Genomic DNA, 1,074,729 nt, shown 5'->3' on the forward strand with positions numbered 1-1,074,729 from the left:
TACTGTATTAGGATTATAGTAATCTGCTAACTTTTCCATTACTATCAATGATTTTTTTTTCTTTGCAGGTGAAAATCAAGAACTATCGCAAAAGTGCCAGATACTTGCTTTTATAGCAGTACTGGTAATATTAGTGACAGCTGAAAGTTGCCATAATCATCTGGGAAGCAGTATCAAAATCAGGCAATCAAACTTGCCTCATCAAAGAAATGTTACGCCAAGAAAAACACCATTTGCATTGGTGATATATGTAAATTCAATTCCTATTTCTTGCATATTGCAATGTAAATAATATCTGTGAAATAAATATGTAAACTTAAAAGAACAAACAGTGTCATTGATGTGTTATGTATGTTTAAGTAAGAACACTTTTGAAATAACCGTGAATACACACACGATTTGTTTATTTATTTATTTATTGAATTTTAAGATCTTACTTTTAGACAAATCAAAGTATCCGGATGAATTATGAATAAAATATGAACTTGATTAGAATATGAATATAGAAGAAAATACAGATGAGGTATGGAAAAAAAAAGTATGTGTGTTTGAGTGACATCAGTATATAATTAATTATTCAGAAAACCTCGAAACTGTGAATTTCCAAACACATAACGTCACGATTCTTATCTCTAAATACCACCCACAAGGCAATAAACGAACCAAAAACATCACGTGATATTTCTGACAGACAAGGGACCCAGCGAAATTCCAAACTCAATAACAACAAACATTCGCGTCACGATTCCTTATCTTATCTTGATCTTGATCTGGTCAGAAGTGTCCCACCAATCACGACACGATTTCTTATCCACTAATATCATCCTTTCCATTCAAAACAACAACGTCACTTATTTACAAATAACAAATGACGACATTTATTTACAAATAACAAATGACGTCACTTATCTACATCTGAAAACAACACACACCCACAACACGAATCCTTATCTCTACCATCACGCATAATTCCATACGCGAACCAAAACACAAGAACTGAAGCCAGTGACCACATATGCTCCCAGGGAAATTCCTAACATTCAAAACTCATGACGTCACTCACAATGACGACATTTATTTACAAACAAGCACCAGAAACACAAGAACCTGAAGCCAGTGACACAGTATGCCCACAGGAAATTCCAAAGATTCCAAACCCATGAACGCCCACCGGAAGCATTTGGTCAAAGTGTCCCACCAATCACAACACGAATCCTTATCTCTATCATCACCCATAATTCCATAGGCGAACCAAAAAAATCACCCATAATCCCATACGCGAACCAAAACACAAGAACTGAAGCCATTCACACAGTTGCCCACATGGAAATTCCAAACATTCCAAACTCATGACGTCACTCACAATGACGTCAGGAAGCCACGCCCATTTTCCTTATCTTATCTTGATCTTGATCTGGTCAGAAGTAACCCCCATACTACTGCCGTGGAATCTTATCCGAAAGCAGTGCAGTATTTCTGTTTTATTCAAAACGTATATAATTACTTTTCATCTTCAACAAGAAGATAGGGTATACTCCTTAAACATTTAGAAAAAAAAATCTTTAACTATTAAAAGACTAAGTGAAACGAGGTGGTCCGCAAGAGCTGACGCTATATTGCTTTGAAACCCTGGATATAAACAAATTAAAGAGGCATTACTTGAACTATTCATTTCTCCTCGTGAAAAACCTATTTCTAGAGCTCATCATTGGCTGATCATTTTGACAATTCAGAAACAGCAATTTTAACAGTTGTGGGACAAATTTTACAACGAATAAATGCTACCAGTAAATCTCTATAAGATCCTGATATGGATTTGTTTTTAGCTAATCATTTATTACAGTCTTTAGTTGGTTTTATTTTAGATATAAGAAATAGTTTTGCTGCTTTAAATGAAGAAGCGAATTTATTAAACAGATGAGACAAAATTTAAAGATGAGATGGAAAGTGAAAAAAAAATGCCTCACGAAATTTCACATTCTAACGATGAGATCACTCGTTATTACATGGGAAAGAAAATTTCATTGTTAATACTTTTAATGTTTTGTGATAAGCTAATTTTGGAAATTAATCAAAGAGCGAAAAGCTATTTAGACAGATATGTTTGGCTTTTTTTTTTTTTTTTATGAAGAAAGATAAAGCTCAAGACAAGTACAAGACTAGAAGAAATTTTACAATCTTATGGGGCTGATATTGATTCAGAAAAATTTATTGGTGAAGTTAAGCAATTTTTAATAATGATAAAGGAAGAAAATTTTTCAATTAAAATATGTACACATTTATAAACGATGGGTTAAAGTCTACTTTTCTGAACGTGGAAACAATTTGAAAAATATTTTTGACCATGCCTATTTCAAATGCAAGTGCTGAACGCTCATTTTCAGTGTTCAAATGAATAAAACATTTAAGACCTGCATCAAAATAAAACACGTGACCTGTTGTTATTATACATTGAATCAGATGTAATAGACTCGATTAATTATGATATCATTTTAGATATATTTGCTAAAACCAAAGCCAGAAAAAAACTTTTAGTTATTATTATTTTTTAAATTTAAACTGATTTATACATTTTTTATATAAAAAAATATTTTTTTAAAATGCAAATATATATATATATACCAATGTTGTGTTATTTTTTATTTTATTAAAATGAGTTATCATGGAAATGTCGACTTTTATTTTCAATAAACAAAAAAAAAAAAATGCGTATGAATTTGATAAACTGAAACAGACTTGTTCCTTTGAGGGCTCATAATGATGTTGCGCCCAGGGCCTCAAAAAGTATAAATGTGGCCCAGGTGGTTAGCATACCCGCTCTGCAATTAATAGGCTGCTGATTCGAATCTCGACATGGATGTTTGTGGTTGTTATTAGATGAGAACTGGGTGTCTCACACCCAGCGATGAAATTTTCTGCCATATCTGGAAAACTTATATGTTTGGAAACTACTCACCACCCGAAAGTGGCTTGATAAAAGTTGTGTTTAGTCTCTAGAGCAGATTTTCCGGACTATGTAAATATAAATAAATAAAAATCTAAAATTACTAAAACAAATAGAAAAAAAAAGAAATCTTAACTCACTCATGTTAATAATTATACGCTTATGACCTTTTGTGAGTGATATTAAAAAAAAACAGATGACGCTCAATGTTCTAAATTTTACATAACAGAATCACAAAAGTTAGTATTCCCATGTATTATAGTTACTCCCACGATGAGTCTTTGACTCCATGGAGGTTTTTATAATAATATAATAATAATAATATAATATATCAACTAATATATTAAATGTTTATTTTAACTTCCATATTCTTGATGACGTATATAACTCGCACATTCTGAAACATGATTACGCATTCCGCACATGAAGTAATATATACTGTACTTGTAAAGCTGTTAGGAGGCTCGCTGAGCAAATTTGATACCTCCGCACTATCGTTATATTTTTGCTCATACTGTATTAATTAAGATAAAATTGAGAATTCTATATTATCCTGTTTTAATCTGTTATTAGACGTTTAATAAAATGTTTAGGGAAAATTCCGTAAAAAAATTTATTCCTTAAAAAATGCTTATGAACTCTATCTTAAGACTTTGCCGCAGAATACAGTGAAGAGGCCGAACCTGTTGAGGGTTCAAGAGACCAAATAACAGCACCAGATAGTCTTTCTAGTCTCGCTCTTCAGGATGTGATCTCCCCGTAGTCTGTAAGTTGTCCTTTTAGATGAAAGTAAATGCATTAATTGAAAATGTAATGTCACTAAGTAAAGCTGCATATTTTGATTATGTATATTTTAAATTAATGCAGTTCATTAATTTAAAATTTTTGAGTAGAAATTTTTATTGCGCCACTTATTATGTAATATCACTAATTAAAGTGGCATACGAAACAAACGGTATAAACTGCTAAACGAAACTACCGCATAACCGTTGATTGGTAACTAATTCGTATTTTTCTAGTTCCAAATCAGATTTTAGCTTGAACTACTGATGCCTAATGCCTTTTCAGTTCAAGAGATCTTTTTTCCTATCGCTATCCAGTTCCGTATATAATTTAGTTTTTATTACTTTTTTTTATATATCTTTTATCAGTTACACTTAGACAGATGGCCGATTTCGGTCACTATTGTTAAATCAGCCTAAATTTTCTTCCGTGATCATCTTTTATTTTATATGACATTCATTCTATTATGGAGTTCATATTCCCGTGACTTTGTATCCCTTTTTTTTTTTTTTTTTAAATTTACTAAAGTAAAAATTAAATAAATCGATTTAGTTTATTACATCACAACTATGTACTTTTGATACAATAAACACAAAAATATAAAGAGCATGGAGATATCTAAACGAATCATTTTTTTAAATCATTCAGCACGCGACAGGCGTTGAATGTCGCAGCGAGATATGTTATAACAATGACCTACGGTCATATCTCGTTCATCGTATTAATTTTTAAAAAAAAAAACTTTTTCATTTTCTTATCATTTGGTAAACAAACTCCTTGGAGTCGACTACTTTTTTTTTTTTGTACAATGAGATTTACCGCTTCTTGTGTCAACACTTCAATATGTTGGTTTCGATAAAATTAATTTTTAGAATCTGTTTCTTTTTTTGGTGATTATCACTGGCTTGAATATTAAAATTCTGTGATTTGATGGAACCCAAAATACTCTTTGCAACTAATATTCAGGCATAACGCATAACATTATTGGCTGCGTGGGTGAAGCAAATATGCTTTTCTTTTTCCCCTTTGTCTGTTAAGGGAGTGTTTTGAATGGGTAGTTTAATGAGCTTTAAGCTCGCCACCTGATAGCTGTGTTTAGCTGGACGTAGGATGGACTTCGGCCTTTTGTGTTTTTCTTTCTTCGTTATATTCTGAGGCTTCCTTGATCAACGGGTTTGGGTGGTTGCTTGTTGTGGCAAAGAATTTCTCAGCGAGATCTAGGAGTAGGAAGGAGATGTAAGGGATGTTGATTTCTCTGTGGATTTGTGAGTTTCTGATGTACCAGTGGGCGTCTAAGATCATCCTCAGGCATTTGCTCTGTATTCTGTGTAGTTTTTGGATGTTTGTATTCGTGGTATGACTCCATGCAGGGGATGCGTATGTGATAACCGGGTGTATTACCATCTTGTAGATGAGAAGCTTGGTTTGTGTCCAGTTTGCTTTTCCTGTTCATAGGGTAGAGCTGCGCGATAACTTTCGATGTCTTTGAGGCAGTGTGCTTTATGTGATTGCTGAAGTTGAGTTTTTTTATCGAGTGTTACTCCGAGATATTTGATGTCATTCTGCCATGGCATCTTGACACCTAAGAGGTAAATGTCATCCGTGTTGTGGACTCTCTTTCTGGAAAATAGTACGGATGAATTTTTTTCAGGGTTTACTTGGATCCTCCAGTGTGCCAGCCATTTTTCTATTATGTGAATGCTGTTTTGTAGTTTTCTAATTGCCAGATTTGGACTCAGATCTTGCCAGTATTGCAGTGTCATCTGCGTATAATGCTGTGGTTGTTCTTGGGTTCAGAGGGATGTCTGCTATGAAGATTGAGAACAGGAGAGGTGCCAAAAGTGAGCCCTGAGGAACGCCTGGTGATACCTTTCGTCTGGATGATAGTGCGTCATTGATTTTTATTTGCATATATCTTTCTTTTAGGTACGGGTGGATGATTTTCGTTAGCTTAACTGACATGTTAAATTTTATGAGTTTGTACAGAAGGCCTTGATGCCAAACTTTGTCGAATGCTTTTGCTGCATCAATGAAGATGGCAGCTGTGTGTTGTTTCCAGTTGTAGTCTTTTGTGATGATCTCCACTAGCTGGTGTATTTGTTGGACAGTGCTGTGGCCCTTGCAGAAGCCGAACTGCTCATTTGGTACAATTCCCATTTTGTCTGTTTCCGCTTGAATCCTTGAGAGTATCACTTTCTCGGTCACCTTTCCAAGGCTGGGTAACAAGCTGATTGGTCTGTAGTTTTCAGGGTGTTGGGGGTTCTTTCCCGGCTTCTTCAATGGTATGATATTTGCAATCTTCCAAGCTGTGGGGAAATGCTGGCATCTGAGGATAGTGTTGATTATGTTGATGAGATGTACTATGGCCTTTCTTGGGAGTAGTTTTGTTATTCGGTTAGTTATGCCATCTGGGCCTGGAGCCTTTTTGCTGTTTAGATGGGTTATGATGTTTGTTATTTCTGCTGGAGTGGTGGGAGTGATGGGTTCTGAGTTATCTTTCTGCAGTTGTAAGGTTGTCTTAACCTGGCAGTGTATCTTGTATATAAGGTTGATGTTTAGGTTCGTATAAGATGGATTACACTGTGATTCCAGTTTATCTGCTAGTGCTTCAGCTTTCTCTTTATCTGTGTGTGCCGTTCCTTTCTTGGTGTGTATGGGGGGTATGATTTGTTGTTTGGTGTGGATGGTTCTTAAATTTCCAGGCAGTTTTGTCTTGTGGTGCTCTTGTGTTATGGTATCGCTTTCTGGCTTTATTCTTTGCTCTTATTAGATCCATTATTTCCTCTGGGTGTTGGACTATGGTTTGCCTGACTGCTTCCATTGCTTTCTGGATTTGGCTGGTTAAACTGTTTACCACTGTGTCTATCTCATTCTTTTTGTGGATGATTGGAACTGGACCGATATGCTCTGGGAGGACCTTTGCTAGCTTGTCCCATGGTATGAATGTGTGTGGAGGAGAGAGCGGATCTGATGATCCTAGCTGGAGCACTATGGCATTGTGGTCCGAAGAAAGTTCGTTAATTGTTTTTAGTTGGTATTGGTATTTAATATTTTTATCATTTCTGTATGTAGTGTAGCCATGTATTCTTGGGTTGTTTGCTGGCCTTAAGTGGGTTTCTCCGATTAAGATGATATCAGGACTGTGTCTGGTCACAAATTCTTGCAGCTCCAGGACTTTGCTTGTCAATCGTTTGCATTCCATGCAACTATCTTGAGTGACTTTGGTTTGAATTTTTTGTTGATCGTGTATGGCTGTTATGGTGGTTTGGGTTCCTTGTGGGGGTATCTTTCTGGAAGGTGGTGAGATTCTGGATGATTGTTTTGCTAAGTTCTTGTATCATGTTGTGCAGCGAAGCTGTTAAAGCTGCCATTAAATCTGGGCTTACTTGCTCATGGGTAGTGGGGATGTGATTTCTTGCAGCCTCTGCATAAGTTTTGATTTTGGTTGTGGGTCTCTTGCCTTCCTGTGTTGATGTGTTTCGGACTGAAGGGTGACCTGTTTCGTTGCTTTTGATGTAATTGCAAATGGGAGCTGGGTTGATTCTTGCCGATTCTCGATTTTTTGGGTGGTAGAGGCATCCTTTGTAATTGGCAGGGTGAGGTCCTCCACAGTTTGCACATCGTGCAGGAGTTGTGCGTGGTTTGGTACAGGTGTTGGTCTGGTGTCCCTCGCCACATTTCAGACATCTGTATGCTGCTCTGCACAGTTTTTGTGCATGTCCGAACTTTTGGCATCTGTGGCATTGCCCTGCCGATGCCTTTTTCCTTAGCGGCTCAGTTGTTATTTTGAGCCTGCAGATATCTGTAATTTCATAAATCCTTTTTTGGGTATTGCTTATTTCTACAAGCACAAGTGGCATTGGTTTTTTGTCAGATCTTATCATTCTGCTTACTTTGGCTGGTGTCAGGCCTTGATTGATTAGGTCAGCAGTGATCTCGTTGATTGTGATGCCCTCAGCAACCCCTCTGAGGACCACTTTAAGGTTTTTGTCACTTGGCAGTGAGAAGGTGTGGAAGGGCAGCTTAGCATTGTCCAACATCTTGGTCATTTTCCGATAATTGGTGACTGTATCTTGCTGAATTTTTACACCGTCGTCTGTGTTTATGGCAGTTGAGAATTTTATGTTTTGTTCGCCTAATGATTTTGAGACTAAGGTCCACTTCTCTTTATCCCGGAGGATGACTGGTGGGACCTTTTCAGTTTTAACTTCTGTGTTCTGTGGTGTTATGTCTTCTTCCATGTGTTCTTGTTCTGTCTTCCGTCTCTTGGGTGCCTGTTCATCTTGGGAGTCTATCGGTTGTGGGTGATGATGTTTGTGAGTTTGCCCTCTGTTTCCTATTCATCTCCCTCTTGATTGTTGACATGTGTATAAATGTTTATGTATCCTGGGAATTCTGTGTCAAACCTTTTTAGGATTTTCTTGAAAAGGTCAAGTAGCTGATTTTTGCTAAAGGCTTGAACAAGCTCATCGGTGGCGTTCATTTGTGTCCAGTTAAAGTGCGCGTGTGTGGGGTGGGGAGGATATTTACTGGTCAATTACAAAGTCTAACTTACTAAGTATGTTAGTAGCGAGACCTTACCTTTCGCTGAACGATTTTTAATCCAAATCCATTCCTCGGTATTGAGTTGGTTCGTCCATCGCTATATCCTCACTGAATCAATCCTCCCTCAGTGAAACTTGGCATGCTTTTTTCCCTCCTCAATCACACTAATCAGCAATCAATCCTCAGGATCAATCTCAATCCTCCTCATACTCCGGGCCTTAATATTCAGGCATGCTTGTTGCAACTTTTATAGCACATGCTTCACTAGACCCAAGACCAATTGGAGTCAGTTTTGCTGACAGACAAGCCCCGAAATGCCGTACAGAATGATATCAAGCGTGCTGCCTGATCTAGAGTGAGAGAGAGAACCAGGGATACTTCTGGTGGAGGTAGTGTGGTTTAGGGAGGAATCTCAGCGAGTTGGGCCCTTTTGATGTCTGGACTGTTATTCGTCCGTATGTGGGTGCGATAATTATACCACAAGACGATAATGCTCGTCTTCATCCTCAAGGAAACTCACTTGGCAGGTCAGGAGACAGGTGGTCTCCTGACCTGCCACGTTAGTTCCTGGACTCGATTATAAACGGCATGTATGGCTGTGAGGAGTGAAAACACTTTATAGCTAAATTAAACTATTTAGTTCTCACCATTGTCAACATTATGAGTTGATAAATTGGTTTCAGGTCAGCCATTTGGAAGGAATAAATTGTACTAATTTATTTCTCAAATAGTAAGCTGCTGTGTGTACGTTTACAGGAGAATGCATTAATTACTACTGAATTTTATATCGTTAGAAGTAATGTTAATAACTCTTTACATTCGATTCATAATTTCACTTTACGTGAACTTTATTAAAAAAAGGCATTCACGCTATTCAGTGAGGAATGGTGACGTCTCCATTTTAGATTGTGACACATGCTTGTAAGAGTGATTCATAGTCCTTGCGAAATGAAGTCGTTTAAATGACTGGATCATGCTGCTGAGCTACAAGGTTTGGTTCCATGTGTACATCAAATTAACATAATTGAAATTTTTTAGACCTGCAATGCCGGCTGTCGATGGATACTTTTTGAACAAACTGACTTTGAATGAGATGCACTGCACTGGTTTCTTTTGCTTTTTTTTAACATATTTGTGAAAGAAAAATGTAACTTTTGGAACAGTTCATGGTATTTAAAAAGTATTTAGGAAACTTGGATATGTTTGTTAATATAAATAGCACATCCTGGAGAATTAATGTTAAGTATTTGTATATCATTATTTTTTCTTCCTTGATAGCTGGTTTTTCGATTGACCATTTGGAAGGAATGCCAATATAGTAAGGTGTAATATTGTTTGCCATCTATTAAGTTTTTTAGTTAACTTGTTCATTTTGGAGTAATTTTTATTACAGACAATGCAGTAAGTCAAGTCGGATCCAACGTAGTGAGTTGACACGTTAAGCTGAAGAATGTGACGTGAATTGGAAAATGGTCCCATCTTCTGGATTTTTATTTTTTATTCAGGAGGAAAACAGTCCGTGAAGCCTCCCTGCCGACCACGTATCAGCGCCCATCTGTATATCTATTATATATTTGGTTGCAGTAATGCCTTGTATATATCGACAAGCATACATGCTCTGATCTCAGAAGGGAACAACTACACTATGCTTGAAATCACGCCATATCCACTAGTGAATCCTTCTTTCCGGTGTTAGTCATGACTAAATAATACTAGAGTCCGATGGTTACTTCTGGCTAACCAGCCTTAACACTTTGAGTGTCGTGCAACAAGTGTGCCTCATACATACACTTCCTGCTAGAGTCATGTGATACGTATCTGTTTCACAGGTTAACTTGTTATTATTCCCAGTGGCCTTGGAAGATGGAAAAAAATTAGTATTGTGGCAGTTAACCTGTTAAACTGGCCCGCCAATTAAGTGAAGAGTGGATATTGCAAAACAAATCATTGCAGGTTTAATAAATATGAAATGGTTTTAAGTTTTTGAATTTTGGCCAGCTAAGTTGTGGAAATTGCTGATATTACTATTCCTTAGGTAGCTCCTATTCTGATGAAGGTCACTTCTGGGAAACTAGTATCTCAAAATTATTCTAATATCAGAGTAGCTTTGAAAAATGGAAAATTTGTCAGAATTTCTGATTTTATTTACCATGCTGCCTTTAAAAATATTATTCATATCAATGAAGCAAATAAGTCACTTTTTTTTTCTTCTATCATGTGTTGACTGGTGACACTGTTCTGATTTTGCTGAAATCACATTATCATTGGTTTCAAGTATTCTATGTTAGATGGGTGCAGTTTAATCACATCTTGTAGTTTTTATTAATTTTTTTTTAAACCAGAAAATGGCTTTCCTCAAGCAAAAAAGTTGACTGAATTCTTTAAGTATTAAAATAGAATAGACCACTTGCTTCATACCGGTTAATAATTTACCTATGTGTTTAATCTGTAATAAAGGTCTGTTAGTTGTTACAGTATGTAATCTGAAAAGACATTAACACTAGCAATTTCATTTTCATCTTACATTTCTTGCAAACTTGAAATCATTAGAAGGTAAGCTAGATAACCTAAAAGCAGCATCCCAGCAAACCGTCCTCTAACCAATAGACAACGAGTGTGAATCCTGCTGTGGACAAAAAAAGAGTCCACAATATCGTGTGGGCTTTCTTCCTCATAAGGAAATGTGTATGGAGTTTCTTTAAGGGTACTGTGGTTACTAGGTATGAAAATGCACCCCTTCACTAATGGTGAGGTGGTGAATATGTTAAAAATATTGGGAGAAACGGTTTCAAGATTCTTTTATCAAATGATATTGGCTACACAACACTCACGAACAGTAGCTGATCAATTACATGCAGAATTGCCTCCATGCAAATTAATTTTGTCATAGCTGAAACTTTGGATAATATGAGATCTTTTATCATCATCAAATTCCTGATATACTGAAGTATATCATGAATACTGAAGATACATCTTGTTAATGCATGGAAATGCTTATAGCAGCTTTGTACTGACAAGAAATTAAATTATTCTCGCTACTGTGCTATTTTTCTGAATTTGAAGAATGCTGTCTTTCAGTCTTAATGGGATGCAGACCACTTAACTACATTAGTGAGAAAAATTGCCTCAGGTATGCTGGCTGAAGACACTGCTTGGTGAGGAAAAATCAGATTTTATATATATATATATATATATATATATATATATATATATATTTATCCTACACAAGAGGCAGAAGACTAGCATATCATTGCAAGGTGCAAGTGAGGATTGAGGAAGAAGTGACATTTTTTGAAGAGTTGGAAGTTGCTGCTGGGAAGAACTTTGAGGAAGGCTGTTCAAAGGACAGGTAGATAAATGAGAAGCTGATTTTGTGTGTTTTGCATCTGTACTGAAAAGGGATGTTAGGCATTAACAGGCCCAACAGAAAGTGGAAAAAAGATGGGTACCAGTGCATTCGAGCACTGATTAGATCCCTTCCTCAGACTTGCTTGAGCAAACAAAGTTTGCACCTGAAGTATTTTCAGGACTAGGACAACTCATGGCAAAGGTAGTGTAAGTTCTCATCACTTGCCTTAATATCCCATAATGCAAAGCACATCCTTGCAGACATGTATCATGCTATGCATTAAAGGAAGGGTCACTTCCCAGACCAGTTTCGACCTTTATGAGGTCCCATCAGTGGAAGCCATGCCCAGAGGTGGTGATACTAAGGTGGAAATAATGGAGAAGTCATATTTCCAGTTGCCAGAAGGTGTCACACATTAAAATTCTCTGGATTAGAGATGAGTTGATGGAAGTTTTTTCACTTGGCTATGCTACCAATTATTATATATTTGGTTTAATCCTAACTGGCATATGGAAATGTGACTTCTCCATTACTTCCACCTTAGTATCGCCACACCTGGGTCTGGCTCCCACTGATATGACCTCAATCAAGGTCGAAACCGGTCTGGGTAGTGACCCTTCCCTTGGAAGAACTGAATACATAGCATGATACATGTCTGCAAGGATATGTGCTTTGCATTATGGGATACTAAGGCAAGAGATGTGAAGTCATTAGCTTCTATATACAATTGCCCCAGTCCTGAAAATACTTCAGGCGCAAACTTTGTTTGCTTACACTTTGATAAAGGGTTAAATCAAATATATAATTGGTTGCTTGAGTAGTTTGAGAAGAATTTTCAGTAAGTTTTAGATGTACCTCACCAAACGTGAACAATTTCTCAGGATGGGCAGATTTGGGAGTTTTGTACTTAATAATTGTGTGGATGAAAAATAATGTCAGCAGTTTATTTTTTTATAGGGCTTTAATAAACTAGGCCATCTTTTTCTGAAGGAGAAGTCTAATTTCTGTTATGGAGGGTAAGGAATGGCAAGATGATTCTCTTTTGGAAGAGAACAGACAAGATTGTGTTTTGGTGGCATTGAAGATGACAGGTTATCCTGCCTGATTGAAGGAATGTATAGAAATCAATGCTTAAGGCAGTGTTTCTCAACGTGGGAAATTAGAAAATGTGCATGTACATATTTATATTATACTTTTTCAGAACTTGGCTGACTATTATGCTGGGGGGGGGGCATCAAAATATTTGAGACATTGAGGTGGGGCATGATCCGAAAAACTTTGAGAAACACTGGCTTAAGGCATTGGTTGCAAATCTTGAAACTTTTTATGTTTGAGCATTGCATAGTAGGTGTTAGAGGAAGATTGGTGTCTGGAGATCAGCTTTATCTGCAGGTGCTGCATGCATGGTGCCATCTGGATGAGAGGTGTAAAGTACAGATGAGCAGAAATTGTGATGGCCAGAAGGCAGTTTCCATTTAGATGGAGTGTTTTTTGCTGTTGGTCTTTATGAAGTCAGATTGGATTTGCCAGTGGTGGTGTGCATCCTGTGCTGCATGCTTCAGAATTATGTCAAGTGTGAAGTCGGGTTCTTGTTGCAAGCCACTTGCAGTTAGCTATATTTTTTTCAACTGTTTTGGTACATCATCTGTTGAACCATGATTTGAGCAGATAGAATTTAGAGTTAGGGAATGAAGACTTTCATGCCAGTAAAGGTAATTTCTGTGACTCACTCAGAACAGGTGTTTTGGTCAGATGAGCAGAAGCAAGTTTTGGAAAGGGAAGTGTAGAAGTTTAGTATTGCCAAGATAAGTTTGGGAGTGATTGAAAGACTGAGCTGAACAAGATTGAGCTGAGTTAAAATAGAGTTAGAATCAATTTCGGAACAGTTGGCACTCTTTTCTCGACCATGTAAAATTCGTGAATAGTTCTTCTTATAACGTCTACATCAAAATCATTCAAAGCTACGCTTTCGATGGTTTTCTTTCTCTGGCGCTTTTTTTTAGGAGATTTAAATTTTGGCTTACCTTCACCTTTTGATTCCCTACGAATTCTTTTAACAGCCGACCCCGATACGCCTGCAATTGCACTTGCACGTTTTATGACTTGAGAAAGGGGAACAAGAAGACGGCCTTCTGACGATTCTTTTTCACAGAATGTCAGCACATTATTCAATATTCTTTTGCAAGAGCTCGTGTAACAATAGAACTTGTTGACTGTACTGGATCCATCATACAAATTAATAATAAAAAAATAATGCAAAAAGAGAACAACAAAAATCAAGCTAGTACTAGTACAGCGACAGACAAGAAAGCACGTGATTTCGCATGTTGGCGACCAATTCGTACATCCTTCATTTCTTTCTCCCCTTCAGCATGAATCGACCATTCTTGGCACCAAGCCAATAAGGGATCTAGAAATGGTGGGCGAACTATACCACTGTACACAGTTTTTGAGGGGCAAACCCTACACTAGTGCTTAGTATTATTATATTACTCTTCCAAGAACTTAGATTCAATAGCCACGATCATATAGTACATGTAGAAACTAGGAATATCAAGTATTTGCTATTCTAAACTTATGGCAATGTTTTACAAAATTTATGCAATACTTGGTGCCTTTATTTAATGTTGTTTTTCTTTATATTTAGGTTACCAAGTAACAATCTGGAAGGAAGAAGCTGCATCATTCAACTGAATTGCTGCAAGACAACCTGAAGTTTGCAAAGTTTTGTGCTACATCTAGTTCACATCTAATGAGTTTTGTATTGGACTTGTTAAATGTACTTTCTGTACCAATCTAATGTTAAAAAATTTACTTCAGATAAAGAAAAAAAATAGGATGTGAATTTTCTTTCAATCATAAACATGAGAGAATTTTTTGTTGAATTTATGTAAATTTGTTCTACACCCATTTTTACCCTATGTATGATTTTTGCAGAAATTGTTGCAAAATGATGTATCAGTATAGCAGCATGGAATCTTTGCTGTTGCATGAAAACAGGTAAGGTAAATGGACACATTTTTATGAATAGATAAAGGTTCTTCCTTCAAAGTAGCTTCTTATTTGTTCACTTTATTTGAATATTAATAGTAATAACAATCAAGCATGCTTATTAAGATGAATATTGTGTTGGGAAAGCAGTTGCTGATTCCCATAGTAGCATATAGCATGCTATAAATTTGATAATAGTGCAGTAATGAATAAATCTGGGAGAAAATCTACTATAAAACTTTTTGTAAATATAAAGCAACAGGGTCACTCAAATTTTTAGACTGCAAAATGCTTAACAGCTTGGTCTAGTCCATATATAAGGCTCCACTCTGGTTGGATTGGTGTAGTTTTTAGATGCAAAATGGTAAAAGAACCCTTATCTAGACTAATAAGAGAGGGGGGGGGGTGTAGATAATATAAAATTGTTTACAAATAACAACCTATTCTAATTAATGGCTGTTATACATTTGTATGTCTTAAATCAGATTATATTCCTAGGGTGTACTTGGAAAAATTAAAATTACATCACTAACTTACTGGGATACAAAAAAAATGCCATCCCTATTAAGGATTGGGAAATTCTTTTCTTACACTTCCCACTTTGTGTCACATAGGGAACATCTGCTTTTATGATTCAAATATTTGAATAAATTCCTGTGGAAATAGCCTTTGAATATATAGTGCTTAGCTGTGTGAAGAAAGAACATTCTAGTTCTTTCAGACTTGTTTCTGAGATAGTCTATCTCTAGCATGGGCAAGTGGGTTTTTATCCCGTAAACTCAAGATTGACTATAGAACTCCCATTATTTCAGACAGAATATCATCTTTTTTCTCTCATTCAAGTAATAGTAATTTAGTATTCTGTAATACAGGATCTATATTCTGCCAATTGAAAGCTTTGGGATATTAATGCAGGAGGAAAAAAATTATGAACAGTTCAATCTTATTGCAGAGTAAGATGTTTTCACTTGAATAAGAATGAACTTTCCTAACTAAAGTTATGGTAATTTGATATACCATTTCTTTCTCTAGTATAAGCTTGCAGTTGTAACAATTAGTACTGAATCAGTATTGTGCATTCTTCTTTTCACCCATTTTCTGTCTGCTGCTAGACGAAGGTCTGCTCGAGTTCTTTTCACCTTTCTCTGTTCTTGGCAGTGGTTGACCAATTTTTCCCAACAATATTTGACAGTTCATCACTCCACCTTCTTTTAGGTTCTCTTCCTAATCACCTAATTTAAATCAATCAGTTCAGACATGGTTTAACATTAAGGGGAAAATGCCAAACCTTGTCACATTAATTTTCATCCAATAATATATAGCTGTCTAAATCTGTGGAATTTTTTTATAGTAGAAGTTCCATATAAAAAAGTATATATTCAGATATCTAATCCATATGGCTCTAATTCACCAGTATGCTTAGTAAAAGAAAAACTAGCCTTGTGTTCATTTTGGAAATCCCAAGTTTTCAAATTTTCATTCTCAACATAAGCAGTGGGTTACTAGATCATCAATGTTAAATTCCTGACATACCTCAGGGTCTTATGATAATACTACATGAAAAGTTACATCATTGCAAACTTCCTATCATCAATTTCCCTCCAGATTAGCCTGTTATATCTGTCAACATTTCAATATTATCAGATCTTATTTGTTTTCTAAGGCACTTTTTACTGCATCAATCAGCCTACATCTTAGTCTTTTTCTGCCATGTTGACAAAGAACACTGGTTTTCCTCCCCCATTCTGTTTGTCACCATACTATCTGAGATCAGCTCTGCTAACAATAACAGTATAATATATTACTTACCATTGGATCTTTCCTAATATCCTCGTTTTTAATATGATACTCCCATTGATGCCATCTGTTCAGTCCACTAATGTTTCTCAGAACTAGCATATCTGATCTCCAGTCTTTGATCAAGTGTTTTATTTCTAACCCAGTACTTAGATCCATAAGCTAAAATTGGTTTAATCATTCTCGTATACAGCTAGTTGTTTTGACTAATCTCTCTTATTCCATATAAATTTATTCATTTGACTTCCTGCCATATCAGTTTTGCTAAATCTGCTGTCTTTCCAAATTTAATGTGCCATCTTCATTAAAAAGTGTGCGTAAATAGCTGAAATGTTTTACTTGTTCTCTAGGTTCACCATACATGAAACAGTGGATGTATTCAATTTTTGTCTATTTTCATTGTATTTGTCTTTTTAATGCTGATACCAAATTTATTATAGCAGTTATTCAGCATGGTCAGGTAATCCTGCAAACTTGTCCTGGATTCATTTAAAAGTATAACATATGGTTTAATACTGTGTTCCTTAATTATATGGTTCATATAGAGGAATAACAGTGGAGATCTATACCCTTATAGAACACCTGACTTAACATCAAACCATCTTCCTATGTATTGCTTCATATAATATCCATTTACACCATATAACTAGCATTTTGAAGAGCTTTCCTCTTGGCACCTTGTCATGCTTTTTCCAAATCAATCAAGAAAACAAGTATAGATCAATGTCATTCCCATGAATTATCGATTATTTGTCATAAAGTGAAAATCTGGTCTTGACAACCTCTATTTGGCCTGAACCCAGCTTGTTTAGTATTTCTTGTCAAATATTATCTACTCCAGCCACTATTCTACATTACAGGTTTGTGATAGCTTTTTCTATTTCAAGTACATATATATATTCCAGATGGCATTCCTGTTGAGTATTTTCTACCACCATGCTATCACTCATTTAGCAGTCTTTCAAAATAATTACTCCATACATCAAGAATATCTTTATTTTCTAACTCCTTTTATAGTACTCTTTCCTCCATTTCTGAGCTTTTTTCAATAGACTAATATTCTTTACACCTTCCTGATGTTTTCTTTGTTCTTAACAAAGTCTTCCCATGACTTGTTTAGCTAATTTTACAATTACTTGCTAGGAAATTTCTGTATGTGATTTCTTCTTTTTGTTCACCATAGAGTTCTCTTCATGGTGAGATTTTTCTCTCCTTGCAGATTACTTCACATGCCTCTTGGTGAATCTGTTTTCTTTATGGTTTACTGCTGAATCTCCAAGGTTTGGTTCTTGCTTAAGTTTTTCTTAAATAAGGTTTGTGTATTTGATCTCATTTCAGTTTGATTTGAAAGCTGCTTAACTTTGATTCGTTCCAACATTTTCTTACACGCTCTTTTCAATATCAAGTTCAATTTTATCCTGCTCAACATTAAATAGTGATCATTTCCTATTTCAAATCCTCTATGTCCTGAACCAGTGGGAAAACATCACTGTCAACAATAACATAGTAAGACTTTTATTCCTTATTACTTCTGTCCTTGTGAATTTGCACATTTTTATGTTGGAACACGTTATTGTAATAACTAATCCATTCCTAAACAGAAATCTACTAGGAAGTACTAGGATGTAAAACAGCCATATGCAAAGACACATGTGATAGGGCTCTATCTAATCCACAGGTATGCTTACTAGATATTGTATTCTTATTCATTGTAAATATATAATAGTTGATACCATGCTTGTGTGGATCAAATAGTTTGCTAGTGAATCTCTTTCAGATGTCATTGCAGTGGGAATTAATTTGGTCAATCAACATGGCAATTCTATAATGTTATTATAGAATAAGATTCATGTATAGCATATTCAAAAATATTTATAGTAATCACTTTTGTAAGGTAATTACCAGGGTTCTGAACTATTATAGAGCAATATTTGTGACTTGGTTTCTGTCTTAGAGGCTCCTACTTAGTGCAGTATGTGTAAATGACACTGAAGAGCTGACTTACTTAAACTGATATGTTTTATTAGGTTTCTGACTATTCCAGAAAGTTATCCTGGCACTTCAGTTAAGTTAAATTTATTCAAATTTTGATTCTGGAAAGTAGTCTTTCATTTGAATTGCAATAATGCTTTGTTATAGCGATACCCTTCAGCATTATTGAAGTCAGTTTAAGGTCACTGTTTGGATTCCAAATTTGTCGGTTCTGCTGAAAACTAAAACCAAACCTTTTGGTCTTTTCTACTCATGCCTTTCTATATTTCTATATATATGTAGGGGCGACAACTTCTCATCCCGTAATGGGCAACCCATGCAACATGCCTCATCCCTATTTTCTTCAGCTATAATTCAAAATCTAACCAGACTCTTCAAACATTGAATTGGATTGAGAACAGTTAGAATTATTTCTTGCAGTTAAAATACTGAAATAGAAGATCTAAGTAGTCATCACTATAGGTAACTTGAAGAGACATCAGAAACAGCTTAGCTATTTCTGATGTTTGGCAGAAACTGATCTTAACAATGCATCAGTTTGTTTCTCTTAATCTGATTAGTGGTTTCTGCATAAGTTGTAAGCTGCTTGTTCTGTGGGGATCTTAAATTTGTTACATGTGTAAAATAAGAGATGGAAAGATCAGTCACTTTTTGAGGTTTTGGAATAGTTTTTTTCCTGTTTGAGAGGTGTTATTTGCTCCAGATGCCATGCCTCTTTTTTCCTTTCAGTGAATAGTTAGAGCTATTCCTTTTTATTGAATATCTTCTTTTCCTAATCTTGCATCTACAGCATAAAGAGATTATAGTAGTATATAACTTACAAAGCTGGTGCTGGCATTATGTAAATATATAGAAATTACATATCAGTGTGATTTTAGCAAGTGTACTTACTCATTCATATTTACCAAGGTTTTTTTTATTATTATAAAATGCTTTTCTCTGATATCATTGGTATGTGGGTTGATTTAGAATTATCTTTTTTGCTAGTTGATTATAATTTTTTATTGAAAAATAGCCTATCATTGCACATTATTTATTGGCATGTTATATTTGAAGTGTTCCCCTAGTAACTCAGATGGATGTCTCTGATATAAGACTTGTCAGTTGCAGTTTCCTTGTAATTAAAAAAGTGACAGTTTGGAATGTTAACTACAAGTTTCATCTTTCCAGGTGGGTGTGTAAAGTGCTTACTGATATTTTGACATCTGTCATGGCTAATAGGATTTTTTATACTAAAATTAAAGCACTTTATTTATTGTTCTTCAGTTATGCTAAATGAGAAAAGTCTGACATAATTATAACGCAAGACTTAACTGAATATACTTAATGAAAATAACTGGGATATAGTTGCATTTCCTTTTCTTGATATTTTTGCTTTATCTCATTTTCAGTTAACTTTTCTCCATTTTAAAAATGGATTCTTGATTGCAATCTATTGCATGTACTATAATGGCTAAGTGGATAACATTTGGCTCTAACTAAAACTGGTTTGGATCCTGCTGGTAGATTGAGTTTTCTTCTAGAGTTATTGGTAATTATTTTTTCATCTTTGAGACCATCACCCTGCTTATTAAACTTAGTGCTGTCATCAGTTATCTATTCCTTAAGTCACATTATGAGGATACATATTTAAGTTTTTTACAATCCATTTCAATTAAAAAATTGCAACTTAGGATGTTTGGTTCAAACTGCTCACTTTTGGAATTATCTGATGTTCTTTCACTGCTATGCATCTTGTCTTGTCACCTAAAAAATACTAATCATCTGTTTTTCTCTGGAAACACAATGAAAAAACCCAAAAAGATAAACATTTTCTTTCAGAACAACTTAGAAGACATTTGAACAGCCTAGCCAAATCATCTAGTTTTAAGGGTTCTTTCCAAAACTCAGATTTTTACTTTCTATAAAACAAACCTTCCTATGAACACAATGGGTAGACACAACATAAATGCCTCATTAACTTAGTGTTTTTGACATTAATTCTTAACCATCTACTTCAAAGTTAGTCATAGTTCAAATATAGTATATACGAATAACTCATACCCAGCAGCTTTCACTTTGGAACTATTTAAGCTATTCTGCTTTGTGGGGGGAAAAAACAGCTATTAATTTATAGTGTACAGTTTTGCTCTTCAAATTGAGTTTTTTTTAATCCTCTGTAAAAGTTTGGAATTGTACAAAGCACACATTATACTGGGCAGACTTACAATATCAAACATTTTAATCTGTTAAACGGGGGGGGGGGGTTCACCATGCAACACATCATTTACCACCTGATGACATTTAAATTTCCATTCTGTAGGTGGGATTCTGACACTCTTTTGGTTGCAATAGATTCTGTGCATTTTGAACACAAACTAATATGAAAGCTTCAATATTTAATGTGAGTGACTTCGACATAGTTAATATACAGAAATCACCTGAAAAATGGTGGAAATAGCCATTTAGTTATGCATTTGAAGTAGGAAGGAACCTGTTGGTATTGCAATAGAACATTTTTAGTAGAATGAACAATCTATAATGAAAAATACATTGAAAACAAGAATCAAATTCTTGTAACAACCAAAAAAATCGAACTATGGCACTTATAGGTTACCAGGGAACTATCATATCCCATTTAGCATTAGCTGCCTCTTTGTCGGAAAGATTATGGGTTTTAATTCATCTAGGATTGGAAGAACCTTCAGAGGGGATTTTTAGCTAGTCTCATGCAGAGGTGGGATTATTCACAAAAAAAACACCAGAGAATGCATTTTGACACATCCTTCCCTATTATGATTACTATGATTTATATAAAGATTCTTGGTCTGAATAGTCCATTGAACCTAAGAAGTTATGATGATGAATATAGTACACATAAATCTGCAAAGTGATCCATGATATTCCTAATTGGGTTAGTAAAGGTAGTTAAAATTAAGTGCAATTAAGTTTTAATAAGGTGTTGGCAGGTAAAGATAAAGAATACTTGAAATTCTCCCTCTCCCTTTCTAGAAACTTGATAAATTCTATTTAATTTGAAATCAATTCATTGCATGTACAAATAGTCTCTAAAAAGTGAAACCTCTCGCATGCACAGTAATTGCATCAATGCACCACTTGCCTCAAGAAGTATTCTTTCCATATAAAAAAAAATTCCCTTAAACTAGCCATTAGTACCCATTAAATTCAGCATTTGATTATTCATGAAATGCATTGTTTTGATTTCAAGGTATGTTATATAATACCTGATATGAGAGATCAAGGTGAACGAACTGTAAATAGAAATACTTGTATTAATACATTTTATAAAATTTAATCATAACTTTGGTCAGTAGATACTTCAGAGGTAGAGAGAGGATACACTAGAGTTACTGCCTATGAGGGACATTAAGAAAGCAATACCTATATTTTATTTATTTTTTCTTTTGATTCATGGCAGCAAACCTGATAAGTCACTAACTGGTTAATTCCAGTGAGTGGTACTGCAATTGATGACATGCATGTAGCATGAGTAAGTCAAAATGGCAGCTGTTATAGATGCAAATACAAAGCAGAGTGGTGATTGAATTTATTGCAGACAATGAGTAAAATTCATACATTGTCTGAAAATTGGTTAGATGCTGTTGTAAGTACACAGAGTTCAAATACCTTGAGTATTTTGAGACAGATTGGATCTTTCTTGAAGTTGGAATCACCATGATCAGTTCAGAACAGTATGTGGAACCACTGTCGAAATAAAGAAATGTAACCATGGTTCAGCCTTCAGAAACAAGGTCCTTTTTCATGACAATTATAACCTCACACCAGTTTGTGCCCAAGACTGTGCTTCCAACATTTGGAGTGATCTCATATTCCAGATTTGGTACTACCACTTGTTTGGCCTACATTCCAAGGAATGCATTTTGCATATAAGCTTTCAGATGTCAGAGTTAAGGACCTAATTGGAGATGGGGAGATCAGCATAGAACATCTCGCTCTGAGAATGGAAACTTGAAAAATGACTCTACATCAGAGAAAGAAATAAGCATTACTTTCGTCCTGTCCCTAATTTTTTTTTTTTTTTTTTTTTTTTTTTTTTTTTTAAGTTATACTTGTAATTTGCTTGAAATGCAAGTTTCCTCTTCACTTGAAAAGAAGCTAATATCAGGTTCTTAGATCTTGAATGCAACTTTGAGTTGATTATGATTTCATTATAGTTTTTATGCATGACTTGTTTTCATGCAAAACTTGAGTGATAACCTGTTAAAAATGTATATTTATTTTAAGATAAGACAACACATTTCTATATAGTTTTTTTCTCCAGCATTAAATGTGTGTGTGTGTGTGTGTGTATATATATATACTGTATATGGTGGAGAAGTATATATACTTCTCCACCATATATATTCCATCATTAAATGTCTTCTTGCCTAGGCCAGGGTCCTTCCAACTATGTTCTATAAATTTAATATTCTGCTCCATTTAATATAGGATTTAATGATTGGTAATTCAATCATAGTCTGAAGTTTGACGATACCTTGGCCTAGTCAACAACTTCATTAATTATTGAAAACTTCTGTAGATGTTGCCATTTTATTAATATTTTTGTGTAGTCCTCACAAACCACATGTGATTGTACATGTATGTTTGATCAAATAAAATTGGAAAAAAAATTTTGTTAATTGGTGTCATCTTTTTTATTATTACCATTTTAATTATCTAATGACATTTTTGTATGCAAAACTTGAAACATTAAGATTTATCATTACTTTACTTTTGTGCACTAGAATGAAACCAGCATAACTGGAATACCTACTGTTTAGCACTTTGGTCAATCCTTACCTGGGTTTTGACGTACTCTTATCACAGATCGGTAAGCATTGTCATCAGATGCGTATTTCTAAAACCAACATTCCATTTACTAAAATACCCTGTTTATTTTATTTTTTTTTAAAAAAATAAACATCTTTTGTCTTGTTGAAGAATAGTTTTCTCAGTATGCTAACCATAGAGTGGACTGTGGTGAAGATGTATATTCAGTGAATCATATGGAAATTATGTTAAAAAGGTGAATAATGTTCTTTTAATATTACTTGAACCAAAAAGTCATTTTCATTTTGGGAATTACAGAAAACCTCCTTTAAATGGCTGCTTACAACTTATTTCCAAAAATCAATACAAATGGAAGTGCATTTCACAGAAATGTTTGGCAGGGAAAAGGACCCTTTGTTTTGGTGTGGTCTTGTTTAAAAGCTTATCTGCATAAAGCAAATATTTGGTTATTACATGTAACAGCAACTAAAAGGAGGTGTTCAACTTAACTTTGCTGGCATACTTGAATGGTAATTTGCATATTTACTTTAGTCATAAATTTTAAAAAACTTACTACCATAAATATAGACTTTTCTGGAAGAGAGAGAAAAAAAAGTTTACACATGAATTGCAATTATTATTTCTCTTAATACTTTTAATAACCATTTATATCATCTAAACCATCTAAATACTTTGATAACCATTTAATACGCTATTTAAACTCTTAATGTAAATATGCAAATAGCACCTTAACTATTTGCATGGTATACATGTCGCCAGTTTCCCAATAGCCTAATATCTCAGTGGTTAGCATTTTAAAATTTAATTGCTCCATTCTTCAGATCAAATCAGTGTGCATTACTAAAAAAATTGAACTATTTTTAGTGTACCTATTTTATATGGCAGTGCAAATAGTTCAGGTTAAGGTAGCAGCAATATCTTGTGCGAAAATTAATGACAGATTTCGAACTCAACAAAATGCTACATACTGAATTCATCGCATTTAATTTTATCGCCCTTATGAACTTCTAATACAGTAAAAACAAATTTCTCTCTTAGTACTTGGCTAATTGAATAAAGCAGAAATGCTGACAATTGGACTGCTATCGCAGAAGAGTTTGGAAAGTGATTTGGGCACCACAGTTTCCAATTTGAGGAGAAAGTCGAGCAATTTTACTAGAAAGTGAGTGGATGGTTTACTAGATAAATTATAAGGAGAATAATTACCCAGGCTTTTTCAGTTAGTGTGCTTAACATTTAATTATGAGTTGGATAATTTCATTAAGGTCTTCAATATTTCACATTTATAAATATTTTAGATGTCTAGTGATGGGGTTCTTAGTGTCTTCCATGACTTATTCTGTACATAATTAGCATAACAAATGCTTAATAAAAGTGAGTATTCTTGGAAATAGTTGCCACAACTTCTAGCATATCTTCAGCCACTATGGAGCTATAAACTTTCAGTTGAAGATCTATGAATTAGTGTACTGAAAACACTAAAAAATAGGTAAGTTAAAATGTGCTAATTGAATTGCAAATAACTAATTGGAACATGGCTCTTTTGAATAACTTGTGGCTTGGCTTGATGTTTTGAAGTAGTATGTTCTTAAACTGGGATTTTTCATGTTTGGTATGTATTTTCCTAGATGTGATCTTTCGCTTAGACCAAAATGAGCCAATTATGAGTGAACTAGCACATTTCTGCATGAGAATTAATATTTATCCTTTGGGAGTGTCAACAAGGACTGGTTTAAGGCTGTGATCTTTAAACTATAACTTAGATCCACCTTTGAGTAAATTTTAGATTTAATACCTTTTTAGAGGCACATTGTAATGCGAGGCCCTAAGCTATATCTTGTCTAGCTTCTGCACAAATCCAGCCATGAGTGTCAAATGAAGCTAAACGTACTAAAGAATGTCAGTAGAACATAACATTAAAAGAAATAGCTATTAACAATCTGGGTTTTAAGTTGAATCTACTTTTGTTTCAAATGGTTCTCAGTTCCTCTTGCTTAGAGACTGAAGTGATAAGCATCTTATTGTATTGAACTACTGGAAATGGTGATTGTCAAGAATGTCTTCTGTTATTAGTCTTCCTGTACCTTTCTATTGTGATTGGTTACTCTTGCTTGACGCTTTTATGAAATCCTTTGAAGATCTATTAGAGCAATTGCTTTCCACAGGGTTAAACTAATATTTTCACTGCTCTGCTTCTATAACTGAATTATCATTTCTCAGTATTTTGTTGCTACAGAATTCTACTTTCATTAGAGGTTGAAATCAGATTTTTTTATTTTTTTTTAAACTTTATCTTCATATTACCTGAAAGTAGCATCATCCTAATCTTGGACTTAATCACTAGAAATCCGGACTTATATAATGCAGCCAAGAATTAGTCCATAGTCCTTTCAGGTTCAGCTATAAATTCAAATTGATGGTTACTAGGTTTCAAAAACTTTCTTCCATGTGGTGTACTTAATCTGTTTCTTGAAGCTTGCTGAAAAAATAAAGTAGATTTTATGCCAGAATTGTCAAGTTTCATGTTAGTATGGATTTTTCTCACTGTCATTGGAAGACTGCCTATTGTAAACAAATTTTGTTGACATTCCGGTTTTGTTTTAATTGGACCATTTGCAGGGAACAAAAGGGGAAAAGCTGTCAGTTATAATATATTATAGTAAGTCTGCTTGCTGTTAGGAGGAATTTAAAACGAATGTTTAATAATGTAAAATCCCAATATTGCATAAAATAAAGTTTAACAGATTAATAATTTTAGATTGGTTCAAATTTAATAAAATTTTGAATAATTTTCACTTCATTTTGATTTTCATTTGATTTCATTTTTAGTAGCAAATCATTTTAAATGTGTGGTATAACCATAAAGCATAAATACTGCTAGATATTTCTATATACTTTGTAGTGCAAAAACCAGCCTATTTATATTTATATAATACATCTTTTAAAATATTTTGTCTACGAGAATTAAAATATTTTAAATTGCTTTTACACCACAGTTAAACATTAAGCAAAAATTCTACCAATAAAAATTTTTATTTTTGGTACAATTTAATTGTAGAATTTTCTACAATTAAAAATGAATTCCAACTGCAGATTGCAGTTAGACTTAAGGTTGCATTTGTGAAGCGAATCTGGAGTGTTTGCATGTAATGTCTCTATGCTGGTTCATACTCAGCTGATTTGGAGATACATGGAATAGAGTAATTCCTTTACTTTAGCAATACACATGGAGAATTTCACTAACTTCTTAGCAACTATTGACAGTAAACATTTAATTCAAGATGTTTTTAATTGACTTGACATTTTTATATAAAAGATGTCCAAAATTTTTATACACTGACTGAAGTTATCAGTAATAACAGAGGACTTCAACTCAATTCTAGCAAGATAAAGATCATGGTTCTCAAAGGAAAAACAAAGAGAAGCTCTTGAGAAACAAGTGTATCTTAATGGAGAAAGAATTGAGGAAGTCAGCAAGTTTGAGTACCTGGGATCCATTATTAATGTGAAGAATTGCTGTTCAGAAGATGTCAGAAAAAGGTTAGGAATGGCTAAAACAACAGTCCAAGACCTGTCTAAAATCTGGAAGAATGGATCTATCTCCATGGGAACAAAGTTGAGGATTTTAGATACAGTTGTTTTTCCAACAGTGACTTATGGATGCGAGACTTGGAACCTAAAGAAGTCAGATAAGAAACAGATATCTGCTTTCGAGATGTGGTGTTACAGAAGGCTGTTGAGGATATCATACACTGAAAGGCGTACAAATGAATGGGTGTTAGAAAAGATTAGTAGAACTTTAGAGAGAAGTTAACAAGATTGTTTCCTCTCCTAAATGACAAGGAGTTAGGTTTAAGGTACCAATGATGGTACTTCTTGTAGCTTGATTAGTACTGAAAGATCCTTCAAATGAAAAGCAGAAAATATTATTTGCAAAAACTAAGGATAGGATTTAAATTTAGTGATTAGGAGAAAGTTGTGAAAGGCTTAGGATCCAATCAAATGACTTGAAGTTGTCTAATGACCACAGCTTTTACCAAACCTATAAATGAGTGTTCATAAGCTCTACTTTCATTCAAGACAACAATTGTGGGTAAAAGCAAAGTTTACTAACTTGATTGTATTTTCGATAAAACCGGCGAGTGAAATGGGACAATAGTTTCTTTCAGAATGAGAGCTTGTTTCTGTGATGTGATGTAGAATAGATGTCACAAAAGGGGGGGAAAAATAATATAGGGTGGACATAATAGCATAAGCATTAGAGTTGAACATCAGAAGGCTTGTTGGTGTCTTAGCTTTCTTCTGTCTTTCTAGCAAAAGATGAGGTGCAGTGAGTAGTTTGGTAAATTTGAGAAGGAATTTACCTTATCGGTGGAGGAGTTGGAGAAGAATATCCAACTTGTCTTTTCAGTTGATGTCATAATACATCTGAATATGATAGAAGTACAAACATTGAATGGGTAGAAGTGGCTCCTAGTGCCTTGGTGAAAGACCAGAAGCCTACTGCCATGGATTAGATCGCCTTCCTGTTTATAGTTGTAAGCTGAGTAGGATGCTAGTTTAGATATCTGCAATGCAATATATTGAATATATTTTCTTGAACTGCCTTCATACTTGATAAAAGCAAGTCTTGTATAGTGAAATACAGGATTAAAGGCTTTCTTAAGAATTCACAAGACACCAGTGAGTGATCTGGATGATCCGTGTTTTGTACAAAAGGAAACTTGAAAGATTATGGCTGAAGGGTAACGAATGCAGTAAGAAAAGCAAAAGTGGATTATGAAAGGGAATTAGCCATGCAAGCTAAAGAGAATCCAAAACAGTTTTTTGATGTGTTGCAAGTAAAAAAAAAAAAAAAAAATGTATATGGCAGAATGATTTTAAGGAATGCTGATGGTGGGAGGTAACTGAATCAGTTGATATAGTGGAATTACTGAGTGACCACTTTGCAAGAGTATATATCATCCAGGTGGTGATATTGCAGGAATGAAGGAACCAATAGCTTATACAGGAATTGTAGAGGTGAATAGTCTATTACAAAACCTTAAATGTGAATACATCTGTGGGACTAGATGGTATTCCAACTCTGGTCTTATGTGAAGCGGCTAAAGAATTGTCAGTACCCTAGGCCATTTTGTTTAATTTGAGTCTCAGGTCTGGGTTAGTCCCGAAGGGGTGGAAAGAGGGGAAAATAGTTCCACTGCATAAAGGAGGTTCCAAGACTGCTGTTGCAAATTACCGACCAATCAGGAGTCGTCAAGGTCTTGGAGAAAGTAGTCGAGGAAAATACAGGAATGGATAGATAAAAATGGGATACTGTATGGGGACAGCATGGTTTTGTGTAGGATAGATCATGCATCAGTAACTTGCTCACGTTATATAACACAGTGACGGCTGAACTGGATAAGAGTAATGGGTTTACAGTGATATTGCTGGACCTTGCTAAGCCTTTGACAGGATACTACATGGAATTCTAATCAGTAAATTGCAGCATATGGGGATGGATATAGGGTTGGTGAGATGGATAGGAGGGTAGTTGATGGAGAGATATCAGAGAGTAGTTCATTCAGGAGTAGAGTCCAAAAGACAGCCTGTGACTGGTGGTGTGCTGCAGGGTTCTGTTCATGGATGACTACTATTTAATTTGTTCATTGACGATACAGGAAACGATCTGATAGAAACTGTTCATTTGTTTTGCTGATGATGCAAAATTGGGTAGAGCAATAGTGAATGCACATGATGTTAAATTTTGCAGGATGATTTGGATAGATTGGAGGACTGGGCTAAAGAGAATGGATGTCAATTCAATGTGGCAAATGTAACGTTATGCATTTTGGGGTGAAAAGATTAGCAGCAGTATACCACATTGGTGGAATTGTACTCCAGGAAATTGACGAGGCCAGGGATTTGGGAGTGTTGGTGGATAGGGAGTTGAAGTTTAGGGGGCACATTGCAAAATTGGCTAAATCAGCTCATCAAAATCTTAGTTATTGAAGAATACTTTGGCGAGCAGAGACAAGCAAGTTATTGTTTCTCTGTATGGAGCCTTCATAAGACCCCAGCTTGACTACTGTGCCCAGATTTGGGTGCCAGGGTTTCTTCTTGATGGGGAGGTGGTGGAGAGGATTCAGAGGTGAGTGACCAAGATTATATCAGGTCTATGGAATGAACCTTATGAGAACAAGTTGAAGATTTGTGGGTTGCTGAAATTGGTTAATAGGCAGAAAAGGGGTGATATGATTGAGACATTCAGATTACTGAAGGGTTTCTATAAGATTAATTCAGAGGTTATTTTTGAGAACAGGACTGGTGGTGGGAGGACTAGGGACCATCCATGGAAACTGGGCAAGGGTGTTAGAGCTAGGTTTTTTATTTGGAGAGTGGAATATGCTGCCCAAGTTCGTTGTGGGTGCCATGACTGTGAATGAGTTCAAGGCCAAGTATGATAGAGAGATATACTGTGTGAATTTTGAATAGTTGTTCTTGAGATGATGTTTAGGGCCTCCCTCAATGAGTAAGGACTCCTTGGAGTTGCCCATAATAACAATTACCAAAAGCTGATATGTGTAGTTCCTGGTTCAATAATTCCCAAATTCTGTACTGCATACAGGAGTTGGGAAATCTAACGGATGTCCCTCACCATCTTATTGACTACTTCAGTTAGTTTCTCATAGGCACTCTGTTTCTGTATTGTATTTTTTTTTCTATACTTTCATGGCATTGTTGTCTATCCAATTGCCACCCAGTCCTCTGCTTTCCTTTATGTAAGAACAAAGCATTATTCAATATCCATACATGTTAACTACTTCATTCTTTCTGCCTCTCTTTGAAGGAACTCCTTATATCATTCTCTAAAACCAAAGAATGCAAATTAATAGAAATAGGGACATTAACGATAGCTTATTTCAAAGCTGAAATATATACTTATAAGTTTTCTTTTCTTAATCCGTTATTTCTATTTAATTTACATTGATGAAATGAAGCCTTTTGGCTCTTTTTGATAATTATAAAGAATGTACTGTATTTACTCAAATATGACTCGCACATTTTCCTCCCAAAATTAAAAGTTAAAGAAATCAAGGTGCTGAGATATGTGGGGATTTTCAGAAACTGAAGTTTTTCAGGGAAATACTAAATTGACATTTATAATTAAATCCACTGTATTCATTATAATTTAATTGTTCACATTATGAGTGTATTTTAATTATCAACATTATTTACATAATTGGCTGCTTACTTTCATCACTCGATATATTTGAATCTTTAGCAAATCATTTCGGAATCATAAAATCGCCATGATTTAAAAAAAAAAACTGAAAATTGGGTATGACTAAGAATCTCCTTTATGCAAACCTAACACATTCAAATAACTCTTCCTCCAATGCAGGAAACTTTCCATTTTTAGGTCCTTGAAATATTTTTCTTGATTTATTGGTGTTTTGTAATGCAAGTTTCTGTATATGCCAATATCGCACATTAAACTCAATTGCTGTAAACTTGTGAAGTCTAGCATTATGCCAGACAAAATGAAAAGAGATGTCTAACATCACCTATGAAAGTTGAGCTTGATTTTTGGTTATCTAATATTGATGTCTGGATTAGGTATTGGTCAGTTTGTTTTAGTGCAGATGGCAAACTAACCAAGAATAAGCAAATATGGAACCACTTATATGTAAAATTACATGAAACGAGAAGTGAGAAATCAACTAAATTGTTGATATACATGAATTTTCAAACAAAAATGCTAAGTTGGGTTAAAAACAAAATGGTTCTACAGAGCCTGTGTAGCTCAGTGGATGTGGCGTTTGCACACCACGTGCTTGGCTGCACGAAGGAAGACTTGGTTTCGAGTCTAGTCGGCGACTAGAGGAAATTTTTCTAAGCCTTTTTTCGACTGGTTCCCGAGTTAGTCGATCTCTGGCACGGGCAAGCGGGTTTTTCGTCCCGTAAACTCAAGAAAATCGACCGTAGAACCCACATTATTTTCAGATAGAACCCACATTATTTTCAGACATTAAATATATTGTGTTAGTGTTAGGGACCACGAGAGGGCAGCACATTTGAGCCGTCTCTCTTCACTGTGTACTGCTTAATTAGTGATAACCTTGGGCCATCTATCTCTGATTGGTACCAGTGGAGATTGAACTGCTCACTCAGTCTCCAAAAGTTAGATAGGGCTAAATGGCCTCGCCTACTCCCTGTATACGGGTATAAAAAGGCGTTAGGTGAGCTGATGGTTCTACAGAGTAGAGATCAAATGAGATTTTTTTTTTTTTAAAACATTTAAAATATTGCATCAGATTTCTTTCCACCCCTTGAATGTGCTAACAAAGTTGTGAATAAAAAATGTGACAACATTCATGGACTATTTAAGGTGAATTAAAGGAAATATTAGTATGTGCGAAGAGAAACTTCCATTTTCTGTAGTGTTATCAGAAAATGTAACCATCAAATTCCTGCCATGTACCCTCAAGGGGTGTACAGGATAGATAGTCTTCTTCTTCTACGCGTTATTCCCGCTTCCCATGCAGCGTCCGCATGCCACTTTAGATGCGACTTCTTTGTTAGTACTACTCCCAACCGACCCGTCGCCTGGTCTGCCGCTGGGGGGATATATTTTTGACTGTAGAGGCGTATGTTCACAGGCCAGTTTGCCTGTTTGCGGGATGAAAAACGCCAGATAAACTGGCGGAAAAAACCCTACTGACCGTGCCCAAGACCGGCTAACTTGGCTATGCCTGAGGAAGATCCTCAAATTCCTCACGTCTACAACAGGAATCGAACCTGGGACACTCCTTCCCCAAGCATATGGTTGTGAAGCGCAAAGCCACTAGGCTAACCGCGCGGTTGTACAGGATATGATAGTACTACATGAAAAATTTACATCATTATTAACTTCCTACCTACAATTTTCTGCCAAATCAGTCTGTTACTTGTCAAAGCTACAACATTGTCAGATCTTATATTATATTTATATATCTATCTTCTAAGGCACTTTTTACCATATCAATCCACCGATATCTTGGTCTTCCTCTGGGTCTTTTTCCTGCCAACCTTGCGGAGAACACTTGTTTGGCTAATCTTTCCTTGCCAATTCTGTTTAAGAGACCATACCAGCTGAGATTAGCTCTGCTAACACATTCCTGGATGCTGACAATGTCAAGTTCTTTCCTAATATCCTCATTTTTAATATGATATTGCCATTGATGCCATCTGTTCACGCCTCTTATCTTTCTCAGGACTCTCATATCTGCGGTCTCTAGTCTTTGGTCAAGTGTTTTACTTCTGACCCAGCTCTCAGATCCATAAGTTAAAACTGGTTTGGACACTGTCTTGTATATAGCTAATTTCTCTCTTATTCCATATGAATTTATTCAGTTGACTTCCTACCATACCAGCTTTGTTGATTCTATTGTCTATTTCTATATTTATAATAAATTTAGTTTAATCCTTTATCCAAGTGTGTGCAAACAAAGTTTGTGCCTGAAAGTATCTTCAGGACTGGGGTAAAGTGGTGGAACACCAGGCAACTCCTTGCAAAGGTGGAGCAAGCTACTAACAATCGTATCTCAGTATCTCCCATAATGCAAAACACATCTCCTTGCAGATATGTTTTCTCTACTGAAACACTCAGTAGAGAAATACCTCTGTAATTCTCACAATCAGTTTTATTTCCCTTTTGCAGCCACTGTAAAACTTTTATACCTCGATACTTAAGCATTTCTGTTCTAATAATATCACTACTCCAGCTGCCTTTCCACATTTCAGACTTTTGATGGCTTTTTCTACTTCAAGCATGAATATGTATTCCTGATTGCATGTCTGGTCCATGTGTCATCACTGCTAGTTTAATTTAGCAATTTTTCGTAATTACTCCATACTTCAAGCATGAATATGTATTCCTGATTGCATGCCTGGTCCATGTGTCATCACTGCTAGTTTAATTTAGCAATTTTTCGAAGTAATTACTCCATACTTCAAGGATATCTTTTTCTCCAGTTTTCATATCGCCTTTATCATCTCTAATTCCTTTTACAGCATTCTTTCTTCTTTTTCTGAGCTTCTTCAACAACCTCCAGAATATCTTGCCACCTTCTTGATATTTATTTTCTATGTTCCTACCAAAGTCTGTTTTAGAAGGAAGAAATAGACATGAAATTAGGTTATCTAATTAGTGGTAATAATGGACACGACTTGAACTGAGAAAAGAATTTGGGAGAGGAATTTGGGAAAGTCGTTGCAGCAGGTGAATAAGTTTTGTTGGGAAAGTGGTTATTGCAAAGATTGTTTGGTTCATGAGCATATAAATTGAAATAAGAGAAGTCGGAATGTAATAAGACGGTAGCTTGTTCAGGACGTCTGCTAGATATGATCAAATCCTTCTGAAATTTTGAGAGCTACTATATGGGTTATCTTTAAATCTTTCCATGACTTGCATCCAGAGGTGGGTAAGATCAGCAAGGAGTTCAACTGTACAATGAGAATGGCAAAATCTACATTGGTGATTGCTAATTGAGTCCAGGTTTTGAAGAAGCTAGTTAACTTCACTACTGAAAAGTATTGAGCTGAGAGAGCAAGGAACAATAGATGGTTGACTTTTGTCTCCCTTTTTAGGTACAGTCCTTTTTAGATGAAGGCTTGCCTGTATGGTGTTGGATAGATGTCAGTGATAGCTATGTATAGTGTTAATTTTGGGCACACAAATTTTGAGCACAACTGGAAGAATATCATCTGCACCACAGGAGCCTTGTTAGTATTCAGATTAATCAGTTACGTGGTAGGTGGGACCAACAAAAAGCACGCAAGTCGAATTCGCATAATTCGGGGTATAATTTTGCATGCAATTTATATATACAAACATACAAAATATTAGTTAATTTGGACCAAAGGTTTACAAAAACATCTATATTTTTTAAGAAATATAATCATAATTGTAGTTTTTTTTCGTTGTTGATTTTTTCTTAAAATCTAATAGATTCGTCTGACCACATGTCTTTTTCTTGTCATGCAAAATTTCTTCATAGCAAGCTAATGATTTTTTTATTCCTTGCCTCATGGCTACAATTTGTTCGTCATTAGAATCTATGTCCTCCAAAATCTGTAAACCTTTCTTTTATGATTGTTCTTACTGTGGATTCCTGTAGATCGAACTTCTTTGCTAGTTCACAAATTTTCATTCTGCCTTCAAAATCCTTAATAATGTTGAGTTTTGTTTTCAAAGTCAATGTTTTTCTTTTTTTGCTAGCTGTAGAAGAATCGGACTTGCTTCCTTTGGATGACATTATTATTTTTTATGTGATAAAATTTTTATTAGAAACCGCGTAACTCCGGATTCGCGTAAGTTGGGGTATGACTGTATTTGCAATAAAAACTATGCGAATTGAGAATCTGTTAGGAAAAGATCAGGTTTTGATAATGTGTATTATATATTACTGTTTGTACTGATGCCTTGAATGTTATTGAAATGGATATGGAAATTATTAGAAGAAATTTTGAAAAAAAAAAAAATTTTTTTTTCTGAGGGAAGGGAGAGTTTGGCATATTTTTATTTTCAATTTTTTTTTTTTTTTTGTATTTTTCATTTTATTTTTTATGGGCGATTCTTTATATCCACAGTTAAAATGCTATTATTCATATGATTCTTTTCCATCAGAGTTTTTGATTTAGGAAACAAAAAGAGCAGGGGCATACAGCTGGGGATTGAGGGACTTGTGTACATAGCTCAGAGAGTGTTGAGACTTCAGTGGCTTTGGCACTGCACCCTACGTGTCACTAACCTATCCTTCCAGGCATGACTTGATAGAGTAAGCAGCAGCAAGATTATTTGTCAGCTGATTGGGAAGCCTTCAGCAGATAACTGCTGTCAGGTTTGATTCCATTCACTACCTGGTGACCAACCTGCAGAAAACTTTTACTGCTGTACCCTCAGCTGGAGCTCAAACTGCTCCCTACTTGAATAATGGTAGTGTGTTAAGCATGTCCACATCATGTAAGAAGAAAGGGGAAGAAAAAAGCCAAGAGACCTACTCTGGGGATGAAACATGGCAGCAGCCACTTCGCACTTCCATAAAGCAGGGTGTGGTGTTTTGCCAAGCGATGAAAGATATCTGTCACCTAGAGATCTAGTTGGTTGGTTTCCTCACATCTAGGGAAGATATTTAAGGCAGCAATGCTCATCCTGCCAGAGCCTTATTTGTGAAAATGGGCCATATAGTGGGAAAGTAGGGAGAGGTTTTATATTGCACTCTTAGCAAACAGGACCATCATGGGCTGGTGATGGTGATTGTGCAATATAAAAACCTTTCCTTATTTTCCCATGTCAAGATAGTGTAGCTAGGGATCAGAGAGATGGAGAAGCAGATTGTAGGAGGACAGGAAGGTGGATGCAAGAATAATGGAAGTAATTATTGTGGTGTAGTGTGAATACATAAGATTGAGGAATGAGAACAATATCATTGAAAATCAGTTAGGAAATGGGAGTGGTGGTCAGATTAAGGAGGGTGGTCTCAAAAGTGAATGGGATTATGTTTGCATTTTAATATAAAGAGCAACATGGATAAGGAAGTTGTGGCATTATCGGTTTTTTAAATATATTTTGATAAACGAAGCTTTGTCATCTGAGGATAATGAAGAATAAAAATTGTGGGATACAGAATATTTTGGAAGGATGGGAAAGTAAAAAGAGAATGAGGTGTGTTAAAGATTAAGAACAATTGTGTCCACTAAGAGTGGGAGTGGAAAACAACAAATAAAGCTTTTGAAGATGGTTTGTGTGAGATTAATAGAATAGTATGCTTTGTGAAATGTTGAAGCAAATTCATAGGCATGTATAAGAAACAGGATCTAATGGTAGATTTTAATTATAGGGAATGTGGATTAGAGAGCATGAGTGGGGGAAAAAAAAAAAACTGGTTTGAGGGATAACTATGTAGTATGTGATTTTGGAGTGTTGCATTTGATATCCTTTACTGAGTGATTATGGTTTTTGAAGGTGTTCAAACAGGAAAAGGTCCCTGTCAAGAAGGTATATGTGCAAGTGGGTGATAAGAAACTCAAGGCAACTAGCACAAATATTTGATCAGGTATAGGGAAAAGAGGATTATAGAACATGGGAATTGATTAGAAAAACTAACAAACATTGTACAAGTGTGGAGAAAATAGATGATGGTACCGTTCAAATGTATGAGAAATATAAAGTGCAGGCTAGAAAGATAAAACCATTCTACAAAAATACGTAAAGAAAGGCTTAAGGAGAAGAATGATAACTGACATTCTAAAAAAATATATTAAAAAAAATGAAAACATAGTATAGTATGATACTGGCCAGTCCGTCAGGAAGAATTGAATAGATCCAGGAGAAATAATGTAGTAGCTGGACTCCAAATATAAGGCTCTGTTGATGTATTCATTTAGACGTGCTTCAGAAGTCGATGAGATCTGAAGGTGATGGTTGATACTAGACTAACGTTTAGAGGACATCGCAAATTTTGCAGACTTCCATACCTTATCATAGCAGCAGTGTGGTTCTTGCTGCTGTGATAAGGTTATTGTATAAAGTATTAGATCACATGTGGAGTATTGTTTTCAAATTTGGTCACCTAATTTTCATTTTAATATGGAAACACCAGCAACAAATGTCAAAGAAAATAGGAGTGATATGAGAGTTGACAGAATGTAAATTGCAGAGTTTGATGGATAGATGAAAAAGAGGTGATAAGATTAAGTTGGTGAGGGGATTTTTACCATATTAATAGTTGGATTATGAAGAGAATGGCAAGAGGAGAATATTGAGAAGCCATCTGCAGAAGTTGTGTAAAACTATAGCAGTGTGTGTGACTACATAGAGAATAGTAGTGGATGAGCGGAACACATACAAAAATGTGGTGTGTGTGTGTGAGCACATGTGCCATGCACTGATTGCTTAAATTAGCTTAAGGTCAATATGAGATGGACATGTTGGTAAGTGGGAGGGACTCCTATGATCGCTCAATGGAGGTTACTCTAATAAGGACATCAATAATTATTCAGGAATGGATAATAAAAGCTATCTAACAGTCTGAATCACTTAAGCAGAATGGAGATGAAAGAGTGATGAAACGTGATACAAAATGAACTTGAAGAACATGATCTGGTTTCTGAATGTGGTTAGGAAAGAAGACTGGAAGAACTGATTGTGATACTTGACTAGCAGTGATAGACTTGAAAGAAAATAGTTTGCAGAATAGCAATGAATGCTTAATTATGTTGAACTATTGATGTTCAGTTTATCTGTCATAGGCAGATAGTTTTTCTTCTGGAAACTTAGTTTTAACCTTACATTTGATAACCATATAATTTGCACTATTATAGACGTGGAAGATTTAGAGCCACAAAGTAGCAGCAGTTCTGCCTGAAAATACATGACATGCAAGAATATGTTACATACATTATGTTGCCAAAAGTGTCTGGACATCCCCATTGCTTTCTTGCCTTGCCCATATGACACATATACATGTCTGCAATGCTTTATAAGCATAGGCATTAGCAGTGATGAAACATGATACATTCTTTGCCTTTTTAGGATGAGTAGACAAAAAAGAGAGGTCCCTCCGAACATGGTATGATATAACCCACAAGTTTGGTCATTGGGTCCTAGAAATTTTTGCCACATAGTACATGCCCTGGTCTGCTGTAGCAAGGTTATCGTGAAGTGAAAACTTAATGGAAGCACCAAATCCCTCCCCCAAACTGGTAGACCCAAAAAACTGAAATTGAGACTGGCAAACTCTCAAGCAAGTCTTCACAGTAAATCGTCAGTCAGCCTTAGCAACCATTGCAAACGACTTTCCATGTAAGCTCTTGAATGGATGTCATTGACAGAACTATTTGCCCTTGGGTTTCATGGTTGTGTTGCAACTCACAAGCACTTGATTATACCTGGCAATGCTCAGCATAATCTGGAATGGAGCAGACAATGCTGTCATTGGATTATGGATCAGTGATGAACAATACTCACAGGAATGTCTTGAATCGATTGTGAATTTGGAGGCATTAGCATAATGGTCTGGGGCTGTTTTTCCTGGTTTGGACTGGATCTTGAAACATTTTTTCCTACTATGACATTTTGGACAATTCTGTTCTTCCCACACTGTGGTAACAGTTTGGAATAGACCTTTTCTTTTATGAGCATTATAATGCACCTGCTCACAAAGCAAGGTTCCTAGCTCTGTGGTTTGAAGATATGGAAGAACTAAATTGGCCAGCCCAAAGCCCTGACCTCAACCCTATTGAACATCTTTGGGATGAGCTGGAGTGAAGATTGCATGCCAGACCTACTCATCCAACTAACTTGTCAGCTGCTGTTCCCATACTACAGGAGGAATGGAAACAAACTTCAGCAGCAGTTTACCAGAACTTAGTGGAAAGCTTACTCCAAAGGATAATAATTGTAATGACAGCGAAAGGAGGCCTAACCTCGACACCAACACTAGCGACAGGAAATACAAACAGTTGCTGTTTGCGCTTTTTTGGCAACAAAAGTGTATGACTAACCACGTTACACTAAAAATAAAAATGGTCATAACACTCAATCTGGATAGATTGTGGACTGAAAGTACTGCAAATTTATTAATATCCTGACCATCCTCAAGGGATGAACAGAATATTATATACATAGTAGCAATGAAACAGATCCAAGGGGTTTTTGCTGGGATGTTCACTAGTTTGATAAACTTAGTCTCTATACCAGTTTTGTATAGTGAAACTGAACAAAAAGGATCATCAAAAATTGTCCATTCACACAATTAATGCTACTGAGAATGGATCTGAGTTGGTTAGGTGAGAAATTAACACATTCCTCACCACGCCAGGTTTCAGCAGAAGTTTCAAGTTCTTTCAACAAACTTATCCTTTAAAACTAATATTTATGAACTGCCTTTATGGTATAGGAAAATCTCACAAGTGATGTTTTCTTATTTTGTGTTTTGAGTTGTATGTAACATTTCCTTTTTTAAAACATGCATTATGAAAGGGAGGGGGGGTGGGTCTGAATAGTTCTGATAAACACCTGGAACAAAAATATTAAAGCAACTGATATAACCACAAGAAAGAACACATCCTAAAACCCTTTAACCTCCCATGTTTTATCAAATTGTAATAATTTGTTCTTTTTAAGATATATAAGAAGACATGTCAGAGGTTTTGAAGAAATTCGAAGACAAGTGCAGGCCATTAAGTTTTTCTTGCTGCAAGAAAAGTCTGCAACTGAGAATCGCCAAACTTTGTGTGAGACTTCAGGGGGACTGTGTCCTAGCATGTCCCAAAAGTTGTAAGATGGGTGGCCAAGTTTATAACTGGGTATCCTTAGACAACAAGTGTCCCATGGTCAGGAAGATCTACAGCAATTACACTTGAAAACATCGATACATTACATGCCATGAACGTTGATGATAGATGAATACCAGCGAAAAAATTGCAAATCCACTAGCATCTGAACATGTAAAGCTCTTAGTGAGGTGGGTCCCCCAATTGTTTGAATGCTGACCAAAAGAGACAACGTGTTCTATCATCTCAAGGGATTTTGGCCATTTTGAGAAATCAGGTGCAAATTTTTTAGCTTGTATTATGATTGATGAAACATACTTCATTACTATGACCCAGAGACCAAACAACAAGCAGTGGAATGGAGACTAAGGTCCTCTATGGCCAATGAAGTATTAAACCCAAAAGTCAGCAGAGAAGGTTCTTGCCATTGCCTTTTGGGATATGGATGGTGTAATCCTTATCAAGTACCTCAAAAGAGGTGAAACTGTTACATCAGCAGTTTATTCAATGGCTGTGAAGGAATTGAAAGAGAGCCTCAGGATACTTGAGTAGAGGCCTGTTGCTTTTGCAGGACAACACACCTACTCACACTGCTCATGAAATCCAACAGACAATACACAACGTGGGTTTTCAATGTCTGCTTACCCACCTTATTTGCCAGACCTGGCCCCATTATTTCCTATTCTCAAATTTAAAGAAACACTTTAAATTTCTTCATGGTGATTATCACAACTTTTCAGCACACTTTGATACATGAATGGGTTAGTTTCTTTACCAAGTGAAGTAAATAATATCCAACAATATCTATAGTTATGCCATGATGAATTACCCATCAAAAGAAAATATAGGTAATTATTGCAGTCAGTTTTCCTCCTCTCCCCATCACTAGGAATACAGAATTGCACTTTCATATGGTAGTATGTTAAATGACTATTTTCCACTTATGTTTTCTACAGTTATTTTTTTAATTTAATGAATCATTGCCATGAGAATTTTCAGTTCTTTGAATGTGCAGTTTTACATACTAATGGTGAATAATGTTTGTGTAATGGATTGTTGTATTATTTCTCCCTCTAGTTCACTCATCAAAAATAAATCAGACATAAAAAAGCAGTGAGTTCTTTTTCATAAAATAATTTTATGGAAAATAATGTCCAAATCCTGTGATAAATTTTTTGTATTTTGGTCTCAGACTTATACACTCCACCAGGTTTAAAAATGCAGATTTTGCATAAAGCTTCACAAATCTTTATTTCACCTCAGTTGATTTCCAAAAACAAGATAAACCTTCCTCATCTATTAGGATTTGTCAGGTTTTTCTTGGAAAAATGCTCAACAAAGTAGTTTTCTTTTTTGGGGGGGTTAAAAAACAGAAAGAAAAGGTGTGAGGTCATTAAATTCTTAAAAAAAAAATTGTACATTATTTGGGATAATTTATATTTCTATTCCTGTTCTTTTCCATACATATGAACCACTTCCTTACCAGTCATTCACAAATGGTTCATATCTGATTAATGCAAGTTGAAATATAATTAATTATCCCTCTTAGAAATTTGAATATACCAACTATCTTATCCCTTCCATATCAATGATTTCTTTACAAAGTAGTGATTTGTTACTTGATGGCAGAATCATCTTAAAAATGAAGATATTAGGAAGGAACTTAAAATTAAAGAATGTGGGACCACAGATAATCTTAGGTAGTTTGGGCACTTAGAATGCAAGGAGAGGATTGCAAAACAGGTGTTTATGGTAAAAAAAAAAAAAGACCAAGATTTAGGTGGATTAAGGCAGTTAAGAATGCAATTAGAAGATGTTAAATGTAATATGTGAAAAATAAGATTGTTAATAGGAAACATAATGCAGATATTATTAATCCAGATAGAGGGCATTGTGATTATTGGAAAAGCTACTGAGGCTCTTGTATTCTATTAAAATTTTGGCATTAACACAATCTGGTGCTAATAATATCTAAGAAATGTAAAAATATGCTTCTTTGCCTCATGGCAAAAAAGAAGCATATTTTGATTTCTTAATGGTAGACTCCCAATGAATGGCTTACAGGTTTGATTGTAATCTAATTACAGGAACATTTTCTAGGTCATTTTTCAGCTATTTCTAGAATTAGGCTATTTTTAGTGCATAAGCAGAATGTTTCTCCTGGAAACCAGATTTTTTTAAATTCTAACTGCCGACTTACAATTTAAATATAGATATGTATTGCATATCTAAATATAGATATGTATTTACTCCATATCTCCACCCCCCCCCCCCCCCAGAAAAAAAAATTGGCAGTAGAACCTTGCACCTTTTCAGAAATATGACTGAAAGCTTTAGGAGGATTACAAGGTGTGTGCTGTTGTTTGCTGAACTATCTCCTCATTGCATTTAAAATGATAAATTATCATGACACTGACTGCTCACCATCTCCCAAATGGTAGGCTAACAATTTTGCTGCTACTTGTGAAAAATTAAAAGGTATTAGAATAGATATATAATATGAAAAATCCTATCATCTTTCATTAGCAAGCTGAGAATATCTACTCTCCACTTTTAATGTCCTGCCTATTTAAACAATATAACAATAAACCCAAAACTTCCAAAAAACAGATCAGAACATTATTTTAAGATAGTGAATGATAACATGCTCTGCTTCTGAATTTTAAGCATCAGTTCTTTACTGCAAATTCTAATGCTGTTTAATGCAGCAAAGGTCAATTATTGTGGCAGTGTTCCAAGTATTAGTACATTGCTTTTAACAATCTACTCATTCCCAGATATCAAATTCTATTAATATAAATATTTAATTATATATACAAAAAAAAAACAATTCTGATATAATTTCCTTTACTTTCTTGAATTATGTGAACTAGGTTCTCAAACTTGCTGAGAAAGGTTAGGTGCTCTTAATTCAGTTCATGGAAGATGTATTCAAGAGAAGATGCCAAATATAATCTGCTTTTTTCACCCTGTAAGTAAATGTTTGGAAATAAGACGGGAAAATAAACCCCTTTTATGTATAGATCTAGGACTGGAACATTTATGAGAAGAGATTGACTGTGTAAATTGTGGTGTTCATTATATAAGCAAAAAAGATGTTTAGACTGATCTGGGGATAAGTGATGGGAAATTTTATTTTTTTACATGGAGCATGGTAGATGAGTGGAAGGGAGGCACTGCATGACTATTGTGAATGACTTTATGGTATAATATAATACAATATGATACTCACTGAGTCAGATCTCTCACAATAAGTGATTGCATGGAGGTTTGTTAAAATCTTGATAACAGGAAAATATCATTTTAAGATGTAATTACTAAATTTGTGGACTAGACATATGATAGGTATTCACTGAAGAAAGAAATGAAATTTGGAATAATACTCTGAATAATGTCATTATGGCAACTCATTGCAGGAGGCTGACCTACACTAATCATTCACACGGTACTTATCTTATCCCCCCCCCCCACGAAACTCATTGACTGTCAGCACTCACAGCCACCTCTGGCAGTCATTCACACTCCCCAAATAAAAAATCTAGTTCTCGGACACCCACTAACTACTCTTACACAACTTCCAGTTGATCCCTATTAATTTATAGAACTTCTTTAGTAACTCAAAAATTTCTATTATTTGCCATACTTTCTACCAACTGAACTTAACCCACCCATCTTCAATCTATTCTCATAAGGAGTGTCCCAGAGTCCTTGAATTCACTATTCTGTATTGTCTCCATCTCATCACAAAAATATTGGTCACTAAATCTGTGCATAAAAGTAAAGATGTAGCTATATCAATCATATAAAGAAGAATAATCTCTTTATTTCCTCTTGTCAAGTTCTTCAAGATCCAAGTAATCCTTTGAACTACTTTATCAAATTTTGTGTTATGTCCTCTTAGTGTGAACTATCTACCATCACCCTGAAATATCTAGTTATGGTAAGAAATAGGCAGTGATCAGAATAATCAATTAGCATTAAGTTTTGCAAATTACTTAATTTGCACTTGAAATAGTAAATATTGTAATTAGTTTTTCATTTATTTTTCAGATATTATATAACCAAATTTTAATACTCGAAAAATGAAGGTAACAATTCTTAACATTTTTTGTTAATGAATTTGAAATTAGCTACATAGTGATGTTCCAGTATGTTCCCACGATTTTTCAACTCTGTAAAAGCACATGTCTGGTATTAGGTGATGAATATTGTGATTAGTTTATTGATTGATCTCATCCATCCCTTTAGGATGGGTAGAGTCTCCCTAATGAGGGGTTCACGACGAAATTAATGCTGCTGGTTTGTCACTCCTTACTGCATCCTCAAAGGATAGTATTCATGACTGTAATCAGTGTGTGTCTCCATGGAGCTGGTTTGCCTGCAGGATGAAAAACTCCAGATAAATTAGCAGAAAAAACCCTGCTGTCAATGTCCAAGACTGGCTAACTTGGCATGGCTGAGGTAGATCCTTAAGGTCCTCACGTCATCGACAGAAATCGAACCTAGGACACTCCTTCCCTAGTCATATGGTTGCGAAGCATCAAGTTGCCCACATACAACTTATCTAAATATCTCACCTCTTTCTTAAAACACCTCACAGGCAAATCCTCTTCTTACATCAAGAATTCAGCCGACTTTGTTTCCAAGATCAAAAACCTCAAATTGAACAAATCAGACATGATGGCAATGATGTAGTTTTGCTTTTTACTAATGTACCAACCCAGGAGGTTCTCACGCTTCTCAAGAACAAATTATCAAAGAAATTCTTCACTTTACTTACTCATTGTGTCAACTCAGGCTACTTCAGATGCGAAGGCAAGATCTACAAACAAAACACCAGACTAGCCATGGGCAGTCTGCTTTCCCTGGTGCTAGCAAACATATTTCTTGAAGACTTGGAAGAAAAAGCAATTTGTTCGGCCACACTGAAATGAAACCTAAAATCTGGCTCCATTATATTGACAATATTTTTCTTATGTGGGAACACGGCACAGATAACCTCAGTTTTCTTGGATCATCTAAATAACTTTCATCACAACAACAAATTCACCTCTGAGCTAGAAGTTAACAATTGTCTTTCTGTTTTTAGACATATAGCTAACCAGGAGTACTGATAATATTAAAATTTCAATCTTCAGTAAACCAACACATACAGATAGATACCTTCACGTGTCCTCTTACCGCTATCCTCCATAGAAATATGGCATTATATCTACTCTTGCGCATCGGGCCAGACCCTTATTATCAGATGAAGAGTTTCAAAAGGACCTTTATCAATAACGGTTTCGCTCCAAAAAAGTATCGAGAAACTTATTTTTTACCGTTTTCAACAAACTAATGAAGATTCTACTACCCCAAGAGCTTACATTAGTTCTCTCCCCCAAACTGTCTAGAATTTAAAAAAAAATTTCAACATCAAAATGTGCTTCTCTACTTTACCAAAACTCCGATCTATCCTTAGTCAGCCTAAAGAAAAACATCACCATCTTCAGTTCCCAGAAGTATACAGAATTATTTGTGGTTGTGGTAAATCTTACTGTGGACAAACTGATAAATCAATCTTTCTCCGTCTTGAAGAGCTCAAAATAGACATCTCTTATAATAGAATCCTCGCCAGCCACGTCTTGTTCTCTGTAAACTCTGATGAAGGCTGACAACACCAAATAGACTGGAATGTAACTTCTAATATTCACAAATGTTACGATGAACTTGAAAGACGTATCCTGGAGTCAAAAGAAATCGCCCTCGATTCTACCCACATGAATAGCAACCTTAGCTGCAATTTGTCAGATTCACGTAGCTCTGCTGTTCAGTGCTGGCATTTTCGCGAGATCACACGCACATGTATATAAATATAGCTAAAACTGAAGCTCAGACTCCAATTTAAACTTAACTACAGTTTTTGATAGTTCTGTTGTTGTTAGTGTGTAATGTTTCTGTCGGTCTTTTTTATATATACCTTTTGTGCTTCGACACCAATGAAGTTGGCTTACCAACGAAACTAGTTGTATCCTTATTAAACTTTATTCTTAATTATCTCGGTGGTTTGTGTGTGTTATGTTCCATTGAGTTGTTTCCAACTCCTGGTGACTCCACAAACATACACTCTCCATTCCAATATATCCCTGACGATGTCTTTCAGAACCTCCAAACGTACTCCAGTTGCTTCTTCTCCATCCATCTAATTCTTGGTCTTCCTCTTCTCCTGCTTCCATCAACTTTAGCAAGCATCATCTTCTCCAGACTGTCATTTGCTCGCATAATATGTCTGAAGTATGACAATTTTTGCTTGATGATCATAGCTTCGAGGGAGCAATCTGGCTTTATTCTGTCTGTCACTGATTTATTGGTTTGCTTTGCAGCCATGGTATTCTTAGTAAGCGTCTCCAAACCCATAATTCAAATGCATCTGTCTTCCTTCTTTCACTCTTTCTCAGGGTCCAACTTTCACATCCATACAGTACCACAGGGAATATTGCTTTCACGATTCTGATTTTTGTTACGAGGCTAATATCTTTAAAGATCTTGCTTAAATTTGACATTGCTTTCTTTCCAAGTAATAATCTAACTTCTTCAATACAATAACCATCTTTATCAATTCGGGATCCTAGGAGCACAGAATTGTTAACGCTTCCATTTCTCCCCATCTACTTCAAAATCATAAAGTTCACATGCTGCCATAACTTTTGTATTTTTGAGGTTAAGTTTAAGACCATATTTAGCACTTTCATTCTTTAACTTTAATAATGAGTTCCTCCAAATCTTTGCATTCTGCTAGCAAGGTGTATCATCTGCATACCTCAAATTTTTAATATTTTTTCCACCAATTTTAATTCCAACTAAAGACTCCTCCAGCCCTGCCATTCTTAAAATGTATTTGCTGTACAAGTTAAACAGGTACGGAGATAAAATACATCCTTGTTACACCCCTTTACCTATTGTGAAATACTCAGTTTCTCCAAGATCTGTTCATACAGTAGCTTCTTGTTCATAATAAAGATCCCTCAGAAGGATAATGAAATGTTCTGGGACTCCCATTGTTCTTAACACATTCCACAGTTTCACATGATCTACAGAGTCAAAAGCCTTGCTCTAGTTAAGGAAACAAAGGTAGACATTCTTGTGATATTCCTATGCACTTTTTATTATCCATCTCACATTGGCGATTTGATCTCTTGTTCCTCTGCCTTTTCGAAATCCTGCCTGTTCATCTGACATTTCTCTCTTCATGAATGGTTCCAGTCTTTTCTGAATGATCTCAAGTAAGACTTTACTTGCACGAGAAATTAGTGCTATAGTTCTTTAATTTTCGCACTCTCTTGCATAGCACCTTTCTTCAATGAAGGTATATAGACTGATTTTTTTCCATTCCCTAGGCCATGTAGTTGTGATCCTAATTTGCTGATTAGAGCTGTTAAAATTTTAACTGCCTCTTCTCCCAGGGCTTTGAGCAGCTCAATGGGTATTCCATCTCCTCCTGGTACTTTCTTACTGGATAGCTGTTGCAGTGCCCACCTCACTTCACTCTCCAGTGGTACTGGCTCCTGTGTATAATCCTGCTCTTCAAATTTCTCAGTAATTTTGGAATCCTTTCTCTGTAAAGGGCTTCTGTATGCTCTTTCCATCTTTCTTTGATGTCTGCAACTTCTGTAAGATATCCTTTGTATTTACTTTTCAATATTGTCACCTTGGCACTAAACTTCCCTGTTCTGTGATCTTTTTGAAGAGATCTCTTGTTTTTCCTTTCTTGTTTTGGTCTTCTATTTGTTGGCATTCCTGGTTAAAATATTTTTCCTTGTCTCGTCTGGCTTGTTGTTGAAGCTCTGCATTCAAATGCCGTTCTTCCTGCAAATTTCCTGTGGCCTTCATTTTCCTTCTTTCCTGAGCAGTTTTGATAGCATCATTTGGACTTCTTACAAACTGTTGGAATATTTTTCTTTGCTTCTGTTTTAATTATATCTTTAATCTCTTTCCATAGTTCATCTGGTTCTTTTTCACACAAATTGCGTGTGTTGAATCTGTTCTGTATGCTAATATTGTATTCAGCTGGTATATTTCCAAGATCATATCTGATGACATTTGTGTTGTTTTCAGTTTCCGTAGTTTCACGTGTATCGTAGCCACTAATAACTCATGGTCTGTTCCACAGTCTGCACCTGGAAAAGTCTTGACAGACTGAATTTCACTTCTCCATCTTCTTTGTCCAAGTATATAATCAATTTGATTTCTGTATTGTCCATCACCTGGAAAAGTCTTGACAGACTGAATTTCACTTCTCCGTCTTCTTTGTCCAAGTATATAATCAATTTGATTTCTGTATTGTCCATCAGGTGATATCCATGTGTACAATCTTCTTTTGTGCTGTTTAAAGCAGGTGTTAGCAACAAACAAAGAATTCTCTGTAGAAAACTCAACTAGTCTCTTCCTGGCAGTGCTACAAATATCTAAACCAAAACAACCTGTTATTCCTTGTTCCTCAGTCTCTCCCACTTTTGCATTCCAATATCCGATAAGTAGCCATAAATCTCGCTTTGGTGCTGCATCTATCACTTCTTTTAACTTGCCATAAAATTCTTCAATGTCTTCTGATGCCTCTGTAGTAGGTGCATAAACCTGAATGATAGTCATATTCATTGGATGTCCACTCACTGCGAGAAATGATTCTGTCACTCACTGGATTATAACCCAATACATATCTAGCCATCTTTTCTTGAGTAAGAAAGATACTCCATTTTTACGACTTGTTTTGTGTTCTGAGTAATACACCATATAGTCCCCTGACTGAAAATGACCCATTCCTGTCCATCTAAGTTCACTTATTCCCAATATATCCAGCTTCTTGTGCTCCATTTCCATCTTTATTATTTCCAGCTTACCTTCGTTCATACTTCTAACATTCCAAGTTCCAATCCTGTGATTTCTTGTGAAACAGGGAGCCTCGCTTTTTCAACCAGCAACACCCGTGACCAAACTTCCTTCTGGGTTTGACCTGGACACATCATAAAAACTAGTTCTACTTGTGGAAGTCCTCTATTCTTCCCCAGTTGCATGTTGGATGCCTTCAGGCCCAGGGGTCCTACCATCCAGAACCATATTGTACGTTCTCATTTTTGGCATGTTCTTGGCAAGGTACAGAAGTGGTTTGCCATTGCCTTCCTCTGGAATATTTTTCGACTTTCCAGTCTAGATCTGCACTGTTCTGTGAAAATGGGGACACCTCTGGAAGGATGTGACTCTTCGCCATGCAGTGCGGTCTTGGTACGGAAGAAACTAAGTCTCTGTAATAGAGATGTATTGCGCATATCTTTAGCTTGGAATAATTCCCTGTAAAGAAAATTATCGCTTACCCTTGGTGGTTTAAGTCATTCATATTCATAAACCAAGTCAATCTGCATGCAATTATATATATCATCATCATCAAATTCCTGCCATGTACTCTCAAGGGGTGTACAGGATATGACAGTACTACATGAAAAAATTACATCATTACTAACTTCCTATCTACAATTTTCCTCCAAATCAGTCTGTTACTTGTCAAGACTCCAACATTATCAGATCTTATATTTCTATCGTCTAAGGCACTTTGTACCGTATCAATCCACCTATATCTTGGTCTTCCTCTGGGTCGTTTTCCTGCCAACCTGGCAGAGAACACTTGTTTTGCTAATCTTTCCTCTCCCATTCTATTTAAGTGACCATACCATTTGAGATTAGCTCTGCTAACGCATTCCTGGGTGCTGACAATGTCAAGTTCTTTCCTAATATCCTCATTTTTAATATGATATTGCCATTGATGCCATCTGTTCACGCCTCTAATCTTTCTCAGGACTCTCATATCTGCGGTCTCTAGTCTTTGGTCAAGTGTTTTACTTCTGACCCAGCTCTCAGATCCATAAGTTAAAATTGGTTTGAACACAGTCTTGTATACAGCTAATTTAGTGTTCCGACTAATTTCTTTCTTATTCCATATGAATTTATTCAATTGACTTCCCACGATACCAGCTTTGCTGATTCTGTTGTCTATTTCTATATTTAGTTTACCATCTTCAGTAAAAATTGTGCCTAAGTAGCTGAAATGCTTTACTTGTTCCACAGGTTCTCCATTCACAACACAGTTGACATTTTCAGTGATTCTGCCTATTTTCATTGTCTTTGTCTTTTTATTGCTGACCTTCATACCATATCTATTACAACAGCTATTCAATTTAGTCAGAGAATCTTGCAGACTTGTAGCGGATTTATTTAGAAGTATAACATCATCCGCATAAAGCAAAGAGCTGACATTAACATCTCCAATTTTGATATCAGGTTTAATACCACATTCCTTCATAATGTGATCCATATAGATAATGAATAACAGAGGGGATAATGTACATCCTTGTCTCACACCAGATTTAACATTAAACCATCTTCCTGTACTTCCTTCAATTCTAACTGCTGACTCACAACTCAAATAAAGACTAAGTATTGCTTGATATAATGCCCCATTGACACCATATAACTGCAGCGTATTGAATAGCTTCTTTCTTGGCACCTTGTCATATGCCTTTTCCAAATCGACAAAACTTAAATACAGATCTTTGTTATATTCCCATGCTTTCTCGACTATTTGTCGTAAAGTGAAGATCTGATCCTGACAGCCTCTATTTGGCCTGAATCCAGCTTGTTCTTCACCAAGCTTTTCTTCCACAATTCTTCTAAACCGTTTCTCCAGTATACTTGCATATATCTTGCCAGGAACACTCAGTAGGGAAATACCTCTGTAATTCTCACATTCAGTTTTATTTCCCTTTTTATATATGGGTACTATGAGAGCTCTACTCCAATCATCGGGAATTCGTCCCTCTGTCCAGGCTTTCTGAACTATGCAGTGCAGCCACTGTAAGACTCTTATACCACCATACTTCAGCATTTCTGGTCGAATATCATCTACTCCTGCTGCTTTTCCACATTTCAAGCCTTTGATGGCTTTTTCTACTTCAAGTATGGATATGTATTCCTGACTGCATGCCTGGTCAGTGTTTTTTATCACTGTGCTGTCATCACTGCTTGTTTCATTTAGCAGTTCTTCAAAGTAATTACTCCATACTTCAAGGATATCTTTTTCTCCTGTTTTCATTTCACCTTTATCATCTCTAATTCCTTTTACAGCACTCTTTCCTCCATTCCTAAGCTTCTTCAACAACCTCCAGAATATTTTGCCACCTTCTTGATATTTATTTTCTATATTCTTGCCAAAGGCCTCCCATGACTTTTGTTTAGCTAGTTTTACACACTGTTTAGCTTTCTTACATTTGTCTCTGTATCTGTAAGAGTAAAAGCTGACTTATTTGCCAGGAACTTTTGATATGCTTTCTTCTTTTCCTTCACTGCCTCTTTAACTTCCTGTGTCCACCAGGGAGTTCTGATTTTTTTATCTTTGCACACAACCTCACCACATGCCTCTCTGGCAGAATCAATCAATGTTTCCTTCAGAGTTTGCCAATGAATCTCCAAGGTTTGATTCCTGTTCTCAAACTCTTTCATTTTCTTTTCAATAATATTTCTGTATTTTAGTCTACAGTTTACATCTGAGAGCTGCTCAACTTTTATTCGCTTTAAAACTTTCTTACATGTTATTCTTTTCAATATGAAATTCAATTTTATCCTGCTCAAGACTAAATAGTGATCACTTCCAATTTCAAATCCTCTGTACACTCTGGTGTCCTGCACCAGGGAGAAAACATCACTATCAACAATAACATAGTCAATGAGACTTTTCTTATTCCTAGCCTCTTCTCTCCATGTGAATTTGTGCACATTTTTATGTTGGAACATGGTGTTAGTAATAACCAGTCCATGTCCTGAGCAGAAATCCAACAGATATTTGCCATTATTATTAGCTTTGCTCTTTTCTCCAAATTTTCCCAAAATATTTTTGTATGTCTCACAATCATTTCCTACTCTACTATTTAGATCCCCAACAAGGACCAACTTTTCCTTTTTCATTGTGTCAGTTGCTTTTTCTAAAGCCTAATTATATATATATATATATATATAATTTACTAATTAAATTAAATTTAATTACAATTAAATTTACTAATATAATTTATACTCGGGGCTCCTACTGAGCACAAGTCCCTTAGGCGACTGATAGCAGGGGAAACCCTGACTACCATCCATTGCATGTGACTACCAACCCGCAGTGTGCTAGCATGTTGAATTATGACTCAATCTTCCAAGATGAACAAATAGGAATAGAATGGCTCTCATTTCCCTGGAGGCCAGATTGGTACTACCTACTGTAAATGAATGCTGCAGCATTGTAATCATATGCTGTTAATTTCTCTTTATTTTTTCTCTGTACATTATATACCGTTATTCTTAAGATCTTTATCTTTATACTTTATTCTAATTAGCTGTGCACGTTTTCTCTCTCGTAACTTTTCTCACTTACTCTACTGCGTATTATGTTTATCCACCTTCCGTATTTACTTGTCGAATGCCTATGAATACTGGAAATCTATTTTGTCGGACTGCGCAACCAATATCATTTCATTGGCATAAAACTAAATAAAACTTCTGGTAGATTTCCCTCTCTCTCACAAGCGAAGTTTCTTTTATCAATGTTTACTTTAACAGTCATGGTTCGTAAGTAACTGAACTGCGTTTTTATTGGCTTATATCCTGCTCGCAAGTCCAATTTATTTAAGAACAGTGCAGTTGTAAAATAAAAGATCAGGCAGCACTCTTTTAAGAAATAATTAAAACACATTTATTTATTTACAAATTATATATGAATTAAACAATAGGGAGATTGCTTTCTCTATTCATTTATAAAATCTTTAGCACAAATTAGAACCTTTTTTACTTCAACATTAATTAATCTCTTTCACTCAAAAACCTATTAACTCTCTGGTTACAAATTCAACTTATTAAACTCCTAGTTTACTTGCAAAGAGGTTAGTTATTTTTACAAATTTGATATCAATTTCCAACATGCCAATTGACTCTCTTAAGGACACTTCTTATCACTATTAAACAAAAATCTTAACCATCCTTCTATAACTATAAGAGGGAATATACAAAAGTGTGTAACTTGCAAAGGCTCTGTATCGCACATTCAGTCAAAAGTCTTTCACTAAAAGTTCTATGGCAATTCTTTCATCTCAGATCTCGAGCTTTCTTCCGGAAATGTGGCTTCAGTTGTATCTCATCGGAAAAACAGCGGGCTGTAAACAGCGACCTGTGGTACTCGTACAGCTCTGGCAAAATGGTTTTCTCCCACAGCGAAAAGAAAAACTTCCGAGTGAAGCTGCTTTGGGTAATTTACATCGCCTTTTCTCCTCTGCTTTGGCTCACTGAAAATGCCTGAACGACTGCCATCTCAAGTAGCTTGAACCCCCCCCCCCCCTCTAAGCAACTGTTATTGCCACCAACTGTCAACCGGGATCTCTCTTTGGCCTGGAAGCTTTTCTCCTGCAATTGGAACTTCTCCTTTTGGCAACTTGAAGCTCGCTTTCTAGACTAGAACTGGGAATCCCCCTCTCTGGCAACTGCTGGAAGCAGGGAGCTCCATCTGCAGCCTCTGGAAACCCTCTCTTTGGCCTAGAAGTCTTCTCTCTCTCTCTAGCGACATCTCGAACCGGGAAGCCCCCTATGCTTGGCTCTGTCCCTTTTTATTATGCCTTCTCTGAGACCTCGCATGAAGTTTGTAACCCCCAAAGAACTCTGCATGACTCTTTCATCTTCTTTCAAGTTCAGCCCTCTTTCCGTTCTCCACTTTCTTTTGATTGTAAGTTGCCGGCCATTGGAAAGTTATTTGAACCTTTCTGACTGACTGCAGGTGTTTACGTGCAGAGCTTGTAAACCTTTCACACACGCAAAATTTCATAAACAACCTTTCTTATGCCGCCATGTAGATCTATTACATACAGTTCCGGCGGCAAAACATTGCCTTGTGTTTTAACACTCTGAAATATTCTTATTAAAGGAATATATACAGTTAACTTCCAAAGGGTTATTTACAAAAATATCTACTACAAAATATACAGAGACAAACAAGTTATTTTTACAACATTCTCATGGGACTTGACCTATGTAAAAATTGATGTAAAGAGCTTTGATATTTTTAAGCTACATCAAATTTTTACACTACGACAGCAGGCAGTTAAACATGCAGAGAGTGCCAAGAATCCCTGGGTAACCAGATCATGCTGCCATTGGAAACGTGACCTTGGAACTTTAAACTGTAGGACACTGAGCAGTGAAGTGCAACTAAATTGGGACATTTTCGGACTGTGTGAAGTTGAAGAAATTCTTCAGTTAAAAAATAGTCCAAGATAAGGACTATTTTTTAACTGCATCAGTGGAATTGGATTCATGATGAACAAAAAAATTGAAGAATAACATAATAGAATTTATCAGTATATCTGATCGAATAGCAAATACTATTGTTCAGATCTCAAAAAGAGATTCTTACGATCATCCAAGTCTATGTACCAACAATAAGTTATATTAATGAAGAAATTGAAGACTTCTATCATGATATATCCCATCCCAACTTTACAGTAAAGGAAAACATCATTTCAGAATTGTAATGGGAGAGTCATTAATGCTAGAATTGGCATACAACAATCACTTGAAAGCTCAGTGGGAAATTTTGAATATGGCATGATCGTATGGTACGCAGTAAGATTCAAATAAACTGCCAAAAAGAAAAAAAAATGTATCAAAGATCAAACCAAAGCATAATGTACACAAACTCAATATTAAAAAATATATATATATATATATTCCAATATGAACTAAACAATATTTAAAAATCTTATTATAGATGATAATGCTGATCCATCAGAAAGTAATGACATTATTACACAAAACTTTCTACTTCAATTGAAAATGATGGTACCATCAAGCAGAAACAAGACAAAATTTCTTAAACAATAAAACAGCTTCCGAAAAAAACAAAGAGAAATGAAATAAGCAAACTACAGAATAAAATTAATTGCACTGAATTGTGTAAAACAATCAAACAACATATCACGGAAGAAATAAGGAAATCATTAATTTCCTGATATATAATACCCCAAGGGATGTTCAGGTTACTATTATAGTGCTACATGATTAACACCCCAACTGGCTATGACCTCTGTATCAACATCCAGCTAAATCTGGATACGATTCTGTAACACCCATTGAATAACATGGATAAGTGCAATTTTGTTTCACTATTTCATCCACCTTGGCCAGTAGGGAGGTTAAGTTTACATTATTATTATTAATCTCCTGTCCACAATTTTCCTCCAAATTAGTCTATGACTTGTAAGAACTCTTATATTCAAAAAACTTTAATGACTGTTACCGAGAGATAAAAAGATGACATGGTATATTTAAAAAGATACTAGTTAACAAGTTTTGTTGAATAGATCGACATCTTCAGGTATCACAAAGAAATATATAAAGAATTACAGAGACTTAAAATTGTAATAACAGAACAAGTACAAAAAGACAGTAGCGTGTTTGAAAACAAAATGCAAACTTCAGTTCCAAACAAACGTATACTACGCTCTGTTGCGACTGCGCCAATACTGAACAGAGACAACATGTGCATCAGAGAGATTGAAACTTTGGCTGTTGTTGATATGAGAAGAATCTAGAGAAATTTCTCTAGATTCGACAATCTTTCTTTCGAGCTCATCATAGCACACCTGGATATTAGAAGGTCCAGTTCACAATGTGTTGGCAGCCTTCGTCTGAGTTAACTGAAAAGAGAACGTGGCTAGAGAGAGTGCTGGTTCTAGTCCTGTTATAGGAGATATCTCTATGGTGTTCTTCCAAAAGTAGAAGGATGGATTTAGCAGTCTGGCCATAGTATGGCTTTCCACAATCACATGAAATCTTGTACACTCCAGGAAACTGAGTTGGAAGATGTTTCTCTTTAGGTTTACTAAGTATTGAATGAAGTTTTGGGAGTGTAGTGGAGCAAGTTCTGAAGTTAAACTTCTTGAGAAGTTTATATACCAAGCTATTTATTATTATTATTATTACCACCACCACCACCCCCAAGACCTCATAGAGTCAAAGACTCATCTCAGAGGTCCTTTAATCTCGCGCACACAGCTCATCATACCGTGTTTTAAACACATTCAAACTCTGCAGACACCACATTCTCAGGCAAGGCATTCCAATCATTCATAACTCTGCACGAAAAAAACCTGCCTCTCACTCCCCTACTCACACACCCTCTTCATACAGTTTCCAGGGGTGACCTCTGGTTCTCCCCTGATTCCCACTATTCTCTGTAAAACTTCTCCAGCATTGATCCTATAACAGCCCTTTACCAACATATTTCCCCTCTTGCTCCTGTCCACCAGACTCTGCAAATTACATCTTCTCAATCTTTCCTCATACTCAACATCCCAGAGGACAGAAACTACCTTAGTCAGTCTCCTTTGGACCCTTTCCTGGTTTTAATTTTAAACCTGGTTTTAATCCATTTCCCAAGTAAGCAAACAGAGAAGTAAGTCAAGTCTGGGTGACCTGCATGTAGTGCAACTCGTGGTAAAGGTGGAATAAGCTCTGATCACTATTCTTAATATTTACCCTTAATGCAAAGCACATCTCCCTGAGGAGATGTATGATGCTATGCATTGGTTTTGACCTTTATTGAGGTCTCATCAGTGGGAGCCAGGCTTAGAAATACCAAGGTTTAAGTAATACAGAGCTTATATTTTATCAAAAGAGTATTTTATCAAAACATGTATTTTATATAAGAGTATTTTATCAAAACATGTTACCATAAGATGCTTTGATCTTATTAAATAAAAATCTCAGGATGAGAGATACATGTAGAAAGTTTTTTTACCTTGGGTATAACATATAATATATGTTAAAGATACCAAGCTATTTTAAACCTGGTTTTAATCCATTTCCCAAGTAAGCAAACAGATAAGTCAAGTTTGCACCTGCAAGTAGTGCAAATCTGGGTGACTCGCACGTAGTGCAAGTCATAGGCAATTTGTGGTAAAGGTGGAATAAGCTCTAATCACTATTCTTAATATTTTTCCTTAATGCAAAGCACATCTCCCTGAGGAGATGTATGATACTATGCATTAAAGCCAACTGGCCACTACCCAGACCAGTTTCGACCTTTATTGAGGTCTCATCAGTGGGAGCCAGGCTTAGAAATACCAAGGTTTAAGTAATACAGAGCTTATAAGTATTTTACCAAAACATGTTACCATAAGGTGCTTTGATCTTATTAAGATCAAACTTGCAGCCTTTGATCTTACTTGTAGGCACAAACTTGACTGACTTGTCTGTTTGCTTACTTGAGAAATGGATTAAAACCAGGTTTAAAATAGTTTGGTATCTTTAACATATATTATACCCAAGGTAAAAAACTTTCTACAACTATCTCTCATCCTGAGATTTTTATTTAATAAGATCAAAGCACCTTATGGTAGCTTGTTTTGGTAAAATACTTATAAGCTCTGTATTACTTAAACCATTCCACACAGTTAGCCTAGTGGCTATGTGCTTCGCAACCATATGCCTGGGGAAGGAATGTCCTAGGTTAGATTCCTGTCGACAGTGCAAGGAGCTTTAGGATCTTCCTCAGCCTTAGCCAAGTTAGCCAATCTTGGGTGAGGACAGCAGGGTTTTTTCCACCAGTTTATCTGGGGTTTTTCATCCCACAAGCAGGCAAATTGGTCCAGTGAACACACACGGATTACAGTCAGGAATACTGACCCAGCCATAGGTCTGATTCGTCAGCTATGCCTTCCGGAGCCCGGATAAAATTTGGGGGGACTGAGATGGTGCCGTACCTCCCCGTAAAGGGGACTCATGGCCGTGCATCATCATACGGTTATTATTATTACTTAAACCTTGATATTTCTAAGCCTGGCTCCCACTGATGAGACCTCAATAAAGGTCGAAACCAGTCTGGGTAGTGGCCCCCTTGCCTTTAATGCATAGCATCATACATCTCCTCAAGGAGATGTGATTTGCATTTAGGATAAATATTAAGAATAGTGATCAGAGCTTATTCCACCTTTACCACGAGTTGCCTAAGACTTGCACTACATGCAGGTGCAAATTTGACTTACTTGTCTGTTTGCTTACTTGGGAAATGGATTAAAACCAGGTTTAAAATAGCTTGTTATCTTTGACGTATATTATGCCCAAGATAAAAAAAAAACTATCTACATATATATATATGTGTATATATATACAGTTTTGACTGAATCTTCCTCTTGGTCTCTTTCCTACCATGCCAAAAAACACCTGTTTTGCTAACCTTTCCTCATCCATTCTATTTAAGTGGCCATACCACCTTAGATTAGATCTGTTCACACATTCTTGAATATTAATAATTTCAAGTTCCTTTTTAATTTCTTAACTTTTAATATGATTCTGCCATTGATGCCATCAGTTCGCTTAATTTTTTTTTCAGTACCCTCTTATATGCGGTCTCTATTTTCTTTGATCAAAGTCTTGTATTCTGCAAGTTTGGAGTTTTGGCTAATTTCTATCTTATTCCATATAAATTTATTCAGCTGGCTACCCTCCATCCAGCTGTGCTTATTCTATTGTCTATCTCTAGATTTAACCATCTTCACTAAAAACTGTGCATAAATAGCTATACTTCTTCTATAGAATTACTACTTCTATAGAATCTCCATACTTGAATGCAGCTGAGGTTTTCTACATTCCTGCCTGTTTTCATAGTTTTAGTCTTTTTATTGCTGATTTTCATGCCAAATTTTTTTAATTTGAGATCAGGTAGAAATGAACAATTCAACTGTAAATTCATACAACAAACAATTGAAAACAAACATAGGCTCAAAAAAATCCAAACAGTAATAAATACATAAGAATTGTTGTCAGCATTCAGGAATGCATTAGCAGAGCTAATCTCAGGTGGTATGTCACTTTAGCAGAATGGGAGAGGAAAGATTACCAAAACAAGTGTTCTCTGCCAGGTTGGCAGGAAAAAGACCCAGAGGAAGACCAAGATATAGGTGGATTGATACAGTAAAAAGTGCCTTAGATGACAAAAATATAAGACCTGATAATATTGGAGTCTTGACATTTAACAGACTGATTTGGAGGAAAATTGTAGATAGAAAGTATATAATGATGTAAATTTTTCATGTAGTGCCAACATATCCTGTACACCTCTTGAGGATATATATCAGGAATTTGATTATGATAATAAATACATGGTTGTAGTCAATTTGTAAGTTGGGACCATAATCAGCGATAGATATTTACTATAGCAAAAACAATTGCAGAATTTTAATCAGTATTATATAAGGATGAATTAAATAAAAAAGAACTATGAAATAATTGAAGTGCCACAGATTCAACCAGAAGTTATGTGGAACATAAAGCTTGCAAAATGGATAACCAACAAGTGAGGATGGAGTTAAACCTGAACTAATAAAAGTAGGTGGGAAAATGATTTACGAAATCTTAGCAGAACTATTTAAATAAAGTCAGAAGAAAAATGATGTACCAAGAAAATAGAAGGCTACCCTAATACTGATACATAAAAAAGTGAATTAGAAGACCTGATGGAATCACAATCCATTAGTACTATCGGCAGTTTACAAAGTCTTGGATTACAGGATTTGTACAATCACAGGAAGAAGAGAATTTCGGTATAATAAACAGAAATATGAAAACCCATGATGTCCATGTATACATGTTTATAACTGTTATAAAAGTAAGAGTTAACCACATTTTCTCCAGTGTTGATATATCTGCATTTGATTTTCTTCTGGGATGGGGAGAGTATCCTCTTAAAATTTTATTCATCTTTGTAGCCTACAAGAAATGTCAAGTTCTTCAAGATGCAACAGTTTTCTTTCCTGTGTCCAGTTATATAGGCAGTGCTGAATCTGTCCATGAAAATCAGTACAAACTTTGTTTTCTTATCAGTAAGCATTATCATGATGTTAAGCCATTTAAGAGGTCATAATTTAATTTTAGCTGTTCGAATGAAAAACAACATTACCATAAAAAAAATTGATATGCTGAGATTGTGTCGTTTGAAATTATATCATAGCAGAATATTTGGGAATGGGGGCAAGGAAATTGCACATTGTTTTCCTCAGATAGTTTTTAGAAGAGGTTAACAGACGAGGAAGATGTAAAGTTTCTTCTCGAAGGAATGCACCAGAAAATGGAATATGATCCACAAGGTAAATACTTCTTTTATAGGTTCAAGGCTGTTTCATTTCCCAATACACAGTAGAATTTTCATATAGAAATTAATCACATTATTTTCTTTCCCTTTGAGTTAGGGGGAAGGGGCTTATTTTTTTAATGCTTGAAGTTATAGTTGGAAAGTAGTTCTGAATGAATATCATTTAATTGATGTTGAAATCAGTACTGGAAGCTTTAACATATGATATATATCTCTCAGAGCGTTGGACAAATTTTTTTGTATTATATATAGACTATATCGTGACACAAAAAATCCAAAATCTGTAGTTTTATCAGTGATTAGAATGCATAGTAACACAATGAATTGGCAAAAATTTGGATTAAAGTCAAATGTTTTTAAGTGCAAGTAAGAATTGGCAAGATTACATACAGTATAATGGTGAAAGGTGTATGTGTGAAATAGGTATATATCATTGTAGTGAATGCTGCACAAGACATCTGCAAGAGGCAACTGATATTATGGTCCAATACTCCTTTGCCATAACTACAGGAAGAGCAGATTTCTGAGCGATCTTGAATTTTGAGACAAAAGGATAAATAAAGTAAGAATTTACTATATTTTCAAGTGTCGATTTATACCTGCATTTGATTTTCTTCTGGGATGGGATGGGTTTTTTTTAAATTTTCATTCATCTTTCTAGCCTAGAAAAATTCTCATGCTCAACAATAAAAGTTATTCGAGAAGAAATGGTTCTAATTCCTGAGTCCTGTTCTTTTGGAAACCCTCCACCTAACCATGGAAAACTGAAAATTTTGTGTTCTTCTCAGTAAGGTTATCATTAGGTTAAGACATCATTATTTAGTTTTATGTATTTGGGGATGGTGCGGGAAGTTAAATTTCAGATTTTTTTTTCTAGGAAAGTATTTAGATGCTGTTAATAGGCAAGGAAGATGTAAGGTTTCTTTTTTTAATGGGCATACTAGAAGATGGCATATGATCCACAAGGTAAACAATTTTTATAGGCTCTATTTTATACATTGCAGCAAGAATTCTGCTGTCATGACCAGTTTGGGCAGTGTGGATTTATGTGAGCTGCTCTGATGCCACTCAAATATTTAATAGACACAGAGAGAAATTCAAGCAGAAAACGAATACATTTGTCAGATTCTGTTCATTTGTCTATTTATAAATAAGAATACTCATTACAGAGATATGGATCACTAAAGCAAACATTTTGGACATTTCTATTATTTGAACATGTTCTTAAATCACAGGTGGAAGAGGATTTCAGTATCTTAAACAGAAATAAGGAAAGCCATAACGTATAAGGGTGAAAGTGTACATGCTTATAACTGAATGTACAGATACCTAATTTGTTTGTGTATTGCAGTAAATGGTTCAAAATTTAACAAAAAAATTTCGAAGAATTATGGACTATATGTCATTTTTAACATTTGCTTTCTAGGACATGCAACTTAAACAGTTTTAAGGTTTTCTTGTGTCTGGTTACCTACCTTCTTTTCTCCTGCCTTGATTTTAACTTTAGCGTTCAAAGAAAAAAAAACCCGCTGCTTTGCAAGTGTGAATCCACTCACAGATGTTGAAATTATTATATTGGTTTCATGTTAAACGTTCTCTGATTAAGTGAATAGATTTACCTCTTCAAAAATTTTATATCCAGAGTTCTTTGTTTTAAATAATATTATGCAGACAATACTGCAGCTGTCCCTTCTTCTAGGCAATGAACAGTAATCATCAGTTAATATTTTTAAATGAATATGCTTAAATTTCAGTAGAATAATACAGTTTGATTATGTCAAGATATCGCACTTATCACGACGGTTAAATCGAACCTTAATTCTTTTCATGGTTTGAATTTAGCTTACATAGATTGTAGCATCTCTTTTCAGATTGGACACAGGAAGATTATCATCAGATAGCTAAGAAAAGACAATTATGAATATATGTGGTGTTGGCATATGTAATTTGAGTTTCATCGGGTGGGGTGGGTTATGACTGAAATGTTAGTATTTTCTTCTTTTAGGTGGATGTCATGAGAGTTTGAAATTTTTAAGTCAGAAAACATTCAAGCTGTAAACAAATCCAAGTGTATTGTGGGCGGTTTTATTAAAAGAGTCTCAACTAAACCCTCAAGACAATTGTCCTGCATTAAGATATGTAATAATTTATTTGTTCTATATTATTTTATCATAAAATCTAGATAGACTTTCCCATACTTAAATTAGGCAGCATTATTTTTGTTTCCTTTGAAAGATGAGTTGGGGGGGTGGATTTAATTCTTTGTTTTAGTTTTTTAGATGATTGAAATTTAGTTGAGAAAGTAGAACCAAATGAAGATCCTTTAATCTGTGTTGCCCTCAGTTCTGGAAGCTTTCAAATATGATATGTGTACCTTTTAGAGCTTTGATCAAATTTTGCTGTATTATATATAAACTATATTGTTGCAGACAAAATACAAAATTTGTAGTTTTTTTAGTGATAATTATGCATAGCAATCAAAAGAATTGGCACACTTGTTTGGAATAAAGTCAGATTTTTTTAAGTGTCAGTAGGAATCGGCAAGGTTACATACCCTTTATCGGTAAAAGATATAATTGTGTGATAGGTTTATGTTATTGTATTGAAAGCTTCTCAAGACATCTGAAGTAGGCAACTGCTATTGCTGTCCAGTACTCTTTTTTCATAAGTACAATAAGAGCAGCTTTGTTAGAGACTTGAATAGTGAGACAGAAGGATAAATAAAGTAAGAATTTACTATATTTTTCAAGTTTTGGTTTATACTTGCATTTGTTTTTCTTATGGGATGGGGTGGGTTTCTTTAAATTTTCATTCGTCTTTGTAGCCTAGAAAAAATACCATCCTCAAGAATATCGCCAAGTTATTCGAGAAGAAATGGTTTTAATTCCTGTGTCCTCCTCATTGGGAAACCCTCGATCTAAATATGGATACCTGCGAATTTTGTGTTTTTCTCAGTAAGGTTTTCATTAGGTTAAGTTATCGCTATTTAGTTTTTTGTTGGAATTAAAAACAACCTTACCATATAAAAATTGCCATGTTTATGTACCATTTGGAATTATTTGATATTAGCAAATTTGGGGATGGTGGGGGAAGTTAAATTTCAGATTTTTTTTTCTAGGAAAGTATTTAGATGCTGTTAATAGGCAAGGAAGATGTAAGGTTTCTTTTTTTAATGGGCATACTAGAAGATGGCATATGATCCACAAGGTAAACAATTTTTATAGGCTCGAGGCTGTTTTATTTCCTAATTCATGATAGACTGACAAATGTATTCCAGAACCTGAATATCCTCTATTTTATACATTGCAGCAAGAATTCTGCTGTCATGACCAGTTTGGGCAGTGTGGGTTTATGTGAGCTGGTCTGATGCCACTCAAATATTTAATACACTCAGAGAGAAATTCAAGCAGAAAACGAATACATTTGTCAGATTCTGTTCATTTGTCTATTTATAAATAAGAATACTCATTACAGAGCCATGGATCACTAAAGCAAACATTTTGGACATTTCTATTATTTGAACATGTTCTTAAATCACAGGTGGAAGAGGATTTCAGTATCTTAAACAGAAATAAGGAAAGCCATAACGTATAAGGGTGAAAGTGTACATGCTTATAACTGAATGTACAGATACCTAATTTGTTTGTGTATTGCAGTAAATGGTTCAAAATTTAACAAAAAAATTTCGAAGAATTATGGACTATATGTCATTTTTAACATTTGCTTTCTAGGACATGCAACTTAAACAGTTTTAAGGTTTTCTTGTGTCTAGTTACCTTCTTTTCTCCTGCCTTGATTTTAAATTTAGCGTTCAAAGAAAAAAAAACCCGCTGCTTTGCAAGTGTGAATCCACTCACAGATGTTGAAATTTTTATATTGGTTTCATGTTAACCTTTCTCTGATTAAGTGAATAGGTTTGCCTCTTGAAAAATTTTATATCCAGAGTTCTTTGTTTTAAATAATATTATGCAGACAATACTGCAGCTGTCCCTTCTTCTAGGCAATGAACAGTAATCATCAGTTAATATTTTTAAATGAATATGCTTAAATTTCAGTAGAATAATACAGTTTGATTATGTCAAGATATCGCACTTATCACGACAGTTAAATCGAACCTTAATTCTTTTCATGTTTTGAATTTAGCTTACATAGATTGTAGCATCTCTTTTCAGATTGGACACAGGAAGATTATCATCAGATAGCTAAGAAAAGACAATTATGAATATATGTGGTGTTGGCATATGTAATTTGAGTTTCATCGGGTGGGGTGGGTTATGACTGAAATGTTAGTATTTTCTTCTTTTAGGTGGATGTCATGAGAGTTTGAAATTTTTAAGTCAGAAAACGTTCAAGCTGTAAACAAATCCAAGTGTATTGTGGGCGGTTTTATTAAAAGAGTCTCAACTAAACCCTCAAGACAATTGTCCTGCATTAAGATATGTAATAATTTATTTGTCCTATATTATTTTATCATAAAATCTAGATAGACTTTCCCATACTTAAATTAGGCAGCATTATTTTTGTTTCCTTTGAAAGATGAGTTGGGGGGGTGGATTTAATTCTTTGTTTTAGTTTTTTAGATGATTGAAATTTAGTTGAGAAAGTAGAACCAAATGAAGATCCTTTAATCTGTGTTGCCCTCAGTTCTGGAAGCTTTCAAATATGATATGTGTACCTTTTAGAGCTTTGATCAAATTTTGCTGTATTATATATAAACTATATTGTTGCAGACAAAATACAAAATTTGTAGTTTTTTTAGTGATAATTATGCATAGCAATCAAAAGAATTGGCACACTTGTTTGGAATAAAGTCAGATTTTTTTAAGTGTCAGTAGGAATCGGCAAGGTTACATACCCTTTATCGGTAAAAGATATAATTGTGTGATAGGTTTATGTTATTGTATTGAAAGCTTCTCAAGACATCTGAAGTAGGCAACTGCTATTGCTGTCCAGTACTCTTTTTTCATAAGTACAATAAGAGCAGCTTTGTTAGAGACTTGAATAGTGAGACAGAAGGATAAATAAAGTAAGAATTTACTATATTTTTCAAGTTTTGGTTTATACTTGCATTTGTTTTTCTTATGGGATGGGGTGGGTTTCTTTAAATTTTCATTCGTCTTTGTAGCCTAGAAAAAATACCATCCTCAAGAATATCGCCAAGTTATTCGAGAAGAAAAGGTTTTAATTCCTGTGTCCTCCTCATTGGGAAACCCTCGATCTAAATATGGATACCTGCGAATTTTGTGTTTTTCTCAGTAAGGTTTTCATTAGGTTAAGTTATCGCTATTTAGTTTTTTGTTGGAATTAAAAACAACCTTACCATATAAAAATTGCCATGTTTATGTACCATTTGGAATTATTTGATATTAGCAAATTTGGGGATGGTGGGGGAAGTTAAATTTCAGATTTTTTTTTCTAGGAAAGTATTTAGATGCTGTTAATAGGCAAGGAAGATGTAAGGTTTCTTTTTTTAATGGGCATACTAGAAGATGGCATATGATCCACAAGGTAAACAATTTTTATAGGCTCGAGGCTGTTTTATTTCCTAATTCATGATAGACTGACAAATGTATTCCAGAACCTGAATATCCTCTATTTTATACATTGCAGCAAGAATTCTGCTGTCATGACCAGTTTGGGCAGTGTGGGTTTATGTGAGCTGGTCTGATGCCACTCAAATATTTAATACACTCAGAGAGAAATTCAAGCAGAAAACGAATACATTTGTCAGATTCTGTTCATTTGTCTATTTATAAATAAGAATACTCATTACAGAGCCATGGATCACTAAAGCAAACATTTTGGACATTTCTATTATTTGAACATGTTCTTAAATCACAGGTGGAAGAGGATTTCAGTATCTTAAACAGAAATAAGGAAAGCCATAACGTATAAGGGTGAAAGTGTACATGCTTATAACTGAATGTACAGATACCTAATTTGTTTGTGTATTGCAGTAAATGGTTCAAAATTTAACAAAAAAATTTCGAAGAATTATGGACTATATGTCATTTTTAACATTTGCTTTCTAGGACATGCAACTTAAACAGTTTTAAGGTTTTCTTGTGTCTAGTTACCTTCTTTTTCTCCTGCCTTGATTTTAAATTTAGCGTTCAAAGAAAAAAAAACCCGCTGCTTTGCAAGTGTGAATCCACTCACAGATGTTGAAATTTTTATATTGGTTTCATGTTAACCTTTCTCTGATTAAGTGAATAGGTTTGCCTCTTGAAAAATTTTATATCCAGAGTTCTTTGTTTTAAATAATATTATGCAGACAATACTGCAGCTGTCCCTTCTTCTAGGCAATGACCAGTAATCATCAGTTAATATTTTTAAATGAATATGCTTAAATTTCAGTAGAATAATACAGTTTGATTATGTCAAGGTATCGCACTTATCACGACAGTTAAATCGAACCTTAATTCTTTTCATGTTTTGAATTTAGCTTGCATAGAGTGTAGCATCTCTTTTCAGATTGGACACAGGAAGATTATCATCAGATAGCTAAGAAAAGACAATTATGAATATATGTGGTGTTGGCATATGTAATTTGAGTTTCATCAGGTGGGGTGGGTTATGACTGAAATGTTAGTATTTTCTTCTTTTAGGTGGATGTCATGAGAGTTTGAAATTTTTAAGTCAGAAAACGTTCAAGCTGTAAACAAATCCAAGTGTATTGTGGGCGGTTTTATTAAAAGAGTCTCAACTAAACCCTCAAGACAATTGTCCTGCATTAAGATATGTAATAATTTATTTGTCCTATATTATTTTATCATAAAATCTAGATAGACTTTCCCATACTTAAATTAGGCAGCATTATTTTTGTTTCCTTTGAAAGATGAGTTGGGGGGGTGGATTTAATTCTTTGTTTTAGTTTTTTAGATGATTGAAATTTAGTTGAGAAAGTAGAACCAAATGAAGATCCTTTAATCTGTGTTGCCCTCAGTTCTGGAAGCTTTCAAATATGATATGTGTACCTTTTAGAGCTTTGATCAAATTTTGCTGTATTATATATAAACTATATTGTTGCAGACAAAATACAAAATTTGTAGTTTTTTTAGTGATAATTATGCATAGCAATCAAAAGAATTGGCACACTTGTTTGGAATAAAGTCAGATTTTTTTAAGTGTCAGTAGGAATCGGCAAGGTTACATACCCTTTATCGGTAAAAGATATAATTGTGTGATAGGTTTATGTTATTGTATTGAAAGCTTCTCAAGACATCTGAAGTAGGCAACTGCTATTGCTGTCCAGTACTCTTTTTTCATAAGTACAATAAGAGCAGCTTTGTTAGAGACTTGAATAGTGAGACAGAAGGATAAATAAAGTAAGAATTTACTATATTTTTCAAGTTTTGGTTTATACTTGCATTTGTTTTTCTTATGGGATGGGGTGGGTTTCTTTAAATTTTCATTCGTCTTTGTAGCCTAGAAAAAATACCATCCTCAAGAATATCGCCAAGTTATTCGAGAAGAAAAGGTTTTAATTCCTGTGTCCTCCTCATTGGGAAACCCTCGATCTAAATATGGATACCTGCGAATTTTGTGTTTTTCTCAGTAAGGTTTTCATTAGGTTAAGTTATCGCTATTTAGTTTTTTGTTGGAATTAAAAACAACCTTACCATATAAAAATTGCCATGTTTATGTACCATTTGGAATTATTTGATATTAGCAAATTTGGGGATGGTGGGGGAAGTTAAATTTCAGATTTTTTTTTCTAGGAAAGTATTTAGATGCTGTTAATAGGCAAGGAAGATGTAAGGTTTCTTTTTTTAATGGGCATACTAGAAGATGGCATATGATCCACAAGGTAAACAATTTTTATAGGCTCGAGGCTGTTTTATTTCCTAATTCATGATAGACTGACAAATGTATTCCAGAACCTGAATATCCTCTATTTTATACATTGCAGCAAGAATTCTGCTGTCATGACCAGTTTGGGCAGTGTGGGTTTATGTGAGCTGGTCTGATGCCACTCAAATATTTAATACACTCAGAGAGAAATTCAAGCAGAAAACGAATACATTTGTCAGATTCTGTTCATTTGTCTATTTATAAATAAGAATACTCATTACAGAGCCATGGATCACTAAAGCAAACATTTTGGACATTTCTATTATTTGAACATGTTCTTAAATCACAGGTGGAAGAGGATTTCAGTATCTTAAACAGAAATAAGGAAAGCCATAACGTATAAGGGTGAAAGTGTACATGCTTATAACTGAATGTACAGATACCTAATTTGTTTGTGTATTGCAGTAAATGGTTCAAAATTTAACAAAAAAATTTCGAAGAATTATGGACTATATGTCATTTTTAACATTTGCTTTCTAGGACATGCAACTTAAACAGTTTTAAGGTTTTCTTGTGTCTAGTTACCTTCTTTTTCTCCTGCCTTGATTTTAAATTTAGCGTTCAAAGAAAAAAAACCAACTGATTTGCAAGTGTGAATCCACTCACGGATGTTGAAATTTTTATATTCGTTTCATGTTAACCTTTCTCTGATTAAGTGAATAGGTTTGCCTCTTGAAAAATTTTATGTCATGAGTGCTTTGTTTTAAATAATATTATGCAGACAATACTGCAGCTGTCAATTCTTCTAGGCAATGACCAGTAATCATCAGTTAATATTTTTAAATGAATATGCTTAAATTTCAGTAGAATAATACAGTTTGATTATGTCAAGGTATCGCACTTATCACGACAGTTAAATCGAACCTTAATTCTTTTCATGTTTTGAATTTAGCTTGCATAGAGTGTAGCATCTCTTTTCAGATTGGACACAGGAAGATTATCATCAGATAGCTAAGAAAAGACAATTATGAATATATGTGGTGTTGGCATATGTAATTTGAGTTTCATCAGGTGGGGTGGGTTATGACTGAAATGTTAGTATTTTCTTCTTTTAGGTGGATGTCATGAGAGTTTGAAATTTTTAAGTCAGAAAACGTTCAAGCTGTGAACAAATCCAAGTGTATTGTGGGCGGTTTTATTACAAGAGTCTCAACTAAACCCTCAAGACAATTGTCCTGCATTAAGATATGTAATAATTTATTTGTTCTATATTATTTTATCATAAAATCTAGATAGACTTTCCCATACTTAAATTAGGCAGCATTATTTTTGTTTCCTTTGAAAGATGAGTTGGGGGGGTGGATTTAATTCTTTGTTTTAGTTTTTTAGATGATTGAAATTTAGTTGAGAAAGTAGATCCAAATGAAGATCCTTTAATCTGTGTTGCCCTCAGTTCTGGAAGCTTTCAAATATGATATGTGTACCTTTTAGAGCTTTGATCAAATTTTGCTGTATTATATATAAACTATATTGTTGCAGACAAAATACAAAATTTGTAGTTTTTTTAGTGATAATTATGCATAGCAAACAAAAGAATTGGCACACTTGTTTGGAATAAAGTCAGATTTTTTTAAGTGTCAGTAGGAATCGGCAAGGTTACATACCCTTTATCGGTAAAAGATATAATTGTGTGATAGGTTTATGTTATTGTATTGAAAGCTTCTCAAGACATCTGAAGTAGGCAACTGCTATTGCTGTCCAGTACTCTTTTTTCATAAGTACAATAAGAGCAGCTTTGTTAGAGACTTGAATAGTGAGACAGAAGGATAAATAAAGTAAGAATTTACTATATTTTTCAAGTTTTGGTTTATACTTGCATTTGTTTTTCTTATGGGATGGGGTGGGTTTCTTTAAATTTTCATTCGTCTTTGTAGCCTAGAAAAAATACCATCCTCAAGAATATCGCCAAGTTATTCGAGAAGAAATGGTTTTAATTCCTGTGTCCTCCTCATTGGGAAACCCTCGATCTAAATATGGATACCTGCGAATTTTGTGTTTTTCTCAGTAAGGTTTTCATTAGGTTAAGTTATCGCTATTTAGTTTTTTGTTGGAATTAAAAACAACCTTACCATATAAAAATTGCCATGTTTATGTACCATTTGGAATTATTTGATATTAGCAAATTTGGGGATGGTGGGGGAAGTTAAATTTCAGATTTTTTTTTCTAGGAAAGTATTTAGATGCTGTTAATAGGCAAGGAAGATGTAAGGTTTCTTTTTTTAATGGGCATACTAGAAGATGGCATATGATCCACAAGGTAAACAATTTTTATAGGCTCGAGGCTGTTTTATTTCCTAATTCATGATAGACTGACAAATGTATTCCAGAACCTGAATATCCTCTATTTTATACATTGCAGCAAGAATTCTGCTGTCATGACCAGTTTGGGCAGTGTGGGTTTATGTGAGCTGGTCTGATGCCACTCAAATATTTAATACACTCAGAGAGAAATTCAAGCAGAAAACGAATACATTTGTCAGATTCTGTTCATTTGTCTATTTATAAATAAGAATACTCATTACAGAGCCATGGATCACTAAAGCAAACATTTTGGACATTTCTATTATTTGAACATGTTCTTAAATCACAGGTGGAAGAGGATTTCAGTATCTTAAACAGAAATAAGGAAAGCCATAACGTATAAGGGTGAAAGTGTACATGCTTATAACTGAATGTACAGATACCTAATTTCTTTGTGTATTGCAGTAAATGGTTCAAAATTTAACAAAAAAATTTCGAAGAATTATGGACTATATGTCATTTTTAACATTTGCTTTCTAGGACATGCAACTTAAACAGTTTTAAGGTTTTCTTGTGTCTGGTTACCTACCTTCTTTTCTCCTGCCTTGATTTTAACTTTAGCGTTCAAAGAAAAAAAAACCCGCTGCTTTGCAAGTGTGAATCCACTCACAGATGTTGAAATTATTATATTGGTTTCATGTTAAACGTTCTCTGATTAAGTGAATAGATTTACCTCTTCAAAAATTTTATATCCAGAGTTCTTTGTTTTAAATAATATTATGCAGACAATACTGCAGCTGTCCCTTCTTCTAGGCAATGAACAGTAATCATCAGTTAATATTTTTAAATGAATATGCTTAAATTTCAGTAGAATAATACAGTTTGATTATGTCAAGATATCGCACTTATCACGACAGTTAAATCGAACCTTAATTCTTTTCATGTTTTGAATTTAGCTTGCATAGAGTGTAGCATCTCTTTTCAGATTGGACACAGGAAGATTATCATCAGATAGCTAAGAAAAGACAATTATGAATATATGTGGTGTTGGCATATGTAATTTGAGTTTCATCGGGTGGGGTGGGTTATGACTGAAATGTTAGTATTTTCTTCTTTTAGGTGGATGTCATGAGAGTTTGAAATTTTTAAGTCAGAAAACGTTCAAGCTGTGAACAAATCCAAGTGTATTGTGGGCGGTTTTATTACAAGAGTCTCAACTAAACCCTCAAGACAATTGTCCTGCATTAAGATATGTAATAATTTATTTGTTCTATATTATTTTATCATAAAATCTAGATAGACTTTCCCATACTTAAATTAGGCAGCATTATTTTTGTTTCCTTTGAAAGATGAGTTGGGGGGGTGGATTTAATTCTTTGTTTTAGTTTTTTAGATGATTGAAATTTAGTTGAGAAAGTAGATCCAAATGAAGATCCTTTAATCTGTGTTGCCCTCAGTTCTGGAAGCTTTCAAATATGATATGTGTACCTTTTAGAGCTTTGATCAAATTTTGCTGTATTATATATAAACTATATTGTTGCAGACAAAATACAAAATTTGTAGTTTTTTTAGTGATAATTATGCATAGCAATCAAAAGAATTGGCACACTTGTTTGGAATAAAGTCAGATTTTTTTAAGTGTCAGTAGGAATCGGCAAGGTTACATACCCTTTATCGGTAAAAGATATAATTGTGTGATAGGTTTATGTTATTGTATTGAAAGCTTCTCAAGACATCTGAAGTAGGCAACTGCTATTGCTGTCCAGTACTCTTTTTTCATAAGTACAATAAGAGCAGCTTTGTTAGAGACTTGAATAGTGAGACAGAAGGATAAATAAAGTAAGAATTTACTATATTTTTCAAGTTTTGGTTTATACTTGCATTTGTTTTTCTTATGGGATGGGGTGGGTTTCTTTAAATTTTCATTCGTCTTTGTAGCCTAGAAAAAATACCATCCTCAAGAATATCGCCAAGTTATTCGAGAAGAAATGGTTTTAATTCCTGTGTCCTCCTCATTGGGAAACCCTCGATCTAAATATGGATACCTGCGAATTTTGTGTTTTTCTCAGTAAGGTTTTCATTAGGTTAAGTTATCGCTATTTAGTTTTTTGTTGGAATTAAAAACAACCTTACCATATAAAAATTGCCATGTTTATGTACCATTTGGAATTATTTGATATTAGCAAATTTGGGGATGGTGGGGGAAGTTAAATTTCAGATTTTTTTTTCTAGGAAAGTATTTAGATGCTGTTAATAGGCAAGGAAGATGTAAGGTTTCTTTTTTTAATGGGCATACTAGAAGATGGCATATGATCCACAAGGTAAACAATTTTTATAGGCTCGAGGCTGTTTTATTTCCTAATTCATGATAGACTGACAAATGTATTCCAGAACCTGAATATCCTCTATTTTATACATTGCAGCAAGAATTCTGCTGTCATGACCAGTTTGGGCAGTGTGGGTTTATGTGAGCTGGTCTGATGCCACTCAAATATTTAATACACTCAGAGAGAAATTCAAGCAGAAAACGAATACATTTGTCAGATTCTGTTCATTTGTCTATTTATAAATAAGAATACTCATTACAGAGCCATGGATCACTAAAGCAAACATTTTGGACATTTCTATTATTTGAACATGTTCTTAAATCACAGGTGGAAGAGGATTTCAGTATCTTAAACAGAAATAAGGAAAGCCATAACGTATAAGGGTGAAAGTGTACATGCTTATAACTGAATGTACAGATACCTAATTTGTTTGTGTATTGCAGTAAATGGTTCAAAATTTAACAAAAAAATTTCGAAGAATTATGGACTATATGTCATTTTTAACATTTGCTTTCTAGGACATGCAACTTAAACAGTTTTAAGGTTTTCTTGTGTCTAGTTACCTTCTTTTTCTCCTGCCTTGATTTTAAATTTAGCGTTCAAAGAAAAAAAACCAACTGATTTGCAAGTGTGAATCCACTCACGGATGTTGAAATTTTTATATTCGTTTCATGTTAACCTTTCTCTGATTAAGTGAATAGGTTTGCCTCTTGAAAAATTTTATATCCAGAGTTCTTTGTTTTAAATAATATTATGCAGACAATACTGCAGCTGTCCCTTCTTCTAGGCAATGAACAGTAATCATCAGTTAATATTTTTAAATGAATATGCTTAAATTTCAGTAGAATAATACAGTTTGATTATGTCAAGATATCGCACTTATCACGACAGTTAAATCGAACCTTAATTCTTTTCATGTTTTGAATTTAGCTTACATAGATTGTAGCATCTCTTTTCAGATTGGACACAGGAAGATTATCATCAGATAGCTAAGAAAAGACAATTATGAATATATGTGGTGTTGGCATATGTAATTTGAGTTTCATCGGGTGGGGTGGGTTATGACTGAAATGTTAGTATTTTCTTCTTTTAGGTGGATGTCATGAGAGTTTGAAATTTTTAAGTCAGAAAACGTTCAAGCTGTGAACAAATCCAAGTGTATTGTGGGCGGTTTTATTACAAGAGTCTCAACTAAACCCTCAAGACAATTGTCCTGCATTAAGATATGTAATAATTTATTTGTTCTATATTATTTTATCATAAAATCTAGATAGACTTTCCCATACTTAAATTAGGCAGCATTATTTTTGTTTCCTTTGAAAGATGAGTTGGGGGGGTGGATTTAATTCTTTGTTTTAGTTTTTTAGATGATTGAAATTTAGTTGAGAAAGTAGAACCAAATGAAGATCCTTTAATCTGTGTTGCCCTCAGTTCTGGAAGCTTTCAAATATGATATGTGTACCTTTTAGAGCTTTGATCAAATTTTGCTGTATTATATATAAACTATATTGTTGCAGACAAAATACAAAATTTGTAGTTTTTTTAGTGATAATTATGCATAGCAATCAAAAGAATTGGCACACTTGTTTGGAATAAAGTCAGATTTTTTTAAGTGTCAGTAGGAATCGGCAAGGTTACATACCCTTTATCGGTAAAAGATATAATTGTGTGATAGGTTTATGTTATTGTATTGAAAGCTTCTCAAGACATCTGAAGTAGGCAACTGCTATTGCTGTCCAGTACTCTTTTTTCATAAGTACAATAAGAGCAGCTTTGTTAGAGACTTGAATAGTGAGACAGAAGGATAAATAAAGTAAGAATTTACTATATTTTTCAAGTTTTGGTTTATACTTGCATTTGTTTTTCTTATGGGATGGGGTGGGTTTCTTTAAATTTTCATTCGTCTTTGTAGCCTAGAAAAAATACCATCCTCAAGAATATCGCCAAGTTATTCGAGAAGAAATGGTTTTAATTCCTGTGTCCTCCTCATTGGGAAACCCTCGATCTAAATATGGATACCTGCGAATTTTGTGTTTTTCTCAGTAAGGTTTTCATTAGGTTAAGTTATCGCTATTTAGTTTTTTGTTGGAATTAAAAACAACCTTACCATATAAAAATTGCCATGTTTATGTACCATTTGGAATTATTTGATATTAGCAAATTTGGGGATGGTGGGGGAAGTTAAATTTCAGATTTTTTTTTCTAGGAAAGTATTTAGATGCTGTTAATAGGCAAGGAAGATGTAAGGTTTCTTTTTTTAATGGGCATACTAGAAGATGGCATATGATCCACAAGGTAAACAATTTTTATAGGCTCGAGGCTGTTTTATTTCCTAATTCATGATAGACTGACAAATGTATTCCAGAACCTGAATATCCTCTATTTTATACATTGCAGCAAGAATTCTGCTGTCATGACCAGTTTGGGCAGTGTGGGTTTATGTGAGCTGGTCTGATGCCACTCAAATATTTAATACACTCAGAGAGAAATTCAAGCAGAAAACGAATACATTTGTCAGATTCTGTTCATTTGTCTATTTATAAATAAGAATACTCATTACAGAGCCATGGATCACTAAAGCAAACATTTTGGACATTTCTATTATTTGAACATGTTCTTAAATCACAGGTGGAAGAGGATTTCAGTATCTTAAACAGAAATAAGGAAAGCCATAACGTATAAGGGTGAAAGTGTACATGCTTATAACTGAATGTACAGATACCTAATTTGTTTGTGTATTGCAGTAAATGGTTCAAAATTTAACAAAAAAATTTCGAAGAATTATGGACTATATGTCATTTTTAACATTTGCTTTCTAGGACATGCAACTTAAACAGTTTTAAGGTTTTCTTGTGTCTAGTTACCTTCTTTTCTCCTGCCTTGATTTTAAATTTAGCGTTCAAAGAAAAAAAAACCCGCTGCTTTGCAAGTGTGAATCCACTCACAGATGTTGAAATTTTTATATTGGTTTCATGTTAACCTTTCTCTGATTAAGTGAATAGGTTTGCCTCTTGAAAAATTTTATATCCAGAGTTCTTTGTTTTAAATAATATTATGCAGACAATACTGCAGCTGTCCCTTCTTCTAGGCAATGACCAGTAATCATCAGTTAATATTTTTAAATGAATATGCTTAAATTTCAGTAGAATAATACAGTTTGATTATGTCAAGATATCGCACTTATCACGACAGTTAAATCGAACCTTAATTCTTTTCATGTTTTGAATTTAGCTTACATAGATTGTAGCATCTCTTTTCAGATTGGACACAGGAAGATTATCATCAGATAGCTAAGAAAAGACAATTATGAATATATGTGGTGTTGGCATATGTAATTTGAGTTTCATCGGGTGGGGTGGGTTATGACTGAAATGTTAGTATTTTCTTCTTTTAGGTGGATGTCATGAGAGTTTGAAATTTTTAAGTCAGAAAACGTTCAAGCTGTGAACAAATCCAAGTGTATTGTGGGCGGTTTTATTACAAGAGTCTCAACTAAACCCTCAAGACAATTGTCCTGCATTAAGATATGTAATAATTTATTTGTTCTATATTATTTTATCATAAAATCTAGATAGACTTTCCCATACTTAAATTAGGCAGCATTATTTTTGTTTCCTTTGAAAGATGAGTTGGGGGGGTGGATTTAATTCTTTGTTTTAGTTTTTTAGATGATTGAAATTTAGTTGAGAAAGTAGAACCAAATGAAGATCCTTTAATCTGTGTTGCCCTCAGTTCTGGAAGCTTTCAAATATGATATGTGTACCTTTTAGAGCTTTGATCAAATTTTGCTGTATTATATATAAACTATATTGTTGCAGACAAAATACAAAATTTGTAGTTTTTTTAGTGATAATTATGCATAGCAATCAAAAGAATTGGCACACTTGTTTGGAATAAAGTCAGATTTTTTTAAGTGTCAGTAGGAATCGGCAAGGTTACATACCCTTTATCGGTAAAAGATATAATTGTGTGATAGGTTTATGTTATTGTATTGAAAGCTTCTCAAGACATCTGAAGTAGGCAACTGCTATTGCTGTCCAGTACTCTTTTTTCATAAGTACAATAAGAGCAGCTTTGTTAGAGACTTGAATAGTGAGACAGAAGGATAAATAAAGTAAGAATTTACTATATTTTTCAAGTTTTGGTTTATACTTGCATTTGTTTTTCTTATGGGATGGGGTGGGTTTCTTTAAATTTTCATTCGTCTTTGTAGCCTAGAAAAAATACCATCCTCAAGAATATCGCCAAGTTATTCGAGAAGAAATGGTTTTAATTCCTGTGTCCTCCTCATTGGGAAACCCTCGATCTAAATATGGATACCTGCGAATTTTGTGTTTTTCTCAGTAAGGTTTTCATTAGGTTAAGTTATCGCTATTTAGTTTTTTGTTGGAATTAAAAACAACCTTACCATATAAAAATTGCCATGTTTATGTACCATTTGGAATTATTTGATATTAGCAAATTTGGGGATGGTGGGGGAAGTTAAATTTCAGATTTTTTTTTCTAGGAAAGTATTTAGATGCTGTTAATAGGCAAGGAAGATGTAAGGTTTCTTTTTTTAATGGGCATACTAGAAGATGGCATATGATCCACAAGGTAAACAATTTTTATAGGCTCGAGGCTGTTTTATTTCCTAATTCATGATAGACTGACAAATGTATTCCAGAACCTGAATATCCTCTATTTTATACATTGCAGCAAGAATTCTGCTGTCATGACCAGTTTGGGCAGTGTGGGTTTATGTGAGCTGGTCTGATGCCACTCAAATATTTAATACACTCAGAGAGAAATTCAAGCAGAAAACGAATACATTTGTCAGATTCTGTTCATTTGTCTATTTATAAATAAGAATACTCATTACAGAGCCATGGATCACTAAAGCAAACATTTTGGACATTTCTATTATTTGAACATGTTCTTAAATCACAGGTGGAAGAGGATTTCAGTATCTTAAACAGAAATAAGGAAAGCCATAACGTATAAGGGTGAAAGTGTACATGCTTATAACTGAATGTACAGATACCTAATTTCTTTGTGTATTGCAGTAAATGGTTCAAAATTTAACAAAAAAATTTCGAAGAATTATGGACTATATGTCATTTTTAACATTTGCTTTCTAGGACATGCAACTTAAACAGTTTTAAGGTTTTCTTGTGTCTAGTTACCTTCTTTTTCTCCTGCCTTGATTTTAAATTTAGCGTTCAAAGAAAAAAAACCAACTGATTTGCAAGTGTGAATCCACTCACGGATGTTGAAATTTTTATATTCGTTTCATGTTAACCTTTCTCTGATTAAGTGAATAGGTTTGCCTCTTGAAAAATTTTATGTCCTGAGTGCTTTGTTTTAAATAATATTATGCAGACAATACTGCAGCTGTCAATTCTTCTAGGCAATGACCAGTAATCATCAGTTAATATTTTTAAATGAATATGCTTAAATTTCAGTAGAATAATACAGTTTGATTATGTCAAGGTATCGCACTTATCACGACAGTTAAATCGAACCTTAATTCTTTTCATGTTTTGAATTTAGCTTGCATAGAGTGTAGCATCTCTTTTCAGATTGGACACAGGAAGATTATCATCAGATAGCTAAGAAAAGACAATTATGAATATATGTGGTGTTGGCATATGTAATTTGAGTTTCATCAGGTGGGGTGGGTTATGACTGAAATGTTAGTATTTTCTTCTTTTAGGTGGATGTCATGAGAGTTTGAAATTTTTAAGTCAGAAAACGTTCAAGCTGTGAACAAATCCAAGTGTATTGTGGGCGGTTTTATTACAAGAGTCTCAACTAAACCCTCAAGACAATTGTCCTGCATTAAGATATGTAATAATTTATTTGTTCTATATTATTTTATCATAAAATCTAGATAGACTTTCCCATACTTAAATTAGGCAGCATTATTTTTGTTTCCTTTGAAAGATGAGTTGGGGGGGTGGATTTAATTCTTTGTTTTAGTTTTTTAGATGATTGAAATTTAGTTGAGAAAGTAGATCCAAATGAAGATCCTTTAATCTGTGTTGCCCTCAGTTCTGGAAGCTTTCAAATATGATATGTGTACCTTTTAGAGCTTTGATCAAATTTTGCTGTATTATATATAAACTATATTGTTGCAGACAAAATACAAAATTTGTAGTTTTTTTAGTGATAATTATGCATAGCAATCAAAAGAATTGGCACACTTGTTTGGAATAAAGTCAGATTTTTTTAAGTGTCAGTAGGAATCGGCAAGGTTACATACCCTTTATCGGTAAAAGATATAATTGTGTGATAGGTTTATGTTATTGTATTGAAAGCTTCTCAAGACATCTGAAGTAGGCAACTGCTATTGCTGTCCAGTACTCTTTTTTCATAAGTACAATAAGAGCAGCTTTGTTAGAGACTTGAATAGTGAGACAGAAGGATAAATAAAGTAAGAATTTACTATATTTTTCAAGTTTTGGTTTATACTTGCATTTGTTTTTCTTCTGGGATGGGGTGGGTTTCTTTAAATTTTCATTCGTCTTTGTAGCCTAGAAAAAATACCATCCTCAAGAATATCGCCAAGTTATTCGAGAAGAAATGGTTTTAATTCCTGTGTCCTCCTCATTGGGAAACCCTCCATCTAAATATGGATACCTGCGAATTTTGTGTTTTTCTCAGTAAGGTTTTCATTAGGTTAAGTTATCGCTATTTAGTTTTTTGTTGGAATTAAAAACAACCTTACCATATAAAAATTGCCATGTTTATGTACCATTTGGAATTACTGTATCTGCCGGCATATAAGATGCTCTTTTTTCCTTTGAAAATAGGTTTTGAAAAACAGGGTGCTTCACCGATACTTGGTTTTTTATTACTTTCATTTCTGGATATTTTCTGTTCCAGGTTATGCGATTTCCTTCTTTCTTCCTTTCTTGCAGTGTGTGAATGCATTCCACTTACGTAGAGTTAAGTGGATGTGCATGTGCTTTCATCGACGATCATAGCTGTGTTCCTGTTCGTTAAAATTTTCCAATTGTTGTCACATTTGTTGTGAACGGTGATTAATTTCTGCCGTTAACTTTCGTCTGCATTGCTACAATATTGCATACAAGCTACGTGTGATTGCGTATGCTAAAGAACATGGAAACAGGGCTGCAGAGAGACATTTCGGGCGATCCCCAACTGAACAAATAAGAACTCACAATAAACGTAACCTATAAAGTGAAACTGCAAAATGGCCAGAACTGAATAATTTCTTGGATTTTAGATCAGAAGAAAGCAGGACTTTCAGTGTCTACAAAAATGATTATTCATCAAGCGAAAGCGATAGCCATTAATAGAGGGATCGGTAAGTTTACTGGATCAACATCAAGGTGTTCAAGATTCAAAAAGAGAAACCAGCTATGTATGCGGATTTATAATACAGATAACTCTAAAAGTTGTATATCATATGTGAAATCTTACATATGAAAAGAAAAATTTTTTGATTTAACTGTCGGGATAAGTGCGAGATCTCGATGTAATCAAACTATAATCGCCTACTGAAATGTTAAGCTTAATACTAATATATTAACTCATGATTACTGGTCATTGCCTAGAAGAAGAGGCATTAGGTACAAAATTGTCTGCATAATCTAATTTATTAAAACTAAGCAGTCTGAGTATAAACATTTTTTGTGAAGTAAACCTATTAATTTATTCAGAGAAATTTTAACATGAAGCCATTATAATAATTTTAACCTCAGTGAGTGGATTCACACTTGCAAAGCAGTTTGTTATTTTTTCTTTGAACATTAAAGTTAAAATCAAGGCAGGAGGAAAAGAAGGTAACTACACAGAAGAAATTCAAGAAAATCTTAACCTGTTTAGTTTACATGTCCTAGAATGCAAATGTTAAAAATTACATATAGTTCATAATATTTCGAAAACATTTTTTTTTAATTTTGAACCATTTACTGCAATACACACAGAAATGAGGTATCCTTGCATTCTGTTATAAGCATGTACACTTTTACCATTATACATTATGGCTTTCCTTATTTCTGTTTATGATACTGAAATTCTCTTCCACCTGTGATTTAAGAACATGTTCAAATAATAGAAATGTCCAAAATGTTTGCTTTAGTGATCAATGTCTCTGAAATAAGTATTCTTATTTATAAATAGACAAATAAACAGAATCTGACAAATGTTTTCATTTTCTGCTTGAATCTCTCTCTCTGTCTGTTAAATATTTGAATGGCATGAGAGCATCTCACATAAACCTGCAGTGTACTAATTACCTGGTCATGACAGCAGAATTCTTGCTGCAATGTATAAAATAGAGGAAACTCAGGTTCTGGAATACATTTATCAGTCTATCATGAATTAGGAAATAAAACAGTCTTGAGCCTATAGAAAGTGTTTACCTTGTGGATCTCATGCCATCTTCTAGTACACTCATTCAAGAAGGAAACTTTACATCTTCCTTGCCTATTAACAGCATCTAAAAACTCTGAAAAAAAAAAAAAAAAAAACTGAAATTTCCTTGGCCCCCACCCCCAAATTTGCTGATATATCACCATCCTATAAGACTCACCCCCTTTATTTGTACATATTTTAAAAAAAAAAAAAAATAAAATTTTATCACTGAATATTATAATGAATTTACAGTATTTCAAATATAAATTAATAAGAAGGTCTACTTTCAACAAATACCTAATCTAACTAGGAAGAGTACCCACCTGTTAATCTTCTTCGTCAAAATGTTTTATTAATACAGACATCTAAAGGTTGAAGCTGACTAGTGAGACCTCCTGGAATTACAGCTAACTAAGTTTTCAATTCCTTGAGTTTGTTTTTAACATCTCCTGTTCTGTGAGAACAAAACTGATCCCATACTAGCAGCGCAGGCTTCAACAGTCTGCCAGGGCACCTAGAACAAATATTATCTATCCATAACTTCATTCCTCCTCCACCCATCCTGCCTTTCACGTGAACATGTACAAACACTCCTTTAAGCAGTTTTTCTTTGGGTAGCATCTTCCTTTTAAAAATCAATAGCGGCAGCATTTTTGTCCCATTAGTACAGCAAGATAAAGCAACCGTGTAGTGAGTTTTTTCGTGCTCCAATGTTTTAACAGCAACACTTTTTGTGCCCTTGGAATCTACAGTTTTGTTTGAGGGCATATCAAAAGTCAGCGGAACTCCGTCCATGTTTCCTATTTGAGCAAGTTAAAATTTTCTCATTTCCTTGAGTTAATGACGAATCGATGAAATTTATTTATTTACTGTGTCCCATTTTGTAGGCATAGCTGTAACTATCCATGGAAACCAGTGCAAATTTTGTTTTGTTGTCTGTAAAGATTATTAACGTGTTAATCATTTTAAGACATGATAAATTAGTATTACCTGTTCATATTTAAAACAACCTTTCCATCAAGAATTTTCATGTCGTTGTTTTCCCCAGTTGGAATTAATTGATAGGAGAAACTTTTGAGGATGGGGCAGGGGAATTACACATTTTTTTTCTTAGATGCTGTTACTGAAGAAAGTGGATGCAAGATTTCCTTTCAAATGAATGTACTGAAAAAGAAATTAGATACTGGATGATTGACTTTGATCCAGATGGTTAACAGTTTCTTTATAGGCAATTCTGTTTGGTTTCCACATGCATGGTAGACTAACAAATGTTTTTCATGACATCAGTTTCTTCTAGTTTAATTAAATGTTGCAGCAAGAATTCTGCTGATTCCCTAATTATCAGATAGTCCACGTACATTTTGTTTGAATTACTTTTGTGTTAGTGAGATATTTATTACTGCAAGAGATGTAATCCAAAAAGGAATATTGTTGTGAAGTTTCCTTCATGTCTGTGTAGAATTAAGACTACTAATTTCAGAGACATGGATCACCCAGCAAACATTTTTGACATTTGTCATTTTTGATAATGTTCATAAATCCCACAAAGTTGATAATTTCAGTATAACAAACAAAAATAAGAAAAACTGTAATGTGAAAGTTTTCATCTTTATAACTCTATCCAACTCGTATATCTTTTCTGATTGCTATGGCAGTAAATAGTTGGAGATTTTGAAATTTTTTAAAAAGTATTTTGATTTCTATGTAGGTTTTAGCATTTTTTCCTATCACATATATTCCTTATAATTATAAAATATTCTTGAATTTGTTGTTGTGCTGCTGCAGTGATTTTTACTTTAATTGTTAATAGGAAAAATAATGAAGTGCTTTGCATGGGTGAATTTGCTCACGGGTATGAGGTTAGGTTCAAATTATCACAATGGTTTCTCTTTAAAATTTCTCACAATAGGTCTAGCTGACAACTTTTTAATTAAGATTACAGAGAGAAATTCTTTGCTATTACATATTCATAGCCATATAATTGTCTTTATGTAGTATTACTCTTAAAGATTTTGTTAATAATTGGTGGATTTTTATATTGAAGAGATATTTATCCTACCATAGAGATGATCTCTGTTTTTAACAATTGTTTTTTTTTTTTTTATTTCTGAGTGTAGCTATATGTTATTATATGCACAAGGGTTCACTCCAATTGGTGCAATGATCTTAACTCTTTCTTTCAGAATCCAATTAATCACTGACTCAAGACCAAAATACAAAATAAACACATTTAATATAACAAAAACAATATATATATACACTTCAAACAAATATTACATAACTACAAATTAATTGGATCCAAGGCCTTTTAAAAATAAACTTGCACCTAAGACTAGACTAAACACTTTGTTTGCACAATCACAAAAATGTTCATAGCCAGTTTCTTTCTCTGTCAAGGCCTTTTTCAGAAGATATGACTCTATTCTTCATTTTTACAGGATCCTTTACCATCACTTATGTAGCACACATTAATTCTTCCTGACTTAATTCTGTCTCTTTTTAGTAGAAATAATAGTTAGATCCGGCGTCCTTAATACAGATGAAACTTCCTAATCAGAGTTTTCTCGAACATTCCTTTAGAACGTAAATAGCAACTTCTTACTGACAGTTTTAACTCTCCCAATAAAAAAAACTTACAGTTCTATGATTTCCTTTTTGGAAACTACTATAAATCTTTCAATTAGCGTTTCCTCCAATATTCCTTTTAAAACACATATAGCAATATTTTCTTTTATTTATCCACATAAAAACTTAATAGTTCCACGATTCCTTTTTCGGAATATACTATTAATTTTCCTCCAACTGTCACATAAGAAAAATTAAGTTCCTCCGAACCTAAATATCTGCCGGCCTATGTTCTAAATTCCTTCCAAACGCTCTCTCGTTGCTTCGATACGAACTTGTCAGCTGTCAATCACACATCCAACTTCTCAGCGAGCATGCGCACTCCATGAAACTCGTAAGCAAGAAGTTAGGTATAAATAATTGCTGACACGTCTCCATTAGCGACAAGAGAGAATGTCTTTATAAAACACAACTTTTAATAATTTTAAATTACAATAAAATTCTTGTAAGTAATACAAATTACCAAAACAAGCCTTAAAGTACAAGCCATTAGGAAAAAGAAAACCAGGAACGTCCTCTTAAACAATTCAACGATGACTTCTAAGGCCAGAACAGGCCTTAGAAGTCATCGTTGGAAATTTAGGCCCATGCTAGGCCTAAATCCTTGATACATATGATGAATACAAATATCACAGCTGGTAAGTACATAAATTTTTAAAAGCTTTACATATCATTTTTGGCAAAACAATTTCAGTAACTGGCACATCGCAGCACCGCAAAATAAAACTAATAAACATTTTAACATAAACAATACGTAAAAATATTCAGAATTTTAATTATGATTAAAGTTATCTTTAAAATTCCTTACAATAGGTTTACCTGACAAATTTTTAATTAAGATTACAGAGAGAGAGAAATTCTTTGCTATTACATATTCATAGCCATATACTTGTCTTTATGTACTGGTATTACCCTTAAAGGTTTAACTAGAGTAATATGATTGAATTATGTAAAAAAATTAGTTATTTCCAATAATGAACCATTTATTAAAAATTTCAGTATGGCAAAACATGAAAAATTTATGTGATAGTATAAATATATTATTCACCATCAGATGTAAAATGATTGCAATTCAGTAAAATGTCTAGAAATATATGAAAGATCAAGTGGTATGGGGAAATAGGTTGTATCAACCAGTATCCTTCTAACTTATAGTAATGATATTTACTTTTTTCTGTTTGTGAGCACAGTATGTTTTCAGCTGTAAGCAGCATAAAAGTGTTTTTGTTAAATCTAATGAAATAAAAGTGGAAATGCACTACGGAAAAAACCTGGATGGAATAGCTGTTTGCTAAATTACAGAATTTGCCTATTAAATCAGCATGCTTTCTGTATTGCTTTTGAATTTTTATGTTATGGCATTGGTACACTGAAGTTCTGCATTGTTTCAATTATTGGAATGTACTAATTTTTGATTCTGATAATAGGATGTAAATGCATTTATCTAATGGAATTTTATCATCTTTCTAATATTATCCAGTAATATAATTTCAAGGTGCCATTATTTTTGTTTTTATACAAACTAAAGTGTATAAGACCTATTGATATTATATATTTGTGATTGCTATGCCTGTAATTAGCTGGAGATTTCAAAATTTCTATTAATTATTTTGTCTATCTACTTAGGCATTATTATCTAATTCTCATTAGATATATTAAACATTAAGATTTTCTTGATGGTATTGTTTTCAGTTAATCTTGTGCTGCTGCAGTGATTTTCACTTTAATGCTCAAATAAATGATAAAGTGCTTTGCTAGTGTGAACCTATTAGAGGAATGTGCAAGTGTGAAATTTTAACAAGTGGTTTGCTTTAAGAGTTCTCACAATATGTGAAATCACAAACTGTCATTCTTTCAACTTAATCAGTTCTGAGGTAAGTAGGTATCTCTTTAATTTTTACTTGTAAATTTGTTACATAATTCATCTGTCCCCTAGTCTGATATGCAGTAAAAGAAGAAAAAAAAAAGTGCAGTTAAAAATTATATAAACACAAATATATTTAACTGCCATACAGGCTTGGTCATGGATGCAAAGTGTGCATTATTCTCAATATAACCATCAGATATTAAGGAACAAATTATATGGTTACAATGCATATATTTTTGATACATGTGGTCAGTTGGTGGTTAAATAATTAAACTATTTTATACAATAGTGATTATCCCAATACTCTATGGAAGTGAATGCTGGAATCTCAAAAAGGCTGAAGAAAAAAATTATTAACTAATGAAATGGGTTGGCTAAGAAGATTACTTGGAATATCTCTGCTGGATAGACTAAGAAATGAAGACATAAGGAAACGACTAAAACAAGAAACAACAATAATAGACAAAATTCAAGAAAGAAGACTGCAATGGGCCATGTGACCAGAATGATTACCAACTAAAGCCCTGCATACAGTGATGGAAAGTAAAAGATCCAAAGGGTAGCCCAGAATTAGATGGATAGACAAAATAAAAGAGGACCTGAAAACCAAATCATAAGTGACACTAAACTGGACAGAATTGTTCGGACTCTCCAGGGACAGGCAGAAGTGGAAAGAGTTCATTCAGCTTCATCATCATCCACAGTGATGATGGAAGAGAGAAGATACAATAGTAAACTATTAAAAATCATGTAATTACATTAAAATCAATTGTCTTACTTTCATCATTATCTTACTCTTCTTGTCGTTTCGTTGAAACTTCCTTTACACTACTTGACACCAATGTGATTAATGACAGTTCTATGACTGAAATGTACTGCAGTACACATGGCCTGAATAGAGAATTTCAAGTTAACAATGAGTGTTTGACAGTCTGATTTGCAATTCTGGAAAAGTGGAAATATTTTTTCTGCAGTAAGCAACAAAAGCTTATCCTCAAGTATATATATATATATAATTGTGGAGTTGCATAAGGATCAAAGATTAGATAACTAGGTGGAGAGTTTCACAAAGCCTAAAAGTAATGCAGAGAACCAACTGGGACTTGTGATCTAATCTGCAATCTTCACTTTCTTGTGGTGCAATCTGTCAGTAGATCTCTACCTGGATATCAGACACATGAGGACATTCTGGCCATTTGGGATTTAGCCAAACAAACGATACTCTTATTGGTTTAAAACACAACACTACGACATTATGGAATTTTGTGCCCACTGGGGCATCACATGGTTAAATAAGGCAACTACTCATGTTATTAGAAATTGTGGCAGTGGACAGTGAAAAAGTCAGCTACTAGAACAAACTCCAACTCAACCTCAGAAGAATTCAAGATAGGCACCACCACTGTAAGAAGTATCAGTGGAAAAGAATTGAAGAAATACAAAGTCAACACAACTTAGTGTCACTTCAACCAAGAAGACAAAGCAGGTGAGATTCTTCTAATCAAAAATTACAAGATATTCAAGACAATACTGATCAGGAAAAAGGAGTGGAGTAGCCATAGTATTCAACCTAAATACCAGGAGTTGATAATAGGATACCAGGATCATCTTTCTGAATAATAGGCAGTTTGTTAGGCTGAGTGGTTAGTATATCTGCTCTCCAACCAGCAGGCTGCATGTTTGAATCAATCGTACTGTGGGCATGGATATTTATGACTGTCATTAGATGGGGAGATAAATTTCATTTCTTGGCGTGAGATCATCCCTGCTTATTGTGGACCTAAAGTTGATTGAAAAAGTTCCATGTTTAGTTTCTGGAGCAGGTTTTTTTTGTACCAGGTTAAAAACATACAGAGAATTATAAAAACAGAAGAAAAGCCTTAGTGCACTACAGCCTAATGTGCTATTAGTAAGGAGAAGTGCAGGATTATTTTGGGTGGTCAGAGAAGGCACTTAACCTAAAGAAAAAGGAAAAGTTGGTCATTATTGGAGATCTAATCTCCAACTGTTCATTTCATATTCTGCAGATAACCAGCAGAATATGAAATGAATATCAGATATAGAGAAATGTTTTGGAAAAATTTAGAACAAAGTGCAAAGCTAATAATAAGTACTTGTTGAATTTCTGTTCAGGACATAGACTAGTCATTATGAACACCATATTCCACCATAATGATCTGTACACATTCATATGGAGAGAAGACCCACAAGAAATAAGAAAAGTTACACTGACTGTGTTATTGTTGAGAGGGAATATTTTCACAGTGGTTCAGGACACAAGTGTGAAGGATTTCAAATAGAAAGTGATCACTATGTATTTAGGATGAAAATTAATATAATATAATATACTGAAAAGAAAAATGTGTGCAAGAAACATTTCAAAAGAATCAAATTCAAGCAGCTTTCAGAGTTGAACTGTATGTGAAAATATATAATTATGTTCAAGACAAAATAAAAGTTTGAAATCAAGAATCACACCCTGGAGTTTGATTGGCAGATGGAAGAAAACATTGATTCAGCCAGAGCAGCATGTGATGAAGCTGCCTGCAAGTAACGAAAAATCACCCCCCCCCCCATGGCAGATTCGGGAAGTTAAAAAAGCATATCAAAAGTTCCTAAGACGACGTATGCTCGGAGACAGTGGGGGTAAAACAAAGCATACCTAGACAAAAATCGAGGGAAGACTGGGAAGAATATCGAAAATGAACATCAGGAAGGTAGCATTTGCTAGACTGTTGAAAAAACTTAGAAACAGTACTATTAAAGGTTGTATATTAGTATCATGAATGGACTAAGGATTTTTTTTTTTCTATTTGTATTTTATATAGATTTTATTTATTTTTTACATAATCCAGACACACTACTCTAGAGTCACCTTTTCAAACCATTTCAACCTCCATTAAGCAGGGCAGTGGTCTCACACCAAGTGAAGACATTCACAAACCTGTAGCCTGTTGGTCAGAGAGCAGAAATTCTTAGCACTTAGCCTACAAGACTGGATATGAACTACTGGTTGGAATAGATATATTTGACCAGAAATACTCAGTTTCACAATGGCTACATGGCATAATCCAGATGGCCTAGTCTGAGGATCACATTCATATGACTGGAGTATAGCTCTCATTAGTACTCATCCATAAAAAAGGAAATACAACCGAATGTGATAATTACAGAGGAATTTCTATGTTCAGTGTGCCATGAGAACTAAGCAAGCATACTTAAAAAAAAAAAAGGGGGAAGAATAAGTTGGGCTAAGGCCAAACAGAAGTTGTCAGGATCACCAAGGATTAAATTTTTACTTTTAGACAAATAGTTGAGAAATCATGAGATTTCTCAACTATTTGAACTAAAACAAGGATCTGTATTTTGTAGATCTGAAAAGGCCTATGACAAGTTAACAAGAGAAAAGCTACTGAAAATGATATAATTATATGGTGCAAATGGGACATGATCAAGCAATATAAGTCAGCATTTGGAAATAGAATACAGGAAGATAGGTTGATGTTAAATCAGGTGTCAGATAATTGATGGGAGATTATTATTAATCTCCTATCAACAATTTTCTTCCAAATCAATCCATTACTTCTGAGCACTTAAATATTATCATATCTAACATTTTGCGCTTCTAAGGCACTTCTGACCAAATCAGTCCAGCTAGACCCTTAGTCTTCCTCCTGTCAACCTGGCAAAGACACTTGTTTGGCTAATCTTTCCTCTCCCATTCTGATTAAGTGGCCATACCATCTGAGATTAGCTCTGCTAATACATTCCTGGATGCTAACAATATTAAGTTCTTTTCTAATATGATATTGCAACTGATGCCATCTGTTCACCCCTCTAACCTTTCTCAGGACTCTCATATCTGTGGTCTCCAGTCTTTGGTCAAGTGTTTTATTTCTAACCCAGCTATCAGATCCATAAGTTAAAATTAGTTTGAAGACCATCTTGACTAATCTCTCTTTTCATATAAATTTGTTCAGCTGACTTTCTACCAGGCCTGCTTTGCTAATTCCTCTTTCAAAATTTAATTTTCCATCTTCACTAAAAATTGTGCCTAAATAGCTGAAATATTTTACTTATTCTATACGCTCTCCATTCAGAATGCAGCTTGAAATGTTATATGCTCCTGCCTATTTTCATAGTTTTGGTCTTTTTATTGCTGATTTTCATCCCAAATTTGTAACAGCTGTTATTCAATTTATTTAGTGAATACTGGAGACTTGCACTAAAGCAAAAAGCTAAGTTGGACATCTCCAATTCTAATATCAGGCCTAATGTCACTTTCTTTCATAATGTGATCCATATAGATGATGAATAAGAGTGGAGATAATGTGCATCCTGATTTTACACCAAACCAACTTTCTGTATTTCCTCGAATTCTAATCACTGATCTTAAATATAGACTATGTATTGCTCTGTATAATGTTCCATTCACCCCATACAACTGTTGTGTTTTGAAAAGCATTTCTCTGGGCACCTTGTCATATGCCTTTTCCAGATCTACAAAACTTAAATACAGATACTTGTCATATTCCCATGATTTCTCAACTGTTTGTCTTAAAGTGAAAATCTCATCTTGACAACCTCTATTTGCCTGAACCCAGCTTGTTCTTCCACAATCTTTCTCAACCTCTTTTCAAGTATGCTTGCATAAATCTTACCTGGAATACTTAGTAGATAAATTCCTCTGTAATTCTCACATTCAGTTTGTAAGGTTGTTCTTTAACTTTGCCATTGTTGAGTGGATGGTTGGACAATCCTCATGTTGATTGCTCTTAGGTCTATTGTTTCTATGTTCTTAAAAAACTGACTTCCAGCTAGCTATAAGTTTTCTCTGTTTTTATGCAGGTTATGTTTTGCAGAGCAGTCTGCTATTCTTTCAGTTAATAACTTCCAAATATCTGGATTTATGTAGCTCTTCAGATCAAATTGCAACTTTAAAGCTTGATTTGGGCAAGGGCTAAATTTTTTTGGGTCCCCCTGTATTTGTTCTCTTAATAACACTTCTATATGAGTATAGATGCAGAGCACTTTGGTTTATGTGAATTTTCTTCTTGCTTGATGCAGTTGGGTATCAAATTGCTGTCTCTACAATGTTTCAAAAAAGGCTAGATGATTAACCAAAACAGAAATCCTGATTTTCAGCTTACCTTAGTGATTACAATGTTTGTGATGATTCTTTCTTTCGGAGTTACAAAGTGATCAGCAATCATTATGAATAATCATAGAGACATACTACTCTGTTTAAGAATTTACTTGAATTTTTTAATTAAAGTAAGTTCTAATTACTTTAAAGTAAAAGTAAAATTTGACGTTCCAACCTTTATATCAAGGTCACCTACAAGAATATATATACATACATACATACACAATGGATCACAAACTATGATGGGGAGAATAAATAAAATAAAACAGTTTCAAAAATTAAAGATAATTAGTTTCTTAAAGTCCTATTACTTTAAATTTCTGTTTATTGCCTGAGAGTTCCTGTGTTGATAATGGATTAAATTTCTTTTCTTTTGGTAATGATTAACCAAAATCATATCAGAAACTAGACTAGCCAGGTTTTAATCTTGAATTCTTTTTCATTATTTAAAAAAAGAAAAGAAAAAGATTTCTATGGTAATCTTGAACAAAGCTGATGCAACAATAATCTCAATAAAAATGATGACAAGAAAATGGATGGTGCACGTACAACCCACATAACATGGAAATCTTTTTCTTTCTTTTTTTAAAAGAAATAATGAAAAAAGTATTCAAGATTAAAACCTAGCTAGTCTTGAATATGCATTTTTTCAAATGATTGATGTTTCTAGCCAGGAATGTTTGTTTTTAATACAAGAAAAATCCAAAATGCTTAAATAATTGTTGCTCAATACCCTAAACTAGTAAATTCCAATGGATCACTTAATTGCCATTTTTTTATGAGGGAGGTTGTGATTACATGACATGATATCTGAATATGATTCATTTTGCATCTGCAAGAGGAGTATGGCATCAAAACTGTATCTTCCTTTATTGTGATAATACAGTTGAACATCATACTCAGCAACAAATTTTGTGGATAATAGATTAGATAAGGATATGATAAGACAGTTGACTTGAAGATGAGACTAATAGCATGCTATAATTTGCTTGAGGGAGAATGTAAACAAGAAACTTTGCAGCTATAAGATAAGCATTGAAGCATTCAGGGCTGATTGTGATGGTGTTCAGCCTATAACCTGAAAGAAAGCCTCTAAATGGGCATAAACAATGTTTAGAGGAGAGCAAAACTTTGCAGTATGCCATAATTTCAATTGGAGGAACTTGGTGTCTATCCTTTATACATATTCATAGTTGTAAGTTTTTGCTTTTTCGAGTTATGTTCATAAAATCTTTATTTCTTTATCAAGAGTGGTTAGCATATTACTTATGTTAAGCTTCAATTTTTTTTCCTTTCTTTTTTTTTTTTTAAGTGCAGTGTATCTAGTTGAGGTCCAAGTCCATTTCTACTGCTAAATTTTAAAACTTTTGCTGAAGAGAGACAAGAAAAAGTATTGGATTCATTTTCAAGACAAATCAGGCCACTTTGGAACTAACCCTAATAATGAAACAAGCTTTCCATTCTACATTGCATGCACTCTACTCCGATTCTGCATCAAGAAGAGATATAACTCCTTATATACACATTTTAAAGAGAATTTGAATATATTTTGAAGTAGTTATCAATTTGTCCAAGTGACAAGTATACATTTTATGTGGCTGTTCTTCATACTTGGAATAATTATCTGGTAAATCTACATGCATAAAAATGTAACACTGGTGTACTTAAGTTTTATTACTATTATGACACTTCCAAAGAGTCCAAGGACTCATTGAGGGAGGGAATTCTATTCTACTACACACAACTCATTGTCTCCATCAACTACACAACTTCTTCACGAACAGAAATAAACAACTAACTGAAAGGATTACAGTGGTAAATTGTAACATGAATGGAAATGAGTGATAAAAATAAATCATGCATCTAACATCCCATGTGAGCAGCATTTGTTGAACTGGTTAACATACCTCATATCCTAACTCTGTTAAGTCCTCATATTAAATAAAATGTTTGAACTTTACAGAGTTAACAGTATGATACACAGTATGTTAACTAGTTCCACAACAATCACATGTTACTGGATGCATCATGTATACTTTTGAAGGTAACTCTGTTATTCGACTTCCATTTCTGCAACATTTGCTAGAGTGTGAGAAACTAGTCAAAAATATTTATGCATGTAGATTTTATTTCAAGTATACATTCATATTTTTGATGGTAACTGAAATTTCTATATAAAATTTCTGCAGCTATTGTAATGATTTATATTTAAGTTTCTGGAAGAGAAACTATGTGGAATTAAAATGAAAATAAACAATTTACTAACTAAATTAATTATTCATGCTAACATTATAAAAGGCATTTGAGCAGGTGCAACACTGGCATGTAAATAATTGAGTTCATAAATTATTTATTTTCATTCCAATTCCAGACTACTTAAATACTAATCAGGTAAATGAAATACTTTCACAAGGAGCCAATGACAAAATAAAGTTTCAAAATATTAAGACTCCTTTTAATTGTAAATATTTTTCATGTCATAGAAGAAACTGAATTGGTTTTATAAACTTCTGCAAACTACATGAAAAAGTTTCTTGTGTACAGATATGTTAAAAACTTGAATTTAAGTGAAAATATATACAATTTAAAGTTAGAACAGGCTATTTTAGGTTAGCCACTCTAGTAACCTACAATGTATATATGTGTCTAAAATCGAAGGCTGCTAGGAACTAGCAAAGAAAATGTTAAGCTTCATTTCTTAATGCAGCATTCCATTAATATACACCTTTTATAATGTATATATATATATATCTCCAATATTATAATTTTGTAATTGTGATTATATTAAAATAAAATCTATTACATTATTAAAGTTTTTATTTCTTTAAACACAAACTTTAATTTTTAAGTAAAAAAAATTCCAGAAATTAACAAAATTTTTTCCTTAAAGCAACAAAAAATCTAGGGCTGCTTGATTCTGCTAAAGCTATGATGTGGCATTTTTTTCACTTTGGATTTAAAAAAAATGTTTTATTTTAATTCTTGAATGTTAAACAATTGTTCCAGTAGTTTTTCTTTAATGTTACATGGTAATCAGCTTTCATATTGATAAATTATGGAGACTACTACTGTGTTAAGAATTACTTTTATTTCCCAATGTTTCTAATGTTAAGAAATTTGTTCATCTTTGAAATGTTATGTTATGAAGTTTACACTAACAATATGCAAAATGCAAAATAAAAAGTATTTTTTAAATAAAAATAGCAGTTCATTGTTTTGTTGTTGTTGAGAATAAATAAAGCTTCTCTTTACTAGCAATAGAAAATAGTTGTCTAGTGCTACATAAAGGTAATGGAAGCAGAAGTTTCTTATACACAGATGAAATGTATGATGCATCATTATTAAACTGTACTTTCATGAGAAATTGCAATAAATGTCATATTGTTTCTCACAAATGAAATTACATGTTTTCTTTCATTTTTATTGAGATTCAGTTTTTCTTTTTTATCAGTAATTAATGTGGTGTTTAGCAGGGAAATGGATATATAAGAATATACATAAAAAAAAGAATTATAGCCACCACAGCGCAATTGAAAGAATCACGGAACAGTGCACCTTTCGATTGGAAAAGACCTGGGTTCAATTCTTGTTGTGATGAGGGGAATCCATATATGGGCTTTTTCAGTTGAAGGTGAGTTAGCCGATCTTATATGGTGGTATCAGGGTTTTTCATCCCACGTACAGACAAAAAATACTGTTACTGGTGATGATGGGTGATTGATGGTAGTAGTGGAGAGGAAAGAATGTGTTTAGCAAAGTCCTTGGACTCCCCTGGAGGTGACGCGTAATAATATCATCACCATCATCAAATTCCTGACATGTACCCTCAAGGGGTGTACAGGATATGATAGTCCTACATGAAAAATTTACATCATTACTAACTTCCTATCTACAATTTTCCTCGTCAAGACTCCAATATTATCATTATCAGATCTTATATTTCTATCGTCTAAGGCACATTGTACCATATAAATCCACCTATATCCTGGTCTTCCTCTGGGTCGTTTTCCTGCCAACCTGGCAGAGAACAATTGTTTTGCTAATCTTTCCTCGCCCATTCTATTTAAGTGACCATACCACCAGAGATTACCTCTGCTAATGCATTCCTGGATGCCGACAATGTCAAGTTCTTTCCTAATATCATCGTTTTTAATATGATATTGCCATTGATGACATCTGTTTATGCCTCTAATCTTTCTGAGGGCTCTAAAATCCGCAGTCTCTAGTCTTTGGTCAAGTGTTTTACTTCTGACCCAGCTCTCAGATCCATAAGTTAAAACTGGTTTAAACACTGTTTTGTATATAGCTAATTTAGTGTTCCAACTAATTTCTCTCTTATTCCATATGAATTTATTCAATTGACTTCCTACCATACCAGCTTTGCTGATTCTGTTGGCTAGTTCCATATTTAATTTACCATCTTCAGTAAAAATCGTGCCTAAGTAGCTGAAATGTTTTACTTGTTCCACAGGTTCTCCATTCACAACACAATTGACATTTTCAACAATTCTACCTATTTTCATTGTCTTTTTAATGCTGACCTTCATACCATATCTATTACAACAGTTATTCAATTTAGTCAGGGACTCTTGCAAACTTGTAGCAGATTTATTTAGAAGTATAAGATCATCCACATAAAGCAAAGAGCAGACATTAATATCTCCAATTCTGATATCATGTTTAATACCACTTTTCTTCATAATGTGATCCATATAGATAATGACTAACAGAGGGGATAATGTACATCCTTGCCTCACACCAGATTTAACATTAAACCATCTTCCTGTACTTCCTTCAATTCTAACTGCCGACTTACAACTCAAATACAGACTAAGTATTGCTTGATATAATGCCCCATTGAAACCATATAACTGTAGCGTACTGAAAAGCTTCTCTCTTGGCACCTTGTCATATGCCTTTTCCAAACAGACAAAACTTAAATACAGATCTCTGTTATATTCCCATGCTTTCTCAACTGTTTGTCGTAAAGTGAAGATTTGATCCTGACAGCCTCTATTTGGCCTGAATCCAACTTTATTTCCACAATTCTTCTCAACGTTTCTCAAGTATGCTTGCATAGATCTTGCCAGGAACACTCAGTAGGGAAATACCTCTGTAATTCTCACATTCAGTTTTATTTCCCTTTTTATATATGGGTACTATTAGAGTTCTACTCCAATCATCGGGAATTCGTCCCTCTGTCCAGGCTTTCTGAACTATGCAGTGCAGCCATTGTAAGACTATTATACCACCATATTTCAGCATTTCTGGTTGAATATCATCTACTCCTGCTGCCTTTCCACATTTCAACCCTTTGATGGCATTTTCTACTTCAAGTATGGATATGTATTCCTGACTGTATGCATGCTGAGTTTTTTTACCACTGTGCTTTCAGTGCTTGTTTCATTTAGCAGTTTTTCAAAGTAATTACTCCATACTTCAAGGATATCTTTTTCTTCCATTTTCATGTCACCTTTATCATCTCTAACTTCTTTTACAGCACTCTTTCCTCCATTCCTAAGCTTCAACAACCTCCAGAGTATTTTGCCACCTTCTTGATATTTATTTTCTATATTCTTGGCAAAGTCCTACCACGACTTTTGTTTAGCTAGTTTTACAACAGTGTTTAGCATTCTTGCATTTGTCTCTGTATTCTCTAAGAGCACAAGCTGACTTATTTGCCAGTAACTTTTGATATGCTTTCTTCTTTTCCTTCACTGCCTCTTTAACTTCCTGTGTCCACCATGGAGTTCTAATTTTTCTATCCTTGCTGACAACTTCACCACATGCCTCTCTAACTGAATCAATTAGGGCTTTTTTCAATGCTTGCCACTGAATCTCCAAGGTTTGATTCCTGTTCTCAAACTCTCATTTTTTCTTGAATAATCTTTGTGTATTTTAGTCTACAGGTCACATCTGAGAGCTGCTCAACTTTTATTCGCTTTAAAACTTTCTTACATGTTATTCGTTTCAATATGAAATTCAATTTTATCTTGCTCAAGACTAAATAGCGATCGCTTCCAATTTCAAATCCTCTGTACAATCTGGTGTCCTGCACCAGGGAGAAAACATCACTATCAACAATAATATAGTCAATGAGACTTTTCTTATTCCTTGCCTCTTCTCTCCATGTGAATTTGTGCACATTTTTATGTTGGAACATGGTGTTAGTAATAACCAGTCCATGTCTAGAGCAGAAATCCAACAGGTATTTGCCATTATTATTAGCTTTGATCTTTTCACCAAATTTTTCCAAAATATTTTTGTATGTCTGACAATCATTTCCCACTCTGCTATTTAGATCCCCAACAAGGACCAACTTTTCCTTTTTCAATGTGTCAGTTGCTTTTTCTAAAGCATCAAAAAATTCCTCCACTTCTACCTTACTAGAACCTTCTGTGGGACCATAGGCACAAATAAGTCTCATTGTCCAATTCCCCATTCTGATATTTGTCCACATCACTCTACTTGAGACTGCCTGCCATTCAAGAAGATTAGCCTCGTATTTTGTGTTGAATACTATGGCTACTCCTTCTCTTTCTTGATTGTCATTTCCTGAGTATAATATTTTGTATTTACTGCTCAAAAAGATCTCACCAGTTTTTGTCTTTTTTGTTTCAGTCACTCCTATTATGTCGATCTGGTACTTATCTAATTCCTCAGCTAGCTCCATTTCTTTGGCATTCAGGCTTCTTATGTTGATAGTACTGATCTTTAACTCTGGTGATGTTAAGTTTGGATGTGCTTTCTTGAGCATCAATCATTTCATTATGAGACTATTGTTGAGGAAATTAAAACTTTGATTGGGCCCAAATTAAAATTGCTCATTTAACTACCCAACTGGCCAGGATGTATATATATGTCCAAGTTACATTGGATGCGAAGTGCATATTAAAATTGTAACACCATTGATATTACATTGAAATATGCGATGGATATGAAGTGTAAAGGAGTGATGTATTTTATCCATATTGACAGCAACGTGGTTAAAAAAAAAAAAAAAAAAAAAAAAACCCTATACATATATATATTTAACCATCTCATGCATAAATTTTTATATTTGTTTATAAAAAATTATAATGATAATACTATACCATTTAATCTTACAGTATTATCATGAATTCATTAATTTTGCTAAATTTGTGCCCTGGATATGTTAAAAATGATGTCCTCATATGAGGCATGAGAGGGTTAAGTTGCTTTGGCATGCCTGTTTACTAAAAAGTATTGTACCAGAGTAAGTTCCAAAGGAGTGGAAGAGGGCAATTGTTCCCTGCTTCATAAGATAAGAGTTTTCAAATTATAGGCAAGTCTGTGTATTGAATTGTGAGAGCAAAGAGGATTGTTAAAAGGAGGTCATTCTGTAACAATTTACTATATTGAGTGCTTATGTACTCAACAAAGAGGGAGAGGGCGCTAGTGGGCCAAGCGCTGCGGACGCGATTTGAAGAGCTCCTGATTCAGATAAGTTTTACTAGGAATAATTAAGTATATATGCGTAATTGTTTAAGTAAGAGCGGCTGTAAACGTTGTACACTACCGATATTATTAGCGTGGGGGTTTTTTCTTGCCTAAACTAAATTACGAAATCATGATTAGACCTAGTAACCTGCAGAGAAAAAAAAAAAAAAAAAAAATGGCAGCGGCATTGTCATTCCATGATTTTAATTTAAATTTCAGTCGTTTCGTTAAGCGTGAGGTCTGTTATATGTATTCTTTCGATTACATAAATGATTTGTGGATGTTTAGTGTGGATGGAAGAAGGGTGTGTGCAAAGTGTGACCTGAACGAGGAACTGATGAATGCGAATATGAAATTGATGACAGAAAGTGCTAGTACCGCTTGTGTCGCGAGTGCACATTTGAAAGAGAGGCGAAAAGATGTTAAAAAATCAGGAAAAAAAAATAGAAAAAGAGCAATTTGACAACTGTAACAGATGTTAAAAGGGACGAAAGTGAGGCGGAAAGAAACGAAATTGAGAGAACGAATGAAAATAGAAATGGCGTGATGCAGAAATCGCAAGTAAAAAAAATCGAAAGAATAAATGATAGCGAAAGTTGGATGCACGTTGGAACGAAAGTACTGAACCAAAGAAAGATGAATGACAGTAAAAGTGAGAATGATAGCGAAAGTTGACTGCATGTTAGTCCGAAAGTACGGAAACAAAGAAAGATAAATGAGAGTGAAAGTGATAAGAATGATAGTGAAAGTTGGACCGAAAGTACGGAAACAAAGAAGGTTGAATGAGAGGGAAAGTGAGAAGAAGGGATCGAGAGTTAGAAAGTTTTAATGATAGAGAGAATGTGTCGCGAGGTTCAGAAGTTGAATTGGATTGGATGAAGCAAGAAATGAAATTAAGAGAATTCAGGTCAAAACTATTAAAATAAATCATGATGGCATGAAAGAGTTAACGAAAGATGAGCGAGTGGTGTTGTAGCGACTCCATTATTAAAGGTGTGCTAGAGGATAAAATGCACAAGGTATGTTTTCCAGGCGGTGAAATGAGTAGAGTGATTGAGGCATTGGATACGAGGCGGGAGCGAGCAAAAGAGTTAATTGTATTAATTGGTACAAATGATTTGAGAGAGAACAAAGAGCATGTCAAAATGAATGTCAGGAGACTGCTTGGAAAGATAAAAGAGAATAGTGTGATAGGAAGGGTAGTCAGTGTGTTGCCTAGGTATGATTGTGGTGAAATGAGGTGGACAGCAAGGATTATGAATGATATTCTGGCTGAAATGTGTGGAATGAGTTTGAGGGACAAAGTGAGCTGTATGGAAGCGATGGACTGCATTTGAGTGGTTATGGTGTGAGTTGCTTGGAGAGACTGCTGCTGGAAAGTAGAAAAGTGAATAGAGAGAATGAATCAGATCGAGAGGGGGGGAGTGATGTGGAAGAGCAGGAGAGTAAGACAGGAGAGATTGAAGAAGTGGAAATGAATGGGGAAGTGAGAGGTATGAGTATAGAAAATGAGAGAATGGGTGTGCAAGAGGAGCAGGGAAACGGGGAGGCTCAGGGTGGACAGGGGAACACAGCGTGAGAAAGGTGGATGCTCCAAGAGGAGGTGAGAGCATGTGTAGGCAGGAAAGTAATGGGATGACTAGGGATCAAGAGGAAACAGATGGAATTGCAAAGGGTTCTAAAATGAAGAAGCAGAAAGGGAAATGGCCTCAGTCCAGCATGGAGAGATCACATCGAGCGAGTGGTATCAGTGGAACTAGCTGTAGATCCAGAAATGAGTTGTGTTTGTATACCAATGCTAGAAGTATAAGAAACAAGGTGGATGAAATGGTTGAACTAATTGCATCTGTGCACCCAGAGATTGTTGGAATAAGTGAAACATGGTTAGATGAGGACGACATCCTGACAGGAATAGAGATGGAAAGGCATGATGTGTTTCGTGAGGATAGAAGGGGTAAAAAGGGAGGGGGAGTGCTATTGATGATAGAGAAAGAGTTATGTCCATACAAGATAAAAAGGGAGGGGGAGTGCTATTGATGATAGAGAAAGAGTTATGTCCATACAAGATAGAGATGCAAGAGGGAAATAGGGCCAGTGGTTTTGAGACAGTATGGTGTGAGATAGAGGTGAATAGAATCAAATACTTGGTGGGATGTAGTTATAGACCTGGTAATGTGGATGGTGGTGATAGTGAAATGTATAGTCAAATAAGCCAAGCAAATAAGGGTGATCATTATGGGTGATTTTAATTATGGCAATATAGACTGGAATGAAGAGATAGCAACTGGAAGTAAAGAAAATGAGTTTCTTGAGTTTTTGAGGGATAACTACCTCAGACAGTATGTAACAGAGGGCACACGAGGATTAAGGGTCTTGGATTGGGTCATCTCATCGGAGGATGTAATTATCAATAAGTTGTCAAATCATCCACCAATTGGTGAAAGTGACCATGAGGTAATTACCTGGGTGGTTGCCATCTCATCGAAGTTGCTATCACTTCATTCCAGTGCAAGGACCCCTGTGAAAAAAGGGTATATGTGAAACTACAAGGGGGGTGATTATGAAGAGCTCAGGAGACAGCTTGCAGGTGTAGCATGGATAGAGGAGTTAGCTGGAAATGAGATAAATGCAGCTTGGGGGATTTTCAAAAACAATCTAGTAGATGCAATGTCTAAATGTATACTATGGGTGAGAAGGTTAAATAAGGATGAATAAAGAGATTAAGCATGCTATACAGAGAAAAAGGGCATTATGGAGGCAGCATAAGAGAAGTGGAAGTAACCAATTTCATGAGGTCTACAAAGACCAGGCAAGGAGGGTGACTTGGTTGGTGAGAGTAGCTAAAGAGAGGTATGAACAGCAGTTAGCTAATGAAGCCAAAAAGAATCCTAGGGAGTTCTTTCGATATGTAGCCAGCAAAAGAAAGAATGATTATGGAAGGATGACATTGATTGGAGGAAATGGCATAACGACAGCTGTTGCAGAATGTGTGGTGGAGATACTTAATGAGCAGTTCATAAAGATCTTTCAATCTTGTGAATGTGACTTCATGGAGAGACTGACTGTAAGTGAGCAAGAGGTGTTTGGGAAGTTGAGTAAACTAGATGTAAGTAAGGCTGTGGGACTTGATAATATATCACTGCGTATTCTGAAGGAATGTGCCAGAGAGTTGACACCTGCCTTGACACATTTTTTTAATACGAGTCTTGCACTTGGTCAAGTTCCTAAGGAGTGGAAGGAGGGCAAGATTGTGCCACTTCATAAAGAAGGTGATCGAACTCGAGCATCAAACTATAGGCCTATCTCCGTGTCGGGTGTTGTGGTTAAGTTGTTGGAGAAGCTTGTGAGAACTAGGATCCAGAGTTGGGTTGACAACAATGGTCTAATCTATGATGGACAACATGGATTTGCTAAAGGGAGGTCATGTTTTAGTAATCTACTTACTTATTACAATAAAGTGACTGCTTCCTGGACAGAGGAGAAGGATACACAGTAATATACTTGGATTTCGCAAAAGCTTTTGATAGAGTACCTCATGATAAGTTGACAGTCAAACTAGAGCAGATGAGGTTGGATATTAGATTAGTGCATTGGATTGGAGACTGGCTATCTGATAGGTATCAACAAGTTGTGTATGGGGGTGCAATATCCAGGAAAAGGAAAGTCACTAGTGGAGTGCCTCAGGGGTCTGTTTTAGGGCCATTACTATTTAACTTGTATATTAATGATATTGGCGAAGATTTGGATGGAGATATTCAGTTGTTTGCAGATGATGCAAAGTTGGGACGAACTATAAAGAGTAGTGAAGATGTTGTGGCCTTGCAAGAAGACTTGAATAAATTGAGTAATTGGGCAAGCAAATGGGGATGTGAGTTCAATGCTGCAAAATGTAAGGTTTTAAAATTTGGAAAACAAAGATAGGATGCAGAATTTATGCTTGGTGAGAATATATTGTTGGAAGTAGAGGAAATAAGAGATCTGGGGGTGATAGTGGATAAGGATCTAAAATTTTGGGGACACATCACCAAAATTGTGAAGACAACACGAAGACTTCTGGGAATGATGCAGAGGACACTGACATGTAGAAGTAGGAAGATTCTTGTTCCATTGTATAAGGCTTTGATTAGGCAACACATGGACTATTGTGCCCAGATTTGGTCACCTGGTTTTCAGAAGGATGAAGAGATGTTGGAAATGGTCCAAAGGCGACTGACTAAGGTAGTTTCTGGCCTCTGGAATGTCGAGTATGATGAAAGATTGAAAAGATGTAATTTGCAGTCTAGTGGAGAGATATGATAGAGACCTACAAATTGGTAAGGGGGGTTGTTATAGGATCAATGGTGGAGAAGTTCTACAGAAAATAGTGGGAGATCAGGGGAGAACAGAGGTCATCCCTGGAAACTGTATAAAGAGGGTGTGAGTAGGGAAGTGAGAGGTAGGTTTTTTTCGTGCAGAGTTGTGAGTGATTGGAATGCCTTGCCTGAGAGTGTGGTGTCTACAAGGAATTTGAATGTGTTTAAGACACAGTATGATGAGATGTGTGTGAGATAAAAGGACCTCCTAGATGAGTCTTTGACTCCATGAGGTCTTGTTTAATAATAATAATAATAATAAAATATGCTTAAACCTTGAACTTCAAAGGTCTCTGATTGCTACATGACAAGTTGGCAGAGAAACTGGAAAAACTGGAGTTAGATAGGCGATTGGCATTCACATATTATTATTATTATTATTATTTCGGGCGACTCCAGGGAATCCTTAGACTCATCGAGGGAGGTCCTAAACATCATGTCTATACGTCATTCTCACAGTATCTTATCATACCTTGCCTTGAACTCGCTCACCGTCATAGCACCCACAACAGACTCTGGCAGCTTGTTCCATTCATTTACCACTCTAAAAATAAAGAACCCAGCTCTAACACCCCTGCTAACTAAACTCTTGCCCAGCTTCCATAGGTGTCCCCTAGTTCTCCCACTACCAGTCCTGATCTCAAAAATATCCTGTGAATTAATCCTATAGAATCCCTTTAGCAATTTGAATGTCTCAATCATATCTCCCCTCCTCCGCCTATCAACTAGTTTCTGCAACCCACAAATCTTCAACCTGTTCTCATATGGTTCATTCCATAGACCTGTTATCATATTGGTCACTCGCCTCTGGAGCCTCTCCACCTCCTCCCCATCAAGAAGGAACCGAGGTGACCAAATCTGGGCACAGTAGTCTTGATGAGGTCTTATCAAGGCTCAGTACAGAGGTATAATAACTTTGATTGTTTCTGCTCGTCAAGGTATTTTTCAACAACCAAGTGAGTTGATGAGCTGATTTAGCTACTTTTTCAATGTGCCCCTTAAACTTCATCTCCCTATCCACCAACACTCCCAAGTCCCTGGCGTCACATATATCAGCAAGATATATGTGAGGCACTGCATCTGGAAAGAGGAGTCATTAGTTTGCCACAGGAGTCTTTTCTGGGGCCATTATTATTTAACTTGTATATATTAAAGATAGTGGAGTCTGCAAATGATGCAAAATTGTTGAATAATGAGTCAAGCAGATGCTGCCTTACAAGAGAATCTGTATAGGCTGTACAAAAGGAGAAATGAATGTAGTTGCCAGTTCAATGTGGCAAAGTTTAAAACTAGGGGAAATTTTGATGGAGACTAAGGAGAGATCTGATAGAAGGTTTGGTGAACTCCTTGTGACAATGTGGACCTCCTGCAATGAGTCTTATGACTCCAAAGAGTCTGGTACTGCTAATAATATTAGCAGATCTTAAAGTATAAATATAATTCATTCGAGCACTTCAAATGAAAAGTTAGCAAAACATTTCTTTTAGAAATAAAATCGCCCCTTCTTTCTGTTGCTCAGAAGAAAAGTAAAAATCTTTTGTTCTTACTCTCGAATGAATTCATTGTTGGCTATCAATAAAAACTGCAGGTGCTCATAACTGATCTCTCTCTTCTCTTACAAAATTATCCATCAAAACAATTAACTACACAGTTTGAACAACAGAAAAGTTTTGCGATGGTACAGAAGTTTCCAGCTGAAGGCAAGCATCTTGTACAAAAGCAACTCCAGAAAACAACTGACTGAGGAGTTTTATCCTTAAAGAAAAAAAATCCAATCCTGGATTGCTTGCAGAACTGCAGTTTTAGCCTGCCAGTTTTCTCTAAACATAAAATACACGATTCTTTCATTATGCTTTTCTATATGAAAGGCTACTAATAAAAAATGAACAACCATTTGAAACTAAACTTGCCATACATTCACTCCAACAGTGTTATTATAGTTATGTTCTTACTTAAACATGTGCTCCATAATTTCTGTTTCAGTTAGAAAGCAATGAGCAACCATGATGTGTTATTGCCATAGCACTTTCTTTGGTGACAGTAAATTGCACATGCTTCAAGTAGTTTTTGCATATCATGAATAAAAACATAATTTTCACTGACATTAATCACCATACCAATCTTAACATGATGACATATCAATAAACACATGGATGCAAAGAAGTGTACATTGAAATTACATTTGGATATGATAGAATGGAATAACATGGAAAGAAGCATAAATTGTTTGTTATATTTCATCCATATGGCAGTCTGTGGTTAAATAAATTTCTAATTAACAATTTCTAATAAACAATTCCATAAATTTAGTTCAATATTAATATCCATAAAATATAACTGCACTTGCCAAAGAAACTGGTAACTTTAACTGGTAAATTTAAACGCAAATTAAATTTCCCTTGGTTTCTTAAGGGATGGAACTTATGCAAACTGATTTAAAGTTTGTTATGACTAATGGCAATATAGTTCCATTTATGCTCTTTTAACCACCTTACCGGCCATTATGGATCAAATACGCATCCTCAAAAGCTTCGTATCCATCATATATTTCCATGTAATATTAATGGTATTACAATTTTAATATACACTTCGCATCCATGGCAACTTGAACATATATATATATATACACAGTGGCGTAGCTATAGCAGTTGCCACCTGGGGCATCCCCTCTCAATACACGTCAAAACAATGTATAGGAAAATAAATTAAAATACTATGTTTATTTTTGAAGTAAAACTTTAATTTCAACATTCTGAAATGTTATTTTTCTTGCTTTTCCGTTAGCAAAATCGATGCCATTGGCGAAGTCTATTTCATAGTAATGTAGGCAATTCTTAAATTTTATTTTAGAAAACTCCTCTCACAACTAGCAACACTTACAGCAATTGTGAGGAAAAGTCGCAGTATTATTACGATATTTAAAACTGAATTCTCGAGCCTGTATTTTAGAATTAACTGAAAAGTTCAAAAAGGTTCAAAGTGCCACCTGTGGCAGACCCCCCCCCCTGGCTATGCCACTGTATATATATATATATATATATGTGTGTGTGTGTCCTTGCAGGTAGCGTGGTTAATCAAAAATACCATTATAGCTAAGCCACCTAGATTAAGACTGCTTGATAACTCTCCCCAGCTGAAGACTACCTTGGTTATGGCAAATAATTTGATTATAGCAGATATATACTGTATATCTTTTTTTTATATGCAAAGTATACACACTTGGTGGGGAAACTAAAAGAAGTAGAAGAGATGAGAGATCTAGGAGTGTTGGTGGACAAGGACCTGAAATTCAGGGGCCACATTGCACAAGTTGTGAAGACGTCACATCGAATAATGGCAATGATGCAGAGAACCCTGACATGCAGAAATAGAGAGGTTATGATTCCATTGTATAAAGACTTCATCGGGCCTCATATGGATTATTGTGCACAGATTTTGTCACCGGGTTTTCATGGTGATGAGGATAGGTTAGAAAGGGTACAGAGAAGATTCACAAAGGTAGTCAGTGATCTTTGGAATGTGGAGAACGAGGACAGATTGAGAGAATAAGTTGCAGAGCTTCGTAAACAGGAGGAAAAGGGGAGGGGGATATGATTGAGACATATAAGCTGGTCAGGGATTGTTATCAAGTAGACATGGAAGAGATTTTTCATAGAATAGGAGAAGAACGAGAGGCCATTGCTGGAAACTATATATAAGGAGGGAGTGAGAAGCAGGTTCTTTGCATGGAGTGCAGATCCCTTAATTTTCCCATTGCCAAAACACCTTTGTGGGTAGGTGCATTGTCCTGATGAAAGATGATTTTTTTCTTCTGCAAACCGGGTTTTTTCTCACGAATTTTTTCATCTAGTCTGGTTAATTATTATTTAGGCCTCCATGCAGTCAAAAGACTCATCATGGGAGGTCCTTTCTAAGAAACACAAGTCTATCATCGAGGGAGGTCCCTCCTAGAAAACACAAAGTCTATCATACCACCACTCCTTAAATGCATTGATCGTTCTTGATCTCACCACTCCATTAGGCAATGCATTCCATGGTTCAACCACCCTCCATGCAAAGAAACCACTCCTCACCCTCTTTCTCACAGTTTCCTTACGTAACTTCTAGGGATGACTCCTTCCTGCTGTTCAACCAAGCGAAGGAACTCCCTAGTGTCAACCCTGTAACCACCTCTCAATAGTTTAAAAGTCTCTATCATATCGCTTCTCCTTCTATCCACCAAACTGCAGTCCACACTCTCTCAGCCGATCCTCATAACTAACATTGTACAGTCCTGACACCATCTTTGTTATCCGCCTTTGTACCCTTTCCACAGTTAATTTATCCCATTCAAATCCTGGGGACCAGATCTGAGAAGTGTGGTCTGATCAGTCTTATACAACGGAATGATAATCATTTTATCTTTGCAGGTCAGCGTCCTTCTCATTATTGCAGCAATCCTCTGTGTTACCTTCACTACCTTTGTAATATGTCCCCTAAATTTCAGTTTTCTAAAAATCATCAACTCCAGATCTCTTGTCTCTCCTACTTCCTCCTCCCATAGAGTGTGCAGCGTCCAAAACCTCAAGACCTTACATTTTGCTGCATTAAACTGACACCCCATTCATTTGCCCATCTGTATAGCTTATTCAAATCCTCTTGCAGGACTACCACATCTGCACTATTACTAATAACTCTTCCAAGCTTCGCATCATCTGCAAACAACTGAATATCTCCTTGCAATCCACGGACAATGTCATTGATATAAAGGTTAAACAACACAGCTCCCAGCACTGAGCCCTGTGGAACACCACTTGTAACCTTCTGCCTCTTTGATACTGCTCCACCATACACAACTCTCTGATACCTATCGGACAGCCAAACCTGAATCCAGTTGACCAATCTGACATCCAGACCCATGTGCTGCAACATGAATATCAGCTTATCATGTGGCACCCTGTCAAATGCCTTTGCTAAGTCTAGGAAAATGACAGTATATGCCCTTCCCTCATCTAATGCTCTTGTAACTTTATCATAAAAAGGCTAGCATATTACAAAAACAAGAGCACCCCCTTCACAAATCCATGTTGACAGATAACATTAACCTCATCTGCCAAATGCTGTATAAGGTCCCTCACTACTTTCTCTCCAAGATCTTAATAACTACTGATGACACACAATTAAAGAAGAAGACTAGAAGTGCCTATAATTAGACACTTCTAGTCTGCTACCACCCTTAAGCAATGGCACTATCTTACCTTTTTTTCCATTCCATGGGCACCTTTCCTGCAACCAGACTTTCATTGAAAAGACAGGTCAAAGGCACTGCCAGTTCCTTAGCGCCTTCTTTCAAAACTCATGGTGAAATACCATCCGGTCCCACAGCTTTATTAACATGCAGAGTATTCAGTATGTGGAACATACTCTCCTCCTCCACCTCTAAACCTCGAACCTGACCTATCCCTCTAGTATTAAAATTGATTCCTCCAGGATGAAATACTCCAATAAAGTGTTCATTGAACAATTCCACTATGTCCTCTGTATCAGTCACTCTATTCCCATTTTTATCCCACAATATCATTCTTCCACAGTCATTTCTCCTCCTACTGGCCACATAGCTAAAAAATTCCCTAGGATTTTCCTTGGATCTAAGGGCCAATCTTTTCTCATATTCCAGTTTTGCCTTCCTTACCATACTAGTCACTCTCCTGACCTCTCTCTTATATTCTTCATGCATCTTTTCTTCACCTGTCTCCTTATATCTCTTCCATAGCCTCTTTTTCGCATGCAGTTCCTGTATAATATTTTTGTCATCCACTTTACTCCAAGTTGTGTCCTCTTCTTCACTCGTGGAATACAGCTTACCATTGCTGCTAACAAATATTCCTTCACAATTTCCCAAGCACTAATGATATCCTGGCCTTCCAATTCCTCCCTCCACGAAACTTCACCAAGTTGACGTCTAAGACTATTATAATCACCTGCTGTATAATTCCACATGTGTTCCTGTCTCTTTGATGCTCCTGCATGGCTATTCATTTTCCAAGTCAAAACCATATGGTCACTCTCTCCAACTGGTGGGAGAGATGTCATCTCAGTTGTTATTCATCTCAACTCTTCTGATGCTATAACCAAATCCAAAACTCTTGTTCCCTCTGTCACATGTTGCCTAATACATTTGTCCCTCAAGAATTCTAGAAATTCCATTCCCTTATTGCTACATGCATCTTCCTCTCCCCAATTTATACTGTTATAGTTAAAATCTCCCATAACAATCATTCTTCTTGCACTTGCCACGCTCAAGTGTTTCAACATCTACTGGTCCCACCCTCTGTACTCCAGGGTCTGTAGCACCACCCCAATAAATATTCTGTCTTGCCCACTTCTACCTCTCACCATATGCTTTCAAAATCATTAGTGTCACAGCCTTCCAAAGTCTCCACTCTTAGAGGGCATAGGTCGTCACTTATCATAAGCAGTACTCCACCACCGCACTTTCCCTTCCTATCCTGCCGAAAAATGCTGTACCCAGCTACTTCCATTGTTATTATATCCTCTTCTGTCAAGCACGTCTCGGTGATCCCAATAATCTTTGGCCGGGCTGATGCTATCAGTGCCACCAATTCCTCTCCCTTATTCCGAATACTCCTGGCATTAGTATAAAGCACAAAAATGCCAGTTTCTATACCCAGCATTATCCCCTCTAGACTCCACTGGGCTCAGCGTTACCTGATGTCTCCCTTCTCCCAAGTACCCATTCCCAAAAGAGGCTACCCCTGCTACCATCCACACTGACTCGTTCAGAACAGCAATCTCTCCTGATGCCTACATCCTTCCTCTTCCTCATTCAAATGCAAGCTGTCTCTCGCATACAATTCCTCTTTGCCCTCAAACGCACTCCAAGCATCCACATATTCCAACCCTCTCTTCTACACATCCTTGCTATTATGCCATTCAATATCACTGCTCTTCTGCTCAGCTTGTTGTTATCATACCTAGGCAACTCCCCGTAAAGGGGACTCACGGCCGTGTATCATCATACAATTATTATTACCTAGGCAACACACACACGCTATCTTTCCTCTCTGTGTCTTCTTCCATACCACCTCAAGCAAGAATCTCATATCTCTCGTTGCCCTATTTACACCACCACTTAAGTCATTTGTTCCCACCATCACAATAATCTCATCCACACTTTCACCTCTCTTAACTGCCAAAGCCACACTTTCTATCTTTCCTCCTGGCAAATGCTCCTCATGCATCCTATCTTGAATACCACGTATCATTGAGTCCCCCATACATTACACTTCTTACCACCCTATTCCTTGATTGCTCACATGCATTCCTCACTCTCTCTCTCCAGTAACAGTTTCTCTCTGTGCTCCCCTACTTACCTGCCTTCCTGACATCACTCTATTCCTAGTCCCTGTGTTCCCTTGCATTTCTCTCATTCCCTCTCTCCTGCTGTTTCCATTCTTTACTCTTCTATCATTCCTATATCTGACACTTATTCCCTCTCTTCCACTTATCCTATTCTCACCACTTCTATCATTCATACAACTCTCTCTTCTGCTGTTCCCATTCTTTCCTCTTCTATCCCTCCCATAACTCTCTCTTATACTGTTTCTATTCTCTCTTCTGCCATTCCCATAACTCTCTCTCATTCCCTTTCCTGTATTGTTCCTATTCTCTCATTCCCATAGCTCTCTCTCACTCCTCCTCTGATTCGTCTCTTCCATCCACCTAATCTCATCTTTCACACTTCTCATCTCATTCCCCAGACATTCCACCTGCTCTTTCAGCTCATCTCTCTCTCTGTAAGTTTGCCATTCATCCTCCCAATTGAGACTATCTCCTAAAACTTCAGAATCATCCAACCTTTTCATACTCCCCACTCTTATTTTATTCTTACTTCTGTCGCTCTCTTATCATGCTAGTCATCTCTCTCTACGAGGTGGAGAATCTCCTGTCTCTGACCCGTTATGGTTATTTCTAAATCATCAAGTTCCTCCCATTGCCTGCATTTTGCGCACATACGTCTCCCCCCCCCCTCTCTCTCTCTCTCTCTCCTGCCACATATACAATCGCCGGGAGGCATACATTCCGCAAGTCCCGTATGATATGGCGCAAAATGGAGTCCTTAAATGGGGGGAGGGGGGCTTCGCGATTCCCCATTTGCAATTTTAACTGCCGCCATTATTCAAAAATAGTGTCAAAAATTAAACGCTAATAAGTATAACTATACGAAAAAGTACAAACAAAACATTTAAGTACGCTAGATATAAATAAATAAAATTAAATAACTAAATAATGAAAACTTATCCTTCGTCTTGTCTTCCACCGTTACGCATTCGGTTCCGACCCAGTCTTCTCGTTAACCAAAATATACAATATCGCGACAACTAAACTTCAAAAAAAACCCACTGTAGAACACTCGTATTCCAGAAACAACTTAGCACTACAAAAAGGGAAAAAACGAACTATTCACCGATTAAAAAGCACTTTCTTCAGCACCGCTCAAATTTCCCGCTACGTGCTACGGCAACTGTAGCGCCACTATTCATTAATGTTAGCGATTAATAAACAAAATGCCTTTAGCATCCCAAAACACCGATGCCATAACCTTTACTGCTGATGGAACCGACTTTGTCTTCTTTGGTGCTGAACAATCAGCTTCTGTTCACTGTTTTGACTGCTGTTTGGATTCTGGTGTGTAAGGTTGAATTCAAAAGTTTCATCCATAGTAATAAATCGATGCATAAAATTAGTTTTGTTCTTGTTAAAATGCTCCAAGCACTGTTCAAAGATTTTCATGTGAGTGCGTTTTTGATCTGCTGTGAGCATGCGCGGCACTCATCTTGCGCAAAGTTTTTTCATTTGCAATTCTTCATGCAAAATATATCCTACACGCTCTATTGAAATGCCTATAGTCTCAGCAATTTCACGCACTTTGACTCGCCGGTCATCCAATACCATATCGTGCATTTGATCGGTGATTTCTGGTGGTGTTACACTTTTTGGACGTCTTTCACGTGGACTGAGCTAGGAGGGTGGTTTATTCAGAAGTGGAGTCCAAACGACGACTTGTGACTAGTGGTGTGCCGCAGGGTTCTGTTCTTTGACCACTACTTTTCAATTCGTTCATTAACGATATAGGAAAGGATCTGAGAGGAAGTGTTCACTTTTTTGCTGATGATGCAAAGTTGGGTAGAGCAATTGTGAGTGCACAGGATGTCGAAATTTTGCAGGATGATTTGGATAGTTTGGAGGACTGGGCTAGGGAAAATGGATGTCAATTTAATGTGGAAAAGTGTAAGGTTATGCATTTTGGAGTGAAAAGATTAGCAGCAGTATATCACATTGGTGGACCCGTATTCCAGAGATTGATGAGGCCAGGGATTTGGGAGTGTTGGTGGATAGGGAGTTGAAGTTTAGGGGGAACATTACAAAAGTGGCTAAATCAGCTCATCAAATCACTTGGTTGCTGAAAAATACTTGAACAAGCATAGACAAACAAGTTATTGTTCCTCTATATCGAGCCTTGATGAGATCCCATCTAGACTACTGTGCCTAGATATAGGCGCCAGGGTTTCTTCTTGATGGGGAGGAGGTGGAGAGGATCCAGAGACAAGTGACCAAGATGATAGCAGGTCTGTGGAGTGAACCTTATGAGAACAGGTTGAAGAGTTGTGGGTTGCAGAAACCAGTTGATAGGTGGAAAAGGGGTGATATGATTGAGACATTCAAATTGCTAAAAGGATTCTATAGGATTAATTCAGAGGATATTTTTAGATCAGGACTGGTGTTGGGAGAACTAGGGGACACCTATGGAAGCCGGGCAAGAGTTTGGTTAGCAGGGGTGTTAGAGCTGGGTTCTTTACTTTTAGAGTGGTAAATGAGTGGAATAAGCTGCCAGAGTCTGTTGTGGGTGCTATGACCGTGAATGAGTTCAAGGCGAGGTATGATAGATACTGTGTGTATGTCGAATAGTTGTTCTTGACATGATGTTAGAGCCTCCCTCGATGAGTCTGTCGACTCCTTGGAGTTGCCCGAAATAATAATAATCTTCAAGGTACAGCCATGTTTAAACTCGTTTTTGAATTGTTGAAAACGAAGGAGAAGAGTGCCCATAAACTTTTATGAACTTCAAATGAATTTCTTTTGGCATTAAACCTTCTTTTACAAATAATTTTATAACCGCACAATACTCAATTTTATCCATTTTAAGGGATGCAGACAACGCTTTTGCTTCAGACAGCTTTATAAAACAAACTACTTGACTTGCAATTTTACAGGGATGCTTATGACAGATGTACCAACTTAGGAAAAAAATCTTTCCAATAGTGTTGCCATCTATAGTCGAGGCCGAGAACTCTTCAGACCACCCTCGTATAATCTTGGTCTCAGCAGGCACCTTCCTGTTTGCATCAAACACTCTCTCTCCAGCCAGATTTTCCAAATTGAGGTGGGAGATGCTTTATCCTAGCCATTTTGTCAAGAAGAGTGTGTTCCTCCTACTGTAAGCAATGCTTTATATGTAGATGACTTCACAATATACTGTCATTCTTGTAATATAATAAAAGGTAATTTCTCAACCTTTTACTTTGTATCTCTTCTTGGGCACTTAGTAATGGATTCACATTTTCAGCAGGAAAAAAGTGTCTGTGCACACTTCTGTTGAAAACATTCTCTTCACCCAGACCGAGAGGTTAAAGATGGGACAAAGTGTTATTTCAGTAGCAACAGAAGCCAATTTCTCAGGACTTATTTTTAACAGAAAACTGACATTGCCCACATTCATCAACTTAGAAAAAAGTGCAAAAGAGCATTGAATAACTTTCACACTCAATCCTTTACAGCAACGCTTCCCAAACTGTGGGCCGCGGCCCCCTTTGGGGCAGTAGGTTTAGTTGAGGGGGCGCCGTGAAATAATGAAAACAAATTGGAAATGTTTTAAGACTAAGTAGATTTTTTTTTATCTTAAAAGAAACGTATTTAATTTTTATTTATTATTATTTTTTGTTATTTTTTTATATTTTAATGAAAAAAAAGTACACATTGGTGCGGGTTCTCAAATTTTGCTTCCTGCGTATTTCGGCACTTAATGAATTTAGTAAATATGTGCTTATTCGTATAAGTTTCATTTCAAAGCCGAAATCTAAGAATTGCAGTTTCAAATATTTCACCTGATACTGATAGTGACTTTTTGTGCAGCAGTATTGAAACACATCAATCACATTAAATTGTTATGAAACTTATTTTATGTTTTTAATTCTTTCTTTATTACAAATCGTTTTGCGCTTCATGTGCTTGTACTGCAAATACAATAACAATATATCTATCTATAAAAATATGAGATAATGTGCCATGTCAAATGTCTATGTAAGATGCTAAAAATGTAATATTTGCATTTGATTTTTGCAATATTCGCTGTATATGTTTTGTATTGAATATAAATACAATAAATATGATAATATATTGCAAAAATCAAATGCAAATATTACATTTTTAGCATCTTACATACGATTTTTTTTCGAGGGGGGGCCCGTGCAATATTTTAATTTTTCAAAAGGGGACTCTGACATCCAGAAGTTTGGGAAGCACTGCTCTACAGAATAGAGTGCAGATCGATTTTCCTTGCTTTGCCTTTATCGTGGATCCCAAGTTTACAGTTCTGCAAAACAGAGCATACCCTGACTGTTGGACCCTATCCATCATCAGGAATATAATTAGTTACTGATGATTTTTGCATATTGCCCATTCAAAGTCATTATGTTAAAACAAATGAACACTATTCTGTCACTTTCGATGTCTCTCAACTATGCCATAAAGACAGCATCTGCAGACTAGTATCTTTCACTGCTTTGGGAGGCTCAACATCATACACATCAGACTGCCATGATATGCATGTTAAAGTGATTATGCAAGCTATGGGCATGAATGTTGGCACAATGAAAGGTGGCATGAAGAATGTTACATTAAGTGTACTAAACATAACATTCTTCATGCCACCTTTCATTGTGCCATTTAACCCCCCCCCCCCCTGAAACCAGCCACGATGTCTATAGACGTCCAGCTAAATTATGATTCTGTAAGACCAATAGAATAACATGGATAAGAAGTGCAATTTGGTCTCACTATTTCATCCACCTTGGCCAGTAGAGAGGATAAGGAGGTCCTGCACTCTATCATCCATTTACAGTTAGTTAATGCACACAGAACAGAATGCTCTGATTTCTTTCCTATCAAGATTTTGAGACCTCTGTTGGTTGTGATGTTGCATTTCCTGACCTTATTATATCCAGAAAGATATCATTTGATTGCAGTAATTATACAGCACAGCTACATGCCATTCAACTTGTGCACGTAATACAAACCTGCTAAAAAATGTATGATTTATATAGATTCATTGAGTTTTTTTACAGGCTATCTCCTCTTCTTTGTATAATCCACATCCAGTGCTTTCTGAGATTCTGTAACTGTTATATAAAATGAGGAACACTGATTTTGATGTTCAGTTCTGGATTCTCAGCCACACTGGATTGCACACAAGAAAGCAACGAAATTTTTACTAATCTGGCAGAGCCATGCATGTTCATGCAGTTCTTACCAGACTCAGACAAATTGCATGAAGTTTTTAACTTTTCATGAAGAATTAATTTATACAAATTACAGTAATTTGTATAAATTAATTCTTTTTGTTTATAAATTTGATTATAAATTCCATTTATGTGTTGTTACTGCACTGCTGAACTTAATTTTCTAAAATTTGCTTTTCGTACATGTTATTTACTAATTTAACTCTTTATTATTTATTCTTACCTTGTGCTGTAACCTTTGGTTTGGCACAGCATGATCTTTGCTGTGCTTGCCCAATCAACCAGCCTGATCCTCTCCAATGTTATTTTATTCCTTCAAATCCAGTGACTTGATCTGAACATAATAATCCAAATGTGGTCTGATCAGAGCTTTACACAATGGAACCACCACCATGCTCTTATCTCTTATAGTCAGCATCCTGAATATTGCAGCAATTCTATGGGTTGTCTTCACAAGCTTTGCAATATATTCTCTGAACTTCAGATTCCTATCTATAATCATCCCCATTCATTTGTCCATCTTTTCAGCTTATTCAAATCTCCCTAAAGAGCCAAAACATGAGCACTATTACTAATAACCCTCCCAAGCATCACATGATATGCAGACAATTGAACATTTCCTTGTATTCGAGTGACAATATCATTGACTGAATAGTAACGGTCCCAGAAATGAACCCTGTGGAATTCCATTTGTAATCTTCCTATCCCTTGATACTGCTCCTGCCCCGTATATAACTCTCTGATATATATCAGAAGGCCAGTTACCAATCCAATCCACTAATCTGATATCCTAACCAATGTTGCAACTTAAATACTATCTTGTCATGTGGCACCCTGTCAAATGCCTTGGAAAAATCCAAAAATATAACATGGTATGCTTTACCCTCATCGACTGCTCTTGTTACTCTATTACAAAAGGTTATGAAATTGCTAACAAGATTGCCCCTTGACAAACCCATGCTACCCTGCATAAATGATACTTCCTCGTCTGACTAATTTTGTATATGAGTTCTTACAGATTATTCATAACAGCCACAGAAGAAATGCTAGTTTATAGTTTGATACTTCCATTCTACCACTATCTTAAGCAATGGCATGATCTTACCCATCTTCCACTCCTTAGGAACTTACCCCATGGCAAGATTTTCATGAAACAGCCAGGTTAATGGTACAGTTAGTTCCTGAGGACATTCTCTTAAAACATGTTGAAATCCCATCTAGCCCCCCCTCCCCTGATATCTAGAGTATTCAGTATTTAGAATAGATCTTATTCATCCACTTCTAATCCTTTTACCCCTCATTATTTCTCTAGGATGCATGCTTTACCAGGATGGAACAATAATACAATGATCATTAAACAGCTCAGATATAGCTCATAAACAGCTCATAAATAGCGCCTCCGTAGCGCAATTGGAAGAACGACGGTACATTGCGCCCTTCGATTGGAATAGGCCAAGTTCGATTCTCGTCGCGACGGGAGGAATCTTTATCTGGTCGATTTCAATTCGAAGGTGAGTTAGCCGATCTCATACGGAGGTAGCAGGTTTTTTTCTCCCGGAAACTCGGGTTTTTCATCCCGCATACATACAAATCGGCCCTTCAGAACACACGCAATTTACAGACAAAAATTACTAGTTGTGGTGGTGTTGGAGGTGAACGGTAGATGGCGTTGATGGAGATGATTCGTAGTAGTGGTTAGGTGTAGAGACAGTTGTAGATGTCCTCCCGCGATGAGTCTTCGGACTCCTTGGAGGTATCAGGAATAATAATAATAATATGTTTGGTCACCTAAATACCATCTCCATCCAGCAAGGTAATCCATTCACAATCATGTACCCTCTTAATGACCAAACTACTTTTTTTTCTTTAAATAAGCCACAAGCCACCATTTCTATTCACTATGCATGATAAAAAAAAAGCACAGTTGGTTCCTTAGCACATTCTCTTAAAACGTGTTAATGTCCCATTTAGTTCCCCCCCAATTAAAAATTAATTTTAAATTATTATTATCATTATCAGACTTTCAGAGAATGAAGGGCTCATCAAATAATTATAATTAACAATTTTTTTGTTTGAAATATTCATATTTAAATCACTATTAACTAATAAGAGGTTTCTTGGGTTGCTTAAGAGTCAAAGCAAGATAACGGGAAGGAGACCTCCATATAACCTTTAAGTAATGTGGAGAAATGACTAGGATTTTGGATGTGATGTCCAATCCTCAACTTCACGTGGGGTGTGTCCCATTAGTAAGTATCCTTATGAACTAATGAATGAACAAGGATAGAATGGCAATTTGGATCTTAGCTAATCAAACTGTATTCTGCACTGGTTGTGTTTGTCAGGGAAGCAGGCCAAAGAGTGAAATGTCAGCTACTGGGACAAACTCAGTGTCAGCAGAATTGCAGATAGGCACCATCAACAGAAAAGTTAAACTGGCAGAAGAACTAGAGAAGTACCACATAGACATAACTGACAAAGATAACTAAAACAGGTGAGATGCTGCAAAATAATAAATATAGGATGTTATATTTGGGCACTGATGATCAGGAATAAAGGAAGGAGCATCAATAGTTCAACATCAAATACAAAGATAAACTGCTTGATTGGCAGGCAATTTCAAGAAACTTGTTTGAGTATGGTTCCAAGAAGGATCCTTTAAGAAAGAAGTGGAGGAATTTTTTGAATCAGAATTAACATAAAGAAAATGAAAAATGCTTGGATTCATTTCCTACCATTATTTACATCTTGTTGAAGATGTAAATAATGGTAGGAAATGAATCCAAGCATGTAGAATTGCTTTGGGAAAATTTGAAGAAAGATGTGCACATTTCACATGGGGAGAAGACACACACATGCACAAAAAAAAGTCAAACTGACCATATTATCACTGAGAATGATATCCTCACATTGGTTCAGGATATACAAGAGAGTATACAGGGGATTTGAAATTGGAAATAATCAACTGTTAACCATATATTAACAGTATATTTCCATAGCAAAAGACCACCAGAAGAAAGTTTGATTATAGTCTGACTAGAGGAACTTTTCCTGGCCTTTCTTTTCAGCCAGTTCCCAAATTAGTCAATCTTTGGCACAGACAAGTAGGATAACCATATTAATTTTAAGTAGGATGAAAATGAATATCTTACTGAAAAGAAATATGTAAGAAAGTTTTAAAAATAATTAAAGTTCAAATGGCTTATACAGATGAACCATAAACTCAACTATATAAATATTTTCAAGGAAAAAAAAAGTGATAATAAGAACCAAATCTTGAAGTCTCAGTGGCAAACTGAAGAAAACATTGACTGATTAAGCTCAGGAAGTTTGCGGTGAAGTTTACAAGAAAAGACTCCATGATGGATGCAAGAAGTTAAGAGACAGCCCTGAAAAAAGAAAAAAGCATATTAAAAGTTCCTAGCAAGCAAGTCAGCATGGGGGGGGTCTATCCCAGATGGAGATGGTAAGAAAGATGAAGACTGTCATCAATGGTGTGCTGCAGGGGTTACCTTAACTGGAAATCTGACAACTCAAGAAAATCAACCACAGAACTTACACTGTTTCAGACAGTGTTAGGGAAATGAATCAGAAGATGGCAGCGGTTATTTGCCATACTCTCCTTCCTGGATATCTATGAAATCACCGATAGCCTTGATTCAGATTTCAGTAATGGCTAAGGTCTTTCTATTCACCAATTTTGAAGAGTTAGGACTAAACAGCCTTTCTTACTCTTTTTTTTGGAAATAAAATATGTTAAATTTATTTATTTTTGATACTGAGAGAGGTTTAAATAAGGACATGCTGTTGTGTGCAATAATACAATGTTGGGAGCTATGAGGAGCATAGTAGATATTATGGTTTTAACAGGAGTTTATGAATAGACTATCTGAATGGTCAAGCAGGTGGACTATCAATTCAATATTACAAAGTGTAAGGTTTTTGAAATTTGGAAAGCAAGAAGAAAATGCAGAGTATAAATTTAAGCGCTCCGTAGCGCAATTGGAAGAACGACAGTACGTTGTACCCTTCGATTGGAAAATGCCGAAGTTCGATTCTTGTTGTGACGGGATTATATGGACTTTTTCAATCAAAGGTGAGTTAGTTGATCTTATACGGAGGTTATATCTTTTTTTCTTGAAAAACCTGAGAAACTCAGGCTTTTCATCCCATATACAGACAAATCGGCCCTTCAGAACACACGCAATTTACAGACAAAAAATACTAGTTGTGGTAGTAGTGGGCAGTAGATGGCATTGATTGATGTAGATGATTGGTTGTACAGTGGATGATTGTAGTGGTGAAGATGGAGAGATGTACAGTGGGTGTCCTCCTGCAATGAGTCTACGGACTCCTTGAAGGTGTCACGAATAATAATAATAAACCTCTTCTACAAGTACTTTCATGATCATGGTGACTACTCCACTGAAATGAGTATCATTGCTTTGTTGTCTTCCAAAACTAAGAACAAGAGCAGCTGCTAGTCAACATCCAATTTACTTTCATGATCATGAAAGTACACCAGTATCCAAAACCTAAGGATGAACACAATTTCTGAAGATTACAAACACAAATTCAGATGAATCAGCTTCTGGCAATTTGTATAACTAATTATTTCGAGTAGAAAGCAGGTACATTCAAATTTTCGAATCACATGCAAAGAAATGACTGCATTTCTGCAAACTGTGTTAGGAGGAAGTTCTGTTCATGAAGGAATAAAGTTGCAAACCTGGATGTCTTGTAATGTCTCAAAGACATCATCTATTCCCGCATGATTCCATGTGGGAAAGAACTACTGGAAAACTTGGAGGCCGCAGAATTACTTATATTGTCAGAGAGTTTGGGATCTCACATAGCTTTGTATCCAGTATCTGGGAAGCATTTCAAACCAATGGAATTTGTTCTAGAAATTTGATAAGAGATTATTCTTGCTCTACCATGGAGCATGAATTTACAATTTTTGGTTATAATAGCAAAATGTAATCGACGCAAAATGGCAGGTCAGCTCCATTCAAGCACAGGTACGTGAATATCTCGACAAACTGTGGCAAGGCATCTGCAACAAGTAGGCCTATATTCCCAAAGGTCTGTAATCTTCATCCCATTATCCACAGCTCTTTGTAGAGCACGTTTTCAGTAGTTTTGTATCCATAAAAATTGAACAAGATACCAATGGGCTAATGTACTCTTTACAAATGAGGGTGGTTTTAGTCTTTCCTCCGATTCTAGACAACACTTGATCTAGCAGTATTGTTGGTACTGCTTACCATCACGAGAATGTTCTTAAAATGGATAGATACAATGCTGCTGGGATCATGGTGAAGGGAAGTGGGGTTAGCGAAAGCAGGCATGCGTGCGTCGCTACAAAGAGGGTAGTGATGCCGGTGCACGGTTGATAAGTTCATTTTTAAGAAACAAAATTTTTATCATAAAAACAAAAAAAAATTCTTAGAATGATTAATATTAAAATAAATAAGGCCAGACACACCGAATAAAAATTAAAAAAAAATTGTATATATTGCCGCCTCTTTGATCAGCTGGCTGTTTACAATTTTGCAGCAAGAGCAGGCTAAATGCTTGCCTGCAGAATGTTGTCTACTGCAGTCTAAAGTGAAATGGTGAACAGTTTTTATGCGCAGCAACGAATTTTCGTACAAAACATTTGTTGCTCGTTAACCAGTCATGGTACACATCTCAGTAGGCTACTGACAGTGGTGCAGTGCAGACTATTATTTCGTCTCTGTGTCGTGTTTTGTAATAATTTCTTGGGTATAAAATAGAAATGGAATCAAAAATTAAAAAAGTTATCATAAAATCGTAAGCGTCATGCTGCGAAAGAAGCAGATGTTAAGAAACAAACTAAGGCTCTTAATAAATTTGTTAAAATATTCTGATGCAGATTGTAACCAACTCGATACATCAGAAATCAGAGTTGATGAACCGTGCACATCATCCAGTTTGCATGAAAGTACTATTGCAACTATTGAACAAGATAACAAGATGCATGATTTAAGTGAAAAACAGAAGATTTAGTTGTAGTTGACCACGAAATTAACACATTGTTCGTCTCTGTAAATTTAGAAGTCTAGGTGAATGGGGAAATATTGATGAAAAATTACGAGTTGTGTTAATTAAAATGGTGCCTGTTCAAAAGAAAAATATAATATATCCCAGATATACATATGGTCGTAAATTTGGCGACATGTATTATAATAGAAAAATGGAAAACGGGGAGCTTGTGCCAAGAACGTGGTTCATTTATTCTGAAACTTTAAATTCTTTGCTTTTGTTGCAGACCTTTCGCACCTACCGAATCAAGTAGTCTTGAAGAAGGTTATAACAAATGGAGAAATGTAAGTACAACTTTGCATAGACATGAGACTAGTTTAACTCACATGAAAAATTTCTTAAAATGGAAGGAACTTGATAAAAATTTAAAAAACAAAACTATTTTGATTGCCAGACTCAAAGCATGTATGAAATGGAAAAGAAACATTGGGTGAGTGTTTTAGAATGCTTGATTGAAATGATAAAATTCCTTGGTAGCCAAAATTTAGCTTTTCGCGGATCATCTGATAAATTATATGAAAGGAATAACGGTAATTTTTTAATATTAGTCTAACTGTTTGCAAAGTTTGATTCCGTTATGGAAAATCACGTTGAAAGGGCCCTACAATGAAACAATAGAGTACACTATTTGAGTAAAGACAGTCAAAATGAAATATTGGAAACTTTAAGTAACGCAATCAGGGATACAATTTTATTATCAATTCGAAAATCTAAATATTATTCCATAATTTTAGACTGTACACCTAATGCAAGTAAAACAGAACAAATGACCATTATTATTCACTTTGTTTCCTGTGACAATGGAATTGTCAACATCAGGGAAAACTCTTTAGGTTTTGCAGATGTATCAGATTCCACAGGACGTGGTTTATGTGCAACAATAATGGAACAACTGGAAAAATGGAACATTCCCATTGAAGACATATGAGGTCAAGGGTATGACAATAGGGCAAATATGAAAGGGAAAAAAAGTATGAGCTCCAAAATTTGCTTTTGAACAAAAATTCTTGAGCTTTATACATGCCACGTGCTGCTCATACTCTAAATTTAATCATTAACGATGCAGCCAAAGTGAATGCAGATACAATTAGTTTCTTTGCAATTAATCAAGAAATATACAATTTCTTTTCATTCACTTACAAATGTTGGGCAATCCTTTTAAAGTTCGTGAAAAATGAACATTGAAACAGCCATCAGAAACGCGATGGGAAAGTAAAATTAATGCAATATGCCCTCTAAGATATCAGTTAGGAGAAATTTACGATGCACTTTTTGAAATTTTAAATAATGAAAATTTTAATAAAGAAACTCAGCATGAAGCACAAACATTATGTGCTAAAATAAAAGACTACAAAGTTATTTGCTCTCTTATAAGTTGGCATGATTTGCTTAACAGAATAAACACTGTAAGTAAAATGCTTCAAGACAAAAATATCAACATTACACTTGCTTTAGAATCTATCGAACACTTAAAAATATTCTTACAAGAGTATCAATCAGATACAAATATTAAAGAAGTTCTAAAAATGGCAAAAGAACTGAGTGAAGAGGTGGATGGAGAACAAGAATTTAAAACTGGTACAGAAGTTCAACGATGAAAGAAGACACAACAATTTGATTACGAGCATCAGGATGAAACGCCACAATTGCCAGAAGATAAATTTAGAGGGAATGTGTTTTATACACTTCTAGATGTTGCAATGTGTTAGTTAATAGAACGTTTTGAACAACTAAAAACATATTATGATAATTTCAATTTCTTGTATAGATTACTACAAATTAATAACGATGATTTACTAAAAAACTGTGACGATTTAGAGATTCTCTTGAAGGACGGCAACAATAAAGACGTAATTGCAATCGAACTATATGGCGGGTTATGTGCTTTCCGGGATATTTTTCGGAAGGATAATTTAAATATTCAAAACCCTTTCGATATTCTTAATTTTATTGTGTCCAATAATTTATCTTTCCCTAACTTTTCAATTGCTTTAAGAATACTATTAACCTTATCTGTTAGTGTAGCGAGCGGTGAACACTTAAGAACAAGTATGTCACAAAAAAGCTTAATTCGACGTTAATAGCTATTGAAAATGATATATATATGCAGAATTAGACGTTAAGACCATTATTTCTAATTTTATGAATATGAAATCAAAAACTCTAAAATTTTAATTTAAAAAAATTCAAGCATATTTATGTAATTTAATTTATTTTCTGTTATTCTGTAAATATGTTATTTTTTGAATACTTATATTAAATGTTCTAATTATTTCTGAATGCTTTTCTTATTTTCTCATCTATCTTGAATTTCTTTTATTTTCCTAAAAGATAGTTCCACTTATAAAAATTATTAAAAAATTTTTACAAGTTACTAAGAATTTAGTAACTTTTAAAATGCAAGAATTTTTTAAACTTTAGTTCAAATAAATTTTAACTTTAATTAAAATTGATTTTAATTTTGTTAGCAATTCGGGTCAGTGAGAATTCTATGATCCCTGTATCATATATTCAACAATTAAAGTGAAGTGAAGTGGCTTTATCAAAATTTGCTTTAATTGGGGGAATTTTTTGAATATTCGGGTTTTTAACGATTATCCTGCCTAGTCAACACCCCCGGTTCGTGACATTTAGCGAACCAACATGTGGCTGTTATATCAAAATTTAAGAAATTTCAAATAATTAAAATTTTTATTATCGTAAAAGAACCACACACGCCCAGATCATTACAGGGGCACTTAGATAGACAATGCATGCGGGTGGCAAAGACACTAGCACCAGTTCTGAAGGGAAGCATTATGCGTAATGGATAAACTGAGCTACAAGTGCTGGTAAAAGGGACTATGACTAGTGAACGATATTGTAACAAAGCGCTTCAACATCATGTTTGATTGTTCCGTGGTATTGTTGGCCAAGAATTCATTTTTATGGATGACAATGCCTCTTCACATCGTACACAAGCAGTAGAGATACTTCTGAAGACTGGTGATATTAATCAACTCGAGTGGCCAGCATGCTCTCCAGATCTAAACTCCATGGAACATGTTTGGGACACGACAGGGAGATATTACACATTATTGCTCGAAATTCCCCTCCAGAAAATAAACAAAGCCTTATCCTTGCTCTGAAGGAGGAGTGGGCTAGTTTGCATCAAGAACTCCTGAATCACTTGATAAGCATGGTATGACATGGTGAGAGCTGCATCGCAGTTTGGGGCGGATATATTCCATACTGAAATGTCTCCCCACATAGTTTTCTGTAAGCAGTACATTAATTCCTTTTTTGCCAAAAACATATTATAATTAAATTTGTAGGAAACTTAATTTCTGCCAGAAACATATTGCAATTTAATTTGTATGAAATTTATAACACATTTTTATATAATATAATTTAGTATGCTTGCAATAAATTCAGGTCCACATTTTACTGCAGCCATGAAAATTTTTTAATATACAGGGTGTTCGGGATAAATTTGACAGTTTCGTAAGGAAAAAGAAAATCTTCTTTGTATCTATTAAATTTAATGAATTGACAAAAAAACATTACAGGCAGAGTTAATTACAATACTATCAACAAGATTTACTCAAAATAACCACCATTAGCATCGATCACAGCTTCAATTCTGCTTCGGAACCTCGAACAAGCTGATGCTACAGTCTCCCTGGGAAGGGCCGCAAAAACTGTTTTAATTTTATCCATTAACTGGGCTTTTGTATTACTGGAAGTGCGATTGGTGTCTTTTTCAACTGCGCCCCATACAAAATAATCCATGGGGTTAAGGTCTGGGGAGTTTGGAGGCCAAACATTTGGACTGGTGAAGTCGTAGAAATTTTCAGACAACCATTTTTGACTTTTCCCAGAGGTGTGGCAAGGGGCCGAATCCTGCTGCCATACATACGGCCTACCATTGGCTACCCTTGTTATCCAGGGCTTGACTACAGTTAGCAACTCCACGAACAAAGCCCGAATTCCAATGCCAGGGTTCTTCAACACCTGTTCCTGCAGATTTGCGAGGAATTCTGCTGTACGAACGCAATCAGATCGTCTGCTAGGGATCTTTCTTCTTGCTACATCCTCGTAGTCACCATTGCAAGTCTCTAGTTCATGCCTGATTGTTTTTACTGTATTCAGGGAGCAATGGGCAGCAGTCGTAATATCCTTATTTTGATGGCGGGCACGAATCATCATGATACAAGTTATTCTCTTCCATGATTCAGGTGGGTTCCAGCTATCCATCCTTTCTGACATCTTGTATATGAATGAAGAAGGGTCCAAACTTTTAAATGAAGAGAAGTGTGTGTTAATACATGTAACTTACGGAAAAATATAATTAATTATAAATATGTCAAATTTATCCCGAACACCCTGTATATACAGGTAAAAATGTAGTTTGTCCATAGCTTTTCAGCACCAATGTACTTGTAGAAGATCATGGTCAATGCTCCACTGAATTGGGTAGTATCACTGCTTTGCTTTCTTCCAAAACTAAGAACAAGAGCAGCTGCTAGTCCACATCCAATTTGCCTTTCATCTCCAAAATTTTCAAACTAACTTCTGCTGAACAGTCTTTCTCACTCTGTCTTCCCCCAAAATCTATCATCTTCAGATATTCAAAAAACATAAACAAATTACTGCTTTCTTTTTACCATTTTACCCTCACTTAGCACTGACGTGTTATAGGTGTTGTGGCCTTTCATATGTCAGTTAGATATTTAAAAAATATATATAGGGTGATCAAAATTAAAGTATCCTTGTTTAAGGGCTTGCAGAGTGCTACCCAATGATCCAGATGCTGCAAAACTTTCCAGGAATACAATGTGCCTCATGCAGAAGCAATATCTGAGAAGGAAAAATAAAAAAGTAGTTCCAAAATTCACCAACAGGGGCACTGTGTGATGTACTAAATATAGATGTAGTAATTTTTCTGTGAGGAGAAAAGCTGTAAATCTGATTTTTCATTTTTGTTATATTTTTTATCAATTTCTCACATTATACGCTCTTTCTTCTTTTAAGAATCAACAGTTAATGGAGAGAATTATCTTGCCAGCCTGGTTGGCTGAGTGGTTAGCTTCTCCGCTCTCCAGCCAAAAGGTTGCGGATTCAAATCCTGCCGTGGGCATGGATGTTTGTGATTGTCTGTGGAAATTCTAGTGGTGGTGGTGGGTAGTAGATGGCGTTGGTGTAGTTGGTAGACTGAGTGGTCAAGAGAGATGTAGAGTAGGTGTCCTTCCTCGATGAGTCTTTGGACTCTCTGGAGATGTCACATAATAATAATATAGCAGAATTTCTTCATCCTTAAATTATAGAAGTTAATTCTTTCAAACAACACTATGTCCCAGCAAGATGGAGGACCACATTAATAATGCCTTCCCAAACAAATGGATTGGTAGAGGCAGATCAATTGCTTGGTAATTGCATTCGCCTGATTTAACCTTACTCGAATTTTTTTTTGGTGGGGGAGATCGTCAACAATGATGGTGGGCATGTTGAAGTGTGACAATTAAAAACTGCATTAAGAATAAAACTTAAGACTTGAACTTGCATATAATTTTTCCTGAATAGTTCCATTATTGGTATTAAAACTAGTGCAAGACTTTATGACCACCCTGTATATAACTGGTGAGGATGTCCTTCAAGAGATAGTGGAGAGAGACCTAAAATTTGGTGACAACTTTGCAAAAACTGTGAGGACAATAGAAATTGTGACAATAAGAACAACACTGACATGCAGAAATAAAGAGGTTATAGTTAGGAAGAAGAGAGGTGATATGACCGAGATAGATAACTTGGTAAGGCTAAGTTTGAACACTCACTCTTCAACCAACAGATGCATGTTGAAACCCACTATGGGCATGAATGTTTTTGATTATCTTCAGGTAGGAGATGAATTTTATCATCTGGTGTGAGACTATTGTCCAGCTTATTGGGGACATGAAGTGGATTGGAAAAGTTCCATTTTTGTTCTCTAGAGCAGTTTCTAGGTCCTGTAAAAATAAGTAAATAAAAAAACTCAGTCAGTGCCATGACACTTATGTGCTACTGGTTTACAACATTTTGTGAGTATGAGTCACATAAAAAAGGGAGGATTATCATTAGATTAATATGGAAGAAATTTTTCATAAAATGGAAGGCAACAGGAGTAAAACAAGAAGCCATCTCTGGAAGTTGCATAAGGAGAATATTAGCAGTTTTTTTTTTTTTTTTGCAGGACTTTAATAGTCAGTAGTGAGTGCAGAAACTGTGAATAAGCCATTCACTTGTTTTTTAGCCCTGCATAAAGTAAAAAACTCCTGGTGTAGATTTTTACTTCAAGAATAATGAACAGTTTCATGTTTTTTAGTGCAGCAGGTACTCTCAAATAATCTTAGCCCATAATCTCCAAATTATTATTATTATTCAGGCCTCCATGGAGTCAAGAGACTCATCGTGAGAGGTCCTTCTTAGGAAACACAGTCTATCATACCACTTCTTGCTCCCACCACTATATCAGGCAATGCATTCCACAATTCAACCACCTTCCACGCAAAGAAACTACTCCTCACCCTCTTGCTCACTTCCTTTCATGATTTCCAGGGATGGCCCCCTCTTAGCATCACTCCTTCCTGCTGTTCCACCAAGCGAAAGAACTCACAAGTGTCCACCCTGTAACTGCCTCTCAACAGTTTAAGTCTCGACCATATCACTTCTCCTTCTTCTTTCCACCAAACTCTGCAGTCCACATTCCTTCAGCCGATCCTCATAACTACCGTTGTACAGTCCTGAAACCATCTTTGTTATCCGCCTCTGTACCCTTTCCACAGATAATTTATCCCCTTGAAATTCTTGGGACCAAATTTGAGAACAATAGTCTAAGTGTGGTCTGATCAGGGTCTTATACAATGGAATGATAACTCTTTTTTTTCTCTGCAGGTCAGCGTCCTTCTCGGTATTGCAGTAATCACCACTTTGCAATATGCTCCATAAATTTCAGTTTTCTGTCAATCATCACCCCCCCAGATCTCTTCTCTCCCCTACCTCCTCCAGTACAGCTCCTCCAATAGAGTATGCAGCCCCCCCCCATCAATGTATCCCAAACTTCAAGATGTTATACATTTTGCTGCATTAAATTGACACCCCTCCCCATTCATTTGACCATCTGTCTAGTTTATTCAGATCCTCTTGCAGAGCTGCCACATCTGCACTATTACTGATAACCCTTCCCAGCTTCACATCATTTGCAAACAACTGAATATCCACTTGCAATCTATTGACAATATCATCGATATAAAGATTAAACAATACAGGTCCCAGTACTGAGCCCTGTGGAGCTCCACTTGTAACCTTCTGCTTCCTTGATATTGCCCCACCATACACAACTCTCTGATATCTATCAGACAGCCAATCCTCTATCTAGTTGACTAACCCAACATCTAAACCCATGTGCTTCAACTTAAATATCAGCTTATAATGTGGCACCCTGTCAAATGCCTTTGCAAATTCCAATCAAATGCCACAGGCAGTATATGCCTTTCCCTCATCAACTGCTCTTGTCACTTTATTCAAAAATACTTAATGATCACACTGTTACTTACATACTAAAACTTTTAATATATATATATATATATATATATATATATATATGTGTGTGTGTGTGAAATTAACTTTTTAATTTGGGGATATTGTATAAATAACCAAGCTTATAAAATTACTTGGTAACCCTAATATATATATATATATACACACACACACCAAACACGAAGATAAACTTCTTGATTGGAAGGCAGTCCCAAGTAGAGTTATGTGGGCAAATTTCAAAATGCAGAAATGAACAATGAAACTTCTTTGTAACTATGGTCCAACAGAAGGTTCTCCTAAGGAAGAAGTGGAGGAATTTTTTGACTCATTACAACAGGCAGCTGACACAAAGAAAATAGAAAAAGTGGCCCTTGTTGGCAATGGTGGATTTAGGCACAGGCAGAGGAGGCAGCCGCCTTGTGCCCTGCAAAGCTAGGGACCCCCAGCCCCTATTTTTTTCAGTAAAAATTTGAATTTTGTTTCAATTTTGTCTTAATTCTTGGAACTACTGTCTGTACTGTTGTTTAATTGTAACTATATAATAAAATAAATTCTATTTTAATTTTTGTTTTCCAAATCGGCAGCTTCAAATAAAGGCGGTATAAATGTTAAGGAACCAATGAAATTCTTGTAACCTTCAGTATCCTTTATCCTTTGTTGTGGTAATTGTAATTATAAAATAATTGTTTTGAATATATATGCATATTTAATATTTTAGCCATGAAACAAACATACTTGTCCGGGGCAGAAAAAAGAAAAATGACGAAAGGAAAAATTATCGCTCTCTCAAAAAAAAACTCCTTGGAGTTTTTTTTGACTTCATCTTCATCTAAATTTCAGAGCAATGATGATCGTCAACCAACACATGATGAACAAGACTAAAAAGAAGATAGTCTAAAAATGATAACATAATAGAAAATGCTGAACGAAATGAAGAAAATTCTGCGAGGGAAGAAGGTGCCAAATATGATGAAACAACCAACAATGCTGAACTTGAACGAGATGTGCAAGACACAGAGGAAAATGCTGAAGAAAAAGAACGAGGTGCTGATGCAGATCAACATAAACAACCAGACTCCGATAATTTTCCAAAAGATATCGCTTTATGGCCGTGCAAAATATCGGAGACATAATATTTTTAAAAGTCGAATATAATGACAGAAATCAGATGTACTACAGAAATATTTCAAGTGTTCATTTTTACTGTGAAAAAGCAAATGGCACAAAAGAATATCGAGAATGGCTTATTTTTTCAGAAAGTAGCAAAATGATTTACTGCTATGTTTGCAAACTTTTTACACATTCTATTACTAAATTTAGTACAGGATACAACAATTGGAAAAAATCTTAAACGCGCATTGAAAGAACATGAATGCTCTAAAGAACATATTTCCTCAATGTTGATTTTAAAAAAAAATATTGTTGATAACTGAACGTATTGATTCTCATTTGATTAATCAGATTAATATTGAACAAAAATATTGGCTAGATGTTTTAAAAAGAATTGTAGCCACAGTAAAGTTGTTAGCAAGTTTTGGTTTGGGATTTCAGGTCACAAAGAAGATAGTGTTGGTGGTGTTAACAAAAGAGGAAATTTTATAACTTGTATAGAATATTTATCACAGTTTGATGAGTTTATTAAAAATCATTTAACAAGATATGATAATAGCGGAAGCGGGAAGGTTATGGGGACTGATATAAAGGAGAAATTAATTGTGGAAGTTAGAGAAGCTCTGTATTATTCATTGATCGTCAATTCCACACCCGATGTGAGCCATATAGACCAGTTAACTTTTATATTGGGATATGTAAATAGTAAAGGAGATGTGCTGGGACGTTTTTTTGGTTTCTGCAATTAAATAACCATTATGCAAAAATTTTGAGGAACTCGTTTTTAATAATTTAAATGGCTCTATCTTTAGATATAAAAAAACATACCACAATGTTTTCTTATATCTAAACATACAACAATGAGGCAAATATAATGGTCTACAAGCAAGAATTAAGATGTTGAGCGAATCAGCAATTTTCATTCCATGTTCCACTCACACACTTAACATTATTGGAAACTCTGCTGCAGAAGCTTGTTCAAAGGCTGTTTATTATTTCGATTTCGTACAGAATGTATATAATTTTTTTTCTAAATCTATGCAACGATGGAATTTACTTACAGACAGTTTTGCCGATACAAATTCCAAACATATTAAAAGAATCAGCAACACAAGATGGTCATCACGAGCTGATGCCGTATCTGCTTTGCGATTAAATTATAAACATATTAAAACTGTTCTTATTAAAATAGGCGAAAATGAACTTGAGAAACCAGATAATAGATTGCAAGCCAAAACATTGTCAAAATATTTCGATAAATACGAAATTAACAATATTATGGGTAGATTATTGCAAAGAATAAATAACATAAGTCTTTCGCTTCAAGATGTTCAAATGCATTTGTTGCAATGTGTACAACTTTTAAAATCCATGCATAATTTTATAATGGATGTACAAAATGATTTTGAAACATTTTGACATAGAACGACAAGCAAATCTATTAACTGATGAAACAAATTATGAAATAAACTGAATAAAGAAACAAAAAAGACATTTTGATGAATTAAATACAGCATCAAATAACCGAATGAGACAATTCTAAAAGGTCGCAAATTGTTCATCGTAGAAAATTTGTGATAGATTGAGTACCAAAATTTCCACCAAAATTAATATGTATTCTAATGTTAACGTTAAGTCATTTTCAATTATTTTTTGATCACGATATGAGTAAAGACGACAAACTATTGCATTTCTAAATTGGGAAATATATATAAGAATGATATTGAAATTAACTATTTCAATGAAGAAGTACATCATTTCTTAAAATACATAAAAGAAGAAAAAATCACGTCCATTTCAAATGTACAAAACAGTCATTAACAGATTGCAATCAACTTTTCCAAATGTAGAAACAATACTAAAAATTTTTTTAACAATGCCTATTTGTAATGCTTCTGCAGAAAGATCTTTTTCCATCCTTAAGTGTGTCAAAAATTCCTTAAGAAATTCATTGGGGCAAGATTGACTATCAAATTTGTCACTGATGTTTATTGAAAATTCTGTATTACAAGAATTAGAATTTGATTTATTAATTGACAAATTTGCTGCTGCAAAAAGTAGAAAAGTGCCAGTATAATTTCATAAAATACTTATGTACAAAATACAGACTGTACCTGAATGTGATTATAATATTATCGAATTGTTCCTATAATATGTAATATACAATTAAAGTTACCTACCTATTTTCATATTTATATGTATACAAAGCATTTTATAATTTTTATTATTGTGAAGTAATTATTGTTATGTATGTGTATGCATTGTGCAATTATACATAAAATATTTTAAAAAAAATTAAAATGAATTGTTTGTAACTTAATAATTTAAAGGGCCCCGAAAATTGCAAACGCCTCAAGCTCCTTAATGCCTAAATCCACCACTGCTTGTTGGAGATCTAAGCAGACAGTCAGAAGTGAATCTCTCCAGGCATATAGAAATGTTTTAGGAATATTTGGAGAAAAGGGCAAGGTTAATAATAATGGTAAGTATCTGCTGGGTTTCTGCTATAGGATATGGACTCGTCATGACTAACACCATGTTTTAACACAAAGATCTGCACAAATTCATGTAAAGAGAAGACACAAGAAACAAGAAAAGTCTTGACTGTTATTGCTGATAGTGATATCTTCATGCTGGTTCAGGATACAAGAGCATACAGAGTATTTGAAATTGGAAATGACCATCACTTAGTGCTAAGATGGATAAAACTGAATATCATATTCAAAAGAATTTAAGTCGAGCAGCTTTTACAGGTAAACTGTAGACTCAACTATACAAATATTATTGAAAAAAGAATGAAAGAGTTCAAAACAAGAACCAAACTTTGGAGTCTGAGTGGCAAACTGAAGAAAACATTGACTGATTCAGCTAGGGAGATATGTGGTGAAGTTGTCTGCAAGGATAGACAAATTAGAACACCATGGTGGGCACAAGAAGTTAAAGAGCAGTCCTAGAAAGAAGAACGCATACTGAAAATTCCTAGCAAATAAGTCAGCAGACCCTAAAACACTGAGAAAAATGTAAGCGAGTTAAGCTGTGTGTAAAACTAGCTAAACAAAAATCATGGGAAGACTTTGCTAAGAGTATGAAAAATAAATATCAGGAAGATGGGAAAATGTTCTGGAGGCTGTGGAAGAAATTTAGAAATGGAGGAAAGAGTACTGTAAAAGGAATCAAAGCTGATAAAGGTGACATGAAAACTGAAAATAAAGATATCCTAGATGTCTAGAGTAATTACTTTGAAAGACTCTTAAATGAACCAAGCAGTGGCAGAACTGTACTAGAAAGTTTTCAGGAGGAATGCAAAAAGGAGTACATATCATATCAATACTTGAGATAGAAAAAGTCTTCAAAAACTTGAAATGTGGAAAGGCAGCTGGAGAAGATGACATTTGACAGAAATACTTAAGTATGGAGATATAAAAGTTTTGCTATAGTTACACCACATAATTAAGTGTTCCAGGTAAGATTTATGCAAGAGGATGAGAAAAAAAAAATACTGGAAGAGAAACTGGGAGAAGAACAAGCTGGATTCAGGTCAAATAGTTGTCAAGATCAGATTTTCACTTTACCACAAATAGGTTAGAAATCATGGCAAATATAATAATAACAATCTGTACTTAAGTTTTGTAGATCTGGAAAAGGCATACAACAAGGTGCCCAGGGAATAGCTTTTCAAAATACTACAGTTATATGGGGTAAATAGGACATAATACAGAGCAATACACAGTCTGTATTTAAGTGGTAAGTCAGCAGTTAGAATTGAAGGGATATAGGCAAATGGTATGATGTAAAATCAGGTGTAAGACAAGGATGCACGTTATCTCCATTATTATTCATCATTTGTATGAATCACATTAAGAAAAAAAGTGGCATCAAACCTGATATTAGAATTAGTGATATCAAACTTTGCTTTAATGCGGATGATGTTGTACTCCTAAACATATCCAGTGCAAGTCTCCAGCATTCTCTAACTAAATTGAATAACAGCTGTAACAAGTTTGGCAATAAAAAAAAAAAAAAAGACCAAAACTATGAATATAGGTAGAACATAGAAAACATCACATGTATTCTAATGGAGAGCCTATAGAACAAGTAAAATATTTCAGCTATATGGCAAGTTTAAATCTGGACAACAGAATAATCAATGCTGGTTTTGTAGGGAGCCAGTTGAGTAAATTTATTTGGAATGAGAGAGAAATTAGTAAACACTAAACTAGCAGTATACAAGCAGTGTTTAAACCAGTTTTAAGTTATGGAGCTGAGAGTTGGGTTAGAAATAAAGCACTTGATCAAAGACTACAGATGTGAGAGCTGTTAGGAGCCTGAACAGATGGTATCAACGGAAGAATCATATTAAAAATAAAGACATTAGTAAGGAACTTGGCATTGCATTCAAGAATGTGTGAGCAGGGCTAATCTAAGGTGGTTATGGCCATTTAAATAGAATGGCTGTGTTTTCACAGCTAACACTAACAGAAATATAGCCTCACATAATTCCTTGGAATTTGTTATAATAAATTTAAAGTCTGCGTGGTTAGCCTAGAGGCTATGCACTTTGCAATACATGCCTGGGAAAGGAGTGTCCTGGGTTCGATTCCCGTCGTCGACATGAGGAGCTTAAGGATCTTTCTCAGACATAGCCAAGTTTTTCTCACCAGTTTATCTGGGGGTTTTTCCTCCCACAAGCAGGCAACCGCCCTGTGAACACACACAGATTATAGTCATGAATACTGTCCTTAGGGGATGCAGCAGAGGAGTTATGAACTGGCTGCATTAATTCGTCATAAACCCCTTGTTGGGGGGGGGGGGGGACTCAACCCATCCTAGGGCAGATGAGAAGGATGGGATAGGTAATTTAAATACATAATAATGAATTCCAGGTTGCCTAATTCAAACCCTGAATGATGTGAATAGATTTTATTAAAAATCAAATAAATTTCTGAAACAGAATTCTCTTATTTTGAATATGATGACTAATACTGATTTAATTTGCAATCTATATTATTTTAAAGTTAAAATAATTTTGTTTAAATTTAAACAATAAAATGAAATAAACCAGAGACAAGGAGGTGATATTTATCAAAATCTACTTTATTTATACTTTGTCTGAGGTTTTTATTTTATTTTTTTTTTTTAAGTGAGGCTAAATTAGCCAATTTCAGGCAGAGATGACAGAGTTTTATTTGTTTAAATAAGTCAACACAACTCATTTACAGTTATATTCAAACATGATGATTAACAATTAACATTATACTACTGACTAGAACTTGCACAGCCAGTATAATAAGCCTCTAAAATTGTATAAAGTATACACACACACAGAATTAGTATTATTTTATTTTTTTATTAAAAAAAAACAAACAAACATTTTAAAAAATCACAAACTCAATTTTCTAACATTCAATTGTTTCAATTGTAATACTGTTTTGCTAGACCTGAATGAAGTCTTTGGAAGACTATATATAACTGCATGTATAACTGTAAAAAGAATAATTTATTGCAAAAAAGGTAACAAGAATGAATTTGAGTATAAGAATGCATTCTACTCATCTTTCAATTAAATGGATTTAGCCACATGAAAAATATACAAAAGTCTGGAATATCCTCTCTATTACTCACAAGAAAATAGATACAGCTATGCAATATGAATATGCAATTTTTGGGGTAGTTCACTAAGAAATCACTTTGGGCTTATCTGCCAAATGTAAGTATATGGAACGAGTTAACAGTTTCAGAGGAAAATGATAGTCAAGATGTCAATGTTCTGAAGAAAAACAGAATGCTACAGATGATAACGAGTCCAAGTATAACCATATGAGTTTAAAATATGAACTGACAGGAAATTGGTACATTGGGCTGACATACTACTATCCAGTCCAACTACTGTAGTCACACTGATATTTCAACAAATCAAGTACAACCATATGAGTTATGAAATGACAGGCGATTACACTGCTATAGAATGCTGTTATCACATTGTAAAACCCTAGAGAGTTCATGTTTGGGGATGCAAGCATCTATAAGTAATCCCATAGGGTTTCCATGACAATACTTTGAGGGCTGCATTCCATAAATTCTTGTAGAAGAGCTGCAATCAATCAATGAATATATGTATCTTCCACTGTACATAGATCTAAGACTGTGGAAAAACAAAAATCGGACCTGCAGAGTGATGGGTCACGCTACATACTCTTTTAGTCTAATGGACATGTTTGAACATGGAAGGTCTTAGAAATAATTTTTACTCAGTGCATTATCCTGATGATTAAGTTTGGAAGTGGTAGTGTAAAGATGTTGGGAGAGGGAAGGCTGCTTCTTGTTGTATGAAACAAGAAGCAGCCTTCCCTCCCCTTGGAATCATGATCACTGAATTCTATACATGTTCTGGATTCTTGTGCATGCCAAGCACTGTGACAATTTTACGGTACTGGTACTTGTAACTTTGGATATGATATTCCATATAACAAAACATTTGTAAATACGTGGTTTGAAGTGAATAACAATAGAACACTGCAGGGAATAATCCAACAGAACATCTGCGAAATAAATTTGGAGTACAAAATTAGCAAAAGGCCAAGACTGGCCTTTTCATTAATGTAATTTACAAATGCTTTAAAGAAGGAACGGGACACAATATGTTGTTGTGTCGGAAAAAGTGCCAACTCACTTTTAATGAGTTATCCCATTTCCGACCCAACATAAGGTAACATTAAAAGCCATGGATATGGACATGCTTATGCCTCCAGAAGAAAATGTGCATCTTGGTAAGCCAGAACTGTGTCTAAACATTCTTGTAGATACTAAGTAAATTTTGAGAAACCCATATTGTAAATAAATAATGTTTGTGGATTATTTAACAGAGAAATGATTTGTATAAATGCTAAAAATGTGTATAAGAGAATACATGTATTGAGCTATGTCAAAAACAGTTCGGAGCTGCGGTGACCAATCGGCCGCCGCTATATGCATGACATAGCCACCAAGAGAGGGCGCTCACATGAGGTATATAGGTTTCGGTGCCGAATTCAATTGCTCTCTTTTATCTGTTCCTGGTTCCTGATTCCAAGTGCTGGGTAGCTGTGAAGCTTGCCGCCGTGTCCAGCAACATTTTCCGTTGCTATACGGTGCTGCGTCGAGTGTAGCCACGTTGAAGGAATGCTGCCAGAAAGAGCCGTTGGTTAGCCATGCCAACGTATAAAACAGCGAAGAGGTGAAACTCTTTCGAAAGGAATAGAAGTGTGTCACAGACGCCATAAGAAATATACGGTGAGAAAACCTGAAGATCTAGTTAAGGAAGTCCTAATAACTACCAGAAAAGCAAGACTGGTAAGATGCAAGTTTTCGTATTAGATTAACAAATAACCAAAGAGGAAATAAGAAACAGAACATTAAGGAACTCCATATAGTCTACTTCTACTTTATATCTAAAGAACTGTAATCTTTTGGACATTCTGTCTACGTCTATGTATATGTGTTATTCCCATGAATGAGAACTGAGCAACTCAGTAGAAATTAACCGAGCCTGAATATAATTACACAAAGAAGAGTGTAAGATTGATGCTATAAGATTTTAGAGGAAATATTTTTTTGGTATGTAAATTTAAGAGGGGGGGGGGAGTTCAGGCTCCTTAGAATTGAAATCTCTGACCTAAGTGTATATATATGTGTGTGTTTGTCGAAAATAAATGTATTTCTTTAATTTGAACCTCATGAGTCTGTCATTGTTCTGAGAGTTGAGTTACCACTTGTTAAAATTCGGAGACCTTGCATAAGTGATAGGGGAATCCATTAGTAACTAAGAAAGGGGGACCACGACTGCAAACCTCTTGGTCCCTATATTGTTTTCAGTAGTTTAAAATTGTGTCTCAGACTTCAGTTGCCGGCTGGCGCAGTCGACTTAAAGAATATAAATTTGTCGGCAATGGAAGAGCAGAAATTAAATAAGATAAGTCTAATATAAAAATAATAAATAACAGGGAGAACAAGATGTAACAATGTGATATTGTGCCTGGCTTACTATAGAATTTAGTATAAAGTCGTCAATGAAAAGTAAGAAAAATTTGGGATTGTTGACAAGTGGTGATAGTAAGAAAACATTGGTTCCAAGGACTGCAGAAAGATAAGTTAAATTTTTTTATTTATTGTGTGGTGATATTGATAGGTTCTAACTGAATTTTGTTGTGTAATAGCTAAGATTGGTAGATGGTGTAATGATTAATTTGTATTTCTTCGTGTGTGTGACAAAAAACTTGTAAGAGTAAGGTCTCCATGTAGATCGGTACTAAAAACATAAGTCATGTAGGTTTTTCAGTTATAGGAAAAAGGGTAAATGAGAGATCATAACTGCAGGTATGAAAGCAAGACTGACAGCAGGGAGCATGTGAGAATGATGGTGAGAAAGAGTATATGATCTACAGTAAGATGATGTATATGGCCAACAGCAAGATAGTGAGCATGAATGCCAGTGAGAAAGTGATTGAAATATGAAAGTAGAGTTGGAAAGGATTAAGGAAGAGATGAAAGATAAGCAGAGTGAAATGAGATGAACTAGAGATGTGCATAGAAGAGTGAGCATGAATGGAATGAAAGATATTACCACACATTACAGAAAACATATTCAAGAGTGGTGCTGTATGGAGATTGGTAATTGCAGAGATGATGAATGAGAAGATGCACAAAGTTTGTCTTCCTGGAGGTATAATAAGCAGAGTGAATAAAACATTGGATATGAGGAAATAGGTTGGAAACAAAGAGAATGTGAGAATGAATATCAGGAAGTTGTTGAAGAGACAGAAAATAGGTAACAACATGGTAAGAAGGGTAGTCCATACACTGCCCATATTACAGTGATGAGTTGCGATGGCAAGCAAAAATTATGAATAGTATGCTAGCAGAGTTGTGTGAGGAGAAAGGAGTGCAGTTTATGAACACATAGAATGATTGTGTGGAATGGATGGAACTATATAAGATAGACCAGACTGCATTTAAATGGTTCTGATGCAAGTCAAATAGACAAGTTGCTGCTGGAAGGGAGAGTAATGACTGCAGTGAACAGACGATCTGAGGAAATAAGAGGTGATGTGAAAGAGCAGAACATTAGGTTAAGAGAGGCTGAAGGAGAACTTGTGAATGGAGAGCTGAGTATCATGAGTGAACAGTGAAGGGAATGCAAGACAAACATGGAAATATGAGGAAGGTAAAGGGAGCTAGGGTGGATAGAGACACTGCATAAGAAATGTCGATGCCAAATGTAGAAGTGAATGTATGACAAGAAAGGATTGGGATGTATGGTGGGGGGGAATACAGGTTTAGGGAAGATAGTATGATTGGTGGTGATAGAGAGGAATTGCCTGGAAGAAGTATGAGAACTGGTGTTGGTGGGCCTTGTTACAGAACCAGAAATGAGCTATGATGTTTGTTTATGAATGCTAGAAGTATCTGAAATAAGGGGAACAAAAATGTTACATTTTGCCTCAAAACTATCTAAATAATTGAGACATAGATGGATGAGGACAACATCCTAACAGGAATAGAGATAGAGGGGATATGATGTTTTTCATGAAGATAGACAGGGCAGAAATGAGGAAGGAGTGTTGTTGATAATAGCAGAGGAGTTATGCCAATCTAAGATGGAAATGCAAGCGACAAATAGTGGTAGATGTTGTGAGAAAGTATGGCATGAGGTAGAAGTGCACAGGATGAAACATCTAGTTGAATGTTATTAGAGAGAGAGCTGGTAATGTGGAGAGCAGTGAGAAGAAAACAGCCTACCAAATAAGAAAAGGGAGATCATTATGGGTGATTTTAATTATGGTAATACAGACTGAAATGAAGAGATGGTATTTGGAGACAAAGGGAATGAATTTCTAGAATTTTAGAGATAACTAGCTTACTACATAACAGAGTGCAAACAAAGATCAAAGGGTCCTGGATTTAATAATATCATAAGAAGATGTTATCGTAAATGGAGGTGTGAAATCTTCCTCCATTTGGTGAACATAGCCATGAAGTGATCATGGGTGGTGGCCAGCCATATGAGAACTTCTGTGAGAAATGGATGTATGGGGAACTATAAAACTGGTGGTGATGGAAGTTTAGGAGATAGCATGAAACTGTATCATAAAATAAGAAATTGGATAGAAAAGAGAACAATGCTGCTTGGGCAGAGGAATGAGCTAATGAGACCATAAAAATACAAGTACACATGATGAAGGGATGATTGTGCATTATTATCATTTAACAATAACAAATTACATGTAAACACAGCTGATTAATTTAATTAATCAGATATTTCAGATATCTATAGATATTTAAATTCATGTGTCATGAATCATCTGTGTAATACAGTTGGATATTAAAAATTAAATAATGAAGGTATATTAGAGAATGGAAAATCTGATATAAGGCCTCGATATGGGTCTTGGATTTGGTCATCTCATCAGAGGATGTAATTATAAATGAGGTGTCAAATCATCCACCAACTGGTGAGAGCAATCATGAGGTAATTACCTGGGTTGTTGCCAGCAGTGTGAGGACCTCTGTGAAAAAAGGATATATGTGGAACTACAAGATGGGTGATTATGAAGAGCTCAGGAGACAGCTTGCGGGTGTAGCATGGAATGAGGAGTTAGCTGAAAAGAGATCAATGCAGCTTGGGGGATTTTCAAAAACTATTTAGTAGATGCAATGTCTAAATGTATTCCAAGGGTGAGAAGGTTAAATAAGGTAGGCGTGAGATGGATGAATAAAGAGATTAAGCATGCCATACAGAGAAAATGGGCATTGTGAAGGCAGCATAAGAGAAGTGGAAATAACCAATTTCATGAGGTCTACAAAGACCAGGCAAGGAGGGTGACTTGGTTGGTGAGAGTAGCTAAAGAGAGGTATGAACAGCAGTTAGCTAATGAAGCCAAAAAGAATCCTAGGGAGTTCTTTCGATATGTAACCAGCAAAAGAAAGAATGATTATGGAAGGATGACATTGATTGGAGGAAATGATATAAAGACAGCTGTTGCAGAATGTGTGGTGGAGATACTTAATGAGCAGTTCATAAAGATCTTTCAATCTTGTGAATGTGACTTCATGGAGAGATTGAGAGCAGTTGATGATGGAGAGGAGAGACTCTGTAAGTGAGCAAGAGGTGTTTGGGAAGTTGAGTAAACTAGATGTAAATAAGGCTGTGGGACTTGATAATATATCACTGCGTATTCTGAAGGAATGTACCAGAGAGTTGACACCTGCCTTGACATATTTTTTTAATACAAGTCTTGCACTTGGTCAAGTTCCTAAAGAGTGGAAGGAGGGTAAGATTGTGCCACTTCATAAAGAAGGTGATCGAACTCAAGCATCAAACTATAGGCCTATCTCTGTGTCAGGTGTAGTGGTTAAGTTGTTGGAGAAGCTTGTGAGAACTAGGATCCAGAGTTGGGTTGACAACAATGGTATAATCTTTGATGGACAGCATGGATTTGCTAAAGGGAGGTCATGTTTTAGTAATCTACTTACTTATTACAATAAAGTGACTGCTTCCTGGACAGAGGAGAAGGATACACAGTAATATACTTGGATTTCGCAAAAGCTTTTGATAGAGTACCTCATGATAAGTTGACAGTCAAACTAGAGCAGATGGGGTTGGATATTAGATTAGTGCATTGGTTTGGAGACTGGCTATCTGATAGGTATCAACAAGTTGTGTATGGGGGTGCGATATCCAGGAAAAGGAAAGTCACTAGTGGAGTGCCTCAAGAGTCTGTTTTAGGGCCATTACTATTTAACTTATATATTAATGATATTAGCAAAGATTTGGATGGAGATATTTAGTTGTTTGCAGATGACGCAAAGTTGGGACGAACCATAAAGAGTAGTGAAGATGTTGTGGCCTTGCAAGAAGACGTGAATAAATTGAGTGTTTAGGCAAGCAAATGGGGGATGTGAGTTCAATGTTGTAAAATGTAAGGTTTTAAAATTTGGAAAACAAAGATGGGATGCAGAATTTATGCTTGGTGAGAATATATTGTTGGAAGTAGAGGAAATAAGAGATCTGGGGGTGATAGTGGATGCCAAAATTTTGAAGACAACACAAAGACTTCTGGGAATGATGCGGAGGACACTGACGTGCAGAAGTAGGGAGATTCTTGTTCCATTGTGTAAGGCTTTGATTAGGCCACACATGGACTATTGTGCCCAGATTTGGTCACCTGGTTTTCAGAAGGATGAAGAGATGTTGGAAAGGGTCCAAAGGCGACTGACTAAGGTAGTTTCTGATCTCTGGAATGTTGAGTATGAAGATTGAGAAGATATAATTTGCAGTCTGGTGCAGAGAAGGAAGAGGAGAGATATGATAGAGACCTACAAGTTGGTAAGGGGTTGTTATAGCATCAATGGTGGAGAAGTTCTACAGAGAATAGTGGGAGATCAGAGGAGAACCAGAGGTCATCCCTGGAAACTGTATAAAGAGGGTGCTAATAGAGGAGTGAGAGGCAGGTTTTTTTCGTGCAGAGTTGTGAGTGATTGGAATGCCTTGCCTGAGAGTGTGGTGTCTGCAAGGAGTTTGAATGTGTTTAAGACACGGTATGATGAGATGTGTGTGAGATAAAAGGACCTCCTAGATGAGTCTTTGACTCCATGAGGTCTTGTTTAATAATAATAATAAGTCCCTTATTTCTGACTGTTAGTGTTTTCTTCAATAACCAAGTAATCCTATTGGCTGTTTATAGGATTATCTATAAACAGCCAATGCAACATGTGCTCTGAACTTCAATTCTTTGTACACTAGCATCCCTATCCTCATCAACTTCTTGCAGCCCAGTTCCATCAATGTCATAGTTGGTAATCTTTTCATTCCAAAATGAACAACCTCACACTTTGCTAAATTAAAGTGATAATTATTCTCCTTTTCCCATACTGCCCATTCCATTTAAATTGTCCAGCAAGATTTCTAAATCACTTTCTTTTTTTGCATCATCAGCAAGCAAAAATATTTCCCTTAGATCATTTCCTATATCATTAGTATCCAAATTAAACAGTAGCAGCCCGAGTACAGAGCTCTTTAACACACTGTTGGTAATCGAATTTTTGTGGTACTGATATGCATAAGTCAGCAATTCACATCTGTCTCAAAAGGAAAAAAAAATTTCAGGTACAACTGGGACGAAAGGTGGCAAGTAACAGATGAGAGAGGATTATGACATAGCTATTAGAAGATAAAAATTAATGTGAGGTGCAAAAAAAAAAAAAAACCGTTTTTAGTATTATCATGAAATTTTTTTGATGTTGAAATCCTACAGGAGGATTTGAATCAGCTGTCATTGTTATATACAAAAGATAATGGATGCCAGTTTAACGTAACAAATTTTGGTCCGTTTTGAAAGGAAGAGATTACAAGCTGTATTATTCTGGGATATCAACAGACAGAAAATAGAAGAGGACATCGAGAACACAAAAGATCACCTAGATTTGAAGAACACCCTTACAAGTAAGAACAAGGAAGTTATAATCCATGTGGTGGAAAGTGATCATTAAGAACATGAAAAACAGACTGAAACTTCTGATCCTATGTCTAGTTCTCATCTTACCTGGATGCTGAACAAACAAGGAAGACTGAAAGTTTGGGACTTAGCTAAGCAAAATGTATTGGCTAAAACTACATACACATAATGGTAAGAGACAATTGGCATCATGCTGCAAGATTATGCAAAACCTCTTGCTAGTTAAGGAACAACCTCAATATTACTCAAGATTGATATACACAATGAAATCATCAATGAAAAAGTGGTGAAGCAAATGCATTTCAGATATATAGAAATGTTTTGAGAAAATCTGAAATTAAGTGGCAAGTTATAAATTAAAGATACCAAGAAATTATAACTTGGTTTAGTCCTTTATCCATCCTAGGACGAGTTGAGTTCCCCCCCCCCCCCCAACACACACACTGAGGAGGTTTACAGCTAATTAATACAGCCGGGTCACCACTCCTTGCTGCATCCAAGCGTAAGCAAATAGTTTGTGCCTGTAGTATTGTCAGGCACAAACAACTATCTCTAATCCAGAGTATTTTAATAAAGTGTGCCTTTTGCTACTCGTATATGAAAATATGACTTTGGCATTACTTCAACCTTAGCATCACCTCTGGGTCCGGTTCCCACTGATGAGACCTCAGAAAAGGTCAAACCCGGTCTGGGTAGTGACCCTTCCCATAATGCATAGCATAGCTGAGGGAATGTGGACCGTAGAGTTTGGCGGATAGAAGAAGGAGAGGTGATATGATTGAGACTTTTAAACTGTTGAGAGGTGGTTACAGAGTTGACACTGGGGAGTTCTTTCACTTGGTTGAACAGCGGGAAGGAGTGATGACAAGAGGCCATCCCTAGAAGTTACGAAAGGAAACTGTGAGCAAGAGGGTGAGGAGTGGTTTCTTTGCATGGAGGGTGGTTGAGCCATGGAATGCATTGCCTGATAGAGTGGTGAAGGCGAGAACGGTCAATGAGTTTAAGGAGTGGTATGATAGACTTTGTGTTTCTTAGGGGGGGGGACCTCCCCTCAATGAGTCTTGACAGACTTTATGTTCTTAGGAAGGACCTCCCACGATGAGTCTTTTGACTCCATGGAGGCCTGAATAATAATAATAATACATACTTGTAAAGATATATTATGCTGTATTATTGGATTATGGGATACTAAGGCAAGTGATGTGAAGTTATTAGCTTCTATATATACAAGCTGCCCCAGTCCTGAAAATACTTCAGGTCCAAACTTTGTTTGCTTACACTTGGGTAAAGGATTAAACCAAGTATATAATATCTTGGTATCTTTAATTTATAGCATAACCAAGTGGAAAAAACTTCCAATAAGTGCCAAGTTATTAATAATGTAATTATCTACTAGAGTTCTGCTTGGGACAACATGGTGATATTGAAAGTTTTCTCATTTGGTTCTACTATAAATTAAAGATGCCAAGAAATTATATTCTTGGTTTAATCCTTTATCCAAGTGTAAACAAATAAAGTTTGCATGTGAGATATCTTTATGACTGGGCTACTTGTATATATATAGGCTAATGACATCACATCAATTACCTTGCAAGAGCATCCCTAGAAGTTATGAATATGTCTACTCATTCTTTTCCATACTGTGAATAATCTACTATGTAACAATTTGCAAATTTCTTTCCCTAAATGGTATATCTTGTTAATGTCATCACTTCATCAACTTCTGCAGGTCACTTGCTATCGATCATCTCTTATAGCTAACTTTCTATAGCTCCAATATGACTAATTATTTATTTCTGTATCTATCTAGAGCACCCTCTACTCTTCCCAAAAGCCAGGTGTAACTAAATCGTGTGCATAACAGTCAAGAAGTGGTATGATCAAGGCCTTATTTCACCGAAGATTGCCTCCTTGTGCTTACTTTCCAACATCCATCTAAACATTGCTGCAGTTCTTTCTGTTGTTTTCACAATTTTTGAAATATGTCCTCTGAACTTTGATTTACTATATGCTACCATCATTTTCAAATCCTGCATTTCCTCTACTTCTTGCACTGTTATTCCCACATCCCATTCACCGAATAAGCAGTCTTCCATATTTGCATTCCAAAGTATAATAATATATCTGACACTTAGCAATGTTGAACCATCATCCTCAGCCCTCCTTTACCTATATTCAAATCTTCCTACAAGAGATACTACTGGCTTCCTTTTTGCTCCACCCAACTTTCACTATCTGCAAAGAGTAAAATATCTTTCCTAAGACCATTCAAAATATAACTAATATATACAATGAACATCAGTGTTTTAAGAATAGAACAACACAGTACTCCATTTTGATCCTCCTTCTCTAGAACACCACAATCCCATAATACAATACACTGACATCTATCAAACTAGTAATGAAACATGTCACATTTTATTCTATACATGTTTGTTTGTGTTATACAAAGGAAAAGCCAGTTAGTTCTTTTACATGAATTTAATCTTAACAAGACTCCATGATGATAATTTTGCTGAAATATTAATATTTGGTAATCACTACTGAGTAGTAAGAGAGAGAGAGAGAAGCTAATATGCAAAATTTTCAGTGCCTTCTTGATAGCTTGTAAATATAGCAAAAAAAACTAATAAAATGAATGGGAAGTATAGAAGTTGTCTATAAAGGTGTTCCACTCGAGCGGTTCCCAGTTGAAATGGCTCTGCATCAATGTGTGAAAATTTCATTTATTTTGGTCTTTTGCAGAGATATGTAAACAGGAGTCTTGCTGTTAACTTATGTCAGAAAAGTTCTCTTACATGCAGAAATCCTTCTCTATGGAGCAAACTCATAAGAAGTCTGTACTAATGATTACTCATCATGTCTCCTCATCCATCCATCCTAGGACAAGTTGAGCCCCCACCCTCCTACCGAGGAGGTTTACAGCTAATTAGTACAGCCAGGTGGTCGCCACTCCTTGCTGCATCCCCTAAGGGCAGTGTTTTCTGACTGTAATACGCATGTTCATGGGGTGGTTTACCTGTTCTGGGGAACAACAAAAAAAAAAAAACCCCGAGTTTCTGGGTGAAAAAAAACCCTTACTTTTGTATGAGACTAGCTAACTCACCTTTATTTGAAAGAGACCACATAAACGTTACTCACTTCTTGGACAGGAATCAAAACCAGGTCTTTCCAATCAAAGGGTTTCGTCTATACCTACTGAGTTACGGAGGCTAACTAATGATTACTTGATAAAAGTAAATCATGCCTTTCTTTCTTCTCACTATTTCATCTCGAAAATGCATTTTTCCTTATAGCTGAATAAGAATGTGGTTATCAGGATTTTAGGACTAGATTTTTCACTTGACATCATGAATAAATGGAATAATATTATAACTATTTGCACCCATCCTCCACAACAAACGTTTTTGGTTCCTTAATAGCTTTTTATTTCTCTCTCTCTCTCTCTCTCTCTCTTTTAAGGGACCTCTTGCAAGCCTTCATCCCCCCCCAATACACACACACACACACATGCTTGCATTGTACAGTATAGACATGAATGAATAAATATTTTTGGATTCAACATAAGCAATAAAGCACTTCCCAAATCTCAACATGCCTGGCCATGACAAATATTTTTATGTTTTGAGAATGCTGGGAAAATATCAACAGTTTAATGATCATTTTATTCATTCTGGCAATGCATTCCATTCACCCACCATCATGCAATAAACTACTCCTTAACACCCTATGTATATTCCCTTTTTGTATTAATTCATTAAATCCCCCCAACAACTTAAACATCTCCAACATATCACCTATCTACTAAACACTCTGCAATTTACATCTTCTTGGTCCCCCCCCCCCCCATAACCAACATTCTGGAGATCTGATATTGTCATAATTATCTGTCTCTGGACCTTCTTCCGATTTCCACATCACAATGCCTTGTCAATGACCACTATTTCTATCCTGCTATGAACAGGATCACACTGTAATGTACTGAACTATGGACCAATAATGATTATCACTCACTAATCCCTAATGTCATCTACCTCTTGAGGTACATTTATGATTATTAACATTACAAATTATAACTCCATTCATTTGTCCAAGCTGTAATTATAATCCTTGAAATTGGCACATGAGGTGAGGATAACTTAAAAGGTGTGATTATTAAAATAACAGATTATAAAATGTTTTTGATCCTCAGTTGATGAGAACTAATTGATTTGACATAATTATCAGTAATCAAAACTGGAACTTATACTCCACATAATTATCAGTAATCAAAACTGGAACTTCTACTCTTGCTCTCAAAAGAAAAAATCCACAATATTGAATTTTCATATGCAATGCACTTTCTCTGAAAATGATATTTCAAAAATAAAGTGTGAATGATACACAAGGATTTTCCATTTCTAGTGATAAATCTATTATCAACAGTAATCTATCCTATGTTTAACTAAGTATTGGAACATCCCTTTTTTAGAATGAAACACAGTGATGAATACATTCCATTATATGTAACTTTATATGTAACATATAAGGTTACATATGTTGATTGTACATCTGTATACTATCAATGGTACATGGAGAAGAACTTACAGCAAGTTTCGAAAGAGACAATACTGACATTGGAAAAATACTGCAATACCAAAATCAACAATAGGTATGAGGTCACAGAAATGCAGGGAAGTCATCTCATACAAGAAACACACAGGAAGAACCAGGAAGCTATTAAAAAGGTCTGCATGGAAATCAGCAATCCATTGTGGAATTGATCAGGATTTTAAAATCTAAAGGAGTTCAAGTTAGTAGTTGGATGTGTGTGTGTGAAGAACTGCACACTCTTGGGTTTTATGGAAGGACAACTATCCATAAGCCAAATACCAAACATTCACTATCATTATATGACACCACCAGGGACTCCTCACAGTAGGATGCTCTCCACCAACAACCCAACATTTACATTATTTAGTTTCCATCCCCACACTGCTGCATCAATATCCACCACCTACATACTATACCATGCCATTTACTGCTCAGTAACATATTTGTCTGTTAATTAATTGCATGTGTTCTCTGGCCAATTTGATTGTATGTAAGAAGACAAACTTAAGTTTCCAGGAGAAAACCCTGCTACTCTGTATGAGATCAACTAACTCACTTTCAACTGAAAAAAAAAACATTTACGATTCTTCTCATCAAGGCAAGAATTAAACTCAGATCGTTTCCAGTTAAAGGACACAGTGTCCCATCATTCTTTCAACTGGAAACCATGTTAGGGTAATAAGTTGAATTTAATAAAAAACAGCATAATTATCCAATGTTTCAACTTTCATATTAAGGTCATCATCTGGAATATACATATAGGGTGTGTCTCTCCCCAAAAAAATGTATATGTACTTTATCAGCACATAATGCTATGTGCTGATATGCTGTAACATATTTTTGTTTTCAGGTGAAAACTGGCCTTACAAATGGATAATGGAAGACATTTCAGTAATCGAAATGTGTATAGTAGTAGTACTGGAAATGTGAAAATGTAAATAGTGCAGAAATAAATTTCAAACATAACCTCCAATGCAAATTACCATTTCACATATTTGCAAAATTGTAACTCCCAGATGGAAACCTACAACACTTAAACAGTTACAGCAAGAAATTAAAGAGAACTGCCACACAATACAAGAGAAATAGAAATATTAATAAGAGATCTGGGGGTGATAGTGGATAAGGATCTAAAATTTAGGGGACACATCGCCAAAATTGTGAAGACAACACAAAGGCTTCTGGGAATGATGGAGGACACTGACGTGTAGAAGTAGGGAGATTCTTGTTCCGTTGTATAAGGCTTTGATTAGGCCACACATGGACTATTGTGCCCAGATTTGGTCACCAAGTTTTCAGAAGAATGAAGAGATGTTGAAAAGGGTCCAAAGGCGACTGACTAAAGTAGTTTCTGACCTCTGGAATGTCGAGTATGAGGAAAGATTGAGATGATGTAATTTGCAGAATCTGGTGAGCAAGAGGAAGAGGGGAGATATGATGGAGACCTACAAGTTGGTAAGGGGTTGTTATAGGATCAATGGTTGAGAAGTTCTACAGATAATAGTGGGAGATCAGGGGAGAACCACAGGTCATCCCTGGAAACTGTATAAAGAGGGTGAGTAGGGGAGTGAGAGGCAGGTTTTTTTCATGCAGGGTTGTGAATGATTGGAATGCCTTGCCTGAGAATGTGGTGTCTGCAAAAAGTTGAATGTGTTTAAAACACAGTATGATGAGCTGTGTGTGTGTGTGTGTGTGTGTGATAAAAGGACCTCCCAGATGAGTCTTTGACTCCATGAGGTCTTGGGGTGGTAATAATAATAATAATAATTGCAATGTTTGCAGATCAGTTAGCAATGCCTTGATGAGGAGTAAATGTTACATCATTGTAACATTTACTCCTAATCATAAAATTATTAAATTAAATTAAGAAATTAAACATAGTATGTGTTTTTGCAAATTTGTAATGCGAAACTGTAATTTGCATTGGAGGTTGTTTGAAATTCATTTCTGCCCTGTTTCTGGACTTTATTTATATTTTCACATTTCACTACCACTTCTATACACATTTCCATTATTCAAATGTCTGTCACACACAGTAATCTACCATTTATCTGACCATATCAAGAAGGCAATTTGTCATATCAATAACTGAAGTACAATTAGATGTACCAGAAGTTAGTTAACATGCAAGGGTCAGTTAATTGAATTAATTGAAGGATCATTGTTTTGAAGGTTGGATAAAAGTAGATTACTGTATATACCAACATACATGCTACATTACAAAACAGTATTATCACTCATTTGGGAATCATTAATCCTACCAGTTTGACCTCTGGTGAAGGGCCAAAAAAAACCAGCATTTTTTTTTTGTTTCTGTTGTCCTGTTTTTTTATATTGCTAGAGATCAATTTCAGGCATATTATCCTCTAATAAAAATACTGGTTAAATTCTAATGGTATTAGTGGTGGTATAACCAATAATATTTGAAATAAGGGCTCAGGTTGTCAAATAATTACCTAGAATCCCGTGATTGGTGGAGACCTACAATCCTAATTTGTGACCTGTTTGAAGCATAGTTATATGGGTCGAATATGTGCCATCCATGCTCAGACTGATTTTTTAGTCCATCATTACTGTCGAGTTGAGGGTGATTGTGTAGAATTTCACAGGTTTCTTTAAAGTTGCATTCATACCAGGATTTGGTACAATGTACCAAATCCTGGTATGAATGCAAGGATTTGGTACAATGTACTGAACAGGGCCTTTCCAATCATTTCTGTGTAGAGTGTCCAGCACATGATTAGAAAGGCCCAATTTTCCATTAGTAAATGTGACATGTCATTTGTTCCTTTTTTTTTTTTTTTTTTGGGACTGGAACTGTACCTCTGTTCTACCTATATATGATAACTTACACATGAAACGGATTCAGTATACACTGTACCAAAACCTAGTATCAGTGAAAATTTAGAAAAAACTAGTCAGTAACCCTAAACTAATGGTGGTCTAAAATTTGGTCTGAATATAGATGACACATTTAACCAATATAACTTCCACTGCAAACAGGTCACAAATTAGGACTATAGGTCTCCAGCAATCACCTATGCAAGGACTCCAGGCAACCATTTGATGATCTGAGCCCTTATTTCAAATATCAATTAAGCTACCACTATTAATGATATTAGCATTTAACCATATTTTTAATTCAAGGATAATGACTAAAATTGATCTCTAGCATTATTAAAAAACAGGACTCCAGCTTTCATGTACTATTCCCCTCCCTCACTACATTAGACATCAGGCTAACAGCTGACCAATTGAGTGATTCTTTCACATATTATGTAAACTGTAATTGTAGCTTGCATTTTTGTATATATAAATGTGAGTATAAGGTCCAGATAATGACCTTAATATGAAGGTTGAAATGTAGCAATTATTTCGATTTATATTAACCTCTCTACCGGCCGAGGTGGATGAAATAGTGAGACCTACTTACACTTCTTATCCATGTTATTCAATAGGTGTTACAGAATCGTATCCAGATATATACGTCCTGGCTGGTTGGGGGGTTAAATTAAACTTGTTACTTTAATGTGGTAGTAGCTTCCATAATGAATGCTGATCATTATGTAACAATGAAACAAAGCAAAAATTAACAAGGGCAATTAATAGCACAGATTACACTGGTGTAAAGAACATTATGACTGATCCATATGGTGTTGGCAGTCAGGATATGGAGTGATGATTGACTCAAGCTATACCCTTTTCCAAATGGTTGAGGAAAGTATAAGTATGATAATTTCTCTAATGAGGACCATGACTGTGAATGAGTCAATGCATAGGTTATGCAGAAGAAATGATGTGGAATTTGTGGATATGTGTAGTGAGTTTGACGACAAAAGGACATATATAAGATGAATGGTTTGCACTTGAAGTTTGGAGTCTGGAAAAAGAGCTGTGGAATGGAGTGAGATTGGAGATGTAAAATCAATGGGGAAAGAAGTTGAGTAAGTCTGTAGATACCAATGAGGCAAGTGAAAGTGAGAATGTACAAAAAATGTCTGAGATAGTACTGCTGGTAACAAATCAGAATGAGATAGTTAATATAAAGTGTGAAGATAACTGTGGGCCTAGGGAGTCTATTCTGCTTTATGTACACTAATGCCAAAAGTATTCACAACAAGGAAGGGAGGAGTTTTTGGCATTGGTTAGTTCTTCCTGGCAAAAGTTATTGGTATTAGTGAGACATGGCACTTTCAGAGAGAGTAGAATGAAAAGGTAAGGGGGAGAGGGGAGTATTGTTGATGATAGATGATGAACTGCAGGGCATTCAAATAAAGATGATTAGCATGCACATGAACAGTACAAAGCACAGACCAGAAGAGTGACCACTATTGCAAGAAAGGAAATATATGGATATAAGAAGAAATCAGCTGTGCAAGCCAAAGGGTAATCCCAAAGAGTTCTTTTGGTATATGACAAATAAAAGAAAAAATGATTACAGTAGAATAATTTTTATGAATCCTTTGTGATCACGTTGCAGGGGTATATCATCCAGGTAGAGATACTGCAGTAAAGAGAGGCAAGGGCTGATATGGAAATGGAGAAAGACGAACTGCAGGTGCATAAGATATTACAGAACCTTGATGTGAATACAGCTACAAGATTAGATGGTATATATGCTCCAATACTGCAAGAAGGCACAAGGGAAGTGGCAGTGCCTTTGACCACACAGCATAATTAAGTCTTAGCTCTTGATTGGCCCCAAGGGGATGGAAAAAGGGTAAAATAACCCTGTTGTATAAAGACTGAGGTAGCATATCAATCAATCAGCATCTCAGGAGTGGTGGTCAGAGAATTGGAGAAGTTGGTTAAAGGAAAATTCAGGAAGGGATAGATAGGAATATGATACTATATGGGGGCCGCATGGTTTTACGAAGGGTATGTCGATCCTCAGTAACTTATTCACATTTTATAATAAAGCAACAACTGAGTTGGATGAAGGTAATGGCTGCAGAGTGATACTGCTGGACTGGATACATAAGTTACATCAAATGGGGATGGCTATGAAGTTGGTGATGGGTATTAGAGGGTGGCTGGAGAGAAATGACAAGAGTTTATTCAGGAGTAGAGTCCAGTAGAAGGCCAGTGATAGTGGTGTGCCACAGGGCTCTGTACTTCATTCACTAGTTTTCACTAGTGAACGAAGTTTAGTTTGCACATTAATAATAACAACTGGAAATAATCTGAAAGATATCCAGTTTTTTTGTCAAAGATGTAAAATTGGGTAGAGCAATAATCAATAAAAGATGATGTTATTTTGTAGGATGATTTAAATAGATGGGCAATATGAGCAAAGGAGAATGGATGGCAATTTAATGTGGCAAAGTGCAAGGTTATGCACTTTGGGATGAAAAGATCACCAGGTGTACACACACTGATTGGAACTGTACTAAAGGAAACTGATGCAGCCAGGGATTTGGAAGTGTTGATGGATAAGGAGTTGAAGTTCAGAGGGCATACTGCAAAACTAACTTAAACAGCTCATAGGATTATCTGGTTATTATTGAACACCCTGATAAGTAGGTTATTATACTTGCTGATAAGACCTTGATACGATCCTGTCTGGACTACTGTGCACAGATCTGGTTACCTGGGCTCTTTGGAGATGAGGAAGGGATGGAGAGGATTCACACAAAGTGACCAAGGAAGTGGCAGGTCGACAGAATGGTCATTAGGATGATAGGTTGAAGAGTTTGTGGACAGTAGAAATGGTTGATAGGTGGAAAAGGAATGATATAATAGAGATATACAAATTACTAAAAGGTTTTAATAGATAGGCCTGATACCGAGGAAATTTTTCACTACAGGTTTGGTGTGTGTGTGTGTGTGGGGAGGGAGAACTAGAAGCCATTCCTGGAAATTGAACAAGTATATGTGAGGACTAGATATTTTGAATGGAGAGTGGTGAATGAGTGGAATGGTTTGCCAGAATTTGTTGAGGTGCCATATTGGCAAATGAGTTCAGTATGAAGTGAAGTATGACAGATTTTGTACAAATCTTGGTTAGTACGTGGTATGATGTTCAGGGCCTCCCTCAGTGAGTCTATGGAGCCCACGGTGCCTATGTAATAATAATAATAAGTTTTTCATATTTGTGTTTTATTCCTAATTATGTATACTACAAAGTGTAGGAAACTGGATGAATAAACTATTTTTATTAGTCTTTTCTCTTTGTAGTTCATACTGGATATGAGATCATATCATGGAAGGTTACTGTCACAAACAGAAGAACATTGTAAACTGGAATGCTAGTATATGCAAAATCAGTGTAATTCAGTGACTGTGAATGAACTAAGTAGACTAGTAGAGTATGCTTAGAATGATGGAAAAGTGTGATCAGAGTGGGAGCACATCGGTGAGGTGGTTTAGGTTTCTTTGAAATATAGTGAATTTGTCAGACTGATTTTTACATAGTGTACATTAGAAAAGGTTCACTTTAGTGACTTTTTACAATTACACATAAAATTTCTTTCTTTCAGCTGACAGAACAGTATAGAAAATACTGGAGGATATGAAATTCAACAAAATAACATAACTCGGAATACAGCTCAATTATATGAATCAAGACTGTTTTGCTTTTCACATTCTTGTGAGCAGATTTTGTTTGTTCATATCCATAAGCATTTATGCTGTTTTTCTCTTTTGAAACAATTCTTAGTTCAACCTTCTGAGGATGATCTGCCATTGTTAAAATTTCAGAATTGAATTTAATCCTGTAAAAGAGTACAAGAGAAATCCTGTAGTACTTGTGATGTTTGCTAAAGACTAATAATGGTGATGACTAGAGATTAGTATCAGATGCTCTTAAAATTAATTAAGATGTAAGCCTAATGTTCTCTTTCTCATTTTACATTTTGATCAAATTAAACTTGATTAAACAAATCTGATGAATTAAACTTCTGAAATCAGGTAGCACATCACAATGCAACATTCAAGGCACAGATGAAAATATGGTAATTTAAGTTGTAAAACTTGCAAGGCTGAAAGAGACAACATACACTCATGTTCATAGAAACCGCATCGCCCTTATATAGAGTTTTTAGTAGTTAAATGGTCATTTTCATTGGTTTATCATATTTCATCGTATTGCATCATCTATCATTCCTATCAGTTTCTGTATAATGTAATAGTTGCTACTATTGTGTCAGAATTTTTTTATGCTATAAACAGACAGCAAGAGCTAGTTTTTGCATTTTCGTGTTGAGATTGCTATGGTTAGTTACATGCAGTTAACATCTCACAGAAAAATTGATTCAGGCTTTGAATAGATAAGGCTATTCCTCTTGTGAAATAGTTAAAAGGGTATCCTGTAGTCAATTTTCTATGGTATGGCTGCTGTCGAAAATGAAGGAAAGAGATCTGCTGAAAGGAAGAAGGAGATAGGAAGAAAGCCACTGTGTATACCATGCCAACATCAAGTTCTAAAGCGGTTCTGCCTCAAAAATCGCTGTGCACCATCCAGAGAAATGAAATGGGACTGGGAAAGACAAACGGGAGTTGTGGCAAGCTCTGCAACTGTAGGAGAGGTCTCATTCGACAGGGACTAATAGCTAGGTGGCCTAAAAAGAAGCCCTTGATTGGCTTGCTTAAATTGGTGCAAAGAGCATACCAAATGGAGTAATTTTCTGCCAAGAAAAAGTTTAACCTGCAGGTATCAATGGCAGCCAGTTTGAAGACGATCAGGGGAAAACTTCAACCCTGACTATCTGGTATCAAAAGTCAAATTCTCAGCCAGTCATATGATCTGGGGCTGCGTGTCGTATCGTGGTGTTGGTCGCCTGCATTTTACAAAAGGTTCATTGAGTGTATAAGTGTACCAGAAAATTTTAGAAGACAGAATTGCTGTCTCCTATCAGAGACCAGTTTACCATAATGACGAACTGCATCTTTCCAGATGACTCTCCCTTTTCAAAGGGCAAAAAGTGTAAGTAATGCTATTATAACCCTAAAATGTACTATACAAACTGAGCTTAGTATTTAAAAAAGCTTCAGTTTTTGTTGCAGGTTAATAAGTGGCTCAATGAACACTTGATTCAGTGACCACCATGGCCAGGAAACAGCCCAGATCTCAACCCTATTGAGAATTTGTGGTTCTAAATGGAGACTGAAATACAGAGAAGAAGCTGAAAACACTTCAGGAGTTCCAAGAAGCCATTATAAGGATATGGAACTATGAAATAACAGTTGCATTCATCAGGAAATTGATTTTGTCAATGCCCCCACTGATTCCATACAATAAAGAAAAGAGGAGGACACCCACAAAGTATTAAAGCAAAATGTGAATTTTTAGTTTCGAATGGTAGTAAAACTATGTAGCTGAACTAAATTTTGATATCAGTATTTGTTTTTTAGTGAAAATATCACTTTTCACTTCATCCTTCTTCATTATTTGTGTTTTATCCCTGTTCAAATAGGCATTCAAATTTAATTACCAAAAAAATAAAATAAAATAAAATAAAATAAAATAAACATGGTGACAGCAGGTGATGCAGTTACTATGAACACGAGTGTACTTTACTGTATTAGTCATGATACTATATGATATGATGCAATAGAACAATATCCATTCAAATATGTATTGATTTATTTTTATGTATAAAAATTGGAACAAGTGCAGTATACTTCAAAACAGTTGTATGCATATTATGATCTAATGTACTACATTTCAGAAAGATATATTATTCCGTTTTCCTAAGGTATTTACACATTTGATAATGTGTAAATGCCAATTCAGACACTTTCTTTCATCTGATAAAACAATGATCAACATTTAGTATAATGGCAATTTTGAAATTTCAAAAGAATTTACACTCACTGCAAGCCAAAATAATAAAAAATTTCAAGTTTTTTTCTGTTAAAAAAATGAATATATATTCTTAATTATTTACATTTTTTATTTGATGATTATTATTACATGGCACCTCCAAGGACTCATTGCAGGAGGTCATTCTACTCCACTCTGCTACACACATCTCACCGACTCCCCTAATTCTCCTACTACACACAACTACCATCAATGTCATCTACCACCACAACTAACAATATTTATTGTCTGTAAATTTCATGTGTTCTGATTATTTTTTGATCTTTGATTATTTGATTATTTTAATCAAATATAATTCATTCGTTAATAATAACAGTAACAATAATAATCACTTTTAAAATAAATAAAAGATTATTATTATTATTATTCCTAATTCTGATATTTTACAGTTTCTGTTTCATGAAATTAGCTTGCAGAGAAATATATGTTAACTGCTCATTACTATTACAGATTGTTGTAATCAAACTAGAATTTAGACATGACATATAGCGAACATTAAATCACTGTTAGTATTATCAGTAATAATATTCTGATATGTTTCATGATCAGGAGTTTGCTATATTTAGTGATTGGGTAGCAAGACATTTCAAGGAGATGGCTTGATAGTCAAATAGGCACATAAATTGCTTAGACACTGAGGTTGAGAACTTCCCATTTCTTCTATTAGTTGACCTTCAGTGTGATTCATAATCATCTGTAAATAAACAATATATTATTTTTCACTAATTTCAAACAGCATTCCGAAATATTGTGAAGTATTTCGGAATATTTGTATGTATGTACATACAAATTTTGTATATACATATAGTTAGGTATGTTTGTATATGTACATAAGTTTGTATGTACATATACAAACATACCTAACTATGCAAACATAACTATGTATATACAAACTATGTTGAGAGTTTATTTTTCACTTGGTTAGACTATAATAAGTTTAGTTTAATCCTTTATCCAAGTGTGAGCAAACAAAGTTTGCACCTGAAAGTATCTTCAGGACTGGGGTAAGGTAGTACAACACCGGGCAACTCGTTGCAAAGGTGGAGAAAGCTCTCAATTCTCCTATCTCAGTATCTCCCATAATGCAAAGCACATCTCCTTGTGGATATGTGTAATGCTATGCATTAAGACAAGGGCCACTACCCATACCAATTTCGACCTTTATTGAGGTTTCGTCAGTGGGAGCCAGGCCCAGTAGTGGAGACACCAAAGCAGAAGCAATGAGAGGTCATCCCAACCTATAGGAGTTGCCAAAGGGTGTACAACCTTATTATTAAATTACTATGGATTCAGAGAAAGATGTTGAGAGTCTATTTTTCACTTGGTTAGACTATAATAAGTTTAGTTTAATCCTTTATACAAGTGTGAGCAAACGAAGTTTGCACCTGAAAGTATCTTCAGGACTGGGGAAATGAAAAATAAACTCTTAACATCTTTCTCTGAATCCGGAGTAATTTAATAATAAGGTTGTACACCCTTTGGCAACTCCTATAGATTGGGATGACCTCTCATTGCTTCTGCCTTGGTGTCTCCACTTGGGCCTGGCTCCCACCAAAGAGACCTCAATAAAGGTCGAAACTAGTCTGGCTAGTTGCCCTTGCCTTAATGCATAGCATTACACATATCCACAAGGAGATGTGCTTTGCATTATTGGATATACTGAGATAGGAGTGTTGAGAGCTTTCTCCACCTTTGCAACAAGTTGCCTGGTGTTGTATTACCTTACCCCAGTCCTGAAGATACTTTCAGGTACAAACTTTGTTTGCTCACACTTGGATAAAGGATTAATCTAAACTTATTATATAAACTATGTATGTACATAGTTTGTATGTATGTATTCTTGTTTGTATGTACTTTTATTATTACTAATAAGTGATGCTTAAAACCCATTTTTCTGCAATTAAAACTGCATTTAGCATTACAGTCATCCCTCGACTTACATCCTTTCGAAGATATGTCCATGATCCCATAATGGAATAAATAAAATTTTTGACTATACTTTCGAACAAGATGCATGCAAGCATAAAGTAAAAAGGTTTTTATTTAGCAACAATGCAGTGGCAACAGCGCATTCAGCAGCAGCCTCCCTCGGCAGTCGGCACTTGACTTCAACAGTTCCTCTGTTGATTTTGTCTTTGAAAAATATGTTATTTGTGTATTTATCATTAAATATTTCATCCATCTTATATCAGTGATCTTCATCAAGTTCAAGGTCATGTTTCTCCCTCCAAACACTACTTCATTGATCCAACCGATGGATCAGGAAGTTCTAGTAGCATTGAAAGTTTATTATCTACGGAGAACTTTTTTCACAAGCCATTTCTGCTGATGAAGGAAACGACCAGACTCTCATGCAATTCTGGAAAGCATTCAATATTTATCATGCTATTAAAAATATTGCTGTAGTTTGGGATGAAGTGATCTTTCATATGAGTGGCATATGGATAAAGACATGTGCACGATTATGGAAGTTTTGAAAAAAACGAAGACCTTTGTATGAGTGAAGAAATAATGGGCCTAGCAAACAACCTGAATCTCAAAGTGAATGATGATGACATAGTTCAACTCATAGGAAGTGCCCCTGAAGAGTTGAACAACGAAGAATTGGTCGAACTGGAGGAATGTGTTGCAGAAGAGGAAGAACAAGAAAAGAAAGAGGGAAAAGAGAAACAAGAAGAGGTACTTAAACAATTCACAGTGTCTTGCAGAAATGTTCTCAAAATGGTTGAAGACATAGACCCCAATGTTGAACGCTACTTATTGGCAGAAAGGAAAGAACATGATGCTTTTGCTTGCTATAAACAAATTTATGGTAAAAAGAAGAAGAGGGATAAGCAAAGCACATCGGACATTTTCATAAAAAAAAACAAAGGTTACACCAGAAGAGCCGCAGCCTCATCCTTCGCATAGGGAAGGTAATGAAGACATGATTGTGAAGGATGATTTGGATGATTATTCTCCTGTTTTATAGTGGCAATAATGCACAGTACAGTTTTACAATAAGGTTTTAAAATTAAAATGACAGTCTACTTATTACTGTTAAGTCCCTAACCCCTATAACTCGGTTGATTTAATGCATCAACTTACATCCAAACCGACTTACGTCTTGCCTGATGGAAAGGAACCCAGACATAAGTTGAGGGATGCTGTACCAGTATCAACCTGCGTGTTTACTCAATTAATTAATAAATGAATACTGTATAGCTGAGATAAGTCTACGAACAGTAGTAAGTCATGATATCACATACATTTCTGGAATAATGTCAGTTCTAAATGACTGCAAAAATTTTAAGAAATTTAGTTATAACCATCTACTATCTGCTTTGTATTATAATTTGTTTTTATCCATATTTTACCCTTAAGCAAACAATGGATGATGGATAAAAACAATAATATAATTTCTTGTCAAATATAATATACTTTCTAAACCAGTAAAAAAAAATTGCTATAAGCTCTTGGAGGTTCCTTGCTGATGCTCAAAACCCACTTGCTTAACACTTAACTTTTATGTAAAAAGTTGTAATATTTATAAGCAAGTGAACTGTATTAAGCTGCAATAATGTGATGGCTTATAGGTGGAACAGGGAAAGTCATTTCTGTAAAATCTTAAGTAAATGGAAAAGTTTATTTTAGTTAAAAAGTATTATGAAAATACAACAAGCTGAAAATTAAATACAAGTTTATTAGACTTTCTGACATCACACTACATCTTCAGAGAGCTGGTGGGGGGGGGGAATAAAAAAAAACGGAGTAAGGGAGAGAGAGAGACTGAAGAACAAAATGGCACAGTTTTTATATGTATAAGTGACGTGACATAGAACTTGCTATAGAAGGTAGTCAAACAGGCAAAAGTTGTTATTCAAGAAGGTCTATATGTGGGTGATTATGAGATGCTCTATGGTCAACTAACATCGATACATTGGGTTGATGAATTGTGTAGAAAAGATATTGATAGTGCATGAGAAATGATAAGGGAAGCAATTCATAACTGCATACTAAGAGTTAAGCGAATAAACAGAGTAGGAGTGAGATGGATGAATGGTGAAATCAAGCAAGCAGTGTTACAAAAGAAGTTATGAAGGAAGTACAAGACAGTTTGCAGTGAACAGATGCATGAAGAATATAAACTACAGACTAGAAAAGCAACAAGCATGGTTAAAAAAAGAAAAAGTAGAATATGAGAGGAGATTAGCCAGTCAGGTCACAGCTAATCCAAGGGAAATTTTCTGCAAGCAGGAGAAAAAATAATTATGGCAAGTTGACACTGGTAAATAGTTATGGTAGTAGAGCAACCACAGCAAATGATATAGTGGAATTATTTAATGAACAATTCACCAGCATATGTCATGGTGTGAATGATGCTGTGCAACATGTAGAAGGGAGGCAAGGATTAGGAGAATTAAAGGTGAAAAACTCAGAGGTGTATCAAGTGTTACCTGGGTTAGATGTTAACAAGGCTGTGGGAATGGATGACATATTATTATTATCCTAAGACCCCATGGTGTCACAGACTCATCCAGGAGGTCCCTTTGTCATACACACACAGCTCATCATACCTGGCCTTAAGCACATTCAAATTCTCTGTAGACATCACACGCTCAGGAAAAGCATTCCAATCATTCACAACTCTGCATGCAAAAAACCTGCTTTTCACTCCCCTGTTCACACCCTCCTTATACAGTTTCCAGGGATGACCTCTTGTTTTCCCCTGATCCACTATTTTATGAAAAACCTCTTCAACATTGATCCTATAACAATCCCTTAACAACTTGCACGTCTCTATCATATCACTCTGCTTCCACCTATCTACTAGACTGTAAATTGCATCTTCTCAACCTTTCCTCATATTCAACATTCCAGAGATCAGAAACCACCTTAGTTAATTGCCTCTATACCCTTTCCAACATATTTTCATCCTTTTGAAAACCAGGTGACCATATCTATGCACAGTAGTCTAAATGTGCCCTAATCAGGACTTATACAATGGAACAAGATCTCCTTAATTCTATAAATCAGTGTCCTCTGCATCATTCCCAGAATTCTTTGTGTTGTTCTCACAATTTTGACAATGTGTCTTCTAAATTTTAGATCCATATCCAACACTGCCCCAAGATCTCTTATTTCCTGTACCTCCAACAATATATCCCCACCAAGTGTAAATTCTACATCTCATCTTTGTAATTAAAATAATAATAATTATTATTTTCTTACCCCCATGGAGTCACAAGATTCATCATGGAAGATCAATACTAGTGAACACAAAGTCTATCATACTACTTAATTTCATCCAGAGTCTGCATGTACATCACCCTCTCAGGCAATGCATTCCATGATCCTACCACTCTCCATGCAAAAAACTTACTTCTTACCCCTTTTTACTCACTACCTCCTTTTGCAACCTCCAAGGATGGCCTCTTGCCCTTGTTCCTTTCCTTCATTCTATATGAAAGATCTTCTCAGTGTTAATAGGATAATAACCGTTCAACAGCTTAAATGTCTCAATCATATTCCCCCCCCCTTGCTTTCTGTCTAACAAACTCTGTAGTCTGCATTCCCTCGGTCTATCCTCATAATCAACATTGTACAGTCCTGACATTATTTTTGTTATCCATCTGTGCACCCTCTCCAAGGTTATTTCATCCCCTGCAAATCCAATTGACCAAATCTGAGCACAGAAATCCAGATGTAGTCTGATAAAATCCTTATACAATGGGACCAGCACACTTTTACTTCTCATCGTCAATGTTCTCCTCAACATTGCCACAATTCTCTGAGATGTCTTCACAACCTTTGCAATATGACCTCAGAACTTTAAATCTCTATCTATAACCACCCTCAGGATCCCTTGAATTCCATACTTCTTCCAGTATAACTCCACCAAGTGAATATGAAGCATCCCATCTGTGGATCCCAAATGATCCACAGATGGGATGCTTCATCCCTTGAAGAGCTGAAACATCACCACTATTACTAATAAGTCTCCCAAGCTTCACATCATCTGCAAATAACTGAACATCTCCCTGCAGTCCTATGACAATATCATTGACATAAAGACTGAACAGCAATAGTCCCATGATTGAATTCTGTGGAACTCCACTTGTAACCTTCCTACTCCCTAATTTCCTCTTTATACAGCTCGCTGATATCTATAAAAGAGTCAATCACCAATCCAATACAATAACCTGATATCCAAACCCATATGATGCAACTTAAAAATCAACTTGTCATGTGGCACTCTGTCAAATGGCTTGGGGGGGGGGGGAATGAATGTATGCCTTACCTTCATCCACTGCTCTTGTTACTCTATTGTAAAAGGTAACCAGATTACTAAAACAAGAATGCTCTTTAACAAATCCATGCTGGCCTGCATAAATAATATTACCCTCATCTGCCCAATTCTGTATGCGAGTTCTTACCAATTTCTCTAAAATCTTAACTACTCAAGAATTACAAACAGGCCTATAGTTTGATACCTCCATTCTACCACCACCATTATGCAATGGTACTATCTTACTTTAGAGCCTCTGTAGCTCAGTTGATATAGATAAAGCCCTTTGGTCAGAAAGACCTGGATCCGATTCCTCTCAGTGATGTGAGGAACCTTTATCTGGACTCTTTTGATGAAAGGTGAGTTAGCTGGTCTCATACGGAAGTAGGGTTTTTTCACCTAGAAACTCGGGTTTTCCCTTCCCCAAAATAGGCATACTGGCTCCATGAACACATGCATTTACAGCCATAGGACACCCCAAGAGGCATAGGGCTTACCACCTTATCCTCGAGTTACAGTTGCAGTTGCGAAGTCCAAGAATAGTTGGAAGATCATGGGTGCTTAAGTGCCTGTTAGGACCACTGATGGAGGGATGGATGGACTATCTTTATGACCAAGTTAATGGCACAATAAGTTCCATAGCACATTTCCTTATACACATGATGAAATTTCATCTAGTCCCCTGGCTTATTGATTATTAGCATACTCAGTATTTGAAATACATCCACTTCTAATACTTCACCACTCATTATCCTTCTAGGAATAAAGCCTATGGTACCAGAGTAGAACACTTTAATAAAGTAATCATTAAATAGCTCAACTACATCATCTGCTTTGGTCACCCGATTCCCACATCCACCCAGCAAGACCCATCCACTATCAATTTTTCTTCTACTTGATGAAAGGTGACTTTGATTATTACCCTGGCTTATTGATTATTAGCATACTCAGTATTTGGAATACATCCACTTCTAATACTTCACCACTCATTATCCTTCCAGGAATAAAGCCTATGGTACCAGAGTAGAACACTTTAATAAAGTAATCATTAAATAGCTCAACTACATCATCTGCTTTGGTCACCCGATTCCCACGTCCACCCAGCAAGACCCATCCACTATCAATTTTTCTTCTACTTGCTGCATAGCGAAAAAACTCCTTGAGATTCTATTTGGATTGATGTGCACCCTTGTTTTACATGTGATTCTATATCATATAATTCTAACTGCTAACTTAGATTTCAAATATAGACTATGCATTGCTTGATATAATGTCCAATTTACACCATAAACAGTAGCATCTGGAAGAGTTTTTCTCTTGATACCTTGTCATATGCCTTTCCCAGATTTACAATACATACATATTCTTGTTATCATTATTATTATTATACGGACACCTCCACATAGTCTGAAGACTCATCGCAGGAGACCCAATCTATCTACACAATATATCATATCTCTCCTTGAATCCATTAACAGACAACGCACTCACAACTGACTCTGGAAACCCATTCCACTCATTCACAACTCTCCAAGCAAAATATCTAGTCCTCACACCCCTACTTAGCCACACCTTTATTCTACTTACAGGGATGAACCCTTGTTATGATTCCTCTAGCCAAGTACTGAAATATTTTTATATATTTCTATCATATCCCCTCTTTTCTCCTATCAACCAGACCTTCAATTTATCCTCTGACCAAGGTCACTCACATCAAAAAACACTAAACTCTTCTAGAGGAGTGATATCAGCATGTAGCAACACGGTTAAGAAAATATCAATAGCAACTCAAACGCATATGTCTATTCCACCAACTGATGATTTCTGTATATGCAGTGATCACATAATGCTAAATGTAGCACCCAATTCTTAACTTTGATAAAGTTAAGAACTTGGGTTAAGAACTTAAAGTCAAAAAGAGTAGAAGCATCAGAGGAACAGGGATGCAAATGGAAGTTCATCTGAGGCTATCCAGTGTGAGATAAACGCTAATAGAACAAAATATGCAATTGGTTCTGCTATAATTCAAGGGGAATAAGAGAGAATGTAAGTGACATACATTGGCAAATTAGCATGATAAGAGTAGATCGAGTAATTATTATTTAACGATGGGGAGAGGAATAGTCACAGGGAAGAAAGGAAATGGAAAGTGCTGGATCTGATCACAGCATCAGAGAACTTAACAGTAACCAATCTAGCCATGCTGCTTCTACCTGGGGAAAGTGATCATGTAGTCTTGACACAGAGATTACAGATGTGTAGAATTTTCTGTTAAGAAGGGATACATGAGGAATCACAACGCAGGTGATTATGTAAGACAAGATGAAGAGTCAGCTTTCAGAAGTCCATGACAAGAATTTGGAAGGGAGAAATGTTGGTGCAGAGCATGGGATGCAGCCAAGGGAGGGGTGGGAGGGTTGGAAGAAAGCAGTATACCCAGAGTTAGAAAGATAAATCAGGTAAGAGTTAGATTGATGAATAGCCTCATCAATCTAAGACAAAGAAATAGTTGTGGACGGAATATAAACACAAAGGTGGTCAAGCATGTCCATAAACAGCACAAGGCACAGGCAAGAAGGGTGACCTCTATGCTGGCCTGGTTGGCCGTGTGGTTAGCATATCCACTCTCCAGCCAAAAGGCTGCAAGTTCGAATCCTGCCGTGGGCATGGATGTTTGTGATTGTCTTTGAAAATACTAATGGTGGATGGTAGATGCCATTGGTGTAGTTACAGTTCATTGTAGTAGGTGGATTTAGTGGTGGGGACAGAGAGTGTTGTAGAGTAGGTGCCCTCCCTCTATGAGTCTTTGGACTCCCTGGAGGTGTCACATAATAATAATAAGAAGGAGGAAGGCCAAAGCTAATTATGAGAGAGAGCTAGCTGATGTGTGTGTGTCATATAAAACAAGGAATGACTATGAAAGGATGACTTTAAAAAATACTGATGATGGGGAGGTAACAGAAGCAAACCAAACAGTTGAATGATTGAGTGAGCATTTTGCAGGGGTGTACCATCAAAATGATGCTGCAATGCCAGATGTAACATTGACTGATGGGAGAATACTGGTTGAAGAAATGATGGTGTTTAAAATATTGTAGAACTTCAAGAACATAGCCATGAGATTAGATGGCATATCAGCATGTGTATTATGAGAATGTGCAAGGGAATTACCAGCACCTCTGACCAAGCTGTTTAATTTAAGCCTCAGTACTGGTAAGGTGCCAAAATAGTCCCACTGCATGAAGGAGACTACAAGACAGAAGTAGTAAATTATAGGCCAATCAGTTACTCAGGAGTGGTGGTTAAGGTATTGAAGAAATTGTTGAAAAACATAATTCAGGAATGGATGGATAGAAATATGCCAATCTATAAGAGACAGCATGGTTTTATGATAGGTAGGACTTGCCTTAGTAATCTGCTTACTTTTTATAATAAAGTGACAATGGAGTTGGATAAGGGAAATGGCTACTAAGTGATATTGCTAGACTCTGCAAAGGCATTTGACAGGATTCCATACAGAACTCTGTTGCATAAATTGGAGCAAATAGGGATGGATATGAATCTGGTGATCTGGATTAGAGGGTGGCTGATGGACAGATATCAAAGAGTGATTTATGGAAGAGTTGAGTCTAGGAGAAGATAGGTGACCAGTGGTGTACCACAGAGCTCGGTACTTGGTCTTCTGATGTTTAATTTGTACATCAATGATATAGGAAATGATTTCACAGGAAATATTCAGTTATTTGCTGATGATGCTAAACTGGGAAGAAGAAGAGGGAGGCTATTAATTTGACTTCATCCATTTGTGTTGGCCAACATGAATGGATGAGGTCATGTCACTGAGTGAATGCTCGACAATCATGACCTCTATCTTCTCAATAATGGAGTTAATACCATTATTTAATTAAGGGGATATTAAATCCCACATTGTTTTAAAACCAAATAACAAACTCAAAGATTGGAATCAGAGAGTTTCATGCCGAATATAGTAAACTATAAAAGTATTGGCGATTACTAGCGTGAGCTAATGCAAGTAGTCCTAGTACGTAGTACAATCTCGGGCAACTCGCAGCAAAGGTGGTAAAGTTCTGATCGCTATTCTTGATATTTTCCATAATGTAAAAACACATTTCCTAGGAAATGTATGCTGCTATTACATTATGGTGGGAGGTCACTACCCAGACTGCTTTCAGCCTTTTTTGAGACTTCATCAGTGAGTAGCTAGACCAAATAGATACCAAATGGTATAGCGAAAAGAACTTATATATTCTGCTATACGAGTTGTCAAAAAGGTGCAACCATTAAGTTACTTAAATATATATAAAGAGCCAATAGGCTTCATTTCAGCGATATAAACATTATTTAAATTAAGAAGTTAATACCTTTTTTCCATATGCCTACCCACTCAGATACTGCAAGAGATCTTACAAATTGCAGCCCCACCCCCTTCCATTTTCCCACTGCTTATGTGTGATGTCAAAGAGAGAACATCTATGGAAGCAATCGTTTTCCTGTTATTTACACTATGTCTTCAGAGGGACCATGTTCTGATTTATGGATGCCCATGTGAAAAATGGATAGACTGACTTCCCATCTTGCAAAAAAAAGCAGTCAGTCATACACAAGGGTTGTTCGATAAGTCCGTGCAAAAATGAAAAAAAACATTTTTTTGGGACAAACATTTTTTGTTTTTCAACATAGTCTCCTTTTAGGTCTATACACTTAGTCCAACGATGCTCGAGTTTTTTGATCTTATCCATATAGTATGATTTGTCCAATTTGTTCAAAATAGATAGTTGTTTCGGCAAACACCTCATTGTTTGATGAAAATCTCTTTCCTGCCAGCCATTTTTTCAAGTTTGGAAACAGACAGTAGTCCGAGGGAGCCAAATTTGGAGATGGGGAGGGGATGCAAAAGGCTTCGTAGCATAAATCGAACAATTTTGCAGTCACAATTGCAGAAGAGTGAGTGGGTGCATTGTCGTGGTGAAAAAGAATTTTCTTTTTTGCCAAGTGTGGTCGTTTTTCCTTTATTTCGTTATTTAAACGATTCAGCAAAAATGCATAAGGTGGCCATAACCTTTCCTGCCGAAGGAATGGTTTTCGCTTTCTTTGGTGCAGATTCCCCACTTACAACCCAATGTTTTGACTGTTCCTTGATCTCAGGCTGGTAGTGATGAATCCATGTTTGGTCCACTATTACGAAACGACGCAAAAATTCCTCTAGATTCTACTGAAATAGCTTCAAGCTGTCCTTGCAACAGTTCACACATTGATCCTTTTGATCCAGTGTGAGCAAATGCGGCACCCATCTTGCGGATAGTTTTCTCATATGTAAATGTTCATGTAAAATATTATGTACACAGTCATTTGAGATGCCCACAGCCTTAGCAATTTCATGCACCTTCACTCTTCTATCATCCCTAACCACAGCATGGATGTTTTCAATAATTTCTGGAGTAGTCACCTCAACAGGGCACCCAGAACATTCAGCATTACTTGTGCTCGTATGGCCACTTCAAAAGTTACTAAACCACTTATAAACCATTCTAATCGCAGGTGCAGACTCACCATAATGTTTAATAAGCTTACCTTTGGTTTCCTGCGACATTTTGCCTTTCAAAAAGTAATGTTTAATTACTACACGAAATTCTTTCTCATCCATTTTTTACAAATCACGGTACTTGATTGATTCAAATGAACAGCAAACACAGAGTAATAGATCTATCTGACTGAAACTTAGTGTGTGATCCTCCAACAGTTGCCAGCAACTAAAAATAACCTCGATACGTACTGGTGGTGCCATCTCTTCGACTTTGCATGGACTTATCGAACAGCCCTCGTACCTATCAATGAAGCAGTGAAGTATGTGACAGATTGTTTTGTCCAGGCAGCAACAGCTGCAATTCTAAAAATATCATCTCAATTTTTTACTGTATCCAAAGCCTTGGTGGAACTCTGAATGTCAGTCAGCAATAACAGATCAAGACAGAGCACAGGGAATATTTTGTAAATATCCTATCACATTAAATTAATAGCTTTTAAGCATAATCTAACAGATAAGCTTAGGTGTTGACGGTTATTCATGACTTATTTTTCACGGTATTAAAAACACCACACAATTTAATGAAAGAGATGTTTTATTAACTGCTTATATTTCACTGATTTTCAACTCAGCATCATCAGCGCACAAAACACTTGTACATGTGACAGTGAGTGAGTGAAACTATACAATTGCAATGGACAAAAGATCTAAAGTCCTATTTTGGTGCCCTCTAATGAAAAAAAAAAAAAACAGCTATGCAGGAGTTTCTCTTAGGATAACAGTCTCCCAAATTTTTGGCAAATTAATGCAACCATATTTGTTAAGGTTGGGAGAATTCTTCAAAGCCATTGCTGACTCAAAAAATAATCTTTCAAATCTGTAATGACTCCTAAATAGCACATTCGTTTTCCTCCATCTAATCCTGCGTGAAGGAGTGTCCAAAGCATGGTCTGCCAGTCCCGACTTGCCATAGTAAAAGTGGCGAAAGTATTTTTCATGTTCTTCCAGGCGGATGTTAACTGATCTTCTTGTTTGGTCATAATAGGCCAAGTCACAGTCACAAGGAACTTCATACACTCCTGGGTGTGCTAAAGGGTGAAGTTTATCCTTAGCTGAGCAGATCAGAGTTGCCAGCTTGACATGAGGTTTGAAAGTGATGCAAACGCCACGTTTCATCAATACTTTGGCTATCTTTTCTGATGTACCTCTGATATAAGGAATAGAAATAGGAGAGGGCAGAATAATGGGCCTATGTAGTATTTTATCTATTTTGTAGGGATTATAGCTGTTGGCTAAGAACGTATAGCGCAGATATTGGAGTTCTGTGGTCAGAGCTGTATCGTTAGAACAAATGGCTCTGGCTCTGTGTGTAAGTGTTTTTAAAATGCCATATTGTTGGACTGGATGATGATGTGATTGTTTATGTAGGTATCTTCCAGTGTATGTAGGCTTTCTGTAAATGGAAAAAGATACTGATCCATCTGAAAGCCGGGTGACTAATATGTCAAGAAATGGTAAACAGTTATTTGATTCTTTTTCTACTGTGAAGTGGATTTTGGGTTGTTGGCTGTTTAGTTAGGTGACCACATCATCTACATAGCGTAACCGCACTTGTAGCTTGTATGTAGCTGTTGTAAGTACTTTGTTTTCAAAGTATTCCATGTAAAATTTGCTAATGGAAGGGGGGGGGGGCAACCCATAGCGGTACCTTTAATCTGTTTGTAGAATTTTCCTCCCCATGTAAAGTAACCTGTGTTCATGGTAAATTTAAATAATTCAAAAATATCAAGGGGAAATTTAGACTTGATTAAATCAAGAGTGTCTATAAGTGGTACATTAAGAATGTACTACTTATAGACACTCTTTTATTTACCACACTTTTATTAAAGGGGGGCAAGCGACTTGGCTAAATGCCAGGCCAGTTTATATGTGAGACTATCTATGCTAATGACTATGGGGCATAGGGGGATATTAGTTTTGTGGATTTTTGGTAATCCATAAATGTGGGGTGTTTTAACATGAATTGGTTTTATTTTCCTGATGATTTCTTTGGGCCATGACTTCACTTTTTTCAGTAATTTTCGGACTTTTTTCTTTTGAGACATCGTAGGGTCTCGATGCATAATTTGATACATGGAACTGTCAAAAAGGAGATCTTGCATTTTTCTGTTATACTCTTCTTGGTTCATGATAACTGTTGCATTTCCTTTATCGGCTTTTGTAATAATAATATTTTTATTATTATACAACTTTTTTAGGGCCATTATTTGATTACTTGGCATATTGCTTTTTGGAGGCTTTATAGCAAGTATTCTAAACAAGGCTAAGCCTCCAAAAAGCAATATGCCATGTAATCAAATAACTGCCCTAAAAAGTTATATAATAATAAAAATATTATTATTACAAAAGCCGATAAAGGAAATGCAACAGTTATCATGAACCAAGAAGAGTATAACAGAAAAATGCAAGATATCCTATGTGATAGTTTCAAGTATCAAATTATACATTGAGACCTTACATTGTCTCAAAAGAAAAATGTCCAAAAATTACTGAAAAACTGACGTCATGGCCCAAAGAAATCATCAGGAAAATAAAACCAATTCATGTTAAAACACCCCGTATTTATGGATTACCAAAAATCCACAAAACTAATATTGCCCTATGCCCCATAGTCATTAGCATAGATAATCTCACATATAAACTGGCTCAGCATTTAGCCAAGTCGCTTTCCCCCCCTTACTGGCAACTCCTCTACTTTTGTAAAAAATTCAGTCCCTTTCAAAACACTGGTTAAAAATCTTATCCTAAAAAATTCAGACATAATGGTTAGTTTTGATGTTACCTCTTTATTTACCAATGTACCCCTTATAGACACTCTTGATTTAATCAAGTCTAAATTTCCCCTTGATATTTTTGAATTATTTAAATTTACCATGAACGTAGGTTACTTTACATGGGGAGGAAAATTCTACAAACAGATTAATGACACTGCTATGGGTCCCCCCCCATTAGCAAATTTTTAATGGAACACTTTGAAAACAAAGTACTTACAACAGCTACATACAAGCCACAAGTGTGGTTATGCTATGTAGATGATGTGTTTGCCATCTGGCCCCATGGACAAGACACTTTGGATGTGTTTGTCACCCACCTAAACAGCCAACAACCCAAAATCCACTTCACAGTAGAAAAAGAATCAAATAACTGTTTACCATTTCTTGACACATTAGTCACCCGGCTTTCAGATGGATCAGTATCTTTTTCCATTTACAGAAAGCCTACACACACTGGAAGATACCTACATAAACAATCGCATCATAATCCAGTCCAACAGTAATGGCATTTTAAAAACACTTACACACAGAGCCAGAGCCATTTGTTCTAACGATACAGCTCTGACCAGAAAACTCCAATATCTGCACCATACGTTCTTAGCCAACGGCTATAATCCCTATAAAATAGATAAAATACTACATAGGCCCATTATTCTGCCCTCTCCTAATACACAAGAATACAACGTGACCATTTCTATTTCCTTATTACAGAGGTACATCAGAAAAGATAGCCAAAATATTGATGAAACATGGCGTTCGCACCACTTTCAAACCTCTTGTCAAGCTGGCGACTCTGATCTGCTCAGCTTAGGATAAACTTCACCCTTTAACACACCCAGGAGTGTATGAAGTTCCTTGTGACTGTGACTTGGCCTATTATGACCAAACAAGAAGATCAGTTAACATCTGCCTGGAAGAACATGAAAAATACTTTCGCCACTTTTACTATGGCAAGTTGGGACTGGCAGACCATGCTTTGGACACTCCTTCACGCAGGATTAGATGGAGGAAAACGAATGTGCTATTTAGGAGTTGTTACAGATCTGAAAGATTATTTTTTGAGTCAGCAATGGCTTTGAAAAATTCTCCCAACCTTAACAAATATAGTTGCATTAATTTGCCAAAAATTTGGGAGATTGTTATCCTAAGAAAAACTCCTGCATAGCTGGTTTTTTTTTTTTTTTTTTTTTTCATTAAAGGGCACCAAAATAGGACTTTAGATCTTTTGTCCATTGCAATTGTATAGTTTCACTCACTCACTGTCACACGTACAAGTGTGTTGTGCTCTGATGATGCTGAGTTGAAAATCAGCGAAATATAAGCAGTTAATAAAACATCTCTTTCATTAAATTGTGTGGTGTTTTTAATACCGTGAAAAATAAGTCATGAAAGCTTTTAAGCATGCTCAGGCAAAAGCACATTCTGTGATATGTCAGAGTCAAAAGTAATCTTGAATTCAAGTTACATCATTTACAGACACTTTGGGAGAAAATTTTGCTAGTATCTCAGCAATAGCTATATAACCTCCTGAATTCTGAATATTGAAGGAATAACTAGAGAAAAAGGATCTAATCTTCTCTACTAATGGGGCTAGAGCACTATAATCAGTCAATTGCTAAAGAGAAACTAAAATGAGTTCTTTTACTGTCTCGCTCCAGTTCAGTAGGTCCAGATGACATTCATTATGAGATGATAAAACATCTTCCGAGTCAGAAGTATGCTTTCTCAGCCATATCATCAAGAAGAGGGTGTTTCCCAAGCCTCTAAGTGTGACACTCTTATTATTATTATTACCCAAGACCTCATGGAGTCAAAGACTCATCTGAGAGGTCCTTTTATCACACACACACATCTCATCATACCGTGTCTTAAACACACTCAAACTGCTTGCACATACCACACTCTCAGGCAAGGTATTCCAATCATTCACAGCTCTGCACGAAAAAAACTGCCTCTCACTCCCCAACTCACACCCTCTTCATACAGTTTCCAGGGATGACCTCTGATTCTCCCCTGCTCTCCCACTATTCTCTGTAGCACTTCTCCACCACTAATCTTATAACAACCCCTTACCAACTTATAGGTCTCTATCATATCTCCCCTCTTCCTTCTCTCCACCAGACTCTGCAAATTACATCTTCTCAATCTTTCCTCATATTCAATTCCAGAGGTCAGAAACTGCCTTAGTCAGTCGCCTTTGGACCCTTTCCAACATCTCTTCATCCTTCTGAAAACCAGGTGACCAAATCTGGGCACAATAGTCCATGTGTGGCCTAATCAAAGCCTTATACAATGGAACAAGAATCTCCCTACTCCTACATGTCAGTGTCCTCCGCATCATTCCCAGAGAAGTCTTTGTGTTGTCTTCACAATTTTGGCGATGTGTCCCCTAAATTTTAGATCCTTATCCACTATCACTCCCAGATCTCTTATTTCCTCTACTTCCAACAATATATTCTCACCAAGCATAAATTCTGCATCCCATCTTTGTTTTCCAAATTTTAAAACCTTACATTTTACAACATTGAACTCACATCCCCCATTTGCTTGCCTAAACACTCAATTTATTCACGTCTTCTTGCAAGGCCACAACATCTTCACTACTCTTTATGGGTCGTCCCAACTTTGCATCATCTGCAAACAACTGAATATCTCCATCCAAATCTTTGCCATTACTATTTAACTTGTATATTAATATCATTAATATACAAGTTAAATAGTAATGGCCCTAAAACAGACGCTTGAGGCACTCCACTGGTGACTTTCCTTTTCCTGAATATCACACCCCCATACACAACTTGTTGATACCTATCAGATAGCCAGTCTCCAATCCAATGCACTAATCTAATATCCAACCCCATCTGCTCTAGTTTGACTGTCAACTTATCATGAGGTACTGTATCAAAAGCTTTTGCAAAATCCAAGTATATTACTGTGTATCCTTCTCCTCTGTCCAAGGAAGTAGTCACTTTATTGTAATAAGTAAGTAGATTACTAAAACATGACCTCCCTTTAGCAAATTCATGCTGTCCATCAAAGATTATACCATTGTTGTCAACCCAACTGTGGATCCTAGTTCTCACAAACTTCTCCAATAACTTAACCACAACACCTGACACAGAGATAGGCCTATAGTTTGATGCTTGAGTTCAATCACCTCCTTTATGAAGTGGCACAATCTTGCCCTCCTTCCACTCTTTAGGAACTTGACCAAGTGCAAGACTCGTATTAAAAAAATATGTCAAGGCAGGTGTCAACTCTCTGGTACATTCCTTCAGAATATGCGGTGATATATTATCAAGTCCCACAGCCTTATTTACATCTAGTTTACTCAACTTCCCAAACACCTCTTGCTCACTTACAGAGTCTCTCCTCTCCATCATCAACTGCTCTCAATCTCTCCATGAAGTCACATTCACAAGATTGAAGGATCTTTATGAACTGCTCATTAAGTATCTCCACCACACATTCTGCAACAGCTGTCTTTATACCATTTCCTTCAATCAATGTCATCCTTCCATAATCATTCTTTCTTTTGCTGGTTACATACTGAAAGAACTCCCTAGGATTCTTTTCGGCTTCATTAGCTAACTGCCTTGCCTGGTCTTTGTAGACCTCATGAAATTGGTTACTTCCACTTCTCTTATGATGCCTCCACAATGTCCCTTTTCTCTGTATCGCATGCTTAATCTCTTTATTCATCAATCTCACACCTACCTTATTTAACCTTCTCACCCTTGGAATACATTTAGACATTGCATCTACTAAATAGTTTTTGAAAATCCCCCAAGCTCCATTGATCTCTTTTCCAGCTAACTCCTCATTCCATGCTACACCCACAAGCTGTCTCTGAGCTCTTCATAATCACCTCCTCATTTGTAGTTCCACATATACCCTTTTCTCACAGGGGTCCTTGCACTGCTAGCAACCACCCAGGTAATCACTTCGTGGTGACTTTCACCAATCGGTGGATGATTTGACACCTGATTTATAATTACATCCTCTGATGAGATGACCAAATCCAAGACCCTTAATCCTCGTGTGCCCTCTGTTACATACTGTCTGAGGTAGTTATCCCTCAAAAACTCAAGAAACTCATTTTCTTTACTTCCAGTTGCTATCTCTTCAATCCAGTCTATATTGCCATAATTAAAATCACCCATAATGATCACCCTTTTCTTATTTGTTTGGCTAATTTGACTATACATTTCACTATCACCACCATCCACATTACCAAGTCTATAACAACATCCCACCAAGTATTTGATTCTATTCACCTCTATCTCACACCATACTGCCTCAAAACCACTCTGGCCCTATTTCACTCTTGCATCTCTACCTTGTATGGACATAACTCTTTCTCTATCATCAATAGCACTCCCCCTCCCTTTTTACCCCTTCTATCCTCACGAAACATATCATACCCTTCCATCTCTATTCCTGTCAGGATGTCGTCCTCGTCTAACCATGTCTCACTTATTCCGACAATCTTTGGGTGAACAGACGCAATTAGTGCAACCACTTCATCCACTTTGTTTCTTATACTTATAGCATTCGTATACAAACACAACAGTTCATTTCTGGATCTACAGCTAGTTCCACTGATACCATTCACTCGATGTGATCTCTGAATGCTAGACTGGGGCCATTTCCCTTTCTGCTTCTTCAATTTAGAACCCTTTTCAATTCCAACTGTTTCCTCTTGATCCCTGGTCATCCCATTCCTTTCCTGCCTACACATGCTCTCACCTCCTCTTGGAGCATCCACCTTTCTCATGCTGAGTACCCCTGTCCACCCTGAGCCTCCCCGTTTCCCTGCTCCTCTTGCACACCCATTCTCTCATTTTCTATACTCATACCACTCACTTCCTCAGTCATTTCCACTTCTTCAATCTCTCCTGTCTTACTCTTCTGCTCTTCCACATCACTCCCCCTCTCGATCTGATTCATTCTCTGTATTCACTTTTCTACCTTCCAGCAGCCGTCTCTCCAAGTGACTCACACCATAACCACTCAAATGCAGTCCATCGCTCCCATACAGCTCACTTCGTCCCTCAAACTCATTCCACACATTGATAAACTCTACTCCCATCTCCTCACACATTTCAGCCAAAATAGATTCATAATTCTTGCTCTCTGCCTCATTTCACCACAGTCATACCTAGGCAACACACTGACTACCCTTCCTGTCACACTATTCTCTTTTATCTTTCCAAGCAGCCTCCTGACATTCATTTTGACATGCTCTTTGTTCTCTCTCAAATCATTTGTACCAATTAATAATATTAACTCTTTTGCTCGCTTCTGCCTCATATCCAATGCCTCAATCACTCTACTCATTTTACCGCCTGGAAAACATACCTTGTGCATTCTATCCTCTAGCACACCTTTAATAATGGAGTCGCCATACAACGCCACTCGCTCATCTTTCATTAACTCTTTTATGCCATCATGATTTATTTTAATAGTTTTGACCTGAACTCTCTTAATTTCATTCATTTCATTTCTTGCCTCATCCAATCCAATTCACTTTCCGAATCTCGCGACACATTCTCTCTATTATTAAATCTTTCTATCTTTCGACCCCCTTTTCTCACTTTCCCTTTCATTTATCCTTCTTTGCTTCCGTACTTTCGGTCCAACATACATCCAACTTTCACTATCATTCTTCTCACTTTCACTCTCATTTATCTTTCTTTGTTTCAGTACTTTCAGTCCAACATGCGTCCAACTTTCACCATCATTCATTCTTTTTTTCGCTATCATTTATTCTTTCGATTTTTTTCACTTGCGATTTCTGCATCAAGCCATTTCTAGTTTCATTCGTTCTCTCAATTTCATTTCTTTCTGCCACTCGTGCCTCACTTTCGTCCCTTTTAACATCCGTTACGGTTTTCAAATCGTTCTTTTTCTTTTTTCGATTTTTTAACATTTTTTCGCCTCTCTTTCTCGCCATCCTTCTCTTTCAAACGTGCACTTGCGACACAATCGTTACTAACACTTTCTGTCATCAACTTCATATTTGCATTCATCAGTTCCGCATTCAGGTCACACTTCACACAGACACCCATCTTCCAACTGCGCTAAACATCCACAAATCATTTATGTAATTGAAGGAATACATATAACAGACCTCACACTTAACGAAACGACTGAAATCTAAATTAAAATCATGGAATGACAATGCTGCCGCCATTTTTTTTCTCCCTGCAGGTTATTAGGTTTAATAATAATGATTTTGTAATTAAGTTTAGGCAACAAGAAAAATCCCCCACACTAATAATACCGGTAGTGCACAACTTTTACAGCCGCTCTTACTCAAAGAATTACACATATATTCTTAATTATTCCTAGAATAACTTATCTCAATCAGGAGCTCTTCTTATACACGTCCACTGCGCTTGGCTCACTAGCGCCCAGGTTAACTTTGACAGATCTTTGCTGTCAAAGTTAACTCGATCACTGAAAAGTTTCCTACCCATTGCTTACAGTGGTAGGAAACTTTTCAGTGATCGAGTGAATTTCAAATCTATGAATTTCAAAATTTATGTCACTCTTGTAACATGGCTGTAAATGAAAGGCAACTTCAGGAAGCAATTGATTGCATCGCTTCATGTAGCAATCAGCTCAGTTTTCAGCAGAAAAAAATGTGTGTATGCTTCTATTGAAAATGTACTCTTCATCCAGATTCTGAGTTAAGAATGGGACAACTATTATTCCAGTAGCAGGAAGCTCAGTTCCTGGACTCATTTTTGAAAAGCTTACATTGCTTGCACATACTAATACATACTAAGAGAAAAGTGCAAGCAAACATTGAAGCAGTCTATCCTCTACTGAATAGGGTGTGGATCAATCTTCTTTGCTTTGTCTTTATTGTACGATTATACATTCAAAGCTGAATTATGGGTCTCAGGGTTTTGCAAGGTAGGATAACCTGCAATGATTGGATCCCATCCATTCATCAGAGTATATGGATAGCTACTGGTGCCTTTCACACATCGCCCAATCAAAGTCTTTATGTTAAAGCAATTAAACCATCTCTATCACTTAGGTGGAAACAGTTATCTCTTAATTATACCCTAAAAAGTCACTTTCAGAGCATCCTACATGGGCTGGTATCTTTTCTCTGCATTGGGAGGCTCAGTATCACAAGAAAGCCTGCATATGTCCCTTTGGTAGGTTCCATGAAAATTCACTGAAAACGGCTAATCAAAAGATGGTTTACTAAATGGCAATTCAGAGAATGAAAATTCATCGACTAAACAATTTGGTGAATTGTTTATTCGATGTTCACAGTTCATCACACACTAACTCATTGCAAATGCAACTGATCAAAAAAACAATTCACCAATAATTTTTCAATGAATTCTTTCATAATTCATCGACAAAGTAATTTTCTTACCAATTATTGTTTAAAAGTGTTTGGTAACAATACCTAATTACTCAAGATACAGATAACATATGTAAGTAGTCATAATTATTTTAATACATAATAATTATTTTGTTGTATTTTAGAACAAATTTTCTGTAAGTATACATACTGCTTCATTGTGTTCATAACAAATTTTGTGCTACGCAATTTTTTTACAACAATGGTCAGATTGAAATCAAAACTGACAAATTTTAATATAGATCTAAATATAGATTTAGATCTATATTAAACATAGATTTATATTAATACAGATTTAATACAGATATAGATCTTTGGAACTAAAACTGAACCATGCAGACAACTTCTTTAAATTCCACTAAGTCAGAGAGTTATTTCAATATATAATTTCAGCATGTCGTCCTTTTGTATCTCTGAATATAGTTGAACTGAAAAATGGAACCATTCAACAAATGTTTGCAAAAATTTCAAATACCAAATCTGAGTAAAATTCATCCCATATAACTGGTGTGTGTGAAGTCACATACTAATACTACTACCACTGCTACTAATAATAATAATGGAGACCTTTAGTTGAAAGACTTGAGTTCTAATTCCATCTATGACACGAATAATTATTATCAGTCCTCTTCTGCTGAAGGCAAGTTAGCAAACTTCATACAGAGATGGCAGGGGTTTTCCCTCAGGAAACAGGCAAACCAGACCCATGAATGCACATATTTACAGACAGGAAACGCTTTTCAGACAAGTGTTCAGACAAGAAAAATAATAGGAAACCATATTGTTCTATAATTATTCCTTAGTAATATGGAACTGCTATCTCACCAACTATTAGGCTGATGAAAGAGGATGATGAGGGGAGAATAATAATAATAATGTACCTACTATTATTAATTATAATTAGTAGTAATAGGTGCTTTTAATCAGGAGCGTAAGAATTCTATGCAATAAAGAATTTATGTCAATATGTCAAATACTAAATCTGAGTAAAATTCATCCCATATAACTGGTGTGTGCAAAGTTATATACTACTACTACTACTACTACTAATAATAATAATAATAATGGAGCCTCTGTAGTTCAGTCAGTATAAATGAAGCCCTTTAGTGGAAAGACTTGGGTCTGAATTTCGTCTATGATACAAATAATTATTATCAGTCCTCTTCAACTGAAAGCAAGTTGGCAAACTTCATACAGGGATGGCAGGGCTTTTTCCTCAAGAAACAGGCAAGCCATTTACAGACAGGAAACCTTATCAGACAAGAAAAATAACAGGAAACAAGGTTGTTGTTCTATAATTATTCCCTAGTAATATAGCATAAGTTAACAAGATCAGTAATAACAGAAGACTTCAACTCAATTCTATCAAGACAAAGATCATGGTTCTCAAAGGAAAAACAAACAGAGAAGCTCTTGAGAAACAAATGTATCTTAAGGGAGAAAGAATTGAGGAAGTCAGCAAGTTTGAGTACCTGGGATCCATTATTAATGTGAAGAATTGCTGTTCAGAAGACATCAGAAAAAGGTTAGGAATGGCTAAAACAACAGTCAGAGACCTGTTGAGGATTTTGGATGCAGTTGTTTTTCCAACAGCAACTTATGGATGCGAGACTTGGAACCTAAAGAAGTCAGATAAGAAACGGATATCTGCTTTTGAGATGTGGTGTTACAGAAGGCTGTTGAGGATATCATACACTGAAAGGTGTACAAATGAATGGGTGTTAGAAAAGATTAGTAGAACTTTAAGGCTCCTTAAGGATATTGACAGAAGAAAATTAAAATATTTTGGACACATAGAAAGGATGGAAGGAGGACTTCTAAGAACAGTAATAGATGGTAAAGTTCCTGGAAAAAGAGGCAGGGGTAGACAAAAAATGAGATGGATGGATGGCGTGTGTGGAGTGACTGATCTTCAGAGAGTTGAAGCTGCCAGAAGGGCAAACAACAGGACTACATGGCGCGGCCTAGTGCGAAAACATCATCAAGCATCGGAGTGACCATACGGCATCTGTAGATGCCCAGCGAACACAGACAGACAATATAGCATTGCTATCTCACTGATGAGAGAGGATGATAATGGGGAATAATAATATCCATTATTATTACTATTACTAACTTTTTTTTACTAAGTAATTTAAGGAAATTACAACGTCACTAGGATATACATTAAAATAAATTTTAATATACTTCAATATTTTGGCAACGTCACGTTGCCATTTTCAAACTTTAGAACAAGACATGTGCATGCAGGCACAACAAACAGTAAATGAGGAAGAAGCAGGAAGCTATTATTTCTCCTAAAGTCCTGATGGTGCCCCCCTAGCAGGTAATGTTGGTATTCTTGGGCGATTGGGCTGAAGGTCTTCTGATGTAGGTTTCCCAAATTTGAGGCAGTCTCATGCAGCCAAATTTGTTGAGGTTCAGATGGTTTCTTAGGGCTGAAGCTGATTCCTTGAAAAGCTTTTCATACTTGTATTTACATGAGACTGCCTCAAATTTGGGAAACCTACATCAGAAGACCTTCAGCCCAATCGCCCAAGAATACCAACATTACCCATTAGGGGGCACCTTAAGGACTTTAGGAGAAATAATAGCTTCCTGCTTCTTCCTCATTTACTGTTTGTTGTGCCTGCATGCACGTGTCTTGTTCTTAAGTTTCTTGAAAATGGCAACGTGACGTTGCCGAAATATTGAAGTATATTAAAATTTATTTTAATGTACGTGGGCTGTTCAATAAGTAATAAGACTAATTTTACTGTGGCGAAACCACTCATCACAATATTAATTTCTGTGGAATAAAGAAATGTTGCTGTCTGTATTAACAAGAGGTTGATAGATGGCATATATGGGCCGATGTGCCAGAGTGTCACGTGACTAAACGCAAGCTTGTTTCGGCGCACCTACGAGGTGAGACCAGTCTTCGAAATGGAAGCGTCCTTGGAACAGCGTTATGCGATTAAATTTTGTGTGCGTTTGCAAAAATCGGCATTGGACACTTTTAACATGATATGCGAAGCTTTCCACAATGAAGCAATGTCGAGGGCAAGTGTTTTTTGCTGGCATAAAACTTTTAAGGAAGGAAGGCAAAATGTGGAAGATCTTGAACATGAGGGAAGACCTTCAATGTCCATCACAGAGACAATGATCAACACAGCAGCGATTATCATCAAGCACGTCAAAAGGAAGCGTCCATTGCTGAAGAATGGCTTCTTATTGCGCCACGATAATGCAAGGCCACATATTGCTGGTTGTGTAGTGGACGTTTTGCAGAAGAACAACACAGATATCCTACCACACCCTCCATACAGTCCTGATCTTGCACCGTGCGATTTCTGGCTGTTTCCTCAGCTCATGAAACCACTAAGAGGCCGCCATTTCGAAAGCAACAAAGCATGTGTAAAAGCTGCGGAGGCAGTTTTGAAAGAACTCTCAAAAAACGGACTTTCACATGTGTTTAAGAAGTGGACGCAACATTGGGACAAATACATCACGTCTCACGGTAGTTACTTTGAAAAAACCATGTAAATGATGACGATTAAAGGTAATCTGTTTTCTGTATAAATATAGTCTTATTACTTATTGAACAGCCTACGTATATCCTAGTGACGTTGTAATTTCCTTAAATTACTTAGTAAAAAATGCATAACCAACGTCTAAGCCTTTCCACGAGAATTACGACTACTAACAATAATAATAATGCACCTACTATTAATAATTATTAGTAGTAATAGGTGCCTTTAATTAGAAACATAAAGATTCCATGCAATAAAGTATCCATGTCGATATAATGATTTTTTACATTATATTTTCCAGATTCTGTAAAAGAAAATACACAAATCACATATAGTGCCCGAAAGAAATATCTTTCAGTCACTATATGTCCAAAAAAAGAAAAAAGAAAGAAAGAAAAATAACCACACACATCTACTCGTTAATATATATAAAGGGAATATCATGCTAAGCTTCAATTACATCACATGTTAATCCATTAAAAACTGCAGTTCTTTTTGATAAATAAACTTCACTTCACATGTCTTATAATTCATTTTTTGATGAACAATTCATTTGATGATCTGTAGTTTTGATGAACAGTTGGTTTTTGATAAATATTGTGTTTAATTAATAAATTGTGTTTTTGATTAATTGCTGTTCAATGAATTGCTTTTTCGAGGAACTGCCTTTCGATTTATGGTTTACTTGATTAATTGTTTTTTTTTCAATATATTGCCTTTCAGTAAATTGTCATTCCATAAATTGTTTTTGGTGGATTTTCTGGATACTCCTTCAAGTTAAAGAGATTATGCAAGCTATTTGCATGAATGTAGACAACATCATTACTTATCTGCATCAAACATAACAGCATTCCTCCAAGGCGGGTTTGTATTCCATCGTGTAACCTCTCGCTGTGACAATTAAGGAAGTCTCACACTTCATCTACATATAAATAATACACACACAGAGCAAAACTCTCTAATTATCTTTCAATTATACTGATGGTTCAAAATTTGAGACCTGTGTTGGTTGTGCTGCTGTATTTCCTGACTTTATCATGTCCAGTATCCCTGTTCACAATAATAATTATACAGTAGAGTTTCATGCAATTCAGATGGCACTTGTGCATATAAAAGAAAATTTTTATCAAAAGTATATGATTTATACAGACTGCTTGAGTTCTATATAGGTCATCTCATCTCTTGTGTACAATCCACATCCAGTGCTTTGCAAGGTTCTGTTATACAAATTGAAGGTGTCTTTAATTTTGATATTTAGCTGTGCTGGATTCCCAGCCACATCGGAATTGAGAAAAATCAGACTACAGATGCTAGATCAAATGATAATTTGTCTATATGCCATTTGTCAGTCCCATATATAGAGTACAGACTGTTTACAAAATCAAATCTAATAACCCAGTGGTAGTCATCATGTCAAGAAGCACTGACAAATAAACTGCACAAGATTAAGCCTGAAATTAAGTATTGGCAGTCTAGCCAATGTATTAACAGAAAAAAAGGAATCTGTTCTTGCTAGGCTTGAAATAGGTCACAGTCATCTTAAACATTTGTATTTACTGAGAGCTGATAATCCACTTAGTGTGAACAATGCAACACATGTCTATCCATTTGTCATGTCCTGGTGGAGTGCCAGCACTTCATTTGAGAAAGGAATGAATTTTTTACTCATTTAGCTGAGCTATACCCTCAGGTAGATCTTATTAGACTCTGACAAATTGCATGAAGTTTTTAACTTTTTAAAAAGAATGAATTTATACAAACACATTTGATTATATATTCTATTTACAGGGTGTTCGGGATAAATTTGACATATTTATAATTAATTATATTTTTCCGTAAGTTACATGTATTAACACACACTTCTCTTCATTTAAAAGTTTGGACCCTTCTTCATTCATATACAAGATGTCAGAAAGGATGGATAGCTGGAACCCACCTGAATCATGGAAGAGAATAACTTGTATCATGATGATTCGTGCCCGCCATCAAAATAAGGATATTACGACTGCTGCCCAATGCTCCCTGAATACAGTAAAAACAATCAGGCATGAACTAGAGACTTGCAATGGTGACTACGAGGATGTAGCAAGAAGAAAGATCCCTAGCAGACGATCTGATTGCGTTCGTACAGCAGAATTCCTCGCAAATCTGCAGGAACAGGTGTTGAAGAACCCTGGCATTGGAATTTGGGCTTTGTTCGTGGAGTTGCTAACTGTAGTCAAGCCCTGGATAACAAGGGTAGCCAATGGTAGGCCGTATGTATGGCAGCAGGATTCGGCCCCTTGCCACACCTCTGGGAAAAGTCAAAAATGGTTGTCTGAAAATTTCTACGACTTCACCAGTCCAAATGTTTGGCCTCCAAACTCCCCAGACCTTAACCCCATGGATTATTTTGTATGGGGCGCAGTTGAAAAAGACACCAATCGCACTTCCAGTAATACAAAAGCCCAGTTAATGGATAAAATTAAAACAGTTTTTGCGGCCCTTCCCAGGGAGACTGTAGCATCAGCTTGTTCGAGGTTCCGAAGCAGAATTGAAGCTGTGATCGATGCTAATGGTGGTTATTTTGAGTAAATCTTGTTGATAGTATTGTAATTAACTCTGCCTGTAATGTTTTTTTGTCAATTCATTAAATTTAATAGATACAAAGAAGATTTTCTTTTTCCTTACGAAACTGTCAAATTTATCCCGAACACCCTGTATATGTATATACTGGTTTGCTTTACTTAATTTTTTTTTAAAACTTACTTTTTGTACAAAACACAAATTTTTTAAAATTTCTTTATTACTGATTATTATTACCTTGAGTACCACTGTCATATTTGGTTTGGCCAATAAACCCCTAATCAATCTATCAATCAAATAAACAGACAAACCATGTGAATTTATGCACATCTTCATGCTGTAACATGGTATTAGTAGTTATGCATTTTGGGATAAACAGATTAAAAGTTGTGCCATACTGATGTAACTGTACTCTGGAAATAGATTTGGTTAGGGATTTGGAGTGGTGGTAGAGAGTTTTAGTTTAGAGGGCATATTGCCAAGGTTGCCAAGATAGCAATGGGGTCATCGATTGAAAGGAAGAAAGGTGGCATGGCAAGATGGAAGTGGAATTTATACAGTTGCTAAGGGATAATTACATGAAACAAGATGTTATAGAGGGGACAAGCGGTTTGAGATTGTTGGATCTGATAGTAGCATCAGAAGATGTATTATTAACCAAGGTAGACACTCTGCCTCCAATTGAGGAGAGTGACCATGTGGTCTTATTCTGGGAAGATGTCAAACACGTGGAGTTCTCTATCAAGAAGTGGTTTATGTTCAAGTACAAGGCTGGTGATTATGAGATACTAAGGAGTGATCTTGGAACAGTGCCATGGTTTAAGAAGCTATAAGGAAAGAATGTCAGTAGTGCATGGCAAGTGGTCAGAGATTGCTTGAGAGTAGCAGTATCAGATTGTATACCCAAGGTCAGGAGGATAAATGAAGTTGGAATTAAGTGAATGAGTAGGGATATAAAGAAGAGCTGCAAAAAAAAGAAAACATTGTGGAGGAAATATAAGGAAAAAAGTGATCGGCATACTCATGAGCAGTACAAATGCAAGCAAGAAGGGTGACTAGTATAATAAGGAAGGCCAAATCAGACTATGAGAGAGAATTAGCTAAACAGGCCAAAGTAAACTCAAAAAGAGTTTTTTCATTATGTAACGAAATGAAAAATGACTATGGTAGAATAACTTTCAACAATGCATATGGTAGGAAGGTGACTGAACCAAAAGGAATAGTTGAGTTGCTGAGTGATCGTTTTGCATCATTTTTCAATGATCATCCAAGATGATCACTGCAAAATCAGTGATTTTACAGTTGCTGATGTTACAGAGATGCATATCAACATTGAGATAGATGAACAGGAGGTATTCAGCATATTAAAACATGAATGTGAACACAGCAGTTGGACTGGATGGCATATCAGCCCATGTACTACAAAGTACTACGTGAATGTGCAAGAGAATTGGCATTGCCTCTGATGAAGTTGTTCAATCTAAATCTCAGCTCTGGCACAGTTACAAGAGGGTGGAAAGAGGGTAAGACAGTAAAATTGCATAAAGGTGGCTCCAAGTCAGAGGCAGCAAACTACAGACCAATTAATATATCAGGAGTGGTTGTTAAAGTATTGGAAAAGTTGGTGATTTTATTTTATTTAATTTTTTTATTATTATCCCATGGTATTATTACACCAGATCATAGAAGTCAAATTCATGTATTTTATATTTTATACAGCACCTTTTCTGGGTTGTTATAAAGTTGACATTTGGAAATATTCGTACAATTTAGTAAATGAATTGGCGATGCTTCATCGACGTTACAGATTTCGCAGATGGAGAAGACTTTTATGTCATTGCTAAACTTGATTGGTCTTGAGGAGAGAGATCATGGTAGTGGCACAGCAAGTAAACTTGGAGTTGATGGTAGCTCCTGGTTTTTCTGCTGAATACCAGTGGTGAGTCATGTCCTGGAGAATCGTTAACTGGTAATTAGTTTACGGAATTAACAACGCATATAAAGTATATTAATTAAAGGTAACTTTAATGAATAACTTCTATATTTCGGCAACGTCACGTTGCCATCTTCAGGAACATAAAGATATGGTATGTGCACGCAGGCACTAACAATAGCAAATGAGGAAGAAAGCAAGAAACTAATAATGTTCCTAAAGTCCTAATGGTGCCCTCTGGCGGGCTAATTTGGTTGTCTTGGCAGTTGGGCTGAAGTTCTCATAATGTAAGTCTCCCAAATTTGGGGTAGTTTTCATGCACCCAAATTTGTTGAGGTTAGGAACGTTTTTTAGAGCTGATGATGATTCCTTGAATAATCTTTCGTATTTAAACTTGCTGCGGTGTATTATTCTTGTTTTCTTCCAACGAATTCTATGGTGGGTATCTAAGGCATGGTCTGCCAGCCCAGAGCGGCTGTACTGGTGAAACCGGATGTAGTCTTTGTTCCAAAATCCTGATATTTGTTGTTCTGCCTGTTTGGCCAAAGTAGGACAATTTGCAGCTGCAAGGGACCTGGTATACACCAGGTAGGTCTAGGGGAAGTGGTTGGTCTTTGGTAGAGCGGATAAGGGATGCCAACTTTTTATATGGTCTGTAACAAGAAGTAAGGTCTGAGGATATTGGTTATTTTCTCAGAGGTGCCCTGGATGTAGGGGATGGTGATAGATTTGGTGTAATCTTTATTGTGGAGGGGGGGGGGTTGTGGTTTACTGGTTTTAGTATTTTTTGGATTTTTGGGGTTATAGCCATTGGCTAAGAAAGTGTTGTGGATGTGGTTTAGTTCAGTAGTTAGGGCCTTGTCATCTGAGCAGATTAATTTTGCCCTGTTATATAGTGTTTTTTTCCTAATTGTCCTACTTTGGCCAAACAGGCAGAACAACAAATATCAGGAGTTCAGAACACAAAGACTACATCCGGTTTCAGCAGTACAGCCGCTCTGGGCTGGCAGACCATGCCTTAGATACCCACCATAGAATTCGTTGGAAGAAAACAAGAATAATACACCGCAGCAAGTTTAAATACGAAAGATTATTCAAGGAATAATCATCAGCTCTAAAAAATGTTCCTAACCTCAACAAATGTGGGTGCATGAAACTACCCCAAATTTCGGAGACTTACATTATGAGAACTTCAGCCCAACTGCCAAGACAACCAAATTAGCCTGCCAGAAGGCACCATTAGGACTTTAGGAACATTATTAGTTTCTTGCTTTCTTCCTCATTTGCTATTGTTAGTGCCTGCGTGCACATACCATATCTTTATGTTCCTGAAGATGGCAACGTGACGTTGCCGAAATATAGAAGTTATTCATTAAAGTTACCTTTAATTAATATACTTTATATGCGTTGTTAATTCCGTAAACTAATTACCAGTTATGTATGACCAACGTATAAGCTTTGCTACTGGAGAATCGTTCTTTTTATGTTTTCTTTTTGAATGGTTTTAAAAAGATTGAAATCTGTGGTATCACTTGATGTTGCAGCCATTTTTGCTACTTCATCTGCAGTTTCATTTCACTTTAATCCCACATGGTATGGGATCCATTGGAAAATTGTTTTGAAATCCTTATGTAGTTTGTTTATTTTTTTTGCTATGTCTCTAAGTATTTATTGATGGCTAGTGTAGCAGTTCTTAATAGTTTGAAGGGCTGCTAAGGAATCTGTGAAAAATATAAACTTTTTTGGGGTTTTGTTTATCCAAATGTTGCAGTGCTGTGTTAATGGCTATTAATTCTGCATGGTATGAGTTGCATCCAATACTGTTAGTTGTTTTTAGTTCTATATTTTTGAGAGCCATAGATGAGTATGCCACTCCCAAAGCCATTTGGATTTTTGGAGCCATCTGTGTAGTCTTTATTGAGTCAGGTCCATATTCCATTATTTTTGAAAGAGCTAATGATCTCAAGATTTAAGGATTTTATAGGTTTTTTTTTCCTCGTGTTTCCCTATTTCAAAGTTGATGACTATATTTTTCCTGTCTTGATTTGGAGGAAATGTTGGGTAGATGGCTATTTTATTGGTGAAAGGTAAAATACAACAGTGGGTGGATAGGGATGTGATATTCTATAGTGGGCAGAATGGCTTTGTAAAGGATAGGTCCTGTCTTAGTAAGTTATTCACATTTTATAATAAAGTAACAGAAGAATAGGATTAAGGTAATGGCTACACAGAATACCACATGGAAAACTATTACAAACACTGGAGAGATTGGGAATGGATATGAGGCTAGTAGTATGGATAAGGGGGATGGCTAATGGACAGACACCAGAAAGTAGTATATGGTGGAGTAGAGTCTAGAAGAATGATGGTTAGTGAGTTACCTCAGGAACACTGATAGTGTTGTGTCCTAACAAGCAGAGATAAAGAATTAATTATTATTTATAAGGCCTTGAGATGTTCTGCCTCAGGCCCTGGTCACTACTTTTCAATTTGTATATCAATGACATAGGGAAAGATTTAAGAGGGGATATTCAGTTTGCTGATGATGTAAAACTGGGGAGAGCAATAGTTGATAAAGGTGGTAGATATCCTGCAGGATGATTTAATTAAACTGACATTGTGGATAAAGGATAATGATTGTCAATTTAACGTTGCAAAATATATGAGAGTTGTTTGAAAAGTTTGGTAAAAAAATAAGTTAAACTTTTTTTGAAAAAAAGCACCTTTATTTCTCAACATAGTCTCCATCGAGGATCTACACATTTGGTCCAGCGAGTTTCCAATTTTTTCATCCCATCTAAAAAGGGATTTGTCAAATTGTGCAAAACAGTCATTGACAGCCTTGATGACATCCTCGTTTGAAAAAAATTTTTTCCCACCAAGCCAAATTTTTAAGTTTTGGAACAAGAAGTCACACAGGGCCAAGTCCAGAGAATACAGTGGATGTGGAACCAATTTAAACCTCAAATCGTGCAATTTTGCCATTGTCATGGCTAATGTGTGGGACAGGATGAAAGAGCACTTTTTTGTGTGCCAATCTTGACCGTTTTTTCTTCAGTTCTTCTTATAAATGGTTCAACAATGATGCATAATAGACTCCTGTTACTGTCTTACCCTTTTCCAAATAGTCTATCATGATAATTCCTTGGGAATCCCAAAAAAACAGTGGCTATCACCTTCTCAGCTGACAAAACGGTCTTTGCTTTTTTCGGTGCTCTTTCACTGTCCACTGTTTTGACTGCTGCTTGGACTCAGATGTCTAGTGATGGATCCAAGTTTCATGTACAGTCATGAATCGATGCAAAAAATCCCACAAATTGTGATTAAACATCGCCAAACACTGCGTTGAAATGTCTTTTGCATTTGTGTTTTTGATCGACAGTCAATTGCAGCACCAATCACGCACACAGCTTTTTCATGTGGAACTTTTTATGCAGGATATTATATATCCATTCAGTTGAGATGCCTACAGCCTCAGCAATCTCACGCACTTTCACTTGGAAGTCCTCCATAACAATACCATGGATTTTGTCAATCATTTCCTTTGTAGGGACCTCAGTCGGCTGTCCGGAGCACGCTTCATCTTTGATGGACTTATGACCACGTTTAAACTCATTTATCCAAAAATAAATAGTCTTTAATGCTGGTGCAGTCCCCCCATGAACTGCATCTAACCTGACTTTGACTTGCACGGCTGTCCACTTCTTCAAATAAAAGTGTTTTATGACTGCACAAAACTTGTTTTTCTCCATAAAATGTGAGCACAGTCATTTTAAATGTTTGCCAAACAAAAACTATGCATTGCATGTGGCTAAAATTTTGCCAGGGGTCATGAAAAAGATGATACGTGCTGATGCTGGTATGAACGAACGAATTCTGTTGCTGTCTATTGGAAATTTACCAAACTTTTCAAACAACCCTCGCAAAGTTATGCACTTCGGGTTGAAAAGTTTGCATATGGTGCATCATATTGATGGTATTGGTTTGCAGGAAATTGATGAGGTCGAAGGCTTGGAGATAATGGTGGAAAAAGAGTTAAAGTTCAGAGGACATATTACAAAAGTTGGTAAAGTAGCTCAACGAATTACTTGGATGTTGAAAAACACACTAACAAGTAAAGATAAGGAAGTTATTATCCTTCTTTATAAGGCTATGATTCAGCTACATCTTGAATACTGCGCATAGATTTGGTCGCCTGGGTTTCTTGGGGGACTAGGAGGTAGTCAAAAAGATTCAGAGATGAGTGACCAAGATTGTGACAGGTCTGTGAAAAATTCCTATGGGGATAGGTTGAAGGTTTTGGGGTTACAAAATTAAGTTGATAGTTGGAAAAGAAGGAACATGATAGAAACTTTTAAGATATCAATGGGATTTTATAAAATTGATGCAAGTGAAAATTTTTCAAAATATGACAAATAGTCAGAAAACTAGGTACCATTCATGGAAGTTGTGTAAGAGTGTGATTAGTAGGGGGCGTGCGGACCACATTTTTTGTATGGAGAGTAGTGAGTAAGTGGAATGGATTGCCAGAATTGGTTTGTGAGTTCCCTGAGTGTGAATGGATTCAAGGAGAGGTACGATAGGATTTGTGTGTATGATGGTTGATTTGTTTCTCCCAGGGATGAGTATCTGAACTTCATGGAGATGCCGTAAATAATAATAATAATAGCTCTTAAGATTACTTAACTATTGAAGAACACACTAACAAGCAGAGATAAAGAATTTATTATTATTTATAAGGCCTTGAGATGTTCTGCATCTGAATTACTGTGATCAGGTCTGTTCACCTGGGTTTCTTGTGGATGAGGAAGTGGTGGAGAGGATTCAGAGACAAGTGACCAAGATATTGAGCATCTTATGAAATGATCTCCTTAAGAAAATAGATTGCCGGATTGCACAAGTTGGTTGATAGGTGAAAAAGAGATAGGACTGATGCAAGGAAAATGTTTTGACATTTGGCTAAAGGGTACAGAATAAGAGGTCATCCCTAGAAGTTGAGTAAGAGTCTGTGGTTAATAAAGGTGTGAGGATTAGATTTTTTGCTTGGAGAATGGTGAATGGAATGGGCTGCTACAATCACAACTGATTGTAGCAACTCATGTGCTTTGTCTGTTAATGGATTTAAGAAGAAGTAGAATAGTTATCGTGTTGATAGTTAAGAAACAATCCAAACCTCAACAAATTTGGTTACATGAGACTGCCCCAAATTTGAGAAACCTACATCAGAATACCTTCAGCCCAATCGCCCAAGAAGATCAACATTGCTCGCTAGGGAGGGGGGGCGCCATCAGGACTTTTAGGAGAAATAATAGCTTCCTGCTTTGTCCTCATTTACTGTTTGTTGTGCTTGCGTGCACGTGTCTTGTTTTTTAAATTCCTGTGAAAATGGCAATGTGACGTTGCCGAAATATTGGAAGTGTATTAAAATTTATTTTAATGTATATCCTAGTATACATTGTAATTTCCTTAAGCTATTTAATAAAAATAGCAAATTATAAAAGTTTTGGCAAATCATAGCATAAGCTAAACACATGGTTCAATACTAGGGTAACTCATAACGAAGGTGGGTAAAGTTCCCACTTTAGTAAAGGTGGGTAAAATAATTTTACATTGCCGAAGTGAAGCCTTTTGGCTCTTTATATTTCAGTAACTTATTGGTGCACCTTTTTTGACAACTCGTATAGCAAAGTATATAAGTTCTGCTCACTACAACCTTAGTATTATCTAGATCTACCTACTCACTGATGATACCTCAATAAAGGTCGAAACCTTCCCCCATAATGTATAACATCATACATCTCCTAGGAGATGTGTTTTACATTACGGGAAATACTAAGGATAGTGATCAGAACTTTTACCCACCTTTGCTACGAGTTGCCCTAGTATTGAACCATGTGTTTAGCTTACGCTAGGATTTGCCAAAACTTTTATAGTTTGCTATATATATATATATATATATATATATATATATATATATATATATATATATATATATTCTGCATGAAACTCTTTGATTTCTATCTTTGAGTTTTTTATTCGGCTTTGAAATAATGCGGGATTTAATATCTTCTTAATTTAAATAACCTTAATCAGAGCTTTTCATAACAATGAAAAATTCAGACCTTCAATTGCAAAAGATTTTTCAAGTATAGCATGTCTACAAAGGCACTGAATTTGTAACCTCCAAATTGAAGGGTTGTACATATGTCTATATAATACAAAAAATTATATATGTGTATGTATGTATGTATTTATATATATATATATATATATATATACACATATAAACCTCTGAAAGATTTACAATATTTCACTTATGGTGTGCACTTTTGCTTTTAGCTGAATCACAGTGTATATATAAAAAGGATAAAATAATAAACATTGATAATAAAATTTTCTTTTTATAAATAAATAAAAAATCCGACCTGTAACAAACAGGTAACAGTACTAATCTGACAGTTTTCAGGTAACGATTCTACAATCCATCCACTTGGTAACATCTATTAAACAGAAAATACATATTTTTATGATTTTAAATAAAAGCAAAACATATTACACAATTTGGTAGAATATGAAATTACTTAATTTAAAAAAAAATATTAACATAATTACATAGAACAAAATAGAAACAATGTAAATAAATTATTTTAGACACATTTGTCATTATACAATACACTATATTACACACTATATGTGCCTGATATATTATATGAGACAAATAATAAAGTGCAGGAGGAGGGGATAAAGGAAAAGGAAAGTAAAAGAAAAGAAAAACATGCCAGCTGGGGCAAGAAGTAACAATAGAAAAGAAACAGAACTCAGAAAAGAATTAGAGAAATATCAGATAGAAATAACTGTTGCTACCAAAATGGAGACGTAAAGCAGATGAGATTCTCCTGAGTAATAACCATAAGATGCTACATTCAAGCAATAAGAATCAGAAAAATAAAGGAGAACTATAGTATTCAACATTAAACATAAAGATAAACTAAACCTTTTGAATGGTAGGCCAATTCAAGTAAAGTGATGTGGTCAAATTTCAAAATGAGGAAGTGGACAATGAGATTTATTTGTGTCTATGGTCCAACAGCAGATTATACTTAGAAAGAAGTAGAGGAGTTTATTATTATTATTACCCAGACCCCATGGAGTCAAAGACTCATCTAGGAGGTTCTTTTATTATACACACATTTATTGTGTGCAATCACAGAGAGAGAGGCTGACATGAAGAATAAGGAAAGGCTTGTTCTTGTTGGATATTTAAACAGCTGAGTAGATAATGAATATCAGATATAACAAAAAAATTTTATTAAGGAAAATATTGAGAAAAGAGCATGGCTAATCATAATGCTAAGTAATGGCTGGATTTCTGTTCAGAATGCATACTAGTCATTATTAATGCCATGTTTCAAAATAAAGATGTGCATAAATTCGCATGGAGAGAACACTCAAGAAATAAGAAAAGTTGTATTGGTTACGTATACATTATGATGGAAATTATTATGAGGAAAGAATGATTGTGTGTTCATCCAGTTTGAAATTATTAAGCATGTGAAAAGATTGTTTAAATTGTACATGTTTTTGGTCATAAAGTGTTACAAAATAAAGACTTATTGTTACATAGACCATATATTTATAACGTACTTATGTTCTTACAAATTGTCTACCAGTTTTGCTAGTAACTGACTAGCTTTCTCAAGGCTTGCATAGTACAAAAAAAGGTAAATGCAAAAAGGTTTAAAAATACAAAGAACTGTTAGTATCTGTTAGGTAGCTAGGGTGACACGTTTGCGTGACATAACTACTCAGCATCATTAACACGCATTACATGCAAATGCGTAATATGATTATTCGCGTACTATAGCTCTGTTGAACTGAGGAAGTTAATTAGATTTTTCCAGGTATCGTTCAGAATGGCCCCTTGATTTCTGTTTAGGTTACTTCCCGTACATAGTACAACTGCCGCTTCTTTAAATACTCGATGTCTGTAATCCTCATCTACGTAGGGCATGGAGCTGTTATTCCAGTCTATAGTGTGGTTCGAAGTTGAAAAGTGATGTGCCAATCCTGAGTTGATCGTTCTGTTGTGATTAACATTGCCTACATGTTCTTTCTATCTTATTTCCAGGCTTCTTGAAGTCTGTCCAATGTAGGAAAGACCACATGTGCATGGAATATTATACACACCTGGATATTTATAAAATGGCACACTGTCTTTAGGAGATCTTAAAGATCTCCTAAAGACAGTCTTATGCTATGTTGGTTTAAATACAACCCTGACGTTATGTGTCTTTAACAATCTTGCAATTTTTGTGGAAGTTGAACCTATAAAGGGGATGACTGCTGTTGAAATTTGCTGGGCGACTGTTCTTTCTTGTTGGTTATCTTTGTATAGAAATTTGTTGATGATGTGTGGAGGATAACCATTTTGTGATAGAGTTGTAGCTATTTGAGACAGTTCTGTTTGAACTTCTTCCTCATCAGAGATAAATTTTCTAGCTCGATTTCTTAGCATGTGGATGATGCTGTGTTTCTGTGACCTATGATGGTTAGAAGAGTAATGTAGATATCTTCCAGTGTCCGTTGGTTTTTTGTAAATCGACAGTTTGATACTGTTTCCTTGTCTTTTTACTAGTAAGTCCAAGAAGTGTAGCTGTTCGTTATTTTCTACTTCTAGAGTAAATTTTATTTTATTGTGGAGTGCATTGATTCTGTTAACAAACATATGTAGGCTTTCTAAGTTGTCTTTCCATATGAAGATGTCACCCACATATCTCCACCATATAGAAGGTTTAGGAGTAATGCTGGTAAATATTTCATCTTCAAATTTCTCCATGAAAAGGTCTGCACATGGTGGCAACAGAGGGCTGCCCATGGCTAGGCCTTCTAATTGTTTATATATCTTGTTGTTAACTTTGAAAAAATTTGATTGTAGGCAATGCTTGAACATCTTTGTGATATCTGCAGGAAAGAGATCTTTGATAATGTTCATTACTTCTTCTACTGGTACATTCGTGAACAAGGACACAACATCTAGACTGGCCATTATGTCTATTTGTGTAATTTTTATGTTTTTTAGTTTGTCCACAAAGTGTTGAGAATTTTTTAAGTAGGACTCTGTTTGTCTAATTTTTCCCTTAAGTAAATTCGCTAGGTGCTTAGCCAATAGGTACGTTGGGGAGGATCTGCCATCCACAATCGGACGAAGTGGCACTTCTTCTTTATGCACTTTAGGCGCCCCGTACAGTCTAGGAGTAATGGGATGTGAGGATTTAGGTTTTCATTTTAGTTCTTCAGGCCAAGTATTCATGTTACGGATCAGGAAGTATGTCTCATTGTGGTTCTTCATTGTAGGATCTCTGTTGAGGATTTTGTACGTGGAACTGTCAGATAGTAAGTCGTTTAATTTCTTAATGTAGTCTTTTGAGTTAAGGATAACGGTGGCATTCCCCTTGTCTGCTTTCATAATTATTATTTCTTTGTTCTTCCTCAAGTCCCGAATAGCTTTCCTATCATATGGAGTGGTATTCAGTTGTGTTTGTTTTGCTGTTGCTAGGATGATAGTGCTTTTGAATCTAATGTCGTTGGCTACACCTTGTGGTAGTGGGTAGAGACTTTTTTCAATTCCACACATAAAGTCCATTTTTGGGATGTAATTAGGAGTGACAGAAAAGTTAAAACCTTTTTTTAGAATCTCCGATTCATGTTTCGAAAGGCAGTGATTCGACAGGTTGAAGATCACTTCGTTAACAGGGAGGCCTTTGTGTGTCTGGTATTTTTTCTTGTACAGTTCATTAAATTTTCTAATTTGTTTGGCTTTATTGAACTGGAAAGTTTTCTCGTAGCTCTGTTCTAACATGTGGTTTATATAATTCCAGGTCATATAATCAAGACTGTTGGAAATGTCATCAAAATATTCGCGGCAATTAATATCACTTATATTCAATTCATACCTCATGTGTTGGATTCTTTCTCTGAGTAGTGCCAATGACACCCTGTGGTAAATTCTTCTGGCTTGTATGGATTTAATATGCCCATTGATTATAAGAAATTTAGGGATGATAGATGTCATCCCCATGTGAAAAGATGTCAGCATAAATAACACATATTGATTGATTCATCTTATCCATCCCTTTAGGATGGGTAGAGTGCCCTAATGAGGGGTTCATAATAAATTTGTTTAATACAGCCAGTTTGTCACACCTTGCTTCATTCCCTAAGGGCAGTATTCATGACTGTAATCTGTGTGTGCATGAGCCAGTTTGCCTGTTCTGGGGAACAAAAAGCCGAAGTTTCCAGGTGAAAAAAAAATCCATTCCTCATGTCATTGAACCCAGGTCTTTTTGACCAAAGGGCTTCGTCTATACTGAATGAGTTAGTAGATAAGGATAAAGCTCTAAAAGTTGACCAACTGGGTCCTGTAGATTACAGAAGTAAGTATACAAAAAAAAAGCATGTAGATTTATATCTGTACATGAATGTCAGGAGTATCACAAATAAAGGGGTAGAGTTTGTTGCATTGGTGAATACACTGAGGCCTCAGATTGTAGGCAATAGTGAGACCTGGCTATCGGATGCAGATATACTAAATGGTGTCGAGTGTAAAGAGGACAGTTAATGAATATCATTACATAATATTTTTAGGAAGCATAGACAGGATAGAAGAGGAGGGGTGTGCTGTTAATAACATTGGATAAATTGAGTCCAATTAGGGTAAAAATTTATGACTGCAATACTAGTAACAATTTTCCATGTAGTGGGGAGTTTGAAGTATCTGGCGCAAGGTGGAGCCTAACAAGATCAAATGCATAGGGGTATTATTACAGACCTAGTGGATCAGTTGTTAGTGATGACAAAATGCATTACCAAATAAACTTGATAGATACAAAAAGAGTAATTAATCATCATGGATGGCTTTAATTATCCAAACATTAGGTAGTGGTGAAATCTAATGAGAAGAATGAAACCAAATTTATTGGGCTACTGTGAAACCTTCCTTAAGCAACAAGTGACAGAAGGAACTCAAAATCGAAGAGTATCAGATCTGATTACAGTGTCAGAGGAAGTTTTAGTTAAAGATGTGACTGTTCTGCCTCCAGTTGGTGACAGTGATCATGCTATACTGACTTGGGAAGTGGGTAAGTGTAACCATTCAGAAAAAGTTACCTGACGAACTACAATGCAGGATATTATAACCAACTGAGGAGCATGCTAGGTTCTGTACCATGGTATTGGTTGTCAGATGGGAATGATGTTGAAAGTTTATTTTTCACTTGGTTAGACTATAATAAATTTAGTTTAATCTTTTATCCAAGTGTGAGCAAACAAAGTTTGCGCCTGAAAGTATCTTCAGGACTGGGGTAAGGTGGTACAACACCGGGCAACTCGTTGCAAAGGTGGAGCAAGCTAACATCACTCCTATCTCAGTATCTCCCATAATGCAAAACACACCTCCCTGCGGATATGTCTAATGTTATGCATTAAGGGAAGGGCCACTATCCAGACTAGTTTCGACCTTTATTGAGGTCTCTTCAGTGGGAGCCAGGCCCAAGTGGAGATACCAGACAGAAGCATTAGCAAGGTCATCTCTACCTATAGGAGTTGCAAAATGGTGCCAAACCACCTTACCCCAGTCCTGAAGATACTTTCAGGTGCAAACTTTGTTTGCTCACACTTGGATAAAGGATTAAACTAAATTTATTATAGTCTAACCAAGTGAAAAATAAACTTTCAACATCTTTCTCTAAATCCAAATTTATTAAAAAGGTGGCACACTGTTTGGCAACTCCTATAGTTAGAGATGACCTTGCTAATGCTTCTGCGTATCTCCACTTGGGCCTGGCTCCCACTGAAGAGACCTCAATAAAGGTCGAAACTAGTCTGGGTAGTGGCCCTTTCCTTAATGCATAACATTAGACATATCTGCAAGGAGATGTGTTTTGCATTATGGGAGATACTGAGATAGGAGTGATGTTTGCTTGTTCCACCTTTGCAACAAATTGCCTGGTGTTGTACCACCTTACCCCAGTCCTGAAGATACTTTCAGGCGCAAACTTTGTTTGCTCAAACTTGGATAAAGGATTAAACTAAATTTATTATGGGAAGGATATTGGCAGTGCATAGGAAGCATTTACAAAATATTAAATGATTCAATGTTGGAATGTGTCCTTAGAGTTTGAAGAATAAATAGGGTCGGAGTGAAATGGATATGCAATCTTATTAAGCAAGAGATTCTTAAAGAAAAGATAATGTGGAAAGAAATACTGTGTGCAAAAGTATGAAAGCAGTTATGAAAATTTAAGGAGTAGGCTAAAAGAGTTACAATTGTATGGAAATCTGAGTATGAAAAGAAACTGGCTGTGCAAGCTAGGTAACCCAAAAGAATTCTATCGTTATGCTGAAAGTCATCATATGTTACGCTTTAACGCAGGCCAACACATTTTACCGCGTAAGCTTCCATAACTGATAATCCTGCGGAATAGGTTGGCTGCTTTTTATTCCCAGTAGTATCCCATGTATGTCAAAGCATGTGTTCATGGGGCCGGTTTGCGTGATGAAAAGCTCCAGGTTAACTGGTGGGAAAAAACCCTACTGTCCATGCCCAAGAGCGGCTAACTTGGCTATGGCTGAGGAAGATCCCGAAGTTCCTCATGTCGTCGACGGGAATCGAACCTAGGACATTCCTTTCCCAGGTATATGGTTGCGAAGCGCAATACTACTAGGCTAACCGCACAGATGCTGCAAGTAAAAGAATGAATATGAAAGAATAACTCTATTGAATGTAGATGATATGTGAGTGACAGATGCAGAAGAGATTGTTCGAATAATAAGTGGCCATTACTAAAAACTACCAAACATTAGATAGTGTTGTTGAAAGTTTATTTTTCACTTGGTTAGACTATAATAGGTTTAGTTTAATCCTTTATCCAAGTGTGAGCAAACAAAGTTTGTGCCTGAAAATATCTTCAGGACTGGGGTAAGGTAGTACAACACCGGACAACTCATAGCAAAGGTGGACCAAGCTAACATCACTCCTATCTCAGTATCTCACATAATGCAAAACACATCTCCTTGCAGATATGTATAATGTTATGCATTAAGGGAAGGGCCACTACCCAGACTAGTTTCGACCTTTATTGAGATCTCTTTAGTGGGAGCCAGGCCCTGAAGTGGAGATACCAGGCAGAAGCAATGGCAGGTCATCTTTACCTATAGGAGTTGTCAAACGGTGTGCCACCTTTTTATTCAATTACTCTGGATTTAGAGAAAGATGTTGAAAGTTTATTTTTCACTTGGTTAGAATATAATAAGTTTAGTTTAATCCTTTATCCAAGGGTGAGCAAATAAAGTTTGTGCCTGAAAATATCTTCAGGACTGCGGTAAGGTAGTACAACACCGGGCAACTCGTAGCAAAGGTGGACCAAGCTAACATCACTTCTATCTCAGTATCTCCCACAATGCAAAACACATCTCTTTGTGGATATGTATAATGTTATGCATTAAGGGAAGGGCCACTACCCAGACTAGTTTCGCCCTTTATTGAGGTCTCTTCAGTGGGAGCCAAGCCCAGAAGGTCGAAACTAGTCTGGGTAGTGGCCCTTCCCTTAATGCATAACATTATACATATCCGCAAAGGAGATGTGTTTTGCATTATGAGAGATACTGAGATAAGAGTGATGTTAGCTTGGTCCACCTTTGCTATGAGTTTCCCGGTGTTGTACAACCTTACCGCAGTCCTGAAAATATTTTCAGGCACAAATTTTGTTTGCTCACACTTAGATAAAGGATTAAACTAAACTTATTATATATTAGGTAGTGTTGCATACATCAACCTGGAGTATGCAACATTTGGCTTACTGCAATCTCTTCACTGGATGAAGAAACTCTGGTATATGAGGAGGAGGTACTAGAGATATTGCACAAACTGAATGAGTTTTCAGCAATAGGGGGGCTTGATGGGATGCCAGCATGAATGCTAAAAATATTCAACTGACATGCACAAGGGTGGTGCAAAGACTAATGTGTCTAACTATCGACTTAGCAATATCTCTGCAAAGGTGGTTATTACTTTGGAAAAGTTAGTAAACAGAGATTCTACACTTTGCAATGAACAGAATAGGTTTACTAAGTGAAGGTCATGTTTGAACTTGCTCACATCTTATAGTAATGTTACTAATGAGTTAGGCAAGGGAATGGACACATCGTGATACTTTTGGACTTTACTACAGCTCATGACAAGATATAGCATGGAAGACTGCTGTACTGGAGAATATGGGATTGGATTATAAAATATTAGTATGGATAAAAGAATGGCTGACTGATATATCAAAAAGTGGTATACAGGAAGGATGTAAGCCTGCAAGATTTAAGAAGACCAGTGGTGTACCACAAGGATCAGTCCTTGGCCTATAATGTTTATTCAATCTATACATTAATGACATTGGAAAGGATTTGACAGGTGACATACTACTGTTTGCTGATGGTGTAAAGATAGGCAAAGTAATCAGGAATGCAGCTAATATGTAATACTTGCAGAATGATTGAATATTCTGGAATTGTGAGCATGTGAAAATGGCTATCAGCTCAATATTAATAAATGTCAAGTTATGCACTTTGGTGAAATATCTAATGTCATTATATTGATGGGATTATGCTAGATAAAACTGATCAAGCTAGGGATTTTGGAGTTTAGTAGACATGAAGTTGAAGTTCAAGGACTATACAGAAAGACTGCAAATACAACTCAGAGGATAATTACAATGCTGAAATGAACCTCGACATTTAACAATAAGGAAGTCATTTTGTCTCTTTACAAGGCCTTGATAAGACCTCACTTTGACTACTTACTCTGTGCAGATTTGGTTTCCTGGTATTTGAGGTGATGCAGATGCAGTAAAGAGAGTGCAAAGGAGAGTATTCAAGATAATACTGAGATTGTGGAATACACATTATGAAACCATATTGAGAATTTGTGGACCACAGGTACTATCAAACAGGAGAAAGAGGGGAGTGATCTGATTGAGACTTACAAACTTCTCAAAGGGTCACACAGGATACCAGTAGATGGAACTTTTCATTTTTATGGAAAGTGGGGGCAGAGCAGAAAATGAGGGGCATCTTTTGTAGATGAGAATGAATGCAGTCAAGAAGGGGGTTAGAGCTAGATTTTTCTCTCATAGATTGGTGCATGAATGGAATGGATTGCCTTTGGAGGTCATGAGTGCAGACAGCATGAATGAATTCCAGAAAAGGTATGACAGCTGGTGCAGGTGATATGTGGCCTTCCTTGATGGGTCTCTGAGCACCTGGAGGACTCTCTTAATAATAAAAACTTTATTGATGACTATGATATTATCACATAGGTTCAGGATACAAGATATGAAATTGTGAGGGATCATCATTAAGTTTTGAGCAAGATAAAAATGAGTAGTATACATTGAAAAAGAAAAATATATACAAAAGTTCTAAAAAGAATCAGAGTCGAGCAACTTTCAGAGGTAAACTATAGCCTCAAATATTATTGGAAGAAAAAAAAATATAGGAGTTTGGAAACAAAAACCAAACCTTACAGAATCAATGGAAAATCATTTATTCATTAAACGAGACATATAGGAAAGAAATTCAAAACTTTGTGGCAGAATGAAGAAGTGAAAGAGGCAGTTCTGGGAAAGAACATCATATTGAAACTAGTACATCAGCAAGTGTACTCAGAGAATAGAGAGAAATGTAAGAAAGCTAAATTGTCTAAAAAATAAAAAAGCAAAAAGCTAGGCCCAGGAAATAAATATTATGAAGGTAATAAAATGTTCAGGAGGCTAATGAAAAAGCTTAGAAATAAAGGATGGAAGACAGAGTGTCGTAAACAAAATCAGGGATGATAAAGGTAATGTAAAAACTCAGGGTAAGGATAATATGGATGTCTAAAGTAATTACTTTGATGGATTATTAAAGAGATAAGCAGCGATAAAAGCAATTTGGTCAGAGCTGGTGTTTGAATTAGGAGAACATAAAAAGTAATTGGACCGTGGAAAAGAGGCGCAGAAATCCTGGAGGCCATCACAGCTTGATCTAAGTTAGAGAAGTGAAGCCAGTTTGAATTATAAACACTGCAGTCTCCAGGAAAGATGTTCTCAATGTCTGGGTAATTAGACTGTATAAAACCACCTTTTGGGTATAAATAATTAAAGAACTGGAGAATTAATAATTAATAAATAATTAAAGAATTAGCAGAATAGTAAAGGCAACAGATGAAAGCAACAAAGTGGGGCAAGAAAATCTTCCCTTCTTTCAGAAGAAATCATGCCAAATGTAGTTAGTCAAGGTGAATTGTAGCTGTAAAAGATGCTGGTCAAGGTTCAGTAAGTAATAACAGATTAGGTTTAGATATATGCAAGTGGTAATGTACATCATTAATTTATACTGAGGCCCTGGATGGTGGTGAAATGGATTTAGAAGCTGGTTTCATTCACCACCTCCCATCCCAGAATGTAGTTAAAATAGTTAAGGGGAACTGTAGTTTTAGTGACTCTTCTAAGATGCCAGTTAAGTTTTGGTAAGGAATAACAGGATTTTGTTGTTGTTGTTGTTGTTGTTTTGGGGGAGGGATAATTTGGTTGTTTTTTGCATTTTTTTAAAATATTTTATTATTTTGTGTTTCGGAAGCAGCAGACTTGTGGACATGATGCTCACACAGGGAGTGTCCAAACTTGATGGATCAATTTGCCAGAGCCCTGTTTGTGGAAACAGGAGACATACCAAAGGAAAGTAGGGTTGACTTAGCTAATACGAGGTGGTATCAAAAAGTTTCGAGACTAGGTTTGTAACACGCCAACAGATGGCGGCACAAGGCTGCACGCACAGTCACAGGGAGCACCTACCTTCATAAGTCAGTGTGCCAAAAGACATCGTCCTGTGTACATGGGGAGCTGTGCAACTGATGCTATTCTGACCACCTGCAATACCACATCTGTGATTTAATCACGGACAGCAAGTTAGAACAAAGAGCAAACGTGAAATTCACATTTGAAAAAAAAACGCGAAATTCGAGGATCATTACCAGTGATGAAACTTGGGTGTATGGGTACGACCCTGAGATGAAGCAACAATCTTCACAGTGAAAGAGCCCATCTACACGACTGAAAAAAAGGTGAGGCAGGTCCACAGCTTGACCAAGTGCATGTTCATCGTCACTGATGCTATTCTGACCACCTGCAATACCACATCTGTGATTTAATCATGGACAGCAAGTTAGAACAAAGAGCAAACGTGAAATTCACATTTGAAAAAAAAACGTGAAATTCGAGGATCATTACCAGTGATGAAACTTGGGTGTATGGGTACGACCCTGAGATGAAGCAACAGTCTTCACAGTGAAAGAGCCCATCATCTACACAACTGAAAAAAAGGCGAGGCAGGTCCACAGCTCGACCAAGTGCATGTTCATCGTCTTTTTCAACATTCGCAACATTGTGCATCAAGAATTCATCCTCAGGGGCCAGACCATCAATAGTGAATTCTACTGCCAGGTTTTAAGGTGTCTGAGGGAGGACATTCGGTGAAAGCAATCAGATCTGTGGCACGCGAAAAACTGGATGCTCCATGATGACAATGCACCCGGTCATCGAGCTCTCCTCACACGTGAGTTTCTCACCAGAAACAACATGATCTCATTCCACACCCACCCTATTCGCCAAATTTGGTTCCTGTAGACTTCGCCCTCTTCCCGAAGATGAAGTCCAGCTCAAAGGTCACTGTTTTGACACCATTGCGGAGATCTAGCATGAATCGCAGAAGGTGCTTGACATGCTTCGAAAAGAAGACTTCCAGGACACTTTCCAGAAGTGGCAAGAATGCTGTATTGATATGCAAGGGAACTATTTTGAAGGTGATAGTGTGTAAACGTAGATAAATTAATTTCTCATAAACAGAGCTAGTCTCGAAACTTTTTGATACCACCTCATATTACACATTGGGAATATTATGGCAATGTAATTGGATGCTTTCTATAGAGGCAACATGCGAGTCTGTCTCCTCCCACAGAATGATCCCCTGTTCATTTTCTCTGAAATATTAACATGAGAATAAATCTAAATATAGAGTCACTGCAATTCATATAAAAAATAAACCTCTCCAAAAATAATTAAAAAGCGCAAAAAATCTTAAATCAAAAATAAATGTTACCACAACAATCACAGCCTATCACAAATTTCCAAACTATAATCTATATGATTCCTTCTGTCACAAGGTGGGGGACTTGTGCTTTCAGAGAATGCCTAATCTTGAATCTCCCCTTTGAGATAAGGCAATCTTAAACTATACAAGGTCAGTTCTATGGCTTAAGATTTCCTTGCTTCATTCATCTGTTGTCTCTACCACTCCCTCAATTCTAAAAATCATTCTGACCTCTTTCATTTCTGATCTTTAAAGCTTGGGTTCTGCAATCCAAATACCCAAGCAGTGAAGTCATCTTCCTTGACGACTTTAATGTCCATATCTATAATAAAGCTCAATGGCATAACCAACACCAAGAGGAAAAAATACATTTATTAAACTCACTAATGTTTTGCTAGTTTTATACCTAGCATCATCAGAGCACAATGAAACTGTGACATGCACACGGCACTAAACCAAGTAATTATGAAAACAATTTAAATTGTAATGACACCTAATGTCCTTACATGATGCCCTCTATGGGTCAGATAATTACAAAAGTTAATTCAGAGAAGTCCAGCTATTAGATCTTAAAATGATAGTCTCCCAGATCTCTGGTAAATTAATGCAACCATATTTGTTGAGGTTGGAGAGTGCTTCATAGCTGATGCTGATCTGTAATGACTAACCTTGAAATCAGGATGTTGCTCTCACATTTGGTGCATCTAAAAGCTCTCTAAATATTCTTGATGCAGAATGGAGAAAAACATCTTTATTAAATAGAAGTAAGAGAGGAGTTATTAATAAAGATGTTTTTCGCCATCTGATCCTATGTGAAAGAGTATCCAGAGCATGGTCTGCCAATCCCAATTAATCACATGGATGATCTCGGATGTAATTTTTAAACCTGCCTTTCTGTGTGAATTTAATGTCCATAGCTCCAAGTGGTTCTCTTTTTCTAACTCCAGTAGCCAAGGTAGAAGCAGAAGCAGAAAAATAAACCAAAAATATATACAGAGTTTTGTCTGTTTTCTCACCAAAAAAAGAACTTAGTTCTTCTACATTTACTTTTGGAATTGCTCAACTTAAGAGTCAAAAGCAGATCTCTCTCTCCTCGCTCTAACTCTTACTCCTGGCCTTCCCTGGCATAATCATATCACTTCTATAGCATCCTTAGCTTCCAAAAAAATTTGAAATCTTTATTCACTCAAGATGCTTTTCATCTATCCAGTTATTTACCCTGTACAAATCCCAAACCTGCCTAACCTTGAAATCGGAATGTGACTCTCGCATTTGGGATGGTGCACCTAAAACCTCTCTAAATATTCTTGATGTAGAAGATATCAGTTGGTTAATAACTCCTCTCTCTTTCACACAGGCTGTCTCAAAGACAGTTTTCACATCATGTGAAATATCTGTCTGTTCTACAGATATTTCCAAGGATGATGTTCAACAGAACTAGCATCCATCATGCTCCCCCCAATCATTTCACAGATGAACCAATGACTCACTGAATCTGCTACTCCCAGTCATCTTTCATTCGATGTACTTAAGTTCTGTGGAACAGTCTTCTTCATGATCCCACCAAGACTACAACCACCACAACATAATCAATCGACATTCATCTTAAAAGGAATGTCAATTGATTATGTTGTGCCTGACCCCAGCCCACACATGGCATTTATTTGCTACAGGCTCATATTTGTGGAATGATACATTAGAGAAAAAAAATCACTAGCCAATAATAGCCCAAACACGTACACACTCTGAATTTCTCTTTCATGGTTTCTATTATTTAGAACAGTGATTCTCAACCACTGTGCTGCGGCACTTTGGTGTGCCGCAAGATTTTTTTAAGTGTGGCGCCACTGCAAATACCCATACAACCGATAAATTGTTGGGATTTCAAACTCAACTCAACCGATAAATTGTTGGGATTTCAATTTTTGTTGGGATCTCAAATAAACTCAACCGATAAATTGTTGGGATTTCAAAAAAAAATTACTTTATGGAAGAATAAAGCACAAGAAGGTAGTTTAGAAAAGTTTGAGTCAGTTCCAAAAGATTGTTATAAAATAATTCATAAAATAGTTATTGATCATTTGACAATACTAGAGCAAAAAATTGTTCATTACTTTCCAAATTTAGAAATAAAAAAATTTGACTGGATTCGGAATCCATTTGTGATAAACGACACATCGGTGTATGAACTAACTTTGAAAGAAGAAGAAGAACTGATTTCTGTGTGTAATAACCGAGATTTAATTTCAAAACATTCAGAAGAATCAATTAATTCGTTCTGGATTAATCTTAGATACGATTATCCAACAACATCACAAAAAGCTTTAAGTGTGTTATTACAATTTTCCACATCTTATTTGTGCGAATTCGGATTTTCGGCTTTGACCAATATAAAAACGAAAAAAAGATCCAGACTTTTAAATCTGGATCATGAAATGAGAGTAGCATTATCATTTATACGCCCAAATATAAATGAAGTTATCAAAAAAAAACATGCTCAAATTTCGCATTAAATGTAATTTATCATTAAATAAACATTTTGTTTACTTTGTAATGCAATTTCATTTTATATTTTATTGCAAATTATTATTGTATGCTATTTTTACAAAATATATTATAGGTACATGAATTAATTAACCAAGTAAAATTCTTTTAAATTTATCTTATTGTTAGTGTGCTGCCAAATTTTAAAATTATTAAAAGTGTACTGTGACGAAAAAAAGGTTGAGAATCACTGATTTAGAACATCATAACTGCAGACAGTAGAATCCAAGGATGAGTGGTGTACAACATTTATCTTTGACACTACCAACTTTTATTACTTTTTGATATTTATCATATAGTCATTTTATTATCCAAAACAGTCTATTATTAATTTCAATCAATTTAAACAGTCACCTTATAAGTAGTATTCTGTCCAATGCTTTAACAAAATCCTGAAATATTACATCATCATCATCAAATTCCTGCCATGTACCCTCAAGGGGTGTACAGAATATGATAGTACTACATGGAAAAAATTACATCATTACTAACTTCCTATCTACAATTTTCCTCCAAATCAGTCTGTTACTTGTCAAGACTCCAACATTATCAGATCTTATATTTCTATCGTCTAAGGCACTTTGTACTGTATCAATCCACCTATATCTTGGTCTTCCTCTGGGTCGTTTTGCTGCCAACCTGGCAGAGAACACTTGTTTTGCTAATCTTTCCTCGCCCATTCTGTTTAGGTGACCATACCACCTGAGATTAGCTCTGGTAACGCATTCCTGGATGCAGACAATGTCAAGTTCTTTCCTAACATCTTCATTTTTAATATGATATTGCCATTGATGCCATCTGTTCATGCCTATAATCTTTCTCAGGACTCTCATAGCTGCAGTCTCTAGTCTTTGGTCAAGTGTTTTACTTCTGACCCAGCTCTCAGATCCATAAGTTAAATTGGTTTGAACACTGTCTTGTATACAGCTAATTTAGTGTTCCGACTAATTTCTCTCTTATTCCATATGAATTTATTCATATGGAATAATATGGAATGTGGGAAGTCAACTGAATTTATTCAGTTGACTTCCCACCATACCAGCTTTGCTGATTCTGTTGTCTATTTCCATATTTAATTTACCATCTTCAGTAAAAATCGTGCCTAAGTAGCTGAAATGTTTTACTTGTTCCACAGGTTCTCCATTCACCACACAGTTGACATTTTCAATGATTCTGCCTATTTTCATTGTCTTTTTATTGCTGACCTTCATACCATATCTATTACAACAGCTATTCAATTTAGTCAGAGAATCTTGCAGACTTGTAGCAGATTTATTTATGAAATAGTACAGTATATATATATATATATATATATATATAAAATCATCCTTATCTAATGCAGCAGTGGTTACCTTATTATAAAATGTGAATTATTGAAGGTAAGGATATCCTTCTTTGACACACACACACATGCAAGCATGCCTGTTTACTTTTGACAATTTGTATATTGTATTGTATATCAAACTGTAAAGAGAAATAACATGGTTACAGTTCCAATGTACAAATCCTTGATCAATATACTAGACAAGAAATTATAAGGTTGTTTAATCCTTTGTCCGAGTGTAAGCAAAAAAAAAAAAAAAAAGGGTTGCATGTGAAGTATCTTCATGACTACTACTTGTACACAAAGGCTGCTAACTTCGTATCAATTGCTTCAGTATCCCAAAACGCACAGCATACATCTGCAAATAAGGCTCAAAGGAGAAACTTCTCTAAGCCTCATTTACAGGAATTTTTCCTGCTTTCATACAGGTTCCACTATCACCTTTTATTGCTATAGAGAATAGGAAAGGCCATTTCAATCCTACTTTTAGCCTGAGGGGCAGTCAAACTGTAGCATTAGCCAATCAGAGATAGTTGGCCCAAGACTTTTACTAATTTTAAATGGTCAGTGAAGAGACAGCAGACAAGTACCACCATCTCGTGGTCCCTGACCCAATATATTATTGTCTAAAATGGTGTGGGTTTTTAACAGACAGAAAACCTAGGAATTTGAAGTTATATTCATGGAAAAGGAAAAACATAAAAAAGCTTAATTTTATCTGTGTTTCTCTTATACCACAAAGAATAGGTGATCAACACCAGAGATGTTTAAAGTGATCACCCCCCCCCCCCCCGCTTCTCTCTCTTTCTCTCTCCAGGAGATTTCTTTCTAAATGTCAAAGCCTGACAATAGAGGCAAACGTGTGCTTTACAACACTTCTACAGACACTGTTGATGTTAGTTACTTGTTCCTTTTACCACACCTTCCAAAGGAGAAATTTAATTTCATTGATCAAGAATACATAGGATCGTGTGTTTTGCTCAGATTGAGTCAGAGTGGAGATAAAGGACTTCATTTAGTTGAAAGTCTGGAATCTGTAGTGTACATGCTACTCTAGCCATAATAGATAGGCTGCCAGCCAGGAATAAAAAGAGTGTTCAGCTGTTTTGATATAGTTGCATACATGGTTGTTTGAAGCTATTTTTGTGGGTTGTTGAAGCGATATGTTGAAATTTAATCCAAATCACGGGAAGAGAACAAGGTACCTCCCATGCCAAGTCATGATGTGTTGGGTATCCTTTGCTATTGTCGAGATTCTTAAAAGAAGTTTCAGTGTTTGTTCTTATGTTCAGAAATATTTGATAAAAAAAAGGCTGAACAAACACAAATTAATCTTCTGTAGTTTATGCTATGCATTTGTGCTATGGATATTCCAAAATTATGCAAATATCTGATGTTATTGCACAGTAGGTTACAGTGTACGGGTATAATGTCTGTTATTTGGATCCCTTTGGCAGGTGACTCCAACCTAGGTTAGAGAGAACCGAAGAAAGATTCTAATGTACTAAAGCATAAATGCTAGTGCTTTACAGATAACTTGCCAGGTTTTTCATCTTCAAAATAGGCAAGGTGAAACCTCCCTGAGCAGTGGAATAAGAGATCTTTATCAATTTCCTATCTTTGAACATTTCAAATATAGTTTAGAAGACTTCCATATATATTACTGTTTGGTATTCTTCTTCAATGTCTATAATGTTGACATAATGTATACACATTATGTCAACATAATGTGTACAGTACTGCAGAAAGGATTATTGTTCTAAAACTGTGGCTCTACTATCCATGGATGTAGGTCTCACTCTCCACAACCTGAGAGATTCCCAGCTTTCACAAACAACATGATCTTTATATATATAGATCATGTTGATCTATATATATAAAGATCTTTATATATATAAATAAGAGATCTTTATCAATTTCCTATCTTTGAACATTTCAAATATAGTTTAGAAGACTTCCATATATATTACTGTTTGGTATTCTTCTTCAATGTCTATAATGTTGACATAATGTATACACATTATGTCAACATAATGTGTACAGTACTGCAGAAAGGATTATTGTTTTAAAACTGTGGCTCTACTATCCATGGATGTAGGTCTCACTCTCCACAACCTGAGAGATTCCCAGCTTTCACAAACAACATGATGTGTTTGCAGCAGAACGTTTTCTTTAATAGATATTTCTAATATGTTTTGAGGGCTTTCTGCTGGGTACATGCCATGTATACATTACAATTTGAAAGGACAGGTACATAAAATCAAATTGTACTTCCATGTTCAAATTTCAGCAACTGTTGCTATGATTCATGTTGAAGGTTCAGGAACAGAAAACTACATAGAAAGTGGAATGCAAATAAATAATTTGCTAATTAAAATTAATTATTTACAAGTCAGAATTTGCTAACTCAAGACAGCAGTCACATTTTCTCCCTGATGTGTGTTTGATAAACTTATTTGATAAAACCCTGATAAACTTCTTGTGTGAATGTGAAAAGGAATTGTCAATGCCTCTTACTTGATTATTTAACTTAAGTTTGAACTATGGTATGGTCCCTAGGGAGTGGAAGGAAGGCAAAGTAGTTCCTTTGCATAAAGGTTGTTCTAAAACTGCAGTAGTTAATTACAGACCAATCACCGTCTCGGGAGTGGTGGTAAAAGTATTGGAAAAGTTGGTTAAAAACAAAATTCAAGAATGGGTGGATCAGAATATGATACTCTATAGGGACCAACATGGTTTTGTTAAAGGTCGATCCTGCCTTAGCAATTTATTAGCTTTTTATAATAGAATGACATCTGAGTTGGACAAAGGAAATGGCTACACAGTGGTACTTCTGGATTTTGCTAAGTCTTTGACAGGATACCCCATGGAATACTGTTGTGCAAATTGGAGCAGATGGGGTGGATACTAAACTGGTGATATGGATAGGAGAATGGCTCAGGGAGAGATACCAGATGGTGATGTATGGAGGAGCAGAGTCCAGGATGAAGCAGGTGACCAGTGGTGTGCCTCAGAGTTCTGTGCTGAGCCATTGTTGTTTAATTTGTACATAAATAATATAGGAAATGGCTTAAAAGGAGATATTCAATTGTTTGCTGATGATGCAAAGTTGGGTAGTGCAATAAAAAATGAAGCTGATGTTGAGAGTTTGCAGGATGATTTAAATAAGCTAGTAAAATGGACAAAAGGAAATGGATGTCAGTTCAATGTGAAAAAGTGTAAAGTTATGCATTTTGGAATTAAAAGATTACCAGCTGTGTACTACATTGATGGAATGGTACTCCAAGAGATTGATGAGGCTAGGGACTTGGGGCTTTTAGTGGATAAGGAGTTGAAGTTCAGAGGACACATTGCTAAGGTGTCCAAAATAGTACAAAGGATTACTCGGTTATTGAAGAACACACTAACATCCAGAGATAAAGAGGTTATTATTCCTCTTTATAAGACGTTGATACTTCCACGTTTGGATTACTGTGTTCAAGCAGTCTAGTCGCCTGGATTCCTTGGAGATGAGGAATTGGTGGAGAGGGCTCAGAGGAGAGTGACTAAGTTGGTGAGTGGTATAAAAAATGCTCCCTACATTGATAGATTGAGAGCTCGTGGATTACAGAGGTTGGTTGATAGGCGGAGAAGATGAGATATGACAGAAACATTTAAATTACTTAAAGGTTTTTATAAGATTGATGCAAGGAAAATATTTCAGCTGTGTGATAGTGATGGAAAAACAAGAGGTCATCCCTGGAAATTAAGGAAAAGTGTGGTTAACAAGGGTGTGAGAACGAGGTTTTTTGCCTGGAGGGGTGGTGAATGAGTGGAATGAATTGCCTGATTCATTTGTGAGTGTCTGTAAATGAATTCAAGAAGAGATATGATAGATATTGTTTTGATAGTTTGGGTCTTCAGCAATGAGTCTACTGACTCCATGGAGCTACCCGTAATAATTTAAATTTACAGTACATGCAGGTTATTTTACATGGAAAGGGAAGATATACAAACTAGATGTACAACAATGGGCCTCCTCCTTTCTCCCCCTTTAGCCAATTTCCACATAGAACACTTGGAAAAGTTAGCTATGAATACAGCTACTCTCAAACCAGTGGTTTGACTATGCTACTATGTTGATGATGTGTTGCTATTTGGACACATCGGATACATTTTTAGCGCATTTAAATAGCCAACACCCTAAAATCAACTTCACAATGGAACGAGAAGCTAATAATTGTCTGCCCTTCCTGGATACACTAATCACATGGCTTCCAGATGGTTCCTTATCTTTGTCTGTTTATAGAAAACCCACACATACAGGGAGATATCTGCACAAACAGTCACACCATCATCCAGTTCAACAGTATGGTATCCTAAAAACACTAACTCACAGAGCTAGAGCTATTTCTTCCAATGGCAATGCTCTTACTGCTGAACTCACTCACTCACTCACTTACGTCACACCTTCTTAGTCAATGGCTATAATTTCCATAGGATAGAAAAAATACTAAATGCTCCCCTGTAAAATTCCTTCCATTGCCTAATACATAGAAGAAAGCATAGAAGAAAAGAAAGCAAGACTACAGCAAAACTATTACCATCTCAAGGCACATCAGAAAATATATCTAGAGTGCTTAATAAATATCAGCTACACATCACATTTAAGCCTTATGTCAAATTGGCAACTTGCATCCGTTCACCTAAGGACAAAGTCTCTTCTTTATCACATCCAACAGTTTATGAAGTGCCTGTTCTTGCGACCGGGCTTACTATGGACAGGCAGGAACAACTGTTGACATCTGCCTTGGTGGACATAAAAAATACATCTGGCACAGTATGGAAAGTCAGGTTTAGTAGACCAAGTCTTGGATACCACTTCACACAGGATCAATTGATAGAATGGAAAAGTGCTACATGGAAGTCAATATAAGTCAGAGAGATTGTTTTTGGAATCAACAGAAGGTTTAAAACATACTCCAAACCTGAACAAGTATGGCTATATAAATTTACCAAAAATTTGGGAGACAGTCATTTTAAGATGTAGTTAATATTTGTTTTCTCTCTTTTTCCAACGTAGATGGTGCCTAATTAGGACTTTAGTTCTTTATGTTGTCCGTTACAATTTTTATAAACTAGTTCCACTGTTATACCAAATTATTGTTGTTTTGCATACTGTGACACACTGTTTTTGTGCTTTGAAGATGCTGCATACAATACCAGCGAAACATCAGCAAATAAGTTAATAACTATTTTTTTCTTATCATTCTGTGTTGTCATCAATACTGTGAAAATAAATATGTACTGTGAATACATAAGCCTTTTCATGCATTTAAAAATTTCATTATCTTAGATACACTCTCTTCCTTAAATGGATATGAACTGAAGATGGTTAACAAAATTCTTGACACTCCTCCAATAGTTCCTTCAAATAAACAAAATTTCATTATCTTACATCAAGAATATTAAGGACAAAGTTGCAGTTGAAATTCAGAAATTCTCCATAATTACAACACTAAGGTGAGTTCTTTCCCAATGCATAACATATCAGGGTACTTGCATCCATCAAAACCTCCATATTCCCCAACAAATAAACCAGGAGTACATAAAATTCATTGCTTTTGTAACATTTACTATGTAGGCCAGATGGGATGGTCTTGAGCGATATGCATGTCTGAACACATAAAGGACATTTGAGAAGAAAAGAAAGCATAGATCAGAATTAGCCTTCCACACAAGAAATACAGGCCATCAAGTAGTTTAGCAAAAAACAGAAATGCTATATGCTGTTCATTTTTTAACTGTTTTATAAGAAAATTTAAAGAATCCTCAGAAATCCTCATACCCCCCACCACCACCAACACACACAGTGTAACAAAACTCAAGGTTAATTCTACACCAATTTCTTATAACTTTGTTATGTGTAATTAATTTTTTATTACACATAACAAATAAACAAATAAAGTCTGACAACACACAATCCCTGTCGGGTGATATTGTTTATTTTAATAAAATCTATTTCTGTTTAAAAACGTGGTCTCCATACTGGAAAATAAATAAAGTATCTATCTTCCTGAGACAAATCAAAGATTTACAGGATTCTCTCTCCTTCCCAGGTGTCTACAGCATTCCCTGAATTCCAGTGTGTGGAATTCAGTATTTCAGACAGACAGGATATACCACCTTGGTCAGAAAAAAATAATAATAATAACAAAAAATACAACTGGAATGGACAGTCAAAAAACCAGACTACCACACCTAGGAGAAAGACCACTTCATCAGATGGAAGAAAGCCAGGCTACTTCATAAATCCCAATTTAAATCTGAGAAAGAGACTGTTCAATGGAAGCAGCAGCAGCACCAGTTCTACAGAACCTGGATAACTATAACAGAACTGATGGTATGATCTTACACAGATTTTGGCACAGCACCATATCTACCTGTCAGCATTAATAACAGGAACTGCCATACGAATAGCATTGTCACCCTCTATGCACATGACTGCCTTTGTTCTCAAGGTCATTTTGTTTCCTGTCTTCACTGAGTGTGTTGCTAAAGTGCCTCGGATAATGCCACCTTGAGTTAACAAAACATTGGTGTAAATAATTAATTTAGTTAATTAAATTAATTCTATGTAGTTTTCAATTCTAGAAACTTTGACATGAAACAGAATGAAATGTGCCAAAAGTTCTAAGTTTAGTCTTTTCAGGGTTAATGCATAGCCTGCTGTTGCTGCTAAATTCTCCTACAAGGTTCAAAAAACAATATACTTGAGTGGTCTGAAAAGTTCTCGGCCTAACAATGAAAACACAAATTTATAATTTCAAAATTATTTTTATTTTTCAACATGATCTCCCTTAAGACTAATACATTTATTCAAGCGATGCTCCAGCTCCATTATCCCGTCCCTGTAGTGGTTCTCAGTAAGATCTGCAAAATACTCCTCTACAGCTGCAATCACCTTTTGATTGGAAGAAAAACGCTGACCAGCGAGGAAGAATTTTAGTTTTGGGAAGAGAGAGAAGTCAGAGGGAGCCAAATCCTGGGAATATGGTGGATGTTCCAACAATTCATAGTGCAGATCCCTTAATTTTCCCATTGCCAAAATACCTTTTTTGGGCAGGTGCATTGTCCTGATGAAAGATGATTTTTTTCTTCTGCAAACCGGACTTATCTCACAAATTTTTTCGTCTGGTATATCGTGCACTGATCAATGATTTCTGGTGTTGTTACACTTTCTGGACATCCTTCACATGGATCATCTTCAAGGCTGGTATGGCCATGTTTAAACTCGGCAGCCCATTTCTTAATTGCAAAAATAAAGGAGAAGAGTGCCCATAAATTTTTATGAACTTCGAATGAATTTCTTTTGGTGTTAAACCTTCTTTTACAAAGAATTCTATAACCACACAATACTCAATTTCATCCATTTCAAGGGATGCAGAGAACACTTTGGCTTCCAACAGCTGTATATAAAAAAAAAAACTACTTGATAGAATGACTTGCAATTTCACATGGATGCTTATGACAGATGTACCAACTTAGAAAAAAAAATCTTGCCGATAGTGTTTCCATTTTTGGTCGAGGCCGAGAACATTTCAGACCACCCATGTATGTAGTTTTGATCTCTTAGATTTCATATGACACCATCAGCTTATAATATTATTATTATTATTATTATTATCTGAGACCTCAAAGGAGTCAAGGACTCATCGAGGGAGGCTGTAAATTACTCAACCCAGCTATCATACCTTCCCTTAAATTCATTTACACTAGATGCACTCACTACCCGTAAGGGCAAATTATTCACTCACTCACTGCTCTCTGGGAGAAAAATCTAGCTCTTAACCCTTTCTTGACTGAGAACAACCTTAACTTCCATGGATGTCCCCCGTGTTCTCTCCCTGCCTTCCATATAATGAAAAATTTTATCATTTGAAATGCTATAACACCCATTCAAAAGTTTATAGACCTCTATCATATCACCCCTCTTTCTCCTGTTAACCAGAGTCTACAATCCACATACTCGCAATCTAAGTCCCATAATCCGGATATAATCTTTGTAACTCTTCTTTGCATCCTTTCCACAGTTTCTTTATCCCTTTGGAATCCGGGAGACCAAATCTGCGCACATTAATCCAAGTGTGGTCTTATCAAAGCCTTATAAAGAGGCAAAATTACTTCTTTATCCTTACATGTAAAGGTTCGCTTCAATATAGCAATTATCCTCTGAGTTGTATTTGTAACTTTTGTTATGTGACCTTTGAACTATAAATTCTCATCTGCCAATACACCAAGATCCTTTGCCGCTTCAGTTTCTTGTAGTATAACCCCGCTAATATAATATGCTGCTGGAACGCTAATCACACCAAAGCGCATAACTTTACACTTACTAACATTAAACTGATAGCCATTTTCATTTGCCCAGATTTCCAGTCTATTCAAATCATTTTGTAATTGCTGAATATCAGTAGCATCCCTGATTGCCCTGCCTATCTTTGCATCATCGGAAAACAATTGCAAATCTGATGATAGACCCTGCTTGATGTCATTAATGTATAGATTGAACAATAATGGCCCAAGGACTGAACCCTGAGGTACACCACTGGTTACCTTAAATCTGGCAAATTCATACCCACTGTATACCACTTTTTGATATCTGTTTGTCAACCATTCCCTGATCCAAGTCGACAGATTATGTTCCAATCCCATATTCTCCAGTTTACACAACAGCCTATCATGTAGTACCCTATCAAATGCCTTAGAAAAATTCAACATTATCATTGTGTATCCATTCCCTTTATCCAACTCGGGCGTAACATTGTTATAAAATATGAGCAAATTGCTAAAACATGACCTTCCTTTAGTAAACCCATACTGTTCCCTGCAGAGTATAGAATGCTTGTCTACCTATTTCTGTATGCAAGTTCTTACCAACCTCTCTAAAATCTTCACTACCACACCAGAGATACTAATAGGTCAGTAGTTAGACATATCAGTTTTTGCACCACCCTTGTGCAATGGAACTATCATACATTCCTTCCATTCCTGTGGTATCATTCCTGAGCTAAGACTCAAGTTATACAAATGTGTGAAAGGCCTAGCCAATTCAGCTGAACATTTCTTTAACAACAGGCAGATATTCCATCTGTTCCTATTGACAAATTCTTATTCCAGGTTATGCAAGAGCTCTTTAACCTCATCGTCATGAACCTCTAACTCTTCAAAGTTTATTTTTCACTTAGTTAGAGTATAATAAATTTAGTTTAATCCTTTATCCAAGTGTGAGCAAACAAAGTTTGTGCCTGAAAGTATCTTCAGGACTGGGTTAAGGTGGTACAACATAGGAGTGGTGGTAGCTTGCTCCACCTTTGCAACGAGCTGCCCTGGTGTTGTACCACCTTAACCCAGTCCTGAAGATACTTTCAGGCGCAAACTTTGTTTGCTCACACTTGGATAAAGGATTAAACTAAATTTATTATACTCTAACTCTTCATCCAACGTAGCACCATGCTACATACACCTGGTTGATGTATCTTAGCAAAGTGAGCACTCATTAACTGAGCAATCTCCTTAGCTTCCAACACTCGTGTACCATCTGCATTCAATAAAGTTATTCTTCCACATTCATTCTTTCTTTTGCTTGCAGCATAATGATAAAATTCTTTTGGATTGCCTTTAGCTTGCATGGCCAATTTCTTTTCATACTCCATTTTAGCTTTTCTCACAATACTCGTTATCTGGCCCGAGCTTTATATATTTCATAACTCCTCTCACTCTTATTCTCACGATATTCTTTCCACATCATCTTCTTCTTGTGGATCTCTAGCTTAATAAGGCTACACATCCATTTCACCCGCAACCTATTTATTCTTCGAACACTAGGAATACATTCAGATACCACCTAATTCAAGCACTTTTTCAAAGATTCCCATGCATTGCTGACATTTTTTCCATTCATAACTGATACCATGGGACCAAAGATAGTATTCTTCTAAGTTGATCATTAATTTCCAGCTTTGTAATTCAGCATGTAGCCTGATTTAATCAGAGCTTCAATGCAAGTAGATACTTCCCAAGGAAGAAAGAACAGCATGATCACTGTCACCAATTGGTGGTAAAATAGCCATATTCTTGACACAGATCCCTTCTGATGTTATGAGCAAATCCAACACTCTTTGACCTAGAGTTCCTTCTTTCACATGCTGCTTGAGAAAGTTATCTCGCAACAATCCAATAAATTTCTGTTCTTTCTGATCATGAGATTTCTCTTCTACCCAATCAATGTTTGGAAAATTAAAGTCACCCATAATAATCATTCAATTGGTATCCATAAGGCTAAATTGGCGATGCATTTCTTCATTCCCTACAACTGAGCTGGCAGATCTGTAGCAACACCCCACCATATATTTCATTCTGTTAACCTCCACTTCACACCAAATAGACTCAAACTCATCGCTACATGGGACATTGTTACCATCATTGTTTTTTGTATTTCTACCCTAACTGGACTTAAGTCATCTGATATCATTAATAGCACTCCTCTTCCTCTCCTATCTCTTCTGTCATTCCTAAAAATAGTATATCCGTTACACTCGATCCCACTTACCATATCTGATTTTCTGATAGCCAGGTTTCACTAATGCCAACAATCTTAGGCCATATTGTATTCAATAAAATAACAAACTCAACCTCTTTGTTTCTAATGCTCCTGGCATTTGTGTATAGACATAACAAATTACGACCTAGCCTATTCTTATAATTAGATATGCAATGTATTTGGTCTTGTTCTAGAATTTTCTCTTTTCCCTCCCCAGACATACTTAAAAGGTCCGAACCCAAAGCATATTTTTCCACTCCTTCGCCACATACATAATCATGTTCAAAGGCATTTATATCTTTATCACTTTTGTATACCATAGCTGAACTTTCACACACATTTTTCCCATTCCTCCCTTGATGATCTAGTTTCCCTGAATCTTTGCATTAAGTCTCATACCAAGAAGTAATTTCTTCAGGCTTCTGATGCCAAATGAATTCAAGTGCAGGCCATCATTCTTATACAAATCTTTTCTGCCATCAAACACACCCTACATGTCTAAAAACTCACATCCATATCTTCTACATATTTATATCTTTATCACTGTGCGTGAAATTATTTGCTATCATCGCCCTCCTTCTTAACTCAGTACTATCATATCTAGGCAGTAATCCTACAATTTTTACTCTTTTACATTTCTTTCTTGCTTCTTCCAACAGACCTTTCATATCTTCTCTCATACTATGTTTGTCACCACTTAAATTATTAGTACCAACCAGCACTACCATTTCTTTTACATTTATTTTTTGGTTTTCAATTACGTTTGTCATATTTTTAATTTTCGTTCCCAGGAAACTAGAAGTGATGACTCCTTCGGCAAGCGCAAATTTTAACATTGAGTCACCATACCATATTACCTCTTTTTTTTTAGATATTAACTGACTTACCTTGTTATTAATATTTTGATTACCAAGTTCAGTATTTTCCTGCCCTGTTCTTGTTCTCATCCTGTCGAAGTTTAAACAAACATTTTTCAACCTTTTCCAATTCCCTGGTCGATTTCCTAATAATTTATTTTAACCGAGCTATTTCTAATGTCAATGTATCCTCAGATAAATTATTATCATCACTGCAGCAGTGTTTTTGTTCAGGACAAACATTATCCTCAGTAGCAACAACTTTAGCTTTAATCACTGCTTTGTTACGACGAGTTTTTGGTGCCATTTTTAAGAGTAGTAAAAACTAATAATTGAAATTATGTTATAAAACACTTTATTACAATAACAACACTAATAAAACAACAATAATATACTAAAAATTCACAATTAAATCTAAGAAAACACTTAATAAATCAACAAAAATCACAAATCTTTCAGGAGCTCTCTGACGGTACGTCTTTTCACCTACTAGCCTCGATACCAGACTAGATATGATGGTTTTAGTCTGATGTGAAACTAGAGGAATGGCGATTCTTCTAATATCTGGGCATTTTTGAATCATCTGTACCAAGGATTTTACTGCCAATGTAAGGAACAGAGGACTTAAATGATATCCTTGTCTAACTTCTCTGCACACTGGGATGGGATCAAGCAGGAATCCACTCACTAATACTTTTCTGTTGCTTTTCTATACATTTTGATCATGTATAGAAAATTGCTCTTAGTAATTAGGAGTCCTAAGTTACACAACTACAAGATATGATGAGGATACTTAGCCCAAGGCTTTGTTTAAATTTAATGAGTAGTATGAAGAAGAGCTGTTGCTGATTTGATAGATGCATTATATCTCTGATAAGGAATAAGTTAAACTCAATTGTTTTCCTAAAATCCACAATTTGCGAACTTTGAATCAGTTACTTTAAACAGTTTTTAATTCAAGTGTTGATGATCTTCATAAGAATTTTGTAATCTAAATTGTTGGGCTATGAGTCTCTAGCTTGCAATATTTGATAAGTCTATGAGGATAAGCACAGAATAGCTTTCCATAAATTCTCTAGAATGTCTCCATATGCTATAATGTTATTAGAGTGTAACTAGGAGTGGGAGTAGATAGTTCTAGATAATGTGGTAGATTTCTATTCCCAGTCCATCAAGAGGAACCTCAACACTTTTTTTTTTTTTTTTCCAGCTTTTAAACTCAGTTGTTACTTCTGATGGTATGGACCTATCCCTCAATGTATAATGGTGCTCTCCAAGAAATTGAGCAGGGCACTTATTGAAATTGTTGTTTTACAGAGAATTGAAGAAATGCAGTTTGCAGTGTGAATGAAAGGCATTTAGGATATTTTTGGTGTTTGTGAGACACCACAAAAGTTCTAAGTTTAGTCTCTTGGAGGTTAATGCACAGGCTGCTGCTGCTAATTTCTCCTACAAGGTTGATAAAATAACATTGAAGTCTGGAATTGGAGTAGCTGTTGTCAGTGAGTTATCAGCAGATTTTAAATGCAATTTAATCTTTTAGTCATACTCCTCTCCCTTATGATGTCTCGATAGTTGCACCCATACCTTTGTGCTTTAATCAACCAGCATAGTTCCTTATGCAATTCATGTAGGTATTGTCTTTTGTAAACTTTTCCTTTCTGCACAGAATGACACATTGATTAACTGCTGTTTTAAAGGAAAACCAGTTTTCCCAATCCCAAAATGAGGAATTCTGTGCTGTGCATAAATTATCTAATTCATTTTTGAAAAGCTCAGGAAGGAGCAAGTTGCAACTCCTCTTTGATATCCTAGTTAATTAGGACCAGCTTGTAGTCTGTGATCCTGGCTCCCTGGATTATATTGATATGGCAAATACACTTGATGTCACTTTGTAGGTTGTAGATATATAAAAACAGTCAGGGCAAATTTGTGCTGTAACCAGTTGAGTGACTTCTTGTTGCTGAGGTTTTTCCTTTCTCTGTATATCTGTTACATTCATATTTCTACAACAGATTTTTAACTTCTCATACCGATATTTCCAATACAGGGCTTTTTTTCGTGACCTTAGTGTACTGTGACTCTATGCAGTTCCAGTCTCCCACCATGATGACTGTTATTTGGCCCCTGTTATTGGATGAGTAAACTCCCCACCAAGGTTAATGGTGTCACTCCCTTCCACCTCCAATCAATGATGATAATATGTCCTTCTGCATCTTGCTATATGATGTTAAAAGTACCTAGAATGAGAGAATGGGTCAAGATGCCAATACCCGCATTCTGTTTTGTCAACAAAAGACCAAAATGAGGTTAACAGAAATTTCTTGGAGAATATCATCTTGGAAGTAGGAGAAGTGGATCTCTTGCATAAGGAAATTAATGTTATGAAGCAGCAATAATTCTATATATGTAGTTTCAACAGTATATTTCATGTAGCATATTTCATGCTGGATTTTAAGCTCTGGTAGCAACAGTTCTAATGTTGACCATTATGAATTTGTGTTTGTGCTGGCAATTTTCTTGGCTTTATGCAAAAATAGACATCTCTTCATTAGACAGATTTTTGTGGATATATTTAAATGCATTTAAACCTTGGACTTTTTTTTTTAGAAAGTCAAAAACATTGTATTGAGGGTGTCTGCAGTCTATTCTCTTCCCATTTAAAGTCAACTGGTTGGATTTTCGAGTCCTTGCTTCTGTTATACAAAACTGTAGATCTTTTACTTGTTCTGGAATTTTCTGGGTAAAGGGGTCTTTATCAAGTTCTTTTCGAGTAATTTCTGAACTTTTTATGTTTATGATGGGACAGTATGTGCATTTCTGGGTCTTTGTAGCCTCATCTTTAACATCTGCACAATTTTTTTCAATTTCATTAGTTCCTCTATTTCTACAAAGCTGCTCATGAAGTTCATTCATGTTTCTTCATATTAACTTAATGCTTCGGCGGTCTTAGCTTTTTTGAGTGTGACAAAACTGCAGATGTTTGTGTATTTTTTGTTATTTTCTGTCATGTGAAAGAGATACATCTGGGTTGAGAGCTGTTTGATCGATGATTTCATTTGCAAGAGTTTTCTTTTTCTAGGATGATCATCTAAAAGTCACTTTTTTATTTTTATTTTTATTTTTTTCTGGTTGTCTTCCTTGCTCTTTGGGTTCACTTTGTGTATGTAGTTAATACAAGGTCCAGAGCATGTCCTGAGATGTGACCTGTCCCAAGCAATTAAAACACTTTGCTTTAGGACAGTATGCAAGCATACAGTCAAAAGTACCACAATGCAAACACTACCGAAGTTCCTGAGAGTTTATTATTACTCTAACTGACCCTATTAACAGCAAATTAGAAACCTACTGTTTCATTTCCATGGCAAAATAAATGATGCTTGTCTCCATTCTTTATCCTCTGGGTATTCTTCTTTATGTTTATACCTTGAAAGCCCCATCTGAAGAAGATTATAAATATAGATTATCTCATCCAAATTCTCAATATACTCTATCAGGAATCTCACAATTTTCATGTGCGAACCTGACTCTCAATCATTATGGGAATGATTAGTTGGTCTTTCATTGCAAAACTGGACAGCAGTTTGTCTATCAAAGTGAAATCTCTTACACAACAGTCTGGTGAAAACCACCATCAAAATGTGTGATGAAATTTGATTCATTGTTTTTGATAGTGATTGTTCCTAATAAATTTAGTTTAATCCTTTATCCAAGTGTGAGCAAACAAAGTTTGTGCCTGAAAGTATACTTTCAGGCGCAAACTTTGTTTGCTCACACTTGGATAAAGGATTAAACTAAATTTATTATACTCTAACCAAGTGAAAAATAAACTGTCAACAGTGATTGTTCCATCTGCTTCTTTTAATGTTCTAAAGACCTCTCTAATTTCATGTGATCCATTTATTTCAATCCTGAGAATTTTCACTCTGTAGGAAAGGAACTCAAATTTTTTATCTCATTGTCATCAGCAAATTCCCATATACCTTCAGGGAGTACACAGGATCTTATGATAGTACTACATGAAAAGTTACATCACTACTCATTTCATCATTACTCATCATTTTCTCCAGATTAGTCAGTTATCTGTCAACATTCCAATATTATTAGATCTTATATAGCACTTTTTATTGTATCAATCCATCTACATCTGGGTCTTCCTCTGGGTCTTTTTCCTGTCAACCTGGCAAAGAACACTTGTTTCGCTAATCTTTCCTCTCCCATTCTGATTAAGAGGCCATACCACCTAAGATTAGCTCTACTAACACGTTCCTAAATGCTAACAATGGCAAGTTTTTTTTTCCTAATATCCTCATTTTTAATGTGATACTGTCCTTCATGCCATCTGTTCACTCCACTAATCTTTCTCAGAACTCTCATATCAGAGGTCTCCAGTCTTTGAACAAGTGTTTTATTTCTAACCCAGCTATCAGATCCATAAGTCAAAATTGGTTTGAACACTATCTTGTATACAGCTAATTTAGTGTTTTGACTAATCTCGCTCTTATTCCATATAAATTTATTCAGCTGACTTTCTACCATACCAGCTTTGCTAATTCTGCTGTCTATTTCCCAATATAATTTTCCATCTTCACTAAAAATTGTGCCTGATAGCTGAAATGCTTTACTTGTTTATAGGTTTTCTATTTAGGGTACAGCTGATGTTTTCAATGTTCCTGACTATTTTTATTGTTTTTGACTTTTTAATGCTGATCTTCATACCAAATTTATTACAGCAGTTACTCGATTTGGTCAGGGAATCCTGCAGGCCTGTTCTGGATTTATTTAGGAGTATAACATCATCTGCATAAAGTAAGGAGCTGAGATTAACATCTCCAATTTTGATATCAGGTTTAATACCACTTTCCTCCATAATGTGATTATATAGATGATGACTAACAGTGGAGATAAAGTACACTCTTGTTGCACACCTGACTTAACATTAAACCATCTTTCTGTCCTTCCTTCAATTTTAATTGTTTATTAACATCTGAAATACAGATTATGTATTGCTTGATATAATATCCCATTTACACCATATAACTGGAGCATTTTGAACAGCTTTCCTCTTGGCACCTTGTAATATGCCTTTTTCATATCTACAAAAATTAAATACAGATCCTTGTTATATTCCCATGATTTCTAAGGTATTTATCTTAAAGTAAAAACCTGGTCCTGATGACCTCTGTTTGACCTGAACTCAGCTTGTTGTTGTCCAAGCTTTTCCTCTGCAATTTTTCTTAGCTGTTTTTCAAGAATACTTGTAATAAATCTTACCAGGAACATTCAGTAGAGAAATTCCTCTGTAATTCTCACATTCAGCTTTATTCCCTTTTTTATAGATGGGTACTATGAGAGCTCTGCTTCAATCATCGGGAATTTAACCTTTTGACTGGGTGCTCTGAATTATGCAGTGTAGCCACTATAAAACTTTTATACCTCCATATTTTGGGCAATTAAGGCATCTGATGGTGCACTTTTAACAACCGAGAAGGATATCCTCCACAGATGGAGGGAATATATCTCAGGGGGACCTTGTAACCCCTAGAGAGCGCGTTCCCTGGGTGGCAGATAGGGGAGCCCACCATGTGTGCGTGCGTGTGTATATGGTGGGGTGGTCCAAATATACTGAATAAGGACTCGTGGACCAACAGGGCCATAAGGGGCAATCATCTTGATTGTAAGGGAAGCAGCACTCCCATGGACTCCTAGCTGGATCTATCCTCTCCTTCTACTACTTTGTGGAAGATCCACTTACTTTAATCTTTCCTATAAGACCTTATCAGCCAACTCTTCTTATTTTATGACCCTTATGCTATTAGAGTACTCGAGGGCCATGGGGTCTTTTCATTTCAGGCCTTACAACTATGCCCTCTCTATAAATTACTATAATTCTTCTATAATCTACTCTTTACCCCCTTCAATATACTCTATTCCTCCTATGGGTTTAAATTCGGAAGAAGGCTAGTTCAGAAGCCTTAAGGTAGCAGCCCTACCACTGAACTATTTCATCGTCAGGCTAGTCCCCTGACATGGAGAGCATAATTCTACTAGTAAGCTTAGAGAAAAAGATAATTGGATTGAATCTATGGGAAACGACCCTGGAATGGAAAAGGTAAAACAAAAATGGAAACGACAAAATATAATACACATAGCAAACTAGAATGTAAGAGGAATAGCATATAAAGAAATAGAATTAGACCAATTATTAAATGAAAGAAATTTTAAAATAACAGTAATCACTGAAACAAAAAAGAAATTAAAAGGAACCATGAGAACTGAAAATTTTAATGGGATATACAGTGGAGTCGACAGAGACCAAAGAGCACAAGCAGGAGTCATGATTTGGATTCATAACTCTCTTTCAAAACAGTTAAAACATTATAAATTATGGAATGAAAGAATAATAGAAGCTAGAATAAAAATAGATAGAGGCTATTTAACAATAATTGGTTTATATGCCTCAGAAGAAGGAAGAGAACAGGATAATATTGATTTTTATAATCAGCTACTACAGAACATATATAATAAAATAAATAAAAATGATTACATAATTTTAGCAGGAGACTTAAATGCAAGAACTGGAAACACGAAAATTAATAATAATATAGGAATACATGGAGAACACACTCTAAACAGAAATGGTAAAAAATTGATTGACTTTGTAGTTTATAATAACCTAAAATTAATGAATTCCATCTATAAACATAAAGACATATATAAATACACTTGGGCAGCAAGAGGATGGAAATCGATATTAGATTACTTTATATTAAATGAAAAGACCTCAAAATTTTCACTAGATGTTAGAGTTCACAGAGGATATGAAATAAGCAGTGACCACTTCCTTGTTAAAATGAAATTAAGATTACCACCTAAATGGCTACAAGTAACAAGAACAGAAAGAAAAATTGAATTATAAAACTAGACTATTGAATGACACAAATGTACAATGGCTATATGAACAAAGAATTAACCAATATTATTATTATTATAATTATTATTATTATTCAGGCCTCCATGGAGTCAAAAGACAGGTGGTACAACACCAGGGTGTTGTACCACCTTAACCCAGTCCTGAAGATACTTTCAGGCACAAACTTTGTTTGCTCACACTTGGATAAAGGATTAAACTAAATTTATTATACTCTAACCAAGTGAAAAATAAACTTTCAACAGTGATTGTTCCATCTGCTTCTTTTAATGTTCTAAAGACCTCTCTAATTTCATGTGATCCATTTATGTCAATCCTGAGAATTTTCACTCTGTGGGAAAAGAACTCAAATTTTTTATCTCATTGTCATCAGCAAATTCCCATATACCTTCAGGGAGTACACAGGATCTTATGATAGTACTACATGAAAAGTTATATCACTACTCATTTCATCATTACTCATCATTTTCTCCAGATTAGTCAGTTATCTGTAAACATTCTAATATTATTAGATCTTATATAGCACTTTTTATTGTATCAATCCATCTACATCTGGGTCTTCCTCTGGGTCTTTTTCCTGTCAACCTGGCAAAGAACACTTGTTTCGCTAATCTTTCCTCTCCCATTCTGATTAAGAGGCCATACCACCTAAGATTAGCTCTACTAACACGTTCCTAAATGCTAACAATGGCAAGTTTTTTCCTAATATCCTCATTTTAGGAAATGAGGATATTAGGAAATTTTAGGAAAAAGAATGAAAACAGAAAGATTACCAAAACAAGCCTTAAAGTACAAGCCGTTAGGAAAAAGAAAACCAGGACGTCCTCTTAAATGATTCAACGATGACTTCTAAGGCTGGAACAGGCCATGCTAGGCCTAAATCCTTGATATGCATGATGATGATGATGATGGATGGGGGGGAGGAATACTTTTAGAGCCTTCTTAACACAGGTGGCCTAGCAGTTGTGGACATCCAAGAGGTGCAGATCAGTGCAATGACTAGTCTCACAGCAGAAGTGGTCCATTTAGCAATAAAATTGCTAAAATTGGGCAAGGCTGCTGGTAATGATGAAATTCAGCCCGAAATACTAAAAGCCTTAAATCGAGATGGGGGTTCTCTGGCTGACTCAAGTGTGTCAGGCTGCTTGGATATCTGGGCGAGCACCAAAGCAATGGCAGACAGGCATAATAATACCAGTCTTCAAGAAGGAAGACCAGAGAGATTGCAGCAACTATCGTGGCATCTCTCTGCTCAGCCTGCCTGGGAAAGTATATGCTAGGTGCTTGGAAAAAAGGAGCAGGATTATATCCAAAACCTTGGGTGGACACATTTGGGAGTCCCACCAGAACACCTGAGCTTGGTGGCAGACGATCGTGACCATTGGAAGTTCCTCTTGTGGCTGCTGCCCCCACAACCCAGTTAGGAAAGGTGGGCCTTGAAGATGAATGAATGAAATGAGTGATAGATGGAATTAATGGTAGTGTCACATTAAAAATGAGGATATTTGGAAAGAACTTGCCATTATAAGCATTCAGGAATGTGTTAGTAGAGCTAATCTCAGGTGCTATAGTTACTTAAACAGAATGAGAGAGGAAAGACCAAGATGTAGATGGATTGATACAGTAAAAAGTGCCTTAAAAGACAGAAATATAAGATTTGATAATATTGGAATCTTGACAGATAACAGATTAACTTGGAGAAAAATTGTTGATCAGAAGTTAGTAATGGTGCAACTTTTTCATGCAGTACTATCACAATTATCCTGAACATCCCATATGGATACATATCAGAATTTGATTGTAGTGATAGTTACACCAGTATGTTATATGCTGACAAATTGTTCATTAAATAATTCCAATACATCCTTTGTCACGGTGAATTTACTACAATAACTATCCACTGTAACCCTATAATTATTATTCCCTTGTTTCAGCTTCACATATGGAGGAGAAATTCCCTTGAACACTTCATTTCTTGACACAAAATGAATTTTACATATTCTAGTTTTATGTTAAAGAATTTTTAATTATTATTATTATTATTACGTGACACCTCCAGGGAGTCCATAGACTCATCGAGGGAGGGCACTTACTCTATAACTCTCTGTCTCCACCACTCAATCCACCAACTACAACGAACTGCAACTACACCAACAGCATCTACTGCCCACCACCACCACCACCACTAGTGGTTTCACAGAAAATCACAAACATCCATGCCCACGGCAGGACTCGAACACACAGCCTTTTGGCTGGAGAGTGAATATGCTAGCCACTCAGTCAATCAGGCCTGTTTCTAGAAGAGAAAAGGGAAACATAAAATTATCTTGTGCTCCAAAGAATTCGAATAAAGGAACTGATATGTTAGAAACTACATGAAAAAAAAGTAATATCATTTTATTCAAAAAAGGTTGTGCACAAATTATTTTCTTGTTTTCAAAGAAAAACATATATGAATTAAGTAATTATATTTTAATGGCCACTGCTGATAGCAGAAGAAACTGTGCTTCATGAAATAGAGTTAACTGCTTTTTTTTTGGAAGTTTATTTTGCACTTGGTTAGACTATAATAAATTTAGTTTAATCCTTTATCCAAGTATAAGCAAGCAAAGTTTGCGCCTGAAAATATCTTCAGAACTGAGGTAAGGTAGTACATTCGGGAGATACTGAGACAAGGAGTGATAAGAGCTTGGTCCACCTTTGCTACGAGTTGCCACCTTACCTCAGATATTTTCAGGCGCAAACTTTGTTTGCTTACACTTCGATAAAGGATTAAACTAAATTTATTAACTGCTTTTCATTGTGTGTTCACATCAGATCCTGTGATCTTAAAGAGAAGAATCAAAAACCTTGTGTAATTTTTTTTTCTTTATGCCTAATGTTAAATTGATGGGCCTTTTTCTCTCTAGATTATATTTTATTTATAATCATTAGCACTTGCAGAACAAACTATCTATATAATATTAACATGAAAGCTTTTGCTGTTATAGTTATCTGATTTTATTCAGCAAATTTAAAGAACTTTTATAGTATTTTTTTTATAGAATTTTATAGTCATTTTTCATTTTGATAACTCTAACTTATTCGCAAGTTTGAATTATACACCAGTTTTCATTTCAATATAATGCATTCCTTAAAAAAAAAAACTTACAATGCCTCGAGTAACTTCTTTTGTTGTGTGCTTTTCAACAGGCAAATCAACAGAATGAAATGCAAGTATGTACTGATTGTTATCTTCCTTTTCTGTCTGCAACAAGCAAAAATCTTGAACTTCTTTCTTTAGCAAAGTTACTGATTCATGATACCTGTGAACTGCAAAATATATTTTTAGAATATTTTTCTAATATTAGTTTCTTTTTCTATACTATTTATCAAATATTCCATTATTGATTCAAGTATGTACACAAAGAATCCTAGTGAACTATATATTTGAAAGGTATAAATAAAAATTACACTGGTCAACAAATTTACAACTATTTTTCTTTCATAAAAGAAAGAAAATAGTTGTGGTGGTGGCCAGTGTTTGGAGAGCTCCGAAAGCTGTTTAGTTTAAAAAAAATAGCGATATTAGTTAAAAATTGTGTTAGAATTAGATTGTATTATGGTGCTAATTAGATTTAAGTTAAAAGTGTTATTTTCAATATAGTTAATATAATCTTTCTGCATGGTAAGTTGTGTAGCACAGTGCATGGCACTGATACAAAGCAGAACAATGGCGTCCAAGGCATCATCATTGTTTAAAGAATTCAACCAAAGTGACTTCATACAGTGCAATGTCTGCGAGATGTATGCATTACCAAAGGCAAATAGAATGTTGTATGAAAGTGATATTGGCATGAAAGAGTGCTGAAAATGCAATGAAAGCGAGGGTCAAAAGTGTGGGTCTGGTCGCAACATTGGAGCAGAGGACAGAACAGAGTGAAATGTGTGAAAATATCTGTGAAGGTGTAACAGCAGATAGGATTGAAACAGGGGATTAAAAGTCACACAACTGAGATAGAGGGAGAGAGCGAAAGTGTTGAACAAAAGAATAGTAGTATGATGGATGTAAAGAATGAAGAGCTAGCTATAATGAGTGAGATAGCACGGTTACGCAGTGATGCACAAGGGGACTGCAACAAATGCAGAAATGTCTAGCGAGTGGGTCAGCTGATATGAGAAAAAAAGAAAGGCTTAGATGTTGGTTATGCATTATTACTAAATAGTTTAGGGAAATAACAACGTAGACTAGGATATACATTAAAATAACTTTTTAATACAAATCCAATATTTCTGCAACGTCACGTTGCCATTTTCAACAGGAACTTGTGAGCATGACATGTGCATGCAGGCACAGTAAACAGTAAATGAGGATGAAGCAGGATGCTATTCTTTCTCCTAAAGTCCTACGAGTGCCCCCTAGTAGGCAATGTTGGTATTCTTGGGCGAGTGGGGTGAGGTCTTCTGATGTAGGTTTCCCAAATTTGAGGCAGTCTCATGCAGCCAAATTTGTTGAGGTTTGGATTGTTTCTTAGGGCTGAGGCTGATTCCATGAAAAGCCTTTCGTACTTGTATTTACTACGGTGAATGATTGTGGCTTTCTTCCACCGTATTCTATGGCGGGTATCCAGAGCATGGTCTGCAAGACCAGAGTGGCTGTATTGGTGGAACCGGATGTAGTCCTTGTGTTCTGTAATTCTGATATTGGCTGTCCTGCCTGTTTGGCCAAAGTAGGACAACTTACAGCTGCAAGGAACCTGGTATACACCAGGTAGGTCTAGGGGGGGGGGGGAGGTTGGTCTTTAGTGGAGCGGATAAGGGATCCCAATTTCTTATATGGTCTGTAACAAGAAGTTAAGCCGTATTTTTTTAGGATTTTTGTAATTTTTTCAGAGGTGCCTCTGATATACGGTATGGTGATGGATTTAGAGTAATCCTTGTTGCGAGGGGGAGGGGGGGGGTTGTGGTTTATTGGTTTCAATATTTTTTGGATTGTTTTGGGAGGGTAGCCATTGGCTGAGAAAGTGTTGAGAATGTGGTTTAGTTCTGTGGTTAGGGCACTGTCATTTGAACAGATAAGTTTAGCCCTGTTGTGTAGTGTCTTAATGATACCATATTGTTGTGAGGAAGGGTGGTGGAATTGTTGGTGAATGTATCTGCCTGTATGGGTGGGTTTTCTATAGACTGAGAAAACCAAGGTTCCATCAGGCTGGCAGGTGACTAGTGTGTCTAAGAAAGGAAGGCAGTTGTTTTTTTCTTCTTCCAAGGTGAATTTGATTCTGGGGGTGTTGGTTGTTTAAGTGTGTTAGAAAGGAGAGGAGTGCATCGGAGCCATGTGGCTAAATAGTGAACACATCATCTACATATTGAAGCCAAATGGTTGGGTTTTGTGGGGCAGAGTTTAAGACTTTCTCTTCAAAAGTCTCCATATAAAAGTTGGCCAAGGGTGGGGAGAGTGGAGAACCCATTGCTGTCCCCACTATTTATTTGTAGAATTTTCCTTGCCAAACAAAATAGCCTGAGTTCATTGTGAACTGAAATAGGGCTGTGATATTGGGAGGAAATTTAGCTTGGATTAGCTCTAAGGATTCTCTGAGTGGGACATTTGTGAATAAGGAGGAGACATCAAAGCTGACCGTTACATCAGAGTGTTTGAGTGTAAAATTTTCTATGCTGGCTTTGAAGTGGGCTGAGTTTTTTATGTATGAAGGTGTGTTGCCAGTATAGTGTGTGAGAGTTTTGGCCAAATGTTTAGCTAGTTTGTATGTGGGGGAATCAATGCCATCCACTATGGGACGTAATGGCACATTTTCCTTATGTATTTTTGGGAGTCCATAAATATGGGGGGGGGGGGGGTATGGAGTTAAATGGTTTTAATTTGTTAGTGATTTCCACAGAAGAAGTGACCTTCTTAAGGAGCCTGTGGAGTTTTCTAATTTGTGAGTTGGTGGGATTGTACATGATAGGGAGGTAAGTAGCCTGATCTAACAATAGAGCTTTTAGCTTACCTGTATAATCCTTTTGGTTAAGCAATACTGCGGCGTTCCCTTTATCCGCTTTGGTGATTATTATTTCCTTGTTTTTCTTTAATTCCAGTAGAGATTTAATTTCTTTAATGGGCATGTTGGCTTTAGGTGGTTTTGCTTTGGTCAGAACACAAGCCACATCCAGTCTGATATCGTTGGTGACATGGTTAGGAAGGTGACGTATCCCGCGTTCAACTTGTATCATAATATCCTCTGCAGGTATTCTTCTGGGCACAATGGCGAAGTTGTGGCCACGTGAGAGGGCGTCGAGTGCTTCAGGTTTCACAATAAACGATGAAAGGTTGACTACCGTTTCGGTAGGAAGTTGCAGTTTCGAGATCACGTTCTTCTTTATTAAATTTTCAAATTTTTTGATGTGTCGATCTCGTACTTTTTTAAACTCTTTCTCCGCTGCAGTGCACAAGATGTCGTGCAAAATAGACCACATTTCTTGGCATCCCTTATCTGCTCCACTAAAGACCAAATCCCCCCCCCCAGACCTACCTGGTGTATACCAGGTCCCTTGCAGCTGTAAGCTGTCCTACTTTGGCCAAACAGGCAGGACAGCCAATATCAGAATTACAGAACACAAGGACTACATCCGGTTCCACCAATACAGCCACTCTGGTCTTGCAGACCATGCTCTGGATACCCGCCATAGAATACGGTGGAAGAAAGCCACAATCATTCACCGTAGTAAATATTAGTACGAAAGGCTTTTCATGGAATCAGCCTCAGCCCTAAGAAACAATCCAAACCTCAACAAATTTGGCTGCATGAGACTGCCTCAAATTTGGGAAACCTACATCAGAAGACCTCACCCCACTCGCCCAAGAATACCAACATTGCCTGCTAGGGGGCACTCGTAGGACTTTAGGAGAAAGAATAGCATCCTGCTTCATCCTCATTTACTGTTTACTGTGCCTGCATGCACATGTCATGCTCACAAGTTCCTGTTGAAAATGGCAATGTGACATTGCCGAAATATTGGATTTGTATTAAAAAGTTATTTCAATGCATATCCTAGTCTATGTTGTTATTTCCCTAAACTATTTAGTAATAATAATAAGAAAGAAAGAAGTGCAAGAAAAGAGAACTGAATGCTAGAATAAGAGAGAAGGAAAAATCGAGGAGTGAGTCTTGTACAGCAATTCTATCATAAGAAGTGTGATTGGTGAGAGCTTAACAAAATTGTGCTTCCTGGGTGCAAAAAAGTAATGATGTATGGTGAGGCTATTCGAGGGCAAAACGGTAAAGTAAAAGAGTTGATCATTTTGGCTAGAACAAATGATTTGAAAAGAGGAAAGTATGGCATGAGGGAGGACATGAAAGAATTACTGGAAAAAACAAGAGAAAAAAGTGAGAAAATTAAGATAGAGAGTCTGTTGCTGTGGTATGATAGAGCAGAGTTGAGAAGGAGGGCGATCATAGTGAATAACTCTATGCATAGGTTATGCAGGAGAAATAATGTGGAGTTTGTGAATGTGTCTTGTCACCTTATTATAAAAGGCAATGATATTACTAAAGCAAGAGTGCCCCTTAACAAATCCATGTTGACTCTCGCAGATAACATTACCCTCATCTTCCCAAAGCTGTATATGGTTCCTCACTAATTTCTCCAAGATCTTAACGGCTACTGATGAAACACAAACTGGTCTATAATTTGGCACTTCCAGTCTGCTACCTCCCTTATGCAATGGCACTATTTTACCCTCCTTCCACTCCTTGGGTACCTTTCCCTTGGGCAGACTTTCACTGATAAGTCAGGTCAGAGGAGCTGTCAATTCTTTAGCACATTCTCTCAAAACCCGTGGTGAAATTCCATCCAGTCCCACTGCTTTAATGACATCCAGAATACTCAGTATTTGAAACACACCCTCCTCTTGCACTTCTAAACCCCAAACCTGCTCTATCCCTCTAGTATTTAAACTTACTTCTCCAGGATGAAATACCCCAATAAAGTGTTCACTGAACAACTCCACTATGTCCTTTGCATCAGTCATTCTATTCCCATTTTTATTCAACAAAGTTATTCTTCCACAATCACTTCTCCTCCTACTGGCCACATAGCTAAAAATTCCTTAGGATTTTTTCTGGATCTCAGGGGCAATCTCTTCTCATATTCCTGTTTTGCCTGCCTTCCTTACCATACTAGTCGCTCTCCTGACCTGAGTCTTATATTCTTCATGCATCTACTCTCTCCTCTCCTTATATCTCTTCCATAACCTCTTTTCAACCTGCAGTTCCTGTTTGATATTGTTTGTCATTCACTTTACACCAAATTCTGTCCTCTTCTTCTTCACTCATGGTATACAGCTTAGTATTGCTTCTAATAAATATTCCTTCACCAGTTCCCAAAGACTGACGATATCTCACTCTTCCAATTCCTGTCTCCATGGAACTGCCCCAAGTTGATATCTAAGACTATTATAATCACTTGCCTTATAATTCCACAAACATTCCTCTCTCTTTGATACTCCTGCATGTCTATTCATCTTCCAAGTCAAAACCACATGGTCACGCTTTCTCTTCAACTGGAGGAAGAGATGCCATCTCAGTTATTATCAGCTCTTCTGATGCTATGACCAAATCCCAAAACTCTTGGACCTCATGTTCCTTCTACTACATGTTGCCTAAGTTAATTTTTACTGTTCATTATCATCATCATCATCAGATTCCTGGTATGTACCCTCAAGGGGTGTACAGGATATGATAGTACTACATGAAAAATTTACATCATTACTAACTTCCTTCCCCAAGTTGATATACATTCCACAAAAAGTTAAAGAACAAACCTGAATATAAAAGCATGAATAAAGAAATAAAAAAAGAATGCAGGAAAGCCAAAGAGGAATGGATTAAGAATAAATGTATAGATATAGAAAACCTTGATAGAAAACACAGAAGCAGAGAAATGTATGAAAAGATCAGGGAAATGACAAGCAGGACAAATTCAGTAATACATTCCTCATACATTTCATACATTTTTCATTTCATACATTCCTCAAATCATGCAAGTGTCATTAGAGACTCAAGAGACCATATTTCTAATGGATAAAAAAGAAATCATGGAAAGATGGATTGAATACACAAGGAAATTATACGAACAACAAAGAAATAATATTGCTGAACAGACTGATTTAGAAGGACCACCCATTTTACTCTGTGAAGTTGAAAATGGCGTCGGAAAACTAAAATCACATAAAGCTGCAGGAATAGATATCTTAGCAGAATGGTTGAGGGCTCTCGATGAAGAAGGACTGTAATTTCTAACAAAATTATGTAATAAAATATATGAGACTGGATTTCTACCCAAAGATATTAATCACTCGATTTTCATTCCAATTCCCAAAAAAAAACAAAAGCTACAAGATGTGAAGAGTTCAGGACAATTAGCCTCATCAGTCAAGTATCAAAATTCCTCCTATGCATTATTCTTGAAAGAAATAAAAGAAAAAATAAACACAGAAATAAATGATAAACAGTGTGGCTTCAAGGAAAATGTAGGTACAAGACAAAGTATTTTCAACGTCAGAACCATCATAGAAAGATATCTAGAAAAACAAAAAGATGTGTACTTCTGCTTCATAGATTACAAAAAGGCATTCGACAATGTTCTACATGAACAATTAATTGAAATCCTTTCAAAAACAGGCATGGATGGAAAAGACATTAGGCTAATAACTAATCTTTACTGGGAACAGACTGCATCTTTGAGAATAAATAGAGAGACCTCAGAAGAATACCCAGTTCAGAAAGGTGTGAGACAAGGCTGTGTCTTTTCTCCGATTCTTTTAACCTGTACACAGAAGAAATATTTAATAAAATTAGTAACCTCCAAGGAATCACTGTAGGGGGCAGAAATATTAATAACCTAAGATATGTAGATGACATGGTTCTTCTAGCTGAAAACAAAAAGACTCTTATAGATGAAACCCAGCCTGGTATGCTAACCACTCAGCCAGCTTGGTTGGCCGAGTGGTTAGCATATCCGCACTCCAGCCAAAAGGCTGTGGGTTTGAATCCCGCTGTGGGAATGGATGTTTGTGATTGTCTGTGGGAAAACTAGTGGTGGTAGTTGGCGGTAGATGGCGTTGAGGTAGTTGCAGTCAGTTGGTGGATAATTAGAGAATGAGTGGTGGAGACAGCTGTAGAGCAGATGCCCTCCCTCGATGAGTTTTTGGACTCCCTGGAGGTGTCAAATAATAATAATAATAACCCTCAAGTACAGCGAACAGTATGGCTTCAGTTTCAACAAAAAGACAAAGATCATGATAATTTTAAGAGAAAAGGAAATACCAAAAATTTGCATTAATATAAAAGGAAATAAATTAGAACAGGTGCAAACATACATATACCTCAGACACTTGATCACAAAGAATGGCAGAATAGAAGATGAATTTAGAAAAAAGATTGAAATTGCAAGATCAACTTTCAACATTAAGAAAAATCTACTGACATCAGAGAATTACATCTGAAAACAAGACTAAGAATCTTCAAATGCTACATATGGTCACATTATTATATGGAGTAGAGACATGGACACTCTCCAATCTGAGTCTGAAAAAACTGGAGGCCTTTGAAATGTGGATGCTGCAAAGAATTATGAGGATATCATGGAAAGATAAAAAGACAAATGAAGAGATACTAGAGATGGTAGGCATAAACAGGAGCTTGATGAAAGAAATTAAAAAGAGGAAAGTCAGCAATTTTGGACATATTCTGAGACACAACTGTCTACAAAGGACACTTCTCGAAGGAACTGTTGAGGGAAAGAGAAGGAGAGGAAGACAAAGACTGGAGTGGATAAAAAATATAGAAGACTGGACTTATCTCTCATATGAGGAATGCAGCAGAGAGGCACAAAATAGGACATGGTGGAAATACATGGTAGTCAATCTCCTGGAGGGAGAAGACACCTGACAGGACAGGACTAACTTTGCTATCTACAATTTTCCTCCAAATCAGCCTGTTACCTGTCAAGACTCCAATATTATTAGATCTTCCTGCCAACCTAGCAGAGAATACTTGTTTTGCTAATCTTTCCTCTGCCATTCTGTTTAAGTGACCATGATGCCATCTTTCATACCCCCTGATCTTTCTCATATTTGCAGTCTCTATTTTTGGGCAAGTGCTTTACTTCTGACCCAGCTCTCAGATCCATAAGTTAAAATTGGTTCGAACACTGTCTTGTATAGAGCTAATTTAGTATTTTCACTAATTTCCCTCTTATTCCATATAAATTTATTCAATTTTCTTCCTACCATACTAGCTTTATTGATTCTGTTGTCTATTTCCATATTTAATTTACCATCTTCACTAAAAAACATGTCTAAGTAGCTGAAATGTTTTACTTGTTCTATAGGTTCTCTATTCATGATACAGTTGACATTTTCAATGCTTCTGCCTATTTCTATTGTCTTTGTCTTGTTATTGCTGACCTTCATTTCATATCTATTACAATAGTTATTCAATTTAGTCAGAGAATCTTGCAGACTTCTAACAGATTTATTTAGAAGTATAACATCACATAAAGCAAAGAGCTGAGATTAACATCTCCAATTTTGATATCAGGTTTGATACCACTTTCCTAGTAAGCCTGTGTAGCTCAGTAGAAGTGGCGTTTGCACTCTACGGTGCTTGACCACATGAAGAAAGGATTTGGTGGTTCAAATCTAGTCGCCGACTAGAGGAAATTTTTCTAAGCCTTTTTTCGACCAGTTCCCAAGTTAATCGATCTCTGGCATGAGCTAGAAGATTTTTTGTCCTGGAAACTTGGGTTTTTCGTCCTGTAAACTCAAGAAAATCAACCGTCGAACCCTCACTATTTTCAGACATTAAAAAAAATATTGTGTTAGGATTAGGGACCACGAGATGGCAGCACTAGCTTGCCGCTTTCTTCACTGCGTACCGATGAATCAGTGATAGCCTTGGGCCAGCTATCTCTCTGATTGGCTACCAGTGGAGAATGAACTGCCCACTCAGTCTCCAAAAGTTAGATAGGGTAAACGACCCCGCCTACTCCCTATACGGGAACAAATAGGCATTAGCTGATTTTTTTTTTTTTACCACTTTCCTTCATAATGTGATCCATATAGATAATGAATAACAGAGGGGATAATGTATATCCTTGTCTGACACCAGATTTAACATTAAACCATCTTCCTGTACTTCCTTCAATTCTAACTGCTGACTTACAACTGAAATATAGACTAAGTATTGCTTGATATCATGCCCCATTGACAACATGTAACTGTAGCATTTTGAATAGCTTCTCTCTTGGCACCTTGTCATATGCCTTTTCCAGATCTACAAAACTTCAATACAGATCTTTGTTATATTGTCATGATTTCTCAACTATCTATCATAAAGTGAAAATCTGATCCTGACAGCCTCTATTTGGCCTGAATCCAGGCTTGTTCTTCATCAAGCTTCTCTTCCACAATCCTTCTCAACCATTTCTCAAGTATACTTGAGAGTTATACTTGAGATTAGTAGTTGGAAGGGGACTAATTGTCCGATGCTGTTGGCACACTCTCCCTCGATGGGTCTTTGGACTCCCTGGAGGTCAAATAATAATAATAATAATAATAATAATAATAATACTTGCATATATCTTACTAGGAACACTCAGCAATGAAATATCTCCGTAATACTCATATTCAGTTTTATTTCCCTTTTTATATATGGGTACTATGAGAGCTCTACTCCAATCATCTGGAATTCATCACTCTGTCCAGGTCTTCTGAACTATGCAGTGCAGTGCAGCCACTATAAGACTTTTATACCTCCATACGTTTTTATTTTTACCAAAATAAAAAATGATGGTACAACATGACAAAATTTCATGCCGGCTGGGGCGTCGCCCGGTTAAACAAGGCCCCCGTTGTTTTCGCCAGGGAACCAGGGCGAACAGCGAAAAGTCAGCTACTGGAACAAATCTGAAAACAAACCCCAACTCAACATCACCAGAGTTAAAGATCGGTAATATCAACGTAAGAATCCTGAATGGCAAAGAAATGGAGCTAGCTGAGGAATTAGATAAGTACCAGATCGACATAATAGGGGTGACTGAAACAAAAAAGACCAAAACTGGTGAGATCTTTCTGAGCAATAAATACAAAATGTTATATTCAGGCAATGACAATCAAGGAAAAGAAGGAGTAGCCATAGTATTCAACACAAAATACGAGGCTAATCTTCTTGAATGGCAGTCAGTCTCAAGTAGAGTAATGTGGGCAAATATGAGAATGGGGAACTGGACAATGAGACTTATTTGTGCCTATGGTCCCATAGAAGGTTCTACTAAGGTAGAAGTGGAGGAATTTTTTGAGGCTTTAGAAAAAGCAACTGACACAATGAAAAAGAAAAATTGGTCCTTGTTGGGAATCTAAATAGTAGAGTAGGAAATGATTGTGAGACATACAAAAATATTTTGGGAAAATTTGGAGAAAAGAGCAAAGCTAATAATAATGGCAAATATCTGTTGGATTTCTGCTCAGGACATGGACTGGTTATTACTAACACCATGTTCCAATATAAAAATGTGCACAAATTCACATGGAGAGAAGAGGAGAAAAGTCTCATTGACTATGTTATTGTTGATAGTGATGTTTTCTCCCTGGTGCAGGACACCAGAGTGTACAGAGGATTTGAAATTGGAAGTGATCACTATTTAGTCTTGAGCAGGATAAAATTGAATTTCATATTGAAAAGAATAACATGTAAGAAAGTTTTAAAGCGAATAAAAGTTGAGCAGCTCTCAGATGTGAACTGTAGACTAAAATACAGAAATATTATTGAAAAGAAAATGAAAGAGTTTGAGAACAGGAATCAAACCTTGGAGATTTGGTGGCAAACTCTAAAGGAAACATTGATTGATTCTGCCAGAGAGGCATGTGGTGAGGTTGTGTGCAAGGATAAAAAAATCAGAACTCCCTGGTGGACACAGGAATTTAAAGAGGCAGTGAAGGAAAAGAAGAAAGCATATCAAAAGTTCCTGGCAAATAAGTCAGCTTTTACTCTTACAGAATACAGAGACAAATGTAAGAAAGCTAAACAGTGTGTAAAACTAGCTAAACAAAAGTCATGGGAAGACTTTGGCAAGAATATAGAAAATAAATATCAAGAAGGTGGCAAAATATTCTGGAGGTTGTTGAAGAAGCTTAGGAATGGAGGAAAGAGTGCTATAAAAGGAATCAGAGATGATAAAGGTGAAATGAAAACAGGAGAAAAAGATATCCTTGAAGTATGGAGTAATTACTTTGAAAAACTGCTAAATGAAACAAGCAGTGATGACAACACAGTGATAAAAAACACTAACCAGGCATGCAGTCAGGAATACATATCCATACTTGAAGTAGAAAAAGCCATCAAAGGCTTGAAATGTGGAAATGCAGCAGGAGTAGATGATATTCGACCAGAAATGCTGAAGTATGGTGGTATAAGAGTCTTACAGTGGCTGCACTGCATAGTTCAGAAAGCCTGGACAGAGGGACGAATTCCCGATGATTGGAGTAGAGCTCTTATAGTACCCATATATAAAAAGGGAAATAAAACTGAATGTGAGAATTACAGAGGTATTTCCCTACAGAATGTTCCTGGCAAGATCTATGCAAGTATACTTGAGAAACGGTTGAGAAGAATTGTGGAAGAAAAGCTTGGTGAAGAACAAGCTGGATTCAGGCCAAATAGAGGCTGTCAGGATCAGATCTTCACTTTACGACAAATAGTCGAGAAAGCATGAAAATATAACATAGATCTGTATTTAAGTTTTGTCGATTTGGAAAGGCATATGACAAGGTGCCAAGAGAGAAGCTATTCAATACGCTGCAGTTATATGGTGTCAATGGGGCATTATATCAAGCAATACTTAGTCTTTATTTGAGTTGTGAGTCAGCAGTTAGAATTGAAGGAAGTACAGGAAGACGGTGTAATGTTAAATCTGGTGTGAGACAAGGATGTACATTATCCCCTCTGTTATTCATTATCTATATGGATCACATTATGAAGGAATGTGGTATTAAACCTGATATCAAAATTGGAGATGTTAATGTTCAGCTCTTTGCTTTATGCGGATGATGTTATACTTCTAAATAAATCCGCTACAAGTCTACAAGATTCTCTGACTAAATTGAATAGCTGTTGTAATAGATATGGTATGAAGGTCAGCAATAAAAAGACAAAGACAATGAAAATAGGCAGAATCATTGAAAATGTCAACTGTGTTGTGAATGGAGAACCTGTGGTACAAGTAAAACATTTCAGCTACTTAGGCACAATTTTTACTGAAGATGGTAAACTAAATATAGAAATAGACAACAGAATCAGCAAAGCTGGTATCGTGGGAAGTCAATTGAATAAATTCATATGGAATAAGAAAGAAATTAGTCGGAACACTAAATTAGCTGTATACAAGACTGTGTTCAAACCAATTTTAACTTATGGATCTGAGAGCTGGGTCAGAAGTAAAACACTTGACCAAAGATTAGAGACCGCAGATATGAGAGTCCTGAGAAAGATTAGCGGCATGAACAGATGGCATCAATGGCAATATCATATTAAAAATGAGGATATTAGGAAAGAACTTGACATTGTCAGCATCCAGGAATGCGTTAGCAGAGCTAATCTCAGATGGTATGGTCACTTAAATAGAATGGGAGAGGAAAGATTAGCAAAACAAGTGTTCTCTGCCAGGTTGGCAGGAAAACGACCCAGAGGAAGACCAAGATATAGGTGGATTGATACAGTACAAAGTGCCTTAGACGATAGAAATATAAGATCTGATAATGTTGGAGTCTTGACAAGTAACAGACTGATTTGGAGGAAAATTGTAGATAGGAAGTTAGTAATGATGTAATTTTTTCATGTAGTACATGTAGTCATATCCTGTACACCCCTTGAGGGTACATGGCAGGAATTTGATGATGATGATGATGATGACCTCCATACGTGAACATTTCTGGTCAAATATCATCTACTCCTACTGCCTTTCCACATTTCAGGCCATCAAACAACTTTTGATGGCTTTTTACACTTAAAGTATGGATATGTATTCCTGACTGCATGCCTGGTCAGTTTTTTTTACCACTATGCTGTCATCACAGTGGTAAACCACTGCTTGTTTCATTTAGCAATTTTTCTAAGTAATTACTCCATACTTCAAGGATATCTTTTCTCCTGTTTTCATGTCACCTTTATCATCTCTAATTCCTTTTATAGCACTCTTTCCTCCATTTCTGAGCTTCTTCAACAATCTCCAGAATATCTTGCCATCTTCTTGATATTTATTTTCTATGTTCTTACATTTGTCTCTGTATTCTTTAAGAGTACAAGCTGACTTATTTGCCCAGTAACTTTTGATATGCTTTCTTCTTTTCCTTCACTGCCTCTTTAACTTCCTGTGTCCATCCACCATGGAGTTCTGATTTTTCTATCCTTGCAGACAACCTCACCAAATGCCTCTCTGGCTGAATCAATCAGTGTTTTCTTCAGGGCTTGCCACTGAATCTCCAAGGTTTGATTCCTGTTCTCAAACTCTTTAATTTTTTCTTGAATAATATTTGTGTATTTGGGTCTACATTTCACATCTGAGAGCTGCTCAACTTTTATTTGCTTTACTGTTTTACTTGTTAATAATTACTAACTATTTTTTCACTCTTGCTAGTGGTCAGGCTAGGATCAATGGTTGATGAACATAGTTATGCTGTAGCTCATGTAATGTATCGTGATGTAACTTGTGTCACACTGTGTGCGTGTGCATATATTCCTGATGATAACCTTGATACAAAGGTCAAAATATTGAATAGCATTTTATTCTAATTAAAGTAAGCACTCTAACATGGTAATTTGTCTCAATAATTCTATATAATGAACCAAAACAAGTAATCACTTCTTAAATTTGTGGTCTTAAATAGGAGGATGGCTTGCACTTACATTTCTTTTATACATTTAGATAAAAGGATTTTATATGTGTACACTGTTGAGCATGTTAATATTCATCATCATCATCATCAAATTCCTGCCATTTACCCTCAAGGGGTGTACAGGATATGACAGTACTACATGAAAAAATTACATCATTACTAACTTCCTATCTACAATTTTCCGCCACATCAGTCTGTTACTTGTCAAGACTCCAACATTATCAGATCTTATATTTCTATCGTCTAAGGCACTTTGTACCATATCAATCCATCTATATCTTGATCTTCCTCTGGGTCGTTTTGCTGCCAACCTGGCAGAGAACACTTGTTTTGCTAATCTTTCCTCTCCCATTCTATTTAAATGACCATACCACCTGAGGTTAGCTCTGCTAACGCATTCCTGGATGCTGACAATGTCAAGTTCTTTCCTAATATCCTCATTTTTAATATGATACTGCCATTGATGCCATCTGTTCACGCCTCGAATCTTTCTCAGGACTCTCATATCTGCGGTCTCTAATCTTTGGTCAAGTGTTTTACTTCTGACCCAGCTCTCAGATCCATAAGTTAAAACTGGTTTGAACACTGTCTTGTATACAGCTAATCTAGTCTTCCGGCTAATTTCTCTCTTACTTCATATGAATTTATTCAATTGACTTCCCACCATACCAGCTTTGCTGATTCTGTTGTCTATTTCTATATTTAATTTACCATCTTCAGTAAAAATCGTGCCTAAGTAGCTGAAATGTTTTACTTGTTCCACAGGTTCTCCATTCACAACACAGTTGACATTATCAATGATTCTGCCTATTTTCATTGTCTTTGTCTTTTTATTGCTGACCTTCATACCATATCTATTACAACAGCTATTCAATTTAGTCAGAGAATCTTGCAGACTTGTAGCGGAATTATTTAGAAGCATAACATCATCCGTATAAAGCAAAGAGCTGACATTAACATCTCCAATTTTGATATCAGGTTTAATACCACTTTCCTTCATAATGTGATCCATATAGATAATGAATAACAGAGGGGATAATGTACATACTTGTCTCACACCAGATTTAACATTAAACCATCTTCCTGTACTTCCTTCAATTCTAACTGCTGACTTACAACTCAAATAAAGACTAAGTAATGCTTGATATAATGCCCCATTGACACCATATAACTGCAGCGTATTGAATAGCTTCTCTCTTGGCACCTTGTCATATGCCTTTTCCAAATCGACAAAACTTAAATACAGATCTTTGTTATATTCCCAGGCTTTCTCGACTATTTGTCGTAAAGTGAAGATCTGATCCTGACAGCCTCTATTTGGCCTGAATCCAGCTTGTTCTTCATCAAGCTTTTCTTCCACAATTCTTCTCAACCGTTTCTCAAGTATACTTGCATAGATCTTGCCAGGAACACTCAGTAGGGAAATACCTCTGTAATTCTCACATTCAGTTTTATTTCCCTTTTTATATATGGGTACTATGAGAGCTCTACTCCAATCATCGGGAATTCGTCCCTCTGTCCAGGCTTTCTGAACTATGCAGTGCAGCCACTGTAAGGCTTTTATACCACCATACTTCAGCATTTCTGGTCGAATATCATCTACTCCTGCTGCATTTCCACATTTCAAGCCTTTGATGGCTTTTTCTACTTCAAGTATGGATATGTATTCCTGACTGCATGCCTGGTCAGTGTTTTTTATCACTGTGCTGTCATCACTGCTTGTTTCATTTAACAGTTTTTCAAAGTAATTACTCCATACTTCAAGGATATCTTTTTCTCCTGTTTTCATACTTTATCATCTCTAACTCCTTTTACAGCACTCTGTCCTCCATTTCTAAGCTTCTTCAACAACCGCCAGAATATTTTGCCACCTTCTTGATATTTATTTTCTATATTCTTGCCAAAATCCTCCCATGACTTTTGTTTAGCTAGTTATACACACTGTTTAGCTTTCTTACATTTGTCTCTGTATTCTGTAAGAGTAAAAGCTGACTTATTTGCCAGGAACTTTTGATATGCTTTCTTCTTTTCCTTCACTGCCTCCTTAACTTCCTGTGTCCACCAGGGAGTTCTGATTTTTTTATTCTTGACACAACCTCACCACATGCCTCTCTGGCAGAATCAATCAATGTTTCCTTCAGAGTTTGCCACTGAATCTCCAAGGCTTGATTCCTGTTCTCAAACTCTTTCATTTTCTTTTCAATAATCTTTCTGTATTTTAGTCTACAGTTCACATCTGAGAGCTGCTCAACTTTTATTCGCTTTAAAACTTTCTTACATGTTATTCTTTTCAATATGAAATTCAATTTTATCCTGCTCAAGACTAAATAGTGATCACTTCCAATTTCAAATCCTCTGTACACTCTGGTGTCCTGCACCAGGGAGAAAACATCACTATCAACAATAACATAGTCAATGAGACTTTTCTCCTCTTCTCTCCATGTGAATTTGTGCACATTTTTATGTTGGAACATGGTGTTAGTAATAACCAGTCCATGTCCTGAGCAGAAATCCAACAGATATTTGCCATTATTATTAGCTTTGCTCTTTTTCACGAAATTTTCCCAAAATATTTTTGTATGTCTCACAATCATTTCCTACTCTGCTATTTAGATCCCCAACAAGGACCAATTTTCCTTTTTCATTGTGTCAGTTGCTTTTTCTAAAGCCTCAAAAAATTCCTCCACTTCTACCTTAGTAGAACCTTCTGTGGGACAATAGGCAGAAATAAGTCTCATTGTCCAGTTCCCCATTCTCATATTTGTCCCTCATTACTCTACTTGAGACCTGACTGCCATTCAAGAAGATTAGCCTGGTATTTTGTGTTGAATACTATGGCTAACTCCTTTTCTTTGATTGTCATTGCCTGAATATAACATTTTGTATTTATTGCTCAGAAAGATCTCACCAGTTTTGGTCTTTTTTGTTTCAGTCACCCCTATTATGTCGATCTGGTACTTATCTAATTCCTCAGCTAGCTCCATTTCTTTGCCATTCAGGCTTCTTACGTTGATAGTACCGATCTTTAACTCTGGTGATGTTGAGTTGGGGTTTGTTTTCAGATTTGTTCCTGTTAATGTTAATATTCAAGAGTGCTAATTACTTAATATTATCAAATGCCTTATCTCATCAGATGTTTTATCAAATCACTGTTTGTTTCATTTTCAAATGTTTTTGCTAATAATAACACTCAGTTATAATGAAAAAGCTGAAATGTTCATGAAATGCAAGTGACTCAAGATTTGAATATCCCTAAATCATCAATTCTTAACATACGTTTTGAAAGGTTCTTAACATAGGTAAAAAGCATCAACTCTACACGTTTGGCTATATTGTGCAAATAGAACCAGTCAGCCTTATTACAGTGTTTGAGATCACTATGAAGGGTACAAGACCTAGAGGAAGATCAAAATTGACAAAGCATAAAGCCCTTAGAACTCCATTGGGCTTTTAAAGCTTTTCACATATGAAAGACCTTGCTTTGAACAGACAAGAGTGTGTAAAAATAGTCATAATTTACAATTATGAATCTTTTTACAATTTTTATTCTGTTAGCATATTGTTAGTTTTGTTTTTGATCAGTCCTTGCAATGTGCCCGTTATTGATTTGCTAAAATGAAACACAAAGCAGTTGAAACTAATATATTTACTAGAACACAATTTCAATTCAATTTTGTGAAGAGATTTTCTTTATGCTAATGAAGATAATGTGTCAGCCATTACTACATAACTTCTCGCTTGCTACATACATGAAGTATGCATACTCACCCAGTAGAGTGATGGGTGATTGATAGCTGACAAAGAGCATTCAGCACCGTGGCAATGAGGTAATAGTAAGTAATGAGTAGAGAGAAATGGAAATTTGAGAACTATAATCAGAGAATTTTGTTCTTAGGAAGTTTTTAAGAAAACATGACAGTGGAGAATATTAATAGAAGATTCAAAAATGGAATCGTAGCACTGTGAATCTTTTAAACTGGAAGAGTTGAGACTGTCAACAAGTGCTTAGTAAATAAAAGAAGATATTGGAGTTGACATTTTAATTCAATGTTCAAGGAAATACTGAATGAAAAGTTTCGTCTTCTGTCTTAATGTTGCTGGATCTGCATATTATTCTACTGGAAAAAGCAACAGAATTGTTAAAATCTGAAATTGTAAAGTGGCTTAACATGAAAAGCTCTACTTTGATATAAACATATTCTGTGGTTGTTTAGCAGTTCTGCAAAGTGTTTCAGTATTGAAACCATATTATAATATAAATAAAGAGTTTACTAAAAATAAGCAATTAAAACCCGACAAGTTTCATAAGTTGTAAGACACATCATCATGGGTACTGGTACATAAGTTTTACACAAAACTTTTATGTACCAGTACCCATGAGCCTATTGACAATTAATTACACACATTAAATGTTTTTGATAACTTCATAACTGATTTATGAATTTATAAACATAATTGATAAATCAGAATATAAATGGTAAATTCATTACTATATGCGTGTTGGGACAGTGCTAGTTGTTGCTATCACATTCTGTGGTATCACGCGTGCTATATCCTAGGTCTGTGGCAGTTAAATTTTTGACGAAAGCTGACCATACTTGATGTAAAATTAAGCCTTGATTTTTATTGCATTGTGTAGGAATCCTAAGCATTTGTGAGGTTTCATTAAATTTTCTTGTAAAACAGTTACCATCAATATATGACATTTTTGTTTATTGCCAGAGTACTTGATGGCCAGTAGTGGTTGTGTGGAATACCAGGCCTGATTTATGCTCTCTTCTTTTTTCTACGTCTTTTGCATATTCAGACATGTGGATCTCTCCCAACCTTCCCATCTGGACTACATAACAAATGCCACAACAGTAATGAATCTCATAGACACCTGGTTTTTTCATGGGGTGATGTAGAGGTTTTGGTGGATGTAAAAATCTTGATATTTTTTCTTAAGATAAAAAAAGCCACTTTAATATGTATCCAAGGAGTAAAGCAACCACTTTGTCTGTGACATTCTTGATGTAAAGCAGCGTGATTGCATTTTTGAAATCTTGTTTAAGCTCTGTGAGCTGTCAATCACTCATGTTTAAGGGCGTTGCAGGAGATGTATTAAAACTTTTTTCTAATCACCTTGGGTTCAAAACCATTAAGTGTGAAGTTCTGTTTCAGGTAGTGCAGTTCTTCATTCTTTTTGATTGATGTGCTTGATATATTATATGCCTGATCTTGTAAAGTTTTAATTACACTTATCTTTTGCAATGGATGGTAGTGTGAAGCGGCATTTAAAAATCTTCCCATTGTGATAGGTTTTCTGTATATGGAAAAGAATAACTTTTTCTCTCTTCATTTATTTCGACAAGGATATCAAGGGACAATAATTTTTTGTGCTGTTCTCATTCAAGAGTGCATTTTATACTAGAATGCAAGTTGTTCAGATAATCTTTGCAAGCAATCAGCTTATCCACCGTTTCTGACCAAATGATGAACATATCATTGATGAAACCCACTTCTTGGCTTCTTCTGATTTAATGCATTAGTTTAGAAATTTTCCATAAACAGGTTGGAGAAAAGGGGAAACCTATGGCAAGTCCTTTTTGTTACCAATATTTGTTTTGAAATATGAAAAAGTGTTTGAATAGTCCTACAGCGCTTGGTGGGAAAACAAAACAAAAGAAAACAAAAAAAGTCATATATTGATTGTAACTGTTTTACAAGAAAATTTAAAGAAGCCTCATAAATACCTGGGATCCCTACACAATGCAATAAAAATCACGGCTTAATTTTACATCAAGTATGGTCTGCTTTCATCAAAAATTTAAATGCCATGGATCTAGGAGATAACACACGTGATACCACAGAGCATGATAACAACAACAAGCAATGTTCCAAGTTGCTAAGTTATCAAAAACATCTAACATGCGCAAGTAATTGTCAATAGGCTTTTGTTGTGTAAAACTTTTATGTACCTGATGATGTAAGTCTTACAACTTATGAAACTTGTCAGGTTTTAATTGCTTATTTTTATTAAACTATTTATTTATATTATAATGTGGTCTCAATACCAAAAACTTCCCACAGATCTACTTAGATATGTTGTTTATGAAATAGCAACAGAAAATTTTTGTTTTTCTCTGGTAAAGAATTGGTGATTTTGCATCAAACTGAATTGAGAGAGTTAAGAATATTTATACTTCAGTGAGACAGGAGGAATAATATTGTATGCTACATAAGGGAGACAAAAATGGATCCCATGGAAAAGAAGAAAACAATTTTATATTTTCAGAAAAGGCCTAACAAAGAAACTGATTCTGATGATCATTTTGTTGTTATGAAAACAAGATGTTTAGTCTGGTAGACATGATTATGTTAAACAACCCAATAATAGAATGAGTCAGAGAATGAATGATTTTATTTTTTTTAGGATAAGAAGATCTCTAAAGTGTAGACTTTTTGAACATTTTGGATCAAATTAATTTTGTAGTTATTTATGTAATTTTATTTAAAATATATAATGTTTTAGTATCATTAAATGCATATATATTTTTATTTGGTACTTGAGTCAATTATTTTTCGGATTCTAAAAGAAACAGAGTTAAAAGGTGTTGCACCAATTCGAAACTGATCTCTTCTGTAAATTAAATAACGCTTGGTGTAAAACAATCTCTTTACAGAGATGAAAAATGATAAAAAATAAACAAGTGGATGTCTCCATATCCATGAAAGACTCAAGCTGTCTTGAGGACAGAAAAGAACAATAGTGAAAAGAGGAAAAAATATTAACCAATCCTGAACCGAGGAGCAATTCAAAATGAAATTAATTGCATGACTTCATACCATATGGCAGCTTAAAGTTTTTTTTTTAACTGCTTACAAAGAATACAATGTCAAATGTTTCGAGTTCAACTTTCAATGGTTGATATTTTTGTTGTTTTTGTGAGAACTATCATTAGAATCAGAGTGGTGGTAATTTTGTAAAAATTGAATAAGTGTGTCAAAAGTTAAAGCATATATATATGGCAGCCAACTAGATTTTAGCTTATAAATGCCTATATTTAATTTTTTATGCTAAATTTTATTATACAAATTTCACCTACTGAAACTAAAATTGAATGATCTAACAAACTCCACAGACAAGTTTCCTTAAATTCTAAATGGCCAGTACAGAATTATTACTCTCGCTTCAAATTATTTTTTGTCAAACTTTTGCTGATAAAAAAGACCCAAATGAAATCAAAACTGAACTACATGAACAGTGGTAGGAACATGGATTGCATTTCCTGAGAGAGTTGTGAATGTGCAGACTATGGATGAGTTTCAGGAGTGGTATGATAGACTTTATGTTGATTAGTGTTGACCTCCCATGATGAGTCTAGTGACTCCATGGAGGTAAAGAAAATAATAATAATAATAGCATAATTATGTACACATGCTCTCCAGAATTTTATTAATTCTATCCAGCCAGAGTGGGGTTATTGTAATATATCATTTTGACATGTTTTTTTTCCCTTCAGTAACCCCTTGCAAATGATCTAACTGAAATAAAATTTGAGATGGTTTAACAAATATTTGTTAGCATTTGAAATATTATTATTATTATTATTGCACCCTCCATGGAGTCAGCAGGTTCATCATGAATAAACGTGGATGGCTCATATCCATGATGTGAATAAAATCTGTTCCACTAGAGTTCTGTAAGAACTTTTGCATGGATTGGTAGACAACCAGATGAATCTAACAGATATTTATGCACTAGGAAGAAGCTTATCAATATAGTTAGTCTATTTTTTTTTCAAAAAAAAATGCTGCATATTTTAATCAGATTAAACTAATCTGATTTATAGCCAGCCTGGCTGGCCGAGTAGTTAGCGTGTTCGCTCTCCAGTCAAGAGGCTGCTGGTTCGAATCCCACCGTGGGCATGGATGTTTGTGATTGTCTGTGGAAATACTAGTGGTGGTGGTGCTAGGGGGTAGATGGCATTGGTATAGTTGCGTTCAGTTGGTGGATTGTGAATGGTGGAAGCAGATGTGTAGAGTAGATGTCCTCCCTCGATGAGTCTTTGGACTCCCTGGAGGTGACAAATAATAACAATAATAATAATAATATGACTACCTTTATCCCCATTATCATTACTTCAATATGACTACCTTAGTTCCCCATTATCATTACTTCAATATGACATACCAGTTTGTGAATGAGCAAATACTAAAAGCCACTGGAGTTCAATTTTATATTAAGTTGCATAACAAATCTAATTAAGAAATAAGACAGAACACAATGTGCTCATTAAATTTAGAGAATTAAGCTAGAAATATAATACAATTATATATGCTAGCTTATCAGAAAAATGTTTTACTTACCGATTTTCTGTCCAGTTGGAAGTTCTTGAAGAACAGAAACTTTCTATTACAAACAAAGCTCATTAATGATGCATGTCTATTTTCAAGAGAATTTTTAGAGTACGATATTTGTAACAGTTTCACTTAATATAATCATTTAAGGAATTTAACATACAAATAGCATACAAAAATACATATAAATGACAGCTAATTAATCAATACACAGGCTGTGCAGAAGGAATGATGTAGTTTGTGGATCTATGGCTTGTTGATGGTAACATTTGTACAATGCTGATGGACTGCACTTAAATGGATTTGGAGTTAGGTGTGTAGAGGAGAGAGAGAGCTTTATTCACTGAGAATGTGGAAGCACAAAGACAGGGAAAACTAAAAAATTAGGGCAGATGCAGATGAGTGTGTGAAGTCACCCATAAGGCAAATGAGTGTGTGAATAAAAAAAAATTGCAGAGTCTAGTCTCTCAGGCAACAATATTGAATGGAGTAGTCAACTCAGGATGTAAAAGGGATTTGGAATCTAAGGGGATGCTACAGTTTCTATGCACGAATGCTAGAAACATCAAGAATAAGAGAGAAGAGTTTCTGGCATTGGTTAGTGCAACTTTGCCAAAAGTTATAGGCATTAGTGACACTTGGCTAACAGCAGATGACATAGTCATAGGGATAGAATGTGATGAATTTAGTATTATTTTCAGGGAAGGTAGAGTCCAGAGGATGTGTATGTGTGTGTGTGTGGGGGGGGGGGGTACTTCTGATGATAGCAGATGAATTTCAGCCAACAACAATAATAGGAGTCAGTGAGGCAGATGGCAGTTCTTTTGAGTCAATATGGTGTGAAATTGATGCCAACAGGACAAAATATAAGATTGGTTGTGTTATGGGCTAGGGGAAGGCCAGGGATGATGTGGAAGCATCATCCCTAGCATTCCCCCATCAGCAGATTAGTACAATAAGTGCAAGTTGAGTAATGATTATGGGAACCAATGGAGAGACATAGATTGGAGGGAAGAAAGATCACACGGCAGGAAGGAAATGGAAAGTATACACTTACTGGGAGATAATTACTTGAAGTAGAATGTTACAGAGGGGACTCAGCAGTTGGAGTTGTTGGATCTTGTTATAGGATCAGAAGACCTATCCATAACTAAACTGGCTACATTACCTCCAATTAGGGAAAAGTGATCATGTTGTCTTGACAAGGAGAGAGCAAATATGGAAATTCCACTTAAGAAGGGGTACATATGGAACTACAAGGCAGAGGATTATGAGATGAAACTTGAAGCAGTACCATGGCATAATGATCTGCAAGGGAAGAATGTTTGCAGTGCATGAGGGATAGTCTACTGGCATCTCGAGAAAGTAATATCACACTGCATACTCAAGGTCAGTAGGGTAAATTGGGTAGGAGTTAGATGATGAATGAGTAGTATCATTAAGCAACAGTTGCAAAAAAAAAAAAAAAAAAAAAATGTTGTGGAGGATATACAAGGAGAAAGGGGATTAGCTAACTTCCAAACAGTACAAAGAACAAGCAAGAAGGTGGGCAGCATGGTAAAGAAGGCAAAATCAGATTATGAAAAGAAATTAGCCAACAAGCAAAAGGAAATCCCAAAGTGTTTTTCTATATATCTGCATCTGTTACCACTCTACTATCTGCACTCATTAAAGTTATTCTTACTTAGTCATTCTTCCTCATACTTGCCACATAATAGAAAAACACTTAAGGGAATGACAAGAGGTGGCAGGGCTGATGTGAGAGCAGAGATTGATGAACAAGAGATACTTAATATATTGCAGAATCTGAATGCAAATACAGCTGTGGAAATGGATGGGATATTGGCTCATGTTTTAAGGGAATGTGCAGAGGAACTGGTATTGCCTTTGACTGGGCTGTTTAATTTAAATCTCAGCTCTGACAAAGTCCCAAGAAAGCAGAAAGAGAACAAAATAATTATTTTTGTAAAGGAGGATCTAAGTCTGTGGCAGCAAATTATAGACCAATTAGTATCTCAGGAGTGATAATAAAAGTAGTGGAAAAGTTAGTCAAAAAGAGAATTCAGGAATAACTGAAGAATATGATACTCTATGACAGGCAGAATGGCTTTCTGAAGGGTCGGTCATACCTTACTAATATTCTAAATTTTAATAACAGAGTGACAGCTGAGTTGGATAAATGGAACGGCTACACTATGATACTGCAAGATTTTGCAAAGACTTCTGACAGGATACAACTTGGAACTCTTATGCAAACTGCAATAAACGTGGTGAAACTGGTGATATGGATAAAAGGATGGTTGATGAACAGATACCAAATAGTGGTATATGGAGGAGCATAATCCAGGAGAAAGCAGGTGACTAGTGGTGAGCTGAATTTGTACAAAAATGATATAGGAAAAAGTTTGAAGGGTGAAATATTCAATTGTGTGCTGATGCTGCAAAATTGGGTGATGCAGAGAGCTTGCAGAATGATTTAAATAGGCTGACAGTATGGCAAAACATAATGGATGTCAATTTGATGTGGAAAAGTGTCAAGGTATGCATTTTGATATACAAAGATTACAAGCTATGTGCCACATCGAAGGAACTGTATTCCAGTAAATTGATGAAGCCAGCGATTTTGGGGGTGGGTGGTAGTAGTAGTAGTAGAAGATAGAGAGTTGAAGTTTAGAGCGCATATTGCTAAAGTCACCATGGTCACTCACAGGGTTACTTGGTTATTGAAGAACATGCTAAAAAGCAGACATAAGGTAGTTATCATTCCTCTTTATAAAGCATCGATATGACCACATCTGGATTACTGTGCTTGGGTCTGGTCACTTGGGTTTCTTGGGAATGAGGAAGTGGTGAAGAGGATCCAGAGGTGAGTAACTAAGATGATGAGTGGTCTGTGGAATGCTTCCTATGAGGATAGATATGATAGCAACATTTATGTTACTTAAAGGATTTTATAGGATTGATGTAGAGGAAATGTCTAGAGTTAGACAGAAAAAGAGTGCATCTCTGAACGTTGTGAAAACATATGGTTAGCCAGAGCGTGAGGTCTAGGTTTTTCACTTAGAGAGTGGAGAATAAATAGAATGGGTTCCCTGAGTCAGTTGTGAGTGCTTTGTCTGTTAATGGTTTAAGGAGAGGTATGATAGATACTATGTTATTAGTTTGGATCTCCCACGATGAGTCTTAGGACTCCATGGATGCACCCATGCAATAGCAATAATAATAATAAATAATAATGTATACTGCATACGTTAGACTCTCACTATAACAAATCCCATGTGTTATGAGAAAGTGTAAACAGGCAGTACCTTTTAACCAGGTTGTTTACTTTAAGTCTCAGCTTTGGTAAGATACTAAGGGAGTGGAAAGAGGACAAAACAGATGTAGCAAATTACAAAGAAATCAGAATATTATTACAAAGCTAAAATATATATATATATATATATTTATAAAATTAAAATTTAACTGACTAGAATCCGAGAAAGTATAACAAAAAAACTTTAATAAATCATGACTAGTTTCATCGGTGTTTCGACTTCTTCAGGTGAGTAAGTAATAACATAAGACTTATAAAAATAACAAGGTAAAAAACATGGACTTTCCAGCTTAATAAAAAGAAGCAGAATAGTAACAGTCGTATTTGAATAGGTGACTGCATGCTACTGTTGGCACGAGTTGAATGTGTGTGACAGCTAATTTTAGAGCGCTATGGGATTACTGCGCTATGGGAATCAGGCAAATTGTAGCTTAGATTGTTGTTCAAGTGTGAAGGGTCCAGAGCTATTTCTTTGGATTCTATAATTTGTCTTTCAAATTCATCCTTGCATATATATAAATTGGTTGTGCGGTCCCAATCAACTTGGTGTGGCCGTTCTTCGAGGTTAGAGTTTGCGGAGAAGAGAACATGACTGGAAGGGGCACTCGCTCGTGTTCCACTGTAGGAGATGTCACGTCTATGTTCCTCGAGATGAAGTGAAATAGATTTATCTGTCTGGCCAAATAAGGTCGACCAGTCACACATAACTTTATAAACACCAGGAAAATACAGTTGGTTGTGTTTTGGTTTTGGTTGACTCAGAAAAGAACGAAGTTTTGGCAGAGTAGTATAGTCGGTCTTTATGTTGAATTTCTTCATAATCCTAGATAGTTTTGCGGTAAGAGAGCTGATAAATGGTAACTGTATATGAGTGATAGGGTTGGAATCATCTTCTTGTCGAGGTTGTTGGCATGGTCTCAAACGTTTAGTGATGGTATGAGATGAATATCCATTATTTAAGAAGGTGTTTTTCAGGAAGTTAAGCTCTGTTTGAAGGTCTTCTTCTGTGGAAGTGAGACATCCTGCTCGATGGGCAAGGGTGGAGATGATGCTCAGTTTCTGAGGAGGGAAGTGTTGAGAAGAGGCATGCAAATATCTATCAGTATAAGTGGTTTTTCAATAAATTGAAAATTTAAGACAGTCAGGTAATCTACTGATCTTTAGATCCAAGAAGGGGAGAACGCCGTTAATCTCTAGTTCTGATGTGAATTTAATGTTCTGATGTTGATTATTTAAATAGTTTAGGAAATTTTGAAGTTCCTCTAAACCATGTTTCCAGATAAGGAAGACATCATCTATGTAGTGTAACCACAGTTTAGGTTTTAAAGTAGCTATAGAAATAGCTCTCTCTTCAAAATCTTCTAAAAAAATGTTAGCTAGGACTGGGGATAGAGGGCTGCCCATAGCTAACCCACTTGTTTGTTTATATATTTTATCTTCATAGCAGAAATAGCCGGAATTGATGCAGTGAGTTAGAAGAGCAAATATTTTCTTAGAAACCTTGTCCTTAAGAAGAGTCAGAACTTCATCTGTACGTACATTCGTAAAAAGAGACACGATGTCAAAACTCACCATTCTGTCAGAGTCTATGAGATTTAAATTTTTTATTTTTGAGATGAAATCTTCAGAGTTTTTGATGAAGGAGGAGGAATTACCGACTAGATTTTTTAAAGAAGCTGCAAGATATTTAGACAGATTGTATGTAGGTGAGTCAATACCTTCCACAATAGGTCTTAAAGGAGTGTCAGCCTTGTGGATCTTAGGCAGGCCATACAAATGAGGAATGAGGGGATGGAGAGAGCAGAGAGATAGTCTTGTGTGTCTGGGAAGTTCAGAAGTAGATTTCAGAAGATTGTTTGTACAGTTATGAAGTTCTCTTGTGGGATCACTTTCTAGAATAGAATAGGTATCAGAACTTAATAAGTTGTTAATCTTTGAACAATAGTCAGATTTGTCTAAGATTACAGTTGCATTCCCTTTATCAACAGGTAAGATAATAATGTCATTGTTGTTACGAAGCTGGTGGATTGCTTTTCTTTCTGTCAGAGATAAATTATCTGTAGGACGACGACTGCTGTTTATAGTAAAGATGGCATCGATCCTAAGTAGATTCGCAATTTGTTTTGGTAACTGTGCAGCTGCCTTTTCAACTTTTGTAAGAAAGAGTTCTTTAGGAATGGAGGTCGGAGAAGGAACGAAGTTAAGACCTTTTGAGAGCACACTAAGTTCTGCAGGAGAAAGTGTGTGTGAGGATTTGTTAATCACATTTTTTAAATTTTGTGAATTGATATGGGATTGGAGAGTTTGCTCCTGTTTAAGTTGGGTTGGTTGAATTTTCTGATAAGAATTAATTTGTTGGAGTGTTGCGATCTAGAAGCACGGAGAGAGCTCATGTTTTTAATATCAGTCCAGGACCTGTTATCTAAAGATGAACTTAAGTTATTTTCAAAAGAATCTCTTTTACAGAACAAAGAAGCTAACGTGGACTTGGTATCTGCGATTCTTTCATTTAATAAATCAAGTTTAGCCTTGCAGTAGATATTATAAGCACGTTTAGTGCAAATCGATTCTTTGAACTCTAAAAACTTTGGGATGACAGAGTGAAATTTGCATTTTTTCAGAAAAACTAACCTGTTAATGAAAAGTCCAATTTTTACCAGAGTTTTTTCACAATCCTTGATATGATGTACATTAACCTTGTCAGAAGGTAGATATATATTGTTGTAATTAGGATTGACTCGAGATGTATACATTTATAAAATTAAAATTTAACTGACTAGAACCCGAGAAAGTATAACAAAAAACTTTAATAAATCATGACTAGTTTCATCGGTGTTCCGACTTCTTCAGGTGAGTAAGAAATAACATAAGACTTATAAAAATAACAAGTTAAAAAATCAATTATCAATTATCAATCTGCATACAAATATATATATATATATATATATATACAGGGTGTTCGGGATAAATTTGACATATTTATAATTAATTATATTTTTCCGTAAGTTACATGTATTAACACACACTTCTCTTCATTTAAAAGTTTGGACCCTTCTTCATTCATATACAAGATGTCAGAAAGGATGGATAGCTGGAACCCACCTGAATCATGGAAGAGAATAACTTGTATCATGATGATTCGTGCCTGCCATCAAAATAAGGATATTACGACTGCTGCCCAATGCTCCCTGAATACAGTAAAAACAATCAGGCATGAACTAGAGACTTGCAATGGTGACTACGAGGATGTAGCAAGAAGAAAGATCCCTAGCAGACGATCTGATTGCGTTCATACAGCAGAATTCCTCGCAAATCTGCAGGAACAGGTGTTGAAGAACCCTGGCATTGGAATTCGGGCTTTGTTCGTGGAGTTGCTAACTGTAGTCAAGCCCTGGATAACAAGGGTAGCCAATGGTAGGCCGTATGTATGGCAGCAGGATTCGGCCCCTTGCCACACCTCTGGGAAAAGTCAAAAATGGTTGTCTGAAAATTTCTACGACTTCACCAGTCCAAATGTTTGGCCTCCAAACTCCCCAGACCTTAACCCCATGGATTATTTTGTATGGGGCGCAGTTGAAAAAGACACCAATCGCACTTCCAGTAATACAAAAGCCCAGTTAATGGATAAAATTAAAACAGTTTTTGCGGCCCTTCCCAGGGAGACTGAAGCATCAGCTTGTTCGAGGTTCCGAAGCAGAATTGAAGCTGTGATCGATGCTAATGGTGGTTATTTTGAGTAAATCTTGTTGATAGTATTGTAATTAACTCTGCCTGTAATGTTTTTTTGTCAATTCATTAAATTTAATAGATACAAAGAAGATTTTCTTTTTCCTTACGAAACTGTCAAATTTATCCCGAACACCCTGTATATATAATAGCTGGGTGGTTGATGGAGAGTTATCAAAGAGTAGTTTATTCAGGAGTAGAGTCCAAAAGACGGCCTGTGACTAGTGGTGTGCCACAGGGTTCTGTTCTTGGACCACTGCTGTTTAATCTGTTCATTAACGATATAGGGAACGGTCTAAGTGGGACAGTTCATCTCTTCGCTGATGATGCAAAGTTGGGTAGGGCGATAGTGAATGCAGAAGATGTCAAAGTCTTGCAAGATGACTTAGATAGATTGGAGTTCTGGACTAAGGAGAATGGATGTCAATTTAATGTGACAAAATGCAAGGTTATGCATTTCGGAGTGAAAAGATTAGTAGCAGTATACCACATTGGTGGAACTGTACTCCAAGAGATTGATGAGGCCAGGGACTTGGGAGTGTTGGTGGATAGGGAGATGAAGTTTAGGGGGCACATTGCGAAAGTAGCTAAATCAGCTCATCAACTCACTTGGTTGTTGAAAAATACCTTGACGAGCAGAGACAAGCAAGTTATTGTACCTCTGTACCGAGCCCTGATAAGACCTCATCTCGACTGCTGTGCCCAGATTTGGTCACCTCGGTTCCTTCTTGATGGGGAGGAGGTGGAGAGGATCCAGAGGCGAGTGACTAAGATGATAGCAGGTCTATGGAATGAACCATATGAGAACAGGTTGAAGATTTGTGGGTTGCAGAAACTAGTTGATAGGCGGAAAAGGGGAGATATGATTGAGACATTTAAATTGCTAAACGGATTCTATAGGATTAATTCAGAGGATATTTTTGAGATCAGGACTGGTGGTGGGAGAACTAGGGGACACCCATGGAAGCTGGGCAAGAGCGTGGTTAGCAGGGGTGTTAGAGCTGGGTTCTTTACTTTTAGAGTGGTAAATGAGTGGAATAAGCTGCCAGAGTCTGTTGTGGGTGCTATGACAGTGAGCGAGTTCAAGGCAAGGTATGATAGATACTGTGAGAATGTTGAACAGTTGTGTGAACATGATGTTTAGGGTCTCCCTCGATGAGTCTAAGGACTCCCTGGAGTAGCCCGTAGTAATAATAATAATAATAATATATATATTTGTATGCAGATTGACTCGGTTTATGAACATGTTCAATAATTTTAATGACTTAAAACACTGAGATAATTAAGAATAAAAGTTTAATAAGGACACAACTAGTTTCGTTGGTAAGCCAACTTCATAGTGCCAAAGTACAAAGGCATATACAAAAAAAAACCGACAGAAACATTACACACAACAACAGAGTTTTCAAAAACTGTAGTTAATTTGAATTGGAGTCCGTGCTTCAATTCTAGCTACATTTATATGGGTGCGAGTGATCTCGCGAGAACGCCAGTACTGAATAGCAAAGCTATGTTAGTCTGGTAACTTGTAGCTAAGGTTGCTATTCACATGGCTAGAATCAAGGGTGATTTCTTTTAACTCCAGGATATGTCTTTCAAGTTCATCATAACATTTGTGAATATTAGAAGTTAGATTCCAGACTATTTGGTGTTGTCGGCCTTCATTAGAGTTTACAGAGAACAAGACATGGCTGGCAAGGGTGCAGGCTCGGATTCTATTATAAGAGATGTCTTTTTTGTGCTCTTCAAGATGGAGAACGATTGATTTATCAGTTTGTCCATAATAAGGTTCACTACAACTACAAATAATTCTGTATACTCCTGGGAACTGAAGATGGTGATGTTTTTCTTTAGGCTGACTAAGGATAGAATGGAGTTTTGGTAAAGTAGAGATGATGTTGAACTTTTTAAAAATTCTTGCTAGTTTGGGGGAGAGGGAACTGATGTAAGCTCTGGGGGTAGTAGAATCTTCATTGGTTTGTTGACGATGGTGAAATAGAAGTTTCTCAATGCTTTTTGGATAGAAACCATTATTGATAAAGGTCCTTTTGAGGAAATTAAGCTCATTTTGAGACTGATAATAAGGATCTGGCCTGATGCACAAGAGTAGATATGATACCATATTTCTGTGGAGGATAGTGGTGAGAGGACGAGTGAAGACATCTATCTGTATGTGTCGGTTTCCTGAAGATTGAAATTTTAATATTATCAGTACTCCTGGTTAGCTTTATGTCTAAATAAGAAAGACAATTGTTAACTTCTTGCTCAGAGGTGAATGACTCAGACTCGCATAGCTCTGCTATTCAGTACTGGTGTTCTTGTGAGATTACTCACATCATATAAATGTAGCTAGAACTGAAGCACGGACTCCCTTTCAAACTTAACTACAGTTTTTGAAAGCTCTGTTGTTGTAAGTGTATAATGTTTCTGTCGGTCTTTTCATATATACCTTTATGCTTTGACACTTGATGAAGTTGGCTTACCAACGAAACTAGTTGTGTCCTTATTAAACTTATTCTTAATTATCTCGGTGTTTTAAGTCATTAAAATTATTGAACATATATATATATATATATATATATATATATATATAGACACTTTGGAAGTTTCAAAATTTTGACCAGAGTCCTTATGAGAATAATCCTCTGCATTGGAGTTGCCTTAGCTTGCACTACTTAAAAGATATAAGTGCTGCCAAGCATCCATATATTTGCCTTTTATTAGTGCATTTTGATACAGGTTTCAGCAACTTGCCAGTTGTTTCAAACTGGCTGGTTCTCTACAGAGACCATGCAGACTTCTTAAGAGAACAAAAAACTCCCATTCCTCACAACCTGATGTCAGAAACATGTTTATAACAAGTTTTATTTCATTTTATGTTTTTAAACTAAGATCTAACTTGGACATTTTATAATTACTTGATCTTCTTCTTTTTATCATATAATATCTTATTTGGTGTGCAAGCAAGTCTTCTTAAATTTGGACCTCACGTGGACATTTTATCATTATTTTATCTTTTTTTTTTCCCAGAAGAATTTTACTTTATTACACAATAAAGTCTTTTGAAACTTAACTTTACATGGACAGTTTATAGTTATTTTATCTTCTTTATCATATTTTATGTGCAAGAAATTCATTTTAAACATTGACCTTTACACTAATGTCCTAGTAAACTTGTAGCTATCTGTTCTGTTGCCTATTGCCATGTATTATGAGAAAGTGTAAACAGACAATACCTTCTAACCAGTTGTTTACTTGAATTTTTCCAAATCTTTGTATGGCCTGTATCCAAAGGTAAATAAGGTTAGTAAGGAGATTGGCTGTAGAACAAGAGTGGCAGAATGTATATAAGTCATCACTAATTAACTGATGACTCTTAAGGTGAAGAAGCTAGTTGTTCATAACCTTCTCCATCACTTTCAAGTATTCATATGAGAATGACAGGTCCATAGTTAGAAAGTTGACTTTCATTCTTCCTCTTTAGAAATAGGCTGGATATGTTTTTTCCATGCTGTTGGGGAGATGCTAGATGAGTATGACAGCTCTGACAGGTATTTATTTTTATTTTTATGTGACTCCCATCCATGAATGTTTTTTGGAAACTTATAATACATTCATATAATGGATGGGCTAAAGATATTCTTTTCCTATTTTTTATTAATTTTCTTTATTTTATTTTATTTTTTTTCATTATTGTTTACACAGTCTGGAAGACTACAACAGAGGCCAAGCATGAAACTTTTCCAGCCACTTCAGGCCTCTAATAAGCAAGCCAATGATATTCATCTCCCACTTTAAAACAATCACAAGCATCCATGCCCACAGCAAATTTGAACCTGCAGTCTACTGGTTGGCGAGCAGACATACTAATTACTTAACCAACCAGACTGGTAGCCTTTTACACTCATTCGCCACTTTGCAATCAAATAATCCAGTCCTGATGACCACACACTTACTCAATTTTCAGGAATGGCATAGAATGGGTGTTAATTCTGGAGCACAACTGGATGGATATCATCTAGATCAGGAGACTTATTAGTATCGAGACTGCTGGATTTTCTTATGCTCTTCTCGTGAAATATCAGAGAAGGCATGCTGCGGAAAGTTCATGGTATAGGAAAAGGTAGTTTGCTTTGATTGTCTATATGAGAGTTGGAGGGGCAGGAAAGACAGATGCCAAGAGGTCTCTGGTCTGCCTTATCTTTGGGTGATATCACCATGGTTCTATCAGGATGTGAGACAGGTGAAAACAATGAAAGAGCAGAAGTCATGTCCAACAGCTTTAGCAAGGGACCAGAAAGCTCAAATGCCAGGTGAACAAGAGGCAAGCTTATTGAATTTGGCACTTATAAAGTCTGCTATGGATTTGTTGATTTTCTTACACTTGTTTTAGGCAGTAGTATAAGTGAGAAGATGGGGAGTTTTATACTTGAACCATTAAATATATGGTGAAGTTTTATCTTGGACTGCAAAGACACATTATTTAGAGAACCAGGACCTAGATAGAGATTGGGGGGGGGGGGGGTTGTAGAGGACTAGGGAATGAAGGCTCTCATTCCAGGTAAGGATTGTTTGTTATTTGGTCAAAGCAGATGTTGGGATCATCATTTCTTAAATAGGCCATGAAAATGTGCAGAAATCCAGAGGACATCCTAATCAGCACTATTGTAGTACCTCATGGTATGAACATGAGACTGGCTGGTAGGAGATCAATCTGTAGAAAAGGGAACATAGATAAGGTTGTGGCCACAGTTTAATGATTATGTAGTCTTCTGGATGAAAGGTTAACAATTTGGGTTAGATCATATTGTTAACCAGATAGCAAATTATTCTACAAACTTCTGGCTTCATCTGCAAAGTTAGAAAAGGGAAGCCTGTTTGTAGTATGAATATTAAAGTCTTCTAGAAAGATAACCTGAGTTTCAGTAGACTATATGAAATCAACTTACTGAATGGATGTCTGAATTATGGAGTGGTAAAAGAAACAAAATAAAGACAAAAAATGAGGAAATCTTGAGGCAGAACTAACTGTATAGCGGGATTCCAGGTTTAATAATCTTTGGAAAAGAATATGAAATCTTTCATATTCCTTCTTTCATAAAGAAACCGTCTTTATGAAATCTTAGTTCTGAAATAAATTAAAGATGCCAAGAAATTATATTCTTGGTTTAATCCTTTATCCAAATGTAAGCAAAGTTTACACGTGACGTAATTTCCTTCCTTTCTATTTTATGCTTATGCATAGACCAACAGCCACTGGGGGAGTGCAAGTTAGCCCATCTCAGTGCCGGTCCCAAGCCCAGATAAATGGGGAGGGTTGACATCTGGCCATAAAAAACATGCCAAAACCAGGGATGAAATATCAAATAACAGAGAAAGGACAACGGCTAGGGCGTCCCCCATAAGCGACGCGCAGTTCTGTCGCCTGAGGACTGTGAGAAGTTGGCTTGGGCTACCGAACCAAGGACGGGTTCGGCTAAAGAAGCGAGTCCAACAGAAAGAGAGAGTGTGTAAAGTAAGAATCGGGTCGCTGAATGTGGGTACAATAAATGAGAAGAGTAGGGAGATAGCGGACATGATGAGAAGAAGGAAGTTGAAGATCTTGTGCGTGCAGGAGACAAGGTGGAAGGGCAATAAAGCAAAGGAGCTGGCGGAAGGATATAAACTGTTTTACAGCGGGGTGAATGAGAATGGAAGAAACGGAGTTGGAATCATCATCGACAAGGAGGTGAAGGGTGGAGTCTGCGAGGTGTACCGGAAGAACGATCGGATTATGAGTGTTAAACTTGAGATTGGAGGAAGCGTGGCTGTGATAGTGTGTGGATATGCTCCACAAGTAGGTTGTGATGAGGAGAAGAAAGAGGCATTCTGGAGAGAACTAGACCAGGTAGTAATGGGAATCCCTGATGATGGTGAGAGAGTAATCATCGGAGCAGACCTGAATGGGTATGTAGGAAGGCGACGAAGTGGTGAAGAAAGGGTGCACGGGGGTTGGAGTAGTGGTGAAAGAAATGAAGCAGGTAAAAGAATTGTAGAGCATGCTGTGGCCTTCGACCTAGCTATAGCTAACATGTGGTTCAAGAAGAGAGTTGGACACCTGATAACTTATAAGAGCATGGATAGGATGAGTTAGATTGATTATATTATGTGCAGAAGGAAACATCTGAAGGAGGTGAAAAACTGTAAAGTGATTAATGGAGAAAGTGTAGCGACACAGCACAGGTTGGTTGTGGTAGACTGTGATATAAAAGGGGAAAGAAGAATAGACGGAAGTGGCGGAAAGATAGGAAAATAAAGTGGTGGAAATTGGAAGAGGAAGATCCAAGGAATGAGTTTAAAGAAAAGGTATTGGAAGGAATGAAGTTATCAGAGGATGTGGAAGAATGGTGGGACATAAATAGTCAGAATATCAGAAAAATTGGAGAAGAGGTGCTCGGTATAACATAAGGAAAGAGGCTGCGTGAGGATAAGGAGGCATGGTGGTGGAATGAGGAGGTACAGTTGGAGATCAGGGAAAAGAAAGAGGCAAAGAAAAAATGAGCCATGACTGGAACCAGAGCCGACAAGGAGGTATATAGATTAATGAAGAAAAGTGCAAAGAAAGCTGTGGCAAGGGCGAAGGCGAGGGCAGCTGAAGAGGTTTATGAAGTATTGGAGAGAAACGGTGGTGAAGCTAAGTTGGTGAGAATAGCAAAAGCTAGAGATAAGGCCTTGAAAGACATAACATCAATTAAGCAAATAAAGGATGCCACAGGAGTAGTACTACAAGAGGAGGACAAAATCCTCGGAAGATGGGAAGAATAATTTTGTAATCTACTAAATGAGGAGAATCCAAGAGAGAGAGAGGTGTGAGGATGGAGTGGCAAATGAATGATCGGCACAGGACATAAGCAGAGAGGAAGTGTATTGGGCACTGAGAAAAACGAAGAATAGAAAGGCTATGGGGGGGTGAGCGGACCAGATACCTGGAGAAGTGTGGAGAAGCTTGGGGATCTGATGGGATCTGATGAGGAAAATAGCCCATCAGGAAAAGATACCTGAGGAATGGAGGAAAAGCATTCTCGTCCCAATCTACAAGGGAAAAGGAGATGTTCAAGATTGTAGCAACTATAGAGGGATCAAGCTGATGTCACACACATTGAAGATATGGGAAAGAGTAATTGAAGAAATGATATGGCAGTAAACAAAAATTGGTGAGGAGCAGTTTGGATTTATGCCGGGAAGAGGGACAATGGATGCAATATTTGCACTAAGGCGATTGATGGAGAAATATAGCGAGATGCAGGCGGAGTTACATATGGTGTAGCTCCGCCTGCATCGCCTGGAAAAGGCATACGACAGAGTCGCTAGACAGGAGGTATGGAGGTGTATGAGGAAGAAGGGGGTGTCGGAAAAGTATGTGAGGTTGGTGAAGGAGTATGAGGGAGCAAAAATTCAGGTTAGGTCTAGTGTCGGCATGACAGAGGGGGTTCCCCATTGTCGTAGGGGTCCATCAGGGATCAACTCTGAGCCCCTACCTCTTTGATCTGGTCATGGATGTACTAGTGGAGGATGTCAAGAAGGAAGCGCCAGGGAGCATGATGTTTGCCGATGATATTTTTCTCTGCGAATCATCCTGCGAGAAGCTTGAAAAGACCCTGGAAGAGTGGAGAAAGGTATTGGAGGAGAGAGGCATGAAAATTAACCGGGTAAAGACCGAATATATGTCAATGGGGAGTGACAAAGATATGATCATACGACTCCAGGGTCAAAGGTTAACTTCAGGGAAGAAATTCAAGTACTTTGGGTCGGTCATCAAGAGGAATGGTGACCTGGATGAGGAAATACAGCACCAAATAACATGCAGCTGGATGAACTGGAGGAAGATGAGCGGGATCCTGTGCGACAAGAGAGTGAGTTGTAAGATGAAAGGAAAGCTGTATAAGATGGTGGTGAGGCCAGCGATGCTCCATGGCGTGGAGACGTGGCCTATAACAAAGGCACAGGAGAGGAAGATGGAGGTGGCAGAGATGCAGATGTTGAGATGGATGAGTGGTGTGACAAAGAAGGATAGGATAAGGAATGACTACATCAGAGGAATGATCAAGGTGGGACCAATTAGTAAGAAGGTACAAGAAAGTAGGCTGAGGTGGTTCGGTCATGTAGAGAGAAGGAGTGAGGAGTATGTTGGTAAACGAGTGGAGTGTATGGAGGTGGAGGGAAGGAGGAAAAGAGGCAGGCCCAAACTCAGATGGAGGTATAAGGTGGTAGAGGATCTTAGGGAGAAAGGATGGAGTTGGAAAGATGCTCTGGACCGGAGAATCTGGAAGAAGAAGATTAAAGATGGGAACGCCGACCCCGTCAAACACAGGATAAGGCATAGCGAAAGAAGAAGATAGACCAACACCATATCATGCAGACTTTGAAAACCCAATCCAGAGGAATGGGGTGGTTAATTCTTATTCCTGTAGTGTCCTATGTCTGTATATTGGAAACTGACTGTCTGAATGATATCAGCAGGTTGTGTATGATGCAGCAGTGTCTCAAAAAAGGTGGGCAACTAGTGGCATGGCCCAGGGATCTGTTCTTGGGCTCCTGCTGTTTAACTTGTTTGTAAATGATATATCATGTGAACTGACTGGGGATCTTCAGTTGTTTGCTGATGATGCAAAGTTGGGAAGAATTAGTATGCCGACCTGGTTAGTGGCGTGGTTAGCGTATCTGCTCTCCAGTCAAAAGGCTGCAGGTTCGAATCCCACTGTGAGCATGGATGTTTGTGATTGTCTGTGAAAATACCAGTGGTCAACAGTAGTAGTTGTAGTTGGTGGATTGAGTGGTGCAGATGGAGAGTTGTGGAATAGGTGCCCTCCCTTGATGAGTCTTTGGATTCCATGAAGGTGTCATGTAATAGTAATAATTATAAGTAGCACTGCTGATGGTAATTCCCTTCAGGAAGTTTTGAATGGACTTTTTACTTGAACAAAGGAGTGGGGGGTTGTAGTTTTAATATCAATAAGTGCAAAGTGTTGCATTTTGGAGTGCAGAAATATAAGGCTGTGTATCTATACACAGCCTTATATTTCTATAAGACTGTGTATAGGCACTATATCGATGGTGCCATACTTTGGCACCATCGCTATAGTGCCTATACTATAATGGTTGACTATTGTGCTCAAATCTGGTCACCTGGTTTTCAATGTGATGTGGAGACATTGGAGAGGATCCATAGGCGAGCGACTAAGACAATGTCAGGACTTTGGAATGCTGGCTACGGAGAGAGGTTGAAGAAATGTGGATTGCAGAGTTTAATGGATAGGAAGAAAAGAGGTGATATGATAGAGATATTTAAGTTAGTGAGATGATTTTATTGGATTAATCCAGATGAGATTATAAAAGGAGTAAAAGGCAAGTGGGGAAAAACCTGAAAGTTATGTGAGAGTGTGGTGAAGAGGAGTGTGAGGAGTAGATTTTTTACATCAAAAATTGTCAGCGAATGGAACACATTACCAGAATGTGTTGTTAATGCAAGGAGTGTTAATGATTTTAAGATTCTATATGATAAATATGTTGTCAGTTGAATGAACCTGCCAACTCCATGGGGAGTGTAATAATAATAATAATATCTAGCAGCCATGAATATGTCAATTGGCAGATGAAAGCATTCCTAAAAGAAGGCTACACTGAATAAAGAATAAGAAGCCGAGGACAAACTGGGATCAATGGATATTTCATTCGTTATGAAGAAAATGCCTCTGCAAGCCCACCACATATCCTAGTAGTAACTTCATCCAAAACCTAATATTATAATTATTGTTGCACAGGCACCTCCATGGAATCCTAAGACTCATCGTGGGAGATCCAAACTATCAACACTATATCTGTTGTACTTCTCCTTGAAACCATTAACAGACAAAGCACTTGCAACTCAGGAAACCCATTCCATTCGTTCACCACTCTACAAGTGAAAAATCTAGTTCTACACCCTTGCTAACCACACTCTTATCCAACTTCCAAGGATGACATCTTGTCCCCCCCCCCCTTACTAGCCAAGTGCAGAAACATTTCCTCTGCATCAATTCTACAAAATCCTTTAACTTAAATGTTTCTTTCATATTCTGCCCTTTCACCTATTAACCAACTTTTGCAATCCACAAACTCTCAATTTACCCTCATAGGGCACACTCCACAGACCAATCACTTTTTTGGTCACTCCTCTGATCCTTTCCACCATTTCCTCATCCCCAAGAAACCCAAGTGACCATACCCAAGCACAGTCATCCAGATGTGGTCGTATCACGTCTTTATAAAGAGGAATGATAACTTCTTTATATCTGCTTGTTAGTATGTTCTTCAATAACCAAGTAATCCTGAGCTGCCCTGGCTACTTTAGCAATATACTCTAAACTTCAAACTTGCTATCTACTACTTTCCCCAAATCCCTGGTTTCATCAATTTCCTGCAGTACAGTTTCCTTGATGTGGTACACAGCTTCTAATCTTTCTATCACAAAATACTTAACTTTACACTTTTCCACATTAAACTGACATCCATTATGTTTTACCCATAATGTCAGCCTATTTAAATCATCCTGCAAGCTCTCTACTTCACCTTGATTAACTATTACTCTACCCAACTTTACATAATCAGTGAATAACTGAGTATCTCTCTTCAAATTATTTCCCATATCATTTATGTACAAATTAAATAGTAGTGGTCCCAGCACAGAGCCCTGTGGCACACTACTAGTCACCTGCCTTCTCTTTGATTCTGCTCCTTCATATACTACTTTTTAGTATCTGTCCATCAGCCACTCTATTATCCGTATCACCAGTTTCATATTCATCCCCATTTGTTACAGTTTGTATAATGGAGTTCCATGTGGTATCCTGTCAAATGGCTTTGCAAAATCCAGCAGTATTATTGTATATTAATTTCCTTCATCCAACTCAGCTGTCATTCTATTATAAAAAGTTAGTAAATTACTAAGGCATGACCAACTCTTCACAAAGCTATGCTACCCATCAGAGAGTATCATATTCTTATCCACCCATTCCTGAATTCTATTTGTGACCAATTTTTCAGTAATTTTATCATCACTCCTGAGATACTAATTGGTCTATAATTTGCTACCACAGACTTAGAGCCTTCTTCATGTAGAGAAATTATTTTGTCTCTATCTGGAGAATTTGGAGAGTGGTTGGTGAGTGGAATGTATTGTCTGAGTGTGTCATGGGTGTAGATACACTGAATCAGTTTAAGGCACAGTTGAATGAGCATTGTGTGCAATAATGTGTACCTCCCACGAAGTCTCTGACTCCACGGAGGTCAAATGATGATGATAATAATAATAATAATCTACTTTCTTGGGACTTTGTCAGAGCTTATACTTAAATTAGAGTTAAAGGCATCATCAGTTTGCCTGCTCATTCTCGTAAAATGCAAGTCGATATCCCATCCAATTCCACAGCTATGTTTGCATTCAGATTCTACAATATACTGAGTATCTCCAATTTTTCAATTTCTGTTCTCACATCGGTTCCTGTAACCTCTGTCATAGCAATATCTTTACTTGGATGATATACCCTTGCAAAATGATCACTCAGTAACTGAATAATTTCATCTGCCTTCATTACTTCTCTACCATCTGCACTCATTAAGGTTATCTTCCTTAGCCATTCTTCCTCCTACTTGCTACATAATGAAAAAACTCATTGGATTTCCTTTTGCCTGTTCATCTAATCTCCTTAACATGCTGGTCACCTTTTTCCTTCTATATTTCAACAACATTTTCTTTGTTTGAAGCTCATGCTTAATTTACTCTCCTGACCTTGGGTATACAGTGTGATACTGCTTCCTCCAGATACCCCTTGACTATCAACCATGTACTATGAGCATCCTTCCCTTGCAGATCTTTATGCCATGTTACTGCTTCAAGCTGTCTCTTAAGTGTATCATAATTACCTGTCTTGTAGTTCCACATATACCTCTTCTTAACTGGAATTTCCATACGTTTTGCTACCTCCCAAGTCAAGAAAACATGACCACTTCCCCCAATCAGAGGCAATATAGCCACCTTAGTTATCTGTGTCTTATAATAAAGCTTATGCTATTTTGGCTGTTCACACAGAATAATCAGGACCACATTCAGAGTTACAAAGACAGACCTGTTTGAGAAGTATATTACAATTCAGTATAAGTCAGTTTTACTATAGTTGAGAAACACAGAAAATATGGCATTAATTTCAGAGGAAAACTTTATATTTGGAATGTATGAGAGTCAGATGGATTCTCTTGCTATTGTGTGTAGAGTGATACCCAACTTGTATTCTTGGGCATTATAGATATCAGATAGAACGGAGAAGGGAATTTCAGCAGGTAAGTTGGTGAGCTAAAATGGGTATTGGGGAAACCATTATGGGTATCTGTGGTATTGAGGAAATCATCATGGGTAGCTGGGATATTCAGAAAAATCAAGCAAGATTCCTTCATAAGTTTCTTCATGATGTTTCAACCCTGTCTCCCGATCTTTTTTGAAGTTGCACACCGTATCTCTGTGGTATCCAGAAAATTCACTGAAAATAATTATTTGAAAGACAATTTATCAAACGACAATTTATCAAAAAATAAAAAATAAAAGAAATTATCGAACGACAATTTATCAAAAAAAAAAAAATCCATCAAATAAACAATTAATTGAACAACAATTAATCAAAAATCCAATTTACTGAAAGGCAGTTCATCGAAAAATCACAATTCACCAAAACTACAAATCATTGAATCATGTGAAGTGAAATATTTATCAAAAAGTACTGCAGTTTTTAATGGATTAACTTGTGATGTAATTGAAATTCCCTTCATATATGTTATGTAGATATATGTGGCAATTTTTTTTTTTTTAGGGCTATTCCTTTCAGTCAGTATGCGTTTTGGTTATTTATGTGTATTTTACACAATCTGGAAAAGATTTTGTAAAAAAATCCTAATTATTATTCTACTCTCTCCTCAACTGAATAGTTGATAGGGTAGCAATACTATTTTACTATGGAATAATTACAGAACAAGATGGTTTCCCATTGTCTTCCTTATCCAGCAAGTGTTTTATGTCCATAGATATGTGTGTTCATAGTCTACACACACACACACACACACACACACACACCAGTTATATAGAATGAATTTTATTCCGATTTGTTTGGTATTTGAACCTTTTAGAAAAATTTGCCAAATTGTTTCAGTTTTCAGTTCAACTATATTCAGGGTTACAAAACTATAACATGTCGACATTTTATTATTATTATTATTACGTGACACCTCCAAGGAGTCCAAAGACTGATCAAGAGAGGACACCTAGTATAACTCCGTTTCTACCACTTAATCCACCAACTACAGCAAACCACCACTCATAATCACCTACACCAATGCCATTTACTGCCCACCATAACCACCAGTATTTTTTGTCTGTAAATTGTGTGTGTTCCCAAGGCCAATTTGTTTGTATGCAGGATGAAAAACCCAAGTTTCAGGGAGAAAAAACCCTGCTACCTCCATATGAGATTGGCTAACTCATCTTCAAATGAAAAAAACCCATATAAAGATCCCTCTTGTCACAACGAGAATCAAACTTAGGCCTTTTCCAATCGAAGGGTGCAACATACTGTTGTTTTTCCAATTATAGTACGGAGGGGAATTGTAATAACTCTCTGACTACTTAGTGGAATACATGCAAATATCGAAATTTATAAAATGGACTAGAAGTCTGTGTGATTCAGTTTCAGTTCAAGCTAGATCACTTTCATTATTAGAAAATTTTGATAAAGAAGTTTCAACATGATATTAATAATTATGCTCTGGCTGGATGATATTTAATGAAATTTTTATATAGTTAAGAAATAATATCTTAATAATAATAATATATAATAATAATAATAATAATATATAATAATAATAATAAAATATTAATAATAATATTTTATATAGTTAAGATAGTTATCAACCACTTTAAGACAATAGTTTTCGTGAAAATTAATCTTTCGATGAATTATGAAAGAATTCATCGAAATATTATCAGGGAATTGTTTTCAATTAATTGCATTTGTGATGCATTGTCTTACAACAAACTACCATTCAATAAATTGCTTTTTTGATGAATTGTTATTAGTTAAATTGTTGTTCAATTAATTGTTTATTTGATGAATTGCCATTTGGTAAACTGTCTTTCAATGAATTTTCATGGAACCATCTATAATGTTTCTGCAGACAAAGTATTTGCTACTACTACAGAATAAACTTGTATGAATATTCGGTCATCTTGTTAGTCATTGCCAGTCATCTTTTTCATCTGCTGGGGAGCCTAATAAAAGAGTAATTAATATTTCTGGTTAACTTGTCTCTCTACAGAGGAAATAAATACTTTGTTGATAAATGCTTTCTCTACTGGATTTTTTTTTGGTTGTAAATAAAGCACTATGCGATGTTTCCTCAGATATTGCCAACTGCATTTGTTTTCAAATTGCACAAATTCGTTTCAAGTCCAAGCCTTTATCTCCGAATTTGTCTTAGCCAGAAATGAAGGTTTACTAAGAAAAAACAGTAATCATTTTATTACTAAGGCTGATAAAGAGAAAGCATTGGTATTTCAAGACTTAATATCACAGAAAATAACATCCGCAATTACTCCACATATTGTCCTCTTTCTAATGATCCTACTGCTAGTCAAATAGGAAAAAACTGAATATGCTTGCTGACTATCTGTTGCTTGCATGAGGAAATCAAAAAGAAAAATAAATTTATCATGGGCTCAAAAAAAAATAATAAAATAAAAATAAAATAAAATAAAATAATTGTATGCACTTCCTAAAGTCCACTAAACAAATATTCCATTATATCCTATCATAGACTGCATTGGCTCTCATTGCTACAAAATTGCAAAACACCTTTCTAAATTACTTTTGCCATTCATCGAAATGTGAACATTGTGAATGAGGAATACAGTAGGTATAGGATTAATCTTAGAGGGGAATTTTACATAGGTATGTGGAATGTTTAGGGATCTAATGGAATGTTTTTGGGGGGGGGTTTACAGATGGGTACTCTTGATATTGCCTGTAAAGAGATGGAGAGGTATAAAATTGACATCCTAGGAATTACAGGGATCAGATGGAATGGTGACAGTCGCTTCAAAAGACAAGCATAGTAAGCTAGTTGTTTATTCAGAAGGTAACTCAAAGAATCATGGGGATAGCTGTGATACTGAAGACAGTTCAGGCAAGAACCCTTCCTGGTTATAATCTCTTTAATGGCAGGATACTTTGTATTAGATTTAAGGCTCATCCTACCAATGTGGCAATCGTGGTAGCACCCACACAGATAGGCCTGATGAAGAGAGTAACAAATTCTATGGAAACTTACATATTGTTTTGGACTGCCTAACAAGTAGAGATGTACTTACATCTTAGGGGGGCTTTAACACAAAAGTGGGAATGAGTATAAGATTTAAGCTTGAGTGTGGAATGTTTGGTCTGGGTGAACATAACACCCAGATTGAGGAAGTCAGCAAGTTCGAATACGAATTCAATCCATTATTAATATGAAGAATTGCTGCTCAGAAGACGTCAGAAGAAGAAAAAGATTAAGAATGGCTAAAACAATGGTCAGATACTTGTCTAAAATCTGGAAGAATTGATCTATCTCCAAGTTGAGGATTTTGGATGTAGCTGTTTTTCCAACAGCAACTTATGAATGTGAGACTTGGAACCTAGAGAAGTCTGATTAGAAAAGGAGAGCTGGTTTTGAGAAGTGGTGTTACAGAAGGCTGTTGAGGATATATCATATACTGAAAGCAGACAAATGGATGAGTACTAGAAAGGATCAGTAGAACTTTAAGGCTCCTTAAGGATATTGACAGAAGAAAGTAGAAATACTTTAGATACACTGAAAGGATGGAAGGAGGACTTCTCAGAACAGTAATAGAAGGTGAAGTTCCTAGAAAAAGAGGAGGAGACAGACAGATGGTGTGTCCGAAGTGACTGATCTTCAGAGAGTTAAAGCCTCCTTAAAGCATACAACAGGAGCTGACTCTTGGGTGAGGACTGGTGTGACACATCACCAACACATCTGAGTGACCATACAGCATCTATTGATGCCCAATGAACAAATGGATGGATTCATGGGAAAAAATCCTCTATTTATTAAGAACAGTTCTCATATCCAAGAAAGACATCAGAGTTTGTCTTTGTCCTGGTGATCTCTTATTCAGTTTAGATGTTGTGTATAAGTCCAGTGTTTCATTTAAACACTGGACTTCCTCCTACAAGACTTTCTTGCAGATCTTGTTCACATTTGTTTCAATATTGGAATACAGTGAATCACTTTAAAGCTTATTTATTTGTAGGATTTTCACCTAAGTTTCACAGATATCTTTAGTACAGAATTACAGAAAAAGAATCAAACAATAACGGAAAATTCTAAAAAGCCCCACCTTTTTAGTAGTTAATGTAAGATATCCAAAATAGTCAATAATTTCCTAACAAAAAAAAATAAATAAAAAAATAATTTAATTTAATTAAAAATAAATAATATATATATTATAAAATAAGAACATAAAGTTAGGAAAGATTAGCAAATTTAAATAGTACTATCTCACATGAAGGAAGACGATGGAGTAATATTTCACAAGTTTCTTTATAGTGACATTCTCAGAGGAAGCAACTTATATGAAGAATTTTGTCTTGTTCCAGAGAACTTTATCTTTAATGAAAATAACATGCTCAGCAAGTTCAGATTATTCAGGCTCTTGATATTTAATATAAGACTTACATTCTTCAAGATGAATAAAAGATCCTCTAGTTTATCCAAAATACGAACAAAAGCAAGGAATCTGTAGATGCATGGAAAACCAAGAGGTGGAAGCTTATCCTTAGGAGAAGCAAGAAAGGTGGAGATTTTTCAGATGAGAGCAAAAAAGCAATTAAAATACATTCATTTGAATGTTTTTTTATTGTTTCAAAATTTTCACTATGCATTCAGAAATGCTTTGCACATAAGAAATAGGAATGAGAGTTATTTCCTCTGGATTAGAAGAGGCAGAGATTCCATAACTGTTAACATATTTATTTTTTATGAAGAAATCATTAAAATTTGATAAGGTGGATTTGATATGTTGTAATTCTTTTCTGTAAAAGTTCGTTAGAAGAACTTAAGCATGAGAATGATGTAATAAGGTCTTAATAGTTCCAGCCTTTCGACTAGGATGTTGGTAAGATTCAGCATGGATATAGCGACCTGTATGAGTCTTAACTGAAAATTGTAAGCTGCCATCTAGTTGATAAAAATTAATAGATCTAAAAAGCCTATTTGATCATATCTATCTTTTTTCCAAGGTGAATGGCATCGTAGGATGAAATCCATTTATTTTGGAATGAAGCTGCTGTAACTCAGAGGAAGAGCCATTCCTATGAGAATATTTCACCTAGACCCTACACATTGGTACAGATATGTGGATGATATCTCTAATCATCCATTAAATCTCCAATCCATTAAACTCTGTAATCCACATTCCCTAAACTGCTCTACATAACCCAAACTCTTTAGTCCTAATATCACTTTGGTGATTCATCTCTGGACTCTTTCCAATTTTTCCACATCACAATGAAAACCAGGTGACCAAATCTGGGCACAATAGTTCAAGTGTAGTCTGCCCTGTGCTTTATACAGTGATACAACTACCTCCTTATCCCTGCATGTCAGTGTACTTGTTATTTTAGCAACAATACAATGTGCAGTCTCTGCAACACTTGCAATATGTCCCCTTCAGTCTACTGTCAACAATCACTCCCAGATCTCAAATATCATACATTTAGTGCAGTACAATACCATCAATATAGCAGTCTTATATTTCTGCACTCCAAAAACAACACCTTGCACTTATTAAGATTAAAACTACAACCCCACTCATTTGTCAAAGCCAAAAGTCTATTCAAATCAATCTTCCTAAAGGAAATTAACATTCAGCAGTGCTCCTCATAATTTTCCACAACTTCGCATCATCAGCAAACAACTGAAAATTCCCACTTTCAACATGAAATATTTACAAATAAGTTAAACACCAGGAGTCCAAGAAGAGAACATTGGGCACAACTGATTACCCATCTTTATTGAGCCACTTCTCCATCATACCCAACTTCTTAGTATCATTCAGAGAGCCAATTTCCAATCCATCTAAATCAATAAACTATCTATTCCTCTATTCCCACCCTTTGCAGCTTGTAGACCAATTATCATGTGGAATCTATCAAACACTTTTGCGATTTGAAGACGGACGCGATTTGAAAAGCTCCTGATTCAGATAAGTTTTACTAGGAATAATTAAGTATATATGCATAATTGTTTAAGTAAGAGCGGCTGTAAACGTTGTACGCTACCGATATTATTAGTGTGGGGGTTTTTTCTTGCCTAAACTAAATACGAAATCGTTATTATTAGACCTAGTAACCTGCAGAGAAAAAAAAAAAAAAATGGCGGCGGCATTGTCATTCCATGATTTTAATTTAGATTTCAGTCGTTTCGTTATGTGTGAGGTCTGTTATATGTATTCCTTCAATTACATAAATGATTTGTGGATGTTTAGTGTGGATGGAAGAAGGGTGTGTGCGAAGTGTGACCTGAACAAGGAATTGATGAATGCGAATATGAAATTGATGACAGAAATTTCTAGTACCGATTGTATCGCGAGTGCACGTTTGAAAGAGGATGGTGAAAAAGAGAAGCGAAAAAATGTTAAAAAATCAGGAAAAAAGAAAAAGAGCGATTTGACAACCGTAACGGATGTTAAAAGGGACGAAAGTGAGGTGGAAAGAAATGAAATTGAGAGAACGAATGAAAGTACAAATGGCGTGATGCAGAAATCGAAAGTAAAAAAAATCGAAATAATGAATGATAGCGAAAAAAGAATGAATGATGGCGAAAGTTGGACGCATGTTGGAATGAAAGTACTGAACCAAAGAAAGATGAATGACAGTAAAACTAAGAAGAATGATAGCGAAAGTTGGACGCATGTTAGTTCGAAAGTACGGAAACAAAGAAAGATAAATGAGAGTGAATGTAAGGGGATGATCAGGGATCAAGAGGAAACAGATGGAATTGCAAAGGGTTCTAAAATAAAGAAGCAGAAAGGGAAACAACCCCAGTCCAGCATGGAGAGATCACATCGAGTGATTGGTATCAGTGGAACTAGCTGTAGATCCAGAAATGAGTTGTTGTGTTTGTATACCAATGCTAGAAGTATAAGAAACAAGGAGGATGAAATGGTTGCACTAATTGCATCTGTGCACCCAGAGATTGTCGGAATAAGTGAGCCATGGTTAGATGAGGACGACATCCTGACAGGAATAGAGATGGAAAGGTATGATGTGTTTCGGGAGGATAGAAGGGGTAAAAAGGGAGCGGGAGTGCTGTTGATGATAGAGAAAGAGTTATGTCCATACAAGGTAGAGTCCATACATGCAAGAGGTAAATAGGGCCAGTGGTTTTGAGGCAGTATGGTGTGAGATAGAGGTGAATAGAATCAGATACTTGGTGGGATGTTGTTATAGACCTGGTAATGTGGATGGTGGTGATAGTGAAATGTATAGTCAAATAAGCCAAGCAAATAAGAAAATGGTGATCATTATGGGTGATTTTAATTATGGCAATATAGACTGGAATGAAGAGATAGCAAATGGAAGTAAAGAAAATGAGTATCTTGAGTTTTTGAGGGATAACTACCTCAGACAGTATGTAACAGAGGGCACACGAGGATTAAGGGTCTTGGATTTGGTCATCTCATCGGAGGATGTAATTATCAATGAGGTGTCAAATCATCCACCAGTTGGTGAAAGTGACCATGAGGTGATTACCTGGGTGGTTGCCACAGTGCAAGGACCCCTGTGAGAAAAGGGTATATGTGGAACTACAAGGGGGGTGATTATGAAGAGCTCAGGAGACAGCTTGCAGGTGTAGCATGGAATGAGGAGTTAGCTGGAAAAGAGATCAATGCAGCTTGGGGGATTTTCAAAAACTACTTAGTAGATGCAATGTCTAAATGTATACCATGGGTGAGAAGGTTAAATAAGGTAGGTGTAAGATGGATGAATAAAGAGATTAAGCATGCAATATAGCGAAAAAGGGCATTGTGGAGGCAGCATAAGAAAAGTGGAAGTAACCAATTTCATGAGGTCTACAAAGACCAGGCAAGGAGGGTGACTTGGTTGGTGAGAGTAGCTAAAGAGAGGTATGAACAACAGTTAGCTAATGAAGCAAAAAAGAATCCTAGGGAGTTCTTTCAATATATAGCCAGCAAAAGAAAGAATGATTATGGAAGGATGACATTGATTGGAGGAAATGGTATAAAGACAGCTGTTGCAGAATGTGTGGTGGAGATACTTAATGAGCAGTTCACATAGATCTTTCAATCTTGTGAATGTGACTTCATGGAGAGATTAAGGGCAGTTGATGATGGGGAGGAGAGATTGACTGTAAGTGAGCAAGAGGTGTTTGGGGAGTTGAGTAAACTAGATGTAAATAAGGCTGTGGGACTTGATAATATATCACCGCGTATTCTGAAGGAATGTGCCAGAGAGTTGACACCTGCCTTGACATATTTTTTTAATACAAGTCTTGTTGCACTTGGTCAAGTCTCTAAAGAGTGGAAGGAGGGTAAGATTGCGCCACTTCATAAAGGAGGTGATCGAACTCAAGCATCCAACTATAGGCCTATCTGTGTGTCAGGTATTGTGGTTAAGTTGTTGGAGAAGCTTGTGAGAACTAGGATCCAGAGTTGGGTTGACAACAATGGTATAATCTTTGATGGACAGCATGGATTTGCTAAAGGGAGGTCATGTTTTAGTAATCTGCTTACTTATTACAATAAAGTGACTGCTTCCTTGGACAGAGGAGAAAGATACACAGTAATATACTTGGATTTCGCAAAAGCTTTTGATAGAGTACCTCATGATAAGTTGACAGTCAAACTAGAGCAGATGGGGTTGGATATTAGATTAGTGCATTGGATTGGAGACTGGCTATCTGATAGGTATCAACAAGTTGTGTATGGGGGTGCAATATCCAGGAAAAGGAAAGTCATTAGTGGAGTGCCTCAGGGGTCTGTTTTAGGGCTATTACTATTCAACTTGTATATTAATGATATTGGCGAAGATTTGGATGGAGATATTCAGTTGTTTGCAGATGATGCAAAGTTGGGACGAACCGTAAAGAGTAGTGAAGATGTTGTGGCCTTGCAAGAAGACTTGAATAAATTTGAGTGATTGGGCAAGCAAATGATGATGCGAGTTCAATGTTGCAAAATGTAAGGTTTTAAAATTTGGAAAACAAAGATGGGATGCAGAATTTATGCTTGGTGAGAATATATTGTTGGAAGTAGAGGAAATAAGAGATCTGGGGGTGATAGTGGATAAGGATCTAAAATTTAGGGGACACATTGCCAAAATTGTGAAGACAACACAAAGACTTCTGGGAATGATGAAGAGGACACTGACGTGTAGAAGTAGGGAGATTCTTGTTCCCTTGTATAAGGCTTTGATTAGGCCACACATGGACTATTGTGCCCAGATTTGGTCACCTGGTTTTCAGAAGGTTGAAGAGATGTTGGAAAGGGTCCAAAGGCGACTGACTAAGGTAGTTTCTGACCTCTGGAATGTCGAGTATGAGGAAAGATTGAAAAGATGTAATTTGCAGAGTCTAGTGGAGAGAAGGAAGAGGGGAGATATGATAGAGACCTACAAGTTGGTAAGGGGTTGTTATAGGATCAATGGTGGAGAAGTTCTACAGAGAATAGTTTGAGATCAGGGGAGAACCAGAGGTCATCCTTTTAAACTGTATAAAGAGGGTGTGAGTAGGGGAGTGAGAGGCAGATTTTTTTCGTGCAGAGTTGTGAGTGATTGGAATGCCTTGCCTGAGAGTGTGGTGTCTGCAAGGAGTTTAAATGTGTTTAAGAAACAGTATGATGAGATGTGTGTGAGATAAAAGGACCTCCTAGATGAGTCTTTGACTCCATGAGGTCTTGTTTAATAATAATAATAATAAGTTCAAGAATATCACTGATGCATGGATGAGTCTTAACTGAAAATTGTAAGCTGCCATCTGGTTGATAAAGAATTAGTAGATCTAAAAAGCCTGTGCTCCTTACTTTATCATAAAATGCAAGTACATTGCTAAAGCACCTACCCTTTATAAATACATGCTGACCATCATAAAGGATACTATGTCATCATATCAACCCAATCCTGTATTCTATTCCTAACCAGTTTTTCCCATACTTTTTCCACAACTGCAGATACACAGATCAGCCTATAATTGGAAATTTCTATCCTAGACCCATGCTTGTGGAGTGATAGTATTTTGCCTTCTTTCCACTCCTTAGGAATCATATCCAGTGCAGGATTTTCATTAAATAACCACAGTTAACTGTTTTGCACATTCCCACAACCTATTAACAGATACCCCAATAACATCTGACACTTCTGATTCTTTCACTTCCAATTCTCCTAATACTTGCCTTCCTTCTACATATTGCACAGCATCATATACACAAGTATGATATATACTGGTGTAAATGATAAAGTGCTCATTTAATAATTCCACTAAATCCTTTGCAATTATCACTCTGCTACCATGCGTCCATCAACATGAACTTGCCATAATTATTCTTTCTCTTGCTTGCATAGTGGAAGAATTCCCTGGAATTATCCCTGACCTGATTAGCCAGTCTCCTCTTGTATTGCACCTATTTTTTTGTTTACCATGCTTGTCACCTTCCTAGTTTGCACTTTCAACTCCTCATGGATCTCATCGCCACGAACTGTCATGTACTTCCTGCATAACATTTTTTTTTACAACACAGCTTGCTTGATTTCACTCTTCATCCATTTCACTATTACCACTCTATTTATTTGCTCACCTCTTGGTATACAGTTATACAATGCTTGTGTGAGATAACTGCACTATGAATTCTCATGCACTGTCACATCTTTTCTGCACAGCTCATCTACTCAATGTATTGATGCTAGTTAACTGCAGAGCTTCCCATATTCATCTACTATATAATTCTACATATATCCTTTTTTGGTAGTAACTTTTCCTGTTTCAGCACTTCCCAAACAACTATCTCATGATCATTCCCACCAACCAGCAGCAGTGTTAATACTTCATTAACAACCAGGTCTTGTGAAGATATCACCAAATCCAATTACTCAAAAACCTCGAGTTGTTCTGTCACATGCTGCTTAATATAGTTATCCCTCAGAAATTCAACAAACGTACTCTCCTTCTTCATTCATTTTGTTCTGTTAATGACATTATTTTTTCCCTTTTCTTTCCAAGAGCATCTGATTTTGCAATCATGTTACCTTGTTTTGGTCAAAGTAAGTAAGAAGTAATGTAACTTACATACTTTAAAATGTACACACACACACACACACACTGACAGTATTTTAATTATGTATATTAATTAAAAACAGACATTATGTTGAAATCTAGAATTATGATTTCCTTTTAATTGCTACAGATCTTTTATAGCTTTATGGAAACAGTAAAATATTAATATGAAAAAAATGATCACATACTTTGACAGTGTCATCATACATAAAGTGAGAAAGAGGATTGCATATAGTTCTCCAAATCATCTCAGGTGGAACAGGAATTATGCCTTTACTAAAATAACTATAAAATATCACAGTTAGTAACAGAAGCTGGGCATTAATTTACTCTGTTCAATTGATAACAAAGAATTAATACAGCAAAGAAAATTTTTAATTAATACAGGCATAGATAATTTTATGCTGACTACTGTTCATCGTAAGGTTAATACAAAGGTTGTAAATAAATTAGTGGCAACATGTGCACAAATGTAAAATAGTTTATTTATCAAGTCTATTCATTTACATCCCTTCAATGTAATTGCCTGCCATGTCCTCACCTGTTTCCAAATTTGTGGTCAGCAGAGTGTTGTCTGTTGATATCAATGATAGTGTGGCCTACTGTTTGAAGAACCTCTTACATATCACGAAACCACAGACCTCTGAGGGATTCTTTCATTTTGGGGAACAAGTTGAAGTCACAAAGACTCATGTCCAGTGAATATGGAGGATATTCCAATACTTCCAATTTCCACCTGTCAAACATCTCTATCACCATAATAAAGTTAGTTTAATCCTTTATCCAAGTGTAAGCAAACAAAGTTTGCACCAGAAGTATCTTCAGGATGGAGGCAACTCATGGTAAAGGTGGACCAAGCTCTCATCACTCCTTGTATTAGTATCTCTCATAATGTAAAGCACATCTCCCTGCAGACATGTATAATGCTATGCATTAAGGGAAGGGCCACTACCTGGACCGGTTTCGACCTTTACTGAGGTCTCATCAATGGGAGCTAGATCCAGAGGTGGTGATACTAAGGTGGAAGCAATGGAGAAGTCATATTTACCTATACAAGTTGCCAAAAGGTGTCTCACCTTATTATTAAATTACTCTGGATTTAGAAAAAGATGTTGGAAGTTTTTTTTCACTTGGTTAGACTATAATAAATTTAGTTTAATCCTTTATTCAAGTATAAGCAAACAAAATTTACACCTGAAGTATCTTCAGGACTGAGGCAACTCGTGGTAAAGGTGGACCAAGCTCATCACTAATTGTCGCAGTATCTCCCATAATGCAAAGCTCATCTCCTTGCAGACATGTATAATGCTATGCTTTAAGGAAAGGGCCACTACCCAGACCGGTTTTGACTTTTATTGGGAGCCAGACCCAGAGGTGGTGATACCACTGATGAGACCTCAATAAAGGTCGAAACTGGTCTGGGTAGTGGTCCTTTCCTTAATGTATAGCATTATACATATCTGCAAGGAGATGAGCTTTGCATTATGGGAGATACTACGACAAGTAGTGATGAGAGCTTGGTCCACCTTTACCACGAGTTGCCTCAGTCCTGAAGATACTTCAGGCGCAAGCTTTGTTTGCTTACACTTGAATAAAGGATTAAACTAAATTTATTATAGTCTAACCAAGTGGGAAAAAACTTCCAACACATCTATCATCAATTGTGACACATGACATCATGCATTGTCATGCAACAAACACAGTGGAGAACCCATGAAAACATGTGGTTGTTTTCTCCTTAAAGCTGGATGCAAATGATGTTCCAGAAATCATCACTATATTAATGCACAGTATGTGCATTAACAGTTTGCCCTTGGGGGCACACCATGATAAAGAATTACATCTTGAATGTCATAAGCACTATCAGCATAACTTTAACTTTGCTTGGTTCCCAGTGAAGTTTTTTTGGACAGATCATGAACGGCAGCATTTGATGGATTACTCCTTCGGTTCAGGCTCATAAGCCCTTACCCAAGTTTCATTAATGGCTATGGTATGATTCAAGAATGCATTTTCACATCATTCCAAATGAAGGCCAGCAATAGCATGCCTGTGCCATTTCTGCATCTCAGTCAAGTGATGTGAAACCAAACAATCTGAAATTTTGCATATGCTGTGCCTCTCTTTTAGGATGTGCCAAACACTTTGGTGGTTTATCCCAGTTTCCTAGGCCAACTGGTGTACAATTCATTACCAATCAACCATGAGGAGTCCCCAAACAAGCTCAACATATTAATCTGAAATGGTGGGTTGTCCTGCAGAGAGAGAGATTTTCATAAGATATTGCCCCACACAAGATGCACTGCCCTATCTTGTGACAGTCCGTTACGGTACAGCACTGTTGCCTGATGCTTCCCTAAGGCTACAATAACAGATGCTTGCAGTTTTACCTCATGGACCTTGATTCAGGATCATTGTTCTAATCTTCTGAACATACCTTAGAGCACTGCACACTGAGACGTTGAATTTAACCACTTTTCCACACAAGTAGACTTGTTAGAATGAGCTGAGCATTTATGTACAGTACATACAACTAGCACCTCTATCTGTCAAGAGTAACATTTGAGTTACCAACTATGTCTCCTGACAGTGTTGCCACTACTTTATTGACAACCCTCGTAGTGGTTGTCAATAAAGCAGTACCACCCCAGTCCAGAATAATCTTCTAAATGGTTTTAGAAACATACAGTACGAAAAATTGAACTTAACGATACTGAACACAACTTTAATAACACAAAATATATATGCCCAAAAATGGTATATATGGTAATCAACAAGCACTCTTCCTGAACAAAGTAAATCAAAATACTTTCCCTGAACAAAGCAAAGCTTTCCAAATCCATCATTATCTTTATGTGGCACATTGGAAAAAATTTTAAAACAACTTAGTAATTATGACTTATGAACTACATATAAACTTGCTTGTAAATTAGCTTTTTCTTTCTTTCTTCATACAATGAAGAAAGTGTGGGCTAAGAGATTTGTTTTGTAACAAATCTCTTATTTATTTTAGATAATCCAGAAACCCTGATTTAAGAGACAAAACACAAAACCTTTTAAAGTCATTTCAGGCCTCTAATAAGAGTAGTGGTAGTGATATCACACAAGACAATGAAATCTTCTTCCACTGAAACACATTCACAATCATCCATCATGCCCATTACAGGATTCACACCTGCAGCCAGTTTGTTGGAGAATGAATGCATTAAACACTCAGCCAACCAAGTCAGTCCTTTATGGTAACTGAAAAATTCTGTAAATGATCTTCAAGAGATCTGCAGCATCCATAAAAAGAGAAGAACGTATTATAAATCAACTCATCTTCCCCTCACACAACACACACACACACACACATCATTATCATGTTGGATTCAATGGCCTGTCACACCCACTGGAAAGCAGTAGATTCTATGATGTGGTGATGAAACAGGTGAAATATATTAGGCGAGCAAACCTCTCAAGATTTCTATTCTCTCTTGTGCACAAACTTTAGTGGATAGAGAAATCACAAAGACTGCCTGGGATGGGATGTTAATGTTGTGCATGATTACACAGTTTTCAAGTCAGTCTACCAGGTTGCTTAAATTTTTTTTTATATTGGATGATGTCATTTTATAGTATGCTTTAAGTAAACCACAAAGATATTCAAAAGGACATATTCTGGACATTTATTCCAAGAATGCATTAACTACCATTCTATTCAGTCTTGTATGCAATTTCTCTTTTTGGCTAATGTTTTTATGGAAGAGACAACAGAAATTCTGATAGATATGTTTGTCTCCTGACATAGTTTCTGTGCTTCATCACTGAACAGAATTTACTGCTTTCTGATGGATGGACTACCATTAAACAGGTGTTTGGTTTGTTAATAGGATGAACATACTCTGCAAAACTTCCATATATTTGTGAACATCTAAGCAACTGGCATCCATCAATCAAATTTATTATTATTACCACTGTGACACCTCCATGGAGTCCAGTGACTCCTCATGGGGATGAGGGGTATGTCAAACCCACTATTTATTAACTCAATCTTTGCTGTAGCCGCCACAGCACAATGGGAAGAATAGTGGAACATTGCGTCCTTCAATTGGAAAAGACGCATGTTCTATTCTATTCATAACAAGGGGAATCCTTATGTGGAATTTTTCAGTTGAAGGCGATTTAGCCGATCTCATATGGTGGTAGCAAAGTTTTTTTTTCCTGGAAACTTGGGTTTTCCATCCCACATACAGACAAATCGGCCTTCAGAACACATATGCAATTTACAGGCAAAAAATACTGTTGTTGGTGATGATGGACGATAGATGGCAGTTGTGTTGTAGTTGGAGAATTAAGTAGTAGTGGAGAGGGTGAGATGTATTTAGTGAAGTAGAGTAGTGTGCCCTCCCACGATGAGTCCTTGGACTCCATGGAGGTGTCACGTAATAATAATAATCTTCCATCTACACACTGCATAAACTATCACCCAAAACAATATTTCTGTCTTACTAGTTGTTGAATAGAGACATGTGTTAGACATACTATATTTTTTGAATAATGGCCTCAAACATGTAATTAAAAACTAAACATAAATTAGGAGTAATAAATTATATTTGGAAAATATAATATTTCTGTCTGTTAACTGTATGTGCTCTTCAGCCTTTTTCCTTACATGTGGGATGAAAAACCTGAGTTTCTATGAGAGAAAAAAAAAAAAAGCTATCTTCATATGAGATTGGCTAACTCATCTTCAACCAAAAAAGTTCATATAAAAATCCTTCCGATAAGGATGAAACATGAAACTTGCATCATATCCAATCAAAGTGCACATTATCCCATCATTCTTTTAACAGAACTATGGAGGTACAATGCAAGCTAACTAAATTTACTATATGATTAGAACAGAATGGTATTATTCCATTACATTCTTAGATGCAAAGATTTTAAAAATGTAATGATAAAATCTCCATTTCAGTCAACTGTAAGTATACTAATACATACAGATGCTAGTTCTCACCATGCTTGAAGCTACAAGTCACATTATGAGACATAAAAGCATCATGTCACTTGGTTATAATGAAACTTTACCCACCTTAATAGTGACAGTTTATTTAACAGTATTAATCACAACATAGAATATAAGAAAATAATTATTTACTTATTTGCTAATATTTCACTAGTAGTATATTGAACATCTTCAGAGAATAGCCACAGTTTGTCACAGTACATGAAACAGCAACAATTTGGAATAACAGTGAGACTAGTTAAAAAAAAAAAAACTGTAATGAACAATGCAAGGGACTAAAGTCCTATTTGGCACTATCTATTGTTGTATAAAAATAGAGAAAAAAAGCAAGTATTCATTTATCTTAAAATGACAGCCTCCCAGATTTTTGGTAAATTGATACAGCCATACTAGTTGAGGTTTGGAGAATATTTTGAAGTGCTGCTGATTCTCAAAACCATCTCTCTGACTTATGACTTCAGCATAGCACTTTTGTCTTCTTCTATCTGAACCTGTGTTAAGGGGTATCCAGAGTATGATCTGCTAGTCCTGACTTACCATAACAACAATGCCAAATGTATATTTTATGTTCTCCGAGACAAATGTCAACAGTTCTTCCTGTCTGTCCATAGTAATCCAAGTCACAAGTACAGATCACTTCATATACTCCTAGATCTGATAAAGGATAAAGTTTGCACTTAGATGAACAGATGAGAGTTGCCAATTTGACATATAGTTTAAATGTGGTGCAGAGCTAATATTTATTAAGCACTCTAGATATCTTTTCAGATGTGCTCTGAATATATGGAATGGTAACAGTTTTGCTCTAGTCTTGTGTATTAGGCAATAAAGAGAATTTCTGGGAGGCATTTAATATTTTTTGTATTCTTTGGAGATTATAGCCATTTGCTAAGAAAGTGACACAAGTGAGTGACTTCAGTGGTAAGAGCATTGGAACAGATAGCTCTGGCTCTGTTAGTTAGTGTTTGTTTTTAGGAAACCATACTGTTGAGCTGGATGATGGTGTGATTGTTTGTGCAAATATCTTCCTGTATGTATAGGTTTTCTATAAACAGAAGTTAATGAACCATCAGGAAAGTGTGTGACTAGTGTATTTAGGATGAGCAGACAGTCATCCCTTCCTGTTCCATTGTGAAGTAGATTTTAGGATATTGGCTATTTAAATGCACTAAAAATGTATCTAATAGGTCTGGACCATGTGGCCAAATAGCAAACACATCATCAACATAGTACAGCCAAACCACTGTATTGAACGTGACTGTATTCATAGCTTGGTTTTCAAAGTTGCCGGCCTGGCTGGCCGAGAAGTTAGCGTATCCACTCTCCATCCAAAAGGCTGAGGGTTCGAATCCTGCCATGGGCTTGGATGTTTGTGATTGTCTTTGGAAATACTAGTGGCTGCAGTAGATGGCATTGGTGTAATTGCAGTTAGTTATAGTTGGTGGATTGAGTGGTGGAGACAGAGTTGTAGAGCAGCTGCTCTCCCTCGATGAGTCTGGACTCCCTGGAGGTGTCACATAATAACAATAATAAAGTTTTCTATGTAGAAATTGCTAAAGGGGAGAGAAAGGTGGGAACCCACTGCTATCCCATCTAGTTGTTTGTATATCTTCCCTTTTCATGCAAAATAACCTGCATGTACAGTAAATTTAAATAATTCAAATATATCTGGGAAGAAATATAACTTTAGCAAATCTAGGGTTTCTATTAATGGGACATTGGTAAATAGGGAAGTAATATTAAAACTAATCATTATGCCAATATATGACCTGCCTCCAGTTACAGCCATTAACATTGATAACAATTCATAACAGTAACAATTGTATATCGTAATAACTAAAGCAGACAAAGGTAATACAACTGTGGTTATGAATTTAGCTCAATATGAAAACAAAATGCACATACTTTTAACAACATCAGTCTATGGACCAAATCACAGATTATAATATTACTAACTCTCAAAAGAATAAAATTCACAAATTACTGAAAAAGTCACTTCCTGACCAAAAGAAAAGGTTAACAAACTTGAGCCTTTTCATATAAAAACACCCAGAATATATGGAGCATATGAAATTCACAAACAAGATACACCCCTACACTGAATTGTGGATAGCATAAACAGTCCTACATGGGAGAGAGAGAGTGACCATATGGTTTCGACTTGAAAAATGAATAGACATGCAGGAGTATCAAAGAGATGGGAATGTACGTGGAATTATAAGGCAGGTGATTATAATAGTCTAAGACGTCAACTTGGGGAAGTTTCATGGAGGGAGGAATTGGAAGTCCGTGATATCATTCATGCGTGGGAAATTGTGAAAGAATATTTGTTAGCAGCAACAGTAAGTTGTATACCACGAGTGAAGAAAAGGAGGACACAATTTGGAGTAAAGTGGATGACAAACAATATTAAACAGGAATTGCATGTGAAAAAGAGGCTATGAAAGAGATATAAGGAGACAGGTGAAGAGAAGATGCATGAAGAATATAAGAGTGACTAGTATGGTAAGGAAGGCAAAACTGAAATATGAGAGAAGATTGGCTCTAAGATCCAAAGAAAATCCTAGGGAATTTTTTAGCTATGTGGCCAGTAGGAGGAGAAATGACTGTGGAAGTATGATATTGTGGGATAACAATGGGAATATAGTGACTGATACAGAGGACATAGTGGAATTATTCAATGAACACTTTATTGGAGTATTTCATCCTGGAGGAGTCAGTTTTAATACTAGAGGGATAGGGCAGGTTTGAGGTTTAGAGGTACAGAAGGAGAGTGTGCTTCAAATACTGAGTACTTTGGATGTCAGTAAAGTTGTGGGACTGGATGGTATTTCACCACGAGTTTTGAGAGAATGTGCTAGGGAACTGACAGTGCCTTTGACCGGGCTTTTCAATGTAAGTCTGGCTGCGGGAAAGGTGCCCATGGAATGGAAGGAAGGTAAAATAGGGTCATTGCATACGGCGGTAGCAGATTGGAAGTGTCTAATTATAGGCCAGTTTGTGTGTCATCAGTAGTTGTTAAGATCTTGGAGAAAGTAGTGAGGGACTGTACACAACATTGGGCAGATGAGGGTAATGTTAGAGAGTCAACATGAATTTGTGAAGGGGCGCTCTTGTTTTAGCAATATGCTAGCCTTTTATAATAAAGTTACAAGAGCATTAGATGAGGGAAAGGCATATACTGCTATTTTCTTAGACTTAGCAAAGGCATTTGACAGGGTGCCACATGATAAGATGATATTTAAGTTGCAGCACATGGGTCTGGATGTCAGATTGGTCAAATGGATTCAGGATTGGTTGTCCGATAGGTATCAGAGAGTTGTGTATGGTGTGGCAGTTTCAAGGAGGTAGAGGGTTACACAGGGCTCAGTACTGGGACCTATATTGTTTAACCTTTATATCAATGACATTGTCAGTAGATTGCAAGGGGATATTCAGTTGTTTGCGGATGATGCGAAGCTGGGAAGGGTTATTAGCAATAGTGCAGATGTGGTAGCCCTCCAAGAGGATTTGAATAAGCTAGATAGGTGGGTAAATGAATGAGGGTTTCGGTTTAATGCAGCAAAATGTAAGGTCTTGAGGCTTGGGAAACATCGATGAGATGCTGCATACTCTATGGGAGGAGTTATACTGGAGAAAGTAGGGGTGACAAAAGATCTGGGGTTGATGATTGATAGAAACCTGAAATTTAGGGGACATATTGCAAAGGTGGTGAAGGTAACACAGAGGATTGCTGCAATAATGAGAAGGACACTGACCTGTAGAGATAAAAGGGTTATCATTCCATTGTATAAGACTCTGATCAGACCAAACTTAGATTATTGTTCTCAGATTTGGCCCCCAGGATTTGAAGGGGGCCACTTTCCACAATTAACTGTGGAAAGGGTACAAAGGCAGATAACAATGATAGTTTCAGTACTGTACAATGTTCAGTTATGAGGATCGGCTGAGGTGGACTGCAGAGTTTGGTGGATAGAAGGAGAAGTGATATGATTGAGAATTTTAAACTGTTGAAAAGGTGGTTACAATGTTGACACTGGGGAGTTCTTTCGCTTAGTTGAACAGAGGGAAGGAGTGATGACAAGAGGCCATTCCTGAAAGTTACGAAAGGAAACTGTGAGCTAGAGGGTGAGGAGTGGTTTCTTTTCATGGGGGATGGTTGAACCATGGAATGCATTACCTGATGGAGTGGTGAGAGTGAGAACAGTCAATGAGTTTAAGGAGTGGTATGATAGACTTTGTGTTTCTTAGGGTGGGGGGGGGGGACCTCCACTCGATGAGTCTTGATAGCCTTTGGGCTTCTTAGGAAGGACCTCCCATGATGAGTCTTTTGACTCCATGGAGGCCTGGATAATAATAATAATAATAATACAAACTTGCTACTAAACATCTAGAAAAATTGCTACCCCTGCATATCTTCCTTCTTTGTTAAAAATTCTGTTTACCTAAAAAAAGTATACTAAAAAAAGCATCTTAAAAAATTCAGACATGGAGGCCTGGATAATAATAATAATACAAACTTGCTACTAAACATCTAGCAAAATTTCTACCCCCCTCCCCATAAGAATCTTCCTTCTTTGTTAAAAATTCTGTTTACCTAAAAAAATACATCTTAAAAAATTCAGACATAATGATTAGTTTGATATTACTTCACTATTTACCAATGTGCCATTAACTGAAAACCCTTGACTTGCTGAAGTCACATTTACACCGCAGATATCTTTTCCTTCATGATTCCATGGTGATCAGCATTCATTATTAAAAATTATGGAAACAACTACCATGTTATCGTAAAACGTTTTAATATAAACCAAAATAATCACTGGATGTTTTGACCTTCACATTAAGGTCATCATCTGGAGTATACATATATATATATATATATATATATATATATGTATACTCCCGATAATGGGGGTATTCATTAGTAAGTAATAATGAATACCCCCAGATATATTTGAATGATTTAAATGTACAGTACACGTGCAGGTCATTTTGTATGAAAAGGGAAGATATACAAACAACTAGAGGGATAACAATGGGCTCCCACCCTAGCCAATTTCTACATAGAACACTTAGAAAACCAAGCTATGAATGCAGCCATTCTCACACCAGTGATTTGCTATGCTTTGTTGATAATGTATTTGTTATTTGGCCACATGGTCCAGACACATATATTTTCCGTGTTTTTAAATAGCCAACATCCTAAAATCCACTTCATGATGGAACAGGAAGCTAATGACTGTCTGCTCTTCCTAGATACACTAGTCACACACCATAATGATGGTTTATTACCTTTTTCTCTTTATAGAAAACCTATACATACTGGGAGATTTTTGCACAAACAATCACACCATCTTCCAGCTCAACAATATGGTTTCCTGAAAACAAACACTAACCCACAGAGCTAGAGCTATCTGTTTCAATGACAATGTTCTTACCACTGAACTCACTCACTTGCATCACAATTTTTTAGCCAATGGCTATAATCCTCCCAAAGGACAAACTCACAAACTCTCTACTTAATCATAACCAGGAGTATATGAAGTGCCTTGTTCTTGTGACTTGGCTTACTATTGACCGACAGGAAGAACTGTTGACATGTCTTGGAGAACATAAAATATACATTCCACATTACTGTTATGGCAGGTCGGGACTAGCAAATCATACCCTGGATACTCCCTTCACACAGGATCAGATGAAAGAAAACAAAAGTGCTACACAGAAGTCATTAGAAGTTAGAGAGATGTTTTTGTAATCAGCAGCACTTGAAAACATTCTCCAAACCTCACAAGTATGGCTGTATCAATTTACCAAAAAGTTCAGAGACTGTCATTTTAAGATAAATTAATACTTGTATTTTGTCTCTTTTTATACAACAATAGATAGTGCCAATTAGGACTTTAGTTCCTTGCATTGTTCATTACAATTTTTTTATACTAGTCCCACTGTTAAACCAAACTGTTGCTGTTTAGTGTACTGTGACAAATTGTGTTTGTGCTCTGAAGATGTTAGATATAATACTAGTGAAATATTAGCAAATAAATTAAATAAATAATAATTATTTTTTTATATTATGTGTTGAATATAAGAAGATAATTATTTTCCATTAAATAAACTGTTATGTACTGCCCACACATAAGCCTCTCTATCCACCTTGATAGTGTATTTATTACACTAAAGATCAATATACAGGAGTAATTATACAACAGAATCAGCTAGATCATACATTATATTGCTGACGTTGTTTCCCCTTGTAATAGCATGAATGAAAGAATGTAGAGGGGAGGGATAAGCAGTCATGCTGATTTTTTTTTTTTTCTAACTGTTTTTGTGGATTCTCAGCATATTCAAAAATAATAAGAATAATAATAATGTGAAAAAAAAAAATCTTCAAGCTTATAGACAGCTTTTTTCCTTCATCAATTCCACACTGATGAAGGGAAAAGCCACATAGACAATGAATAAGAATAGACAGAGTGCACCCTTGTCTCACACTTGATTTTACATAAACCACTTTCCTGTACTTCTTTCAATTCTAACTGCTGACTTACAACTTAAATATAGACTATATATTGCTCTGTATAATGTTCCATTTACCTCATATAATTACAGCATTCTGAACAGCTTTTCTGTAGCCACCTAATCATATACTTTTTTCAGATCTATAGAACTTAAATATCCTTGATATTTAAGTTCTTTGTTATCCTTATTATTTTCACATAATTTCTCAACTATTTGTTTAAAGGAAACGTCTGATCTTGTCAATGAAGAACATGTCAGGTTTGTGCCAGAAACCCGACGCGAAATCTTTCCAAGTTTTTTTTTCCAAAATTTTTTTTAGCCTCTTTTTTTGCGTGCATGCATGTGTGTGTGAATCTTACCTGAAACATTTACCTTTGCAATGCTCACATTGTTTTATTTCCCTTTTTTTATAGATGAGACAGGAAAAGGTTTAATCATCCCATTTCTGCTTTCGAAACTAGATCTTTGAATCTGGTCTTGAAAGCCTGAATGGTATGTTGTGGGGCTATATAAATGTAAAATAGACAGATGAGAACAATGAGAACTGTACTCCAATCATCAAGAATTAGATCTTCTGAACATGCCTTCTGAAAGATGAGGTAGCCACTACAAAAACTTTTATCTCTGACCCATTTTACTGTACTCTTTGCTCCATTTCTAAGCATTTCTGAATTATGTAGTGTAGGCACTACATAATTCAGAAATAGACACATACTACATAAAAAGACACATTCAGTGCCTTTTAAACCTGCATATTTGAGCATTTCTGGTGATATATCATCCATTTCAACTGCATTTCATTGTTTCTGGCTTCTGACAGCTTTTTCTACCTCAAGTATTGATATGCATAGAAGTTTATTTTTCACTTGGTTAGACTATAATAAGTTTAGTTTAATCCTTTATTCAAGTGTAAGCAAACAAAGTTTGCGCCTGAAAATATCTTCAGGACTGAGGTAAGGTAGTGCAACACCAGGCAACTAAGAGCAAAGGTGGACCAAGCTCTTATCACTCCTTGTCTCAGTATCTCCCATAATGCAAAGCACATCTCCTTGCAGACATGTATACTGCTATGCATTAAGGGAAGTGCCACTACCCAGACCGGTTTCCACCTTTATTGAGGTCTCGTCACAGAGGTAAGATGTTGCACTACCTTAACTCAGTCCTGAAGATATTTTCAGGCACAAACTTTGTTTGCTTACACTTGGATAAAGGATTAAATTAAATTTATTATTGATATGTATGCTCTTTGCATTCCTTCTGAATATTTTCAATCACTATTCTGTCACTGAATGTTTCATTTAAAAGTTTTTTAAAGTAATCAGTTGTTCCATATATCCACAAATATCTTTTGTTTCAGTTTTCATATTACCTTTATCATCTCCGATTCCTTTTACAGTAATCTTTCCTCACTTTCCAAGTTTTTTCAATAACATCTGTAACATTTTGCCATCTTCCTGATATGATTTCTATATTCTTATCAAAACTTACCCATGACTTTTGTTTAGCTTCTTTTACACATGGTTAGCTCTCTTATATTTTCCTCTGTACTTGTTAGAAACTTTTTATATGCTTTCTTCTCTTCTAGGACTATTTCTTTAACTTCTTGTGCCCACTATGGTGTTTGTATTTTTTCAAATTTGCATACAACTTCAACACATGCCTCACTAGTTGAATTAATCAATGTTTTCTTCACAGTTTTCTACTTCCACAGTGAAGAAAGAAAAGAAGAACTTCCAGGTTTAGTTCTTGTTTTTGAACTATTTCATTTTTCTTGAATAATAGCTGAGTCTACAGTTCACCTGGAAAAGTTGCTCAACTTTAACATATTGTTTTTTTCATTGTGATATTCATTTTCAACCTACTTAAAACTAAGTAATGATCACTTCCAATTTCAACTCTTCTGTATATTCATCATCAACATCATCATCATCAAATTCCTGCCATGTACCCTCAAGGGGTGTACAGGATATGATAGTAATACATGAAAAATTTACATCATTACTAACTTCCTATCTACAATTTTCCTCCAAATTAGTCTATTACTTGTCAAGACTCCAACATTATCAGACCTTATATTTCTATCATCTAAGGCACTCTGTATCATATCAATCCACCTATATCTTTGCCTTCCTCTGAGTCGTTTTCCTGCCAACCTGGCAGAGAACACTTGTTTTGCTAATCTTTCCTCGCCCATTCTGTTCTGCTAACGCATTCCTGGATGCTGACAATGTCAAGTTCTTTCCTAACATCCTCATTTTTAATATGATATTGCCATTGATGCCATCAGTTCACACCTATAATCATTCTCAGGACTCTCATATCTGTGGTCTCTAGTCTTTGGTCAAGTGTTTTACTTCTGACCCAACTCTCAGATCCATAAGTTAAAACTGGTTTGAACACCGTCTTGTATACAGCTAATTTAGTGTTCCAACTAATTTCTCTCTTATTCCATATGAATTTATTCAATTGATTTCCTACCATACCAGCTTTCTTGATTCTGTTGTCTATTTCTATATTTAATTTACCATCTTCACTAAAAATCGTGCCTAAGTAGCTGAAATGTTTTACTTGTTCCACAGGTTCTCCATTCACAATGCAGTTGACATTTTCAATGATTCTGCCTATTTTCATTGTCTTTGTCTTTTTATTGCTGACCTTCATACCGTATCTATTACAACAGTTATACAATTCAGTCGGGGACCCTTGCAAACTTGTAGCGGATTTATTTAGAAGTATAACATCGTCCACATAAAGCAAAGAACTGACATTAACCTCTCCAATTTTGATATCATGTATAATACCACTTTTCTTCATAATGTGATCCATATAGATAATGAATAACAGAGGGGATAATGTACATCCTTGTCTCACACCAGATTTAACATTAAACCATCTTCCTGTACTTCCTTCAATTCTAACTGCTGACTTACAACTCAAATAAAGACTAAGTATTGCTTGTTAAAATGCCCCATCGACACCATATAACTGTAGTGTATTGAATAGCTTCTCTCTTGGCAATTTGTCATATGCCTTTTCCAAATCGACAAAACTTAAATACAGATCTTTGTTATATTCCCATGATTTCTCCACTATTTGTCGTAAATTGGAGATCTGATTCTGACAGTCTCTGTTTGACCTGAATCCAGCTTGTTCTTCACCAAGCTTTTCTTCCACAATTCTTCTCAACTGTTTCTCAAGTAAACATAAACAAAGAAGGTTGAATGATAGTGAAAGTGAGAAGAGGGGTTCGAAAGTTAAAAAGATTTAATGACAGAGAGAATGTGTCGCGAGATTCGGAAGTTGAATTGGATAAGGAAAGAAATGAAATGGATGCGGAATGAAATTAAGAGAATTCAGGTCAAAACTATTAAAATAAACCATGATGGCATGAAAGAGTTAATGAAAGATGAGCAAGTGGCGTTGCATGGCGACTCCATTTTTAAAGGTGTGCTAGACGATAGAATGCACAAGGTATGTTTTCAAGGCAGTAAAATGAGTAGAGTGATTGAGGCATTGGATATGAGGTGGGAGCGAGCAAAAGAGTTAATAGTATTAATTGGTACAAAAGATTTGAGAGAGAACAAAAAGCATGTCAGAATGTATATCAGGAGGCTGCTTGGAAGGATAAAAGAGAATAGTGTTACAGGAAGGGTAGTCAATGCGTTGCCTAGGTATGACTGTGGTGAAATGAGGTGGAGAGCAAGGATTATGAATGATAATCTGGATGGAATGTGTCAGAATATTGGGGTACAGTTTGTTAATGTGTGGAATGCGTTTTGAGGGACAAAGTGAGCTGTATTGGAGCGACGGACTGCATTTGAGTGGTTATGGTGTGAGTTGCTTGGAGAGACTGCTGCTGGAAGGTAGAGAAGTGAATAGAGAGAATGAATCAGATCGAGAGGGGGAGTGATGTGGAAGAGCAAGAGAGTAAGACAGGAGAGATTGAAGAAGTGGATATGAATGGAGAAGTGAGTGGTACGAGTATAGAATATGAGAGAAAGGGTGTGAAAGAGGAGCACGGAAGCGGGGAGGCTCAGGGGTAGAAAGGTGGATGCTCAAAGAGGAGGTGAGAGCATGTGTAGGCAGGAAAGGAATGGGATCACCAGGGATCAAGAGGAAACAGTTGGAATTGAAAAGGGTTCTAAAATGAAGAAGCAGAAAGGGAAATGGTCCCAGTCTAGCATTCAGAGATCACATCGAGTGAGTGGTATCAGTGGAACTAGCTGTAGATCCAGAAATTAGCTGTTGTGTTTGTATACCAATGCTAGAAGTATAAGAAACAAGGCAGATGAAATGGTTGCACTAATTGCATCTGTTCACCCAAAGATTGTTGGAATAAGTGAGACATGGTTAGAAGATGACGACATCCTGACAGCAATAGAGATGGGGTATGATATGTTTCGTGAGGATAGAAGGGTTAAAAAGGGAGGGGAGTGCTATTGATGATAGAGAAAGAGTTATGTCCATACAAAGTAGAGATGCAAGAGGGAAATAGTGCCAGTGATTTTGAGGCAGTATGGTGTGAGATAGAGGTGAATGGAATCAAATACTTGGTGGGATGTTGTTATAGACAAGGTAATGTGGATGGTCGTGATAGTGAAATGTATAGTCAAATTAGCCAAGCAAATAAGAAAATGGTGATCATTATGGGTGATTTTAATTATGGCAATATAGACTGGAATGATGAGATGGCAACTGGAAGTAAAGAAAATGAGTTTCTTGAGTTTCTGAGGGATTACTACCTCAGACAGTATGTAACAGAGGGCACACGAGGATTAAGGGTCTTGGATTTGGTCATCTCATCAGAGGATGTAATTATAAATGAGGTGTCAAATCATCCACCAATTGGTGAGAGGGACCATGAGGTGATTACCTGGGTGGTTGCCAGCAATGCCAGGACCCCTGTGAGAAAAGGGTATATGTAGAACTACAAGGGGGGCGGGGGTGATTATGAAGAGCTCAGGAGACAGGTTGCGGGTGTAGCGTGGAATGAGGAGTTAGCTGGAAAAGAGATCAAAGCAGCTTGGGGGATTTTCAAAAACTATCTAGTAGATGCAATGTCTAAATGTATACCATGGGTGAGAAGGTTAAATAAAGTAGGTGTGAGATGGATGAATGAAGAGATTAAGCATGCGATACAGCGAAAAAGGGCATTGTGGAGGCAGCATAAGAGAAGTGGTAATAACCAATTTCATGAGGTCTACAAAGACCAGGCAAGGAGGGTGACTTGGTTGGTGAGAGTAGCTAAAGAGAGGTATGAACAGCAGTTAGCTAATGAAGCCAAAAAGAATCCTAGGGAGTTTTTTCAATATGTAACCAGCAAAAGAAAGAATGATTATGGAAGGATGACATTGAAGGAAATGGTATAAAGACAGCAGTTGCAGAATGTGTGGTGGAGATACTTAATGAGCAGTTCATAAAGATCTTTCAATCTTGTGAATTTGACTTCATGGAGAGATTGAGAGCAGTTCATGATGGGGAGGAGAGACTGACTGTAAGTGAGCAAGAGGTGTTTGGGGAGTTGAGTAAATTAGATGTAAATAAGGCTGTGGGACTTGATAATATATCACCGCATATTCTGAAGGATTGTGCCAAAGAGTTGACACCTGCCTTGACATATTTTTTAATATGAGTCTTGCACTTGGTCAAGTTCCTAAAGAGTGGAAGGAGAGCAAGATTGTGCCACTTCATAAAGGAGGTGATCGAACTCAAGCATCAAACTATAGGCCTATTTCTGTGTCAGGCGTTGTGGCTAAGTTGTTGGAGAAGCTTGTGAGAACTAGGATCCAGAGTTGGGTTGACAACAATGGTATAATCTTTGATGGACAGCATGGATTTGCTAAAGGGAGGTCATGTTTTAGTAATCTACTTACTTATTACAATAAAGTGACTGCTTCCTTAGACAGAGGAGAAGGATACACAGTAATATACTTGGATATCGCAAAAGCTTTTGATAGGGTACCTCATGATAAGTTGACAGTCAAACTAGAGCAGATGGGGTTGGGTTGGATATTAGATTAGTGCATTGGATTGGAGACTGGCTATCTGATGGGTATCAACAAGTTGTGTATGGGGGTGCGATATCCAAGAAAAGGAAAGTCACTAGTGGAGTGCCTCAGGGGTCTGTTTTAGGGCCATTACTATTTAAATTGTATAATAATGATATTGGCGAAGATTTGGATGGAGATATTCAGTTGTTTGCAGATGATGCAAAGTTGGGACGAACCATAAAGAGTAGTGAAGATGTTGTGGCCTTGCAAGAAGACTTGAATAAATTGAATGATTGGGCAAGCAAATGGGGATGTGAGTTCAATGTTGCAAAATGTAAGGTTTTAAAATTTGGAAAACAAAGATGGGATGCAGAATTTATGCTTGGTGAGAATATATTGTTCTAGGTAGAGGAAATAAGAGATCTGGAGGTGATAGTGGATAAGGATCTAAAATTTAGGGGACACATTGCCAAAATTGTGAAAACAACACAGACTTCTGGGAATGATGCGGAGGACACTGACGTGTAGAAGTAGGGAGATTCTTGTTCCCTTGTATAAGGCTTTGATTAAGCCACACATGGACTATTGTGCCCAGATTTGGTCACTTGGTTTTCAGAAGGATGAAGAGATGTTGGAAAGGGTCCAAAGGTGACTGACTAAGGTAGTTTCTGACCTCTGGAATGTTGAGTATGAGGAAAGACCGAGAATATGTAATTTGCAGAGTCTGGTGGAGAGGAGGAAGTGGGGAGATATGATAGAGACCTACAAGTAAGGGGTTGTTATAAGATCAATGGTGGAGAAGTTCTACAGAGAATAGTGGGGGATCAGGGGAGAACCAGAGATCATCCCTGGAAACTGTATAAAGAGGGTATGAGTAGGGGAGTGAAAGGCAGGTTTCTTTCGTGCAGAGTTGTGAATGATTGGAATGCCTTGCCTGAGAGTGTGGTGTCTGCAGGGGGTTTGAGTGTGTTTAAGACATGGTATGATGAGATGTGTGTGTGATAAAAGGACCTCCTGGATGAGTCTTTGATTCCATGAGGTCTTGGGGTAATAATAATAATAATAATAATACTTGCATACATCTTACCAGGATCACTCAGTAGGGATATACCTCTGTAATTCTCACATTCAGTTTTATTTTATTCCTTTTCATATATTGGTAGTATGAGAGCTCTACTCCAATCATCAGGAATTCGTCCCTCTGTCCAGGTATTCTGAACTATGCAGTGCAGGCACTGTAAGACTTTTATACCACCATACTTCAACATTTCTGGTCGAATATCATATACTTCTGTTGCCTTTCCACATTTCAAGACTTTGATGGCTTTTTCTACTTCAAGTATGGATATGTATTCCTGACTGCATGCCTGGGCAGTGTTTTTTATCACTGTGCTGTCATCTGCTTGTTTCATTTAGCAGTTTTTCAAAGTAATTACTCCATACTTCAAGTATATCTTTTTCTCCCGTTTTCATGTCATTCTGTATATTCTTGTGATCTAAATCAGTATGAAGATATTGATCTCAACAATAACATGAGTGTTTTCTTATTTCTCGTGTCTTTGCTTCATGTAAATTTATTATTATTATTAACATTTGATTTCAATGGAGTCAGAGACTCATCGTGTGAGGTATCCACTATTGTACACAATGCTCATCCAACCATGCTTTAAACTGATTGAATGTGGCTCACCCACAACACACTTAGGCAATGCATTCCACTCACCAACTACTCTCCATACAAAGAACCTACTACTCCCCATGCAAAGAACCTACTCCTCTCTCTTCTGCTCACACCCTCCTTATAAAGTTTCCAGTGATGACCTCTTGTTCTATACCCCTCTCCCATTCTAGAAAAAATCTCTTCCATGCTGACCCGATAACAACCCCTGACTAGTTTATGTCTCCGCATCCCTCCCTTCTTCATCCTAATCATGAGGAAGAAGAGGGTCTTCGTACTCCACATTCCAAAGACCACTGACTAGCTTTGTGAGTCTTCTCTGGACCCTTTGCAACATATCCTTGTCACCATGAAAACCCGGTGACCAAATTCTTGGTGTTAGTAACATACTACTCCTGTATGTTACTAACACCAAGAAGCTTTGCCCTTTTCTTCGAATTTTCCTAAAACATTTCTAAATAACACTAGAATTCATTTCCTAAACCTTCTGTTTAGATCTCCTACAAGGATCAGCATTTCCATTTTCTTTACATCAACTGCTTTCTCTCATGATTCAAAAAATATTCCACTTAGTGCAGAAGTTATTTAATTAACAAATCCTGAAAACTTATAATAAATTTATATAGATGTTTAAGATATTGCAGAATCGTAAATTGCGGAATTTGAATTATGTGAGTAAATAGTGTTTAAATATTGTATTTTTTTATTTTTTAGATTTAGACATAGGCATCATTTTGTGGTGAGCCACAAGTTTAGTGTGTTTAAATTTTGCTGGTTTAAATTTAAAATTTAAAAATGGTGCCCATATGTTAGTGGAAACCAGCAGCACATAAAACATAATTTCAGAATGTTGAAATGTTTAATTTTACTGGACTCACCTAGTGGATAAGCTTTAAGAACTGTCTTATGCATGTGTCAAAAAAAAAAAAAGGAAGTTATGTGGACTGTAAGGATAACCAAAAAAGAATGAGAGTATTAAGATGTGTGAGAAATGCATGGATATACTGGAGCATTTAATAAAATAGAATAGAATGACAGAAGTAACCAAAAAAATAACGAAGATGGAATTTCGCCATCTGGTCCCATGGCCGCCAGACATTAGACACATTCCTTAGCCACCTAAACAAACAACACAAACGCATACAATTCACAATTGAAAGTGAAAAATACAACATACTTCCGTTTCTGGATACACTTGTCACACATCTTCCCTCTGGCAATCTTTCCTTCACTGTTTACCGGAAACCGACGCATATGGGACAATATATACACATAAATTACTACCACCACCCAACACAAAAACTAGGTGTCATCAACATGCTAAAAAACAGGGCACAGCCGATCTGTTCCAATGAACAGGCACTTAAATATGAATATAAAATTATCTTTAATACTTTCCAAAAAAACAGATATAGCCAAAACGCTATTAACAAAAATCTCTACAAAACCTCAATAAAAAACAAAGACAAACCAGACTACAGTAAAACTATAACCATTCCCTACATTAAAGGAACATCAGACAAAATAAACAGAGTACTAGGAAAATACAACCTCAAAGCCACCTTTAAACCTCCTGCAAAATTAAAAGCTTACTCAACTCATCCAAAGACCCACTCCCTCCACTAGCCCACCCTGGAGTATACTGGATTTATTGTACTTGCAACATACTATATATAGGAGAAACAGGACGCACAATTCCTATCACACAAAAAGAACATACAGGGCCATAAGGGGCCAACAGGGCCATAAGGGGCCAACAGGGCCATAAGGGGCAATCATCTTGATTGTAAGGGAAGCGGCACTCCCATGGACCCTAGCTGGATCTATCCTCTCCTTCTTCTACTTTGAGGAAGACCCACTTACTGTAATCTTTCCTATAAGGCCTTATCAGCCAACTCTTCTTACTTTATGACCCTTGTGCTATTAGAGTACTCGAGGGCCATGGGGTCTTTTCATTTCTGGCCTTACAACTATGTCCTCTCTATAAACCTTACTATATTTCTTCTATAATCTACCCTTTCCCCTTCAATATACCCTATTCCTCCTATGGGTTTAAATTCGGAAGAAGGCTAGTTCAGAAGCCTTACGGTAGCAGCCCTACCACTGAACTATTTCATCGTCAGGCTAGTCCCCTGACATGGAGAGCATAATTCTACTAGTAAGCTGAGAGAAAAAGATAATTGGATTGAATCTATGGGAAACGACCCTGGAATGGAAAAGGTAAAACAAAAATGGAAACGACAAAATATAATACACATAGCAAACTAGAATGTAAGAGGAATAGCATATAAAGAAATAGAATTAGACCAATTATTAAATGAAAGAAATTTTAAAATAACAGTAATCACTGAAACAAAAAAGAAATTAAAAGGAACATGAGAACTGAAAATTTTAATGGGATATACAGTGGAGTCGACAGAGACCAAAGAGCACAAGCAGGAGTCATGATTTGGATTCATAACTCTCTTTCAAAACAGTTAAAACATTATAAATTATGGAATGAAAGAATAATAGAAGCTAGAATAAAAATAGAGGCTATTTAACAATAATTGGTTTATATGCCCCAGAAGAAGGAAGAGAACAGGATAATATTGATTTTTATAATCAGCTACAAAACATATATAATAAAATAAATAAAAATGATTACATAATTTTAGTAGGAGACTTAAATGCAAGAATTGGAAACACGAAAATTAATAATAATATAGGAATACATGGAGAACACACTCTAAACAGAAATGGTAAAAAATTGATTGACTTTGTAGTTTATAATAACCTAAAAATAATGAATTCCTTCTATAAACATAAAGACATACATAAATATACTTGGGCAGCAAGAGGATCTAAATCAATATTAGATTACTTCATATTAAATGAAAAGACATCAAAATTTTCACTAGATGTTAGAGTTCACAGAGGATATGAAATAAGCAGTGACCACTTCCTTGTTAAAATAAAATTAAGATTACCACCTAAATGGCTACAAGTAACAAGAACAGAAAGAAAAATTGAAACATTTGTTTATAAAACTAGACTATTGAATGACACAAATGTACAATGGCTATATGAACAAAGAATTAATCAGTATCTAGATAAAATAAAACAAAATGAAGAAATAGAAATAGAATGGCTTAATATAAAAACGATACTAAATGCAGCAGCAAATGAAAGCTTAGGAAAGACCAAAAAATTCAATAAAAGAAAAAAACTGAAGATCTGGGATGATACAATCAAAGAAATAATCAAAAAGAAAAAAGAAGCCTATCACAAATGGTTAAGCAGTAAAAGATTAGAAGATGAAATAGAATATAAAAGAATAAGAGCCATAGCTAAAAGAGAAGTCAGAAAAAGACATAGAGAATCATGGAATAAATTTGTTTCTAATTTAGAACATGATTTATATAAAATAAGACCCAATGTATATAAGATTTTGAAACACCTAAATGCAGATACCAAAGAAAACATAAAATTAAACACTGAATTGAAATTAGAAGAATTTCTAAATTACTACACAGAACTGTGGACAGACAAATATTTTAAAAAAGACAACTGGCAAACAATTAACGAAAATGAAAAGGAAATAACTGAAGAAGAATTAGAAATCAGCCTGAAAGAAACAAGAAACGGAAAATCACCTGGAGAAGATAAGCTAGGTTCAGAACTATATAAATACGCAGGAACAAGATTCAAAGGAAGACTCTTATTATTTTTAAATAAAATTTACTCAACTGGTATCCCCCCAATAGAATGGAAAAAAGCAATTGTGATTCCTATCTTTAAGAAAGGTAATAGAGATGACCCTAAAAATTATAGAGGTATCAGTATACTAAATTCATGTTACAAAATATACAGCAGAATCTTAAATAACAAACTAATGAAATATTCCGAAAACTTTATTCTAGAGGTACAAAATGGATTTAGAAAAGGACGATCATGTATAGATCCAGCCTTCTGCCTAAAATTAATAATAGAGAAAAGAGAATATAATTTAGAAACACATATTGCATTTATTGACTTTGAAAAAGCATTTGACAAAGTTAAAAGAAACATATTATTTAACATATTAAAAGAAAGATAAATACCAAATAATATCCTAAAAGCTGTCACAAGTATATATGAAAATAATCAAATACAAATAAGATTAAATCATGAGCTATCATATACAAGAGAGATAAACCAAGGGGTCCGACAGGGATGTCCCCTCTCAGCAACTCTTTTTAATATCTACTTAAATGAAATAATAATAAAATGGAGTAAAAATTTACATCAAGGAATTAAACTTTCACCTACAGTTAACTTAAACACTCTCCTCTTTGCAGACGACCAAATAATAATTACAAATTCTGAAGATAACTTACAGAAAGCTATTTTAAATCTAAATGAGATATCCAAAGATTATGGTATGATAATATCAACCAAAAAATCAAAAACTATGGCCTTTAAAGGACAAGATCCAGCAAGAACTAAAATAGTATTAGATAACAAGATCTTAGAACAGGTGAATTCATTTAACTACCTAGGATGTATGATCACTTATGAAAATGAAAAAGATATAAACATAAAAATTGCAAAATATTTAAAAATAACAGGAGTAATTAACTCTATATTTAAACCAAACCTAGTTCAAAAACAAACCAGGCTAAAAGTGTACAATACATTAGCCCTACCGGTCTTAATGTATGGAAGTGAAATCTGGATAATAAAACAAAAAGACAAACAAAGATTAACAACAGCAGCAATGAAATTTATGAGAAAAACTGCAAAGTATACCCTATTTGATCACAAAAGAAACGAAGATATTATGAAAAAATTAAACCAAAAACCAGTAATTGAAAAAATTAAAAAATATAAACATAGATGGATGGAACACGTTCAAAGAATGAAAACAGAAAGATTACCAAAACAAGCCTTAAAGTACAAGCCATTAGGAAAAAGAAAACCAGGACGTCCTCTTAAACAATTCAACGATGACTTCTAAGGCCGGAACAGGCCATACTAGGCCTAAATCCTTGATATGTATGATGATGATGATGACAAAAAGAACATAAACGACACATCAAATATAATAATTATGGTGAAGCTGGCCTTTCTGATCATGCCCTGAATTCCTTACAGAATTGACTGAAAAAGCACTAGCTGTCTACATTGCACAAAAACATGGTATGAACGAAAGTTCAAGGAAGCATGTGAGATTATTATCAACCACCCCAATCTGAACAATAATGATGGTCTAAAAATCCCAAACATATGGAAGGTATATATTCGACCCACGGAACGTTCCTACTAAGAACAACTATAAACAGGACTGTAGAAAATCCAGTATCTTAAAAGCAAAAATAAGAATTGTAATACTAAAAATAGGACATCATTGTTTCTGAAAGAAAACCATCTGAAAGAATGTTTATTCCTGTCATCATAAATAGAATTTAGCTTAATGTAATTTTTTTTTTTTCCACTAGAGGTCATGCCAGTAGAATAACATGTGATCAAATCATTGTTTCTTTAGCTTACAGTTAATAATGTAACTCAGCTTGTCTTGTATATTGATGTATGCTCCAGATGATGATCTTGATGTGAAGATCGAAACATCGAGATAATAAAAAAGATTTTTTAACACGGTTGTAAATTCCATACATTTTTAAAATGAATGGAATAGAGGAACTTAGGCTAGAGAATGTGTTTGGTTGTGAGAATGAAGAGTGAAATGATACTTGTAAAGGATAAAATTGAGATCAAAAGAAGCAACTAAATAATATGAATGAGTACAAAAAGTTTAATAAAATGAAGAAAGTGTCAAAGAATAATCAGGTAGTAATTTATGGGCATTTGATCAGTAAAAGTGTGATGAGTAGCTGTTATTTCTTAGGATTGAAATAATTTCTCTTTATTTATCGTTATTCTATTATTACATTATTCTATTATCTAAAGGGAGTTTGAAGAAAGATTCATTGTAGGATATCCACACAAACCTTTATTAACACAACAACTATCACACCTCTCCTTACACTCATTCATTGATAAAGCACTCACAACAGGGCAACCACTTCACTTATTTACAACTCTCCAAGTAAAATATGTAATCTTTACACCCTTGCTAACTATGTACTTACATAACTTTCAAAAGTGATTCTTGTTCTCCACCATCCACTCATGTACTGAAAGATTTCTTTAATATCTACTCTGTAAAACCCCTTATAGTAATTTATATACTATCTAATCATCATATTCCCTCTTTTCTGCTTATCAGTTAAACTTTGTAATCATCTTGTTGGAGATTTAATGGAAAATTTACAGCATAGGAAAGGATTTTTCTTGGAAGAACAAAATTTACAAACAGATAGAGGGAACCACTATGAGTTCCCCTTCTCATCCCCTCTTGCCAATTTTTACATGGAAAAGTTTGAAAAATGAGCGATAGACTAAGCCCCTCTCAGAATTTTTATCTGGCTAAGATATGTAGATGATGTGTTCTCTATTTGCCTCATGGCCCAGACACATTTGATTCCTTCCTCATTCACCTCAATAGTCTACATCGAAGAATCCAGTTTACATTGAAAAAGGAAAATAACAATAGTTTACCCTTCCTAGACATCTTAGTAACATGCCTTCCTAATGGTAACCTTTCCTTCAATGTATATAGAAAACCTACTCACATAGGCAGATACATTCACAAACTCCCCCCCCCCCCCCCTCTCAACAATATGGCATTATTGAAACTCTAACCAATAGAGCCTATAATTTTTGTTCCAGTGGAACCTCTCTTTCAACTGAACTCGACCACATACACAACACCTTTCCATTATCTACAGTGATTACAGAATTAAAAAAATAATCAGTTCCTCCCCCATTCCTCAGCCATTGCTTAAGAAGAATTTCAGAAATGCCATCACAGATTCCTACATCCGTGGGACATCAGAAAAAATAGCCAGCATCTTTAAAAAAGTACAACTTCTACACAGCTTTTAAGTCCACACTGGAAACTTGCTACCATCCATTCTACCAAAGATCAGCTCCCTCCTCTCTCAGTGCTTGGAGTTTATAGTATTCCAAGCACTGGGAGACTTCTTCTAAACTATCCATTTAGAAAAAAACAAATCGTACATCAGCAATCACGACTATGGTCTATCTGGCCTTGCAGACCACGTATTGGATACAACCCACAGGATCCCCTGGAAGAAAACCACCATGCTCCACCATAGTAAATTTAAAAAGGAAAGACTGTATTTAGAATCTGAAACGGCACTCAGAAATCAACCTAACTTAAATAAATATGGTTGCATAAAACTTCCCAAAATTTGGGAAACAATAATTGTTAGAGGTCCTAGGCTGCCTATAAATGCCCATAGAGGACACACCACTTAAACGGAACTTTAGAGTCACCTACATGTTTCATTTAATACTGTGTTGTCTTTGTGTTAGAAGAGGTATTTGTAATCCCTGAAGATGTATCAGTGAATGAAACAAAATATTAGAAGCATTAAAATTAGTTTTTAATCCTTTCCTAGAGCAGTAAATACTCCATTAAATCTCCAACATGATGTCCTCCCAGCACTTAACACATGGACTCTAATCACCTTCAGTTTATTCACATAGGGCAGTGTTTCTTCAAGGTGGTCCATAGGAAAACTTAAAATTAAATAAATAAATATATATTTTTTAATTATCCAACAAAACAAATGAAAACTGAATAAGTAAAAATTATGGAAATAAAACTGATACTTAAAAAAACCAACAAACAGCAGCAGAATGTTCATTCCATGAACATTCTGCCACTACAATAATTTGTGGTAGCAGAATGATGAGTAATAAAAGAAGGGTGAAGTGAACAACAATATGGTTTTATTGTTTCCGCCTTCCCTTGCGGTTTTGCCAGATTTGAAGTAAACATGTGTTATCCACATTTCAACCAACTGCTTGTTGTTTATTGATTTTTATTACTGAAGGTTTTCCTCCTTCTACCAAGACTCAGTATATCTTCAGAAGTGATAAGTGATATCAGGACAAAGTGTGTCATGAGTTAACCCCAGTATTTATATACTTTTCGGAAACGTTTTTTTTAATAATGGAAAAGTGGTTTAGAACTAGGACTTGGAAAAGAAAAGCAAATGAAAGGTGATACTAACCCTAATTGTGATACACGTGCTGTAACGGCGAGTAAATCTGATACTGTTCAAAGAAAAATTAAGAAAATATAACAGTTCATATTTGGAATTAGGGTTTACTTAGTGTGGAGGTGAAAGTGAACAGAAACCTCAATGTGTTTTATTATTATTATTACCCAAAGACCTCATGGAGTCAAAAACTCATATGGGAGGTCCTTTTATCACACACACACACATCTCATCATACCAAGCCTTAAACACACTCAAACTCCTTGCAGACACCACACTCTCAGGCAAGGCATTCCAATCATTCACAACTCTGCACGAAAAAAACCTGCCTCTCACTCCCCTACTTACACCCTCTTTATACAGTTTCCAGGGATGACCTCTGGTTCTTCCCTTATCTCCCACGATTCTCTGTAGAACTTCTCCACCATTGATCTTATAACAACCCCTTACCAACTTGTAGGTCTCTATCATATCTCCCCTCTTCCTCCTCTCCACTAGACTCTGCAAATTACATCTTCTCAATCTTTCCTCATACTCGACATTCCAGAGGTCAGAAACTACCTTAGTCAATCGCCTTTGGTTCCTTTCCGACATCTCTTCATCCTTCTGAAAACCCGGTGACCAAATCTGGGCACAATAGTCCATGTGTGGCCTAATCAAAGCCTTACAAGGGAACAAGAATCTCCCTACTTCTACACGTCAGTGTCCTCTTCATCATTCCCAGAAGTCTTTGTGTTGTCTTCACAATTTTGGCAATGTGTCCCCTAAATTTTAGATCCTTATCCACTATCACCCCCAGATCTTTTATTTCCTCTACTTCCAACAATATATTCTCACCAAGCATAAATTCTGCATCCCATCTTTGTTTTCCAAATTTTAAAACCTTACATTTTGCAACATTGAACTCACATCCCCATTTGCTTGCCCAATCACTCAATTTATTCAAGTCTTCTTGCAAGGCCACAACATCTTCACTACCCTTTACGGTTCGTCCCAACTTTGCATCATCTGCAAACAACTGAATATCTCCATCCAAATCTTCGCCAATATCATTAATATACAAGTTGAATAGTAATGGCCCTAAAACAGACCCCTGAGGCACTCCACTAGTGACTTTCCTTTTCCTGGATATTGCACCCCCATACACAACTTGTTGATACCTATTAGATAGTCAGTCTCCAATCCAATGCACTAATCTAATATCCAACCCCATCTGCTCTAGTTTGACTGTCAACTTATCATGAGGTACTCTATCAAAAGTCTTTGCGAAATCCAAGTATATTACTGTGTATCCTTCTCCTCTGTCCAAAGAAGCAGTCACTTTATTGTAATAAGTAAGTAGATTATTAAAACATGACCTCCCTTTAGCAAATCCATGCTGTTCATCAAAGATTATACCATTGTTGTCAACCCAACTCTGGATCCTAGTTCTCACAAGCTTCTCCAACAACTTAACCACAACACCTGACAACCCCATACAACACCATAATCCTTAGTTATTTTGCAAACTTTTACAATATGTCCACTGAACTTCAAATCTCTACCTACCATCACCCTCAGATCCATAGCCGTGTCAATTTCCAGTAATCCAATTTCATTAATGTGATACAAAGTATGTAATCTTTTCAATCTGAAGTGCATTACCTTACATTCTGGAACATTAAATTGATGACCAGTGATTTTTATCCATACTACCAATTTATTTAAGTCATCCTGCAGATTACCCACATCACCATTATTAACTATTGCACTTCCCAGTTTTGCATCATCAACCAACAACTGAATATCCCCTCTCAAATCTTCTGCTATATCATTAATATACAAATTAAAGAGTAGTGGCCTTAGATGAGTCCTCAGGCACTCCATTAATCACCTTCATTCACCTTGATTCCACTTCACCATAAACCACCTTCTGATATCTGTCAACTATGGCCTATTCATGCAACCAGCCTCATATTCATTCTCTAATATAATGTAATAGTATTCCATGCAAACTCCAGCAATAACATGGTGTGGCCATTTTCTTTATCCACTTCAGTTGTTCACTTTATTATAAAATGCAAATAAATTACTAAAGCAGGACCTATCTTTTACAATGCCATGCTACTCCTTACAAAGTATACCTATCCACCTTTACCATTTACCAATATTTCCAATATGTTAACCAACACTAAACCATGATACAATATCTTGGATGTCCCATTGACCAAAATATTGATGTGAAGTGTACAGTGAAACTTAAATCCCATTGAGATACCACTGAAATAACATATGTATGGAGAGTGTAAGGTTTGCTGATATATTTCATCCAATGTGACTGGTCATGCAGTTAAGGCAAGCGAAGATGCAAGTCTCACTTACTCTTTACTTATTTTAAAACATTACAATAGGCAATGGAAAATAAAATATAGTGGCCATTAAATATTGCACAGTTACCCATAATGTAATAACAATTAAAGGACATATTATTCAAGAACAATTGATGTTCGGAAAAGATTAAAGAAATTTATCAATTCAACATCATTAAATACACTTCATTCCATTTATTCAGAGATGAATTTAATGTTTACCAATGTTATTAATGTACAAAGATAGGCTGAAAAATAATGCTGTTTTTAAAAACAGTGCTTATTTAATTGTTAATCTATTTTATTACTACTTCTAATTATTCACATACCTCTTCATATACAGTTGTGCAGTGCTTGCATTATATGCTTTATAACTAATCATATGATCTTTAATCCTCATTTCCTTGCAACTCATCAGTCCATGGTATTGATGCTAGTCGAGTATAGAGCTTTACTAAATCCAAAACTCTAAAACCTCATATTGAATCCATCAAGTGCTGCCTAAGGAAGTTATCCCTCATAAGCTCAATAAATTCACTCTTCTTGCTTCCATGCACTATCTCTTCCTTTCAATCAACACTGATTAAATTATCAGTGTTGATTGAAATCATCATCATCATCAAATTCCTGATATATCATATCCTGATATATGCAGGATATGATACATTATACATACGATACAGTACTACATGAAAAATTTACATCATTACTAACTTCCTATCTACAATTTTCCTCCAAATCAGTGTGTTACCTGTCAAGACTCCAACATTATCAGGTCTTATATTTTTGTCTTCTAAGGCTCTTTTTACTGTATTATCAATCTACCTATATCTTGGTCTTCCTCTAGGTCGCTTTCATGCCAACCTGGCAGAGAACACTTGTTTTGCTAATCCTTCCTCTCACATTCTGTATAAGTGACCATACCACCTGAGATTAGCTCTGTTAACACATTCCTGGATGCTTATCCATAAAATAACTTTCTTGCCAAGTCCAATCCTTCTGCTAATTTCTTTAAACTGAATTCTTTAACAGATTCATCACAATCAGAATCTTTGGCAGAACTTTCCCTGCCATTTGGTTCAATGTCATCTATTAACTGTACTAGTTCCTCCTCATTTAAATCTATTTCCCCATCAATTAATTCACTATTGAAGAGATTGGAGCACTTATGAAGAAGTTCGCGAAGGTCGAGTCTCATGTGCTGATCAAAACCGAATGCATCTTCAGTCTTGTTCAATTGTTACCTTGGCAGTTTACAGTGGGTGGGTTTATCCCTATTAACAAATGCGTATATCACAAAAGTGCTCTAAGTGGCCATTATTATAAAAATAATTTTTTTTTACATTAAAAAAAAAGCATTACATATTGTATGTAACTCACCAAAAAATAAAGTGCTCAGAGTGCGATTAACACACTTATGATTTTTAATGCACTTTCCTAGCAGAAAACGAAGACAATTTTCAACAATAAATACTTTATACGGTAAACCCCTGATATAAATTTGCTACTTATAATTACATACACAATATGGGCAGACGCAAATTTAAAGAAGATAAAATTTGATTTTTAAGTCGTGCGATGAAAAATATATGAAAAGATAAAGGGTTACTACAGTTTGTAGACCGTCTTATATCAAAACCATGTTGTATAAGTACTGTGTTCAACAAGGGTTACTACAATTTGTAGATCGTGTTATATCGAAACCACGTTGTATAAGTACCGCGTTATACAAGGATTAATTGTATACTTGCATATATCTTACCAGGAACACTCAGTAGAGAAATACCTCTGTAATTCTCACATTCAGTTTTATTTCCCTTTTTATATATGGATCCTATGAGCTCTACTCCAATCATCTAGAATTCATCCCTCTGTCCAGGCCTTCTGAACTATGCAGTGCATAGCCACTGTAAGACTTTTATACCTCCATACTTGAGCATTTCTGGTCAAATATCATCAACTCTAGCTGCCTTTCCACATTTCATGGAAAGGCTTTTGATGGCTTTTTCTACTTCAGGTATGGATATGTATTCCTGACTGCATGCCTGGTCAGTGTTTTTTTATCACTGTGCTGTCATCACTGCTTGTTTCATTTAGCAATTTTTCTAAGTAGTTACTCCATACTTCAAGGATATCTTTTTCTCTTCTTTTCATGTCACCTTTATCATCTCTAATTGCTTTTACAGCACTTTTTCATCCATTTCTGAGCTTCTTCAACAATATCTTGAATACCTCTAGAACATCTTGCCATTTCTTGATATTTATTTTCTATGTTCTTACCAAAGTCCGCCCATGACTTTTGTTTAGCTAGTTTTATAGTAATAATACTCAAAAAAGTACCTGCATATGCTGAGTTGTTCAATCTTACTAATATGATGCATTCAGCATGTGAACCACAGCTTTTATGAAGTCAGCTGTGCATCATTGATGATGTGAGAGTGTTTAGCTTTCTTACATTTGTCTCTGTATTCTCTGAGAGCACAAGATGACTTATTTGCCAGGAACTTTTGATATGCTTCCTTCTTTTCATTCACTGCCTCTTTAACTTCCTGTGTCCACCGTGGAGTTCTGATTTTTCTATCCTTACAGACAACCTCACCACATGTCCCTCTCGCTGAATTAGTCAGTGTTTTCTTCAGGGCTTGCCAATAAATTTCCATATAACCTCAAAAACCTCCATATAATCATATAGCTTCAAAAAATTCCTCCACTTCTACCTTAGCAAACCTTCTGTGGGACCAGAACCAGTGCTAGGGTCTTTGCCGCAAGCATGCAATTTCTATCTAAGCGCCCCTGTAACGATCGGGCGTGTGTCAGAATGTAATGAATTGGGGGTGTTAACTATATTCAAGCAGGATAATCGTTAAAAACTCAAATATTCAAAAAATTCTCAAACGTTAAAGCAAATTTTGATAAAGCCACTTCACTTTAATCATTGAATATAATGATACAGGGATTATAGCCCTTTCACCGACCCGAATCGCTAACAAAATTAAAATGAATTTTAATTCAAGTTAAAATTTATTTGAACTAAAGTTTAAAAAATTCTTGCATTTTAAAAGTTACTAAATTCTTAGTAACTTGTAAAAATTTTTTAATAGTTTTTATAAGTGGAACTATCTTTTAGGAAAATAAAAGAAACTCAAGATAAATGAAAAAATAAGAAAATAATTCAGAAATAATTAGAACATTTAATATAAGTATTTAAAAAATAACATCTTTACAGAATAACAAAAAATAAATTAAATTGCATAAATATACCATATTTTCCGGTGTATGAGACGCTCCTATGTATAAGACACACCCAAGAAATTTAATACAATTTTCTGGAAAAAACCTAAACTTTATACCATTTATGCCATTTCAACAAAAATGATTCGTACACATGCAGTCAAAGTAGCTTGTGAGTGTAACATTGAAGATTTTAAAGTTGGTGCATCATGGTGTTACCGTTTCATGAAACACAGCGGACTTTGTATGATTTAAAAAAAAAATGGATAAAATAATAGGTAATTTTTAATAGTAAACTGACCTTTCAGAAACCCGCAAAACCCACATCACTGTCATCTGACTCTTCTCTATCATCATTAATTTCTTATAATATAGAAATAATTTTGTCTTCATATTCTTTTGGCGTTTTTTGACTGATTTTTGTTTTGATAAAGCATACAAAGTCCGCTGCGTTTCATGAAACGGTAACACCATGATGCACCACCTTTAAAATCTTCAATGTTACACTCACAAGCTACTTTGACTGCATGTGTACGAATCATTTTTGTTGAAATGGCAATGCCATTTTGCCGATTTTCTTGCACCCATTTCAAAACTTTGGTCTCTAGTTCTGGCCACTTCGCAATTTTTCCACATTCCACGCACTTTTCTTTACGCAAATTGTACAAAATCTCCTTCTGACCACACCAAGTTCTTAGCCAATGACACGCTAGACGTCACGAGAAGGTCACGCATCAATTTGATTGCACCAATAACCGCCTACAAAGATCTTGGAACATAAAAGGGAGTGTGTATGACTTTGAAAAGAGGAAACAATCTTTACCTTCATTATATAAGACCCACTGCATTTTTAAGATGAATTTTTAAGGTAAAAAAGTGTCCCATACACCAGAAAATATGGTATTTGAAATATTTTTATTAAAATTTTAGGGTTTTTGATTTCATATTCATAAAATTAGAAATAATGGCCTTAATGTCTAATTCCGCACATATATCATTTAGCTATTAATGCCAAACTAACAAGCTTTTTTGTGACATACTTGTTCTTAAGTAGGTTTTAATCAATTTCAACTTGCAAAAGGAACGTTCACCGCTCACTACTCTAACAGGTAAGGTTAATAGTATTCTTAAAGCCATTGAAAAGTTAGGGAAAGATAAATTATTGGACACAATAAAATTAAGAATATCGAAAGGGCTTTGAATATTTAAATTATCCTTCCAAAAAATATCCTGGAAAGCACATAACTCCTCATATAGTTCTATTGCATTTGCGTCTTTATTGTCGCCATCCTTCAAGAGAATCTCTAAATCGTTACAATTTTTTCATAAATCTTCGTTATTAATTTGTAGTAATCTATACAAGAAATTGAAATTATCATGTGTTTTTAGTTGTTCAAAACGGTCTATTAACGAACACATTGCAACGTCTAGAAGTGTATAAAACACATTCACTCTAAATTTATCTTCTGGCAATTGTGACGTTTCATCATGATGCTCGTAATCGAATTGTCGCGTCTTCTTTCATCGTTGAACTTCCGTACCAGTTTTATTTCTCCATTCTTGTTCTCCATCCACCTCTTCACTCAGTTTTTTTGCCGTTTTTAGAACTTCTTTAAAATTTGTATCTGATCGATACTCTTGTAAGAATATTTTTAAGTTTTTGATACATTCTAAAGCAAGAGTAATGTTCATATTTTTGTCTTGAAGCATTTTACTCACAGGGTTTATTCTATTAAATCATGCCAAGTTATAAGAGAACAAATAAATTTGTAGTCCTTTATTTTAGCAAATAATGTTTGTGCTTCATGCTGAGTTTCTTTATTAAAATTTTCATTATTTAAAATTTCAAAAAGTGCATCGTAAATTTCTCCTAACTAATATCGTAGAGGGTGGATTGCATTAATTTTACTTTCCCATCACGTTTCTGATGGCTATTTCAATGTTAAATTTTTTATGAACTTTAAAAGGATTGCCCAAAATTTGTAAGCGAATGAAAAGAATTGTATATTTCTTGAATAATTGCAAAGAAACTAATTGTATCTGCATTCACTTTGGTGCATCGTTAATGATTAAATTTAGAGTATGAGCAGCACATGGCATGTAAAAAGCTCGAGGATTTTTGTTCAAAAGCAAATTTTGGAGCCCATATTTTTTCCCTTTCATATTTGCCCCATTATCATACCCATGACATCACATGTCTTCAATGGGAATGTTCCATTTTTCCAGTTGTTCCATTATTGTTGCACATAAACCATGTCCTGTGGAATATGATATATCTGCAAAACCTAAAAAGTTTTCCCTGAACTTGACAATTCCATTGTCACAGGAAAAAAAGCAAATAATAATGGCCATTTGTTCTGTTTTACTTACATCAGGTGTGCAGTTTAAAATAATGGAATAATATTTAGATTTTCGAATTGATAATAAAATTGTATCCCTGATTGCGTTACTTATAGTTTCCAATATTTCATTTTGACTGTCTTTACTCAAATAGTGTACTCTATTGTGTCATTGTAGGGCCCTTTCAACATGATTTTCCATAAGGGATCAAACTTCACAAACAGTTCAACTAATTTTAAAAGATTGCCTTAAACGTGTTCTTAAGCACTCTATAAGTGTACTTAAACACTCATCCAATGTTTCTTTTCCATTTCATACATGCTTCGAGTCTGGCAATCAATAGTGGTTTTGTTTTTTTTTAATTTTTATCAAGTTCCTTTCATTTTAAGAAATTTATTATGTGAGTTAAACTAGTCTCATGCCTATGCAAAGTTGTACTTACATTTCTCCAATCGTTATAACCTTCTACAAGACTACTTGATTCAGTAGGTTCAAAAAGTTTGCAACAAAACCAAAAACCAGAATTTAAAGTTTCAGAATAAATCAGCCATTATCTTGGCACGAGCCCCCCCGTTTTTAATTTTTCTATTATAATATGTGTCGCCAAATTTATGACCATATGTATCTCTGGGATATATTATATTTTTCTTTTGAACAGGCCCATTTCAATTAAAACAACTCGTAATTTTTCATTAATATTCTCGATTCACCTGGATCTTCTAAATTTTAATATTTTAACAAATTTATTAAGAGCCCCAGTTTTTTTCTTAATAGCTGCTTCTTTCGCAGCATGATACTTATGATTTTGTTCATCGGATAACTTTTTTTTAATTTTTGATTCCATTTCTACTTTATACCCACAAGAAATTATTACACAACACGACACAGAGACCAAATAATAGCTGCACTGTGCTACTGTCGGTAGCCTACTAAGATGAGTACCATATTACACAACATGACACAGAGACGAAATAACAGTCTGCGCTGCGCTACTGTCAGTAGCCTACTGAGATGCGTACTATATGACTGGTTAACTAGCAACATATGTTTTGTACGAAAATTCATTTCTGCACATAAAAACCGTTCACTGTTTCACTTTAGATAGACTACATTAGACAAAACATCCTGGAGGCAAGCATTTAGCCTGTTCTCGCTGCAAAATTGTAAACAGCCAGCTGATCAAAGAGGCGGCAATGTACAATTTTTAAAAATTTTTATTCAGTGTATCTGACCTTATTTATTTTAATATTGATCATTCTAAGAATTTTTTGTTTTTATGAGAAAAATTTTGTTTTTTAAAAATGAACTTATGAACCATGCCCCGGCGGCTGCACCTCCCTTCGTCACGGTGCCCGCATGCACTGCATGCCCCCATAGCCACATCTGAGAGCTTCTCAACTTTTATTCATTTTAAAACTTTCTTACATGTTCTTCTTATCAATATGAAATTCAATTTTATCCTGCTCAAGACTAAATGGTGATCACTTCCAATTTCAAATCCTCTGTACACTCTGGTATCCTACAGCATGGAGAAAACTTCGCTATCAACAATAACATAGTCAATGAGACTTTTCTTATTCCTTGCCTCTTCTCTCCATGTGAATTTGTGCACATTTTTATGTTGGAACATTATGTTAGTTATAACCAGTCCATGTTCTGAGCAGAAATCCAACAGGTATTTGCCATTATTATTAGCTTTGCTCTTTTCTCCAAATTTTCCCAAAATATTTTTGGATGTCTGACAGTCATTTTGATAACAAACAATGACCAACTTTTAATTTTTCATTCTGTCAATTGCTTTCTCTAAATCCTCAAAAAATTCCTCCACTTCTATCTTAGCAAACCTTCTGTGGGACCATAGGCAGATATGTCTCTTTGTCCAGTTCCCCATTCTACTATCTGCCCACATCATTCTACTTGAAATTTCCTGCCATTCAAGAAGATTAGCCTCATATTTAGTGTTGAATACTATAGCTACCCCTTCTTTTCCTTGATTGTCATTGCCTGAATATAACATTTTGTATTTATTGCTCAGAAAGATCTCAATAGTTTTTGTCTTTTTTGTTTCAGTCACCTTTCAGTAAGCTTTTCTTACCACACTCATTACCCTTCTGGACTGCGCTTTATACCGTTCATGTGCCTGCAGGTCACCTTTCTCCTTGAATTCCCTCCATAGTTGTTTCTTTTTTTGCAGCTCAAGCTTAATGGTGTTATTCATCCATTTAACCCCTACTTGATTTATTATTCGGACTCTAGGCATACAGTCAGCCATTGCTTCATGCAAACACTTCTTTACCGCCTCCCATGCACTATCAATTTCTAGCCCTTGCAGTTGTACATGCCATGGCACAGAACCAATCAATTTCCTAAGCTTGACATACTTACCAGCCCGATAATTCCACATGTACCCCGTCTTAATTGTAAAATCCACACCTTTAGCCACCTCCCAAGTCAAGACCCTATGATCACTCTCACCGATTGGTGCCAACGTGGTCATATTCGTTACAGTCAAATCTCAGATACAGTTACCAGGTCAAGCACTCTCTGAAATCTACCCTATAGTAACACTACTCTCTGACCACTACCAGTTCTATGTTTCGTACTTTTGTTTTCTTTCATTATTATTATTTAATGTTGTAAAAGTAGAAGAGTGCGCCTTAAACTAAAAATTTTTTTCAGGCAATGCATGAATTGTGATATGTTATCAGTCTAAGATGCTAAGTAATTGTAAATAGCTCAATGCAGTATGGATTATTTTTATTAAAAATAATGTGTGTATAAATAGAGTATTCTTAGTCAAGACTGTCACCTCATTTATAAGAATCTCTTATACGAGAATGGTTTTTGTTTTCAGCTGAATGAGCACTGCCTATATTTAATGCATAGATCCTAGTTTTCCAGCCTTTTATATTAATTGAAATGTTCATGGATCTATATGCACACACACACACACAAAAAAAAAAAAAAAAAAAAAAAAAAAAAAATCATAGTTCTTTCACTTGGTTGAACAGCAGGAAGGAGTGATGACAAGAGGCCATAAGAAGATGAGGAGTAGTTTCTTTACATGGAGGGTGGCTGAACCGTGGAATGCATTGCCTGATGGGGTGGTGAGAACGAGAACGGTCAAGGAGTTTAATTAGTGATATGATAGACTTCGTGTTTCTTAGGGGGGGACCTCCCCTCGATGAGTCTTGACAGACTTTATGTTCTTAGGAAGGACCTCCCACGATAAGTCTTTTGACTCCATGGAGGCCTGAATAATAATAATAATAAAGAGACAAAGAAGAGAGCATTACTTACCTCATGATATCAGTGCCTCCAAAACTGGTATGCTTAGTTAACACTTTTACGTCTTTGTGCATATCTTTAAACCTAAAGAATATTTCATAGATTTAAAATATATTTAGTTATATTGATGACTAGATTTTTATGATGAAATAATAACAGAAAATTGGAATTCTGGTCTAAATATCTCCTGTATTTGGATAATGGAACCATTAATATCAGAGAGAAATTCCTTCTTGATCCTCACTTTCATCATATCAGTGAGAACAGACATAATATCAATTGTTAACCATTTTATTATTATTATTCACAAGAATCTGCATGGAATCTGATGAGTCATCATGGCTAGTCACACTAACCATTATTATTATTATAATTATTATTATTATTATTCAATACGCAGATGACACGGCACTACTAGCAATCCACACAGACATTAACACAGCTCTCTGAAAAGCACAACAAGACCTAAACGAAATCACAACATACTTCCACCAAAATGCAATTCTAATCAACGGCACCAAAACACAGATGTTGATATTACACAACCAGAATCATACGCCCTGCATCAATATCGATACATTGTCACACATACCGCTGCATTAACAACAAAAATACCTGCCGATGTTCCGAAATCAAACCTGTAACACACACACAAAATACCTCGGTCTCTATATAGATTCCCACCTTAAATGGACAAAACATATAGAATACCTACACACCAAACTCCGGATCATCGCAGCAAAACTCTTCCAAGTTAAAGACATTATTCCACCCAACATAAAAAAACTCCTATATCACGGTATCTGCGAATCCCTACTCAGATACGGAATAACAGTCTATGCAAATACATCAAACAGCCACCTAACAAAATTAGAAACACTACACAGGAAAATCGTGTCAACAGTGATCTGGACACCTTACATGCAACAATCAATATCCAACAAGCACATGGAGATACACAGAATTCTGGGCATTAAAAACCTGAAACACTACATGACATTAACAAGGAATTACTTCAACATCATCTATCGAAACAACAGAGACACATATCGTATAACACGACCTACAACAACAACTCTCTACATCCCTATGCCCTTCAACAACACATACAGTTCTTTTGTGAGATCACATCAGATACCCACACAACTCAACAACTTACCAAGAAAGTTAAAACATGTAGATAACTACAGAACATTAAAAAACGAACTCTGGAAAATATACCAACAAAGTTAAGAAACCATTAACACTAATATACACATCACAAATCACTAGCATCCAATGCCTACATTCCATACATAAACAGTAGCAACAACACAAATAATGAAGGCTAAATCCCACTCTCTTCATAAAAGCTAACCCAAGCTTCGAAGTAGGTGGGATTAACTTGCCTCTTCACAGGTGGTTTACAAACTACCTCCAAAATAGAAAACATATCACACGTATTGGATCAAACCGAAGCAGAGAGCTACCAGTAACTTGTGGAGTGCCACAGGGAGCTGTACTCTCCCCAACTCTATTCAACATTTACACGCACGATATTAATCAGTTACCACTCAAAGGTAAGATATTCCAATACGCAGACGACACAGCAATAATATCCATCCATAATAATGCAAGCATAGCCCAAACAAATATGCAACATGATATAAATCTGATCATAGATTGGCTCACGAAAAACTCCATACACCTAAACTCAGAAAAGACAAAATTAATGATATTCAGAAATCCACTGACTCGACCAGTTGATAACAAATATATAACCATCCAACATCCACTTTCCAACATAAAAAACACACAGAACAGCAAAACCACTACAATCACTCAGGTTGAAACAATACGATACCTTGGAATTTACTTCGATGCAGATATGAACTGGAATAGCCACATAAACCATCTACACAACAAACTCCGAACAATAAGTGGCAAACTCTACAGGTTAAAAGACATAGTTCCCATACGCCTAAAAACACTAATATACAAAGCACTATGCCAAAATATACTAAGATACGCTATAACAATGTATGCTTTCTGTGCACCCTACAAATTAAATAGATTAATGTCGCTACAGTACAAAATGACAAAACTGATCTTTTGGGAACAAAGAGAAAATCACAATCTTATAAACATTGCAATGTCAGAACACAAAATATTTATGTCACTATGCAGCCTTGCTAAAACATTATTTTGATGCCAACTACAGGACAGTTAGAAATACATACCATATAACAAGACCTCAGACTACTAATTATATCACATATAAATATAATAATCACTACGGAAAGGCCACGCGAAACTTCTACATCCCAGACATGATAAACAAATTGCCTTTTGAATACAGAAACCTTACAAACTACAATAGCCTGAAAAGATCTCTGAGGACATACTACAAACAAGAAACACGCACCCAAAATACCATACAAACTTAATTATTATTATTATTATTCTTCAGGCCTCCATGGAGTCAAAAGACTCATCGTGGAAACACAATATATTCGTTCAGGCTTCCAGTTCAGCGACGCATCAAGACATTCCAAGTTTATTGTGTGTGTGTGTGTGTGTGTGAGTGCGCGCGTGCGAATTTCTCAATCATAGATTTCGTAGCTTCCCAACACAGCAAAAAAAAAAAAAAAAAAAAAATACATAATAACCAACTGGTGTCATCCTCAGATAAGCTTACATATAACCTTCGAGGATGAAAGCAAAGAAATTAGTTCTCATCCAAGATGTATCATATGTAACCAAATGCATGTAATGTACGCACATGAAAACCAATGTATGTAATGTATGTATTATATGTAAACCAATGTACGTAATGTAAATATCACATATAAACAAATGTAAGTGTTTATATGTGATATTTAAATTAATTAAATTTAAATTCATATGTAAATAAATGTATGTAATGTAGATAATAATTGTAACAAATGTATGTAATGTATATAATAATTGTAACAAATGTATGTAATGTATATAATAATTGTAACAAATGTATGTAATGTATATAATAATTGTAACAAATGTATGCAATGTATATAATAACTGTAACAAATGTATGCAATGTATATAATAACTGTAACAAATGTATGCAATGTATATAATAACTGTAACAAATGTATGCAATGTATATAATAACTGTAACAAATGTATGCAATGTAAAAAAAAAAAAAAACATTTAAATCTAAATCATGAGCTTACACCGTATGTTTGTAAGAATAAGGAAACATAATATTTAGATTGCATATGTGTAAATACTGTTGTATAATCACACCTTTTCAAACTTGAAAAAAAAAAATAGTAAATCACAACATCTAATATTATACAACTTATGTAACTCTGAACAATATAATTGTAAATTATTATTATGATTGTTATATGTATATATAAAAAAAAACTGTTATCATTACTATTTAAATCTCATTATATGTAGCACAAAGTGCTGAACCTTGTTAAATAATATACTGAATAGATGATCAGTGTACATATGTAAATATTTGAAAGAACAATAAAAAAAAAATTATTATATTAGTCATTCATTATACAGAAAATTATAATAACTGTAACAAATGTATGCAATGTAAAAAAAAAAAAAAAAAAAAAAAAAAAAAAAAAAAAAAAAAAACATTTAAATCTAAATCATGAGCTTTACATTTGTACAATCTTCATTGTTAATATTCGAAGAACATGTGTTGTAAATACATAATATAGAGGCAAAAATTGAAAATTTTAATTGAAATCCAATGTAGAAAATTAATCATATATGCAGCACTTAGTGTTGAATTTTGTGAGCATTATAAGTTAGAATGTCACTCAAGGTGATCATTGTATATGTGTAAATATTTTAGAAATCAATAAAATTATATATTATAAATTAAAAAAAAAAATTATAATGGTTAGTGTGAGCCTCCCATGATAGGCATTATGGACACAATGCCTATCATATCTTTCCTTTAAGGAGAGACCTATCATACCTGTTGTGTACAACAGGTATGATAGGCAAACTCATACACTGGCAAGACAACCAATTTCACTCATTTACCACTCTCCAAACAAAAAATCTACTCCTTATATCTGTGCTACCACACTTTTACACTACTTATTGGGGTGGCATTTTGTTCTTGCCCATCTAGTTGTGCACTGAAAGATTTCTTTAGCATCCACTTTAACTTATAGATAACATATTAGTAACTTATATGTTATCTATGATATATCCTTCTTTTGCACCTACAGGCTAAATTTCATAGCCTGTGAATTCTCTCCACCTCAACAGCATCTCAAGAAATCCAGAAGATCAAATCTGTGCACAGTACTCTAGATGAAGCTATATTAATGCCTCATAAAGATAGATTGTTTTGTAACATCCAATTAATTTTTTGAGGTACATGATTTATACACTTTTGCAATATCTCTTCTGAAACTGGACTGTACACCATCTCTTCAAAATCCCTAGCCTCATCAATTTCTTGCAGTGTAGTTCCATCTATGTAATACATTGCCTGTAGTTGCATTTTGTTGTGGTCATTGTGGTTTTTCATTCCAAAGTGCATACTTTATACTTTGATACAATGAACTGGCATCTATTACACATTGCTCAAACTAGTCAATTTAGATCAGCCTGCAAGATAACTGCATCACTTTTTTTTAACTATTGCTCTGCATCATCAACAAACAAATGGACTAGGAGCTATAACAAGGCAAGAGTAGTTGGATGAAAAGGAGATAGATGTTACTAAGGCACTGATCAAGAGATATTTGACACAGCAATGTCTAAGTATCTGAGTAAAAAGGCTAAATTACATAGGAGTAAAATGGAATGAAGATATTAAGCATATAATCTCGAAAAAGAAAACTTTATGGAGGCAGCCCAAGATGAACGGTAATAATCAGTAATATGAAGAGCAAATAGCAGGCCAGGAAGGAGATTTAGTTGATAAGCATAACAAAAGTGCAATATTACCAGAAGCAAATCAAGCCAAAAAAAAAATTCTATGGAGTCTCTTTAAATATATAGAAAGTAAATTGGTAACTGCTGTAGTGGATATAGTTGAGGTGTTCAATTTCATCTCATTTCTCTGACAACATGAGAAGCTTAAGTGTTTATGGAATAGGAGAGGATGGACTGCTGGTAAGCAAGTAAGAGGTGTATGAGGAATTAAGCAAACATGATGTTAAAAGGCTACAGGACTTGATGGCATATCCACACGTCTTAAGTGAATGTTCCAGGTGCTTAATGGCTGCCATGGTATACATGTTTAACAAGGATCTTGCAACAACACAAGCTCAAAAGGAATGGAAAGAGGTAAAACTGTTCCACTTCACAATGGGGTAGTTCAGAATTGGGTGGGTTTATAATAGCAGTATTCTCTATGATGGAGAGCACGGATTTTTCAAGGCCTCTGACAGATTGCATATCAGCAGTTTGCATATGGGAGAATGGTACCCAAAAAGAGGAAGGGCATAAGCAGTGAGCTGCAGAGGGCTGTTTTGGGACCATTATTAATGTGTATGTTAATGATATTGGGACAGGCTTAACTGATGGTACATCCCAACTTTGCATCATCTGCAAACGGATGATGCAAAGTTGGGATGAACTATGGGGGAGGGGGAAGAGCAGATATTGTGGCATTACAAAAGGATATGAACATACTGTGTGAGTGGACAAATAACTGGAACTACCAGTTTAATGTTGTAGAATGTAAAGTCTTGAAATCTTGTAGGCAAGGGCAGGATGCTGAGTCTACAATTAACGGGAAAATTTTAAAGGTGAAAGAGACAAGAGATTTAGGAATGGTGGCAGATAAAACTTGTATAGGGATCACATTGCAAAAATTGTGTGGACACCACAATGGATTATGGCAATGAGGAGAATGACATGGTGACATGGAAAAGCAGAGGTAAGGTTCCCTTGTATAAGGCTTTGATCAGACCAAATATGGACCTACTGTTCACATATGAACAGATTTGGAAACCTGGTTTACAAAGGAATAAGAATATCTTAGATATCCCTATCAAGAGAAGATTCACTGATTCACTGTCAGGTCTCTCTTGAATGTGGGATATGAAGAGACAGATTGAGAAAATGCAATTTCCAGAGCCTTGTGAATAGAAGAAAAGATGACAGGAGATGACAAGTCATTATCTGAAGCTATACAAGAAAGGTGTGAGCAAGGGAATAGGAGGCAGCTTCTTTAAATGCAGAGTGGGTTAGTGAGTGGAATCCAAGGATGATGCAAAGACATACATCAGAAGATTAATACAATGAGTACAGGTTGAGTAATTATTATGGGGGACTTTAGCTTCCTAATTACTTGAAATAGCATGTGATGGAGGGGACTTGGGGTATAAGTGTTTTGGATCTGGTTATAGCAGTGGTTTCCAAACCTATTTTGCTTGCTGTCCCTTTTCCAAAAAAAAAGTATTCAGAACACCCCCCCCCCCCTCCCAGAAACTACTTTCTAAGACGTGACCAGCCAAAAAAAATTTATTCAGCAACCCCCTGGAAACTACTTTCTAAGACCTGACCAGCTCTACCTGATACATATAAAAGAAAATTGTATGAAAACTAGATCAACAGTTCTCGAGTTTTAAGCAAACACACAGATAGATCTCTTCTTCTTCTTCTGCAGCTTTTCCCACTTAAGTAGGGTCGCTGTTTGTGGTGAGTCTCCTCCACAACTTCCTGTCTTGGGCTGTAGCCACATCCAAGTTCTTCATCCTCAAGTCCTCCTCCACCATCTCTCTCCATCTCTTCTTTGGCCGTCCGCACTTCCTCTTCCCCTGAACATCCATCTGCATGACCTTTTTCCCATATACTCTTCCTCCCTCCTCATCACATGACCAAACCATCTCAACCTAGCCTCCTGTGTCTTTGCTCCCAAGTTCGTAACTTTCACCATTCCCCTTATATAGTCTAGTCATTTCTCAGAAGATCCTTTCTGGTCACACCGCACATCCACCTAAGCATTCTCAACTCCGCTACCTCCATCCTGCTGATGTTATTTTTCTTCAGGGCCACAGTTTCCAAAGCATATGTCATAGCTGGTCTCACTACTGTCCTGTAGATTTTGCCCTTTAGTTTGATCGGCACCCTCTTATCACATAGCACTCCAGCCATCTCTCTCTCCAGTTCCTCCATCTTGCATCCCACTTCCTTCTCAGCCTCATCATCTTCTTGTTGAACCTAAGTATCTAAAGTCACTGACTTCCTGATGACATTTCCTTCCAGCTCCAGATCTGTCTCCTGGCTGCCATCCACTTTGCAACACATATACTTGGTCTTACTTCTGCTCAGTCTCAAACCTCTTTCTTCCAGTACTTTCCTCCAACTGTCCAGTTTGGCTGCCACTTCTTCTCATGATTCTGCACACAGCATGATGTCATCTGCATACAACATAGTCGAAGGCGCATCTTCTCTCACTTCCTCTGTCACAACCTCCATCACAATATTAAACAGGAATGGACTTAATGCTGACCCTTGATGTTAGCCAACTGTCACTGGAAAACTTTCCGTCTCTCCCAGGCAGGTTTGAACTGTACATCTCCTGCACCAACCTGATATATTTCTCTGGTACTTTCTTCTCCCTCAGACACCTCCAGACTTCTTGCCTTGGCACTCTATCATACGCTTTCTCCAAATCAATAAATACCAGATGTAGCTCCCATTGCTTCTCTCGAAACTTTTCCATTATCTGTCAAACCCCAAAGATAGCATCTGTTGTCGATCGACCAGGCATGAAGCCAAATTGATCTTTTGCAATCTCCGCTCCTTCCTCATTCTTCCATCAAGAACCCTCTCTAGGATTTTCATTGTGTGGGACATCAACTTTATTCCTCTGTAATTCTTAGTCTTGTGCATCCCCTTTACTCTTGTAGATGGGAACAAGAGTACTTTCCCTCCATTCCTCAGGTATATTTTCCTGTTGACAAACTTTTATCAACAGGTCCTACAGCAGGTCAATTCCTTCTTCCCCCAGTGCCTTCCATGCCTCCACTGGGTCCCGTCAGGGCCCACTGATTTTCCATTCTTCATCCTCTTTATGGCTTCCTTCACTTCCACTCTACTAATGTTCTGCACCATCCCCTCATAAGGCTTCCCATCTTCTCTGTGAGTCCTTGCATTTTCTTCATTCAAAAGCCATTCAAAGTATATTCTACATCTGTTTCTTATATCCACATCCCTCCTTAATACCCTTCCTCAAAAGTCTTTGATCTGCCTCACATGTACGATGTCCTTTGATGCCTTATTTCTACATTTTGCCAATTGATAAATCTTTCTCTGTCCTTCCTTTGTTTCTAATTGATCATAAAGGTCTTGATATACCATGGCCTTCGCCTATGCAACAACTCTCTCGGCTTCTCACTTTTTCTCTCTGTATTCCTCTCTGTCCTCTTCCACTCTTGACTCATCCCACTTCTGCTTTGCCTTCCTCTTAGCTGTCACTGCTTCTTGTACATCATTATTCCGCCACCAATCCCCCTTCTGCTCTCTAATCTTTCCAGATGTTTCACCAAGCACCTGAATTACACAGCTTAGAATTACTTTTGAATTATGTCTCCACTAGTCTTGTACACTTTCTAATCCATCCAAAATCCTCTCTAACACCATCTCCTTAAAACGGTTCCTCACACTCTCTTCTTTTAAGTGAAACCACTTAATTTTCTTCCTCCCATGGCTTCCAAAGGTTCTTATCTTCGACTTTATTTCAAAGTCTGCACACAGCAGCCAGTGTTGTTGCACCACTTGATCTGTTAGGATTACTTTACAATTTGTTACTGCCTTAAGATGTTTCCTTCTAGTCAAAATGTAGTCAATCTGTGAACTATTGTTGTCACTTCTAAATGTTATCAAATGCTCTTCCCTCTTACAGAAGGAGTTCACAATTGCCAAATCAAACGCTACTGCAAAGTCCAAAATTCTCTCTCCTTCCCGGTTCATCATTTCCACTCCATGGCCATCATGTACCCTTTCACAGTCCCTATTCTGTCTCCCTATGTGTCCGTTCAAGTTTCCTCCGACAATCACTATCTCGTTTTCTTCCAATTCCCTCATTTCTTCATCAAGCACATTCCAGAATTCATCTTTCCTTCTGCTGTACAGCCAACTTGTGGGGCATATACACATAAGATGACCAGTTCTTCTTCTTCTCCTAGACTCAGTTTCATTCGCATGATCCTGTCGATCCTCCTATGCACTTCCAGTACTTCACCCTTCATTCTGCCACACACCACAATTTGGACACCATTTCTTCCCTCTTTATTCACTCCAGAGTAGAACAATTTATACCCATCTCCTAGTTCCTTTGCCTTTTCTCCCTTCCACCTTGTCTCCTGCACACATAAAACATCCAACTTCCTCTTCCTCATCATGTCTGCCACCTCTCTTCCCCTTCCAGTCATGCTTCCAACATTCAACGTTCCCACTCGCAACATTCTCTCCACTTGCTGGGCTCACTTCTTTAACTGCAACCACCCTTGATGTGGTAACCCTCGTCCACTTCTCACAGCTGTAGGACGATGTGGCTGCATGTCGCTTAAGGGGTAAGCCCTAGCCCTTGTATCACTTTCTTTTCGACTCATTTAATCATATCTAGAGCTGGCAGTGAAGTTTTATGACTGGATGCTCTTCCTGACGTCAACCCTTGCCATTTATCGGGGCTTGGGACCGGCACCTATTGGGGATAGTTTACCCCATTCGGTGGCTGCAATAGGCAAAATGACATAGCAAGATAGGAAAGATTCACCCCTAGCCCTCGATTACTCTAATAGCATTGGGGATAAGGAGCAAGAAGAGAAAAAAGAGGCAAAGAAAGAAGGGTAGAGGACCAGTCTACAGATAATATAACAGATGTTACATGAAGTAAGTCATGGTCCAGTATCAGGTACCTCGGGTTTGCCATGCCCGTATTCACTGAAGTGAGCCCATGAGGACCAAACAAACAGACAGATACAGAAACAAATTTACATTTTATTATGCATCTAGTAGAGATTTTTAAAGTTTAGAAATAAGACACCTTGGAAATGAAATTTTAAAACTATTTATTGAAATTAACAAAATAAACATAAATTGAACACAAACATAGGGCAAGTTGGATCCAAAAACCCAATTGGTATTTTCATTTCAAGAATATCTTTAAATTGTTGGTTGAAATCACAATGGAGAGTCTCCCAGTGCTGACAGTAGCTGAATAGTACATCTTCATCAGATATTTCCACTGCTGATAGTTTTGGAAATTGGCTGAATTCTCCTCGTCCTAAGTTTCATTTGTATAGGACAAGTTTTGACACAAAAACAGAAATAACAGCTTTTGTTTTTATTAAATTCAGCTCATCTCCTTGGAGCTATAGATTTGTTTCATTAAATTTGTTAAACAAGTCGGTCAAATAAGCTATGTCACTTTTGAAATTAATCAAGTTGGCTCATAAAGAATCAACTCTGTTTTTTAAAAACTGTAGCACTGAGTCAAAGAGTTTATAAATCAATTCAAACAGGCCCCCTTTGATAATCAATGAACTTCTGTATGGAGCAACAAGTGACTGAATTCTTCATCATTTTCAATACAAAGTTGTCCAAACAATTTGCATTCAATGAATGACTTTTGATTTCTTTGACTGCTGTAATTACATTATGTAATGACCTGTGTAGGTGATCACTCAGGTATTTGGCAACTAAATGTTGACAATGAATTACACAGTATACAGTGAATACATTTGGCGCTACCTCTTTGAAATATGCAATAAAACCGCAATAGTGCCCTACCATCGCTGGAGCACCATCGGTAGCAACTGACAAGATATTCAGAGGAATTTCATTTTCTTTAAAAAACTCTTTCAGTGAATGAAATATCGATTCTCCTTTAGTTAGCAAATAATAATTCTTGGCAAATTTTTTATTTTTTATGTATCGTACATATGCTAAAAGTAAGGCTTCATTTCCTGATAAAGTAGACTCATTAAGTTGTATTGAGAGCTGGGTTGTTTTTAAATACTCACATAATGAGTGTTCAACATCCTGAGCCACTTCATCAATTCTTCGTTGCACTGTATTATTGCTCAAAGGAATTTTCTTGATAATATCAGAAGCAGGCTTGTGCAGTACAGTGCACATGACCTCACTAACGCCTGGTAGGATTAGTTCTTCAGCAATGTTATCAGTTTTCCCGATTTAGCAATCAGTACGGAAATGTAAGAGGCATGCAACCCATCATCATCTAGTTTGGATGTTGCATCCTGATCTTTTTTATCAGTATGAACTGTGTCAACTGTTTTTCTAGTCTTTAAGGGCGTCATAGATTTATTTGAAAAAACTTTTTGGCAAATCAGGCAGATTAGTAATGTTTTGATTGTAGGTGAGTGAATAAAGCCATATTTCAAATATTCAATACTATATTTTGTCTACATTTCTTCATGGGTTCAGCCCATGATATTATCTGTAAAAAAAAAAAAAAAAAAAGTTAAATTTACAAAATTGCTAGAATGCAATTTCTCACATACCCAAACCAAATTATTTTTACAAGAAAATGTATAAAAATACTCACGTGAAACCTGCTGGTTTATTGAAAGAACAATAATTTGATTTGTGTGTAATCCATGTAAGTAAGGTACTGACTAGGTATCGAATATGCACTACATCAAATTGCTGCTTGTCACACAAACAGTTAGCAATTTGATGTTCAGAAATTGTTCAGAAAAACACATTCAGAAACAATCTAAAACTGCTTTCGTACATCTCGCATATTTATAGTATTATACAGCAAACAAGTCATAACATGCACATATTCCTGCCAGTGTGTACTGGACTTTTAAAATCCCAATCACCTACCAGCAATTTGCTTGTTAAGAATTTGTCAGACTTCAATGCCGATTAGCTGTAAATTGAATTTTGTACGTTTCTTTGGAAAATAAAGCAACCATTACAACCTTTACTTACATTTAATTTATCAAAATTTTTTTTCAGCACCTAATTTTTGTCCTTTATGCTTTCACCACCCCTTACTTTAATTCGATGCCCCCTTTTGCTCATGAGGCCACTACCAACCCCCTGGATCGTTCCAGTTGCCTCCAAGGGGGATGGTACCACCCACTTTGGGAACCAGCGATGTAGATGATGATGGTAGTGGCAGTTGGTGTAGTTAGTGAATTAAGTGGTGGAGATAGACATTTGTATAGTAGGTGCCCTTCCTGAATGAGTATTTAGACTCCATGGAGGTGTCACAAAATAATAATGGGTATCCAACTCATATATCCCCTCTCCATGTAAAAATATCTACTCCTCACACCTCTTCACAACGTCTAGGGATTTACCTCTTGTTTTTCCTCTCTCACCTTCCACTCTTTTTTTTTTTTTTTTATATATATAAAATCCTTCTCTGTATTAATCCAGTAAAATCCCTCACTAACTGATACACCTCCATCATACAACCCATTTTCTGTCTATCCACAAAACTCTGCAATTTATATTCTCTCAATCTCTCACCATAGCCATTACAGAGTCCTGATATTGACTGACACTGAACCCTCTCCAGTGTTTTTACATCACAATGAAAACTAGAAGACAAAATCTGACCACAACAGTCCATGTCTTGTCTAACAAATCTCTCCTACTACCCCCCCCCCCCCCCATCCCTACTTGTCAATGTATTTCTTATCATGGCAGCAATGCAATGCATAGTCTTTACAACACATTCAATATGATTACTGATAAATTTAATATAGATTTATCAGTAATCTGGTATCTTTGCCATCTACTCCTAATTTTTTTTGATGCATTCTATCAGTTGTTAATATTCTACATTGTCAAAGGTCTTTGCATAGTCCATAAAAAAGAAATAGACTTCTTCCTGCTTCTCCAGATATGTTTCTATAATACTTCTAGTGTTAAAGAGTCCTTCTCGAGTCCCTTTATTTTCCTGAAAACCAGTTTATGTCTCATTAATTTCCAATTTCATTTCATGCTTATTTCTTTCTAGGACGATATATAGCATAACTTTTGCTATCTGACTGATCAGACTGATTGTTCTATACTCTTCAGATTCAATTGTCGTAGATTTTTTAGGTATTGGTAGGAATGTCGAATGCTTAAGATCTTTTGGCAGGTATCCAGTTTTGTATATATTGTTACATATGTCAGTCAGTGAATTTCTGGCCTTATCATTTAAAGCCTTTAGGCACTCTGCCATAATTCCATCTGTTCCTGGTCCCAGTTTCCTAATAGCATTTGTTACTTTGTCTTTCTCCATTACAATGTTTCTGATGGCATCTTCAGTGCAATGAGAGAGCCTACCTTTTTCACAGATTTGCTAATTACTGTATTTACTCAAACATAACTTGCATTTTTTCCCAAAAAATTAAAGTTAAAAAATCATGGTGCAAGATATATGAGGAGATTTTTAAAAACTAAAGTTTTTAAAAATCTCCTTTGCATTGACTTCTACTCGATCTTAGATTTTGTGTGTGTGTGTGGGGGGGGGGGAACTGACATTTATAATTATCAGTATCCTCAGTATTCATTATAATTTATACTTGCTCATATTATTTATAAAATGAATGCATTTAAATTTTAGTTATCAACTTTATTTATGCAATCAGCCACTCGCCTTCATCAGAATCTTCATTTGAATCTTTTAGCGACAACGCTTCGTTAATTAAATTAATTATTTCTGGCGAAATCATGTCCCAAGCTCTCAAAATCCAGTTGCACAACAGTTCTAACGATGGTCTCTTAATCTTAATTCCCTCCCCACCCCCCCACAAAATCTAAGATCGAGTAGAAGTCAATGCTCTCACTCCCATATTTCCTCTACTGGTTGCCTCCATCTCTATGCATATGATTGGTGTGGTATTAACAAAAGATCATGTGACTCAACAACAAAGGCAAGCTGATGACTGTTGAGTTGAAATGCTGATTCTCTTCAACCAAATTCCAAAATATCTGAAACCATAAGAACATTCACTATGTATTTCTTAAAATTTTAAACTTTTTTACATGTGTGAACTACATGCGAAATGTTTACATTTCTTTTTTCATAGGCTGATTAAAAGTAACCTCTTACTTGCATATTTACTGCCATCTTAGTCTCAGATTAATATTGTCAAATTACAAATCTTTATTGAGCAGATGCTCCAGGCCATACACTAAAAATATATTTGTCACATTATATAAATCAAGTGGGCATTATTTCAAAGCTGAATATAGAAACTATGAAAGTTTTGTAAAAAAGTTGATCAGAGAGCTTATGGGAATACACTCACTGGCATTCTTGAGTTGCCCTAGCAAGGACCACATAGAAGACATGAGTGCATGCTCAAGCATTCATATATTTACCTTTTATTGGTCCATTTTGATAAAATTTCACTGGCCTGATAGCTCTTTCGAACTGGTTGGTTCTCCTCAGGGCCAGACACTGTTTAAGTAAAGTGCCTCTCTAAAAATAAGCCAATCCCCCAGATCACTCTAAACGAGTGACCAAAGGATCATCCAACTTAGCGTTAGTTCCACTCGATGACAGGCTCACCCTACCACTGAGCAGAACCACTCATATTCTAGGGAAATGCACCCACCGACACAGCCCTGATAGAAGCCCTGCCAGAAAACGTAAATCCCTGGAGACTCAAATTGCTCTCTCAAGGCAAACCCCCCCCCCCCGAAATCTTAAGCAGCCCACCCCTCAGCAGGAGCCAGACCCAGAAGAAATCTTAAGAGACTCTCATTCAGCACTAAGGAACTTGAAGTGTCAGAGAGGTGTATTCTTCTTAAGCGAAATTAACTGAACATCGCTGATTTAAAGCCTTTTGGCCCTTTATTTTAGTAAATGCTTTACGCACCGACCGAGAGTTTGCTTACGCAAAATACACCTTTCCGGCACTTCAAGTTCCTTAGTACTGAACAAGAGTTTTTGCTCTCTTAGGGTTTCTGTCTAGTTTCTGAGGAGAACCAACCACTTCGAAACAGCTGTCAGGCCAGTGAAACCTTATCAAAATGGACCAATAAAACACTCGTCTTCTATGTGGTCTGAGCTAGGGCAACTCAGGAATGCTGGTGAGTGTATTCCCGTAAGCTCGCTGGTCAACTTTTTTACAAAAGTTTCTACATTCGGCTTTGAAATAATGCTGGATTTAATATCCACTTGATTTATATAATTTTGCATTGCCGAACTGGAGGCTTTTGACTCTTTATTTTAGTAAATATTTGTCACATTGTTTAGATGACTGAATTTCTTAGTTTTGACTGATCTTTCCTGGTTGTGTTTACCTCAATTAAGTCATTTATCATGTCACAATATGCAAAAGGAGCCATTTACAACTTTCACATTTTGTTCTTGCACATGTAAATCTTTCTGAAAATAAGTTTTGTATGATGGTAGGTGTGCAATTCACTGATCTAAACAAATGGTTATGCATGATGCTATGGAAAGCTAGCAATCCTACTTGTGCAGCAAGATGTTTCTGTTCAGCATTTACATCTTGTTTTGTCATGAAAGAGGTTAGTTTACAGCTTGGCCTTTTTTGTGTGCAACTGCTTGTTTGTGCTTCTTTTCAGCTGTGCTGTGTAACATATGAATGACCATCATGTTCATTATAAAATTCAGCTCTACATGCAGTGCACAAAAATTTACTGTTAACATTATGCCTTTCGGTTAGGAAAGGGAATTCTAGTTTCAACATGTCCATGAAACTACACATTGGGCATCTCACGACCTATTTTAAACAAATTAAATTGTTAATTAATTATTAAACCCTTCAAATAATGTTACAGAGTTTATATCAACCACTAACACATCAATACCTTGGAAAAAAAACAACAAAGACAACACTAGAATTCATTTGCACATGCCTATCATATCAGCCATGCTACAGACAAAACATTGACTCTCATATTCTTGACTCTTGTGTGTCGCCTGTGGAAACTATGTGAAAGTCATCTGAATCACATCTGCCTGGAGTATAGTGCCATCTATTGGAAATAGAGTAAACTGCTTCACTAATTGCAACAAATTGCATAGTTAGGTTAGAGTTTACAGAATTATGGAAATAGGATGTGTTTCATTTTAAAAATGGGACATAAGGCATCCTGTTTGTATTTTCTCAGGACAATGGCATCAATGGCTAAAAAAAGGTGACAATCCCATTAAAAGCAGAACATCTGGTTACTCTAAATTAGCAGAAAAGTATAAGAGGAAAGATAGTGAGTATATTGCCTAAGTACAATAACGCAGAATTGCAGAGCAGCATAGCAATAATGAATGACACAATAGCAAGAATATGTTAAAAGAGGCGTCTGCAATATATGGATACTTGAAGTGCATTTGTGGATAGAAGAGAACCGTATGTTAGAGATGTACTACATTTGAACCTGGACAGACACAGGCAACTGGAGAGAGAGATTGTTGTTCTCTGGGCAAGTGACAGCAAGGAGGTGGCCTCTTGGGTTGATAGTTACTTGAGAGGTGGGAGTGTATGGTAGTATGCTGCAAAGTCAAATGGAGTCTGGAGAAAATAATAACAGGTATAGAAATGCTGACAATGCATTGACGTTTCTTTATACAAATACCATAAATATTAAGAATGAAGGAAAGGAATTGGTGGCACTCGCAGTCTCAGCATGTCCAGAGATTACTGGAATCAGTAAAACACAGTTAACAGAAGATGATATCCTGACAGGAATAGAAGTAAGCGTACAGAATATTTCAGCAGGATAAGAAGGGTAAATGGGAATGTGGCTCAGCGAAGAGAATATGGAAAGACATCACACTAATGGTTTTAAATGTATTCCAAGGGTCAGAAGGTTAAATAAGGTAGGTACGAAATGGATGAATGAAGAGATTAAGCATGCAATACAGAGAAAAAAGGCATTATGAAGGTAGCACAAGAGAAGTGGTAATAATTTTAGAATAAAATTACCTTAGGTTTTTTTTGACCAATAAATTTAATAATCAATTATGCCAACAAGTTTCACCAACTGGGCTGTTTGGCTTCTTCAGGGCATACAAACGGTAAAGACAACTCAAAGTCGCTAGTACATAGAACAAGTGTATAAAATTATAACAAAATTAAAAAGATGCATAATATCATACACATGGAAGGTGTGTTTCATTAGTTATTGTTGTGTGTGCACGCTCTGTAGTTTGCAGCGAAATTAAATTCTGGCAAGCTTAGCGATTTTATTAAGGTTTTCCATATGTGGGTCAGGATCATTCCTTGATTTTTGTTTAGGCTGCTTTCAGAATGGAGAACCACTGTGGCTTCTTTGAAATTGCGACACTGGAAATTTTCTTTTAGATAAAGCATGGAACTTTTGTCCCATTCAATGGTGTGGCTTGTGTTGAAGAAGTGGAGGGCTAATCCAGAACTAGCTATTCTGTTGTTTTTAACATCCCCTATGTGTTCCCTTTTTTTTATTTCAAGACTTCTTGATGTCTGACCTATGTAGTTTAGACCACAAGAGCAAGGGATGTTCTATACTCCAGCGTATTTGAAGAAGGTATTGCTGTCTTTTGGTGACCTTAATATGTTTCAGATCGTTACACTCTTCAAAAGATTTGAAGTGTTGCGATCTTTTTTGACACTGTTCCTGCATAAGGGATGGCAACTGAGGATTTATATTGATTAAATATAAATCCAACATACATAATTGAGTATGTTGTGTAGGGTTGCTATGAAGAATCTTTTTAATTAAATTTCTTGGATAGCCGTTGTTTACCAGGGTCTGTGATATATGAGTTAATTCATCCTGGAGGGCTTTTTCTTCCGATATGATGCTGGTGGCTCTATTTTTGAGCATGTGTATGATACATAGTTTTTTAAAAATGTGGCGAGTAAATGAGAAGTGAAGATAACGTCCAGTATGGACGTTATCTTCACTTCTCAAAAACTTAGCATCATATCCCTGGAAGCTGTATGAGGGTGTGAGCAGGGGAGTGAAAAGCAGGTTTTTTGCATGCATAGTTGTGAATGATTGGAATGCCTTGCCTGATATTGTGGTGTCTGCAGAGAATTTGAGTGTGTTTGAGGCATGGTATGATGAGCTGTGTATATGACAAAAGGACCTCCTAGATGAGTCTTTGACTCCATGGGATCTTGGGGTAATAATAATAATAATAATAAAAATAATAAAAATAATAAAAATAAATCACATGCACCTCATATAGTATGAGGTGCATGTGATTAGGGAAAGATATTTAATTGAATGCTGCTATAGGTCAGGGGACACAGAGAATGATAACTAGGAAATGATCACAGAGATAAGTTTGGAAAGTGAAAAGTGAGTGATTACATGAGATTTTAACTATAGTAAAATAAAACTGGGAGAAGAAAAAAAACATAAACTAGTAAGGGAACATGAGGATCAACAGTTTTGGATTTTATCGTAGCATCAAAGTATCTTATTTGTAACTGAGATGTCATCCTTGATTGCCTTCAACTTCAATATTCTTAACTAGAAGGCTGAACGGACAAGCTGAAGTATGCACTGTTCTCTGCCTCTCTCTCTCTCTCTCTCTAACCTCTTTTTCATTTGCAGTTCCTGATTTCAAACCACTTGTTTCTCAAGACATGTGTCCCTCAAAAATTTAGTTGATTTTTAAGCTTATTATAACTGTCTGCCTAACATTCCAAATAAATTACTTCCTCCTTTCTCCTTATTTGGAATATCAGGCAGGCAGTTATAATAAGCTTAGAAATCAACTAAATTTTTGAGGGACATATGTCTTGAGAAACAAGTGGCTTGAAATCAGGAACTGCAAATGAAAAAGAGGTTAGAGAGAGAGAGGCAGAGAACAGTGCATAAGGAATGACTCTAGCCAGGAAAGTAAATGAGAGGCAAATCCTATGACATTCTCTCATTATGTGGTCAACAAGAAGAAAATTCACTGTATATGAATGATCCTGTTGGATAGAAATGGAGGATTGGGTGATGAATGCAGGTGACATAGTGGAGCTATGTCACCTGTATTCGTGATGATCACTTTAGGGAAATTTCATTCTGGAAAAGCAGATTTTGTTCCTAAAGGGATGGGGGAGGATAGAAGGTTTAGAAGTGCATGAGGATAACATATTTCAAATAAAAAGTACTTTTGAAGTTAATAAGGCAGTGGAATCGATTGGATTTCACCACATGTTTTAAGAGAATGTACTAAGAAACTGACAGCTCCATTGACCTATCTGTTCAATGAACGTGCTACTGGGAAAGTATCCTAGGAGTTGAAAGGAAAGTAAGATAGTCCACCTAAGGCTGATGGTGAATGGAGGGATCAAAGAGATAGACTATTTTGTATTTCTTCTGAAGTTAAGTTTTTGAAGAAATTATGAGAGATTGTAGTCAAACTTGGACAGATGAGGTAATCTGTGCAGGTAAGTATGGATTTGTTAAGGGGCATTCTTGTTTCAGTAATTTGCTTGCATCTTATAATAAGGAAAACAGTGGCTGACAAGGGAAAAGATATATAATGTCATTTTTTTGGATTTTGCAAAGGTGACAGGATGACACATAATAAATTGATATTTATGTTGCAACACATGGGGTTAGATATCAAATTAGTGGACTGGAAACTGGCTATCCCACTTGCTCCCCCAGAGTTGTGTCTGGGGGAGCAGTATCAAGGAAAAGGAGCGCCACAAGTGGGTTCCATAGGGCTCGGTACTAGGACCTTTGCTGTTTAACCGCCAATTAAAGCTTGCATACTCTACTGGTGGAACTATACAGGAAACAGAGAAGGCAAGGGATCTTAGGGTAACAGTCAATAAAAATTTGAAGTTTAGAGGATTTGAAGGGAATGAAGTAACCTTGGAAAGAGTATGGAGACAGATAAAAAATATGATATCAGGTTTGTATGATGTCCATTATGAGGGTATGCTGACTGCAGCGTTTTTGGGATAGAAGATGGAGTAGCATGATCAAGACATTTAAACTGTTCAGTGGTAATTATAGGATTGACACTGGAGAGATTTTTCATATAGTAAAACAAGGGGAATCAACCATCTCTGGAAGATGTAAAAGGTTGTGATGTGTGGAGAGTGAAACAAGTGTAAAGAGTAGTATGATAAACTGTGTTATCTGCCTTAGGCCTCCCACAACGAGCCTTAACTTCATACAGGTCCTGAATAACAATAATAATTCCCATAGCCATATTACTATCTACCCAACAACACTTAATACACCTCTGATTCTTTCACTTTTAATTCTCCTCTTGTTTGTCTCCCTTCTAAAGTGTTCCACAATATCCTTACACCAGCATGATATATGCTGATCAAGTGCTCATTAAATAATTCCAGTGCACCCCAACAATATTCTTCCTATTGCTTGCCACATAGTGGAAGAATTCCCTTGGATTATCTTTGAACCTGACTGACCAATCTCCTCTCATGATGCACTTTGCTTTCTTTACCATGCTTGTCACCTTTCTAGACTATGTTTTATATTTCTCACATGCCCAATGACTGCCTTGTATCTCCTTCACAAGCACATCTCTTCCCACACTACTTGTCAGATTTACCCCCCCCCCCCCAACCACCACCAATGTACTTATTTACATAATCCTTGGTATACAGCTATGCCTTGCTTGCATCTGATGATGCCTAATCAATTCCCATAGTCTGCTAACTTCTTTCCTGCACAGTTCATCAACTCAAGAGCTTCATATAATCACCCATAACCATAATTACTTTATAATTCCACATATATCCCTTTTGGACAGTAACCTTTTTTCTGTCTGACCACCTTCTAAACCAGTACCTCAACCCTTAAGTAGTATGTCTATCACATGCTGCTAAAGAAAGTTAACCCTCAAAAACTCAACAAATCAACTCTTCTTGTTTCCATACACCATTCCCCTCCTTCCAATCTTGGTTCAAACATTTCCCAATCAGTGTTCTCTAAATTCCTTGGCTTATATAATAACAACCTATTATGTATACTTTTCTTAGTATGTTTAACCTCACCAAACTGCTTCAAAATTTTCATAAATACATTTTCCATTCCATTCCATTCTTCATAGACACAGTTCCTTTGTTATCATTAACATCACCCCCCACACACTTCCTGTTTTCACCTTCCTATCTTTCTGGAATATTCTATTTTCTCTCTATTTCTATTCCCAATCCTCAGTCAACCAAGTTCTGATCTTGGACACTTAAAAAATGACACAAACTCAGGTATCTTATTTCGCAAATAACTTGCATTAATATATGAACTTGAGGCTTGAGAGGATAAACCCAAGCTACACTATCTAGCTGGTTCTGCCCGAGAAACACTGGGTATACTTCCAGTAAGCTAACCTGGCCCCAATGAAGCATGTCAGGGCCAATCACCCAATATGTGGATTTTTACTGATTATAAAAGGAACAAGAGATACAGAATAATACTGTAGTGTAACCTCCATTTCTTTTTTGCTCAAAGAGAACTATATGAAGCCTGTCAATTATTATTATTATTATTATTATTATTTCGGGCAACTCCAAGGAGTCGACAGACTCATCGAGGGAGGCCCTAACATTATGTCAAGAACAACTATTTGACATTCACACAGTATCTATCATACCTCGCCTTGAACTCATTCACAGTCATAGCACCCACAACAGACTCTGGCAGCTTATTCCACTCATTCACCACTCTCAAAGTAAAAAACCTAGCTCTAACACCCTTGCTAACCACATTCTTGCCCAGCTTCCATGTATGGCCACTAGTCCTCCCACCACCAGTCTTATTCTCAAAAATATCTTCTGAATTAATCTTATAGAAACCCTTCAGTAATTTGAATGTCTCAATCATATCACCCCTTTTCCGCCTATCAACCAATTTTTGCAACCAACAAATCTTCAACCTGTTCTCATAAGGTTCATTCCATAGACCTGCTATCATCTTGGTCACTCATCTCTGGATCCTCTCCACCTCCTCCCCATCAAGAAGAAACCCTGGTGCCCATATCTGGGCACAGTAGTCTAGATGGAGTCTTATCAAGGCTCGATACAGAAGAACAATAACTTGTTTCTCTCTGCTTGTTAAAGTATTTTGATGATTTGATGAGCTGATTTAGCCACTTTTGCGATGTGCCCCCTAAACTTCAACTCTCTATCCACCAAAACTCCAAAATTCCTGCCCTCATCAATCTCCTGGAGTACAGTTCCACCAATATGATATACTGCTGCTAATCTTTTCACCCCAAAATGCATAACCTTACACTTTGCCACATTAAATTGACATCCATTTTCCCTGACCCAGTCCTCCAAACTATCCAAATCATCCTGCAAAATTTTGACATCCTGTGCACTCACAATTGCTCTACCCAACTTTGCATCATCAGCAAACAAGTGAACACTTGCTCTCAGATCCTTTCCTATATCGTTAATGAACAAATTGAAAAGTAGTGGTCCAAGAACAGAACCCTGCGGCACACCACTAGTCACAAGCCATCTTTTGGACTCCACTCCTGAATAAACCACTCTCTGGTATCTCTCCATCAACCACCCTCCTATCCATCTCACCAACCCTATATCCATCACCATCTGCTCCAGTTTACTCATTAGAGTAACATGTGGTATCCTGTCAAAGGCCTTGGCATGGTCCAGTAGAATCACTGTAAACTCATTACCCTTATCCAGTTCAGCCGTCACTGTGTTATAAAATGTGAGCAAGTTACTGAGGCATGATCTACTCTTCACTAAACCATGTTGTTCCTCATACAGTATCCCATTTTCATCTATCCAGTCCTGTATTCTTCTCTACTAATTTCTCCAAGACCTTGACAACGATTCCTGATATGCTAATCGGTCGGTAATTTACAACAGCAGTCTTGGAACCACCTTTACGCAGTAGAACTATTTTCCCTCTTTCCACCCCCTCGGGACTAACCCAGACCCTAGACTCAAATTAAACAAAATGGCCAAGGGTACTAACAATTCTTTAGCCGCTTCCCGTGCGACATGAGCTGGTATACCATACAATCCAACAGATGTATTGACATCGAGGTTTTTGCAATAGACTTCTCACCTCCACTTTATTCACCACAATTCCCATATAATCTATTGGTTCATTCATTCCTGCAATGTCACCTGGATGATATATTCTTGCAAAATGCTCGCTCAGTAATTCCACTATATCAACTGATTCGGTTATCTCCCTACCATCAGCATTCTTTAAAATCATTCTGCCATATACATTTTTTCTTTTATTTGCAACATATCAAAAAAACTGTTTGGGATTCTCTTTAACCTGCATGGCTAATGTTCTTTCATAATCCGCTTTTGTTTTTCTTACCACACTCGTTACCCTTCTGGCCTGCACTTTATACCGTTCATGTGCCTGCCGGTCACCTTTCTCCTTAAATTCTCTGCATAGTTGTTTCTTTTTTTGCAGCTCAAGCTTAATGGTGTTATTCATCCATTTAACCCCTACGTGATTTATTATTCGGAAACTCTAGGTATACAGTCAGCCATTGCCTCATGCAAACACTTCCTAACCGCCTCCCATGCACTATCAACATCTAGCTCTTGTAGTTTTACATGCCATGGCACTGAACCAATCAAACTCCTAAGCTTGTCATACTTACCAGCCCGATAATTCCACATGTACCCTGTCTTAATTGTAAATTCCACACCTTTAGTCAAGACCCTATGATCACTCTCACCAATTGGTGGCAACATGGTCATATTCGTCACAGCCAAATTCTCAAATTCAATTACTAGGTCAAGCACTCTCTGACCCCTAGTATTTTCCATTACATGCTGTTGCAGATAGTTATTCCTTAATAATTGCATAAGATCTAATTCCTTCCTGCCATGTGTCCTCTCCTCCTTCCAATCAATGTTACCATAGTTGAAATCACCCATAATAATTACCCTCCTTCCACTCATTTCTTCTATTTGCTTATGCATACTATCTCCATGATCTATTCCATCACCTGGTGTATAGCAGCACCCAACTGTATATTTTGTTCTGCTAGTTTCTATCTCACACCAAATATCCTCAAATGAGCTCTTTTCTCTATCCTGCAGTTCCACTTCTATTCTCCTTGGCTGTAGCTCATCAGCTATCATCAATAACACTCCCCCCCCCCATTTTATTCTCCCTGTCACTCCTGAACATACCATACCCCTCACATTCAATCCCACTAGCAATGTTATCTTCTGTCAGCCATGTTTCACTAATGCCAATAACCCGTGGCCTGGAAGTGCCAACCAAGGCCAAATATTCTTCCTTCTTGTTCTTAATACTTCTGGCATTAGTATACATGAATTGAAGAAGCCCATTAGTCCCATCCATATTTTGATGCCCTATACGAACTATCCCATTCTGATTCATAGTCTTTCGTACTTGCTTGGGCATACTACACACATTCATACACTCAACTGTCTCCCTAAAGTCTGCATATCTACTTACCCCCCCCCCTCCTTAATAACTCTAGTTTCCCTGATTCTGCACATCCACTTCCACTACATTCGACAACACACCTTTTCAAGTCTCCGTACACCAAATCCATTCAAACGTAAACCATCCATCTTATATAAATTCTTTCGCCCATCAAACTCACTCCACACATCCACAAATTCCACACCACTCGTCCTGCATAATTCACACATAAAGTCATTTGCAATTATGGCCCTCCTCCTATACTCTTCACTGTCATACCGCAGCAACAGACTCACCATCCTAACTCTCTCACTCTTCTCTTTTGCTACCTCAAGCAATTCCTTCACATCCTCACTCATAGCCATTTTGTCTCCTTTCAAACCATTTGTATCTGCTACCACTATCAATTCTTTCACCCGCTGCTTTTGCATTCTAATCGACTCGCTTACATCCTTAACGTTCGCACTAGGTTGGTACGATTTTGTTAAACTCTCAACTAACACACCTCTTACTAAGGAATCTCCATACAACACTCGCTCTTTCATTTTGTTTACACTCACTATCATACTCTTATTTTTTCTATTATACTTTTGCAGTTTATCAGTTGCTATGCTTGGTAAACATTTCTGCCAACACGCCAGCTGCCGATTTGCCCTGTGTATCGCTCTGCATAACTGAGTGATCTCACTCATTGCATCAGTCTCATCATTTTTATTCTCCGATAATTTATTCATTCGTTCTGTATGTTTACCTTCATTTTCACTTTCAACAACGATATGACTCTCACGACCTGAAACACTCTGAATCCACACATTCTTTACACTTTCTGCACACATTCACTCCACTATTGCACTATTGTTGTTTAACCAGACTCCAACCGCTCTCCTCAATGCATACATTTTGCAAACAGTACACTGAATCAAATCCTTTAAATTAAAATTTTTAGACAAAGATGGCAACCTGGATGCCATTTTTGTTGTATTCCTCTTTATGAGAGCCATGTATACGATAATTGCATCTATCAATTTACTATTTAAAATACTCAGAAAACACCCAAAAATCACTCAGACATGTTAAATACGAAAAGTAAACAATACTATGTAAATACTATGCAAATTCACCAATTATTACTCAAAATGACACATCTCTTCAGGAGCTCTCCACAAACACTACACACCATGTAGCCCTCAAGTGCATTTTTTTTCCCCTAGTTGGTGAATGGAAAGATTTCTGTAAAGACAAAAAAGTCTGCAGCTTAACTCAGTTGTAAACAAATTGGAGAGAACAGATTCATTTACAATGTTCATACTCTCTTGAAATGTAGAAGGTTTCATTAACTTAGTACTGGAGCAGAGTTAGCAAATCTTGACTCAAGCTGCATCCAAGAACACAGGTGGAAAACAGATTTTGAATGGAATGAAATCAGATCAATTCACAAAAAATATAACTATAGTTGATCTAAAGTTATATCTTAACTATCTCCAAAGTCTCTGATACAATAATGGCCATAAGTTTAAACTCAAACCAAACCTAAAACAACTATAACATGTATCTATGAACCAGCTGAGACTTAAGACAAAATGTTTTCTGCTTTCTACAATCAACTCTCAGTCTATTTCTGCACTGTCAGAACAATCTCCACACCACAGACAGAGATTGCAATGCACAAATGGAATTACAAAAAGGACCTTTCATACATCACAAATACAATTAAAAATGAATACCTTCTAAGCTAAACTATGCAACACTCATAACCTAATCATAATTTAATGGCATAAAAACAGTACAAATAAATAATCAAACACATATTTAATCATAATTTAATGGCATAAAAACAGTACAAATAAATAATCGAAAACATGTTTAATCAGTCCTATATTTCGTCTCAGTCACTGAAACATCATCATGGAAACAATATTAAAATTGCAAAAACACAAAATAAATTGGATACAACAATAAGTGGAAAAGATTAGATTGAAAGCCAAAATTCCTATGGGGGAGGTTATCCTCTATGGGTGCTGTTGGCTAGCCTTGGTTGTTAGGTGGGAAGCCTAAGAATTAAAGGTTTCCAAATCTTGGGAAGTTTAATTTGACTGTATTTATTAGGATTAGGTTGGTTTTTTAAATCAACTACTGATTCTAAATAAACATCTTTCACATTTATATTATTTGTATTTCACGCAAAGTAGTTTTCTTCAATTTCATTCTGTGCAAGGTATCCAAGACATGTTCATAAAATAACGATCAATAAACATTGAAACTGGTGTGGGTAGTGGCAGAACCAGCGCTAGGGTCTTTGCCGCCCACATGCAATTTTTGTTTAAGTGCCCCTGTAATGATCCGGGCATGTGTGGTTCTTTTACGATAATAAAAATTTAAATTATTTGAAATTTCTTAAATAAATTTTGACAGAACAGCCACACGTTGGTTTGCTAAATGTAACGAACCGGGGGTGTTGACTAGGCAGGATAATCATTAAAAACCCGAATATTCAAAAAATTCTCAAAAGTTAAAGCAAATTTTGATAAAGCCACTTCACTTTAATCGTTGAATATAATGATACAGGGATTATAGCCTTCTCACCGACCCGAATTGCTAACAAAATTAAAATGAATTTTAATTAAAGTTAATTATTTGACCTAAAGTTTAAAAAATTCTTGCATTTTATAAGTTACTAAATTCTTAGTAACTTGTAAAATTTTTGTAATAATTTTTATAAGTGGAACTATCTTTTAGGAAAATAAAAGAAACTCAAGATAGATGAGAAAATAAGAAAAGAATTCAGAAATAATTAGAACATTTAATATAAGTATTCAAAAAATAACGTGTTTACAGAATAACAGAAAATAAATTAAATTGCATAAATATACTTGAAATTTTTTTTATTAAAATTTTATGATTTTTGATTTCATATTCACAAAATTAGAAATAATGGTCTTAACATCTAATTCTGCACATATAGCATTTTCAATAGCTATTAATGCCAAACTAACAAGCTTTTTTGTGACATACATGTTCTTAAGTAGGTTTTAATCAATTTCAACTTGGAAAAGGAAACGTTACCGCTCACTACACTAACAGGTAAGGTTAATAGTATTCTTAAAGCAATTGAAAAGTTAGGGAAAGATAAATTATTGGACACAATAAAATTAAGAATATCAAAAGGGTTTTGAATATTTAAATTATCTTTCCAAAAAATATCCCGGAAAGTACATAACTCCTCATATAGTTCGATTGCAATTACATCTTTATTGTCGCCGTCCTTCAAGAGAATCTCTAAATTGTCACAATTTTTTAGTAAATCATCATTATTAATTTGTAGTAATCTATACAAGAAATTGAAATTATCATAATATGTTTTTAGTTGTTCAAAACGTTCTATTAACTAACACATTGCAACATCTAGAAGTGTATAAAACACATTCCCTCTAAATTTATCTTCTGGCAATTGTGGCGTTTCATCATGATGCTCGTAATCAAATTGTTGTGTCTTCTTTCATCGTTGAACTTCCGTACCAGTTTTAAATTCTTGTTCTCCATCCACCTCTTCACTCAGTTCTTTTGCCGTTTTTAGAACTTCTTTAAAATTGGTATCTGATCGATACTCTTATAAGAATATTTTTAAGTTTTCGATACATTCTAAAGCAAGTGTAATGTCCATATTTTTGTCTTGAAACATTTTACTCACAGGGTTTATTCTATTAAATCATGCCAAGTTATAAGAGAGCAAATAAATTTGTAGTCCTTTATTTCAGCACATAATGTTTGTGCTTCATGCTGTTTCTTTATTAAAATTTTCATTATTTAAAATTTCAAAAAGTACATTGTAAATTTCTCCTAACTAATATCGTAGAGGGTGGATTGCATTAATTTTATTTTCCGATCGCGTTTCTGATGGCTATTTCAATGTTAAATTTTTTACGAACTTTAAAAGGATTGCCCAACATTTGTAAGAGAATGAAAAGAAATTGTATATTTTTTGAATAACTAATTGTATCTGCATCGTTAATGATTAAATTTAGAATATGAGCAGCACATGGCATGTAAAAAGCTCAGGGATTTTTGTTCAAAAGCAAATTTTGGAGCCCATATTTTTTCCCTTTCATATAAAATTAAACCCAATCAGCCTTCAATGGGAATGTTTCATTTTTTCAGTTGTTCCATTATTGTTGCACATAAACCACATCCTGTGGAATCTGATACATCTGCAAAACCTAAAGAGTTTTCCCTGATCTTGACAATTCCATTGTCACAGGAAACAAAGTGAATAATAATGGTCATTTGTTCTGTTTTACTTGCATCAGGTGTGCAGTCTAAAATTATGGAATAATATTTAGATTTTCGAATTGATAATAAAATTGCATCCCTGATTGCGTTACTTAAAGTTTCCAATATTTCATTTTGACTGTCTTTACTCAAATAGTGTACTCCATTGTTTCATAGTAGGGACCTTTCAACATGATTTTCCATAACGGGATCAAACTTCACAAACAGTTCGACTAATTTTAAAAGATTGCTGTTATTCCTTTCATATAATTTATCAGATGATCCGTGAAAAGATAAATTTTGGCTACCAAGGAATTTTATAATTTCAATCAAGTGTTCTAAAACACTCATCCAATGTTTCTTTTCCATTTCATACATGCTTTGAGTCTGGCAATCAATAGTAGTTTTGTTTTTTTTTAATTTTTATCAAGTTCCTTCCGTTTTAAGAAATTTATCATGTGAGTTTCTAGTCTCATGGCTATGCAAAGTTGTACTTACATTTCTCCAATCGTTATAACCTTCTACAAGACTACTTGATTCAGTAGGTTCAAAAAGTATGCAACAAAACCAAAAAACAGAATTTAAAGTTTCGGAATAAATGAGTCATGTTCTTGGCACGAGCTCCCCGTTTTCCATTTTTCTATTATAATGCGTGTCGCCAAATTTACGACCATATGTATCTCTCGGATATATTATATTTTTCTTTTGATAAGGCACCATTTCAATTAAAACAATAAAACAACTGGTAATTTTTCACCAATTTTTCCCCATTCACCTGGATCTTCTAAATTTACAGAGACTAACAATGTGTTAGTTTTGTGATCAACTGCAACTAAATCTTCTCCTAACTGTTTTTCGCTTAAATCATGCGTCTTGTTATCTTGTTCAATAGTTGCAATAGTGCTTTCATGAAAACTGGATGATGTGCACGTTGCTTCAACTCTGATTTCTGATGTATCGAGTTGGTTATAATCTGCATCAGAATATTTTAATATTTTAACAAATTTATTAAGAGCGCCAGTTTGTTTCTTAATATGTGCTGCTTTCGAAGCATGACGCTTATGTTTTGTGCACTGGATAACTTTTTTTTAATTTTTGATTCCATTTCTACTTTATACCCACAAGAAATTATTACACAACACGACACAGAGACCAAATAATAGTCTGCACTGTGCTACTGTCAGTAGCCTACTGAGATGCGTACCATATGACTGGTTAACTAGCAACAAATGTTTTGTACGAAAATTCGTGTCTGTGCATAAAAACCATTCACCGTTTCACTTTAGATAGACTGCAGTAGACACAACATTCTGCAGGCAAGTATTTAGCCTGCTCTCGCTGCAAAATTGTAAACAACCGGTTGATCAAAGCGTTGGCAATATACAATTTTTTAAAATTTTTATTCGATGTATCCGGCCTTATTTATTTTAATATTGATCATTCTAAGAATTTCTTGTTTTTATTATAAAAATTTTTGTTACTTAAATATGAACTTATGAACTGTGCCCCGGAGGCGTGCTGCCTGCATGCCCGCTTCCGCCGGCCCTGGGCAGTGACCCTTTTCATAATGCATAGCATTATACACATCCAAAAGACACAATCTATCCATGAAGTAGCAGCAAAAACTTTGGTCATCACTTCTCAACAGAGATGGTTAAACAAACTACCAAAGAACTGATAGAAAGAAGAATACAATGATGTTAAATAGCAATATAGGAATTAAAGAATGCACCACATACTCAGTTTAATGAGCTAATGAAAAGGTATATTTGGCCTTTTGAAATGACAAGGACAAACAGATACAGATTATCTGGCAAAAATTAGAGCTATATCAAAATATGCACAAAACCAGAGAAATGTACCAGGTAGCTAATTCCTTATACACAATAGGAAGGAACCCAAAAGACTAAGAATAAATGGTAAACACAACAACATACCCAAAGGGAAAAATGAAAGTGTGAAATGCTTGAAATTCTGTTGAATAGTTCATCAGTGAACTTCATTGAAGTGTTTTGCCAGAAATAATAATCCAAAAAAGGATTTCCCATTACATGTAACAATTTTATAAGAATTTGAAAGTGCACTAAAAACTTAAAAGGATGAGAAATCATCTGGACTGAATGGTAGAAAAGCAGAATTAAATATTTCTGAAATATTACTATTACGTAACACCTCCAGGGAGTCCAAGGACTCATTGAGGCAGGGCATCTACTTTACAACTCTCCATCTCCACCACGCCACCAACCGCAACTACTTTCATAATTTACCCAATGCCATCTACTGCTGCCCACTACTACTAGTATTTTCACAGACAATCACAAATGTCCATGCCCACGGTGGGATTCAAACCCGCAGCCTTTTGGCTGGAGAGCAGATATGCTAACTATTCAGCTAACCAGGCAGGCGGAAAATGTAGCTCTAGCTACATCCAACATTCCATCACAATGGACAGAAGACTAATAATACCAATACCCAAAAAAGGTAAGCTAGATAATTCACAGCAGAAGTACACTACTTCCAACCACACTTAAAAATCTACAACAGAATACTTCTAAACCAAACTGAACTATATGTAACACTGCTTGTGCTCAAAAATCAAGCAGGTTTCTTGAAAAACAGAAGTACTGCTGAACACATTCTACTGCCTTCGAAGGTTGTTAGAAAGAATAAAAGATAAAAGCCATCCTTTAATCTTAGGCCACATACATTTCTTAAAAGTCTTTGATTCAATCAGTAGACAAAGGATGTTCAAAATTCTCAGTTCTTATTATGACATATCAATAAAAATAATCACAGCAATAGCAGAACCATGCAAGTGTAATGTTTAATGGAGAGAGATTTCCCATTTACGCTGGAGTTTTTCAGGAAGGCTCTTTGACACCATATCTTTTTATTATAAGAGTTTAAATCTTGCTGTGGTCATGCATGTTTGTGATTGTCTGTGAAAATACTAGTGGTCATGGTGAGCAGTAGATGGTGTTGGTGTAGTTGTGGTTCAGTGTAGTTGGTGAATTGAATGGTGGAGGCAGAGAGTTGTAGAGTAGGTGCCCTCCCTCGATGAGTCCAAAGACTCATCGAGGGATAATAATAATAATATTATTATCCTTGATTGTTCATGTTAGAGGTTTAATGGAATATTAACAGTACTGAGAAAAGATTAAAACTAATTTTAATACTTCTAATATTTTGTCTCTGTCACAGAGACATCTTCGGGGATTACAAAAACTTTTTGTAACAACACACACACACACAAATACAATACAAAGTGAAACTAAAGTCCTATCTAGGTGGTGTGCCCTCTATGGGCATTTGCAGGAGGCCTGGGATGTAAAGCTGGATCTCTGATAATTAAAGTTTCCCAAATTTTGGGAAGTTTAATGGAACCGCATTTGTTTAAATTAGGTTGATTCCTGAGTGCAGATGTAGATTCAAAGAATAGTCTTTCTTTTTTGAATTTACTATGGTGGAGCATGGTAGTTTTTTTTCCCAGGAGATTCTGTGGGATGTATCCAAAACATGGTCTGCAAGGCCAGACTGACCATAATCGTGTTTGCAGATGTAAGAACTGTGTTCTTCTAACCGGATGGATGCTGACCTGCCTGTTTGTTCCAAGTAGGCAAGTTTACAGGAACAAGGTACTCTATATACACCAGGCACTGAAAGAGGAGGGAGCTGGTCTTTAGTGGAGCGGATAAGGGTAGCAAGTTTATGGTGGGGCTTAAAAGCTGTATGGAGGTTGTACTTTTTTAATGATCTGGCTATTTTTTCTGAAGTACCACGGATGTAAGGAATAGTGATGGCATTTCTGAAGTCCTTCTGAAGAGATGGTCGGGGAATGAAGAAGGACTTGATTATTTTTTTTTATTTTGTAGTCATTATAGCCATTGGAAAGGAAGGTGTGTATGTGTTTGAGTTCGGTTGCCAGGGCAGTTTTACTGGAACAAAGCTTGTGGGCCCTATTGGTCAGAGTTTTAATAATGCCATATTGCTGGGAGGGGTGGTGGTGGGAGAGTTTGTGAATGTATCTACCTGTATGAGTAGGTTTTCTATATACAGAGAAAGAAAGGTTACCATTAGGAAGGCATGTTACTAAGGTGTCTAGGAAGGGTAAACTATTGTTATTTTCCTTTTCCATCATAAACTGGATTCTTGGATGTAGACTATTGAGGTGACTGAGGAAGGAATCTAATGTGTCTGGACCATGAGGCCAAATAGAGAACACATCATCTACACATCCTAGCCAGATAGAAGGTTTTAGAGGGGAAGAGTCAATGGCTCGTTTTTCAAAATTTTCCATGTAATAATTGGCAAGAGGGGTGAGAGGGGGAGAGGAACCCATGGCAGTTCCCTCTATCTGTCTGTAGATTTTGTTCTTCCAAGAGAAATAACCACAGTTGATGGCAAAGAAAAAAGAGCTCTAAGATATCAGAAGGTAAAACATTTTTTAAAAGTGTTAAGGTGTCAATTAGGGGAATATTTGTAAACAAAGAGATGATGTCAAAGCTGACTAATATATCTGTATTATTTAAAGTAAGATTTTCAATTTCAATTTCACACATATCCTTGATTGTGTATTCAGACTCACAAGAAATGAGTACAGAATAACTCTTGAACATTTGGCAGAAACCCACATAAGCAGTCTTGTAGATGATGTTCTAATGCAGCACTGATTGAGTTGGTAGTAAACAGCACTAAAACTAAAGTCCTAAAGAACAGAATAGAAGGAAAGATTAGGCTAAATGACCACACTCTTGAAGCTGTAAAAGAATTTCAGCACCTTGGTTCCTACATCGATACTCTAACTGACATAGTGAAAAAAAAAACACAAAACTCTTTATTTCCATAAACACCTAACTAATATCTGGAAATCCAATCTCATCACCATAAACACCAATATTTGTCTTACAAAACCATCAATCAAACTATATTTACATATGGTCCCCAGATATGGAACATTACTACTCAACAAGCCATTAATATCATCAATAACTTTGGGACAACATGCCTTCAATCAATCAATACTATGATACACATGGCAAGATCACATTCTTAATACAGTTATTCTTGAAGAAAGCCAGCAAACACCCCTAATATAAACAATTCAGAAAAGTCAGGTGAGGTGGTTGGAACACCAACTTAGACATCCACTCTCATCTATGTTCAGTGCTCTTGCTCTTTATAGTCAAACTAATGGATGCAGAGGAAGGCCAAGAAAACAGTTTTTGCAATACATAAGTAAACTTCTTTTTGAAGATGAGACTCATGAACCATCGAACATTTACCAGTTGGACACATAATAGAGTAAATTGACTCACCTTCATTTAACAGACTTTATCTTCATAAGTTACTGTTATAGACAAATATCATCATCTTCAGTCATTGTCAATTCACTGCTGGATGAAGGCCTTTTCAAGATTACTCCAAAATGACTCCAAGATTACTCCTGCATGGCTCTCCTTTCCCATGTCAAATGGGAAAGGAGAGCCATGCAAATCTGATTATATCATCAATCCATTGTGATTTATGTCTCATGGTCATGTTTTCTCTTGTGGAATCCAATCCAGTACTTCTTTTGTCCATCGCTGATCTTGTCCTTGAGCAATATGTCCAAGTCCATTGCCACTTCAGATGTTTCACTCTTCCTGCGATGTCAGAGACTTTGATTTAATTTTTTATCCATGTATTTCTTTGGTGATCCAGTCTTGTGATACCAAGCATACTTCTATCCATACTAAATTATGCTGTACTTAATTTTTGAATTTCCTTTGCACTTAGTGTCCATGTTTCACAGCCATATGTCAATATAGGAAGAATACATTGGTTAAAAACTTTTCTCTTCATGCATAATGTTAGTTGGCTTTTGAATATTGCATGTAATTTTCAAAATGCTTTCCACCCAAGCATCGTGCATCTTTAATTTCATTCATGATATTTTGCTCCATTTATATCTGTTGTCCTAAGTTTATGTAGTGATCTACTTGTTTAATTTCATTGTTTATGATTTTTATTATTTCTGGTTGGATACAGCTACTGAGCATAACTTGGGTCTTCTTTAGGCTAGCTGTTTTGCTAGCAATTTGGAGTTCATGGATATGACTCAGTCATTCATGCACAGTTGAAGCAAAGATAACTATGTCATCTGCAAAGCATAAATGGCTTAAATATCTTCCATTTATTTTCAGACCTTTCCCTTCCCAATCAAGAAGTTTGAATATTTCTTCTAGGCATATTGTGAATAATTTTGGAGATATTGTGTTACTCTGTTTTATTCCTCTCTGTATTTCCATAGTAGAGATGTTTCCACTGAAATGACCTGCTGCTGTTGTATTGGTGTACGCTGATTTGATGATCCTGACGTATGGCTCCTCCACTTTTTGGATTTGTAATGCTTTAAGTATTGCACAAGTTCTTACTGAATCAAAGGCTTTTTCATAATCAATAAAACTAAGACCTAATGGTAAATAATATTCATTACAATGTTCAATAATCTGTTGTACAACTTGAATATGGTCCATTGTACTAAAGCCACTTCGAAAGCCTGTCTGTTCTTTTGGTTGTGCTAGGTCTAGAGTTGTACAAAGCCTATGATCCAAAACTTTTGTAAACCACCGATAGTAGATTGATGGGTCAGCAGCTTGTCAGGTCTTCTACCTCACCTTTTTTTTTATGTATCAGAATTAGGGTAGCCTTCTTCCATATTCTTGGTACATCATTTTTCTTCAGACATAAGGTAAATAATTCACAGCCTACTTCTCAATCATTCACTCACTCTCTCTCTCTCTGATCCTTAGTCACAATAACTTTATACTGACTCTCTGCATGCTCAAGAAATATCAAATGCTCCCAATTCTGAACACCAGACATATTCAAATGTAATCCATCAACCTTCAACCATCCCGTTCATTCATAGCCTTCCCTTTTGCCTCATACAACTCAGCCATCTTGCCATTCATCTCTGCTCTCTTCTCAACTCACTATTATTATCTTCAAGCAACATGCTAACTTCTTTACTACCAATACTATTATCTTCACCTCCTACAACAACTTCATCAAATCACTTTTCACAGTAAAGTTGCTCTTTTTCACTGTTAAAGTCATTTGTGCTCAGAACTACTACTAGTTCTGATGCCCATTACTTCCTTGCAAAGCATCAATTACTTATATTAATCTGCCAAATAATGATTGAATCCTTGCAAAAATCCACACGATCATTCTTGAACACCTGGCTAATACTACTTCTAATTCACATCAGTCAATGATATATTTTAGGCATTCAACTTCATCTTAGCCATGCTTCATTTTACTCTGCATTCTCATCAACTCTTGCATATTCACTTTTGTTTCCAATAGTATCATTACTGGAATCTTATGTTCTCATGTCTTGAGATTTGACAGGAAAAAAAAATCTGATATGATATTGAAAGCATGAGTTAGAAAATGATGATGATAAGGACTCATACCATCAACTTATTAGCTGACAAGCTTTATAAGCCAGCTAGTTGGAACTCAGAACCTTAATCTTATTTGAATGTATGTGTAACATCCATCCAATGTTTGATATTGAGTTTTGTGGTTTCTTGTTTTTGTATGATACTCCCATAATGATGATAAGCAGTGAAATAATGTTGAAACTCTTGGGATTACTTAGTTATTAAATTATTATAGGTGACTCCACGTGTGATGGAGATTCAATTACCAGAGGCATGGTGAATGAGAAGGTGCACTCATTTTGATTTCCTGGAGACAGAATGAACAGAATGACTGAAGTATTGGATATGAGGAGTAAAGGGGAAAGAATGTTGCAGGAAAGGTGGTCAGCATGTTCACCAGGTATGACAATGATGAATTGAGATAGTCAGTAAACATCTTGAATACTATGTTAGCAGAGCAATATAAGGAGAGAGTATATGTAAAATTGTGGGATGAATTTGAGGGACAGATGGAACTGTAGGAGTGATGGACTACATTTAAATGTTGGTGTAAGTTAACTTGAGAGGCAGTGTTAACCTGGTATGACAGCTGAGATGGTAAGAAATTATCATGATTAGTATGCTAGCAGAGCTGTGTGAGGAGAAAAAGGTGCAACCATGGGAATGTGTGGGATGAATTTTAAGGGACATACAAAACTGCATAACACTGATGCACCGCATTTAAATGGTTATGGTGTGTATCAACACACAGGATGTTGCTAGAAAGGAGAGTAATGACTAAAGTAAACAGAAGATCAGAGGAAGTAAGAGATGATGTGGAAGAACAGGACAAAGTAGGATAGGAAGTTCAAAGGAGTGCCTGTGAATGGAGAGGTGAGATAGGAGAATGACAGAATTGCAATGTGAGATAAAAAAAAGTGGGGGAGACAGCATGAGAAGGGTGGATGTGCAAGAAGATAACCAAGCAATGGGATGGATAAGGATCTGGGAAAGCATCTGAATCCAAAAATATTATGGGATAGGTGTAACAGAAATAGGTGGGAAGGACTGGTACAAGAATCCTAGAGTATCTGATGTGGATTATTATTATTATTATTATTCAGGCCTCCAAGGAGTCAAAAGACTCATCGAGGGAGGTCCTTCCTAAGACATAAAGTCTGTCAAGACTCATCGAGGGGAGGTCCCCCCCTGAGAAACACAAAGTCTATCATAACCACTCTTTAAACTCACTGACCGTTCTCGCTCCCACCACTCCATCAGGCAATACATTCCATGGCTCAACCACCCTCCACGCAAAGAAACCACTCCTTACCCTCTTGCTCACAGTTTCCTTTCGTAACTTCCAGGGATGGCCTCTTGTCATCACGCTGATCAACCAAGCGAAAGAACTCCCCAGTGTCAACCCTGTAACCACCTCTCAACAATTTAAAAGTCTCAATCATATCACCTCTCCTTCTTCTATCCACCAAACTCTGCAGTCCACATTCTCTCAGCCGATCCTCATAACTATCCTTGTACAGTCCTGAAACCATCTTTGTCATCCGTCTTTGTATCCTTTCCACAGTTAATTTATCCCCTTGGGACCAAATCTGAGAACAACTGTCCAAGTGTGGTCTGATCAGAGACTTATACAACGGAATGATAACCCTCTTATCTCTGCAGGTCAGTGTCCTTCTCATAATAGCAGCAATCCTCTGTGTTACCTTCACCACCTTTGCAATATGTCCCCTAAACTTCAGGTTTCTATCAATCATCAACCCCAGATCTCTTGTCTCCCCTACTTCCTCCAGTATAACTCCTCCCATAGAGTATGCAGCATCCCATCGATGTTTCCCAAACCTCAAGACCTTACATTTTGCTGCATTAAACTGACACCCCCATTCATTTGCCCATCTATCTAGCTTATTTAAATCCTCTTGCAGGGCTACCACATCTGCACTATTACTAATAATCCTTCCCAGCTTCGCATCATCCGCAAACAACTGAATATCCCCCTGCAATCCACTGGCTATGTCATTGATATAAAGGTTAAACAATATAGGTCCTAGTACTGAGCCCTGTGGAACCCCACTTGTAACCCTCTGCCTCCTGGAAACTGCTCCAACATACACAACTCTCTGATACCTATCAGACAGCCAATCCTGAATCCAGTTGACCAATCTGACATCCAGACCCATGTGCTGCAACTTAAATATCAGCTTATCATGTGGCACCCTGTCAAATGCCTTTGCCAAGTCTAAGAAAATTGCAGTATATGCCTTTCCCTCATCTAATGTTCTTGTAACTTTATTATAAAAGGCTAGCATATTGCTAAAACAAGAGCGTCCTTTCACAAATCCATGTCGATTCTCACAGATAACATTACCCTCATCTGACCAATGCTGTATACGGTCCCTCACTACTTTCTCCAAGATCTTAACAACTACTGATGACACACAGACTGGCCTATAATTAGACACTTAAAGTCTGTTACCACCCTTATGCAATGGCACTATCTTACCTTCCTTCCATTTCCTGGGCACCTTTGCCAAAGCCAGACTTTCATTGAAAAGCCACGTTAAAGGCACTGTCAGTTCCCTAGCACATTCTCTCAAAACTCGTGGTGAAATACCATCCAGTCCCACAGCTTTACTGACATCCAGAGTACTCAGTATCTGAAACACACTCTCCTCCTGTACCTCCAGACCTCGAACCAGTCCTATCCCTCTAGCATTAAAACTGACTCCTCTAGGATGAAATACTCCAATAAAGTGTTCATTGAACAATTCCACTGTGTCCTCTGCATCAGTCACTTTATTCCCATTTTTATCCCACAATATCATTCTTCCACAGTCATTTCTCCTCCTACTGGCCACATAGCTAAAAAATTCCCTAGGATTTTCTTTAGATCTTAGGGCCAATCTCCTCTCATATTCTAGTTTTGCTTTCCTTACCACACTAGTCACTCTTCTGGCTTGTGTCTTATATTCCTCATGCATCTCTTCACCTGTCTCCTTATATCTCTTCCATAGCCTCTTTTTCGCATGCAATTCCTGTTTAATATTGTTTGTCATCCACTTTACTCCAAATTGCATCCTCTTCTTCACTCGTGGTATACAACTTACCATTGCTGATAACAAATATTCTTTCACAATTTCCCACGCACTAGTGATATCCCGGCCTTCCAATTCCTCCCTCCATGAAACTTCCCGAAGTTGACGTCTAAGACTATTATAATCACCTGGCTTATAATTCCACATAAGTTCCCAATTATGCCAATGATACTCCTTTATTGCTGCAAATGATAATGCTAGGGTTCAACTAGGTTTAATTATCAATACTGTGAAAAAAACAGGTGATAACAATAAGTCTTCTGCCTTTCTTAAAAGATGTACTAACAAGTATCTCACTTCAGTTATCTTAGTGGCTGTGTAACTGATATCAGTGAAGTGAAGAAGTGGGATTAGGAATGGCATACAGGATGAATAGACCAAAGTCTAATAGCTGCTTATGAACTTTGCAAAGTGCACCAAATATGTTTTTAGATAAAAGAATAAAAAACTAAAAATACTTACATCCAAACTCCAGTAGCCTTTTTCTGATCGTCCTCTATCACATCAGCAGGATCTGTACATGAGGTTTTAAGTGCCTAAAGTAAGTTATAAAGTCAATTATAACAGATGCAAACTGAATAGCTAAATTCAGGAAATAAAATTTTTCCCAATTAAAATTGTCATAGGTTTTGACTTAAAACCTATTGAAAACGAGGAGGATTATGAAGAAAACTCAATCAAAAACTAGACTTAATAAATATACTTAAAGAAGAAGACAAATAAAATAAGCAGAAACCTAACAGAATAATCTCAGCAGCCAATGAATTCAAAAGCTACAAACAACAAAAAAGACCATAAACTTTCAGAGGAAACCTTACAACTACTAAAAAACAGACGAAATATGAAACAAGACAAAAACTTGATTTCTAAAATAGAATAAGCAGAATTATGCAAAACAATAAGGAAAAAGATAAGAAATGAAATAAGATCTTATAACACTAAAAAAATAAAAGAAACAATTGAAAAAAATAAAAATATGAAAATACTAAGAAAACATTTATCAGTTGGCAAAAGTCAAATAATTGCAATAAAAGACAAGAATAGAACTATAATACGTAACCAAGAACAAATCCTAAGCAGGCTAGAAGAATTTTATAAAGAACTCTATAGTGATCCTTCAGTAGACAAATCAAATATAAATAGCGCTTCTCCATCACATATAGAATTCATTCCCCCCATTCACTTCAGATGAAACAATACAAGCATTAAAACAATGAAAAATGTCCTGGTGAAGATCTAATTCACACAGAATTAATTAAATGGGGAGGAAATAATATCATTCACCATGTCACAAACTTACTAAATCTATGCCTAGAAGAGAGGAAGATACCAGAAAACTGGAAAAATGCTATTCTGATACTGTTATTTATAAAAGGGGGACAAAGAAGAAGTAAAAAACTATTGACCAATGAGTATTCAAAATTCTCACAAAAGTAATAAACAGGTTAACCCCTCTTCTAGACTCAAATCAACCAGTAGAACAAGCAGGATTCCGTAAAGGCTTTAACATAATTGATCATATTCATGCAGTAAAACAAATAATAGAAAAAGCAGAAGAAAACCAATTGCCTCTCTGTTTAGCCTTTATTGATTATAAAAAAAAAAAAAAAAAAACGATTCCATCAAAATTAATGCAATAATCAAAGCACTCCAGAATCAGGGAGTTCCTGGAGAATATATGGACCTCCTCCAGGAAATATACCACACTGCAACAGCAACAATCCAACTTCACACAAGTAGCAATAAAATATCAATTGACAAAAGGTGTCTGACAAGGAGACTCTATCACCCAAAATCTTTATAGCAGTTCTTCAAGAAATATTTAATAATATAAACTGGACAAACTTTAGTATAAAAATTAATAACAGAAACTTAACACACCTAAGATATGCAGATGATAATATAATTTTTGAAAACACTCCATAAAACTTTAACAGAATGATAGAAGACCTATATCATGAAAGCAGAAAAATTGGCCTAAAAATAAACAGAGAAAAAACTAAAATCATGCTTAATAATTTTGTAACACCAAAAACATAATAATAGAAAACAATTTCTTGGAAAGAGTCTCTTCATATACATACATAGATCATTTCATTGATCTAAACTGTGGACTCCAAAAGGAAATAAATAGGAGAGTTCAACTTGCCTGGGGTGCATTCAGAAAATTGAAAAGCATTTTTCAAAACAATGATGTCCCTCTCTGTTTAAAAAGGAAGACATTTAACCAGTGTATACTTCCAGTCATCACATATGGTTGGGAAACTTGGTTGCTAACAAAAGCACTGGCAAATAAACTAACAACAACTCAAAGAAAAATGGAGAGGTTGATGCTAGGCATCACATTAAAAGATAAGAAGTGAAACACCTGGATAAGAAGCCAGACTCACATCATTGACATCATTCTTCACCATAAGCAACTAAAATGGAAATGGGCCAGACATCTATCCAGGAGAGAAGATGCATGATGGACCACTATAGTAACGAACTGGATTCCAAAAGAAGGGAAATGAGGCTGAGGACATCCTAAAAGAAGGTGAATTGTCAAATTTTGTTAGGAAAAATTGGTCAATGATTGCCAAGAACAGAGAAAGTTGGAAAGACCTGGAGGAGGCCTTCATCCAGCAGTGGACAGAAAATGGCTGAAAAGAAGAAGAAAACTGTCATAGATTAATATGTATCTTATATGTATTTTGTATGTATCTACTTTTTATGCATATATATATAAAGTAGATACATATAAAATATACATATTTTATATGTATCTACTATAAAATAGAGTAGAATTAAGAATGATATCAAAACTCAATATGTTAAACTGAGTTCTTTTCTTTATGCAGTTTATGATATACACCTAAATAAGTCCACTTCAGGCTTTTAACTATAGAGATTCATATAAATTAAAGATGCCAAGAAATTATATTTTTGATTTAATCCTTTAACTAAGTGTAAAGAAACAAAGTTTGTGCATTAAGTAACTTCACAACTGAGCAACTCATATATAAAGGCTAATGGCTTCACATCACTTGCTTTAGTATTCCATAATGTAAAGTACATATCCTTACAGACATGTATAATGCTATGCATGATGGGAAGGGTCATCACTACCCAGACTAGTTTCGACCTTTATTGAGGTCTCATCAGTGGGAGCCAGACATAGAAGTGATACCAAGGCTGAAGTAATGCAGAAATCATATTTCCATATACAAGTAGCCAAAAAATGTCATATCTTATTATTAAAATAATCTGGATTAGATATAGATGTTGAAAGTTTATCCACTTGGTTATAATTTGTTTAATTCTTTACACTTGGATAAAGGGTTGGATATGGTAAGCAGAATTAATTATGTAGGTACAGAATATTTCAAGTAGCTCTGCTATTATTACATAAAATTCAGATTAATAAAACAATCCCAGATGAGTGGAATCTGGACATCATATACTTTAAAATACTTTAGCAAGCAGAGACAATCAAGTTATTGTTCCTCTGTATTGAGCCTTGATAAGACCCCATCTAGACTACTGTGCCCAGATTTGGGTGCCAGGGTTTCTTCTTGATGGGGAGGAGGTGGAGAGGATCCAGAGAAGAGTGACCAAGATGATAGCAGGTCTATGGAATGAACCTTATGAGAACAGGTTGAAGATTTGTGGGTTGCAAAAATTGGTTGATAGGCGGTAAAGGGGTGATATGATTGAGACATTCAAATTACTGAAGGGTTTCTATAAGATTAATTCAGAAGATATTTTTGAGAATAGGACTGGTGGTGGGAGGACTAGGGGCCCATACATGGAAGCTGGGCAAGAATGTAGTTAGCAAGGTGTTAGAGCTGGTTTTTTACTTGGAGAGTGGTGAATGAGTGGAATAAGCTGCCAGAGTCTGTTGTGGGTGCTATGACTGTGAATGAGTTCAAGGCGAAGTATGATAGATACTGTGTGAATGTCGAATAGTTGTTCTTGACAGGATGTTAGGGCCTCCCTCGATGAGTCTGTCGACTCCTTGGAGTTGCCTGAAATAATAATAATAATAATATGCTCTATCCATAAAAGTGTAATGATCTGCTCTTCATTATAGGGGAATCAATTTATTATGTACTACTTATAAAATTTTCTCCAACATTCTATTCTAGAGATTTCTCCTCAGTAAAGAAGCCATGGGTATTATCAGCATGAATTGAAATCAAGGAAGATCCACAAATAAGATTTTCAATACCTGAAAATGCCAGCCTGGTTGGCCGAGTGGTTAACGTATCCACTCTCCAGCCAAAAGGCTGCGGTTCGAATCCCTCCACGGGCATGGATGTTTGCGGTCTGTAAAAATACTAGTGGTGGTGGTGCTCGGCGGTAGATGGCATTAGTGTAGATGATGAAGGTAGTTGCAGTTCTTTGTGGTGGGTGGATTTGAGTGGTGGAGACAGAGAGGTGTAGAGCAGGTGCCCTCCCTCAATGAGTCTTTGGACTCCCTGGAGGTGTCACGTAATAAAATAAAATAAATAAAAAAAAAAAAAAAAAATATATATATATATATATATATACATACATACACCAAATACCTGATAAATACAATGAATTTGGAAGCAAAACACAACATCTCATTATTATTATTATTATTATTATTATTATTATTATTCCTGATATCTCCAAGGAGTCCAAAGACTCATCGCGGAAGGACACCTACAACTGTCTCAACCACTACACCGAACCTCTACTACGAATCATCTCCATCTGCTGCACACCTCCACCACAACAACAACTAGTATTTTTTGTCTGTAAATTGCGTGTGTTCTGAAGGGCCAATTTGTCTGTATGTGGGATGAAAAACCCGAGTTTCTGGGAGAAAAAACCCTGCTACCTCCGTATGAGATCGGCTAACTCACCTTTGATTGAAATCGTCCTGATAAAGATTCCTCCCGTTGCGACGAGAATCAAACTTAGGCCTATTCCAATCAAATGGCGCAATATACTGTCGTTCATAGGGTTTGAGAGAAACATATGACAGCATAGATGGACCTAACTGATTTATTTATTGCAACGGAAGATGTTGAAAGTTTATCCATTTGGTTATAATTTGTTATAACCAAGTGGATATACAATAAGAGGTACAATGAGAAACACTTGATGTCAGATTAAAATTCAGAAAATGTTCAATCCAATACATAAAAATGGTATTCCACAAGGGAATGCAATAGCTTGCTTGTTGTTTAATAGTGCTGAAAGAGTTATCAGATATTGGTATTAATACAAGATAATTATCTTCTATAAGTCAACATAAATTTTGGCATATGCTGATGATGTAATATTACAAGGAAAAAGCAATGACATAAACCTTTATCAGGTTAGAATAAAAAGTGTCAAGTAAGATGCATCTACAGATTAACCAAGCAAAAATATATACCAGTCACCAGAAACATTTGTAGTGATGATTCTTCTCAAACCAAAATTTGTTCCTAGATCTGAAATTGCACATAGTTTTACATGCTTGGGAATAGAAGGAAACTGTAAAAATGTGTCTGGTGTGAGATTGAGACCAATAGGACAAAATATAAAATTGGTTGCTGCTACAGGCAAGAGGGGTGCCAGCCATGATTGGAAAACATGCATCAGCAGATTAGTACAATGAATGCAAACCAAGTAATTATTATGAGGGCTTCAACTTCAGAGACATAGATTGGAAGAAGAAGGAAAGATCACATGGCAGGAAGGAAATGGAATTTATACACCTACTGAGAGATAATTATTTGAAGAAGAATGTGATGGAGGGGGGGGGGACTCTGGGTATGAGAGTGTTGGATCTGATTATAGAATCAGAAGACCCATCGACAACTAAGGATACGTTGCCTCCGAATGGGGGAAGTGATCATGTGGTCCTGACTTGGAAGGCAGCAAAACATGTGGAAATTCCAGTTAAGAAGGAGGTACATGTGGAACTACAAGGCAGGTAATTATGATATACTTAGGAGACAGTTTGAAGCATTACTATGGCATAAAGATTTGCAAGGTAAGGATGTTCACAGTGCATGGGGGATAGTCAACAGGCAGGTCTGGAGGAAGCAATATCACACTGTTTACCCAAGGTCAGGAGAGTAAATTGGGTAGGATTTAGATGAATGAGTAGCATCTTTAAGCATGAGCTGTAAACAAAAAATATTGTGGAGGATATATAAAGAGAAAGGTGACCAGCTAACTCATGAACAGTACAAGAATCAGACAAGAAAGATCGTCAGCATGGTAGGGAAGGCAAAATCAAATTATGAAAAGAAATTAGCCAACAGGTGAAAGGAAATCCCAAAGAGTTTTTTCATTATGTGGAAAGTAGGAGGAAGAATGACTATGGATGGATAACTTTAATACGAAATTGTTGAGCTACTGAGTGATCATTTTGCAAGGGTATATCATCCAAGTGAAGATACTGTTATGACAGCAGTGACATAGACTGAAGTGAGAACAGAAGTTGAAGACTTGACGGTACTTTGTATATTGCAGAATCTGAATGCAAATCCAGATGTGTGATTGGATGGGATATCAGCTCATATTTACCAGAATATGCAGGGGAACTGGTGATGTGTTTGATTAGGCTGTTTAATTTAAATCTCAGGTCTGACAAAGTCCCAAGAGAGAAGGAGTGTAAAATAATTCCTTTGCATAAAGGAGGATCTAAGTTAGTGGTAGAAAATTATAGGCCAATTAGTATCTCAGGAGTGGTGGTGAAAATAATGGAAAAGTTAGTCAAAAAGAGAATTCAAGAATGGGTCACATAAGAATATGATGCTCTATGAGGAGCAGCATGGCTTTGTGAAGGGTTAGTTATGCCTTACTAATCGACTAACTTTTTATAATAGAGTGACAGCTGAGTTTAATAATGGGAATGGCTACACTATGATACTGCTGGATTTTGCAAAGGCATTTCATAGGATATGATATGGAACTCTGTTAAACAAACTGCAACAAATGAGGATGTATATGAAACTGGTGATATGGATCAAAGGGTGGGTGTTGGACAGATACCAAAAAGTATCATAGTATATGGAGGAGCAGAATCCAGGAGAAGGCAGGTGACTAGTGGTATGCCTCAGGGCTGTGTGCTTTAATCTTTGTCATTAATTTCCTGATATGTACTTCCAAGGGTGTTTAGGTTACTATGACAGCACTACGTGATTAAATTTACATTATTATTAATCTCCTATGAACAATTTTCCTCTAAATCAGTCTATTACTTGTTAGCACTCCAATATTGTCATATCTTTTATGCTTCTAAAGCACTTCTTACCGAATCAATCCACCTAGACCTTGCTCTTTCTCTGAGTCTCTTTCCTGACATCTTGGCATCAAACACCTGTTTTGGTAATCGTTCCTCACCCTTCTATTTTTTTAGTGCCCATACTACTTTAGATTAGGTCTGTTGACACATTCTTGAATGCTATTCAAGTTCCTTTCTAATATCTTCTTTTTTAATATGATTCTGCCACTAATGCTATCGGTTCACTCCCCTAATTTTTCGAAGAACCCTCATATCTGTGGTCTTTAGTCTTTGATCAAGTGCTTTATTTCTATTTAATTTATACATATGATATAGGAAATCATTTGGTGGAAGATATTCAGTTGTTTGATGATGATGCAAAGTTGGGTAAAGTAATAATTAATCAAGGTGATGTAGAGAACTTTACTCCAGAAAAATGATAAAGTCTGGGATAGAGGGACAGTAATAGCTTCAAGCTACTTCACATCTACCCTGTCCAAAAACTAGGAATTTTCAAAACTTCAGCCTACAGGAAAGAGTAGATGTTTCCTCAGGAAGAACACAACATCTGCTAATATTAAAAAAAAAAAAGCAATACAACAAAAAAAAAAATTAAAAAAAGAAAAAGTACATCCTCACCCAAACAAGATTATTATACACTAAATCACTTCCTCACATCAAAGGAAGTAATAGAGTGTATAGTAGATGCATAATACTATGTACAGATGTGCAGTGTATAATAATAAGCACAACAGATAGATTAGGCTACCTCCTAAAACAGTTCAGGATTAGAACAGTCTATAAATAATGAAACAAAGTTTCAATTTTCTTGAGACTGAACAAAGACTGCCAGAATCATCTCTCTTTTCCTGGTGTAGCTATTAATGTGATACCAAGTATTTTGAACAGACAAGATGGACTTATTTTATTCAAACAAAAAAAGCACTTATATAGTACACCAAAAATGAAAAAATGAATTAGCATAATATACTTTGGATAAAAATCATTTCATCAGGTGGAATTTTAAAGTCAAGTTACCTTACAAATATCACTTCAATTACAGAAACTGTTCTTGAATTCAAGTAGTCCTGATGGTGTTATTCTACACAGATCTTAGCGATAATTTGATGGAAGCTTTATCACTTGCTTATGCTACCAATTATATTTGGTTTAATCCTTCATCCAAGTGTAAGCAAACAAATTTGCGGCCTGAAGTATTTTCAGGACTGGGGCAACTCGTAGTAAAGGTGGTATAAGTTCTCATCACTTGCCTTAGTATCTCCCATAATGCAAAGCACATCTCCTTGCGGATATGTATAATGCTATGCATTAAGGGAAGGGCTACTACCCAGACCAGTTTCGACCTTTATTGAGGACTCATCAGTGGGAGTCAGACCCAGAGGTGGTGATACTAAGGTGGAAGTAATGGAGAATTCATATTTCCCTATACCAGTTGCCAAAAAGTGTCAGACATTATTAAAATTCTCTGGATTAGAGATAAGTTGATGGAAGTTTTTTCACTTGGCTATGCTACCAATTATATATTTCGACCTTTATTGAGGTCTCATCAGTGGGAGTCAGACCCAGAGGTGGTGATACTAAGGTGGAAATAATGGAGAAGTCATATTTCCCTATACCAGTTGCCAAAAGGTGTCAGACCATATTATTAAAATTCTCTGGATTAGAGATAAGCTGATGGAAGTTTTTCACTTGGCTATGCTACCAATTATATATTTGGTTTAATCCTTTATTCAAGTGTAAGCAAACAAAGTTTGCGCCTGCCAGCAAAGGTTGGTCGATTGGTAGAGCCTCTGCTACTAATGGCTCACAAAAAAAGTTAAGCAAGTTTGAGCAGTTAATAGTTGGAAGGGGTTCAATCGTTCGATGCTGTTGGCACACTCTCCCTCGATGAGTCTTTGGACTCCCTGGAGGTGTCACATAATAATAATAATAAAAATAAAATGTATTTTCAGGACTGGGGCAACTCATAGTAAAGGTGGTATAAGTTCTCATCACTTGCCTTTACAGTATCTCCCATAATGCAAAGCACATCTCCTTGCAGACATGTATAAATGCTATGCATTAAGGGAAGGGCCACTACCCAGACTGGTTTTGACCTTTATATAATTGGTAGCATATTTTCACTATTGGAAGTAAAAACAACTTCCATCAACCTTATCTCTAATCCAGCTAATCCAGAGAATTTTAATAATAAGGGTGTGACACCTTTTGGCAACTGGTATAGGTAAATATGACTTCTCCATTACTTCCACCTTAGTATCACCACTTCTGGGTCTTGTTCCCACTGATGAGACCTCAATAAAGGTCGAAACTGGTCTGGGTAGTGGCCCTTCCCTTAATGCATAGCATTATACATGTCTGCAAGGAGATGTACTTTGCATTATGGGAGATACTAAGGCAAGTGATTTAGAATTTATACCCTTTACTATGAGTTTGTCCCAGTCCTGAAAATACTTCAGGAGCAAACTTTGTTTGCTTACAGTTGGATAAAGGATTAAACCAAATACATAATTGAAAGATTTTAGCGCACTGCATTATCTTCCGATCAACAGTAATTACAGATGCACCTCTTGCTTCCAGCTTCATGTCTGTGACTGTCTTGTTCTTTAAATCATTCAAGTAGTATCAGAAATAAGGGGGAATGAAATTGTTTGATTGAGAGAGTTCATTCATCCAAAAATTGTTGGAATGAGTGAGATGTGGTTGGGTTGAAGATTATAGCCAGGCAGCTATTGAGATGGAAAGATAGGAAGGCAGTAAGAGATGGAGGGGAAGGAGAGAAGAGCACTATTGATAATAGTAGAGGATTTATGTCCATGCAACGTGAAGATGAAACTGGGGAAAATTGGGTTCAAAGACATTCATCGCAGGGAAAATTCATCACAGGAAAACTCATTGCATGAACTAATCATCATGGAAAAAATTTGCTGAAAATGTAATTTGCTAGAAAATTGAAATGATATTGGAACCTGATACTGATATATGAAAAGTAAATGCAGTGCAAGATAAATTTCACAAAAATATAGTTTTTTCATGTATTATTTATTTAGATTTTAATTAGATTTTCATAATATTTTTATTCGTATACAGTGAAAGTAATATTTTATTTATCGGTGAGTTTCCTAATTTCTGTTTTGTCTTAAAAAGTTGTAAACATCCTTTCTTACTTAGATACTACAGGTTCTGCTGATGGAGAAAGGGTACTTATTTAAGAATATTTATTCTGCAAACGGTTTACTATTTTTCTGCGCACTTAGACACCCATCCTGATGTGATGTGATATGTGTGTGTGTGTGTAGAAAGTTTTTTACCTTGGGTGTACTATACGTTAAAGATACCAAGAAATTTTATAAACTTGGTTTTAAATTGATAGATACTGTGTGAATGTCGAATAGTTGTTCTTGACATGATGTTAGGGCCTCCCTCAATGAGTCTATCGACTCCTTGGAGTTGTCTGCAATAATAATAATAATTCTTTTTTTTTTCCCAAGTGAGCAAAACAAGCAAGTAAGCCAATTTTGCAACTGAAGTATTTTCAGGTATGAGGCAACTCATGGTAAAAGGTGGCATAAGCTCATATCGCTTGCCTAAGTATCCCATAATATAAAGCACATATCCTTACGGACATGTATAAATGCTATGTATTATGGGAAGGGTCACTACCCAGACCAGTTTCGACATTTATTGAGGTCTCGTCAGTGGGAACCAGACCCAGAGGTGGTGATACCAAGATGAGATTGAAGTAATGCTGAACTTATATTTACCTATATAAGTTGCCACAAGGTGCATAAACCTTATTAAATAAAAATCTCAGGATGAGAGAAAGATGTAGAAATTTTTCTACATCTTTGAGGTTATCTGGGCCGTGTTACCATATAATAAAAACATTGTGAATATAATGGAGCTAGATTTTAGGTTTCAGCATGGCCGAACAAATTGCTTCTTCTTCCAAGTCTTTCAGAAATATGCTGCTAGCACCAGAGAAAGTGGACTACCCATGGCTAGTACAGTGTTTTGTTTGTAGATTTTGTCTTCGAATCTGAAGAAGCCTGGTTATTTAAATAATCCAAGAAAACTTTGAGGTTATCGACTCGCCCACATACAATAAGCAAGTAAAAGCTAAGAACTTCTTTAATAATTTGTTCTTGAGAAGAGTGAGAACCTCCTGGATTGGTACATTGGTAAACAGCGAAACTACGATGAAGCTTGCCATCATATCTGATTTGTTCAGCTTGAGGTTTTTGATCTTGGAAACAAAGTCAGCTGAATTCTTGATGTAAGAAGAGGATTTACCCGTGAGGTGTTTTAAGGAAGAGGTGAGATATTTAGATAAATTGTATGTGGGCGAGTCGATAACCTCAAAGTTTTCTTGGATTATTTAAATAACTTTCATCACAACATCAAATTCACCTCTGAGTTAGAAGTTAACAATTGTCTTTCTTTTTCAGACATAAAGTTAATCAGGAGTACTGAAAATATTAAAATTTCAATCTTCAGGAAACCAGCACATCCAGATAGATACCTTCACGCGTCCTCTCACCACTACCCTCCATAGAAATATGGCATTATATCTACTCTTGTGTATCGGGCCAGATCCTTATTATCAGACGATGAAGAGTTTCAAAATGAACTTAATTTTCTCTCCAAAAAACTATTGAGAAACCTCTATTTCACCGTCGTCAACAAACCAATGAAGATTCTACTACCCCTAGAGCTTACATCTCCTTACCTTACATCAGTTCCCTCTCCCAAAACTAGCAAGAATTTTAAAAAAGTTCGACATCAAAACGTGCTTCTCTACTTTACCAAAACTCCATACTATCCTTAGTCAGCCTAAGGATAAAGATCACCATCTTCAGTTACCAGGAGTATACAGAATTATTTATAGTTGTGGTAAACCTTATTATGGACAAACTGAATCTTTCTCCGTCTTTAAGAGCACAAAGGAGACATCTCTTATAATAGAATCCAAGCAAGTGCGCTCACCAGCAACGTCTTGTTCTCTGTAAACTCTGATGAAGGCTGACAACATCAAATAGACTGGAATCTAACTTCTAATATTCACAAATGTTACGATGAACTTGAAAGATGTATCCTGGAGTCAAAAGAAATCACAATCGTTTCTGCCCACATGAATAGCAACCTTAGCTACAATTTATCACACTCTCATAACTCTACTATGCAGTACTGGCATTCTCGTGAGATCACTTGCACACATATAAATGTAGCTAGAACTGACGTGCAGACTCCAATTCATACTTATCTACAGTTTTTGAAAGCTCTGTTTTTGTAAGTGTGTAATGTTTCTGTCGGTCTTTTTGTATATACCTTTGTGCTTTGACACCTGATGAAGTTGGCTTACCAACGAAACTAGTTGTGTCCTTATTAAACTTTTATTCTTTATTATCTTGGTGTTTTAAGTCATTAAAATTATTGAATCTGTTCATAAGCCAAGTCAATCTGCATATATTCTATTCCCTCAACCATACAGCTGGTGGGAGGTAGCTATATGCTACCATACTAGAGAGATGATTATGAGCAAGGTGGTTTCCCGTTGCCTTCCTTGCCATAGTATATTTACGACTGTATTTGTGTGTTCACGGGACCAGTTTGCCTGTTTTGAGGGATGAAAACCCCAAGTTACCGAGAAAAAAAACCCCTCCACCTCCATATAATACCGGTTAACTCACCGTTAGCTGAAAGAGACCAGATAAAGGTTCCTCACATCATAAATTTTTACACATTCTCTAAGACATTAATTAAGGATTACAGTTCAATTACAGAGCAATCTTATACTCCGCCAACAGCATTTCTGGAAGAGATTTGCACTCGACACGGTGAAAGTATCTCTAAAGCAATTCTACACAGCGCTTCAGCTTAAAGCTCAAACTTTCTCTAATTTCTTGAGTGAGAACACTAAAGTCCTTTCACTATTCAGTCTTAGCAATTTGAAAGTCCATCACACTAGCAACACATGAGTCTCTCAGTACAGTTATAAAACATATCAAAAGTCTACTTTACCCAGGCATGAAGAGATACTTGGCCTTCTACACGTGCATCCAGGCAGCACATCCTTGGTCTTGTCCTAATTCTTATGAGACTTCATCTGCACGAATCTGCAATGGTTTCAGGTAGGGCACATCTTCATGGAAGCGACAGTATAGGTTTGCCACTTTCAGGTCAATCAGCTCGGCATGGCATTCTATTCTCTGATGGGTTCCTTGCTGGATCGGGAACTTTGCTCTGCTTGGCTATAGGTTGACTCTCGAACTCCCCTGGACACATCCACATGGCCTTCTGACCTCCTGACTTAGTTGACCACTCCATCAAAGAAAAGGACCAAGAGAACTCTGTAGGCGCTGCAACCTATTTTATATTGCGCACCCTATGTTTTTCTTCCTACGTCACTGCTTTTCCTTCACTGCGCATGGCACTTACTTCTCCCTGGCAACTAGCGCCATACCGTACTCTGGTGAGCTCCCTGTAAAAACTCGCGTGCTAATCTGCCTTGCTCACGTATTTTGCTTCGGTCCATTTCCTTTTATAAGCCAATTACTTCGTTCTCCCTCTCGTACACAATTATTTATAGAAAGCACACAGTTATTACATTAGGAGATTTACAAGAATTATCTACAATTAAATGATTCGAAACAGTATGGACAAAGAAAAAGGAATTATGTTGGTAAGTTAACATTATCTTATTTAGTCTGATAAACCAATACTGACTCTGGGAATGACATTTCGTGTTAAACTCGGAATGAAGCGCTTATAGGTTCAATCTTCTTTCATTCCGAATTTAACAACGGGAATCGAACCCAGGTTTTCCAACCAAAGGGCTCATAACAAAAAAAAAATATATATATATATATATATTTTATCTGAACTAATTCAGACGGTGAGGTGTTTCAGTTATTGAATACATGTGTATTTTGAAAATGACTCCATTTTTCCTTTTCCCACATAGGATAGATATGTGGTATGTTGTTATCGTTTACAGACATATTTTAAGATCGTAGGTGCACTTTTGAGTAATTATATTAAAGAAAATGATAATAAAATTATGTAGCTATCATAATGATGTAAATCAGCATAGGCTGCTAAATTGCCATCTGCAGCTGCAATACTAGTCATTACCTTTTCCTCTAATGCTAGTATTTTTAGGCGAAAAAATTCATCTCTCACTTAATAATCTCACGAATCCACGCTCTCATTGGTGGGAGAGGGTACACTATCTAGTCAGTTGTTTACGACATGATATTTCTGATGACAGTTTATTTTTGAATGGTTCACAAGAGAAGTAATTACATATTTCACTTTGGGAGCATCCATTTTTATATCTCATCTCATCTTCTTTATACCCTCTTTTACCTTGCGGTGTCAAGGGCCCATTGATCATTGGACCTCACTCCGTTTACAGGATAAGGTGGTCAGCCCTATGCCCCGGTATATCCTATGGCCTGTAGTGTTAAGTTCTCAAGGCCAGTTTGCCTGCTTTGCAGGATGAAAAACCCCAGAATAAACTGGGGAAAAAACCCTGCTGTCCACGCCCAAGACTGGCTAACTTGGCTATGGCTGAGGAAGATCCTTCAGCTCCTCATGTCACCGATGGGAATCAAACCTAGGACACTCCTTCCCCAGGCATATGGTTGCGAAGCGCATAGCCACTAGGCTAACCACGCGGACTTTTTTTTATATATATATATATTTTTTTTTTCAGTAAAGAAGACTAAATATAAATTTAAAATTTCTTAGTGTCATAAAATACTAGTATTCGAGGAAAAGGTCAAGACTAGTATCGAAGCCGGAGATGGCAATTTAGCTTATGCTGATTTGCATCGTTATGATAGCATTTACGTAATTTTATTATCATTTTCTTTCATACAATTGCGTGACCATGAGGTGATTACCTGGGTCAGCAGCGTGAGGACCTCTGTGAGAAAAGGGTATATGTGGAATTATAAGGGGGTGATTAGGAAGAACTCAGGAGACAGCTTGTGGGTGTAACATGGAATGAGCAGTTAGCTGGAAAAGAGATCAATGCAGCTTGGGGGATTTTCAAAAACAATCTAGTAGATGCAATGTCTAAATATATTCCAAGGGTGAGAAGGTTAAATAAAGTAGGTGTGAGATGGATGAATAAAGAGATTAAGCATGCGATACACAGAAAGAGGGGCATTGTGGAGGTAGCATAACAGAAGTGGAAATAACCAATTCCATGAGGTCTACAAAGACCAGGCAAGGAGGGTGACTTAGTTGGTGAGGGTCACTAAAGAGAAGTATGTACAGCAGTTATCTAATGAATCCAAAAAGAATCCTAAGGAGTTCTTTCGATATGCAGCCAGCAAAAGAAAGAATGATTATGGAAGGATGACATTGATTGGAGGAAATGGTATAAAGACAGCTGTTGCAGAATGTGTGGTGGAGATACTTAATGAGCAGTTCACATAGATCTTTCATTCTTGTGAATGTGACTTCATGGAGAGACTGAGAGCAGTTGATGATGGGGAAGAGAGACTGACTGTAAGTGAGCAAGAGGTGTTTGGGGAGTTGAGCAAACTAGATGTTAATAAGGCTGTAGAACTTGATAATATATTGCCACATATTCTGAAGGAAAGTGCCAGAGAGTTGACACCTGTCTTGACATATTTTTTTAATACGAGTCTTGCACTTGGTCAAGTTCCTAAAGAGTGGAAGGAAGGCAAGATTGTGCCACTTCATAAAGGAGGTGATCAAACTCAAGCATTAAACTATAGGCCTATTTGTGTGTCAGGTGTTGTGGTTAAGTTGTTGGAGAAGCTTGTGAAAACTAGGATCCAGAGTTGGGTTGACAACAATGGTATCATCTTTGATGGACAGCATGGATTTGCTAAAGGCAGGTCATAATTTAGTAATCTACTTACTTATTACAATAAAGTGACTGCTTCCTTGGACACAGGAGAATGATACACAGTGATATACTTGGATTTCACAAAGGCTTTTGATAAAGTACTGTTACATTCTGAATGAAGCACTTTATTAAAGAAACAATTCATTCAGGATTTAATAAGTCAGAAAAATCAGTTGAGAGAAAAAACTTGTACTCGAGCAAAAGAAATAAAGTACTAACTGTAAATAGAAATAGAATTACCTCCTTTTAGTAGAACTGTAATGCCACGTGAAGAACTTCGTGTATAAATTACTGTTATATGAAATATAACATGTATACAATGAATGGGTAAATTAGATGTAAACATTAGTCCAAAGGTCACGGGCGGGCCTGAGGCATTGGCAATCTCGGAAAGCGACGAACATTCATTTTCTGGAAGATGCTCGTAGCGATCTCGCGATATGTCGAAGTTCCCGCGGACGAAGTGGGTAGCGTCCAGGAAAAAGATCGCAGAAAGTAAGAGGGCGCTATCATGGCTATTAACAGGGTGCTAAAAAGGGGGGAAGTGAAGGGAGAATAAAAAGGGTTTGCACCCTTTTCTCAAGGCTTTTTTTTGCCTGTTTTGCTGGATGATGATTTGACTTCTCTTGTGGACGGTAGTTTTCCTGATGGTGTTTCTTGGTGATAGTTCAATATCGGAAGGAGCGCCTTTCCCTTCAATGTCTGAATTTCTGCCAGTACTAAAGTATGAGATGTCGGCACATGCTGCCTTCGCTGAAAATTCTGACGGAATACTATCGCAGATGTATATTATGACCCGGCAGCTAGAAACGAGGATGGCCCAAAACAGATCTGGAATAGATGAGGGAAAAAACGCCAGGTGAGTATAGTTTAATCTGATGACCATAGTGACCCACCACCACGTGGACGCAGGCTTATGGAAGTGTCAAAAGGTAATTCAAACAAAGAAGGACAGTTCAGACGGACCTCGAGATCCTGCCCCAAGAAATGGTAAAGTACAGATTTTGTTGTATAATTACCCAGTCGGTAAAAGGGAAAGATCATTGTAATGTAATAATCGAGTATGGGCAGTATTTAATAACTTTAAGTGATTATTTAGCAGTGGCTAATGTCCATAAGACAAATTGTTAGGAATGATTATAGATAATTGTGACTAGCTTAATATGCAAGACTAAAATAGTAGGTAGAAAATTGAGTAGAAGTGTATAATTATTATTATTATTAAACAAGACCTCATGGAGTCAAAGACTCATCTAGGAGATCCTTTTATCTCACACACATCTCATCATACCGTGTCTTAAACACATTCAAACTCCTTGCAGAAACCACACTCTCAGGCAAGATATTCCAATCACTCACAACTCTGCACGAAAAAAAACCTGCCTCTCACTCCCCTACTCACACCCTCTTTATACAGTTTCCAGGGATGACCTCTGGTTCTCACCTGATCTCCCACTATTCTCTGTAGAACTTCTCCACCATTGATCCTATAACAACCCCTTACCAACTTGTAGGTCTCTATCATATCTCCCCTCTTCCTTCTCTCCACTAGACTCTGCAAATTACATCTTTTCTATCTTTCCTCATACTCGACATTCCAGAGGCCAGAAACTACCTTAGTCAGTCGCCTTTGGACCCTTTTCAACATCTCTTCAGCCTTCTGAAAACCCGGTGACCAAATCTGGGCACAATAGTCCATGTATGGCCTAATCAAAGCATTATACAACAGAACAAGAATCTCCCTACTTCTACACGTCAGTGTCCTCCGCATCATTTCCAGAAGTCTTTGTGTTGTCTTCACAATTTTGGCGATGTGTCCCCTAAATTTTAGATCCTTATCCACTATCACCCCCAGATCTCTTATTTCCTCTACTTCCAACAATACATTCTCACCAAGCATAAATTCTGCATCCCATCTCTGTTTTCCAAATTTTAAAACCTTACATTTTGCAACATTGAACTCACATCCCCATTTGCTTGCCCAATCACTCAATTTATTCAAATCTTGCAAGGCCACAACATCTTCATTATTCTTTATGGTTCGTCCCAACTTTGCATCATCTGCAAACAACTGAATATCTCCATCCAAATAATGTGTATATTATGTGTGTTAAGTCTCTAACTCAAAAGAAGAATTTATTGTTCATGTATTAGAGTAATAATCAGTTTGAAAAAGTTTGATTTAGCATGTCCTTGAACGAATTGAAAGTGAGATTGGTCTAAATGTATATTATGTCTTTAGATTCCAATAAATATGTTTTTTTCTTTTATACCTGAGTTTTGCCTGTGATATGAACCAAAACTACCACTCATTAATATGAACCATAGCAGGGGGCGGGGGGCAATTGAAAGAAAAGCATAACATGTTATAGAGGTTATGACTGCAGATCAGAATTTACTTAGCAGTAAAGCATTTGATTCATGAGTATAAGCACTAAATTAATTCACCTATGTGCACCAAGAGTCTGGAAAAGTCTCCCTGAATAAGAGTCCCCTCTATTTTAAGATATTGGCTGGTGCAGCTTTAAAAAAGAAATTTGTCAATATCTGAAGAGGAGACAGCCCTAGAAAGAAATTAGAGGATTCATTTCTTTTAGCAAGGAATAACCCTTAACAATCAAGGTAAGCACGTGAGTAAAATTAGGAATTGGCTAGAGATATAGAATTTACTTTCCTTACAGAATGAACACGTAAGAAGTGATACAGATATTACAGTCAGGGAAATTTTGTAAGTCTTGTAGAGAGGTAAATTCATAAAGGAAGTAAATTAATTTTAGGAAGAGCAACGACATAAAAATGGCGGACAGAGTAAATATATAACAGTACCTCATGATAAATTGATAGTCAAACTGAAGCGGATGGGGTTGGATATTAGATTGGTGCACTGGATTGGAGATTGGCTGTCTGATAGGTAGCAACGAGTTGTGTATGTGGGAGCGATGTCGAGGAAAAGGAAAGTCACTAGCGGAGTGCTTCAGGGATCTAAAACAGTCACTAGCGGAGTGCCTCAGCCCTAAAACAGTAATGGCCCTGTTTTAGGGCCATTACTGTTTAACTTGTATGTTAATGATATAGGTGTAGATTTGGATGGAGATATTGAGTTGTTTGCAGATGATGCAAAGTTGGGATGAACCATGAAGAGTAGTGAGGATGTTGTGACCTTACAGGAACACTTCAATAAATTGAGTGATTGGGCACGAAAATGGGGATGTGAGTTGCAAAATGTAAGGTTTTAAAATTTGGAAAACAAAGATGGGATGCAGAATTTATGCTTGGTGAGAATATATTGTTGGAGGTAGAGGAAATAAGAGATCTGGGGATGATAGTGGATAAGGATCTGAAGTTTAGGGGACATATGGCCAAAATTATGAAGACAACACAAAGGCTTCTGGGAATGATGTGGTGGAGACTGACATGTATAATGATAACTAATATTTAAGGAATTGACAGCGTATACTAGAAATATAAATTAAATAAACTTTAATATATACTTTCCGATATTTCGGCAAACGTCACGTTGCCATCTTCTTGGGAACTTAATACAAAGACACGTGCACACAAGTACTAATAACAGCAAATGAGACTGAAGCTAGGAAGCTAACGTTTTCCTAAAGTCCTGATGGTGCCCCCTGGCGGGCTATATTGGTAGTTCTTGGACTTTGGGCTGAAGTTCTTCTGATAAAAGTTTCCCAAATTTGGGGCAGTCTCATGCATCCAAATTTGTTGAGGTTTGGCATGTTCCTAAGGGCTGAGGCTGATTCTATGAATAGTCTTTCATACTTGAACTTGCTGCGGTGTATTACTGTGGCTTTCTTCCATCTTATTCTGTGGCGAGTATCCAGGAGCATGGTCTGCAAGCCCAGAGTGGCTGTATTGGTGAAATCGGATGTAATCCTTGTGTTCTGAGATTCTGATATTTGCTGTCCTGCCTGTTTGGCCAAAGTAGGACAATTTACAGCTGCAAGGGACCTGGTATACACCAGGTAGGTCTAGGGGAAGTGGTTGGTCTTTAGTGGAGCGGATAAGGGATGCCAGTTTTCTATGTAGTCTGTAACAAGTGGTCAAGTCATGTTTTTTTTAAGATTTTATTGATTTTTTTCCGAGGTGCCTCGGATGTAGGGAATGGTGATGGATTTAGAGTAGTCTTTTTTGTGAAGGGGAGGAGGTGGTGGGTTGTGGATAACTGGGTTAAGTATTTTTTGGATTTTGGGGGGGGGGGGGTAGCCATTGGCTGAGAAAGTGTCACGGATGTGATTTAGTTCAGTGGTTAGGGCTTAAGTTCCCAAGAAGATGGCAACGTGACGTTTGCCGAAATATCGGAAAGTATATATTAAAGTTTATTTAATTTATATTTCTAGTATACACTGTCAATTCCTTAAATATTAGTTATCATGTTTAACCAGCGTGTAAGCCTCTCAACAAGAATAATGATCATCCACTGACATGTAGAAGTAGGGAGATTCTTGTTTCATTGTATAAGGCTTTGATTAGGCCACACATGGACTATTGTGCCCAGATTTGGTCACCTGGTTTTCAGAAGGATGAAGAGATGTTGGAAAGGGTCCAAATGCGACTGACTAAGGTAGTTTCTGTCCTCTGTAATGTCAAGTATGAGGAAATTTTGAGGAGATGCAATTTGCAGAGTCTGGTGGAAGAGAGGAGATGATAGAGACCTACAAGTTGGTAAGGGGTTGTTATAGGACCAATGCTGGAGAAGTTCTACAGAAAATAGTGGGAGATCGGGGGAGAACCAGAGGTCATCCCTGGAAACTGTATAAGGAAGGTGTGAGTGGGGGGGGGGCAGGTTTTTTCCATACAGAGTTGTCAATGATTGGAATGCCTTGCCTGAGAGTGTGGTGTCTGCAGGGAGTTTGTTCAAAGCACAGTATGATGAGCTGTGTGTGTGATAAAATCTATCCCAATGGCTTTAACAGGCCTTTAAGGCCCACAACCTTCCAAGCATTGCTTGGATTTCGCAACCGAAATACGAGGATAGAATGGTCACTCCTATGCCTCAAGGTATTCTTGACTGTATCCCTGTGTGTTCACGGGGCCGGTTTGCCTGCTTGCGGGATGAAAAACACCAGATAAACTGGTGGAAAAAACCCTACTGCCTGCGCCCAAGACCGGCTAACTTGGCTATGGCTGAGGAAGATCATTCAGCTCCTCACATCTCCGACGGGAATCGAACCTAGGACACTCCTTCCTCAGGCATATGGTTGCGAAGCGCAAAGCCACTAGGCTAACCACGCGGATGTGTGTGATAAAAGGACCTCCCAGATAAGTCTTTGACTCCGTCAGGTCTTGGGTAATAATAATAATTACTCAAAATTGCACTTATGATCTTAAACTAGCTCTGCAAATGATAGCAGCATACAAGATGTCTTTACTGCGCAGGAAAAGTGCAGTGATTTTCAAAATACATGCGTATTCAATAACTGAAACACCTCACCTTCTGAATTTGTTCAGATAAAAATATATCACACCTGGATGGATGTCTAAATGCGCAGAACAGAAAAATAGTGAATGGTTAGAAGAATAAATATTGTGCTCTTTCTCCCTAAGTACTCTTAAATGTTTTATTCCTCATATTAACTATTCTAACTATTAATAGAATAGTTAATAGGAATAATAGGAATATGCAAATAGTTAACTATAAATATTAGTTGGAAATAACTATTATCCCTAAATATTCTTAAAAATATGGTGCCCTTTTAATTAATATTCCATCTAAAGAGCCTGTAGTATCTAAGTAAGAAAGAATATTAATAACTTGATGCAGGAATAAAAAAAATTTCAGAATGCTAAATATAATCGAAATAATAAAGTCCATATAATAAAGTTAATAAAGTCCATATAAAGATTCCTCCCGCCATGACGGGAGGAATCTTTATATGGACTTTTTCAATTGAAGGTGAGTTAGCTGATCTCATATGGTGGTAGCAGGGTTTTTTCTCTCGAAACTCGGAATTTTCATCCCACATACAGACAAATCGGCCCTTCAGAACACAAGCAATTTACAGACAAAAAAAAAATACTAGCTATGGTGGTGGTAGTAGTGGCCAATAGATGGCGCTGACATTGATGATTGGTAGTAGAGGTTTGATAGTGGTGGAGACGGAGGGTTGTACAGTGGGTGTCCTCCCGCGATGAGTCTTCTGACTCCTTGGAGGTGTCACGAATAATAATAATAAAAAAATAATAATAAATAGTACATAAAATATTTCTTTTTTTTTATATATATATGGAAATGACATGAAATAGGATTTCAAATTTTCTTGCGATGAATTGTCTGGACACAGGAAATTGCAACAAGCTTTTAGGAAGTATGATATAAGGTGAAGGTGGGCAAGATAAAATATTTAGTTGGATGTTGCTATAGGCCTAGGAAGAAATATGAAAGTATTGACAAAAAAATATGCAAAACAATTTTGAATCCTAGCCCTCACTACCTCTTCAACACCTTAACCACAATTCCAGACATACAGATTAACCTATAATTCAAAGTTTCAGCCTTATGACCTTTATGAAGTAGAATAAGTTTTGCCTTCTTTCCGCTCATTTGGAACTTGCCTCATTACAAGACCCTTGTTAAGAATATTAACTCACTAGAACATTCTACAAACTCATGTTGCATAAAGCTCTGGCTGTTTGTACTTGATATATCATCAAGTTTCTTAATTCTGCATATCCTTCCTGCTTGCTCACCATCAATATCCCTCCTCTATTCTCACTACTCAAGCCCTGCAGAAAACCACCATAAAAGTAATTCTTCCTAACAAGGATGAAATATCTTTATGAATTGTTCATTTAATATCTCAATTATCTCACCTGCAGTAGTCTGCAACATCATTATTCTATCATCGCAACAATATTATTTAATCATTCTTTCTTCTACTGACCACACGTGAAGGCAGAAGAGCCTACAGCAAAAAACATATTGTGTGTGTGGGCAGTGTCAGTAGTAGAGTAATCTGTTGATATTCTTCTTAAACTGTTGAGGATTATAGTCCTTTGAAAATGCCTTACAGGGAAGGCTTCCATAGAATTGAGGTGGAAGAAACAAAAGATGACTATGAGTAGCAAGTTTGAGAAGTGTGCAGTTCAACTGTAAAGGGATGTTGAGTAGCTGTTGCTTGAGTTCTTGAACATGTGTCAGAAATGGGAGGCACTCTTCTGAACTTCAAACATCTATCCACCATCATTCCCAGGTGCCTAGTCTCATTCAGTTTCTTATAATCCAGTATCATCAATATTATACAAAGTATGTAACCTTTTCACACTAAAGTGCAAATCTTACATTAAACTGACAATCACTATTCTTTGCCCACGCTGCCAATTTATTTAAATCACCCTGCAGGATATCTACATCACCTTTATAAACTATTGCCCTCAACAGTTTTGCATCATCAGAACTGAATATCCCCTCCCCAAATATTCTGCTATATCATTAATGTACAAATTAAAGAATAGTGGCTCTAGTACAGCGTTCTGGGCACTCCACTAGTCACCTTCATTCACCTTGATTTCGCTGCACAATATACCACCCTCTGATGTCTGTCAACTACCCCTACCCATGTCAACAGCTTCGTATTCATTCTCATTTGCTTTATGTAATGGTTTTCCATGCAGTGTTCTGTCAAATGCCTTTGCAAATTCCAGCAGCATCATAGTGCAGTCATTTTCTTTATCCAACTTAGCTGTCACTTTATTATAAAATGTAACTAAATTACTAAATTACTAGAGTATCATATTTCTATTTCCCCCATTCCTGAATTTTATCTTCAACCAATTTTCCAATACTTTAACCACCACTCCAGAGATACTCATTGGTCTGTAATTTGCTACTTCTGTCTTGGAACTATCTATATGTAATGGAACTATCTTATCCTCTTCTTGCTCCCTGGAACCTTGCCTTGACTAAACAACTTCATCAGAAGCACTACCAATTCTCTTGCACATTCTCGTGGCACACAAGCTGACATACTGTCCAGTCCCACTGCAGCATTCACATTATTTTTTAAAAAGTTGAGCACCTCCAGTTTCTCTACCTCAATATTCCATTAAATATTCCATTTTTTTTCTATTAATATTCCATTAAACCTATAACATGAATTCTTCACAGCACTTAAGCCTCAACACACGTACTCTCTCTCTCTCTCACTGTGTGCCACGCAGAACACTGATGTATTATTATTATTCTTACCCCAAGACCTCATGGAGTCAAAGATTCATCTGGGAGGTCCTTTTATCACACACACACACACACACATCTCATCATACTGAGCCTTAAACACACTCAAAATCCTTGCAGACACCACACTCTCAGGCAAGGCATTCCAATGACCTATGGTTCTCCCCTGATCTCCCACTATTCTCTGTAGAACTCCTCCACCATTGATCTTATAACAACCCCTTACCAACTTGTAGGTCTCTATCATATCGCCCCTCTTCCTCCTCTCCACCAGACTCTGCAAATTACATCTTCTCAATCTTTCCTCATACTCAACATTCCAGAGGTCAGAAACTACCTTAGTCAGTCGCCTTTGGACCCTTTCCAACATCTCTTCATCCTTCTGAAAACCAGGTGACCAAATCTGGGCACAATAGTCCATGTGTGGCCTAATCAAAGCCTTATACAATGGAACAAGAGTCTCCCTACTTCTACACGTCATTGTCCTCCGCATCATTCCCAGAAGCCTTTGTGTTGTCTTCATAATTTTGGCAATGTGTCCCTTAAATTTTAGATCCTTATCCACTATCCCACCCAGATCTCTTATTTCCTCTACCTAGAACAATATATTCTCACCAAGCATAAATTCTGCATCCCATCTTTGTTTTCCAAATTTTAAAACCTTACATTTTGCAACTCACATTCCCATTTCCGTGCCCAATCACTCAATTTATTCAAGACTTCTTGCAAGGCCACAACATCTTCACTACTCTTTATAGTTTGTCCCAACTTTGCATCATCTGCTAACAACTGAATATCTCCATCCAAATCTTTGTCAATATCATTAATATACAAGTTAAATAGTAATTGCCCTAAAACAGACCCCTCAGGCACTCCACTAGTGACTTTCTTTTCCTGGATATACTTGTTTCCTCCATACTTGTTGATACCTATCAGATAGCCAGTCTCCAATCCAATGCACTAATCTAATATCCAACCCCCATCTGCTCTAGTTTGACTGTCAACTTACCATGAGGTACTCTATCAAAAGCTTTTGCGAAATCCAAGAATTTTGCTGTGTATCCTTCTCCTCTGTCCAAGGAAGCAGTCACTTTATTGTAATAAGTAAGTAGATTACTAAAACATGACCTCCCTTTAGCAAATCCATGCTGTCCATCAAAGATTATACCATTGTTGTCTACTCAACTCTGGATCCTAGTTCTCACAAGCTTCTCCAACAACTTAACCACAACACCTGACACACAGATAGGCCTATAGTTTGATGCTTGAGTTTGATCACCTCATTTATGAAGTGGCACAATCTTGCCCTCCTTCCACACCTGCAGGAACTTGACCAAGTGCAAGACTCATATTAAAAAAATATGTCAAGGCAGGTGTCAACTCTCTGGCACATTCCTTCAGAATACGCGGTGATATATTATCAAGTCCCACAGCCTTATTTACATCTAGTTTACTCAACTTCTCAAACACCTCTTGCTCACTTGCAGTCAGTCTCTCCTCCCCATCATCAACTGCCCTTAATCTCTCCATGAAGTCACATTCACAAGATTGAAAGATCTTTATGAACTGCTCATTAAGTATCTCCACCACACATTCTGTAACAGCTGTCTTTATACCATTTCCTCCAATCAATGTCATCCTTCCATAATCATTCTTTCTTTTGCTGGCTGCATATCGAAAGAACTCCTTAGGATTCTTTTTGGCTTCATTAGCTAACTGCTGTTCATACCTCTCTCTTTAGCTACTATCACCAACCAAGTCACCCTCCTTGCTTGGTCTTTGTAGAACTCATGAAATTGGTTATTTCCACTTCTGTTATGCTGCCTCCACAATGCCTTTTTTCTCTGTATCGCATGCTTGATCTCTTTATTCATCAATCTCACACCTACCTTATTTAACCTTCTCACCCTTGGAATACATTTAGACATTGCATCTGCTAGATAGTTTTTGAAAATCCCCCCAAGCTGCATTGATCTCTTTTCCAGATAACTCCTCATTCCATGCTACACCCGCAAGCTGTCTCCTGAGCTCTTCATAATCACCCCCCCCTTGTAGTTCCACATATACCCTTTTCTCACAGAGGTCCTCGCACTGCTGGCAACCACCCAGGTAATCACCTCATGGTCATCTCACCAATTAGTGGATGATTTGACACCTCATTTATAATTACATCCTCTGATGAGATGACCAAATCCAAGACCCTTAATCCTCGTGTGCCCTCTGTTACATACTGTCTGAGGTAGTTATCCCTCAAAAACTCAAGAAACTCATTTTCTTTACTTCCAGTTGCTCTAACATCATTCCAGTCTATATTGCCATAATTAAAATCACCCATAATGATCACCCTTTTCTTATTTGTTTGGCTAATTTGACTATACATTTCACTATTACCACCATCCACATTACTTGATCTATAACAACCTCCAACCAAGTATTTGATTCCATTCACCTCTATCTCATGCCATAGTGCCTCAAAACCACTTTCACTATTTCTGTCTTGCATCTCTACACTGTATGGACATAACTCTTTCTCTATCATCAATAGCACTCCCCCTCCCTTTTTAACCCTTCTATCCTCACGAAACATATCATACCCTTCCATCTCTATTCCTGTCAGGATGTTGTCCTCATCTAACCATGTCTCACTTATTCTGACAATCTTTGGGTGAACAGATGCAATTAGTGCAACCATTTCATCTGCCTTGTTTCTTATACTTCTAGCATTGGCATACAAACACAACAGCTCATTTCTGGATCTACAGCTAGTTCCACTGATACCATTCACTCGATGTGATCTCTGAATGCTAGACTGGGGCCATTTTCCTTTCTGCTTCTTCAATTTAGAACCCTTTTCAATTCCAACTGTTTCCTCTTGATCCTTGGTCATCCCATTCCTTTCCTGCCTACAAATGCACTCACCTCCTCTTGGAGCATCCACCTTTCTCATGCTGTGTACCCCTGTCCACCCTGAGCCTCCCCGTTTCCCTGCTCCTCTTGCACACCCTTTCTCTCTTATTCTATACTCACACCACTCACTTCCCCATTCATATCCACTTCTTCATTCTCTCCTGCACTTCCACATCACTCCCCTCTCGATCTGATTCATTCTCTTTATTCACTTCTCTACCTTCCAGCAGCAGTCTCTCCAAGCAACTCACACCATAACCACTCAAATGCAGTCCATCGCTCCCATACAGCTCACTTCATCCCTCAAACTCATTCTATACATTAACAAACTGTACTCCCATCTCCTCAAACATTTCAGCCAGCATATAATTCATAATCCTTGGTCTCCGACTCATTTCACCACAGTCATACCTAGGCAACACACTGACTACCCTTCCTGTCACACTATTCTCTTTTTTATCCTTCCAAGCAGCCTCCTGATATCCATTCTGACATGCTCTTTGTCCTCTCTCAAATCATTTGTACCAATTAATACTATTAACTCTTTTGCTCGCTCCCACCTCATATCCAATGTCTCAATCACTCTACTCATTTTACCACCTGGAAAACATACCTTGTGCATTCTATCCGCTAGCACACCTTTAATAATGGAGTCGCCATACAACGCCACTCACTCATCTTTCGTTAACTCTTTCATGCCATCATGATTTTTTTTAATAGTTTTGACCTGAATTATCTTAATTTCATTCCACATCCATTTCATTTCTTTCCTCATCCAATCCAATTCAACTTCCGAATCTCGCAACACATTCTCTCTATCATTAAATCTTTCTAAAACCCTCGATCCCCCTCTTCTCACTTTCACTCTCATTCATCCTTCTTTGTTTCCGTACTTTCGGTCCAAGATACGTCCAACTTTCGCTATCATTCTTCTCACTTTCAATCTCATTTATCTTTCTATGTGTGATAGGTTTTTCAACTACCTCTTATGTGCAGGTTTATATTTAAAAAATATAAAATGTCTAAATAGAACCTAATTAATGCACTAATAAAACATAACAAAATAGACTTTTGGATATAATTTGTGATCATCTATGTAGCAAGATACCAAAGATAGTTTATGCTGAGGATCATATTTTCCCATATATGACTGGTGTTCCTGAAGCTCACTGTAGTTTCATGTGCAAAAGTGTTTGCTGCAGTGGCACAGGTATCTTTATTCTCCTTTTCAGTAAAATTGAGTCAGTTTAGCAATCTGATATCGAGTAAATTTATTACAACATTATTATCATTATTAACATCTGACCTCCATGGAGTCAGAGACTCATCGTGGGAGGTACACACTATTGCACACAATGCTCATCCAACCATGCTTATCTAATGTATAGACACATTAAATTAACTGATTTAATGTGTCTATATTTCACAACACTCTCAGGCAATGAATTTCACTCACCAACCACTCTCCATGCAAAGAATATGCTCCTCACTCTGCTCACACACCCTCCTTATATAGTCAGCAATGGTCTCTTCCATGCCAACCTGATGACAACCCCCTGACTAGCTTATATGTCTCAATCATCCCCCCCCCCCCCTGCCCACCTCCTATTCATGTGGCATTGCAACTTACATTCTCTCAATCTGTTCTTGGAATTACCTCTTTTCCTCCTATCTTATCGTACTCTGCATTCCAAAGACCACTGACCACCTTTGTGAATCTTCTCTGGATCCTTCCCAACATATCCTCATCACCACAAAAACCCAGCTACCAAATCTGTGCACAATAATCCACCATATAAGGCCTGATCAAGGCCTTACACAATGGTATCATAACCTTTCTATTTCTGCATGTCAAGTTCCTCCACATCATTGCCAGCCATGAAACTTCAAGTTGTCAAGTATATTTAACCACAAATCAAACATAAGCCTCATATGTGTAATCAAGAACTCTGGTATGGTTAAAACTGTTATATAGGAATGAAGATTATTATAATCAATACTAATAATTTCTTACCTCAGCTAACACTGTTGATATGGAATAATCACCAAGTTCTTTATAGTCTATTGGCTCTCCTATTTTAAGCATAAACAGAAAAGGTTAAACATTAAATATACTTCATCAGGAAAAGAATGTTAATTTTAAACATCAATTTTTCTTGATAAATTAATATCTTATACTGGATACTCCTATTATTATTAACATGATAAACTTCCATAGTGCCAACAGATTATCATACTGAACCTTAAACTCATTTATACTCCCAGCATAACACATTCCACTCACCCATCCACCACTCTCCGTGTAAAAAAATATTTACTCCTTGCTTCCTCTTTGTCACACTTTCACACAGTTTCCAGATATGACCTATTATTCTTGCCCTACCAAGAGATATTATACTTTTAAAATCTACTCACCAACTAAAATGATCATCTCTTTTCCTCCTGTCCACTAAACTATGCAATTTCTGTTTCCTCAACCTCTCCCTATAACCAAGAGTCTCAATATTACCTTGATCACTCATTACTCTGAATCCTCTGCTTAATTTTCACATCAAAGCAGAAACTAGGTGACCAAATTTAAGCATAATAGTACATTTGTGGGCCGACCATTGCCTAATAGCATAGCACAACTATTCCTTCTTATCAGTGTGTTTTTTATAAAATAATGCACAACATAGTCATCACATCAGTTAAGTATAATTGATGAACTTCAGGTGAATATCTACTATTGTCTCTTAGGTCTTGAATCTTATCCATCTCCTGAAGCATTCTCCACAAATACTGTACAATACACAACTTATACCTATGTAATTCAAAACTTAAATCTCAGTCATTTGTCCAAGCTAAAGGTCTATTTAAAATCTTATAGAACAAAGCTGACATCAACACCACTCCTTTTTACGCTCCCCAACTTTGCATGATAGAAAACAACTGGATATCCCTCTCAATCCACAGCACACCATTGGTTACCATTCGTATTTTGGACATTATCTCTCATTACAAAACTTGCTACTATTGGAGAGCAAATATCCTATCCATTAGACCAGTTGTTGTTTAAGAGATACTTGTGCCATGAGAGACTAAAAAGACCGGTAAACTTGGAAAATTATTGTTGCTACAAGGTAAGCTTGGAGCCAGGATAGCCTTTCTCAAAAAAATGACATGATCTCAAGATTATTCAAAACTTTGCAAAACTGAAGGAATCGATCAAGTTACTGGGTGTTCATAATATTTATTTCAACATAAGCTTATTGCTCTTCATGCAATCAACTACAAGTTGCTAAAAATGAACTAGCTATTAATATACATCTTGTTTGTGATCTCCAGAATTTTATTACCTCAACTGTAGACCCTCAATTTTCCAATATAGTTCTCACTGTGGCTAAGCACTCTCTCTCTACTGTTCATTTAATAAACACAACTGACATTTAGATCATAAATTCAATTCCCTTGTCAAGGAGCAAAGCACACCTCATGCTGTTCCAGAAAATTGGGTAGTAAACATCTCAGGACACCCATTAATTGAAAGCAAAAACCCTTATTTTTTAAAAAGGACATGACTTCTCCATAGTACAGGATACTATGTAGAAATTAAATTTTACTTCGATTTCTTTTTCAACATTGAATGGAACTTATTCACTCTGTATAGTGAGGATTCATTTGGAAATTTCATCCATCCTACTGAAATCCAAGTTTCCACCTACAAACATCACTTTAGCTGAAATGAAAGTGTTATAATCCTTATGACACAACAGTCATCTCATTATTACTAATGAGATGACTGTCTGACAATAAGTCTGACAAGGGGAGCAATAATGTTGTTATGCATTCTGCTAATTATAAAAGAAAAATCACTCTTTTATTTCAGGATTGATCAATGTACTAAGAATTGGATTACAATCCCACTAACAGACAACTCAGAAAATTGAACTCTTTGCTAGATGAAATTGTAAGCCTTGATGGAGACACCATAGAAAAACTTTGAACTTAATTTGCTAGAACTCCTTAGGTTCTATGGTTTGCCCAAGTCACATAAGAAAAACATTCCTCTTCATACAACTGTCAACTGCATAAATTCACCTACTTACCAAATAATCAAAATTTTTAGCACACCTATTGAAAGCTCAGCTTGGCAACTCCCACTCATTTATAAAAAATTCTTCTAATTTTCTAGATAAAATAAAAAATGATTCCCTAAAACCCACTGATATAATTGTTAGCTTTGATATAGAATCTGTCTTCACAAATATGCCTTAAGAATTCTGGAAATGGGTTCTGAGATGTCAGAAATGCATGGAATTGGAACTTGACATACTGTTTCCTTATTATTTGAATTAGGAGTATAGGAATTAAAAAGCTGTTTTGTGGTCCTTTCTGAGAAGCCACTGAGTTTCATATATCATTTGAGTTTAAAAGTTCCTGCTGTAATAGTCAAGGTGTAGAACAAACAGTATGAGCACGTTGCAATAAAGTTTTTATAATTCCAGTCTTCTGTGATGGATGGTGAGCTGGTTGCTGCTGATAGCATTCAGTGAAAGTAGACTTTTGATAAATGGAATTAATTAATTCACCAGATGGTGAATAAAGGAGTAGAATATCTAAAAAGAACAATTTGTTGTATTTTTCCATTTCTGTAGTAAATTTAATTTGTGAATGTAGATTGCTTATATTAGATAAAAAAAGTAGATAATGTGTCTTCGTTATTAGGCCAGATAGCAAAAATGTTGCTTATGTAATGAACCCAAAATGAAGGCTTAGGGTGTGTGAACAAGAAAAAGATGTCTTCTAAATGTTCTAAATAAAAGTGCTAAATGTTCTAAATAAAAGAGCAAGTGCTGAGGAGAGTAGACTTCCCAATGTGTTTTCTTCAACTTGACTGTGAAACTTATTCTTACAAATAAAATTATCCAGCATGCATAACAAAGTCAAATAATTTCACTATATCCTGTGGAAATACTTCTGAAAGTAGATGCAAGGGGTGTTCAGATTACTATGATAGCAAAAAATCATTAAGTTTACATTATTATTAATCTCCTATCAAAATTTTCCTCCAAATCAGTCTATTACTGGTTAGAACTCCAATATTGTCATATCTAACATTTTGCACTTCTAATGGAATTGTTTCACCTGGACCTTGATCTTCCTCTTGGTCTCTTTCTTGCCATCTTGGTATCAAACACCTTTTTGATAACCTTTCCTCACCCATTCTTAAGTTGCCATACCACCTCAGATTAGCTCTGCTGACACATTCTTGAATGCTAGTAATGCCAAATTCCTTTCTAATATCTTCATTTTTTTATATGACTTTGCCATTGATGCCATCGGTACCCTCCCCTAATTTTTTCAGAACCCTCATATTTGTGATCAAGTGCTTTATTTCTAACCCAACTCTCAGATCCATAAGTTAAAACTGGCTTGAACATTGTTTTGTATACTGCAAGTTTGGTGGTATGGCTAATTTTTCTCTTATTCCATATAAATTTTATTCAAATGGCTACCATACTAGCTTTGCTTATGCTATTGTCTATTTTCAGATTTAATTTGCCATCTTCACTAAAAACTGTGTCTAAATAGCTGAATATTTTTTATATATTTTTTATAAATATTTTTTATGTTCCTGCCTATTTTGATAGTTTTGGACTTAAAAGATATATTTTGGTGATTACGCCACATTTTTTATTATTCAGTTATTAAAAAATACTGAAATAATAGTTCCCGACAAGTTTCGTAAATCATAAGATTTACATCTTCAGGGGATAAATAGTATAACTTAAAGTTTAAACAAGAGAATTAATAAATACAAATCATAACCATCTGGCTATTCATAAACTCAAATAACAGAATGCAGATATAAAACATTATTGACACTGAACAATACTGGACGATGTCACGTGTTCTTGTTCTCGTTCATACAGTCTGAGCTCAGATTGAGGTAGATTTTTTTATTAGAGCTGACCACACTTGATGGAGAATTAAACCTTGATTTTTATTGCATTGGGTTGGGTTTTTTAGCATATTAGCAGCTTCTTTAAATTTTCTTATATAACTGTTGTTTTCTATGTATGATTGACATCGTCGTTTTTTGCCAGAGTACATCGTGTCCAGTGGAAGTGGTATGGAAAGCAAGACCCGTTTTTTGTTCTCTTTTGTATTGTACGTCTTTTTGGTGTTCAGCCATGCGTATTTCTCCAGATCTTCCTGTCTGTCCTACGTAACAAATCCAGCAAGAGCAATAGATTTTGTAGACTCCTGGTTTTTTAAGAGGATGATGAGGTGGTTTTGGTGGATATAGGAATCTTGAGATTTTTTCCATAGGAAGGAAGGCTACTTTTATGTTGTGTTTGTTCATTAATTTGGCTAGCTTATCTGTAACATTTTTGATATAAGGAAGCGAGATCGTTTTTGTAATCCTGTTTTATTGTGTTGTTAGTTGGAGGCATTTTAAGGATTCTCTTGATGGTTTTTGTTTCATATCCATTCTGTTGGAGGATTTGTGTTAAGTATTTTAGTTCTTCATTACATCTTTCTTGTGCTGGAGATATTGTATGCTCTGTCTCAAAGAGTTTTAATTAAGCTTATTTTTTGTGAAGGATGGTGGTGTGAGGTTGCATTTATAAATCTTCCAGTGTTTGTCGGCTTCCTATATACTGAGAAGGAGAGTTTACTTTCTTCATTAACTTCTAATAAAATATCCAGAAAATGAATTTTTATTTTCTTCTTGTTCTAAAGAGAATTTTATGGTGTTGTGCAAATTCTTAAGATAATCTGTGAAATTGATAAGTTCATCTGTTGTTCCATTCATCTGTTCCATTGAATATGATGAAAATATCATCCACATAGCGTAGCCATATTTTTGGTTTTTTTATGGTAATTCTTAAGAGCATTGTTTTCAGATTTTTCCATAAATAGGTTTGCTAATACCGGTGATAATGATGAACCCATAGCCAATCCTCTTTTTGTTCCCAGATTCTGTCTTGATGGGTGAAAAAAGTATTGTTTATACAATGTTTAAAAAGATTTAAGATGTCTAGAGGGAAGAGATCTTCTAGGAGATTCAAAATTTGTCTCGGGACGTTTGTAAACAAGTTGATAATGTCTAGACTTGCTAAGATGTCTGTTGGACCAATATGTATATCTTTCACTTTTTCTATGAAGTGTTTACTATTTTTTATGAAGGAAGATGTTTTTCCTATATGTTGTGAGATCATGTTGGTGAGGTATTTCACAAAGTTGGAAGTCGGTGAATCTCTTCCATCTACTATTTGTCTTAAAGGTATATCTGTCTTATGGATCTTTGGAACACCATATATTCTTGGTATCAAAGGAAGTTTTGATTGTAAGTATTTTTTAAGTTCTTCCGTCCAGAGAGGCACTTTTTTTATTAGATCATTTTTTTTTTTGTGTGTATGCCAAGTCAGGTCTCTGTCTAAGGGTTTGTAGGTGTTTGTATCTTCCAGGAGACTTTTCATTTTGTTATCATATTCTGTAACATTTAAAATGACAGTTGCGTTGCCTTTATCTGCTTTGATTATGACAATATTTTTGTCATCCTTTAAAAGGCAAGCGTATTCATTGTAAGGTAGATTCCTATGAGGTAATCTGCTTTTTAATAGTAAAGCTGCACTTCCTATATGGATAAGATCTGCCGTGTTGTCCGGTAGATTTCTAATTCCTTTTTCTATTTGTGCTATGATATCAATTTTTGGTAGGAAACGTGGGGTTAAGGTGAAGTTAAAACCCTTAAGTAAAAGATTATTCTCTTCTTTTGTTAGAACTCTCGAAGAAAGGTTAATAACTACTTTTGAATGATCTAGTTGTTTTTTATGTATTTCCTTCTTCTGAAGGAGTAAGTTGAACTTATGAATTAATGTATCTTTCTTCTGTTCTGAGATTGCTATTGCTTTGTTGAATGTAACACTGTCGATGTTGTTCCATAGGTAGGATGGAAGAGATGTGGCCAGTTTATTATGAAGAGAAAAAGTGTTATTACTAATTAATGCTAATTCAGCTCTAGTGACTGTAATTCTTTCTCTTAGAAAAGCTAGTTCCATTTTATGATAAATTCTGAAGGCCTTGTTTGTATGGAATATGCGTTTCATTTTGATGAATTTCGGGATGACTTCATTATATCTCTGCATTGGATGAGGAAAATTAGACGATTAATGAAGTTGAGATGTTTAATGTGTAGTTTCTCTAGTTGTATAACTTTATGCCAAAAGCACTCACCGTAAGTTTGTAATTGCAGGCGTAGACTTCTGTGGCTAATTGGTTCAAAAGATATATTTCTGTGATTACACCACATTTTTTATTATTCAGTTATACAAAATACTGAAATAATAGTTCCCGACAAGTTTCGTAAATCGTAGGATTTACATCTTCAGGGGGTAAATAGTGCAACTTAAAGTTTAAACAAGAGAATTAATAAATACAAATCATAACCATCTGGCTATTCATAAACTCAAATAACAGAATGCAGATATAAAACATTATTGACGTTGAACAATACTGGACGATGTCATGTGTTCTTGTTCTCGTTCATACAGTCTGAACTCGGATTGAGGTAGATTTTTTTATTAGAGCTGACCACACTTGATTGAGAATTAAACCTTGATTTTTATTGCATTGGGTTGGGTTTTTTAGCATATTAGCAGCTTCTTTAAATTTTCTTATATAACTGTTGTTTTCTATGTATGACATCGTCGTTTTTTGCCAGAGTACATCGTGTCCAGTGGAAGTGATATGGAAAGCAAGATACAAGTTTCGGACTTTTTTTCTCTCTCTGATTTTCATGCCAAATTTGTTACAGCTGTTATTCAATTTAGTTAAAGAATCCTGGAGACTTACACTATGTGTGTGTTTAGAATTACATCATCTGCATAAAGCAAAGAGCTAAATTGGATATCTCCAATTCTAATATCAGGTCTAATGTCACTTTCTTTCATAATGTGATCCATATAAATGATGAATGAGAGTGGAAATAACTGGAAACCGTTTTATATCAAACCATCTTGAAATATTTCCTTCAATTCTAACTGCTGACTGACAACTTAAATATAGACTGTGCATTGCTCTGTATAATGTTCCATTCACCACATATAATTGTAGTGTTTTGAAAATCTTTTCTCTGGACACCTTGTCATATGCCTTTTCTAGATCTACAAAACTTAAGCACAGATCCTTGTCATATTCTCACGATTTCTCAACTATTTGCCTTAAAGTGAAAATCTGATCCTGACAACCTCTATTTGGCCTGAACCCAGCTTGTTGTTCTCTGAGTTTCTCTTCCACAATTTTTCTAAACCTCTTTTCAAATATGCTTGCATAAATCTTACCTCAGTACAGAAATTCCTCTGTGATTTTCACATTCAATTTTATTCCCTTTTTTTTTTTTATAGATGAGTACTATGAGCACTCTGCTCCAGTCATTGGGAATTCGACCTTCTTTCCAGGTCCTCTGAATTATGCAGTGTAGCCTCTGCAAAACTTTTATACCTCCATAACCCATTTCTGGATTGAATATTATTTACTAGTTGCCTTTCCACATTTCAAGTTTTTTATAGCATTTTCTACCTGAATTATTAATATGTAACTCCTCTTTACATTCCTCATGAAAATTTTCTAGTATGATTCTGTCATTGCTTGGTTCATTTAATAGTAATTCATTCCAGACAGCCTTATCTTCAGTTTTCATGTCACCTTTATCATCTTTGATTATTTTAAAAGTCCTCTTTCCTCCATTTCTAAGCTTCTTCAATAGCCCCCCAGAACATTTTGCCACCTTCCTGATATTTAGTTTTCATACTCTTATGAAAGTCTTCTCATGACACTTTTGTTTAGCTACTTTTACACATAGCTAAGTTATCTTACATTTTTCTCTGAATTCTTTTAGGGCATCTGCCAACTTTTGTTAGGAACTTTTGTTATGCTTTTTTATTTTCCAGGACTGCTTCTTTAACTTCTTGTGTCTACCATAGTGTTCTTATTTTTCTATCCTTGCAACAACTTCACCACATATCTCCCTAGCTGAATCAATTAACATCTTCTTTAGAGTTGGCCACTGAGACTCCAAGGTTTGGTTCTTATTTTCAATTTGTTTCATTTTTTCTTTAATAATATCTGCACAGTTGAGTCTACAGTTTACCTGTAAAAGCTGCTCAACTTTAATTCTTTTTAAAACTTTCTTACTGTTCTTTTCAATAAGATATCCATTTGCATCCACAAATACATTAATAAAATTAGAATTAAAAAAAAAATCATAACCCAATCATGGTATTAATGTACTATAGGCTCACAATCTTTCGTTAATAGGAATTACATTAAAAAAAAAATAGTCTGTCTACCAGCAAAAATGTCATTGACATATCTGAACCAATGAGTAGGTCTGGGAGATATGTCAATGACATTTTTGCTGTGGAATTGCTCTTCTGATGAACTTCAACAATTTCTCACTAAGTTAAACGCATTTCATCCTAGGATCAAGTTTACCCTAGAAGTAGAATCAAATAAGCAGTTAGCCTTTTTAGATCTTCTAATTCTTTGCCAACCAGATGGTATCCTACATTTCTCAGTTTATAGAAAGAAGACTCATACAGGCCATTATATCCATGTGGAATCTCATCACCATCCCAGTCAAAAGGCAGGAACTATTAAAACACTGGTTCATCGGGCCCATTCCTTTTGTTCTACAGACGATCTTTTACAGAAAGAACTACAATATATAACTTCTTCCTTTCTATCTAATGGTTATAAGAATTGCTTCATTAAAAGAACTTTGAGTAGTTTTAATATGTCTTCCTCTTCAAACACAGAGGAAAAAACACGCATTACTATCACTTATGTACAAGGCATCAGTGAACGTATAGCAAAAGCTTTAAAACCACTGAATATTTTTGTTGCCGTTTAGAAAAATCTCCACCTTTCTCACTTCTCCTAAGGACAAGCTTCCACATCTTAATCATCCAGGTATCTACCAGATTCCGTGCTCTTGTGGATTATCTTATTTCGGACAAACGGGAAGATCTGCCTCTATTCGGCTAGAAGAATACCAATCTTATATTGAATACTTTAAACCTGAAAAGTCTGGACTTTCTGAACATGCCATCTTCACTAGACACAGAATTCATTGGAGAAAGACAAGAGTTCTTCACAAAAGTCAGTTTCTCATGGAACGCCTTTATAAAGAAACATGTGAAACTCTACTTCATTCTCCTAACTTAAACAGATCCGACGGCTTACGTCTATCCCCTTTATGGGAGATAGTACTTTACAAATCAGCTGATCTTTCCTAACTTTTTATTGTATTAATTTTTTTTTAGGAAAGTTATTGACCTTTTTAGTTATCTTACACCAGCTACTTAGGTGGCGCTTTTTGGAATTGTCAGTTAGTGTTTAAATTTGAGCTTAATGTACTGAAGATGCCTGTGACACACACAGGCGAAAATTATACTATTAAATAATCTTTCTACATGAGTTTTTCCGTTATTTATTTTGTATCGATATGTCTACTCACGGTTTACCTCTTTTAAAACTTATCAAAAATTCTATTATAAAATTCTCTTAGAAATTTGAAAGTGCAGGGCCCCTCTGTGCATGGGGCACGAAAAACTGCATCTGAGGCAGCCCCGGTGTGCAGGAACCAATGGGAAGTGAGTGTGAAAATAAAAAATATTAAATAATAACTAATTAAGTAACGAATGAAAATGAGATAGTCAATACAAAGTGTAAGGATAGTTGCACATCCATGACTACTGTACTTTATGTACACTAATGCCAGAAGTATTCAGAACAAAGTGAAAGAGTTTGTGGTATTGGTTAGTTCTTCTTGGCCATAGTTGTTGACATTAGTAAGACATGGCCGATAGAAGATGATTTACTTATTTGGATAGGCTATTAGGGATATGTGTATATATATGAAATGGATATGTGCATGGGGGGGGGGTTTACTGATTATAACAGAAGAACTGTAGCCAAAAGAGTAGCAGTTCAGCAGGAGGCCAGATTAGCAGAAGGTAATACATGAAGCCATCTGTTGTGAAACAGTAGTAAATATTAGCTAAAATATATTGTCAGTTTCTGTTATAGCCCAGGAGATTCACATGACAATATGGATGTAATGCATCAACAAATAAGTTCAATGAGTGGAGAATGAGTAATTATTATAGGGGGGGGGGGACTTTGGAGACAGACTGAAAGGAAGAAAGAACACATAAGAAGAAAATGAACTTTATGCAGCACATACTGGAGGATACAAAGAGTTTGAGAGAACTGGATCTAGTGACTGCATAAAAAGATCTGATTTTAACTGGGGGAAGGACACATTGCTGTTCATGCAGTCTTAACCTAGAATTGAGGTAGATGAACTGGAGGTACTCAATATATTGAAAAATATCAATGCAAATACAGCAGTGGCCTGGATGGTATGTCAGCTCATGTGCTATAAGAATGTGCAAGAGAACTGACAATACCGCTGACGAAGTTGTTTAAGTCTCATTTTGGCAAGGCTCCAAGGGAGTGGAAAGAGGGTAAGATAGTTCATTACATAAAGATGGCTCCAAGATAGCAAATTACAGACCAATTAATATCATTGTAGTGGTGGTTAAAAGTAAAATTCAGGAATAGAATAGAATAGAAGTATGATACATTATAGAGGGTAGCTTGGCTTTGTAAAAGGTATGTCCTACCTCAAATAACTTATTCACTGTCGTGACGTTGTTTTTTCACGTTGTATTTGAATCCGCCATCTTGTTACAAGTCGCTTTCATAAAATAAAACACAACTAATTGTAAATTGATCACTAATTATACTGCGCCACTCTATCCTTAGATAAGTCTATATGAAATAGTAGGATCAATTTAAAGTTAGTCAGCAGTCTTTTCATTCATTCAGGCCGAAGTATTTATATTCTTTCTGGGATTCCCGCTAGATTCAAATTTTTGTGAACGGTGCAGTAAAAAGAAATTCAGGCAAATACAATAGTTAGATTAACAAATGAAGCATTTAATATAGGTCACATAACACATACATAAATTTTACTTCTTATTTTTAATAGTAGTAACAAGTCAAACATTAAGTCAAGTTAATCACATTAGCACAATCTTCCAAGTCTTCACATGCACTTTCTTAGCTTCTGGATTACAAAGTTTCTACACTTAAATAAATATAATAGAACATCCAATCTAATCAGTTTTCACACATTTCTCAGTCATGCTATAAGTTCAAAGTATCACTGGCACTAATAGCTGAAAAATATCTTTCAAAAAATTCTTATCTCCAATTCTCAATCACGAAGAGTTTCCGCAGTTAAAGTTAGGTTAAGCATAGCGTAATTAACACGCAATTCTTCAAGCAATGAAATAAAACACTATGAAAGACCTTACCGGAAATAGTTCTTAGTACATCAATTATGTAGTGAGCAAACTTCTGGAACTTACTTATCACACTTAAAGAATAAAAACACATCTACAAAACTTATCCGCAGTTATACTTAAAGCACTATCAATTACGCTTCAGAATTCTTGACATCAATTACAGGGCTCTTCAACTATCCTTATTATCACTCATAAATTAATTAAAACACTGTGAGGTTCTCTTTAGGGCAAATCGGAAATAAGCTGCAATACTAGATCAGCTGGGTTTATTCAGAATTCTTCCTTGAATGTTCAGCTTTTTACTTTATCCGATTGTAGCTCTAATTTTCCTTCTATTATTATCGCTGATTTCACTTTCAGCTAACTATAATATTCGTTACGTTCTTGCTCACTTATAAAAATTATCCACTTAACTCCTACTCTTAAGAACCTTTTATTTACTTCTACTTCTTTATTTTATCACCCTGCTTCCTTTTACTTCCAAAATTCCGTTCCAACTCCCCTACTACGTATACATTTTCTCCTCTTTATTTAGTCCACGCTCTGTTCCACTCGCGCTCGTTTATTTCACGCGTCTCTATGACAACCGATAAACGTAAACATTCTCGCGAATGTTACATTAGGCTATACAACTACATTCAGTTATTACATAACGTTAAACTTTCACAAAAAAGAATAAATAGAATATTTGCATTTCAATAAATGTGTAGTTAAATTACAAATACAAGTTCTTATAATATTGACATAACAATAAATAAAATAACTTATTAATATTTAATACAGTATTTTCATTATTCATACATATATCTTTGATTAAATAATTAAATATTAGACAAAATTAAGGCAGTTATATGAATATTAAATTTTAAAATAAGTTATATACATTAAATAATATTTACAAGTCTAGCCTTTGTGATGGAAGATCATGTTGGATTCTGAAGCAAATAATAATTACTCTAATCTCTACATAATCAGAATCCAACATCACATTTTATAATAAGGAGACAATGGAAATGGATAAAGGAAATGGCTACACCATGATACTGCTGGACTTTTGCAAAGACATTTGACAGAATACCGCATGGAAAACTATTACATAAGTTAGAACAAATGGGATACGGGGAGTGGCTGCTACACAGACATCAGAGGATGGTGTATAGTGGAGTGGAATCAAGTTGAATGAAGGCAACTAGTGGAGTGCCTCAAGGCTCTGTACTAGGACTACTGCTTTTTAACTTGTACATTAATGATACAGGAAAAAATTTGAGGAGGAGGAATATTCAGTTGTTTGCTGATGATGCAAAACTGTGGATGGAAATAGTTGATAAAGATGATGTAGATATCCTGCAGGGTGATTTAAATAAATTGGCAGTGTGGGCAAAGAACAATGGTTGTCAATTTAATGTTGCAAAATGTAGGCACTTTGGGATGAAAAGATTGCATACGCTATATCATATTGATGGCGTAGTAGATTACAGGAAATTGATGAGGCTAGGGATCTGGGTTTGTTGGTGGATAGAGATGAAATTCAGATGACATATTGCAAGGGTTGGCAAAATAGATCAGAGTTTTACTTGGCTGTTGAAGAATGCATTGACAAAGAAAGACAGAGAGGTTATTATCCCTCTTTATAAGGCTACAATCCAGCCACATCTTGACTACTATGCACAGATTTGGTTTGCCTGGGTTTCTTGGGGATCAGGAGGTGGTGAAGAGGGTTCAGAAATGAGTGACAAAGCTGGTGACAGGTCTGTGGAATACTCCCTATGAGGATAGAATGAAGGTGTATGGGTTACAGAGTTGAGCTGATAGGTAGAGGAGAGGGGATATGATAGAAACATATAAGTTACTAAAAGAATTCTATAAGACTGATACAAAAGAAATTTTTCAATACATGAGAACTAGGAGAACAAGGAATCACACTTAGAAGTTGTCTAAGAGTATGGTTAGTAAAGGTGTGCAGGCTAGGTTCTTTACTTGGAGAGTGGCGAATAAGTAGAATGGATTGCCAGTGGTGGTTGTGAGTGCTCCAACAATAAATAAGTTTAAGCAGATGAGATGTATGATAGGTATTTTGTGAATAATGGGTAGTGTGGTGGTGTCAGAGACTCTCCCACGACATCTTTGACACCATGGAGACACCCATCTAAATAATAATAGTAATAATAACATGGAAGTAGCTAAATATGTGGAGCTTTCAGTTTTAAGGAGTAAATGTAAAATTACAGAGTAGATAATTATGATAAACTCAAGAGACTTCTTACAGCAGTGCCATGACATAAAGGAACTGGGGGTGGGGAGGAAAATGTTAGTAAAACAGAGTAAAGCAATAGTTAATAAAAATTATGTGATCTAGAAGGAGATTTAAAAGGACTAAGATGAATGAGCAAATAGTCAATGGATGCTTGAAGGAAGTAGTAGCAGACTGCATACATTGTGGAAAGATAAATCAAGTTTGGTACTGGAATTAAATAGAAGAGTAGATCATTAAACATGAGCTGCCAAAAAAAAAAAAAAAGTTTGTGGAGGACATTAAAGAAAAATAGTAATTAGTGAGTGCAAAAGCAGTATAAAGCCCAAGTCGTCAGGCAAACAGTATGGTAAAAAAGACAAAATCAGAGTACAATAGGAGGTTACCTGAGCAAGCCAAAGGATTTTTTTTGGTGTGTGGCAAGTTAAAGGGAGAATGACTATGGAGAGATAACTTTAATGAATGCTGATGGTAGAGAAGTGATGGAAGTGCATGAAATAGATGAATTACTGAGTGATCACTTTACAAGGTGGGTCATCCAGGTGGGTGGAGATATTACAATAAATGTGACACGTGCTGATGTGGAAACACACAGATAAACTATAGGTGAATAGGATATTAACCAAATCTTAATGTGAATACAGCTATTAAATGGCATATCAGCTCATGTATTACGAGAATGTGCAAGGAAATTGGCAAATCCTGTTTGTTCAACTTTATCCTCAGCTCTACCAGGGTCCCACAAGAGGACGAGGGAAAAATATTTTCATTGCATAAAGGAGACTCAAGACAGAAGTAGAAATTTTTGTATATGGGGGAAAGAGCATGGTTTTGTAAAGGGCAGGTCATGCTTAAGTAATTCCTCATTTTTTATAATCAAGTGACAGTTGAGTTGGATAATGGGAATTGCAACAGTCTGATACAGGTGGTCTTTACAAAGACATTTCACAGGATATTGTGTGAACTTCTGTTGGTAAATTACAACAAAGGGGTATGGATATGAAGCTGATGATATGGTAAAATGACATCTGATGGTTATACAGAGACTGATTTCTGGAAGAATAGAGTTCAAGAGAAGGTACGTTACTGTGATGTACAACAGGATCTGTACTCAGTCCAGTGCTATTTAACTTGTACATTAATGACAGATGAAATGATCTGAGAGGGAAATAGTCAGTTGTTTTTTGATTACAAAACTAGGCAGAACAAAGGTCAATAAAAATTATGCAGAGATCTTGAAGGATGATTTAAAAAGATTGACAATATAGGCAATGGAGAATGGCGTTAGGTTAAAGTGTAGGATTATACATTTTGGGATAAAAATATTACTAGCTGTGTGCTACAATGATGAAAATTGATAAGTCTAGAGATTGGCAAGTTGCTGGTGGTCTGTGGGTTAAAGGGCATAAAAGTCAGATTAAAGATCAAAGGGCATACTTTCAAATGTGGCTAAAATAGTTCATAAAGTTACCCGGTTATTGAAGTATATCCTAAGAAGCAGAAATAAGGAGATCATTATACCTCTATATAAGCCTTTGATACAGCCTTATCTAGCTATTGCACATAGATCTGGGCAGCAGGGGGCAAATGCTGGTCTTGAAATTCACACTTGCTCTTGTTATCATTCAGGGAGTGAGAGGTGTGATTGAAGTCTGATTAGTGGAGTAATGAATTATTGACCATTTAAAACTATATATTTAGAAATTTAAGTACATTTAATCATACAAATACAACATTTATTTTACAAATGATATTCTATCTTTTTTCAATTTAGCTGACCTATTTGAATACAAATTCTACCCTACGGTTCTTCTTTATGAACTGGTCAATAACATCTTCATAAAAAGTTGAATGATATAATCACGTAATCACAAGAAAGATATTTATTTAACCAAATATTTCGGTCTGGAAATAGCAGACCATCGTCGGTGGTATTACAAGAACAGTTTAAAAAAATATACAAGCTAGAATACTAACAATAGATCGTTGAAATTAGAACATGCCGCGTGATGTTATATCACTAAGTATGAAACGAAATATTTTGAAGTAGAAACATGATTGAATTTGCTATAAAAAAAAAAAATAAATAAATAAAAAAATAAAATAAAAAAATTAATGAGTAATCTTGATTAGGCTTTCCCAGATTTTTGATATAGATATGCAGTCATTACGATTCAGGTTGGGATGATGGAGCAAAACGCGCCTCTTACATAGATCCCGTTATAGGTTCGAACGTTTGTTCAAGGAAAGCGTGGAGGCCTTGCTCCATCATTCCAACCTGAATCGTAATGACTGCATATCTATATCAAAAATCTGGGAAAGCCTAATCAAGATTACTCATTAATTTTTTTTTTTTTTTTTTTTTTTTTTTATAGCAAATTCAATCATGTTTCTACTTCAAAATATTTCGTTTCATACTTAGTGATATAACATCACGCGGCATGTTCTAATTTCAACGATCTATTGTTAGTATTCTAGCTTGTATATTTTTTTAAACTGTTCTTGTAATACCACCGACGATGGTCTGCTATTTCCAGACCGAAATATTTGGTTAAATAAATATCTTTCTTGTGATTACGTGATTATATCATTCAGTCTTATGTCGCAAGTATCCTTAAAACAACAAATTCATAAAAAGTTAGTTGTAACTTAATTTTCCCAAGCAACATGCACACTTGTAAAGGCTGGCTGAAGCTCACTGGCTAGAGCTACTTTGACTGCATATGGCCTGTGTTTAAAACAACGTGAAGGGAGCGGAAATGGTTATGCGTGCACACGAAATCACAGTACTGCAGCGAGGACCTGGAAGCTCCCACAACCGAGCAACCCAAGGTAGCTTTGACTAGACGTGAAAGCATCGGCCTTCGACACACAATGCAAAGCTCAATTATTGCCGTGCAAGCTTAAGATGACTTCTGTCTACAAAAATAAAAGCCTAAATGGAATGCCTTATAAATGCATGCATTTATTAACAAATAAATATTATTTCTTTCTCAAGTAATGAGCTTGTGCAGCAAGCATGGAGAATTTGCCCCTGCTGGTCAGCTGGATTCTTAGGATGAGTAAGAAGTGGAGAGAGAGAGAGAGAGATATCCAGAAGTGAGTGACCAAGATGGGGGAGTGTTCCTTATAAGGAGAGATTGAAGATTTTTGGGTTAGAAAGAAATTGCTTGATCAGTGAGAAAGATAAGGAATATGATAGAAATGTATAAGTTACTTAAAGAGCTTTATAGAGTCGATGCAGAGGAATTTTTTGAGTATATGATTAATGGGGATAAGGGAAGAACTAAGAAAGTGAGCAAAAGAGTGATACAGGATGCGAGGACTAAACTTTTTGCTTGAAGAATGGTGAATAAATAAGATATTATGTAAGAGTCAGTTGTGATCACTCTATCTTGTCTGTAAATGAGTTCTAAGCAATATGGCAGGCATTGTGTGAATTATGGTTAACGAACGTTTGGTGAATTGCTTAGTGGATCTTCTGTGATTAAGTCTGTAAACTCCAAGAAGATGCTCATGTAATAATAATAACAATAATAAATACACTTCGATACTAAGAGGCCTTTGTAGCCTCATGATAACTTATATATGCTAGGTCTGCAGAACAAAAGTGATTGCATGAAAGGCAATTTTATTCATGACTGGAGAAATACTTTCTATTACTATTTTACAGCTTGAAGAGTTAGTCAATCATTGGTGCAGGCAAGTAAGGTTTTTCTCTATGAAGAAACAGGTTATTAATCCAGAACTCAGTAAAATCATCTGCACAACAGAGAGAATTATATACACATAAACAAATGATTAGTAACATTACCTTGTATCTAGTGTGTACTCAACTTCATCTGTTAGTAACCAGTAACCTACTGATTTAAAGTCAAGGCTAAAAGAGTATTACCTTCTTCCTTTGGTAAATGAAAAGGTGTTTCAGGATTTATCTGATTTATTTTATTTATTATCGGGATACTTAATCTTTCATTATCCTTATTTTTAGTGTTCATTTATTGCTGGGACATTATCTGTAATTTTTTGATAATCTTGAGGTACTCAAAGGAACTTAGATACCATCAATTAAAACAATTTATAACATGCACAGATATAATTATTCCACACACATATACACAGGGTTGCTACTTCTGTTGCCATTTCTAATGTTATTATTAGGCACCTCTTAGGAATCCAAGGACTCATCGTGGGATGGCACTCTACTACAGAAATCTCACTGTCTCCCCTACTACTACTAAATTCTTCCACTACACAAAACTACCATCAATTCCACTTAATCCCATCACCAACAATGGCAACATTTTTTGTCCATATATTTCACGTGTTCTCAAGTTTGCCTGTATGCTGATAAAAAAAAACCCTGAGATTCTGGGAGAAATAATCCTACTATCTTCATATGAGATCAACTAACTCACATTCAATTAAAAGAGTCCATACAGTGATTCTTCTCATCATATCTAGCAATTTTTTGCAGATATTATGTTGCAGGTATACTTTGTGAATTTTTGTGATAACACAAACAGTAAGCAGTAATTACTAGCCACCAATCAGCAAGAGCACAGGAAAATGGGGAAGGAAGAACAGCCATTGTCGAGCAGATAGTTGAAATCTGATTCACTCTGCTCATTCTCTATAATAATAGAGAAGTTCAAATTTTAAAGTTCAAATGTCACATCAGATCTGATATCCATTAAAAAATTGCAGTATGGATATATATATATATATATATATATATATATAGAGAGAGAGAGAGAGAGAGAGAGAGAGAGAGAGAGAGATAACTCACTTAATACGAAAATATTACTCTGACACTCATTCAATATGAAAATCTTATTCTCAAATGCACATTCATTATGGAAATCTTACCTTTTCTAATACAATGGGATAACATCTCTTTTACAGCCTCTGCATCGGAGAAATCACTCATATCAGCTGAAACATCTGATACGTCTAACTGTTTTTTGCTTTTCGTCTTGCTTGTTCCTTCACTATATGAATGAGATGAATCATCTAATAATGGTTTAAAAGCACTGGAAACTGCAATTTTGGTAAGCTCTTCACAACTAGAAGACGGAGTAAGGGATTTATGCTTTTGATTTTGTGGCGGTGGTGTAGAGCACCTACTTGGGGTTGGACTTCTGCTCTTCTTAGAACATCCATCAGAAGATTTTCTGCGATGAAAAATTAAATCTAGAAAAGAATGACTAGTATGATGTGCACGTCCAGAAGAAATCTCATCATCAGGCTCAGTTACAGTTAAGGCAGGTGGTACAGGCAACGTAACTTTTGAGAAAGATGATGATCTTTGTCTTTCAGTAATATTCTGCAGAACATTAAAAAAGTATATAATGTAAACAGGATTTGTTATTCAAATATAATTTAATATTCTGTTTAGCATATGTTCAATTATCATTAAATTTAGCATGTTACATGCATACTTTATTCAGTATGAAGTTTACAAGTTTCTCAGCCAATGACATCACCCAAAGTATTGAATATGATGGCATAGAAGATCATATCTTATATGACTGGATAATGTGTAAGAAGCTTTCAGTGGTAAGTATAAAATTTACTCACCATATAAGATGAATAAATTTTATACTTACCACTGAAAGCTTCTTACACATTACTTCCGCTTTAATATAAGTAATGTGTAAATATGAAAGACATAAATCACGGTAGTTATTTTCTTTACTAGTTATTTAATAGAGACATGAACATTAGATGTAACATAATTTTTGAATTATGGCTTCACACATGTAAGAGAAAACTAAATATAATTTATTACTCCTATATATTATTATTATTATTATTTCTCGTGGAAAGGCTTAGACGTTGGTTATGCATTTTCACTATATTATTTCAGGAAATTACAACGTACTAGGATATACATTAAAATAAATTTTAATATATTTCTATATTTCGGCAACGTCACGCTGCCATTTTCAAGAACTTAGGTACAAGATACGTGCACGCAGGCACAGCAAAACAATAAATGAGCAAGAAGTATGAAGCTATTATTACTCCTAAAGTCCTGATGGTGCCCTCTAGCGGGCAATGTTGGTATTCTTGGGCGAATGGGCTGGAGGTCTTCTGATGTAGGTTTCCCAAATTTGAGGAAGTCTCATGCAGCCAAATTTGTTGAGGTTTGGCTCGTTTCTTAGGGCTGAAGCTGATTCTATGAAAAGCCTTTCATATCTGTATTTACTACGGTGTATTATCCTGGCTTTTTTCCGCCGTATTCTATGGCAGGTATCTATAGCATGGTCAGAAAGACCAGAGTGGCTGTATTGGTGAAACCGGATGTAGTCCTTATGTTCTGAAATTCTGATATTTGCTGTCCTGCCTGTTTGGCCAAAGTAGGACAGCTTACAGCTGCAAGGGACCTGGTACACACCAGGTAGGTCTAGAGGGGGGAGGTTGGTCTTTTGTTGAGCGGATAAGGGATGCTAATTTTTTATATGGTTTGTAACAAGAAGTTAAGTTATGTTTTTTTAAGATTTTTGTGATTTTTTCTGAGGTGCCTCGGATATAGGGTATGGTGATGGATTTAGAGTAATCCTTGTTGTGAGGGGGAGAGGGGGTTGTGGTTTACTGGTTTTAATATTTTTTGGATTTTTTTTGGGGGGGGGGTAGCCATTGGCTGAGAACGTGTTGAGGATGTGGTTTAGTTCTGTGGTTAGGGCATTGTCATTCGAGCAGATAAGTTTACCCCTGTTGTGTAGGGTCTTAATGACTCCATATTGTTGTGAGGGGGGGGGGATTGTCTCAGTATATAGAAAACCCACCCATACAGGCAGATACATTCACCTCTCAGTATATAGAAAACCCACCCATACGGGCAGATACATTCACCAACAATCCCCCCCTCACAACAATATGGAGTCATTAAGACACTACACAACAGGGCTAAACTTATCTGCTTGAATGACAATGCCCTAACCACAGAACTAAACCACATCCTCAACACGTTCTCAGCCAATGGCTACCCCCCCAAAAAAATCCAAAAAATATTAAAACCAGTAAACCACAACCCCCCCCTCCCCCTCACAACAAGGATTACTCTAAATCCATCACCATACCCTATATCCGAGGCACCTGAGAAAAAATCACAAAAATCTTAAAAAAACATAACTTAACTTCTTGTTACAAACCATATAAAAAATTGGCATCCCTTATCCGCTCAACAAAAGACCCCCCCCCCCCCCTAGACCTACCTGGTGTGTACCAGGTCCCTTGCAGCTGTAAGCTGTCCTACTTCGGCCAAACAGGCAGGACAGCAAATATCAGAATTTCAGAACACAAGGACTACATCTGGTTTCACCAATACAGCCACTCTGGTCTTGCTGACCATGCTCTGGATACCTGCCATAGAATACGGTGGAAAAAAGCCAGGATAATACACCGTAGTAAATACAGATATGAAAGGCTTTTCATAGAATCAGCTTCAGCCCTAAGAAACGAGCCAAACCTCAACAAATTTGGCTGCATGAGACTTCCTCAAATTTGGGAAACCTACATCAGAAGACCTCCAGCCCATTCGCCCAAGAATACCAACATTGCCCGCTAGAGGGCACCATCAGGACTTTAGGAGTAATAATAGCTTCATACTTCTTGCTCATTTATTGTTTTGCTGTGCCTGCGTGCATGTATCTTGTACCTAAGTTCTTGAAAATGGCAGCGTGACGTTGCCGAAATATAGAAATATATTAAAATTTATTTTAATGTATATCCTAGTACGTTGTAATTTCCTGAAATAATATAGTGAAAATATTATTATTATTATTATTATAATGCAGTCAAAAGACTCATTGTGGGAGGTCTCTCCTAGGAAACACAAAGTCTATCATACCACTCCTTAAATGCATTGACCATTCTTGCTCTCACCACTCCATCAGGCAATGCATTCCATGGTTCAACCACCCTCCATGCAAAGAAACCACTCCTCACCCTCTTTCTCACAGTTTCTTTCGTAACTTCCAGGGATGGTCCCTTGTCATGACTCCTTCTCGCTGTTCAACCAAGCGAAAGAACTCCCCAGTGTCAACCCTGTAACCACCTCTCAACAGTTTAAAAGTTTCAATCATATCACCCCTCCTTCTTCTATCCACCAAACTCTGCAGTCCACATTCCCTCAGCCAATCCTCATAACTAACATTGTAGTCCCGACACCATCTTTGTTATTTGCCTTTGTACCCTTTCCACAGTTAATTTATCCCCTTCAAATCCTGGGGACCAGATCTGAGAACAATAGTCTAAGTGTGGTCTGATCAGAGTCTCATACAACGGAATGATAACCATTTTATCTCTGCAGGTCAGTGTCCTTCTCATTATTGCAGCAATCCTCTGCGTTACCTTCACTACCTTTGCAATATGTCCCCTAAATTTCAGGTTCCTATCAATCATCAACCCCAGATCTTTTGTCTCTCCTACTTCCTCCAGTTTAACTCCTCCCACAGAGTATGCAGCATCCCATCGATGTTTCCCAAACCTCAAGACCTTACATTTTGCTGCATAAACCGCCATCCCAATTCATTTGCCCATCTATCTAACTTATTCAAATCCTCTTGCAGGGCTACCACATTTGCATTATTACTAATAACCCTTCCAGCTTCGCATCATCTGCAAACAACTGAATATCCCATTACAATCCATTGACAATATCATTAATATAAAGATTGAACAATACAGGTCCCAGTACTGAGCCCTGTGGAACCCCACTTGTAACCTTCTGCTTCCTTGATATTGCCCCAACATACACAACTCTCCGATACCTATCAGTCAGGCAATCCTGAATCCATTTGACTAACCTGACATTTAAACCCATGTGCTGCAACTTAAATATCAGCTTATCATGTGGCACCCTGTCAAATGCCTTTGCAAAATCCAAAAAATGGCAATATATGCCTTTCCCTCATCAACTGCTCTTGTCACTTTATTATAAAAGACAATCACATTGCTAAAACAAGAGCGCCCCTTCACAAATTCATCCTGACTCTCACTGATAACATTACCCTCATCTGCCCAGTGCTGTATATGGTCCCTCACTACTTTCTCCAAGATCTTACTAACTACTGATGACACACAAACTGGCCTATAATTAGATATTTCCAGTCTGCTACCGCTCTTATGCAATGGCACTATCTTACCTTCCTTCCATTCCATGGGCACCTTTCCTGCAGCCATGCTTTCTTGTCATACTTGAAAAGCCAGGTCAAGGGCACTGTCAGTTCCTTAGCACATTCTCTCAAAACTCATGGTGAAATACCATCCAGTCCCACAGCTTTACTAACATCCAGAGTATTCAGTATGTGGAACACACTCTCCTCCTGCACCTCTAAACCTCGAACTTGCTCTATCCCTCTAGTATTCAAATCGACTCCTCCAGGATGAAATACTCCAATGAAGTGTTCATTGAACAATTCCACTATGTCCTCTGCATCACTCTATTCCCATTTTTATCCCACAATGTTATTCTTCCACAGTAATTTCTCCTCCTACTGGCCACATAGCTAAAAAATTTCCTAGGATTTTCCTGGGATCTAAGAGCCAATCTTTTCTCATATTCCAATTTCGCCTTCCTTACCATACTAGTCACTCTTCTAGCCTGTGTCTTATATTCTTCATGCATCTTCTCTTCACCCGTCTCCTTATATCTCTTCCATAGCCTATTTTTCGCATGTAGCTCCTGCTTAGTAAAGAAGTAAAGTGGATGACAAACAATATTAAACAGGAGCTACGTGATATTGTTTGTCATCCACTTTACTTCAAATTGTGTCCTCTTCTTCACTCGTGGAATACAAATTACCATTGCTGCTAACAAATATTCCTTCACAATTTCCTAAGCACTAATGATATCCCGCCTTCCAATTCCTCCCTCCACGAAACTTCCTCAAGTTGACATCTAAGACTATTATAATCACCTGCTTTATAATTCCACATACGTTCCCGTCTCTTTGATACTCCTGCATGTCTATTCATTTTCCAAGTAAAAAACATATGGTCACTCTCTCCAACTGGTGGAAGAGATGTCATCTCAGTTATTATCAGCTCTTCTAATGCTATAACCAAATCCAAAACTCTTGAACCTCTTGTTCCCTCTGTTACATGTTGCCTAAGGCATTTGTCCATCAAGAATTCTAGAAATTCCATTCCCTTATTGTTACATGCATCTTTCTTTCTCCAATCTATACTGCTGTAGTTAAAATCTCCCATAACAATCGTTCTTCTTGCACTTGCCACGCTCAACATCTCCTGGTCCCCACCCTCTGTGCTCCTTGGTCTGTAGCAACACCCCACTAAATATCCCATCTTGCCCACCTCCACCTCACACCATATGCTTTCCAAATCATTAGTGTCATAGCCTTCCAAAGCCTCCGCTCTTAGAGGACATAGGTCGTCACTAATCATAAGCAGTACTCCACCACCACGCTTTCCCTTCCTATCCTGCCGAAAAATGCTGTGCCCAGCAACTTCTATTCCTGTTATTATATCCTCTTTTGTCAACCACGTCTCTGTGATCCCAATAATCTTTGGCCAGGCTGATGTTATCAGTGCCACCAATTCCTCTCCCTTATTCCAAATATTCCTGACATTGGTATAAAGCATAAAAATGCCATTGTTTCTATACCCAGTATTATCACCTCTAGACTCCACTGGGCTCAGCATTACCTGATGTCATCCCCTTCTCCCAAGTACCCATTCCCACAAGAGGCCACCCCTGCTACCATCCACACAGGGACACACTGACTCGTTCCAAACAGCAATCTCTCCAGATGCCTATGTCCTTCCTCATTCAAATGCAGGCGGTCTCTCGCATACAATTCCTCTCTGCTCTCAAATGCACTCCAAGCATCCACATATTCGAATCCTCTCTTCTGACACATTCTCGCTATTATGCCATTCAATATCACTGCTTTTCTGCTCAGCTCGACATTATCATACCTAGGCAACACACACACACACACTCACTATCTTTCCTCTCTGTGTCTTCTTTCGTACAGCCTCAAGCAAGAATCTCATATCTCTCGCTGCCTTATTTACACCACCACTCAAGTTATTTGTTCCCACCATCACAATCATCTCATCCACCCTTTCATCTCTCTTAATTGCCATAGCCACACTTTCTATCGTTCCTCCTGGCAAACACTCCTCACACATCCTATCTTGAACCCGCGGATCATTGAGTCTCCATACATAACACCTCTTACCACCATATTCCTCGATTGCTCACATGCATCCCTCACTCTCTCTCTCCTGTAACAGTTTCTCTCTGTTACAGGAGAGAGAGTGAGGGATGCATGTGACTCATTCCCCAGACATTCCACCTGCTCTTTCAGCTCATCTATTTCTCTCTGTAAGTCAGCCATTCTTGTTTGCCATTCATCCTCCCAATTGAGACTATCTCCTAAAACTTCAGAATCATTCAACCTTTCCATACTCCCCACTCTTATTATTTTATTCATGCTTCTCTCGCCCTCTATCATACCCGTCATCTCTCTACATGGAGAATCTCCAGTCTCCGAACAAACGAGGTAAGTTATGATCATTTCTAAATCATCAAGTTCCTCCCATTGCCTGCATTTTGCACATATACGTTTTCCCCCCTTCTTTCTCCTGCCACATATACAATCGCAGGGACACATACATTCTGCAAGTCCCACATGTTACAAAATCCTGTATGATATCGTGCAAAATGGAGTCCTTAAATAGGGGGGGGGGGACTTGGCTATATGCCATTTGTAATTTTAACTGCCGCTGCCGCCATTATTTAAAATAGTGTCCTAACTAGTGTCAAAAAATAAATGCTAAATAAGTACAAACAATTTCAAACAGAACATTTAAGTACACTAGATATAAATAAATAAATAAAATGAAATAACTAAATAATGAAAACTTATCCTTCGTCTTGTCTTCCACCATTATGCATTCGATTCCGACCCCATCTTCTTGGTAACCAAAATACACAATATCACAACAACTAACTTAAAAAAAAAACAACCACTGACAGACACTCGTATTCCAGAAAACAACTTAGCACTACAAAATCGTGGAAAAAATGGACTATTCACAAATTAATAAGCACTTTCTTCAGCACAGTTCAAATTCATCACAACATAAGCGTTAAAACATTCCAAACTGCCAATTTCATTCAATATATCAGGAGTTTCTTTCAGGGAGAAAGCAAAAAAACTGGCAACAACATTTAAATTTGGAATGTAAGAATGAGTCATACAAGATGTGTATAACATCATGTGTCTCAATTGCAGCCGTACAGTAGGAGGAAACATTATTAGAGTTCAGATACATGGGAATAGATGTATAATTAATTCATTAATTTAAAAATAAATAAATAAATAAAAATATAAAAAATTATAAACAATTAAAGGCAATCACTTCCCAAAACTAAGAAATAGGCATACAGTCTGTCTGATTAAGATTAGGATGGTGGAGTATGGCTTCACATGATAGATGATCAAACTCTAACCTCCAGTAGTTTAGTACCCTTGGTCCAGAAGCAAGAGAAGCAAGGTTTGAACTTTCAGAATCCAAAAATCTTATATAATTTTGATGTTCTCTGATTCTAATAGTAGAAGAATGGCCAGTTTGTCCAAAGTAGCAAAGATAACAAGTACAGGGTATTTGATAAACACCAGGCAAGGATAGAGGTAATAATATATCAAAGATATATTATCATCTCGTAATAAACACAACTACTTCTGAATGGTTTGAACAGACTGGCCATTCTGCTACTATTAGAATCAAAGAAGATCAAGATTATATATGATTTTTGGATTCTGAAGCTTCAGACCTTCATTCTCATACTATCAACACTAGACAGAGTTCACTAGAATTGTACCAAGGTGCTAAACTACAATAGGTTTAAATTTGACTGTCTATTGTGTGAAGCCTTATGCCGCCACCCTAATCTTAAATCAGACAGACTGTATGCCTATTTCTTAGTTTCGTGAAGTGATTGCTGTTAATTGCTTATAATTTTTTATATTTTTATTTATTTATTTTTAAATTAATTATGCATCTATTCCCATGTCTCTAAACTCTAATAGTGTTTCCTCCTACTGTACAGCTGCAATCCTGACACATGATATTATATGCATGCGAATAGTATGATTTGTTCTTGTATTCAGAAATTAAATGTTGTTACCAGTCTTTTTTTTTTCTTTTCTCTTTCTCTTTCTCTCTGAAAGACGCTCATGACATATTGAGCAAAATATATAGGAGTAATAAATTATATTTAGTTCTCTCTTACATATGTAAAGCCATTATTCAAAAAATGGATTAAGTTATTTTCTTTACTGTAACCTTACTGTACAAAATGACTGCTCAAATTGTTCCATATTTATACAGTCTTCGGTCTGAAACTGTGGCTTTGATTTATTTATTCTCATCCTCCCACAACATTTTATCATCTATAACATTGCTAGACAATGTTTTTCTTTGAAAATTTCAATGTTCAGATTTTATAATTAGAGTATAAGATGATCCCTTATTTCAGCATTTTTTTTAACTTCAAATATTGTCTTATATACCTACACATACAGTAATTGTTTTCCGACACAAAAATGTGATGCTGCTAAAGATGCACACCATCTATTAAATAAGTTATCATTATTTCCAGGAGGATCCAGTGTTTTTTTTTTTTAAGAGTTGGTAAGAGAGTGAGCTTAAAAGCAATGAAATAGAGAGGGTGATTAGCATAGTAGTGAGCTTAAATGACAGCAAGAAAGTGCTTGAAGATATGAAAGGAGAGTAGGTGAAAATGAGGTAAGAGATGAAGCATATGTGCAGTAAAATGAAAAGAAATGCAGATTTGTATGAAAAAGTAAGGAAGAATGGAATGAAAGATGACCATGTGAAAGAAGTAACAAAAAATTTAAGAGTATACCTCTGTATAAGAATTCAATTATTAGAAGTGTGGTAAATGAGAAAATGCACAAAGTTTGTTTTCCTGGAGGTAGAATGAGCAGTGTGAATGAGGATTTAATTGATATGAGGAGTAAGCAAGCAGAAGAGTTCATAGTGCTAGCAGGAACAAATTATTTGATTGGTAATAAGGAGAATGTGAAGAAGAACAGGAGGAGAGTAAAAGACAACAGTATGGTAGGAAAGGGAGTTAATGAGTTGTTTGAGCTGAGACAAAGAACACAGATCATGAATGGTATGCTGGCAGAGGTGTGCAAGGAGTGTATTTTGTGAATGTGTGGGATGAATTTGAAGAATGAATGGAACTGTATAGTAGACAGAGACAACATATAAATGGACTTGGTGTGGCTCAGCTGGAAATGCTGTTGCCAGAAGAGAGAATAATGACTGCAGTTAACAGAAGATCTGAGGATGTAAGCAGTGATGTGGAAGAGCAGAGAAGTAAGGTAGGAGAGCTTGTGAATGGAGAAGTGAATAGTGGGAATGAAGAGAATTAGGGGGAAGGAACATAAGACGGACAGGGAAAGGGCCAGAGTGGGCAGGGAGAAACTGCATGAGAATTGTGTGTATGCTGGTATAGATGAATGTGTGAACTGACAAGAAAGTATTGAGTAGGCTTGGAACATGGCTTAGTGAGGATTGTAGGATTGGTGGTGACAGATAAGAATAACCATGGGGGGGGGGGGGATATGGAGGAGTCACATCAAAGAAGTATCCATGAGACTTACTTCAGAACCAGAAATGAGCTATTATATGTGTATACGAATTCTAGAGATATTGGAAATAAGTGAAATTAAATTATTGCATTGATTGAGTTCATCCACCCAGAATTCTTGAAGTGAGACATGGTTTGATGAGGACGACATCCTGAGAGGAATAGAGATGGCAGGATATGCAGCTTTACATGAAGACAGAGAGGGCAGAAAAGGAGGAGGAGTGCTATTGATGGTAGCAGAGGAGTTATGCCCAACCAAGGTAGAGATGCAAGGGATAAATAGTGGAAGTGGTTTTGATGCAGTATGGTGTGAGATTTGCATATCACAACTCAGCAGGTGTCAGGAGGGTTTAAAAAGATGGACATGGTATTTTTCCCTTAATTCTGGTTGTTAATGTAAGACAAAAACAAAGTGATGACACAACCTTGTCCCAATGTGCTTTGCTCGTGAAGCTGTATTACCAAAACAATCATAATGCTCTTGTTGCAGTCTATGAATTTTGTTGCCTGAACAAACATTGACGAGGACCACTATCTCCATGTACTCTGCAATAGATGATTAGTCATTTTGAAGAAACAGGATTGTTGGGAGATAGACCTGGCAGTGGTTGCAAACCAATCAATTCACAACAAGTGAATGAAGTTACTACTGCCATTGTGTAGCAGGTCATAAATAACAGCATTGGTTCCTACAGTGCACATGCTGCATCAAGACACACGAATGTGCCTTACACCAGTTTCTCAAACTTCTTCCTAAAGTGGAGCCCTAAAGCAAGCAAAATTTTTTTGCACAGCCCTCACAACTCAATCTTTAAAAGAAACATGAAAAAAAAGGAAGAAATCAATGCACCATTTTACAATTTAGGTGCTCAGTAAATTTAAAAAAAAGTTAAGTTAATTTTAATGACTAAAGTGCAGTTGTTGTTTTTGAACTGTAGAGTTTCTCAAATTTTTAGTTTTAGTAGCTGCATATAGTGAGAATGTCTTTTCACAGAGATATGTTGTTGGAAAATGTATCAAAAACTTCAAAGCTTGAATACAAAATATGGGAAAATCATAAACCTTAAACTCCACCCCTAAAATCTCTTGCTATAAAATTTTACATATCATGCATGATTGGAGGCAAATCGCAACTACCCATGTTAAGATGTCTGCTGACTCAAAAAAAGAAAAATTGCTCGCAAAAAAAAAATAATAGCCATAAAACAAACATCATATTCATTTCATTAATTAAAAAAATAATAATAAGTGAATGTTTGTAAACAAGATTCACAGAGCCCTAGAATTTCAGTTGTGGAGTCTTAGGCCTCTGTAGAGCCTGCTTTGGGAAACTCTGCTGTACACAACTTCCAATTCTCTGCCTTACACAACTTTCCAATTTTCCTCTGGAAAATTGGAAAATTCTACAGAAAATTTAGCATATCTACCCATTCAAGATAACCCTAACAGAGGAGTCCACAGGACCTTAAAAGAAGTCTGACATTTGCTTTAACATTCCTTGTTTTGTGGGGAGATGAGACTCACTTTCACTTAATGAGATGTGTAAATACCAATAATTGCTGGGTTGCATGTGGGCATAGCCCACATGCAATCTAACAAATTCCTATGCATTCACCCAAAGTTACTGTCTGGTGCTGGTTTACAGCTTCGTTCATCATTAGACCATTCTTCTTTGAGGACATTTGTTAGTCGGGTAATGTGTCCTGTTCAGTTACTGCTGAGAAGTATTGCGATATGATAAACAATTTTGTTGTGCCACAGCTATATAGCACCTGTGCAGGCATTCAGTCATTTTCATACACGATTCCCCCCCCCCTCCACACATTGGTTGATCCACACAGGATGTTCTGTGAGAACTTTTCATGAAAACCAGAGTGATCAGCTATGTATTTCCTACTGCATGGCCACCTCGTTCACCTGATCTGATCCCTGATGACTTCTGGCTCTGAGGATTTCTCAAAGACAGGGTTTTTCTGGGATCATCCTGATAACCTGTCAGTGCTGAAAGACAGCATAATGCATGTTAGCAACAACAGTCCTGACCAGCTAGCTGTGTTCTGCTATTGAAGACACTGTGCAAAGAATGCAATTTGTACAATACCATGAAGGGGAGTACATTGAGCAGTACAGCCCATAAATGCATAATGGAACTGAATAAAATGTGTTATTTATGCTTGTGTCACTTTTCTCCTTCTTACACACACACACACACAGAAAAATTACTACATCTACATTTGGTACAAACAAAGTAAGAGCAAAACTAATAATAATGGCAAATAACTGTTGGATTTCTCCTCAGAACATGGACTGGTTATTACTAACACAATGTTCCAACATAAAAATGTGCATAAATTCACATGGAGAGAAGAGACAAGGAATAAGAAAATGCTCATTGACTATGTTATTGCTGATAGTGATGTTTTCTCATTGGTGCAGGACACTAGAGTGTACAGAGGATTTGAAACTGGAAGTAATCTCCATTTAGTGTTGTGCAAGATAAAATGGAATTTCATAGTGAAAAGAAGAAAACGTTTGAGAACATGAATCAAACCTTGAAGATTCAGAAGAAAGGATTGAAGATTCAGTGGTAAACCATGAAGAAATCCATGATTGATTCAGCCAGAGAGGCATCTGATGAGGTTGTCTGCAAGGATAGAAAAGTCAGAACTCCATGGTGGATACAGGAAGTTAAAGAGGCAGTGAAGGAAAAGAAGAAAGCATATCAAAAGTTCCTGGCAAATAAGTCAGCTTGTACTCTTAGAGAATACAGAGACAAATGTAAAAAACCTAAACACTGTGTAAAATTACCTAAATAAAAAACATGGGTAGCTTTGGGCAAGTACATAGAAAATAAATATCAGGAAGGTGGCAAAATATTCTGGAGGCTGTTGAAAAAGCTCAGAAACGGAAGAAAGTGTGTTGTAAAAGGAATAAGCAATGATAAAGGTGACATGACGTGAGGAGCTTAAGGATCTTTTTCAGCTGTAGCCAAGTTACCCAGTCTTGGGCGTGGACAGCAGGTTTTTTTCCCCAGTTTATGTGGGGTTTTTCATCCCACAAGCAGGCAAACTGGCCGCATTAACACACACGGATTACAGTCATGAATATCACTCTTAGGGGACGCAGTAGAGGAGTGGCAAACCGGCTGCATTAACACACCAGTAACCCCTCATTAGGAGGGGATTCAAGCCGTCCTAGATCAATGAGAAGGATAGGAAATAGGAAAAGTGACATGAAAACTGTATGTATAGAGCAATTACTTCACTTCGAAAAATTGCTAAATGAACAAGCAGTGACAACAAAAAACATTCAACAGGCATGCAATCAGGAATACATATCCAGAATTGAAGCAGAAAGAGCCATCAAAAGCCTGAAATGTGGACAGGCAGTAGGAGTAGATGATATTCAACCAGAAATGCTTGAGTATGGAAGTATAAAAGTCTTGCAGTGTCTGCACTGCATAGTTCAGCTCTCAATATACAAAAAAGAGAAATAAAACAATGTGAGAATTACAGAGGTATTTCCCTACTGAGATTCCTGGCAAGATTTATGTGAGTACACTTGAGAAACAGTTAAGAAGGTTTGTGGAAGGGAGGCTTGGTGAAGAACAAGGATTCAGGCCAAATAGAGGCTGTCAAGATCAGATTTTCACTTTACAACAGATAGTTGAGAAATCATGGGAATATAACAAAGATCTGTATTTGAGTTTAGTAGATCTGGAAAATGCATATGACAAGGTGCCATGAGAGAAGCTATTCAAAACAGTACAGTTATGATGCCAATGGGGCATTATATCAAGCAATACTTAGTCTTTATTTGAGTTATAAGTCAGCAGTTAGAATTGAAGGAAGTACAGGAAGGTGGTTTAATGTTATATCTGGTGTCAGACAAGGATGGACATTATCTCCTCTGTTATTCATTATCTATATAGATCACATTATGAAGAAAAGTGATATTAAACCTGATATCAAAATTGGAGATGTTAATCTCCGCTCTTTGCTTTGTGCGGATGATGTTATACTTCTAAATAAATCCACTACAAGTCTTGCAGACTTGTGGATTTATTCCCTGACTAAATTGAATAACTGTTGTAATAGATATAGTATGAAGGTCAGCATTAAAAAGACAAAGACAATGAAAATAGGTAGAAGCATTGAAAATATCAACTACACTGTGAATGGAGAACCTATAGAACAAGTAAAACATTTCAACTACTAGGCACAATTTTTAGTGAAGATGGTAAATTAAATATGGAAATAGATAACAGAATCAACAAAGCCGGTACTGTAGGAAGTCAACTAAATAAATTTATATGGAATAAGAGAGAAATTAGTCAAAACACTAAATTAGCTATATACAAGACATTGTTCAAACCAATTTTAACTTATGGTTCTGAGAGCTGGGTAAAAATAAAACACTTGACCAAAGACCAGAGACCACAGATATGAGAGTTCTGAGAAAGATGAGAGGAGTGAATAGATGGCATCAATGGGAATATTGTATTAAAAATGAGCATATTAGGAAAGAACTTGCGATTGTTAGCATTCAGAAATGTATTAGTAGAGCTAATCTCCTGTAGTATGGTCACTTAAACAGAATCGGAGGAAAGATTAGCAAAAGAAGTGTTCTCTGCCAGGTTGGCAGTAAAAAGACTGAGAGGAAGACCAAGACATAGGTGGATTGATACAATAAAAAGTGCCTTTATTATTATTATTATTATTATTTCGGGCGACTCCAGGAGTCCTTAGACTCATTGAGAGAGGCCCTAAACATCATGTCCACACAACTATGTGATTACATTCTCACAGTATCTATCATGCCTTGCCTTGAACTCGTTCACCGTCATAGCACCCACAACAGACTCTGGCAGCTTATTCCACTCATTTACCACTCTAAAAGTAAAGAACCCAGCTCTAACACCCCCTGCTAACTACACTCTTGCCCAGCTTCCATAGGTGTCCCCTAGTTCTCCCACCACCAGTCCTGATCTCAAAAATATCCTGTGAATTAATCCTATAGAATCCCTTTAGCAATTTGAATGTCTCAATCATATCTCCCCTCCTCTGCACTATCAACTAGTTTCTGCAACCCACAAATCTTCAACCTGTTCTCATATGGTTCATTCCATAGACCTGTTATCATCTTAGTCACGCGCCTCTGGATCCTCTACACCTCCTCCCCATCAAGAAGGAACCGAGGTGACCAAATCTAGGCACAGTAGTCGAGATGAAGTCTTATCAAGGCTCGGTACAGAGGTACAATAACTTGCTTGTCTCTGCTTGTTAAGGTATTTTTCAACAACCAAGTGAGTTGATGAGCTGATTTAGCTACTTTTGCAATGTGCCCCTTAAACTTCATCTCCCTATCCACCAACACTCCCAAGTCCCTGGCCTCATCAATCTCTTGGAGTACAGTTCCACCAATGTGGTATACTGCTGCTAATCTTTTCACCCCAAAATGAATAACCTTACATTTTGTCACATTAAATTGACATCCATTCTCCTTAGCCCAGAACTCCAATCTATCTAAGTCATCCTGCAAGACTTTGACATCTTCTGCATTCACTATTGTTATGTCCCTATCTTACGATTTTGTTTGTCTTACAAACTGCCTTCGTCTATATTTTCTAACCTCTACTTTCAAGAGACATCACCAAAATTTCTACTAATATCTGAGCTATTGTTCCCCGTAGTATCCCTAGTATTTGTATTTTAACTGCGCCCTTTGGGATATTTAGTTTAAGATATTTTATACATAAACAGAGAAAAGAACTCAAATATCTGAAAGTGTAACTATTGCAGTCGTGACACTATTTCTTGTTACTCAACATTAATTCCTTAAACTTCCCGTTTCTTAACATTAATTCCCCGCGTGATTAGGCTCGAATGTTTCTAAGTGGTGCATTGGATCAGCAATATCAGACAACTTTTTTTATCATTAAACAAAAGGTTTATTATTTCTCTAAACATAGTATATATCAAAATACTCAACTAAATTACTTACACACTAAAATTAGCTTAATACAAGTAGTTGGGCTATGATTCGACAAAAGTTACTACAACCATGCCGCCACAAAATTTCATACAAAACATGAACTCACTTAACATGGACAAATTAGATTACCACACACTATTAGATTATTCAACTTCAAGTACACTAACAAAATCATTAACTACTCTAGCACATATTTATGACAATTCCGATTCTCTACACATCACACTAGGCATTCAAATTCCTCAGGTTACTTGATTACTCAATTCACACTAATCAAACTCAATATTAACAAAACCATTTACTTCATTAACATACAACTATGTCATTAACTTTCCTTTTACAATATAATAGGCACTCAAGATTCTTAGGACAATTAATTATTCACAAATTATCAACACTAGCTAGCTTACTTTTAACACTCTCTATCAAATTCTAAAGTCCTATTATAATTTCTCCCTAATCACTTTAACAGTTCCATATTATGACAATGGTACCTATCACAAACAACTTCTAGTTAACATAAGACAAAATTCACAATACCTTTCTTTAGCTTCACTTACGGGCCTTTACCTTCTACTGAACGAACTTGCTTGCATAACTTCTTGCAATTCAGGGCTATATAAACATCTGCGCCGCTGGCTGTACTATCCGAAACGAGGACATCAATATTTTCACAGCTTCCTATGACTCTATGGTATATTTCGCTTTCTACATAGGAATACGGGAATAGCTTTCCCGCTCACCTTCGATTCCTTGTTGTGGCATGAGGATATAAGCCATATCTCTCCACTCAGGAACACCGTGAAATCCACTAGAAAACCAAACTAAAACCACCGCGACTATCCAAACGTTTCTTCTCCTCTGGCAAAAAAGGCAAAAAGCCTAAAGCCTCCTTGACTATCTAAACGTCTTCTCCCAAAACCAAAAGAGCCTACTCTTCTCAAAAGCCACGAGGGGGGGGGGGTTACCAACCCTTTTATAGCTGCTTCCCTAACGGCGCCCTTTCTTACTTCTTTTTCCCACCTCCTACTTGTTTTCCGTCTGTCTACCAATTGGGTAGCATATTTGGCCGCCATACGTCATTTTGATCGGCAACTCGTAACGAAGTTTCTATCCGGGTATAGGCCCTAAGTGAAATTCCGTTATTTCTCTTGTTAGCCTCTATCTTAACCCCCTTTTAAACCTTTTCTCAGAATTCTACTTAATGCTTAATCTGTAGCCTCTTACATAGCATGTTTCATGACTCGTTCTTTTATACTTTTATAAATTATCCCTTTTATGCAGGGGGGGGGGGTTATGTTATTTATTTTTCATGTTACACCATGATAACTGAGAATACTATATTCTCAAGATATCAGGTGTAACACTATTGCCCTACCCAACTTTGCATCATCAGTGAACAAATGAACTGTTCCACTTAGATTGAACAGATTAAACAGCAGTGGTCCAAGAACAGAACCCTGCGGCACACCACTAGTCACAGGCCGTCTTTTGGACTCTACTCCTGAATAAACTACTCTCTGATATCTCTCCATCAACCAACCACCTATCCATCTCACCAACCCTATATCCATTCCCATATGTTTTAGTTTACGGACTAGAATTCCATGTGGTATCCTGTCAAATGCCTTTGCCAGGTCCAGCAGTATCACTGTAAACCCATTTCCCTTATCCAGTTCAGCCATCACCTTGTTATAAAACTTGAGCAAGTTACTGAAGCATGATCTACCCTTCACAAAGCCATGCTGTCCCCTGTACAGTATCTCATTTTCATCAATCCATTCCTGTATTTTTCCCTTGACTACTTTCTCCAAGACCTTGACAACGACTCCTGACATGCTGATCGGTCGGTAATTTGCAACCGTAGTCTTGGATCCTCCTTTATGCAGTGAAACTATTTTCCCCTCTTTCCACACCTTTGGGACTAAACCAGACCTGAGACTCAGATTAAACAACATGGTCAAGGGCACTGATAATTCTTTAGCCGCTTCACGCAAGACCCGTGCCGGTATACCATCCAATCCCACAGATGTGTTCACATTAAAGTTCTGCAATAGACTAGTCACCTCCACTTCATTCATCACTATTCCCGTATAAACTAATGGTTCCTTCCGCCTTAAAAGACAAAAATATAAGATCTGATAATGATGGAGTCTTGACAGATAACAGATTGATTTGGAGGAAAATTGTTGTGATAGGATTGTTGATAGGAAGTTAATAATGATGTTCTTCATGTAGTAATATCATAATATCCTGTACACCCCCTTGACGGTACATGTCAGGAATTTTATTATGATGATGACATTTAGTACATCAAACAGCACCCTCCAGTGGTAAATTTTGGAACTTTTTTTCCCTCAGACATCACTTCTGCATGACACACAATGTATTCCTTCAAAGTTTTGCAGAATTTGGATCACTGGGATCACAGAGATAATTTTGATAACCCTGTATTCATAACTTATTTTAGCGCCAAACAAAATACTAAATTATAACATTTAGTAAATGGTCATTGATTTTCTCTGAGGATGCTAATTTGAATCTCAGTGAAATATACTATCTGATCAAAAGTATCCAGACACCCCTCTGTAATTCATAAACTGATGTCTATATGTTACTACAACCTCACATGGAGCAGTGTGTTGTTCAGTGATAAGAAGTACAAACAGGATGGGTAGGTCAAGGGGAGCTCAGTGACTTCAAACCTGAACTAGTTATTGCTTGCCACATCAGTAAGAAATATGTCAGAGACATTTCAACCCTCTCCAAGTTGTCCAAGTCAATAGCTGGTGACGTGATTGTGAAGTGGAAACATGAAGGCACAACCACAACAAAACCACAGTCGGGTAGGCTGTGTTTAATGACAGACAGGGACCGTTGAGCGTTGAAGGAAGTTCATTGAAATCGCCAGACATTGAGTGAAACAATTACCTGGTAGTTCCACAGTGCTACTAACTGTCCAGCCACCACCATGACTGTGCGTTGAGAGTTAAGAGGAATGGGGTTCCATGGTCGAGCAGCTGCCCATAAACCAAACATTTCTCCTGTGAATGTTAAGTGCTGCCTGCAGTGGTGTAAAGAGCGATGCCACTGGACAACTGGAAACGTGTGATTTAGAGTGATGAATACCATGTGGCAGTCTGATGTGAGGGTCTGGGTGTAGCAAATGCCCGGAGAATGATTCCTGTAAGCGTGTGCAGGGCCAACAGTGAAATTTGGAAGAGATAGCATTACAGCGTGTGGGGATGTTTTTCATGGAATGGACTTGGTCCTCTCGTAACACTACATAGAAATCTAAATGCGGAAGGGTACTAGGACATTTTGACCCATTGCGTACTGTCTATGGTAGAAGATGAATTCAGTGATGACTATTGTCTGTATCAACATGACAATGCCACCTGCCATAAAGCAAGGTCTGTGAGGGAATGGTTTGTGGACAATAACGTTCCAGAAATGGACGGGCCGGCCCTGAGCCCTGACCTGAATCCCATAGAACACGGATGAATTAGAATGCCGACTTTGCTCCAGACCCCAACAACCCACAGCAGAAAGTACTCTGGCTACAGCTCTTCAGGAAGAATGGACTGCCATTCCTCCAGAGATGTTCCGACACCTGATAGAAAGTCTCCACAGCAGAGTTAGAGCTGTCATAGAAGCAAACGGTGGACCCACCCCAAATTAACGTCCACTACTGGAAAGTAAGTCACAGGGAAAGTCTGATACAATTTTGAATAGGTGTCCAGATACTTTTGATCAGATAGTGTTTAAGCCAGTTAATAAACATCCTTTTATAATTTAGTATTTTGTTTGATGTTGTAATAGCATTAAAATAAGTTATGAACAAAGAGTGTGTGCAACTGGTGGGAGATCTTAGAGGAGAGTGAGGAGATGAGGGATCTTGGGGTGATGGTGAACAAGAGCTTAAAATTTTTGGAACATATTAAAATTGCGAGGACAACAGTACAAAGGATTATGGCAATGATACAGAGGACCTAACATGTAAGAGTAAAGATGTTCTTTTTCCATAGTAGAATGTCTTGATCAAACCACATATGGATTATTGTGCACAGATTTGGTCATCTCGGTTTTCGAAATGAATGAAGAGATATTGGAAAGGTCCAGAGATAAGTGACCCAGGTAGTTACCGGTCTTTGAAAGTATGAAGTGGAATATGAAGACAAATTGATGAAGTGCAATTTGCAGAGTCTAGTGGAAAGGAAGAGGAGAAAGGGGGATATGATCAATATCAATACAGTTTTTTCATAGAATGGGAGAGAGAGAAAGAGAGATGGAGGACCAGAGGCCATCCTTGGAAGCTCTATAAGGAGGGTATACATGCAGTGGGGAGGAGAATAGGTTTTTTACATGGAGAGTGATTGGAATGCACTGCCTGAACATGTAGTTAACACAGAGACAATGAATGCATATAAAGCCCAGTATGATGAACTGTGTGCGCAAGAGTGGAACCTCCCACAATGAGTCTCTGGACTTTGTAGAGGTCTGATGATAATACCCAGCGCTGCCGCCTAGTCTTTTTCTTGTGTGTGCGATTAATGTTCGATGCCTTTCCAAAAAAGTTTTTTTTTGAATAAAGTGTGAATAAAATGAACAGGAAATGAAAAACAAATGAAAACCACTTTACAGTATAATGTTACCTATGGATTAGTCCTGCTTTTACAATTTTTTTTTTACACGGAACTCAACAATTAATCATAAGTTGATTTATGATACATCAAAAAATAAAGAACTATTTTAGGTATATTTTCGTAAATTTTAATAAAAAAATTACAGTGATATAATCGAGTCCAAGATACAATTTCAGAATTTATTTGTTCGTTTCTGGGAAGATCTGAAGCGGCCCGAACGGAAGACGACGTACATTCACAATTATATGTACCATTCTGTACCATTTGTTGTTCGTTTAAATTCTTATCTCATATTTTTTGACATCTTTTAGGTGCCTTTTCTTCTGCGACGGCTGTGTATATTGCACACGCCACCAACCGGGCCTGATAATACTACTAATAATAAACAGATAATGGATAATGAATCCTAATGAATTATAGATAACAAGATTTAAGATGAAGGACAGGAGAATATCCAAAGGCTATTGACCAATGTGTTTTACAATGCTTTTAAAAACCATGAGGATTGAACTTGATTCCAGAAGAAAAGAATTTAATTATGCTTTCCATGATCAGTATTAGGAATGAAAAGTTTTTATATTTTAGTTCTTTCAACTTAAATAGCAGAAGCTATTTATTAACTCATGATAAAAGTTTAATGGAGTGATACAACATTAGGAAACAATTAAAAATAGTATTTAATGCCTCAAATATTTCATCTCAGTTACAGAGACATTGTCATGGAGTAAAATTGATACGTGTAACACAGACACAAAGGCAACACAAAAATAACTGATATACGTGGACGAAAGACTACAGTCCTAACTAGGTGTTATGCCACTCTCTATGGCATAACACCTAGTTGGACACCTGTCAGCGGTCTAGGATGTAAACTGGGTTCTCGTAGTATTAGTGTTTCCCATATTTTGGGAAGTTTTATGCAACCATATTTATTCAAATTAGGCTCTTTAAGAGCAGCAGCAGATTCTAAAAATAGTCTTTCTTATCTAAATTTACTGTGATGGAGTATGATGGTCTTTTTCCAGTTGATTCTGTGAGTTGTATCCAAAGCATGGTCTGCAAGGCCAGCTTGACCACAGTCATCACTGCAGATGTATTTTTTATGTTCATCTATTCAGATGGTAGCTGATCTTCATGTCTGTCCATAGTAGGCCAACTTGAAGGAACAAAGAACTCTATATACACCTGGAACTAAGAGCGGAGGGAGTTTGTCTTTAGTGGAGTGGATAATGGTGGCTAGTTTTAAGTGGGGCTTGAAAGTGATGCAAAGATAGTATTTCTTTAAGATTTGGATATTTTTTCTGATGTGTCTCAGACAGGAGATGGTGATAGCATTACTAAAATCTTTCTGCAGAGAAGGTCATGGATTGGGAGAAGGATTGATTATTTTTTTGATATTGTGGGAACTGTAGCCATTAGATAGAAAAGTATGGTGTATATGATTGAGTTCTGTTTCAGGAGAGGTCTCATTGGAACAAAGGTTATAAGCTCTATGGGCTAGTGTTTTTATGCCACCATATTGTTGAGAGCAGGTTGATTGGAAAGTTTGTGAATGTATCTGCCTGTGCGAGTGAGTTTCCTATATATTGAAAAGGGCAGGTTATCATTAGGTAGGCAGGTGACCAAAGTGTCTAGAAAGGCCAGACTATTATTAGTTTCCTTTTCTATTGTAAATTGGATTCTAGGGTGAAGGCTATTGAGATGACATAGAAAAGTGTTTAATGTGTCTGGGCAATGAGACCAAATAGTTTTTGGTAGGGAGATGAGAGGGGAGCCCCACAGAGATACCCTCTATCTGTTTATAAATTTTGTTCTTCCAAGAGAAATAACCAGAATGGATAGCAAAGGAAAAGACGTCAATGATATCATTATAAAATTCCATAATTTAATAATTTCCAAGCACTGAAATTTACATAAAATGCATTACAAGTGGAAATACTGACAGATTAATAAACATAATACATAATATATATTCAAAAACTTACTCATCTAACAATGATTTGTGCAGTTAAGAGAAATTACAGTTTTTACCTAAAGATTTTCCTCTTCCTTTTATCTACCTATCCATATGAATTATATGAAAAACAAGTTTTTAATAATAATTAATTTTCTAAATAATTATTCTTTAATATAACTTAGTTTCAACTATAAAACTGATATTTGACTTTTTTTTTCCCCACAGCATAAGTTTCAGATTAAATGACACTGAAATATAAACTCTAATACAACACCAAATATATTTTAATATTCAAATTAGCAGAGCCAATTAAATAGCACTATGCCATTTAATTGGCAAAATCTGGCTGCACTAAGCCTCTATCATTTTACTATAGTCAACTTCACATATGCAACTTCTGCTAGCCATCCCATTAATCCTATTATATTCTCGCAAGAACAGTCTTGCGATGGAAAACAGATGCTAGAGTGACTAAGGTGAATGATACTGTAGAGCTATTTAATGAATACTTTATTAGTGTTTTTTTTTTTTCATTTTGGCAAATCGGTGTTTTATTTGAAAATGGAGATGGGGAGGATTGGAACTAGTGGATGTATTTACAATACTAAGCATGCTGGATGTCACAAAGTGGTGGGATTAGATGAAATTTCACCGCATATTTATTATTATTATTATCCAGGCCTCCATGGACTGAAAAGACTCATTGTGGGAGGTCGTTTTTAGGATATACAAAGTTTATCGTACCACTCCTTCAATCCATTGACTGTTCCCACTCCAACCACTCTCTCAGGCAATGCATTCCAAGGTTCAACCACCCTCCATGCAAAGAAACTATTCCTCACCCTCTTGTGCACAGCCTCCTTTCATAACTTCTAGGGATGGTCCCTTGTCATCGCTCCTTCCCACCATTCCACCAAGTGAAGGAACTCTAAATGTCTACCATGTAACTGCCTCTCAACAGTTTAAAAGTCCCGATCATATCACCTTTCCTTCTTCTATCCACCAAACTCCGCAGTACACATTCCCTCAGTCGATCCTCATAACTCATATTGTACAGTACTGAAACCATCTTTGTTATCTGCCTCTGTACCCTTTCCACAGTCAATTTATCCCCTTCAAATCCTGGAGACCAAATCTGAGAACAATAGTCTAAGTATGGTCTGATCAGGGTCTTATACAATGGAATGATAACTCTTTTATCTGTGCAGGTCAGCATCCTTCTCAGTATTGCAGCAATCCTCTGAGTTACCCTCACCACCTTTGCAATATGCTCCATGAATTTCAGTTTTCTATCAATCATCACCCCCAGATCTCTTGTCCCCTACCTCCGCCAGTACAGCTCCTCCAATCGAGTATGCATCCTCCAATCGATGGATCCCAAACCTCAAGACTTAACATTTTGCTGCATTGAACTGATACCCCCATTCATTGAACTGATACCCCCATCCATCTGTCTAGTTTATTCAAATCCTCTTGCAGGGCTACCACATCTGCACTATTACTGATATCCCAACTTCACATCATCTGCAAACAACTGAATGTCCCCTTGCAATCCATTGACAATATCATTGATATAAAGATTGAACAATACAGGTCCCAGTACTGAGCCCTGTGGAACCCCACTTGTAACCTTCTGCTTCCTTGATATAGCCTCATCATACACAACTCTCTGATACCTATCAGTCAACCAATCCTGAATCCATTTGACTAACCCAACATTTAAACCCATGCTGCAACTTAAATATCAGCTTATCATGTGGCACCCTGTCAAACGGATTTGCAAAATCCAAAAAAATGGCAGTATATGCCTTTCCCTCATCAATTGTTCTTGTCACTTTATTATAAAAGACAATCATATTACAGATAATATTATCTACCAACGGCATATATAGTTCCTCAGTAATTTCTCCAAGACTTTAACAACTACTGATGACACACAAACAGGCCTATAATTAGACACTTCCAGTCTGCTACCGCCCTTATGCAGCGGCACTATCTTACCTTCCTTCCATTCCTTGGATACCTTTCCTTCAGTCAGACTTTTATTGAAATGCCAGGTCAACGGAGCTGTCAGTTCTTTAGCACATTCTCTCAAAACCCATGGTGAAATACCATCCAGTCCAACAGCTTTACTGATATCCAGAGTACTCAGTATTTGGAACACACTCTCCTCTTGCACCTCTAAACCCTGATCCTGCCCTATCCTTTAAGTATTAAAAGGATGAAATATTCCAATAAAGTGCTCATCGAAAAACTCCACTATGTCCTCTGCATCAGTCAACTATATTCCCATTTTTATCTCGCAATGTCATTCTTCCACAATCGTTTCTCTGCCTACTGGCCACATACCTAAAAATTCCCTAGGATTTTCTTTGGATCTTAGTGCTAATCTCTTCTCATATTCCAGTTTTGCCTTCCTCACCATCCTGGTCACTCTCTTGGCCGGCATTTTATATTCTTCATGTATCTGTCCTCCACCCCTCTTCTTGTATATCTTCCATAATCTCTTTTTCAACTGCAGTTCCCATTTGATATCATTTGTCATCCACTTTACACCAAATTGTGTCCACAATTTCTCAAGCACTAATGATATCCTGGCCTTCCAATTCTGCCCTCCATGGAACTGCCCCTAGTTGATACCTAAGACTACTATAATTCCACATACGTTCCCTTTTCTTTGATACACCTGCTTGTCTGTTCATCTTCCAAGTCAAAACCACAGGGTCACTTTCTCCAACTGGTGGGAGAGATGTCATCTCATTTATTATCAGCTCTTCTGATGCTATGACCAAATCCAAAAATCTTGAACCTCTTGTTCCCTTCATCACATGCTGTCGAAGACATTTGTCCCTCAAGAATTCCATAAATTCTATCCCCTTCTTACTACTTGCATTTTCCTCTTCCCAGCTTATACTGCTGTAGTTAAAATCTCCCATAACAATCATTCTTCTTGCACTTGCCAAGCTCAACTGCCTAAACATCTCCTGGTCCCCACCCTCTGTGCTCCCTGGTTTATAGCAACACCCAATAAATATCCTGTCTTGGCCACTTCTACCTCACACCATATGCTTTCAAAACCATTTGTGTCACTGCCTTCCAAAATCTCTACTCTAAGAGGACATAAGTCATCACTTATCATAAGCAGTACTCCACTACCACGTTTTCCTTTCCTATCCTGCCGAAAAATGCTGTATCCTGCCATTTCAATTCTGGGTATTATATCATCCTCCGTCAACCACGTCTCAGAGATCCCAATAATCTTTGCCCAGGTTGATGCTATCAGCATCACCAATTCGAATATTTCCTTTATTTTGGATACTCTTAGCATTAGTATAGAGCAGGCCTGCACAACATACGGTCCGCAATGCTATTTGTTTTGGCCTGTCTGCCTGATTGAATTATTTAATCATACGGGGAATATAAAATTAGATGATTTTTTCCTAACACTGAATTAAATTTTTATTAAGACTCTGCATGTTTACGCTCATGCGATTAATGTCACAATCATGTTTCTTTGAACTCAACAATAAATTGCATTTGGAGTTATTCCCACTGTCGTATTTAATAACAAATTGTTACAATCGCTTCGAGGTTTTGTCAGCACTAGCGTACCTGTGGGGAAATTCAAAGTTGCATCTCCATGATAACGACTTGATGTCTACGAATGAGAACGAATCGTATTACACAAAGTTGGCCGTGCCTTGACTGGCTTTGGTAGTGCATTTAACTCTGAGTGGACAAACAAAAATTTTTTTACGTTGTTTAAGGACAAAATAGTGTGAATTGTTTGACGGGAATCTATCGCTGTGCCAAAAGAGTACAAACTGAGACGTCATTTTGAATCGAAACATCCTAACCTTTGCAAGTTGAAACAACAGGAAAGAAGATCGCAGAAAATATAAAGATGTGTGTAACTACTAAATTTCAAGAATTTAGTAGCAGTTTGCACTGATGGTGCCCCATCTATGTGTGGAAAAAATGTTGGTGCTATAACATTTATTGAACAGTATGCAGGTAAACCATTGACAAAATTTCACTGCCTAATCCATCAGCAGGTGTTATGTTCAAAAGTTTTGCAGTTTGATCATGTGATTAAAGTAGCATTTGCTCTGGTCAACTATATTCGAGCTCAGGGTTTGAAACACAGAATGTTTCAGGCATTTCTAGAAGAAAATGATCCCGAGTACGGGGCTCTACCATACCACACTGATGTATGTTGGTTGAGCAGTGGTAAAGTTTTGTCACTCTAAAAAATGAGCTAGTTGAATTTTTGGAATCTCAAGATATGGAAAAATTCCCAGAAATAATGGATGAAGAATAGAATCAAGATTTATTTTTCTTGTGTGACATTTCGGGTCACTTGAATGACCTTAACTTACAGCTTCAAGGAAAAAATAAGTTGGTTTTTCAGTTAATGTCTCTTATAAAGGCATTTCAAAATGGAATTAAGTTTGTTTGAAAATCAACTTGCTAAGGAGGATATGTCACATTTCTTAACTTGTCGACAGAATATTCCATCAGAATATCATTCAATGGTGGTGGAAAATATAAGAAGCACATATCACTTCTAAGTAAGGAATTTCAGAAAAGAATGCCATTGAATAATGAAGACGAAGTCCGCATAAAAGTGATTGAGGATCCATTTTGTGTCAAAACAGGAAATCTACCTGTCGAACTCCAGATGGAAGTTATTGATCTTCAGTATTCTGAAAACTATCGGGTCAAGCATAGGAAGAGTATTTTACAAGAGTTTTATTCTATTCTGGATCAGTATAAATTTAAAAGTTTGTTGGATACTGCCTACCAGGTATTTTGTGTGTTTGGGAGCACATATACTTGTGAACAAACATTTTTGGTCATGAACTTGAACAAAACCAAACAGCATTCATCTTTAAGTGATATCAATTTAGAGGCCATATTAAGAACAGCCACTTCAAACATGACACCAAACTTTGATAAAATAGTGGCAACAAAGAAATGCAATATGTCATATTGTGAAATTCAGTCACTGATATTTCACTGAGAATAAGTGTGATATTCTCAGTGAAATTATTAGTAAACTTTGTGTTTATGTTTAATGGTTTTTATTGAGAAATTTTGCAGCTATATCTGTTTGTAATAATTTTGATTATAATTTTAATTGTAACTCTCTAAAAAATGTAAATATGCATATTAATTAGTATTTACTGTAGACCTACCAACAAATTTACTTAAGTTTAGCTGTAGTGGACTAGTCTAAGATTCTAGGTCCGAAGTGATCTGGGCCTTGGTCAAGTGGTCCAAGTTGGGTTTGGCCCTCAAAGATCAAGTTGTTCAGGCCTGGTATAGAGCATAAAAATGTCACTGCTTCTATACCTTTACTTAAGTTTAGCTGCAGTGGACTAGTCTAAGATTCTAGGTCCAAAGTGATCTGGTCCTTGGTCAGGTGGTCCAAGTTGGGTTTGGCCCTCAAAGACAATCAAGTTGTTCAGGCCTGGTATAGAGCATAAAAATGTCACTGCTTCTATACTTATCATTGTCCTCCTCTTGATCCCCTGGGCTCAATGTTTCCTGACATTGCCCCCCTTCCCCGAAGCACCCATTCCCACAAGAGGCCATCCCTGCTACCATCCACTCAGGGAATTCTAGTTTCCCTGCATTGACACACTGACTCATTCAGAAAACAACAATCTTTCCAGATGCCTTCGTCCTTCCTCATTCAAATGCAAGCAGTCTCTAGCATACAGTTCCCTTCTGTCTTCAAACGCCCTCCAAGCATCCACGTATTCCAACCCTCTGTTCTCACACATTCTGGCTATTGTGTGATTCAGTATTGCTGCTCTTCTGCTCAGCTCGTCACTACCATACCTGAGCAACACACACACACAATCTTCCCTCTCTGCATTTTCTTTTGTACAACTTCAAGCAAGAATCTCAGATCTCTCTCTCTCGCCACCCGATTTATAATGACTCTCAAGTCATTCACACCCACCATCACAATCATCTCATCCATCCTTTCACCCCTCTTAATTGCCATAGTCACATTCTCTATTGTTCCTCCAGGCAAACACTCTTCACATATCCTATCTTGCACACCACGGATCACCATACATTACACCTCTCACCATTCCCTCTCTCCTACTGTTTCCATTCTCTCCTCCTCCATCACTCCCATAACTCTCTCTCATTCCCTCTCTTCCACTTATCCTATTCTCTCCTCTTGTGTTATTCCCATAACTCTCTCTCTCATTTCCTCTCTTCTACTATTCCCATGCTCTCCTCTTCTATCATTCCCATACATCTCTCTCATTCCATCTCCTCTATTGCTCCTATTCTCCCCTCTTCTAGCATTCCCATACCTCTCGCTCCTTCCCTCTCTCCTACTGTTTCCATTGTCTCCTCTTCTAGCATTCCCATACCTCTCTCTCTCATTCCCTCTCTCCTACTGTTTCCATTCTCTCCTCTTCTAGCATTCTCATACCTCTCTCATTCTCTCTCTCTCCTGCTGTTTCCATTCTCTCCTCTTCTATCATTCCCAAAATGCTCTCCTCTCCTATCCTTCCCAAAACTCTCCCTCTCTCTCTCCTACTCTGATTTGCCTTGCATTTATCTCTTCCATTCTCATCTCATCTTTCATACTTCTCATCTCATTCACAAGACATTCCACCTCCTCTTTCAGCACATCTATCTCCCTCTGCAAGTCAGTCGTTCTAAATCAAAATTCACTCTCCCAAACAAAACCATCTCTGAAACTTTCACAGTCACTCATGCCTTCCACACTATCGACTATTATTTTCTCATTTATATATTTTTTTTCTTCATTCTCTCCTATCACACTACTCATCTTCCGATATTCATTTCCCATTCCTGGAGCAACTAGGTCAGTTATTGATATATCTATTTCATTTATTTCCTCCCATTGCCTGCATTTCGCACACACATGCACTCCCCCCCCCCTCTCTCACCAGCCACATATCCAACTCCCAAGATGCATACATGACACAAGTACTGCATGCCACAAAATCCCTTATTATATTACTTATAATGGAGTTCTTAAATGGCAGAGGACTTGGCGACACGCCATTTGCGACTGCAGCTGAATCTGCCATCATTCCTTACTGCCGAGGAACTACTAAAGTAATTATACATAAGGGCTAAATAAACACTGTATTATATATATATATATATAAACGCTAAATGTATATATACATATATATAAACATTATATTCATCTATACTAAATAGCGAATAACTTATATTTTCTTCCGCTACCAATACTCCCGCCTGTGACCACGCGTTCTCGGTAACTCAAAAATAACACGATATGTAGCACGAAACTCTAAAGCAGAACCTCTAAACAACACTTGTGTTACTGAGGAAAAAAAAAAGGAGCACAATTCACACTATACACCTTTTAAAAAACACTTTAAAAAATGCAAAGACCTTGGCATTACTTCAACCATAGTATCACCTCTGGGTCTGGCTCCCTGATGAGACTTCAGCAGAGCTAGAAACCAGTCTGGGTAGTGACCCTTCCCACAATGCATAGATTATACATATCCATAAGGATATGTGCTTTTCATTATGGGATACTATGTCTACTGGTGTGTCATCAGCTTCTATATACAAGTTGCCTCAGTCCTGAAAATACTTCAGGTGCAAAATTTGTTTGCTTACACTTGGATAAAGGATTGGAAAAACGTCGGGAAATTAAAAGAATTATTTATAAAATAGTTGTAGAGTTCATGATTTGTCTAAAATGAATGCTGATCACCGTGTAACACTAAAGGAAAAGGGGGGGGGGATAAAATATTAAACCAAAATTTATAACTTCTTGGTATCTTTAATAATAATTTATATTATAACCAAGTGGAAAAACTTCCAACAGATATCATATGAGGTCAGACACAAAAAAAAAACGAGCATGTTCTAACCTGTCACCGTGAGACTCAACTCCATCGCTTTACTCAGTATGAGTGTTCAAATATAGACGTTTTCTTACCCTTGGTCAGAAAATATTGGAGTGCAAGAGTGAACAGCAAGTTAACATCAAATTTCTTATGAAACCGATGAAATCCACGATGGAAACTTTTCAATTATTGCCTGAGGCTTACGGTGAAGAGTGCATGTCTCGTGCATGCATTTTTGAATGGCACAAACGATTTTTGGAAGGCAGAGAAATTGTGAAAAACGATGATCGTCCAGGCTGCCCACGCACAGCAGTTACTGGTGACAACATTAAAAAAATGCGATACATGATTAGAAAAGACAGAGGGTTGAGTGTTCGAGCTATAGCTGAGAAAGTTCATTTGGACAGGGAACGTGTTCGATGCATTTTAATGAAAGAATTGAACATGAAAAAGGTTTCTGCAAAAATGGTTCCAAAAATGTCAGATGAACAAAAAAGAACATCACAAGGAACTGTGTCTGGACCTTTTGCAATGCATTAACAATGAACCAGATTTGTTAAATTCGGTAATTCCTTGTGATGAAACTTGGTTATTTACGTATGATCTGGAAACCAAGCGACAATCAATGTGGAAGTCAGCAACATCTCCAAGACTAAAAAAAGCATGCATGAGTCATTCAAAATTCAAGGATATGTTGATTGTGTTCTTCGATATCAAGGGTATAGTAATGGCAGAGTGGGTTCCCAGTGGCCAGATGGTAAATCAGCAGTATTATCTTGAAATCTTGATGAAATTGCATGAAATGCAAAAACAACCAGAATTGTGGAGAAATGGCTGGATTTCACACCAAGACAAAGCACAGCCCACAACGCTTTGTCTGTGAAGCAATTTTTAGTTAATCACAACATCACTGTGCTTGAGCACCCACCCACCCAATTTGCCAGACTTGGCTGCCTACAACTTCTACCTCCCCCCAAAAGATCAAGTCGGGTTATCAAAGGAACCCATTTTTTGTCTGGAAGATATGAACGCAAAAGACAGAGATCCTCAACAGCCTGTCAGAAAATGATCTACAGAATTGCTTTGAACGTTGGTAGCATCATATGCAGCTGTGTGTCAACTTAGAAGGGAATTATTTTAAAGGAGATCATAGTTGATTTTCTCAGTTTGTTAAATAAAAAGAGATACAGGCACAGTCTCATTTTTTTTCTGCATGAGACTTCATATACTGAAAAGTGGACAAATGGATGAGTGCTAGAAAGGATCAGTAGAACTTTAATGCTCCTTAAGGATATTGACAGAAGAAAGTTGAAATACTTTGGACACATTGAAAGGATGGAAGGAGGACTTCTCAAAACAGCAAAAGAAGGTAAAGTTCCTGGAAAAAGGAGGAAGGGATAGTCCATGAATGAGGTAGGTGGATGGTGTGTCTGGAGTGACTAATCATCAGAGAGTTGAAGCCTCCAGAAAAGCATACAACAGGATATAGTGTGGCACATCACCAAGCATCAGAGTGACTATATGGCATCTGTTGATGTCCAATGAACAGACAGATGGATGGAGCAGAGATAAAAATGACAGTCACTGCATTGTATTTTTTTTTTTTAATGTTGCTCCCACCCTATGAAAAGTTAGGCCACACATAGTTTACTCTGCTCAAATCTGATTACCATGTTTTGGAGGGGTTTAAATAGTTTGGAGGGTGCAGAGATGATTGACAAAAATGATTTCAAGAACTGTGGAATATTAGCTAGAGGATAGACTGAGGTCATGTAATCAGTAGAGTTTGGAACGGTGATTTAAATGAGAGACATTCAGCTGTTGAATGTCTCATTTAAATCACCCTTTTGCCTTCTATCTTCCAAACTCTACTGATTACATGTCCTCAGTCTATCCTCCAGCTAACATTCCACAGTACTTGAAATCATTTTTGACAATCATCTCTGCACCCTCTCCAAACTATTTTCCTGATAGATACAAGAATTTTTCAGGTAGTGGAACAAAAGGAAGAGACAAGAATTAGAGACCATCTCTGGAAATTGCATAAGGGAGCATAATAAGAGGGCCAGGATTTTTTATTTATTTATTTATTTTTAAATGTGGAGAGTGATGATGGGTGAGGGAAATGCGTTTTTTTGTTGCAAATTACATGAGTGCGAATGGGGTTTGCTTCAGAATGATAGACTTGTTACAGGCAGAAGAGCCTATTATAAAAAGTATATTACAAAAGTCTGTGGATTTTTGTAATATACGTATGCTTCTTACATAATGTAATGTAATTTAATGTATACTTATAAACTGTATGGGATTGTTAATGGCATAAACTTCTCTCTCTACCTTGATTCCAGGAGAGTTAATGTCAGTGCCGCTCTTGAACCCAGACAAGAGGGACACCTGTCCAGCACTTTAAAGGCCTAGTATGTTACAAACACAAAAAATAAATTTATTAAATAAGAGATAAAAATTAAATATTCAGAATCAATCTGATGGAAAAATAAAATTTCTGTTATAAATATACAATAATTTATGAATTATGTGTGTGTCATTATTTTATAAACATTTACATATTGCTAAGACATCAACAGAACACAAAGACATGCCCAATGATAATTAAATTCAATCGTGTTGGATATTTTACTGAGTCATACAAAATCCATAGCTTTATGCATATTTATTGATTTTTGTAGTTATGAAGGTACATTTATCAAGATAGGAGGATAGAACTTATTTTATTTAAAATTTTGTTATCTTTTGAATATTTCAACATATGGCATGTGGGTCTCCATTTGTACTCTTTCCCCAGGTCTGCAAATGTTAAGGGAGGACCAAGTTAATGTAATAATAATATTTTCTACTCCCAACTTCATAAAGTCTAATGATGACTCTCCGTCCATGGTACAATAACATTGGCTGTGCACATGACTGCAAAGCAGCCATGTTTATTATTGTGGGTATCTCTGTCACTAACGGCGTGGTAGCTATTATCTGTTTTAAGATGCTAGTTACTTTTAAAAAAAAAATCTCACACAAAAATAGAAACACTGTTCATACAATTGTCCATTTGCCAGCAGGTGCCAAAAGCTGTGTGTTTATGATTGCAGTGTTTTTCATACAAATATAATATTGCCTTTTGAATTGAGTTGTCATAAGTGGCAATATTTCAAAAGATGAATAGCGTTACCTGCATGCATCTTTACTTTTTTTTTTATATTCACATTAACAGCTGATCTTGAAATATAACAAATTAATTTTGTCTTCTCTAAATAAAACTGTAAATAATAGGTGCATACAGTATACAAAAGTAATGGTTTCAGGAACAAAACATGAACTTCCACACACATATTGTGTAATCCATATCTAATCCACAGTACAATCACAGTAATAATTCACTACAAATTTACAATCGTTCATAGATTGGATTCATATATATCAAGCTTCATATATATGAACACTTTATTGGAGTATTTCATCCTAGAGGAGTCAGTTTTAATGCTAGAGGGATAGGACTGGTACGAGGTCTGGAGGTACAGGAGGAGAGTGTGTTTCAGATACTGAGTACTCTGGATGTCAGTAAAGCTGTGGGACTGGATGGTATTTCGCCACGAGTTTTGAGAGAATGTACTAGTGAATTGACAGTACCTTTAACATGGCTTTTCAATGAAAGTCTGGCTTTGGCAAAGGTACCCAGGGAATGGAAGGAAGGTAAAATAGTGCCATTGCATAAGGGTGGTAACAGACTGGAAGTGTCTAATTATAGGCCAGTCTGTGTGTCATCAGTAGTTGTTAAGATCTTGGAGAAAGTAGTGAGGGACCGTGTACAGCATTGGGCAGATGAGGGTAATGTTATCTGTGAGAATCAACATGGATTTGTGAAAGGACGCTCATGTTTTAGCAATATGCTAGCCTTTTATAATAAAGTTACAAGAACATTAGATGAGGGAAAGGCATATACTGCAATTTTCTTAGACTTGGCGAAGGCATTTGACAGGGTGCCACATGATAAGCTGATATTTAAGTTGCAGCACATGGGTCTGGATGTCAGATTGGTCAACTGGATTCAGGATTGGCTGTCTGATAGGTATCAGAGAGTTGTGTATGGTGGAGCAGTTTCCAGGAGGCAGAGGGTTACAAGTGGGGTCCCACAGGGCTCAGTACTAGGACCTATATTGTTTAACCTTTATATCAATGACATAGCCAGTGGATTGCAGGGGGATATTCAGTTGTTTGCGGATGATGCGAAGCTGGGAAGGATTATTAGTAATAGTGCAGATGTGGTAGCCCTGCAAGAGGATTTAAATAAGCTAGATAGATGGGCAAATGAATGGGGGTGTCAGTTTAATGCAGCAAAATGTAAGGTCTTGAGGTTTGGGAAACATCGATGGGATGCTGCATACTCTATGGGAGGAGTTATACTGGAGGAAGTAGGGGAGACAAGAGATCTGGGGTTGATGATTGATAGAAACCTGAAGTTTAGGGGACATATTGCAAAGGTGGTGAAGGTAACACAGAGGATTGCTGCTATTATGAGAAGGGCACTGACCTGCAGAGATAAGAGGGTTATCATTCCGTTGTATAAGTCTCTGATCAGACCACACTTGGACTATTGTTCTCAGATTTGGTCCCCAGGATTTGAAGGGGATAAATTAACTGTGGAAAGGATACAAAGACGGATGACAAAGATGGTTTCAGGACTGTACAAGGATAGTTATGAGGATCGGCTGAGAGAATGTGGACTGCAGAGTTTGGTGGATAGAAGGAGAGGTGATATGATTGAGACTTTTAAACTGTTCAGAGGTGGTTACAGGGTTGACACTGGGGAGTTCTTTCGCTTGGTTGATCAGCGGGAAGGAGTGATGACAAGAAGCCATCCCTGGAAGTTACGAAAGGAAACTGTGAGCAAGAGGGTAAGGAGTGGTTTCTTTGTGTGGAGGGTGGTTGAGCCGTGGAATGCATTGCCTGATGGAGTGGTGGGAGCGAGAACGGTCAGTGAGTTTAAAGAGTGGTATGATAGACTGTGTTTCTCAGGGGGGGACCTCCCCTCAGTGAGTCTTGACAGACTTTATGTCTTAGGAAGGACCTCCCTCGATGAGTCTTTTGACTCCTTGGAGGCCTGAATAATAATAATAATAATAATAATAATAATAATATGCATTGATCTTGATACTTACACATCACAAAATATGATTCACAATAAAAACACAGTTGTTTTAATGCTGCCTGTGAATCATTAAAATAATACATGGCATGGTATTGTTGAAATAAAAAATACCATGTCTATTTCAACTTCCTCTGATATTATTATACTTTGTTATTATTATTATTGCATGACACCTCCAGGGAGCCCAAAGACTCATCAAGGGAGGGCACCTACTCTACAACTCTATGTCTCCACTACTCACTCAATCCACCAACTACACCAACGGCATCAACTGCCCACCACTACTTTCATAGACAATCACCAACATCCATGCCCACAGCGGGATTCGAACCAGCAGCATTTTGGCTGGAGAGTGGATAAGCGAACCACTCGGCCAACCAGGCTGGCACTGCATGTCATGCATGTACAATGCTATTATTCAGTGTGGTTTATCAGAAAAATAGTGTATAGATACACAACATACACATCTGAAAGACGATATGCTTTGCATTGCAGGATATTAAGGAAAATGATATGAAGTCAACAGCCTCTGTATATAAGTAGGCTAACCGTGATGATCCTTCATGTGCAAATGCTATACATGAAGGATTAATCAAATATATAATTTCTTGTCAAGTATAATTTATTACATAACCAAGTGAAAAAAACTTTTCACAAAACTCTGTGATCCAGAGGACTTTAATAATAATGTGATACACCCTTTTGCTACATATATATAGAAAATACATAAGTTATGCATTAACTCAACCCGTTTTTCTGGGTCCAGCTCCCACTGATTAATGGTATTTAGTAATGTTAATTTTTGGGTTTACTTGCTAACTGAGAAGGAGGGGGGGGGTTTTGAGAAACTCTGCTTGGTGCCAGGTTTTTGCCTGTCACTGAGTGGAGCCACTGCTGAGTCACCTGTCCTGGAGTCATCCAGGGCAGGAGCGATGATCTTCTGGGGGTTGCTGAGTGAGAGTTGTTCTGCTTGGTAGTACTGAGATCCTGTCACTGAGTGGAACCACTGCTGAGTAAAGAGTTAAATGATCCTTCGGGTCACTCACTGATTGGGTAATCTGAGGGATTGCCCAAATTTTTGGAGCATGCACACAGTTAAACAATGTTTGGGCTGATTTCAAGTAGTGCAGTTCAGCTTAGTGGCAGGTTTTTTCCTGTCAATGAGTAGAGCCATCAACAAGAGTTGAGTAGTGATTCCCATTGGGTCACTCAGTGAGATTTAACCACCTTACCGGCCATTAAAGATCAAATACGCACCTTCAAAAGCTTCATATCCATCATAAATTTCAATGCAATATCAATGGTATTACAATTTTAATATGCACTTCCCATCCATGGAAATGTGGATGTATATATACGTCCTGGCCGGTAGCGTGGTTAAAGAGATCACTAATAGTTTTTGGAAAGGAAATTCCTGCACTTTGCCTCAATTTTTATGCTGTTCATCTGCCTTCTTTGCATGCTGGTGGGTCTTGTCTGCCACTGTGCAAAGTTGATGCTTAGGACATAGTGGGCTTGATGCTGCTGCTATGTAGAGCTGAGGTTTGGATGGAATTATGAGATTTATTTGTTTTGAGCTGTGCAAGAGAGAGAGAGAGTGGACATTATAGATCCATATTCATTATTAGGTTTCATGGAATGAATACAGCATATATAAATAATTAAACAAAAGTTTAATTGATCCCGTAAATTAAAGATGCCAAACTTTGCAAAGGTGCAAAACTTTTTTTTTAGCAAACAAAATTTTGCATGTGTGAAGTCACCTCACAACTAGGCTACTTGTATATAGAAGCTAATGACTTCACATCAATCAATTGCCTTAGTATCCCATAATGCAATGCACATATCCTTATAGACATGTATAATACTATGCATTATGGGAAGGGGGCACTACCCACAATGGATAGCAAGCCATTAACCATTAACATTACTGACAGGATGGGTGAAGCACTAGTGCTTTTGATATTCCTCTTTATCTGCAATGAGAGTTGTTTGGGAATGGGAGGTTTGTGAGCAGTTAAGCTCGCCCTCTGAGGGCAGTTGTGTTAGTTATGATCAGTTGAGAGAAGAATAGCCTTCGGTCTTTTGTGTTTGTAGTAATCAGTCTCATTGTAATTGACAGCTTGTACAGTTAGTGGGTTTGAATGTGAACTTGACTTCACGAAGAATTTTTCTGCAAGATTACAAAGAAAGGAGGAAATGTATGGAATGCCGGTTTCTCGGTGAATCTGTGAATTTCTGATGAACCACGGTGCATCCAGGATCATCCTAAGGCATTTGTTTTGGATTCTCTCTAATTTTGAAATGTTTGATCTTGAAGTGTGACTCCATGCTGGTGAGGCATAGGTAATGACTGGACGTATTACCATCCGGTAAAGAAGCAATTTATTACGTAGGTTCAATTTGCTCTTGCGGTTGATCAATGGGTAGAGCTATGCTATTACTTTGGAAGATTTGGAGCCAATGGGATTGATGTGCTTGTTAAAAAGGAGTTTCTTATCCATTAATACACCAAGATATTTATTTGGTCTCTGATTGCCATGGGATCTTATGACCAGAGAGCAGGATGTTTTCTTTATTGCAGACTTTTCTTCTTGAAAACAGCATGGCTGAGCTTTTGAGGGGGGTTCACTTGAATCCTCCAGTTGGTGAACCAGTTTGCTAGCTCACTGATACTTCCTTGGAGTCTAGTGATTGCTAGACAAGGGCTGAGCGATCTAGCTAGAATAGCGGTGTTGTTGGCATAAAGGGCTGCAGTAGTTGTTCTTGAATTGAGAGGTATATCTGCCATGTAAGTTATGAAAAGTATTGGGGCCAGAAGAGAACCCTGAGGTACTCCCACCAGAATTTTGCACCTTGATGACACAATTCCATTGAGTTTTACTTGCATGTATCTTTCATTAATATATGAATATATGAGTTTCACTAGTTTAATTAGGATATTGTTTTCAATTAGTTTGAAGATAAGGCCTTGATGCCAGACCTTATCAAAGGCCTTGGCAACATCCAAAAATACAGCAGCAGTGTGAAGGTGCCAGTTAAAACCATGAGTGATATGTTCTGTTAGTCGGTGAATTTGTTGTACTGTGCTGTGAGCTTTGCAAAACCCAAATTGCTCATTTGGGATTATTTTCTGTTTGTCCACTGCTGATTGTAGTCTTGATAGGATGACCTTTTCTATTATTTTGCCAAGACAGGAAAGAAGACTGATGGGCCTGTAGCTTTGGGGAAGTTGTGGGTTATTACCAGGCTTTTTCACAGGTATAATGTCCACAATGGGCACGGCTCCTTTTTTGAGACAGTGCTGCATCATACACAACCTGCTGGTATCATTAAGAGAACCAATCTTCGATTGATCTCATCAATATACTATCTATTCCCATTCTCTGCAGCTTGTACACCAAATTATCATGTGGTGATTCATCAAATGCTTTTGCTAAGTCCAAGAATATCACTGTATATGATTTTCCCTTATCTAACACACTTGTTACCTTATCATAAAATGCAAGTAAATAGCTAAGACAGGACTTACCCTTTACAAATCCATGCTGACCGTCCAGACCACGCACTCTAAACATACCACAGAATTGATTAGAAAGGTACCAAGTCCCTACACCGCACCAAAACCTGTTTCTAGAGGAAATTTAAAGAAGCATGTGAAATGCTCAAACATAATCCAAATCTGAACAAAAATGATGGTCTAACCATTCCAAGCATGTGGAGGACCCATTTGCAACCTTTATAGCAACCAGAACAAGCCAAAGAAAAATCTCAATACAAGAAGACTTGGTGAAGTGTTTTTTTTTCCTTAACATTCAATAGCAACTTGAACTGTGCAAGTCCTGAAGAAAATCATAGTATAACAATCTGTACTGTACAAATCCAGAAGAATCTTAGTACAGGAGGACTTTAGCAGAGTAGTTTTTTATTTATTATTATTATTTTTTTTATCACTAGAGGTCGAGCTAAGAAAAAGATCAATTAACAGCATAGATTTAATTTACCTTTTTGGAGTGCAAGAGTATGTCACTTGGTTTCCTATACACATGTATCTTTCTGATGATGATCTCAATATAGGGGTCAGATTACCGGATAGATTGGCAAAATGTCAAAATGTTATTTTATTAATAATAAGTAAAATAATCATTTCAACATGTGTTTTGTGTCCCTAAATTTGTAAATATGAATAAAGAATGCTATGTCCATCAACCCAATTCTGTATTGCATTCCATGCCAATTTCTCCAACACCTTGACCACAACTGCAGTAATACAAACTATTATAATTACAGCTATTTTGCCTGCTTCAGTTTAGGAGTGTCCCTGTTTAAATGTCATTGGCTATTTACTCATGGATTCTTAGGGCATTGTAAGTGTAAATGTACCAAAAAGTATATGTAGCATAAGGAATAGAAATTTACACATACCTTTTTCTGGGTGTTGCGGCTTTTCCTCTTTCTGCGATGTCGAAAAACTACTGAGTGGGGGGGAGAGTAGGCAATTTGGTAGAATTAAGTTAGAAAAACCCAGGTTTTTTTCGTAATATATATAAACATATATATTATATTACATAGGGTGGGGAAAAGTGGTTGACAGGGTGCCGTCCATTTCGACTATTTGTGGTCGTCATCTGAACCTAATATAATAGTTTATTAAGAGGAGTAACATGGGAGTTTTCCCAGAAATAATATACGTAATACAAACTGTTCTATAGTGGAGAAGTACTATTTTGCCTTTCCTGCCACTCCTTAGGAACCCTACAAACTTTTTTTGTTTGTTTTTTTTAATCTTGAGCCCATACACGAGAGGTTCGTAGATCAACCTATAGTACATTAGTATCTTGTATGGGTTGGGAAAGAAGGTACTTGTTCACATTAGATTTGAATGACTTAGATTGTATTCCCAGTAGCGGCGCTAGGGTCTTTGCCACCCACATGAAATTTCTATCTAAGCGCCCCTGTAATGATCCGAGCCTGTGTGCCCTGGCGACAGTGCCTGCATGCTCTGAATGCCAGCTTCTGCCGGCCCTCTGTATTCCCTAGGGAACAATCACTATACTATGGAGCAGGGAAGACCGTTCCATAGTATAGTGATTGCAGGGACGAAGGAAGAGGAGAAGAAACTTGTTCAGTGGGTTTCAATGTGCACTGTGTAGGGATGTTGAGCAGCAGCTGCACATGTTCCAATGAGCTTAGTACTAAGTGGGAGAATTATTGATGCTACTTCGGATGAACATTTTCCATGGAAATATTTGTAGAAGACACATAGTGCAGAGACCAATCATCTGTGTGAAAGTGGGGAGAGTGAGTTGGTAAGAGATGAGTCGTTAATAAGTCTGATTGCTCTCCTCTATATGGAGTCTAACAATTTGAGGGAGCTTTTGGAGGCCATCCCATATGTGGGAACAGTATTCAATGGTTGGGTGGATTTGTGATTTGTATAAGGTTAATAGCTGTTCAGGGGCGAAGTAACGTTTTGAGCGAAAGAGAAATCCTAGTTTTATAGAAGCTGAGGATGCAATGGTTGTTATGTGTTTATGCCAGGAGAGACTTGATGTTAGGGTAATTCCAAGAAGAGAAATCTCAGAATGTCTGGCAATTGGGAATTGTCAAAAATAATACTGGGAGAAACTGGTTCTTTTTTTTTTTTTATGAGAAATTAGACAGTACTGGGTTTTATTTGCATTGAAATTGACTAGGTTATCTGACCCCCATTGGAGGATGGCTTGGAGGTCTAAATTAAGGGCAGTGGTGGTTGCTGATCTGTAGGTTGAGATGAGTTGTGTCGAGTAAGGTTTATCAAAAGAAAGAGAGGAGTGCAATGTGCTGTCATCTGCAAAACTGTGTATTGGGTTTGAGGTAAGCTGAAGTAGGTCATTGATATATAGCAGGAAGAGGGTTTGTGAGAGGATAAGGAGCCGTCCACCACCACACATAGTGAGTGTCCAGATAGAAAGCTGGCAATCCAATTACAGAGGTCTTGAGATAGACCAAATGATGGTAGCATTGAAACACAACTTGCTTAGTAAGTCATTGTGCCAGACCCGGTCAAATGCCTTGGAAATATCAAGTCCAACCGTTTGAGATTCACCAAACTATTTCATTTGACCTGAGATGGGTGACATATGGAAGCAGATCTCTTGTTGATCAGCAGCGACGGAATCCATACTAGCGGTCGTTTATTAGACAGGTAGCTTCAAGGCAGTGTAGGAGTTGGAAAATTATGATTTTTTCATTACTTTAGACAGGACTTAGGTGAGCGAGATGGAGCGGTAGTTGTACGGCAGTGACTTGTCGCCCTTTATAGGAATGGGTTGAATATAGGCCAATTTCCAGGCTGTGGGGTAAGACAGTATATATAAGCAACATAGGACAGGAGACAGTTCTGGTGTGCAAATCTTCAGGACATCAGGAAATTCCTCCCTGATGGAGGAATGCCATCAGGGCCAGGAGACTTTTTTGTGTCTAATTTGGACAATGTTTTGCTGATCTCTTTCTGACAAAAGGATATGGTGGGAATTGTATATTGGGCATCTGGAATGGTTAGAGGACATTTGCCATTGTCGATTGTGCGTGCACTGGAGGCAAAGTGTGAGGCCAGGAGATTAGCTTTTTCTGTAGAAGATGATGCAATGGAGCCATCTGGGTATGATAGAGGTGGGAATAGTGTTGGGCAGAAGTTACGGCCGATTGCTTTGGCGAGAGACCAAAAGGCTTGGTTGCCATTTGGACAGGCTGCTAATTTTCTGCTTTTTGCTCTTTTGAACTCTGTTTTGGAAGCACTGATTGTTTTTTTGCATTTGTTTTGGGCTTGGATATAAGCTCGAAAGGAGGATGGGGTTCTTGATCTGAGTCAATGATGGTATGTTTGGTTTTTTATTTGTACTGCTTTGGCACATCTTTTGGAAAACCAGGGTTTAGTTAGGGAATGGAAGGTCAGAGTACTGTGGGGAAAGGAATCATACATTTAGGTAGGATGCCAGTGAGGATTACTTTGGTTATGAGTTCAGTGCATGTGTTTGGGTTGGAAGGTCAGAAGACATAGTCTAACTTGGGAATGAAGCACAGATGTTGCAGAGGCTGTCCCATTTGGCACTGTTATAATGACAAACTACTCTTGTATGGGAGTGGCTGTGTAAGCATTGTTGCATGGGGGAAGGAGATGAACACTAGGTTGTGGTCAGAATTGCCTAGAGGGCCCTCTACATTCACTGTGTATTTGAAAGGATCATTGATCAGGAAGAGGTCTCGGGTGTTTGGAGAGTCATTTGAGTTATCAGGTATTCTGGTTGGCATCTGAACAAGTTGTGTAAGGTCATTAGTGATGGTGAATGTTTCGGCATCTCTGCCTGCAAGGAGGAAAGCCAGTTGGAATTGTGGACATGAAAATTTCCTAACAGGATGATTTTGCTGTTGGGAAAGTGGGACTGGAGAAAGTCAATTTTTAGGGAGAGGAAATTAAAGAGCTCAGAGTGGTTGGTTGCATTTGGGGAGTGCAACAGCATATGAATTTGACTGAGTTGGGTAGCGATATTTTCATCCAGAGAAGATCAAAGTTGGGCGATTCTAGGTTGGGTGCTCTCTGGCAAGATATGTCTTCAGAGCAAATGTATGCGCAGACGCCACCCTTGGGTCAAAAGGAGTTAATGGAGAAGATTATGCAGAAAGAATATCATGAGAGTAAGAGTGAGAGAAGTTATGAAATATATACAAAATAAAATTCAGGGCAGAAAGTAATGAGTATTGTGCAGAAAGCAAAATTGAAGTATGAAAAGAAATTGGCCATGAAAGCTAAAGGCAATCCAAAAGAATTTTATCGTTATGCCACAAGCAAAAGAAACAATGAATGTGAAAGAATAACTACTGAATGCAGATGGTACTCGAGTGTCAGAACCTAATGAGATTGTTCAGTTAATAAGTGCTCACTTTGCTAAGATATATCAACCAAGTGCTCATATTTTATAACAATGTTACAGCTGAATTGGGTAAAGGAAATGGATACACTATGATAATGTTGGATTTTTCTAAGATATTTGATAGGATACCACACAAAAGGCTGTTGCATAAACTGGAGAATATGGGATTGGAATATAAACTCTTGACTTGGATCAGGAGATGGTTGGCAAACAGATATGAAAAAGTGGTATACAGTGGGTGTGAATCTGCCAGATTTAAAGTGACCAGTGGTGTACCTCAGGGTTCAGTCCTCAGGCCATAATTGTTCAATCTATACATTAATGACATCGAGTAGGGTCTAATAGTAGATGTGCAATTGTTTTCCAATGATGCAAAGATAGGCAGCAAAGCAATCAGGGATGCTACTGATATCCAGCAATTACAAAATGATTTGAATGGGCTGGAAATTTGGGCAAATGAAAATGGCTAGTAAGTGTAAACTTATGCACTTTGGCATGATTAGAGTTCCAGCAGCATATTATATTAGTGGGACTATGATACAAGAACTGAGGAGGCAAGGGATCTTGGTGTACTGTTGGATAGGAATTTGAAACCCAAAGGTCACATAGCAAAAGTTGCAAATACAACTCAGAGGATAATTGTGATGTTGAAGCAAACGATGACATGTAAGGATTAGGAAGTCATTTTGCCTCTTTATAAGGCTTTGATAAGATCATACCTAGATTATTGTGCACAGATTTGGTCTCCCGGGTTCCAAGAGGATAAAGAAGCTGTGGAAAGGGTGCAAAGAATAGTTACAAAGATTATATCTGGATTATGGAATTTAGATTACAAGGAGATTGCGAGTATGTGGATTCACTCTGGTTAACAGGAGAAAAAGAGGTGATATGACAGAGGTCTATAAACTTTTGAATGGGTATTATAGGATAGAATCTGATAAATGTTTTTGTTGTATGGAGGGTGGGGAGAGAAAACGAGAAGTTAATCTATGGAAGTTATGTTTGTTCACAGTCAAGAAAGGAGTAAGAGCTAGGTTTTTCTCCCAGAGAACAGTGAGATTGTTTATGATGTGTTCCTGGCAAATATCTTTAACTTAGTTTTTTGGTATGATAGACTATGATCAAGTGTGACACCAAGGTAACAAGGGTTACTTTCATGGATTAAAGTCCTGTTGCAGAAGTTTATTTTTAGTTTTCTATGAACCCTCGTGGTTATTTAGGTGGAAAGCAGAAACAAGAGTTTCTGCTGGGATTAGGAGATAGTCCCCAGCTTTCAAAGTAATTTTGTACTGAGCTCAGATCTCTGCTAATTTTTTCTTCAAGCTCTTGGAAGGTACTGTCTTTGGTGGCTATAACTATGTCATCAGCATAGATAAACTAGTTGTTGGAGGGATGTTGGTTATGTATGGGTTGAATACAGCTAGGCAAGGACAGATCCTTGTGGCAATCCATCCTGCAGGGTAAATGTTCTCCTTTTTTTGTATGTGTGAATTTAGATGAACCTTTATTTTCCTCTTGAAGAGTACCTGTTCTAGTAATTTTAGAGTTTTTCTGCTGCTTTATACAGTAAACCTTTCTTCCATATGATGTGACAAGCTGATATCATCCTTCAGAAACTGCCATACCAATACAAGATGCTAGTAACAAGGACCAAACACGATTAGTCTCCAGCATTGGGAACCTAATCTAACCTTATGCTAAAAACTTACAAACTCAACTAGAAAAGCAAAACATAATGGAAACACACACAACAGTATTATAGAAAATATGACTATATTATTATAAAGAGTATAATTATAAAAATGTGTAGATCTTATAAAAGATCTATTATAAAAGGTGTGGTAGATGAGATGGTTGCACAAGGTCTGTTTGCCAAGAGAGGATGAACAGGATGATTGATGCTCTGGATATGATCAGTAAGCATGCAAGGGAGTTAGTGGTGGTAAAAGGACAAATGATTTGGTTGGGCATAAGGATGTGAGGATGGATATTACTGAGAAGAGTGAAAGATAACAGTATGGCAGAAATAGTTGGTGTGTTGTCTAGGTATGACAATCATGAGTTGAGATGAAGAGCAAAGTTAATGAATGGTACATTAGTGGTGTGTGTGTGTGTGTGAAGGAAAAGATGTGGAGTTTGATGGATGAATTATTATTACAAGCTGCTCCATGGAGTCCTTAGACTCATCGAGTGCAAGCGCCATCCAACATTTGAGGCAGTATCTATTACACTTTGCTTTGAACTCATTCACATTCATTGCACCCACAATAAACTCTGGGCAACCTGTTCCATTCATTCACCACTCTCCAAGCAAAAAATCTAGTTCTAACACCCTTGTTAACTACACTCTTGCTCAGTTTCCAAGGATGGCCCTAGTTCTCTTGCCACCAGAACTATTCTGAAAAATTTCCTCTGTATTAATCTTGTAAAAGCCCTTCAGTAATTTTTGTCTCAATCATACACCCCTTTTCTGCCTGTCAACCAATTTCTGTAACCCACAAATCTTCAACCTGTTCTCGTAAGGTTCATTCCATAGACCTGCTGCCATCTTGGCAACTCATCTCTGGATCCTCTCCACCTCTTCTTCATTGCCCAGAAACCTAGATGACCAGATCTGCATGCAGTAGTAAACATGGGGTATTCTTCAGTAACCAAGTAATCTGATGAGCTTCTTTAGCCACTTTTACAATATGCCTTCTAAGCTTTAATTCTCTATCCACTAACACCCCCAAATCCCTGGCTTCGTCAATTTCTTTACCACATTAAACTGACATCCATTTTCCTTTTCAGAGATTGCCAGTCTATCCAAATTATCCTGTAAAATTTTAACATCATTTGTATTAACCATTGCTCTACCCAATTTTCCATCATTGGCAAACAACTGAATAGTTCCTCTCAGATCCTTTCCGATATTATTAATGTACAAATTAAATAGTAGCAGTCCAAAAATAGAGCCTGTGGCACGCCACTAGTCACAGGCCTTCTTCTAGGTTCTACTCCTGAATAAACTACTCTCTAATATCTCTTCATCAACCGCCCTCTTATCCACTTCACTGACTTTATATCCATTCCCATGTGCTGCATTTTATTGATTAGAATCCCATGCGGTATCCTGCCAAAGATTTTGCAAAGCCCAGCAGTATTACTGTAAACCCATTACCTTTAGCCAACTCAGCTGTCACTGTATTATAATACGTGAGCAAGTTACTGAGACACGACCTACCCTTCACAAAACCATGTTGTCTCAAAACAGTATCCCATTTTTGTCTATCCATTCCTGTATTTTGCTCTTGACCAACTTCTCCAGTATCTTGACAACCACTCCTGATATGCTGATCAATCAGTAATTTGCTACATCAGTCTTGGAGCCTCCTTTTTTGCAATGGAACTATTTTCCCCTTTTTCCACTCCCATGGGACTAACCCAGAGCTGAGACTTAGATTAAACAATGCAATTCCCTAGTACCTTCATATAAAACTCAAGCTGCATCTAATTCCACAGCTGTATTCACATCAAGGTTCTGTAATATGCTATGCACCTCCATTTCATTTACCTCAGTTCCCATAATAAACCTTAGGCTCTCTCATTCTCGTGTTCACTTAGTAATTCTACTATTTTGACTGATTCAATAACTTCCCTACCATCAGCATTCATTAAAATCATTCTACCGTATACATCCTTTCTTTTACTTGCAGCATATACTTGTGTTTCATCAGTAGTTGTTAAGATCTTGGAGAAACTGAAATTAGTGAGGGACCATATACTGCATTGAGAAGATGAGGGTAATGTTATCTGTGAGAGTCAACATGGATTTGTTAAGGGGTGCACTTGCTTTAGTAATATGATTGCCTTTTATAATAACGTGACAAGAGCGGTTGATGAGGGAAAGGCATATTCTGCAATTTTTTTCGGATTTTTCCACATCATAAGCTGATATTTAAGTTGCAGGACATGGGTTTAGATGTCAGGTTAGTCAACTGGATTCAGGGTTGGCTATTTGATAGGTATCAGAGTTGTGTATGGTGGGACAATATCAAGGAGGCAGAAGGTTACAAATGAGGTTCCACAGGGCTCAGTACTGGGACATGTATTGTTCAACCTTTATTAATGACATTGTCAGTAGATTGCAGGGGGATATTCAGTTGTTTGCAGATTGTGTGAAGCTAGGAAGGGTTATTAGTAATAGTGCAGATGTGGAAATCCTGTAAGAGGATTTGAATAAACTGGACAGATGGGCAAATGAATGGGAGTATATAATTAAAGTGTAGTCTTGAAGTTTGGGATACTTCAATGGGAAGCAGCATACTCTGTTGAAGGAGCTGTATTGGAGGAAGTAGGGGGAAAGGGTTCTGGGGGTGATGATTGATAGAAACCTGAAATTCAGGAAACATATTGCCAAGGTAGTGAAGGTAACCCAGAGGATTGCTGCAATACTGAGAAGGATGCTGACCTGCAGAGATAAAATGAGTTGTCATTCCATTGTATAAAGCCCTGATCAGACCAAACTTGGACTATTGTTCTCGAATCTGGTCTCTAGGATTTGAAGGGGATAAATTAACTGTGGAAAGGGTATTGAGGTAGATAACAAAGATGGTTTCAGGACTACATTGTTAGTTTGATACAGAGGATCAAATGAGGGAATGTGGACTGCAGAGTTTGGTAGATAGAAGGACAGGTGATATGATTGAGATTTTTAAACAGTTGAGAGGTAGTCACGGGGTTGAAATTGGGGAGTTCTTTCACTTGGTGGAACAGGAGGAATAAGCGAGGACAAGAGGGCCATCCCTGGAAGTTACAAAAGGAAGCTGTGAGCAAGGAGTGGTTTCTTTGCATGAAGGGTGGTTGAACCGTGGAATGCTTGGCATGATAGAGTGATGAGAGCACAAATGGTCAATGAATTCAAGGAGTGGTATGATAGACTGTGTTTTCTAGGAAGGACCTCCCACAATGAGTCTTTTGACTCCATGGAGGCTTGAATCATAATAATAATAATAACAATAATATCAAAAGAAGTGTTTAGGATTCTCTTTAGCCTGCATTGCTAACTTCCTTTCATACTCTGCTTTTGCCTTTCTTACCACACTAGTTACACTTCTGGCCTGTGCTTTGTACTGTTCATGCCTGCTGGTCACCTTTCTCCTTGAATTCCCTCTACAATTGTTTCTTTTTTTACAACTCTAGCTTAATGATGATATTCATCCATTTAACTTCCACTTGATTTACTCTCCTGACTCTAGGCATACAACCTGCCATTACTTCCCTGAAACACTCCTTTACCACTTTCCATGCACTATCAACATCCTGCAGTTTCACATGCTAAGACACTGATCCAAGGAATCTCCTAAGCTTGTCATACTTACCAGCCCTGTAATTCCACATAAACCTTGTCTTAACTGAAATGTGGTCATATTGGTTATAGACAAATTTTCAGATGCAATTAGTAAATCAAGGATTCTCAAACCTCTAATATATTCCATCACATGCTGCTTCAGTTAATTATTCCATAGTAACTGCATAAATTCTATTTCCTTCCTCCCATTTGTCCTTTCCTGCTTCCAATCAATATTACCATTGCTGAAAACCCCATAATAATAACCTGTCCTCCACTCATTGAGTCTGCCTATGCATATTATCCCCATCATCTTTTCCATTCCCCCGTCTATAGTAGCATCCAACTGTGTATTTTGTTCTGCTGGCATCTATCTCACACCAGATAGCCCCAAATGTGCTATTTTCACTGGCCTGACTGAACTGAACAGCAATTCTTCACATTAATAATGGATCCCAGGTACTCAAACTTGCTGACTTCCTCAATTCTTTCTCCATTAAGGTACACTTGTTTCTCAAGAACTTCTCTGTTTGTATTTCCTTTGAGAACCATAATCTTTGTCTTGCTAGGATTGAGTTGAAGTCCTCTGTTATTACTGATCTTGTTAACTTTGTCAAGAATTAGTCCTAGTTCTTCCACGTCATTACAAAGGAGCATCGTATCATCAGCATACCTCACATTACTGATCAATCTACCTCCTATCCTAATTCCTGTCCTGAGCTCATCCAATCCTTCATGCATGATGTCCTCCACATATATACTAAACAAATGAGGAGAAAGTAAACATCCTTGCCTAACTCCTTTTCCATCTTGAAGCCAGTCAGTCAATCCAACACCTGTTCTTACTGTGGCTTCTTGCTCCCTGTACAAGTTGGCTATCAACCTGATAGCAGTGAGGAAAACCCATTATTTTCATTACTTCCCACAGTTTCACATGCTCAACACAGTCAAAAGCTTTGGAGTACTCTAAGAAACACATTACCAGAGGGAGCCTGAATTCTTTATATTTTTCTATAATCTGTCTAAGGCAGAGGATCTGATCTCTGGTGCCCTTACCTTTCCTAAAACCTGCTCCTCGAGCATCTCTGCCTCAACTTTGACCTCAATCCTATTTAGCATGATCTTCAATAAAATTTTGCTTGTATGAGATATTAAACTAATAGTTCTTGCACGCCTTCATATCACCTTTCTTATGTAGTGGTATGAAAACTCGACTTCTGCAGTCTCTAGGCCATAATCCTATCTCCCATATCCTTGTAATCAATCTATGAAACACTCTTATCCCTCCATCCCCTGTGGCTTTAATTAACTCTGCTGGGATTTCATCTGCACCTGGGACCTTATTGCAGTTAAGCTGCTTAACTGCTCTTTCAACTTCTTGCCTAAGTGGAGGAGGTTCCAAATCAAAATTTTCCTGGTGAGAGGACACCACATTTTCTTTATCCACTCTGCTGTACAGTTCACAGTATTCTTTCCATCTGTTTTTGGTTTCCAACTCTTCTGTTAGTAATGCTCCATTCCTGTCTTTGATGACATTCAATTTAGGCTTAAACATGTGCTTTAAGTCACAAACTAAATAAAATATCTTTTTATAACTGTACCTCCTCATCTGGAACTCTATCTCTTTACATTTATTAGTATAGAATTTTTCCTTGTCCTGCTTGATGGCTCTTCTGACTTCTTTTGATTAGTTCCCATGTTTAATCTGATATCCATGGGTCTCTTGGTCTTCTTATTGGGCCGAGATACTTCTTCGTTGTATCCTGTATTATCACCTTGACTCTTTCCCAAAGCATTTCTGGTGAGTTCTCCTCATTGGTCTCCAAAAAATCATCCAACCAAGTTGATGTTTCTTCTGTGAATCCACTAAGAATTACTCTAACATCCAATCTAGTGGGATGTGCCTGACCTGGAAGTTTTCTGAGTCTTAGTCTTACTTTGGCTCTTAGCTGATGGTCTGTACCACAATCTGCTCCAGGACAAGTATGCACATCAGAGATGCTTGTCTTCCACCGCTGGAAAGCCAGAATGTAATCAAGCTAGTGCCTTGACCTATCAATGTTAGATGTTGGCACAGGCAAATTCCAACTCTTTCATCACGGGTGTTACGTTCACCCAGACCAAACATTCCACACTCTGGCCTGACTCGAATACTCTTTCCCACTTTTGCATTTAAGTTCCCTAAGATGTAACGTATGTCTCTCCTTGGGTTGAGTTTGTAAGTTTTCAGAGAATTCCTCATTCTCTTCTTCAGGCCTATCCATGTGGGTACATAAACTATCACAATTGGTACATTGGTAGGTTGAGCTTTAAGTCTAATAGAAAGTATCCTATCATTAATGGGGTTATAACCAAGAAGGCTTCTTGCCTGAGCTGTCTTCAGTATCACAGCTACCCTATGATGTTTTGAGTCACCACCTCAGTAAATAACTAGCTTACCATTCTGTCTTCTGAAGTGACCTTCTCCATTCCATCTAGTCTCTGTAATTCCCAGGATGTCAATTTCATACCTATCCATCTCTTTACAGACAATCTCAAGAGTACCCATCTATAGACCCCCGAACATTCCATGTGCCTATGTAAAATTCCCTCCTAAGATTAATTTTATATGCATGGTCAAACCACCTGTTTGACCCTCTGCCTAAGCTCTGAACGCTGCTCTAATTATTCTGCACGACAACCGATGCAGCATGAATTGTGTTATAATGCACAACCATATTAGCAGTTTGGAGTGAAGTCACTGCAAGAAAAAAGTGGTTGGGTTACAGAGGCCCTTTCCACATAAGATAAGATGAAATAGCAAAATTGGAAAGATTCACCCCTTGCCCTTGAATACTCTAATAGCATTGCGGGGAAGAAGCAATAAGAAAAGAAAGAAGGAAAAAGGGGAGGGACCAGTCTACAGATAATATAACAGATGTATATTAAGTGAAGTAAGGCATGGTACAGCATCAGGTACCTCGGGTTTGCCATGCCCGTACTCACTAAAGTGAGCCCCTTGAGCCCTCTCTTCAACATCTGATGGATTATCCAGTAGATATATTTTTCCAGCCATTTTCAACGGTAAATAGAAAAAACAACTAAACCAATACTATACTGACATCGGAGGTCGCGGTATCTCTCAGATACAATTTACTATGAAATATCACACACCTTTACGTAACACGTTAAACCAAAACTGACCGCATAAACAGTGTGGAATATCACTCGTAATATATGCATGCATAGCTATTCATGACCTCCAAGCTATATACTGGATATGTGTAAGAATATTTATATTAAACAATTTGTATGCATCTGTCAATCAGCTGCAACCTCTGCAGAGTTAAGGAATGTGCACCACAGTTGGCTATTCCCTTGACCTGGTTATTTAATGAAAGTCTTGCAGTAGGTAGGGTTCCTAAGGAGTGGAAAGAAGGCAAAATAGTACCACTCCACAAGCATGGTTCTACGACAGAAGTTTAAAATTATAGACCAGTCTGTATAACTGCAGTTGTAGTGAAAGTGTTGGAGAGATTGATTAGGAATAGAATAAAGGATTGGGTTGATGGACATAGCATTCTTTATGATGGTCAGCATGATTTGTAATGGATAGTTTTGTTTTAGCAATTTACTTGCATTTTATGATAAAGTAACGAGTGTGTTAGATAAGGGAGAATCATATACAGTGATATTGTGCACTTTGCAAAAGCATTTGATAGATTACCACATGATAAGTCAGTGTACAAGCATCTCATCAGAGGATGTTATTATAAATGAGGTGTCAAATCACCTCGTTTATAATAACATTGGTGAGAGTGATCATGAAGTGATTACCTGGGTGGTTGCCACCAGTGTGAGGGCCTCTGTGAGGAAAGGGTATATGCAGAAGTACAAGGCTGGTGATCATGAGAAGGTCAGGAGACAGCTTGCAGTTGTAGCATGGAATGAGGAGTTTGGTGGAAAGGAGACCAATGATGCTTGGGTGATATTCAAGACCTATTTAGTAGAAGCAATATCTAAATGTATTTCAAAGGTTAGAAGGTTAAATAAGGTAGGTGTGAAATGGATGAATGAAGAGATTAAGTATACAGTACAGAAAAAAAAAGGCATTATGTGAAGGCAACATAAGAGAAGTGGTAATAATCAATACAAAGAACATGCAAGGAGGATAACTTGGTTGGTAAGGGTAAGAAAAGTGCAGTATCAGCAGTTAGCTAATGAAATGAAGCCACAAAAAAAAAAAAAAAAAAACCCTTCAGAGTTCTTTTAATATATTGCCAGAAAAAAAAAAGAATGATTATAGAAGGATGACATTGATTGGAGACAATCGTATAAGAACAATTGCTGCAGAGAATAGAGTTATTGAGTTCAGTTATTTAATGAGCAGTTTATAAAGGTCTTCCATTCTTGTGAATGTGACATCGTGGAGAGTTTGAGAGCAGTTGATGATGAGGAGGAGACTGGCTGTAAGTGAGCAAGAGATATATGGGGAATGAAGTAAACTTGATATTAATAAGCCTGTGGGACTTAATAATATATCGCCACATATTTTGAAGAAATGTGCCAGGGAGTTGGCATCTGCCTTGACATATTTGTTTAATATGAGTCTTGCATTTGGTCAAGTTCCAAAGGAGTGGAAGGAGGGCAAGATTGTGCTGCTTCACAAGGGTGGTGACAGAACTCAATCATCAAATTATAGGCCAATTTGTGTGTCAGTTTTTGTGGTTAAAATGCTGGAGAGGCTGGTGAGAACCAGGATACAGAATTGGGTTGAGAACAGTGTATTACCTTTGAGAGAGCATGGATTTGCTACAGGGATATCATGTTTAGTGATCTACTTACTTATTAAAATAAGGTGATGACTTCATTGGACAAAGGAAATGGATACACAGTAGTACGCTTAGATTTTGCAAAGGCTTTTGATAGATTACTGCATGATAAGTTGATAATCAAACTAGAGCGGATGGGGTTGGATATTCGATTAGTGCAATGGATTGGAGATTGGATGTCTGATAAGTATAAATAAGTTGTGTATGCTGAGTAATATCCAGAAGAGGAAAGTCACTAGTACTGTGCCTCATCAGTCTGGTTTAGGGCCATTGCTGTTTAACCTGCATATTAATGATATTGGAGAAGATTTGGATAGGGATATCCAATCGTTTGCTTTGCAGATGATGCAAAGTTGGGACGAACTATGAGGAGTAGAGTAGATGTTGTGCCTTTAGAAGAATTGAATAGCTTGAATGAATGGACATGGGAGTGGGGATGACAGTTCAGTGTGGTAAAATGTAAGGTTTTAAAATTTGGGAAACAAAGATGGGATGTAGAATTTACGTTTGGTGGGAATATATTGTTGGAGGTGGAGGAAACATGAGATCTTGGGGATGGTGAATAAGGATCTAAAATTTAGAGGACATATTGCAAAAATTGTGAGGACAATGCAACGAATTCTGGGAATGTTGCAGAGGACACTGATGTAGAAGTAAGGAGGTTCTTGTTCGATTGTATAATGCTGTGATTAGGCCACACAGGGACTACTGTGCACAGATTTGATCACCTGGTTTTCAAAAGGACAAAGAGATGTTGGAAAGGGTCCAGAGGCAATTAATCAAAATAGTTTCTGATCTCTGGAATGTTGAATATGAAAAACAAAATAGAGCAAGTAAAAGAATACATATACCTAGGGAGAACGTTTGCATTAGGAAAAAGAAGCATTCATGAAGAAATAAAGAGCATAATTCAGCTAGGCTGGGTGGTTTTGGGAAAACAGAAAAGATTCCTGAGCAGTAACATAAAACCAGAAAACAGAGCCAAACTAGATTCTGGGATATTGATTGTTTTGGTGTGTTAAAAATATGCTGAGAGCATCCAGGTCATGTGGCCATATGGAGAACATGCTTTCTCTTGCCATCCCAAGCTAATTTTTTCATGGAAACATTTGAAGAGAAAGCTCTAAACTCTGCTTCATATACTCACTGTTTAGCTATGCTTTGTTGATGATGTATTCTCTATTTGGCTGCATGGCCTGGATATGCTCTTAACATATTTTTAACACACCTAAACAATCAACATCCAAGGATCCAGTCCACATTAGAAAAAGAAAATAACAGTCTCCCCTACCTAGATACTTTAATTACACACTAGCCTGATGGATCCCTGGCATTCTCTGTTTACAGAAAACCCACACACGCTGGTAGATACATTCACAGTCACCCTCCCCTCTCAACAGTATGGAATTATTAAAACTTTATATAGAGCAGAGAACTACTTTATTAGTAGGAACTAATAAACTTAATTAGTTCAGATAACACTGTCCTTTCCATTGAACTTCACCACCTTCACAAAAACTTCTTAGCCAATGGCTACAATTCCTACCATATCCAATAAAATATTAAAACTCCAAACCCACACACACCCTCTCTTCCTCTCCAGAATAGACACTACACCAAAGTTCTCACCCTTCCATATCCAAGGCACATCTGAAAAACTAACAAAAATCTTAAAAAAATACAACCTTTCAACCACTTAGAGACCATGTAAAAATTAGCATATTTTATCTGCTCCACCAAAGACCAGCCACAGTCTATCCCTAAGACCTGTCAAGTGTTTATCGGGTCCACTGTAATTGCACTATCCTATTATGACCAAACAGGAAGGATAGTTGACATCAGAATTGTTGAACATAAGGACTATATCTGTTTCCATCACTAGAGCCATTCGGGACTTGCTAACCACACTTTGTAATTTTACAATATGCTGATGATATTGTAGTAATAGCAATCAAGATTCACCATAGAATACACTGGAAGAAAGCCACTTTACTTCATTACAGCAAATATAATATGAAAGGCATTTCCTTGAATCTACTTCTGCATTAAGAAGACTACCCTAGCCTCAACAAATTTGGTTACATGAAATTGCCCCAAATTTGAGATGCTCTCATCCTCCATACTTCAGCCCAATAGCCAACTGGGCTGAAGTATGGGCACTATTTAGGACTTTAGGCCTACTCTCAGTTGACATGCTTCATCTTCATTACTTAAGTGTAGTGCCTGCATGCATCTTAAATTATATTTTGTTCCCTGATGATGGCAATTTGACTTTGTGAAATATTGGAAGTATTAATTAAATTTATTTTAGTTAATATTAGTATATATTATAATTTCCTTAAAAACAGTTATGAACTCAGTCAGTAAGTTTCAAATTGCTAGTCCACCCTCATTTATTCACCATCAAAATGAATACCTAGTAATGATGCACATGATGTGGCAGTGAAGACTGGACTCTGGATCACAAACCCAGTTCTCATTTCTTACAGGCTATGTGGAAGTCTGCTCATATTACATGGCTACAGTCCAGATAAAATAGAATTTTAGTCCCAAATTACCAAGTCATCTTCATTAATTCATTCAGCATCCAGTATACTAGTCGTACCACAAGATGATGACGTGGATTTATACTGGATCAGCAATACCCTAGTCAGTTCTCTATGTTCATTATAGGCTATATGGAAGTCTCCTTCCAGTTTTTTTTTTCCTAGCTTCAACTCTTTTTATAAACTAATGACACAATAAAAATTAACAGGACTCTGAACTCTCCTCAATTTCACTAAATTATGTGCACCATATCTAGATATTCAGTTCTATGGTGAACAAATGAGAATGGACTGGCAATTGGCAAAGCCGTTAAGATTGTGAGTTTGACTTGCCTGCTGCATCCAATGCATCTGATTTGCATTATTTTGTGTTATGCGCATGCACATAATTTGTTATCTAGGGTATATTAATGTAGAACTAACAAATCTAGTAGAGGTTTATTAAATATAGTTTAATAACTTATGTATTATTTTCTTCTGTCAAAGATAGGTAATGTCTAACTAACTACTGATAAATGAATTGAAACCAACTTTTTTTTTTTTCCAGGTGATCTCGTTGGTTAATGGGATAGTCTCTGTTCTCTAATGTATGGAAAATTAGTTCAAATCCTACTGTAGCTCTGATTGTACATGAACGTGAATGTCTTCAGCTAGCAAATGATTTTATCACCTGTTTGAAACTACCATTACTACTTAATGAAGAAAAAGTATCTTGAAAAAGTACTATGCTTGAACTCCACAGCAGGATTTCTGGATAAGGTAATCCTCAGCCAACCAACAGTGCTAAAGTGCTATAGATTTATAACCTTTTATGGATGATGCTGTCATAAGCAAAAAGATATATTATGGCTTTCTATCTCAAAAAATCCTAGCTATACCTCTAAGCTGAATTTCAGAATGCAATGTTGCATCAAATTCTTTAACGCTTTTCATAGATTTTTGATGGGTTTCATTTATTATTATTATTATTATTATTGACAAGAAATTGGAATGGGACAGTTAGAATAACGCATCAAGATAGGGGTGGGACAAAGGGACCTCTGCATTTCATGTATACTAATGCCAGGAGTATTAGGAACAAGAAGGAAGAATTTTTGGCCTTGAGTGACTCTTCCTGGCCACAGGTTACTGACATTAATGAAACATGGCTGATGGAAGATGATATAGTTAGTGGGATAGAATGTGTAGGTTATAGTGTGTTTAGAAGGAACAGAGAGAATAAAATGGAGGGAGGAGTGTCATTGATGATAGCTGATGAACTGCAGCCAAGGAGAATTGAAGTTGTATTGCAGGATAGTGAAAAGAGCTCATTTGAGGCTATTTGGTGTGAGATTGAGACTGGCAGAACAAAATATACACTTGGGTGCTGCAATAGACCAAGTGATGGAATAGATGGTGGAGATAGTATGCATAAACAAATTGATTAAATGAGTGGAAGGAGGGTAATTATTATGGGGGATTTCAACTATGGTAACATTGATTGGAAGGAGGAGAGGACACACATGTGAGGAAGGAACTGGATTTTATTCAGTTATTAAGGGATAACTATCTGAGACAGCATGTAATAGAAAATACTAGGGGTTTGAGAGTGCTTGACCTGGTAATAGCATCTGAGAATTTGAGTGTAATGAATATGACCATGTTGCCACCTATTGGTGAGAGTGATGATAAGGTCTTGACCTGGGAGGTGGCTAAAGGTGTGGAATTTTTGATTAAGACAGGGTATATATGGAATTACCGTGCTGGCAAGTATGACAAGCTTAGGAGATTGCTAGGTTCAGTACCATGGCATGTAAAACTGCAAGGGCTGGATGTCGATAGAGCATGGGAAGTGGTCAAGGAGCATTTACAGGAGGTTATGGCTGATTGTATACCTAGGGTCCGAATAGTAAAACAAGTAGGAGTTAAATGGATGAATAACACCATTAAGTTTGAGCTGAAAAAAAAAAGAAACAACTGTGGAGGGAATTTAAAGAGAAAGGTGACCTGCAGGCACACGAACGGTATAAAGCGCAGGCCAGAAAGGTAACAAGTGTGGTAAGAAAAGCAAAAGCGGATTATGAAAGGAAACTAGCCTATGCAAGCTAAAGAGAATCCCAAACAGTTCTTTCAACATGCTGCAAGCTAAAGAAAAAATGTATACGCAGAATGATTTTAAGGAATGACGATGGTAGGGAGGTAACTGAATCAGCTGATATAGTGGAATTACTGAGCGAGAACTTTGCAGGAGTATATCATCCAGGTGGCAATATTGCAGGAATGAAGGAACCAATAGCTTATACGGGAATTGAGGTGAATGAAGTGGAGGTGAATAGTCTATTACAGAACCTTAATGTGAATACATCTGTGGGATTGGATGGTATACCGGCACAGGTCTTACGTGAAGCGGCTAAAGAATTATCAGTGCCCTTGACCATGTTGTTTAATCTGAGTCTCGGGTCTGGTTTAGTCCCAAAGGTGTGGAAAGAGGGGAAAATAGTTCCACTGCATAAAGGAGGATCCAAGAATACTGTTGCAAATTACCAACTGATCAGCATATCAAGAGTCGTTGTCAAGGTCTTGGAGAAAGTAGTCAAGGGAAAAATACAGGAATGGATTGATGAAAATGAGATACTGTATAGGGGACAGCATGGCTTTGTGAAGGGTAGATCATGCCTCAGTAACTTCCTCAAGTTTTATAACACAGTGATGGCTGAACTGGATAAGGGTAATGGGTTTACAGTGATACTGCTGGACCTGGCTAAGGCATTTGACAGGATACCACATGGAATTCTAGTCCGTAAACTAAAACATATGGGAATGGATATAGGGTTGGTGAGATGGATAGGTGGGTGGTTGATGGAGAGATATCAGAGAGTAGTTTATTCAGGAGTAGAGTCCAAAAGACGGCCTGTGACTAGTGGTGTGCCGCAGGGTTCTGTTCTTGGACCACTGCTGTTTAATTTGTTCATTAACGATATAGGGAAGGATCTAAGAGGAACGGTTCATTTGTTCGGTGATGATGCAAAGTTGGGTAGGGCAATAGTGAATACAGAAGATGTCAAAATCTTGCAGGACAACTTCGATAGATTAGAGTTCTGGGCTAAGGAGAATGGATGTCAATTTAATGTGACAAAATGTAAGGTTATGCATTTTGAGGTGAAAAGATTAGCAGCAGTATACCACATTGGTGGAACGGTATTCCAGGAGATTGATGAGGCTAGGGACTTGGGAGTGTTCGTGTATAGGGAGATGAAGCTTAGGGGGGGGGCACATTGCAAAAGTGGCAAAATCAGCCCATCAACTCACTTGGTTGTTGAAAAATACTTTGACGAGCAGAGACAAGCAAGTTATTGTACCTCTGTACTGAGCCTTGATAAGACCTCATCTCGACTACTGTGCTCAGATTTGGTCACCTCGGTTCCTTCTTGATGGGGAGGAGGTGGAGAGGATCCACAGGCGAGTGTCTAAGATTATAGGAGTTCTATGGAATGAACCTTATGAGAACAGGTTGAAGATTTGTGGGTTGCAGAAATTAGTTGATAGGCAGAAAAGGGGAGATATGATTGAGACATTCAAATTGCTAAAGGGTTTCTATAGGATTAATTCAGAGGATATTTTTGAGATCAGGACTGGTGGTCTACTAGGGGACACCTATGGAAGCTGGGCAAGAGTGTGGTTAGCAAGGGTGTCAGAGCTGGGTTCTTTACTTTTAGAGTGGTAAATGAGTGGAATAAGCTGTCAGAGTCTGTTGTGGGTGCTATGACAGTGAGTTCAAGGCAAGGTATGATTAGATACTGTGAGAATGTCGTATAGTTGTGCGGACATGATGTTTAGGGCCTCCCTCGATGAGTCTAAGGACTCCCTAGAGTCGCCCGTAATAATAATAATAATTATTACATAAAACCTCCAAGGACTTATCGAGGGAGGGTACCCTACTCTACAATGCCCATCTCTATTACTTAATCCATCAACTACACAGAACACCACTACCATCATGCTCTACACACAATGCCATCTACTGGCCACTGCCACCACTACTAGTATTTTTTGTCTATAAATTGCATGTGTTCTCATGGCTAATTTGTCTGCATGCAGGATGAAAAATCAAAGTTTATGGGGGAAAAAACTCCTCCTACCTCCATATGAGATTGGCTAACTCACCTGCAATTGAAAAAGGCTATTTAAGCATATTTACAAAAAATAGTGTTAATGTTTTGACACCAGGAGTCATCCTCAAGATTATAACAATAAGTTTGCATTATAAACAAAGCAGCAGAATCATTTAAATCCAACAGTGGTGCATACATTTTACATCACCTATGCATGTGCAAGGGCAGCCTAAAAAGCCTTTAAACAAATGAAAAGATGGTGAGATTTCCTGTATTTTGTTTTAGTTTATTTAATCCTTTAGGTATTTATTGATCTTCTTGTGACTTATGAAGTTTGCCTGTTCATCAATAGACCACCATCTGGACCAGCACATGATAATGATGGTCAAAGAAAGAAAAAAGTAAGCTTTAAGTGTTGCTTTTATAATATCAAGCCATGTGCTTAATTACTTGTAAGTTCAACTTTGCCTCTTGTCTGTAATTACTCTAGTTTAATTCCTGAGCACATCAGTGTTATGTTAAATGTTATTAAATAAAATTATTTTTATATGAGATTCATGGTCTTCAAATCCTGACACTGAATCCCTTTTATATTTAGCATTTACATATTTCTAAAACCATTTCAAGAGATCTTAAATGGCCACCCAATATATACATCTTTGCACAGCAGCGTATCTTGTAAACACTCAATCTTTTATAAATTTGATGTAGAAAGGCTGAGATTCTGTTAGGGGGAGGGATATGGCCACACTTTTATATTTAATCATCATAAACAATTCTGTTTGCAACGGTAATGATGAATAACAAAGAAAGATTTAGAAAAGTCTCAGAAATAAAATCTTATAATAAAATATTCTGTGACCATTCTGGTTCAAGACATCAAAATAAGAGAATTTTGTTTTATTTTTATGTGTAGCAAGTCACTTAATCACTCTAAGGATGATGAAAAAATGCATATGATATATATGTATATACTTCCTTCCCTACCAGTATATAGATACAGAAACTTCAGGTCCCACAGAACCTTAAAAAAAATTCTTATATACTCAAGGAGATAATCAAGCTAATCTAAACCAGTCTTTTACAAACATTCATGTCTACAATGGGATTAGATCCCACAACCTATCGGTTGGAGAACAAGTATACTATCTACTTGGCCTTTACTCGGCACTCATGAAGAACTGTGTGGCTGTAGATATAAGCAATATTATTCATATCAAATATATAGCTAACAATTAATAAGTAGAACTGCACTTAAGGTCATAGACGAATAGGTCATAAAGATCGTAAAGTAGCTAAATGATTCTATAATTGTTTTCTGTTACGGTTTCTGGACTCCAGAATACTTTTAACATAGTTGGGTTAATTTCTTAAAGCATGCCTTGCTAATAATCACAATCAAGGACTATGCCTAACATAAAAGTATAATCAGATCATTTCCCCTTGATGTTTATATTACATATTTGTCAGCATTTTGCAAGTTATTTAAGTACCTACAGGAATTTTGAAAAATTAATTAGTACCAGTGACGGCTTGTCCATAAGGGCTGAAGGGCTGCATTGAATGCAGCTCCAGAGTTGAGTATACTAGCCACTACTTGCTAGTATACTCAACACTGATAAGTACTCATATTATTAAGAAAGAGACTGCCAGGAAGTCAGGGACTCATTGAGGAAGGCCACATATTACCTACACCAGATGCCATATGTGTTCTTGAATGCACTCACACTACATACACTCACCATATCCAAATGACAATCCATTCCAAATCATGCACCACACTATGAATGAAAAATCGAGCTCTCATTCCCCCTTCTTGATGGCATTCATTCTAAACTTCCAAGGATGCCCAAGAGTCCTTTCCCCACCCTCCATAAAATAAAAACTTACATCCACTGATATCCTGTATGGTCCTTTTAGAAGTGTGTGAGGCTCGATTATATCACCCCTCCTTCTCCTGTTTGCTAGTTACAGTCCACAATCCTGATATCATTTGACACTGGCCTTTGCACTCTCTCCACTGTATCAGAATCACCACAGATACAGGAGACTAGATTTCTGTACAATAGTCCAAGCAAGGTCTTACTGAGGCCTCATAAAGAAGCAATTTTTACATGTCAAGGTTCTTTTCAGCATTGCAATTATCATCTGGGTTTATTTGCAATCTTTGATATATGACCCAAGAACTTCAACTTCCTATCCACTAACATTCCAAGATCCCTAGCCTATCAGTTTCTTCCAGCAAAATCTCACCAATATGACGTTGGATATCTGACAATAACATAACATTGGATATCTATTCAACCAAAGTGCATGACTTTACATTTACTAACTTTAAACTGACAGCTATTTTCACATGCCCACAATTCAAATCATTCTGTAAGTACTGCATATCAGCCACATTCCTGCTTATGCTGCCTATCTTTGCAAGCTGTATGTCTCCTATCAAGTCCTTCTGAATGTCATTAATGTATAGACTGAATAACAATGAACTAAGGGCTGATTTTTAGGTATGCCACTAGTTACCTTAAATATTGCAAAAGTGCATTGCCCATATAGCACTTTTTAATATCAGTCATTCAGCCGTCCTCTTATCCATGCTAATGTTTTTTAATCCAATCCCATATTCCCCAATTTATGCAACAGTCATCCATGCTGCTTTGTGTCAAAAGCCTTAGCAAAATCCAAAACTATCATAGTTAAGGTGTTCACTTTTTTATCCTAGCACAGATACATGTATAACACATAATCTGACTTATGTACATATCACTTTTCCACATAATCAGCAAAGATATATAAACATTTGGCACCAAAACCAGGAAGGTCTAGATTTTAACAGGAAAAGACAGTTTGCTGCATACAGGCACTGCTATCAGTTAATATCAAGTGGGGTTCCACAGGGCTCTGTACTGGGACCTATATTGTTTAACCTTTATACCAATGACATTATCCGTGGATTGCAAGAGAATATTTGGTTGTTTGCAGATGATGCGAAGCTGGAAAGGGTTATTAGTAATAGTGCAGATGTGGTAGCCCTGCAAGAGGATTTGAATAAGCTAGATAGATGGGCAAATGAATGGGGTGTCGGTTTAATGCAGCAAAATGTAAGGTCTTGAGGTTTGGGAAACATCGATGGGATGCTGCATACTCTATGGGAGGAGTTATACTGGAGGAAGTAGGAGAGACAAGAGATCTGGGGTTGATGATTGATAGAAACCTGAAATTTAGGGGACATATTACAAAGGTAATGAAGATAACACAGAGGATTGCTGCAATAATGAGAAGGACACTGACCTGCAGAGATAAAATGGTTATCATTCCATTGTATAAGACTCTGATCAGACAACACTTAGACTGTTGTTCTCAGATCTGGTCCCCAGGATTTGAAGGGGATAAATTAACTGTGGAAAGGGTACAAAGGCGGATAACAAAGATGGTATCGGGACTGTACAATGTTAGTTATGAGGATTGGCTGAGAGAGTGTGGATTGCAGAGTTTGGTGGACAGGAGAGGTGATATAATTGAGACTTTTAAACTGTTGAGAAGTGGTTACAGGGTTGACACTGGGGAGTTCTTAAGCTTGGTTGAACAGCAGGAAGGAGTCATGACAAGGGGCCAATTCTGGAAGTTACAAAAGGAAACTGGGAGAAAGAGGGTGAGGAGTGGTTTCTTTGCATGGAGGGTGGTTGAACCATGGAATGCATTGCCTGATAGAGTGGTGAGAGTGAGAACAGTCAATGCATTTAAGAAGTGGTATGATAGACTTTGTGTTCCCTAGGAGTGACCTCCCTCGATGAGTCTTAATGGACTTGTGTTTCTTGGAGGGGGGGGGCTTCCCGCGATGAGTCTTTGGACTCCATGGAGGCTTGAATAATAATAATTATATAATACCTGCTCTTTTTTGTAAATAAAAGCTGCTTGTTAAACAACCTGACTGCTCTTTCAGTGATCCATAAAGGAAACCACCAGATGCAAGATGAGGACTATATAGCATGCGAACCAGAACCTCTCAGTTATAGCACTGTAACCACTTACATTTGTGATATGCTATCACAAAGGCATTAAATCCATTTTCATGACAACATTTACTCCATACACATCTACCAACTGGTGATGAATTTTTTTGCCAGTGTAATACACTTAACATACAAAAATTAGATCATCCTGCATATCATGTCAGCATGAGCATGCTGAAGTCATCCTTCCATTCTGCAATTCATGTGCAGCAATATGATGCTCACACAAAATTCTCAGGTCTTATGAGCAAGCAAACAATGTAAATGCTCCTGTTCAATCCTCTCCCATTAACAATGAATTTTCACTGTAAGGTGTTATTGCCTTACTTCCTAAGTAAGACAACATAACATTACAATGAAAGCCTTACCATATCCTAATTATTTATTTTTTTATTCTATACTAGCCAGAAAGGCCCTATTAGATGAATACATATAATATGGCCAAACTTGATAATAGAATTTCATGAAATTTGCTGCATGAGACTTAAAATTCATAAACATTTTTTTCTTTAAGTTATGCATCAATAATGAGAGGAAAATGATTATGGATTGAAATATTGAATAGGGAAAATAAATTCTAAGCAATCTAGATATTAGAAAGGCAGTAGGTTCAGATTTTAGAAATCTATGGAGGAATGGGAGGAGTAACTGTGCTTATTTTTTGGTGTATGTCCCTAAAATGTGAAAACAGGGTAAAACAGTACCACTGCATAAGAATAGTATCAAAAAGGAAGTATGAAATTATAGACCTATATGCATTTATGCAGTGAAGTTATTAATTCAAATAGCAACAACTATTCACTACAAGGCCAGTACACCATGTCTATTAATTGCATTCATTCTTAGCTGGCTTATTGTTTTGCAGGAATTTAAAAAAAAAAAAAAAAAAAAGTTCGAAAATCCTCCTAATCTCTGTATGAGACCACACATTTATGTGAAAATACCTGATAAAGGTTCCACACATGAGATTTAAGCCCAGGTCTCACCCACAGGACAGTCTGCTTATCCTCACAATGCTATAGAAGTTTTCTTCTGTAGTGATAATTGAGATCTTGGCAGACTTGATCATAAGTGATAATGAAGTATATCTTGAAGAAACTTAATGAGAACCAGCCTGGAAGATATAACAACACAGTGTGCATATGTGTGTGTGTGTGAGTGAGAGACTGAGAAAATTAACTCAGTAATGATGAGGAGTTAGCAGACATGAGCTGAACAGCAAAGCTAATAATTTTTTATGTGAATCCTCCACGAAAGACTGTTAGCCCTACAGTACACCAGTATTAGTGCTACACAGCAGTGTAGCTAAGCTTTTAATGTGTTTGGAAAGTGTGCAACTAAGTGCTTTTTATCACCATCAAATTTCTGAATGTGCCCTCAGGGGGTATACAGGATAATTATGATAATACTACATGAAAAATTTACAGCTTTACTAACCTCGGATCAACAATTTTTCTCCAAATTCATCTGTTATCTGTCAAGATTCCGATGTTTTCAGATCTTATATTTCTGTCTTTTAAGCCACTTTTTTTTTACACCTCGGTCTTCCTCTGGGTCTTTTTCCTGCCATCCTAGCAAAGAACACTTGTTTTGGTTAATCTTTCCTCCAATTCTGTTTAAGTGACCATACCACCAGAGTTAGCTCTGCTAACACATTCCTGGATGCTAACAATGTCAAGTTCTTTCCTAATATCTTCATTTTTAATATGATATTGCCATTGATGCCATCGTTCATGTCCCTAATCTTTCTCGGGACTGTCATATCTGCAGTCTCTAGTCTTTGGTCAAGTATTTTATTTCTAACCCAGCTCTCAGATCCATAAGTTAAAATTGCTTTGAACACTGTCTCGTATACAGCTATTTTAGTGTTTTGACTAATTTCTTTCTTATTCCATATAAATTTATTCAGCTGACTTTCTACCATATTAGCTTTACTAATTCTGTTGTCTAATTCCATATTTAATTTACCATCTTCACTAAAGATTATGCCTAAATTATTATTATTACGTAACACCTCCAGGGAGTCCAAAGGCTCATCGAGGGAGGGAACCTGCTCTACAACTCTCCGTCTCCACCAACCACAATTACCTTCATCATCCACACCAAGGCCATCCATACCACCAACCACCTCCACTGGTATTTTCACAGACAATCACAAACATCCATGTCCACGACAGGATAGGATAGCTGAAACATTTTACTTGTTCTATAAGTTCACTATTCGGGATACAGTTGATGTTTTCAATGTTTCTGCCTATTTTCATTGTCTTTGTCTTTAATTGCTGATTTTCATACCAAATTTATTCCAACAGTTATTCAATTTAGTCAGGGAATCTTGCAGGCTTGACTGGATTTATTCAGAAGTACAATATCATCTGCATAAAGTGAAGAAGTAAGATTAACATCATCAATTTTGATATCAGATTTAAAACCACTTTCCTTCATAACATGATCCATACAGATAATGAATAACAGTGGAGATAACGTGCACCCTTGGCGCACACCTGATTTTACCTCAAACTATCTTCCTGTGCCTCCTTCAAGTCTAACTGCTGACTTAACAGCTTAAATAGAAACTATGTATTGCTTGATATAATGTCCCAATTACACCCTTTCTTTCCTTGTGGTACCTTGTCATATGTATTTTCCAGATCAACAAAACTTAAATACAAATCCTTATTATATATCCAAGATTTCTCCACTATTTGTCTTAAAGAGAAAATCTGATCCTATGACTTCTATTTGGTCTGAACTCAACTTGTTCTTCATCAAGCTTCCCTTCCCCAATTTTTTCTTAGCCATTATTATTATTATTTATTATTATTATGTGACACCTCCAAGGATTCATCGAGGGAGGGCACCTACTCTACAACTCTCCGTCTCCACCACTCAATGCATCAACTACAGTGAACCACATCAACTACAGTGAACCACATCTTCTACACCACCACTAGTATTTTCACAGACAATCACAAACATCCAGGCTCACGGCAGGATTCAAACCCGCCGCCTTTTGGCTGGAGAGCGGATATGCTAACTACTCGGCCAACCAGGTCACGGCATTTCCATTTTCTCAAGTATACTTGTATAAATCTTATCAGGAACACTCAGTAGGGAAATAACTCCATAATAATTCATTCAGTTTTATTTCCTTTTTTATAGATAGGTACTATGAGAGCTCTGCTCCAATCATCTGGAATTCAACCTTCTAAACAGGCATTCTGAATTATACAATGCAGCCACAAAAAAATAGAAAACATCCTTAGCCCTACTCATGGTGCTAATGGACTATAAAATCACAACTTTTCTTGGATGGGAGTCATATAAAAAGTTAAAACGTCCTGAAGACTAATGCTAGATTTATTTTGGTTTGTAACATCATGTGCAAAAAGCAAAGAACTGAGCTGAACATCTCCAACTGAAAGATCAGGTTTAGTGCCATTCGTTCTTAATGTGACTCATCTGTATGGATATAGATGATGAATAACACTGTAGATAACATGCACTCACTCCTGGCTTTCACCGATTTTACATGAAAACATCTTCTACCTCCTTCAATTCCAACTATTAACAGTTTAAATATAAACAATGTGTACTGCTTTGTATAATGCCCCATTTACACCATATAATTGTAGCAGTCTGAACAGCATTTCTCTGTGCACCTTATCAAATGCCTATTTACAAAACTTAAATACAGATCCTTGTTATATTCCATTATTTGTCTTAAACTGAAATCTGATTGTAACAATCCCCATTTAGACTGAAGGAAAAACCTGTTCATCCTCAAGTTCATCTTATGCAATTTTTCTTAACAGTTTCTCAAGTACAATTACATAAACTTCACCTAGAACACTCATAAAAAACATTCCTCTGCAATTTTCACATTCAGTTTTATTTATTCTTATAGAGATAAGTATTATGAAAATCCATCTCAAATCATATGGAATTTTACTTTCTGAATTATGCAGTGCAGCCATTGAAACCCTTTTATACAGGGTGATTCGTATTAAAGTATCCCTAATGAGAGCAATCTGTGAGAGCCAGCAGATGAAATATCCTGGATACCCAAACTAGATCATGGGATAAAGATTTTGACAAAAAAAGAGAGAGAGAGACCTATAAGGGATATAACACTGTAAGCAGGAGAAAATTCTGTTCATAGGAAATGGGTGGTATGTGACTGTGAAATAATTCAGAGTCAATGACAGTTATTTGATGATGTTTATTTAACTCGTCTCATAAAATAATATGATACAAAAAACATATCACATAGAACTAACATGAAAATCTGGATGATCAATGGAGGTGACATTCAATGAGTTGGCCTTTGTGCAGTAACAATAGCTGCTGACAGCACCATATATTGTGTATAGTGGAATACAACATATCTGTCAGAAGGTTATTATCATTATTATTATTCCTGACACCTCCAAGGAGTCCGAAGACTCATCGCAGGAGGACACCTACAACTGTTTCAACCACTACACCGAACCTCTACTACGAATCAACGCCACCTACCACCTACCTCCACCACAACTGGTATTCTATGTCTGTAAATTGCGTATGTTCTGAAGGGCCGATTTGCCTGTATGCGGGATGAAAAACCCGAGTTTCCGGGAGAAAAAACCCTGCTACCTCCGTCTGAGTTCGGCTAACTCACCTTTGATTGAAAATCGTCCAGATAATGATGAGTATAACTGTTTGTCTTTCAAATCTGTGAGGTAAAGAACTTTACCATTTTTACGTAACCCCAAAGCCAAAAGTCACAGGGATTAAGGTCTGGTGAACAGTAGCCATTTCATGGAAAATGAGCAACTGTCTTCTATGAAATGTTGATGCAATAATTCTTGAACTTCATGTCCTATTTGAGGAGCTTCTCCATTTTGCATCAACACTCAAGTAGACTGTTGTATTCAGGAGCCCTCTTTGCCGCAGTTGTGGGATGAGGAAACTGCTCAACATGTCCTGATAACATGTAGCAGTGACCATGCAGGTCACAGATCTGGTTCAATAAATTTCTTTGAATAAAAATGATCCGAAACAAACTCGACCATAAATCCTATCCATGCTGTAAGCTTCAGCAAAAGTAAGGGAACTTGTTGAAATACATGGGGATTTTCGGTTGCTCAGTTGAAGTTTTGACTGTTCTACAAACACCAAAATATGCTTCATCACTCCATAAGTTGTTCCAAGGTCAATCCACATCGACCTCCATGCATGCCAAAAATGTGCATTCTCATTAGACTACTCAGCAGCTACTGTTGCAACATCTTCAGTCATTTGCCGAATTTCAAATTTATGCCCTGTTAGACTGTCAAACTGCCGGTCCAAATCTGCATTGACACCAAATGCATCGCACTCCATTTGGTGTCTTCACTATCAAAATTCACTATCTTTTCTCTCCCTTTCACAGTGACATGTTGCTCGTATTCGTCATTTTTTGAACTAATTTGTTTTATTGTCAGAATCTCTTCCCTGATGATCTGGTTAGGGTACCCACCGAGTTTGAGAGTATTTCATCTACTGGATCTCTCTATAGATTGCTCTGAATAGGAATACTTTCATTTTAAACACCCTGGACATCTATATCTTTGGGTATTTCTGGTAGAATATTATCCACTTCATTTTGAATGTTAATAAAAAGCATTAATTATTTTATTTATTATACACACACATACAAAAGTATTGACAAAAGTATTTGGACACCTAGTTGTGGTCAAAAAATGCATTTTAATTACATTTCTAGTACCAAGTGGGACCTCCATTGGCCTGAATGTAGCAACTATCCTCCAGGGCATGCATATGACCAATTTCTGATATGTTGCAACATGAAAATAATACTCTTCCATTCCTCATGCAAAGCTACCCCCATAGCTGATACTGGCTACTGTGGTAGTGAATTTGGAATTCTAATTTATCCCAAAGATGTTCAATGGAGTTGAAGTCTGGACTCTGAGCCAGCCAGTCCAACACTGTTTGTGGAAACCAGTCTTGGACACACAGTGTAGTATGGCATGGGGCACTGGCTTGCTGAAACATGCAAGAGTCACTGCTGAAGTACTTCCACTGCATCAGAAGCATGAAGTTAACCAGGAAGGGTAAGTAGCAATCACACATAATGGTTTTGGCCATATCCACCAATGGACCAAGCCTTATCCAATTGAAACATTCCCAATACCATTACTAGGCATAGCCAAACTTGACAGTTTGAATGATGCAGTCCTGCCAGAACCATTTCCAGATAATTTCAGACCAAAACATGAGAATTAGAATGAAACATTTGAGAGAATGATTCATTGCTCCACAGAACTCTTTACCAATCATTATGGTCTAGAAATAGTATGAAAGACAAGAATTCAAACTTCGTTTAGCATTGGGGGGGGGGGAGTTGTGTGGCATGTTCATGGCAAATCTGCCATGGTAACCTAAGACACACAACTCTCTGTGGACAGTTCTATTGCTGACAGTTGTTCCTGCAGCAATTTCCAAGTTGACAGCGAGGTTTGCCAATGATGATGTAGGATGCTCAAACATTCCGAGACAGAACTCACTTCTCTCAGTCAGTGAGTGCCAGTAGCCCTCCAAGGAGTTTTCCTGCTGTGGTAGCACAAATAACTTTCCATTTATGAATGACATAAGCAACAGTGAATTTCAGTATCTGAGTCAGGCAGCAATGACACTCAACTACCATCCCTTGTTGGAAGTCTGTCAGTTCAGCTGAACATGGCATCTTGACATCAAATATGGTGCAAAACATGCAGCACATCCCTCCTTTTATTACCAGACTTACACAGACACTCCCTGAATATTTGCATGTGGTAGGATCCAAAATTTGTATGTGTGCACACACACTATGGGATGTATGCATTATGATATATATATCATCATCAGCCATTGTCAAATCACTGCTGGATGAAGGCCTTTCGAAGATTACTCCAAAATTGTCTTTCCATGGCTCTCCTTTCCCATATCACTCCTGACAATCTAATGATGATATCATCAATCCACCATGATTTAGATTGGCATCATGGTTGTTTTTCCTCTCATGGAATCCAATCCAGTACTTTTTTGTCCACCGTTAATCTTGTCTTCGAGCAATATGCCCAGCCCATTGCCACTTCAGATGTTTCACTCTCCCTATGATATCAGAGACTTTGGTTTGATTTCTTATCCGTGTAATCCATTTGTGATACCAAGCAAACTTCTTTTCATGCTAAATTCTGCTGTACTTAATTTTTGAATTTCCTTTGCATTTAGTGTCCATGTTTCAACGTCGTATGTCAATATACGAAGAATACATTAATTAAAAACTTTTCTCTTCAGGAATAATGGTAGTGTGCGCGCACGCACACACACACAGCTTTGAAAGAAGTCAGCAAACAACATAGTATGAGGAACTAACAGCTATGGGCCCACCACAATAAGATGTAGGACCTCCTTTTGCTACAATGATTGCAGCAATGTTATGAGGCATACTTTCTCCACAAGCATAAGATAGCAATCAACAGGAATTCTGAACCATTCTTGTATGCATGTAATGAGGTACTTCTTTTGTGGGGGGGGGGGATTCTTAGATTCTTATAGAAAGCCTTATATGCTGGTTAAACATGATAATTAATACTTAAGGAACTGACAGTGTACACTAGAAAGATAAATTAAATCCACTTTAATATATACTTTCCAATATTTCGGCAACGTCACGGGAACTTAAGATAAAGACACGTGCACGCAAGTACTACATAACAGCAAATGAGAAATGAAGCGAGAAAGCTACCGTTTTCCTAAACTCCTGATGGTGCCAATTTGTTAACAATTTGCCAAACAGATAGGCTTGCAACATGGCACACGTATCACAATACCTCTTTCAAACTACATCAGTTCCCTTCTCACAGCTATTTCACCTGACACAGTTGCACTGACTTGGGAGCTATAAAAGTGCTATAAAGTGCTATAAAAGGAATTAGAGATGATAACGATGACATGAAAACAGGAAAAAAAGATATCCTTGCAGTATGGAGTAATTACTTCAAAAAATTGCTAAATGAAATAAGCAGTGGTGACAACACAGTGGTAAAAAAACACTGACCAGGCATGCAGTCAGGAATACATATACATACCTGAAGTAGAAAAAGCCATCAAAAGCCTGAAATGTGAAAGGCAGCAAGAGTAGATGATATTCAACCATAAATGCTCACGTATGGAGGTATAAAAGTCTTACAGTGGTTGCATTGCATAGTTCAGAAGGCCTGGACAAAGGGACAAATTCCAGATGACTGGAGTAGAGATCTCATAGTACCCATATATAAAAAGGGAAATAAAACTAAATGTGAGAATTACAGAAGTATTTCATTACTGAATGTTCCTGGTAAGATATTTGCAAGTATACTAGAAATGGCAGAGAAGGACATTGGAAGAGAAGCTTGGTCAAGAACAAGCTGGATTCAGGCCAAATAGAGGATGTCAGGATCAAATTTTCATGTTGCGACAAATAGTTGAGAAATCATGGGAATATAACAAAGATCTCTAGTTGAGTTTTGTAGATCTGGAAAAGGCATATGAGAGAACAGCTTCTCTCTTGGCAAGGAGCCAAGAGAGAAGCTATTCGATATGTTACAGTTATATGGTGTCAATGGGGCATTATATCAAGTCTTTATTTGTTTTGTAAGGCAGCAGTTAGAACTGAAGTACAGGAAGATGGTTTTATGTTAAATCTGGTGTCAAACAAGGATGTACATTATCTCCTCTGTTATTCATTATCTATATGGATCACATTATGAAGGAAAGTGATATTAAACCTGATATCAAAATTGGAGATGTTAATCTCAGCTCTTTGCTTTATGCAGATGATCTTATACTTCTAAATAAATCCACTACAAGTCTGCAAGGTTCCCTGACTAAATTGAATAACTATTGTAATAGATATGATATGAAGGTCGGCTTTAAAAAGACAAAGACAATATAAATAGGCAGAAGCACTGAAAATATCAACTGCATTGTGAATGGAGAACTTATAGAACAAGTAAAACATTTCAGCTACTTAGGAACGATTTTTAGTGAAGATGGTAAATTAAATATGGAAATAGACAACAGAATCAACAAAGCTGGTATGGTAGGAAGTCAACTTAATAAATTTATATAGAATACAAGAGAAATTAGCCAAAACATTAAATTAGCTGTATACAAGACATGGGTTGAACCAATTTTAACTTATGGAGATCTGAGAGCCCTGAGAAAGATATAAGGCATGAATAAATGGCATCAATGGCAATATCATATTAAAAATGAGCATATTAGGAAAGAACTTTCGTTGTCAGCATCGAGGAATGTGTTAGCAGAGCTAATCTCAGGTGGTGTGGTCACTTAAACAGAATGGGAGAGGAAAGATTAGCAAAACAAGTGTTCTTTGCCAGGCTGGAAAAAGACCCAGAGGAAGATATAGGTGGACTGATACAGTAAAAAGTGACTTAGAAGACAGAAATATAAGATCGGATAATATTGGAATCTTGACAGATAACAGACTGATTTGTAAGAAAATTGTAGATAGGAAGTTAGTAATGATGTAAATTTTTCATGTACACTATCATATTGCCTCTGTAGCTCAGTCGGTATGGACGAAGCCCTTTGGTCGGAAAGACCTGGGTTCAATTCCTCCATCACATGAGGTCTCTTTCGACTAAATGTGAGTTAGCAGTCTCATACGGTGGTAGAGGGGTTTTTTTTTGGCTGAGTGGTTAGTGTATCTGCTCTCCAGCCAAAAGACTGCAGGTTTGAATCCCATCATGGGCATAGATGTTTGTGATGGTCTGTTGTAATACTAGTGGTGGTGGTCGGCAGTAGATGGCGTTGGTGTGGTTAGGGGATTAAGTCGTGGAGACAGAGTCATACAGCAGGTGCTCTCCCTTGATGAGTTCTTGGACTCCCTGGAGGTGTCAAATAATAATAATAATATATCCTGTACACCCTTTGAGGGTATATACCAGGAATTTGATGATGATGATATATAAACCCACATACACAAATATATATGATCATCATTTAACTCCTGACGTGCACCTTCAGGGGTGGGGGGGGAGCGGTGTACAAGACATTACAACAGTACTACATGAAAAAGTTTCATTATTACTAACTTACTATCGACAATTTCCTCCAAATTAGCCTGTTATCTTTCAAGACTCCAATATTATCAGATCTTATATTTCTCTTTTCTAAGGATGAAGACCAAATTTACTAGATGGATTTTTCAACCCATCTAGTAAACTTGGTCTTCGTGTAGTTTTCCTGGCAAAGAACACTTGTTTTTTCTAACCTTACCTTTTCGATTCTGTTTGACTATACCACCTGGGATTAATTCTGCTAACACATTCCTGAATGATAACAATGTCATGTTCTTTCCTAACATCCTCCTTTTTAATATGATACCAACACTGATGTCATCTGTTCACTCCTCTAATCTTTCTCATAACTGTCATATCTGTGATCTCCAGTCTTTGATAAAGTGTTTTACTTCTAACCCAACTCTCCGATCCAAAAGTTAAAACCGTTTGAACACTGTCTTGTATACAACTAGTTTAGTGTTTTGACAAATTTTTTTCTTATTCTACATGAATTTATTCAGTTGACTTCTTTCCATGCCAGCTTTGCAAATTCTGCTGTCTATTTTTATATTCAATTTGTAATCTTCACTAAAAATTGTACCTAAATAGCCATAAATGTTTTGCTGGTTCTATAGGTTCTACATTCAGAATGCAGTTGATGTTTTCAGTTTCTGTCTACTTTCACTGTCTTTTTATTGCTGATTTTCATACCAAGTTTGTCACAGCAGTTATTCAATTTAGCCTAGGAATCCAGCAGACTCTTAGTGGATTTATTTAGAAGCATAACATCATCTGCATAAATTAAAGAGCTAAGATAAGCATCTGAAATTCTGATATCAGGTTTAATACCACCTTCCTTCATAATGTTATCCATATAGATCAGTGTTTCTCAACGTGGGGCATATGCCCCACAGGGGGCAATTTGAATATTTTGGGGGGGCAATTAGAAAATGATGTTACATTTGTCACCTTATCCTCGATATACTCAAAAAACTCACAATTGTCGGCGATAAATTGTCGATGTTGCAATCCTGACTTTCTGAGAAAAAAATGCTGACATCACTAGTATAGCAGTCAACATAAATACAGTATCAAAAAGAACTCACAGAAAAGCAAAATGATGAGTCTATTAGAACTTTATTCAACATAAAAGGAAAAATGGCATTGCTTCTGACGAGACAGAAACGAAATTCAACTAGTTTTGCAAAAAAAAAATACTGTTGCCCTTCCTGTCGTCATATTTAGTTAAATGTGGCTTTAGTGCTGTAAATGACTTGCTACTGAAAAAAAGAAATCATTTGGATATCACAAACCATGGGGATTTGAGATTAAAAATGACTAAATTAGTACCTGAAATAAAAACTCTTTGCAGCAGACATCAAGCTCAAGGATCGCATTAACTTGGATTTTATTTTCCCAAGTTCAGTTCGATTTATGTTTTATAATATACAAAGTGTAATATAAAATTTATATTCATTGAAGAAAGTCAAATTAAAAACAGTTTTACCTATGTTCCTTTTTTAATTTAAAGTACATATTTATTAGACATATGAAGAGCCAAAGGCTTCAATTCGGCGACATATATAACTTGTTTAAGTTAAGGGATATATATCCCATATCGTTTCTTAGCCGAATAAGAAACTCAGAGTTTCATGCCGAATATAGTAGAAACTATATAAAGTTCGACGATTCCAAGCGTAAGCAAATACCTGGATACTGCAGCAACTGACCTTAAGGTAGTGTAAGCCGAGGCAACTCATTTCTAAGGTGGAGCAAGCTCCAATCACTATTCTTGATATTTACCCATAATGTGAACTTAGCTCTTAGGAGCTGTATTACTGTTCAACATTATGAGAGAAGGTCACTACCCAGACCGGTTTCAACCTTTGTTGAGGTCTCATCAGTGAGTAGGTAGACCTAGTTAATATCAAGTTTGTAGCAAACAGAACTTATCACCCTTCTATGAGTATTGCTGAGATATGAGAATACAGCTCCTAGGAGCTAAGTTCACATTATGGGTAAATATCAAGAATAGTGATCGGAGCTTGCTCCACCTTAGACATGAGTTGCCTCAGCTTGCACTACCTTAAGGGTCAGTTGCTGCAGTATCCAGGTATTTGCTTACGCTTGGAATCGCCGAACTTTATATAGTTTCTACTATATTCGGCATGAAACTCCGAGTTTCTTATTCGGCTAAGAAACGATATGGGATATATATTCCTTAACTTAAACAAGGTACATATTTATATTATACTTTTTCAGAACTTGGCCGAGTATTATGCTAGAGGGGGGGCATCAAAATCTTTGAGGCGTTGAGGTGGGGCATCAAATTCTTCGAGGCGTTAGGGTGGGGCATGATCCAAAAAATGTTAGGAAACACTGATATAGATGATAAATAACAGCAAAGATAATGTACGCCCTTGTCTCATACCCGATTTAATATCAAATCTTTCTGTACCTTCTTCAATTCTCAGTGCTGACTTACAACTCAAATATAGACTAAGTATTACTTGATATAATATCCTATTTACACCATATAACTAAAGCGTTTTTAACAGCTTTTTTTCTTAGCATCTCGTCATATGCCTTTTCCAGATCTCCATAACTTATATTCCCATGATTTCTCCACTATCTATCGTAAAGTGAATACAGGTATCCCTTGCTTAACACAGTTTTGCTTAACACGGGATTTGATTAACATGCCGAAATTAATTGCGGCAATCCCTTGATATAGGCGGCAAGAGTTTTGATTAACATGCCTTTAATCCGGCAGAGCTTGCAGCTGATCTGATAGGTACATGCAAAATGTTTAATATAAATATAAATATTCTTACACAATTCAGTGTATAGCTTGGAGGTCTTGAGTAGGCTGTGCTTTCATGTGTTATGAGGAATGTTTCATACTGTTTTTTGCTGTCAGTTTGGTTTAACACGTGTTATGTAAAAGTTTGTGATATTTGACAGTAAATTGTATCTGAGAGATACCGCGACCTCCTATGTTAGTATAGTATGGTTTAGTTTTTTTTTTTTTTATTCTTTGTTCAATAATTTATAGATTGTAACTGAAAATAAATAAACCATCATGTATTACTGAAATAGAGAGTCAAAGGCTTATTTATCATACATGTCCTCTAGGAGATGTGCTTTACATTATGGAAAATACTAAGGAAAGTGATCTGAGCTTACTCCACTACAAGTTGCCCATAAGGTTGCTTATGCTTGCATCTGCCGAAACTTTTAGTTTCTATATATTCGGCATGAAACTCTTGTAGTTTCTATATTTGGCTATGAAATAATGTTGGATTCAATATTCACTTAATTTGTACCATCAAGTATTATATTTTCAGTGTTTTTTCTTTGTGTTTTATTGCTTGTTTGCCGAGGTCTGGAGAGTCATTTTGCTTGTTATCGTAGAATTTATGCTGATAAGAAAAAAACTAAAACTGTTCAAACGACTCTTGATAACTTCTTTTGATAAAAAAAGTTGCAGTAAATAATGTAGGCACAGTATTTATTAAAAATTTACTTTGCATTCATTTTTTCTTTCCTAAAAGAGTACCATATAAAATGAATTATTAAAACAGTAATCAACCATGGACAAATTGTAATTTTTACATTGATTATTAGATTTGATTAACGTGATTTTGATATATGCGGTAACATCAAGGGATTAATTAACCGCGTTAATCGAGGGATACCTGTATTTCATCCTGACCACCTCTATTTGGCTGAATCAAGCTCGATATTCTCTAAGCTTCTCTTCCACAATTTTTCTTAGTTGTTTCTCAACTAAACTTGCATATATCTTACAGCAACACTCAGTAAGATAATTCCTGTAATGCTCACATTAAATTTTATTTCCATTTTTGTAGAAAGGAACTATGAGAGTTCTACTCCAATCATCCGGAATTCGACCCTCTGACCAGGTCTTATGAATTATGTAGTGTAGCCCCCCTGCAAAACTTGTATAATACCTCCATGTTTGAGAAATTCAGGTCAAATATCATCAACTCCAACCGCCTTTCCACATTTCAGGCTTTTAATGGTTTTTTCTACTTCAAGTATTGATATCTATTCCCAAATGCATTTCTGTCAGTGTTTTTCTCCAGAATATTTTGCCACCTCCCTAACATTTATTTTTCATGCTCTTACCAAAGTCTTCCCATGATTTTGTTAACTAGTTTAACACACTGCTTTGTTTTCTTGCATTTTTCACTATATTTTCTAAGGTTGCAAGCTGACTTACTTGAAAGGAACTTTCAATATGCTTTTTCTTGACTGTCGCTTTAACTTTCTGAAGCCATCATGGAGTTCTGATATTTCTAAACTTGCCGAAAACCCCTTCACCTGCTTCTCTGGCTGAATCAATCAATGTTTCTTTCAGGGTTTTCCACTATATCTCCAATTTTGTTTATTTTTTTTCAATCTCTCATTTTTTATTTAATAATGTTTGTTTATTTCAGTTTTCAGTTCACCTCTGAAAGCTTCTCAACTTTCACTTTAAAACTTTCTTATACTCTTTTTTTCAACATGAAATTCAATTTTATCCTGCTCAACACTAAATGGCGATCACTTTCAATATCATGTCTTTACTCTTGTGTCCTGAGCCAGTAGAAACATGTTGCTATCAACAATAACGTAGTTAATGGGACTTTTCTTATTTCTTGCATCTTCTCTCCATGTGAATTTGCACACATTTTTATGTTGTAACATGGTGTTAGTAATAACTAACAAATGTCCTGAATGGAAGACCAACTGATACTTACCATTATTAATAGCTTTGCTCTTTTCTCCAAATTTTCCCAAAACATTTCTGTATGTCTGGTAATAACTAACTTGCTTTTCCTTTTTCGTTGTGTCAGCTGCTTAACCTTGAAAATTTTCTCAACTTCCTTAGAACATTCTGTAGGACCATACACACAAATAAATCTCACTATCCAGTTTCCCATTCAGAACATCCCACTACTTGATACTGCCTACCATTCAAGAAGATTATCCTCACATCATCATCATCAAATTCCTGCCATGTACCCTCAAGGGGTGTACAGGATATGACAGTACTACATGAAAAAATTACATCATTACTAACTTCCTATCTACAATTTTCCGCCACATCAGTCTGTTACTTGTCAAGACTCCAACATTATCAGATCTTATATTTCTATCGTCTAAGGCACTTTGTACCATATCAATCCATCTATATCTTGATCTTCCTCTGGGTCGTTTTGCTGCCAACCTGGCAGAGAACACTTGTTTTGCTAATCTTTCTTTTCCCATTCTATTTAAGTGACCATACCACCTGAGATTAGCTCTGCTAATGCATTCCTGGATGCTGACAATGTCAAGTTCTTTCCTAATATCCTCATTTTTAATATGATATTGCCATTGATGCCATCTGTTCACGCCTCTAATCTTTCTCAGGACTCTCATATCTGCGGTCGCTAGTCTTTCGTCAAGTGTTTTACTTCTGACCCAGCTCTCAGATCCATAAGTTAAAACTGGTTTGAACACTGTCTTGTATAGCTAATTTAGTGTTCTGACTAATTTCTCTCTTATTCCATATGAATTTATTCAATTGACTTCCCACCATACCAGCTTTGCTGATTCTGTTGCCTATTTCTATATTTAATTTACCATCTTCAGTAAAAATTGTGCCTAAGTAGCTGAAATGTTTTATTTGTTCCACAGGTTCTCCATTCACAACACAGTTGACATTTTCAATGATTCTGCCTATTTTCATTGTCTTTGTCTTTTTATTGCTGACCTTCCTACCATATCTATTACAACAGCTATTCAATTTAGTCAGAGATTACTGCAGACTTATAGCGGATTTATTTAGAAGTATAACATCATCCGCATAAAGCAAAGAGCTGACATTAACATCTCCAATTTTGATATCAGGTTTAATACCACTTTCCTTCATAATGTGATCCATATAGATAATGAATAACAGAGGGGATAATGTACATCCTTGTCTCACATCAGATTTAACATTAAACCATCTTTCTGTACTTCCTTCAATTCTAACTGCTGACTTACAACTCAAATAAAGACTAAGTATTGCTTGATATAATGCCCCATTGACACCATATAACTGCAGCGTATTGAATAGCTTCTCTCTTGGCACCTTGTCATATGCCTTTTCCAAATCGACAAAACTTAAATACAGATCTTTCTTATATTCCCATGCTTTCTCGACTATTTGTCGTAAAGTGAAGATCTGATCCTGCCAGCCTCTGTTTGTCCTGAATCCAGCTTGTTCTTCACTAAGCTTTTCTTCCACAATTCTTCTCAACCGTTTCTCAAGTATACTTGCATAGATCTTGGCAGGAACACTCAGTAGGGAAATACCTCTGTAATTCTCACATTCAGTTTTATTTCCCTTTTAATATATGGGTACTATGAGAGCTCTACTCCAATCATCGGGAATTCGTCCCTCTGTCCAGGCTTTCTGAACTATGCAGTGCAGCCACTGTAAGACTTTTATACCACCATACTTCAGCATTTCTGGTCGAATATCATCTACTCCTGCTGCCTTTCACATTTCAAGCCTTTGATGGCTTTTTCTACTTCAAGTATGGATATGTATTCCTGACTGCATGCCTGGTCGGTGTTTTTTATCACTGTGATGTCATCACTGCTTGTTTCATTTAGCAGTTTTTCAAAGTAATTACTCCATACTTCAATGATATCTTTTTCTCCTGTTTTCATTTCACCTTTATCATCTCTAACTCCTTTTACAGCACTCTTTCCTCCATTCCTAAGCTTCTTCAACAACCTCCAGAATATTTTGCCACCTTCTTGATATTTATTTTCTATATTCTTGCCAAAGTCCTCCCATGACTTTTGTTTAGCTAGTTTTACACACTGTTTAGCTTTCTTACATTTGTCTCTGTATTCTGTAAGAGTAAAAGCTGACTTATTTGCCAGGAACTTTTGATATGCTTTCTTCTTTTCCTTCACTGCCTCTTTAACTTCCTGTGTCCACCAGGGAGTTCTGATTTTTTTATCCTTGCACACAACCTCACCACATGCCTCTCTGGCAGAATCAATCAATGTTTTCTTCAGAGTTTGCCACTGAATCTCCAAGGCTTGATTCCTGTTCTCAAACTCTTTCATTTTCTTTTCAATAATCTTTCTGTATTTTAGTCTACAGTTCACATCTGAGAGCTGCTCAACTTTTATTCGCTTTAAAACTTTCTTACATGTTATTCTTTTCAATATGAAATTCAATTTTATCCTGCTCAAGACTAAATAGTGATCACTTCCAATTTCAAATCCTCTGTACACTCTGGTGTCCTGCACCAGGGAGAAAACATCACTATCAACAATAAAATAGTCAATGAGACTTTTCTTATTCCTTGCCTCTTCTCTCCATGTGAATTTGTGCACATTTTTATGTTGGAACATGGTGTTAGTAATAACCAGTTCATGTCCTGAGCAGAAATCCAACAGATATTTGCCATTATTATTAGCTTTGCTCTTTTCACCAAATTTTCCCAAAATATTTTTGTATGTCTCACAATCATTTCCTACTCTGCTATTTAGATCCCCAACAAGGACCAAATTTTTACTTTTTCATTGTGTCAGTTGCTTTTTCTAAAGCCTCAAAAAATTCCTCCACTTCTACCTTAGTAGAACCTTCTGTGGGACCATAGGCAGAAATAAGTCTCATTGTCCAGTTCCCCATTCTCATATTTGCCCACATTACTCTACTTGAGACTGACTGCCATTCAAGAAGATTAGCCTCGTATTTTGTGTTGAATACTATGGCTACTCCTTCTTTTCCTTGATTGTTATTGCCTGAATATAACATTTTGTATTTATTGCTCAGAAAGATCTCACCAGCTTTGGTCTTTTTTGTTTCAGTCACTCCTATTATGTCGATCTGGTACTTATCTAATTCCTCAGCTAGCTCCATTTCTTTGCCATTCAGGCTTCTTATGTTGATAGTACCGATCTTTAACTCTGGTGATGTTGAGTTGGGGTTTGTGTTTCATATTTGTTCCAGTAGCTGACTTTTCGCTGTTCGCCCTGGTTCCCTGGCGAAAACAACGGGGGCCTTGTTTAACCGGGCGACGCCCCAGCCGGCATGAAATTTTGTCATGTTGTACCGTCATTTTTTATTTTGGTTTAACCAATAAGAATACAATTTGGTCGGCTAAATCCCAAATTGCCAGCCCATCCTCGTTCATTCAGTATCAAAGTAGATACCCAACAGAGTGCACCAAGAGAAGGTGAGGATTGGACATTAGGTCAGAAGCCCTGGTCGGTTCTACGCATTCCTTTAAAGGCTATGTGGAGGGCTCCTCTCAGTTATATAGCTTTGACCCTTAAGCACCCCTTATCCTCACATTTAGTGTTGAATATTATAGCTGCTCCTCTTTTTCACTGATTGTTTTAGTCAGAATATAACATCTTGTATTTGTTGTTTAAAAAGATCTCACCTGTCTTTGTCTTTTTTATTTTGCTGAAGAAGACATGACAGAATTTTATATTTATTTATTTATATGTATTTTTATATATAATTTTTATAATTTATTATTTTCATAATGTTCATAATTTTCATTTATATTTTATAGTTATGTAGTTATTAATTATTATAGTTAATTATTATCTACTGCAGCTGCCTTTTTTAATCTGAAGAAGTATTGTCATGTACTCCTGATTGTATTCCTGTTGAATATTTATACCACTGTTCTGTCACTAATGTCATTTAATAATATCAGAAAGATTTTCTGCTTAGTTAGAAAAGTAAATTATACTAGACTAGATATATTTTTGATTTAACCCTTTACTTAAGCATATACAAACAAAGTTTGGACATGTAGTATCTTCACAATTAGTCTGCTTATATGTAGAGTCTGATGCCTTCACATCAATTGCTAAATATACCATAAAGTAAAGCACACTTCCTTTTGCACATGTATATTGCTATACATTATAGGAATAGTAACTACCCAGACTAGTTTTGACCTTTACTGATGTCTGATTAGTGGAAGCTAGACCTAGCAAGATACTGAGGTTAAGTCAGTGCAGAAGTCACATTTCCCATACACAGTAACATACATGGTGTATCACCATATTATAAAAATACTCTGATTCAGAGATAGTTGCAGAAAGTTTTTCAACTTGGTTACGAAGTAAATTATAGACAAGAAATTTCTTCTAACGTAATTTCCTCATATATAATCTTATAAACTAATTACAACCAAAATATTATCTTAATTTTTATGCTTTTATCATCTCCAATTTCTTTTTGGGGATTTTTGACTCCATTTCTAAGCTTTTTTCAATTACCTTAAGAACATTTTGCCACCTTCATGATCTTTATCTTCTATATTCTTACCAAAGTCATCCCATGACTTTTGTTTACTTTACACATGGCTTTGTTTTCCCATATTTTTTTCTTTCAGGCACCTGATGACTTACATCAGGGCTGTCCCAAGCACTGTCCGCGGGCTGGAGTGCGATTTTGTGCGACCCGCCTGTGGGTTTTGATTTTCACGAGTAAAAAAAATAAAATAATCTGAATCAAATGCGTTTTAGATATTTTAATTCTATCACTAATCGATAATCTCAATGTTGGTAATTTTATTTGGTGTTTTTACACCACTATATACCTTTCTTATAAAGTTTTGTTCCAACGCGCATGCTCCAGGTGCTCACGGGGAAAGTGAGCGCATGATTAGTGTTGTTCGTTTGTTCAGCTATCGAGGTTGTGTCGCTGCTGCTCACCAAATTACTAGATACGCAATGTGATGAAGCCCCCAGATAAATTTTTTTTTTTTTTCAATATGGCCCTCGGATTACCTAAGGAACAGCCCTGACTTACATGGTAGAACTTGCAATATGCTTTTCAGGTATGCCTCTTTGGCTTTACGAGTCCACCATGAAGTTTAGATTTTTCTATTCTTCAAATTATCACCAACCTCCCTGACTGAATCAATCAATGTTTTTTTAATCTTTTACCAGAACTAATACTGATCGTTTCTATTTTCAAATCCCAAATATACTATTCTTATATCAGTTCAGAGAACAAACAGGGTAGGATGAAATGGAAGGAATATAGTGAGAACACGAGTGAAATGAGTCATGTAATATAGTTATGAGTTTTGTGCAAAAAGCTAAACTGGAATTATAAAAAGAAACTGGCTATGCAGGTTAAAAGGCAATCTAAAAGAAATTTATCCTTATGCCACAAGTAAAAGAAAGAATGAATGTGGAAGAATAACTTACTCAATGCAGATGGGTACCCATGTGTCAGAAGCTGATGAGATTATTCAATTACAGTTTGATAAGATCTATCAACCAAGTGTATGAAACAGTACATGGTGATACTAATATACTGGATGAAGAGAGAGAGAGAGAGAGAGAGAGAGAAATGCACAAGAATGAGATTGAAGAGCTATTGTATAACCTGGATATTAATTCAGCAATAGTGACAGGTGGTATATCATCACGTATGCTGAATGAATGTTCAGCTGAATTGGCTAGGCCCTTGACGTGTTTATAAAACTTGAGTCTCAGCTCAGGAAAAATACCACAGGAATGGAAAGAATGCATGATAAGTCCATTGTACAAGAATAATGCAAAACCCAATGTATCTAATCTCTAACATCTTCACCACTGTTTCTGTAATGATAGTGAAGATTTTACAGAAGTTGGTAAGAACTTGCATACAGAAATGGGCTGGCAGACAAACTATACTCTGCAAGAAACAGCATGGGTTTACTAAATGGAGGTCATGTTTTAGCAATCTGCTCATATTTTATGACAATGTTATGGCTAAGTACGATACTGTTGGACTTTGCTAAGGCATCTGACAAAATACTGCATGAAAAACACTGGATAAACTGAAGAATAACAGATTAGAATATAAACTCTTCAGTTGGATAAGTGATTAATGAATTAGTAAGAGATAGTGGTACACCTAAATCTCTTTTTACACGATAGATACGTTCCTAAAAATTACACGTAAATAGAATTCACATAAAAAGAACTACTGACTCCATAGAAAAAGTGAAGATTGGTTCCAAACCTGAAATATAAGCATAATAATGAAAAAAACAAACATTAAATTCATTAGGATCATAAGATTTTTATTTACATTTCATGGAGAACACACATACATATAAAGAATTTTAATAACTTAAAAAAAAACATATTTCAATTGTTTGCTAACGATTCTATAAAAAAATTTTGTTATTCGCTATCAGTTTCTCACAATAAACGCAAAAGCTTTCGTTTTCGTGAGACTGTAATATCACTAGAACTGCTAGATATGGTATTATCATCATCGACTTCCGTCTCAACTTCTGGAATTTGTCATGTCTTGAACAAAAATACCACTGATTGTTTCAGTAGTTTTAGGCATGAACTCAGTTATTAATCGCTGTGTTGAATTGCTTTAGATAAGTCGCGATATAATTCTCTGTATGAAGACATTAACAACTTAAGCTCACGTGAAAACTTCCCAGCACGTTCTTCATTTGGATCATGTCGGGCAAAATAATTGCCTAAATTACTGGCCAGTTTAAGACATCCTTTAATAATATCAGCAGTAAAAGTAGGATTATCTTGATCATTATCATTAACTTCTTCGCTTTCAGGAGTGTCAGAAACAATCTCCATAAACCTCTTAGCAAAGACGAAAATCAATTAACAATTCTTCAATATCTGCCAAAGTAAGATCATCGAATTCTTCTCTGCCAATTTCACATGCCAAACTTATTATATTGGGGAATTCTGCAGTATGATTGAAGGGAACAGGAGCATTCTCTTTAACACGTTCGCTGCCACGCTACTTCGGCATAGTCTGTTCTCATACGCTGAGCAATTTCACTTCAGCAATTTCAGAGGTTATAGCAATGATGTAGTATTGGGCGGCAGAAAAAAAAATTGCAGATTTGGGTGTTCTATGGCAGGATGACCGGGTGCATTATCAAGAATCAAAAGCACTTTAAATTCGAGACCCTTGTCATTCAAATAGCTAACCTCTGACACAAAATGTTTGTGGAACCACTCAGTGAAAATATCACTGGTCACCCAAGCTTTTTTGCTGGCCATCCAATGAACTGGAATTTTTGAAAATCTACACCTTTCATTGGCCGTGGTCTTAATGATCGATTTATGAGCAGTGGTTTTTAACATCCGATCTCCTAAAGCATTCGAACAAAATAGGAGTGTTATGCGATCCTTTACTGCTTTGAACCCACTAACAATTTTTTGCATTTTTGATATGTAAGTTCTGTTTGGCATTTTTTCCAGAAAAGGTGGTTTCATCCATATTCCAAACTTATTCACAAGTGTTACCTCCATCTTCAATTATTTTAGCAAGTTTTTGTGGAAATGCTTTAGCAGCTGTTTCATCAGCAGAAGCTGTTTCACCTTTAATTTTTATATTGTGAAGAGTGTCTTTTAATAAACTTAGCCAGCCAACCATTGCTTGCATGAAATTCATATTTTTTTCTTCGATTGAGATGAAGTATCTGGCTGCAGTTTTTTAATCTGTTCATAAAATCTCAATGCTGATTGCTTGATGGAATTTCCGTCAACTGGCATTCTTTTTTGTACATTATCTTCTATCCACATCACTAAAGCTTTTTCGGCCTTTTCTAGAACAACATCTCTTGTGTATGATGATAATTTCGCACTCGATTTTGTACTAGAACATATTGCATTTCTAAGACTCTTCATTTTTCTTTATAGATCTGACAATTGATTCATGGACTCCAAAATGCTTACCCACAGCCGTCGCACGTTCCCCAGTTTGAAGACTATCTAAAATTTGAATTTTTATATCCAAGGGAACAGCTTTTTCTTTTTTTTTTTTTTGGTTATTGGCAACATCATGTGAGGGCTGGATTAAAATCTTCGGTTAATGAAATTAAAGTTTGAAAATTACATATAGCTTGCCATTTATTATTTCTTGGCAAAATTATTAATTTTATATTTGCAATTGCATTTGTTATAATTTTACATTTGCATTTTTTGTATTTGCAAAAAATGCGGTAACTGTCTACTCAAACACCAAATTCAAACTGTTAAGAACTGCTTTTTTATGCGCAGTCAGTTATGTAATTCGGGGAATTCCCGATAAATGAAATTCGTAAGAATTTAGAATTTTCTTAATTGAAATGAGAATGAAAAAAAAAAAAATCTCAGAATTTTCTTAATTGAAACGAGAATGCAATTCTACAAAATTCTCAGAATTTTCTTGAATTACATATTTTTTCCTAATTTAGACTTTTAGGTTGGTCACGTAAAAGTGAATAAAAATCACGTAAAAGTGAATAAAAATCACGTAAAAAAAATTATTTTTGATATCACAATTCGCGTAAAAAAAATTTGCATAAAAAGAGGTTTAGGTGTATATGGTGGGTGTGAATCTGCCAGATACAAGGTGATCAGTGGTGTTCCCCAGGGATCAGTCTTAGGACCATTGTTGTTCAATCTATATATTAATGATATTGGGAAAGAAGCTGACAGGAGATATTCAACTGTTTATTATTGTTGTTAAAGGTCACAAAGCAAAAATTGCAAATACAACTCTGAGGGTAATTGCAATGTTGAGATGAACACTGACATGTAAAGACAAGGAAGTTATTTTGCCTCTTTACAAGGCCTTAATATGACCCCCCACCTGAGCTACTTACTGTCTACAGATTTTGTCTTGTGGGTTTAGTGGAAAAAAAAAAACTATGCAAAGAACAGTTACAAAGATTATGTTGGGATTATGAGTCCTTGACTCCCTGGAGGGCTCAAATAAATATTGGCTGCCAGAAAGAGTGGACAGATATAGACCAGAGAGATGGGAAGACCAGTGAAGCCGGAATAGGCAAATGCCTAATCCTTGAAGAGAAGAAGAATGTTATGATTATGGAATATAGATTACAAGGCCAGATGGAGAGTATATAGACTGTAGAAGACGTCTATCATATCACTTCTCTTTCTCCTAATAAATAGGAGAAAGAGGGGTGATATAAGAGAGGTCTATAAACATAGGATGTGGCGTGATGAAATTATTTGTTTCATGTAAAGTGGGGAGAGAAGAGAATATGGAGACATCTGTGGAAATTAAGTTTGTGCATGGCTAAAAGGAGTAAAAACTAAATGTAGTAGTAGTAGTGAAAGTGGAACAGTTTGTCTGTTGAAAAAGTGAGTGTATCTACTGTAACTGAGCTTAATAGAAGTTATGACATCTGGTATGGGTGATGTATGGCCTTTCTTGATGAGCCTTAGACTCCCTGGAGGTCTCAAATAAAATTAATGAGAATAATAACAATATACCCTGTGAGGATATCACTAAGAGAAATATAGTCAAAAAGATTTTTCTTATCTCTTGTGTCTTATTTCCATATGATATTATGCACCTCTTTATAACATGACATTATTAATAGCCTAGTCCAAATCTTGAACAGAAATTAAGCAGGTGCTTACCATATTAGGATTGCTTTTTTTTTTTTCTTTTTTTACAAATTTTCAAAAACCAGTTTTGCATGTCTTGTCTGCCCTGTGATTTTTTCTGTGTAGGTGTTCAAACTAGAACTAGCTTTTCCTTTTTTCTTTGTAACCAGATTTCCATAATGACTTAAAAAATTCCTCTACTTCTTTCTTACTAGAATTATCAGTGGCACAAAAAAGTCTCACAGTCAAATTTCTCATTTTGAAAATGTCTTAGTCATTTGTCTCAGTAACAAGAATTATGTCAACAGCATCATTCCTGTTATTTCAATATCCATCTATTAATAAGGCACAGTGACAAGGTGTGATTTGGATTTTGGTTCAGAAGTCCTGATAGTCCTCCTACAGATGTTATGTGGAGATATACTCAAGTTATCCAGCTTTGATCCTTAAGTGATCCTTTATATCTTCATTTTAAATATGACTTTGTTGCTGAAAGTAGAGAAATTTGCAGGTGATATTTTATTTATATATAGCTGGCTTGGTTGGCTGAGTGGTTAGCATGTCTGTGGGTTCAAACCCTGCCATGGGTATGGATGTTTGTGATTGTCCTACTAACTCTGTGTGGAAAGGGAATCTGTGACCGCTACCAGTTATTCTAGCAGAAGATTTCACTCCCAAAACCCGGTGAGGTACAGAAGTGACCATATGGCATCTACAGATGGCAAATGTGATTTTTTTAAATTATTATTTTTTATTTATAAATTAATGGCAATAAACCTTTTACTTTACAAACAGATCACATGGTTGAATTTTTCAGGCAGCAAGATACAGAAATTTAACTTCTATGGATGTCTCCGTGTTCTCTCTCCACTTTCCATGAAGGGAATTAGCATATGCTTTATGGTACTCTTAATTTAAATAAACTGAACTGTAAGAAACTAGCAAAGACTTTTTTTTTGTCAAAAAAACAATACCAAAAATGCACAACAACAGGTTACTACAATACAATACTAGTGACTAGAATTATTATTTCACATTCTTCCTCATTTCTTTGTGTTTTTGTGATCACTTTTTAATTGTCTGAGTAATTAGAAACAAAATATTGGTAATAAAGTATCTGCTTCTTTTACCTATGGTATTGTGATAATTCATTAAACCATCAAACTTCATAACACTACTGTTTTAAGTGTAATGAAGGGAGCTAAGGTCATCTGTTCTAAATGGTATTGATAATTCTATCTTCCAAGGAAAAGAGAAGATACACAAGAGACTTGGCAGAATGCTGAGTATGGATTACTAACTCAGATGGTGGACTGCTGTAGTAGAAATATTCTTGAGAAATCAGCCCAGTAACCTACTGGTGTTGAATTGATTTCTCAAGACTATTTGAAAAATGGAACTCTATTTTTCAGTTCATTGCAAGAGAGTAGTCAGCTAAACCTGATTTCTTTTTAAGAAATTTTATGCAGTCCTCATGTTTTTTCATTCTAACATCTGTGATACACCAAGTCTGGGTGAAGGAGCAAGATTTCCATGTGTATCAGATCCTGTATACATTAAAATAGGTTAAGGGAAGATAAGAGATCATTGGCTCTGATAAGATTTGATGGGGGTAGGGATGAGAGAAATCTTACATATTTTAAATTTGTAAGATTGAGTTGTTCAACCAGACCTGTATGGTAAACAAGACAACTATGTAATAACTTAGCTGATAGTTTTGGGTTGCAGTGTCATGTTATTACATGGAAGTTGTTAGAGTGTTTTTTATAAATTATTTTTCCTGCTCTGCATTGAACAGTGTAAATGTTTCCTGACTTTTCAGCATAATGCTACCAAATATTACTATACTGACCAATACAAGGGGAAAGAGAAATTCAGAGGTGAAACTGAGTCACAAGGAGTCAAAAAACACTTAGTCAATTCATTTAGTCTTCTAGTAATTATATACAGGTAGCCCTTGTATAACACGGTACTTATACAACACGGTTTCGATATATAACACGGTCTACAAATTGTAGTAACCCTTTATCTTTTCATATATTTTTCACCGCATGACTTAAAAATCAAATTTTATCTTCGTTAAATTTGTGTCTGCACGTATCGCAAATATTATTATAAGTAGCGAATTCATATTAGTGGAAATACCCCTTACCACATGTACGTCAATTGCTTACCATATAAAGCATTTATTGTTGATAATTGTCTTTGTTTTCTACCAGGAAAGCACATTAAAAATAATGAGTGTGTTAATCTCAAGCTGAGCACTTTATTTTCTGGTGAGGTACATACATAATTAATGTTGTTGTAGTTATAGCCTTTCGGTTGTTTAGGGGCAGCTATATATATGCCACCATCTGGGGAAATGACTATGAGCAAGATTGACTTCCTTGCCGTACTATATCCTATGACTATAGCCTGTGTGTTCACGGGCTAGTTTGCCTGCTTGCGGGATGAAAAACCCCAGATAAAGTGGTAAAAAAAAACTCAGCTGTCCATGCCCAAGACCAGCTAACTTGGCTATGGTCGAGAAAGATCCTTAAGCTTCTCACGTCGTCAACAGGAATCGAACCTACGACACTCCTTCCCCAGGCAGTTGCAAAGTGTATAGCTACTAGGCTAACTGCACGGATACATAATTAATATGTAATGCTTTTTTTATGTAAAAAATTTATTTTTATACTAATGGCCACTAAAACTGCAACAAAAAAGGAAAAAACCAACACTGAAAAGAAAATTCGTTTCTCTTGAAGAAAAAATTAAAATATAGGATCGGTTGAAAAATGGAGAAAAACCAGGAGTTGTTGCAAGGACTTTGAATTTAAATGAATCAACAATTTGAACAATCAAACAAAATTAACATAAAATCCGAGAAAGTGTTATTGCTGGGTCAGTGGTAAGTGCAAAGCACGTTGCTCACGTGTGCGATATTCTAATGGAAAAATGGAGAAATTTCTAATGATTTGGATAGAAGATAATAGATTTCGTTGCACTCAAAAGAAGTTTCTTGGGATGGAAATCTTATTAAGCAAAAAGCTCTCAAAGTTTATAAACATTTAAAAGAACTTGATCAAGATTCTTCAGAAGAAAGCTCTCAACATGGATTTTGTGCCAGTAAGGGTTGTATGCTTTTTAAAGTTTTCGAACTTTAAAAAGCGGTTTTCTTTGCATAATCTTAAAATCCAGGGAGAATTATATCATCATCAGCAGACATAGAAGCTGCCCAGAAATACCCAGGAGAACTCTTAAAAATCATTGAAGGTGGTGGTTATAGTGAAGACAAGGTGTTAATGTGGATGAATCCACATTGAACACCTGGTGATATTGAAAAACATTGAACATCGAAAAATTGCAGCATAGTGGTAAGCAAGATCTTATTACTGACTTCTTGATAACTAAACCAGCCAGAGTATGCAATGAGAATTATAGAAATGATGTCCAAGAGATTTCAAGTGATGACGACATCTGGCCACTGTAAATAAAGAACATCTACAAAATGTTAAAGATACCAAGTTATTTTATATGTATATAAATATAAACTTGGATTTAATCCATTTCCCAAGTAAGCAAACAGACAAGATCCCCCTTGTCTGTTTGCTTACTTGGGAAATGGATTAAAACCAAGTTTATATTTATATACATAAAAAATAGCTTGCTATCTTTAACGTATATTATACCCAAGGTAAAAAAACTTTCTACTTCTACAAAATGTTATTTTTGAAGACAGTGATGAGGATTAAAATATGCACTTTATTTTATTTTGCCTAAAACATTTATGCATTATGTGCAATGAATTTACGTACAATTTGTAATTTTAATATTTTATTACACTTTTATATATGTAATTATTTTATAGTTTGTTTTCTTAACTTACATAAATTACCTGAATTAAATAAAAAAATAATAATTTTGTTGAATATGTCATTTGTGTTTATATAATTTAAAAAAATTACATAAAAAAAAAAACTATTTCGGAACATAAACCTACTTTTATCTATGTGATCCGAGTCTCACATAATGCGATTAATATAACGCAGCATTTCTATGGAACCTAACATCTGCATTATACGAGGGTCACCTGTATGTGTGTGTGTGTATTATTGCTACAGGTTGCACTGTTTCAATCAAAACATCTGCATTACTAAGTTGAATGCTTTATCTTTTATTATTATTATTTGCTATAATATGTTACTCGGACAATCTGTGTTATACAGTCATCCAAGAGATACTGATATGAACATCAGAATGTTACTATACCAGCCAGTGCAAGGGAAAGGAGGGGAAAATGGATCACAAGGAAAGAAAGATAGTCTAAAAATCAATTACATTCATTTAATCCTCGATTAATATGGTTTTCTTTGTTTTATTTAATCTAGTTTATGCTATAGGCCACGATGCTTCACGTACATAAGTTATTAAGTTTGATGCTTTATCTTTAGGTGTTATTATTTGTTAATATTACTCTAGTAATTTGTAATATACAATCGTTCAGGAGAATGAATATGAACATCATGATTGAATATCAGATGATATGGTAACTTATGATATCTTAGTCCTCTCAATGGCATATTTCTAGAATTGTGTACAGTTAATATGTACACAATTCTAGAAATATGCCATGGTACCAGACAATAAAACAATGAATGAATGTAAAAACTGTACAGACCACATCTGTAAACTCTGAAAAGCATGAAACAGTATTTATAGGTTTCCTTTCTAATCCTCTGCCTTTTATTCCCAATGGAGTTGGCAGAGCTCATTTAGTCATAATGAAACTTTTTTTTTTGGAAGATCAATGAAAGGCTAATGTCCACCCATAGCCATCACCTACAGCTGAGCCCAAAACTATCAGTGATTTCATAGGCATCACAGGATGAGAATACTGCAGACGACTGCCATCATTTCTTGGTCTTAAATCCTAAAGATTATATATTATTATTACCCAAGACCCCATGGAGTCAAGGACTCATCTAGGAGTCCTTTTATCAAACACATAGCTCATCATACCGTGCTTTAAACACACTCAAATTCTCTGCAGACACTACACTCTCAGGCAAGGCATTCCAATCATTCACAACTCTGCATGAAAAAAACCTGCTTCTCACTCCCCTACTCACACCCTCCTTATACAGCTTTCAGGGATGATCTCTGGTTCTCCCCCCTGATCTCCCACTATTTTGTGTAGAAGAACCTTTCCAGCATTGATCCTATAACCCCTTAATAACTTGTAGGTCTCTATCATATCTCCCCTCCTCCTCAATTCTATGGATGATTTGAGTTGAAGAGCTATAAACCCGAATTTCGAGAGAGAAAAAACTGCTGCCTGTGCTGAAGGTTGATTAACTCAAGAACCAGCTGAAAAAGTAGTCTAGTAAAAGTTCCTCTAGTGGGCAGCTAAAATTGAATTTATAAGTGCTTATTCTGGCAGGCTAACACTATGGAGACATATATCATTTCCACACGGCTGCAGAGCATCTCATATGAACATGCTGAAATATTTAACACTTTACAGCCCAGTAATGTAACTCTTCTTTAATTTCATGTTTATAACAATTGAATATTAAAAAAATTCTTTTAGTTATCTTTTCATATATGAAATTTAAATAAACATGCAATTTTGAAATAAAAAGTTGAACATTTTTATGTATTTGCAAATGATTAATGAAAGAGAAATTAATCAATTATGACAAACATTGAAGTAAGATTTATAAAATAAACAGTCCAAAGTTTCAAAGACAAAACTGGTTTTATTTGCATCCAATTTTTATTATAAGTTTTTCCACGAAAACATTGAGTGCACATAGCAAAGTTTTATAAAGCATTTCTTTTTTAATTACCGTAGCAAAACATTATCACTTGATCTATTTCTGTAATCAGTATATTCTTTGAAATAAACTGGATATCACAAACTATCATTCCTGGCATTATGTAAAAAATATGTTTTTAATGTCACAACATGACATGAATGCCCTAAGACAACAAAATAAAAATGGGCTTCAGTGTTAAATTAACATAAGTTCCTTTTTCTTTGATGTGTGCAAGTATATATATGTGAAAAGATGCAAATATAATATATTTTCTTTTATTAAATTATATAAAAATTCTTCAAAAATATTTTAAAAATCTTACATATAAAAGTAAATATAATGCAAAAGATAGTTATGTTAGATTTTGAATATACATGGAATAAAGGCTAAAATGGAAATTTGTTATTTAAAATGAGTATTTTTAAATCAATATACCTTATATTCTCCCTTAAGTCTTTCTTCTGCAGAAGTCATTGAGTCACTGCATATTCTGGTTCTTCTTCTTGTTCTGAAACGTTCCATTTTGAATTCACCTTTACTTATTTCTTCTCTGATTTCCAATTTCTTTATAGGATGTGCAATTAAAACAAATCCTGTAAGGTTGTTAAGTGAAACATATTTTGATGAAGAAAACGGCACTACTGCTAAAACACAATTCTTTTTAGTTGTAAAATTTTCTTTATCACTTCCTGGAGAAAGAAGTACGCAAGGTGCACCTGGAAGATCACTAAGAGCAGAATGAATCATAGGAAAATGTGGATTATTTAATGTCGATGAGGGAGCAGTTAATGGCATAAAAGGACGGATGTGAAAACAACTCATAGAAATGGCCTCTTTAAGGTTTTTAAGTTTCTCAGCAAGATTTTTTGGTATATCTTCTTGATTAGCTTTATGAGGAGATACCCCATGGACAACTGTTAGCAGACACTGACTGGACTCATCCCCTAATAAAATAAAATATACATACATATTATATAAACATATGCGCACACAAGAATACTGAATGTATACACAGTAATCTCTCAATTACCCGCCTTCAATTAAATGACACTTGAATAGGTTAGTGTGACAAATTACTTGGTACAGCACCAAGTAATTTGTATCTAGTTATCTAATCCTTCATTTATATGACTGGCAAATAGCTCTCCCATGTAGTTGGATAATTGAGGGATTATTGTATATGTATTCAGTATTAAAATGAAAGAAGGGCTACAAGAGCTGCAGTGTATAAAAATGTGTGCACTATACTGCAATAATTTTACAAGTGTGCAATGACAGTTAATAGTGCACACTATGATGCAGCCATTTGCAGAGCAGCAGACAATGCCATATTATGGTGGAATTACAATCCCACATTGCTGAAATCAAGCCAACAACAACAAAGCTATAACCAAGGAAAGATGTATTCAACACCAAGGAGTTGTTTGCCATTGTATTGCTGCTGAATGACCACAAATTTATAAAATTATCAAAGAAAGTAACTGAAGGATTCATTTACTGAATGTAAGTGTATCTGTTTTGGTATTATCAACAGAATCTGAGTGTTCCAATTTACAAGTGCTTTTAGTAACTGATGTTAGAGAAATGAGAACTCCCATGTTAAAGACAGCCAATACTCAAGTCTAGATAGTGTCTGAGCCATTAAAGTTATGCATCACTTGATGTTTGCAAATGCATGCCATTTAAATTCATCTATAAGCAAGGTCAGGCTTTGAATGTTATCATATATGCAAAGAGTTTGCTTTACAAGTTTGTTATATTTTAGTTATACAATTAGCAGAACTAGCCACAAAGAAGTCAGTTCTAATTAGCAGTTGATTTAATAGATTCTAGAGTCATTTCGTATTCAATGTGCCTGTTTTTGTGACAGGTAACATCTATAACAGATAAAATGCACAGACCACAATTTAAATTTGTGTCCATAGAGGATTTGATTATTAAAAATCAAGTATCCCATGATTCTGAAAAGCAGTTAACTGTGTTAGCAGTAAAGAAAGAACATATGCAAATCACAGAGAAAGAGACTGTGAGAAACTCAGCAGGCAACTTAGGAAAATATTACAGAATAAAATTAAGATGGGGGAGGGGAAAAAAAATAATATGCTTGGAGTTAATTCTCTTCCTGTACTATTTCATGCCTCTTATAAGCAAGGCTGGGATCTTACAACTAGGAAAAAAACATTGAATTTGCTAATGCCTTTCATTCCCCTCACAAGTAGTAGATGAGGCCATTTCAACCTTATCTAGCTTTAGGAGAGAGTGGGCAGTTCAATATTATTATTACTAGACGCCTCCAGGAAATCCAAAGACTTGTCGAGGGAGGGCACCTGCTCTACAACTCTGTCTCTGCCACTCAATCCACCAACTGACCGCAACTACACCAACGCCATCTACCGCCACCCACCACCACTAGTATTTCCAAGGACAATCACAAACATCCATGCCCATGGTGGGATTCGAACCCGTAGCCTTTTGGCTGGAGAGCAGATATATCCACCAGTAGTTAGGGGATAAAAGGGGATATCCACCAGTAGCGAAACAGAGATAGCTGGCCCAAGGCTATCACTAATTTTAAGTGGCATCCAGTGACAGAAGGATGGGTCACCATCTCATGGTCCCTGAAAATAGTGTGAGCTCTGTGGCCAATTTTCTTGAATTTATGGGATGAAAAAAGCAAGATTCCATGAAAATGAACCTGCTTTGCCCATGCCAGAGATAGGCTTAGAAAAAGTTCCTACAGTCAAGGACTAGAATTGAACTTAGGTTTTTCTTCAGGCAGCCTAGCGCTGTGTATGCAAATGTTACTTTCACTGAGTTAAGAAATGAAAATTACCTTTTGTGTGCAATCAGTGGACTAGGGGTATGAATCCCATACACCTAGTTTTTGGTGGTAGATTATTTTCATTTCACTGCCTATCCACTTTGCCACTCCTTGGCAGGCAAATAAAATTTAAACACTTTAGGAATATTTCAGCAGTGTCAGAATGTAATTCAAGATAACTAATGAATGAGTGAAGTAGATTAAATGATTTAAATAAGCTACTACTTTACAGAAAAAAATGTTATGAAAGGCAGCTGTGAAGAATAAAGTGAAAGCTAAGAAGCCAAAAATATAAGGGAAGAGAAATTTGAATATGAAAGGTAAATCATATGAACCAAATGAAATCCCAAGAAGTTAAAGATGCGGTTGGTAAGTGGGCATAATTAAACAACACATTTAATCATTTCTATATTTCATCTCATTCACTGAGATATCATCAGGGAAACAATATCAAAATTGCAAAAACACACAAATTTGCACAAACACTAAGTGAAAAAGATTAGATAGAAAGCCTCAAGTTTTATGAGAGGGCACTCTCTATGGGCACTGTTGGCTAGCTTTAGCTGTGTTGCGCAGGAGGCCTAAGAATTAACTTCCCAAACCTTGGGAAGTTTAATACACCCATATAAGATAAAACTACTATGCTTCACTAAAAATACAAATTTGAAACTTTTTTTTAGAATCAACAGCAGAATTAAAAAAACTGACCTAATCTTAATAAATATAGTTATATTAAACTTCCCAAGATTTGCAAAACTAATTCTTGGGCCTCCTGCCCAACAAAGCTAAGGTTAGCCAACAGCAAACCTCATAGGACTTTAGGCTTTCAGTCTAATTTCTCCCACTTAATGTTTGTGCAAATTTGTGTATATTTGTGTATGCAATTTTAATATTGTTTCCCTGACTAAATCTCAGTGACCGAGATGAAATAGAGGAGTGATTAAATGTGTTGTTTAGTTATTTATACATGCTGTATTTGTCCCATTCAACTCCACAATGAGTTCAAACCAGCATGTAAATCTAAAGAGTCTATTTCACAGTGCAAATAATCTGGTTCTTAGTTTGGAGGAATAGAGAAAAAGAATATTTTACAGATAGGAAATGAACTGCAAGTATAACATTCTAAAATATCAAATATACTACTACATGTACAAAAAAGACAGTAAAAATGGAATACTATCACCAATCACCAGGTGAGCATTCAAGATGATCTGAAGGAAATGTATTGAGAAATTAGCAATGCCCTTGGTTTAAGTTAATTACATAGCACAAATGTAAAAACATCAAATTACATAACACTGCATTTCTTGTCTGGTGGTTAAGATTGAGAAGTCAGGATAGAATACAGGATTAGGAATACAAGAATATAATTCTCTAGAGCAACGGTTCCCGAAGTGGATGGTACCACCCTCTTGGGGGGGTGGTAGTGGCTTCATGAGCAAAAGGGGGCACTGAATTGAAGTAAGGGGGGGTGAAAGCATAAAGGACAAAAATTAGGTGCTTAAAATAATTTATCATCAATAATTTTGATGATATAACTGTTGTATAATATAAGTAAAGGTCATAATGGTTGCTTTATTTTCCAAGGAAACATACAAAATGCAAGTTACAGCCGATCAGTGTTGAAGTCCTACAACAGGTCTTAACAAGCAAAGTGTTGGCAGGCATGCACTTTCAAGTGATTGGGATTTTACAAGTCCAGTATGCACCGCCAGGAAAAAGTGCATGTTATGACTTGTTCACTGTATAATACTATAAATATGTGAGACATATGAAATCAGTTTTAGATTATTCTGAATTGTGTGGCAAGCAGTTAGCAATTTGATGTAGTGCATAAAAATTTTGGTGCATATTCAATACCTAGTCTGTATCGAAAATATCTTGGCTGAACCCAAGAGGTAATGTAGACAACATAATATCAAATATTTGAATTACAGCTTTATTCAGTCACCTACAAACAAAACATTACCAATGTGCCTGATATGCTAAAAAGTTTTTTCAAATGAATCTATGAAGCCTTCAAGACTAGAAAAACATTTGACAAAAGTTAATGCTGATAAAAAAAGATAACTATTTATTGTATTTTCAAGCACTTAAAGAAAACTATTTGAAACAACTAACATTGGCAAGTATGTTTACAGCAGCATTCAAACTAGATGATAATGGGTAGCCACCTCTTACATTTACATACTGATTGCTAAATTGGGAAAACCGCATAATATTGGTGAAGAACTAATCCTACGAGCTGTTAATGAAGTCATACAGACTATACTGCACAAGCCTGTCTCTGATATTATCAAGAAAATTCCTTTGAGCAATAATACAGTGAAGAACTGATGAAATGGCCCAGGATGTTGAAGACTCATTATGTGAGTATTTAAAAAAATAACCAGCTCTGTATACATTGATGAGTCTACTTTACCAAGAAATAGAAGCTTTACTTTTAGCATATGTACGATACATAAAAGAAAAAATTTCCAAGAATTATTATTTGCTAAACATTTGCTAACTAAAGGAGAATCGTTATTTCATGTACTGGAAGTTTTTTTTAAAGAAAAAGAAATCCATTTGAATAATATCTTGTCAGTTGCTACTGATGGTGCTCCAGTGATGGTAGGGCACTCTTGCGATTTTATTGCATATTTCAAAGAGGCAGTGCTAAATGCATTCACTGTACACTGTGTGATTCATCATCAACATTTAGTTGCCAAATACCTGGGTGATTGCCTACACAAGTCATTACATTATGTAATTACGGCAATCAACAAAATCAATAGTCATTTTGGACAAATTTTTTGAACAAATTTGTATTGAAAATGATGAAGAATTCAATCACTTGCTGCTCCATACAGAAGTTCATTGACTATCAAAAAAGGGGGGGGGGATCTGTTTGAATTGATTTTATAAAATCTTTGACCCAGTGCTACAGTTTTTAGAAAACAGAGTTGATTCTTTACAAGCCGACTTCATTAATTTCAAAAGTGACATAGCTTTACTTAAATTATGGGGATATTAAATCCCACATAGTTTTAAAACCGAATAAGAAACTCAAAGATCGGAATCAGAGAGTTTCTTGCCGAGTATAGTAAACTATAAAGTATCGGCGACACTAGCGTTAGCCAATGCAAGTGATCCTAGTACGTAGTACAATACCGGGCAACTCGTTGCAAAGGTGGGGGAGGTTCAGATCGCTATTCTTAGGTATTTTCCATAATGATGAAGCCTCAAAAAAGGCTGAAACCGGTCTGGGCAGTGACCTCCCTCCATAATGTAATAACAACATACATTTCCTAGGAAATGTGTTTTTACATTATGGAAAATACCTAAGAATAGCGATCTGAACCTCCCCCACCTTTGCAACGAGTTGCCCGGTATTGTACTACGTACTAGGATCACTTGCATTGGCTAACGCTAGTGTCGCCGATACTTTATAGTTTACTATACTCAGCAAGAAACTCTCTGATTCCGATCTTTGAGTTTCTTATTCGGTTTTAAAAACTATGTGGGATTTAATATCCCCTTAATTTAAGTAATGTTTTCATTGCCGAAATGAAGCTTTTTTAGCTCTTTTTACTTAAGTGACATAGCTTATTTGACAGACTTGTTTAACAAATTTAATGAAACAAATTTACAGCTCCAAGGAGATGAGCTGAATTTAATAAAAACAAAAGCTGTTATTTCTGTTTTTGTGTCAAAACATGTCCTGTACAAATGAAACTTCGGACAAGAATTCAGCCAGTTTCCAAAACTATCAACAGTGAAAAAATGTGATGAACATGTACCACTCAGCTATTGTCAGCACTTGGAGGCTCTTCATTGTGATTTCAACCAACAATTTAAAGATATTCTTGAAATGAAAATACCAATTGGGTTTTTGGATCCATTTTCAAGTACAAACACAGAAGAATCTTTACAATTACAAGAAATGATAGAAGTAACAACAAACGAGGAATTGAAATTAGAATTCAAAAACTGGTACCAACAGTTCTGGTGCAAAAGCAGATGCCCATACTTTATCCTGGATTGTAGGCTGTAGTAAAAAAGTTTTTAATTACATTTCCATCATCATATTAAAAGGAAGATGGGTTCAGTGTGATCACAAATCTTTTAAATAAAAAAGAAACCAACAGCAAATAGCTGATTGCGATGATTTAAGAATGCTGCTGACAAATATAGAGCCAAATATCAAATTGGTAGCAGCACACCAGGCGCTCATCCTTCTCATTAGGATTGTTTTTTTTATTAGGACTGATCATTATTCACTATTTTATGTGCAATTTATGTTTGCTTACTTAATTTTAATAGTGTTATTAAATATTCAGCTCCAACTTGTCCTATGTCCTACATGCAATTTATCTTTTGTTGATTTCAATAAATATTTTAAAATTTCAGTTCCAAGGTATTTTATTTTCAAACTTCAAAAATCTCTACTAGATGCATAATAAAATGCAAATTTGTTTCTGTATCGATCTATTTGTTCGCTTAAATCTTGAGAGCTGCAGATCCAATTTTCTTTTATATCAGACAGAGCTGGTCAGGTCTTAGAAAGTAGTTTCCAGGGAAGTGCTGAATAAATTTTTTTTTGGAAAAGAGGGCAGTAAGCCAAATAAGTTTGGGAACCACTGCTCTAAAGACAAAGAGTTTGTTAAAGAAAGATCTTGTTATGGCATTTCATTTTATTATAAGGTGATAACTGTATTAGATGGGAAAACTGCATAAAGTCACCTCATACTAAAACTAATCAATTTACATTCCATAACCAAGTACCAAAAAAAAGTCCAGAGATCAAAGTCTTATAAGCCCTGATGTCATGCTAAATGAATTTCACTACACGAACCATCCTCTACAATGAACTACTCCTTTGATCCCTTATAAATTCATTATAAGAGCTGACAGTGTATTATCATTTTTTGCATGTCTGTCTGTCTACGTGGTAATCAAATTCATTGGGAATACGCATCAAAAGATATTTAAATTTACCTGACATGGAATGCTTAAGGCAGCAATTGTCAAACTTTTTAAACAAACACTCTCCCCCTCATCCTACACTTTTCATTAAACAATACTGACCTATAGTTTTCTCAGAATGTATTTTATTCTAGTAAAACAAAGATGTTATAGGATACTAAGGCAAGTGATGTGAAGTCATTAGCTTCTTTATACAAGTTGCCCAGTCCTGAAAATAGTTCAAGCACAAACTTTGTTTGCTTACATTTGGATAAAGGATTCAAACAAGAATAAAATTTCTTGGCATCTTTAATTTAAAGAAATTCTTAGTTTTTTGACAGTATATATCATACTTCAAACCAAAATAGCACACAGACAGAGATATTTTAAAAATGATAACTTAAATTTCTAATTTAATATATAAGAACAAAAATATTTAATTAGATAGATATATATGTTCTTCAGCACATATTTTTTCAAAACAAGGAGTTGTTAATGACATTGCCACTCATAATCCCTTTCCAAGATTAGTTGAGATTGATATTTTGTCATCATTGCTGCTACAACAGAAAATGCCATTTTACACAGATGAGTTATAGCAAATTAATAAAATGTGAATTGCCTTTTTAGATAAATCCGTTTACTCCTTTTTCAACGCAAATCAAAATGAATAAAAATGTTTTGGTCTTTGATCCTGAAAACTTACCTTAGTTTTTCAGGATTAAAGTCATATTTCAATATACGAGGATGGTCTGAAAAGTTCTTGGCCTAACAATGAAAAAATGAATTTATAATTTCAAAATTTTATTTTTTAACATAATTTCCCTTAAGACTAATACATTTATTCCAGCAATGCTCCAGCACCATTATCCTGTCCCTGTAGTGGTTCTCAGTAAGAACTGCAAAATATCCTTCTACAGCTGCAATCACCTCTTGATTTAAAGAAAAATGCTGACCAGCAAGGAAGAGTTCTAGTTTAAGGAAGAGATAGAAGTCAGAGGGAGCCAAATATGGCGAATTGGGAGGATATTCTTCCAACAATTCATAGTGCAGATCCCTTAATTTTCCCGTTGCCAAAACACCTTTGTGGGCAGGTGCACTGTCCTGATGAAAGATGATTTTTTTCTTCTGCACACTGGGTCTTTTCTCACAAATTTTTTTTGTCTAGTCTGGTTAAAAGATCAGAATAATATTCCCCGGTTATTGTTTTACCCTTTTCAAGATAATTAATAAACAAAATTCCCAAACACCAATGAAATGACCTTTCCTGCTGATGGAACCAACTTTGTCTTCTTTGGTGCTGAAAACCAGGTTCTGTCCACCGTTTTGACTACTGTTTGGATTCTGATGTGTAATGGTAATCCAAGTTCTCATCAATAGAAATAAATCGACGCACAAAATCAGTTTTATTCTTGTTAAAATGCTCCAAGCACTGTTCAGAGATTTTCATACGAGTGGGTTTTTGATCTGCTGTGAGCAAGCATGGCACCCATCTTGCACAAAGCTTTTTCATTTGCAATTCTTCATGCAAAATATATCCTACATGTTCTTTTGAAATGCCTATAGTTTCACGCACTTTGACTCGCTGGTCATCCCATACCATATCGTGCACTTGATCAATGGTTTCTGGTGTTGTTACACTTTTTGGACGTCCTTCATTTGGATCATCTTCAAGGCTGGTACGGCCATGTTTAAACTCAGCAGCCCATTTCTTAATTGTCGAAAACAAAGGAGAAGAATGCCCATAAACTTTCATGAACTCTGAATGAATTTCTTTTGGCATTAAACCTTCTTTTAGAAAGAATTTTATAACTGCACAATACTCAATTTTATCCATTTCAAGGGATACAGACCACACTTTTGCTTCAGACAGCTGTATAAATAAAGTAAACTGCGATATTTTGAATGGCTCAAACATTAAAGGAACAGGACTAAAATGAATTAAAGGAACAGATAATGGATTATGATTTAATGAGAGCACAGCATAAATATTACTCGCACAATAACAGAAGCTTTGGAACCTTCGCAGAATCTGTTTACTGAATTGAAGAGACAAAAAGCAGCTTCCAATAACAATGTTTTTTAAAAAAGTCGACAAAGCTTCCACTATCGATGATCCTCAGCTGTCCACATCATTTGCTCAGTAGGCAAGCAAGCAGCCGACTGCCAAAAATTCAGAAGATGAATAAATATGTAGCTGAACACAACGAGGTGTTCTGATCTCAGTTGATTCTTCCTAATAAGAATAAAAATGTTAAGATATTATTTACAATTACATTTTCATTCGCATATTTTCTCATTTCGTTCTAAAGACAAAGTTTTATTGAATGAGGCAATTATTTTTGGTTTGCCACTTCACACATACTACTTGGGTGCTTTCTACTGCATTTGGGCACACATTCCATTGCTCCCCATAGATTCGAAAGACGTAAAAAAATTGTTTCATGATAATTTTAAATAAATATGTAATTTGTTATTGAGGAATAATGGAATGTGTGCCCAAATGCAGTAGATAGCATCCCTGGATAGTATAGGTGAAGTGGTAGTCTAGAAATTACCTCATTTAATAAATAACTCTTTTTATTATTTATTTATTTAGCCATACAATTTAGTGTATACATTAACTACATAACATATTCACTAAAGAACCCTACAGTCCTAGCACGTGAGACTAAGTCAATTTACTAATAATTTCCTGCTTCAATTTTACTATATATGTGCAAAAATCTGGGTCTCACTAGCAGTTCGATACTAGCTGCAGTTTCAGGTATCTGCGGAAGACGATGGAACCAAACCCTGCAGATACGGGGGCCTACTGTACTTGATAGAATGATTGCAATTTCACATGGATGATTATGACAGATGTAGCAACTTTGAAAAAAAAAAATGGTGCCGATGGTGTTGCCATCTATGGTCAAGGCCAAGAACTTTTCAGACCACCCTTGTACTGTACTGTTACAAGACAAGTCGATTAATTATTCTTGCTCAGACAGCAATCAAACAATGTGTACTATATCCATTGACAGAAAATGTAAACATCCAAGACTAAAATAATGGGTGAAGTTCTTTATGTAGACCAGTCAATGACTAAAAGCAGGTCTTTGCATTCTGGGAGTTTATTTGCAGTGCAAGTAATTTTTAAACTGAAAATCATATCGAATATATTATACTGTAAATTTAATATCTGCAGTTCTATCTTCATTATTAACACCAGATCCCCATGATGTCAAAAGAGTCATCACAGGAGGGACATACTATTACATGCAAAGCCCATCAAACTGTGCTTGAAACTCATTTAATGTATCTGTAGTCATCACAGTGTCAGGCATCGCATTCCACTTACCAGCCATTCTCCATGCAAAAAACCAGCTCCTTATGCCCCTGCACACACCCTCCTTATACAGCTTCGAGAGATGTCTCCTTGTTCTCTCTCCCCTTTCTCCCATTCTAAGAAAAATTTCTTTCACATCAACCCGGCAGCAACCCTTCACCAGCTTAAATGTCTCGATCGTATTCTCCCTCATCCTCATATTCACAAGGCTTTGCAAACTGCATTCCCTCAATCTGTCATATTCCACATGTCAAAATACCAGTTACCATCCTAGCCAGTGTTCTCTGCTCATTACTGTCCCCAGTTTTGCATTCATCTGCAAACAGTTGTATATCACTAGTTAAACTTATCCTAATATCATTAATATACAAATTAAATAACAATGGTTGCAAAACAGAACAAGTGTGGCATGCTACTAGTGACTTCGCTCTTTCAAATGCCCCCCCCCCCCATACACAATTTGCTGATGCCTATCCGATAGCTGTCACTATCCAACACCATCTTCTTCAGTTTAGTGACCAAATTGTGGCATGTAGCAATCTATCAAAAACCTTTGAAAAATCTAAGTATAACTACTATATATGCATCTCCCTTGTCTAATACATTTTTCACCTTATTATAGTAAGGTGGTAAAAAATGACCTCCCTTTAACAAATCCATGCACAAAGAATATCAAGAATATCACAAAGAATAACATATAAAGCACAAAGAATACCACTGTCATCAATCCACTTTTGTATACTACCTCTCACCATCTTCTCCAATACTTTAACACTACCACTCCAGATATACATCAACTTATAATTTGTTAACTAGACTTATCACCACCTTTGTGAAGTGGAACAATTTTGTCTTCCTTCAAATGCTTTGGGACTTGTGATGTTGCAAGATTCTCGTTAAACAGGTAGGCCAAGGCTGATGCTAACTCCTTGGAACATTTCCTTAAGACACATGGCAATATGTCATTAAGTCCTATTGTCTTATTGACATCCAGCTTATTTAACTCCTCAAATATCTTTTGCTTGCTCACCATTAAGTCTTCTCTCATTTCATTACCTTACACTTGAGTTTCTCATTTCGCATTGACGATGAAACACCCTGATGAACTGCTCAATGAATACCTCAACTCAGAGACGTAGCTAGGGTGGGGAAGAGGGGTCGGCCCACCCTGGGTGGCACTCTGAACCTTTCTGAATTTTTGCAGTTAATTCTAAAATACAGTCTCGAGAACTCAGTTCCAAATAGTGTAATACTACTGCAAATTTTCCTCACAATTGCTGTAAGCTTTGCTAGTTGTGAGGGGAGTTTTTCTAAATTAAAATTGATTAAGAATTACCTATATTACTATGAAATAGACTTCGCCAATATCATCGACGATTTTGCTGACAGAAATGCAAGAAAAATAACATTTTAGAATGTTAAAATTAAAGTTAACATTCTAAAATTAAAATTAAAAAGTAAATACGTCGTTTTGACTATTTGTAGTATTTTTGGTGTGTATTGAGAGGGGCGACAAAAGCTCTAGCTACACCACTGCCTCAACTATGTCCTCTGCAGCAGTCACCAATCTCCCACTTTCATCTATTAACATCATCTTACCATAATCATTCTTCTTTCTATTTTTGCCATATGTTGAAAAAAAAAAAAAAAAACTCAAACGTTTTTCCTGGCCTAATTTGTTAATTTTGGCTCATACTCCACTTTTGTTGTCCTTACTGACTTGCTCTCTTGGCCTGATCTTTATTACTTTACATGCCACTGATTATTATCCTTATTAATGTTGTGCTGCCTCCAAAGTGCCTTATTCTTTCAGATTTCATGCTTAATCTTGTCATTCATCCATTTTATACCCACCTTATTCAGTCCCTTGACCTTTGGAATACATTCACACATTGATGCTAAGTATTTCTTTGTCAGTTCCCAAGCAGAATTTATTTCCTTTCTGCCCAACTCCTCATCCACTCTACAGCTCCAAGCCATCACTGAAGCTTGTCATAATCACCAGTCTTGTACTTCCACATACATCCTTTCCTCACAGAAATCTTCACATGGCTAGTCACAACTCAGGTGATCACTCTCACCAACTGAAGGGAAGTGCAAAACTCCATGATGAAATGATCAGATGAAGAAAGTTTATTTTTCACTTGGTTAGAGTATAATAAAATTAGTTTAATCCTTTATCCAAGTGTGAGCAAACAAAGTTTGCACCTGAAAGTATCTTCAGGACTGGGGTAAGGTGGTACAACACCAGGGCAACTTGTTGCAAAGATGGAGAAAGCTACCAACACGCCTATCTCAGTATCTCCTATAATGCAAAACACATCTCCTTGCAGATATGTCTAATGTTATGCATTAAGGCTCCCACTGAAGCGACCTCAATAAAGGTCGAACCTAGTCTGGGTAGTGGCCCTTCCTTTAATGCATAACATTAGACATATCCGCAAGGAGATGTGTTTTGCATTATAGGAGATACTGAGATAGGCGTGTTGGTAGCTTGCTCCACCTTTGCAATGAGTTGCCCTGGTGTTGTACCACCTTACCCCAGTCCTGAAGATACTTTCAGGCGCAAACTTTGTTTGCTCACACTTGGATAAAGGATTAAACTAATCTTATTATGAATGATCAGATCTAAAACTGTCAATCCTCACATGTCCTCCTCTACATCTGCCTGAGGTAGTTGTCTTTCAAGAACTCAAGAGATTAATTTTTCTTATTCCCAAATGATATTTCTTCATTCCAATTTATACCGCCATGATTAAAATTACCCATAATAATCACCCTTCCCTTCTTCACTAACCAAAGTTGCTTATACATTTCTTTATCACCTCCCTCCACATTCCTTGGCCTATAGCACATCCAACTAAATATCTACTCTTGTCAACCTCCACCTCATGCCACACTACCTTAAATCCAGTGCAACTATTTCCCTCTTTCATGTCTACTTTATGAGAAAATAATTACCCTACTATCATCAGCAGCACTTCCCCTTCCTTCTTTCCCTTTCTATCTTGTGAAAAACCTTGTACCCTTCCCATTTGCATTCCCATTAGGATATCATCTTTATTCTATCCTGTGTTTTCCCTTATTCCGACAATTTTGGGGTCAAATAAACACAATCAACAAAATTTCGTCTCTCTTATTTCTAATACTCCTGTCATTTATAAATAAACACAGCAGTTATATATATTTTTTGAATAACAACTTCACATATGTAAGAGAAAACTAAATATAATTGATTACTCCTATATTTCATTCAATATGTCATGAGCTTCTTTCATGGAAAACAGAAAAACTGGTGACAACGTTTAAATACTGAATAAGTCATATAGCATGCATATAATATCATGTCTCTCGGTCACAGCTGTCCATTAGGAGGAACCACTATTAGAGTTCAGAGAAGTGGGAATAGATATATAATTAAATAAAAACTTTAAAAAAAATTAAATAAGTATAAAAAATTATAAACAATTAATAGTAATCGCTTCCCAAAACTTAGAAAAAGGCATGCAGTCTGTCCAATTAAGATTTGGATGGTGGTGTAGGGCTTCACACAATACACAATCAAATTTGAACCTACTGTAGTATAGCATCTTGGTAAGGTTGCAGATGACATGAGAAGCAAGGCCTGAACCTTCAAAATCCACAAATCTCATATAATCTTGATGTTAGATGTTCTTTGATTCTAATAGTAGCAGAATGGTCAGACTGTCCAAAGTATCAAAAATGGCAAAAACAGCAGGTAAGGATAAAGGTGATAATGCACCTTTGATAGGTGGTAAGAAAGATGAAGACTTCCAGACTGATCTGAAGGTGGTGTACAAATTACGCCTGTGAAGGATCCTTGCTATTTGTTCAGATGTTCCTTTAAGGTAGGGTATGCCGATTCTTTTAACATACGATTGCAGTCTGGAAGAGGCTATTAACTAAGTTGCCATGCTTGTGGAACCAACCTGCGTTTCTAAAACGATGTCGTAATGCTGGCTTAATTCCCAAATTTATCAAAATGAAGAAGACCATTAAATCTTATTCTGCTCATAACATTTACCAAAGAGCTAGCAAGGCACTATTGTCTGAAAGGATATATTATGTTAGGAATCTGTTCTTTTCTAATAACAATGCAAGTTCTGAACTTCAAATTCTACTACTAAATAATCTTAGTTCTGAACATATGAGTAGAATTTCTCTTTCCTTAGTCAGACATGCTCACTTAAACTATAAACAGAAGTTGATATGTAAGTTTGAATTATCAGAACAAAGAAGCCATTGGTTAATTCAGCAACCATCCAGCTCTTTCATAAAGAATGGGTTATAAATTTAACTAATCATCATTTTACAAATGAAGAATGTATTGTCAGAAGGTGCAGAATTTTGGACCTTCTGACAATGCCTTTTTCTACACCTTATCATCTGTCTCATTCAGACTTTATGGTAGGTGCAGAAAAAGGCATCAGGGAATTACATACAGATAACATTAACAAGCTAAAATTTGAGATTGCACAGATTGTGCATAAAGCTAAACTTCCTTTGCTGAAAAAATATTTTGTTATTTAATTACAAGCTCTCCATTCTTTATTCTAAAATAATAACATTGTAATAACAAAATCTGACAAAGGAAATGTGACTGTACTAATGGATACCTGACTACAATCGCAAACTTAATGTTTTACTTGGCTTTAAATTTTTCAGAAAATGACAACGTATACTAAAATATTAATTAAAAAACTTCATATTTTCATCAAATACTTCATATTTTTCAGCAATGTTACATTGCCATCTTTTCGGATCACAAAACTATATGTGCACGCAGGTACTAATAACGAGCAAATGAGACTGAAGAAGGCAACTGGAGTCAGTTCCTAGAGTCCTAAAGGCCCCCGTAGTTGGCTAAATTGGGTTGTCTTGGCTGTTCAGCTGATTTTCTTAGGATGCAAGCTTCCCAAATTTGGGGCAGTCTCATGCACCCAAATTTGTTGAGATTTGGAAAGTTTTTTTTTAGGGCTGAGGCTGATTCCAGGAATAATATTTCACATATATATATATATTTTTTATTTGTGGTGGTGTAGTAATGTGGCTTTCTTCCAGCGTTCTGTGGTGGGTAACTAATGCATGGTCAGCAAGTCCTAAATCCTTTTTTAGGATTTTTGTTATCTTTTCAGACGTGCCCTGACATAAGGAATGGTGATAGACAGCGTTCTGGAATGGTTTTAAATGCTGTGACAAGTTCAAATATAAGACTATTACACTTTTTTATAAAATCTTTATCAAGTAGCTTTATTTTTATCCTCCTACATGTTTTGCTAATCTGTTTCTATTGGCATCCTCAGGGAATACAAATCAGTAAGCACAAAATGAAGGTTACAGACTAGGTTATAACCGATGGTTCTAAATCATACAAAAAATTGGTATTGTGCATGACAATGTGCGATTTTTGTATGATTTAGAACCATCGGTTATAACCTAGTCTGTAACCTTCATTTTGTGCTTACTGATTTGTATTCCCTGAGGATGCCAATAGAAACAGATTGGCGAAACATGTAGGAGGATAAAAATAAAGCTACTTGATAAAGATTTTATAAAAAAGTGTAATAGTCTTATGAATAATTGTAAAGAAAAAATTCAACATAAGTTCAAATATGTTTGAAAATCAGGGATTCCTCACTTTTTGTGTGGATTGTGCTATTAAGGCCAGCATGCACTGTCCTTGACTCAGCCGCCCGCAGTTGTTGGCACCTCTGAGTGTAAGTGAAGTACGGAGGTATCTACTCTAGGAAACGTGCAGTCACAAGCAAGGTCAATGTGATGTGCTGCGGCCCAGCACACCTGTAGTGTGTGCTGTAGCATTTTTGCAATGTGATACAGCCTGGTGCAGTGATGGTGTTGTGCGTTTAGCTTTACATTGAATACAAGACCAATTATACTCGACTCTAACCAAGGTGCTCTCTTAAAATTTCAGGATTTGTGAAGTGTTCCATCGTAGGAAAAGTTTGAGAAACCCTGCCTTACATAATAATACTACTGAAAAGTTACAGAATCATCATGCTTGTCCCTCACGTATTTATAGCCTTTCTAAGGTACACAAATCTGGTTATCTGTTAAGCTCAATAGTTGACTGCATAGGATCTCCTACTTATCTGGCAAAATATCTTTCAAGATTTCTGCAAACTTTTACTGGGAAAGTCACCTCTTATTTAAAAAATAGTTTTCACATCAATGATGGTTTCCTTAAATGTAGTTTCACTGTTTACAAATATACTACTTCAAGAAACTGTATAAATAGATTTCCCTATTGACATCATCTCAGTTTATTCAAGTTAACTATCAATACCAGCTATTTCACCTGGCATAATAAATTATTTCAGTAGATCGAAATCCTATATCATCTGTTTTGGCTGATTATTTTATGGAGCATTTAGAGGATCAAATTTCTGACACCATTTCTCCTCGACCTCACTTCTGTTATGTTTTATGGATGACATCTTTGCAATTTGGTCTCCCTCTGAAACAGTACTTCAGTTTCTGGATAAAATCAACTCCTTATATACTCTCATGAAGTTCACTATTGAATGTGAATCCAACAAAAAATCTTCCCTTTTTGGATGCTTTAATACATCTTAACTCTGCTGGTAATATTGAATTTTCTGTTTATAGGATGCCATCCTTTACAGGCAGATATATGCATCTTCACATCATCATCATCCTTCACAAAAAATAAGTATTATCAAACGCCTTGTAAACTGAGCATGCACAAATTGTTCTTCTAAGTCTCTTCTATTAGAATTAAATAAAATTAAACATACTCTATGAATTAACGGATACAGGGAGACCTTGATACAGAAAATATTTGATAATTATCATCTTTCTTCTAGACTGCAGTCTAACGTTAAAAGAATCAGCATACCCTACCTTAAAGTAACATCTGAACAAATAGCAAGAACCCTTCGCAGATATAATTTGTACACTACCTTCAAATCAGTTCAGAAGTCGTCATCTTTCTTGCTACCTATCAAAGATAAATTATCACCTTTATCCTTACTGCTGTTTTTGTCATCTTTGCTAATTATAAATAGGTATTATCTGGCTGTTCTGCTACTATTAGAATCAAAGAACATCAAGATTATATAAGACTTTTTGATTCTGAAGGTTTAGGCATTGCTTCTCATGTGATGGAGACTAGAGACACAGTTCACTGTAACCATACCAAGATGCTGCACTAGAGTAGATTCAAATTTCATCTATTTTTTTGAATCGTGTGTTTTTAATCTTAATCAGGCAGACTGTACTGCATTTTTCTAAGTTTTGGGAAGTGACTGCTGTTAATTATTTATGATTTTTAAATTAATTAATTATATATCTATTCCCACTTCTCTGATTTCTAATAGTGATTCTCCTCATATACAGCTGTGACTAAGACACATGATATTATATCCATGTTATATGACTCTTATTCAGAATTTAAATGTTACCAGTTTTTCTATTCTTCTCCCTGAAAGAAGCTCATAACATATTGAGCAAAATATATAGGAATAATAAATTATATTTAGTTTTCTCTTACATGTTTGAAGTGTTATTCAAAAAAATATAACATGTCTAATATGCATATCTCTATTAAACAACTAGAAACACAGCAGTTAATTTTTTGGTTGTGGTTTCCTCACCACACCTGCCCTTGGCTAATCACCTTTATTACTGTTTACCTCATATATCCACTCAGTCTTAACTACCCTACTCACATCCCAATCTACTCCATTCCTATGATGATCATCCCCATACATACATTCACTATTACTTCGAATATCCACTCTTCCTATGCTGCTTCTCCTTGTCCATCCAGGCTATCCCACTTCCCTTTTCTTGCATTCTGTTTCTCTCTTCATCTCTTATGCTACTACTATTTTCACTACCAATTACTTTAGTCTCTTCCATACCATTCTCATGATCTTTCACTTCAAGTCGTATTTCTGATCTCTTGCTTGCATCACACACTGCATTTCCATCTAGTAACAGTTTATTTAGTTCACTCACTCCAAAGCTTTTTAAATGCAATCCATCACATCTATATAATTCCTTTCTTCCCTCAAATACATACTATATCCACAAATTGTGCTTCCTTCTCCTCACACAGCTCTGCCAGCATATCATTAATGATTCTGGCTCTCCATCTCAACTTATCATTGTCACATCTCAGCAACAAACTGACAACCATTCCCACTATATTGTTATTTTTCACTCTCCCCAATAACCTCCTGATATCCACCCTTACATTTTCCTTATGTCCACTTAAATCATCTGTTCCCACAACCACCACTAATACTCTTGCTCATTTCCTCCTCATTCTTCATAAATGCATTCATTTCACCTTTCTAGATAAGAATGCGAGTTTGAGGACTTTGAATTGATTTATTCAAGCACCTCAGTTTTTCAAAACCATCTGCCATACACGCAAGTTTCAGGAGGAAGTTCTGGTCATAAAATGAATTTGCTTCATCACTATTATTATCCCTAAGAAAAATCAAAATTTCTTCTTTTAGTTCAATATCCTTTACAGTGTTTTGGCAAAAAAGAGCCAACGTGTTTTGTAATCATATAAAAGTGTCTTGTGTGTGTGATGCAAATAAGGGATCAGAAGTAAGAGGTGAAGTAATAGATCACAAGAGTGGTATGCCTTCCCCCACCTCACATCTGTGAAATCTTGCAAATAACCTTTCTTTGAATGGACTGTTTTTATATGAAATTAATCCTCGTTGTCTGTGAAGCATGCAATAAGTCCAAATTGTGTGTGTGAGGTGGGGGGGGGGGGTCCCACATTTTTAAGAAGTGCTTGGGGATTCTTTCCTGACACTGATTGCACTCCATCAGTACAGTCCAATACAGATGTCTTACTTGACAATTTTGTTAAAAAAAGTCTATCAATTACATAGAAAATTTCTCATGATGGCAATGTCTTCAATAAGTTTGCAAAATAGCAACTTCTTAATGACAGCATCTACAACATATTGTACATTCTTTTTACATATGTATTATATATATGTATAGTCAGATTAACATATCTGACTAGATGAGTTGATTCATTGACTTACAATGCAAAATAAGAGTATTTTAATTGTTCAATTAAAAGATCCCAGTGGTCTACAAACAAATGCTACATTCTCTTTCCCACTGCACTGCTGGAAAATGGACCATTCAAAGTTGCTCTACATGATTCACCTAGAATTGTTTCCAGCAAATCAATTCATACAGATAGCACCAACATTTCTCCTAACAAATGAGGTTTTTTTTTTTTTTAATACACTTAGCAATTCCATACACAACCTTGTATGATGCAAGTTAGTTTTGATTTTTATGGCACAAAGACATCAAGGCAAGGGTCATACTGCACTAGGACACAGATTAGCAGTACATATGATAAATGGCTAGTAGGAAAATCACAAACATCGATGCTCCTGGTGGAATTCCAATCTGCAGCCTCTTGGCTGGAGAGCAGATATGCTAACCACTCAGCCAACTAGGCCAGCTGTATGATGCAAGTAATCCTTTTACTGTTACAGACATGATCTTTGAATAAAGTTTCTATTTAATTTATTTATTTATTTGTATGAGATTGCACTCCTTTCTCCCCATCTCTTTGGGGGGGGGTGGAGCGTGATGAGTAATCCTAATGAGGGATTAGGTATATATATTTTATGACTACATCCATGTGTGTTTACGGGGCCGGTTTGCCTGTTCTAAGGGAGAACAACCCGAGTTTCCAGGTGAAAAACCTCCACCTCTGTATGAAATTGGCTAACTCACCTTTAGTCGAAAGAAACCAGATAAAGGTTCATCACGTCATAGACTGGAATCAACCAAAGGGCTTTGTCTATACCGACTAAGCTACAGAAGTTCTTCTGTTTAATAAGTGCCTCTAATATTCTCCGGTAAACTTTTCTGGGTTTGCAAATATATTTTGTACATATGCTTTGAAGATGTCTCAGTTAATTTGGATTCATGCTAACTGCAGCTGAAGTATTTCTACAAAGCAGACACAACAGCCTTTCCTTACAATCAGTAATAATCCTTGCAAATCCCAGCAATAAATATTATTGACATACTTTCTACATTTTGGCCTTTTACTTTCTATTCCTGTCTTTCAGTTCTTAAAACAGTCACTACTGCCTTTACCTGCGCTAGTTTCTGCAGCTACAGTAATTTTCTCTTCAAACTAGTTATGTATTTATCCATAGCAAATGGTTATTATTTCATCCTAAAAACAAAGAAAAAATAATAACTTTGAAATTAAATTGTTCAAAGTATAAAACTAGTACTAATAACCATTATTGAGTAAGTTCTCCAAGAAACACATTATTATTATCCACTTATTCCATGGAGTCAGAAGATTCATCATGGAAGACCCATTATTCACACAATACTTATTATACCTCTCCTTAAACTTAATCACCGACAAAGCATTCACACCCACCACTGGCAACTCATTTCACCCATTCACAAGCAAAAAATCTGGTCCTAACACTCCTGCTAACCACACTCTTACACAATTTCCATGGGTAACCCTTAGCTCTCTCTCTCTCCTTGTGATGTACTACTGAAAAAAGTCTTCAGTATCAATAACTTATATGCTTCTATCATGTCTCCTCTTTTTTTTTTTTTTGCCTCTCAGCTAATTTTGAAGCCCATAGACCACCAATCTCATAGGGAGCATTCCATACACCTGCCACAATCTTTGTAACTTGCCTCTGGATTCTCTCAACAACTTCTAAATACTCACAGAATCTGGCAATTCAAATCTGTGTGCAGTAATCCAGATGTGGCCTTATTAAAGACTTATATAGAGGAAAAATAAACTTTCTATCCCTGCTTGTTAGTTTGTTCTTCAGCGATCATGTAATCTAATGTGTTGTTTTGGCTATCTTTGTAATATGCCATCTAAACTTCAACTCTCTCTCTCTCTCTCTGACCACAATCTCCTCAAAATTCCTGGCCTCACCAACTTTCAACGGTTCAGTTCCATCAATACAGTATAACATGTGGTCTCTTCCTCCTTGCATCATCTTACACTTGCCCATGTCACACTGGAAGCCATCTAGTTTTGCCCATACTTCCAGCCTATTTAAGTCATCCTGCAGGATCTCTACATCACTTTCACAGTTTTTCAACATCAGCAAACAACTGAATATTTCCCATCAAATCACACCATATGTATGATTTGATGAAATATTCAGTTGATATGATCAACTGAATATTTGATATAAACAGTGCTACACCACTATCACCTACCTTTTTTTTCTGATATCTGTCCATCACATCCCTCTAATACAAATTAACCCATTTGCTTCAATTTATGCAACAGTTCTATGTGAAATTTTATCAAATCCTTTGCAAAGTCCAGCAGTATCACTGAGTAGCCATTTCCTTTAGTCAACTCCACTGTCACTTTATTATAAATAAGCAAATTACTAAGAAAAGACGTCTTCGTCGTCTGGTAGCATCCTCTAGCAAGAGGGTTGCAGCAAATGAGCAGCTCTTCTCCATTTCTCTCTGTCTGTCGCTTCTATCATTCTTAAACCAGTCCATTCCAAGATGACATTAAACCACTCTTTAGTTGGTCTTCTACATCTTCTCTTCCCCTCAACTTTCCCTTGTAATACAGTTCTTGTCAGGTGTCCCAAAGAACCTCTCAGAAGATGTCCTGCAAATCTGGTCTTTCTTTGCATAATATTCTTTAGCAGTGTTCTTTCCATCCCAACTCATCTTAAAACTTCTTGATTTGATATTCTTTCTGTATAGCTAATCTTTTCCATCTTTCTATAACACCACATTTCTAATGCATTAATTCTGTCCATCTCTCTCTTTCTGAGTAGCCATGACTCACTTCCATAACTTGCAATACTCCAAACTGTTGCTTTAACTATTCCAATTCTAACACCTATTTTAGTGTTCTTGTTTATTAAAATTCTCTTTATTTCCATAAATGCCGATTTAGCTTTGCCTATTCTATTTCTAATGTCCAACTCTGAAGTTCCTTTCTCTGAGATCCAGCTACCTAAATATTGAAATCTTTCCACTTCTAAAATCTTTCCTCCAGATCTTATTTTTACATTATCTCCTATTTTTCTACCCATTATTATTATCTTGGTCTTTTTTGTGTTAATTCTTAGTCCATACTCTTTACAAGAGTTTTCAATTCTTTGAATAATTTGTTGTAACCCATTTTCACTCTCTGCCATCACCACTACATCATCTGCATATCTCAAGTTATTAATGATTCTTCCGTTTATTTTTATTCCTTCTTCTACATCCTCAAGTGCCTCTAAACATTTGTTCACTATAAAAGTTAAACAATAATGGTGATAACTTGCATCCTTGTCTGACTCCTCTCTCCACCGGGAATTCTCCTGTTTCCTCTCCATTTACACATACTGACGCTATTTGTGACCAATATAATCTCTTTAAAATTTCCAAGTCATAAGAGTCAATATCAGTATTTTCTAGAATGTCAAAAAGCCTTTCATGTTTGACTGTATTAAATGCCTTTTCAAAATCTAGAAATCCCAAAAACAACTTTCCACCATGGTTTAGTGTTTTCTCCCCAATAATTCTTAGAGAAGTTATAGCCTCTCTAGTTCCTCTGTTGGTTCTGAATCCAAATTGTTCCTCATTCATTTCTTTTTCTATTTTATTCCAATTCTCTCTAAAATTATTTGCACCAGAATTTTTGCTGTGTGAGTTCTAAAACTGTTACAGTCTAAAACTCCAGTCTTTTTTGGAATGGGGATAAAAATTGATGTTCTAAACTCCTCTGGTAATTCTCGTCCTTCATAAATTCCATTAATAATTTGCCATAACACTTCCATACCTTTTTCACCTATATTCCTTATAAGTTCTATCTGTATACCATCTATTCCAGGTGAATTTCCTTCTTTCATCTTTTGAATTTCTAGATTCAATTCCTCCCTCATGATGCACAGTCTCTGCCCACTATGTTCTTTCCTTTGATTTTCTCCTCTTTCCCTGTCTTCATAAAATTTACTTACATATTCTTCCCATCTCTGTAATATCTTCTCTTTTTCTATCAGAATTTCACTTCTTTCATTCTTGATTGCTCCAGTCCTTAGCATCTTTCTCCTTCCTGTCATCATATTAATGTTTTTATAAACACCTTTTATGTCCTTTCTTTCTGCCTTTGCTGTTGTATCTTTACTTATTTCATCTAGCCAGTCTTCCTTTTTCCTTCTTATCTCTCTTTGTATCTCCCTACCCAAGTCTTTATACTGCTTTTTTTTCTCCTCTGTTTTACTATTAACTAACACTCTTCTTTGTGTCATTTTCCATCATCGATGGTTTCTTTCTTTTCTCTCTTTCCTCTTCTTTTTTGACTAAATGCAATTCTGTAGCAGTAATAATGCTTTCTTTCAGAATCTTCCATTTTTCACTTGCATCATCATTTTCTTGTATATTTCTCTCGTTCATTTCTTCCTCTACTTTCTTTGAGAATTCATTCGCCGTACTTGGTATCTTAAGCCACTCTATGTTCCATGATTTGTTCCGTTTCCCTGTAGTTACCTTTTTTAGATTAATCCTTATCTTAGTTGACAACAATATGTGATCTGTATCACAGTCTGCTCCTGGATATGTTGTCACATCTTTTATAATGTTAATAAGGAAAGACCTACTCTTCACAAAACCTACACTTCATATTGTCCCTTATAAAGCATGATATTCCTATCCACCACTCCTGAATTCTGTCTTCTATTAATTTTTCCAATACCTTAACCACCCTCCTGAGATACTAATTGTCCTATAATTTGTTACTTCTGTCTTGGAGCCTCCTTTATGCAGATGAACTATTTTTTTCTCTTTCCACTCCACTAGCAACTTCCCAGTACTGAGGCTTAAAATAAACAGCATGATCAGAGAGGCTGATGATTTCCTTACACATTCTCATAGTAAATGAGTTGATATGCCATCTAATCCAATGGCCATGTTTGCATCAAGGTTCTGCAATATCCTAAGCACCTCCAATTCTTCAACCACTATTCTCTCTCATCAGTCAGTATCACGCTAACAATTCATTATTGCCAGCTAGGCGGTACACCCTTGCAAAATGACCACTAAAGTAACTGAACTATTTGTTTTGTTTTTATTACCTTCCTACTATCAGCACTTTTTAAAGTCATCCTTCCACACTCATTCCTCTTTTTACTTGTCACACATTGAAAGAACTTTTAAGATTTCTTTTGGCCTCATCAGCTAGCTCTCTCTCATAATTAAATTTGTCTTCCTTACCATACTGTCATGCTTCTTGAGTGTGCCTTGTACAGCTCATGAGCTGATCACCTTTGCTTTTATACTCCCTCCACAACTTTTTCTTTGTTTGCATCTCTTGCTTAATGATACTATTCATCCATATAACTCTTACCTGATTTATCCTGCTGAGTTTGGGTATACAGTGTGACAGTACTTTCTTCACACACACCCCTTAACTACATTCCATGTACTACTACCATGGATATTTCATACTCTATTTACTCTCCCCACAGAATGGGGAGAGTAAATAGAGTATGAAAGAGCAAAATGTGAGATAAAGGTGATTAGTTTTGTATGGTGACTGATATGAGGAGTGCTTGAGGAGAGTGTGGTGAAATTGTGGAGCCAAGATTAAGAATGTTATAAAGATGCAGAGAGTGAAGGTGAAGGAGATGTTTATTTTGCCTAGTATGAATGATCTAACAGGCAACAGGTGTGGTATGCATGAGAAGATATGAAAGAGTTACTAGTACAGGAAAAAAAGAAGAGTAAGAAAGTGAAAGTTGAGTCTGTTGTCACAGTATGATAAAGGCAAGTTGTGATGGAGAGCTATGATTGCAAATTAGTCAGTGTGCAGATTGTGCTGGATGAACAGTGTAGAGTTTTACTGTACATGATAATGGAACTGATATATTGTGAATTTATGGTCTCTTTTCAAAGTAGTCAATTATAATATATTTCACTTATTGAAGAAAACTAAATTAAAATAGCTTAGCTTTTTTTTCCAACTTTAAATGTACTGTAGTTTCAAATTTATGTCAGACATCAAAATGTTCATTTAATTTTTTTTGGAATAAATTGTGATGGGAGAGTTCTCTTCAAAATTTTTCAAGTTTTGCTGCCAAACAAAACAGTTCACAGTAGTTCAAATCTAATCAAAGAATGGGAAGGAGAATGGATCTCCAGAAAAATGTCTTGCAAAAAACAGAAGCTCAGTATACAATCCAGATGTGCAGAACAATTGCACATGAATTTGATACCAATCTTCGACATCAAATTTTGGTGAGTATATTATAGTCATAACCACAATAGTAACTTATAATAAAGTTAAGGGGATAGTAAATCCTGTATTATTTTACAGCCAGGTACGAAACTCAGAGATCAAAATCTAAGAGTTTCATGCCGAAGAACTATCGGCAAGTCCAAGCGTAAGTCATCACTTGGGTAGTACAACACTAGGGCAATTCGGAGCAAAGGTAGGGCAAGCTCCATCACTATCCTTAATATTTTTTCATAATGTAAAATGCAGCTCCTAGGAGATGTATTACTGTTTTACATTATGAGTATACATGAGAGGAGAGGTCACTACCCAGACCAGTTTCGACCCTTATTGAGGTCTCATCAGTGAGTAGGCAGACCTGGAATATCAAGGTTTAAGTGAACCGAACTTACATATACCCTCTTGGCTCTTTATCATAGTAACTTATAATGTAATAATACTACTACTGCTGCTGCTTTATGCACTTCTCCTCCCCAAAGAAGAGGTTTCATGCCCTTGTTTTACATCAAAACATATAAAACAAGCAGGCAAGCACGAAAATTATTTCTTGTGGTATGGTCTTTAAACTGGTAGATATGTACCGGCACTTGCCCAGAATTGGCATGAACCTAAAATTGGTTGGAATCAGCTCAGGCCAAGCATGCATACAGTTATGAACAAATGAACAGTACCACTATGAAATTATCAATAAGAGCAAACTAATGTGATACTTAAAATCCATTCAATAAACAATATGAATACAATTCATGAACACGTAAAATATTAAAAAAGAAAAAATATTATAGTTTTATTGAATTAAATGGTCAAAATGTAAGGCTATATAAAACATTTATAAAAGTTAAGCAATTATTCATAAACATACTATGCAATAACCTCCTATTGCAAAAGCACATAAGTACTATGAATGGTAATGATGGCAGTTTCATACTAAATTTTCAGATGTCTCCACAAAGAGGCAAACAATTACAGAACAGTTATTACTTTAAGGGGGGGGGGAAGACAAGATAGATGCAATTTTACTGTTTGCTTGCTGTGGTGAAATGTCTAGGAAAAAAAAGTCAATGCACCTTTAAAGTAGAGACAATCATAAATTACAGCAACTGCAGTTCTTAGGTTGCCACCTTGACTTTATACAAGTCAGACAATCTTCTTTGGATCCAAACAACTATTGCACACTGATGACAATTTGAATATATAACTCTCAAACAAGAATACACATCAAACGTCCATACTCTTTCAAAACATAACAAAAATAACCATTTCAGTTCAGCTAACACATTCAGCACGTTTTCACATATGCTTATAAAAAGTCACAAACATGAATAAATAAAATTACTTGCAACACTGATATTTACACCTACTACTAAAACAATTTATCAAAATGGAATACTTACCTCAATACCTTCATGGTAATTTTCACAACTTTTCAGCACACCCTCACACACGCATACAGCTTGACAAATTATGTAAAATTCTTCTTGCCAAGCAAAATATGCACTCATCCAAGACCTTCCCCATTTTGTTGATGTCCCAATAAGTGAACAGGACTTCCATAAAGTGATTAGTAGCTGCATCTGTGTTTTCTTAAAATTAAAAAGATTCTGTTTAAAAGTTTTTTTCTCTTTTTTTAATAAATACTCTACTTTGTCCACTTTGCAACTCGCCAGTGGCAAAACTACTCACCATGGGCAAATAGGTGAACATATTTGTCAAGCCCTATGCAACACACACACACACACACACACACACACACACACACATAGGGAAGGTCTTATTTAAGATGTATAACATGCTAGCACCACGTGTAGGCAAGTGATTTCAAGAAGACAAAAATCTGTTAATGTCTTCATCACAAAAAAACAGTATGCTGATGACTGTTCTAAAGACTAGCAGAAGACTGAATGAGGGAAGAAAATGAGGAATAAGTTTGTAGCTGGAAAATCTATGGATGTTTCCTGACAGCTGGTTGTGTCCATACATGATTAAAAAAAACAGATGAATTGTGTTGGCCAGTTCAATAGAACAACACCCAAGGAAATACCAGAAAAGACATAATGCAAAAACAGAGCAACTGGAGGGAGTCAGTGGTGAGAGAGGTCATTTATTAAGACATTTATTAACAGCTCTCTTGCAGATACATCTGAGCATTCTGAAGATTTTTGGCGTGCTACCCCAAGCGTGAGAACAACATTCTATGATCATGTGGATTTGGGATTAATAACATGTTAGGAATTGAGAAGAAGAGAAATACAGCTGGAACCAAAGAGGAATACCTTTAGAGGATGAAGAGGCTATGAACATATATTTGTCCTTGGTTGGCAAGCAGAACATTATAAAAGAATTAGACAGGATTGTGTTTTTTGGTAGCAGTGGTGTTTAAGCAGCATTGATAAGATCTTGAAGCCCAAGTCATTTGAGTGCTACAAGACTATGTGAATGATAAATTAAAGATGCCAAGAAATTATATTCTTGGTTTAATCCTTTATCCAAGTGTAAGCAAACAAATTTTGCAGGTGAAGTCACTTCACGACTGGACTACTTGTATATAGAGGCTAATGACGTTACATCAATTACCTTAATATCCCATAATGCAACACACACATATCCTTACAGACATGTATAATGCTATGCATTCTGGGAAGGGCTGCTACCCAGACTGGTTTTGAAATTATTCAGGTGAAAAAGTAAAGGGGTGCTCATCAAACCTTGCTCGACTCCTTTTTTGAATGGGTCTGACAAGAATCCATTAAGTAGGAGGCAGATAGTTGAATTGGCATAGGCTCCTTTGATAATGGAGAGCAGTTTTTTACCAACACCAATTTGCTGGAGGATGTGGAACAGAAAGGGATGCTAGACATTATCAAATTATTAACTAAGCAGTGTAGATCATGTAGCAGAAACAGATTAAATTCTACTGCTCAGTCTGGAACACCATACACCTGTGTGCATTTAATTATGTATCTTATTCCTACTTACCGCAGTTATTGATAATGCAGAAAAATATCTTGTAGTATTAGATAGAGAAATAGGTCTCCAGCTGCTGATTAAGGTGTGATCTCTATTAGGTTTTGGAATATGGACGGTGTTGTTTGCTACAAATTCACTTGGTATGTGTCCTGATGAGAGAAAAGAATTAAACAATATAATTATAATGGAAAGAATAAAACATCAGGTCTCACAGAAAAGTGAGACCTAATGTTTTATCCCTAGATCATCACTTCCTGGCAATTTTCTTGTCTGGCATTCTTTATAGGCTGTGGTAACTTCAGATGCCATAATGGGTCTGTCAAGCCCATCTTGGATATGAACAGGAAGGCCATTAATTTACCAAGAGTTATAATTTTCCATAGCACTATTGTTTTCAAACAGATAGTGGAAGCCAGACCCAGAAGTGATACTAAGTCCTTATAAGGACTGGCTTAAAGGGGCGAAGCAAGAATGCTTTTCATCTTCCCCGTTATCTGTAGAGGACAGTGTAGGGATAAGGTGTTATGAGCAATTAAAGCTCTGATCATGGCAGGAGGGTAACAGCAATAGCCGAGCCTCAGTTAGAACTTCATTGGCTACAGCATTGCCATCCATTACCCTCCAAGAGTATTGGATTGAATGAATCAATCACCGCATCTCATGGTCGATTGATTCAACCTCCAGTCAACTCATGTGTGATACTAAGTTTGAAGTAATGCAGAAGTCATATTTCCATATACAAGTAGTCAAAAGGTGTCACACCTTATTGCTAAAATACTCTGGATTAGAGATAGATGTTAAAATTTTTTTCACTTGGTTGCACCATAAATTAAAGATGCCATGAAATTATATACTTGTTTTAATCCTTTATCCAAGTGTAAGCAAGCAAAGTTTGCACGTGAAGTTATTTCACGATTGGGCTACTAAGTCATGAAGTGACTTCTAACTTGTACATAGAGGCTACTAACTTAGCCTCTATATACAAGTAGATCAGCCTTCACATAAGCACAACAAGAAAAAAAAAAAAAATACAGTACTTTGGACTAGATAAAGAATAAGAGTAATTGAATATTAGATCAGGAAAGCAGTGATGTTATGTTACGAGTTTTCAAAACTTATGTTCTGAATATTACGTCTGTCAACATAAACATAAAAGGAACAACAAGCAAAATAAGGTCAAAGACAGCTGTAAGCAATTTTCTTTAACAGAAAAAAATAAAAGAAAGTAATTGAATATTTGTTCTTTGGCTGATCTATGTAAAGATCAAGATTTCTTATTTTTTTTTAAGTTCTGAATTATAAACAAAATTATTATTCTGGATATTGAAGAGGAAAGGAAATAGAATTCGATGAGCAAGGGTATTCTCTGTGCTTGAAAAGACATTTCTTAATTCTAGAATGAAAGAAATTTTCTTATTCTGGAATGAAAAAAAAAATTTCAGTACTGAACAACAAAATATGCATTTGAGGAAGTTAATGATTAATGAAGCATTTGTTAAACCATTACAAAATGTCCTTTTTTTTTTTTTTTTCAAACATTTGTTTTTGCCTTACTAGAATAGACAGTGATCTATGTTGAAGACAGAAATATGTTTGGTTTGAATTTTTGTTAAAGTGAGAGAGTGTGTAAGAAAGAATTAGAATTACCTTTCTATCTATGTTTTTAAGCTTTAAAATTTAATTAATGGCAAAGTAAGATTTTTAATAAGTTAAAATACTGAAATTATTGGGATGCTGAAATTATTCCGTACATGGGAATATAGTGACCAATAGTTTTCATAACAGTAATCTCTTTATTATTTTACAGTAAATTCTTTGAATTTATTTTGTATAGTGTTTATTCTTGTCATAAAAGCATATTTCTTTTTTATTGAGTCTTTTCTTTCCTGAAAATAAGAGCTATAATTTGATATTTTCTCAATAAGAAGAAAAATTTCATCATCTGGAAACAAATCTGTTTTTCACTTAGCATAACACTAAAATATAAAAAGGGAAATTAATAATAGCATCCCCCTGCTCAAAATAATAAAAATAAAAAAATAATTAACAATCACATATCTCTTTTGGAGCTAACTTACAAAAACTGGCCTTTCCTGACACAAAGACATCACATCCATATCTTCCTCAGCTTCTAAAGACAGCTAATATATAAATTTCAAATACTGTTTCTAACACATGTTGGAGTGGTGCAAACCTCCCTAAAAACTCTTAGTATCTATCTAGAAGAGAGCAATCCAATTAACTGAAGACCACTCTGTCACAAAATCACCTCAACAACTTTCTCAGATGTTCAGTTTCCACCTTATGCTTTTCTATATGTCTCCATTAGTACTATTCAAGTGAACTGGCTTCCATCCTTCTACCACTTTTCTCTAAGACTATAAAAATGCAAACAGGTGCTGATCAAGCAACTTCAAACCCACAAACAAACTTCTTTTTTCATTCCTTCAATCTGCCTTTATGCATGGTGTCCTCACAAACTACAATCGATATTAAAAAATTCCAAGATTACTTCTCTCTTTTTACGGTAAACTTAAGTCAGCAGGTGCAATGAGAGAATACAAGGGGTATTCTCTCAAAATAAATATCATTAATGATATTTATTTTGAGAGAATCTTTATTAATTTTGAGATAATCTTTATCGGTATCCTTCAGAACCTTTTTGTCACCTTTAGAAATGCAAGAAAGAATATTATAAAAGGAACAAAAGATGATAAAGGACATAAGAATTGAAGACACTCTGAGTGACTGCGGTAATTATTTTAAAAAAATTATTAAATGATATAAGTAGTGACAGAGCACTGGTAGAAAATATTTAAGGAATACAATAAGGTTTATATTGTATTCCTTAAATATCTAGTAAACAATATTATATTGTTTATCTAGTAAACAATATAAGGTTTATATTGTTTACTAGATAGAAAAAGTGGTAAAAAAAACCTGAAATGTGGAAAGAAAGCAGAAGATATCTAACGAAAAATGTTTAAAAATGGAGGAATGAAAGCTTTACAGTGGCTACAGTGCATAATCCAGCATAAGATCTTGTTAAGTCAAATTTCAGATGACTGGAGAAGTGCTCTCATAGTACCCATCTCATATAAGAGAGTTCTCCTTTATTAAAGGTAATGGAGAATATACTTTCTGTTGTAACTTCCTATCCAATGGCTACAACGCCAAAAAATTAACAAAGTAATTGTTCCTCCTAGCACTTCACATCCCTCTCAACATACAAATTACAGTAATGCTATTACTATTCCCTATATCTGAGGCAACCCAGGAAAAAATCCAGAACTTCAAAGAAACAGAATCGTCACAATGCATTCAAACCTCATATGAAGCTGGCTGCCCTTATCTGCTCTCCTAAAGTTCAACTCCCACCACTCTCTCTCTGTTCCAGGTGTATACAAGGTTCATTCTTACAACTAGTTATATTATAGACAAACTGGAAGATATGCCAACTTCAATTGCTGTCACAATTGTGATCAGTCAGGTCTAGCAGTCGAGGCCTTGAACACCTTGCACAGAGGGTCAGGTAAGGGTCAAAACCAAATAACTAGAAGGAGAACTCCATATCGCCTTTCAGGAATGCAGAGAATCGACTGGGGACCTCTGACCTAATTTCCAATCCTCCTTCACATTATGCACTCTATTAGCAGGTATCTATGGGTACCAAATGAACGAGGATGGGCTGGCAATTTGGGACTTCACCAACCAAATTGTACTCTCTATTGGCTTAAACCACAAATGCATATGATTGTTTCAACATGATGATATTTCATGCTAACTGGAAAGTTGCTCAGTTAAACAAGGCCCCCACTGTTTTCATCAGGGAACCAGGCCAAACAGTGAAAACTCAGGTACTGGAACAAGCTCCAAATCAATATCTAGATGACGAAGAAGAATAAACTCAACACATAATAAATGATGATAGGAACCATCAATATAAGGAGTATTAATGGAAAGGAAATCGAACTTGCAGAAGAATCGGAAAAGTGCCACATGGACATAACTGGTATTACTGAGACAAAGAAATGGGGGAATTTCTGAGTCATTAGAACAGGTGAGATCTTACTAAATATAAGTATAGGATGTTATTTTCAGGCAATAATGATCAAGGAAAGGAAGGAGTAGCAATAGCATGCAACACCGAACATGAAGATAAACTTCTTGATTGGAAGGCAGTTTCAAGTAGAGTTATGTGGACAAACTTCAAATTGGGGAAATGAACAATGAAACTTATTTGTGCCTAAAGACCCATAAAAGGTTCTTCTAAGGAAGAAATTGGGGAATTTCTATGTCATTAGAACAGGCAGCTGACATAAAGAAAAGGGAAAAAGTGGTCCTTGTTGGAGATCTGAACAGCAGAGTAGGAAATAAATCCCACCAAGCAAATAGGAACATTTGGAGAAAAGGGAAAAAGCTAATAATAAGGGTAAGTATGTACTGAACTTCTACTCAGGACATAGACGAGTCATTACTAATACTATGTTTCGGCCTGGCTGGCCGAGTGATTAGCGTATCCACTCTCTAGCCAAAAGACTGCGGGTTCGAATCCTGCCATGGTCATGGATGTTTGTGATTGTCTGTGGAAAAACTAGTGGTGATGGTCGTCGGTAGATGGCAATGCAGTCAGTTGGTGGATTGAGTGGTGGAGACAGAGTTGCAGAGCAGTTGTCTCCCTCTATGAGCCTTTGGACTCCCTGGAGGTGTCAAATAATAATAATAATAATAATAATAATAATGTTTCAACATAAAGATGTGCACAAGTTCATGTGAGAGAAGACACAAGAAATAGGAAGTCGCCATTAATTAGTACTAAGCAGGATAAAAATGGATATCACATTGAAAAGAACAGTGTGTAAGAAAGCTTTAAAAAGAATCAAAGTTAAGCAACTGCAACACATAGTAAACTCAACCATACAAACATTACTGAAGAAAAAATAAAACAAATTGAACTGCAAGGATAGAAAAATAAGAACATCATGGTGGGCATCAAGAAGTTTTAAAGAAGCAGTACTGGAAAAGAAGATGGCATTCCAAAAGTTCCTAGCAAATAACTCTGCAGATGCCCTAGAAGAATAAAGAGAAAAATGTAAGAGAGCTACGAGGGTGGTCTGAAAAGTTCTCAGCCTTGACAATAGATGGCAACACTATCGGCAAGATTTTTTTTTTCTAAGTTGTATATCTGTCATAAGAGTCTGTGTGAAATTGTAAGTCATTCTATCAAGTAGTTTGTTTTATACAGCTGTCTGAAGCAAAAGTGTGGTTTGTATCCCTTGAAATGGATAAAATTCTTTGCAAAAGAAGGTTTAACGCCAAAAGAAATTCATTCGAAGTTCATGCAAGTTTACGGGCACTCTTCTCCTTCATTTTCGACAATTAAGAAATAGGTTGCCGAGTTTAAACGTGGCCATACCAGCCTTCAAGATGATCCATATGAAGGACATCCAAAAAGTGTAACAACACCAGAAATCATTGTTCAAGTGCATGATATGATATTGGATGACCAGTGAGTCAAAGTGCATGAAATTGCTGAGTCTATGGGCATTTCAAAAGAACATATAGGATATATTTAGCATGAAGAATTGCAAATGAAAAGGCTTTGCGCAAGTAGGGTGCCACGATTGCTCACAGCCCATCAAAAACGCATTCGCATGAAAATCTCTGAACAGTGCTTGGAGTGTTTTAATAAGAATAAAATTGATTTTGTGAGTCGATTTATTGCTATGGATGAGACTTGGATTCACCATTACACACACACACACACACACACACACACACACACACACACCAGAATCCAAACAGCAGTCAAAACAGTGGACAGAAAAGGGTAAAACAATAACCAGGGAATATTATTCCGATCTTTTAACCAGACTAGATGAAAAAATTCATGAGAAAAGACGCGGTTTGCAGAAGAAAAAAAATCATCTTTCATCAGAACAATGCACCTGCCCACAAAGGTGTTTTGGCAATGGGAAAATTAAGGGATCTGCAATATGAATTGTTGGAACATTCACCCTATTTCTCCAGATTTGGCTCCCTCTGACTTCTATCTCTTCCCAAAACTAAAACTGTTCCTCGCTGGTCAGCGTTTTTCTTCGAATCAAGAGGTGATTGCAGCTGTAGAGGTATTTTGCAGATCTTACTGAGAACAACTACACGGATGGGATAATGGCACTGCAGCATTGCTGGAATAAATGTATTAGTCTTAAAGGAGATTATGTTGAAAAATAAAAATAATTTTGAAATTATAAATTTGTTTTTTCATTGTTAGGCTGAGAACTTTTCAGACCATCCTCGTATTCTATGTGTAAAAACTATGTGCAAAAAAAAAAAAAAATGCTATGTGTAGCTAAACAAAGTCATGGGAACACTGGTAAGAGTGCAAAAAATAAATATCAGTTAGCTGGCAGCAAAATGTTCTGGAGGCTATTGAAGAAGCTTAGAAATGGAGGAATGAATACTGTAAAAGGAATCAAAGATGATAAAGGTGACATGAAAACTGTACTAGGAAGAATGCAAAGAGAAGTACATAGCAATACTTCAGGTAGAAAAAGCTGTGAAAAACTTGAAATGTGGAAAGGCAGCTTAAGTAAATGATATTCGACCAGAAATGCTTAAGTACAGAGGTATAAAAGTTTTACTGTGGCTACACTGTTATTCAGAGGGCATGGTCAGAATATTGAATTCTAGATGATTTGAGTAGAGCTCTTATAGTTCCCATCTATAAAAATGGGAATAAAGATGAATATGAGAATTACAGAGGAATTTCTCTACTAAGTTTCCAGGTAAGATTTATGCAAGCATACTTGAAAAGAGGTAGAGAAACTTGGAGAAGCTTAGAACAAGCTGGATTAATGCTAAATAGAAGTTGTCTAGATCAGACTTTCCCTTTAAGACAAATAGTTGAAAAATTATGGGAATATGATAAGAATCTGTACTTAAGTTTTGTAGATCTGGAAAAGGCACAGTACAAGGCACCCGGAGAAAAGCTTTTCAAAACACTACAATTATATGGGGTGAATGGAACATTACACAGAGCAATACATAATCTACGAGGGTGGTCTGAAAAGTTTTCGGCCTAACAATGAAAACGCACATTTAAAATTTCAAAATAATTTTTATTTTTCAACATAATCTCCCTTAAGACTAATACATTTATTCCAACAATGCTCCAACACTATTATTCCATCCCTGTAGTGGTTCTCAGTAAGATCTGCAAAATACCCCTCTACAGCTGCAATCACCTCTTGATTCAAAGAAAAATGCTGACCAGTGAGGAAGAGTTTTAGTTTAAGGAAGAGCTAGAAGTCAGAGGGAGCCAAATATGGCAAATTGGGTGGATATTCTTCCAACAATTCATAGTGCAGATCCCTTAATTTTCCCATTGCCAAAACACCTTTGTGAGCAGGTGCATTGTCCTGATGAAAGATAATTTTTTTTCTTCTGCAAACGGGGTCTTTTCTCATGAATTTTTTCTTCTAGTCCAGTTAAAAGATCAGAATATTCCCCAGTTATTGTTTTACCCCGTTCAAGATAATTAATAAACAAAATGCCTTTGGCATCCCAAAACACGGATGCCATGACCTTTCCTCTGATGGAACCAACTTTGTCTTCTTTGGCACTGAACAACCGACAAATATACCAACTTTGGCTTCTGTTCACTGTTTTGACTGCTGTTTGGATTCTGGTGTGTAATAGTGAATCCAAGTCTCATCCATAGTAATAAATTGATGCACAAAATCAGTTTTATTCTTGTTAAAACGCTCTAAGCACTGTTCAGAGATTTTCATGCGAATGCGTTTTTGATCTGCTGTAAGCAAGCATGGCACCCATCTTGCACGAAGTTTTTTTATTTGCAATTCTTCATACAAAATATATCCTACATGTTCTTTTGAAATGCCTATAGTCTTAGCAATTTCATGCACTTTAATTCGCCAGTCATCCAATACCATATCATGCACTTGATCAATGATTTCTGGTGTTGTTACACTTTTAGGACATTCTTCATGTGGATCATCTTCAAGGCTGGTACGGCCACATTTAAACTTGGCAGCCCATTTCTTAATTGTCGAAAATGAAGGAGAAGAGTGCCAATAAACTTTTATGAACTTCGAATGAATTTCTTTTGGCGTTAAACCTTCTTTTACAAAGAATTTTATAACTGCATGATACTCAATTTCATCCATTTCAAAGGGATATAGACAATACTTTTGATTTAGACAGGTATACAAAACAAACTACTTGATAGAATTACTTGCAATTTCACATGGAAGCTTATGACAGATGTACCAACTTAGGAAAAAAAAACTTGCCAATAGTGTTGCCATCTATGGTCGAGGCCGAGAACTTTTCAGACCATCCTCGTATATTTAAGTTGTCAGTCAGCAGTTAGAATTGAAGAAGATAGAGGAAGACAGTTTGATAAAAAATCAAGGGTAAGACAAGCGTGCACATTATCTCCACTGTTATTCATCATCTATATGGATTGCATTATGAAAGAAAGTGACATTAGGCCTGATATTAGAAATGGAGATGTCAAACTTAGCTCTTTGCTTTATGCAGATGATGTTGTACTTCCCAACACATCTAGTGCAAGTCTCCAGGATTCTCTAACTAAATTGAATAACAGCTATAACATTTAGAATGAACATCAGAAAATAAAAAGACCAAACTACAAAAATAGACAGGAGCATAGAAAACTTCAGCTGCATTCTGAATGCAGATCCTATAAAACAAGTAAAATATTTCAGCTATTTAGGCACAGTTTTTAGTGAAGATGGCACACTAAATCTGGAAATAAATAACAGAAAAGCAAAGCTGGTATGGTGGACAGCCAGCTGAATTAATTTATATGAAATAAGAGAAAAATTAGCCAAAATACCAAACTAGCAGTATATACAAGACGGTGTTCAAACCAGTTCAAAGTTATGGATCTGAGAATTGGGTTAGAATGAAGCAGTTGATCACAAATATGAGAGTTCTGAGAAAAATTAGGGAGTAAACTGATGGCATCAACGGCACAATCATGTTGAAAATGAAGATGTTAGAAAGGAACCTGAGATTCAAGAATGTTCAGAGCTAACTTAAGGTAGTATATGGCCACTTAAATAGAATGGGTGAGGAAAGTTTAGCAAAACAGATGTCTGATGGCAAGAAAGAGACCCAGAGGAAGACCAAAGTCTAAGTGGATTGACTCAGAAGTGCTTTAGAAGCACAAAATGTTAGGTATGTCAAAACTGGAGTACTCAAGTGATTTGGAGCAAAATTGTTAATAGGAGAATAATAGTAACACAAACTTCATGTAGTTCTGTCATAGTAACCTGAACATTCCCTTGAAGGTACACATCACAAAATTGATGATGACCTTGCAGAGAACAAAATGGAAAAAGCTAGTATTCTCCACCATTGCAAATACAAATTTTAAAGTTTTTTTGTTTGTTTTTTTTTGAATCAGTAGCAGATTAAAAAAACCAACCAATTAAAACAAACTTAACAAATACGGCTGTGTAACATTTGCCATGATTTGGAAAGTGGTTATTCTTAGACCACCCACCCAACAGTCAATCATACTTACCAGTGCCTATAGAGGCATCCTCTCTTAGTATTTTACACTTCTTCCAGTCTAACATTTATCACTTACTGTTTTGTGTGTGTTATTTACAATTAAAATCTTCTTTCTTCTTTAGTATTCTGCAATTGAGCAGGTTCTTCTTTTAGTAGTAGAAACTTTCCTTCCACTCTCTTCTGTTCTGAGCCTTCTCTTTCAACGTTGTGTACCTGTCTCCACTGAGCATATCATCTAGCATTATTTTCCTTACTCTTCCTCTGGGTCTTTTTCCGTCTATTTTTCCTCCGATGGCATCTTTGATGATTCCATTCCCTCTCAGAATATGTCCGATCCAGTTTCCCTTGCTTTTTTTATCCTCCTTAACAGACTTCTTTCTTCTTCTACTCTTTTTAAGACCTCTTCATTAGTTATTTTATCTGTCCATTTGATTTTTTCCATCCTTCTACAAATCCACATCTCAAAGTTTTCCAAAATCTTAATTTCTTCTTTCTTCAATGTCCAAGTTTCAGATGCATAGAGGGCAACACTCCACACATAACATTTTATTAGTCTTTTCTTTAGGTTTCTATCCATTTTACTTCTGAATAAATTCCATTTTCTATTAAAGGAATCTCTTCCCATCGCTATTCTTGCTTTTATGTCACTTTTACATCTTCCATCACTGTTAATAACACTTCCTAGATATTTAAATGTCTTTACTTGATTCAATTTTTCCCCATTTATTCTGATATCTATATTTGCCTCTTTCCTTGCTATTTTCATCACTTTTGTTTTTCTGATGTTAATTTTCATTCCATAATTGATACAGGATTCCAGTAATCTGTTCAACAGATGTTGTAGTCCTGTTTCAGTGTTTGATAGTAATGCCTTGTCATCTGCGTATCTTAATGCAAATATCTGTCTACCTCCAATCTTTATTCCTTCTTCTGAATTCTCCAGTGCGTCGGAATATATGTTGAACAAAATTGGTGACAGACAACAGCCTTGTCTTAATCCTCGTCCGATGATAGCTGGTTCTGTTGTACCATATATGTCTCTCACCATGGCAGTTTGTCCCATATATAGTGAGATAATTAGCCTTCTGTCTTTCCAATCTATACCAATCTTTTCCATTACTTTCACCATCTTATCCCATTTAACACAGTCAAAAGCTTTCTCAAAATCTATATAACAGATGTTAACTTCTTTATTCACTTCTAGACTTTTTTCACTTACTATTCTTAACAGTCCAATTGCATCTCTTGTCCCTCTACTCTTCCTGAAACCAAACTGATCTTCTCCAAGAAATTCTTCCACTTTAGATGTAATTCTTCGTGTTAAGATTCTCATAAGTATTTTTGATGTATGGGAAATGAGACTTACGGTTCTAAAATCCTTGCAGTTCATTGCATTACTTTTCTTTGGTATAGGTATAAATATTAAGGGTCATAAAATCTTTTGGTAGTTCTCCTTTGTTATAAATTAAATTTATTATTTTGGTTATTTCTTCAGAAGTTGTTTCAGGAATTCTACAGGTATTTCATCTATTCCTTCTGCCTTTCCACATTTTAGTTCTTTAATTACCTATAAAGTAATAAAATACATGAATAAAGAAATAAAAGAAAAGATAAAAATACAAACAATAGATTTAGAAAAATGGGTGACTTATTTCCAAAATCTCTGGACAGATGAGAACAATGAATTAAAATTTTATAAGACAAAGAATGACCTAATAGAAAATATCACAATGTTAGAACTGAAAAATATAATAAAGAAGATGAAAAATAGGAAAACACCAGGAGAAGACAATATAAATATAGAACTATACAAAAATGCAGGTGAAAAATTTAATGAAAGACTTTTGAAATTTTTTTAATATGGTTTGGATGTCCGGAAAAACCCCTAACTCTTGGAAAAAAGCACTGGTCATCCCAATCTATAAAAAAAAGGAAATAAAGACAACTGCAATAATTATAGGGGAATTAGCCTGCTTAATACAGGATATAAAATATATGCAGGAATATTAAAAGAGAAACTAAGCAGCATTGTAGAAAACAAATTACTAGAAGAACAAAATGGTTTCCGAAAAGGCCGATCCTGCATAGATCCAAGTTTTACTTTAAAATTATTAATAGAAAAGAGAAGAGAATTTCAAAAAGAAACACACGTGGCGTTTATTGATTATGAAAAAGCGTTTGACAAAATTAGTAGACAAAAATTGTTTAAAATATTAACCAATTTAAACATACCAAACCAACTTTTACAATCTATTCAAGAAATATATACAGGAAATAAAATAGCAGTTAAATTAGAACACACCTCAGAATGGAAAGATATATCAAGAGGAGTATGACAAGGATGTACCCTCTCACCCCTGCTTTTCAATATATATATATAAATGAAATATTAACAATCTGGAAACAGCATAACTCATTTGGTATACAAATGACCCCGCAAATGAAGACAGATACACTACTATTTGCAGATGATCAAATAGTATTAGCTACATCAGAAGATGACTTACAAAGATCATTAAAATCATTAAATGATATCTCAAAGCAATATAATATGACGATATCCAAAGAAAAAACAAAAATAATGGCATTCAAAGGAGAAAACCCAATAAGAAGTAAAATAGTGATAGATAATAAAATACTAGAACAAGTAAACACTTTCTGATACTTGGGATGTGATCTATCATACGAAGAAGAAAAAGACAGACACTAAAATATCAAACTTTGTCAAAGTAAATGGCATAATAAATAATATATTTAAGCCATCCCTGGTACAAAAACACACTAGAATCAGACTATATAATGTCTTGTCAAAACCAACTCTACTATACGGAAGCGAAACATGGACCATGAAAAGGAAAGATGAAAAACGAATTCAAACAGCAGAAATGAAGATCCTCAGAAAAACAGTTAGATATACCAAGTGGGACCACAAAACAAATGAAGAAATCTTACAATCCCTGAAAATAAAACCAATTAATTACTACATAAGACAGTATAAACAAAAATGGCTAGAACATTTAAATCGAATAGACAACAGCAGACTACCAAAAATATTATACAGATACAAAATAAGTGGAAAAAGAAGAATCGGAAGACCAAGAAAGAGATGGCATGAGACCGGAACAGGCCACATGGCCTAAATTCCATGTTAGGAAGAAGAAGAAGTTCTTTAATGGCCATTTCTACTTCTGTCTTCAAAATCTCTGGGCCTAGATCATCTTCATTTACCTTCTTTATATCTTCTAATGGCAACTTGTTGTCTATTTTCCTTGTCATATAGATCTTCAATGTATTCCTTCCATCTCATTAGGATTTTATCTTCTTCAGTTATGATTTCTCCATTCTTAATTTCCAGGCCTCTAGCTTGAATTCCATTTCTCTTGTGATTCATGCTTCTTGCTTTTTCATATAAAATATCATACCTTCCCACTCTCTCATAATTTTCCATTTCTTCACATTGTTTTTTAAGCCAATCTTCTCTACTTCTTTCTGCTTCCCTTCTCAATCTGTCATTCAGGGTTCTATATTGTATCTTCCCTTCTAAGATGTCTTTATTTTTCCATTTTCTTCTTTCTTCCATTAGAGAAATCATCTCATTAGTTATCCAAGGTTTTTTTATTCTTTTAGCTCTTACATATCCAATTTCTTCTTCTGCAATCTTCTTTATTTTCTCTTTAACTTAGTCCCATTTCTTTTCTGGATCTTCAGTTTTGACAAAACTTGTTTCCTCTAATTCTTTTTCCAATCTATTTCCAAATTCCTTGGTATTTTTTTAATTTCTCTAAGTTCCATTTTTTTCTTTTCATAGCTTCTTTTATTTTCTTTAGTTTCACATTTATTTCTATGAATAGCAGATTGTAGTCAGAGTAAATATCAGCTCCAGGATATGTGCATGCATTTTTACACTATTCTTGTATCTTTGCTTTACTATAATGTAATCAATATTTGATACCTTTCTGTATCTCCTGGTTTTTTCCATGTATAGTCTTCTCTTAGATTTTTTAAACCCAAGTATTTGTAATTATTAGCTTATTTTCTTTACAGAATTCCACTAACCTTTCCCCTCTCTCATTTCTATTACCTAGTCCATATCTTCCTACTACACTACCATCCTCTTCTTCTCCTACAACTCCATTCCAATCTCCCATTATAATCATATAGTCTTTTCTTTTTTCTTCTTTAATTAGTTCTTGTAACTTTTCGTACATTTCCTCATCTGAATGGTCACTTGTTGGCATATATACCTGCATTACTGTTATGTCCACTGGCTCAGCCTTCAATTTTACCACCATAATCCTGTCATTCAGACCATTTATGCTAATGATGTCTTTGTTGTTCTTTTATTAAAAAGAACATTTTTCCTTTTTCCTTTTTATCTCAACTTGTGCTTAATTATTTCTTTGTGCTGTTTTCATTCGCTTAAACCAGCAACTAAGCCTAAATAGGTGAATGTCAAAACAGATGTCAACATGCATTTGAAACACATAGTGGCATCTCATCAAGTTCTACTTCTTATTAACATTGCTTGCTTAATATTTCATATCTTTGCATTTATCCACTTTCATTCACTAACCATTGATAAACAGTCATTCTTTTCCTTATAAAATCTTGAGATGTCAAAAATATTCCAAACAGGAAATGGTAAATTTTCAAATTCACTAACCTTAAGGTTAATAATCACAGTCAGCTCTAATCCTATGCAAGCCAAAATGCATCATCCTACATGTGAACATGTTAAATCTGCAAGTATATTTTTCTACTCGATAGCAGAATATTCAAATTTAACACCAGTCTGGTTATCCAAGTGGTTAGCATATTTGCACTTTAAATAGGCTATAGATTCAAATCCTGCCACGGAGGGTACGGAGGATTATTGAAGGCTTGGAAAAGTTCTATACTTGGTTTCTAGAGAAGGGTTTCAGGACCAGGTAAAAAATTATAAAAAAATAATAATAATAATAGAAAAAATACATTAAGGTATTAAATTCTTTGAGATTAAAACATCAATTTTTTTTAATTAATAAAAATAGAAAATCTTCACGGGTGGCATCAAAGAAGAAATGGAAGGTGGGAAAGGAATAGTACAATTTTTTAAATATAATAATGCATAAAGCTAAAACTGGTTTATAGAAAGGGTAATTATTTTCAGAATAAACACACAAACAATTCCTACCAGATGAACTCTCTATTGGTTGTGCTAAGAAAAAGCACCAATCGAGCAAATCCACATGCCAGGTAAGTATCCAGCCAACCCCATTGCTTTCCAAGTTACCAAACCTAGAAAATGAGCAAATGAATGAATAAATGAAACAAAACTATTTAGGTGAAATTTTCAATTTATATTATGAAAACAAACAACATGCAAAGCTCAATATAAATCCAAAATTCAACAGAGAAAAAAAAAAGATGCAGCATACAGTAATATGAAAATGTATATTAAAGTCACCTTTTGATCTTAAGATTTTTATCTCTCTTTTATCTTTTACCAATTGCATCTTTTTTATCTTACCTTTTATCTTATCAACTTTATTCATATTTTTGTATTAAATTTGATTGTACACATGGACTTCACTTAATGGAGAATACAGAAACCAGATAGATTATACTGTTGCCAGCAGTAGGTGGAGGGGGTGCTATCCAAGCAGCTAAAACACTACCTGGTGCAGACTGTGGGACAAATCATGAAGTATTAATAGCTGAAATTAAATTGAAATTAAGGGCTAAGAAGAAACAGAAGTACAGTATCAGATTTGATTTAGATCCTATAAATGATGCATTTAAAATAAAAGTCGGTAAAAAATTAAAAAGTTTAGAGAAGACAGAAGAACTATGGTAAGAAACAAAATGTACAGACATAGAAGCACCAAAGAATAGTCTTAATAAAGCAACAAGAAAGAAAGATTGTAAATGGTTGTCAGAAGAAGCTATTCAAATAGCAAAGGAAAGAAGAAAAATGAAACTTCAGAGAAACAAAGAAAGGGTTAGACAACTGAGCGCACATTTCCAAAGACAGGCTAGGAAAGATAAGGGAAAACATCTAAACAAAAGATAAGGAAATTGAAGAAAGCAATATTATGAGTAGAACAAGAGATCTGTTTATAAAAATAAATGATGTTAGAGGGAAGTTTATCCCTAGATTAGGAGTTGTAAAAAGTAATTCAGGTTTGATGAAAAAAAGCAGCAGTAAAAAAAAAAAAAAAAAGATGGAAAGAGTATGTAGAGGATTTGTACAAGAAAGATAATACTATTGAAGGAGAATTTGAAAGGAGAGAATTTGTTGAGGAACCATGATAATGAAAAGTGAAGTGATATCAGCAATGGAACAACTGCCAAAAGGAAAAGCTCCAGGAGCTGATGATGTGTCGGTGGAATTATTGAGATCAGCTGGGGATGAAGTGATGAATATATTGACTGAAATTTGTCAATGGGTTTGGAAGAAAATATACTGGCCTAGAGATTGGAAAACATTCAGTATTCATCCCAATTCCAAAAAAAATCAAATGCCAGAGACTGTAATATGTTGAAAGTGTTTCCACTTGGTTATACTATAAATTAAAGATACCAAGAAATTATATACCTGGTTTAATCCTTTATCCAAGTGTAAGCAAACAAGTTTGCGCCTGAACTATTTTCAGGACTGGGGCAACTCGTGGCAAAGGTATATGACTTCACATCACTTGCCTTAGTATCCCATAATGCAAAGCACATCCTTAAGGGTATATATAATGCCAAAAGGAAAATTGCATTATGAGAAGGGTCACTACCCAGACTGGTTTCTACCTTTATTGAGGTCTCATCAGCGTGAGCAGACCACTTTCCTTCCCATAATGCATAGCATTCTACATACCCTTAAGGATATGAGCTTTGCATTATGGGATGCAATGGTAAAGGTGTATGATGTGAGGTCATCCACCTTTACCATGAGTTGCCCCAGTCCTGAAAATAGTTCAGGTGCAAACTTGTTTGCTTTACCTTTGGATAAAGGATTAAATCAAATATATAATTGAAATACAATTTTATTAATACAGACCAGTATTTTACAATAAACATTTATTAAAACCTACCAGTTTCGCCAGCAAACTGTCTGGCTTTTTCAAGGCATTACGGAGATATGAAAGTAAATGCAAATTAAAAGGAACATAAAAAACGTAAACCAAACTAGTATCTATGGTTACACGTTTCGCATGACAGAGATGGCTTATTGTTCTTATTCATTATCACGCATGCGTGTTTGTTGTAGACTTGTAATGTGATTGCTGGCTAGCTGTAGTTCAGATTGATTGAGAGAGAGGATCAAGATTTTCCACGAACTGTTTAGAATTATACCCTGATTTCTGTTGAGGTTTCCGCCGGTTATTAGTACTATTGTGGCTTCCTTAAATACACGATGCCTGTAGTCGTCATCTAGATATGGCATGGAGCTGTTTTGCCAATCTATCGTGTGGTTAGACGTGCAGAAATGATGTGCTAAGCCGGAAGAGATGCTTCTGTTGTGGTTTACATCACCAACATGTTCTTTTTGTCTAATTTCTAAACTTCGTGAAGTTTGTCCGATGTAGGCAAGACCACAGGAGCAGGGAATGTAATATACTCCTGGATATTTGTATTTACATTCCCTGCTCCTGTGGTCTTGCCTACATCGGACAAACTTCACGAAGCTTAGAAATTAGACAAAAAGAACATGTTGGTGATGTAAACTACAACAGAAGCATCTCTTCTGGCTTAGCACATCATTTCTGCACGTCTAACCACACGATAGATTGGCAAAACAGCTCCATGCCATATCTAGATGACGACTACAGGCATCGTGTATTTAAGGAAGCCACAATAGTACTAATAACCGGCGGAAACCTCAACAGAAATCAGGGTATATTTCTAAACAGTTCGTGGAAAAACTTGATCCTCTCTCTCAATCAATCTGAACTACAGCTAGCCAGTAATCACATTACAAGTCTACATGCGTGATAATGAATAAGAACAATAAGCCATCTCTGTCACGCGAAACGTGCAACCATAGATACTAGTTTGGTTTACAACGTTTTTTATGTTCCTTTTAATTTGCATTTACTTTCATATCTCCGTAATGCCTTGAAAAAGCCAGACAGTTTGCTGGCGAAACTGGTAGGTTTAATAAATGTTTATTGTAAAATACTGGTCTGTATTAATAAAATTGTATTTCTATTATAAAAACGACCAAAAATGTAATAATTATAGAACCATTGTGTAAATTTCACATGTAAGTAAAGTTATCCTAAAAGTGATTCAACAAAGATTGAAGCCATATGTGAATAGAGAAATGCCACAAGAACAGGTAGGCTTTAGGGAGAGGGAGAGGAACTAGAGACCTAATAGCAAACATGAGATGAATTAGGGAAAGAACAAGAGAATTTCAGAAGGCAGTATTCATTTGTTTTATTGATTATAAGAAAGCTTTTGATTGTGTGAATCACAACAGACTCTGGATTGTAATGAGATAAATGGGAATACCTGAACATCTAATTCTCTTGATAAGAGCTGTATGACAACTAAGAAGCTTCAGTAAAAACAGTTTTTGGAGAAACAGTGTTTGAGTAGAAATAGGGTTGCAGCATAATTGTATACTGTTGCCCTACACCTTTTTAATATTTATAGTGAATATGTTATGAGAATGGATGACTTAGACAAAGATCCCCCTTGAATTAAGATTGGTGGCAGGAAAATAAATAATTGTTGAAAGAAAGGATAAGAAGTCGAGTAGGATGGAGAGCCTTTGTTCACAATAGTCGAAAATGACTGGATGGCACATAACTGCATCTTTTTTTATCTTACCTTTTATCTTTATTCATATTTCTGTATTAAATCTGAATCAGCCAAAAGATTTCATTAAATTATTACTTCTTGATTACCACAATTATTATAAAACAATTAAGTCTTATTTTACCATAATACTGTTAAATGTTTAATTTCAGATAACTGCTAAACACTGCATCCTCTACATTAATCAACTTCCTAACAGAGTAGTGGAGCAGTTATCACTGATATATCATTTGATATATTGATACATCATTTTGTATATGATGTATAAACTTTACAGTAAGAGCCAATTAATGTTTCCCTTTTCATTCCATTTCACTGTTACCTTGCTTTTAGCAACTATCTGTTGTGTTAGTTATGTTTCTCTACCGTATGCGTTATGTTCTTCAACCAAAACAGAAACTAAAATCACTCACTGGCATAAATCCTTTCTTTCAATGTTGCATGGTGATCAGCATTCATTTTAGAAATTATGGACTTTACAACTGTGTTATAAATAAATATTTTAATTTCCCGACGTTTCGCCCTTCATATTAAGGTCATCATCTGGAGTATATACAAATATACAAGGACAAGCTGAGTTACATTTCACACAGCTAAAGAAACAACGATTTGCTTACTGGTTATTTTACTGGCATGACCTCTAGAGAAAAAAAAAATACATATAAAATTACAAATTAATTATTTAGAAACTACATCAAAGCTAAATTCTATTTAAGATAACATGAGAGATGTCCTATATTTAACATTACAATTGTTATATTAGATTTAGGATTCTGGATTATCTACAGTCCTGTTTATAGTTAACTCTCAGGGAGAAAGGTTCCATGGGTAGAATATGTACCTTCCATATGCTTGGGATTTTTTAGACCATTATTGTTCAGATTGGGGTGGTTGATAAGAATCTCACAGGCTTCCTTAAATTTGCGTTCATACCATGTTTTGGTGTGATGTAAGCAACTGGTACTTTTCCAGTCAATTCTATATAAGTGTTCAGGGCATGAGCAGAAAGGCCAGCTTCACCATAGTTATTATATTTAATGTGGCGTTTATGTTCCTTTTGTCTGATAGGAATTGTGCATCCTATTTTCCCTATATATATGGTAGATTAGATTTACCTCAACAAAGGCGCAACAAATATATCACCGCATGAAGAAAGCATTACTCAGAGAACAGATCCAGGCTACGAGAAAAAAACTTGGCCGTTACTCAAAACCAGGTACAAAATGTAAAATCTGAACTTTCAAGTTACTTGAACACTCTCATATCCAAATTTCATAGACTAAACGATCGACAAAACCAACAGATATATTTGAATTTCTTCACAGTGAACGTTAACAACCAGAAGCAAGAAACAACAGGAGCCACTAATTGCCTGTAGGTAACAGTGATGTAGTTAACCTATCCAACCATGCCTTAAACAAAGATCAATGAACAAAAACACAGTCTATTGTGAGCATGCCTTAGGATCAGAGTAACCAGTTAAACTGAGAACAGTGTCATGTGACATATTTCACTGGCTGAACACTTGTAACCAGTTCGCGGAACACAAGTGTTCCAGGGAACACCGGTTAAGAACCACTGGTTTAAGCCATTGATTGTGGAAGCTCTTTTGCCTTGGGATATGCGAACACTGCATGGTTTCTTAAAAAAAAAAATGAGCAATCGGTTTGGTCACCTCCTTGCATATATTCTGTCTTCTTGATGTTAAGTCTCATTCCAAAACTCAAAAGTAGATTGTCCATTTCTGCACGAGATGTTGGAGTTCATTTTGCAATGTAGTGCTAAGTATTAAGTCATCAGCATATAATAGTGTCTAAGGATGGTTTCTCAATAACCTTGGTAACAGTATCCATACAGAAGATGAACAGCAAGGGTGAGAGGGCAGATCCCTGGTGAACTCCTACCTTTATTGGGAAGATGTCAGATTTTCCTTCTGCACAGCATACTGTGCTGGTGACATTTTGATATAGCATTTTTATGCATTGAACATAGGCTTCGGGTATATAATGTGTCCTCAATGCTATCCAGATGAGATTGTGTGGATCAAAAGCCTTTTCCAGATCTAGGAAAGCCATTTGTATGTTTTTCATCTTTTCTAGATGTTTCTACATTAAGAGTCGAAAGGTATGGATAGCGTCTGTTGTTTCACAATTTTTAATAAATCCACAATGGTTTGGTGAGATTTCAATGATGGCTCTAAAGCATGCACTCAGTATCTGTTCGAAAATCTTCATTGTATGGCAAAGTAACTGAACTGGTCTGTAGTTTGAGTAGTCAGCAATGTCCCCCCCCCCTTGCCTTTCCAGATAGGAATTGTTATGCTGTTTATTCAGATTGATGGTATTTCATTTTCATTTATGATCTTGTTAAACAGCATTTTCAGCCATTGTGCTCCTTGTGGTCTAAGAAGGTTCCAGATTTCAGCTGGTACATCATCTGGGCCAATGACCTTGTTGTTTTTCATTAGATGGACTGCAGTACATACTTCATCAGTGCTGAGAGGAGGTATAGGTCCAAGGACCGGACTGCTATGGCTGTTTGCAATGGAGAGTGTGGAAACTCTTCATTATTCGTCTTATCAAAGTAGTTTCACCAATGATGTAATGTATCTTTCGGTGTCTGCAGAATCTTTCTGTTTTCATTTTTGATGTTCATAATGTGCTCTAGATCTTGTGTAAAATGTTGGTGCCCAGTCAAGGCAATATATTTGCTTCTCACCTTCTGATGTGTCCAGTTAATCATATATCTGTTGGTGTGCTTAGCTTTCGCTGAGGCAACCTTTGCTTTTGTTACAGATTTTAGGTTTTGGTATCTTTTATAATCATCAGAGTTTCTTGTCTTTAGCTAGACCATATAGGTTTTTTTTTTTTTTTTCAATTCCACAGTTTGTTGCACTTCACGGTTCTACCACCAGGTTCGCTTATCACTGAAATGTTGACCAGGTTTTGTGAATCTTAGTGTGGCTGCAGTGCTGGTCTTAACATGCTAGGCTAATGTGGTCCAGATATTATTTGTTGTTTGGATGAAGTCTGTAGTCACTGCTTCTAGTGAAGTCTTCAGCTGGGTTTCATATTCCATTAATTTCCACCATTTTATATGATTTGTCTTTATGGTTGGTCTTATACAATGTTATCTATTTTAGATCATGCCGACGAACCAACCAATAATCGATTTGTGTAGCTTGACCTCCACTGCTATATGTAATTAGGTGCAAATTTCTCTTTTTGAAAAAAGTATTTGTAACTGCAAAGTCATGGACTTTGGCACATTCTAGGATGTTAGTACCTTCCTCATTTTGTATGCCGTATTCTTGTCCACCATGCACATGTTTGAAGCCATCTCTTGTGCAGCCAACGTGTCCATTTAGATCTCATCCAATGAATATCTGTTCATTGTTGTTAATAGTTTGAAGATATCTTTCAAGGTCATTCCAAAATTCATCCTTCATCTGGTGTGGGCATCCAATATGCAATGCATAGACAGATATAATTCATAAACTGTAGGTTCCTATGTTGATCTTAACAGAGATTATCACTACTTCTGTGATGGATTTATGTAGACTCTGGCTTACAGTTACTGCAACACCATTTTTACTGCAACATGCAAAAATATAGCTAAGATATTAAATATATTCTTCACACTATATTCAATCCATACCTAAAACTAGCAACCATGATCTGTTTACCAAAGGCAAACTCCTTTATCACATCCTGGAAGGTATGAAGAGCCCCATGATTGCAACTTGGCCTATTATGTACATACAGCAAGATCTGTTAGCATCTGCTTCTAAGATGACAAAAAATACATCCACTATGATCGTTATGGCAAGTCAAAACTAGCAGATCATGTTCTGGATATATCATCACAGAATTAGAAGGAAGAAACTAATGTGCTAGTTTTTCACGTTACTTTCACGTTATTTTCAGAGTCCAAAACAGCACTGATATACTCTCCAAATCTCCACAAAAGCATGTCTTCATTAATTTACCTAAAAACTGAGAGACAATCATTTCAAGATCAACTCAAACCATACAACTGTAAAAAATTCTATTTATATAGCATTAGAAGGCACAAAAGAAAAACTCATTGTCACTTGTGTACCGTGACAAGTAGTTATTATCAGAAGATGGTTAAAGAGCAAGCAAAATATTAGCCAATTTATAAATATCTTACTGTTTTGGTGTTGTGTGTACTACCATTATGACATGATAACTTCCAACACCCAAGCCTTTCATAAGGCTAATCTAAAGTGATGTGGTCACAAACTAGCTAAACAGGTGTATGATGCCAAGATGCTGAAAAAAAAAAGATCCAGAAGATTACCAAGTTCTGGGCAGATTGATATAGTTTAAGTGATTTAGAATATGTAGCCCTCACAATATTTGAGTATGAGAAAAAATGATAGGAAACTTAGTAATAATGTAATGATGTAGTACTATTATAATATCCTGCACTCCCCTTGAAGGCATATATCAGGAATCTGTTGATAACTGTCTTCTTATATCTAGCTTAAATACAGGCTACTATACTGCTCTATATAATGTCTTACTAGACCACATAATTGTAATGTTGTGAAAAAATTTTTCTCTCAGTACTTTGCAGATGCCTTTTCCAGATCTACAAAACTTAAAGATCCTTGTTATATTCCTATGAGTTCTTAATTAAGAAAAAACCTGATCCTGACAACCATTAATTGGCCTGAACCCACCTTGTTCTTCCTCAAATTTCTCTTCCACGATTTTTCTTAGCATCTTTTCAAGTATGCTTGATTAAATCTTACCTGGTACACCCAGCAGGGAAAATTCTTCTGCTGCAATTCTCACATTAGTTTTCTTCTTAATGACGCCCACTATAAGATTTATGGACTTAACTACTTTTTGAGATTAAAAAGACACTTTAATAACATTAACTTCTACATTTCGATCTTTTCATTAAAGTCATCTTCAGGAATGTGTACACAGTTATATATATACACACATACACACTACATTAAAACAGCTAGCACCATACTACTGAAAGCTTAAAACATCAAAAACTAATTTGTCTAGCTTGACCTCTTGTAGTGAAAAAATAAATAAATAAAATTAAAAAAAAAATACATTAGAAATAGAAAAACCACTCCTTACCATTCTTTGATACACTGATAACTTGCCTTCAATTGCACTCATTCAACATATATTGCAAACCTAAGAATATTGGTCAATTTGTAAATATAGACTTCTATCATTAATCAACACAAAAATTATAGATAATAAGTATCTTTAAAAAAAAAAGAGTGGTGACAATTTCTTCTTCTTTCCCAAATTCCATCAGGAACATTGGGAGTCTGCAAACACTTTCCATCAGTTCCTTATCCTTGCTATTGGTCTAAGTTCAGCAAAACTCTTTTCTCACATTCCATTAAAGTTGATCTCATCCATGTATTTTTAGGACCACTAGGTTTTCTCTTTTCATCTGGATCCATTCCAGGACTGCATAAATAACAGATTTCTCAATGATCTTCCCTAAGTGTATGTCCAATCTACCAAAATTTTCATTTTCTGATTTCCAGGCTGACTTTTTGCTGATTTGTTCTTTTCCAGAGGTCTTCATTAGTAATAATTTGTGGCCACCAAATTCAAAGCATGCTCTGCTAACATCACTTTATGAATGTTTGTAGCTTTCTTTGTATTTCCTTTGAAACTAACCATATTTCAGATCCATGTAAAAGAAACTGATTTAAAACATGCATTAAATATTTTATATATGTGTGAATATTTTTCCTTTTCCATTCTCTACTAAATTTAACATATGCACTTCTCGCCTTTTGAATCTTTATATTAACATCTCTAGTTACTCCTCCATCTGCAGATATAACACTGCTAAAATACAGTGGTATCTCGCTAATCCGAACTGTGTTTGAAAGAAAAGTTTTATTTATTACGTATTATTATTTTGTGTACTATTATTTTTAATTAATAATTATTATTTTAACTATTGTTATTTTATTATTATTACGGTACAGTATTTTTTTCATACTGTCGATTGTACGGTTATACTGGAGGACTATTTTGATTTATTGTGTATTCACGTTTGCTTTTTTATACTGTACAGTACGTACTGTATTTTCGGAATGAATCACAAATATACACAAAAAGAGGAAATTCAAAACATGCATAATTTGGTTAAAAATATAAATCCAGATGTTGAAATTTCACAAGCAGATGTTGCAGAATGGATTACAGATAGAACCGAAAGTGAATTCGAAATCAAATCAGATGATGAAATTATAAATATGACGCTACAGAATGAATTAGAAGATGATTACGATGAAGAACTCGAAAAAAAAAAAAGTAAAACATGAAGAGGCAGCTGACAGTTTTAACATGTGTATAGAATGGACTAAGCAGAATGATAAGCCATTGCACAAAATTTTGTTGCTAATGCAGCTCCGAGAAGAAGCATTCGAAAAACGTTTAGCTTCAAAGAAGCAAAAGAAAAGCAGGAACTTTTTTACAAAGAAATAAAAAAAAAATTTTTTTTGTGCTATTTTGTGAAACTTTTTTGTGTTGTGTACAAGAAAGTGATATTTTTTTACGTAAATTAAGTTACGTACTGAACTATGTAATTTTATTAAATCAGAATCCTCAACAATACAGGTACATACAAATTAAATTTTATACTAAAATAAACTTGTGTACCGTATTATTATTATTATTTTTGTTTTATATTACAATACAGTAGCTTTTTTCTATCAGTTAATTTATTTACAGAATTAAATTGATATACCATTAGAATCTGATTATTTTTGTCTTAAACGGTAGTTATTGTTGTCTCTTGGGGAGAAATTCGCTAATCCGAACGAGCACGGTTTTTATTAGTTCAGATTAGCGAGATACCACTGTATATAAAATTTCAAACATTTTCTATTTTTCATTCTCAATTGTACTTGGTACCTTGTTGTTCACACCGATTCTCATTTCTTTCGTGTTATTATAAATTATGGAAACAACTCCCGTGTTATAGTAAAACTGCAATTTAATATAAACCAAAATAATTATTCGACATTTCAATCTTCATATCAAGGTCTTCATCTGGAGTATACACATACACTATCTACCAATAATTGTCCAGACACTTTAGCATTTTAAAATTGATACCAGCAGGCGAACCCTAATATCAGGTATGCCCACCTTGGACTTTGATCACTTCCTGCACTCTTTGAGGGAAGCTTTCCACCAATGTGAGTCAGACATCATGTGAAATTTGTCTCCATTCCTCCATCAAAGCAGCACTGAGTTCAGCGACAGATCAAGGACTTGCTGCTCTGGACCCCCTCATCACTCCAATTCGTCCCACAGGTGTTCAATGGGGGTTGAGGTGAGGACTCTGTGTAGGCAGGGCAGTCATTTAACACTCATCTTTTCATACCATTCCATAACAGCTGCAACTTTGTGCAGCTGTTATGGAATGGTATTACTATCGTCTTACTATTATTATGGAATGGTATTACTATGGGACCATTCCATAAAAACTCTACAGTGTAGGCAGCACCTGATTATCCAGAATATCAAGGTACTGAGCTGCCTTCATGAAACCATAGGCAACAATCAGTGGTCCCACTCCAAACAAACTGAATGCACCCCACAACATTACTTCGCCACCACCAAATTTTACTGTAGGTACAACACTGTGGTAATAAGCATTCACCAGGCTGCCTCCACACCCTGCCAACAGACTGGAAATAGGTGAACCTTGATTCATTGCTCCTGAGTACCGTTTCCCACTGGTCAATTGTCCAGTTCACATGCTCTTTGCACCAAACCAGATAAGCTGCCTTGTTCGTTGTTGTGATGTTCGGTTTGTGTGCTGCTGCTCTTCCATGGAAACCCAGTAAATGGAGTTCTTGTCATACAGTATTAGTGGCACTCTAGAACTCATCACGGATGTTCTGTGCTGATTGTAGCCGATTTTTGCATGCTACCCATTTTAATATCCTCCTATCCCCGTCAGTCATTTTTGGTAGCTGTCCTAGGTGTTTTCCTGCACTAGTGATGCCAGAACGTCTCCATTTGTTGATCACATCACCAACCATTGATTATGGATGCTTCAGTTGAGCGGCAATGGCACGTATGAACATGCCAACAATGTGACATCCCATGATGACATCTCTCGAAGTCACTGAGTTCACATAGTGTTGCCATACTACCTGTATTCAACTGAATGAAATACTGCTTTTTACGATCTGTACACTGGTTTTTATGTTATTAACAAACTTGGAATGTTCCATAACTTCAAATAACAGGGGTGTCTGGACAATTATTGGTAGAGTGTATATACAAAGGAACACACTACTACTGAACTGACCACTGGTGAAAAAAACCCTTACTACATCAAAGCTAGGGTCCTATCATTATTATTATTTATTTGGTTACAAATCATTAAGATATATATTAAGCTAGAGAGAAACATGTTCTCAAATAATTTCTCACATAAATTAGAACAAAACAGTATAGATGGTGGTCAATAAGAACTGAAATTAGTGTTTAGAGTTCTAAAGTAAGGGTTTGCTGAAAAAATTGAACTTAAGTGGGCTGAATGTGTGCCATCTAAATTCCTGAGATTTTAGGCAACCATTATTGTTTTTGTTTTTTTTATTATTATTGTTAAGATTGGGATGGCTGATCAAGATTTCACAGGCTTCTTTAAATTTGCATTCATACCAGATTTTTGTATGATGTAAAGAACAGGCACTTTTCCAATCAATTTGGTGTAGAGTGATCTGAGAGGAGGCTTGTTTCACCAAAATTGTTAAATGTGTCATTTGTATTTTTTTTTTTTTTTTTAAAACAGATAGAAATTGTATGTCCAGTTTCAACAATATGAGATAAGTTACAGGTGCAAAAGGATACAGTTTACTCCAGGGTGGGCCAATGGGGGAAGCAGATTGTTATAGAGGAGTTGAATATGTTTGGTTAATTTTATAGGTGGTTTAAAAGTAGTATTAAGATTATAATGGTATAGAATTCTATTTATTTTATCATCTGATAACCCTTTAATGTATGGGATAGCTATAGTTTTACTGTAATCTATGTTATATGCATTGTTTGATAAAATTTTATGAAGAACTTTATTATGGTATTTTTACTATAACCATTATTTATAAATGTATTGCTAATAATTTGTAATTCTTGTTTAAGAGCTTGTTCTTTAGAGCAAATTGTTATAGCTCTGTTTTTAAGAGTGTTAATGACTTGAGTCATTTTTGTGAAGGGCAGTGATAAGAGTTTGCGTGTGTGTATATATATATATATATATATATATATATATATATATATATATGTGATATATAATATCAAAATATTACTGGTTTCTAAACGAATTTTATCAGCTATATAATTTGGAAGAAATTTAATGCCTTTTTCTATGTGATATATAACATCCAGTTTATTAACAATTCTAAGTGCTACTGCGAAGTTTAAGCTTTTACTGAGTAGTGAAAGTTCACCGTTATTTAGAGTATGGCTAGGTACATTGATCACACGGCCACTGCTTGCATGTGGCTGGTCACATGCAAGCAACTGATTGGAAAAGTACATGTTCTTTACATCATACAAAAAGCTATGAATACAAATTTAAAGAAGCTTGTGAAATCTTGATCAACCATCCCAATCTTAACAATAATTGTGGCATAAAAATTCCAAGAATTTGGATGGCACACATTCAGCCATAATTTTTCTTAGTTGAATAACATTTGGGAAGGTGAGTAACCTTGAACAAGAGTTCTTCAAAATTTCCCATAAATTTGTTAGCTGCAGCTTCATCTGCTGATATTGCCTCCCTATGCCTCATAGTTAGTTTGATGCCATGCCTATTCTAGAAATACCTAAACCACCCATAACCGGCTTTAAATTCAAATGTGCAACTTGGATCTTTTTTTCAGATTAGACAATATGATTTATAAAATTTCCTTCCTTCTTTTAACTGTTTTCATGGGGCTATGCCATTCCTTAAACTAATCTCTTCACGGCTTATTGTAACACAGCTATTTCTACTCAAGGAATCCAACCTTTTGAGTAGAAATAGATGACATATGTTCAAGCAGCGTTTTGCACTGCATAATGTAAATATATGGTGAATCTGCAAATGCCGATGACAAGGCTGCCAAGGAGTGTGTGGAGAAATTAGATAAAATTATTACGGAGGAAAATTGTTTGCTACAGCAAGTGTTTAAGACCACCTTGTTTCAGAAAAAAATGCCTGAGTGGACATTCATCCACAAAAAGCTAAAATCTATACCTGGTTTCAAAGCTCTTAGAGACCGTATTACAATTCTGTTAGGAAATAATGTGGCTGGATATAAACTGAAAACATTAGCGATATGGCACAGTGAGAATCCATGAGCCTTCAGAAACATTAGGAAGCATACTCTTCCAGTACATTATCAGAGCAATAAGAAATCGTGGATGACTCAAAAACTGTTTGCGGATGCCTTAATCAACTGTTATGCGAGTGAAATGGAAAGCTATTGTGCACAAGAAAATGTAGAATTTAAAATTTTATTAATTCTAGATAAAGCTCCAGGTCATCCATTTTATATCAGTGATTTTCACCAAGTTCAAGGTCATGTTTCTCCCTCTATTTCATTGATCCCAACTGATGGATCAGGGAGTTCTTGTAGTGTTTATGGCTTATTATGTATGGAGAACTTTTTCACATGCCATTTCTGCCACTGAAGGAAATGACCAGACTCTCGTGCAATTCTGGAAAGCATTCAATATTTATTATGCTATTAAAAATATTGCTGTGGCTTGGGATGAAGTGACCTCTCAATGGACGAATGGCATATGGAAAAAGACATTAAAAATGTTTGTGCATGATTTTGGAAGTCTTGAAAAAAAAAAAAAAAGACCTTTGTAAATTGAGTAAAGAAATAGTGGGCTTGGCAAACAATCTGAATTTCTAAGTGAATAGTGACAACATAGTTCAACTCATAGAAAGTGCCCCTGAAAAGTTGACCAATGAAGAATTGGCCAAACTGGAGGAAAACGTGTTGCAGAAGAGGAAGAATGAGAAAAGGAAAAGGAAAAAGTGAAACAAGAAGAGGTAGTTAAACAATTTACAGTGAAGGGTCTTGCAGAAATGTTCTCTACAGTTAGCAATGTACTCAAAATGGCTGAAGACATGGATCCCCAAGTCGAATGCTACTTATTAGTAGAAACGTAACGCATTTGCTTGCTATAAACAAATTTATGACAAAAAGAAGAAGAGGAATAAGCAAAGCACATTGGATATTTTCATCAAAAAAAAAAAGGTCACACCAGAAGAGCCGCAGTCTGATCCTTCACATAGGGAAGGTAATGAAGATGTGATTGTGCAGGAAGATTTGGGTGATTATTCTCCTATTTTATAGTGGCAGTAATGCACAGTACAGTTTTATAATAAGGTTTTTAAATATTAAAATGGCAGTATACTTATTAGGGTTAAGTCCCTAACCCCTATAACTCTGTTGAGTTATAGGGTTTAGGTACTTAACAACTTAATAAGGAATAGCTTACTGAGAATAGCACATCATGAGTTTTATTAAGGGGAGATCAGTTATGACAAATTTTATCCAACCCTTATATAACATCTCACATAACAGCCTAGTGATTAAAATGTAAAAATAGGTACTCATTTTAGTGAGATGAGTGGGAAACTGATTGACTGATAGACAATCAGGCTGTTCTCAGCAAGTCCACTGTTAGTACCCTTTCTTGTTTCACATATTCACCAATGGCGTGGACTCAAATATTAAAATTATTTTAATATTCTTCGCTTTCTTTGCTGATGATGTAAAGTTGGCTAAACCAGGCTCTACTAGTAAACATAATAAAAAGTTAATAGAGAAGAGAGAACAAATATGCAAAGTTCATTTTTATTGTTCCAGTAGAAAATATGTAGCTTTCATCAATGGGTTATAGAATGGCGAATACATGAAATTTAAGACAAAATTAGATAGCTTTTATGTTTAGAAGATAGGTTATTTAAAATTTTAGTTTCTAATTTAATCAAATTTGGCACTGTTGAACATGCTGGTATTGTTATGTGTCATTACATAAAATGTATCAAAAAATAAATAAAAAAAGGGTAAGAGAATGAGTGGGAAGATAAACTGAGTGAATTTGCACAAGCTACCCTATACACCAGTAATGAAATTTGTGATACACATATCAGTTTGGCCACAGTAGTGAATCAGTATATGATATATGAGTCAGTAGTGAGTCAACTGGTTTTCCTCCATGTTCTCTAGTTTTCACATAACAAATATTTAAGTGACTCTGAACACATTTTGGTTTCAGCGATATGTATACCCTGGTATAAATATGAATTTCAGTATTTCATGAAGCACATGTTGCTATCAACCTAGACAGACATAAGTATCATGGTAGAATACTGATAATAATAAGAGCTTTTATAATGAAAGTGAGTTATTCATTCTCACAGAAAGCTAGTAAGCTTTTTATCCTGGAAATTTGCTTTTATTATTCTGTAGAAGAGGCAAATTTATCACTTAGTGCCTGTTTCAGACTTATGACAGAAGCAACTAACACTATCATGCCAGTAAATTATGTACGTAAATTGTATACGCTCTTAAGATAAAACAGACCTATCTGTTTTGCAGGATGGAAAAACCCTGCAATCTCCATGAAATCAGCTAACTCACCTTAGATTAGCTCTACTCACACATTTTAATGTTAAAATGTCAAATTAGATTTAAAAAGTCCATAAAATACCACAATTTCATTCTTAAACTAAAATTTGCTACTCATTTGAAATGCATTAGAATATTAAATTGTTCAATTAATGAGTGCTTACTTTGCTAAGATATATCAACCAGGTGTGTGTAACAAGGTGCACAGTGCTACACTGGAAGAAGAGTTAGAGGTTCATGAAAATGAGGTTGAAAAGCTGTTGCATAACCTGAATAAGAATTTGTCAATAGGGATAGATGGATTATCAGCACGTTTGCTAAAGAAATGTTCAATCGAATTAGCTAGGCTTTTCACATGTTTGTATCACCTGAAGACACCACAGGAATGAAATGAATGTATGATAGTTCTATTGTACAAGGGTGGTGCAAAAACTGATATGTCTAACTACCGATCTATCAGTATCGCTGGTGTGGTAGTGAAGATTTTAGAGAAGTTGGTAAGAACTAGCATACAGAAATGGGTAGACAAACAAGCTATATTCTGCAAGGAGCAGCATGGGTTTACTAATGGAAGGTCATGTTTTAGCAATTTGGTCATATTTTATAATAATATCATGGCCAAGTTGGATAAAGAGAACAGATACGCTATGATAATATTGAATTTAGCTAATGCATCTGATAGAATGCCACATGGAAGGCTGTTGTATAAACTGGAGAATATGGGATTGGAATATAAACTCTTGAATTGGATCAGTGGATGGTTGACAGACAGATGTCAAAAAAGTGGTATACAGTGGGTGTGAATCTGCCAGATTTAAGGTGACCAGTGGTCACCTTAAATCAATCTATACATTAATGACATTAGGAAGGCTCTAACAGGAGATGTGTAATTACTGATGATGCAAAGATAGGACAATCAGGGATGCTACGGATATCCAGCACTTACAAAATAATCTGAATGGGCTGGAAATTTGGGCAAACAAAATTTCAGTTTAATGTTAGTAAGTGTAAAGCTATCGGTTTAATGTTAGTAAGTGTAAAGTTATGCACTTGGGCATGATGAGATTTCCAGCAGCATATTATATTATATTATATTCTGCCAATGATGCCAAGCAGAATTCAAAAATGTGTAGACAGAAGTATGATACTCTCATGGGTAAGCACAGTTTCGTGAAAGAATATGTCTTGCTTTAGTAATCTGCTCACTTTTTATAATACAGTAACAACTGAGTTGGATAAAGGAAATTAAACATGATGACACTGCTGGACTTTGCAAAGGCATTTAATAAGTTATCACATAAAACTGTTACATAAATTTAGCAAATGTGAGATGGATATTCAGCTGATGACTTGGATATAAGAAAGCTGTTGATTAACAGACATTAATTAGTACAAGGGTCAGAGAATTGAATCTAGGAGAAGGCTGGTGACTAATGGCACACTACAGAGTTCAGTACTTGAGTTGCTGTTATTAAATTTGTATATCAATTACATAGGAAATGATTTAGAGAAAATATCCAGTTGTTTGCTGATGATGTGAAACTGAGCAGAGCAACATTTAATGAAGATGACAGCAATCCTGCAGGATCATATATAAACTGGCAGTATGAGCAATGAGCAACAGCTGCCAGTTTAATGTGGCAATGAATAAGATCATGTGCTTTGGAATGAGGAGATCACAAGATGTGTGATATCCACTTCCAACAAGCTGAAGGAAATGGACAAAGTTCAGAGGACATGCTGCAAAGGTAGCCAAAATATCTCATAAAATCCTAAATAGTAAACACACTAACAAGGGATAAGGAAGTTATTATCCCTCTTTATGAGGATGTACCTGGATTATTACACATAGATTTCATCACCTGAATTACTTGTTTATAAGGAAGTGGTAGAAAGGTCAAGAGGCAAGTGACAAAGATTCTAGCAGATCTACAAATGCTTCTTATGACAGATTCAAAGTCTATCGGTTATAAAGGCTGATTGATAGAAGAGGGGAATATGACAAAACATAAGTAATTAAAGGGGTTTTATAAGATTGACAGATGATTTTTTTTGAATACATGGCACAAAGGAAGAGAACAAGGGTCACCCTGGCAAATTGCATTAAATTGTGGTTAGCAAGGATGTGAGATTAATATTTTTTTTCTTTGAGGATGGTGAATGGGTTGCCAGATGCAGTTACTAGTGGTTTTTTGGTAATGAGTTCAAGAAATGGTGTAGGTATTGTGCAAATAATAGATAATGAAGGATCTCTCACAATGAGCAACTTAGAAATGCTTAAGAAAAAAGTAATAATAGCTAACTTAAAGAGAATATTTAAAAATCAAAGTTGAAGTGTGATTGATATTTTACATACCTATGCATTACAATACTTGACTTAGAATTGCTTCCCATGTTTACAGCAACTAACTGATCACTCTGCATAAAATCATCACCTTGTAACTCCAGGTCATCTGAAACTTCAGGATGCAATGGTCTTTGCTGTATAGATACATCCCATTCAGCCCATGTTGAGACATCAGCAATGACATTCAAAACTGTCTATAATTAAAGTGTTTTTTTTTTTTTGTTAAATAATTTAAAAATGTGGTAATTTAATTATGCAACCAAATCTATTTACCCACAAACATGGAATAATTCTTTTTATTAGAAAATAGCAGTTATACTCACTTTTCCAACTTCATTTATCCACTACATGTACATTATTTGTAATTCTACTGTGTTTCAACATCCTGACATTAATTATAACTGAAAAAGATGTTGCTAAAAATTTCCCTTCAAATAAACATACAAAAAAATGGCAGAACTATTGGACCAACAATAGCATAGTATGTTAGAGTAATTTCCACTCGTCAGTACCAGTTTCCCATCAGTAGGGTAAATATCTGTCAGACTGTATTTGTAGTAAGTGTATGTCTGGTGTGCTTGTCACAAAAATGGAGAAGCAAAATCCTGCATGATATTGTGTGATTAAATTATGTGTTTAACTATACAATGGTGCTACTAAAACCTTCAATAAAATAAAGTAGATGTATACTAATGATTCTTGATCACATGATTAAGTGCTTAAATGGTATAACATGTTTTTGGAGAGAAGAGAAAGCATAAGCAAGTCCAAAACCAAAACTATGAGGGGTATGTCCAGAGATTGTGAATGACTATCTTGCATCACACAACAATGTGCCTTCTCATTCTGCACTATCAATTTGAGAGTATTTAGCCAAAAAAATGCATTACAGTATTGAAAGAGCCACCATACTTGCCCAACATGTCGGCATGCGACTTTTTTCTTTTTTCCAACCTAGAACAAGATGAAAAGTACCTATTTTGAGACTTTATAAAACATTCAGAGAGACATGAAAGGGGTCCATAAACATAACAGAACTGAATTTCCAAACCTGTTCTTTTTGCCAGTGAACCAGGGTAAACAGCGAAAAGTCAGCTACTGGAACAAATCCTAAAACACACCCCAACTCATCACCAGAGTTCAAGATTGGTACTATCAACATAAGAAGCCTGAGTGGCAAAGAAATGGAGCTAGCTGAGGAAGTACACCAGATCGACATAATTGGGGTAACTGAAACAAAAAAGACAAAATCTGGTAAGATTTTTCTGAGCAATAAATACAAAATGTTTTTGTATTTATTCAGGCAATGACAATCAGGGAAAAGAAGGTGTAGTTATAATACTGAACACAAAATATGAAGCTAATCTTCTTGAAAGGAAAGCAATATCAAGTAGAGTGACGTGGGCAAATATCAGAATGGGGAGCTGGACAATGAGATTTATTTATGCTTGCGGTCCCACAGAAGATTCTACTAAGGTAGAAGTAGAGGAATTTTTTGAGGCTTTAGAAAAAGCAACTGACACAATAAAAAGGAAAAGATGGTCCTTGTTAGGGATATAAATAGCAGCAGAGTAAGAAATGATTGTCAGACAAACAAAAATATTTTGGAAAATTTTGAGAAAAGAGCAAAGCTAATAATAATGGCAAATACCTGTTGGATTTCTGCTCAGAACATGGACTGGTTATTACTAACACAATGTTCCAACATAAAAATGTGCATAACTTCATATAGAGAGAAGAGACAAGGAATAAGAAAAGTCTCATTGACTATGTTATTGTTGATAGTGATGTTTTCTCACTATACAGAGGAATTGAGTGTACACAGGAATTGAAATTGGAAGTGATTGCCATTTAGTCTTGAGCAAGATAAAATTGAATTTCATATAGAAGAGAAGAACATGTAAGAAAGTCTTAAAGCGAATAAAAGTTGAACAGCTCTCAGATGTGAACATTATTCAACAAAAAATGAAAGCTGTTGAAAGTTTATTTTTCACTTGGTTAGACTATAATAAATTTAGTTTAATCCTTTATCCAAGTGTGAGCAAACAAAGTTTGCACATGAAAGTATCTTCAGGACTGGGGTAAGGTGGTACTACACCGGGTAACTCGTTGCAGAGGTGGAGCGAGCTAACATCACTCCTATCTCAGTATCTCCCATAATGCAAAACCCATCTCCTTGCGGATATGTATAATGTTATGCATTAAGGGATTGGCCACTACCCAGACTAGTTTTGATCTTTATTGAGTTCTCTTCAGTGGCAGCCAGGCCCAAGTGGAGATACCAGGCAAAAGCATTAGCAAGGTCATCTCTACCTATAGGAGTTGCCAAACGGTGTGCCACCTTTTTATTAAATTACTTTGGATTTAGAGAAAGATGTTGAAAGGTTATTTTTCACTTGGTTAGATTATAATAAATTTAGTTTAATCCTTTATCCAAGTGTGAGCAAACAAAGTTTGCACCTGAAAGTATCTGCAAGACTCGGGTAACGTGGTATAACACCGGGCAACTCGTTGCAAAGGTGGAGCAAGCTAACATCACTCCTATCCCAGTATCCCCCATAATGCAAAACACATCTCTTTGCAGATAAGTATAATGTTATGTATAATATTTGCTCACACTTGGATAAAGGATTAAACTAAATTTATTTTAGTCTAACCAAGTGAAAAATAAACTTTCAATATCTTTCTCTAAATCCAGAGTAATTTAATAAAAAGGTGGCACACCGTTTGGCAACTCCTATAGGTAGAGATGACCTTGCCAATGCTTTTGCCTGGTATCTCCACTTGGGCCTGGCTGCCACTGAAGAGAACTCAATAAAGGTCGAGACTAGTCTGGGTAGTGGCCCTTACCTTAATGCATAATATTAAACATATCTGCAAGGAGATGTGTTTTGCATTATGGGAGATACTGAGATAGGAGTGATGTTAGCTCGCTCCACCTCTGCAACGAGTTACTCGGTGTTGTACCACCTTACCCCAGTCCTGAAGATACTTTCATGTGCAAACTTTGTTTGCTCACACTTGGATAAAGGATTAAACTAAATTTATTATTAAAAAAATGAAAGAATGAGAACAGGAATCAAACCTTGGAGATTTGATGGCAAGCTCTGAAGAAAACATTGATTGATTCAGCCAGAGAGGCATGTGGTTAGGTTGTCTGCAAAGATAGAAAAATCAGAACGTCATGGTGAACACAGGAAGTTAAAGAGGCAATGAAGGAAAAGAAGAAAGCATATCAAAAGTTCCTGGCAAATAAGTCAGCTTGTGCTCTTAGAGAATACAGAGACAAATGTAAGAAAACTAAACATGTGTAAAACTAGCTAAACAAAAGTCATGGGAAGACTGGTAAGAAGGTAAGAACATAAAAAATAAGTATCAAGAATTTGGCAAGACATTCTTGTTGAAGAAGCTCAGAAATATAGGAAAGAGTGCTGTAAAATGATTAGAGATTATAAAGTGATATGAAAACTGGAAAAAAAGATATTCTTGAAGTATGGAGTAATTACTTCGAAAAATTGCTAAATGAAACTAGCAGTGATGACACAGTGATAAGAAAAACACTGACCAGGGATGCAATCAGGAATACATATCCATACTGGCAGTAGAAAAAGCCATCAAAAGTCTGAAATGTGGAAAAGCAGCAGGGATAGATGATATTCGACCAGAAATTCTCAAGTATGGAGGTATAGAAGTCTTACATTGGCTGCACTGCATATTTCAGAAGGCCTGGACAGAGGGATGAATTCCAGATGATTGGAGTAGAGCTCTGATAGTACCCATATATAAAAAGGGGAAAAAAAAAAAAAAACTGAATGTGAGAATTACAGAGGTATTTCCCTACTGAGTGTTCCTGGTAAGATTTATTCAAGTATACTTGAGAAATGGTTGAGAAGAATTGTGGAAGGGAAGCTTGGTGAAGAACAAGTTGGATTCAGGTCAAATAGAGGATGTCAGGATCAAATTTTCATGTAGCGACAAATAGTTGAGAAATCATGGAAATATAACAAAGATCTGTATTTCAGTTTTGTAGATCTGGAAAAAGCATATGACAGGATGCCAAGAGAGAAGTTTTTCAAAGTGCTGCAGCTGTATGGTATCAATGGAGCATTATATCAAGCAATACAGTCTTTATCTGAGTTGTAAGTCAGCAGTTAGAATTGAAAGAAGTACAGGAAGATGGTTTAATGTTAAATCTGGTGTCAGACAAGGATGTACATTATCCCCTCTGTTATTCATTATCTACATGGATCACATTATGAAGGAAAGTGGTATTAAACCTGATATCAAAACTGGAGATGTTAATCTCAGCTCTTTACTCTATGCAGATGATGTTATACTTCTAAATAAATCTGCTACAAGTCTGCAAGATTCCTGACTAAATTGAATAACTCTTGTAATACATTTAGTATGAAGGTCAGCAATAACAAGACAAAGATAATGAAAATAGGCAGAAGCACTGAAAATATTAACTGCATTGTGAATGGAGAACCTATAGAACAAGTAAAACATTTCAGCTACTTAGGCATGATTTTTAGTGAAGATGGCCAATTAAATATGGAATAGACAACAGAATCAACAAAGCTGGTATGGTAGGCAGTCAACTGAATAAATTTATATGGAATAAGATAGAAATTAGCCAAAACACTAAATTAGCTGTATACAATACAGTATTCAAGCCAATTTTAACTTAAGATTTGAGAGCTGGGTAAGAAGTAAAACACTTGACCAAAGACTAGAGACCACAGAGATGAGAGTTCCTGAGAAAGATTAGAGGGGGTGAACAGATGGCATCAGTGGCAATATCATATTAAAAACAAGGATATTAGGAAAGAACTTAATATTGTTAGCATCCAGGAATGTGTTAGCAGGGCTAATCTCATGTGGTATGGTCACTTAAACAGAATGGGAGAGAAAAGATTAGCAAACAAAACAAGTGTTCTTTGCCAGGTTGGCAAGAAAAAGACCTAGGGGAAGACCAAGATATAGGTGAAGACCAAGATTGATACAGTAAAAAGTGCGATGAAAGATAGAAATGTAAGATCTGACAATGTTGGAGTCTTGACAAGTAATAAAGTGATTTGGAGGAAAATTGTAGATAGGAAGTTAGTGACAGTGTAAGTTTTTCATGCAGTACTATCATATCATGTACACCCCCCTTGAGGGTACCTATCAGGAATTTGATGATGATGATGGTATAATCAATTCATCTTAAAATATGTAAGCGTTGGATTCATTTAGTGAATATATAAAGTATTTTGGGTTTGAATTCTATAATGGATTTTAGAAATCTGTACTTTTAAAGTTTGTAAAATATTGCAGTAATGGGAATTTAATAGCCAGAAGAGAGAGAGAGAGACAGTTTTACTTCATTGGACACTACAGGAACCATGCACGTCCAATGAAAAAAAAAAAAAACTTCTCTCTCCAACTCAGCTGTTATTCTATTATAAAAAATTAGTAAATTAGTAAGGCATGTAATTTTATAGTAATTTTTATCACGACATTTAATATATCGATTGGTCTATAATTTGCTACTGCAGTCTCAGAACCTCCCTTATGCGAGGGGATTATTTTGCCCTCTTTCCACAACCTTGGAAATCTAACAGAGTGGAGACTTAAAGAGCCCAGACAAAGGCATTGCCAGTTCCCTTGCATATTCTTGCAAAACCTGAGGTGATATTCCATCTAATCCCATAGCTGTATTTACATTGAAATTCTGCAATATCCTAAGAATCTCTAATTCGTCCACTTCTGTTCCCACATTAGTGTCTATCACATAGGTTAATGCAGTAATCTCACTAGGATGATATATCCTCGCAAAGTGATCACTCAGTATCCACTTCTGTCTCCCCATGACCATCATCCCTTAATGAGGGATGATGACCATCATCCCTCATTAAGGTTAATCTTCCATAATTATTCTTCCTCTTATTTGCCACATAACAAAAGAACTCTTAGGAATTTCCTTTAACCTGCTCGGCTAGATTCCTCTCTAATCTGATTTTGTCTTCCTTGACAAGCTGGTCACGTTTCTTGCCTAAGCCTGCTGTTCATGAGTTTGCTGGACACCTTTCTCTTTATATACCCTCTACAACATTTTTTCTTCTTCTGCAGCTCATGCTTAACAATATTACTCATCCATCTAACTCTCACCTGATTAACCCTCCTTTCCCTAGGTTACAATTTAATACTGCTTCCTCTAGATGACCCTTAACTGTAATCCATGCACTACTAACATTTTTATCCTACAGTGTTTTATGTCATGGTACAGATTCAAGCTTCTTCCTAAGCATGTCATAATCATCTCCTTTATAGTTAATACCTCTTACAAATACCTCTTCTTGAAGGAATATTCCTCATGTTTTACACTCTCCCATGTCAAGACTTCATGATCTTGACATGGCTCTTCTGATCCTATGACCAGGTCCAATACTTTCCCACCCATAGTCTCCCTTCATTATATGCTGCCCTAAGTAATTATCTCTTGGTAGTTGTATAAATTCCATTTTCTTCCTGTCATGTGATCCTTCTTACTCCCAGTCTATATTTGCATAGCTGAAGTGCCCAATAATAATCACTTGATTTACACTCATTGTACTCATTTGGCAATGCATGTCTTCCAGATCATCTGTGGAACTCCCTGGCCAATAGCAACAACTAACTGTATATTTTGTCTTACTGGCCTTAATCTCACACCAGACTGCTTCAAATGAACAGCCACCCTACTGCCTGTCTCCCATTCTTTTTGGCTGCAATTCACTGAAAATACTAAACCCTTCACATTCAACCCCTGTAACTACATCATCTGCTGTTAGCCAAGTCTCACTAATGCCTAAAGTTTGGTGAGATTGCACTAACCAATGCCAAAAACTCCTCCCTCTTGTACTTGATACTTCTGGCATTAGTATATAAAAACTGCAACATCCCTTTAGGTCCTAACCCACCTTTCGTTCCTGAATTGACTACCCCATTCAATATTTTTGGTTTAGAGACTAGATTCCACACATGGTCATTCTCACACTCGCTCATCTCATGGGTGCCTTCACACAAACTCACTTGCTTCCACCCTAGTTGCTTAAGTTTTCCAGAATTTGCACTTCAGCATGCTCAGTGAGCAAAGCTCTGTCTCCAGACATCTAACACCAAAACCATTCAGATGCAGTCCATCAACATTGTACAATTCTGTCAAACACAGACAACAGATCAACAATCCTACATCATTCCTTCTGCATAATCTACATATAGACTTATTGGAAATTAATAGAAAGAGGATATCTATAGGAGATAATTTTGTATATTCCAATAAGGTTTGGTCATTTTGAATGATATCAAGGGTTTTGAGCACATCAATGTTTGTATATAATGATGAAGCATGTAAAAAAGAAAGGGCATTATTGGAAGATATGGTAGTTTGCTTGATATGTTGTAAGAGTTGAACAGGATTTTTTTATCATAAATTTTGAATATTTTAAAGATTTTAATAGAAGTGCAATAAATTTAGATAAGAGAGCTATTGTGGTATGCTTGTATGAAATTATGGGTTTCAATAAGGAATTACCATGAGTATGCATATTTAGATAATTATAATACCAGAATTAACTCAGGTAAAATATTATTTAGTAGTATAATTTTTGCCTGAGTATCACAGACATCTTCAGTACAAAGCTTATAGAACAATAAGTGACAATTCCAAAAGGCACCATCTAAGTAGCTAATATAAGATAACTAAAAAAGTCATTAAATTTCCTAACTTATTAAAAAATAATAAATAATTAAATAAAATAATATATATATATATCACCAGCAGCAGCCACTGCTGATCCACTGCTGGATGAAGGCTTTTCCAAGATTACTCCAAAACTGTCTGTCCATGGCTCTCCTTTCCCATATCACTCCTGCAAATCTGATGATATCATCAATCCACGTGATATAGGTCGGCATCGTGGTCATTTTTTCCTCTTGTGGAATTTAATCCAGCACTTCTTTTGCCCATCATTGATCTTGTCTTTGAGCAATATATGCCCAGCCTATTCCCACTTCAAATGTTTCATTCTTCCTATGATGTCAGACACTTTGGTTTGATTTCTTATCCATGTATTCCTTTTGTGATCCAGTCTTGTGATACCAAGCATACTTCTTTCCATTCTAAATTGTTTCTTTTTATCCCTGAATATATATATATATATATATATATATATATATATATATAATTTAAAAAAATAAAAATAAATAAATAAAGTTATGAAAGATTAGTTGATTTAAAAAGTACTATCTACCACAAAGGGGATAGATAAAGCCATTCCATGAGGAACCGACTTTGGTGAAGGACTCTTGTCTTGTTCTTCTGATGAACTCTACGTCTAATGTTGATGGCATGATCTGCAAGTCCAGACTATTCAGGTTCAAGGTATTCAAATATAACACTTGTGTTCTTCTAGTCGAATAAAAACACTATCTTCCTGTTTGTCCAAAATAAGATAACCCACAAGAGCAAGGAATCTGGCAGACACCTGGATGATTGAGATGTGGGAGATTGCCCTTTGGAGAAGTGAGAAAGGCAGAGATTTTTCTAATTGGGTGAAAGGCAACAAAAATATTTAGTGGTTTTAAAACTTTTCCTATGCATTCACATTTTGAATTCACATTTGCTATGCATTGTACATAAGGAATAGGAATACGAGTTATTTCTTCTGTATTTGAAGAGGTAGCGAAAGAGATACAACATAGAAGCTTATGTAAAGATACAAGCTTCCACATCTCAATCATCCAGGTGCCTACCAGATTCCTTGCTCTCGTGGGTTATCTTATTTTGGACAAACAGGAAGATCTGCTTTTATTCGGCTAGAAGAATACAAGCGTTATATTGAATACCTTGAATCTGAACAGTCTGGACTTGCAGAGCATGCTATTAAGAGTTCACTGGGACAAGAGTCCTTCACAAAAGTCGGTTCCACATGGAACAGCTTTATACAGAAACATGTGAAACTTTACTCCACTCTCCTAACTTAAACAGATCCAATGGTCTACGTCTATCCCCCTTTGTGGGAGATAGAAAAGATTAGCTGATTTAAAAAGTACTAACTTCTTGTTATTTATTTATTTATTTTTATTATTTTTTGAATTATATATATGTCGCAGGGAAATGATGAAAATAGGGATTTGATCAAATCCCTAAGGTATATGATCAATTCACGGAAGATGTTAAAATAACAACTCTCTGGGGTGATTTCCCTGAAAAAAGTAAGTGATTTGATCAAATCCCTTAACTGTTTTAGTGAAAAGATGAAATAATATTGTTTAGATATTAAAAGTATTTATTTAGTAAACCATGCATTATTAAATGTAGAATAGTTAATACAACAATAGTCATTGAAACACAAATTATTTATTCGAAACTAATTAACAAAAGAAATAGGTACTTAAGCTGATATTTTTAAAAACAAAAAGGATATTTTTAGTGAAATTTTAAACATTTTTCATGAATGTAATTAATAAATAATAATGTTTATTCATTTTTATCAAAACACGTTGATTTGTGGCATCTCGAGTTACAAAGTACGTTACTTTTTTTTTTTACAGGCACATCTTTTGTTTTACATTGTAATATGGATTGCTCACAGGAACACTTCTTAAATCCTTGACCTCCAAATACAGATAATTTTCCTGCAATCCCACACAGACTTAGGTTAATCTGTGGAACTGTTTCGGTAAATGTTGTAGTAGCTATCTGAAGAGCGTTTCTAGGTAGCCAATCTTTTATAATTCCAACTGAAGTACCAATTTGATATAAATTATTTTTTATATCTAATATGATCCCCACGATGTTATTTCCATCTAATGGGCCTCTATCTATCTTAGGTACATACACCAAAACTGTGGAATTCACTAACACGTCTTTAAATTTCTTCAAAGAAACTTCTTTCATTTTTTCAGCTGATCTTTTCAGGTGTTTTGCAGCATTTTCCCTTTGATCTTTAATGCTCACTTCTTTTTGGCATAAATAGCATAGAATTTTCAATCCATATCCTTCTTCTCCTACTGTATTCCCACATATTGAGTGCACCGGATTTTTACAAATGTCACATGAATGGGCTCCAGTAGATTCCATTCTACAAACAACACAACATGCTTTACTGTCGCTGACAGCTGCTTCCCCTTCTGATGCAAGTAACACTACAGATGTTTTAACTGGTTCGAGTTGTCTTATTGTCGATAAAGAAATTGATTCAATTTCTGGTAGATCCTCTAAATTTATAGCCTTTTTGGTGAGTAAATAAGCTGCCGGTAGATCGTGTGACATTGAAGTGTTATTGTTGGTTGATTTAACTATTAATAGATCATTTGAAGTTGAAGCATTGTAATCAATTAATTCAGATGCTGGTGGATCTTTTGAAGTTGAAGTGTTGTTGTTGTTCTCTAAGGAAGCTGCTGGTAAGTCTTCTGGTGTTAAAATAATGTCATGGTCCTGCTGATTAAGAAGTAGATCCAAGTCCTCTTCAGTAACAAGTTTTTCAAGCAACTCTTTCGAAATATGACTAGATTGGAGTCCTGTTTTTGGTTCTGTTCCAAATAAAGCTTTGTAAGGTGATCGTTTAATGGTTCGATGAAAAGAGGAATTCTTTTGGAATTGAACAAAGTAACAACCTATAGCCCAATTTTTTGTGTCATTGTCAATTAGCCAAGCACGTAACATAGCTTCAACATCTTGATTTGATCGCTCAACAGATCCTTGACTAGCTGGATGTCTAGGCCTAACATTTACAATTTTGCACATTGGCCACAGGCTTGTTAATTCTTGTATGACAGCAGCCGTAAACTCACGGCCGTTGTCGCTTTGTAGTATATGAGGACAACCTACTTCCAAAAATATTTTTAATAGCTCCATTACTACTTCAGCAGCTCTTTTTGTAATCAACGGTCGAAGAAAGCTGAATTTCGTCGCATGGTCATGGTAGTATAATAGCCATTTGTAATTTCTATCTGGTGTCGACTGTAAGTCAACTAAATCGACTTGGCCACGATGATTGAAGTCGCTAGATACATGGGCAAACAACGATTCCTTTGTTTGGAAATTTTTTTTAGACTGACATACCATGCACAGCTTTAAAAACTCCAGTACAACTGAAGTAGGTATTAGGTATTTCGATTTCAAACTATACAGCATTTTATCTCTTCCTCCATGGCCAGTTGACTGATGGATTTCCTGAAGTATCTGGAAAAAATTTTCCGTTGGTACTATTTTCACAATTGGATCGAATTCAGACTTTCTCTTCAAAATCAAAGATTTTTTAGTACCTACTTCCATAACATCGTATTTTTTTCCATAATTGTACTGTTTATGTGTCCGTTGCAGTTTAAGTAGTGGTGATAATTTAAATTGTTCAATGATTGTGACAGCTTCTTCTATCCTTTCGCGAGTCCACAAAGGTTTTTCTTTTTCATGCCGCTTGTTCAAAAACGTCCTGACAGTTTCATTGAACTGTTCTTCAGATACAAATTCGGTCAGAGTTTGATTTTTTTCTATATCTGAACTCATTTTTCTACGGTAAGTACTTGATAAAACTCGAAATATAGAAAACAATAATAAAAATGCATGCAACCTTTCTCGAGTAATGTTTTGCTGGCACGGATGCCAGAGGGGAGCTTGTATCCACGAAAAATGTTTAAAATTTCACTAAAAATATCCTTTTTGTTTTTAAAAATATCAGCTTAAATGACTATTGCTGTATTAACAATTCTACATTTAATAATGCATGGTTTACTAAATAAATACTTTTAATATCTAAACAATATTATTTCATCTTTTCACTAAAACAGTTAAGGGATTTGATCAAATCACTAAAGCAGTTAAGGGATATGATCAAATCACTTACTTTCTTCAGGGAAATCACCCCACAGAGTTGTTATTTTAACATCTTCCGTGAATTGATCATATACCATAGGGATTTGATCAAATCCCTATTTTCATTTCCCTGCGACATATATATAAAATTCAAAAACTATCATCATCAAATTCCTGACATGTACCCTCAAGAGGGTATACAGGATATAATAGTACTACATGAAAAATATACATTATTACTAACTTCCTATCTACAATTTTTCTCCAAATCAGTCTGTTACTTGTCAAGACACCAACATTATCAGATCTTATATTTCTATCATCTAAGGCACTTTGTACCGTATCAATCCAACTACATCTTGGTCTTCCTCTGGGTCGTTTTGCTGCCAACCTGGCAGAGAACACTTGTTTTGCTAATCTTTCCTCATCCATTCTGTTTAAGTGACCATACCACCTGAGATTACCTTTGCTAATGCATTCCTGGATGCTGACAATGTCAAGTTCTTTCCTAATATCCTCGTTTTTAATATGATATTGCCATTAATACCATCTGTTCACGCCTATAATCTTTCTCAGGACTCTCATATCTGTGGTCTCTAGTCTTTGGTCAAGTGTTTTACTTCTGACCCAGCTCTCAGATCCATAAGTTAAAACTGGTTTGAACACTGTCTTGTATACAGCTAATTTCTCTCTTATTCCATATGAATTTATTCAGTTGACTTCTTACCATACCAGCTTTGTTGATTCTGTTGTCTATTTCTATATTTAATTTACCATTTTCACTAAAAATCGTACCTAAGTAGCTGAAATGTTTTACTTGTTCCACAGGTTACCCGTTCAAAACACAGTTGATATTTTCAACAATTCTACCTATTTTCATTGTCTTTGTCTTTTTAATGCTGACCTTCATATCATATCTATTACAACAGTTATTCAATTTAGTTAGAGAATCTTGCAAACTTGTAGCGGATTTATTTAGAAGTATAACATTGTCTGCATAAAGCAAAGAGCTGACATTAAAATCTCCAATTCTGACATCATGTTTAATACCACTTTCCTTCATAATGTGATCCATATAGATAATGAATAACAGAGGGGATAAAATGTACATCCTTGTCTCACACCAGATTTAACATTAAACCATCTTCCTGTACTTCCTTCAATTCTAACTGCTGACTACTTACAACTCAAATAAAGACTAAGTATTACTTGATATAATACCCCATTGACACCATATAACTGCAGCGTATTCAATAGCTTCTCTCTTGCCACCTTGTCATATGCCTTTTCCAGATCGACAAAACGTAAATACAGATCTTTGTTATATTCCCATGCTTTCTCGACTATATGTGCTAAAGTGAAGATCTGATCCTGACAGCCTCTATTTGGCCTGAATCCAGCTTGTTCTTCACCAAGCTTCCCTTCCACAATTCTTCTCAACCATTTCTCAAGTATACTTGAATAAATCTTACCAGGAACACTCAGTAGGGAAATACCTCTGTAATTCACACATTCATTTTTTTTTTCCCTTTTTATATATGGGTACCATGAGAGCTCTACTCCAATCATCGGGAATTCATCACTCTGTCCACGCCTACTGAACTATGCGGTGCAGCCACTGTAAGACTTTTATACCACCATACTTCGGCATTTCTGGTCGAATGTCATCTACTCCTGCCACGTTTCCACATTTCAAGCCTTTGATGGCTTTTTCTACTTCAAGTATGGATATGTATTCCTGACTGTATGCCTGTTGAGTTTTTTTTTACCACTGCGCTATCACTGCTTGTTTCATTTAGCAATTTTTCAAAGTAATTACTCCATACTTCAAGAATATCTTTTTCTCCCGTTTTCATGTCACCTTTATCATCTCTAACTGCTTTTACAGCACTCTTTCCTCCATTTCTAAGCTTCTTCAACAACCTCCAGAATATCTTACTACCTTCTTGATATTTATTTTCTATATTCTTGCCAAAGTCCTCCCATGACGTTTGTTTAGCTAGTTTTACACAGTGTGTCGCTTTCTTACATTTGTTTCAGTATTCTCTAAGAGCAAAAGCTGACTTTGCCAGGAACTTTTGATATGCTTTCTTCTTTTCCTTCACTGCCTCTTTAACTTCCTGTGTCCACCATGGAATTCTGATTTTTCTATCCTTGCAGACTACCTCACCACATGACACTCTGGTTGAATCAATCAGGGTTTCCTTCAAGGCATGCCACTGAATCTCCAAGGTTTTGTTCCTGTTCTCAAACTCTTTCATTTTTTCTTCAATCATCTTTGCATATTTTAGTATACAGTCCACATGTGACAGCTGCTCAACTTTTATTTGCTTTAAAACTTTCTTATATGTTATTCTTTTCAATATTATCCTGCTGAAGACTAAATAGTGATCACTTCCAATTTCAAATCCTCTGTGCACTCTGGTGTCCTGCACCAGGGAGAAAATATCACTATCAACAATAACATAGTCAATGAGACTTTTCTTATTCCTTGCTTCTCTCCATGTGAATTTATGCACATTTTTATGTTGGAACATGGTGTTAGTAATAACCAGTCCATGTCCTCTGCAGAAATCCAGGTATTTGCCATTATTATTAGCTTTGCTCTTTTCTCCAAATTTTCCCAAAATATTTTTGTATGTCTCACAATCATTTCCTACTCTGCTATTTATATCCCCAACAAGGACCAACTTTTCCTTTTTCATTGTGTCAGTTGCTTTTTCTAAAGCTTCAAAAAATTCCTCCACTTCTGCTTAGTAGAATCTTCTGTGGGACCATAGGCATAGATAAGTCATAATCATCATCAAATTCCTGACATCTACCCTCAAGGGGTGTACAGGATATGATAGTACTACATGAAAAAAAATTACATCATTACTAACTTCCTATCAACAATTTTCCTCCAAATCAGCCTGTTACTTGTAAAGACTCCAACATTATCAGATCTTATATTTCTATCGTCTAAGGCACTTTGTACCATATCAATCCAACTATATCTTGGTCTTTCTCTGGGTCATTTTGTTGCCAACCTGGCAGAGAAAACTTGTTTTGCTAATCTTAACTCACCCATTCTGTTTAAGTGACCATACCACCTGAGATTAGCTCTCAAACGCATTCCTGGATGCTGACAATGTGAAGTTTTCTTTCCTAGTATACTCGTTTTTAATATGATATTGCCATTAATGACATCTGTTCACGCCCCAAATCTTTCTCAGGACTCTCATATCTGCAGTCTCTAGTCTTTAGTCAAGTGTTTTACTTCTGACCCAGCTCTCAGATCCATAAGTTAAAACAGGTTTGAACACTGTCTTGTATACAGCTAATTTAGTGTTCTGACTAATTTCTCTCTTATTCCATCTGAATTTATTCAATTGACTTCCCACCATACCACCTTTGCTGATTCTGTTGTCTATTTCCATATTTAATTTACCATCTTCACTAAAAATTGTGCCTAAGTGGCTGAAATGTTTCTTGTTCCACAAGTTCTCCATTCACAACACAGTTGACATTTTCAATGATTCTGCCTATTTTCATTGTCTTTGTCTTTTTATTGCTGACCTATATACCATATCTACTACAACTGTTATTCAATTTAGTCAGGGACTCTTGCAGACTTGTAGCAAATTTATTTAGAAGTATAACATCGTCCGCATAAAGCAAAGAGTTCATATTAACATCTCCAATTTTGATATCATGTTTAACACCACTTCCCTTCATAATGTGATCCATATAGATAATGAATAACAGAGGGGATAATGTACATCCTTGTCTCACACCAGATTTAACATTAAACCATCTTCCTGTACTTCCTTCAATTCTAACTGCTGACTTACAACTCAAATAAAGACTAAGTATTGCTTGATATAATACCCCATTGACACCATATAACTGCAGCGTATTCAATAGCTTCTCTCTTGGCACCTTGTCATATGCCTTTTCCAAATCGACAAAACTTAAATACAGATCTTTGTTATATTCTCATGCTTTCTCGACTATTTGTCGTAAAGTGAAGATCTGATCCTGACAGCCTCTATTTGGCCTGAATCCAGCTTGTTCTTCACCAAGCTTTTCTTCCACAATTCTTCTCAACCGTTTCTCAAGTATACTTGCATAGATCTCGCCAGGAACACTCAGTAGAGAAATACCTCTATAATTCTCACATTCAGTTTTATTTCCCTTTTTATATATGGGTACTATGACAGTTCTACTCGAATCATCGGGAATTTGTCCCTCTGTCCAGGCTTTCTGAACTATGCAGTGCAGCCACTGTAAGACTTTTATAACACCATACTTTAGCATTTCTGGTCGAATATCATCTACTCCTGCTGCCTTTCCACATTTCAAGCCTCTGATGGCTTTTCCTACTTCAGGTATTTTTCTACGTCAAGTATGGTTATACTTATTCCGACTACAAGCCTGGTCAGTGTTTTTTACCACTGTGCTGTCATCACTGCTTGTTTCATTTAGCAGTTTTTCAAAGTAATTTCTCCATACTTCAAGGATATCTTTTTCTCCCTTTTCATGTCGCCTTTATCATCTCTAACTCCTTTTACAGCTCCATTCCTAAGCTTCTTTAAGAACCTTCAAAATATTTTGCCACCTTCTTGATATTTATTTTCTATATTCTTGCCAAAGTCCTCCCATGACTTTTGTTTAGCTAGTTTTACACAGTGTTTAGCATTCTTGCATTTGTCTTTGTATTCTCTAAGAGCACAAGCTGACCTATTTGCCAGGAACGTTTGATAGGCTTTCTTCTTTTCTTTCACTGCCTCTTTAACTTTCTTGTGTCCACCATGGAGTTCTAATTTTTCTATTCTTGCAGACAACTTCACCACATGCCTCTCTAGCTGAATCAATCAGAGCTTTCTTCAAGACTTGCCACTGAATCTCCAAGGTTTGATTCCTGTTCTCAAACTCTTTCATTTTTTCTTCAATAATCTTTATTGAAGAAAAAATGAAATAATTGTGTATTTTAGTCTACAGTTCACATCTGAGAGCTGCTCAACTTTTATTCGCTTTAAAACTTTCTTACATGTTATTCTTTTCAATATGAAATTCAATTTTATTCTGCTCAAGACTAAATAGTGATCACTTCCAATTTCAAATCCTCTGTACACTCCGGTGTCCTGCACCAAGGAGAAAACACGACTATCAACAATAGCATAGGCAATGAGACTTTTCTTATTCCTTGCCTCTTCTCTCCATGTGAATTTGTGCACATTTTTATGTTGGAACATGGTATTAGTCATAACCAGTTCATGTCCTGAGCAGAAATCCAACAAATATTTGCCATTATTATTAGCTTTGCTCTTTTCTCAAAATTTTCCCAAAATATTTTTGTATGTCTCATAATCATTTCCTACTCTGCTATTAAGATTCCCAACAAGGACCAACTTTTCCTTTTTTATTGTGTCAGTTGCTTTTTCTAAAGCCTCAAAAAATTCCTCAACTTCTACCTTAGTAAAACCTTCTGTGGGACCATAGGCACAAATAAATCTCATTGTCCAGTTCCCCATTCTCATATTTGCCCACATTACTCTACTTGAGACTGACTGCCATTCAAGAAGATTAGCCTCGTATTTTGTGTTGAATACTATGGCTACTCCTTCTTTTCCTTGAATTTCATTGCCTGAATATAACATTTTGTATTTATTGCTCAGAAAGGTTTCACCACTTTTTGTCCTATTATGTCGATCTGGTACTTATCGAATTCCTCAGCTAGCTCCATTTCTTTGCCATTCAGGCTTCTTATGTTGATAGTACCAATGTTTAACTCTGGTTATGTTGAGTTGGGGTGTGTTTTCAGATTTGTTCTAGTAGCTGACTTTTCGCTGTTCACTGGCGAAAACAACGGGGGCCTTGTTTAACCGGGCAACGCCCCAGCCGGCATGAAATTTTGTCATGTTGTACCATCATTTTTATTTTGGTTTAAGTCAATAAGAATACAATTTGGTCGGCTAAATCCCAAATTGCCAGCCCATCCTCGTTCGTTCAGTATCCAGGTAGATTCCCAACAGGGTGCACCACAAGAAGGTGAGGATTGGACAGTAGGTCAGAAGCCCTGGTCGGTTCTCTGCATTCCTTTAAAGGCTACGTGGAAGTCTCCTCTCAGTTATACAGCTTTGACCCTTAAGCACCCCTATGCACATATATGTGCATAATTATTATTTAATTATTTTTTAATAAGTTAAGAAATTTAATGACCTTTTTTAGTTATCTTACATTAGCTACTTACGTGGTGATTTTTGAATTTGTCAGTTATTGTTATATCAGCTTTATACTGAAAATGCCTGTGATACTAAGGCGAAAATTATACTAATAAATATTTTACGTGAGTTAATTCAAGTATTATAATTATTTAAAAATGAAATTATGGGATGTAAGGGAGAGTCTGGTTTGTGTATCTTAACTTATTTTCAATTTGTTTTTAATATTAGGAATTGGTTCTTCAGAGATTGTAAGTTTTTGGATCATTGACAATGTCAAGAATTTTATTATAGTAATCTGTTTTGTTTATTATTGCAGTAATATCTCCTTTATCAGCATTACTAATAATAATAATGTCTAATTTATTTTTTAATTTTTTTTATAGAATGTGCAAGTCATGGTGGGAGATTTTGTGTAGGAATTATTTTGCTATTTATGAGATCGTTTATCTTTTTGAAAAACACGTCTTTGTTTGGATCACTTTCTAGTTTTGTTTGGATTTCAATGATGTATTCTTTTCTAGGGAAAGTTTTTGGGCAATAGAAAAATTTAGACCTTTATATACTACTTCTATTAAATTTAATTAAAATTTATTTAATACTTCTAATAAATGTATGCATTTTTTCATCCTTGGTGTTGTTTATATAATGAAGCACTATTATGAAAACTTAGATTTAACTACAGTTATTCTGATAAGTATCTCTTGGTGAAAACAATAAAATGTAAACAAAAAAATTTCACTGGGACAAATTTTATTAAATTTAATATACCATTTCTTTCACTTTTCATTATTGTTGCAGCATCAGCAGTTAGACAAATTATTTGTAAAGATATTAAATATTTTGAAATCTTCTCTAATTGCATTATACATTTTCATTGCAGTGGGACATTCTTTTAATGAACGTGAAACATATCTTTTCAACAAATTTAGTTTTATCAATGCCAAAGTATCTCTCATACATTTTTTTTTTGTTTATTTTTTTTTTTTATGTGGTTCCTACTCACGAAAGGTTATTAGCAAATCTATAGTGCATTTGTACTGTGGGTGGGCTAAGGATTTTTTTTTTCCCCATTTTTATCAATTTTATATATATTTTTATAATTTTCATTTATTTTTACATAGTCTGGAAACCCTGCTCTAAAGATCAAACATGGAACTTTTTGAAGCTCCTTCAAACTCTCCAATAGGCAAGGGAGTGGTTTTGCACCAGGTGATGAAATCCATCTCCCACACTAAAAACAAATCACAAATATCCATACCCACAGCAGGATTTGAACCCACAACCTGTCGGTTGGAGAGTGAGTACATTAAGCACTTGACTAACCAGGCTGCCAATATACCAGGATTTGACTGGTTTTTATTATATGATTACTTTCATCTAAGCATAAACTATTAAAAGGACTCTAATTTATCAATTCACTCATTTTTTTTACTATAAAAACACCTAATTCCTTAATTTGTTGTTGAAATGAATCATTACTGATTCAGTAATGAGAGCCATATTTTGAAATATTTTGTTTTCAGTCAAAATAACCTATTTCAAAAATTTGTCTTTTGTGAAAGATTTGTAACATTTTCCTGGGAATCACTGACCCTTTCTTACTGACTCCCTCCTAGTTGCTTTCCCATAGATGCCCTGTTGCTTCATTAAGATTTTTCTATAAGTATTTCCATGGATGCTGCTCTACTAATCTAGTCACTATCATCTCTCCAACTTCCCCAATTCATGTACAAAAACAATGTCACTAATCAATGTCACTTCTCATCCTCAATATATTTCTCTATACTTCTCTATACTATAATCAGAAGTATATTTCTGACTTATTTGTTGCAGAAGTAAAGGAATCTGGCTGACTGGTAGGATTTCTTTTTTTTATAACAGTCTCACACAAGAATCACAAAAAAATTTGTTCTCTCTATCCACTTGTCATTGGAACTTCTTGTGTGAGACTGTTATAAAAAAAAGAAATCCTACCAGTCAGCCAGATTCCTTTACTTCTGCAACAAATAAGTCAGAAATAAAAAGACAAAGACCATGAAAATAGGCAGAAGCAATGAAAATATCAGCTGCATACTGAATGGGAAACCTATACAACGAGTAGAGCATTTCAGCTATTTAGGCACATATTTTAGCAAAGATGGCAAATTAAATATGGAAATAGGCAATGCAATGAGAAATTAGTAAAAAAAAAAAAAACTGAACAAGCCATATATAGAACAATATTCAATATCCACTTTCAACTTATGGAGCTGTGAGATGGATTAGAAATAAAACTGGCAATCAAAGACAGGTGGCAAAATGAAAGAATGCTGGATAGAAAAATCGTAATAAAAATTAGCGTGTTATAAAGGAACAAGACTAAAATTAGCTATGTCAAGGAACTTTACGTAGCTAATTTTAAGTGGTATACTGATAGATAATCAGAAAGGAAACATAAAAAGCAAGTGTTTGGTGCCAAAATCGCAGGAAAAAGACCCTGACAGAGTTCGAGAGATAGGCGGATTTATATAATTATAGATACCTTAGAAGACCAAAATATAAGATGACAGTATTGGAGCATTGACAAGTGACAGACAAACCTGCATGAAAATTGTCAATAGGAAATTAGTAATAATTTGAATTTATTATGTCATACTATCATAGTATTCTGTACATCCCTTGAGAGTACATATCAGTAAACTGATGATGTTTATTATCCTGGAAGATATCAAAAGAATAACACAAGATATTCAGATAAAAGTAAAGTTATCAATGTTACCTTTCTCCTTTTAGTGTTTGATCAGTAAATATGATGAAGAATATCCAAAAATTTAATCTGCATGTGTGTGATACTATTTAGTGCAAATTCTGCTGTGTTTCACTGCTGTAACTATTATCAGAATATATGTTCAAAATAAAACTTAAAAATAAGGATGCAGTAAAAATGCAAGTATAGTACAAGCATAATTAATTGTACAAAGTAACAATGAAATCGAGATGAGAAATATGATATCAGGAGATTACTGAGTAGAGTGAAAAACAGTGTGGTAGAAAAGTAGTCAGTGCATTGTCCAGATATGACAAAAAAAAAAAGAGTTGAGACTGTGAGAAAAAAAATCATGAATGGTATGTTAATAGAGCTGTGTGATGTGAAAGGAGTACAGTCTGTTAATATGTGGGATGAATTTGAGAAATGGATGGAATCATGTAAAGTGATGGATTGTATTTAAATATGGATCAGCTGAAGAAGGTGTTGCTTAAAGAGAGGGTAATGAATGACATGAACAGAATATCACAGGAAGAAAGTGGCAATGTGAAAAAAGAAGGTGGAATAAGGGAGTGGAACCACTGAATATATGCTGAATTTTTTTCTTTTTTTATCTTTGACTGCTTTGGCACATTTTTTAGAGAACAAGGTTTGGATAGAGGATGAGATTTGCATTAGAGTAGGAAATGAAAGTCCTCATTCTGCAAAGGATTATTTCAGCTATTTGGTCGAAGTATTTATTTGAATCAGAAGAGTGAAAACAGTAATAACATAGAAAAGAGGTGCATAAATACTTCAGGTCATCTCAGTTGGTGCTGTTTAGTGCTATATGGTACAATGTTGAGAATGGCTGGGTGAAAACGTTATCTGTAGAAAAGGAGACAAAGTTAAGTCAGAATTAGAGTTGCCAAGAGAATATTGTATAGAATATTGTGGAGGGAGGGAGTTAAGAAAAGGTCCAGGTTTTGGAAAAATGATGAAGATTATCTGGTATTCTGGATAAGTAAACGATTTCTATTATATAATGAATGATAGCATATAATTTGATTTCCCTTTCAGCTTGTTCTGTGAGATCAGAGAAGGATAATCAGTTTAAGTTATGGACTTTAATGTCCATAACTCAAACTGAAGAAATCAACTTTTAGAGATAACATGAACTGCATGGACTGCCAAATTTCTTCTATGCCTGATCATATTGTGTCATGGCAGATGGCTTCTTTTCTTTGGATTTCTCAATCAAAATCAGCATAGTCCAAGCTTCTGTACTTTTGCCCACACTCTTTTTCATGTTCATAAATGACTTCTTCCATTTACCTCAAATACAATTCTCAGTTTTGCTGATAGCAATACATTCTATTCCTCTCTTTCAGTTGACAAATCTTGCAGTGCCTAAATATCCCAAGCTGCAAGTTCCTCTATAATAACTAATGTTTTAAACAGTGAAAGTAAGAAACTGAACAAAATTGCCAGTCTTGTTTTGTGCATTCTCATTTCTGATAACATGCAAACACTTCACACTTTTCTCTTCTTGGATATAAACATACTGCATGCATGTACTTCTCCTTAAAAAAAAAAAAAAAAAAAAAAAAAAAAAAAAAAAAAAAAAAAAAAAACTAGATGTCTATTTCTGCTCAAAACATTACTTATTGCCTATATAAGACTACTTATAATACTGCATAAATCCCAAATTCATGAACCTACCTTTGAATAATGTTCTCACATTTGAAGTGTACAAAACCCCTTCATAGTATTAAGCATTTTCAGAATGAAAATGCTTAATACTATACAGAACAGGCCAATCTGTTTAAGTGATGACTCCCTCTCTAATATTGACTCATTCCAGTAGCATTAACCTTCAATATTATGCCTCTTCTATAAGTATTGTCATGTGTGCCAGTCTGCTGAGCTGGCAACCATTATGCCTTACTTCCCATTAAATCTGTAAACATAAGAGCAACAATTGATCAATATTTACAATATCAGCTTCAAATCTATCAAAATTTAGTTCTCCTCCTTTTCCTTCATTCTACCTGACTGGATAACCAGTTCCCTCTCTGATTATTCAGCAAATGATGGATGATTTCCCTATCGATGCTGAAGTACCCCAAGGTTCAGTGCTTTTGCCATTAGTGCTCTTCCATCCATACATTAATGACTTTCTTTCACTGACTAGCCTTATCCATAGTTTTGCTGACAGCAGCACACTCCATTCTTCTTCTTCCTCTTTTGAAGAATCTTGTAGTACTTAAATGAGTCTAGCTTCGTGATCATTCATAACCAATATCTTAAGCACTAATTGATCTCCTAGTGAACTTCAAAGTTATCAAAACACATTCAGATCTCTGATCAAAATCAGGTTAGATCACCAAAAAACTTGGTACTATTCTTGCAGTCGAGATGCTGTTTCTCATCCATACAACTGCTAATACTATATAAATCCTAAATCTACCCAACTCGACAAATACTATTCTGATATTTGGGCTGGCACACCAAATATCTCGCTAAGAAAGATTGATACTATCCAGAAGGCAATTCATTTAAACAGATTACCTCTCTCTCCCTCAGATTATCTCCGATCTCTTTTTCACTTCTCAAAGACACCATTCCTGCATCATGCTTTCTATATGGTTATTTTCGTAGGCACCTGCTCCGTAGAACTTGTGATTGACATTTCTTTGTTTTTCTTTAAACATGTTAAAACATGAGCACCTACTGTAGACATTTGAAGCAATCGTCCCCATATTTTTTCCAAAGAAAATATGGGAAAGGTTTCTTGACCTCCAGTTGTTCAAGAAACACATCAACAGTCTTTCTTTCTCCTTGACCACTTGTCCACCCCAGCACTACTCTTGTGTTTGCAGCCAATCTCTCGTATGTGAGGTTAATATGCAATAATAATGGGCTGATGAAATTAGAGTACTGTGGAATAATACAGTTTAATATAAACAAAAAATGTTTTGTATTACAGCCAAAGCAACTAAGGCTACGAAGGACAGCGTACTATGTTGTTAACTACATGTGTTTTTCTAGCCAATTTGCCTGTTTTGTAGAATGAGACATCCAAGTTTCTGGGGAAAGAAACACTGCTATATTCATGTAAGACCACCTAATTCATATTTAACTGAAAAGCCCTTATTCTTCAAAACAGGAAAATAAGCAAGATAAAAGATTAACCGAATAAAGGATGAAGAATTTGTTCATTTTGTGTTTAATGGTATCAGCAACTATGGCTATAACAAAAATAAATGTTAAAAATATAATCAGTAGGAAGTGCATAATTATAATATAAAAAACACTTTTGTATATAAAAACGTTTAAGTGTATAATGATAAAAATTAACACACAGTTGTAAATGAATCAACTTTCTAAAAAAAATTATACAAATTAATGTGTTGTTGTTGCTGTTAGCCTAAATGTCCTACTGCAGGGCAAAGGCCTCCCCCAACCTCTCCCACTCCTATCCTGGGACACTCTTGTCCATGTGGCACCAAGCCGTTTTTCAATGTCATCTCTCTCCATCTTTTTGTCTGTCTTCCAGGTTTTCTGACTCTTCCTCTTGGCAGTCACTCTGTTGTTCTTTTTGGCCATCTATCATCTTGATATCTTGCTAAGTGGCCTGCAATCCCATTTTGATTTCCAGCTCTCCGAATGATGAGTTTTATTTTTGTTAGGTCTCTTAAGTCCTTGTTGTAACTAATCTGGATACTCCAAGTAACTCCTCTCCATTACTCTTTAGCAAACTTGGAGCTTTTTTTTTTCCTGTATAGTGGTTAGAGCCCAACTCTGGAAACCGAAATTCAAAGTTGGTAGAACAATCATATCTAATAATTTTCTTTTTAGACAAATCGGGTGGTCCCCTTTCATCCAATGTTTTATTCCCCAGTAGCTCTTCCAAGTTGATTCTGCACTGGATTTCAAAGTCAAAGCAATTTGAGATGGAGATCATTTGTCAATAATATCGAAAATATTATAATAGAATATGTAGAGAACTACAAATACATATTCTATTATAATATTTTCGATATCAATGGGAATATGTTCATGGTTTGTCAATATTTTTGTTTTATGACAGTTTATTGTTAGACATATTTCCTTGTTTTTTATGCATAATTCATTGATCATCAATTTAGTTGAGAGTCTTCTTCAGCAAACAGAATGACATTATCTGCAAAACAAATTGTTTAACATCTTCCCCTGAACGTTAATACCATAATCATCCCAATCCAGATCCCTGAAAATGGCTTCAAGGGCTGCTGTAAAAAGTTTGGGAGCAATGGGATCACCTTGTTTGATGCCTCTCTCCATTCTAAATAAGTCACCGCTTCCCTCCAACCTGATAGATGCCTCACTATTTTCATAAATGGTTTGAAGTAGCCAGATATATTTTTGCTCGATTCCCATGTCTTTCAAAGCACAGAAAAGAGCTTCCAACATGAATAGGTGCCATGCATAGAGGAGAGAAAAGGTAGGAGGAAAGAAAGAATGTTGGGGGAGGGGAGGGATATGATTTTTAACAACTAATATGAGGGAGGGAGAGAGAGAGAGAGAAATAAGACTGCTTTCATACATGAGCTGTTTCATGTTTTGTACTGAGAAAAACCAGAAAAATATCTACTGAAATTATGATTTTTAAGAGCAATACAGAAATGCCATGGACATTGTACAATGCAAATGAAATTTCAGCTATCTGTTAGCCTATGTTATATGAGAACAAGCTAAATTTGAGAGCTTATTCTGTGAAATTTCTTTCATTTTCAGTTTGATGCACAAACTCACAGTTAACAAACTGACAATTTTGTGGGAAATAATGAAATTAACACGTTCGCTGCCAACTACGAATATAATCGTAGTTGGTATATGAGCCTCACAAGCCAGCTATGAATATACTCTTATGTCGATTACTGACCTCCTATGCCAAGCATGAGTTAACCCCGTAGTATAAGCACCTTAATTTGGACCCTTGGCTTTTGAGTAAAGCAGACAGCACATCTGGAGGCTTGATAGAAGGAAAATAATTTCAGCAAAAGTATAGTATATTATATATGAGCCTCACAAGCCAACTACGAATATACTCTTATGTCGATTACCGACCTCCTATGCCAAACACGAGTTAACCCGTAATTTATAAATCAAATTACAAATGATACACGTTATTACTGTCCTGTGGGATAGCCCACAGGACAATGATAACGTGTTTTCCATCATTTATTTATTTTTATTTATGCACTACGAGATTACTCATAGTTGGCATATGAAACAAAATTCTGTCTGATAAGCCAGCTATGAGATTACTTGTACTGACCTTGAAGAAGTGAAAGTGCTTGCTGCAGTAACAAACTATGCCCGAAGAGGGGCAACGAACGTGTTAAGGCAGTTTGAGACGAGTCATTTTAGTTCTAAATGTCTTGTTGCCTTCCCCTTCCCTAGGGGTACGCTGGTTATAATGAAAAGCAATACACATCTCTAGGTAATGTTTTCCATAATATAAGAAACCTGCAAACATACATTCTTGAAATATAATAAATAAATGTGCTTGGACATGTTTAACTAAAAAAATATAAAATGAAATAAGTGTCCACATATGCCATAAGAGAATATATATATATATATATGAGTTCTTGAATTAATACATACCACTGCCGATCTTTTAATTTTAGTAGCACATCCATGAACAGCAATATGTGTGCCCACAAATGGAAGTGGAAACTGTCTTTTCCAACAGCGAAAACCATTGCAAGTAGGTATCAAGGTCCATCCTCTTACACTGCTCACTGGAAAAATCTAAAAATTAATCTGGAAATTATTTTTTATCATTCATATTTGGGGGAAAATTACACCATTTTAGAACTAAAAGTTTCATATAAGTAAGGAGCTAAATCTGTTAAGTCAAAAGCAATTTAAAAAAATAAAAAAGAGAGAGAAAATTCTAATTTAGTTATTACAAAATGCCTTTTGTTTCTGAAGAAACAAAAATAACAATGTGGTTTTAAGAGACATAATAGGTTTATATAGCCCTGCATGACTTTCAGAAAAAAAATATTTCAGAATTTAGTTGTAATGTATTATTCAAGAATAGTACTTGACTATTTGTAATATGAGTGCTATGTTTTATAACACAAAATCATTTTAAATAAAGTATTTATTATGAAACAAACATGAATAATTAATAAAGAGAGAGCCATTTCGGTGAAATAAATTACATAGAGGGGATATTAAAGATCCAACATAATTTCAAGGCCAAATGTTTGTAAAAACTATGAAAGCTTCATAATTTTGACAAGAGAGCTTATGAGAATGCAATCCCCTATATTGGAGATGCCTTAGCTTGCACTGCTTAAAAGAATATAATCGCTTCCCAAGTATCCATATATTCACCTTTTATTAGTGCATTTGATAAAAGTTTCCCTAGTCTAACAGCTGTTTTGAACTAGTTGGTTATCTTCAGAGACTACTGTATAAGTAAAGAGTCTTCTCCAAAAACTAGAGCAATCCCTCAGATCATCCAATCAATAAGTGACCTGAAGGATCATTTAACTCGTTACTCAATAGTTGTTCTACTCAGAGGGGCTCACCCTACAACCAAGCAGAACCATTCATATCCCATGGAAAATCATTCACCAATGCGGTCCTGATAAAAGCAACCTCAATTAACCGAAATCCCCAGAAACTCAAGAGCTCTTCAAGCAATTCACTTGTTCAAATTGCTAATTCCAAAAACTCATCAGTGACCTAAAGGGTCACATCCCAAGTAGCTACAAAACTGTATGTCTTATGAATCTCTGTGCTCTGTCAGAACCTTAGCCCAGTACAATCAGAAGCAAACAAACCACTAAAGTGCACAGGCCTACCATTCTTTTCGGAGATGAAAAGAAAGAAGTTTTTGACAAGAGACACAGAAAGACATTCTTAAGGTTCTTAAGACTTCATTTCAGCAACGTAAATTACAAAGAAATAGTGGATATTAAAAATATAACATTATTTCAAAGCCAAATGTTTGTAGAAATTTTGAAAGTTCTGTAATTTGACCAGAAGAGCTTATGAGAATACAATCCTTGGCATCAAAGTTGCCTTAGCTTGTACTACTTAAAAGAACACAACCACTGCCCAAGCATCCATATATTTGTATTTTATTAGTGCATTTGATAAGGGTTTCACTGATCTGACAGCAGCTTCAAATTGGGTGGTTCTGGTCAAAATAACAAAACTTTCATCGTTTCTACAGACAATCAACTATGAAATTAATGTCACTAAAATGAAGCCACATAGCTCTTTCTTTCTTTATTAATTATTTTTATGCACTGACCAAGAGTTCATTTATGAAAAATACAATCCTCCAACACTGGATTTCTTTAGTACTGAATAACAGTTTTTGTTCTCTAAAGATTTCTGCCTGAGGAGAACACTTGAGCTTCTGAGGATTGGTGTTACTAGGGTGGCCACTATCTGGGCCACTTAAGTGAATGCTTTCTCTGGAATATGAGCAGTTCTGCTTAGTGGTAGGGTCACTGAGTAGAACCACCACCTGTAGAGAGTTAAATAATCCTCAGGTCACTCAAAGTTAGAATGATCTGGGGGATCACTTAGTTTTTGGAGAATACACTTCACTTATACTGTGGTCTCTGAAGAGTACTTAGCATGGATTTCCATGCAGGATAATTGACATTGAGGCATGCACATCCATGTAGATAAGTACCTTCCTTCTGTTTGCATTCACTAACATACTGTTTAACTTAAATCCTAACTACAATTTACTGGTGCTGATAACATAGTTTTAACCATTAGTATGAGATTATAACTTATTATTTTCTTCCATCTCTGTGCTAGCAGATTCATAACTGTAGGATTGCGTGTGATCTTAAATCACGGGATTTTTATTGTCCCAGATAAAATCGAGATACTGTAGTAGTATCTTTATAATGCAGAATTTATAGTTTTTAAAATGAACTCATTCACTGAAAGGGAGTGAACTATCAATTTCAAAACTGAGAGAGAATAAGAATCTAGGCAGGTGGCTGAAGTCTTTATGGACGAAGTAGGCAACATCGATAGGATTTATAGCTTTACACTCTTTTAAGGGAGGTAATTCCAAGTCGTAAAACTGATATCAAAATCAGAAATGAGTTATTATAGAGTTTCCATTTTAAGAACCAATTAAGTATGCATAGAACTTATTTATTGGAAGTCCAATGCATACAATAAAGATTAAAAGATTTCTGCTAGAGTTTTCAGACAACATCGTTGTTAAAGCACTCTCTAAATACAGTACGATTAAAGAGATGCAAAGAGGAATCGTCGAGGATTTAAAGTGGAAATCAGGAGAAATAACTATTCTCATGGATAGGAAAACACCTGTTCCTATCAGCGTAACATGGGAAAGGTAGAGTTATGCTGAACTATCCTGCCATGAAGAGGCAGTGCTTGCATCGCAATTCAAGTAACCACACTGTCACAAACTGTGAAAAAACAAAATGTTTAATTGCAACAGTGCAGGGCATATCACCAGCTAGTGAACCACTGTCGCAATTAAACTTTTTTTTTTTTTCACAATAAGTGCCAGTGCGGTTAATTGACCAGAGTTATTTACTTGTTTACTTTATGCAACTATCCACATAGAACTACAGACAAAAGGCTTGGTGGTACTATCCAGCCATTGGTAGAAGCATCTATGACAGTTAAAGACTTTCTGTCTCTAAACACTCAATCAACAGTGCTAGGGAAATTCCCCAAAGAACAGGTGAAAATAGAGGTGGCAGCAGAAAATTCAACAGGATCTACTCAAGAGACAAACAATGGCCTACTGCTCACACCTCAGAATAATGTTGACTTACTGGATTGAACTAAACTTCCAAGATTTTCCTTATCAAACTCATTGGAGAATCAGATGGAGTATGAAATTTGCACAGTTAAAAGAGAAGCACCTACCAACAATAAAAACAAGGCAAGAAACCAAAGAAATTAAGAATAATCACTCAGCACCACTGAAAAAGAAAATCTTAATATTTCCACCATTGAAGATCTGCAAAAATACAGGAATCACAAGAAGAACAGCAGGTACAGACAAGCCATGAACAGCAATGAAGCTTTGAATTGGGACTAAACAGTGCAAGGCACTAATAGCTAATTTCCTGCAGCTAATTTTGGAGAAAGCAACTGAGAACCCCACCAAAATTTAAAATTATGACAAGCAGAAGCTAACATTTGGTATGTAGGGAGACCAGAATGAGGGTGGGATGGTGTACAATAACATTCAGACACTAACCTCCATCCTCCTCCTTCATGCAATTAGGGAGCATTGATACACAGCTATGTGTTATGGAACAGTCAAAACAGCCATCACACCTAAACAAATTCCAAAATTAGAAATCATGATGAAGGTAGAATGGGGCATCTACGATCTTCCGCCGGTAATGGCCAATAATCTGCGTTTAGATATAGCAAGTATTCTAAAAAATAAACCACCAAAATGAAATATACCACATAATGATATAATGGCTATAAAAAGTTATATAAGAATTATTATTATTACGGGTGACTCCAAGGAGTCCTTAGACTCATAGAGGGAGGGCCTAAACATCATGTTCATCACAACTATTCGACATTCACACAGTATCTATCATACTTTACCTTTAACTCATTCACTGTCATAGCACCCACAACAGACTCTGGCAGCTTATTCCACTCATTCACCACTCTAAAAGTAAAAAGCCCAGCTCTAACAACTTTATTAACCACACTCTTGCCCAGCTTCCATGGATATCCCCTAGTCCTCCCACCACCAGTCCTGTTCTCAAAAATATCCTCTGAATTAATCCTATAGAAACCCTTCAGCAATTTGAATGTCTCAATCATATCTCCCCTTTTCTGCCTATCAACCAATTTCTGCAACCCATAAATCTTCAACCTGATTTCATAAGGTTCACTGCATAGACCTGCTATCATCTTGGTCGCTCGCCTTTGGATCCTCTCAATCTCCTCTCAATCAAGAAGAAACCTAGGTGACCAAATCTGGGCACAGTAGTCGAGATGGGGTCTTATCAAGGCTCGATACAGAGGAACAATAACTTGCTTATCTCTGTTCGTCAAAGTATTCTTCAGCATCCAAGTGATTTGATGAGCTGATTTAGCCATTTTTGCAATGTGTCCTCTAAACTTCAACTCCCGCTCCACCAACACTCAAGTCCCTGGCCTCATCAATCTACTGGAGTACAGTTCAACCAATGTGATATACTGCTGCTAATCTTTTCACCCCAAAATGCATAATCTTACATTTTGCCACATTAAATTGACATCCATTCTCCTTAGCCCAGACCTCCAATCTATCCAAATCATCCTGCAAAATTTTGACATCCTCTGCATTCACTATTGCCCTACCCAACTTTGCATCATCAGCGAACAAATGAACAGTTCCTCTCAGATCCTTCACTATATCATTAATGAACAAATTAAACAGCAGTGGTCCAAGAACAGAACCCTGCAGCCCACCACTAGTCACAGGCCGTCTTTTGGACTCTACTCCTGAGTAAACTACTCTCTGCTATCTCTCGATCAACCACCCTCCTATCCATCTCACCAACCATATATCCATTCCCATATGTTGCAGTTTATGGATTAGAATTCCATGTAGTATCCTGTTAAAGGTCTTAGCTAGGTCCAGCAGAATCACTGTAAACCCACTACCCTTATCCATCATCATCAAATTCCTGACATTTACCCTCAAGGAGAGGGGGGGGGGAGTACAGAATATGACTACTACAACATGAAAAATTTATATTATTACTAATTTCCTATCTACATAATTTTCCTCCAAATCACTCTGTTACCTGTCAAAGCTCCAACACTGTCAGATTTTATATTTCTATCTTCTAAGGCACTTTTTAACCTTATCAATCCACTTATATCTTGGTTTTCCTCTGGGTGTTTTTCCTGCCAACCTGGCAGAGAACACTTGTTTTGCTAAGCTGTCCTCAGTCATTCTGTTTAAGTGACCATACCACCTGAGATTAGCTCTGCTAAACACATTCCTGGATGCTAACAATGTCAAGTTCTTTCCTAATATCATCGTTTTTAATATGATATTGCCATTGATACCATCTGTTCACGCATCTAATCTTTCTGAGGACTCTCAGATCTGCGGTGTCTCCAGTCTTTGGTCAAGTGTTTTACTTCTAACCCGGCCCTCAGATCCATAAGTTAAAATTGGTTTGAACACTGTCCTGTATACAGTTAATTTAGTGTTTCGATTAATTTTTCTCTTATTCCATATAAATGTATTCATTTGACTTCCTACCATACCAGCTTTGTTGATTCTGTTATCTATTTCCATATTTAATTTATCATCTTCACTAAAAATTGTGCCTAAGTAGGTGAAATGTTTTACTTGTTCTATAGGCTCTCCATTCACAATGCACTTAATATTTTCAATGCTTCTGCCTATTTTTGCCTATTTTCATTGTCTTTGTCTTGTCATTGCTGACCTTCATATCATATCTATTACAACAGTTATTCAATTTAATCTTTGGTCAGCAGATTTATTTAGAAGTATAAGATCATCTGCATAAGAGCTGAGCTTAATATCTCCAATTTTGATATCAGGTTTAATACTACTTTCCTTCATAATATGATCCATATAAATAATGAATAAAAGAGGGGATAATGTACATCCTTGTCTCACACCAGATTTAACATTAAACCATCGTCCTGTACTTCCGTCAATTCTAACTGCTGACTTACAACTCAGATAAAGACTAAATATTGCTTGATACAAGTGAAGCGTTCTGAATAACTTCTCTTTTGACACCTTGGCATATGCCTTCTACAGATCTACAAAACTTAAATACAGATCCTTGTTATATTCCCATGACTTCTCAACTATTTTTCGTAAAGTGAAAATCTGATCCTGACGGCCTCTATATGGCCGGAATACTTCACCAAGCTTCTCTTCCACAATTCTTCTCAATCGTATCTCAAGTATACAAGTATCTTATCAGTAACACTCAGTAGAGAATACCTCTGTAATTCTCACATTATTTTATTTCCCTTTTTATATATGGATAATATGAAAGCTATACTCCAATCGTCTGGAATTCGTCCCTCTGTCCAGGCCCTCTGAACTATGCAGTGCAGCCACTGTAAGACTTTTATACCTCCCTATTTGAGCATTTCTGGTCGAATATCATCTACTCCTGCTGCCTTTCCACATTTCAGACTTTTGATGGCTTTTTCTACTGCAAGTATGGATATGTATTCCTGACTGTATGCCTGTGGAGTGTTTTTCTTATCATTGTGCAGTCATCACTGCTAGTTTCATTTAGCAATTTTTTTTTTGAAGTAATTACACTCCATACATCAACGGTATCTTTTTCTCCAGTTTTCATATTACTTTATCATCTCTAATTCCTTTTAGAGCACTCTTTCCTCCATTTCTGAGCTTCTTCAACAAGAATACCTTGCCACATTCTTGATACTTATTTTCTATGTTCTTACTAGTCTTCCCATGACTTCTGTTTAGCTAGTTTTACACAGTGATTAACTTTGTTACATTTGTCTCTGTATTCTCTAAGAGCACAAGGTGACTTATTTGCCAGAAACTTTTGATATGCTTTCCTCTTTTCCTTCACTGCCTCTTTAACTTCCTGTGTCCACCATGGAATTCTGATTTTTCTATCTTTGCAGACAACCTCACCACATGCCTCTGGCTGAATCAATCAATGTTTTCTTCAGAGCTTACCATGAAATTTCCAAGGTTTGATTCCTGTTCTCAAATTCTTTCATTTTTTGTTGAATAATGTTTGTGTATTTTAGTCAGTTCTCATCTGAAAGCTGCTCAACTTTTATTCGCTTCAAAACTTTCTTACATGTTCTCTCTTCTATATGAAATTCAATTTTATCTTGCTCAAGACTAAATGATGATCACTTCCAATTTCAAATCCTCTGTACCCTCTGGTGTCCTGCACCAGACAGAAAACATCACTATCGATAATAACATAGTCAATGAGACTTTTCTTATTCCTTGCATCTTCTCTCCATGTGAATGTGAATTTATGCACATTTTTATGTTGGAACACATGTTCCAACATAAAAATGTAATAACCAGTCCATGTCCTGAGCAGAAATCCAACAAGTATTTGCCATTATTATTAGCTTTGCTCTTTTCACCAAATTTTTCCAAAATATTTTTTTTATGTCTGACAATCATTTCCTACTCTGCTATTTTGATCCCCAACAAGGAACAACTTTTCATTTTGTCAGCTGCTTTCTCTAACGCCTCAAAAAAATTCCTCCACTTCTACCTTAGCAGAACCTTCTGTGGGACCATATGCACAATTCCACATTGTCCAATTCCCCATTCTGATGTTTGCCCACATCACTCCACTTGAAATTCCCTGCCATTCAAGAAGATTAGCCTCGTATTTAGTGTTGAACACATGGCTACTCCTTTTCCTTGATTTTCATTGCCTGAATATAACATTTTGTATTTATTGCTCAGAAAGATCTCACTAGTTTTTGTCTTTTTTTGTTTCAGTCATCCCTAATATGTTGATCTCGTACTTATCCAATTCCTCAGCTATTTCCATTTCTTTGCCATTCAGGTTTCTTATGTTGATAGTGCCAATCTTGAACTCTGGTGATATTGAGTTTAGGTGCATTTTAGGATTAGTTCCAGTAGCTGACTTTTTGCTGTTTGCCCTGGTTCCCTGGCAAAAACAACAGGGGCCTTGTTTAACCAGGCAATGCCCCCCAGCCAGCATGAAATTCTGTTATGTTGTACTATCATTTTGTATTTGGGTTTAAGCCAATAAGATTAGTATTTGGTCGGCTGAATCCAAAATTGCTAGCCCATCCTCATTCGTTCAGTATCCAGGTCGATACCTAAAAGGATGCACCACGAGAAGGTGAGGATTTGACATTACGTCAGAAGCCCTGATCAGTTCTCCACATTCCTTTAAAGGCTACGTGGACGTCTCCTGTCAGTTATACAGTTTTGACCCAAAGTCCTTAAAGAAATGCAACAGTTATCATTGATCAAGAAGATTATAACCGAAAAATGCAAGATCTCCTATGTTACAGTTCCCCGTACTATTTACTATGCATACAAAGTATAAATAAAGATCCTACTATGTCTTGAAGGAAAAAAAGTCCGAAAATTACTAAAAAAAGTGACTTCCTGGCCCAAAGAAATCATCAAAAAAATAAAACCAGTTCATGTTAAACCCTGTATTTATGGATTACCAAAAATCCACAAATCTAATATCCCCGCACACTCCACAGTCGATAGCATAGATAGTCCGACATATAAACTGGCTCAACAGTTAGCCAAGTTGCTTGCTCCGCTTACTGGCAACTCCTTTACTTCAGTAAAAAATTCAATCTATTTCAAAACACTAGTTAAAAATTATATCCTAAAAACTTCAGACATAATGATTAGTTTTGATGTCACCGCTTTATTTACCAATGTACCACTCATAGACACTCTTGATTTGATCAAGTCTAAATTTCCCCGATATTTTTGAATTATTCAAATTTACTATGCATACAAGTTACTTTACACAGGGAGGAAAAATCTACAGATTAATGGTACTGCTATGGGTTCCCCCTTCTCCCCCCCCCCCCATTTAGAAAAAAAATTCACATGGAACACTTTGAAAACAAAGTACTTACCACAGCTACATACAAGCCACTAGTGTGGTAACACTATGTAGAAGATGTGTTTGCCATTTGGCCCCATGAACAAGAGACGCATTTGTCATCTACCTAAACTGTCAACATCCTAAAATCCACTTCACAGTAGAAAAAGAATCTAATAAATGTTTACCAGTTCTTGACACATTAGTCACCCACCATAGATGAAATGGAAATGGAATGGAAAGCCAACACACATAGGAAGATACCTACATAAACAATCACATCATCCAGTCCAACAGTATGGCTGTTTCAAAACACTTACACTCAGAGCCAGAGCCATTTGTTCTAACGATACAGCTCTGACCATAGAACTCAAATACCTGCACCATACATTCTTAGCCAGCAGCTATAATTCCTACAAAATAAACAAAATACTACACAGCCTCATTACTCCTCCCTCCCCTAATACACAGGAACACAACATGACCATCTCTATTCGCTGTCAGAGGTAGATCAGAAAAGATACCAAAGTACTGATGAAACATGGACTTCGCACCACTTTCAAACCTCGTGTAAAACTAGTAACTCTGATCCACTCACCTAAGGCTAAACTTCACCCTTTAGCACACCCCAGAGCGTATGAAATTCCCTGAGACTTGTCCCACTAAGGACAAACAGGAAGATCAGTTAACAACTGCCTGGAAGAACATAAAAAATACATTCGCTACTATTACTATGGCAAGTCAGGACTGGCAGACCACGCTTTGGACACTCCTTCACACACAGGATTAGATGGAAGAAAATGAATGTGCTATTTAGGAGTCGTTACAGATCTGAAAGATTATTTTTTGAGTCAGCAATGGCTTTGAAGAATTCTCGTAATCTGAACAAATATGGTTGCATTAATTGCCAAAAATTTGGGAAACTGTCATCCTAAGACCAACTCCCACATAGCTGTATTTTTTTTTTTTTTTACAACATTAGAGGGTGCCAAAACAGGACTCTAGATCTTTTGTCCACTGAAATTGTATTGTTTTACTTATTCACTGTTGCATGTACAAGTGTGTTGTACTCTGATGATGCTGACTTGAAATTCAGCGAAATACAAGCAGTTAATATATAAAACATCTTTAGATTAAATTGTTTAGTGTTGTTAATACTGTTAAAAATCAAGTCATGAATAACCGTCAACACCTAAGCTTATCAGTTATATCTATTCCCATCCTCTACTGCTTGTACACCAACTTATCATATTGTAATCTATCAAACAAGTGTTAACACTCGTTAAATAAGAGAGAATCATACCATAAAGAGAGAATCATCACCCTATCATAAAATGAATTATTGGTATTGTTGTGTCGGAAAAAGTGATGAATCATCCCTTTTTCCCACCCAACATTACGTTACCTCAGAAGGAAGGGATAAGAACATGCTTATGCCTCCTGATGGGAAATGTACCGAATAATGTCCCAAGAAAATGTAAATATCAAGATGTGTAAATTCCAAACATTAAGATAGCCCATAAGTTTATTAAGATAGTAATTGTGAATGAATTAAAGTAGAAAGTCATGTAGTATTACCAAATAAATATGTATAAGCTAAGTACAAGTTTTAAGACATGTGAAGACAGTTCGTAGCCATGGCGTCCAATCGGCAGCCGCCTGATGCGTGACGACACCGCTGAGTGACGGGAGCTGTTTCGGAGTATAAAAGTTTCAGCGGGAGTTCGAATCACTCTCTTATCTCTCATCTCTGGTGTCTCGTCTCCGAGTTTCGTCGGTACCAAGTTTCCCATAGGAGAGCTATGTAGAGCTTGCCACCACGTGTAGGAAGGATCTCCCTTTGCTATGCATGTTACATCGGTCAAAGCTGCAACTACAGTCAATGTGTTCAACACATAAGGAGAAAGAGCCGCTGAGAAATCTACGTCAGCGTACAAGTCTGTGTATGAGTGCTTTCGGTTCGTGTAGAACAAAGGAACATAGGAACAAAGCCCGCCATCAGAGGAGGTACAGTGAACAGACTAGAATACCTAGTCGAAGCAAGAACGGTAAGCAAAGATTTTCTTATATTAATGTAGGATTAAAGTATCCGTGGAGTAAAGAAACAGAAGTTAAGAACACATGCTAATTACGTGTTGTGCCACAAGAACAGTCTGCAATTTGGACACTTGTGTCTACTGTTAAGAAGAAAACATATTAGGCTCCAGCCGAACAGGAGGATGAGCTCTGAACTGTTTAAGTGATTTAAGAAAAGTAATGTCATATGATCAGAAAGTGATTAAGTGTTAACAGATATTTTGGGGGAGAGAACTAAGTAGAATTAAGTACTATTGTCCTAGTGAATTACATGTCAGATTTATTGAATTGTCTAGTGTTTATATGTAATGTTTCATGTATGATATTATCAGGTAACTTAATTGCGAGAGTCTGAGGATAGCTATATGTACAGAAGTGAGGAACTTATGTCTAGTAAGAGATCATAGTGCAGAAGCTTTAAATGTGTTTGATTAAGAAAGAGGAACCCAGACTCTTTTAGGATTAAGAATTTAAATAACATGTATACTTGTCTTTGTGAGATAATAAATGTGTTTCTTTTTACATAATCAATTGAGTTTGTCATATCTTCTGCGGATTTGAATTACCGTTTGGAAAATTTCGTACTATGCATGTAAAGGGGAAACCAATAGTGATATGAGAATGGGGACCATGACTGCATATATCTTGATCCCTACAATTTTCTTTAAGTATTTTAGATAGTGCATCAGAATTTAGTTGCTGGCTGGCACAGTCTTTAATCTATACAAATTTGTCGGCAACCGAAATCTGAGAATAAAAGACACAACAAGTTTAATGTTAACTGTAAAGTAAAATTAAAGATTAAAAAAAAAAGAAAGAAAAACGGGGATATAACAGTATAGTTGTCCACGTGGTTAACCAGTGGTTCGCAACCATATGCCTGGAGAAGGAGTATCCTAGGTTCAATTCCCGTCGGTGACGTGATCTTTCTTTCTCAGCCATAGCCAAGTTAGCCGGTCTTGGGCATGGACAGCAGAGTTCCCCCCCAGTTTATCCTGGGGTTTTTTCCCTCCCACAAAGCAGGAAAACCGGCCCCGTGAACACATGCTTCAACAGACATGGGATACTACCAGGAATAAGGAACAACCAACCGATTCCGTGGGATTATCAATTATGGAAGCTTATGCAGTAAGCTTAGGTAAAGTTGGAGTTTACTTTTTGTACTTATTTTCTTGAGAAATTAAAATTTTTCTTTAAAATGCGAGTGTTCAGATTAATTTGTTCACTACTATATCTCATTTCAAAAATCCTTATGAATAATTATTCTTATGCTTCAGCCATCTGTTGTTTCTCAACTGCAGTCGAAAAAAGTGATGATGGTCATTTAATTTATACATTCCTCATAAATCTTTATAAATATTTCCATACCAATAAGACTGCTTCAGAAATTTATTCATTGCAAATGTTTGGATCAGAAGACCGAAAATAATTCAACATAGGAAATCATGCATAGAAGTCATGAAAAGCATCCACACTTGATATTCTTAGAATACCATACACAGAACTGTGCAAGTGTTGCACCATAAGAGAAACCAACATGATCTCGGTCTGAATTCCTGAAGGACAAACGACATCCACCGTTAGATGGGTCAATAGAGAGGATGGGATCTAGAGATGGGTATGGGTTGTCTGATGATCTGGTAAGCAGACGAACAATTTATGTAAGGCTACTGCTGACAGAAAATGTTTCGGTATCATGCTGAAGCTGGAAAAGATAAGCTACATGAAGTTATAGATGTTAAAATCTCTAAGAAAGATGACCTAGCTATCGGGAAAGATGACCTAGCTATCGGGAAAGATGACCTAGCTATCGGGAAATATGGACTGGATAAAATCAATAAAAAGAGAAATCAAAAAGTTTGAGGGCAATAGGAGAACAATAGAGACAACAAATCAATATGATAGGACTGAGAGATTTTTAGCCCAAGAAGATCAAAAAAGAGGAGATTCATTCTGTTAAAAAGCTGTTTGGTAGTGTGAGATGTATGCTTAGTTTAATTACTTAAATCTATCCTTTCTTACCTAAAACCTTATACAATCAAAATTCTATCGGCTGCTCTATTGTTATATATTTACCTTTCATTAATTATTTGTTCTTCTCTTACTTTAATTTTATTCTTATATCTTGGATTGTTACCTCTTCGGATACTAGCGAATTTATATTTTGCTATGCCAGCCAGTATCCTATAGTAGAAAAGATCCTTACTCAGGGAGACAATACTAGATTCTTAGCTTTCTTAGACATTATCTTATTTAAACTGCCGTATAGATTCAGATTATTGCAGTCGTGATCTAAATCTATTATTATATTCACTCTCTAAATCCTTCCCGCCAAAATAGGTTCTATTTTTATAAGTTGGAATCATAATCGGGCATGACTCAGGTTCAGGAAAATATGACATGTTTATTGGAATATCTAAAACACAATACAAATTTCATACACTCAATTATGCTCAATACTAAATAAAACTCGAACTAAGAGATTAACACATTCTAAACTAATTAAATCTCATAAGGCATGCTAAACACAGTTCTTCACAATAAACCTGAAAAGTCTGGTTTGGCTCAACACGGGATTGAAACTGACCACAGCATCCTTTGGTCCAAGACGCGCCTCTTACATAGATCCCGTTACAGGTTCGAACGTTTGTTCAAGGAAAGCGTGGAGGCCTTGCTCCATCATCCCAACCTGAATCGTAATGACTGCATATCTATATCAAAAATCTGGGAAAGCCTAATCAAGATTACTCATTAATTTTTTTTTTTTTTTTTTTTTTTTTTTTTAATAGCAAATTCAATTATGTTTCTACTTCAAAATATTTCGTTTCATACTTAGTGATATAACATCACGCAGCATGTTCTAATTTCAACGATCTATTGTTAGTATTCTAGCTTGTATATTTTTTAAACTGTTCTTGTAATACCACCGACGATGGTCTGCTATTTCCACACCGAAATATTTGGTTAAATAAATATCTTTCTTGTGATTACGTGATTATATCATTCACAGTGACTGCACATTTGGATATATAGCAAATGATATGAAGTTAAGTTAAATTCCTTTCAGTAGTATTACTCGTAAGAGTAAACTAACAAACATTCTAATGTTACTGAGATACTAAATTCTACTATTCTTATCGCATTAAGTTAATCCTGTCACAATTACAAAAGATCTCTTCCAAACAATTCTTCTTACTCTCAAAGGAGGTTAACTTTCTAAATAGACTGTCCACAGAGTTCTTTAGAATACAGTTCTTAATTTCGTATTCGTAAACAATCTTCTAATGAACTTTCACACAAAATAGAGTAATTGCACCTTGCCGAGCTTTTTCTGCATCGTTCTGCACCACATGTATGTCTGGATATTTCTCATCTATTGGCTGTCCATATGCCAACGTAGGGGTTATGCTATCTTCATTCCTTCTGCCGAAAACGGGCTCAAATCTTTGCGTTTCAGGAACAACTCGATGGGACTTTTCAGCGATGGCTTGATTCTGCTAGGACTGGAATTTTTACCTTCAGCTTTGCATAGAATCCTACTTCATTTTAAGAACGCTCGCAGTCCGACATCTTATCACAGACTTCACCCCCCCCCTTACACAAAACTGCCCGCTAACTTCCGAACCACCAAAACAGGAAAACGTTCTGACCAGAGAGCCTCTTCCGATACGGGCTCAACCCCTTATATTCTTCTATAGAGCGCCCTCTTTTCTCAGTCCCCTTTTTGCACACGGCCCTCATCTTTTCACCCCTTTGCGTTCATCCTTCGCTTTTATGACGCTGTTGTACTTGGATTCACAGAATACATGGCAATGTAATTTTCCGAGTAAGCTATAGCTGCTAGCATTACGCTGTACACGTGTAGCTTTATGCCTTCTTGGAATTATTGCTTAGCAACCTTTTAGATGACTCACAGTAAATTTTACATAGCTTAAGTGAGGCTTAAATTTAAATCAGATTATCTCTCTTTTTAGACATACTTAAAATGAAATCTTAATATAATCACCACAGCTTAAATATAAGGTACTTAAAATAAAGAATACAAATTTTACATAAAGTGAAGAAGTTTCACTTTTAATTACAGCTGATGTGCAGGTATTTCTCTTTGTCAGCAAATTTTATATGTTAGATTCCAAATGAAGGATTTCTTTCCAAGATTCCTTCATTTAGGATCTAACAAAAGACATCCACCATTACTTAGATGGGTCAATAGAGAGGATGGGATCTAGAGTGTCTGTTGAGTGGGTATGGGTTGTCTGATGATCTGGTAGGCAGACGAACAATTTATGTAAGGTTACTGCTGATAGAAAATGTTTCGGTATCACCGAAGCTGAAAAAGATAAGCTACGTGAAGTTATAGATGTTAAAATCTCTAAGAAAGATGACCTGGCTATCGGGAAATATGGACTGGATAAAATCAATAAAAAAAGAAATCAAAAAGTTTGAGGGCATTAGGAGAACAATAGAGACAACAAATCAATATGATAGGACTGAGAGATTTTTAGCCCAAGAAGATCAAAAAGAGGAGATTCATTCTAAGTTGGAAACTCTCTGACAAAGCATATCAGAGCAAATATATACAAAAAGATTCCTTTGAGATAGAGTCAAAGTGATTAATTAAGAACAATGAGTGAACAGTTAAGATGAAATTTGATTTTCTGTTAATAGGAAAAATGTGGTTTTTGCAGATTACAGGTGGATATGGACATCACCTAAGTTGGAATAAGAAAACACATATGATGCAGGCAAATGTGTGTGAGGGCATCCATGATCATGGCAAGTGAGTGTGAGAATGACCAACAAGTGCAAAATTTACATGATGTTGTACAGTACAGTGTGTGCGCGCGAGATGTATTCATCATGAAAATTAAAAGATTTATAGAAAGAAAGTGACAATGGTGAGCAAGTATGTATTAAGTGTAAATGACAGTGGGTGACAGTTAGGTGGCAAGAATGAAGTGATTGTCAGCAGAATATACAGTACTGACAGTAGAATGGAAAATGCTAATGTCAGAATTAATATTGAATGTGTGGAGGTGGAAATACAGGAGAATAAAACAGACCTAAATAAAGAAACAGTGTGCTTGCATGTCATCCTTCACAGAACAAAACACAAAATTGAAAATGTGGCTAAAATTTTGCCAGGAATCATGAAAAAGATGATATGTGCAGTCACCAGCATGAATGAACAAATTGTGTCATCATCTATTGGAAATTTACCAAACATTTCAAACAACCCTCGTACAGGAAAACTTAAACAATTAGGGTGGATGCAGGTGAATGTGTGTGTGTGAAGGCATTCATGAGGCAAGTGTAAGAATAACCAACAAGTGTGAAATGTAGTCTCTCAAGCAAAAATATTGAATAGGGTAGTCAATTCAGGAAGTAAGTAGGCAGGGGCCTAAAGGAATGCTGCAGATTCTGTATACAAATATCAGGAAAAAGAGGGGGGGGGGAGTTTTTGATATTGGTTAGTGCAACCTCTAAAAAAGTTATAGGCATTAGTGAGACCTGACTAAGAGCAAAAGGTGGATTAAAGTGATAGAATGTGAACAGTTTAATATTTTCAGGAAGATGGGATACTGCTGATGATAGCAGATGAATTACAGCCAAAAACAATAGGAGATAGGATAGCTTCATTTAAAGCAGTCTGATGTGAGATCAAGACCAATAAGACAAAATACATGTTGGTCACTGCTAGGACAGGGGGTTCAAAGAATGATCTGAAAGGCAAGCATCAGCAAATTTGTACAATGAGAACGGGTTGAGTAATTATTATGGTGGACTTCAACTATGCAGATATAGATTAGAAGGAAGAAAGATCACATAGCAGGAAGGAAATGAAATTTATACACCTACTAAGAGATAACTGCTTGAGGCAGCATATGATGGATGGTACTTAGGGTGCCAGAGTACTGGACCTGATCACAGGATCAGAAGAACTATCTGTAACCAAGCTGGCAACATTGACTCCAATTGGGGGGAAAGTAACCATGTTCTGCATACATAATTTTGTCGTTACCTAGTTTTTCTTGACTTGGAAGATTGTTAAACATGAAGAATATTCCTTCAAGGAGGGGTATGCATGTCACCACAAGGCAGATGATTATGACAGGCTTAGGAGAAAGCTCGAAGCACTGCCATGGCATTAAACTCTGCAAGGAAAGGATGTTGGCAGTGGAAGATAGTTAAGGGGCATCTAGCAGAAGCAATATTAAATTGTATACCTAAGTGATAACTAATATTTAAGGAATTGACAGCGTACACTAGAAATATAGATTAAATAAACTTTAATATATACTTTCCGATATTTCGGCGAACGTCACGTTGCCATCTTCTTGGGAACTTACTACAAAGACCACGTGCACACAAGTACTAATAACAGCAAATGAGACTGAAGCTAGGAAGCTAGCGTTTTCCTAAAGTCCTGATGGTGCCCCCTGGCAGGCTATATTGGTAGTTCTTGGCCTTTGGGCTGAAGTTCTTCTGATAAAAGTTTCCCAAATTTGGGGCAGTCTCATGCATCCAAATTTGTTGAGGTTTGGCATGTTCCTAAGGGCTGAGGCTGATTCCATGAATAGTCTTTCATACTTGAACTTGCTGCGGTGTATTACTGTGGCTTTCTTCCATCTTATTCTGTGGCGAGTATCCAGGAGCATGGTCTGCAAGCCCAGAGTGGCTGTACTGGTGAAATCGGATGTAATCCTTGTGTTCTGAGATTCTGATATTTGCTGTCCTGCCTGTTTGGCCAAAGTAGGACAGTTTACAGCTGCAAGGGACCTGGTATACACCAGGTAGGTCTAGGGGAAGTGGTTGGTCTTTGGTGGAGCGGATAAGGGATGCCAGTTTTCTACCTCCCCATTGATTACAATCCCACCAACTCACAAATTAGAAAACTCCATAGGCTCCTTAAGAAGGTCACTTCTTGGCCTGTGGAGATTACCAACAGACTAAAACCCTATAACTCTAGACCCCCCCCCGCATATATGGGCTCCCAAAAATACACAAAGAAAATGTGCCATTACGTCCCATAGTGGATGGCATTGATTCCCCCACTTACAAACTAGCCAAGCATTTAGCCAAAGCGCTCTCACACTATACTGGCAATACACCATCACACATAAAAAACTCAGCCCACTTCAAAGCCAGTATAGAAAACCTTACACTCCAACATAATGACATAATGGTCAGTTTTGATGCCTTCTCCCTATTCACGAATGTCCCCCTCAAAGAAACCTTAGAGCTAATCCAAGCTAAATTTCCTCCCAATATCTCAGCCCTATTTCAGTTTATAATGAACTCAGGCTATTTCGTTTGGCAGGAAAAATTCTACAAACAGATAGAGGGGACAGCCATGGGTTCACCACTTTCCCCACCCTTGGCCAACTTCTTCATGGAGACGTTTGAAGAGAAAGCCATAAACTCAGCCCCACAAAAACCTACCATATGGCTTCGCTACGTTGATGATGTTTTTGCTATTTGGCCACATGGCCCAGATTCACTCCTCTCCTTCCTAACACACTTGAACAACCAACACCCTAGAATCAAATTCACCCTGGAAAAAGAGGAAAACAATAACCTCCCCTTCCTAGACACACTAGTCACCCGCCAACCTGATGGAACCTTGGTTTTCTCAGTTTATAGAAAACCCACCCATACAGGCAGATACATTCACCAACAATCCCCCCCCCCCTCACAACAATATGGAGTTATTAAAACATTATTCAACAGGGCAAAAATAATCTGTTCTAATGATCAAGCCCTAACCACTGAACTAAATCACATCCGTGACACTTTCTCAGCTAACGGCTACCCCCTCCAAAAAAATACTTAACCCAGTTATCCACAACCCACCACCCCCTCCCCTTCACAAAAAAGATTACTCTAAATCCATCACCATTCCCTACATCCGAGGCACCTCGGAAAAAATCAATAAAATCTTAAAAAAACATGACTTGACCACTTGTTACAGACCACATAGAAAACTGGCATCCCTTATCCGCTCCACCAAAGACCAACCACTTCCCCTAGACCTACCTGGTGTATACCAGGTCCCTTGCAGCTGTAAACTGTCCTACTTTGCCCAAACAGGCAGGACAGCAAATATCAGAATCTCAGAACACAAGGATTACATCCGATTTCACCAGTACAGCCACTCTGGGCTTGCAGACCACGCTCCTGGATACTCGCCACAGAATAAGATGGAAGAAAGCCACAGTAATACACTGCAGCAAGTTCAAGCATGAAAGACTATTCATGGAATCAGCCTTGGCCCTTAGGAACATGCCAAACCTCAACAAATTTGGATGCATGAGACTGCCCCAAATTTGGGAAACTTTTATCAGAAGAACTTCTGCCCAAAGGCCAAGAACTACCACTATAGCCCGCCAGGGGGAACCATCAGGACTTTAGGAAAACGCTAGCTTCAGTCTCATTTGCTGTTATTAGTACTTGTGTGCACGTGTCTTTGTAGTAAGTTCCCAAGAAGATGGCAACGTGACGTTCGCCGAAATATCGGAAAGTATATATTAAAGTTTATTTAATCTATATTTCTAGTATACGCTGTCAATTCCTTAAATATTAGTTATCATGTTTAACCAGCGTATAAGCCTCTCAACATGTATACCTAAGGTAAAGAGAATTAATCAGGTAGGAGTTAGATAGATGAGTAATATCAATAAGCATGAATTGAAGAAAAAGAAAATGCTGTGGAGGATATATAAGAAAAAAGGTGACCAGTAAAACTCATGGACAATACAAGGGTCGGGCAAGAAACATGACCACCATGGTAATGAAGGCAAAAATCAGACTAAGAGAAGAATCTTAACCAAGAAGGCCAAAGGACATCCCAAAGAGTTCTTTCATTATGTGGCAAGTAAGAGGAAGAATGACTATGTAAGAATAACCTTAATGAGTGCTGATGGTAACAGGAGCAGATAAAATACTTGAGTTATTAAGTGACCACTTTGCAAGGATATATCATCCAGTGAGGTTAAGGCTGTAACTTATGTGACAGACTTATATGAGAACAGAGGTGAATGAACTGGAAGTTGTTCGGATATCGAAGAATCTTGGTGTACAAGGGTGGTCTGAAAAGTTCTTGGCCTAACAATGAAAAAACGAATTTATAATTTCAAAATGATTTTATTTTTCAACATAATCTCTCTTAAAACTAATACATTTATAACAGCGATGCTTCAGTGCCATTATCCGGTCGTGTAGTGGTTCTCAGTAAGATTTGCTAAATACCCCTCTACAGCTGCAATCACCTCTTGATTCAAAGCAAAACGCCAACAAGCAAGGAAGAGTTTTAGTTTTGGGAAGAGATAGAAGTCAAAGAGAGCCAAATCTGGGAAATAGGGTCGATGTTCCAACAATTCATAGTGCAGATCCCTTAATTTTCCCATTGCCAAAACACCTTTGTGGGCAGGTGCATTGTCCTGATGAAAGATGGTTTTTTTCCTTCTGCAAACCAGGTCTTTTCTCATGAATTTTTTTGTCTAGTCTGGTTAAAAGATCGGAATAATATTCCACAGTTATTGTTTTACTCTTTTCAATATAAGTAACAAACAAAATACCTTTAGCATCCTGAAACACCAATGCCATGACCTTTTCCGCTGATGAAACCAACTGTCTTCTTTGATGCTGAACAAACTTCTGCCCACTGTTTTGAATGCTGTTTGGATTCTGGTGTGTAATGGTGAATCAAAGTCTCATCCATAGTAATAAATCGACACACAAAATCAGTTTTATCCTTGTTAAAACGTTCCAAGCACTGTTCAGAGATTTTCATGCGAGTGTGTTTTTGATCTGCTAAGAGCAAGTGTGGCACCCATCTTGAACAAAGCTTTTTCATTTGCAATTCTTCATGAAAAATATATCCTACATGTTCTTTTGAAATGCCTATAGTCTCAGCAATTTCATGCACTTTGACTCGCTGGTCATCCAAGACCATATCGTGCACTTGATCAATGATTTCTGATGTTGATACACTTTTTGGATATCCTTCATGTGAATCATCTTCAAGGCAGGTATGGCCATGTTTAAACTCGACAGCCCATTTCTTAATTAAGTCCCATAAACTTTTATGATCTTCGAACAAATTTTGTTTGTCGTTAAACCTTTTACAAATAATTTTATATGCTTACTAAATAACTTAAGGAATTCACAACGTACAATAGAATATAAATTAAATTAAACTTTAATAAATATTTCCAATATTTCGCCATCTTCACAGGAACTTAAAATAAAGACATGTACACGGAGGCACTACACACAGTAAATGAGGAAGAAGCGAGGAAGCTATTATTTTTCCTAAAAGTCCTGATGGTTCCCCCTAGCAGGCACCATCAGAACCAAGAATGTAGGTATTCTTGGCCATTGGGTTGCTATAAGCAAGTATGGCACCCATCTTGCACAACTTTTTTCATTTGCAATTCTTCATGCAAAATATATCCTACATGTTCTTTTGAAATGCCTATAGTCTCAGCAATAGGCATTTCCTAGACCTACCTGGTGTATACCAGGTCCCTTGCAGCTGTAAGCTGTCCTACTTTGGCCAAACAGGAAGGACAGCAAATATCAGAATTTCAGAACACAAGGACAACATCCGTTTTCACCAGTACAGCCACTCTGGTCTTGCAGACCATGTTCTGGATACATGCCACAGAATACAGTGGAAGAAAGCTACAGTAATACACCGTAGCAAATTCAAATCTGAAAGATTTTTCATGGAATCAGCCTCAGCCCTAAGAAACATGTCAAACCTCAACAAATTTTGTATCTATCTATCTATCTATCTATCTTAATGGCTTTAACAGGCCTTTAAGGCACACAACCATCCAAGCATGCCTGGATTTCATAACCGAAATACGAGGATAGAATGGTCACCCCTATGCCTCAAAGTATTCCTGGCTGTATGCCTGTGTGTGTTCACGGGGCCGGTTTGCCTGCTTGCGGGATGAAAAACGCCAGATAAACTGGCAGAAAAAACCCTGCTGTCCACACCCAAGACCAGCTAACTTGGCTATGGCTGAGGAAGATCCTTCAGCCCCTCATATTGTCGACGGGAATCGAACCTAGGACACTCCTTCCCTCATACGGTCGCAAGCGCAAAGCCACTAGGCTAATCGTGTGGATAACAAATTTTGTATGTCTCCCCAAATTTGGGAGACCATACATCAGAAGACCTTCAGCCCAACAGCCAAGAATACCTACATTGCCCATTAGGGGGCACCATCAGGACTTTTAGGAAAGACAATAGCTTCCTCGCTTCTTCCTCATTTACTGTGTGTAGTGCCTGCGTGCACGTGTCTTTATTTTAAGTTCCTGTGAAGATGGTAACGTGATGTTGCCGAAATATTGGAAATATTTAATAAAGTTTTATTTAATTTATATTCTATTGTACGCTGTGAATTCCTTAAGTTATTTAGTAAGCATGTATAAGCAACTAAGCCTTCCAACGAGAAAGAATTTTATAACCACATGATACTCAATTTTATCCATTTCAAGGGATACAGACAACACTTTTGCTTCAGACAGCTGTATAAAACAAACTACTTGATAGAATGACTTACAATTTCGCATGGATGCTTATGACAGATGTACCAACTTAGAAAAAAATAAAATTGTGCCGATAGTGTTGCCATCTATGGTCGAGGCCGAGAACTTTTCAGACCACCCTTGTAAACAGAGCTGTGGGATTAGATGAGACATCAGCTTGCATCATGCAAGAATATTCAAGAGAACTAGCAATGCCTCAGACTAGGCCCTTAAATTTAATCTCAGCTCTGGTAGAATTCTAAGGGAGTGAAAAGAGGACAAAATAATTCCCTTGAATAAGGAAGGTTCTAAGACTGCAGTAGCACATTACATACCAATCAGCATCTAATGAGTGGTGGTAAAAGTACTGGAAAAATTAGTCAAAAAGAGAATTCAAGAATGGGTGGATAAAAATATGATACTGTAGGGCAACATGGCTTTACCACCACACCTGAGATAGTGATTGGTCTATAATTTGCTACTGCTGACTTAGAACCTCCCTTATGCAAAGGAATTATTTTGCACTCTTTTCACTTACTTGGAACACTACCAGAGCTGAGACTTAAATTAAACAGCCTAGTCAGACACACTACCTGTTCCCTTGCACATTTCTCCCAAAACCTGAGCTGATATCACATCTAATCCCACAGCTGTATTTACATTGACATCCTGCACTATCCTAAGAACTTCCAATTCATCCACCTATGTTCCTACATTAATGTCTGTCACATATGTTAAAGAAATAACTTCATGAGGATGATATACAGTGGTGAGCTATAAGGGGCTTGAGTGAGCCCTTTGTTAAATTTTTCTCAAATTTGCGAGCCCCTTGTTCTTCTTCTTTACTTTTTATTTAAAAAAAAAAACATAATTTTTTGAAATATATTAAGCCACAAACTCGTTCGGTAACCTAACAAAAATTAGTCTATTCGGCAGTGTATAGATTATTTGGAATTATTATTTCAACTCCTCTATAATGAAAGTTTGAAAATAAATATGCACTCGTATGGTAAAACCACTAGACAATGAGATGTTCGTAACACTGTCATCAGCAGGTTGTTCCATTGGACATTAGTTCTGTGTTCGTCAGTACACTGATGTATAACAATTGTTTGTGTTTAAAATTTAAAAATAATAATAAATTAAAAAACTGTAGATTCAGCAAATTTTATTTTTATTATAATTGTAAAAGTATTTTTACCCAAGAAACATGAAAAGACAGTGAAATTTATTATATTAAATTTTTTGGGGAAGAAAAATAATGAAAAGTGACAAATATAAAGAGCCAATAGGCTTCATTTCGGCGATATAAATATTATTAAATTAAGGGGATATTAAATCCCACATTGTTTTAAAACCGAATAAGAAACTCAAAGATTGGAATCAGAGGGTTTCATGCCGAATATAGTAAACTATAAAAGTATCGGCAATTACTAGCGTGAGCTAATGCAAGTAGTCCTAGTACGTAGTACAATCTCCGGCGACTCACAGCAAAGGTGGTAAAGTTCTGATCGCTATTCTTTGGTATTTTCCATAACGTAAAAACACATTTCCTAGGAAATGTGTGCTGTTATTACATTATGGTAGGAGGTCACTACCCAGACCGGTTTCAGCCTTTTTTGAGGCTTCATTGGTGAGTAGCTAGACCAAATAGATACCAAAGGGTATAGCGAAAAGAACTTATATACTCTGCTATACGAGTTGTCAAAAAGGTGCAACCATTAAGTTACTTAAATATAAAGAGCCAATAGCCTTCATTTCGGCGATATATAAACATTATTAAATTAAGGGGATATTAAATCCCACATTGTTTTAAAACCGAATAAGAAACTCAATGGTTGCACCTTTGACACCTCACTTAATGGTTGCACTTTTTTGACAACTCGTATAGCAGAGTATATAAGTTCTTTTCACTATACCCTTTGGTATCTATTTGGTCTAGCTACTCACTGATGAAGCCTCAAAAAAGGCTGAAACCAGTCTGGGTAGTGACCTGCTACCATAATGTAATAACAACATACATTTCCTAGGAAATGTGTTTTTACATTATGGAAAATACCAAAGAATAGCGATCAGAACTTTACGAACTTTACCACCTTTGCTGCGAGTCGCCGGAGACTGTACTACGTATACTAGGACTACTTACATTAGCTCACGCTAGTAATCACCAATACTTTTATAGTTTACTATATTGAGTTTCTTATTCAGTTTTAAAACAATGTGGGATTTAATATCCCCTTAATTTAATAATGAAAAGTGATTCTGCTGATTCTACTGCTGTTGAAAATTAAGTCAAAGATGAAGTTTGAAGATAATACGCACATTGATTCAATGAATATGCAACAAGTTGGAGGAGAAAAAGAAAATAATTTACCTCATTGCTAGAACGAGAAGCAAGCATCGTATTTCAAAACACAGTATAAGTGGTTAGAAGTTAAAAATGGTAAATTAGGATGTCGTGTTTGCTCAAAATATAAAAACTTAAGTGTTGAAGGAGAAAACAGTTGTTTTATCATCAAAGGAATGGATAAAAATGAAAATGGAACCGAATGGAAACACTACACTCAAGAACCACATGTTTACGTAAAAAAAAGTTATCCAAACATAATGAATCATTTGCTCATAATAAAATCATAAAAATAAATGAAGAATGTAGAATATCTATATTACCAAATTTAATTGACAAACTAAATGAAAAAAAAATTTTGAAAACTTCAAAAATGCTTAATTCTGTTTATAGTTTGGTGAAGAGAAACCAGCCAATGTCTGATTTGCCAGATTTAATCAAGCTCCAAATTAAAAATGGTACTGATCTAGGATTATCACTGAATTCTAGATTCTCATGAATTAGAATAGTTGAACATATTTCTAAACAAATAAAATTAGAAATATTCTCCAAAATAATAGAAAAAAAAATGCAAAATTTCTATAATAGTAGACGAATTGATAACGTTGTCAATTCGTCTGCTATTATAGAAAAAAAGTGTTTTAGTTATTCACATACAAGTTGAGCTCACTGAACCATGCATGATTTTGTAGATCTTGCAGAACTAGAAAATACTACCGCTGAATGTATACATGGTATGTTAAATTCATATGGAGTTTCTGATAACAATTTAAAAAATCATCTCATTGCATTTTTTTCTGATGGAACTAGTGTAATGCCAGGAAACAAATCAGGTGTTGCAATCAAACTTCTACAAAAATTTCCCAACATTGTGATTTGGCATTGCGTAGCTCATCGTTTACAATTAGCATTAGACGATTCGATTAAAAACATTAAAGAAATAAATCATTTTGAAATATTTATGGATAAATTATATGCTTTTCATCATCAATCACAAAAACATCAACGAGATTTAAATGTGATTGCAAAAGACCTTGGTATCGAAATTTTAAAGATCGGCCGTGTGTTTGGACCACGATGGGCAGCTTGCAGTTTACGAACGGCTCTTTCTGTGTGGAGAAATTACCCAGCTTTATGCAAGCATTTTCCATCAAACGATAAAAATAAGGGCTTTTTAAACCGACTTCTCAATTTGAATGTTTAAAAGATCTAGCATTAATGATTGATATCCTATAGGAATTATCATATATGTCAGAAGCTCTACAAAGTCACAATATAAGTATTATAAGGGCTAACTCCTTAATCATGCGAACAATTAATGCAATTAATGATTTTAAAAATTCTGCAGGTTCTTGTGAATCTAAAATTGATACCATGTTAAAATCAAAACAATTTAAAGGAATAGCAATTGAAAGCAAAATCAGATTTCACAAATTACCACGAAAAACATTACTAAACTCTCTTATAATGACTTTAAAGGATATATTAATGCAGTAAAGAAATTTTAAACTTAAAAATGAAAATTATGAGGATTTGGAAGATGAAGAACTCAAAAACATTTTAAATGTATGTTATCCTGAAATATGGAGTATGGAAGAAGTTACGTGTCCATGGTTAGAAGGAAAAAAAAAGATAAACACTTTAAATTTTATTTCAAAATATGAAATTAAAATGAATGATTTTAGAGATTTAGTGGAAATGGCTTTGACTGGAAAGTTACAAAACGAAATTCCCAGCACGGCAAAAAAAGCCAAAGCGATTATGGCAACAATTGCAGTTTGCAGCGCTGAAGCCGAACGAGCTTTTAGTGTGATGAATAACATCGTAACGACAAAGAGATCTTCTCTCACTATAACATATTTCGGATTTAATGACAATATGTATAAATAAGAAACCCTTGAATGAATTTAATCGGAATCCCTATGTCAAATCTTTTCTAGAAAATCATCGCTCGGCTATAGATCCTTCTAGAAGAACACAAGACATGAAGGAGGAAATAAGTTGTGGCAGCTGTTGTCATAAGTATTTCTTTAAAGCCATCGGCGATAGATGGCGTTGGTGTAGGGTTTTTTTTTTGCTTGACGATGCGAGCCCTTTGTTAAAATTTCCATAACTCACCACTGATGATATACCCTTGCAAAGTGGTCACTCAGGAATTCAACTATTTTATCTGCTTCTGTCACCTTATGACTTTATCATTCATTAAGGTTAATCTTCCATAGTCATTCTTCCTCTTACTTGCCACATAACAAAAGAACTCTTTGGAATTTCCTTTGGCCTGCTTAGCTAGATTCATCTCATAATCTAATTCTGCCATCCTTGCCATGCTGATCACCTTTCTTGCCTGAGCCTTTTACTGTTCATGAGTTACCTTTCTCTTTATATACCCACCACAGCATCTTCTTCTTCTGCAGCTTATGCTTAAGAATATTAGTCATCCATCTAATGCCTACTTGATTAACCATCCTTACCTTAAGTACAATTTAATATTGCTTCCTCTAGAGTCTAGATGAACCTTAACTACCTCCCATGCAGTATTAACATCCTCACCTTGCAGTGTTTCATGCCATGGCACAGATTTAAGCTTCTTCCTAAGCATGTCATAATCAAATGCCTTGTAGTTCCACAAATAGCCCTTCTTGATAGAATATTCCTCATGTTTTACAATCTCCCAATTCAAGACTGCATGGTCACTTTCAACAACTGGAGGCAATGTTGTCACCTTGGTTATGGATAGCTCTTCTCATCCTATGACCAGGTCCAATACTCTCCCACTCCTAGTCCCCACCATCACATGCAGCCTGAAGTAATTATCTCTTAGTAAGTGTATAAATTCTATTTCCTTCCTGCCATGTGATCTTTTTTCCTTCCAGTCTATATCTCCATAGTTGAGGTCCCCTATAATAATCACTTGAACTGCACGCATACTAATTTGCTGATGCATGTCTTCCAGATCATCCATGGAACTCCCCAGCCTATAACAACAACCAACTATATATTTTGTCTTTCTGGCTTTAATCTCACACTAGACTTCTTCAAATGATCAGCCACCCATCCCCCACCTATCTGCAATTCTTTCTGGCTGCAGTTCATCTGCTATCATCAGCAATACCCCTCCCCTCCACCTGATCATCTCTATCTTCCCTGAAAATACTAAACCCTTCATATTGTATCCCTATAACTACATCACCTGCTGTTCGTCAAGTCTCACTAATGCCTATAAATTCTTAGTATGAGACCTAATGCAGGAAGTCAGGAAAACTAGATCATCAAGGGAGGGATGGGAAAAATGTGTATGAAAGTTCAGCTATGGTACATAAACATGATAAAGATATGAACGTCTTCGAATGTGGTTACGTATGAGGGGAAGGGATGGAAAAACATGCTTTGGGTTTGGACCTTTTGAGTATGTCTAGGGAGGGGAAAAGAGAAAGTTCTAGAACAAGACCAAATAGATTGCATATCTAATTATAAGAATAGGCTAGGTGGTAATTTATTATGTCTACACACGAATGCCAGGAGCATAAGAAACAAATGAGTTGAGTTCATTGCTTTATTGAATATGATGTGGCCTAAGATTGTTGGCATTAGTGAAACCTAGTTATCAGAATCAGATACAGTGACTGGGATAAGTGTAATGGGTATATTATTTTTAGGAATGACAGAAGAGAGAGGAGGAAAGGAGGAGTACTAATAATGATATCACATGACTGAAGTTCAGTTAGGTAGAAATGCAAGAAAACGATTTTGGTAACAATGTCCCATGCAGCAGTGAGTTTCAGTCTATCTCATGTGAAGTGGATTCTAGCAGAATGAAATATATGGTGGAGTGTTGCTACAGACCTGGTGGCTCAGTTGCAGGGAAAGAAAGAAATGCATTGCCAATTTAGCCTTATGGGTAAAAAATTATGGGTTACTTTTATTTTCCAAACATTATTATTATTATTCATGACACCTCCAAGGAGTCCGAAGACTCATCGAGGGAGGACACCTATTGTACAACTCTCAATCTCCACCACCACACTGAACCTCTACTACCAATCATCTACATCAGCGCCATCTACTTCCCACCATCACTACAACTAGCATTTTTTTGTCTGTAAATTGCATGTGTTCTGAAGGGCCAATTAGTCTGTATACGGGATAAAAAATCCAAGTTTCCAGGAGAAAAAACCCTGCTACCTCCGCATGAGATCGGCTAACTCACCTTCAATTGAAAAAGTCCATATAAAGATTCCTCCCGTCATGACGAGACTCAAACTTAGGCATTTTCCAATTGAAGGGCACAACGTACCATCGTTCTTCCAATTGCGCTATGGAGGTGCAAACACTGAATCAGTAGAAGAGAAATCTCATGATAAGAAAGAAGAGGAATTTATTAAATTGTTGCAAGACAACTTTCTCAAGCAGCACGTGAAAGAAGGAATTCTAGGTCAAAGAGTATTGGATTTGCTCATAGTGTCAAAACGGATCTCTGGTAAAATAGCCACCAGTTGGTAAAAGTGATCATGCTGTGCTTCTTGAGAAGTATCTAATAATTATATTGATGCTTTAATTAAAACAGGTAACATGCTGAACTAAAAAGCTGGAAATGATGATCAACCTTAGGAGAATACTATCTTTGGTCCCATGGTATCAGTTACTGAATGGGGGAAAATGTCATCAATGCACAATGCATGAGAATCTTTGAAAAAATCCTTAAATGAGGCAGTATCTGAATGTATCCCTAGTGTTCGAAGAATAAATAGGTTGGGAGTGAAATGGATGTGCAATGTTATTAAGAGATCCACAAGAAGAAGCTGACGTGGAAAGAATATCGCGAGAATAAGAGTGAGAGGAGTTATGAAATATATGAAGCTCAGGCCAGAAAAGTAATGAGTATTATGTGGAAAGCTAAATCGGACTATGAAAAGAAATTGGCCATGCAAGCTACAGGTGGCAATTCAACAGTATATTCTGTTGAATTGCCACCTGTAGCAATTCAACAGAACAATTTCTTATGCAGCAAGCAAAAGAAAGAATGAATGTGAAAAAAATAACTTTATTGAATGCAGATAGTACTCTAGTGTCAGATGCTAATGAGATTCTTCAATTAATGAGTACTCACGTTACTAAGATATATCAACCAGATATATGTAACATGGTGAACAGTGCTACTGCTACACTGGATGAAGGGAGAGGTTTGTGAAAATGAGGTTGAAGAACTGTTGAATAACCTGGATAAGAATTTGTCTATAAGGAAAACAGATGGAATATCGGCCCATTTGCTAAAATTCAGCCAAATTGACTAGACATTTCACATGTTTATATAAATTGAGTCTCAGCTCACGAATGATACCACAGGAATGAAAGGAATGTATGATAGTTCCAATGTACACAGGTGGTGCAAAAACTGATGTGGTAGTTAAGATTTTAGAGAAATTGGTAAGAACTCGCATACAGAAATACCCGGTAGACAAACAAGCAATACTCTGCAAGGAGCAGCATGGGTTTACTAAAGGAAGGTCATGTTTTAGCAACTTGCTCATATTTTATAACAATGTTACAGCCAAATTGGATAAAGGGAATGGCTACACTATGATAATGCTGGATTTTTCTACAGCACCTGATAGGACACCACACGAAAGACTGTTGCATAAACCGGAGAATATGGGTTTAGAATATACTCTCTTAAATTGTATCAGGGGTACTTAAGGGGCAAAGCTGCATAACTGAGAGGAAACCTCTACATAGCCTTTAAAAGAATGCAGAGAACCGACCAGGGATTCTGAACTAATATCCAATTCTCACCTTCTCGTGGTGAACCCTGTTAGGAATCTATCTGGATACTGAACGAAGGATGATAGGCTGGCAATTTGGGATTTAGACGACCAAATTGTATTCTTATTGGCTTAAACCAAATATACAATGATGGTACAACATGAGTGAATTTCAAGCCGGCTGGGGTATCGCCTGGTTAAACAAGGCCCCCATTTGTTTTTGCCAGGGAACCACGGCAAACAGCAAAAAGTCAGCTACTGGAACAAATCTGAAAACACACCCCAACTCAACATCACCAGAGTTAGAGATCGGTACTATCAACATATGAATGCTTAATGGCAAAGAAATAGAGCTAGCTGAGGAATTAGATAAGTACCAGATTGACATAATAGGGGTGACTGAAACAAAAAGAACTGAGATCTTTCTGAGCAATAAATACAAAATGTTATCTTCAGGCAATGGCAATCAAGGAAAAGGAGTAGCCATAGTATTCAACACTAAATACGAGGCTAATCTTCTTGAATGGCAGGCAGTCTCAAGTAGAGTGAGGTGGGCAAATCTCAGAATGAGGAACTGGACAATGAGACTTATTTGTGCCTAAGGACCCACATAAGGTCCTACTAAAGTAGAAATGGAGGAGTTTTTTGGAGGCTGCTTTAGAGAAAGCAGCTGACAATGAATAAGAAAAAGTTGGTCCTTGTTGGGAATTTATATAGCAGAGCAGGAAATGATTGTCAGACATACAAAAATATTTTGGGAAAATTTGGAGAAAAGAGCAAAGCTAATAATAATGGCAAATACCTGTTGAATTTCTGCTCAGGACATGGACTGGTTATTACTAACACCAAGTTCCAACATAAAAATGTGCATAAATTCACTTAGAGAGAATAAGAAAAGTCTCATTGACTATGTCATTGTCAATAGCGATGTTTCCTCTCTGGTGCAGGACAGTAGAGTGTACAGAGGGTTTGAAATTGGAAGTGATCACCATTTACTCTAGAGCAGAATAAAACTGAATTTCATATTGAAAAAAACATGTAAGAAAGTTTCAAAGCAAATAAAAGTTGAGCAGCTCTCAGATGTGAGCTGTAGACTGAAATAAACAAACATTATTTTAAAAAAATGAAAGAGTTTGAGAACAGGAACCAAATCTTGGAGATTCAGTGACAAGCCCTAAAGAAAACACTGATTGATTCATGTGGTGAGGTTGTCTGCAAGGATAGAAAAATCAAAACTCCATAGTGGACATAGGAAGTTAAAGAGGCAGTGAAGGAAAAGAAGAAAGAGTATCAAAGGTCCCTGGAAAATAAGTCAGCTTGTGCTCTTAGAGAATACAGAGACAAATGTAAGAAAGCTAAACACTGTGTAAAACTAGCTAAACAAAAGTCATGGGAAGAATTTGGTAAGAACATAGAAAATAAATATCAAAAAGGTGGCAAGATATTCTGGAGGTTATTGAAGGAGCTCAGAAATGGAGGAAAGAATGCAATAAAAGGAATTAGAGATGATAAAGGTGACATGAAAACTGGAGAAAAACATATCTTTGAAGTATGGAGTAATTACTTTGAAAAATTGCTAAATGAAATAAGCAGTGATAGCACAGGTGGTAAAAAAACAGTGAACAGGCATACAGTCAGGAATACATATCCATACTTGAAGTAGAAAAAGCCATCAAAGGCGTGAAATGTGGAAAGGCAGCAGGGGTAGATGATATTTGACCAGAAATGCTGAAGTATGGTGGTATAAAAGTCTCACAGTGGCTGCACTGCACAGTTCAGAAAGCCTGGACAGAGGGACGAATTCCCGATGATTGGAGGAGAGCTCTAATAGTACCCATATATATAAAGGGAAATAAAACTGAATGTGAGAATTACAGAGGTATTTCCCTACTTAGTGTTCCTGGCAAGATCTATGCAAGTTTACTTGAGAAACAGTTGAAAAGAAATGTGGAAGAAAAGCTTCGTGAAGAACAAGCTGGATAGAGGCCAAATAGAGGCTGTCAGGATCAGATCTTCACTTTACCACAAATACTTGAGAAAGCATGGGAATATAACAAAGATCTATATTTAAGTTTTGTAGATCTGGTGAAGGTATATGACAAGGTGTCAAGTGAGAAGCTATTCAAAACGCTACAGCTGTATGGTGTCAGTGGAGCATTATATCAAGCAATACTTAGTCTTTATTTGAGTTGTAAGTCAGCAGTTAGAATTGAAGGAAGTACAGGTAAATGGTTTAATGTTAAATCTGGTGTGAGACAAGGATGTACATTATCCCCTCTGTTATTCATTATCTATATGGATCACATTATGAAGGAAAGTGGTATTAAACATGATATCAAAATTGGAGATGTTAATGTCAGGTCTTTGCTTTATGTGGACGATGTTATACTTCTAAATAAATCCGCTACAAGTCTACAGGAATCCCTGACTAAACTGAATAACTGTTGTAATAGATATGGTATGAAGGTCAGCAATAACAAGACAAAGACAATGAAAATGAAGATTTTAATGAAGATGGTAAATTAAATATGGAAATAGACAACAGAACCAACAAAGCTGGTATGGTAGGAAGTCAACTGAATAAATTTATATGGAATAAGAGAGAAATTAGTCAAAACACTAAATTAGCTGTATACAAGAAGGTGTTCAAACCAATTTTGAACACCGTCTTGTATACAGATCTGAGAGCTGGATTAGAGATAAAACACTTGACCAAAGACTAGAGACCGCAGATATGAGAGTCCTGAGAAAGATTAGGGGCATGGACAGATGGCATCAATGGCAATATTATATTAAAAATTAGGATATTAGGAAAGAACTGGACGTTGTCAGCATTCAGGAATGCGTTAGCAGAGCTAATCTCAGGTGGTGTGGTCTTAAATGAATGAAAGAGGAAAGATTAGCAAAACAAGTGTTCTCTGCAGTTTGGCAGGAAAAAGACGTAGAGGAAGCCCAAGATATAGGTGGATTGATATGGTAAAAAGTGCCTTAGATGATAGAAATATAAGATCTGATAATGGTGGAGTCTTGACAGGTAACAAACTGATATGGAGGAAAATCGTAGATAGTAATGATATAAATTTTTCATGTAGTACTATCATATCCTGTACACCCTTTGAGGGTACATGGCAAGAATTTGATGAAGATGATGAAATTGTATCAGGGGATGGTTGATAGATATCAACCATATGCCAGATTTAAAGTGACCAGTGGTGTACCACAGGGTTCAGTCCTTGGGCCATTATTGTTCAATCCGTAAATTAACGACATCAGGCATGGTCTAACATCAGGTGTGCAATTGTTTGCCGATGACGTGAAAAATTGCAGGGAGATCAGGAATGCTGAATAGGCTGGAAAGCTGGGCAAATGTAAATGGTTATCAGTTTAATGTTGGTAAGTGTAAAGTTATGCATTTTATCATGATTAATTTCCAGCGGCATATCATATTAGCAGGATTATGCTACAAGAAACTGAGGAGGCAAGGGATCTTGGCATATTGGTTGATAAGAATTTGAAGTTCAAAGGTCACATACGAAAAGTTACAAATACAATTCAGAAGATAATTGCAATGTTCAAGTAAACTTTGACATGTATGACCACACCTGAATTATTGTGTGCAGGTTTGGTCTCCTGGGTTCCAAGGGGATAAAGAAGCTATGGAAAAGGTGCAAAGAAGAGTTACAAAGATTATATGGGTGCACAGGAATGAACTAAATTATGGAATTTAGATATATCCAGATTATGGGATTTAGATTATGAGGATAGATTGCGAGTGTATGAATTACAGACGCTGGTTTACAGGAGAAAAAGGGGTGATATGATAGATATGTATAAACTTTTGAATGAGTATTATAGGTTAGAGTCCGATGAAATTTTTCATTATATGGAAGATGGGGAGAAAACATGGGGGGGCATCCGTGATAGTTAAATTTGTTTACAGTCGAGAAAGGGTAACAGCTAGGTTTTTCTCTCACAGAGCAGTGAGTAAGCGAGCGGAATAGTTTGCCTTTAGGGGAAGTGAGTGTATCTGTGTGAATGAATTTAAGAAAGGTATGACAGCTGGTTTGGATGATTTATAGCCCTCCTTCGATGAGTCCTTGACTCCCTGGAGGTCTCGGGTAATAATAACAACAACAACTTTTGGCAAGGTTTCACTATCCACTGCCAAAAACTCCTCCCTCTTGTTCCTGATACTTATTGCATTAGTATATAGAAACTGCAGCATCCCTTTAGGTCCCGACTCACCTTTACTTCCTGAATTGACTACCCTATTCGTTATTTTTGCTTGAGAGATTAAATTCCACTCTTGGTCATTCTCATACTCACTCGCCTCAATGAATGTCTTCACACAAACTCACCTGTTTCCACCCTAATTGCTTAAGTTTTCCTGAATTTGCACTTCAGCATGCTCGGTGAACAAAGCTCTCTCCAGACACCTAATACCAAAACCATTTAGATGCAGCCCATCAACATTGTACAAATCCTTCTTTAAATCCTACATCATTACTTCTGCACAGCCCAAGTACAGACTCATTAGCTAGCGGTGCCCTCCTCCTCACTTTGCTTCTCTCATAGCATAGTAGAAGACTTTATAATCTTCACTTTCTATCTTCAGTTTTGCCTCTTCTAACAACTCCTTTACATTCTCGCTCATAGAGTACTTCTCACCTCTCAAATCATTTGTACCAACCAAGACAATCATTTCCTTGAACTTACCTTTTCGCATCCAGATAGTTACTTCACCTGCTTCGTTATGTTTTCAGTCCTGCTAATCTCTTGCCACCTCGGCAATTTTTCCAATTTCGCACTTTGTCTTGTGAAGGATAACATCCAAGCACGCTATTTCTTTATTAATCTCCATTTCATTCTCCTTTATTTTCACAGCTTCACATTCAACATTAATAACATCTTTTTTCATCCTACCGTCGGTACTGTAAACTCTACTAGTGTATGCTGCATTCTCATCACATAATAGGCACATACTTTTGAAATATTTAATACACTCTCTCTCTCGTTTCAATTTCCTTCCGCATATTTGTTAATTTTTCTTAATGAATACATTTCACACAAACTGCATTGCATAAAATTCTGCAAATTCAAATCACCCAACAATGTGGTCTTTGCCACCATTGCTCTATCACACGTTGGCACCATACACCAAATCACATCATAATACATACTTAAACAAACAAACAAAAAAAAAAAAAAATGAAAAGTTTACTTACAAACTAAATATCTCATTTAATCACACACTCGTTGAAAACAAAAACTACAATAAGTTAACCTAATATTATCAACTTAAATAAGCAAAGGTTACTTGTCCTTCGGGAGCAATAAATCCATCTACACGCAATGCACCACCTAACAGTGAATCAAGATAGACTGAGAGAATGCTATTTGCAGAACCTCATACATAAAGAGGAAGGGAAGAATATGACCAATACAAGTTGATAGAGGTTACTACCAGATTAATGTGGAGAAGATTTTTCTTTCATAGAGCGAAGGGAAATGGGTAGAACAAGAAGACAGCAAGCTAAGGTGTGAAGAACAAGTTCTTTGGTTAGCAAGTGGAATGGAATGCATTTCCTGAAAGTATGGCAAGTACAGAAAAAGAATGATGCAGACTGATGAGCTGTGTGTGTGTGTGTGTGTGACAAATTAGACGGTGTCTTAACCCCAAGAAAGTCTAATATTAATAATTTATTAAGAAGTTACATAATAATTCTCTAAAATCACATGCATGAAAGAATTGGGAAGGATGAAATGCCTAATATGGTCTGTGATGATTTGTAACGTCTACCAGTAGGTAACTGGTCAAAATGCACTAATATGAAAGTGGATCAACACCAAAAAAAGCATATACAGAGATGATACAAGGTCAAGGGAAATTATGGTTGGCTAATTAGTGCAAGGAGTAGACACACATTTGTGAATAGCAGTGAGAGAAAAAAAGGAAATTAGACAGAAATAGAGAAGGAAGATAAAGTGAATCCAGAAATAATTTTAAAATTGTCAGCAAACAGAAGGGAAACTTCACAGAATAACAATAGCTAATAATTAGAAGAACAGCTGCATGAATAATGTGGAGAAGATTTTTCTTTCATAGAGCGAAGGGAAACGGGTAGAACAAGAAGACAGCAAGCTAAGGTGTGAAGAACAAGTTCTTTGGTTAGCAAGTGGAATGGAATGCATTTCCTGAAAGTATGGCAAGTACAGAAAAAGAATGATGCAGACTGATGAGCTGTGTGTGTGTGTGTGTGTGTGACAAATTAGACGGTGTCTTAACCCCAAGAAAGTCTAATATTAATAATTTATTAAGAAGTTACATAATAATTCTCTAAAATCACATGCATGAAAGAATTGGGAAGGATGAAATGCCTAATATGGTCTGTGATGATTTGTAACGTCTACCAGTAGGTAACTGGTCAAAATGCACTAATATGAAAGTGGATCAACACCAAAAAAAGCATATACAGAGATGATACAAGGTCAAGGGAAATTATGGTTGGCTAATTAGTGCAAGGAGTAGACACACATTTGTGAATAGCAGTGAGAGAAAAAAAGGAAATTAGACAGAAATAGAGAAGGAAGATAAAGTGAATCCAGAAATAATTTTAAAATTGTCAGCAAACAGAAGGGAAACTTCACAGAATAACAATAGCTAATAATTAGAAGAACAGCTGCATGAATAATGTGGAGAAGATTTTTCTTTCATAGAGCGAAGGGAAACGGGTAGAACAAGAAGACAGCAAGCTAAGGTGTGAAGAACAAGTTCTTTGGTTAGCAAGTGGAATGGAATGCATTTCCTGAAAGTATGGCAAGTACAGAAAAAGAATGATGCAGACTGATGAGCTGTGTGTGTGTGTGTGTGTGACAAATTAGACGGTGTCTTAACCCCAAGAAAGTCTAATATTAATAATTTATTAAGAAGTTACATAATAATTCTCTAAAATCACATGCATGAAAGAATTGGGAAGGATGAAATGCCTAATATGGTCTGTGATGATTTGTAACGTCTACCAGTAGGTAACTGGTCAAAATGCACTAATATGAAAGTGGATCAACACCAAAAAAAGCATATACAGAGATGATACAAGGTCAAGGGAAATTATGGTTGGCTAATTAGTGCAAGGAGTAGACACACATTTGTGAATAGCAGTGAGAGAAAAAAAGGAAATTAGACAGAAATAGAGAAGGAAGATAAAGTGAATCCAGAAATAATTTTAAAATTGTCAGCAAACAGAAGGGAAACTTCACAGAATAACAATAGCTAATAATTAGAAGAACAGCTGCATGAAATCTTCATGATAGTGAAAGCCTATTCTGTAAACCAGAACTCAAACTCCATGTTTTATTGATACAGTAGAGAGATTAAAGGAGAAATCATCAAATGGTAGACTGCAGTCCTCATCAGACTGCTAATGGATTTTTCACATATCACGAGAAATTTTTTAACCTAACTCAATAAATGATACATGAATTTTTTTTTTAAATTCTGCACATTTTTAACACACTCACTCTGAATTCTGACATTTTGAAGCTGCTCAACAGCCTCAGAAATTTATGTTATAATGCACAGGACCATTGAATAAGAGGAAATTATTTGCTTGCATAAGGTGTTGATGTTACAGTAGATTTTCCTCATTTGGTCTGCTGCTTACAAATTTTTGGGTTTCTCAGTCTCAAGGAGATGATATTAGAAACATACCAAAAGAATACTTATAAACCCTTCTCATGAAACAAAGGATGAGAAAATATAGATTGAAAAGTATGACTTGCAGATATGGTGATCGGACTGAGGTGTATGTGCAGAGTAATGAGAGAGAAAACGGATAGCGTAGCATCACCCAAACAATCTACTGTTTTTTTTTTTATTGTTGTTGTCGTCTTTTAAGAAGATTCTAAGATAGAACACATGAGGAAGCCATGTAAGAATGAAGAAAAGGAGTTAGAAGTACTTTCTCAATTTCCAATTAAAAGTTGAATTATGTTATCTAAATGGGAGGGTATGGCCAATAATTTTGTGTTCTTAAGTCTATCATAAGAATTATGTCTAGCCTGAAAATGGAAAGAATGTTTATAACAATAAAAACTTTTTTTCTTATTCGCAAACAAATCCCAATAAATTATGCTTTGAAATTAAAGCATAATTTGTCAGCACAGTGGAACATTATTTTGAGAAAAGAAAAGAAAAAATTACATAGAAAATAATATAAAACTATACTGCTCAACATAATTAGGGGATATTTTAGTTTCTGTCAGATAATTATAAATTTCTGCAAATAATTATAATTATTGGGTATTTTATACATGAATATTTCTTACTCGTGGATAGGGTGTAATTGATGAGATATTGTTTAAATAATCGATATTTATTACAAATTTATAAATTATACATTTCAGCATTAAATAATTTTAACAAGAATAGCCAAAATCAATTTCATTAATTTTTAATAGTATGGTCTCCATTAATAGTGGTACATCTTGATTGCATGGACCGGATAAGATGATCAAACAGTTCATGTGGGATATTTCCCCCTCTTCTGTGAGAGCAATTTCAAGCTCTTGAAGCGAATGTCGTGGCACCAGTTGAGCAGAAACGTGCCTACCTAAAATATCCCAGGCATGTTCGATTGGATTACAATCAGGTGAACAGGCAGGCCAGTCCATCTGTTCAATACCTTCTTTCTCAAACCACTCTTATACCAAATTTTCACGGTGTGGACGAGCATTGTCATCCATAAAAATGAATTATTGGCCAATTGCAGCAGCATATGGACGAATTATAGGTTCCAAAATCTCATCACGATGTATAGGTGGTCACACTGATAAAAAAGAGATCAGTGTGACCACCTATACTTATTCTAGCCCATCACACTCCCACCTTTCACGAATAAACTGTGGATTATTTCTTGTTCCACTTTTACGCCATATCAAGATACGTCAGTTATCTGGTTGCAGACTGAACACGGACTCGTCACTAAAAAGTACATGAGCCCAATCCTCATTTGTCCAATTGCAGTGTTCCTGTGCCCCAATTCTTCGGGCTCTTTTATGATTTGCAGTAAGAAGATTTCGAACATTTCCCATCTCCAGAAAGCAATTTCAAAGTCACGAAATTACACTTGGAGATACACGACATGCTTGAGCGACAACTTGCTGTGTTTGTCCCAGCTTCTAATCGACCAATAGCTCTCCAAGCCATGGATTCTGGGATATCATGTTACTGTGCCATGGGTAGTAGTTGACACAAGTTTGCAATTGAAATGATAATTAATTATGCACTGTGAAAGTGAGCGCAACAAGACACGCTTTTATACCCCCCCCCACATGCTAATATGGCTAAGACACATTTCGACAAGTCTTAACATGATTTTGTATGCAGTTGCGTGTTCTACACTGTTGTATATTAAGAATATTTTAAAATAAATCTGTTACATTTGTAAATTATTATTATAATTTTATAATTTACAAGAAAACCAAAATATCCCCCAATTATTTTGAGTAGTATAACAATATCCATTAAAAGAAATAAAAACATAGTTACTTACCTCCCTGAGTGTTTCTACAACTTTAATAATCTTAGTTGCCTGACTCTACAAATATATAAGAATTTAACCAAATTAAATAGAGTTTAATAAAGTTATAAATAATACATAAATAAAAAATTCTGATATTTAAATAAAGTTACAGATAAAATAATCAAAAAGATGGATATTTCTTCTCCATTCCTAATGTTACTTCTCATCTGAACTTTATCTTGCACTGTCTTTAAGCAATTCCAGTCTGCACAGCTATGAACATCACACTGGATATACAGGGTGTTCGGGATAAATTTGACAGTTTCGTAAGGAAAAAGAAAATCTTCTTTGTATCTATTAAATTTAATGAATTGACAAAAAAACATTACAGGCAGAGTTAATTACAATACTATCAACAAGATTTACTCAAAATAACCACCATTAGCATCGATCACAGCTTCAATTCTGCTTCAGAACCTCGAACAAGCTGATGCTACAGTCTCCCTGGGAAGGGCCGCAAAAACTGTTTTAATTTTATCCATTAACTGGGCTTTTGTATTACTGGAAGTGCGATTGGTGTCTTTTTCAACTGCGCCCCATACAAAATAATCCATGGGGTTAAGGTCTGGGGAGTTTGGAGGCCAAACATTTGGACTGGTGAAGTCCTAGAAATTTTCAGACAACCATTTTTGACTTTTCCCAGAGGTGTGGCAAGGGGCCGAATCCTGCTGCCATACATACGGCCTACCATTGGCTACCCTTGTTATCCAGGGCTTGACTACAGTTAGCAACTCCACGAACAAAGCCCGAATTCCAATGCCAGGGTTCTTCAACACCTGTTCCTGCAGATTTGCGAGGAATTCTGCTGTACGAACGCAATCAGATCGTCTGCTAGGGATCTTTCTTCTTGCTACATCCTCGTAGTCACCATTGCAAGTCTCTAGTTCATGCCTGATTGTTTTTACTGTATTCAGGGAGCATTGGGCAGCAGTCGTAATATCCTTATTTTGATGGCGGGCACGAATCATCATGATACAAGTTATTCTCTTCCATGATTCAGGTGGGTTCCAGCTATCCATCCTTTCTGACATCTTGTATATGAATGAAGAAGGGTCCAAACTTTTAAATGAAGAGAAGTGTGTGTTAATACATGTAACTTACGGAAAAATATAATTAATTATAAATATGTCAAATTTATCCCGAACACCCTGTATTAACACAAAATATGTTTATATTAACTTCCCTATGCAAATGCAACAACATTAAAATAGGAAGTTATTTCAATTATAGTACATAACTTCCACGGGAATTATAATAGTCAAAATATGCATATTTTCATGATCATGTTTTTTTAAGGCCATCTGAAATATTTCTGTCCTTAAATTATTAACTTCCAAGTTCCTCACTAGAGAGTGGAAAAAGATGAATATAAAAACTTTTCCAAGATCAAAGAACTTAACTCTATATTTTTCTTTCTTTCCAGCTCTCCTATCTTGCTTACTTGCTTCTATTCCTCTTGCTTACTTACTAGCTTCATAAATTTTAAACTAATTTTTGTTTAGTGGTTGGTTAGAATGTTTCACTGGGGATCATTGTACCTGTGATAGTGCAGTCACCACAAAATTAGAATGTTGCATTTTTCTAAAGAATGAAGCTCCAGTATTAAAAAAATAATAATAATAAAATATTTACTATAAACAAATTCATACAATAGACTCAAATCTGTATATTAAATAATTCTCTTTAAGAAGATCTGCCTTTCATATTATTATTATATGGGCACCTCCATGGAGTTCAAAGACTCATCGTGGGAGATCCAATCTATTCACACAATCTATCACACCTTTCCTTGAACCCATTAACAGACAAAGCACCAACTGACTCTGGCAACCCATTTCACTCATTCACAATTCCTCAAACAAAAAATCCAGTCCTCACACCCCTACAAACCACACCTTTATTCAACTTGAAGGGATGATCACGTGTTCTCGACCCTCTAGCCAAGCACTGAAACATTCCCCTGCATCTATCCTATAACACCCTTTAAGCAACTTAAATGTCTCTGTCACATCCCCTGTTTTTCTTCTATCAACCAACTTCTGCAATCCACCTTCAATCTATCCTCATAGAGAACATTCCACATGCCACTCACCTCTGAATCCTCTCCACCGCTTCCTCATCACCAAGAAACCCAGGGGACCAGACTTGAGCACAGCAATTCAGATGTGGGTGTATCTAGGCCTTCTAAAGAGGAATAACAACTTCCTTTTTATCTCTACTTGTTAATGTGTTCTCCAACAGCCAAGTAATCTTATTGGCTATCTTAGCAACCTTAGCAATATGTCCTCGGAACTTTAACTCTCTGTCTAACACCACACCTAAATCTCTAGCTTCATCTGTTTCCTAGAATACAGTGGCTTCAATGTGATACACAGCTTATAATCTTTTTATCCCAAAATGCATAATTTACATTTCTCAACATTAAACTGACACCCATTAACTTTTGCCCATACTGACAGCCTATTTAAATCGTCCTGCAAGCTCTCCATATCATCTTGATTAACTATACTATCTTGATTTACTCTACCTAATTTTGTATAATTAGCAAACAACTGAATATATCTTTTCAGGTTATTTCCTATATCATTTATGTGCAAATTAAACAGCAATGGTTCCAGCACTGAACCTTGCGACACACCACTAGTCACCTGTTTTTGCCTCTATTCTACCCAATCTATATACCATTTTTTGATATCTGTTAAGCAGTTACCCTCTTATCCACTTAACCAGTGTCATATCCATCCCCATTTCTTCTCACTTGCATAACAGAGTTCCAAGTGGTATTCTGTCAAATGCTTTTTCATAATCCAGCAAAATTGTTGTGTAGCCATTTCCTTTACCCAGCTCAGCTGTTACTCTATTATAAAGTTAGTAAATTACTAAGGCATGACAACCCTTCACAAAGCTATGTTGACCCCCTCATACAGTATCATATTTTCATTTATATATATATATATATATATATATATATATATCCATTCTTGAATTCTCTTTTGCACCAATTTTTCTGGTACTTTTACCACAACACATGAGATACTGATTAGTCTATAATTTGCTACTGCAGTCTTAGAATATCTCTTATGCAAAGATATTATTTTGCCCTCTTTCTACTCCCTTGGAACTCTACCAAAACTGCACCTTTAATTAAAAAGACTAGTCAAAGGCATTGCCAGTCCCTTTGCACATTCTTCAAAACCCTAGCTGATATTCCATCTAATCCCAAGCTGTATTTACACTGAGAGTCTGCAACATCCTAAGAACCTCCAATTCATCCATCTCTGTTCCCACATTAGTGTCAGTCACATAGATTAAATAGTAACCTCTTGGATAATACACCTTTACAAAGTGGTCACTCAGTAACTCAATTATTTTATCTGCTTCTTTTTCCCTGTGACCATCATCATCACTCATTAAGCTTAATCTTCAATAGGCATTCTTCCTCTTACTTGAAACATAATGAAAGAACCAGTTGGGATTTCCTTTGGCCTTCAGCTAGATTCTTCTCACAATCAGATTTTGCCTTCCGTGCCATGCTGGTCACCTTTATTGCCTGAGCTTTGTACTGTTCATGAGTTTGCTGGTCACTTTTCTCTTTATATACCCCCCCCCACACACACACAGCATTTTCTTCTTCTTCAGCTCTTAGTCCTACCCGATTAACAAACCGATAAACAAAATGAAAGAGTGAGTGTTGTACGGAGATCCTTTAGTAAAGAGTGTGATAGTTGAGAGTTTGACAAAATCGTACCAACCTGGTGCAAACGTTAAGGATGTAAGCGAGTCAATTAGAATGCAAAAGCACAGGGTAAAAGAATTGATAGTAGTAGCAGGAACGAATTATTTCAAAGGAGACAAAATGGCTATGAGAGAGGATTTGAAGGAATTGATTGAGGTAGCAAAAGAGAAGAGTGAGAGGGTTAGGATAGCGAGTCTGTTGCCGCAGTATGACAGTGAAGAGTATAGAAGGAGTGCCAAAATTGCTAATGACTTTATACATGGATTATGCAGGAGGAGTGGTTTGGAATTTGTGGATGTCTGGAGTGAGTTCGATGGGTGAAAGGATTTATATAAGATGGATGGTTTACATTTAAATGGATTTGGTGTATGGACAACACTTGAAAAGGTTCCACTTCATTCAACAACACTTGAAAAGGTGTTGTTGAATGAAGTGGAAGTGTATGTGCAGAATCAGGGAAACTAGAGTTATTAAGGGGGGGGGGTAGGTATGCAGATTTTAGGGAGACAGTTGAGTGTATCAATGTGTAATATGCCCAAGCAAGTATGAAAGACTATGAATCAGAATGGGATAGTTAGTATAATGCATCAAAATAGGGATGGGACAAATGGGCTTCTGCAATTCATGTATACTAATGCCAGAAGTATTAGGAACAAGAAGGAAGAATTTTTGGCCTTGGTTGGCACTTCCAGGCCACAGGTTATTGGCATTAGTGAAACATGGCTGACAGAAGATAACATAACTAGTGGGATTGAATGTGAGGGGTATGGTATGTTCAGGAGTGACAGGGAGAATAAAATGGGGGTAGGAGTGTTATTGATGATAGCTGATGAGCTGCAGACAAGGAGAATAGAAGTGAAACTGCAGGATAGAGAAAAGAGCACATTTTAGGTTATTTGGTGTGAGACTGAGACTAGCAGAACAAAATATACAGTTGGGTGCTGCTATAGACCAGGTGATGGAATAGATGGTGGAGATAATATGCATAAGCAAATAGAAGAAATGAGTGGAAGGACGGTAATTATTATGGGAGATTTCAACTATGGTAACATTGATTGGAAGGAAGAGAGGACACATGGGAGGAAGGAATTGGATTTTATGCGGTTATTAAGGGATACCTATCTGCGACATCATGTAATGGAAAATACTAGGGGTCAGAGAGTGCATGAGCTAGTAACTGCATCTGAAAATTTGGCTGTAACGAATATGACCACGTTGCCACCAATTGGTGAGAGTGATCATAGAGTCTTGACTTGGGAGGTGGCTAAAGGTGTGGAATTTACAATTAAGACAGAGCACATGTGGAATTATTGGGCTAGTAAGTATGACAAGCTTAGGAGTTTGATTGGTTCAGTGCCATGGCATGTAAAACTGCAAGGGCTGGATGTTGATATTGCATGGGAGGCAGTTAAGAAGTGTTTGCAGGAGGCAATGGCTGACTGTATACCCAGAGTCCGAATAATAAATCAAGTAGGAGTTAAATGGATGAATAACACCATTAAGCTTGAGCTGTAAAAAAAACAAAAACAAACAACTGTGGAGGGAATTTAAGGAGAAAGGTGACCGGCAAGCAAATGAACGGTATAAAGTGCAGGCCAGAAGGGTAACGAGTGTGGTAAGAAAAGCAAAAGCGGATTATGAACGAACACTAGCCATGCAGGCTAAAGAGAATCCCAAACAGTTTTTGATATAACTAAGATGAAAAGCCAAACGGCTATTTTTTTCTGGCAAGGATGATATAAGTTAAGGGGATAAAAATCCCTTACTGTTTTTCAGCCAGTAAGCGAAACTAAGATCGAAAACTATGATCTGTAACGTTTCATGCCGACGAACTGTCAGCGTATCCAAGCGTAAGTGACCACTTGGTAGTGCCACACCATGGCAACTCGTTGCAAAGGTGGAGCAAGCTCCCTCACTGTTCTTGATATTTTCTCATAATGTAAAACACACAGCTCTTAAGAGATGTAATACTGTTTTACATTATGAGGAGAGGTCACTACCCAGACCGGTTTCAACCTTTTTTGAGGTCTCATTAGTGAGTAGCTAGACCTAGAATATCAGAGTTTAAGTGAAGAAAACTTACATACTTTTGCTATACGATTGCCCGAAAGGTGTGTCACTATATTATATTATAATATAGTATAACTAAGATGAAAAGCCAAATGGCTATTTTTTTTCTGGCGAGGTTGATATAAGTTAAGGGAATAAAAATCCCTTATTGTTTTTCAGTTTCGATTTTAGTTTCGCTTACTGGCTGAAAAACAATAAGGGATTTTTATCCCCTTAACTTAGTTTTTGATATGTTGCAAGTAAAAGAAAAAATGTATATGGCAGAATGATTTTAAAGAATGCCGATGGTAGGGAAATAACCGAATCAGTTGATAAAGTGGAATTACTGAGTGAGCACTTTGCAAGAGTATATCATCCAGGTGGTGACATTGCAGGAATGAATGAACCAATAGCTTATATGAGAATTGTGGTGAATGAAGTGGAGGTGAATAGTCTATTACAAAACCCCAATGTCACTACATCTGTGGGATTTGGATGGTATACCAGCTTGTGTCGTAGGTGAAGCAGCTAAAGAATTGTCAGTGCCCTTGACCATTTTGTTTAATTTGAGTCTCGGGTCTGGGTTAGTCCCGAGGGGGTGGAAAGAGGGGAAAATAGTTCCACTTCATAAAGGAGGTTCCAAGACTGCTGTTGTAAATTACCAACTGATCAACATATCAGGAATCATTGTCAAGGTCTTGGAGAAAATTGTCAAGAGGAAAATACAGGATTGGATAGATGAAAATGGGATACTGTATGGGGGACAGCATGGTTTGTGAAGGGAAGATCATGTCCCAGTAACTTGCTCATGTTTTATAACACAGTGACAGCTGAACTGGATAAGGGTAATGGGTTTACATTGATTCTACTGGACCTTGCTAAGGCCTTTGACAGGATACCACATGGAATTCTAATCAGTAAACTGCAGCATATGGGAAGATGGATATAGGGTTGGTGAGATGGATAGGAGAATGGTTGATGGATAGATATCAGACAGTGATTTAATCATTAACAGAATCCAAAAGACGCCTGTGACTAGTGGTGTGCCACAGGGTTCTGTTCTTGGACCAATACTGTTCAATTTGTTCATTAACGATATAGGAAAGGATCTGAGAGGAAGTGTTCATTTATTTGCTGATGATGCAAAGTTGGGTAGAGCAATAGTGAGTGCACAGAATGTCAAAATTTTGCAGGATGATCTGAATAGTTTGGAGGACTGGGCTAAGAAGAATGGATGTCAATTTAATATGGCAAAGTGTAAGGTTATGCATTTTGGGGTGAAAAGATTAGCAGCAGTATATCACATTGGTGGAACTGTACTTCAGGAGATTGATGAGGCCAGGGATTTGGGAGTGTTGGTGGATAGGGAGTTGAAGTTTAGGGGTCACATCGCAAAAGTGGCTAAATCAGCTCATCAAATCACTTGATTGCTGAAAAATAGTTTAACAAGCAGAGACAAACAGGTTATTGTTCCTTTGTATCAAGCCTTGGTAAGACTCCATCTAGACTACTGTGCCCAGATATGGGCACCAGGGTTTCTTCTTGATGGGGAGGAGGTGGAGAGGATCCAGAGATGAGTGACCAAGATGATAGCAGGTCTATGGAATGAACCTTATGAGAACAGATTGAAGATTTGTGGGTTGCAGAAATTGGTTGATAGGCAGAAAAGGGGTGATATGATCGAGACATTCAAATTACTGAAGGATTTCTATAAGATTAATTCAGAAGATATTTTTGAGAATAGGACTGGTGGTGGGAGGACTAGGGGCCCATACATGGAAGCTGGGCAAGAATGTAGTTAGCAAGGTGTTAGAGCTGGTTTTTTACTTGGAGAGTAGTGAATGAGTGGAATAAGCTGCCTGAGTCTGTTGTGGGTGCCATGACTGTGAATGAGTTCTAGGCAAGGTATGATAGATACTGTGTGAATGTTGAATAGTTGTTTTTGACATGATGTTAGGGCCTCCCTCGATGAGTATCGACTCCTTGGAGTTGCCCGTAATAATAATAATAAAAGACACATCCATGTATAACTGCTACAAATTTATCTCCTACCATATCTTAGAAGTCTTAAGATTAAAACTTATTATATTATTTAGTTAATATTATGAAAACTGTTAAAGTTAAGTATTAGGATAAACCAGAAATTAAGCACTAAACATATTATCGCAAATAAAAATTAATTGGGAAGTAATGAATCTATCAATAATATACAAAATATAAATAAAAACAACTAATTTATTTTTTATTTTTAAAAATTACGTTTGCATTATACAAAGCATGGAAGTTAAACGTTTTTCTAAATTTAACAAGCAGTTGGAGTCATGCCATCTTTGGTTAAAAATAGAAGTCTCTCTCTCTCTCTCTCCCTCCCTTTCATTAGAAAGAGACGAATCTTTGTCTTTTTCTAATATCAATATAAAACTGAGTTTAAATTTCAATATTGTATAAGAGATTTTAAAACAGATTTTTTGACCTAGCAATAACGAATGTAATAACAGGATTTGCGTGTCCGGACAATTCAATGCGGGAAAATCGATCGCCGACACTTCATCGCGAAGAAAATTAATCGCACGAAAATTCGTCGCGGTTGTATGTGGAAAAAAAAAAAAAAAAAAAAAAAAAAAAAAAAATTATTTCCCATATAAAAATATTTTATATATTATTTAATATTTCAATTATATTTAGCTTTCTGAAAATTTTTATTCCGTATAAAGTTATTAATATTCTTTCTTACTAACAGGCTCTCTAGATGGAATATTAATTATTACACAACTGGGATAGGATGGTTAGGCAGAAAGAGTATCATATTTAAGGAGTTAGAATACTTAATAGAAATAATAGAAGTATGTAAATAGTTAACTATAAATAATCGTTAGATATAACTATTATTCCTAAATATTCTTAAATATGGTGCTCTTTCTTAAAACCATCCTATCGCTGTTGTGTAACAAGCGAAGGTTGGTCGAGCCTTTGCTACTAATGGCTCGCAAAAAGTTAAGCAGGTTTGAGCGCGGTTAGTAGTTAAAATCGTTCCATGGTATTGGCACTTTCTCCGTCGATGAGACTTTGGACTTCCTGGAGGTATCACATTATTATTATGTGATTTTATATACACAGAGCCTGTGGCAAGAAAGAGTAGTAATAACTTTATACGGAATAATAGCCACAATATCTATTTTTCTAATCGTTCACCATTTTTCTGTTCTGCGCATTTAGACATCCATCCAAGTGTGATATATATATATATATATATATATATATATATTTTATCTGAACTAATTCAGAAGGTGACGTGTTTCTGTTATTGAATACCCGTGTATTTTGAAAATGACCACTTTTCCTGCATACGGAAGACATGTTGTACGCTGCTATCGTTTACAGAGCTAGTTTATGATCATAGGTTCACTTTTCAGCAATTATATTAAAGAAAATGATAATAAATTATATAAATCCTACCATCATTATGTAAATTAGCATAAGCTAAATTGCCATCTGCGAGTGCAATACTAGTCTTTACCTTTTCCTTCAATACCAGTATTTTATAACACTAAGAAATTTAAAATTTTATATTTAGTCTTCTTTAGTGAAAAAATAAATAAATAAAATATATATATAGAGAGAGAGAGAGAAAGAGATGCAGCTACCAAAGTGAAATAAGTAATTAATTACTTCTCTTGTGAAACGTTCAAAAATCGGTCGTTAACAACCGACTAGATAGCGTAAACTCTCCCACCAATGAGCTGTGGATTGAAAACCCGCATTGGACTCTGATGTTTATAATTGTTTTAGGTAAGAGATGAATTTCGTCGTCTGATGTGAGACCAGAGTACTGCTGATTGGAGGCCTGAAGTGGCTTAAGTAATTTCCATGTTTGGTCATGGAATTTGAGCAGGATTTCCGAACCAAGTTAAATTGAAAAAAATTACAACGAAACTGAAATTGGGAAACTCACCGATCAATAAATATATTGCTTTCATTGTATAAGAATAAAAATATTATGAAATTCTAATTAAAATCTAAACAAATAATTACATACATACATAAAAAAAAGATAAATTACACAAAAACTATTTTGTGTAATTCATCTTGCAGTGCATTTACTTTTTATATATCGGTACCAATGCAATATCATTTCGATTTTCTAGCAATTAACATTATTATTATTATGTAACACTTCCAGGGAGTCCAAGGACTCATCGAAGGAGGGTATCTACTCTATGAGTTTCCGTCTCCACCAACCGCAACTTCCTTCATCATCTACACTAACGCCATCTACCCCAGACCACCATCAGTAGTATTTTCACAGACAATCACAAACATGCATGCCTATGGTGGGATTCGAACCTTTTGGCTGGAGAGTAGATACACTAACCACTCGGCCAACTAGGTCAGCAAATTTTTTCCGCAATTAATTGTCTATAATCCAGGATTTGTGCTGCTTTAAGTTTAGATTTTCGTAATGAAATACTTTTACATTTGAGAATTGTTATATCAAGAATTACAGTTCTTTTTTCAAATTTTGCTATTTATTAACCAACATTTCAGCTTTTTCCTACATTTTCCTATTAAAAATTTAAGCAACCTCTAAAAAATGAATCAGTCAAGCCTTGATATTACAATAATAATACTAATTTCATTAATTACATCTTGTCCACTGTATTTTTGACATTTGTTATGATTATGATTGCCAGCCTGGTTGGCCTGAATGGTTAGCATATCTGCTCTTCAGCCAAAAGGCTACGGGTTCGAATCCTGCGTGGATGTTTGTGATTGTCTATACTAGTGGTGGTGGTGGTGGGCAGTAGATGGCGCTGGTGTAAATTATAATCGCAATTAGAGAATTGAGTGGAGACAGAGTTGTAGAGTAGGTGCCCCTCCCTCTATGAGTCTTTGGACTCCCTGGAGGTGTCACAATAATAACAATTATTATTAACACTAGACCTCTGTGGACTCTAAGACATCATGGGGAGGCACACAATGCCCATCAAATTATGATTTTTAACTTCACTTTAAACTCACTTTTCACTCTGCATTCACCACAATATCAGGTACCACATTCCATTCGCCAACCCCTCTCTGTGCGAAAGAACCTGCTCATCCTCCTTATAGAGCTACCAGAGATGTCTCCTTTTTCTATTCCCTTCTCCAATTCTATGAAATATTTCTTCCATATTAACCCAGCAACAACCCTTTACCACTTAAATGTCTCAATCGCATCCCCTCTCTTCATCCTATTCACTAGGCTTTGCAAACTGCATTGCCTCAATCTGTCGTCATATCCCAAAAACCAGTTGCCACCTGTTAGTATTCTCTAAAACCCTTTCCAGTATAACCTCATCATCCAATAAAAACCAAGGGGCCAAATCAGTGCACAATAATTCATACAAAGCCGATTAAGATCTCATACAATGGAATCAGAACCGCTTTATTTCTGCATGTTAAGGTCCTCCACATCAATTGACACAATGTGATGTGATGACTTCACAACTCATGCAATGCGACCTCTAAGCCTCAGATCCTTGTCCGACACCACACCAAGGTTTTTTTCTCCTCAACTTCTTATAAAATTTCCCCAACAAGTGTATGCTTTGCATCCAGTTGTTTCTAACCAAATTTCAGAACATTCATTACACTTTGCAACACTGAATTGAAAGTTGTGTTGCACACTCACAATCTCTTCAAGTCCTCCCTGTAAGGCCGCAACTGCTCGATTCTACATCGTTCTCCCCAGTTTTGCATCATCTGCAAACAGTTGTATGTCACTAATTAAACCAATTCCAATATCATTTAATATACAAATTAAATAATCATTTAATATACAAATTAAATACAAATGGTCACAAAACAGATCCCTGTTTTGTGACAGGGATCTGTTTTGTATTTTTATTTAATTTGCACACCACTAGTGCTGTTCCTCTTCCAAGATAGTGGAAGAGGAACAGCACTCCCATACATGACTTGCTGATACCTATCAGATTGGTATCAACTTGGTGATACCTATCTGATAGCCAGTCATCTATCCAACTCAGTAGTCTGTTATCCAATCCCATCTGCCTCAGTTTAGTGACCAACTTGTAATATGGTAAACTATCAAAAGCCTTTGCAAAATCAAAGTATACCACTACATATGCATTTTCCTTCTCCAATACAGTTATTCCTTTATTATAGTACATAATCAAGTTGGGAAAACACGACATCCGTTTAAAAAACCCATGCTGACAAGCAAAAAATACCACCATTACAACCTACTTTTGCATACTAGTTCTGACCAACCACTCCAATATCTTAACTATAACTCCAGATATACAGATTGGCCTATGATTTGTTGCTTGAGCCTTATCACCACTTTTGTAAAGTGGAACAATTTTGCCTTTCTTCCACTCCTTTGGGATTGATTTGTGCTGTTGCAAAACTCCTGTTAAACAGTCAGACCAAGGCTGATGCTAACACCTTGGAAAATTCCTTTAAGACAAGCTATATCATCAGGTCCTATTGCCTTATTGACATCTAGCTTTAACTCCTCATATACCTCTTGCTCACTCAACATTAAGTTTTTTCTTATCTTATTCACTTGAGCTTCTCATTCCTGCAATAAGTCTTTTGACTCCATTGAATATGCATATAAATAATAAAAATAATGAATAATTTCACACTGCCAATGAAACGCCATGATGAACTCCTCATTGAATACCTCAACATGTCCTCTGCAGTGGTTACCAATCTCTCACTATCATCTATTAACATCATCTTACCATAATCATTTTCTTCCTGCTTGCCACATATCAAAAAATCCCACAAGGGTTTTTCTTGCCCTCATTTGCTAATTTCTGCTCATAATGCACTTTTGTTGTCCTTATCAACTGAGTCATTCTCTCAGCCTACTGTTTATATTCTTCATGCAACTGAGTATTATCATTATTCATCTTGTGCTGCCTCCAAAGTGCTTTATTCTTCCAGATTTCATGCTTAATCCTCACATTCATCCATTTTACACCTACCTTATTCAGCCCTTTGACCTTCAAAAAACAATCGCACATTGATGTTTTTATGTATTTCTTTGTAAGTTCCCAAGTAGCATTTATTTCCTTTTTACTCAATTTATCATTCCATGCTATAACTCCAAGCTGTCTCCTACACTTGTCATAATCACCAGCTTTGCACTTCCACACATATATCCTTTCTTCACAGAAGTTTTTCACAACTCAGGTGATCATTTCATAATCACTCTCACCAGCTGAAGGGAAGTGCAAAACTCCACACATGATTAAATCCTCTGATTAAATTATCAGATCTAAAACTCTTGATTCTTGGGTGCCCTACTTTACATACTGCCTGAGAAATTCATTTTCCTTATTCTCAAATGCAATCTCTTCATTCCAGTCTTGCCATAATCAAAATCACTCAAATAATCAACCTTCCCTTGTCCACTTAATCCAAATTGCTTATAGATTTCTTTGACCTCCTGCCACATTCTCTGCCTATAGCAACAACCACCTAAATATCTCTTCCTGTCAACCTTCACCTCATACCACACTGCCTCAAACCACTCTTTCATGTCTACCTTATGTGGACATAATTCCCCTGCTATCATCAGCAGCACTCCCGTCTTCTTATCCTTTCTATCGTTGCAAAAAAATACTGTACATTTCCATTCCTGTTAAGATAGCATCTTCATTCTACCATTAATTTTTCTTTTTTTTTAAATATAATAAAGACGAAATAACAATGAGTAAAATTTCCTGACCAGCATTCTATTACAAGTTTATTCAAGGAAACCTACGAATTCAATGTTTCTGTAAAGCAATATGTTTCAGAGATCCTGACACCTGAATCCTGGACTAGCAAAGTCCAGGATTCAGAAGTCAGTTGAAGCAAGAGTTTTGATAAGGATCAACATAGGATTTAAACAGAAGCCACACTTAGGAATTAACTTAGATACAGGACATGGGGAAATGATGTTACTGTCGAGTCCATTGAAGAACTTCTAGATATGACCGTGGATCTGTAGAACTGCTTTGGCAATCTGTTGAACTTTGACGGAGTAGAGCTTTTCTCTAGGGTTATTGTCAGTTTTCTGTGGAGCAGCAACAGCAATTGCTGGACAAGAACAGATATGGGCAGGTGTTAGTTCAACTCCTGGACAGTTTCATAGCTCTACTACCATCTGTTTCATGCATTTAAAATGTTCTGTCCTTAGTCTGGTGATGATTCTGGTTATTTCTCTATTTTCATTAATTTCACCGATTTCATTCTTCTTCTTAATAATTTGTTTTACCAATCTTATTGATACACAGTGGAATACCTAAATTTTGCAAAGACATATATAGACTGTTCCATGACAAGTTTGTATTTATACTGAGCAGCCAAATTTCTTGCATTCAGGAATTTATGCAGTGTTAGCAGTTGCACAGATGAGAAGAAAATGATACCTAGTTTTTCGGAGACGGAAGAGGCTCTTTTTCATTGACTTGTAAGTCTCGATCATATCACTTTTTTTCCTATCTATCTACCAAGCTTTGCAGAGCTTGGGAGATACATTCCTTTAATTTGTTCCAGTGGTGTAGCTAGGAAGGGGGGGGGGTGCGGAGGGGACGGTCTGCACTAGGCGGCACTTTGAACCTTTTTGAACTTTTGCAGTTAATTCTAAAATACAGTTTCGAGAACTCAGCTCCCAAATATTGTAATACTACTGCGAATTTTCCTCACAGCAATTGCTGTATGTGTTGCTAGTTAAGAGGAGTTTATCTAAATAAAATTTGATTAAGAATTACCTACATTACTATGAAATAGACTTCGCCAAAGTCATCAACGATTCTGCTAACAGAAAAAAGCAAGAAAAATAACATTTTAGAATGTTGAAATTAAAGTTTTACTTCAAAAATAAACAGTGTTTTAATTTAATAGAAAGGGGGATGGTAAATCCCTTTATGTTTTTATAGCCGGGTACGAAACTTGGATCGAAGCTTGTTCCACCTTTGCATGGAGTTGCCCTGGTGTTGTACTACCCAAGTGATCATTTACACTTGGGCTCGCCGATAGTTTTTTCGGCATGAAACTCTATGGATTTCGATCCGAGTTTCGTACCCGGCTATAAAAACAAAGGGATTTACTAGCATGTTCGCTGGTAAAATGGCCTTCAGCTTATTAAATTAGCATTTTAATTTATTTCCCTATACGTTGTTTTGACTTTTTGTAGTATTTTTGGTGTGACTGAGAGGGGCGGCAAACTCAAGAACCACCCCAGGCAGCAACAGATCTAGCTATGCCACTGATCTGTTCTCACTCAACATAAGAAAACTAACATGAAATGCACAAACCTCACACACACATATATAATGTACAGTATGGAGGCCAGAGCATGAAGCGGTGGGGAAGCTTTCCCAAATAATAAGCAATACTGGAATAGCCCAAAGAATTCATAAACATAACAGTAATCAATACAATCCTCTTTTTCTCCATATAGGAACATTTAATTGTCGAACACTTAAAGAAGAGGAAGACCTTACCATCTACAGCAAGAACTAAAACACATTAAATGGGACATCATAGGTTTAAGTGAAGTTCACAGGCAAGATGAACATTTAATAAAACTAAAAAATGGAGACTACTTATACTATTATGGGAAAACTAAAGGACAATATGGAGTTGGATTTCTAATTAAGAAAACAATTGCACACCTTATAGAAGAATTTAATAATACAGATAAAAGAATAATTGAAATCATACTTAAAAATAAACTCCAAACTTAAAATCAGGATCATCCAAATATATGCTCCCACCTCATCCTACACTGATGAAGAGATAGAAGCATTTTATGACTCACTGCAGCACACTCAAGACAAAAAATGAAATAGCAATCAAAACTTTACTATAGTAATGGGTGATTTTAATGCCAAAGTAGGTCATCCCATTCACCAAATAGACACGATAGGACCATATGTATATGGTACAAGCAGCAACTCAGGAATGGCTCTTACAGAATTCTCTATCAGTGTAACAAGTAGTAACAAGCTTTACATTATGAATACATTTTTTTAAGAAAGCCCTCAAAAGAAAATGGACATGGAGAAGTCCAAATAGAGAAATAAAAAATGAAATAGATTATATATTGTGTAACAATAAAGAAATAGTTCAAGATACATCAGTACTAAATCAAGTAAAAACAAGAAGTGACCACCCACTGGTGAGAGCCAAAATTAAAATAAACCCCAAATTGAAAAGAATAAAATGGCTAAACAAAAAATCAAGAAGTTTTGACTTAAAACCTATTGAAAACAAGAAGAAGGATTACGAAGAAAACCTCAATCAAAAACTAGACTTAATAAATATATTTGAAGAAGAAGACAAAAATAAAATAAGCAGAAACCTAACGGAAGTAATAATCTCAGCAGCCAATGAATTCAAAAGCAACAAACAACAAAAAGACCATAAACTTTCAGTTACAACTACTAAAAAAGAGACAAAATATGACGAAACAAGACAAAAACTTAATTTCTAAAATAGAATATGCAGAACTATGCAAAACAATAAGGAAAAAGATAAGAAATGAAATAAGATCTTATAACACTAAAAAAATAAAAGAAATAACTGAAAACAATAAAAATATGAAAATACTAAGAAAACATTTATCAGTTGGCAAAAGTCAAATAACTGCAATAAAAGACAAGAATGGAACTATAATAAGGAACCAAGAACAAATCCTAAGCAGGCTAGAAGAATTTCATAAAGAACTTTATAGCAGTGATTTTCAACCTTTTTCATAACATGGCACACCTAGACTAATTATTAAAATTCTGCGGCACACTAAAAATATATTCTTTTAATTTTTTTGATGATCTGGCAAAAAATAGGCATAATTTTGATTGATTTACACACAAAAGAAGATGGAAGAACAGACATTAATAAATAAATGTGCAAATTACGACATTATTTCTTTCAATTAATTTATAATAAATTTAGTTTAATCCTTTATCCAAGTGTGAGCAAACAAAGTTTGCGCCTGAAAGTATCTTCAGGACTGGGTTAAGGTGGTACTACACCAGGGCAACTCGTTGCAAAGGTGGAGCAAGCTACCAACACTCCTATCCTAGTATCTCCCATAATGCAAAACACATCTCCTTGCGGATATGTCTAATGTTATGCATTAAGGGAAGGGCCATTATTATACTCTAACCAAGTGGAAAATAAACTTTCAACTTTTCAATTAATTTGTTTTCATAAATCTCGTGGCACACCGGCTGAAAATCCTGCTCTATAGTGATCCTTCAATAGATAAATCAAATATCAATAACTCTTCTCCATCGCACATAGATCATGTAATCAAATCATGTTGTACCACTTACTTACTACTGTACTACTACTTGTGTTGGGATACGAAATAAATAAATCGCATATAGAATTCTTCCCCCCCCATTCACTTCAGGTGAAACAAAACAAGCATTAAAACAAATGAAAAATGGAAAATTGGTGAAGATCTAATAACACTAAAACTGGGAGGAAATATCATTTACCATGTCACAAACTTACTAAATCTATGCCTAGAAGAGGGGAAGATACCAGAAAACTGGAAAAATGCTACTCTGATACTGTTATTTAAAACAGGAGACAAAGAACTGTACAAAATTCTCACAAAAGTAATAACAAACAGGTTAACCCCCGCTTCTAGACGCAAATCAACCAGTAGAACAAGCATAAAGGCTTTAACACAATTGATCATATTCATGCAGTAAAACAAATAATAGAAAAAGCAGAAGAAAACCAATTGCCTCTCTGTTTAGCCTTTACTGATTATAAAAAAAAAAAGCATTCAATTCCATCAAAACTAATGCAATAATCAAAGCACTCCAGAATCAGGGAGTTCCTGGAGAATATATATGGACCTCCTCCAGGAAATATACCACACTGCAACAATCCAACTGCACACAACAGCAATAAAATATCAACTGAAAAAGGTGTCCGACAAGGAGACTCTCTATCACCCAAAATCTTTACAGCAGTCTCCTTCAAGAAATATTTAATAATATAAACTGGACAAACCTTGGTATAAAAATTAATACCAGAAACTTAACACACCTAAAATATGTAGATGATATCATAATTTTTGCAAACACTCCAGAAAACCTTAATAGAATGATAGAAGACCTATATCATGAAAGCAGAAAAGTCGGTCTAAAAATAAACGGAGAAAAAATTAAAATCATGTTTAATCATTTTGTAACACCAAAAAACATAATAATAGAAAACAATTTCTTGGAAAGAGTCTCTTCATATACATATTTAGGTCATCTCATTGATCTAAATGTGGACTCCAAAAGGAAATAAATAGGAGAGTTCAACTTGCCTGGAGTGGATTCAGAAAATTGAAAAGCATTTTTCAAAACAATGATGTCCCACTCTGTTTAAAAAGGAAGACATTTAACCAGTGTATACTTCCAGTCATCACATATGGTTGTGAAACTTAGTCACTAACAAAAGCACTGGCAAATAAACTAACAACAACTCAAAGAAAAATGGAGAGGTTGATGCTAGGCATCACATTAAAAGATAAGAAGCGAAACACCTGGATAAGAAGCCAGACTCACATCACTGACATCATTCTTCACCATAAGCGACTAAAATGGAAATGAGCCGGACATCTATCCAGGAGAGAAGATGCGTGATGGACCACTATAGTAACAAACTGGATTCCAGAGAAGGGAAACGAGGCCGAGGACGTCCTAAAAGAAGGTGGAGTGATGAACTGTCAATTTGTTGGGAAAAATTGGTCAACCATTGCCAAGAATAGAAAAAGATGGAAAAAACTGGAGGAGGCCTTCGTCCAGCAGTGGACAGAAAATGGCTGAAAAGAAGAAGATCATGGTCTAAAAATAAATAAATAATAAAAATTACAATAATAAAAAAATATAAAAAATTTCAGTTAATTCTGGAATTTTTGAAGAACTATATCCCTTAAGATGGATAATTTAAGTCCATCATTTCTATTTAGATTCAGTCAATGTGGCAAGGTCTCACAAATCTCTTTGCATAAACATTCTAAGAGATTATTACTTTGATGGAAAATCTTAATTTTCTTCTAAAGAACTCTGTATCTTGTGGTGATAGCATGCTCTGCAAGCTTACTATCCATTCTCATTTGCTCCAACTTTTGTAAAAGTTTTCCCATGTGGTAATTTGTCTAATGTCTTTGCAAAGTCCAGCAATATCATTGTGTAGACATTTTCTTTATCCAATTCTGATGTCACTTTATTATAAAATGTGAATAAATTGCTAAGACAGGACGTACCTTTTACAAATCCATGCTGTTCACTATAGAGTATCACATCCCTATCCACCCAATGTTCAATTTTGCCTCTAACCAACTTTTCTAATACTTTAACAACCACTCCTGATATATTAATTGGTCTGTAGTTTGCTGGTTTTGTCTTGGAGCTGCATTTACAATGGAACTATCTTACCCTCTTTCCACTTCCCTGGAACTCTGCCAGAGCTGAGACTTAGACTGAACAACTTCAGAGACCATGCGAATTCTCTTGCACCACACACTGTATGTGTGGACATGCCATCCAGTCGCACTGCTGTGTTCACATAATACTCAACAGTACAGTTGTTTAATGCAAAGATGGCATCAAATAACTTAAGTTCATCTAATGCTATATGCATTATGTCCTCAGCATAGATACTAAACAGGTGAGAAAAAGTAGGCATCCTAGCCCAACTCCCTTTTCAACCTGAAGCCAATCAGTTAATCCAATACACCTGTTCTTATTGCATTTTCTTACTTACTGTACAAGTTAGCTATCAACCTGACAATGTGTTCAGGAAAACCCATTATTTTCATTACTTTCCACATTGTCACATGCTGAACACAGTCAAAAACTTGAGTAGTTAATGAAACACATCGCCACAGAGTCTAAATTCTTTATTTTTTTTTATTATCTGTCTAAGGCAAAGGATCTGATCTCTGGTAGCCTTAATCTTCCTAAAACCTGATTATTCCTCAGGCATCTCTGTCTCAACTTTGGCCTCTATATTATTTAGAGTGATCTTTAATAAAACCTTACATGCATGAGAGATTAAACTAATAGCTCTACAGTGTTTGCAATCATAAAAATATGATACTGTATGAGGGTCAACATGGCTTTGTGAAGAGTTGGTTATGCTTTAGTAATTTACTAACTTTTTATCATAGAGTAACAGCTGAGTTGGATAAAGGAAATGGCTACACAACGATTTTGCTAGATTATAAAAAAGCATTTCACAGAATACCCACATGGAACTCTGTTACGCAAATGAGAAGAAATGGGGATGGATAAGAGGGCGACTGTGGACAGATATCAAAAAGTGGTATATCGATTGGGCAGAATAGAGGCAAAAACAGGTGACTAGTGGTGTGCCACAAGGTTCAGTGCTGGGACCATTGCTGTTTAATTTGTACATGTTATATCCTGAAAGGATATATTCAGTTGTTTGCTGATGATGTGAAATTAGGTAGAGTAATAGTTAATCCAGGTGATGCAGAGAGCTTTCAGGACAATTTAAATAGACTGTCAGTATGGGCAAAAGTTAATGGGTGTCAGTTTAATATTAAGAAATGTAAAGTTATGGATTTTGGGATAAATAGACTACAAGCCATGTATCACATTGATGGAACTGTACTCCAGGAAATAGATGGAGCTAGAGATTTAGGTGTGGTGTCAGACATTGTTAAAGTTTAGATGACATATTGCTAAGGTTGCCCATAAGATTACTTGGCTATTAAGAACACATTAACAAGTAGAGATAAGGAAGTTGTTATTCCTCTTTATAAGGCCTTGATACATTTACATCTGTATTACTGTGCTCAAGTCTGGTCCCCTGGGTTTCTTGGGGATGAGGAAGCAGTGAAGAGGATTCAGAGTCAAGTGACTAAGATGGTGAGTGGCCTGTGGAATGTTCCCTATGAGGATAGGTTGAAGATGTGTGAATAGCAGAAGTTGGTTGATAGGAGAAAAAGAGGGGATATTGGTAGAAACATTTAAGTTGCTTAAAAGGTTTTATAGGATAGATGAAGGAGAAATGTTTCAGCACTTGGCTAGAGAGACCAGAACAAAGGGTCATCCCTGGAAATTGAATAAAGGTGTGATTAGTAGGGGTGTGAGGACTAGATTTTTGCTTGGAGAGTTGTGAATGAGTGGAATGGGTTGCCAGAGTCAGTTGCGAGTGCTTTGTCTGTTAATGGGTTCAAGGAGAGGTATGATAGATTGTGAGAAATAGATTGGGTCTCCCAAGATGAGTCTTCGGACTCCATGGAGTTACCCATATAATAATCCTTCCCATCTACCTTTCATACCAGTACATAAACAGTTCATAAATTCATAAGTACATAAGAAGAGACTGGAAAAAGTCTCTAGGTGATCCTATCTCTCATATCCTTGTAATCTACCTAGGAAACACTCTTATTCCTCCATCATTAACTGGCATTAATTAACTCTGCTGGGATTCCATCTGTACCTAGAGGCTTATTGATGTTAAGCTATTTATCTACTCTTTCAACTGCATGCCTTAGTGCAGGGATTCTCAACCTATGGTACACATACCACTGGTGGTACGTGAGCCACTGCGTTACTGGTACAGCTAATATCTTGAATTAAATATAGTGGTACGTCACTGGAAAAGGTTGAGAACCCCTGCCTTAGTGGATTAAGTTCCAAATCAATATTTTCCTGGTGGGAGGCCTCCTCCAAATTTTCTTTATCCTCTCTGCTGTACAGTTCCTCAGTATTCTTTCTGCCTGTTTTTGATTTCCAGCTCTGTTAATACTCTTTAATTCCTGTCTTTGATGACATCCAATTTGAACTTAAACTTGTGCTTTAGGTCACGAACTAAATGAAACATCCTTATATACCGTATTTTTCCATGTATAAGACAATACTTTTTTCTAAAATTTTTAGATCAAAAATTGGGGGTTGTCTTATACATGGGGGATAACTGGTTGAGAGACCCACGGTTGTCATGGCGAAACTGCCGGTACCCTGTATCCGTGAACAGGTTTCCGCCAATCACAAGCCTTTGTTAACTCTGTTGATTGACGTCATTAACGGCTGATTCTGAATAAACCAATCAGAACTCTGAAAGCATTCATATGTCTGCAACTCGTTGGTGGGGTAAGTTAATGCATTAACAATATTTTGAGCACTAGCCCATAAAAATGTCCAAAAATAAAAAACGATTGTCATATTCTCAATATGACAGTTGTTAGTATGTATCTGAAAAATATTACCTAATTACTAAATATACTTTGAATATTTAAAAAATATCAAATGTGTTCTGTTTTATAATTAAAATATTGATTTTAAACATAAAATTTTGAACCCAAAATTTTCTTAATTTTGGGTTCGTCTTATACATGGGGGTGTCTTATACACAGAAAAATACGATAATTGTGCTTCCTCATCTAGAACTCTACCTCTTTGCATTTATTAGTATAAAAATTTTCCTTTTCCTGCCTGATGGCTCTTCACTTCTCTATGTAGTCCCTTATATTCTTCAGTCCTTGTGTCTGTTTCTCCAACTGCTTTCTTTTGATTAGATCCCTGTATTATAACTTAACTTTATATCTCCCTTAAGACTAATACATTTATAACAGCGATGCTCCAGCACCATCATCCCATCCATGTAGTGGTTCTCAGTAAGATCTGCAAATTACTCCTCTACAGCTACAATCACCTGTTGATTTGAAGAAAAACGCTGACCAGCAAGGAAGATTTTGGTTTTGGGATGAGATAGAAGTCAGAGGGAACCAAATCTGGGGAATAGGGTGGATGTTCCAACAATTCATAGTGCAGATCCCTTAATTTCCATTGCCAAAACACCTTTTTGGGCAGGTGCATTGTCCTGATGAAAGCTGATTTTTTAGTTCTGCAAACCAGGTCTTTTCTCATGAATTTTTTTGTCTAGTCTGGTTAAAAGATTGGAATAATATTCCCCAGTTATTGTTTTACCCTTTTCGAGATAATTAATAAACAAAATGCATCACAAACACTGATGCCATGATCTTTCCTTCTGATGGAACCGAGTTTGTGTTCTTTGGCACTGAACAACCGGCTTCTGTCCACTGTTTTGACTGCTGTTTGGATTCTGATGTGTAATGGTGAATCTAAGTTTCATCCATAGTAATAAATTGATGCACAAAATCAGTTTTATTCTTGTCAAAACACTACAAGCACTGTTCAGAGATTTTCATGCGAGTGCATTTTTGATCTCCAGTGAGTAAGGGTGGCACCCATCTTGCACAAAGCTTTTTCATTTGCAATTCTTCATGCAAAATATATTACTATTATTACTATTACTATTATTACGGGCAACTCCAGGGAGTCATTAGACTCATCGAGGGAGGCCCCAAATCATATTCATCACAACTATCTGACATTCATGCAGTATCTATCATACCTCGCCTTAAACTCATTCACTGTCACAGCATCCACCACAGACTCAGGGAGCGCATTCCACTCATTCACTACTCTAAAAGTAAAGAACCCAGCTCTAACACCTTTACTAACCACACTTTTGCCCAGTTTCCATGGATGTCCCCTAGTCCTCCCACAACCAGCCCTGTTCTCAAAAATATCTTCTGAATTAATTTTATAGAAACCTTTCAGTAATTTGAATGTCTCAATCATATCTCCCCTCCTCTGCCTATCAACCAATTTTTGCAACCCATAAATCCTCAACCTGTTCTCATACGGTTCATTCCACAGACCTGCTATCATCTTGGTCACTCGCCTCTGGATCCTCTCCACCTCCTCCCCATCAAGAAGAAACCTAGGTGACCAAATCTGAGCACAGTAGTCTAGATGGGGTCTTATCAAGGCTCGATAGAGAGGAACAATAACCTGCTTGTCTCTGCTTGTCAACGTATTCTTCAGCAACCAAGTGATTTGATGAGCTGTTTTGGTCACTTTTGCAATGTGTCCCCTAAATTTCAATTCCTTATCCACCAACACTCCTAAATCTCGTGCCTCATCAATTTCCTGGAGCTGGGTTCCACCAATGCAGTAAACTGCCGCCAATCTTTTCACCCCAAAATGCATAACCTTACATTTTGCCACATTAAACTGACATCCATTCTCCTTAGCCCAGACCTCCAATCTATCCAAATCATCCTGCAAAATTTTGACGTCATCTGCATTCACTATTGCCCTACCCAACTTCGCATCATCCGCAAACAAATGAACTGTTCCTCTCAGATCATTTCCTATATCATTTATGAACAAATTAAACAGCAGTGGTCCAAGAACAGATCCTTGTGGCACACCACTAGTCACAGGCCGTCTTGTGGACTCTACTCCCGAGTAAACCACTCTCTGATATCTCTCCGTCAACCACCCTCCTATCCATCTCACCAACCCTATGTCCATTCCCATATGCTGCAATTTACTGATTAGAATTCCATGTGGAATCCTGTCAAAGGCCTTGGCAAGGTCCAGTAGAATCACCGTAAACCCATTATCCTTATCCAGTTCAGCCGTCACTGTGTTATAATACGTGAGCAAGTTACTGAGGCATGACCTACCCTTCACAAAACCATGCTGTCCCCGATACAGTATCCCATTTTCTTCTATCCAATCTTGTATTTTCCTCTTGACTATTTTCTCTAAGACCTTGACAATGATTACTGATATGCTAATCGGTCGGTAATTTACAACAGCAGTCTTGGAACCACCTTTATGCAGTGGAACTATTTTCCCCTCTTTCCACCCGCTCGGGACTAACCCAGACCCGAGACTCAAATTAAACAAAACAAATTAAATTAAACAACATATCCTACACCTTCTTTTGAAATGCCTATAGTCTCAGCAATTTCACACACTTTGACTCGGTACCATATCGTGCACTTGATCAATGATTTGTGGTGTTGTTACACTTTTTGGATGTTCACGTAGATCAGATCATCTTCAAGGTTGGTACAGCCATGTTTAAACTCGGCAATCCATTTCTTAATTGTCAAAAACAAAGGAGAAGAGTGCCCATAAACTTTTATGAACTTTGAATGAATTTCTTTTGGCGTTAAACCTTCTTTTACAAAGAATTTTATACTTGCACGATACTCAATTTTATCCATATCAAAGGATACAGACAACACTTTTGCTTCAGACAGTTGTATAAAACAAACTATTTGATAGAATGTGTATATGTATATATATATATATATATATATATAGAGAGAGAGAGAGAGAGAGAGAGAAAGTATCTTACCTTGGGTATAATAAATGTTAAAATTACCACGCAATTTTAAACCTGGCTTTACTCCATTTCCAGTAGTGTTCTGTTCTGTTTGCTTACTTGGGAAATGGAGTAAAACCAGGTTTAAAATTGCTTGGTAATTTTAACATATATATAAAGGTCATGAGTGTAACTGTGAAAACTATAGTGGAATAAGTCCCCTAAATACTAGTTATAAGTGGTACACGCAAATATTAACTTCAAAACTGAAATAGTGCATAGAAGATTAACTTTTGCCAAGAATTTGTGTTAAAAATCTTAATGTAAAAGTAATGTTAATTTGACATAAGAAACAGACACACACATAGCATTTGTAAATTTTCAGAAAGACCCTTTGACATAGTCATAAAGAAATAAATATTGAATCATATTTAAGAAGTTAAACATTCCAAATCAGTTGCCTTTAATAACATATCAAAACAATTAAATAAATGTAAGAATCAGTAAAGAAGTTACAGAATGGAAACTGATAAACAGAGAGGTTTGTAGAGGATGCGCCTTGTGCCACTATTATTTAATATCTATATAGCTGAAAAAGAAAGCTAGAAATAAACATAAAATAGAAGTAGAAAAAGCCGTCAGACAACAACAACGTTCCTTCTAAGCATGCACACAAAAATTTTTCCTTTCAAAATTTCTAATTTACCATATAATTTTTAATTACTATAAAACCAAGTTTATGATACACACTTATCACTTATCTTATTTAGTAATTTCTCCAATGTTGCACTCCAATATTACTACGACCCATTCCAACTTAATACTCTAATTAGTTACTTTTAGCTTCTGCCATGTGGCAAACTGATTCTGACATTTTTAAGTTGCAGAGGCATATTTTTTTTGAGTATATACTTTAAAGATCATCTAACTAAATAGATGTAGAGGCAATTAAAAAAAAATTGACTAAAGAAAGTCTTTGAGAGGATGATTACTAAAGAAAGGTTGAGAAACACTGCTTTAAAGCAGGGGCAATGACCCACCAAAATTTTGTATTTAAAAACTAATAACTTTTAAAAATAAAAAAAGCAAATAAGTTAATTTATTTTTGCGTTTAAATTTTTAGTAATTGCCGATTTAGAAATAGAACTAATTGAATTTAAAAGTTCAGTCATATGGACTAATAAATTTAAAGAAACATGCAAGGAGTTAGAGAAAGATCCCAAAAATCAAAATCAAATTATAACAATGTTGGGCATCGATTCCTTCAGCACTTATAGCAATGAAAAAAAATTGCAGTAGCTGTATCTATCTGTATTTGATTTGTCATATAAATGAAAGCAAATAAACATCATGTCCACACAACTATACAACATTCTCACAGTATCTATCATACTTTGCCTTGAACTCTCTCACCGTCATAGCACACACAATAGACGCTGGCAGCTTATTCCACTCATTTACCACTCTAAAAGTAAAGAACCCAGCTCTAACACCCCTGCTAACTACACTCTTGCCCAGATTCCATAGGTGTTCCCTAGTTCTCCCACCACCAGTCCTGATCTCAAAAATATTCTCTGAATTAATCCTATAGAATCCCTTTAGCAATTTAATGTCTCAATCATATCTCCCTTTTCTGCCTATCAACTAGTTTCTGTAACCCACAAACCTTCAACCTGCTCTCATATGGCTCATTCCATAGACCTGCTATCATCTTAGTCACTCGCCTCTGGATCCTCTCCACCTCCTCCCCATCAAGAAGGAACCAAGGTGACCAAATTTGGGCACAGTAGTCGAGATGAGGTCTTATCAAGGCTCGGTACAGAGGTACAATAACTTGATTGTCTCTGCTCGTTAAGGTATTTTTCAACAACCAAGTGAGTTGAACTGATTTAGCTACTTTTGCAATGTGCCCCCTAAACTTCATCTTCCTATCCATCAACACTCCCAAGTCCCTGGCCTCATCAATCTCCTGGCGTACAGTTCCACCAGTGTGGTATACTGCTGCTAATCTTTTCACTCCAAAATGCATAACCTTACATTTTGTCACATTAAATTGATATCCATTCTCCGTTAGCCCAGAACTCCAATCTATCCAAGTCATCCTGCAAGATTTTGACATCTTCTGCATTCACTATCGCATATATTATTATTATTATAACGGCGTCTCCATGGAGTCAAAAGACTCATCGCGGGAGACCCCACATTGACACACTAACCATCATTTACCCAATACCTATCATACTTCTCCTTAAATTCATTCACAGTTGAAGCATTCACAACCACCTCTGGCAACGCATTCCACCCCTTCACAACCCTCCAAGTAAAAAATCTAGTCCTAACACCCTTGTTAACCACACTCTTACATAATCTCCAGGGATGCCCCCACATTCTCTCCCTTCCTGCACTGGTCTTAAAAATGTCATCAGTGTCAATCCTGTAAAATCCCTTTAATAATTCATATGCTTCTATCATATCTCCTCTCTTACGTCAATCAGCTAGTTTTTGGAGCCCACAGATCTTCAATCTATCCTCGTAGGGAACATCCCACAGACCTGCAACAATCTTTGTAACTCACCTCTGAATCCTTTCCACCATTTCTTCATCACCAAGAAATCCAGTTACCAGATATGTGCACAGTAGTCCAAATGTGATCTTATTAATGCCTTATAAAGTGAAACAATAACTTCCTTATCTCTGGTTGTTAGTGTACTCTTCAACAATCATGTAATTTGATGTGATGTTTTGGCAGTCTTTGCAATATGCCCTTTAAACTTAAATTCTCTGTCCACAATAACTCCCAAGTCCATTGCCTCGTCAACTTCTTGCAGTTCAGTTCCATTAATATAGTAAACAGCATGTGATCTCATCCTCTCGAAGATAGCAAGAAATTTCCAAGTTACTGACAAATTACGCACAATGGAAACGATGACCTTTTCAATTCATATATTAACTCAAATTTATATATAAATTATTACAAAAGTATATAAATAATGCAAACATAATATAAATAATAATAATTATATGTAAACAGTTATAAAAATGTATATACATAATCCAACTGCGGAAAAATAATATCATTTTATGCAGTTTCCATGACTACCTTGGTTTTGTTTATCTTTGCTCATGATATCTGAGTTTGGTTCATAATTGGAAATGCATGGACATGTGACTAAAATTTTTTACATGTCAGTTTGCTTCTTTTTTTTTTTTTTAATTGAATTTAAAATCCTCGATGAGTCTAAGGACTCCCTAGAGTCGCCCGAAATAATAATAATATATGAGTTATATATGAATTAAATATGTTTATTTGTGTTTGCAATATCGAAATAGTATTTAACAGATTTTTGTACTTTTTTTTTCATATTCATTTATAAAAAGAATAAAAGTTTTGTTTTTCTATAACACTTAGTACTTTATAAATCCTATTTTTTTAAATAACATACCCCCCCCCATGTGACCCCAAACATTAAGTGGTGAACATACAAATTGCAAAATATGACCCTGCAATGAAAAAATGTTGCTGCCCCATGGGTTTAGACCAGGGGTCGCCAAACTTCTTTGACTGTCGACCCCTTCAAGAGTTTCTTGACCTTTTATCGACCCCCTCTATTTTACTATTACGTAATCATAATAGAACAAGCAAAAAAGACGCTTATGTGAGTTTTTAGAATGTTTATTTTATAGTTACAGTGTTTATTGTATGTATAATATAGTATATATTATTATATTAGCTTAACGTCAAAGGGATACTTTTGACGTCCTTCTTAATAATATTACATATTTGAAAGGAGGGATAAATAATATATAAAATATAAAATTTTATTTTATTTTGAAGTCATAAAATAAGTCTAAATAACATACCTATAATAAATTCATCCGTTTATTGGTAAATACGTCATTTTGGCCCTTGATTGGCTTCCGTAACTATTTTCATGACCTTGCTCCATCTTACAGGTCCTATTCATGTCCCTGTGCCCACAATTCATCTTAATTGCATTGTCATTCAGGATGTAGAGTAACCGAATTAAATATTACCTGTACAATGATGTCTTATATTTTTCTGTCGACTCCCAATCGATCCCTGCGTCCAAATCGACCCCTAACAATGTTATATCGACCCCTGGGGGTCGATATCGACCACTTTGGGGACCACTGGTTTAGACATTATAGTCACACTTGAACTCATGCAAATGGTGGTGGATGTTTGTGGTTACACAGATTTAAGCAAATTAATTTAGTGCTCACCATTCTACAAGTTATAGCTTCATGAAAAAAGGGCAACATTAATATGAGAAATATTATATTAGTGTTCATATTAGGCCTGAGACTGGAAACTCACAAACAAAATGTTTTTCAACAGCCCATGGACCAGAAAAAATTAGAGGGAGTGTTGCTCTAACAACATGTTGTTATACTGATACCACAGGATTTAGGTCGAGGGAGGCAACTCTACTCTCCCTCCTTCTCAAGGATTATGGCATTCATATAAAAACAGTCTGCAGGACTGACATATACAAACTAAATGCTGATCTGCAACTAATCAGAAAAATCTCTAAGACATTCCTACAGGGTTCTTATCAACTAGAAATAAACATCCCACAAAAAAATGAAACATGAAAAGTATATTTGCTTGAGGTGATAGTAACAAAATTGTTGAAAGTTTATTTTTCACTTGGTTAGAGTATAATAAATTTAGTTTAATCCATTTATCCAAGTGTGAGCAAACCAAGTGTGCGCCTGAAAGTATCTTCAGGACTAGGGCAAGGTGATACAACACCAAGTCAACTCGTTGCAAAGGTGTAGCAAGCTACCAATCTCCCTTAATGCAAAACACATCTCCTTGCGGATATGTCTAATGTTATGCATTAAGGGAAGGGCCACTACCCAGACTAGTTTCGACCTTTATTGAGGTCTCTTCAGTGGGAGCCAGGCCCAAGCTGAGATACTAGGCAGAAGCATTCGTAGGTCATCTCTACCTATAGGAGTTGCCAAATGGTGTGCCACCCTTTTTTAATAAATTACTCTGGATTTAGAGAAAGATGTTGAAAGTTTATTTTTCACTTGGTTAGAGTATAATAAATTTAGTTTAATCCATTTATCCAAGTGTGAGCAAACCAAGTTTGCGCCTGAAAGTATCTTCAGGACTAGGGCAAGGTGATACAACACCAGGTCAACTCGTTGCAAAGGTGTAGCAAGCTACCAATCTCCCTTAATGCAAAACACATCTCCTTGCGGATATGTCTAATGTTATGCATTAAGGGAAGGGCCACTACCCAGACTAGTTTCGACCTTTATTATCTTCCTCTTCTCCACAAGACTCTGCAAATTACATCTTCTCAATCTTTCCTCATACTTAACATTCCAGAGGTCAGAAATTACCTTAGTCAGTCGCCTTTGGATCCTTTCCAACATCTCTTTATCCTTCTCAAAACCCGGTGATCAAATCTGGGCACAATAGTCCATGCGTGGCCTAATTAAAGCCTTATACAACAGAACAAGAATCTCCCTACTTCTACACGTCAATGTCCTCCGCATCATTCCCAGAAGCCTTTGTGTTGTCTTCACAATTTTGGCGATGGTGTCCCCTAAATTTTAGATCCTTATCCACTATCATCCCAAGATCTCTTATTTCCTCTACCTCCAACAATATATTCTCACCAAGCATAAATTCTGTTTCTCATCTTTGTTTTCCAAATTTTAAAACCTTACATTTTGCAACATTGAACTCACATCCCCATTTCCGTGCCCAATCACTCAATTTATTCAAGTCTTCTTGCAAGGCCACAACATCTTCACCACTCTTTATGGTTCGTCCCAACTTTGCATCATCTGCAAATAACTGGATATCTCCATCCAAATCTTCGCCAATATCATAAATATACATGTTAAATAGTAATGGCCCTAAAACAGACCCCTGAGGCACTCCACTAGTGACTTTCCTTTTCCTGCATATCACACCCCCATACACAACTTGTTGATACCTATCAGATAGCCAGTCTCCAATCCAATGCACTAATCTAATATCCAACCCCATCTGATCTAGTTTGACTGTCAACTTATCACGAGGTACTCTATCAAAAGCTTTTGCAAAATCCAAGTATATTACTATGTATCCTTCTCCTCTGTCCAAAGAACCAGTCACTTTATTGTAATAAGTAAGCAGATTACTAAAACATGACCTCCCTTTAGCAAATCCATGCTGCCCATAAGATTATACCATTGTTGTCAACCCAACTGTGGATCCTAGTTCTCACAAGCTTCTCCAACAATTTAACCACAACACCTGACACAGAGATAGGCCTATAGTTTGATGCTTGAGTTCGATCACCTCCTTTATGAAGTGGCACAATCTTGCCCTCTTTTCACTCTTTATGAACTTACCAAAGTGCAAGACTCGTATTAAAAAAATATGTCAAGGCAGGTGTCAACTCTCTGGCACATTCCTTCAGAATACGCAGTGATATATTATCAGGTCCCACAGTCTTATTTACATCTAGTTTACTCAACTCCCCAAACACCTCTTGCTCACTTACAGTCAGTCTCTCCTCCCCATCATCAACTGCTCTCAAGCTCTCCATGAAGTCACATTCACAAGATTGGAAGATCTTTATGAACTGCTCATTAAATATCTCCACCACACATTCTGCAACAGCTGTCTTTATACCATTTTCTCCAATCAATGTCATCCTTCCATAATCATTCTTTCTTTCGCTGGCTACATATCAAAAGAACTCCCTAGGATAGAGGCAACCTGAGAAAAACCATGATTGCAAATGAGTCAGTGTACAGGTCATGCAGAAAGAATGATGAGGAATTTGTGAATTGTGTGGAGTGAGTTTGATTAATGAAAGGACTTATATAAGGCAGATAGTTTGCATTTGAATGGATTCAGAAACAAGTTTCTTGAGAAAGTATTGTTCAGCAAGGGTTCAGAAGTGCATAGTGAGGATAATTAAAGTATTCAGTGGGAATGCTAGCATAATCAACACAAGGTGTAAGGGAAGTTGTGGAATGAAAAGATTATCTAGTAATGCCAGAAGTAGTCGGAATAACAGGCAATGATTAGTTCAAATTGGTCAAAAGTATAGGCGTTAGTGAGACTTGGTAATGATAAAAGAATTTAAGCCAAAAAAGGGTAGTATATTTGCAAAAGAACAGCCCCTCTATCCCAGGAGAGTGGGGATGCAGGAAAGAATGTGTATAGCATACATCGGCAAATTAGCACAGAATAAGTAATTATTATGGGGAATTTCAACTACGGAGAAATAGATTAGAAGGAAATAAATGTTTCAAGAAGGGAAGGAAATGGAATTTATACAGTTGTTAAGAGAATTTTTTTTGTGTGTGACTCTCATTTACTAAAGGTTTCTGTTAACCTGTAGTACATTTAATAAACACTGAGAGAGTCTCACACCAAGTAATGATATCCTTCTCCTATCTAAAGACAATCACAAATATTCATGCCCATGCAGAATTAGAACCCAAAGCATTTTGGAGAGCAGATATATCCACCACTCAGCCAATCATCCTGGCAGATTACCTGAGATAACATGTTATAGAGGGGACTAAAGGTTTGAGAGTGCTGGATCTGGTCCCCAGTGTAGCCATACTGCCTCCACACAAGAAAAGAAAAGTGATCATGTAGGCTTCACGTAAAATATTAGCAGAATTTGCTGTAAAGAAGGGTATGTGTTGAATTACAAAATATATGGTTATGACAAACTGAGGAAGCTTATAGAAGTGTCGTGCATGAGAATTTAGATGGAAGAGATGTTACCAATAAATTGGAGGCAGTCAAGGATATTAAAGAAAGCAGTATCCGATTGTAAACCCAGGATCAGGAAGATAAATCAGGTAGGAATTACATGGAACAGCATCAACATTAAGCAGGAACTTCAGAAACTAAAAGATATAGAGGAATAGAAGGGTGATCAGCAAGTCCATAAGCAATACAAAATGCTTAAAAGATGGGCGACTTGTAAATATGATAAGCAAGGCCAAAGCTAATTGTGCGAGGCCAGCTAGCTGATGAGACAAAAAGAAATCCCAAAGAGTTCTATCATATATAGCAAGTAAAAGGAAGGATGATTTTAATGAGTGATAACAGTACAACAGGTAGGCAGAAGGGAAAAAAAAATACAGTAGTTGGGTACTAAGTGATCATTTCGCAAGAATGTACCATCCAGGTGAAGTTACTGCAGAGCCAGATGTGACATTGACTAATGTTACAACATTTTATTTATTTATTTAATTTATTTAATTTTATGTTACAACAGGGGTTGATGAACTGGACATGCTTACAGCATTGCAAAACCTTAATGCAAACACAACCATGGAATTAGAGAGCATATTGTCCCATATATTATGAAAATGGGCAAGGAAATTGGCACCTCTTCTGACCAAACTGTTTAATTTAAGCCTCAGTTTTGGGAAAGAGGGCAAAACAGCTTTATAAAAGAGCCCCCCCCCCCAAGACAGAAATAGCAAATAAGATAATCAGTATCTCAGGTTACAAGGGACAACATGGGTCTTGTCATATTAATTTGCTTACTTTTTATAATAAAATAACAACTGAGTTAGATAAAAGAAAGAGCCATTCACTGATATTGCTGAACTTTGCAAAAAAAAGTATTTATTATTATATAATAATAAGTCAGTAATAACTTGGTCAATCTTCTCTGGACCCTCTCTAAGGTTTCCTCATTCCCTGGAAAACCGAATGACCAAGTTTATGCATGCACAGTCCATACGTGGCCTGATCAAGGCATTATACAAGGGAGGCAATAACTTCTTCGTTTTTACATGCTAAGATACTTCTCATCATTGTGTGATTTGATGTCTTCACAATTTTAGCAGCATCGAGTCTTTGCCCACCAGTTCTCTCATCTCCTTCAAAATTCTCCTGTTAAATAGTAAGGCTACATCATCCTGCTGTACTCACTATAGTTAGACAAATCAGGATGAAAAACACACAGTTTACAGAAATGGTACTGGACTAGTAGCCTTAGTTGCTTTGGGCATAGTTCCAAAACATCAACTCCTCATAGTTCTGCCAAACTTTGCATCATCTGCATACCTTCAGTTACACCTATCCCATGTAATGAGGCTTAAACATTAATGGCCTCGAAAGATTTTTGTAGTACACAAATGTTATTTTCCTCTTCCATACAAAGTTATTAATACCCACAAGGGTGTGCTGAATAGTTGGTTCTACCTCGATTCTTCATGATAATCATCATGAAGAATTGAGGTAGAACCATGTAACCTACACATTATTCTACATCCCACCCCCACACACAAATTGTTATACACTTCTTACAATGCTGCTGCATCATTAGCAATTCTCTGAGGGGGGGGGGGGGTAGCTTTCCCTTGTTGCAGCACAAACCAGTCTTTTTTTGTTCTAGGTGTTTATCAGAACTTTTCAATACCACCCCCTTCGTATTTGATAGCCAATCACGAGTCTTCTGTCTAATCCCATGTGTTCCAATTTAGTTACTAATTTGTCATGTGCGACAAATTATTCAAGATTCTGAAAATCTAAATTTACTACTGCATGTGCATCTCCCTTGTCCAATGCATTTGTCGCCTTGTTGTGGTACGTAAGTGGATTGTTAAATCATTGCCTCACTTTAAGATACAATGCTAAACATCACTGAGAAACTTGATAAATTAACAACAAATAAATGAAAGTCGACATCCACTATATAATCGCACTGCTATTAACAACGGGTGACATCTATTAGAAACATTAAATAAGAAAAAAGTACACATTAATTACTGGGCACGGAAATGGCCATGTGCCGAGTCGATCGTCGAAACAAGACCCACCCTTCTCAACATATTTTCTCCAGTATATGATTCTATCTTTTTTATTGTTTTGTTTTTAAAGAGAAATTACCAGTTTTCTTAAATACTGTAACCAAAACTTACATGATCCAATGATATATATGGCTTGCCTGATGTTAATACGAGAATTAAAACAAGGAAACATGCGAGTCCCAAACCAACTGCTAAACATGCGATCAACAGGAACGCAACCATCACACTAGATACCTCTTTTCAAGTTTGAAACCCCATATCTAGTTGCCAAGAGATACCCACGCTTAAAGAGTACATCCTAGATTGTCAAACGACATCTCTTGGTGATAAATCTCAATAAAATTAGTTATATGAACGGAGAGAGAAAAAAAAAGGGTAACGAACATTTATAAACCTATAACGCATTGCAGGATTTATTTATTTTGAATGTTTATTTATATCAAAAACATTCTTCAGCGCTACCCTAGTGTAAACAGAAGAAAATGCGACTATGTCCTTTTTGTTGAAAATGTGCGATTTTAATTCTTGTCTAGGAATATAATATATGTTAAACGAAAAAGACATCTTAAACCAAAAGGTGAATTAGCCCGTCACATAAAGAAACACTAATTTTTTTCCCCCTTTAAATTTGGGTTGTTCATCACGCAAGCAGATAAATTGGTTCGAGAGCATACAGAGCTTTCGAGAAGATGGGCGGGATAATATTTATAATCAGCCATTTACTTTCCACTGCTGGAGGAAGGCCTTCCATAAAGTCCTACATAAATTCCTATCTTGAGCCTTTCTATGCCCCTAAGTTCCTACCATCTCTTTAACCTCATTCTCCAATTCTTCATTGGTCTTCCTGTAAGTCTCTAGGATACCATTCATATAATAATAAAAATAATAATTACTATTATTATACAGGTATCTCCATGGATTTAGAGGACTCATCGTAGGAGACTCAAACAACACTTATCATAGCTCTCCTTAAACTCATTCACTGTCGGTGCACGCACATACTGGCCATTCAATTAGAAACATTTAAGCAGATGTGTGTGTAAACGTCAGTTCACTATATGCAAAATACTCTTCCACGTGCATCGCCACTTGTTCTAGGCAACTATTTAAGAATGCTGCCAGTGAGTAACCGTCAATAGTGTTGATCACAAAGGGAAAATAAAAGGATCCTTCGGAGTTCGATAAAGTGCTTATTGTGAATGTCGTCTCGACAATCTGCAGCCACGATTTTCAAAACAGCAGAGTTGACAGGTTTCTCAAAAGGTGAGACAGCCTGGGTGTTTAATCAGTAAAAAAATAATCTACATTGCTTGTCCAAGAGACATAACTGTGGTCCTAAGACAATCTGTCAGGGACGAGAAAGCCTTCGTTAGACAAGGCTTGTACGAAAAACAGAACTTCCTGTGTGCAACAATAGACAAGCATTTAATGAAGGCTGTTCCCGATAGCCATGTAGTCTACACAATATGTAGTCTCTACAATAGCGATGTCTCTACATCGCTATTGGCAGTCGCAATGTCTCTACAGAAATCACTGGTTTTTGCGAAGAATCGGTAAGGCCGACTACAGTGGTGTCATGATCGTGACTGGACATTAGAAAACTGGATAAAAGTCATGAGATTCGAAGCATCATGGTCTACCTTGATCTGTATCGACGGTAGGCAGAGATTGGAGGGAGCCCATAAAGCAATAAACCCAGATTGCCATGTAAATACCACTCAAGGTTCTGGAGGTGGTGAGGAGGTATGTTCTGTTGGAAACAATATCAGAGGATATTGCTTGAAAGTCGGGCCTCAAAGGAATATCTGAACATTGTTACTGATCGCGTCCCTCCTACAATGTTCACTTTTTATCCAGCAATACAATGGTACTTCCCATCAGGCAAAAATTGGTCAGCGAGCATGATAGTGATTTTCACCGTTTTTCCTGGCCACCACAAAGTATGGATCTGAACCCACACTGAAAATGTATGAGATTTGCCAGAAAAATAGATCTGGTAGCAAAGTCCTCCATTAAATCTGAGCTAATTAAAGCAATGTCTGGTGAATACCTCATGTGATGTAAACGTAAATGCAATCCAACAGCTTGTCGAATCTAAACTGCATATGGGCTATAATTAGGGCTAAAGGAAGTCCAACACAGACTTCAATAAAAGTTTAAAATTCATTGGCTGGTATGTGAATGTAGAGAGAGTAATTAATAAAAAGTAATTGTTATATTACAAAAGTGATGTGTACAAACGCCGTTTTGAAGAAAATATTCGAGTTCTGGCACTGGCACTGGTTTCCTAATGAGGGCTCATGTGTATGCAAAATGTACAAACCGTACTCATAAATGTATGCGAGTTGTTGAAAAAACTTTACGTCTTCACATAAGATGTGCTCTTACAAGAAAAAACTACATACATATCCTCCTAAACCTTCTTATCGATAAAAATTGGGACTTCAGTTTTCAGAGGAGGTTTCACAGGCCGGCCTAGTTGGCCGAGCGGATAGCATATCTGCTCTCCAGTTGAAAGGCTGTGGGTTCAAACCCCACCATGGGCATGGATGTTTTTGATTGTCTGTGGAAATACCAGTGGTGGTCGGCGGAAGATGACACTGATGTAGTTGCAGTCAGTGTGATTTAATGGAGGAGATGGAGTTGCAAAGTAGGTGTCATTCCTTGATGAGTCTTTGGACTCCCTGGAGGTGTCATGTAATAATAAAAATAAAATAAAATATATCAGTTAACGCCTTTTATTCCGTGATAGGGAGTAGGCGAGGCCTTTATACCCCTATCTAGCTTTTGGAGACTGAGTGGGCAGGTCAATCTCCATTTGTAGCCAATCAGAGATAGCTGTCCTATGTCTATTACTAATTATAGCAGCCACTGATGAAGAGGCTGGCAAACAAGTGCTGCCATCTCTTGGTACCTAACCCTAACAAGATATGTTACTGTCTGAAATAATGTGGTTACTACGGCCGATTTTCTTGAGTTTATGGGACGAAAAACCCGCGTTTCCTCCCAGAAACTCGGATTTTTGGCCCATGCCAGTGATCGACTAATTCGCGAACCGGTCGGAGATAAGCTTAGAAAAAATTCCTCCAGTCAGTGAGTAGACTAGAACCTAGGTCTAACTTCGAGCAGCCAAGCGCAGAGGACGCAAGCGCCACTTGCACTGAGCTAATAATAATAATATCCTCTGAGATGCGAATATTCGTCTCAGAAAATTGAGTAGGAATACAGCAAAGCTGTGAGTTTGCAAATGAAAGGCCTTTATATGAAAAAAAAGTGGAATAAGTGCACTAATTGTGAACGAATTTACGAAATTATATGACAGGCTGTGAACTAAAATGGGGTTCTAGGCCAATGAGAAGACTCATTAGCCTACACTAGACTAGACTGGAACTAGAGATCTAGAGATTAATAATTAAAATAACTTTAGAATACTAGAATGCTGGCTGAAGGCAAAAGCCATGTACTACATTGATGGAACCGAGCCGCAAGAAAATGAGGTAAAAGGAATTAGGGTGATTGTGGACGAGGAGTTTTAAGTTTAGAAATTGATAAAGGAGCAGATCGGATGACGAATTTTTTTGAGGAAGACAGGGACAAGAAACTTGTTATTCCCCAGTATCAGGCTGCATCTACACTACAAGCATCGACCTATTTGTATCGATTACATAGAGATATTGTTGAGTTTGATATGGAGAGATTGTAGGTCTGTAGTCTGCAAAAACCAGTCGATTGATTGAAAATAGTGAAAATCACAAAACGCAAGTTATTTAAGAGGTCATTAGATTCATATCGAAGAGGTCATTGGATTCATATTCATATAGGAAATCCCCTGTAAAATGTGTAATAGGATGATCAGCAAGAATGTTAGGTATAGATTTTTTTTTCCCATGAGTAATGAAGTACGACTGCATGAATTTTCAGAAGCAGTTATGAGTGTCTTGCTTGAGAATCAGTTCAAGGAGGTGTGATAAGTATCGTTTGAAAAATGGTAAGAGGGTATCCTCCTCGAAGAGTTCTTTAACTGACTGAGTTAAAAGAAAAAAATAAAGAATACGGCTGTATCCTCTGTGAAAATCGCGTATGCATCCGTTTGCAATTAGACGCAGAGGGGAAAGTCTATTCATAGTTCCATTCAGTCGCTGACTCAAGGAACATTGTTTAAGGCATTTCTTTGAGCGTTCTCAGAGTTAGGCCATCTCTGACATGGACACGCTCTTTTATATCGAAATTGTGGATTTTCCTTTCCTAATTCTAAACAAATCGACAGTAGAAGTCACAATATTAAATTAAACACAATAATATATAGTGTTAGCGTTATGAACCACGAGATGACGTGAGTTGTCTTTTCACTCCCCTTCCCAGAAGCCAATTTAAATCACTAATAATCTTAAGTGAGTTGTTCTGTGATTGGCTAAGTGTGGAGAATAGATCCCAAGTAGTCTTGAAAAATTAGGTAGAGATAAAAGTCCGTTCCTACTCCCTTTGTGGATTAAGATGTTAACTAATTATGTATTTACTTATAATTTATATTATTCCTCAACTTTTATATTTCATGAAAAATTAAACCCATATAAACAGTTTGTCAATTTGGTCATATTTTCTGCTTACAATCCTGTCTTTATGAAAGAGTTCAATTCGTTTTTCCCTATATGAACTCACAGTTAACAATGCACCATCAGCATGTCTAATTCTTCCTCATCCACCCCAAATCCTGCAAATAATTGTATACTTGTAAGTTCGAGTGTACTCGCCAAATGGAAGAATTTTTCTAAGCCTTTCTTCGACGTTTCCAAGTTAGTCGAACTTGGCACGGATAAGCAAGATTTTTCACCTGGAAACTGGGATTTTTCATCCCGCAAACTCCAGAAAATCGGCCGTAGAACCCACATAATTTCAGACAGTAACATATCCTGTTAGGTACCAAGATATGGCAGCACTTGTGTGCTCGTCTCTTCATCGGTGTTCCTATAATTACGAGGGTTGTCTGAAGAGTTCTCGACCTCTACCATAGATGGCAATACTATCAGCAAAATTTTTTTTCTCAGTTGGTACATCTGTCAGAAGCATCCATGTGAAATTATAAGTCATTCTATCAAGTACAGTAATTTGTTTTATACAGCTGTCTGAAGCCAAAGTGTTGCCTATATCAGGGGCACGCTAGTAGTGTCTGGCACCTGTGTGTAAAACATTGGTCGGCGCCCCTATCTCCCCCTTCAATAAAAAAAAATCACTTTAATAAAAAGTTTTTTTAAAGTATTTCCTCCTCTTTGGCGCCTTTACTATCCTGGCGCCTGTGGGCGTCGCACACATTGCACATATGGCCGGCGCACGCCCCTGGCCTATTTACCCTTGAAATGGATAAAATTCTGTCTTGCGGTTATAAAATTCTTTGTTTAAATTTTCTTTCTTTTAAAATTTTAAATTTTTTCTGGTTTTAAAAGACGGTTTAAAACCAGAAGAAATGCATTAGAAGTTCATAAACGTTTATAGGCACTCTTCTCCTTTGTTTTCAACAATTAAGAAATGGACTCCCGAGTTTAAACATAGCTGTACCAGCCTTGAAGATGATCCGATCCACGTGAAGGACATCCAAAAAGTGTAACGCCACCACAAATCATTGATCAAGTGCATGATATGGTACTGTATAACCAGCGAGTCTAAGTGTGTGAAATTGCTGAGACTATAGGTATTTCAAAAGAACGTGTAGGATATATTTTGCACGAAGAATTGCAAATGAAAAAGATTTGCGCAAGATGGGTGCCACACTTGCTCACAGCTGATCAAAAATGCACTGGCATGAAAATCTCTGAACAGTGCTTGGAGTGTTTTGACAAGAATAAAACTGATTTTGTGCATCAATTTATTACTATGGATGAGACTTGGATTCACCATTACACAACAGAATCCAAACAGCAGTTAAAAAGACAGTTGTTCAGTGCCAAAGACAAAGTCGGTTCCACCAGCAGGTCATGGCATCAGTGTTTCGGGATGCTAAAGCCATTGTTTTATTAATTATCTTGAAAAGGGTAAAACAATAACCAGGGAATATTATTCCGATCTTATAACCAGACTAGACAAAAAAATTCGTGAGCAGAAGAAAAAAAATCATCTTTCATCAGGAGAATGCACCTGCCCACAAAGGTGTTTTGGCAATGGGAAAATTAAGGAATCTGCACTACGAATTATTGGAACATCCACCCTAATCCCCAAATTTAGTTCTCCTTTCTGAATTCTATCTTTTTCCAAAACTAAAACTCTTCCTCGCTGGTTAGCGTTTTTCTTCGAATCAAGAGGTGATTGCAACTGTAGACGGGTATTTTACAGATCTTACTGTTGAACGATTACAGGACGGGATAATGGCGCCGGAGCATCGCTGGAATAAATGTATTAGTCTTAATAGAGATTATGTTGAAAAATAAAAATAATTTTGAAATTATAAATTCGTTTTTTTTTTGTTTGTTAGGCCAGGAACCTTTCAGACCACTCTCGTAGTGATAGACATCGGTCAGGTATCTCTGATTGGCTACTGGTGGAGATTGAATTTTCCACTCACTCTCCGAAAGCTAAATAGGGTTTAAAGGTCTCGCCTACTCCCTATAAAGGAATAAAAAGGCAGTGGCTTATATTTGTTTAATACTTAATATAAGTATCATATTATTATATATTACTAACGCCTGTTTATCTCAGTGGAATTGGTGTGCAGATGTGTACCATCCAGTGCACTAGATCATTTGAAGAAAGATTCGTAGTTCAATTGCAGTCGCCGACAAGAGGAACATTTAATAAGCCTTTTTTTCGATCGGTTCATGAGTTATTCGAGTCAAGATTGTGTAAAAGGTTTTGCAAAGAAATGAAACTGAATATTCATTTTATGAATGTCTGGGATGAGTTTGATAAAAGGAAGGAGTATTTTAAGAGAGATGGTTTGCACATAAATGGATTAGGAGCTTGGCATTTAGAACATTTATTGATAAAGGACAGAGTAAAGGGTCATAAACAGGGAAATGGGATTTGCTAGGGAGGCAGGTGATAGAGTCAGCTGTAAATAGTACTAAGGTCATTAATCGTTATGAAATTGGGATTAATTGTTTGCAGAATGTTAACAGTATACAGACTGGGGTAATTCGCACACAGGGAGATTATGGGAGGAAGGGAGTATTTCAGTTTATGTATACGAATGCTCGAAGTATTAGGAATAAGTGTGAAGAATTTTTATCATTACTTAGTACAACATGGCCAAAAATTATAGGAATTAGCAAAACTTGGTTAACCAAAAATGATATAGTTATTGAGATTGAATGTAAGGGGTACAGTATTTTCAGGCAGGACAGAGATGACAGAATGGGGGGGGGGTATTAATGATAGACGAAACATCAAAGCCAAAAAAGATAGAAGTACCTCACTGTGACGGGTATGTAGAGGGCAGTTCATTAGAGGCTTTAGTGTGAGATAGAGATTAACAAGGCGAAATATGTAATTGGTTGTTGCTATAATCCAAGGGGAATAATGGAGAATGTAGATAGCATGTATTGGCAAATTAACACGATGAGTGAAGGTCAAGTAATTATTATGGGGGATTTTAACTTTGGGGACATAGATTGGGGGAAGGAATATCACAAGGAACAAAGGAAATGGAGTTTATACAGTTGTTAAGAGATAATTACCTGAGACAGCATGTGATGGAAGGGACAAGAGATTCTAGAGTGTTAGATCTGGTCATCACATCGGAAAACATATCAATAAGTAATTTAGTTACAATGTCTCCACTTGGGAAAAGCGATCATGTGGTTTTGACCTGGGAGATTGAAAGACGTGCTGAATATTCTATTAAGAAAGAGTATATGTGTAATTACAAGGCTGGTGATTATGGCAACCTGAGAAGTCAGCTTTCAGCTGTACTATGGCATGAGAAATTCAAGGGGAGAGATGTTGATGGTGCGTGGGAGATTCTCAAGGAGTATTTGAAGAAAGCTGTATCAGACTGTATTCCCAAAGTCAGAAGGAGAAATCAAGTAGGAGTAAAATGGATGAATAATACTATTAAACAGGAGTTGCAGATAAAGAAAAGGTTGTGGAGGACGTATAAAGAAAAGGGTGATGAGCGTTCCAGTGAGCAATATAAGGTACATTGTATGGTACCTTATATTGCTTTCCTTACCTGTATGGTAAGGAAAGCCAAAGCTAATTAAGAGAGGAAGCTAGCTGATGAATCCAAAAGAAACTCTAAAGAGTTCTTTCGCTATGTGGCTAGTAAAAGGAAGAATATCCATGAAAGATTACTTTAAAAAGTGTTGATGGTAGGGAAATTACTGAAGCTAATCAAATAGTTGAGTTGCTTAGTGATCATTTCGCAAAAGTGTACCATCTTCGTAGTGATAGTGCAGTATCAGATGTGCCATTGACTGATGAGAGTATAGAGATAGATGAAATTGAGGTGCTTAATATATTAAAGAACCTTAATGCTAACACTGCCATTGGGGTAGATGGCATATCGGCCCATGTGTTACGAGAATGTGCAAGAGAATTAGCAACTCCTCTAACCAGAATGTTTAATTTAAGCCTCAGTTCTGGTAAAGTGCCAATAGAGTGGAAAGAGGGGAAAATAGTTCCATTGCACAAGGGAGGCTCTAAGACTGAGGTTGCAAATTATAGACCAATCAATATATCTGGAGTGATGATTAAGATTTTGGAGAAATTGGTTAAAATTAGAATTCAGGACTGGGTGGACAGCAATATGATACTTTATAAGGGGCAACATTGTTTTGTGAAGGGTAGGTCTTGCATAAGTAATCTGCTTACTTTCTATAATAAAGTAACAGTGGAGTTGGATAAAGGAAATCCTTACTCAGTGATACTGCTTGACTTTACAAAGGCTTTTTACAGGATTCCACATGGAACTTTGTTACATAAATTAGAGCAAATGGGTATGGATCCGAAGATGGTGATTTGGATTAAAGGATGGATGGTGGACAGATATCAAAGAGTGGTTTACGGAGAAGATGAGTCCAGGAAAAGGCAAGTGACTAGTGGTGTACCTCAGGGCTCAGTTCTTGGTCCTCTATTGTTTAATTTGTACATCAGTGATATTGGAAATACCTTGAATGGAAATATCCACTTGTTTGCTGATGATGCAAAATTGGGAAGAGCGATAATCAATTCAAATGATGTGGATATTTTGCAGGATGACTTAAATAGGCTGATGGTATGGACTGAGGTAAATGGTTGTCAGTTCAACGTCGCTAAGTGTAAGGTGATGCACTTCGGGAGGATGACATCGCATGCTGTTTACTATATTAACGGAACTGAACTGCAGGAAGTTGATGAGACAAGAGACTTGGGAGTTATTGTGGACAGAGAACTTAAATTTAAAGGGCATATTGCAAAGATTACCAAAACATCATATCAAATTACATGGTTGTTGAGGAACACAGTAACAAGCAGGGATAAGGAAGTTATTGTTCCACTCTATAAGGCATTAATAAGGCCGCATTTGGACTATTGTGCACAGATCTGGTCGCCAGGATTTCTTGGTGATGCGGAAATGGTGGAGAGGATTCAAGGGCAGGTTACAAAGATTGTTGCAGGTCTGTGGGATGTTCCCTATGAGGATAGATTAATGATCTGTGGGCTCCAAAAACTAGCTGATAGACGTAGGAGAGGAGATATGATAGAGGTATTTAAATTGTTAAAGAGATTTTACAGGATTGATACTGATGATATTCTTAAGACCAGTGCAGGATGTGAGAAAACGAGGGGCCATCCCTGGAGATTGTTTAAGAATAAGAGTGTGGTTAACAAGGGTGTTAGGACTAGATTTTTCACTTGGAGGGTTGTGAATGCTTCAACTATGAATGAATTTAAGGAGAGGTATGACAGGTATTGTGTAAATAATGGTTAGTGTGTCAATGTCGGGTCTCCCGCGATGAGTCTTTTGACTCCATGGAGACACCGTTAAAATAATAATAATACTAATAATCTCTGGAACCGACAATTTTTTTTTTTTTTTTTTTTTTTTTTTTTTTTTTTTAGGAAACTCGGGTTTTTCGTCACGTAAACTCCTGAAAAATTGATCGTAGGGTCCGCACATCTTTCAGACAATAAACATAGTGTATGGATTAGGGACCACGAGATGGCGGCACTTGTCAGCCGTTTCTCTACCCCAGATGCCATGTGTAATTAGTGACAGCCATTAGCCAGTTTTTGATGATTGGCTAACAGTGGAGACTAAGCTTCCCCCTCGCCCTCCAAAAGTTAGAATGGCTAAAACTTCCTCGCCTATTCCCTATATGGAAATAAAAGGTGTTAGCTGATTTTTTATGACATATTTTATTATTATAATTATTATTATTATTATTATTATTATAACTTAATAATAATTGTATATATATATCTATTAATCAGAATCCTCATCTGATATGAGAATTGAAAAACCGTTCTGGGCAGAACCGGGGGGAAGGGTAAGACAGGGATGGATCTTGTCCCCTCTTCTTTTTAATTGTTTTCTGGAATATATCATAGATGAAGCTCTTTATGAATATGACACTGGAATAGTAGTTGGCGGACTAAGAATAAATAACTTACGTTCTGCTGACGATATCGATCTTCTGGCAGAAAGTGAACAAGAATTACAAGAGATAACCAGCCATGTTTTCGGAACATTAAAAAATATGGATTATACATAAACCTACAAAAAACAAAAACAATGATATCCTCAAAATCAGACATCGAATTCTTAAAGATACAAATTGGCAATAAGCAAATTGAGAATGTAAAGTAGTTCACTTATCTAGGAAGCACGTTGAGTCAAGATGGGCGTTCAAAAACCGACATTAAATACCGAATTGTTAAGGCAACCGTGGCCCTACAGAAGTTAAAACCATTGCAGGGAGATAACAGAATATCAATCACAACCAGACTAAGACTAATTGACATTTTGGTGAATTCTGTCCTTTTGTATGGTTGTGAGGCCTGGACTTTATTGAAGGAAGATGAGAGGAGACTCCTATCTTCTCGAAATGAAAACTTGCAGAAGACTTTTGAGAATTCCCTATACCACTCATGAAACCAATGAAAATGTCCGAAAACTGATTGACTCAATAGATGGGAGAAAAAGGGAAAATATTCTGAGAGTCATCAGAAGAAGACAGATGAAATGGTTCGGACATGTGGGGAGGGCTAATGGCATTCCAAAGCAAACCCTAGAAGGAATTGTTCCAGGATCAAGGGTTAGGGACAGACCTCGATTAAAATGGACTGATAACATCAAAAAATGGACAAATTCCTCCCTTTCTCAACTGATATGAAGAAAAGAGACCAAGACGAATGAAGGAGGCTAGCAAAGAGTATCACCTACCAGCCATGAATGACCCAACAGTTCATTTAGGACTATGTGAGAAGAAGAATCAGAATCTGTACAATAAAGTATGTAAGTTCCTTATTAAGAGCGAAATATTACATATTTTCTAAGTAGAGTCATGTGTCTTTGTTTTAAGAATTACTGCCTAATATAGATTAAACTACGTTATTTCTCAAACACTACTCGCCATCTTTTATCATTCCACTGGTCATGTGCCTTAAATAGACTCTTTCTATTATCTGATTTCTGATTCCTGCTTGACAACTGTTCTGTTAAGGATACGGGCTGATTTTCTTTTCTCATTGACTCCAATTTATGTTATAAGCCTTGAAGGGTTCAATTGGATATCTTTTTTTTTTTTTTTTGGATTGGTTGGAATTCGGACCGACAACTATAGTTATGAAGTGATTATATCTATCCATTATATATCCAATAGCCATTATATCTGTTGCCACCTCTTGACCTTTTTTTCTTCCATCCTGGAATCGAACAACTGTTCTGCTAATCATTCCACTCTGTTTAAGAGTTTTCATTAACTGTACCAAGTGAATAATCGGTTAAATGCTAACAATATCAAGTTCTTTCCTAAAATCAGTTTTTAATATTATTAGCACGATTCCGTTTACTCTCCTAATCTTTTGCAGAACTCTCATGTCTGTGGGATTCAGACTTTGATCAAGTGTTTTTTCTCTGACCCAGCGCTGAGATCCTTAAATGAAAGTTGGGTTAAACACTGTCTTATATACAGCTGATGTCTTGTATACTGGGTCGAAAAACATCTCTCTTATTCCATCAAAAATTATCAGATCAGCTAACTCCTTATACGGAAAAGTGCGACCGTTTTAACCCTATTTTTTGGAGACAGAGGGAAGTCAGTCTCGACTGGTAGCCAATCAGAGATTGCAAGCCTAACATTATCATTAATTATAAGGGGCAGCCAATGAAGAGACTGATGATTGCGCCACATCTCTTCTTCCTTAATCCAACCAGAATATGTTATTGTCTTAAATAGTGTGTTCCATTTCATGCCATATAAATGTCTTTATTTGAGACTCATCGTACGATCTTTGTTCCATATTTAGTTTTTAATCTACCCTAAAATTTGTTTCTAAAATAATTTGCTTGTTTTTATAGATTCTCTATTCAGCAAGCAGATTATGTTACTGCATCTTTTAATTGGTGATTATCATGCAAATTTGTTATAGCAGCTATTCAATTTAGTTAAGGAATCCTGCTGGCTAGTACAATTTATTTCTGAGTATAACATCATCTGCATAAAGCTAAGAAACAGGACTCCAGTTTTTATATCAGGTTTAATGTCAGTTTTTTTTTTTTTTTTTTTCAAAATATGATCTATATTATTATTATTATTCCGACACCTCCAAGGAGTCCGAAGACTCATCGCGGGAGGACACCTACTATACAACACTCTGTCTCCACTACTACACCGAACTTCTACTATCAATCACCTACATCAACGCCATCAAAGACCACAACCACCACCACAGCTAGTATTTTTGTCTGTAAATTGCGTGTGTTCTGAAAGGCCGATTTGTCTGTATGCGGGATGAAAAACCCGAGTTTCAGGGAGAAAAAACCCTGCTATATCCAGCTAACCCACCTTCAATTGAAAAAGTTCATATAAAAATCCCTCCCGTCATGACGAGAATCGAACTTAGGCCTTTTCTAATCGAAGGGCGCAACGTACGGTCGTTCTTCTAATTGCGCTACGGAGGCGCTTAAATATAACTATATTTAACATTATTAGCTATATAGCTAATAATGAACGACAAAATTCAGATAGTGTGCATTCTTCTATTTATAGCTCCTATGTCAAATCACCTTCCTATGGTACCTTCAATTCTATTGGCGAAATTACAACTTAATATAAGCTATGTATTTTTCTGAATGACGTCCCGTTTTTACCATGTAATTGTAACTTTTATTTTGAAGCTTGGCACCTTATCATATGCTTTTTATTGGAAGTTCAGTATTACCATGTACAGTATATTACCATGCTTTCACCGCTAGTTCTTATTTGAAATTTTGTGAAATTCTTATCCGAAAAACCCATTATATTTTTTGTAGCAAAAGATTCTATGGCAGTCAGCTTAGATATCCGGTGTAGTCCGCGAAAAATATTTATAATTGCGCTTTTTTAACTGAAGATGATTCACCTGATTTTATATGAAGGTGGCTGGGGTTTCTTTATAGGCAGTCCATCCAGAACACATGCAATTTATATACAAAATATGCGAGGGTGTGCTGAAAAGTTGTGATAATTACCATGAAGGAACTGATGCAGAATCATAAAACTTACACGTTATATTACATATTCCCCACAAAGTGCTATGCAGTTGTTATAGCGCTGTTGCTTCATTTGCAACGCTCTGAGAAAAAAGTGGTTATATCAGTTGCTTTAATATCATTTCTGTACTAGATGTTTATCAGAACTTTCTGATAAACATCTAGTACAAAAAGTAATCTAGTAAGACTACTTTATACCAAGCTCCCCTCGTACTCAGTGACGGTGCCAGGTTATTTTGTGCCCCAGGCAAAGTTAACAAGTGGGTCCCTTATTTCATGAACTAAAATGTTTCTAATTGACATTAAACAAAATAAAATTGTCTTTCAGGTTAAATTAATAGGGCTTTTTTATTTTATTTTTTAATTAATTGGAACATTCTCTGTTATAATTCATTTACAAAAAAAAAAAAAGTTATAAAATACCGAAATTTGATATTTTAAAATGTTAACGTTTTAAAATATTTATCTTAACTGAATTTTAAATAGCGGTAAGTTCAAATCATTTAGGTAAGGAACAAAAAAGAACCAAGAGTTAAATAGTAAAATAGTGTGATGTGTGAAGGATAAGGAAAAAGAATCGATAACTAAATCATATATCACTATTTAATTTTGATATTTAAGTAAAGTATGAATAAAACATAGCTTGAAGTTTTGTACCCCTTCATAGCTTGCGTCCTAGGAGGTTGCCTAGTTTGCCTAAATGGTAGCGCCGGCCCTGCTCGTACTTATAACCTTATTTGAGAATTATTATTATTCCTGACACCTTCAAGGAGTCCGAAGACGCATCGCGGGAGAACACCTATAACTGTCTCAACCACTACACCGAACCTCTACTACGAATCATCTCCATCAACGCCATCTACCTCCCACTTCCACCACCACAACTAGTATTTTTTGTCTGTAAATTGCGTGTGTTCTAAAAGGCCGATTTGTCTGTATGCGGGAAGAAAAACTCGAGTTTCCGGGAGAAAAAACCCTGCTACCTCCGGCTAACTCACCTTCGATTGAAATCGTCCAGATAGAGATTCCTCCGGTCTCGACGAGAATCGAACTTAGGCCTATTCCAATTATGGTTCAGTATCCTTGAATTTAGGATACTTTACGGTTGTGGGAACTAAAGTCTCACACAAAACTGATGAAAATAGTTTGTATTCACCAAATCAATAACTTTTCATTTACAAATCACTTGAAGTATACTAGAAATTCCTTTCGGAAATTTTTGCAGTAGATGAATAGTGTCATTAAATAAGAACTGCGTAAAAATGCAATCAATGTGTATGTATTCATTTTCTCTATCACAATGATAATGTGATAGAGAAAATGAATACATACACAAAGAGAACAATGACATAGAAATGGTCTCCTTTCTGTATTCACTAGAAAATAGTTAGGTCTCTTTTCTGGAAACCATATCAGCTGATGTTTGAACAGGTGTCCATGATGTTCAGATTCAAGTGTATTTCAGGTTTTATTATTATTACCCCAAAACCTCATGGAGTCAAAGACTCATCTGGGAGGCCCTTTTATCACACATACATCTCATCATACTGAGCCTTAAACACACTCAAACTCTTTGCAGACACCACACTCTCGGGCAAGGCATTCCAATCATTCAAAACACTCCCCTACTCATATCCTCTTTATACAGTTTCCAGGGAAATCCTGATCTCCTACTATTCTCTGTAGAACTTCTCACACCATTGATCTTATAATAACCCCTTACAAACTTGTAGGTCTCTATCATATCTCCCCTCTTCCTCCTGTCCACCAGACTCTGCAAATTACATCTTCTCAATCTTTCCTCATACTCAACATTCCAGAGGTCAGAAACTACCTTAGTCAGTCGCCTTTGGATCCTTTCCAACATCTCTTCATCCTTCTGAAAACCCATTGACCAAATCTGGGCACAATAGTCCATGTGTGGCCTAATCAAAGCCTTATACAATGGAACAAGAATCTCCCTACTTCTACACGTCAGTGTCCTCCGCATCATTCCCGGAAGCCTTTGTATTGTCTTCACAATTTTGGCGATGTGTCCCCTAAATTTTAGATCTTTATCCACTATCACACCCAGATCTATTGTTTCCTCTACCTCCAACAATATATTCTCACCAAGCATAAATTCTGCTTCTTATCTTTGTTTTCCAAATTTTAAAACCTTACATTTTGCAACATTGAACTCACATTTCCGTGCCCAATCACTCAATTTATTCAAGTCTTCTTGCAAGGGCACATCTTAACTACTCTTTATGGTTCGTCCCAACTTTGCATCGTCTGCAAACAACTGAATATCGCCATCCAAATCTTCGCCAATATCATTAATATACAAGTTAAATAGTGATGGCCCTAAAACAGACCCCTGAGGCACTCCACTAGTGTCTTTTATTTGCATCTTCTATGATACTACCATCATGCACTATAAATGTGCACTCGTGGGAAGTGCTGGAATTGTTCCAGTTGTCTGATGTTATGCTATTGATTTTTCTGAACACTATAGTATTTCATTTGCAATTACAGATGAGGCCAGCATGTTTTCATAGGTCTGGTGTTCTGTTTTGATTAACAGATGGAATATATCAAATACTGAATTTTAAGATATAATCTGCATAATGAGACATTGTTACAAATCCAATAAGCACTTCTTGATTTGCATGCCTCAGAAAATAGATAAATGATATGAGATATAGAAAGGATATCAGAGATAGTTTTAATAATAATAAAAGAATAGCATACTTAAAAATATAATATTTGTCCACTTGTCCCTGGTAGAGAAGTCAGTTAGTCGATGTGCTTGTCATCATACAGGTGTAAGGCTAGACCTGTTATAGATAAAAGATATAATATAATATGATGGTTTCATACCTTCACCTGTCAGCCATGGTTCCCAAAGAAAAGATTTTTCACTGCATGTCTAGTTATAGCATAAATTAGAGTAAACGAGAAAAGATATAGGCTGGTGTTGTTAACTCAAAAGTTGTTGAGAGTCGATCATCACAATAGAAAAGAGGATACGTTTCAGAAAGATGACCAGCATGATGCAGCAAGTTGTTTAGTGGTATTCTGTGTTACAGTAATTCGTAAAACAAAGAAATACAGCTCAACCTCTCACTTTTAAGAGGGAATGAATATATTTTTAGAGCCTGTGTAGTTCTAATTGAACTGTTCCGTGAAAACGCGATGGCGGGCAGAGAATATCACACGCTAAATCGAGGGTTGCACAGTGTTGATATGGATTTAGTTTTTTATGAAATATAAAAACGAGAGGATTATAGTATAATAATTATTATAAGTATATAAATTCATTAATGGTGTAGGCAAGGGCATTTATCTCTAACTTTTGAAGACTATCAGTAATTTTAAATAGCCCCTGAGAAGGAAAATAAAAAGACAACTGACGCTATCTCTTCGTTCATAACTTTAACACTATACTCTCTGACCACAGATCCGAGAGCCTAATCTGGCAACCTGCCAAGAAGAGTCAATTCGTGCTGAAGGGGAAAAAGAAATACAGGATGTATGAATTGGTCACCAACACGCAAAATCGCGTGCTTTATATATAAAATTTTTCAACTGTTATACAGGCAAAATAGTTACCACTTTAAAAACTACAATCTTCATAAAAGAAAAGTTAATTTTCCAACTTGTAATAATAAACAACTCAACCCACAAGACGGATTGATTACCCTATTATCGGAATAGATTCTTCTTCTTTTGACATGCGCAGAAGTGTCAAGAGGTCTCGCATCTGTGGACATGCAGTATATATTATTGGCTGCAATATTGTGAATTTTACTGTCGATTTTCTAAAGTTAAGAAAATGAAGAAGTTGAGTTTTCCAGAGAGAAAATAGACTACTTTCCCATTTCAGAGATCGGCTAACTTGTGGACAGATCAAGACATTGCTTAAACAATGCTCCTTCAGTGGGTGACTGGAATCGAACTTTGAACAGACTTCCTTGGCACACCTAATTGCGATGGATGCACATGCCATTTTCACAGGATGCACAGGCTTGTTTATTAATTTTTTTTCTGGTATCTCATCGGGATTTAAGAACTCTTTGCAGAGGGTACCCTCTTACTATTGTTCACATAACACTTCTTTGAGATGATTCTCCAGCAAGGCACTCATAATTAACTCTGAGAATCTATGGTACCCACTCTTCGTTATTCAAGGAAAAATCTATTCATAACACTCTTTTTAATCACACAAACATTTTACAGGGGATTATCTTGTACTCTCTCCTTTAATGCAATGTACTGAAAAATACCTTCTGTCAATCCGATGAACCTATTTAAAAATTTATGTTTCTGTTATGTCCATCTTTTCAACCAAACTATTTTTGCAGACCACAGACCTTCAGTCTGTTTACATCACTCTCAACGCTTCTTTATCCCTGTGTGTTCCATGCAACTATATCTATGATTGTAGTCTAGATGCAGCGTTATTAAAGATGTTGCCTGATACTGGACGATAATAACCTCCATCTCCCTGATTGTCCTTGTCTTTTTCATCTGATATGCTGTTTTGGCACACCTTTGTAGTATGCCTTCTTAATTTGAACCCTGTGTCCACTATTACCCTGAATTCTCTAGTCTTATCAGTTTCTTGCCATTCACAAACATTCTGTCATGGGCATGGATGTTTGTGGTGGTGGCGGTAGGCGGTAGATGGCATTGGTTTAGTTGCCGTTCATTGTAGTTGGTGGATGAGTGGTAGAGACAGAGTTGTTGAACAAGTACTCTCCCTCGATGAGTTTATGAATTCCCTGGAGGTATCACTTATAATAACAATAATAATAATAATATAGTACATGACTTGTATTCTCATCATTGTAATGGAATGACCTTTCTTCATTATTCACTTTGAGATGAAGAGAGATCACAAGTGGTTAGAGGAGATGGAGGACTCTTTAGGCACCCATAAAAGACAGGTTTTTTGTGTTGGAGTAAGAATATTGCTTAAGGTAATTCGTTTTAATCCTTCTTACCAATATATATCTGCCACATAGTATGCAGCTGATGCTACTGTTATAAGCAGTTAAGTGAAGTAGATAAACCAAGAATATCAAGCACCTCAACACCTAAAGTAAGCACTTGCAGGAACTTGAATTATGGTGTGATAATAGCAGAAGCAAAACTAATAGCCATATATCTGAACACTGGTTGGAAGAGTAAACCAAATACTTGGAAATTCACCCAATAACCTAAAATAAGTGAAACATTGAAATGTCAGTTTAATGTGCAAAGTGTAAAGTTTTGAGATTTGGTAAGCAATGATGGGATGAAAAGTATACACTTGGTAGGGAAACTTTAACAGAAGTAGAGGAGATGAAAGATCTAGGAGTGATGGTGGACAAGGACCTGAAATTCAGGGGCCACGTTGCACAAGTTGTGAAGGCATCACATCAGATAATGGCAATGATGCAGAGGACCCTAACATGCAAAAATAGAGGTTATGATGCAATTGTATAAGGCCCTGATCAGGCCTGCTATGAAATATTGTGCACAGATTTGGTTGCCAGGTTTTCATGGTGATGAGGATATGTTGGAAATGGTCCAGAAGATTCACAAAGGTGGTCAGTGGTCTTTGGAATGTGTGGAGTATGAGGACAGATTGAGATAATGCAAGTTGCACAGCCTCATGAATAGGAGGAAGAGGGGATATGATTGAGACATATACGCTAGTCAGGGATTGTTATCAGGTCGACATGGAAGAGATTTTTCATAGAATGGGAGAGGGAGGTAGAACAACAAGCCATCGCTGGAAACTGTATAAGGAGAGTGTGAGCAGAGGAGTGAGGAGTAGGATGGAGTTGTTGGTGAGTTCTTTGGATGGAGTTGTTGGTGAGTGGAATGCATTGCCTGAGTGTGTTGTGGGTGTAGATACATTGAATCAGTTGAAAGCATGGTTGGATGAGCATTGTGTGCAATAGTGTGTACCTCGCATGATGAGTCTCTGACTCCATGGATGTCAAATGTTAATAATAGCAATAATAATTTCAGGTGGCAATGCCTAAAGGTATATCTGAAGGACTCCGATATATGAGTCAGAATACTACTTCGCTGATCTTGTCAATACAAACAAGTCATGAGTTTACAATACTTAATACACTGAGATGTGAACACAGTTTTCATTACTTGATCCAATTCAAAGAAATCACTTCATTAGTTAATTCTATATCATCCCAACATGCATCTTTCTGCTGAGAATAATCACCAAATCCCATGCCAACATTTAGTGGAAAACGATGCATAACGCTCTTCCCACTCCTGAATTATTATACAAATTCAAACCATTGGATTAGTTTGCGAGTATAAGCATAAGTTTAAGCCCAAACTGAATGTTATCAAGGACAGTAAGAATGGGTAGTTGAAGAAGAAGAAGAGAAGATCAAAAATAGATGCAAAGAACACTAGAAGAGGAATTATACACAAAGAAGAGGAATTATACAGTGAAGAGGGTTCGTAAAATTTAGAAGAGCCTCATCCCCCTCTGCAGGTGATTCATGAGTTCAACCACCACTACTTGGGCATGAAGTTGAAAAAGCAGTTAAAGAGCTTAAAAACAATAAGGCCTCAGGTGCAGATCGAATCTGAGTGTTTAAGCCACAGGGAATGTACAGATAAAAGTGTTTCATAGATTGAATATAAGGATATGGCCTAGAGACTGGAACAGGTTAGTACTCATACCACTGTAGAAGAATGGAGACATGAAGGACTGGAAGAATTATAGAACTACTAGCTTAATCTCTCATGCAAGTAAGATTCTGATAAAGATTATTTTAAATAGGACTAAGCCAAAGTTGAAGCTGAGATGCCTAGAAACAGGTGGGTTTCAGGCAATTCAAAGGTACCAGAGATCAGATACTGTACTTTAGGCACAGATCACTGAAAAGTATAGTTTAGATTTCTTTGATAAGTACTTCATAAACTACTCAAAAGCTTTTTGACTATATGCAACATATGAAATTGTGGTAGGTAATGAAAGTAATGGGATTTCAGTGTTCTTCAACAAATTATCAGGTTGATAGCTAATTTGTGCAGCGAGCAAGAAGAGTAAAAATCCACCAATGTTTGATTAACTGATCAACTTCAGGTAGGTAAAGGAGTTAGGCAAAGATGGCTACTTTTTCATCTGTTCAGCATCTATGCTGAGGACTTCTTGTATGTTGCACTGGATGAGTTAAAGACAGGAATTAGGATAGATGTGAGTCAGCAATCTGTACTCCTCTGTAACAACAAGGAAGCACTAGAATGAGACCATAACAGAGAACTTTAACATGCCCTAGAAAGATGAAGATTATGGTTATGAAGTGATCATATGGTCTTGACCTGGCAGGGGGGGGGGGTAATTAAATGTGTGGAATTTTCAGTTAAGACAGGGTATATGTGGAATTACAGCACTGGTAAATATGACAAGCTTAGGAGATTGTTTGGATTGGTGCCATTGCATGAAAAACTGCAAGGGCTAGATGTTGATAGTGCATGGGAAGTGGTAAAGGAAGAGAAGCAATGGCAGAGTGCATACCTAGAGTCAGGAGAGCAAATCAAGTGGGAGTTAAATGGATGAATATCATCATTAAACTGGAGCTGCAAAAAAGAAACAATTGTAAAGGGAATTTAGTCCGAGAGGGTGGAAAGAGGGGAAAATGGTTCCATTGCATAAAGGGGGACTCCAAGACTGATGTAGCAAATTATCGAATAATCAGGAGTTGTTGTTGGAGAAGTAGGTCAAGAGCAAAATACAGGAATGGATAGATGGAAATGGGATACTGTATGGGGGGGGGGCAACATGGTTTTGTGAAGGGTAAATCATGCCTCAATAACTTGCTCATTTTATAATACTGTGACAGCTGAGTTGGATAAAGGTAATGGGTTTACAGTGATACTGCTGGACTTTGCAAAAGCCTTTGACAGGGAATTTTAATCAGCAAACTGCAGTACATATGGATGGACATAGGTTTGGTGAGGTGGTACAGAGAGTGAGAGATATCAGAGAATAGTTTACACAGGAGTCCGAAAGAAAGCTTGTGACTAGTGGCATGTCCCAGGGGTCTGTTCTGTGCTAAGACAGCTACTATTTAATTTGTACATTAATGATATAAGAAAGAATCTGAGAGGAACTGTTCAGTTGTTTGCCAATGATGCAAAGGTGGGTAGAGCAATAGTTAATACAGATGATGTCAAAATTTTGCAGGATGATCTGGATAAATTGGCAGACTGAGCAAAGGAGAATGAATGTCAGTTTATGTGGTAAAGTAAATTTATGCATTTTGGGGTGAAAAGATTACCAGCTGTATACCACATTGGTGGAACTGCACTCCTGGAAATTGACGAAGCCTGAGACTTGGGAGTGTAAGTGGAGAGGGAGTTAAAGTTTAGGAGGACACATAGCAAAAGTGACTAAAGCAGCTCATCAGATTACTGGAATATTGAAAAATACTTTGACAAGCAGAGACAAGCAAGTATTGTTCATCTTTATCGAGCCTTCATAAGAACAACCCCATCTTGACTACTGCGCACAGATTTGGGTGGCAGGGTTTCTTGGCAATGAGGAAGAGGTGAAGAGGATCCAGAGACGAGTGACCAAGATGGTAACAGGTCTATGGAATACAAGAACAGGTTGAAGATTTGTGGGTTACAGAAACTGGTTGATAGGTGGAAAAGGGACAATATGATTGAGACACAAATTACTGAGGGATTTTTACAAGATTAATTTGTGTTTCAGAACAAGTCTGTTGACTTGTTCTGAAAGTCTGGTGGTGGGAGAACTAGGAGCCATCCATGGAAACTGAGTAAGTGGAGTTTAGTCAGCAAGGGTATTAGAACTAGGTTTTTTGCTTGGAGAGTAGTGAATGAGTGTAATAGGTTGCCAGACTCTGTAGTAGGTGCCATGACTGTGAATGATTTCAAAGCAAAGAATGATGACTACTGCGCAAATGTTGGATAGTTCTTGACATCATGTTTAGGGCCTCCCTCGATGAGTCTAAGGACTCCTTGGAGTAGTAATAATAATAATCAAGGACTTACAAAAGGAATTGAGAAAGAGATGAGAGAGACAAAGCAGGAACAGTTAACAAACACACGGGGAGGAATATTGCATGGTCCAGAAATATTTTTAATAGCTAGTGAAGAAATTGCAGATTTAATCTCCCTGTTGAAACCTAACAAGTGGAGGGAGGGAATCAAATGGATATTATAAGAAAGGAAAAGCTAAGGGGGTAAATATTAGTATATATACTAGAGAAGTCCCTGAAGGCTCACATTTGGTGAGCACAGAACAAATAACACGTGAACTGAATAATCTGATCATACATTTATACTTATCTGATGGTCAAATCCAGTTTATGTCTTCTTGATCTCCAGATACTTCAGGGCCTATGATAAAAGCTCAAAAGATAGGGGCCTATATTCTATACCTTGCTGCGCAGGAGGCAGAATGCTACAAAATGTATCACAATTAAGTCTGATCAATCTGTAATATGAAGAGAAAAAGAATGGTTGCATTGCACAAGACCATAAACCACAAATTAATATAAACATTAATATATGTTGTCAGGTGTTGTGGTTAAGTTGTTGGTGAAGCTTGTGAGAACTAGGATCCAGAGTTGGGTTGAAAACAATGGTATTATCTTTGATGGACAGCATGGATTTGATAAAGGGAAGTCATGTTTGAGTAATCTACTTACTTATTACAATAAAGTAATTGCTTCCTTGGACAGAGGAAAAGGATACACAGTAACATACTTGGATTTTGCAAAGGCTTTTGATAGAGTACCTCATGATAGGTTGACAGTCAAACTAGAGAAGATGGGGTTGGATATTAGATTGGTGCATTGGATTGGAGACTGGCTATCTGATATGTCTGATATCTTACCTAAAGGCATTCACGAACATTCACGTACACAGTAGGATTTGAACTGTAGGGTGGAAAGTAAGTAAGTGCTCTACCCAAAGAATGCAGGAGCATTTATGAAAAACTACTACTCTGCTATCAATCTTTGGTCATATTCATATCAAATATGGTCAACTGTTCAAGCCATAAACTGTATAATAGCAAACATTTCATTTAATGATACATGAATGTTCGTGAATGCCTTTAGGTAAGAGATGAATTTCATTACCTGATAAGAGAAAACTTCCACCCTGCTTATTAGAGACCTTAAGTGACTTGAAAAAGTACCATGTTTGGTCTCTGGAGCATGCTTTCCAGATTATTGTAAAAAAAAATATTTACAATATTTTTTTTACAATAATATGTAAAAAAAAATGGTCAAGGTAACACAGAGGATTGCTGTGTTACCTTGTATTAATAATAATAAATGTTGATCATATTATTAATGATCAACATTTATTATTATTAATACTTATTATTTTGATAAATTATGGAAATTACATTATATATACTGTATATAATTATTAGTATACCTTGGTATACTAATATTAAGATTAGTGTGGTGGCCAAGTTAAAAATAGTCCATGCATGTCGTAAAATGGGATGGAGAGTTTCGCTCTCTTAGGTTTTTAGCTCCTCCGTAGCGCAATTGGAAGAACGATGGTACATTGCACCCTTTGATTGGAATAGGCCTAAGTTCGATTCTCGTCGTGATGGGAAGAATCTTTATCTGGATGATTTTCAATTGAAGGTGAGTTAGCCAATCTCATACGGAGGTAGCAGGGTTTTTTCTTCCGGAAACTCGGGTTTTTCATCCCGCATACAGACAAAGCGGCCCTTCGGACACACGCAATTTACAGACATGGAATACCAGTTGTGATGGAGGTGGATGGAAGATGCCGTTGATTCGTAGTAGAGGTTCGTGTAGTGGTTGAGACAGTTGGAGGTGTCCTAACGCGATGAGTCTTTGGACTCCTTGGAGGTGTCGGGAATATTAATAATATTATATACAATATTCTAATGTATACCACATTCAACGCACCTGTAACATTTGCCTTATATATAGGTGAAACTGGACAACAATTCCTATTCAGAAAAAGGAACATAAGCAACACATTAAATTTAATAAATTTGGTTATTAAATTAATTAATCCTGAAATATGCCTTGTGAACTAGGACTCCTTGTCCACCATCAACATCCTTAAATTGCTAACTTATTTCATGCAGTCTAGTCCAGTTCTTGCTACATTAAAAAGTGACACTAATCATGATCGTTTTCCCACAGTGTCAATCTATTTAAATCATCCTGCAGATCTCTATATAACTTTATTAATTACTGTCTTCTCTAGTTTTGCATCCATCAGCAAGCAACTGAATATTCCCTTTCAAATTCAAGTATTTGTTATTTTAGTATACAGATTAAACAAAAATACTTCACTGGTCACATGCATTATCCTGGATTCTACTCAACCATATACCACTCTCTGATATGCCTGTCAGCCACTCTGTTATCTGTTACCATTTACTCTAATTTATGTTACAGATTTCCATGTGGTATCCTATCAAATCCCTTTGCTAAGTATAGCATATTATCTTTATCCAAATGAACTGCCGCTTTATTATAAACATTGAGTGAATTACTAAGGCAGGACCTACTATGCACAAAGCCACACTTCCTTCTATTCCTGAATTTTGTCTTTAACCAAATTTTCCATCTTTAACTCACAATGCCTGAGAAACTAATAAGCTTGTAATTGCTACTTTGGTCTTAGAGCCTCCTTTAATTTAATGGAGACTCTAAAACCAAATTAAACATCTTAGTCAGAAGCACTGATAATTCTTCTGCATCTTCTCGTAACACTGACAAATATCTCATAACTCTATTCGTATTGATAATTTATAATGTACTAAGCACCTCCATTCTTTCTATCACTATTCTCATACTAAAGTGTCACATTGGAACTGTAATATTTCCACACAGATGATATGCTGTGGCAAAATTATCAATCAGTAACTCAACTAGCAGTTGGAAGAAGCAATGACAAGGAGCCATCCCTGGAAGTTATGAAAGGAAGCTGCGAGCAAGAGGGTGAGGAGTGGTTTCAGTTTCTTTCTGTGGAGGTTGGTGGAACCATGGAATGCATTGCCTGATAGAGTGGTGAGAGCAAGAACGGTCAATGAGTTCAAGGAGTGGTATGATAGACTTTGTTTCCTAGGAAGGACCTCCCACGATGAGTCTCTTGACTCCATGGAGGCCTGAATAATAATAATAATTGAAGCAGTTAATTCGTTTATTTTCAATCATGACTGTACTTTGGACTGCTGGAGACAGTCATTTAAAAGCAATGCTTTTCATTTTTTTTTTTTAACATTACACAATGACTAGCATTTATTATGATAAATTATGGGGACCACTACTGTGTTAAGAATTATTACTTTAATTTTCTGATGTTTCGACTTCCATATTCAAGTCATTAATCTGAAGGATACACATATACATACACAGAGACAAGCTACATTACAATCAAACAGTATACACAAATACAACTTTAATGCCACCTTTAAACATCTTGAAAAATTAAAGAACTTAGTCAACTCCTCTAAGGATCCCCTTCCTTCCCCTGGCCAGATCCAAAAAAGGAAAATAAATGGCACATTCAATTTAATAACTATGGTAGATCTGGCCTTTTTTTAATCATGCCCTAGATACTCTACACAGAATTAACTGGTAAGGCAACTGTTCATTACATTACACCAAAACTTGGTATGAGAGTAAATTTAAGGAGGCATGTGAAATTCTAATGAGTAACTCTCATCTCAACAATAATGATGGTCTAAAAATCCCAAGAATATGGATGGCACATATTCTACCCACACAGTCTTTTGCTCTAAGAAGTCAAAAATTATAATTAGGACTGTAGTGATCCAGGATCTTAGCCTTAATATAATAAACACGAGATTATTGATTAAGCCACCACTATTATTGTATTAAAAGCATTAAAAAATATGAACTTCTTCTCTGGCATTAGGATATAGCTTTGAAGTATTTTCTCTCGCTAGAGAAAAGTTCAGGTCAGGCTAAACATGTATATCCAGATGACCTAATATTAAGGCCAAAGATCAGCTGGTGGTAGTCTCCATAATTTATCAAAATGAATGATTTTTGCTTTAGTTATTTCAATTCCACATTTTTTATAAGTTGTGTTCAAGTAAAATGTTGATCTTTGGAGCACATCTCATTCTGCTATGAATGGCTCATTTGCAAAAACAGGGCATTATGTGTACTTCCACAATCTAGTTTAAATGATGGTTTTATATTTTTATCCCATTTCTTTATTATTTTAGCTATCATCATCATCATGATAATCAATTCCCTGATATGCACCCCCCCCCCCGAAGGGGTGTTTAGGTTACTATGACAGCACTATAAAATTAAGTTTACATTATTGATCTCCTATCAGCAATTTTCCTCCAAATCAATCATTAATTGTGAGCACTCTGGTAATGTCATATCCAACATTTTGTGCTTCTAAGCCACTTCGACTGAATCAATCCACCTAAACCTTGGTCTTCTTCTGGATCTCTTTCCTACCATCAAACACCTGTTTTGCTAACCTTATCTGACCCATTCTATTTAAGCGGCCATACCACTTTAGATTAGCTATGCTTACACATTCTTGAATGCTAATAATGTCAAGTCCTTTCTAATATCTTCATTTTTAATATGATTCTGCCATTGATGCCATCGGTTCACTCCTCTAATTTTCTCAGAACCCTCATATATGTGGGTTCTGTCTTTTATACTGCTGGTTTGGTGTTTTCGCTAATTTCTCTCTTATTCTATATAAATTTATTTAACTGGCTACCCACCATACCTTTGCTTATTCTGTTGTCTATTTCGAGATTTAACCCCTGCCATCTTCACTGAAATATTTTCCTTGTTCTATAGGATCTCCATTAAGAATGCAGCTGAAGTTTTCTATCTCTTGCCTATTTTAAAATTTTGACTTTTCATTGCTGATTTCCATGTGATGTGTTTAGGAGTACATCATAATCTGTATCAAGCAAAGAGCTAAGTTTGACATCTCCAATTCTAATATCAGGCTTGATGCTACTTTCTTCCATAATGTGAACCATGTAGATGATGATTAAGAGTGGAGATAATGTGCATCCTTGTCTCACCCCTGATTTTACATGAAACCATCTTCCTGTATTTCCTTCAATTCTAACTGCTTAACAACTGAAACTATGTATTGCTCTGTATAATGCTCCATTCACCTAAACAACTGTAATGTTTTGAAAAGCTTTTCTCTGGGCACCTTGTCATATGCCTTTTCCAGATCTACAAAACATAAATACAGACCCTTGGCATATTCCCATGATTTCTCAGCTATTTTTCTTAAAGTGAAAATCTGATCTTGATAACTTCTGTTTGGCCTGAACCCAGCTTGTACTTCTCCAAGTTTCCTTTCACAATCTTTCTCAACCTCTTTCAAGTATGCTTGCATAAATCTTATCTGGAACACTTAGTAGATAAATTCCTCTGTAATTCACACATTCAGCTTTATTCCCTTTTTTTTAATAGATAGGTACTACGAGAGCTCTAGTTCAATCACTGGGAATTTGACGTTTTGACCAGGCCCTCTGAATTATGCAGTGTAGCCACTGCAAAACTTTTATACCTCCATACTTCAGCTTTTCTGATTGAATATCATCTACTTTAGTTGCCTCTGCATTTCAAGTTTTTGAAGGCTTTTTCTGCCTTCATTTCACATCTATTTCTACCTTTCTATTTCAGCTATATAGATGTTAAATAATAGTGGCACTAGATGCATCCTTTACAAACCTCTCTATTTACTGGTTTCCATTCTGTAACTTCTTTACTGATTCTTACATTTTTTTAATTGTTTTGATGTGTTATTAAGGAGAGCTGATTTGGAATATTTAACTTCTTGAATATGATCCAATATTTATTTCTTTATGACTCTATCAAAAGGTCTTTTTGAAAATTTACAAATGTTATATGTGTCTGTTTCCTATATAAAATTAACTACATTAAGATTTTTAACACAAAATTTGGATTAATACTTGATCATTCTTTTCTGAAGCCACCTGATTCTTGGCAAAAGTTTATCTTCTATGCACTATTTCAGTTTTAAATAGTGCATAGAAGTATTTAGGAGACTTATAACCATATTTAGGAGACTTACTCCACCAGTTTTCACAGTTACCCTCATCACCTTTATATATATATATATAGTGGAATCACAGCAGGCTTAATCCACTTTCCATGATTTTTAGTTGGTGCCAAATATAGTTAAATAACTTTAATAATGATTTCATGAAGAGGATGCCTGCATATTTAATAAGTTCTATATTTATTCCGTCTTCTCAGGGGATTTTATTGATTTATTTGATATATTGTTGGATTTCCCCATAATAGCAATATCAGCTTATGTACCACCTTTTGTAACATATAATCATGTACCATTTTTGCCTGATTTTGAACCAATTTTGGATAGATTTAAACCAAAACTAATATAAGGATAAAAGGACCTCCTAGATGAGTCTTTGACTCCATGAGGTCTTGTTTAATAATAATTTAATAATAATAAAACTGAAATGTCTTGATGAAAATCTCACATACTAAATTTTATTAAAATTTATCCAGTGTAGTGGACACTTGTTATATTATTAAACAAAATAAACATCATTCCAAAATGCACTTAATAAAATGGGAAGAAATTAAGTAAAGATGATACAATTAAACTATTGTATTATTACTGCTAAAAGACAGTACTAGTTTAATTATTGGAATTCCCATTCACTAATATCCCTCCAAGACTAGAGATTTATTAATGGAAGAAAATTTATAGCAAAGTCATAGTGAAAGAAAAGACTTCCTCCACAGAAGGTGAACATTTATAGATGGAAGTTTGTGAGAAAACTTTTCTCTTCTAATACCACCCCACCAGCCACTAAAGTTTGCTGTAAAAAATTGTCACATGCAATACATTAACTAATTAAATGTATTGCATGTGACAATTACATGCAAAACTAATTTTGCATGTAATTAAAGTACATGCAAAATAAAGATACAAGAAATAATATGGCACTATAGATTTTTCTGAGATGATATCTTTATATTTTAATGCTCCTGCCTTTTCATAGGTAATTATCAACATAAGAAAGGTATTCCCCACCACCACCTTAGAAGAATTTCTCTAGCAAGATAAACTGACAATAGCATTTTCAAATAAGGTTGGACAGGATATAATTAGGTTTGATATGTTGAAAGTGATATTATTGAAATAAAAAAGAATGTTCAAAATGACTATTCTTACTTGACTTTCAATAGCATTAATTAATAAACATTTAAGTGCTTATTAAAGTAATACAAAATTAACAGAATAATAAAAAATATCAAACCATCATTTTGGTATGGATTTAACCCACCCAAATGGATAAAATATATGCTTTGTATCCATGTTATTTCCATAATATCCAAAGGTTATACTGACTTCAATGGACACTTCACATCCATGTAATTACGCATGTATATATATACACATCAAGGCCAGTATAGTGATTAACTCATCCCATTTTCGATGATTATTCCAATTCTTTTTCTCTCTATCTCAACAACTACATATTCATTGCATTATCATAATTTCACTGTTGATGAAAATTTTTTCACTTGGCTATAAATTAGATTAAGATGATTAAATTATAGTGAAGATTAGTCATGAAGATATGTCACATGCAAACTTTATTTGCTTACACTTGGATAAAGGATTAAACAATATAATTTCTTGGCATATTTAATTCATAAACTCTGAGATACTTTCGTTTCTCTTTATTCATTTTCTCTATTTCTCTTCTACAGAACAAAGGTAAAGAGGATGAATGTCAGTTTCTTCATTTATTTTCAATTAATAACCCACTGGAAATTTTTACTTTACCTTAATTATATTGTGAATATTTGTATAACAGTGCTTTTGTGTGATAGTTAGACTGGACATAATTATTGTACTGTAGTATTGTGGTTCTAAAAGTGTTCACTTTGGTTGTTATTTTGATTAATGTGGAAGTGCTAGTTAACATTACAAAAATGGCAGCAAAGAAGCACACACAAGGAACATGGAAAGTCTCAACTCAGAGATCAAGTTTTTTCCCCCAACTTTTCACAGTGGATAAGATATGACAATTGTTTTAAGTATGCATCCAAAAATACGGAGTGTTAGATTGAACGATAAAAAGGAATGTATGATAGTATGTGAGAAGTGCAATGAAAGTTTAGGGCTTTCCAAAAATGAGAATAGGGTTACCAGAATAATCAAAAAATGGATGGAAGTGATAGTAATAATAGAAGTGACATCGAAGAGCTTAGACAAGAGTTAATGAAAACGCAGAGTCAGGTTAAATGTATTGAGAGGAAATGGAACGTTTAAAGAAGAGAATAACTGATGTAAATGACAAAAAGATTCATAAGAAGTTATCTAAAGATGACAGGGTTGCTTTATATGGTGACTCAATCATTAAAGGTGTGATAAAAAATAAAGTGCACAAGACATGTTTTATAGGTGGTACAAAAAAAAACAAATACCAGATACTTTGCATAGCAAGAAAGAACAAGTGTCAGATTTAATGGTAGTGGTAGACAAACATCTTGGACAGTGAAACGGAAAATGTGGAAAGGAATTTGAAAAAGTTTTTGCAGAAAGTGAAGGATAATAGCGTCACTGGATAAGTGGTTAGTTTGTTGCCCAGATATAACAATAGTAAACTGAGGAGAGTAATAATATGAATGGCAAGATGGCTGAATTGTGTTAGGCAGAGAGTGTTTGATTTGTGAATGTATGGAATGAATTTCAAGGGGAGTTAGAATGGTTCAGAACCGATGGAATTCATTTGAATGGGTTTGGTGTTAGTCATTTGGAGCAACTGTTTACTAAGAGGTACACGGGGTTCATATGAAGTTCATACATTATAGCAGAGCAAAGTGATGCAGTGCAAAACAGTGGAGGTGATAAGAATACGAATGAAAATCACCTCAGAATCAGGGACACAGGCATGGTCAGAATGAAGTGCACTTAGCAGAGAATAAAGAATGATCGTGTTGATGGGATGGCTTCAAAAAGTGGAGAATTATGCTTGCTTGCTAATTTATGGAGTATCAGAAATAAAGGGGCTGAGTTTGTAGCAACTGACTGAATCAATATGCCCAAAGATAACTGGCATAAGTGAAACTTGGTTGTCTGAGGATGATATACTGTCAGGACTTCAAATGGTACGATACAGAATTTTCCACAAGGATAGGAAGAAGAGAGGAGTATTGTTAATGGTAGTAGAGGAATTGTTATCTTCAAGAGTCAAAGCAGAAAATAGTAGTATGACGTGAAATCTACGAAGCTGTTTGGTATGAAGTTGACATCAATAGAATAGTATATCTAATAAGATGCTGTTATGGACCAGGGAATGTGGAGAGTATTGATTGTGAAATGTTCAGACAAATTAGTTGGACTAGTAAAAGGAGAAATTATCCTAATGGGAGATTTTAATTATAGGAATGTGGATTGGAAAACAGAGTGTATAGTAACAAGGAATGTGAATTTGTTGAGTTTCTGTGGAATAACTATCTAAAGCAGCATGTGATGAAAGCAACACAAGATTTATTGGTATTAGATTTGGTGATATCCTCACAGGATATGGTTGTGAATGATGTATCAACAGTGCCACCTGTTGGTGAAAGTGATCATGAGGTATTGGTTTGGAAGGTAGTCAAAACAGGAAAAAGTTATCAAGAAGGTCTATCTACAGGGTGTTCGGGATAAATTTGACAGTTTTGTAAGGAAAAAGAAAATCTTCTTTGTATCTATTAAATTTAATGAATTGACAAAAAAACATTACAGGCAGAGTTAATTACAATACTATCAACAAGATTTACTCAAAATAACCACCATTAGCATCGATCACAGCTTCAATTCTGCTTCGGAACCTCGAACAAGCTGATGCTACAGTCTCCCTGGGAAGGGCCGCAAAAACTGTTTTAATTTTATCCATTAACTGGGCTTTTGTATTACTGGAAGTGCGATTGGTGTCTTTTTCAACTGCGCCCCATACAAAATAATCCATGGGGTTAAGGTCTGGGGAGTTTGGAGGCCAAACATTTGGACTGGTGAAGTCCTAGAAATTTTCAGACAACCATTTTTGACTTTTCCCAGAGGTGTGGCAAGGGGCCGAATCCTGCTGCCATACATACGGCCTACCATTGGCTACCCTTGTTATCCAGGGCTTGACTACAGTTAGCAACTCCACGAACAAAGCCCGAATTCCAATGCCAGGGTTCTTCAACACCTGTTCCTGCAGATTTGCGAGGAATTCTGCTGTACGAACGCAATCAGATCGTCTGCTAGGGATCTTTCTTCTTGCTACATCCTCGTAGTCACCATTGCAAGTCTCTAGTTCATGCCTGATTGTTTTTACTGTATTCAGGGAGCATTGGGCAGCAGTCGTAATATCCTTATTTTGATGGCGGGCACGAATCATCATGATACAAGTTATTCTCTTCCATGATTCAGGTGGGTTCCAGCTATCCATCCTTTCTGACATCTTGTATATGAATGAAGAAGGGTCCAAACTTTTAAATGAAGAGAAGTGTGTGTTAATACATGTAACTTACGGAAAAATATAATTAATTATAAATATGTCAAATTTATCCCGAACACCCTGTATATGTGGACTTATAAGGTGGGTGATCATCAGAAGCGCCATAATAAACTAGCATCAACAAACTGGGTTGATGAATTGTGTAGAAAAGATGTTGACAATGCATGGGAAATACCAGTATAATATGCATGGGATATACCAGTGATAAGGCAGTATCTAACACAAGCAATGCATAACTGCATACCAAGGGTTAGAGAATAAATAGAGGAGTGAGATGAATGAACAGCAAGATCAAGCAAGCAGTGTTACAAAAGAAGTTATGGAGGGAATACAAGATAGTTTGCAGTTAACAAATGCATGAATATGGAAGGAAGGTAAGATAGTGCCATTGCATAAGGGTGGTAACAGACTGGAAGTGTCTAATTATAGGCCAGTCTGTGTGTCATCAGTAGTTAAGATCTTGGAGAAAGTAGTGAGCGACCATATACAACATTGGGCAGATGAGGATAATGTTATTTGGGAGAGTCAACATGGATTTGTGAAAGTGCGCTCTTGTTTTAGCAATATGCTAGCCTTTTATAATAAAGTTACAAGAACATTAGATGAGGGAAAGGCATATACTGCAATTTTCTTAGACTTAGCAAAAGCATTTGACAGGGTGCCACATGATAAGCTGATATTTAAGTTGCAGCACATGGGTCTGGATGTCAGATTGGTCAACTGGATTCAGGATTGGCTGTCTGATAGGTATCAGAGAGTTGTGTATGGTGGAGCAGTTTCAAGGAGGCAGAGGGTTACAAGTGGGGTCCCACAGGGCTCAGTACTAGATCTGGGGGTTGATGGTTGATAGAAACCTGAAGTTTAGGGGACATATTGCAAAGGTGGTGAAGGTAACACAGAGGATTGCTGCAATTATGAGAAGGACACTGACCTGCAGAGATAAGAGGGTTATCATTCCATTGTATAAGTCTCTGATCAGACCACACTTGGACTATTGTTCTCAGATTTGGTCTCCAGGATTTGAAGGGGATAAATTAACTGTGGAAAGGATACAAAGATGGATGATAAAGATGGTTTCAGGACTGTACAAGGATAGTTACGAGGATCGGCTGAGGGAATGTGGACTGCAGAGTTTGGTGGATAGAAGGAGAGGTGATATGATTGAGACTTTTAAACTGTTGAGAGGTGGTTACAGGGTTGACACTGGAGAGTTCTTTCGCTGAACAGCAGGAAGGAGTGATGACAAGGGGCCATCCATGGAAGTTATGAAAGGAAACTGTGAGCAAGAGGGTGAGTAGTGGTTTCTTTGCATGGAGGGTGGTTGAACCGTGGAATGCATTTCCTGATGAAGTGGTGAGAGCGAGAACGGTCAATAAGCTTAAGGAGTGGTATGATAGACTTTGTGTTTCTTAGGGGGGGACCTCCCCTCGATGAGTCTTGACAGACTTAATGTTCTTAGGAAGGACCTCCCACGATGAGTCTTTCGACTCCATGGAGTCGAAATAATAATAATAATGAATAATAATAATAATAATAATGAATATAAACTGCAGGTCAGAAAAGTGACAAGCATAGTTAAAAAAGAAAAAGTAGAATATGAGAGGAGACTGGCTAGTCAGGTTCAGAGCTAACGCAAGGGAATTTTTCTGCTATGTGACAAGCAAAAGGAAAAATTATTATGGAAGGTTGATACTGGTGGATAGTTATAGCAGCAGCCATAGAAAATGATATAGTGGAATTATTTAATGAACACTTCAGTATATATCATGGTAAGTGATGCTGTGCAACATGTAAAAGGGAGGCAAAGATTAAGAGAATTAAAGGTGAAAGAATCAAAGGTGCATCAGTTTTTGTTGCTTGGGTTAGATGTCAATAAGGCTGTGGGAATGGATGACATATCACCATGAATTTTTTGAAGAATGTGCAAAAGAGTTAGCCATGCCCTTGACTGGTTATTTAATGAAAGTCTTGCAGTGGGGAGGGTTCCTAAAGAATGGAAAGAAGACAAAATAATACCTTTCCACCAACATGATTTGAGAACACAAGTTTCCAATTATAGACTGCAGTTGTAATCAAAGTATTGGAAAAATTGGTTAGAAATAAAATACAGGATTGGGTTGATGGACATAATATTCTCTATTATAGTCAGTATGGGTTTGTGAAGGGCAAGTTCTGTTTTAGAAATCTGCTTATGTTTTATGATAAGGTGACGACGAATGTGTTGGATAAGGGAGAATCATATAGAGTAATATTCTTGGACTATGCAAAAGCATTTGATAGATTACCACATGATAAGTTGGTGTACAAGCTGAAGAGGATGGGAAAATAGATAATACATTGGTTAGATAGATCAGAGATTGGCTCACTGAACGATACCAGCAAATTGTGTATGATGAAGCAGTGTCTCAGAAAAGGAAGGTAACCAGTGGCATACCTCAGGGTTCTGTTCTTTGGGCCTGTACTCTAACTTATTTGTTAATATTTCGTGTGGATTGACTCGGGATCTTCAAACGCTTGCCGAAGATGCAAAGTTAGGTAGAGTTATCAGGAGTAGCACTGATGTTAATTCTCTACAGGAAGATTTAAATAGACTTTTGGCTTGGACAAATGAGTGAGGTTACAGTTTTAATATTAATAAATGCAAGGTGTTACACTTTCAGATACAGATATATATAAGGTATGTACTGTAAGTTTCGAGGGCACATCACAAGTGTCGCAAAAATTGAACATTTTATTGCTGCTATGATAAAGAGTACATTAAATAATAAAGCAGTGATATCTTTAATTAGTAAAAAGGACAGATATTTCGTACTAAAATTAACAGTACATCTTCAGTGCCTGTAACAGTAATAGGAATGGAATCCAGGCAAAACGTTCGGTGGATCACCTATTAAAATACAATTGTTACCGCGTGCTAGGAAATAATAGAAATAACAAATTTAATCTATTAAGATAAATGGTTTTTTACATAAGATGAAAGTCTCCCAGATCTTTGAGAGAGATTTACAGTCATTTCTATTTAAATTCGGTCGGTGTAAGATAGTTTCACAACTTTCTTTGAATAAGCGTTCTTATTTGAATCTGCATCTATGGAGGAGAACTGCTTTATCCCACTGGACACTATGAGTAGAGTCAATACTGTGCTGTGCCAGACCAGACTTCAGAGGTTTGTTATAATCAATATAATACTGATGTTATTTTATTCTTTTTTTTCCCAAAGAACAGCCAGTTGGTCCAAAATAAGAGACATCGCATTCGCAAGGTATTTGGTAAACACCAGCCAAAGATAGAGAAGACAGTTTAGCCTTTGTAGAAGGTAATAAAGAAGAAATTTTGTTGATAGGAATATGTGTTGGAATCAATTGATACTTTTTTAGAATTCTACCTATAGGTTCTGAGATTCCTGAAATGTACAGAATAGGAACTCTGCAGACTGTTGAAGAAACTGTAGGTGTTGGAACATAAGAGTCTAGTATCTTGACTCTTATGTTTCTACTTATGATACTGCTGCTAATCTTCTCACCTCAAAATGAATAACCTTACATTTTGTCACATTAAATTGACATCCATTCTCCTTAGCCCAGAACTCCAATCTATCCAAATCATCCTGCAAGATTTTGACATCTTCTGCATTCACTATTGCCCTACCCAACTTTGCATCATCAGCGAATAAATGAACCATTCCTCTTAGATCCTTCCCTATATCGTTAATGAACAAATTAAACAGCAGTGGTCCAAGAACAGAACCCTGCAGCACACCACTAGTCACAGGCCATCTTTTGGACTCCACTCCACTCTTGAATAAACTACTCCCCGATATCTCTTCATCAACCACCCACCTATCCATCTCACCAACCCTATATCCATTCCCACATGTTGCAGTTTACGGATTAGAATTCCATGTGGTATCTTGTCAAAGGCCTTAGCCAGGTCCAGCAGTATCACTGTAAACCCATTACCCTTATCCAGTTCAACTGTCATTGTGTTATAAAACTTGAGCAAGTTACTGAGGCATGATCTACCCTTCACAAAGCCATGCTGTCCGCCATACAGTATCTCATTTTCATCAATCCATTCCTGTATTTTTCCGTTGACTACTTTCTCCAAGACCTTGATAACTACTCCTGATATGCTGATCGATCGGTAATATGCAACAATAGTCTTGAATCCTCCTTTATGCAGTGGAACTATTTTCCCCTCTTTCCACCCCTTCGGGACTAAACCAGATCCGAGACTCAGATTGAACAAAATGGTCAAGGACACTTATAATTCTTTAGCCACTTCACATAAGACCCGTGCCGGTATACCATCCAATCCCACAGATATATTCACATTAAGGTTCTGTAATAGACTATTCACCTCCAATTCATTCATCACAATTCCAATATAAACTAATGGTTCCTTCATTCTTTCAATGTCACCACCTGGATGATATACTCTTGCAAAGTGCTCACTCAGTAATTCCACTATATATCGACTGATTCAGTGACCTCCTTACCATCAGCATTCCTTAAGATCATTCTACAGTGTACAGTTTTTTTTTTTGCTTGCAGCATATTTAAAGAACTGTTTGGGATTCTCTTTAGCTTGCATAGCTAGTTTCCTTTCATAATCTGCTTTTGCTTTTTTTACCACACTCATTACCCTTCTGGCCTTCGCTCTATAACGTTCGTGTGCCTGCAGGTCACCTTTCTCTTTAAATTCCCTCCACAGTTGTTTCTTTTTTTTGCAGCTCAAGCTTAATGGTGTTATTCATCCATTTAACCCTCTTGTTTTACTATTCGGACCCTAGGCATACAATCAGCCAGAACCTCCTGTAAATGCTCCTTGACCACTTCCCATGCTCTATTGATATCCAGCCCTTGCAGTTTTACACAACATGGCGCTGAACCAAGCAATCTCCTAAGCTTGTCATACTTGCCAGCATGGTAATTCCACATATACCCTGTCTTAATCAAAAATTCCACACCTTTAGCCACCTCCCAGGCGATGCCACCACCTTATGATCACTCTCACTAATAGGTGGCAACATGGTCATATTCATTACAGTCAAATTCTCCGATACTATTACCAGGTCAAGCACTCTTAAACCCCTAGTATTTTCTATTACATGCTGTCTCAGATAGTTATCCCTTAATAATTGAATAAAATTCAGTTCCTTCCTCACATGTGTCCTCTCCTCCTTCCAATCAATGTTACCATAGTTGAAATCCCCCATAATAATTACCCTCCTTCCACTCATTTCATCAATATGTTTATGCATACTATCTCTACCATCTATTCCATCTCCTGGTCTATAGCAGCACCCAACTGTATATTTTGTTCTGCTAGTCACAATCTCACACCAAATAGCCTCAAATGAGCTCTTTTCACTATCCTGCAATACAATTTCAATTCTCCTTGGCTGCAGTTCATCAACTATCATCAATAACTCCCTCCCCATTTTATTTTCTCCGTCCCTCCTAAACACACTGTAACCTACACATTCTATCCCACTAACTATATCCTCTTCCGTCAGCCATGTTTCACTAATGCCAATAACCTGTGGCGAGGAAGAGCCAACCAAGGCCAAAAATTCTTCCTTCTTGTTCCTAATACTCCTGGCATTAGTATATGAAATGCAGAGGTCCCTTTGTCCCACCCCTATCTTGATGCGTTATTCTAACTATCCCATTCCGATTACTTGTATATAATGTCTTGGGTACATTATATACATTCTTACACTCAACTGTCTCACTGATGTCTGTGCATATCCACTCTCCCCCCCCCTCATTGGTAGTTCTAGTTTCCCTGGTTCTGCACATCCATTTTCACTTCATTCAGCAACACTTTTTCCAGTCTCCGCACACCAAATCAATTATGAGAGGAATCTAGCTGAGCAGGCCAAAGGAAAACTCTAAGAGTTCTTTCGTTATGTGGCAAGTAAGAGGAAGAATGCCTATGGAAGATTAAATTTAATGAGTGATGATGATGATGGTCACAAGGAGAAAGAAGCAGATAAAATAATCAAGTTACTGAGTGACCACTTTGCAAGGGTATATCATCCAAGTAAGGTTACTATTTTAATCTATATGACTGACACTACTGTGGGAACAGAGATGGATGAATTGGAGGTATTTAGGATATGACAGAATACCAGTGTAAATACAGCTGTGGGATTAGATAAAATATCAGCTAGGGTTTTGCAAGAATGTGCAAAGGGACTGGCAATGCCTTTGACTAATCTATTTAATTAAAGGTGTAGCTCTGGTAGAGTTCTCAGCGAGAGGAAAGAGGGAAAATAATACCTTTGCATAAAAGATGTTCTAAGACTGCAGTAGCAAATTATAAACCAATCAGCATCTCAGGTGTGGCAAAAGGACTAGAAAAATTGGTTAAAAAAAAGAATTCAAGAATGGGTAGATAAAAATATGATACTGTATAAAGGTTGACATGGCTTTGTGAAGGGTCAGTCAATCCTTAGTAATTTACTGTTTATAATAGGGTAACAGCTCAGCTGGATAAATGAAATGGCTATACAATGATTTCGCTAGATTTTGCAAAGGCATTTGAAAGAGGAAGCATAAAAGAGAGCCACATGGCTCTCTTTTATGCAAATTAGAACAAATGGGGATGGATATGACACTGGTTAAGTGAATAAGAGGCTGGCTGCTGGACAGATATCAAAAAGTGGTATATGGAGGGGCAGAATCGAGGCAAAAACAGGTGACTAGTGGTGTGCCACAAAGTTCAGTGCTGGGACCATTGCTCTTTAATTTGTACATAAATGATATAGGAAATAACCTGAAAGGAAATATTGTCGTTTGCTGATGATACAAAATTAGGTAGAGAAATAGTTAATCAAGGTGATGTGGGCAACTTGCAGGAGATGATGTAAATAGGCTGTCAGTATATGCAAAAGTTAATGGGTGTCAGTTTAATTTTGAGAAATGTAAAGTTATGCACTTTAGGATAAATAGATTACAAGCCGTTTATCACATTGATGGCACTGCACTCCAGGAAATAGATGAAGCTAGAGACTTAGGGATGGTGGTAGACAGAGATAAAGTTTAGAGGACATATTTCTAAGGTTGCTAAGGTATCCCATAAGATTATTTGGCTATTAAAGAACACATTAACAAGTAGATATAAGGAAGTTTTTATTCCTCTTTATTAGACCTTGATACACCATCATCTGGATTACTGTGCTAAGGTAGTACATACTAGTAGCAAAGTTATGAAGGTAATTTATGTTCTTTCTTGTGGTTATATCAGTTGTTTTAACATCATTTTTATTCTAGGTCTATATCAGATCTTTCCAACTCATCCTTGTATGTATATACACACACACACACACACACACACACACACACACACACACACACACACACACTGGATTTGACGAATTATGTAAAATCACCACAGCTAAAATGTACCCACCGAAGACACCACCACACATTTGTTGAATGATATATCCCAATAAATCAAGATTTCCATAATTTTATTAATAGTACTGTTTCCTTGTTTGGAGAGCAATTCTTCTGTATGAGAACCACTCCAAGAAAGAGAAGTCAATAAATAATATAATAAAAATAGGAAGAACAGTAAAAACATTGATTTTTGGAAAATATTACTTTCCTAACAAGATATAATTTATATTAATTTTTATTACTTGAATAGCACTTTATGTTATGGACACACACACACAGTAATTTACCATATATCCAACTTTCAAATGATCAACCCTTGCATGTCAACTGACTTCTAGAAGTGCTCCATGTAATTATACTTCAATTATCAGACTCGCTGTTGTGATAACTGAAGGGTCAGCTAAATGGTAGATTACTGTGTAAGTGTGTGTGTGTGTGAAAGCATGTAGACTTTGCTGGTTTACAAGTATCTAACAGCGTTTATAAGGCAGACCACTGGAATAATATGATAACATTTACTTTAATTAATAAGATGTTTCATCCTAATTGAACAGGATTTCTTCAGGTATAAATATACAAACTAGTAGACAAAACAGTAAAGACTAACAAAGGTGAACAAATTATGTAGTTATAGAAGAGATTAATGTTCGGTATGTTGTGCATGTTTACACATTCATGTGCATATATTTGAATACATTAGGATGAAATGTTGTGTTGTTAATTGAAATAAATATATCAGCTTATTCTGGTGTTCTATCTCATGAACTTTTAGTTGGATATGTATGTATGTACATACATGATGCAAAAAAATACAAAAGTTCATGAAAAGTGCAAGATAGTTTTTATAGATATATCAACCACACACACAAGCGAATACAAAACCTATAATTTTACAGTACTGTGTGTATAGGGCAAGTGATAAAGGAAAAAGATGGAATCTGTTATGATGTTCCTTAAAGAGCTAGAGATGTATTTGTTTGTGAAAACAGAATGGGAAAGGCTGTTATAAAGAACAAAGATAGACAAAATCAAAGAACATGATGAGTAGTTGGTACAATAAATTTGGAGCTAAACTGTATGGATGTTGACCAGCAGTTGTTGGTGTCCTAACATGATTGAAAAGGGAAGGAATGGTGTTGACCAGTTTGGTGGCATTATTATTACATCACACCTCCAGGGAGTTCAAAACTCATCGAGGGAGGGCATCTACTCTACAACTCTTCATCTCACTACTCCACCAACCTTCATCATCTAACACCAACACCATCTACCGTCAACTACCACCACTAGTACTTTCACAGACAATCACAAACATCCATGCCCACAGCGGGATTCGAACCTGCAGCCATTTGGCTGGAGAGCGGTTACACTAACCACTCGGTCAACCAGGCCGGCATTATGTCCATAAAAATATCCACAAAAACACATAATGCAGAAACAATGCATCTATGAGAAAGCAAACGAGGGAGGGGTTCATGCATGTGTGAGAGAGAGAGGTTATCTGTTAAGCAGAATGCCCCATTCTTAGCCCCATTATTGAACATTATCTGAAATGTGAGAACAGTATTTTAAAATTAGGCAGATTTATTATTAATTATATGAAGAGCCAAAGGCCTCAATTCGGCGACATAAACTTATTTAAGTTAAGGGATATTACATTCCATATTGTTTCATAGCCGAATAAGAAACTCAAAGAGTTTCATGCTGAATATAGTAAATATATAAAGTTCAGCGAGTCCAAGCGTAAGCAAATACCTGGATAGTGTTACAACTGACCCTTTCATATCAAGAATATATCGATATCAAGAATAGTGATTGGAGCTTGCTCCACCCTTACCATGAGTTGCCTCAGTGTTGCACTCCCTAAAGGGTCAGTTGTAACACTATCCAGGTATCTGCTTACGCTTGGACTCGCCGAACTTTATATATTTACTATATTCGGCATGAAACTCTTTGAGTTTCTTATTTGGCTATGAAACAATATGGGATGTAATATCCCTTAACTTAAATTGGCAGATTTATGATTTATAAAGTGTCAGGAGCTGTAGAACACCAAGCATTTTGTAAGCTATGGAGGTGATGTGTTTATGCCAGGATAGGCTACATGTGAAAATCGAAAGAAAACTGATGTTGACTGGATATCAGAATATTATCAAAAGTAAAAGGATGGAAAAAAAGGAAGTGAAACAAGATTTTTCTACATACAGGTAACCCTCGTATAAAGTGGTACAGTGGTATCTCGCTAATCCAAACAAATAAAAACCGTGCTCGTTCGGATTAGTGAAAAGTACGGATTAATGAATTTCCCCCCTAACATTTAAGACAAAAATAATAAGATTCTAATGGTACATCAAATTTAATTCTGTAAATAAATGATGTAACTGATAGAAAATAAGCTACTGTACTGTAATGTAAAACTTAAAAAATAATATGGTACACAAGTTTATTTTAGTAAAAAATTTAGTTTTGTATGTACCTGTTTTGTTAAGGATTCTGATGCAATAAAAATTGCATAGTTCATTTCATAACTTAATTTGCGTAAAAAATATCACTTTCTTGTACACATACAAAAAAAAGCTTCACAAAATAACACACAAAAAGTTTTTTTATTTCTTTGTAAAAAAAAGTCACTGATTTTCTTTTGCTTCTTGGAAGCTAAACTTTTTTTCGAATGCTTCTTTTCGGAGCTGGATTAGCAACAAAATTTTGTGGAATGGCGTATCATTCTGCTTAGCCCATTCTATACACACATTAAAACTGTCAACTTCTTTATCGTCATCATCATCTTCTAATTCATTCTGTAGCGTTATATTTATAATTTCTGCATCTGATTTGATTTCAAATTCGGTGATTCATGCCGACAATACAGTACGTACTATACAGTATAAAAAAGCAAACATGAACACACGCAATAAATCAAAATAGGCCTACAATATAACCATACAATCGACAGATGAAAAAAAATACTGTACTGTAATAATAAAACAAATAATAATAGTTAAAATAATAATTATTAAATAAAAATAATAGTGCATAAAATAATAATATGTAATAAATATTTTTTTTTCTTTCAAACTGCAGTTTGGATTAGCGAGATACCACTGTACTTATACAACGCAGTTTCGATATAATGCGATCTACAATTTCTAGTAACCCTTTATTTTTCACATATTTTTCAACGCAGGACTTAAAAATCAAATTTTATCTTAGTTAAATTTGTGTCTGCCTGTATCGTGCAAGTAGTTATAAGTATCGAATTTAGTTTTATAGTATCACTGAATAAGGTACTACAGAGGTTTTTGCAGTCTGCGTAATTCTCAACAAATAGTGCAATTAGAGACAGCTGGAATAAAAACAGTGCTAACTAATGAATCACATGTCCCCTCTCACAGAAACTATGCTGTATAGACTCAAGCAAAATCATATGTTGCACCGAAACACAGTATCTAACTAAAAACTATTGTCCAATTTTTCAATTATGAAATAAGTGTTTGTTTTATTGCATTTGAAATTCTCGCTATCTATGACAGATCACAAAGGCTAACTTAAAATAAAATTCTACCAAGAATCGAAACATGCCATATAATAAGTGTGTGAGTTCGCCTGCCACCTCAAACACAAACAAGCAGCCATAAAATTCAACCAAGGGTTGAAACTTTTGTGTGAATTGAGCCAGTCAGTAATGAGAAGTTCAATCAGAACGATAAATGACACCCTGTCGCAAATGTGTTAAAACTAATAATGAATTTTGTTATGACAGTTTCAGATGTTATGGAATTCGATTGAACAGAATTAGCATTTCAACTCAACATTTGTTGAGTTGAAATGTTGCCTTTGTCTTTGAGTGGTGCGAGCTTTTGTTAATACCGCACCAATCATATGCACGTCTTTATAGCTGCTCTCTCTTGTGTAAAACAAAATTCAACTTGTACGTATTGTAATAATTAAAAAAAGTTGAATAATTTATAAGCGTATAAAAGGATATCACCTGTATGACGTGCCAGCAAAATTCTCAGACTTGCCACCTCTGGCACGAGTGCTATAGGTTCGCCATCTAGGGTTTACTGTACAAAGTGTTTATTATTGAAAATTTTTCTTCGTTTTTTTCCAGGAAAGCACATTAAAAATCATAAGTGTGTTATTCTCAAGCTGTGCAGTTTATTTTCTGGTGAGTTACATACATATGCAACGCTTTTTTTTATGTAAAAGTTTATTTTTATTGTAATGGCTACTAAAACTGCAACGAAAGGGAAAAAAACCAGCATTGAAGAGGAACTTCATCTCTCTCGAAGAAAAAATTAAAATCTTGGATCGGTTGAAAATTGGAGAAAAACCAAGAGTTGTTGCAAGGACTCTTAATTTAAATGAATAACAATTTGAACAATCAAACAAAATGAACATAAAATCCGAGAAAGTGTTACGCTATATTCTAATAGTAAAAATGGAAAAATCTCTAATGATTTGGATAGAAGACTGCACTCAAAAGAAAATTCCTTTGGATGGACACCTTATTAAGCAAAAAAACTCTCAAAGCTTATAAACATTTAAAAGAACTTGATCCAGATTCTTCAGAAGAAATCTCTCAACATGGATTTTGTGCTGGTAATGATTGGTTCGAAAACTTTAAAAAGCCGTTTTCTTTGTATAATCTTAAAATCCAGGGAGAATCAGCATCAGCAGATGTAGAAGCTGCCAGGAAATACCCAGCAGAACTTTTAAAAATTATTGAAGAAGGTGGTTATAGTGCAGACCAGGTGTTCAATGCGAATGAATCGTGGTTACATTAAAAAAACTGCCAAAATGCACCTATATTTCGCAAAATGAAAGACCAGCTCCTGGATTCAAAGTTTCCAAAGATAGAATTACTCTACTATTTTGTAGTAATGCATCAGGTGATTACATGACAAAACCAATGTTTATTAACTGATCCGCAAATCCTCGTGCGATGAAAGGGCACGAAAAGTCCACCCTACCTGTTTATTGGCGGACCAACAAAAAGGCATGGGTGGACTTTTCGTGAAAATTGGTTGAAAATTGGTTTTTCAAGTGTTTTGTACCCAATGTAGAAAGTTATACAAAGAAAAATATGGACTTCAAAATTCTACTAATTTTAGATAATGCACCAGACCACCCAACAAATTTAAGCTATCAGAATATTAAAATAACTTCTTTGCTGCCTAATACTACTTCACTTATTCAACCAATCGACCAAGAAATAATATCAACATTTAAGTCATATTATATTTGGCGAACATTCCAATTAATTTTGGAAAAATTGGAATCTAATCCAAACATGACACTTCAAGCGCGGAAAGAGTTTTCAATATTGAATTGTGTGAAAATTGTTTCTCTGTCCATTAAGGAATTACAACCCACTATGCTCAATGTTTGCTGGAAAAAAATATGGCCTGAAGCCGTTCTGGAACAAACGTCGCAGATATTTTTAGTGGAGAGTGCTTTTGCGATATTGTTGAAAACGAAATTAGTGAATTAATTGATGGAGAAACAGATTTAAATGAGGAGGAACTGGTACAATTAATAGATGGCGTTAAACCAAATGGCGGGGAAAGTTCTGCCGAAGATTCTGATGAATCCGTTAAACAAATTAGCAGAAGGATTGGACTTGGCAAGAAAGTTAGGAAGTTATTTTACGGATAATAATCCCTCAATGGAACGCTCGGGAAAATTCACAAGACAATTAGATATTTGTTTAGCTCCATATTATGAACTTAATAAAAAATTGCAGCACAGCCTAATTAAAATATGCACTTTATTTTATTGTGTCTAAAACACTTATACATTATGTGCAATGAAATTCATGTACAATTTGTAATTTTTATAATTTTATACTATGCATTTGTCTCATAATTTGTTTTCTTAACTTACATGAATTACCTGAATTAAATAAAAATATTATTTTTGTTAGATATGTCATTATTGTTTATATATATATATTTTTTTAAAATGATTTCGGAACCTAACCCTACTTTTGCTATGTGATCTAAGTCTCGCATAACGTGATTTATATAACGCGGCATTTCTATGGAACTTAACATTCGTGCTATACGAGGGTTACCTGTAATAGAGAAGTGTGTTTTGGAATTCATTATGGAAGATCTAGCAGCCTGAATCATTTGAGCATAAAGATTTCTCAAAGAAAACAAATTAAGCATATTATCATAAGCAAAATTCTAGATGTGAATTGAGGTCAGTGAGAAAAAGTTGTTAATATATAGGGGATGAGTGTGAATGAAAGCTGCACCCTCTGGTACATCAGTAGTAACAGAGAAATCTGATAACAGGATTCAATCCTCTATGACATACAATGAAACAGAGAAGAAAGCAGTGACAAGAACTGCATAGTGGACAGGAAGGAGATCATTATATGGCAGCTAAGATCACTCACAGACTCAACCAAATGTTTTGAAAATATCAAGAATATGAATTTCTCCAAAGTTTTCCCATGGTGTGTATGTGTCCAAAGGTGGATAAGGTTGGTTGGGAGATCTGCTGAGGAGTGGAAGTGGCAAAGTCTATAACTGTAATCCCTAATTAATTGGTGAGTCTCCTGGTAATGAAGAAGTTGGCTGTTAATGACTTGCTCCATTATTTTTGAGAGGAACGAAGTGAGGGAAATAAGACAACAGATCAGGGGACTTATTAGTATCTAGATTACTGAGTATTATTCTATTGTCTTTCTGACAAAATCAGAGCTGCCTGTGATAAATGGGAGGTGATTTTCCTTAGTTCTCTATACAAGAGTTGGAGAAGAAGATTGATGCAAAGAGGTAAGTCTTATCTTATCTTTAAGTGATGTTACCATGACTTATGAGGATATGAGAGAAAAGGAAGTGCCCAAAATAGGAAGGGACCAGAAAGCTCAACTGCCATAAGAATAAGGAAGTGGATATTTTTGTATTTGGTGCTCAAAATCTGTAATAATAAAAACAATGTTGCAGGCTATAGTGTAATCTAAGTACAATGCTGTTTTTAACTCAAACCATTTAAGGCATGCTGGATTTTTATCTTGAACTACTTTGGCTCATTTTTTAGAGAACCAGGGCTTGGACAGTTGCACTAGTCTTCTTCTCCAACTCTTATATAGACAACCAAAGAAAAATCACCTCTCATTTTCAGACAGAATTTACAGACAAAAAATACAGTTGTGATGCTGATGGTAGTTGTGTATAGTGGGAGATTAAGTAGCAATAGAGGCAGTGAGATGTGTATAGTGGAGTGGAGTAGAATGCCCTCCCACGATGTCCTTGGACTCCTTGAAGGTGTCACATAATAATAAATTTACCACAAGCAACTCACTGACCAGGGTTTTTGTGTGGAGTGGGAAGAGGCCCTCATTCCAACAATGATTATTGCAGTTATTTGGCCAGAGAAAGTATTGGTTAAGGAGAATAGAAACTGTTTTACAGCACTGAAAAGAAGCATCATGTACATCATGCCCTTATCTGGAACAAAAAGGGACTGAGAGACCTACCATATTTTTTGTAAACTATAACATTAAAAGAGATTCAATCACAGTGAATCAGTGAAACTATCAGTTAATTCTGCTCTTTCTCTTAAATAACAAAACAGTGAGTGTAGAGCACAATTATACATTAGTGGCATATATAAAGAAACGGTTCTGCTGAATCTAGATCCCCTTAAGATAAATGAATATCTCTATGCACAATAATTAATCATTGCAATTTTGGAAGATTTCATAATTACTGAAACTTCTGCTGGTAATATGCAAGTAGATCTTCTTCTTCCTCCTCTTGTGCTTTATCCCATCTATTTGAGGTTGGCCTGTTTACATAATGCAACCTTATGCACTTTTGATTTTTTAACGATACTTGTGACATAATGATTATAAATATATACATGTTTGCACAAGAATAATGTTTAATTTGCCAAATATTTTGGTCTAAATATTACAGACCATCTTCAGTGGCTACATAGGAATAGTTTTAAAAAAACAAAGTGGAATACGAACAATTGATCATTCACACATAGAAAGAGCTGCGTGACGTCACATCGCTAAGTATTAGAAGAGTAAACATTTTTAAAGTCATAATTAAAGATATTAATTCAGAAATTCATATAATAATCTTAAATAACATTAGACTAATATAGGAAATTTACAAAAAAAAAAAAATAATAATAATGTGTTATCCTGATTAAACTTTCCCAAATTTTTGATATAGATATACAGTCATTACGATTCAAGTTAGGATGTTGAAGTAAGGCCTCCACACTTTCTTTAAATAAAGGTTCAAATTTGTAGCGACATTTGTGTAGGAGGAGAGTCTTGGACCAAAGGATGTTGTGGCTTGTTTGTAATCCATGCTGAGCTAATCCAGATTTCTCAGGTTTGTTGTGTTGAATTGATGCTCTTGAATTCTTTTTTCTATAGAACATCCAGTTTCTCCAAAGTAGGAATATCTTTCCTTACTTTTTTTTTTTTTCATCTAAAGATAAACGCTCAACCTTGTCTCTATCTCTACCTGGTGTGTATCAAGTTCCTTGTAATTGTAATCTTTTCTACTTTGGACAAACTGGACGTTTTATAGAAAAAAGAATTCGAGAACATCAATTCAACCCAACAAACCTGAGAAATCTGGATTAGCTCAGCATGGATTAGAAACAAGCCACAACATCCATTGGTCCAAGACCCTCCTCCTACACAGATGTCACTACAAATTTGAATGTTTATTTAAAGAAAGTGTGGAGGCCTTACTTTAACGTCCTAACTTTAATCGTAATGATGGTATACCTATATCAAAAATTTGGGAAAGTTTAATCAGGATAACACATTAATTTTTTTTTTTTTTTGTAAATTTCCTATATTAGTCTAATGTTATTTAAGATTATTATATGACTAATTATATGAAGAGCCAAGGCTTCAATTTGGCGACATGAACTTATTTAAGTTAAGGGATATTACATCCCATGCATGAAACTCTTTGAGTTGCTTATTTGGCTAAGAAACAATATGGGATGTAATATCCCTTAACTTAAATTGTTATATGAATTTCTGAATTAATATCTTTAATTGACATTAAAAATATTTACTCTTCTAATACTTAGCGATATGACATCACACGGCTCTTTCTATGTGTGAATGATCAATTGTTCGTATTCCACTTTGTTTTTTAAAGCTATTCCTATGTAGCCACTGAAGATGGTCTGTAATATTCAGTATGAAATATTTGGCAAATTAAACATTATTCTTGTGCAAATGTGTATATATTTTTAACTTTATGCATGCAATCCCAACTGACTTGTCGCAGAGATTGATGTTAGAGAGGAGAGGTATTTTTTGTCTGTAGAAGTGTGTATTCATGTGGCCAGTTTGAGGGATGAAAAACCCGAGTTTCCTGGAGAAAAACTCTCCACCTCCATATGAAACCAGCTAACTCACCTTTAGTTGAAAGAGACCAGATAAAGGTCCCTCACGTCACTAATGGGAATCGAATCCAGGTCTTTCCAACCAAAGGGATTCATCTATACTGACTGAGCTACAGAGACTCAACTACAAAAGGTCATACAATACTCAATATAGTGTTCAAAGATTGTGGAACTCTTGCAATACAATTTTTAGTAATACTAAGAATACTGTAAATATACTACAAATACTATTTTGATTCGTGCTTCACTTGCTGGATATCACTGCACTGCAAGTTTTTATTCAAAAGTGGTGAAATGATAGGGACATTTAAGTTAGTGAGAAGATTTTAATGGATTAATTCATGGGAGATTATAAAAAAGAGGAGAAGAACAAACAATCATTCCTAGAAGTAGTGTAACGGTGTGGCAAAAGAAGAGTAGAAGATTTTTTACAGAGTCATGGGTACATGAAAGAGCATTTACAATGCATTGTAAATGCTGTAAGTTTAAGTAACAGGTATGTGGTGCTGGTTGAGCTCCAATGACAATGTCAATGCCATGATCATTGCTGTAATATTTACTTCAGAAGAGAGTGGAACATTCACTTTCTTTTGAATTCTAGTAATAAAATAAAAGTAGGTATATATAAAATTACCTTAACATCAAGAATCACAGAATTTTAATTTCATAAATTATATATTTAAGAAAAATGAAAACTCCTTAAATTTTGTTAACAGCAAATGAAATCATACAGTATTTCAATAAAATTCTACATAAAATCAGCTTAAATATAATCTCCAATTTTATAAAATAAAGATATTGAAATTGCACATATATCAGACAATAAATTCCTTAGCCTACCCTTAAATTTGCAGCTTCAAAAATTGCTTACATATTTAGCTTGTTTTATACTGAGTGACTGCATTTTATGCTTATGCCATCAAACGTTCTTTGCCTAATATATATATATATATATACTAAGAGTTGTTTGTACATACTCTGTAGTACTAAAACCATACAAAGAATGTGCTGAAAATTCTAATATAATTTTCAAATAAAATTATATTATATACATATGTACAATTCAGACCCTGCCCTACAAATTTTCATTTGTACTAGTTATCAATTTTTAAACTTGTTCCATGTCTTCATAAACAACTCTGTAAAGTATAAAGGTTAAAATAATTTAAAATATATTTTAAAATAAATATGATAATAAGAGTTTTTTGAATATAAATTCATTACTGCAGCCAAAAAAAGGAATTATCAAGAAAATGTAATGCGCTATTTTTAGCATCATTGTATTTGCTTATACTAAAGAAGTGAAACCAATTCTTATAGTTTCATAATTGGTTAATCAAACTACTAGAATCTTCACGTGCAAACGTGTGCTCTTTAATTTTTTTTGTGTGGCCTGAATTTCGTGAAGTTGATGGGTTCGTATTTATATCCAAGGATTTGGGAATGTTTTTTACTCTACGTTTTGCACACCCTGGGACCTTTATATCATTATTTCCATCATCAAATAACAAAGAGTCTTCCTTATTTTCTTGATTCAGCTTCCGATTATCTAAATTACGAACACTTTTATTCTCGATTTGTTCCCCAGTTAAATGATCATGCATTCGTTTTTTGCTTTCTTTCATTTTTCTAAATGAGGTATTCTCTGCATCATCATAAACCGATTCCACGTGACGTATTGCTGGCGATTTCTCAGGGCCTTCCACTGATGTAAACGTATAGCTTGGTATTTCATAACGGTTCTCAAAATCATTTATTTTCTTTTGCAGTTCCCTAATTTTCGCTTTTTTGGTGTTCAAAACTAAACTAAATTTTGTATACATTGATACTTCCATTTGCTCCTTGAGTGTAATACTTTCCTCTAAAAGTTTCAATGCTTCTTCTCGCTGATTTTTTAAACTTTCCCTGGCTTTAATTAGTTTATCGATATTATTATGCAAATTTTTAATTTCATTACAAGCAGAAGTTAGAAAATGGGCAATTACAGCACTACTATCCACTCTTGTTACATGAATGCTACCTAAATTGATTTGAACATCCTTTTGGATACGCTTCTTCCAACGAAATAATTTCTCTTTTTGACTGGTTCCTTCCAACTGAAATATGAACTCTAAGTCTTCGGGGTCTTGTTTAGTTAATGCATTAAGAGTGTTATTCAAATAACTGTCAAAAGACATTTTTATGGGCTCTGCCATGGCTTTTAATTCGGCACCAGTTACAGAACCGATATACGCGTCAGATCCTGGGGCACTAATTAAATTTATGTAAAACCCATCTTGACCACAGGCTGCGTTCGTAAGAAGAAAGAATTCACCTTCATAGCTATCGAATTTAATTTCTTTTATCACAACGCCTGTCATATTTCTGGTGACGATTATACTTTTTCGTACACATATAAACAGTACAAATCTACATTAGTAGAACACACAACCATAACTACTTCGTCATTGACGTCGAGATTACAATTCTGTAATCTCGACGTCAATTATGACAAAATAAAGCTACTTGTGAACATATCTCGACTCTCTCAATAGAAAGTCTAACCCTCCAGAAAATAGCAATTACCAAAAGTAATAAATCCCATGATCCCTTTCTAGCCTGTCATTTTCAATAACTTGTTTGAATGGAGAAATGAAATAAAAACAAAATTTAACCGAAAACAATACATAACATACATAACGCCCTCTCAAAAAAAAAAGGGTAAAATGAAAACAATACATCACAATTTAAGGGGAAATAATTATATATATATATATATATATTGAAGGAGGCCAGATATGACTCACACCAGCTATCATACCAGTTCTTAAAACGTATTCATACTATGTATTCACCACTTTATCAAGCATCCTGTTCCACTCACGTCTCAATTCTATCTATGAGAGAAAACTGTAGTTCTTACCCTTTTCTTAACTGATAGGGGAAAAAACTAGATTTAACTTCCACGGACGCCTTCTTGTTCTATCTTAAACTTCCATATAATAAAATGTTTTATCAACTGATATCCTATAACGCCCTCTCAAAAGTTTATAGAATTCATTCATATCGTTTGTAATTCTTCTTTCTACCATTGTTCTAGTCCACATACTCTCAATCAATAGTCGTGATCTACATTCCATAATCCAGATATTATCTTTGAAACTCTTCTTTGCAGCCTTTTCACAGCTTCTTTATCCCTTTGAAATCCAGGAGACCAAATCTGCACACAGAAGTGCGTTGCGGTCGTACCAACGACTTGTAAAGCAGCAAAATGACTTCCATATCCTTACATGTCAATGTTCCAACATAGCAATTCTCCTTTGAGTGGTATTTGCAGATTTTTATATGACCTTTGAGCTTCAACTTTCCATCCACAATAACTCCAAGAATCTCTAGCATCGTCAAGGAGCCTAATCATAAGCATAGTCACACCAATATATCACTGTTGGATATCTCATCACGCCCAATGTGCATAATTTTACACTTACTAACATTGAATTAATAGCCATTATCATATATCCATACTTCTAGCCTATTCAAATCCTCTTGTAAACGCTGTATAACAATAGCATCTTTGATAGGCAGGACAATCAGAGATGCTTTGTCAATAGCATGACTGATTGCCCTGCCTAATTTTGCATCATCAGCAAACAACTTTAAATCTGTCAGCTGCTTTCCAATATCATTAACGTATTAACTGAATACCAATGTTCCAAGGACTGATCCCTGGACAACACAGTAATAGTCATTTTAAATCTGGCAGATTCAAATCCTCCCTCTCCCTATACCAATTTCTGATACCTGTCCAAGTTTATGTAACAATCATGTGGCATTCTATCACATGCCTTAGAAAAGTTGAACATTATCATAGTGTATCCATTCCATGTATCCAACGTAGCCATAACATTATTATAAAACTTGAACAAATTGCTTATATAGACTCCCTTTAGTACAACCATGTGGTTCCTTGCAAAGTACATTTTGTTTGTCGACCCATTTCTGTATGCCAGTTGTTAGCAACTTCTCAAAAATCATTATAATTACTCCACAGATACTGATAGTCAATAGTTAGGCACGATAGTCTTTGCAATCAACCTTGTGTAATGGAATTATTATACATTCTTACAGTTCCTTTGAGGTTTCCTGAACTGAGATTCAAATTATATAAACATGTCAAGAACATAACCATTTCAGCTGAACATTCCTTTAGCACATTTGTTAATATCTCATCTCTTTCAACTATCAAATTCTTATCCAGGCAATATAACAATACTACAATCTCCTTCTCATGAAACTCTATCTTTTCATCCAATATAATGGTAGCATTATCAGTAGCACTGTGTACTATGTTATATATAGATCTATCTAGATCTTGGTGAAGTGAACAGTCATCTGTTCCAAACAAAATATATATCATTCATATAAAAAAATATACATATACAGTGCATACTACAGAGTCAGTTTTAAGTAATTCATTTAGCCATAATAAATTAAAACGTCATGCGACATTTACTTTCTTAATGTCATTGTAACATCTTGCACAGATCTTTATACTGTTCGGAAAATCTTGGAATGGTTAAACTTAAAACTTTTAAAAATCACTCACTATTGATATACTGTTGCTTTAATTCTAGGATACCAGCCGTGCGTTCATGCAGCTCATAAGGAACACTGGCTTAATTACTATTACTGATAAGGAGAAGTGAATGAGATCTTTATTGTTGGAAATTAAACAGGAGTGGGTTATGATTGGGTTGAAGTTCACAAGATTGTCCTTAACTTATTGCAGAACTGCAAGAATATAACTGTGTATGATATATGTGGAGAGATCTTTAACGCTTCGAATCGACCAGCACTCTCAAGTTTGTGTAATGAAAAAGTGGAATGCATTGCATTATAAGAAACTATGGATTAGATTTAAGGTTAGTAAGATAAAATTATGAAATCCACAGCCTGTGTAGCTCAGTGGATGTGGCGTTTGCCAACCACGGCGCTTGGCTGCACGAAGGAAGTCTTGGTTTCGAGTCTAGTCGGCGACTAGAGGAAATTTTTCTAAGCCTTTTTTCGACCGGTTCCAGAGTTAGTCGATCTCTGGCACGGGCAAGCAGGTTTTTCCTCCCGGAAACTCGGGTTTTTCGTCCTGTAAACTCAAGAAAATCGACCGTAGAACCCACATTATTTTCAGACATTAAATATATTGTGTTAGGGTTAGGGACCACGAGATGGCGGCACATTTGAGCCGTTTCTCTTCACTGAGTACCGCTTCATTAGTGATAGCCTTGGGTCATCTATCTCTGATTGGTACCAGTGGAGATTGAACTGCCCACTCAGTCTCCAAAAGTTAGATAGGGCTAAATGGCCTCGCCTACTCCCCGTATACGGGAATAAAAAGGCGTTAGCTGATTTTTTTTAGCTGACTTCCACTCCTCCTTTAATTGTTATTGTTTAACTACCATTTCCACTCTCCTGATTCCAGGTAATTGGTCTGATCGAGTTACAGAAAATATCAATGCTGAAATAAGAATCCAGATCCCCAACTCGTTCATAATCATCATCATCCAATATGAAAGCTATGGCTCCCGAGAAGCGTGCCAAGGCAGTCAAAAATAAAATAAAATAAACAAAAAGCAGTCTATACTGAAGCCCACAATAACTGGGTAACAATCATTATCAAATCTAAGACAGACTTAGAAAACTTGCCTCTTACATAAATTTCCGTTATGCTTTATGGTTCCTTGCAAATAGCATCGAACAGTTTCTATCTAGTTGAACTCCCACTTATCTCTCTCTCTCTTGCTCTCTAATCGAGACGGCATCATTACCGCGACATCTAAAGACAAAGTTGGCCTTTTAGTATTATTCTTCTGTGACGAATCCTGCATAAACGACTATGGCAAATCGCCTCCAACGATACAAGCTAAAGATACTGCATTACACCCGTGGCCATCTGTCAAAAAAAGACATCAGGAGAATATTGAATAACGTGAACAGCTAAAAAGACTTCTGCTCCTGATGACATTTTCCCGTTTATATTTGAGAGATGATCTAGTGAACTAATGCTCTCATTTGTCGTCTCTATGACCTATTCAAGTTAGCTGTAATCTACCTTACAGAATGGAAGCAAGAGCATATTCTGCCAATCAAAATATGACCTATTTATTTTACCTCCTCATTTTCTAATGTTTGGAGATATTGGGAAAGAAAGCACATCTGATAGGGTCTTCAGAGTTCCCATGACAGACCGCATCGCAGAAATGCGAAGTAGGCTAGACAGGAAGAGATCTTTATTGTTAGCATATATATTGTTGGATCATAGCTTCTGCTCAATCATGTTTTATCGTCTTATAAATCTCACTCGTTGGTATTTATTGGTTGTAGGCTGATATATCAATCGAATATGAAGAAAATTTATATTATACTGCGCCACTCCATATTCAGAAATTGCAAGAGTACTTAGATAAATGAAGTGATATTATTTACAAATATCTTCATTCACAATTTAACAATATGTATATGTGTATATGTGTATATATATATATATATATATATATATATTCTATATATATACATATTGTTAAACAGGAGTGGGTTATGATTGGGTTGAAGTTCACAAGATTGTCCTTAACTTATTGCAGAACTGCAAGAATAACTGTTTATGATATATGTGGAGAGATCTTCAAAGCTTCAAATCGACCAGCACTCTCAAATTTGTGTAATGAAAAAGTGGAATGCATTGCATTATAAGAAACTATGGATTGGATTTAAGGTTAGTAAGATAAAATTATGAAATCCACTTCCCTCAGGCTATTTATTTTATATATATATATGACAGAATGATCATTGACTCAGTTACCATAAATAGTTTTATGAAAAAAAAAATTGAATGACTAGAACCGAGATTTAAATCTCGGTTCTAGTCATTCAATTTTTTTTCATAAAACTATATATATATATAAAGATAAGCCGGAATTTGAAACGTTTTTTGTCTTACCACCTTATCAGCCCAGAACTTGGAGGGTTGGGCGCCGTAGACACCAGGGAGGGGGGGATCCCCCTAATATATATATATATATAAATGTAAGTCCTATAAATAAATGTAAGTCACTTTCAAGAAAACAACAGCTGATTTTTATTATTACCCCAATTCCCCGCCCCCCCCCAAAAAAAAAACGTAGGCGCTAGGGGGACGCCTACGGTTATATATATATATATATACACACACACACAAAATTCAAGAAGACAGTAAATGTAGATTGTGCAAAGAAAAGGAAGAAACAGTTGTAGGTGTCCTTCCGTGATGAGTCTTCAGACTCCTTGGAGGTGTCAGGAATAATAATAATAATAAACGGTAGACCACATTATAATTGGATGCAGCAAAATCGCACAAATTGAGTACTAAAAGGCATGATAACGTAGCTAAGATAATCCACTGGCATTTATGTAAAAAGTATGGGTTTGAAGTATCTAAAGACTACTGGAAGCATAAAGTTCACCAGAAAGTGGTCGAGAATGAAAAAGCTAAAATACTCTGGGATTTCAAAATCCAGACTGACAAAAACTTGGAATGTAATACATCCAATATCATAGTCGTTGAAAAAAGTGAAAACAAGGGTGTTGAGTTTATCGAAATATTAGCACCAGGAGATAGTCGGATTGATGACAAAGAAAATTAAAAAATTACAAAGTATTGGGATTTGCAAATCGAAGTTGAACGAATCTGGCAAAAGAAAACGAAAGTTGTTCCCATAATAATAGGTGCTTTAGGCGCCATCCCTAAAACATTGAAAAAACATCTAGAAGCACTCGAGTTAGATGGATTAAAAATTGGACAGCTGCAAAAGGCCGCTTTGTTCGGCATAGCTTTCATTTTCAGAAAGTATTTCCACAACTCATAGGGTAGGGCTCGAATTAATGGAATATAACCTGCCTTTGCTTAAGACTGAGGAAGCAAATCAAGCTTTGATGGATATTATATGTGTGTGTGTGTGTGTGTGTGTGTGTAGCTCAGTAGAAGTACAAATAATAGAAATAAAAGATCCACCATATAGAAAAAACATAAAAACAAGCCAAAAGAACTCACTCTGAAAGGGAAAAATAACGGAATAGAAAACGAAACACATAATGTAAATAAGTATATATAAGTGCAGAAATATTGTATAGTAATGAATATATCTATTGGCATAAGAGGAAGGATGTGTCTTATGATATTCAAGATAAGGTTAAAAATATTGTAATATTTCAATGTGTAACCTATGTTAAATGGCAAAATAACTGCTCAGAAGATTGCACAGGACTCTAAGTGAAAATATATATTGAGCATGTTATTATGTTGTAAATGAAAATTGTTAACTGAAATGAGCATGCTATGTACTTATTGTATATAATTTATTGTATATTGTATTATCTTATTGTATATATTATCATGTTGTAAATGAAAATTGTTAACTGAAATAAGCATGCCATGTACTTATTGCATATATGTAAATAGTTCGTCCGAATGTACACAGATGCTTTTGAGAAAATAAAATATTTCAGTAGAAGTGGCGTTTGCATCCTACAGCACTTGACCGCACGACGAAAGACGTTCGAGTCTAGTCGCCGACTAGAAGAACTTTTTCTAAGCCTTTTCTCAACCGGTTCCAGTGTTAGTCGATCTCTGGCACGGGCTAGCGGGTTTTTCCTCCCGGAAACTCGGGTTTTTCGTCCCGTGAACTCAAGAATATCGGCCGTCGAACCCACACTATTTTCAGACATTAAATATATTGTGTTAGAGTTAGGGACCACCAGATGGCGGCACATACGGTTAATGTTTTAAAAATTTAGATTGCCACTGTTTTAATATGTGTGATATGCAATGAAAAAAAAAAGTGTTAATGTGAAACAAGAAATCTGTGGATCTGTAAATAACAACGGAACTCGTTATCGTTGTTTACTACTTAATTAGAAGGGGAAATAAATCACTCTAATTTGATTACATGAAAGAAAATGATTTATTGTAGAATTGACAAATGGAGCTGATAACAGTTAAGATGCATGTGTAGAATAATTAAGATGCATGTGTAGAATGAGAGTCAACATAGTAACTCTCAATAGCATAGTGATTAAAATATGACAATTGAATTTGTTTATTACAATATTTGGGAAATTTTGAATGGGTTTTCTTTTTCCAGTGTAATGCAAATAATCACTGCCAGAGACTGCTCTCCATCGCTATAAATAAATAAATCCTCTAATACCTTTTATTCAGCTGAAGGGAAAAGGCAGAGCGCCTTTAGGCCCTTACTAACCTTTAAAGATAGACCATCAGCCAGTCCTTGTCCTTTAAGCATTCACTAATGCTGAGCCCAAGCTATCAATGAAGCCTTTTCACTGGAAGGAGAAAAAGTGTGTATATGTAAGAAAGACAACTAACGTCATCTTGTTGGCCTAAAACCACAATACACATCATTGTCTGCACAATGTGAATTCTATGATCCATTTTTTGAGATGTGAGGACAAAAACCAGAGGTTTTAAACTCCTATCTGCCCATGCCAGAGATAGACTAAGTTGGGACCAGCTCAAGAAAGGCTAAGAAAAAGTATTTCACCAGTCATCATTAGAATTCAACTTATAAAGGTCTTTCTTTGAGCGGCTTAGTATCGTTTGAAACGTATTTCCTCACAATTACATACTCAGATTGGTTAGCATTATGCAGCACAGCTATTGTCATCATGCTATAAGTCAAATGCTTTGCTTATTTTTGTTAATTGCAGGCATTCTGCAGTTTGCTTGTTTTGTGATTAAAAATTATGCAGGGAGTAGTTAATAGAAGTTTATAAATGTGTAAAAGCAGTCCTATGCTGCTACTGTTTAAATAATATTCCTAAGATTGTAGTACTTTATTTTTTTTAACCTCTATTTTGATAAATAAAGGAAGAGCTGGTGTATCTCAGTAGAAGTAGCATTTACACTCCACAGCTCTGGCTCACTCGAAGAAATAGTCCTAAGTTCGATTCTAGTCACCAACTGGATGAACTTTTTTGCCTTTCTTCCACCCGAGTTACTCAATCTGTGGCACAGGCAAGCGGGTTCTTAGTCCAGTAAGCTCAAGAAATTCGACCATAGAACATACACTATTTCAGACATTAAAAATATTGTGTTAGGGTTAGGAACCTTAACGAGATGATGGCACTTGTTAGCGGTCTCGTTACTGAATGTCGCTTAAAATTAGCGAGTCTTGAGCCAGCTGTACAGAAATCAATAGAGCTAAACTGTCTTGCCTACTCCCTAGAAGGGAATAAAAGGCGTTAGCTGATTTTTTTATTAATTTTATTTATACAATGGTTGACACGAACTACCATCTTGTGGTCCCTAAACCAAACCGAATACACTGTTTGAAATAATGTGGTTCCTACGGTCCAGTTTGAGTTTCCATCAGAAAAAAAAGCTGCTTTCCCATGCCAGAAATCGACTAACCCATGAACCAGTTGAAGAATGGCTTAAAAAATTTCTAGTCAGTAACTAGAATTTAACTTGTCTTTCTTTGGGCAGCCTAGGCTATGGATACAAACGGCACTTCTGTTGAGCTACACTCTCTCTCTCTCTCTTTATGACTAAACAAACACACGTAATAAACACAGTAATAATAAGATTTAATAAGTAAATATTTCATCCTTAGTATCTTAGGATATCGTCAGTACAGTTAATTCAAATAATACTAGAAATAACATACAGTTAGGGAGCATGATTACAATGGAATCCCAATATGCGTGCAGTAGTGTGTTATCGAATTAAATTAAAATATATCTGGAGGGGAAAAAATGATTACATTAAATAAGATAACATATATAAAAATTATTTTACACAATTTTGTATGACAATTTCTCATACCTCAGGAATAGCAAGAACGTCATTATGGTTTAGATTTGGTCTGTGAAGTAGGGCTTCAGCACGTTCTTTATATAAACGTTCATGTTTTATAAAGATCAATGTAAAAGTTTGATCTTTTCCCAATGGATCCTATGGTTTGGGTTTTCAACTCCGTGTTGTGTGAGGCCAGATTTTTGCAGTTTGATAAGACGGATATCGTCTTGATGTTCCGAAATATGTTAATGAACAGATCTATCTGTCTGTCCATAGTAAGACAATTTACAGTAGCATGGAACCTTGTACACACCAGATAGCATCAGAGGTGAGAGTTTGTCTTTAGGAGAAGGTAACAAGTTATAGATCTGGATGATGGGTTTGTAGGTAGTAGCAAGTTTGTATTTCTTCATAATTTTTGAAAGACGTTCAGAGATGCATTTGACATAAGGTATGGGAACCCTATGGGCGCTTGTTCTTGTCTAGGTTGACAAGAATTTAATTCTATAACACGCTACTGCACGCATACATAGGATTCCATTGTAATCATGGGCCCTAACTGTATGTTATTCCTAGTATTGTTTGAATTAACTGTACTGACGATGTCCTAAGATACTTAGGATGAAATATTTACTTATTAAAACTTATTGTGGTTATTACGTGTTTGTTTAGTCATGAATTCTCCATAGGTTTCATTGTACAGGGTGGCCATAAAATAATTTTCCCTCTTTGGAGGCATCTGTAGCTAAAACCAATAAACGGAACGAGACCAAATTTTATATTGAAATTTTGAAGGCATGGGGAGATGATTTCCGCGAAAAAAAGATTGTGTCAAAAGTCGCCGATAGGGGAAATTTTCATGCTTGCGGAGCCAAAAACAAGCTGATAATTACATTAAAGGCAGATAAAATGGAATAACATTTCGACGGTGTAAGCGATAGCTGCGTCACTCATTCCAGCTGGATATGTGGCCATTACAATAATAATAATAAACTAAAACAACAACTTACGAAAGAGAGATACAGAAATGAATGTAGTGATTGAACTCACAGGAAATAATGTTTTATTCATCACAATCAGGGTCCCCTGGACCACACACACGATTTTCAATGTGTCGGCCTTTCTTGTGTACAACAAATTGCATCCACTGTGCGACCTGTTCTATAGCTGAGCATAAGGAGTCGGATTTGATGTTCATAACAGCACGTTTTATGTTCTTTCAAGAAATGTAAGTTGGGAATGCCACCAACATACACAACGGATTTCAAATACCCCCACAGCCAAAAGTCACATGGAGTGATGTCTGGGGATCAAGGCGGCCATGCCATCAGAAAGAACTGACTGATTACCCTCTCATTACTGAAATGCTGGTGTAAAATGTACTGTACTGAATGTTCAATGTGTGGTCGTGCTCCATTCTGCATAAAAATTATGGAGTCCAAACATTCTTTGCTGCAATGCAGGAATGACAATATTTTCCATCATTTGTCAATAAATCTCTCCAGTAATGGAGCAGGTTACAGGATCTGTAGGAGTAATATGCTCATAAAAGTATGGTCCTATTATGAAATCGGCTGTGAAGCCGCACCATGGTTACTTTCGGAGAATGCAATGGTACTTGCTGGATTGCTTGGGGATGTTCAGATGCCCAAATTCTGCAATTGTGAGTGTTGACCAACCCATTCAGATAAAAATGAGCCTCAACACCCCACAATATTCTCCAAGGCCAGTAATTGTCGACCTCCATTCGGACAAGAAACGTTAGCGCAAAGGTCATTCGTTTATCATAATCTTCTATCCATATAAGTTCAGTCGTGCTTGCACACGACTGAACTTATATGGATAGAAGTGAAGGATTTTCCAGACTGTACCATATATAAGCCATATCAAGTTTGCAAGCTATGGCATGAGCGCTTGGACCAGTAATGGTCCTTGTTTTGTCGAACACAGCAGTACCGTCTGTTACTATCTCTTTTTGCACTGCTTTCCGTCCTCTGCCAGGTCTAACTCCTAGTGATCCAGTTTCTTCTAATTTCTTAATCATAGCTGTGCTACAGCTGACATAGGACCTGTATGCAGGTTATGAAACCTTCTAAATTCCCAAAGGGCTGCTACAGCATTGCATTGTTTAAGGTAAAACAACAAGTAAAGCACGGTAAGGCAAGGTAGAACGCATATTGAGCACAATTCGTCAGTCATTCGAATAACTACCTGAACATTCCCAATCCCCTTTTGAAGTGGAATTGGTGGCACTGCTTTCACGTAAAATTTGCATAATCTTTTTTACCTGCGTTTACTGTAAATATTTGACTGCTTTCAGCGGAGCCAAAAGCAGTTAAATTGGCGACTTTTGGTACTAAATCTTTTTTCTGTGGAATTCATCTCTGCATGCCTTCGAAAGTCTCAATATAAAATGTGGTCTCATTCTGTGTATTAGTTTTAGCTACAGATACCTCCAAAGAGGGAAAGTTAATTTATGGCCATTATTTTTTTTTTGAGACATCCACTTTGTGCATGTCCAGTGTATTTTGTTTGCTAGTTGTTTTAAATAGTTTTACAATATATTGCAGTAACTTATTATGCATCGAAATATTTCTGAATGTCACGAAACTTTGCTAAGGATGGACACTGGCTGCCCCGCAGTCTCCAAAAGTTAGATGCTGAGAAATCACACCTACAAGATTTGGGGAATAAGAAAAGTTAGCAATATTTAGAGGATAATTTTAAGACTATGGTCTAAAAATTATATTAAAATGAAAAAAATCTTTAAAAAATTTATTTATCTAATATTAGGAGCTACATGAATATATCAAAATTTCCTAAATATTAGCAGTACAATATTTTATTATACACACAGATAACTCTATTGCAGTAGCACTATTGCTTATTATTAAAACTAATAAGCTTTTGTTGATCAAGATTTCATAGGATAATTCAGCATTTTCAAACCTTTAATCTAATAAAGAAATTGAAAAAAGGAAAGGATTCAGAATAAACTTTTTAACTTCTATTGTAAATTTGAACTGGCAAAGAAGCAATAACAAGCAATGTTATTTAAAGTGCTAATGAAACAAGTTTTCAAATGTTTCTGTATTCAAGAAGTGCTTGATACAAAATAGATTACAAAAATAATTAGTTTTATGTCTAACTGTTATGAGTTACATGACTCATTATATCATTCCTTTTCTAATAAAGGCATCGGTTGATAAAAAGCAGTATAAAGTATAGTTTCATAACTATTTAATATGACAGTTATTAGAAATTATTATTATGTAACACCTCCAGGGAATGCAAAGACTCATCGAGGGAAGGCACCTACTCTACAACTCTCTGTCTCCACCACTAATTCTTCATCATCTATACCAACGCCATCTACCGCTGACTACAACCATTAGTATTCTCACAGACAATCACAACCATCCATGCCCATGGCAGGATTCGAACCCGCAGCCTTTTTGCTGGAGAGCAGATGTGCTAACCAGTCAACCAACCACGTCAGCAAATTACTTTAGCTTTTTTCTATACACATACAGGGTGTTCGGGATAAATTTGACATATTTATAATTAATTATATTTTTCCGTAAGTTACATGTATTAACACACACTTCTCTTCATTTAAAAGTTTGGACCCTTCTTCATTCATATACAAGATGTCAGAAAGGATGGATAGCTGGAACCCACCTGAATCATGGAAGAGAATAACTTGTATCATGATGATTCGTGCCCGCCATCAAAATAAGGATATTACGACTGCTGCCCAATGCTCCCTGAATACAGTAAAAACAATCAGGCATGAACTAGAGACTTGCAATGGTGACTACGAGGATGTAGCAAGAAGAAAGATCCCTAGCAGACGATCTGATTGCGTTCGTACAGCAGAATTCCTCGCAAATCTGCAGGAACAGGTGTTGAAGAACCCTGGCATTGGAATTCGGGCTTTGTTCGTGGAGTTGCTAACTGTAGTCAAGCCCTGGATAACAAGGGTAGCCAATGGTAGGCCGTATGTATGGCAGCAGGATTCGGCCCCTTGCCACACCTCTGGGAAAAGTCAAAAATGGTTGTCTGAAAATTTCTAGGACTTCACCAGTCCAAATGTTTGGCCTCCAAACTCCCCAGACCTTAACCCCATGGATTATTTTGTATGGGGCGCAGTTGAAAAAGACACCAATCGCACTTCCAGTAATACAAAAGCCCAGTTAATGGATAAAATTAAAACAGTTTTTGCGGCCCTTCCCAGGGAGACTGTAGCATCAGCTTGTTCGAGGTTCCGAAGCAGAATTGAAGCTGTGATCGATGCTAATGGTGGTTATTTTGAGTAAATCTTGTTGATAGTATTGTAATTAACTCTGCCTGTAATGTTTTTTTGTCAATTCATTAAATTTAATAGATACAAAGAAGATTTTCTTTTTCCTTACGAAACTGTCAAATTTATCCCGAACACCCTGTATATACAGATATCTGCATTGCAGTTATCATTACCATAGATATTGGAGTAGCAAAAAATAGATCTGGAGAAAATTAGTTGATTACAATACTGAAGTTCTTAGATATATATACCTTACTAATAAATCAATATATAAGATGTGGCTTAACATAAAAAGAAACGAAGTATGCATTGCTTCCAATTTGGAAGAAACCTACATTTATGAAAAACGTTGAATTTTCTTGACAACACCTACAACTCAAAAAAAAAAAAAATTTCCTTTTATCCAATAATCTAGAAACAGTTGCCTCTCCATTAAGCCAACAATAATAACCTACCGCTCTTGCTTTTTTGTCTCATATGTCCAGCTAAAATTGCATTAACTTATTGTCAGAGGAAAAGAGAAACTTGGCAAAGAAAAACAGCAATATATGTGGCCATTTTTATTTTATTTATCTTTTAGCAACTCCAATGGCTAATTAGGTAATATTACTCTGCAAATGAGTGTGAATTCAGATCTCATTGCAACTTAAATGTTCATTCATGTTTTTTAATGATAGCCTTTCATTACTGATATATGACCCTATTTTAATCATATGAGGCCTAATATATATAACTATTAGCTTATCTATTAGAATAGCCATGGTACTAATATACTATAGATTTCTACTACTTTATGGGTGATTATCCTAAACAAGTATTAAGTGCAGTTAAAGAAAGATTAACTATCCAACATTATTTTATAGCCAAACAGAATTGCCAGTGAAATTTAACTTTCAGTTCATGAGACATTTAATTTTAGGCTCTATTCTAAAAGTAGTATTTATGTTACTTATTGGTCACTTTTGAAAATAGGTGGAAAATTTTAAAAATATCCTCATATATATGCACACCAACTCATACAATACTCCAAATTATGCTAAACATTATTTTATCCGATCTGATCTTTTTTTTTTTTTTTTTTTTATGCCATCATGTTTTTTAATATGAAAAATATTCTGTTGGATTATTATGTAATAAAAGTTATTCCAACATTATACTTGCTGGTAACTTTTTTTTTTTAATTTATTTTCCTATTTTGGTTGGCAATTCCAGAGTTACCACCCCTCAGGACAAAAAACTAAAAGGTATTAAAATAGCATACAAAAAGATGAAAACAAAGACAGACCTCAAAATCAAATAACTGACATCAGTAACAGTTTCAAGGAAGCTCAACATTTGGAAACTAATATCTCCCTTTTGTTGCATCTCTAATTTTATGTTGCCCAGGCAAATCTTGAGGTACAGCAATAATTAACTTTTTTTTAAAAAATCAAATAAGGTCAAAGCAGATAATCAAACGAATTTGAATTACAGACCTAAGCATTATTAACCAAATACTAATAAAGCTTAGATCTGCAATTCCAATTACACAATCTAGTCTTTTCACAAAGTTCCTTGAAAAATACTTAGGGTGCCTAAGTTGGCACCCTAAGTATTTTTTTCATACCCTAAGTATGAAATTGAACCATTTAAATAATAAATGGTTCAATTTCATAAGTTTCAGGCAACTTTTCAATAGCATGCAAGGACAGTCATATATTTTTTTCCCCTTAAATATACAACACGCACAACATTCTTTTCTTCATAACCTCAAGAGCTCATTCTAATCAGAATATGAAATGCAGCATTCAGTAGTTATCTCAACACACCTAGTTGCTTGTACCAAGTATTGTTCTGTTTGTGTGAAAAACTGGCATTATTAACAAGTTTACTGCCAGTCTGGTTGCCTAAGGGGATTAGCACATCCACTATCTAACCAAGAGGAAACGAGTCTGATTCCTGCCATGTTTGTGAATGTTTTCAGGTGGTAGATGAACTTCCTCCCCAGGTATGAAACCACTCCACCCCTACCCTACTTACTGAAGCCCTAAAGATGACTGAAAAAGTTTGTCTCAAGCAGAATTAATGAATTATTTAACCTTCAGCCTACTCACAGTACTGATCAAACTGTTGGTAAGTGGAATCCACATAAGAAAACTTTTTGCTGTTTATTTGTTAATAAAACTGGATTTTACAATTTATTAATTTTTAAAGGTTTCCTTTCAAACAAATATTGATGAATTAAAGAATTATTATTATTACAAGTATGAAAAACTACTGTATGAATGCAACGAGTAAAATAATGAATGAGTTTCATAACAGGTTGCTTAAGAATCAAATTTGACTAGAGCTTCTGACCCAATGTCCAATCCTCACCTCTTCCCTTTTTTTTTTTTTTTTTTTGTTTTGATTCTGGTATCCATTGTGCATCCACATGGATACCAGAATCAAAACAAAAAGCAGAACCTCAATATGCACACAGCCATGGGATTAGATGGCATATCAGCCCATGTATTATGAGAATGTGCAAGCCCCAGTAGTAGGAAGGTGTCAATGGAGTGGAAAGAGAGCAAAAGATTCCCACTGAATAAAGAAGGCTGCAAGACAGAAGCAGCAAATTATAGACCAATCAGCATCTCAGGAGTAGCGGTTAAGGTAGAAGAGAAATTAGTGTAAAACAGAATTCAAGCCTGTTGGTGAATAGAAATGTGATACTTTGTAAGTGATAACATGGTTTGTGAAGAGTAGGTCTTGCCTTACTAATTTGCTTACTTTTTATAATCAAGTTGACAATGGAGTTGCATGAGAGAAATGGCTACTCAGTGATACTGCTACACTTTACAAAAGCATTTGACGAGATTCTATACAGAACTCTATTGCATAAATTGGAAAAAATAGAGATGAATATGAATGATTTGGATTAGAGGATGGATGATGGACAGATATCAAAGAGTGGTTTATGGAGGAGTTGAGTCCAAGAGAAGGTAAGAAACCAGTGGCATACCACAAGGCTCAGTACATGGTCCACCGTTGTTTAATTCGTATATCAGTGATACTGGAAATGACATGACAGGAAATACTAGTTGTTTGCTGAAGATACCAACTGGGAAGAGCAATGGAATGCAGAGATCTACAGAAAGACTTAAACAGACCAGCAGTATGGGCAAAGGTAAATGGCTGCCAGTTTAATGTGGCCAAGTGTAAGGTAATGCATTCTGGGAACAGATCAGAAGCTGTGTGCTATATTGATGGAACTGAACTGATGAGGTCAGGGACTCTGGTGTGATAGTAGACAGAGTGGAAGTTTAGAGGGAATATTGCAAAGACAATCATGAAATCTGATATGCTATTTTATTTATTTTTGAAGCCTACAGACTGTCAATCTATTTTCATAGGGAGCATTCCACAAACCTGCCACAAGTGTCACCTTGCTTCTGAATCTTCTCCATAGCTTCATCCTCACAGAATCCAGAAGTGGAAATCTGTGTGAAGTAGTCCAGAAGCAAAAGTGACAGTTGTGGAATGCTCCCTATGAGAATAGATTAAATCTGTAGGCTTCAAAAATTTGCTGGAAAAAAAAAAAAAAAAAGGCATAATAGAAGCATTTAAATTATTAAAGGAGTTTTATAGGATTGATACTGAAGACTTTTTTTTTTTCAGTACATGGAAAGAAGGTAGACAACAAGGGGTCACCAGCAGAAATTATGTGTGGTCAAAAAAGATGTCAGACTAGATTTTTTGCTTGGAGGATGATGAATGGGTGAAATGAGCTGCCAGAGGCGGTTGTGGGAGATCTCCATCAGTGAATGAATTTAAGAAGAGGTATGATAGGTAATGTGTGAATGATGGCCAGTATGTAAATAATGGATCTTCAAAGAAGAGTCTTCTGACTCCATGGAGATGCCTGTATAATAATAAAATAATAATACTGAACAAATAACTATCTATGTATTGACAATTTAAGACTTGGCTAACCATACTGTATTTTATTGGCTTAAACTAAAAAGCAAAATGAAATGTGATGCTGAATGAGATATCAGCCCCACCAATTTCATATGGAATCAACAAAGTGAAAAATCAGGTGCTGAAACAATGTCAAATTGCAAAATTAAAGAGAGGTGCCATCAGAAAAGTCATGCATTCTGATAACAGGGTAATCAATCCATATTCTGGGATTAGTTTGTTATTATTACACATTAGAAAATTAACTTCTCTTTTATGAATATTGTAGTTTATAAAGTGATAACTATTTTGCTTGTATAACAGTTAGAAAATTTTACATATAAAGCACATGATTTCTCATGTTGGTGACCAATTCGTACATCACCTGATTTCTTTCTCCCCTTCAACATGAATTGACTCTTCTTGGCACCGAGCCAACTGAGGTTCATCTGTAGTCGGACAGTATATATATATATATATATTAAAATTTTTTTGTCATGTTGTACCATCATTTTGTATATAAAAAAAAAAAAAAAGAAAGTTTGAGAACAGGAACCAAACCTTGGAGATTCAGTGGCAAGACTTAAAGAAAACCCTGATTAACAGCCAGAGAAGCATGTGGTGAGGTTGTCTGCAAGGATAGAAAAATCAGAACTCCATGGTGGACACAGGAAATTAAAGAGGCAGAGATGGAAAAGAAGAAAGCATATCAAACGTTCCTGGCAAATAAGTCAGCTTGTGCTCTTGCTCTTAGAGAATACAGCGACAAATGTACGAAAGCTAAACACTGTGTAAAACTAGCTAAACAAGTCATGGGAGGACTTTGGCAAGAACATAGAAAATAAATATCAAGAAGGCGGCAAAATATTCTGGGTTGTTGAAGAAGCTTAGAAATGGAGGAAAGAGTGCTGTAAAAGGAGTTAGAGATGATAAAGGTGACATGAAATGACATGAAAATGACATGAAAATGGGAGAAAAAGATATCCTTGAAGTATGGAGTAATTACTTCAAAAAATTGCTAAATGAAACAAGCAGTGATCTCACAGTGGTAAAAAAAACACTCAATAGACATACATATCCATATTTGCAGTAGAAAAAGCCATCAAAGGCTTGAAATGTGGAAAGGCAGAAGGAGTAATGGTATTCGACCAGAAATGCTTGAGTATGGTGGTATAAAAGTCTTACTTACAGTGGCTGCACTGCATTGTTCAGAAAGCCTGGACAGAGGGACGAATTTCCGATGATTGGAGTAGAGCTCTCATAGTACCCATATATAAAAAGAGAAATAAAACTAAATGTGAAAATTACAGAGGTATTTCCCTACTGAGTGTTCCTGGCAAGATATATGCAAGCATACTTGAGAAACGGTTGTGGAAGAATTGTGGAAGAAGCTTGGTGAAGAACAAGCTGGATTCAGGCCAAATATAGGCTGGCAGGATCAGATCTTCACTTTACGACAAAGAGTTGAGAAAGCATGGGAATATAACAAAGATCTGCCATTTAAGTTTTGTCAATTTGGAAAAGGCATATGACAAGGTGCCAAGAGAGAAGCTATTCGATACGCTATAGTTATATGGTGTCAATGGGGCATTATATCAAGCAATACTTAGTCTTTATTTGAGTTGTAAGTCAGCAGTTAGAATTGAAGGAAGTACAGGAAGATGGTTTAATGTTAAATCTGGTGTGAGACAAGGATGTACATTATCCCCTCTGTTATTCATTATCTATATGGATCACACTATGAAGGAAAGTGGTATTAAACATGATATCAGAATTGGAGATGTTAATGTCAGCTCTTTGCTTTATGCGGATGATGTTATACTTCTAAATAAATCCACTACAAGTTTGCAAGATTCCCTGGCTGAATTGAATAACTGTTGTAATAGATATGGTATGAAGGTCAGCAATAAAAAGACAAAGACAATGAAAATAGGTAGAATCGGTGAAAATGTCAACTGCATTGTGAACGAAGAACCTGTGGAACAAGTAAAACATTTCAGCAACTTACGCACGATTTTTAGTGAAGATGGTAAATTAAATATTGAAATAGACAACAGAATCAACAAAGCTGGTATGGCAGGAAGTCAACTGAATAAATTTATACAGAAGAAGAGAGAAATTAATCAGAATGCTAAATTAGCTATATACAAGACAGTGTTCAAACTAGTTTTAACTTATGGATCTGAGAGCTGGGTCAGAAGTAAAACTTAACCAAAGACTAGAGACCGTAGATATGAGTCCTGAGAAAGATTAGAGGCATGAACAGATGGAATCAATGGCAATATCATATTAAAAAGGAGGATATTAGGAAAGAACTTGACATTGTCAGCATCCAGAAATGCGTTAGCAGAGCTAATCTCAGGTGGTATGGTCACTTCAACAGAATGGGCGAGGAAAGATTAGCAAAACAAGTGTTCTCTGCCAGGTTGGCAGGAAAAAGACGTAGTGGAAGACCAAGATATAGGTGGATTGATACGGTACAAAGTGCCTTAGACGATAGAAATATAAGTTCTGATAATGTTGGAGTCTTGACAAGTAACATACTGATTTCGAGGAAAATTGTAAATAGGAAGTTAGTAATGATGTAAATTTTTCATGTAGTACTATCATATCGTGTACACCCCTTGAGGGTAGATGTCAGGAATTTGATGACGACGATGATGACGATATTAAACTTTTTGAGGAATAAACAATTTTATATTCAGTGATGTAACAAATTTCAGAATGTGGAACTGGAGAAATACCTTTTTGTACCTATGCTTTTAAAAAGTTCTATCAATGAAGAGGCAGGAATTTTTCAAATCAGTTGAGAAGCGAGGTTATATGACAAGCTGATTGTCTGAGTTTTTAAAAAATAGCAAACTATAATGGTTGCAGATGTCTGCAATTATGACCAAAGTAACTAAGGCTTTGAAATCATTGTACTGTATCTTAACTGTGATTGTTCTTCTGGCTAGTTTGTGGGATGAAAGTCCTTTTCACCTCTACTAATAATAATATTAAGTATCTACTAGATTTCTGTTCAAGACATGAGCAAGTCATTACTAACACTATATCTAACATACAGATGTATACACAAAGAAAAGATCCAAGAAATAAATCTATGTAATTACTAATAGTGATTTCTTCACACTGATTCAGGATACAAGAGTATACAGGCAATTCAAAACAGGAAATGACTGCAAACTGTTTTGAGCATGTCAAATATTAAAAAACAACCAAACCATGAACTGATTCACAGTCATAGTGGCATGCAGTGAAGTTATTTCCATCATCATCTTAATTTTCTGATATGTGCCCTTAAGGAGCATTCAGCTACTTTGACAGCACTACATGATTAAAATTACATTATTACTAATCTCCTATCAACAATTTTCCTCCAAATTAGTCTATTACTTGTCAGCACTAATATAATTGTATCTGACATTTCATTTTTCTAAGGTACTTTTGACTGAATCAATCCACCTAAACCTTGGTCTTCCTCTGGATCTTTTCCTGCTGCCATCTTGGCATCAAACACCTGTCCTTTCCTCTCCTACTGTCCAACCACAGATACGAGAACCTCAGTTGGCTCAGTGCCAAGATGAGTGAATTCATGTTGAAGGGGAGAAATAAGGCGATGTACAAATTGGTCAGCAACATGCAAAATCATGTGCTTAAAAGTTTTCCAACTGTTATATAAGCAAAATACAGTGATACCTCGGCTAACAAGTGACCATGCTAACGAAGATTTTTTCGCTGTTTTTCGGACTCGGCTAACGAATGTTTTAGTGAATGCGCACGCTAACATAAAGCAGCAAACATGAATGGTCGGGCCATTCCAGGAGATTATCTTTTCCATCTGTATATGTGTGTGACAAAGAAATGAGCTGACCACATTACATAGGGGAAGACCCACCAACCTGACTAGGTTGTTTACGTTCAAGACAGCGAGAAGTGAGATGCCTCATACCAGTGTCAGTATGGTGCAAGCTCACTGTGGCTGTGAATGCGAGAGGTAAGTGTGATAGCATTTATTCTTTACTTGGCTAAATTCTACTATGGGGGATTAATTTATAATTAATAAATTCTCTTCTTATCTAATTAAATAAATAATATGCTATATGTCATATTTCTTTTATATTTTTCAGAAAAAAATTTTTCTTGACAATGGTTCCAAAAAAAAAGTAAGCGACAAACCCAAGGGAAGCAGAAAGTTGCTCACAATTGAGCAAAAGAAAGAAATAATTTCAGCATATGAAAGAGGAGTCAGAATTGTGGATTTAGCAGTCAAGCATGGCATAGCATCATCATCAATAGCTACAATTTTGAAGAAGGAGGAGGAGATTAAGGCAGCTTCAGTTGCAGCTTGTGTGAAGACCTTGGCCTCTCAATCCCAAAGAAGTTCTGTGAATGAAGAAATGGAAAAGCTTCTGATGATCTGGATAAATGAGTGTCAAATGGCTGATGACACTGTGACTCAAGAGATGATCTGCAGCAAAGCCAGAATGATTTATGAAAATTTGAAGAAAAATGTGGCAGGACACAGTACAGCAGAGGAAGAATTCAAAGGAAGCAGAGGATGGTTTGAGAAGTTCAAGAGAAGGTCAGGGATCCATAATGTAATTAGACATGGAGAAGGAGCCAGTGCAAATAAAGAGGAGGCTGAGAAGTTTGTTAGAGAATTTCAGGAGTGGACCATCATTCATGGATACAAACCAGAATAAGGGTTTAACTGTGACAAAACTGAGTTGTTCTGGAAGCAAATGCCCAAAAGAACTTTCATCACAAAAGAAGAGAAGTGTATGCCAGGGTACAAACCTATGAAAGATAGAATAACTCTTTTATTTTGTGCTAATGGTGATCTCAAAATTAAACCAATGTTGGTCTACCACTCTGAGACACCAAGAATTTTCAAGAAGGAGAATGTTTGCAAGCCCATGTTTAGTGTTTATTGAAAGTCAAACACCAAGGCATGGGTAACAAGAAGCATATTCATAGAGTGGATCATGGAAATGTTTGGGCCCATGGTAAAAAAGCACCTGAGAGAAAAAAAAACTTGCCTGAAAAGACTGTGCTCCTTCTGGACATTGCTCCAGGGCATCCACCTGGCTTGGAAGATTTGGAGGCAGAATTTAACTTCATCAAGATAACATTTCTTCCTGCAAACACCACATCTATTTTGCAACCCATGGACCTACAGGTCATATCAAACTTTAAGAAATTGTTTACAAAACACATGTTCCAAAGATGTTTTGATGCAACTCCATTCACCAGTCTGACTCTGAGGGAATTCTGGAAGGATCATTATCATATCCTTCATGCTATTCAAGTCATTGCCATGGCATGGGAGGAAGTGCCAGTTAGGACACTTAATGCTGCCTGGAAAAAGTTATGGCCAGACTGCTGCAAGATAAGAAGTGCTGTTTCCAGTGTTCAAGATGCTGCTGAAAATGCTGACATTGTAGATAAGATAGTCTCCTTGGGCAAAGCATTGCATTTGGAGGTAAATGAAGAAGATGTAGAAGAATTAGTTGAAGAACACTCAAAAGATCTGAAAACAGAAGATTTTGAAGAGTTGAAAAAGCAACTGAATCAGGAAAGAGACAAGGAAGATAAAGAGTGTTCATTAGAGGAGGAGGACAGCAATAAAAAGGGAAGAATGCCAACAGGTGACATTAAAAAAAATGCTGCACTACTGGGAAGAGTTTCAGTCTTTGGCTACAGAGTGACATCCCAACAAAGCTGAAATGAACAGACTTTGTGCATTGGTTGAAGACAAGTGTCTGAATCACTTTAAAAACATTCTGAAAAAAAGAGAAACTCAATCAACTTTGGACAGAGTTTGACTTCTCCTTTAGCAAAGAGACAGAGGCCAGCTACTGAAGAAGAGGAGACTTACCTTGAATAAACTTTGAAAATTTGGAAGAAGAATAGTAAAAACATTGCGTACATATTTTCAGTTTAATAAAGTGTATATAATAGTGTAAAGATAGTCAGTTTTTCATTCTACTTTCCATTCTCCTTCATCTAATTGGGTAGCTGTTAATCTCAGCCTTTAGTGAGTTTTTGCCCTTTTATAGTGTGCTTTTTACTATTTCATAAAACTTATCTTTAAATAGTAGGCAGCATCCAGAATGAATTAAACGATTTTCTATAGAAACCTACGGGAAATCACATTTCGGCTAACGAATGTGATTCCGTTCCGGAATCACATTCGTTATGTAGTACCACTTTATAAACTACGATATTCATAAAAGAGAAGTTAATTTTCTGACGTGTAATAATAAACAACTCATCCCACAATACGGACTGATTATCCTATTATTGGTCACTTAAACAGAATACTGGGCATACAGTATTTTAAGTGACCACATACCACATTAAAATATCTTTTAATGTGGTATATTAGAAGATATTCCTGATCACACATTCTTGAATGCACATAATACCAAGTTCCTTCCTAATGTCTTTATTTTTAATTTGATTCTGCCAATTGATACCAGGCCCCTAATTTTTCTAAGAATTCTCATATCTGTGGTCACTAATTTTTGATCAAGCTTTACCAACCAACTCTCAAATCCACAACTTAGAAGTGGTTTGAATACTATCTTGTATATATACTGCTAGTTTAGCGTTTTGGCTAATTTCTCTCTTATTCCATATAAATTTATTCAACTGGCTCCATACCATACCACCATATCAACTTTTCTTATTCTGTTGTCTATTTCTAGATTTAACTTGCCATCTTAAACAATACAGGAAATAGTGCAGATATGAAGTAAATCCCTGGAGAGATGACCCAGTGATTACACCACCACAATCAGTTTATCTCCACTTGTTTCCTATTAATCACTCAAATCTACCTGGATCTGGTTAGGGCTCCAGAAATACAACTTAAATTCACTGGCCACACCCTAAATATCAGTCTACTTGACATAAATATTGTTATAGGTGATGTTTTAAAAAACAATATTATGATGAGAAAATAAAGTAATACATTCTTTAATTCTCACTATACATTACACAAAATTATACAGAGATATCATTTCCTTTAATGGGTTTAAAATATGTGCCATGTTGTGATGCACTCCTCATAACTCAGTTTATGATTTCTTTCATTTACTGTTCAATAAGAAAGGTGATTTTATATAAACAACAATAAGAGATAATAAAATTCATGAAAACAAGTAGGTAGCACCTGCTGGGGAGTCACACTTCTTTTCATGATGTACTCATTTGTAGTCACGTGATCCGGTCTTTGACTCTTATTTGCAAGATAACAGTATTTTTTAAATAACATAACATTAATATGCTCAAGTATTTAATTACATCTAAGCTAATTCATATTGGGAGCTTTGAAAATAATCTTAGGATAATACTGTATTACAACTCTGTACCTACTTAAAGGTTAACAGTGTTGGAAGAATATTTATAGATGTACTACAATATTTAATTAAACCGTGCCAATTTTAATTAATTTATAGTTATTTCTTTTGTTAATGTAATTATATTTTAAGAAAGATATTTAAAAATATTAAACTATTGTGTGTGTACTATATATAGTGTAAAGTTAATATTGAACTAAATAAAGACACTGATTTGATTAAATTTGCCTGTTCCAGCTTCACTAGTCTTCCTCTCTTTCCCTTTGGTCTACATCTATCCACCTCTTTTGGTAGCCAATATCTTTCCATCCAAGATAGATGTTCTTTCCATTTATGTAATAAATATCTATTTCTTTTCTGATGTCTTCATTTCTTATAAGGTCCAATTAAAAAAATGTATTTACTGGAAATAACTAATTTAATCTAATGTATTCATGATTGAAAAACTTACCTGTTTTGCTTTAAGTGTGTGGAATTTGTTTCAAGTAAAACTCTGTAATCATAACATGTAATGGCAGCTAATTTTTTTGACTTCATGGCTGAAATAAAAACCATGCATTTCGGACACATTGTATAACACTGCCACAAAAAAAAATGAGAGGGGAGGATGGGTGGAACTTGATAACAGATTGTGAAAATAGAACTTTTGCCTCTTTTTTTGATTAATGTTAAACAGATAGAAATTGCAAATATTAAAGATTCATCCTTATTTCATAGCTCAATGAACAAAGATCTCTACAAAGTCTTTCATAGATAAAGAAAAACTTTTAAAATGTTATCAGTTATAATAAATTTAGTTTAATCCTTTACCCAAGTGTAGGCAAACAAAGTTTGCGCCCGAAGTAGTTCAGGACTGAGGCAACTCGTAGGAAAGGTGGACCAAGTTCTCATCACTCCTTGTCTCAATATCTCCCATAATGCAAAGCACATCTCCTTGCGGACATGTATAATGCTATGCATTAAGGGAAGGGCCACTACCCAGACCGGTTTCGACCTTTATTGAGGTCTCGTCAGTAGGAGCCAGACCCAGAAGTGGTGATACTAAGGCAGAAGCAATGGAGAGGTCATATTTACTTATACGAGTTGCCAAAAGGTGTACCACCTTATTATTAATTTACTCTGGATTTAGAGAAAGATGTTGGAAGTTTATTTTCTACTTGGTTAGACTATAATAAATTTAGTTTAATCCTTTACCCAAATGTAAGCAAACAAAGTTTGCACCTGAAGTAGTTCAGGACTGAGGCAACTCATAGCAAAGCTGGACCAAGCTCTCATCACTCCTTGTTTCAGTATCTCCCATAATGCAAAGCACATCTCCTTGCAGACATGTATAATGCTATGCAATGTTATCAGTTATGTTATGGCAATGATGACAATGGTGGGGAAAGAAGATATGGAGATTGAGTTTTTAACAACTGTTTTTCTTCATCATCTTTTGTGTAGAATAAATTAAAGATGCCAAGAAATTATATTCTTGGTTTCATCCTTTATCCAAGCATAAGCAAACAAAGTTTGTGCATTTAGTAATTTCACAACTGAGCTACTTGTATATATAGAGGCTAATGACTTCACATCAATAACCTTAGTATCCCATAATGCAATGCACATATCCTTAAGGACATGTATAATGCTATGCATTATGGGAAGGGCCACTACCCAGACCAGTTTTGACATTTATTGAAGTTTCATCAGTGGGAGCCAGATCCAGGAGCGATATCAAGGTAATGCAGAAGCCACTATTTCCATATACAAGTATTCAAAAGGTGTCTATATACAAGTAGCCCAGTCATGAAATTACTTCACATGTGTTGTTTACTTACACTTGAATAAAGGATGAAACCAAGAATATAATTTCTTGGCATCTTTAATTTATAGTATAATCAAGTGAAAAAAACTTTTTGTGTAGAAAGAAAAATAAAGTGCTGAACCATAAAGGAGATAAAAAGACAGAAGAAAGTGAAGATGACTGGTTTACATTATATTTTTAGAGGAAACTGACAATTTCAAATGTTTTTGCAATTCTTTAAACAGGAACACTGTAGTGTATGAATTAAGGATTTCAAATCCAGAAGTCATTTCCAGAGAGTTGGAAATAAAATCTTTTTGTTGTTTCGATAAATTTGTTGATAGCCATCCATAATCATATAACTTGACAGGGAAGGAGAGGTTTTTTTAAAAAAAAAAAAAAAAACGTGCAAATTATATGAATAAAATATATTTGGAATGCATTTAGAATAAAGCTGACAATTTATTTACCACTTGTCTTTGATACCTTATTCGGTGGTTGAGAAAATAGATTTCTGGAGCCCTGCCTCTGGTTATTGTTCTGGTCTCTTTCTCTTTTATTATTTTTTTTTAGGGAGGGAGATACATTTTGACCCTTACCAGATGATTTATGTTTCTTTTTTTTGCTTTTTTACCTTCATTCAATCATTTCAAGCTGTAGGCTCCAATTTAGTTCATTAATGGTAGTGATTTATAATTCTGATATGGTTCTGTGTTTTCTTCTTTTTCTTTTCCATTCTCCATTGTTACCATCTCTGATAAGCAAATTCTTACTTAATACTTTCTTCTCAAACTACTTTATTGCTATTTCCAGCTAGTTCACTATTATTCATGCATCTGTGTCATACATGACCACAGGTCTGGTATTGGTTTCGTAGATTTTTATCATAGCTCTGTGTGCAAGGGCTTGAGACTTCCATGTAAAGCATAATAACAAGTAAACAGATCAAGTGGTTATAAAAATGCACAATTCTGATTATCGTGAATTGCTTATCTATTACCAAATATAATAAAAATATACTGTACTAAGAATAAATATTTAATCTTGCACATACAAGTTTATTTGTATAAAAAGTACACTTTAGAGCGGCATAATCCTACTGATTGGCATCTATACTATGAAGATGTTTATGATACACATGTTGCTAATCAACACACACTTATATGAGGTTTCAGTCTTTGGCATCACCAATGCCATCTGTATTAATAGCAAACATTGCTTCAGCTTCAGGGAGGCAAGGAGAATCATAAATCTTACAGATACGAGTTTCTCCTCTTCCTTTTCTTAAATAAAGTCTAGAATGGAAAATATTGATTTAAAAATCGTACACATTTTAATACAAACAACATTTGAGTATTATTTTTTTATAACACTAGAATATGAATGATTTCTCTCGCTAAATAAAACAAAAATGAATGTATAAATATTCAAAATAAAGTAAAATTTTGATTTTGATCCCTGGAATAATCTGTTTTCAAATTATCATTCAAATTTTTCAAATTTCATTATTATCAAAGTAAAATTTTGATTTTGATCCCTGGAATAATCTGTTTTCAAATTATTATTCAAATTTCGTATAGGGAGAATTACTATACATCAAACTCTTTGTCAATAGGCAAAATGCAAGTTGTTTAAGTGAAACTAAGAATGTAAGTTATTACAAATCCCTCAAGATGCAGTCACTGTCTAAAGTTAGCAAAAGGTTATGGTATCTATGCTTGTAACTTATAGAATATTTTAAACTTTCATTTGGTTGACAGTAGTATATTGTTAATATATGAAATTATGTTATTTTCACCTGTATTATGTCTACACAAATAACAGTTACTTTGAATAAGGCTACTCAATTACTATACCTTTTAGAGTATGGTTACCTTTTAGAGTATGTATATGCGTGATCCCTGTGTATTATATATTGCAGGGATCACGACATCATTGCAAATGCACTATAGAAGCACAGGAAACAAGAAGATGCTCGTATCAAGTGGTATATATTCATTAGACAAATATTCACTCCTTTGGAACAGGATATATCTATTAACGTTTGAGTGAATTGTTCATGGACTCAAGACTTTTCTTCTATTAACAAAATTGTGAGTAAGGTACAGAATGCACTTGTTTATGATCTCCGATAATTTTCATACTTGTCTATATAACAAAACATTTCCACAGTAAGTTATTTCAAGTCCATTTCAATGGAAAGCATATGTCCCAGTGTAAATTACTTTATACAGTATATTAAGAGTAACCACTTGGATAGTATTTACTCTTACTGAAGCCTTCATCAGCAAGTAGATATTAAAGGAAGATACCATGAATAAAGTAGTTAGTTATTAGCATATAAAAAAAGAAAATTGCATCATTCTTTTAAAAATTTATTTATAAAAAAGCAGTTATTAATTAGGGCAAATCAGAGTGAAGTCAACAGCTCCCAAGTATACAAAATAAGCATTCATGAAAAAACTTATTTGCATATACTTCATAAAACACAGATGAAAAGTATTTATTGTATATTGTAACATAATGTACTTTCCTTGTATAGTGAGATCTGAGGAGTTTCAATAATTAAACATCAACAAGAGCTCAAAAGAGGATATTAGATGGATAATAAGACTGGAACAGACCAATATCATTTATATCCGTAATTAGCATTATGATGATGAAAATCACATGTACCATGGTAGAAAATTATATTTATTTTACAAATATATATTTCATCTTGCCTGTAAGACATCAGTGAGAATGAAGAACAACAGAACTGTATAGCATATATACCAAATTCAAATCCCTCTGTACATGTACTCGCAAATTTGTTAAGTTAAAAACTATAGGGCTGAAAATAATTATTTATAATACAGTCTATTTAACATAAGTGAGTATAACAATATCCCAAACTTCTGGGATGGTAAGGCAGTAATTATGATTAAGGCTTGGCTGATGAGATAGAACTTCAGTACTTTCTTTGAATAAAAGCTTCCAAGTCAACTAGCAAATAATCTTATTGCCATTATGCCAAAGTATGCCTAGAAGGTGTTCGAATAACAAGGCAACAATTTGCAGACAAAGAGGAAAGTTCTGCATGTATATAACAAAGAATCAATGACTGTATATTCCAACAGCCTCACAATTTTCAACTCACCTTAAACAATAATCATGAAAAGTCAAGCAAACAGAAACAGATTACATGCCAAAAAATGCTGAATCTCTCAAAACTTAATACAGATTTACTTCACAAATACTGAATTAATTATTCTTAATTCCAGCCATAATTGCTTCATTATGAACAAAATTTGTATATTTTTAACTCTAATGCCAGTTGCTTCAAGCTAATTTCAAAGGGCGATATTATGTTCATATTTGTTCTCATGTATTATTATTATTATGTGACACCTCCAGGGAGTCTACCAACTCTACAACTCTCCGTCTCCACCACTCCACCAACGGCAACTACCACCACTAGTATTTTCAAGGACATTCACAAACACATGCCCACGGTGGGATTCAAACAACCTGCAGCACTTTGGCAGGAGAGCGGATATGCTAACCACTCAGTCAACCAGGCCGACACATACTGCTGTGTCTGAGTCTTTCTAATGGTAACCCATACCCTTTGTTTATAACCAACCTTTAATGTTAAAAGGTTAGATATAATCAAATAAGTCAGCTTGTGCTCTTAGAGAATATAGAGACAAATGCAAGAATGCTAAACACTGTGTAAAACTAGCTAAACAAAAGTCATAGGAGGACTATGGCAAGAATATAGAAAATAAATATCAAGAAGGTGGCAAAATATTCTGGAGGTTGTTGAAGAAGCTTAGGAATGGAGGAAAGAGTACTGTAAAAGGAGTTAGAGATGATAAAGGTGACATGAAAACGGTAGAAAAAGATATTCTTGAAGTATGGAGTAATTACTTTGAAAAACTGCTAAATGAAACGAGCAGTGATGACAGCACAGTGGTAAAAAACACTGACCAGACATGCAGTCAGGAATACATATCCATACTTGAAGTAGAAAAAGCCATCAAAGGCTTGAAATGTGGAAAGGCAGCAGGAGTAGATGATATTCGACCAGAAATGCTGAAGTCTGGTGGTAAAAAAGTCTTTCTTACAGTGGCTGCACTGCATAGTTCAGAATGCCTGGACAGAGGGACGAATTCCTGATGATTGGAGTTCAGAATGCCTGGACAGAGGGACGAATTCCTGATGATTGGAGTAGACCTCTCATAGTACCTATATATAAAAAGGGAAATAAAACTGAATGTGAGAATTACAGAGGTATTTCCCTACTGAGTGTTCCTGGCCAGATCTATGTAAGTATACTTGAGAAACAGGAGAAGAATTGTGGAAGAAAAGCTTGGTGAAGAACAAGCTGGATTCAGGACAAACAGAGGCTGTCAGGATCAGATCTTCACTTTACGACAAATAGTTGAGAAAGCATGGGAATATAACAAAAATCTGTATTTAAGTTTTGTCGATTTGGAAAAGGCATATGACAAGGCGCCAAGAGAGAAGCTATTCAATACGCTGCAGTTATATGGTGGCAATGGGGCATTATATCAAGCAATACTTAGTCTTTATTTGAGTTGTAAGTCAGCAGTTAGAATTGAAGGAAGTACAGGAAGATGGTTTAATGTTAAATCTGGTGTGAGACAAGGATGTACATTATCCCCTCTGTTATTCATTGTCTATATGGATCACATTATGAAGGAAAGTGGTATTAAACATGATATCAAAATTGGAGATGTTAATGTCAGCTCTTTGCTTTATGCAGACGACGTTATACTTCTAAATAAATCCGCTACAAGTCTGCAAGATTCTCTGATTAAATTGAATAACTGTTGTAATAGATATGGTATGAAGGTCAGCAATAAAAAGACAAAGACAATGAAAATAGGCAGAAGCATTGAAAATATCAATTGCATAGTGAATGGAGAACCTGTGGAACAAGTAAAACATTTCAGCTACTTAGGCACAATTTTTAGTGAAGATGGTAAATTAAATATGGAAATATACAAAAGAATGAACAAAGCTGGTATGGTAGGAAGTCAATTGAATAAATTCATATGGAATAAGAGAGAAATTAGTCAGAACACTAAATTAGCTGTATACTGGACAGTGTTCAAACCAGTTTTAACTTATGGATCTGAGAGCTGGGTCAGAAGTAAAACACTTGACCAAAGACTAGAGACTGCAGATATGAGAGTCCTGAGAAAGATTAGAGGCATGAACAGATGGCATCAATGGCAATATCATATTAAAAACGAGGATATTAGGAAAGAACTTGACATTGTCAGCATCCAGAAATGTGTTAGCAGAGCTAATCTCAGGTGGTATGGTCACTTAAATAGAATGGGCGAGGAAAGATTAGCGAAACAAGTGTTCTCTGCCAGGTTGTCAGGAAAACGACCCAGAGAAAGACCAAGATATAGGTGGATTGATACTGTACAAAGTGCCTTAGATGATAGAAATATAAGATCTGATAATGTTGGAGTCTTGACAAGTAACAGACTGTTTTGGAGGAAAATTGTAGATAGGAAGTTAGTAATGATGTAAATTTTTCATGTAGTACTATCATATCCTGTACACCCCTTGAAGGCACATGGCAGGAATTTGATGATGGTGATGCACTTAAATTATTCAAGCTTAAAGATCTTCCATAACCAATGTCTGAAACACTGATCTTGTCATTCTTAACTGAGTAAAGATAATTAGAGAATTTTACTGCTTTCAAAACAGTCTTGTCCTATTTTCCAGAACAAAGATCTTACTGCCTCCCCACAACAACACACACCCTTTTAAATAATGTTACAATCTTTAGTAAGATCAGCTTCCTGTTCATGGATTGACTTTACACACCTAGCTTATCATGGCACACAAACACATTAAATCCACAACCTCCAAAATCTTGTTGTCTTCTTTCCTTCAAAACACCAAGATTTTTGCCAACACCTAACACTTTATAAATTTCAAAACTGTCCAACCTCACAAAAATATTCTTTTATATTTGTAATGTTATACCAAAAACCGTTCTAAGAATGCTTTATGCTACTAACCAGAAGAGAGCAAGCAATATACGTAACAGATACTTTCCCCTCTTCAAACTTATGCTAATCAATTTCTCATGGATGTTCTCATTGCAATTAATTTCATAAAGTAAGTATATTATGTCTTTTGACTGTGCACTCTCCATTTGGCATAACTATTTTGCAAATTTTTTTTTTCCTTCCTTCTTTTTTCTAGGGGTGCTGACTTCAGTGAACTGGTCAGCACCATCCCTCCAATCTCCTCTAATCATAATAAGAACAGGATCAGCTGCCTTTTCCAATAAATACAATCTCCATTTATTCAAGAAATTGCCAAAGATTCCTTCTTTCTCCCTGTTGCTATCACAGTATCCTGTACACCCCCCTTGAAGATATATCAAGAATTTAATGATTATGAATGTGCTGGAGACATAAGGATTATATAAAAGTGCTCATTCTTGTGCAATTTAATTTCATATTCTAGAATGACAAAAGAATGTTTTAGAGCAAACTATTTGGCTGTATATCGGATCAGCTCATTTCACCTCACTGTAGCATACTAAATAATCTCCATGTTCTGTCTGTTCAGGTGCTGGTATCCTCAGATTGTACTAGAAGAAATCTCATCTTTGATTCAACAAATCTGTCAATGAATTGTTTTGAATTAGAGCAATGGCAATTAATTTCATAAAGTCAGTATATTATGTCTTTTGACTGTGCACTCTCCATTTGGTGTACCTATTTTGCAACAGATTTGGGTGGGAGAACAAGTACATAAGGTTCCAAGATGGAAACCTTACCACCTCCTTATGAGTCTAATGTGAGATACATAGCAGACAAATACTATTAATACTGTTGAATGTTAATAATTGGTGGATTTTTATTTGAGGATATTCATATTTATCTTAATATTTAATCCTACCATAGAGATGATCTCTGTTTCTAACAATTATTTTTTTAATTCCGAGTGCACCTATATGTTATTATATGCACAAGGGTTCACTCCAATTGGTGCAATGATCTTAACTCTTTCTTTCAGAATCCAATTAATCACTGACTCAAGACCAAAATACAAAATAAACACATTTCATATAACAAAAACAATATATATATATATATATATATATATATATATATACACTTCAAACAAATATTACATAACTAACTACAAATTAATTGGATCCAAGGCCTTTTAAAAATAAACTTACACTTAAGACTAGACTAAACACTTTGTTTGCACAATCATAAAATGTTCATAGCCAGTTTCTTCTTTCTCTGTCAAGGCCCTTTTCAATAGATATATGACTCTATTCTTCATTTTTACAGAATCCTTTCTCATCACTTATGTAGCATACAAGAATTCTTCCTAACTCAATTCTGTCTCTTTTTAGTAGAAATAATAGTTAGATCCGGCGTCCTTAATCTTCCTAATCAGAGTTTTCTCGAACATTCCTTTAGAACGTAGATAGCAATTTCTTCTTTTATTCACTAATGCTTATTGACAGTCTTAACTCTTCCACTTTAAAAAACACAGTTCTAAGATTCCCTTTTCGGAATCTACTATTAATCTTTCAATTAGTGTTTCCTCCAATATTCCGTTTAAAACGCATATAGCAATATTTTCTTTTATTTATCCACAATAAAACTTAATAGTTCCACGATTCTTTTTTCAGAATATACTATTAATTTTTCTCCGACTGTCACATAAAAAGCTTAAGTTCCTCTGAACCTAAATATCTGCCGGCCTGTGTTCTCAATTCCTTCCGAACGCTCTCTTGTTTACAGCCGTTACTCAGATACCGGACGCTTTCTTGTCAGCTGTCAATCGCTCATCAAACTTCTCCGCGAGCATGCGCACTCCTTGGCAAGCGATAAACTAAGTACTGTATAATGGCTGACACGTTGTCTCCGTTAGCGACAAGAGAATGTCTTCATAAAACACAAAACTTAATATTTCAAACCATAATAACTTTGTTTAAAGTAACACAACTAATCAAATCCGGTAAGTACATTAAATTTTTAACTGTTTTACATATCACTTTTAACAAAACAATTTCCATAACGGGCACATCGCAAGTGCCGACAATGCGTGTTATGAAAACAAAACTAATAACCATACTAACATAAGCAATACGTAAAAATATTCAGAATTTTTATTATGATTATTTTTACAGAAACCTTACCACCTCCTTATAAGTCTAATGTGAGATACATAGCAGACAAATACTAATCCTGACCTTGATATCCGATTTTCTCCTTTTTTTTTTGTATTTTGTCATATACATATTTCAACACACACAAATATATATATATATATATATATATATATATATATATATATAGTGGGGTATATTTGCCGGTCTGGTTTGCCGAGTGGTCAGTATCTGCTCTCCAGCCAAAAGGCTGCAGATTTGAATCCCACTGTGGGCATAGATGTTTGCGATTGTTCTTTGAAAATACTAGTGGTGGTGGGCAGTAGATGACGATGGTGTAGTTGAAGTTCATTGTAGTTGGTGGATTGAGTGGTGGAGACAGAGTTGTAGAGCAAGTGCTCTCCCTCGATGAGTCTATGGACTTCCTGGAGGTGTCACGTAATAATAATAATAATAAAATATATACTGGGTGTGTTAGGTGTGCAGTGCATACCCACATAATAGCAATATCGCCAATGTTATATTTTTGCATTTATTCCTATTAAAGATCCCTAATTATTTCCTGGCTTCGTGTGATTCCTAAAATTAAGCACAATATACTAATGCTTCATGAAGAGGACACCTTTCAACCTGTAAACATTGTAACACATTCACGTTAATATCCTGGGTGTGTGGTCACAAATACAGACATTGTGTCAACCAATCCAACTGAACATTGTCCTAAGTTGTTGTTTTTGTTTTCTGAGTTTCATCTGTGACACCGATAGAGACATGTTTTTAATATATAATTTTCTATAAATAATTTATAACTTTATAATGGGAAACAGTGTTGACAATCTACTGAATGTCCTGTTTTTTGCCAGAGATTTTGCAGATGGTATGATTGTAGTCAAAGGAGGTAAGCCTCATCCTCCTCTTCCAAATTTACTATTATATTTACACCTTTGAGTAATTCAAATCTACCAAGCAAATATAGCATTCTTCTTCATGATTGTTTTCTATTATATTTTATCTTAAAACAAACACATTCCTCCTACACTCTATTGCAGATTTGGTCACAATTAATTTCATTGGACCAATTTAGATGAGTGCCGATGCACTATGCACTCTTAAACTTTCATACATCAAGAAAAATGCAACCATACAGTCAAACTGATGTGAATTTTGTAGCACGGGTTGCATAAATGACAGTACCCAACCGAAATGGGCACATGACTGTGAATTTTGTAGCACGGGTTGCATAAATGACAGTACCCAACCGAAATGGGCACATGACGCCACTGAAATACACACGTGTGAATTTTTAATTCCAAGAATGACCATGCAGTGTCACCCATGTGGTGATTTGGTTGGTCATGTGAGTAATCATGTTTGTAAACTAATGCATGCATAAACCTCAAGCTGATAGAGCCATTTGCTAGTTGACTATTGCAAAAATAATAGAGATCTGTGTGTAAACTTTGGTGTAAAAATGTGTGGTAGAAATCTGGAGTAGCGTGTTAACATCAAATTTTGTGTGAAAATCAGCAAAGCTGCTACTGAAACGTTAGAGTTGTTGAAAGTGGCATATGGTGTGAATGCTCTGAAAAAGTCAAGTGTCTTGGAGTGGCATAAGAGATTCAAAGGTGGGCAAGAAAATGTGAACAACTACTCCAGAAGTGGGTAGCCAAAAACAAAAATGATGGATGTAAATGTAAACAGAGTCTGAGATTTGGTACGGTCTGACAGATGATTAAATGTGTGATTAATGGCTGATGAACTGCAAATGAATCGAGAAACACTCATGGTAATTTTAACAGAAGCAACGGCAGCTTCAAGTTGCAACTGATCTTTCTGCAAATAAGCATGTTTCCAAGAGTAATTAAGGGTGACGAAACCTGCTGCTTCCAGTACGATCCCAAAAACAAAATGCTAGAGCATGCAGTGGAAAACCCCGACTTCGACATGTCCGAAAAAAGCACGAATGTCAGGTTCGCAGTTCACGACCATGCTGGTGTGTTTCTTTGATCACAAGAGGATAGTTCACTATGAATTCATTGAACAGGGGCAAACGGTCAAACAATGCTATTTAGATGTGTTGAAAAGATTACACGATTCTGTTAAGAGAAAAAGACCTGAATTGTGGCTCGACAAGTGCATCACGACAATGTGCCAAGCCATAGTGCACTCATTGTGAGAGAGTTTCTGGTCAAGAAATCTATTACCGAATTAGGAATCAGCCAGAAATTATGATTTCTGGCTGATTTCCAAAATTAAAGACTGTCCTAAAAGGACCAAGATTTTCTGACATCGCCGATATCCAGCATAATGTGATTAAAGGAACTCGAGTATTTTGGAAAGAGTTCCAGGCTTGTTTCCAAAAATGGGAACACCGTCTAAACCAGTGTATAAATGCAAGGGGACTACTTTGAAAGTGAAAGTAGCCAATAACGTATAGTTCCGAACTATAAAAGGTTTTTTACAGGTGCATTCCAGGAATTAAATTGCCACACCTCTGTATTTGCAGAAAGATCAGCTGCAACTTGACCCTGCCACTGCTTCTGTTTGTCTGTCAAGATCCAAGGTGTAGGTGTGTGTGTGTGTGTGTGTGAACAATTAATCTAAAGAAAAAGAAAGCTTTGTTTTTGAAGATTTTTCTTCCACAGCCTTATAATAAAGATTTAAGAGGGTGTGATGAAAAGTAATCCCCTCCCCGTAAAGGGATTACATATCACAGTGAGATAAAACTAGGACAATTTCATTGAATTTTATTATGTAATTTTATACAATTATTTTCTAAACAATCACCTCTGAATTCACACCAAATCTGTTGAGATTAAAATTCATATACTGTTGATAGAATGAATGGTTTGATTAGAATTATGGTTAAATCAACTTTAGCTATGAGACCAATGTATTATGTCTGCTAATTGTATATGTTCTCCAACCAGTTTGTCTGTTTGTAGAATGAAAAACCCTCCCAGCATCTTGATGGGACCACACCCTTGCTGTTGTCTTGACCTCACCTGCTAAACAGTCTTTCAATTTCAGATGAATTGAAGTAGATGAGCCAAGTTGGGGATATATGGTAAGGGTAAATCTTTTCAGTACACCTCACGAGACCTGTGCAGTATCACACTGGAGGAAAGCAATTCCAATGTAGCACTGTCAATCCAGCTGGCCTAGGTGGATGAGCACTTCCACTTTTCAAACCTTGGTTTGAATCCTAATGTAACATAAATGTTTGTAAATGCCTTGAGGTGGTTAATGATTTTCGCTGGCTAGCAAAAGACCACAATCCCTTTACTTATTGAAAGAATAAAGTGACTAAAAAAATTTTCCAAGTTTTATTTACAGAACAAGGTTTCTGGATTATCCTAAACCTCAACCCATCCACAGGATTAAAATGTGCTATAGGGTAGCTTTTAGTAAGTGGGATTACCATATATATATATATATATATATATATATATATATCATCATCATCAAATTCCTGCCATGTACCCTCAAGGGGTGTACAGGATATGACAGTACTACATGAAAAAATTACATCATTACTAACTTCCTATCTACAATTTTCCTCCAAATCAGTCTGTTACTTGTCAAGACTCCAACATTATCAGATCTTATATTTCTATCGTCTAAGGCACTTTGTACCGTATCAATCCACCTATATCTTGGTCTTCCTCTGGGTCGTTTTCCTGCCAACCTGGCAGAGAACACTTGTTTTGCTAATCTTTCCTCTCCCATTCTATTTAAGTGACCATACCATCTGAGATTAGCTCTGCTAACGCATTCCTGGATGCTGACAATGTCAAGTTCTTTCCTAATATCCTTATTTTTAATATGATATTGCCATTGATGCCATCTGTTCACGCCTCTAATCTTTCTCAGGACTCTCATATCTGCGGTCTCTAGTCTTTGGTCAAGAGTTTTACTTCTGACCCAGCTCTCAGATCCATAAGTTAAAATTGGTTTGAACACAGTTTTGTATACAGCTAATTTAGTGTTCCAACTAATTTCTTTCTTATTCCATATGAATTTATTCAATTGACTTCCCACGATACCAGCTTTGCTGATTCTGTTGTCTATTTCTATATTTAGTTTACCATCTTCAGTAAAAATTGTGCCCAAGTAGCTAAAATGTTTTACTTGTTCCACAGGTTCTCCATTCACAACACAGTTGACATTTTCAATGATTCTGCCTATTTTCATTGTCTTTGTCTTTTTATTGCTAACCTTCATACCATATCTATTACAACAGTAATTCAATTTAGTCAGAGAATCTTGCAGACTTGTAGCGGATTTATTTAGAAGTATAACATCATCCGCATAAAGCAAAGAGCTGACATTAACATCTCCAATTTTGATATCAGGTTTAATACCACATTCCTTCATAATGTGATCCATATAGATAATAAATAACAGAGGGGATAATGTACATCCTTGTCTCACACCAGATTTAACATTAAACCATCTTCCTGTACTTCCTTCAATTCTAACTGCTGACTCACAACTCAAATACAGACTAAGTATTGCTTGATATAATGCCCCATTGACACCATATAACTGCAGCGTATTGAATAGCTTCTCTCTTGGCACCTTGTCATATGCCTTTTCCAAATCAACAAAACTTAAATACAGATCTTTGTTATATTCCCATGCTTTCTCGACTATTTGTCGTAAAGTGAAGATCTGATCCTGACAGCCTCTATTTGGCCTGAATCCAGCTTGTTCTTCACCAAGCTTTTCTTCCACAATTCTTCTCAACCGTTTCTCAAGTATACTTGCATAGATCTTGCCAGGAACACTCAGTAGGGAAATACCTCTGTAATTCTCACATTCAGTTTTATTTCCCTTTTTATATATGGGTACTATGAGAGCTCTACTCCAATCATCAGGAATTCGTCCCTCTGTCCAGGCTTTCTGAACTATGCAGTGCAGCCACTGTAAGACTCTTATACCACCATACTTCAGCATTTCTGGTCGAATATCATCTACTCCTGCTGCCTTTCCACATTTCAAGCCTTTGATGGCTTTTTCTACTTCAAGTATGGATATGTATTCCTGACTGCATGCCTGGTCAGTGTTTTTTATCACTGTGCTGTCATCACTGCTTGTTTCATTTAGCAGTTTTTCAAAGTAATTACTCCATACTTCAAGGATATCTTTTTCTCCTGTTTTCATTTCACCTTTATCATCTCTAATTCCTTTTACAGCACTCTTTCCTCCATTCCTAAGCTTCTTCAACAACCTCCAGAATATTTTGCCACCTTCTTGATATTTATTTTCTATATTCTTGCCAAAGTCCTCCCATGACTTTTGTTTAGCTAGTTATACACACTGTTTAGCTTTCTTACATTTGTCTCTGTATTCTGTAAGAGTAAAAGCTGACTTATTTGCCAGGAACTTTTGATATGCTTTCTTCTTTTCCTTCACTGCCTCTTTAACTTCCTGTGTCCACCAGGGAGTTCTGATTTTTTTTATCTTTGCACACAACCTCACCACATGCCTCTCTGGCAGAATCAATCAATGTTTCCTTCAGAGTTTGCCACTGAATCTCCAAGGTTTGATTCCTGTTCTCAAACTCTTTCATTTTCTTTTCAATAATATTTCTGTATTTTAGTCTACAGTTTACATCTGAGAGCTGCTCAACTTTTATTCGCTTTAAAACTTTCTTACATGTTATTCTTTTCAATATGAAATTGAATTTTATCCTGCTCAAGACTAAATAGTGATCACTTCCAATTTCAAATCCTCTGTACACTCTGGTGTCCTGCACCAGGGAGAAAACATCACTATCAACAATAACATAGTCAATGAGACTTTTCTTATTCCTAGCCTCTTCTCTCCATGTGAATTTGTGCACATTTTTATGTTGGAACATGGTGTTAGTAATAACCAGTCCATGTCCTGAGCAGAAATCCAACAGATATTTGCCATTATTATTAGCTTTGCTCTTTTCTCCAAATTTTCCCAAAATAGTTTTGTATGTCTCACAATCATTTCCTACTCTACTATTTAGATCCCCAACAAGGACCAACTTTTCCTTTTTCATTGTGTCAGTTGCTTTTTCTAAAGCCTCAAAAAATTCCTCCACTTCTACCTTAGTAGAGCCTTCTGTGGGACCATAGGCACAAATAAGTCTCATTGTCCAGTTCCCCATTCGGATATTTGCCCACATTACTCTACTTGAGACTGACTGCCATTCAAGAAGATTAGCCTCGTATTTTGTGTTGAATACTATGGCTACTCCTTCTTTTCCTTGATTGTTATTGCCTGAATATAACATTTTGTATTTATTGCTCAGAAAGATCTCACCAGTTTTGGTCTTTTTTGTTTCAGTCACCCCTATTATGTCGATCTGGTACTTATCTAATTCCTCAGCTAACTCCATTTCTTTGCCATTCAGGCTTCTTACGTTGATAGTACCGATCTTTAACTCTGGTGATGTTGAGTTGGGGTTTGTTTTCAGATTTCAAAATAAAAAAAAAAAAAAATAAAAAAATAAAAAAAAAAAAAAAAAATATATATATATATATATATATATATATATAAAATCAGTTAATAGCAGTAACAGCAGACATGAATTCTAAATGCCTAGAAAGAAGTGAAAATAACTTTGCTAATAGAAGATACACTCAAATTTTTTTTGGTTTGATGCAACTAATGTCATTTTTTGGTTGCAAAGCAGCATTCACAAAAATTTGAGCCTTCTTATTCATGTTATAACAAATATCAGAAAATGTGTGTCTGCTTGTTTCAGCTTCTGAGTGCACATTCTGGGAAAATGTCGCATACACAAACTTTCAAAAACCACAATTAGCAATCGTATTTGGCCTCACTTATGTGAAATACTAGTTTTGTTTGCTGTTATCTGCTATGACAGGTGACGATTTTTCAAGTATTTTTTTCAATGAATGTAACTTGGATGAACTGTCTGTTGTTGCTTGTAGCGCGCTATTATATAGCATAGTTACAAGTTCAAGCTCACAAAATTTACAGGAATACGTACAGCCCAATGTTGATCAGTAGTGATGTCCACATTGTTGTCCCCTCATCAACTATTTTCATTTACTGATAAATGAAAATTAACTGAATATTTTCAGAGGTCAGAAACTAAACCATTGCACGTGCTATTTCATCTACAGTGAAATTCTCTCACATTATAATTCTGAGACCCCTACAGATAGAACTATGAAACCTCACAGCAATGCATCAGAGAATCTAATTTTTAATGTTTCATATTTTTTTACTAATATATTGTTTGGAAATTAATTATAATATCAGTATGAAATTATTGACTTAAATGTTTTACCTTGTGGTTGATGCATGTGCCATAATATTGCCACCAATGGGTTTCTTAGGATCAGCGGCAAACATTGCAGCCCCATCAACCTGTGCTACCACCTGATTAGTTATTACAACAGCAACACCAAACTGCAATTAATTAATACTTTATTATTATATGTTTTTAATTCAGACAAAAGCAATTCTCAGTGCACAGTTATCTACAAGCTAAATGTAGTTTGTAGATAACTGTGCAAAGATTCTGCTATTTCAAATCTTTTCAGGAACAGAAGTCCCTGAAAATATTAGTAATAGCAGAATACAACACAGAAATCAAAAAATGAAATGTAAACATTAACTAACCGTTAAAAATAAATTGTTGACATCATCACATTATGAAAATAATTTCTGAATCTACTCTAACATGAGTCAACATTTCTGATATGTTGTTACTACCAAGAAATCATGGAAATATAACAAGGATCAGTATTTAATATTTAAGTTTTGTAGACCTTCCCAGGTATATGACAGGATGCCAAGGCAAGAACTGGTCAAAATTATATCAAATGGCACAAAAGAGACATTATACAGAGCAATATATATACACACACACACACACACACACACACACACGTGTGTGTGGGTGGGTGGGTGGCCTATACTTAAGATGGAAGTCAGCTGTTAAAGGTGAAGAATGTACAGGAAGTTTCTGCATAATCTATATGAATCACTGAAAGAAAGTGAAAAGTAACATTGAAATCAGAAATATTTGCTTGGCTCTTTACTTTATAATATCTTTAATTCTCTTACCTAAATTCGGCACAAGTTTTCAGGGCTACTCAAATGCATAAATCTATAGAACAAGCAAAGTACTTCAAGCATTTAGTTTAGGTATAATTTTTAGTGAAGATCAATTAACTTTGGAAATAAGACTGGTAGAGTGGGGAGCAAATGAATAAATTTATACTGAAGTAACCTATGCAACAAAGTTTTACTGCTATTCAATGAAAATAAGTAAAAAATGTGATAGTGATATGCATTTAATACAATGCTAGAATAAACTTAATTTATAAAAAATTTAGCAAATTTAGCTGATATAAAGAACTACTTGGACTGAAGAGGTAAGCTATTTGTTTATCTCAACTAAGAAGTGATAGCATACTGTAATTTGGTGGAATTCTTCAATCAATACCTGCAAGTTGTTCTGCAATTATCTACATACAGTACATATATTCCTGCATAAATAAGAGGATTACCTTTAATGACCTTTAAAGTCAGATTAAGTTTACCAAAGATTATGTTCAAAATATATATATATGATCTGTCAGAATGTGAATTATTTAGTACTACTTCTTAATAATGGAAGAATATGAGAGGGAAGCTTGATGCAAAGGAACATACCATGGTAAAAAAAAAAAAAAAAAAAAAAAAAAAGTAAATATATAAATAAATAAATAATGGCTCAGCATTAATGTCCATAAGAAAATCTTATACTGAAGTATAAGATTATTATACTGAAGTATAAGATTATACTTCAGTATAAGTATCCTCGGCCCTGAAGATATTTTCAGGTGCAAACTTTGTTTGCTTACACTTGGATAAAAGGATTAAACTAAATTTATTATAGTCTAACCAAGTGAAAAATAAACTTCCAACATCTTTCTCTAAATCCAGAGTAACTTAATAATAAGGTGGTACACCTGTTGGCAACTCCTATAGGTGCTTGGAGTTGCCTGGTGTTGCACTACCTTACCTCAGTCCTGAAGATATTTTCAGGCGCAAACATTGTTTGCTTACACTTTAATAAAAGGATGAAACTAAATTTATTAAAATCTTATACTGTTAAGTAAGCAAGCGTGCTACAAGCTGTTGTTAACGTTTACCATATATTAAATATATGACCAGCTAGCCTGTAGAAAACAATTACACTGTAATTGTTTGTACAGAGTTAAATTTTTTTTTATTCATCTATTAATGCTATTTGTGATTTATTATGTATTTTAAGAAGAATAAAAACACGTACAAGTAATTTCTATAATAAAAAAAAATGCAATGTATTTCAAATTACACCTTCACACAATCATAATATTTACCGTTTTCTCAATTTTGACCATTTGAATACAAGAACTTGAGTATATATACAAGTTGGCCACTACCATTGATATTCACCTTAAAAAAAGCAGTTTTACATTATTTCCAAATATCATGATGTGGGGAAAAGAAAAAAAAAAATGAATTACAAAATTAGGTTACAGGCTACAAAATTAAATGAAACACTACAAAAATTAAATGAAAATAACATCTTTGAGTGATACAAGCATTTGAACATGGTGCTAAGTTGATCATTGTGAGTCTCTGAAGTTTACATCAACTGGTTAAAAAAATATCTTGTAGATATATTTGCTGTTATAAGCACATATATGAAAAAACTTTGAAACTCAAATATGTTATTTTGCAGAACTGCTTGTGTTGTAATTATAATATTCAGATGTGCTTCATTTTTATATTTTGGTTTAACACAATAAGAATACAATTTGGTCGGCTAATTCTCAAATTGCCAGCCCATCCTCATTTGTTCAGTATCCAGTAGATACCTAACAGGCCGCACCATGAGAAAGTGAGGATTGGAGACATTAGGTCAAAAGCCCTGGTCAGTTCTCCGCATTCTTTTAAAGGCGATGTGGAGGTCTCCTCTCAGTTAAACAGCTTTGACCCCTAAGCATCCCAGTGGAGCGAGCTGAGGAATTCGATAAATACCAGATAGACATAATAGAGATGACTGAAACAAAAGAAGACAAAATCTGGTGAGATTTTTCTGAGCAATAAATACAAAATGTTATATTTAGGCAATGACAATTAGGGAAAAGAAGGAGGTAGCTGTAATATTGAACACAAAATATGAGGCTAATATTTTAGAGAATGGGGAATTGGACAATGAGACTTATTTGTGCCTATGGTCCAAAAGAAGGTTCTGCTAAGATAGAAGTGGAGGAATTTTTGGAGGCTTTAGAGAAAGCAACTGACACAATGAAAAAGGAAAAGTTGGTCCTTGTTGGGGATCTAAATAGCAGAGTAGGAAATGATTGTCAGACAAACAAAAATATTTTGTGAAAAATTTGGAGAATAGAGCAAAGCTGATAATAATGGCAAATACCTGTTGGATTTCTGCTCAGGACATGGACTGGTTATTACTAACACAATGTTCCACCATAAAAATGTGCATAAATTCACATAGAGAGAAGAGTCAAGGAATAAGAAAAGTCTCATTGACAATGTTATTGTTGACAGTGATGTTTTCCCACTGGGGCAGGACACTAGAGTGTACAGAGGATTTGAAATTGGAAGTGATCACCATTTAGTCTAGAGCAGGATAAAAATTGAATTTCATACTGAAAACAAGAACATGTAAGAAAGTTTTAAAGTGAATAAAAGTTGAGCAGCTCTCAGATGTAACTATAGACTAAAATACACGATCATTATTCAAGAAAAAATGAAAGAGTTTGAGAACCAAACAAACAGGAACCAAACCAAACACTGGGGAGTCAGTGGTAAATCCTGAAGAAAACATTGATTGATTCAGCCAGAGAGATATGTGGTGAGGTTGTCTGTAAGGATAGAAAAATCAGAACTCCATGGTGGACACAGGAAGTTAAAGAGGCAGTGAAGGAAAAAAAAGAAAGCATATCAAAAGTTCCTGGCAAATAAGTCAACTTGTGCTCTTAGCGAATACAGAGACAAATGTAAGAAAGCTAAACACCGTGTAAAATTAGCAAAACAAAAGTCATGGGAAAACTTTGATAAGAGCATAGAAAATAAATATCAAGAAGGTGGCTGGATATTCTGGAGGTTGTTGAAGAAGTTCAGAAATGGAGGAAAGTGTGCTGTAAAAGGATTTAGAGATGAGAAAGGTAACATGAAAACTGGTGAAAAAGATATCCTTGATGTATGGAATAATTACTTCAAAAAATTTCTAAATGAAACAAGCAGTGATGATAGCACAGTGGTAAAAAACACTGACCAAATATGCAGTCAGGAATACATATCCATACTTGAAGTAGAAAAAGCCATCAAAGGTTTGAAATGTGGAAAGGCAGCAGGAGTAGATGATATTCCACCATTAATGCTCAAGCATGGAGGTATAAAAGTCTTACAGTGGCTGCACTAAATAGTTCAGAATGCCTGGACAGAAGGATGAATTCCAGATGATTGAAGTAGAGCTCTCATAGTAACGATATATAAAAAGGGAAATAAAACTGAATGCGAGAATTACAGAGGTATTTCCCTACTGAGTGTTCCTGGCAAGATCTATGCAAGTATACTTGAGAAATGGTTGAAAGCGATTGTGGAAGGGAAGCTTGGTGAAGAACAAGCTGGATTCAGGCCAAATAGAGGCTGTCGGGATCAGATCTTCACTTTACGACAAATAGTCGAGAAAGCATGGGAATATAACAAAGATCTGTATTTAAGTTTTGTAGATCTAGAAAAGGCATATGACAAGGTGGCAAGAGAGAAGCTGTTCAAAGTACTACAGTTATAATGTGTCAATGGAGCATTATATCAAGCAATATTTAGTCTTTATTTGAGTTGTAAGTCAGCAGTTAAAATTGAAGGAAGTACAGGAAGATGGTTTTATGTTAAATCTGGTGTCAGTCAAGGATTATCCCCTTTTTTATTCATTATCTATATAGATCACATTATGAAGGAAAATGGTATTAAATCTGATATCAAAGTTGGAGATGTTAATCTCAGCTCTTTGCTCTATGCAGATGATGTTATACTTCTAAATAAATCTGCTGCAAGATTCCCTGACTAAATTAAATAACTCATGTAATATATTTGGTATGAAGGTCAGCAATAACAAGACAAAGACATTGAAAATATCAATTGCATTGTGAATGGAGAACATATAGAACAAGTAAAACATTTCAGCAACTTAGGCACGATTTTTAGTGAAGATGGTAAATTAAATATGGAAATAGGCCAACAGAATCAGCAAAGCTGGTATGGTAGGAAGTCAATTGAATAAATGGAATAAGAGAGAAATTAATCGGAACACTAAATTAGCTGTATACAAGACAGTGTTCAAACCAGTTTTAACTTATGGATCTGAGAGCTGGGTCAGAAGTAAAACACTTGACCAAAGACTAGAGTCCACAGATATGAGAATCCTGAGAAAGATTAGAGGCGTGACAGATGGCAATATCATATTAAAAACGAGGATATTAGGAAAGAACTTGACATTGTCAGCATCCAGGAATGCGTTAGCAGAGCTAATCTCAGGTGGTATGGTCACTTAAACAGAATGGGGAAGGAAAGATTAGCAAAATAAGTGTTCTCTGCCAGGTTGGCAGGAAAAGGACCCAGAGGAAGACCAAGATATAGGTGAATTGATACAGTTAAAAGTGCCTCAGAAGATAGAAATATTAGATCTGATATTGTTGAAGTATTGACAGGTAATAGATTGATTTGGAGGAAAATTGTAGATAGGAAGTTAATAATGGTGTAAGTTTTTTATGCAGTACTATCATAACCTGTACACCCCTTGAGGGTATATATCAGGAATTTGATGATTATGAGATGTGCTTCAATATTTAAATTTCATAATGACTATCTGAAATGATCTTCAAACAGCTGTCACTCTTTCATCAATTTCCTGACGTGTACCCAGGGAAATACAGATTATGATAGTTCTACATGAAAAAGTTACATTACTCATTTCCTATCAACAATTTTCCTACACTCTCAAGATTCCAATATTATCATATCTTACATTTGTCTCTTCTAAGGCAATTTTTATTATATTATATATCTCGATCTCGGTCTTCCTCAGGGTCTTACCATCCTAGCCAAAAACACTTGTTTTACTAACCTTTCCTCCTTTTGCTAACAATGTCAAGTTCTTTCCTAACATCCTCATTTTTAATATGAGGCTGCAATTGATGTCATCTGTTTACTCCCCTAATCTTTCTCAGAGCGCTCATATCTGTGGTCTTTGATCATATGTTTCATTTCCATCATACAGTTATCAGATCCATAACATAAACTTGGTTTGAATACTTTGTATATAGTAAGTTTGGTGTTGACTAATTTCTCTCTTATCCCATATAAATTTATTCACTTGATTATTTTTATGGCTATTTCGCCTGCTATCATTTAGGAGTATCCCCTTTTTTGTGTCATTGGCTTTCTACTCAAAATTTCTTAGGGTATTACTGATGTATTATAGAGACAAATATATGCAGACATTTCGGACATACCTTGCTTGGATGTTGTTGGTCTGCGATGTGCATACTTCTGCTGTTAGGCTGTTAAAGGAAGGTTTTTTTTGGTAAAAGTAGAGGGGGGGGGGTTGAGGCAATGTGGGAGAATTAATTAAAAAAAAACAGGGTTTTTTTTGGTATAATATATATATATATATATTATTATTATTAAGGGTGGGCAGAGCACTTTTTTGGAGGGGAAAGAGATGGAAAAGGGGACTGAAAATAGAAATTGTTTTTTTGAGGAAGGGTTTATCGGAAAAGGAGTCAGGGTCTCTATAATACATCAGTAATGCCCTAAGAATTTTCGAGTAGAAAGGACAAAAAAAAAAAAAAAAAAAAAAAAAGGGACACTCCTAAACAAAAGCAGGTGAAATAGCCGTAAAAATAATAGTTTTTAAGAGCAGTAACATGGGAATTTTCCCAGAAATAATACCTTATTCACTTGATTTCATACCATACCAGCTTTGCTAATTCTGCTGTCTATTTCCATATTAAATTTGTCATCTAAACTAAAAATTGTGCTTAAATAACTAAAATGCTTTACTTGTTCTATAGGTTCTACATTCAGGATGCACTTTATGTTTTTCAATGTTTCTGCCTATTTTCAATGAGTCTTTTTTATGGTTGATTTTTATCCCAAATTTATTACAGCAGTTATTCAATTTAGTCACAGAATCCTGCAGACTTGTACTGGATTAATTTATAACATCATCTGCATAAAATAAAGAGCTATGATTAGCATTTCCAATTTTGATACCAGGTTTAATGCCCCTTTCCTTCATAATGTGATCCATATAGACAATGAATAACAGAGGAGATAATGTACACACTTGTCTCACACCTGATGCAACATCAAACCATCTTCCTGTACCTCCTTCAATTCTAACTGCTGACTTATAACTCAAATATAGACTACATATTGCTCAATATAATCCCATTTACACCATATACTGTAGCATTATGAACTACTTTTCTCTTGGCATCTGGATCATATGCCTTTTCCAGATTTCTAAAACAAACACAGATCCTCGTTATATTCCCACAACTTCTCCACTATTTATCTTAAAATGAAAATTTTGTTCGAATATTCATTTATAAAATTTAATTTGGCATGCTTCGATGAATATTTGGTTCTTCAGTCAAATTGAAAAAGAAAAACAATTTTTAAATATCTGCAATAATCCTTAACACCTGACCATGTAACTGCATGAAAATAGAAAGAACTATCCTTATTTCATAACTTTCTACACACACACACACACACACACACACACACACACACACACACACACACACACACACACACACACACACACACACACACACACACACAGAAAGTTTTGAAAAAAGAAGACCAAAAAACTTATGAAAATACAACCTGTGGCATCAGCATTGTTTTAGATTGTACTATTTGAGACACCAGCATTGGCTAGTGTTGTGTCGTCCATCTTGCTAATTGATCCATTTATGTTGATTTGATGGATTTTATCTTATTTCTTTAAATTTCGTTTTTATTTTGTTAGATGCTGATTGATACTGATCCGAATATAAGGAAATTTATATTATCCTGCACCACCTTATATTCAGATTAGTCTATATAATACAGAGGAATCAATCATCAACTAACTTTTGCACTCTCACTTTATACAGGCCGAGGTTAATATTATCATTTAAGGCTTCTGCAAGGTTCGAATAAGTTTTATGAGCGGTGCAATGAAGAAAAATCAGGCAAACAACAAATGAATTCAATAAAATAAACATTTAATAGAGGGTTATAGAACATGTACATTTAAGCATAATTTTCTAAGCAAGATAATCTAATTGAACAATATTCAAAATATCTCTGAGACACTAGTAGCCACTCGGTTTGGTTTAAAGATTAAAGTTAAATTTACAGATCATATTCTTCAATGCTTAAATACTATTATCACAACTTGTCTCTATTCAATGAGATAATTCAATTCTTTTATACATCAAACTTAGTTCAAATACTCATAACAAACATAAAACATTAGGCATCAAACATTCAGCTGTCAATTCTACATTCTTCCGAATAATTAAAAATGGTTCATACAGTTCAATGTTTCAGAATTTTACATTATTCTTAAGGTAGAATTCTCTAATTCTCTCTTAGTCAGCAAACGCTTAATTTAATTATGAGGCAGTTATCATTTCAAGGGGGGAGGGGGACACTTAAAAGCTCCATACTTCAGCTATTTTTAGTAGAACGCCACAGTTAATGTTAAGATATATCAGGTGGAGCTAACTCATATTTCTTCACGAAATATACAAAAAGACTGCTCTTATCGGGTTACACCTTTTACACATTGGATTCACTATAGGCACACTTAAAACTGTAGTTAACTATTACTTTGAAATAATACTATTCAAAAGAAATCTTCACTATAATAACTGAAATATTAAACATAGAGCTTCACAAATCATGACGCACTCGTTTTAGGTAATCTACTTATTCCTTATTTTCTTCTATGCATTAAATTCAGCTTTGCATTATTCTTCCTCAAAACAATTGGAATCCGTCGTAATTTTAGAATTCTGTAGAAATATTCCAAATTGCCTATTAATTTCCCGGTCCTTTCTTAATCTATTTATGGCATTATTTACACAGTTTCTTATAATAAATTTTATAGAATAAACTAAATAAAATGAATGACATATTTATATAGTCTTTTCATTATTATTACATATTCTAACATTAAATAATTAATTAATAACAAACAAAACTCAAAGCATTTATATGAATAACATATTACAAGCAAGAGACTAACAACAAATAATATTTGCAAGTCTTGCTTATAACATGGTGGATTATGTTAAATGTGAATGAAGTATTAAAACATACAAAATATCTTCATTCACAATTTAACACTAGGTACCTGTGTATTTACCTTTTATTAAGGATTTTTTGATTCAAGTTTTGTTGGCTTGACTTAGTTTTCTCCAAATATTTTCAAGTAAGTTAGACTATGGTCAAGTGTGAAGGTTACTTTCATGGATTAGAGTCCTGTTGCAGAAGTTTATTTTTATAGAATTTTATAGAATAATAGGAGCTAAGTTCACATTATGGGTAAATATCAAGAATAGTGATCGGAGCTTGCCCCACCTTAGACATGAGTTGCCTCAGCTTGCACTACCTTAAGGGTCAGTTGCTGCAGTATCCAGGTATTTGCTTATGCTTGGAATCGTCAAACTTTCTATAGTTTCTACTACATTCGGCATAAAACTCTGAGTTTCTTATTCGGCTAAGAAACGATATGGGATGTAATATCCCTTAACTTAAACAAGTCATATGTCGCCGAATTGAAGCCTTTGGCTCTTCATATATCTAATAGTTTATTTTTAGTTTTCTATGAGCCTCATCATTATGTAGACAGAAAGCAGAAACAACAGTTTTGCTGGGATTAGGAGATAGTCCCTAGCTTTCAAAATAATTTTGTAAGGAGCTCAGATCTCGGCTCAGTGGTTTCCTGAGGCTTGGAAGGTACTCCATTGGGTAGTACCGTCTATAGCTATGCCATCAGTACAGATAAACTTTCAACTAGCAGTTGGAGGGATACTGTTTTGTACATGTTGAATAAAGCTGGGGCAAAGACAGATCCTTGTGGCAATCATTCCTGCAGGATAAATGTTCTGCTTTTTTCATGAATTTAGATGAACCTTTATTTTCCTATTGGAGAGCATTTGTTCCAGTAATTTTTGAGTTTTTTTGGCAGTTGATTATTTTAGCTGCTTTATACAGTAAACTCTTCTTCCATAGTGTCATAAGCTGATGTTAGGTTTATGAAGGCAATATCTGTTTTTAAATCCTTTTGGTATCAAGCTTCTATATGGGTTGTGAGAGCTAAGGCCGTCATGGCAACTTCTGCCAGGCCTAAACCCAGCTTGTTCACTGGGTAAGACAGATACTATTTTTGGAGGAATTCTAGAGAGCATAATCCTTTCAAAAAGTTTGTAAGGAATGCAGAGCAATGCTAGAGGATGGTGGTTGGATCTGTGATCACAAACACTTGTTTGTAGATTAAAATATTACTTTACAGAATTCACACATAGGCATGTCATCACCCCTCAACAGGAAGGAATGTGTGAAAGGACTATGATCTATGCAGATCTGAGCAAGAATACCTTCCTCTTTACAAACCCTGCACAGACTATGCTGCCACAATTTAATTTCAGGCTTAATTCAATAGAGCTTATTATTACTCTCACTACTACTGGGATAAAACTATTCAATAATCTGCTGGTAGTCAGTGTATGGAACAGGCAGATGTGACACCTCCAAGTAGTGTCCAAGGAATCATCATGGAAGGGCACTCTACTTCACACATCCAACCGTCTCACCCCCTACTACTTAATTCTCTTACTATACACAACTACCACCAAAGCCATCTACTACCCATTACCCACAACAGCATTTTTTTTTTTTTTTTTTGTCTGTAAATTGCATGTTCTGAAGGCCAATTTGCCTGTACATGGGATGAAAAAGCTGAGTTTTCAAAAGAAAAAAAACTCTGCTACCTCTGTATGAGAATGGCTAACTCACATTTGAATGAAAAAGCCCATATAAAGATTGCTCTCATAATGATGAGAATTGAACTTGGGCCTTTTCCAATCGAACTCATGCAATATACAGTAATTTTTCCATTTGCAATGCAGAGGCGCTTATCATTTTCTGTGACTCCACAATGTGGCTTGGAATCCAACAGAGAGGAGATGGATTCAAGAGAGCCCTGGGTGTTTTTGTAGCTCTAGACATTTTATTGATTGCAGAGAACTTGGGTAATCAGAGTATATTATGCACCTTTGGCAATATTCAAACTTACATATTTTGGTGAAAGCTCTATAAGCATATAATCAGAACAGAATAATGTACTGTCTGGGAAGACAGAAGATCCCACTAGTGCCTCTGATTTTGAACCATCTGTGTAGACAGGTACAAAATCATCATCATCAAATTCCTGCCATGTACCCTCAAGGGGTGTACAGGATATGATAGTACTACATGAAAAAAATTACATCATTACTAACTTCCTATCTACAATTTTCCTCCAAATCAGTCTGTTACTCGTCAAGACTCCAACATTATCAGATCTTATATTTCTATCATCTAAGGCACTTTGTACCGTATCAATCCACCTATATCTTGGTCTTCCTCTATGTCTTTTTCCTGCCAACAAGCAGAAAACACTTGTTTTGCAAATCTTTCCTCGCACATTCTGTTTAAGTGACCATACCACCTGAGATTAGCTCTGCTAACGCATTTCTGGATGCTGACAATGTCAAGTTCTTTCCTAATATCCTCGTTTTTAATATGATATTGCCATTGATTCCATCTGTTCATGCCTCTAATCTTTCTCAGGACTGTCATATCTGCAGTCTCTAGTCTGGTCAAGTGTTTTACTTCTGACCCAGTTCTCAGATCCATAAGTTAAAACTGGTTTGAACACTGTCTTGTATACAGCTAATTTAGTGTTCCGACTAATTTCTCTCTTATTCCATATGAATTTATTCAATTGACTTCCTACCATACCAGCTTTGTTTATTCTGTTGTATATTTCCATATTTAATTTACCATCTTCACTAAAAATTGTGCCTAAGTAGCTGAAATGTTTTACTTGTTCAACAGGTTCTGCGTTCACAACGCAGTTGACATTTTCAACGATTCTGCCTATTTTCATTGTCTTTGTCTTTTTATTGCTGACTTTCATACCATATCTATTACAACAGTTATTCAATTTAGTCAGAGAATCTTGCAGACTTGTAGCGGATTTATTTAGAAGTATAACACCATCCGCATAAAGCAAAGAGCTGATCTTAACATCTCCAATTTTGATATCATGTTTAATACCACTTTCCTTCATAATGTGATCCATATAGACAATGAATAACAGAGGGGATAATGTACATCCTTGTCTCACACCAGATTTAACATTAAACCATCTTCCTGTACTTCCTTCAATTCTAACTGCTGACTTACAACTCAAATAAAGACCAAGTATTGCTTGATATAATGCCTCATTGACACCATATAACTGTAGTGTATTGAATAGCTTCTCTCTTGGCAACTTGTCATATGCCTTTTCCAGATCGACAAAACGTAAATACAGATCTTTGTTATATTCCCATGCTTTCTCGACTATTTGTCGTAAAGTGAAGATCTGATCCCGACAGCCTCTATTTGGCCTGAATCCAGCTTGTTCTTCACCAAGCTTTTCTTCCACAATTCTTCTCAACTGTTTCTCAAGTATACTTGCATAGATCTTGCCAGGAACACTCAGTAGGGAGATACCTCTGTAATTCTCACATTCAGTTTTATTTCCCTTTTTATATATGGGTACTATGAGAGCTCTACTCCAATCATCGGGAATTCGTCCCTCTGTCCAGGCTTTCTGAACTATGCAGTGCAGCCACTGTAAGACTTTTATACCACCAGACTTCAGCATTTCTGGTCGAATATCATCTACTCCTGCTGCCTTTCCACATTTCAAGCCTTTGATGGCTTTTTCTACTTCAAGTATGGATATGTATTCCTGACTGCATAACTAGTCAGTTTTTTTTACCACTGTGCTGTCATCACTGCTTGTTTCATTTTTTTCAAAGTAATTACTCCATACTTCAAGGATATCTTTTTCTCCCATTTTCATGTCACCTTTATCATCTCTAACTCCTTTTACAACACTCTTTCCTCCATTCTTAAGCTTCTTCAACAACCTCCAGAATATTTTGCCACCTTATTGATATTTATTTTCTATATTCTTGCCATAGTCCTCCCATGCCTTTTGTTTAGCTAGTTTTACACACTGTTTAGCATTCTTGTATTTGTCTCTGTTTTCTCTAAGAGCACAAGCTGACTTATTTGCCAGGAACTTTTGATATGCTTTCTTCTTTTCCTTCACTGCCTCTTTAACTCTCTGTGTCCACCATGGAGTTCTAATTTTCAAAATCAGAATCAAATCAAAATGAGGTACAAAATCAGAGTATTTAATTTATGAAATTGAAAGAGCAGCTGGTAGACAACAGACGTGGAAAATTTAGTTACCCTCCAAAAGTAAAAAAGGTACATGGTGGTATGTATGAATGCCAAGCTAGAAATGTATTTGGTGGCATCTGCAGTGTGTTGTCTACTGCAATATACAGACTTATAAGAAAGCTTTTATTTGCAGCACACATCAGACTGCCATACATCCTTATGGTTGTATGGCAGTCTGATGGGGATTATATAGATTCTCCCACTGTGGGCCAAAAAATAGTTGGCCACATGGAATGGTCTGGCAAAGATTTTATTTTTGTAGCATACAGCAGAGGCAGCTTTTGATGTCAAAGTGACAAAGGTGGTTCACTTGCCTTGGTGCACAGACTAGGGATCAGAAAAGTTCGAAATGCTCTAGTTACAAATCTTATGGCTTGATGGTGAACTGGGTCATGCTATTGTCCATTACTCTCTCTCTCTCTCTCTCTAACAGAAGAAAAGACTTGGAACCTACAATCAAGTTTCAATCTTATAAGTGCTTGATACAGAGAGAGCAAAGAGCATCTATTTGTACCTTAAGAGATGGAGGATAGAGTGCAAAGGATGTTCACTGGATTTATGACACTTCTCTTGTAATTGACATATATGAGAGAGAAAGAGAGAGAGGGGAAATAGTTTGTTATCAAATATGAGTCTGAAGAACTTAGCTTCTGGTGCAGTTGGGATTGATGTTTTTCCTAATCTGAGTTCTGGGTTATAATGAAGACCACATCTGTCTGTAGCAAAAATGCAAACTATCTTTTGCTGTGAAAATCTGAACCTATTTGCAAGATGATCAATAGCTTACTAAAGCTGTCTTTTCTATGCCCATCATATTACATGAATGACAGAAGATGGTAAAGTCATCCACATGTGATTACATAAAACGTAACACTTAAAACTGAACCTTACGGGACTCCCTCCTCTTGAGTGTACAGTTGGGAGAGAGAAATTCCGACTCAAACTTGGAAGATTTGGTTAGATAAAAAAATTCTTGATAAAAAGAGGGAGATTTCCTATGAGACCAAAATTATGTAGGTATTTCAATATAAATCAAGGAGGGGCGTCATGCTTTTTCCATATAAGAAAAACTGATACTAAGTGCCTGCATTTTAGGAAGGCATCTCTAATGGATGCTTCCAGCCAGGCTAGATGATAGGTCATTGAATGATATTTATAGAAACTAGACCATGTTCTGGCAAAAAATGTTTCTCTCTAGTAACCATTTTTTTCCCACAATCTTGCACAAAAACCTGGTTAGAACAATGAAGCGATAATTATTTGGGGATTTTTGGATCCTTCCTTTTAGAAAGGCAATAATCATAGGCTTTTTGCAAGGTATCCAGAAATATGCTCTCACAGAAAATTCTATTGTATAGATGCAACAAATGATCTATGGCTGATGGTGACAGATGTTCAACCATTTCATAGTTGATGTTATCTGGTCCAACAGCAGTTGGTTGACATTTAAGCAAAGCTGCTTGCACTTCTTCTTTAGTGAATGGACTTGTATTCTTCAATACGGTTTAGAGAAAACTTCAATACCGTTTTTTTCTGCTTTGCAATACTGACAAGGAACTCTGTGAAAAATAAGCGGTTGCTGATGTTCTGGCAAAAATCTTCCTACAGCAACTGCAACCCCATTGTGTTTTAGAATGAAGAGCTGGTGGGTGGTGTATCGGCCTTTCATTTTCTGGATTTTATCCTAGATTTCTTTACTGCTGGTTGCACTGGTTATGGAAGATGTACACTGGATCAAGGATTCTCTTTGAATCTGATAATGGGTGTGTCTGTCTTGTTTGTGCTCAAGTACAGCTGAAAGTAATTAGGTTTGTAGTTGTGAGGTATCTGCAGAGGATGCTATATTCTTTCTTGCGAGCCGAAAGAGATCTCATCCTTGCCCCTATGAAGAATGGTATGGAGATCAGCATTTGAACACTGCAGGGTTTGTTGCATGAAGAGCAGGAATGGAGTGTACTATCAACAAAATGGTGGATAGGATTATTGCTCAATGAGAGAAGGTGACGTACAGTAGAAAGAGTAAGTGGCAGAAGAAAGCCCTAATTCATACATGCATTGATGGTGAAGTTCAAGGAGAGAAAAGCCTTTGACCATGACATGCACTGAATGAACACAAAGAACAATGGCTACCCAATTGCAGAGCAGGCACACATAATGTTATGCATGATCAAATGATCTTGAAATGTCAAGAGTAACAGTAAGTGCTTCATTCGATTTCAAGGCATGTTTCCAGAGATAGGCAATGTGAGCAAGATGTGGAATCCATACTGGTGATCACTGATTAAATGGTAAGCTGCCATGTAATTCTTCACTTAACACAAGAAGAAAAAAAAAAACATGAGGGAAAAGTAATACTATTTACTTAAGGCCATATATATTTCAGCCTGAATATTACAGGCAATCATCATTCATAACAATAGTTAATTACAAAATGAAACACAAATAATGGATGATTTAAAAAGGAAGAACTGCAATGGTATAACAGGAAATATTGCAATACTATAGCTCTTAAAAGTAAAAAATAAATAAAAATAAAAATATTGATGTGTAATTAAAATAAGACTTTCCTTAGACAGGCAGTCATTTCAATTTAAATTTGGATGGTAATGTGAAGCCTCAGCACTTTCTTTGAACCAACATTCAAGTTTATACCAACACCAATGAGGTAAACATGTTTCGGACCATAGGTATTTATTCTGTGCTAAGCCAGATTTTTCAGATTTACTGTTGCTAATGTAAGAACTGGTGTTTTTGTATTCTGTTTTCCACAGAGCATCCAGTTTGTCCAAAGTAAGAATGATGACGGTCATAGGGAACTTGGTCGATACCAGGGAGAGCTAGAGAGACTATCTTTTGAGGATGGAAACCATGCTGATAATTTATCGATATGAAGAAAGTAGCCAATAAATTGTATTTCTTAAGAATTCTGGAAATGGGTTCTGAGATGCCAGAAATTATAACTCAATGTACTGTTTCTTTGTTATTTGAGCTAGGATTACAGGAATTAAAAAGCTGTTGCACAGTCATCATTCTTACTTTAGAGAAACTGAACAATCTGTAGAAAAGAGAATAGAACACCAGTTCTTATATTAGCAACAGTAAATCTGAAAAATCTGGCTGGATAAAGCACAGAATACATACGGATGACAACATCCTTGGTCTGAAACACACTTACTTCATTGGTGTTGGTATACATTTGAACATTTGTTCAAAGAAAGTGCCGAGGCTTTACTTCACCATCTGAACTTAAATCAGAATGACTGCCCCTCTCCATCTAAGATATGGGAAGGTCTTATTTTAATCACATATCAATGATTTTTTTATTATATTTTTTTTTATTTTTAAGAGATAATGAATTATCAATATGGTACAACGAAATGGTATAACTGAGGAAATATTGCAAAATTTCCTCAGTTATACCATTGCGTAGTTTTATGTATAACATCATGCAGCTCTTTCCTTTTCAAATCATTCATTGTTCGTGTTCTATTTTGTAATTAACTACTGTCATCAATGACAATGGCTTGTAATATTCAAGCCGAAATATATGGCCTTAAATAAATAATATTTATTACCTATGGCCTTAAATAAATAATATTTATTACCTATCTTTGTTTTTTTCATGTTAATTGAAGAAACCTCTTATGGCACAAGTATCTCTTAAACAACAAGCTTCTAAGTGGTAAAGAAGCTGACAATGTGATACACTCTTCAATTGCCTAGAGCAGTGTTTCTCAAACTTTTTTCGACTATGGAACACTTCACAAATCCTGAAATTTTCACGGAACACCTTGGTTATTTTGTAATGTATAAATTGATAATTAATTAGTAATTAATTAAACATCAATTAAACCATCATTAAATTAATTTGTGCTGAGAAATTAATTTAAAAATGACAAATTTCAGAACTTCTCACGGAACACCTATTCACCTTCTGCGGAACACTAGTGTTCCGGGAAACACCGGTTAAGAACCACTGGCCTAGAGTATCAAACTACAGTCCTTGACTTGCAACGTATGCAACTTACAACCACTCATACTTACAAATATCCCATTAACATGTTTACTAAATACCATTCTGTTCCTGCAACCCAAGGACCAAGATGTTATCACAGACATAAGACATTATTATTATTATTACGTGACACCTCCAGGGAGTCCAAAGGCTCATCGAGGGAGGGCACCTACTCTACTACTCTCTGTCTCCACCACTCAATCCACCAACTACATCAACTCCCCACCACCACTAACACTTCCACAGACAATCACAAACATCCATACCCACGGTGGGATTCGAACCCGCAGCCTTTTGGCTGGAGAGTGGATATGCTAACCGCTCGGCCAACCATTATTTAAATAATAAAAGGATTATTTAAATACTTTTGCTCATGCTACAGGTTAGAAAACTTTAAGAGACTTCTGGTATGATATACAAACAATGTAGATGCAGCATAGAGTGAAGTGACAGCAGAGTGTCCGAATGGCATTTGGAAAAAGCTGCTGAAAATATATGTTCATACATTAAACTCAGGATACAATTAAGACAAAGCCTTACAAGAGACTGGTAACAAAATAGTACTGCTAGATAAAGAAGAGTTGGAGATTGACAATGAAGATGCAAATCAGTTGAAAGCTGGGGGAAAAGAATGAAGCCTTATAGAGCTAGAAGTAGAAAAAATTAGAAAAGAGAGAGAGAAAGCAGAACAAATAGAAATCAAAGTCCCAAAACATTCATAATGAAAAAATTTCTAGGAGCACTTAGCTTTGTTAATAAGGTTATTTGGAGAAAATGAAACCCAACATGGAGAGATTTAGCAAAGTAGACAGAATGATGCAAGATTGATTGCTACAGAGAAATTTACACAGGAAAAAAAAAAAAAAAAACTATACAGACTAAATTGAACATAATGCAAATGCACTAACTTTTTCTTAAAAAGCCCACTTCTGCTCTAATCCTCCACCCACGAGGATGAACCTCGACCTTTCAAAAGTTGTGCATCTGATCAAAACACCTTACTGAAGTTCCAGAATTTAAAAATATGTTGCTGATGATCCCCAGTGAATCATCCAATTAATAAATAATTTGAAGAATTCCTTTTGCTCCATGAATTTCCTGTGCTTACAGCGGATTATTTCAGTAAATGCAAAAGCACTGTACACTTGTTTTATTATCAATTATAGTATAGTACTGTATACAGTAATACCATTTATCTGGCCACAACAAGAAGGCAATTTGCCATTATGATAACTGAAGGATTTGATAATTGAAGTGAAATTACATGGTGCTGCAGAATGTAAGGGCTGTAACTGAACTGACATGTAAAGGTTGTTTAATTGAAGGATCACTGTTTTGAAGTGTTCAGATAAACAGTACATAACTGTAATTCGTACATTGTGTAAAAAGTAAAATTAGTTTAAAATATAATATAACAGAACTACATATTTTATCATTCAAGAATATTAATTATTAACATATAATCATAGTTCATAGTTATTTCTAATTCATGATGGGACCATCAGAAGGGAACCAAATCTTAAGTCAAGGACTGACTATAATATCTACAAACAATTTATGAAATTCACATCATCTACTAGCCACTTAAAGTAGACAAAGGAACTTCAACAAAGAGTAGTTAACAGGAGAGACCAGTGATTTCACAAGACTCTAGGCTAAATACAATAACTCCAGGTCAACTAATGATTGAGTACATTAATATAAAGTAGCACAACAAACTGTAAGGTTTAATAACTGGATAATCAAAAGCATAATTTTTTGACTGGCTGATGTAATTATTTATTTCACTTTTTTTTGTATTTATTTTTTTACCACAAAAGGTCAGGCTAGACAGGATAATTAGTTTTAGACATTATGTAGCTTACAACAGTACAGTGCTAATTGCTCTAATGTAGTGTACAAACATGTGCATATATTCATGAAGATGACTAATGCAAGGTTAATATTATTTAAGCTTATATTATGTATCTCAACTGGTAATTGTGTGTGAATAAATTTATTATAATGAATAACCAACATGGTGGATCAAGCAATCTCAAGAGGTATTTACATGTCATTCGAAAATGCACATACATTGCAGCAGGTCATGTTTCATTACGGTAAAGCATCTGAAATTTAAAAAAATAATATATAAAAAAAAAGTATTACAAAATATACTCATTAGAGAAAGATGTTAGAAGTTTTTTCCCCACTTGGTTAGATTATAACATAATAAATTTAGTTTAATCCTTTATCCAAATGTAAGCAAACAAAGTTTGCACCTGAAGTATCTTCAGGTAAAGGTGGACTAAGCTCTCATCACTTGTCTTAGTATTCCAATAATGCAAAGCACATCTCCTTGTGGACATGTATAATGCATTAAGGGAAGGGCCACTACCCAGACTGGTTTCGACTTTTATTGAGGACTCGTCAGTGAGAGCCAGATCCAGAAGTGGTGATACTAAGGTGCATGTAATGGAGAAGTCATATTTACCTATACGATACATATCCATACTTCAAGTAGAAAAAGCCATCAAAGGCTTGAAATACAGAAAGGCAGCAGGAGTAGATGATATTCGACCAGAAATGCTGAAGTATGGTGGTATAAAAGTCTTACATTGGCTGCACTTCGTAGTTCAGAAAGCCTGGACAGAGGGATGAATTCCCGATGATTGGAGTAGAGCTCTAATAGTACCCATATATAAAAAAGGGAAATAAAACTGAATGTGAGAATTACAGAGGTATCTCCCTACTGAGTGTTCCTGGCAAGATCTATGCAAGTATACTTGAGAAACAGTTAGAAGAATTGTGGAAGAAAAGCTTGGTGAAAAACAAGCTGGATTCAGGCCAAACAGAGGCTGTCAGGATCAGATCTTCAATTTATGACAAATAGTTGAGAAAGCATGGGAATATAACAAAGATCTCTATTTGAGTTTTGTAGATCTGGAAAAGGCATATGACAAGGTGCCAAGAGAGAAGCTCAATACACTATAGTTATATGGTGTCAATGGGGCATTATATCAAGCAATACTTAGTCTTTATTTGAGTTGTAAGTCAGCAGTTAGAATTGAAGGAAGTACAGGAAGATGGTTTAATGTTAAATCTGGTGTGAGACAAGGATGTACATTAACCCCTCTGTTATTCATTGTCTATATGGATCACATTATGAAGGAAAGTGGTATTAAACATGATATCAGAATTGGAGATGTTAATGTCAGCTCTTAGCTTTATGCTGATGATGTTATACTTCTAAATAAATCTGCTATAAGTTTGCAAGATTCTCTGACTAAATTGAATAACTGTTGTAATAGATATGGTATGAAGGTCAGCATTAAAAAGACAAAGACAATAAAAATAGGTAGAATCATTGAAAATGTCAACTGTGTTATGAACGGGGAACCTGTTGAACAAGTAAAACATTTCAGCTACTTAGGCACGATTTTTAGTGAAGATGGTAAATTAAATATGGAAATAGACAACAGAATCAACAAAGCTGGTATGGTAGGAAGTCAAGTGAATAAATTCATATGGAATAAGAGAGAAATTAGTCGGAACACTAAATTAGCTGTATACAAGATAGTGTTCAAACCAGTTTTAACTTATGGATCTGAGAACTAGGTCAGAAGTAAAACACTTGACCAAAGACTAGAGACCGAAGATACGAGAGTCCTGAGAAAGATTAGAGGCTTGAACAGATGGTATCAATGGCAATATCATATTAAAAACGAGGATATTAGGAAAGAACTGGACATTGTCGGCATCCAGGAATGCGTTAGCAGAGCTAATCTCAGGTGGTATGGTCACTTAAACAGAATGGGGAAGGAAAGATTAGCAAAACAAGTGTTCTCTGCCAGGTTGACAGGAAAACGACCCAGAGGAAGACCAAGATATAGGTGGATTGATACGGTACAAAGTGCCTTAGACAATAGAAATATAAGATCTGATAATGTTGGAGTCTTGACAAGTAACAGACTGATTTGGAGGAAAATTGTAGATAGGAAGTTAGTAATGATGTAAAATTTTCATGTAGTACTATCATATACTGTACATCCCTTGAGGGTACATGTCAGGAATTTGATTATGTATAATAAATTTAGTTTAATCCTTAACCAAGTGTAACCAAACAAAGTTTGTGCCTGAAGTATTTTTAGGAGTGAGGCAACTAGTGATAATAATAAAGGTCGAAACTGGTCTTTGTAGTGGCCCTTCCCTTAATGTATAGCATTGTACATGTCCACAAGGAGATGTGCTTTGCATTATGGGAGATACTAAGATAAGTGATGAGAGCTAAGTCCACCTTTACCACGAGTTACCTCAGTCCTGAAGATACTTAAGGTGCAAACTTTGTTTGCTTAAATATACTCATTTTTAACATATTCACATATTTCAATAGGATATTTGTATCTGATATTTATGTGCTGAAAGACGAAAGATCAAATTCATAGTGACAATCGGCCAAAGTAATTTTGTTGATTCAAACTAAAAACATAAATTTCTAAAACAAATCAAAACGAACTCTCCAAATCTTAATTATATTTATGATATAATTACGATTTGGATAATTAAGATAAGCCAGTTAGAAGATTCCTTCTGCAATATACTTATGAAAAGCAATACTTCATCTCCACCTGCAGTATTCGATGGACGGATTGAGTAGTTCATCGATACTTTTGCCAGTCCCAAGCCCGGATAAAGGAGGAACGTTTGGCAATGGGCTAACTACCCATTCCTAGAAAAAATATTTTTTTGAGAAGGCCAAATATGAAACTGGACTGACTTTACGGAAACAACATATGCAAAGGAAAAGGTGAACGAGAAATATTATGAAATTCAGAACATGGAATGTCAGGACGTTATTACAGGCTGGTAAAATGCAAAATGTAGCAGAAGAATTATTGAAATATGGTATGGATATCACAGCCTTACCAGAAATAAGATGGAAAGGACAGGAAGCAATTAATAAAAAAAGATTATAAGTTATACTTTAGTGGTCCTATAAAACAAGAACATGGAGTTGGTTTTATTATAACTAAAAAGGTCTACAAATCAAAATTAGGATCTATATCAGGGGTCAGCAAACTTTTTAGACCATTGACCCCTTCATGGAATCCTTGATCCCTCACTGACCCCCATCATGTTAAATAAATGATTAAATATTATCAATAATAAATTTTTCAAGTTAAAAATAATAATTCCTTCACCTTTTACTTCATTACTGCTTCTCGATAAGAAATATTTAAAGAAATTTAAAGAAAATTATAAAGAACATTAAAAATTTAAGCTCCCTTTTGATCCCTAGACATTTATCAACCCCTTGGATGGTGACCCCCAGTGGTCGATATTGACCACTATGCCAACCCCTAATCTACACCAATAAATGAGAGAATATGTAAAATACATATTAAAGGTAAATTTCATAACATTTCATTTATAAATGTTTATGCGCGATTGAAAATGCTGATGAAAACGTTATTGAACAATTTTATGATGATATACAATAAGCATGTGAAGGCATACCAAAAAATGATGCTATGATTGTATTAAGAGACTTTAATGCTAAATTAGGGAAAGAAGATATATATAAACAGGTGTTTGAAAGATATAGTCTACATGAAGAAACTAGTGATAATGGGCTCAGTTTACAACAACCAATAAATTAAGAGTAATGAGCACAAATTTTCCACATAAAAGATACATTTAGGAACATGGATTATTCCGAATGATATAATCACGAAATCACAAGAAAGATATTTATTTAACCAAATATTTCGGTCTGGAAATAGCAGACCATCGTCGGTGGTATTACAAGAACAGTTTAAAAAAAATATATATACAAGCTAGAATACTAACAATAGATCGTTGAAATTAGAACATGCCGCGTGATGTTATATCACTAAGTATGAAACGAAATATTTTGAAGTAGAAACATGATTGAATTTGCTATAAAAAATAAAAAATAAAAAAATAAAAAAAAAAAAAAATTAATGCGTAATCTTGATTAGGCTTTCCCAGATTTTTGATATAGATATGCAGTCATTACGATTCAGGTTGGGATGATGGAGCAAGGCCTCCACGCTTTCCTTGAACAAACGTTCGAACCTATAACGGGATCTATGTAAGAGGCGCGTTTTGGACCAAAGGATGCTGTGGTCAGTTTCAATCCCGTGTTGAGCCAAACCAGACTTTTCAGGTTTATTGTGAAGAATGGATGATTGATGTTCTTGGATTCTTTTTTCAAGAGAACGTCCAGTCTGTCCAAAGTAAGAGAGATCACAGTTGCAAGGAATTTGATAAACTCCAGGAAGAGATAAAGTTGAGCGTTTGTCTTTAGGAGAAGGAAAATGAGAAGACAATTTGTTAATAGGAGAATACGTAGCTGTTAAATCATATTTCTTCAAAATTCTTGCGATAGGTTCTGAAATACCGGAGATATAAGGAATAGGTACTCGACGTATTGAATCTTTGTTGTTTTGTGGAGGATATTTCAGAACCTATCGCAAGAATTTTGAAGAAATATGATTTAACAGCTACGTATTCTCCTATTAACAAATTGTCTTCTCATTTTCCTTCTCCTAAAGACAAACGCTCAACTTTATCTCTTCCTGGAGTTTATCAAATTCCTTGCAACTGTGATCTCTCTTACTTTGGACAGACTGGACGTTCTCTTGAAAAAAGAATCCAAGAACATCAATCATCCATTCTTCACAATAAACCTGAAAAGTCTGGTTTGGCTCAACACGGGATTGAAACTGACCACAGCATCCTTTGGTCCAAAACGCGCCTCTTACATAGATCCCGTTATAGGTTCGAACGTTTGTTCAAGGAAAGCGTGGAGGCCTTGCTCCATCATCCCAACCTGAATCGTAATGACTGCATATCTATATCAAAAATCTGGGAAAGCCTAATCAAGATTACGCATTAATTTTTTTTTTTTTTTTTTTTTTTTTTTTATTTTTTATAGCAAATTCAATCATGTTTCTACTTCAAAATATTTCGTTTCATACTTAGTGATATAACATCACGCGGCATGTTCTAATTTCAACGATCTATTGTTAGTATTCTAGCTTGTATATTTTTTTTTAAACTGTTCTTGTAATACCACCGACGATGGTCTGCTATTTCCAGACCGAAATATTTGGTTAAATAAATATCTTTCTTGTGATTACGTGATTATATCATTCAGTCTTATGTCGCAAGTATCCTTAAAACAACATGGATTATTCCAGCTACTAACAAGTGTAATCAGATAGATCATGTTTTGATTTCTAAAAGATGGGCAACATCAATCATTGATGCAAGAGCATTTAGAGGTGCAAACTGTGACTGACCACATGTTGGTTGGTGCAAAATTGAGAAATGGAATACTGAAGTTTTCACAAATAAAAAGACTATTAAATTATACAAAGAAAAAATAGAAGACATTAAAGAATTTGAAAATCAAAATAATATAGAAGATAAATGGAAGATAATTAAAAAAAAAATATAAATGCAGCAGAAGAAATAATATGGAAATATAAAAGAATCAAAAAAGGAATGGTTTGATGATGAATGCAGGAAAACAATAGAAATTAAAAATAAAGCATGAAAGAAATACAAGAGCTAACAGAGAAAAATATCAAGAAAAGAGAAAGGGAGCAAATAAAATATGTAATCAAAAGAAAAAAGAGATGATGAAGAAGAAAACATAGTTAATAAGGGAATATAATAAAAACAAAGAAATAAGAAAATATTATAAAGAAATTAATTCACTAGTACAAAATTTTAAACCTCAAATAATAGGATGTAGGAATAAAAAAGGGGAAATAATAACTGAAAAAGAAGTCATGAAGAGATGGAAAGGGTATTTTGAAGAATTGTTATCAGAAGAAGAAATTAATGATAATGAAGATAGGAATTTGAGTGAATTTAGAATAAATGACGAAAAAATAAAAGAACCAAATTATGAAGTAGTAGTTAAAATTATAAAACAGATAAAAACTCTTTATCTGTTTTATAATTTTATAAAACAAATCTGAAAACAAACCCCTACTCAACATCACCAGAGTTAAACATCGGTATTATCAACGTAAGAAGCTTGAATGGCAAAGAAATGGAGCTAGCTGAGGAATTAGATAAGTACCAGATCGACATAATAGGGGTGACTGAAACAAAAAAGACCAAAACTGGTGAGATCTTTCTGAGCAATAAATACAAAATGTTATATTCAGGCAATGACAATCAAGGAAAAGAAGGAGTAGCCATAGTATTCAACACAAAATACGAGGCTAATCTTCTTGAATGGCAGTCAGTCTCAAGTAGAGTAATGTGGGCAAATATGAGAATGGGGAACTGGACAATGAGACTTATTTGTGCCTATGGTCCCACAGAAGGTTCTACTAAGGTAGAAGTGGAGGAATTTTTTGACGCTTTAGAAAAAGCAACTGACACAATGAAAAAGGAAAAGTTGGTCCTTGTTGGGGATCTAAATAGCAGAGTAGAAAATGAATGTGAGACATACAAAAATATTTTGGGAAAATTTGGAGAAAAGAGCAAAGCTAATAATAATGGCAAATATCTGTTGGATTTCTGCTCAGGAGATGGACTGGTTATGACTAATACCATTTTCCAACATAAAAATGTGCACAAATTCACATGGAGAGAAGAGGCTAGGAGTAAGAAAAGTTTCATTGACTATGTTATTGTTGATAGTGATGTTTTCTCCCTGGTGCAGGACACCAGAGTGTACATAGGATTTGAAATTGGAAGTGATCACTATTTCGTCTTGAGCAGGATAAAATTGAATTTCATATTGAAAAGAATAACATGTAAGAAAGTTTTAAAGCGAAAAAAAGTTGAGCAGCTCTCAGATGTGAACTGTAGACTAAAATACAGAAAGATTATTGAAAAGAAAATGAAAGAATTTGAGAACAGGAATCAAACCTTGGAGATTCAGTGGCAAACTCTGAAGAAAACATTGATTGATTCTGCCAGAGAGGCATGTGGTGAGGTTGTGTGCAAGGATAAAAAAATCAGAACTCCCTGGTGGACACAGCAAGTTAAAGAGGCAGTGAAGGAAAAGAAGAAAGCATATCAAAAGTTCCTGGCAAATAAGTCAGCTTTCACTCTTACAGAATATAGAGACAAATGTAAGAAAGCTAAACAGTGTGTAAAACTAGCTAAACAAAAGTCATGGAAGGACTTTGGCAAGAATATAGAAAATAAATTTCAAGAAGGTGGCAAAATATTCTGGAGGTTGTTGAAGAAGCTCAGGAATGGAGGAAAGGGTGCTGTAAAAGGAGTTAGAGATGATAAAGGTGACATGAAAACAGGAGAAAAATATATCCTTGAAGTATGGAGTAATTACTTTGAAAAACTGCTAAATGAAACAAGCAGTGATGACAGCACAGTGATAAAAAACACTGACCAGGCATGTAGTCAGAAATACATATCCATACTTGAAGTAGAAAAAGCCATCAAAGGCTTGAAACGTGGAAAGGCAGCAGGAGTAGATGATATTCGACCAGAAATGCTGAAGTATGGTGGTATAAAAGTCTTACAGTGGCTGCACTGCATAGTTCAGAAAGCCTGAACAGAGGGACGAATTCCCGATGATTGGAGTAGAGCTCTCATAGTACCCATATATAAAAAGGGAAATAAAACTGAATGTGAGAATTATAGAGGTATTTCTCTACTGAGTGTTCCTGGCAAGATCTATGCAAGTATACTTGAGAAACGGTTGAAAAGAATTGTGGAAGAAAAGCTTGGTGAAGAACAAGCTGGATTCAGGACAAACAGAGGCTGGCAGGATCAGATCTTCACTTTACGACAAATAGTCGAGAAAGCATGGGAATATAACAAAGATCTCTATTTGAGTTTTGTAGATCTGGAAAAGGCATATGACAAGGTGCCAAGAGAGAAGCTCAATACACTATAGTTATATGGTGTCAATGGGGCATTATATCAAGCAATACTTAGTCTTTATTTGAGTTGTAAGTCAGCAGTTAGAATTGAAGGAAGTACAGGAAGATGGTTTAATGTTAAATCTGGTGTGAGACAAGGATGTACATTATGAAGGAAAGTGGTATTAAACCTGATATCAAAATTGGAGATGTTAATGTCAGCTCTTTGCTTTATGCAGATGATGTTAAACTTCTAAATAAATCCGCTACAAGTCTGCAAGATTTTCTGACTTGCAGACTTGTAGCGGATTTATCTCAATTGCTGTTGTAATAGATATGGTATGAAGGTCAGCAATAAAAAGACAAAAGACAATGAAAATAGGCAAAATCATTGAAAATGTCAACTGTGTTGTGAATGGAGAACCTGTGGTACAAGTAAAACATTTCAGCTACTTAGGCACGATTTTTAGTGAAGATGGTAAATTAAATATGGAAATAGACAACAGATTCAGCAAAGCTGGTATGATGGGAAGTCAATTGAATAAATTCATATGGAATAAGAGAGAAATTAGTCGGAACACTAAATTAGCTGTATACAAGACAGTGTTCAAACCAGTTTTAACTTATGGATCTGAGAGCTGGGTCAGAAGTAAAACACTTGACCAAAGACTAGAGACCGCAGATATGAGAGTCCTGAGAAAGATTAGAGGCGTGAACAGATGGCATCAATGGCAATATCATATTAAAAATGAGGATATTAGGAAAGAACTTGACATTGTCAGCATCCAGGAATGCGTTAGCAGAGCTAATCTCAGGTGGTATGGTCACTTAAATAGAATGGGAGAGGAAAGATTAGCAAAACAAGTGTTCTCTGCCAGGTTGGCAGGAAAACGACCCAGAGGAAGACCAAGGTATAGGTGGATTGATACGGTACAAAGTGCCTTAGACGATAGAAATATAAGATCTGATAATGTTGGAGTCTTGACAAGTAACAGACTGATTTGGAGGAAAATTGTAGATAGGAAGTTAGTAATGATGTAATTTTTTCATGTAGTACTGTCATATCCTGTACACCCCTTGAGGGTACATGGCAGGAATTTGATGACGATGATAAAAAACTTTAAAGCACTGAGTATAAATGGAGTAACAGGGGAGCTTATCAAGAATGATGGAAAACCATTATGTAGAAAAATCTGGCAATTAATAATTGAAATATGGAATGAAAAAAATTACCAGAGGAATGGAATACAGGAGTCATTCAACCGATATATAAAAAGAGAGATAAATTGAATTGTAGTAATTATAGAGGAATCATACTGCTAAATGTAACATAAAATTTTATCAAGTTTAATAAATAGTAGATTAGAATCATATACTGAAGAAATTTCAGAAGATTACCAAACCAAACAGGTTTTAGACCAGAGATCTACCACTGATAATATATTTCTGTTAAGGAATACACATGAAAAATGTATGGAATATAATATAAATTATATAATTTATATATTGATTTTAAACAGGCTTTTGATAAAATAAATAGACAAAAAATTATTAATAATCTTAAAATATTGGGAATACCAAAAAACTTGTTAAAATGATTGAAATAACACTAGAAGGATCTAAGGCACGGGTTAAAATACAAGGTGAATTAACAGACACATTCGAAATAAGTTACGGAGTGAGACAGGAACACGTGCTATCTACAAGTCTGTTTAATTTGACAATTGAATATATGATAAGACGACTCAATATAAGAGGCTATATTAATAATAAATCTGTAGAGATTTGTGCATATGCAGATGATATTGCAATAATTATCATAAATGATTTAGAAAGTAAATTCAAAGAATTTGATTTAAATGCAAAAGAAGTTGATTTACAAATTAATGAGCAAAAAACTAAATATATGCAATATGGAAGAACTGGAAATAGAATAGACTCTAAATGTAGTACAGATGGTTATAATTTAGAATCAGTAAATCATTTTAAATATCTAAAATCCGTAATAACAATAATGAATAACATAGAAAAGGAAATAAATAATAGAACAATGGCTGGAAATAAATGCTTAACATGCATAAAGGATTATTGGGTAGTAAAGCTGTAGATAAGAATTCTAAACTAAAAATTTATAAATTGATTATTATACCAGTAATAGCATATGGATGTGAATCATGGACTCTACCTAAAAAAGAAGAGAATAGGTTAAGCATTTTTAAAGGAAAATAATAAGAAAAATTTATGAACCAATTAAAGAGAAGGATGACAATTGGAGAATAAGAACAAATAGTGAAATTAATAAATGGAGAAGATATTGTTAGATTTATTAAAGCACAAAGAATAGCATGAATAGGCCACTTAGAAAGGATAGAAGAAACAGGAGTTAAAAAATATATATAAATGAAAAATAATTGTACAAAGAAGACCTAAAAAGAGATGGTTAAATGAGGTTGAGAAAGACCTTGGAATTCGGAAATGGAAAAAGTACTGCACTAATAGAGTATAATGATAAAATATTGTGAAGCAAGCCAAAAACCTATAAAGTGTTGTTTTTATTTATTTATTTATTTTTATTTTTAACTAAATAGCTTAAGGAAATTATAACATATACTAGGATATACATTAAAATAAATTTTAATACACTTCCAATATTTCGGCAATGTCACACTGCCATTTTCACAGGAAATTGGAAACAAGACACGTGCACGCAAGCACAATAAACAGTAAATGAGGATGAAGCAGGAAGCTATTCTTTCTCCTAAAAGTCCTGATGGTGCCCCCTAACGGGCAATGTTGGTATTCTTGGGCGATTGGGCTGAAGGTCTTCTGATGTAGGTTTCCCAAATTTGGGGCAGTCTCATGCAACCAAATTTGTTGAGGTTTGGATTGTTTCTTAGAGCTGAGGCTGATTCCATGAAAAGCCTTTCGTAATTGAATTTACTACGGTGTATTATCGTGGCTTTCTTCCACCGTATTCTATGGCAGGTATCCAGCGCATGGTCTGCAAGACCAGAGTGGCTGTATTGGTGAAACCGGATGTAGTCCTTGTGTTCTGAAATTCTGATATTAGCTATCCTGCCTGTTTGGCCAAAGTAGGGCAGTTTACAGCTGCAAGGGACCTGGTATACACCAGGTAGGTCTAGGGAGGGAGGTTGGTCTTTAGTAGAGCGGTAAGGGATGCCTATTTTTTATATGGTCTGTAACAAGACGTTAAGCCATGTTTTTTTAGGATTTTTGTTTTTTCCTTGGTGCCTCGGATATAGGATATGGTGATGGATTTAAAGTAATCCTTGTTATGAGGGGGGGGGGGTATTGGTTTCAATATTTTTTGGATTTTTTTTGGGGGGGGGTAGCCATTGGCATAGAGAAAGTGTTGAGAATGTGGTTTAGAAAGAATAGCTTCCTGCTTCGTCCTCATTTACTGTTTGTTGTGCTTGCGTGCACGTCTTGTTTTTAAGTTCCTGTGAAAATGGCAACGTGACGTTAGCGAAATATTGGAAGTGTATTAAAATTTATTTTAATGTATATCCTAGTATACGTTGTAATTTCCTTAAGATATTTAGTAAAAATGCATAACCAAAGTCTAAGTCTTTCCACGAGAATTATAAAGTGTTGTAGAGCTAAAAGAAGAAGAAAGCATACCTCATCTGACAAGCGCAACAGCATTCTAAGAAACCTTGCCAAATGCATTTGTCTAGCTGATAATTCTCCTCTTCCTGAATAGTCAGTTCTATAAAGAGCAGTTGCACTGTCAACTATTAATAAAGCATACCTAAAATAAAAAAAACATTGATAAAAGCGAGAAAGGAATAATGTTCTTTCTTTATATTTAACCTCAACCTTAATTTCAAATTATTTAAATTAAAAAATTCATTATTACTGAATAGTTAGAAGATGATAAAAATTAAATAAAATAAAATCCTGGTATAACCTTCACATTGGTCCATTACTAACAGATATTTTTCTGTATAAATTTCATTTTAAAATGCAGACTTAATGGACGATCACCAATTAACTTAGTCTCTATCTTGTCACTACACATATAAAAGTTGTGCACTAGTAGGATAGATTTGTAATAATTGGTATTTTTAAATGTTTCCTAGAATTTGTCAATATCATTTCAATTTGGGTTTTAACTGGCCACTTATAACTTACAGAATTAACAACGCATATGAAGGATATTAATTAAAGGCAACTTTAATGAATAACTTCTATATTTCAGCAACGTCACGTTGCCATCTTCAGGAACATAAAAATATGGTATGTGCACGCAAGCACTAACAAAAGCAAATGAGGAAGAAGGCAATAAACTAATATTGTTCCTAAAGTCCTAATGGTTCCCTCTGGCAGGCTAATTTTGTTGTCTTGGCCGTTGGGCTGAAGTTCTCATTATGATACTTTACGTTATGATAATGATAACGTACATTATGATAACGTAAGTCTCCCAAATTTGGGGTAGTTTCATGCACCCAAATTTGTTGAGGTTTGGAACATTTTTTAGAGCTGCTGATGATTCCTTGAATAATCTTTCGTATTTAAACTTGCTGCGGTGTATTGTTTTAGTTTTCTTCCAATGAATTCTATGGTGGGTATCTAAGGCATGGTCTCTGCCAGCCCAGAGCGGCTGTACTGGTGAAACCGGATGTAGTCTTTGTGTTCTGAAATCCTGATATTTGCTGTCCTGCCTGTTTGGCCAAAGTAGGACAATTTGCAGCTGCAAGGGACCTGGTATACTGAAGGTAGGTTTTATATGGTCTGTAACAAGAAGTAAGGTCATATTTTTTTAGGATATTAGTTATTTTCTCAGAGGTGCCCTGGATGTAGGGGATGGTGATAGATTTGGTGTAATCTTTATTGTGGAGGGGGGTTGTGGTTTACTGGTTTTAGTATTTTTTGGATTTTCTGGGGGTTATAGCCATTGGCTAAGAAAGTGTTGTGGATGTGGTTTAGTTCAGTGGTTAGGGCCTTGTCATCTGAGCAGATTAATTTTGCCCTGTTATATAGTGTTTTTATAACCCCATATTGTTGTGAGGGGGTGGGATCGCTGGTGAATGTATCTGCCAGTATGGGTGGGTTTTTTGTAAACAGAGAAAACCAAAGATCCATCAAGCTGGCAAGTGATTAAAGTGTTTAGGAAGGGGAGGGTGTTGTTTTCCTCTTTTTCTAAGGTGAACTGGACTCTGAGGTGTTGGTTGTTTAAGTGTGTTGGGAAGGAGTGGAGTGTATCTGAGCCATGTGGCCAAATAGCAAACACATCATCCATGTATCGAAGTCAAATAGTGGGTTTTTGTGGGGCGGAGTTTATGGCTTTCTCTTCAAAGGTCTCCATAAAGAAATTGGCCAAGGGTGGGAGAAGTGGTGAACCCATGGATGTCCCCTCTATCTGTTTGTAGAATTTTCCTTGCCAAACAAAATAGCCTGAGTTCATTGTGAACTGAAATAGGGCTGAGATATCGGGAGGAAACTTGGCTTGGATGAGCTGTAGGGTTTCTTTTTAGTGAATAGGGAGGAGACGTCAAAACTGATCATTATGTCAGTGTGTCGGAGTGAGAGGTTTTCTATACTGGCTTTAAAGTGGGCTGAGTTTTTTTTATGTGTGATGGTGTGTTGCCAGTATAGTGTGTGAGCGTTTTGGCTAAATGTTTGGCTAAGTTATATGTGGAGGAATCAATGCCATCCACTATGGGATGTAATGGCACATTTTGTTTATGTATTTTTGGGAGTCCATATAATCGGGGGGGGGGGGGGTCTAGAGTTATAAGGTTTTAGTATGTCAGTGACTTCCACAAGCCAAGAAGTGACTTTCTTAAGGAGTCTGTGGAGAGTTCTAATCTGAGAGCTGGTAGGATTATATTCAATAGGGAGGTAAGTAGTATGGTCTAGTACTAAAGCATTAAGCTTACCTTTGTAGTCCTTTTGATTGAGCACTACAGTGGAGTTTCCTTATCCGCTTTGGTGATTACTATTTTTTTGTTTTTCTTCATTTCTAGTAGGGCTGCATATTCGTCTTTGGATAAGTTGGTTTTTGGTTTTGCTTTGGTGAGAACACCGGCTACATCCAGTCTGACATTGTTGGCGACATGGTTAGGAAGGTTGCGAATGCCACCTTCTATCTGGATCATGATTTCCTCAGCAGGTATTCTTTTAGGAGCTAGAGCGAAATTGTGGCCACGTGATAGTGCGGTGAGTGCTTCAGGCTTTAAAACTACGGACGAGAGGTTGACTACAGTGTTGAGTGGTGGCTGTGGTAAGGAAGTCTAATTCTTTATCAGGTTTTCGCATTTTTTCAAGTGCTGACTACATATTTTTTCAAATTCTTTTCTTTCTGAAGCTCATGAGACGTCATAAAGAATCATCCAAAGATCATGCCCGAGTGTATCTGAAAGCTCTTCTTCTAGCGCCCGTAACGTTTTGTTTCCATCGGCAGGGAGAACACGGGTTGCGGTAATTTGTTCTCTTAATAGGGCGAAGCTAGTGCGATGATAAATACGCAGAGCTTTCTGTGAAGTAAAACGGTGCTTCAATTTAACACAGTTAGGGATTACCTTGTTATCCCGACAGCATTTTAGGAACGTCAGACGATTTAGTTGTCTCGATATCTTCAACCTCATTTTGCCATATTGACGGGCCTGGCCTACTCATTATTATAATAAAATATTATCATTATATGGGCATGGAGTGTGGACTCAGTGGAGTCCAAAAACTCATTGTGGGAGATGCAATCTATCCACACAATCCTCTCTTTGAACCCATTAACAAAGCATTCACAATTCTCCAAGCAAAAAATCTAGTCTTCACACCCTACTAACCACACTTTCATTCAACTTACAGGGATGACCCCTTGGTTCTGGTCCCTCTAGCCAAGTGCTGAAATATTTCTCCTTCATCTATCCTATAAAACCTTTTAAGCAACTTAAATGTTTCTACCAATATCCCCTCTTTTTCTCCTATCCACACATCTTCAACCTATCCTCATAGGGAACGTTCCCTATGAGGATAGGTTGATCCACAGGCCACTCACCATCTTAGTCACTTGTTTCTGAATCCTCTTCACTGCTTCATCCCCAAGAAATCCAGGGGGGGACCAGACTCGAGCACAATAATCCAGATGTGGGTGTATCAAGGCCTTATAAAGAGGAATGATAACTTCCTTTTCTCTACTTGTTAATCTGTCCTTCAATAGCCAAGAAATCATATAGGCTACCTTAGAAATATGTCCTCTAAACTTTAACTCTCTACCACCACCCCTAAATCTCTAGCTTCATCTACTCCACTCCAGGAAATAGGAGTGTGTGCCATCAATGTGAAACATGGCCAATATCGTGAATTTTTGCACCCAGGAAACATGATTTTGTCACACTTTTGTTAAGTACTCCCATGATCATTGAGTCTCCATTGATAATTTTCTCCTTAACATGTTTTTCTTGTTTGTTCAGTTGGTCTTTATTGTATTATTCCTTTGGATCACCTGCTTCTTTCTTTTTTCAGCCCTGCTTAACTCTTGCTCCTTCTGCAATTTTAAAATTTTGCACTTTGTCCTATGAAGAATAACATTTAAGCATGCTATTTCTTTATTAATATCCATTTCGTTCACCTCTATTTCTATGTCCGCACATTCGACATTAATAACATCATTTTCCATCTTACTGTTAATATAACATGATATGAAATTATATGCTATGTTACTGTAAGAAACCTCTGATATTAAGTATGCAACAAGTTCTACCAATTGACAAAAATAAACTTAGAAAATAATATCACTGCAAGAGTGATGTCACATTGATAACACAAGGATCAAAGTGGAGAGATCAGACTATTATCAATACTACCTATACTCTGGGTAATGATGTCATTCTCACTATTATTTAGTATTAAGATATTAATGAGGCAAAGAATGAACGTTACATCATTTTCCCTATCAAAAAAATGTTTAATGGGAAAAATGGTACACACATACACACTAATTCATGATCATCATCAGGAAAGGTGGGAGAGGAGGTATAACAGTCAACAGCAAACATTACAGTTACAGTAAAATATCTAAAGCTGCAGCCAGCAATTCAAAGAAAAACGGACTGCTGTCAAAAAGTGTTATGTGAACGTGCCTGTTTCCACAATGTGAGTAAAACAGAACATTTGAAATGTTAAGTCCAACAGTATCTTCAATATATTCCAAGGCTTGCTCCAATTAATTATACCTATTTAAGTTACTTAAAAGTGCACACTGAAAGACCATTTGCCAGCAGTTATGATGTGAAAGAGCATACAAAGCATAAGTGCACTATTGAAAAAAGAGTATTTAAAATTTGAGAAAGAGAGTATGTTAATCTTGTACATTTGGTATTGTTATGGTAATTTTAATAAATACAATGTGAATACCCAATATCTTCATATAACAAACATGTATTACAATAGATTAGCAGTAACAACAAACCAAAGAATTTCCCTCTAAACTGGATTAGAGAATTTCAAAGTAGCAATCTACTCATCTACTGCTTCCATTATATTCCTTCCATCTTAAGCCCAGAAGGAATTAGAGATTACTTTAATATTGTTCCCGATATGGGAAATTAGAAATATTAAGCAGATTTCAATAATATGGAAAAGCAGCTTAGTGAATCAGTGGGTTCTTCAAACTTCACAATTCCAAATCACCATCAGCAAAATTCAAGCTAGTCAATATCAGCATAAAAAGCATGAAAAGAAAAGTGGAACTGGCAAAAGAACTAGAAAAACACAAGGTTGACTTTAATTTGTATTACTGAAACAAAGATGACAAAAACAGGTGAAATTCTTCTAAAACATTATAAGATGTCATATTGAACCAATAATGATCACAGAAAGGAAGGAGCATCTATGGTATTCAATACTAAATATGAAGATACTGGGCTGTCATGTGTAAAACAACTACAGAACATGTTTGAATATTGTTATAATTCTTGACCATAGAGATTAATGAATAACTAACCCTTATTTAGAAGTATTGGTCAAGTGTTAATAAACTATTTAATAACCAACTAGTTTTGCCAGCTATTGCTGCGGCATCTTCAGGGTACAAATAAGGTATGCAAAGTAAATTACAAGCTAAATGTTAACTGACAATTCTAATTCAATAACAAAATAGTACTGAGCGTGAAACAATATATGTGTCGCAGATACATGATTTACTTGTTGAAAAACATTTTGTAGTTGGCGCTGAAGTTCATTTCATGTGTGTTTAGTGATCTGATTAAGGTCTTCCATATATCAGGTAGGATTAAACCCTGATATCTGTTGAGGTTTTTTGTGGAATGGGCGACAACTGTAGCTGCTTCTTTGAAGATTCTGGAATGGAAGTTTTCTTCTATATAAGGCATATAACTTTTATTCCATTCAATAATGTGGTTGGTTGTGGTTGGTTGGTAGAGAAGTGGGAAGAAAGGCCATATATATCTTGTCTGTTATTTCTTACATAACCGATGTGTTCCCTTTGTCTAATTGCGAAGCTTCTAGACATCTGACCAATGTAACTAAGACCACAGGAACAAGGGATGTTGTAAACTCCAGCATACTTGTAGAAAGGATGGAAGTCTTTCGGTGATCTTAGAAATTTCTGAATAGTTTCAACTGGCTTGAAGGTCACTCTAATATTGTGTGGTTTTAGGAGGAGAGCCAGTTTTTTGGAAATGGTACTAACGTATGGAATAGTTATAGTGGTGATATATTGGGTGACATCACGTTGTCTTTTGGTATGTCAGAGAAGAGAATTTTGTTGACGAGTCTTCTAGGGTAGCCATTTAAGGATAGGTCATTGGATATTGTAGTCAATTCTTCATGTAGATCATTTTGGTCCGTAGTAAACTGTATAGCTCTTTTCTTTAGCATATGCTAAGTTTTTGGGAGATGTGGTGTGATGAGCTGAAGAGTAGATAACATCCAGTATTTGTAGGTTTTCTATAAACAGATAAGTTGATACTGTTATTTTCTTGTTTCTTTATTATGATGTCCAGGAATAGTAGTTGTTTGTCCTTTTCAAGTTCAAATGTGAATTTGATAGTATGGTGAAACGAATTGATTTTGTTTAGGTAATCCAATAACCTCTTCCTTTTTGCGGTTCCATATGATAAAGATGTCATCTACATATCTAAACTATGCTGTAGGTTTTGGGTTAATCTGCGATAAGATTTTAGTTTCAAGATCTTCCATAAATAGGTCAGCACAAGAGGGTGAAAGGGGGACTACCCATGGCCAATCTAGTTAATTGTTTGTAAATGTTTTCTTCCATACGAAATAGTTAGAAGTTAAACAGTGACTAAACAACGAAATGATGTCTTGTGGGAACAAATTGTCTAAGATGTTGATGACTTCAACTACTGGAATGTTAGTAAACAGGAGAGTAACATCAAGGATAGCAAGTATATCATCTTCAGAGATAGGGACATTTTTTAATTTTTCAATAAAATGTTGAAAGTTTTTAATATAAGTATCTGAGTTATGGATGTGTTGTAGTAGAATTTTGACTAGATATTTAGACAGTATCCTGTACGCCCCTTGAGGGTACATGGCAGGAATTTGATGATGATGTTTAGACAGTAAATAAGTTGGAGAATTGATTCCATCTACAATTGGGCGTAATGGGGAGCCATCCTTGTGCACTTTTGGAACGCCGTACAGTCTAGGAGTTAGAGGATGCATAGATTTTAACTTTTTAATTAAATCTGTAGGCCAGTTTGTCATCTGACATAATAGTTCATTGGTGTCGTTATGATTTTTTAACGTTGGATCTGTATTAAGGACATTATAGACGGATGTATCTGATAACAGATTGTTAAGTTTATCTTCATAGTCTTTTGTGTTTAAGATGACAGTACTATTTCCTTTGTCCGCTTTAAGTACGATGATGTCTTTGTTATTCTTTAAGTTGAGCAGGGTTCTTTTTTCCATATGGGTGAAATTTGTGTGTGGAGATCCGGAAGGAGACGAGAGGATTATGCTGCTTTTCAATCTAAGGTCATTAGCTGTAAGTTGTGGTAGTAATGAATTGTCAGTTAACATCCAGCTTGTAATTTACTTTGCCTACCTTATTTGTACCCTGAAAATGCCGACAGCAATAGCTGGCAAAACTAGTTGATTATTAAATAGTTTATTAACATTTGACCAATACTTCTAAATAAGAGTTAATTATTCATTAATCTCTGTGGTCAAGAATTATAACAATTTTCAAATATGAACAAAATTGATGAGATTACAAAACGGAAGGTACGCCATCTTGAACTTTTAAAATGTAAAAAGGCTAAGTTTTTAAATCACCTAACTTTCTTAAAAAGATGTCGAGACAACGTTATCCCCAAATTTATGTGCCTCAGACAACTTTTTCATTCTAGACAAGCTAAACGTATTTATCATAAAACATCACTCACCCTTCTACGTGAAAGAATATGTCATACGAGATTCATACTAAGCCAAATAGACTCAAAATGTTACGAGTTCTTTACGGACATCTCTAATACCGTTGAGAAGAAATTATCCGACTTCTAGATAATATGATTTACACAAATTATGATAATACATTCAGAAATAGCAAACAGATGCAAATTGAGAAATTCAATTATCTGTATACTAATCATATTGAGTCTAAACCTTCTCCACCGGATAACCAAGTGATCGTTAATCAATCAAAGCACATACTAACAAAACCTGAGATCGCTATTCTCAAAAAAAGGCTTCAATTTTGTCTTAACACCTGTTGTAATACCCAAAGTAGATTTCATCCACAATTTAGAGAGTCATCTCATTACTACCACAACTTACAGCTAATGACCTTAGAATGAAAAGTGGCATAATCCTCTTGTCTCCTTCCAGATTTTCACACACAAATTTCACCCCTATGGAAAAAAAAAACCCTGCTCAACTTAAAGAATAACAAAGACATCATTGTACTTAAAGCGGAGAAAGGAAATAGTACTGTCATCTTAAACACAAAAGACTATGAAGATAAACTTAACAATCTGTTATCAGATACGTCTGTCTATAATGTCCTTAATACAGATGCAACGTTAAAAAATCATAACAACACCAATGAACTATTATGTCGGATGACTGGCCTACAGATTTAATTAAAAAGTTAAAATCTATGCATCCGCTAACTCCTAGACTGTACGGTGTTCCAAAAGTGCACAAGGATCCCCATTACACCCAATTGTAGATGGAATCAATTCTCCAACTTATTTACTGTCTAAACAAATTCAAATACAAATTCAGATACGTATATTAAAAACTCTCAACATTTTACCGAAAAATTTAAAAATGTCCCTATCTCTGAAGATGATATACTTGCTATCCTTGATGTTACTCTCCTGTTTACTAACATTCCAGTAGTTGAAGTCATCAACATCTTAGACAATTTGTTCCTACAAGACATCATCTCGTTGTTTAGTCACTGTTTAACTTCTAACTATTTCGTATGGAAGAAAACGATTAACCAGAATGGCCATGGGTAGTCCCTTCTCACCCTCTTGTGCTGACCTATTTATGGAAGATCTTGAAACTAAAATCTTATCGCAGATTAATCCAAAACCTACAGCATAGTTTAGATATGTAGATGACATCTTTATCATATGGAACCGCAAAAAGGAAGAGGTTATTGGATTACCTAAACAAAATCAATTCATTCCACCATACTATCAAATTCACATTCGAACTTGAAAAGGACAAACAACTACCATTCCTGGACATCATAATAAAGAAACAAGAAAATAACAGTGTCAACTTATCTGTTTATAGAAAACCTACAAATACTGGACGTTATCCACACTTCAGCTCATCACACTACATCTCCCAAAAACTTAGAATTATTCATATGCTAAAGAAAAGAGCTATACAGTTTACTACGGACCAAAATGATCTACATGAAGAATTGACTACAATATCCAACGACCTATCCTTAAATGGCTACCCTAGAAGATTCGTCAACAAGATTCTCTTCTCTGACATACCAAAAGACAACGTGATGTCACCCAATATATCACCACTATAACTATTCCATACGTCAGTACCATTTCCAAAAAACTGGCTCTCCTCCTAAAACCACCAATATTAGAGTGACCTTCAAGCCAGTTGAAACTATTCAGAAATTTCTAAGATCACCGAAAGACTTCCATCCTTTCTACAAGTATGCTGGAGTTTACAACATTCCTTGTTCCTGTGGTCTTAGTTACATTGGTCAGATGTCTAGAAGCTTCGAAATTAGACAAAGGGAACACATCGGTTATGTAAGAAATAACAGACAAGATATATATGGCCTTTCTTCCCACTTCTCTACCAACCAACCACAATATTGAATGGAATAAAAGTTATATGCCTTATATAGAAGAAAACTTCCGTTCCAGAATCTTCAAAGCAGCAGCTACAGTTGTCTCCCATTCCACAAAAAAAACTCAACAGGTATCAAGGTTTAATCCTACCTGATATATGGAAGACCTTAATCAGATCACTAAACACACATGAAATGAATTTCAGCACTAACTACAAAATGTTTCTCAACAAGTAAATCATGTATCCGTGACACGTGTATTGTTTCATGCTCAGTACTATTTTGTTATTGAATTAGAATTGTCAGTTAACATTTAGCTTGCAATTTACTTTGCCTACCTTATTGTACCCTGAATGCACAACACTATTGTACCCTGAAGATGCCGACAGCAATAGCCGGCGAAACTAGTTGGTTATTAAATAGTTTATTAACACTTGACCAATACTTCTAAATAAGAGTTAGTTATTCATTAACTAAGAACATCTTTTTAGCTGAGTGTTTAGGAACTTGAAGTTGGGTGGGAGAAGTCTTCTCAGCCGCTGATTCGCAAACATAGGATATTTGCTTTCCTTGTACAAAGAAATGGCTCTCATCTGAGAATATGACCCTCTTTCACTTCTCAACAGTCCAATCTTTGTACATCTTTGCCTATCAGTGCCTCTTTTTCTGCATAGCCTTTGTCAACAGTTTTTTTTTTTTTAGTCTGTGGGCAGTCCTACCAGCTTCCAACGATCTTTGACAGACTGTCATGTCATGTCAGAAACATTAATCCCACTAGCTGCCAAGTCTCTATTTAAGTCTACAGCAGACAATCTTGAATTCATTTTGCTTTTCCAAACTAGTAAACAATTTTGAGTAAGTATAGTTTTCCTTTTTTTTGCCCACATTTTCCTTTTCTATCAAGAGAAAAAGGTACCTGTCTCCCTAAACAATTTTAAAATTGCATTAACAGTACCAAACCAACACTACACTCATTGACAATTTGTCGTTGAATCATGGATGTGTGCTGAGAAAGAGTACATATTTTTGAATTCTTTCTTGGAGATGTATCCATTTTATAGCTACACAAAATGAATCAAACACTATGAATGTCAACTTGCTTACATTACTAAAAATGCACAACACTATTAATAAGCATCGTAGAGACAGTTAAAACAGGCAGCAATCAACCAAAATAGTGAACCAAAACCGAAACTATTGTGAACTGAAACAAAAACCAAACCAAAAACTTCATGTTCAGATCAATGTGTTTGCTACTGTATATAAATAGGGAATAAGAGAAATATGCAATTAAATATGGAAATAGATAAAAGAATTAGATTAATTCTTTTGTCTATTTCCATATGTAATTTGCCAACTTCACTAAAAATACTTCACCTTTTGCCTAATTAGCTGAAATTTATTACTTGTTTCATAGTTTTCCATTCAAGATATGGCTGGTGTTTTCTGTGTTCATGCCTGTTTCATAGTGTTCATCTATTTTTGCCGATTGTTATACCAAATTTATTACAGCAGGTATTCAATTTAGTTAGAGAATCTGCAAACTTGTACTGGATTTATTTAGGAGCACATCATATGCATAAAATAAAGGAACTTTGGGGTTCATTACTGAATGTCAAGTTTGTTTACTTGCAAGGACTAAGTGAAGTATCAATGGGTTGGTTAATTGACTAAATTTTTCCAAAGTGATCAAGATTAAGACTTAAGGGTATTATGTCTGAAAACCAAATGTTCCCTGGTCAGTTAATATATTATGTAGGATTGGAAAAAAAAACTTAATGCAATAAAAGAAATTTTATCTTAGATAATGAAGAATACAATAAAATGTCGTAATTACTGCAGATAGATACTTATTAGATTCTTGAGAGACCCAATTTGTGAACTCTAGAACTGTACTACTAATAAGCTTCTCCAGACCACTACGGAATTTCCCAGAAATTGAAGATTATCTCTATGTTCATTGCATACTCTCATTTCTCAACTATATGGCATCCCTAACATTTTTAAGGAAAACAACCCACTAACTCAGTGTAAAAAGCACTGGCTCTCCCACATGCAAGCTTTCAAAACATTTGGCCAAAGTTTTATATTATTATAAAACTTTGGCCAAATTTGTTATTTGGCCTTATTGGATTTTTTAACTTATTGGAATTCTGAACATTTCATTCTGATTATTAAAGACATGCATCTTCATAGAGATGAAATTATGGCCAGTTTTGACATGATTTCTCTCTTCACTAACGTGCTCATGGAAGAGGTATTAGTTCTTTTTAAAAGATAAGTTATTGGGAAAAAAAACGAAGTTATGCCACTCCTGACCTGTTGCATAAATTCTGGTTACTTTTTATTTAAAAACACTATTCACAAACAAAACTATGGCTTGGGATTGGACAACCCCATTAACTCCTGTATTAGCAAAATATACACCTAGAAGCCTCTGAAGAAAAAGATATCAATTCTTTCCATTTAAAAACAAGATTATCGAGAGAAAAAAAATAAACACACACACATACAAATGACATTTTCTTGATTTGGAGCCATGAACCAGATTCCTTCCAAGGGTTCTTGAACTATCTCAAAAATCAACACCCTACAATATAATTTACAGCAAAGATTAATCCTGTTCCTGGATGTAAACTTAAACAGATGTCAGAAAAACTGAAGATCTTTTATATACAGAAAATGCATACATACCAACAGATACCTTGATTTGCAATCTTCTCATAACCCATCTTTAAAGCTTGCCATCATTTCTACATTAGGTAAACTTGCTTGTTCACTCATCAGTAAAGAAAAAGAAGAGATCACCAAAAAACTTGGTGATCTCATTAACAAGAAGAAAAAGTTTCTTCTAACAACCTTTCAGAAGAACAGTTATCATAAACAGACTATTAATACTCTTATTTAATTAACCTGCTCACAATATTGAAGATAATATGGATGTAAAGGGTTTTATTTCACTTCTGTATATTAGCTCCCTTTGAAACTTAGCCAAAATTCTCAAAAAATATAAAATCCACACTTATTTCACTCCTCCAACCAAATGGCATCCTTACTTGGTACAGCAAAACCTAAACATGACAGCTTAAAATATCCAGAGGTCCTTGTGTAATTGCAGTGTGCTGTATTTTGGTCAGATGGAAAAATCCATTGAACTACACATAGAGGAGCATGTGAAAGGCATCACCTGGAAGAACTAGAGTCGCCACTCTATCTAGTCATGTTCTTGACTCTGTCAATTCAGACAATGAAAATTCTACCATTCACCCCCAGTGATCTGGAATAAATCATAAAACATTTTTAGAGGCTATGATGAGATCGAGAGAAGAACTGTTGAATTGACAGAAACTGTCCTCAATTGGGTCCACCTTAATACTTACCAAAACTATAACCTCTCTGAATGTTACCCCTCAGCCATCCAAACTTTGGTGTATGCAAGATCATATTAACATGAACATGTACAACAATACTGTGGAATCCAGTATTGTTGTACATGTCAGCAATTCAACTGTAATGTAACTTACAGCTGCTGTTCTCTTGTAATGTATATTTTGCATTTCTCTTGTTTCATGTTATGACCCATTGAAGTCTTCTATGAAAATGAAACTAGTAATAGATAATACAGTTATATATATATATATATATATATATATATATATATATATATATATATATATATATATATATATATATATATATATATATATATATATATATATATATATTGTTATCACTTGGTTTCAGTCAATTAAGTTTCTTCTATTATGAAGAAACTTAATTGATTAAGTATTATAGCAAAGTAAATCTGTTGCATCAAATTATATATGTATAAAAGAAAACACTTAGCCCAACCATGTACTATTATAGGTTTATATTTCATTGGAAAGAAGGAAGGAGAGGGGGGGGGTCACAAAAATTAATTTATCAATTAGATAGTAATTTAAATTACAGCAAAACAAAGGCTATTAGCCATAAGTATTAGGTGAAATGTCCTGCTGATTTAACTGTTTTGCAGAAGCAAAAACTTTGCTACCTCCCATTAAGCAAACTAATCTTCATTTTGAAAAGCTTAATGTTTAGTGCTTTACAGATGATTCAAACCCAAGTCTTTTCACTGGAAGGACGTTTATCAGTGACTATGCAGACAGTATTCATTTGTCTAAAATTTTTCAATAATCAAGACTAATGTAAACCTACAGATTGTTGTATTTATATATCAAACTGTAGGCTTAGATTAGGCTTGATTATTAAAAATTTTAGACAAATGAATACTGTCTGCATAGTCACTGATAAACATGTTCTTCCAGTGAAAAGAAAAGACTTGGGTTTCATGTGTAAAGCATAAACATTAAGCTTTTCAAACTGCAGATTAGTTTGCTTAATGTTTTTGCTTCTGCAAAAAGAAACAGAAACTGATCATAGCCACGAAGTTGCTCATCGTTGTTTAGCTGATTTTAGCCTCTAGTCCTGATGGTCACTGGTGTCTGGGTAATTTAAGAGTTAATAGAATTTTTCATTCACCAAACAGGACCACTTACATTCAATTCCCACTTTAGCAAAATCACAAGGGCCAACTACATATGGTTGTAACATATGTCATAATAAAAATTGTACAATGGGTACTAAGATCAAATTTACTTGGATGATAATTGTTTATGCTGCTTCTTTGAACTTGAATTCATATTTATACCAGAACTTAGTTTAAAATTTAGAATGTAGACCTCAATTTCTAAAATGTCTAAACATCATACACCATTTAGATTGTGATGGGAATGATTATTCTGCTGGACTTAACAGTCACAAAAATTCAGTGAAGGGGTTTGAAGGTTGTTTTGATTCCAAATTTGCTAAACTTCTGAAAGGTTCTATGGATTTTATTAGTTACAGATGAGTAAATTAGCAAATCAAATCAGAAGTGCAGTATTTTAAATTTGAATCCATTTATGGATTAATTCCAGAAATGTTGCCCAAATTTTTCAAGAACAGTTGTAGGATAGAGATTTTTTAACAATCATTTGACATTGTTCAGATAACACAGTATTACACATTTAACTCAGTTATGTAATTATCACAATGATAAATTACCTAAGTGGATCATAAAGAACCTCCATGGATCAAAATAAAATGTTTGTTGCGATTCACTTGAATGAAATAACATTTCATGCTATTCTAGAATAAATAAATATTTCTCAAGTGAAGTAAATCGTATTTTTATATAGTAATGAAATTCGACCATAAGAACAATTCTTACCTAGATTCTGCCATCATAGCACTGGCTTGAATGAGTAACTGAGTTTGATGATCTGTATTGTATGCTCTGGCATAAGCTACATTATCTAGTACATCACTACCAGATAATCCATACCTATGAAATGAAGATAAACTTAAAATTTTTAACAATATACTGCAAATTCTTCACAAAATGCAATCACATGACACTATTAAACAGAATTATACATTTCTTTTGTATATACAAAAATTTCACAAGAAGATATACAAAATTTAGCAGATTTACAAATGAAGATCAGCTGTGGACAGCATTTTTTGTCACAGAAACAGGCCTAAGTATAATATTTCATCAGAAGTTCTTCTGATGCTGACTGTAGATTTATGGCATTTGGCAAGCAATGAAATGATAAACCATGCAAAAGTGTTTCTCAAATTAGAGTCACATATGGCATGGCCTATAACTATAATAAACAGATATCAAAATCTAGAATACTATATACAACTAAATGAAAAATTACCAATCATCTTAACATCTGGTGGCACAAGGCACAAACAGGTTGTAGATGAGTTGAATCCCCAAGTATATGCTACCACTTTGTTTAATGGAAGCTTAAAGCAGCCAAAAAAATTATTTGAATTCCAGAGGAAAAAAAATCCAGTTTACTTTTTATCATCACTTCTTCCAGTTATGTCTTGGTATCATGGAGAGATCCAACATTTCATTTCAAGAATACATATTAAAAACAGATTCTGAACACAGCTGCTAGATAGCATACTAACCAGAACCTGATTGTAATACTTTAGATCTGGAAGGAGTCCAAACAGTGATATACTGAGGGGCACTTTAACTTTCGACTGATCTTAAAAACAACCATGAAAATTCAACCAAAGAAAAATAGATTACATATAGAAAAAGGCAAATCTTCCATATTCACTGCAATGTATATGGTCTTAGCTCCAAGCTCAACAATGTTTACTTCCATCTCCAACTACAAAATTATAAATTGGTGTCTTAGAACTTAACATTCACAATTCCAACTGGCTTTGCTTTTCCAACTACACTGATTAAACACACAGAGATACCAAGATATGTGCTATCACCAATGATCTCACAAATTGTTCACATGCATATCAGATTGTCCTAACTACAAACAATCTAGGTCTCTTCCACGGTAGTAACTCTTTAAAGAGTACTGATGATAGTTTCAGGATACTGCAGGTGCTGTTTGTCTTCTAAGTGTTGATTCTCTCTCTCTCTCTCTATATATATATAGATCCCATGCACGAGAGGGCAAGAGACCTATAAGTACATCAGTGCTCTTGGTGGGATTGCAAATGAGGACTGAGAAGTTTACTGATGGCTTTTTTTTTTGAAGAGCTGGAAGTTGTAACTATTTGGGAATACCTGTAGAAGACAAGGTGCTGAAACACTATGTCCCAGAGATAGAGGTTAATGTGAATCCATAAGAATGGGATCCTCAATGAGTCTAAATGCTCGCATCTGGACAGCATCAAGGATTATAAGGGAAGGCTTAGGTGCACCATCCCAAAAACATGTAAACAATATCCTAAGCATTGGTGGATTTAGGATTTGTATATTAGGAATTGGTTGGATGTAAAATAGCTTTTTAAGTGAAAGGGAATGCTAGTTTCTTAGATGCTGAGGAGGCTATTGATGTGATGTATTTATGCCAGGAGAGATAGGAGGTAAACGTCAGTCCAAGCAAAGAAAGATCTGATTTTGTCTGGTGATCTGTGTGTTACTGACGATAAGGATAGGTGAGCTGAGATCTCTTGCAAGAGAAAAGTTAAGACTGTGTTTTAATGGCACTGAACATGACAAGGTTGTCCTCACCCCACTGAAGGATAGTGTGAAGATCATTGTTTAAGGCATTGGTTGTAGATGATCTTGTGGCCTGGGATGTCAGATTACTGAGTGGTTTGTCAAATGAATAGGATGAGTGGAGAATATTATCATCAGCAAAGCTATGGATAGGATTAATGGTTATTGTGAGTAGGTTCATTTATGAACAAAAGAAAGAGAGTAGGTGATAGGACAGCCTTGAAGCACTCCAGCATTGATGGTGAAGCTAAAAAAGAGGGAGCCATCTACCATGACTCACAGAAAACGACCAGAGAGAAAGCTGGCTACCCAATAACAGAGGATGGCAGGTCATGATGCCACACACACACACACGCACGCACATGGTCGAAGGCTTTGGAAATGTCAAGGGAGAAAGCACAAGGTTCAAAAAGTCAGCTGTGGATTTTGAATGAGGAAATCCGTACTGGTTGTCGTTGATTAAATTGTGGGCCTCTAAGTAGTGAGGGAGTTGGTTATTGATGACTTTCTTCATTATTTTGAAAGGACAGAGGGTGATAGCAATTGGTCAGTGGTTTCACAGTAGATCCTATTCCAAACCCTTTTTTTGGAATAGGATGAATATGAGATTGCTTCCATGCATTGGAATAAGTACCAGATATATATAATAAATTATAGAGATAGTGTAGGACAGGTGTCAGCTCTGGAGCACAATGTTTGAGAAGAATTGGAGAGTTGGCATCAGCACTAGAAGACTTTAGTATCCACGTTAATTAGTACTTTTCTGATATATTTTTGTCAAAAAATTGAAGAAGGTATACAGTGCTTGGATTCTAGTATGATAACAGGTGATTTCCCTTGGTCATCAATGAAGATTTGAGGAAAAGAGTGATGCCAGAAGATCAGCTTTATCTTTCGGTGAAGTAAGAAGTGGTGCCATCAGGATGATATGAGAGAGAGGTGGAAGTGCAGAAGTTGCATTGAATGGCCCTAGTTAGGGACTAGAAGGAACGGCTTTCATTTGGACAGGAGACGAGTTTTTTGAGGTTGGCCTTTATGAAATAAGATTTGGATTGGCTGATGACTGATTTACATATGTTGCATGCTTTGGTATGGGCAGAGTATGAAGCTGGAGTTTTTGAAGTGACCCACATGCAATAAGCTAATTTTTTTCCCCTTTAACAGCTTTTGGTGCACTTTCTGTTGACCCAAGGATTGGAAAGTGGATGAGGATTATGCCCTGAATTGGATATGATGGTCCAGTGAGAATAATTTGTGTAACTTGTTCACAGCAGGTGCTAGGGTCAGATGAGCAGAAACAATAGTCAGACCAAGGAAAGGAGGAGTAGAAATTCTGGAGGTCATCCCAGTTGGCTCCTTTGTAGTGCCAGAAGACATGAGGTTGGGAGTGGCTGAAGGAGAGGGTGTTCTATGAGAGAGAAGATTTGTACAAGATTGTGGTCAGAGCTGCCTGAGAATTCTAAAGCATATCTGGAAGGAGAACTGGTCAAAAAGAGATCCAGAGTATTTGGAGAGTGAAGCAGGTTATCAGGAATTTAAGTAGGTAGATGTACGATTTGTGTTACTTCATTATTTATGGCAAAGACTTCTGCTTCTCATCCAGCTTGGTCAGTGGTTTTGGAATAGGGGAGCCAGTTGGAATTGTGGACGTTGAGGTCAGCCTCAACGGAAGAAGATGACCTCACTATTTGGATTGTAGATGGTCGAATTTCATAAAAAGGAATGCGAAGAGGTTATCAGTATTTTGGAGACCAGTAAATGCAACAAATGAATGTTATTAAATGGGATAAGGAAACCTTGAGCTAGAGCAGAGTTTCTCAAATTTTTCCTAAAACGGAACACTTCACAAATCCTGAAATTTTAACGAAACACCTTGGTTAGAGTCAAGTTTCATCAGGTTCATATTAAATGTAAAGCTAAGTGCACACTATCGCTGCAGTAGGCTGTATCGCATCGCAAAAATGTGAAAGCGCATGCTATAGGCGTGCCAAGCAGCAGTGCATCACATTGACTTTGCTTGTGACCACACGTTTCCTAGAATAGATACCTCTGTACTTCACTTGGAGGTGTCAACAACCACAGGCGGTTGAGTCATGGCCTTAATAGCACAATCCACACGTAAAGTGAGGAGTGCCTAATTTTCAAACATGTTTGAACTTGTCACAGCATTTAAAACAATTCCAACTCATATTAATTTTGATAATTTCTCAAAGAACACTGGTGTTCCGTGGAACATAGTTTGGGAAATGCTGAGCTACAGAATATCAAAAGAAGGGGATTCTAAATTAGTCACTCTCTGGCACACTATGTCAGATTTCACAAAGGCACAGGTGCCACCCTTATGGTGAAAAGAATTGTGAAGTGCACAGTTTGGATATAGGATATGAACAGTATGAGATGTAGTTGCAATCTGGGTTTCTGTCAGGAATAGGATGTCTGGTCTAGAAAACTGTAAGTGGTGGTGAACACCCTATGTTTATGTTAATGCTGAGTTTCTAGTAAAGTGATTCTGGTTTGGTTTATGTGTTGTGTCTGCTTGTGATTTGACTTTTTTTTTAATGGGATTAGTTTATGAGGGAGATTTGTTTTTATAACAGTGTTGCTGTCATTTTTTGTAAGAGCCTTCATAAGTTTAATTTTGATTAAATGGAAAATATAGTGAGGACATGAAATGAGAGACAGACTCTCAGAAATAACTTCCATACAGAGAAAAACCAGTCTCCGTATCATAATGTGACCTTAACAGTATCCCCCCCCACCACATTCCACTACTCTGATTCCCTCTCCAGGCATGATTTGGAAAGTGTATATGGCAGCAGGATTATGGGCCAGTTGACCAGGAAGCCTCCTTCTGTCTCATTACAGATTCAGGTTGTGCACAAATTGGAGGCCAGCAAACAGAACCACCATTTTAACTTATGTACCCATGAAATGAAGGAGGTTATGTGGGTCTCTTAAGTATGTTTGTCATAGCCTTGAAGGTATCACTCAAAGTGTATGAAGAAGGGGAGGGAGGGAACAGAATACCTGCACTGGAGACCAAACATGACATTTGCTACTTCAGACTTCCAATAAGCTGGGCAGCGGTATTTTGCCAGGCGATGAACATCTACTACCTAGTGTCTAGTTAGCATTCCAACTAGGAAGTTATCAATTTGCAGTGGAAATACTTGCTGCAAATGTCAGAGCCCTTTTGTGAAAACAGAACACACGTGGTAAGGCAGGGGTGACTTGACAGGGAAAGGCAGTATATTGCACATCCTGTCCATTAGTGGTCCAAATGTGGAATAATTTCTGCAACTTCTATGTCTCATTTCTTTGGTTGGATTGTTTTCTATACTCGATCCAAAAAAATCTGCATTGAAACAATTCTCATTGGCAAAAAAAATTAATTCTTATTCCACTTTAAATTCTTACCCCTTAACTAACCGTTCTCCAAGACTATACATAAAACTGAGCATCTCACTATTGACTTTCACTGAAATCACCACCTTTTTATGTTTATGCTAAAGCCCGAAATATCCTCACATAAATTATCAATACATCCAAACCTGATTTTCAAGTCTTAAAGCAGAAAACTTGCATTATGTTCAACTGACAGTCATACATTTCAGTCTACTGCTTAAATAATAGTGGGGTGTGTGTGTGGGGGGGGGTGTATTTTTACTTTCTTTCTTGTACCTACAGTCCTGTCATTTTGCATCATCAGTAAATTAATCCCTTGACTCCAAGAGGTTTAACTCTTAATTTCAAAATTAAAAACAAAACTTGCATACAAATTCATATCCAAGGATATCACATACATAATTTATTATCAGAAATTAATGAGAACAAGACAAATTTTCATCAAGTTTTGAGTTTTGGTTTCAGTTCACAATAATATTGCTTTTAATTCACTATTTTGGTTGAGTGCTTATGTTTTAACTGTCTCTAACAGTGATTATGTGGTACTCACTTGGAAAGTGACTAAGTTTATGAATATTCCATTCAGAAAAGATTACATGCTGAACTACAAAGCAGGAAATTATGACCAACCGAGGAGTATACTACTAACTTCAGCAGAATGGTATCGGCTGCTTGATGGGAAAAATATTGACAGTGTATAGGAAGCATTTAAAGAAATACTTAAATGCTGCAATATCAGAATGTGTCCTGAGAGCTCGAAGAATAAATAGGGTAGGAGTCAAATGGATGTGTAATTTATTAAGCAAGAGATTCGTAAGAAACAGAGGACGTGGAAGGAATATCATGTGCATAAGGATGATGTCCGTTATGAAAATTATAAGCAGCAAGCCAGAAGAGTCACAACTGTTGTACAGAAAGCTAAGCCTGAGTATGAAAAGAAATTGGCTCAGCAAGCTAAACACAACCTATGAGAATTCTACTGACATGCTGCAAGTAAAAGAAAGAATGAATATGAAAGAATAACTCTTTTGAATGAGATTCATAAGAAACAGAGGATGTGGAAGGAATATCATGTGCATAAGAATGATGTCCGTTATGAACATTATAAGCAGCAAGCCAGAAGAGTCACAACTGTTGTACGGAAAGCTAAGTCTGAGTATGTAAAGAAACTGGCTCTGCAAGTTAAACACAACCTATGAGAATTCTATTGACATGCTGCAAGTAAAAAGAAAGAATGAATATGAAAGAATAACTCTTTTGAATGCAGATGGTGTGAAGGTTATAGATGTAGAAGAGGTTGTTTAGTGCATTTGGCCCTTAAAAAAATCAGCTTTAGATTATTATTTTTTTTGCAGCTGTTACAGGATATGGTGTAAACTAAGAGGCAGCAGTGTTCAGCTTGAACCAATAAATGTATATTGCATTTTTAGCTTAGACTGCCTTGACACATTTGTTAGAAAATTAAGACCTTGGATAAGGATCAGGGATTCTGAAAATAAAGATTTTGAAAATGGGAATAAAGGAACTCTTAAAGATACTTGTCTTCTTCTTTGAGTCAGTAACAAAAAAATTATGTCACTAGAGAGTATTTCTATAATACTACTAGCCACAAGTCTGTTCACTGATGTTAAGTTGATAATATGTATTTTTGATTCTGCTGAGGATGTTACTGTACTGTTCACCTTGGTTCAAAAAAATGAGTGTTATAACCAAGAAATGACCAGCTATACATATTGTTTGAGGTCAATACAGAATCCAGTCTGATCAGCTAAATTTCAATTTGCCAGCCCTCACTTATCAACTTCCAAAATGATACCTACTTATGGACAGAAGATGAGGAATGGAATTAGGTTAGAAGTCCAAGCTGGTTCTCTGCATTCCTGAAAGAATATATAGCTTCAACTCAGCTTTAGAAATAAATATTTCAAAAACAGAACGGTATCAAAATAGTATAAATCATGTAGACCATATGCTTAATAGACACTAAGCCACAGATGGCCAATTTACATTCACTCAGGAGGCCACTTCTTTTCTGCATATGGAACAAAACCAGACACATATGATGGCAAGTTGTCAAAAATAAAAAAATTAAGAACAAAGAGTTTACAAATGTTAATATTTGAAATAGCGTACATTTTTATTTTCATGGGACATAAAAATTTCCTTAATAATGTGCATACAAATTTTTAACATCAGCAACCATAGCAAACACACACACACATCTCTGAGGCCAAATCTAGTAGCATATTGCTGCCCAAATTGATGATGAATGATGAACAAATGACATAAATAAAAGATACCAAGAAATTATATACTTGGTTTAATCCTTTATCCAAATGTAAGCAAACAAAGTTTGCACCTGAAGTTTTATCAGGACTGGGGCAACTCATGGTAAAGGTGGTATGATTTCACATCACTTGCCTTAATATCCCATAATACAAAGCACATCTCCTTGCAGACATGTATAATGCTATGCATTATGGAAAGGGGTCACTACCCAGACCGGTTTCAATCTTTATTGAGGTCTCATCAGTGGGAACCAGACCCAGAGGTGATACCAAGGTTGAAGTAATGCAGAAATATTTTCATATACGAGTTGCCCAAAAGTGTCACACCTTATCATTAAAATACTCTGGATTAGAGATACCACCTTTACCATGAGTTGCCCCAGTCCTGAAAATACTTCAGGCACAAACTTTGTTTGCTTACACGATAAAGGATTAATCCAAGTATTTCATTTCTTGATATCTTTAATTTATAGTATAACCAAGTGAAAAAACTTTCAACATCGAACAAATGAGAATTGAAAAAATCAACACAAAAAAGATATCCTAAAAAAATACCTTGTGAAGAATGACAGATGGAACTCCAAAAACAAAAAAGGTAGAAAACTGCCATGGCTCTTGCACAACTGGTATTATGGAACTAAGTGGCTTGCTCTGAATAGCCTAGGTAACAAAGACCATGAGACACGTATTTTATGACTGTTAATTATACATTTCTGACTATTTTTTCTGCTTCTGTATGGAATAATGCTATTTTATAAGAAAACAAACAACTATCACTGTATGAGATTAGTTAACTGAGTTTTAGCTGGAGTCCTTAAAAAAAGGGGTCACTTCGTTTGAGCCAACGGCCATTCTACGCTGAATACACCGGTTCTCGCCTGATCACCGAAGTTAAGCAACGTTGGGCCCGGTCAGTACTTGGGAGGGTGACCACCTGGGAACACCGGGTGCTGCTGGCTTTCTTTTTTTGCCAGCCTGGCTGGCCGAGTGGTTAGCGTATCCGCTCTCCAGCCAAAAGGCTGTGGGTTCGAATCCCGCCGTGGGCATGGATGTTTGTGATTGTCCTTGGAAATACTAGTGGTGGTGGGTGGCAGTAGATGGCGTTGGTGTAGTTGCAATCAGTTGGTGGATTGAGTGGCGGAGACAGAGTTGTAGAGCAGGTGCCCTCCCTCGATGAGTCTTTGGATTCCCTGGAGGTGTCTAATAATAAAAAAAAAGATGACATATTCAAGATAGGATTTAAACTTGGTCTTTCCAACCAAAGAATAATGCAGTTGTTCTGAATGTGCCAAAGAGGCAAATGAATAAAAGGTACGAATTAATTGTTCTCTCATGAGTAACAGTTAAATGTCATTAAAATAATGGAATATTAGATAAGCTTCTTAGCTATTTAAAAAAAAAAAAAAAGTTATACCTTTCTGATACAGCCAAGAGTCGTTCTGGTCGAAATGTTCCCTCAGTATCAATATACAGGCATTTACCCTCTCCACCATTATGGTCAATAGGAAGCTAAGGAAAAAAAAAACATCTATACTAATAGTATCTTGAAAAAATAACATACTTTAAAAAAAAAAAAAAAGAGAAAAAAAAGCGCATTTATTCAAAGCAAGAGCCAATAATTTTCTTCATTTGATATAGGCTCTCTGAGTGAAATGTACTTTATTTTATTATTATTTTTTTTTCAGTCTTTTTTGGTTGAAGCACATCTAAACTAGAATCCTATTAAAGTTTGCTAAAAAAGGTTATACACCTTATTTACCAAAAAAGGATCATCTTCTCATCTCTCCTTGGATGGGTTCAATTTCATGGATGGCGATTCGCCACTTTTCTCGTTTCGTGCAAGAATATTAACCTTAAGAAGTTCGTATTTATCTGCAAAATTTGTAACCACATTAATCATGGTCTTGCTCTAGATTGAGATCCTTTCATCTTGCATTCCACTACTTAATGCACTAGTCTCTGAATGCATTCTAACTACATGACCAAACAGTTCTAAATGATGTCATTTAATATCAATAATTCTCTATGATATATGAAGCTTTCTGTTGTGTGTTTTACTAATTTTCCAAAAGATAGTTCATTTCAAAAGCTAACAATTTTCTTTCACATGTTCGGTAATGTGTATCTTTGTTCCTTAAAAAGATATTCAAAATAACGACTGAATCAACAATTTGTCACAGCAAGTAACACAGCTTCTTGGAAAGCTGATAAAACACTTAAATCTAACCCATGCAGTGCATTATAGCTATTAACTGTGTGTGTACACGTGAGTTGTTCCTGAGAAATTACCACTTTTTTGTAGGATGAAAAACCTGAGTTTCTGGGGAGGGGGGGGGAACCTATCTCAATATAACAACACCTACCTCACACCTTTAAATGAATAGCCCTAATGAAGATTCTTCACATTCTAGACTGGATTTGAACTCAAGTCTTTCTATCCAAATAACATTACAGAAATCAAATGAGCCATAGCAGCTCACTTTAATTTCAAATGATTTAATAATTTATCCCTTTACAATTTTTTTTTTTTTTGCAAGCCATTCTTGTCCATCCTATTTAGATTCAGTGTATAATTGTTGCAGTATAATTTAAATTAGATATATTCAATATTTTTTTTTAATATTTTTTGTTTTTATTTAAAAATAATTTAACTGAGCTATTTTATTGTAACTTATTTTGGATATCTATTAATGCTGATAAAGCTATTCTCGTGCAGTCGATAGTGCATATATCATATGCTTTCAACTCAATTGTTGTTTTCTTTTCTGATTTCCTATAATTGTATTGATAATGGCTATGAAACTTACTGAAAATTTTACAAATAAAGACATTTAAATTAAATATAAGTGATTCCGGTAATAATTTTTTATGACAAATTCAATAATCTGAACTGAGAGTTGGGTTAGAAATAAAGCACGGTCAAAGATTAGTCCACAGATATGAGAGTTCTGAGAAAAATTAAGGACCTGAACAGATGACATCATTTGTAGAATCATTAAAAATGAAGACATTAGGGAGGAACTTGATATTATATTCATTCAAGAATGTGTGAGCAGGGTTAATCTAATGTAGTATAGTAACTTAAACAGAATGGAAGAAGAAAGATTAGCAAAACAGGTGTTTGATGCCAAGATAGAAGGAAAAAAGATCCAGAAGAAGACCAAGCTCTAGGTGGATTGATTCAGTCAGAAGTGTCTTAGAAGAACAAAATGTAGGATATGACAATATTGGAGTGCTGACAAGTAACAGAGTAATTTGGAGGAAAATTGTTGATATGAGATTGGTAATAATGTAAACTGAATTGTATGATGCCATTATAGTTACCTGAACATTCCTTGAGGGTAGATATAAGGAAATTGATAAATGTTTCTCGAATGAGGAAGAGTACTCCCATTAGCAAAGGTGTCGATATGATTTTAAGTCAGGGAGGGGGAAAGAGAAGATCACTGATTTAAAGAAGGAAGATTGTGGCAGAATCTTGGGGTAGTCCAGCAGTGATAGAGAAACCTAATAAGAGGAAGCCATTAACCATGACACACAATAAACGATCAGCAAGGATACCAGTGATCCAATCACAAAGCGCAGGAGGGAGGTTGTAAGATGATAACTTGATCAGTGTCCTGTGTCCAAAAGTGGGTGAGATCAGCTGTAGAATAAGAATAGTGGAATTAAAATTAATGATCAGTAATTAATTAATGAGTTCAATTTCAAAACATACTGGTGTATACAAGATTTTATGCTCATATGGCAAAGCCTACACTTTTATTTATTCGTATGGGGTTCCTCCCAGTTCCACCACCATCCCTTAGGACTGGTTAAGCCCTCCTAATGAGGGATTAAGTATGTATAATTATGACTGTATATCCATGTGTTCACGGACCAGTTTGCCTGTTCTGAGGGATGAAAAACTCAGGTTTCCAAGTGAAAAAAACTCTCTACCTCTGTATGAGACCAACTAACTCACCTTTAGTCAAAAGAGACCAGATAAAGGTTCCTCATGTCATGGAACGGGAATCGAACCCAGGTCTTTCTGACCAAAGGGCTTCATTTGTACCAACTCAGCTACAGAGACACTAAAGTCTACACTGATCAGACAACGAAGTTTTGGAAAGAAAAAAAAAAATTATGTGATACCAAACACAAAAGGAAGGATAAATTGGTCTTACATACCACATTTTCACAGAATAACGTGACATAAATTAATCATCTGCCTTGATGCCTTACTTGGAAAACCTCCTCCTATTATGGACTTTCAAAAGAATCCAGCAAAGTTATTATTATACCCTCAAGACAGCCCAAATAGAAACAAAGGCTCCCAAACTTCCACATTTGGAAGTCTCATACAATTATGCAGTGCATCATATGCTAGTAACCATCTAAATGCTGTAAATAACAAGAATTGCTGATATCTAATATGCTGGATGATTTAAGAGTGGTTAATCTGTCAGATGATGTTGAATTTTAATTAGTGTATTAACAAGTTAAGCCTCCATGAGTTGGTATAGACAAAACCCTTTGGTCGGAAAGACCTGGGTTCAATTTCTATCCATGACGTGAGGAACCTTTATCTGGTCTCTTTCAACTAAAGGTGAGTTAGCCGGTCTCATACAGAGGTAGAGAATTTTTTCACCTGGAAACTGGTTTTTTGTCCCTCAGAACAGGCAAACTGATCCCATGAACACACATAGATCTACAGGTTCCTCATAGGGGACTTTTCCCCCCGCACTTGGTTCTTGGGGGGGGGGGAGCCCTGTGCAGTATTAGCCCCATTGTATTATGGATAGATTCATAATTGCAAACCTTCAATATGAATATGCCACCTAAGATGATGATTAACAAGTTTCATAACTTCTTTTCTTAGTTCATTTTGGTTAACAAACAATTGGTGCCTGTTTATCATCACTACTAAGACAAAAAATTGCAATCAACAAGAAATGGGAACAACATTTTTTTAAAAATAAAATTATTTGAATGTTGCTTTATATTACTATTATAATGAGACAGTATATAGATGGTCTTCTAAAAAAAATAATATACAAAATTACATGTTGCTTAAAAAAACTAAGAAAAAATTTAAACAGTATTTATTTATTTTTTTTTTTAAAACCTCAAAGAATTGAATAAAACATTACATAACTTACATTTTAATAAGAAAAAAAATTGAAAATTTACAACAAAAAATTTAAATGATTATACTTTTTTTGACCAACATTTTCTAATTCACAAACAAAACCCAACCCAGCTATAAATACTTGAAGAATAGCACCACATCTTTGATGAGGGACATTTCCTGTAATAGCCAGTTTTGTTGAATGAAGTTCTTCAGTCATTTCCATAGTTAAGGATCAGAAACATTGGCTTTCTCTCTCCGAAAATAAGCAAGAACTTTCTTACTCTCTAGATGTTGTCAGCATGTGACAAGCAGTACAAAACTTTTGGATGCCTGTTGCAGAGATAGATTGATATCCTTAAGGTATCAAGGCGTAAGCTAATTAACTTCTAAAAGAATAAGAAATCAATTTTCGCCTGTTTAGATTTCAAAATTTCATTCAGTAGAAATGCACCTTTGCAGTTGTGTCTCATGAATTTCCTTTAGATTTTGCACTGCATATTCTTCTGTACTCTACACACAGATCTGATGCAACTTCTTTGTCGAAGACTGTTTCTTCAAAGAAATCTTCAGAAAGAAACTGGACAAGCTCTTCCACATCTTCCAATGTCGACTTCAAAACTATGCTACAAATTTTTTCCTTACTATTTAATGACTTCTGGTTAACATTCTCCATGTTTTTCAATGTAGATTACCTAAGTGTTATAACTTGCCTAGAGTTTTTAATGTTGGCTTACCTCCTCCATCAATTGTCACTATACAGTGACAAACACAAGCTTATAGTACTTCAGGTGCAGTATTACTGTAATTAAAACTTAGTATCATAAATTTTGAGGCCTTTAATTATGATCTGTCTTTACTATACCCAAGTTTACATAACTACATCATTGAGAAATACTAAAATTTAGGACAAAGTTTAGAAACAGCCCTGCTACTAGGAAGACTAGTGGAATACTCAAAAAAATAAATCCCTATCAATACTTACTGAATGCCTTTTTAATAATGCAATGGAAATTTTACTTACCTGGCAAGTAACTGCTAATGTGTGACACAACTGTGTTTTCCCAGTTCTAAATTCTCCAAAAATTTCTGTGATTGATCCAGTTTCAATTCCACCTGAAATTAGAAGCAATTTAAAAAAAAAAAATTATAATACAACTACATTTGAAATAACACTAGAAGGATCTAAGGCAAGGGTCAAAATACAAGGTGAATTAACAGAAGCATTTGAAATAAGTTCCGAAGTGAAACGGGGAGATGCATTGTCTGCAAGTTTGTCTAATTTGACACTTGAATATATAAAACTCAATATAAGAAGCTATATTAATAATAAATCTGTACAGATTTATGCATATGCAGACGATATTGCAACAATTAGTTGTATCAAAAAAGGATTTAGAAAGTAAGTTTAAAGAGAATTAGATTTAAATCCAAAAGAAGTTGGTTTACAAATTAATGAACAAAAAACTAAATATATGCAATATGGAAGAAATGGAAATAGAATAGCCACTAAATCTAGTCTAGATGCCTATAAGTTTGAATCAGTTTAAATATCTAGGATCCCTAATTAACAATAACGAATAACATAACAGAAGAAATAAATATAGAAAAATAGCTGGAAATAAATGCTATCACATGCATAAAGTTAAAGTAAAGTTAAAGAACTATAAACTAAAAATTTATAAATCAATTATTACACCAGTAATAACATATGGATGTGAATCATGGACTCTATCCCAAAAAGAAGAGAACAGGTTAAGGATTTCTGAAAGGAAAATAATGAAAAAAATTTATGGAGCAATTAAAGATAAGGATGACAATTGGAGAATAAGAACAAATAGTGAAATTAACGAATTAATAAATGGAGAAGATATTACTAAGATAATAAGCTGAAAGGCTATTTTTTTACCGGCGAATTTGTTAATTGAAAGGGAGATGGTAAATCCCGTTTTATTTTATAGCCGGGTCCGAAACTCGGATCGAAATCCATACAGTTTCATGCTGAAAAAACTATCGGCGGGCACAAGTGTAAATGATCACTTGGGTAGTACAACACCAGGGCAACTCCATGCAAAGGTGGAGCAGTGATCATTTACACTTGGGCCCGCCGATAGTTTTTTCGGCACGAAACTGTATAGATTTCGATCTGAGTTTCGGACCCGGCTATAAAATAAAAAGGGATTTACCATCTCCCTTTCAATTAACAAATTCAGCGGTAAAATAGCCTTTCGGCTTATTTTCTTAGTAATTAACAATAATTAACTATATAGGAGTGCACCACTTCAGCAATTCGATAGTAGAGGTATGCAAGTTCATGTTCACTTAAAAACCTTGATATTCCAGGTCTACCTACTCACTGATGAGACCTCAAAAAAGGTTGAAACCGGTCTGGATAGTGACCTCTTCTCATAATGTATAACAATATATATACATCTCTTAGGAGCTGGGTTTTACATTATGAGAGAATATTAAAGTTAGTGACGGAGCTTGCTCCACCTTTGCATGTAGTTGCCCTGGTGTTGTACTACCCAAGTGATCATTTACACTTGGGCCCGCCGATAGTTTTTTCTGCATGAAACTCTATGGACTTCGATGGATTTCGATCCGAGTTTCGGACCCAGCTATAAACTAAAACGGGATTTACCATCTCCCTTTCAATTAATGGAGAAGATATTGTTAGATTAAGACACAAAGAATAGCATGAAGAATGGAAGATGGAAAAGGATGGAAGAGAGAGGACTTAAAAAATATTTTTCCATTTAACTGGAAATTATATATAATTTCCAATTAAATGGAAAATAATTGGACAGAGAAGAAGAAGACCTAAAAAGCGATGGTTAGATCAGGTTGAGAAAGACCTTGGCATTCTTAAAGTTAAGAAATGGAAAAAGTACTGTACTAATAGAGTAGAATGGAAAAATATTGTGAAGCAAGCCAAAATCTATTAAAGGGTTGTAGAGCTAAAAAAAGCATTATGCAACTGCATTATGTTTGTTATATGCCATTAAATTCAAATTATTAAGGAAATTTCAGCTAGTATATCAAATACAATTAATTTCACTTTACATTTTGTTTAAATTTAAAATCCAAAAAAAAATTAAAATTAAAAATTTAATAACTATGTACTACATGATATGAAAGACACCTCATGTGTAGCAAAAAGTGTTGTATAGTTTTGATTGTCAAAGAAATAATGTAGTGTATTTCTGAACAATCTTCTGCAATACTTGTAAATGCTTTTGCTTATCTACTGGATAAAGTTCACCAATTCAACATTTTCATATACTGTTACAGTTTACTTCACATTCTAGTTTATTGTATTTCCCTCAGAGCACATGCTGATTTATTTGCTAGGAACGTTTGATACATTTTTTTTCTTTTCCATGATTGCCTCTAACTTCCCAAGACCACCATGCAGTTCTTTTTTTTTTTTAAATCTTTGCAGGCAACTTTACCATATACCTTTCTGAGTCTCCAAGGTTTGGTTCCTATTTACTAACTCGTTTATTTCTTGACTTATATGTGTATATTTGAATCTACAGTTCAACTCTGAAAACAGCCCCATTTTGATGCTTTTTAAAACTTTTTTTTTATACACGTTTTTTTATACATATGTTTAATTTTATCTCATTCAAAACTAAATACAATTGCTTCCCATTTCAAATTCCCTGTATACTCATGTCCTAAAACATACATGAAGAAGTAACTACCCACAATTAAATGATCGATGAGACTTTTGTCTTCTCTCCATGTGAAACTGGGCACATCTTGATGTTGGAACATGGTATTAAAAATGACTAGTCCATATACTGAACAGAAAGCCATCAACTTTCCCTTTTCTCAAAACATTTCATTGTCTGGTACTGATTTCCTACTATGTTGTTTACATTTCTAACAAAGACCAATTTTTCTTTAGCAATATTGTGTAAGTTGCCAAGCAAATCAGAACAGCAAGATGTAAACAGGTTATGGAAGTGTTCATATAAGCAATAACCACTTCCCATCCAATGTATGGATGCAATAGTAATTACTTCTTTGGCATGGTTATTGATTTTTTTTTAATTTAAAAAATTATAGTTAATGTATGCATTTCCTTAATATAAGAAGCAATTCTGCACAATTTATTATGAAAAAAAAATTCTAATGTAACTTTAATGAGATCCTCACCCCAGGCTTCTCCCTCACTCTCCAGCCATCGTTACAATGTTCTGCTTTTCTGTTTATGAAGTCCACTAAAGAAAGCAGTTTTAAATGTTACTGTACAAAATACAGTGACATTTAAAAGGTTTTTATTCAAAATAAATAGTTAAGAGTTTTTATCTGCGGTGCTTAAGGGTCAAAGCTCCACATAGCCTTTAAAGGAATGCGGAGAACCAACCACGGCTTCTGACCTAATGTCTAATCCTCACCTTCTCGTGGTGCACCCTGTTGGGTATCTACTTGGATACTGAACCAACGAGGATGGGCTAGCAATTTGGGATTTAGCCGACCAAATTGTATTCTTATTGGTTAAACCAAAATAAAAAAATGATGGTACAACATGACAAAATTTCATGCCAGTTGGGGCATCGCCCGGTTAAACAAGCCCCCCTTGTTTAACCGGGGGCCTTGTACCCCGGTTAAACAAGGGGTACAAGGCCCCCGGGGTGTACAGGATATGACAGTACTACATGAAAAAATTACATCATTACTAACTTCCTATCTACAATTTTCCTCCAAATCAGTCTGTTACTTGTCAAGACTCCAACATTATCAGATCTTATATTTCTATCGTCTAAGGCACTTTGTACCGTATCAATCCACCTATATCTTGGTCTTCCTCTGGGTCGTTTTCCTGCCAACCTGGCAGAGAACACTTGTTTTGCTAATCTTTCCTCTCCCATTCTATTTAAGTGACCATACCACCTGAGATTAGCTCTGCTAACGCATTCCTGGATGCTGACAATGTCAAGTTCTTTCCTAATATCCTCATTTTTAATATGATATTGCCATTGATGCCATCTGTTCACGCCTCTAATCTTTCTCAGGACTCTCATATCTGCGGTCTCTAGTCTTTGGTCAAGTGTTTTACTTCTGACCCAGCTCTCAGATCCATAAGTTAAAATTGGTTTGAACACTATCTTGTATACAGCTAATTTAGTGTTCCGACTAATTTCTTTCTTATTCCATATGAATTTATTCAATTGACTTCCCACCATACCAGCTTTGCTGATTCTATTGTCCATTTCTACATTTAATTTACCATCTTCAGTAAAAATCGTGCCTAAGTAGCTGAAATGTTTTACTTGTTCCACAGGTTCTCAATTCACAACACAGTTGACATTTTCAATGATTCTGCCTATTTTCACTGTCTTTGTCTTTTTATTGCTGACCTTCATACCATATCTGTTACAACAGCTATTCAATTTAGTCAGAGAATCTTGCAGACTTGTAGCGGATTTATTTAGAAGTATAACATCATCCGCATAAAGCAAAGAGCTGACATTAACATCCATCTCCAATTTTGATATCAGGTTTAATACCACATTCCTTCATAATGTGATCCATATAGATAATGAATAACAGAGGGGATAATGTACATCCTTGTCTCACACCAGATTTAACATTAAACCATCTTCCTGTACTTCCTTCAATTCTAACTGCTGACTTACAACTCAAATAAAGACTAAGTATTGCTTGATATAATGCCCCATTGACACCATATAACTGCAGCATATTGAATAGCTTCTCTCTTGGCACCTTGTCATATGCCTTTTCCAAATTGACAAAACTTAAATACAGATCTTTGCTGTATTCCCATGCTTTCTCGACTATTTGTCGTAAAGTGAAGATCTGATCCTGACAGCCTTTATTTGGCCTGAATCCAGCTTGTTCTTCACCAAGCTTTTCTTCCACAATTCTTCTCAACCGTTTCTCAAGTATACTTGCACAGATCTTGCCAACACTCAGTAGGGAAATACCTCTGTAATTCTCACATTCAGTTTTATTTCCCTTTTTATATATGGGTAATATGAGAGCTCTACTCCAATCATCGGGAATTCGTCCCTCTGTCCAGGCTTTCTGAACTATGCAGTGCAGCCACTGTAAGACTTTTATACCACCATACTTCAGCATTTCTGGTCGAATATCATCTACTCCTGCTGCCTTTCCACATTTCAAGCCTTTGATGGCTTTTTCTACTTCAAGTATGGATATGTATTCCTGACTGCATGCCTGGTCAGTGTTTTTTTATCACTGTGCTGTCATCACTGCTTGTTTCATTTAGCAGTTTTTCAAAGTAATTACTCCATACTTCAAGGATATCCTTTTCTCCTGTTTTCATGTCACCTTCATCATCTCTAACTCCTTTTACAGCACTCTTTCTTCCATTCCTAAACTTCTTCAACAACCTCCAGAATATTTTGCCACCTTCTTGATATTTATTTTCTATATTCTTGCCAAAGTCCTCCCATGACTTTTACTTAGCTAGTTTTACACACTGTTTAGCTTTCTTACATTTGTCTCTGTATTCTGTAAGAGTAAAAGCTGACTTATTTGCCAGGAACTTTTGATATGCTTTCTTCTTTTCCTTCACTGCCTCTTTAACTTCCTGTGTCTACCAGGGAGTTCTGATTTTTTTATCCTTGCACACAACCTCACCACATGCCTCTCTGGCAGAATCAATCAATGTTTTCTTCAGGTTTTGCCACTGAATCTCCAAGGTTTGATTCCTGTTCTCAAACTCTTTCATTTTCTTTTCAATAATCTTTCTGTATTTTAGTCTACAGTTCACATCTGAGAGCTGCTCAACTTTTATTCGCTTTAAAACTTTCTTACATGTTATTCTTTTCAACATGAAATTCAATTTTATCCTGCTCAAGACGAAATAGTGATCACTTCCAATTTCAAATCCTATGTACACTCTGGTGTCCTGCACCAGGGAGAAAACATCACTATCAACAATAACATAGTCAATGAGACTTTTCTTACTCCTAGCCTCTTCTCTCCATGTGAATTTGTGCACATTTTTATGTTGGAACATGGTGTTAGTAACAATCAGTCCATGTCCTGAGCAGAAATCCAACAGATATTTGCCATTATTATTAGCTTTGCTCTTTTCTCCAAATTTTCCCAAAATATTTTTGTATGTCTCACAATCATTTCCTACTCTGCTATTTAGATTCCCAACAAGGACCAACTTTTCCTTTTTCATTGTGTCAGTTGCTTTTTCTAAAGCCTCAAAAAATTCCTCCACTTCTACCTTAGTAGAACCTTCTGTGGGACCATAGGCACAAATAAGTCTCATTGTCCAGTTCCCCATTCTCATATTTGCCCACATTACTCTACTTGAGACTGACTGCCATTCAAGAAGATTAGCCTCGTATTTTGTGTTGAATACTATGGCTACTCCTTCTTTTCCTTGATTGTCATTGCCTGAAAATAACATTTCGTATTTATTGCTCAGAAAGATCTCACCAGTTTTGGTCTTTTTTGTTTCAGTCACCCCTATTATGTCGATCTGGTACTTATCTAATTCCTCAGCTAGCTCCATTTCTTTGCCATTCAGGCTTCTTATGTTGATAGTACCAATCTTTAACTCTGGTAATGTTGAGTTGGGGTGTATTTTCAGATTTGTTCCAGTAGCTGACTTTTCGCTGTTCGCCCTGGTTCCCTGGCGAAAACAACGGGGGCCTTGTTTAACCAGGCGACGCCCCAGCCGGCATGAAATTTTGTCATGTTGTGCCATCATTTTTTATTTTGGTTTAATCAATAAGAATACAATTTGGTCGGCTAAATCCCAAATTGCCAGCCCATCCTCGTTCGTTCAGTATCAAAGTAGATACCCAACAGGGTGCACCACGAGAAGGTGAGGATTGGACATTAGGTCAGAAGCCCTGGTCGGTTCTCCGCATTCCTTTAAAGGCTATGTGGAGGTCTCCTCTCAGTTATACAGCTTTGACCCTTAAGCACCCCATCTAATAATTTAAATAGTTTAAATTATTCTTATATTGAAAACAAGGGTAAGATGTCTTGCATAACTGTTTAATAAAAATTTGACAATTTTATTAGCATACCTCCCAATAATTTGTCGAGTTCTTTTGAACCAGTCGTTACTTGTATTATTTCAGATCGCTTCTGGTGAAATTCGGTTGCAGTTGTGAATCCCATTGGCACCAACTTCATAGCTTCTAGCTAGAAAAATAGTCCATTATTTATACATATTTCTTAAAAACTTTAAATCTTGCTGTCAAAATTCAGAAAGGAAAAAAAAAAAAAAGAAAAAAAAAAACAATTTATACGAAGATATAATATTCAATGAACATGTCTCTATAAAACACACAATACAGTGGACTTAAGTTATATTCAACATAGAACTTCATGAAGAATATTTTGACGATCCTACATCCTACTTCTGATACTGATTTTTCAAATGTCAATCACTAAAAATGATAACATATCCTTATACTTAGCCTTTATACAAAAATTATGTATTAACCACAGACATCTTTTTATATCACTTATGATATAGCATATTAAAGCAATCAAAGAAATTAATATACCAGAATGCTGCTGAAGCCCAGTTTTTCTACATCTACATCTCAGATCTTTCATGTGGTGTGTCCTTTAGTAGGTATATACTGGGTACTGAATGAACAAGGATGGGCTGGCAATTTAGGACTTGTGCAACCAAATTGTATTTTTTAATGGCTTAAACCACAAATGCATATTATGGTACAACATGATGAAATTTCATGCCAGCTGGGGCATTGCCTGGTTAAACAAGGCTCCTGCTATTTTCATCAGGGAACCAGGGTGAACAATGGAAAGTCAACTACTGGAACAAATTCCAACTCATATAGAAGAAGAAGAAGAAGAAGAAAAATAAACCTAATATCAGAAGAAATGAAGATAGGAACCATCAATATAAGGAATATGGAAAAGAAATCAAACTTGCAGAAGAAATGGAAAAGAAGCATGTGGACATAATTGACATTTACAAAGACATAGAAGACAAAAACAGGTGAGATATTACTAAATAATAAGTATAGGATGCTATTTTCAGGCAATAATGATCAAGAAAAGGAAGGAGTAGCAATAGCATTGAACACTAAACATGAAGATGAATTTCTTAATTGGAAAACAGTTTCAAATAGAGTTATGTGGGAAAACTTCAAAAAATGGAAATAGACAATGAAACTTATTTCTGACTGTGGTCCTAGAGAAGGTTCTTCTAAGGAAGAAGTGTAGGAATTTTTTTTGAGTTATTAGAACAAGCAGCTGACATAAAGAGAATGGAAAACGTGGTTCTTGTTGGAGACATGAACAGCAGAGTAGGAAATGAATCTCACCAGGCATATAGGAACATTTTGGGAAAATTTGGAGAAAAGGGCAAAGATAATAATAATGATAAGTATTTACTGTACTTCTGCTCAGTACACAGACTAGCCATTACTATCACAACGTTTCAATATAAAGATGTGTACAAGTTTACATGGAAAGAAGACACAGGAAATAAGAAAAGCATCATTGACTACGTCATTGTTGATAATGGTATCATAAGGCTGGTTCAGGATACAAGAGTGTACAGGGGATTCGAAATTGGAAGTGACCATTACTTAGTACTAAGCAGGATAAAAATGGATATCATGTTGAAAAAACAGTATGTAAGAAAGTTTTAAAAAGAGTTAAAGTTGAGCAGCTTTTACAGGTAAATTGTAGACATCGAAAAAAATTTGCAGCATTTTGAAAACAAGAACCAAACCTTAGAGTCTCATTTGCAAACTGTGAAGAAGACATTGACTGATTCAGCTAGGGAGCTATGTGGGGAAATTGTCTGCAAGGAGAGAGAAATAAGAACACCATGATGGACACAAGAACTTAAAGAAGTAGTCCTGGAAAAGAAGAAAGCATACCAAAAGTGTCCAGCAAATAAGTCAGCAGATACCCTAAAAGAATACAGAGAAAAATGTAAGCGAGCTAAGCTATGTGTAAAAGTAGCTAAATAAAAGTAATGGGATGACTTTGGTAAGAGTATAGAAAATAAATATCAGGAAGGTGACAATGTTCTGGAGTCTATTGAAGAAGCTTAGAAATGGAGGAAAGAGTACTATAAAAGGAATCAAAGATGATAAAGGTGAAATGAAAACTGAAGAGTAATTACTTTGAAAGACAAACTAACCAAGCAATGACAGAGCCATATACTAGATAATGTTCAAAAGGAATGCAAAGAGGAGTGCATATCGATACTTGAGGTAGAAAAAACTGTCCAAGTGCTTTTCCACATTTCAAGTTTTTGAAATGTGGAAAATTTTGGTGTTCAGCCATGTGTATTTCTCCAGATTTTTCTGTCTGTCCTACGTACATCCAGCAAAACCACCTCATCATCCTCTTAAAAAACTAGGAGTCTACAAAATCCATTGCTCTTGTGGGATTTGCTACGTAGGACAGACAGGAAGATCTGGAGAAACATGCATGGCTGAACACCAAAAAGAGGTACAATACAAAAGAGAACAAAAAAACAGGTCTTGCTTTCCATACCACTTCCACTGGACACAATGTACTCTGGCAAAAAAATGACGATGTCATACATAGAAAACAACTGCTACACAAGAAAATTTAAGGAACCTGCTAATATGCTGAAAAACCAACTCAATGCAATAAAAATCAAGGTTTAATTCTCCATCAAGTGTGATCAGCTCTAATAAAAAATCTATCTCAATCTGAGCTCGGACTGTATGAATGAGAACAAGAACACGTGACATCGTCCAGTATTGTTCAACGTCAATAACATTTTATATCTGCATTCTGTTATTTGAGTTTATGAATAGCCAGACGGTTATGATTTGTATTTATCAATTTCTCTTGTTTAAATTTTAAGTTATACTATTTACCCCTGAAGATGTAAATCCTACGATTTACGAAACTTGTCGGGAACTATTATTTCAGTATGTTGTATAACTGAATAATAAAAAATGTGGTGTAGTCACTGAAATATATCTTTTGAAATAATATTGTTGATTCTGTTGAACTTCATTGTAGCAGAACCTTTTATTACAAAACTTTGTAATATATATATATATATATATATATATCCCAAACAAGAAATTTGGAACACATATCACATCAATGTTGAGTGCTGGCAAGGTGAAAACGTTCATGTTATTATTTATATATTTTATTTATTAATTTTATTTTTTTGGTGAAATAGTTTACCTGGAATACTCTTTCCAGTTCAAGAGGAACTGGAAAGAGTATTCTAGTTCCTCTTATATTTTATTCCTTCAAAAATATCATTCTGTGTTATAAAAAGAACACAAAAATTTCCCTTCAAGATGAACTGGAAACAGTACAGTCAGGCATCTCAAATTACATGAATCATTTTTTCTGACATGATTTTGTTAAATTGTGAATGAAGATATTTGAGAATTATAATACTTCATTCACATTTAACATAATCTACCATAACTTAACCAACACTTGTAAATATTATTTGATGTTAATCTCTTGCTCGTAAATTATTATTCATATAATTACTTTGAGTTTGTTTATTATTGTTTAATTATTTAATCTAGAATATGTATTAGTACTGAAAGGACTCTGTATTAAAATGTCATTCAATTTATTTTATTTATTCCTGTATTAATATTATAAGAAGTTGTGCATATATATTATAAGAATTTGTATTTATCATATTTAAATGTATTTTATGTGAATTACGGATTATATCTTTATTTATTATTTCTAAAAAAAAGATTGTAAATATGTGGAATTCTGCTGATATGATTTTATGTAATCCTTCTGATTGAATTTGATTGGCTAGTAAAGGAGAAACGGGGTTGCTTTTAGTTAGCCCGTGAATAGCTATGATATGGAGAGAAGCCTGTAGATGTAAGCTGAACTAGCTAGAACCGGATTTTGGCAGGAAGAATAAATGCAGTTAATTGGAAAACGAAAGTAAACAGGGGAGAAAGCTTAGGGACAGCGAAGAGACTGGTCGTGTGTAACACAGGGTGAGTTGAGATATGAAAAAAAATCGACAAAGAAAGGACCTGGAATAAATAGACATTAAAAACTACCTCTATGGAATTTTGATATTATGATAGATTCCTAATGATTAGAGGAAGAAAGTTGCAGAGCTGAAGTCAATACATAGTGGAAGATAAGGAATTAGTATATGATGTAAATCTAATGTGTCAAGACTTATGTAGCTCAGTGTTTAATATTTCAGTTAACATAGTGAAGATTTTTTGAATTGTGTTACCTCACGAAAATTAGTTAACAGGAATTTTAAAATGTGCCTAAGTGAATTCAATGTGCTGAAGTCGTAACCCGGCAAGACTTTTCCTTTTTACATCCAGTGTGAAGTAAATGAAAATTAGTTCCGCCTAATATATCTTAACTCTAGCTATGGCCTTTAACTATAAATAGTCGAAAGAATGAAGCACTAAAGTGTTTCCCCCTTGAATTGATAACTGCCTTGTGATTCAATTAAGTGTTTATAGACTAGAAGTGAATTAGAGAACCGCAACTATAAAAATATTTATTGGAATTCTGGAACTTTGAACTATTTTCTATTAATTGGCAGAATATAGAGAACTGAGAGTTGAAAGTTTGATACTTAATGCATTGTATCTATTCTAAGCACTAGAACTAAATCGATGTGTAGATGTTATGATTTGTCTCACAGAATAGAGACTAGTTGTGATAGAAGTACTTATGCCTTGAATAATAAGATCTAAGATTTGTAGCCTTAATCTTAAGACCTAACTGAATAGCTACCTGTATCTCAGAGATATTTTGGATTTGTTCAATTGCATTATCTTGTTTAGAAAGTTATACTTAGATATACATGTTATATAACCTTGCATTAAATGTTTTGTTTTATTGAATTCAATTTGATGTTTGTCTGATTTTCTTTCATCTGCAACGCTCATAAAAATTTATCGGACCTACCAGGAGCCTTAAATGATAATATTAACCTCAGCCTGTAGAAAAGTGAGATTGCAAACGTTAGTTGATGATTGATTCCTCTATATTATATAGACTAATCTGAATATACGGTGGCACAGAATAATATAAATTTCTTTATATTCGGATCAATATCAATCAACATCTGACAAAAAAAAAAAAATGGAATTTAAAGAAGTAAGGATAAGTTCAACTAACCAACATAAATGGATCAGTCAGCAAGATAGGATGACACAACAATTTCTCCATTAGTTATAATGTATAGATTTTATAGATTGTAAGAGGACAAAAATTTATAGATTTTTGCCCTCTTACAATCTCCCATGTTATATGCAGTGATTTCTTCTTTGTACTACAAGAGAAAAAAAATCAGATAACAGAAAAAAATTATGGAGTGCTTTCTTTTTCATTTCTTGAATTTACAATGTTCTTTCTTTGTGTTTTGAAAAGAAAGTGCTTATGATTTTTTTCTTACTATTTTTACCATTATAACATCTGATATAATTATGATTTGGTTCTGCAGTAAAGCACACTGCAAGGCCATAACTCAGTTTGCTGGAGGCTTGAAAAAACATATTTAGTCTCATCTCTGATGTTAATTTCCCTACATATAGTAATAACGTGGTATTGATACCAGTCTTGCAGTTGTTGACATGAAAAAAGTTTGCACAGAGAAGGCATGAGATACTACCAATGATTACCCCTATTTTTATTTTATTCCTTCGAAAATGTACTATAAGCCACTTCGAAGGAATAATATGTCATTCTGTGTGTTATAAAAATAACTTAAAAATTCGTCTTCAAGAGGAACTGGAAAGAGTATTCCAGTTCCTCTTATATTTTATTCCTTCGAAAATATACTATTAGACATTTCGAAAGAACAATATATCATTCTGTTTATAAAAACAACTTAAAAAATTCGCCTTTAAGATGAACTGGTGTACGTTCAGTGGCGATCACCCATTTTCTGCATGAAGACATATCTAAAATACAGGCAGGATCGCTATCTTCAGAGCTAGAAAGATTTCTCTCCTCATCAGTAGAACAAGAGATGCTCGAAAGGAAAAGGCTCCAACTTTTCTGCATCTCACGAAGTTTCCATTTCTTACCCTCAATGTTACTGCTACTGCTGCTTGCCATCTCGTAAATGAATTGTGTCTAGGATATACTTACTAATATTCCTTTGTGCCCAGTAATAAACTGTAAGCTAATGGAGATTACTAACCCCCACTGAGAAAGAGAACAATAGAACATGCCCAGAAGGCAGCACACTAAAGAGCCTCAAGCAATATCTGAATATTTTACAGACAGAAGTTTCTTGTTTGGTTTTTCCATCTTTCTTTATTTTGATATTGCATTTGTAGGATGACAGTGATTTTAAATATTAATTTCCCCTATTATCCAATAACACATAATTTCCTGATTTATAATAATCAGAAAATAATATGTATATTTTCTGATTTATAATTTGCTAATTTATAATAATCACCACCTAGTTTCTGTATCAAAAAAATTAAAGTTACGTGGAACAATTACTAGAGAAAAATAACGAATTAAATAAAAACTGTACCTATGTTTCATAACAGTTTTTGAGCGTGTGATAGTGATGCAGCTGGGGGGGGGGATAACTATCAAAGGCGAAATAAAGTTCAATTCTATCGTAAAAATATAGAAATGAAATTTCACATTTGATGCATGTGCATATACATATCTTGAATGATAGAATATAAGCAAAAGTATCGCTTACCTTTAAAAATTGGAGCATAACATCTGAATTATGCAGATAATATATGCATATAAATTTAAATCATAACTGTTCATTTCATTTTGTAATGACCAAATATACAGGGACACCAAGAAAATGAAAGTGCAAAGAACAGTAGATTACTATATATAGAAAAATATTTAGTGATATGATTAAAGAATTCCATGTTATTCTCCATAATCTCATTAAGTGTTCTCTTCAGTGTGAGGGTGTATCACACCTTCTAAATGACATCACGGCCAAATTGCACTTCTTATCCATGTTCTTTCAACAGGTGGGCTGAATCATATCCAGATTCAGCTAGGAAATCTATAGATGTCCTAGCCATTTGGGAGGTTAATGAATAGCTGTTTTGCGAAAAGCTATCAACCTGGTATATGCAACATTGAACTCACCGCTACCTCTTCAGTGTATGAGGAAACTCGCGTATGAAGAGGAAATACTAGAGTTGTTGCACAACTAAATAAGAATTCTGCAATAGGAACTGATGGGATATAGCATCGATGCTAAAAGAGTGTTCAGCTGAACTAGCTATTCCTTTGACCAGGTTATATAATTTGAGTCTCAGAACAGGGAAGATTTCACAAGTGTGGTAAGCACCATTGTACAAGGGTGGTGCAATGGGATTTCACATTGAACCACCATGAATATCTTAGGAGTGGTAGTGAAGATTTTGGAAAAGTTGGTTAGGGCTTCAGATATGAGTTGAGAGAGAATCTCTACTTTGCAATGAATAGCATGGGTTTACTAAGGGAAGGTTATGTTTTAGCAACTTGTTCACATTCTATAATAATGTTTCCACTGAGTTAGACAAAGGGAATGGATACACCATGATACTTTTAGATTTTGCAAAGGCTTTTGACAGAATACAGCATGTAAGATTGTTGCATAAATTGGAGAATATGGGATTGGATTATAGACTATTGGCATGGATATGAGGATGACTGACTAACGAATATCAAGAAGTCCTGTATGGGGGATGTGAATCTGCAAGAATCAAAGTAACCAGTGGTGTGCCTCAAGAATGAGTAGTTGGTCCATTTATTCAATCTATACATTAATGACAGTGGGATGGATTTGACAGGTGACATACAACTATTTGCTGATTATGCAAAGATAGGAAGGGTAATCTGTTGATATGCAATACTGCAGAATGATTTGAATAGGCTGGAATTATGGGGATGTGAATATGGTTATCAGGTTCAATGTTAATAAATTGTAAGGTCATGCACTTTGGTGTGATTAGATATCCAATATCTTATTATATTGGTGGGATTATACTAGAAGAAACTGATCAGGATAGAGACCTTTGAGTTGTAGTAGACAGGAAGTTGAAATTCAAGGGTCATATAGCAAAAATTGAATATACAACACAGAATAATTGTGATGCTGAAATGAACCTTGATATGTAAAGATAAGGAAGTCATTGTCTCTTTACAAGGCCTCACTTGGACTACTGCATGCAGATCTGGTCTCCTGGTTTCTGGAGTGATTCTGATTCAGTGGAGAGAGAGAGAGAGAGAGAAAGTTCAAAAGAGAGTGTCAAAAATGATATCAAGATTGCAGAATACTGATTATGAAGACAGATTGAGAAGTTGCAGGCTGCAGACACTAGCAAACAAGAGAAAGAGGGGTGATATGATTGAGAGATACAAACTTCTGAAAGGGTTATATAGAATTCGGTAAATGGAATTTTTCATTTAATGGAGGGTGGGGAAAAGGATCCTTGGAAGTTGAGAATGAATGCTGTCAAAAAGTGGGTGAGGGCTAGATTTCTATCAGAGTGGTGCATGATTGGAATGGATTTCTGTTGGATGTTGTATGTGCGTGCAAGTAGCATGAATGAATTCAAAAACAGGTATGACAGCTGATATGGCCTCCCTTGATGAGTTCCTGACTCCTGGAGGTCATTCTTAATGATAATAATAATAATTATTATTCTGTATTTGTTTATTCAGTTGAATCATTGTCTAGTGCATCTCAAATTAAATATAGGGGCTAGTCTTAATAGCAATGTATTAAAACAAAGAAAAAGAAGTAAAAAAGCAACAAGATGGATGTCTAAAAACACTCAGTCATATCACATTCGTTTTGTTAATTTCAGGGTCCAAATTAAATAACTTGTCACTCAGATCCATTTTCAACAAATGCAGATAGACTAATGAAATAAGCTAGAAATTAGCAGCAACACTCAAGGAATTAGTTCTTTATATCACAAGCACACATTTCAACGGAAAAAAATCCAAAACTTCATTATTAACCAACTTTAATTCAGCTCTGACATGTCTGTTTCCTCTTTACAAATGTCCCTGTCAACAGGACAGTTACAAAAACTCTTTCATGATATTCTTTTTCAAAATCTTTGAGCAAGTAAATGTCTCTAATTCAACTTATTGTTCAGTTCAAAGAGGCTGATGATATGTACATTATTAGCCACATGACTTAAGTCCTCAACATTTCCTTAGCCACTTAAATTCCCAATCTGAATGGAGAAAAAAAGGCAATTTCATATTAAAGAACATGTAAAAGTTAATTCTTTGAGATATATTAAACTGGTACTTCACTATGAAAAAAACTGACATACCAAAATTTTATCAGCCTTTGCTTCACTAATACCTTTAATTGACAAAAGCTGTTTCTTTGGGGCAAATGCAACAGCTTCCACTGTATGAAATCCAGCATCTTCTAACTTCTTTATGTCAGTAGCATTGATACCATTACCCTAAAAACAAAACCTATCATTTAAGATTCTTTACTATATATTACCTTTTGTTCATATAAAAAAAAAAAGATTTTATTGGTAGTCAACATATCTAATTTAAATAAGACAAGCTGCCTTGCAATTTAACGTTATTCATTAATTTAACAACAAAGAAAATAAAAATATGCATTTAATTTTTTTTTTTTTTTTTAGTAATCTACAACACAAAATGTAATCCAAACTGCTCCTCACAAAAATTGGTGAGGAGCAGTTTGGATTTATGCTAGGAAGAGGGACAACGGATGCAATATTTGCGCTAAGGCGATTGATGGAAAAATATAGGGAGATGCAGGCAGAGCTACATGTGGTGTTTATAGACCTGGAAAAGGCATACGACAGAGTAGCCAGAGAGGAGGTATAGAGGGGTATGAGGAAGAAGGAGGGGTGTCGGAAAAGTATGTGAGGTTGGTGAAGGAGATGTATGAGGGAACGAAAACTCAAGTCAGGTCTAGTGTTGGCATGACAGAGGGATTCCCCATTGTTGTAGGGCTCCATCAGGGATCAACTCTGAGCCCCTACATCTTTGATCTGGTCATGGAGTGGAGGACATCAAGAAAGAGGCGCCAGGGAGCATGATGTTTGCCGATGATATTGTTCTCTGCGAATCATCCCAAGAGAAGCTTGAAAGACCCTGGAGAGTGGAGAAAGGTATTGGAGGAGAGAGGCATGAAAATTAATCGGGTAAAGACCGAATATATGTCAACGGGGAGTGAAGAGGATATGGTCATACGACTCCAGGGTGAAAGGTTAACTTCAGTGAAGAAATTCAGGTATCTTGGGTCGGTCATCGAGAGGAATGGTGACCTGGATGAGGAAATACAGCACCGAATAACATGCAGCTGGATGAACTGGAGGAAGATGAGCGGGGTCCTGTGCGACAAGAGAGCGAGTTGTAAGATGAAAGGAAAGCTGTATAAGATGGTCCATGGCACGGAGACGTGGCCTATAACAAAGGCACAGGAGAGGAAGATAGAGGTGGCGGGGATGAGGATGTTGAGATGGATGAGTGGTGTGACAAAGAAGGATAGGATAAGGAATGAATACATCAGAGGGACAATCAAGGTGGGCCTGATCAGTAAGAAGGTACAAGAAAGTAGGCTGAGGTGGTTCGGTCGTGTAGAGAGAAGGAGTGAGGAGTATGTTGGTAAACGAGTGGAGCGTGTGGAGGTGGAGGGAAGGAGGAAAAGAGGCAGGCCCAAACTCAGATGGAGTGATAAGGTGGCAGAGGATCTTAAGGAAAAAGGATGGAGTCGGGAAGATGCCCTGGACTGGAGAATCTGGAAGAAGAAGATTAACGATGGGAAAGGCGACCCCATCTAACACGGGATAAGGCATAGCAAAAGAAGAAGAATCTACAACACCCAGAACCATTTTAATCCTATGCCAGTTGAGCAATTGTAAGATATGATCAAGTATGCACTTACTAGCACCTTGTGGAGTCCATGCCATTACAAGTTGCTGTTCTGGATGCTAGAGGGAAAAAAAAGGGAGCTGCTTAGGCATGGTGTTCCTACCATCACTGCCTAATGGCTTATGTGGAAAATCATGCCTAAGGTCATGAATAACATAAATAGGAAGATAAAAAAACATCAATGATTAAGTGCACAAATGAAGAAGGAGAAACAGAGAGAATATACATGAATATATACACTGCTTAGAAAGAAGTTAGCACACCAGTGTGAGGAACAAACAATCATGGCACCAAACTTAATAAAACACAGGAACTCCTTTCATGGTGATGACTGCAGCAATTCTATGGGAAATACTTTCCACAAATGTATGATAGTGATTAATGGGAATTTGGGATTATTCTTCACGCAAGCATGTAATGAGATCCTGAACTGTTGTGGGACAGATGTCCCTTGACTTCACCAGCCGCTTCAGTTCAATAGGGTTGAGATCAGGGCTCTGTGAAGGCCAGTTAATTATGGTGATGTTCATGTCCGCAAACACACAGTTACAGCAGCAACCTAATGACACGGTGCACTGTCTTGCTGAAAGAGACAATCGTCAGTTCTGTAGAAACGTCACAAAGTAGGAGGCATCACATTGTCCAGAATGTCAGATACCTCTCAGAGTTCAATGTTCGTGGCACCAAAAACAAGAGTCTGAGGCCAAACCAAGAAAAAGAGGACCATCCTCTGAGAGACAAAAAGAGGGTACTGCCACCTCCGAATTTCATAGTTGAGGAGATGGTCCAATTTGTCAACAATTTGCCAAACAGTTAGGCCTGCAGCATGGCCTAACTGTTTGGCCTAACATGCCTCTTTCAAACTCTGTCAGTTCACTTCTCACATTTCACATGGACATATTGCACTGACTTGGAAGCATCATATTCCTTCAACATATACTGGCTACAAATACATGCCTCATTACATGGCACAATGCACCTTGCCCATGGGGATGTTTGTTGACTTCTTTCTAAGCAGTGTATAAAAAATTATTCTCATATCACTTCACCAGGCTTGTACCACACCTATCCATCTGCTCGGTAGAGGGTGTAGCATGTTGGTTTGGGTAATGTGGGACTTGCATATTGCAGTCCTACCATGGAAACCCATGCTTGAGCCTCAGGTCTGAATGTTTTTATGCAGATTCATGTTCCTGTCAATGCCCAAAAGTCCGCATTCAGCATGTCAGCTGAAGAATGGCAGATTTTACGCATCCTTTGTAGTATCCTATGATCACATTCAGCAAGTGTGATGGGTTGTCCACTGCAGTTGACTCCCTGTACTTCCATTTCATTATGCTATCAATGATTGTTGACCTGAGATGGTCCAATTTGTCAACAATTTGCCAAACAGTTAGGCTTGCAGCATGGCATCCTAGGACAATGCCTCTTTCAAACTCTGTCAGTTCACTTCTCACATTTCACATGGACACATTGCACTGACTTGGAAGCATCATATTCCTTCAACATATACTGGCTACAAATACATGCCTCATTACATGGCACAATGCACCTTGCCCATGGGGGTGTTTGTTGACTTCTTTCTAAGCAGTGTATAAAAAATTATTCTCATATCACTTACCATAGTGAAGTGATATGAAACTTCAAAAACTACTTAAGTAATCAAATCAAGAGCCAATCTAAAGAAAAGCATACTGCATGAAAGATATGTACAAATGCTACATGGGATGACCTCTGTAATATGTACTCCTCTCCTTGGTCTATTACTTCTATTCACCTGATTCATAGAAGTCTACCATCCTAACACCTGCTGTGAACAAGTCAGAATTATTTTCACAGGCATGAAGACCTTCGTTCCACCATTCAGCTCATAATCCTCATTCACTTTTCAACCCCCCCTAGTTCAACTGAAAATGTATGAAAAAAAAAGTCCGCTTACCGCACGTGGCTCATATCAAGAACTCCAGCTTTATGCTCTGCCTATGCCAAAGCATGCAACATATGCAAATCAACCATCATCATCAGATACAAATTTGATTCCATAAAGGTCAACAACAGAAAATTTTTCTCCTGGTCCCCTGCTAAGGCCACTGGATGCAATTTTGCTCTCCTGCACTTCAACCTCTCTCTCTCTCTCATCCTGATGGCATCACTATTACTTCACCTAAAGATAAAGCTGACCTCTTGGTCACTCTTTTCCTCTAACTCCTGCAGAGATGACCAAGGGAAATTACCTCCTACATACCAAAATCTAAGCTCCATATGCCTATAGTTTTTCAACAAAAATTCATCAGAAATCTACTAAATAACTTGGATACTAAAAAGTCTTCTGGTGCTGATGATATCTCTCCAATTGTTCTCAAACATTGTGCTCTAGAGCTAATACCTGTCCTACCTTATGTTCAATGCCACCAAAACACAGTCTTGTCTTTTATCTTGCAAAAGATCTCAGCTCACCTACTCTTACCCTCAGTAATACACAAATCACCAAGATCAGATATTGTTATCTTGTTTATCTCCAGTCTTTCCTGGCATAAACACATCACATCAATAGGCTTCTCAGCATCTGAGAAATTTGGCATTCTCTTTCATTCAAGAGTCCATTTTTCATCCAACCAACTCTTAATTATGTACAAATCCCAAATCTGCCTATGTTTAGAATACTGCTCAAGTTTCGAGTGGTGCACATAAAACTTCCCTTAAAATCCTTGATACCATCCAGAAGCAAGCAATTAGGCCCATTGATGATCCGCCTCTTACAAATTCATTGCAACCTCTATCTCACAGTGTTTATCATGGTCACTGCTCCAGAGAATTGGCAACCATTTCTTCACTTTCTGTTCTGTTAATAAAGGTGCAACAGCTGTCCAGCATCCTTTTATAGTACAACTGCACAACTGCTTCTATTCTTCCTCTTTTATTCCGTCCACCTCTATCCTCTGAAACAGCCTTCTTCACTCATGAAGTACTTCCAAACTACAACCTGCAACTTTTCAAAATAAATAAATAACACTCTTAAGTCCTCATCTACACCTCACACATGGCACTGAGCCCCTCAACTTCACCTATATGGGATCAATACATATACATAATTACTGATATATTACTTTTGTCATGTCATAATTAAAAACAGACAATACTAAATTTCATAAACACTAATAATTCTAATATACAAAAAGTAGTGGTAAAGAGATTTATAATTGTAAATTAGGATTACTTTACAGCTTACTTCAAGTTTCTGTATTTTTTGTGGCCCGTATTCTTCAATATCTTCTGCATCTTCTACAGCCGTGGCCATCTACAAATAAATTGATGGTAATTACTTAAATGATTACCTCCACTGATAAAAAAATATCAGCTATATATCATGAATGCATATTATTGCTGGAAAAAAACAGACACTGATTATTTATTTCTTAACTTTGAGCCCATATTCTTAAATTAATTTATGAAACAAGAAAAAAAAAAATTGAAGTGACTGAAGAAGCAATATTTAGCATTAAAATTTTATAAAGACATTATTGATAAATCTACCATAAATTAAAATTTAGATAATGAGCAGATTTAGAAAGTTTATATATAGAAACTTCATTGAGAAATAACACCTTTTTAAATGAATTCATTAACTATGTTTCAACTATTCAGTACTATACAATGCTCATGGTATTAATATGTAATGACCTCTATATGAAGTCTGTTCAAAGAGTTTCATGATGTTTATCATTATAATGAAACTGGGCATGCTAGCTTAGTTTGGTAAGCAAATACAGTGGTGCACTGGGGAAGGGGGGGCTAACTCCCCCCAAAAGAAAAAAATAATAGAAAAATTTCCAAAAATCTTTTCCTAATTAAAATTAATTTTTTTTTATTTATGTTGTATCGTGTCTTCTATTTCTATACTACTAATGAATTAGTGGTCACATGAGGTGGGAATACCCTATAGCTCTCCAGAATCACGGCCACTGTGAATGCAAGGCGAATGAGATAGTTCTTGGGCAGACCGAGCCGGGTCAGAGGAGATCATGTATTGGCGATCGCCACAGATGCTCAGTCATAGGTCACATGCAATGCGTAGTGTCTATTCTCAAATCATCTACTCAACCCTCCCCACGCAAGATTAAATCCTGAGTATGCCACTGATGAAACAAACCCAAAGTCACTGCACCACCTGACTCAATGCAATGCTTTGATAAATGAATGCAAGTTTCTTCTTTTTGAGTGTCCCAATGTTAGGCATAATGAACAATGTGTGCATCACATTTTAGCTTGGAGGATAATGCCTTAAGCCACTCAAAGATATTCAAGAGGTTCAAATTGCAAGATAGTAACTTTGACTGCATGTGACCAGTACTCTGGACAATTAATGACATCCCACACCCATGATTTGGTGGCTTGTGAAGAAAAGGTCAGAGAACTAGCCTGTGAAACAAAAATCTCAGCTGGATCCTTCCTGCCACAAAATTCTGATGTAAAATTGGGAAATAAAGATTGCTTTATTTGCTGAGACTTCAGCTCATCCAACTCAGAAGTTTCTGGCCCATAAGAACATTGCAGTCATACCTCACTCACCTTATGCACGAGATTTTACTTCATGACTTCCTTTTATTTGCTAAACTATACTTAATACTAAAATCTATACTTAATGACGGTTTCAAGATGTGAATGAAATTGAATGAATGTAACAGAGCAACTCAAAGCCATTCTTTTAAAACATAACTAAAAATTCACATCTATACCACAGTAATTAAATTTTAATAATATGTAGATATTTCATCTTAAATATTTTAAGACATCATCAGTACAGTTATTACAAACAATACTAGGAATTATATTCAAAAGAACAGTTAGTGCACATTCTTACATTGGAATCCCTCCATGCATACAGTAGCATGTTTGAGGAAAGAAAAAAAGAATAAAGGCTGTAAATAAAATATATCTGATGTTTATTTTATACAATTGAGGATAATAATTTCCCAGCCTTTGGGGATAGTGAGACAGTCAATATATTTCAGATTAGGTTTGTGACATAAGGCTTCACCACTTTCTTTATATAAATGTTCATGTTTATATAAGGATCTATGTAGCAGATTGGTGTTTTTCTATTAGATCCTATGGTTAGGGTTTTCAACTCCATGTTGTGCAAGGCCAAATTTGTGCAGTTTGATAAGACGGTGTGGTCTTGATGTTCAGAGATGCATTTACTTAAAGATCTTCCTGTTTGTCTGTTGTAGCAAACTGTTCCTTCGAACATAATTCCTAGTATTGTTTGTAATAACTGTACTGATGATGTCTTAAGATACTTAAGACGAAATATCTACATATATTATTAAAATTTAATTACTGTGGTATATGTGTGAATTTTTAGTTATGAATACTCCACAAGTTTCACTATATAATAGATTCCTTTAGAACAGTTCCAGAAATGCTTCCAAAAGTGGGAACACTGCACTGAGGAAGGAGAGAATATTTCGAATGGGATATGTTCCCATAGCTCATAAGCTTTTGTTTATATATTTTAAATAAAATAAGTCTGAGACCTTTTGAACAGACCTCATACAATGAGACTATACATGACCTCTCACTGCTTTCAGAAATCCTAGTAATTGGCTAGCTAAACTGAAATGAAACTAAACAAGTAATTTTTCTGTCTGATAGTTTATGATGAGTTTACTTCCTGTATTTCCAAAAGAATCTAATGTTACATTTAACACAATTATGACAAGCAACCAAATTCTCTGCCTACACCTTCACACAGCATTGGTACTATCAGTAGCCCTGGATATATTCCAATCCACAAGCATTAAACCATCAGACAGGAGTTAACTAATCTGCAAGGCAGAAGTCAAGCTATAGAATCTACACCCCTCAGAGGAAAGGGCAAAATCTTTGTGGTATTAGACATCACTAGGTGGTAAAGGAATTTCATCATCTAGTAAATACAATTTCTTTGCTTAATGGAAGCTTGAAAATGGCCAAAAACTGAACTCTGGAGTAAAGATCTGGTTTACTTCCTCCCCCTCTCCCACTTCTTCCAGCATGCAACATGAATAATGTTTTCTGAACTAAGTTAAACATCATGGAGAGATCCAACATTTATTCATTACAAGGGTTCAGCTTTAAAACAGGTATCTGGAGGAGCTGTGCAAAATTCTCCATTCGTATGGTTTAGTAAAGAATCTATTACTGTATTCACGCCCTTCCCAATTTCAACTTAACCACCACCATGAAACATCACTCAAAGGGAAACATTATATGTCCACTTCTTTTGTACATGCTTCTTTGAGAGCCAAAGCAGAGCAATGATTAGGAGGAAGATAAGGAGCAAGAATTTAAAGTTAAACAGGAAAATAAACATGTCCATACTGAAAATTGCTGCAGCGACGTATTTAAATGCAATTTAGATCAAAAGACGAAACAATAATCTACTCAATAAGGAAATGAGGCATAATTCCTACTTGGCATTCTTATAATGCCAACAACAGAAGGATGAAAGCAGCCATGTCAGTTGCCCACATGTTCTTTTCCACTAAATATGCACAGAGATGGAAGAAATCGTAGAGGAAATGTGGGCGTGAGAACAGTGACTTCTACTCGATCTTGGATTGCACAGGAGTGGAGCAGTGAATGAGATGAGGTTTAGGTTCTACATGGAGTGGATGGTAGCTGGCAACTGCATCCTGACTCCGGCAGGGATCTGTTGTGCAACTGGATTTTGAGAGCTAGGGACATGATTTCACCAGAAATAATTGCCAAGAGTTTTTTAAAAAACCGGCATCTCTAATGCCCTGGATGGGAGTGAAGATGACTATTTGAATAGATGATCATTTGTTTTAATTTAATTACAGAAGCACTGTCGCTAAAGGTTCAAATATATAGTGTGATGAAGGTGAGCGGCCGATCATGTAAAGAACATTGATAAATAAAATTTAAATGCATTCATTTTATAAACATGTGAGCAATTATAAATTATAATGAATACTGAGGATTTAATTATAAACATAGATTTAGTTTTGTTTTTCCTAAAAAACTTTAGTTTCTGAAAAATCCCTACATATATCTTGCACTACTATTTTTTAACTTTAATCTTGGGGAAAAAAGTGCGAGTTATATTACAGTACACCAAGACATGCCAGCAATATGATATGTCAGCTGTGAGATTGTTAAAACTTTAGCCAGATGCTACCACAATTAAGAGGCATATATTATGTCTTAATAGTGACTTATTCTCTAGACAGTTTGCCTGTTTTATGGGATGAAAATAAGTTTCTTGGAAATAAAAAAAGCCTTGCCACTCTCTATAAGAGATCACTTAACTCACCCACTGCTATACCCTTATAAATGTTTCTCACTTCCTAGAGGGATCTGAATCCGAGTTTTTCCAAATGAAGGTCAAGTGCCACGATACCTTTAGCTGTATTACACTTGGTTCACAAGTGGCAACATCGTAAAGCTGTATCTTTCCAGTATGAAAATAGATGTACTGCATATGAATATTGCCAAATACCTGTCATCTTTTAGCATGATAAGGCTCTAGATCTGCTTCTGTCCATCTTACTATTGTTTTGTTTGTGAGGGTATCAAGAAATCTGAAAATATTTAATCTGCATCAACTCAGCTATTTCCCCAACTGTGATCATTACTTTTCACCTTTTAGCATGACAAAGCTGTAGTTCTGCTTCTGTCCATCTTACTGATTGTTTTGTTTGTGAGGCTATCAAGAAATTTGAAAATATTTAATCTGCATCAACTTAGCTATTTTCCCAACTGTGATCATCACCATAACTTCACTTACTAATAACATTATTCTTCATGTTTTAATAGCCTTTCATACTTACTGCACTATTAACAGGCCTCTGCCCATATGTACATAATAAATTAATATTGCACTAACTTTTTTTGTAGCAGTTGTCTTAGATAATATTTTTTATTATGGGTCAATAACAATCATTACTAAAGTAAGATGATAAAATAATTAAGTCTTGTTGGCGCTAACAAAAACTTTCGAAATACTGATGATCTAAAAAGTAACAGTGACATAGAATAGTCATAGAATCATCAATACCATTTCATTACTTAATAGTAATTTGTTCGCATTTAAAATTCACGCAAAAACAATTCATAAAATATCATTTTTGAAAGAAGTTCTATTATGGCATAACGTAAGAACACTTATAAACGAAGTGTCTTTGACATACAGCTATGCAAAACTGTCACACACAAACATACAGCTTTCTTATTTGTTCAAAACTGAGGCAATAACGAAATACATTTCCTTTAAGTTCAATACCTGGAAATAAGCACTTTAATTTCTACTTTTCTGATTTTTGATAATTTGTGAACTCGTAACAGAATCTCAGCGTTGGCTTGTATTATCCCAAATTACTATCAGTCATATTTTATAACTACTACTTATAAAACACTTAGGGAATTCAAAACGTTAAGTCGCATTCCCATACTACAGAACGACGAAACAGATTACTTACCTGATTACTAAAGTATATTTTATTTTAAACGTGCACGCACAAGATTATACAAAATTCCTGGTTAATTCATTTTATTGAATCAAAATTTTACCATGAAGATTACAGCTACCAAACGTCAATAACACCACACATTTGTTACTCCCGCCACTACACTGCGCAAGACACGATAAAGTAAATTTCAGAAATAATACCATTTAATTTTTTTTTTCATAAATTATTGTCAGTATAAGTTCAAATCACCATAGAAATAAATTCAGTCCACCTCATATGTGAAACAGTTAGCATTTTATACATACGCACTGAAAATATAGTCCCGCATATTTGTTATATAAATAACGTGTAGTGGCGCATTCAATCAGATGCCTTCGGAGCGCGAGAGTGATAAAGTTCAAAAATGGGTCGAGAAAAATTACCTGATATTTCCGCAATTTTGTTTGATTTGGATAATACCCTAATAGATACTAAAAATGCAGACAAACGCGCGTGTGAAAAGGTAAGTGGAAACAGATTTTATTGAATATGAGAAATAATTTAGGCAAAAAATGGTTAAAAAATATTCTTAATTTTATGAATGTTATTTTTATTTAAAATAAATAAATAAATAATCCCCTTCTCAAAGAATGGTATCTGACAGGGGTACATTTTGCAGCAAATAAGTTAGAAACAAACAATTGGTCGTTATGGCAGCTTACAGAGCGGAATTCAACAAGTCTCTCCAATCATTGAAAAGATAATGCATGCGTTTAGTTAAGAATTCGTGCATTAACAGCGTATGTAGATTTAAATAGAACGATTAGAACGATGTCTTCTAAGGATGACTTTATGATAGTTAAGTTCTATACGTAAGTGTCTACTTTTTTCTTTTTCTTTTTTTTCTGAGGTTTCGTTTTGGCAATTACAGAAAGGTATTTCCGTGAACTCACTAACAATGGAATATTTAAGGAATTGACACTTGTTTTTCATTTTTCTTTCATAATTTTGTTTCCTCGATTCCATCTTCTGAAAGTCGCCTTATATACTGAAAAAAAAAAATGACTTGCATCTAGGAGTGGCTCTTATGCCAATTGCTTAAATTGTAGGGGAGGGAATCCTCTTCTCTTACCTTCTCCATATTAGTCCAATTACGTTCAAATAACGCGATCATTATTAAAAGTGTAAACAGCTATATTCAAAATTGAAAATCAGCTGGACGATGTCACCTGTTGAACAACCTCATGAAGAAAAAAAAAAAAAAACACGTACAATCTCTCCATTTGAGATCTACTGATCTCCTCATCAATCGGTCCTGCGATGCTGAGAAGAATTTAAAACGGCGTTTCTTTGCCGTTTTTCACTTTTTTCAAAATTTCGTAGGCTGCCCTCTTGAATATGTTGCATCGACTAAAAGTGACGCGGACCAATAATAGTTACTGTTAATTCCTGAAACGGAATTAACAATAAGTATAATTTTAATCTTAATGATTCCTGTCAATAAATAGTATTCACTAGTCGATATAGGATTCTTGATCACTGCATATATGGATGATGGTACTCTCGGATGCTGCTTTTTGTATTCTTTAGATCGATCGTATCAATACACTTTTTACAACAGAATAACAGACCTATGTAGTAAAGAGGGAGGAAATCATCAATTCTGAACAATCCGTAACATTTCACAAAGTGTCAACTTCCGAACACAAGCAAAGTTTGCGTTCGGAAGTCTTTAAAATACCTAAAAGTATCATGGTATGGGGGAAATTGTGTCCCTCATCACTGATAACGGAACAAGAGCTTGCTGAGGATACTGTGCCTATATTAAGCAACTCCTCTTTCAAAGAAACTTTCCATGTTTTTATTTTTGGGTGTTCTGCAGAATGCTTTATTAATAGTTTTGTCAGGATATTTATGTGAATATGAGTCTAGTCAGACTTTGACGAATCAACTGGAAGTCATAAATGTAGTTGACAATGGTTTGCCTATTTTACATCGAACAGAATAATTAGGATATTATTATTATTATTAAATGACGCGTCCAAGGACTCAGCACTCCACTACACACATCTAACCGTCTCCCCCAACTACTTACCGTATTTGCCGCCGTATAAGACGCACTTTTTTTTTCCTTTGAAAATAGGTCTGAAAAATAGGGTGCGTCTTATACGCCGATACTCAGTTTTTTATTACTTTTTAATGGAAATTTTCTACAAAATTGCCGCCACTATTGATTTTTGAAAGGAAGACGCTGCCCAAAGAAAAACTGCTTAAATGAGTGTTTGTACATGTTCATGTAAAAGGCAGCATGGGTGGTGGAGGAGGAATGAAGTTATGGATAGATAAAATTTGGTCTAGGCGCCCTGACGGACTGTTTAAGAAGCCTGCCCTGCTAGTATGGGATCGTTCTCATAGAACAGAAGATGTTAAAAATAAACTCAAGGAATTGAAAACTCGGTTAACTGTAATTCCAGGAGGTCTAAGTAGTCAGCTGCAACCTTTAGATGTCTGTATTAATAAACCATTTAAAGGATTTAAGAAGTAGAACAGCTGGATGCAGTCTTCAGATTTTGAGTTTACACCTTCAGGAAAAAGGAAGAGGCAAATACGGTATTTATTAGCATTTTGCAAGTTTTTGAGTAGGTCAAAGCTTCATGGGATGCTGTGAAAACTGAGACAGTGGTTAAATCATTTAAAAAGTGCGGCATTAGTAATGCACTGGATGGTACAGAGGATAATTTGTTGTATGAGGACTCGCATTCTGATTTTGAAGAGGTTTCAAGTGTCTCTTCATTTAGCTCTGGAGATGAATTTCTGGGTTTTGATGAAGAAGATTAAAAGGTGGTTACTCTTTCCTAGTTAGATTAGGTATGTGTTGAAAGTAGATCTACTTATTACTTTATATTTGAAATATTCTAAATTCATTATAATATTCAGTGATAAAGTTTTTTTCCAAAAAAATGTGCACCAAAAGGGGGGTGCGTCTTATACGCCGGCAAATACGGTAATTCTCCGACTACACACAACTACCAGCACCGCCACCAACAGTATTTTTTGTCTGGGCCTGTGCAGTGCTGTACTTCTAAGTTAATTTTCTATAAAGCTTCTCTTTCTGTAGCTGCTATTCTAATTTTTCTCTACATTTCATCCTGAAACTTCGTAAAAAACTCCTGGGAGGCATGGAATGAAGGCTTATCTAGAGAAGAGATAAAGAATGCTGACTTTTTTTTTTCTATCTAAAGGTAATGATTATCTTGGAATTTTAGTTACATTTCCAGTGATTTCTGACAATTTTTTTTTTAAATCCAAATTCTACTCATGAAGTATACGTCTAGAACGCTTACGTGCCATGAGTAGAATAAGAAGTAGGTGATTCTCCTTAAACGGCTTGTAAAAGTTGTATTATTAGACGTTTTGCAAGTCACTTCAAGCCTTCAATAAGCAGGGTAGATGTGTGAACATCTTCAACCTAAAGATCGAATATCCGTGCCATAATCATTCTAATCCCTGATCTAATATAGAGGAAGCACGTTTCCAAAGTCGTGTTTTTCATCACGCAAAACCAGCAAACCGTCCAGAAGATGCAATTTACACACAACACACTGGACTCAAAGCCTTAGTTTCCTCTCCCACAAATCCAGAAAAAACTGCCAATTAACCGTAAAAAGTTTGAGAATGGAGGCTGTCTAATCAGGCTTGCATTGGGATGGTTAGGAAATGTGTGATGAACGTTAATATTCGATTGACCTGGTACTGGCTACTGACTCGTCTTTTGTCTATAAAAAAAAAGTGTTAAGTTTATGAATGAATTCGGTAGTAAGGTCATTAAATGATTTTGGTTTCTAGTGTTGTTAAAGTGCCACAGTTAGTCCAATAAGTAGTGCGGCTTGATAATACTTCAAACATTGATCCATTCAGAATAGTTGTATATGCTTCACAGATGTTCCCCATTTAACCATATGGCTAACTCATTAAATTTGTCTTAGAGCGCCTTCGTTGACCACTCGCCACAGTAACAACGCATCATTTGCCCTTCGGTTGAAAAGACCAGACATGAATCCCTAGAGGGAATTAGAACCTAGGTCAAATCCGTAAGGGGAAATATTTGATGCGGGAAGTTTTCATTCCGCAAAACACTGGGCAGTTAACAACCATACTGGTCTCAAAACTGCAGTTTCTGTCTCATTCACAATCAAACAAATAGAAGGCAACTAAACAGCCTATTCAGGATCCGCTTCATCATAGAGAAAGGAAATAGCTGATTGTCCAATACGTTGGTCTTATACCGTAATGGTTCATTAGCTTCTTTCAATCATACACTATCCAATAATATAACCCTTTGCAACTATGAAAAATTATTTCCTGAAATAATACTCACTATTGAACTATCACTATGTGATTACTGAACCAATGGCCACAACTCCTAGCCAATCCAAAAAAAAAAAAAAAAAATATATATATATATATATATATATATATATATATAGCCTCTCCTCCCAAGATTCAGGCTGCAGCAAGTACATTACTAACCTATATGTAAACTTTTCTAAATTGCTTACATTTTTAATCCCTTACGGTCCTTCTTAAATCACAACTATCCCTTACACATTGATCTAAGGATCAACTCTAACTTGGATCTACCAAGAATGTACCAGTTCGTCTGCTTCAAACTTTTTAATGTTAGACTGAAAGACCAATCAATATCAGGTTACACTGTTCGTACCTCGGATCTTGCGGATTATATTTCAGACTACCATCTCAGAATTAGATGGTAGAAAAACTTCACAGAAGAAAATGCAAGCTTTAGATTCCTTAGTCTCCTTCTGTCATTTATCACTTTAGCCTCAGATGATTTTGAAAAAAATTCTATATACCCGTATGCAAACTCATTCTTACATCCTCAGTCCAACTCGAGTTTCTAATGGCACTAATCGGCTCCCTGTGCCAGTCTTTTTTATAGTGAATTTGTACAACTGTATGTTTCTCATGATGCTAGTTTGATTGAAGAAACTGTAGTTTTTTATATACTGTAATCTGATTCCAAAAAAATACATCCTATCAGCATAATAAATTTATCTTTTGGGACATGCATAGCTCAAATGCAATTTGAATCTACTGTCATAATTTTGTTATCAGAGCAATGTTTCACTAAAGGACAAAAACAGCCTTAACTCTAGTTTAAATGTTTAGCAATTTTTGAATGCAATACAGTGGCGGCCGGTAAAAATTTTAAGTAGGGGTGCTGCATATGCAAAATAAGAAAAATAACTCATTTTTTCCTAATCAGTAACCAATTTATTAATAAGTAAATTTACATATTAAAAAATTGCTTTATTAAAAATATTTCACCGTCACCGCGAACACACACCAATAATAAAGTTTCGTATCTCACTGAAATAACGCTCGTAAGCATACAATTTATCTGTAGCGACACTGCTCAACGACCAGTGTCGGATTCATTTGTTATGTACAGTGACAAGTGCAAACGAATATCGGCGAGTCTGGCCGAACGTGATAATTCCGACACTGCGTTAGATCGCAGTGCATTTGTTTCGTAATCTAAAGCGTTAATCGTACAATTCCAATTATTAACTACTCAGGCAATGTAGAAACATAAGCTGTAACCTTTAACATGTTGTATTGCATTTATATAATGTTGTAAGCATTGTTGTTATTTATAAACAAAAACAAAGTTTAATTTTTTCGTTTTTTTTTTTCTTGGGAGGTGCTGCAATGTCGCAGTCTTATGTACGAGCCGCCATTGGAATTAAGGATTTTCCATGAAAATGTGCATGTATCAACACAGTATGAAAATATTTGAAAGTTGGACTGAATTTGATTTAAATTATTGGAAGTTCTATTGAATGTCCTACTAAAATCTAGCTCTGCTTTGAGAAACATGCAACTGAAACTAGCCGAAATTACCCCCTTTTTGCCGTACAGCCAGCTGGAAGATCAAAATAATTTACCAATAAATTTATTCGAACAGCAAATACACTGTTCTTTCAAACCTGAGACGAACAGTTAAAATGTTTCATCTTCCATTAACCATGAATCAAATCTAGGACCCGAAAAGAAGCAAGGTCCCTTATCCTTACAATGTACGTTTCTGCATCACAATATGAATATCTGACATTTGAGCTTAGTTCCTCCAAGCAATAATTCCCACAAATATAATACTCTGTTCCGTTGATCAGTTGGGTAGACTAGGCCCTTTGGTCGGAAAGACCTGGATTCGATTCCTGTCCATGATCCTGTCCTTTATCTGGTCTCTTTCGACTAAAGGTGAGTTAGCCGGTCTCATGCGGGGGTAGAGGGTTTTTCACCCAGAAACTGGGTTTTTTCCCTCAGAACAGGCAAACTGGCCCGTGAACACACACGGACTGACAGTCAAAAAACACATACATAAAATCCCTTATTGTAGGGCTCAACCAGTCCTAAGGACGGATGAGGAAAATTGGAGAATCTCACATGCCAACAACATAATACTCCATCGGAAATCTTATCACGCCAAAATGGTGCATAATTTTACACCAACATTTAATTAACAGCCATTATTTTCCCACTATTCCAGCTAGTTCAAATAATTCTGAAAGAGCTGAATATCAGCAGCATCCATTTTGCGCTGCACCATCATCAACAAGCCAATGATCATCTCCTTCCCAATATCATTAACGCATAGATCGAACAGTCGTCCTAGGGCAACACCACTGGTCACTATATACCTGTTCGTTAGCCACCCATTTAACGAACTTAAGTTTATATTCCAATTCCATATTTTCCAGTTTATGCAGCCTTTAATATGGTATCCTATCAAATGCTTTAGCGAAGTCCAATAGTATCATAGTGTCTATTTCCATTAACAAACTCAGCTAAAACATAAATTGAGGAAATTGCTTAGACATGTCCTTTAGAAAATTCATGATGTTTTTATGACTCCAGCGATACTGATAGGTCGGTAGTTTGGAAGTTTTTACACCACTCTGGTACAACAGGACCATTGCACATTCTTTCCATTCCTGTGGTATCTTTCCTGAGCAGACTCAAATCATACAACCAAGGAAAGTCATAGCCAGTTCGGCTGAACATTCCTTTAGCAAACGTGCCGATATCCCATATGTTCCCTATTATCGAATCCTTATTCAGGTTATGCAATAGTTCTAGAACCTCCTCACGCACATCTATCCATTCAATGTAGTGGTAGCACCGCACTATTTTACATACACCAAGTTCTTACATCTTAGCAAAGTGAACACGTGATTAATTGAACAATCGCATTTGCTGTTGTCACTAGGGAACTTTGCATTCAGTAGGTATCTGCAACGTCCAGTCTTCTATGTGCAGTATAACGATAAAAAAAAAAATCATTTGGGTTGCTTCTAATTAGGCTTCACGGCTAATTTCTTTTCACAAGACTTAGCTTTCTGAATATTCTTAACTGCTTTTGGACTGTGCTTTATATACATTTCTTAAATTCCATTCTTATACTTTGGATATTCCGTCCACATCTTATGGATATTCTACTTAATAAGGTTGTACATCCATTTCACTTCCATTATTTGTTCTTCAAACTCTTGGGACACATCTAGATGTTATATTGCTTAAGCATCTTTTTAAAGCTCCACATACATTGCTGACATCCTTCCTATTTAGTAGTTGATATAATGCGACCAAACGAAGTATTTTCCCGAGTGTTGAAATTCACAACTTTGCGGTTCACACAATGGATCCTGTCCTAATTGAAACAGTCGTATACTTGGCTACTTTCGAGGTTCGTGCAGAATGGTCACTATCACAAACTAGTGATAACACAGAGAACTCTGCTGATGCTATTATCATGTAAATTCTTATCAAGAGTTTTCTGCCACCCAATCAATTTCCCGATAACTGAAGTTAGCATAGTGATAACTCGTTTAGTCATCGCCAATTACTCAAGGTAATTGGCGATGCATTTCATCGTCCCCAGCAAATGAAACCAGCAGGTCTGTAATAACACCCACCATATACTTCATTTTGTTAGCCTCCACTTCAACACTAAATAGTTTAAAACTCAATGCTACATGGAACGTCATTACTATTGTTGTTTCCATCCTAACAGGACTCAAATCATCTATCATTAGTAGTATCAAATGATACCACCAATGATATTCCCCTCCTATCTGTTCTGTGATTCCTAAAGATACTATCATCTTTAGGAACCACAGAACAGATAGGAGGGACCTTTAGGACTAGTTTCACTAATGCTAACAATCTTGGGCCACAACGTTTACACCAAGACAAACCCATTTGTTTCTGATGCTCCTGGCATTTGACTATAAGCTGCCTGTCTTTTTCGCATAATTACAACTGCAGTCTGCTTGGCCCAGTTGAGCAGCACTCATTCATCCAAAGCATTTATAAACAATCAAATTGGCGGTTTTCTACTGGAATGAATTAAAAGTTGTTCAACAGGATGACTATCACGAGGACATACATTTTACAATACAAGTTCACTGATTAATGCGACAATCAGGCGTAATAACGAACTAAAATAACCATGTTTTAAAATTTCCTTGCATACTCAAATGTCACCCAGTATCAAAGATGGGTACATTTTAATTTAAATGAAATAAATGATAAAAGAACAGTATAATGGAGGCAGATGCAGAGTCAAAAATATTTTCTTTTTAAAAATTAATAAAACGTATTGTACTATTACGTATATTTTATGTCACATACCAATAATTAAGAGTGCATCAATAAACTTTTTTTTTTTTAGTTCTAAGTTCATACACACGGTGTGTTTGAACTATGAACAACGTCAAACGATATTCAAAAGCGGAACAAAACGCGGCCATTCAGTTAACATTTTTGAATTCTGAGAAGGTATTTAATAAATACCGCTTATGCGGCTTCTTCCTAAAGAAGATGCTGAAGAAAACAAATACCACTGATGCAATATTTTCCAAATACTGTATTTGGAAAATATTGCATCAGTGGAGGCTCGTACATAAGCATAATGACACTGCAGCACCCCCAAGGAAAAAAAAAAAAAAAAGGAAACGATTAAATTTTGTTTGTGTTTATAAATAATAACTGTTTACAACATCATATAAATTCAATCCGTTAAAGGTTACAGCTTATGTTTCGACATTGATTGAATGAATAGTTAATAATTGGAATTGTTCGATTAACGCTTTAGATTACGAAACAAATGCACTGCGATCTAATGCAGTGTCGGAATTATCACGTTCACCCAGTTTCGGCTATACTTGCCAACATTCGTTTGCACTTGTCACTGTACATAACAAGTGAACTCGACACTGCTCAACGAACAGTGTCGCTACAGATAAATTGTATGCTTGATCGCGTTATTTCTGTGAAATACAAAACTTTTATTATTGGTGTGTGTTCGTGGTGAGGGTGAAATATTTTTGGTAAATCTTATTTTATTCTGTTAAAATAACATAATTATTTATTTATTATAGATACAAGGCTGAATTATGACGAGTGTCACTGTTGAAAATATGAAAAGAATTATATTTTCTCAATTATCGTTACACGAGACAAATACATTGCGATATAACGCAGTGTCGGAATGTCGAAACCGACACTGCTCATTGCGCTGTGTCTACGGATAAATTGTATGCTTGCGCGCGTTATTTCTGTGTACGAAACTTTTATTATTGGTGTGTGTTCGTGGTGAGGGTGAAATAGTTTTAATAAAGCAATTTTTTAATATGTAAATTTATTTATTAATAAATTGGTTACTGATTAGGAAAAAATTAATTATTTTTCTTATTTTGTATATGCAGCACCCTCCTCCCCCCACTTAAAATTTTCATAGATCGCCACCACTGCTTAATTCTATAAATAGCATTTCGACCAAATCAACCTTATTTTAGTCATATTCAGTTCACTTTTCACTCTCTCCGACACCAATGTTGCCTGGATTTTTGTACGGATCTTGAGTGCCACCTACACCTGAATTGTTTGTTTTTGAGGTAGTGGTTTATATCAAATTTGATCCCTTACTCAATTTTTAACAAGGGCAATCTAACATCGCTTTTAAATGACCGGTGTCTTTTTTAATCTTTTCTGTAGATAGCTTGTAAAATTTTCATATTAACCAAAATAATTTTTCTCCGCTAAACTCTTGAACATTCTAACTTGACAAGACGCGAAAATAGTAGGATTATAGGATATATTAGTTATTAGTGTTTTTCCTCAGTCAGGAAGAAAACCACACCATTCAAATTTCGCCAAATAAGCTAATTTTAAAGGAACTAAGATTACGTTTTGACTCTCCCTCTCTCTCGTGGCGTTAATGTGATTATTTTTCTAGATATTTTTAAGTTCTGAACATAATTCTCGTTTTTGAAGAGGGGTAATTTATGTCCAGAAAACATTTGAGCAGTATTTTACTTTGAATTTGATTGATTCGCATGTTAATAAAAAAATAATGCCCTGTATCTAATGATCTTTATTTTCTTTTTATGCAGGTGAGCATCTTTCTTCAGGAAGCTGGTATAAAAAAATCTCAAGCCGAGCAATGTACGGAAAAATTTTACGAACTTATCCGTTCTCGTCCCCAAGATCCAATCAGAAACCGTACTGATGTTGACACATGGAGAACAATGTTATGGGTCGAGACTTTAGGACCAAAGCTGAAAAAATTTGCCGAAAATGCATATTATCTCTGGAAGGAATACAGAAGAGAACACTTGAAATTACTACCAGAAGTGGAAGATATGCTCTTAAATCTAAAGAAACATTATAAGTTAGGTTTGATAACTAATGGACCTTCTTCCGCTCAGTGGGATAAAATATACCTGATTAATGGAATGGAATATTTTGATTCGATCGTTGTAAGCGATGATCATAGTAAAGAGAAACCAGATGCCCAACTTTTTGAAATTGCTTTCAGAAAACTTGATGTATCTCCTCAGGACTGCATAATGATCGGAGATAATCTGAACAGCGATATTCAAGGAGGAATAAACGCAGGTGTAGCGGCAACAGTATGGGTAGCTAGAAAAGTAAATGTAGTAGCGGAAGATTTGTGTACAAGGCCGACCTTTGTTGTGCACAACGTGTGTGAATTGCTTGAGTTGCTTCCTGAGAGGCAGCGGTTGTCTTCCTTACGACATTCAAAACCACTGAATTTTTTCCATAGCCTTCCTTATTATGAAAGTGCGTGGGCATTTGGGAAAAAATTAGAATGGTAATGCTGTTACGTCGCGTAGTTTTATTTCTAGCTGTGTTCCAAAGCTATTTATCAAGCTGTTTTGCTGATATTGTGCAAACTATTTTGGGTAATAAGAAAAAAAAAAACTAATAGATTTAACTTCATTCCGCCCAGTGTCATGCAATCATAAACTTTATTAATAAGCGAACTGTTTTTACATTTATAAGTTGATTTTTATTTTTTAAGATAGAATTTGCTAATGAGAATTTTAAAGGGTTTTTTTTAAATAGACGCTAAACTAATCCTATAATTCAGTATTTATTTTCCCACTTGAATTTTTTTTAAAATAGAAAATTACCTTAATCGGTATTTAAGTTGATTTATATTTTGTAGCTTGTCATGTTTTGAATTGCCAACTTTTACAATTGGTGATCTTGGATTTCATAGATAATTCTGATTTAATGTGCATTCTAAATGATTTGCATCGCTTAAAACTGAATGATTTTCAACATCGCACAACATTCACGGAGCGCTCCTGTTATGTCACTTTCTTGTTAGATAGGACACATTTGAACCTTGTCAAGTGGATAACTTAAAACATTACTTCTAATATGATATTAGAATTCCTTGCTCTAATTGTGAATGTATTGCTATAGTACATGCGTACCTTTTTAATAAAATAGCTGTTGGTTAACTTTTTTTTTTTAGTAGATCAGATTTTAACGAAATATATCGGCCAATGAGCTATCCTTAGAACTAATAGAATTTCCTTGCAATGGACTTCACATCATGGAAATATTGAATGTATCAGTTTTTATCTGAATCTTCTAATTTGCGCACTAATGTTCTTTATCTGGAATTTATCGCATTATCTTTATCTGGAATTTTAGAAGTGATAATTTAATATCTTTAGTGGTACTTAGTTTTTTAAGCCCCACTACCTAACAAGATTGGCCTTTCACTATAATAATAATATATACTTAGTCTTATTCCTGTGTGAAAAACTGCGTCCTCTCCTGGACGGTGGTATGACAAAAAAGTACTTTTGAAGAGGGAAAGAAAAACCCTCTTACTCCCGTATATGACACCAACTAACTTGCCTTCAATTAAAACTCGGAATAAATATTTTGTTCTAGATAGGATTCTAACCGAAGAAATTCATTGAAACCGACTGAACTGTGGCGCGTATAGTTTACATCGGGAGTATAGATCTAGAGAAATTTGTATTAATGTTTTCAATTTTCCAGACCGTTCAGAGAATTTGTATAAAAAAAACCAATGATAATATACACTAATTTTGCAAACGCTAGTGTCCAGTTTAGGCTGCGAATTCTATTTTTCAATAATGTATCCAATTCATAGATAATCATGTTCTATGGATAATCATTGAGTGCATATAACCATTCTGTTTATAAAATTTTCATTTTACAATGATTAATTTTTAATCAAGTGTTAAATAACATTTACTATTTCAAGAATCGAATCGTAAAACTAAACTGATTTTGATCCTGACTTTGCTTGTATCCTACTCCTCAACCCATGCTCGTGGGGAAGGATTTTCTCAATGGAAGAAAAATACTTCAGATTTTAAAATCTCTGATCCCGCAAATTCAACTGCTCCTTCATATTTATAAACCAAAGGTGACCATTTTGGAAAGGGACTATAATATGCCAAAGAAACTCTTCAGATATTCAAATTCTGTAAGTTATTACATGAATTCAGATCAACTTTGGATTAGGTTGCCACTATATTGGTTCATTCATCATACTGATCATTCCTCTTATCGCTGAAAAAAGCCTTCATAGAGGTTATTGGTATCCTAAATGAGATTCGAACTGAAGTCTTCACAACGTTAAGGACAAATGCAGGGTATTATCCCTGCGAATTTGTCTGAGTTAATTCACTTCAGCTTTTCTTAATGATTTGCTGGCATTTTCAAGCAGCTACAATTGACTGAACATGATGAGCCAAACACGTGCTTGTAACTGATAACTTTTCCACTGTAAAGCACTATCATAAACGCAATACATTTATTACATCAAAATATACTGCTTGCAATAAACTTAGTATTAAGTCCAAATTTTTAGTAGAGCATCTGTGCTGAGAAGTTTCATTTACTAAATTAACAGAAATAAAACTGTGCCACTAAATATTATACTTAACCATTTGATATGAAGAGATTAAAAAAATTAGTCATTTCAATATTTTTTATTTTTTATTTTTTTCATTAACTAAAGTGCATTGAACTATGCATAATAAATCTCTATGAATATTACACTGACGAAACGAATAGTTCCGTCCTGGATTCTCATCAAGGATGTTAAGTCGTGTATGCATAAATAACCCCAAGAGAACTGTGAACATTCCCAGCATCACTGAATGGAGACCTTGCAACTAAGCAAATCTTATATGCAAGCAGAAAGTTTGTGATAAACTACAAAAAAAAAAAAAAATGACAGTACAACTTGCCTAACAGCAATATAAAGTATAATCGAGCACGTAATCAAAACAATTTTTGTAACTTTGGCTCTTTGTGTTGATTGGCCTGCTATTTAAATACTTCAGTGGCAGCTTTGCTTACTCCGAAAACGAAATTTTTCTGGAAATAAACTTTATTTCAGAAGTATGTGATTCTACTGTGATAAAACATGACCTGGAGCATCCCCACGTGTGCACAGTTCATAGATAAACCAATTTATAATCTTCAATTTCTTGGCAATTTAGGTCTCTCAATATAGAGGGAAATGTTTGCAATAGTTAAACTCAATAACTATATTGATGCATGAGAAGTCAGACGTATGTTTCGTATTCTTACATTTGAACACAACTTATCTTGTGAGATTGGAATCGTTAGTCGAGTATCAAGCCGTTTTTAATCAGATAAATTCGTAATTTGACATGTCATTTACTTTGAACAGCTTATCCAAATTACAGTACTAGTAAATTGTCGAAATTATATATGCCTAATCTCGATGAGTTACGGTTTATTAATGATATGTAAAACAAATGTTTGTTATTCTTTACTGCAGTAAGAAAAAATGTAGTTGGCTGTAGGGTTACTATTGAATCATTCACTATACGTATTATAGTAATGAATTGCTGTTGTCGCAGCAAGTTGAAGTTACAAAACGGAGTGCATTAACTTTTTGATATCATTTTACAATGCAATTTTTCAAGTGCGCAGCAGACGAAAACGAGCCAATTATCAATTTGCAGTTAGTGACCGATCTACCACTGGTTGTCCGAGGATATCCCTACTATGCTTATTGTATATATATAAATATACGTATTGTAATACCAAACCTGGTATAAAACGCCGATTTTCATACTTCGGTGTGTCTGAAAAGGCATAACAATGTTTTTGTTTTTCACAATCAGATAGTATTTGATTCTCGCCTTCTCTTAGTAGAAACTCGTGATAAAACCAGGCCAAAAAAAGACTTCAGTAGTTTTTAAGTGGGGATGAGGAGCCTTAAATTAGATTCAGCAGTGATCTCCCAGCTTAAGTACATTATACGTGAAATAATACGAATATATCATTTATTAATAGCATAACTAAAAGCAGAAATTCAATTTTACTTCTACAATAAGCAAGCAACCTAGGTTCTTTACTTAATATATTTTGTGTGTGTGTGTGTGTGTACAGATATTCAGTAGTACGTTTTAATGAAGAAATAAATTTTTAATGGCTTAACTATGCTCAGTTCGGGTAGTTATTATTATTTTTTTTTTCTCCCAAAAAAACGGTAACTTTCATCATTGAATAAAGTTTGCATTATGTACCTTACTCAAGGCATTAAGACAGTTTCAGTCATTTTTATAAATAAGCCTATCTGCTTATCTTGGATTATTTCCTTGGATCTCGCTACTAGTCATCAAATATTTCAATTGTAGAAATAGCGTGCCAAAGGTTACCCAATGAATTTATCAGAATTAAGAACATAAAACAAATTTATCTTCCATAAAGCACGAAAAAATAATTCCGGTACTTATTCAATGTACATCACTAGGTATATTTACAAATTACTGTATAGATAGTTATAAATTTAGATATTCAAAAATATACTAGTTTCTTTTATAAAGCCCCTGCAGAAATCCATGATAAACTCGGTGGATATTGCAATTGTAAGTCTAAATTTTGAAGATTATTCCGTAAAACATTTGGAAGGATAAAATGGTATTTTATTTAATGAATCACTAAACAGTTGAATTATTTCTCTATGAACAATTGTATAATGAAAATGATTTCTGAAAGTGAAGGCAACAGTAAACAGCTTTTCTCTTCTGAAATGAGTGAAGCAATAAGATAAATTTTTGCAATAACCTTCATTAATTCACAATGTCTACAGTAAAATGACATTTGCCAGCCATATCAGTGCTGGTTTACTTTCCATGTTAATATTTAAATTAAATCAGTCTTCCATCTGTGTTTTGTGCGAGTTATCGCAGATTGTTTATTGTTTGTTTTTGTAACTGAGAAGTCAATGATATTTGTTCAAGCATTACTTGAAGTAACTTATTATCTTTATCATGTATTAGTATAATGGAAGACTTGTAAAATATCTGTTAAATGTTAAGACTATAATATTATAAGCAGTGCTGTTTGTATTTACATTATACAAACTGCAGTAATCCATCCATAGATCTTGAGGAGCATTATTGGATCAGTCATTTGTTACATTTATACTGTTTTAATTAATTACTGTATCTGTACTTCTCAAAAGTATTAAATTTTGATGCACAAGCTATTTCTTTGTTTTATATCTTAAGGACATAATCATGTTCCCTTCCTCTCGAAACCAAACATACATTTTAGGTTACCATTAAGCAGTGTCTCTAACTGGACGACAAAATCTACCACCAGCATGTAGTACCAATGCCTATAGCATGATTCAAGCCTACATCTTGTTAGAGCAACGTCCCTGGCCAACAAGTCTGGAAAAGCTTAGTTTCATCTAAACTGAAGTATTATTCTATCATCACATTCTATGTAGTTGATGGCCTTCAACTACAGCCTTCCACAAAGTTCATCTATCATTCAGTAGTCGAAAAATGTGGTCAATTTAACTTTAACATCAGGGAATAGGCTTCTCAGATGCAAGCCATTCTCAAATGACACTACCACGGATACATTAAATTAAATAGGGATGATGATTCAAAGTAAAGTATGTGCTTAATTTCGATACTCAATATGGGTAATTGTCATCGAAATTAATGTGGAACATTTTGCTAAAGATTCAATATCTTCTCTCTCTACCAAAAATTGGTATTCGATAAATACCCAACTTGTAACTTTACACCGCGGGATCTTTATTATTATAATTATTATTACTAAGACTCCAAAGAGCCCTTAGACTCATCGAAGGAGGCCCTGAACATCATATCCATCACAACTATTCGACATTCACACAGTATTCTATCATACTAGCAACCAAGTGATTTGATGAGCTAGACACTTTTGCAATGTGCCCCCTAAACTTCAATTCCCTATCCACCGACACTAACTGTTGGTGGATAGGGAATCTCCTGGAGTACAGTTCCACCAATACGGTATACGGCTGTTAATCTTTTCACCCCAAAATTCATAACCTTACATTTTGCCACATTAAATTGACATCCATTCTCCTTAGCCCAGTCCTCCAATCTATCCAAATCATCCTGCAAAATTTTGACATCATCTGCATTCACTATTGCCCTACCCAACTTTGCATCATCAGCAAACAAAGGAACCGTTCCTCTCAGATCCCTTCCTATATCGTTAATGAACAAATTAAATAGCAGTGGTCCAAGAACAGAACCTTGTGGCACACCACTAGTCACAGGCTGTCTTTTGGACTCTGTTCCTGAATAAACTACTCTTTGATATCTCTCGATCAACCACCCACCTATTCATCTCACCAACCCTATATCCATCCCCATATGTTGCAGCTTACGGGATTAGAATTCCATGTGGAAATACGTCAAATTCCTTAGCCAGGTCCGGCAGTATCATTGTAATCCCATTACCTCTATCCAGTTCAGCTGTCACTGTGTTATAAAACTTGAGCAAGTTACTGAGGCATAATCTACCCTTCACAAAACCATGCTATCCCCCATACAGTATCTCATTTTAATCAATCCATTCCTGTATTTTTCTCTTGACTACTTTCTCCAAGACCTTGACAACGACTCTTGATATGCTGATCGGTCGGTAATTTGCAGCAGCAGTCTTGGATCCTCCTTTATGCAGTGGAACTATTTCCCCTCTTTCCACCCCTTCGGGACTAAACCAGATCAGATTGAACAAAATGGTCAAGGCAATTCTTCATGACAATTCTTTAGCCGCTTCACGTAAGACCCGTGCTGGTATACCATCCAATCCCACAGATGTATTTACATTAAGGTTTTGTAATAGACTATTCACCTCCACTTCATTCACCACAATTCCCCTATAAACTAATGGTTCCTTCAATGTCACCACCTGGATGATATACTCTTGTAAAGTGCTCACTCAGTAATTCCACTATATCAACTGATTCAGTGACCTCCCTACCATCGGCATTCCTTAAAATCATTCTGCCGTATACAGTTTTTCTCTTACTTGCAGCATATTGAAAAAACTGTTTGGGATTCTCTTTAGCTTGCATTGCGAATTTCCTTTCATAATCCCCTTTTGCTTTTCTTACCACACTCGTTACCCTTCTGGCCTGCGCTTTATACCATTCATGTGCCTGCAGGTCACCTTTCTCCTTAAATTCTCTCCACATTTGTTTCTTTTTTTTTTTTTTTGCAGCTCAAGCTTAATGGTGGTATTCATCCATTTAACCCCTACTTGATTTACTATTCGGACTTTATGTATAGAGTCGGCCATTACCTCCTGCAAACGCTCCTTGACCACTTCCCATGCACTATCAACATACCAGCCCTTGCAGTTTTACATGCCATGGCACTGAACCACGCAATCTCCTAAGCTTGTCATACTTACAAGCACGGTAATTCCACATGTACCCTGTCTTAATCGAAAATTTCACACATTTAGCCACCTCCCAGGTCAGGACCTTATGATCACTCTCACCTATTGGTGACAACATGATCATATTCATTACAGTCAAATTCTCAGATGCTATTACTAGGTCAAGCACTCTCGAACCCCTAGTATTTTCCATTACATGCTATCTCAGATAGCTATCCCTTAATAACTGCATAAAATTCCATTCACTTCCTTCCTCACATGTATTCTCTCCTCCTTTCAATCAATGTTACCATAGTTGAAATCCCCCATAATTATTACCCTCCTTCCACTTATTTCATCAATTTGTTTATGCATACTATCTATTCCATCACCTGGTCTATTGCAGCACCCAACTGTATATTTTGTTCTGCCAGTCTTAATCTCACACCAAATAGCCACAAATGAGCTCTTTTCACTATCCTGCAATACAACTTTAATTCTCCTTGGCTGCAGTTCATCAGCTATCATCAATGACACTCCTCCCCCCATTTTATTCTCTGTCCCTTCTAAACACACTATAACCTACACATTCTATCCCACTAACTATATCATCTTCCGTCAGCCATGTTTCACTAATGCCAATAACCTGTGGCCAGGAAGATCCAACCAATGCCAAAAATTCTTCCTTCTTGTTCCTAATACTCCTGGCATCGGTATACATGAAATTCAGAGGTCCATTTGTCCCACCCCTATCTTTATGCGTTATACTAACTATCCCATTTTGATTTCTTGTCCTTCGTACTAGCTCGGGCACATTATAAACATTCTTACACTCAACTGCCTTACTGATGTCTGCATATCCACTCTCCCCCCCCTTAATAGTTCTAGTTTTTCTGATTTTGTACATCCACTTTCACTTCATTGAGCAACACTTTTAAGTCTCCGCACGCAAGCCATCCATCTTGTACAAATCCTTTCGCCCATCAAAATCACTCCACACGTCCACAAACTCCACACCACACCTTCTGCATAGAGTATTGGGGGTAATAATAATAATCACTTCAAAAAGAGTGTCTCTGCTTAACGTGATTAATTGGAGCAAACATCAAAGCAAAAGAAATAACGAGCAATAGGACGGGCTTTTTATAATTAAATCGTTTGTGTTGCTATTAAGATTTTCCCCTTTTTCAATAAAATGTAAAAATGACAACTGTAATTTTCACTTCTAAAAAAATAATTTTCAGAGGATCGCTTAAATATTATCTGTTGCCATTCTACTTTTTTTTTTCAATAATTCTAAATGTTAAATTGGCTTACAAATCTCCCACATGTGATTACTTTTTTTTTCAGCAAAATACATTTCGCCTTCAAATCATGCTTTTTACATTCGCTAGTTTTGTTTTCACTTGAAGCATTCAATTGTATTTGTCTTCAGTAACGAATAATTTGAAGTTATAAGTTAAAACTGAATCACTAACATTTTTTTAATATTAAAAGTTCATAAATCTCAAAACAGGCAAAACATACCCATTTATATACTGAATGAAACGGCTTCAGTCACGAACAACCATAACCTTTTGGTCTCCACACGCTATTGTCAATATCTCATGAAATGGAAAGTGGATGATTTATTCTTTCTAAATGGGAACAAATTTAATATATATGTCAAATTGATCTTCAGAAAATATTGTACATTTCTGAATATTTTTAGGGTGACATTTAAAGCATTGCAAAAGAAGTGATGGTAATGTGGCCATCCATGGTATATACATTTTCAGAGCATCCATCGCTTAACAAGTTTCGATGCTCTTTGACAAGGCCTGGAGTCAAACTGTTTGGATGCAAATAGCCTTCAATTGTGAAGACCCGTTTTCAGACGGAGTTTTTAGGGTTTTCCTGCTTCAAAACTTGGCATTTTATTCCACAGAACACAAACCGCCCAGATATTGCAGTAGTAAATCATGGTGAAGAAGACCTACCCGTCTGTTTCGTTGAATTTGAGTAGCATGCTTGGTATGGTATATGTCTACACAAAAATCTGAAAATTTTTTAATCATTAAACGTACGAGAATAAATGAAATTGTCAAACTGTGGAAGAGTTAAAAGTGGATAACGAAATTTAAAGTTGTATCGGAGTTTGTAAGTTTACACAACAAACCTTTCCCTCCTATGCATTGAATTTTTCGCAACCATGGCCATTTTTAAGGATTTACGTGAACATTGATGGCCTAGGGTCATTCGAAGAAGGACTTGTCCACATCAACGGCGACATGTAACCTTTTCACTACGCAACACAGACCGGCGAGTCATTTTATTTTTAGTTCTGAAACTTTTTATTTGTGCAATATTATATATATGCATAACACGTTTTACAAACTGAACTTTTATAAATTTAAAAATCTATTTTTATTTGATTGTGGTTTGAGGTCTAATATTGAAATATAAGATTTCACTTTATTCTCATTAGATAATCCAACTGCTCCCCTTATTTCTTTTCTTGGATTTGATTAAGCTCATTAGACTAAAACCCTGTTCACGACTAACCCCTCTTCGCCTGCAATGTTCTCTCCCCACCCACAAAAAAAAAAAAAAAAACATCCAACGAAACGGCTCCCATCGTCATTGACCTTTTAAGCCAAATTCAACTGCCATCGAATTTCTTAATTGTCTAGAGAAGCCAAAACATCACGCCAATAAGCTTGTTCTAGATACTGAGCCATCATCTTAATCTTAGCCTTTGCATATTGAATAGCTAGGATTGCTGTTAAACATCTTTTCAAAAAAAAAAAAAATTGCAGTTATGTCAGTTCATATTCAGAAGTGTCATTGCGACGTGATGCTGTGGGTTTCTGAGTATCTTCAGATATTTGTTTACCGGATAACTGAATTCGGTCGCTTTTTCTGCGCAGTAATCGATCAAGAGATAATTTCTTTTTTCAGCATTTACTAAAACTATCTAAACAACCACCTACTTCGTTTAGAGGTAGAAATACCACTGCATCACATTCTGGCTGGATAATTTGTCGAATGTTTATTTATAGAAGACCTGTGAGTAAGACCAAGGTCTAGTTAGATTGATTCAGTCAGAACTGCCTTAGAAAAACAATGTTCGATATAACAATATCGAAGTGCTTAGTAGTAACAGACTAATTTGGATGAAAATTTTGGATAGGAGATTAATAATGTCAACCTAATCATGTAGTGCTGTCATAGTAATCTGAACACCCCCCCCTTCCCCTGAGAGTATGTCAGGAATTTGGCTTGTGGAACGTTGTATACTGTTCTGAAGCGTTTCAATTTTGCCTGCACATTGGCTGAAAACTTTACAAATCTAGAAGCAACTCAGTGCAACTCCATTAAATGTTTTCTCTTAGCAACACTTCCGCTACTCCATTGCTTGAACAAGAATCAGAGCATCCCCATCAAAATGTAAACCACCATGTCTGTTGTATAAATTCCATTATCAATCTTCTTCTTCTGCAGCTTCTCCCACTTAAGTGGGGTCACTGTTGATGAGTCTCCTCCACATCCTCCTGTCTTGGGCTGTCACCACATCCAAGTTCTTCATCCTCAAGTCCTCTTCTACCAGCTCACTCCATCTCTTCTTTGACCGCCCACGCTTCCTCCTTCCTTGCACATCCATCTACATGACCCTTTTCCCCACATATTCGTCCTCCCTCCTCATCACATGACCAAACCATCTCAACCTTGCTTCCTGTATCTTCGCTCCTAAGTTCGTAACTTTCACTGTCCCCCCCCCCCCCCACACACACACACATAGTCATTTCTCAGACGATCCTTTCTGGTCACACCGCACATCCACCTAAGCATACACATCTCTGCTACTTCCATCCTGCTCATGTTATTTTTCCTCAGGGCCACAGTTTCTATAGCATACGTCATAGCTAGCCTCACTACTGTCCTATAGATTTTGCCTTTCAGATTGATCGGCAACCTCTTATCGCATAACACTCCAGCCATCTCCCTCCAGTTCCTCCAACCCGCTTGTATCCTGCATCCCACTTCCTTCTCAGCTCCTCCATCAATTATCACATTTTATTATATTATATTATTTTATTATCAATAAATAATAAAAAAAAAACTGGCCGCCATAGTTGAAGTAATATCGCAAGCACACATTTGAAGATGCGTGCAAGGATTGTCTTATAAACTACTTCAAATATCAAATCGAAAGTTGATATACAAAATCAACATTTTTTTATTGAAAGATCAGTACTTTGTCATTCTATGCAGTTCATTTAGACATTCCAATTCAGCGGCATAATCTTTGCTACGACGTGTGGAGCTTAAGGATCTTCCCCAGCCATAGCCAAGTGAGCCGGTCTTGGGCAGCAAGGTTTTTCCCCTAGTTTATCTGGGGTTTTTCATCCCGCAAGCAGGCAAACCGGCTCCCTGAACACACAGGATTATAGTCAAGAATACCGCCATTACGGGATGCGGCAGAGGAATGGCGAGCAGGCTGCATTAATACGTCAGTAAACCTCATTAGGAGAGGACTCAACCCGTTCTTGGACGGACGAGTAAATGGATGGAATCTTTGCTACGCCAGTATTCAGGAATTGTCGTGTGTGTGTGTGTGTGTGTATATATATATATATATATATATATATATATATATATATATAAAGTGGAGAGGGGGGGAATCTGTTATATACAACAGGTTCCCCCCTCTCCACTTTATGACCTAATGTATTCGTGGAAAGCCATTTTTAAGCAAACTGTCGAATAACGAATCTTAATTTTCCATAGGCTTATCGTTAATCGGGGTTCCGTTACTGGAAATAGTCTGAATTCTATATTATAAATTTTGTGAATTCTTTTAAGATGGTACTTATCTTAGGATAGGGCAACTGAAATCTGGAGAAACTTCCATCAATTTCATGTTCTTTTAAACTTTTTCAGTTTAAAGGATTTTTTTTTTCTGATGTTCCCTTTTGAGGACAAATATCTACTGCGCTGTCAATGTTAAACCAAATTGACAAACGAAGAGCGAGACAAATTACACAGATATTACAAATCATTAAGACTACAATGTTTTCTTCTCGGTCGTGAGCTGTTTATCTGTCAACAACCTAGGGATCGCCTCGCTTCTGTGGTCCAGCATTTCAAATACAGGTAGCCTTGATTTACGAGGATTCGCCTTTTCGCCACTATGTGGTACTGTATGTATATGTTAAGATCATGTGCACAGCACATGATCTTATTTCTGCAAGCTTAAAATTCGTTGCTGATTTGAAGACAAACTTTTAAAACTGTGGTACGTAAACGTCGGTTCGAGACACGTCCGATTCTATTGTTTCCACACGTACACAATTACAGATTGAATAATTTGCGCCCTTATTGAACATGTCAATAAGATTTGCAAAGGAAAGTCACAACAATGATGATACGATGGCATAAAAAGAGACGTGCGATTATTCAATTTGGACACGAAGTTAAAAATCATACGAAAACTCGAGTCCGGTTTTAAGACTATTGACGTCGCATTTAAATTAAGCGACTCAACAAGAACAATCTAAATTTAAAGATAAGGATAAAATTAAAGAAGCGGGTGAAAATATTACTAACTTCTTGGCAAAGAAAATACCCATTCTCAGACTGGAACATCCAAGAGTTGGAAAAAATAATTGCGTGGATCGAAAATTTAAATCAAAACTCGATACCAGTCAACACGTAAATATTACACTTTTGTACACTTCATTAATATGAAAAAAGAAAAATCAATCAATACAAATAGGTCAAAAAATTTGGATATTATCCCGCTAAAAAATGATATTATCCCCCTTTAAAGCGTAAATTCGCTTAGCACAGATTTCGTGGAATCTATCCTCCGTATACATATATATATATTTATACCAGCTAATTTTACCAGATGTAAAAGCGGGGTCTACAGTATTTATCCACATGATCCTGCACGGAAACATTCATTTTTATATTGTAAGAATTATCAATTCGAGTTTTTATTATCTCAGCATTGGTGTTTACATATATATATATACATATATATATATATACAGGGTGTTCGGGATAAATTTGACATATTTATAATTAATTATATTTTTCCGTAAGTTGCATGTATTAACACACACTTCTCTTCATTTAAAAGTTTGGACCCTTCTTCATTCATATACAAGATGTCAGAAAGGATGGATAGCTGGAACCCACCTGAATCATGGAAGAGAATAACTTGTATCATGATGATTCGTGCCCGCCATCAAAATAAGGATATTACGACTGCTGCCCAATGCTCCCTGAATACAGTAAAAACAATCAGGCATGAACTAGAGACTTGCAATGGTGACTACGAGGATGTAGCAAGAAGAAAGATCCCTAGCAGACGATCTGATTGCGTTCGTACAGCAGAATTCCTCGCAAATCTGCAGGAACAGGTGTTGAAGAACCCTGGCATTGGAATTCGGGCTTTGTTCGTGGAGTTGCTAACTGTAGTCAAGCCCTGGATAACAAGGGTAGCCAATGGTAGGCCGTATGTATGGCAGCAGGATTCGGCCCCTTGCCACACCTCTGGGAAAAGTCAAAAATGGTTGTCTGAAAATTTCTACGACTTCACCAGTCCAAATGTTTGACCTCCAAACTCCCCAGACCTTAACCCCATGGATTATTTTGTATGGGGCGCAGTTGAAAAAGACACCAATCGCACTTCCAGTAATACAAAAGCCCAGTTAATGGATAAAATTAAAACAGTTTTTGCGGCCCTTCCCAGGGAGACTGTAGCATCAGCTTGTTCGAGGTTCCGAAGCAGAATTGAAGCTGTGATCGATGCTAATGGTGGTTATTTTGAGTAAATCTTGTTGATAGTATTGTAATTAACTCTGCCTGTAATGTTTTTTTGTCAATTCATTAAATTTAATAGATACAAAGAAGATTTTCTTTTTCCTTACGAAACTGTCAAATTTATCCCGAACACCCTGTATATATTCTCTTTTTACACGTTCTTATGTTTCGGCAAGCATTTATAAAATTCCTCCCTTTTTGATGTTTTATAATTTGATTTTCGTAAAGTAGTAAATTTCCGCTTTTTTTTTAATGTAAATTCACCTGAGGTTTTTGCTTTAGACACCAGATCATTCGCACATCACCTGTTGCTGGATACGATATAAATAAATATAAATACACATTTCTTCCATGTTTATCTTCACTTTGGTTATTGAAGACAGTGTTTGTTTCTTCAGGTCTCAGACCACTCTTTCTTAAATACTGAGCAGTTTTTTTTTTCTTGGTGAAACTTTCAGACCCATTTTCTAATCTTTTTTGACATGGGCAAATGAAAGATACAAAGAGACAGCAATGTTATAGTCATAACAGGAGAGTAGTAATACGAATGCACAGCAGTGAGATTGTGTACAAGAATATTTCGTTATTTGCGCATCCGTGCATGGACCTTAGAAGAAACATTGTCACTTTTATCAGTTGGTATTCGTATGTGGAAAGTATTTGGAGACAACCCTGGAAATATCTTTGTAAAATTTTCCACGAGGAAAAATTTTCAATAGAAAGTGAGTCAATAAGTTTTTTAATAAAACTTGGGAGTTTTTTCCTTCGAAAAAGGCGATTCTCTCTCTTCCACATGTATCAGGATCAATGGCCAGGGGACCATCAAATAAGCTGGATTTCTACAAATCCTAATGAATGCTATGATAGGGTTAGCAGGATGTGCTGATAAGTTTTCAACAACTGGCTAGCTTTAAAAGAAAAATCCCTAAATAAATAGATAAAGGTTGCGCACGCACACACACACACACACACACACTTCTGCAATGATTGTTTATATATGGTTATGGACAAACAGTGTATGCAATTTTTTTTTTACGGCGATAATTTAAAATATTTTTCACATACACTGAGTGGTCGGCTTATTATGTACATCAATGAAATCCGCTATTTTAATCAGAGTAATGTCACGCGTTCCTTCCAGATTACATAAAGTCGTCCTCTTTGTGAGAATTACAACCTATAAATGAATTCCGTTATTAGCAAACATTCGCTTAATTTTGTCTGTGCCGGTTCTGTTAGTAATGACATTATTATGTATTGTTGAAATATAATATTCCTGCAAAATCGCTAGAGGATATAGTCCCTGCACAGACTGCCGCGTAGGGAAAGGAGAAAGAAAGCAATAAGCCGAAATAAAAGTCCGGACTGGATTTTCCATGTCACCATATATAAGCTTATCGCCCAAATGCACTGTCCACTGTTCTTAACCATTGTTGGTTAAACAACCACCTCGCAAAATTCTTAATAATTTAATGATCTGCTCGTGCGAGCCGGCACTAGCACAGGACGAAAATCTAGGAGGAAAATAAGGAGTTACACTTGGAAGTTGTCTAAGAGTGTGGTTAGTAAGGGTGACCGGACTAAGTTCTTTACTTGGAAAGTGGTGAACGAGTGGAACGGATTGCCAGAGGTGGTTGTGAGCGCCCCAACAGTGAATAGGTTTAAGGAGATGTACGATAGGTATTGTATTAATAAATAGTGAGTCTCCCGCGATGCGTCTTTTGACTTCATGGAGTACCCGCATAAATAATAATAATAAAACGCTACAGCTAAATATTAAAAAAAAAAAAGCAGTAATAATAAAATAAATGTACGTTGACAGTGAGCGCTTCCGTAGCCCACTCGGATAGATGGCATAACATGCCCTCGTTGATAGTAAAACAGCTGTGTTTGATTTTCTTTCTTCGCTGTCATGAGGAACATTTCTTCGTAACAAAAGGGCATTTCCAACCGAATTTGAATTAGCTAATCTCATTACAGATGTAGAAGGACTTTGCTGCCCAGATACTCAGAATACTAAGATGGATACAATCTAACTTTTCATACCAATATGCGTTCTGCTGTCTCCGTATGTTACGTTATCAAAAATGAAATCGGCGAACCGTCGTAATGCAGTGGTATAATACTAACAATTATTTGCAATCATTCTACATCCGACACCAGCTCATTTCACAAACAGATGCAACTCCATTTCAACCGCGAGGGGCATTATTTGAATAATTAAGTGGAAATAGAAATTATAGCATGCAACACAAATACGAAATTCAAATTCTTTAAAACTGAAAATAAGGGGGAGGGGGAGACGAATGAAATATACGATAGTTTAGCGGGTTACTCATGCAAATCTCTAGTATTAATCGGTTTACTCAGTACTGCATATGAAAAAATGAGATGTGTTATTATTTAAAAATGTTATTTTATTATTATTTTTTTTTTTAGTGAAAATTCGCAATTGCTTCGATTTCCTGACAATTATCGCAACCCGCTGCTCCTCTACCCCCCCCCCCCCCGCAATTCGGATTGCTGTATTCTGGTAAATCAGGGATGAACTTCACGCTAAACGTGAAGTTCCTCCCACGTACCTCATCTCTCTCCCATGTGAAATGCAAGGCCATTGAGAACGTTCTATCGACAACTAATATTGCGACTGATGACTGAATTCTCTCTGAAACTAGGAAGCAACAGTGTCTATGAATTTATACTGATAACTTCAAAGCATTCAAATATGACTTCGTTAACATCAGTAATCCAGTAAGTGTTCTACAATCAATTTCATCTATCTATAATAAAACAAGAAAATTCGCGATATTTATAGTGACCTACCTTTGTAACTTGGCTGTGGAAAGACAGCGACCAATTATACTTAAAAAGGCGTTCTCTGCGTAATTAGCTGGATGACATTTAACTTACAAAACAATTACATTTTTATAGGATCATTAAGTAACAAATTGCACTCAACTGGCAAAGAATACACTGTTGAAAGTTAAGTGAAGTTTGCTTAGTGAATGCCAGATAAATCGTTTATTCAACGTACATGCAAGCCAACAAAACTTATAATAACCACTGTGATTTTTTAAAATTAACATTATCACACGTACATTTAAAAAATATATTAAAGGGAAGAAAACATTTTTTTTTGGGGGGGGGGGATATGTACAAATGGACACCAAATACAAATATCGTCGACCATAATCAGTTCACAGGCTAAAATACTTATACCTATTGTAGTTTCAATGAGTACCTTTTAATTTTCGTAAATCATTTTATATTTAAGGTACTTTGGTCCAGTATTTTCTAATTTTATTTCTCTTTCATTTACACTACTATGTAAGCGAAAACGTATTGCTGTCAGAATGTAAATAACATTGCAGGTTGTAGATATTATCTAGGATCAGGGCCTAACCTAGGAATTTTGTCGCTCCGTGCAGCAGCATATTTTTCCGCCCTCATTGTGACTAATATCGACATTACTGGGATCGCAATTAGAAGTACTTGCCATGAGCTCAGAATTTTTGGTTTCGGTTCTTTCGCTTATTTTCTCTTGTACTACATTAGCTGTTTCAGTTTTTAGATATTTATGCAAAGCCCCGCTTTGTTTCTGAATATCGCATACTTTTTCCGATTTTCGTTTGCGATATTCTGCTCCTGATAGTTTTTTTCTTTTATCAGACATATTGGAATGTTTAAAATTATTTTAAAAGTCAAATCCTAATAACCGTATCAAAAAAAGTATTATTAACAATCACTACACAACTGTATTATTTATGTATTTTAATTCTATTTCTTTAATTGGTTTACTCTTAACCAGTTATCTCATAATGATCGTTTGGTCTCATTGATTAAACGAGATTTAACCTCAGGTCAAGGTCAACTCATGGACAACAATGGAATCGGAAATAAAGGCAAGATAGAAGGTGTTCTGCTACAGACGACAATAGCAGAACATTAACAGACGACAATTACGCTTAATATCGCACTGTCAGTGCGATATTAAGCGCAACATAATACTATGTTATTTTAAATGATTGCGATTTTTAAAAAATATATACAGTACAATGAAGTTTTATTATGTAAAATTTAACTAACGACCAGTGGCGAATCTTGAAATTCACGCTTGCTCTTGTTATCATTCAGGGAGTGAGAGGTGTGATTGAAGTCTGATTAGCGGAATAATGAATTACTGACCATTTAAAACTATATATTTAGAAATTTATGTACATTTAATCATACAAAAACAACATTTATTTTACAAATGATATTCTATCTTTTTCAGTTTAGCTACTTGAATACAAATTCTACCCTACGGTTCTTCTTTATGAACTGGTCAATAACATCGTCATAAAAAGTTGGTGGTAACTTAATTTTACCAAGCAACACGCACACTTGTAAAGGCTGCTGAAGCTCACTGCGAGAGCTACTTTCACTGCGTATGGCCTGTGTTTAAGCAACAGAGTGAGATGACGTGGAGGGAGAGGAAATGGCTATGCGTGCGCATGAAATCACAGTGCTGAAGCGAGGACCTAGATGCTCCCACATCCACAGCAAGCCAAGGTAGCTTGACTAGCGTCGGCATTCGATACATAACGCAAAGCTCAATTATTGCCGCGCAAGCTTAAAACGTTTTCTGTCTACAAAAATAAAAGCCTAAATGGAATGCTTATAAATGCATGCATTTATTAACAAATAAATATTACTTCTTTCTCAATTAATGAGTTTGCGCAGCAAGCATAGCAACATGGAGAATTCGCCACTGTTAATGACATCCTGAAATGTGGTTTCAACAGAGAAGGAATAAATGGCTTTTTTTATGATTTATTTTTCGTATCGACGTATGTTACGCTTTCGCGCAGACCTACACATTTTACCGGGTAAGCTTCCGTAATTTATAAGAACCCAAAATTTATATTTTGGGTTCTCCTCAAACGCCTGTTTTTCTAAGGCATCGCGTTATTGAGGCGGGCCGTTTGTTTCTCCAATCACTTTTATTTTACAACATCCAAACAAGAAGGATCAAGAACGCAAGACTAGTAGAAAAAAAAAATTAGAGAATTCAAGGATTCGACTAGACGAACTTTTTTTCTAGGTCTCTCTCTTTCTCCCTCTCTCTCCCTCTGTTCAGCCTGTTTTCGGGAACAGGCTGAAAACAAAATCCGCCTCGAAAACTCAAAAAAAGCGATGGTAGAATTCTCACAATTTCAGACAATAATACCAGTTAGGGTTAGGAATACAAGATGGCAGCAGTTGTATATATACGATCTTCTTCGTAAGCATAAAAATCGTATGTAGCTATAAACTCCCGTGTGCAGACAGGTTACCTACCGGTTTCCAAAAGTTTGAGATAAAAGAATTCTGCCTGCTAGCTGTGGGAAATGAAAAGGTGTTAAAGGATTGTTTTTAGAGGTAGGGACACACACTGAATTCCATTCAAAAATAACTTAATGGTTATGATTTTCAAATTTTAAATCCACAGCATAATTATACCGCATTCCCTCTGCTACAGCAAAACATTACTATAAGAGTAATATACGCTTTAATTTATTTTTGTCGAGTTAATTGAAGAAACCTCTCGTGGCACAAGTATCTCTTAAACAACAGTATATATTTAAAATGAGAAATAATGCCTTCATTTTTACGCATTATTCACATTTATTTATCTCTTTTATAAACTAATCCTAAAATGTATAAATATATTACTTTTTTTAATATATATTTTCTTTTATTTTGTATGTTATTTATATATTTTTATTGTAATCGAGTATTTTACGGAAGCGTAAACAACCAAAAGCTCGCGCATAAAGGTTTTTTTTTTTTTTTTTTTTTTTTTTTTTTTTTTTTTTTAAAGAGTAGGCTATTGTATACAAGGCAGCTGACTTCACATCAAATTTTCCCAATAAAAATTTGCTACTTATGTATGGAAATATGATTTCTGCCACTGATTTACCTCTCGGTATCTCCACGAGCCTAGCTCCAATTAATGTGAGCTCCATAAAGGTCAAAACCTGTCTGAATAGCGACTTTTCCAATATTGCATGGCAATGCATACGTAGGGATGGAAATGCGCTGTGCATTGTGGGATATTGCGGAAATTTAACGGGAATTAAATTGTATAGCTTAGTTATCTTAACACTGCCGTAAGCTTTTTTTTTTAAAAAAACTTATTTAAGCTTCTCACAGAAGTTTAAATAACCTGATTGCCAATAGATTGGACAGAAAAGTTATTGCTTATGGTAGCCTCAATCCACCTTAGGAGGATGAGGAAGATTATGATGATAAATAACTTTCTGCAGTCTGAATAAACAAACTATTAGTTTTTCCTTGTTCTTTTATATTTTTCTGATATCTTCTATGTAAATGGTAAAAATTACAATCAATTAAATGAAAAAATAACCTTCATTTATGAATTTCATTACATATCGACAAATATTTTCAATATTAATTAATAATCGAACCAAATGTTTAACTTCTTTAATTCTTCGAGGATCGGATGTACAGTTTTTTTTTTTTTTTTTTAAATCTCGTGAGCTGGATTTTACTTTGGTTAGTGTGTTTCAACCTCAAATGGAATGGAATTGGAGGCCTGAAGTGGCAGTTCTGTTTGGTCTCTAGAGCATGGTTTCCGAACTATGTAAAAAATAAATGAAAAAAAAAATCCTTAGCCCATTCGACCCTTTCTTGGGTTCGAGTCATATAATATTCATATATACAGAAATTGTTCGCACCCCACCACACACAGACATATTACTTCTTTTCTCGTATGCACATGACAGTTTTAGAACTACTGAGATACATTGCAAACCAGAATTATTATTTAAACGCGTGTACTAGTTGAGATCGTTTGTAACCTTGACCTTGAGACTGTATTCAGACTGATCAATAAACGCATACCCAAACGCAGAAAACAGTCCACTCTGTGCGGATAGCCAGACAAGGGACTATAAAAGTGTATGAACTAGCTGGACATATAGAAGCTATCACTAAAAGCAGGCAATTACTGGTTAGTGAAATAAAACATTAATCCTCCACGAAAAATATAGAGGTTTTTCTTACATGAATTTTCATCGTTCATCACCAGCAGATTTAAAGCAAGGTACAAATTCTAGTACAGATGCTGAAGTAACTATATAACGAAATGCAAGCAACTAAATCTCCACAAGCAATATGGTTAAAAGTCAAACATAAACTTGCGTCTATTTTCAATCAAGATCAGGTAGCGTCTATCACTCCATGAAACTGATAATGTGGGGAGAGCACAAGAAATGGACGAGTCCACTAAACGCATTTGTCAGGGGAATGGATTAACAAATTATAAAGAGCCCATATAAAAGTTTGTAAGGAGTCCAATTGAAGGTTTGCTGCTGGGGACAGAAATATGGTAATTACAACAAATGGTCAGGATTCGAGAACTCTAGTGCAGTGAAGGATTTCAACCCAAACGCTTATTAACTGGTCATAGTAGAAAGCATAAGAAACCCAGCACAACTATCATGGGAGAGTCCAAAATGATATTTGCAGTTTCGTTTAACGATGAAATAAGATTTTTTTTTTTAATTTATACTCATTCATTTTTGAAGCATCATACTAAATCATGTAGGTCTTCATTCTTATGGCCCGAAATAAAACATCAACCACATTATCGACTGGTGGACCTCCGTAACTCAGCCGTTAAAGATGTTGCCCTTTGGTTGGAAAGACATGGGCAAGCGAAGAATATTAATAAGAGTTTTTTAAGGAAAGGTGAGGTGAGGTAGCTGGTATAGGAGATGAGGAAAGATTTTTCAGCCCGAAATATCATCCAAACAAATCGTCCATGGATAAATGAATATAAAAATAAATATAAACAAATAATAATTAATAATCGTAAATATAATAGATAATAAACTTTGGTAGGTCTTTATTCGATGCTCTTTAGTTGAAAAACCTGGTTTCGAATCCCGTCTAGAACGTGAAGAATCGTTATTAGGACTATTCAACTGAAAGTGTGTTAGCCATTCCATTGTTCTTCCCGGAAACTCGGATTTTTCATCCTTCCAGCAGGCAAATCACTAGAGAATATACCGAACTGAGATATGGCAGACTATGCAGATAGGATTAGCATTAAGTTGCATGTGGCAGGCCGCTGAGGGTAACACATAAGGGAAAATTGCAATTAGATAATAAATGAACATAAACAAATATGAATATAGATATATAAAATATATAAATATGTGCACAGATTCACAGAGCATTGTTATTTCTAACAAAGAATAATTTGTTAATCTAATACATTAAAATTATTCGGCCAGCCTGGTTGGTCAAGCGATAGCCTCATTTCTAATCTGCAGGCTTTGGTTTGGACTTCCACTGTGGGAAGAATGCTTGGGAAATCCTTCAGGGAGATCCTTCAAAGATCACCATCCTGCTTACTGGTGTTCGTAAGTGGCTTAAAATATAAAAATCCCTATGTTCAGTCTCTAGAGCAGTGGTTCTTAACCTTTTCGAAGTCATGGAAGAACACTTTTGATTATAAGAAAAATTTGGGGAACACCAAAAGCATTAGGGTCATAAAACTAACAATAAAAATATGCATGGACTTGCCTTTTATTTAATGCGAGACTTGGGCTTGTCGGCTTTTGCAGATTTCAGCAATATCAAGTCTAATATGTGATATAGCTACGTTCATCTCTTTACCTATATTAGTAAGTCTTTCACGCTTTTTAGTTTTTATATTGGTTAATATTGAGAAGCCGAGCTCACACTAATATGATGTTGACAATTGTAACAAAATTTTCAGTGCCCTTGTAGAGAGAACTAGGTATTCGGCTTGGACAATAATCCGAAATTCCTCAAGAGCTATTTCAGATAATTTAATTTTGAGAGTACGATCCGTTGACAAGGTAACTAATTGTTCTTCCTCTTGTAACGAAAATTCACAACTCGATGTCTTAACTATGACAAATGGATTTCGTATCCAGTCATATTTGTGTGTATTTAAGGAAGGAACGTAACTTGAAATCTTTTCTTCCAATATTGTTAAATGTTCTGTTATAACGGAAATAATTCCCTCGACATTTTTATTATGGAGCGAAGGAAACATATCTACTGTATTATTTTTTTTTTGATATGCGGTTTTTCAAAAGAAATAGAGATCAGCCAGTTACGCTCAGACTGTGTCATGTGACACTTTCACCGGCGATACACTTGTAACCAGTTCGCGGAACACAAGGGTTCCGGGGAACACCGGTTAAGAACCACTGCTCTAGAGTAAGAACCCTCGATTGACTCAGATTACTTAATGTCATATTGATTACCAATCTTTCATGTACTGGATGCCTATAAAATATAAAGTGCTACTTGATTTAGTGCGCTTTATTATCCAGCTCTTGATCTGTTACAATGAACTCGAGTAGAGGAATGAGTAATCAATTGTTTCGATCATTTGTAGAAGCCACAAAAAATGCAGTTTTAAAATTTATTTCGAATAGTAAAATTTTTGCTCATTGCCAAAGTCATATTAATTAGAGCCTTAAATTCTTCACTATCTCACTGACAATCGATATCTTGACAGCAAACTTTCCCACCATTATAAATGGCAGACTCTAGTCACCAATGTTGTCTACTCTGACAAGCGGATGTTGCTGATCTTGTTGACCGAGTGGACAGTATCTCCACTCTCCAACAAAAAGGCTGCGTGCTCGATCCGATGTTTTGCGAATACCATTATGCGGTAAATAAATTTCACCCCCTGGTTAAAGATCATCCCGTTTATGGGGGGGGGGGGGCTCGAAGTGGCTTGGAAAGTTCCCTATTTGGTCTCCACAGTAGGATTGCCAGATTCGCTTAGACATTCTGCTGTACAAATCCAAGTAATAATAGGTACAATAAGTACAAGTAACAATGTATTTTTTTTAAATACATCTATCATCCCATAACGTTTTAATGATTATTTATTAATTGCTCTGGAGAATTTTTTTTCCACTCGAAGCCATTGTTATCCATTTCTCCAAACCAATCATATGTACGTTATTTCTTTCCTATTCAAGTGAGCATTCTAAAGAGGTGACAAAAAAGTAAAGAAAATGTGGCTTTCTTGCTCTGCGAATATCTAAGAGGTATTAAATAAATACTTAGCAATTCCGCTTGCTTCACGAAACAGCAGTATACTCGACTTTGGCAACATCCCGTATGGTGACCTTGAACAACGAAGCGACAGCCCTGCTTGCTCACAATATCACATCTCTCCACTACTTTAGCTGTGTTTTCACGTACCTTATTGTTTATGAACATCTGGAGTTTCATAGCACTTCTTCATGTGAATGTTTCAAATAATTCATTATTATTTAAAACATTAAAAAAATACACAAATAGAACTATGCTATAAAAGTAAAGGCATTAAACTTGTGTTTGTTTCGGTTTCCTAACTAAATATCGTTTGGTTTATTCGACCGGAAATTGCGTGACTTTCCATGACAGCAAATCTGAAAATAAAGAATGAATTATCGGAGGAAAAGAAATTAGATGGATAGATTTCAAATAATGAAAAAATCACAATCGTTTGCTAATGAATTGCAAGTTCGTGAATTAGAACAGGTGTTTTAAGACCTTCGTTGAAAACTTTCTTGTAAAGCAAGAAAGCTTCTCAAGATACACACAATAATTTCACTGTATATACACACATTTCAAGCAACCTTTGGGATGATCGAGTACTTAATTGCAGTCGGTCTACTATAACGAAAATTAATAAACTTCAAGCTAGCCTTACGACAAAATATGCAATATTCATTTTTATTATGCAAATCATCACTGCACCAGAGCCAAGTTACGCACTAGAAGCAACCTAGCACGTAACTCCGTTTTTGAATTTGCTGAGAGGTCTTTATATAAAGAGTCGAAATACTGTGCACAGTTGTTTCTGTCATTTACACTTTTTTCACAACAACATTTACATTTAGGTGGTAGGTTTTTTTAAAAAAAAAGTATCATATTTGGTCTCTAGAGTAGGACTTCCCCTCCCTGATTATATAATTCTTAGTCCACGCAAGACTAAGGTTACAAACGTATATATTATAGGTTTGTAGCCTTCTGTGAACGAGAAATCAGTTTTAAAAATATATATATTATATTTGCACCTTATGTCATATAAAACAAAATCCAGCTTAGAATGCGCGGGCGAATGTGTGTGTGTGTGTGTGCACGAATGAACTGTAGAGGGTAAGTTATGTAGTGGAGTTACGATGAGTACTTAGACTCCTTGGAGGTATCACGTAATAATAAATGTGAAATACAATATTAAGGTTAAGATAAGACTTTTATTGTAGATGAGGTTGGCAATGCTGAAATGAAGGGAACTATGCAGTCTGTACGTGGTAGCACTGCCTTTGTCATCAGAAGTCTGCTTGGCCAATTCGTGTATTTCAGATATAAATGCGTCTGCTACAACATGTGTCTTATCCTTCCGAAGTGAAATGGTATGAAAAGCAGTCAGAACCAAGAAAAATGACGGTGCGTTATGTTTGTGTTGTCTGTTTTCAGAAAGATATTCAAAGATATTTTAAATATTAAAATATTATTTTAATATTTATAAATATTAAAATATCTTAAATTTTAAATATTAAAATCACTTTGCTTTTAAACGAACTCCTCCGGAGTTCATTTAAAAACAAAGTGATTTTAATATTTTCCCCTCTTCAAAATGAAGTCATTTTTGCATCTTCTTTCTTGAAAAGCTGAATAAATATTTAGGTATGACTTCCTCCTCCAATCTGTAATAAAATTAAAAATCGGCGTTTAGGTTAAGAGACGAAACAGTTCGATTTTTTATGATAATGTCACTCACGAAAGGGATTGAGATTTCATTAAAAAAGACTGCTTTAGAAACAAAACGATCACTTTTTCATCACTCACTGATGTTGTGTCTCACGTTAGTGGGCAATGAATATCATCCCCCCCTCCTTCTAAAGATATTTCCTAGGCTGTCAGTAAGTGTCAAATGGCAACAGTTCAACAAAAAACTTGTTGGCTTGGTTGGCCGAGTGGGTAGTCTGCTTCCCGGGCTATGGGTTCAAATCCTGCCAGGGGCATGGATGTTTGCGATTATCCAGCTAACACTTTGTGGAAAGGGCATCTGCGACTCTACCACTTCTTTTAGCAGAAGGCTCCCCCCCAAAAAAAACCATTGATGTACGGGAGTGGCCAGAGGGTGTCAAAAAGACGTCACACGTGAATAACTAACTGGATTATTGTAAATTTTGACTCTGCGATTCGAGAATTTAGACGTATCTATCAGTTCTAATCCATCTGATAATAAATGTATCGAGCTATGATATAATCAACTTTTAAAAAAATGTGGCAATGTTGGGGGGGGGGGGAGTGCCTTTTGGAAGCCCAAGAACTTTGGAAGAATAAGTTAGGTAAACCAAAAAAATAAGTAGTTACAGTTACTTGAAAAATTGGAGCGTATATGGCAAGAGTTGAGTTACAGTTGTATGTATGCCGGGCAACATGGAATTCTTCTTCTTCTTCAACCCTTCTGTACCTTAGGCTGACTCCCCTAATTACGAGTCGCGTTTTCCTAAAATCATAATATGGTAAGCACTATGAGAAACTTTTTTTATTAAAAAAAAATATTTTTTTTAAATTTCGTTCTCCAAAAACTGACAGAGCTGCTCCAAAAAATATAAATCATATACTGTACTTCCCTTTCGATATCCACTGGCTCCCCCCCCCCACTAAAACGCAAAATTAGATTAAGCAAATATTCTATCCCTTAGCTTGTTCATCTAGGAGTGTACACTATCACTTGTATATAAACTGTCCTACTTTGACTAAACAGGCAAGACAGCATTCAAGAGAAGGAGAAATACGGGAATTAGGAAATACAGGAACAAGTTCTACAAACAAGTCACAGAAATGATAGCATCCACGTCCTACATAAAACGGAGTTCAGTTTAGGAAGATGTTTTTAAAAAAAAAACATCCGAAATAATTATTTGTTAGCTAAATCACAACTGCTATTTTAAACTTAAAAAATTTTAATAACGTAACTGTTCCCCAAACCACTATCCGTCAGAGGAAGATAAAGACTCTACCAGATGAATGAAATACAAAACGTACCGACTAACTAGACAGTTTTATATAGTTAAAATAGCAATCTCACATATATTTGCAGTTTTCGTAGTCTCTAAACAGCGACGTCTTGTGTTATAAATATTCAACAATAACACTTTGTAAAATGATCGTTAACAGGAATTTTCAAAAACACAGGTCTGCGAGTACCTTCTGAATATAACTTTTATTAAAGGAAAGTTATAAATAGTTTTAAAAATTATGTATTTTTTAAAACCAGTCATTTGTATTTAATTATGTATTTCCTGTATAACTTTTTAAGTTTTTTAAAATCGTTACAACAATATCTTCTGCGACCTTCATTTCTTATTTATTAGTTATCCGTTGTTGGATATTTCTAGCACAAGAGGTCACTGTCTAAAGGCTACGTAACTGTGAATTGGTTTGTGACTTCTATTTTAATAATAAAAAACTGTGTAGTTAGTCGGTACGTTTGTATTTCACTCCTGTGTTTTGATACCATTGACAAAACGTAGAGCACTAATTAGTAATCATATCGGAATCTTCTTTTAGGGCTACTGACTAAAATGAAAAAAAAAATGGTATTTCTTTATTGATGTTTACTAAGTAAGAAATAAAGAAAGAAGCCAAAAAACAACCCTCCTCTAAAAAATCACTTAAAATTATTTTTATTTACATAAGTTTCATAATTGAGAAAAGTAACCATAACATATATTCTCATGAATTAGACGTTTGCTGTTTGGTTTGTTATATAAAATGTGATCTGTGTACAAGAAAGCTAAGTTGATGTTAAGTTTGTTAATATATTAGTGGTTCTTGGTATTAGCGTTTTTCGTCCTGCATTTGTGGTATTGCTGTAGAGTTTATTGAGGGGGGGGGATATGTGATTTCAATGACTTTATAAGGTCGGGTTAGATTACGGGTGAAGGTCAACGTTTGTGTTATTGTTTATTTTATTTTTATTTTTGTTTTTTTTTTATTAGTTTCTCTCTCGTTCAGGGATTGTTGTTTCTTACTTAACAAAATATGAACAAGGAAATACGGATTTTTTTAAAAAAAAAAAAAAAAAAAAAGGCATAGAAAATTACATTTTCCATAAACCTCTAATCCGAGAATACAGGTCATGACTACTAGTCCCATTATGAAACTTATATAAATGAAAATAATTGTTAAGACTGATTTTTTGAGGAAATTTACGTTTTTTTTTTTTTTTTTGCTATGTTTTGTACTTGACGTGTTTTCTGTATGCACTGCTGTTTTAGCAGACGAATTGGTTTTAGAATCACTCCTGTATTAATCATGAATCTATTTGTATTTCTGCTACGCCCCCTTTAGTAATCCTAAATATTCAAAAACCAATTAATTATCAAGACGCTTTTTTTTCAGTTTTTTTTTTTTTTAATCTCGTGACACAATCTGTTAGTAATCTGTTCCGCTTCCTTCTAACGGAGTTGTTTCCAGTAGTATGTTTATGCAACAAGTACTTATTTCAAATCATTCCCTGCTGAGATAACCGGTTTTTCATAGTGTTGCGAGAATGATTCATAATTGGAAACGTGTTATATTTCTTCATACCAGAAGGAAACTTTTCCTTTTCTGCTACAGTAAAATGGGGTAAAAATATATTTTTATTTTTATTTATTTATTTATCATTATTATTTTTGGTTTTTGAGCTCAAACATAAATCTGGGGACAAATGGAAAAAGTTCTTTCTGTCTTCTTGCAACGAAATATAATACACACATGACAAAGAAATTTAGAAAAAATGCAAAGTTAAAAAAAGCAGGAAATGAGATTTAAGTCGCCTGCTTAAAAATTTATATCCATCGATAGGTATAAATTTGTATTCATTGTCCAGTTAGACCTGCCATTCGTGTTCTTATAGGTTCATAAATGTTAATGTGAGTAAAATACATAAAAATATGTATATTTATGTAGTTTCCAAAACAAATAGTTTCTGAAACAAATCTGAAATCTTTTCCTTTTATTATTTGTTTTTTATTATTTTTTTTATTGTAACGCAACCGTGGATTTAAAGTGTTTATCTTTAGCCAGAGACGAAATACACCTGCTCTTTCACTTAGCAAAACATATGCAAGGCATGCCTTTGTTTCTCAAATACTCCTCTCTCTTTGAAGGTCTACATTGAAAACGGTTCACATTGAACTACAGCACATGAGGATTATTTCCTCCTTCATTATGTATGATACAACTACCATTATACAAATGACCTTCGTGTGGTGATATGGGAGTTGTCAAGTATGATGTAATTAAATTGAGTAATGAATGTCTTTGTAGGGTATTAAGAAAGCGAGATTGTTTTACATGCACAAATCATGTTTGCGGATAAATAAATTGCTCATATTTCATTTTTAAAGATCAAATTCAAGATTTTTACTTCAGTTTACCTGTATAGAAATGTGATACAGATTTGTTTGGACTGTTTTTATATTAATCTCACACAAATTTTCAGATCCTTTGCCACATTAAGTGCGTGTGGGCAAGCGTTAGGGAAGAAAGAACTTATTAATATTTCGCTTGAAACATTTGAGTTCTAGTACTTAAAATACATTTTGTGAAGAATTGTTCCAGAGAATAGACGCACATGAATAGATGGAAGATTGAGATTGAGAAGCAGGTTAGGTGGATTTGCATTCGGACTGTTGTTGCCTTGTCCTTTGAAGAGTCTTTGATGTTTACATGTGCTCCTTGAACTGCTTTGGCTATGTAGGTGATTTTGTTTGTGTTGAGCTGTTGTTCAGGATTAGGGTCTATTGCTTGCAAGGCTGCTGTAATTGCTGGACAGGTAAAAATTCGGACTGTTATTCTTGTTATAACAGGGATAGTGAAAAGCCAGGTATGATGGATGCTAGTCCACAGCGTCCATGAATGTGGCTGTAGAAGAGACACAACGGGCCAAACAGACCGTCTGTGTGAGAGAGTCTGAAGTGAGTTAGTGAGAGAGAGTTATCTATTACCTGAAGCGCCCTCTTTTGATTTTTTCCTACCACTCCAAACACGAGAGAACGGTATTCTAAAATGGACAAATTTCGGATCTGTATAGAGCTTGATGGATAAGTAGTTTGAGGAAGCTATTGATTTGATATAATTGAAGAAATGGTGTGTTTAGACAACATCGAAGGTAATTAGTGGTCATCCATTGCCCATATAAAAAGCGCAAGGTAACTTAGGTGGTGAAACATGATATTTGGTCTCTGCAAGATTTTTCAAACGCCTAAGACAAATGAAATATACTATAACTCATTATTAAGTGACATCTGTGAGGATTCATCATGGGAGGGCACATTACTCCGCTACACCCAACTCACCGTTTCTTCTATAAACTTTCCAGCTACAACACAACAGCGGCACCACTACTATCTCAACATACAAAGCCATCTACAGCCCACCACCATCACCACAAATGTGTGTGTGTGTGTGTGTGTGTGTGTGTGTGTGTGTGTGTGTGTGTGTGTGTGTGTGTGTGTGTGTGTGTGTGTGTGTGTCCTTATGGCCGATTTGCTGTATACGGGATGAAACACTCGAGTTTCCTTGAGGAAAAAACCTACTACCTTCCTATGAGATCGGTTAACACACCTTTAAATGAAAAAGCTCATAAGGATTCCTCTCTCACGACGAGAATCGAACTCGGCTCTTTTCCAACCGAAGAGCGCAATGTTTTTTCAATTGCGTTAGTGGGGCGCTTCATTGTTATTCATTAGCTAAACTATGGATGGGATCATAGGAGATTTTATATTAAAGGTTTATTATAGGAGGTTAACGAAATTCATCAGTGCTCCAGGTTGAATAATATTGAAATAAACGGCTTATACGAAGTTCGAAATAAAAATATGTGTATAATAATAATAATAATAATAATAATAAAACAGTAAATCTGCTAGGAGATGAAAGAGAAGACATCGTGTATGTCCACAAAATATCCACTAAAAGGAAAACAGACATCAAGCCAGCTGTTATTCAGTTATGCAACAAAAATATTAAATGTAAATAGATGGCAAAGGCAAGACATTTTAATCAGATTGACGGTTTGATGAACAAGTAAAAACAGTGCACGTCTAAATAAATTACCACTTGACCAAACTTAATAAACAACTGCTTTATTAGAAAAAAAAAAGAGAGCAAGGTGCATGTTAAGTGGGTGTGGGTAAGAGACGGTGAATTTTTTATAGGGAAGGACAACACAAAAGTGATACGGATAAAAACACCAGACGATCTTAACGGGCACAAACAAAGAAATGAGTCACCCAGAACTGAATGCTGTCTAACTGTGAACAACTGAAACAAGCTGAACCAAATGGACATAAGAGAACACGTGATTAACCTGGATTTAGGTGTTACTGTCAACTGTAAAAAAAAAAAAAAAAACAGTAATTTAACCTCTGCAAAATATAAAAATAAAATGTTTTGACTACTTCAAGCTCAGCTTAAGAATATAAACATACCGTGTAAATATTAGATAATGTCAAATTCGGTAACTTAATGTTGCTCAGAACACCAATAAAAATAAGTGAAAAACTTGCATTTGGCCGATATTCTCTTCTTAATTATGACATGTTTCGTGGCAGTCGAAATAAACTTGATTCATCTCAATAAACTTGAAATGAAATATGCACAGTGTTAAAATAACGTCCTAAAGACATTAAAACAAGCATGTAATACTAATTGGCGATGTAAATTTGGATTTATATAGGAATAATAGTAAGATTGAGAAATATAAAATATCTTCATATAAGTTTCTAGCCTACACGGATGGCAGCACAAGAGAAGCGAATCACTGAACAAGTTTTATTCATTACATATTAATAAAATAGCCTTATGAGATATTTCATGCAATCTATTTTAGCAACAGAATAGAATAGATCCTCACTCTATCTATACTATTAAATCTGTCTTTACATCAACATGATGATATTGAGATACGCAGTTAGTCTTGAAAATATCGAAATTGGTAATAATTATAATACATTTGAGAAAAAATATATATATATATATAAATTACTACCACACGATGAGCTATTACATGTAAATTAATTATACGAGGAATTCATCAGAATAATGCGCAGATAGTAAATTGCAGTATAATGAAAGAAGGAAAGGGAAAAAGAATATCCACATAAACTGGATTACTAATGAACTAAAAATATGATAAGGTCAAAAGAAAAACTATACAATCAGCTCGTATAAGTACCTATATAATGATATATGAGTCCCTATAATTTAGTGTTTGAAAATGACTATAAAAATTTCGCTAAACGCTTAAAGAATAAATAAAATAAAATACGCAAAGGAAAACTATATCCTAACGAAATTTCTTTTTGTATGAACGAATAAAGAAAAGATAAGAGGTTAGTAAAACGATAATTGGGAATGAAATGCGACAAACACGTCAATTTCTAGAGGGCAATGATATCACCGTTGTATACTTAACGAAATGAATAATCACTTGACTAACAGTTGTGGCTGTGATTTTGGTCTTCCAGACAGAACAAAGTACGTGAGTTACTTCTTGTGGACAAAGAATTCAATATATGTAGTAAATGAAGATGAGACAAAGAAGGGACTGAGATATGATAATATCAATGTCCAAAATGCATATAAGTAAATATAACTTATTTACACATATTTATAAACAAATCTGTTTTTAATGGGAAGTTTATGGAACACTTAAAGGTTGCCTCATTTCTTTCGTTACTTAAAGGAGGTAACAGAAATGAAGTCAGAAATTGTAGAACCAATATCAATATCATCGATTCTTAAATGTTGAAATATTATTAGTGATGATTATATTGATATCTAAATTCCGTCTACTTTTACTGTCATAATCACTATAGATTTGAATTCCGGTTTTAATATGTAAAAAGCGCTTTTTAATGTTTCATGAAGCCTCTACAAGTAGTGGCTCATTGGTCTAGGGCAGGGGTCGGCAACCTTCGGCTCATACTGCTCTTTGAATGAATAATTGCGGCTCTTTTCGTTAATAAACAATCTATTTTTGAATAATGCAAAATGAATGTCATTTATTAAATTAGAAACTAAAAACCCTAAATATAGCATTTGCAATAAATTATGGACATTTTACATTTAATCAAGGACATTTTACGATAAGTCAAGATATTTTACAATTGAAAATAGTATATGCGATGCTGAAAAATTTAATACTTTCATGGTTGAACTCTTTGAAATCATATGCGATAATCCTTCTTTACATTCGTCTTGGATTATCATGGTTAATGCAAGAATTCATAAACCCACTGATTTGTCAAATATTTGTTTTAATTATTCATGCCAATTAAAATTACTTAAGTTATGTTTTATGTTGTTTTAATTTATTAAACCAAATACGTCACGCTAGGCTAGCACATGTAGCGCTACGGTAGCGCTTGCCTGTCTGAACGCGCCCATCGTCTTCGCAAATAGTCCAGGTGTGGTCTGTAAATCTGCTCACTTTGTTAAAATAAGTAAAGGTTTTGTAGTGGACGTTGCAGTGCTTTCATTTACTGGTGATTGTGTTAGGTAACGTGAATATTGTAACATTCAATTAAATATTAACAAAATAAAAATATTTTTATAGTATTTAAAATGTCAGCAAAGAAGAGCAAGATAGAACAAGAAAATCGGGAGTTTAAAAGTGAATGGACCGAAACCTACTCATTTGTAGCAAAATACAGCAGGATTTCCAATGTGTTTAATATGCCATGAAAAGTTTTCAAACAATAAAAAATCAAATATACTAAGACATTTTTTAAATAAACACGATACGTTTGACAAAGCATATCCACGGGGAGATGAAAGAAAAAAAGACAGTAGAAGAGCTGCAACGCAAAGTGAACCTAACTAAATGTTCATTTTCCAAACGGATAAAAGCATCAAGAATATCGATAGTTTTGTGGCCTCTCAAGAAGTTGTTAAACGAGGAAAACCTTTTACGGACGGCAAATATATGAAAGAATGTTTTATTAAAATGTCCGAATTTCTCTTCTGCGATTTAAAAAAAAAAAGCGGAAATAATTACAAAAATAAAAGACATGCCATTATCTGCTAAGATTGTAAGGGACAGAACTATACGAATGGCAGAAGATATAACAAATCAGCATATTACAGATCTAAATTCAACACCAAGATTCTCCATTGCCTGTGACGAATCATGCGATGTGGATGACATTGCACAGATTGTACTTATTTGTAGATATGTAAACTCTCAAGGACCTTAGGAAGAATTACTCGATATACTGCCACTTACAGGAGAAACTCGTGGAGAAGACATTGAATCTGCTGTTACCACTTGCTTGAAAAGTAAGGGGATTAATATTAACAAAATAATATCTATTGCGATCGATGGGGCGCCGAGCGTGAAAGGTACAAAAAATGGTTTTGTTTCTTTATTTAAAAACAATATTTGCATGACGTGTTTTCCTTTCATTGCATAATCCATCAAGAGATACCTTGTGCACAAACTTTTCCAAAAAGAGATAACAGTAGTGATGGATTTGGTTGTAGAAATTGTTAACAAAATAATGGCAAGACCGCTACATCATCGGCAATTTTGTGAACTTCTTAAAGAAATCAATTGCGAATATTCCGATCTTCTTTTGCATAACAGAATAAGATGGCTTTCCAGAGGTGCGGTGTTGATGCGATTTGCCACCTGTCTTGGAGAGGTTAAGTTGTTTCTAAGACAAAAAGACCTTGAATATGCACATTAGAAGATACGCATTGGTTACAAAAATTCTACTTTATGTGGATATGACTTCCCATTTAAACACACTAAATAAGAAACTACAGGGAAAGGGAAATACAGCAGTTTTGCTTTTAGAAGTGATTTCGTTTGAAAAAAAAAGTATATTTGTTTGCGGCAGACTTAGAGAAAGGCACATTATTACATTTTCCTACGTTGAAGAAATATCAACAAGACCAAGCTGATAATAATTCCATAAATTTAACCTTTTTCAAAGAAATTGTGGTAAATATACGATCTGAATTTAATGGGAGATTTGAGGAGTTTAGAAAGAACAAGGCAACTAAGTCTTTTTTATTGCGACCACTTGAAATTAATCCTGCCGAATTAAATGTTTCACCTTTTGCTGGAATTGATGAGGCTGCATTTCAACTTCAGTTAGAGGACCTGAAAACCAAGGATTTGTGGAATTCAAAATTTAGAAATCTTGAAGCTGACCTGGAGGAGTTGGAAAGACAAAAATCTACCCTTGCAATACAACACAAATGGTCTGAAATAGAATATCTTAAAAAGCAAGATCAGATTGTATTTGACACGTGGAATTGTTTACCGGACACTTACATTCAGTTAAAAACATACGCATTTGGACTTCTATCGATTTTCGGATTGACATATTTCTGTGAGCAAATATTTTTTTAATATGAATTTTATTAAAAGTAAGTTGAGAAACCAACTAAACAACGTGAGTCTTTCGTCATGTTTGAAAATGAAAATTACGGCGCATTCGCCGCATATTGAAAAACTATCCCAAGAAGTTCAACAGCAAAAGTCGCACTGAGAAGATATTTTAAATTAAAAAAATAGGTATGTTATTGGATTTTATACATATGTTTTTGTAAGGAGGGGGAAATCTTTGTTTTATTATTTAATATTTTAAAATATCATATAATTTCGTGTGACATGCCACCCCCTGCGTTTTACAAGTATGATAACGTGCTACTGTAAAAAAAAACTGAATAAATAATTTCATTATAATATTTTTTCAATATAGTTTCTAAATTTAAAGCAGTGATGAGCAATTAAATAGTAAATCAAATACTCGGTTCGATCCGCATAAAGAATATTTTATTTTTCTTTGATAAAGTATTAATTTATTTTCCATTATTTAGGTATATTTTAATTTTTTTAACATGCACAAATAAATCCACATGTAAAAATCAACATTCATAAAATAGATTTTTAATTAAAATATACCAATTCTGCCGTACAAAACGAACACCGTGGACCGCACAAAAAAACCTGAGAGGGCCGCATGCAGCCCGCGGACCATTGGTTGCTCATCACTGCCTGCGGCTCGGCTCCCTAAATTTTTTTTAACAGATATAATTTTATAAATGGTTCTTCACTCCAAGAAGGTTGCTGACCGCTGGTCTAGGGGTATGATTTTCGCTTTGGGTGCGAGAGGTCCCGGGTTCAAATCCCGGACGAGCCAGCCCCATTCTTTGTTTTTATTGAATACATGTAGGGGAATTTTTTCAATAAATGGAAAGAAGGGAAAGAACAAACGCGCATCATTAGAATTGAAGATATTATTATTATCATCATTACATTGACCTCCAAGGAGTCCTCTCTCTTATCGCAGGCGGGCACTCTACTCCGCTTCACACAAAGTTGAGTAATATTAAAGTATTGTTAGTAGGGATGGAAGATTTTTTTTTTTCTACAGGGATGGCGAATGAGTGCAATGATTTGTCGAAGATGGTTGTCAGTTCTTTGTCGGTGAATTGGTCTAAAGAGAGGTATAATAATAGTCGTTCGGCTTCTCAAGATGAGTCTTTTCACGCATTGAGAGGTGGGTAGTTAAGAGGGGTATATTATGAAATGCGTCTCCCACGATGAGACTGGGACTCCAGATACCTAGTTAATAATAATAATAATAATCACAAGGGATAAATAGAAGAATGTATCGTCATTCGTTTTTCCTAACATTCGATTGCGTGCATCATGACTTACTCCTGAAAAAAGTCTAGATATATTTGGTATGTCACTAATAATTAGTTCAAATGCTATTTAAATAACAGAAAACAGTATATCAACTATGGTAACTTGAATAGTTTTGCAAAAAATAATAAATTGCAGAGACCCACTAGATTCAGCTAGCTATGGCCTATCTTATTTTTAATGTATGTTAATGATATGTGCGAGTACAAACTTTATGACAAAAGATATCATTCGCTGATTACACGGCATTGATATGTACTGAGGCGACCTTTGAAAATTAGGTAAATCGAATTAACCTTGATAGAATATTAATGCAGTATTAGTATTACCTCCAAGCTTCCATGAAGTCCGGAGACCCATCGCGGGATGTTGAAACTAAATAAGTGGTTTAGTAATAATGGCCTTAAAATTAATTCCGATAAAATATACTTAACAGATAAGGTAGATCACAATCTAATTATAAAACGTTATGAAAGGAACTGCATTGGTATCCGAATAAGGTATTTGGGCTTACATTTACGGGGGGGGGGGTTGGAAAGTTCTGATAAACACCTAGAACAAAATAACATTAAAGCAACTGAATTAACCACAAGAAAGAACATACTAGTAGCAGAGTTATGAAGGCAACTTATGTTCTTTCTTGTAGTTATATCAGTTGCTTTAATGTTATTTTGTTCTAGGTGTTTATCAGACTTTACTCCCCCCCTCTTCCTGCATTATCCTGAAATGGAATGTCAATATATCCTTTTTAACAAACAAGCTGAGGTTCTTAATTAATAGAATATATTACGTTAAAAATTGTCAATGCAGCATTTTTAAGATGCTGCATTGACAATTTTAAAGATTCTTGGGTAAATTCTTCACTGCAATATGTATCACTCATTAGGGTGGCGATTTCTACAACAATCTACTACTTTTGATAAGAATTCAAAATTCAGAATAATTAGAGCTTTCAATTTCAATACATCTACAGAAACGATTCTCTATCGAAACCAGAAAGAGTTATGAAACCTAGGGTGAGAAGGGAAAAAAAAAATGTTAAAGAATCTACTTCAGGGCACCCAATTCCAACTTTTTGATCCAATCATAGCCTTCTATCTTCTTTTGCATACTCCTGAATCTTCTGAAGAGTAATGGATAAATATGATACGTATATTGTGAAAAACGTTAGTGTGGGTCTCCCGCGATAAGGATTGTCTCCATGGAGATATCCTGTTAATAACAGTAATAATAATAATCCATTCACTCCGTGGATATGCAGAATTTGAGTTGACTAGTGCAACTATGCAAATTGAGTAGAAGCGAACAGATATTTATCATTATATAAATACTAGCTCTTGGCATCTGCAAAGAATTAAAATATCGCCTGTTTTATTTCTTTTTATTTGGGGTTAGTTCAATTTGCGTCATAAAATTTCTTTTTGTGGCGTAAGTTGGATTGGAACGCAGAAAGTAGTTTCGCTCAGGTACAAAAAGGAACCTATATATATATATATATATATATATATATAGAGAGAGAGAGAGAGAGAGAGAGAGAGAGAGAGAGAGATTAGATTTAAGTACGAAAAGTATGGCGCAAACAGCATCTTGAAATTTCGTAATTCGTGGCTTTCAAGAGCGCCAGTGGGCACACTGAATTACTCTCAGGAATAACGGAAAGCTCTCGAGGGAATCACAAGAGCTAGTTATGTGTAGGAAGGGCAAAAATCGTGGTGACGACACGATATATGTATTAAATTGAATAAATTGAAACTGTATTGAATTTTGTTACTAGTGGATAAGGTATTATTAGATAACGGTACAATAAAAAAAGTATATCCTTTCGAAGATCGGTACCGTGGTTTTTCCTTCTCTTTTCACCTTAAAAAATCCTGCACTGTGCTTTTTTTTTATACTAGCGTGTGATACATTACTAAAAATCAATCAGTCAGTGGCAATTTAAATGATGAACAGCTTTAAAAATAGCTCCGAATATCTAAATCAGGAAGAACGTTAATGGTATCGCCTATTACAATGCCATTAACTTCTTAAATTTAAGTTTAACGCTTTCAATGTTGCGTTTACGTTGTTACATATGTCAACTGAATCCAGTTCGATGTATCTAGACAGCGAGATTTGATTTTCCTCATCCAGATAGGAAAACACGTTAACTTCGATCAGATATTCCGAACACTAAAATGACAAAGATTATTTGTTGACAGTACTGGGTTAGTAGATAATACGGTTCGTGGAATCCGGTTAGAAGTATGTTATTAGTGCACGCAAACACGCTCTTCCGCTGACATTAACTTTTAATGTATTATGTGGCTTAAATGATTTCACGAGAGTCATGCTAATATCTAACTGTACTGGAGAAAATATCGTGTAGTAAACATTTGTCCTTGAACTTGTAACCACCAGGTTGCAGTCGATAAGAGAAATGTCAACTACTCACTAATAGTGCGCACGCATCATTCCACATGACGTCAAATGACGTCAGCAGTCCGGAAAATCAATGCAGGTATTTACTTTCAAGCAAGAACATGCAGCTACTTTTACAGGCGCGTGGAATAAAATATGTTAGCACATATTCGGGACAAGTTAAAAGCACAGAATGCGACATGTAATAATTTATGCAAATGATTCGTTTAGAAATGCGTGTACACAAGATGATGTCGACATAAGAAATTTATTATCATATGAAATTATTTTAATGGATTGTTATTTGGCTGATGGCTCTTGCTTATAAAAAATAAATAAGAAATTTGGAATTAAGCACGAAACTTGTTTATAAAGATAAACAAGTTTCTTTTTTTTGGCGGGGGGTAACATTTCATTTTAAGCAAAATAACTGAATTATGAAATAGAAAGAGCGGTTGATTTTCATTTATAATAAGAATGAATTAATCCAGTACATGACTTTTTACACCCTTTATGCATCACCATTCATCTAGCTACATGTTGATGCTTACAGAGAGAGAGAGAGAGAGAAAGGGGATTGGAATGTCATTTCGACCAACGAGACAACAGTGATTACTAAAACGCATATGGATGCGGATCTTTTTTTGTATATAGGTGGGGGAATTGGTAGTCTTCGTGTTTGTAACTCACAGTAAGTACTGGCAAGTTATTTGCTGACTCCCTGAATCAAGGTTTTCCAACCTATGATCCAAGGGTTGGATCATAGGTTGGAAAAGACCCAACGCTATAGTGACATTCATCCAACTTGAGTATATATCGAAAACTCGGTTTATTTATTTATTATTATTATTATTTTGAAAATTACACGAATAATTACATATTCCTATAAATGATATAATTGTATACACTCCGTGGCCAACTGTTAAAGACATCCTAATGCCTAAGATCGTCCACATGCAACTCACGGCTATAAATCATGGTGTACTGTAAAATCACTTGCGGATGACAATATCGGCATAGGAAAAGGAAATTGGCCACGGAGTATATACAATTATATCATTGTATAATTGTATACATGCGGTCAATGGAAGCCAATGGAGATCTCTGAGATCAGATGGAGAGGAAGAGAGTACAAAACCTAAACAAACTGGTCAGAAGCATGGCCTGGTCCAATTATTTTATAATTTGGAAATAAAGCTGAGAATAATAATGTTATTAGGTAGTTTTCAAAATAACTAAATACAAAATATGTCGATCATTTAAAAAAAATTTTTTTTTTACTTTGTTAAAGTTTCCGAACTACTTTTAAATTTTATGAACATCATTCGCCATCTTCTATTATCGTTTTTCTTTCCATCTCCCTGGACCTTTGGTACTTATTTACACCGCATGTGGCGAAACTCATCCAATCGACATCTATTTCAAAATTTTCTATTATTCCTTCCTTCTTTAAAATCACGTTCACCACAGTCTATTTTAGAAAAGCAAACAGCATATAATTTTATTGATTTATCTCTGTATATAATAAAAGTTATTACTGGCTGTGATAGATTTGACGTGATGAATTCTTGAAAATAATAGGTACTCGCGTGTAGCAGAGTAGTCGCATATGGTTCAAGTTAGTAGTGCAACATTGTCGATATTTTTTATACTTAATTATCTTGCTATTGGACGCAAGTAAATGACGTCATCACGAACGATATTAGCAAAATCAAGCAGTAGGAAACCCGATATTGGTATTGTTGCGACATCAGTGATATGATTAGTGTCACAGTTGTTATGCTTGGTTCTTTTCAATGTTAGGATGGTCTCGTCATATATATAGCTGTTTCCAAATAATCCTGTCGCTTTTTAGCAAACTTCGTGAGCCTCTTTACTTTGCGAAAATGCTGCTGGTAAAGCTACATTTTCCAACCTTCGTACTGCACTACCTCTCGCCCTTCTTAAGAACAGTTTCATCACGTTCCCATCTCTTTCCATTAAATCACAAATAACCTTAATTATTTATATGTGTGAATTTCATACATTTTATGACTAAGGTTTATAGATAAATAAGACGAATGCATAAAAATCGGATATTTTGAATAGTATACTCCGTTATTGTAAAGCGAATCATATTTGAATTTATATAATTTTAAACTGTTTAGTCAAATTAATGAACGTTTTTTCCAGTGCCAAGCTTCTCATAGTTCAGTACTCTTTTCTTACAAATTCACAGAATTAGAAATGTACTACACTGTAATTGTCATTATTACTTTGACATCGCTCATCATTCGCCCTCTAGTTTGGATACCATTGCTCTCATCAAAGATTATGCAAAATGAATGCGAACTATTCAAGAAAATGATAAATATCAGAGAGTAGATAGTAGCCTTTCTCTTTGTATTTATCTCATTCATCATGTGACAGAATTTTAAGTTTGTTTCGAAATAAATAGTTTTATAAAACGTTACGTTTGCAATAATCTACCTTAGTATCATTACTGTATGGATTTTGCAGTTTATTCTTAAAATAAACAAAAAATTACCCGAAAGTATATAGTCATGAAAATGTATATAGCGAACTAAATAGAATGAATAAAGTGGAGTGTTTTCTCTTTTACGTAGCACGTTCTTTAGGCTAAAAAAATTGCGGCCTTTAATTTTTAATTTCCCTTATAACCACGATTTGTTAATGAAAACACAAACGAAGTTTGAAACCATAATCCATAAACCATAATTCCAGCCGAGTGGTCGGTTTGGTCAAGTTAATTGACTTTGTAATTTGAACTGGAATAGCAGCTGGTTAGCTCTATAATTAAGTCGCTCGAGCGTTTGTATTTATGATCTGGTTTGTTTTGTCTCTTCTGTAGAAGAAAGAACTATAACAGTCTAAGACCATTTAATTGACTATGAACAAAACAAAAAAAACTAGACATTCTCATGAGATTTGACCTAGGTTTCTCTGGGAGACAATAAATTAAGAGAACAACTCCCCCAAGACAGTATCAAGGTTAAATTTAACAAGGTTAAATTTAAAGTTAATCTTATTAATATTATTGCCTTAGCCTTAACTGAAAGGGAAGGAGAACTTGGTATTATATTTTAAAAGAAATATCTCAAATATATCGCTGTGGATTCAACAGATTCAAAACTGTAATAGTATCTGTGAATGCTGTGTCTTGTAATAAAATGCAACTTATTCTACTATTTAAATACGTTTTAATGTGCCCAGTTTAACGTTATTAAAAGTCTAGAAATTAACATTCAAGAGGTGGTCAAAAAAAGTAGTTCTATTCATAGCGATTGATAGTGTATCATCACATAAACTAGGTTAGCGATCTCTAATTTGTATTAACAACCATTAGTTCTTTTGTCAGTCGTGTGATAATGCTATGTGAAATTATTTCACAATGGGAATTATGAAACGACAGTAGAGCACATAAATCTGAGACTCTTCCATTAAAACAGAAAGTAGCGTGAATCATGCTAATTCTGCTGTCCTTCGGTTTGTAATGTTGTGGCGCGATACTCATGGTCAAAGTCTGATTGCTGACGCATTGTAAGTGACGCACTTCCATAGTCTGATTCTTTCAATACGTGCTTTCTGGAGTAGCAGCTGTTTGTGATGTGTCAAAAGTTCCTGCTACTACCCGGAAACTTGATGCCGTAATACGCCTATTATCATTTCAGTTCGATTTTTGAAGTAATCACGAAGTCCTTAATCTCACCACTTGAAATGTTTCTATTCAATAAACAAATGACGTTAAAATAATCCGATTTTGTCTGTATGAATTGAAGATTTTTACGTAGTGTTCTGAGTAACAACACAGGACACCATAAAAAGAAATTAAATTAAAAAACATTCTAAACGGTAGAAAAAAATATAATGAACTCACACTGTTCGTAAGCTACAGGTTTATGAGTTAATATGTGTGAAATTGACTTCTTCTATTTGGGATCAATAGAAATTGCATGGCCTTCACTACTCCGCGTATTAACTGCGGAAGTTATGTTTGAATATGCGAAATTTTCTCTATAAATTCTTTTTCGCTATTCACTGCAGTATGTGCTTTTGCCGCACTTTGTCATACCTTGTCACGTCATCTCGGACCATTCCACGGATAAATTTTATGACAAACTTAGCCATTAAATGGCATCCACCCAATTACTTTCTTCTCTTTTGGAATCACCCCAAATCTCGCCGACTTGTCATTTATTCAACAATTTGAGTTGCACAGTAGCAATTTATATTTGCTAAATGAAACGTTATATAAGAAAACGAGTACAGTGAGATTTTTCGCTTTTATTTCTCTTGGTAATGACTTGCTTTATTTTCAGTTTAATGTTTGTAACGAATTTAGGTTTCAATAAATGATTCATAAAAAATTTCGATAAGTACTATTATGTACTATTTATTATTTCATGTTTGGGAAAATAGCATTTTCAAAACGCTATTTATTCATTGTATTTAATTTAACTGTTAATTTTCAGATTTTTTTTTTTTTTTTTCTCAGGGAACTAAAAAGAGGATAAAAGTGCCATCACTACAAGTCGATTAGCAGTTATCCTTCTATTCGGCAAACGGTAATTGCCTAGAGAATTTCTGCTTTAACTTTCCTGTCGGTGAGCATTAAATGCCTAGCGATTTTCAGAATTAATACTTTCTCTGGAGAAAAAGAAATCTAACAGGAGAAGTTTTTTTCTTCAGAGGAGTAGCAACTTTCTGTAAGTTTCCTTCTTACAGTAACCATGGTAACGAGTGTGTTTTCATTACGACAGGATACAATCTAAATGTCAATTAATTTCCCCTCACATGATTTTTTAATAGTGAACAGTGGATGATGATCTTCATTATGACAATCAAATACGCCACTCACAGCAGAAGTTGGAGTAGACGATATTTGAAACCAAAGGGTTACACTGTTTCTTAAGTGACTTCCCTGTCTTTAGCTAATCTGAAGACAGGGACCCCGTGCAAATTGCAAATCAGAGTTTACTCTTCTCCCCCTTCCCCCAGAAAATATATGTTGGTAAAAGCACCAGTTCACTTTAGCATCATCTATATGCTGTGCTGGGTTTGGTTCGAATTCGGCCACCTTTATAAGGGAATCAGTTTAATATATTCAACCTGGAAACTTATGAAATAACTTTGTTTGAAAGAACAAAGTTGTCATCCGTAAACCAACACTCTAGATTGTGTTTATTTTGATTTCCAAAAGGAAAAAGGCACCGTTGAAAATTTGTCAGACATGTCGAGTATTTCTGACCCCTTCCTTTTTGTTTTGCAAGATATTTCCTAGAATGTGAAGTCACAAAGTACTTGCTTCAGTTAAGTAACTAAGGATATGACGCGATGAAATGGGTTGATGAAGGAAACGTAAACGGTATAGATTTTTATCTTTAGCACAGCAACATCATCGAGTGTTGAGTAAGTAATATTGCTGATATTGCCTCATACGTAATCGTAATGGAAAAACACCAAGTATGCTAAAAATGAAGCTTGCCCCCTTAGTAATTTTCCAGTAATTAATCCCGTTCTCGGTGATGCAATTTTATAATTTTTTTGTAATAATCCAAAAAGAAGAAAATACAAACAAACAGCGTTTTCGGTATTTAATTTACTTCTGAATTTTAAAAATTTGTTTTTGGTTGTTATTAAGTTTTTTATAATTTATTTTATTTTATTTATCTATTAACTTATTTTTTAAAATTTATTTTTGATTATTTCGTTGTCAGGCATATATCATTCATGCCTGAAAGCCAAGCCTCATCTCTTGATTCCTGAAGGTGTTTGTAATAATAATCATAATAATAAGAGAAAGGGCATATCGAGGTGTAAAAATTAAAAATTGTTATTATATACATATACTGAACTACATCTCATTACATAAGGCAGCTTTTAAAACGTTTAAACGTATGCGAGTAGGTGAAGAAATGGAAAAAGAAAAAAAAACTGTCTCTATTGTGAAAAAGATTGCTCTTATGAAAATTAGTAACAAGTTTACTGTTATATTTCCTTGAACGTGTATAAGGAAATTCATGAGTCGATTTTTTTTTTCAGGATTCTAAATGAAAACAGTTCATCACATATGTCAGTGCTTATTATGTACGTATGTCGATATATCAAGAACTATCTTACAGTAACAAATGGGAGGGTGAAAAGTGATCAAAGATGCTATTGAGTGATAAAAGTAGATTCAGTCTATTGAAGAAGTATCGGTCGAGTGAAAATATGGCGTAAAATCTTTTCATTAATCAAACTGACAGTTTTATGGTCTGGCTTTCTGGTTACTTTTACTAGATTCATATTTTATTAACAATAAAAAAGCATTTATTTTCTTTTCCTGCTATCAAGGTCTACTCTTCACAAAGTACACAAAGTTTCTTCACAAAAGTACACACACACTGGTGTGCCGTTTACATCTTAGTGTAGTTTAGTTACTATTTTTATACAGACACTTTAATATTACAATGTACACTTATTTTTAGTGGTGTAGATGATATCAACAGAATTCAATATCCTTTTAAAATGACGATGTTCTGAAAAATTAAGTAATGGATTGCAACTAAGGTTGCCAACTAGTAACAGATGAAATGGCCTTAAGCAGGTCCAGATTTTTCTTTTCTAGAGGATTCACAAAAGCATTTTTGAAAGGAACTTTTTTGCTTCTGAGACACAAATAAATGCAAGCCTTGAAGTATGAAGTGAAGAAACACTGGCAAGCTACTACTGCAATCCATGTAGAATAGAGGATTTAAAATTAAATAATAATAATAGTAAAGAAATTTACTTTTCGTGATTGCTATTCCTATTCGGTCGTTAATTCTAAACAATCCTTGAAGAGGTGTTTGGAATTAACTACAGAAGCAACTAAGGCTATGAGTTGTAATCTGTTAATTGTAATTGTTCTTTTGGCCACCTCCCAAGATGAAAAATCATGCTTATTAGAGGAGGAAACTCTACCATCTCCATGTGCAACTGACTGTTGTGTTCTAGAGGGGGATTTGAACCAGGTCTTTCCAATCTAAGAACATCGTTGAAATTGACCGAACCAAAGATAGAAATCTTTTTTCAAAGATTTCTATCTTTGAAAAAAGTGTTCATTACTACTTGTTGGTTTATTATCTGCATTCACTATAAGCAGGACATTATCGAATGAATCCTTTTCTTTGCAGAATCTTATAATGAAATGAATAATTACTCGAAAGGCAAACCCTAAGTTTATATAACTCGCATTAGGTATTCCAGCAATACTATATATACTGCATTTTAACAGTTTATTATTAAAATGCAAATTAGTCAATTTTTTTTATGTTATTACCATCTTCAAAAGATTCGAAACCTATAGGCCATCATTATTATCGTCGTGGATAGGCAATACTGACTAATGAATGCTAATAAATTAGTCACTATTAATTATTTCTCATTTTAAATTACAGCCGCAGTCGGCAGCAACCTGGAACTTTACCATCGACTTATATAAAATTCACTATTCATAAAAAAACCTAAAATTGTATTATTCATTGAGTAATCGTGAAGTCTCGGTGCTTCCCAACTGCTGGAAGATAGGTTCTTGTATATCTGTGTTGTAGGAAGTTTTCCACCTTTTCTATAAAAAGGAATGTAATCCTAGTAAGTAACTGCATTAGGACTGGTTATAAAGGATTTCCCATATCTTAGGGACAAAAAATTTAAAAAGGGAAACCCCCCCCCCTCGAAGTATGTCAGGATTCTTTGTTACAGGTATATTCAAAGATCAGTTCAATGATAAAAATTAAAAATAAGACATGGGGGACTGCATTTTTGTAAACTAAATGTAAGATTCTAGATATTGCAGCTTTTGAATTTTACTATATTTATAACAAGTACGAAAATTAAAATTTGTTTAATTTTTAGAGGTGTATTTTTAATTTAGTATAAATTAAATACACACGCATTTAAAGCTCTTAGAAGTATTTATAAATGTTCAATGGAATATTCAAGAAAGCAATAGTAGTCTCTCATCAGACCAGCATTCCATTTTTGCTGGTTTTGTTGCTCAATTACTGTAATGCCTTGGTGGAACCGTTTACCTTGTTATCACTCACCTCTTTGGGATTTTCAATAGCATGCTGAACCCATCTTGAGGAATAACTTTGTTATTAGTTGAACCATTAGTAATTTCTAATGTTAAAATTTATTGTTGTCCGCAAACTTTTCAAACAATATCACTGAATCTGTTTTTAGTTTGTAAACCTTCCTTACATACTGAGAAAATACAATTACTTCTAAGTAACCACAGATATAGTGGTGACTGGTGACTATTATACTTCACTCTGGAATTTGTGTGTGTGTGTGTGTGTGTGTGTGTGTGTGTGTGTGTGTGTGTGTGTGTGTGTGTGTGTGTGTGTGTGTGTGTGTGTGAAAGGCTACTCTTTTAAGCAAAAAGAGCCCAAACAACTTTGGGCTCTTTAATATTAATCTTTGTATTTGATATTAATCTTTGTCTCAAAATATGAAGCTAGGATCGGATTTTCAAATCTAAAAAAAAAAAAAATTCTTTCCTTCCGTTTAATCAGGTGAGAGTTCTTTATAACTTTATTAAATGGTTTCATCATCATCATCATCATCAAATTCCTGCCATGTACCCTCAACGGGTGTACAGGATATGACAGTACTACATGAAAAATGGTTTCATTATCAAATGAAATAGACAGGAAGTATTATTATTAGGTAACACTTCCGATCTACACCGGAATCAGAATACTCATCATCCGTCTGCACCCCAATATGTTGCTGTGATAGTGGAGCACTGTTGGAAGATAAAAAAAAAAAAAAAGAGTCTTATGGTAGATTCTAGGTAGAATAAATGTTTGTTTTTAGGGAAATTTGGTTTCATTAATTAAACAAAAACAACAATTTCATATATAATCCTTTGGTTCGCTCCAAATATGTACCCTTTCCTTTTCTCCGAAAGCCATACATATCAACCTTTTCTTTGAATGTATTGAATATCAATTTAACTTAAGTGTTCCGATTTGTCTTGGTCCGATTTTTTTTCACTGAAAGTTATGGCAAATGCAGTCATTACTGTGCGAGTGATGTGTCGCTTCTTAAACAGACACGCTGCGAACCAGACACGTAGCAAAAGCATTCTGCACTTTTTTTTTGCAGTCTCGTGTCTTTTAATTGTGACATAATTAAAGAAAGGAGAGATTCGAAGACGTCTGAGCAATAGCAGACAGACTTTACATTACAACAATTCTTGATGTACGACAGGATTCAGACATATTCAAACCTATTTAATTAGCTGAAAATTGCATTTTCAGATTACCGCAGTATGCTTTTAGAATCGCAACAGCTATAAAAGAGCAATCAAGTCATAATAATTTAAAATTTTAGTATTATTGACAGATTAATTCACGATAAAAATATTCCATAAATCTATGAAAAGCACACACACACACACATATATATATACAGTATAATATCTTTACGTGAAGAAATATTTTCGCCTGCAGATTTGGATTCAGCATCTCAATTACATTGTGTGTAACCCCACAGTTACACAACCATGTAAATTAATTTTAGTTCACAAAACTTTTAATTAGTTTGCTAATGTCATTTGATTTTACCGATCGCTGAACATGGCATTTTCGAAACTACTGATTTAAGTTATATTCATGATTTTTCCTAATCAAAATCTAGGGAAAAACTATGCGATACATTTTTAAGGAACTACAACAATAGTATGTCATTACTTTCTTTTGTATTTTCAAACGAATCCATTATAATACGTATATTGTTCTGTCATTTGAATATTGAAATTTCATTTCCGCTAGGTATGCTGAATATAATAGTATAAATCAAGAAGAGATATACGGAACACATTTTCAAATACCTAGGGGCCCAAAATGTTTTTAAAACCTCACTGAAATAGTGACTCATAATAACGAAATTATGCTATTATATTTGTCATATCCAATATATCAAGTCCGCGCGGTTAGCCTATGGTTACGCGCTTCGCAACCATATGCCTGGGGGGGGGTCCTTGGTTCGATTCCCGTCGGTGACGTGAGGAGCTTAAAGATCTTTTTCAGACATAGCCAAGTTAGCCGATCTTGGGCGTGGATAGCAGGTTTTCCCCCCAGTTTATCCTGGGGTTTTTCCTCCCGCAAAGCAGGTAAGCCTACCCCGTGAACACACGCTTCGACAGGGAATAAGGAGCACCCAACCTATTCTGCGGGATTATCGGTTATGTAAGTTTACGCGGTAAAATGTGTAGGCCTGCGCGAAAGCGTAACATACGACGATGAATATATCAAATGACATTTCCGATGTTAAGTATTCCGCGTATGGAAAATAGATTAAAGACATCTACTGTACAAAATCAAGAGAGTTGATTTATTTAGTACAGGGTCGTTCAATATTAAATGAATTACATAATCATTGAACGCCTCTGTAGTGCAGTCTCAAGGACCCTGCAGTATTTGCTCTTCGGTTAGAAAGATCTGGAACCCTGCGGAGGTCGCGCTGATCTGAAAGATACATGCAAATTGTTTAATATAAATATTCTTACACATATTCAGTGTTAGCTTAGAGGTCATGACAAGCTGCGCGTGCGTATGTTACGAGTGATATTCCGCACTGTTTTTTTGCTGTCAGTTTGGTTTAACACGTTATGTAAAAGTTTGTGATATTTGACAGTAACTTGTATCTGAGAGATACCGCGACCTCCGATGTCAGTATAGTATTGGTTTAGTTGTTTTTTTTTTATTTACGGTTGAAAATGGCTGGAAAAATATCGATTGGATAATCCATCAGATGTTGAAAAGATTCAGCGATTTTGTTACTCGAGTCCGATGATGAGAATGATAGATTCGAATGCGAAAGTGAAAGTGATATTTGATAGTAAATTGTATCTGAGAGATACCGCGAACTTCGATGTCAGTATAGTATTGGTTTAGGGGTTGTTTTTTTCTTTGTTCAATAATTTCTAGATTGTAACTGAAAATAAATAAACCATTATGTATTATATTTGCAATGTTTTTTTTTTTTAATTTTATCGCATTTTAGCACATACTAGTAATGAATGTATCTCTCAGATACACGCGACCTACGCCGCAATTTTTTAGACCGCGATCTCCGCAGGGTTAAATCCTAGGTTGAGAGGAGAGTCTCCATAGTCTAGTCGGTTTCGACAATGCCCTTCGGTTGGAAAGACCTGGGTTCGAAAATCCCGTCTAGGATGTGAAAATCAATCGTGGGATTGAGTTAGCCAGGCTCAAAGGAAGGTGTCAGTTTTCTTCTTCTTCTTTTTCCTTCACCCGGAAACTTGGAGTTTTCAGCTCGGAAAACAGGAAAAACTGCCATAATAAAACACGCAATATACAGATATAGGAGACTACAGAAATAAGGATTAACTGTCCTATTCTATCGAATCTAATTTCGAATGCATGCCTGGTACAATGTGGATCTACAGGTAAGCGTAAAACAGGAAGGAAAATGAGAACCTAGAGCTTTTCAAGTTGAAACTAAATTAGCCCTCTCCTAGGGAAGAATACACACGATTAAGAAACTAATATATTGGTCTCATTGCGTTAATTTCTTCGTCCATAATTCCTACAATCCAACTCAATTATGTCAGCTGATAATGAATGTAAGAGAGCTATACTAAGATTAACGCCAAAAAAAGGGGGGGGGGAAGAGAGAAATACTGCTTATAACATTTCAAAAAGGTTTTCAGTCGAAGTATTTGCCATGCAACTGTTCATTACTACTTTCAGCTTCCTCAGTAATTCAACTTTGTTTTCAACTAGTTTGAATACTACAATCATATCTAAATGGCATGAATCTTACGTCATTTCTGAAAAGAAAAACATTTCGTCATTCTAACTTGCCAAACCAAGTCTAAATTGTACTCTTTCAGCTCTAGGAAGTAATTAGCTGATGATAACATTAAAGTTATCATCAGCTCTATTTAAGCGAAACCTTGGAGAGTTATGAGACTCTGGAATTTTTCTTAGTCTTCAAGAAGCCACTCGATAATAATTTGTTCCTGGAAGAGAAGGTAAGAGAAAAAGACGGGTTTTAAATTTAGCTGCTAAAAATTTGTGTGTTGATTCACGTGGCTAAATGCGAGGCTTAAAGCATCCTTCGTTCGCACTGAAAAGCGAGAATAATAAACACGTTCACCAACTTTATTCCTTTAGCGACCCCACTCCAGCCTAAATCAACAATCGTTAGCTTGACACACACGGTCTACCCTATAGGAGACAGGAAACATTTGTTGTACACTAGTACATAATTTGCAGAAGTGGAATTTGTTTTCTCCCTGTTTCCAGATGGGCCAGTACCATTTACTTTACTTCGTGATGACGTCACATCTTATTTATGTAACTTTAAATATTACTTCAAGCAACAGCTGTAAGTTAGAATGGCGAACAAGTCATCTATATATGGTTAACACAACCCTAACGAGAAGTGATGTAAAGTTATTAATAACGAAATATTTGCAGACTGTTTCCTCGTCTCTTAATAATTCGTCTGGATTTTTAAGGTTGTCCAAGGAAGTAATAACATTCTGTGACTGAAGACTCAGAAGACCAAGTTTATGAATTTTTATGATGACAGCTATTCTATAAAAGAAAGGGATTCTAATTAGTTTAATGTGTTTTCGAATGAAGGAAAGCTATTGTGTGAATAGATTCAGCACTTCTGAAGTTTGGGTGTGTCTGTGTTGACTTATGAGTGTTGGAAAAGACAGTGCTGGCGAAAGCGAAGCATTCCACAAATGGTTACCACAAACTAACCTCATCTAGAATAGCGAAGGGTTTTAATTCTAGGTGACTAACAAATACTTTTTTAATATTTTTTTTTCTTTATAACTGACTGTAATATTTCGCTAATAAAATTTATTTCAAATTCAAATTTTGCATTATAATTAAAGTTTGTAGGCAGGTTTATTTTATTTAAATCAACATTCACAATTTCAGGATTTAAAAGCCGGAATATGAACCTTTCTGCAGTAAGATGCTAATTGTTTTAACTATAGGCTATTAATCCGAACATTTTAAAGAAGCATTTTAATTTCGCAAAAAAATAAGTACAAAAATTAAACTCCAACTTCACCTAATAATTTATATGTGCTCCTCTGTTCTAATAAGTTCATTAATTCGCTTAGGCATGGATCTAACAACGTTGAACACATTTTTCTTATTAATGCATCTCGAAACCATACTTTTATAATGGATTCTATTAAGTTATCCTTTGTATCACAATTTAATTTTCCAAGTTTCTTTTTCACTATGAGCCACAAATTTTCTATTGGGTTAATGACTTACCTGGCCACTGAAGCAATTGGATGTTGTGATTTTTGAGGGACTCTTTCACTTTTTTGAAGTGTAGCATGGAGCGAGATCCATAAAAACATTCGATTCTTTTGTCGAATGTTTTTTTATGTATTGGTTGCTTTTTATCATACCGTCAACAGACACAAGTGATCCTGAACTGTCATGTGTAAACCAATCCCAGAAAATCTTTTTAGCTGGGTGTACAAAGTACAGAGAAGTTGTCAATGCAACTTCTTTGTTTTGTTGTGCAGTATGTGTGTATGGGGGGGGGGATGATTTTTGTTGATATAGTGTTTAAATAATAGCTGATGTTGGTTGAATCACATTAGACATTTAGTAATTGCAGTATACCATCGAAATGTAGACTATCTTCATTTTCAGTTATTTATGTAGCGGCTACATAATTTGTAGCCGAAATCTGTTTTCGGCTACAATGTAGCCAAAAACAGATTTCTTTCCCTTTTACATAGATTGGTTTCTCTGGAAAACACACGTTTTCCAAGTACGTGACACAATTTGTCCGGTTGTCGGCGTGAACGTGTTAATTGGTACAAATCATCAATAAGGTATTATAAATGAAAATTAGAAATTAACACCATCACTAATGAAAAGTTGAAGAGAAACCTATACAGTAGTTTATTTTCACCTGCTCTCAAGACTAATCAATCTTTTTCATGCTGCTTCAGATCTCCGATAGAGGAAAATAGTGATTAAAATTTTAACCAAAATTTTAGCTTAATTGCAGATTAAAATATTCCTTTATCCTTCATTTCAACTTCTCTATCTCATGAACTTTTTGGAGTCCCCTAAGGCACCACCATCTTGTGGTCTTTAAAATTTCTCATATTTGTAATATAAACTAAATTCGAACGCCAAGTGTTAGGAAAATGGTGGCGAAGATATTTGCTCTTGACAACATAAACTGCCAAGCCACCTGGTAGCCAACTACAACTTGCTGTTGCCAGGGAAACAGAAATATAAAAAAATATTTTTGTGATGTTCATTACAAACAAAACTATCTTGTTACATAAAGAGATTAGGAACAGTAAGTTGTGGTTTCTTCCCAATTTTGTTGTTGGTGTTCATGTTTGCGAATTAGTATTTTTGTTACCATCGGTCAATGTTTTAAAAATATCATCCAAATATCTCAAGTGAATATGCAAAGCTATTTCTTTTAATTAAAAAAAAACTACTCCTTTATAATTTATGGTTTGGAGAATTTACTCATAAGTATTAATTATTATTATTATTATTATTATTATTATTATTATTATTATTATTATATCAAGAAAAGTAAAAATAGAAAAAATTACCAATTTTTGTGGACAAATGCCAAGATATTCATAAGGAAGTCATAAACTTCAAAGCCGAAACAAATTAAAAGCTCAGAAGACATAGAAAGGCTGCCACTGTGAAAAAAAAGCCTCCTAATTAGCCCAAAAAGAAGCCCACAATAAAAAAGAATGTGAACCATTAAGACAGATGCAATAGCACAGGATATATCGGCAATTTCACTTTGATCAGACCTTTCAGATCATCCATTTGACCTCCGAATCCCCTGCCTACTTAGCAACCACATCAATAATATATATAACCAGTGTCATCCTCAGATAAGCTAATTACAAAGCTTCGAGGATGCATTTGAGACATTACATCCCAGTAGTAGTATTTATCCAACATTATTTACTTAACATTCTGTAATGAATACTTGTAGTAAACAGAAAATGTGATAGTAATACTTCAATTATATATTTATATTTAAAATTATATATTTAATTTATATATTTAAATTTAAAAAAAATATATATATATATATAAAAAAAAAAAAAAATCAGCTAACGCCTTTTTATTCCCGTATACGGGAGTAGGCAAGGCCATTTAGCCCTATCTAACTTTTGGAGACTGAGTGGGCAGTTCAATCTCCACTGGTACCCAATCAGAGACAGATGGCCCAAAGCTATCACTAATTAAGCGGTACGCAGTGAAGAGAGTCGGCTCAAATGTGCCGCCATCTCGTGGTCCCTAACCCTAACACAATATATTTAATGTCTGAAATAATGTGGGTTCTACGGTCGATTTTCTTGAGTTTACAGGACGAAAAACCCGAGTTTCCGGGAGTAAAAACCTGCTTGCCCGTGCCAGAGATCGACTAACTCGGGAACCGGTCGAAAAAAGCCTTAGAAAAATTTCCTCTAGTCGCCGACTAGACTCGAAATGACGTCTTCCTTCGTGCGGCCAAGCGAGGTGGTGTGCAAATGCCACATCCACTGAGCTACACAGGCTCCATAATATATAACAATATATATATATATTGTTATGTAAACTTCAACATAAGTAATATTGTTTAACTTGTGTAATTGTGAGTTATTAAGTGTAAAGTATTACTACGATTATTATTAATGGTAATAATACACGCCTTTTACTCGTGTCAATGAGAAATTCTGCAAATGATAATGATATTACGAGTAATTATAATTTTTACTGAACCATTTGCAAGAAAAAGTTACATTGTTGCCTAAATTTTAGTATATTCATGTAATTATTTGAGAGATAATAAACTATTATTATTATTATTATTAAAAATTATTAGGGCCGATCTGAGAGTATTCTGATGACCCTAGGCAAAGAAAATTTAGTCGTCCCTAATTTAAAAAAAAAATAATAAATATTATTATTTGCTTCTAGTGTTCTTTAGATTTTATTGCTTTTCGTTCTGATTATTTATTTAATTCTTTCCTATTTTTAGAATCATGATCACATGATGTAAAGATGTAAAAATGTTACAGCTGTTCAGAACTGAGTTGATGAAATTAGGTTGAAAGAAAATTAATATTTACAGTAACCCCGAGCAAATATTTAGGACCATCCAGTGTCATAACCTCATTACCAAAGTTGCAATACGTTTCATAGGAGGAACAAGAATGAGGTAAGGTTTTGTTCCTAGAAATGCGGATACAATAGCCTCCAGCGAAGTCCTAGAAGAAACTAGGCACTATCGTTATTTCTAATGGAAGTGTTTAAAAAATTGATAGAAAGGCAGAAAATCATATCCATCAAATGATAGTCATGTAATGTCTAAAACATGTAAACATATAGGAACAAGTATGAAATTAGCGGCCACAACAAACATGGAACGTATTCAACTTTGGTTGAATAGATTTCTATTGATATTTGGGATCTTTACACAACTTTGTCGAGTTATTGCAGTTTTGATTGTTTAAATCAGACAGTATTTACTAGCAAAATTAGTTAGAGCGTCTTTTAATTATACAAGAAATAAATAAGATATAAGCAAATCGCAATAAATAAACTATCTATAGCACACAAGCAAAAACTATTGTAATATAGAATAACAGTATAAAAATGCAATTGCGAAACACTCCCACCTTGTGATGTCCTAGATAATTTTTGTATTTGTTAGTTATGTAGCATATATGATATTTTTCTATTTGGTTCAGTTTTTGTCATTAAAAATTGCCAGTTTGAACTCAATTGAGATGACACGACACAGTTCAGTAGAAGCTCTAAATACCCAATTTCATTTCAATCCATCAAGAGCCAGAATGGAGTTCTCATTTCGAATAGCGTTGCCTATTTTACCACTTTTAAAATGGTCTGATATGATTTGATCAATTTTTGCGAAGATTTAAATAAACACCAAATGCCTTTAGCAAATACAAAATTTCAAATAAACGAGCTTAGCCAAAATGCAATTATTACGAACAAAACGAATCAATTACGTGCGTATGCAATTTAAGAAAGACATGTAAAAAAAAACAAAAACGGGGTCAATTGTTGTGATAATGAACAAGAATTCTATTACAAAACATATTTTTTTCACTCTTTTTTTTGTTCTGTTTTTCATTTACTCTCCTTTACATCGACACGCGATACACAGAGTTAACCAATACCGTGTTTTCTGGGCAGAACCATATTTTCAAAACATCTGTAGTCTCTAAACATCAACTTATAGTTGATGTTTAGAGACTACACGCACGACAATTTTTGTTAATAATTATTCAATAAGGAAGTGAAAGAATGATGTCAAGTAAAACAAACTGAAAACTAAAAGCTGTTCTAAACTACATTTAATCAAACACTTTCTTATGGTGTAATGACAAGTAATGCTGTCGTCGCATTCCGACCAACCTAGATGTAGTTTAATATGACGAGTGTACTGTGCTCTGTATGCTTTTGAGTTTATTTTCATTTATTAGAAAACATTTATTAGAAATTTCATTTTATTATAAAACCAGGAAACATTTGTTGAACTAGAGAGTTAGAATAGACCAGAACTATACATTTTTTCCCCATTAGAAATAATGCGAAGCATTTAAGAAAAAAATGATATACCAGTCTTATTTACAATAGCTAATAAGTAAGAAATATTCCTTATCTTCACCTATAGATACTTTGAAATGTCTCATTATGCAACACACACACACACACACACACAACGTAACCAGTACTTGAACTATTTCGACTTCCTGATCTAATATGAGCCATGGCAGGCTTTCCTTGCTGCTTGTGCCAAACTTATTTGCAAAATCGGTTTGCGATGTAAAGTGGCGCCAGTCTCCTTTTGTCTTGATGTTGTGGCTACTTTCGACATCTAGACAGTAGGTGATCTCTAGGGATCTAATAATAGGAATAGTAATGAAAATAAAAACAGCGTTTTAGCTTTTAATGATGCTAGGCTTCCTTTGGGTGCCTAAACGAAAAATCCGATTTGAGCTCGGTGTCGATCGCAAGGAATCTATTGAGGAAAAATATTTCATGAGAAAGTTACAAGAAAGGGGAAAGATATTTTCTTTGGAGAGAACGTTTTCCTCTAGTATGATTATTTTGTTCACATAAAACATTTAGCAGTTGGCAGAAATACTACTTATTCTCAGACATAACCTTGTGCTTCTGTATTTCTCCCCTCCCCACCATACACGCACGCACACACTAACATTTCACAGCAACATAAATTCTCATATAAGAACAAAGTCAGAAGCATTCTTACTCTTTTTTTTTAATATATCTGATTTATTATTAATTTAAAAATATACCCTTGTAAAGCACGAAATTCTCAAAATATTTTACCAGAATTACCAAAACTTCCAAAATATAAGAAGAGATTTACAATGAGGCTTTCTATGCGACTACGAGAGAACTCGACCTTTGAGATGGCTTCCTGGCATAGCGAGAACATCTTAGAATACTATGCCTTCCTCTGATATTTAAAAATAAATAAATAATAATAATAAAAAGTAAAAAACAAATATATATATATATATATATATATATATATATATATATATATATATATATATATATATATATATATATATATAAACACACTCCCTTATTAGAATGTTATTCTTTTCTAAATTTGGCCCCAACGAATATTACTTTATTTATTGAATGATTTAATAATATTTATTTAATGCCCTTGTAGACATAGCTGAGTCTATAATCTATCTTCTTGATCATTTATGGTATACATTACATCAGACTGCAACTTGTATTATGAAAAATCGTATACTGGCAAATGTGACGTATTGTTCCCTTTGCGATTTCCGAAAAAAATAGTGTCCATTTATCAAATCTCTTTCGAACTTAGAAAAATTGCCGTAGAATTATTATCAGTGTACAAATCTGAATACCAAGTGGCAACAATTCACATATTTCATTGGTGCTACAAGTTGAAAATTGTAGTATCATCTATTCACAAATGCTTAACGTTTGGGCAGTCATTGATAAGTAGAACTGATGAAAATGTGACACCGAGGAACCATAATGACAGATGAATTACCAAGGAACTTATCAGCTGAGAATCTCATATGGATTCCATCCATATGAGATTTAATATCCAGGCATTTAATAGCAGATCCCAACGCGCAATTGATATCGGAATCCTCGATGTTGCAATATCTTTCTTCTGTATCTGATACGCTGCAACTTTTTTCCTTTTCCAAAGTTGAACTTGGCACACTGAAGAGAAAAAATTTAATTATATCACCCTAACTGACAAAAAAAAAAAAAAAAAAGGCATGCCCCACTTAACGAGTTTTTAAAGCACAGGACCTCTGAATTTTTTTATGAATTAAAAAAACTTCAGTATATAACTTTTATTAATTATATGCGCAGTACTTGATTCTTATGTTTGAAATAATGCTATTTTAATTTTTTATAAAGTATTTCCAAAACTGATCGTCGCGCCATCTTGCGTCAGGTATGCCAATGGTATACTTGAATAATGGGGACACTGATTATCGTCCCCACAAAAAAAAGAAAAAAAAAAGTGTTCGCATTTTGAGTCCAAAATTAAAAATTATATATATATAATTTTTGAGATAGCAATTTGTAATGTAACTAGCTTGAAGTGATTGATTTTAACGCAGTGGCGTACCTAATAATGTATGGAGGAAGGGATGAGGAATTCGAAAACTGGAAAGCTCAATTAATTCAAATTACATAAATCCCAGAAGCTTATGGTGGGTGGAAGTACAAAAATCATTGTTACATAATTTTTTCTGTGGTTTTATATTCAATAAGCAAGAATTTATGTGGATATTAATGTTATAAAGTTAAGTAAATACATTCTTTATCATGGCATGCCAGTTTAATGCATTGGATGAAAAAATAGTAATGTAAACATTTAAAAAAAATTGCGAAGCTTGACTTTCAAAAGGCAGTATGAAGCGCTTGTGCTTTTATCCATTGACTTTATTTTTATTTTATTTTCTTGCCAAATGATATCGGAATGATGCACCTTGCTTAAATGGGTAAAAACATCCGAAATGTAAAGTATTTAATCAATTCCTAATGCACGAGCATCGTGTGTGTGTGTGTGTGTGTGTGTGTGTGTGTGTGTGTGTGTGTGTGTGTGTGTGTGTGTGTGTGTGTGTGTGTGTGTGTGTGAGAGAGAGAGAGAGAGAGAGAGAGAGAGAGAGAGAGAGAGAGATGTGCTATTTCCAAAATTTCTGTTCAAATAAAAATAATATCATATTTATTGAAATTTCTAGAACTTGTTTTGAAAAGATTTCTACATTAACATATACAAATAGGAAAAAAATGAGCATTTCTATTTTCATTGGGAAATCTGAGAAATCTTCATATCAGCGTGATTGTTCAGTAGTCTGTCAGGTTAGACAGGTTGGTAAAAAGTGTACTTATCAAGGACGTGCCATCTTGGTGCAGGCAAGGGAAAAAAAATGTTGTTGTTAACCTACTTCGTATATTGCGACCTGTTTGTGACGGTCATTGCTCCGAAGGTCAGATAAAGAAATGATTAAAAACGTAGGTTAAAAATTGGAAGTAGGATTTATTGTTTACACTTTGTTATTGCTATTCAATTTTATTGTCGCGTAAGTTTCGCATATATCTGATGTAAAGGAGAGGATATAATTTCCTAATAAACATAACACATGAAGTTAAATATCTATTCAGAAGATCAGGCGTTTTCTCTTAAAGTAAAGTTTCGATTAAGGTGAAATTTGTATTATCTTGTAATCATATACTAAAATTAAATTTTATTTTAATGTGCGATTAATTCTAACTGCGATGAAATTTGCAAAGCAGACGTTTTTAAAAATAAAACTTAGCTTTCGTAGTGATTAAGTAATTAACGAAGTAGGGCGTTTTTTTTTCTCTCTTTTTTTTTTTTAATTGTGAGTGTTATATTCATTGGTGTACAAGTACTAGCGTGACCATCCAAAATAATCCAGACTTTACAGATAAACCTTTACTACTTCACATATACACAAGACAAGTAAAGGGATACGTTATGAGAGTCATAAGCCAGAAATCTTTTAATTAAATTTTGCAATGATTACGTTTTTTAAGATATATGTGTTAAATAAAATATAATTGTTGTCGAATATTTACAAAAAATGGTATAGAAAAAAATGCTCCTTGTTCAGATGAGAATATAATTATTATATCAATAAGAATAAATTTTCTTCGACTTTTAAGATGGAATAACACTAGTTAAAGTAATAGGTTTAAATTAAATAACTCGAATAATTATCTATAATTATATAAAATGCATCATATAATGTAACCTACGATTATAATTAAAGTTTAGAAAATTAAATATTTAAATTTCTAAATTTAAATTAAATTATTATTATTATTATTATTAAAAAATTATTTAAAAAAACAATAAATAATAACCAACTGGTGTCATCCTCAGATAAGCTTACATATAAGCTTCGAGGATGAAAGCAGAGAAATTAGTTCTCATCCAAGATGTATCATATGTAACCAAGTGCATGTAATGTACGTATCACATGAAAACCAAAGTATGTAATGTAAGTATTATATGTAAACAAATGTATGTAATGTAAGTATCATATGTAAACAAATGTAAGTAATGTATCATAAGTAAACAAATGTAAGTAATGTATCATATGTAATCAAATGTATGTAATGTATGTAATAACTGTAACAAAAGTATGCAATATAGAGTGATTATATCCATTGATGTTGTATATATAGAGTGTAAAGTTGCAAAGAAACATCTGTAATAATCATCATTATGAATATTATAATAATATACGTTGCAAACAGTAATTGTTATTATTATTATTTAAAAACACTTTATGTTCGAGAAAGTATTTGTTATGCATAATCGTGTTCCTATAATGTAAGTCATTTATCTGAGAAATAATAAAAATGTTTTAAAAAATATTATTATTATTATTATTATTATACTGGCGCCTCTGGAAGCTAGGACTAATCTTGCGAGGTCTACTCGGCATATAAGATTATTTACACTTGTGTAAATCTGTAATATGTAAATATGTAATAGCTATTAATACCTAAAACAACTGGAACAACTTTGGATAATTAGTCATGCTCACATAATACCTGTTATTCATCTCCTTAAATTCCTTCCCTGTAATTGTTCGTCAGTATCCCAGGCAAACATATTCCACTCGCCATGAGAAAAACTTGTCTACACTCCCTTGTTGACCGAACTCTTATTCAACGTCCATGTATGACCTATGGCACAACTACTTCTTTGTTACGACTTATTAAATGTTATTTTCATTATTTTATCAATCTCCTATATGATCTTCATTACCTTTGTCCGTTTACTGCTTCAATTAACTACAACCCCCCCCCCCCCCAACCACCATCAAATCTCTTTTTCTTCATCTGCAGTGCATTTCCACATATAGTACAATTCCATCTTCTTGGTCCAAATCCCCGCTCCGCAAAATCCTCTTGAATAATAAATTTATGAAAAGTAAATCTGCATCAGATTTACTTTTCATAACTCTCTTCAACTTTACGTCATCTGCAAACAAATGAAGGTTTCACTTGAAACTGGATGCTATATCATTAATTCATTTCCTTAAACTCTTTACATGCTTTATACTGGAATCACACGTAGGAAGTTATATAATTAGTATATATTTATATTACAATCTTGGGCAGACGAAAATAATATTACCTGTGAAGATCAGTACGGATTTGTTAAGGAACGCTCTTGTTTCAGTAATAGTCTGGTTAACTTTTTATGATGTGGTGACAAGGGTGGTTGATGAGGGAAATGTATACACTGATACTTGTTTTAGATTTTCAAAGGCATTTGAGAGGATGCCATATGATAAAATGATTTTTTAAGCTGAAATATATGGATTTGGATATTAAGTTGATGGAGCGGATTGGCAATTGATTGCCTAACAGATATCCAATAGTTGTGTATGGAGAGACAAAATCAGGAAAAATGCAAGTTACCAGTGGAGTTCCACAGGACTCCGTGCTTTGATATATTCAGTTATTCAGGGAGACATTTAGTTGTTTGCGGATGACGTGAAGCTGGTGAATGTTATAGAGTGTAGAGCTGATGTAGTAGCTCTTTAGGAGAATCTGCATAATCTGGAAACTTAGGCAGATGAATGAGGGGTTACCAATGTTGTTAAATGGAAAGTTTTGAATTTTGGGATCTGTAGATGGGACTGCATAACTAAAGGCTCTCCTTGGAAATTTCGCAAAAGAGTGCTGAATAAAGGATGAGAAGTGTTTTATTTATTTATTATTATTACGTGGAGAGTGGCAGGTGAGTGGGATGCATTGCCTGAGTATGTTGTGAATGCTAAGAGTGTGAATGAGTTAAACTTCGGTATGATATGTTGAATGCAGGAGATTTCCTGTGGACTTTTCTAATATATGTATACTTAAAATTTAATTGCTTTAAAAACATCTACTCTGCAAATCTCAAAATTAAAATTAAGTAATTAATTAAATTTCATGCACAAATAATTTTTCTTTGATTTCATAAATATTTTTATTCTTTCTTAAAACTTCCGAGTATTCTGATTTATTTGTTTGGATTAAATTTCAATTTTTGAACAGAAATGAATTAAACGGATTGTAACATAATAATGACATACACATTTAAATATTGATTTTTTTAAGTTTCTTATGCCACTATTAGTAAATCTGCAGCAACAAGAATTACACAATAGAGGCGCTTCATCCGACTCACATCGTTTGTAATCGACGTGTAAATAAATGTTTAATTAATGTAGAACTACGGACACTTGAAAAATAAATAAAGAGAGAGTATGAAGTGTAAAAATCCGATTGGTGGACATTTACTTCCGAATTGGAAGGAAAATGATAATATGAATGCTACCTGAAGTCAGTATCGAGATGCTGTTGAACGATTTCGTAGGTTACAATCGCCATCTTTCGGTGAGTTCAATCGTGATAAAAGTTTTTACTATTTTCGGCAGATGTAATTAAAAGTGATGACATTAATATTTTGCTACAGTTAAATCCAGTCTTCTCCGCTTTAGATAAGTAACTTTTGAGTTGTTTGAGAATATCACATACAATCTACCTTCAACATGTAAATGAGAACTGTGAAGTTTTACAGTATATATGTTAAAATTTTGTATTTATTCAAGAATATTGAGAAATTAAATTCTGCTACTATCGACGTCCAGAGTTCAGTATTCATAGTCGTCACCAGAGGTATTTTTGTAAGGTCCCGAAACCCTGTCTGAATGATAATAGTAATAATCCTCTATGAATATTCCCCAAGAGGGCGGAACTCTTTTTAGCCTAACTTTTCGAAATCGGTAGTCAACCCGACCCCACCCTTCGCCATTGAATGAAATATAAAATAAATACTTATTTTTGGATATAGATAACGCCTATTTAAAAACTATACAATACAGGTTTAGAGACTGTACAACCTTTAATGTGCTTGTGATGCCAGCAATAGTAATAGTCAATATTAATATGTCAGGATTTGGGATTCAAAGATTCCTAAATCTTTGAGATCTCCAAATTAGAGATCATTGATTAGGAACTTCTGTAGCTCATTCCGTATGTCTCTCTGCTTTTGATGGAACGATCTGTGCTCGAGCCCCCATCTATGACGAGAAAAACCTTATAAGGACTTTTCGAATGAAGGCGAGTTAGTTGGACTCATATGCAAATGCAAGTTCTGAAACCCGACAAACAGGCAAACCGACCTGAAGAACACGTGCATTTAGCATACGCAATATGACTTCATAGCCATAATTCTTCGGTGTAATTCCGAACAATTCAACCCAACCCAACATGGGAATTCGGCCGAAATATTTTGGGAAAAAATAAAAAAGTTTCATAATAATAATATAATACACCTGAACAATTTTCACAAACCTATCTACTTATCATGAGAAGCCTAAAAATGTATAAACATGATAAATTGTGCTGAGAAAGAGAATGATCCACCATTGCGCAAATATTAGAAGTAAATCTCAGTTACTAGCCTTAACTGTCAATCCATTACTTGAGAGCGTCGGCACATGTTACGCGCCATGCTGTCTGCCATTTCGTTTAGCTGGTTAAATGGTTGATGCGACATATTCTTCATCCTTGAGCAAATGGAGCTAATACACAGACCGTTATTAATCAAGTGATCTTCGAAAATAAGGACGGATTCCAGATCGCTCTGGCTCAAGTGGCATCGGACTTGAGCTAGAGCGATGTCAATGCGTCAGCTGAGAGATTCTCGTCTTTGTCTTGCTATTATTTTATTTATTTTTGTTTGTTTACATCGCGGTGTATTTCTACTGAGAATTACAAACAAGTAAATATGTATTATCGAAACTATTAAACTGTATTAACTTTTTTATATTAAATTAGTATTACCCGGTTAACGTGTGAGCTAGTGCTTATAGTGTTCAAAGAAAGTGAACTAATGAGGAAGAAAATCCTCGTTAAAGAAAATCTTGATTAAAGATACACTGTCATCAGACTATAAGCCTGCCTTAGTAGCTCATTTTTGTAAGCGTGTTTATTTATCGCAATTGATACGTGTAAAGGCCTGTTCGATAAAGAGCAAGAATTGCATTCATTTCTTATAATACGTTATTAATATGTTTTATAATGTAATGTATAGAAAAGCAAGTTGTTTTGTGTGAAAAAAAGTACTGCGTTTATATATTATTCATTTACTCTGGATTGATAAATTCAAATATGTTAATAAACGCTAGTTTGAGCTCTTATTGCGATCAAACAGAATGAAGTGAGGGAATTAAACTATTAATTAAAATTAAACTATTAATTTAATTAATAGTTTAATTTTAAAACATTAGAACTTAGTTGTTTCATCTCTATCACACAAATATTATCAGCGTATTATACAAAACTGTCGCATGCAGGTAGATAACACAATACAAAGCGAAAATAAGACTTAGAGCCCAAAAGCATAGCGTAGGTACTGATATGAATAATGAATAAAGTCTCCAAGTATTTTCCTTAATATACTATTTTCCATATTTAGTCTTGGGAGGTTTTTAAGTGTGCTGCATACATACTCCTCAAAAAAAAAAAAAAAAAAAAACATTTCTTTTTACTATTATGTAGTATGAAATAGATATTATTTTATTCTACGCTATGCGATTGTCAAAGCCTGTTCAGAAGTGATGACACTCAATCGTTCGCCAGAAAATTAATAAAGCAATCCCAACACACACTATAATAACAGAGGGTACGATTGATCTTCGGGTCAGTTGATACTAGCTTGGATAATAGTTGCATAATAGCCACTACTTAAAAAAAGTTACGGTACTGGGTTACAGTAGAGGTCATATGTTTCTCTGAATCAGCTTTTTTTTTTTTTTTTGACATTTTCAAATTCGGTACCTTAACTTTACATCATCATTATTTACACACCTACACATTACGCAGTCTCCTGCTTTTGTAGGTTTTCATCTCCCTGAAATTAAGATTTTTCCGTCCCTGAAAATCAACAGAACCTTAGGAGAACAGTAGACATAACGGGCTCATAGCCTTTGTAGACTCTTGCTGTTAAGTGTCACTAAGCTGTTGCATATATTATTTATCACCTCGTAAATTCAAGGTCTCATTAGTTGTGTTTTGGTGCGGAACATAGTGTGCCGTTCTCATACACATTTAAGTAGAGGGAAGAGCATTTCCATACTTATCTGTAAGTGTGTGTGTGTGTGGGGGGGGACACGTACAGGTTTTCATATTCCATTTTTTTTTTTTTTCAATGAAAACGAAGATTTAGACGTAAAAGCTTCGATACTGGAAATACTATTCAGAACTGAGAAATCATAAGTCTTCATTAATTGTCCAAGACCAAATTTCTCTTTGGTGGTTTTGTGGGAGATACGCCTCTTCTATGAAAGTAGTCAAGCAGGAAGGAACTATAATCTTAGATGCAATGCGGATACTATTTTTGTCGATGTGTTTGAGACTTCCTTTATTACTACCACGAGAAATAATTTCAATGTTTATTGAGCTACAAAGAGAATGTCGGCCTCTGTGCAAAAGCGTTCCTACGGCACAAAACCGGAACTGGAACTGAATACCATCTGTTGAAGATCGTTTGTTTCCTCTGCGTAATACTACCAAACAAACCATAAACATGTTATTCATTCTGTCTCGTTTCACTCAGGAAAGTTGAGAATATAACGAAGTACGTTGTACGAGTATGTTTCAAAAGTGTGAGGACAAAGTTAAGGGTGTGACATGGATTGATAAGAAACCTAAATGAGATGTTTGATCATTGTTATTAAGTGAGCATGTAATTCAGTTAGTCCCGATAGATAATATTTTAAAGTGATAGATTTTCAGAGTTGTTTTGTTCAAAACAGAGATATTAAAGGGTATTTAACTTGGTTCGTATTTGATATTTTAAAATTTTATGCGACATTAATAAAAATTAATACAGTATTTCTCAAATATCCAGTTTTTACTTATGTGTAGTATCTATCGTCTATAGACATCCACTACCGGAAATTAAAATAAAATAAGTGCAATAAAAATAAAATAAGTGAAATTAAAATTGATTAATACATTAATTTGGAACTTTTATTTTAGGTAAATTCTCTAATGCCTTTTATTACCAAAGGGAGTAGACGAAGCTACTTTAAGCTGTAACTAACTTTCTTCGTGGCAATTCAAGGTAGACATTGTAATAATAACATCATCAGTGAATTTCTCATAAAGTCCACGATCTTTTGGTACCAAAAAAAAAAGCATTTATGAGAGAAAGCATTTTTCTCCAATTTATTGAATAGTAAATAATGTCCAACTTTTTTTTGAATTTTGATTTTGTTATAATTAAAAATATGATATACAGATAGTTTAAATCTATGTACAAATACATTTAATTATTATTATTATTTTGGTGATATCGCTGCTCTAGTTTTTTATAGTTTTAAAGTGGTTCCAACTCCTCTTTTAAGTTGAAAGTGTTCCCAAGTAACCCTACTTATCACGCCGAAGACAGTGATATAAAATTCAACGAGATCGGCTAAGAAGAAACCAAATTTTGAAGTGTTGAAAAGTGAACGGAGAGGACCTTGGTCAACAACGAGCGAAGAACAAATGACGTCGCCATCTTTACAATCATGCCATAACTACCCAAAGGAAGAAAGGTGAGTCATGAAGTGTATCAAATGCCTGGAGGATTTATCGTCCGACGGAAATAATATAACTTGTACGAAATGCAGAAGGATTCTACACTTAAAATGTGCCAGCTTTTCAGAAACAACCGGGCAACATAAATATAAATCCGATGTAACACGCGAGGAATGGAAGTGTGTACTCTGTAGGAAGAACAAAGAAACGCACCTAAAGCAGCCACCTACGACGCAGCCGATTATACCGGAGGGAAAATCAGATGACGAACTGAACAGACAATAAAATGCGAGTGAGTCCTATAATTTTAACTCTTTAAATATACTAATAGAAAATGGTCTAGAGCCATAAAAGCCAGCTTAGTAGACCTTGTGCAAGAACTCTTTAATAAACAGAACGAACAAATAACAAAAAAACTAGCGAATATGAAGATTTGGAAAAATATAATAATTTAGCAGTGATAGAAGTGTTGCAAACGGTGAAGGACATTAAAATGAGCATTAACGCACTAAATGACAGGCAACGCAATATGATGAAAGAGACATCCGAACTCCGTCAAGAACTTCATTCTCTAAAACTACAATACGAACGTTTAAATCAGCAACAAGATAAAGAAGTTCTTGTCATAAACGGTCTCCCTGAAACGGCATCTACAGAAAACCTCAGAGACCTGATTTTAAAATTAGGCCATGCAATTGATATCCCCCTGCAGCTTAACGATATTAAGACCGTAAATCGGATTCCCAGGAAGAGCAAAAACCAAGGCTTGCCACGACCTGCATCAGTCATAATTCGTCTTATGAGCAAGTCCACAAGAGACAATCTCATAAAAGCCAGCAGGCAGAAAAAACTAGTTGCCAAGGACTTGAACGCACAGCAAGACAATACACCAATCTTCCTATCCGAATATTTAACACCATTCAACCAGAATCTGTTGTACCAAGCAAGGAAAGCAAAAATAGAAAAAAATTACCAATTTTTGTGGACCAGAGATGCCAAGATATTCATTAGGAAATCATAAACTTCAAAGCCGATATACAAATTAAAAGCTCAGAAGACATAGAAAGGCTGCCACTGTGAAAAAAAATCCTCCTAATTAGCTCAAAAAGAAGCCCACAATAAAAAAAGAATGTGAACCATCAAGACAGATGCAATAGCACAGGATATATGGGCAATTTCACTTTGATGAGACCTTTCAGAGCATTCATTTGACCTCCCAAACACCTGCCTACTTCCAACACAGCAACCAAATCAATAATATATATATATATATATATATATATATATATATATATATATAACCAGTGTCATCCTCAGATAAGCTAATTACAAAGCTTCGAGGTTGCAGTTGAGACATTACATCCCAGTAGTAGTATTTATCTAACATTATTTACTTAACATTCTGTAATGAATACTTGTAGTAAACAGAAAATATGATAGTAATACTTCAGTTATATATTTGTAAATAATTTGTGATGAGAATAATAAACTTTGCCATTGTAAAAAAAAAAAAAAAAAAAAAAATATTGTTATTCTTTAGAATATGAAATATCTAAAAATCTGGAAAGTGACTTGTTTTTTTTCTCTCTCTCTCTGATTCCTTCTTGGAAGAGGAAAAACGTATCCGCCAGTGACATTCCAATATTTCACAACACGTCACTGCGATGTCACTTCCCACCAATAATAATCTGAAACTACGCAAGTATCGTGTAATTTCAGTCTCTGTCTACTACTCTCAGACTTTCCATTTATCATTCACTGTTCTGCATTTCAGAACTTCAGAAATTTCCGTTCTGTCCAATGTGCGGTTTCTGCTAGTACAGCATATTTTACAGAGACATGTAGGTATCAAACTTTAACAACGTTCAGTGGTGGGATTATTATTTAAAGAAATGATATCTGACCTTTGACGAACATAACATAACGGAACATATTTACACTCTTATTTAGGAATAAGTTTGGAATATGCTGCTATGGATTCATGTTAGGCTTATTCATATTATAAAATGCTCTTACTGTGTTTTCTTGCTCTATCCATTGAGATTATAGGTTCGAGTAAGTGATTTCCTCCTTTTGCTTCTTGTCAACTTCTGACAAAAAAAAAACACTCTATGAGAGTTGTAGAAAGTTTTTCACCTTGGGTCAGAGCCGATTTTATCATTAGACGAACCTAGGCAATTGCCTTGGGGCGCTTTGCCAAAGCAAAAGCCCGAAAGATTAATTTTTCGTAATTTCATAATTTTCTTGCTATACAGGTATTAGGAGTAATCATATATGGATACAAATATATTGGTTTTGATTAATAAATTTTTTAACGTTCATAATAATATTATTTTTATAAATATCCGCATATGTAGGTGTACGTGTGCTTGTGTGAGTATGACAAAATATATAGAGAGAGACAATGTATAGCGGTGCCTAAATTTTCTTTGCCTAGGGCAACAGCTACTCTCGGCTCTGCCCGGCCTGGCCCTGCCTTGGGTATACTATACGTTAAAGACGTGTTTAATTCTATGAGGATGATAATGAGGCATGAAGTGAAGTAATCACAGTAAATTATATATTTAGTTTAATCCTTTATCCAAGTGTAAGCAAACAACGTTTGTGCCTGAAGTATCTTCAGGACTGGGACAACTCGTGGCAAAGGTGGACTGACTTCACATCACTTGCTTTACTAGTCAGTTTAACTTTGCCATGAGTTGTCCCAGTCCTGAAGATACTTCAGGCGCAAACTTTGTTTGCTTACACTTGGATAAAGGATTAAACAAAATATATAATTTATTGTATAACCAAGCGACAAAAAAGTCTTCCAACAGTAATCACAATCAGTGAAGATGCCTGGCAAGACACCACTGTTATTCGTTTTGATCATCTTCACACCTACGAACAATAGTTTAGTCTCCTGTTCAAATTCAAAAGTAAACTTAGTTTTGTGTTTGTTAGGCAATGACACAAATCTGTTGACGTGGAACACAGCAGAAAATAGAAGACTAGTCTAACGGAACATATGTTGAAACTGGGTCACACCATAAACTGGATAACTAACTCCATTCCTAATCAAGTAAATGATTATCGAGAAGGAGATTTTTTGAGGAGCCAACAGAAATAATGAGACATTAAGAAAGTCTGAACAGGAATCAATGACTTTTAGTTATAATATATTTAGAAATCCCTGATCTGGAAGATCATACAAAGTGGTTTAATTCGTGCTTTGTTTTAAAAGTATTTTTTTAATATAAATAGCACTTTTTTAAAATTAATTTTTTAATTAGCGTCGCCTTAACTTGGTACCTGAAGTCTCGTCTTACATCTCACAGTTTAGCGGATGTCCCCATAATAAGTCGTTTAATTACATGTAGCCTTTCCAGGCAAAAGGTATATATGCCTTTTGCTTGGAAAAGCTTGCGTCAATAATTTTCTCAAGGGCTCTACGAAACTGAGTTCACCAGTTTCACTTCGATGGATCTTTCACTTAAAAGGATCTTTCTTTCTTCCAGGAAATACTAATATAAGAAATTCGGCATAAGAAACGACGAATCTAGCTTTCTCTCTTCCTCAATATTGATCCTAAACAGGAATGCTGTAGTTAGTGTTAATTCTATGAAATATCCTTTCAGGCTGCTGTACACCATCTGGCGGCAGAAATTGTCATCAATAATCTATGGCTCGTGTGCCATAGATAATTCCTATATTTTCACTAAACATTTTCAATTCTGGATGTCCTCGTGCGAGTTCAATATTTACTCGTACTCATATTCACAGAAACAACTGGAAAGTAACACATTTATATATAATAACAATAATAATAATAATTATTATTATTATTAGTAGTAGTAGTAGTAGTAGTAGTATTTCATTCTTATTTATTTTATTTTTATTTTATTTTATTTTTTTTTTGCATCTGCTACTGTGCTATATTAAATTGTCCATCTCGCATTTAATTTTTTTCAACGTATTTTTTTTTATAATGTGTAACAAAAAAACAATACTTCAAAAAGCGAGAATTATCCTAATCAGTTTCATGAGGACAAGTTCGAATATGTAATTGTCATTTGTAATTATAAATCTTTTGATAATTCAGAATAAAAAAAAGTGACGTATACATTGTCCTCTACAAAGAATATCCGAAAGATATCTGATGAAAATATAATATTTCAGGTGGCATTTATTGCTGATTTTGAACGGCACGAGCTGTTTCCATTTACATTAAGATTCCGGTATAAGAAATATTAATGTAAAATTGCACACGATCAGTGAATTTTAAGTTTAAAACGGAACATTTAACTTATTCAAATATATGAACTGTGGCCTACTAATGATATGATGGCTCTCTCTCTCTCTCTCTGAGAACACACCAACAAAAAATAGCAGAAAATGTCGATACACAATCCCAATTTTTCTACCAAAATTGTGTAATTCGGTTGAGAATATAATGAGAATGTAATTGGACACAAATTGCATACCAGTAATTAATGTAAAGCACTCTTTTTTATTTATTTTGTATATATATATATATAAAGACGTAACAGGAACTTAAATTTTTATCCTTTGATATCAGAATACATGGTTTGGTTGTATTATTTGAACAGCATAAAGATAAAACTAACTAACCAACATAAAAATAGTTAATCTTTTTAGGGGTTAAATCAAATTTTCTTCGAAGATTCTCCTAGTTTTTGCTCATATTTAGCAACTTATTACGAGAACATGTTTAAATATGTTTGAAAGTATAAAACAAGAGTTGAAGGCGGTCACAACACGTTAATGGCGCCGATTAGTTTTATCACTGAACAACTATGTTGTTGTTATTTCTGGACTTTTGCCAAGGACAATCTGAAATTGATTACCATTTCTTGTTCATAAATTATTCCAAAGTTGTTTACATAAACATAATTGAAAACGAAATAAGTAAGATAGATTGCGTGGTATCTTGCGACTTTCAGGAGTTCCAGGTCAGAAAATCAGAAAAGATTATTAAGGTAGTCGTGATGCGACATAAAGATATGTCGAAGTTGCTTCCTAGTGTCTCAGGATGTAGGTATAGGAAAAAGAGTAGAAGATAGAAGCTTATATGCTGCGCATAATTGGAATAAATTTAGGATTTGGTAAGGTATACAAATGCAGCTCTGCTGAGAGCCCTACTACATGGATACTACACACTAAACGCATCCTTCAGGAGTATGCCTGAAGTATGCCTTCCCCTGTATAGTTTTTCTTTTAAAGAGTAATTGTAATTCGTATATTTCCATCCGAACCATTAATGAGGAGAATAAAACAAATACAACAAAATGATTTGTAATTCGGCCTATGGGTAAATTAAGAGAAAGTTATCGATTCTCTAGTGTTCAAACTAAATAGATGAGCTATCGTTTGATAAGCAGCAGACGTCACGATCTTCCGCTTTCTCCTAGCGTAGGTCAAAATACTGATGATAAAACTTGAATTTAGACTTTGTGACCTAATAATCCACTTAATAGTCGATTTAAGCTAACCTGCTGCAGCTAATCATTCGCCAATACACACAAAAAATGTGTATGGGTTGTGGACTGATAAAAAGAGTCAATGATTTATCATAAAATGATATTATGGTCTGATTTTTAGTCAACTAACGATTTATTATTGATTGACTGATATTGTGAACTGATAATCAGATTTAACAGTTCATAGTCAATGAATGATGATAAACTATCACGCTTTATAATAATTAATAAAATATATCATTAAATCTATATTCTTATTAACTGATATAAAAACATGATAGCATTCAACATCCGGAAAATTTACATTAAAAATTAAATTTACATCTAATGATGGTATGTTCTGAGATCTTTATATATATTTCTTGTTTAATTTATACTTTTGTTTCTTCTGTTAAGAGTGGATCTTGTTTAAATCTGCTTTTAGATACATTGCAGGGACAGTAGACTTAGGGGAGAGACAATGGATGAAATCGTATACCGAGTTTTTCTTTCTTAAAAGTTTATTTGAATATTAGGAGAAACCTACAGTAGCGAACAAATTAATCCGAAGAAGCCGAATTTTCGTCAAATTTTTTGTTGTTTCAGTTCACAATAATTTTGGTTTTGGTTTTAGTTCACTATTTTGGTTGAATGCTGTATGTTTTAGCTTTCTCTACGATGTTTATTAATAGTGTTGTGCGTTTTTAATAGTGTAAACAAGTTGACATTCGTAGTATTTTATTCATTTTGTATAGCTATAAAATGATACATCTCCAAGAAAGCATTCAAAAATATGTACTCTTTCTCAGCAGACATCCATGACTCAAAGACAAATCGTCAATGAGCGTAGTGTTGGGTACTGTTAATGCAATTTTAAAGAGATTTGGAGAGACAGAGACTTGGCAGCTAATGGGATTAATGTTTCTGTCATGACAGTCCGTCAAAGATTGTTGGAAGCAGGAAGGACTGCATACAGAACGAAAAAGAAACAACTTTTGACGAAGGATATGCAAAAAAAAAAAAAAAAAAGACTCCAATGGTCAAAAGTGTACAAAGATTGGACTGTTGAAAAGAGGAAGAAGATCATATTCTCAGCTGAGAGCCATTGTTTGTCCAAGGAAAGCGAGTATCCTATGTTCGCAAATCAGCGGCTGAGAAAACTTTTCTGCCCACCTTCCTAAACACCAGCTAGAAAGATGTTCTGGGGTTGTTTTGCACATTGCTGGCCAGGATCACATATACCTGTTGACGGTATGATGAAAGTGACTAATAGATGAAAATATAGGAGAAAAGAGTGGTCCCACAGATCCAGAAAGACAAAGAACTAATTTTCTAACAGGGTTTCGCTCCATGCACCACTTAAAAAAAGAAAAAAAAAGTGAAAAAGTTCCTCAAAAATCACAACCCAATAGAAAATTTATAGGCCATAGTGAAAAAGAGACTTGGAAAATTAAATTGTGATACAAAGAATAACTTAATAGAATCCATTATAAAAGTATGGTTTCGAGATGCAGAAATAATAAAAATGTGTTCTACGTTGGTAGAATCCATGCCTAGCGAATTAATAAAGTTATTAGGAATAGAGGAGCACGTGTAAAATTTTAGGTAAAGTTGGTGTTCAATTTTTGTACCTATTTTATTTTATTGCGAAATTGAAATTTTCTTTAAAATGTGAGTGTTCGGATTAATTTGTTCACTACTGTTTGGAAATAAATTTAGAAAGTTATTTTTAAATATTAAACGAACATATTGTTTACGATTAAAATTATTAAAAGGACTTTAAAAGGAGTGACGGTGCATGCAGTAGTTTCACTGTTTAGCTTGATTCCAACAAAGGTATTTTTTTTCTTAAATTTTTGGTGTGTATGTGTGGGGGGAAGATCATTAGTCTTAGCATTGGCAAGAACATTGGACAAATATAAGATATGCCAGATATACATTTAGATGGGAACAATCAACACAGATCACTTTCTTAGATAATATCAAGAGCGTGATTATAACCTTGGGAACATTTCTGGTACTTAATCCTAGACTTACAAAAGAAAGATTGCTATAGAAGAACCGAATCTAGTTGCCAAATAGAAGAACTTTTTATAAGCCTTTTCACTGCTTCCCCAAGTTAAGTAACTCTCTGACAGGCATGGGATTTTAACCCCCGCATCTCATAAAATTGACCTTAGAGCAGTGGCAGCCGGTGAAAATTTTAAGTGGGGGTGCTGCATATGCAAAGTAAGAAAAAGTAATTCATTTTTTCCTAATCAGTAAGCAATTTATTAATAAGTAAATTTACATATTACAAAAATTGCTTTATTAAAAATATTTCACCCTCAATACGAACACACACCAATAATAAAAGTTTCGTACACAGAAATAACGCCTGCAAGTGTACAGAATGTCTTAGCGACACTGCTCAATGAGCAGTGTCGGTTTCGACATTCTGACACATTTGTTTCGTGTAACGATAATTGAGAAGATATAATTCTTTTCATATTTTCAACAGTGACACTCGTCATAATTCAGCCTTGTATTTATGATAAATGAACAATTATATGTTATTTGAACAGAATAAAATAAGATTTACCAAAAATATTTCACCCTCACCATGAATACACAAAAGTTTCGTATTTCACACAAATAACGCGCGCAAGCATACAATTTATCTGTAGCGACACTGCTCGTTGAGCAGTGGCGGATTCACTTGTTACGTGCAGTCACAAGTGCAAACGAATATCGGCGAGTCTACCTGCAATTGGCCGAACGTGATAATTCTGACACTATGTTAGATCGCAGTGCATTTGTTTCGTAATCTGAAACATTAATTGAGCAATTCCAATTATTAACTATTCAATTAATGTCGAAACATAAACTGTAACGTTTAACACGTATTGTATTTATACCCGCCGGTGCCTCACATAATATTATTTTATCTATTGTAAGGGTCTCCTGTCCCAATATCTTGGTTGCCACATGACGCATAACTTAAACTCCAAAAAAGAGATGAAAATTAGAATAGCCAGAGCAACAACTATTTTAAAAGCCATGGACAAAATATGGAAGAGCCGAGCTAAAAAGATGCAAACTAAACTACGCATTGTAAAAACCTGTATCTTCAGCAGCATGCTCTATCGATGTGAGGCCTGAGAGAATTTGAAAGGAGGATATTAGCATTTGAGAGGAAGTGATATAGAAAGATCTTGAAAATAAGCTGGATCCAGCTTATTTTCAAGATATGAAATAATACAATGATATGAAATAAGACAATAAGATATGAAATAAGACAATGAGGAAATCTACAGACGAATACATCCAAAAGAAAACCTGATCCAGAAAATAATCAAGAGGAAACTACGTCTCTTTGGCCATATATGTAGAATAAACGATGAGAGGAAAATAAAATGAATGTTGCAAGCATTGTTATTATTTGTAAACACAAACAAATTTAATTCTTTCGTTTTTTCCTTAAGGGTGCTGCAGTGTCGCAGTGTTTACGTACAAGGTGGCATACTGCCTTAGAGTCACACTATTTCATATAAGAGCACGATTGTATAAGTTTAGGAAACTAAAATCATCGATAGCGATTGGCTTAACTTTCACTGTGAAGGCTGCTTCTCACCCATCCATCCCAATTTCCTGAAGTTAGTTGGGCTTAAAACACCCGCCCGTACTCCTTTTAGTGAATAAAAAAATGAGAATTTCTTTTGTTTTTTTCTCTATAGGTGAATTCATATTCCACTTTTAGGCTTATTCTTTGTATCTCAAAGCCTATTACTAGGTCTTTAATTCTCAGTCCAACTCTCTCTCTCTCTCTCTCTTGTAAATATTTGAATTGCTTTCTTTATTTTCAACATTATACAGATTCTCATACTGCTCAACTGACGAGTGTAATGATAACTATACTTAAGGTGACCACAGAGCCCTATTCTGGTGTGACAATCCGAATTTTTAATTCCCGTATTCCACTTTTTACAGAAAAGCTGGTAGGATACTATAATGTCCTACTTTTTTTTAGAAAATTTTCCGTTTTTGAGCTCATTAATTCAGTCATAATCATACAATTGCCAATATGAAGCATGCGCATGCATGGCTATACTGATATGCACAACACTTCACATGTGTAGTAATATATTAACGCTTGTTGATGATGAACGTTGATTAAAAACCTTAATAAGTTATATTATATTATATTATATTATATTATATTATATTATATTATATTATATTATATTATATTATATTATATTATATTATATTATATTATATTATATTATATTATACAAAAATATTCTTGTATTTTTATGATACTAGTGCTTAAAATGAATAGACAGAAACGGAAGTGTACTTTTAATACTGACTTACAGAAAAAACCCTACTTTTCGAATCTAATTTCCATTTTTCATGCTCGAAGTTCCACAATTTTTAAAGATTCACTTAGATTTATTAAAATTGTTGTAATCTGACAAGCACAATAATTAAAACTGTTAATTTTTGCAATTATTTGCTTTATATTATCAATATATTTGGGTTGTTTTAATAAATTAATATTTACAAAATAAAAAAGTAAAACAGGAAAATCGACGTAGGATCCACGCTATATCAGACAATAACATGTTTAGGTACCAAGGTATTAGGTACCAAGAGATGGCAGCACATGTTTGCCAGTCTCTTCATCGGTTGCCACTTATAATTAGTGATACTTTTGGAACAACTATCTCTGGTTGGCTATGGCTGGAGATATACTTCACCATCTACTTAGTCTCCAAAAGCTAGATAGGGTAAAAAGCCTCAACTAATCCCTATATAGCAATAAAAGGCATTAACTGATTTATTTTATTTTTTTCTTGTAATTTACATTTAGCTACAAGCAGAAAATTTGCTTTTATCCACAGCATCCGATAAGGTAGAATTGACTCTGATAAAAATGTTATAGCATTTGAAGAATGATCACTGTTGTAATAAGGATATTTTTATAATGTATAATAATAATAATAATAATAATAATTATTATTATTATTATTATTATTATTATTATTATTATTATTATTATTATTATTATTATTATTATTATTAGTGATCTCCAAGAAATCAGGTACTTGTCGAGGTAGGCCACATGTAACCCTAGCCAACTGTCACACTTGTTCTTCAATTCATTCTCGCACACATCACATTCAGTGGTAATCCGATCCAACCATGCACCACTCTATTAGAGAAAAATCTTGTCCCATCCCCTTCTCGATGGCATTCATTCTGAACTTCCAAGTATACCCTTTCGTCCTTTCTCTACTCTACATAAAATTAAAATTTTCATCTACTGATATCTTGTAAGAGCTTTTCAGAAATTTGTAAGTCTCAATAACATCGCTTTCCTCCTATTTGCTAGTGTCTGCAGTCCACAAATTCTTAACCGTCTTCATGATCAGTATTCACAATTCTGATATTATTTTTAACACTCTCCTTTGCCTTCTCTTTGCTGTATCAGAATCACCACTTAAATCATGAGACTAGGTCTGCACTCAGTAGTCAGGTGAAATTTTATCAAGGCCTTGAAAACAGGCCAAATGATCTCCTTATCTTTACAGGTCAAAGTTGTTTTCAGTATTGCAATTATTTTCTGAATTTTATTTGCGCTTTTTGCTATATATATATATAGCCCATGAACTGCAATTTTCTATCTACTAAAATTCCAAGATCCCTAGGCTGATCAGTTTCATTTAACATAATTCCACCAATATAATATGACAAGTTATTTTAAATATAAAACTGGTTTTTTTACTCCATTTCCCAAGTAAGCAAACAGACAAGTTTGCGCCTGCAAGTGTTGCAAGTCTAGCTGACCCTGTACGTAGTGCAAGTCCAAGGCAACTCGCGGTAAAGGTACAATACGCTCTGATCACTATTCTTAATATTTACCCTTAATGCAAAGCACATCTCCTGGAGGAGATGCATGATGCTATGTATTAAAGGCAAGGGGCCACTACCCAGACCGGTTTCGACCTTTATTGAGGTCTCATCAGTGGGAGCCAGGCTAAGAAATACTAAGTTTTAAATAATACAGAGTTTATAAATATTTTAACAACACAAGTTACCATAAGGTGCTTTGACCTTATTAAATAAAAATCTCAGTATGAGAGATAGATGTATAAATGTATGAGAGATAGATGTTTATAAAATTTATTGTTCTTACGGCATCTGCTAAGTAGGACAGACAGGAAGATATGGAGAAATACGCATGAACGAACACCAAAACGATGTACAAAACAAATGAGAACCCAAATCAGGTCTGGCTTTCCATACCACTTCCACAGGCACAATGTACTCTGGCAGTAAACAAACATGTCTTATATAGAAAAAAAACTATTACTTAAGGAAATTTAAAGAAGCTGCAAACTTAGATTTCCAACACAATGCAATAAAACCCAAGGCTTAATTCTACACCAAGTTTGGTCAGCTTTGATAAAAAAATATACCTCAGTCAGACCCCGGACATTATGATCATGAACAACAGAACATGGCATCACCCAGCATTGTTTAAACTTAGCACTGCTTTGAATCTGCATTCTGATTTTTTAATTTTATGAACAGTCAGACGGCTACAACTGTATAGTATGGACTATTAATTTCTATTTTTTTGTTGTTTTAACTTTCAGTTACCTTTTACCCCTGAAGATGTAAGTCAAACGACTTACGAAACTTGTCGGGTTTTATTTCCTTATTGTGCTTTTAGCTTAATAAAAAAAATGTGGTCCAATGAATCCACTAACTCCTTTTCATTCCCTTATAGGAAGTAGGTGAGGCCATTTTATTTCAAAGTTTGGAGACCGAGTGGGTAGTTCAATCTCTACGGATAGCCAATCATATAAAGCTGGCCCAGGACTATCACCCTCTTTAAGTGGCGTCTGGCAAAGAGACAGAGAACAAGTGTCACCACCTCATGGTTCTTAACCCTAATACACTATGCTATTGTCTGAAATAATTTGGGTTCTATGGTTCTCAGAAAAACATTACAGAGATTCACTAACTCAGGAACTAGTCATAGTAAGGTTTAGAAAAATTCCTGTAATTTTCGACTATAATTGAATTTAGGGTTTTCTTCAGATGGCCTAGTGATGCGGATGCAACCCTCACTTCCATTGAGTTATACAGGCGTTTTTGTTTTAACAGTAAATTCGCTAATGCCTTTTATTTCCTTATAGGGAGTATGCAAGTCCTTTTTTCCCTATCTAGTTTTTGAAGACTAAGTGAGTAGTTCAGTTTCAAACAAAATCAGCCACTAGTCTCAGAAACATTGTTGATTTTCTAGTACCCCTTGGGAGTTGCACATGACCAGAGTAGTGATGATTTTCAAACAAAATGTTAGTCATAAAATTGCATCGTTTACTTATTTTAAAAACGAAACGATATTAGAGGTTATGTTGAATTTTTTCTTGACAATTATTCATAAGACTATTACACTTTTTTTATATAATCTTTGTCAATTAGATAACTACCATCAAGAACCTTTAAAGAAGCAGCTACAGCCGCACGTAAAACTGAAAACCTAAACAAGAATCAAGGTCTAATTTTACCAGAAATTTGGAAAGCTTTTATCAGATCATTAAACATCAAAGAAATGAACGTTCATAACAATTACGTCATGAGCCATAACGAATAAATCACGTTAACGAGACACGCATATTGTCACACACAATACCAATTTTTTGTATGAATTAGAACCATCAGTTATAACCTAGTCTGTAACCTTCATTTTAGCTTACTAGTTTGTATTCCTGAGGATGCCAATAAAAAAATTGGCGAAACATGTAGGAGGATAAAATAAACCTACTTGACAAAGATTATATAAAAAAGTGTAATAGTCTTATAGATATCAGATGTTGTTTTTTATTTGTATAGATAAAAATAAAGTGTTGGAGTTGGTCACAGAAGGGGTTTTTGCAACTGATATTCTCTGTGTTGGCCAGTATGATTTTGTGAAAAGGAAGTCATATTTTACCCGTTTACTTTTACACTGGAACAAGAAAACTGATTTGTTAGACAAGGGAGATGCATATGCAATGTTATACTTAGATTCTGCAAAGGCTTTGATAAGTTGCCACATGACAACTGGTAAGTAAACTTGAAGTGATTAATAGATTAATGAGTTGGATAGGTGACTAGCTGCCAGACATTTATTAGCGATATGTATGTGGATACAATAAACTACAAAAGGAAACCCACTATCGCCTCGCCGATATGCTCCAGAATCTCTTTACAGGACATTGTTGTTTAACTTATATATTAGCGATATTGAGTTGGGTTAATTGTAGATATGCATCGGTTTCGAGATTATGGAAAATTGAAGAGAAGAATGAATCAAGCAGATATGGCCTTGCAGGAAAATTTGAATGGACTGTATGAGAGAGCGTGTGAGTGGAACTCTTGGTTTAATGTTTCAAAGACTGGCATTTCAGTTTTGAAATTATCACCAGAGATTATGGCAATGATGCAGAGGACTTCGACATCTAGAAATAAAGACGTTACGGTTCCACTGTATAAGATATAGAGCATGCTTTATATGGATTATACTGTGCACATTTGGTTTTCGTGAGAAGATTTTTAGAGAGAGAGAGAGTGTGCGTGCGTGAGTGCGTGTGTGTGTGTGTGTGTGTGTGTGTGTGTGTGTGTGTGTGTGTGTGTGTGTGTGTGTGTGTGTGTGTGTGTGTGTGTGTGTGTGTGTGTGTGTGTGTGTGTGTGTGTGTGTGTGTGTGGAGCACATTGACTGAGATGCTTTCATGGTCTCTTGAATATCGATTATAACGGTTGATTGAGTGAGGGGATGCAATTTGTGAGGCTTCTTGAATATGAGGGGAGAAGAAGTAGGAGATAGGGATTAAATAGGAAGCCATCTTTGAACTGCGTATAAGGATGGCGGGAGAAACGAAATAAAGAGCAGATTAGTGAAATACATTGCCTGAAAGTGATGAATGTGGACACATTGAAAAGTAAACCATGGTTTGATGAACTTTGTGTGTTACAGTGTATTTCACTGTATTCACCTCTCCAGGTGAATTTTGATTTTAGAGACTTGACGTTAATAATAATAATAATAATAATATCACATAAAGTATTTTATTGCCCATTGGGCATATCTCTTTTAGTCATACAAACTTAGAATCATGAGATGACAGCAAACCACAGCCGCCATCTCCTGATTTAACACTGTCAGTGTTGTTTGAAATAGTGCTGGTTCTAAAGTCGATTTTTCTGTGATCTCTTTCTAATACTGAGTTACAGGATTTAAAAAAATGTAAAGAAACGCAAACAACTTTTTATGCAAGATGTTAGACTAATTCAAGAATATTTGTTTCTGTAAGGATACACAGAGACAGAGAAATTTGAAGGTGGCGCTTAATTAGGATGTTCCCATGGTTGCAAAAATATTTTATTGCTGCAGTTACAGAAACAATGTATGGACATTCTAAAAAATTATGTGGTCCTTGGTATATCGAAAGGATACCTTTACCAGCATGATCGAGTCCCACTATATTATGCTAATCCAATGAAAGCCTTCGTACATGAGTAGCTTTCCGACAGACCGACAGATGGTTATTTAAATCTGTTCAAATAGCCATCGGCTATTTCAACAGATTTGACTCCTGTAGTTTATTTATTTATTTATTTTTATGCAATGCTAGATAAAGGAAGTTGTTTACCCAAAATTACTTGCTTTGACGAATCGCTGCTTGCGGATCTGTAATAACACCAGACACATTATAAAAGCTCATATAGATCGAGTAGTGTCTTGATTTTTTTCCTGCCATCAGATACATCCATGTGAAAGACCAACCGATGCTCCTAAAGCATGACTAATTTCTGTATCAGTGGGTGATAATTGCATGCTTTTATCTCTATTAGAATATCACTATATTGCAGAGAAAAGTATCGAGGCATCGCTATATTTCAGAGAAATTTACGAATTGCACGCATTTTATAGTATGTGAACCATCTCATTGACTGATCATACTTTACACCAGTTTATGATAATATGACAGAAGTAGTTTGGACTATTCTTTCATCATACATCTTGGCGTTTCAGTTCGTCACAAAGGTTCTCTCTTGGGTTAAGATCAGAACTGTTTATAGGCCAATAAAATTTTCCACTTCACTTTCCTTAAAGCTTTCCTTCCCAGCAAAGTCATGCTGAAAGAGACAGGTTGTTACCTAAAACTGCAGCAGTGCAGGAAGTATTACATTATCGGTGTTTATATTTTCAAACACTGTACTGAAGGGTCTCGTTCTTTATTAGGCAAAACACCTCTTGACATTACACCACTACGAAAATTGGGACAGTGCATAAGGCATAGTGGGATTTTTCCCTCCATACCAGAAATTTTCACCGCCATGAGGAACGGTTTTGATTTATAAAGATTTTCTTTCTGGGTCAGGCTTACTGATGAGACCTCAATAAAAGGTGAAACTAGTCTGGGCAGTGGCATTCCCATAATGCATAGCAGTATACACATCCGAACGGAAGTGTGCTTTGCATTATAAGATGCTAAGGCAACTGATGTGAAGTGAACAGCTTCTATATACTATATACAAATAAACTAGTCGTGAAGATACTTTCGGCAAAAACTTTGTTTGATTATAAAGTAATCACACAAAAGTCTGTGCATGGGTGGCGCCAATTTCTTGGCAATATCACGAACAGATCATCTTTTTGCCTATTCCCATGAGCCTTAATATACAGAACTATCAGAAGCATGAAAATATTTACAATAAGAAATAAATATATAAAGTTGTTTTAAGTATAAAATATAAATATTAAATATAAAGAACCTATTGGCTCTTTATATTTAAGTGACTTAATGGGTGCACCTTTTGACAACTCATATAGCAGAGTATATAAGTTTTTTTCGCTATACCCTTTGGTATTAATTTGGTCTAGCTACTCACTGATATCTCGGCCCAATAAGAAAACCAAGAGACCCATGGATATCAGATTCAACATGGGAACTAATCAAAAGAAGGCGGTTGGAAAAACAAAGAGACTCAGGGACTGAAGAATATAAGAGATTACATAGAGAAGTCAGAAGAGCCATCAAGCAGGACAAGGAAAAGTTCTATACTAATAAATGTGAAGAGACAGAGTTCCAGATGAGGAGGTACAATTATAAAAGGATGTTTCATTTAGTTCATGATCTAAAGCACAAGTTTCAAGTCCAAATTGAATGTCATAAAAAACAGGAATGGAGCATTACTAACAGAAGAGTTGGAAATCAAAAACAGATGGAAAGAATACTGTGAGGAACTGTACAACAGAGTGGATAAAGAAACTGTGGAGTCCTCCCACCAAGAAAATTTTGATTTGGAACCTTCTCCACTTAGGCATGAAGTTGAAAGAGCAGTTAAGCAGCTCAACAGCAATAAGGCCCCAGGTGCAGATGAAATCCCAGCAGAGTTAATTAAGGCCACAGGAGATGGAGGGATAAGAGTGTTTCATAGATTGATTGCAAGGATATGGGAGACAGGATCATGGCCTAGAGACTGGAAGAAGTCAGTTTTCATACCACTACACAAGAAAGGTGATATGAAGGCATGCAAGAATTATAGAACTATTAATTTGATATCTCATGCAAGCAAAATTTTATTAAAGATCATGCTAAATAGGATTGATGCCAAAGTTGAGGCAGAGATGCCCGAGGAACAAGCAGGTTTTAGGAAAGGTAGGGGCACCAGAGATCAGATCCTTTGCCTTAGACAGATCATAGAAAAATATAAAGAATTCAGACTCCCTCTGGTAATGTGTTTCTTAGACTAATCTAAAGCTTTTGACTGTGTTGAGCATGTGAAACTGTGGGAAGTAATGAAAAGAATGGGTTTTCCTCAACACACTATTAGGTTGATAGCCAACTTGTATAAGGAGCAAGAAACCACAGTAAGAACAGATGTTGGATTGACTGACTGGCTTCAAGTTGGAAAAGGAGTTAGGCAAGGATGTTTACTGTCTCCTCACTTGTTTAGTATATATGCAGAGGACATCATGCGTGAAGCATTGGATGAGCTCAAGACAGGAATTACGATAGGAGGTAGATTGATCAGTAATCTGAGGTACGCTGATGATACAGTACTCCTTTGTAATGGCATGGAAGAACTAGGACTAATTCTTGACAAAGTTAACAAGATCAGTAATAACAGAGGACTTCAACTCAATTCTAGCAAGACAAAGATCATGGTTCTCAAAGGAAAAACAAACAGAGAAGCTCTTGAGAAACAAATGTATCTTAATGGAGAAAGAATTGAGAAAGTCAGCAAGTTTGAGTACCTGGGATCCATTATTAATGTGAAGAATTGCTGTTCAGAATATGTCAGAAAAAGGTTAGGAATGGCTAAAACAACAGTCAGAGACCTGTCTAAAATCTGGAAGGATGGATCTATCTCCATGGGAACAAAGTTGAGGATTTTGGATGCAGTTGTTTTTCCAACAGCAACTTATGGATGCAAGACTTGGAACCTAAAGAAGTCAGATAAGAAACGGATATCTGCTTTTGAGATGTGGTGTTACAGAAGGCTGTTGAGGATATCATACACTGAAAGGCGTACAAATGAATGGGTGTTAGAAAAGATTAGTAGAACTTTAAGGCTCCTTAAGGATATTGACAGAAGAAAATTAAAATATTTTGGACACATAGAAAGGATGGAAGGAGGACTTCTCAGAACAGTAATAGAAGGTAAAGTTCCTGAAAAAAGAGGCAGGGGTAGACCATCAATGAGATGGATGGATGGAGTGACTGATCTTCAGAGAGTTGAGGCTGCCAGAAGGGCAAACAACAGGACTACATGGCGAGACCTAGTGTGGAACATCATCGAGCATCGGAGTGACCATACGGCATCTGTAGATGCCCAGTGAACACAGACAGACAGACTCACTGATGAAGCCTCAATAAAGGCTGAAACCGGTCTGGGTAGAGACCTCCCACCATAATGTAATAACAGCATACATTTCCTAGGAAATGTGTTTTTCATTATGGAAAATACCAAGAATAGCGAGCAGAACTTTGCTACGAGTTGCCTGAGTTTGTACTACGTACTTGGACTACGTGCATTAGCTCACGCTAGTAGTCGCCGATACTTTTATAGTTTATTATACTATATTCGGCATGAAACTCTCTGATTCCAATCTTTGAGTTTTTTATTCGGTTTTAAAACAATGTGGGATTTAATATCCCCTTAATTTAAATAATATAAAGTTGTGCCTGTGTTGCCATATGGAAATGGGTTTTGCATCAGTGTGCTCGGCCTCCAGAAGAAAAGTCATTCTTTCTTTGCCATGAGCCAAAGATCACTGAACTAATTCGGGAGCTGGCTTAAAAAAGGCCTATCAATTCTTCCATAATAACCGTTTTAGTTCACTAAGATCCCAACAGATGGATGCACATTACACTATTCATTCAACCCATAGTAGCTAGTAGCGTAATTTGGTTGTGGTGAATAAATACTTCGTTTTATTTTTGTTTTCACGAATGAAACTTTTTTTTCCCCCCCATTGTTGTGGTGTTATAAAATCGGAAATGGTTTATCGACATTATTACTTCTGAATGAAGTATATTTTCTTTGATTACCAGGTCAGGACCTCATTCATTCTCTAGAGAGAGAGAGCAAAGGATAAAGAAACCCTGAATTGGAAGTGGCAGTGAGTTTGTAATTCACAACTTAATTGTTTATATCAGGAAACCTGAAACTCAAATGGTTGATATTAAAGGTATGCAATATAAATTTCAGTTATGAAAGCTAAACTTGCGTTTATTCAGTTTTCCCAATTATTTTTGTTGGCTTTGTCTTGAAAAATGTATTGAAATTCAAAACATTTATTTAAACCGCTTATAGAGAAATAGGTGCATCTGATTTCAAAGTGTTATTTGAAACTGTTTATGCATATTAAAAGAAATAATGATATAAAAAGCTGACCCTGTCGTTTTATTATTGTATTATGGGCACCTCCATGGAGTCCGTAGACCTAGACCTATCGCGGGAGGTCTGCCAACATATCCTCCAAACTGTAACCATCATTTGCACAATATCTGTCACACTGTGCTTTGAATTCATTCACAGACAGCACTGACAATTGACTCAGGCAGTCCATTCCATTCCCCAAGTAAAAAGATCTAGTCCCCACGCATTTACCACACTCTTAATTTGCAGTGGTGACTTCTAGTTCTCCTACACTATTCATTTGCTGAAAACTTTCCTGTGTATTGTATAAAACTATTTAAACAACTTAGACATGTTTGTCTTTTTCCCCCTTTTCTACCTATCACCCAATCTCTGTAACCCACAAATCTTCAGTCTCTCCTTATATGGAGCATCCCATTGACACCATCATGATCACTCACATCTGGATGTTTTCCACATCTCCAAGAAAGGTATAAAGGCTAAAATATCTCTTAGTAATCCTATGATTTATTTTAGACACTTTTGCAATATGACTCTGAGCTTTTTCATGCAGCCCAGTTTCATCAAATTACACATTTGGTGATCCCAAAATGCAAAACTTTACACTTTGCCACATTAAACTGACAGGCATTATTATTTGTCCATACTGTCAGTCTTTATAAATTATCTTAAAAGATCTTTCTGCATCATCCTTATTAACTATTACTCTTCTCAGTTTTACATCAGCAGATAACTGAATTTTTCTAGCAGACCATTTCCTATATCATTGATGTACAAATTAAATAACATTGGTCGAGGTACAAAGCCTTGTGGCACACTGTTATTCTTCTGGACTCGCACTTCTATGAATGAACTGCTCTCTGATGTAGCCATCCTCTTATTCACATCGTCAGCCTCATATAAACTCCCATTTGTTCCAGCTTATGTAATAGAATTCTATGCAGTATTCAAATGCTTTTGTGAAGACCAGCTATCACTGTGTACTCATTCTCCTTGTCTAACCTAGCTGTTACTGTATTATAAAAGGTGAGTTGGCTACTGAGGCATGACCTACAATTTGCATAACTATCATATCCATTGGCACACCTGTGTGTGTGTGGGGGGGGTAAGTGAAAAAAAAAAAAGGGAAAAAAGACTAGAAAATTTTCCAAAAATCTTTTCCTAATTACAATTCTTTTTTTTTTAAATTTATGTTGTGTCGTGTCTTCTATTCTATAATACTTACGAATTAGCGCTTCACATAAGGTGGGAATACCCACTGGCTCTCAGGAATCACGGCCACAGTGAACGCAAGGCGAACGAAGTAGTGCTCGGGCGATACTTTGTTTGTCCGAGCCGGACCAGAGATCACGGGTATCATGTATTGGCAATCACTGCAGATGCTCAGTCATAGGTCATTTGCAATGAGTAGTATGTATTCTTAAATCTTCTACTCAACTCCCCCCCCCCCCCCCAAGATTAAATCCTGAGTGGCCACTGATGCTATCCCCCTTCCTTCATATGTTATCCTATTCCTATCCTTATTCTTGAATTTTGTCTTTAATCGACTTCTCCATTACCTTGACAGTCACACCTTGTGATTGTTATCATATTATTATTCAATGTTCGGATCTTTTAATTCCATTAAAATGTGATGATGATAAAATTTCTTGAAAAAATTTGTCAGAGGTGGAGTTAATATTAATCAGAGATGATGGAGAAATGAAAAAAAAAAAAAAAACTTTCCTGCTTTGTTATGTACCTTCATGCTAGGCATGTCTTCAGAAAAAGGTTAAAAACCAATGCTTTAGAGAATTCATATTGTTAAACTATCAAAATGGCAGAAGGATCCTGCATTAAGGGAGATTGGGATAGATATAGAGAGCAGGGCCCCAAAATTGATATGAATGTCGTTGAGCAGATGTCACTGTAATGTTTCCATTACTGTATTTGCATGTTTTCATATGTTCACGTTCTATGAAAGAAAATAGTTGGTTTATATAAATAAAGGAATAACAGGCTTTTTTGTATATAAAATAACTTATTTGTTCAATATCCTTCAAGATTTCTGAATGTTGCACTCATGCTGCTCCTCAGATACAATTAGTACTCATTGGCTTAACTTAAGATAACTTTAGAACTATCCCTGGCTTACCTAAACCCTCACTCCAAATTATAAAATTAAATAAGAAAAGCAATAATTAATTCAGAAAAATAGATATGTCTTGGCCATTTTGAATTGTCACTGAGGATGGCTATTCAAAATTTAAGAGGACAAAAGAAAATAAAAGCGATTCACCTATATTTTGAAAAGAACTATTGCCTTTCCTTTTCAACCAGGACTCCATAATATAGGTACATGCATCCCCCCATTTTTTTTTCTCTGTTCCTTTCTTTTATGATGACTATTTGACACTGATGAAATTCAAATGATCATCATCATCAAATTCCTGCCATTTTATCTCAAGGGGTGTACAAGATATGATAGTACTACATGAAAAATTTACATCATTACTAACTTCCTATCTATAATTTTCCTCCAAATCAGTCTGTTACTGGTCAAGACTCCAACATTACCAGATCTTATATTTCTATCATCTAAGGCATTTTTTACCGTATCAATCCACCTATATTTTGGTCTTCCTCTCCGTCGTTTTCCTGCCCACCTGGCAGAGAACACTTGTTTTACTTATCTTTCCTCTCCCATTGTATTTAAGTGACCATACCACCTGAGATTAGCTCTGCTAACGCATTCCTGGATACTGACAATGTCAAGTTCTTTCCTAATATCTTCGTTTTTAATATGATATTGCCATTGATGCCATCTGTTCATGCCTCTAATCTTTCTCAGGATTCTCATATCTGTGGTCTCGTCTTTGGTTAAGTGTTTTACTTCTGACCCAGCTCTCAGATCCATAAGTTAAAACTAGTTTGAACACTGTCTTGTACATAGCTAATTTAGCATTCTGACTAATTTCTCTCTTCTTTCGTATAAATTTATTCAGTTGACTTCCTGCCATACCAGCTTTGTTGATTCTGTTGTCTATTTCCATATTTAATTTACCATCTTCACTTAAAATTGTGCCTAAGTAACCGAAATGTTTTACTTCTATAAGTTCACCATTCACAATGCAGTTGACATTTTCAATGATTCTGCCTATTTTCTTTGTCTTGTTATTTCTGAGCTTCATACCGAATCTATTACAACAGTTATTCAATTTAGTCAGGGAATCTTGCAGACTTGTAGCAGATTTATTTAGAAGTATAAGATCGTCTGCATAAAGCAAAGAGCTGAGATTAACATCTCCAATTTTGATATCTGGTTTAATACCACTTTCCTTCATAATGTGATCCATATAGATAATGAATAACAGAGGGGATAATGTACATCCTTGTTTCACATCAGATTTAACATTAAACCATCTTCCTGTACTTCCTTCAATCCTAACTGCTGATTTACAACTCAAATAAAGACTCATTATTGCTTGATATAATGCCCCATTGATACCATATAACTGTAGCGTATTGAATAGCTTCTCTCTTGTCACCTTGTCATATGCCTTTTCCAGATCTACAAAACTTAAATACAGATCTTTGTTATATTCCCATGCTTTCTCAACTATTTGTCGTAAAGTGAATATCTGATCCTGACGGCTTCTATTTGGCCTGAATCCAGCTTGTGCTTCACCAAACGTTTCTTCCACAATTCTTCTCTACCATTTCTCAAGTATACTTGGATAAATCTTCCCAGGAACACTGAGTAGAGAAATATCTCTGTAATTCTCATTCAGTTTTATTTCCCTTTTTATATATGGGTACTATGAGAGCTCTGCTCCAATCATCAGGAATTCGTTCCTCTGTCCAGGCCTTCTGAACTATGCAGTGCAGCCACTGTAAGACTTTTATACTTCCATACTTCAACATTTCTGGTCGAATATCATCTACTCCTGCTGCCTTTCCACATTTCAAGCCTTTGATGGCTTTTTCTACTTCAAGTATGGATGTCTATTCCTGTCTATATGCCTGTTGAGGATTTTTTACCACTGTGCTATCGCTGCTTATTTCATTTAGCAATTTTTCGAAGTAATTACTACATACTTCAAGGATATCGTTTTATCCAATTTTCACATCAACTTTATCGTCTCTAATTCCTTTTACAGACTCTTTCCTCCATTTCTGAGCTTCTTCAACAACCTCCAGAATATCTTGCCACCTTCTTGATATTTATTTTCTATGTTCTTACCAAAGTCTTCCCATGATTTTTGTTTAGCTAATTTTACACAGTGTTTAGCTTCCATATATTTGTCTCTTTATTCTCTAAGAGCACAAGCTGACTTATTTACCAGGAACTTTTGATATGCTTTCTTCTTTTCCTTCGCTGCCTCTTTTACTTGCTGTGTCCACCATGAAGTTCTGATTTTTCTATCCTTGCAGACAACATCAAATGATTGCTTCTGCAATCATTTGATGTTGGGCATTTGATGTCTTGGGTGTGGACAGTAGGTTTTTTTCCCCAGTTTATCCTGGGGTTTTTCATCCCACAAAGCAGGCAAACCAGCCTTGAGAACTCAACGCTATGGACATAGGATACACCCTTGCATAGGGCTGACCACTTTATCCTATGAACCGTTTTAGGTCCAATGATTAATAAAACCTCGACACGTCAAGGTAAAAGAGGGTAAAAGGAAAATGAGATAAATAAAGAATATGTAGAATGCACCTACGTTCTTATTCTAATATTTTCAGCAGTGATAGCACAATTTAATTTAAATGAAGAAATATAATAGTACTGTTATATAAGTTTAAAATAACTTTGGAACCAACCCAAAAGCACCTAACCCTCAATAGACTAAAGTATAAAATTAAATAAGCAATAAGTAATTATTTATATATTATTAATTTATTAAGTTTAAATTTTCCATTTCTGCAGCTAACCCAAAGCTCAAATTCAAAGTTATGAATTGGGAAATGAACTCATTTTGAAATAAGATTTGGTTCCGGATTAGACCTTTTTGATTACATATAATTCAAGTACAAATATTTGGTGTACTTAATTGTATAACTACAATATTATTTGTACATAATGTGGAAATGCATTATATGTAATATTGATATTGCATAAGTAATATTGATATTTCCCAAATATAAAAACTTTACTGTTTATTTAGATGATAACATAAAACATATAAACCATTTTAAGCATGAGCAATTGGTTAAGAAAAGCTCTGACATCTGGTTTATATCATCCTAGTTTAAATTAGAATGTTGGCTCATCCATACTAGCACTTTGGGAGATTCTTATCCCAAGTGACTGAAGTTTTTATCTGTTAATCTTTTTTTATTTTGAAATGTTGCTTCTGAATAAAAAACATTAACAGATAAAAATTATAGCCACTTAGGATTAGCATTGAATGGATAGCCAATTAGTAATTGGCTATTCCTTAGTATGATGCCTAAGGGTAACAGTTGCTGTGCATATGGATAACATATGTTATAAGATAACAAGGACAACACTTAGAGTTGGGCAGAAATGTACTTCCGCTAACAAATACTAATTTTCAAAGGAACTTCAAATACTTTGCTATCCAGCTCTGGCAGCAGTTGTGCATTTCTGATTCAGACTTGAAAACAGATTGAGGTATTATTAATGTACACATAATTACCAGGCATAATACATTAGCCTCATAATTTTCATTGCTTTGGTGTAATTCAAAACGATCCCACTCTGATCTATCTGTGTTCTTAAAATTATATAGAAGTTGTACTACTGGAGCTTGATCATAACTTATATTAATATTATATGCTCTGCGTTCCTTTCATTTAATTGTTTGTCATTTGCTATTTGTTTTGCAGATAACCCATTATATATATCTTGGCATGATAGTGCCTGGATTCCTATCCTAAATCCCAGTAATGTCATGGATTATTTCTCTGAAAGAACCAATCCATTTTATGACAGAACATGCAACAATGAAATTGTGAAGATGCAAAGGCTTAGTGCTGAACAGTTAACGTAAGTGGTAATAAAATATTGACTCCACGATAACCACTATAGTTTTAATGTTTATGTAAATTTAGTCATTGCAGTGATCAACAACCATTGTTTTGTCCAACAGTTTTTATCAAAAAAAGAAGAAGATAAAAGAAAGAAAGAAAATGAAGAAAAGATCATAGTAGTATGATCTTTTCTTCATTAAAAAGATATTTCATATACCAGAAGGATATTATGATTATCTTTATATCTAGTTCAAGATTATTCTGATATCTTTTTGGAGAAAAGCCACAGGAGGTATGTAGTGTAAACTTTCTGGTATATGGTTGCATATGACTTGCAGTGGTCATCTGTGCAGGATTTGAAGGAGAAAAATTGAGGTCAGCTTGGTCTTTAGGTGTTGTTACTATATCCAGATAAAAGAGAGTGAAGGCCTTCATTTTCTCTCTCTCTCCCTCCCTCCCTCTCTCCAAATTGATTACAGATTGACAGAAGTTGCACACAGTAGCTTTTACAAGGTATCAGAAAGTGTGATTGCCATTTGTAAGAAGCATTTTGGATTATTAGAAGTTTAATTTGGATTGTTTGATGATTATTTTGCAATTTGCTGGTTAGATGATTTTCATTGCGTAGTGTGTGATCACTGTGCTAACTAGAAACCTGAAGTGTCTTTCATATTTGATCTCTAGGGTGAAATTTATTTATATAACCCCTAGCCACTCACAGTACCAATGTACAGTAGGGTTGTGGAATTCATGTAATAAAATAAATTTGCTTAACTTCCCTGTAGACTAAAAATGAAACTGGAATTTTTCAAAGCACTTGCAGTAGGCTGAATATTTTTCTTGGACTGCATTGACACTTGTTGAAAAACCAAAATTTGAATAGTGGACAGGAATTATGTTTATTCCTGTACTTTCATTCCAGCAAAAATAATTTCTGTCACTTGATCAGACCACATATTTGGATCAGGAGAGTGGGAATAGTTCGTTTAATAAAAAGAGTAGATTTCAGAAAATCAACTTGGCATCATTGTATTGTCAAAGAACTCAGGATTAAGAGTGGTTGAGGAAAGTATCTCTCATAGGAGAGGAAACTTACACAGAATTATGGTCTTGGTTACCAGAAGGAGAATGACTGGTATTTGGAAGGAGAACTACTTGATGAGAAATCAAGAGTGGAAAGGGTTGTCTGATGTTCTAGTTGATCAATGGACAACTTGGATTTGATCATTGCTTACAGATCTCAGCATCTCTTTGAACTTTTATGGAACTGGAAAAAGGAGCCAGTTGAAGTTGTTTGGGTAGTTGAACTTAATAAAATTGAGCACTCAAGTACAACAGAATGCTTCTCAGAATTTGGGAAATAGTAGAAACAATAATGAATGTTACAGAATGGAGCAAGGAAACCTTAAGCCAGAGGTCAAAAAAGAGAATATTACACATTGGGCATTCTCTGGTGGAATATTAGCTTGTACAAAGTCACCAATGCCTTTATGTTATCTTTATAGTAGTAATAAGTACACAGAGTATAATTTTGACAGGATGTATAGCAGTGGTGATCATAACTGCAACTTGAGATATAATCAGAAACAGATCACGTCTGGATGCCTGTAAATGAGAATGTGTCTTTTATTTATACTTGTGTTTATGTCATGAATATTGAAGTGAATGTGTGGAATTTATTTTTATTATTATTTTTTTTAACTATGATGTTGTAATTGTTTTTCATTTTTATGAGTAGATAAAGAGAATCTGCAGTCTTGTCACAACATGCTACATACAATACAACCAGATTGAGTTTCTTAGTAGAATTTATAGTGACTTTGTAAATGATATCATCTTTTTTTTTTATGGTTAGATAAAGAGAATCCACGGTCTTGTCATAACATGCTACATATAATACCAGATTGATTCTCTTAATAGAATTTAGAGCTACTTTGTAAATGATATCATCTATTATCCATTATTCATAATCATTGACCTGTATTTAAAAAAAAATATCATTTTCAAGCAGTGAGAGATGAAGTTTTATATTTGATCTAAATGAATTTTGCACGCAAGGCCTAATTCTCTTTTTGCTGCAGCTCAAATATTGCTGAAGTGTCCATTTATATTTAATAAGCAAAATGGGTGGCAGCAGCATTATGTGCCATCTTTTCAGAAATTCTCCTTCAATCAGGTTCATCCACTTTAATGTTGTACCATCAAATGAAGAAAGTTATAATATGTTTGTCCTTGAAGGGTTTTATTCAGACTGGGACCAAACATGGCATCAATAACTTCAGGCTTCTGACAAAGAAGATAGTATTATCAGATAGTGAAGGTTACCTACCAGCTTGTAGGTCTAGACAACATATCTTCCTGCCAGAAAAGTATCCCTTTAATAATTAACTGGGTGTAGGTTAGCAAATTTCAGGCACACTTACTTGAAAACAGTGGCATCACCGATGACAAGGGATTGTTTTGAATTACAGCTGAAGTAAAGGGGACTAATATGTTATGTTTGCAAAACACACAAACCAGTCATTTTTCTGGTTAATTTGCCTGTTTTTGCAGTACAAAAGTTATGAGTTTCCAAGAGGGAAAAAAGTGTGCCACTTCCATATGAGACTAGCTAACTCATCTGCAATTGAAAAAAGCACCCTTATAAAGGTTCTTCACACATCCTAGACCAGATTTATACTCAGGTTTTCCTATCCAAAGAGCTTTGTCATTGACTGAGGTATGGAGGCTTGGTGACGTTTGATATCTTAGTTAAGGTGGCTGTTAGTAGAATTTTGAGCGACTTTGTAAAGGTTTTATCATCTATTATCCATTATGCATAATCATTAACCTATAGTAAAAAAAAAAGTGTATCATTTTCAAACAGTGAGGGATGAAGTTTTATATTCGATATAAATGGATTTTACACACAAGGCCTAATTCTCTTTTTGCTGTAGCTCAGTATAAATATTGCTGAAATGTCCATTTATATTTAAAATTGGTTAATGTCCCTCAAGATTTAAAAAAAAAAGATGTACTTTCTTTTTTTTAAATAAGAGGGCACTTCACTGCCATCTCTCATGATGGAGTAAAATCCATGGCTTAATATATTTGAACTGTCTTGTGTGTGTTTGGCATTCATGTACATCCAAATGTAATGAAACACATTTCTAATAATAACACTTTCCTAATTTACGTTCATATGCAGATCTACTACACTTTTTTACTGTGTAGGCATTCGGAACCGAAATCCTATGGAATAGGTTGGTTACTCCTTATTCCTGGAGGTATCTTATGACTGTGTGTTCATGGGGCCAGTTTGCCTGCTTGTGGGATGAAAAACCCCAGATAAATTAGGGGGGGAAATCTTGCTTCCCACACCCAAGACTGGCTAACTTGGCTATGGCTGAGGAAGATCCTTGAGCTCCTCACATCATCGACGGGAATCGAACCTAGGACACTCCTTCCCCAAGCATATGGTTGCAAAGCGTACATAGCCACTAGGCTAACCGTGCAGACTAATAGCACTTTATTTTTGAAAAAAGTATTATTTGCTTATTGTTTGATGTTATAACTGAGAAGGGGTGTTACATCACCTAACTGAACAAGTAGCATTAAAAAGTCGAAGTATAATGAGGAATTTGTGGCAAGAGTAAAATTATCTACATGAAGTATGCACCCATAGTAATACTTTCAATGAATATTTAGTGGAACACAAACCAAAAAAAACAGAGCATTATTTACAGAAAATAGAACAGTCAGAACTGAATTAATCCCTTTTCATTGAAATTGTGACTGTGCCTGAGAGCCAGTCTCCTATCCAATCTGGTCCATTCCAGTTTAGAGTGGAGTACATGTTTTAGATTGCCAGTTGTGTGGCAATGTATATCAAAAGCCCTTTAAAATCTAAATATACCACTGTATATGCATTCATCACCTTTTACATAAGCAAGTTGGTAAAACATGACCTCCCTTTAACAAGCCCATGCTGACAAACACAACGATTACTGATTGATGTTATTAACCCAATTTTGTGTCCTAGCTCTCGCTAACCTTTTCAATACCTGCAACTCCAGATATACAGATTGGCCTATAATTTGTGGCCTTAGCTTTATCACCACCTTTGTGAAGTGGAACAATTTTACCTTCCTTCCACTCCTTTGGGACTTGTGCTGTTACAAGACTCTTGTTAATCAGGTAGGCCAAGACTGATGCTAACTCCCTAGAACATTCTCTTAAGACACATGATGATATGTCATCAAATCCTATTGTCCTATTGACATCTAGCTTACTTAACTCCTCATATACCTCATGCTCACTCACCAGTAAATCTTCCCTAATTTCCTTCTTTAGGCTTAAGCTTCTGATTTCACACTGAGGATGAAACATCCTGATGAACCGCTAACCGAATACCTCGACTGTGTGCTCTGCAGCTGTTACCAGTCTCATCCGTTAACATCATCATGCCATAATTATTCTTCTTTCCACTTGCCACATATTGAAAAAACTTACAAGGATTTTTCTTGGCCTAGATGCTAATTTCTACTCGTACTGCATTTTTTCTGGCCTGCTCTTTATGCTTTTCATGCAACTGATATTATGATTATTCATCTTGTGCTGCCTCCAAAGTGCCTTCCTCTTCTTCTTTCTCCAGATTTCGTGCTTAACCCCCTAATTCATCCACTTGACACCTACCTTATTCAGCATTTTGACCATTAGAATACATTCACACATTGATGCTGTTAAGTATCTCTCTGTGTCAGTTTCCAAGTAGCATTTATTTCTTTTCTGCTCAACTCTTCATTCCATGCCGTACCTCCAAGTTGTCTCCTAAGCTTCTCATAATCATCAGCCTTGTAATAATTCCACATATATCATTTCCTCACAGAAATCTTAATAATGTTAGCTACAACAAGTGATCACTTCATGATCACTCTCACCAACTGAAGGAAAGTGCGATACCCCACTCACAATTACATCCTCTGATGAAATGATCAGATTTGAAACTCTCAATCTTCACGTGCCCTCCTTTACATACTGCCCGAGACAGTTGTTTCAAGAAATTCATTTTCCTTATTTGCAAATGCTATCTCTTTGTTCCAGTTTATACTGCCATAATTAAAATCATCCTTCCCTAACCCAAGTTGCTTATACATTTCTTCACCATCTTCTATATTCCCTGGCCTATAGCAACATCCAACTAAATATCTCTTCCTGTTAACCTCTCCCTCACACCATCTTTCCCTCTTTCATGTCCACCTTATGTGGACATAATTCCATGCTATCATCAGCAGCATTCCCTGTCCCTTCTTGTTCTTTCTGTTCCTCTTAAAAAAAAAAAAGTCATACCTTTCCATTTTTATTCCCATTGGAATGTCCTTCACCAAGACACCTGTTGGTTTTGATTTCTCCACTGCCCTGCCCTTGCCCAATCACCTTTATACTGGCTTGTTCCATATATCTCCATGTTCTCAACTACTACCCCCTCCCCTACAGATACACACACATCCTGATCCATTCCATTCTATTCTTATGCTGATCATCCCTATACACACACACACATTCACTACTCTTTCCAACATCCACTCTCCCTGTCCACCCAAGGCATTCCTGTTCTCTCTTCACCTCTCACACTACTACTGTTTCCATTGTCAAGCACTTTAGTCTCTTCCATTCCACTCTCCTGATCTTTCACTCCACCTCTTACTTCTTCTGATCTCTTGCTTGCATCACACATGCTGCACTTACTTCTACTAATAGTTTCTTCAGGTCATTCACTCCAAAGCCATTGAAATTCAATCCGTCACTTTTTGTACAAATCCGTTCTTTCCTCCAACACATGCCACACATCTACAGACTGCACTCCCTTCTCTTCACACAGCTCTGCCAGCATACCATTCATGATTCTTACTGTTTGTCTCAACTCATCATTGTCATACCTTGGCAACACACTAACAACCTTTCCCACTATACTGTTATCTTTTGCTCTCCTCAATAACCTACTGATATCCATCCTTACATTCTCCTTATGTTCAATTAAATAATTTGTCCCTACCACCACCACCACCACCACTAACTCTCTTACTCATTTCCTCCTCATATCCAAAGCATGAATTGTCTTGCTCATTCTCCCTTGTAGAAAGCAGACCATATGGTCTCTCTCATTACTAAACCTCTAATAATGGAATCTCCATACATTGCTATTCTGTTTATCTTTTTTTTTTCCTTTCATTCTATCCTTTTGTACTTCATTTGCTTCTGCTAAATGTTTAATATCACTTCTCATATTCCTCGTTTTATTTTGAGCAACTCTCTCTTCAAATCTTGCATTCTGGCAATTTCACTCTGTTGCTCTCTCTCTCTCATTCTGTAGTTTCTTCATTCCTACTTCTTCTCACTTCCATATCCACTTATTTTCATTTCTTCATGCATATGTTCTTTCACTCCCTCACTCACTTACCCCATTTACACAAACTTTCATTCCTTCAGTCTGTTTGGCATTCACTGATAACTTGTAGTCTAACAAAATATTACACTTTCTACAAATTCATACCTTGTTATTTCATGTTCAGTCTCTCCTCAAACACATTTTGCCACAAACATGTTGCGTTCATGACATCAAACCATCTTCAAAATATTTTCATTAAATATGCAGACTTTGAAATAAATGGCTCAGTAAACAGATACAGGTGCACGTGAAGAACTTCTGTTAATCCTTATCAATTAATGAAGTAGCATTTGATTTTGCTAAATATTTTAAGCTGTCATGTTTTCTTATCACATCATTGTAATAAGAAAAGTCACAGAGTAACGATGTCTAAAAGACATTGAGCCTCATGCATGATGATGATAGTGATGAATGTATTATAACTTGAAGACTGTTTTTTGTTCCTCCAATAAAGCTAATATTCATGCTTTTTTGTTGGGGGGGGGGGATTAGTGTGAACATCATTGAAACAAGATTGTTTCACCTTGGACATTGCAATTCCAGCCATTTGAAACATAACATAACAAGCAGAGATAAGGGAGTTATAATTCCTTTTTGTAAATCTTGATATGACCACATCTGGATTACTGTGCTTAGGTCTGGTCACCTGGGTTTCTTGAGGGTGAGGAAGTGGTGGAGAGGATCCAGAGGTGAGTAACCAAGATGGTGAGTGGTCTGTGGAATGCTCCATATGGGTTAGATTGAGGATTTATGGATGGCAAAAGTTGGTTGATTAGTGACAAAGGGGGAGTATGAGAGAAACATTTAAGTTACTTAAAGGATATTATAGGATCGATGCAGGAGACATGTTTCAGCACCTGGCTAGAGTGGACAGAAAAAGAGGTTCTGTCCCTGGAAGTTGGGTAGGAATGTTGTTAGCAAGGTTGTGAGGATTAGGGGTTTTTTTTTCTTGAAGAGTGGTGAATGAATGGAATGGGTTGCCCAAGTCAGCTATGAGTGCTTTGTCTGTTAATAGTTTCAAGAAGAGGTATGATAAATATTGTGTTGATAGTTTGGATCTCCCATGGTGAGCATTAGGATTCCGGGGAGGTGCATGTGCAATAATAGTGGACTAAATCTTGGCTAGAGTGGACAGAACAAAAGGTTCTGACCCTGGAAGTTGGGTAGGAATGTAGTTAGCAAGGGTGTGAGGATTAGGGTTTTTTTTGCATGAAGAGTGGTGAATGGATGGAATTGGTTGTCCAAGTCAGCTGTGAGTGCTTTGTCTGTTAATGGTTTCAAGAAGAGGTATGATAAATATTGTGTTGATAGTTTGGAAATCCTATAGTGAGCATTAGGATTCCGAGGAGGTGCTCGTGCAATAATAATAATTATATCTTTCTGTAGAATGTATGATAAAAGATAATACATGACTGTGAAACCTGCAGAAGACAGGACTGAAAAACTACATTGTTGATGTATTCATCAAAATTGGGGATTCTGATGGTAATTTTGAACTTCTTTCTTCTGCAGAATACCTACATGTGTTGATCTTTCAAATAAACAATTCCAGTATACTAACACTGAACTTTCTTATACTGTTTGCTATAACAGTATTTTTGGGATACCTTATATCAATCATAAATAAATATTAGCACAGGTGATTATTATAATTTATTCTTTTATTTTCAGATTTCTAATTCCATATAAATTCAATTTTAGTGTAATATTTATAACCAATGCAGTAGGTAACATTAGTTATGATTACTGGTTCATGAATGCATATATATGTTATATTCAGTTATGATTGACTATAACATATGCATATTATAGTCACTCCCCACTATAGCAAACTCCTGAAGGCCAACAAATAGTTGATTATACTGGAAGGTTTGTCACAGTGAATTTCTTTTAGAATAATGTGATATTATGTTATTATTTTTGCCAAGAGTTTTTGGTATAGTAAGTGTTTGCTGTAGTGAAGATTTGATTGCATTTTTAGCAAGTGGCACAATAAATTAATTTTTAAAAGTGTTTTAATTCATTAGAAATATGACTGGCCTGGAATACTATCTTCTACATGTTCAAGAACCTATTCTTTATGTGATTAGAAAACAACACAGGCATTCACCAACACAAGGTAAATCTTATATAAGAGTTTTGATTTATGAAAATTTGACTTTATCTTGATATAATTTTCATGCTAGCATTTTAATTATGTTGATCTAACACGACTTCAGTCAGAAACAAAGAGTTTTTAGAATTTGATATTTTTAAATAGATACTTAGGCCTGATCTGAAATGAACTCTTACTGTAGAAAAAATTGTAGGGCCTAGAGCATTTGTTTGTTAGAGGAAAGTTTGCTATAGTGAATTTCCTTTAAATTATAGTAGTAGTGTTGCTACTTTGGCTAGGACTTCTCAGTAATTCATTATAGTGAATGAGTTTGTGCTTAGCACTTGATGCACTGTGAGTTGATCGACTATGCATGAGTTTAGTAATAACAGTTTAAAGTAATGTCTGTTCTCACTTCATTGCCTTAAGTGACTGCCACTCACAAAAGGCTTTTGGCTTCTAGTACATTAATATTAGTCCTGTGGATAGGCTAAGGATTAGATAAGCTGGAAACTCTGTTCTAAAAACTAAACATAACATTTACAAGCCATTTCAGCTTCCAGTAATAGTTGTCTCACACTGGACAAAGAAAATCATCTCCACCTAAATGCATCCATAAAAATCCATGGACATAGTGGAATTTCAGTCTACAGCCAAGCTCTCTTTTATGTTTTATCTATTCTTGTGCTTGAAAATGAATAGCAACCAAGCCCTTCAAAAGCAGAAAACTTAAAAACTTAAATCAATGAAGAAATTATCAGAGATAACCATAAAAAGATGCCTTTCATAATCATCTTCTTGTATAGCATTTCATTCATTATCACAATAACTGAACCTAGAACCATTTTTGGTTTTTGCACTCTGAACATTTAGTTTTATCTGAAAATGATCTGATTAAAGCCAAAGTTGAGTTGATGTGAGAAATTTTAGTTGAGATCTTAAATATCACATTTCATTAAATTCTATCAAGTTAGTCATTTTGTGAGTCAGTGTCTAATTGTATCCAAAATTGATTTGCATGAACATATACTAAATGTCAAAATTTATTAACTTCCGTGAAGTGAAAGCAGAGTTATTGTTTAGTATAACTTCGAAATGTTTTGCAAGATTTCATCTCTGCAATGTAACAAAAATGGAAATTGAGATAACAAGATAATTTTTTGTGAGGTTTTGAAATAGCACATTTGAATGAAATAAAGGTCTGTCTGGCCAGAGCTGAGGAATAACATGTACAGGCTGACAAAACAAAATATAATTGATGTCTGTGAATTTTTCTGGCACATCTATGGTTGGTGGCGCTAGTGTCCTTGGTAAATGTGGCGGTCGAGTTAAGCTAGTCTAGAAAACGTGTTTTTAAAGTTAAATATAGTGTGGCTTTTTGTCACAAATTGTGCTAAAATTGTGCATCGGTTAGAAACAAGTGTCCTTCAGTGGTATTATTGTTTAGAACTGTGTTGTATATATTGTGTTTTCACTGCCGTTTGTTTCACTATATCAACGTGTAAAGATGGCGTCCAACAAGAAACGTACGTCAGCGGCGCGCAGGACTTCTACTATTACACGAAAGGCTGGCTCAGCGTTAGATTTTTCGCAATGGATGCGTTGCGGAAACTGCTACATGTATGCACCGAAAAATGTGAAGGATCTGTGGTCGGTCTGGCAAAATGAAAAGAAAGAAAATGTCGACGTATGTGAGAAGTGTCGGGATAGGCTGGAGCGTTTAGGAATGGAAGCTGACATCGGGACCGTAGCGGAAGAACTTCGGCGGGAGTTTATGAAAATGAAAAATGACCTTCATCTTCTTCATGAGGAAGTGGAAGTGATCGGTAAGGAGATACTGGAAGTTAAAGCTGAGTTTAATGTGTTAAACAGAGAAATTAGGACTATAGAGATTACTTTAGCTGAAGTAACTAGAACTGGATTACATATGGGTGAGTCTTTGGTGAATGATTCAGTAATAAATAGTATGGGAGTGATTGGGAGTCAACATAATAAAACCACAAGTGGCCAAGAAGAAATGAGATGTAGTGAGAGTGGGGGGGTAAGTAATAGAGAGTTGAGTAATGAAGCTGGGAGAGTCATGCTGAATAGTGTAGAGAATGAGTCCATGAGTGTGAACTTGAATGAAGTTAATAGTGGTAAAATATATGGTGATTCTATGATTAAGGGTATGGAGAGTGGTATGCATGAGGAGTGCTTGGCTGATGGTACAATAGAAAGAGTGGCTTTAGCAATAAAGAGAGGGCATGAAACAGACAAGATGATAGTTATGGTGGGTACGAATGACCTGAGAGGTAGTATAAATCGGGTAGGAAAAGATTTAAGAACATTATTAGATATTGTGAAGAGGAAAAGTGTCAATGGGAGAATAGTGTGTGTGCTGCCTCGTTTTGACAATTACGAGTTAAGTAGACGAGCAATGATAATGAATGATATGATTGCAAGAATGTGCAGAAAAAGAGGTCTGGAGTTTGTTGATGTTTGGAGTGTGTTTGAAGGAAAAAGGCAGTTGTATGCTAGAGATGGACTGCATCTTAACATGGAAGGACATAAGAGATTGAAGAAGTTATTGTTTTCTGAACAGGTTGAAGTTATTGGGCAGGGAAACTAATATTGAAAAGGTTGAGTGTAAGAGAGAGAAACTTTAGCACTGATTGTGTATTTATTGATCCTTATAGGCAGAATAAATTGCAGAAGAGAGGGGGAAAAAATCGGCATAGGACTACGGTAGTTAGTGACTTATATATCAGTTCTAAAGCCAGTACAAGATCTAGAGGGAATCTGCAATTTTTGTATACCAATGCTAGAAGCATTAGAAATAAGAGAGAAGAATTTTTGGCATTAGTCAGTGAAATCTCACCAAAAGTTGTAGGCATTAGTGAAACTTGGCTGTCAGCAGAAGATGTGGTCACTGGAATTGAATGTGATGGGTACAGTATTTTCAGGGAGGATAGAGAAGATAGAACAGGAGGAGGAGTACTGTTGATGATAGCTGATGTGTTGCAGCCAAAGAAAGTAGTATATCATGATGATAGACATGTGAATGAGAGTTCATTTGAGGCAGTCTGGTGCGAAATAGTGACCAACGCAACCAAATATACAGTTGGATGCTGCTATAGGCCAGGGAGTACAGGGGGAGATATTGAATTCATGCATCAGCAACTTAGTGCAATGAGTGAAGGCTTAGTGATTATTATGGGGGATTTTAATTATGGTGATATCAATTGGAAGGAGGAAATATCACGTAGCAAAAAGGAAATGGAGTTCACACATCTGCTACGAGATAATTACTTGAAACAGCACGTAACTGAAGGGACACGTGGTGTGAGAGTGTTGGACCTGGTTATTGGTTCAGAGGTTATGTGCATAAGTAAGGTGACCTCGTTACCTCCAGTTGGTGAAAGCGATCATGTGGTATTGACTTGGGAGGTTGCAAAATCTGTGGATTTTTCTATTAAGAAGGGGTATGTACGAAACTACAGGTTAGGCAATTATAACAAGCTTCGGAGTGAGCTTGCAGCCATCCCATGGCAGAACATATTGCAAGGGAAAGATGTTAGCAGTGCTTGGGATAAAATCAGTGGGTATCTGAGGAAAGCAATATCAGATTGTGTCCCCATGGTCAGGAGGTCAAACAAGGCAGGCATTAGATGGATGAGCAGTAGTATCAAGCTTGAACTACAAAAAAAAGAAAATGTTATGGAGAATTTACAAGGAGAAGGGCGATCAGGACACCCATGAGCAGTACAAGGCTCAAGCTAGGAAGGTTACCAGCATAGTAAGAAAAGCTAAATCAGATTATGAGAAGACCTTAGCCAAAGAGATCAAGGGTAATCCCAAAGAGTTCTTCCGCTATGTGGCAAGTAAGAGGAAGAATGACTTCGGAAGGATAACCTTAGTGGGTGCTGATGGTATTGAGGTGACAAAATCAGATGTAATAGTCGAGTTACTGAGTGATCACTTCTCAAAAGTCTATCACCCAAGTGAGGATATCTCTATACCTATAGCAATACCTAATGTGAGAATTGAAGCTAAAGAATCAGAGGTATTAAATATATTGCGAAACTTAAATGCAAACACTGCGGTAGGCTTAGATGGAATATCAGCTCGGGTGTTGCGTGAATGTGCAAATGAATTGTCAACCCCTCTTACCTGGATATTTAATTTAAGTTTGAACTCTGGTATGGTCCCTAGGGAGTGGAAGTTAGGCAAAGTGGTTCCTTTGCATAAGGGTGGCTCTAAAACTGCAGTATTGAATTACAGACCAATCACCATCTCAGGAGTAGTGGTAAAAGTATTGGAAAAGTTGGTTAAAGACAAAATTCAAGAATGGGTGGATCAGGATATGATACTCTATAGAGGCCAACATGGTTTTGTTAAAGGTAGATCCTGCCTTAGCAATCTATTAACTATCCATAATAGAATAACATCAGAGTTGGACAAAGGAACTGGCTACACAGTGGTACTTCTGGATTTTGCTAAGGCTTTTGACAGGATACCCCATAGAACACTGTTACGCAAATTGGAGCAGATGGGAATGGATATTAAATTGGTGATATGGATAGGAGAATGGCTCAGGGAGAGATACCATAAGGTGGTGTATGGAGGAGCCGAGTCCAGAATGAGGCAGGTGACCAGTGGTGTGCCTCAGGGCTCTGTGCTTGGGCCAATGTTGTTTAATTTGTATATAAATGATATAGGAAACGGCTTAAAGGGAGATATTCAGTTGTTTGCTGATGATGCAAAGTTGTGTAGTGCAATAAAAAATCAAGCTGATGTTGAAAGTTTGCAGGAGGATTTAAATAAGCTGGTAAAATGGGCAAAAGAAAATGGATGTCAGTTCAATGTGGAAAAGTGTAAAGTCTTGCATTTTGGGATTAAAAGATTACCAGCTGTGTACTACATAGATGGAAAGGTACTCCAAGAGATTGATGAGGCTAGGGACTTAGGGGTATTGGTAGATAAGGAGATGAAGTTCAGAGGACACATTGCTAAGGTGTCCAAGATTGCACATAGGATTACTTGGTTGTTGAGGAAACACACTGACATCCAGAGATAAAGAGGTTATTATTCCCCTTTATAAAGCATTGATACTTCCACATTTGGATTACTGTGCTCAGGTCTGGTCACCTGGATTCCTTGGAGATGAGGAGGCTGTGGAGAGGGTTTCAGAGAAGAGTGACCAAGTTGGTGAGTGATATAAAAAAATGCTCCCTACATTGATAGATTGAGAGCTTGTGGATTGCAGAGATTGGCTGATAGGCGAAGAAGAGGGGATATGATAGAAACATTCAAATTACTAAAAGGTTTTTATAGGATTGATGCAGGGGAAATGTTTCAGCTGTGTGATAGTGATGGAAGAACAAGAGGTCATCTCTGGAATTTAAAGAAGAGTGTGGTTAACAAAGGTGTCAGAACAAGGTTTTTTGCCTGGAGGGTGGTGAATGAGTGGAATTCATTGCCTGACTTTGTTGTGAGCTCTTCATCTGTAAATGAATTCAAGAAGAGATATGACAGATATTGTTTTGCTAGTTTGGGTCTCCCGCGATGAGTCTACTGACTCCATGGAGATACCCGTAATAATAATAATAATAATAATAATAATTATCCAGTGCTAATGGCTACATATCGAAAAAACTCTCTGGGATTTAATTTTTTATTTATTTTTATTTTTTATTGTGACATTATTAGTTTAACTACACTTTTGCTACCCTTACAAGCAAGTCAACTTCCTTATCTGCTCTTTGTATTCTCATTAGATTATTACTACTCATCTTGCACTTCCTCCATAATGGCCTCTTCTTCTCCCCAGTTGCATGCCTAATTTTTTTTGTTCATTCATTTCACACTTACTTTATTTAACTTCCTGACTCTTGGAATACATTCTAACATTGCTTTTGCCAGATAGTTCTTGAGTAGAGCCCAAGCAGCATTAATAATTGTACCAGAAATGATTGTTTGAAAATTACTACCTTTGAGAAATAAAAAAGTTCAGTGATTAAACTCAGTATGAGAGAAATATCAGTAGTAAAATACATAAAATATTTAGACATAATACACCACCTAGCTTTAATCTCCTCTGATAATTTTTTACAGTATATGGCTACTATTTAAATAAATCACTTGTTCTAATAGATATGTCATTAAAAAAGAATAAACAAAAAAATAAAAGAATAATAGACCAGTACTGGTTATGTAACATTTTTGCAACTGTTCATGTGTAGAGCATAGTTGCAAAAGTGATAGAACATGTGTCCCTAGGTTGAAAGAACCAGGATTTAAATCCAGAGATGCACAGAACTTTTATAAGGCTTTTCAGTTAAAGGTGAGTTAGCTAGTGTAGGATATCTATATTAAAATTCAAATATGCCACAAATTAAAAAAAAAATTAATTGGGTTTAAAGTTAAGAAGTTAATAATACAGTATTATTTTATAAAGTTATTATTTAAACATTTGTTTATTTTTTGTATGTTGTGAGCAAAATGTTTTGGGATTTTATTTTTATTTACTGAAGTCTTGCTTAGATATAAAATAAATTTATTTAAATTAGATATTAGAGTATAATTGTAATGTTGTATGGGCTGTCAGATTTTTGAAATGTTTGTGCTTTTACATTGTTAAAAAAAAAATCATTGTTTTCAATTTATGAGAGAAGCCGAAGTCGCTGCTATAGTTCATGTTGCTGGAATAATTACATGAACTCACCTTATTGCTTAAGATATTATAAAATGAAGAAATGTCATAATATCTGCTCCTTTCATTGCTAAGTTAAAATAAAGTATCTGTTTTGCACTATGAAAGGAATTTTATCATTGTTTCAAACACAATGAAACCAGTAATGGGTAGGGCACAGTGATGCACTCAAGCAGAAGTTGTTCTACTGTATTTCTGAGCATGAGCAAAAGTGAATATGATAGAAACATTCAAATTACTAAAAGGTTTTTATAGGATTGATGCAGGGGAAATGTTTCAGCTGTGTGATAGTGATGGAAGAACAAGAGGTCATCTCTGGAATTTAAAGAAGAGTGTGGTTAACAAAGGTGTCAGAACAAGGTTTTTTGCCTGGAGGGTGGTGAATGAGTGGAATTCATTGCCTGACTTTGTTGTGAGCTCTTCATCTGTAAATGAATTCAAGAAGAGATATGACAGATATTGTTTTGCTAGTTTGGGTCTCCCGCGATGAGTCTACTGACTCCATGGAGATACCCGTAATAATAATAATAATAATAATAATAATTATCCAGTGCTAATGGCTACATATCGAAAAAACTCTCTGGGATTTAATTTTTTATTTATTTTTATTTTTTATTGTGACATTATTAGTTTAACTACACTTTTGCTACCCTTACAAGCAAGTCAACTTCCTTATCTGCTCTTTGTATTCTCATTAGATTATTACTACTCATCTTGCACTTCCTCCATAATGGCCTCTTCTTCTCCCCAGTTGCATGCCTAATTTTTTTTGTTCATTCATTTCACACTTACTTTATTTAACTTCCTGACTCTTGGAATACATTCTAACATTGCTTTTGCCAGATAGTTCTTGAGTAGAGCCCAAGCAGCATTAATAATTGTACCAGAAATGATTGTTTGAAAATTACTACCTTTGAGAAATAAAAAAGTTCAGTGATTAAACTCAGTATGAGAGAAATATCAGTAGTAAAATACATAAAATATTTAGACATAATACACCACCTAGCTTTAATCTCCTCTGATAATTTTTTACAGTATATGGCTACTATTTAAATAAATCACTTGTTCTAATAGATATGTCATTAAAAAAGAATAAACAAAAAAATAAAAGAATAATAGACCAGTACTGGTTATGTAACATTTTTGCAACTGTTCATGTGTAGAGCATAGTTGCAAAAGTGATAGAACATGTGTCCCTAGGTTGAAAGAACCAGGATTTAAATCCAGAGATGCACAGAACTTTTATAAGGCTTTTCAGTTAAAGGTGAGTTAGCTAGTGTAGGATATCTATATTAAAATTCAAATATGCCACAAATTAAAAAAAAAATTAATTGGGTTTAAAGTTAAGAAGTTAATAATACAGTATTATTTTATAAAGTTATTATTTAAACATTTGTTTATTTTTTGTATGTTGTGAGCAAAATGTTTTGGGATTTTATTTTTATTTACTGAAGTCTTGCTTAGATATAAAATAAATTTATTTAAATTAGATATTAGAGTATAATTGTAATGTTGTATGGGCTGTCAGATTTTTGAAATGTTTGTGCTTTTACATTGTTAAAAAAAAAATCATTGTTTTCAATTTATGAGAGAAGCCGAAGTCGCTGCTATAGTTCATGTTGCTGGAATAATTACATGAACTCACCTTATTGCTTAAGATATTATAAAATGAAGAAATGTCATAATATCTGCTCCTTTCATTGCTAAGTTAAAATAAAGTATCTGTTTTGCACTATGAAAGGAATTTTATCATTGTTTCAAACACAATGAAACCAGTAATGGGTAGGGCACAGTGATGCACTCAAGCAGAAGTTGTTCTACTGTATTTCTGAGCATGAGCAAAAGTGAAATGAACATTAACTGGCATCACTAAGTTCAGCTGTTGGAGAATCTATGGTTTCAATATATGAAGACTGATAGAAGAAATCTATAAAAAGAGATAAGTGTGAAGCTTATTGCAGTAATTAATCCACATAGGATTTATTCAGTTAAAACTGAAAGAAACTTTATTGTTCTCACATTCATATATAAATGGGCCCAATAAAGTTTTTTTTTTTTAAAAAAAAAAATAGTATTCTGAGTGTGAAAGGTGATTTAAAGCTGTTGATAAAGTTTAGTTATTTCTTCAACGACCTATGCTGATACTTTCGATATGAAAGTGAATTTATTCTAAAGTGATGCAGCTATTGATAAAGTTTTAGTAATTTTTATGGATTCCTGTGAATCTAAGAGAAAGTTCTGTAGGAAGCAAGAAACTGGGGTTCCAGAAGTTTTATCCATAAAGGATAATTGTTGGTTTGTGTGTAATTGAAAGTAGAAGTGTAAAAAAGAGTGATTTGTGATTTGAAGTATATATTGGTGCTTATGTTATTAAGAAATATTGGTGTATATTTGTGTTCTTTTTGTAAATAAAATTTTTTTTTCTTCTGGTTATAAAGGTGTCTGAAGACTTAATCTCATAATGAGTTAAATGGTTCTTCTTCTTCTTTCTAGTGTTTTTTCCTGCTTAATGCAGGGTCCCCTATTTTTCCTTATTACGACTTTTCAATCTCCTAATGCCAGACTCACAGAGTCTGGCATTGGTAGGATACATATCCTTGTGTGAGAAGAAGGTGAAAGACGATCAAAAACAACCAGGCAGGACTCAAACCTGCAGCATCTTGGCTGGAGAGTAGATGCACTAACCACTTGGCCAACCAGGCTGGCTGCTAAATTGTTATTAGGTTAATTTAAGAGGATAAGTTATATATGTGATATGCTGTGATATGAATCTAGTGTAAGCTTAATTTGGAGTTTAGTTTCAGGCATTCTTTTTATTTTGAAATGTAGAGTTAAACCACTCAGAATCAAGAAAGTGATTTACTATTGATGCAGTTTGCAAGATTACTGGCAAAAGAAAGACCCCCTTCCCCCCAATCAACACTAGTTTTGTAGAAGTGGTAGGGATTTTTTCCCTTCTGGAAACTTTTTACCTCTGCAAAATTTACATTCCAGATGGAGTGTACTCATAATTGCAGAAAGTTTTTAGTTTTTCCTGCTTGGTTACTTTACAAAGTTAAATATACTGACAAATAATTATATTATTTGTTTTAATCCTTTATCCAAGTATAAGCATACAAAGTTTGCACATGAGGTTTCTTCACAACTAGCCTGGTTGCACTTAGAGGCTGTTGACTTAACATCATTGCCTCAGTGTATTACATTGTAAAACACATTCTTTTGGATATGTATGTTGCTATGCATTATGAGAAGGGCCACTACCCATAATGGTTTTGACATTTGTTGAGGTTTCATTGGTTAGAGCTAGACTCGGGAAGCTACTGAAGCTAAATCAATGCAAAAATTATATTTCTATATGCAAGTAGTAACATTATCTATCACTATATTATTAAAATATGAATCAGAGATGGTTGTATAAAGTTTTTCTGCTTGGTTACAATGTAAATTCTACTTGACAAGAAATTGTATTCTTCTTTTAATCCTTTTCTACAGTGAAACTGAACGAAACCAAGCAGTAATAAAAAAGAAAAGAAAAATAGTCTTTTTATATAAAACCCCATTGATACTTTATAAATCAATCATATTTTATTATAAAAAGCAAACGGCAATGAAAATAAGTATGGCTTACCACAGTTCTCTTACAATATAAACATGTGGAGAAACTTCTGCAGTGTTATTTTTGAATCATTTTTTTTTTCTAACAAATGTTGGTTTCCATCTTATATAAAAAAAAAAATAATAATTGTTGTAATTGCACATTTGTTGGTATTTCACAGCTTAAGGACTGTATAAAATTGCATTTTTTAATATCTTCATCAAAATCCACCTTTTTAAATAAATAATTGAAATAAGTACATTTATTAAATATTAAAACACTTTTATGAATTTTCAGAATATATGAATTATTTAAATACAAATGTTCTTGATAACTGAATAAGATTTTTTTTTTTTTATTGTTGTTTTTAGTGACTCCTCTTGCAGATTATTATATTCTGGCAGGGATAGTATACCAAGCTCCAGACTTGAATTCAGTTATAAACTCACGAATGGTATTCCTTTTATCTCTTTACAAATTAAACTTAACATTTGATTTACACAAGTTTTTTGCATAAATATATTTTTATTTTCAGTTATTTAGAAAAACACAGTCAACTGTCACCTTAGAAAACTCATAGGATCACCTCAGGAAACAGTTTGTTATAGTAGGCAGTTGGTATGGTGAATTTCTACTACCATAACATTCTCAACCATTCTTTAATTGAGACATTTTGACAGTGTTATCGTGAGTTGACAGTATTTTGTAAAGTTGATAATTTTACTTCAGAAGATAGATGATGCTAATAATATCAAAGCTTTGTGATATCTTTTTTCCCCATACAATTCTGATGCCATTTATTTACTCCACTACTTTTTTTTCGAATCAAGATGACTCCTTAATTATTTTTATTTAATAGACTGCTTGCAATCCAAATTCCTGATAGGTAGCTACTTAGTGTGTGTGTGCTGTGATAGTATCACATGATCAAGTTATTATTAACTAGTTTTATTTCAAATGAATCTTATTTGTTATGACTCTAGTATCATCACATTTCACATCATTCCACCTAGATCTTAGACTTTCTGTGGTTCTTTTTCCTGCCATTTTGTAGATTAGTTTAGTCTACACAGTCTCGAATGCTGATAATATCAAGGCTTTGTGATATCTTTTTTTTTTCATATAATTCTGTCATTGATGCCATTTATTTACTCCACTACTTTTTTTTCGAACTCTCACATCTGTGATTTCTAGACTATTAGGACTGTCTTATTTCTAACCCAGATCTCATATCCATAAGTTAAAATAGGTTTGGATACTGTCTTTTTTATACTGCTAGTCTGGTGTTTTGGTTAATTTCTCTTTTACTCCATATAATTTTATTTAACTGGCTTCCCATCATATCAGCTTTATTTATTCTGTTATTCATTTCCAAATTTAATTCAAATTGTTGTTGATTTTCACACCAAATTTGTTATTGCAGTGAATCAGTTTAGTTAGTCTAGAAAACTTGTACTGGATTTATTTAGGAGTATAATTTTATCTGCATAAATTAAAGCGTTATGTTAAATATCTTCAATTTTGATATTAGATTTAATCCTACTTTGTCTCATAATGTAATCTATATCTCATGCAACCTAGTGGATAATATATCTTCTTCTTCTTCTGCAGCTTGTCCCACTTAAGTAGGGTTGCTGTTTGTAGTGAGTTTCTTCCATATCCTCCTGTCTTTGGCTGTAACTACATCCAAGTTCTTCATCCTCAAGTCCTCCTCCACCATCTCCCTCCATCTTTTCTTTGGCCACCCGCACTTTCTCCTCCCTTGCACCTCCATCCGCATGACCTTTCTTCCCACATACTCATCCTCCCTCCTTATCACATGACCAAACCATCTCAACCTTGCCTCCTGTATCTTTCCTCCTAAGTTCGTAACTTTCACTGTTCCCCTCACATAGGCATTTCTCAGACAATCCTTTCTAGTCACACTGCACATTCACCTAAGCATTCTCATCTCTGCTACCTCCATCCTGCTGATGTTATTTTTCCTCAGGGCCACAGTTTCCATAGCATATGTCATAGCTGGTCTCGCTACTATCCTGTAGATTTTGCCTTTTAGATTGATCGGCACCCTCTTATCACACAGCACTCCAGCCATCTCTTTTCAGTTCCTCCATCCTGCTGTATCCTGCATCCCACTTCCTTCTCAGACTCTCCATCCTCTTTCACTGTTGAACCTAAATATCTAAAGTCACTGACCTTCCTGATGACATTTCCTTCTAGCTCCAGATCTGTCTCTTGGCTGCCATCCAACTTTCCAGTTTAGCTGCCTCTTCTCTTGATTCTGCACACAGCACAATGTCATCCGCATACAACATAGTCCAAGGCACGTGGTCTCTCACTTCCTCCATTGCCACCTTCATCACAATATTAAACAGGAAAGGAGTTAATGCTGACCCTTGATGCAAGCAAGCTGTCACTCGAAAGCTTTCTGTGTCTCCCAAGCAGATCCAAACTCTTGTCTTCACATTTCTGTACATCTTCTGCACCAACCTGACACATTTCTCTGGTACCTTCTTCTCTCCCTTAGACACCTCCAGACTTTTTGCCTTGGCACTCTATCATACGCTTTCTCCAGATCAATAAATACTAGATGTAGCTCCCGTTGCTTCTCTCAAAACTTTTCCATCATCTGCCGTAACCCAAAGATAGCATCTGTTGTCGATCGACCAGGCACAAAGCCAAATTGTTCCTTTGCAATCTCCACCTCCTTCCTCAGTCTTCCATCAAGAACCCTTTCTAGGATTTTCATTGTGTGGGACATCAACTTTATTCCTCTGTAATTCTTACAGTCTTGTGTATCCCCTTTACCCTTGTAGATGGGGACAAGAGTACTTTCCCTCCATTCCTCAGGTATATTTTCCTGTTAACAAACTTATTAGCAGATCCAACAGCAGGTCAATTCCCTCTCCCCCCCAGTACCTTCCATGCCTCCACTGGGATCCTGTCAGGGCCCACCGATTTTTCATTCTTCACCCTCTTTATAGCCTCCTTCACTTCAACTCTACTAATGTTCTGCACCATCCCCTCATAAGGCTGCTCATCTTCTCTGTGAGTCCTTGCATTTTCTTCATTCAAAAGCCCTTCAAAGTATATTCTCCATCTGTTTCTTATATCCACATCTCTTCTTAATATCCTTCCTCCAGAGTCTTTGATCTGCCTCACATGTAAGATGCCCTTTGATGCCTTATTTCACATTTTGCCAATCGATAATTTTTTCTCTGTCCTTCCTTTGTTTCTAATTGATCATAAAGATCTTAAAGGCCTTCACCTGTGCAACAACTCTCAGCTTCTCGCTTTGACTCATCCCACTTCTGCTTTGCCTTCCTCTTAGCTGTCACTGCTTCTTGTACATTATTATTCCACCACGAACCCGCCTTCTGCTCTCTAATTCTTCCGGATGTTTCACCAAGCACCTCAATTGCACAGCTTAGAATTGCTTTTGAATTATGTCTCCACCAATCTTGTACACTTTCTAGTCCATCCAAAATCCTCTCTGGCATCCTCTCCCTAAAACGGTTCCTCACACTCTCTTCTTTTAAGTGAAACCACTTAATTGTTTTTCCTCCCATGGCTTTCAAAGGCTGCTTATCCACTATACCAGATATGTTGTGGACTTGAATTCAACACCAGTGGTATGGATATTTGTGGATTTATTAGGTGGTAGATGAATTTCATTAAGAAATTCCTCCCCCCCCCTGCATATTGGAGACATAAAGTGACTTGAAAAAACTTCCATTTTGTCACTAGAGCACATTTTTCTAAGTATGTAACTCTTAGCTCACTCATGATATTAATACTGAAGTAGTAGTATAGTGCTTGGTGTATCTACTTCAAGAAGAACACTACACTGCCAAACTTACCTTCAAAACTCTTCTTTAGAGATGTATGATCAACAAAGTTATGTTAACCTACTGAGTTTTGGACTCTTTCAGGCTGATTACATCTCTATTTTGTTACATTGTTAGCATGCCTTAGAGGGCACACACTAGCAGAATGGTGAACTTACCAAAGAATGACTTCTCACATTCCTAGGTTGGAGTTGGATGACAATAGATTTTGTTGGGGCTCAGGTCTGCTGGTCTATGTTGGACCATAATATGTAAATTTCAGCCTGTGACTTCATACTTTTGGCATTAATAACCTTATCTAAATCCATTTTTAGTTAAATTAATGTGAGTTATGCATAATTTATATTTAATTAAAATATAATTAAATCATAAGGAAAAATATAATAACTCACCTTTAATGGAAGACATACTCACAAAACATTTAACCTCCCAACCGGCCGGTGTGGATGAAATATTCAACACTCCCTAGCTTTTTTCATGGATCAAAACTTCGTCGGCATTCTACCTTTTATCATGCCATTGCCTTCCTCCGCCGTTAATCTCGTTACGGCTATTCTATAGCATTAGTGGATTAACTGTTGCTGAGTGACCTTTGTTTCCCCTCCCCCTGTCTTTACATCTATTGTGTTGCTTAGAATTTCATTTACTGTCCTAAGTTAGTTGACCTTTCTTGCCTCTAAAATGATTTATTGTGTCTCTTCCCAAAAATTGAAACCAATTTCACATATACAAAAAAAAAATCAATCCTGAAATGCCCACTGATCAGCTTTTGCAATGAATCTATTAAGTGATAGTGAATTTGGTGTATTTTATTCTACAAATCAGTGCACCGGAAGAGATGCACTGATTGTTCTTTCACTTTACGTATAATAATTGAATAATTTTTTTTCGAATTTTAAAATTTTCAAATGTTTGCTTTGAAAATGTTATGTCAAATATTTATATTTTTAAATAATATTTATTGAAATAAATATGTCCTTTTTCTTTCGTTTCTAGCGAAATAGCATTATATGGATCATCACATTTCAGATTTAGAAACAATTTTTTGTTATTCATAAAGACAAAATAAAAAAAAATGTTAAAATGCTAAATTGCCTTACTTGGTTTCCGATTGTGTCTTTTTGGTATCAAAAATTTATATCCAATGATATTTTAGCAGTGATTCTTCCCCTTCGTCATTTATTTATTTATTTGTATTATGCATATTACGATAATATCTAGTGCATAACTTCGTAGATATGTTGAAAATATAATGTGAAAAATATCATATACGGAATGATTCAACATTTTTGCTCATTTTGAAGATTTTCTAATGCTTCCCCACCCCCACTCCTTATTCTCTCCTGGAACTGAATTGCATAACTACTCTAAATTTCTATACAGGTTTGAAAGCTTTTCTAGACAGAAAAGTCAGCTTTTCTGTCTAGAAAAGATTTTGAAATCACTGAATGACAGTGATTTCAAAATCAATTACTTAATTTTACCATTTTGACAAAAGATATACGGCAATCAGATTGTATCGTGAAGCTTCTAAATCTGTTCTATTTATTTGCAATCTAAAACCAGCTGTTCTACTGCCCGCTGAAATTATGTGAAATTTTAGAAATAATATGCTATATTTTCACCATGAAAAATTGTTTATATGCATACCACACAAAAGAAAGTTCAGTAGTATTATTCTGAAGAAAGTTCAGTAGTATTATCTTCATTATTCTGAAAATGCAAATACTTCATGATGAGACTGAATTGTTTTTCAGTCATAACATCACGAAACATTGGCGTGTTCAGAATCCAGTCTGTAGACCAATACATTTCGAGAGCGGGCTTTCGAAATGTATTTCGAAACTTCGGGTTTTTCACTTTCTTTATTCTGATATTGCATTTGAAGGATGACAGTGATTTTAAATATTAATTTCACCTGTATCCGAATATCACATAATTTCCTGATTTATAATAATCAGGAAATATGTATATTGTCTGATTTATAATTTGCTAATTTATAATAATCACCACATAGTTTCAGTATCGAAAAATTAAAGTTATGTGGAACAATTACTAGAGAAAAATAACGAATTAAATAAAAACTGTACTTATGTTTCATAACAGTTTTCGGGTGTGTGATAGTAATGCAACGGGGGGGGGGGTTAAACTATCAGAGGCGAAATAAAGTTCAATTCTATTGTAAAAATATGGAAATGAAATTTCACATTTGATATACATATTTTGAATGATAAAAATAAGCAAATGTATCGCTTACTTTAAAAATTGGAGAATAAAATATCTGAATTATGCAGAAAATATAAATTTAAATCATAATTGTTAATTTCATTTTGTAATGACCAATTATACAAGGAAACCAAGAAAGTGAAAGTACAGATTACTATACAACATGAAGAAAAAATTTAGTAATATGATTAAAGAATTTCATGTTATTCTCTATAAAGCAAAGTTGCACAAGCGTGTCCTAAAGGAAATCTGTTAAGTATTATTCGATTTCGATGGTTTTGTACAAAAATAAAATTAATATAACCTGGAACGTCGGCAGCCGGTTTTCTTTTCTTTTTTTAAAAGAATATTCCAAATAATTATCGTGAATTAATTTCTTCGAGAACAAAGAAAAATCTTTTGTCTAGTAGCGATTAGAAAAAAATTAAACTGGTTAAGTGAAGAAATTATGCAAGAGTTTTATTTTGTCCACAAATTAAAATTGTATTGTACAGTAAAAAGAGAAAACAAAAATATAAATAATTTCTCTATTTTTAGTCTATCATATATAACTAAAATCCAGTTCACCAGCATGGAACAAGAAAGTCCATTACTTGTTATAGGCAACTGAGAGGCAGCTACGAACGGGAGATAATCCGATTAACCTTTCTCTTCAGCGTGAGGGTTTATCACACCTTCTAATGGACATGACAGTCAAATTGCACTTCTTATCCAGGTTCTTTAAACAGGTGGGCTGAATCTTATCCAGATTTAGTTGGATAAGATTCAGCCCGTCCTAGCCGGTAGGAAGGTTAATAGAGTACAGTATACCAATACACTACATAACTGATTTACTAACATGTTTGCATGGGTCAAATTGTTGTTAATGTCTAAGATATCTGAGTTTCCTCAGAAAGAAAATCTTAGCATATCAGCATGTTATTTATTTATTATTTATTAGTTATTATTTAATAAATAATAACATTCATAGTCAGCTACTGGAACAAATCTGAAAATAAACCCCAACTCAACATCACCAGAGTTAAAGATCGGTACTATCAACATAAGAAGCCTGAATGGCAGAGAAATGGAGCTAGCTGAGGAATTAGATAAGTACCAGATCGACATAATAGGGGTGACTGAAACAAAAAAGACCAAAACTGGTGAGATTGTTCTGAGCAATAAATACAAAATATTATATTCAGGCAATGACAATCAAGGAAAAGAAGGAGTAGCCATAGTATTCAACATAAAATACGAGGCTAATCTTCTTGAATGGCAGTCAGTCTCAAGTAGAGTAATGTGGGCAAATATGAGAATGGGGAACTGGACAATGAGACTTATTTGTGCCTATGGTCCCACAGAAGGTTCTACTAAGGTAGAAGTGCAGGAATTTTTTGAGGCTTTAGAAAAAGCAACTGACACAAAAAAAAAATGAAAAGTTGGTCCTTGTTGGGGATCTAAATAGCAGAGTAGGAAATGATTGTGAGACATACAAAAATATTTTGGGAAAATTTGGAGAAAAGAGCAGAGCTGATAATAATGGCAAATATCTGTTGGATTTCTGCTCAGGACATGGACTGGTTATTACTAACACCATGTTCCAACATAAAAATGTGCACAAATTCACATGGAGAGAAGAGGCAAGGAATAAGAAAAGTCTCATTGACTATTTTATTGTTGATAATGATGTTTTCTCCCTGGTGCAGGACACCAGAGTGTACAGAGGATTTGAAATTGGAAGTGATCACTATTTAGTCTTGAGCAGGATAAAATTGAATTTCACATTGAAAAGAATAACATGTAAGAAAGTTTTAAAGCGAATAAAAGTTGAGCAGCTCTCAGATGTGAACTGTAGACTAAAATACAGAAAGATTATTGAACAAAAAATGAAAGAGTTTGAGAACAGGAATCAAACCTTGGAGATTCAGTGGCAAACTCTGAAGAAAACATTGATTGATTCTGCCAGAGAGGCATGTGGTGAGGTTGTCTGTAAGGATAAAAAAATCAGAACTCCCTGGTGGACACAGGAAGTTAAAGAGGCAGTGAAGGAAAAGAAGAAAGCATACCAAAAGTTCCTGTCAAATAAGTCAGCTTGTGCTCTTAGAGAATATAGAGACAAATGCAAGAATGCTAAACACTGTGTAAAACTAGCTAAACAAAAGTCATGGGAGGACTTTGGCAAGAATATAGAAAATAAATATCAAGAAGGTGGCAAAATATTCTGGAGGTTGTTGAAGAAGCTTAAGAATGGAGGAAAGAGTGCTGTAAAAGGAATTAGAGATTATAAAGGTGACATGAAAACGGGAGAAAAAGATATCCTTGAAGTATGGAGTCATTACTTTGAAAAACTGCTAAATGAAACAAGCAGTGATGACAGCACAGTGGTAAAAAACACTGACCAGGCATGCAGTCATGAATACATATCCATACTTGAAGTAGAAAAAGCCATCAAAGGCTTGAAATGTGGAAAGGCAGCAGGAGTAGATGATATTCGACCAGAAATGCTGAAGTATGGTGGTTTAAGAGTCTTACAGTGGCTGCACTGCATAGTTCAGAAAGCCTGGACAGAGGGACGAATTCCCGATGATTGGAGTAGAGCTCTCATAGTACCCATATATAAAAAGGGAAATAAAACTGAATGTGAGAATTACAGAGGTATTTCCCTACTGAGTGTTCCTGACAAGATCTATGCAAGTATACTTGAGAAACGGTTGAGAAGAATTGTGGAAGAAAAGCTTGGTGAAGAACAAGCTGGATTCAGGCCAAATAGAGGCTGTCAGGATCAGAACTTCACTTTACGACAAATAGTTGAGAAAGCATGGGAATATAACAAAGATCTGTATTTAAGTTTTGTCGATCTGGAAAAGGCATATGACAAGGTGCCAAGAGAGAAGCTATTCAATACGCTGCAGTTATATGGTGTCAATGGGGCATTATATCAAGCAATACTTAGTCTTTATTTGAGTTGTAAGTCAGCAGTTAGAATTGAAGGAAATACAGGAAGATGGTTTAATGTTAAATCTGGTGTGAGACAAGGATGTACATTATCCCCTCTGTTATTCTTTATCTATATGAATCACATTATGAAGGAAAGTGGTATTAAACATGATATCAAAATTGGAGATGTTAATGTCAGCTCTTTGCTTTATGCGGATGATGTTATACTTCTAAATAAATCCGCTACAAGTCTGCAAGATTCTCTGACTAAATTGAATAGCTGTTGTAATAGATATAGTATGAAGGTCAGCAATAAAAAGACAAAGACAATGAAAATAGGCAGAATCATTGAAAATGTCAACTGTGTTGTGAATGGAGAACCTGTGGAACAAGTAAAACATTTCAGCTATTTAGGCACAATTTTTACTGAAGATGGTAAATTAAATATAGAAATAGACAACAGAATCAGCAATGCTGATATGGTGGGAAGTCAATTGAATAAATTCATATGGAATAAGAGAGAAATTAGTCGGAACACTAAATTAGCTGTATACAAGACGGTGTTCGAACCAGTTTTAACTTATGGATCTGACAGCTGGGGCAGAAGTAAAACACTTGACCAAAGACTACAGACTGCAGATATGAGAGTCCTGAGAAAGATTAGGAGTATGAACAGATAGCATCAGTAGCAATATCGTATTAAAAATGAGGATAATAGGAAAGAACTTGACATTATTAGCATACAGAATGTGTTAGCAGAGCTAATCTCAGGTGGTATGGTCACTTAAACAGAATGGGCGAGGAAACATTAGCAAAACAAGTGTTCTCTGCCAGGTTGGAAGCAAAACGACCCAGAGGAAGACTAAGATATAGGTGGATTGATACGGTACAAAGTGTCTAAGATGATAGAAATATAAGATCTGATAATGTTGGAGTCTTGACAAGTAACAGACTGATTTGGAGGAAAATTGTAGATAGGAAATTAATAATGATGTAATTTTTTTCATGGAGTACTATCATATCCTGTACACCCCTTGAGGGTACATGACAGGAATTTGATGATGATGATGATAATAACATTCATTAAATAACAATAGTTTTTATTAATAAATAATAAAAAACAATCATCAAATTCATGCCATGTACCCTGAAGGGGTGTACAGGATATGACAGTACTACTTGAAAAAATTACATCATTACTAACTTCCTATCTACAATTTTCCTCCAAATCAGTCTGTTACTTGTCAAGACTGCAACATTATCAGATCTTATATTTCTATCGTCTAAGGCACTTTGTCCCGTATCAATCCACCTATATCTTGGTCTTCCTCTGGGTCGTTTTCCTGCCAACCTGGCAGAGAACACTTGTTTTGCTAATCTTTCCTCTCCCATTCTATTTAAGTGGCCATACCACCTAAGATTAGCTCTGCTAATGCATTCCTGGATGCTGACAATGTCAAGTTCTTTCCTAATATCCTCATTTTTAATATGATATTGCCATTGATGCCATCTGTTCACGCCTTTAATCTTTCTCAGGCCTCTCATATCTGCGGTCTCTAGTCTTCGGTCAAGTGTTTTACTTCTGACCCAGCTCTCAGATCCATAAGTTAAAACTGGTTTGAACACTGTGTTGTATACAGCTAATTTAGTGTTCCGACTAATTTCTTTCTTATTCCATATGAATTTATTCAATTGACTTCCCACGATACCAGCTTTGCTGATTCTGTTGTCTATTTCTATATTTAATTTACCATCTTCAGTAAAAATCGTGCCTAAGTAGCTGAAATGTTTTACTTGTTCCACAGGTTCTCCATTCACAACACTGTTGACATTTTCAATGATTCTGCCTATTTTTATTGTCTTTGTGTTTTTATTGCTGACCTTCCTACCATATCTATTACAACAGCTATTCAATTTAGTCAGAGAATCTTGCAGACCTGTAGCGGATTTATTTAGAAGTATAACATCATCCGCATAAAGCAAAGAGCTGACATTAACATCTCCAATTTTGATATCGGGTTTAATACCACATTCCTTCATAATGTGATCCATATAGATAATGAAGAACAGAGGGGATAATGTACATCCTTGTCTCACACCAGATTTAATATTAAACCATCTTCCTGTACTTCTTTCAATTCTAACTGCTGACTTACAACTCAAATAAAGACTAAGTATTGCTTGATATAATGCCCCATTGACACCATATAACTGCAGCTTATTGAATAGCTTCTCTCTTGGCACCTTGTCATATGCCTTTTCCAAATCGACAAAACTTAAATACAGATCTTTGTTATATTCCCATGCTTTCTCGACTATTTGTCGTAAAGTGAACATCTCATCCTGCCAGCCTCTGTTTGTTCTGAATCCAGCTTGTTCTTCACCAAGCTTTTCTTCCACAATTCTTCTCAACTGTTTCTCAAGTATACTTACATAGATCTTGCCAGGAACACTCAGTAGGGAAATACCTCTGTAAATCTCACATTCAGTTTTATTTCCCTTTTTATATATGGGTACTATGAGAGGTCTACTCCAATCATCGGGAATTCGTCCCTCTGTCCAGGCATTCTGAACTATGCAGTGCAGCCACTGTAAGTAAGACTTTTATACCACCATACTTCAGCATTTCTGGTCGAATATCATTTACTCCTGCTGCCTTTCCACATTTCAAGCCTTTGATGGCTTTTTCTACTTCAAGTATGGATATGTATTCCTGACTGCATGCCTGGTCAGTGATTTTTATCACTGTGCTGTCATCACTGCTTGTTTCATTTAGCAGTTTTTCAAAGTAATTACTCCATACTTCAAGGATATCTTTTTCTCCTGTTTTCATGTCATCTTTATCATCTCTAACTCCTTTTACAGCACTCTTTCCTCCATTCCTAAGCTTCTTCAACAACCTCCAGAATATTTTGCCACCTTCTTGATATTTATTTTCTATATTCTTGCCAAAGTCCTCCCATGACTTTTGTTTAGCTAGTTTTACACACTATTTAGCTTTCTTACATTTGTCTCTGTATTCTGTAAGAGTAAAAGCTGACTTATTTGCCAGAAACTTTTGATATGCTTTCTTCTTTTCCTTCACTGCCTCTTTAACTTCCTGTGTCCACCAGGGAGTTCTGATTTTTTTTATCCTTGCACACTACCTCACCACATGCCTATCTGGCAGAATCAATCAATGTTTTCTTCAGAGTTTGCCACTGAATCTCCAAGATTTGATTCCTGTTCTCAAACTCTTTCATTTTCTTTTCAATAATCTTTCTGTATTTTAGTCTACAGTTCATATCTGAGAGCTGCTCAACTTTTATTCGCTTTAAAACTTTCTTACATGTTATTCTTTTCAATATGAAATTCAATTTTATCCTGCTCAAGACTAAATAGTGATCACTTCCAATTTCAAATCCTCTGTACACTCTGGTGTCCTGCACCAGGGAGAAAACATCACTATCAACAATAACATAGTCAATGAGACTTTTCTTATTCCTAGCCTCTTCTCTCCATGTGAATTTGTGCACATTTTTATGTTGGAACATGGTGTTAGTAATAACCAGTCTATGTCCTGAGCAGAAATCCAACAGATATTTGCCATTATTATTAGCTTTGCTCTTTTCTCCAAATTTTCCCAAAATATTTTTGTATGTCTCACAATCATTTCCTACTCTGCTATTTAGATCCCCAACAAGGACCAACTTTTCATTTTTTTTTTGTGTCAGTTGCTTTTTCTAAAGCCTCAAAAAATTCCTGCACTTCTACCTTAGTAGAACCTTCTGTGGGACCATAGGCACAAATAAGTCTCATTGTCCAGTTCCCCATTCTCATATTTGCCCACATTACTCTACTTGAGACTGACTGCCATTCAAGAAGATTAGTCTCGTATTTTATGTTGAATACTATGGCTACTCCTTCTTTTCCTTGATTGTCATTGCCTGAATATAACATTTTGTATTTATTGCTCAGAAAGATCTCACCAGTTTTGTTGTTTTTTGTTTCAGTCACCTCTGTTATGTCGATCTGGTACTTATCTAATTCCTCAGCTAGCTCGATTTCTTTGCCATTCAGGCTTCTTATGTTGATAGTACCGATCTTTAACTCTGGTGATGTTGAGTTGGGGTTTGTTTTCAGATTTGTTCCAGTAGCTGACTTTTTGCTGTTCGCCCTGGTTCCCTGGCGAAAACAATGGGTGCTTTGTTTAACCGGGCGACGCCCCAGCCGGCATGAAATTTTGGCATGTTGTACCATCATTTTTTATTTTGGTTTACCCAATAAGAATACAATTTGGTCGGCTAAATCCCAAATTGCCAGCCCATCCTCGTTCGTTCAGTATCAAAGTAGATACCCAACAGGGTGCACCACGAGAAGGTGAGGATTGGACATTAGGTCAGAAGCCCTGATCGGTTCTCCGCATTCCTTTAAAGGCTATGTGGAGGTCTCCTCTCAGTTATACAGCTTTGACCCTTAAGCACCTCAATATTATTATTATAATTATCATGCACTCCTCTACTTCTTGAAGGTATGATATACTCCCTAGCCAACATTCCAGATAATTTCTCATCTTATCCATCTGAACTTCCTCCAATGTTTGCACATCACAATGAAAACCATGTGACCAAATCTGAGCACAATAGTTCAAGTGTGGTCTGACCACCTCCTTATCCCTACATGTTGATTTACTTCTTATCATAGCAGTAATACAATTTGTTGTCTTTGCAACACTTACAACATGCCCTCTAAACTTCAGTCTAATGTTAACTCCCAGATCTTGAATCTCATCCACTTTCTGCACTACATCATCATCAGTATCATCATACAGCCTTAAATTTGTGCACTCTAAAATGCAATACCTTGCACCTGTTAATATTAAAACTACAACCCCACTCTTTTGTCCAAGCCAAAATCTATTCAGATCTTCCTGAACGGAATTAACATTAGCAGTGCTACTTATAATTCTCCCTAACTTTGCATCATCAGCAAACAACCAAAGGTCCTCAGTCAATCTGCATGATATATCATTTAAAAACAAGTTGCACAGAATCCAAGAAGAGAACCCTGGGGCATACCATTAGTTACCCTCCTTTTTTGAGACTGCTCCATCATACACAACTTGCTGGTATTGGTTCAGAGAGCTAATCTCCAATCCATCTAACCAATATATTATCCATTCCCATCCTCTTTAGTTTGTATACCAATATATGTACAACAGTTAGCTATGTGTTGTGCACGTTCCTAAAAAAATGTGTTGTGATATGTCATCCATTCCACAGTCTTATTAACATCTAACCCAATCAATTCCTGATATATCTCTGATTCTCTCACTTCCAATTCTCCTAATACTTGTCTCTCTTCTACATATTGCACAGTGTCATTTGCGCCAGTATTATATATGTTACCGGCAAAGTGTGAAAATCAGGCATTCTATAGATTGCCTAGGCGTTTTTTGCAAAGTATGAAATGTCTGTTTTTTTAATATTTTACATACTTTCCCTAGGTATTGTATAGAATGACAAATACTATTTTGGATAACCTTCCAATGGCAGCAAAATTTAAACCTTCAAAACCTTACCTAATAAGTTCCAAGTCGGACAAAACCATCGTCTGTCACACTCATAACAACCGCCAGCACCTAACCTAACCTAACCATCCCATGGCAGCAAATTTTAAAACTTCAAAACCTAACCTAACCTCCAATGGTGGCAAAATTTAAAACTTCAAAATGAAAACATATCCGAAATAGTATTTGTCATTCTATACAATACCTGGGGAAAGTATGTAAAATATTAAAAAAACAGACATTTCATACTTGGCCAAAAAATGCCTAGGCATTGTATATGTGAAAAGCAGGCATTCCATAGAATGCCTGCTTTTCACACTTTGCCGGTAACATATACACTGATAAGGTCTCATTCAATAATTTCACTGTGCAGCAGGCACTCTGTTTCGATGACTGTCAACCTGCCATAATTATTCTGCCTCTTTTGCTATATAGCAGAAGAATTCCAGTGAGTTAATCTTGGCTTGACCAGCCAGTCTTCTCCCACATTGCACCTTTTGTTTCTTTATCATGTCACCTTCTAGTCTGCACTTTATACTCCTTTGATCTGATTGCCACCAACTGTCTTGTACCTCCTCCAAAACATTTTTTTTAACATTGCTTGCTCGATTTCATTGTTCATCAATTTCACTCCTACTTTATTTACTCACTTAACTCTTTGTATGCAGTTATGCATTGCTTGTATCAGATGCTGCCTTATGAACAGTGCACTGTCAGCATCTTTTCTGCACAGCTTAGCTACCCAAAGTATTGATGCTAGTTGACTACAGAGCTTCCCATAATCATCTACCCTGTAATCCCACTTTATATCATGATATCACCAACTGGCAGCAGTAGTAGTATTATCTACTTCTGTCACTTGTTGCCTAAGAGTGTTATCCTTCAGAAATTCAACAAATTCATTTTCCATGTTCGCGTACACTATCTCCTCTTTTCAGTTTACATTTTTGTAATTAAAGTCTCTCATCAGGATCACATTCTTTTCACATGCCCAATCAATTGCTTAAACATTTCATAATCAGTATTCTCTACATTCCCTGGCCTATAACAGCATCCTATCAGATATACTAATCTGTTAATTTCAACTTCACACCACAGATTCAAAATCTGCATATGTACTATCAGCTTCCATACTTGGACAACAATTCCTCCCCAATCATTAACAATACTTCCCCCTACTCTTTTTACCTTCCTGCCCTTCCAGAAAATTGTATATTCCTGACATTATATCAGACAACCAAGTTTCATTTATACTGATTATCTTTAGACCTAATGATTCAATTAATGCAACAGACATCTCTCTTATTTCAAATACTCCTTACATTTGTCTATAAATATAACAATCTCCATGTTTTTGAGGCCATTCTACCAACACCAACATTCTCTACTCTAGCTGCTATACCAAATCTCTCTCTTCAGCCTTACCACTCCTGTTTCCCTGTCCTGACTCTCATTGTCATTTATGCCTTTCTCATCTTCATGTTTTCATCATTCCATCACCCTGTCCTGCTGCAATCACTCAACTTTGTATCTGTCTTCCTCCTGCCATACAACCCATTTGCTGTGCTATCCTGCTTCACAAATAACCTTCAGTTGTTGTTTTTTTTTAATTCCCCAACACCATACCCATTCAAATGCAGTCCATTAACCTTAAACCATCCCAATTTCCCTTAAAATTCACTCCATAGGACACATAAATTTGTGAATCCACAGATTCACAAATTTAATCCTCTTTGCCTCACACAACTCAGCCATCTTGTTATTCATTATCTCTACTCTCCTTCTCAACTCACTATTGTCATATCTTTATAAAGAATACTATTGTATTCTTTATCTCCTGCAACAATTTCAAGTCTCTATCAACATTCCTTTTTCACCAGCTAAGTCATTCATGCCCATAACTGCCACTAATTATTTTTCTTTCTCTGCAAATTAGTTGGTCATCACACACCTCTAATGCTCGAGTCCCCATACGATGCTATACAACTATCCTTTGACTCTTTCTTCATTATACTAACTGCATCCTTCTCATTCACATCAGCCAATATCGTGTTTAAATGTTTAATCTCATCTCCCAGATGTGGTTAATCTGCTATAATTACTCTACCTCTTTTGCCATATAGCAGAAGATCAAGCCAAGATTAACTCAATTCCCTTGAGTTAATCTTGGCTTGACCAGCCAGTCTCCTCCCACACTGCTCCATTTGTTTCTTTATCACTCACTTTCTAGTCTGCACTTTATACTCCTCATGGATCTGATTGCCACCAACTGTCTTGTTCACTGGAAAAAATCCAGGGAAGAACTTGATCTTTGTCCCAAAGCTTTCCATGCCACAGATGTGCACTTCTTTAAGGACATCATTATCAGAACGCAGAAGCAGTAGATACAAACAGATAGTAAAAACACAAATAAACAAAATTTCAACAACAAACACTACTGAATAACACTTGTATCCAACATGAAAAAAAATGAATCGCAATTACACATCTGTAACTAAATTCTAATAAGATTTAGTTACAGACATAAAGCAGTCTTTTTTTTCACTGAGTAAAAAATCTCCTCTGTTTGCTAGGATTGTTGGCAATAGTCATCTGTAAGAGGGTTTTTTTTTTTTTTTTTAAATTAAAACAGTCTACTTAAGATTGCAGCACATATTTTTTGATTTTAATTTGACATATTGGAATGTAAGATATGATAATTAGCTAAGCATAATATGGATTTTAGTTATGTAAATTTTTATTAGCTTAAAATTTTTGCTCTAGCGTCAAGAGTATCTTCAGTATGACTTTCAAATTAAACAACTAGAATAGAAACTGTAAATTCAACAATGAAATGAAATGCATGCAGTTTACACGTATTAATTGATTTTATGTGGAAACGTAGTGATATCTTCTGTTTTAGGATAAAATCCAGTGATATATATATATATGTATGCTGTCAATGACACATGAAGAAGAAGAACTTAAGAATTTTGAAAGAGGTGTCATCATAGGATGGCATATTAATATACTCTCTCTGTTTGTGACATTGCAAAAACGATTAGAGTAACTCTAGGAGCAAACATTATAAATTTGTGGAAAATGTCAGAGAATTTATAATTAAGTTGTTGCAACATTTTAGAAACTTGACTAGAAAAGGTAATATAAAGAAGAAAGAATGATTCACTATGCCAGCAACCAAATATCATATTCAGATATAAATATTTATTCACTTATTTTTGATTAGTTTATTTTCTGTTGATTACTTTTTCATGTTAATGTGAGTAGTTAAAAATGTTTTGATTTTCTAGCTCACAATAGTTCACAATTTGCAGTCAGCTTTTGAAGAAGGTAAGATATTTGTTTTAATTTTGTTTAATCTATTAAAAAAAAAAAATTGTCATCAAATTCCTAATATGTACTCCAGTGGATGTATAGCATATGGCAATAATAATACATAATAAGTTAACATTATTACTGATGTCTACTGACATTTTTTATCTAAACTAGTTTATTTGTCAGGACTCCGGTATTGTCAAATCTTATGTTTCTGCCTTCTGATGCAATCATTAGATTGCTTCAGAAGCCAGAAGTCATTATAGTCATTATTCCATCTAAATCTTTGTTTTTCTGGATCTGTTTCCTGCCATCCTGGAATGAAACAAATGTTGCTAACTTATCCTCTCTCATTCTATTTAAAAGGTCGTTCCTTCTTAGATTAGTTCTCCTCACACATTTCTGAAAGCTAACAATGTCAGATTCCTTTCTAATGTCTTGATGCCATCTGTTCACTCTTCTAATTTTCCTCAGAACATCTTATATCTATGATTTCTAGTCTTTGATCAACTGTTTTATTTTTAATCTAAATCTTAGATCCATAAGGTAAAATTGTTTGAATACTGTTTTGTATACAGCTACAGTAGTTTAGTATTTCTACTAATTTTCTCATGCATGCAAAATTTATTCAGATGACTCAACATCATACCAGCTTTGATTATTCTGTTGTATATTTCCATTCTTTCATTTCTCATCTCCACTAAAAATTGTGCCTAAATAGCTGAAATATTTTACTTATTCTATAGTTTCTCCATTCTTCAGAATATAGATTGGTTTCAGCGTTCCTACCTATTTTCATAGTTTTTTTTGTGTTTTTATTGCTAATTTTCCTAACCCAGCAGCTGCTCAGTTAAGGCATACTGAAGCCTTGTAATGGACTTATTTAATGGTATAACATCATATGCATGGTATTCATCTACTTTGATATCAGGTTTAATGCCACTTCATAATGTTATCCATATAGATGATGAAAAGAGTAGAGATAGTGTGCATCATTGTCTTAAATTTGATTTTATATCAAACCATCTTCCTGTAACTTCTTTTAGTTCTAAACGGATAACCTTACAACTTAAATATAGACTATATATTGCTCTGTATATTCCATTTATCCCATATCATTGTTGCATTTTGAAAAACTTTTAAAGATTCTTCATATCCTAAATAGGATTTGAACCTTCAAGTCTTTCTAAGAAAGGTGAAGAAGTCAGAGTGGTTTTTGGAATTTGGAGAGAAGTAAATACAACAGATGAATGCTGTTAAATGAGGCAAGGAATCCTTGCACAAGAGGATCTCAAAAGCAAAGGATTCTTCATCAGTGTTGGATCTTTACAAGGCACAGGTACCACTATTGTGGCGAAAGGATTCATGATCTATGTAATTTTAACATTGAAGGTGGAGTGTGGTTGATGTAGCTACAATTTGGGTTTCTCTTAAGAGTAGGTGGACTGGTCTGAATGTCTGTAAGCGATATACGTCATTTACGCTAGTGTTTATTTCATGGATGCTGGGCAAGTAGATGTGATTTTTTTAGGGATTCTGGCTTGTTTTATATTTTAAATATTGTGCTTTGTTTGCCTCTTTTTTGTTGTAATTAGTTTTTGAGATTTAATACAGTTGCAGTGTCACTGTCACTGTTTCTGTGTTCCAGGGTTAGATGTGATAACAGTATCTGAGCTGACAGTCTACTTGGTAAGACACCATTCTATTAAGTTACATGCCTTCAGGTTGTACATAGAAAATAATAACAGACTGATTTTTCACAGATTATTTAGATTCAGATTGTTGCCAATATTTTGCTTCTATTTACTGAAGCATTCACACTGTCCCAACCTCATCACAAAGGTACGCAGAAATGAGTAAGTGCTCAAAATATTCAAGTTATGTCCTAATGCCTTTACTGCACTCCTTGGGTGTAGTCAAGTGTAGTCATTTTTGTTTTTAGTGGAGGTTGTCTCCCATATCTTTTGCAGTTTCTTGCAGCCAAATATATTTAAATTAGAAATGCTCTCTAAAACAGATGCTATTTTCCAGAATGGTCTTTCAGTTCTGAAACAGTGATCTTTTAAGGAAGTGGTTTTCTCTATGCGTTTTCATTGTTGATTCATAAATATGTAGTTTTGAGTTATTTTCTTTTAGATGCAGATCTGCCATATTTGTTCCAAAATAGTAACTTTACATTGTAGTGAATTCTGTATTCTCAGATATCAGCTAACACATTTTATTCCCATATAGGGGAGTAGGTAAGGCTGTTTTAGCCCTGTCTAACTTTTGGTGACTGAGAGGACAGTTCAGTCCACTGGTAGCCAATCAGAGATAGCTGACCCAAGAGGAAACAAGAAGTTTATTCACCAGGTTTCAATCTAGACTGAATCGATGTTGATCAGTAGCTACTATACGTGTCGGGACAAGGTTGGAGAAAGGAAAGGAATAATAGAAGCATCAGAACAACATCCACAAAAATACCTGTAAAAAAAAAAGCACACCGCAGGAAAAACAGACCATCTATAAGAAATTGATTGGAGTGAGAGTCTGAATGCAGTATGTTGGGTTTAACTGGATTGTTAGCATTGAGCATGTTGTGGAGTGCCATCCCAAATGTGAGAACAGGATTTTAAGGTCGAACAGATTTGGCATTTCTGTAGGGTTAGTGGATGTACAAGTAAAAAGTGGTGAGCTTTGAGTAGAAGAGGGCATCAAGCTTTGTGGAGGATGAGGAAGTTATGAATATTTAATATTTGTGTCAGAAAATGTTAGAAGTGCAGGTTAGCCAAAGAAGAGAAATCTGAGATCTTAAGTATTATCAAAGGTAAGGGGGAGTAGAGAAAGTAAAAGTGAGATCTTTGCATGAAATAAAGCAAGATTGTTGTTTTGGTAGCATTCAGGTTGACAAGGTCATCCTCACTCCATTGTGCCATAGGACTATACAACATAACTTCTTTTCATTTGGAAAGATCTAGGTTTGAATCTGTCTAGGATGCGAAGAACTTTTATAAAGGCTTTTCAAGTGAAGGTAAGTTGGTGACTATGCAACAATAGCTTGCTCTCCGATACTTGCTATATAAGTTAAATCATATGACCTAATGAGCAGGATTGTCCACTAGGTCACGTGATTTAGCCTTGCCACAGCTACTAATCAATAAAACAAAATTGTTTTGGTAGCATTCAGGTTGACAAAGTTATCCTCACCACAGTGTGCCATAGGACTATACAAGATAATTTCCTTTCAGTTGGAAAGACCTAGGTTTGAATTTATCTAGAATGCAAGGAACCTTTTATAAAGAGTTTTCAAGTGAACGTAAGTTGGTGATTATGCAATAATAGCCTGCTCTCCGATACTTGCTACATAAGCTAAGTCATGTGACCTAGTGGGCAGTACAATCTCAATGTAACCAGAAATGACATCACAGGGCAATCAATGCACCACCATGCATAAGACTAGGAATGAATGTGCCACCATGCAGATGACTAGAAATCACTCCGCGACAAATTTGGAAAACATCGAATTTCAAAAAGGATGATGATGAGAGTTTATGGTTTTAATGCTACAAGGACAGCAAAGGTCATACTGCACCATATCAAAGATTATAGCAGTACACTAAGTAAGACAATCACAGACATCCACCTGCAGTGGGATTCAAACTTATCTCCTGTTGGTTAGAGAGTGGGTACATTAACCACCTGGCCAACCATTCAGGCTTCAAAAAGGAAACAAGCCAAGGAAAATGCAGAAAAAATACCACATATTACACCTATAAAGTAGTAATAAAAACAACACAACATATCATTAAAATATGTATACAACAAAAGTAAACATACTAACAATAACTTAATAGTTTCTTTTTTCCTATTTATGAGTACAAACTTTTTTTTTGTTCCCATCATAAGAATCATAAAAATCATGAATAGCCAATTTTCTCCCTATTAAACTTGGTGATTTTCTGTAGCCCAATCACTACAAACATTATGACGGAATGATAGCCAATCTACAATGCTTTTATTTGTTCATAAGAGTTCCGCCTTTGTTATTTGTAATTTACACACTGTTAATTTTTCTCAGAACATAATAAATGCTATATATTATTTCCATCTTAATTTCCTTCTTCAAATAATGATCAATTATTCACTAACTTTGAATAATTACATAATATGTATCTCTTTCTTCTTAAAGCAAAAAAATTAAAAGTTCTCATTATGCAAATTTTAGTAATAAAAACATGAAAATAAAGTTGAAAAACTTATCATTATCCTGGTGAAAATTAATATGTTATGTTACATGCTGTTTATTCTTCTGTTACAGTGACTGTTAATTTAAATACAATCATTGATAACTGACAGTATTTCTTCACTTCCAGTGATGAAACTTAACATTAAATTTATGTAAATGTGAGTCATGGGATTTTCCTTGATGTGGAAATATTAACTGTTATTTCTTCCAAATTATATTGAATACCAATTTAATGTACCATGATGAGTATAAAGCTGAGAAAAAGCATTTCTGCTTATATAGATGTCAGTAGCAGACTAAAATTGACACTGGATTCACAACACCACAAGGCTGATCCAAAAGAAAAGAAAACACTACACAGCTCACTTCAAATGAACCCGAAACACCAAATCTGGAAAGGTACTGGTGTTTGGTGTTTCTGGTATTAGTGTTTTCATTTTTTTTGGCTGTTATTTTGTTTGTGTTGGGGTGGTGATTTGTTTGTTTCACTGACTTTAAATCAGCTTAGCTCTTGAGGGCTGCTAGGCCCTCAGAGCTCACATGACCATTTAAGTTCAGTATGTTTGCTCTTCTCAGTCAGACTGACAACAAGCACTTTTCACTATCAAAACTTTAATGGAATTAAATGGTTACAATCCTTGTCAAATCCAATGGATAACCGACTCCTACATTCCAATTCCTAAGGATTCTTGGTTAGATCACAGAGTTCCAATCCCATATATTTCTGGCATCTCTGAACCTGTTGGTAGAATTTTGAATAAGTTTCACCTTAATCCCACATATTTTTCTATCAACAAAATTTCTCAATCTTGCCATCTACAAAAGATAAACTGTTGCCTCTGTCTTTAACTGGTTGAAAGTTTATTGGTTAGACTATAATAAATTTAGTTTAATCCTTTATCCAAGTGTGAGCAAACAAAGTTTGTGCTGCCTGAAAATATCTTCAGGACTGGAGTAAGGTAGTACAACACAGGGCAACTCGTAGCAAAGGTAGACCAAGCTAACATCACTCCTATCTCAGTATCTCCCATAATGCAAAACATATCTCCTTGTGGATATGTATAATGTTATGCATTAAGTGAAGGGCCACTACCCAGACTAGTTTCGACCTTTATTGAGGTCTCTTCAGTGGGAGCCAGGCCCAGAAGGCCGAAACTAGTCTGGGTAGTGGCCCTTCCCTTAATGCATAACATTATACATATCTGCAGGGAGATGTGTTTTGCATTATGGGAGATACTGAGATAGGAGTGATGTTAGTTTGGTCCACCTTTGCTACGAGTTGCCCGGTGTTGTACTACCTTACCCCAGTCTTGAAGATATTTTCAGGCGCAAACTTTGTTTGCTCACACTTGGATAAAGGATTAAACTAAATTTATTATAGTCTTTAACTAGTGTTTATTGGATCCCTTGTGAATGTAATTTAACATACTTAGGATACAGTGTTGTGGAAAAAAAAAAGAATGAATGAACATCAATACAGCATTGAATATCTGAAACCTCAAAAGTCTGGTCTAGCATAGCATTATCATCATCATCGTCATTAAATTCCTGACATGTACCCTCAAGGGGCGTACAGGATATGATAGTACTACATGAAAACTTTACATCATTACTAACTTCCTATCTACAATTTTACTCCAAATCAGTCTGTTATTTGTCAAGACTCCAACATTATCAGATCTTATATTTCTATCGTCTAGGGCACTTTGTACCTTATCAATCCACCTATATCTTGGTCTTCTTCTGGGTCTTTTTCCTGCCAACCTGGCAGGGAACACTTGTTTTGCTAATCTTTCCTCTCCCATTCTGTTTAAGTGACCATACCACCTGAGATTAGCTCTGCTAACACATTCTGTATGCTAATAATGTCAAGTTCTTTCCTATTATCCTCATTTTTAATACGATATTGCTACTGATGCCATCTGTTCATATTCCTAATCTTTCTCAGGACTCTCATATCTGCAGTCTGTAGTCTTTGGTCAAGTGTTTTACTTCTAACCCAGATCTCAGATCCATAAGTGGTTTAAACACAACTAATTTAGAGTTTTGACTAATTTCTCTCTTATTCCATATGACTTTATTCAATTGACTTCTTACCATACCAGCTTTGTTGATTCTGTTGTCTATTTCCATATTTAATTTACCATCTTCACTAAAAATCGTGCCTAAGTAGCTGAAATGTTTTACTTGTTCCACAGGTTCTCCGTTCAAAACAAAGTTGATATTTTCAACGATCCTACCTATTTTCATTGCCTTGTCTTTTTATTGCTGACCTGCATACCATATCTATTACAACAGTTATTCAATTTAGTCAGGGAATCTTGCAAACTTGTAGCGGATTTATTTAGAAGTATAACATCGTCCGCATAAAGCAAAGAGTTGACATTAACATCTCCAATTCTGATATCATGTTTAATACCACTTTCCTTCATAATGTGATCCATATAGACAATGAATCACAGAGGGGATAATGTACATCCTTGTCTCACACCAGTTTTAACATTAAACCATCTTCCTGTACTTCTTTCAATTCTAACTGCTGACTTGCAACTAAAATAAAGACTAAGTATTGCTTGATATAATGCCCCATTGACACCATATAACTGTAGTGTATTGAATAGCTTCTCTCTTGGCACCTTGTCATATGCCTTTTCCAAATCAACAAAACTTAAATACAGATCTTTGTTATATTCCCATGCTTTCTCAACTATTTGTCATAAAGTAAAGATCTGATCCTGACAGCCTCTATTTCGCTTGAATCCAACTTGTTCTTCACCAGTTTTATCTCCCACAGTCCTTCTCAACCGTTTCTCAAGTATACTTGCATATATCTTACCAGGAACACTCAGTAGAGAAATATCTCTTTAATTCTCACATTCAGTTTTATTTCCCTTTTTATATATGGGTACTATGAGAGCTCTACTCCAATCATCGTGAATTCGTTCCTCTGTCGAGGCCTTCTGAATTACAGTGTAGCCACTGTAAGACTTTTATACCACCATACTTCAGCATTTCTGGTCGAATATCATCTACTCCTGCTGCCTTTCCACATTTTAAGCCTTTGTTGGCTTTTTCTACTTCAAGTATGGATATATGTTCCTGACTGTATGCCTGTTCAGTGTTTTTTACCACTATGCTATCACTACTTCTTTCATTTAGCAATTTTTCAAAGTAATTACTCCTTACTTCAAGGATATCTTTTTCTCCTGTTTTCATGTCATATTTATCATCTGTAACTCCTTTTACAGCACTTTTTCCTCCATTTCTAAGCTTCTTCAACAACCAACAGAATATCTTAGCACCTTCTTGATATTTATTTTCTATGTTCTTCTCAAAGTCCTCCCATGACTTTTGTTTAGCAAGTTTTACACAGTTTAGCTTTCTTACATTTGTCTCTCTATTCTCTAAGAGCAAGAGCACAAGATGACTTATTTGCCAGGAACTTTTGATATGCTTTCTTCTTTTCTTTCCTTCACTGCCTCTTTAACTTGCTGTGTCCACCATGGAGTTCTGATTTTTCTATCCTTGCAGACAACCTCACCACATGCCTCTCTGGCTGAATCAATCAGGGTTTTCTTCAAGGTTTGCTACTGAATCTCCAAGGTTTGGTTCTTGTTCTCAAACTCATTCATTTTTTCTTCAATAATCTTTGTGTATTTTAGTCTACAGTTCACATCTGAGAGCTGCTCAACTTTTATTCGCTTTAAAACTTTCTTACATGTTATTCTTTTCAATATAAAATTCAATTTTATCGTGCTGAAGACTAAATAGTGATCGCTTCCAATTTCAGATCCTCTGTACACTCTGGTGTCCTGCACCAAGGAGAAAATATCACTATCAACAATAACATAGTCAATGAGACTTTTCTTATTCCTTGCCTCTTCTCTCCATGTGAATTTGTGCACATTTTTATGTTGGAACATGGTGTTAGTAATAACAGTCCATGTCCAGAGCAGAAATCCAACAGATTGCTTTTCCTCTCTCAGAAGTTTGGAATATTCTCATCTTATATAAATGTCAAAAATAGTTTTTAATGTTATTTGTGTAGCGCTCAGTAACTATTTTAATTGGTAAGCCGATAATTGTATTTGCCTTGTATTCCTGTTCTTTGCATTACTTGTTTCTACACTGACAACGTACTGTAAAATATGTATGAATTATCATGCTTTTCATTACAGTTTATTACTGTCGTTTTCATCTTTTTTCATTCTTATATATCAGTTATAACTGATATAATTCTTCTACATACTTAGGATGATTGCACAAAATTTGCATTGTCTAGTTCAAAAATTTCCTGTGTAACTCTGTTTTCAACTTTGTTTCATTGCACAGCGATCATCTTTAAATATTTATAACTAATTATTGTCTAAGTCAATGATATGCTTATTATTCAGAATAATCTCACTTGTTTTGTTGTTCTTTTTCACTTTTTTTCGATTGATTATTTGTATATTGATTACGAATACTTTATTCTCTTATTGTTCCAGTAAATGATATTGTCACTGCTTACCCAGTTTTTTTTTTACCAAAATAAGGCATTGTTTAAAACAGACATTAACTTGTTCAGTACAGATTTTCAACTTGTTGTACTTTCTTAATATATATGTGGGTTTCAGCGAAGAGAATATATCTGGATCGGCAGAGGCCCAAGTAAGTATTGACTCATAGTGACTCATTGGAAAGGTTATGATTGGAAATTGTGGAGTCTTTGAGTCAATTAAAGTAATGTGAAGCAAAAATCGGGAATTTTGCTTTTCTCATATGAAACATAATCCAGGACGACTTCTGCAAAATAAATTATATTACATCAAATAAGAAAATGTATGCCTACATTTAGTCAATTTTAACCTTTAATTTTAAACTTAGATACAAGGCAATAATTCATAAATACTAGCAACTCATAACTATTCATAGTGGTCAATTAATCAACATCATCATTCCTGACATTCAAGACGCCGACATTATCAGATCTTATATTTTTCTCTTCTAAATCATTTTTTGCTGTATCAATCCACCTACATCTTGATCTTCCTCGGGGACTTTTTCTTGCCAGCCTGGCAGAGAACACTTGTTTTGCTAATCTTTCCTCTCCCGTTCTGTTTAAGTGACCATACCACCAGAGATTAGCTCTGCTAATGCATTCCTGGATGCTGACAATGTCAAGTTCTTTCCTAATATCCTCGTTTTTAATATGATATTGCCATTGATGCCATCTGTTCACGCCTCTAGTCTTTGGTCAAGTGTTTTACTTCTGACCCAGCTCTCAGATCCATAAGTTAAAATTGGTTTTAACACTGTCTTGTATACAGCTAATTTAGTGTTTTGACTAATTTCTCTCTTATTCCATATAAATTTATTCACTTCACCTCCTACCATACCAGCTTTTTTTATTCTGTTGTCTATTTCCATATTTAATTTACTATCTTCACTAAAAATCATACCTAAGTAGCTGAAATGTTTTACTTGTTCTTTAGGTTCTCCATTCACAATGCATTTTCAATATTTCTGCCTATTTTCATTGTCTTTCTTTTTAATGCTGACCTTCATACCATAACTATTACCACAGTTATTCAATTTAGTCAGGGAATCTTGCTGACTCGTAGCAGATTTATTTAGAAGTATAACATCATCCGTATAAAGCAAAGAGCTGAGATTCACATCTCCAATTTTGATATCAGGTTTAATACCACTTTCCTTCATAATATGATTCATATATTATTAAAACACTTAAGGAATAGAACAACGTAGTTAAGGATATAAATTAAATTAAACTTTAATAAATATTTTCCGATATTTCGCCAACGTCATGTTGCCATTTTCTAAAGGAACTTACAAAAAAGTTACGTGCATGTAGGCACTACAACACAGAAACTGGGAATGAAGGGATGAAGCTATTGTTCTCCTAACAGTCCTGATGGTGCCCTCTAGCGGGCTAAGTAGGTGTTCTTGGCCGTTGGGCTGAAGGTCTGCAGATGTAGGCCTCCCAAATTTGGGGCAGTCGCATACAACCAAATTTGTTGAGGTTTGGAGAATTTCTTAGGGCTGAGGCTGATTCCATAAAGAGTCTTTCAAATTTGTATTTGCTACGGTGTATCACTGTAGCTTTCTTCCACCGTATTCTGTGGCATGTATCCAGAGCATGGTCCGCAAGCCCAGAATGACTGTATTTGTGAAAACGGATGTAGTCCTTGTGTTCCGAAATTCTGATATTCGCTCTCCTGCCTGTTTGACCAAAGTAAGACAGTTTACAACTGCAAGGGACCTGGTAAACACCAGGTAGGTCTAGGGAAAGTGGTTGGTCTTTAGTGGAGCGGATAAGGGATGCCAGTTTTCTGTAAGGTTTGTAACAGGAGGTCAGGTCATGTTTTTTTAAGATTTTGGTAATCTTTTCCGAGGTGCCTCGGATGTAGGGAATGGTGATGGATTTAGAGTAATCCTTGTTGTGGGGGGGGGGAGATCTGTGGTTTGTAGGTTCTAATATTTTTTGGATTTTTTGGGGGGGGTAGAAGTATTTTTTGGGGGGGTATGATTCATATAGATAATGAATAACAGAAGGGGATAATGTACGTCCTTGTCTGACACCAGATTTAACATCAAACCATCTTCCTGTACTTCTTTCAATTCTAACTGCTGACTTACAACTCAAATAAAGACTAAGTATTGCTTGATATAATGCCCCATTGACACCATACAACTGTAGTGTTTTGAATAGCTTTACTCTTGGCACCTTGTCATTATGCCTTTTCCAAATCTATAAAACTTAAATACAGATCTTTGTTATATTCCCATGATTACTCATCTATTTGTTGTAAAGTGAAAATCTGATCTTGACAGCCTCTATTTGGCTTGAATCCAGCTTGTTCTTCACCAGCTTCCCTTCCACAATCCATCTCAACCGTTTCTCCAGTATACTTGCATAAATCTTACCAGGAACACTCAGTATGGAAATACCTCTGTAATTCTCACACTTAGTTTTATTTCCATTTTTATATATGGGTGCTATGAAAGCTCTACTCCAGTGTTTCTCAAAGTGTGGTACGCATACCCCGGGGGTATGCGAAAGGTCGTTGGGGTGGGTACGTGTCAATTTTCGGCTATGCATAATTAAAGGAGTCATATTTTTCAACAAACAGTTCAATTAGAAACAACCGAGATAAAACAACGCTAACTAATGAATCATATCCCTCTCCAACAGAAACTGCTGTATAGATCAAGCAAAACCAAATGTTGCTGGTGGAACATATGGTTTTGCTTGACACCACCCCCGTCGTTAACATGTTAAAACTAAGAAATATATAGTGAATGTGTTTCAAATATTATGGAATTCGGTTGAAGGGAATTAGCATTTCAACTCAACAGTTGAAATGCTAATTTGTCTTTGGTTCGCGCGATTTTTTGTTAATACTGCACCAATCATGTGGAGTTCTTCGCTGCTCTACATATCTCAAGTCTTGTAAATTACTGGTAATTTTTGCTTGAAATAATTGGAAAGAAGATGACGCTATTTGGGTAGATGACTTTGACGATGCACACAAAGAAACTGTTCTCGATGCCAATAGTAGTGATAGCAAGTAGGAGCTTCTTGGTAAGTCGCACCATTTTCAGTTTTTTTCTGAAAACTTTAGTTTCCGAAAATTCTCACGCGTATCTCGCAACACGATTTTTTAGCTTTAATTTTGGGAAAAAAGTTAAGAGTTATATTCGAGTAAATACAGTGTTTTTTTTTAGCTTTCAAATTCTTTTTGAAATGGATCATTTCAAAAGGTTAAAGATTGAATTTATAAAATCCCCGAAAGAGAGCAATATAGCAAATACAAGTAGCTGTAAGCAACAAGAAAACGTTGATATTGCATCTGGATCAAATGAAATTGATAAGAGTGTGTCATCTGACTCTCTGGAGAACCAAAGTTTAAAAATAAATCATATTTTTTGTTTACATGAACATATAAATTCAAATAAAATAGATATTTAATTTTAATTAATATTTTAAATTAATTTATTGATTTTAATTTATTAATAGGGGGTACTTGGTAATAATAAAAATTTAACAAGGGGTACGTGGATAGCTGAAGTTTGAGAAACACTGCTCTACTCCAATAACGTTGAATTCGCCCCTCTGTCCAGGCCTTCTGAACTATTCAAGCCATTGTAAGACTTTTATACTTCCATACTTGAGCATTTCTTATTGAATATCATCTACTCCAGTTGCCTTTCCACATTTCAGGCTTTTGACGACTTTTTCTATTTCAAGTATGGATATGTATTCCTGATTGCATATCTGGTCAGTGTTTTTTACCACTGTGCTGTCACTGATTTCATTTAGCAATTTGTTAAAGTAATTACTCCGTACATCAAGCATATCTTTTTCATCAGTCTTCATGTCACCTTTATCATTTCTAATTCCTTTTACAGCACTCTTTCCTCCATTTCTGAGCTTTTTCAACAGCCTCCAGAATATCTTGCCATCATCCTGATATTTATTTTCTATATTCTTACCAAAGTCTTCCCATGACTTATTTGTCAGGAACTTTCTATATGCTTTCTTCTTTTCCTTCACTGCCTCTTTAACTTCTTGTATTCACCATAGAATTCTGATTTTTTTTTATCTTTGCAGACAACCTCAGCACATGCCTCTGGCTAAATAAATCAATGTTTTCTTCAGGTCTTGCCAGTAGATCTCCAAGATTTGATTACTGTTCTCAAACTCTTTCATTTTTTCTTGAATAATTTTTACTAAATAGTTTAAGGAAATTACAATGTAAACTAGGATATACATTAAAATAAATTTTAATACACTTCCAATATTTCGGCAATGTCACGTTGCCATTTTCACAGGAACTTAAGAACAAGACACGTGCACACAGGCACAACAAACAGTAAATGAGGAAGAAGACAGAAGCTATTTTTTCTCCTAAAGTCCTGATGGTGCCCCCTAGTGGGCAATGTTCTTGTGATGATCGCCCAACAATTGGGCTGTAGGTCTTCTGATGATCGCCCAAGAATACCAACATTGCCCACTAAGGGGCACCATCAGGACTTTAGGAGAAAGAATAGTTTCTTGCTTCTTCCTCATTTACTGTTTGTTGTGCCTGTGTGCACGTGTCTTGTTCTTAAGTTCCTGTGAAAATGGCAACGTGACATTGCCGAAATATTGGAAGTGTATTAAAATTTATTTTAATGTATATCCTAGTTTACATTGTAATTTCCTTAAACTATTTAGTAAAAATTATTCAAGAAAAAATGAAAGAGTTTGAGAACAGTAATCAAATCTTGGAGATCTACTGGCAAGACCTGAAGAAAACATTGATTTATTTAGCCAGAGGCATGTGCTGAGGTTGTTTGTGCATTAAAATAAATTTTAATACACTTCCAATATTTCGGCAATGTCACGTTGCCATTTTCACAGGAACTTAAGAACAAGACACGTGCACACAGGCACAACAAACAGTAAATGAGGAAGAAGACAGAAGCTATTTTTTCTCCTAAAGTCCTGATGGTGCCCCCTAGTGGGCAATGTTCTTGTGATGATCGCCCAACAATTGGGCTGTAGGTCTTCTGATGATCGCCCAAGAATACCAACATTGCCCACTAAAGGGCACCATCAGGACTTTAGGAGAAAGAATAGTTTCTTGCTTCTTCCTCATTTGCTGTTTGTTGTGCCTGCATGCACGTGTCTTGTTCTTAAGTTCCTGTGAAAATGGCAGCATGATGTTGCTGAAATATTGGAAGTGTATTAAAATTTATTTTAATGTATATCCTAGTTTACATTGTAATTTCCTTAAACTATTTAGTAAAAATGCATAACCAATGTCTAAGCCTTTCCACAAGAATTTCTTGAATAATGTTTGTGTATTTTAGTTTACAGTTCACATCTAAGAGCTGCTCAACTTTTATTCACTTTAAAACTTTCTTACGTGTTCTTCTTTTCGATATGAAATTGAATTTTATCCTGCTCAAGACTAAACGGTGATCACTTCCAATTTCAAATCCTCTGTACACTCTAGTGTCCTACACTAGTGAGAAAACATCACTATCAATAATAGCATAGTCAATGAGACTTTTCTTATTCCTTGCATCTTCTCTCCATGTGAATTTGTGCACATGTGTCCATGTCCTCAGCAGAAATCCAGCAGGTATTTGCAATTATTATTAGCTTTGCTCTCTTCTCCAAATTTTTCCATAATATTTCTGCATGTCTGACAATCATTTCCTACTCTACTATCCAACAAGGACCAACATTTCCTTTTTCATTGTGTCAGTAGCTTTCTTTAAAGCCTCAGAAAATTCCTCCACTTCTATATTAGTAAAACCTTCTGTGGGACCATAGGTACAAATAAGTCTCATTGTCCAGTTCCCCATTCTGATATTTGCCTGGATCACTCTACTTGATATTGCCTGCCATTCAGAAGATTATCCTTGTATTTAGTATTAAATACAATAGCTAATCCTTCTTTTCCTTGATTGTTATTGCCTCAATATAACATTTCGTATTTATTGCTTAGGAAGATCTCACTAGTTATTGTTTTTTGTCTCGCTCACTACTATTATGTTGATCTGGTACTTATCCATTTCCTCAGCTGGCTCCATTTCTTTGCCATTCAGGCTTCTTATGTTGATAGTACCGATGTTGAACTCTGGTGATGTTGAGTTGGGATGTGTTTTAGGATTTGTTCCAGTAGCTGACTTTTCGCTGTTTGCCCTGGCAAAAAATGGGGGGCCCTTGTTTAATTGGGCAACACCCCAGCCTGCATGAAATTCTGTCATGTTGTACTATCATTTTACATTGTAGTTTAAGAATACAATTTGATCAGCTAAATCCCAAATTGCCAACCTACCCTCATCCATTCAGTATCCAGGTAGATACCTAATAGGGTGCATCACAAGAAGGTGAGGATTGGACATTAGGTCAGAAGTTCTGGTCAGTTCTCTGCATTCCTTTAAAGACTGTATGGAGGTCTCCTTTCAGTTATATTGCTTTGACCCTTAAGCACCCCCATGGTTAATTAATTGTGAGAGTATTAATCACTTTACAAAACATACACTTTCAATGATAGATGTGAATTTCATTTGAGGCTGATTTATCTTGATGCAATAGTTGTTTGTGAGTCATATTTTTGAGCATTTGGAATTGCAAAAATGGAGAAACCTAATATTTATTAATGTTATGTGGAGAACTTTTAAAGATAGAAAACAGAATGAAATAAAGATAAGCTTATTTTCAGAAGTTTTTTTTTTTTTTTAGGTAAGTATCAAATTTAGAGGTCATTTTATTTATTAATAACCAATCTAATAACTTAAAAAGTATTCTTATATGTAAAGGAATACTTTTGATAGTAAAACATAAATACAGTCGGTACCCAACTTGACATAAATTCAGACTCATACAGTTTTCCTGAAATTGCTATGAAAGAAATTTGAGATAAAAATTTTATTTAGTGGCATTAGGCCGCTAACAGTGATCGACAGCCTGGGTGGTGCATGTGTATGTGCATTCTTTACTGTTGAGAACAGACATGCTGTGTATTTGTATTCAAACACTTTCATAATTTTTAGTGTGGTCATGATTGGTAAAAAAGAACAGAAGTGAACAAACTGAACCCATGTATAAATGCATGCCTTGAAATGAAAATTAAAGTTATAAAAAAGAAAATAATAAGTATCTTTCACTTGAAAAGTTCTCTACTGGGTACATAATGTGTCCTGCTTCATACTTTGTTTCTGAAGTTGACTTGTGTATCATGGCAAAAACATCTTTACCATAGGTTCCCTTTGCTGTGTGTGTATGCACACACACACACATACAACACTCTTAAATATGACACTTCCATAACATAATAAACAATTCCATCCATAATGTAATGTATTTTCGTGGCAAAATTTTCTGGTTAATGCCAGTAAAGCCAGGTTTTTAATGTCAGTATGAAGATGAATAAAGCAATTGGAGGATGGATCCTGATGCCTCATGGTCTGAAAAGCCCAAAGAGAAACAGATGACTCTTTTTAGTCTGTCAAGAATTTTTTGAAAAGGAGAAAGAAGCCAGTGTTCAGTCATCTTTTGATAATTTTATATGGAAGAATGAACAGCCATACTATTTATACTTTATTATATTATTTTGCATTAATAAATAATTACATACTGAAATCTAATTTGTGTGTGCCTACTCTGAATGAAACTAATAGAAAGATACTTTAAAATATGTTAATGCACTACACACACGTACTGCAAACATCTAAGCAGTAGGATGTGATTAATGGGTAAGGAGGAACATAACTCTTACATAAGTTGGAGACTATCTGTATTCAGATATTTGTTTTATTTTGAACAACCATGACATTTTTTTTTATTGTTTAATTAAACATAATATTTTTCTTGTTTGTAGCAAATTCATATTCTAGATATCATCCATCTAAAGGTTATTGGTGGGAGTTTAAAGATCAGGACACATCTGGTAAGTTAGTCAGTTTCTTTCTTTCCTGTTATGGATCTTGATGAAAATCATAATAAAAGGAAATCTTTTTTTTTTTTTTTTGCATCTACATTCCATCTTTTGTATAGCACTTAATTTGTGTCTGATAAAATGTATATCCTTTGTGTCAATGGAATTCTGGACTGAAGAACTGTCTAAAAACGTTATTTCAGTATATTAGCTGGCATATTTTCCTTTTATGTTAACATTCAATAGTGAAAGGAAGCTGCTAATTTGCATTTTGCTTCTAAAGTTATGATGGTACTTCAGATAAATAATTTTTGAGTCTTAAATTATGAATATTGATTATATAGGTAAAGTGGATACTATATCCAACATTATTTGAAAGCTGAATGTTTGTAGAAACTATGAAAGTTTCGTAAGTTGGTGCCTGAGAGCTTACAAGAATACAATCCTCGGCATCCCTGAGTTGCCTTAGCTTGCACTACTTAAAATACATGAGTGCTGCCCTGGCTTATTCTTATGCAAGGAACTGGTTGGTTCTCTTCAGAGATCAGGCAGAAACCTTAAGAGAGCAAAAACTCTCATTTAGTACTAAGGAAATTGAAATATCAGAGGAATGTATTTTTTGTAAGTGAATTCTCGGTCGGTGTGTAAAAGTAATTACTAAAGGAAGAGCCATATGTAAAATTACATAACATATGTAATTTTACATCGCTGAAATTAAACCTTGTGGCTCTTCCTTTAGTAATAAATATTGATTAATTATTAATTAATATTATCAACGTATTAATATTAACAGCATATTGGCATTATTAGTTATTTATATATAACTGATTAGAACATGATAAAAGGCATGTTATCTTAAGAATTTATAAAGTAATATTTGTTGTGGCTCTCCTTGAGAGATGTATGCAGATGGTATAATCACATAGTACATTTAATATTGTATAATAGTTATTAAATCCTGTACTGTATTTTTGTTCTTTATTTTTTATTGTGTATATCTTGCAAAATGGAACTTTTTTCTTGCATTTTCATTTAAAAGACAAACCAAAGTCAAAGGACAAGGGTAAGGAAGAAGTCAGTTCTTTGTTTCAAAGGAGACGAGTTGACATCTTGCTTGGAGAACTTGCTAAAAAATTTCCACCTAAACTTCCTTCTCCACCTCAATTGGAAAAACAGACAACAGGTTGGTACTAAGAGCCATGTTATTACTGAATGGAATGTATGCATTATATAAATAATTTAATACAGTATATGAATATGAGCAAATTTTGGTTTCTTATCGGGCCACTAAAAAGGGGCTAGTGATGTATAATATACATGTTTTCCCAGCTAAACCACTCCTTATTCTCATGGTTGTGCCAACCTTTCACAAACAGGGCTCTATTGAACCCCACAGGTATTGCTGCCACAAAAGCATATCTTCTCTAGATAGAGACAGTACTGTGTAGATCTCCCAGTGGTGGATGACTCATCATCTGTTGGAACACCACATCCACTTTCTTATTAGAGGCATGAAATGGATGCTGTTATGTTTGTTACCTTTTCTGTCAATTTTTATCCTACCTCCTTCTCCTCCTTTCTTACATACAGTGAGCATAACATCCTTTAAGATCATACCATATACACTGTAAGTACTGAACCTCCCCAATTTGAGGATACAACAGTAAAGCAGGATTATCAAGGAGACTGGATTTCTCCTAGATAATCCTAGTGAGTGATATATTCGAAAGTCTTTCACCTCCCACATCATTCTTCTAATCTTTATTTAACTCCTCTTTCCTTATTAGTAAATGAAAAACAACATAAAGAAATAGTTATTCTGGGAATCAGAAAAACTCTTCTATAAAAAAAAACAAACTGACAAATACATAAAAAAATAATAAATATACAATCAAAAATATATAATTTGGTTTATGTTATTCCCTTTTTTATTCTCCAAAAAAAATTTAAAAAAAAGCATCAGTAATTTGTGAGAAAAATTCATATATGTATATATAGGCATACCCCAGTCATCTAGTCATATGACACATTAGGTTCCAGGCTACTGTCCAATAGCGAATCACCGCTTTTTTTCCCCTTCAATTGTAGATGCATGTAATGGTTTATTAACATTTTTAAGCAGTCGTATATGTGCATAAATGACGTAAATGAAGCATTTATTTACGTCAGGCACATGAACGAAAATTTTGTAAAATAATTTTTCAAACAAATAAAAAAGTTATTTGGCATAAATTGACTTAAGGGAATATACCAGCTAGATTGGTCATCAATCTTCATGATTAAAATTTTTTCTATTTTGGCAATAAGATTGTCACATTTACAGTTAACTGTATTGTTAACTAGTGTAGCACTTTACATTCACTCAGAACTTTATCTTTCTTTGTAACAACTATAATGATAGTAGTGCGAGGTAAGTTTAGCCTCTGGCCTGTCTCAGTGTTCAATACACCATCATCACTAAATTTAACAATTTTAACCTTAGTATCTAATGCAATAGGTTTGTGCATCTTCTTCTCTTTACTGTAAGCAACAGCACTCTTACTTTTTGAATTTTTTCTGCCATTATTAACAACAATAAAATGAAATAGTTATAAATAGTTTATAATTCACATCAAAACACCAAAAAAAGAGGATGAGATGTAGAGAGGAATGATATTGTAAACAAACAGTTGCAAACTGCTCATCAATTGATTCACTGGGGCATTATGTTGCTAAAACCATTGTATGAACAAAAATGTGTTGTATGAATGGGCATTGGTCTTAACTGAAAAGCATCGTATGAGTGGATCATCATAAAGCGAAGCATCGTAAGGCAGGGTATTACTATGTATATCATTGCCATCATCAAATTCTTGATATGTACCCTCATAGGATGAGAAATGACACGAGGAACCTGATAAAGGTTCATCATGGATGGAAATCGAACCCAGGTCTTTCCAACTAAAGGTGAGTTAGCTGGTCTCATATGAAGGTGGAGGGTTTTTTCTCCTGGAAACTCAGGTTTTTCATCTCTCAAAACAGGCAAACCAATCCCATGAACACTCATGTCTGCAGTCATAAAATACTTAATGTAGAGCAAGGAAGGCAATGAGAAACCACCATGTTCCATGATCATTATTCCCTAAATATCATATTGCTATCATGCCAACCATAAGGTTGAGGGAAACATACAACAACACTTAATTGTGCCTGAATAGCTGAAACGTTTCACTTGCTTCATAGGTTTTCCATTCAAGATGCAGTTGATGTTTTGTTCCTGCCTGATTTCATGGTGCATGCTTTTTATTGCTGATTTTCATGCAAAATTTATTACAGCAGTTATTCAGTTTAAGAAATGCTACAGACTTGCACTGGATTTACTTAGGAGTATCACATCATCTGCATAAAGTACAGAGCTGAGATTAGCATCTCCAATTTTGATATCAGATTTCATGCCACTTTCCTTCATAATGTGATCCATATAAATAACTGTGGAGATAATGTACACTCCTGTTTCATCTAATTTAACATCAAACCATTTTCCTGTACTTCCAGAATTCTAACTGCTGACTTGAAACTCTCAGTTATAGGCTATGTATTGTTTGATATAATGTCCCATTTACACCATATAGTATAACTATAACATTTTAGACAGCTTTTGTCTTGGCAGCATATTACCATGATTTCTCATCTATTTGTCAAGAACAGAAAATCTGTTCCTGACAGCCTTTATTTGCCGAATCCAGCTTGTACTTTTTCAAGCTTACTTTCCACAGTTTCTCTTAACTTTTTCTTAAGTATACTTGCATAAATCTTGTTAAATACTTAGTAGGAAAATTCCTCTGTAATTTTAATTCAGTTTTATTTCCCTTTTCATAAATGAGTACTATGAGAATTCTATTTCAATTATCTGAAATTCACCCTCTGATGAGTCTTCCTAAATTATGCAGTGTAGCCACTGTAAACTTTCATACCTCCACATATGAGCATTTCTGGTCAAATATTATCTACTCCAGCTGCCTTTCCACATTGCAGGTTTATGTGGGCTTTCTCTACCACTGTATTGTCACTTGCTTGTTTCATTTAATAGTCTTTCAAAGCAATTACTCTGGACATCTAGAATATCTTTATCTTCACTTCAATGTCACCCCTATCATGTCTGATTCCTTTTAGTATATTCTTCCCCCTATTTCCCAGCTTTTTCACTGGGCTCGAGGATATTTTGACTCCTTCCTGAGATTTATTTTCTGTGTTCTTACCATGATTTTTGTTTGGCTAGTTTTACACAGTGCTTCACTTTCTTACATTTTTCTTTGTATTCTCTCAGAGCACAAGCTTACTTATTTGCCAGGATATTGGTTAATTCAGTCAGAGAGAGAGAGAGGGAGAGAGTCATATAGTGAGGTTGTTTGCAAGGGTAGAAAAATCAGAACTTCATTATAACTAAGGAAGTTAAAGAGGAAGTCAAGGAACTTTTGATGTGCTTTCTTCTTTTCCTTAACTGCCTCTTTAACTTCCTTAGTTATAATAGAGTTGTGATTTTTCTATCCTTGCAAACAACTTCATTATATGCCACTCTCTGACTGAATTAACCAATATTTTCTTCTGGGTCTACCACTGAATCTTCAAGGTTTGGTTCTTGTTTTCAAATCAAACTAATTTTTTTAAAAAGTAATGTTTGGATATTTAAGTCTACTGTTCATCTCTGAAAGCTGCTCGACTTTGATTTGTTTTAAAACTTTCTTACACACTTTTCTTTTCAATATTATATTCAATTTTTTCCTGCTCAGAACTAAATAGTCATCACTTCAGATTTCAAATCCTCTATATACTCGTGTCTTGAACTAGCATGAAGATATCACTGTTAACAATAACATAGTCAAAGAGGCTTTTCTTATTTCTTGCATCTTCTCTCGATACCTGTTTGTGCACACATTATGTTAGAACATGGTGTTAGTAATATCTAGTCCATGTCCTGAACAGAAATCCAGCAGATACTTACCATTATTATTAGCTTTGCACATTTCCTCCTTTTTTCTGATTATTATGACTTGAATATTAGATTTTGTATTTGTCATTTAGAAAAATTTTTGTCTTCTTTGTTTCAGTAGCATCTATTATATCAATCTGATTCACACACATATATATGTGTGTGTGAATGTTGATGACCTGAATGACTACCTGCTAGCTATCTGAACTACATTATTTGCATTTTCTGACATTCTAGTCAGAGAATGCAAACACAGAATCTTGTGATATATTTGCTGTTAGCAATGATCGAACACCAGTTGTCTATCTATCTACCCACCTACCAGAATGTTGACTAATTCTTAGCATTCTGTTCAACACCCTTGACCTTTCCATAACCTCTCCTCCTCCTTCCAGTTGTATTGCAGATGTCGTTTCTCATTTTGGTAACTCAGATCATAACTCCATCCAAGTTTTTCTTGATTACAGAATATCCTTCACTCAATCAGTTGTAGTGTCATGTCCTTTACTAGTGGTTCCAGATATGATGATCTCTGACTGTATCCACAGTTTGGTTCTATAACAAACTTGCCAAGGTAGGTCAAGAAAAAAAAATCAGCCTTACCAAGGTAACTTGGAACAAACTCCATCTTTTCACTTAGCCTATATTGCAGATTGCAACAGCTGCAAAAAAAATTCACCAAATTTCATTTTGAAAGCACCGAATACAGAAAACTTGTATCATCACCATCGTTATCAAATTCCTGCCATGTACCCTCAAGGGGTGTACAGGATATGATAGTACTACATGAAAAAAATTACATCATTATTAATTTTCTATCTACAATTTTCCTCCAAATCAGTCTGTTACTTGTCAAGACTCCAACATTATCACATCTTATATTTCTATCGTCTAAGGCACTTTGTACCGTATCATTTGTATCTTATTCAAATTTGTATCTTGTATCTTATTCAAATAACCTTTAATGGGTGGAAGTGAGATTCCAAGAAAAGTCATTCAAGCTCTTTAGTCTTATTGCCAGGACCATTGTGTACAGCTATGCTCTTTCATCATCATAGCATAACCTCATGATAAAACAGGCCTCTTGGTGTCATTCTTCTTTTTCTTGAACTCTTGAATACATTCAGGAGTTTGAGATGGCCAATTACCTACCAAGAACAGCTCACTCCCTGCCTTTTCTAGTCTTTTTATCAGATAACACAATCAGAGGCATCCTGAATAGCCTAGACATCAATTTTTATCTTGATGGTATCCTTTCAATTGGCACAACCCCAGTTGTGCCAAAATTAACACCTATGTTGCATTATATTGCTTCTTAATTTTTCTTATTCATCTGGACTCTACCTAGCAGAGTGGAATCAGACAATATTCAGTGAACTCCAAAAAAAGTCAACCATCAAACTATTATATCATTGCTCTCACCACAATTCACTGATGGTGAAGGTTATCAACATTCATCATCTTTACTACGTGGAGACCCACTAGTTCTGTAGTGACAAGCACCATGGATTCTGCCACTCTTGATCCATACTCAGTGTCCTAGCAGCGGACCACCTTCAGAGACAGGCCATTGAAAGGTATCAAAACTCACTTGGTTGCTATTGATATTTCCAAGGTATTTTGTCAGATGTGGCATATGCTCCTCAGATTTTTTTTTCCAGATTTCTGAAATGTCCCATATTCTTCCTCATTACAATAGATCCCTACTTTTTTTTTTAATATTACTAACATTATTTTTCACTATTATTTTTTAATAATAACACATGAGAGATTGTAGATCTATAACAAATTGATGATGTGCTGGTATGCAGGCAGTTTCCCTTAATCTCGTATCCACTAGCACTAATGTGCTATAGGTTTTGATATTAAACCCACATGGGTTTAATATCAAACCCATGCGGGTTTGATATTAAAAAATATTGCTTTAAATAAAAGAGCATGAACTTTCATCAAAATCTATAAAAGCTTTTAATGAAGATAGATTTCATGGATATCTAGCTTCATTTCTTTTCAGTTATTTAAAACCACAAGGACTTTTTTTTTTAACAAATATACTACTATATATTTGATATACTCGATCGCAGTATTATTAATATACTGTTTACCGTGAAAATAATTGATTTATCTTGGAAAATTTATTTTCTTTTGGTTCTTTTTAAAAATATTAATTGAATTGAATTATTAAGCATTCATTCATTGTGAAAAGTATTTTTCTTTCATGTACAAAAAAAAATTTCACGTAGCATATCACACATGAATAGCAAGCCGACCGTCCATGCTGAAACCACTCCATCAACAAATAAGCCATAAGAACTAATATTGTGCTAAAGCTAAAAAACTTGTTTATGTTATAAAGTTGGTTTCCTTATTTAAAGCTGTAGCAGTCATATAACAGGCACCATCATCGTCATCAAATTCCTGACATGTACCCTCAAGGGGTGTACAGGATATGATAGTACTACATGAAAAATTTACATCATTACTAACTTCCTATCTACAATTTTCCTCCAAATCAGTCTGCTACTTGTCAAGACTCCAACATTATAAGATCTTATATTTCTATCGTCTAAGGCACTTTGTACCGTATCAATCCACCTATATCTTGGTCTTCCTCTGGGTCGTTTTCCTGCCAACCAGGCAGAGAACACTTGTTTTGCTAATCTTTCCTCGCCCATTCTGTTTAAGTGACCATACCACCTGAGATTAGCTCTGCTAACGCATTCCTGGATGCTGACAATGTCAAGTTCTTTCCTAATATCCTTGTTTTTAATAGGATATTGCCATTGATGCCATCTGTTCACACCTCTAATCTTTCTCAGGACTCTCATATCTGCGGTCTCTATTCTTTGGTCAAGTGTTTTACTTCTGACCCAGCTCGCAGATCCATAAGTTAAAACTGGTTTGAACACTGTCTTGTATACACTAATTTAGTGTTCCAACTGATTTCTCTCTTATTCCATATGAATTTATTCAATTGACTGCCTACCATACCAGCTTTGTTGATTCTGTTGTCTATTTCCATATTTAATTTACCATCTTCAGTAAAAATCGTGCCTAAGTAGCTGAAATGTTTTACTTGTTCCACAGGTTCCCCGTTCACAACACAGTTGACATTTTCAATGATTCTGCCTAATTTCATTGTCTTTGTCTTTTTAATGCTGACCTTCATACCATGTCTATTACAACAGTTATTCAATTTAGTCAGGGCAACTTGCAAACTTGTAGCGGATTTATTTAGAAGTATAACATCGTCTGCATAAAGCAAAGAGCTGACATTAACATCTCCAATTCTGATATCATGTTTAATACCACTTTCCTTCATAATGTGATCCATATAGATAATGAATAACAGAGGGGATAATGTACATCCTTGTCTCACACCAGTTTTAACATTAAACTATCTTCCTGTACTTTCTTCGATTCTAACTGCTGACTTACAACTCAAATAAAGACTAAGTATTGCTTAATATATTGCCCCATTGACACCATATAACTGTAGCGTATCGAATAGCTTCTCTCTTGGCACCTTGTCATATGCCTTTTCCAGATCGACAAAACTTAAATACAGATCTTTGTTATATTCCCATGCTTTCTCAACTATTTGTCGTAAAGTGAAGATCTCATCCTGACAGCCTCTATTTGGTCTGAATCCAGCTTGTTCTTCACCAAGCTTTTTCTTCCAGAATTCTTCTCAACCGTTTCTCAAGTATACTTGAGAAACGGTTGAGAAGAATTGCATACATCTTGCCAGGAACACTCAGCAGGGAGATACCTCTGTAATTCTCACATTCAGTTTTATTTCCCTTTTTATATATGGGTACTATGAGAGCTCTACTCCAATCATCGGGAATTCATCCCCCCTGTCCAGGCTTTCTGAACTATGCAGTGCAGCCATTGTAAGCCTTTTATACCACCATATTTCAGCATTTCTGGTCGAATATCATCTACTCCTGCTGCCTTTCCACATTTCAAACCTTTGATGGCTTTTTCTACTTCAAGTATGGATATGTATTCCTGACTGTATGCCTCTGGAGTGTTTTTTACCACTGTGCTATCGCTGCTTGTTTCATTTAGCAATTTTTCAAAGTAATTACTCCATATTTCAAGGATATCTTTTTCTCCTGTTTTCATGTCACCTTTATCATCTCTAACTCCTTTTACAGCACTCTTTCCTCCATTTCTAAGCTTCTTTAACAACCTCCAGAATATTTTGCCACATTCTTGATATTTATTTTTTATGTTCTTGCCAAAGTCCTCCCATGACTTTTGTTTAGCTAGTTTTACACAGTGTTTAGCATTCTTGCATTTGTCTCTATATTCTCTAAGAGCACAAGCTGACTTATTTGACAGGAACTTTTGGTATGCTTTCTTCTTTTCCTTCACTGCCTCTTTAACTTCCTGTGTCCACCAGGGAGTTCTGATTTTTTTATCCTTACAGACAACCTCACCACATGCCTCTCTGGCAGAATCAATCAATGTTTTCTTCAGAGTTTGCCACTGAATCTCCAAGGTTTGATTCCTGTTCTCAAACTCTTTCATTTTTTCTTCAATAATCTCTGTGTATTTTAGTCTACAGTTCACATCTGAGAGCTGCTCAACTTTTATTTCCTTTAAAACTTTCTTACATGTTATTCTTTTAAATATGAAATTCAATTTTATCCTGCTCAAGACTAAATAGTGATCGCTTCCAATTTCAAATCCTCTGTACACTCTGGTGTTCTGCACCAGGGAGAAAACACCTCTGTCAACAATAATATAGTCAATGAGACTTTTCTTATTCCTTGCCTCTTCTCTCCATGTGAATTTGTGCACATTTTTATGTTGGAACATGGTGTTAGTAATAATCAGTCCATGTCCTGAGCAGAAATCTAACAGGTATTTGCCATTTTTAGCTTTGCTCTTTTCTCCAAATTTTCCCAAAATAGTTTTGTATGTCTGACAATCACTTCCTACTCTGCTATTTAGATCTCCAACAAGGACCAACTTTTCCTTTTTCATTGTGTCAGTTGCTTTTTCTAAAGCATCAAAAAATTTCTCCACTTCTACCTTAGTAGAACCTTCTGTGGGATCATAGGCACAAATAAGTCTCATTGTCCAATTCCCCATTCTGATATTTGTCCACATCACTCTACTTGAGACTGCCATTCAAGAAGATTAGCCTCATATTTTGTGTTGAATACTATGGCTACTCCATCTTTTCCTTGATTTTCATTTCCTGAATATAATATTTTGTATTTATTGCTCAGAAAGATCTCACCAGTTTTGGTCTTTTTTGTTTCAATCGCTGTATTATGTCGATTTGGTACTTTTCTAATTCTTCAGCTAGCATTTCTTTGCCATTCAGGCTTCTTATGTTGATAGTTCCAATCTTTAACTCTGTTGATGTTGAGTTGGGGTGTGTTTCAGATTTTGGAGTTATTAATGTTGATTGGTATGTGTGGGGGAGGGTTCTGTAAAATATCCCATTGTTTTCTTCATGTTTGTGAACCAAAATTTAACATTTAGCTTACCAGTTTTTATATGATTGTGGGCATGAGTCACACATATTCTTTAGAATGGCAACCAAATATTTGGAAAGAGCATATGTTAGCCCTCTCATTGTACCCCCCCCCCCCAACACACACACACACACACACATGCATAGTCAGAAGAGTACACAAAGACTGACATAAATACATGATGGGGGGAATGTCAGCTAATATATTTACATGCAAACAACTACATAAAAACAATATCATGCACAAGAATTTCCACATGAAAAAGTGGAAAATATTCATGTTATGAGTGCATCAAGCATGGGATTAGAATGTTTTACAGAATATGCAATGTATATAAATGATTGCGTGTACACTACCTAACAGAGTGGAATCAGCCATACATACACTATGTACACACAGGCAGCATACCTTAAAAAAATTTCATGTACGATAGAGCATTGGAAACTTCATTCCAAAAAAGTTCTATATATATAGTGTTTGGAAAAAACTTATATGCAAAAGTTAAGTTAAAGGAAAAATAAGCCATGTCTGGATTACTACCCTATGGTATAAGTAAGTTTATTTTTCACTTGGTTGGTATAAGTATAATTGCTTAAAGTTTATGGAAGTAAATTGGAAACAGGCAAATGAATAATGTTGTAAATAAAAAAAAATTTTTTTTAGCGTTTATCTCCAACTGTCAAATTGTTAGTTTTATAATTGAGTAGTTCAAGATGTTACTCACTCAAATAATAAAACACTCATTATTAGTATATTTGTTTATCTTCTGTTAGGCACAATTGTCCATCTTTTCATAGAGTTCATTTAATTAAGAATTTTTCCATTCTATTTACCTTTAATTGGTGTAAATATTATTTCCAACTGATATTTATTTATACTTCTTAAAAAATATATTAAAAAAAAATTTCAGATGAAGCAGTTAAGACAGAAGGGAAAACCGAAGTGAAGGTTGAAAAGCCTGATAATCAAGTATCTGCTGCAACAACAACAACAACGACAACAGTATCAGGAGCATCTGCAACAACAGCAGCAGCGGCAACAACAACTGCATCAGCTACAACAGCAGCATCAATAACAGCTCCTCCAACAACAGCACCAGTAACTTCAGTAGCAACAACAACAACATCATCAAATTTACCACAGCCAAGACCTAGCATGAAACCTCCAGAAAAAAGACCAAGATTAGCTTAGTAATTCTAATTTGGCCTTTACTTTTTTTGCTAGTGATTAAGATTAATATAATAAGGAACAGAAAGAATTATTCTGATGTAAATACATAATGCTATGTTATTAAAGGTTATTTTATTTGAACAAATAGTATGTTGCAGAACAGAATTTTTTTTTTCTAGTTTGCTTTAAACCAAAGCCTATTTATTCATTTTCCATATCATTCATACTAAGTTGCATAATTTATTGATCTTGCCTTTGGTCCTGTACTATTTTCCATTCTTAACAATTTACAAGTTTTGTATCTTGACCATGCATAAATTGTCATTATGTACATTTCATTGCTTTTCATTTGAAGAATTTAATGTTGTATATATTAGCAGTTATTGAATTAATTTAGCCTAATCAAGGATTGAAAGCAAGATTTCCCTTTAAGCATTTGATATTACAAGGTGTGGTATAAAATATTTTATAAAAGTAGGAACTAAATTAATTGATTACTATGCATTCAATATTATAGCCAAGTTAGCTAAAACTATTTGCATTTGAAACATTAAAACTTTCACAAGTAATTGTTAACTTACAAAAAAAAAGAATTGCAAGTTATCTAGGCATTGAACTATTTAAAAGACACAAGCTCTGTCCAGCTCATGCATTCACTTTATTATTCATGCTTTTCATTAAAGGTTTCATTGGTTGTTGTAATTTGATTTTTGTTGTCTGCATAGGTAAAAATGTTTCAAAAACTTTAGAAATTCAAAAAGAAAATATCATCAATATTTCTGATGTAATCTAAGTCATCACATAATGTGTAGAATTACTTATGCAAGTCAGTGGTGTAACTATTTTTTTTTTCTTTTTCTTAGTAACACATTCTTGTTAAGTCATTTTTCATCTTTTGTTTGACTTCCTTATAATTTTCATTAGGCACATGCAGGTAACACAATAGTGCTTTCCTTTTCTGTCCATCATTAAACTTGAATATAACAGCTACTAATAATTAAAGTATGTTCATTTGTGATTATCCAATAACCAAAACTGCAGTATTAAGAAATGCACTCATATTGGAGGATTCAAAAATCTTCATAAAAATCTTCAGGGGGTGCTTAAGGGTCAAAGCTGTATAACTGCGAGGAGACCTCCACATAGCCTTTAAAGGAATGCGGAGAACCAACCAGGGCTTCTGACTTAATGTCCAATCCTCACCTTCTCATGTGCACCCTGTTGAGTATCTACTTGGATACTGAATGAACGAGGATGGGGTGGCAATTTGGGATTTAGCCGACCAAATTGTATTCTTATTGGTTAAACCAAAATAAAAAATGATGGTGCAACATGACAAAATTTCATGCCGGCTGGGGCGTCGCCCAGTTAAACAAGGCCCCGTTGTTTTTCGCCAGGGAGCCAGAGCGAACAGCGAAAAGTCAGCTACTGGAACAAATCTGAAAACACACCCCAACTCAACATCACCAGAGTTAAAGATCGGTACTATCAACATAAGAAGCCTGAATGGCAAAGAAATGGAGCTAGCTGAGGAATTAGATAAGTACCAGATCGACATAATAGAGGTGACTGAAACAAAAAAGACGAAAACTGGTGAGATCTTTCTGAGCAATAAATACAAAATGTTATATTCAGGCAATGACAATCAAGGTAAAGAAGGAGTAGCCATAGTATTCAACACAAAATACGAGGCTAATCTTCTTGAATGGCAGTCAGTCTCAAGTAGAGTAATGTGGGCAAATATGAGAATGGGGAACTGGACAATGAGACTTATTTGTGCCTATGGTCCCACAGAAGGTTCTACTAAGGTAGAAGTGGAGGAATTTTTTTGAGGCTTTAAAAAAACAACTGACACAATGAAAAAGGAAAAGTTGGTCCTTGTTGAGGATCTAAATAGCAGAATAGGAAATGATTGTGAGACATACAAAAATATTTTGGAAAAATTTGGAGAAAAGAGCAAAGCTAATAATAATTGCAAATATCTGTTGGATTTCTGCTCAGGACATGGACTGATTATTACTAACACCATGTTCCAACATAAAAATGTGCACAACTTCACATGGAGAGAAGAGGCAAGGAATAAGAAAAGTCTCAATGACTATGTTATTATTGATAGTGATGTTTTCTTCCTGGTGTAGGACACCAGAGTGTACAGAGGATTTGAAATTGGAAGTGATCACTATTTAGTCTTGAGCAGGATAAAATTGAATTTCATATTGAAAAGAATAACATGTAAGAAAGTTTTAAAGCGAATAAAAGTTGAGCAGCTCTCAGATGTGAACTGTAGACTAAAATACACAAAGATTATTGAAGAAAAAATGAATGAGTTTGAGAACAAGAACCAAACCTTGAAGAAAACCCTGATTGATTCAGCCAGAGAGGCATGTGGTGAGGTTGTCTGCAAGGATAGAAAAATCAGAACTTCATGCTGGACACAGCAAGTAAAAGAGGCAGTGAAGGAAAAGAAGAAAGCATATCAAAAGTTCCTGGTAAATATGTCAGCTTGTACTCTTGCTATTAGAGAATAGAGTGACAAATGTAAGAAAGCTAAACACTGTAAAACTAGCTAAACAAAAGTCATAGGAGGACTTTGAGAAGAACATAGAAAATAAATATCAAGAAGGTGGTAAGATATTCTGTTGGTTATTGAAGAAGCTTAGAAATGGAGGAAAGAGTGCTGTAAAAGGAGTTAGAGATGATAAATATGACATGAAAATGGGAGAAAAAGATATCCTTGAAATATGGAGTAATTACTTCAAAAAATTGCTAAATGCAACAAGCAGTGATGACAGCACAGTGGTAAAAAAACACTGACCAGGCATGCAGTCAGGAATACATATCCATACTTGAAGTAGTAAAAGCCATCAAAGGCTTAATATGTGGAAAGGCACAGGAGTAGATGATATTCAACAGGAAATGCTGAAATATGGTGGTATAAAAGTCTTACAGAAAGTTCAGAAAGCCTGGACAGAGGGATGAATTCCCGATGATTGGAGTAAAGCTCTCATAGTACCCATATATAAAAAGGGAAATAAAAGGGAATATGAGAATTACAGAGGTATTTCCCTACTAAGTGTTCCTGGCAAAATCTATGCAAGTATACTTGAGAAACGGTTGAGAAGAATTGTGGAAGAAAAGCTTGGTGAAGACAAAGCTGGATTCAGGCCAAATAGAGGCTGTCAGGATCAGATCTTCACTTTATGAGAAATAGTTGAGAAAGCATGGGAATATAACAAAGATCTCTATTTGAGTTTTGTAGATCTGGAAAAGGCATATGACAAGGTGCCAAGAGAGAAGCTATTCAATATGCTACAGTTATATGGTGTCAATGGGGCATTATATCAAGCAATACTTAGTCTTTATTTGAGTTGTAAGTCAGCAGTTAAAATTGAAGAAAGTACAGGAAGATGGTTTAATGTTAAATCTGGTGTGAGACAAGGATGTACATTATCCCCTCTCTTATTCATTATCTATATGGATCACATTATGAAGGAAAGTGGTATTAAACATGATATCAAAATTGGAGATGTTAATGTCAGCTCTTTGCTTTATGCAGATGATGTTATACTTCTAAATAAATCCACTACAAGTCTGCAAGATTCTCTGACTAAATTGAATAACTGTTGTAATAGATATGGTATGAAGGTCAGCAATAAAAAGACAAAGACAATGAAAATAGGCAGAATCATTGAAAATGTCAACTGTGTTGTGAATGGAGAACCTGTGGTACAAGTAAAACATTTCAGCTACTTAGGCACGATATTTAGTGAAGATGGTAAATTCAATATAGAAATAGACAACAGAATCAGCAAAGCTGGTATGGTGGGAAGTCAATTGAATAAATTCATATGGAATAAGAGAGAAATTAGTCGGAACACTAAATTATCTGTATACAAGACAGTGTTCAAACCAGTTTTAACTTATGGATCTGAGAGCTGGGTCAGAAATAAAACACTTGACCAGAGACTAGAGACTGCAGATATGAGAGTCCTGAGAAAGATTAGAGGCATGAACAGATGGCATCAATGGTAATATCATATTAAAAATGAGGATATTAGGAAAGAACTTGACATTGTCAGCATCCAGGAATGCGTTAGCAGAGCTAATCTCAGGTGGTATGGTAACTTAAACAGAATGGGTGAAGAAAGATTAGCAAAACAAGTTTTCTCTGCCAGGTTGGCAGCAGAAAGACCCAGAGGAAGACCAAGATATAGGTGGATTGATACGGTACAAAGTGCCTTAGACGATTGAAATATAAAATCTGATAATGTTGGAGTCTTGACAAGTAACAGACTGATTTGGAGGAAAATTGTAGATAGGAAGTTAGTAATGATGTAATTTTTTTCATGTAGTATTATCATATCCTGTACACCCCTTGAGGGTACATGGCAGGAATTTGATGATGATGATGAAAATCTTCTTTTGTTATTTCAATAGTAACAATGCTGATTATAATCACTTTGTATTCAAGTTTGGTTTTCAAAGTGGAGTTTGTCTTACTGTAAAGTTCTAAATTAAGTTTACAATGTTAAACAAGTTTAAGTGAGAAGAAATATACTTGATAATGTTTGTTCGCAATAATTATTATGTCAATGTAGTTTTCTTTATTAAAAAAAAATTATTAGTTTTCTTTATTAAAAAAAAAAAAAAAAAAAAAATTAAAACTCCAAACTCAAGATTCTACAACACACGTTTGCCTATGCATGAAAGCAGAATGAGAAAGATAAAAACCTATAGAATGCAATGTTTAAACTTTAGATTTTTTAATGATTTCAGTCCTCAGTAAGCAGGATGGTGGTCTCCCACTAGGTGATGAAACTCATTCTGTCTAAAAACGTTAACAAACATCCATATCTTCAGCAGAATTTGAACTCACAGGCTGTTGGTTTAAGTGGAGGATGCCGTCCGCTGGAAAACAGTGTCATTGATGATATCAAATTGCATCTTATAAAAATTATCCTCCTCCTGAAAGTAATTAAAATGACTTGTGAATCCAGATTGTTGTATATTTAGATATCCTATGTCTGCTGCACGTTCATTAGAATCATTATGATATTTAAACCACAAAGTAGTATTGTGATGGGAAAGACTACTTAGAAGTAATCTTTTTGTTTCATTCCACTCAATTTTAGCAAAATGTAAAATTCTCTGTGGGTGTCACTTGATTGAAGCTATATATTGAAGCAAGAAAGAGATTTCTGCACTTATATGGAATGAAGAAATAACTCCACTCCCTTTCAAGGCTCCTGGTTTCACTGGGAAGTAGATTTAGACTAATATTTTTTGTGTATGTACAAGGGTGGTCTGAAAAGTTCTCAGTCTCGACCATAGATGACAACACTATCGGCACGATTTTTTTTTTTTTTCTAAGTTGGCACATCTGTCATAAGCATCCGTGTGAAATTGCAAGTCATTCTATCAAGTAGTTTGTTTTATACAGCTGTCTGAAGCAAAAGTGTTGTCTGTATCCCTTGAAATGGATAAAATTGAGTATTGTGCAGTTATAAAATTCTTTGTAAAAGAAGGTTTAACGGCAAACAAAATTCATTCGAAGTTCATAAAAGGGCCCTCTTCTCCTTCGTTTTCGACAATTAAGAAATGTGCTGCTAAGTTTAAACGTGGCCGTACCAGTCTTGAAGATGATCCACGTGAAGAACGTCCAAAAAGTGTAACAGCAGCAGAAATCATTGATCAAGTGCACGATATGGTATTGGATGACCGGTGAGTTAAAGTGCATGAAATTGCTGAAACTATAGCCATTTCAAAAGAATCTGTAGGATATATTTTGCATGAAGGATTGTAAATGATGGGTGCCGTGCTTGCTCACAGTAGATCAAAAACACACTCGCATGAAAATCACCGAACAGTGCTTGGAGCGTTTTATTAACAAGAATAAAACAAATTTTGTTCGTCGATTTATTACTATGGATGAGACTTGAATTCACCATTACACACCAGAATCCAAACAGCAGTCAAAACAGTGGGCAGTAGCCAGTTGTTCAGCACCAAAGAAGAAGACAAATTGAATTCACCATTACACACCAGAATCCAAACAGCAGTCAAAACAGTGAGCAGAATCCAGTTGTTCAGCACCAAAGAAGAAGACAAAGTCGGTTCCATCAGCAGGAAAGGTCATGGCATCGGTGTTTTGGGATGCTAAAGGCATTTTGTTTATTATCTTGAAAAGGGTAAAATAATAACTGGGGAATATTATTCCGATCTTTTAACCAGACTAGACAAAAAATTCATGAGAAAAGACCCCGGTTTGCAGAAGAAAAAATCATCTTTCATCAGGACAATGCACCTGCACAGAAAGGTGTTTTGGCAATGGGAAAATTAAGGGCTCTGCACTATGAATTGTTGGAACATCCACTCTATTCCCCAGATTTGGCTCCCTCTGACTTCTCTCTCTTCCCAAAACTAAAACTCTTCCTCGCTGGTCAGCATTTTTCTTCAAATCAAGCTGTGGAGGGTATTTTACAGATCTTACTGAGGACCACGACAGGGACAGGATAATGATTCTGGAGCATCGCTGGAATAAATGTATTAGTCTTAAGGGAGATTATGTTGAAAAATAAAAATAATTTTGAAATTATAAATTCGTTTTTTCATTGTTAGGCCGAGAACTTTTCAGATCATCCTTGCATGGAAGATACCACCACATGCAAAGACATTTTACCAGATGAATATTCATGCAACTTAGAACAAACAAACACCTATCCTCATCTTCTTGTTGCGTGTTCCATTATTTGATATCTGTTCAAATGCAGAATGAATGAAGATATACTGAAAATTTGGAACTTAGCTGACCAATTTATTATGGCAGTATAATCAGATATACCTACTGGAATGGCATCCAATTTAATCCACTATTGAAATAACCTCAACGAAATTAAAGATAAGCTTGTTGCACTGGTGTTGTGCCTCAGTGGAAAAGAAATGGAGCTTGTAGAAGAAAAGAATCACAAAAATGCCGTTTCTACATAATTGGTGTTACCAAGATGAGAACAAAACATCCTAAATATTAAAATGATTATTCAGCCAATAGGATTAGGAAAAAGGAGTAGTATAGTATTCACCATTAAATTGGAATGTAAACTTGAGAATTGTTGCAAGTAGAACTATTTGGGAACATTTCAGAATGAGAAATTGAAGCATAAGACTTATTTGTGTCTTCGGCTTCTGCTAAAGATAAGCTTCTGAGAGATTGCAGTGGGAAAACATGGATGAATCTTTGAGCTGTTCAAAAGGGCAGCTGATATAAAAGGAAAAGTGTTTGTTGGAGACCTAAACAGCATAGATCCAGAGTTACAGATGTATGTTAGGAGGATTTGCAAAAAAAAAGGTGGGATGAGGATTATGGTATCTGCTAGATTTCTGCTTAGCACATGGACTAGTCATTACCAACAGCATATTCCAGCATAAAGATCTACATAAATTCACATAAATCATTGATTATGTTAATGTTATTATACTAATGATATAAATATGTAAAAGTGATAAAAAAAATGAGTTGCATTGAAAAGAAAAATGCATGAAAGTTTTGAAAGAAAGAAAGAAAAGTAACATTTTTTACTTCTGAAAAGAAAAGGTTTTCAAAATTTGAAGAAAAAAAAACTGAACCTTAGTGAATATCAGAATCTGTTTGAAAAAAAAAAAAAAAGATTTCAGATGGATAGAGTATTTACTTTGAAAAATTATTAAATGAAGCATTCAGCAACATAACCAAAGATCCAGGAGAGATATAGTCCAGAGCACATTTCATTAAAAGAAGGGGAAAAAGCAATTTGAAATGCTAAGGGAAGCTGGAGTAGATAATAGCAAAATTCTTAAATATGGAGATTAAGATGTCTTGCATTAGCTATACTTTATATTGAGAGTTTAATCAAAAGGTAGAATCCCAGATGATCAGAGTAGGACAGTTGCACTAATACATTAAAAGGGAAATAAGATAAACTGAGAATTCCAGAGGAATTTTCCACCTGAGTGAAAAGTATATGCAAGAATACTTTAATATAAGCCAAGAAAAAGTGGAAATACAGGTGAAAAGGAAGCTGGAATTAGATGAAGTGAGAGTTAGCAAGACAGATTTTTACTTTGTAATGTATAGGTGAAAAATTATTTAAACATAACAAGGATCCCTAAGTGTTTTGTTGATCTTGAAAAGGAATAATATAAGAATGATAAAAAGATAATATAAATGAAAAAAAAATTAAACAATTTTTTTACCTGTGATGGATGCCAGCAAAACCTTATTCTGATCAGTATATAGCTTTATACTTAAAATCAAAAGTCAAGAACAAAAGCAGTTTGATGTTAAATCTGCTGTAAGGCTTAGTATGCTATTTCTAATGGCACATTTTTATTAAAACTGGGTGTTAATGTAAAATATATTAAAATAATATCTTAATGTAATCCACAAGTCTCCAACAGGCCATAAACAAATAATTGTTTAAGAAATTTTATTTGACCAGTATAATTGAATGTGTTATAGTTTACAAAAAAAACAAAGGCATCCATTGCGAAGTTTAGTACGTTCTTTGCAGTGGAACTGCAGAAAGTAACTGGGAACCAGAAAAATATTTGTGTCTAACAATTCTAACTTCTCTATAATGAAACAGATGTTTACTTCATTGAAATGATGAAATATCGATTTTTTTTTTAAATGTGAATTCCACCCACGAAAGGGATGTAAACCTACTACTTACTTAACAAACATAATACTTAAATTGTACTAAACAAGGAATTATATTGTTTTTTTTTTTTATCATTTACCTAAGCAGTAGCAAACAAAAGTGTAACATGAAGTAACATCACATCTAGGATACTTGAGCACCCTGTGCATGATGTTACTTAAACCTGACAACTTGTTGCTCATGCTCTTTCTTAGGATAAAAACAAGAATATGATTTCTTTTCAAGTCAAATTTACTCTCTAATCAAGGTTACAAAACTTGCTAATACATGATTCTTGTTCAAGCCACATTTATTTACTGAGCCCTCGCAGTGGATGATGAAAATTATTTAACCCCTAAAGATTGCTAAAGATCATTCACAAATTTTTCCCACTGTGTGTCTTACACCCACAACATGTTTGTTTGCACACAAGTGAACTACCCACTTGGCAAACGAGGTTGACTCTGCAGATGAACCAATTTTATTTTAAACACTATAGTCCCAAAAAAGTAATAAATTTGCATGAAAAATTTAAAAAATACAAATTTGAATAGTAGAACATTTTGTTCTAATGGCATTTTTTCTGAACTTTTCTGCAGCATTGATGTTCATTTTGTGGTATTAAATTTTTAATATTGGCTCATATTCAACTTGAAGAATTTGTTCTGCCTAAGAAGGCAAACAAATGTTCATGATCTACTTTACTATGCTGTTACTCATGTTTCGATTTTTTTTTTTCTGTTGATGATGGAAAATCTATTGCTTGTGAACTTCATAGAAAATATATTGTATTAAGAAAAAAAAGTATATATGTGATATCAGTGACAAATAGATTTGGAAGTTATTTTTTTTTGTAAATGTAAAATAATGCTACCTCCTGACTTACCTCCATCTCAACTTAAATATATTTTTTCTTTCTCAAAATAAACCAGAATCTGGTATATTATTCGTGCAGAGAGAAAGAATGAAAGCTATACTGGAGGACAAGGGGGGAAGACTAGAGATAAATTCACTATTATAAATCATTTTGCTTACCATTGCATCTAAAGAGCTCCTGTACAGTTTCAAATCGGCAAAGTAAATAAACCATTAGGGTAAGTTTATGTCTTGGTTCAGAAAATTAAAAGATAGGATTGAAATATACTTTTTTCCACAACTCAAAAGATTACCTTCTTCTTTGTCTATGATCTCTTATGCTTTTAAGCATCAAGATTTTGCCAAAGAGATTTCCATGCTGTCCTGTCCAAGGCTTGTTCTTTCCAGTTAATTCCCTTCTTTTCTAATCTAATTTTTCTTTAATTTCCTTTTGCCAACTTTTTTCTGACCCTGCCTATGTTTCTTGTTCCTATTTTTTGACTTTCGTATATAGTTTTTGCTATTCTTTCTTCTATTCGAGTAAGATGTCCAAATTTGGACATCTTACTCGAATGGAACCTCATTTGGACTTGTGTTATGAATTGGTTCAGAGATGCAACTTGAAGATTGTCTCATAGTTTTGTTTCTTATTTGATCTAATCTTGTTTTTTGCACCACTTTCCTAAGATATTTCCGATATTTCATTTCTATTGTAGTTTATTTGCGTTTCCTGTTGTTAGGCGCCAAGACTCGCAACTATGTGTTAATGTTCATGCTTCGATTTTTTGATATCTTGGTACAAACACTGAACAGTACATTGCCATTTTGGTATTCTGGGTAACTTCTTTCTTATCTAGTTATTCAATGCAATTTCATTGCATTGAATAACTTATCCTATTAATTTCTGTGTCGAGTCTACCATCCAGTAGATTATCAAAATCCATAAAGCTAATGTTCTGCTAAAATTTGTAATAGATTGTATTGGATAGTCAGACATGGAATGTAGTGAAACAACTGTTCTGGGCGTCACAATTGATTCTTCATCTCATATAAACAATGCCGAAGATTTCCAAAGCACGATAAGAAATCTTTACTTGTTTCCTTCTGATATTCTAATCAGGTTCCACATTGTTTCTTTATTAAGAGGCCGGTAGTGGTGGTGGGTATGGGAATTATTCTCACGGGCATCATGGGATCTTCTCATTCCCACTGAACACACTTTGCCTGCTGATTCTTACCTGGAGATTATTTTGGAGCAGGTTTCCAGCATAGCAGTGTAGCCCATTGGATCTAGACTTCCATTAAGACAACGTCCAGTGTCACAAGGCTTGCATAGTGTAAGCATGGTTTGAAGAGCAATCCAAGCATTTTGTGTGGTCCTCTTAATTCTCCTGATTTTAGTTCCATTCGACATTTTTGGAATTGTTTGATGCCAGTGCCTCACTCAATTGCTGACCTTCAAGATATTATTCTGACATTGGTCCAGATTACCTCAGGAAACCTGTGGTTTAGTGGAGTCAATGCCAAGATGGGCTCAAGTGGTTTTCACACTCTTGGCTAAAACGTTATGAACACTTACTTAGTAGGGTATTGGAACTTCTCCTTTGGCTGGGATAACCACTTGTAACCAAGTGCTTTATCAGCTAATGCCTTTTGTTCCCGTATAGGGAGTAGGTGCCAACTAGAGGAACTTTTTCTAAGCCTTTCTTTGACTCCCAAGTTAGTCGATTTCTGGCATGGGCTCTTTTCTCCCAGAAACTCAGATTTCTCGTCCTGTAAACTCAAGAAAACTCAAATGTTTTATTAAATGTAAATTGAAATATTGTCTTCCATGCTATTTATATTGACTAATTGCAACCTATCACACAAAAAAATGGTCTTATAGAAGGCATATTATATTGGGTGAGACTATGTTATAAGAATTTGATGAGGCTAGAGATCGTGGAGTTATGGTGGATAGGAAACTGAAGTTCAAAGGCTACATTGCGAAATTCGCAAATACAGAGGATAATTGCGATATTGAAACGAACATTGACATGTAAATATAAGGAAGCCATTTTGTCTCTACAAGGCCTTGACACGACCAGACCTGGATTAATGTGTGCACATTTGGTCTCCTTAGTGAGAACGAAAGCTGCAAAGAAGAGTAACAAAGATATCAGGATTGTGGAATGTAGATTACGAGGACATTGAGAGTATGTGGACGATATGATAGAGGTGTCTAAAGAAAGAGTGTTATAGATTATCATCTGAAGAAATTTTTTGTCATGTGGAAAGTGTAGAAAAGACAAACGGCATCTGTGAAGGTTAAGAAAGGAATAAGTGTTAGATTTTTCTCTTACCAAGCAGTGAGGGAAAAGAACACTTTGAAATTGAAAAGTGAGTGCATTAATGTAAATGAATTTCAGAGAAGGTATTACAGCTGCAGGGCTTGACTTAAATTTGTTGAGGCCTAAGCTATAACTTTTAAGAGGTCCCTCCTCTACTGATTAAATTTTAGGTTATCTATACTGAGACATAGGCTCCTCATACTATGAGTCACTAAGCTTGTCTGGCTTATATGCAAATCCGGCTCTGTCATGGGCGATTATGACCTTCCTCGGTGAGTTCCTGACTGAAGATCTCAGATAATTATTATTATGAGCTACTTCGTGGAGCCCTTAGACTCAACAAGGAAGGCTCTAAATATCATGAAAAGCACTATCCAACATTTGCACAGTGATTATCATACTTTGCTTTGAACTTATTCACAGTCATGGCATGCACAACAGACTGGCAACCTATTCCACTCATTCACCACACCTCCAAGCAAAAAGTCTAGTCCTTACACCCATGCTAACAACATACTTGCTCAGTTTCCAATGATGGCCCCTAGCTCTCCCACCACCACCACCACCAGACCTGTTCTGGAAAATTTCTTCTGTATTAATCTAAAAAGCCTTCAATAATTTGTGTCTCAATGATATCACCCCTTTTCTGCCTGTCCACTAATTTTTGTATACCCCAAATCTTTAACCTGTCTTCATAAGGTTCACTACCATCTGGATCCGCTCCACCACCTTATTGCCAAGAAATCCAGGTGACTAGTTCTGCACATAGTGAAGATGGGGTCTTACCAAGGCTTGATAAAGAGGTATGATAACCTGATTCTCGTTTCTTGTCAGGGTATTCTTCAGTAACCAAGTATTCTGATGAGCTGCTTTAGCCACTTTTACAATATGCCCTCTGAACTTTAACTTCCTATCCAAAAACAACCCGAAATACCTGGCTTGATCAATTTCCTGCAATATAGTTTCATCAATGTTGTACACAGTTGGTAATCTTTTCATCCCAAAATGCACAGCCTTATACTTTGCCACATTAAAATGATATCCATCCTTTTGGAGACTGAGGGGACAGTTAAATCTCCACTGGTAGCCAATCAGAGAAGCTGGCTGAAGACTATCACTAATTATACACAGCATCTGGTGAAGAGAGGTGACAAATGCCGCCATCTGGTAGTCCCTAATCGTATATTTTGCTGTCTGAAATAGTGATCGTGTGGGTTCTGGGGTAGATTTTCTTGAGTTTATGGGACGAAAAATTCGAGTTTCCTGGAGAAAAATCAGCTTGCCCATGCCAGAGATCGATTAACTCGAGAACTGGTCGAAAAAAAGGCTTAGAAAAAGCTCCTCTAGTCAGCGACTGGAATTGAACTTAGGTCACTATTCTTCAAGCAGTCTAGCACTGTTGTCAAAAGCTTGTGGAGCTCATGACTGCTAGTCCATTCACAGTATCCTGCAAAATTTTAACATCATCTGTATTAACCCCTTAACATACAAAGACGTATGTGACACGTCTTTTGTTTATTGCACCAAAATTGATTTTGAATTTTGGTTTCACATATAAATACAACCGAATATAGACGCTGGACAATCTTGTGCCTATTTCCTTTCAGCCAAGAAAAGTTGCCAACGGCGTGTATCGGCTATTTCGTTTGCATTTGCACAAATTCATCATTATTCAAATAATGATGAATTTGATCCAGCAAATCACCCTCCCCAAAAAATTGGCAGAAAAACGGCCACTTTCTGATTTTTAATTGGTATGTTAAGGGGTTGACTATTGCTCTAACAATTTTTCATCATCGGCAAGCAACTGAATAGTTCCTCCCAGATCATTTCCTATATCGTTAATGTACAAATTACATAGTAGCGACCCACGAACAGAGCCCTGTGGCAAACCACTAATCATAGGCCTTCTACTGGACTCTACTGAATAAACTACTCTCTGATATCTCTCCATCAATCAGCCTCTTGTCCACTTCACCGACTTTATGTCCATCCCATGTGCTGCAATTTATTGATTAGAATTCCATGCGGTATCCTGAAAAAAGCTTTTGCAAATTTCAACAGTATCACTGTAAACCCATTACTTGTATCCAACTCAGTTGTCACTATATTATAATAATAAAATGTTCCGACGCCCTTTTTCTACACTGCGTCTTTTCTGTTGCAGTCTCTCTCTCTCTCTCTCTCTCTCTAAGATATGAAATATATATATATATATATATATATAGCAGGGTTTTTTCTCCCGGAAACTCGGGTTTTTCATCCCGCATACATACAAATCGGCCCTTCAGAACACACGCAATTTACAGACAAAAATTACTGTTGTGGTGGTGTTGAAGGTGGGCGGTAGATGGCGTTGATGGAGATGATTCGTAGTAGAGGTTAGGTGTAGAGATAGTTGTTGGTGTCCTCCCGCGATGAGTCTTCGGACTCCTTGGAGGTATTAGGAATAATAATAATAATAATAATAATAATATATATTTCTTATCTGGGAACATGCCACCGATAACCTTCAACTTGAGGTTGGTGTCGAGGCTAGCTGGTGAACGGTCGTGCTATCGGAGAGCTCCTGAGAGATTTGTGTTTTTGTTGATTTATTGGTGTTTTGGATTCAATTTAATGGACTTAAGTGTTTAATTTTGGTATATTATTAGAGCTTTATTAACGTGGTTAGTGTACTAAAGTGTTTTATTACATAATCTATGTCGGAAGTCGCCGCTAGATGAATTCGTAATGAGTAGTGTTCGTGCAAGCTCCAGATAAGATAAGTATCATTTTCAGTTATCGATACAAATTACTTAATATTGTGTAGTTTTGTTTTATTTGCCTTGCGTATTTTAGTGCGTCTATTTTTGGTGTGTTATAACGTTTAATTTGACAAAACACGTTACAGATAAATATGGCACCTGTTCGTAGGAAAATGGCGGCCAGTAATGAAGGTTCGCCATCGTTATCAAAGAACGGTAGCATAAAAGAAATGAGTCAGTGTACTAGCTGTGAAATGTACGCTTTGCGGAGTGCGGTCGGAGTGTGGTTAGATGATGATAAAGGATTGAATGTGTGTAGAAAATGTAGGGCGAATGCGGAATTGAAGTGTATTTCGGATCGTGAGTGTGATATTTTTGTCAACCTTCAAAATGAAGGAAATAGGGATATGACAAGAAACGGCAAAGTTGTACATGAAAATTGTGAGAGTGTGAATGATAGTATAAATGGTTTCTCAGAGAACAAAAAAGATGAGATAGATGCATTGAGTGAGATCGCGTTGTTGAATAGTGCGATAGAAAGAGCAAAACAGCAGCTAGAGTGCATGAACAAAAGTAGACTGAATGAACCAACCAATAATAAAAGGTATGACAGGAAAAATAGACGTATGAATGTGAACATGAACAAAATGAAGGATAGACTGCTGTATGGAGACTCGTTAGTACGAGGTGTGTTAGTAGAGGATTTGACAAAATCGTACCAACCTGGTGCGACCATAAAGGACGTAACTGCGTCTATTAGAGAGCAAAAGGAAAGGGTGAAAGAAATGATTGTTGTGGCAGGTACGAATGATTTGAAAGGAGATAAAATGGAAATGATAGAAGACCTGAATGAATTGTTTGAGGTAGCAAAAGAAAAGAGTGAGAGAGTTAGAATGATTAGTCTTTTGCCACGGTATGACAGTGAAATGTTTAAAAGGAGGGCTATAATTGCAAATGACTTTATGCGTGGGTTATGTATGACGAGTGGTGTGGAATTTGTGGATGTGTGGAGTGAGTTTGATGGGCGAAAGGATCTATATAAGATGGATGGCTTGCATTTGAATGGTTACGGTGTAAGAAGACTTGAGAAAGTGTTGCTGAATGTAGTGGATGTGCAAATTCAGGGAAACTAGATTTGTTAGGGGTGGGTGGGTAGAGATACAGTCCTTATGGAGGCAGTTGAATGTAAGAAAGAATATAATATGCCAGAGCAAATAAGGACAACAAATCAGAGTGGGATAGTTAATATAAGGCATCAAGGTAGGGTTGGGGCTAATGGGGGTCTTAAATTCATGTACACTAATACTAGGAGTATTAGGAACAAGAAGGAAGAGTTTTTTGGCCATGGTTGGCACTTCCAGACCACAGGTTATAGGTATTAGTGAAACATGGCTGACTGTAGATGATATAACTAGTGGGATTGAATGTGATGGGTATAGTGTGTTCAGGAATGACAGAGAGAATAAAATCGGGTGAGGAGTATTGTTGATGATAGCTGATGAGCTCCAGCCAAGGAGAATAGAAGTTGAATTGCAGGATAGAGAAAAGAGCACATTTGAGGCCATTTGGTGTGAGATTGTGGCTAGCAGAACTAAATGTACAATTGGGTGCTGCTATAGACCAGGTGATGGAAAAGATGGTGGTGACAGTATGCACAAGCAAATAGGAGAAATGGGTGGAAGGAGGGTGATTATTATGGGAGATTTCAACTATGGTCGCATTGATTGGAGTGAGGAGAGGACACACGGGAGGAAGGAACTGGATTTTATGCTGTTATTAAGGGATAACTATCTGCGACAGCATGTAATGGAAAATACTAGGGGTCAGAGAGTGCTTGACCTAGTAATTACATCTGAGGATTTGGCTGTAACAAATATGACCACATTGCCACCAATCGGTGAGAGTGATCATAGGGTCTTAACTTGGGAGGTGGCTAAAGGTGTAGAATTTTCAATTAAGACAGGGTACATGTGGAATTATCGGGCGGGAAAGTATGACAAGCTTAGGAGTTTGATTGGTTCAGTGCCATGGCATGTACAACTGCAAGGACTAGAAGTTGATAGTGCATGGGAGGTAGTTAAGAAGTGCTTGCATGAAGCAATGGCTGACTGTATACCTAGAATCCGAATAATAAATCAAGTAGGGGTTAAATGGATGAATAACACCATTAAGCTTGAGTTGCAAAAAAAGAAACAACTATGGAGGGAATTTAAGGAGAAGGGTGACCGGCAGGCACATGAACGGTATAAAGCGCAGGCCAGAAGGGTGACGAGTGTGGTAAGAAAAGCAAAAAAGGATTACGAAAGAACATTGGCCAAGCAGGCTAAAGAGAATCCTAAACAGTTTTTTAGATATGTAGCAAGTAAAAGGAAAAATGTACATGGCAGATTGATTTTAAAGAATGCCGATGGTAGGGAGGTAACTGAATCAGTTGAGATAGTTGAGTTACTGAGTGAGCACTTTGCAAAAGTATATCATCCAGGTGGTGACATTGCAGAAACGAATAAACCAGTAGATTATACGGGAATTGTGGTTAATGAAGTGGAGGTGAGTAGTCTATTGCATTACCTCAATGTCAATACATCTGTGGGATTGGATGGTATACCAGCTCGTGTTGTACGAGAAGCAGCTAAAGAATTGTCAGTACCCTTGACTATTTTGTTTAATTTGAGTCTCGGGTCTGGGTTAGTCCCGAGCGGGTGGAAAGAGGGGGAAATAGTTCCACTGCATAAAGGTGGTTCCAAGACTGCTGTTGTAAATTACCGACCGATTAGCATATTAGGAATCATTGTCAAGGTCTTAGAGAAAATAGTCAAAAGGAAAATACAAGATTGGATTGAAGAAAATGGGATACTGTATCGGGGACAGCATGGTTTTGTGAAGGGTAGGTCATGCCTCAGTAACTTGCTCACGTATTATAACACAGTGACGGCTGAACTGGATAAGGGTAATGGGTTTACGGTGATTCTACTGGACCTTGCCAAGGCCTTTGACAGGATTCCACATGGAATTCTAATCAGTAAATTGCAGCATATGGGAATGGACATAGGGTTGGTGAGATGGATAGGAGGGTGGTTGACGGAGAGATATCAGAGAGTGGTTTACTCGGGAGTAGAGTCCACAAGACGGCCTGTGACTAGTGGTGTGCCACAAGGATCTGTTCTTGGACCACTGCTGTTTAATTTGTTCATAAATGATATAGGAAATGATCTGAGAGGAACAGTTCATTTGTTTGCGGATGATGCGAAGTTGGGTAGGGCAATAGTGAATGCAGATGACGTCAAAATTTTGCAGGATGATTTGGATAGATTGGAGGTCTGGGCTAAGGAGAATGGATGTCAGTTTAATGTAGCAAAATGTAAGGTTATGCATTTTGGGGTGAAAAGATTGGCGGCAGTTTACTGCATTGGTGGAACCCTGCTCCAGGAAATTGATGAGGCACGAGATTTAGGAGTGTTGGTGGATAAGGAATTGAAATTTAGGGAACACATTGCAAAAGTGACCAAAACAGCTCATCAAATCACTTGGTTGCTGAAGAATACGTTGACAAGCAGGTTATTGTTCCTCTCTATCGAGCCTTGATAAGACCCCATCTAGACTACTGCGCTCAGATTTGGTCACCTAGGTTTCTTCTTGATGGGGAGGATGTGGAGAGGATCCAGAGGCGAGTGACCAAGATGATAGCAGGTCTGTGGAATGAACCGTATGAGAACAGGTTGAGGATTTGTGGGTTGCAAAAATTGGTTGATAGGCGGAGGAGGGGAGATATGATTGAGACATTCAAATTACTGAAGGGTTTCTATAAAATTAATTCAGAAGATATTTTTGAGAACAGGGCTGGTTGTGGGAGGACTAGGGGACATCCATGGAAACTGGGCAAAAGTGTGGTTAGTAAAGGTGTTAGAGCTGGGTTCTTTACTTTTAGAGTAGTGAATGAGTGGAATGCGCTCCCTGAGTCTGTAGTGGATGCTGTGACAGTGAATGAGTTTAAGGCGAGGTATGATAGATACTGTATGAATGTCAGATAGTTGTGATGAATATGATTTGGGGCCTCCCTCGATGAGTCTAATGACTCCATGGAGTTGCCCGTAATATAGTAATAGTAATAGTCTTTTTTAAATCATTTAAACAACCTCCACCAAGATATCAAATTAACAATGGAGGTTGAAGAAAATGGATATCTTCCCTTCCTGGACGTAAGACTTACTAAGACATCTGATTCTATTAAAATCTCAATCTTTAGAAAATCTACACACACACAGATAGATACCTGCATGCGTCCTCACATCACTATCCTGCACATAAAGTGGGTATCATCTCAACCCTAGCACATCGTGCCAGATCTATGCTGTCAGATGATGAAGATCTAAAATATGAACTACAATATCTACAAAGAACCTTCACAAGTAATGGCTACTCGTCGAAAACTATTAATAAGCATCTATACCACCGCCATCAAAACAACTCAGAAACACAAGACAACCCCAAAGGTTATATCTCCTTACCATACATCAGCTCACTCTCCACGAAACTAAGAAGAATTTTACGAAAGTTCAATATAAAAACTTGTTTCTCTACTCTTCCTAAACTAAGATTGATTTTAAGCAAATACAAACAAGCTCACAACCATCTACAATTCCCTGGAGTGTACAAAATCACGTGTGAGTGCGGGAAGCAATACTATGGCCAAACTGAAAAATCATCCTCCTACGCCTGGAAGAACACCAGAGGGACATTGCCTACAAAAGAACTAGAGCAAGTGTCCTGTCAAGCCATATACTGTTTTCAGTAAACACAAATGATGAAGGCCGTCAACATGAGATAAACTGAACAACAACTTCAAACCTTCATATATGCCGTTACGAAGTGGAACGCCACATAGTCGAGTGTAAAGAAATTGTTATGGACCCTCATCACATAAATAATAACCTTAGCTATAATCTACCAGACTCTTTCAGCTCTGCTATCCGATATTGGCACACGCGTGAAATCAGACGCATGCAGCTACTTAACAATAGAACTTGTTATGGACCCTCATCACATAAATAATAACCTTAGCTATAATCTACCATACTCTTTCAGCTCTGCTATCCGATATTGGCACACGCGTGAAATCAGACGCACGCAGCTACTTAACAATAGAACTTCAACACGGACTGTAGCTACAGTTCAAAGCTAACTGAATTTTATAATAGTCGTTTTTATAGTGATACGATGTTTCTTATAGTGTTTATTTGCTTTCTATGTTCCCACCCCTGAAGAAGTCGGACAATCCGATGAAACATGTTGCGTTTTAAATAAATTTAATTGTTATTCTAGTCTCAGTTATAGTCAGTATATATATATATATGTGCAGTGCTCATCCACAAAATATCAGTGTCACCGATATTATATTTTTGCATTTATTCCCGTTAAAGAGTAAAAAATTCGACAAATTATAATCGTAAAAGTGATTGAGATATGTAATCTTCGACATTGGGACACTTTGTCTGTCTTGAAATTTTATTATGGGTTGGCCTGTTTCAGCCCACAGTAGGGTGGCCATAGAACATGTGTTTTATTGCAGCAATAAAACATGTCAGTTTTTGGTTCATCTTTTTCTGATTTGTGAAAAAAATGTGCATTACTGTTGTGAACAGAGACCAGTTCGTTTTTCCTCTGTGTCTAGTGAGTCACTGAGTGAAGTGTGAATTGTAAATTTATAGTGAAACAAATTTAAACAGAAAAATACATTTTTAAAAGGTAACTGTATGTAATTTAATATTATTTTGCTTGTGAGTTGATTTGATTTTGAGTTGTGTTGAATTGATTTGATTTTGAGTTGTGTTGAATTGTATGATTTTTTGCTTTTAAACTGAAATAATTTAATTTAGGATTTTGGAATTAATTAATTAGTTGATTTTTAATAAAATATGCCGGTCAATTTTTTTTATATATAAAATTGGGCTAAAAACTGTATTAATTCTGAATACTTTTTTTCCCAAGAATTAATGATCATTAAAATCGATGTAAAATGAAAATAATCTATTTATTGTTTACATCGACAAATAATTACATCAAAAAATGCTAAAAGACGTTTATTGATGTAATTATTTGTCTCCAAGCTTCCCCTCCCACACACACACGGAAAATTTTCTGTGGAAGCACGCCCATGCATACGGTCAAATTGACGTGAAATTTGTAGTACAGGTTGCATAACCCACACAACAGCAGATCAGTTGTAACTATTTTTTTTCCAGACGAATGATTCCTGTGTAGCTCAGTAGAAGTGGCGTTTGCACTCTACAGCACTTGACCGCACGACGAAAGGCGTTCGAATCTAGTCGCCGACTAAAGGAACTTTTTCTAAGCCTTTTTTCGACCGGTTCCAGAGTTAGTCAATCTCTGGCATGGGCTAGTTGGTTTTTCGCCCCATAAACTCAAGAAAATCGGTCGTCGAACCCACACTATTTTCAGACATTAAAAATATTGTGTTAGAGTTAGGGACAACCAGATAGCGGCACTTACTAGCCGCCTTCTTCACTGAGTGCCGATTAATTAGTGCCTTGGACCAGCTATCTCTGATTGTCTACCAGTGGAGATTGAACTGTCCATTCAGTCTCCAAAAGTTAGATAGAGCTAAAAAACGGCCTCGGCTACTTCCTATACGGGAACATAAAGGCGTTAACTGATTTTTTTTTTTTTTTTTAATAATTCCCTTATTTGAAGGCAGATAGTTAGCTTATAGTTTTATAATTGTATAAGAATAAAAAAAAGTGTTTGATAAATTGGTTTGGATACTAATATTAACCCTACGGAGGTCGTGCTGATCTGATAGATACAAACAAATTGTTTAAAATAAATATTCTTACACTTATCCAGTGTATAGCTTGGAGGTCATGAGCAGCTGCGCAGTCATATATTACGAGTGATATTCCACACTGTTTATACGGTCAATTTTGGTTTAACATGTTATGTAAAGGTATGTGGTAGTTCATAGTAAATTGTATCTGAGAGATACCGCTACCTCTGATGTTAGTATAGTATTGGTTTAGTTGTTGTTTTTGTATTTACCGTTGAAAATGTCTGGAAAAATATATCAATTGGATAATCAATCCATCAGGTGTTGAAAAGACAGCGAATGTTACTCGAGTCCGATAATGAGAATGATAAGAGTCGAATGCGAAAGTGAAAATGATATTTGATAGCAAATTGTATCTGAGAGATACCACGAACTCCGATGTCAGTATAGTATTGATTTAATTGTTTTTTTTCTTTTTTTGTTCAGTAATTTCTAGATTGTAACTGAAAAAAAAATAAACCATCATGTATTATATTTGTAATGTTTTTTTGTTTTATTTTTTTTTAAAGTTTTATCGCATTTTAGCACATACTAGTAATGAATGTATCTCTCAGATACACGCGACCTACGCTGCAATTTTTTCGACCGCGACCTCCACAGGGTTAAGGCCTTTTGGAAAATCAGTTATAATATCAAGGTTTGCACACCTCGAAGTGGAGTTTTCCATTCAACATACAAAGCTTGGTATGTGACAGTCATATTCTCAAGTTATGTTTCAGAAGACCTCAATACACACACAACACACAGTGTGTGTGTGTGTGTGTGTGTGTGTGTGTGTGTGTGTGTGTGTGTGTGTGTGTGTGTGTGTGTGTGTTGAGGTCTTCTGAAACAGGAAAACTGTTCCAGAGAATAGAGACGTACAGAATGAAAGAGGAGGGATGATTCAGTAGGGTTTTTCCTCTCTCCATCCAATTAGAACATGTAAACAAAAATCACTTGAGTAAGACACATAAAAGTGGTGTGTTGCCTTAACTTTTATATTATTAGTGTTCTGTTATAGTCTTATGTGTTATAAGTTTTGTCTTCAACATTTTAATCTGAAGTAATGACGATAGTTATAGTTACGTATTAGAAAGTTGTCTTTAGTGATTGAAAGGTGATGATGCCGAAGAAAATTCTAAGTCATCATTTTGACTTTTCTGTAATTTGAAAGAAACACAATTGTTTCGAATAATTATTTACGTGCATTTTCTCTTAAAAGAGAGGGGGCGCAGGTGTCGTGGTACATTGTTCAGTTCTCGTAGTCATACCAGTGTGTGGAAGAGTGATGTGATATTCAGGTATGTTTCTTTCGTTGAGAATTTCATAGTGATAGGCTTTGACGTAATTAAATGCGAATATATGCATTTGAGGCATTTAAAAAAAAATTAATTAAACACTTTTTTTTCTGTTTGAAATAATTGCTATCAGTTAATAATAGGGGTGTAGTCAAAGATCTATTTTTTAGTCGTAAAAAATAGATTTTTGGACTGCAAGTGCAAAAATATGCATTTTTGTAGAGGGTATTAATCGCACGTAAATGTAACATACTTTCCACAATAACTCTAGTTTATAGAGCTCAACTGCAAGTCCATGTTTTATCAAAATAGAAATTCTAAGACTATCTCGCAGTTCACTTGATACTTTAGACTTACTGTCGGAGTGTTTTTATCAGGATAAATTTGAGAAAACGATGTGTAAATCACTGAGAAATATATTTTATCGCCAAGAATAATTCTGTATTCCAATAATGAGGTATAAGAAATTAACAATGCTGTGTTCGTACCACAATTTAATGACTGCGGTGGATGCAAAGTTGTCCCCCCCCCACCTGCTATTCATGCGTTCTCGTTTCATTTCAAAAAAAAACAGCGCCTTTTTAAGGTCGTACAAAATCTAGAAAAGATTATCCATTTTTAGATTAAGTCGCATAACAAATCGCATAACAAATTATGTAATCATTGTTAAACAGAAGCGGTCTAGCAGCGATTAACCACGTAGCTTTGTCGAATTTCTTGACTAAAAGGTGAGGGGTGAATGAAGCTGTTCATGTGACGCTTGAAATTTGCATTACTAGGCATGTGTCATTTCCACCAGTGTGGGGACGGCTACCAATTCTTGATAATATGTGAGAGCCTGGATACCGACTTCATCATTATGGTATACGACGCAACCTGAGCTTCGTCAACCGAAACTTATTTTTGCTTTTGTGTGGGTGGTGTGGGCGCGCGCACACCCGTATGCTTTTTATGGTGGTATTAGTGTGTTCCCCCACTCGAAAATAACTGTTTTTTTTTAATCATTCACACACCTTCACTCCTTTCATAATTCTTAATTTCGAAAATGATCACATTTTGTTGATTAACATCTTTATATTTTTAAGGAAGTTTATGACATTACGTAATTAAATTTTCCTCGAAATGTTGCGATTTTCGAAAATGTAAAAAAAAAAAAAAATACTTGAGAGCTTACTAAATCTTTACCGCTTATTATTAATAAAAATAAAAAAATCAAGTCGTCGCTAAAAGGGAGGAAACCAAGGAAACAAGATTAATGTCGTTTCCTTATCAAAATTCATGTAAATTTGTTCTCATGCTAATCGGCAAGTGGCTCACGTAGGATTTAAGGTACACGATCAGTTTTAGATTTTTTTTTATATTTTTTTAATGATATCTTTCAAACATAAAGGGCTAATCTTCCGGAAAACATAACGCCAAGCGAAATTTGCCTAAATTTACCTTCTTGAGTTAGCTAAAAATTACTTTTTGACAAATTGTATAACTCATATGCTTAAGTGTTTTGAAGCCCTCTTTGCTTAATGGCGCCTTTTTTTTTTTTTTTTTTATTAAATTCCTGTTAGTCATTTTTAGTTGGTCCCTTTTTTCACCATGATTTTTTAAAAAAACATTTCAAGTGCGAGGAACACAATTTTTATATTTCATGCCAGTCACCAGCACAAAAGCCTACAACGGAAAAAGGAGTCGTTTTTTTAGTTTTTTGATGCTATTTTTTTGGGGGGGGGGGTCTATTCCAGTAGTAGCAAAATCTTGATTTTTGAGCCAGTTCTGGTTTTTATTGTGTTTATTTTGAAAGACAAATTCCAGCACATTATACATAGGTTTTATAATGTACCAGAAGAGAAGACTTCAGTATGTGGATGTATGGGGCAGATTTGAAGGTGGGGGAGGGAGAACTCTTAGCTTCTCATAGGCTACATTTGAGTGAGAGCAGCAGTATGAAGCCGGGTAAATTGTGCGAAGTTGGGAAGAGAGTACGTGGCTAGTCCGGGAAACGAAAACTAGACGGTGGAAATGGGAGTGTAAGATAAGACAGCAGAATCGGCGTGTGATAAATGATAAGACCAAGACGCAGTTACGGTCTCAAAGGGAGCAACAAAGTTTAAGGACTTAAATTATGGGGTGAGGAATTGCGGGATCTGGAGCGAAGCATTGTGCTTATAAACCAATGTCGGGAATGAGGGTGCAGAGCTTGTGGCCTTGATGCATTGAGTGAGGCGGCAAATCATTGGTGTCAGCGAGACGTGGTTAACACGTGATCTTACGGGAATAGAATGGTTATAGCATTTTCCGAAAAGACAGAAAAGAGGTGATTGGGTATTGCTACTGATCTCGGAAGGGTTGTCCCTTCAAAGTGGAACTTTGGGACCATTTGTTGTTAGCTTGAAGTGAGCGCGAATTTTGGATATTTAGTGGGATGTTGCTACAGGCCAGGAAAGGTAGATGATTCTGAAATGTTTAGATAGATGTGACCGGATTGTAATAATAATCATGGATGAGTTTAACTATGGAAACAAATATCGACTGGAAACAACAGGCGTGAGTAATGAGATTGAATTTCTTACTGGGGAGAACTAGCTTATGCAGCGTGTAATTGAAGCGACACGTACGGCGCGAGTGCGAGATTAATAATATCGTCTCGTACTGTAATAATAGCAGATGTCACTACGATGCTACCAAGTGGGAGAGTGATTATGTGGTTTTGATGTGAGAAGTTGGCTATGAAGGTACAAGCTTAACGGAACAAAAGAAATGTGTGATACTATTGAGCTGGAGAACTGTGATAAATTAAGAAAACAGTTTGGTGATGTCCAGTGGCTTGATCAATTTGAGAGGGAGAGACATCAGCAGTGCGTGGGACTTAGTCCGATGTAAGATTGTATTCCTAAGGTTAGGATGATAAATGCCACAAACATTCTACTCTCGGCAGCAGAGTACATTGTACTAAACCAACAATTAAATAGTTGAATATCGAAGTCTTGGCCGCCATTTTTTTTCCCGCGTTGGTGTCGTAGAACGCTTTTTAAAAACAGTTTAAACGAACACTTAACTAAACAGTCAAAAATTTTTAAAAATATTAATTATGATTAGCAGTATCATGAAAATTTACGGAAATAAAACTATATCTGAACAACACATGCGTATTCCTAAGGTTTAGAAGAAAAATAAAGTAGGAGTAAAATGAATCGTGGAATTATGTAGGAGCAGCTGAGGAAGATGATGTTACGAAAGAGATAAAGAACAGGGTACCCGTCAGCAGCATGAGATAAGCAGAACCGGCGCTAGGGTCTTTGTCGCCCGCATGCAATTTCTATCTAAGCGCCCCTGTGGCGATCCGGGCGTGTGTGATTCTTTTACGATAATAAAAATTTAAATTATTTGAAATTTCTTAAATAAATTTTGACAGAACAGCCTCACGTTGGTTCGCTAAATGTAACGATCCGGGGGTGTTGATAAGGCAGGATAATCGTTAAAAACATGAATATTCAAAAAATTCTCAAAAGTTAAAGCAAATTTTTTTAAAAGCCACTTCACTTTAATCGTTGAATATAATGATACAGGGATTATAGCCTTCTCACCGACCCGAATCGCTAACAAAATTAAAATGAATTTTAATTAAAATTCATTTCAACTACAGTTTAAAAAATTCTTGCATTTTACAAGTTACTAAATTCTTAGTGACTTGTAACATTTTTTTAATAATTTTTATAAGTGGAACTATCTTTTAGGAAAATAAAACAAAACAAACTCAAAATAGATTAGAAAATAAAAAAAGAATTCAGAAATAATTAGAACATTTAATATAAATATTCAAAAAAATAACATCTTTACAGAATAACAGAAAATAAATTAAATTACATAAATATACTTGAAATTTTTTAAATTAAAATTTTAGGGTTTTTGATTTCATATTCACAAAATTAGAAATAATGGTCTTAACGTCTAATTCCGCACATATATCGTTTTCAATAGCTATTAACGCCCAACTAACAAGCCTTTTTTGTGACATACTTGTTCTTAATCAGTTTCAACTTGGAAAAGGAACGTTAACGCTCGCTACACTAACAGGTAAGGTTAATAGTATTCTTAAAGCAATTGAAAAGTTAGGGAAAGATAAATTATTGGACACAATAAAATTAAGAATATCGAAAGGATTTTGAATATTTAAATTATCCTTCCGAAAAATATCCCGGAAAGCACATACCTCGTCATATAGTTCTATTGCATTTACGTCTTTATTGTCGCCGTCCTTCAAGAGAATCTCTAAATCTTTTTTTTTTTTCGTAAATCTAAGTTATTAATTTGTAGTAATCTATACAAGAAATTGAAATTATCATAATAGGTTTTTAGTTGTTCTAAACGTTCTATTAACAAAGTGTATAAAACACATTCACTCTAAATTTATCTTCTGGCGATTGTGGCGTTTCGTCTTGATGCTCGTAGTCCAATTGTCGTGTCTTCTTTCGTCGTCGAACTTCCGTACCAGTTTTAAATTCTTGTTCTCCATCCACCTCTTCACTCAGTTCTTTTGCCCTTTTTAGAACTTCTTTAAAATTTGTATCTGATCGATACTCTTGTAAGAATATTTTTAAGTTTTCGATAGATTCTAAAGCAAGTGTAATGTTCATATTTTTGTCTTGAAGCATTTTACTCACAGGGTTTATTCTGTTAAATCATGCCAAGTTATAAGAGAGCAAATAAATTTGTATTCCTTTATTTTAACACGTAATGTTTGTGCTTTATGCTGAGTTTATTAAAATTTTCATTATTTAAAATTTCAAAAAGTGCATCGTAAATGTCTCCTAACTGATATCGTAGAGGGCGGGTTGCATTAATTTTACTTTCCAATCGCGTTTCTGATGGCTGTTTCAATGTTAAATTTTTTACGAACTTTAAAAGGATTGCCCAACGTTTGTAAGAGAATGAAAAGAAATTGTATATTTCTTTAATAATTGCAAAGAAACTAATTGTATCTGCATTCACTTTGGCTGCATCGTTAATGATTAAATTTAGAGTATGTGCAGCACATGGCACGTAAAAAGCTCGAGGATTTTTGTTCAAAAGCAAATTTTGGAGCCCATATTTTTTCCCTTTCATATTTGCCCCATTTTCATACCCTTGACCTCGCATGTCTTCAATGGGAATGTTCCATTTTTCCAGTTGTTCCATTATTGTACCACATAAACCACGTCCCGTGGAATCTGATATATCTGCAAAACCTAAAACGTTTTCCCTGATCTTGACAATTCCATTGTCACAGGAAACAAAGCGAATAATAATAGTCATTTGTTCTGTTTTACTTGCATCAGGTGTGCAGTCTAAAATTATGGAATAATATTTAGATTTTCGAATTGATAATAAAATTGTATCTCTGATTGCGTTGCTTAAAGTTTCCAATATTTCATTTTGACTGTCTTTACTCAAATAGTGTACTCTATTGTTTCGTTGTAGGGCCCTTTCAACATGATTTTCCATAACGGGATCCGACGTCGCAAACAGTTCGACTAATTTTAAAAAAATACCGTTATTCCTTTCATATAATTTATCAGATGATCCGCAAAAAGCTAAATTTTGGCTACCAAGGAATTTTATAATTTCAATCAAGCGTTCTAAAACACTCGTCCAATGTTTATTTTCCATTTCGTGCATGCTTTGAGTCTAGCAATCAATAGTAGTTTTTTTCAAATTATCAAGTTCCTTCCATTTTAAGAAATTTTTCATGTGAGTTAAACTAGTCTCATGTCTATGCAAAGTGGTACTTACATTTCTCCAATCGTTATAACCTTCTACAAGACTACTTGATTCAGTAGGTGCGAAAAGTTTGCAACAAAAGCAAAAAACAGAATTTAAAGTTTCGGAATAAATGAGCCATGTTCTTGGCACGAGGTCACCGTTTTCCATCTTTCTATTATAATACGTGTCGCCAAATTTACGACCATATGTATCTCTGGGATATATTCTATTTTTCTTTTGAACATGCCCCATTTCAATTAAAACAACTCGTAATTTTTAATCAATATTTCCTCATTCACCTGGATCTTCTAAATTTACAGAGACTAACAATGTGTTAGTTTCGTGGTCAACTACAACTAAATCTTCTAACTGTTTTTCACTTAAATCATGCGTCTTGTTATCTTGTTCAATAGTTACAATAGTACTTTCATGAAAACTGGATGATGTGCACGGTTCTTCAACTCTGATTTCTGATGTATCGAGTTGGTTACAATCTGCATCAGCATATTTTAAAACATTTAAGAGCCCCAGTTTGTTTCTTAACATCTGCTTCTTTCGCAGCATGACGCTTACGATTTTGTGCACCGGATAACTTTTTTTAATTTTTGATTCTATTTTATACTCACAAAAAATTATTACATAACACGACACAGAGACGAAATAATAGTCAGTAGCCTACTGGTATGCCTACCATATGACTGGTTAACTAGCAACAAATATTTTGTACGAAAATTCGTTTCTGCGCATAAAAACCGTTCACCGTTTCACTTTAGATAGGCTGCAGTAGACAACATTCTTTAGGCAAGCATTTAGCCTGCTCTCTCTGCAAAATCGTAAACAGCTGGCTGATCAAAGAGGCGGTAATATACTTTTTTAAAATTTTTATTCGGTGTATCCGGCCTTATTTATTTTAATATTGATCATTCTAAGAGTTTTTTGTTTTTATGATAAAAATTTTCTTAAAAATGAACTCATGAACCGTGCCCAGGCGGCAGCACTCCCCCTTGGCGCCTACATGCCCACTTCCGCCGGCCCTGAGTATAAGGCACAGACTAAGAGGTAATAAAGGCCGAATCAAAAAAAAAAAAAAATCCTAGAGAATTCTACAGTTACATTTGCTTAGAAAAAAGAGTGAATATGGAAGACTGACTTGTTGCTGGATGTGGGACACGGGTCACATCTGCTGAAGACGTAGTGGAATTGTTCAATGTGTATTTTGTTCGTGTATATTTCATGTGGGTGTTAAGAGTAGTTATCAATAACAACGAAGAGGACACAAGACTTGCCATCCTTAAACGACGGTTTAAGGATGGCAAGTGTTGAGAACTTGAAATAACCTTGGTGTTAATATGGATGTGGGACTTGATGGTATTTTACACGGTTGTTCAATAGGAATATGATAATATGAACAATCCCAAAAGAATGGGAATAAGGAAAAATGGTACTACTACTAGACCGAATACGAAACTTTGATTAATGGGAATGGAAATATTTCGAGTGAGTAACATGGGATATCTTGGTTAAGGATATCTTGCTTCAGTACCTTGGTAACGTTTGATAATAAGTTAAGAAGTGTAATGGACAGAGGAGATGCTTGTACAGTGATTTATCTGGATTTTGCTAAACCATTGGATAGAATACTACATAAAAAACTAAGTAGAATGGTAGGATGAGAATGGATATTTAGTTGGTAGCTTGGTTACAGGGACAGTTGACTGACAGAAGCCACCGAGTTGTGTATGGGGAGGGGGATGCAGTGTCCCGAAAAAGAAAGGCTCGTGCGGGTACCACAGGATTCTGTTCTGGGACAACTGTTGTTTGATTTATATATCAATGATTTAATTAAAGGTTTAAGAGGAGGGATTCAGTTGTTCGATGATGATGCTAATATAAGGCAGTTCTGATGTGATGCTGCAATAGGATATGAATAGATTGGTGTTTTGGGCTTGAAGAATGGGGATACGATAGAAATGCTAGGTGCAAAGTCACATACTTTGGCCAGCAGAGAAGATGGAAGGAATTCTGCTTGAGGAGGCAAGAGTCTTGGGGGATTTTAAGTGGATACGGAATTGAGGTTGAGCTAGCACATAGCAAAAAGTTGCAAAGGTTACCCAAAAATTGCTGCTGTAATGCTTGAGTACCCAAACGTTAATGAACACGTATAAGGAGGGGTAGTTCTAAGGCAGTAATCAGGGCACTTATAGCTTTCTGTGCACATATTTTGTCAATAAGTTATATTAGCGATAAGGAAATATCGGGCAGAGTGTACAAGCGAATAACTAAGACTGTCTCAGGATTCAGTAATGTTGAGTATGACGATGGATGGAATGTGGTCTGCAGAGCTTAGTAAATAGGAGTGATATTATTGGGACATAAGTTGGTGAGAGGGAACTATTGCCAGAGTGGGTAGTGAATGTTCAAATATTTTCAGCATTTTTCATTTTATTTTCAGGCATAAAGTTTATACAGTCAACCCACCATGCTGTCTTCATGAGCAAACACCTGCCTGAACTGCTTCATACCATCTTAACATCACATCAGCTAGACTTTAAAGCATTAACAGCAAAAATGAAGACCATCGTAAGCCCTCAGAGTGGCAATTAAACAGCCTAATTGAGTTGAATTATTAAATAATAAAGAAACATGTAAAAACAGTGATATCTTTAATTAGTAAAAGGACATACATCTTCAGTGTCTGTTACAGTAATAGGAATGAAATACAAGCAAAACCGAACGTTTTGCTTGTATTTCTTTCTTTTACTATAACAGACACTGAAGATGTACTATTAATTTTAGTATGAAATATTTTATTATAAACATTTTACTAATTAAAGATATCACTGCGGTTTTTACGTGTTTCTTTATTATTTGATTTACTATGCCACAGGTTCCTCTAAAAATCTGAGTTGAATTATACCTATGGGTTTTATATATATATATATATAAAAGAAAATGTCTCGCGAACATCTGAAAAGCATGTTACGTTGCTCTTGGGACTACAAACTTTGATTATCAGTTTTCTATAGAGTCACATTGAAGGTTAATACCGACCACAAGGTATGGATAATGTATCTATGGATTACTCGCAAGCAAATCTACATACATGTTGATACGACTTCCATTTGTTCACTGCACTAAGAAGCAGTTGCGTAATTATTTTGATTCTTCGTACGACATCCAATCGTGAATAGCATGCTTACGTACTCGTATAGCAGCAAACCAACCCACTTGTAAATTATTGAAGCTGCCGTTCCAAATTAACATATAAACTGTAGTTTATATGTTAATTTGAATCTACGCTTTACTAGAAACTCGTTTTGACATTCAAAGCGCGACACGAATATACCAGAGACATCTAGTGATAAAAACCCTTTTCAAACAACAATTCTCTTTACAGTGCACAAGACGTACACGTTTTAGAAATTTTTGTTTCCTTACAAATAGGTTTACAAATACGCTGGTGCTTCGGTGGAAGTTATGCAAACTCGGTTTTGCAGGTGATAGCGAGTTGTTTCGACGCATATTTCGAATTCATTCGGACATGTCAGAATTAATCCACGTTTATTTAAAATGGGAACTATTTTCAGGATCACTGACCTTTGTGACAATATTCTATCTCTTGTACTAATTTGAATTTAAAGGTCTCTCCGATCAAGAAATAACGTCTTAATAAAAGTAATGCTTTAATCTTCCAGTCAGGAAGTAGAACTGTTCTATGCTTAAGCATATTCACGGTTCTTTAAAAATCTCAATGTTTGCGATTGTATATGATAATTCAAAGGAGACAGCCGTTCCTCTTTCAAGGATTAGGCTTCGTTAACTTGTGTTTTGTAGACTAAATTCTAAAACTAAGACCAGGTAATCTCGCGGATATTTCTATATGATGTTGAGTCTCAGTAATTATATAGAATTTCGAAAGCGTTTGTGATTCCCACGCATTAAAAAATTATAAATGAATATCCGCATATTTAGAAGAAAGGCTATTTTTAGAATTTGCTGCCGCTCTTAAAAACCAATCTAATTTGAATAAATGCGGTTGCATAAAACTCCCCAAAATATCGGAAACACTGATACTAAGAGATCACAGTTTACCTAGGCCGCCAACAGGTCTCCGTACAGGGAGGTCTACCTAGTTATAACTCTAGTCTTCAGTCCGCGTGTTGCAATTATTATTTTATTTGTGTGTGTTTGAAGTCTCATATCGTATCCACATTAGCACTGTGGATGGATTGAGTTGTATAATTCGGGTTCCATAGAATATAGGTGCTTTTTTCTTCACGCCTTTAATAAGCGAGTATGGGATCTGTCACCTTTTAAGACTGGTATAACAGCGGGATTCGAACCTACAACGTGTAATCTGGATAGCAAAGGAGTTATCCCTGTTGCCAAACCAAGCTGGTAATAAAAATTGAGCTCGAGCGTATTGCAAAACTGTTTACATATTTACTTATGCGTAACGAACCGAATTGAATTCCCAATCTTTTTGCATAACCCAGATTACAATCAATGCATAACTCTACTATTGACTTTATTTGCTTTGCGTGATTTTCTCGTCCAATGTTTTTCCAAATTTCTAGCTTTGGTAAGATCTGTAGCTGATCATCCATCATACTTTTCAGAATTAACATAATTGAGACCGAAATGAGAATCTACTAAGCCAGAGACGCATTAATCTCTCTGGAATCGCATCGACTGCGCTGCACATTTCTGGGTGCTTTCAATGCTTAAGGCTTCTGTTGCGTGGAAATGATATCCCTTATCGTGCAAGGGCAGATCGAAGTGAAACAGAACTGGCAATGATAAAGTGACGTTTCTACAAGTTCTAAATAATTAAGCAAAGGAAGTCATATGCGATTCGTTAGGTACTGGAAAACGTTCAGAATACATTATTATTTCCAGATGTCACTGTATACGAGTATCTGGAAAGAAAAGAGCTGTGCATCTTAAGGAAATCAAAGAGAAGAAAAGACTCAAATTCTTCCGTGCATGCGGTTGTTACTCGTTACTATTAATATACGAGAGCAAATCCTTTTCACTTATGTTTGCTTTAAATGCATAATATTTACTGCATATAGAGACCAGGGTTCGATTCCCGTCTATGACGCGAAGAAATTTTTTTTCAGGGCTTTTCAAAGGTGAGTTCTTAGATCTCATACAAAAGGAGAGGATTTTTATTTCCTAGAACTCGCGTTTTTCTTTCCTCAAAACAAGACAAACCGACCCCGCGAACAAATCACCAGACATGAATACTTTGCTGTTGGGCAGGGCAAGGAAGCCAATGGGAAACTTCCTTGATATGAAGTAATTATTATTCCTCAGTGAAGTAGACATGATACCGTACCACTCTTCGGATTGACGTCATTTTCATTAAGGTTGAAGGATGACACACGCCTGGAGCCTTGTTCCAAATACTCAACTTCACACTTAAAAATTCGAATGAACTAGGCGTCCTTCGCAAGTATCCATGTCACTTTGGGATCTAACTTTAAATAAACTTAGTCAAGTAATCTGATTTAAGGTACATGGGCTCCCAAGACCATATTATCCCGATATTAAAGCAAATCATCCGATGAATACAAATGCACAATACACACCGGCTTCGTGAATCCTGAAATTGCTAACTGAAAATACTGATGGCATCGAAACACGCAACACTACTTAATGGTGTGAATTAGCAACTATTAAATATTTTCTTTCGCTTTTATTGCATGACTGACGTACAGCTTTCACTTTGACTGTATTTCCTTATGACCTATGCAACTGAGATTAATTTACCGATGGTCCGACAATAAATTAATTCTTTCATTGTATAATTAACCACTTAAATAATTAAAAATAGTTATTATACAGTAAAATCAGTTAATACACAAGCATTTTACAGCAAAGGAAACTGAAAGTGTCCCAGATCAGAAACAATGGTCTTATGAGGAAGAACGTATCCTGCAGATTTTATTGGTCGAATTCTAGATGAACCAAGCCAAAATATCTTTAGTGCAGCGAGTTGGATAAATTGTCAGATTTGGTTAAAAAGAGATAAGCGGACTCAGCTTTATTGTAAAAATAATTAACATTTTGAAACCTTTTGCTAATCTAATTCTCCTGAACATTTACTTGAAATTTGTAGTTTCAAAATTTGATATCGGAAATGATTTTTATTATACGGTATGGTGCAAAAAAAAAAAAAAAAAAGTACTGAGCTTCGACACAACATATACCGTAGTTATTCAGTAGTTTTTTTTTTCGCCATATACTGTATTACAAAGCCCTATTCAACGATTTGTAACAATGAACTCGAATAAATCGCCCGAGAACGATGCACTCTAAGAATGGAGCGCAGAAGAAACATTTATAATCGAAAGATAAATCAGTCGCTTCTCAGCCGAAGTTTCGTATTTTCAAATCTTCCTTTTCATACGTATTTTTCGACTCGGATATGAAAATTTAAAACGCCGCACGTGACCACGTTCCACTCTTTCCGACGACTACGACGTGCGAATAGCTTTGTAAACCGCCGTGACAGCGTGCTATGAAGATAAAGTGGAAGATCGGGAACCATTACACGATTTAACCATTTGTGCGCACAACGGGGAAGGCGTTTCCTCACTCTTTTCATCGTTCGCTGCCTTTATTTATTTATTTTCGGAAGCAGAGGGCGGTGTGTGTTGTTTTGGGCAGCGTTTGAAGAAATCTTAAAACCAAGGGCGTAGAGATCCTAAAATGTGGACAGGGGCAAATAATAACAAACTTGTAAAATTTTATTATAATTCTCATCAGCACATCCTCTGCAAGCTTCCTACAAGAGCATTCAAGTTTTGAAGTAAAATGTGGACTAAGCCAAGGAGATGCTCTCCCGGAACTGTTCAACATCTTCACGCATTAGATGTAATATCTGTTGACCAAGACTTCATCTTCTTTAATGGTATCTTTTAGTCTTTCTAGGTCTTCCTGTTCTTCTCTTATTGTTTGATTTCCAACTATAGACTTGTTTAATCCATTTGTTTATTGCTTGTATTTCACATTATTTTCTTATATCTGCATTTTTTACTTTATCTTTATTTACTGTTTTATTTACTGTTTTTCTTAATCTATTCATTTCACCTGTGTTTAACATTTGTCTTGTTTTTCTAGTGTCTGGTCTTGTTTCTGCATTACATGTCCTAATAGGCCTGATTACTGCTTTATAAATTCTGGTTTTTGTCTCGACTCTAAGATGCATATTTTTCCATGTTGTTTCATTGAAGCATCCTGATATTTTTGCAACTTTTCTGACCTCTAAAAGTAGCCTTCCTTCCCAGTTCAGTGATATACGTAAATAGTTATTTGTTCAATAATAGTACCTTCCAATTCTAATTTGCATCTTTGTGGTTCTTGTGATATTGTCATGCATTTTGTTTCAGTTTTTGATATCTTCATATTATATAATGTTGTTGCTTTATTAAATGTATGTAGTAATATTTGTAGCTGAGTTTCATTGGCTTCAATTAATAGTAAATCATCCGCATAACACAGTTTTTATTATTCTATTTTATTTTCACTCCTGTATTTTATTAACTTTTTGTATTATTTCATCCATTATTATATTGAATACTGATTATTATATTGACTTAAAGAGCCTCCTTGTCTAATGCCATTACTAATTTGTATCTCTTTACTTATTTTTCCCGTCCGGTTTTATTATACAACTATCATTATATATTTCTTTAATTATTTCTATTATGTTTTCTGATACTTTTCTTCTCTGCAATATTTCTATTACATTTTGAATTAACATTCTGTCAAATGCTTTTTCCAGGTCTATAAAAAGCATACAAATAGTTAATAATTTATTCTATTTTCTCTATCAATTGCCTGATTATGAATATTGCATGTGCACATGATCGATCTTCTCTTAAGCCTTGTTGTTCATCTAATTGATTAATTTCCTTTATTTTATTATTTAGGATTCTTGTTAGTATTTTTAATGACGTATTGAATAAATTTCTCCCTGTATAATTTTCTGTTTTTTTTTTCTCTTTTTTAAATGTTGGTATACTTTTTTCAATTCTACTGAGTCTTTTTTGTATTTATTATTTGGATTGTATAAGCGTACTTAAACTCTAAATTATAATTTCTTTACCATTTTTTAATAATTCATTATTGACGTTATCTAGACCTGGTGATTTTCAATTTTTTAATTGCATTTTCAATTTCTGTTATTTCAATTTTCATTTCTGTTGTAATTATTTCTCCTTCTTGATTTGTTTGTTTACCCAGTTCTGCTTTTATTTCAACTGTTGTGGTTATAAAAGTTTTTAAAGTATTTTTCGAATTTTTCTATTAATACTTTTAGTATTGGGATATATTCTGCTTCTCCCTTCTTTTTTGTATTAATAAATCTCCACATTTGTTTCTGTATACCATAGAAATCCTGTTCAAGTTCTTTTGCATGATTCCCAGAATTGATTTTCGCTTTCTATTTTCTTTTGATTAATCGATTTCTTTATATTCGTTCCAATTATCTGCTGTTTTTTATTTGTAGATATTTTTGATATTTTCTTTCTTTTCTTTTGTTAATATTTTTATTTCTTTGTTAAACCATGGAGTCCATCTTCTTGATATTGTTATTCTTTTTTTTACACCTAATATTTCTGTTGCTATTTCAGTTAGATTTGTTTTAAAAATCTTCCAATTATCTTTTACATGTTATTCGCTGCTTAATGGGTTAACTTGAAACTTTTGTTTTAATCTATTGTATAATGGTTTTATATTCTCTTCTTTTAATAATTCCACTTTAAATTTTATTTCGGCATTGCGTTGATTTTCTTTAGATTTTATTTTCATCCATTTCTCGTGAAATCTTAGTTGCATTACTTTGTTACATATAATCCATTATTGATTCCTGTCCTTCTGTGTTCCAAAAGTTATTTGATGTTATTTTTATGCTGATAAAATGTCTTCATTGTTTTCAACTTATTATTTGCACAGAATTGTATTAATATTTCTCCATTATTGTTTGTTTCTTCATTAAATCTTTGCACAATTCCATTTATTGGTATATTTCCTATTCTTGCATTTGTCTTCCATTACAGTTAATTTTTCATTTGGTTTTATTTGTTGTAAGTCCTCATAAAAAGCTTCTGTTTTTTTATTTTCTTCCTTCTTCTGGAGCATATATTGTAATTATATTTATTTTACCTCTTTCTGTTTTTATCCTAACTTTTAATATTCTTTCGTTTATATATTTATATTCTATATTTTCATTTAACTATTGTTATTATTATTCCTTCTCCGGCTTCAGCTCTATTTTGTTTTTTTTACTTCACTGTATATAAACATATAGTCTTGTATATTCATTGTTCCATTTCCTTTTTTGTTTCTGTTATGCTGCATATTTTAATGTTGATTTTAGCTATTTCTTGTATAAATTCTTGCTCTTTTCCGTTAATCGCTCTTACATTCCATGTTGCTAGTTTCCTTTTCCGTTTCCGATCGATATCCAATTTTTCCATCCGATTCATGTTTTGTCTGGATTTGTAGCAGTATTGTTTTAAACCCAATGACAGGTTGCTATCCCAATCACCAGAGGCCTCCCACGTTAGCCGGGAATAATGATGTAGCCTTCATGCTAGGGTGGCCAACATAATATGTTCAACATAACATTGGAAGTCATTAGAGACCTAAATGAACAAAGCAGGATGAAAATGAATGGGAAGAACATCCTGTTGACTTATGCTGATGACATCACTATCTTGGAAACTCGTTAGAATGTTATACAAACTACATCTAATTTAATTAAGGCTAGTAAGTTATGGTTCTTGTCATAAACCAGGAAAAGACTAAATAGATGTGCATTTTAAGGACCAACAGGACGTATCCGACTTGTTGATAATTATACCTTGGAGCAAGTAGATACTTTTAATCAACTACAAGTTAACATTAACAGCTCCAGTATGCTTCAAGAGACAAAAGCAAGACTTCTGAAGTCAAATTAATTTTAATAATAAAATAAAAAGAAAAAGTGATGGTAGAATATTTCTACCATCATTGGGACCCAATTGATCCCAGTGATGTTAGTAGTTTGGATATGCAGATATGAACTCATGCCATGAACTTATCAACGTATCTTGGGTTCCTGTAAAAGTTAAATTAAAAGGCAACGATATATGTATAGGTATTAAGTATCTCTCGAGTTCCTGTCTTTTATTAGCGTAATAGCGAGGCAGTTTGTGGAGATGATTGTTCCCCCGTATATTATTGAAAAACCTTAAAAACCCTTAATAGTTCAATGGCCAAACTTATTTTGTGTAATTGTCATAAGCAATAATGAGTATCTTATTTGCCCCCCCCCCCCTCCATACGTCTTATTACTTTTAAGGAAATGGTGCTATATGTATCACTGGAAACTGTTTGTCGAACTTTGGCCCAGTGGATGACCTATCCGTTCTCCAACCAATGAGATCGAATCCCGCTGTATAGGCAGGGAATATTTGTAAATGTCTTTAGATGGTAGATTCATTTTAGTAATTTTAGAATAGGCTTTAGCATTTCTTAATTGGGACGCACATTAAAACAAAATCTATATTAGCTGTAGAATATACAGTAAATTTCAAGAAGTGCCGTTTTTTTGTAGTTTCATGAAACGATCACAGTCAATTCTGTATTCACCACAGTAGCAGACGTGATTATCAGACTTCGAGCGAAGAACTGCACTGTTTGGTTTACTGAGAATGTTTTTAATATTGAAGAAATTTCCAGTAAATATTTTTTTGTTATAAAATGAATTTGGAATTCGACATTATTCGGAATGCATCGCGAGCGATTTGTTTGTTTGATATATTGAATGTAGTAAACATATGAATATCTACTGAGGTTGTTCGAAGATGAATTTCAATTAATCATCCAGTCAGCAGAGAAACAGAATGAAATATTGAATAGGCTACTCACAGAACCGAGTTTAAAAAACTGTATTGGGTGTTTGGAAGAAATAAGGGGGGAAAAAAGCGTAGTAGAAATGAGTTTCTTTGAAGATGTCCTGTTTTGAAAACTTCAAGCAGTGGAAGATATGGAAAGATATATATGGTAGAGATTTAAAAAAAAAAATATGAGGAAATTATTGAGAAATGCTTCCATAAAACATTGGCTCGCGAATAAAAAAAAATGTAGTGTGTGTTGAAATATAGATTTTGGGGATGGATGTGTCTGCGAATGTGCTTTCACTTGTCAAATCAGATAGAGGAATGTGACGGATTACTTGGAGCTTTTAAAGTTCTGATTTTGAGAAAAAAAGTTTTGTTTGATTTCAAATGCGAAGCTATTTACTCTTATGTCATTAAACCAACCTTTGCTTACTGCCAAAATGGTAGGAACTGTTCATTCACACACACACATATATATATATATATATATCTGGACGCTATGTATGTGCGTGTATGTGTACACACACAGTATATGGATATATATGTGTGTGTGTGTGTCTGTATATATAATTATGAATTATATATGGGAAGTGAGTAAAACATTTTAATCTGTCGGCCAGTTTACAACGTCTGTAATTTCCACACAATATTTCTTACAGTTTAAATAAAATATCGTACAAAAGATTGACGTACAGCAATAGCACATATTGTGACTGATAATTTCGAATATAAATATAAATGGAACAAACAAGTTCAGTGTGAAGTATTATATCAAGTTGAGTATACATCCCATGTGCAACTCGCCTTTTGTGTTCCAACATTTTCATGGTAACTAGTTACTGGACATTTAATTTTATCATTTTACGCTTGTAGTGAAGTAGCTTTTGATGCATGTACTTATTCTTCGCGTAACTCCATAGGAGGGGAGAATGGTTTAAAATGAAAGATCAAGTCTACGAGGTGTGCGGGAAATTGATAATTTTTACTCACACGTGTGTGTGCCAGAAGTTTTTCAAAATGCGTGGTTGCTTTATGTATACCCGGAAAATGATATTAAGACATCTATCAAACCATGGAAGAGTGTAAACATTGACAAAAGTGCCTGAAGGCTTCAATTAGCCACGTAATACTATTTAAGGAAAATATTATTAAATATCATTTTTCAGCCAAATATATTGCGACCATGAAGTTTCGAAAGTGATAGCTTGTGAGAGTACATCCTCCGGCACTAGAGCTGTCTTGGTATTGCACTAACGATGATGGACATTATGCAGAAGCCCGTCGAATATTTTTTCTGTTACAGCGTTTAAGTATCTCGGGTACTTATCAACAGTTTGGTTTTGAATAATATTTACATGAACAATTCATTCTTTTATATCTTGGGGGGAGGGTCTCAAAGTTTAAGATTATTAATATTTTGTAAAGAGGTATTGCGGCTTCATCAATACATCAAATAGTACTGATGCAAATTCGGATGTCCTTGCTTTTCTCTCATTATCCATTAATATCCGTTTTTGAGGTCTACCCGGCCTTCTCTTTACAGTTGGTTTATATTTTAGTATTTCTTTAGGATATCGGGTGTTGGCCATTCGGTTTGCGTCTTCTATCCATTTTTGTTTATTATTGCCTTATCATTAATCTGAAAAATCTCCTGTAATAAGCAAAACTTCCCATCCATTTCAGTGATCGAGTTCAGTTCTTGTTCCATGCGTCCCTGTCTGCAAAAATATATTCGGTTGACTTCCTCGTCGTATTCATCTCTATTGTGGAGATAATCTGCTGTTCAGTTACTTTCATGCTGCATGGCATCTTTTTCCCAGGAGAGGCGGCTGGTATTGTAACTTGGGAACCTTTTTTTTTCTGAAATATTCGCTTGGACCTCAATAGCCACAATGTGCGAAATCTTTATCGAACTAGGAGTGTGAGATATTGTACAAAGTGTATTGTCGTTTCCTTTGTATTGGGCGTACTTTGTTTTCTTTATTTAACTCTATCTTTGAGGCATGGCGTCGATCTGGTCATCGAAGTGGAAAGGAAAAACCAATGTTAATTGAAGCTTAGCCAAGTTATTTCAGAGAATAAAATTGCAGAATGCAATTTTGCTTCGCTTAAAATTGGCTCAATATTCTCTAAAAATACCCCTGTTATTTAATGAGCAGCGGAGTCATTAATCTACGATTCCTAATTGGAAGTTTTCCCTTTGCAAACTTTCATGAATATGTAGACTTGTTATGAAGAGCAGCAAGTTCAAACTATTTAATCTCGGTCTGTTTTGAGGGTCAATTTTAATTCTTGTGGTCTCACGCATACCCTTGAGAAAGACTTTCATCAACCCGCAAAATAATCTGATAATAGGCTTCGTTTTGTGCTCAAGCAATCAATACCTATGGGGAAAGCGAGTGACGCCACTGAAGATGCACTCCGGGCCACGAAACAAATCTTGCAGGTTTACTTAAGAGTTGTTAATAATTGCCTCGTGGCTCGCAGTTTATCTTGGACGAATTCTTTCCATTGTTTATCCCTGTGTCTCCAGAAAGAGGTAATTATCTTCTCCCCTCTACTAACATTGCTGTAAGCAGATAACAGTAATTATCCTTCTGACTTAGATGATAAGGAACAGGTGATTCTTTGCAAAGGTAAGACAGTTCCAGAAGGCGTTTAATTAAATGAATTCTTTTCCTCTTGTCTAAGATCTTGATTAATGCATTCAGATCTGCGAATTGTTTGTCATTAATCAGATGTTGCGATATGTTCATTAAAAAATCGACAAAAGCTTTCAACCACATGAAAGTGAATGCTCTAAAATATTTCCAACATTATTCTATGAGCCAAGCGAAATGTCTTTCAAGACTAATTTTTGTACGTTATATTCTTCTCATGGTACCATGACAAAGATGGTACTTCACCTGCAACAAAAGTTTGCAGGTGAAGTACCATCACCACCAGACTTGTATTTAGAGGGAGTTGACCTCGCATCAATTTGTTCTTATGTCCCACAGTGTCCTGTATTATCAATTTTTGAGTACGTATAATGCTGTGGATTATGTAAGAATCATTTACCTAGACCGGTTTGAAATAAAGTTTCAATGTTTCAAATGAAACAAAGTTTCAACCTTACCAGGTTACCCAGCACAACAAAGACCATATAAAACACATTTCAGTAGAACTAAACTCTGTGTGTTATACGAATCTCACGGTGATATATAAAAAAAAAAAAAAAAAACCTCATTGCACTGTATAGACTACTCCAGTATATTGGATCTCTTAGGCGCTGATCTTGTGCATGCTGGACTGTTTTGAATCATGATTCAATATGTAAGAACCTGCTCCAATCCGCAGCTTTATAACCACCCTTTGGACGACTTATTGCTGCCTTTTCGGTGGAGGCTAGACCGTGGATGGCAGTGGATTCCTGCCTACCACTGAGAAAAATCACGATTCAACACGGTGTACGTAGTTTGACACCGAACAGAACTAATAATCTGTGGGTACTGCAGGATATGGATTACTCTAATCCTGGAGTAATCCAGACAGAGCAAAGAGAAATCTTTTTTAAATCACCCGTACGATTCGTAGAATGCTAATAAAGTTTCTGTTGAACTTAATTGAGTTCGGAATCCTGCCGGATGGTTTTTTGAACAACTTTTTGATCTTAATAAAAATCAAACAACTAGCTGTCCTGACATAACGCATGGCATTATACACATCCAAGAAGAATGTGTGCTGTACATTGCGAGATACCTGGGACGGGACATTGTAATGTAATGTCTACTGCCTCTGTATACAAAGTAGTCTGGTCTTTATAGATAATATTGCCTGCAAACGTTTGCTCACGCTTGGGAAAGATGAGGACGAAAACAAAATTGATTATGCGTGTTTTCACGAACTGGTTTACCTTGTTTCATGAGATGATTATGCCTTCTCTCTCTCCAAAATGAAACGCGATAAACACAGCGTGTAACTGTCTTCTTCGTCTATGATCTCTTGTGCTTTTAAGCGTCGAGATTTTGCCGAAGAGATTTCCATGCCGTCCTGTCCAAGGTTTGTTGTTTTGCTTCTTTCCAGTTAACTCCCTTCTTTTCCAATTTTCCTTTAATTTCCTTTTGCCAACCTTTCCTGGGTCTGCCTATGTTTCTTTTTCCTATTTTCTGGCTTTCGTATACATGTTTTGCTATTCTTCCTTCTTCCATTCGATTAATATGTCCAAACCACCTCATTTGGACTTGTGTTATAAATTGATTCAGAGGTGCAACTTGAAGGCTGTCTCTTATAGTTTGATTTCTTATTCGGTCTAGTCTTGTTTTTTGTGCCAATTTCCTGAGATATTTCATTTGTTTGTAGTTTGTGTTTTCTGCTGTTAAACACCAAGACTTGCAACTGTATGTTAACGTTGGTAGAAACACTGAACGGTATACTGCCATTTTGGTATTCTGGGTGACTTCTTTCTTATTTAGGAGTGGGCCTTTCATTGCATAGAATAACTTTGTTTCCCCCATTATCCTACTGTTAATTTCTGTGTCTAGTCTACCATCTTCTTATATATATGATCCCAAGTATTTAAAGGAGTGGACTTGTGCCAGTTAATGGTTCTCTATTTTTGTGTGTTTTGGTTGGTTTCTAGATATGACATTGTTTTAATTTTATTTATATTTATGATCCATATTCCTTTTCTTTGTTTTTTCATACCAAATGTTGATATTGTACTGCAGATCTTCAGCTGTATTTGCTAGAATCACTACATCATCTGCAAAAGCCATGAAATCCTGGTTTCTTTCAGTTTCCTGTATCCTAGGTGGAATTTTTTGTTTTTGTTTCGCATGCCTTTAAAATTTCATCCATTACTATAACGAAGAGAAGAGGGCTGAGGATACAGCCTTGTCTCACTCCTACGTTTGTTTCAAATTATTTTGATCTATTATTACAGGTTCTTGCATAATTTCTTTTACTTTTGTAGAGGCTTTGTATGGCTACTATGTATCTTGTTTTTCTTTAATGTTTGCCATATTAAGTGTCTGGGAACTCGGTCAAAGGCCGTTTCGAAATCTATAAAACATGCATGTAGTTCTTTTCCATATTCCAATGTTTTCTCTGATATTTGTCTACGACTGAAGATAAGATCCTGCGTGCTTCTATTTTTTCGAAAGCCATATTGCATTTCGTCCAGTGTGTCCTCTGTTTAGTTCCTGAGCCTCTCTTCTAAAATATGGGCATACAATTTTCCTGGAACGCTTAAAAGCGAAATTCCTCTATGGTTTTCACAATTACGGTTGTCTCCTTTGTTAAATATAGGGATTATTATTGCTATTTCCCAGTCTTTGGGAATAATTTTGTTCTAACGTATGTCCGAAATCTTCCCAGCATTTTCTTTTCTCTTCTTTCAATAAGGTTTTAACTTTATTTCTTTGGTTGCTGTTGTGTGCTTCTCTATCAACCTGTAGCTTTGATGTTATATATCTCTTCCACAATTGCTTTTTCTTTTTTAATTTCTTTTAGTTCTTCAGTCCACCAGGGTGTTTTATGTTTCTTCTGTTTATTATTTAAGGATACACCACAAATTTCTTTGCTTGTTTCTAGAAGAAGTGTTTTGAAACTGTACCATAGGCTTTCTACATCTTGGTCTTCATATATCTCTTTTTCTACTTCTTTCATCTTCTCTTCTATTTTACTTTTATACTCAATGGCTGTTTCTTCTTTCTTTAGTTTGCAGTTCTTTATCTTAACATTTATTCCCTTGCTACTTTTTCAACATTTTTCAACTTTTATTTTATGGATCGTTTCCATAAAATAAAAGTTGAAAAATGACTCTTGCATTTTTTGTATACTTCCAGTACGATCTGCTTATGATGGCGTAGTCAATTATAGATTTTTCGTTTCTACTGGCTCTTCCCTGGTAAACTTATGGATTTCTTTATGCTTGAACATAGTATTCGCTATTGCTAAATTATTTGTAAGGCAAATATTTATTATTCTTTGTCCGTTATTATTCCGGGTTATTTCTCCTTGTGATCCCCCAACACTTGTTTCGTTTCCTCCTCTACTTGATTCCCTACGCGGCCATTAAGGTCTCCTAGTAGTATAATATGCCCTTGAACTTCAATTGTTTTTTGTAAGAGTTCGAAGAATGCATCTTTAATTTCTTTATTAGCATTATCGTTTGGACCGTATGCAACAATCACAGTGAATACTTGGTTATTTGATTGAAAATCGATAGTGATTGTCAACAACTTTTCATTTGTTAGTTGCCATTTAGTAATATATTCTTTGAGATCTGGTTTAATTATGCAAGCTACCCCTGAATAGAAAAGTATATGTCCATCTTTCATTTTCTGGCAACCTTGACCTTTCTTTTTTGTTTCTGTGACTGCTAGCAGATCCAATCTTGATTTTTTTAAAATTCATATATTAATTCGTTTTCTTTTCCATGTAGACTTTTAACGTTCCATGTTCCTTATCTCACGTACCTTTTTCCTCGCCTTGTCATTAACCATTTAGGCAGTTCGGCTATCTCTTTGTTATTTCTTTTAATGGGAGAAATTTTAAGGTGTGTAGGGGATTAGCCTTCAGCACCGGAGTTTGGTGGTGGGGCTGCCACCTTAAGGCCCCCAGACCGGCCTATGAGAGAAGTGCTATCCTATTGGTCCGCGGGAGGTATTTTATTTCCCTCCTACCCTTCATAGTAAACTATGATGAGCATTCCCCGATCCGCCACCAGGGGACGCGCCCGATGGGAGTTACAGGTGTCTCCACACGGGGTAACTGTTAATATTGTTACGAAGTGTGCAGTTAACACGGAGTGTTTTGAACTGCATTTTGTTTTAAAACTGCTACAGTGAAATAAATTGAAACCTGAGAATTGAAAGACCACTCGCTGCTGATAATGCGTAATAGCCGTAATACATAATAATATAGAATGATACATGCATAACTAAATGCTGTAAATGCATTTAAGCCGAACACCATATGCATTTTTAACTAAGGTGCTCAAAATGTACTGCATTAAACGAATCTTCAGTCATGAATTAATAACACAGGCAGCCGATTGTGAAATGCCTCGAAGTTACTTTGAAATACTGCGCATGTTTCGCAGTCAGTTCAGTTGCTAAATCGTTTGGTTAGAATGGAGGAGGCTTATTCTGTGCCACTTGAGTTGCTTCGCAGTAATCTTGATTTCGAAGTTTCACTTCTGATTCTTAAAGATACTTTAAATATCTGTCTTCATATTATAGTTTAGAATCTAGCTTGTAATCGAAGTAAAATTGTTCGTTTCTGATGTGACATCACTTCCTGAGTAATTACTACAAGGTTTCTTCCACCGGTGCTATCGATCTTTATCCGGTTTCCTGTGACGACAGTGCAAGTCCTCAGTGATGTATTGGACACTACGTTGTCTTGGGAATCCTGTCACCTGGCTGGACTGTTTTAATTGCACTCAGGAGACAGCGTGGTCATCATTTGAAAATGCGTTTGGAGACGTTTACCGATCAATCAATCGTTTTGCTGGTGCTCTATCACAACCTTTTCAAAATGTGAGTTCGATTGTAGCGGAGAAAATATTAATACTAATAGCGTAGTATTGGGGTGGGGAGATTTGTTTATTTTTTTCAAACCATTGATTAATACTTATATTTCATATATGGCAATTCTTAGTTTTATTTTATTATTATTTTTTTAATATGAATATCTAGTGATATGTTGTATGTCTTCGCGTAGCACGCTAAAAATTGCTCATTCTGTTCTCATTACTATTCTGTTTTTTACGGCAAACTGGAAGGTGTTGAGGTAAGCAGCGACCACCTATTTCGTTATTGACGACGTAGTTATCACGTGCTACATAATGCACGCAGAATCTATCGTTGCCATAGAAACTAACTACACATCCGTCTTAGACGAAAGCTAAGAAGCAAACTAACAAAGAATCGCTGTTTGGTTCGAGTTAAAATACAATTTTTTTTTTTCATAATAAAACAAGCGGCCGTCATTTATTGGAATAAACCCACGAAAAATGTTGTCGAGTTCATAATGAAGGTTTATTTTCTTGATCCTGAGAATTAGTAATAATATTTTTGGTTTACAGATCAAGTGTTGATCAATTTTATTAACTTAACCAACTAGTTTCGCCACACTTTAACTGCTGGCATCTTCAGGGCACTTACATATAGGCTGAAACAATCTCACAATTATGTGTAACTGTAAAACTGACAAGAATACTGTAAAAAAACTGACTAGAATAATTACAAATGAAATAGTATCGAACGTGCGTGAAACACGTATCTCGTGTACAAGATTAGCTAGCTGTTGCTAAGGAACTTTCTGTAGTTTGTATTCAAGTTTATTTCTTTTGTTTTTAGAGATTTGATTAGGGTTTTCCATATCTCTGGGAGTATTAGGCCTTGATTTCTGTTAAGGTTGACAGTAGAACGGGCGACTGTGGCTGCTGCTTTGAAAATTCTTGAATGGTAATCTTCCTCTAAGTAAGGGGCACAACTTTTGTCCCACTCGATGACATGGTTAGTTGTGGAGAAATGAGACGATAGGCCAGGAATGTCCTGTCTGTTGTTTTTGACATAGTCAATGTGCTCTTTTTGCCTGATTTCGAGGCTTCTCGAAGTCTGTCCGATGTAACTAGAGCCACACGAGCATGGAATATTATAAACTCCAGCATATTTATAGAAAGGGTGGTTGTCTTTTGGAGATCTTAGTAGTTTACGAATAGATTCTATTGGTTTAAATGTTACTCTTATTTTGTATTGTTTGAAGAGGCTGGCAGCTTGTTGGAGATGCCACTTACAAACGAAATTGCAATCGTTTTTATATATTGAATATCTTCTTGTTCTCTTTGTGGTGGTTCAGAGCAAATGACTTTATTGACTAGTCTTCTTGGACAGCCGTTCAAATACAGATTGTTGGAAATAAATTTTAACTCTTCTTGAAGGGTCTCGTTGTACGTTGTGATGCGAATCGCTCTTTTCTTTAACATGTGTACAATGCTGAGTTTATGTGAGATGTGGTGAGAGGAGCTGAAATATAGGTAGCGACCTGTATTGGTCAGTGTTCTGTACACCGACAGATTTATACTGCCATCAATTTGTTTTTTGATTAAGATGTCTAAAAACGGTAGTTGTTTTTCTCTTTCAAGTTCCAGAGTAAATTTAATAGAACGATGGAAGGAGTTGATCTTTTTGAGAAAATCATATAGGCCATCTTTGTTGTTCCACACGATGAAGATATCGTCCACATATCAACCAAATATCAACCACATATCAACCATTTTAAGTCTTCCATAAAGAGGTCAGCACATGAAGGTGAGAGTGGGCTCCCCATCGCCAAGCCTGTTAATTGTTGGTAGATCTTATTTTTCCAAGAAGAGTAGTTATAATTTAGGCAGTGAGCAAAAAATGAGGTTATATCTTGTGGGAATAAGGTACTTAAGATGTCAAAGACCTCTACTACAGGAACGTTTGTAAAGAGAGAGAGGTGACATCAGACTGGCTAGAAGATCATTATCCGATATGTTAATGTTTTTTAGCTTTTCCACAAAATGTCCGGAGTTTTTAATGTGACTCTCTGAGTTGTGGATGTGGTGTTGTAAGAGTTTCGAGAGATGTTTTGACAATAAGTAGGTAGGAGAGTTTATTGCATCAACGATTGGGCGCAATGGAATACCATCTTTGTGCACTTTTGGAACGCCATAGAGTCTTGGATTTAAAGAATGCATGGATTTTAGTTTTTTAATCAAGTCTGTCGGCCAGTTGTGTAAAATTGCGTAGTAATTCATTGGTATAATGGTGGTTTTTTAATGTCGGATCTTCGTTAAAAGATGGTAAACGGACACGTCAGATAGTAGATAGTTCACTTTGTCCTCATAGTCCTTTCAGTTCAATATTACAGTACTGTTTCCTTTTATCTGCTTTAAGTATTATGATGTCCTTGTTTTTTAAATTACGAATAGCTCTTCTATCTGATGAGAAGTTTTGTTTTGTGGAATAGGGAGAGGAAAGTATTATACAACGTTTTAGTCTTAGATCATTTGCTGTGTGAGGCGGTAATAATGAGATTCCTTTTTCTAGACTACAGATGAAATCCACCTTAGGAATCTGTTGAAGAGCTATTGCATAGCTGAAACCTTTCTTGAGAATAGCAATTTCAGGTTTCTTTAAGATGTGGTTTGAGAAATTAAGAATAACTTGGTTGTCCGGTAGAGAAGGTGTAGACTCATTGCGGATGGTATAAAGGTATTAATTTCCAACAATCTGTACTTGAGCGGCTATCCAAGCAGACTAGTCAATAAAGTCCTTTTCTCTGAACCACCGCAAAGAGAACAAGAAGATATTCAATATATAAAAACTATTGCAATTCAGTTTGTAAGTGGCATCTCCAAAAAGCTCGCCAGCCTCCTCAAACAATACAAAATAAGAGTAACATTTAAACCAATAGAATCTATTCGTAAACTACTACGATCCCAAAAGACAACCATCCTTTCTATAAATATGCTGGAGTTTATAATATTCCATGCTTGTGTGGCTCTAGTTACATCGGACATACTTCGAGAAGCCTCGAAATCAGGCAAAAAGAGCACATTGGCTATGTCAAAAACAACAGACAGGACATTCCTGGCCTATCGTCTCATTTCTCTACAACTAACCATGTCATCGAGTGGGACGAAAGTTGTTCCCCTTACTTAGAGGAAGATTACCATTCAAGAATTTTCAAAGCAGCAGCCACAGTCGCCCGTTCTACTGTCAACCTTAACAGAAATCAAGGCCTAATACTCCCAGAGATATGGAAAACCTTAATTAAATCTTTAAAAACAAAAGAAATGAACTTGAATACAAACTACAGAAAGTTCCTTAGCAACAGCTAGCTAATCTTGTGCACGCGGTACGTGTTAAATGCACGTTCGATACTATTTCATTTGTAATTATTCTAGTCAGTTTTTTACAGTTATTCTTGTCAGTTTTACAGTTGTAAATAATTGTGAGATTATAACTAAGATGAAAAGCCAAACGGCTATTTTCTTCTGGCGAACTGAATTAAATTAAGGGGATAAAAATCCCTTATTATTTTACAGCTAGTATGCGAAACTCTAAGATCGAAAACTACGATCTAAGAGTTTCATGCTGATGAACTATCGGCGAATCCAAGCGTAAGTGACCACCTGGAAGTACCACACCAAGGCAACTCGATGCAAAGATGGAGCAAGCTCCCTCACTATTCTTGATATTTTCTCATAATGTAAAAACACACAGCTCCTAGGAGATGTAATACTGCTTTACATTATGAGGAGAGGTCACTACCCAGGCCGGTCTCAACCTTTTTATGAGGTCTCATCAGTGAGTAGCTAGACCTGGATGATATCAAAGTTTAAGCGAAAAGAACTTGCATACCTTCACTATACGAATGCCAAAAAGGTGTGCCCATATATTATATGGGCATAATAAAAATTTTAAAAAAATGTTGAAACCGGTCTGGGTAGTGATTTCTCTTCATAATGTAGAGCAGTATTACATCGCCTAGGAGCTGTGTGTTTTTACATTATGAGAAAATCTCAACGATAGTGAGGGATCTTGCTCCACCTTTGCTTCGAGTTGCCTTGGTGTGGTACTTCCAGGTGGTCACTTACGCTTGGATTCGCCGATAGTTTGTCGGCATTAAACTTTTAGATCGTAGTTTTCGATCTTAGAGTTTCGCATACTGGCTGTAAAATAATAAGGGATTTTTATCCCCTTAATTTAATTGTGAGATTGTTTCAGCCTATATGTTAGTGCCCTGAGATGCCAACAGTTAAAGTGTGGCGAAAGTAGTTGGTTAAGTTAATAAAATTGATCAATACTTGATCTGTAAATCAAAAATATTATTACTAAATGTTGTCGAGTTTTTCAACTATTAGGATAAGTAAATGTTATCCGTGTTTTTTATTTGTTGAAAACAAATATTCCTATCCGCGGCATACTAATCGATTAGTATATAAACAATTTTAAACTTCGGTGTCTCCAAAACTCAGTTCTGTGTAAAAAAAAATAAATTAGCAAGAAAGATCTCGCGTGCCTTCCCCTTACCTTTAGTAATACTGTGATATCTACGCACGATCAATTTCTCTTCTTGGACTGGCCTGCACCTCTGATCTTTCCTGGCACAACCATATTTCAGTATAGCTTCTACAGCAGCCAGAAACTTGGTGTACTACTTTTCCGCTGGAATATTGCTCTCATATTTGGAGTGAAGTATCCTCTGTAAGATTGCTTGATTCTATCCAGAAGAGGGCACTCCAGCTAATGAATGATCCCTCTCTCACAGACGTTCAGTTTCTGCCTTGTGCCTCTTCTACAGATACTTTCATGGAGAGTGCTCTGTTGAATTTTAAACTATTATTCCTCCACTCTCTTCCACAATCATTTAAACAAGATACACTGCAACCCAAACCCTTTTACAGTCCATCTTGAAACTCACCGAATTAATTTCACTACCTTCTCTTTCATTCCATCTACTTCTGTTCTTTAGAACAGTCTCCCCCCCCCCAATCTGCCTTCCCCAAAGACCCTCAGCTATTCAAGCAAAATTGCAGAATTGCAACCCTCAGCTATTCAAGCAAAATGTGAACAGATTCCTCCGTTCTTCCATTCCTCTTGCTCACACATGGCATTAATGTGCTTGTGTGGACTAGATATTAAGAAAAATGCCGCCGATACGAATTTTGGCATAAAAACGTGTGTACTGCTGTAATTTTGGAATGGGCGCAGAATGACCTTAGCTGTCCTTGCGCCAATAAACCACAAATCAACGAACCTCATACTGATTGGTTTCGCCGGTTTTTGGCTGGTTTAACCATTTGTAGGAAAAATCGGTAAGAAAATCACCTCTAAATTATCCTTACTCATTGAACATGGGCTGTTTAGCTGGAAAGATTACTTAAAGAAATCTTGAAGGAACAGTAAAAAATTCTAATAAACTTTGGAGTCTCAGATTAACAGAATAAGGTGTGTTACATGGAAAATACTTTATATTGTTGATGGGTTACAAAAACGATCAGAGCAACTAAAGAAAAATAATGAAATAGACGTCAACATAGGGACTTCCTGGGTGGCTTACCGAATACACCTACCACGTATTCTGTACCAGTGGATTTTGGGTTAAAATGGCATCATTTCAATGTCCGCTTCATAAAAGCACACATTTTTATAATGTTATCATTTATTTAGACGTTCGTTACCCATAAAAAATAATCAGCAATTGAAAAAAAAGTCCAGTATTTTATGGCGGAAGAGACTCGGAGACTAATGTAAACAGTAAGCGGAAGAAAACTATATCCCTGATGATTTTCTTTTATTGACCAAAGAATATCTTCCTCTCCAGTGCACACCCACTAATATGGGAGCATTCACATCAGAGGGAGGGAGAGAGTGAACCCCCTGAGTGCCCTTTTCAATGCTTGAACGAGTTAATAACTCGTTGAATTCCAGCAAAAAAGCAACTTCCTGTTCGTTTATCCGTGATTGTGCAATTTCAGACCCCTCCTTGAATATCTCCGAGGAGAAAGAAATTAAGTAACCCACGCACGCAAAAAGATGTCGTCCCCCCCCTCCCCATGCTTCATGGAACGCACAGTTTAATAATAAGGTTGGCACTTGACTGTCATATGCAACAAAAGAGAAAATATATTTCTTCTTAAGGAATGTTCTTTTTTTATTTTTAGATGCTTTTTCAGGTGTGTTTGCATACCACGAGACTAAGCATGCACTAAGATTTTCATTTACAACTAAGTGCGAATTTAGTTGCAGTGAAGGAAAAAAAAACGACACTTTGCCGTGGACTTAAATTCTCCTCCGATTGGTGGTATTTCACCCAAGAATTCTTGTCTGAATTTGTGGCGCATTCCCTGCCAATGGCAAACGAAGATAAACGAGGTCAACCCTTAATAGTTCCGTTTTTCTTACTTGCTAAGGTAAGCGGTTCGCAGTGTGCTTGAGGTACACATTCCATCAATCTTTCTTCTGGCTGTCGAAGAATACAGCGGGTAATTTTTGTCTTAAAACAACCGAGATAACATTTCTAATTTCTTCTTTGTGGTGGTAACGACAACAACCCGTTTCTTTTTTTTTTTCGTAATTAATTGACTTGGATGACTCGAAGAGCTTTACAAATAACGCACGCTGGCAATGGAGAGCCGACAATTATTTCAACTAATAACGTACACGTACTGCGAACTATCTCTGTATTATTTAATAATACAGAGTAGTAGGCATTTTATTTAAAAGTCTACTAAATTTTAATTAAACAAATTAATGCTTTAAATTAAACAAATTTAAATTTAATCATAAATTCATATATAATTTTAACTATTATAAATGTATACTAAACTCCAAAGTGATAGTTTGATTTCATATTATTTTTGTGAATGTTTTGCTGGTATAAACGTCGATGACTCATCCAGGTTTTTTCCATCCATCTTCAACTTTGAAGATAATTCGATGTTAGGTTAACCAGAATTTATAACAAAGCCTCCGTAGCTGCCGGTTTCAACAAAGAATCTTGATGAGGACTTTTCAAGTGAAAGTGAGTTAGCCGGTTCGATACGAAGTAGCGCGATTTTCCCTCCAGGAAACTGGGGTTTTTCATCACGCCATTTAAATCAAAATATTCTATAGGCATTAGGCTAACCACCTTATCCTGAAATCATATTTAAGGAATCTTGAGGATAGCTTGAAGTTATTTGCCCGTTAAAAATCGTAGAAGAACTGTCGTAACTCCTTTCTCCTGCAGGAGAAAGGAGTTACGACATTGTATTGTCTTTTCATTACACCTACAGGCTGCTTAGCTTTACTAGTTATCTGACTGGTATGATATTTTTGAACTTCAATTGCCTAACGACCAAGCTTCTAGTATTGTATCACTTCGTAGAAGCCTCTCTATTCAACCTCTCCATTTCATACCATACCATATTGTGTACGTTATATTTTAAGTTCAATTCCCCCCAGAGCATTCTTCTTATCTCTTAAAATCATCCTGGAAAGAATTTCCTCCTTCCAAAATCCTTTATTCAGCTTCATGTCATAGACAAAGAACAATTTTAATATTAAAGCCTGAATCATGAATGATTATATTTAACACCAAATCCTGACGTATTTCGTCCCTGAAAGCCTGCTTTTTAAAGACTGCTCTAAATGCTTCCTGTCGTCTATTAGTCAACCAATTTTTTTACTTCGATTTGATGATCACATAGTAAGATATGTCACATTTTAATCAGTACATTAAGTGGAATGTCAAGGCTTTGTTAAAATTCCAAAAGGCAAGCAGATCTATCATGGTCTACTATGCTGTGTCTTGCTCAACAAATCCATGTCTAGAATCCCCAACGTGATCCCAATTAATTTTTCCGTCACTTGCCCATAACACGAAAAAAGACTCGCTGTTCTACAGTTCTCCACCTGCGATGATTACCCCCTCTTAATTTGAATAATTCCTGTAAACTTTCAACACAAGATACTATTCCGAGTCTCAGAAGAAATTCAATGAAGATCATTGGAGTGGATTGTGAATAACCCGTGCTTACAACAAGGAGATAATTATCTCCATTCCAACTTCATACATCGCTAACTGTGACTACCAATAACTTTTTTCCTCATGTATTCTCTCAAGTAAATCTTCTCAAGCAGTATTTCCTGTTCTAACTGATCAGTTTTCACATTTGCGAAATACTTTTAAGACGTATTTTGTACATGGATTGTTCAAAATTATTCCTGATGAGCTGGTTTAGCTAAATTTCTGTTATTTCTACCTACTTACCTACAAAAGTTATTCATATTAATACAGTATTTGACAGTAATAGTACAGTACTAATTTGCACGGCACCGTCTCGAATAGAAATTCAATATATTTTCATTGATCTCATAAATGTAAATCTTTCCCCAATAACCAACAACACTTCCCTTATTCCTTTCTCTATTAAAATTTACTGAAAACTCCTTAGTTAAGCAATTTAAATACTTCCAAATATTTTAAACAAAAAATAGCACAGTATATGCTTTTCAAAATGTTTCGCATTGAAATGTTACAGATATATTATGAGAAGGACCGTCCATGTCATACGATTATAAGCCTCAAGTTTCGTGGTCTTCGACATGTTCAATTAGTTATAACAATCTTGAAATTGATGTCATTCATATCCGATCCTGGGTAACGAAGTGTCAGAAAATTTACTTGGAAGGTAAGGGACTACTTTGTTGATATGTAACAGGATTAAATACTAGAAAGATTTCACCTCTACGATAAAATAATTATAGTAAGCAGATTTACGTAATGGATGACCTTTCTCGCCTGGTGACTCAGTGTTGGAATAGCCATCAGAATCGAGTCGTACTTTCAGAGGATTTCCTTTTCTTAATAAAAACTTCTTTGATTCATCGTACAGACTCTCTTTCATCTATAAGAGTTACTTTTAGCAATCCTTGGACATTTTTCTGATCGTCTGACATACCGTAAATGGCAGAACACCCGTTTACCAAAGAATAGCAATTAATACCTATTCTGTTCGTTCTTTCAAACTCTGGAGTCAGCATTCCGATTGTAATTAATTGAATCCACCGTCGTCGGCTGGGAGATGATTAGAAGCATGAGAATGGAATTAGGTTGACAAGTTCATTAATGGATGAACTTTGGCGAAATAGAGCGCTGAAGGAGAAAGTAATCGAGTTGAAATGTGGTTGAAAAGATTGTCGGAACGATATACATTGTGGATAAGAATTGGATATTCATACTATGTAGTTTTAGATTTTCAAACCAAACTTCTAGCAAAACGTTTGAAAAATAGCAAATATTAAACCAATGTTAATCTAATATTAGGTGAGAATATCCATCCTACTGAACAGAATCGAGCTGGCGTGTTCCCACCATCTAATCTGGGTCAGCAGTTAGCCAGAGGGCTGCATGCAGTCGTTAACGATGACACCGTTTGGTTTGCAAGACAGGTTCGATTTCCATTCGCATCAAGGAACCTCCGTAAAGATTTTTCATCCGAAAGGAGGTTAGTTGGCCTCATATACTCGCAAGTGATAGACGACAAACCATTCTCAGCCTTAGTGATGTCGATGTAATCGTAAGCACCCATCGAATCCTTTCCTGTACACAAAGCCCACTAAAGATTGAACAGTTGCGGCTAAGAGAACATCACCAAACACGAGTAACGTTTATTAATCCGAATTAATCATCGCATCCATTAGATTATCCAAGACGACTTTTTTTTTATTCCCTTTCTACCGTTGATGTGTTTTCCAGTGATGGTGGAATTAATTATGTTGCTTTCTTTGCAAACGCTTTATCGTTGCCTATCACTAACTTCCCAGGGTCGTTTGTGTGATTTATTGCTCCGTTAAAAGACACAGCTTAATTAAGATCGCACTTTTGTTACCCATTCATTGGTTCTCTGCTCATTACTTCCTGGGAATCGTTACAGAACCGAGAACATCACGTGATCATAAAAAGGTTAAATTATGAGTTACCTAAACAAAAAAAAAATAATGATCTACTGAGAAGTAGATTGAACCAATATCATTCCTTATCTATTGAGGATTTAAAAGTGTCACCAATCTTATTTTGCTTGGTTTTGTTCTCAGGATTAGTTAAACTTGGACAAGGAAACTAAACTAGTAAAGCAAACTGCGAAGTATCCTGTAATTAATCATACGTAATCTGTTAAAGATCTCCATCCGAAGCTTTGCCTCGCTGCCTTCCATTTGTCTGGCGTTACTAATTGCTCGTTACAATCTGTTCTCTGCAGACACTTCCAAGTTGGAGATCGTTTGATTGCTGGTTTATTTCGATGTTTTCCCGTGTAGTATCGGCTGCTGTTCCAAGATATTCTTAGTTTCTTGATAATGTACTTAACAAAATTATCACATCTGTCAAACAGAAATCACTTAAATAAATTGTATAAGCGTGATTGATGAGCTACGTGAAGTGACTTTTTTTTAATGTTCGTTCTTCCTTCTTGGTTCGTTAGTTATTTTACAGGGTCCTTAATCATTTTTCAGTTTTAGCTGCGTTTCACAAGATATGGTACTTATTTCATTTTGTCCATCAACAGACACATCAGTTCCCTCTAGCTGAACAAATTTTAATGAAATTTGAGATCTTTACCGAATTTCCTGAGTCATCTGTATTTTGATTTCAGTCGGACCTTTTGTAACGATGAAATTATGAAGTATTTAAAATTCTGAAATCCCGCGGAGGGTGCTCAACAACTAAGGTTTACCTACCACTCTCTTCAGAAAGGGTATAACAGGGTAGCCTCGGTTGTTAGATGAAATGTCTATGAATTAGTTTCCTGTATATTGGGGAGTTTCACGCAATTGTTTATTGAGGTTCGGCTGTTTTTAAAGATCGCTGTTGATTGAAGTCTCCGATTGCCATTATGCAACGAAGCATGATGTCCATGGTATCGCCTGCTGGACTTGACCATAATTGTGGCGATTGAATATATTTTTTGCGTTTTTAAAACAGACATTGACAAATCTTTGTTTGCCTCCGGTAAGACAAATACAAAGCAACTTTATATACACCCGGAATTGAGATGTGAGGAGTCAGTTGGCCCTTAGGGGAGCATTCCAGCTCAGTATAGGGGATTGAAAGCAGTGAAGTTGCGAGCGTTATAATTATATTGAATCTGGATGATGTCTAGGAAAGAGACGAAATTTTGAAGATGTTAAACCACTATTTGATTCATTCATCGTACAGTCATTATTCCAGTAAGTCCAGAAATGAGTTTTAACTAGCACAAAATGAAATGTGATCGTTGTAATGACCTCATTAGGTTCATTTTGATCTAATTTGGCACTAGATCCATTGTTTTTATGTGACCATGATTACCACTAGTTATCACAATGACTAGTGGTGTCATTGTATAAGGAAGCTACGACAAAGTTTCCCTTTTATGATTACCCCTTATTATTTCCGTATTGTTTTTACTTCCAGGTTGTGTTTACTAGTGAAATCCACGGACCTTCATAACGCAAGAAATCTGCGATAAATCACACCTTGCCAATTATTTTTCTGCATTCATAAACATTTCTTCGCCATTTAAAATAACAAATTACCTTTTGAGATGATTAAATTTCCTTCATTTTGATAGTATATGGAGGGTAGGCGTTATTAAAATCATGATCATTTGTTTGCGACGAAATTAATAGTTACGATTGCGCTGTTCGTTGGATTAATTACCCGTGAAAGAGCCGCATTTGCGTCAGAGCTGCGAATATCTGTAATAATTGCATTTTTCTTGGCAAACAAACTTGAGTTCGTTCCCTGAGAGCAGAGTAATGACCTTTTTATTTCTTTTGCTGTAGCAAGGCTTAAATTTATTATTCTGGTTCGTTAGTCGAGCAATGTTTGCCGATATGACGGAATAACCTATCATGCTTTTGCACGTCAACACACTCGAAATGCGTTCCCAGACGGGGAATGTGATCGATGTATTTGGGGTGCCCAGCACACGGTTAAGTTGAGCGCGCCTGGGGCTTTACGGTTGCTTGATCGTGTTCGTTCTTAGTTCTAGCATCCCGATATTCTCTCATCTCCCTGTTTTCTTTTCGTGTGAGAATAGGATGTCTTTCTTATTCACCTACTCCAAGAAAGTGCAAGAGTTGCACGAGGTTATGAGAAGAGAAAAATATTTTTTCGCATTCACCAGAGGATTGCGCATCGGTTGAATTATGGCTGTGCCAACGAAAGCGATGAAGCAGTCTATTGTTTGCTAACTGCGCGTGTTCTCCGGCTGGTTTGTAGCAGATAAAAAACCTTATTGTCATCGCATGAAACTTGACTGACAAAATTGGCCGTAATCAATGTTATGACAATTTGGAGGGCCATTTTTTTATTTGGGCTGAACAAATTCAATTGTCATCTTTGTATGTCTTGCTTGCCATCCATCGTGAAAAGGTCCTTGTCTTGTGCTGCAACATTTCCAGAGAAATATTGCAGTGTCTCGAAATTTTTCTTTTATCTCTTGCAGCGAAGGCCCTTTTGCTGTGTGCATCTTATCCATTCCGTAAACCCATAGAGAAAAGGGATATAGAGTCGGGATTACCTTGTCACTATAAAATTTACTTCTGTTTAGCCATCCATTCTTGAGAAAATTTCGGCACTATCGCTTGATGCGTTTATCGCTACGTGTTTCACTTGATAGATTCTATAAAAAGCTTAAATTCTCGCAAAACCTGAATCTCTGACACAAAGTTTGCATACCATAAAACATACTGAGTTTTTATAAATACAGGGTGGTTCAAAATTCCGCATAGAAACTTTGAGGGGAGAGTAAAAAACTTTATTAGGCGCAAGTGAACAGTTCAATAGTAGTTGGAAACGTAATATGGTAAACGAGGTGCATGTCTGCCATCTTAGCGTTCATAAAACGACGCATGTTCTTCGTACGACGTCGAAAGCTTGAATAAGGAAGTCCCAATTGCTCACCTGGAGCGCTGGCGAACAGCGCCACCTACCACTTTCGGGTGGCGTTTCCGGTCATGCTTTCCTATGCGAATATGGTTGATTTTGATGTTCTCTACCTCCCCTCAAAGTTAGTACGCGGAATTTGAACCACCTTGATATATATATATAATCAAACAGTTACTATCTTGACACCTACTGATGGGGATTGGATGTGTGCGCATGTACACAAAACCTACTTGAGTAAGTGAACTGTCCTAGGTGTGTGTAGTTTCCCTCAACCTGGTGGTTGGTGGGATATCATTGCTATTTTTATAGGGAATTATAGAGCAAGCTGGTTTCTGGTTGCCTTCCTTTTTCAGTAATATTGTACGTCGTTAGATATGCGGATTCACAGCCGGTTTGTCTGTTTTTTGATAGACGAAAAACCCGAGTTTTCGAAAGAAAAATCCTTCGCCTCCGTATTGAGCCTGCTAACTCACCTTTCATTGAAAAGCCCTGATAAGGGATCTTCCGTCATAGACGGTATTCAAACCTAGGTT

The 1,074,729-nt window shown here is 35.7% G+C and overlaps 5 protein-coding genes, 3 long non-coding RNA genes and 1 pseudogene across 17 annotated transcripts; 6 read left to right on the top strand and 3 right to left on the bottom strand.

Moving 5' to 3' along the window:
- The first annotated feature begins 3,504 nt into the window (after window positions 1–3,504).
- On the top strand, window positions 3,505–23,041 carry LOC150101411 (uncharacterized). Of its 2 annotated transcripts, none has more exons than XR_016549039.1 (2): window positions 3,505–3,710; window positions 14,269–23,041. It is a non-coding gene; the product is annotated as an uncharacterized LOC150101411 (long non-coding RNA). The 2 variants fall into 2 exon arrangements; XR_016549040.1 differs by lacking the exon at window positions 3,505–3,710 and adding an exon at window positions 5,204–5,316.
- A 320-nt stretch (window positions 23,042–23,361) lies between these two features.
- On the top strand, window positions 23,362–63,468 carry LOC150101412 (uncharacterized). The gene is made up of 5 exons (XR_016549041.1): window positions 23,362–23,427; window positions 24,231–24,354; window positions 42,368–42,465; window positions 60,131–60,253; window positions 60,353–63,468. It is a non-coding gene; the product is annotated as an uncharacterized LOC150101412 (long non-coding RNA).
- Window positions 63,469–63,816: 348 nt separating this feature from the next.
- LOC150101413 (uncharacterized) lies at window positions 63,817–93,515 on the top strand. 4 transcript variants are annotated; one of them, XR_016549048.1, is made up of 5 exons: window positions 63,817–65,199; window positions 67,413–74,408; window positions 76,621–76,709; window positions 84,795–84,976; window positions 91,428–93,515. It is a non-coding gene; the product is annotated as an uncharacterized LOC150101413 (long non-coding RNA). The 4 variants fall into 4 exon arrangements; XR_016549046.1 differs by lacking the exon at window positions 63,817–65,199 and having other exon boundaries at window positions 73,041–74,408; window positions 91,433–93,515; XR_016549045.1 differs by lacking the exon at window positions 63,817–65,199 and having other exon boundaries at window positions 73,044–74,408.
- Window positions 93,516–155,916: 62,401 nt separating this feature from the next.
- LOC150101414 (uncharacterized) lies at window positions 155,917–666,755 on the bottom strand. Of its 3 annotated transcripts, none has more exons than XM_090400453.1 (15): window positions 666,538–666,755; window positions 631,590–631,634; window positions 591,326–591,472; window positions 564,904–565,088; window positions 546,252–546,355; window positions 502,580–503,088; window positions 407,695–408,151; window positions 389,222–389,280; window positions 360,427–360,500; window positions 320,855–320,926; window positions 282,512–282,608; window positions 251,885–251,927; window positions 229,754–229,914; window positions 192,619–192,693; window positions 155,917–156,840 (listed from the first exon to the last, which is right to left on the bottom strand). In XM_090400453.1, the coding sequence occupies exons 1-15, from the start codon at window positions 666,646–666,648 to the stop codon at window positions 156,733–156,735; spliced, it is 2,247 nt and encodes a 748-aa protein (XP_090256579.1). In that variant the 5' UTR covers window positions 666,649–666,755; the 3' UTR covers window positions 155,917–156,732. The 3 variants fall into 3 exon arrangements, with proteins under 3 accessions (XP_090256579.1, XP_090256581.1, XP_090256580.1); XM_090400455.1 differs by lacking the exon at window positions 666,538–666,755 and adding an exon at window positions 660,466–660,566; XM_090400454.1 differs by lacking the exon at window positions 320,855–320,926.
- Window positions 666,756–717,108: 50,353 nt separating this feature from the next.
- LOC150101415 (uncharacterized) lies at window positions 717,109–718,975 on the bottom strand. Its single transcript, XM_090400581.1, has one exon. It carries the CDS (start codon window positions 718,825–718,827, stop codon window positions 717,790–717,792), a length of 1,038 nt encoding a protein of 345 aa, XP_090256707.1. The 5' UTR covers window positions 718,828–718,975; the 3' UTR covers window positions 717,109–717,789.
- Window positions 718,976–745,700: 26,725 nt separating this feature from the next.
- On the bottom strand, window positions 745,701–846,348 carry spn-A (RAD51 recombinase homolog spn-A). Of its 4 annotated transcripts, none has more exons than XM_090401009.1 (10): window positions 846,245–846,348; window positions 840,578–840,646; window positions 835,761–835,898; window positions 826,518–826,635; window positions 819,488–819,579; window positions 814,768–814,862; window positions 805,840–805,953; window positions 790,940–791,069; window positions 760,143–760,264; window positions 745,701–745,964 (listed from the first exon to the last, which is right to left on the bottom strand). In XM_090401009.1, the coding sequence occupies exons 2-10, from the start codon at window positions 840,644–840,646 to the stop codon at window positions 745,841–745,843; spliced, it is 1,002 nt and encodes a 333-aa protein (XP_090257135.1). In that variant the 5' UTR covers window positions 846,245–846,348; the 3' UTR covers window positions 745,701–745,840. The 4 variants fall into 4 exon arrangements, with proteins under 4 accessions (XP_090257135.1, XP_090257136.1, XP_090257133.1 ...); XM_090401010.1 differs by lacking the exon at window positions 846,245–846,348 and adding an exon at window positions 845,832–846,089 and having other exon boundaries at window positions 835,793–835,898; XM_090401007.1 differs by lacking the exon at window positions 846,245–846,348 and adding an exon at window positions 845,832–846,089.
- LOC150101417 (5S ribosomal RNA) lies at window positions 814,194–814,312 on the top strand (annotated as a pseudogene).
- On the top strand, window positions 846,200–861,717 carry LOC150101418 (N-acylneuraminate-9-phosphatase). Its single transcript, XM_090401011.1, has 2 exons — window positions 846,200–846,324; window positions 856,283–861,717. Exons 1-2 carry the CDS (start codon window positions 846,226–846,228, stop codon window positions 857,006–857,008), a joined length of 825 nt encoding a protein of 274 aa, XP_090257137.1. The 5' UTR covers window positions 846,200–846,225; the 3' UTR covers window positions 857,009–861,717.
- Window positions 861,718–942,989: 81,272 nt separating this feature from the next.
- LOC150101419 (mediator of RNA polymerase II transcription subunit 6-like) lies at window positions 942,990–1,015,101 on the top strand. Its single transcript, XM_090400314.1, has 8 exons — window positions 942,990–943,268; window positions 949,292–949,451; window positions 957,890–957,981; window positions 968,618–968,700; window positions 986,078–986,117; window positions 1,002,708–1,002,776; window positions 1,003,804–1,003,947; window positions 1,014,142–1,015,101. The coding sequence occupies exons 1-8, from the start codon at window positions 943,253–943,255 to the stop codon at window positions 1,014,420–1,014,422; spliced, it is 885 nt and encodes a 294-aa protein (XP_090256440.1). The 5' UTR covers window positions 942,990–943,252; the 3' UTR covers window positions 1,014,423–1,015,101.
- Window positions 1,015,102–1,074,729: the final 59,628 nt, after the last annotated feature.

The sequence above is a fragment of the Typopeltis vanoorti genome, chromosome 11 (genome assembly GCF_054136105.1).
Source record: "Typopeltis vanoorti isolate ZY-2024b chromosome 11, IOZ_Tvanoo_1.0, whole genome shotgun sequence".
NCBI lineage: Eukaryota > Metazoa > Arthropoda > Arachnida > Uropygi > Thelyphonidae > Typopeltis > Typopeltis vanoorti.

What these genes read in the sequence shown, in the direction of transcription:
- LOC150101414 (XM_090400453.1), bottom strand. Translation starts at nt 666,648, where the DNA reads ATGGTTGCGTTCCTGTTGATCGCATGTTTAGCAGTTGGTTTGGGACTC. An exon ending in ACCAATAGAGAGTTCATCTG is followed by an intron (nt 503,089 to 546,251) that starts GTAGGAATTGTT and finishes TTATTTTATTAG; the next exon opens with GGGATGAGTCCAGTCAGTGT. An exon ending in ATCCCATTGTATTAGAAAAG is followed by an intron (nt 389,281 to 407,694) that starts GTAAGATTTCCA and finishes TGCTTAAAATAG; the next exon opens with GAGAGCCAATAGACTATAAA.
- LOC150101415 (XM_090400581.1), bottom strand. Translation starts at nt 718,827, where the DNA reads ATGACAGGCGTTGTGATAAAAGAAATTAAATTCGATAGCTATGAAGGT.
- LOC150101419 (XM_090400314.1), top strand. An exon ending in TAAAGATCAGGACACATCTG is followed by an intron (nt 1,002,777 to 1,003,803) that starts GTAAGTTAGTCA and finishes TTCATTTAAAAG; the next exon opens with ACAAACCAAAGTCAAAGGAC. An exon ending in ATTGGAAAAACAGACAACAG is followed by an intron (nt 1,003,948 to 1,014,141) that starts GTTGGTACTAAG and finishes AAAAAATTTCAG; the next exon opens with ATGAAGCAGTTAAGACAGAA.
- LOC150101418 (XM_090401011.1), top strand. Translation starts at nt 846,226, where the DNA reads ATGGGTCGAGAAAAATTACCTGATATTTCCGCAATTTTGTTTGATTTG. An exon ending in ACAAACGCGCGTGTGAAAAG is followed by an intron (nt 846,325 to 856,282) that starts GTAAGTGGAAAC and finishes CTTTTTATGCAG; the next exon opens with GTGAGCATCTTTCTTCAGGA.
- spn-A (XM_090401009.1), bottom strand. Translation starts at nt 840,646, where the DNA reads ATGGCCACGGCTGTAGAAGATGCAGAAGATATTGAAGAATACGGGCCA. An exon ending in ACTCGACAAATTATTGGGAG is followed by an intron (nt 819,580 to 826,517) that starts GTATGCTAATAA and finishes TTCTAATTTCAG; the next exon opens with GTGGAATTGAAACTGGATCA. An exon ending in CATTAGCAGTTACTTGCCAG is followed by an intron (nt 814,863 to 819,487) that starts GTAAGTAAAATT and finishes TTTTTTCCTTAG; the next exon opens with CTTCCTATTGACCATAATGG.